The sequence below is a fragment of the Ahaetulla prasina genome, chromosome 2 (genome assembly GCF_028640845.1).
Source record: "Ahaetulla prasina isolate Xishuangbanna chromosome 2, ASM2864084v1, whole genome shotgun sequence".
Classification (NCBI taxonomy): Eukaryota; Metazoa; Chordata; class Lepidosauria; order Squamata; family Colubridae; genus Ahaetulla; species Ahaetulla prasina.
In genome coordinates this window covers 76,310,111-77,427,508 of record NC_080540.1, presented here as the reverse complement: position 1 = coordinate 77,427,508, position 1,117,398 = coordinate 76,310,111, and the positions used below count along the sequence as shown (strand labels likewise).

The 1,117,398-nt window shown below is 39.6% G+C and overlaps 8 protein-coding genes and 2 long non-coding RNA genes across 27 annotated transcripts; 3 read left to right on the top strand and 7 right to left on the bottom strand.

The window, feature by feature from the left end:
* Positions 1-14,071: 14,071 nt before the first annotated feature.
* On the bottom strand, positions 14,072-29,600 carry HYAL2 (hyaluronidase 2). 2 transcript variants are annotated; one of them, XM_058171184.1, is made up of 5 exons: positions 29,480-29,600; positions 29,029-29,256; positions 26,284-27,253; positions 16,262-16,351; positions 14,072-15,325 (listed from the first exon to the last, which is right to left on the bottom strand). In XM_058171184.1, the coding sequence occupies exons 3-5, from the start codon at positions 27,208-27,210 to the stop codon at positions 14,921-14,923; spliced, it is 1,422 nt and encodes a 473-aa protein (XP_058027167.1). In that variant the 5' UTR covers positions 27,211-27,253; positions 29,029-29,256; positions 29,480-29,600; the 3' UTR covers positions 14,072-14,920. The 2 variants fall into 2 exon arrangements, with proteins under 2 accessions (XP_058027167.1, XP_058027166.1); XM_058171183.1 differs by lacking the exon at positions 29,480-29,600 and having other exon boundaries at positions 29,017-29,461.
* Positions 29,601-87,865: 58,265 nt separating this feature from the next.
* Positions 87,866-105,409, bottom strand: TUSC2 (tumor suppressor 2, mitochondrial calcium regulator). Of its 7 annotated transcripts, none has more exons than XR_009153177.1 (4): positions 104,007-105,409; positions 98,784-98,904; positions 93,554-94,094; positions 87,866-88,575 (listed from the first exon to the last, which is right to left on the bottom strand). XR_009153177.1 is itself a non-coding variant. In XM_058166655.1 (4 exons), the coding sequence occupies exons 1-3, from the start codon at positions 104,150-104,152 to the stop codon at positions 94,029-94,031; spliced, it is 333 nt and encodes a 110-aa protein (XP_058022638.1). In that variant the 5' UTR covers positions 104,153-105,409; the 3' UTR covers positions 87,866-88,575; positions 94,005-94,028. The 7 variants fall into 7 exon arrangements, 5 of the variants coding, with proteins under 5 accessions (XP_058022638.1, XP_058022636.1, XP_058022639.1 ...); XM_058166655.1 differs by having other exon boundaries at positions 94,005-94,094; XM_058166653.1 differs by having other exon boundaries at positions 94,035-94,094.
* Positions 105,410-106,084: 675 nt separating this feature from the next.
* RASSF1 (Ras association domain family member 1) lies at positions 106,085-148,099 on the bottom strand. 2 transcript variants are annotated; one of them, XM_058166649.1, is made up of 6 exons: positions 147,077-148,099; positions 127,590-127,711; positions 111,946-112,050; positions 111,386-111,683; positions 110,044-110,159; positions 106,085-107,436 (listed from the first exon to the last, which is right to left on the bottom strand). In XM_058166649.1, the coding sequence occupies exons 1-6, from the start codon at positions 147,405-147,407 to the stop codon at positions 107,290-107,292; spliced, it is 1,119 nt and encodes a 372-aa protein (XP_058022632.1). In that variant the 5' UTR covers positions 147,408-148,099; the 3' UTR covers positions 106,085-107,289. The 2 variants fall into 2 exon arrangements, with proteins under 2 accessions (XP_058022632.1, XP_058022634.1); XM_058166651.1 differs by lacking the exons at positions 127,590-127,711; positions 147,077-148,099 and adding an exon at positions 123,712-124,210.
* On the top strand, positions 147,028-177,630 carry LOC131189961 (uncharacterized). The gene is made up of 3 exons (XR_009153179.1): positions 147,028-147,138; positions 174,855-174,892; positions 175,713-177,630. It is a non-coding gene; the product is annotated as an uncharacterized LOC131189961 (long non-coding RNA).
* Positions 151,140-179,920, bottom strand: ZMYND10 (zinc finger MYND-type containing 10). Its single transcript, XM_058166648.1, has 12 exons — positions 179,577-179,920; positions 177,715-177,823; positions 176,591-176,707; positions 175,745-175,798; positions 173,925-174,077; positions 171,902-171,990; positions 169,842-169,942; positions 164,275-164,447; positions 162,919-163,044; positions 160,110-160,231; positions 159,652-159,777; positions 151,140-154,398 (listed from the first exon to the last, which is right to left on the bottom strand). Exons 1-12 carry the CDS (start codon positions 179,837-179,839, stop codon positions 154,287-154,289), a joined length of 1,545 nt encoding a protein of 514 aa, XP_058022631.1. The 5' UTR covers positions 179,840-179,920; the 3' UTR covers positions 151,140-154,286.
* Positions 179,921-181,433: 1,513 nt separating this feature from the next.
* Positions 181,434-196,811, bottom strand: NPRL2 (NPR2 like, GATOR1 complex subunit). Of its 3 annotated transcripts, XM_058170885.1 has the most exons (13): positions 196,710-196,811; positions 196,514-196,611; positions 193,853-193,938; positions 193,554-193,645; positions 193,257-193,425; positions 192,147-192,255; positions 191,189-191,325; positions 188,200-188,297; positions 186,796-186,832; positions 185,401-185,494; positions 184,736-184,853; positions 183,394-183,536; positions 181,434-183,161 (listed from the first exon to the last, which is right to left on the bottom strand). In XM_058170885.1, the coding sequence occupies exons 3-13, from the start codon at positions 193,928-193,930 to the stop codon at positions 183,094-183,096; spliced, it is 1,143 nt and encodes a 380-aa protein (XP_058026868.1). In that variant the 5' UTR covers positions 193,931-193,938; positions 196,514-196,611; positions 196,710-196,811; the 3' UTR covers positions 181,434-183,093. The 3 variants fall into 3 exon arrangements, with proteins under 3 accessions (XP_058026868.1, XP_058026867.1, XP_058026869.1); XM_058170884.1 differs by having other exon boundaries at positions 196,514-196,722; XM_058170886.1 differs by lacking the exons at positions 196,514-196,611; positions 196,710-196,811 and adding an exon at positions 194,270-196,500.
* A 759-nt stretch (positions 196,812-197,570) lies between these two features.
* Positions 197,571-212,511, top strand: LOC131190194 (transmembrane reductase CYB561D2). 6 transcript variants are annotated; one of them, XM_058167296.1, is made up of 5 exons: positions 198,015-198,029; positions 200,573-200,637; positions 201,055-201,360; positions 203,383-203,420; positions 204,986-212,510. In XM_058167296.1, the coding sequence occupies exons 3-5, from the start codon at positions 201,234-201,236 to the stop codon at positions 205,487-205,489; spliced, it is 669 nt and encodes a 222-aa protein (XP_058023279.1). In that variant the 5' UTR covers positions 198,015-198,029; positions 200,573-200,637; positions 201,055-201,233; the 3' UTR covers positions 205,490-212,510. The 6 variants fall into 6 exon arrangements, with proteins under 6 accessions (XP_058023278.1, XP_058023281.1, XP_058023282.1 ...); XM_058167295.1 differs by lacking the exon at positions 200,573-200,637 and having other exon boundaries at positions 197,571-198,029; XM_058167300.1 differs by lacking the exons at positions 198,015-198,029; positions 200,573-200,637 and adding an exon at positions 202,295-202,365 and having other exon boundaries at positions 201,342-201,360; positions 204,986-212,511.
* Positions 212,512-216,286: 3,775 nt separating this feature from the next.
* TMEM115 (transmembrane protein 115) lies at positions 216,287-223,483 on the bottom strand. Its single transcript, XM_058167294.1, has 2 exons — positions 221,969-223,483; positions 216,287-218,123 (listed from the first exon to the last, which is right to left on the bottom strand). The coding sequence occupies exons 1-2, from the start codon at positions 222,820-222,822 to the stop codon at positions 217,916-217,918; spliced, it is 1,062 nt and encodes a 353-aa protein (XP_058023277.1). The 5' UTR covers positions 222,823-223,483; the 3' UTR covers positions 216,287-217,915.
* LOC131190195 (uncharacterized) lies at positions 223,336-245,502 on the top strand. The gene is made up of 3 exons (XR_009153255.1): positions 223,336-223,455; positions 238,305-239,854; positions 244,826-245,502. It is a non-coding gene; the product is annotated as an uncharacterized LOC131190195 (long non-coding RNA).
* Positions 242,668-905,750, bottom strand: CACNA2D2 (calcium voltage-gated channel auxiliary subunit alpha2delta 2). Of its 3 annotated transcripts, XM_058167293.1 has the most exons (38): positions 905,670-905,750; positions 778,098-778,214; positions 558,459-558,518; positions 468,120-468,164; positions 422,933-423,071; positions 391,326-391,457; positions 388,792-388,849; positions 365,187-365,237; positions 363,147-363,246; positions 356,437-356,595; positions 352,809-352,916; positions 335,261-335,339; positions 326,982-327,031; positions 300,592-300,681; positions 300,221-300,304; positions 293,938-294,012; positions 293,509-293,583; positions 289,363-289,434; positions 285,485-285,556; positions 284,816-284,877; positions 282,727-282,803; positions 277,372-277,389; positions 269,373-269,433; positions 260,307-260,404; positions 259,030-259,120; positions 258,589-258,651; positions 257,274-257,377; positions 256,579-256,677; positions 255,946-256,034; positions 254,017-254,064; positions 252,713-252,784; positions 252,315-252,467; positions 250,643-250,695; positions 250,274-250,329; positions 249,175-249,298; positions 248,573-248,688; positions 244,548-244,624; positions 242,668-243,629 (listed from the first exon to the last, which is right to left on the bottom strand). In XM_058167293.1, exons 1-38 carry the CDS (start codon positions 905,748-905,750, stop codon positions 243,501-243,503), a joined length of 3,237 nt encoding a protein of 1,078 aa, XP_058023276.1. In that variant the 3' UTR covers positions 242,668-243,500. The 3 variants fall into 3 exon arrangements, with proteins under 3 accessions (XP_058023276.1, XP_058023275.1, XP_058023274.1); XM_058167292.1 differs by lacking the exon at positions 277,372-277,389; XM_058167291.1 differs by lacking the exon at positions 277,372-277,389 and having other exon boundaries at positions 244,548-244,636; positions 248,579-248,688.
* Positions 905,751-1,117,398: the final 211,648 nt, after the last annotated feature.

The window sequence follows — 1,117,398 nt, the reverse complement described above, 5'->3', positions numbered from 1 at the left end:
AACTGTTTGTAGTAGAATGCCTGAGACTGTATATGTGGGGATTTTTTTTCCAGAAATGGCAACTTTAAAATGATTTCAACTGCGAGAATTCTCCAAGCAGCATACTGTCTACACATCTTAAAGCTGAACAAGTTTTAAAAAAACATTGCTATTCTGGTGGTGGCACAGTGATTAGAATTAAAGATTTCAGGCAAGCTCTGTCCATAGCCATGTGTTTGATCCTGATTGGCTCAAAGTTGACTGGCCCTCCATCCTTCTGAGGTCGCTAAAATGAGGACCCTGATTGTTGGGGGCAATATGCTGACTCTGTAACCACTCAGAGTGGGCTGTAAAGCACTATGAAATGTTATATAGACCTAAGTGCTATTGCTATTCTAAGACTGAAGTCCCAGGAGCCTTTGGGTCTTCATACCCTGGTCCCGCCTCCTGCTCTGGGGTAACTTCCTGGAGGTGCGCCACTTGGCATCTACCCTGACTTCTGTGCGGGTTCTCCCCTGCATTGCCTTTTCTGAGGATTAAAGGGTAAAAATACAAAAAGAGAAATATTCTCAGTGGCAAATATTCTTGGTCACATGGCATGGAGATAAATGACTAGGTTATTCAGCTCCTCCCCCTTTGGCAGATAGACCACACTTTACCAGAAATAAACAAAATCAAACTTTATTTAAACAGATAAAATATAAATGTCATTAATTTTAAAAGTCAGATTGGAAAAAATAACTGTTCATAAAGTTGGCAACTTAAAAGGAAATTAAAAAGGGAAATACAATATTCATGGAAGATTACTGGTCTGCTTACTTATGTCATATTTTCCTATAGTTGGAAGATGTTGCAATTTAATATTAGAGACCATAAAAAGATTATTAAAAAAATGTGTATAATCATGCTCAGGCTGAAGGATGTATAAGAACTGAATTGAACACAACTCACTATTTTATTCAGAGAAATAAAAGACAATTTAGACAGCAGCACATAAAAAAAAATCTGGTACTAGTTCCTGGCTTGACTGGTAAACTATTTCTATCAAAGTAGCTATATATAGAAGGCTATTGATGATTAGAGATAGATAATGTATATGGAAATTATACGGAAGGTAGATCTGGAATATACAATAATGTCACGGTTCTGTTGAATATGTACAATTGTTATAAAAAAAATGTAATAAAATTTTAAAAAGTAGCTATTTTTTAAAGCAAAAATTCTCCTGGTTAATTTATGCAGACTTTCTCTAGATTTGGGAGAAGATTTCACTTTAACCAGATGTTTCTGTGGAGATGATAAACCCTATTGTTGTCCAGCCCCAATTCACACCCTGCTCCCTTAAAGCTGCCCTATTTTAAAAAAACAACAATGGACGTTTTTCTGCACTTCCAGCAGAGGGCTCTGAATATGATCCAGATGGCATGGGATTGTGGGAATATGTATTGAGTGACCAAGCGTATCTGACAACCATTCAGAATGTTGTTGTGATAGTAGGAACAGAAAGAGGATTGAATGTTGAGCTAGTACTGGAGAGATTCCCTGGGTAACTTTGGGCCCCTTGTTTCTCTCCCCCAACCTAATTTGCAGGGTTGTAGTGGGGATAAATAGGAAAGAGGAAAAGCCATATACAGTGCATCAAGTAAAGCGACATATACATCCCATATATTATTTTTTTAAATGGGTGTGTGGTTTTTTTTCACACTAAAGGCAACAGAGCGATACCTGGCGTGTTCCAAGAAATAGGCAACAAGGGGATGATGAATTGGCCGTGGCTAGGATAAGGTATTTGCATAAGTAAAGTAGTATTTCGGTTAAACAGATTACATTAGATAATTCATTATGATTGCTTCCAATGCAGTTTTCCCTTTTTTTTGCATATTAAAAATTGTAATTTGATGGCAGTTTTGGAAGGAATCAAGATTGTTTTGGGAGAGGACAAAAGAAATCCAAGGCAGCATTATGCACCTTTAATGCCATAATTAAAGCACTCCAACTTGAGCCCATAGATCTGCACTCCTTCTGGCCATTTTATAATAACCTTTCCATATATGTGGATGGGAGGAAAAGGCTTGAAAATGCTCTCCCAAAAGAATGGCATCTTGCCATTTTTATAAGTTTTCCGAATTCTCCCTATAAATGTAGGCAGGTAGGTGTAACCCACTCCTGGAACTTGGATGGGTTTGGGCAAATGCTTTAGCTGAATATCTTATTGTATGCCCTTGCCTCTCCCATTGTTTCTTTTTGCTTGCTATTTAAGAACTCTCTACAGGAGATTTCTTATTGCTCTTAAATGACCTCTCCCTTCCCAGTCCACCAAAACAGGCTCCCAGGAGAGTTGTGCTGAGAGTTGAAATTCACACATCTTAAAGTTTCCATGTTTGAAACACTGATATAAATTATACTGTATCTGTGGTTCATTGGATAAACCACAATTGCTTAATCACCCTAAACTATGGCTTTCCAACTCACAGAGGCTCCCCTAACCATGAAATTTGAACCCAACCTTTGGGTGTGTATTTTACACTTGGGATAATTATTTTCTTCCAAAGCAGCTCACACCATTTTGTTTAAGGGAATACTGATCCATTTGCAGCCAATTTATCCAAATTATAGAAGAAGCCTCTAATACACTCCCATGTAGGATTGCAAACAATGCTTCTATACAGTTCTATGTTAAGCAGTTGCTACCATCAAGCGAAATAGCTCTTGTCTGGAATCTCTATTTAACCACTGATGGAACTCCATGGTTTGATTAATTCTCATTACAAACCATCATGTGTCCTGGCATTCCACAATGCTACTGTAGCTGAGCTGTAAAGGTATAGATGATCACAAGGTGGCAGCAAACATTAAAAAAATATTAACTCTGCTGCCCTCTAGTTGTTTAATTGTTCAGTTGCTTCTGACTCCTTGTGATCCAATGGACATAAGCTTCCATAGGACTGATGCCAGGAATGACGTCTTTGAGTTCTGGAAATTTTGCAGTCCAGATTTGGTAGTTCTAGAATTCAATAATGTGTACATTATTGATTTTTTTGTTGCATCTACTACCCATCACATAGTGACTCTCAATGGTAATAGCAGGAGAAAAGAAGAAAACACTGATTCTGTTAATATTTTTCAGTAGTGCATATATCATACAGTTAGTCCTTAACTTACAACAATTCGTTCAGTGGCTTCGGAGTTACATCGGCACTGAAAAAAGTGACTTATTACCATTTTTCACAATTATTGTTGCAGCGTCCCTGTGCCATGTGATCAGAGTTCAGCCACTTGGCAACCGACTCATACTTATGACAGTTGCAGTGTCCTGGGGTTACATGATCATTTTTGGTGACCTTTTGACAAGCAAAGCCAAATGGGCAAGCCCGCTTCGCTTAACAAGGTGTTACTAACTTAACAGGTGCAGTGATTCACTTAACAACTGTGGCAAAAAAAAGTCATAAAATGAGGCAAAACTCACTTAACGAATGTTTCACTTAGCCTCAAAAATGTTGGGCTCCATTGTGGCTCTAGGTCGAGAACTACCCGTATTATATATATATATATATATATATATATATTTATTATTATTATTATTATTATTATTATTATTATTATTATTATTATTATTATTATTATTATTATTATTATTATTTATTATTTATTATTATTTATTAGATTTCTATACCGCCCTTCTCCTGAAGGACTCAGGGCGGTGTACAGCCAAAATAAAAACAAACAATACAATATACAATTAAAAACAAGAGTTAAAAAACTTATTACACAATTGGCCTAAGACTTTAAAACATTTAAAATTCTAAAAACCCATTAAAAGTCATAATATAAAGTTAAAAACCAACAAAATTTAAGCCAGCCCCACGCGAATAAATAAATGTGTTTTCAATTCGCGGCGGAAGGTCCGAAGGTCAGGTATTTGGCGTAAACCAGGGGGAAGTTCGTTCCAGAGGGTAGGAGCCCCCACAGAGAAGGCCCTCCCCCTGGGGGCCGCCAGCCGACATTGTTTGGCGGACGGCACCCTGAGAAGTCCCTCTCTGTGTGAGCGTACGGGTCGGTGGGAGGCATGAGGTAACAGTAGGCGGTCCCGTAAGTACCCAGGTCCCAAGCCATGGAGCGCTTTAAAGGTAGTAACCAGAACCTTGAAGTGCACCCGAAAGACCACAGGCAGCCAGTGCAGCCTGCGCAGGAGTGGTGTTACATGGGAGCTATGTGGAGCTCCCTCTATCACCCGCGCAGCTGCATTCTGGACTAACTGAAGCCTCCGGGTGCACCTCAAGTGGAGCCCCATTTTATCGAAGCATGAGCAGGAATAAAATAAAACATAGAACCATGATGAAATGTAAAACTGAAAATAGCATGAAAGAAGGGATCATGTTATTTCTTAACATCTTGTGCCATATTTTTTTTTCCTAGATGGTTTTATAGGGTTGGGGCAGAAGGCCAGTTTCTGGTCCTGGAAAATTGAATTGGCCTTGGATGTAAGCGTTGGGGAATTACTTGCAGCTTGGACGATGCTGTGTAGCTGGATGATTCCTAGGAATGATTTAAATAGTGGGTATTTCAGAAGAGTCAGGGTCACACAGATTTCAGTCAGTCTCCTGAGATGACATGGTTTATAGTGGTGATGTAAAAGAAAGGAAACTTTAGAAGAGAGTAGATGTGGATTTCTGCCAAGTCAGAGATACACACAAATGTTATTCCAGGCACTAGACAAATTGATAGCATTGTTCTCTGTCTGTTGCAAAAGCTCCTGATGTTGAAATAAGAGACACGGTATCCATTAGGCCATGAATGCAGGCACTAATTTCTAGGGTTATTTGGATTAGCCACCCGTGGCCCCTTTTTCCATGCTAGAATCACAGCCCTGAGAGACTTAGACAATGGTAGGCTGGCAGATATGTGACCGTATTAACATGATAAAAGGAAATGGAAGAAGAGGAGGAATTTCAATTCTCTCCCTCCCCCTCCCTCCCCGTGAAAAAAAATCTGTTAAAGCCCCATTCTTCTTTGTGGGGCCTCTGGAAGCATGGGCTTAAAAGCAGACAATGCCATTTCTCACCATCTTGAGGTGGGAAACTTGCAAAATGAAATGTGAAGTCCTGAAAGGGGACTATGACACACACACACATACACACACAAAGCAGTAAAGGCTCTTTCAGATCCATCCCAACTACCACATACTTCTCGCTTTTCCATCCCCTTTCCCACTCTCATCTCTTTAAAAAAGAAGTGAAGTGAGGCTCTTGGCTACAAAAGCTTGCCCACTTCTAAACCTCCCCCCTGATTATGAAAAAAAAAATCTATGGCTGAAGAGATGAGAGAGAGAGAGAGAAAGAGATGCAAGCATATCCATTTATTTGTCTGATTGTGCTCACTACGTATTATTTTGTTTCCCTCGGTTAGGACAAGGAGAATGAATAAGGCAAAGACGTTATATATCATGCTTTGGACTCCCAGTTATCAGCCTAACTTTATTATCAAATCTAACCCAATCTGTCTTCAGGTGAATTAACAATTGGGTGCCTTTGCAGAATGCAGGAAAAGAGAGCAAATACATATCTCAAGTACCATGAAATGGAAAGGTAGCAGCGTGAGGCCATCAAGGAAGGACAGGAACAAGGACAAAGCAAGCGTTGGGAAAAGAAGCTCAGAGAGGGAACAAAGATCTGCTATGGTGCCTACCTTCCAATTGCCTGCTTGCCCTTCAGACATGCCTTTTAGAAGGCAAGGGGAATAATAGCCTTGGAGGACAGGAGGAAGAGCTGCTACCAAGGTAAAGATCAAATAAGAGGGGTTTGATCCTAGACCAAGAAAAGATCTCGGGCAAGACCATTCTTAGTTCACATGAAGAAGCACATTCAGACTTGCAAGCCTCTGTTACTGCTGTTACAATAACGGTAGTCCTGGCTATATGGTATTTGTTTCTTTTGTCTGGTGTGCCACGTTGGGCTGACATGCCTCAACTGACATGCCTCAACTCTGCTACCTTCGACATGACTCATAGAATCATCTATTACAATGTCCTTCCTGTCAAAGACTACTTCAGCTTCAATTGCAACAATACACGAGCACACAATAGATTTAAGCTTAATGTTAACTGCTCCAATCTTGATTGCAGAAAATATGACTTCAATAACAGAGTTGTTAATACTTGGAATACACTACCTGACTCTGTGGTCTCTTCCCAAAATCCCCAAAGCTTTAACCAAAAACTCTCTACTATTGACCTCACCCCATTCCTAAGAGGTCTGTAAGGGGCGTGCACAAGCGTGCTTACCGTTCCTGTCTTATTGTTTTCTTTCGTTATATCCAATTAATATAGTTATTACATACTTATGCTTATATATTGTATAGTTATTTCATGCTTATGCTTATATATACTGTTGTGATTAAATAAATAAATAAATAAATAAATAAACTGGTTGCCCATTTTTAAAGACCCCTCTACTCAGAGGTACTTCATTTCTGTGGTATACATCTTTACAGTGGTGAAATTCAATTTTTTTCATTACCGGTTCTGTGGGTGTGGCTTGCTGGGTGTAGTGTGTGGCTTGGTGGGTGTGGCAGGGGAAGGATAGTGCAAAATCCCCATTCCTACCCCACTCTGGGGCCAGCCAGAGGTGGTATTTGCCGGTTCTCTGAACTACTCAAAATTTCTGCTACCAGTTCTCCAGAACCTGTCAAAACCTGCTGGATTTCACCTGTTTTTACAGCAGAAAGGCAAAGACAGTGGTAGACTCAGCTCAGAGCCATTGCACATCTCATGCTCTGTTTAAGGGATCTCAGGATCTTGATCTCGTTCTCCCCCTCTCCCCTCTCCCTCTCCCCCCTAAAGGGGATTCTCCTAGAAGCCACTAATTTCATCCCCTTCCTCCTTCAGTTTCTAACACTCTCTTTCCTTACTGTGTCCTGCACCTTCTGCATACCTCATTCTTCTAGTAGCAGGGAAATAGTCAAGGCTCCCAGAAGCTGACCTGCCCAATTTCTACCCCCGGGCCTGATTTCAGGGTAATGATTACTTGTGAGAGAAGGTTTTGCAACTCACCTTCTTCCTCATGGATTAAGCCAGCAAGTGTACTTTCTTGGACTCACAATTATTTCTTTGGGGCTCTTTCTTGTAACTACAGAAAATTTGATCTCCCTAACATAAACATCTTGTAGCTCACCCAGCCATCTTTGGCATCTTAGTTGGGAAAGCCCAAAAGTGCTTTACACTTTGTTCCCTTCTTTCTGCATACAGGCTGGAGTACTTAGCTTGAATATCAGCAAGGAATAGAGTTGGGCAGAAAATAAGGTTTCTGTCCTCTTTCAAATGGAGGGACTCGGAATTATTTATATGACTCAGGGTTTGCTTTCTGCCAGATCCAGCAGGCACTAAGATTAGTGAATTCCTGATTGTTTGCTGAACGATATCAAGGCAACGTACAGTCTTCTGCCCCTTTACTGGAAGCCCACAGAGCCCTATCTCATTTTCTTCTACAGACTGGCTCAGCAAAAGGCAACCCGTTTTTTCCCTATTCCCTGCAGCTGGAAAGTTGGGATCAGGAGCAGAATTCCTGAACAAAGCAAAAGAGATGACCCCCCCCCACTTCTTGGCCTTGTGTTCCAGGAACCCATGCACTCTGTCTCCAAATGTGTGCAGCACAAGTTGCCTGTCCTTGTAAGTAGTGGAAGTCTTTGTCTCTCTCTGTATATTTAAATGTCACAAGAAATGACATTTCTTTAATATTTGAAAGCTGGAAGCATCATTTAAGATTTTTAAACTATTTTTTACAGAACTGTCTTTTTCACGTTATGTTGGCCCATCCCACATGGTCAAGCAGAATAGGTATGCTGCAGACCCTGTCCCTTAAAGAACTCCAACTGATTCTGATGGGATTCAGGAAGAGAGCCTTCTCTGCCAAATATTCCTTCCCCCACACCCCAAGTTGAGACAGGCCCTCCTCTCCTGGAATTTCCAATACAGTAGGAGTTAAAACATGGCTCTGCGGCCTTGTGAGAGGAGCCAGAGGAGCACACGGCTGTGGGCTGACTGGTGCCCTGAGACCTCTCTCTTCAACTTTTAAACTAATTTTTAACAGTTTAATCATCCTTGCCTCCTCCTAAATTTTAAATTTGTATATGCTGTTTCTATATTTTAATATTTTATTGCACACTCTGAGGGAGATGGGTGGTTCATAAATAAATAAATAATAAATATCTTTCAGTGCTAGTGCTATAACTGTTTTATCCACCAACAGTGCAAAAATTGACACCTGTGATACGCCTTACTGATAGGGGTTGTCATTGTAACAGTGTAGTGAGGACTCACTAGAGAAGAGCCTAATGCTGGGAAAGATTGAGGGCAAAAGAAGAAGGGGGACAACAGAGAACGAGGTGGCTGGATGGAGTCACTGAAGCAGTAGACCTGAGCTTAAATGGAGTCCGGGGGATGATGGAGGACAGGAAGGCCTAGAGGAAAGTTGTCCATGGGGTCGCGATGGGTTGGACACAACTTCACAGTTAACAACAACAAGGACATCAATTTTTCCCTTTCCATTGATAGATATTATAAATGAATGGGATGTTCCTTTCTTCCTTCTCTGTCAAATTAGAACTGGTGTAGGTATGTAGCTTAAACATACTGCTGCACCAAAAAGAATAAAATAATACAAAGCTAATGTTTAAAAATCTACCAAATATAGTTCCTCTTGACATCGTTGTTATGATTAAGGCTTTATTCTTATCTACCTGTATGAACTGCCATATTTCACGTAGTGCATAGCTTTCTTCCCAGCAGCTCAAGGTGGGAAATTTACAAGTTGACATCTCCCAACTCTATCATATTACACAAAGTCACTTATCAAACTTTATGACTGAGTAAGTATTGAAACCTGGTTCCCTCAAAATCTTAGTTAGACCAGGGGTCTCCAACCTGGGCAACTTTAAGACTTGTGGACATCAACTCCCAGAGTTCCAAGTCTTAAAGTTGCCCCTGAGTTAGACCATGCTAACTGTTACACCTCATCACCTTATATTTTGGCTTTGGTCAATAGTCCGATCTGATTTTGTGCCCTCTATTCTAATGGATGGCTATACTCTTGGTTTCTCTCTCTCTGAATTTCTGAGCCATATTGGAGGCCTCTATTACAGGCAGTAACAGGGATTTTTTTATAAAAAACAACTTTTTTTCTACGTTCTCCTAGTGAGCAATGATTTCTCAATATTCTCTGTACAAAATTGGTCTGAGGTTGCAGTACATCTGCCTCAGGCAATCTACTATAATGTACTCCAGACATGTTGAATTTCAGTACCCTAAGCCCATGCTGGAGAGATCTCTCCAGGAGAAAGCAGCAGTAGATGGAACTGGTTTACACTGAGCCAAGTGGTTTGCTTGGTTTTGGTTTTGTGTGTTGTATGGATCCCACCAACTGTGAGATGTTCAGAAATCATGATTTGTCTAAAATGATCTGTCAACAATACAGCTGCAGAAAACATAATTGTGACATCAGTAATAGCACTCTCGAAAACCATGTTTTAAGTTTAAATTATCATGGGTTTGCATGAGATACGTTTGTATTCTGTTAAACTGAGCATCTATTCTATGTTCTAGCTCTGGAATGTTGAATTGCCAAATTTGTGAAATAGATTTTAAGCTACTGTTAATATTCTTTACTCACTTCACGTCCTTATTCTAACTCATGTTTAATGATTAAATGCTAAAAGAGAATTTATGCTTCATTTCATGAATCCAAAGACTAGTGGTCTTAAACCAAGGCAAATGGTTGAACTACAGTGACAAAACAGATATAGAATCTGAGGATATTTGGCATATTCCAGATCTCAAGGGAACCATGCAATCTATGTGATGAGATGGAATGAAATAATAAAAGATGGAAAACGTTTTTCTGATTTAGGGTCTTTACTACATATGAGTCTTTTCTCAGGGAAATCATCCAGGCCTACTTCGGGGGATAATATGCACTCAGGAGAAAACTGAGGTTGATGGGCCTTACTGTAGCCTGCCTGCCATCTGATAGGCAGTGTTGCAGAGCACATCCTAGAGAATTCACTGCCTGAGGCTCCCAGATGTTTTCGTTTTAAAGGAAATGAGACATAACTACCCACGTAAACATAACTACAATCTCTGTTGGTCTAGGCAGGAGATAATGGATTTGCTAGCTCTTTTGTGGCACCAGGGGGTGCCCTTCTACTAGACTGAGAAATACAAGGTCAACAATTACCAACTGCAATATGTCAATAGCCAATGAGTATCCATATGGAGCATTAGGAATAGAATAGAATAGAACAGAACAGAACAGAACAGAACAGAACAGAACAGAACAGAATAACAAGAGTTGGAAGGGACCTTGGAGGTCTTTTAGTCCAACCCTCTTCTCAGGCAGGAAACCCAATACAATTTCAGATATGTGGTTGTCTAATTTCTTCTTAAAAGCTTCAAGTGTTGGAGCACTCACAACTTCTGGAGGCAAGTTGTTCCACTGATTGTTCTATCAGGGAATTTCTTCTTAGTTCTAGGTTTCATCTCTCCTTGATTAGTTTTCATCCATTGATTCTTGGTCCTGCCTTTAGGTATTTTATCCTCCAGTCCCCTAATTATCTTTGTTGCTCTTCTCTGCACTCTTTCTAGTCTCAACATCTTTTTTACATCATGAGGACCAAAACTGGATACAGTATTCAAAGTGTGGTCTTACCAAGACATTATAAAGTGGTATTAACACTTCACGTGATCCTGACTCTAGTCCTGTTAATGCAGCCTAGAACTCTGTTGGTTTTTTTGGCAGCTACAGCACACTGCTGGCTCATATTTAAGTGATTGTCCACTAGGACTCTTAAGATCCCTCTCACAGTTACTACTATTGAGCGAGATACCACCTATACTGTACCTGTGCATTTGTTTTTTCTTGCCTAAATGTAGAACCTTACTTTTTTCACTACTGAATTTCATTTTGTTAGATACTGCCCAAATCTGTCAAAATCCTTCTGTATCTTAAGCCTATCTTCTGAAGTGTTGGCTAGCTTGGTGTTGTCTGCAAATTTGATGAGTTCCCCATCTATCCCCTCATCCAAATCATTGATGAAGATGTTGAAGAGTACTGGGCCTAAAACAGAGCTTGGGGTATCCCACTGCATACTTCCCTCCGTGTAGATGCAGTTCCATTGCGGACTACACTTCGATGCAGTTGGTCATCCAGTTAAGAATCCATCTGGTGGTGATGCTGTCTTAAGGAGAATTAAGAATTAAGGAGACTGGAAAAAGAAGTACCTACAATAGAAGAATGGATATTGAAAGTTGCCAGTTTGGCTGAGATGGCGAAGATATCAGCCTTTTTGAAAGACAATACGCAAGAAAGATACTTAAAGGAATGGAAAAAATGGATTGACTATATTCAAAGTAGATATCAGACTAAGAGTTATCAGACTGCTTTTGAATGATTATGATGTATTATTTTTGATTGTTTTCGGGGGAAGTTAGGAATTGATGATTGTAGGGGTATAATTAAGTTGGGACGAAAAAATTTTAGCATATGTTTGTTTTATTTTTAACTATACCTTGTGCTCGTTCCGGGAAGTTGGGGGGGGAGGGGGGTTGTGAAGGGAGGGGGGAGGGGAGGGGGGGGAAAGGGAAAAAATTTTTTTGTAAAACTTTTTGAATTAAAAAAAAAAAGAATTAAGGAGACTGGATTTGCTACCAGAACTAGAAAGCAGGGACAAGAAGACAGGTGCAAGTCATTACAATAGCTATATTTCATCCATTGGTTTAATTGAAGAGATTCCTTGCCCGTAGCTACTTCTAGCAGTCTTTTGTTTCCTTCCTAATCAAACAGCTTCTTGCTGATTAGTCCATGTATTCAAACTTCATTTGAGCTTTTAATAAAAGCTGGAATTGTGAGGACAAATAGTAAAATCAGGGCATATTTAAGTAGACTCCAAATGTCAATAGGATTTGAATCGCAAAGGGCAAAAGTAGAGAAGCAAAAAGAAAAAGAAAAAAAGCATTTTTCATCTCCCACTAGTGTAGATCCCTTGATTCAGCATCAACCACCAGTCATTTTCGAACGTCTGCAGCAGAGGAATTCCAACAGAACAGCTACAAAAACAATCCACTTGTTCTTCTGGCTTAGTCGTCTTATGTTCTTCCCACTGCTTTCTTAATTATCCAGCCAACTACATTGTGCAGTAGCAACTATAGTATTTCCAATGGCAGCTGCATTTCTTTAAACTAGGGGTGGAAAACGTTTTGTGCAGCAGAACGTAAGTAGTGGGAGGCTGGAGAAACCCACCTTTTAGAATTGGAACAAAGGGATACAAACAGAACAAGTCACTGAATTCTAGCTATGTTCTCTGCTAAGGTGGTTGAAAGATTTTGCATTTGTGAACAGCTGACATCATTTACGATTCAGCGGCCTTGATATTTTCGCTTGCTAGCACCTTTCCTAGTGCTTTTAGGAGAACAATTCAGAAATGTGCAATTGGTTAGTCTCAGTCCCTGAGCAACAATTTAAAATAAGAACTTGGCAGTTTAACCACCTTGATAGCTGTCACACCAGAGTCATCCCTAGAAGAGATACTTCCAAGATTATATACTAGACAGATTCATTCTGGGGAGTAGCAAGGATTGGTATAAGCCACATCCCATTTCAAGGTAAAAAGCGTAAAAGAATGGCACCTCCCCATCCTAAAAAACAATTGTATTTGTCCTTTGTACACAATTACATGCAATCTAACTTCATGAAACAAACGGCCACATGGGTACAAGACTTAAAATTCCCAGTTCAATCATTTCCAGTTGGAAGGTTAAAAATGGTTCTGATAAAGAAAACAAAACAGGTTACCAGTGCCAAGAATTTGACAAAGGAGTTCAGTGCTTATTTATTTTGTCCTGCAAAATTAGTGGAAGGTGGGGGAGGGGGTGTTAATTTTTTATATCTCTGCCTTTTTGTTATCTAAAATGGTCTACCACTTCTTTCTACTCTGGTAAAATTTCCATTAAGACTGAAGTCCGTGAAGTATCAGAATTTCCTCCAGCATGATCCAAGAAGCCCTTTTATAATACTGAGATGTGTTTTACCAGTAAAGTATGCACAAAATTAAAAAAAAGTTTTTTCCAAACCCAACTCATGTTTCATTGGAAATACTTTTCAATGGTTTTGTTCCCCCAGACAAAAAAGAATTCAAAATATTTCAAATGCTCACCATAAAGAATTTGAAATATATCCTCACTCCCTAGTAGTTATTATCTTCAAATTACCAAATAGATGTGGAAATAATCCATGTTGTTATTTGATATCTAACCTGCAGAAAGGTTGGGCAAGGGGATTATTTTAATCTGTAAAAGTCTATTTGCAAAGTGTTATCTATAGTGAAAAATAGAAATAGAATGGAATAAAAGGGCCACTTATTGCTTTAAATGTTTCAAGCTTGGAATATTTACTATACTGAAAAAAATATCTCTGCAGGTCTTGATTCATTCCTCCTTATGGGCTGGTTGTGGGAGCCTCTGCATTTTGTCAAATGGGAGGGCTGGCTCTGCTAAACAAAATGCCAGCTATTCTTCACCAGGAAGAAATTAGTTAATCTACTCTCCTGTTTTTCCTGCATAAGCTCCACAGACCTCTCCTGTTTTTCTGCATGAGCTCCACAGACCCACGAAAGCAGCCTAACTTTTGCTGCTAGGGTGCACTGATTTCATGGCAAGGAACAGGAAGAACTGGGAAAGGGATTGCTAGCTACGTGCTGCTCGAAGAGGGCAAGTGAACCCCCCCACTTCTCACTCTCTGAATGAAAAAGACAACTGTTGCAATTGATCTTTATCCCTTTGGTCACAGCAGAGGCCAGGACCCTCTCTGTCAAGTACAGGCTATATGGTATTCCCCCTAGCTTGAACTCAGCACCATCAAGGGACCACCTTCTGTGACAAAGCCAAATTTTGCCCTGGGGAAGTCATGCAAAGAGCAGGCCAAATCCATTATTGCATACTACAGCTTGCTTTCAGCTGGAATTTCCCTCTTGGCAAAGAGCAAAGGGAAGAAAGAGTGCCAGGGCAAGCAGCAAGATTTCTTCACACACACACACAAAATAGACATGATTTTCTCTGCGTCTCTTTAATTCTGAGGTAAAACTTTTTGGTTTTCCTGTAAGAGGTGCAGGCTTCCAAGTTGACAGTGGCCACAGACAAACTAGGCATGTTTTTCCCTGTCATTGGCCTTATCTGGGCCATTAAAAACTGTGCTGCCCACTCCACAGTCAGCAGAGTGATCTCCAAGTTACTCTCCAAGGTAATCCCCCTGGGACTCACCTCTTTCTTTACCACCTATCTAAAGAGATGGGGAACAGCAGCAATTTTCTTCATTACAGCAGCTCCATGAAACCTCCACACCTGTGCTTCAAGGGCCCCCGTTGCTTGTGGCACCCTTCCCTAAAACAGAAGAGCCAAGCAGCCCCTTCCTAGTCCTTATCCAAAGCAAAGATGAAAGACTGGATGTAGGCATTGAGACCCTGGACTCTGGCCCCAGGCCCCTTGTGTGGACCTCTTTTTTGTGTAGCTGACATACAGCATTGTTACGGGTTCCCAGGATAAAGAAGCTACCAGAGAAGCCAAGGCAAAGGCCACAGAGGAGGTCATGCCCCATGAAGCATCCTTCCTTCGCCAATCTCTAAAGCACCCTTTCTTCCACTCGTCCAGCTCTCTGAAGAGGCAATCTCAGTGGTTAGAAGGATCCTTTCTCTTTTGCCTCATGAAGGGCTGGGAGTGCTGAGGGGAGAGGTAGAGCCGTCTCTTTAAGAGGTCTGCTACTTTACTGCTAAATAAAGGTATAAGGGCTCTGCCCCTACTTCTCCTTGGCCGCCTACCTTCCTTGCCTATTGCACTGCCTCTCCTATTGTTCCAAGCACCATGGATTCCCTTGCACCCCACAGATTCCACTGGAGAGGTGGCCTAGTGCGAACAGACCAGAAGGAAGACAGTCATCAGCAACTGGAGTCCAAGTGCGTAAGAAATAGAGGGGCCACCTCCGGGTGGATTCAGCTGCTTCTCGCACCCTTTCCCATGCCACCCCTGGTAACAATGGCATTGGAAGTTGGTTTGTAGGAAGGAAATGTCTGCCTGAGAAAGCTTCCCTTTGGCTCCCATGAGTGGCTTTGGATGCTTGGATTCATTCCGGTAGATCTGGAAGCTGTTTGGATTGAGATGCAGAAAGATGCTGGCCTCACTTTCTTGGCGCCGGCATCGGCCATGGCCCCTGCAAAGAGTCTGGCTACAGAGCTCCGCTGCGGTTGTCACATTGATGATGTAACGGCCAAGGGGTTCTTCTATGTATGTTTTAATCAGCTGGCAATTTTTCTGCAGAAGAAGAAAATCCGAATGAGTAAAATATGAGAAGGCAGGAAACAGGTCCAAGCCGATAAAGGATTTGTTTTGCAAACGCCATCAAAGTGTTCGTCGGTATAATGAAAATGAGAAGGATCAAGGGAAATCCACAACACGGGCAAAGTAAAACCCTGCCAACAATAGGAGTATTGAGACCAATACTGGAGACTACACAGTGATGACAAAACTATAGAAATTCTGAACAGAAGTTGAACTCAATTCAAGCAGGAATAGCTCACTTTCCATATGATACATCATATAGCGAGACAGGCATAGGCATTTGAAATATGGTTTTCAAGGAGAGATCAATCAAAATATTAGATGAAATTATTCAAATAAACATAAGCAACAACCTTCAATATTCCAAAAAAAGTATCGATACATAAGCAGAGATTAGTGGTTAGGGATATGAAAGGGTAAGAAAAAAAAAGTAATTGAAAGTTCATCCTTATGATGTTTTTTTTTTTTGAACATTGCTTCAGTATCTTTTTTTTTTGGTATCTTTATTCTTTATTAACAACTTAAAGAATGTAAAGTAGCTCTATCCTCATAAAAAAGTTACATATTTTAAAGATGTAAAGTATTTTTTACTGTAACTCAAAATACCTATCATAATTCCTTTCTTACGTTTACATCCTTCCAGAAATGTGCAAAGCCCACCTCTTAATAAGCTCACTTACAACTTGTCCAAACAGCTCCACATAACACCAATGAGACTGAGAACAGTCAGGGAGGCATTGTTGGGATAGCAGCCGTTTGATAAAAGTGTACAGGACCTGACATGCTCTTAACAGAAAAGAGATCAAAAGGTTTGTTCAAGAGATCCATGGGAAAACTACTGTGCGTTAGGCTTAGCATGAGATCATATAAAGTAGGAATGAGGGAGAGGGAGGGAGAAATAATACATACTTTACTTCCAGTGTTTCCAGCGTCTCCCCAGAAGATAGCACCAGCTGCCCCCAAAGCAGCACTCTCACCTATGGTGGAGATCAGATCTGTCTGGAATGAAATAGCCAAAAAGAGTTAAAGGTAGTCCTCCTCAGCTTATGACCACAACTGAGCCCAAAATTTCCACTGCTAAGCAAGAGAGTTGCTATGTGAGTTTTGCCCCGTTTTATGGCTGTTCTTGCCGCAGTTGTCGCTGCAGTTAAATGAATCTGGCTTTCCCAATGACTTTGCTTAAGATTTTTTAAAAAGGTGATCACTTGACCCCAGAACACTGCAACTGTCATAAATACATGCCAGTTTCCAAGTGTTCTGAATTTTGATCATGTGACCATAGGGACGCTGCAACAGTGACAGAGTGAAAAATAGTCATGTCACTTTTTTCTGTGCCCTTGTAACTTAGAACAGTCACCAAATGAATGGTTATAAGTTGATGACAAGCTGTACAAGCATATGTACTGAAATTGGACATTAGCTGACTAGTAAAACGTTTCCCTACTTAGAATGGATAACAAATAAGTTACTATAAATTATATAAAAACAAATAATACTTTAAATGTGGGTCTAAATCTTCAGCAAAAAGATCTTTTAAAGGTCCTTTTATTATTCAAAACCTTTGGGTATTGAGGTAAAGTATTTCTGGCAAAATCATAGCAGATGAATCATCTCCTGAATAGGAAATAGAAAAAATGTGCCTTTTTTCCCTTCATAAATTCCCTGACCAAATTGCTTTACTAGACCGTAGTCCTACTCCATATCTTTGTCTGTCATCCTGTATTTTCAAATAATACAACTTTGGTGTAGTGCTGAAGGTGCTGGCCTAGAAACCAAGTGACTATGAGTTACAGTCCTGCCTTAGGTATAAAAGTCAGCTTGTAACTTTGGGCCAATCACTTTCTCTCGGCCCAACCCATCACACAGGGCTGTTGTTGTGAGGAAATAGGGGGAAGGAGTATTGCGAATGTCTGTCACCTTGAGCTACTGATAAGTAAAGGTGTGGAATAGGAATAGGAATAGAATAGTTCGCCATCATGGCCCTATACCATTTCAAACAAATAGTTATCCAATCTCATCTTAAAAAGTTCCAGTGTTGGGAACATTTACAACTTCTGGAGGCAAGTTGTTCCATTTATTATTATTCTAATTATTATTCCACAATAATCTAGCAAGTAGCTTTCTACATTAGCTGTGCAAGCAAAATTGTTTTCTTTTGTATTCTGACACAATTGCCAGGGCCCCTTAATCATTAACATCAACAAAACATTACCAATATAACTATTAAACTCTTAAGAACAGGAATACTTTATAGCCCTCAATAGTATCAAACCCAGCATCCTTCAGCACACTGGAAGTGTTCAGTTTGTTTCGGTGTCCAGAAAAGATGAGCCTTGATCGGCTTCCTTAAAACGGAGCATGACTGAGAAATACTGTTTACTATCCCATGTCTCCCAAATGGGGCACTATTCATCCTTTTTTGCATTACTGGGTGAGCTGATTTGTTGATAGTTGGCCCTGAAGATACTTAGGAATTGCCAAATTTTCAGGCACTTTACTGACAGCCAACATAGAACTAACAGCCCAGGAGTTGCATGGCTCTAGAGAGCCTCATTCACCAAGAAGTGAGCAACTAAATTTGGAACTAACTAATTTCTGCTGGTCTTCAAAGGCAGCCTCGTGTAGAGCACTTTACAGTAATCAAATTATATCAAGATAAGGGGATGAGTCACAGTTAGCAAAGCCTCAATTGCAACCGGTACATCCAAAAAGGAAAGACTGGAGACAAACTAACAGTTGTCCAAAATGACTGCACCAGGGAAAAATTTTTAAAAGAAGGAATAAGGTACTACCATCTTTTTCATGTTAGCTGGCATCAGTCCTTCCCCAAAGACATGCTGACTACCTCTTGGGCCCATCTTGTTACATTCTTCCTTCATCCCAAAAGGAACCATGAGGAGCAGAGGTTGAACACAGGGGGAAGAACTCAAGTCAAAGAGCATCTATCCACTTCATCATACCAGAGACTAAAAGGAATTCCAGGAAATGAGATGTAAGAGATTGAGATTGTCACCTCAGTCACCCGATTCTGCCCATGAAGAGTCAAGTCTGTGAGAGACTTTGTGAGCAAAATATTGTGCAACCACGTCACAACAGCAAGATGATTCCTTCCCTGGTAGAGATCAGCTAACCTTAAACAAGGACACAGGAGAGCAACTGATATTTCACAGACTCGCACATGAGTTTGTATTCATGCTTGGTGAAACTCATGTTTTATCATCCTTCACTAGTATTCCAAGCATCATTTTGTCTGTCTCCTAGAAATAAAGTGATCCCCAGGATTATGATGAGAGAGGGAAGTCATACCAAGTTCCTGGGTTCCTCTGTCTTCCAGATTCTAGGATACAGACACCCCCCACCACTTTGCAAAGTTTCAAAACTTATATAGGTTTGACCACTGCAAAGAACCAAGCATATGTCCTCCATGTTTGGGTTACAAACCAACTGCTTGGAGGCAAAGATAAGATTAAATATATTTCTATAAGTGGGCCAGAGATTATCATAGATAAACCCATGGTTGCTGTAGAGAACACAAAGTTTTTCCAGTGGTAAAATCCAAATTTTTTTTACTACCGGTTTGGTGAGCATGGCAGGGAGAGGATACTGCAAAATCTCCATTCCCACCCCACTCCAGGGGAAGGATACTGCAAAATCCCCATTCCCTCCCCACTCCAGGGGAAGATACTGCAAAATCCCCACTCTCTCCCGACTCCTGGGGGAAGGATATTGCAAAAACCCCATTCCCACTCCACTCTGGGGACAGCCAGAGGTGGTATTTGCCAGTTCTCTGAATAGAATAGAATAGAATAGAATTTTATTGGCCAAGTGTGATTGGACACACAAGGAATTTGTCTTGGTGCATATGCTCTCAGTGTACATAAAAGAAAAGATACGTTCATCAAGGTACAACATTTACAACACAATTGATGATCAATATATCAATATAAATCATAAGGATTGCCAGCAACAAGTTATAGTCATACAGTCATAAGTGGAAAGAGATTGGTGATGGGAACTATGAAACGATTAATAGTAGTGCAGATTCAGTAAATAGTCTGACAGTGTTGAGGGAATTATTTGTTTAGCAGAGTGATGGCCTTCGGGAAAAAACTGTTCTTGTGTCTAGTTGTTCTGGTGTGCAGTGCTCTATAGCGTCGTTTTGAGGGTAGGAGTTGAAACAGTTTATGTCCAGGATGCGAGGGATCTGCAAATATTTTCACGGCCCTCTTCTTGATTCGTGCAGTATACAGGTCCTCAATGGAAGGCAAGTTGGTAGCAATTATTTTTCTGCAGTTCTAAATATCCTCTGATGTCTGTGTTTTTCTTGTTGGGTTGCAGAACCGAACCAGACAGTTATAGAGGTGCAAATGACAGACTCAATAATTCCTCTGTAGAACAGGATCAGCAGCTCCTTGGGCAATTTGAGCTTACTGAGTTGGCGCAGAAAGAACATTCTTTGTTGTCCTTTTTAATGATGTTTTTGATGTTAGCTGTCCATTTGAGATCTTGCGATATGATAGAACCCAGAAATTTGAAGGTTTCTACTGTTGATACTGTGTTGTCAAGTATTGTGAGAGGTGGAAGTATGGAAGGGTTTTTCCTAAAGTCTACCACCATTTCTACGGTTTTGAGTGTGTTCAGTTCCAGATTGTTTTGGTTGCACCACAAGGCTAGTCGTTCGACCTCTCGTCTATATGCGGATTCGTCATTGTCTCGAATGAGACCAATCACTGTTGTGTCATCTGCGAACTTCAGTAGCTTAACAAATGGATCATTGGAGATGCAGTCATTGGTATACAGAGAGAGAAGTGGGAGAGCACACAGCCTTGGGGGGCCCCTGTGCTAATTGTACAGGTATTTGATGTGATCTTGCTTAGCTTCACCTGCTGCTTCCTGTTTGTTAGGAAGCTTGTGATCCACTTACAAGTCTGTTCCGGTACCTGTAGCTGGTTTAGCTTAGTTAGAAGAATGTCTGGAATGATGGTATTGAATGCTGAACTAAAGTCTACAAAAAGGACCCTTGCATAGGTCTTTGGAGACTCAAGATGTTGTAGGATGTAGTGCAGAGCCATATTAACAGCATCATCTGTTGATCTATTTGCTCGGTATGCAAATTGCAAGGGTCTAAAAGCGGATTCGTGATGGTTTTCAGGTAGGAAAGCACTAGCCTTTCAAAGGTTTTCATGACTACAGATGTTAGAGCAACTGGTCTGTAGTCATTCAGTTCCTTGATGGTGGGCTTCTTGGCACTGGGATGATGGTAGGCGTTTGAAGCAAGAAGGAACATAGCACATCTCTAGTGATTTATTGAAAATATGGGTGAAGATGGGGGCCAATTGGTCAGCACAGACTTTTAAGCAAGAAGGAGTTATCTTGTCTGGGCCTGGAGCTTTTCCTGGCTTTTGTCTGTGAAATAGGTCCTGCACTTCCTTTTCTGTGATCACTAGGGGTTGTGAACCCAATGAAATGGGGTCAGTTGTAGGAGGCTTGGCTGTTGTTGCTGTGTCTGAGATGGGGGTTGTGGAGATAGGTGGCTGTAGTTTCCTTTCAAACCTGCAGTAAAACTCATTCAGGTCATCTGCCAGTTGTTGATTACCTTCAGCCTGGGAAGGAGGTTTGCCATAGCCGGTGATATTTTTAAGAGTTTTCCACATGTTTGCTGGTTCATTTGCTGAAAATTGATTCTTTAGCTTTTCAGAGTAGCTTCTTTTTGCTGCTCTTATCTCCCTTGTTAGTGCATTTCTGGCCTGATTGTACAGCATTTTATCACCTTTTCTGTAGGCTTCCTCTTTGGAATGTCGTAGCTGTGTCTGACTTACTATTCTTATTCGACCCATACTTTCCTCCACAGTATATTCCTTTCTTCGCTTTGTGGAGCACAACTCTCTCTCCAATGGACTGGAACATCATGGTACCTCCACCCAACCAGGATATCACTGTCAGGGCATTTCATCTAATAGCACCACTCTGGGCCCATCCTTGTGATTTATATTAATATTGATTGTTCCTGATTGCTTATTTGCGCCCTGTGATTATCATTAAGTGTTGTATCATTAAGTGTTAAATTGTACCCTATGACCATCATTTGTGTTGTAAGTGTTGTACCTTGATGAAAGTATCTTTTCTTTTATGTACACTGAGAGCATATGCACCAAAACAAATTCCTTGTGTGTCCAATCACACTTGGCCAATAAATTCTATTCTATTCTATTGGGTTTGCCAGGATAGGATGACAAGATCTATAGTGGCTGCAAAACAGGCTTGAGTTTGATCCTGATGCCTGAACTCTATAAATACTTAAGAGTAGATCAAAGAAGCCGAGCAGCAGCTTAATGGCAGAGGGGATCAGAAGCAAAGCCAAACAAAGAGAACTTCACCCAGATGAAAGTAACATTTTCCAGTCTTATGCCAATGAATACATTAACCAGACACCCTTTTAACCTTTTGCTTTCATCCAGTTCATAACTTATCCTTCTATTAAGTCAGATAATCAAGGGGCTGAGCTACCCTGGTCCTTTCACTTGTAACAGGAAGGCAGTTTTACTCCCAAGAAGGAAGTGATCATACTAGATTTGTCAAATTCATTTTTTTAATATTAGGTGTGCTCATAATTGGTTCAGAAGCCAAAGGATAATTCTAAGGTATGATTTAATCTTCAGGCTCAATATTCCACTCACTAATAACCAAACTCAACAGCTTTTTGATAGAAGGGCCAGCTACCATTGGAAATTAGAGGACAATGACCAATATATAGATCTTTCCACCTTCATATTTGCAGAGATGTTGATCTGAATGTGAACAGCTAGTAATATCCAGTAACCCCAAACTGGAAAGTAATGTGTGCTACTTTGCCATGATAGTTTATTGCCTATGCAGATCAATCTGCAGAAAATGAGTTGGAACAGGGAGTATGGATGGATCTAACAATTTATAGCAAAAATGTTCCTTTTGCTGTTACAATGGTTGCCCAATGTTCTTGAATGAATGAATGAAACATAACTTGGGAACTGAGAAGAAGCCACTGCTCAAAAGTAGAAGCAAAATCAATAATTCAACCATGCATTTGAGTTTCAGCACTGGTTATCTGCTGATGCAGGTTTCAAACCGTAGGTATGCAACTTGAATGTCCAGTATTTTGTAAGTTGTATAAAAGAAAAGATTCTAGGTTATAGATAGGGGTAGTGGATGATAAATCCTTTCGATACTACTGGTAACCCTTTAGCCACAAAATGCTTAAACCTCCAGTTTTATCACCAACAACCCATCTAATTAGACCTTGGATCAGACTAATTCAGCCTGACTGCACTCAACATATGAAACTGCACTTGTCAGAATTCAATGGGTTCATATTCCTAATGTTGGTTGTTGTTATACTAATTGAAAAGGCAGCAAATTTGGAAAAAATGGCTGAGCTGCTAGTTATGTTTGTCTATATTCATTTTCTATATTCATATTCACGTCTATATTCATTTTGATGCTTCACTGTACAGCTTATCTTCAAAGCACTCCTTAGTACATCTCAATGATTTTCTAGTTGCAGGGATTAAAAGCATCCTCTTACAAGCTTTTACTTCATAGAAGTAGCAGCCCCATAGAATGGTAAGTTTTGAGGACTTAGACACACTTCAGTGCAAAATTGTACCATTGCTAAGCATGAGAGAAATATGAATTATAGTAATAAAGTAGTGCATTGAGATTACTATTACATATATCTCTTATTTTAAAATAACCATCAGCACTTTGCAAACGCAAGGCACTTACAGAGGAAATCACAGCTCTTCTAAATCTACTAAGCTGCAGCTCCAGTTTGCTTCAGCACCTTCTACCACAAACTTCAAACATGCTGAGAAAAAGCAAAAATGATCCAGATTCCAACAGTTGTCAAAATCATTTTTAAGCAACTTCCGAAAGGCTGGAAGGAAAGTGTCCCCAGCTCTCAAGTACCCCAGTTGCCATTATTCATAATCGCAAGGAAGAGGGGTCAATTACTGCACTTCTAGATTTCCCCCAACCCCTGGCTCATGCCTGGAAATAACCACTTCTTCCTTTAGATTTGGAATTCCTAAAACAAGCTTAATGAAACAAAGAAATTCCCAAACTGTCCCAAACACCCTAAGAGGGAGAGAGAGAAAAGAAAATCCTCTCTACCCCCTCAATATTTCCTGGCCATTAAAAGGCTGTGTTTACTTCAATTGCACCTGTTCAATGTAGAATCCCAATTAAGACACACCTAGACCATGATGGTTGTGTTTTGCAGTGCTGTTTGAATTAGTTGGGATAGAGATCCAACTCAACGGCTGCCTTCTCTTTAGGGAATTTTAATAGAGTTTACAGTGCTTCAGTTTTGAAGGCAAAAATGTGCTTGAGAGCATGGGCAGCACTCCTAAAGCATCTCTTTGTAACTCCTGATGCATAAATGTTGTATGGTTTTTCCAGGAATTACATGGCAACATAGAGGGCAGTTTGGAGATTTCAGAAAAAGATTCAGTAACTTAAAGAAGTTGAAGATAGCAGATATTGCATCATATATATTGTACCCACTTCAAATCACCTCTTTATCTTTCAGTCTGGAGCGCTGCATAGATTTTGCTTAACACATGATAGGCAAAATATACAAAGTATGAGTGTGTGTGTGTGTGTATATATATATACATTATATACACACATTATATACATTTTATATATATATACATTATATATATACACAGTATAATATATATATATATTACACACACGGAACTATATATAAGTATATAAAAATGAAACCTCATTCCTCTAAGCACTAGTAGAAGACAACATGGGAAAATTCTGTTCAGCTGCTTGCGAACTGGCCAGTTGTTGGGGAAGGGGCAGTGGTAGGATTCAGCCAGTTCGCACCACTTCGGGAGAACCGGTTGTTAACTTTCTGAGCAGTTTGGCAAACTGGTTGTTGGAAGAAATCATTAGGGCAGAAAACCGGTTGTTAAATTAATTGAATCCCACCACTGGGAAGGGGGCTCTAAGAACCATCATATTTTGATGAACCCGATAGTTCACCATATTTTGGGTCACTCTGAGAGATGGGTGGTAGTTAAATTTGATAAATAAGTAAATACACAAACCTTCTGGGAAGGATAATGTGATAACAGCCAGCTACATTTCTTTTCTGCAAACTCACAACTGAAAAGCTCCATGTCTCCAAGCCACAAAGGATTGGGTACAGAACAGATAGAATTTGGACAAGACAGGGTTGTTCCAATTTTAGGTTTGCATTTGACATATGCATACTCTCCACAGAGGTATAGTACCTTGAAGGACCAGATTTGTAGTTTGGTCTTGGATCCATTTGTAGTTTGGTCTTGGATCCAGATTATTTGCAAGACTTCTTAGGTCCGTACCCACTACTGCACAATCTTAGAACTTCTATGGGGGATCTTTTGCAGGTGTGCAACACTCTACTATTAATATCAGCAGCCAATTCTGCCTTCTCCTGAACTGATATAGACTATGGAACAAATTGCCATTGGAGTTGGCTCCCCTCAATTTAGGAGGAAATTTAACCCATCCTTTTAGATGTTCAATTAAACCTCAATTATATCTACTGTTTATGAATATTTGTTAGCCCTTTTGGAGCCACAAATTGGACAATTATTCTAAGTCAGTGCAGTGCAGGTCCAACTGATAAGACCAAAGCAGTTGTTCTCATCCCATTGCTCCACAAACTTCTTAGAATTCTATTAGGCCAATTTATTTCCAAAACAGTGCTTTTAAGAGCTGATGTGTTCTATTTTCCATAAAGGAGTAAAACATCAGGAGGTATATTACACATATATCTGGTGGGGAAAGACCTGGATCTTGCTGAACTGTGGTATTATACCTACCATTAAAGTAACTTCCAAAATTTTAACTTTTCAAGAATTGCAAGGTTTTAAAAAAACTTCTTAGGGTTCCCCAAGGTACTAAAAATGGGTGTTGTAAAAAGCACATGGGTCTGAACATATTATTAACATACTTTGCAAATTACTATTTCTAATGTTTTATATGAAACTAGTTTTAAATTAATAGACTAGGTTCTGTACAAAAAAATCAGATCACATTAGGGTTTAGTGTAATGTATAAACCCAGGGTTTATACATTACACTAAACCCTAATCTAATGTGATCTGATTTTTTTTTAACTTAGCAAATTGTGGTTTAATATAGCAATAGTAATAGCATTTAGACTTATATATCACTCTATAGTGCTTTACAACACTTGCTGAGTGGTTTACAATGTCAGGATATTGCCACCAACAATCTGGGTCTTCATGTCAGACCTCAGAAAAATGGGAGGCTGAGTCAATCTTGAGCATGTCAGGATCGAACTCCAGGTTGTGGGCAGAGTTAGCCTGCAATACTGCATTCTAACCCCTGCATCACCAGGGCTCCTATAATTTAGCATGATGTAGAAATGTACTTAATTATAATTTATTCAACACGCAATAGTTTGTTTTGTTTGTTTGTTTGTTTTTTGTTTTGTTTACATTTATACCCCGCCCTTCTCCGAAGACTCAGGGCGGCTTACAATGTATAGGGCAATAGTCTCATTCTATTTGTATATATTTACAAAGTCAACTTATTGCCCCCCCAACAATCTGGGTCCTCATTAGTTAAGCAAATAATGGATTAATCAACCGAGATTGCTGCAGCAACCTAGTCACAGTGTAATTTATGAAATCAAAAGCAGACCATTAGTTAGACTTTGTGCCAGGCCAAGTGCTGGACCCAGTCCCCATTTTTGTCTGTGCAGAATGGCAGTAAAAGAGGCAGTACAGGGCACGGGAGTGCATTCTATACCAAGTAGGTAACCTTCCAATTGTATCAAGAGTTGTTTAGCCCTGAATTAAAGACTGCTGCTCAAGATCCCAATTTCTTGAATAATGTTTCTCAGTTCCAAGAAGAAAGTATGCTTACCTCACTTAAGAAAAGATCCTGCTGATTGCTATAAGTGGGTCTGGTGTAGACAAAGACAGGTAGAGCATAGTTATCATGATGTTGAGAAATACGAAGGCCTTCTTTTACTCGAGACCTCACAAACTTGCGGCCATTCATGGTATTGGCCAATTCACGTTCTAAGTAAATGGAAGGAAAAAGAGCAGTACTCTCCTTCCAGAGCCAGGCCAGGTGATCATTCCGTGTCTTCTCTACATCAGGACAGTGACCAGTGTAGCTATCCTGGTTGTTGCGATAGTCATGGTTATAGCAGTCTGGGAAGAGGTAGTAACCCCAGAGTTGTCGTGGACGAAAGCTCTTGGCATATCGCAGAGTCTCCCTCATAAAAACACAAGCCGACGATTCAAATTCATACTGGGCCTCCTTCTTCACCTGATCTTCTTGCAATTTAGGACGCCGAACCAGCACGAGCTTACGAGAGGCATTCCGGTAAATGTCTTTGGGCTGCCAGTTTCGGATCCAGATGGGTCTCCACTCTTCCCAGTCAATGACTGCCAATCCCTCCTTTGAATCGGACCGGATGTATTTTTTAATGCTCTCCGTTAACCGGATTAGATGTTTCTCCAAACTGCTGTTTTGTGGGACACCCCCATTAATTGGCACTTTGTTCGCATCATAGTAGGGATAAAGGCCCAAGCGTTCTCTATAAAAAATGGTCAGGTTCTGGTCCACAAAGCCCTCATTAGGCGAGGCCTGAACATCAAAAACAGAGAAGTCCAATTGAACCTTGAAGCGAGGCTCACAATCCTGGGTTGGTGCATTCCAAGCCACAATAAAGGGCCTGCGGGTGAAGATGGGGGTGAAAGCAGGCTTGTCATACTGACCAAGAGCGCCAGCCACAGCTAGGAACATGAGCCATGGCACTGCCAGTGCATTGCCCCCCTGCATTCTCTCCAAGTCACTTAAAAACAGAACGATGGCAGATTAAAGCCTGCAGAGAAAAAGAAGCAGCGTTATTACAAGCCTTCCACAACCTGCAGTAAGGGAATAGCATCCTTAAAACATCTGGAGAGCTTGAAGTTGGGCAGGATACTGTAGTTCTGGAACAAAGGAGAAACTCCATCCCTCTCGAGCAATGGAATGTCTAGTCTGTGCTATTAACCAGGCAATGTTTATTTTTATTTTTTTAAGAATTCCTCAAATTTAACTTGAATCTGTTCTGCCAACAATAACCTTTTATTGTATTCAAAAATTGGGAAAACCAGACCTTCTTAATGTAAAATGATGTAAAATGAAGACCTGAAATACCCTTATCAGGATGTACCTAACATTCTGGTTTACTCTGATTAACGAAGTTTGTAGCAGAGCTGGAAAATGATTATTTATTCTTAGAATTCCTACTACAACGCCTAGTGTTGCAAGACTAGCCAATATCCTTTTACGTCTTTAGCCGTGCCAACAATTCAAACAGTAGGTACGGTATTACCCTTGTATGACCTGTCAAAAATCTATTTGCTCTTCGCCTGAGACTGGAGCAATTCCCACCCGCCACAGCCTATAGAAATGAACAAAAGCAAACTATCAACAGTAAATACTACATATTAATTCATATTAATTTGTCTTCCTGGAAGCCTTAAGACTCAAGAGTATATGACATGCGTGTAATTATATCTCCTGAACAGTTTCAGGCTCACCAGTAATACAACTACACTTCACAGGGAATATTCTTATTTTGCCTCCCAAAGGGACATTCCCTAACTCAGTATGAACATCTAAATTGTATCAGAAGCACCATGGACTCTTGTCCATCAGAAGCACTCTGACACTCAGAGTGCAAAGAAACAAGTTAATCAGTTTGACTCTGGAATAGGAAATGCTCCCTTCAGTGTGCTAGGGCTGTGAGAAGTCTCCCAAAAGAATTCTATTTCAACAGAATCTGGGCAGAGGGATTTAAAGAATTCTATGGAATCTCTCCCCAAATAGGCTTAGTTCTTCCGAAACAATAGTTTTCAAACTTTTTCAGGATCTGGAGCCTTTTAGGTTTCAAAAAACAAATAAACCCTAGAATCTCAATCAAGAGGCAAAATCCTGGTGAAAGAAAATTGGCTGAATTTCAGCAAACTCCCCCCACCCCCAATCTCTCAAGCAACTTTAGGGTTCTGTGAAACACAATTTGAAAAACCATCCTTTGCATTGACTGCACGTCCCCCCTCAAATTTCTGTAATGTCTAAAGATGCTTTAACTTCAATTGAGGGGGGAAAAAAAGAGCCCTCCCAAGCTCTTTCCACAAATTGTACTAGTAGAAGCCTTTCCTGTTGCAAGAAGTTCAGCTCCCATCCTCCTACTTAATGGGACTACTAAAGCTTTAAAGTTTTCAAGCAAAAGAGCTCTCTGAAAGTTGCTTTCTTTGGCGGAAAAAAAGAAAAAGAAACCCCTATCAAATAACAGGCGAGAGAGGAAGGCGCTGGGGGAAAATGTGAATGTCAGCAACTGTTGAACTAACAAAGCCACACAAGAATGCTGGCCTTCAGGAGCCCCTCCTGAAGCAACCAGACAAGAGGCAGAAGCCTCAGCAGAGAGTGAAAAATCGCGGCTGAAAGGAAATAGATCGCGGCGTGTGCAGGACCAGAGAAGCGCACCCCCACGTGCTACTACAACCACTAAAAAGGGGCTACGCTCCGAGCGAGCGAAAGCGATCTAACTCGCCTTTAAATTCAGGAGTTTGAAATTGTTAGTTCAGCCAAGATACAAACCAGATTCCTCACCCCAAGAGATTCAATCCGGACTCATAGGAGGTGTGGGGGAGGTGTGTGTGTGCTGGAGAAAAGTTTACGGAGAAGTTATTTTTCCATTCAGTGGCTCCGATCGAGCAGGCATTTCAATCAACTGGGCTAGGAGCTTTGCCAAACCAAGCACAGAAAGGGATCCGCAGCCTTGCAGGAAACTGAGCCTTCCGCAGACGAGCTGAGAGATTCCCGAATCAGGATCGGCTCCTGGAGAAACAAAACACACCTTAAAAGTGATCTCGGACAACCCGCATTAAACACACACACACCCCACACGCGCGCGCGCCTCTTTCTTCCCAGCTTCAGCCATTCTTTGCCGAGGCAAATTGTCAGCCAGCTATGGATTCTGCTTCCAAGTAGCTCCTCCATAAGTTCCCTCCAACTCATTTCAACCCTCTTCCCCTCAGGGTTTCTCCTTGTAAGAACTCACCTGGATACTTAACTCATCAAGCCCCTTGCCAGCTTTAAGTACAATATCCTCGCGGGCACAGAGCGCTCGCCTCTTAAAGGGACCGTGAGCCCGGTACCACCCACTCTCTTCCCGGCACCTCGACTTTTCCTTTAAAAGATCGGGGTGGGGAGACGGAACGATGCTAAGTTAAAGACAGGGGGTAGTTTTCCTCCTTCATTAACGAAAAAGTTCGTTCCAGCAAACTGCTCTGGGAGAATTATTGGAAGCGAGAGAAAAAAGTGAGGCAACATCTTCCAGAATCTTGATTTTTCACCGTCAGTTATACAGTATGTGCATATGTGACTGCTGGATCTGAATGCTTCCCCCACCTATGGCGGTTACTTGGTATAATCCAGCTACTTCTTGTGCGCCAAGCGTGGCTCGCCTCTTAAAGAAACAAGAATTAGTTTCTTCTTAGACGGAAGAGTTTGTGTGTGAGGCGAGCCGCGCTTGGGACACAAGAAGTAGCTGGATTCTTTTGTAGTCACACAGGTACCCTTAAGCAACCCATGAGAAGAGCAACTGTAGGACTTAATGTCTTACTATTGGGTTTTTCCCCCTACAGAAAAAAAAATCGATTTCCCACCCCACTACAGAATTTACAAAAAGAGTTCTCCACTCCTCTGAAAACAATAAAATACCTTATCCCACCAGACTTGAAATCCTAGGCTTAGAAAACTTAGAACTCCGTCGCCTTCGACAAGACCTAAGTTTAACTCATAGAATCATCTATTGTAATGTCCTTCCTGTTAAAGACTACTTCAGCCTCAATTGCAATAATACAAGAGCAACCAATAGATTTAAACTTAATGTTAACCGCTTTAATTTAGATTGCAGAAAATATGACTTCATCATCAGTGCTTGGAACACTTTACTTGACTCTGTGGTCTCTTCCCATAATCCCAAAAGCTTTAACCAAAAACTTTCTAATATTGACCTCACCCCATTCCTAAGAGGACCATAAGGGGCGTGCATAAGTGCACAAACGTGCCTACCGTTCCTGTCCTATTGTTTTTCTTTTTCTTCTTCTTATATATATATATGCTTATACCTCCTAATATTTACTCATATATATGTTTATATACTATATAATCTTTTTGTATGATATTTATATATATTGTTGTGACAAAATAAATAATAAATAGAATGTATTTGCCCTTCTCCGATTCTGTAGGAGGCGGAAAATCGATAGTAAGACATCAAGTGCTATAGTTGCTCTTCTCATGGCTTGCTTAGGAATATGGTGACTGCAAAATTGCCCAAGGCAACTGACAAGCGCCTCTTCCATGTGCAAAATACACTTCCAAATGGAATGAACAGAGTGGTCTTTATTCATATTTGTAACTAAGAAAAGTGGCTTCTAGATCAGGATTAGGGGTGAAATCCAGCAGGTTCTGACAGGTTCTGGAGAACCAGTAGCAGAAATTTTGAGTAGTTTGGAGAACCGGCAAATACCACCTCTGGCTGGCACCAGAATGGGGTGGGAATGGAGATTTTGCAATATCCTTCTCCTGCCATGCCCACCAAGCCACACCCACAGAACCGGTAGTAAAAAAAATGGATTTCACCACAGATCGGGATGTCATATAATTTAGGGCTTAATGAATCCCTGTTCATTAAGTTTGAGAAGTATGTCTGTTTAGCAATCCTATAAAATTACTTTTCCCAAAAGTTGTTGGGCTGAAGCTGCTGTCTTTTTCATTCACAGGTAAGAAAGTAGCTAGAACTGGAAGATAACATCTTGGTCCCCAATACATTCACTCATCTGACCCAGCTTCTAAAACTACCTTTTGGTACAGTGCAAGCACAACTAGTGAGGTGGTGCTGGTCAGGTTGTGGATTTATGTAAAGGAGAAATTTGGCTCTTAGACTTGCTGATTCATAATTATAGGTAGTCCTCACCTTATGATCACAATTGAGCCCATTATTTGTTACGAAATGAGACAGTTGGTACGTGAATTTTGCCCATTTTAATGACCTTTGTTGCCATGATTGTTAAGTGAATCATTGCAACTAAGTTAGTAATATGGTTGTTAAGTGAATCTGGCTTCCCCATTGACTTTGCTTGTCAGAAGGTCACAAAAGGGGATCACATGATCCTGGGACACTGATTGCAACCTTCATAAATATGAGTCGGTTACCAAGCATCCAAATTCTGATCACATGATTGTGGGGATGTATGTAACTCTTATTAAGTGTATTTGCCCTTCTCCGATTCTGTAGGAGGTGGAAAATCGATAGTAAGACATCAAGTGCTATAGTTGCTCTTCTCATGGCTTGCTTAGGAATATGGTGACTGCAAAATTGCCCAGGGCAACTGACAAGCGCCTCTTCCATGTGCAAAATACACTTCCAAATGGAATGAACAGAGTGGTCTTTATTCATATTTGCAACTAAGTTAGTAATATGATTGTTAAGTGAATCATTGCAACTAAGTTAGTAATATGGTTGTTAAGTGAATCTGGCTTCCCCATTGACTTTGCTTGTCAGAAGGTCACAAAAGGGGATCACATGATCCTGGGACACTGATTGCAACCTTCATAAATATGAGTCGGTTACCAAGCATCCAAATTCTGATCACATGATTGTGGGGATGTATGTAACTCTTATTAAGTGTGCCATTGTAACTTTGAACAGTCCATAAATGAAGGCTATCAGTTGAGGACTACCTGTATTATTTTTTCCTAACCTGGCATCTGCTAGGTATATTGCACTATCCCAAAGGTGCTTTTTCAAAAGGTAACTGGATTTTGTTTTTCCTTGAAAACATTTCGCTTCTCTTTGAAGAAGCTTCTTTAGTTCTCTTCTTGGATGAGAAGTGAAACACCTTCAAAGAAAAACAACGAAGTCCAGTTGCCTTCTGTAAAAGCCTCTTTGGGACAACCATGACCTGGATGACTGAGAATCTCCATAGACATACTGCACTATCATATCCATCATTCCCCCCCCCCCACTTCTATTTGCTGGAGCTAAAAGTTGTAGGCCAACTCATTGAGAAAGTGCTTGCACCTGGAAGAGAAAACTGACAAGAATATGTTTTTGGAAAGCCTACTGAAGTAGAAGAGTGAGTAGGTCTGGGCTTTGGGGAAGAAGAGAGGCTAACTAAAGCGTTTAGCTGTTTCTGCTTGTACCAGTTTTTCTGAGCCACCTCTAGCAAGAAGAGCTATGACAGCCTTGAAGAAGGCCCACTGGCTGGCCTCCCTCCTTTCTAACCGCATCCCTCGGTAGCAATTGGTATAAGGATGACCTTGGGAGCACTGGCTCTATTATTGAGGCACAAAGCGGTTGCTATGTCCAGAGGCTGGAGTCCCTCAGAGTATTCATTGATTATAGACTGCAGATAAATGGCTGCCACAGGAGCAGTGCAGTTTTGACTGAATGGCCATTGTCTGCCAAAGGAGAGTCTTTTTCCCAGCAATGCGCCAGCCGCCTGACTGGGTGGGTTTTGGTTGAGCTCTCCCATGTCCTGGCAACGGGGAGGATTCTACTCTTGAAACAATTGACACATTCTGCCCAACCAGCATGCTGGAGATTTTCCAAAGTGCCACTAGAAATCAGGAAGAAAAATAGCTTCTGACAGCCAGAATGCCCCGGCTTGAATAGGGTTCAGTACTGTTATTCGGTTCTCTTTTGCACATGGATCCCGCTGTATAAACATACATCACTAAAAAGCTTGTCTGGGAGTTGATGGGAACTTGAGAAACCAACATCTCCCTGGCTTTGATAAATGTCAGCTGCATTATAGAGCATCCTAGACATCCAAAATGTTACTTGCAATTTCTGTCTTTTCATCTGACGGAGAAAAACAGGTGAAAGCTGTACTTCAATCTCAGGTGTGCCATTATCTTCTTGGCATGAAGGACTAAACGACCAGTAGTTTTGACACCATTTCCAGAACAACTCAGTTCCTTATCCCAACTTTTCCCAACTTGGTATCTTCCAGCTGGGAACTATGGGAACATGATTACGAGCAGACACAGAGATTATGGGAGTTGATCCAACACAACTGGAGGGCACCAGGTTGAGAACTCCCAAAGGTGCTTTTTTCAAGAGGCAATTGGACTTTATGTGTCCTTGAAGACATTCCACTTCTCATCAAGAAGCTTCTTCAGTTCTGAATTAAAGAAGCTTTTTGGATGAGAAGCAAAACATCTTCAAGAAGAAACAAAGGAAGTCCTGTTGCCTCTTGAAAAAAGCACCTTTGGGACAGCCATGACCTGGATGACTGAGAATCTCCATAGACAGGTTGGGAAATATTGTCCACACTATTTTGAAAGATTTTCTTTGCGCTAATTATCTTTTGAGATTCTCTTTGGCATTTGATTGGCTGAGGCACTGGCCATATTCCATGAGAGGAACAAGACTGGCATCCAGTCAAGTTTATTTCAGTGTTTGTGTGTGCATGAAAGAGAATGTGGGTGGGGGAAGAAGTGTAGCATTTCAGAAAAGGTTTTTCTCTCTCCCGCTTTTGGATTCTTCTAGGCGTCCCACAATTGCAAAGAGTTGAAACATCTTACTTTTTTGAGCAATTAACAGTGCAGAGGACTTCCCTTTCCTTCCTGTGTAGCAAATTATTCTGCCTAGGACTCATATTTTAAGGGATCCTCCCAAGATTTCCTTTTGAATGAATCAATTTCATACGTCAAAAGTTCTACCTTCAGTGGAAATCTGCCTTGTTGGCAACATTCAGGACAGGAGAATGACATAAAAATCACCAGATGCTGCCCCAAAAGGAAAATGTACCTGCCTAAGAGCACAGCATGTTCAGTAGAATCTGCTACAGCAGCTGCCAGGAGAGTTTCTGGCATTCTTGTTGCATCATGATCCAGATTACTATTCTTGTCCCCTGCCTACTTTTGATTGCTTCTTGGGGAGCCACAGTTAGCCAGCTTCAAGTTTCTTACAAGAATCCAACTTGTTTCCTAGTTTCCTCTTTCCTAGTGCAGAGAGTGAGTGGTCCAAGGTCACCCAGCTGATTTCATGCCTAAAGAGGGACTAGAACTCACAGTCTCCTGGTTTTCTAGTCTGATTACATCAATTACATCAAATTGGCTCTCTTCAGTGTATCAAACCCAGACAGGAAAAGGGTTACCTGAATAAACCATAGTTAACTTAAACTGTCTACTGTTGACCTCACCCCATTCCTAAGAGGTTTGTAAGGGGCATGCATAAGTGCACCCGCGTGCCTATCGTCCCTGGCCTAATATTCCTTTTTTTTTTAACTTACTCTTTCCATGTATCCAAATTATGTTTATACTTTTGCCTTATATGTGATTGACAAATAAAATAAATAAAATAAAAACTTAAGGAAGGATAGATATTTTATATAGAGATAGCATAAAGCAGTGATGTTAAACTTACATCATCACAGTGGCATCACATGACATATCGGGATTTTTTTCCCCTTCCCGAAACCAGGCATGGGTGTGGCCAGCGTATGATGCATCCAGTCCATGGACCAGGAGTTTGACAGCCCTTAAGATTTCCATTTCTCTTTTAGGGGAAATACAATATTCTGCCTTTTTAAATATTTCTCAAAATATTTCATTCTTCTAGGAGGGGTGACTTCCCCCACGACTGAGTGGGGACTGCATAGCCACCAAGATGAGAAGAGTTAAATAGATAGGTGGAGCCATAATTAAGGCATCCATCTTGAAAACTTAATCTCAGTTACACTCAGAGCAAGAACTTTACTCCTTTTTCAAATAGCAAAGCTATACTTTGAGAAGAAATAGGCTAGAACCTGTTATAGTTTGGCTGGAAAAGTTTCCAGTTGTGTTGAAAGCCTCTAAACCAAGAACTGCTGCTTCCCATTAGCAAAACTGCAGAAGGTGTTAGAACAGATGGGTCCTATAGATGCCCCCAAAATGGTTGCAAGGGGCCTGATCAGCAAGATAGCAGAAAAGGGAGAACAAAGGACTCTGCTCTCCCCTCCTCCTTTCCCTGAGAGCGAGCTTTAGCAGAGGCCCCCTCAAAAGCCCGACTCTTTCCACTTAATCAAAGGATCAGCTCCCAGTGGGAGGGGTGGCAGAGAATGAATGCACTTGAGTAAGGCTGCAAATCTCTTGAGATAAAGGCCTTGCCACAGCTGCTCACAATGGGACTCTCAAAGGGGCTGACTAGACTGGGAAGGAGCACAGAGCTTGATCCCACACAAAGGACTGGGAAGCTTCCAAATCCCAGCAGATAAATCCAAGAAAGGAGCTGGCAGAGATCTCTATAGACCTTAGGTTTAGAAAGGGCATAAAAAGTGATTTCCCGTGTCATTGTTTGAATTGTCTTCTGTTTTCGTTAAGGATATTCTTCCCTGGTCCATTCTTGCCTCTGATAACGCCAGTATATAAGCATCATTCAAGGCTTTTGAAAGAGAGTCTAAAAACATCCCGTCCAAAGCAAGCTCAGAGTTTCAAATGATCAGGGAATTAGATATTTTTTATTCAATACAAAGCAACTATTGTTAAAATATGATCAGAAGTTTTTAAACAGGGACTGAAGAGCCACCCGTCAGCAATAGTTTAGTAAATTCCTGTTCAGGGCAGGGAGCTGGGCTAAGCATTCTTCCGGCTTATTTTCAACTCTTAGATTATTTGATTCTAAGTTATAGCATTCAAACCAGATATCTCAGATGGCTACCAAAATAAGAGTGGCATGAACTATATTTTTTGCAGCTAACATACAGATTTTTGAAAATGTGCACATCACCAGTATAGGGGTGATCATATTCAGAATTCTGCAGCTGGAACAAAGAGTTTAATCCTTTCCTTACTCACCGTGCTCCTGTTGAAAATCCTTTCGCTCCATCTAACACATAGCTGATACATAGTGCCATTGAACTCAGCTGGGGGTTGCAGAGGAGATTAGTCAGGGATTTTCTCCCAATACAAATAATTCCCTAAAGGAAAGCTTTTCCCTGGAGCCAACTGAGGAGAAAATCTCCAATCCACAATTCACATCTCAATCATTATCAATTCCACCCCTTCCCATATTTGAATCTGTAAATACGTATTTGGTTTTAAAGTTAGAGTGCTGTTAGTCTAAACCAGGGGTCTCCAAACTTGGCAACTTTAAGACTTGTGGGCTTCAACTTCCGGAATTCCTCAGCCAGCAAAGCTGGCTTTGCTGGCTGAGGAATTCAATTCTGGGAGTTGAAGTCCACAAGTCTTAAAGTTGCCAAGGTTGGAGACCCCTAGTCTAAGCACTGGCTCAATCTAGAGAAGTAAGTTGCAATAGTCCCATGGCGAAAGTATATCCCAGATTTTGCTTGGTTTTTATAAAATACAATATTGTGATGACTTCGCTAATGTCAGGTGTAGAAGTAGCATGTTTGCACTGTCAGTGGAAGATATGCCTATTACTCATTTCATTTAAAACAGTCTGGACAGATGGCCATTCTTCAAGAGGTGAGGAAAGACTGGATAGTCCCTACAGAATGAAAGTAAAAGTCTTCCACAAAAGGGTCATGGAGTAGATAATTAGCATGTGTGTACATGTGTGTGGTTGGAGGGGGTTTGTATAGATTAGCTTTGCTGATCATGCTCTACTCTCAGGCAACAGATGTTCAATGCACCCAGCCTCCAAAATCTTCAAGCTACAACATAAATGCCCCAATGGTGTATGCAGACACAGCTCACACAACCAGTTGCTAGAATCTGTAATTACACAATCTGAGGAAAAAAGACTGCGTTTCTGTAATACAAACATTGTGATATAGGTACTGGTTCAATGATACTATAATATCCTTTCAATAGAAACTTTACTTTGGGAAAATGCTTTGTGTCAGTTTTGTATACAAAGATTCCTTGACATTAAGCTCCATCTCTGGAGACTATATGGACTCTGGGCATCAGTATGAAAGCAACTGGTTTATTTATTTATTTATTTTATTTGATTTTTATACCGCCCTTCTCCCGAAGGACTCAGGGCGGTGTACAGGCATAATAGGTTACTACTATTTTACATACTTATTAGAAAACAAAGACAATACTAGCTCTTAAGTGTTGCTACATTTTATTATACTATCTGTAAGGTTCACACTACTATGAATTGCAATTGGTAATGATTACCAATTGAGGGGTCCTTGGTGCTCTCTGAACTTGGTTGTTTTCTTGCAGATGTTTCATTCCCAAACTACGTAACATCATTAGTGCTAGTCCAAGGACCCCTCCAAGGACTCCTCATTTCAACCCTGAGCTACAAATATTCTCCTTTATTGATTATCAATTGTTATTTATAATAAGGTGAAGGTTTCAGAGAGCATAACAAAATTTAGCAACACTTAAGCACTAGAATTATCTTTTTCCATTCTTTGTTTTTGTTTTTTTCTCTTTTCATTTTGATGATTTGATCTATGACCATAATAAGATGTACGTATCCAGAGAACTCTAATGCAATCATTTAACTGAATTGTGTTGATCTTAATTAAATTAGGCAAAATTCTTCCATCTGCTCATCCATCCATGGCTAAACCTGAAACTAGAGTCTGTAGGGTTTTCGAAGAACCCTATTCAACAAAGATTGACTCTATATACTTACAGTAGCTCTGTCTTTTGAATGATCAGAAGCAATTCTATTCTTTTAGGATTAAATTTCAAATATTTTACCTGCGGAATCGTAGAGAATTTGAAGTTAGAGGGAATCATCTAAGGCACCTCCTGGTTGCCATCTGATTAGCCTCTGCTTGATTACATACAGCGATGGAGACTCCATTGTTTCTTTGGAGTAACTGGTTCCACAATCAAACTGTTCTTAAGTTTCAGTCATGATCTGCCTTCCTGTAACTTAAATCCATTATTTTTCATCCCTAATCCTGCCCTGGAACAATGAAGAAGAACATCTTTTACACTAGTGGTCTTCAACCCCTGGACTTTGGTCCACTACTGGGCTGTGGCCTATTTGGAACTGGGCCACGCGAGCGGCAGGCTGGCAAGCATCCATGCACGCAGCTCAATTCACACAAGTAGAGCTGCATGTGTGCACATTGGCCCACTGCTCACGCAAGTCAAGCTTAAAATGGGCCAGGCCAGTGTTTGCACGGCCCTGTTCCCCTCTCACCCCCAACTGGGCCTACAAGTCGCAAATGTTGAGGACTTCTGTTTTACACAACTACATCGATAACACATTACTATATACAAACCGGGTATGCAATACAACCTTCATGTGGATTTGGAACTTGGCATCTGCCTCTGTAAAACATCAATTTACAATCCTATTTCTCACCGCTAGGAAGAAAAAAAGAGAAACAAGAACCAATGGCAAATCAGGTTAACTACACCTAAGTACAATCCAGCAGGATCTCCAGTACCCTAGCCCAAGGATGGAGATCACAATGGTACCTTTAAGTTTTCCCAGAGTGCCAGTAGGGTGGGAGGCACATAGACATCATTTTGAATTTTCTTTTTTACCTCTAAGACAGTGGTCCCAACTTTTGTGGCTTGGTGGCGCAGCTGGTGGGGGGACAGGGAACAGGGCGGTGCATGCAGCTCAACTTGCACGTGGTGGGCCAGTTCGATTTGTGCAAGTTGAGCTGCACTTGCTTATGTGTGTGCCAGCCTGCTGCTCACAAGGCCAAATAAGCCACAGTCTGGTTCCAAATAAGCCACAGTCTGGTAATGGGCCATGGCCCAGGGATTGAAGACCCCTCTTCTAGGATATTAGCTCTCATATCTAAGCTTGATTGCCTGCAAATGTATTAAGTAGTCTCCCACCTCAGAGGAATATAATAAATAATGATGTAATAAATAAATACATGGAAAAGTCCAGGCTCCAGTATGAACTTTGGCAGTTCATTCTAGTTGAGAAACCATAGATGAGTCCTCTTGAACGTGATTTTGAGTCAGCTATATACCTAGTCCACACTTTGTTCATAACAAAAAGAGATTTTTTTTGGTCAAGTGTCTCACAGTAATCAAGATATATTCCACAGGATTCCACAAAATATTAAGGAAGCTATTCATTCAAAGATGAGAGAATGTCAATCTGCATGATTAGTTTTGGACATATCCATGCTGAGTTGTGATTATTCTGAGATTGTTTTAGATCAATTTCATTATGACCCATTGTGGAATCTTTCCAAGTACTGATGTCAGACCGATTGATCTGAGGTTTCCTAGATCCCCCTTTTCTTTCCCTTGGAAGGCAGGAACAATGCTCACTCTTCCTCTGTCTGGAATATTACCCATTTTCCAGGATGTATCACAAAATAACACAAACGTTCAGTTAGGTCACCTGCAAGTTCCTTTCGAATACAATAACTGTAGTATCTACAGTTGTCTGAAGAAACACATTCTATTTTTGGAGAAGACAGAGCCAGAATAAGAATTGAATAGCTCATTTCCCCCCCCTTCGTTACTTCATAGAATTTTGCCATCTTCCCTGAGCAGCTGCTGAAATGATTCTGTTCTCTTCCTTTTATTTAGAAGCCCTTGGTATTGTTCACCAACCACAATTTATTCTGAGCTTCAACTTTCCTGACATTCTCACTATAATTCTGTCCAACTCTTTTGTTTCAGGCCTTTACGAAGCTTTTCGTATAGCTATATTAGCTTTTTTCTGATGTCTGCCATTTTCCCCTGGAATTGGATTGTTTACTCAGGTGCTCCTTTCTGAGGAACTTCTACCCATCTTGAGCTGTTACTTCCATTTGCTTTTCCTGCCATGAAATCCTGCTTGGCATCATTGTAACATTTTCTATACAGCGAAGAAATGTTTTTTGCTGGTCTCAGTTATAATTTCCTTTTAATAAAAATTAACTCAGCACTACCCGATCACTTCCAGTTCAGGGGCATTAGTGAGTTAAATTACTGTCAGTCCATCCTTAAGATCACAAGAAATGCTGCCATTTGTTCCCATTGCCCATCTTATCCTCTTCTGAATTGCTGCAAGATGGTATTGTCCTCACCTCAGTATAGGCAAGGTAATAATTCTTCTCCCTTCTCAGTTCCTGCTTCAGAAAGTCACTTAACAGCAGGGAAAACATCCACCAATCACAGCATTGTATCAGTCTGACTTTCAAGACTTTGCCGTTCTTCTCTGGGTTGATTTATCTGCCTCTTCCAATTTGAGCATTTCTCAAGTTTAAAATAACGTGAAATATTATTTCAAATTATTTTAATGAGTCTCAGACTGAGAGTAGTTCTAGAATAATGGGGGATATGGATTTATTTATTATTTGTTTTATTTTTTAATTTTATATCTTGCTTTTATTATTTTTATAAAAACTCCAAATGACAAACATACCTAATACTCCTTTCTCCTCCCATTTTTTTCCATAACAACAACCCTGTGAGGTATGTTGGGCTGAGAGAGACACTGGCCCAAGGTCACCTAGTAGGCTTTCATGTCTAAAGTCTAGAACTCATGGTCTCTCAGTTTCTAGTCTGGTGCCTTAACTATCAAACCAAACTGGTTCAAAATATGTAAAGATAAAATATGCTTCTAGAGGTATATCTCTGCACTCTATTAGGAAGATAACAGGAAATCAAGTTATACAACAATACTTCAACACCAAGTTAATTTACCCAAAGAAAACCTCTACATGAAGATTGCCTAGGACCATGATGGTGAACCTATGGCATGCGTGCCAGAGGTGGCCCGCAGTGCCCTGTCTGTGGGCACATGAGCCATCACCCCAGTTCAGCTCCACCACGCATACGCGCACACCTCCCACCAGCCAGCTGGTCTTTGAGTCTCTGCCGCGCATGCACAGGGGAGGGGGGGCATGCAGAAGGTGCATATGCATGTGCGGGAGGGTGAGGTGCATGTGGGGGCAGTGTGCTCATGCCCAGGGGATGGGGCACATGCGGGGGACCACACACGCATGTGGGGGGCATGTGTATGCGGGCAGCCACACGCTCATGCACAGGGGGCAGGGCAAATGCACGGGGCCACGTGTGCATTGCATTTTGGGGGTTCGGGTATGCACGCTTTGGGCACTCGGTCCAGAAAAGCCACCTGCCCTCCTAATAGAAATTCCAGGGAAATTCTGGAAAGTGATAAATGCAGGGAAAGTGGCAAAGAGCACACAAATGTTTGGCCTTTCTTCCCCAAAGAAGAAGTTGAGGTCTGATTGCCTCCTTGTTGGAAGCCTGGAGAGAAGATCATGTCAAAAACAAAGTGGGGTGAATTGTAGTGAATTATAAGGAGACCCAATTGGGCATAATAGTTAAGGAATCAGGCTAGAAACCAGGAGACTGTAAGTTCTAGTTCTGCCTTAGGCACAAAGCCAGCTAGGTGACCTTGTGCCAGTCATTTTCAGCCCTGGGAGGGAGACAATAGCGGACTATTTCCAAAAAGAACCTTGCCAAGAAAACTGCAGGGGCTAGTCCAAGCAGTTGCCAAGAATACAAAATTAAATCGAATGCACAATATATAATAAACACACAATACACAATATAGTAATAAACTCAACATAGCACATTGCCAGGCACTCCCAAAACATTCCTCTGATCACACCCACGCCTCCTTATCTGGCAGTTTCCAAGGAAGTAGGTGGTGAAGAACAATATATTTTACACGGTGTTATAGTAAGAGAGAAAATACTGCTTGCATAATGGTCCAGTTAATGACTATGATTCAGTCCCAACGAGGACAGGTGTATCTATAAATCTTCCTTGCATATTAATATAAAGTTAAGGATACATAATCATGTTGTACTTCCTTTACCCCCTGAAGGAGAAAGTTGTCAGGAATTTCCTAGTAAGACTGCTTGGTAAAGATATCAGGATAATATCTGATTCATACTTTTTTGAAAGATTTATTTTTGAAGATGTATTTCACCTCTTATCCTTGGTGAGATATTTGATGTTAGCCTCTAAACACAGTGTTACTTTTATTATTCCTGTATTTGTTTTAATCCAGATGTTGCTTACATATTGCCAAGCTCATATATATATACTGAAGCTCTTTCTCTCTTTTTTCTCCCATCTAATCTATTATTATACCAGGCACTACTTTTCAGTGAAAAGAAGACGTAGCACCAAACTCCCAAATTCCAGAAGTCTTTCTCAACAGCTTCACATACGTGTTAAAGGACACAAGTGACAAAATGCAACTCTTCCAGAAGCACATGCCACAAACTCTTATTCTGAATTTTGGCCCTTAGCTTCGCTTTCTGAAGTAAAAAAAAAAATTAAAGTCTCTGTAGAACACTACCTCAAATCCCATTTCTAAATAAATTGATGGCATTGAAATCCATTGAGATGGGTAGAACAACCTGTGATCACATATTCCTCCTGTTCATTTTTCATCTTAGATCTCTGATAACAGACAAAAAAGCATTCTTGGCCCCATAATGAGGCCCGAGAACAGATTGAAATGAAACCTGATAATCGAATGGATCAGAGTAGTTTATTAAATAAATGTTCTCAAAATATATTAATCCTTTGATTGCCTGAAAGAAAACTCTGTTTGATGTGCCTCTCAAAAGCCTTAATGGTAGAGAAGAATGATTTCTTGACCTCTATTATTGCCATAGTGAAAGAGGTAGACAAAACCTTGAGGCAAGTGCAGTTTCTGGTGATAAATTGACACTTTCATGTAGTTTTCTTACAAACAAAATAAAAATGGTTGGTCATTTTCTTTTTCCAGGACATTGTAGCAGGAGAGTCATATTAGACTGTAGTAGTGAATCGGTAAAAGCCAAAAATCAGAAGACGTCAAATTTTCGACTATCACAGCTCGACAACATTGTAGACTAACAAACTGGATTAAAAGAATCTAATAAAGTGAGCTGTAGCTTACAAAAGCAAATTTGTTAGCCTGAATAGGTTCTATTAGATTCATTCTTTAGGATTTTTTCTTTTGGCTTCCCAGCCTAACCTGCTAAGATTTTATAGTGACTTCTCATCCAAGCACTAGTCAGATCTCACCCTTCTTATTTTTTTTAAATCAGCTTTCAAATTGGCTTCTTTTAGAATCACTCTGATATTTCCACCAATGTCACTTTGGGTATCATTCTGGTTATTTAATTGCTATAAATTCCCTCAAAAAAAACCCCCAGGAAGCTAATTTGGCTCAATCCAGGAGATGAAGTAAGAAGGAGGATGAGCCGAGAGAGTAAGAAGGGAGAGGACATCCTGAGGGAAGGATATGAAGTCAGAAGAAATACCAAGGATGAGGAAAGAAATGAGGGAGAAACAATGCTGGGGGTAGAGGAAGAAAGCCTGTGAAGGAGGGATCCTAAAAAAGGCATCTTAGCACCACTGCATTTGAAGGTACCTTTAAGCAAACCCCTTTTACTGCAGGCAGGGGTGGGATTCAGCCTATTTGGTTCAGTCCGGGTGAATCAGTTGCTCCAATGGGGAACAGAGCGAACTGGTTCCTTCTGACTGTCAGCTGGGCCCCTGCCTTCTACTTACCTATATTCATTCGTTTTTAGGCCAGGTGATAGGCACGGCAGAGCAGATTGCCACGCCTCAGCTGTTTTTAAACGAAATGTGCATAGCACATGCGCAAAGTGAACCGGTTGTTACATCGGTTGAAACTCACCACTGGCTGCAGCCACCAGTGCAGTATATAGGCAACACTGCTTCCCAATCTTTTCAGAGACCCCAATTTCTCATGTGTGAATACCATCCATGTTACTTGAGTGCAACAGGATTAATTTTCAATTTGAGTTTTCCAATTACAAACCTTTGAGCCTTCATCCAGTATAAAATAAAGTGACTGTAAAATATTGCGGCGAAGGACTAGGATCAACTAGCTAAAATATTTCTCCTGGACATCTAGTTTCTATGGCTCCAGACACATGTCTAGCCCAGGACCTTTCAAAGTGGTCATCAAGAATTGCAAACAGCCCTGAAAGACTTCCACACTTGCTTTCCAGTACAACCTCTTACATCAGACCACAGCAGTTTTTGTAATCAGTTTCCCACTGTGCTGTTGTCTATCTGCAGAGAGGCTTTGTCCCTTTTACACCCAAGAGGTGCTCTTCTTATAGGATGTGACCCATGTGTCAGCCCAGTGTGACTATTATAAAAGCCATCATTCCCTTTTCCTGTTAAAAGTGAAAAAAGGCACATCCTGTCAAAGAGATAACACACAGTTCCATCTGACTTCTTGATAGGGCAGGAAACTCATATGCCGCCTGAGCTAAAGGAAACCACTGATGAAATATAGGAAGCTGGTCTCATAACAGGAAATCTGAAAACGCTTGCTGACATTCCAGAACAAGGAGTGCTAGGCTGCCTGCCTGATTGCTAGAGTTGCTCTTCTCTCTCTCTCTCTCTCTCTCTCTCTCTCTCTCTCTCTCTCCCTCCCTCCCTCTCTCTCTCTCTCTCTCTCTCCCCCCCTTTCCACTGATAGCTTCCTAGTCATCCACCCAAAATTCCCTGATTGCCTCCCATTGGAAGCACTTTCATTTTGGGCAACAGAAAGACCTTACAGATCACTTTTAACATTTCAGTGCATTTTGTAAAAAATAAATAAATCTTGATTACAATATTGGATTGTGGAGAGATCCAAAAGGAATGAAATAGCTTAAATTGCAAATCCAGCCCAGCCTTCTACAACATTGTACCCAGCAGTTGTGTTGGGGCTAAAATTGGGCACATTGACTGAGGCTTTTGGGAAATCTGCTTCCAAGACACTTGGAGAGCTATATGGGGTTAATGTGACTCAGTATAAGGTAACACCCTGCCAACCAAAGCACATTTGCTATGCTTCTATTAACCACCTCCTTTTAGCACAACATACATAAAAAGCATTTGCTTGTTTGTTTGTTTACTATTGCTGCCCACTCCAATAGCATTGACTGAGAAATTAATCATTCTGAATTTGATTGTCCATACTCTTTAGACTAATGGCTACATATGGAGTTTGTATCCCAAAAACATTACAGATTTTTACAGAGCAGCTCTTGGCCAAAAAAAAATAAAATAAATCCAGTGTGTATGTTTTATGGTAAGGTATATTTCTATTTGCATATTGTATAAGAAAATGTTTAAATTAAGATTTTGGATCTGCTTTTTAAATGTAGATTAAAGCAAAAACAGTAGAAAATTGATGCATACACCTGGACTAATGATGAAAAGCAGAATGATACACGTATGTCTAGTTATACTGTAAAATTTGAATTGGAGGCAGGTACTTTTTAGTTCTACCCAGCTCATAAACCTGATTTTAGGCTATATTACATCCGATAATAGATAAGGACTGATAATTTCCTTGAAAAAGTTATTTCCCTCCAAAATGCACAAAGAATTTGATTGAACTCACACATTGCATTAAGCTATGATTTGTTTAAATATTCCAAATAGTTTGTTGAATAAACCACAGTAGCAAAAATAATGTATTGTACCAAGACTTTTACATTCCAATGACTGACTTCAGTGATATCCTAAACCAAAATGAAACAAGCTATCTTAAAGCTTGGTGTGATATGAGACTATGCCAGAGTGGTTTAAATCTACCTTTCTCCCTAACATTATAAAAGAGTTCAGATGCTTAGCTGCTGCTTGTTAGGCCTAGTTCTTCTACTTAGACATCATCAAAGCATTTTGGATCCAGTAGCTTCACAACTTAAAGGTATCTGAAGATATATTACTAAATCTAAATCACAAGCTGGAAAAGTGGAAGTCCATATCTGGTAGCTATAAAATGTAACATTCAGCAAAATCCTTCCAAGTTTAGAATTATTTTTGTTCTCACAGTACCCCACCCAGCTGAAGCTCAGAACAAGAAGTCGCCCGAAGCAGCGAGGATCATAGAAAGTCTGATTACAGAAAAGGCATGCCTACAAAGAAGCAGCAACTGAGATTTGACTAGTCACAAAGGCACTTTTTAATAGGAGCCATGCTGTCACAGTGCAGGTTGAGTTCAATTCTTGCAAGAGAATTGTTAATTAATTGCTGAAAAACAGCCATGCTGTTGGGATTGAGGTTGATGCTTTCAAGCAGTGACTCTTGAAAGACTTCTTGAAACATCATGAGTACTGGCCTAAATGCCCTTGGCTACTCTAGCTTGCATAATTATTTTCCAGTAGCTAATCTTCTTGAAACCGGATATATGTTCCTTCATTTGTATGGAAAGGAGCTCAAGTTGACTGGACTTTGAAACAATGAGCAATTTTGTCTATAAAGTGTATAACTACAGCAAGTCAGTTTAGTTGTTGAGGCAACTAAAGGCAAATTCAGAACATAGAGAGAATCGTCCAGTCTCCAACCTTCGCTTTTTAGCGAAGGTTGTAGAGAGTGTGGTTGCGTGGCAGCTTCCCCGGCACCTGGAGGAAGCTGTCTATCTAGACCCGTTCCAGTCTGGCTTCCGACCCGGTTACAGCACGGAGACGGCTTTGGTCGAGTTGGTGGATGACCTCTGGAGGGCCAGGGACAGGGGCTGTTCCTCTGCCTTGGTCCTATTAGATCTCTCAGCGGCTTTTGATACCATCGACCATGGTATCCTGCTGCGCCGGTTGGAGGGATTGGGAGTGGGAGGCACTGTTTATCGGTGGTTCTCCTCCTATCTCTCCGACCGGTCACAGACGGTGTTGACAGGGGGGCAGAGGTCGTCCTCGAGGGGCCTCACTTGTGGGGTACCTCAGGGGTCGATTTTCTCGCCTACCCTGTTCAACATCTATATGAAGCCGCTGGGTGAGGTCATCAGTGGTTTCGGGGTGAGTTATCATCTGTACTCAGCTGTACTTTTCCACCCCGGACCACCCCAACGAAGCGGTCGAAGTGCTGTCCCGGTGCCTGGAAGCCGTACGGGTCTGGATGGGGAGAAACAGACTCAAGCTCAATCCCTCCAAGACGGAGTGGCTGTGGATGCCGGCACCCCGGTACAGTCAGCTGCTCCCGCAGCTGACTGTTGGGGGCGAGTTAGTGGCCCCAAAGGAGGTGGTTCGCAACTTGGGCGCCCTCCTGGATGGTCGGCTGTCCTTTGATGAACATCTGGCGGCCGTCACCAGGAGGGCCTTTTACCAAGTTCGCTTGGTTCGCCAGTTGCGTCCCTTCCTTGACCGGGATGCCTTATGCACAGTCACCACGCCTGGTTACGCCTCGCTGGATTATTGCAATGCTCTCTACATGGGCTGCCCTTGAGGTGCACCCGGAGGCTGCAGTTAGTCCAGAATGCAGCTGCGCGAGTGGTAATGGGAGCCGCCGTGGCTCCCATGTAACACCACTGCTCCGTAGTCTGCACTGGCTTCCTGTAGTCTTCGGTGCGCTTCAAGATCCTGGTTACCACCTTTAAAGCGCCCATGGCTTAGGACCCGGTACTTACGAGACCGCCTGCTGTTACCTTATGCCTCCCATCGACCAGACGCTCACAGAGAGGGCCTTCTCAGGGTGCCGTCCGCCAAACAATGTCGGCTGGCGGCCCCCAGGAGTAGGGCCTTCTGTGGGAGCACCGACGCTCTGGAACGAACTCCCCCCTGGCTTACGTCAAGTGCCTGATCTTCGGACCTTTCGTCATGAGCTAAAAAAATATTTATTCACTCAAGCAGGACTGGCATAAATAGTGGATTTTAAATTGGGGTTTTAGTAATATTTTAAATTTTTAAATCTTTTAAATTACCGGCCGTTTAGTAATAGTTTATTTTAATTTCTTTTAATTGTATATATTCTGTATTTTATTCCGGCTGTACACCGCCCTGAGTCCTTCGGGAGAAGGACGGTATAAAAATTTAATAAAATAAAAATAAAATAAATAAATAAAAAGACAATCAGACAGAAAGAATGGGCAGGCTCTGGATCCCGATAATCTAACAATGACACCTGACAGGAAGCAGGCTTTCCCAGTCACAGCACCTGTCCTTTGGAATAGTAGAATAGTATCCTATGGTGGTGCAGTGGTTAGAATGCAGTATTGCAGGCTAATTCTGCTGATTACCAGCAGTTCGGCAGTTCGATTTTCACCGGCTCAAGGCTAACTCAGCCTCCCAAGATTGGTAAAATGAGGACCCAGATTGTCGGGGGCAATATGCTGATTCTGTAAACTGCTTAGAGAGGGCTGTAAAGCACTATGAAGTGGTATGTGAGTCTAAGTGATATTGCTAGTGCTATCCCCCAAAGATTCTTATGCCTCCACCCTGACTATTTCTGATTTCATAAGTTTCTGAAAATGTGTCTTTCCCCCCAGCCCTTGAGTTAGAGGAGATGGCAAGTCTCTTATAAGAATTGGGGTGCGAGGTGAGATATAGTTTGAATGTTTCCTCTTCTGAGATACACAATTCTTCTATATGTGATCGTTTATGATTGTTCCAAAAGTGGTACACTATATTTCCTAAAATGCTTATCAAGTTAGGCAGCCTTTTAAATTTCACATATAAAATAAATATTGTTGTAGTTTTTTCTACGGCTATCAGTTCTGGGCTGCGACACTCCAAATGGCCACCAGATATCAGGAAAGGTGTACAATAGTCTATTCCTTTGTTACCATCTATTGGCCATCTAGATTTTCATAATTCCTATCAGATATACCTACTAAAGCCCTTCCTGAAGAATTGAAAACTGTCCCCCCCATCTGAAATAACAGTCATCATCATCATCCCAGATAATCCCAATTCCCTGCCTAAAAATGATATGTAGATTTTAAGGCACTATCAATCTTCCCTCAAAAGAAGTGCCTCTTTCTGTCTAATCTCCTTTTCCCTCCAGCTAGCTTATTTCTGCTCATGCTTCAATGTCATTTCCAATGCTTTAAAGAAAGCATTTTAATTGTATATATAATCGGATTGCCGGATTGCCAGATTGTCATTCTGCCGCAAGTACCATCGGCGGCTGGAATTTTTCCGCTAGATTTAAGTCCTAATACCATCGACCTGGTCATGAGCCTGGACATCGGCTCTGTCTTGAACCTGGACACCGGCCTTAGACATTGGCCCTGACATCGGCAGGGCTTGGCGGCTTGGACGGTTTTTAGCTCTCGGCGTTCACCTCACCGCGAAGGACATCAGCGGGACTATCATCTGACTGTGAACGACTTTGGACGGCCTTTTACCATCCTAGGCTTTAAAGGCCTAGTTTTATGGCTGATTTTAAGCTAACGATAATGGCCGCTATTTCTGTCATCAGCGGCATTGCAGACATGACTGTCAACTGTCTGACGAGTTAACTTTAAACATGGTCGCTCCTCATGGTGTTCGCCTGACAGTGGTGTACCGTCCGCTAATTCCATCAGCGGACTTCGGACAGTTTGATCCTGCTTTACATCTTATATGGACAGGGGTCGGTTTTACTACACTTGTAGGGAACTGCTGGCTCGGGATACCCTTTTTTTCCGTTGTTACTTGATCCTATTATGAGTTACTCGGCGCTTGAGCTCTTACGGCTGCGAGGTTCCCCGCCTCGCAGGAGTGGCCTCTGTTCTATCGAGGGCCTACCTTAATGAAGGGTCTTGGGACCCAGAGAGGTGGCATGCCTCAAGAAGAATCTCTGGGGTTTTTAATAGGTTTTTAATAAGGGGCTTTTAAAGGGGAGGGATTGACGGGTAGGGGAGTGACCCGTCGGGAGGGTATGTCCAGTCCCAACGCTGGCTCACGACACTATTTCACTTGGTCCAAGACAGGGGAGGGATTGTACAGAGCGGAGAACATTATTCCATCTGTACGGTGAGTGGGAGGGGCAGATATGGCGGAGGCAGGGGTCAGACGCTTTTGGGAGCACGTGTTCGATGTTTAAAAGCGATCACGTGCTCCGCCCCCAGTCCTCACTGCTCCTCGGATGGTCAAGACCCTCAGAGCTTGGGTCTTAGGCTGATGCTTTGCAATGCCCGGTCCGTGGTTAACAAGGCTCCCTGATTTGTGATCTTATTCAGAGGGAGTCCGCGGACCTTATGGGCATTACGGAGACCTGGTTGGGCACAGAAGGGGTGTACCCTGGTCGAACTGTGCCTCCGGGTTTCCGTGCATTCCATCAGCCGAGGACCCAAGGTAGGGGTGGGGGTGGCGGTTGTGATTAAAGAAAGTCTGGAGCCGAGGGAGTCCACTGTTCCTCAGATAGCTGGCTGTGAATCCTCCTTGTGAAGTGGGGCCACCGGAATCAGATGGGGCTGTTGATCACGCACCTGGCTCCTTGCTGCGTGACTACAGCCCTACCTGAACTGCTAGAGGTGCTCGCTGGCGTGGCGGTGGAGATCCCCAGACTACTGGTCTTGGGGATTTCAACCTGCCATCTGCCGGCTTGTCGCCGACGGTGGTTCAGGAGTTCCAGGCCTCCATGACGGCCTTGGACCTGATTCAAGTAACTGATGGCCCTACACACATTGGGGAGGCGCTAGACTTGATTTTTATCTCTGGTCAGTGGGTAAATGATCTGGATTTAGGAGATTTAGTGAAAGAACCGGTGTCATGGTCAGATCATTTTCTTCTTCGCCTAGACTTTCAGACCGCCGCTCACCACCGCAGGGAGACGGAGCCAATGCGTTGGTTCCGTCCCAGGCGCCTGATGGACCCGGAGAGGTTCCTGACGGAGCTTGGGCCGCTTCCTGAGGATCTTACCCACGGCACGACTGAAGAACTGGTTGCGGCCTGGGAACGGGCTGCGGCTGGGGCTTTGGACCGTGTCGCGCCTTTGCGGCCTCTGACCCGGGGAAGACCTCAATTGGCTCCCTGGTTTCCGGAGGAGCGGAGAGAGATGAAACGCCGGAGAAGACGCCTAGAGAGTGTTTGGAGGTCTAGCTGTTCCGAGGCTGATCGGACACTAGTGAGGTCCTTTACTAGGACCTACCTAGTGGCAATGAGGGAGGCGGTTGCCTCACGCTTCCACCCTCATTGCATCGGCAGATAACCGCCCGGCCGCCCTGTTTGGGTGACCCGCCCTCCTCCATCAAGAGGGACGGGATGACCTCACAGGGACGAGCTGAGGAGTTTAACGGTTATCTATACGATAAAATCGCTCAGCTCGGGATAGTTTGGACCAAGATTGCGATGATCCAGCCGGGACGACAGAGACGCCTTGTTGAGGTTATTTGGGATGAGTTTGATTCTGTGGCTCCGAGGACATGGACAGGTTGCTGGGAGGTTACATGCAACTACATGTTTACTGGACCCGTGCCCTTCCTGGTTAGTGCTGGCTGCTCAGGAAGTGACACGAGGCTGGCTCCAGGGATTATAAATGCTTCTTTGATGGAAGGGTTTTCCCGCCGCCTTGAAGGAGGCGGTGGTGAGACCTCTCCTCAAGAAGCCTTCCTGGACCCAGCTATTTTGAGTAATTATCGCCCAGTTCCAACCTTCGCCAGGCGAAGGTTGTTGAGAGTGTGGTTGCATGGCAGCTCCCCGCACCTGGAGGAAACTGTCTATCTGGACCTGCTCCAGTCCGGCTTCCGACCCGTTATAGCACGGAGACGGCTTTGGTCGCTGGTGGATGACCTCTGAGGGCCAGGGACAGGGGTTGCTCCTCTGCCTTGGTCCTATTAGATCTCTCAGCGGCTTTCGATACCATCGACCATGGTATCCTGCTGCGCCGGTTGGAGGGATTGGGAGTGGGGGCACCGCTTATCGGTGGTTCTCCTCCTATCTCTCTGACCGTCGCAGACGGTGTTGACAGGGGGCAGAGGTCGCCCTCGAGGCGCCTCACTTGTGGGTGCCTCAGGGTCGATTCTCTCGCCCACCCTGTTCAACATCTATATGAAGCCGCTGGGTGAGGTCATCAGTGGTTTCGGGTGAGTTATCATCTGTACGCTGATGATACTCAGCTGTATTTTTCCACCCCGGACCACCCCAACGGCGGTCAAGTGCTGTCCCGGTGCCTGGAAGCTGTACGGGTCTGGATGGGGAGAAACAGACTCAAGCTCAATCCTCCAAGACGGAGTGGCTGTGGATGCCGGCATCCGGTACAGTCAGCTGCATCCGCAGCTGACTGTTGGGGCGCAGTTAGTGGCCCCAAAGGAGGCGGTTCGCAACTTGGGTGTCCTCCTGGACGGACGGCTGTCTTTGATGAACACCTGGCGGCCGCCGCCAGGAGGGCCTTTACCAGGTTCGCCTGGTTCGCCAGTTGCGCCCTTCCTTGATCGGGATGCCTTATGCACGGTCACCACGCCTGGTTACGCCTAGGCTGGATTATTGCAATGCTCTCTACATGGGGCTGCCTTGAGGTGCACCCGGAGGCTGCAGTTAGTCCAGAATGCGGCTGCGCGAGTAGTAACGGAGCCGCTCGTGGCTCCCACGTGACATCGCTGTCTGTAGCTTGCACTGGCTTCCTGTGGTCTTCGGTGCGCTCAAGATTTTGGTAACTATCTTTAAAGCGCCCATGGCTTAGGACCCGGTACTTACGAGACCGCCTGCTGTTACCTTTTGCCTCCCACCGACCAGACGCCGACAGAGAGGGTCTCCTCAGGGTGCCGCCCGCCAAACAGTGTCGGCTGGCGGCCCCAGGAGTAGGGCCTTCTGTGGGGGCAGTGACGCCTGGAATGAACTTCCCCGGTCTGCGCCAAGTGCCCGATCTTCGGACCTTCCGTCGTGAGCTCAAAACATATTTATTCATTAAAGCGGACTGGCATAATTAGTGATGTATTTTAATTGGGTTTTAATATTTTTTAACTTTTTAATTTAAATTTTAATAATCGGCCTTTAAAATTTGCTCTTTTTAATTGTTGTTTTAAACTGTATATATCTTTGTTTTTACTTTGGCTGTACACCGCCCTGAGTCCTTCGGGAGAAGGGCGGTATAAAAATTTAATAAAATAAATAAAATAAATAAATAAATAAATCCCATTTTCCTCACCTAAAAAGATTTAAGTTTGGAAATGCCTGAAGTACTTTTTCTCCTCCTACCGTGTTTCCCCAAAAATAAGACCCTGTCTTATTTTGCCACGAAAAAAGGCACCAGGTCTTATTTTGCCATGAAAAAAGGCACCAGGTCTTATTTTGGGGGGATGTCATCTACTGACTTGCGCGCATCACCCCAGCCTCCTTTTCGCTGTCAGAGTCCTTCAGGAACTTCTTTTTCTGTGGCCGGCAAGGCTTTCCTGAAGGTCTCTGCAGCCGATAACAGAGCTCCGGATCGATCCAGAGTTTTGTTATCGGCTACAGAGGCCTTCAGGAAAACCTTGTCAGTCTTGCTGGCTGCAGAAGAAATGGGCCGGCAAGGCAGGTGTCGGGGTGTGCAACAGTGGTGGGTTTCAATTTTTTTTACTACCGGTTCTGTGGGTGTGACTTGGTGGGCATGGCGTGGCTTGGTGGGCATGGCATGGCTTGGTAGATGTGGCATAGATTGGGGGTGTGGCATGGTTTGGTGGGCATGGTAGGGGAAGGTTACTGCAAAATCCCCATTTCTTCCTGATCAGCTGGGACTTGGGACATAGAGAATAGATGGGGGCAGGGCCAGTCAGAATTTTTATTACCGGTTCTCTGAACTACTCAAAATTTCCGCTACCGGTTCTCCAGAACTGGTCAGAACCTGCTGAAACCCACCTCTGGTGTGCAAGGCCTGGCTACAACTGTCCAAAGGTAAGTAGTAGAGTAGCTCCATCCCCCCCCCATGCCCGCCCTAGCTTAATTTATTATCTGTGCACTCTCTGATGAGAGAGAGAAAAGAAGTTAACAGTGATCACATCTGGGGACCATCCATCTATAGACCTTCTTCATGAGAGCAAGGGCTTTGAGAAAATTCCAGATTCCACTCAAGCTCCCTGTTCAAGTCATTTGTACATCACTGTGCATCCCAAATGACAAACTCTGTAAGTTGGTTATAGAACTATTTCCTGGGTATAAAAGAGGTCCGAGCTGACAGATGCAACCTTTCTTTTGCTAGGTGGCAGGGAATCTCTTTCCATTCCCTTCTGCTGCTAACTCATCCTTGGAAATTAAACGAGCCAGCAGATAAAGTGAATCCAGGGACAATTGAGTCTGCCCAAAATATTTGCAGCACAAAATTTTATTCATGTAAACCCATCTTCACATGCACCTCTTCTCACCTTTCCCTGGTTACATAAGTAAGAAGAGTCCGTGTAAAGATGGATGTTTTACTGTAATTATATTTTGGCACACTGTTCTGGAATGGAAAGCACTGTTGTAAATGAAGAAACTATAAATTAAGTACATCTTCAAAATGATGCTGATATTTAACTGAGATTAGAATCTATAATCTTTATCGGTACTGTTTGTGCATGTGGAAGTTTGGAACATGTGACATTCCCATGTTGAGACATCATGGTTTTTGCAAAGCCTTCCACTTCCAATTGTTTTGCCTTCTTTAAAATACAAATCACATTTCTTCTGGGATTACAATACAGATGTTTAAGCCACTTCTACAATTCAACATTAATATTGCTTTGGACACAGCAGAGATGAGAGGTACGATTTAAATACTATAGTAAAAAGTTCATTATAGTATAGCCTTTATTGTCATTGTACATCATATATACCACAAAATTGGTTTAGCCTCTCTGGTGCAATCCATAACAGAAAATACAAAACAACATAAATAGTATAGAGAATTATCCAGTGGTGAAATGTAAAATTTGTTATTACTGGCTCTGTGGGCATGGCTTGGTGGTGGTGGGAGTAATCTGACTGGTTGGGCATGGCCAACTTTTTTTTTTTAACTTTTAAAAGCATTTTTTCTAAAAGGCTCCTCTGATGATCCCAGCTGAGTTGCCTGATCGTCAGCGGAGCCTTTAAAGAATTTTTCTACAACCTCTTTGGCCTAAGAAGTTGTAGAAAAATACTTTTAAAAGAAAAGAAAAGCCTCTGACGATCAGGCAACTCAGCTGGAATCGTCAGAGGAGCCTTTTAAAAGAATTTTTTCTACAATCTCTTTGGCCTAAGAAGTTGTAGAAAAAATGCTTTTAAAAGCCACTGATGATCCCAGCTGAGCCATGCAATCATCAGAGCCTTTTTTTTTTACTTTTAAAAGCATTTTTTTGGCCGAAGAAAAAATGCTTTTAAAAGTTAAAAAAAAACACTTGATGATCGTGTGGCTCAGCTGGGCATGTGGGGGGGGGGCAGGGATTTTTGCTACTGGTTCTCCTAACCACCTGCCACCATCGCTACTGGATCGGGTGATCTGGTCCGAAACAGGAGCATTTCAACCCTGGAATAATCCCTATACAAGTAATTGGTGCGGGGGGGGGAAAGACTAGTCATTAAGTTTCCATATGTGCGTGGAGTGATTGTGATTGTGTTTAAGAGTCTGACAGCCCATGGGTAGAAGCTGTTTTTAAACCTGTTTGTCTGGCTGGCTATGCTTCCATGTCTTCTGCCTGATGGTAGAAGCAAAAAGAGACACTGCCCAGGGTGTGAATCAACCCTAAGAAAGTCATTAATTCATGAACATTGTATTCCTAAAGGATAAACTTGAGAAGATAATTTAATTAATTTAATTCCTGCCAAAATTAACCTTCTCCCACCTGTTATCCTCCAGATGTGGAGATATACAACTGCACAGGCCCCATCAGGCCACCGAATCTATGTTTAGCCAATACAATTCCTGGTTTTCACAAGGGAAAGAACCTTGTGCTTGGAAACAGCCATTGTATTATGGATGACATCATGGTTCCTCAAGGAAAAGGATAAGGCCTTACAGCTTAAGCCGTCTTTATGTGGCCCAAAAGGAAGTAGCAGGAAGAGCTGAGAAAGAAAGGAAATGAGCTCATATGAGATGAGAAGGGGTGTGTGTGTGTATGTGTGTGCGTGTGTGCGTGTGTGCGTTGAGGAGCAGACAATGCAAAGCAAATGAGGAGAGGGAACCCTGCAAGAGGAATGACTCATATGACTTCCACTATTTCTTTTTTTTTTTAATAGAAAATTTTTATTGGTTTTAAAAACAAACAAAAACATTGGACATTGCTCTACGTCTCTGGTTTCTAACATTTACGTCAAGTTCAAGTTACTATATCATATATTCCTCAGTCTATATAGACATTTACATATCTCTTAATTCCTTATATAGAGAATAGAATAGAATAGAATAGAATAGAATAGAATAGAATAGAATAGAATAGAATAGAATAGAATTTTTTATTGGCCAAGTGTGATTGGACACACAAGGAATTTGTCTTGGTGCATCTCTCTCAGTGTACATAAAAGAAAGAAAAGCCTCTGACGATCAGGCAACTCAGCTGGGATCATCAGAGGAGCCTTTTAAAAGAATTTTTTCTACAACCTCTTTGGCCTAAGAAGTTGTAGAAAAAATGCTTTTAAAAGCCACTGATGATCCCAGCTGAGCTGTGCGATCATCAGAGCTTTTTTTTTTTACTTTTAAAAGCATTTTTTCGGCTGAAGAAAAAAATGCTTTTAAAAGTTAAAAAAAAAAAACTTTTGATGATTGTGTGGCTCAGCTGGGCATGGGGGGAGGCAGGGATTTTTGCTACCGGTTCTCCTAACTACCCGCTACCATCGCTACTGGATCGGGTGATCTGGTCCGAATCGGGAGCATTTCACCCCTGGAATAATCCCTATACAAGTAATTGGGGGGAAAGACTAGTCATTAAGTTTCAGTATGTGCGTGGAGTGATTGTGATTGTGTTTAAGAGTCTGACAGCCCATGGGTAGAAGCTGTTTTTAAACCTGTTTGGCTGGCTGGCTATGCTTCAATGTCTTCTGCCTGATGGTAGAAGCAAAAAGAGACACTGCCCAGGGTGTGAATCAACCCTAAGAAAGTCATTAATTCATGAACACATTGTATTCCTAAAGGATAAACTTGAGAAGATAATTTAATTAATTTAATTCCTGCCAAAATTAACCTTCTCCCACCTGTTATCTTCCAGATGTGGAGATATACAACTGCACAGGCCCCATCAGGCCACGGAATCTATGTTTAGCCAATACAATTCCTGGTTTTCACAAGGGAAAGAACCTTGTGCTTGGAAACAGCCATTGTATTATGGATGACATCATGGCTCCTCAAGGAAAAGGATAAGGCCTTACAGCTAAAGCCGTCTTTCTGTGGCCCAAAAGGAAGTAGCAGGAAGAGCTGAGAAAGAAAGGAAATGAGCTCATATGAGATGAGAAGGTGTGTGTGTGTGTGCGTGTGTGCATTGAGGAGCAGACAATGCAAAGCAAATGAGGAGAGGGAACCCTGCAAGAGGAATGACTCATATGATTTCCACTATTTCTTTTTTTTTAATAGAAAAATTTTATTGGTTTTAAAAACAAACAAAAACATTGGACATTGCTCTATGTCTGTGGTTTCTAACATTTATGTCAAGTTCAAGTTACTATATCATGTATTCCTCAGTCTATATATACATTTATATATCTCCTAATTCCTTATATATAGAATAGAATAGAATAGAATAGAATAGAATAGAATAGAATAGAATAGAATAGAATTTTTTATTGGCCAAGTGTGATTGGACACAATAGGAATTGTCTTGGTGCATATGCTCCCAGTGTACATAAAAGAAAAGATACATTCATCAAGGTACAACATTTACAACACTTAATGATGGTCATAGGGTACAAATAAGCAATCAGGAAACAATCAATATCAATAAAAATCATAAGGATTACCAGCAACAAAGTTACAGTCATACAGTCATAAGTGGAAGGAGATGGGTGATGGGAACAATGAGAAGATTAATAGTGCAGATTTAGTAAATGGTTTGACAGTGTTGAGGGAATTATTTGTTTAGCAGAATGATGGTGTTTGGGAAGTCTAGTTGTTCTGGTGTGCAATCTCTATAGCGTCATTTTGAGGGTAGGAGTTGAAACAGTTTATGTTCAGGATGTGAGGGATCTGTAAATATTTTCACGGCCCTCTTCTTGATTCGTGCAGTATACAGGTCCTCAATGGAAGACAGGTTGGTAGCAATTATATCAAGTATATACTATATTACTACTAACCCTATACTATACATATATAATATAACCCCTATACTATACATATACTACCCCTATACTATACATATATAATAAATCTATTAAACCCTCACAAGTACAATATATGTTGATATATACATTTCCAGACATTGATTATCTCTTGTTTTTGGCATTCTTCCTCCTATCAGTGACTTCCACTCTTTCAAGTTCAGTGCAAATGGAATAGAATAACCAGAAAGGGGGAAGTAATATATTGCAAACACTTTGGAGATCAATTAAAAGCAGAATCATTAGCTAATGAGTGACAGCTGCCACAGCTTAGGAGGAAGGCACCCATTCTGTGTAACATCATTCTAGCTGAGATTAAATTAGCCCTGATCTGGTCTTGCCTTTTGCAAGGCCTAAAAACTTGGTTTTGTGTTCAGATTTGGGGCCCCAATTGTGCAATAAAGCCCAGTTTTACTGATAGTTTATTTTATAATGCTAAGCTGCTAGGTGTTTTTCTTTTACATTATGCGTTTTCTTTGTTTTACCCACTTTATTGTGAGCTACCCAGAATTCGTATGTGAAATGATTGGCTATATAAAGAGAGTGGCTGCCTGAATCAATCAAACAAACAGTCAATCCATTATTAAATTTGTATTCTGCCAAGCTCTCAGAAATTCTGGGCAGCTCGCAGCAATCAAAGAAATCACAATAAAGTTAATTAAACATAAAAGATAAAAGATGGCAAGCATGACAAACCAGATGGAATGAAGCAAGGAGTCTCATTCTCTCCCACCAAAGTCGTGAATGAAGTGTCATGTCTTCATGGCTTTTTTAAACAATAGAATAGAGGCCATCCAGATCTTGGATGTACTTGATTTACTGACAATAGAAAAGGAGGGGAATTTTAAGAAGTAGAATGATAATGGATAGTTTGCAGCAAGGGGGAAATCCAGCAGGTTCTGACAGGTTCTGGAGAACCGGTAGTGGAAATTTTGAGCAGTTCGGAGAACCGGTAGTGGAAAATTTGAGTAGTTCAGAGAACCGGCAAATACTACCTCTGGCTGGCTCCAGAGTAGGATGGGAATGGAAATTTTGCAGTATCCTTTTCCTGCCACGCCCACCAAGCCACGCCCACCAAGCCACACCCATCAAGTTACACCATGCCACACCCACAGAGCAAGTAGTAAAAAAATTTGGATTTCACCACTGGTTCGCAGTCTTTTACACAGAATAAATGTTATTGAAAGAAGCAAAATAATGACAGTGTGTTAAGAGTGCACTTCTGCCCATATTGTTATAAAGAAGTGAGAATTAGGAATGTCAAAAAACAAAACAAAACAAATCCCATAAAGTAAGGAAGAAGCTTTAAATAAAGCTTTAATAAAGCTTTCACGACTAGTTCCCTTCCCAAACTCTGGTCTCTAGCCACAGTCATCCCTATTTTCAAAAAAGGAGATCCCAGCCTAGTTGAAAATTACTATCTCTCTATGTTGTGTCTCATGCAAAGTAATGGAATCTATCATAAACCAATCCATTACAGTCCACCTTGAAACAAACAACCTACTCTCTAATAAACAATTTGGTTTCAGAAAAAAAATATCATGTAACTTACAACTTCTCCACTGCAAAAACATATGGACTACTAACCTTGATCAAGGAAAAGCAATAGATGCAATCTACATAGACTTCTGCAAAGCTTTTGACTCAGTAGTACATGATAAACTTCTCCTAAAACTAAACTCCTACGGCATTTTGGGACCTCTTCACAATTGGATAAATGCCTTCCTGTCAAACAGACAAGTGGTCAAAATTGGCAACGCTCTACCAAATCCTGTTCCTGTCAAAAGTGGCGTTCCCAAAGGTAGTGTTCTTGGACCAACGCTCTTCATACTATACATAAATTATCTCTGTGATCTTATCTCAAGTTATTGTGTTCTCTTCGCTGACAATGTCAAACTATTTAATACCACTAACAATACTACCCTTCAAGAAGACCTTGACTTTGTATCCGATTGGTCTAAAACTTGCCAATTCCAAATCTCAACTAGCAAATGCTCAGTCTTACATATTGGAAAAAAGTACTAACAACAAGTACAAGCTTGATGGACATTACCTTACTGACGACCCCCACCCTGTCAAAGACCTTGGAGTTTTCATATCAAATGACCTAAATGTCAAAGCCCACTGCAACTACATAGCAAAAAAGGCTCTAAGAGTTGTAAACCTAATTTTACACAGCTTCTTTTCCAAAAACTCTACACTACTTACCAGAGCATATAAAACATTTGCCAGACCTATTCTTGAATACAGCTCATCTGTCTGGAACCCATACCAAATCTCTGACATTAATACAATTGAACACGTCCAGAAATATTTTACTAAAAGAGTTCTTCGCTCCTCCGAAAACAACAAAATACCTTATGCCACCAGACTTGAAATCCTGGGATTAGAAAACTTAGAACTCCGCCGACTCTGACAAGACCTGTGTTTAACACACAGAATCATCTATTGCAATATCCTTCCTGTAAAAGACTACTACAGCTTCAGTCGCAATAATACAAGAGCAAACAATAGATTCGAACTTAATGTCAACCGCTTCAAACTTGATTGCAGAAAATATGACTTCTGTAACAGTTGTTAATGCTTGGAACTCATTACCTGACTTTATAGTTTCTACTCAAAATCCCAAAATCTTCAACCAAAAACTGTCTACTATTGACCTCACCCCATTCCTAAGAGGACTATAAGGGGCGTGCATAAGAGCACAAAAGTGCCTACCGTTCCTGTCCTATTGTTCCCTTCATTATATCAAATTAACATAGTTGTTGCATACTTTTGCTTATATATATTTTTTTCTTTTATGATGTGTTGTTGTTTTATGTCAATGTTTGTGTATACTGTTGTGACAAAATGAAATAATAAAAAATAAATAAAAATAAAGCTACTTAAGAAAATTGCAGTTGCAATTTTTAAAATTATCTTGCAATTAAATTAATAATGTTCATTAAGTTAATGACTGTCCCCACCCTGTCAAACCCATCATACCATTCAAACCTTAGATCTCCTAATGGGCATCCTTTTAGTTTCTGGCCAAACTGGATGAAACTTCCTTCCTTTGATTTCCCAACCCCTGCTGGCAGTTCTGCAAAGTTCCTCTCCCCAACCACAATTTTTATGTTGCAAGGTAAACCCCACTGCAATGAAGCTACAGAGTTAGGATGAATGCTATTTGGTTCTTCCTTGCTAGATTTCTATGGACCTGCAGTGAAATGAGAGATTGGATGGAGAATCTGTCTCTTTCCTTTAATCATTACAGCACCAAAGGAACAAAGGTACAATAAAGTGGGGGGTGGGGAGGAAGGAAGCTTGCATTAGTGTCAAGAGAGCCTGGGAAGGCAGAATAAAGGCACGAAGGACCAGCCAACACAGAACCAGAGAGTGAGGTTTGCCTTCCCTGAGGGGGAGAGAATGACCAGTCAAGGCCTGTGGTGGTCATAGTCCTGTTGTAGCACCAACCTGGCTCCATTGACAACTTACTCCTATCCAGACTGGAATTTCTTAAGCTGGCTACAAGAACTTACCTTTACTACCAGTTCGCAAGCTTCTGCATGTGCAGATCATCCATGATGACGTTGGGGCGGGTGGGCAGAGCCTCCTGCCAGTTTTACTACCGGTTCGCATGAACCGGACTGAACCGGCAGCAACTCACCACTGACCCAGAAGAACAAAACTCTGTCCATGACATGATGTATGGCTGTTGAGAAAACAAGGGTGAAGGGTGCTTCAAACAACCAAGAATAGAAACAGATAGAAAGCTAGAGTGAATGCTGTGGGCTTACATTAGTTTGCCCTGTTTCTTTTTTTCATATTCCAAACTTTTAATTGGTTTGCTACTTACTTCTTTTCTGAGTTCTGAATAATGCTGCTTGCACCCAAAGGAAATAAGTACGAGAAGTGACATGTGTATAGGTGTAGGTGAAGCCTAGCTGAAGAATGAATCCATTTGTTGTAAAAGGCATCATAAACAAAGGAATCTTCAATAAGCAACAGAACACAAGGATTTCTTTTTCCCCCTCATGTTTTATTGATTTTATTTATATAACATAAATATTCAATTTCCATCAACAGTGTGCGATCTGAGTACAATTGTATTTAAGCAGTCATAAACCAAACGTTTGCAATAGCATTCATCATCATCATCATCATGGTAAACATTATACTTTAATAACTCTCCATTTCCACATTTTCTCTTTTTATGTCTCCCCACATCTAACTTCTGTTTCTTTTGTCTAACCATTGATAAAATAAGTCCCATATCAAAAAATATTCAGTTTCTTCTTTATCCTTAATAGTGTTAGTCTATCCATTTCTGCACATTCTAATATTTTCTTAATTACACTCTCACCTGTCAGGATCTCATCATTCTTCCATTGTTGTGCAAATACAATTCTGGCTGCACTTAATACATGTAAAACCAAATTTTTTTAAAAAATTTATTTATTTATTTATTTATTTATTTATTTATTTATTTATTTATTTATTTATTTATTTATTTATTTATTTATTTATTTATTTATTTATTTATTTATTTAATTTATATACCGCCTTTCTCCCGAAGGACTCAGGGCGGTTCACAGCTAAGTAAAAGCAAAGTTACAAAAAATTAAAAAACATTTTAAAAATCTAATTCAAATTAGGCCAAAACAAATAAAAACAGTGATAAAACCATAATAAAACCCACATATAAAATGCGTTAGGCCAGCCCTGCGCGATAAAACATGAAGGTCTTTAGCTCGCGTCGAAAGGTCCGGAGGTCGGGGAGTTGTCGTATCGCCAGAGGCAGCTCATTCCAGAGGGCAGGAACCCCCACGGAGAAGGCCCTCCCCCTGGGCATCGCCAGTCGACATTGTTTTACTGACGGTACCCCAAGGAGGCCCTCCCTATGGGAGCGCACAGGTCGCTGGGAGGCTATTAGTGGCAGCAGGCGGTCCTGTAAATAACCCGTTCCTATGCCATGGAGCACTTTAAAGATGGTAACCAACACCTTGAATTGTACCCGGAAGACCACCGGAAGCCAGTGCAGCTTGCGCAGGAGAGGTGTTATATGGGAGCTTCGAGTCACTCCCTCTATTACACTCCCTCTAATGTATACCTTAGTCATTTTATCATATTTTTCTGGTAAAATATGCCAGTCTTGCCTGTGAGAAATGCCATCTATAAAACATTTTATACAAATTTTCAGAACACATGGATTTCTGAATCACATCTCCACAGACAATCCCTGAGAGAATGAATGAATCCTCATATCACACCAAGCCAGAACTTGCCTAACTGTGGCTTTTCAGTAAGGCACAATTCTCTGTGTTGGTATACCGCACTAAGCCATAAAAACCAGATTTTACAAAACACAATAGCTAAGTTCAAACAATAAACTAAACCAAGCCAAAGAAATTACCGTACTTAACGGCTTAGTGCAATGTTTGAATTCAGGCAGGGTGTATGTGGATTACATAAAGAATCCACACAGAGAAAATACTAGAATTAAGGAGCCTATTCCATTTTCAGTCACTTCACATGTTTCTATAAACAAAAGTGGCTGCAGTCTTCCACAGTTGTGGCACTAAAGGGCTGCCTTTCCCCATCCAAAGCAGTGGTTCTCCGAAAAACTGGGAGCCAGGAGGACACCCGCATCTGAAGGGCAAGGCAGGCAAGAGATATCACGCTTGTTATGCTATCATCCTGAAAATGACACGCATTGTATAACTTGAGTCAGTTATGAGTGGTGCAACTTACTTTCTTTATGCCCTTTGCATGATAATATCATGAAATGTATTTTTAAACTTTGACTGACAGCCAGTGGTGGGTTTCTATCGGTTTGCCCCGGTTCAGACAAACTGATAATGGCGGCGGGAGGCTCCGCCCACCCACCTGGATGTCATCACGGACACTCTACACATGCACAGTAGTGCCGTGCATATTCACAGTTCCGAACTGGTAGCGAAGGTAAGTGGAATCCACTACTACTGACAGCTTAGCATGCAATGAGAAGCAAGACATTATGGCTTGTTCACTAGCACTGATGATGTTACCCAGTTTGGGTAATTCACAGAGCACCAAGGACCCCTCAAAACAAACCTAGTTAACAGAAAGGGCTCAGGATTGTGTGTGCTGACCGTAATATGCCTTCATGCGGAGAGCATTTAGAGACATGATTTATTTCCCCAGAATTCTCCACAGCCTACTGACTTTCCTTCTGGTCAACACTCATGATGGATTTTACTGATACAGACAGCATGTTGGGTCTTGCTAATCAGAAGTTGGTTAAATATTCTTGGCAGTGGCTTTGTTCATGCATTTGACCTTTCTACATTATTAATAGGCTCTGTTTCATTCAGAAGTACATTTCTACTGTCATATACACCATTAAATCTTTCGTTCTGGTTATGCTACTCAAGAGAATACTTGTGGATGGGAATAGGCACCACCCTTGACTTTAGTTCCTCAGTTCTGACCTAGGCTTCCTTAGAAATTAAATAGGACAAACTTAGTCCCGGCAAACATCGTTAATTCATACGGCTGTACCGCAAGGCTTGATTAACAGTCCTTCAGAGGAAGGTTATCAACACTTACCTATCTCACGTGGAACTCTACCAAGGAACTAATTTCCAGATGCAGGGCAAGGCCGAACTTGGCACAGAATCACAAACAGAATTTTCAAATCTTGAATCGGCCAGATATACTAATTGCTTCCTGCAAAAGTTCATGTCCCGTTCGCTTCTCTTTTATGTCTTATGGGAGGGGCCAATCATCTCCAAGCCTTACTCCCAAGTCGAACCTGTTTCTTTAATTGTTCCTGTCTCTTGGCAGCTCTGCATATGCGCACACTGGGAACAGGCTCACGCTGTTCTTCTGCCTTACTGATGTCAGACTCCGGAGACTCTGGAGGCAACAAAAAACTACCAGATGGCCTTGGTCCCCTCTCTGCCTCCGACTCAGAGCCATTGTCCGAGCCTTCCCCAGATTCCAGGACTGGCCCACATTCCTCCCCAACCACCTCACTGTCTGAATCTGCGGTCAGCTCTGCTGGCCACTGGCAGGCCACAACAGCCAGTCTTTAATTCTCTGTGAACTAATAAGTAAGCAGCCAATCTCTGAACCAACCCTTACAAAAACTGTAAAGGAGGTCAGTGTAAACCAGCCCTCCCCAGATGTGTTGGGACTACAATTCCCAACCAGTATCTTGAGGGAAGCAAGAGAATCAGGGTGTTTGCAAAGAAACAATTGTATGAAGTTCTGAAAGAGGCCTGGAAAGGAATTGAAGAGAAATCAACAGTAACAAGTTTGATCGTGTAGGAACTATCCACACTCTGGCAACTTATCTGAGCCACAACTGAGGCTGAGCAGAGGTGAGAAAATGAGATCCTGTGCCCAAGTATCATAAGCAGACATTTTGGACAAGCTCCAAGCAGAAGGATTAGTGTGCAGAAAGAGTGACTTAAAAGGCAAAAGGAAAAGGGGAAAATTGCAGAAAATGCCTGAATATTGAGTGCAAGGAGAAATATGAGTGTGAATCTGTCTGTGTGTGTGTGTTTAGGAAAGAGGAGGAGGAAGCCTGCCACTTTCCAGGCCCTTCTGGGTAGGGTGTGTTGGGGGGAACAAATGGGTGCAACTTGGCATAGTGCAGAGAGAGAAAAACAGAAGCTCAGTCTCAGGAAGACCTGCTGGACAATAAAGTGCTGGAGACAAAGGAACCAAAATCACCCACAGGAAAAAGTAGGGGGGTGAGGGAGAGAAGGAGATTTCCTGATCTAAGGATGTTCACAGCCTTTGTAATGCAACCACTTCAAGATCATAAGACAGTTTTGCAAGGCAAAGAAATCTCCAGCCAAAGAATAAGAGGAAAATCTGTGAAGAGTAACTGAGACTTGGGCCCTCACAAGTCACCATCCCTTTTCTTCATTCAGTCTCTGGGACATCCGAAGAGAAGAGAAACAGCCTCTGTTGTAGTGGGCTGGGGTAGGAAGAGGTGATTCAGCTTCAACTTACTCTGGCAAACATCATGCTGAGTCCTTCTCCTGGGTGTGGACATCCTTTCTTCTGAGGTTCACCATGTTTTACCCCCACCATTGAGGCTAGAAGCAATAAGGGCCTTATCTCTGAAGAACACGCCTGCCCTTGGCCTTGGTTAATCTGGCAGCTGCTTTGGGAAAGGATGCCCTGTAAGAGTTTGGCCAAAGTGGGTTTTGGCTTTATTTATTTTAGGCTTCGAATGCAAAGAGTTTTTTTTATTTCCTCAGTGCTGCTTGCTTATCACTTCTTGGGGCGTTTTTTTTAAAATTTCACTGAGGGGAATATCATATTTTCCAAGTATCACATTTTCTACCTGGAAAAATGAAATCTTTTTCCATTGAGAAAATGTATTTTCCTCTTGATGACTATGCAGCCCAGATTGCTTGAGAATCATGGTAATAATACATTGAGCATCATCTGCTGCTCCTAACTGTATAAAAATAAAACCTTTGTTCTGTCCTCCCTCGCCTCTGTCTGAATGATGGCTTAATTAGCCGTCACTATCAGCTCTGGCAGCAGAATAGCCAGTGTCTGCCAAGAGCCTCCGATATCTTCCACGACGCTGGTGAGTCACCCAGAAACAACTTCAGCTCTTAATCAGTGGATTTGCCTGTTACAAAAAGATACAGCAGCTCTTGCTACCTTTTATATTCTGTGGGGTGTGGCTCCATGACTCAGCACTTCCTAGGCCTTCCCCACCCTTGCTTCTGTTGTTCCCTCCTATCCTGCCTACGAAATCAAGCCTGACTGCCGTCAGCTGGGTCTGCAGGCATGGCCTGGGGGGGGGGGAGAGTCAGGGGATGGAGGCTTCGTTATCTCTTCCACCTGGCCTGTTTCTGGCTCCTGGAGCTGAGCCAGGCAAGCCAGTGCTCCCAAGGTAAGTCCTGATGGCCCTTCCCCCTCACTGTCCAAGTCACTTTCTGGCAACAGGCCCGGCTCAGCGGGCGCAGACACAATAACCTTGTAGAAATAACATCAAGATAAAGAAGCAAGTTCCTAAAGAACTAAAGAAGCAACACAGTATTAACAGTAGAGACCTTCAGGTTTCTATGTTCTATCATATCTCAATACCTAAAATGGACACCTAACATCAAAAATGTCATCAGAAAAGCACAACAGAGAATGTTCTTTCTGCGCCAACTCAAAAAGCTCAGACTGCCCAAGGAGCTGCTGATACAGTTCTACAGAAGTATTATAGAGTCTGTCATCTGTACCTCTATAACTGTCTGGTTTGGTTTTGCAACCCAACAAGACACACATAGATTTCAGAGTATAATTAGAACTGCAGAAAAAACAATTGCTACCAACCTGCCTTTCATGAGGACCTGTATACTGCACGAGTCAGAAAGAGGGCTGTGAAAATATTTACAGACCCCTCACATCCTGAATATAAACAAAATAACTCCTACCCTCAAATTGACGGTATAGAGCATTGCACACCAGAACAACTAGACTGTTGTGACCCAGGCCAAGTAGGTAAAAACAAGAACAGTTTTTTCCTGAACACCATCACTCTGCTAAAGAAATAATTCCTTCAACACTGTCACATATACAAATTAGGCTGTATTACTATTGCTATTGGTCTTCTCATTCTTACTGTCGCCTATCTTGTCCCACTTGTGACTGCATGACTGTAACTTTGTTGCTTGTATCCTTGACATTTATATTGATATTGACTGTTTCCTAGTATGATTCGATTGCTTATTGTACCATATCATGGGGTGAGTTCTACTTACCTTTACTACTGGTTCGCAATGGGACTGCGCGTGCAGAAACTTCCTGACGACGTTCGGGTTGGTGGGCGGAGCCTCCCACCAGTTTTACTACCAGTTTTTACAAACCAGTCTGAACCGGGGGCAACCCACCACTGTATACCGTATGACTGTCACTGGGTGCTGTGCCCTGTGATTCTTGATGAGCGTATCTTGTCTTTTTATGTACACTAAGAGCGTATGCACCAGTGGTGGGTTGCTCCTGGTTCGGACCAGTTCTTGCGAACCGGTAGTAAAACCGGGGGGAGGCTCCGCCCACCGACCCCGACATCATCAGGAAGCTTCTGCGCATGCACAGAAGCAAGCATGCGCGAGTGAGTGAAGCAAGTGCACATGTGCTATCCTGCTGCAAACCAGTAGTAAAGATAAGTAGAACCCACCCCTGATGTGCACCAAAGACAAATTCCTTGTATGTACAGTCATACTTGGCCAAGAAAGAATTCTATTCTATTCTGTTCTACTGACAACAGAGTCCTTGGAGGTCTCCTAGTTCAGCCTCTTGCTCAAGCAAGATACCAATCCAAATGGTTGTCTATTCTCTTCTTGAAAACTACCAGTAATGGAGCGCCCACGACTTCATAGTTTATAAGGCAACCTTTCTGTTTCTGATATACTGTCCCTCATTCTCAATCTTGTTTGCAAATCAGCTTGTGATCAAGGCTGTTTTTTAGAACTGATGCTGATACAACTCCAGGGCAGTGTGAGATCACGTCCTCCCTCCAGACTGAAAATGGTTTCGTTCTAGGCACAGGCAGCATTCACCAAATCCTATCAGCCGCTTTTTGTGATCTCACACACAGCATGTGGTATGAGCTGTGTGGAAGTGAATCACCTTTTGTCACTCGGACTACAACTGCATGATCAACCAAAGCCAGGGAGGCCTCTTTAATGTTTCAGGCAGGAATTGCCAAATTAGTTCAGTTCTGGAGGCTACAGCTTGGAGGCCAGACGGATTTTGGAAATATATTCAGTAACTCTTGGAAAGTTTTGCCTTTTCACCTCTGCAAGTGTTTTCAGCTTTTGCTGTCTTCAGAGGAAAAGATTTCAGAAATTTAAAGGCAAAAGGCCTTTGCTGAATTATTAGAGGAGAAGGCACATTTGGGAATGGATGCTGAACCTAGCCTCTAGATTTTCTTTCATATGCGAGGCAACCCAGTTTGGTTGATAGTAATAGTGGCACAATTGCATCCTTTCCCTCCATTTATGGGGAGATGCTCTTAGATTTTTTTTTAAAGCAGGAACTGAATTCTAGTGACACCTGGCATGGCTGCCCTGTATTTACTCTATGGCGTCATCCACATCTAGTATATATCACACTACCAAAATACAGTAAAACCTGTGTCATGGCATTATGATACTAATCCTGACCTTTGTGCTTGCATTCTGAATTCAGATACATGTATGTGAGTCACATAATGTGTATTGTGATACCATACTACTTGTTTTATTATTTCCTCCCACTATTTCATAGAAACTTATAATTGAGGGGAGTGAGCGGAACAGATGAAATCTTGTCCAGCCAGAATTACTGTTTAGGCAGATGCCTTCAGGGACTAAGGGGGTCCCATCTGTAGCTCTTGATGGGGTTGTACATCCTTTGAAGGTGCAGCTGCACAATCTAGGGGTTCACCTCGATTCACAGCTTCTATCAAAACAGCAGGTACAGATCTTGCCTAGGAAAACCTTCCACCAGCTTTGGATTCCCCAATGGTCGTGGTCTTTCCTAAACCAGGAAGTTCTGACAAAGGCATAAGTCATCTTCTGGTTTGACTACTGTAATTTGCTTGACATGGGGCTGCCCATAAGATGGCCTAGACACTACAGCTGGCAGAAGACAGCCTCCTGCCTGAAGGGTGGTTTAGTAGATGAAGAGCTATATTATAGAAAATGCACTGGCCAGTGTACACTGTAGGATTCTGGGCTTTTTGTGTGAGGTTTTTTTTTTTTTTTTTGGTGGCTTAGATCCAACTATCTGCTCTATGTAGACTCTACCCTAACCAGGAGGTTACAGAGCAGAGCCTCAAAGAAAGGCCTTATCATTTGCAGGCACTTCATTCTGAAAGAACTTGGCCCTGAGGTTAGGGTAGTCCCCTGTCCTATTAGATTTAGGAAACAGTGCTTTTGAACAAGAGGTAGGCAATATTAGGAAGTGCCTGTCGCTTTCAAGCAGCATTTGTTTTATTTTTGTGTTTTTTTGTCACATTTGCACATTCATAAGCTACATTCAAATTCCACGGAAGAGCCTGCATACAAGTATTTGTTTAAACAGCAAACCAATTGATGGATTATGAAGCTTGATGGTAACCAATATGTCAAATACACTGATGAGTTGGTTCTCTTTTTTTTTTTTTATATAAAAAGTTTTTATTGGTCAATAAAGATTTATGCAAATACATATCAGGTATGGTAAATTTTCATTTTTCTTATACATAATAAGAATTTTACTCAGAATTTTAAACACATACAACAGCCATATGGCAAGCAGGTGAAACGAAGTAGCTAAGTTTCAATCTTACATACACAATGAGGAAGGGTCAAGAATAATCAGAATATCATACGAAAGAGAATAAGAAAAACCAACACAATACCAAATATCTTTGTCACTTCCTAGTTTTGGATCTCAGAACTCTGGGTTCAGCCTGACCCAACTCCAGGGCCGCAACAGCGGCAGCCGCCTCCGCCCCATGGTCTATAACCTCCCCTTCTTCAATTCCTGGATCATCTAAATCCAAGAGGGCTTTGTGTTCCTCCACGAGGCCGCAGCCTCCGCAATTGTACTAATTTTTTCGTAATGCCCTCCCGGAAAATCATCAATCCTCTGGCATCAGCCATCTGAAGCCCACTCCTTCTGGTACAATTTGCTTGATAAAAAGTAATATTTCTTTCTCATTTCACGTACCTGTCTGGGAATCTGCCTCAGAATGGCTATCTCCTGCCCCTATAAGTCAGTGCCCCACTCCTATGTTTTCTAAGAATTTCATCTCGCCTCTTTTCACAAATTTGACATGAACCTCTCTAGGAACTGCATGCGTGCGTGCATATTGTGAATTAACTCTATAAACTCGATCCACATCCCAATTCATAAAATCAACACCTCTCCCAAGAAATTCTCCCAACAGTTTAGTCACAACATCTCTCAAGTCTTCTTGGTCCACTTCTTCCAAATTTTGAAACCTAAGGAAATAAGACATTTTATCCATCTGTAGTCCAAGCACAGCATTGCTTGTCGTCTCCCTCTTTTCTGCACTGCCCGCATCACACCCTCCAGACCTTCCACTTTCTGCTTATTTTCTGCTGAGACTTGTTGAGTATCCTTTAAATCCTTTTGGATAGTCACAATTTCTGCTCTTATTTCATCCAGTTTCTTGTCCATATTAGATAACTTTTCCAGAATTCTCCATTTCTCCAGCAGTTGGTCTCTGACCTTTGCCATTTAAAATTTCAAAATCCTCAGGCAAGCACAGTATCCTTATAATTTCCTCCGGATCCACCAGGGGCACTCACAGGAGCAACGAGTCCAGAGTACAGTTAATCAACCAGGAAGTCAAGGGAAGTGATGTCATCAAAATTCTCATAGTGAAGGCGGAAGCTGGACGCCACCATTGTTCCTCAGAGGAGGGGGCCTCAAACCTCCCTCCTAAATTTCTCCATCACCTCTTCTCCAGAGCTCCACAAAACCGTAATCTTGTTATTTTAAGTTCTCCTCTCTCCAAAGTGATTCGTACTCTTCCAGTCGCAGGGGAGAAAACCCCCGCACCGGAGTACTCCACCACGCTTTGCCGATATTCCTTCCTTCTTCATTCCTCAATTCTTCTCCGCTCCTGTTCACCACCAGGCTGCTGCAATTATAAATCCAAAGCCCCGTGTCACTGGCACAGCGCCCAGGCGACGACCAAAGTAATGGCCGCGCCTGTGGCCTCCGAACCCGCCGAGCCTAGGACGCGCCAGCATCGGTCCCCCAGTCCTGTATATCGGCTGGGAGACCCTGGCGAGCCGTCTGCGGCAGGTGTCCTTTTCGGAACACCTGGCCCCTAAGGGCCTCGGCGGCGGCCGGATTCGGACACTGGAGGCAAGAGAAGCCTTCCAGACGTCCGTTGCCACCGGATACCGGAAGTCGTCTCCGATGAGTTGGTTCTCTTGAAGGCCTCTGGAATACGATGGAGAAACCAATTGTAGAGCATTGTTTGTCTGGAGCTCCTCTTTACACTACTCTATATGTCTGACAAGGTGCAATTCTGATCAGGTGTTTTCTGCTGGTATGTACGCGCACAGAGAGAAAACTTGTACTCACCTAGTTATGTAGAAGTATTGAAAAGATTGCCATCTTTCCTTACTGGTAGGATTTCTTTACAGAAAAGTGAATCTTATTTTACAGTACTCTTATTTTATAAGAGCATCCTTAATACTTAATGTAGTTACAATGTCAGTGAAGTTTCCTATTGTATATGGGACAGAATGCCTATGGAGAATGGGATATTTAAAGTTTAGTTGGAACTTGATTCCCCTGGCACAGCAGTGGCCATATTCATCCCTCGTGGAAGAGCAAAAGTAGGGGAATAGTTTTGAATTGTGTAACTATGTATGGGATTTGTTAAGCAGTGAAGTCAGCTTTTAGTGGAATGTGGCTTTATTTACCTGGGTTTGTTTTTTTTACTGCTTAATACATCACATATTCTATTTATTTTTTTTAAAAAAAACCCATCAGGTCTTCTTGGATAACTCATTTATGGCTTGTTTCTTAACGACATTTCAACTTTATTGCATTTTACACACACTGCAGAAAAAGTTCTGTGATAAACAATTATCACTTCCACAAAGTTGTGAAATTGTGACATCAAGACACTTGTGATGCCAAATAATAGGTGAGCTATAGGCCATTTTCCCCATCCCTCAAGCCTTGCTATATTGCCTCATTGTGGTGTGAAGGGGGGTATTCCTGGAAGTGATAAGCAAACAGCAAGACTGTATATTCCCAACAGAGTCACCCATGACATGAAGGTCATCTCAACTGTCCAGCCTAAAAGAACCAGATACCTCTATTGGACAATAGAGACATATGAAGAATCTGTTGGCTGGATACTCTCTCCTTATTTATTCAGTCTATATGCTGAATCTGTATTAAGGGAGGCTACATTGGAAGAACATGAATGAGTGTTTGAGTGATTGAGACTACCGTATATACTCGAGTATAAGCCGATCCGAATATAAGCCGAGGTACCTAATTTTACCACAAAAACTGGGAAAAACTATTGACTCGAGTATAAGCCGAGGGTGGGAAATGAGGCAGCTACTGGTCAATGTAAAAAATAAAGATAGAGCCAAGTAAAATAACATGAATATTTATTTGAACGAAAAACAATAAAAGTGCAAAAGGGGGTCCCCAAAAAGAATATGGTATCAAAAATACAGTATCTTTAAAAGTAACAGCAACCAAGCTAACGAGAGCTAAAATCCCTCAAAACTGGAGTTCTCCTCCTCATCATCTGTTTGTCCAAACAGAGCTTCAGCTACTTCAGCTTCTGTGATGTTATCCGCATATACGTTGTCGCCATCACTGAGTTCACAGTCGTCATCATCACTGCTGTCACTCTCATACAATGCGCTGTCTTCACTGCCATCCATAGCATTACTAATGCCACATTTCTTGAAGGCACGTTGCACCATGTCCTCTGGAATATCTTCCCATGCATCACGAACCCACTGTGCTATTAGTTCTATGTCTGGCTTTCTCAGATTTCCAACTTTTGTCAGACGAGCTTGACCAGATGTCATCCATTCATGCCACATCCTTACACGGTCCTTGAAAGATTTATTTAAACTGACATCTAGGGGCTGCAATACAGATGTAAGCCCACCTGGAATAACGGCCAAAGTGACTTGAGATGACTTTGCCAATTTTTTTATGTCATCAGATGTGTGGGCTCTGAACATATCCCAAACTAACAGTGATCTTCTAGTCCAGTCCCCACTCCTCAAGCAAGAGATCCTATACTGTTTCAGACAAAGGATTGTCCAGTCTGTTCTTTAAAACCCTCCAGGAATGAAGTGTCCAATAAGGTTCAAATTGCAAGTACCGTAGTCCTCAATTTAAGACTGCAATTGAGCCCAAAACGTTGTTTTGTTATTTTTCCCTAACCGTATGTATCCCCTGCCCCCATTTTACGTCAGGCTGCCATCAAAGCGAAGCACGGCTGAATATTATTATTATTATTATTATCATTATCATTATTATCATTATCATCATCATCATCATTATTATTATTATTATTATTATTATCATTATCATCATCATCATTATTATTATTATTATCATTATCATTATTATCATCATCATCATCATTATTATTATTATTATTATCATTATCATTATTATCATCATCATCATCATCATTATTATTATTATCATTATCATTATTATCATCATCATCATCATCATTATTATTATTATTATTATCATTATCATCATCATCATCATCATCATTATTATTATTATTATTATCATTATTATCATTATCATCATCATCATCATTATTATTATTATTATTATCATTATCATTATTATCATTATCATCATCATCATTATTATTATTATTATTATCATTATCATTATTATCATTATCATCATCACCATTAAATCTTTCGTTCTGGTTATGCTACTCAAGAGAATACTTGTGGATGGGAATAGGCACCACCCTTGATTTTAGCTCCTCAGTTCTGACCTAGGCTTCCTTAGAAATTAAACAGGACAAACTTAGTCCTGGTAAACCTCGTTAATTCATACGGCTGTACCGCAAGGCTTGATTAACAGTCCTTCAGAGGAAGGTTATCAACACCTACCTATCTCACGTGGAACTCTACCAAGGAGCTAATTTCCAGATGCAGGGCAAGGCCGAACTTGGCACAGAATCACAAACAGAATTTTCAAATCTTGAATCGGCCAGATATACTAATTGCTTCCTGCAAAAGTTCATGTCCCGTTCGCTTCTCTTTTATGTCTTATGGGAGGGGCCAATCATCTCCAAGCCTTACTCCCAAGTCGAACCTGTTTCTTTAATTGTTCCTGTCTCTTGGCAGCTCTGCATATGCGCACACTGGGAACAGGCTCACGCTGTTCTTCTGCCTTACTGATGTCAGACTCCGGAGACTCTGGAGGCAACAAAGAACTACCAGATGGCCTTGGTCTCCTCTCTGCCTCCAACTCAGAGCCATTGTCCGAGCCTTCCCCAGATTCCAGGACTGGCCCACATTCCTCCCCAACCACCTCACTGTCTGAATCTGCGGTCAGCTCTGCTGGCCACTGGCAGGCCACAACAGCCAGTCTTTAATTCTCTGTGAACTAATAAGTAAGCAGCCAATCTCTGAACCAACCCTTACAAAAACTGTAAAGGAGGTCAGTATAAACCAGCCCTCCCCAGATGTGTTGGGACTACAATTCCCAACCAGTATCTTGAGGGAAGCAAGAGAATCAGGGTGTCTGCAAAGAAACAATTGTATGAAGTTCTGAAAGAGGCCTGGAAAGGAATTGAAGAGCAATCAACAGTAACAAGTTTGATCGTGTAGGAACTATCCACACTCTGGCAACTTATCTGAGCCACAACTGAGGCTGAGCAGAGGTGAGAAAATGAGATCCTGTGCCCAAGTATCATAAGCAGACATTTTGGACAAGCTCCAAGCAGAAGGATTAGTGTGCAGAAAGAGTGACTTAAAAGGCAAAAGGAAAAGGGGAAAATTGCAGAAAATGCCTGAATATTGAGTGCAAGGAGAAATATGAGTGTGAATCTGTCTGTGTGTGTGTGTTTAGGAAAGAGGAGGAGGAAGCCTGCCACTTTCCAGGCCCTTCTGGGTAGGGTGTGTTGGGGGGAACAAATGGGTGCAACTTGGCATAGTGCAGAGAGAGAAAAACAGAAGCTCAGTCTCAGGAAGACCTGCTGGACAATAAAGTGCTGGAGACAAAGGAACCAAAATCACCCACAGGAAAAAGTAGGGGGGTGAGGGAGAGAAGGAGATTTCCTGATCTAAGGATGTTCACAGCCTTTGTAATGCAACCACTTCAAGATCATAAGACAGTTTTGCAAGGCAAAGAAATCTCCAGCCAAAGAATAAGAGGAAAAACTGTGAAGAGTAACTGAGACTTGGGCCCTCACAAGTCACCATCCCTTTTCTTCATTCAGTCTCTGGGACATCCGAAGAGAAGAGAAACAGCCTCTGTTGTAGTGGGCTGGGGTAGGAAGAGGTGATTCAGCCTCAACTTACTCTGGCAAACATCATGCTGAGTCCTTCTCCTGGGTGTGGACATCCTTTCTTCTGAGGTTCACCATGTTTTACCCCCACCATTGAGGCTAGAAGCAATAAGGGCCTTATCTCTGAAGAACACGCCTGCCCTTGGCCTTGGTTAATCTGGCAGCTGCTTTGGGAAAGGATGCCCTGTAAGAGTTTGGCCAAAGTGGGTTTTGGCTTTATTTATTTTAGGCTTCGAATGCAAAGAGTTTTTTTTATTTCCTCAGTGCTGCTTGCTTATCACTTCTTGGGGCGTTTTTTTTTAAATTTCACTGAGGGGAATATCATATTTTCCAAGTATCACATTTTCTACCTGGAAAAATGAAATCTTTTTCCATTGAGAAAATGTATTTTCCTCTTGATGACTATGCAGCCCAGATTGCTTGAGAATCATGGTAATAATACATTGAGCATCATCTGCTGCTCCTAACTGTATAAAAATAAAACCTTTGTTCTGTCCTCCTCGCTCTGTCTGAATGATGGCTTAATTAGCCGTCACTATCAGCTCTGGCAGCAGAATAGCCAGTGTCTGCCAAGAGCCTCCGATATCTTCCACGACGCTGGTGAGTCACCCAGAAACAACTTCCAGCCGCCCACCCATGCCAAGGTCTCCTGGCTCTTTCGCCTCTGTAAGCAGCGGCTCTCGCAGCGTCGCCCCCCTCCCCTCCATGGATCGGCTCCTTCCCCAGCACTGAAGGCATCCTTAGGAATACACCTCCACCTCCAGGAAAATAAAAGAGGCAGAGAAGGTAAATCGCCCGCCCGCTCGGAAAGGAAGGGGAGAGGACTCCAATGGAAGAAGGGAGAGGAGAATTACCAATAACAAACACAAAGCGCTGGGTTAGAGGTGCCTTGTCATGTACAAGGAGATCAGAGAGGGCAACCACCGCGAAACAATAATCAGACTCAAAACGGGCTGCTTATTTGCCATTTGCTCTGGGTAGAACGGGTTTTTTTTTTTTAAAAAATTGGTTTGGAGAAGGAAAGCTAATTTGCTGATCTGCGCGAGGGTCGGTTTCTTTTGCCTCCCTTCTTCTTCCTCCTCCTTCTTCCCACCCTAGCTTGCAATGCCCCCATCTCTCCTCCTCCTCCTCCTCCTGCCCCCCTCTCGGATTCGGCGTTCATTTCTTGCCTTTGCGGAGCGGAGGTGTTGGGGGGGGGAGGGTTTGGGAATAGATTTGGCAGAGGAGATTACCGTAATTTTGCTCACTGTTTACGAGCAAGTCTCGGGTTACAATGTTCACTCGGGGAGTGAAACGCAGTATAGTTAGCCTGAAAAACTGAACCGTGTGACTGGCGGGAGAGAAGGACGGCGCCGGGAGGCGGGGGAGAAATCGTTTGTTCTTGCCAGATCTCCGCTTTCCAAGAGGCTTTTCTTTTTCACCTCTTTCTCCCCACCTCCCCAATTTTCATAGGGGAAAAAAAAAAACCTGGGGAAAACTTGGCAAAAAATAAAATAAAATAAAAAGTACTGAGTGCAAATGTTTTTTTTTTATACTGTAGTTGGAGTTTTCCACGTTTCTTTCACATTCAAGGCAGCATTCTCCCCCCATCCCTCGCTGCTTTTCCAAAACATGCTTTGAAACCTTTGCATTTTATTGGGATGTATTCGTGACAAACGCCCCCTCCGCCCCCACCGCGGGCAAGAGGAGGACGAGTGAGAGGGGGGCGAAAATGTCGAACGCCCCCTCCGCCCCCCGCCCCCCCCGCCGACCACCGCCGCCGCCGCCATCAAAAAGCGGCGGAAGAAAACGCCGGAGGCCAGCCACCGCCCCAAAACGAGCCGGCCGAGCTGGCAAAGCATGCCGGCAGCATTTGGGTATTGGATATTGAAAGTTTCCAATTTGGCTGAGATGGCTAAAATCTCAGCCTTCTTGAAAGACAGTACTCAAGAAAAATATTTAAATGAATGGAAGAACTGGATTGATTATATTCAAAATAGATATCAGATTAAGAAATTTCGGATTGCTTTTGAATGAAGGATGTTATTTTTGATTTTAATGGAAGAAGTCAGGTTATGTGAGAGAGAAAGATTATAATTGTGTTAGATTTTAAAAATTTAATGTATGACTGTTTTGTTTAAGGAACTATACCTTGTGTTTGCTCCGGGAAGTCCGGGGGGGGAGGGGGGTTTAGGAGGGAGGGGGAAAAATTTAATTGTTGTAAAACTTTTTCAATAAAAAAAAAAAAAAGAAGAAGAACATGAATGTAGTCTTAAATTGGAGAAAGAAACCTAAATAATTTGTGTTGTGCTGATGACACTACTCTGGTAGCTGAAAAGGCAAATGATCTGTAAGCTCTAGTTATGCAACTGAATGAGCATATTGTGAAAGTAGAATTAAGATTTAATGTAAAGACGTGAAAATGAATGACAAAGCGGCCAGCTTTAAAACTGAAAATGAAGATATTGAGGATAGCGTCTACCTTTCAACAATAATAGCATCAACTGTCCAGAAATATATCACAGATTAGCACTTGATACAGTAGCTACGAAGATCTTGGAAAATACAATATCTCTAGCTACAGATATCAATAATTCTGCAGGAAATGGTTTTCCTTGTCATGCTTTATGGAAGTGAACTCTGAACTCTGAACAAAAAAAGGTTAGAAAGAGTATGGACACTTCTGAACTTTGATATTGCAAAAGATTCTTGAGAATATCATAAAATTCCAAGAAAACAAACAAATGAATCATAAAACCAATCAATTCAAAGTTCTCGTTTGAGGCACAAATTTCCAGGCTCAAATTATACTTTGGACTCAAACAGCCAACTCCCTTGAGAAATCCATAAAGCTGGCAAAGACTGAAGAAAAGAGGAGAGAACAACTAGCAGCAAGCTAGATGGTTACAACGTTGGGAGACCAGGGTGGGACCAGATCATCCAAACTATGGATGCTAAAAACTGACACTCTTATCATTCACTTGCCTATTTTAGTCATCAGTACAATTCTTGTAGGGTTTGTAAAATACATATGCTTTGAAGACTTCCAGCCCAGAATTCTACTGTCATGAATGAAAACATAAAACATTTTTTAAAAGAGCTGAGTCTCTAAAATTCTGCAAAATACAAAATAACATTTCTGACAGATATAAAATGACACATTTTAAATGTTTTTAAACCTTGATGATGTTGTTTATTTATTTATTTATTTATTTATTGTTTGAATTTATATACCGCCCTATCTCCCAAAGGACTCAGGGCGGTTCACAGGCATATAAAAACATCAATATACAAATTAAAACAATCATTAAAAAACTTATTCTACTGCCCAATTAATTAAAAGTAAAAATATAGATATTAAAATCAATTTAAAAACCCCTCTAAATTTAAAATCTAAAAAACTAAGCCAGTCCTGCACAGATGAATAAATGTGTCTTGAGCTCGCGACGGAAGGTTCGAAGGTCCGGAAGTTGACGGAGTCCTGGGGAGTTCGCTCCAGAGGGCGGAGCCCCACAGAGAAGGCCCTTCCCTGGCGCCGCCAGACGACACTGCCTAGCTGACGGCACCCTGAGGAGTCCCTCTCTGTGAGAGCGCACGGGTCGGTGAGAGGTATCTGGTCGCAGTAGGCGGTCCCGTAGATAACCCGGCCCTATGCCATGGAGCGCTTTAAAGGTGGTCACCAAAACCTTGAAGCGCACCCGGAAAGCCACAGGTAGCCAGTGCAGACCGCGCAGGATAGGTGTTATACGGGAGCCACGAGGGGCTCCATCTATCACCCGCGCAGCCGCATTCTGGACTAACTGTAGCCTCCGGATGCCCTTCAAGGGGAGCCCCATGTAGAGAGCGTTACAGTAATCCAGGCGAGACGTCACGAGGGCGTGAGTGACCGTGCATAGGGCCTCCCGGTCCAGAAAGGGGCGCAACTGGCGCACCAGGCGAACCTGGTAGAACGCTCTCCTGGAGACGGCTGTCAAATGATCTTCTAGAGACAGCCGTTCATCCAGGAGGACGCTGTTGCGCACCCTCTCCATCGGGGCCAAAGACTCGCCACGGAGGGTCAGCTGCGGATTTAGCTGACTGTACCGGGACGCCGGCATCCACAGCCACTCTGTCTTGGAGGGATTGAGCTTGAGCCTGTTTCTCCCATCCAGACCCGACGGCCTCCAGACACCGGGACAGCACTGATGGCTTCGTTGGGGTGGTCCGTGTGAAAAGTACAGCTGGGTGTCATCCGCACAGCTGGTACCTCACACCGAACCCACTGATGATCTCACCCAGCGGCTTCATATAGATGTTGAACAGAAGGCGAGAGGATCGATCCCCGCGGCACCCCACAAGTGAGGCGCCCGGGCCGACCTCTGCCCCCTGTCATCGACTCGCATCGTCAGAGATAGGAGGAGAACCACCGATAAACGGTGCCTCCCACTCCCAATCCTCTAACCGCGCAGCAGGATACCATGGTCGATGGTATCGAAAGCCGCTGAGAGGTCTAATAGGACCAGGGCAGAGGAACAACCCTCATCCCTGGCCCTCCAGAGATCATCCACCAACGCGACCAAAGCCGCCTCCGTGCTGTAACCGGGTCGGAAACCGGACTGGAACGGGTCTAGATAGACAGTTTCATCCAGGTGCAAGGGAAACTGATATGCCACCATATTTCTACAACCTTCGCCGTGAAGCGAAGGTTGAGACCGGACGATAATTACCTAAAACAGCCGGGTCCAGGGAAGGCTTTTGAGGAGGGCCTCACCACCGCCTCTTTCAAGGCGGCCGGAAAGACACCTCCACCAAAGAAGCGCCAGAATCGCCTGAGCCAGCCTCGTGTCACCTCCTGCGTGGCCAGCACCAACCAGGAGGCACGGGTCCAGTAAACACGTGGTGGCATTCAGCCTCCCAACAACCTGTCCATGTCCTCGGAGCGACAGGGTCAAACTCATCCCATAAATGTCACCAAGACCACCCTCAGCCGCCTCACCAGATCACCGCAATCTTGGTCCAAACCATCCCGGTTGAACGATTTTATCGATAGATAACCGTTAAACTCTCAGCACGTCCCTGCACGGGTCATCCCGCCCCTGGTGTAGGAGGGAGCGGGTCACCCAAACAGGGCGGCTGGGCGGTTATCTGCCGATGCAATGAGGGAGGAGGCGAGCTACGCCTCGCCTCCTCATTGCCACTAGGTAAGCCCTAGTATAGGACTTCACTAGTGTCCGATCAGCTTCTGAACGGCTAGACCTCCAGGAACTCTCTAGGCGCCTTCTCCGCGCTTCATCCTCTCAGCTCCTCAGAGAACCAAGGAGCCGGTTGGGACCTGCGCCGGGTCAGAGGTCGCAAAGGCACGACACGGTCTAAGGCCCCGCCGCGCCCGCTCCCAGGCCGCAACAAGTTCCTCAGCCGAGCCGTGAGCCAGACCTCAGGAAATGGCCCAAGCTCCGTCCGAACCCTCCGGTCCATCAGGCGCCTGGGACGGAACCAACGTGTCGGCCCGCCTCCCGCGGCGGTGAATGGCGGTCAGAAAGTCCAGACGAAGAAGAGAGTGATCTGACCATGACAAAGGTTCAATGACTATTTCCTTTAAGTCCAGATCTCTCAACCACTGACCAGAGACAAAATCAGGTCCAGGGTGCCACCCCAATGTGAGTAGGGCCATCAATTACTTGGGTCAGGTCCAAGGCCGTCATGGAAGATGAACTCCCGAGCTGCCGATGACGAGCCGGACGATGGCAGTTAAAGTCCCCATGACTAAAAGTCTGGGGGTCTCAACTGCCACCCCGGCCAGCACCTCCAGGAGCTCGGGCAGGGCAGCTGTCACGCAGCAAGGAGCCAGGTACGTGATCAGCAAACCCATCTGGCACCTATGGCCCCATCTCACAAAGAGGGATTCGCACCCGGCAATCTGAGGTACAGTGGTCTCCCTCGGCTCTAGCCTTTCTCTAACCCCACCCGCCACCCCCCCACCCCTACCCTGGGCCCTCGGCTGATGGAATGCACGGAAACCCGGCGGGCACATCTCAACAAGGGGCACACCCCCTTCAGTGCCCAGCCAGGTTTCCGTAACGCCTATAAGGTCCGCAGCGCCCCCCTGAATAAGGTCGTATACTAGGGGGGCCTTATTAACACGGACCGCGCTGTTGCATAACATCAGCCAAGGCCCAGGCTCTGGGGGTCATGACCATCCGGGAACGGGAAAAGGAGGGATCGGGCGCGATCACAAAACATCGGGTGCGCGCCCCCCCAAAACGATATGATCCTCCCCTTCCGCCATATCTGCCCCTCTCACTTACCGTGGGAATCAGGCCGCCCTCACTTTTGATTTTTTTTTAACCTAGTTCCCTTGTTGGAATGACCAATTGATCGATGTGATTTCTAAATGGGAATTGGATAGAGAAATCAGAAGGATTTGTGAATCCTCCTTGCCCTGGTTTTTTTCAGTGTGCAATCATTTTGCACATGCCAAAATCAGAACAGAAATATAAGAGTGAATTCTTTGCCTCGGTGTTATAGTCACAAAACAGAACAATGTGCTTTCCTCTGATTCAGCTTGCCTTCAGATGCTCTTAAAATGTGGAAGCTTACGATACATTTTAAGTTGCTTTTGGTGGTCTCCATGCAGTTGTACAGAGGTCTCTCTCTCTTCCAGCCTTGTGCTTGATGCATGTGAGCATCTTTCCAGACATTTTCAATTCTCTCTCTTGCTGTAGCCTCATATTCTTCCTCCATGATTCTATCCCCTCTACAGTGTGAGTTGTCAGATGGTCAGAGCTTTGCATAGCAGTCCTCCAGCCCTTATTGTTCCTCTTTTGAAAGGCAAATGCAGTGTGTTAATTGTATACTCAAATAATGTTCTGCAACTGTTCTCTTGCTTAACACTTTATAGCACTGTTTCTCAACCTTACCAAATTTAAGATGTTTCTTCAATTGCACACTGGCTGGGGAATTCTGGGCGTTTAAGTTCATACATCTTAAAATTGCCAAGGTTGCTCTAGAGACTTTTGCATCATACTGGTAACTTGCAGCTGAAAGGCTTTGCCAGAAAAGTATTGTCTTTTATTATTATTAAAGTTTTTATTTTTATTTCTCATAAACATATTTGAATGTACAGTCTCTTACCCATTGTTTTCCATTCATCCGTATCTTTTTACTTTCATTTTTCGTTGTTCGGGGCTGCTCTTTTACCATTTACTCTCCTTTATTTTCCCACCTTTCTTCTTCTTCTCCCTTTTTCTTCCTTCTTCCTTCTCTTCCTACTTTTTTCGTTCCTTCTCTCCTTCCCTTTCCTCCTTCCCGTTTCCTTCTCCCACTCCTCTCTTCTTCCTCCCTTTCTAATCCTCTCTCCTACTCCTCTTTCCCCTCCCTTTTCTTCCTCTCCTTTCCCCCCTTCTATCTCACCTTCTCCTTTCCTCTCTTCTCCCCTCCTCTCCCTTTCCCTCGCTCTTGTTTCCCTTTTCAATTCAATCTAGAATGGTATTCGAGCAGCCCTGATTTTCTATTTACCATTTTTTTTTCAGAGTATAAGACGCATCTTTTCCCCCCAAAAGAGGGTGAAAATCTGGGTGTGTCTTATATTCCGAATATAGCCCTGCCCAGCTTCTCAGACGGAGGTTTCAGAGGCTGAAAAAAGCATCAGAAATGGAGCTTCAGAAAAAAAGCCCCAAACGGAGCTTCACGGAGCTTAGAAAAAAAGCCCCAAATGGAGCTTCAGAAAAAAAGCCCCAAACAGAACTTAGAAAAAAAAGCCCCAGAGCTTCAGAAAAGAAGCTCCCAAACAAGAGCTTCAGAGGCTTTTTTTCTGAAGTTCTGTTTTGGAGGCTTTCAGAGGTTTTTTCTGAAAGAGTTTCAGAGGCAGGAAAAAAAAGCTAGAAAAAGCAAGGCACAGAGCTCACAACCAAGGAACCTGTTGCTAAAATTCACCTCTGGGAACAGCTGATTGGGGTATTCCAGGAGGCCAATCCACCCACCAATCAGCTTTTATTTATTTATTTATTTATTTATTTATTTATTTATTTATTTATTCGTATTTGTATACCGCCCTATCTCCCGAAGGACTCAGGGCGGTTCACAGGCAAATAAAAAACATTTATGTACAAATTAAGATAACCATTAAAAAACTTATTCTTAAAGCCAAATTATTAAAAATAATATAAATATTAAAACCAGTTTAAAACCCCTATAAATTTAAAATCTAGTCCAGTCCTGCACAGATGAATAAATGTGTTTTAAGCTTAAGTTTTTTCTTATTTTCCTCCCCAAAAACTAAGGTGCGTCTTATACTCCGGTGCGTCTTATACTCCGAAAAATATGGTACATCCCTCTTGATTTCAGTTTCTTACTTGGTTAGTAATTACATCTATTCCATCATTTGTGTTCACTTTTATAATAGTCACACTTTTTCCCTTCCCCCTTTTCCTTTTACCTCAGCATCGTCTGGGTTTCTATTCTTCTAAAATTCTTCTAAGTATTCTGTCATGACCCCACCACTGGTTGCCTTGCAAGCCCTGTTTTGAGCAAAGGTTTGTTAAGGCATAATTTGTTTAGCCGTGGTTAATTGAATGAACTTCAAGTGGTTACACTTATAAAACATCTAAGTCCAAATCAAATAAGCCATAATAATGCAATGTGTGAAACTGGCCACAGAATTAAAGCAGTCTCTCAAGATCATCTGGACGTTGCCACCACAGAAAACCCATGACAGCATCTATGATGGTGGCCATGTAGCCACTGCTTCAACAACCAAGAATGTAGAAGAGTTTTCATGACTGTCAAATTCTTCATTACAACTAGTTTATAAATACCTTAAATAGTTAATATTTAAACAATGACCATTTAGATGATTTTTAATAAATCTGTTATATAAACACTGCAGATCAAATAAAGAGACCCTATTTAATTTAGTTGCATTTTTTATATATTTTTTATTTTTGGATGTACATCAATATCATTATATGAACAGTGAGGGATCTGGGTATCATTCATTTAAATACAAACAATAAGAGTAACGTTAATAATATTTGTTACATTAATCATACTTACATAATTGTGGCATTATTATACATATTTGTATTAGAGTGTGTTCATTGTTTAGTTGTTCAGTGTTTTTGTGCAGCATTCTAATAACAATCACAATATTATTTAAACGTACATAGTGATACCATCTTTTAACAGCTAATCTTTACATCTATTACTTTAGTATATTATATAAAAATATATATAATAATATTCCCCTTGATCTTGTTTCTACCTCTAGTCTAGCTCTCAATAAAGCCAATCTTATATTAAATAGCATTCCCTTTCTAACCATTATCTCTTGCCCGCTTTACTATTTCAATTCTTATTTGTTTTTTGACTTGCCTCCCAAACTCCTCCCTTGGATCTTTGTCTCTGTCTACATCTTTCCTATTTAGCCCAAATATTTTTATCATCTCTACTATCCCTTGCTGCTGTACCTCCGGAGGTTCTGCCCAACCTCCTTTTGAATCTTCTCTTCAAAACTATCTTTCTTTTTATCCAATCCCATTTTTTGATCTCTTAATATATATTGTCCTTATTTGATTCCTAAGTCTTTACCGTCTTCTCCTTCTTCTCATTTTATTCATTGATTTATCTGTTGTGTCTTTCCTCTGGTCTTTCTATTATCCTCTCTATTTCCTGTGTTTTATGATCTTTATTCATTGTCTTTTGTTTTCTGATTTCCACACAATGTCATGCATTAAGTCTTTTATCTCCCTATGGTGATTTATCAACATATCATCAGTACTTTGAAGCATCATCACCATTTCTTTTTGAAATCCACTCATCTCCCCTTGATGCAACATCATGACTTGGTTCGATAGGTCCAAATATTGTTCAATAGCCTATCAGTAGTCTGTCACTGCCCCAAAATCTCAATTGTCTATGACCTCAGAAAGCCATCTTAGAAACCATTTGCTCAATCCTAGTGTTGCTCCTCAGGATAATGCAATAGTTATAGTTTTTTGTGTCCCAGTTAATTAGTTCCATTTAGGTAATTCAGGAAGATTTCCAAATATCTCAAGTCCACTCTATAAGTTCAGTCATGGATCCTGATATTTAAAAGTCGCTTTTGTTAGATGTCTTCCATAATCTCACAGTTAAACCTCCAATAACCATGAAGTAGACAGATATAGAACAGTAGATAGCACAGCAGTCCTCCAGTGGTTATTTATTTCCACTTTTTTCCTTTTGTTTTATCAGTACTTTCCAAGGTTGTAGGAATTTAGTATGTATTCCATTAAGAACCAGTAGATGGCACCTTCTGCTTAAATTTCAATGTTGCACAAAATCTAGCAAATATTATTTCACTTTTTGCAAATAGCCAATATTCAGGCAAATAATTCCAACATTTTTAAATGCCTTACCAAAATATTGCCAATAAACTTTGAAACTCCAATCTTCCTATATTTTAAAGATTTTGTGCTCTCCCTTTAATTCTTTTTCTTTTGGGTCTGTAATTTTTCTCTGTGTAACCATTCGCCGCTTAAACAAGCATTTCAGAGAGTCTCTTTTCCAGGGTTAGGTTCTAGGTAAAAAGAGAATCACCTCATCCAGTTCCAATCATTGTTCATCTACAATGCTCCAGCACATTCTTTGTTTCGTCGGCTGCCTCAGCTTCATGGCAGCCATAATGGTTGCCTCTCCTTTTCATTGTTGGATGGGAGGGAATCCCTGGGTTTGGCTGGAGAGCCGTCACTCTTTGCAACCTGCAGGGTGCCCCTCCTTTCTTCATTACCCTTCAGGGTGACTTTAGCCCTTTGGGAGGGGGCCCTCCAACGAGGAGGATTCAGTGCGAGTTTGCAGAGCCCTGCTCCTCGCATTAAATCTCTCCATAACGTCAAACCAGAAGTCCAATTTGTTTGTAATGTATTGAAGGTAGTACAGAAGGTCAGTGTGAAGTGGTGGTGAAGTGTGAGACTAGGAGTGTGGAACTCCAGTTCTAGTCTTTTTCTATGCACTTAAGGCAGCTGGGTGACCTTGAGCCAGTCTTTCCTCTCAGCCCTGATCAGCCTCAGGCTGTCTGTAAAAGAAAATCCCTGGTTACATCCTGTTTTAATAATTTTGCTATGTGAATAGGTAAGTTTGGTGCAAAACAAGCAGAAACTGCAACTCAGTGGGACAAACACCAAGAACAACAACAAAATGTTGAAGGATGTCCATGTAAACTGGAATTGGCATAAACACTGATATATTTCTATATTTCCAAAAAAACAAATGCCTTCTACTTGATAGTCAACTTATCAGCTTGGACTCAACAGTTCATACTGTTATGTTCTGTTGGATATAAGGAGCCTGTATTGTTCCTGTATCGTTGCTGTAACATTTTGGATTCAGTATGGCAACAGCAGCTTTTATTAAGCCAAGGAGCCTTTTTCTATGTAACTGGAAGCTAACTGAATATGGGGCCTCCATCCCCGTAAAGGGAATCCATCTGATATTTGACATCACAGTGAGAGATTGCAACTTCCATAAGGAAACACCTCAAAAGGCCTGTTTATTTGATAAAAGCGCTGTCCTGTTCACTTTTTGATCACAACTATACTCACTTCCAAGAAGTATGTCCACAGTGAGATTCTATAGGCAACAGCCAAAAGCAGATGGCTTTGACTCACTTTTTGCAAATAGCCAATATTCAGGCAAATAATTCCAACATTTTTAAATGCCTTACCAAAATATTGCCAATAAACTTTGAAACTCCAATCTTTCTATATTTTAAAGATTTTGTTCTCTCCCTTTAATTCTTTTTCTTTTGGGTCTGTAATTTTTCTCTGTGTAACCATTCGCCGCTTAAACAAGCATTTCAGAGAGTCTCTTTTCCAGGGTTAGGTTCTAGGTAAAAAGAGAATCACCTCATCCAGTTCCAATCATTGTTCATCTACAATGCTCCAGCACATTCTTTGTTTCGTCGGCTGCCTCAGCTTCATGGCAGCCATAATGGTTGCCTCTCCTTTTCATTGTTGGATGGGAGGGAATCCCTGGGTTTGGCTGGAGAGCCGTCACTCTTTGCAACCTGCAGGGTGCCCCTCCTTTCTTCATTACCCTTCAGGGTGACTTTAGCCCTTTGGGAGGGGGCCCTCCAACGAGGAGGATTCAGTGCGAGTTTGCAGAGCCCTGCTCCTCGCATTCAATCTCTCCATAACGTCAAACCAGAAGTCCAATTTGTTTGTAATGTATTGAAGGTAGTACAGAAGGTCAGTGTGAAGTGGTGGTGAAGTGTGAGACTAGGAGTGTGGAACTCCAGTTCTAGTCTTTTTCTATGCACTTAAGGCAGCTGGGTGACCTTGAGCCAGTCTTTCCTCTCAGCCCTGATCAGCCTCAGGCTGTCTGTAAAAGAAAATCCCTGGTTACATCCTGTTTTAATAATTTTGCTATGTGAATAGGTAAAGTTTGGTGCAAAACAAGCAGACCCTGCAACTCAGTGGGACAAACACCAAGAACAACAACAAAATGTTGAAGGATGTCCATGTAAACTGGAATTGGCATAAACACTGATATATTTCTATATTTCCAAAAAAACAAATGCCTTCTACTTGATAGTCAACTTATCAGCTTGGACTCAACAGTTCATACTGTTATGTTCTGTTGGACATAAGGAGCCTGTATTGTTCCTGTATCGTTGCTGTAACATTTTGGATTCAGTATGGCAACAGCAGCTTTTATTAAGCCAAGGAGCCTTTTTCTATGTAACTGGAAGCTAACTGAATATGGGGCCTCCATCCCCGTAAAGGGAATCCATCTGATATTTGACATCACAGTGAGAGATTGCAACTTCCATAAGGAAACACCTCAAAAGGCCTGTTTACTTGATAAAAGCGCTGTCCTGTTCACTTTTTGATCACAACTATACTCACTTCCAAGAAGTATGTCCACAGTGAGATTCTATAGGCAACAGCCAAAAGCAGATGGCTTTGACTCACTTTTTTTGCAACTCCAAATAAACCTTTCAGCAGAGGGTGAAATATCACAGGACAGAACGAAGTTGGAACAAATCACTCATTGTCTAAGCTAGATGAGCCAAACCGCACTCCTTCTCATAACCCTGAAATGAATCTGAAAAACTAAATGATCCTCTGAAATATGAAGGAAGGACCTGTTCAAAAGAAGCTAAACTCTGCCATCTGGTGGACACAGAAAGAACCCCATTTTTTAGCACCATGGAGACTGCCCCCCTCCCCAAATCTGGATGATTTACGTAAGTTTTTTAATGGTTCTACAAACGTAAATATATTGTGAAACAGAATGATGCCACCTTGTAAGAGAAACTTGTGCATAAGTTACTGCCTTTTAAAGGAAGTTCCTGGCCAATAAAGACATACACAATTATTTATTTCTATTTTTGCAACAAGAAAAGTGCCTTTACCACATGATGAAACAATTCATAGTTCCTGTGTCTGCAGAATATTCTCATACTCTATAGGGCAGGGCTGTCAAACTCCGGGGCTGGATGTGTCACATGCTGGCCACATCCTTGACTGGTTTAGGAAAGGGGGAAAAAAGTCCCAATACGTCACGTGACACTGCTGTGACGTGAGTTTGACACTCCCGTTATAGGGGATTATCAATTGATAGTGGTTTGTACCACATTTTCCCTCAATTTGTAGCCACCTCATGGGTTGAAGCATTTAACCCATGTCATGTGTGGCCCTATCTCTATTCAACTGTTGAATAGAGTGGAGTATTGAAAGACTTCAATTTGGTTGGTGGCCTGCTGATGACTCATGTAGTATTTGTGGGTAACTGGTCTCCTATACATTTATATTTTATCACTTTTTATTGCAATTGGACATTTGGCTTCCTCTGATTTACATAGGAAGCCAGAGCACAGAGGTTTATAACTTATCAAGGAATTTTTAAAATCAGTTTCAAAACACAATAGAGAGCCATTTAGGTGTAGCGGTTATGACACTGGGCTAGAAACCAGACAACCATAAATTCTAGTCCTACCTTAGGTACAAAGCCAGCTAGGTAACCTTGGGCCACTTACTCTCATGCCTAAGAAGGCAATGGCAAACCAGTTTTGAAATCTCGTCAAGAAAACTGCAGGGACGCATTCAGGCAGTCCCTGGGAATCAACACTTACTCAAAGGCACACACACACACACACACACACACACACACACACACACAGAGACCATCTCACAACACAACCTTGAACTTGAATTTTTCCTTTCTGATCCTTTACTGTCACCATTACAATATTAAGTTCAATGTCTCTAGAACTTTTGTTTTAACCTAACCCAACAATTCAAAGAGAAGAAACGGTCAGTGTGTGCCAAGATTAGCAAGATCATTTAAAGTGGCAGCGGTGGCATTACAGTGGTGGCATCTTTCAATGCTCCACTCTATTCAACAGTTGAATAGAGATGTCCAAGGAAACCAGAGTTAACTTTTACTTAGATCTCAAATGGCCAACCAGTAATGAAAAAGGCCATTACCATGGCTAATGGAAGGCAGGGGACTAATATACTATTGCTGATAATACAAGCTGGAGTTTAGCAGACTCAAAAAAGCAGTTACTGACAGTCTTAATTAAATGATGCCCCTCTGGTCATAAAGAGTCAGAAGTAACTGAATTTCAGAACAACAAACAGAACCACAACTATAGGTATATTCTGGGATATACAAACAATTTTATTGAAATTTAACAAAATTCAACAAATGCACTTCAAGGCAGAGGAAATAGATATTATACATGTTTGCCTCCAGTATTCCTTTCTGTGTGCTACAAGAACAGAAAGGGGTAGTGCCAGTGGATTCAGTTCTACACAACCACACGCACAGAAGGACCATTAAAATGAAATAGAGCTTTTTGCTTATTCCAAAGATAGTGATATATATCAATATTTTTGTCTATATACCATCATCCACTTTCACAGTATCAGCATCCTATATAAAGTAGTCTCCACAAGCCCTCTCCCTCATCACAGCTGCCATTTGCACGGAGCCGAGCTGCTACAGAAAGCATGATGAGAGGGATGGCAGAATCCCAGCAGAGCAACTCCAAAGCTGGAGACACAGTGGACAGGCAAGAAGACGGCCTTGGAGAGTTGAAGAGATGTCAGCTGCCAATATTCTCCGGGGAAGCTACTGCAGCTTAGGAGATGACAAGCTCGGGAGAAATGAGACCTCCTTTGCACAGAGGTGCCATTTAGATGCCAGTCAAAAACAACAGTGGGAGAAACTTGCTGTGCAAGTCACAAGGAAAATGAAACCCAACATAGCACAGTACTTTTCTGATCACAGGGCATTTGCTTGCTCAAAAAATAACCACTGGAAGAACATGAACCAGGTATTTTGGAAATGTAGATATGAGAAAGACTGTTACCAACAAGCCTCCCACTGTCTCCCATGAATAAAATCTCTAGATTGGGGAGTCGAATATTCCATTTTGAAGATAAAATGTGACCCAACACTGAGCAAACTGCTTCTTCCGACCTACTTTTGAGGTAAGCTTCTTAATAAGCAGCCTTCCGTTCAATTACTCAAGAAGTAGCATAGTTCAGCTCCTTGATGACAACCTATGATTCATTATGGACCATCCTGCTGATATGGGAGTATTTGTTGGTCCAGCAAGTTTGCAAACTCATCTCGTTCCGCAGGATGCTCTTGTTTCACTGCAATGACATTTCCTTCCCTAATAAAGATCAGAAATGTCAGATTCTGATTATCACATTATTCACTTTAAAAGTGAATCAAAATTCAGATTTCACTACATAAGGGGATGTTGGCTGATTGTACACTTTCTATTCACAGGTAATCATACAACTGGTAAACTTATAACCTGATTATGCAAAGCAGTGGCAACTGAGGAAACAAATGGGAACTATGCTCCAAGTATCAATCCTAAATATGTAACACAGACTTTTAGCTAAGAGGAGCGAAGATAAGAGAGTGAATAGGTAGACCTCTGTCAGCATTGCCGTATTCAGTCGGTGACCCTTCTGCTTAGGCTTTTAATGCTTAAAAATGATTTCTTTGCATGGGCGGAGATGAAAGGATGCACATTAACTTATTAATATTGCGATGCAACTGTTTACAAGCTAATTATACTGAACATTGAGGTAGCAATGCCTGAAGTGCTCAGAAAGGCAATGACACACTCTGGGAAAGAAATATGATGTGCAATGAACCCACCCACACTCCAGTTTTAAAGCTTAATACCAAGTCCAATGGGTGGGTAAAAAGGCAGGCAGGCAGGCAAGGATCGTTTGGCTGTACATTGCATATGAAAGCCTCTTCATGAGAGTGCCTTTAATGGGATTTGCCTGATCACCTCTCAGCAGCAGGTAGCTCTACATCATGAAAGCAAGAAGCCTGGGATGAAGAGGTAGGCATACTGCTCCAGTACTTGCTCAGCTATCAGTACCATAGCAAAACATTCCACATTCATACATCAGGGAGAAGGGTAAGGCCCTTCAAAATAGAAAAGATGTAACTCTCCTTTCAAGTGTGCTGCATTCTCCCCCTATCAGACACTACTTGGTCCAGTCCAAGGAGTCTGCCAAAGGAAGATCACAGGATTTTGTTATTATCTGACGGCAGAGGGAGATGAAGGGGAAAAGCCAAATTAGATGGCAAAGCCAAATTAGATGGCAAACATCTTGACCAGTGGTCTTAGTAGAGACAGTATAACCTAAGAAAGAGAGGGAAACCTTTGGCTCTCCAGCAATCCCAGAGAACATGGCCGATGGCGGAGGATGCTTGAATCTGCAATTCAGCAACACGTGGAGGACCGTAGGTGGAGGCTCACCATGTGCAACATGGGAAACCAATATGGGAACAAGTTATTCTACCACAAGAATGAAGAGAGAAGTCTGTTCTCCTGACATGGGGCTCTCCAGAGAAGGTCCTGGACCATGAATTTCATCCGCTCCACTTAGCAAAATCACTGGCCCTAACAGTCACTGTGCTCTAGCATTTATTGGAGGGCTCTAGGTGAGGGAAGGATGCCCTCTTGAAAGACAAATGCTTCCTAAGGATGTAATCTATTTGGTGTGCTTTAACAGAAAAGCTTCATATCCAGATGTTACTTCACACCTTCTATCTTGCAAAGTTCAAAAAGATGAAACCTGCAAAGGAAATAGTGCAACTCCCAAGGGAAATATAACAAAGAGAGGACAACCTACTCATTGGTCTGTTTCCTACGACCACTTCAAAAATGATTCTGTTCTGAACAGTTTATTAAGTGCAACATTACTCTCCCTGCCTCCACAAAGATATAGTCGAGTATTAAGTCTTTCGGCCTATGCTTATAAGGTAAGCGGGAGAGTGGACAAAGAAGCGTAAGAAGTTTTCTGCTCACCTTTACTCATCTTGGAAGAAATAGGCTGAAATGTCAGTTATCAACTTTTGTAAAAGCTGACTGGGGTAATCACGCGGAATATCTGTTCCCAAAAAAAGTGCAAGTTGGCCCTCTAGTGGCAAGACATTTGACATCTGCCGCCCCCTAAGCATCAATGAGCAGCTGTTAGAAAGGTTCTAGTTGACTCAGTGAAGGAAATTTTGAGTAGGCTCCTAATCAAGGCCTGACTTCCCATCTGACACAGGTCCCACTAATATACATCCTTAGACAATATTATGCCCGATAGTCAGAAGGGTGCCCAGTGCCGCAGTTGCTGTCACTGCCTCCAAGCAGAGAAGCATCAAAGCCCGCTGTCTGTTCGTGCCCCCAATTCATCCTCTGCAGGGACATGTGGCTGCCTAGCATGGTTTACATGAGGTGCAGTAAAACTGGGCAAATAAGATGTACTGACAGCACACAGTAACTTTCTCTTGGCTCAGACCTCACAGATGATAACAGGGAAGTCCACATGAATCCGGGGGTGCTCCAGTTTCACCATGCCCTGAAACAAAACAAAAAATAATACTGTGTGAGTGAAATCTCACCAAAATTAACTTTCAAGAAGCGGGTTGCAATGATCTCCCCACCTAAGACAGATTGGTGCTAAAAAAAGTGTCTTGCTCATAACCAAAAATCTGAAAACATTAGAAAAACAAGTAGGCTAAGGCATGCCATTCTGTTGGACTAAAGATGACATAAAAGTAGTCATTTATCTGCAGAAAGAGACTGAGGAATAGGACCAGAAAGTAGTAAGACCCTTGAAATTTGCATCGAACAGCTTACGTCTATCACTAGAGGGACCAAACTGTTGTGATCAGATGAGCATACAGGGAAATAATTCTTTCTAATGTGACTTGCACTAATGAAGTTCACCCCTGAGCTATTTGACTAATGAATCAGGTTGCAGAGCAAACAACAAATATTGAAGATTAGGGAAGACAGTGATTATGCACCATCAAGTCATTTTTTACTCCTGGCAACCACATAAAAGGAAAAGAGTAGGGCTAAAAAAAAATATTAACAGAGGATTAATATTTCTTATCAAGCTAGTTTGCTTAGCCCCGGTTCTCTACAGCTGCATTTATCATTTTCAACTACTTCTAATCACTATTATCCCCATCATTCTGTAATTCAGCTATTTTCTACCCAAGAAAGATGTCCAGTTTTTAAAAGAAAACAAAAAACCCATTTGAAAAAAGGAAGGACAGTCAATATTTGAATGAATGTGAATGAACACAGCTAAATAAAAGTGCATTAGAACCCATCTGCAAGATTCTCCCATAGGAAACGTATCTTCCAGCGCTGCTTCAGAAAATAGTTTTGAGGAAGCTTGATATAGTACAGGAAACAAAACTATATTCTTATGCAAGTTTTATTCTATAGATATAACAAACCACAGTACAAAACAAAAGAACCAGTTTGCTGTGCAGATAGTCCTTGAATTATAATCATTTGTTTGGCAATTGTTCAAAGTTACAGCAGCACTGAAAAAAGTAACTTACAACTGATCCTTGCACTTAAAACTATTGCAGCTCCCCTAAGACTATGTGATCAAAATGTGGGCACTTGACAACTGGCATGCATTTACGTGGTTCAAGCATCATGTGATTATTCTTTGTGACCTTCCCAGCCAGCTTCTTGCAAGCAAAGACAAGGGGGGGGGGGGGAAAGCTGGATTCCCTCAGCAATCACATGATTCACTTCCTACTGTAGTGATTCCCTTAACAACCATGGCAAAAACAGTTGTAAAACTGTGCATGACTCACCAACCAGGCCCCAACTGTGTAAATTGAAGAATATCTGAGGTGCTTAAAGTGCTGGCCTAAAAACTAGGACAGGGGTCTCCAATCTTGGCAACTTTTAAGTCTGGAGGATTTCAACTGGAGGAATTCTGGGAGTTGAAGTCCTCCAGGCTTAAAGTTACCAAGGATGGAGACCCCTGAACAAGGAGACTGTGAGTTCTAGATTTGCCTTAGGCATTAAAGCTAACTGGGTGAGTTTAGGCTAGTCACTCTCTCTCAGCTGAACCTACTTTTTTTTTAATTTTTATTTTTTTTAATTTACATTTATATCTTGCCCTTCTCCGAAGACTCAGGGCGGCTTACAGTGTGTAAGGCAATAGTCTCATTCTATTTGTATATTTACAAAGTCAACTTATTGCCCCCCCCAACAATCTGGGTCCTCATTTTACCTACCTTAAAGGGTGGTGGTGGTTATTATGGGGAAATAGGAGCAGGAAGAAGTATTATGTATGTTCACCACCTTGAGTTATTTATGGGGGGGAAAAGAACTAAAAAAAATCTTTAAAAAAAGTTGTGCCATCATTATTTTAATATTATTTTTAAACTTTAAATATTATTTTAAATATTATTACTTTATAAATGGTAAGTCCAAAATATGAAAATGCTATTCAAAGAACAAAACAGTTTTTCAAGATCTTTAGTTTGTATAGAGTATCAAAAGGAAAGCATTCATAGTTTGTGGTTATCTATACGATAAAATCGCTCAGCTGAGGGACGGTCTGGACCGAATTTGGGATGATCCAAGCGAGGGAGAGGAGGCACGTCTTGTTAAGCACATTTGGGATGAGTTTGACCCTGTGGCTCCCGAGGACGTGGACAGGTTGTTGGGGAGGCTTCACGGCACGACATGTTTACTGGACCCGTGCCCTTCCTGGCTGGTACTGGCCACTCAGGCGGTGACACGAGGCTGGCTCCAGAGGATTATCAACGCTTCTTTGTTGGACGGGGTTTTCCCTGCCGCCTTGAAAGAGGCGGTGGTGAGACCCCTCCTTAAGAAGCCCTCCCTGGACCCAGCTATTTTGGGTAATTATCGTCCAGTCTCCAACCTTCGCTTTGTTGCGAAGGTTGTAGAGAGTGCCGTGGCGCGACAGCTGCCCCAACACCTGGATGAAGATGTCTATCTAGACCCGTTCCAGTCCGGCTTCCGACCCGGATACAGCACGGAGACAGCTTTGGTCGCATTGGTGGATGATCTCTGGAGGGCCAGGGACAGGGGATATTCCTCTGCCCTGGTCCTATTAGACCTCTCAGCGGCATTCGATACCATCGATCATGGTATCCTGCTGGGCCGGGTCGGGGGGTTGGGAGTGGAGGCACCGATATCGGTGGTTCTCCTCCTATCTCTCCGACCGGTCGCAGACGGTGTTGACAGGGGGCAGAGGTCGACCGCGAGGGGCCTCACTTGTGGGGTCCCACAGGGTCGATTCTCTCGCCTGCTGTTCAACATCTACATGAAGCCGTTGGGTGAGATCATCAGTGGTTTCGGGGTGAGATACCAGCAGTACGCTGACGACACCCAGCTGTACTTTTCCACCCCGGACCACCCCAATGAAGTTGTTGAAGTGCTGTCCCGGTGTTTGGAAGCTGTACGGGTCTGGATGGGGAGAAACAGGCTCAAGCTTAATCCCTCCAAGACGGAGTGGCTGTGGATGCCGGCACCCCGATTCAGTCAGCTGCAACCGCGGCTGGCTGTTGGAGGAGAGTTACTGGCCCCAAAGGATAGGGTGCGCAACTTGGGTGTCCTCCTGGATGATCGGCTGTCGTTTGAAGACCATTTAACGGCCGTCTCCAGGAGGGCCTTCCACCAGGTTCGCCTGGTTCGGCAGTTGCGCCCCTTCCTTGATCAGGATGCCTTATGCACAGTCACTCATGCGCTCGTTACCTCTCGCTTGGATTACTGTAATGCTCTCTACATGGGGCTCCCCTGAAGTGCACTCGGAGGCTTCAGTTAGTCCAGAATGCAGCTGCGCGGGTTATAGAGGGAGCTACACGTAGCTCCCATGTAACACCGCTCCTGCGCAGACTGCACTGGCTGCCTGTGGCCTCCCGGGTGCACTTTAAGGTGCTGGTTATGACCTTTAAATCGCTCCATGGCTTAGGACCTGGGTACTTACGGGACCGCCTGCTGTTACCACACGCCTCCCACCGACCCGTACGCTCCCATAGAGAGGGACTTCTCAGGGTGCCGTCCGCCAAACAATGTCGGCTGGCGGCCCCCAGGGGGAGGGCCTTCTCTGTGGGGGCTCCCACACTCTGGAACGAGCTTCCCCCGGGTTTACGCCAAATACCTGACCTTCGGACATTTCGTCGCGAACTCAAGACTCATCTTTTTATCCGCGCGGGGCTGGCTTAAATTGGGATTTTAATGTTAAATTTTATTAATTTTAAACGGGTTTTTTTTAGTATGGTAAATTTTAATTACTGGGCTAATTTAAATAAGTTTTTTAAATCGTATTTTAAACTTGTATATTGTATTGTCGGTTTTATTATGCCTGTACACCGCCCTGAGTCCTTCGGGAGAAGGGCGGTATAAAAATCAAATAAATAAAATAAAATAAATAGTTTCGGTGGTAGAATTACTACACTGACAGGCCTTCAAAGGCTAGGTCTGATACTGGATGCAGAGACAGCATTTCCAATTAACTACACATTCCTCTGGGCATGCTAGCTAGAGACCAGGGAGAAAAATAAATATCTTACATATGCCATAGATCACTACAAAAAGAAGAGCAATATTTGGTCAAAGTAAAACCAAATCAAGTTACCAAAAAAAATAAAAAATAAAAGGACTTTCAAGGATGACATAAAGTCACTTCACTGGAATCATTGCTTATTCAGTATAGAACACCATTTATCTTCTGTTTTTAGAACATAAAAACAGTTCTATACAGTTCTAAGGTTTCATTTGGATTGTTTAAAAATCAAATACGGAATATTCTAAAGATCTGTTTATGCTTAAGATTATGTGGTTTACCTTCATAAATGAGGTTTTTATTCCTTGAAAGGAATAAATCAACAATATCAAAGTTACAATGTTTCATTTTGAATAAATATTGTGTCAGGTATAGCAAAAATCCCTGATCAGGAAGTAAGCTTCAGCAGTGACAAAATCTCTGCAGCAGAATCAAACATCTTTTCTCATACGGCAGAAAGCAATCTAAAAGGCTCTTATTTTCTTACAATGAATCCAATGGTATCAGCAATACAAAAAACAAGCCTTGCAACTTATAGAAATTAATCAAGTTCTCCCTAATTTGCTTTATACTGGATCAGCATATGGGAGCTTCTATCAAGTGTGAAGATGACCAGATTGAAAAGGCTGGATCAAACCATCTTGCTTAGTGTTATCGAGTCTTAGTTTGAGTCCAAAAGACAACAATAAACATTACCTGAGGTATCAGGTTCTTATGAATTCTTTTGAGCTTGGCACGCTTCCTCCCATTCTTGGTGATTATTGTCTCTTCATAAAACTCATGTGCAAGGTCACCATCCTCATCATAATACATAGAGCTGAAAGGAAATGAGAAAATTTGACAAGGAAGTATCAACCAAAGACAAAATGATGAAGCAGTGTGTATACAGATCATGTTAACTGTCATTAGGAGGTAGAGAGCTGGCATTCGCTGCTGCCAACAGCCTTCGGCTGAACCATGGCAAGACTGAATTGTTGTGGTCCATCAGCAGCCTATGGACCTGGCAACAGAGTTGGACAGCAATGAGGCTGAGGTGAGGCCAGGGCCATCGGGAAGTGCGGTGCGGACTCCAGAGCCTGATAGTAGTGAGGCAGAGGAACAGGAGGAGCCTGTTTCTAATGCATGCATAAGAAGAGCTGTCAGAAGGCAAGAGCAGCTCAAGCAAAAAGGACAACTTGGGAGTAGGGCCAAGAGATGATTGTCCCCTCCCATAAGGCTTAAAACAGACCAGCACCAGAGTTTGAGCTTTGCCGGAAAACAATGTTGGTAGCTTCATCTTCTGCTTCATCTACGTCTTGCCTTTATTTTTGTGACTTGTGAACGTTTGCCAAGAAAGGCTTTTGGCAGTTTGCCTGATTGGACCAAGGTTTGTGAGCGAACTGAGGAATTTGTGTTGGGAGGCATTTGTTTTGAGTTGAATGATGCTGGGAATGAAGTAATTCTCAGCTGTTTGAATAGTATGTTTGTTTTTTCACGGACTGAGTTTCTTACTACCTACTTGGGCCTGGGTCACAACATGAATGGCTTTGAGTGCATGGAACTTCAAGATTTGGGACTTTTGACAATTTTTGAGTTCTGGATGGAGTGGCACTATCCCAGACAGACCCGATTCGCACCTTGGGGGATTCTCCTGGACTCACGGCTCCTGCTTGAAAAAGAAGTGGCAGTCATGGCAAGGACAGCCTTTGTATAACTTCAGGTTGTGTACAAGTTGCAGCCTTTCCTGGATCAGGAGTCCCTGTGCTCAACCATTCAAGCCCTGGTCATCTCATGTCTAGACTACTGCAATGTGATCTACATGGGGCTACCCTTGAAGAGCAACTGTATGTGGCAGTTTGGGGGGGGGTCCTCTACTAGAGTGGCCCACATTATACCATCACTCTGCAAGTTGCTAACAGTTTGCTTCTGGGTGCAATTCCAGGTGTTGGTTATTACCTTTAAAGCCCTTCATGGCATGGATCCAAGTTACTTGAGGAACTCTCTTATCCCAATGAGATTGATCTCTGCCCACCCATACCAGCAGAGGCATGCTGCGGACACCTGTCAGTCAGGGAGTTCCAGCTAGTGGAGTCCAGAACAGCCTTCTCTGATGTGGGTCTTGCCCCCTGGGATGAGGTCTGCTCCTGCCCTCCTGACTTTTCCTCTAAGGGCCTGAAGACATGGCTCTGCCAGTTGAGGGGGGTTCAATTAGGGAGTTTCACACTGGAAGTGACTGGACCAATAGCAGATCCCACCTACCTCCCATCCTGCTCCGTTCATCTTCATCTTTTAGTCATAAAACTATTTTAATGATATTATATGTATATATATTATGTGTGTATGTGTTTGTATGGTTTTATACCGCCCCGAATCACTTTGCAGTGAGATGAGGAGCAAACAGATTTAATAATATTTGTATGATGGTTATTTTTTTCTTTTTTAAAAAAAATCTTGATAGGACTGAAACATACTTTTAAAACAAACTTTATATAGTGACATTGATTTCAAATCAAAAAGATGAAGTCTCAAATGGATTCTGCTGCAGGTTGGAACAAAACAATAGTTGTGCATCACTTCTCATCATGTTCTATTCTTATCATGTTCTAGTTCAATAAAACGTATGCAGTTAATTACCATTTTATATGACACTCATTAACAACAACTAAGATGAAAGAGGAGACACCTCTTGAGGCTCAATCTATCATTAAAAGCTTTAAATACATTTACAGAAATGTGAAATACCTCAAGGATATCTAAACCGCATTTTTTTATTTGCTTAAAAAAAGAAAAAGTAGAAAAACGGCTTAAGTGATAAGATACCACAAGTATGCAGTAATATATATCCAATATAATGGGGATTAATTCCAAATGGTCTCCTTATACAGTTAGTCCTCGACTTACAAAAGTTCATTTAGTGACCGTTCAAAGTTACAACAGCACTGGAAAAAAGTGACTTACAACCATTTTTCAGAGTTATGACCTTTGCAGCATCCCCATAATCATGTGATAAAAATTCAGAGCCCTGGCAATTGGTTCGTATTTATGACCACTGCTAGGTCCCAAGGTCATGTGATCAACTTTTGTAACCTTCTGACAAGCAAAATCAATGGGGAAATCAGATTCACTTAACAAACAGGTTACTAGCATATCAACTGCAGTGATTCACTTAAGGAGTATGGCAAGAAAGGTCATAAAATGGGACAAACTTCACTTCACAAATGTCTCACTTAACAACAGAAATTTTGGGCTCGATTGTGATCATAAGTCAAGGACTACCTGTATTTCAGAGAAAGATTTAGATCATCATTTGCTACATACATGTAAATTACTTTTTCTGGTAACTGACTGCTTCAAACTGTACACTTAAAACAGTTTAAAATATTGCCAAATCTAATTGCAGACACTCTTCACTAACAAGCTTGGGTTCTGCAGTAAAACAATGTTCAGATAACTGAAGTTGTTTACATTAGATGTTTGCATTTGTTTTTTCCATGCTTGCAACTTCAAATGAGACTGACTTGTATTTTGCCTTAATAATTAATGGAAGCAAAATGAATGAGAATTAGAGAAGGAAACTGGAACAGTCAAGCATATACAAATAAGAAGTAAAACGCTGCAGTCAAACTGTAATGACATTTCATTTAGGAACTCTCAGTCACAATATACATATCTCAAAGTTGTGTACTTGGACAAATTTAACTTAATTTAATTAACAGGGAGACAGAGATGCCATTTTTGCCTATACATACATAACATGAATTGTCAGATTACAGAGTTGGAAGGACTAACAAATCCAACAGCTGACTCAATGTACAAATCTAAAGCATCCCTGGTAGACAGCTGTCCTGGACAGTGGTCACCAACTGGTGGTCCATGAGAAAATTTTGGTGATCCACAGAAAAATTATTTGCATTTTTTATATTGCACTAAATCAGGGATCCTCAAACTATGGCCCCTGGGCTGGATACGTGCAATGAATGTTTGTGTTGCTGCAGAGACTCTCCCCCTTCGGGTTCTTTTTGTGTGGGTCAGAGGGGGGCAGAAATTCCGATTTGGGATCTTTCAGTCCCCTTTCAGCCTCCTGGTGCGGGGCTTTGGGCGAAGGCTGAAGGAAAGTGCCACTGGTGGCGAAGAGCCGGAGGACCTTGTTCCAGTGGGACTGCATCATGGCCTGGAACTGGCTAATCATCTCAGCCCATTGAGCCTCCAGGCGCCTGTACCTAGCATTGCACTCCTATAGGTCTTCCCTCTGCTTGGAAAGCCTATGCTCATAGTCCTCAGTGAGGTGCTTCTACTGAGCCTCCTTCTCGGTCAGATCCAATTTGAACGGAGCTGTTTTGCCAACTCTTTGTCTTAGCTCCAACTCCTGCTTCCTGTTGGGGCCCTAAGGAGCCCGGGTGGGGAGGGGCGAATAGAGGCTAACAAGGCACCCCTCGATGTGACATTGAGTTGGCCACGCCCACCCACCCAGTCATCAGGCAGATCATATTAAGTCCTCGGGATTTAAAATTATGAATTTAGTGGTCCCTGAGGTCCGAAAGGTTGGTGACCCCTGGTCCAGGAAACACAACCAAGGAAAGGAAATTACTGAATCTGTGTTAAATTTCACTGTTAAGCCCATTTAACATTAGTCAAATTCAGCTCAGGAACTTGCTTTTCTGTACTATAACTTAAATACCTTATTCTGATCTTCAGGATGATGAAGCACTGGACTTTTTTGTAGTACACATTCAGATAAGAGTTCTACTATATTTCTCCTCCCTACTTTCAGCTTTTTCTTTTCAGTGCTAAATATTTCTCGATCTTCTCTATTCATTAGATTTGATATATTGTCCTCTGATCATCTTCATTCTTTAAGAAGTGTTGCTATCCAGATAATTTCCCTGTCTGCTAACAGTTATAACTGATTTTGCTCTGACAATTGAGCTAAACCTGGACTACAAAAACTACTGAATTATGAATGATATGTTCTTCAAAGATTTTGCAGAATGGTCTGCAAAACACTTCAGATGGAAAATCGATGTCAGAGTAAAAAGCCATTATCACAAGCAATCTGGAACAAGAGAGCTATAAACAGAGATTTCCCAGTCTCAATAAATATAATTGATAATAGACCATCACAATTCTCAGGGAGCTATAATTATCCTGCAACAATATTCAAAATTTTTATTTTTCCTCCACTGACCTTTCATCAGGGCTTTATTTTTTTTACTATGCATAAGAAGTGTATTATATATTTTACAGAAAATAAATATGGAGAAAGCAAGGTGAATTCTTCAGTCATTTGTTTCCTAGCTCCAGAACAATCCTGCCTTCTATCGCAGCAAAATGATTGATTTATTATTTCTCTTGAGGCATTTCTAACAACCCAGAGAGACACCATATCTTCTGCCAGCACCTCTATGCTATTCTTTCACTTTCGTTGAGCAAGCAAAAATTTGGAAAAGGCTCCAAGGCTGGGAAAGAGGAAAGGAAGAGAAGAAGCGGAAGATCAGCAGCAGCCAGGTGGATGGATCCAGTCACAGTGGCAATGAATGCACCATTGAAAGGCCACATTAAGGACAGATAGTCACGGACAAAATCGAGGTGGTCACTAAGAGTCGGAAACGACTTGGCACATTCATCATCATCATCATCATCATCATTCACGGAGTTGCCCGACAACTGGTGGGCTCAAGGCCCTGGCCGGGTTTCCCATAGTAGCATCTCAGGAGCGGCCCTGTCCAAAACGAAAGCTCCGATGGTGGCAGCTTCAATCTCCCTCCTCCTCCCCTCCCCACCCGCGAGCGACCGAAGCAAGGAGGGCATCTGGAGGGAAGAGCCCGCCGCCCTCCTTACTTGGTCCGTTGCTCGGGGCAGGCAGAGAAAAAGCCGAGCTTGCATGACCGCCTTAGCCCGCCTGGTCCCGTCCCGTCCCGCCCCCACCAGCTTCCCTCTTACCCGCGGCGGGTGAAGACGAAGGGGGTAGCCGAGCAGAGTCCCCGAGCTCTTGCCAGCGTCTGATCGCCGGTTGACCTCTCGGAGCCGCCTGCCCCACCCGAGCCAAAGAGCCAGAGGCCTCGAGACTTGGAGCCGCTGGCGCCCATGGCTCAGAGCAGCAGGAGGAGCAGCATGACCGCGGAAGGAGGGACGAGACGCCCGACGATCCCTCGGAGGCCAGCAACGGATCCTTCCTCGCGCCGGAAACTCGCCCCTCCCACGGCATAACTTCCGGCACCGCCCATTCCGAAAGTCCACTCGAGGGGGAGGCGCCGCTTTACGAAGGGCTCGAGCCGCTTAGCCTTCAATCGCAACTTCCGGTTGGCTCTGGAACTGATAACGCGGGCGGCAAACCGGCTGCGAGCGGGCCGGATCGGAGGAATCGTGCTGAGGCATTTGAAGATGTCCCGTTAACCGCTCAAGTGAATTGTCTCTTTTGAAAGGCCCGCTGGGACGATTTGATACGGAGTGATCAGAATGCCGTGTTTGTTTCTTAGCGGATACCGTATACAATTGCTATGGACAGTCTTGGCAGAACATTGTATTTTCTAATGCTGTCCCATGCTATTAAAACACAAGCAATTTATAATTCAAAGTCATCTATTGTATCAGGGTGCTATGGTGCTTTTAATTTGTGTTAGTTTGAATGCGATTTAATTTCATATATTTTGGATGAAGGAATGATCATCCCACGAAGGTCATGGCAGCCATTTGAATCAAGCTGTAATAGGAAATATGGTTTATCAGCACTCCATAAGTACCCAAATAATTTTCATGTAAACTTCCTCTCATCTAAGGAACTCCGGAGGGGAGAGGCATCCCTTACTTTGTTCTCCTTAAATCCTGGTGAGGTGAGGCGAGGTGAGATGAGAGACCCATAATTGAATCTGTGTTAGACTTAAACTAAACGTGGGTTGTCCCAGTCTATTGTTACACATCTACAGTAAGCTGTGCTGCTCAGAAGGTAATTTTAGTAATACCTGCAGTTGATAATTTGTTACTTGGTAATATGCTACATGTGATTTCACCAATATCTGCACAGAATATACTGCATATTGTTTATAATTGGCTTAAATTCCAGTTTATTTAGTAGCCACGCCACCATTTGCCCAAACCTTCAAGAAGGTACATGAAATAATTTTGTATATTAGAACAATTAAAAAGTCAAATTTTATGCAATAAATTATGGACTTTAGGTCATGTTTATTTGATATAGGCAAAATAAGATAATAGTAGGTAGATAAATAAGTCTTAAGTAACTTTACTCTTTCATAATGGGGAAGTGTGGAAAATGATGAATATTGATAACCTTAAGATTGAGGATTCTTTCATACTGGAAGATGTTGTTCTCAGATCACAACTGCGATTTCTATACCCATGATGCCATGGGGGTTCCAGCTGAGCTGATTAATTCCACAACATAAGCATTTCAGATCTTTTTCCATGGTAAATATGGCAAAAAGGGTTTTCATTTGAAAGAGTTAATGTTAACTATGTTAGAAGTAGCCTACTATATGTTTTGTACATGTATTTGCTATAGCAAGTATTAATCTATTTAAAACCACTTGAAAGTTACAGGGCTTGGATAAAAGACCAAGATTTATATCCACCATATAAAAGAAACATGGTACATCAATGCAGCAAAGTAGAACAACATAGCACAGTAGTTTTGCTGCAAAATTTTATCTTAGTTGGAAAAGATAAGATGTAATATTCATTTTATTTATTGTCTCTCAATAGTCCACAAAAGGCAGTAATACTTTAGCCAGAATTTAAACCGAGCTTTTTAAATAGCTTTTCCAAAAGAAATAAACCTTGGTTAATTTTGTGTACCTAATAAAATCTTTAGCTGAACATATTACTTCAATCCAGCTAATTTTTAGGCACATCAATCAATTTTGGGTTTCAAGGATGGCAGAGGATCAGGATTAAAACATACAGTATGAATATGGTTTGTAGGATCTAATAGATGTGACACTACATGAAGATGCCATTTCTAGGCATAAACTTTGAGCAAGAAACTAATATTACACCAAGTATTTCTCATCCCTGAATCATTTATTGATTGGTATATAAGCAGTATCATTCATAACCTAATCAATCCCCCAAAATGTTTTATCCATTCAATTTTCAAAACAATTAACAATCCTAGTTAACCCATTCAATGTTCAAGATAGTTAATAATTTTAAACAGGATTCCCCAGATGTGACAGAGGCCTAGGTTTTGTTTTTTTTAACTATTTTTCAATAACTCTGACAAATATACTCAACTACTAAATCCCAAAGAGACTTACTGTAGCAGTACAAATGCTTCCCATACCACAGATATTTTGAGCAGCAACCCAGGAAATTTCCTGCCCAAAACTAAGATGTTCCACAGCCATACATCAAGATCTCAGTCATGCATGTGCCCATATAAAAATAAGTACTCAAAGCTATGATTATAGCAGAAGAGAAGCCTGAGTTCTGAGATTTGTTAAGCAACTAGCTCCAATCTTTCCATTAAGACAGCAAAATAAAGGAGAGCTATTGGCAGAATATTTTTCCCCACTATCAATGTTTCTGTCAACTGCTTTTCTATAGTTCTGAAAGAAGGCAAACTTTAGTCTCCATTTCTCTGCATGATCAATCTTAGTAATGACTTCAGCTGAGAGGCAGTGGATTTCACTTAATCAGACTGACCATGAAGTTCCTACTAAAGATGAGCTTAGACAGGGTTGAATGAATTAGACTAGTCCCTTAAAAGGAATCTTAATTAACTTATATAAAAATAAAAATATTTATATTTTAAAGAAAAGTGCCATGGATGCCTCCCTTCCTGGAATACGTCTAGATTCAAAACTACTCTAGTTGTTTTTAAATTAACCACAAATCTTGCCCAATTCCAATCCCAAAGAAACATAACTCAGCAAGTCTTTTACTTTTTGGCACTTTTTTCAGTAACAGTGCTATAATATTGCCCTAAAATCCCCATCTTCAGACACGTTCTGCAAACACCTTTTTATTTTCTCACCTGATCCAAATGTGCCATGCATGCAACATTTACTATCCACTCACTCCAAGGGAGCACACATATGCACTGATCAAAGGCTCACAAAGAGATCCATACATCCCTGCTGTCCCTTCCCCACCACCTCCAGATACATTCATCCCACAGACAGTCGAAGGAGCACTTCATACTTGACTTCACCGCTTTTGGCATCTGTTCTTTACTGGAGTGCTGGGTGTGGGATATAGTATTTTATCAACCTGGGGTGCGAGCAGCTAGAGCCTCTTGCATTTTTTGGCGACAATGGGCATATTTCTGCAGAATCTGCCGAGTATGCTCCTCTTCTTCACGCTGCAGGATACGCAGAAAATTCTGCAATTCAGGCATGCTAAAGGCATCCCACTGCAAAAAGCAAGGAAATTGAAGTAATTATCACAACGTGTTTGTATCATAGTGTTGAGCTTATGAGTACAACCACTAATAGAGATATATTTCATCACCTTTTACATTATTTTTCTAGAATCTAAAATAAGGGACTAATCCAAACAAAAGATACCAACACAGAAAAAGCAGGGGACTACTATATTTCTTATGCATAACACAAAATATACCCTTTGTTAGTGGCTCATGTTTAAAAGAAACACATAAAAATAGTACAAGAGTATGATATGAATCAAAGTAGAAGGCAAATTGGTAATTTCCTGTTCTACAGCTTAAAAAACAGCTTTCTGTATGGCTTTAAATAATGTCCAGTTTGGTGTTCTTTCTTAATATAGAAAGAAGAAATATTTAATAAATTTAATTACTTATGAATATCTCAGAAGGTGGCAGCACTTGAACAACTTTGTCTGGATTTGGAAACTACCATATTTTTCAGACTATAAGATGCTCCGGACTATAAGACGCACCTAGCTTTTGGGGAGGAAAACAAGAAAAATCTGCCTCTGCCTCTGCCTCCTAGCTATTTGCCTCCTTGCAGCAAACAACCTGGTCAGCTTCAGCACAGCCTGATTTAACACGAGCAGCAGACTGGTGGTTGGATCTGCCTCCTGGAATACTGCCTATCAGTTGTTCCAGACTGTGGGGATCGCCACCACCTATCGCCGCCTATTGCTGGTGCTGCGCGCCCCATTTTCAGCCTCCGCATATCCCGTTTTTGGCCTCCATGCATCCCATTTTAGGCCCATTCCAGATGGCAGGGATAGGCAGCAGTGGCGATCCCTGCCACTTGGAACAGGCTAAAAATGGGGCGTGCTGAGGCCAAAAACGGGACACATGGAAGTGGCGATAAGCAGCAATGGTAGCGATGGGCAGTGGCGATCCCAGCAGCCTGGAACAGCTGATAGGCAGTATTCCGGGAGGCAGAGCCAACCGCCACTCAGCTGCTCATGTTAAATCAGGTTGTGCTGAAACTGACCAGGCTGTTTGCTGCAAGGAGGCAAATTGCTGGGAGCAGTGACCAAAGGGTGGGAGCCGGCGGGTGGGCGGGATTTCAGCAACATTTGCTATATAAGACGCACAAACATTTCCACCCACTTGGGGGAGGGGTCTGTGTCTTATACACCAAAAAATACGGTAAATAAGATTGGGTCTTGTTAGCATGTGGATGAGATTATTTTGGGGAAGATGAAGGTCATAAAAATGGGAAAATAACTTGAAATAGACTTCCTAGATAAAACTATATGTCTACACCCCTAAATTCACCAGGAAATCAGCCTGACTCAAAGGAAGTGTTACAATACCCATCAGATAATAAATGTTATCATATGATTCTAATATGGACCCTGGCTAAAGCCACTAGGCTATGTCAAAGAGTCATCAAACACAATGTAGATATTTATAGTCTTTAAAATTACTTTATTGGGCATTCAGAATTTAACCTTCTTAAATAGATGTAATAAATGAATATTAACAGTCAGAAACAGCAACAAAACAACTTCTAGTAGAGTAAATTGTTATCCAGCCAGTTTAGTTCCTCATTATAAAGAACAACAGTAATGTGGGTTTTTGTGGAATATTCTGAAACAGACCTTTTTCTAGTTCCTAAAATTAGGAATATGCAAACATTTTCAAATTGAAATCCCTAACCAAGCTCAAAATAACTATTCTGACGTAACTGGAAGCATCCCAACCCATTTCAAGCTGTTAAAGATTTTTAGGAAGAGCAGAGCAGCTTTTTCAAGTTCAGAACATGGCATTTCAAATTCAAAATGTGGCCTTTTCCCTTATTACTAAAATGTAACTGAATTCCAACTTCAAATCTTTGAGTTCAATATTTTGAAAAACAAGAAGCATTACATAAATGTTAAATTCAAGCAAATGTAAAGGTTTTCTTGAAAATTTTCATTATAATACTTGTAAAACACTAATATTCAGATCTGTGGCACAAAATTTATTTCATTTTAATAAAATAAGCCACAGCAGTACTATCATGTTCATATATACATGATTCTTAGCAACAGTCACCTAAAGGTTATTACAACTGTTAAATAGTCCAGTTTGTTTCTTCTGTACTATTATTTTTGTATGCTGTAATTTTCCAAAAAAGGGCAGCTTTCTTGCAAAAAACATTGTGCCACACCCAGTGGTGGGATTCAAAATTTTAATACTGGTTCTGTGGGAAGGATACTGCAAAATCCCATTTCCTCCTGATCAGCTGGGACTTGGGAGACAGAGAATAGATGTGGGTGGGACCAGCCAGAGGTGGTATTTACCGGTTTTCCAAACTACTTAAAATTTCCACTACCGGTTCTCCAAAACTGGTCAGAACCTGCAGAATACCACCTCTGACCGTAACATTTTGTACATTGCAGTTGTATACACTATTATTAAAAACCATGCAACTAGAACTAGGAGATCAAGGCCAGTGCCATTCTCTATCTCTTGAGGTCAAGACAAAAGCTGCTAGATAGCAAATAGCTATGGAGGTTGTCCTATTGCCAAGGTAATTAATTGTACTTAGTCACACGTTCAACAATAAGCTTTAGACACATCAGTATCTATACTCACATTGACTTCACCAGTCTCATTTTCCTTCAGAACAAAACTGAGTGTTTTTTCATTAGGACCAGCAAGTAGTCGGAGACACAGCGGTTGCTCCTCATCAGAAAGCTTACGGATATATACTGACACATGAAAGAAGAAGAAAATGAATGACTGAGTCTTCCAGGTAGCACAGATTTAAGTAAAATAGACAAATCAATCTATTCTCTTCTGGGAAGAGGCTGTTAATACATCAGTTATAAACTTTCTCACAAGGGAATTCTGCAGCAGGAAAAAATTAAAGATTTGACTTCTTTTCCTCCCAGCTGACTTTCAGCCCTGATATATAATTAACAAGAATAAGAACACTCTTAAACAAACACTAAGTTTCATTAAAATTCTTTGTTCATTTATCTTGAAGATAAACTTGCCCTGGGTGGTTTATGGTCTGTTTTCTCTCAACCTCTTATTTTTCAACTTGTTCAATATGAACTTGGTTCATAAGGTAATTCTCAAATTATATCAGTTCATTTCCTGCCTGGTCAAAGTAACAACAGCACTGTTGTGACTTATAACCATTTTTCACACTTATGACCCTGTTGTCAACATTCAGATGCTTGGCAATTGACTCGTATTTATGATGGTTACAATGTCCTGGAGTCATGTGATCGTCTTTTGCTACTTTCCGACAAGCAAAATCAATGGGGAAATCTGATTCACTTATGTTATTTAACAACTGCAGTGATTCACTTAACAGCTGTGACAAAAAAGGTCATAAAATGGGGCAAAACTCACTTAACAATTATCTTACTTAAATAACAAAAAAATTTTGTTGCTTACCAGCAAAAATGTTAGCTCAATTGTAGTTGTTAGTGGAGGATACCTGTATAATATTTTGATCATCACCCTGATATTTATACTATCATTCTTACTAGCTTAAATAAAGTAAAACACTGTCCCTCATAAACGTATTCCTTTGCTGCCCAGTTCAAGTGATTCACAATTACAGCACAATTAAAGCAAAACCATAATGAGAGGAGAGGAGAGGAAAGGAAAAAACACTATCCTGTCCTCAAAACTTCCCAACTTTCCCAGTCTACTGGCCTATTCAAGAAGAATAAAATTAATAGTCTTTGGGAAGTCCCATAAGGAGGCTGCTATGTCTGCTATGTTCACATGGAGAAGCATTCTAGAAGGTGAGGGCTGTAACACAAGAGGATTTGTTTTGGTTCTGTGGGCCCTTTCATTTTGGTTCCGTGGGCCCTGACCAAGCAAATTCCCTGTTCAATATGGTCCTTAAGATATATCCAACTTATAATGAGTTACATGTTGGTTTTTTTCAACAAGTTCAAAAGGAAAGATCGAATACCTTGGTCATCTTTTTCTGTTCTCTCAAAGAGGGCAAATTTGCGGGGATTGTCAACAACCATGAATTTCTTGAGCAGGGCTTCAATGACTTCACTGGCACGTGTACGAGAAATTATATGCAGATGCTTGATTGTATCCTTTGGTAAGTAGAATGAAGTTCGGCGCTTTACAGACTGGCTGCGCACAGAACTCTTCCTAGTGTCCTGGATTGAGGGTGCTTTCTTATTGGCAGGTACTGACACAGGCCGGATCAGCTTTAGTTGTACCTTAATGAAGCCAGTATAGGATCCATCTTTATTCTACAGGAATAGAAGAACAGTTGAGTTGGGCAAAGAAGCCAGCAAAAAATTATCTTGAAAAGAGTCATGGGTGCAACATTTGAAAAGAGGGTTTGAATGGAACTTTTGTTTGCTAAAAGCATCTAGGAATTATTACTATGAAATGATTTCAATGTTAATATTTTAAATGACTGAGTTAGTGATTAAGGGAAGACACAGGGCTCTGTTGCTGAGATGTAGGAATATGATTGGGGCCTTGAGTTACAGTTGTTCTGAAACTTACCAAACTCATAAAGAGGTTACTGTTTATCTGGCTATTATATTCTTTTATCTTTTGTTCAATGTCAGCTTGGGACAGAATGGGTTTCTCCCAGTCAATCTGTTCATCCTGCAGAAGAATCAATAAATTTAGATTTGTCTAGTTAGTCTATCTCAGAAAAAATAAAATGCAAAGGAGAAAAATAGCAATAGCACTTAGACTTATATACCACTTCACAGCCCTCTCTAAGCAGTTTACAGAGTCAGCATATTGCCCCCAACAATCTGGGTCATTTTATCGACCTCGGAAGGATAGAAGGTTGAGTCTACCTTGAGCCTGGTGAGATTCGAAATGCCAAATTGCAGATAGCTGACAGTCTGCAGAATTACCCTGCAGTACTACATTCTAACCACTGTGCCACCACAGCTCTTGAAAAGAAAGATTTCTTAGTAAGACTTTCTCATCCTGCTTTATTTTAGTGATGTAATGAGAATATTTTACTTGAAATTCACAAAGAACTCCAAAAACTTGTTTACCTATCGATGGGGAACATCCTATTTCCCACAGGTAAAGTATACACATAGACACACATTCAACTTTTCTTCCTGTTTCTTATATAGCAGAGGCCTTTCCTCCAAGCAGAAGTTCCAATATCATTTTACAGTTGTTTTTGCTATTACCAATGCTCAAGGAAGCCTCCTTTAACAGAGAAGAAAGCAGATATACTTTCCCTCACACTGAGTTTATGTATCTGGATGTAAGCAACTGCTTCCAATTACTACAGCAATCTGCATAAAGTCAAAAATCTTGTTATTACCTTTGGAAGGAGGGGGTATGTCTACCAAAGCAAAGCTGAAATACATAAGAGCCTCTCAATATATGCATGTATATGTACTTTCTAGCGAGCATGCTATAATTTCCTTTATCGGTACCTTCATTTAAAAAAGTTATAAAGCTGCTTTTAATACTTAGTTTTATACAACCTTATTTCAGGCTTCCTACAGACAGCTTCCCCTGCCTCATTTAACCAGGATAACCATTACAGATGAAATCTAAATGGGAATTTAAATGATAAACATATGTCTGAAGCTCTAAGAAGCTGTTAAGACTGAAACTGCTCTTTGAAACTCTCTGGATTCAAAATGTAGTTTAGATACATGCTAATAAAGCAATTTACAATGGAAATAGCATATGAACCAAGGTTCTGCCCTATTAAAAACGCTTCTGGCAAAATCTAAGCTTCTTTTGGAAATCTAGACATGTAAACAATAGTTTTGTATTACCAGATGCATTCTCCTTTGGACAATATAGCTGTTAACTACAATAATATAAGTAGCGAGAAGTAGTATAATAAAATATGATATTGAGATCCAAACCCCAACCCCAGCTCCCCCTTCAGGTGAAGTCATTATTCTACATTTTCTACATTATTCTACTTCAGGTGAAGTCATTATTCTACATTTTACTCCACCAATTATTTTATTCACTCAAGGCGTAAGTTCACTGTGCCGAGCTATAGTTCTTGAAGCAATCTCACATTTCCCAGCATCAGCTGTAAAAAGCAGAGAACAAAATCCTTTGGTATCATCATTGGGCGTAACAAGAGAAACTGAAATAATCACATACCACACCTTTGTTTGATATTACATCAAACCGAATTATATGAGAGTTAATTACTGTAGTCTCATGATTAATATGCAGCAGGCTGCCAGCCAGAGTTCTATTGCCACAAGAAAGCCAGAAGAAATAGTTAAAATTACTCCTGAAAATTACAGCATCTTGCTACCACCTGAAATTCCCAACAGCTACAAAACTGGCATTTAGTAAAGATAACCATGAACTAAAGAGGCTTATTTCTGCAAAATTTGTTGAGACTATTCTAATGTAAAATAAATTTGTTTTAATTACTACCTTGCCATTATTTTTTTCTTATTTCTCTAATACCATGCCATAAAAGGAATGGCAAAAGGCATGCTATAGGAACATTGCCTATAAGCATGAAGTCTTGTTTTGTGTTATTGCTGTACATAGCAAGACATTGGAAAACAATGTCTCTGAATATATTTGTATATTACTGTTACAAACACATGCTCCTTTGTTTTGTTTTTAAAGCAAGATAATTAATCTTTAAGATTTTTTCACAATATTGTAACAATGGGGCAGGGAGTCATCAAAGGAGAGCAAAATTCCAGATATGGAAGCATACAATATTCATAAAAGCTAATCACTCAATTTGTGAAACAATTATAGGAGTTCTATTAGGAGAAAAGGGGGAGGAGAATTTCCCTCTTTGCCCAAATACAGCTGGCCCTTGTTTAACTAGTCATTCAGCAACTTTCGAATGCTGAATGAGTGGCAGTTCCGATGGTCTTCATACTCACATCAGTCCCAGTGACTCTTGTCACATAGTTACTGGGCACTCTACTCACAATTATGACGCTGCAGGGTCCCATGATCATCGTTAGTGATCTTTCTGGTATCCTGCAAGCAAAGTCAATGAGACTTCTGGCAGGAGGTTGCAAATAGTGACCATATGAAGTCTTTGCTTAATGACCCATGGTGATTCTCTTAATGACAATAACCAGGAGTGTCAGATTTTCTGTAGCTAAGCAGCAGTCATGTGACACTGTGTATTATGACTATGTCATTTAATGAAAGAAATTTCCCAGTCCCAGCTTTATGTGAGGACTACTTGTAGGCAGAAATGAGATATATTCCTGGGCAGAGGAACAATCTGTAGAAGGAACAATCTGAGTCAGCCCATCCTGCAAGGACATTTATATAAAATACTTAAGGTCTGCAATGGCAGAAAATGACCAAGAGCACAGACCAGAAAGTAAGATTTCTTTTATGGCGGTCCCTACTTATGGAACAGCTGCACTTAAACCTTCCTTTTTTAGACAAGCCTTGGTCCCTAAATTAGCGGGGGAATTGATTATGTATTTAACTGTTGGGGATTGAACTGTATTTATTGAGATAATGGGATGTCTCATATATAGCTACTGACTACAGTCTTGTGATAGCAGGATGGATAAATAAATCCATGTGTTGCAAGGTGCAATTATCTTGAGAAGCTCTTGGTCAATCACCACTGAATAACTCTACCTTCTTTTGCTAATAATTGAACAATACATAATTCTATTATTATAAAAAGATATTACTCAGAAAAACAAGATTCAGTAGACCAGCTTTTAAAAGGCTTTTTAAATTAAGAATTTAAGAATACAGGAATTTCTACTCTATAAATTTAACACTTTAGGTTAACAAGAACATTTCTAGTTCCATGTTCATCTTTCACGCTAGAGAACGGTACAAATAAAACAACTTTTGCCTACATGTGTAACAAAACCCTACAGTTTCTCTTTCCCAGCTTTTCAGTTATTTGCTTCTGATTGCATCAGCCTTCTTTCCTGCTGGCATTCTCTAGTGGAGGAGGGGAGATTGTGGGGAATTCCAGATGAGATCATTAAATACCAATCGGAAATCTCTAAGGATTACTGAAAATTATTTCCTATGTCACCACAATAGTAAGCACATGAGTCAATGATTTATGTGATTGGCTCCCATTTCCCCAGAGAGAATCCTTCAGAGGCAAGACATGCATAGTTTTATGCTTAAATTATATGGTATACATATGAGAGACAACAGAAAAACTTTTAATGACTTCTGTATAATTAAATCAGTTTGATAAAGAGATTCAAATGCAATATTTGCGTGTGGTAATCCTAAACTAAAATCCTTGTAGGTCGCTTTAGGCAAATCAGTTTAGTTTACTGCACAGCTGTTGAGATACAAAATTACGCAAAGTTCCTTGGAGGAAAGGTGGGATACAAAATTTTGCAAATAATGAAAAAACAAGCTGAAGTGTAGACAGAAGAGCTGAAGAAGAATTTGTTAGCAAGACATATCTCTCAAGGATTTACTAGCAAAACATGACAATCTTAAAATTATATGCCATTTTTCCAACTGAAACAAGTTTTACAATGTATGAGAGCAGCATAAAATCCAGACTCCTAAGAAGTCCATCTCTTTAGAATTTCCAGTATTTTTAAAGGATTATCACCAATCTGTTTATTGCCAATTCCCTTAAATTTGTAAACATAGGTGCCCAAACTATAAACTAACAAGGTTTCTTTGAGAGAGGTTCTTTTTCTAAGCCTGATCATTATTAAGGAAATCACAAAAAATTCAGCCATATTAAATGGAATGAAGAACCGTATTAAAAAAAGCATCTAGATTGGTTATGCCTAAAAAGAATTTTTGGTGCCACGAATTTCAGGATAATATTCTGCCATGCAAAGAGAGAAAACAGAAGCACCATTTTTGCAGAGAAATTTCTCTGGCATTCTCTCACATGGCATCTAAGAACATCCATTTTATCAACATATCTGAACAGTTTCCATCCTGAGGATATGTTTTTGTTTTATGTGAATCATTAAATTAAAATTATGAAAATATTTTAGAGGGTGAACATGAAGGTCTTCATATACTGCTCTGGGATTTTTTTTAGATAAGCAAATTAATTTAAAAAAAACCCTCTTCCAACTCAGGAGTTCCAAAATATGTGTACATGTGAGAAGGATGGAGTTATTCCACCTAGTGGAACCTAATTATCAGTTAGGTGGGAAATAAATAGCTTAAATGTCTATCTCCTGCTGCACTTCCCCCCTAATCAAACCATCTTTGATTTTAGAAAACAAGACTTAATGTCTTTAAGCAGGGAATGTACTACTGTGAAGCAATTGCTTGCAGTGTAATGGAGTATCAGATTTTGCAAGCTACTGCCATCCTTACCTTTCCTGAAGGGGAAAAGTGTAGGAAAAGCCAACTTGAGCATCAGCTCTTGCAAGTGAGAGAGTATGGGATCTGAAATGTGCTTCGGACTGTACACAGATGGTAGACTGGAGTGTCCCCATTAATATATAAAAGATTCATTATATATTTAATCAACTTTGTTTTGGCTCATGTCCTTAATGTGGTGTTCTTATGCTAATAAAGCCAACCACGTGTTTTCTTGCAATTGTTTTATTAGCTCTTTTTTTAGTCTATTAATTAAAGCAGTCTCAAAAATAGGGAACGATTAGCTTTTTAATAAATTTAATAAACTCACTCCCCTGCAGTGATTTTCATGAAGTATGAGAAATCCACTAAAGCCTAAACCACAACTGACTTATAGGAAGCTGAGTGTATAAGGGCAAAGAGGATTTCTCAGGCACAGTAATCTGATCTAATGAGCAAAATGTTGCATCCTGTGGAAAAGAGCAAGAGGAAATCCATAAGGGTGGGACAATGATGTAAATTATGACCTGGATAGGATAGAGAATCCCACCCATTCACAAGAACAGCATGTCAGGGACATGGATATCCTGTTTACATGATACAAAACTGCCTCTAGGACCCAAGATGGATAACTCTCATGTTTTATGAAAATATTCATTGACCATGTTAATAATTCCCTCAACACTGTCAAACTATTTACTAAATCTGCACTACTATTAATCTTCTCATAGTTCCCATCACCAATCTCTTTCCACTTATGACTGTATGACTGTAACTTTGTTGCTGGCAATCCTTATGATTTATATTGATATATTGACCATCAATTGTGTTGTAAATGTTGTACCTTGATGAACATAGCTTTTCTTTTATGTACACTGAGAGCATATGCACCAAGACTAATTCCTTGTATGCCCAATCACACTTGGCCAATAAAAAATTCTATTCTATTCTAAAAAAAAATGGCTGAATTAACTGCTCCTACTTACAGTACTTAAGTAAATTTTGTGTAGCATATACAACCCTTATATCTAGCTTGTTCAAATATAGTAATCAATGGCAAATCATGCTCCTAAGATTACACTAGCATTAACATTTAAATCTTCAAATATAACTCTGATTTTTTTTTATTTATCAGCAACCTTTACTAATCACTATCCAAGAATCTGAATGTTTTGTGAGATAGTAGAAACAAAATGCTACTATTTTAAAGGCAAAACATTTACATTTTTACAGGTATTATTTTAAAAGCATTATTATTTACTGTGTTACATCTAAACAATTTTTGTATCTCAGTGTGATATTCATACCATTGATTGAGAACTACCAACTATAGTACCACTTCTAGTTCATGAGAACTTGCCAGTTGTATTGTTCCAATTTTAGTATATGTGCTGCCAAAGCGAATACAACTATTATTCTTGAAATAAATATTGAAATATATTTATCACTATTCAACTAGGGAGATCTCTCTCTCTCTCTCTCTCTGTATTCCACAAACATTATTCAGAACATTCTTCATCCTTTTCTATGCATATAATCTGATCTAATGAGCAAAATGTTGCATCCTGTGGAAAAGAGCAAGAGGAAATCCATAAGGGTGGGACAATGATGTAAATTATGACCTGGATAGGATAGAGAATCCCACCCATTCACAAGAACAGCATGTCAGGGACATGGATATCCTGTTTACATGATACAAAACTGCCTCTAGGACCCAAGATGGATAACTCTCATGTTTTATGAAAATATTCATTGACCATGTTAATAATTCCCTCAACACTGTCAAACTATTTACTAAATCTGCACTACTATTAATCTTCTCATAGTTCCCATCACCAATCTCTTTCCACTTATGACTGTATGACTGTAACTTTGTTGCTGGCAATCCTTATGATTTATATTGATATATTGACCATCAATTGTGTTGTAAATGTTGTACCTTGATGAACATATCTTTTCTTTTATGTACACTGAGAGCATATGCACCAAGACTAATTCCTTGTATGCCCAATCACACTTGGCCAATAAAAAATTCTATTCTATTCTAAAAAAAAATGGCTGAATTAACTGCTCCTACTTATAGTACTTAAGTAAATTTTGTGTAGCATATACAACCCTTATATCTAGCTTGTTCAAATATAGTAATCAATGGCAAATCATGCTCCTAAGATTACACTAGCATTAACATTTAAATCTTCAAATATAACTCTGATTTTTTTTTATTTATCAGCAACCTTTACTAATCACTATCCAAGAATCTGAATGTTTTGTGAGATAGTAGAAACAAAATGCTACTATTTTAAAGGCAAAACATTTACATTTTTACAGGTATTATTTTAAAAGCATTATTATTTACTGTGTTACATCTAAACAATTTTTGTATCTCAGTGTGATATTCATACCATTGATTGAGAACTACCAACTATAGTACCACTTCTAGTTCATGAGAACTTGCCAGTTGTATTGTTCCAATTTTAGTATATGTGCTGCCAAAGCGAATACAACTATTATTCTTGAAATAAATATTGAAATATATTTATCACTATTCAACTAGGGAGATCTCTCTCTCTCTCTCTCTCTGTATTCCACAAACATTATTCAGAACATTCTTCATCCTTTTCTATGCATATAATCTGATATAATATGAGCTCGAGGCTCATGATTTAATTAGGGCATCCGTCAGAACCCTGACACTCGGCTTCCATCACATCAATACCCCACTTCAAACACTGTCTCTTGTTCTATAAACTTCACTTTCTTTTTGAGGATAGAAATAATTCCACCAAAGTACAATATTATTGGCCTTCTCTCTCCTCCTAACCTATTCACTCTTCCTGTATTTTATACAGGTAGTTCTCATGTTATAATGGCAATTGGGACAGGATTGCCATCACTAAGTGATGAAATTGTAAAGTATAATATCAAGTGGCTGCATCACTTAGCATTGACAGTCCCAGCATTTCTGATCACTTATATCTGTATTAAAACTATATTGATTCAACACCATATATTATTCTTACCCTTTTGTGTGTGTGTGTGTGTAGGCTAGACACCACATTCATATCTCAGTTCATTTATTCTGTTTTTTCAGACATATACAGTTCTCACCACCATGCAACAAACCACTTACTACCGTATATGCAACTATGGCTTTTAGTCAAATACACTTCCACCAGCATCTATAATAAAAAACCCATCCATTCTCCAATATAATTGCTTCTCTTTCCAACTGGGAACTTATTTACACTCTGCATTAAATATCTGGGTCATTTCTGATAATTTTCAGAGTTAAACAAAATGGTTCCTTTTTTATAATCCAGGGTGAATTTTTACTATTTTTTCTCCCCATTCATTTCTATTACCAGAAATCAACATTGGAACTATTTGTAAAATATCCATTGGAGTATATTTAGGATATGTCAAATGAAATAATATTCATTTATAATATTAGGAAACTCCTTTCTCATGTGAGATAGAAGTGACAATCAGATATAATCAGGATAGGGTGAGCAACTTAGGTGTCCTCCTGGATGAACGGCTGTCGTTTGAAGATCATTTGACGGCCGTCTCCAGGGGGGCCTTCCACCAGGTTCGCCTGGTTCGGCAGTTGCGCCCCTTCCTTGATCGGGATGCCTTGTGCACGGTCACTCATGCGCTCGTTACCTCTTGCTTGGATTATTGTAATGCTCTCTACATGGGGCTCCCCTTGAAGTGCACTCGGAGGCTTCAGTTAGTCCAGAATGCAGCTGCGCGGGTGATAGAAGGAGCTCCGCGTAGCTCCCATATAACACCGCTCCTGCGCAGACTGCACTGGCTACCTGTGGCCTTTCGAGTGCACTTTAAGGTGTTGGTTACTACCTTTAAAGCGCTCCATGGCTTAGGGCCTGGGTACTTACGGGACCGCCTGCTGTTACCACATGCCTCCCACCGACCAGACGCTCTCACAGAGAGGACTTCTCAGGGTGCCGTCCGCCAAGCAATGTCGGCTGGCGGCCCCAGGAAGGTCCTTCTCTGTGGGGGCTCCCACCCTCTGGAACGAACTTCCCCCGGGTTTACGCCAAATACCTGACCTTTGGACATTCCGTCGCGAACTGAAGACACATCTTTTTATTCGCGCGGGGCTGGCTTAAATTGATTTTAACAAATTTTTAAATTCTTAGAAATTAATTTTAAATGGGGTTTTTTAGCTTATTATATATTTTACTTCTCAGGCCAATTTTAAAATAAGTTTTTTAACTGCATTTTAAATCTGTATATTGTACCGTCTGTTTTATTCTTGCCTGTACACCGCCCTGAGTCCTTCGGGAGAAGGGCGGTATAGAAATCAAATAAATAAATAAATAAAAATAACATTAAGCAGACATTCACAAAGCAAGTTAGGGTCAACTTCAGCCAGTTTTGCAGCAACTTCCATATTACAAATGAAGAGAGACATATTTTGAAATCTTCCTAAAATATACTAAGGCAGACTTAGCATAAATCATCAATAGTTAGCAAAGGGAACAATTAGGACTAAGAACAATTTTGACTATTGGTTTTATTGCTTATGGGTTTTAATGTGTATATGAGATTCTCTGTATCCCAACTCCATTCAGCTCTTTCAGGAGGGATACACATAATTCATTATTTGCTCTTAACAACCATACCCTAAAAAACAGGGATAGGGGCATAAATAAAAACCCCATTCTTTCTTGTTTTTTGTCAGCCTACAGTTTTCAGACTCATTAGGGAAACTCTTTGTCAGCCTACAGTTTTTAGGCTTATTACACAGCTTTCTCATTTATTACCTCTATCCAGCACAGGTCAAACAAGATAGACATGTTCTTTCCGGAAAGGAACAAGTCATGCTAGTGGAGATTTTCAAAATTAAACTTCATATGGCACATTAGATCATGTGAGATCACACTGATTACAGATGCTTTACTGGTGGATTCAGAGTTGGTAATTCTATTTCTCAAGCCTGACTTGCTACTAGATCTGAGCACTAATAGGTATTATATACTGTGTTATCAACTTTCTCTTTAATTCAGGCAGGCTGTATTACAACTCTGCTCTATCATATTTCCTTAATAATGATTGTGTTTTATGTTTCAATTAAATGTCTTTTGAAGGTGCCCATTACCCATGATTTATGGTCTTGTAACAGATAATTTTGCTGCCTATTATTGATTGCCAATGCAATAAGCTGAAAGCTAAGCCAGAATTAAATGACTTTTTGCCTCCAGAAATAAGCAGCATTATCTTCCCTTATATGGAAGGCTCCAGTTACTATAATGGAAACAGCTCAGACTTGGTTCACATATTTTAAACCACAAGCCTGATTGAGCTAATGTACCACACATTAAGACATTAAGATGACCTTATCATGGGTTACTGCAAATTAAAGATAAGCCATCTTCTTTGAACACTCCTTCAATTCAGATAATTGTAACATAACTCTTTTGCTAGATACTATATTTTGTTTTGTGACACAACAGCATAGCAAAGGAAAATTACTTGAAAGCTATTATTCTACAAAAGAACCATTCTCTATTGTGTTGTCTCCCTTAACCCCAGTTAATGCCCCTAAAGAAAGTGCAGCAAGAATATGTATTGCTTTATATTATGTGAACATACCATATCCTATAAAGATATTCCCTAAAACTTCTAAATTCAATAAACCACTACATTAAATTCTCAAAGTATTTCCTACAAGCTTAAGCACAAAACAATACAGGACAGAACTATGCAAACAGCAACTATAGACTATAAATGGTAGTGTCAATAGCTTCCATACCATTTTAATATCTGAATACAGAGATTAATCTCTGAAAGCCTACAGAACCTGTGAACTGCTTTCCAATAAGCTAGAAATACTCTAAAGGAATAATTTTTTGAATCTTCATTTGGTGGCATCACTTCATCAAAAGTTCCATCATTCCAGTCCTCCATCAACAAACAACCCATTAACAGAAAACAAATGATCATTACACCACTACATTATAACACCATGCTATAATTAGAATTACATTTAGCCCTTACATCAGTGGTTCCCAACCTTTTCTTGTTTGAGGCACAACCTTTTCTTGTTTGAGGCACCCTTGGAAAGCCTTTCAAAAGTTCCCGGCACCCTTATAAGGAAATAGATATTTAAAATCTCCGTAGCTCAAAAGTTCCCGGCACCCTCAAAAGATCTCACGGCACCCCTTAGTGCCGCGGCACACTGGTTGGGAACCACTGCCTTACATAAATACTGTATTTATTATTGAATGACGCATAATACCTTATCTTCATGACTTTTAGTTTCCTTTTTCCTACTTCTATTGATATCATATGAAATATCAGAATAATTGTATTAGCACACGATAGAAAAGCAAAAACATGCAGACCAAGCTAAGATACAAAATAAGATTTCCTAAAGTTTACTTGTTAACTTACAGGATAGGAAACATGTTTCCATTCAAAGAATAGAAAAAGATATGTTCATCCAACTAACAGATACTAGGCAGCAGCAAATAAACACAAACAGGCACTCCATGGCTATTACATATGGATATTATAACCATTGTTAAACAAATAACTGATTGGGTGCAAGCAGACATTCAAGTCATAGAATAAAATACCCTTAAAAGAACCATGGTTGGATTCAGCTGGTTTTAGAGAGCAACTGTTTTCCTAATATGCTGTACAGCACAAAAGTCATTTTGTGAGTTAACTAGATTAGGTGGAGGTGGGGGGGGGGATTTTGGCAAAGTCCTTTTAACTGAACATGCCATATTACAGGCAAATAATATAAATAAGCCAGTAAGAAATGTAATACTCTAGGAATTATCCACCCTACAAGCTAAAACAAGATCCAGGTGTTGCTCGATTCTCTTCACCCCAAACTACAGACCGTAAAAGACAGCTAGCGCAACCAACACTGTAAACCACCAGCTGAGATTCCCGGGTGGGAGAAAAGCCACGTTTGGGAATAAAGAGAGGGAAGGAAGGAAGGAAGGAGGGAGGGAGGGGGCCGTGGGAGCCTTTCACCTTTTCCTTGTGGGGTTTGCGGATAAACGAGGTACGGGCCGTGAAGTATTGCTCCAGCTCGGAGTCCGACTCTTCCTGGCTGCAGTAGCCGCTGCTCGTCGTGCTGCTCCAAGTCATCTCGAAGGACGGAGTGGCCGCCGCGTCACTTTCCCTCATGCCCTATAATATACTGGACAGGGAGCTTCTTCTCTACTCCTCAGAGGCTCCTTATTCGACCCCAATGACTCGCCGCCTCCCTTTGTCCCCTGCCGCAGCTTCGACCAACTCACAAAATTCCGCCACGCCACGAACAATTAAACTCCCGAGAACTCGAGCCACGGGAAAATTAGTTCTCCTCGCACCGCCGCCTCCTCCTCCTCTTCCTCTCGGCACTGGGGGGCATTAAAAGGAGTCCCTTTGAACCGACCCCGCCAAGGAGGCTTGAGCGCGGCTTCCCCTTAGACCCCGGCTAGCCCAAACCGACGCTCCCGCTCGCCCTCTACCACAGGCTTGGGACTGAGGAGGAGGAGCCGGCGGCGAAGGAAGCGCCGCCTCTTTTTTGCACGCCCGCCTGCAGCCGTTGGGATTGAAAAATAGACACCGGCCGCGCCCGCCTGCTGATTGGACGAGTAAGAACCCGTCTGTTGCTGCTTGCTCAGGCCTGGAGTCCCGCCCGTTTCCTGCTTGTTAAGAGCGGCTGGGCGGTGATTTCATCGTCCAAGTAGCCAGCGTGCGAGTTGGCGTCACGGCTTTTGCTGGCTTTTGTCTTCAGCGCGTTTTTTTCCAGCTCTCTCGGAATAGGAGTCATTTTCCTCCGCCCACCCCCTTCTCTTTTCGATGGTCGGCGGCACGCTTGAGGAAATACAATGTTATTCTTGCTTGTTTTCTTTAACCGAATTGATTTTCCTTTCTGCTCGCTAGGAACAAGAGTCGGAGCCGTAGGGCACTTTTTTTTAGTCTACCAACTGTAGAATAGAATAGAATAGAATAGAATAGAATAGAATAGAATAGAATAGAATAGAATAGAATTTTTATTGGCCAAGTGTGATTGGACACACAAGGAATTTGTCTTGGTGCATATGCTCTCAGTGTACATAAAAGAAAAGATACCTTCATCAAGGTACAACATTTACAGGATTTTATACATTTATCCTATACAACATTTATAGGATTCAGGAGGAAACTAGACAGGAAAATTAGAAATTTTTGGAGTACCTAGAGCGCTGTAATAATACACAATATTTGGCTGTTTTTCTGTCATAAGTGAAAGATGAACTAGCACTGTTGCTGCAATATATACATATTTAATACTTATTAGAATACCCATGACCTCTTGGGTTTTCTTTTCAAGAGATATTTCCTTACCAGATTCTTCAGAGCTGTGTCTACCTTGAAACTATCCATGCTGAACTGGAATAGCAGTCAAACATCGGCATAAGAAATGTTTTAGGATATTTTGTACCATGTCATAAGCTTTTATAATCTTATAAAACATTTCATACAAGTTACCAAATTTCAATTCCACGGGAGTCATGGGTCCCAGATTTTGGACTTATTCTGTAAACTAAGCCATTGGAGGTGCCTTGGTTGAAAAATTATTGTCCTATCATGTACTATTTTACCCAGTTAAAAAGTTACAGGGACAAGAGTTTTAATAGCATATAAATAGATGGATGGTATTCTAATCTTACATCTATTTCATTTTTTCCACTGCATAGTGAAAACATAGTGAAAACTATTTTATTACTAGATTTTTATCCCACTCTTTATTTATAACTGAAGGTGGCAAACATAATATTCCTTATATTCCCATCTCCTATTTTTCCCCATAACAATCCTGTGAGGTAGATTGGGCCAAGTGTGACTAGTCCAGAGTTACCCAGCTTGCTTTCATGCCTAAGGGAGGCCTGGTACTCATAATCTTTGGGTTTCTAAGCCAGCACATCAACCATTATGATAATAAGAGTCAAAACTGGAAGAGTTGGTTGGATTACAACTAACAAACCACAAAACTGAATACAGGTAGTCTTCAACGTAAGACTAATTGACTTCAGAATTAGGGTTATAAGTTGTGCCAGTTAAGTGGATACCATGTGACCATGCCTGATTTTTTTAAACCTCTTTTTGTGGTAGTTGTTAACAAATGTGGTCATTAAGCAAATCCATTATCCACAATGGGCATTTTAAAAAATCATACTGGAAATAAATGCTGGTTTCTGGCAATAAGTTTTGTAAATTGCAATCATATGACTATGGGACACTGCAAATGGCTGTAAATGCAGCCAGTTGCCAACTACCCCAACTGCAATCCTGATTGTTAGTAGCCTTGGGGAAGTCTATTGTAACTTTGAATGGTCACTAAGAGATTGATCATAAATCAAGGACTACCTGTAGTCTCAATTTTAAGGCAAGAGAGAAAAGGGATCATTATTTCAAATTGCAGACATTGATAGCATGTATGAATGCTCCTTATGCTATAATTATATAATACTAATGCAAGAGCAAAAATCTAACAACCTCTTGCCGGCTATGACAATGTTCTTTAAACGGAGGAGAATTTTAAGAAAGCAATTCCAAACCTGCATTCTGAAATGGCAGTGTTCCCCAAACAATTAAATCTGAGTAAAGCAGTACTGAAAGGGAAAAAAACCAAGCCAGCTAGACTTCTAAGTAGTACAGTAACCTAAATTATACAGCAGTGCATAACAGAAGTAGTCGAGCATTGGATATATATTTCTGTAAGGGATGCTAGATAATCTGTTCTCCTCTGGGAACAGTGTATGAGTGATGTTGCTAAGTGGTATGGTTCTATAGCTCCATTAGATGACAAAGTGTTAATTGCAGTGAACCTTTCCAGCTGGTCTGATGGGGTATTGCCTATCTAGGTGCTCGGTTTTTTTGCAAATCCTGACCTCAGGGTCATTTTGGCAGCATTAAGCTCCAGCTGTAGAGAGCAGAAGCAACAATACAAGATGAAATTCGATCTTCCAAAACCATCTTGACACATTTATGATCTTGTTTGCCTTCTGCCAAGTCTCAGATTGTATTGAAAACAGAATATTATTGCTTGTGATGCAATATAGCTTTTGCCAGTTTTATAGGAAAATTTGACCAGACAGGAACATTGGATTAAAGGTAAAGGTAAAGGTTCCCCTCGCACATACGTGCTAGTCATTGCTGACTCTAGGGGGCGGTGCTCATCTCCGTTTCAAAGCCGAAGAGCCAGCGCTGTCCGAAGACGTCTCCGTGGTCATGTGGCCAGCATGACTCAACGCCAAAGGCGCACGGAAGGCTGTTACCTTCCCACCAAAGGTGGTCCCTATTTTTTCTATTTGCATTTTTACGTACCTTCGAAACTGCTAGGTTGGCAGAAGCTGGGACAAGTAACGGGAGCTCTCCCCATTACACGGCAGCACTAGGGATTCAAACCGCTGAGCTGCCAACCTTTCAATCGACAAGCTCGACGTCCTAACCCCTGAGCCACTGCGTCCCTAACATTGGATTATTGACATCTAAATGATAGTTTCCCCCCAGCCCACTTTTCTGGAATGATATTACTAAGCTTATTATTGGGAATGTTCATAAATGCTTATAAATCAGATATAATTTGTGATGTAAAACTAGTGATCCCACCAGCCCCAGACACTATGACCAACAGTACTAGAAACCACCTAGTGCAATATATATTCACTTTATGTTAACTACGGACCCATTTGGTCTAGTGGTGGCTCTTAGTGAACTTAGAAGAAATTCACTTGCTATGTGAAATCCTTTGTCTAGAAAAATATTAAGGATGGATTCTTGGATCTTTTGCTTCATTGTGGAATTTTCCTTGCAATTCCAATATTACCATGCAAGCTCCTCCTTCCATTGCATTATTATTTAAAACTGTTTCTTACCACATTAGTGTCTTTTTCTATTGTCTGCTCATTGCCTTCATCCTGCTCATTTTTATATCTGGGACCCCTGCAATCAAGTCGGATTAGAGCACGGCATCGGTAGTGACAGATGAACTTGCAGTCTAAGGAAAATTTAAAAAAACAAGTTAAAGGGGCAAAATAATGTGGAGAAGAAACAAGCAATCAGCAGTTCATGTAACTTCAAAGATATCCTTTGACCATTCACTCATATTTTCACCCCAGAATTTTAATGAACATTTTCTTTTAATAATCTTTAGAATTTTCATTTCAGCTTTGATATTTTTGTGTCATGCAGGCCTAATCTTCGGGGCACAGCCATTGACAATTATTGGCAGAAAAACAGCAGGCCAAATAAAGATTGAGATCTCCCATGCTTTAAATGAAAGGCCTGAAAGAGCCTCTGTATCCCAGTGTATCACCTTTCTTTGGCAGCTGCTCTGCTGCCTGCAAAGATAAAAGCCTTATTTTTAAAGAAAGAGACTGCTTATTGAACTGTAACTGCTGCATGGGAGATATGCGCATTTGAAAGGAATGTCTAATGCCAATCACATGGTGCTAGGGCACAGTGCCATCCTCACCAGAGAAAATGACTTCCTTGATAGTTTTTTCCCCCTCAATATGTACATTCCAAGTAGTTTGTGCTTGTATTTTAGACCGGCCAGAATGGACTGCAGTCAAACACCAAAATGTGCTTAATCAATTTTCTTCAATTTTCCTATGATCTTATAATATATGATGGTTTGCAATGTCCTTTATAAACTAACTGGTTCAGACTTGTTCACAGTTAACTTTGGGGTGGAGAGACAGGTTATATAATGATAGAAAAATATATGATCAGACATTGGTACTCAAGAATATAAGGGCAGAATTTACCTCATGATGTCATTTTTACATAGTTTTCTGCCTATGAACTTATGAGATATCTTCTATTATGTGGAAATATTAACACTTTCAGAAAAAAAATTGACAAGACTTGTGAAAACAAGCTGAAAGAAACTCATGCATAGAAGGTGTTTTAAGAAGTCAGTCAGATGAAAAATGTTCACAAATGTGAAAATCTAAGTGTTTAAAAAGGATGTTTCAGAATATCTCATTTTATTTCTAGTCTTTGAGCTCTGATTCTTTGTCATGGGGTCCTTTATTATGCTCTTTATAGACTCTAATTCTGGCTCTCTGGTTTTATATTCTAAATTCAACCACTACCAAATATACGTTGACACTTTCCAGATGTTCTTACTCTGTATGACATAATGTAGGCATAGCTTTCTGTTCATACACAGGATTTCAGATTACATGTGTTCCCACTATCTTAGATTGAACATAGATAAAATAGGGGCTATTCTGTTTCAGCCTGGTCATCTTGTCTCATCTCTTCCTATTTGTACTTCAGACCTGTGTGTTACAAATCAGCCCAGCTGTGAGGAGCTTAGGAGTCCAAATCAACAATAAGCTATCTTTAAGATCTTTAATTTTATTTATTTAAATAATTTATAGGGCCAATCACCTCACAAAAATGCCTATGGATGGCATATGGAAATTAAAAATCACAAATGAAAGCCCTGATCCCCAAGATAAAATAATAAAACTCATAAACAGAGAAAAACCACAAAAAGAAAACACCAACAGTAGAGTTCACCAAACCTTGTGACCCAAGGCCATGGAAAAACAGGTACTACATAAGGCTGGTGCTGCCACCGAGAAGGAACAACTCTGGTATCCAACAAAAGGTCACTGTTTGATGGAAAGGGCATGGAACATCCTCTCTATTAGATCTCGTGGGGTGAGCAGAAATAATGAAAGAAGCGGTCTCACAAATAATCTGCCCTATGCTGTTTACAGGCTTAGAGATGATAATCAGCAACTTGTGTACAGCATAAAGAGCAGTGGTGTTATATGAGCATAACAAGAAATGGCAAAAATTGCTATGCTGCTCCACTGCATCTAAATGCTCTTCTTCAAGGATAGCCCCACATGCGGTACAGCACATTATATTAATTGAAATGAAAAATGACTGAGATATGACTTTCCATTAGCAAAGCCTCCCAGTCCAAGAATGGGTGCAGTCTGTGCCCAAGATGAGCTTATGCAATGACCTTCCTAGTCATAACTGCTATTTGTTCTTTGAGCAGGAACAGTGAATCTAGGTGGACTTCCGAATTACATACCAGTTCTGATTGGGAAATACACCCACAGTCAGAATCAAAGATGAAAAATGTCCGGAACAAGGGGACTTAAAAACCATAGTGATCCATCTTTCTGTGCTTGAGTCAAGGGCTGTTGTCTCCCCTCCAGATTCTCAGCCATTCATTGGTCAGCCCAAGATGGATAAGTACAATTGGATACTAGCAGCACAGTGATGATAGTGCACCTTATGCTCTTAAGAATGTCACTCAATGGCTTCATATAGATATTAAACAGGAACCAGGAGACTCTAAAGTGCTGACAGCCCATTCAAAAGGGACTTGTGCTTGACCTCTCCCCAACCCAACACGAATTGGCATAGACCATGGAGAGAGGAAGAGAATCACTATGATACTATTCCTTGTCCTTCCGTTCTCCAAAGCTGCCCCAGAAATATATCATTATAATGATATATTTATTATACAAGACATAAACTGCCTGTGCTTTTGTCCCAGGATTATGCCAGGGTCATTTGAATCTTACATGCTAGAATGGTCACTTTTACACTTAGAGGTTCCATTTAACTGCAACAGATTCCTGCCAGGATTACACTTAAAATTTGATTACAGTGCTTAAAGTTTTTTTTTTTAAAGTCTTAAATTGCTTCTTTTACATTGGCTCCTGTGAAGTTGCTGTAAAATAAACAAACACTTATTTTTCACTTTGAATGTATAGCGATTAATAATATTATATGTCATGAACATTTTAATTTAGAGGTTCCTTATTTTATTTCTGTTATAATTAATTAACCAAGAACTTAGGGCATAACCTCAAACTGACAGGAGGGAAGTTCAAAAGTAATGTTAGAAAGTATTACTTCACAGAAAGAATAGTGGAAAGTTGGAATCAACTTCCTCTGGAGATTGTGGGTCAATCATCAGTAACTGAGTTGAAACATGCTTGGGGTAAACTTGTTCATCATCCAAAAAAAATAAACAAAAGAAAACAAAATTCAAAGGGCAGACTTGGTGGGCCACCAGGTCTTTTTTTGCCGTCAGTTTCCTATGTATCTAATTAATGTATCAATTGTGGTTTTATTCTATGCCTTTACTGCACTTATAACTGCATTATGAATAAAATTAGTACCATTAAAATGTAGAATTGTATCCAATTACATTCATTTGCTTGTATGTTAATGTCTTGTGTACAAAGGTTCCTTTAAAAAAAACAAGCTGGCCTATTAGGACCGACAGTGTTATAACAGGGTCAGTTAGGTGCTGCCACCTGCTGTGGTATTTCATATATCTAGATAATACTACATTCTAATCTAAATCTATGCTAAACTCTTGGCTTGGTTGTCCTAAACCAAAATCTTCTACTTTGCCTTTAATTGCAGTATCCAATATTACAAAATCAATGGGCTTAGATTTTAAAATGTATATGGTTCTGATGATTTCAAGTTAATCCGACAAAAAAAATCATATTTTTTTTTAGACCTAGTGGACTCTTCTGTAGGATGTTCAGATGGCTTGGTTGTTAGATTTATATCCCATCTATTCTTCAGCAGCCCAAGGGAATGTATAAAGCAGTCTTTTCTCCAATTTTTCACCACAACAAAGCCCTATAAATTGATCAGTTATGAGCATGCTGAATCCATTTGCAATTTCCTGCTCGTACAAATTATGGTTTTTCTATAGTTACTGTTATATAGAGTAAGAGAAAAATTAAGGAATTTCAGGAATTATGCAAGCTAATCATTTAATTAGCTTCCATAGTTTTGCATAATTTAATTAAGGGCCGCAGTGTGGCTCAGGCTGTAAGAAGCCTGTTATTAAACACAGCTGCTTGCAATTACTGCAGGCTCGAGTCCCACCAGGCCCAAGGTTGACTCAGCCTTCCATCCTTTATAAGGTAGGTAAAATGAGGACCCAGATTGTTGGGGGGGACAGCAATAAGTTGACTTTGTATATAAATATACAAATAGGATGAGACTATTGCCTTACACAATGTAAGCCGCCCTGAGTCTTCGGAGAAGGGCGGGATATAAATGTAAATTAAAAAAAAAAATTCTACAAAAACTTTCTAAATTCAGTTGTTTTTATTTCTAATGAAACAATTTTGATAAAATTGTAACATTATATCATTGTTTCACTTGTTTAATATGCAGAATATATTTTAGTTATAAAAAGAAGTGGCATATATATTCCTTGCTGAGTCTCACAAAAGTTTATACTTTAAAAAAGAAATATGCTATCACATATTTTAAAGGAACAATCAGTGGTGGGATTCGAGTCTGCAGTTTTGCACCACTTCAGGAGAACTGGTGGTTAACTTTCTGAGCAGTTTGGCAAACTGGTTGTTGGAAGAATCATTAGGGCAGAGAACCGGTTATTAAATTACTTGAATCCCACCACTGCACACAATACATACTTTATAAAAATGGCTAATGGGTACAATGCTATCTAGCTATATAAGACAATTACCGGTAGACAAATTAATAAAGGATAAAGCTATCAAAGAATATCATGTCATGATATTTATATAATTATATTAGTATCAAAGATAGCTTGATTATGAATGTTAGTTGTTGAGGAATATGAATGATATGAGAGGGTGATATTGTGATTGTAGGCTAGTTATACATTCTCCAGAAACATCTGGTTGGATCCTGAAGGAATAAAAAGTTGAATTCAATTAACATGGGCCTGATTTTTCTTTTAAAAGACTGATTTCCCCCAGTGACTTATTTACATCTGCTGGCTTTAGAACACAAGAAGATAAGTCTTGAATTAATATCTACTTTAGTCAATTGGATATATGGAAAAATTACATCACTTCCAAATGAGTAACTGTATTTCTCTCTTGCAGCAAACCTAACAAAGAGTCTGGTGGGTACTGTATGTTCTCTGCCAGTGATATTACATGACTTAATCCCATCATCTACCACATCAAAGGAACTTACATACACTCTTTTTTCAATGTGGTAAATGTCATAATTGGTATGCTCAGTACATTTTATATTGGACTACGGCCTACTAACTACACAAATGAGCAATGGGATAAAAATCTTATATTAGAGATGACTATACCAATATAGAGATTGAAAAAGATATCATCTCATCAAGGCACCTTACTCACCGTAAACACTGTCTTTGATTCTGCAGAACAATATTAGTCAGTATATATGTGTGGGATATAAATGCCTAGGATCTACTGCATAGTAGTACACCAGAGATAGAAAATGATTTCCCATATGACTAGGGAAGGAAGTCGGGGGGGGGGGGAATAAAAAAATCAGGGTAAAGTTCAGAGTACACAAAGCAAACATCCTGAAAAAAGACAGGCTCAGAATAAAATCCCTGCTAGTGAATACAGATATATTTTAAAGAAGATGTGATTACCTTTTACTTGGCTGCTAGAAAGTTGAGGCCATAAAGGTAAATCAGCATCAACCAATACTTATACATGCTGCAAATACAGTTTAGAAATGTGCATAAGCCAGATCATACATTTAGAGTTGATCCCTTCCTCCCTCCTTCCCCCACTTATTGATATGTTTGGAGGATATGTTATAGACAGTGGTGGGATTCAAGTAATTTAACAACTGGTTCTCTGCCCTAATGATTTCTTCCAACAAGCAGTTTGGCAAACTGGTTGTTGGAAGAATCATTAGGGCAGAGAACCGGTTATTAAATTACTTGAATCCCACCACTGCACACAATACATACTTTATAAAAATGGCTAATGGGTACAATGCTATCTAGCTATATAAGACAATTACCGGTAGACAAATTAATAAAGGATAAAGCTATCAAAGAATATCATGTCATGATATTTATATAATTATATTAGTATCAAAGATAGCTTGATTATGAATGTTAGTTGTTGAGGAATATGAATGATATGAGAGTGATATTGTGATTGTAGGCTAGTTATACATTCTCCAGAAACATCTGGTTGGATCCTGAAGGAATAAAAAGTTGAATTCAATTAACATGGGCCTGATTTTTCTTTTAAAACACTGATTTCCCCCAGTGACTTATTTACATCTGCTGGCTTTAGAACACAAGAAGATAAGTCTTGAATTAATATCTACTTTAGTCAATTGGATATATGGAAAAATTACATCACTTCCAAATGAGTAACTGTATTTCTCTCTTGCAGCAAACCTAACAAAGAGTCTGGTGGGTACTGTATGTTCTCTGCCAGTGATATTACATGACTTAATCCCATCATCTACCACATCAAAGGAACTTACATACACTCTTTTTTCAATGTGGTAAATGTCATAATTGGTATGCTCAGTACATTTTATATTGGACTACGGCCTACTAACTACACAAATGAGCAATGGGATAAAAATCTTATATTAGAGATGACTATACCAATATAGAGATTGAAAAAGATATCATCTCATCAAGGCACCTTACTCACCGTAAACACTGTCTTTGATTCTGCAGAACAATATTAGTCAGTATATATGTGTGGGATATAAATGCCTAGGATCTACTGCATAGTAGTACACCAGAGATAGAAAATGATTTCCCATATGACTAGGGAAGGAAGTCGGGGGGGGGGGGAATAAAAAAATCAGGGTAAAGTTCAGAGTACACAAAGCAAACATCCTGAAAAAAGACAGGCTCAGAATAAAATCCCTGCTAGTGAATACAGATATATTTTAAAGAAGATGTGATTACCTTTTACTTGGCTGCTAGAAAGTTGAGGCCATAAAGGTAAATCAGCATCAACCAATACTTATACATGCTGCAAATACAGTTTAGAAATGTGCATAAGCCAGATCATACATTTAGAGTTGATCCCTTCCTCCCTCCTTCCCCCACTTATTGATATGTTTGGAGGATATGTTATAGACAGTGGTGGGATTCAAGTAATTTAACAACTGGTTCTCTGCCCTAATGATTTCTTCCAACAACCAGGTTGCCAAACTGCTCAGAAAGTTAACAACCGGTTCTCCCGAAAAGGTGAGAACTGGCTGAATCCCACCATTGGTTATAGGCGCTGGGACTATCAAGGACCAGATTTGTCTATTTTTCCAAAATGGAAGGTATAAGGGCATGGCTAATTACTAAACAAAAAAGAACAAAAGCTAGAGAAAGAAAGAGGTAATAGGTAAATTAGGGATCCAGACAATATGTCCATATCCATACTTTTTTTGTTGTTGCAATAAATAGAACCAGACAATATGCTATGTTATTCTTAGGAGAGGTTTTATGTATTAATAGTTCTCTGTTAATGAAACTCTTCATTCACATATTGAAAAACTGCAACAATTGTTATTTAATTCATCATATTGTAACAAGACAATAGATCATAACTTCCTTCCATCCTGGCCGGTCCAAAAAAACAACAACACCTGTATGCTGCCTTGCCACCCAGTCCCAATCTGTGTGATTCAGTGATAATTTAAAGACATTTTTCCTTATACATGCCTGATTCTGATATGGAATTGAGCACCAAAGTATAACACAATTATATTCCATTTCAGATTGGATAGCAACTAATTCAATTAAACTTAGCTATATCCTGCTTCAGTTAATAGAGTAGGCTAGGCATGATTCAATGAATGGCTAGTTTCAAGAAGAAATTGTAATCTGACAGAAAATGTGATTTATTTATTTATTTATTTATATTTATTTATTTAATCACATTTTTATACCGCCCTATCTCCCGAGGGACTCAGGGCGGTTTACAGCCTATTAAAAACACAAATACACAAATATAAATACAAGATAAAACACTAATTAAAAAACTTATTAAATAAGGCCGAATTTAAAATTATAATTAAAATAATAAAACCCCATTAAAAACTAAATTAAAACTGAAATCCTAGCCCAGTCCTGCGCAAATAAATAGATGTGTCTTAAGCTCGCGCCGAAAGGTTCGAAGGTCGGGAAGTTGACGGAGTCCCGGGGGAAGTTCATTCCAGACGGTGGGAGCCCCCACAGAGAAGGCCCTTCCCCTGGGTGTCGCCAGTCGGCACTGCCTGGCGGACGGCACCCCAAGGAGTCCCTCCCTGTGAGAGCGCACGGGTTGGTGGGAGGCATCGGTGGCAGCAGACGGTCCCGTAAGTAACCCGGCCTTAAGCCATGGAGCGCTTTGAAGATGGTTACCAAAACCTTGAAGCGCACCCGGAAGGCCACAGGTAGCCAGTGCAGTCTGCGCAGGAGTGGTGTCACATGGGAGCCATGAGGGGCTCCCTCTATCACCCGCACAGCCGCATTCTGGACTAACTGGAGTCTCCGGGTGCTCCTCAAGGGAAGCCCCATGTAGAGAGCATTGCAGTAATACAGGCGAGATGTCACGAGAGCATGAGTAACTGTGTATAGGGCATCCCAGTCTAGGAAGGGGCGCAACTGGCGAACCTGGTAAAAAGCTCTCCTGGAGACGGCCGTCAAATGGTCTTCAAAAGACAGCCGACCATCCAGGAGAACGCCCAAGTTGCGCACCCTTTCCATTGGGGCCAATGACTCGCCCCCAACAGTCAGCCGCAGCTGCAGCTGACTGTACCGGAGTGCCGGCATCCACAGCCACTCTGTCTTGGAGGGATTGAGCTTGAGCCTGTTTCTCCCCATCCAGACCCATACGGCCTCCAGACACTGGGACAGCACTTTGACAGCTTCGTTGGGGTGGCCCGGTGTGGAAAAGTACAGCTGAATATCATCAGCGTACAGTTGATACCTCACACCGAAACCACTGATGATCTCACCCAGCGGATTCATATAGATGTTGAACAGGAGGGGCGAGAGAATCGATCCCTGCGGCACCCCACAAGTGAGGTGTCTCGGGGTCGACCTCTGCCCTCCCGTCAACACCGTCTGCGACCGGTCAGGGAGATAGGAGGAGAACCACCGATAAACGGTGCCTCCCGCTCCTAATCCCTCCAACAGGTGCAGCAGGATACCATGGTCACTGTTATCAAAAGCTGCTGAGAGGTCTAATAGGACCAAGGCAGAGGAATAACCCCTATCCCTGGCCCTCCAGAGATCATCAACCAACGCGACCAAAGCTGTCTCCGTGCTGTATCCAGGCCGAAAGCCAGACTGGAACGGGTCTAGATAGACAGTTTCATCCAGGTACTGGGGTAATTGACGTGCCACCACAATCTCTACAACCTTCACCACAAAGCGAAGGTTGGAGACCGGACGATAGTTACCTAAAACAGCTGGGTCCAGGGAAGGCTTCTTGAGGAGAGGTCTCACCACTGCCTCTTTCAAGGCGGCAGAGAAGACCCCCTCCAACAAAGAAGCATTAGTAATCCCCTGGAGCCAGCCTCGTGTCACCTCCTGCGTGGCCAGTACCAGCCAGGAGGGGCACGGGTCCAGTAAACATGTGGTGGCATTCAACCTCCCCAATAACCTGTCCATGTCCTCGGGAGCCACAGGGTCAAACTCATCCCAAACAGTCTCAACAAGACAGCTCTCCGACCTCTCACCTGGATCCACCCAATTTTGATCCAAACCATCCCGAAGCTGAACGATTTTATCGTATAGATAACCACTAAACTCCTCGGCACGTCCCTGCAACGGGTCATCCCGCTCCCCCTGTTGAAGGAGAGAGCGGGTCACCCGAAACAGGGCGGCCGGGCGGTTATGCCACTAGGTAGGTCCTAGTATATGACCTAACTAGTGTCCGATCAGCCTCCGAACGACTGGATCTCCAGGAACTCTCTAGGCATCTTCTCCAGCGTTTCATCTCCCTCAGCCCCTCAGAAAACCAAGGAGCTGACTGAGACCTTCGCCGGGTCAGAGGCTGCAAAGGCACGACACGGTCTAGAGCCCCAGCCGCGGCCAGTTCCCAAGCCGCGACTAGTTCTTCAGCTGTGCCGTGGGCCAGACCCTCAGGGAACGGCCCAAGCTCCGTCCGGAACTGCTCCGGGTCCAGCAGGCGCCTGGGACGGAACCAATGTATTGGTCCCGTCTCCCTGCGGTGTTGAGTGGCGGTCAGAAAGTCTAGACGAAGGAGAGAGTGATCTGACCATGACAAAGGTTCAATGACTAAATCTCTCAAGTCCAGATCCTTCAACCACTGTCCAAAGATAAAAATCAGATCCAGCGTGCCACCCCCAATGTGAGTGGGGCCATCAACTACTTGAGTCAGGTCCAAGGCCGTCATGGAAGCCATGAACTCCCGAGCTGCTGTCGATGACATGCTGGTCGATGGCAGGTTAAAGTCCCCCATAACCATGAGTCTGGGGGTCTCAACCGCCACTCCAGCAAGCACCTCCAGGAGCTCGGGCAGGGCTGCTGTCACGCAGCAAGGAGCCAGGTACGTGACCAGCAAGCCCATCTGACGCCTATGACCCCACCTCACAAAGAGGGATTCACAGCCGGCAATCTGAGGTACAGTGGTTTCCCTCGGCTCTAGGCTCTCTTTAATAACAACTGCCACTCCCCCACCCCTACCTTGGGCCCTCAGTTGATGAAATGCTCGGAAACCCGGTGGGCACATTTCAACAAGGGGCACGCCCCCTTCTGTGCCCAACCAGGTTTCCGTAACGCCCATGAGGTCTGCGGAACCCCCCTGAATAAGATCACAAACTAGGGGGGCCTTGTTAACCACGGACTGTGCGTTGCACAACATCAACCTAGGCTCTGAGGGTCTTGACCATCTGGGGAACAGGATCGGGGCACGTGATCGCCTTCAAACATTGAGCACATGCCCCCAAAAGTCGATACGATCCCTCACTTCCGCCATATCTGCCCCTCCCACTTACCGTGCAAATAAGACCACCCTCACCAGAAGGAACGCAATCCTCCCCCATAACCTTCGAACCTATGGAATGAACGCTGCGAGCACACGCAGGAACTGCCCTCCCCGGACGGGTTTCCCCCAGCACCCGCCCTAACCCTCCCTCCCCTTAAAAATTCCCTATCTAAAAATCCCCAGAGGCTCTTTCTTGACGCATGCCACCTCTTTGGGTCCCAAGACCCGTCATTGAGGACGGCCCTAGGTAATGAAGCGGGCCACTCCTGCGAGGCGGGGGCACCTCGCAGGCGCAAGAGTTCATGTACAGAGTATCGCATAAAGGAATAAGAATCGGCGAAAGATGGTCATGTCCTCAGATAGGCAGAGCGTATTAAGTGATGGTTCCTCCAATGGAAACCCATTTGTCAGATGGTAAGTCAAATGGGGGCTGGGATATGATGACAAAGATGGTATAACAAGAATAGACAGATAGCATTTATGGCAATTAGTCCATAAATAAAATCCTCGTAAAAGATCTTAATAAGTCAAAAAAAATACTGCCAATCCGTCCATAATCCAGTCCAAAAATCCATTGGATAAAAGGTGAGTGGCGTTATCGCTCCCGCCATCAATGCCCGCCGTTGATTCCCGGATGACTCCCCCGGCAGATCTCAAACCAGTCTGAAGCGTCTTCCTCAGTAGTCCCCAAGAACCACTCATGGCCTAAGAGTCTCAAAAGGCCATGTGAAGTGCCGATGACATTGCACTAATTAGGAAGAAGCAAGACCTGACCACTCCACAAGACCAGGCCAGGCCCAGGGGCCAGGCCAGGCCAAACATCCCCCCAGGGGGCCAGCAAGCTGTAAAACGCTGTGAAAAGCCGCAGATCCCAACACGGCAGGGGGTGGCATCAGGGCATCGATGGAAAATAAGGAAGGCAGAGAAGGCGACTGCAGAGCTGGGTAACAGCCCTTCACCCCTTCCTCACCCAAAAGGCAGGGGGGAGGGCCGAAATACCGAAGGAAACAACGATGGAAACAACAGTGGAAAAACAACGGTGGAAAAGGAAGTACAGGCCGGTGGAAAAAGAAGTACAGGCCACGGCCTCGCCTCCCGGCCTCACACTGGGCCTTCCTCTCGCCGCGGCCTCGCCTCACACCAAATGAGTAATGATAATAAGCGGGACGATGATGGAAGAAACGCTGATGAAACAACTCACCACGCCGTGGCCTCGCCACACGCCACATGCTGTTGTGTCTTGCCCGCCCTCAGAGCAGCCGGGGCCTTCTTACCTGCTCCCGAACACTGAGGAATGTATGCCTCCCGGTCCCAGTCCTGGCTCCATGCCCACACAAACTGCAGAAGAAGGAGAATCTCCCTGCCCCAGCCCTGACTCCATGCCCAGGCAAACGGAGCAGCTAGACCCCTCCCCCTCCTCCACAGCATGTGAGCCTGAGGAGGGTTTATTACCAACAGCTGATTGGTGTGACCCTCGCATCAGAAGATTGGATAGGCGGAGGCAACAGAGGGAAGGGAGGGGCAGGCCTTAATGAGTGCTGAGTCATGGAGCCACACCCCATGGCCTATATAAAGGATCTACTTTCTGGCAGTCTCTGAGTCAGGCAAAAGTCAAACTTATCTTGCTGAAGTCACTTACTGGTCTCCTGCCTGCTCTGAGGACTTTGCTAGGACTTTGGGCAGAGCTGCAGAGGCAAGCCTGATTCGGATTTCCCTGACCCAGCTGTCAGCGGAGGAGTGGGACACGACACATGCCGCGGCCTCGCCTTACACCCAAACGCCGATAGTAAAGTGCGGGCCAAACGCCGATGGTGAAATACGGGCCGGGGCCGGGGCTGTCCGCGCGGCCTCACCATGAGCCTGAAAAAAATGGCCGCCGTTCGCCGTTCGCCACTTTCCCTCCAGCCCGTTCTCTACAGCCGCAAACCCGAGAAGGTCCAGGGACCTCTCCTGCGGCTGCTGAGAAGATGGTCCAACAGGCCGAGGGGTATGAGCAGCTCGGCAGATCATCAGGGTGCCGCCATCCTCAGAAGACTATCCGTCGCTGGCTCCCATTGCTCTAGCGAGCCTCCATTCTCGCGCATGCGCAGAACCTCTATAATGATTTCATTATCTATAAGTGATAATGAAATCATGAAGGAGTTCTTAAAAACTAGGGATGCCAACTATTTTCAAAGACTATCTTATTATAGTGACCACAAGTTTGTTTGTTTGTTTGCTTAAAAAATATGAATCCTACTTTTTCAGAACAAAGAATTTCTAGCCATCAATGTGTTTTTGCATTGGCTGACCAGATACTTATAAGGCCATCAGCAATACATCAGTTCAAAAATACCTTCCAATGCATGTTCCCTAGTAGTCAGCAGACTTCTTTAAAGTACCAGTTGTTCACTAGCACAAGGAAACTTAACTTTTAAACTTTATACATCAACATTTATATTTATGATTTATAAATATAAATTGTACTGTACAGTATATATGATTATATATCAACATTTATGTTTTATATTTAAATTATGCTTGCCACAACTTTAGTGATTATACATGAGAATCCCTAAGTGTCGGAATATACTGCAGATATTCTGTTACTATTTATTTATTTATTTATTTATTTATTTATTAAATTTGTATACCGCCCTTCTCCCGTAGGACTCAGGGCGGTTCACAGCCAAGTAAAAAATACACAATAAATACAATTAAAATACAATTTAAAAACCTTATTAAATTGGCCAGAATTAAAATTTAGAACTAAAACCCATAAAAAACCCATAAACTAAAAAACTAACCCAGTCCAGCGCAGATGAATAAATGAGTTTTAAGCTCGCGGCGAAAGGTTCGGAGGTCCGGAAGTTGACGAAGTCCTGGGGGGAGTTCGTTCCAGAGGGCGGGAGCCCCCACAGAGAAGGCCCTTCCCCTGGGTGTCGCCAGACGACACTGTCGCGCCGACGGCACCCTGAGGAGTCCCTCTCTGTGAGAGCGCACGGGTCGGTGAGAGGTATTCGGTAGCAGCAGGCGGTCCCGTAAGTAACCCGGCCCTATGCCATGGAGCGCTTTAAAGACGTTCACCAGCACCTTGAAGCGCACCCGGAAGGCCACAGGTAGCCAGTGCAGCCTGCGCAGGATAGGTGTCACTGGGAGCCACGAGGCTCCTCAATCACCCGCGCAGCTGCATTCTGACTAACTGTAGCCTCCGGATGCCCCTCAAGGGAGCCCCATGTAGAGAGCATTGCAGTAATCCAGACGAGACGCCAAGGGCGTGAGTGACTGTGCACAGGGCATCCCGGTCTAGAAAGGGGCCCAACTGGCGCCCCAGGCGAACCTGGTGGAAAGCTCTCCTGGAGACGGCCGTCAGGTGGTCTTCAAAAGACAGCCGCTCATCCAGTAGAACGCCCAAATTGCGCACCCTCTCCATCGGGGCCAGTGACTCGCTCCCGACAGTCAGCCGCGGACTCAGCTGACTGTACCGGGATGCCGGCATCCACAGCCACTCCGTCTTGGAGGATTGAGCTTGAGCCTGTTTCTCCCCATCCAGACCCGTCGGCTTCCAAACACCGGGACAGCACTTGATAGCTTCATTGGGGTGGCCGGTGTGGAAAAGTACAGCTGGGTGTCATCAGCGTACAGCTGGTACCTCACACCGAAGCCACTGATGATCTCACCCAGCGGCTTCATATAGATGTTGAACAGAAGGCGAGAATCGACCCCTGCGGTACCCCACAAGTGAGGCGCCGCGGGGTCGACCTCTGCCCCCCCGTCAACACCGTCTGCGACCGGTCGGAGAGATAGGAGGAGAACCACCGATAAACGGTGCCTCCCACTCCCAATCCCCCCAGCCGGCGCAGCTACTACTAAACGGTGTAGTAATGTAACATCACACTTTATGACATCATTTAGGATGGAAACTCTGGTTCCAATTAACAGTGTTAATTGATAAAAAGAACTAAGGAAAGAGTTTCCAGCTGAATGAATAGAATCAAGAAAACCAATCAAATAGTTTGGGATGAGCTGGAGTGAGAATATAATAAACATTTATATGAGAATGAGAGCTATAGAATTAAGTTCAAACCAGTCCTATCATTACTACTAGGCAAGAATGGATCAATGTTAAAATGCTGAAAAATAGGGAAGTGGCATGTATAGAAGATGCAACAATAAGTATGTTAAATATGAGTATGCTTTACATATGTGTAAATTTGTGTAAAGATTGCATAAATGCCTGATCACTTAACCCGGGCAGGGGTTGTGCAGACCAGTTTTTTTGCTTTTCAATAAGTCACTGAGAAATTTATGAATGTTAGAAAGTGTGAAAAAAGAAGGGGCAGAGGAAGGAGGAGGAGAAGTTGGAGGAGGAAGAGGAGAACTTCTTTGTGTATGTACAGAACAAAAGGGAAATCATAAAAATGGTCAATCTGTTGGTTGGAGAAGATAGTGAGGTAGTAATGAGCAACAAGCAAAAAGCCAAACTCCTTAATTCCAAGTTTGCACTTTTCTTTTCACATAAAGTGGTCCAATCTGTCACACTGTGTGTGTGCGGGCGGGGGTGGGGGGGATAAATGAGGTCAAAATAGATAAGGAACTAATGAGAGAATTCATACAACTTTGAATGAATTCAAATCCCCAGGTCTGGATCGATAATATTTTAGGATGTTAAAGTAATTAATGAATGTGGACATAGAACCAATGATGAGAATTCCTGAAGTTTAGGGGAAATGTGAAAAGATTGGAGAAGTCCCAGTGTTGCTCTAAATCTTTAGAAAGAAGTGGAGGAGGGAGGAAGTGGACTTGGGAAAATATCAGCTTGACATCTGTATCTGGGAAAATCCTAGAAATGATAATCAAGCATACTGCTTATTTGCATACCACTCATGCCAAATAAATCTTATTGTATATGTGTTTTTTTAAACAAAATGACTAGATCCAATCTGGGTCAATCACTTGGAGCCCATCTTCAGGGAATTTCTCTCCAGCTAGTACCCTGGAGTTCTGTCCTGGGTCCTGTGCTCTTCAAAATTTTCATAAATGATTTAGATGCAGCTTCCAAAAAGAGCAATGGGTTGCATCAATAAAGGCAGTATCAAAATGATGGAAATGATAGTTCAGTTTTATGAACAGACTGCACCTGAAATACTCTGTTCAGTTCTGGTTCCCACAATTTAGGAAAGATGCTGAGAAATTTAAAAGAATGCAGAGAATGCTGATAAAGATGGTGGGAGCTTATATGCTAAATCTTATGAAGAACAGTTTAAAAAACTGACTATATTTAGTTTCAAAAAAAGAAAAGATGAAGGGGAGACCTAATAGAAGTTGTCTAATTCTTGAAGGGCTGCCATAGAGAAAAGGATATGGATTTATTCTCCATAATGCCCAAAAGTAGGGCAAGAACCTTTGGATGGAAGCTTTATAGAGATTCAAATTGAAAACAAGGAGGTATTTCCTGGCCAAGTTAAACAACCTGCCTCTTGGACAGTCCCAGGTATTCCATCCCTGCAGGAGAGCCATTAATCTGAGGTGGCCTGAGGATTTCTGCTCTGAGCAAGGGTTGGATGAAATATTTCCAAGATCCCTTCCAAGCTATGATTCTATGAGTTCCTCCTTTGCAACTTCTCAGATAGAAACATCTGAGCCTGCAGTTGAGCTCAGATATGCATCTTTAGTGATTCTGGGTGACTTACAAACAATAAAAAACCCAATATACAAAGAATAAAAACAATAACCCCCACCCCAACTAGTGACAACAACAAGCACTCAAATGAGGCACTTGATGGACTCTATTCCATTCTGGGTTCCCCTGGCCCATTGGCAGAATGAGATCTTCAGGGCCTTGAGAAAAAGAGTCAAAGTGGGGGAGAGTCTAATTTCTGCAGGGATGATATTCCGAAGGGAGGGTGCCACCATGGAAAAGGGTCCTTCTTCTGGGTCCCACCAGATGTACCCCCTTAGGAGACAGAACCCACAACATTCTCTGTTCTAGTGAAATGGGTGGATATAACCAAGAAGAGACAGTCCATCAGATAATGCTCCCAAGCCAGGAGGGCTTGAAAGATGACAACCAGCACCTTGAATTTCACCTGGAAGCAAATTGGCAGCCAATGTAGCTCCTGAAGGAAGGGTGATACATGGGCAGACCTGGGTCTGCACAAAACCATACAGGATACTGCATTTTGAACCAATTGGAGCTTCTGGATGCCTTTCAAGGGAAACCCCATGTAGAATGCATTGCAATAGTCAAGACAAGAGGTGACTAGAGCAACGGGCATGAGTGAATGTGAGCAGAGATTGTTGATCCAGGAAAGGATATAACTGGCACATAACCCACAGTTTTGCAAAGGCTTCCTGGCCACAACTACCACCTGCTCCTCCAGCAGGATTTGCAAGTCCAGTCCAGTCCAGGAGAACCCCCATATTATGCACTGGGTCTGTTTGGCCAGTGCCACCCCATTCAAGACCAATGGTGGCAATTCTCCATGGACCAAGGAACCCTGAATCCAGAGCCACTCAGTCTTGCTGGGGTTCAAATTCAGCCCATTGCTCCCCATTCAGTCCTTAACAGCCTCCAAGCATTGAGAGAGGGAGCTCACAGCATTGCTTAACTCACCATGGGCTGAGACATACAGCTGGGTGTCATCAGCATATATCAGTCCATAGTGATGGATGATCTCATCCAGCAGCTTCATGCAGATGTTAAACAGAAACAGAAAGAGTGCCAACATCTGCAGGGCCCAACCAAGCAGGGGATGAGGGCTGCACTTCTCCCTTCCTTTCAATACCAACTGAGAGGAAGGAAGTGAACCCGGACAACACAGAGCCCCCACCACCACTCCCAACCTCTGAAACCACTCCTCAAGAATATTATGGTTGATGGTACTGAAGATCGCTAAGAGGTCAAGTAGAAGAAGGATGGTTGCACATCTTGTTCCCGCCAGAGATAAAAAAGCATGAACAATGCAGTTTCTGTTTATCTATGGATCTGATCAAATTATAGTTATAAAATTATTTTGGAAGCAAGTGATTGCAGAATTCTCGAAACTGTTTTTATTTATAGAAAAATACAGAGCTCATTGGACTTCAAAAACTTTTGTTTTGCTGAGCTGTACTTGATAGCACATAACAGTTCCAATTCAGTTCAAGTTTGCACTAATCAGTTTTCAAATTGCAACTTGACCCAGCTTAAAAATATAGTAAATATAAATATTGCCATGTACTCTTAGACTTAGATAGGTTCCTGTTTTACTAATTCACAGCAATTTCTAAACCCTAATTTGTAGTTATATTATAATAATGTCATATTTTCATTCATATGCTTTTACAGAGCAAGAGATATTTGTATTCTTTCTGATAAAAGAAAATGCTAGAAAGAAATTATGTAAACAACCTCAAGACTACTTGTCTGGCAACAGGATTATTCTCCCAAATCCAAACCAAACTGGACCAAATTTTGTACAAAAAGAAGACTGAGTTCAAATATGGGCCAGATGTGGCCAGGAGTTGTGGCAAAACATTTTCCAGAAAGGAAACCTCTATAGGAGAAACAACTGGGCAGCGGCTCTGGAATGTTGCTGACTTCTCCATTCTAAGCTCTGGCTCTCTCCTAGTGAGTCCTATAGCACATAGCTATAGTCCATAGCACAGGGTATCCTGCCCATCCTGGGCTTCCCAATGCACAAATGCACAAAAACACAATGGAAGAGAAGAAACACCTCACAGGCAACATGCACCACAATCTTCCCATTAGACTAGGGGTGAAATCCAGCAGGTTCTGGAAAACCAGTAGCAGAAATTTTGAGTAGTTCGGAGAACCAGTAGATGAAATTTTGAGTAGTTTGGACAACTGGCCCCAGAATGGGGTGGGAATGGAGATTTTGCAATATCCTTCCCCTGGAGTGGGGTGGGAATAGAGATTTTGCAGTATCCTTCCCCTGCCACGCCCACCAAGCCAGGTCCAGCACTCCCACCAAGCTATACCCACAGAACCGGTAGTAAAAAAAATTGAATTTCACCACTGCATTAGACCCTCACAGACACACTGTGACACATCTACACACACCCTAATTAGCCCCCTCCGGTAGTATTCTCTTACACACAGCACACAGGCAGCTTGTATTGCCAGTGTTGGTAAAGAGATTGAAAAGGGAAAAAAGACCTAATTGTATTGCATGCCCATGGTCAATAGTTGCTCTGGAGACAGACTCTTTAGGAAATGCAATTTTCCCCAACACACAACTTTCAAGGAAATCTTGAACCAATCCAAATTACCACTTTCAGGGGATCTCTCATCTTGTTTTTCTTGCACAGTTCTTAAACTGCATTTTCAATACAAGAGACTACTTTTTTAAAAAAAAGAGTTAATCAGTTTTTCCCCTGCTGAATCTGTGCCTGCCTTACTCGGTTGTTATAAAAGTTCAGCCGGAAACAAGGTAACAACCTGAGGCGGTTTTTGCATGTAATAGGAGCAACGGTGCTAAGATACCCCCCAACTGTAAAGCTGCTAACCGTACGGTACCCCAATTGGTCACTTTATGCATCCTCCACGGGGCATTAACGCACACACACACACCGCCCTTCTGTTTCTCCTCGAAATTTCTGCGAGCAGGACTTGGAGAAAGTTAAGATCCAGTACTTACAGATGCAGCGGAGGCGCTTTTTGTAGACGCCCCAGATGAACTCCCCGCATAGATCGCACCAGGTGGGTTGACTCTGAGTGCAGGATCTGAAGAGGTGTCCTTCGCCTAGCTCCTCGGTTAATTTAGGATCGGTCTGGCCGCCCAGAAGACGGATCTGCCGAACGCGGGTCAAAAGCTCGGGCACTTTTCCGGGCGAGATCCTCAAGGCGTTGGCGCGCTCTAAGCGGACGGGGCGGTCGGCCGTGCCTCGCGGGCCGCGCGTCAGGTCCAGCTGCTCCTCCAGCCCCAGGTTCTGCAGTTCGATCATTTCTTGATGCGTGGGACGGTTCATGGCCCCTTCCTGCGCTGAGGGCGGAAGGAAAGCAAGAGCTTGGGAACCCGCATGGAGTCCTCATCGGGGGCCGGGTGGCGTTCCCATCCTTACCCTCCGAGCTGGTCGGAATCCTTGCCCTGTCGTGCGGTGTCTTCGCTCCAGCGCTCCGCTGGTCTCCCTCCGTTTTGAAGCCGTCCAAACAAAATCACCGGGGATCTTTCTTTGCCAGAGCTCAGTCAGCGGAGCCTCGTCCTCCTCTTCTCTCACCCCATTCTTCCCTGCGACAAATGGGGTGGCTTTCTGGGCTTTACGGCCACGGCCTTCTTCTCCCGCGCGTAAAAGTCTGGGGAGGAAGGCGGCGACGGTTGTATTAACTCGGGCTGCGTCTTTAAAAGTCAGAAACTTTTTTGTTTTTGTTTTTTGCGCGCAAGCGATCGGAGGAAAAGCCTCAGTTCGCCTCCTCTTTCATTCAGGTCCCCCTTCCCAGCAACGGGATGGAGGAGGGGGGGAGAGAGAGAGACGCGGGCGGTGCCTCGTTTCGGAAGCTTTGGAGCCGACGCTCCCCCTCCTCACTTCCCGCCTTAAGGCACCTCCGGAACAAGAAGTGACTGCACCCGCATAGGAACCGGCCCCACGCAGGTTCGAGGAGAGCGGTTGTCTCGCAGCGAGGCAACTCCCCCTTGACGAGGCGGGAGGGTGGAGTAGATGCTCGAAGGGGAGAAGAATCATGTAGAACAGCGCCGCGGTTTTTAGCGGAGGGACGGCTGGCTTTGAAATAGAGAGAAAAGTTTTAGTAGAGAAAGTTGAATAGAGAAAGTTGAATGCTGCAATTCCCTCTCCCACCCACCCCACCCACCCGCCTGCTCTTTCTCTGCTGGTCACTAAGCCGGACTTTGGCTCGCCCTCTGCGTTCTGCTGCTGGGTGGAAGTTGGGAAGCACAGCGTGGCTTGCAACGGGTGGGGCCTGATGTCAGCTCTGGATAGAAAGAGCCAGCAGTATGGCCCTGGGAGAAATAGGAATGGCAAAGTGTCCACCTACTGTCTCCAAGCAGATACTGTTAAAAACAAACTCTACTATTGTTTTGGACATAAGCTGACAGCCACCTTTCTCCTAGGACAGCCACTTTAGACTGCAAGTTATAGCCACCATCCTTGCTTTATGTGGAACATCTAAACAGATTAGATGAAATATTGCTCTTTGTGTGCTCACAACTTCTTCCAGGTGCAAAGGTTCTCCGAACTAGTCTTTCCTAAACTGGGGTCTTCCTGATGCTTGGAAGGACAGCTTTCAGAATTGTCAGTTGGTACAGTAATTGGCTATATATGTAGCTGGAAACCCTATAAATCATACTTCCAACTTTTGTATGTAAAGTAATGGATCTCCGTGGATTACTTGCAATCTGCTTTTTAAAACAGATTATCATTCAGAATTACAGTGGTTTAGTTAGCTGCTTGCTTATTGAGGTAAGAAACCACAAGAGCATCTACTTCTAGCGATTAGCACTTAAAGCCTGCAAACAAGCTTTGTCTTTGCTTAAAATAATTGCTCAAAAGTATTTTCCTTTTGTGCAAGTATTATTTTCCGGCCTCTCTTCAGTCTTCTAGGATCTCTGCTGTATACTGTATATAGATAAAGTTTCCTATTAACTTCCTTCCCATTTTCCATTAAAGGTAAACTCGTCTTTGAATCCAGCTCAAATCTTAATGACTTCATAAAAACATCCATATAGTTATCTTGGTAACAATGGCTTGCCTTCTTCAGAAATGTTTGTTTAAAATTTAAAATGTTTGTTTAAAATTTCTGTTTAGGCTGCAGTACTGAGATTTCCTCACCAGATCTGGTTCCACTGACTTTTTCGGGACCAGCCCAAGCTATAACAATGCAAAACAAGGTAACAAAGATTAACAAGGCACTTCTGCCCGAGAGGTTTTCTGTTTTAGAATTAGATAAATGCCATAAAATAGATTCTGTACTATACCATCTATTTTTAGGAGGCTATTTTGCATTATTATAATAAAAGAATGTTTCTCAACCCTTATTTTTAATCCCAATCTTGGGGAAAAGAATAGATTTATTATTAGTGTAAGTATATAGTATAGCCTTGCTTACTGGTGTAAATTATAGTATGATTTGGTGTGTGTGGCTTCATGATAGAGGAAATCACTCATGCTGATCTTACTAAATACAGCTTTTGTCAGCATTCATGCCAAAAGTCTTACTGGAAATCCTGGCTAAGTCTTTAAGATTGTTGATGGTGGTTGCCATAGATTCAAATTACTGAGCTTACTCTTTTTCTAAAATTATCTCCAAGTCAAAAGGAGGAAAAAGAATGAAGCTAGAATGAGGGTTGCAGGCCCTTCCATTTGCTCTAGGTACTGCATTTTGAACTCTTATGAGAAATAGAATCCATTTGAACAAATCCAAAAATATCAATGGAAAAAACCAGAAATTGTCCTATTTTTGCTGTTTCCTGGGAATATTAAATTTAGAGAGGTCTCAGAAGCAATAAATACTATTGTTATTTATCTTTGTCCCGCCTGGAAACTTAAATCTGCAGCTGTTTGTAATCTCAAGATTTATTTATTTATTTATTTTATTAAATTTCTATACCGCCCTTCTCCCAAAGGACTCAGGGCGGTGTACAGCCAAAATAAAATACAGAATATATACAATTAAAAGAATTTAAAATGAACTATTACTAAACGGCCGATAATTTAAAAAATTTAAAATATTTAAAATATTACTAAAACCCCAATTTAAAATCAACTATTTATGCCAGTCCTGCTTGAATGAATAAATACGTTTTAAGATGCAGAGAGGATTTCCATGTCCTCCCTCCAATCTTGCATTGTTCTTTATATTTAATATTAAAGTTTTTTAAACAGTTCAATGGATACGCTGATTATATTATGTGATGTCAAAAAAGTGGCTTATTTGTAATGATGGGTTAACATTAGACTTTATAAACATAAAGCCATCTTCTTTTTTGAACACTCAACAGAGGAAAAGATTATGATTTCTCCCCTGCTGTTAAGTTCCAGCCTCCTTAATCTTTTCAATACCTTTATGAGTATAAATACATTTTCAAAACTTAATTTGTTAAATTGTACTAGGGAAATTATTTCAGGAACTCCTGTAAATTTGATTATACCAAAAGATGTAAAAAGAATCTAACACTGACTTGAAATAACTTTCTATTTACAGACTGAGCGATTACTTCTCTTTTCATTATTTTAAACAGTTGGAAGTAGCAATTGTGCTAGCTTTGGCTGGGCTGGTATTTTCAGATTAGTACGAGATTAAATTTATACCACAGATTTATACAGTTGAAGACTGTTCAGTAAGTTCAGTGAAGTAATTTCCATACTTCTTTGATTGACCGTTTCTCTGTCTGATAGGTTTCAGAACTAATTCCTTTGAAGTTATATTTAAAGCATTTTTTCAACTTTGTTGGTGAACTGCATATTGAAGTATAAGCTTTGGAGAGGGATAAATTAGATTTAACAGCCAAGAATTGAATTAAAAGCTTCATTCTGGTCTCAGTAACACTGGGAAGAGAATTCAGTGTTATTCTTCATTCTAGATGGCAAACATTAAAATCCATTCCTCTTATCCATCAATCCAAGTTGTTCTGTTTAATTTAGAACAACTAGTACCAGAGTATTACTCATTCTTTGAGGAAAAACACCTCTAAAGCTGTAGAGAATTCATTTTATTCACCACTTGAACTGTGATCTCAAATGCTCAGAATTCTGCACCAGATAGAATCAGATAACAATATTTCATGGTGGTATTTTGAAAAGCATATTTCATAAGAAACAACAATTTCAAATTTCAGTAGTATCAATTTTCTTCATGGGAAGCTGTGTTTAGTATTCCTTGTTTCTACCTTTAGAGCAATCATAAGACATATTTAACCAGTCATGTATTTATTAACTTTACAGTAGTCTTAGTTTTAATTAATTTTAAACTCCTCCCCCATTTGAATTTTAACTAGTTGCCTTGACGACTCAATTTAGTAGAAAGGCAGGATATAACATAACATAACATAACATAACAACAGAGTTGGAAGGGACCTTGGAGGCCTTCTAGTCCAACCCCCTGCCCAGGCAGGAAACCCTACACCATCTCAGTCAGATGGTTATCCAACATTTTCTTAAAAATTTCCAGTGTTGGAGCATTCACAACTTCTGCAGGCAAGTCGTTCCACTTATTAATTGTTCTAACCGTCAGGAAATTTCTCCTTAGTTCTAAGTTGCTTCTTTCTTTGATCAGTTTCCACCCATTGCTTCTTGTTCTACCCTCAGGTGCTTTGGAGAACAGCCCGACTCCCTCTTCTTTGTGGCAACCCCTGAGATATTGGAACACTGCTATCATGTCTCCCCTAGTCCTTCTTTTTATTAAACTAGACATACCCAGTTCCTGCAACCGTTCTTCATATGTTTTAGCCTCCAGTCCCCTAATCATCTTTGTTGCTCTTCTCTGCACTCTTTCTAGAGTCTCAACATCTTTTTTACATTGTGGCGACCAAAACTGGATGCAATATTCCAAGTGTGGCCTTACCAAGGCATTATAAAGTGGTACTAACACTTCACGTGATCTTGATTCTATCCCTCTGTTTATGCAGCCCAGAACTGTGTTGGCTTTTTTAGCAGCTGCTGCACACTGCTGGCTCATATCTAAATGGTTATCCACTAGGACTCCAAGATCCCTCTCACAAGTACTACTATTGAGCAAGGTACCACATATACGGTACCGATAAATAATGTTAACACCAACTCTGAATGTCTAGGAATGAAACAATAGTTCGAACCTATGCACAATTGCAATAAGAAACTTTTATTTACAATGAAAAAAACAAACATAACTCTCTAATTTCTGTCAGATAAATATAGCACTGCATTATGTGCCTTGCACTTACTATGAAAAGCAAATGAACTTTGAAAAACTTCTACCACTGCGGTATTTTCTACATGGGAGGAGCTTTTTAGGTATAGGTAACAAGGAGAGTTCTGTTGTGAAAGTTGCAACATTTTAAAGTTCACTCTAGAGTCAGCCAAGTTAACAATTTTTCAACATAAATTTAACTGCTGGAATATTTTCCCCTCTTGTGACCAACAGCTCATCTACCACTTCCAATTAGTTAAAAACTTATTAACAAGACAATACATCCATTTTTTTTGTTTCCAGCTTTCCTGGAACGAGGCATGTAATCAGGATATGTTATGAAAAACTAAAATGGAAATTAATGAAGGAAATATTTGTAACATGAATTATTATGCAGAATGACTTACGGATACAGTATTTCCTGACAGAAAACTTGTTACAGAGATTATATCATTTGAAGACCTTGAGTTGATTCATTATTGAACAATTGGTATCTTAGCTTCCTAATATAAAAAACTAAGCATATGGAAACCGCCTGGAATATGTCAAGTTGCTTATTTAAAGAATGTACTCACTGTCTTTAATCAGGGTAGAAGGGGCTAAGGATGAAATAGTATGGCTGTTTTGAGGGAATTTCTGATATCTTTCTTCAAAATCACTGAGATTTCAGAATTTTTTTCTAAAGGCACTTAAACCTTGGACTATATTATAGAGGCAGGGAAGAGAGAAAGCATATTGAAAATACATGGAACATAGAGTAAAAATATAATTCCAAAATTCAAATTTAAGAGGATTCTACATATTAAGAATGCCTTTCTCAAAATCACAACTTTGGCTAGAAGAAAAAAGCTAGAGGGTTATGATTTTCAGAAATAGACTAAAATTTGTCATCTATTAAATATCTTAGAAATATTAAGATAGATATTAAGCATATTTAGAATTGTATTCCATTTCCTGTGATTTTTTTGCATAAGATTATTAGTTATTCAGCAGCACTGAAACTCATATATAGCAGATCATTAGTGTTCTTTTATTAACAAAGTACTAAATAACAGAGTCAGCTTTCTCACTAGAATGGAAAATGTCATGTGATATACCATCAACTGTGAAACCATACAGCTCAGTAAACTGAAATTCTTAATTTACCACATCCTTTTCCCTTCTCTTCCCTCAAAGCCAGTTCTTCTGACATGGGAAGAAATATAATCAAACACATATAATTCAGAAACTGTGGTGCAGTCAACAATGCAACTTCTTGACCCTTCTCATTTCTCATTATATCTAAATTATTCAGAACAGACTTATGTATCAGATTGATATGTATGTATCAGAAGATTGAACTAGTATTTTAAAATTCTTGTCCTAATGAAAAAAAGCATACAACAAACAGCTTAGGAGATCTGTGTCTTTTAAGTTAGCAATATCATTAAATCAAAAAGGCCTTTTTAAAATTAAGACACAGGCTTTTGTTCTCAAATGGTTGCAAGCTATTTCTGTTTTTAAGAAGGAAGAAGTCTTGCAAGTCAGTTTCATTACGTATGATGTTATTCACTGCTGCAGAAATACTAGTTAAGCATATACCATATGAAAGGTATGTAGCGTTAGGCAAACTACAAAATAGCCCTCAGAAGCTAAAGAATCTTGAGTGACAAACAAAAAACAACCTCCATTTATAATCAAACATAACTCTTCCAAATTCCTAGGAAACTCAGAACTTGACACTAATGCTTGAACATTCCAGCATATGTTCATCTAAAATCTAGGATACATAAATGACAATGATATTCATAAGGGAGATAAATGACCCTAGAAATAGTTCTCTACTAAAACTTATCTCCTAGAATATAAGGATTGTGTTTTTTTCTAAGATATTTGGCTGACATTTGTTAAATGCTTTTAAAAAAGATTTCTGTGTATTTTATTAATTATTAACCTGGTGGCCTTTTTTATTCTGTCATTCTGAATGCTGTATATTGTTAAATGAGATCTTTTTTTTTTGACCATCAGAATTACTTAATGGATGTTGCTTGCATCTGTACATCTTCTTCTATTTTCTTCATTGTATCAGCAATCAAGTTGCAAGCTTTCTTGTGCTTTTGCCAGTGCTGCACTTGACACTCCCTAAAGATGAGTAAAAGATGAAAAAAAAATAATGATGATGATGATAACTATAATATTCTGAATTTTTTCAGACTACTGTTAATATCTGCATGAGGGTCAAAGCATGTATTTCTTTTATTCATAAAAATGATTTCATAAATGGTACAGTTGGAATTTAGAATAGAATGGAAGGGAATAGAATAGAATAGAATAGAATAGAATAGAATAGAATAGCAGAATTGGAAAAGACTTTGGATGTCTTCTAGTCCAACCCCCTGCTTAGGCAGGAATACCTATATAATTTCAGAGAAATGGTTATCCAATCTCTTCTTAAAAACTTCCAGTGTTGGAGCATTCACAACTTCTGCAGGCAAGTTGTTCCACTTATTGATTGTTCTAACTGTCAGGAAATTTCTCCTTAGTTCTAAGTTGCTTCTCTCCTTGATTAGTTTCCACCCATTGCTTCTTGTCCTGCCCTCAGGTGCTTTGGAAAATAGTTTGACTCCTTCTTTGTGGCAGCCTCTGAGATATTGGAACACTGCTAACATGTCACCCCTAGTCCTTCTTTTCATAAGACTAGACATATCCAGTTCCAGCAACCATTCTTTATATGCTTAAGCCTCCAGTTCCCTAATCATATTTTTTGCTCTTATTTGGATGACAAGCCTATATATGAAATATATCTATAACTAAATAGGATATAACACAAACACACACAAACACACTCATATGATAAAATATGAATTATGCCTTTATTAGAAGAAGTAAATGGTTCAAACACAAAATATCACAGCTATTATTGTCAAGGATTTAAGTCTCCTGTCCCTCAAATTCTTGAAAGGAAGCATTTGAATGATAAAATATTCTGAAAAATAGGGCTATACATGCATTCGAAAGAACGCTTTGTAAACATATTAGAGGAAGGTTATTTTGCTGGCACCAAGTATCAAAACAGTACTGAAGCTCATTCTCCTGAGAGGCTTTTGTGGCTGCTTCAAAAGCAGCTCTTCCCACCCTCCGTTGTTTGCACATGTGTGCATGGACAATTGGAATTGCATTGGAATTGCCATTTAAGTAAAGTAGTTGTGTGTGCCAACACAGACATTTTGAAGCAGCTGTGTAAGCCTTTCCAAAAATTTTTAGGAGGGGTGCTCATTCAGATGCTTTGCACAATCTTATTCTGAACTGAACACAACTGCAAGGAAAAACAGATTCTAACTGAAATGAATAAGAAATAATTTGCTGAAGCAGAACTATATTTGACATCTAGGATTTGACATTTAACCAAACACTGTCAAACAAATCTTACTATTGCAAGATAATACCCACAAGACTATCTACTCATCTATAGAAGTGATGAAGGAGCAGATCGCAATATTGCTAGGTGCTCCAATTCCGTTAAAGCAGATATGAATGGAAGTAAAATCTATATATATATAAAAGCAAAAACCACTCACGCCATAATCACAAAATCTCCAGAACCGTAAAGCCTACAAACTTGAAATTTGCCATGTATGCTCCTCTTGGCTTCTAGGTGCTCACTAGTGTACTTTCATAGCATACTGGACTTAATTCTCACTAACAGAGATGAAATGATAGAAGGTGTTGAAGCTACAAGAACCTTGGGGGCAAGTGACCACACAATATTGGAATTCAACATTAAGCAAATACAAGTAGTAGAACAAAGTCAAACTAGAGTCTTGGACTTTAAGAGAGCTAATTACAATAAACTTAGAGCTTGAGAAGGATTCAATGGATGGGAATCCTCAGGGGGAAAACAACTCAAGAAGCTTGGGAAATTTTGAAAAGTGAGATTATAAAAGCACAGTCTAACACAATACCAATGAAGAAGAAAAATAATAGATCTCAAAAGAAACCATGCATAAAGAAACCATGGATGCATAAAGAACTATCTGACAAATTGAAAGACAAAAAGGACAAATATAAAAAGTGGAAAGAGGGGCAAAAAGCTAAGGCAGAATATCAGCAAATAGCCCGAGCCTGTAAAGATGAAGTGAGGAAAGCTAAGGCTCACAATGAACAAAGGCTAGCGACAAAAGTAAAAAATAATAAAAAAAGCTTCTTCCAACATGTTAAAAACAAGAAAAAAGTCAAGGAAACAATTGGCCCATTGCTGGGAGAAAGTGGCAAGAAGATGACAAGCAACAGGGAGAAAGCAGATCTACTTAACTCATTTTTTGCATCTGTCTTTACACAAAAGGAAAAAAAAAATCCAACCTATCAAAAACAGCACTACAAAAAACAGATTAGAAGCACAAGTTAAAATAGGGAAGAAAATGGTAAGTGAACACCTGTCTACCCTAGAGGAGTTCAAATCACCAGGACCGGATGGATTACACCCCAAGGTTCTGAAGGAACTGGCAGACGTGATCTCAGAACCACTGAACTATATCTTTCAAAAATCCTGGAGCACAGGGGAGCTGCCAGAGGACTGGAAAAGAGCTGATGTAGTTCCCATCTTCAAAAAAGGAAAAAAAAACAGATCCAGGAAACTACAGACCTATCAGCCTGACCTCACTACTGGGGAAGATTCTGGAAAAGATAATCAAGCAACGAATCACCGAACCCCTAGAAGCAAACAAAGTAATAACCAAAAGCCAACATGGGTTTGTTTGTCAAAAACAGATCATGCCAGACTAATCTTATTGCATTCTTTGACCAACCGCACTCAACGTGTAGTCCTCAACGGAACTACATCCACATGGAGGGAAGTATGCAGTGGAGTACCCTAAGGCTCTGTTTTAGGCCCAGTACTCTTCAAACATCTTCATCAATGACTTGGACGAGGGGATAGGGGGAACTCATCAAATTTGCAGATGACACCAAGCTGGCAGGAATAGCCAACACTCCAGAAGATAGGCTCAAGTTACAGAAAGATCTTGATATCTAACAAAATGAAATTCAACAGTGAAAAAAGTAAGGTTCTACATTTAGGCCAAAAAAACAAAATGCACAGGTACCGTATATGTGGTACCTTGCTCAATAGTAGTACCTGTGAGAGGGATCTTGGAGTCCTAGTGGATAACCATTTAGATATGAGCCAGCAGCGTGCAGCAGCTGCTAAAAAAGCCAACACAGTTCTGGGCTGCATAAACAGGGATAGAATCAAGATCACGTGAAGTGTTAGTGCCACTTTATAATGACTTAGTAAGGCCACACTTGGAATATTGCATCCAGTTTTGGTCGCCACGATGTAAAAAAGATGTTGAGACTCTAGAAAGAGTGCAGAGAAGAGCAACAAAGATGATTAGGGGACTGGAGGCTAAAACATATGAAGAACGGTTGCAGGAACTGGGTATGTCTAGTTTAATAAAAAGAAGGACTAGGGGAGACATGATAGCAGTGTTCCAATATCTCAGGGGTTGCCACAAAGAAAAAGGAGTCGGGCTGTTCTCCAAAGCACCTGAGGGTAGAACAAGAAGCAATGGGTGGAAACTGATCAAGCAAAGAAGCAACTTAGAACTAAGGAGAAATTTCCTGACAGTTAGAACAATTAATAAGTGGAACGACTTGCCTGCAGAAGTTGTGAATGCTCCAACACTGGAAATTTTTAAGAAAATGTTGGATAACCATCTGACTGAGATGGTGTAGGGTTTCCTGCCTGGGCAGGGGGTTGGACTAGAAGGCCTCCAAGGTCCCTTCCAACTCTGTTGTTATATATTATATACTAAGAAAGGGATTTTTTGAAATGACCATCAGAGGATTAGTATTTCCTATATTATGATTAACATGCTCTGATGCTAAGGAGCTCTACTCCCCCTCTCCACCTGAAAAGGAATCTGTTCCATATGCAAAACACAAGCAGAGGAGAGGAGTTTCACTTTCAGTTTTACTTTCATAGCAGGAAGAAGCAACACTTGAGCTAAGCCACGGTCAGGCTCCTTCCTGTCTCCTTCTTGCACACACAGCAAATACTGTTTCACTTTCCAAACAGCCCTCTGATGCTAAGCAGTTCTACTCCCCCTCCCCACTTGAAAAGAATTCTGTTCCAAATACAAAACACAAGCAGAGGAGAGGAGTTTCACTTTCAGTTTCACTTTCACAACAGCAACCAGGGGATAGGATAGGGGAGGCTTCTATGGGGCAAGCATGAGGGAAAGAAGAGGATAGGATACGGGAGGCTTCTGTGGGGCAAGGCTGAGGGGAGAAAATGGGATAGGGGGTAGGATGGGGAGGCTTCTGTGGGGCAAGGCTGAGGGAGACGGGATAGGATAGGGGAGGTTAGGATAGGATAGAATAGGCTAGATTTCTGTGGGGCAAGGCTGAGGGAGAGAAGGGGAGAGGAGAGGCCGATCTTAACTACTCATTAATTTTCAAGCTGTAAGTGTCGATTTATCCAGTGTGTGTGTGTGTTTGTGTGTGTGTATTTGAATATATGTGATCACTTCTGAGGGATATTCAAGCCCCTTAGATGTCATTATTCCGTTAATGTTCTACTGTTACAGAGCTGTCAGATGATAACCAAAGAGAGAAAATAAATTTGGTAATATAGTAAAATAAATCTGAATCATATTATCTATAGAGGCAGCGTTGAAACTGGTATAGATTTCTCTATTGGAAGCTCAATAGTAACTTGAGTAAATACTTAAACTCTGTCTTATAGCAACCAAAAAGAATAACCCAATTCTGGATAATCTCTATTCTTAGGAGAGTCTATGTCTACTGAAGAGAAAATGTTCCATGTATCCTAATTATTAGTGATAATACTAATTATGAAACATACTATGGAGAAAGTGTAAGTCTGAGTTCTACTTTTTTCAGAAACAATGCCAATGTAATAAGATATGGTTTTATTTTAGAATAGAATAGAATAGAATTTTATTGGCCAAGTGTGATTGGACACACAAGGAATTTGTCTTGGTGCATATGCTCTCAGTGTACATAAAAGAAAAGATACCTTCATCAAGGTACAACATTTACAACACAATGATGGTCAATATATCAATATAAATCATAAGGATTTTAACTGGGAACATTAGAATTAGATGTAATTTATTAAAATTTTAATACATTAAAATATTTCTATGCGTATATATATACATACATGTTTGTTTACAGAGCTCAAGCTAATGAGATGTTTATAGTAAACGAATCATGAAAGTAAGAGTCTGTTAAATGAAAATTAACATTTCAACCTTATAGTGTTTATATTTTTAATTTTTGTATTATTTCTGTTTCTAGGTATCTAGAAATGTTACCATAAGATTAGTGAAGGATTTAGGGTAACATGAAAACTAGTTGTACTAAACTTACCGTTTGCAATACCATTCGTTCCTACAACGGGAACAGCGTTTTGTGGCCTCAGAGCCACACATTGCACACTTGGGTTTATCTGGAATTAGGGCTTCCATTACATCCAGGTTATATGTCTTTGCCCATCTGATTTAAGAAAGAAAGCAGCCTTCATAAAACACAACTGCAACAATTATCCAATGGTATCTACAATAGAAATGTAACTCTCACATTAATTTCATATTTAGTAAAACATTATTAAAAGTGAATTGATACCAATGAAATTGACTTTAGTGCCCTTTGAAGACAATGATTTTGGAATACAACATTAAGCAAATGATTTTTAAACTTGATTGAATTAGGAAAACGATTTTTTTATTTTTCAAATTGTGGACTATCGGTTTAGTTCTATGTATCTTGATAATTGTGATGATTACAATCTTTGACAGAAGAAGAAGTTGAATATGAATAAGTCTTACCCATAAGCCTGGCTTTTCAGCTCCTCTTCTGAAGGATTAAACATATTGTTTACTTGGTGCTTGGCAATTGCTTGCCATTTTTCAGAGTTTTTTCTGACTACATGATCCCAGATTTCAGGAACCTGTTAGGACAATAAAAGAACAGAATGCTTATTTCTTTCAAATACTGTATGAAAAATGTTTTGAAATTCTTATGTTCATCACAGCACTAAGATAAGAGATGATAAACACTAACTTGAAGAAAAAATATAATATTATACTAGAGATTTTATCTTGCGGAAAATTTATCCTGAAGAAAAAAAAAAGCAGGGACAAAACTAGATTAAATAGAAATCCCATTTTTATAGATGGGTGTTAATATATGGGGGACCTCTTTTGTAAATCCCATTTGTAAAAAGAAGAAACTGTAATGTGGTTTGAATTAAAGTCCTATCATTCATGTTTAATAAGGTCTATAATTAGAATTCTAGCCTGTTTGAGGAATAACTAATATTGTTGTTAGTTGCGAAGACGTGTCCGACCCATTGCGTCCCCATGGACAGCATTCCTCCAGGCCTTCCTGTCCTCTACCATCCTCTGGAGTCCATTTAAACTCATGCCTACTGCTTCAGTGACTCCATCCAGCCACCTTGTTCTCTGTCATCCCCTTCTTCTTTTGCCCTCAATCTTTCCCAGCATTAGGCTCTTCTCCAGTGAGTCCTTCTTTCTCATTAGGTGGCCAAAGTATTTCAGTTTCATCTTCAGGATCTGGCCTTCTAAAGAGCAGTCAGGGTTGATTTCCTCTAGAACTGGCTTGTTTATTCGCCTTGCAGTCCAAGTTCTCCAGCACCAGAATTCAAAGGCCTCAATTCTTTGGCGCTCAGCCTTTCTTATGGTCCAACCTTCACAGCCATACATTGCAACTGGGAAAACCATAGCTTTGACTATACGCACTTTTGTTGGCAGGGTGATGTCTCTGCTTTTTAATACGCTGTCTAGATTTGCCATAGCTTTCCTCCCCAGGAGCAAGCGTCTTTTAATTTCTTGGCTGCAGTCCCCATCTGCAATGATCTTGGAGCCCAGGAAAATAAAATCTGTCACTACCTCCATTTCTTCACCATCTATCTGCCAGGAATTGAAAGGGATGGATGCCATGATTTTAGTTTTCTTAATGTTGAGTTTCAAGCCAACTTTTGCACTCTCCTCCTTCACCTGCATCAAGAGACTCTTTAGTTTCTCTTCGCTTTCTGCCATTAGAGTGGTATCATCTGCATATCTGAGGTTGTTGATATTTCTTCTGGCAATCTTAATTCCAATTTTTGATTCATCTAGCCCTGCCTTTCTCATGATGTGTTCTGCATATAAGTTAAATAGGCAGGGTGATAGTATACAGCCTTGCCAGACTCCTTTCCCAATTTTGAACCAATCAGTGGTTCCGTGTCCAGTTCTCACTGTGGCTTCTTGACCCGCATACAGGTTTCTCAAGAGACAAATAAGATGGTCTGGTACTCCCATCTCTTTAAGAACTTGCCACAATTTGTTGTGATCCACACAATCAAAGGCTTTAGCATAGTCAATGAAGCAGAAGTAGATGTTTTTCTGGAACTCCCTAGCTTTCTCCATGATCCAGCGTATGTTGGCAATTTGATCTCTAGTTCCTCTGCCTCTACGAAATCCTGCCTGTACTTCTGGTAGTTCTCGATCCACATATTGCTGGAGCCTAGCTTGTAGGATTTTAAGCATAACCTTACTAGCATGTGAAATGAGTGCAATGGTGCGATAGTTTGAACATTCTTTGGCATTGCCTTTCTTTGGAATTGGAATGTAAACTGACCTTTTCCAATCCTGTGGCCATTGTTGAGTTTTCCAAATTTGCTGGCAAATTGGGTGTAGCACTTTTACTGCGTCGTCTTTTAAGATTTTGAATAGCTCAGCTGGAATACTGTCTCCTCCACTAGCTTTGTTGTTGCTCAGATTTCCTAAGGCCCATTTGACTTCACATTCTAGGATGTCTGGCTCAAGGTTAGTGACCACCCCATCGTGGTTATCAGGGATGTTAAACTCATTCTTGTATAGTTCTTTTGTGTAATTTTGCCACCTCTTCTTAATCTCTTCTGCCTCTGTTAGGTCCCTGCCATTTTGGTCTTTTATCATGCCCATCTTTGCATGAAAAGTTCCCTTCATATCTCCAATTTTCTTGAACAGATCTCTGGTCCTCCCTAGTCTATTGTTTTCTTCTATTTCTTTGCACTGTTCATTTAAGAATGCATTCTTATCTCTTCTAGCTATTCTCTGGAATTCTGCATTCAACTGGGTGTATCTTTCTCTTTCTCCCTTGTTTTTCGCTTCCCTTCTTTCTTCAGCTATTTGCAGAGCTTCCTCAGACAGCCATTTTGCTTTCTAATATTAACTAATATTAACTAATATTAGCTTCATTAAAACTAACCAACAGGAACTTAATAAGAGAAAGTTTCACCATATACTTTCAATAAAGAGAAGATAAAAACTATACATTTTATATCATGAAATGAGGAAAATCATGAGAACTAGACATTTTCTTCTGGTTTCATAGATTTTATTGTAGTGGCTGCAATGTTAGTGAAAATAACATTGGTTATACATCTTCTGTTGATGAGAGAATAAAATATATATTTGCAAGTAAAATGGCTACTATATCTAGACTCTACACCGTTTTCCATTGCAATCCCAAATAGGTAATGCAGTATTTTAGTGTATCACATAGGTATTCAGAATATAGAGATACATAGATGATATTTTCTGGGATTGTAGAACATAAGAATAGGACAAAAGTAGCAATGATGCACATTACTTGCTCCAGTATGAGGTCCTTCTTGGGTGGAGCAGGATCTGTTACAGCCAGATGGCTCAGGAATTTCTGCATCTCCAAAAGATTGGGAAATTGGTCAACAAGAACATCGGTCAGGAAGGCACGAAGCTAAACAGAGACAAGACGAAACTAAAATATATTGTGAAGCATTTTAAATGAGACATGCATATTTTATATTACAGAATTGGATTGTAAAAATATTATGGGAACTTTAAGCAATCTCTCCTGTGCCAGATTCATTTCCCTGCCTCAAATCTCCATTTCATTTTTTTCTGTTTTTAGCAAAAAACCCTATAAAGGTTTTTCAATCACTAATAAATATATCTGTTGTCGTCTCCCTAATAAAAAAGACCATTTTGCCATTTTTGCAAATTATGTCACTTCAATAAATTATATGTGTATATTAATCATATAAGAATTAAACTGACAGTATTGATGTCAACATTGGGGCCTCTAAGAAGTCATGCCCCCCCCCAATGCATTTTCCCACCATTCTGATAATGTCCACCCCATTGATTTGGGCATTGATTTGGGCATTTTAACTTGAAGTCCCTAGGTACCATAATTTTGTTTTAGTATGCTACTGAAACAGAAAGTAAGTATGAAATGGAATATAAGATTTTTTTAAGTATAATATAGTTTTTATTTCATTTCTGCTCTTAAAGTACAAAATGACTATTCTATATTAGTTGCTTTAAAAATAAGTATTGAAGTTTTAACAAATATCTGTTTTTGAAATGTCTATCTCATTCTGTCAGCCACCTATTTTATCTATGTTCTTATTAATATTGTTTTCTTGCTTTTAAAGCTCTTTTATTTATTACATTTTAAATCTCATTTACTTTTTTGTACAATTTAAAGACAACTTGATTCTACAAAACTTTGGGCAGCTAAGAGCAGAAATGAAATAAAAACTATATTATACTTAAAAAAATCTTATATTCCATTTCATACTTATTTTCTGTTTCAGTAGCATACTAAAACAAAATTATGGTATCTAGGGACTTCAAGTTAAAAAACTTTTAACATTCTATTTCACAGTTAAAATTTGTTTTGTTATTAATTATCTAAGAATGAATTACAATTTGATCTATTTATTGCTTTCATCTCTCTATTTATTCTAATTTATTTATGTTGTTCATTATACGTATGTATATCTGAGTGAGTGTATCTTCCCACATCCAATAGTGAGAAGGGTTATCATCTGATGCAATATTAAACAATCCCTTTCCTGTTCCCTGCTACATTGTTTAAAAATAGAATACAATATTAGGTCTAAACATGCTAAGGAAAACATGAAGTACACATAAAAGGTCTGCCAGTTTTGCAATCCTATACCTTGAGGAGCTGGCCTTTGTTAAAGTTATTGAATTCGTACTTGCGCTGGCATTCTGGGCTAAGGAGTAGGTTATAAAGAGCGAGCCACACTTGCCCATCCAATTTAGTCATCTTCATACGGTCTTCAGGGGCAACTTCATACCATGAACCGTTCTCAAATTTCTTCAATTTTCCTAAGGAAAAATATAAGAAAAAATACTTTTGGTATTGAATATTGTTTTATACATACAGAACATTGGTTTGCAATTGCACTGTTTAGCAACTATTCAAGCTTATGAGAATAATGAAGTACTTTTATGACTGAACTTCAAATTTACAACAGTTGCAGTATGTACATGATCAAGTGAACTGATTCGTATGCAGCATAATTTACGAAGGTCATAAATGTCCCACATTCACATTCACATTATGACAATTCGGACACTTTGTAACCAATGTGCATTTATGACAAACACATCATCTATGGCCCTGTGACTATCATTTGCAACTTTCATAAGCAGCTTCCTACAAACAAAATCAATGAAAAAACCAGCAGTAAGCTGCAAATTTCAATCCCACAATGTCATTCTTAATGACCATATGTGATTTTTTTAATGACTGCAGCAGAATTGAAGTCATAAGTCAGCTAGTCACATGATGTGTCACTTAATGAGAGTGTCAATTAGCTACAGAGTTGTTAGCCACAATTGCAGTCATTAAATGAGGACTACCTATAACTATGTCATTTCTTGAAAGGTGAAGAATGTATTATAGTTTTATGCAAGTCCATATGTGTTCATCTTTAAAGGTAAAGGTTCCCCTTGCACATATGTTCTAGTCGTTCCCGACTCTAGGGGGCGGTGCTCATCTCCGTTTCAAAGCCAAAGAGCCAGTGCTGTCCAACAACGTCTCCGTGGTCATGTGGTCAGCATGACTAAATGCCAAACGTGCATGGAACGCTGTTCCCAACAAAGTGGTCCCTATTTTTCTACTTGCATTTTTTATGAGCTTTTGAACTGCTAGGTTGGCAGAAGCTGGGACAAGTAACAGGAGCTCACCCGTTATGTGGCACTAGGGATTCGAACTGCTGAACTGCCAACCTTTCGATCGACAAGCTCAGCATCTGAGCCACTGAGCCACTGCATCCCTTCATTCATCTTTACACATGTGCAAAGATTCTTTTGCCAGAGCTGCACTGGTTGCCGACTGCACCTGTTTCTTGATGCAATTTAAGGTGCTGGTTATTGCCTTTAAAGCTCTACATGGCTGGGGGCAAGATTATTTGATGGACCACCTCTCCTCATAACATCTACCAGAGCAGGAAGGCAGGGCATGTTACAAGCCCCAACAATCAAAGAAACATGGGAAAAGGGTCTTCTCTTTGATAGCTCCCTTCCTTTGGAACATCATTGCCAGAGATAAGATTTTCCGCAAAGCCTTGGAGACATGGGTTTGTCAGTGGGCTTGGGATCCCATTTGGAACTGGTAATATATTTCAATTGCATAAAATAGTAAAAACTGCATTGGTTTGAATATGATGAAAATGTATTTTCAGCACAAGGCACATGATTGAGAGTTAGAGTCTGCATAATAATGGGATTTTCCCAGTAATCTTTTTTTAGCCTAGTGTCCTCCAGATGTGCTTGGCCTACAATTCTTAGAATTCTCAATCGGTGAGTCAAAACATATCTAGAGGATATAAATTGGAAAAAGGCTTCTCCACTGAAATGAAATAAAGTTTTCAGATATAGCGATACATTGATTTCTTGATGAAACTTTAGAAAACAAACTTTCATTAAGCTATTATTGGCAATTGTACCTACAATTGATGTTGGGTTTTTTGGGTGGATGTTTTTCTCCAAGTCTAGCTAACAACCCTGAAATTCAAGTAGTCCTCTATCTGCATACAATACTAGGCACGGCTGACCCTGCTTAACTTCTAAGGCCAGCCACATTTGGGTAGATGCTATTTTCATTTGCTGAGGTGAACCTTAGAGTTCAATTAAAATCAATGCCTTTCACAAATTTTATTTTATTTTGAGATGCCCTTATATATATCTTTCTCAAACAAAAGGAGTCCTCTGCTTGTAACATCAGACTAATGTATCAACTTATAGTAAATCCTTAACTTACAACTGTTTCTTTAAGAACAATTCAAAGTAGCGATGGCCTTGGAAAAAGTGACTTATGACCTGTCCTCGAAGATATAACCATTGTACCACCCCTGCAGTCACATGACTGTAATTCAGGTGCTTGGCTACCAGCTCTAATTTATTATACGATAAAATCGCTCAGCTCCGGGATGGTCTGGACCGAAATTGGGATGATCCAGGCGAGGGAGAGGATACACGTCTTGTTGAGTCCATTTGGGATGAGTTTGACCCTGTGGCTCCCGAGGACATGGACAGGCTGTTGGGGAGGCTTCACGCCACTACATGTTTACTGGACCCGTGTCCTTCCTGGCTGGTACTGGCCACTCAGGAGGTGACACGAGGCTGGCTCCAGGAAATTATCAACGCTTCTTTGTTGGAAGGGGTTTTCCCTGCCACCTTGAAAGAGGCGGTGGTGAGACCCCTCCTCAAGAAGCCCTCCCTGGACCCAGCTATTTTGGGTAACTATCGTCCAGTCTCCAACCTTCGCTTTGTTGCGAAGGTTGTAGAGAGTGCTGTGGCGCGACAGCTACCCCAATACCTGGATGAAGCCATCTATCTAGACCCGTTCCAGTCCGGCTTCCGACCCGGGTACAGCACGGAGACAGCTTTGGTCGCATTGGTGGATGATCTCTGGAGGGCCAGGGACAGGGGTTATTCCTCTGCCCTGGTCCTATTAGACCTCTCAGCGGCTTTTGATACCATCGACCATGGTATCCTGCTGCGCCGGTTGGGGGGATTGGGAGTGGGAGGCACCGTATATCGGTGGGTCTCCTCCTATCTCTCTGGCCGGTCGCAGACGGTGGTGACAGGGGGCAGAGGTCGACCGCGAGGGACCTCACTTGTGGGGTGCCGCGGGGTCGATTCTCTCGCCACTTCTGTTCAACATCTATATGAAGCCGTTGGGTGAGATCATCAGTGGCTTTGGGGTGAGATACCAGCTGTACGCTGATGACACCCAGCTGTACTTCTCCACCCCAGGCCACCCCAATGAAGCTGTTGAAGTGCTGTCCCAGTGCGTGGAAGCCGTACGGGTCTGGATGGGGAGAAACAGGCTCAAGCTTAATCCCTCCAAGACGGAGTGGCTGTGGATGCCGGCACCCCGATTCAGTCAGCTGCAGCCGCGGCTGACTGTTGGAGGCGAGTTATTGGCCCCAAAGGATAGGGTGCGCAACTTAGGTGTCCTCCTGGATGAATGGCTGTCGTTTGAAGATCATTTGACGGCCGTCTCCAGGGGGGCCTTCCACCAGGTTCGCCTGGTTCGGCAGTTGCGCCCCTTCCTTGATCGGGATGCCTTGTGCACAGTCACTCATGCGCTCGTTACCTCTCGCCTGGATTATTGTAATGCTCTCTACATGGGGCTCCCTTGAAGTGCACTCGAGGCTTCAGTTAGTCAGAATGCAGCTGCGCGGGTGATAGAGGGAGCTCCGCGTAGCTCCCATATAACACCGCTCCTGCGCAGACTGCACTGGCTACCTGTGGCCTTTCGAGTGCACTTTAAGGTTTTGGTTACGACCTTTAAAGCGCTCCATGGCTTAGGGCCTGGGTACTTACGGGACTGCCTGCTGTTACCATACGCCTCCCACCGACCCGTACGCTCTCACAGAGAGGGACTTCTCAGGGTGCCGTCCGCCAAGCAATGTCGGCTGGCGGCCCCAGGAAGGTCCTTCTGTGGGGCTCCACCTCTGGAACGAGCTTCCCCCAGGTTTACGCCAAATACCTGACCTTCGGACTTTCCGCCGCGAACTGAAGACACATCTTTTTATTTGCGCGGGGCTGGCTTAAATTGAATTTTATCTTTTATTAATTTTTAAACGGGGTTTTTAGTATGGAAATTTTTTTAATTTTAGGCTAATTTAAATAAGTTTTTTAAATGGTATTTTAATCTGTATATTGTATTGTTTTATCTTGCCTGTACACCGCCCTGAGTCCTTCGGGAGAAGGGCGGTATAAAAATCAAATAAATAAATAAATAAATAAATAAATTATAGTTGCAGTGTCTTGTAGTCATGTAATTTATTATAGTTGCAGTGTCTTGTAGTCATGTGATCATGATCATTTCCCAGATGGTTTCCAACAAGCAGATAATTGGGGAATCTGGATTTGCATAAAGACTGCAGTGATTTGCTTAACAGCAATGTAATAATGATTCTAAAACTGGGTCTAGTCACATGATGACAACTGCACTGCTTAGATTTTCTGAAATGAACATGAAATGAAATGATGTGCAAATTGCATCAACTAATGATGCAATGATCAACTAAATGATGTGCAAATTGCTACCAACTTGCCTTCCATTGAGGACCTGTATACTGCACGAATCAAGAAGAGGGCTGTGAAAATATTTGCAGATCCCTCACATCCTGGACATAAACTGTTTCAACTCCTACCCTCAAAATGACGCTATAGAGCACTGCACACCAGAACAACTAGACACAAGAACAGTTTTTTCCCGAAGGCCATCACTCTGCTAAACAAATAATTCCCTCAACACTGTCAGACTATTTACTGAATCTGCACTACTATTAATCGTTTCATAGTTCCCATCACCAATCTCTTTCCACTTATGACTGTATGACTATAACTTGTTGCTGGCAATCCTTATGATTTATATTGATATATTGATCATCAATTGTGTTGTAAATGTTGTACCTTGATGAAGGTATCTTTTCTTTTATGTACACTGAGAGCATATGCACCAAGACAAATTCCTTGTGTGTCCAATCACACTTGGCCAATAAAATTCTATTCTATTCTATTCTAAAGTTCAGAAAGTAATGAAAATAGTAGATGTTGGGCAAAGCCTTCCAAAAATGATGGAAAATGACAGGGCAACATATTTTTTGAAAGAAACCTTTCGGGACCCATGATTTATATCAGAACTCATGTGGCCATGTTAAAGTAGCCATGTCTTTTTTCAGACTCATACAACTCCTATCAGTTTACATTTGTGTGTTACACAAACACCTGCGTACAGTGATAGCTGGGAACAGTTTCCAAAGAAGACATCTAACCCATAAAAAGACATGGCTGCTTTAAAGACTTGGAAAGATGCTTTGTATGTGTTCCCGCATGTTCCAAAACTTCTGTTTCAAATGAGAGGCACAGTTTTAAAAAATAACCCACAAAGGCATTTGTTATACATGTTGAAATATAATATGTGCTGATAGAAACATGGAGGACAAATGGCACTAAAAAATCTTGGGGTTTGGAAGAATTTCCTAATTTATCTCAAAATCGTAAACTATATTCAGCAACAACCAAAAATTTAATCAATAGGTGCCATGATAATCTTTTAGCCAATGGAAAAAGAAATATCAACCAAAAAAAGTCCGATTTTTAAAAAATCTATTCTTTCCTAATTAAAAAAAATAGAAATAAATGTTCACTATATTACTTTGGCACACATAGAGAGAATTTCTAAGACATGATACAGACCTCCTTCACGATTGGTCCATGGACAATGCTCTAACAGCTGCACCAGAAGGCATGGGAAATTGTGGGTATTCAACATTCTTGTCACAGCACTTACTGGCAAACTGATAAAATATGAGAGACAAAGTGAACATGTGCGCTTTATGCAATGAAGCTGTTTACATTCTTCCTCAGGTTTGACAATGTCTTTATTAATATGCAATAATATGACAAAATTATAATCCCAATTGCACTCATGTTAGGATACCTCCATGTTTCAATGATTAAAAGAATTCACATGACAAAATATAAAGCTACGTTTTTATACCACAGAAATAGTACTTTCAACATTGCAGATTATATACAAGGCTTACTACTACTACTACCGGTAGGTAATTGACCCCTGAAATGTTATCTTTACTTTGATAAGAATACCATTAAAACTTTCAAATTTGCTTTTATACCAATGTAAAGGTATGCATATTCAGATCTTTGTCACATTAAACAATAACAAACAAGGCAGAAATTATGTCCCAATTTTGGAAATGTTAAATTATCAAATATTTATTTTTAGGAGCTATTTCAAAACTGTAGGATAATTTGGTTGATCATAGCATATACTTTGTTCTACAAACTGAAGTATAGTTACATCCTAATTCTGTAACATTTTGGTCAATATGAGAACCACTGCCAAACCAGATTATTATCAAATCATGACACCAGACCAGACATTGAGAGCAGTTCCCTTTAATGCAAGTTTTAATAAAAAAATAAGAAGTTAAACATAGTAACACAATGCTATGGACATCAAATTATTTTGATTTAATAAGAACCCCATCAGCCACAAGAGGAACTGTGTGAGAACATGATTCAGATGATCACAAATGCACTGCAGAAAACTGGAACACCAGAGAAAGGAAGGAGACTGCCTACATAACATCTTCCAACAAAATAAAACTTTAGTAAAAAAAGTATCTGACCTCTCAAACCACTACAGCACAACCAACACAAGGTATGAAACCACCAATAGATTATTACAAACCCATAGCACTTCTGTAGCATGTAAAGCCCTGATGAAGTTACCTAGGTTGGGTAATGAAACAACTTCAAGAAAACAAGCAAGTTCAGAGAGCACCAAAGACTCCTTGTTTCAACCCTGAGCTACAAATATTCTCCTTTATTGGCAACTAAAGCCCCCCAAAACAAACCAAAACACCCAAGAGTCCAAGCAAAAAACTGGAATCATCTACAGCAGTGGTCCCCTACCTTTTTGGCTCCATAGTCTGGCAATGCTGATGGCAGCAGTGGCGGGAGAAAGGAATGGTTTTGTGCGTGCAACCTAATCCTGTGCATGCATAAATAAAGCTTCATGTACCACTTACAGCCTGGGTCCCAATGGGCCGCAGAGCGGTAGTGGTCTGTGGCTGGGAGTTGCGTATTCCTGATCTACAGCACATAGTTTAAGGATTGTAACAGCCAATATGTACAACAGCCAGGCAGAAGACTAGCAGAGCGTGTCCATGAATGTCAGCTAGCAGTCAGAAGACGTTATGAAAAATTCTTAATCTCATATGGAGAGACTCAACAACAATTTCAGCTGAAAAGCTGTAAGCATCCTGGATCAAGCCAAATCCCAAAACACTAAGGAATTCCTAGAAGCTTGGCATTCAGACAAATCAGCTGTCAATAGGTAAAACAAATAAACCATATTTATATACCATTCAAAAGACATAACAAAAAGTTAAAATGGAAAAAAAAGACTAGAACACATCCCCTCCAGCAGTCAACATTCAAATAAGCATGGATTAACCGCAGACAAACAATCAACCTACCAAAGAGAAAACCACACCTCTACCAACATTGGCAGGACCAACTACTGGATGTAAGTAGGAAATAAACCCCACACTCACTAACAGAGATGATGTTAGCTTGTAATTTTAAAAAACCTCCACAAGCAAACGATCAAGCTCAGAGAGTTCCAAGGACTCAATAGTTCAGCCCTGAGCTACAGTATATATAATCTATTCTATTGAAAAAATTATTTTTCCCAAGTACCTTATTTCTTTTATGGAAAGTTAACATACCTCTCTATCACATCAGTAATGAAACGGAACACTGAAAGAGCTCTCAGTGAGATCTCAAACTCCATCATTTCAGCTTGTTTCTTTAGTTCCTGAAAAGAGTAAAAGATCCTTAATACAATCCTACTAGATAGGAAAATTTGAGGTTCCTAAAATTTTAAGAAATGGCTAGACATTTGGAGGGCAGCCATGGCAGTGGCCTCTGAATTCTGAAAAGGTTTTCCAAGAAAAACTCTTTTAATGCCAATACTGTTATTCCATATCAATTTGCTCCCAAAATCTAAATACTCAGGAGGTTGCATGGTAATAGGGTGACTGTTCTTTTCATGAGAATCAAAGAAATATATGGCTCCAAGCATGTTCTTAGTTGTGAAAAAATATGTGTTGCAAAGAGTTTAAGAACCATGCAGTCTGGAGTGTGATGACACTCAACTGTGTTACTAAAAGCCCCAAGTCCAAGATAATTTCATAAGAAAAATGTAAAGTGCTGAATAAATTGTACGAAGGAACAAATATTATTGCTGTTGATTGGCTATGGTAAACAAATATATCTAACAATCCAGCCGTTAAACTACTGAAATTCGTAGATGACACAACAGTAGTCGGTCTCATTTGAGACAATGATGAATCCGCGTATAGATGGGAGGTTGAACAAGTAGCCTCGTGGTGTGACTGGAACAATCTGGAACTGAACACACTCAAAACCGTAGAAATGGTGGTAGATTTTAGGAGAAACCCTTCCATGTTTCCACCTCTTACAATACTAGACAACACAGTATCAACAGTGGAGACCTTTAAATTTCAAGGTACTACCATATCGCAAGATCTAAAATGGACAGCTAACATCAAAAATGTCAACAAAAAAGCACAACAAAGAATGTTCTTTCTGCGCCAACTCAGAAAGCTCAAACTGCCCAAGGAGCTGCTGATACAATTCTACAGAGGAATTATTGAGTCTGTCATTTGCACCTGTGTTTGGTTCTGCAGGGACGCGGTGGCTCAGGGGCTAGGACGTTGAGTTTGTTGATCAAAAGGTCGGCAGCTCAGCGGTTCGAATCCCTAGTGCTGTCGTGTAACGGGGTGAGCTCCCGTTACCTGTCCCAACTTCTGCCAACCTAGCAGTTTCGAAAGCACATAAAAATGCAAGTAGAAAAAATAGGGACCACCTTTGGTGGGAAGGTAACAGCGTTCCGTGCGCCTTTGGCGTTGAGTCATGCCGGCCACATGACCACGGAGACGTCTTCGGACAGCGTTGGCTCTTTGGCTTTGAAACGGAGATGAGCACCACCCCCTAGAGTCGGCAACGACTTAGCACGTATGTGCGAGGGGAACCTTTACCTTTACCTTGGTTCTGCAACCCAACAAGACAGACACAGACTTCAGAGGATAATTAGAACTGCAGAAAAAGCAATTGCTACCAATCTTCCATTGAGGACCTGTATACTGCACAAGTCAAAAAGAGGGCTGTGAAAATATTTACAGACCCCTCAAATCCTGGACAAAAACTGTTTCAACTCCTACCCTCAAAATGATGTTATAGAGAACTGCACACCAGAACAACTAGACACAAGAACATTTTTTTCCCAAACACCATCACTCTGCTAAACAAAGAATTCCCTAAGTCTGTACTACTATTAATCTTCTCATCATTTCTATCACCCATCGCCTTCCACTTATTACTGTAGGACTATAACTTTGTTGCTTGTATCCTTATGATTTATATTGATATTGTTCGTTTCCTGATTGCTTATTTGTACCCAGCGAATTTCAATTGGTGGAATAAGACACAAACAGATAATTATACTATTAAATTGATGGAAGAGAGAGTGCTGTGTTACTCTCTCTTAAGAACGCTAATTGATTGTGACATTTCTCCGTAGTAACAAGTCACCACAGAATGAAGAAACTTGATTTAAACTTTCTTTCATGGCTACCCAACATTTTGCAATTGTGTTCAGTTATGATTTATATTTTCCCTTTACCTAGAGTGGCTGCCTAGGAGTAAGAGATAATATCCTTTACTCACTTGCATTGATGAAAGACTGGCAAGTTTCTCAGGTTGAAACTTTTGTTCAAATGGTATCTTCCCATTGGCACTTTGAGCTGCTAACAGGGTCAGTTTTCTATAGGTATAATCTATTAAATCCAGAATGGTATCCTCTGCTGATTCACAGATTTCCTATACAAAAAAGACAAGCTATATTTTATGGAAACATCTTCCAAAATGAAGGCAAATGTCAAGATCACTTAAATTGTCTTAATTCCACCTCAGGTGGTAGATTAGTGTACTGGAAAAATGTTTCTCAGTTAAACAATCTTTGTCAATTATAATTTTGTATCTTATGACTTGGTACAATAAATTCCATCTAACATAGTTTCCTACCTTGACAGGCATGCAAAATTTTGTATTCCCAACGGCCAGCAAAATACTTTATCTGGTTTTGTATTGCTAAGGAATGAATTGTGGATTCGGCCAAAGTAAAGAAAAATGGAATTGTATTGATACTGAAAGTTTAAGAGCAATTATTTGAGAGAGATTTGCAGGGGTGATCACAACAGTACAGAAAACAGCAAGAAACCTGACCAAGGATGCATCAAGTTTGAAGATGAATCTTATCCCTTCCTTCTAGTTTATCACAGGATTTAGATAATTCAACAAAAAGGAGAGAAGTCAATTACTTGGAAGTATTAACATTATCTAAAAAATTCTCACAGATGAGCTGAACTTTCTCCATCCATTCTTGAGTCAATGTGAAATAAATATTGCTGTCCCCATTACCAATCCTTGCCTCTTCTCTAAGGCTCTGTTTCTGGAGGCATCTAATTTCCCTTGAAGTAACAGATATATTTTATACATCTTAGGGCTGCCTTTGCTATATCAGAACAATGGAAGAAGTATTATTTAATAGCAATATAGTTAAAAGTACCTTATGCCTGTCTCATTCTTGTGTTGCAGATGGGATGAAGGCAATGGCAGGAAAAATAATGTCAAAGGTATGTTTATGCCATGGTTAGGTGCAAATGAACAAAGCTGTTGAGTTTGAAATATGGTTTCCAAACAAATAAATCCCAGGCAATTAAGCACCCGAGAGTAATTACCTTGCACATTATATCAGTTCAGATCAGGTGATTCCAAAGGAGGGAAGTATATACTCATTGTTTTCCTTATTGTTTGGGGAGCACCAGATTAAAAATATAAAAGGTATAATTGTATCTCCTATTTATTAGGATCATTATAGTCAATTGGGTTTCCAGAATGAAATGATATGAAATATTGTATGAATTTGTCCAGCCCAAAATCTTAAGATACAAATAGATATTTCAAAGTCATTCCATTTTGTTTGTTTGTTTGTTTACATTTATACCCTGCCCTTCTCCGAAGACTCAGGGCGGCTTACAATGTATAGGGCAATAGTCTCATTCTATTTGTATATATTTACAAAGTCAACTTATTGCCCCCCCAACAATCTGGGTCCTCATTTTACCTACCTTATAAAGGATGGAAGGCTGAGTCAACCTTGGGCCGGGCTCGAACCTGCAGTAATTGCAGGCTTTGTGTTCTTAATAACAGGCCTTACCAGGCAGAGCTAAACCGGCCCATTTGAAAAGAAAATACTAGTAGATGAACCTATTACTATTTAAAATAAGATAGAATGCAAGGTACATACATAACTAAGGCAATAGAAGAAAATATGTTTATATCAGCAGCTCTCTTCTAGATTGAAGTTCTAATTCTTACTGCACTAACAATTTAGTTAGATAATTGTGTTTCTTCTGGAATGGTCTAAATTACGAACTGAATTTTTTATTTCAGATTTTTATTTACATCGTGAAACTATTACCTACCTTGTGAAAAAATAATGTTTCCAAGAAATTAATAATTGAAGCTTCCTGTCGCAGCTGAATAAGAGAGACAACAGAGAGAAATCAGAAATTAATACAAATATTACCATTCTCAGAAAACAAAGTAATATGGAATCAGAAATTAAAAATATTGCATTTGTGTGGCCTCTTGAGATAAATGCTACCAGGAAACATAGAACTAAAAACAGCAAAAGAATTAGACAACCTAATAAATTGTAGCTGAACACAATATGAATAATTATTTCTCCTTCCTCTTCTTTGTCAAAGTGTGAGGAAGAATTAAGAACTGTTCCCTTGTTGTGAGTTTGTGGAATCCAAAATAGACTACACTGAATGTTTCCTACTTTGTATAAAACAAGCCAACCTGTATTATATACTGAAATCCAAAATGTAAACTGATTTTCTATTATCTGAAGAGGTGCTCTCCTCTTTCTCACAGCTTTTGTTTTGACAACATTATCTTTTATATAAATTTACTGAAAATAATCTGTAACATAATGCAGAACTGTTTGTTTGTAAGGTTCACATTCTTCCTTTGAGAAACTCAGCAGGAGTTATATTGCACTCCTTCCTCTATTTTTTCACAGTAAAAATTCTATGATAGGTTGAGAAAAAACAAGAGAGGCTGAAAGTCAATGAACTTCCACAACTAAGACTGCCCTATGCCTTGACCCTCACTAGCTTTTACAAAAAAATAAGATATACATTATTACTCTAACAAATAAATATTAGAAGCATCATTTGGCAAGTAGATCTTACAGGAAGCTTTGAAATGTTCTAATAGCAAGTATTATATAAAGGCTGATTCAAAGCATTTTTCATACATACCACTAAATACAAAGGAAATGTGCTTTTTGGTTTGAAATCCTCCAATTTGCATAGTATAGGGAAGATTTTTTGCTTCCAAATGGCCACAGTAATTAATTCTTCAATGAGAGTTGGGATCTATACAGAATGGATAAATTAAATATATTGTTTGCAAGGTTGAGATCATAAATAACAGGAAACATATTATGTAGACTTGGGAAAGTTCTGTCTGATGCCTGAATTCATGTAGACAAATTAAATCCAAGCAGAAGGCTTTCTTATTTTACTTCTATTTCTGTATTCAGAAAGACAAGAAATATTATTTGTAACAATAATGTGAACATATTTTGCTGTGTAAGGATTACGTATCAGTATCTTGCTCATGCTCTCATTCTATGCATGTCCTTAGTAGGTTTGCTTAGTCATGACGTTTCTTCCAGTAGGGTTATAGTTTATGTATACAGTCAAAACCATTCATTCCAGATGAATTATTTCCTCATAATTTAACCAAAGGGCTGTAGTTAAAAATTAGGAAATTTACTAAGTGCTAATGAAGCATATTGCCCCAAAGGTGCTTTTTCAAAAGGCAACTGGACTTTGTTTTTCCTTGAAGATGTTTCGCTTCTCATCAGTTCAGAACTGAGGAAGCTTCTTGGATGAGAAGCAGAGCATCTTCAAAGGAAAACAAAGTCCAATTGCCTATTGAAAAAAACACCTTTGGGACAACATGACCTGGATGACTGAGAATCTCCATAGACAAATGAAGCATATTGTTTCTATCCTACCAATTAATTTGTATAACTAGAACAAAGGTATCCTTCCGAGGTCGGTAAAATGAGGACCCAGCTTGTTGGGGACAATATGCTGACATTGTAAACCCCTTAGAGAGGGCTGTAAAACATTGTGAAGCGGTATATAAGTCTAAGTGCTATTGCTGTATATGTTTATATGATTACATACAGTAAGATTAATTTGATTCAGAAAGTAATTGTATAAAGCTATGCATTTCTAAATATAAATACTGCCAAACACATAAATAATAAAAGAGATTTTGATCCAGATCAAGTTCATATTTATTCAGATTAATGTAGCCTTTGTCATAATATAATGATTTGCTTGTGAATAAGTGCCTAAATTCATTATACCTTGCCATTATTCACCAGAAGCTCAACAAGGATCTGCTCATGGCCAGCAGAAGCACTCAGTATGGCTTGCATGTTCAACTTTTCAATCATTTGCTGTTGCCGTAGCCACCTAGGAATTACAGTAAAAGCAGTTCACATTCAGTTCATTTCTATGGCTGGTATCCCAATATTTCTCTACAACCACTACTGCAATCACAGTCTTACATAATTCACCCTACAGTAAATGGAGGGATTTTTTCCTGCCAATGTTTTTTTTGAATCACCTATATTTTCCAGTGTAATCTAATTTTGAGAAAAATCTCAGAGATAACCTTGGCTTGCTAAAGTCAGAGATTGTATTTTCCTTGTGCAAAACTAACAGAATTTGCTCTTCATTCACTTTGGAGGGTATTTTTCCACTAATAAATACACAAACCTTGTTTCAGAGTTATTCAATGCTATCTCTCTTCCAATGGAAAGGGCACTGGTTAGTCTAATGCCCTCTCTACTCTGTAAAATCCTTTTTCTCTAAACTTCTTTTTAAAGCTGATTTGGGAAATAATTATTGCAGAAGAAGACTGAGAAAGAAAGATCTCAGATCAAATAAAAGTATGCTTTTGTGATATGGAATTGAAACACACTTTAGATAAGTGCAAACAAAATTGTGAATAAGCAACAGTGATTGCAATAATTGGCAAGTAGAAGTTTTAGAGATGTTTCAATGAATAATTTTGCTGATTGTGATACGTCAAATAAGCAGGGGGTTGGACTAGAAGACCTCCAAGATCTCTTCCAACTCTTGTTATTTTATACTATTCTATGGTTTATAATCTTCTTGTGTAATCTATATGTTGGGGTTGTTTTATGCTTGTTTGCATGATCTGCTCTTTGAATGATTTCCCCCCCAATTCTGACCTTGACTACATTAATTCAAATAGCTTGCTTTTGCTTAGCCAAAAATCAAATCTTCAGTTTCTTTTTTTAAAATGTTCCGGTTGTAAGCCATTGCTAGGTTTTATCTTTATCCACTTTCTTCTGTATCTTTTGTAGACATTGACCATGTAATGCTTCTTTTTGCCAGCATACTGTTCCTGTTTTTATTACATTATTTTGATATTCACTTTTTGTTTCCTGTACTTTTAATAAGTTCCAATTTTTTTAACCTGCATCAATTCTCCGCTGTCTTTTTCATAATCAGCCACTGCATGCTTTTCTTCTTCGGCAGTTGTTTCACTTGAAATAAACCTCTGCCTCCATTTCTATGAGGCAGGTATAATTATCAATATCGCTAAGGGAATTAATGCATAGTGAATAGTCATCAGTTTTCTTGTTTTTCTTGTCCAGGCTATCCAGTTTAGCTTGTGTTCACTAAATAATTCAAAAAATATATCAAACCACAGGGATGGCCCAGGTATTGATGGCTTTGATGGTATTTCGTACCATTTTCTCTTCCATTATGATATAAAAGTGGGTTTGTCCCAAAGTTTTGATCTTCCTTTTAGATGGAAGGGCAATTCCTAGCATAACATCTTGCCAGCCTCCCTCCCATCTTCCACTTTCAAAGCTCCTAATGCTTGTTTTTTCCTTTATCCCATACGTTCAAATACATGGGAAAACAGGACTTGAAGTCTTTTGAAAATAATAACTGCCGGCCATAAAAAGTGATTTATTTATTTTTTTGGCAAGGATAGCTCTTCCTGTAAAAAAGCTCTTTCTGTAAAAGAATAAGCAGGGAATAAGCTCGAGGAAAGAAAAGCCCGTAGCCCCGCCTGACATTCAACCCCCGAGGCAAAGCCGAAACCTGCCGTTGCGAGTTTTCCCTTGCGGCCCTTCTGTCTCCCCTTCGCACCACCTTCCCCTCCCCTCCTCTTCCTCTCCCGTACTCATGGCTTCCGATATCCCGCAGCTGGAAACTCCTGAGCGACTCCACCAAGTTCTCGGCTTCGCCCGGCAGCAAAACCTCCGGCAACAGATCCTCCATGGCGCCAGTTGACAAGCGCAAGGCCGACGCCGTTGCCGTGGTGACGAGCGCGCGCTCCCCAGGTGCCCCTCCCTCTAGCGGCGTCCCCCATCGCGCCCCAGCGTTGCAGCTTCTTCCTGCCGGCTGGCTGTGGGGAGTTACGAGCGCGATCACCAGAGATTTCATTGGCTGATTCGTTCAACGTGCTAGCCCATAAATTAATAACAGAGACATTTGGGAGGAGGGGGTTACTTGGAAATCAATCAATGGACCAGTTATTACAATACTTAGGGTTGCAGAACACGAAGTATGTGTTCGGTATGACCTAAGCATAGCTCATAAAATCATCTGCTACAATGTCCTACCCTGTCAATGACTACCTGTCAGCTTCAACCACAACAATACACGAGCATACAATAGATACAACCTTAAAGTGAACTGCTACAAACTTGATTGCAGAAAATATGACTTCAGTAACAGAGTGGTCAATGCCTGGAATGCACTACCAGACTCTGTGATCTCATCCCCAAACCTCCAAAACTTTAACCTAAGACTGTCTACCCCGTTCCTAAAAGGTCTGTAGGGAGCATGCATAAGAGCACCAGCGTGCCTACCATCCTTGTCCTAATGTTCCCTTTAGTTGTATTAATTTTATGTATTCAATTCATGCTTATACTTATATATATTATCTAATATGTACTCAACAAAATAAATAAAATAAAACAGAGCCCCATGCAAGTTAGGCTGGTCTCAATTTTATGGAACACATCTGTTTCTGTCTTTGGACTTCCCTGCTTAGTCTAGGCTGGTGGTTCTCAAACTTGCCAATGACAAGATGTGTGGACTCCAACTCTCAGAATTCCCTAGGCTCTATGAAGGAGCCCAGGAAAGTCTAGTTGTCCCCATCCATGCCCAGATTTATTTAGAGTTGGCTTTGTTTTAGCTAATGAACATGGGTTACCTATACCTAACAAATCTTGTACAACAGCAGTAAACCGCAGACTACTCGATCGCATTCTAGCCTGGCACATGATACCAATATGATCAGTGCTGACACAGCTCACTGGTCATAAACAAGGAAAAGCACTAATCTTGATTTGGAATCTCAGCAAATAGAATTATTGGTTGGATTTAAGGAGAGCATATACAAATCCCTTCAGGAAATAACTTTGATCTTTTGGAACTGTTTACTTGAGTACCTAACTTGCCTTACAGAATTGTGAACAACAATAACAACAAAATGCATCAAGAGACAGACCCTTAAAGAAGAGATGAAAGTATAAATATGAATATAGCTGCAATCAGGACAAAATAAAAATGTATTAGGTTTTATCTAAACTACTGGTAGAAGTTATATCTCTTTAATCCCTAAAGTACACAGTAGCTTGTAATTACAAGAATGCTAAAATATCCTTTTTATTCTCAAATGCAGTTTTTAAAAATCAGAATACTCCCTTGGTAATCTGAGGCTTTTCTCTTCTTGAAATGATAATATATTCAAAAATAATCTTTTATGTGCTCAACAGCTATTTTACCCCCAAAACATAAATAATCAAACTGAGTTGTATCAAGCTGGCAGAGAAAAAACCCACAAAAGGTCAATTTGAAATACTATTTAGATTCAAATCTCTTTGCCCTCTCAAGGATTATGGAGCACTCTCTAATAAAAATGACAGATTCAGAAAATATACTTTTAAAACAATAATTTCCATTAGCTTAGATACACTCAAGCACCAAATCTATGTGGCCGCGAAAAGTTGAAATTGATGACACATAATCAATCAATCAACATCAATTTAATAGAATGCAGCAGTAATAGAATGTAAAAAGTTATTCACAAATAGCATAGCACATGTGGATGTTAACATACTTTACTTTTAAAATAATGAGAAATTAGCATATTGTAAAGAACATTTGCTCAAGTAACACTTTTATTTCCAGCAATGCCTCTGAATCTTCTATGTATGTTTATGTATGTGTATGTGTATGTATGTATGTATGCAGAGCATTCTTAGAAAATGAAAATTATAGGGAAGATACAGTCCAGTGCTATATTTGAAAATGACACACCGAAAAAAGACAGCTAAGTAATGTGATTTTTTTCTGGGAGGTCTTATGAGAGAAATGTCCTCAGTATGGTTTCAAAGGAATATAGGTAGTCCTGGCTTATCATTCATTCAGTATCCATTTGAAGTTACAATGGCACAGAAAAAGGAGATTGCAACTGGTCCCCAAAGTTGTAGCCACTGCATTACCCACCCCAGTCAATGTGATTTAAGATTCCGGTGCTTGGCAACCAGTGCACATTTATAACCATTGAAGAGTCCTGCGGTCATGTGACTGCTATTTATGATTTTCACAGCCAGTTCCTGACATGCAAAATCAATGGGAAAGCCAGCAGGAAGTCACACTTCACATTGCTTCGTGACAGAGTTGTTGGTCCTAATTGTGGTCGATAAGTGAGAACCACCTGTATTTGGCACTAAAGTAGTCAGTTTGTGGTAGCACTCACATTTTATCAAAATTCCACACATATACATCAAGTTCTCTTCAGATAGAAAAGCTTTAATCGATTTAGAAGAGAAAGATATCAAATAATGAATTAGAGACTCTAAACAAATATTTTTTTTTATTTTTGCTATGTTTAGTTTCCCTTTCAATTGCTGCATTTGCATTAAATTTCCACATAAAAATATTCTGGTTTAAATGAGCTTTAGAAAATAGAAGAGACCCATCATTTTTTCTCACAGCCAGTAGTTTTGAAAAGTATACAAGGTAAATAGGTTGAGTCCAATTATATTAAATATAATTATGCTGCAGCTGTATTTCCACAGTTTTACTTCAGTATTTTACTTCCCAAAAAGAGTGTGCTTGCTTTTTATTAGCATGATTATCCATTAATCTGCAGATTTTTTTCCAAAACTCTTGAAGGATTTCAAGTGGGTATGAGACATCCAGATGCCTTTCGTTAAAAAAGAAGGCATATTGTGATAGAGAAGCATATAGTTATTAGTTAGGGGGGAAATCCAGAATGAGATAGTAATAAGCAGAATAGATTTTTCTGCTGCTGCTGAGGAACAGCAGATTAAGCGGGAGAATTTATGGTACAGCATTCCCTGCTAGGCATTTTTCCACTTCGGTTCCTTCCAAACTATTTTCAAACTATTTTATCCCTTGCTCAATACCGTAGCTTTCTGAAGTTTCTTTATACTCCTGTGTTTTTTAACACACCCTCCACAAAAAAAAGCAGCACGGTTCTGCATCTCTGCTGAGATGCAAAGAGAGTCAAATCCATTTACCACATTTTTTTTTCAGGGAGTATACAGTTTAAGCCAGGCTGCTTTTCATGAGCCAGAAGAGTCCTGGGGCCACCACAATGTCTCATGCAGCCCAATTAAAAGTTAACAGGGCATAATAATCATCCCATGTCTCGAAGAGTCTCATTTCCAACAAACAATTATATTGGGATCATTCTCTAATCTTTCATCCAATTCCCGATAGCTCATTCCTAGAGAGAAATAAAAAATAATAATGATGAAAGAGGATTAGTATTGCTTAGGCAAAATAAGGAAATTGATTTATATTTCCCAAGTAATCTAAAGATTGTCCTGGCTTTAGAATTGTTTGGTATAATGCTATTCCTATTTACTTTTAAAAATATTTTGTTTCTGCTTTCTTATCTATTAATAAGTTACTGTATGTGTTCTGAGTAAATAAATACAGGGAATATGATTCCTTACCTGTTTTACAACAAATCTCATCATAGCTATGGCAGCCAGTGTATAGTCGAGCTGGATGACTTCTTTCATCCCGAACTATTTTTACAGGATATTTCTGGAGCCGCCGAATAAGACCCTTCATCAAACCAAACTGGATGAGTTTTCTAAACATGAGAAAAATGTATTCAGAGAAAAATGCAGAAATATTTAATAACAATAGCAATAGCACTTAGACTTATATACCACTTCACAGTGCTTTTACAGCCCTCTCTAAGCGGTTTACAGAGTCAGCATATTGCCCCCAACAATCTGGGTCCTCATATCTCAGAAGGATGGAAGGCTGAGTCAACCCTTGACCTGTTCAGAATTGAACCTCTGAAGTGAACAGTGAGTTAGCCTGCAGTACTGCATTCTAACCACTGAGCCACCACAGCTCTTAAGACACTGTGCAATGCTTCTTTTTTTGCTATCCATCTAGGTAGCTGCTAAAAACAATTTTGAGATCAGCGGTATTATATGTATTGCTGGTACAGAAACGTGTACTTTTGGATTTTTTTTTCTGTACTGTACCACAGTCTGTTATTGTCCACACATGCATGGAAAATTTTGATATAAATATTGAAAGAGGTGAGAATACAAGAACCTTTTTCATACATTTCATACTCATATATGGTATTTAATAAGTTGAAACAATTATTTGGAGAGGGAATTACTCAAAGGAGAATTTAAGATCAACCAACAGGCACACAATTATCAAATTTCTGCCTGCCACAACTGGCAGACAGTATAAGAGGTACATGTTACATGTTTGATGGACACAAACAGATCATGACAATTATTTCTCTTTCCAGACATCCCTAAGTTTCTACGTTTTCTAGAACAAATGAATGCTTTGCCCAGTTGATACTAAAAGACGAGCCTGAACACTTATGCCACAAGAATGTCATTTTACGCGACTAAGTAATGCTGCTGCTACTAATCAAATAACCAGACTCTTCTTACGCACAGGTTTACTGAAAAAAATAGGATAGCAAACAAATTAAAATAAGAAACTTCATATTTTGATTTAGCCCATTATTATGTGATCTGGCAGCTGCAAAAAACAAAAGGATGTATTTATTCTGAAAATATATATATCCATTTTAAGTAAGCTGAACTGTGCTGTTTCTACTTGTCTAGATAGAGCCCTAGGAATTGTAGTTTGATGAATATACTCTCATAATGCTCTCAAGCAAAGTTCTCAGCCTTGTAGATAAGACAACAGTGATTAGATTGAAACCAGACAGATTTAGCCTTTAATTGCTCTATATGGCATATACTGTTGCTGAAATTGGTTTTCTGAAGGGAGGGGAAGCTTTCCTACCTTTCATCCACTCTCTGGAGTTGGAGGGTATAGCGGCAAATAAGATCTCGAACAGTTGTCCCAGGGCTCAATCCACAGTAGAGCTGGAAAACATCTCTCAAACTGGCTCGCTTGTGTCCTATAGAAAATAGTCACAGAACAAAATTGGGAAAGCTGCTGAAAGCTGCTTTTGTCTACCATCAAAATAGCTAAAAATTAAATAAGAACAGCATTCAATATTACAATGTGGATTGCATTTAGCCTAAATAAGGACTAAAAATAACATTCCAAGGGTGGATGCAAATTAATCTGTACTGCCAAATATAGTTAATGGAACTGCTGCGGTCAGTGCCAGTGCCAGCAATTAAATTGTTATGAGGTTTTTATTTTGGACTGAAAGTCAGCCAAGAGCAAACTAATTAATTTTATCTGCTATATATTACTCATATGACTACTACTGTCATGAAATGATTGTTTTATGAAAATATATGTTACAATAGCTTAGTAAATAGCTTAGAACATACTTGATAAGTATGAGGACAAGGACCAATTTTATACTAGTTTCTCTGGATTAGGCGGAAAATACACACTTTCCTGAAATTCAATTCAATTCAATTCAATTCCCAAGGATGTAGTCTGTACAGATACAAACAGGACTGCACTTTCAGCCATCCATGCTTCTTTACCTGGTTTTGTGACATATGAGAGACATTCATCTTGCAAGCACTTATCATCCACTAGGTCCTGAACTTTAGGAGTTGTGCAGTAAACATTTGAGTACTGTGGGCGGGAAAATAGAGATTTCAGTCAATAGTGGAAGTGTTGCAGCATTTTAGCTACAGCTGGGATTCCTATTAATTACTCATCAAAAGCATTGCAACAGAGATCATAGAGGCATATAATAATATTAGCATTACATGAAATAATCAAATAGTATCAAGTGGCATTATAGTATAGCATGTTAATTTGTAGTAATAATTAACAAATGTTTGCCTTTTGGATTATAGAACTTTCTCACTTTGATCACAGAACTTCTGCCATACCTGCAGACTAAAATCTGGAACTCTAAAATACACAGGGGTTTGTTTTTTTTTTTGTGATGAAGGGACAGATCAATCTGAGCTTTTATCAATCTGAGTAGTTCTCTGCTATCATAATCTCCAACAGACCTTTAGCCTTGCTGGGCTCTTGTCAGCAGAACAAAACCCAGGGAGCTGTGTTCTTCCCTATCCCTTACTCCTGTTAAAAAGCAATAGGCTCCCCTTCATCTGAAAATAATTAACTGATAAAGAATGAGAGCAGGGAAGGTCTGGCACACGGAAAAAATAAAGGGTCCCTTTGCCCTTATCTGATGCTCAAAAGGCCTTGATATAGATGTAGGATGAGCGTCAAAGTCAAAGTTAGAAGTTTTCTCTTCTAACATCAGCAGGTGAGGTAGGTTAGAATAGTGAATTCTTACAGCTTCTAAGACACCTCCCTTGACGCCTCAAGATAGTAGCTGAACTCTTAACATTTTTGGCAATTAGCATACATATTCTTTCCATGGTAACCATTCTTTTTCCCTCCTAAGATATGTACTTTAGATGTATTGTTTTCAAATATCAGGGACTGCTCATTTCATTAATAACTATCAGTTTTTTAAGCCTCAAAATATACTGTATGACAACTAGGGTTCCCTTTTTTATTTAAAATGGGACTAGATAATCTCCAATTTTCTGTTTTGAGGTTTCACTAAAGCAGGGGTCTCCAACCTTGGCAACTTGAAGCTGGCTGAGGAATTCTGGGAGTTGGAGTCCACAAGTCTTCAAGTTGCCAAGGTTGGAGACCCCTGCACTAAAGCCTAATTGGAAAAGATACAGGAGCTGTAGAAGACAAGAGATCAACACTCTTTCCTGTGATAATGTAACAGATTATAAATGCATGTGTCTATGCATATCCTCTAATTTCTCATCAGATTATTAGGAGCTGAAGCAGGAAGGGATTATTGGAGAAACAATTGCTCTATATGCATAATCATGCCAATATATCAACTTGATATTTTATCATCTCAGTTCATCATACTGTATGTACATTCTACTCACCTGAAGTATTGAAACAAGAGTGACCACACTGTAATATCTAACAATAAAAAGAAAGACATTAGAAAGAAACAAACATAGAAAACTATATGTATATTATAAGAAAAATCCAGAAAAGTAATAAATTATAGAGGAACCAGTATCACAAGTGATTGAATATGTGATATTAATTCAAGGTAACCTTTGAATTAATATAATCCTCCCCCCTGCCAAATGGATTGACAGAAAATAAAATATATATAAATACTGTTGACCTAGAATTGTCAAAACCACTGAAATGTATTGTGGTGGGACAGAAATTGGATCACTAAATTAAATAAACAATTCTATCAGAAGCCAGATTCTTCCATAATCCTATAAATAAATGTGTTATGTTTATGAGCATATAGGCATATGTATTTATATACTTTCTAGAAGTTAATCTTAAAAAAAAAGAGCTTGTTTGGGAGAGGCTAGGAAATCCTTAATCAAACTGTGTGCTTTTGAATCCATGTTGACTCCTGCTGACTGCCTGGACAAATTCCTGCACTGTTCCTGGCAAGTTTTCAAAAGTGGGTTGCCATTATTTTCTTTGAGGGCCAAAAGAGAATGACTGGCCCAAGGTTACCTAGCTGTCTTTGTTCCTTAGCCAAGACTAGAACTCACAGTCTTCTGGTTTCTTATCTGGTACCTTAACTACCACCAAACTGGTTCAATATTAATCAAAGCAATAACCTCTAGCTGAAAATTGCTTTTAAAGTATGTTACTAAAATAATTACATGATTTTCATTTATACAAACCATTCTCATTTATACACAAACGTTTTCCATGCAGAAATATAAAATATACTCTAATTCCTGCATACTTCCTACTTCATTCCATTCCAGAAAAAAAAGACAAAAAAATGAGTTAAGATGTTGAAAAGGTGACAAAAAGTGAGGCGAAACAAGGGAAAAAAGTGGACTGCACAAGAAAAAAAAAAACCCAAAAGAAAAATATTGTTTCTACTTTACAAGAGTTAAATTCAGACCTACAGCTGCACAGATCCATGATTTCTGGCCATTTCTGCTTCTTGCTTAATTAATGAATGTCAGATGACAATTCCACTTCTCCAATTTACAGTATGTAAATATGTGGAGAAAAGCTGTTAGTTAAATCCTATGAAAATATTAGGAAGATGATTAAAGTTGCAGAATTAGGGTAAAGAAAGAGCCTTCATGTATGATTTTTTAAAACTATGATCAAAATGGTATCAGAATAAAAATTCTGCAGCCATCAAAAAAGAATCCAATGTAAAGAGGATGTCAAAGAGTGGTTGCTGGAATGTTATATGTTACATTACGTCACAATAATGTCATGTAAAACACCCTCTTTCCTTTCCTGTAATCAATCCCAGTAGCTTTTTCTTTTGTGCACCTAGCACTTACAAAAGGTTTTGGATGGCAATTCGAACCAAATTGAGTTCCACATCTGCTTCAGCTGATATTTTCTGAACATGCCGAAATCCATCAATATATGGCAGGATCTAATGTGAGAGAGGATGCATGCAATGAATGTAAGGTTAAAAATGCATAAATATAAACAATTCTTTCCTCATAAGTTAAATTAGAAAGACAAAATAAGATGAGAAAATGTCCATATAAAAGACCATTTGATTTCAATGGAAGCGTGTCTTAAGCCCTTTCACTTTGTTTGCTTATCAAATGTATGTAGCTGCCTATCTCATGAAATAAGACTGTTGCATGTGAACTACAGTTAAGTGGATGGCTGAGGCAAGTTAAGGTCTGCTGCCAACACTTTACTAATTGCTTAATTGATCAGAATTGACAGGCGTGAACGTTAGCTTTTGGAATTTTTAAATTTTATTTATTTATTTAGATTCTATAGCCACTCATCTCAATCAATGATTCTGGGAGGCTTACAATTAAAAAAATATACTACAATCCAAACAAGAAAAGCATTTTAAAACTCTAACTAAAATCCTCTAAAAACATCCAAAATAAATGCAGCTGCTGAGATACATGGGCAGTTGACAATAACAGCCCTTAGCACATTCAGCACTGCAGGTTCAGGAACACAGCCTGATGTTTAGAGTTTTTCTAATCTCTGGAAGGATATTCCACAGAGCAGGAGCTACTGCAGAAAAGGTCTATCTTTCCCCACCAGTCAACACTGGCTGATCAGCAGCATGTCCAATCCCCAAGACTGGATGGGTACAGGCTCACAGACACATGCCATGTAGAGCTTTAAAGGTGATAATTAGTACCTTGAATTCCACCCAGAAATATACTGGTAGCCAATGTAGCTCATGCAGTAGTGGTGTTGCATGTGGCAACATCTGGCACCATTTGCTACCTGTATAGTCATTTCCTTTTGTGCAGCAGGATTTGCAGACTCTTAACAGCTGTTATCAGAATGACAAAAGCAGCATTTTAGCATTGTGCCACAAGCCTTAGCCCCCCTTGAATGTGTAATATTACGATGCACAGAGAAAATGGGAACTGTATGGGAAATTGTGAAAATGGGAAATTGTGCTGCTTGCCTCACTTTAAGAGTTCTCCCCTTTGACCGTATGTAAGCACTGCTGCTTTTGTGCTGAACAAAGATCTTAGCAAATAACTAGCTTTAGGGAAGGAATGTGTGCATATTCATATCTACATCCATATGCTTTACTCGAGTTTAACTCTCTTCATGTGCACCCAAATAACTGCATAGGTAAATTTCATTTTCAATTAACCTACCACTGATAACTAAAATACAGGTAGTCTTTGCTTAACATATGGTCGCTTAATGACCAATTATGATGGATCTCAAAAAATATACTTTCAACCAGTGGTGGGATTCAGCCAGTTCGCATCCCTTCGGGACAACGGGTTGTTAGCTTTCTGAGCAGTCTGGCAAACTGGTTGTTGGAAGAAATCATTAGGGCAGAGAACTGGTGGTTAAATGACTTGATTCCCACTGCTGCTTACAACCTATCCTTGAAGTTACCTTCCTGCATCCCAAGGCTGTCATATGATCCCATTTCAGCTGCTTGGAAATTGATTTGCTTTTAAGACCAGCTGCAGCATCCTGTGGACTTGTAACCAGGGGTGGGATTCAGCTGGTTCGTACTGGTTCAGTTGAACCAGATGCTGATTCTACTGGTTCACCGAACCGATAGCTGGCCCTTCCCGCCCCGCCTCGCCCCTCCCAGGAGTCTCCACATGGCCCATTTTGGATGCCAGGTAAGTGCAGCACCCGTGTGGAGGAATTCTGGAAACAGGGCTGTTTCCGGTATCTGGAGGGCCTCTGGAGCCTGGGGAAGGCCGTTTTCGCTCTCTGGAGGCTTGAAGAAAGCCTATGGAGCCGGGGGAGGGTGAAAAATGGGCCTACAGAAAGTACCAGAAGTCTGAAAACAGCCCTGTCTACTACTAAATGTGAGTGTGTGTGTGCGCACAGTGTACACCAAAAAGAAGCATGGGGTAAGTAGAACAGCGCATGGGGGGAGGATCAGCTGTGGCGTGCAATCTTTTTTTTTTTACTTTTAAAAGCATTTTTTGCAACCTATTCGGCCAAATAGGTTGTAAAAAATGCTTTTAAAAGTAAAAAAAAGGCTCTGAAGATCGCACAGCTCAGCTGTGATTGTCAGAGCCTTTTTTATCTTTTAAAAGCATTTTTTAAAAGCAGCAGCAAGCGGGTGACCGGGTGGACATGGGTGGGGGGGCAGGGATTTTTGGTACCGGTTCTCTGAACCACCTGCCATCACTACCGGATCGCTTGATCCGGTCTGAACTGGGAGCATTTCACCCCGGTCTGAAGTGGTGTAGGGTTTCCTGCCTAAGCAAGGGATTGGACTTGAAGATCTCCAAGGTCCCTTCCAACTCTGTTATTCTACGTCAGCGGTTCTCAACCTGTGGGTCGCGACCCTGTTGGGGGTCGAATGACGATTTGCCAGGGGTCACCTAAGACCATCGGAAATATGGAAGTATACTTGCGAGTCGAAGAATCGCAAATTCGGCTTCAGGCGCAATGGATTAAAAAAGAGAGAAATCTTTGCTCTGATGTCTCCCTCTCAAGCCAGCTGTAATCACTCCCAATCGCTAGCCTAATCTGGCTTCAGGCGCGATAAACTTAATAGGGGAGGAGTCTCCACTTTAATGGCTCCGTCCTCAAGGCAATCGCAAACAGTTCAGATCGCTAGCCAATACGGCTTCAGGTGCGATAAATTCAAAAAAACAGTTTGCCGCTTTTTTCCCCCTTCTGCGGCTGCTGAGGTGTGCTGAGATCGCTGCCTAAAAAAAAAGTTATTTTACGGTTGGGGTCACCACATCATGGGGAATTGTATTAAAGGGGTCGCAGCACTATAAAGGTTGAGAACCACTGTTCTATGTTCATTCTATTCTGTTCCATTCTAAGCTATTTTTTTGCACTAACCTGTTGAGTAGTGAGGTCCCATTGGGAATTTAAAAAGTCATCTTTATCCTGGGTGAAGACAGGGACGTCATATTCTTGAACAATGGGGGGATCAGGACGTTGCTCAATCACTTTCAGGTGAATGGTGTTTGATTCATCTACGAAAAGGGGCAATGCTTATCTCAATGCAAGATTATACTATCACAACATGCCTGCTGGAATAGAAATACATCGGACAACAATAACAGACCCTACTTTATAGGGCATAATTGAACTGGGTGTGCAATGGGAGTGCTCGCATTACAACCACAATCAAGTTTTAATGTTGAATGTACAGCAATTTTCAAACCAGTGAGTAATCGGATAACCCAAGTGAATGATACTCTCCAAACCAACAGGATAGTGTTACAGTATAGCCTATTCACCTTATTGTCTTACAGCATGTTGCACCTAGTAGTAGAGAGAATATTCAAATTATGCAAAACCCCAAGGACAATTAGTGTCTTTTTCTTAATCATGTCAATTTGTAAGAGCCAGAGTATATTTGTAAAGAACAGTAAGAACTTCCTTTAAAGAACCAACATGCAACACTGGTGGTACTTTGTGGACCCTTGGTACTTTGTGGACCCTTGATCTAAACAATGGTTGTAGCTGAGAACTGTGGAGGTACTATGCTAGAGAATACTGCTTTGGAAGATGACACCTCCCTTACCACCCAACAAATAAATAGAAACTACAGTATACTGTATGCTCAAGAACATTGGTACATAATTCTTCCTGCTCTTGAGCAAAATCATATTTTTATCTACTTTACCTGTTCATATTGAGACATATAGATGTGGAGAAGGCAGCACTAAATAATAAGTGTCCTTCTTTCTAAATGTGTTCCATGGTCTTATCTGCCCAAGAATCACAACCCTGAATTTTAATATGCTCTGTTCCAAAATATATTTTGTAACAATATGTTTGGTGAAAATACCAATAGGCAGAGTGCATTTGCCAGTAGCATTCAGTTCTTCAAGTAGAATGGTCATGATGGGTATCAATTTTTGCTTGCTCTCATCATTAGAAATGAAGCCACTTTCAAGCTAGGAAAGAGCAGAGTTGATGATCAATTACAATCAAACTATTACTAGCAGCTGTAGCATGGACCGACTGTGTGCCCCACTAAAAGAAAATACAACTTCATTCAAATAAACCTGAGCATATTTTTCACAGCAATAGTAAAATGGAAATTCAAAAATAGAATTAAGCTCTTAGGGTATCATGCATATCATTATTACAGTCACAGAGAGTGATGAAAGGGTAGGCATAAGAGATAGTGATTTGTAGATAAATGGTCTTGAGATAAACTAAAAACTGTTTGACTTTTGCAGCACACAAAATACCCCCAGGAAAGCAGCATAAATGTTTGAAGAATACTTCTGGAATAGTACAACTTTGCTGCAGGAAATGGAGTAGCAGGTATAGAAAAACAAATGTGGTTATACTTTACAAGTTTTAATCAGATAAGACTATATAATCTCCTCCAAAAGTTTCCAGAGTGCAAAGGACTAGAAGTGAAATGCCTGTTGTGATCAACTAAGAAGTAGCTATGACAGTCCATATTCATCACACAACTTCATCAAGTGTCACTCAAGGATTTAGAGGTCCAAAAAAATATATCAAGTTTGCCACTGGCTAAGCATTAGAGAAAACAAAACGAAGAGTGAAAACAAGGGTGCATCTATGTTGCCTTTTCTGTCACACTGCTTCCTGTCTGCTTGGAAGATCATCTCCCAAAGGTTAGACTGTCCTAACCCTGCTTGCATTTTATAAAGCACTGAAGACCTGGAATATGCTCCAGACTAGAGTCTGGAGGTTGGGGGAATTGAAGCTGCACTTAGAGGACTTTGATGATACTTCTGTCTGGGTTTATCACTGCCATTCACGGTTGGTTTTTACCACATTAACATTGTTTCTTGATGGTTTTAATGTGCTGTTAGCTGCCCAGAGTTGTATTTATGGGATGAGTGGAAATGAAGTATAAAAGATTTATACACACACACACACGAGCAGGAATGGATATCATATTTAGGCTATTTCTAACCTCCAGAGTAGTAAGATAACCTGCCAATTTCTTCACAATCGGTTCCAGTGCACAGGTCTTAGCTCTAGCATCACAAACGAAGCCAAGGTTGAAGTGCAGGGCGTTCCGGGTGTATTTCTTATGTTCAATGCAAACTGGGCATCCAATTAGCTTTTTTTCCATAGCTGTACTGGATTTTTGTGGAGCAGGGGAGAGAAGAGAGAGAAAACAATTAACTTTCCAGCACTCAAAATTCTGACCAATTGTATATCTTCATCAAGTAAGGCTTTTCTTACAGTGCTCCTACATAATACTCACACTGTGATAAGCTTATTTTGGAGTTCAGGTTTGGTGATGATATATACTTGCACTGTATCAAACAACTCTCGAGAAATAAAATCCTCTGGTACCTGCAGGAACAAGACAGAGCTGCAAATAATTAATAGACAAACAAATCAATAAATAATGACCTCCATGAATGACAAGCATTATGTTTTCCTTGGTCTTGGCTTCAACTCCAGTCAAGAATAGTAAAGAGCAAATCTAAAATTTTGGACAATTGATGCCAACCAGAACAGAAAATAACAAATGAGACAGGTAGCTTTTGCACAACTGACCTGATATGTTATTTTAGGCCCCAGTGTTGGGTGGAATTCACTGAAAAATATACACTCAATTCTGCTGCTGATTTCCATGGTTGAAACTGAAAAAAGATGACATACACAGAAATGAATGAACAGCTACATTTGGAAAAAAATAACTCGTATTTTCTTTTAATCCAATTTCAAGGCCTGACTCCCTTGATGACTCTGCGTGGCTTACAAATAAAAAAGTTAAAAAAAAATCATAGCCAACTAGAAGGACAAAACACTCAAAACGTAACTAAAGAGGACTCCAAAACTATTCTACCCAAGGCCTGAAAGAACAACCTGGTTTTAAATAATTTGCTAAACATCATAAGCGTGGCAGTTGCATGAGTCTCTGGGGAGATATTGTTCCAAAAGGCGCAGGCACTGCAACAGAAGTTTGCCTACCTTCTGAATCCTGTAAGACAACATAGTATAATCACACAGGTCCAATAGTCATTTGTTGTTGTTAGTTGCAAAGTCGTGTCCGATCCATCGCGACCCCATGGGCAACGTTCCTCAAGACCTTCCTGTCCTCTACCATCCTCTGGAGTCCATTTAAACTCATGCCTACTGCTTCAGTGACTTCATCTAGCCACCTCGTTCTCTGTCGTCCCCTTCTTCTTTTGCCCTCAATCTTTCCCAGCATTAGGTTCTTCTCCAGTGAGTCCTTCCTTCTCATTAGGTGGCCAAAGTATTTCAGTTTCATCTTCAGGATCTGGCCTTCTAAAGAGCAGTCAGGGTTGATCTCCTCTAGGACTGACCGGTTTGATCGCCTTGCAGTCCAAGGGACTCGCAGGAGTCTTCTCCAGCACCAGAGTTCAAAGGCCTCAATTCTTTGGCGCTCAGCCTTTCTTATGGTCCAACCTTCACAGCCATACATTGCAACTGGGAAAACCATAGCCTTGACTATATGCACTTTCATTTAGTCATTTAGGGCAGGCTGATTTAACAGGCTTTACGGGTAGTTTGGCACCAGTGAGTCAAAAAAGCATTCAGAAAGTGATCTGACCACAGCAATGGACTAATAATAATGTCCTCCAGAATCAGATGATATCTCATCTGCCCCAAGAGAAAATCCAGATCTAAAGTGTTAGCTGTTATGCATGATGTTCATGATGACTTGGGACAGATTTGTGGTTATCATGGTGGCCATAAACTCTCGAGTTGCCACAAACTCAATATCACCAACTTGACATCCTCTGAATAGACATATGCCCCAAGCCTACTGACTCACATCTAGGAAAAGCTTTACGGCAAGAACAAACATTCTTGAGGGTATGCAAAAACAAAACCATATGGAAAAATGAAGAAAGGAGACAACTGAAGAAGGCATAATGTTAAAGGAGGATATGGCTGAAGAATCATATCTCCCTTATACTATTTGGAGGACCCTGCATAGGCTGAGGACTGGAGTGTCTAGATGTAAGATCAATATGCTTAAGTGGAGGATTTTAGTGGATAACAACATACTGTGTGAATGCGGAGAAACACAGAGCCTACCCCATCTGCTGGTATGTTATCTACTACCAGAAGCATATACTGATCATGACTTATTTTTGCCCAAAGACAAAACCAAGGTGATTTCATTTTGGCAGTCTAAAGTTTGATCTAGACCAGACCTGGGCAAATTAAGGCCCGCGGGCCACATCCGGCCCTTTGTACGTCCCTGTCCGGCCCGCGTGAGGCCAATCATAAACACCATAAATTAAACTTTTTTTTTAACTTTTATTTTTAACTTTTATTTTGAAAAGCGTTACGTTCAATAATTGTTTTTCTTATTTAACCAATAGACCACAGTTTCACATAACCTAATATACATATTTACAGAGTGCTTTATTCTTCTGATTATCAGTAACAGCTATTCAAAATATTTAATTTAAGTATTTTACAATGAAAGAAAGTTGGTGGCCCTCTGACACAATTCAGGCTTCTCATGCGGCCCCTGATAAAAATTAATTGCCCACCCCTGATCTAGACAAAGAAAAAGAAGAAAATCACCAGCTGGTAAATTGATGTCCCAATAGGAGCCGAGATGCTGTGAATCCCTGGGTTTTATACCCCCTCTGGCTTTGAACTTCCTGGGGCACAGGAAGAGTACCCTGATTGGTTGCTGTGAGAGGTCATAGCTAGCGGTGCTGGCTGATGTAATCTCCCCAGGTGCCATATGGGGGGTTTCTGTTGCTAGATGGGTCCTATTGTATTGCAGATGATGGTCCATTGACAAAAGGGGGTGGTAATTGGGTTTCTTCCTCTGGCCCATTGATAAAGGGGTGGGGGGGGAGGACAAGAAGGTGGGAGCTGCTTCGTCTTTGAAACATGCTTCTCCATTCCTCATCCAGGGAAATATATTTTGCCTTTTTAATATTTCCCAAAATATCTCATTCTTCTAGGAGAGGGGTGGGTGCTAACTTCCTACAAATCAATAATCAAGCTGCCTATGAAGTTACAGGGCATTATTGATCAAGAAAGGCCTATTTAATGCACGAAACTAACAGAAACTAACAGAAAGCTCCCTAAACTTGGGGTTCACGTAAACTCCTAAAATCCCCGCCAGATAGCGTGCCTAGGGAGGGAGGAATCGGGAGCCTTCACAGGCCCTCTTCCTCTCTCTCAGGTAGCCAAAGACCATCCCGCAGGTTCTGCACCTACCGGAAGAGCACGGCCAAAGCACGCATGTGCAAGGCCAACTCCGACTGGGCGAGCAAAAGAGCTGAGGGAGGAGGGAGCGATCTCACAGCGCCTGCGTCCTGGAGAAAAAAAAAGACAACTTTCCTGCAGATCTCAGTTCGCAAACGTGCTCCCCGACCTTGGCCGCCGGCAACCATACAGCACTAAAAGCTGATACCAGAAGGGTAGTTACGAACGTGCAATGCTTGTCACGTGTCGCGCAGTGAGCTGTCTTCGGAAAGGGTTCTCCAGTTGATAGGCAGCGCGGCTCAGCCTCTCCGACGCAGAGCCCGGCCGCCAGGGTAGGAGGAACGTATGACAAGCTGGGTGGACTTGCCCAATCAAAAGGCACCCGAGACTTCCTTGGCTTCCACCGGAGTTGATGCTCCTGTGCGATGCTGCTGTTCTCGGCGGAGGTGAGTTCTTTAGAATCTCCCCAAGCCAAGACGGTTGGATTGGAGCTGGGAGAGGGATGCTTTTCTCAAAGGCGGTGGGCGGATTAGGGCAGATCTGCCGAAGGGGATGGGCTCTGCCTGGGGTTTCCAAAAAGCTTGGAGTGCCTTTTGTGGGAAAAGCACCCCGGGAACTCAAATGCTTATCATTCTGGCAAAAAGAAACTCTAGGTGTAGTCCTTGGTTGGTGGAGGCATCTCCCCACGCCTCTGGTACCACAGACCTTCTCACCTATGCCAGTTGCAATGCAAGATGTAGGGTGGGCAAAGCTGAAGGCTGCTTTGTCCGAGGAGCATGTGGGTCCTGGTGCTGTCAGATCAGGTGAGGCGGAAGATCGGCACATTCTCTGCCTCTCCCCCGAAATGATTCTCGAAACTCTGGCTTGTCGTTTTGGACGAAGCTTCACAGACAGCTTAGCTTCTCACCTCTCCTTCCTTCCTTCCTTTCTTCTAGCAGCCGCTTCCACTTTCGATTGTGCCCCTAAGATACGCTGTGCAGAATCGAAGTGCAGGCTGCCCTCGTCTTCTTTTTCAAAATGCTCGAGAGGGAGCCTTCACAGGCCCTCTTCCTCTCTCAGGTAGCCAAAGACCATCCCGCAGGTTCTGCACCTACCGGAAGAGCACGGCCAAAGCACGCATGTGCAAGGCCAACTCCGACTGGGCGAGCAAAAGAGCTGAGGGAGGAGGGAGCGATCTCACAGCGCCTGCGTCCTGGAGAAAAAAAAAGACAACTTTCCTGCAGATCTCAGTTCGCAAACGTGCTCCCCGACCTTGGCCGCCGGCAACCATACAGCACTAAAAGCTGATACCAGAAGGGTAGTTACGAACGTGCAATGCTTGTCACGTGTCGCGCAGTGAGCTGTCTTCGGAAAGGGTTCCCCAGTTGATGGGCAGCGCGGCTCAGCCTCTCCGACGCAGAGCCCGGCCGCCAGGGTAGGAGGAACGTATGACAAGCTGGGTGGACCTGCCCAATCAAAAGGCACCCGAGACTTCCTTGGCTTCCACCGGAGTTGATGCTCCTGTGCGATGCTGCTGTTCTCGGCGGAGGTGAGTTCTTTAGAATCTCCCCAAGCCAAGACGGTTGGATTGGAGCTGGGAGAGGGATGCTTTTCTCAAAGGCGGTGGGCGGATTAGGGCAGATCTGCCGAAGGGGATGGGCTCTGCCTGGGGTTTCCAAAAAGCTTGGAGTGTCTTTTGTGGAAAAAGCACCCCGGGAACTCAAATGCTTATCATTCCGGCAAAAAGAAACTCTAGGTGTAGTCCTTGGTTGGTGGAGGCATCTCCCCACGCCTCTGGTACCACAGACCTTCTCGCCTATGCCAGTTGCAATGCAAGATGTAGGGTGGGCAAAGCTGAAGGCTGCTTTGTCCGAGGAGAATGTGGGTCCTGGTGCTGTCAGATCAGGTGAGGCGGAAGATCGGCACATTCTCTGCCTCTCCCCCGAAATGATTCTCGAAACTCTGGCTCGTCGTTTTGGACGAAGCTTCACAGACAGCTTAGCTTCTCATCTCTCCTTCCTTCCTTCCTTTCTTCTAGCAGCCGCTTCCACTTTCGATTGTGCCCCTAAGATACGCGGTGCAGAATCGAAGTGCAGGCTGCCCTCGTCTTCTTTTTCAAAATGCTCGAGAGGGAGCCTTCCCTTCCCATTGAAATAAAGGAAAGGAAGGCTATGACGTCTGTCTCTTTGCCTTAATACTGTATTACAGAGAACAGCCTAGGGCTAAAAGAGGGTTGTGTTATTTGTGGTTCAGCATCTTGTAGGAATCTAGACAATAAGCTAGCCCATTATATTTTATTTGTTTAAGCATACCTGAGCAAGGTATGATACGAAAGCCTATTGGTAGGGTCAACCTGCCTTAAGGTCAGTCAAATTTCTTGGTTCCAATCTCATTTCTTTTTAATCCCATGGCTTTATTTAATTAAGGTTGTATCTCTATAGATTCACCTTCTTACAAAGCTTGGAGTTTAATTCTCCACTCAGGTTGTTTTATTACTGCATCCCCATAGGTAAAGCAAATTTGTGGCAAATTGAATTTGCATATTATAAATTTATGATTCCAAAATAGCTGTTATAGGATATATAGAACTGTAATTCTCAGCTAGCAATGAGTTTCCACTATGAAAATTTGTAAGAAACTCATGTATGTATGATTATATATTTAAGTTGCTTGCCTACTCCTTCAGATGCAAATAATTTAATGGATGGATTTTGAAATGTCATTAGAGGTCTCAGGATGATGATCACTTGGTAACCTTGGGCAAGTTACCATCACTTAACAATAGCAAATATGAACAGAGGAAAAATTATTTTCATGTTTATATTTCCATAATCCTGACCAATAAAAATTGGGTGAACAGATTGGTAATACAGCTTGCAAGTTATATAATGCATAAAAATGAAAAATAATCCACTGGTGTTTTCTATTAGTGCTTGTGACTGAACAATTTTTCAAGAGTTTTATCTTGAAATGTTATTTTTCAGAGTTTCAAATGTATGCCATCTACTTCTATGTTGCTCAGAGGACTGAAGATGGACAGCATGATAGATGTGAACATGAGCCCTGCTATGTTCTTTAACTTGACACATATGCAAACATACTCATAGCTTATGATTGAAATGCATTTCCACACACACTTGTAGTAAAGGTTGCATGTAATTCTGCAGGCTATTCTTCAAGAAATCATAATTTCCTAGTGAAACAAAAGTGATGTTTTAATTTTTTAAGGCTTCTATAGGGAAAGCTCTGATGGTGTACTAGCAGTGAAATGTAGTATACTGTAGGATGAATTTTTCTGGCTAATGATTCATAGAAAAGAGTGCTGCACAATATTTGTTTTGAAAAGGCCCCAGAAAGGAAGATCTGTAGGCCTGCTCAGTTCAGTTTGAAGAGGTGGATATTTTGTTTCCCACACATGCAACAAAAGTGATTCATGGCTATGTTCATATGACTCTTGCTGAACCATAATACAGCCATCCATATTTTACCTGTGATTTGTTGACATTGGGTTTCTTAAATTAACTATGGTTAAATTAATCACAAGGAAGCCTACTGGGTTTATGTATCAACCATGGCTGTGTGGTTCCCTTCTTTTACTTGCCTGCATTGGTTTGTGGTTTATTACCAATCCCTGTCAGGGGAGCTTCCCATACGTCACTCGAATGTCAATTGAAGTTGACAGTGGGAGAAAATGATTACAACAGCTTCCTATACTTGCATATTGCAAAATTGACACCATCTCCCCCTGAATCTAAACAATGGAACTAAATCAGCATTAGTGGTGTAGATAGGCTTTCTTCAGGCATATAGGTTTAGTTTGAGTGCTGTGTGTTTAGTCAGTTTGATTCCTGGAGGGAACAAAAGCCTCTTTTAATCTGAAGCCCACCTTAAATTAAAGGTTTAAAAAACCTTTTCCTCAACAACAAAATCCATCCGACCCTCAAAAGTGAGCATATGCTTAATGCACACAAAATGAGAACAGGAGAAAGAAGAGGAAGAAATGAGATTAAATAATTAGAATTATAACATTTTATGATACGACATTACATTAAGAGCCTAAAAATATCTAAAACTTAGTTTCCTTGCTGGCAGAATCCCAGGTTTTGATGGCAAATCATTGTTGGAAATGAAGACTCTGCTTTGACAGTCTAGCAGTGGTGGGTTTCAAATTTTTTTACTACCGGTTCTGTGGGTGTGGCTTGGTGGGTGTGGCGTGGCTTGGTGGGCATGGCTAGGTGGGTGTGGCAGGGAAGGATACTGTAAAATCTCCATTCCTTCCACAATCCAGGGGAAGGATATTGCAAAATCCCCATTTCCTCTCGATCAGATGGGACTCGGGAGGCAGAGAATAGATGGGGGCGGGGCCAGTTAGATTTTTTTACTACCGGTTCTCCAAACTACTCAGAATTTCCGCTACCGGTTCTCCAGAACTGGTCAGAACCTGCTGAAACCCACCTCTGCAGTCTAGGATTTTCTTTGATTATACTTGAGGACTAAAGACTATTCTTGGGTTTTCCAGATGCTTTTATTTTGCTCCTTCTTTTCTTAATATCTCTTTACATTTATCCACACAGGATAATTGACAGAAGCATGAGAAACCTGAAGCAGATTTTTTTTGTTTAAAGACAGTAGTGCTCGAGTTTTCCCTCACTTTGATGTTCTGGAACACTTGATAGGTTTTGCATGTTAAACACAGAAGATTGATAATTAGTGGACAGTGGAAGGCCAACGTCTTATTCATATTCCAGAAGACATGGCTCTGACAGTTGAAACGGAATCTCAGATTTACCACTCTCTCAGGACTGTCTTTGGTGCAGCCGCACACATGGTTTCTCTTGGATTCACCATTGTCATGGTGGTACTCACCAGACCTGGATCAAGTAAGTAAAGAGCAAAGGGAGGACCATTCGCTGTTATTTCCCCAATAGTACTTGAAACATGGACAGGAATGCTTAAGATATATTGTACAGTATAAATCGTCCTGCTGGATGATGACTTTAGCTAGTAGGTCCAGGCTGGGCATGGGGGTGGGGGTGAGGAAGGCAGGCTGAAAGTCAGTCCGTAACCTCCCTGGTTGAATTAGACTTAGATCTTGGAATTCTAGTCACCCATTTTGACCAACACTCCACTCTGGATTTTCCAACCTCAACTGTACTGCTATATATAATTAAAAGAATTGGTGGAGTGGAGAGGTAAGGTGTTGTGCTTGAGCTAGTTTGATTCAAATCCCATTCAATTATGAAGTTCTCTTGATAAATTTTGGTCAGTCATGCCTTCAGCCCCACTTATCTTATAGGATCATAGCTGTGATACACTGTTGGGAAAGACTCTATTCATAAATGCTTCCTTGAGTTCTCAGAGGAAAAAAGTTACGATATTTGTGTTGTATGTCTTTGAGTAATTGTTTAATGACTCAAAGGCATGCAACACACTGGCGACTGTCTGGACAAATCTGCTGTTTGCTTGGCAAGGTATGCAGAAGTGGCTTGCAATTGTCTTCCTAGAGAAAAGAGAGAGAGAGAGACTGGTCCAAAGTCACCCAGCTGGCTTCATACCTAAAGTGGGACTAGTAGTCATGGTGTCCCAATTTCTAGCCATAAGGATGCTTAAGGTATAATAATCTGTGGTTATGACTGGATTGCATCCATACTGCATTGCCTGTGCTGAATTTGGTCGGTGTGTGTAGCTTTGCTTTTGTTTTATTGACTACAGGCTGAGCTTCTCCCACTAAGTTCATCCATTCATTGCAGTGTCTTCTCCAATCTAGTTATAATTCTGTATCTTCTGCGAAAAAAGGTAATCAATTTCTTTTAGTGAAAGGAAGATGACAGAAATAAGAGCCTTCAATGCAAAGTCTTAACATGGATTAAGCTCCATTTTCCAAGGTGAATAAAGAAGTTTGAGAATGTACATCATTTTTCAGGAAACAAAATTATGAATCAATATAATAATGTTTATTTTATTTTTACCCTGTTTTTATTATTTTTTATAAGTAACTAAGGAAACTGATAAGTTTCCTTCTCCTATTTTTCCTGCAACAGCCACTCTGAAGTGAATTGGGCTGAGAGAATGATTGGTCCAAGGTCACCCAGCTGTCTCTCATGGATAAGGCAGGACTATGGAATTCATGACCTACTGGTTTCTAGCCTTGTATCTTAACCACTAGACCAAATTGACTAACATTTAATTCTGAGAATGTATGTTGTGTTACCTTATTATAAATATTATGTAGTATAAAGTTTCATGAATTAGCACTTAAAAATTTACTTCATAATGATCTGTTTTCTTTTTTTGTTTAATTCTCCATTGGACATGTTTTATTTCTTCCTCGACCTCAGGAGATTATTAGATTCATATTTGAAAGAACCTCAGTATTACTTATTTCACAAATAATGGGCTTCCAATATTAGCATATTTAGTATTGTTCTACTTGTAGTTTTTCAGTCAACATATTAATACTGTAATTCATAATCTGTGGACATGTCAGTTCTTCTGTCCTGGGCTATGCTTTAACTTCTTAGCTGCACAAATCTTATTAGTGGTACAATGATACAAGGGCAATAATTACTTGTTGATCCTGTTTTGCTTAATTTGGGAGAATTTAGGAATGTGAATGAAAGCCTTCTGCTTCCATTTCTGCCCTTAAAAGTACCCAGTCTGAAAACAGGATGAAAATTGTCCCTAATTAGCTTCCAGATTTTGATGGCTCTACCTTTGGTGGCTCCAGGGCCTCCCAAATGCAATATCAGTATAGGAACAGCTATGATAGAAACCTTGGGTTGGATTATCTCACACAAGGATGTTTTAAGACTTCCAACGAATGAATTGAATGTAAGGAGCATACTTTATCTTTTCAGCCATGATTACCAGCAGAGATTGATTTTGCTCTCATTCCTTTCCAGGTTTGTTCTCCTGGCATCCTTTCTTAATGTCTCTTGCGGTAAGCCAGACAAATGAGATTATGTTTTCTAGATTTTTTATCTTGCATTTATTGTTTTTATAAGTAACTCAAAGCAGTAGATACGTATATAATATTCCTTACTTCTACTATTGGTTATTGTTTCTCAAATAACTAACTAGGCAGATAATCCTTGACCTATGACTACAATATAGCCTGCCCATTGCAGTCAAGAGAGCGCCTCGCTTAATGACCTTGAACCCCCTGCAGTTGTTAAAATGACTGTGTGAGTTGTTAAGCGGAATGCAGAGTGCCCATGGGGGGAAAGGTCCTGAGTTATGCCCACCTGCCCTGGGCTTCCCAAGGCCTCCTTCACCTCACAAAACACTCCATGCTCCGCTTTCCATCTTGGAGTCCCCACAGCCCTTGGGCTTGTTTCTCCCTCCCTGCACTAGTTTCCCACAGGGCTTGAGCCTCCTGCCCATTCCCCATCACCCACTTGGCTTTTGAAGCTCTCCAGAACTCTGTACCTCACATTGGGGAAGGAGGGCATGCCACACCATCCCTCAGCGTTCCTGGACGGTGTGGCTGCATCCCAGATGCAGCAGCCATTTTAGTGCAGCCACAGTGTGGATTGCCTAGCAACACAGTTTCTTGTGGCCACACTGAAATTGGCAGCTGTGGCCCAGTTACAGAATGATCCATTATGGTTCCCTAACATGAACTGCGCAATGCTGTAGAAAGCTCTGGCATTTTCCATAGCACTGCCCAGACCATGTTGGGAAACAGAACAAACTGCTTCATTGCTGGGCTGTATGGCACAATCCCAAAAACAGCTGCCATTTAGTGAACAACCCCATGTGAGACAATCCTGGAAGTGTCTGCCATTTTATGAATGGCAATTCAATATGGCCGCTTGGAAGATATACCGAACAACAAAACCGTGCTTCCCTAATTCAAGCTCTGGAGTTCTTGGAAAGTTAAGTAAGGAGGATGGGAAGCAGATCCAAGGCCTGTGGGGACCCAGTGTGTGTGAGGAAATAGGGAAACAGGCAGGAGGGCACTGAAGTATCACTGTGTTGTTCATAAGGATGAATGACTGCAGGGTCACTGCAGCAGCTGTAACTTCAGGACTGAGTCATAAGTAGCTTTTGGGGGGCGGGATCAGCCATAACTTTGAACAGCTGCTAGGCGACTGATTGTAAGACGAGGATTACCTGTACAACCTTCTCTTTTATAACAAGTTGTTCAATTTCCTGGCTCTTCATGCAAAAAGGCAGAATACTTTGTTGCACATAATAGGGGGCAGGTGCATATACTTCACTATGGAAGTTGAGAAAAATAGCATAGCACTTCTGCCGTTTCAAGAATCAGTCTCTCTCTATATACCGTCTCTCTCTAAATCTGTATTTTTCTCTTTTGCAGAATTTCATTTAAAAGTTATGTACTGTATCTTCTTGAATAGGCCTCCCCCATTGACAAATTAGTGTCTCACTAAACATCTGACGGTTTCCAAAATTTTCGCATGAAGTATTGCTAAATATTTTTTGCAGCTGACCTTTATGTGGGAAAAGCCTTATGTCTTTTTCTCTCTTCCCTTCTCCCAGTTTTCCTTCCTGATGACAGAGGCCCTGTTGACTTTCTCTCCAGAGAGCTCCCTCCTCCGGTCCTTCTCCCGCAAGGCCAAGGTCCGCTTCCACTGGGCTTTACAGCTACTTGCTCTCATCTGTGCATTGCTGGGAATGGCCATTATCAGCTATAACAAGTACCTCAATGGGAAAGAGCACTTTGTCACCTGGCACGGCCAGACTGGCTTGCTGACAGTGGTATATGCTAGCCTGCAATGCATGGGTGGGCTCGCCCTGCTCTATCCCAAGCTGATGAAGAACTGGACCCTGAGCAAACTGAAACTGTACCATGCCACATCAGGGCTGATTGGATATCTACTTGGTTGTGCCAGCTTGATGTTGGGCATGTGTTCCCTGTGGTTTTCCACAACTGTGACTGGAATATCTTGGTATCTAACTATGCTGTGCCCTATTCTCACCAGTTTGGTTATCATGAACCAAGTGAGCAACGCCTATCTCTACCGTAAAAGAATCCAGCCTTGAAAACAATCTTAAAACAAAACATCTGTGTGGCATCCCAGAAACATTTCTGCATTATCCGGAAGGAATCCATAGCTATATAAAGGAGTACTGGAACTCAAGAATCTCTTTCTACCTGCCTCTAACTTTTTATGGATTATTTTTATTGCTTCAATTTTTCCATAGCAGAGATGCCTATGCTATTGAACCAAGTTTCTTGCAATCCCATTGCTGGAACTATAATAATTATTAATATTGAATAAGAGCCCAACTTTGCTCTACTGGTACTCCTTCACCCCTGAATGAAATCAGTGGATATATTCTGGTTTAAATTATTCTTGATTGGCCATGTACATCTACAATTGTAAATCTAACTTGCTGTAACTTCTTTTTCATATTCATGCTCAGTCTAAGGCATGGGCATTTTTAAACTTCCTCTTTGAAAGGATGTCTTTTATTCAATGTATTCAGTTTTTGTTTGCATTGATGGTAAATCCTTCCTCTTTTTTTAAAGTCACATGCTATGTGAAGGTACAGCATATCCAGCTATATTAGCTAAATCATATGTGCTGATCATATAGCTAAATATAGTTTACATTTTTTTTAAAAAGGAATTGCTTTTTTTTAAACAAGTTTTATTAAAACTTTTCTTTCATTATACATATTTTATGAACGGAGTGCTGACCGGGTCACATCTTATACATCGCTTTTTCCATATTCATCCCTTTTATAAAATTCTTTATCACAAATACATCATTTTTCACTGTCTCTTCCTCTCTCTTTTTTCTTCTTTTTCCCCCCCAAATATATTTTACTTATATCTCATAAACATTTATATGTACAGTCTGTTATGCATCATTGATCATTAATTATTCATCTTATCCTTATCCTTCAATTGTTCGGGGCTGCTCTTTTACCATTCCGTCTCCTTTATTTTACCGCAACCTTTCTTTTTTATTTTTTTTTATTTGCATTTATATCCCTCCCTTCTCAGAAGACTCAGGGCGGCTTACACTATGTTGGCAATAGTCTTCATTCTATTTGTATATTTATATACAAAGTCAACTTATTGCCCCCAACAATCTGGGTCCTCATTTTACCTACCTTATAAAGGATGGAAGGCTGAGTCAACCTTGGGCCTGGTGGAACTAGAACCTGCAGTAATTGCAGGCAGCTGCTGTTAATAACAGACTTTCCTCTTCTTTTCCCCTTCTCTTCCTTCTTATCTCGCTTCCTACTTCCTTCATTCCTCCTCTCCTTCCCTTTTCTACTTCCCCTCCCTTCTTCCACTCCTCTTTTCTTCCTCCCTTTCTAACCCTTTCTTCTACTCTTCTTTCCCCTCCTTTTTCTTCCTCTCCTTTTCCCTCTCTTCTATCCCTCTCTCTCCTTTCCTCCCTTCTCCCCTCCTTATCTTTCTTTACTCCTCTCTCCTTTCCCACTCTCTTGTTTCCATTTTCAGTTCTAGAATGATATTCAAGCAGTCCCCATTCTCTGTTTACATAATTCTTCATTTCAAATTCTTTTTTATTTAATAATTACATCTATTTTATCCTTCCTGTACATCTTATAAACAAATTGTTAACTGAGTCACATCTTATGCATAGCTTTTCCCCTATTCATCCCTTTTATATAATTCCTTATCACAAATACATCATTTTTCACCATATCTTCCTCTCTTTCTCTCCCCCCTCCCCAATACCTTTTTACTTATTTCCATTTTTGGCCATAATATTCTTTTTCCATATTTTTTTCCTTATCTTAACCTCTTCTTAATACTTAATACATATTGGCTGTATCACTAGTCACCCTTTAACTTCTAATTTCTTACAATAACATCAATTAATTATCTTATTTCTTCGTTTACAACATATATTTTGCAAATCCCCATCTCACTTTTTAACATTTCAATTTTATCTCTTAATTTAACGTATCTTCATACTTGCACCCAATTATGATTTCATATTTCATCTGCTATTGTGTTTTACTATAAGCATCATATATCCTCATATTTAATTCTTATGAATATCCGTTAAACTTAATTGACCTTCTACAATTAATAATATTAATACAGTTCCCTTAAATCTACTAATGTATACTTTATTTCCCTTCCTCCTTTCCACCATTCTTCCCTCTTTAACCATTTTCTCTTGGTCTCTCAAAAATTCCACTTCTTAGTAATTTCCTCATTTTATCTTATTCTTTTTGCTCCCTCCTCCTCCTCCCCCTCCCCTCCTCCTCCCCCTCCTCCTCCTCCTCCTCTTCTTCTTCTATTTGTTGTATCTTTTTTCCTGAGTCCTTTTTACTTTTAAATATATTACTCAAATTGTTCTTTCCAAGTTTTCTCCTAATCTCTTTCTACTATTTCCTTCTATTCCTTTTGTTTGATTCTTTTTGGGGGGAATATTCCCTCCTGTCCACTCTTTTTTTACCACTGTTAATCCCAGTGAAATCATTAACTGTTTTCTACTTTCAATTTCTTTGCTTTTCAGCATAAAAGGTATCACTTAAAACCAATATCCCTCCATTCTCTAGATAAATTGGGATTATTGTAACTCAATTCCCAACCAATAATCTGACTTTCTGCTCTGCAGTTAAAAGATGCGGAGCTATAAAAAGGCATTTTAATTTAAAGCAGAAAACAGGAACATACATTCCTGGATCCCTGCCAGAATTTAAATTATAGTCAACCATTTCTACAGGTTGTATGTTACTAGCCCTGGTTTAATAGCATAATAGGAAGGTTAGCAGAGCATATCAGTGAGTTGCTTACTTTACTAACCCTTTAATAAGTTTTCAAAAGATGTGTCCCCTGAAAGAATATGGCATCCTTATCGAGGAGCAAGAAACCCATGAGAATCTAGATTATTCTTGATTTGGCCATGTACATCTATAATTGTACATTGTAGTGCCACTACAATTTTATAGACAAAAGATGGAATAGGGAAGGAAAGATCTAAGGCAGTGTTTCCCAATTTTAATATTTTAAGATGTGTGGACTTCAGCTCTCAGAATACATCAGCTGGTTAGAGCATTCTGGGACTCAAATCCCCACATCTTAAAATGACTAGGATTGGAAACACCAGTCTAAGGGTAAGGAAGTAAGCGCAAACTATTTTTAGAAAGATGAGAAAATGCAGGATGAAGAATACTATTTTATCCCTATTATTATAAAAAAAATATGGAGGCCACCCAGAGTTTTGAATGACTTTCACAATGCACGTTTGATTATCTCTCTTTCCCTACCAATACTTAATAGGGAGTACCCAGTTTCTCTTCCATTTGGCAGCACCAGTATTGTAATCTCTCGTATTTCTTCTCTAACCTTCTCTCAATTTATCTTGTTCTTCCTTGCTATGTACAGGCTGCTATGTAAAGGCTGAATGCTGATTCTTAAAAAATATACATTTTTACTCAGAAGAAAATTCACTTGGTTTATATATGCAGGTGAAGATCTAATAAGGCTTATCCCATATGCAAAGAAGAGATGTGGCAAAAATTCAAGGGGCCATGAATCCAAAGAGATGTGCAAAAGATTGGGAAATAGAACTGTTTCAATCTCTCTCAGCACTTTATAGTACAGCTTCTAGGATGATCTTGTGTAAAATGAGTTGAATCTGTCCCTTGGCAGTATGCACTGAATTTAGAGGTGATTAGCTGACAGCTTTGGCAGCCATGAAGTTTCAAAGCATGCTGGCTAAGTTAAAGCTAAATTACAATGTGATTGGTTTTTGTTTTGACTTAAGTTTGCTAATTAAACCGTTATGGTATTTTTATGTACTAGGCCATCATAATTTATTTTACAAGTCATGGTTAAAACTTAAAAGAAACCAAGGTTTAGCAGGATGAATAAACTCATCCCATAGCACTAACATAATGGCTAACAAAATGTGCTGCTTCAGGTTTCTTTTTAATTTCTTTTTAAATCACAAAAGGCAAGAATTCTTCTCTTGAGTTTCCACAATACTTAACTCCTGAACTTCTTTCTCATATTGTATTATATAGTTTTCTGTTCTCTAAAGCAGGATCTTATGGCAAATTGATGATAGCTTGCAGTGATGGGAACTGTAGTCCCAAAACTCAACAGGAAACTAGTTGGAGAATCTGTCACAAATGACTGCAAACCTCATCTTTTAGACTTGTAAAGAAAAAAAAGGCTTATCTTCTGCTCAATAAATCAGGCAAAATATACCGTATATACTCGAATATAAGCCGATCCGAGTATAAGCCGAGGTCCCCAATTTTACCCCAAAAAACTGGGGTAAACTGGGGACTCGAGTATAAGCCGAGGGTGGGAAATGAGGCAGCTACCGGTCGGGGAAACCCTCCCTCCCTTAGCCGAGAAGGCTGGCGGCTCCCCCGCCCCGCCCTCTCACTGCACCGGCAGGGCTTCCCCGCGCTAATGCAAAAGCCCGCCAAGTTTATAATGTGAAAAAAAGAAGAAAAAAAAAACTCGAGTATAAGCCGTATATACTCGAGTATAAGCCGAGGGGACGTTTTTCAGCACAAAAAACGTGCTGAAAAACTCGGCTTATACTCGAGTATATACGGTACTTGGTTTTGACTCAAACTTTTCAATATCTGAGTAGTAAGGAATAATAGTACTAAATAGTTTGATCCTGCAATTACAGAGAGAAATGCATTGGCTTGATTGACAAGGAAATCTCATTTATCAAGACTTGGAATTGTTTCATATGCAGTTCTTTCATAAAAATAAGATATATCATGCAAACAGAGCTTGAAAAAACTTCATATGTGAATAAATATATGTGCATAAAAAGCATTTTCATGCATTTTTAATTCTTACACCAAAGCACTTCTCAAGCATGCTGAGGTTCTTAAAGAACTTAGAAAGAGATTATGCTTTTTTGTTTGCTTTTCAAAATGGGGAACAACTCTAATTGCTTTTTTTTAATCTTTTCTATCAGCAACAGTTGACCTCCCATAATATGTTTTGTTTGTTAACAAACGTTTTGTTAATCTTTGTTAAAACAAGTTCGGTAACCATAGTTCCTGGTTATGTTACTTCCAGGAGCTCCTTAAATAAATATATATTTGTATTCTACTATTGAGAAAGGATAACACTTGCTTTCCATAGAGGGAGAAAAATAATCACAGAAAAGCTTCTTTAATGGGAAATAATATTGTGTCACAGAGGAACTATTAATACTGATGTATTTAAAGACACTCATGTTGCAGTCAATGAAACAGACTAACATAAGCCCTATAGTTTTCAAAGACATGGCCACAGGTAACTTTAATTACAATGTAGGCTTTGATTGCATTCCCCTCCCGTCCGATTTTTAAAATTTAATTCAGTTCTCTATTGCAAAGGCAAGAACAAAGATTGATGATCTTGTTAAGATATTATCACATAGCATTATGTGATGAGTATGAGATATGCTCTTTTCAAGCAGCACCTAAATGCTTGTATTTCCAGTGGTACATAGTTTAGATATCTGTAGCTGCTACTTGTGTTCCAACATATATTTTACCAGACAGTGTTAGAGTTAAAAAAAACATAAACTAGGCTTAAAAAGTTTGTATTTGCACTGAAAGCATAGGGAAGATTAATCGTCTCATAGATAACATCAATGAACAGTTTATAACTGGTTCTAATGATACTTTTTTGCCCAGCATTTACTCATTAAACGGACAAGTAATGATTGCTGCCTTGATAAGAGGGAACAGAGGTAATATTTGTTATCTGAAAACATCAAAAACAAAATATATGCCATCGAACTGTGTAGCAAATGAACTTACCACTGAAACTTGGGAGTGGAGAAAAGAAGCTTGTATTTATGAGTGCTGAAATAAAGATTTTTTTAATAATGCAGCAAATGTGACATACTGCCATCATGCTTGTTTTTGCTTCCTTTAGATAGATTTTGCATTGTTCAGTCATACAGAAATTGGAATCATAGCTCAGATTTTGTGAAAGCATAACAACCTCAGATATTTCTATTAACTTTATTCCCTTTCATTAAGATTTCTGCCTGTATTTCAGAGGAACATTATTCATGGCCGCAATATTTTAATAATAACTTCAGTTATTTTCAGTCATTGAGCAATAATTTAATACAGCAGACAGATTAGCTATGGTTAGAATTAAAATCTGTTCATTAGAGCCTGTGTATGAATTCACATATGTTCTGACCCAGCTTTCACAAGCAATGAGAAACATGCTTACTCACAACTAACACAAACCCTTTTTTATTTAAGTCAGGGCAGGAACAGTTTTGTTCACATTGGCTGAGGCAAATCACTATTATCACTAAATCGATCAAGGCAAAACAATAGATGCAATCTACATAGACTTCTGCAAAGCTTTCGACTCAGTAGTACACGATAAACTAATCCTAAAACTAAAATCCTACAGCATTTCAGGACCCCTTCACAAATGGATATCAGCTTTTCTGTCTAACAGACAACAAGTGGTCAAAATTGGCAATGCTCTATCAAATCCTGTTCCTGTCAAGAGTGGTGTTCCTCAAGGCAGCGTCCTTGGACCAACACTCTTCATACTATACATTAATGATCTTTGTGACCATATCTCAAGTAATTGTGTTCTCTTTGCTGACGATGTCAAACTATTTAACACCACTGATAATACATCTATCATTCAAAAAGACCTTGATCATCTAATTGCTTGGTCTAAAACTTGGCAACTCCAAATCTCAACCAGCAAATGCTCAGTCTTACATATAGGAAAAAAGAACCCAAACACTAAGTACTCGATTGATGGACATTATCTCACAGATGATCCCCATCCCGTTAAAGACCTTGGAGTTTTCATGTCAAATGATCTAAGTGCCAAAGCCCACTGCAAATACATAGCAAAAAAGGCTCTAAGAGTTCTAAACCTAATCTTGCGTAGCTTCTTTTCCAAAAACACTACACTACTAACCAGAGCATATAAAACATTTGCTAGACCAATTCTAGAATACAGCTCACCTGTTTGGAACCCTCACCATATCTCTGACATCAATACAATTGAACGTGTCCAGAAATATTTTACAAGAAGAGTTCTCCATTCCTCTGTAAACAACAAAATACCTTATCCCACCAGACTTGAAATCCTGGGCTTGGAAAACTTAGAACTCCGTCGCGTTTGACAAGACCTAAGTTTAACTCATAGAATCATCTATTGTAATGTCCTTCCTGTCAAAGACTACTTCAGCTTTAATTGCAATAATACAAGAGCAACCAATAGATTTAAACTTAATGTCAACCGCTTTAATCTAGATTGCAGAAAATATGACTTCTGTAACAGAATCATCAGTGCTTGGAATACTTTACCTGACTCTGTGGTCTCTTCATAATCCTAAAAGCTTTAACCAAAACTTTCTACTATTGACCTCACCCCATTCCTAAGAGGACCATAAGGCGTGCATAAGCGCACAAACGTGCCTACCGTTCTATATATATATATATATATATATATATATATATATATATATATATATATATATATATATATATATATATATATATATATATATATATATATATATATATATATATATAGGTCTTTGGTTGTTCGGGTTTTCTCCGTGTAAAATTGGAAGTGTCTTGGCGATGTTTGACGAAGTCTCATTCGTCATCTTTAGGCTTCAGCTTTGTGCTTCTGGGAGCAATGTGTGATCGCAGCTGTTTCTTCCTTTTAACTGCTAGTGGGGGTTTGAACTGATTGGGTGGGAGCTTGGCTGTGCTCTGATTGGATGGGGGGGTTTTTGTGCTCTGATTTTTGTGCTCACACGGGGTGTGTCCTGTGTTGGTGGGGGCTTGGTTGTGCTCAGTTTAGTCTGTGTTGCAGGGGGATTTGAGCTGGTGAGCTGCCTAGCTGTTGTTTGGCTTTGTGGTCGTGCTACATCTTCATAGTGGGTGTCAGTCTGCTGCATGTATGGATTGGAGGGGTTTGAAATGGCTAATGTTGCAGCTGCGGTCTGGCTTCTGGTCCTTGGTCGTGCTTCATGATCAGTGTGGGTTTGGGTCTGCTTTCTGGGTGGATGTGTGGTGGTGACATCCTGTGTGGACCTCGTGAGTGTGGGTCTGGTGTCATTCCTCGTGTTAAGGACTCGTTTGTCAATAAGGCGGGTTTCAAATGGCTGGTAGGCGGAGGTATCATCTCATTTGTTCATGCTGTGTGGGCGTTTTTCTATCTCAATGGCTTCTCTGATTATTCTGTTGTTAAAGTGTTCAGTTTTGGCGATAGTTCTGATCTTTTTAAAGTCAATATCATGTCCTGTGACTTTAAAGTGTTGGACCAGGAAGAAGTTAGTTCCTCTTTTTGAATGAGTTCTTGTGTTCTTCAATCGTGCACTTATTCTTCTGTTGGTTTGTCCAATGTATGTGGTGGGGCAGGCGGTGCATGGGATTTCATATACTCCTTGATTTTCTAACTCAATTTTGTCTTTGGGGTTTCTTAGGATGGTGGATATTTTTGGTTTGTGCAGAATGCTGTCTTGATGTTGTGTTTGTGGAGGATCTTGCTGATTCTGTCTGTGGTGCCTTTTATATATGGGAGGAGGGCTGTGCCGTTTTCTTGTTCTCTGTCTTGGATTTTAGTGGGGGTTCTTTTGGATTAGTTTGGTAATCTTATTTCTTTGGAATCCATTGGATGTTAGTACGTTAGTGAGAGTGTCTAGTTCGGTTTTAGGTGTTGTTCATCAGCTAAGCATTTTGTTCTGGAGATGAGTGTCTTGGCTACGGAGTTGATCTGTGCTGGGTGGTGGTGTGAGAGTGCGTGCAGATAGCGGTTTGTGTGTGTTTTCTTCTGGTAGATGGTGTGTCCTAGGGAGCCATTGGGTTTCTGTAGACTAAGACATCCAGGAAGGAAGTTGGTTGTTAACTTCTGTTTCCATGGTGAACTGTATTTTGGGGTGTAGGCTATTGAGGTGTGTGAGGAAGTTGTCAAGTTTTTCTTTCCCGTGTGGCCAGATTATGAAGGTGTCGTCTACATATCTGAGCCAGAGTTTGGGTTTGTGATCAGATTTTTCTAGAGCTTGGGTTTCAAAGTGTTCCATGTAGAGATTGGCAATGACAGGTGAGAGGGGTGATCCCATGGGTGCTCCTTCTACTTGTTTGTATTTTTGTCCATTATAGATGAAGTATGTGTTGGATAGGCAGTGGTTGGTCAGATCTAGGATGTGCTTGGGGGGGTTATATTTGTTTTGGATAGCTGTCAAGGCTTCTTTGATTGGCACTTGGGTGAAGAGGGATATGACATCAAAGCTCACGAGTAGGTCGCTGGGCTGTAAGTTTTGTTTCTTTATGATCTCTATGAACTGGAATGAGTTTTTTACGTGTGAGGTGATGGATTCTGCATAGGGCTGTAGTTGTTTGGCGAGAAATTTGGCCACTATTGAATAGGTATTTTAAATTGATATTTTAACTTTGTATACTTGCTGTTTTTATTTTTGGCTGTACACCGACCTGAGTCCTTCGGGAGAAGGGCGGTATAAAAATTTAAATAAATAAATAAATAAATAAATAAATAATTGTTGAAATCTATTTATCAGTATTCAACTGGGGAAACAATTGTGTATGTTTTTATACACTTTTTTGTCTCATATTTGATTTGTTTGGGGAGAGGTGATGTTGGAAATAAAATAATTAAAAACAGCTCAGAGAGAAACTGGCCGAAGGTCATCCAGATGTTTTGTGTGCTTAAGGTAGGACTAGAACTCAGTCTCCTGGTTTCTACTGGGTTACCTTAACAACTTCATTAAACTGGCTCTCTATTTGTAATTCACAGTACTCAATTTGTAACCAAGTCTTTCATTAAGAACTTTTTTTTAATTAATGGTCTAAATCAGGGGTGTCAAACTTGCGGCGTCATGTTGTTGTTATGTGACGTATTACAACTTTTTCCTCCTTTGTTAAAATGAGTGTAGGTATGGCCAGCGCATGACACATCTGGCCCACGGGCCACGAGTTTGAAGCCTCTGGTCTAAGATTTCATCCAGAACTACAGTGTTGTAAATACCAGGTTGTCTAAACCATCCAAAAAGTGATTCAGATTTTTAAAGTGATTTAGAAAATTAATCCATTTGGGACTTATAAATGGATTTAAAAATCTAAGTTGAAAAAGTCCTTTTGTACATACACAAGTCACTAGTTCTGAATCTTTTCAAGTTAAATCCAATATTAATTATTCTAAACAGAGATTGATCCAGCAACTCAAACTGACTTCTTAGACTGCCTGTGAACTCAAATTTCTGAATTTAATTTTCATATGGTCAGCCCTAGCTTTTCACATTTTTTTTGGCTTTTCTAATATATGGGAAATATATTAAAAACAACTTTCTCACATAACAATATAAATTTTAGCCTTAATTGTGGTCATATATTGAGGATTACCTGTATACTTTTGAGAACTGCTTTTCCACCTAGAAGTTGGCAAATTTCTCCCTCATTACTAACCTTAAAGCATGATCAAGTCAACATAGTACTATGTTTACCCTCTTAATTAGCATTTCTAATACAGCTGTTACAGGGAATGCATTATACAAGGTGAATTTCTTCCACAGAAATAATTCCATGTAGATTATTTTTTACATTCAGTGGAAGGAAAACACGGCAGTATTTCAAAATCTGTAAGGACAATATAATTCTTTCTTCTCTCTTTTTATTTTTAGAACAAGTACACAATGATGGCAACTCATTAGTGGGGTTTTCTTATTGGTGCACATAATTCATATTGGGTAAAGAAACATTAAGTTTAAGACCTAAGAAATAGACAAGTATCCTGGAAATGTTAAAGATCAGATAAACAAAACAATTAGGAGACGGCTACAATTGGAAACACTGAACTTTAAGATATCATGGTTCAGTTTTTTACTCAAGCTTTCAGGTTCAAAATGGACAGTGTTTATTATGCAGGATTTCTGTACTGAAATGGGATGAGGAAGTGAACAAGGATGTACATCATCTTGATTAGACTGGGCTTAATTCTACAAAAGAAACAAGAATCTTAACATTCAGGAGATTGCATGTTAAAGACTTCACAGACAACATTTGTTACTGCATTTTAACATCCCCTCATGTTAACAATACTGATTGCAGTGAAAATGATTTTGTGAGCTCTTCTGCAAGTAGGAGCTAACATGGTCAAATGATGAATGATGGGAGCTTTAGAAAGCCAATCAAGAGGCACACTTTGAAAGAACTGTTTATTGATACTGAAATCTGTGTTTTACTTCTTGGTTGACAAAAAAAATCATGGTCCTTTAAAAAATGATCTTAACAGTTTCATACATTCTCTTTCCATTCTTTTAAGTGCTACCTAACCCAGTTCTTCACCTTAGTTGGCTATTAAAGCAAGAAATTTCAGAACTTGTTGCCCCACATTAAAAAATATCTGAGCCCAAAGGAAAGGAAGTTAATGATCTCACCAAACAGAAAAATTAGGCATCAGAGGAGTTGTCAGTCTCCTGCCAAAAAAAAAAAAAAAAAGTAGTAGTATGCAACCTACTGTGGTAAATATTTACCCAGTGGTGTCTTGAATACACTGGTTGCCCACTAAAGACAAAAGCTACTTTATACTTTCAATAATTGTAAATGGAAGTGAAGAAAAACAAATCAAACTGATTTCCTCTTGGAATCCTATGGAAAGTCTCAGACAATGCTTTCCTATCCAGTATTAACTGGCAATCTAGAAGCAAGCTGCAGCCTGCATCCTTTCACTTTTAAAAAAATCAGCAATGGAATTACTATTATTAAAAGGCTTTAACTGCTGCCTCTACAAGAGGGAACTTAACAGTTTTACTTGGCAGGGTTTAAAATTATGAAACCCATGGATATTGGAAATAAAAGTGAATAACAAAGATCTTTTTTGCTTATTTAATCAATAACTAATTCTGAAAAAAAAGAAGCCAAATAATCATTGACAACAATCACTGCCACAAAGTAAAACTGCAATCGAGGAGAATGCTGTACATTCGAAGGGGTTGTTCTGTGATATTTTCGTTGGGTTTATGTGATAATTTAGCATTTAGAACTCAAAGAAGAGCAGATTCGTCAGATTGGAGAATACAAGACTCCATTCAGATTAACCAGAATTGCCATTAAAGGAACTAAACACAAGCATTGTGTTAATAGCCACAATGGCAACTGTAGGCTGGGGCAAATTTTATAGGTCTTTTTAAGGAGATGATCCTTATTGAGCTATATCCTCCTTCCTCCCCTGCCAGTTCTGAGAAGTTCTTAATTTCAAAACCTTTTTGAAGAGATGAAACAACTTCTCAGGTCAGTTCGACAATTCAGTTTTCACCAAAAGAGTCCCAAGACCTGGCAAAACCACAGGTGGCTCACAAATGCTGGAGGAAGTAGCCAGGAGGCATAGTGTTTTGTTCCTGCAAAACAGGGAACGCTATGAGGGAGGGCAGGTGAAGAAGGATCATTAGCAGCTCTGATATGCAGGAGCAGGCAGGAGATGCAAATGCTTCATGGTCACAACTGAGAGGGGGCATCTTCAAAGGTAATGAGGCTGGATTCTTGGCTGGAAGCTTTTCCAACACTGGCAGAGTCCCGGCTCTTTTCAGGTAGCAAGGGAGTATCGGCCTTGGTATTTTCTTCATCTTCATCCTCCATACTGGGCCAGGCTGACTGATCTTCCACACGCTTCAATCGTTCATTCAGTGCCTTTAGAGCCAGTTGTCTACAGAATGAAAAAATGGTACAAAGTTTGAACAGTCTATCATGTGTTCCACGGAACAGGAATTTTCTAGTATTAGTTACTGAAGAGACTAAAACCACTTTAAACCTCTGGGGATATAAACAGCTCAAGACTGAAAATAATTCTTCTTCCCCCACGTCACATCCATCTAATGCAGAGTGTTTTGTCACGTGTGCTATATAGATTCCTCCACATTAGTATCTACAGCAATATCCATTTAACATATATTATCTATTAATATCTTTAACTTTTCATTTGTCCATTCACTGATGACAACTATTAGTCAGGTGTCTAGTAATGTAGTCGTCTTCATTCTTAACAGTATGAAAATAGATTCTTTGTCTTTCAATATAAAGCGCTAACATTTAATATCCCCTTATTCAAGTTGACACTGTCCAGATGTGTGACACTTGACCTTTCTTAAGAGCATAACCCCTGGTGGAAAGCATGTTACAATAATGCAGTTACTAGTTCAGTTTGCAGTTTATATACAGTGTTGCTTCAAAGTATTTATAGTTTAAAGAAAACGCACTTATTAAATTATTAAAAAATAAACAGTTCAATACTATAACTCAAGAACAAGAGTAACAGTGTTAGCAGTATAACTCTTATTTTATTGATCTATTAAAGCAATCCGATTCATTTTTTTTTTAGAATTTTAGAATTTTTTTTATTGGCCAAGTGTGATTGGACACACAAGGAATTTGTCTTGGTGCATATGCTCTCAGTGTACATAAAAGAAAAGATACGTTCATCAAGGTACATTCATGGGCTACATGCTTCATTATATACTACATAAATTTTCAATCTATTCAATCTTGTATAATTATAACGAAAGGACTGATTTCTTTTATACAGAAGGGTTCTACAGCTTTTGCTAGACAATCAAGCATTCCATACTGATGTTTTCCAAGGAAAAGATGAAGTGAGAGAAAGTTTGCCCTGGTGGCCCTGACATGCAATCTTGATCTCTCTCTCTTAAGGAAAGGACCAGAGAACATGACAAGCTTACAGTTATTTGGCAGCTTTTGCCCCCTTTTTTTGTTCTAAGGCAGAAAAGGTAAGGGTCATCAGTTTGGCCCTGCATTTCTGGGGTGTCTTTTTCTGTGCAGTTGTCAAACTCTGCTTTCTTTCACTGTGGAATTCAGATGGCAGCAGGGACAATAATGAAGTAGTCCACGGTGTTGTTACTGACTGAATCTACATGTGCTTTGTTAAGACTCTCACAAACAATCCAAAATAAAAGTTTTTATAGAAAATACAGCGTTAAATACCTACAAATGTTAATTTGATTGGGCTGGAGATCTACTTGTTTCTACCCCACAGTGCTTGAGGTTTCAGTTGAAGAACATTCTTGGCCAGATTTGAGCTTAGTGGTCTTGTTATCATATTACAAGTACATAAAATAATTCAACTGGTAAAAAACTGGTCACCGTAGTAATTCCCTTAATCATAAAAAGGATGACTAATTTGCTCGTATTTGCAAATATTAGTTTGTGATTCACAAGTGCAAAGTATTCAGAATATATTGTTTTATAAAATCACAATGGAATAGAGAAGGAGAAAACAATTTTCTTTTAAAAAAATTAAAACCTAAGAAAATAGTTCACTCTGCACTAAATAAATTTGCTTTTAACTGAAATTTCTCTTTGGGTAATGAAAACTAGTTTCCCCTTTTTCCCTTATGACGCAGGAACAAGTACTCCAACCCTGTAATTATTTATTCTGTATTTGTATTCAGAGTGTTCAGAAACCACAGTAACAGCAGAAAGCATTTATACTACAGGCATAAGAGAATGTGAGCTGAAATATCTAAATTACAACAGATCAAATAGTTATGCAAGACAGCTCAGAAGTGCCTGCAAAGGCAATTCACTGAAGGCACATCTACAAAAGACACATTTTTAAACTTTTAAAAATATATGATAATAATAGTTTAGCCTTATAAATAAAAACTCTAATATTGAGCTTTGCTTTACATAATTACATTTCCTACTCAGGGTATGTAATGTTTAATACTGTTAATACAATAAAACTATTAACTACTCCTCAAACTGATTCTGTCCCGGTTTACTCCATTAAATTTATATTAACTTCACAACATAATAATTTAAAGTAATGTTTTCTTTAATACAATTAACCTGCTGAGGTGAAAAACAGTATAATGTATAACAGTTACTTAAACTTGAACAAAATCAAATTTTTCCAGATTTTAGACTAAAAATAATCAGAATTAGACTAAAAATAAACCAAAAAAGGCAGATTTTTAAAATGCTTTAGATCAGGGGTGTTTAACTTGTGTCATCAGATGACTTATCACAACTTTCCCCCCTTCACTAAACAGTGCGTGATGCATCCAGCCAGTGGGCCGCAAGTTTAACACCCTTGCTTTAGATGTATAGATAGTCCTCAACTCACAACCACAACTGAGCACAATTTCTGTTGCTAATAGTTAAATGAGTTTTGCTCAATTTTATGACCTTTCTTGTCACAGTTCTTAAGTGAATCTGGCTCCCCCATTGACTTTTTCAGGTTGCAAAAGGGGGATTACATGACCCAGGACACTGCAACCGTTATGCGAGTTGCCAAGTACCTTGATCACATGACCAAGGAGATGCTTCAACAGACATGTGAAAAAGAGTCAAAAGTTTTTTTCAGTGCCATAACTTTGAATGGTTACTAAATGGATGTTTGTAAGTTAAAAACTACCTGTGTACCAGAAGTCTAACATATGAGTTGTGAATTTCCAAGTCTACAATTCCCTTTACCGACTATAAATTGCAAAGTAATGTCCTTTTGGCTCTTTTTAGATATTTTTTGGTGAATGTCATACTTAGACAAAAAAGGCAAAGTTTAAACTCTAAACAATGCATATAAATATAGTTAGGGTGCATTCACTTACCTGTGTGAAGTTCCCAGTTAATTGAATGGATCATTTTTAAAGTGTTTAGATATAACTTTTATGGAAAAAGCAAACAACGTAGAGACAACCTTTCGATTTCATACACACAATCATGTGCAATTTTCTTAGTAATATTATAGAAGTAGCTTACCAATGCTTTCTCCTGAAATAGTTTTATATTTTCAAACTTAGTCCTTTTCAAGTTTAAATAATGCAATTAGTAGTTAATAAAATGCAGAATCTATTGGCAAATTTTAACTACAGTGCTGTAAATAGTAATAGCAAACTCACTGCATAGTATACGATTCTGCTGACTACTGTGAGATTACCTTTATATAAATATGTAAACCCATAAATATATGGGTCAAATACATATGCAAAGTCTGAAAAAGAATTATTTAAATCTATGTTTAAAAATAAACTTTCTTACAACTCACTTTTCCTAGTGTTGGCAATACTGACAATAGAAAATCTAAAGTAAGCTGGAGGCCTCATTAAAAGAATTCAGCTGGATTCACAGTTTTCTTGAATCTCAACTATAACTTCTTGTTCTGGTTTAAATATTCTCCCTCTCCTTTGCTGCAAAGAAAAGGAATTGTTTTTAAATGCATAGGAACAGGGGAGATGTATCTTTTCACTCTTACTTTTGCTTTGCATGCCTCAACTTGGAAGGGGATTGGTATCTTTGATAGAATATTCTGAGGCCAGAGCTCTCGGTAGTAGTCAAACAAACAAGAAAGCAAATCAAAGGTAAATTTTTTCTCAAATACATAAGGCACATAAATATAAAACTTCAATTTAAAAAGGGACTATTTTCAATAGTTCTATCTTGGAAAAGTAGCCATAGTTCACTTAGTTCCTCCCTTTTCCTTTCCAACACAGATCACATAAAAGTTTAACTTAGATATATTTTAAGAAAAATTACCTCCTTCGTTCAGCATCCTGAGGATCTGTTCCCGGCAAGCTGATAGTAATAGAAGAAGGGGCTCCAACATCATAACGTTTCACTGTTTTCCGGCAGACTTTCACTTTCACTAAGATGGTGTGCACAAGATTGGCCAGCAAACCAACCACAGGTTGTAGGATCTCAGGGAAGAATGTGGCAAATGCAAAATGGTCTGACATATCGCCACGCCCTCGGCTATGCCTCTGGTAAAAACGCAGGTATATCCAACTGGAAAGGACCCCAAAACCGTAAGAAGCCAAAATGTTGCTTTCAATAAGAGTGGTCAGTCTCAAAACTGAAAGAATGAGAAGCAAGAGCATGGGAACGACTTTCATTCGCACCTGAGGTATCTTTAAGACAGTACTGTCACCCATGGTTTGCTTGAGGGCCACTAAGACACCGCCAAGGAAACCCAGCATTCCATAAATGCGAACAGAAAACAAGTAAGGCAGACTGAAGGTCGCCATGTAAGTAAGAAGATAAGCAAAGGCCCCCAGAAGCCCAACTGAAATATTCACCACTGCAAAGAAGATCAAAAGTTCCAGGGCGCCCCAGAGTGGCTCCAGCAACCTTCCGGCCACCACTATAGTGGCCAGGCTTAGGGCCACATCCCAAATATGTTTTTCCACCAGGCTGTGGGTTGCCAGCGTCCATATCCAAAAGTTGGGCGGGAAGAGATATCCGGGGGTAACACCAAGTCCAAAGACCGTGTCTACAGCAAAGGAGAGAAGATAGAGCAAAATGACAATGGCACATATAGATTTCACTACTACGCTGGTGCTGGCTAACACAGCCAGGAAATGCTGTCGTGCTACCGGCAGGTATCTGTTCATGTTTCCCCTTCGCAACCGCCGTCCCACGAGTCCAGAGAATTCGATCCAAGGATCTGGCTTAGGGAAGACGATCCGGTGGCCCGGAAGCCTCGCTCTTTCCTTAGCGCCAACGCACTCTCCGCTCCGTCATCTTTTTCCACATCGCACCCAAACCGAGTTGGGAGTCCGGTTCGAAATGGGCGGCATCCGCTCCCCAGCACCCAGCTTGCTTTCCCTCGCCTCTGGAGCCACGGAGTCGCTTTCTCCGCAGCACCTTTGCCACCGAAAGAGACCGGCACAGCCAAAGCGGCTTCTCGGGGACGGGGGGGGGGGAAAGAGGCTGGCCTTTGAGCGCCTAAGAGACGGCCGAGGCTCCACTGGGCCGTTTTGCAGGAGGAGGAAGAGGCGCTCGCAGCCCCATTCAACCCGACAGCAGCGGCGGAAGGTTGCCAAGGAAGGCCTCGCTCCGGCCTCCCTTCGCCGGAAGCAGAGATCTCCTTCCCCCCACCTGCCAAGTCGCTCTCTCGAGGCCGACGCCCGGCGGCCCCGCCCCACGGCGGCACGCCCGCTGCGTTCTTCCTCCTGCCGCCGCCCCTCCCTCCAGGCCGGCCTCGCTCTCGCTTTCGCCGCCCGCACTCCCAACGCAAACAAACGGTAGGGCTGCGCACGCGTGACTGGTCGGGGAGCTGTCCGGGTGCATGACGGGAAATGGAAGCTCACCTATTGCGCAAGGGTGATTCCGGCATGCACTGGGACCCAGATTCTCGCGCGAGAGATTGGGAAGGTGGGGGGGGGGATGTCCGGCGCGCGCAAGAAGGGGGTCGATGGGGTGGAAGGAGGGGAAGGTCCCCCCATAACGAAGCGGCCAGTTGTGCAGTCTTGTACCAGTTTCCCGTGAACTCCTCTTTAAATCCCAAGTGGAATTGGACGAGCGGTTTTATGGAAGGGTGGTTTATGAAGGAATTAGGCAGCGCTGCTCTGCAGGGGGCAGATTTGGGCAAATTCAAGCGCTTTCCCCCCCCCCTTTTCTTTTTGGAAGTGTTTCCAAACTTTGGCCATTTTCAGAAGTGTGTGGGCTTCAACTCCCATTGTATTGTACAACCAATATGGCCAGAATCGATGAGAATTCTATGAGTTGAATTCACACGCCTAGAAGTCGCTAAGCTGAGAAACCCTGCTTACATGCAAAGGAACTTAAAGAGCAATTTCAAGCAAGAAGTTTCTCCGTGCATAAGATAAGAGGTGTGCATGAGAGCACCAGCGTGCTTACCGTCCCTGTCCTAATGTTCCCTTTAATAGAATAGAATAGAATAGAATTTATTTATTGGCCAAGTGTGATTGGACACGTAAGGAATTTGTTTTGGTGCATATGCTCTCAGTGTACATAAAAGAAAAAAAAATACCTTCATCAAAGGTACAACATTTACAACACAAATGATGGCCACAGGTTGCAGTTTAATCCTTAGTGATAGCAACAAAAAGTTACAGTCATACAGTCATACAGTCATACAGTCATAGGTGGAAAGAGATTGGTGATGAAAACGAGGAGAAGATTAATAGTAGTGTAGATTTAATAAATAGTTTGACATTGTTGAGGGAATTATTTGTTTAGCAGAGTGATGGCCTTCGGGAAAAAACTGTTCTTGTGTCTAGTTGTTCTGGTGTGCAATGCTCTATAGCGTCATTTTGATGGTAGGAGTTGAAACACTTTATGTCCAGGATGCGAGGGATCTGTAAATATTTTCACAGCCCTCTTTTTGATTCGTGCAGTATACAGGTCTTCAATGGAAGGCAGGTTGGTAGCAATTATTTTTTCTGCAGTTCTAATTATCCTCTGAAGTCTGTGTCTTTCTTGTTGGGTTGCAGAACCAAACCAGAGAGTTACAGAGGTGCAAATGACAGACTCAATAATTCCTCTGTAGAACTGGATCAGTAGCTCCTTGGGCAGTTTGAGCTTTCTGAGTTGGCGCAGAAAGAACATTCTTTGTTGTCCTTTTTTGATGATGTTAATTGTATTCGCTTTATGTATATATATTTTATCTAATATGTACTCGACAAAATAAATAAAATAAATAAAAATAAAATGATTGTAACCCATCAGTATAGACATATACTGTGTGGCATATCCACTTAGGATACTTGTAGCTCTTAAGCGTTGGAACTGCTGGAAGTGCCTAATTCAAAGAGTGTGCCACAGACGTGCTAGATGGATCTGGCTGAGAGAGAATGTCACAAAGTCACCCAGCGGTGAAACAGCTTTCATGCCTTATGAAGAACTAAAATTCACAGCCTCCCAGTTTCTACACGGAGGCATGATGATAAGTGTTTCAGGGAGTGACTATGTTGATCATGCCCAAATAGGTTATTTTAGAATCAGTCATCTGATTTATTTGTTTGTCAATCATATATAACAGGTATAAGTATAAACAATTTGGATGCATGAAAAGAGTAAGTAGAAAAGGAATATTAGGACAGGAATATTAGGCATGCTGGTGTGCTTATGCACGCCCCTTCCAGATCTCTTAGGAATAGGGTGAGGTCAACAGTAGACAGTTTAAGCTTAAAGGTTTGGGGATTTGGGGAAATAACTACAGTCAAGTAGTGCATTCCAGGCATTGACCATTCTGTTGCTGAAGATTCTCATCTGCACCTAGTATTTTACTGTAAAAAATTTGGAAGGGAACTGGATTTCAAGGACATTTCTCTTTCATATTTTGTAATGAAATTATGTCATAAGAAACGTTGCAAATATTCCAGAAGTACCTACAGTTACTGTGATGAAATAATCCCCTCTGCTGGTTTGCATAAGGGCTATTGAAAAGTTGGCTGAGTACTGCAGAATGGAATACAGAACTCTTAAATTTCTTAAATTTGCTCACATTCTGTATCTTTGGGATGGCGATAGCATAATTATGGCCTTAAATTATCAAGTTGCTTGTTAGAAAGATTGGCTTTGTACCCATCAGATTTAAAAATTTCAATTTCTGAATTGTTGCCAGAACATCCAAAACATGAAGCTTGGTATTTATTTTTTCACAAACACGACATTGCCTTACTGGCCCTCTAACTATTGCATTGATATGGCCCAATAACTTTTTTCACCTGAGATAAGTTTACAGTTGTCCCTAAGTGTTTTAGTGCTCAGGTAATATTTTCTCTTTCCTGCTACTTTTTTCCCTTAAGTTAGCTGTCCCCAAACTCTGGGCTATGGCCCACTACTGGGCCATGGCCTATTTGGAATTGGGCTGCGCAAGTGGCTAGCTGAAGTGTGTGTGCACAGCTCAAATTGCATGATTGGTGGATCAGCAGACAAATTAGAATCTGCCAAGCTCCTACTGGCCTTTTAAAGTTGTTGTGGGCAAACTCCTTGCTCCAGGGACTGGGTGTTGTAATGCTTGAAAGGAGCTTTCATAACAGAAGCCTAATAAAATGGGTTTAATGCTCTCTGGAAAGAGTGATAGTCGTGTGCCACACAGAAAGTTTATTTAAACTGGGAAAGAGCCAAGCTCTACCAGTTGCATATTGTGTTACCATTGAGTATAGATTTTTTTTTTATTCTGCTGTTAAGGGTTTTTTCATGGCCATGTATTTTATTTCTTATTTTTATTATGAAAAGCATTAGCTTGTGTGTGGATATTACAATGATGAATCTCTGCAGTTGCCATAGTTATTTGTGCAATGCTGTATGGTTACTTATGTCCCCTTAGTGGGAAGGCTGAATAGATGCCATTTTGCTTCTGATGTTAGTAATGATGATGACGGTTATTGCAAGTAGTTGAGCATGATTATTATCCCTAAATTCAGATCTGAGCCTGGTGCCAAAGCCGATGAAGACGACCAGATATAGAGTTTATTTCCTTTTATTGAAGTGCTTCAGCAAAAGTGGTCCCAGCTAGCAGAATGGCAGGACTTCAAACATCCATCAAGTTTTTATGCATTTTTCAGCACGAGATAAAGAAGTATTGTCTATAGCAACAAGTTGCTAGCCAATTCAAGAGCAATTTAGTCCCCTGTATACATTTTTCTCTTGTATTGGCTCCCAAAAGTAAATCATCCACATATTGTAAAGCTGAATATTCCTTGGCCCATGAGGGCTTGTAAAGGTCCTTAGTCAGGCATTGGCCAAAGATGGTAGGACTGTTCTTAAATCATTGTGGTAGTCTGGTCTATTTATATTGTATGGGGGGGGGCACCTGATACTGGGTCTTACCATTCAAAAGCAAAAATTGGTTGGCTGTCTTCTGCCAATGGGATGCAGAAGACATCCTTCAAATTCAATACTGTGAACCACTTATCTTTTGGGTCAGTTTGTGCCCAGAAGGTATACGGGTTGGGTACTACCCTCATGGAAGGTAAGGGTATTCTTATTCACCCCTCTCAAATCCTGGACAAAATGGATGACCCATCTGGTTTCTTAATTGGTAGCACTGAGGTATTCCAAGGTGAAGATGATTGGGTCATAAGCCCCCATTCTAAGAGGTTTTCCATTATAGGCTGAAGACTTGATTTGCCTCCCATTTGATATTATATTGCTTTATATTGGTTACTTGTCCTCCTGGAGCTAAAGCGGTTGTGACTGGTTCAGCAAAAACTACCTTTCCTGGTTATCCTGCTGTCGAAATCCAAGATTTCACAATGTGTTCTATTTCAGGTAGGATAAGGGAAAAATTTTTGATTACTAAAGTGGTTGCCTTCCATACTTCTTAAAGTATTTTCATGTTTATCTTCCCCCCTTCACATGTTATGGTTGCCTGTAATTTACTTAGGATATTCCTACCTAATAGTGGGATTGGGTATTCTTGTAAATACAAAAACTAATATAATATATTATATTATATATAATAATAATATAATAATATATATTCTAAAGGTTGCAAAAATGGGGCTGACAGGGCTTTTGATGATGCCCCTACATTGGGTATCCCATCTGTAGTTTGGTTTATTAATCTAAGCAGTAGTAGGCTATAGCTCCCTGACCCTGACCCCATCAAGCTTCCTCTTCTGCCCGCAGGGCTGTTGCCACTGGGTATTCATTCTTTCAGTGTCCTTTCCCCTTGGAAATAGCACACTAGTTTGAATCTCAAGGGGACTCTCCGTCTTCCATGCCCTCTACCATGGGTGGGGCTATATATTCTACTTTCTGTAATTTCCTCCTAATATCTTCTGCCAACTGTCATATAAAGATCATATTCAATCAGAATGGAGCTGGAAGGGATCTTTGAGGTCATCTAGTACAACCTCCTGCTCAAGTAGGAGACCCTATACCATTTCAGATAAGTGAATGTCCAGTCCCTTCTTAAAAACCTCCAGTGATGAAGCACCTACAAGCTGTTCGACTGTCAATGTTCTCATTGTTAGGAAGTTTCTCCTTAATTCCAGGTTACTTCTCTCCTTGATTGCAGGTAATCCCCGGGTTATGAGCTTTTCGTTAGCAAACGTTTGAAGTTACATAATCAATGCCCCCTAGCATTTCCAAATGAGGCCGAAACTATGAATCCTGCAGCACTACGGCAGTTGTTCACCCATATGAACAACTGCAGAGGCTCTGCAATGTTCATCCTGCATGTTGCCGGCCAAAATGGAGCTTCTGAGGGGTGGATCTGCTCCTCAGAAGCCCCATTCAGCAATCCAGAGGCCTCCCTTGGCCCGTTGCAAGCCAAAATGGAGCCTCCGGGAGCCAGATCTGGCCCTCCAAAGCTCAGTTCAGCCCTCCACAAGCCTCCCATGGGCGAAAGAAGAGAGTGATCTTGTTCAAGGTATGAGATTCACTCCCACGAATTCTCAAGTTATGAATGGAATGAGCAGGTTCCATTATATTCATAACTCAAGGACTACCTGTAGTTTTCATCCATTGTTTCTTGTCCTGCCCTCTGGTGCTTTGAAAAATAAGTTGACCACCCTCCTCTTTGTGGCAACCTCTCAAATTATTTATTTTTTTATTTTTTTATTTATTTATTTATTTATTTATTTATTTATTTATTTATTTATTTATTTATTTATTTATTTATTTATTTATTTATTTATTTATATATATATATATATATATTTTTATACCGCCCTTCTCCCGAAGGACTCAGGGCGGTGTACAGCCAAGTAAAAATACTATATAAACATTAAAAGAAATTAAAAAAACATATTATAATGTGGCCGAAGTAATTAAAACAATTTAAAATCTTAAAATATAAATAGCCCCAATAAAATTTCAATCCAGTCCCGCTTGAATAAATAGGTGCATTTTCAGCTCACGGCGAAAAGTCCGAAGATCAGGCACTTGACGTAAACCAGGGGGAAGTTCATTCCAAAGCGTAGGCGCTCCAACAGAGAAGGCCCTTCCCCTGGGGGCCGCCAGCCGACATTGCTTGGCGGACGGCACCCTGAGAAGGCCCTCTCTGTGTGAGCGTACGGGTCGGTGGGAGGCAAAAGGTAACAGCAGGCGGTCCCGTAAGTACCCGGGTCCTAAGCCATGGAGCGCTTTAAAGGTGGTAACCAGAATCTTGAAGCGCACCCGAAAGACCACAGGAAGCCAGTGCAAACTACGCAGGATTGGTGTTACATGGGAGCAACGAGTTGCTCCCACTATTACCCGCGCAGCTGCATTCTGGACTAACTGCAGCCTCCGGGTGCACTTCAAGGGCAGCCCCATGTAGAGAGCATTGCAATAGTCCAAGCGGGAAGTGACAAGGGCATGAGTGACCGTGCATAAGGCATCCCGGTCAAGAAAGGGGCGCAACTGGCGCACCAAGCGTACTTGGTGGAAGGCCCTCTTGGAGACGGCCGCCAAATGATCGTCAAACGACAGTCGCCCATCCAAGAGGACACCCAAGTTGCGCACCCTCTCCGTTGGGGCCAATAACTCGCCCCCCACAGCCAGCTGCGGCTGCAGCTGACTGTGCCGGGGTGCCGGCATCCACAGCCACTCCGTCTTGGAGGGATTGAGCTTGAGTCTGTTTCTCCCCATCCAGACCCGTACGGCTTCCAGACACCGGGACAGCACTTCGACAGCTTCGTTGGGGTGGTCCGGGGTGGAAAAGTACAGCTGAGTATCATCAACCTATATCAAATTATAGGAATATTGCTATCATGTATTCCTAGTCCTTTTCTTTAGACTAGAGATTCACCATTCTTTGGTTTTTGGGCATCTTGGGGTTTAGATCAATATATTGCTTGAAAACCTGATATACTCTCTTTAGAAAGTTCCCAGGACTCTAATTTTTCTTTTGCCTAATTTCATAATTAGATACATCTTGGGAACTCCATTCTGGATTCCATGCAGGACCAAGACCGATAATTCCGAAGCCTTTCAGTGTCTTTAGTATCATCTGGATTCTACTACGGCTTCATGAGGCGCCTTCCCAACAGGGATCACCATCATGTTCTTTTTTTAATTTCTGCTCCATTGCACCACTCAATCGATGATTCTTCCAGTTTTAGAACATCAATCAATGTCTGAATATCTGCCCAGGTGGAGTTATGTGTTCTAAAGATAGACACAAACAGAAAATACATTTTCTCTGGGTTTTCCCTATAACGGTGCGACTGACATATGCAGAATTACAGTCCTAGTTACTGATCGGGAATTTGTTTTAGACTATTCATATACCTTTCAGTCACTCCTCCTCTGTTGACCATTTGTGCCCTCCAGTTGAATCGAGGAATGGTAGATCCCAGATGAACCCCCAGATTGTTGTCCCTAAATTTGGGATTGAGCCTGGCACCAACCCAATGAAGATGACCAGACACAAGGTGCAGAGATAACTTTCTTTTATTGAAGAGCTTCAGCAAAAGGGGTCCCAGCTAGCAAAATGCCAGGACCTCGAACAAAGGATTCATCAAGGTTTTAAACATTTTTCAGCATGAGATAAAGAAAATATTGTCTAATAGGCACTCTAAGGTGAAGGTAAAGGTTCCCCTCGCACATACGTGCTAGTCGTTCCCGACTCTAGGGGGCGGTGCTCATCTCCGTTTCAAAGCTGAAGAGCCAGCACTGTCTGAAGATGTCTCCGTGCTCATGTGGCTGGCATGACTCAATGCCAAAGGCGCACGGAACGCTGTTACCTTCCCACCAAAGGTTTTCTCCGTGCATTTTTTACATGCTTTCGAACTGCTAGGTTGGCAGAAGCTGGGACAAGTAACGGGAGCTCACCCCGTTACACGGCAGCACTAGGGATTCGAACCGCTGAACTGCCGATCTTTCAATCGACAAGCTCAGCGTCTTAGCCACTGAGCCACTGCGTCCCTACCAATAGGCACTCTAGGAGTTATCTAAAAGGCACTCTATTGGCTCAGTTTCAACTCTGTACCTTAACTGTATGCCTATTATGATATGCAAGACACTCGGTTCTCATTATCAGCCTTTAATCAATCAGTGCTTAGGCAGGCTTTACGTTACCCTATTTTCCTTTGAGTGCATGCCATAACTTAGCATTGGCACAACAGCTGACTCACCACAAGTACATGAATCATCTGCTCTAATGTGCCTGCTCTTCATAGCCATCTATCAGTTTCACCATCCTCTTGCAGCCCCCATCAGAGACAAAACTCATCTCTTATTTATCACTATCTTGTACTATACTTTCTCTCTGCTTTTTACCTCTCAGCCGTCCTATTTTTGAACACTGATTTTTGCAGATGAATAGTTCTGTAGTTCTCTTTTAGAAGAGAACTATAGTCATATTTAGAAATCACCTGAAAGACAATTTGAAGGTGAAGAAGAGGGGTTATGCCAAACATTTGGAGATCTCCTTGCTTCAGCTTTCAGCCTTCTGGGTCTATTATGACAATTGGCAGCTCCAAATCTCAACCAGTTCTATCCTCACATTGGCAAAAATAAAAAATAAAAATCAGAACACAAAATACAAGCTGGACGGATACGACCTAACAGACGACTCTGTCAAAGACCTTGGAGTACTCCTCTCAAATGATCTAAGTGTCAGAGCTCACTGTAACAGCATTGCTAAAAAAGCATTAAAAGTTGTTAACCTAATCTTGCGTAGCCTCTTCTCTGGTAATATTGAACTGTAAACTAGGGCATACAGTACAAAACTTTTGCCAGACCAATTCTTGAATACAGCTCTTCTGTCTGGAACCCGCACTACATATCGGACATTAATACAATAAAATGAGTCCAGAGATATTTCGCAAGAAGAGTCCTCCACTCCTACTCGCAATAAAATACCTTATGCCACCAGACTTGAAATTTTGGGTTTAGACAACTTACAACTTTGCCGTCTTCGGTCTGACCTAAGCATAGTAAATAAAATCGCCTGCTACAATGTCCTACCAGCCAATGAATACTTCAGCTTCAACCAAAACAATACAAGAGCACACAATAGATACAAACTCATGGTAAACTAATCCAAACTAGACTGCAGAAAATACGACTTCAGTAACAGAGTTGTCAATGCCTGGAATGCACTACCTGATTCTGTGGTTTCTTCCCCAAATCCCCAAAATTTTAACCTTAGACCGTCTACTGTAAACCTCATCCTATTCCTAAGAGGTCTGTAAGAGGCGTGCATAAGTGCACCAGTGGGCCTACCATCCCTGTAGCTGCTATTATAGCTGTAGCTGCTATAATGAAAATGATTAATGATATGCTTGTTCAGATTTTGGAAATATAATATTCTAAGCAAAAATCAGCAGTCCTGTAGTTCTGTAAAAATAGTGTAGCATAAATTTTGGGTTCTAGCCCAAGACTCATTTCACTTAGTGAAAAGCACTTTGAGGCCGGGAGTTTGACAGCCCTGCTCTAGAGGGATTCTATTCCAGACTGCAGGCAACAGAAAAGATGTGCTTAGCTAATGTTGTCAAATGGCATTTTTAATAGATAAAATACAATGTGTGCTCACCCTGTCAAATCTTAACTGATTCAGAATCAGAACAGAACTGGAACTTGGAGCTCTTCTAGTCCAGACTCCTGCTCAAGCAGGAAATCCTAATACCATTTCAGACAATCCTATACCATTTCAGATAAGTGACTGTCCAGTCTCTTCTTAAAAACTTCCAATGATGAAGCACCCACAATGTCTGAAGGCAAGCAGGATGGACAGAAATAATGGCAGCCAGGTAATGCTTCATGTAACCAAGCCATATGCCATGAAAGGTGGTAACCATTTATAGATGGTAACTCAGCATCTGGGCCTCCACCAACCAGGAGTGACATGGATCTAAAACACAGGATCAGGCTAACAGCTGTGCACTTTCTCATGTTACAAGATGGGATCATGCTTTGGTCAACTCAGCAGGACATGCCCAATTCAAGCCTAATTCAGAGGAATTTGAGCAACTTTGTCCACCAGAATAATTTTTATTTATTTATTTATTATTATTTTAAATTAGTAATTGTTTGCCAGAATAATCCTCAGAAGAGCTCAGCAGATACATTTGTGACCTGTCAGTTTAACCATGCTGTTGGCTAGCTAATTATCTTTATTCTATCTTGTTCTGACTGGCAGTGGTTTTGACAAATGCTTAAATACTGAATTTATATATTAGGACATAACTCATACAGTGTTTGAATGCCAATTTTACAAGAAAGAGAAAGATTAATCTTTTGGCTCATACATTAGAGAAACAGCCTATTGGGATCAATTCATTAAAATGCCATATTTTGTTTGCTGCCAGAACCCAAATATTACAAATAACATAGTCCCTTATATGAACAAAACAGTGCAATTGAGAACTACATACATAGATCTGATTGAGGTAAATTGTAGAGGGGACACAGAAATATGATTTAAAATTCTTTTTAGTTCTGCCTTTTGCTCTGTTTTATTACACATGGTCTTATCATGGTTCTGCATTTTATATTCTGGTATGCCATTTTGCTAATCAATAAAGTATTATTACAATATTAAAGGATAGGCTGTAGGGAGAATAGCAGAGGAAAAAAGTCACGTACTTTACCCCTGGACCACTCCCTGGTCCTTTCTATTGGTCAGCTGCTGCTACTGCTCAGGCTGACCAGATTTCAAAGCCTTTGATATTTTTTAATTCAAGAGTGTTTTTTTAAAGGTATCCCTGTGGTCCTTAACTAAGGAAGTCTTTAGATCCTAGTTAATTCCACAGCTATTTGGCACAGAACGATTGGTTCTTCCAACTGTCTGAGCATCAGAACACAGTCATGATTTAAAGTGGTATGCCACAGAATAGGCAATGGAGAGCATAGAGTGGAAATGACGTTCTCTTAGCAAGTGGTATCAAATGTTGCACTTTGACACTAGCCATATCAGGTACTTTTTGTTTTTATCTTGGGCTCGACATTTTCTAAGTAATGGTTTGCTTGCAGGAGGATTAGTCATCCCTCCCCCCCACACAAATAGCGTTGCATATGTTACTTAAGGAAGTTGGATTTTTGTATGAGTGGAGTAAATAGTTGCATTTTTGAAGTTTAGCATCAATACCTGGTTGGGCTATCGGTTACATTTGGCATTTTGATCAGGCCCAATCCATGGCAAAGCACTGAAGTAACAAATGACTGTATGCAGCCCACCTTAACCTCTATTCAGCCTTCCAAATAGTATAGCCAAGCATCCTGTTCATTTTGTAAGAATGCTAATGGCATTCTCAATTGTGGGCCATAGACATTCTGGGAAGCAGACATGAGGCTGAGCCTTGATTCTCCTATTTGAAAAACATTTAGCTTTTTTAAAGTCCAGGGATCAAGCACAGTGGGGGTACAATGACAGAGACAATAAAACTGAGTACTGTGTTTTGGTTGTTAAGTGGATCTCATAACGTACTTGGGAGAAAAATGGCAGCCATATATAATATAGGTTTCCTCGACTTACAACAATTAGTTTAGTGATTGTTCAAAGTTACAATGGCACTGAAAAAAGTTATGACCATTTTTTTACACTTCTGACCATTGTGGCAGCCCCATGGTCAAGTGCTGAAAATACAGATGCTTAGCAACCAATTTGTATTTATGATGTTTGCAGTGGTGTGGGATCATGTGATCACCTTTTGTGACCTTCTGACAAGCAAAGTCAATGGGGAAACTAGATTCACTTAACTGTGTTACTAATACTAATACTGCAGTGATTCACTTAACAAATGTGGCAAGAAAAGTCGTAAAATGGTACAAAACTAATTTTAAAAATGTCTCACGTAGCAACAAAAATTTTGGGCTCAGTTGTGATCCTAAATGGAGGACTACCTGCATCAGATTACCTGATCTTGCAGGAGTAGCGTGCAATCACCAGAATGTTATTTACTCTATAATAAAACAGTTCTAAGGTAGAGGGTAGAACTGAAAAAATATATAGTATGTAAGGTATGTGTATATAGTACAATATTCTTATGTTTATGCATTACTGGACCAGCTTTCTTTCTTATTTTTCTATTGGAGATATGTTTATCTCTCCCAGATCACTTATGTATATACATGATATATTCTTTTGTTGGGTAAATGGAACAGGGAATAGTTAATGATTTAACAGAAGAGACTGCACAGCGTATCATGAATCTTACTTGCCTAGTAACCTGAAGATTTTATACTCAAAGAAATATTCCAACAAGTCTAGATAAGGTGTTACCTATTTTAAGTCCCAAAGTTTTTAATATCTTCTTTATGGGAATTACTCTATCCTTATTCAAGGCCCAATGACCATCGAGCTTGCCCAATACCAAAGTCAGGGTATCTTATTTTGGGGCTTATATGTAACAAGGGTTTTAGGATGTTTGAAATCTACAAAAATAGAAGCTTCTAGGAACGCAAGAAAGCTGGTAACACAACCAAATCAAAAGAGCACAGGCAAGCAGGGAGAAAGAGAAGTCATAGGTATCTATGAAGGGGTGGATCAAATGCACTCTGTGATTCAGATTCTCTGTATTTCCCATCCATTATTTGTTTAGTTCATTATAATCTGTCAGCAGGAGAATTAATATAGATTTCAGAATTCTCACTGCTTCTTTTCTTATACTTAATTTTAAGTATTTTACTTAGGTATTTGTATTCTCCATTTCTGTCTCTATGTGACAACCAGACCAGGAAATTGTAAAATGGATAATAATTGCCATCTCCATCATGCCATCAGGACACTGGAATGTTAAAAATAACAAACAAGTTTGTTTATGCATATATATATATTAGTCAAGCATTTCCACATGCGTATCTGCAAAGCTGATGATAGTTTAACTCAAACTTTATAAAATGGCCTTTCTTTTGGGATATGTAAAAAAAAAAAAAATTAACCCCAGAGGTTCTGTTTTCTGAAAGTGTTTAATCATATGACGTATTTACATTTTGAAACCATATCCTTCTATATTCACCAGTGATATAATCAGCCATGTTTGGCAAATATGTATAAATGGAAATGTACATTAAAAAAAGTTTGCTTATAAACAAAAGGCACAGACTTGCAAATATTAACCTTCAGCATATGGCATAATCTCTGGAAAAGACAATTAGTAGGATGCTCTTTTTTTCGAGAGAACTATCAAAGGAAAACAATTGGAAGTTGCTTAAAGGCAACTCTTTCAGTGTTTTGTATTATAGACTGATGGAGAATTAATATAGATTTCAGAATTCTCACTGCTTCTTTTCTTATACTTAATTTTAAGTATTTTACTTAGGTATTTGTATTCTCCATTTCTGTCTCTATGTGACAACCAGACCAGGAAATTGTAAAATGGATAATAATTGCCATCTCCATCATGCCATCAGGACACTGGAATGTTAAAAATAACAAACAAGTTTGTTTATGCATATATATATATTAGTCAAGCATTTCCACATGCGTATCTGCAAAGCTGATGATAGTTTAACTCAAACTTTATAAAATGGCCTTTCTTTTGGGATATGTAAAAAAAAATAAAAATTAACCCCAGAGGTTCTGTTTTCTGAAAGTGTTTAATCATATGACGTATTTACATTTTGAAACCATATCCTTCTATATTCACCAGTGATATAATCAGCCATGTTTGGCAAATATGTATAAATGGAAATGTACATTAAAAAAAGTTTGCTTATAAACAAAAGGCACAGACTTGCAAATATTAACCTTCAGCATATGGCATAATCTCTGGAAAAGACAATTAGTAGGATGCTCTTTTTTTCGAGAGAACTATCAAAGGAAAACAATTGGAAGTTGCTTAAAGGCAACTCTTTCAGTGTTTTGTATTATAGACTGATGGAGAATTGTTAGACGATCATGTTATAATTCTATTGCCTATTTCTGTTTCTGTCTATGTTATTAGTAAGGGAAAAAAGCTATGGCTGCAGAGCTTTTTTGATGGTAAGAAAAACAGAGCTTTACAACTCTTGTTCAGATACGGAACTAGCAGAGGACCATAAATTAAGCCCCATTTCAGAAATATGGCAATAAACTTAAACTGACTGCAAAACTATTGACCCTTATTTTTTTGTTTCATTCAGGAAAATTATATCTTGAGAAACAGGAACAGCAATTGTCAAATTATAAGAGAATCTTATCTGTCCATCTGTTTTTACCATTTAATAATCAAGAAAAAACCCATTGCATTTGAAGTGAAAATATGAACATTATTTAATAACTGATCCTCTGTAATAAACAATTTGAAAATATTTTACAAGGAATCACACACACAATATTTTACAAAGATTTTAGTCTTTTTTAAAATTGTTCAACTCTTCTGTACAAAACAAAATTAATGTAACAAAAAATGAATTATTGGAAGAAAGCTTTTTAAGTGAAGAATGATAGGAATAGGATTCAAGCAGCTATAAGAAGAGCAACTTGACGTTTTATTTTTTCTTAACTTAAAATATAATATATATTTATAGATATGTATATTTTTCATTTTTTTTCTCAGATGAGCAGCACCCAACTAGACTACAGATTTACATACACTCCTGGTAACACAGCCAGCCATCTGGTCAAAGCACAGTTCCCATATACATAACCAAACACACACTAAAAAGCTACAAGCAAAATGACCTTGTCATTATCAGTAATCACCTCCTTGTCCCTTGACTTTGAAATCAAATTTTCAAGATCTTGTCAAGATCATGGATCTCCCACTTCCTTTCCTACCTCTCTACCCTACCGCAAATTTTGTCCAAACTGATTTTAAAAGAAATTAGGCATGTTAGGTGGTTTGAAAAATGACTACATTTCACCTCTGCTAATATGTCTTTATATGAAGAAATCAGCACATAGGGCCAATGGAATTTATTTTTACACAGTCCTTTACTTTTTCTAGAAAAAAAGTTTCTAAATGGGATTGAGAAGGTCAAATTAAGAGTCCCTTGCTCTCTAGAGCCTCTTCTTTGAAGATCCATTTTCTCCAAAGCATTTTTCCTACTTCTCTGAATTCAGGAAATTGGCTTAATCCAAGTTCATAATTCTTTGCATGGTTAATAATTACATGAGATTTTCTTTGCTGACGCTATCATGTCAATTGAATATTCATTTTAATTCTTCCAGTCTCATCATATTTTACTTTTTTTAGAACTATATTTTCTGCTTTAACAGATTTGGATAATATTATCATTCTGTTTCTTGCTTGTTTTTTTCATACAGCCTATGAAACATCTGATTTCCTCAGGCAATTGAAGCAAAATGGTCATGCTCTTGGCTTCATATTTCCCAACATATCTTCCCCTATCAATCAATCAGCATCATCCATCATCAGTGGGAAAAAAAAGACTGGAGGAAGACTTAATGACAATATACAAGTGATTCCGACTGGGACATAGCACCAACCATTCAGACTCTTAAGATAAGCTGCAGATAACACAAATTATGTGAAATGGACATTCCAGTTCCTGTTTACACAACCATTTCAAAAGAGCTGGTTGTTGCCTAACTCAGTTTATATTTACATATACATCTGAAGAGCTCATTTTCAGAAGGCAAATTTTTGCTACAATGGCAGGGAAAGAGCAAAGTATTTCTGTCCAGACCTGCACATATTGCAATATGATTAGCTCATGCACAAACATCGATCTCACCCACTCCAATCCCCTCTCCAAAAATTGGAATCATCAACTTGGGTTGAAAAATGGACCATCGTTTCATCTTCCAAATGCTAATTCTCTAACTTTGGAAAAGTTTGCTCAGAACTTTGCTTCGTTTTGTACTAGTTGTGAAAAATGTGAGAAAGGATTACCATTGAACATATAAGTATATAACAGGAAATTCTTTTCTAACCAGTGGTTTTTGCATATATCACAACTGAAGTAATTGGAGGCAGGGCAACATTTCTCCGACATGGTACTCAGTGATTCCCTGACTGATAAATGAAGAGGCTGAATCATGTTTGATATGTAGTAATCAAGGCAATATCTACACTTTGCTAAGTTCAATATGTCTGCTGTGGGTCCGTTTTTATGTTTCATTTCCAGTATTCTCTGTTCTGCCATCTCCCTTCCCTTCTGAACTTGAGTCTAGAATCAACTAATGGTGAGGGAGTTATTCAGCTAGAATTGTACCGACATTAAAAAAATGACGAGACTTTTACCAAGACTGAAGGTGAATGCATTCCAGCTTAAGCTGAACAAATGCCATAATTATTAGAAAGGATAATACTGTTCCGTAAGAGGTCATCTGCAGTTAGTTCTGTTATCAGCATTGCTCATATTTTCCTCTCCAAGAGCTTTGCTTTCCCAGAGAAACACTCATTCTGAAAGTTGAGAGTCATTATCTCTCATGGCAGCAGAGGTATATCAGTTCAGTGATTTATCCAATCTGGACCAAGCTCAGGAGAAACCAGTTCTATATGTTTTTAACAAAAGTGCCTGGGCATAGGAGCCATTGGCTAGAACCTGTAATGCAACTAAACCATCTTTCCCCTGCTGCCTCCAGATTTCTTGGCATTTCAGACTTAGAACAATAATAATTATTATTTTAAAGATACGTATTATTGGAGTTTTAAAAATGTGTTTTAAAGCAAGCAATTCTAAATCTAGGATGCAAAAGAAAGAAGCCAAAGGACCCAAGCAGTGCTTTCATTTGTGACACAAATGTCCTCTTAAAATAAGGATATCTAGAAACAGACTCATCTCAAAGAAGGAAAAAACAACCACCCATAGCATTACAAGATATACTTGCACCATTGTGAATCACTTAAGGTATGTTTTTAATCTGTCTTTGGTTATTACATACATAAACACATCCGTATGTGTATGTATATGTATGTAAACAACAAAATGTGCTTCATTGCGACTATAAAATTTCATTGGGCATGTTAAAACAAAACAAAACAACCTCAACATCTTGGAAGGCACCGGCCAAAAGTCAAGGATGAAAAGAATACCAATTCAACCCCAGCAAATTTTAGTTTTGAGCAAGAACAAAAAGTCTTGTAGCTGACCAAGAGGTGTGTCATGGCCATTAAGAATGGTGATAAGGTAAGGTATTCAAAAGCAGGGAAAGGCCATGTTATCCAATCAGCTTCTTGTATGAATGAGAAGCACTTCAGCTCCAGTATCATTTCTGTGTACACTTTTTGTGCTCTACATTTTTCCTTCTCTGAATATCTGTTGCTGATGAATATATACTGGCTCCAGAGCACTAGCCAAACAGTCACAGACAAAGTGGGGTAAGGAAGACAAGGGGTTTTACTCAGACTAACGTGGAATGAATTTGGGAGGCGGGGTTTCACTACAAACAGTTGCCCACATCACAAAACAATCACACAATTTGGCACAATTTTGTAGTTTCTGCTCAGAAGAGACCAGGGAGATTCTGAGATTCTAGTCACAACCAGTACAATTGATTATCACTGGTAGTATACCCAAGGAATAATGATGCTATCTTTACCATACATCAGAGTTAGGTTTATAACAGTTATGTAGTTAGTTACGTATTTATAATCTCCCAGTTTACTTCTGTAGAAATCTATACAAAGCCAATGAAGCAGAACTACTATCCTTAGCACCAGTGCAATTGTTGTGCATATAAGCAATCTGGGGGAAAATGTAGACTTGGAAGGAGAAGTCTTTTTAGTTGCTTACTTAAAAACGAAGATTCACTTGGGGAGGAGTTATATGTACACAAAGGAATTTGACTGAAGTTAGCTTTTGAGAGATTATGAATTTCCTAGTCTCAAGAGCAAAGTTTACTGAAAAGCAAGCAAGTGCACCCTTGGTTCTACTTCCAGATTTGTCAAGTATTTTTTTTCTACAATAGGTCCAAGCACCACATGTTTTCACTTTGCACCCATAATTATTACAGCAATATTATGCTTTTGACTCTTTAGATTATATTATGAGGACCACAGAAATCTTACTTCTAAGAACATCAGTAAATAATTTTGTCTGATATGCCTCCGATATTGGCTGAAGAATGAGTTGCATTTAACAATTGTATACCTTCCAAGCTGCACTATTGTTTGCAATTAAACAGCTGGTGGGGCCACTATAAATGGCAGATGCTGAATTAACATGTAAATTGTGAGATCAGGAGGCTTTTCTCCAAAATTCTGGTTTAGTACTAAATCACGACGCTAAGACCACAGAAAGTTTGATTCAAACATAATCTGAAGGTGTTAATCAAACTGGGTTGTCTTCCTCTATAGAAATCTTCAGGTTGAAGTAATGACCTACAGTTTGCTTTCCAGATTTTCTTGTAACAAAGCAAAGGAAATTCATAGCATTTGAATAATTCATAACAGGTGGCATGTTTGGATTAAAAGAAGTTTGGATTAAAGAACTGAGCATATGAAGTTGAAATGAGTGCATCACTGTGTATAATATTTTAGCAGGCTTTTGTAACAGCAATCACCCTTGTGCCAGAGGGGGGAAAAAAACCCACCATGCAGTTCTTGGTGTGGCAACCAACAGTTTCTCCCTGATGAAGTTGCATCATACTGTTCTGCAGTTCCCCATATTGTCCAGAAGGTTCTGGCTCTCCTATAACATCAAGCAGGAACAAAACAAAACAAAACAAAAAAAACCTAATCAAAACAAAACAGGAATCTTCTCACTTTGTTGGCTATTTCAAGTGTAGAGGCAGTGTATATTTGGCTGATGAGAAGGATCTTCTGGAATTGTCAGGGGACTGCAGGCATTTCAGTTCATAATGTGTAGCAAGATGTATTTGTTACCATATGTGCACTAGTTAATAGGCACAAAGACCGGTAACCTGCTCAAGACAAATCCTAAAAACAGCCATCTTTTTTTAGGACCCCAGTTGCATTATACTTTCTTTTAATTATTCAATCGTTGCAACCACTTAAAATAATTCCAGGCATGAAATGTACGCTTGCAGAGTCACCAGAGGTGCTTTGTAGAGTCTGAGCTTAGTGGCAGATATTTTAACAGCCATCATTGTGAAGCAGAGCATTTTCACTTCCCCCAGCTCAAGTACATAGACATTAAAGAGTGCAGGTAGGTTTCTGCACAAAGTCTATGAAGAAAAGCTTTGGCTATCATGGGTTCATGGGTTGGTTTGGCACACAGTGCTGTCTCCACCATGGTGGACAATATTCTTTAAGGTTTAGAAGAAGAGAAACTGAAGAAAAAAGACTTCATCTTTGTCTAAGCCATCTCAATAATTGGCTTATCTTAAAGATTGGATACTGCAGAGCCACCAACTGAAGACTTCATCGTGATTTGGGGAGTAGAACAGCTCTTAAAATAGCTCATATTGTTTTTTTCAATTGGTTCAAATGAGAAATGGGGAAGCAGGAAAATAATCAATGGGGGCTGCTGAATTTACACCATAATTGCATTCTAACTTGCTATTCATTTTTAAAAGATTGCTCAGTTGCTGCATCCTCCAACCATACATGGATTACTGGAATGGTATACAAAAGGATCTTCACACCCTCTTCTTTCTGCCCTGCTTGGTTTTTAAGTTCTCTTTACAGAATAAGCAGTTTAAACGAATAATACTGACCTTAACATTCAAGTTATAGCCTCTGCATTTGTGTATGTTTCTTTCTTGCTGACAATAAATACTATAATCTCTCAGGGTAAATGCTTCGAAATCAGGTGTTGAAAGATCTAGATTAAGGATGAAAATAATTCACCATTGATTGGAGATGGGATCCACCTATTGAAAGGCAGAGATAACGGTGGCCTTGGAAAACTGATAGTAAATTGGGTGGAATGATATTGGGGTGATCTTGTAAGATTACTTTGAGTCTGAAAAGCTACTGGAATTGGCTGAAAGGTTTGCTAGGTTACAGAATCAATTTGGCAAGACTACTCCATTTTTTCGGTTATAGTGATCAGTGTTGTTTCTGCAGTTTTCATTATTGGAATGGGAAGGTACATTATTTTCAGACAAAATAGTATCATCAGTATTGTTGATTAAATACTTTTAAAACCATAATAAAAGTCCTCCACAAGAAAACTAACAAAGGTCTCCCAGAATTCCACAGATTCAATGGAAAAATAAAATTATGGGGCCATGTTCTTTGTATTTGGCCAACAGCTCAATAAATGGAAAGGGGAACAATGAATCAAAGCTCAAGAATGTTCCCTGTGTGAAGAAGATCACGGTGGTTCATGCTTCCCCTTGTCATCTCAAAACTCTCTTTAGCACAACCTGATGTGCAGAGACACTGGAAAGGCAAGGATTGATGGAGGAAAAAAAAAAAAAAACAAGAACAACTTCTGGATTTCTGAGTAAAGAAAGCAACAATCCTCATGAGTGAATGCCAAGGTGCAGCCAGAATTGATGGGACTAGGCAGAAGTCATCCTCTAGCAAGTCTGGAGGGGATGATGATGTGCATAAAATAAAAAGATGGGTTAAGCTAAATGGGCGTTTCAAAGGCAAAATGCCAAGGGCAGCGAATGGTGACTTGCAGTCAAATAGAGAAGGAGTAACTGCAAGCATAACAAGATATTCAAGGAAGGTCTAAAGGAGGCCCCTCTGCCACAATCCGAGGTGTCTTCCTAGAGAAACAAGAGAGAGAGAAAGGTTTCTTTAAGGATACTTGCTTTTGCTGGAACTTATATACAGTGTATATACATGCATACATGTATTTGTATGTGTATATGTATATACAGTATATATGTGTGTGTGTGTGTATGAATGTATGTATATAAGTATATACTGAATGTATGTGTATGTCTCTCTCTCTCTCTCTCTCTCTCTCTCTCTCTATCTGTTTTCTTGCTGAAACTTGCTATATGTATTTTTAAATTTTGTTCATTTTACGCAAAATGTCCATGCAAACAAATCTGTTCATTATCCAAGGCCTTGTCTCCTCTATCCCTTGTTCTATTAGAACAGCTTTGAATATCTAGGATTCTGGAATAAACTTAGTTTCATAGATTCATTAGCAGGAAAAGAATAAATTGTACTGTTTTTAGGATATAGAACAAAGCAAAATGATGTTAAAAGGATATCCAGACCAATGTATACGTGCAATAACTGATCAAAATTGGATTGGTGCAGTCATTACAATGCCTCTTGTCATGCACACTTGTTTTCTCTTCTAGTCTATTATTTTCTTTAGAAAAAGAAACAATTCACAACCAGGAAAAAGATAATAGCTGTGTTAATGGTTCTAGAGTCCAATAACCTTTGTTCTGTCAGTTAAAAGTGAATATTTTCTAAAGGCAGAGGCACAATCAAATGTACTTAGAACGACTGTCAAGACTGGAACCAGCTTCTTTACGGCTTTTCTGTTTCATTCCCCCCACTTTTCCCCTCCTCTTCCCCTTCCCTTCCTCTCACCTTTCTTTTTCTTTTTTCACTATTTACCATTTCTCTTTATTATTTTTATTTTCTATAGTTTTTGCTTTCTTAAAAAATTCTTAATATTGTGTGTGTATGTATTCGCATTAGTTATCACTCCTTTTACTTACAGTTATATTATAGTCAAAACAGATGTGGGGACCCTTTCGGTAACGTGGCTTCTCTACTAGCTCACATTGATTGCGATCTCCTGGTGGAGCTTTGCGTTGCCAACCAAATGAAGCAGAAGATAAAGAACATTAGACAGATTAAAACGATGTGAATCAGAAGATTAAAAAATATGATAAAACAATAAATTTTAAAAAAAGATTAAAAAATAGAATACGAATACTAACAGTGTCAAGCTTTGAAGTGTATTCAAACTGCTTTGATTTTCACTGCTTTGCAGCTTGCCAACAGACCAGGGGGAAGAAAGGGAGAGACCGGTAGGTGCATTCCGGATGATAACAAGAAATGGCCTCTTGAGAACCAAGGACATTTCAGCTGGTATTCACCAGATCTTCCCACAACAGCACCTGGACACCTAATTGGACAATGTGACCTACACAAAAGGGGTGGGGGGAGGCAGGATTCTATAGTTTAATTATATTGAGTTGCCTGGGAATTCCCTGGAGCGGGTTTTGCTTCAGTCCGTGCCAAAATGATGTTCTCAATAAAGCTTTGCATTAAGAGATTGTATCATTTGAACAGTGCCTGCTTGTTTGGGTTTGTCAGTCGCAACCTTGACAAACACATTAAATTATCTCCAAATATTGAATTGTTATTCCAATCTAATTTTTGTTTTACATTTTCAAATACCAGACAGTCCTATGTCTATCCTTCCTCACTTTCTTGTTTTTGTTTTCCTCTCTCTAAAGTCTGTAGCAGGGGTAGTCAACATTTTTATACCTACCGCCCACTTTTGTATCTCTGTTAGTAGTAAAATTTTCTAACCGCCCACCGGTTCCACAGTAATGCATCACGTATCGTCATCTGTGCATGCCTCTCTCGCATCGTGGATTGGGTTGGGGGAGGTACCGGCTACCAGCTCTGCTTGTCTGTTACAGCTGGGTGGTGTGGGGGGAGATGCGCGAGCTATTCTGGGACGAGGCTCTTGTTTATGGTTGCACTATAGCGCCATTTAGTTTCACTTATGTAATGTGAACTAAACTTACAGTATGCGCGGGCAATAAAAATAGTATATTTTCAGAAATTTAAATTGTCACAGGGAATTTTTTAAAATAATGCTATGAAAATTTTTTAAAAAGTCAATTTTATTTATTTATTTATTTATTCGTATTTTTATACCGCCCTTCTCCGAAGACTCAGGGCAGTGTACAGCCAATAAAATGACAAAAATCCCAACAAATTTAAAATACACTATCAAATTTAAAAAACTGATTCAATCGCTGTAACTTAAAATATTAGCTAAAATTTATCAAAACTAAAACCTTGGTAAAAACCCTATTAAAACCCACTAAAACCCCCATACTAAAATCAATCAGGCCAGCCCCACTTGGTGAAAAAAGAAAGTCTTGAGCTCGCGCTTAAAGGTCCGGAGATCAGGGAGGAGACGGAGTCCCACCGGCAGCTCATTCCATAAAGCCGGGGCCCCCACAGAGAACGCCCTTCCCCTGGGGGCCGCCAGCCGACATTGACTAGCCGACGGCACCCTAAGAAGACCCTCCCTGTGGGCGCGCACTGGACGTATCGGACAATGGGAGGTAACTGTCGGCAGCAGGCGGTCCCGTAAATATCCCGGTCCAATGCCATGGAGCGCTTTAAAGGTGATAACCAACACCTTGAAGCGCACCCGGAAGACCACCGGCAACCAATGCAGCCTGCGCAGGAGAGGTGTTACATGGGAGCTACGAGGAGCTCCCTCAATCCCCCGCGTGGCCGCATTCTGCACCAGTTGGAGCCTCCGGGTGCTCCTCAAGGGGAGCCCCATGTAGAGAGCATTGCAGTAATCCAGACGGGAAGTGACGAGGGCATGAGTGACCGTGCATAACGCGTCCCGGTCCAGGAAAGGGCGCAATTGGCGAATCAGGTGAACCTGATGAAAAGCTCCCCTGGCGACGGCTGTCAAGTGGTCTTCTAAAGACAGCCGTGCATCCAGGAGAACGCCTAAATTGCGCACCGATTCCCTGGAGGCTAACGATTCGCCCCCCACAGTCAGCGATGGAGTTAGCTGACTGTGCCGGGACGCCGGCATCCACAGCCACTCTGTCTTGGATGGGTTGAGTCGGAGCCTGTTCATCCCCATCCAGACCCGAACGGCCTCAAGACACTGAGTCATCACATCGACGGCTTCATTGGGGTGGTTCGGGGTGGAGATGTACAATTGAGTGTCGTCAGCATACAGCTGACAGCTCACCCCGAAACCACGGATGATCTCTCCCAGCGGCTTCATATAGATGTTGAACAAGAGGGGCGAGAGAATCGACCCCTGCGGCACCCCACAAGGGAGTTGCCTAGGGGTCGATCTCTACCCCCCTGTCAACACCGTCTGCGAGCGGTCGGAGAGGTAGGAGGAGAACCACCATAAAACGGTGCCTCCCACCCCCAAGCCCTCCAACCGCCGCAGCAGGATACCATGGTCGATGGTATTGAACGCCGCTGATAGATCTAACAAGACAAGAACAGAGGAACAACCTCTGTCCCATGCCCTTCAGAGATCATCAACCAACGCGACCAAAGCCGTCTCTGTGCTGTACCCAGGCCTGAAGCCGGACTGGCACGGGTCTAGATAAACAGTTTCCTCCAGGTACTGGGGGAGTTGCCAAGCCACTACACTCTCTACAACCTTCGCCAGAAAGCGAAGATTAAATTTAAAAAAAAGGAAAGTGCTTCAGTATTGGACAAAACCCCTACCACCCACCATGAAAGCTAGAATGCCCACTGGTGGACGGTAGGGACGAGGTTGACTACCGCTGGTCTGTAGTCAATGTAAATGGTAGCTGGTGGGAGAAAAAAAATGTGAAAGTACTATTTTTGTGAAAATTCTCAATGGCCAGTATATTTAAATGGGCTCCTATAGAAATAAAAAAAATATATTTCTAAACAAGGAGTAAATAGATTGAGTGCTAGATGGCCTCTTGTTTGATTCCCTGGCAGCTTGTCATACACAAAATATGTAATGCATAAAAGTATATTGCTCAGCTGATTGTTGAGTTGCCTTATAGCACAGGAACAGGAGAGAACTGGAAAGTAGCTCTCTCCAGCAACTCACTGCGCTTTGGGAGAGAAAGAAAAGAGGAATGGAACAAGAAGTGTCCTCTCCTCCTTTTGAATAATACTGCTTGCTGCCTTTCTCTTTGTACTAGATTATTTTCTCTCCTAAAAGATGCTTGACAGGGAAGGAGGGAAACTGCTTTCTTTGCAGTTGGGGGAGATGGATGAGGGGAACACATGTGTATACGTGTATACATGACAGCATAGCTCCTGTCTTTCAGTGCAGCTCTATGGTTCTAGGCAGTTTGTCTTCAGCCTGATCTAAACTATATTTATAAATTGTATACAATGTGATGTTAAAATTCTGCATGAGAACCCTACATGGCACTGAGGTTCTGCAGGGTCCTTCTTTCTCTTCTTGAGTCTCCAGAGAAGTTCATCATTGACTAGTTGTCATGACAACTCTGGATTACTTCTACTATCTGATGTAATGTATCTCTGACTAGCACTGGCTATAGAAGATGAGTTGGAGAACATGAATGTGTTTATGGCCTGTTGTGGATTTTCCACAGACCTATTTGGCTATTGCAGATATAATAGAAGAGAAGATATGTATCTTTAGCATCGTAGCTGGGTAATAAAATGTCTGCAAGCAAACAACTAAGCTCGGAGAACACCAAGGACTCCACTACTGCAGGTATAGATTGTTGGACCAGATGCCCTTTGGTCTGATATAAGGTAGCTTGTCTTAAATTGTTACAAAATTTGCTTTTACATTTATCTACATAGTCTACAAAATTGTAATGGATTTGAGCTCAGATTATTGTATGTTTAAACTATTTGTGATAATCTGAACATCAAACTACTTATAGGAAATGTATCTCAAGTAATGTGTATAAAAAAAGTACAACAGAAAAAACATCAGTCAATAATAGTCATACCATCTATTATATTGTGACTGATTTGGAACACCATTGATTACCAATACCTTTTATCTCTGCTTGGAGAAGTTTTGTGGATTCACACTGATTGCATATTGGCTTTTCTGCTACAACAAACAGAAGATTAGACCCAGCAAGCCTTTGAGCATGGAACAGCCTGGTGAAAAAGAGAGAGAAGATGATGAAGTACTGCTATCCTGTTATCCTATCCTTCATAATTTATAGAGTTGTGCTCTGCAAAGAAGAGCTTTGATAGTAGGATGTTTTTCTTAGTAAAGAGCTACAGCTTCTGAAGCAGCCATAATAGCTACTGCATTCAAATCTGTCTGTCTGTCTGTCTGTCTGTCTGTCTGTCTGTCTGTCTGTCTGTCTGTCTGTCTGTCTGTCTGTCTATCTATCTATCTATCTATCTATCTATCTATCTATCTATCTATCTATCTATCATCTCTCTCTCTTCCATATCCATCCATCCATCCATCCATCCATCCATCCATCCATCCATCCATCCATCCATCTCTACATATATTTGCTGCCTATCTCATTGAGGATGGAGAAGGTCATTCCTCTCCTGTAGTTGTAAGGACTGAGCTGAAGAACCAGAGTCTTACAATGTTTACTAACAAGAGGGGCTCTTTGTACTAACCTAGAGCAATTTCCACAGTCAATGATGGTGTTATAGGTATAGTTAACCGAACTAAAATAGTATTGGGTTTGCTTCATGATGCAGCTGGTCTCCTTGGATTCCATGTTTTCTGCTGAAACATCTTCTGTTTGGACACATAGTACATATAATGAGTCACAAATAAAAGTATGAAATTTTTAAAAAAATCTTTCCTACTTCAGCTAAAAAGCAGTTCATCTGGCTGGATTGACTTTTACTAAAGCTATGCTTGTGCCAAATGCTACTGATAATAGGGCAAGAATGTATGGGGGAAAAATTCAACAATTTATCTTGTATTTTTGTTTTGCCGTACTGTTTGTTTTTTCTCATCTACAGTATGTAGACATGTATTTTTTATTTTGTTGCTGAAGTATAACATTTTTATTTTTATTTATACAGATTCTTATATTTTATTTTTATTGTAGCAATATAACATTTCTCTGCTCAGTCTAGAGCACTATTTCCCAACCTTGGTAACTTGAATATGTGTGGACTTCAACTCCCAGAATTCCTTAGATAGCATGGGATATCTAGAGAGTTTTTTCTATCAACCTTGTTATTCCTTTTTGTTCTGCCATCGTCTACTAATCTACATTAAAGCTTGATGTGTTTCCCTGCCCAACTAATCCACCTTGTGAAATTGACTTACATCTGCTATTTTTTCCACTGCAGAAGGTCAATTTGGCAACTTATTGATGGCGCCACTCATTTTTTTTTGTCACGATAGCTCAGATTTATTGGAGTATGCGTTGGTAAAGATTTATATGTGCAGATTTTATGTTTGTGCCCCTAAAGTCCCCTGAAGCTGCACTCAGAATAACTAGGTCACAATCTGCTTCTCAAGATTAAAGACACAAAGATGGGGGATGCTTTTTAGAGACCCGAATCATTCAGTTGTAGCAAGCAAGCAATTTCAGTAACATATTCAGTCACATGGTAATGAAGGAGCAACTGACAGTCAGATAACATTTAATTTTATTTTCACTTCCTATATTAATCCAGCTACAGTTAATTTATAATGCTTCCTCCTGCCATTTCATTTTTTGGGGGCTGAGAAAAATATACAAATAGGGATTGTTACCTGTTTGAAACCAGCTGTTATAGGTTATTCCATATAAGAACTGCTGAAATAGAGACCTTGTGGAAAGAAATAACAATTAGGTGACTGTAAAAGAAAACAACTGCATGTCACAACACAAAATAGGTTCCTTGAATTAATTTTCTTTTGACATCTCCAAGTCGAAAACAATATATTTGTCGATATTTAGGGAAATTTAAAAAACAATAAAATGGTTATTTTAAATAATTCCATTAATATTTCGGTAACAGGTTGTGAGATCTGTCCTAGAATGGTTCATGTTTTGTTACATCATATTCTGTAGCTTATCTCATCAACTACAAGAGAAGAGAAGAGAGAAGAGAAGAGGAGTAGAGAAAAGAGAAGACTCACCATGCAGCTGCTGAACTCCACCAAGCCAGGTTCAAGAAATCTGCCATGGTTGGCTAAATATAAAGAAATAAAGAAGTATGTTTTTAAATAGAACACAGTTGTTACTAGGAAGTGAATGTAGTACTTGGGAAATCCAAGCCGAGTGAACTGCTGTTTTGCATGTGTTAATGGTGTAAATATCAATCCCTAATTTTCTTTTTCCATGAGTGGTGGGCTACTCCAAGTTTGAATTCCCTTGGGTGAGCAGAATGGTCAGTCTTGGTAAATATAGTAGGTGCCTATTTGAAGGGGACAATTATACAATCCAGATGGTATCCATGTGGCTTGTTACATCAGAGTTGCCCTTTTCTAACCATTATCAGTGCTTCATCTTTTACACATTCACCTGTGTGGACCCTCAAATAGTACTAGACGTTTTGCTATATCTCTTCTGCAATGCTTCTCTTTGTCACTCTTCCCTTATAGATTCCTGCAAGGTTATCAAACGCTTAATTAGTAAACCTGTAAATGATTTTGCTGTTTTACAGCTATCAGCCATGTCACGACATATTTGTGTCCAGAAGCAACATACTCTTAAGAACAATTGAACAGAAGAATGGAGAAGGAGTAGCAATAGGATCACTTGTGTAAGTGTTGTGACCCAGACCCAAGTAGGTAGGAATAAACTTAGTCCGTGGAAAAACAAACTTTATTTGAACAGCTGGGAATTACTTCATTCCCAGTGTCATTCAACTCAAAGTAAAACAAATGCCCCCCAACACAAATTCCTGTTATCTCACAAACCTTAGTCCAATTAGACAAACTGCCAAAGGCCCTTCCTGGCAAACGTCCAGAAGCCACAAAAACAAAGACGTACATGAAGCAGAAGACGGAGCAGAAGACGCAGCTACAATGTTGTTTTCCGGCAAAGCTGAAACACCGGTGCTGGTCTGTTTTAAGCCTTATGGGAGGGGCCAATCATCTCTTGGCCCTATTCCCAAGTTGTCCTCTCTGCTTGAGCTGCTCTTGCCTTCTGGTAGCTCTTCTTATGCATGCATTAGGAACAGGCTCCTCCTGTTCATCTGCCTCACTACTATCAGTCCCTGGAGACTCTGGAATCCGCACCTCACTTCCCGATGGCCCTGGCCTCACCTCAGCCTCATCGCTTTCCGACTCCGTTGCCAGCTCTGTAGGCTGCTGACGGACCACAACACTAAGGTCTCATACAATCAGAGAAGAACAATAGGAAATTTTACCAGTGCCAAAAAAAGGGGACAGATGGAAGTTGGTCCACTTGCCTAAAAAAATTACAGACTTGACAGTTTGGTTGGTCTACTAAGGTAATAAATCCATCAAAAGGCTGATAAAGTTAGTCTGGCACAATTTGTTTGTGACAAATATCCTTCTTTTAACTCAAGAGGGGAAGTAGCTTGCATTCCTCCCTGCTGAATTTTTTTTTGGTCATTCATAGAGATTTTAAAGTTCCATTTCTCTCAACTGATAGTATCCTCCTCAGTCAAATGGAGTGGCTTCTGATTTATATTTTTAGAGGGGGAGGTTACCTTTTTCTTTCCCCTTCCCTGGCTACTTCGTAAATTTAAATACTTGCCATTCAGTGATCTGAAACATATTTACACCTGTATATGCAATGCTTCAATCAGGTAAGATCTGATAGCATGGAATCCTGGCTCACCACATAGACCCCACGTGGTGCACTTCCTGTGTTGCTTGGAGCTTCTGGAGCACAGACAGATTGAAAGTCATAGGATTCTTTCTGTGTGAAGAATGAATTGTTGTAGAGAGCAGACATCAAATGGGCATCCACTTCACTGAAGAACTTTCCGACCTGAATATGGAATAGGAAAAAAGAACAATCATCAGTAATTTCTACATCATGTAAAAATGTTATCAGTCATACCTTTTATACATAAATATGCGAAAACAATAATCAGTGAATGAACTGTACTAGATAAACAGGCAGTTATATTAGAGTATTGAAAACTAATCTGGTAATTACATAAATATCACTGCAAAATGAAGCAAGTACACCTTTTTAAAAAAAAAAAAAAAAGAAGAGAAAAAATAGGTCACCTGATATTTGTAGTCTTCTTGGTTGGAGATCACCAGAAATCCACCATCATCAATAAGCACACAAAGCAGATCCTGCAACATGGGAAGAGGGAGTGGGCGGCTGCAATGACATGGAGTGTTGCTGCTATATTGTTTTTGCATAAAGAGGCCACTGGCCTTCTTTTTTCTCCCTTATTTTATTGCACCTTTTTGCTCCACATGGATGCAGCCATCAGCTTCCATAGGCAATTCAAAGTGCTAATTTTAAAGTGCCATGTCTTGGCATTAAGGTATCCTCAGGGCTGTTTCTTCAACCCAACTTGTCTACTTACCTGGTAGAATTTCCTAATTATTCCCCAGAGGGCAAAGAGGTTGAAAAGCATTGTTTCTCTACTCTGGTGCAGGTGCTTTTAAATACCCTTTTCCTTGGAATTTGAACAGCTCTCAGCTTACTTAGCTCTAGGATATTATTAAAAATTGAATTAAGAGAAATTTTGAATCTTGAATGCACTAGCTATCCATTTCTGTCTATTGATTTTTGATTTCTTGATGTATTTTGTTATTATAGTTTTTTATATAATTGTTTAGTCTTGAGTATTGTACCATGCATGTTTTATTGTTAATTCTTACTGATATCCATTGAGACTAAATTGACGAGGAAGGCTTAAACAGACAAACAAACAAACAAACAAACAAACAAACACACAAAACATCTTCTTGTGATCCAGACAGGGCAGTGATCTGGCACTGCTGTCTCTTACTTCTTTCGAGTTGTGAAAGTTGATCCCTAGACTTGCGTGGGAGGACAGTAACTGCTATAGGGTCCAAATGCACATCCCTACCAGTCATACGCACACATCTGCCCAAACATGTTTCACATACCTTTAAACCTCCATTTAAAATAAAGTGCTCTCAAACCACATTTAAAATCCATTTGACTTCCTTTCCCAATTCAAAAAACAAACAAAAAACCCAGTTCCCCAATCTACTTTTACAATTGAACGATTCCCCCCCCCTTTCCTATAATCCACTTTTAAAATAAATAGTTCTCCCTCCTTTCATTCATTTATTTTTATTGGTTAGCTGGCTGGTTGAATGATTTGCCGGGTTCTTCTACTGTGAAACCAAGAGTATTCGTTGTTGAAGGCATAAGATCAGGAGGAAATATGTTTGAGAGCAGGAAGAAAGAAGATCATAAGTCACCATCAAAGAAATAAGTTATAAGGAGGAACATTTTTAAAAGGCAGGTAAATGGTGGGAGCATGAAGTCTTTGCATAGTCTCCTGGGCCAGAAGGAGTCGTGCAATGATGTTGCAGCGATTTACCTTGTCATTAGTATCACAGTCCATCTCACAGCTTGTGGAGAGGTCACACTGCAAACCAAAAAAAGAAGGCAAGAAAATCAAGGGAATTCTAGACAAATCTTAGCACTGATTTATTTAAAGCCACATTATGTCAATAAATCATTCATAATCACTTTCTAACATTTCTATGGATTGATAAGAACGGTAAGAAAGGAAACTTTCCAAGATAATTTCAGTGGTTACCCTCATTCTATAACAGTAATGCTGTACTAAGTTATATATGAGGCATATTTCAATACTATTTGGAAAGGTGGATTTTTTTCTGGTTGTGTTTCCCACCTTTTAAGCTGTGATTTGCTAAGTAAAATACACCATACTAGTGTTTACTGGTTCCAGTTAATGTGTAGCAAAATTCAGTTTCTGACCAATTAAATGACTTTAAATGAAGATATTTGAAAAACTCCATATAAAACCTGGGAAGAGAGCATGTATTTATGATGGTTGCAGGATCACAGGATCATATGATCACCATCTGCAATCTTCCCAGCTGGCTTCTGACAAGCAAAGATTGTCTTAACGACCACATGATTCATTTATGTATAAATGACAAGAAAAAATATAGAGGAAGTAAATGAATTTGGCTGAAAATTAAGATAGAAAACAGCTAAATTTATTACTATTGGTATACAATTTTCTACACCAGCATTCCTCAACTTTTCTAGGTTGATGGCCCGGGACGGGGGGGCGGGGCAGGGAAAGAGGGGATGGTTTTGTGTGAGGGGCAGGAACGTGAGTGGGGCTGCCAGCTACGGGCACCCATTGTTCGCCCAAGTGGGGCTGCTCGCTCTGGGGCTACACACAGCACGCATATGCTGGCTTGCCACTCATACCACCCAGTTGTGAATAGGCCATGGGCCAGTAGTGGGCCATAGCCCACAGATTGGAGACCCTATTCTACACTATAGATTACATGGCTTAGAAAATGTATATCTATATAGGGAATATTAACTATGTTTCTTATGTTCATGTAAAAGGTAAAGGTAAAGGTTCCCCTCGCATATACGTGCTACTTGTTCCCGACTCTAGGGGGTGGTGCTCATCTCTGTTTCAAAGCCGAAGAGCCTTTGATCATGAGACTAATACAACATATACCATTTTCATGTTTATTAAAACCACAAGGTGTTTTATTTTAAAAAGAGTTAATTGTCTTGCTGTTGTGCTGTTTAGTTTGATATTCATCCATTTGTTTACACAGTTTTACAAATTCAGTAAGTTTTAAATATGTGAATATACTTTTGATTTATATACCGGAAACATATCACATTATGAAGAATTATGAATTTATCAACATGGGAGCTGGAAAAAATAAACTAAGCTATTGGACTGGCACATTAATCCCACATTTACTATCTTGAATAATCAATACATATTTGCTGTCTTTTTATGAATTGATTCTGTAGCAATATAATGAAAAGATTTATATGGTACATGATACATGCTTAATGAGGTGTTTAAAATTAAACTGAATGATTTTTGTATGTATTATTATTTATTTTTAATAAGATTTATAAGGCCACCCAACACAAACAGCATGGTTCTGGGTAAGCTAGAGCATAAAAAACAAGCAATACTCACCCAACCTACAACTTTAATACATATACAATATAAAAAATATAAAAGGCAAAATATAAAAGGCAACCAAGCCACATAGAATATTAGATTGGAACATATAATATAGTACATTTTTGTTGTTTCCTTTTGTCCTTTTATTGCCTTTATATATTTTAATTTTTTCCTTCTTCTTTTATTGTATATTAATGCAATATTTATTTATTTATTTATTTATTTTGAAAACAGAAATTCTATAGCTCCAACCATGCTGTTTTCAAAAGTCAGGATTCTAGAATTGTTCCTAGGAACACAACACACACACACACTCTGATTACTTACTCTTCGTGTTTTCTGCTGATCTGTTTGATTGCTAGCAAGGACTTTAAATTTTTGTGTCCAGGCCTCCAAGTCAAGTTTTACTCCAACAACTGAGGAGGAGAAAGAATTTTATTTTTTTATTTGCAGATAGAAAGTTTAATCTGAGGAATATGAATGCAAACACATTTGTTTATTGATCTACATAGTTTTCATATTTTTCTCAGATCTAGCACACATGTCTATAGAATTTATGCCAGCTCAGAAGCAATAAATGAGCAACCTAGTGACTTTCAAAACGTTGATAATATTGAGTTTTAAAATCTATTTGTACATTTAAATAATCTTATGAATTAGATTAGACTTTGTCTCTAGGCTATCTTGAAAAACTCCTCTGTTATTCTTATATGGCATAATTCTGTAAGAACACGAAGAGTTACACAAACCAGAACAAATTCAATATACATGTCAGCTATGTCCAAGAAGATAGCTGTCCAACATAATTGCACTCAAACTCAAATTTCAGAGGAGGTGGAAGGTGTATCTGGAAATATGGAATGGTTGTAGAGCTCCAGAAAGCCTATGCTGGACTAAGGCAGGTTAGATAGAATAGAATAGGATAGAAAATCTTTGGAACAAATCTCTAGATTACTTTACCTGCTGGCTTCAGATGCCTCTCTGCTATGTTGAGTTCTACAGCTGTACTAACTAGGATCCCAACAGCACTGCTGTCTGGCTCTGATCCTCTGTAGTTGGCTATTTAAAGAAAAGAGGGAAAGAAATTAGCATTTTCTGAGGGATACTACTGCATGACTGCTACAAGAAACTCTCTGGGCTAGAAGAAACAATCTGATAATGGACTATTTCTATGGTTTCAGGAATAGTTGTCTTCCTGCCAATGCTTACTTCCAATTCACTTTAACAAAATAAAAGGCTGCTTCTTCGATTCTGCTATTTAGTAATTAAGATCTTAAGCTACATCCATGGCTTCTACGTTGTCACAAGTCTATCAAATTCTGACAACCAACAACAAAAATTAAATAAGCACCATAAAATATAAATAAGGCCAAAGCAATTTATTTCCCGTGATTTGATGACTGAATGCTTCCTTCCCCCACTCCTGACACATACCTCTGCATATCAATTATGTTAAGAGTTTTCTTACAGAACAGTGTTTCTCAACCTGAGCAACTTTAAGATATGTGGACTTCAGCTCCTGGGATTAAGTCAGCATGGAAGCTAGCTTGAACAAGAATTTTGTTGCAATCTCCCGAAGCTTCATATTTATAAAGACCATCCAAATTGAAAATACACCAAAACTATCTAGTGATGTGCTGCAAGATTTTACTTACGATCTCGGTAAGGAGGCTTAAAGATGTAGCCTTTATTATCTAGGCTCCTTCGATAAAAGCTGGCATTGAAGGGCTCTCTGTCTTCTTCCCAATCTTCAGCAGCTCTTTCATAGAAATCAACCACACCCATAGAACATTATCAATTTCATTTTTCACAAACGTAGGCTCAAAATCAAGTATATGCATAAAAATTCTAAAGAGTTTTTAAAGAGGCAATCTGCTCTTCAGACGTCAAAACCTCAGATATTCATCAAACGCCATCCGTCCCATCTCGAGACAGTACTCTGACCAGTCCTTCTCCAGATGCAGGATTGGCCTGACCTTGACTGACAGGAAGAATGCTATTATGTCTAAAGACAACCCCTCTACTAAATCCCCCCCCTCCTACTTTCCCACACATGAGGAAGTGGCAGCACGGAAGCTTCTGGACTAGTATGGCTTCCAAAGCTGACAACGTATTTCCTATAAATTTTTCAATATGTAAATAAAACAACTATGTAACCCATGAGATTATAAAATGGCAATAGGGACAAGTCTTGGTGTCACTTGCTGCTTACAGAATTGCCTTTTAAAAATGAATTGAGTTACCAATGAGTTGAGTTATATCACTTCTTTTAGAAGATTGCAGAAAAATCCCAAAGTAAATCCTATCAATTTTTTTTTTACTGGGACAATAAAATGATTTTCATTTTGCATAAAGCTGAGTGCTTGACAAATCTACTATTTTTGTTTTTCCAAGCATATAAAATATCAGGATATTTATGAAGTCCCTAAAATGTTGCATTTGGTTTGGGAAGTGTTAAGTAGTTTTATTGCCTAGCACTTAGGCATTTAAGGCAAATCACTAGGAATACTTTCTGAAGATGGTAGTTAATGCCACAAATTTTTGTCTCCTACAGGATACAAGTCACAGTAATCTCATGATTTAGGACAGTTTTTCAATTTCATATCACATTCAGATGTCCAAAAGTAGTGTGGGTTTTTTCTTGCAGAAACAAAAGGTTTGTTCACATTTTTTAAAAAAACATATAGAGGAAATAAAAATGCTTGGCCTCATTAGAGGAAACTTCTTTCAACGCTGTGTTTCTTCAGAGGTGGTCAGCTGGGGCCCCACCAATTTTCTCTTTCCTTTGACCTAGTCTGAAGAATCTGGAAAGTGGCATTGATACCAGGCAGTCACAAAATAGACCATACATGTAATTCTGTGATGATTTCCAGAGGACCAACATGGATTGCAGAGACCAAAGGAAAGAAATTTGAATTTATCTGTACACATCTGTTTATCAATCACAATACCACCACAACAAAAACTTACTTGTTAGGGAAAACACGGGTGATGCCACCATCTGTGGCAACAAACACAGCTAGAAGACTATATCTGCAGTAAGATAGAAATCAAAGTGAAAATTTAGGAATAGGGTGGCACACTCAAAATGTCCCTCCTTCCTGACAATCATTGAAATAAGATAACATGATAATGAATTCGTTTTTTGCTGCAAGAGATCAGCGAGAAGCAATTTATATAGCATCTGTATAGCTGCTTTAAAAATTAAAAGAGAGATGTTTCATGTGCACTTCTGAATCACCCCTTTCAAAAGATTTGTATGGACCCATCTACCATTAATTTTCAACATGGTCTTCAGGCCATGTAATTTAGCTTATATTAACACAGCTGAAAGCTTCACATTGTCATGGAAAACTGCTTTAAAAAAGATGCAATTAATTTGCACTCAAATGTTTCAGAGGTTTTATTTACGTGCTTAAATCTTGATTCTTCCATACTGTTTCCACCAGCTGTTGTGTAATTCCAGTGTCCAGGATAAGGTTGTGAAGAAGGAAGTTGTCACCTTAACAGAAAGAACAAATATTCTAAAACCAGAAGTTTGCTTACCTGAATAGCCACTAGAATTTCTTCACTCGCCATTTTACTCAAAAAAGGGCAATTGAAGGCAATACCAAATACAGTAATTTGGATTCAGGATGCCCTGATCTAAATTCTTTAGCAGTATTAAACTGCCTTTAAAAAAATGAAGGTATAGATTTCTCAATGTTTTTGGAAACTCTTCTCAGTACTGGAAGTCAGCCAGCTCAGGTCTCTGGCTTTTCTTGCTGTTCTGAGTTGGAGATGGTAAATAACGTATTTCTGTATCTTACGCACACAGAGGCAGATTCCTAGAGTATTGTCATATTTTTTGGGCCATACCAAGTGTAATAAAGAAACATGGTAGAATTACATTTCCATATTTGACAGATATGAAAGGGGATTGACTGAACCACTTCCCTTGGGAAATGTATTTTTAACACCTAAAAGATACTTGATCAACACCTATTCATAAAGGAAGGGAATACCATGACTCTTGCTTCTTAATTGCTCAGTTGCACTAATTTACACTGAGAAACCAGGCTGGCTATGTAATGTAGGGTTTGTTTTAATGAAGTACATCCTGTAGTCATAAAACTAGAGAGCTCTAACCTCTGATGAAATGTGACCTGGTTCCAGCCAGATCAAGCCTGAAGACGTCTATATGCCAATCAAATGTAGGATTGGCAAGCAACATTATCCAATGACTGCATACTTTTTTAAAGATAAGTCCCATCGATTCCATTGGGGCAAGCTGATTATACATGTACAGGGCTAACTCTTAACTGTGGTGGCTGATCATTTATAACAGATTTTCACAAATATTCTCCAGAACAGTGGTTGGGAATTCTGGAGGTTGTAATCCAATGAATATGGAGGCTGCTAAAATGTTGAATTACATCCTTGTTTTATGAAATCCACCTTACCATAAGGTAACAATTCCCAGATACAAAAGAGACATATCTTAACACTTTATTTAAACAAACACGAAACTTTATTTATATAACCTATTTTAGGCAACTTTGCCCCACCCCATCTTTAAAAGTAGATTTATTTATTTATTAATCCATTGCTGCTTAGTAATGGATTTGCCTGAATTCTCTCACTCACAAAACGTGAAGGCTTCCTTGGGATGAGACTTTCTGTCCAGCACAGGCCTTTGGGATACTTACATTGTTTGGAGTCAGGCGTCACCTTTTCCATGAGGGCAATAAAGTTTTCCAGGAATTCAGTGTTGTTATCCGACAGGTTGAGGTCTTTGCAATATTCTCTGGGTTACGAGGAAGATTTGTCGATTGGAAGGATGAAAAAGTTGCGGTTAGTTTTCTTTCTCTCAGAATTGGCCTAATCATGTGCTCAGCACAGGTGAAGCGGCTACTCAAACTAGCTGGGTATGGTTAAGACAATGAAGGTGGGAAACATGTGGAGTTATTTAATGAGTCATATCCTCACCACCACCATCTCTGCTCAGAAGTATGATTTTGCGTTCAATGTGCATCTCATTATCAATATTTAGAGCTACTCGACCTTTATTTTTATAGATGTCTTAAATCTATATATGGGCAGAGAAAGAAATATGTGTAACAATCTAGTGTGTTTCAAATCCAATATGTGTATAATATGTACTAGTGAGTCTTTGAGAGTTGGGGCGATTGTATGAATGGGTTTTATGCTATGGCTCACAGTCTGCCAAGAAAGGCTGTTATTTGGCCTTTTCACAATGGTGTTACAGCACCTCTCAAGAGTAACCAGAAGGCTATAAAATAATACAAAGTCAATTTATGAAAGTGCAGTAGGAAGCCTTTGGGAATTTATTGGCTATATAAAAACCTGTGGCACAACTCTTTGCTGTTATTTACAGATGTCATAAAACACCACCTGAATGGTTTCTTAATGCCACCTAAAGTACAGCACACAGCATTGGGTAGTACTACTCATCACTGCATTTTCAGATTTCTGCAATAATTGTGCCACTCTATTTCTTTAAGAACTTACTGGCTTAGTTTAATTCCTCCAGGGTTTGCAACTTAATTAAACTCTTGATCTGCTTTTGTGAATTTCTATAGACATCAGTCTTTACTATGATTTTCAACAAGGCACTTATACAGAAGCATGACTGTGCTAGTTATAAAAAAACCTCTATTTTTATCAAGTATTGGAAAATAGCCTCATTTCCTTCCTCTGCCACACTTTCTTCTAGCGTTCACTGTAGCTTTCACAATGAAGTTGGGGGTAGGGGGAGGAAAGCAACACTTTAAAAAGGAGGATCCATATATAAGCCATGAGGTTCCTCAGTGAGATGCTAAGGGTGCAGATGTGATATTATGGTATCTGGTCTTTTTAGAAAGCAAAGGGGAGCTTGTGGATTTCCAGGTGTTGCTGAAACAAAATTCTGAGCTAGGATGGTCAGTTGTAAACGATGTCAGTAATGGAGGTTGATCAATATGTGGACCTAAAAAGCCCACCATTTCTCTAGAGGGAGCAGCAGAACTCAAGCTGTGAATATTATTATTTTTTCATTCTAGTAGTGATATTTGATGGCAGGGAATAAGTGAGACTGGTAATCTGGGACAAAGGTGAATTTCTTTACTGTCTCCTAAATGGGACTATCTCTTACCCACTTTATTTAGATTATTTCTGAAGATTGTATGCATCCCCAAATAAACCCTATTAAAAGCATGAAGATAAGTAAAAGCTATTTCTAAGCTAAAAGGTATATGCAGTGCCAGTTACTTGATATACAGCCTTAAATCTATTTTACTAAAAACCATTCCAGCTATCTTTCTAGACTCACTTTCAGCATCTTTTTAAAGGTTCCTTTCTGACACAATTCTGGTACAGGACTGCTTAATTTGCAATTCAGAAAGAAATCACTGCCCATTGCTTCAACAATGGCACTGCTTTTTTCATAGCTACTTATAATTGTTCTCTAACAGTAAAAGTTAGTCAAAGATGATGCGACAGATATCAACCTTACAGGGATTTTGCTGAGGATTTTGTACAGTATCTGTCTGATAAAATCGCTCAGATTCGGGACAGCCTGGACACTGATTGGATAGATCCAGGTGGGATGGCGGAGACGAGTCTTGAGAATGTTATCTGGGCTGAAGTCGATCCTGTGACTCCTGATGACATGGACAGGTTGTTGGGTAGGTTGAATTCCACCACATGTTTATTGGGGACCCGTGTCCCTTCTGGATGGTACTGGCCACACGGGAGGTTACACGAGGCTGGCTCCAGGGAGTTACCAATGCTTCTGTGTTGGAGGGTGTTTTCCCCGCCGCTTTGAAAGAGGCAGTGGTGAGGCCCCTCCTCAAGAAGCCCTCCCTGGACCTGGCTGTTTTAGCGAACTACCGTCCAGTCTCCAACCTTCGCTTCTTGGCGAAGGTTGTTGAGAGTGTGGTGGCATATCAGCTTCCTCAACACCTGGAGGAAACTGTCTATCTGGACCTGTTCCAGTCCGGTTTCAGACCCGGATACAGCACTGAGACGGCTTTAGTCGCGTTGGTGGATGACCTCTGGAGAGCCCGGGACAGGGGTTGTTCCTCTGTCCTGGTTCTATTAGATCTCTCAGCGGCTTTTGATACCATCGACCATGGTATCCTGCTGCGACGGTTGGAGGGATTGGAGGTGGGAGGCACCGTTTATCGGTGGTTCTCCTCCTATCTCTCTGACCGTTCGCAGATGGTGTTGGCAGGGGGGCAGAGGTCGACCCCAAGGCGCCTCACTTGTGGGGTGCCTCAGGGGTCTGTTCTCTCGCCTCTCCTGTTCAACATCTATATGAAGCCGCTGGGTGAGGTTATCCGTGGTTTCGGGGTGGATTATCATCTGTACGCTGATGATACTCAGCTGTACATTTCCACCCCGAACCACCCCAACGAAGCCGTTGAGGTGATGGGCCGGTGTCTTGAGGCCGTGCAGGTCTGGATGGAGAGGAACAGGCTCTGACTCAACCCTTCCAAGACAGAGTGGCTGTGGGTTCCGGCGTCCCGGTACAGTCAGCTTACATCATCGCTGACTGTGGGGAAGGAAGTACTGACCCCCAGGGAGAGAGTGCGCAACTTAGGCGTTCTCCTGGACGATCGGCTGTCCTTAGAGGATCATTTGACAGCCGTCGCCAGGGGAGCATTTTATCAGGTTCACCTGATTTGCCAGTTGCGCCCCTTCCTTGACCGGGACGCCTTACGCATGGTCACTCATGCCCTCGTCACTTCCCGCCTGGACTATTGCAATGCTCTCTACATGGGGCTCCCCTTGAAGAGCACCCGGAGGCTCCAGTTAGTCCAGAATGCGGCTGCGCGGGTGATAGAGGGAGCACTGTGTTGCTCCCATATAACACCCATCCTGCACGGCCTACACTGGCTACCGGTAGCCTTCCGGGTGCAATTCAAGGTTTTGGTTAACATCTTTAAAGCGCTCCATGGCTTAGGACCGGGATACCTTCGAGACCGCCTTCTGCCGCCGATTGCCTCCCAACGACCTGTGCGCTCCCACAGAGCGGGCCTCCTCAGGGTGCCGTCGACCAAACAATGTAGGTTGGCGACCTCCAGGGGGAGTGCCTTCTCTGTGGTGGCACCAGCCCTGTGGAACAAGCTTCTTCCGGGATTACAACAACTCCCCAACCTCCAGACCTTCAGACGTGAACTGAAGACTTTATTATTTCAGCACGCTGGACTAGCCTAAGAATAAAATGTTTTAGCTAAATTTTAATGGGTTTTTAACCGTTTTTTACCGTTTTTAGTGATTTGGCTATGATAATATTTAGTTTTAATTGGGTTTTTAATGCTTATTTATTATATTGTCTTTTAATATGCCTGTGAACCGCCCTGAGTCCTACGGGAGATGGTGCGGTATAAAAGTATGATTAATAAATAATAAATAAATAAATAATAAATAAACCAGTTTTCTAAAAAAAAAAAAAGCGATATCAGTTCTTTTCTTTTAAACTCCTGAGTTTTTGAAACTCAGATTTTTGATTGTAAATGGATAAAAGGTGAAACTGTAAGTTGACATGGCGGCTCCTATTTCTCCAAATATGGATTGGCTGTATCATGGTAACATCAAACAATATTGCTAATGAAGCTATCCCAGTCTAGCACCTTCCTGACGTGTTGGGAAGTTCCATAATTTCCAGCCAGCAGAAGATACCAAATTTGGGAAGCCAAGGAGAACTGACAGGAAGGGGACAAAAATGTTAATTCTTCCTTTGCCCACTAATTCTGTCCACAAACATTCTCTTCTTTCTACTTTTGTAGTTTTAGTTTATTTATATTTGTAATTTTAGTTTATTTTTTTATAGAAAAAATAATGGAAATTGGAGGAAGAGTTGTTGAATCAGTATTGTGAAGATGGATTAATTTATCATCTTTCTTTCACTTATCTGATTCTGCAGCATTATGAAATGTATCCAGGATGGGAAATATCTTTCTTACGTATCATTTTCTTAATAGACATCTGCTTGAGTTAAGCAGATCTAACTTAAATGGAACACACTAATTCTAATTAGATAGTTGACTTCTTGAATGGCAACAACTGCAGTCCAAATCATATACCAGTGTATTTGTGCCTGTTTATATGCATATATGCATGTAGCACTATCTCTCTATTTGTTAAGAGATACTACCCAATTCAAATGTCTATGAAGATTCTCAGTCATCCAAGTCATGGTTGCCCCAAAGGTATGCTTTTTCAAAAGAACTGAAGAAGTTTCTTTGATGAGAAGCGAAACATCTTCAAGAAAAACAAAATCCAGTTGCCTTTTAAAAAAGCACCTTTGGGACTACCCAATTCAAGTGTAGTCAGGAGCATTGGAGAATTAAGCAGGACAAGATCCCAGAGAAAACAACAAGTTAACAAGCTTGGTGATTGGAGCCTGAATTACTATCTTGAGAGGTGTTGAATCTGGAGGCACAACTGCATTGTTTCTTGCTTTTTCTCTTTGGTCTTGGTATGGGATTTTAAATGAGGGATAAAAATACTTACCTCTCTCTTAATGGAAAGAGGAGAGATGAAGGTTCAATGATTTGTGAAAAGAGTAGAAGATTCTCTTATCTACAATGTTTTGATACAGAATTTGGTTTCCCTCAAAAGATGCTAAGGCCAAAGTTGCAAATTCTAGCAAATTCATATCTATTTCATCACCTATTGCGCAACTTACCATATGCTCTCATTAGATATGATCTCTTCATTTATTGTGGTCACAGTCCAACCCAATAATTAAAATCGGTGTCACTATTCTTATCTTTTTTATTTTTTTTGGGTGGGGTGCGGTGGAGGAGAATAAAAGTCATCCATCTTTAGTTGAGTTTATATTAAGTATGAAAAATGTTTCTTCTCTGAAACTCCACTTTTTGAGAAAGTGGGGGACAGGATAGGAAAGAGTGGAAGAGGGACATATGAGAGAAAGATCTGGCTTACTTGTGGAACAAAACAAGATTCCACAATGCACAGAAATTTTCAGGACAGTCACAAGTGAACCGCTCTTCACCATAGCAATAGAAAACATGATGGCCAGCCATGCTTTACTCCAAGATTATGCATCGAAATACTGATACAGACACATATAGAAACTGTAGACATATCTGTACCTTACATTTAGACAGATAGGTGCTGGCATTTGCTTGCAAGAGCTGAGCTTTATATATTAAACTATTTATCAGCTCGGTCTTTTTAATGGGTTAACATGTATGTAAGATTGTACCTTGCTGTGAGTCTATGTGTCTGCAAATATGGGCCCTTGTGAATTGTAAAGATATATATCAAAACTAGGCTTGTTCCCATCACCATTTGCCATTATCTTTGGGAGTTTTTATTCAACTGAAGCAACAAAGTTTGCATGATCTAGTTTTGCATTGCCAGTTACCAAGGTCTGGGGTTGGAAATAGAGTGTGTGTGTGTATTCCTTGCTTTTTTATATTGTAGATTTCAGAATTAAATATTAAGAAATAATTTAGAACAGGATAGAGACTGCAATTTAGAGAGTGATTTTTCCGGGTTCATGACAAATGTCACACGGGATATCTCATCAGGTGACCAGATGCAGAAGATGATAGTATCCTGTATCTTTTAAAAGCCATGTAGCTGAGGGGATAGCGATGGGTGTAATTTGTTTAAGACATCTGTCACAAAAAGTCGGTTCAATGCAAAAGCCTGTCCATGTATAAATGGAATACATTCTGTAGATAAAACTGCTTAGCTATGTTGCACAGGCATCTTTGGCACAAAATCAGTAAGTCCCTTAAAAGGTTGGTTCAAATAGAGAGTTAATGAATTTGAACCAAATAGCAGGTCCAGTTTGCATCTCATTTGTTAGATCCAACATAAGTAATGTGTATGAAAGCAGAAGCAATTAAAATATATTCTGGAGAGTAGCTGGATAAGATTTGATGGTCACCAGTTTGTAACAACTTTTTCATAGAAATAAAATACAAGTTTATTTAGCTTTAATAACCTTTCGATTTTCCATCACTGTATGTTAATGCAACATAAAACCTGGGCCGCCCAGTTTATTTTGCTGCTTGAAGAGCTATATATATATATATATATATATAGAAAGAGATACATATACACAATATTTTATCCACCTATGTATCTACACAGATATGTACAGATATATGTGCTTGCACACCCACAAATAGATTATCAGTGATATATGGTTTCTGAAAATTACCATGGACTGTTGGCCATATTAGTAATGATGAGACTTCACAGCATATTGCTGAAAGACTAATGGGGCTGAAAGGCTAATAAATAGTGTAGCTGGAATTAAAGAAATGTCATAAGTAATCAGTAGGAATGAATGCTTGCTGAAACAGAAGCCTGTTTGTTCTGATATAATCATAAATCTGCATTTCTTGACCTCTGATAGCTTCCAGTGGACTACATGACACCTCGTAGAATTGACAATATGGCTATTGGTCGTCTTAGTTGCCACTGGGGGGAGATGTGGTCCAACAAATATAAAAGGAATCAGGTTGGGAAATTCCCCTTTATTTTATGACTATCTACACATCTATACAAAAAAGGACATATTCTCAAAAAAAATCTTAAACCTAAACATTTTAACATAAACTGTTATCCATGATTTATATGTCCCACAGAAATCATGTATTTCTATGCTGGACAGTGTTCAGTGCAGAAAAAGATACCCATTAGTAATGATAATAGGGTGATCACATCAGGAGTTCAAAAATTCAGATAACCAGTAAATGATGACAGCAAAGAAACATATAAGACGAAGGCCTATGGTAGCTATCTGGATTTTTGTACTCTGGATTTGATAGCCCTAAATGATAAAAAACTAGGAATTTTATAGCTCTCCTCATGTATTATCAACTCCAAAAGCAAAGCACCGAATGCAACAAATGTCAGAGATTTCCATTCACTGAAGTTGCTAAACTAGAATCAACAGAATTTAAGAAAATAAGATATACTTCCTCATTCATCCAGATAGAGTTACCTGGAACTTGAATCATGGCAACTGGACTTTTCTTTTTTGGCTTGAAAAGCAGTGGCAATTTTCAAACCAAAAAGAAAAGAAGTCCAGCCGAATGCTAGTTTCTAACCAACCCTGCTCAATAAGACCAGTACAGAATGTTTGGATTGGTTCAGCATTATATGGAGGGATACAGTTTCCTTATCCCAATTAAAAAAAACATTGTATGAGTCTCATGCATTTTTAAGACTGCAATCCTATAAATACTTACCTGGGAATAAAGTCCATGGAATACCTCTAAGTATTTATGTATAGGATTGCTCTTAGGATTAATACATGTCGTAGTGGCTTTAAAAAATATTAAAATGTCACCTATCCATTGTATTATAATGCCTTAGATAAAGCAGAATTTGTGAAGAGGCTATTAAAATGGCATTTCTTCCATTTTCTTACTCTATATGCAGTGATTGGAGCCTGAATTACCAGAAGAGGCCCAGTTTACTGCATCTTTAAAAGTCTGGGTAGAAGGGGTTATTTTTTCCTGACAGCATGGCATGCTTGCCTGAGACTGATTTTCCATCTTCTAAAGAAGTATTAAAGATGAGCAGTAAGAGTTCCATTGTTATTTGTATTTGGCCTTCTGTGTTTGGGGAGCCAAATAGATTTCACCATTGCAAATGATTATCACATACAGTGGTCATTATAATTTTATCTGGATGTCAAATATATCATCAGTTTATGAGATGTGGGCTGATGTTGTGTTGCCTGTAAATCTAACAAGAATTATTTATTTATGGAATACAGAGTTCTGTTGCCCCCCCCCCCAAATCTTAGATAGTATACATACACTATACTACTCTCCCTCTCCAGTTTTATCCTCAAACTGTTTTGTGAATTTGAACCTCTTCTAGCTAGTGACTAGGCCACTGACTTGGCAACAAATGTTCTGTTTTTTAGATTTGAAATAAATTTGAAAGAGTTGAAATAATATAATTTGATAGAGTAAGGCTTACAAAATGCAGAATTTGTGATTTTTATGTATATATATAATAAGTCAATAGTAACATTGTGTAGAGGGCAAAGGGCATAGCCTTGAAGGATAGGAAGAAATGCTGCTACCAAGTCAACAGATAAGAGGGGCTCGAACCTAGACAAAGAAAATAACATAAGGAAACATCTCAGACAAGCCCCTCCCTAGTTCACACAAAGATAAAGTGAGGAAGAGGGAGCACCTTCAGACTTGCAAGATTTCTATTATTACAGCTGTCGGAATAAAAGTAGTCCTGATCAATATGATTTCTTAGGCTGGGCTAATTTGGAGCTGTTTTGGTGGAATTTTTCCTTATATGATATCATGATCTCAATAGGATCAAAACATGGCTGTCTACTGGTTGGTTTTTTTTTTTTTTGAGGATTTTCAGAAACTATACCTATATATGTGTGCTACATATGTATCTCATATGCAGCCATACACACATATATATTCTTCTTATGTAGGTGAGTGAACAGAAGGTGGGACAGCTATGCTGCCGGCCGCCAATGGTAGCACAATGTAGTGTAGGTGGCGGCAATCATAGTCCCCGAGACTGGCACACAGGCAGACGACAGACACACAAAAAAAGGAAGAAATGATCAAGACATTGGCACAATGAGGAGGTATATCAGTTCCAAAGGGGTCAGGAGTGATGGAGTAGAATATCTGAAGGTGTGGCAGGGACGGAAAAAGGGTTGGGGAAGGGGAGTTGAACCACTCCCAGGATCGGTGGTTATATGGACACCTCAGCAAGCTCACACACAAAGCTACCTTGGAGCAATGAATACATGTCCCTCGGACTCAAAGCTGTTTGGCAGCAGGTATTCAAAATCTGCAACAGAAAGGTAACATTATGCGGCGGGGAGTTGAAATGAGGGAAGAAGGCAGCTTCGGTTTCAGAAGATGACAGAGCCAGAGCAAGAGGAAATGGGGCTGGGGGAGAGAGAAAGAGAAAAGAGATAGGAATAAACAGAAGAGGCAAAAACCACTGGCTCGTTTTAACAAGAGAGAAAGGAGAGAATACACTTTGGGTGCTCAAGTCATAACAGAAGAAAGTGATAGCCAATAAATTGCCAACATTGAGTGGATTTGGAGAGTTAATCATATATAATTAAAATTCCATAATCTGTAATTAAATATATTTGGCAGATTGTATATATATGTATATATAAATATTGATTTGGGACTATATATAATTATACCTACAAACATATATATCTTCATACTTATATATATATATAAACCAATATATATATGTATGTTCAGTAGGTCATGTGGATATCTCTCTCTTATTATGAAATTACAAAGAAAAGAAATCACATGCTCTGCTCATACAAAAAGAGAATTACTAAAACAATATTTTCTAAGAAAAATTATTTTTCAGGCATCAACATGGCCAAACCAGGGTCCTTTATGAAGACAGTCCAACCAAAGACTTACCCATAGCTAGAGGTAAAACACAATGCATTGTAGAGAGTGCAGCCGCTGTCTTTTCTAATAGACAAGAGTTCTCAGAGCATTGCAACAGCCATCCCTCCTTGGTTAGAATGTGCAACAGCCTTCTGAATTCCATAGAAGTAACTTATGTAATCAAGTCAACTGTGGAGAATTAAACATGGTCAATATTCCAAAAGAATATTGAGCTCTGATAGTTTAGGCACCAGGCTAGAAACCAGGAGACTGTAAGTTCTAGTCTTGCTTTAGGCATGAAAGCTGGTTGGGTGACTTTGGACCAGATACTCTCTCTCAGCCCAACTCACCTCACAGGGATGCTATTGTGGGGAAAATAAGAGGAGGAAGGAGTATTAGTATGTTTACTGCCTTATAAAAATAATAAAAGTGGGATATAAAAAGATATATTGTACATTTTTATCAGAAAATTGTTATTTATTAAAATGAGGAACAGATATGTTATTGGGATAAAGTGTTATATTAGGAGCAGACTGAAGTCCACCTTCAGGCATGAAAACTGGATGACTTGGGGCACTTCACAGGGTTTTTTCTTAGGAAAAATGGACATTGAGAGGCCTATATAAGCTACCGTGAGCTTCTCAAGAAAAACTGAAATATGAATTGAATGAATGACTAAATGACTGAATCAATTAAATAACTTGAGGGTTCTATTAAAGCAATGATGGCGAACCTTTTTGGCACCTAGTGCCGAAAAACGAGCACACGCATCCCATAGGTTCGCCATCATGGTATTAAAATATAACTCTGGAACAGCAAAAATAGGACCAAAGATATATTTAACACAATTAACACAAGCATATGCAAATGGTACTCACTAGTAGTAATGCAGGTGTTGAACATGATCCACAGTTTTCCAGAAAAGTAATGATGCCTATACTGCAATCTGTACATTACAAGTGTTTCTCATTTTGTTATTTGGTTTTCTATGAGCTGATTAATTTCCAGTAAACTTTTGGTATGCTCCTTAAATACTTGCCAGATGTTATCATGTTCTGAAAGTTTGCAAGTTTTCTCACATTTAATTCTCACTATCCGAAAAAGAGAAGTTAAGAATTCTTGCAGCATAAAACAGAGATAGAAGAATCCCAATGTCCTATATTGTTATAAGGAAAACAGAAAAAAAGGGCAGGAAGTATTGTTATACTTTATTGGAATTCTGTGTTTAATAATATTATCCTATATATCAGAGGTGTCAAACTCCAGACCTGTGGGCCAGATTCAGCCCATGGGGTGCTTAGATCTAGCCCGTAGGGCCGTCCTGGAAACAGCAAAGGATTGGTCCACGGTGCATCTGCCAGCAAAAACAGAGTCTGGGAGGGTCGTGTGCAGCCCTCTTGTGCTCTGCTTTTGTTGACAGTGGGTTGTAGGAGACTGTCCCAGCCAAAAACAGAGCTCGGGAGCCCATTTTCGCTGGCAAAGCACTCGGGCCACAGATGCCCCCAACACAAGTGATGTCAAACTGGCCACACCCACCCTGGCCAGGCCTACCCCAGCTTCCTGAGGTCAAACACAGCCCTCAATGAAATCGAGTTTGACACCTCTGCTATATACATTCTACCCAGACATATCTCAGGTAAGTAGGATTATAAATTCAATTTAAAATATGCTTTAGTGGCCTCTAAAACATAACTAAGCTAAACTAAGCTAAGCTAAACTAAAATAAGCTCAGCTAAGCTAAGCTAAACTGAACATCTTTATCATTGCTTCTGCCAAACGACCTTGCTAAAATTGGTGAGTTCCCCTAAAAAATTATTTTTATGAGAAACAAAGTTTTTTAAACTAGACTTGACATGCCTTCTACACATTACGGGACATCTGTCCAATAGTATTGCCATTTTCCATCGAATTATGTATAATCTTCATCCATTTCATTCCTGACCTCTAGGAATAATTGATGGAAGCCTGTGCCATAAATGATGCCATGAGAAAAAAAAGAACTGAGTGCAATCATCACAATGCTGTTACTGTGCTTCAAATCCTTGAATTACCTCGTGCAGCACTTTCGTGTACGGTACTGTAATTCTTAACAAGTATGGTAAGCAAAATGAATCTCCTTGGCCAATTTTCACAGAAAATGATTGCCAGGACCATTTCTGAAACCAATTTGAGAGACAGGGGAAAAAAAGCAATGCATAGCAATTTATTTAGCTTTTACTCTAGAAAAGTGGTTCAGAATTATACCACTGTTACTGCTGTCAATGGTTATTGATGGAGAATCAACATCCATAGCTCACTGATTCTCTCATGCTTCCGTCCAAGATAAATAAATAAATAACTGAAATAAATCCAAAAAATCTGATCCAACCAAAACAGTGCACCCAATTTTCTACTTGATCAGATTTACTGATAGCTTCAATCTAGACAGTTTTCTACGCTTTTATGGTTCTTTCAGAGAATAATCTTAAAGCAATAGTTCCCCTGGAATCTTGATACAATAAAAAAATAATAACTTTAACCTGGGCATAATTTAGTTGAACTTTTTTCTGGATAGCTCATAATCAGCATTTAAGAAGGCATCAAATAGGCATGTATTGGGATTCAATAATATTTCAAATAATAGCAACTGAAGGTTTGCAAATGGATTTTATCTGGCTATTGTGTTTTTTGTTTTCTTTCCCTTTTGATTTGTGAGGACTTTTGTTGCTGCCAGACCCAAGAAGTTAGGACAAGGCAGGGATTTTCACTCATTGTTTTCAATGTTTCGGAAGAAAAGACATAATTTCCAATCTGCTTCTAACAGACTAAAAAGCGAAAACAATTGTGGTATGGTTTACTCTCCTGGTTTATTTTTTTTAAAAAAATATTCATGCCTTAAAAGTAACAAAAAGTTAATTTTAGGAAGTATTTTTTAGCAAAGAAACAATCATTTTGGATCATGTGTCTCTTTTCAGTAACCCTACATTGTTCCAGAATAAAGTATTCCACTACAAACTATTTAAATGAAATAGGCTCATTATCTCCTTTACTGAAAATTACAGAATGCATATCAGTTCCATCTATTCACCCCTTATCATATGATGGGTGATACTTTAATCTGGATTATTTTGGTATTAAAAATTAATACTATTAAAAAAAATTAAGGCTCACTGTGAGGCTGATTCATTAAGATCAGGACTAAGAAATTTGTCCATATCTTCAAGTCCTAATAAATCCTTCATTATCTTCTCCTCTAGCCAATCCAATCTGCAAACATCAACCTCTGCCAGGCTCATTGGCACTCTAATCACAATCCCTATGGCGCCACAACATTTAGCAATAATTAACACTCTAGACTTGGCAGCAAAACTGTACCAAAGAATTTATTCTAAATTAATGGCTTAACTAAAAAAAATGAAAACAACCCCCCCTTCCCCCAAATTTTCTAGGAATATAAAATCATTCTAAGTAATGATTTATTTTTTTAAAAAGGAGGGACTTGCTGGTCTTAATAGGCATAACCACAAAGGAAGAGCAATAGCTTGTTTTGACCAGAATAAAAATAATTTTGGTATTTCCAACGTCCACTATCAGTCCACTAAAAAAAGAAAACATATTTGCAATCATTTGTAAATTGCAACCTTTTTGCTTATGTTGATCATTGTTATGTCTGCATCTCACTAAGAACAAGGCTCGAATGAATGAGAAGATGAATGCCATCGTACTTTGTGTTGCATATAGCTCCTAATTCATGTAAATATGAGAGGAAATACAGCATAATCAGACTTGCAAGGCTCTGTTGGCACAGCTATTATCAATAAAAGTAGTATTAGCTTCCTGTGGAATTGATTCCTCCTCTGGTCTATCTGGGGGTGGAGGGTGGGGGGCTGACAACAATAACAGTAACGTAGTTGGAAGGGACCTTGGAGGTCATCTAGTCCAACCCCCTGCTCATACAGGAGTCCTGTACTAGGGGTTCAAACTGCTGAACTGCTGACTTTTCTGATTGACAAGCTCAGTGTCTTATCCACTGAGCCACCTAGTCAGACAATCTTGCAAATTTCATTGTGCTATACCCCTTCTTCTCTTTACACTCATGTGAAGGAAGGTGGCGTCCGGCTGAGCCTTTCTCATATTTTCTGCTTGATGTAGCTTAAGATGTTTTTTCTCTGGTTAACCATAATGGATCTTGCCTATCTCCATTAAGATTATCTTCATTACTTTCAACAGGTCTCTCTATACCAGACTAAACAATAGCCAATAGTCAACAATAGTCTGTAATGCATGAAAACAACTGAATAGTTTTGTACCATTTACATTCAAGGGCAAGAAAAGAACACAGGCTGAGGCTTATAATGGAGCTGAAGCTTGGAGTTGAGTATGGCTCTTCTTCAGAGCCACACATGGTATTGCAGCCAATTCCCTGGAGACCCTGCCACAATTCAGGATGGTTCTTTGCAGGTGTAAGCACGGTTACTTACACCCTTCATACTTATATACTACTGTATATAGCCAGAATGTGTGAACTCAGCAACATTGTCTCCTGTGATGCATATAAAGGCAGCTTACCTTTAATATATTAATAGGTTCTGGGCAAGGAATTCTACCCAAATATAATTGCATATTTTATATCTACCTTCTAGAGAACACTATAGTATTTTTAAGTCTCCGTCAGCTTCTAAATCTCTTTTGGTCTGGAGAAAAAGAAAGAAAGAAAGAAAGAAAGAAAGAAAGAAAGAAAGAAAGAAAGAGAGAGAGAGAGAGAGAGAGAGAGAGAGTAGGGAGGGATAGCTGTTGCAGGCTTTCCCCTGAAAGATACCTATTCACTTTTCATATTGGATCAATCAAATTCACCAGACTTGTATTTTTCAATTAGTTATGCGCTTCAGAATGCATCAATATAAACAGATGGACTGTGAAACCCTCAAAACCACTCTCCCCACCCCATGTCTCCCACAATGCATTGCAAGATGTATGTGGCCCTTTGGGAGGGCAGCACAGCCATAGGTTGGACTGCTGTTTTCGAACAGGACTGTAAGGCAGGGTCTGGAAACAAGCCAATGAAAGGAGGAAGAGGAAAGGAATACAAAACACTAAGTAATTATTTTCATCAGCATTGCCAATACAGGGTCAGGAGCAGGCAGCTCATTGCTGATAGAACAGGGCTGAGGACTCTTGTGCTTGAGATCCAGTCACTGATAAAGTCTTAGTGTGACAGTCTACAGCTGTGTATTTCGACTGGGGTCTCTTCTCAGTGTCTTTTTACATGACGTATCTTTGCCTATCTACCTGCACAATTTCCTCTGCCAAGTGCTTAAGCTGGGCTTCCCAGACTGAGTGCTAGCCAGCTTTGTGAGGACTTACAACTCTTAGAATTCCCAGGCAGTGTGGCTGAACTTTCATAGAGCTGAGACTTGTTTAACCTCACGAAATTCTGCAAAACTGTAAGCATAGAACCTAGGAAATTTCACTCACAATTGCAGGTATGCTTGTATCTAGGGGAAATTTGAGTCAAATGAAATCCATATATTTATTGTAAGGTATTTCGGCTTCGTGTCTTTTTGTATGGAACAGATCACAGTCTAATAAGAAGCATCCCTCTGGGGCTTTCCTGCATTTTGTGTTAATTAAATGCCATTTCAAGCTATATATCTCACTTTTATACGGGTACTGACTCTGGAGATTTTGAATTATGGAAGTAAGCAAAAATATGCAGTATTTTATTTCTTTTGCTTCTTTACTTTGAGGAAATAAATCCAACGTTGTTTTCATATAAAAGAAATTGTTAAATGCTGCTATATTCCCCACCTCATAGTTTTGCTTTTACTACTGAACGGGCTTTAAATTTCACTCCCCCTTCTTCTCCTGTTACAGCTGGTTCTATAGGTAAAACTTCTACAATACACTCTTTTCATAACAGAGGCCCTTAATGTGTAAAGTGTATTATTTAAATTAGTTATTTTATAAAATATAAAATATAACCACATGTCTCGGGTACATGTGTATAGGAGCCGTGGTGGTACAGTGGTTAGAATGCAGTATTATGGGCAAACTCAGCCCACAGCCTGGAGTTTGATCTTGACCGGCTCAAGGTTGAGTCAGCCTTCCATCTTTCCCAGGTCAGTAAAATGAGGACCCAAATTGTTGGGGGAAATATGCTGATATTTGTAAACCTCTTAGAAAATGCTGCAAAGCACTATGAAGTGGTTTATGTGCTATTGCTATATATGCAACCTCCAGTCTGTTTTTAAACTAAAGTGCTATTGTAGTGTTTGAGGTACAAGAAAAGGAGGAGGCAAGCGAAATCTGTAACAATCAACCCTATCCTACTAATTTAGATTTGTGTAGAGCAGAGGTCTCCAACCTTGGCAACTTTCAGCCTGGCGGACTTCTGGTGTAGAGAATAGAAAGTTTCAGACTTGCCCTTCCTATTCATTGAGTTTTGAAACCATTGCCTCAAGAATTTTATAAATGAGTAGAAGAACTGAATAGACTGAATGTTCACAACACTATCTTTCGACCATGTCCCATCTCTGATTGTGATAATAGTTTGAGATAACAAAGTGAAAAAATAAAGAGAATAAGTTTGAGATAATAAATAGGCAGAAATCTCTTTTGAAGATTTCTGCTAATGATGATGATGCCCATTGTGAGGATTATGGTACTTTAGCTTCAAAAATTTTGGCCTGCGAGCAAGCTGGACTCGTCTTGAGGTATTCAGCTTCTCCCCCTCTCCCTTTGGAGGAGCTTAAAGATTTTTCTTGAGAGAGTGATATTGGTCTCTGTTTCCAAACCTTTCTGAACCCAGAGGTTTCTGCACAGCCCTGTTCCGTTCAGGTTGAGTTGTCTTGAAGAGAAAGGTAAGCATAGGAACAAGGACAGGGTAAGAAAATTTGTAGGAAAGGTGTGAGGCAAGGGAGAGGAAAAAGCAGAAAGGGTGGAAGACATATTTTTGCAGGGAGGAAGAAGAGCAGGAATTTTAAACTAGCTACAAAAACCTTAATTGAATTCAAACATAACAGTTCCATATGAAATTGGCTCATCTTTAACGATACCGGATTGAATCTCTGAGCAATGCACAGGGTAGGAGTGGGGAGATCAGTAGTGGTGAAGCTATTATGAACATAACAAGACATGTTGCTTCCAAATAAAGAGTGAAAGAGGGTAAGGGATGGGGAGGGGAAAGGAGAGGGGAAGAGTTTGGTGGTGATTCGCAAGGTTAGGCGTGGCAAACGGGCAAGGAAATGGGCAAGCAGGCCAGGTGGTGGTGGTGGTGGTAAAGGAGAGTGGTGAAGGTCTGGAGTGAGGGTGGGGGTTACTGGACACAGGTGAGGAAAAGGAGGTGGTGGAAGGGGAGTGGTCTAAGACTGAAAATACTTGCCCTTCAATTTGCTTGGTACTGTGTGAATCCATCAGAGAGAGAAAGCAAGAAAAAACAAACAAAAAACAGAAAACAAAAAAGGGGGTTGGGTGGAAAGGGGGAAGGGGGTACAAACAATATTTTATTCAATTGCTGTTTGAATAAAAATATTGTGTATCATAATCATACCAAAAGGAAACCTCTTGCAAAAAACGACATGAAAAAGAAATAAGCCAAAATAATAGTAATAATAATAATAGTAATAAAAGTACCAATCAAAAGGCCACAGTAAGAAAATAATAAAAATGTATAGATATAACTCGATCTATAGATATATATTATATAACCAACATAAAAATGGAATTCAGTAGCAACAGTTTGCAACAGTCTTGATTTAGAAATGTTCTTACTGAGTTAGCAGACCATGCAAAATTCAAGATTAACAAAAGACACACACAGAGATTGAGACAGAAGGAGAGGAAACGAAGGGAGAGAAATTCAGGGCAGTGGGCCACGCCTGAGCTCATCTGGCAAATGGAGAAGATGTGGCCATTCTCAGCGAAAGGCAAACATAAGAAAGGAGCTTGGAATTGACCCTATGTGGCAGAAAAGCTTTCTTTTTACTTTTTTTAAAAAGCAATCTAACATTTCCTTGTGCAAAGAAAGCTGGAAGTCTTTTACCATGCCTGACATTATAGCGCATAGGGGAAATCACATAGTTTATGAAACATGACCAATTTTAAAAAACAAAAAAACCCTGCCAAGACGACACATGTAATTTCCTGATGAGAGAACATAGTCCCAATGGTGACAGAAATTGTTGACGAAAAATATCTGTGCATTAAAGTGACATTTCGGAGAAAGCTCGCAGCTTTACAGCAGAAGGCACATACTTATGCATGTGCAAAAGACACTAGGTACAATTTTCAGGCAGGACTGGAAATGGCGTCTGCCTGAAATTTGGCAGAGCTGTTGCCAGGCACTACAGTGACAATATTAAGTTAGACAGACACTAAATAAGGTAGCTACTGTTAGAATCAAGGAGACTGAGGACCAAATCCAGGTTGTATTATTTCAGGTTGGTTTTTAATGAAGAGCCAAGGTGACGCAGTGGTTAAAATGCAGTACTACAAGCAACTTCTGTGATTTCTGGCTACTAGCAGTTCGGCAGTTCGAGTCTCACCGGCTCAAGGTTGACTCAGCTTTCCATCCTTCCAAGATCGGTAAAATGAGGACCCAGATTTTTGGGACCAATATGCTGACTCTGTAAACTGCTTAGAGGGGGCTGTAAAGCATTATAAAGCGGTATGTACGTTGAAGTGCTATTGCTATTGCTAATTGGAAAAGGAACCTGGGGACCAACCTAGTCTGGTGAAGGTAATTAGAAAGCTCTTCCTCTAATTTCATGATTGAATTTTAACCACTCATTTGTTGGTTTCAGAAACTTTAAGGCCAGAGCCTGATATGGTGCCACTTAGCATGTTAGTTCAAAACCAAGTACCCAAGTGGTAATCTCAACTACAGGTAGTCCTTGATTTACAACCATTTGTTTAGTGACTGTTCAAAGTCGCTGAAATAACTGACTTATGACCATTTTTCATACTTATGACCATTGCGACATCTCCATGGTCACATGATCAAAATTCAGACACAACTGGTTCATGTTTATGACGGTTGCAGTGTCCTGAGATCATGTGAGCCTATGTGAGCCTCTGACAAGCAAAGTCAGTGGGGAAGCCAGATTCATTTAACAGCCATGTTACTAACTTAAGAACTGCAGTGATTCACTTAACACTTAACAACTACGGCAAGAAAGATCATAAAATGGGGCCAAACTCATTTAACAACTGTCTTGCTTAGCAATGGAAATGATGGGCTCAATTGTGATCGTAAGTTGAGGACTAGCAATATATAATGAATAGCAACCTAAAGGCTCATTTGAGAGAGAGAGAAAACACATAAAGTCAGAGATGGCCAGCAGATGTAATGGTACTTGGGAATGAAGTTGGGAGATAGGGTGAAGATGGGAACGGTCAGATAAGAGAGAGCATAATCAACAGCTGCATAATGGAAGAAGAAAGAGGCTCAGAAGAAATCCAAGGTTTCAGGCTGTGAAGGAGATGATGGGAGATTTCTATTTTTAGACTTGCAAGATCCTGTTGATGTATAATAATGTACAATAAAGTACAATTACAACTTCAGCAACAGAGTGGTCAACGACCGGAATGCTCTACTTGACTCTGTTGTTACATCCTCAAACCCTCACAGCTTTCACCTTAAACTGTCTACCGTGGCCCTCACCCCATTCCTAGGAGGTCCGTAAATGGAGCGTGCATAAGCGCACCAGCTTGCCTACCGTCCCTGTCCTACTGTCCCCATTTATTTGTATTCATTTCCTTTGTTCATGTCTATGTTCATACTTAGACTTGCTGTCTTGTACATGTTTGACAAACTAATACATAAATAAAATAAATAAATAAATTAGCTCATCTGGCCATGTTTCTTGACTGTTCTACTTGAACAGTCATCAATCTTCTACTGAACACAGACATCAATCTTGCAAGCCTCCTTTATAGCCTGAGAACTTAGAGGGGGTCCTTTCTGAGCCTCGTTCTCCACCTCATTCTCCACCCAATAAGCAGCTATGGGCTATGACTTCTCTTATCTGAGAATCATCTCTTCTCTCTGTCTCCCAAGGTCATTCCTATATAACATTACACCAGAGCAGGATCCTTTAGGAGCACAGACCGACTGTGTCCTAAGTGTTAAGGAGAGATGCTCTTTGGAAAGTATCATCACTTGGCCTCAGACATACATGAAAGCTCATCTGATTCTTATTTATATTTGCTGCTATAATCCTACCAAAAATTCCTATCAGTTTGTACGAGACAGTTGTCTATTTGAAAGCACTTCCCATATGAAAAACATATTTGTACAAAGTTTCCATGCTAGGGAAGAGGCTTTGCTATAATTTTTTTTTATAACGTAACTTTTCATCTGGAAGGAATGGGATGGCAAGTTTTTTCAAAGCAACCATTTGTGAATACTGCACCAAATGCTCCCACAAAACATTGGAAGCATAGAACATAAAATAATAGAGTTGGAAGGGACCTTGGAGGTCTTCTAGTCCAACCCTCTACTCGAGCAGGTGACCCTATACCATTTCAGACAAATGGTTATCTAGTCTCTTTTTGAAAGCCTCCAGTGATGGAGCACACACAACTTCTGAAGGCCAGTTATTCCACTGGTTGATTGCTCTCTCCGTTAGGAAATTTCTCCTTAGTTCTAGGTTGCTTCTCTCCTTGGTTAGTTTCCAAGGAGTTTCTTTTTTGTCTTGCCTTTTGGTGCTTTGGAAAATAGTTTGACCCCCTCATCTTTGTAGGAGCCCTTTAAGCAGCTTAGACCCTCATCCCCCAACTTTAAAGTAGGTGATCTTTATTTATTTTTTCTTTCCAAAGAGGAGTGGTTGCTTAAATAGCAGGAGAAAGATGGTTCACATTATTTCTTCTTGGTGTCAAAGTTTTTTCTAAAGAGATTCTTATTGAAAGGGTTTTCTATATTCCCAAGTAAATTGGAATAGGACTGCCACTGGGGTTAAAACTAATTTAACTAAATGTCTATGGAGATTCTCAATCATCCAGGTCATGGCTGTCCCAAAGGTGTTTTTTCGAGAGGCAACTGGACTTTCTGGCTTTTCTTTGAAGACGTTTCGCTTCTCATCCATGAAGCTGAAGAAGCTTCTTGGGTAAGAAGCAAAATGTCTTCAAAAAAAAAAAAAACCCTAGAAAGTCCAGCTGCCTCTTGAAAAAGCACCTCTGGGATAATTTAACTAAAAGTCAGCAAGTTGGGGCATCGTCCAGCCTGGAGATATGCAAAATCAGCCATTTTTTTTAACTATTTGAAGAAACAGATGGTGTAGGCCTGATTAATATTATACTATATCCAGAGCATTTGGAATGATGTGTTTCGGGACTGGATCAGTCCATCTAGGGGTAAGACCACTCTGTGATTGATGGTTCTATTCAGTCTTGGTCACAAGAGCCTATATATAGGTAGTGCTTAACTTACAACCATTTGTTTAGTGACTGATGTTACAATGGCATTGCAAAAGTAACTTCTGACGGATCCTCACACTTATAACCATCTCAGCATCCCTATAATCATGCGATCAACATTTGGATGCTTGGCAATCAGCATGTACTTATGATGGTTTCAACATCCTGAGGTCATGTAAATCACCATTTGCTATCTTCACACTGGCTTCCATCAAGTAAAGTCAAGAGGGGAAGCCAAATTCACTTAATCACATGTGATTCACTTCACAACTGCAATGTTTCGCTTAACAATCATGGCAAAAAATATTGTAAAATTGGACGTGACTCACTTACCAAATGCCCCGATTAGCAAATGGAAACTCTGCTCCAACTGTGGTTGTAAGTCAAGGACTACCTGTATTTTGGAACCTATTTGCATAAGCGAATCTTCAATATGTCCTATTCAGCACACATTCTAAGGCAGAGGTCTCCAACCTTGGTCCCTTTAAGACTTGTGGACTTCAACTCCCAGAGTCCCTCAGTTAGCAAAACTGGGAGTTGAAGTCCACAAGTCTTAAAGGGACCAAGGTTGGAGACCTTTAAACTTCCCTGAAGGTGAAAATTTGTAGCCGCCGTAAGTAACATAGCATGAATATGGAGTACAAAAGGTAGGAGAAGTGGGGAGAGAGAGAGAGAGAGAGAGAGAGAGAGAGAGAGAGAGATGAGAAAGAAGAGGAATTACAGAGACAGAGGGACAGACACAGATAGAAAAAGGCAGAATCACTCAGAACAGGATGTTAAAAACTCCCTTGGAAGCTCCTCACACCCTTTGATGAGAGAGAGCAGAGCCCAGGATCACACACAAGGGGAAGCAAACACACAAGTACAGAGATTAATTGTAAATTAGTGAGGAAACAAGCAAAGAAATTCAAACTTTAAATAAAAATAAGGATGGCTTAAAACAAATTTAAACAAAACAGAAAGAAACATGCAAAATTTCCCAGTTTTCAAATTAACCAGCTGCTATTATAATCTACCACATAAAAAGCATATAAAGCAACAACTCAACCTCATCTCCCCTGGATGTTTTTAAAAGTTCATTGCAAGGGATCTGGTAAATCGTTTCATCTCTGGGAAGCCTGCATTATTCTTTCATAAATAAAATGAAACTTTCTTTTCTTCTCTGGGTAGGAATTTGTTTTTAATTTGATACATTTTTTAAAAAAAGGGTTTAACATTTAGGCATTTTGTTTTCTCTTGAAAATCATCCTTAGGCTAGCTGGTGGGTTTAGGGTCACAGGGCATGTGCAAGGACAGGAGGAAAAGAAAAACATATACTTACACTTCACCTGGAGAATCTGGTCACTTAGATTAGCTTGGATGTAAGATCTGCTGTAATTCGGTAAGACCAGACCTAAGCTGGAAAAGGAAAAAAGGGAAATCACAATGTTGCCAAAGCAGCTGCCCTGGTGATGAAAACAGTCTGAATAGAAGACAGTAATGGAAGATTTAAAGCAGGGGTGTCCAAACTTGGCCCCTTGAAGAGTGGTGGACTTCAACTCCCAGAATTCCCCAGCCAGCATGAGCTATAAATATGAGCAAGTTGCTGGCTGGGGAATTTTGGGAGCTGAAGTCCACCACTCTTCAAGGGGCCAAGTTTGGACATCCCTGATTTAAAGCAACAAATTGGCTTGGGAGGTCGTCAGAGTTGAAGACTATTATATCTGGAAGGAACAGGATTGGAGACACCTGCCTTAAGACTTGAATGAAAGTGTTGGATGTTGCAAATTGTCCAAGGAACGTTTAATGAACTGATGTTATACAAGAGTGAATTTCAGAATGGCCTGTCTTTTTCAGGAATGAAATACAGGTAAGAATAAAACCAGTATCTTTTAAGGGCATTTATTGGAAGCAGAATTAGAAGTGAAGATTTGAGGAAGTTAAGTTTATAATACATTTCCCAGGATAGTCGGTTTGCCAATCCTTGCCAAGAATTCATCCAAATAAACACAAATTCATGGCAGAGATAAATTTTTTCTTATTCTATGCATGGTTCTCAGATAACTGGATTAAAAATAACTGGGTATTTGTTGAGCTATCTAGTGATAAATTGGTTTTCCTAGAAAATCTCAGAGGCATTATGTATATTTGCAATAAACAATGATACACTAGATGGCAGTCACTCTTAATAGCTTCTGATTGGAGACTTCAAACTTGATATAATATTGATATTATAATAGGTTGATTCCTCTTATTACATTACAGTGGGAAGATATATACATTGGAAAAGTGTTGTGCTTTAAAAAAAACCAATGGATGCTTCTTCCTAGATTTTATTTCTACCCTTCAAGACTTAAGGGCACAGATAATAATATACTGTAAATGAACAGAACCACAAAGAACATCTGGCATTGTATATTTGTGGCACCAGCCATTTGTAGCATCAACCAGCGATGGCTGTGCTGACACAGCATTAAGGAAGAGAGGCTTTTTATTTCCACAGTGATAGCTGGATGATACCATAATCTCTAGAGCAGAAGTGTCAACAAATGTCAAGGGTCAGCTCTCCTCTCCTCCTAAAGCACTTACTTAATAACTACCAATGACCACATTTGTTACACTGTTTGATGCTGACTAGTTGTACCAGAATTGCTCCTAGTGTGCTGTGTTCGACCCACTTTTCAAAGGAACAGTGTCAAAAAATACTTCGACAGACTTTACTACTGAATTCTAAACCTATAGTTTGGTGAAAAATATAGAATTTCAAAATAACTTAAAAGATCAAGCCATTATGTTATATTCACTTTGACTAATATTGGCTATCAATCTTAGTAAAGTTACTTTCAAGTTTGACTGCTGATGGCTTATACCAGAGGTGTCAAACGCACGTCGTCATGTGACGTATCGGGACTTTTCCCCCCTTCACTACATCGAGCGTGGGTGTGGCCAGCATGTGAATTATCTGGTCCACGGGCCGGGAGTTTGACAGCTCTGGCTTATATGGACACTTCTGTGCAGTTTTCTTTAGAAAAATATAGTTTGCACCATTGTTTTCTTCTGGGATTTTCAGCTTAAATACTGGTTTCCTAAGGGGATCTCCTCCCAAGTATTCACCAGAACCAGCCCTGCTTAGTTTCCCAAACTAAGGAAAACTGGCTGAATGCTGCTACCTGCTAAAAGGTTATCTGTTTAAATCAAGACATTATGGCCAATCAGTAAACCTTTGACACATTAGATAAAATTCTGAAGAACACAGGAGAGAGAGAGATAGGGAGAGAGCGAGAGAGAGAGAAATAGAATGGATTTCTGGTGTCATTTCTCAATCAGCAGAGAATTGCATTATCTTCTAAAGAAGTCTCTTAGGAGTATTTTTCCTAAATATTCTTTTAATCATCACTTATGGAGGACTGTTTTCCTGGCTACTTCCTTACCTGTAGTTTGTGCTTTTGATAGGCGCCCAAGTGTAGGTTCTATGAACTTTATCAACATACCTCTGTAGAGTCAAAAGGAATGAGTGACTAAATATTGCTCATTACATTTATGAAAAACATTAGCTAATTTCAAAGATTTTAGGCCATATTTCATTCTTTATCAAATAAATGGTAAATAAACCAATGTATATCACAATTAACATTAAAGAACTAGTGAAGCATATATTCCAGTTAATCTAACCAATCCCAACTACTAACCTAGTTCTTGTATTCTAATATATTGGAAATTTCCACAAAGTCTTTTGAGTTGGTCCTACTTATAATGCATTTTAATGTTAAGACTGCCCAAATCCAAAAAGACTCTGGGAAGTTTACAATATGTCTAATATATGTTAAAAAACTGATGACTAAAGTCCAGACTAAAACAGCACTCCCAACATTCATAAAAGACTCAAGAGGGTCTCCACAGATATCTTAACACCAGGTGTGGGAACAAAGCAAGTCTTAAGAGACTTGGCCAAGTGGAATAATGATTTAATTCCATGCATGGAAAGCATTTTCATGTAATTTCATGACATATTTTTCATACCCTAGTTCCCTGCTCCTGGTATGTTACAATAAAGGACCACTCTTTTTGAAATCTGGCAGCTCAAAGTCCAACATATTTACCTCATCAAGGGATTTTATCAGAGTCTTAATATATTGTTGATCTTTATTTCCATCTATCATGCTTCGGCGAATCTAAAGACGGGAGAACAGAAAATGCTGTGAAGTTGGGTAGGGATACATATCAATGGTAGCACTTACAGTTACCTTTTTAAATTCTTTTGTTCAAATCCCAAGAAAATCTCTTAACAGGATAGGATCTGCATTCGTGCATGATTCATACTATGGTATAAATGTATCACAATTTACTATACAGAAATATAAGAAATAATTATGCAAGTACAGGTAGTCTTTGACTTATGACCACAATTGAGCCCAACATTTCTGTTGCTAAGGGAAACATTTCTTGTGAATTTTGCTCCATTTTACAACCTTTCTTGCCAATCACTGTAGTTGTTAAGCTAGTAACACGATTGTTAAGTGAATCTGGCTTTCACTTGTCAGAAGGTTGAATAAGCTGATTGCATGACCCTGGGACACTGAAACCATCATAAATATGAGGCAGTGGCCAGGTGGCTCAATTTTGATCACGTGACCACGCGGATGCTGCAACAGTTGTAAGGGGGAAAAATGGTCACAAGTCACTTTTTTCAGTGCCATTGTAACTTTGAATGTCACTAAATGAACTGTTGTAAGTAGAGGATTACCTGTATATATGAAGAAATAATTCCAAGCTGCCATCACCAGCACTACAAAAATTCTGTTAAGACAGTGTAGCACTAAGTTTGCCAAAGGAAAAAAACCGATGCCCATATTTGTAAAAGTAAACATTGTACAATCTTACTATTCTGCATTGAGAAAAGATTGCTACAACGCCATTAGAATCTTTTTTTGTTCTTTTAAAAATAATTTTATTATAGTTTTTGGAGCACTTGTATTTTTGTTTTTTGGGTTGTTGTAGGCTATTTTGTTAGAAAGACTATATAAATGTTAATAATATATGTATGTATGTATGTATGTATGTATGTATCTAGGTCAGTCTTTGGTTATTCAGGTTTTCTCCTGCGTAAAATTGGAAGTGTCTTGGCGACGTTTTGACGAAGTCTCATTTGTCATCTTCAGGCTTCAGCTTCGTGCTTCTGGGAGCAATGTGTGATCGCAGCTGTTTCTTCCTTTTAACTGCTAGAACACAGCATGAACAAACAAGATGATACCTCCCGCCTACCAGCCATTTGGAAAATGCCCCCCTTATTGACAAACGAGTCCCTAACACAAGGAATGACACCAGACCCACACTCACAAGGTCCACACAGGATGTCACCACCACACATCCACCCAGAAAGCAGACCCAAACCCACACTGATGATGAAGCACGACCAAGGACCAGAAGCCAGACCGCAGCTGCATCATTAGCCATTTCAAACCCCTCCAATCCATACATGCAGCAGACTGACACCCACTATGAAGATGTAGCACGACCACGACCACGACCACGACCACGAAGCCAAACAACAGCAATGCAGCTCACCAGCTCAAATCCCCCTGCAACTCAAACTAATCTGAGCACAACCAAGCCCCCACCCAAACAGGACACGCCCAGCCAATCAGAGCACAAAAAAACCCCATCCAATCAGAGCACAGCCAAGCTCCCACCCAATCAGTTCAAACCCCCACTAGCAGTTAAAAGGAAGAAACAGCTGCGATCACACATTGCTCCCAGAAGCACGAAGCTGAAGCCTGAAGATGACGAATGAGACTTTGTCGAAACGTCGCCAAGACACTTCTAATTTTACGCGGGAGAAAACCCGAATAACCAAAGACCTATACACACACACACACACACACACACACACACACACACACATATATGTAGGTCTTTGGTTAGAAAACAAATATATATATATATATGTGTGTGTGTGTGTGTGTGTGTGTGTGTGTTTTCTGAGATTTTCACGGGTGTTTGTATGTAAGTCTTTGGTTATATCTATCTATTGGGTGAAATCTACTTACCTTCCTTACCGGCTCAAAAGTGCATGTGCGCGTCACATGCGCGCACAGATCTTCTGTGCATGCGCAAAATCTTCTAAAAACATCAGGGCGGGTTGGCTGAGCTTTGCTTTGCCATCGCTACGGGCCACAATCGCTATCGGATTGCGCAATATATATATAGCAATATATATATATCAGTATGCTCCCTCCCATATTGGGATAGACCAGGTGCTTCGACAAAAAAACACTTAACCTTTCCCCTGGCTCAAGCTGATAAAGGAAGGAGAACTTGTGGCTCAGAGGTTAATACAACTGCCTAATATGCAGGCAGCCCAAATTCGAATCCGAGTAAGGGTATGGCTAGCTGATGAGAGCTAAATAGCTTGAAATAGATCGATACTAGTCTCCCTTTATTTCTTTATCAGAAAATATAAATGTGATATGTGTGTGTGTGTATACACACACACACACACACACTATATATATATATATATAATATACATATATAAATAAAAACAGGTTACTTCCTAATTAAAACCAGGAAGTAACAATGTCTGGGCGGAGGCTTGCACTGCCACTGCTACCGATTTTCTGAACCACGCACCACCGCCACTACCAGTTCACCCGAATCTATGCAAACCAGTGGCATTTGCCCCCTGGGTGTTTCCCCGAAAGTAAGACCCTGTCTTATATTTTTTTGAACTCTGAAATAAGCACTTGGCCTTATTGTCATGGACTCAAAAGCCAAATTGGGCTTATTATCAGGGGATGTCTTATTTTGGGGAAAACAGGGTATACACCAGGGGTGAAATCTAAAAATTTTCCCTACTGGTTCTGTGGGCTTGGCTTAATTGGTGGGCGTGGCTTGGTGGTCAGATGGCTGGGTGGGGATGGCCAATAACAATAAATAATAAAAATAATAAACAAAGTATAAAAAACAATAAGAGGTACCAGAAACCAACTTTCACACTTTACACACACACAACACAACACAACACAACTGACTCACACACAGTGTAAAAGCAGCTGCACTTTACACTTCACACAGCCACAAAAAGCTCAAAAATCAACTTTCACACTTTACACACACACAACACAACTGACACACAAACACACACACACACACAAAATACCACATACAGCTTTCTGAGATTTTGTGTGTTTGTGTAGTTAGAGTGAAACACTACAGAAACACACCAAATCTCAGAAAGCTGCACAAATATTTTTTTATTTTTTTTATTTTTTATTTTTTTTATTTTATTTATTTTTAATTTATTTTATTTTATTTTATTATTTTATTTTATTTTTTTATTTTATTGTGGACTTCAATTGCCAGAGTTCCTCAGCCAGAAAAGCTAGACAGCATTAATAAACTCAGTGATGAAATAGATTAGCTAAGTTTAGATTAGTTCTGTCTAGTGCTGAAAGCGAAACTGGGGCTTTCCGGCTGGGAAAAAAGCCATGTGGTCATCAGTAATCAGGTAAGTGCCTTAGAATCTCTTAAAAGGAGGTTTTCTACATGTTTTCTATAGAAAACATGTTTTTAAGGTTCTGCTGATGAGGAACTCAGGTGAGATCCAGAATAGCCTTTAATTTTTTTTTTTTTAAGTTTAAAGGCTTTGCCAATCTCAGCAGAGGAGCGGGATCCTCAAAGGCTTTTTTTTTTACTTTTCAAGGCATGTTTCGACTGAAGAAAAACTGCTTTAAAAAGTAAAAAAAAAACCCTCTGCTGATGGAGGGGCTCAGCAGAGGCAGGGGGGCGGGCCCAGGGATTTTTGCTACCAGTCCTCCGAACAAGCAGCTGCCATTGCTACCGGATCGCGTGAGCCGGTCCGAACCGGGAGCACTTCACCCCTGGTGTACACACACACACACACACACACACACACTGTGTGTGTGTGTGTATGTATTTGCCTCAGATAAAGCAGAGCTGATCTATCAGGATCACTTACCCTTTCTTTGTTCTCATCTTCTAGTTCAGCATCAAGGAAATCCAGGGTTACAGCTTCTTGAAAATTGATGATCTGAAAAAATAAGCCCAAAGTAGTGATGGGTGTTGTGAATGAGATGAGAATTTAAGACTATCATCCTGTTCACCTTAAGCATGTTATAACAATCCTTGTTTTATGCCTTGACAGAGTATTTATTTTTGCCTTCGAGTCAGTGTATGTTTATTTATTAAATTTATATGCCTTTTGGCAAGGTTTTTCACAAGTGGATTGCTATTGCCTCCTTCCTAGGGCTGAAAGAATGACTGGTCCAAGATCACCCAGCTAATTTCATGCCTAAGGCAGGGCTAGAGTATACGTAGTATAAATGCTGTTATAAATTATGATGTTCAGTAATGAGAGATGTTGACAGTTGATAACTGAAACATTTTCTACAAAATGCAAATGTATTCTGTTGGAAGTAAATAAAACTTTTCCATATACACACAAGAATCTCAGTGTTAGATGTAGGGGGAGCTGTAACTGAAAATAATGCTTTAATTGTAAAATTAATTATTTTTCTGTAAGACACTTAGAATTGATTCAGAGACAAGGCAAGCTATCCTTACTTTAAAGCAATGTATCAACAATATAGGTTAAGATAAAGGAACCAATCTGACTCTTCAGCAGGTCACTAAGAAATGCATGAGTTTAAGTGAGACATTATATTGTACTTTTATCGATTTATAAAAAGTATGCGATAAAGTGAATAGATTGATTTATAGAATCTTATATACAAATTGGAATTGAAAGTTGTGGAGCGTGCTAGAAGTGGTATGTAGTGGAAGTAAAAATGCCCTAGAATAAATGAAAATGATTCATCAGTGAGCAGAGGTAACAAAAAAATTGTCAAAGAGAATTAAAGATATTAACACAGCACTTAATACCAAGATGTCAAAGAAAAGACTGCTTTTATTGTTTTGAAAGTTCCAAACCAAGTTTTGGTGTACCAAACATTATGATTCTAATCTGATTTCTAAGTAGGAAAAATGCAAAAATGAAACAGGACATCAACAGTGGAAATTAAGATAGAGTTCTACCACATTACCAGGACAAATTTTACTAGTCACTTTTCAATCTTTACTCCATCAAATGAATGCCATTGGATCAATTAATTAATTAATGAAGAAAATAACAACTTATCATTGTTATTTGGGAGCAATCAAAACTAGTTAAATTCTCAAGTGTCTGGAAAGATATAGTCTACTCATATGCCAAAAAAATGTCTTCTATTTAGAGTTGAAAGAACAAGGTACTATTTAAAACAAGGCATTTCTATTAAAAGTTGTTTGGATTTAAACCAGACACAGACACTCAAAACATAAGGAATTGGGCTATTCCTTGGATGATTTTACCGTGCTGAGTAATTTGAACTGTTATTGATCAGAGTCACAGTGAAGTGACTAAATAAATTGTTATGGTTTCTTCTCCATCTCTGCCACATCAGCCTGTTAATAAAGCTGATGAACTGAACTGGAAATTTCTGCCAATGAAATGCATCTCATTCTGATCAATGCCATTTTTCAATTCCTTAATTTCTGGCTGCCCTTTCATCGACAGATTTATCTGGCTAGTATTTGAGTTAGAAGCCTGTTCTTTTTACTCCATTCTGATGAATGCAGAACTTCTCCTGAGATAAATTAGCCCAAGGCTTTCATCTACTTTTCTTTTGTTTAATACTCCCGAACAAGTAATGTCTCATAAAGGGGGTCGAGCTAATTCTTTTCCTATACTTGCTAAGAAAGAAAGAGAATTACATACATTATATTGTCAAGATGAGCCAATAGGTGCTTTGTGACCAGAGGTGGGTTTCAGCAGGTTCTGACCAGTTCTGGAGAACTGATAGCGAAAATTTTGAGTAGCTCAGAGAACCAGTAATAAAAATTCTGACTGGCCCTCCTCCCATCTATTCCCTGTCTCCCAAGTCCCAGCTGATTGGAGGAACAGGGGATTTTGCAGTATCCTTCCCTTGCCATGCCCAACAAGCCATGTCCAACAAGCCATGCCACGCCCACCAAGCCACACCCACAGAACCGGTAATAAAAATTTTTGAAACCCACCACTGTTTGTGACTCTCAGAAACATATTTTCTCTTCTACTTTAAGCACATGAGCATTTTTGCCCACAGTAAATGAATCCCACCCTACAGCCAAAACAATTATTTAAACCCAAATATCTGAATTTCACACTGCCCAACATCCTTGGTCATCATCAATGCCACTAAGTTAGAACAACCATGTCTATAAAGACAAAGGGAATGATTAACTGAATGTCCAGTTCAGTAGTTTTTGTCATTTACACATGATGTTCATATTATGGAACTTGAACTGAAGATTCCATAATCAGATATGGCTTCTATGTTTCCTAATCCAGTTAAACACCATAATTCTGCTATGGCTAACTGATGAGCAGATATTGTGCTGTTTTTGTCTAATGTATATTCTCAAATCTGCTATCTTTTCTCACTTCATTGCTGAGGAAATTAAGCATGTCCTCCCTATGTGTTTACTTGTAACGTGTGAGGTAGCTTACTCCTTCAAGAATTGCCAGGTTTAGCATACGCTGTGGTGGCTAACTTGTTTTTGATACCCATGAGCAAATGTGTCCATGAGGCAACCAGCTGAGGGAATCATTGTGTAATCTTATGTATATTTTCACATTTAATCCAGCAAAGCCAAATTGAACTCAGACCCTGGGAAATATCCAGAAGATTATAGCCTCAAAATCCCACTTTTTAAAAAAAGGACTAATTATATATTTTGATGTTAATGTAATTAGCTAAACCTTTGGCTGCAAACTTAATTTAAACATTGAAAATCTCTCACCAGCTATAATGCTCATTGACATTATAATGCATTTAATAGTTAAATCTGTTTTTGAGTCAATGACACCATACTTTGTCTTTATGCAGGGGGCTCCATGCCAAAAGCTGATTGGGCGAGGCTCCCAAGAAGAACACAGCTAAATCAAAAGAGTAAGGTGGGCCAAGACAAACATTTTAAATACAACTACCTCCCTATAGCCATCCCCCACCTTGAAAGTAGCTAAGCAATAAACCAAGAAAGCTGACAAACTTTAAAGTGCTGAAAACGTTAAGCCTTGTAAAAGGATTTAAAGTGTGAAAAGAAAAAGTTCACCACCGTTTCTTTTTTAAATTTTTGCAGCAAACCATGCTGTCAGATTTGGTGACAATGATGAGTGGATTTCAAAGTTGCATGAAAACCATCCCAAGAGTTGCAAATACAACCTAATAAGAGTGTTTCTTGCCTCTGGTTAGAGACAGGCTTTGCGAGTCTGTTCTACTATTGTGGACATAGGAAAAGATGAATTTTCTGGAAGAAAAGCTTCACACCTGACTAGATTAGAGAGAAAAAAGTCCTGCCGGAAAAAAAAAGTCCTGCAGGAAGACCTGGAAATGAACATCAAAGGGGCAAAGAATGAAAGAGAGAGATTGGAAGGGGTGAAGGGAGAGTTCACAAAGTCACAGCGAAGGGAAAGAATACGATGCTTAATTCATTAAAAAGTTTCAGGCTATAGAATTTACGGGTGCTACATTTTACATATCCATTATAAACATCTGCGCCAAGCTTTGATTATTAGTCAATAATAAGTATATGCAACTATACATCCTACAGAACAGAGGTACCGATATTTTCAATTGCCAAGCTCCCTTTCTGGCCAGATGGTGGCATATGGTGATCAATCTGTGACTCAGAGGTGGCTAAAATGTGAGTGGTGCCCTTGTTTGTGACAGCTGTTTGCATACGCTTTCAGTCCAATGGCAAATTGCCACCATTAACATTTCCACCCAACTCATCAATTCCTATCCAGGCAGTATGAGATACTCACCTTTGGACAGGCATATTCAGTAACCACCTAATAACAAGAATATCTTTCCAGGAAAAATGAAAGAGGACAAGCTTATTGCAGTCAGTTTGGGGGGTTGGAGAAATGGAAGAGCTCATCATGATAAAAAATGGAGAAAGATCAAAAATTGTCTTTCTAACACTGTCTATTTTGTGGTTGCTGCTAACACGATGGAGTAAATGACTACAATTTTTTTTGGCAATGATTTTGAATATACATTCATATGCACAAACTTGTCCTTACCAGAGGTCGCAGGTTTGGATGTAGCAATACATATCCATTCAAGTCAATAGCAAATACATAGCCATTAGCCCCCAACTGGATGGAAAGACAAAAAAGAAAGGAAAATCCTCCTGAAGAGAAACAGATTACATCTCAAAAAGGACAGAACGGAGTTGCATCAAAGCTCCTTTACCATGATACTCTGTGTCACCCACCTCCTGCTTGTCTAACACCCAATCCAAGCAGAGAACAAAGGTACATCACATTTTCTAAATTAAAGGAGAGGATTTCAGTTTGCCTCAGGGATCATCATCAAAAGGATAAAAGATGGTTTGGGGATGAAGTAGAGAATTTAGGGAGGATATTCCTAGGAAAACTAAAACCCCTCTTCCTATCCCGCTTGGTTTTTAAATGACAGAGTCTGAGGAACACAACATCTTCCCTACTCACATTGTATCGTGGTGTCAGCTTCTTGATATCATTTAGAGCCACATCAATCCCCACAACACCCAGGATGAGCTGGTTCTGAAAATATACGAACGACAATGACAGTTTCATTCATTACATCCTTCGTTATTCTTTTATTTGAAATTGTGTAAGCCGGGATGCAGACTCTATCGATTTCTACTGTTTGTGTCTAAGGCAACCCTTTCCACTCTTTGAGCAGTCCTGACAGGGAATTCCAGTAGTTTTAATTCACCTGGAGGTCACTGATTTGGAGAAAGAGTGTGCCACGCCTACTTCCTCCATAGAATTTATTGGTCTAGTCAGTATATAACTATCAGCTCATATACTTTTACATTTTACAATTGAACGGTTCAAAAACTAGAGGTAGACAGTATGTAATTATACATGAGAAGTTAATGGAAAGATCAACATGTTTTCACAAGATGAATTTTGCTCTAGTATTTGGGAGAAGATGTGTGAATTTCCTGAAGGGGGCTGGATGCAAGGTGAGCTATGAGCTGTGAAAGAATAAGTTTCCAAAATTTCTTCTTATAGCAAGAGAAAGTGTAAAATATCACAATAGGAGTGTCTGTTAGTTTTAATGCTGAGCAGGGAGTTGGAGAACACAGAGTACCAAAATGAAACCTAGGATATATCAACCATATCTGCACCACCATGAATGAGCTTTGTCACATTTGTTCTAAGGAATCATGGTGGTGCAGTGGTTAGAATGTAGTATTGCAGGAGTTCAATCCTGACCAGCTGAAGGTTGACTCGGTCTTCCATCCTTCCAAAGTTGGTAAAATGAGGGCCCAGATTTTGGAGGGCAATATGCTGACTCGGTAAACTACTTAGAGAGGGCTGTAAAGCACTATGTCTATATAAGTCTAACTACTATTGCTGTTGATGCCTGAACTTGTCTGGTTTGGCAGTCCAGTTTAGAATAATGGGATATGTTTCTTTAGAGAAGTACAAGTGCTATGGGTCGTGGTATACCTCTTCCAAGTTTATACCTAAGCTCCAGTACAAATCTGAACTGTATGCTCTTCTCAATTGTAGGAACATTATGTCATGGTATTTTACCGACTGCATAAGCATCTCTAGGTATATTAATTTAAATATGTCACCTGAATCTAGATTATAACTTCTCTGTATATCAGTTATTAATGGCATCCCAGAATTCTCTGGAGTGGTATTTTTCTTCTAATATTCCAGCAATTCTGAAAACTGCACATAAACAACATCCAGTGAAAGGAAATCGGAAGAGAAGAATATTAGGGCTAGTCGCAACACTCCTGCCCCCACACCTCTCCAAAGGGCAAATGTACTATATTTTTGGAAGCTTCTACTACATACAGAAACAAATAAATTCATTGCCTTTTGTGCTCTGGTCAAACTGAAGGTGTACTTTGGCTCTTGACAGCAGCTCTATTGTATACATCTTTTCCATTCCATTTAGGATAACATACGGTGGTTGTTATGGCTAAGTTTCCACAACTACTGTTGCTCTGGATTAAATATCTCTTGGACTATGTGTAAATTATTATTATTATTATTATTATTATTTATTAGATTTTTATACCGCCCTTCTCCCGAAGGACTCAGGGCGGTTCACAGCCATAATAAAAATAGAACAATATACAATTAAAACAACAATTAAAAAACTTATTATATATAGGCTGAGATATAAAACAATATCCTATTAAAATTAAACTCTCTAAAAATATAAAATTATAAAATTTAAAAATCACGAAGCCAGTCCCACACAGATGAATAAATAGGTCTTGAGCTCACGGTGGAAGGTCTGAAGGTCAGGCAGTTGGCGTAATCCAGGGGGAAGTTCGTTCCAGAGGGTAGGAGCCCCCACAGAGAAGGACCTTCCCCTGGGGGCCGCCAGCCGACATTGCTTGGTGGACGGCACCCTGAGAAGCCCCTCTCTGTGTGAGTGTACGGGAAAGTAAATTGGTTTGCTTTTTCCAACAATACTAGTGAAGATCCTGTTCTCAAAGTAATTGATTATGGAATTATCAGCTGTTGATTGGGACTTTTCCTTTGTTATTATGTATGTTGGTTATTTCAAACTCTTGATACAATACTAAACTAAAATATTAAAATTAAAAATTCCATTATGTGTATGATGTGGAGAAGGTGATAGATCCTTTCAAAAATTAATTTTAGTGAATATTTTTTGTGGAATAGAAACAATATAAATTTAAAGAAAAGAAAGCAAAATAAACGTGATAAGTAAATAAGGCAGAAATAAAAGAAAAGAGACAGAAAAGAAAGATAAAGAAATGGATTCCAATTTTTACAGCAGTTATAAATGCATTTATATTTTATTCCCTCTCTTTAAGGTTACAAAACCATTGGAAAAGCAAGAGAGATCCGGAAGCAGAGGTGGGTTTCAGCAGGCTCTGACCAGTTCTGCACAACCAGTAGCATAAATTTTGAGTAATTTGGAGCAGGGGTCTCCAACCTTGGTCCCTTTTAAGATTTGTGGACTTCAACTCCCAGAGTCCCTCAGCCAGCAAAGCAAAGCTGGCTGAGGAACTCTGGGAGTTGAAGTCCACAAGTCTTAAAGGGACCAAGGTTGGAGACCCTGGTTTGGAGAACCGGTAAATACCACCTCTGAGTGGCCCTGCCCCATCTATTCTCTGCCTCCTGAGTCCAAGCTAATCGGTAGGAAATGGGGATTTTGCAGTAACCTACCCCTGGATTGGGGAGGGAATGAAGATTTTACAGTATCCTTCCCCTGGAGTGGGGTGGGAATGAAGATTTTACAGTATCCTTCTCCTGCCATGCCCACCAAGCCACGCCATGCCCACCAAGCCACGCCATGCCCACCAAGCCACACCCACAGAACTGGTAATAAATTTTTTTGAAAACCACCACTTCCTCGAATACTAGATGCCTAAAAAAGCTGGGGAAGATTGTTGCACCCCCTTCCTATATGAACGTTGATAGAAATATCTAATTGCACCTACCAATTTCAATGTCCTTCAGTAATATTCTATCAGAGGTTTGCAAGGCAGAGGCAGAGAAAAATGCAGTCTGGAAATGAATTTCTTACTTGTACTGTTCTCCCTTTCAGTGGTACAAGTTAGCCAGGCTTGGCCTGGTTTGTAGCTCAAATTCAAAAGGAATATCTGATTCTCAGCATTGTGCTTCAAGGGGACTGGACATCTTGCACTTAGGTTTTCTGAGTTATGGCATAAAACATGTTAATCCTGGGAGCCATACCACAGTACTGGAGAAACCAGGCCCTTTCCAATGACTGATGTAAATGCATAGCCGGCCTTTATTGGGTTCTTCTAAAGAAAAGTACCTTTTTTTCCCTTAAAACAGACACCTGCAAGAAGCCACCGTATCAACGACTAAATGGCGCAGCATGGGATGCTCATTTCAATGGAGCTGCCATGCTGCTTTATGAGGCCATAACCAGGCTCCCTGGAGAATAAATGGCTTGGTCTTTGGCCCTGTCACTTACCTAGTTGGGAAACAGATCATTGCCCGCTTAAAAGCAAGCTGACATAGAATGCCATGGCAGATCTATTGCTGCTAATAAATCTAAACAACTAGGGATGTAGGAGCATAAGGCAGATGAGACAGATTGCTATAGACATGCTGTGAATCTACCCACTGGGGAGAAAAAGAAATGTGTGATCTACTTAGTGGCACTTATTCGCCTGGCAATATAAGGTGATAGAATATATAGCCACTGCATTTGTTGATGCTGCATTAATAAAATTAATGATAATATTATCTGTCATTATTACATGCTCTTTTGGGCTCCCCATGAGAGGCCACAGAGCCAGGTTTTGACTCGTTTTGGGAAGACTAGGAGAGTGGGGGCCGTCTCATCTCTGTGTGTATGTGTGGGGGAATATTTCACAGGGTGGAGCCAACAGCAGAGAAAGTTCTCTTCCTGCCATTTGGAGTTCTTTAACTGATGGTGTCTACAACATACCTTCCTTGCTTGACAGGGTGGGATGGGACAATGTAATGGGACAAAAATGGCTATGTGGGTAACCTGGCTCCATGCCGTGTAGGGTTTTATAGGTCATAACCAACACCTTGAACTGAAGCCAGAAGCAGACTGGGACCAAATGTGTCCTCCTTTGGGCGACTAAAATTGTCCATGTGGCTGTATTTTGTAGTAGGTGAAGCGTCTGGATACTTTTCAAGAGTAGCTCCATGTACAACATGTTGCAATAGTCCAAAGGAGAGATGATCAGGGCATGAGGGACCAAGTAGACAGCCTCCATATTCAGGAAAGGGCCTGTTGTGACCCAGGTTCTTGGACTCGGACTCCTGGACTCGGATGATTCAGAAAGTGAGGGAGAAGACCTGGCAAGGCCTGCTTCTCCTGGGCCCTCTCCCTCCCTGGCACCCACCCAAAGGGAGGAGGAGGGGCCGGCAAGGCCTGATTCTCCCGGGCCTTCTTCTGATTTGGCAACGCCCCAAGAACAATTTTGGCTTGATGCAAGACTGCGCAGACGTGACTGGCGCGTGCAGCAGAGGAGGCGTTGGGACAAAGTCAAAGAATGATGAGTCACGCAGTGACATCTACAGAGGCTATAAAAGCAGGAGGCGGAACTTCCTGGTTTTTTGTCTTGGACAAAGCAGTGAATTTGCGCGGGCAAACTGTTTCAATGGAGGGAAAAATATCTTAGTAAGTAACTCCGGCCTTATCTATAATTTCCTCATTATCTCCAGAGACTTGGCAGGCCCGTGGGTAGACGTGGCCAGAACATTTATCTATGTAAATAAACTAGAAAAGAAGGCCTTTGACTGACTCTTTGTTGGGAGTATTGGGGGAGGGAAACAGAACAGGGCCTTATTTGTTTTACACATTGATAAACAATGACAGGAATTGCAAACTGATGACACAGATGGCTACGTTGACCATCCCTGATGAGGCTTTAGTTTTACATATCCAATAATTAATTTGGGTCCAAGTGTATTTTTAACACATCATTACTTGCTCCCTATAATGTCATGGTTTTAGAAGATTCTCTTCCATGGGATGCCAGAGGAGAGCCAGTAAAATAGGCATAAATTATTACTCATGAAAAATATCCTAAAAAATATATAAATTCATTCCATTCATCATTTCAACAATTAACTCTAAGTTTGATAGCAATAGCAATAGCATTTAGGCCTATATAGGATCTCTCCTGTTTCAATAATACATGATTTTGGCTTTTCCCTCAATAAACAAAATGCATCACATACCAAACATATTCTAAGAAGCATCTCAAAGAGGTCAATTTCAGTTCAGTATAAATTTAATAAATATGATTAAACTCTTCCCATTTAAATAAAAAATAAGCTTATATTAATGATGAAATAAGCATAATTGTGTTCAGTAATCAAATGTATGGAATCATCAAGATATTTGTCAAAACAGGTTTGGTGTGAAAGGATAATTTAGTTTACCAGCAATGTAAATGAATGAAATGGGAGAGTTTTTTCTTACTTGGTTGTAACAATATTCCTTCACATGTTTTGAAGACAGATTTAACATCATTTATATGCTTTAACATCCCCTCCTCATACCTGCCCCTAAACTGTGATTATAAATGTTTAGGACAATTTCTTGGTGTATTATTTTTGCCTGTTTGGTGTATTATTTTTTTCTTTATTTCCTGTACTGCGGTACCAATTCATGTACCATATGTAAGAGAATGTTCTCCATTATTTGCTGTTATATGATATAGCTTCAAAATGATATTATGGGATATTACTGAGTATGTTTTAAAAAAGAAACACTTCTGTTTACAGTTCTATTATACAAAAATGTTTGGGAATCTAACTGTATTCTTTTTAGTGTATGAATATTGGAAAAGAACATAGTTGGTTGCTGGCTGGCTTACTATAAGTACTCTAAGTGGAATCTTAGGAAAATTGGCAGCGTCTCTATCCCAGTCTTCTCCAATCTGGTGCCCTCCATGTGTGCTGAACTATGACCCCCAGAATTCTCAAGTTATATCTAGTAAGCACCCCATTGGGAAAGGCTGTTGTATCTGTTTAGAATCTCATTCTTTGTCTGTCCATCTATCCATCTCACTAAATATATCAAGATGATCTGATAACAATTTAAAACCAATTTCAGGAAAAAAATGATTTTCAGTTGAGGATGCTACTTGGCTGAAAATCAAAGAATAAATCAAAGGAATATTGTGGATTCTCTGCGGAGCAGTTGTACAAAGCAAAGGGGATGAGGGCATAACAGCCAGAACCCAATATGATTTTGGTGGCAGCTTCTTGCAAAATAAGAACATACCTTCCATTCACCGCTCCCACGAGACTGACCATCATCAGTGAGGTTAAATACAGGCAGAGTGCCTGTTACCACTAAACCCAGACCCTAAAAAAGTAACAACAACAATAGTAAAATATGGCATTATCTGTAAGGCCAATTCAGAATTATAATACATTTCTAACTCATAATATTGAAGAGTGGAGCCGTTTGATCAGGAAGAAAATGGGGAGAAGAAACCATCTCAAGAATAACAGGTCTGGGAATCTGAAGGGATATGGAACACTAAATGTATTTATCTAATCTGAACCATATTACAATGTATGAATCACACAAGCAAATGAAAGTGGGGAAAAAAATCTGGTTGCAATATTTCATAAAGCTGTTTTCCTTACTAAAGCGTCCTGATAGACATTGGTCCACTGAACCTGCTTTGCTTTGTTTCCGGCCAAGACCATGGGCCTTCCTAGGACATTGAGATATTCCTGCAGGAAACAGAAGGAGACTAAAACTAACAACACATAACATGCATTCATCCAGAAACATGAAATATAGCAATATGTGTATATCATAGCATCAGTTGTACAGCAAGCTCACACCAGCGTATCTTTGAGGATTTATTCATTCGACAATTTTTAGCAGCTTTCAGATTGAGAAACAGCAGATTCCTCAAATGCCCAAAGCTATTTTTCTTCCAGCTGAAACAATCCAGATGTGCTGAACTACAACTTGAATACACTTTTATCAGCTGGAAAATATAATTATTGCAGTCCAGCAGACATTAGAGACACATGTTGAAGAAGACTGCCTAAGCAATCTATTTTGTCAAAATATTTATTCAGTCAATCTAACAGTTGTACCTTTAGCTAATGGCTCAATTTAATCTAGTTATCACTAAGCATGGAAGCCAGGCTTGTTTCAGCTCATCTCCAGCACATGGCAGCTTCATATGTTTCTACTGCATTAGGTCCAAGCCAAGTTGTACCTGCACTGAAACTGCTTGGACTTCATCATAAAACTAGTGCCAATTATATAAGATCTGTCTCTAAGTTTTATCATTGTGATTTATATGGATTACGCTTTTGTCTTGGGTTTTAAAAAATGTAGCTACAGGTTCCATTAAAAGTATTTCAAAACTAATGACTTATAGTATTTACTCATTATGATAACCTTTAAACATAATTTGAAAAATTAATTTTAGAGTATTTTTAATTGTGATATGATATTGTCATTTATTACTGTTTTATTATTGTCCAACTGCTGCAGGCTGGCATTGCTGGGGAGGATTCAGATAAAAAGTTGAAAAACAAACAAAAAGATAGATAAAATATCTCAATCCACATAGTAGAATAAGCATTCATATTAAAAAAAAAACCTGTTTGAAAGATATGCTATCAAAAACTTTTTTTCCCCATAAAGGGGAAAAATCAGACCATTGGTCTCTGTGGAGAAAAAATATGAGTTTTTCTATTGAATGTAAAAGCTGGGGAGAGATATGCAATATAGAATTATTAATATCAGCAAAATTTTAAAAATGCCATATAAATAGTGCCAGTGGTGGGATTCAAATAATTTAACAACTGGTTCTCTGCCTTAATGATTTCTTCCAACAACCAATTCACCAAACTGTTCAGAAAGTTAACAACCGGTTCTCCTGAAGTGGTGCGAACTGGCTAAATCCCACCACTGAATAGTGCTATATATAGATGAAGTTGAACCTTATTAATTCATCTATTTTACAATTAAGAGGCTTTGATGAAATATTTCTTTGAAAAATATGCTAAGATTAGCCCCAAATCTTGGATCAAGACACTCAGAATGATCTCAGATATAATAATCTCACAGATGTATTGAATTCTATGTTTCTACTAACTACCCCCCCCTTTTTTTTTTACAAAATAATGACCAACCCTTTGCGAAAAACATTTTTTTCCAGTTGTAAGCCATTCTTTGGGAAGTAGTTTAATGTTTGGAGGCACATGATAAGTCATGATAACATGAATTTGGATGAGTCACTCTATGGGGGAAAAATCATGATTTTATTGCATTAGTTATTGGGCAAGAAATATTATGTTCATTTCAATGGTAAAGATGGACTTGCTCACTTTTGCATAATTCCTGACGTACAGAAGGAGGTGGAGGGGAGAGAAAAAGCATCCCCTTGCCTTGCATCAGATACTCTTCTTCAAATACTGCAGCTTGCAAAATCCCCAGCAGGTTCTTAAATGGCTTTTGACGCTGTTGTCTCCCAGCGGTCACACTGAGGTAAAGGTCACAGCCCAACTGCTCTTTCCCTTCAACTCTATAGTTTGTAAATCCCTCGTCCACTCCTGCAACTTCCTTCTCTCTGCTCCCTCCCCCCCTTTCCCTCCATTGTACATTCCTCCTACAGAGGGCAAATCAGAGCTTTGTGCAGTATCTTCATGCTCTCCTGACATCATTACTCCTCTTTTGAATGGCAAACACTGCAGTATGAACTCAGTAGGAACACAGAACCTTGTGTAACAGCTATGATGATACAGGGCTCCAGAACTGTCACCCTGCTTTGCATTCAGCATGCTTCTGCATCAAATTGGCAAGCCGGTTTGGAAACATTTCTTGGGAAGGAACTCTTGAACAACTGTTAATTAATTGTCTCACAACCAATATTTTGAGAAATGATGACCTATGTATACAGAGGCATGCTGCCATTGAAAGTACCATCGACAGCCTTTTTGGAAAAAAACTTAAGAGGGAGAGCTAGAACATGGAGAAAAGATTGTTTTATTACATTTTAAAACTGTTTTTTAAATTCCCAGCAGAGGTCCAGCTGCTTTACATCCATGCTACCATTTCTGCTGTTTTAAGAAATTGACCAGATGAACTGTATTTTAGTGGAGTGGTGCCTCGACGATTTTGCAGCCAGCCCTGATTGTGAAAGCTCTGATAATTTAAGCACCAAACAAAATGATAGACAAGAAGAGGGAACACTGCTTGGATGCATTTTTATACCTGACTGACCAATGTACTCTCTAGCTTACCAATGATTTTGAAATCTAGGACTATGAGTTGGTGTGAATCTATTTTGTATATATTAAAAAAATGGGTGTCTTCAAGTCAGTATTTGATTCCTGTCAAATACCTGAACTAGTCCTTGCTTTTTTCTTTGCAAGTTTTTCAGAAATGCTTTACCATTTTCTCCAGTAAGTCACTGACTCAGATAATCCAGCTGGCTTCCTGCTTAAAGCAAGACTAGAATCCACAGTCTCCTACTTTCTAGCCTAGTGCCTTAACCACAACATCAGATTGGCTCTCTTTTAGAGATAGGCAGCAATAATAATGCTGAAAAACTCCTCAAGAATTTCACTGTTTTTGATGACATTTTTTTCAGCAGATCTTCCTGCAAGCCACTGGGCAAATAGACACCCACTAAGATGAGTTCTGAAAAGTAGGGATAAGAAAGGGACATTAGCAATTTATTTTATTTCCTTTTTCTATGGAGAATATGTGAGCCGGTGGTATTTGTTACTTCACAGTGGGTGATCGCAGAACCATGATAGAATGACATGCTTTGATCTCTCCTATTTGGTTAGCTGGGGGGTGAGCATAAATTGGCATATGATGTTCTGACTCTTCTCTGCATTTGTTGAAAAGGTGAAGTTAATTACAGATCAGAGTCCAATTCTTTTATGATGAACTTGGATGGAAACATTGGTTTTGCAAATATGTCTTGAGTTGGCAGTGTAGAAGCAGAATTACTGAAAGACAGTTTAGAGTGTAGTGATGAAAAAAATGGCAGCCTACCATAGTTCTTAATATTCAATAAATACAGCAGGGGTGCAATGCTCCCGGTTCAGACCGGATCGACTGATCCAGAAGCGATGGCAGCGGTGGTTCAGAGAACTGGTAGCAAAAATCCCTGCCCTCCCCACCCATGCCCACCCACCCAACCGTCCGGTTGCCTGCTTGCTGCTTCTTTTGGCCGAATAGGTTGTAAAAAATGCTTTTAAAAATATTTTAAAAAGATCGCGCACCACAGCTGATCACCCCCTCCTACGCACTGTTCTACTTACCCCATGCCTCCTTTTGGCAAGCCCTGCGTGCATGTGTGTGCGCACCTCGCATTTAGCGCATGGGATGCACTGCGCATGTGCAGCACACGTTTGGCATACAGCGTGCATGCTCAGCCAGCGAACCACTAGTAAATTGGTTCAGATTTCAGCACTGAAATACAGTCTTTAATGAGGACATCTCTGAATTTCAATGTTAAATTTAATTTCATGATTTCATACAGGATTTAAGGATTTCTGCACGAATGATTTCTATCATTGGGGAAGCTGAATTTGGTTTAATCCACAATACTAGTAATGAAAAGCATCTACTTCTACAAGCGAAAGTAGGAATGGAAATAAGTAATATATGCTTCTGGAAAATGATATAACTTTCAAATGAATCCATCTTATGATACCAATGAAAACAAAACCCTACAAATAATAATCAAAGACCAGCTGTCTATGATTCATGTGCCTTACAGAACACATGAAACAGTGAATATTTCTATCATAACTGAGGCCCTCTTGGCTATGTTAGACTGAGCTTAAATAAGACAGGATACAGAGTTTCAGATGGGCAATTAAAACAACTTCCTTTATCTCCATCTATTTGAACTGCTTAAAAAAACCTATACTTGCTGCAAAAAATGCCCTCATGAAAAGAACATCTGAGCATGCATGAATTTCATTGTATATTTGCATGCTGGGAAGTACTTACGACTTCTCACTGTATGTGCACATAAAGAAACAGATTTCTGCGCATGCCTTATCTAATGGTAATCTAAATGCAGGCTGCGGCTTCATTCTAGTAGTGGAAATCAGAATCCCCCCCAATACTCTGCATTTCAGTGTGACACCAATGTAAACAAGGGAGGAGGAGTAATGGCACGATTCCTTCAGCTTCCTTTCCTGAGTTCTTCAGCTTGTAGAGAAAGACGGATTCTATTAAATACATTGGAACTGAAAAATCAGAAAGCTACCAGAAGAGGAGCAAACAGAGGCAGAGAGTTGAACCCTTTATGAACACGCATTGGATTCTGTCCTTTTTGTGAATTCTGCAGGAGTGATGGTGAGCAACGGGGGGAGGAAATGGTGGGAAGAAATAGGGTAGACGACAATGGAGGGGTGTGGAGAAATGGCACCAGCAATTCCATATGCTGAAAGCCGCATTGATTGCCAGTTAGTCTTGCTAAGCACAATACTGTAAGGGATAGCATGTTCCAGTCAGTCCTTACTGTCAGTATGAAGGAAACACACACTTTCTCCAAATCAATTAACCTTCCCTGCAGGTTGCCATGGAGAAGCGTGGCAGGCAAGAATTTCAGCCTGAAGCATCAAAAGAATGTATGTATTATTTCCGGATGATGTAGTACAAGGGAGGGAGAAAGGGGTGAAAAGACAAAATGGAGTGGGGGTGATGAAGAAAAGATATAGGCAGAAAGTGAGAGAGGAGGAGGAAGAAGAAAACCAGTGGTAGAAATAGAATTACTGAAAAACACTTTGGAGAAGAGTAGCAATCAATAGAGATCTGAGCTACAAATTCACTGAAGGTCATATTCATGTAGCCTAAATTCATTATTATGGCAGGAAAGTTATCCTCCCACCTCCATGCATTAAATCATGGAAAGATTTATTTACTGCAGTTCTTCAAGGACTGATCATCATATTTTGCTCTCCATATGATTGTCAACTATAGTTGGCCTTTTGGCAAAGTCCTTCTAAAGCCACTGAGAAGTCTTTCTGCCCGAGTACTGGTAGAATATGCAAACTTCTCAATTCTGATTCCATTTTCTGGGACCAAGCCAACAAGCAGACACAGGTCCACATTTCAATTATTTTTTAAATTTATTGCTAATCTTATTCCAAGGGATGTGGAATTCAGGTTATTATTATGATAGATACATTTATGTTCCCATTTTAAATGCTTATAACATAAATTAAACTCAAATAGGACTTCAGATTACCCATTAAGTTTGATAACTTCAAATTATCATGATTTCCTTTGAGTGATGCTGTACTTGTAACACTTCTAAGTGAGTTCTGAATTTCCATCTGAAAGCGGAAAGGATTGTATATATTTCATGGTTCTGGAGACCACAAAAAAGTGTGTCACTGTGTGTTTGTGTGGGATATCAAGACTTTGGAGCTAGAATTGCTTAGTCCTGCTTCCTCCTAGTTATTTGGAGGCTACCTTCAGGTTCACAAATATGCAACTGGAATGGTAGAGAACCTGGTACGGAGGTTAGTTCAGATTATGATTAGTCAAATCCAGAGTGGTAGCCATTTTGTGAATATACCCACCAAATGCTCTCATAATTCCAAGTATCTCTCCTGCTCCCAAACAAATTGCCTGCTGCTGAATTATTTCACAATATTAATGTGCAGCTACTATGACAGAGGTAAGCAAGAATAAAGTCCTGTCTCCCTTTCATATCCTACAAATGCCATTTTAAAAGATTACGGGTATAGACGCATGAATTAATTCAATTTTTTTTTGATGAATGAAAAATTGGAAAAAAACCACCTTTCTTTTCTGTATCATTTATACCAGTTCATTATTTGAGGAGACAAGTGTGCTTCCTTCCTCTCTTGACTGCTGTAAAACAGCAAGAAGGGAAATGGAGTTGAACGATTGATTCAGCCCTATTGATTGACTGTTTGATTTACAGCCTGTCTTTCTTCCAGCAGGAGCGAAAGGTGGGATGCTTAGCGTTCGTTAGAAGTGATTCCCCTCTCCTCCCCATTTGGTTTTCCTGAACTTTCATGAGACAGATCCTCTCCATGGTTGAAAAGCTTGGAAAAAATAAATGGTTTTCAAGGTGAGCGGTGGGGATCTTGCCATCACATCACTGGCCTGAACAATGCAAGTGGGCTCAGGCTGAGTGCCTGGAAATTCACCAATTCTCTCACGCTTTTGCTTTTATTCAGCAAGTAATTAGGTTCTGGGGTTATATTGAGCATTTGAAAGCGGCACTTTGCAAAGTGCATTGCTGTGAGTGAAGTGCCCCTCCTAGAAGCCTTGATGCAGCTACATCACAGCTACTTTGAGGCTTTCTCTGGTTGTCAGTGCCTGAACAGCCCACTTTTTTTTTGTTGAAGAAATGGCCCATACAAATGCTTTGTGCAGCCCATCAAGGGATATCAAAAACCAAATCCTGTGGACAAAACGATTTAAAATTTATAGAAACCAATATTTAAGGATTCTTGAATAAAACTACCTTATTCTTGTCCTGATAAACACATAATTGCGTAAAATACCTGTGCTTGTGGGAGTCTATGGCTGCGGTTTCGTTATTGTGCTGTTGATTATTCTAGACAGACAAATATGTGGCTTTTAAAACATATTTAATAGCAAGCACAATTGAGGCCAATAACTTAACATCTGGCACTGCTACATAGCCGCCTCACTTTAGTATCCTAATTTCTGCACAGTAGCAAATGCTCAAGCACTTTAAATCTGGGATATAAATGGCTCTATTACTCTGCTGATCTGCTTCTCTCTGAGACTTCAGGCAGATGAAATCTGACGTTTGTGATGACAGGCAGTTTAATCATAGACTCCCATAATTGGACTCAAAACTTAAGGCAGCTGAGAGTCCAGTTAAGTGTGATTATTTGATAGGCATGCTTGTTGTCTCTTCAGTGCTTCAGTGAAATGAACACAAAGCCTGTTTGCTAATGCAAAGCTCTTTGGGGAGATAGATTAGATGCTGTCAGTGTTTATCCCTGCCATAGGGGTGTATTTGAGCAAGCTCTTTCTGATATGTGTTATGGTGGCAGAAATTAAACAACTAATATTTGTGCAGTGAAATGGTTACAAGGGGAATTTTCCTGAGGTGGTGAAAAACTACTCCTTCTGTACTTTTTAAAATGAAATGCATCTTCGTAGATACATTTGGAATTAAATTTATAACATGATCATATCTTAGTATATTACTTTTTTTAAATCTATCATCATTTGCCTTAAAAAACAGATTAATTTTTGTAGATATGCTGAGAAGTGGTTTTGTTTTTTGTTTTTTTTACATTTCCTAGGTGGAAGGGAATCAAGGGCAGTCTTGTGTTCAGTTGCCTGTTTAATAATTAAGGAAGTTATGATAAGCACATTACAGAAGAATTATATCAGGATGAAACTGTCTTGAACAATAAGGAACTTCTGACCATAATGATACTTGTCCTTCATTATGACATATCCTAGGGTGTCTATCCTTTAATTTCATAAAATCCCTTGCTTCCACTTGGAGATCGCTTCTGAACTTCATGCTTGAAGTGGAAAAGAATGAAACTCCGATTTTGGGTTTTACCGAGTAGATCTTTATAGAAATAGCTGGTTCATATTATTATGAAAAAGTAAAAAATTGTTATTTTACTGTAACAGAGAGAATCTGAAGTCAATGTTTCTTTTTCTTTTTTTCCTTACCCTTCCTCGCTTCTCTTCCCCCTTTTTCTTGCCATTGCTTTTCTATTTACTTTTGTATTTTGCAATATTTTATAACTCAATAAAAAATGTTAAAGGTCTAAACGTCAAAACCCTCTGCAAGCAATTCGCTTAGAATACTAATAAGAGAGAAATGTTGAGACAACAGGGTCAGAAGGATAGAAGTCTCATCGAATGTCAACCATCGGTGATTTCAGTTCTCACAGGTCTCTGGTAGAGAAGTAAGCAAGTGGAGTGGTCATTTTAAACAGTTAATACCAGCACGGAGCAGCAGAGTTTGAGAGCTATCCATTGTACTTAGCTTCCACTATAGATCAGGGGTCACCAACGTTTCAGACCTCAGGGACCACTAAATTCCTAATTTTAAATCCTGTGGACCACTAATATGATCTGCCTAATGATGGACTGCCTGGACATGGCTAGGTGGTCATGTGACTGGGTGGGCATGGCCAACTCAATGTCACTTGTGTCAAGGGGCGCCTCGCCGGCTTCTACTCACCCCTCCCCTCCCAGCCACTCCTCACCTGCCCGCCCGAGCTCCTTAGGGCCCCAACGGGAAGCAATTGTTGGAGTTAAGCAGCCACCACGAGAAAGAGTTGGCAAAACAGCTGGCTCAGTTCAAATTAGTTGGGTCTGGCCAAGAAGGAGGCTCAGCAGAAGCACCTCACTGAGGACAACAAGCATAGGCTTTCCAAGCAGAGGGAAGACCTGTGGGAGTGCAAGGCCAGGTACTGGTGCCCAGAGGCTCAACAGGCTGAGATGGTCAGCCAGTTCCAGGCCCTGATGCAGTCCCACTGGAACAAGGCCCCCCAGCTCTTCGCCATCAGCAGCACTTCCCTCCAGCCTTTGCCCAAAGCCCTACACCAGGAAGCCGAAGTCGGAATTTCTGTCCCCCTCCGACCCACACAAAAAGACCCCGAAGGGAGAGACTCTCTGCAGCAACACAAATGTTCATTGCACATATTCAGCCCAGGGACCATAGTTTGAGGACCCCTGATTTAGTGCAATATAAAAAATGCAAAAAAAATTTCTGTGGACCACCAAATTTTTCTCACAGACCACCAGTGGTCCATGGACCACCAGTTGGTGACCACTGCACTATAGCACCTAAACTGGTCTGCTACTCTTAAGCTGGCCACCAGCCGTTCTGAAACAAGATTCAACACACCCATCCTGGAAGTGACATCATATTGCATTTTTTAATGGAATGTCTCGGGACAGGTGTGCTGTGTTCACAGGATGCGATTGGATGTTCACGTTTAGGAAAGGGCATAGAAATGCTAATGTTTCAACCAGCAGTAACCACTGACTCTTTTTTCCCTCCAACCGTTTAAGTATTGAAGACACGGATGCTACACTCCATCTCAAGTAGTGCTGCGTATGTGTTTATTTTACAAAAAAAGGAGAACAGCTGGATGGAGGAAGGGGAATATTTAAAAGTGAAAAGAGAACTTGAGGTTGCACGTTTGACTCCAATCCCTTTTGAAGAATCACAGATTCCTCTCTACATTTTACCAGCAAAAGGCTTCATACTATCTGTTTGGCACTCAACTAATGCTGTTAAATGGAAAAAGGGCAACATGCCAGAAAGCACAATAGGGAATCAGCTGATCAATTTGTTGCTAGTTCCATTGGAGCCTCAGAAGGAAGCCAAGGGAGGAGGGACCTGCTGGTCCAATGTCCTGTCTATCACTGGTCCCTAGCTGATGCTCCCAGTGAAGGGTAGCAAATGTTCTGTGCAGAAGGAAGTATTAATTAGAATAAACTTCATTCTGCAGCTCTGTTTACTTTTTCTTTCCTAAAGGTGTTCAGCTCTTTAAATGGAGCAATGCACAGATAGCCAGGAAAGACTTGAAGGTGGTGACAGTGTAAGGTGTGTGGTGCTGTTAGCAATTTGCAGGCTAACTGAAAAAAAAAATTATTTGTTGATTTAAAAGAGACTGGAAAGTCTGCACATATTTGTGGCTGAAATCAATGCAAACTACAAATAGTTGTATCAGTGTATCTATTTATATCAATCTAGTATGGGAATTGGCTTCATAGAGGAAAGCATATGTTTCTGTTTGTTAAAGTATTTTAATATGGAAAACAAATAACTTATACAATGATAGATTTAAATCCATTTAAATATTATATGTAATACGTTCTGTTGAGGTCTTCACTAATGATTAGAGGCATGTACTTGCATAAGCAATTTATGGCGTTGCTTACAACAGATACCATGCAGCCACCTATAGCAGACTCCATATCAGCATAGACAGGCATCACCCAAGCATACAGATTATTGCACTATATCTGTCAAGATAAAAACAGAACAATTATTTCCTTAATTCATATGGCATATTCTCATGTGCTGCCTACAGGGAATCAAGAACCTGAGATACTAATCTATTGCAAAAGTGAGATAGTTCACTTGTCCTGCTTATCGTTTGAAAACTGCAGTATTAAATAATGACTGGCATAGATGAAGCAGCCATAAAAGCCAAATGGCAAACAGAACACAGTGTTATCTCTTGCATCATTTTTCATATTTATGTTTAGCCAAGCCATCAACATATTCAACAGCGGAGTCAGACAATAGGAGAAAGATATATAATCTGGAATATATTTGAAAGTCAAAAGCTGATTTCACCCCCCTTTTTTTAGCCCTCTTGGGATTGGAAGTAGAGGAAATGATTTACCCATTGAGAAAACTCACTCTCTCCCAGGAGGATAAGATGCAAGCACCATTCTCTGAATATCACATGTAATTGATGCCCAATTCCCCAACCTGCCAGATACTGTATTCTAGATTACATATCCCATCGTTCTCTGATATTAAAGTTGGGTTTAAAGCAGTTGTAAAATCTCCCCCCGTTTGCTGCCCGCGCATGTGCAGTGTGCGCCAAACACATGCTATGCACCAAATGCAATGCCTGCTGCGCACACATTCACAGTACGCACCAAACGTGCGCTTCGCACAGAAAAAGGAGGCTTGGGAAGGTAAGTAGAACAGTGAGGGGAGGAGAACAGCTGTGCCACGCAATTTAGATTCACTAGAAAGCAGGATTTCCTGCTAGCGATTTTAAATTATGCGGCACAGCTGGTCATCCGAAATACCAGTTCGGACAAACCGGTAGCTTTTTTTAAACTACCAGTTCGTCCAAACCAGTAGTTTTGATCACTACCAGTTTGTCCGAATCGGTGCAAACTGGTAGCATTTCACCACTGGTTTAAAGATGTAATTCAAAATAAAAGCACTAACTTTTTGGAATGTATTGTAAGGCACACACTACTAATCCAATAAGGCAGCAGCTGGCTGGGTCTAACAGGTATTTGTGATATATCTTTAATAATAATAATTAAAAACTTTTTTCTTTCTAATATTTGGATATCGGACAATATTCATTCAAACTGCCATAGCATCTGATGAAATACACATAAATTATAGGAAAGAAACAGTTACCAGCTGAAAATCAAAATATAGATTCTGCAGAAGCAACATAGACAAAATATTTTAGGATTGCTTCAAGCATCCATTTTATTTAATGTTGTTTTAAACATGCAAATAAAGAAGACAGAAAGAAATAGCACCAGTGTGAGAAGCCATTTAATCAGAATGTTATTAAGATTCTGGTTTCTTGTATGGAGGCAGGAGTGTATTCAGATTAGAGTTGCAGAAAAAGAACAATCATTTTTTTTTAAAGTGAGGACTAAGCTACATGTTATAGGCATGCACCATTCTTATATCTTTTTTCCCTATGCTAAGGCTGCATTAGTTCTGAAATAAAATAGAAGTGGATCAGAATCCACAGTTTAACCTATATGTAACTGAAGGTAGAGCAACAACATGAGCAGGGTTGGCAGGATGACAAAATTGTATAACAACCCCCTTTTTTTCCAGTGCAGATTGCATGTAGTTAGAATCAGGGCTACATGTCCACCACTACAACTCTAGAGTTCATTTTGCTTGGGTTAGGAGAAGTGGGAGACGTTTTCTTACTGCTCCACCCAATCTTGAGTCAGGAGTTAGCAGAGTCAGTACAACATTTGCTGCATCTTCCCAAACTTTATCCTGCTCTATTTTTTTGGTTTCAAGTCACTGCAATAAATTGACTTACTTACTTGCTAGCACAGTCTAGCACAATACCAGTGAAGAAGAAAAATAATAGATCTCAAAAGAAACCAGCATGGATGCATAAAGAACTATCTGACAAATTGAAAGACAAAAAGGACAAATATAAAAAGTGGAAAGAGGGGCAAATAACTAAGGCAGAATATCAGCAAATAGCCCGAGCCTGTAAAGATGAAGTGAGGAAAGCTAAGGCTCACAATGAACAAAGGCTAGCGACAAAAGTAAAAAATAAAAAAAAAAAGCTTCTTCCAACATGTTAAAAATAAGAAAAAAGTCAAGGAAACAATTGGCCCATTGCTGGGAGAAAGTGGCAAGAAGATGACAAGCAACAGGGAGAAAGCAGATCTACTTAACTCATTTTTTGCATCTGTCTTTACACAAAAGGAAAAAACAATCCAACCTATCAAAAACAGCACCACAAAAAACAGATTAGAAACACAAGTTAAAATAGGGAAGAAAATGGTAAGTGAACACCTGTCTACCCTAGACGAGTTCAAATCACCAGGACCGGATGGATTACACCCCAAGGTTCTGAAGGAACTGGCAGACGTGATCTCAGAACCACTGAACTATATCTTTCAAAGATCCTGGAGCACAGGGGAGCTGCCAGAGGACTGGAAAAGAGCTGATGTAGTTCCCATCTTCAAAAAAGGAAAAAAAACAGATCCAGGAAACTACAGACCTATCAGCCTGACCTCAATACCGGGGAAGATTCTGGAAAAGATAATCAAGCAACGAATCACTGAACACCTAGAAGCAAACAAAGTAATAACCAAAAGCCAACATGGGTTTGTCAAAAACAGATCATGCCAGACTAATCTTATTGCATTCTTTGACAAAATGACAAAATTAGTAGACCAGAGGAATGCTGTCGATATAATTTACTTGGACTTCAGTAAAGCATTTGATAAAGTAGACCATAACCTACTACTAGATAAAGTAGAAAAATGTGGGTTAGACAGCACCACCACCAGATGGATTCATAACTGGCTGACCAACCGCACTCAACGTGTAGTCCTCAACGGAACTACATCCACATGGAGGGAAGTATGCAGTGGAGTACCCCAAGGCTCTGTTTTAGGCCCAGTACTCTTCAACATCTTCATCAATGACTTGGACGAGGGGATAGATGGGGAACTCATCAAATTTGCAGATGACACCAAGCTGGCAGGAATAGCTAACACTCCAGAAGATAGGCTCAAGTTACAGAAAGATCTTGACAGACTTGAACATTGGGCACTATCTAACAAAATGAAATTCAACAGTGAAAAAAGTAAGGTTCTACATTTAGGCAAAAAACCCAAAATGCACAGGTACCGTATATGTGGTACGTTGCTCAACAGTAGTACCTGTGAGAGGGATCTTGGAGTCCTAGTGGATAACCATTTAGATATGAGCCAGCAGTGTGCAGCAGCTGCTAAAAAAGCCAACACAGTTCTGGGCTGCATAAACAGAGGGATAGAATCAAGATCACGTGAAGTGTTTGTGCCACTTTATAATGCCTTGGTAAGGCCACACTTGGAATATTGCATCCAGTTTTGGTCGCCACGATGTAATTAATAATAATAATAATAATAATAATAATAATAATAATAATAATAATAATAATAATAATAATAATAATAATAATAATAATAATTTAATTTGTATACCGCCCTTCTCCCGAAGGAGTCAGGGCAGTGAACAGGCAAGTAAAATACAAACAGAAACATACACAATATTAAAACAACCCTTAAGAAACTGACATTACACCCTATAAAATTACAGAAATTTAAAACCCATTAAAATTCAATTAAAATTTAAAATCAGGCCAGTCCAGCCATACAAAATAAATAGGTTCGCGGCAAAAGGTCCTAAGGTCAGGCAATTGTTGAAGCCCAAGGGGAAGCTCGTTCCACAGGGTAGGAGCCCCCACAGAGAAGGCCCTCCCCCTGGGGGCCGCCAGTCGACACTGTTTGGCTGACGGCATCCTGAGGAGTCCCTCTCTGTGGGAACGCACCGGGCGCTGGGAGATAGAAGCCGGCAGTAGACGGCCCCGTAAGTAACCCGGTCCTAAGCCATGGAGCGCTTTAAAGGTGGTAAACAATACCTTGAAGCTCACCCGGAAAACAACAGGTAGCCAGTGCAGTCTGCGCAGGATAGGTGTTACGTGGGAGCTCCGAACCGCTCCCTCAATAACCCGCGCAGCCGCATTCTGGACTAGCTGAAGTCTCCAAGTGCTCTTCAAGGTACCTCTCCAAGCGAGAGGTAACGAGAGCGTGAGTGACTGTGCATAGGGCATCCCGGTCCAGGAAGGGACACAATTGGCGGATCAGGCGAACTTGATAAAAAGCTCTCCTGGAGACGGTCGTCAAATGATCTTCAAAGGACAACCGCCCATCCAGGAGCACGCCCAAGTTGCGTACCCTCTCCATCGGGGCCAACGACTCGCCCCCGACAGACAGCCGCATCTGCAGCTGACTGTACCGGGGTGCCGGCATCCACAGCCACTCCGTCTTGGAGGGATTAAGTTTGAGCCTGTTCCTCCCCATCCAGACCCGTACGGCTTCCAAACACCGGGACAGCACTTCGACAGCTTCATTGGGGTGGTCAGGGGTGGAAAAGTACAGCTGAGTGTCATCAGCATACAGTTGGTATCTCACCCCAAAACCACTGATGATCTCGCCCAGCGGCTTCATGTAGATGTTGAACAGGAGGGGTGAGAGAATCGATCCCTGTGGCACCCCACACATGAGGCACCTTGGAGTCGATCTCTGCCCCCCTGTCAACACCGTCTGCGTCCGGTCAGAGAGGTAGGAGGAGAACCACCGATAAACGGTGCCTCCCACTCCCAACCCCTCCAACCGGCACAGCAGGATACCATGGTCGATGGTATCAAAAGCCGCTGAGAGGTCTAATAGGACCAGGGCAGAGGAATAACCCTTGTCCCTGGCCCTCCAGAGATCATCCACCAGCGCGACCAAAGCTGTCTCCGTACTGTATCCGGGCCGAAAGCCGGACTGGAACGGGTCTAGATAGACAGCTTCATCCAGGTACTGGGGTAGCTGACATGCCACCGCACTCTCTACAATCTTCGCCGTGAAGCGAAGATTGGAGACTGGGCAGTAATTTCCTAAAACAGCTGGGTCCAGGGAAGGCTTATTGAGGAGAGGTCTCACCACCGCCTCTTTCAAGGCAGCGGGAAAGACCCCCTCCCGCAAAGAAGCATTTGTAATCCCCCGGAGCCAGCCTCGTGTCACCTCCTGTGTGGCCAGTACCAACCAGGAGGGGCACGGATCCAGTAAACATGTGGTGGCATTCAACCTACCCAGCAACCTGTCCATGTCCTCGGGAGTCACAGGGTCAAAATTATCCCAAACCACCTCAACAAGACGAGTCTCGGAACTCTCGCTTGGATCTACCCAATTTTGATCCAATCCGTCCCGAAGCTGAACAATTTTATCATATAGATAACCGTTAAACTCCTCGGCACGTCCTTGTAGGGGGTCCTCCCGCCCCTCCTTTTGAAGGAGAGAGCGAGTCACCCGAAACAGGGCGGCCGGGCGGTTATCTGCCGACGCAATGAGGGAGGAAACGTAGGAACGTTTCGCATCCCTCAATGCCACTAGGTAAGTCCTGCTATAGGACCTAACTAGTGTCCGGTCAGAACGGCTGGATCTCCAGACACTCTCTAGGCGTCTTCTCCGGCATTTCATCTCCCTCAGCTCCTCGGAGAACCAAGGAGCTGGTTGAGACCGACGCCGGGTCAGAGGCCGCAAAGGCACAACACGGTCCAAAGCTCCAGCCGCGGCCTGTTCCCAGGCCGCGACTAGTTCTTCAGTCGTGTCGTGGGCCAGATTCTCGGGAAACGGCCCAAGCTCCGTCAGGAACCTCTCTGGGTCCATCAGGCCCCTGGGACAGAACCAACGCATTGGTTCCATCTTCCTGCGGTGGTGGGTAGCGGTCAGAAAGTCTAGACGAAGGAGAAAATGATCTGACCATGACAAAGGTTCGACAACTACATCATTTAAAACCAGATCATTCAACCACTGGCCAGAGATAAAGATCAAGTCTAGGGTGCCTCCCCCGACATGGGTAGGGCTGTCAATTAATTGAATCAGGTTCATGGAAGCCATGAACTCCCGAGCCGCCGAGGACGCCACGCCGGTTGATGGCAAATTGAAATCCCCCATGACCAACAGTCTAGGGGTTTCAACTGCCAACCCGGCCAGCAACTCCAACAGCTCGGGCAGGGCTGTTGTCACGCAGCAAGGAGCCAGGTATGTGATCAGCAAGCCCACCTGAGTCCTACGACCCCACTTCACGTAGAGGGATTCACATCCAGCTATCTGAGGCACAGTGGTCTCCCTTGGCTCCAGACTCTCCTTAATAATAACCACCACCCTGCCACCCCTACCCTGTGCCCTCGGCTGATGGAATGCTCGGAAACCTGGTGGGCACATCTCCACTAGGGGAACCCCCCCTTCGGTGCCCAACCAGGTTTCCGTAATGCCCATAACGTCCGCGGTCCCCTCCTGAATTAGATCTGAAATCAGGGGGGCTTTATTAACTACGAACCTGGCATTACATAACATCAGCCGAAGACTCTAGAAAGAGTGCAGAGAAGAGCAACAAAGATGATTAGGGACTGGAGGCTAAAACATATGAAGAACGGTTGCAGGAACTGGGTATGTCTAGTTTAATAAAAAGAAGGACTAGGGGAGACATTATAGCAGTGTTCCAATATCTCAGGGGTTGCCACAAAGAAGAGGGAGTCGGGCTGTTCTCCAAAGCACCTGAAGGCAGGACAAGAAGCAATGGGTGGAAACTGATCAAGGAAAGAAGCAACTTAGAACTAAGGAGAAATTTCCTGACAGTTAGAACAATTAATAAGTGGAACAACTTGCCTGCAGAAGTTGTGAATGCTCCAACATTGGAAATTTTTAAGAAAATGTTGGATAGCCATCTGACTGAGATGGTGTAGGGTTTCCTGCCTGGGCAGGGGGTTGGACTAGAAGGCCTCCAAGGTCCCTTCCAACTCTGTTGTTATATATTATATTAAACTAATAGGTGATAAATAGATTTGACACATTTGGAGGCCACTGTTGGATCATAAGGGGAAAAACATTATTGCAATGCCAGTGTATCTCATTCATGGCATGTCATATGCAAATGATCCCCCTAAAGCAATATTTCTCAGCCTTGGCAATTTTAAGATGCATAGACTTCTACTTGCTGGCTGGGGAATTCTGGGAGTTGAAGTCCACACATCTAAATTTGCCAAGGTTGAGAAATACTGTGCTGCAGATTACCAGTCAGTCGGAAGAGATAGATGATGTTTATTAAAACTGGTAACTAAACTCTTTAAACCATGAAATAATTATAACAGGAAATTTCAATTACCCAAACATCCTCAAAAGTCTAACTGCCAAACAGAGAGGTCAGATAAATTCTAGAACAATGCTGACGATCATTTTCTCTTTCAGATTGAGATTAGGAGATTTGCTACAATAGATTTGGTCTGCGGAAAAAGAAGGAGTTGATTTTAAGATATTAATGCATGGAAACTTTGAATACAAGTGTTAGAATTCTTGATTTTAACAACAAAAAAGATAAAAAAACAAACAGTTAAGCAGAAATCATGAACTTTAGAAAGGCAGATTACAACCAATAAAGAGAACTAATACAGAAAGTGTCATGACAAGAAAACCTTAAAGGAAAAGGTGTCAGAGGCAGCTGGAACTTCTTGAAAAGAAAATTAAGGATGACACAGCCTCAGGCAATACACTGAGGAAGAAAGCTAAGCGCTGTCTAAACCTAATCCAATGTAGTTTAATAGGCAGCTGCTGAAGGGTCTGAGGCTGAAGAAGGATGTGTATTAAAAATGGAAGGAAAAGAGGACAATTAAGGAAATTTACAAAGCCTCCACTCATGAATACAGGCATGAAATCAGAAGGCAAAGGTAGAAAACAAGCTAAGTTTAGCAAGAAAGGCAAAAATATCCAGAAAAAAAATTTCTTCAAATATGCCACTGAGCAAAAGGAAAACAAAAGATGCTAGGGGAGTTATTGCTTAGTCTAAAATAGGGTGGCCAACTATGCCCCCTTTACGACATGTGGACTTCGACTCCTAGAATTCCTGAGCCAGCCATAAGGGACCATAGTTGCCCATCCCTGGTCTAAAGGGAGAAATCTACACTAACGTCCAAGAGAAAAAAAATAATTTAATTCCTGTCTTGTCTTTCTACTGAAAGGAAATAGTAATTTGAGTGGCACAGTCAAGGAACAAACACAACAGGTCAGTATGAATATAGTAGAGGATCTTCTCTCTTGGCCCCAGGTCCCTGATGAAATATGCCCCAGAATACTGAAGAAGCGGGTTGAATATCTGCCAGGAACTGTGTCAATTTTCTAAAGGAATCCTAGGGATGTGCCAGAGGATAGAGAAGCAAATGTGATCTTTCTCTTTCAGAAAATCAGGTAGAGGAGCCCAGTATATATTGACCAGTGAACCTAATATTGATAATGGGAAAGATTAGAGCAAATAATAAAGAAAGGCATTTATAAGAACCTCATAGTTGCTAATTGTCAGCATGACTTTGTCAACAAGAGACCATGTCAGAGCTTCTCTCCTGGTCTATATAAATAAACAAATAGCATAGGCAGGTTCATCATCTTTGGAGGTTAAGAGACAAGATAGCCATCTCTGAAGGATGATTGAATTCAGGGATAGAGAATCTTTTTCAGTAAAGGGCCATGGAGGCCCAACAGAGAAAAGATATTGGCAGGCATGCAAGGTAATAAAAAATCCCTAAGATAATCAGAGCACATTTGGAAAGATTGCTCTGGAACAATGAATTTAAACTAAGGGGTGGGGGTGGGGAGACGAGTTTTAGAATCTGTTTCCACTATCTTTTCTGTCTGTGAGGGAACAAAGCATGAGGAGGCCAGAGCATCAAGAGAAGGAGAAAGAATTAAGCAATCCCTCTTCTCACTTCATTATCCCTTTGCTTAATTGGCACCTCTCTTCTCAGTCCCTGGGCAAATGACAAGATTCTCAAGGTGACATTAGGGATTTTTCTGAGATAATGGGCTATAATATTGGGCAACGTCCACCAGATGGCATGCGTATACCATTGAATATTGTCTTCTCTGCATGCAGAGAAGTATGAATTGGCAACCCAGAGGGGAAGCTCCTGTCAAAATCTGGACTCGCCCGTCACCAGAAATAAATATTCAGTAATGAGCTATTAACCTTTATAGTTCCCTAAGGGGGAGTGGACATGCTAAATACTTTGCTGTAAAACTGTACAGGATCCTGCTGAGCTACACAGAAATGCATTTTGCTAGGATACTTCTAATCAGAAGATATTCCAACAAGGAATGCCAAACTCGGCCTAGAAAAGCAGTGGTTAGAATCAGACAATATTGATTTTTGTGGGCTTGGTCAGTAAAAATATGGTAAGCCTTGCTCAGTATGGGCGACCGACTGTTTCTGACGATTTCCATTTAATCTATGGCTTAGCATTCTGGAAGATGTCAAATCCAATCCAGAAACAGGGGAAGAATGAAGTCCTTTGAGAAGACATTGATTGTCTAGGGGGTTTAGAGAGCCATGGAGAAGGCCTTGAGCAAATTAGAAGCCGCTATGAAAACAAAAGGCAGAAGCATACCTTCAGTCCTGGGAAAAGAGGCAGGATGGTTCCTCCCTGACTCCCTAGGGCAGGGCTGGGCAACTATGGCCCCTTTATGACCTATGGACTTCAACTCCCAGAATACCTGAGCATGCTGGCTCAGGAATTCTGGGAGTTGAAGTCCATAGGTCATAAAGGGGCCATAGTTGCCCAGCCCTGCCCTAGGGTATAAGAGGGAGAGGAGGGGAAAAAACAGACTTGCAAGATTCTGTTAATATAGCTTATCTCAATAAAACATAGCTTTAGTCTTCTTGTGGAGTCAGAATCCTGATCTCAAAATTTTTGGAAAGGATGCCAGAGTTCAGCTTGGGTCCCCCCCTCCACCCCCCCCCCGTTCCTTTGCAGTAATGTGCACCCTCCAATGTTAGCTTTTTGACAACCTCCTGTTTATACCCTAGCCACTTCAGGAGATCTGGATTTTGGAAAGCACCCCAGTGACAGCCAATTTAATCTCCCCCCACACCTAACAGCAGCACCATCTGCACAGCAGCTGCTTGCCTATCATCCCCGAATCGCACACTTCTTTTCACTCTGTGCTAAGAGGAACAATCTAGTGTCACACTTTATTCCACACAACTAATGTCCGGGCTTGAAATGTTTGCTTTGAGGGGAAATTATCAAGCATGATCCTGCTTGTCCACAACTGTGTCAGGGAACAAGAGAGATGTGCTTTTTGTGGAATTAAATGGTTTCTGATAAACTGCCCACAATACTATGAATTTTCTTTGCATTTGATAATAACAAGACTTCAATATCAGAGAGGCACGGATCTTGGATGTTTCTGCAGAAACCAGAATGTCGATCTAAAGTTATATTTCTTCCTTCAAAGGCAGACTTATGGAGGAAGAAGATCTCAGCTATTCTCTAGTTTCTGGTCATCCATTGCAGAGATCATAGGATTGCAGTTTTTGGTTCTTTATGATACTGCTGTATTTCTTCAGTCTGTATTCATATTTCTTAACAGGAGCTTAGCTTTTATTATTCATTAGAATTAGCACAGGTAAGACAGTGTGGTTAAAACTATCCTGTGAGATTCTAAACTAACCAGGGAGATATATAGGGGTGGGCTTCAAAAATTTTAGCAAGGGGTTCTCTGCCCGGTTGCTGGGTGGGTGTGGCCATGGTGGGCTCTGGAGGCTTTCCTCGAGCCTCTGGGAGGATGAAAATGGCTTCCCCAGGCTCTGGAGGCCGGAAATGAGCCTTCCTGAATTTCCAGTAGGCCCATTTTTCGCTCACTCTGAGCCTCTGTGCGTGCCCTGCACTTACCTGTATCCAAAACGGGCGGCATGGGGACTCCTGGGAGGGGCAAGGCAGGGCCAGCCAGGAATGGGATTTGGGGGTTCTCCAAACTGCACGGAATCTTACCTAGAGGTTCTCCCAAATTCCTGCAAACCCTCAGGAGCCCACCCCTGGATATGTACTGAATATGTACCTTTCAATATAACTATGAGAAACCAACCATCAACTTTTCTTTGGTGCTGACCACAGATCCACATCTCTGTGTGAGGTAGGGGTTGGAAGGATGGCGATTACTCCACAAATTCTTTTTTAAGCTTTGGACTTTGCTGATAAGGAGCTAGGAATAAGATGGTTTAGCTTCTTATAGGACAAACTGTTCACAAGAGAAGGAGGGAGTCCATATGGACTTGACACCGGTCTTTTCCAGAAGAATACATCAAGATTTCTGAGAGAATTCTGGGGAGAAGAAGCTGAGCAGTGAAGGAAGTGGCTGGTAGCTAAAATGGACTAAACAACTTTAATAGCTGTTGAAGTTAGACTATGTACTATTGTTTTCTATCCAGAGTAAGGTTGGCTAGTAAATCTAAAATAGGGCTGAGCAGCTTACATTAATTAGGATTCTAGGCATTGAATGAGACTTGAGGAATAGTCACTGAAGTGTTCTCAGTAACTTCGGGAAGAAGAGTGGTGAAAGGAAAAACACTGTGAGAAGACACAGCCAGATGACCCCAAAGTTTGACTGGCATTGAAAGCCACCAAAAATAAGACCATCATAGATACCTGTCAGAGAAATAACCGCCTGCCATCTCTCCCACTTGAGAGCAGATAGTAAAATGTCAGTTAATTAACTAAGGCTTAGAATTACGAACAGGAGTAATACAAGGAATTAGGACCTGGGAATTGGGGAATGTATTGTTAGGAACCAAAATATTTTAGGCTCACATTATATAGTGTTAAGACTTATTTAGTTAGAATGCTTTTGAGAGTAAATGCAAATATATGGAACCAAAAAAACCCACCTTATTGTATCAGGCTATAAGTTGGGAGATAGGAAATAAATGGCTAAAGAATGCAAAAAATAGCAACTTTGAAACTGGTAAAAAGTAAAATTATGTCAGTATTCTGAGGCATCTTGGCTTATATACCACTTGCTTATTTCTGTCTTTGCCTTGAATGAAGTAAGAGAAAAAAATGAAAATAAGAGAAAAAAATGGGGAAAAAATGGAAATAAGAGAGAAAAAAATGGAAATGATCTTGGCCTCTTTCTTTCAGATCTTGAACCCCTATCTGTGCAACCCCAGGTCACCGACCCTCTAATCCAGGGCTGGGGAATTATGGCCCTTTTATGACTTGTTGCCTTCAACTCCCAGATCTGCTCCTTTGAAGTAGGCATTTACAGATTCAGTTAGGGCTATTGCAATAGGCAATGTATCTTGACTTCCTAGGCCAGTGATGGCTAACCTTTTCCAGAGTGAGTGCCCAAAGTGAGTGCGCATGCACGTGAATGAGCAAGTGCTTGCCCTCCAAATACAATGCGCGTGTGGCCCCTGTGCATGCGCCTCACCCCCACGCATGCGCCCCGCCCCCCTGCATGCACAGCAGAGACCCAAAGACCAGCTGGGCGGTAAGAGGCACACGCGCATGCACGGCAGAGCTGAGCTGGGGCGACAGCTCGCATGTCCACAGAGAGGGCGCTGTGTGCCACCTCTGGCACGCGTGCCATAGGATCGCCATCACTGTCCTAGGTTGACAGGGCTTGGAGCATGTGAAGTTCCTGGAACACATAATGTACAGGCTTAAATTAAGCAATATTATCTCTACAGTTGTTAATTCTAAAGTTACATTTTTCATGACATTTGTTTTTAAATATTATGTATGCAGTGCAGAATTCAAAATACTGCACTAATCAATGGAAATATTTTTAAATGTCATACTGAAGTTAGAATTAGGGTATAATAACCCTAACTAACCCTAACATAATAGTGCATTTTTGAAAAAGAGCTAGAATCAATAACTCCAAAATCAAAATAAGATCAAATCATAATAATAAGGAAAGAAACTATAAAAATAATTTACACACGCGCTCACAAACAGTTCCATAATGAAATACAGTGGTTCTCAGTGGATGTTTGTAAGTTCCAAAATGTAGACCTTTTTCTACTATATATGTTGCAAATCTGATCTAATATGAGCCCAAGTGACTGAATTGTTGGGAGCTTTGGTGTCTATAGCTGCTCCTCCTACCGTTCCTGTCCTATTGTTTCCTTTCATTATATCCAATTAATATAGTTATTACATACTTATGCTTATATATATATGCTTATATATTGTATAGTTATTTCATGCTTATGCTTATATATATTGTGTGACAAAATAAATAAATATAAAGATAGAAAAATAGCACTGCCTGAAATCATTCTGGTTGAGTTTATGGCCCTGTAATTACTGCTTTGGGAGTTGAAGTCCACAAATCATAAAGGGACAACAGTTCCCCCACCTCTGCTCTAACCATTGAACTGGACTGATTCTTTAAGTATCACATTACGGTATTACAACATTGCAGAATTGTTTGTTGTAAATCAGCCAGCCAGGAATGGAGTTTGTGTGTGTGTTCCTTTGTATCCCATTTCTGCCTCATATTCTCCACCAACAATCCAGCCAGCATTCTTGCCTTGAACTCTAATGGGAAGATTTTATTTTATTTTATTTTATTTTGTTTTATTTTATCATATCATATCATTTTATTTTAATTTAATTTTTGGTTTATTGCTTTGCAAAACTCAGGAGGTTTTCTATTTATTTTTTATTTTGCCAATAACCTCCCTTCTGTTTATGGATGGCACCATATGGATCCACACTGGGAGACTGAATTTGCTATTACCTCATAGCATGGTTATATCCTGTTCTTATAATTGAAACCTCCTGGAAGTATTCTAAGCCTTGGTTTGTACAAAGCAATTTTGACTCAGGATCATGTCTTCAGTTCACTAACATATCAAGTTCATTTCCCCACCCACCCCAAGTGGGATAGGAAGGAAGGATGGTTTTTCACTTTTTTCGGCATATATGAACTTGGCTTAACATTAATTCTTCTACCTATCCTTTCCACTGACTTTTATTGAAATGCTGCATGCATCAGTTGGCATATGTAACAGCTAGAAAAAAGCAGACAGGGGCTATCACAAGGGCAGAAATGCTCATTAGTTTTAAACGTTAAAAGAAAACGTTTTTTCAAAGTGCTACTGAAGCTAAACAGTTGGGTTATCCATCTAAATAACATCAAGTTTGTGTATTTTTCTTCCTAGGTTTTGAAAATCAGAAGGCCTGGGGGAACAATTATTCCAAAAATGAGCTCCTAGAAGAAATTCAGACAAAAACTACAGATTGTTTCTGTGTTGCAAGGATGACCCAGGTAAGTTTTCCCACAGAATTTATACACGCGTACAGATGCACAAAGCCCCCTGCCTTACTTTCCTCTACTTCCCCCATTTTCTCTGTGGCTTTAGGCCTGAAGATTCAGGCATCATTTGAATGGAAAGCTATTAGCTCTGCCTTGTCACCCCATTTCCAGGGCACTAATAACTCATGCCATGCTCTTTCTCTCACATGCTGCCTGTCGGCTTTAATAGCTTGACAGATCTGGCAATTTGGCTTGTTCCTCGGCATGCTGATTCAGGCACAAAGTTTTAATAATTAGTCACATAAATATAAGTCCCTCCACACTTCCTTCGTGAGCAAGACTCTCTGCTGGTTTGGATATTAGTGGAGCTTTGCATGAAGATGATCAAATTAAGTAGAACTTGAGGCTGTTGCAAGAGGGGAACTAACACATTCTTGTGAGCCAAGAAAATGGCAGAGCAGGAGTACTGGAGAAGTAATTAAGACAACTTGCAAAGTTACAAGCACATTACATGAATCTACTGCAGTAGAGCAGACCGTGTAGTATTAATATGGAAATATAGGATGTATGGAAAATATTCCTCTTAAAGAAATAGCTATGGCTTTATTAAACAATGGTGCTTTGCACACAGAACAAGGTAATTCATGCTATTGCCAGATAAAACAGCTCTGATTGGAGGACTGGAGACAAGAATGTTTCAAAAAGGCTGAAACTGACTGAGTTTATTAGTATCACCTTATTCGTTCAAAGTCAATTCATGTTGCGATGGGGGGCTGATCCTTTCCTGTGTTATAGCCTGTCAGGGATATGCTCAGCATTCATATTTCAGTACAGCATGGTTGCCAGATTCAGGACTGAACTTAAATAGAACCCTGAATTCTTTTGAAATGAGAACATTAGAAACTTTTTCTCAAAAACTAAATTCTGAACAATGCCTTCTATCACTTTCTCTATGCAGTTCTTCAGTTAGGGTTTGCAATCAACAGTATTTCCCTCAAGGACTAAGAAAAATAATGGGCTTATTTAACAACTACAGTATGCAGGTTTATATAAATTACAGTAAGTTCTTCCCACTGGGCTAGAGGTAGTCTTCACTTAAAGATCATTTGCAGTTATGATGGACCCCCCCAAAATGGTACTTATAACCCAGTTCCAGAGTTGACAGAGGTACCCTAGGCCCCCAAAGTGGCACCCCCATTTTATCTTTTACAGTATCATTGTGATACACATCGCAAAGGTGCTTTTTCAAAAGGCAACTGGACTATGTGTTTTCCTTGAGGAAGAAAACGTTTCACTTCTCACCCAAAAAGCTTCTTCAGTTGTCAGAACTGAAGAAGCTTCTTGGACGAGAAGCAAAACACCTTCTTCCTCAAGGAAAAGACACAGTCCAGTTGCCTTTTGAAAAAGCACATTCATGACCTGGATGACTGAGAATCTCCATAGACATTATGATACATGATTTTCTGTTTAGTTATGAGCCACCAAGAGTCACCTTTAGTGATACGATATGAATTTATATAGTTACATAAATTTGATAGATAGATGGATAGATAGATAGAAAGATACCTTCATTTCATAGTGAATTGTTTTAGACTGCTAACAAATGAACAAATGCACCTGGAGTTACTCTAGTGAGGTGACTTACAAATGGATCTCTCTTTTATATTCTCAGTTATATAGGACTGAATTTAAAATTTGTATTCAACAGACTTCTACCGAAGAAAAAAAAGTAGGTGGCAATTTCTCCTGATTTTCAGTGCAAGCCTCAGTGCTGCCTTCCATGCAGTTGTGAGAAAAACAGAAACCCAAATCCTAGCTCTACAGTTTTGCCTCCTAATCCTCATCACAAATGAAATTTTTTGGATTGAGTTCACATTTTGTCTTTTCTTACCTGAGTGTTGATTCGGATGGCGCCAATGGAAGGGATTTCAAAATAATAACCTTAAAAAAAACAACAACACACGCACAAAATTAATGTTAGAAATTTTTTTAGCATCATCTTTTGAACTGGTTTGCAGGACAAAATCCTCTTTTTAATCCAATATTAGGCACACTTGATGGAGGCTACATGCAACAATGAGTTAACATTAAGTTAAGCTTAAGCTCACTAAATTTTGATTGTACCATTCCCAAACAGCTTCCTATCCAAGATTCAGAAGTTCTATTGAGATAAACCAATACAATCTTCATGTTTAAGGAGAGCCTTGAGCCATTAGATTGGTTGGATTCAATTCAGCCGACCTGGTTTGGCACCATCACCTACTTCTTTAACTTGACAGGTGATGTGTAAGAGCATCTTCTCCTCTTTTGCCTCACCACCAATTGCCAGCAGTCACTGGCTTCTTTCAGACACCTGATTGGGTGGCAACATTCATTGGATGTGATGTGATGGACCATCCAGGCAGATGCCTAATCCAGGCCACCCAGAGCAAGCAGACAGAGTGGACCCATCAAAATAGATGCAACTTCATTCCAGCAATCGACTAATTGATACCTCCAGTAAACCTCCAATGTCCAACTTCCCCAAGTTCAAATCCTACACAGGCTACAAATACTGCATAGCATCCATCTTTCCTGCTGATGAAGATTTGCTAGTATGTGGGATGAGTCATCTGCAACTCACCCCCAATCACTTTTTAATATTGATCTCCCAAAGTCTGTAAAACCTGAACATGAATTTACATAGCCACTTAGGGGGTACAAAGAGAAACACACAGGGAAAGAGATATCGAAACTGAATTCCCATATCTTCTGGGATAAGGTTCACTTCCAAATCTAAGCTAAGGCAGGTGGAAGCCCACTTTTAAACATTTCTATTTCAGTTTTAGTTGCTTGAATAAACATATTTTCAGTGATCAAGTACATTCTTCTCATATGCAGAACAAGTCTGGTACTTTAAATTCTTCTTTTTTCATCCATCCATAAGCACAAGAAAAATTAATCCCTGTTCTCAGAGTTCAGCAGAAAAGAAACTACAAAGGCGTCTAGACATTGTAGGAGGAGAGCTTGTGTTAGACCATGGTGGGAAAAATCAGGAATCCTGTAGCCCATTTCCAACTAACAAATGTTACTGGAAGACATAAGCTTTTTTGCATTTCAGCTTCCTTCATCAGATTGTATAAACGAATTTGGATTTAAATTGGGATAAAGTGGGAAGAGGGAGGGGAAGACGGTTTGTTTATATGGATGCAAGTAGAGCAAATTACAAATACCTTATTAACTAACAATTGTATTATAACAAATAAATACAACAGTTACAATAAATAGCAGCTAAGACAAGGGTGTCAAACGAAAGGCCCGCGGGCCAGATTTGGCCTGTGGGGTGCTTAAATCCAGCACACAGAGCAAGCCTGGAAACAGCAAACTGGCCCGCGGTGCCTCTGCCAGCAAAAATGGAGCCCAAGGGGGGAGCACATGCATCCCGTTTTCAGCCGCAACGGCCTCCTGCAGCCCTCTGCAGCAAAAACGGGCTCAAAACAAAACAAAAGGAGAAATGTTTCCCCTTTTCCAATTGACCATGCAAGAAGGGACAAGAAAGGTGAAAGGGAGAGAGGAAAGATAAAGAAAAAGATGGGAAGATGGGAAGAGAGCAAGGAAGGTGTTGTGACCCAGGTTCCTGGACCCGGACTCCTGGACTCAGATGATTCAGAAAGTGAGGGAGAAGACCTGGCAAGCCCTGCTTCTCTTGAGCTCTTTCCCTCCCTGGCACCCACTCAAAGGGAGGAGGAGGGGCCGGCAAGACCTGATTCTCTGGAGCCTTCTTCTGATTTGGCAATGCCCCAAGAACAGTTTTGGAGTGATGCAAGACTGCGCAGGCGTGACCGGCGCGTGCAGCAGAAGCAGTGTTGGGATAAAGCCAAGTCATAATTGTCATGCAGTGACATCTGCAGAGACTATAAATAGGAGGTGGGACTTCCTGGTTTTTTGTCTTGGACAAAGCAATGAATTTGCGCGGGCAAACTGTATCAATGGAGGGAAGAATATATTCGTGAGTAATTCTGGCCTTATCTATAATTTCCTCGTTATCTCCAGAAACTTGGCAGGCCCGTGGGTAGACGTGGCCAGGACATATATCTATGTAAATAAAAGGAGAAAAGGAGGCCCCTGACTGACTCTTTGCTGGGAGTATTGGGGGGAGGGAAACAGAACAGAAGGAAAAATAAGGAAAGAGGGGAAGGCAGAAGAAAGGAGAAGGAAGAAGGAAGGAAAAAGAAGAAAAGGAAGGAAGGAAGGAAGGAAGGAAGGGAGATTATAATGAGAGTGAGGGAGGGTCTCAGAGAAGTCTTGCATTAGCTCTTGGCCACCATAGGTGCCCCCGGCATGAGTCCCATGTCATGCCCACCACTGGAATCCCTGCAGGTCTGTACCTTGGTCTGGCCTACTTCAAAGACCTGATGGGTCCAGATTGAATGAATACATGAATACAACAAAATATCTTATGCCACCAGACTTGAAATCCTGGGTTTAGAAAATTTAGAACTACGCCGCCTTCGACTTGACCTGAGTTTAACTCATAGAATCATCTATTACAATGTCCTTCCTGTCGAAGACTACTTCAGCTTCAATTGCAACAATACATGAGCACACAATAGATTTAAGCTTAATGTTAACCGCTCCAATCTTGATTGCAGAAAATATGACTTCAGTAAGAGAGTTGTTAATGCTTGGAATACACTACCTGACTCTGTGGTCTCTTCCCAAAATCCCAAAAGCTTCAACCAAAAACTATCTACCATTGACCTCACCCCATTCCTAAGAGGTCTGTAAGGGGCGTGCATAAGAGCACAAACATGCCTACTATTCCTGTCCTATTGTTTTCCTTCGTTATATCCAATTAATATAGTTATTACATACTCATACTCATATATATGCTTATGTATTGTATAGTTGTTTCATGCTTATACTTATATATACTGTGCGACAAAAATAAATAAATAAATAAATAAATAAATAAATAAATGTTTGTATAAGTGGGCTCCAATTCATCAGTTGGAGAGAGAGTATTGATTGGCTCAATGCCTTTTGATTTTAAGAGCAGCAGAAGTGAAGATTATCAGCAGTTCTGCTCTGAACAGTTTTGGAGGGTCTTGGGAATGGAAATGCCATCTAACTCAGGGGTCTCCAACCTTGGTCCCTTTAAGACTTGTGGACTTCAACTCCCAGAGGGATTCTGGGGGTTGAAGTCCACAAGTCTTAAAGGGACCAAGGTTGGAGACCCCTGATCTAACTAATATAGTAACGGAACATATATTTTACAGAAAACTTTTCTTTCTCAAGATTTCTGTTCCTCACTCTTTCTTGCCCACTCAATCATCTTGCACTTCATGCAGCTTCTGCTGTGCAAACAATGGCGCCATGAGCTTTCCCTTTGTGGCATTTCGAAAGGAGTCGGCTCTTTTTGTTCTTAAGAAAGTTCTGGTGGTAGCTTGCTATCAGTAACAATAGGATACTCCTCTTGTTCTAACTACCTACATCTTTCTCTCTCTCCTTCAGAAGTTCCTGCTGTTTACAATGGAGCTTTTCCTAAGTATGATGTCACCGTTGCTGTCCAAATATCTTTGATGTCAAAAACCCAGACCTGGGGGATCAGCAGCAGGAGATTACAAACTCTCGAGAAACAAAGGGTCTCCTCCTGCTTCACATGCCCTTCAGAACAAAGGCTGCCAGAACAAAGCAGCACGTAGAACCTTCAATCAGAAACAGGCGGGTTTTTAAAGAGAAAATGGAAAAGGAGGCTGAAGGGGTTCATATAGCTACATGTCTTTAAAATAAGGAAGTCAACAAACAAACAAAAAATCCACGGGGCTTAAATAATTGTCAAAATCTCTCTCTTTTCTAAAATTAAGCTCTTGGGTTGGGGGCGGGGGTGGGAAGCTTGATGTTACAGTATGTGAGGTTCTTATTAATATTCTTATTGAGAGACAGTGAATGAGCATCAGATATTTATGTGAATAAACAGTAAATATCCCTTGAACCGCAAGGCGATCAAACTGGTCAGTCCTAGAGGAGATCAACCCTGACTGCTCTTTAGAAGGTCAGGGCCTGAAGATGCAACTCAAATACTTTGGCCACCTAATGAGAAGGAAGGACTCACTGGAGAAGTGCCTCATGCTGGGAAAGATTGAGGGCAAAAAAAGAAAGGGACGACAATGAGGTGGCTGGATGGAGTCACAGAAGCAGCAACTCAGAAAGCTCAAACTGCCCAAGGAACTGCTGATACAGTTCTACAGAGGAATTATTGAGTCTGTCATAACTGTCTGGTTTGGTTCTGCAACCCAACAAGACAGACACAGACTTCAACGGATAATTAGAACTGTGGAAAAAAACAATTGCTACCAATCTGCCTTCCACTGAGGACCTGTATACTGCACAAGTCAAAAAGAGGACTGTGAAAATATTTACAGACCCCTCACATCCTGGACATAAACTGTTTCAACTCCTACCCTCAAACTGACACTACAGAGCACTGAACACCAGAACAACTAGACACAAGAACAGTTTTTTCCAGAACACCATTACTCTGCTAAACAAATAATTCCCTCAAAACTGTCAAACTATTTACTAAATCTACACTACTATTAAACTCCTCATCGTTCCCATCACCCATCTTCTTCCACTTATGACTGTATGACTGTAACTTTGTTGCTTATATGCTTACAATTTATACTGATATTGATTGTTTCCTGATTGCTTATTTGTACCCTATGACTAGAATAGAATAGAATAGAATAGAATAGAATTTTTTATTGGCCTTGTGTGATTGGACACATAAGGAATTTTTTTTTAATTTACATTTATATCCTGCCCTTCTCCGAAGACTCAGGGTGGCTTACAGTGTGTAAGGCAATAGTCTCATTCTATTTGTATATTGTTGTGTCTTGCCCGCTCTCACAGCAGCCGGGGCCTTCTTATCTGCTCCCGAACACGGAGGAATGTATGCCTCCCGGCCCCAGTCCTGGCTCCATGCCCAGACAAGCTGAAAAGGAGGGGGCACCTCCTGGTCCCAGCCCTGGCTCCATGCCCAAGGAGGCTGCAGAGGAGGGAGCACCCCCCGGCCCCAGCCCTGGCTCCATGCCCAGGCAAACGGAGCAGCTAGACCCCTCCCCCTCCTCCACAGCATGTGAGCCTGAGAAAAGTTTATTTCCAACAGCTGCTGATTGGAGTGACCCTCGCATCAGAAGACTGTCCTTTTTTGATGATGTTTTTGATGTTAGCTGTCCATTTTAGATCTTGCGATATGATAGAACCTAGAAATTTGAAGGTTTCTACTGTTGATACTGTGTTGTCTAGTATTGTGAGAGGTGGAAGTATGGAAGGGTTTCTCCTAAAGTCTACCACCATTTTTATGGTTTTGAGTGTGTTCAGTTCCAGATTGTTTTGTTCCCACCACGAGGCTAGTCGTTCGACCTCTCGTCTATATGCGGATTCGTCATTGTCTCAAATGAGACCAATCACTGTTGTGTCATCTGTGAACTTCAGTAGTTTAACAGATGGATTGTTGGAGATGCAGTCATTGGTATATAGATAGAAGAGAAGTGGGGAGAGCACACAGCCTTGGGGGGGGGGGGCTGTGCTAATTGTACAGGTATCTGATGTGACTATCATTAAGTGTTGTATCTTAGAATTCTTGATGAATGTATCTTTTCTTTTATGTACACTGAGAGTGTATGCACCAAGACAAATTCCTTGTGTGTCCAATCACACTTAGCCAATAAAAAATTCTATTCTATCTATCTATTTTAGACGTGAGCTTAAATGGTCTCCAGAGGATGGTAGAGGACAGGAAGTCCTGGAGAAATGTTGTTCATTGGGTTGCGGTAGGTTGGACATGACTTTGTAGCTAACAACAATATTGAGGGTGGGGGACATTAAAAGACGAATGGCAAAGAAATTTAATAAATAAAATAAAATAAAACGTGTTGATAGAATAAAGATTAAGGAACTTTATTCTCAAATTCTCTGCTCAAAACGCATGATTTGTAGGTTCCTGTTCAGTAAAAATCTTCGCATCAGTTGCATTAATCTGATGTTCTTGAGTCTAATTTAAATCACAGTGATTTAATTTCTGAAATGATTTATAAAATGCAGTAGTCTCCATTTATGTCTTCCAAGATACCTTATAACCTGATTCAAAGGTCCACTCAACTAACGTTTGTTGGGAACAAATGAGTGTGTTTAGTATAGGACAATGGCTGGGAGCCACTGTCCCAAAACATCTGAAGATTCCTGGGATGAAGAAGCCTGGCTTAATATGGTATTAGTAATCAGTGAAAAGATGCTTCAAAGAACTTATTTCAGTTGGGTAACCTTATTAGTTTTTAAGATTTCAGTGACATCCTGGAGCATAGCAACAAAAAGACTATTGAATACATTTTTACTCTCACTTTTAAATAACCTGGACTTGTATTTACATCAGTTTCTAGGTTAATTCTGGTAAGCCCTGTTCTATACAAATTAATTAATTCAGTGAAGCAGTTGAGACAAAAAAAAATAGCTGTGTTTCTTCAAACTTGATTTTTAAAAAGTTGAAAGCAAACCTTGGCAATTGATTCTGATCCTGCATTACTTGATGATATGAAAAAAAAAGTGGATTGGCCACAAAATGGCAGCAGCTAATATAAGTTGAGCAAAACTCTTAGAAGTTTCTTTTCAGCAAGCTTCTCTACTTGGATGCAGTGGCAATCAAAACACTTGCAGACATACAATGATGCATGATGACGGCTGGAAGGAGGAAGAAATACTTAAAGCCTAAAAGGGAGAGTAACATTAGAATTACAATGAGAATTAGTTGCTACGTGCACTGCTGCTCTGAGATGGAAAAGGACAAGGGAGCGGAGTGGATAAAAGAGAGAAGTGGGCACTTGGCTATTGTGTCTAGAGGTATTTCCACAGGGCAGAACAATGGGAAGATGGATTACTGCCAGCCCAAAGGTTCACAGACTTCCACCACCTGCTGAAAGATACAGTCGGTGTGAACAGAAAGCCAGCCCTGGGGAACAAAAGGGCACACAAGGCAATTTCAGATAAATGAGAGACAGCAAGAAGGTTTCTGATACAGAGGAAGGTGAGGAGATTAAAAGACTCTCTGAATGTGACAAGCCTTCAGAGGAGTGGGTGGGGTGGGGACCAGCTTCAGGGATCTTATAAAGGGGTCTGTGGTCACATTAATTATCAGGAGCAAGAGAGTAAATGAGCCAAGGAGGGATAATATCCACGGACCCTCTAACAGTATACAGGTTTTTGTATTACTCAGACTTTTATTTGTGTAATTCATGTCCCTGTCATTTTTTCCACACAAAGTGAGAGTTGTATTAATTCTGGTAATGGCATCTTCCACATATGGCTCTCCTGGATTCTCCTAGAATTCCTTCTTTCCTCAAAAGAAACACACCAAAGCCGACCCCCACTCCCTCCAATTCAGTATAAGGAGCAAAAGGTGAAACTGATGAACATTGTCTTTGGTGCAGAACTTACTTTTCATCTCTCTCTTTTCTTATCTCCCCCTTCCTCCCCAAGAAAAATATATGCACTTGTCAATTACTGGTATATAGTTGGTGAAGAATGGTGAAGAAGTTGGTGAAGAAACTTAATGTTAACTGCTTCAGTCTTGATTGCAGAAAATATGACTTTTGTAACAGAGTTGTTAACGCTTGGAACACATTACCTGACTGTGGATTCTTCTCAAAATCCCAAAATCTTTAACCAAAAACTGTCTACTATTGACCTCACCCCATTCCTAAGAGTACTATAAGGGCGTGCATAAGAGCACAAAAGTGCCTACCGTTCCTGTCCTATTGTTTCCTTTCATTATATCAAATTAATATAGTTATTGCATACTTTTGCTCATATATATGCTTACGTGATGTGTTGCTGTTTTATATTGATGCTTGTGTATACTGTTGTGACATAATAATAAAAAAAAGAACTATTTTCCATGGACATAGAAAGTAGGACCAGAAATAATGGCTTTAAGTTGCAGCTACCTAGACTTCATATACTATAAATAAAAGAAATATCAGAAAAAAACTAATTTGTACAACTGTGGAAGAGTCTACCTGTGGAAGTTGTGGGTTCGATGGAGGGTTTGAAGGAGAGGCACGGGAACCACCTCTCATGGGTAATTTTGCAAAACTAGATATTTTGAAGAAGAGGCAGGAGAAGGCAACCTACCTTTGTTAGCACAAGCCATCCACTGCAGGGGAGTGACATCATAGTTATGCTGTCCAACAGAAAAGGTGAATACTCGTACCTGGAACAGAACAACCAATCAATAAGGAGTATGTCTACCAAAGGGAGTAAAAGAATGTATCATTCCCTTTCTCAATCCCATACTTAAATGCCTTCATTGTAAACTCTTGTAAATGAAATCTACCAATATGCCCATTCAAATACTAGCAAAAACTCCTACAATGTGAATAGGACAATTATGTCACATCTATCTGTATGACTGTTAGTCAACTTCTTTCCTAACATACATATAAATTTGTACCCTAAGTTTGTTAAATTTGTACCCTATGACTATCATTAAGTGTTGTAAGTGTTGTACCTTGATGAAGGTATCTTTTCTTTTAGAAAAGAATACTGAGAGCATATTCACACAAATTCCTTGTGTGTCCAATCACACAAGGCCAATAAAAAATTCTATTCTATTCTATTCTATTCTATTCTATTCTATTCTATTCTATTCAGATCTGTCATTCATCCTAAAAATGTGAAAAAGCCTTATTGTATATCTTAAAGAGATACTGAGAGGGGTCTATGACAACTTGCCACGGCCAACTTGCCAAGTGACAATTCGCCATAGCCAACCCGCCATGGGGCAACTCATTGCAGGACAATTTAATGTTGTATAAATAATTTCATTCAATTATTTTAATTATTGGTGTCAACATTTTGGTTGAAATTATTGTAACTCTCGTATTTCTGGATTGACTTTATTTTATTATTATTGGCCATGGTTCCATTGAAATTAATTTAACTTTTGTATTTGCTGAATTGTCCTGTGGTGTGTTATCCCACAATGGTTGGCTGTGGTGAGCTGGCTGCAGTGAGTTGTTCCATTCCATGCTGAGAGAGCTGCTGGAGGTCAGCAAGGAATAAATCTAACTGAGCATGTATTGGAGTCCCCGATAAGGCCTAATTCATGGCAATAAGAATGGTAAAACTTTTAGCCTTTTCCAATATCCTGACTGTAGCATTCATCAAAGCTCGTTGTTGTGATGGTACATGAGTTCTCAGAGCCATGAAGTCAGCCTCTCTGGGTTAGATTCATGCAGGTTAGAAAGGTTTCCCAGGAAAAGATATATGGGTGGCCTCTGGTAGTGAAGAATGCATCTTTAAGGGAGTGGCTGATCCTGCTAGTATATAAGAAGGCAGAAGTCTGACTTTTCCTCAACCTCAATTGGCCATCTGATCCCTAATCAGGTTGTTGAGAAGATTATTGTCTTGCAGCTTCAGAAAACACTAGAGGAAATGGACCCATTGCCTAAAAATTTAATAAATAATAATAAAATAAATAACATGGACCAAAACAGTACTGATTGAGCTTGTGAGCAATACATTTATCTTTGCTTTTCTTGAAAGCTCTTTCAGCAGCTTTCAATTTCATCATCACAATTTCCCCTTCTACCAGCTCTGGGTGGTCTAGGGAAAACCATCTTGTATTGTTATTATTAATTTATTGCTGATGTGTTATTCTCATTCAGTTTTTTTGTTTTCTTGCATTGTTTTTCCTCTCTCCTCTCCTCTCCTCTCCTCTCCTCTCCTCTCCTCTCCTCTCCTCTCCTCTCCTCTCCTCTCCTCTCCTCTCCTCTCCCCTCCCCTCCCCTCTCCTCTCCTCTCTCCTTCGTATATTGATGTTTTTAATTGTATTTGCCTCCCCTAGTTCTTTTTGTGAGATGGGCAGATATATAATTGAAATAAATAAAAATTAATCTTAGGCACAAGTGTCTCTAACCAGGTATGCTGAGAAAGCCAACACAGAGGGTCTAGTGGTTAAAATACCAAGCTAGAAAGGGGGAGAGGAGACTGTGAGTTCTAGTCCCACCTTTGCCATGAAAGCCAGCTGGGTGACTTTGAGCCACTCACTCTCTCTCATCCCAACTCTCCTCATGGGGTCATTGTGGGGAAAATAGGAGGAGGAGGTCCCACTTGTCATCTTCAGGCTGGTGCTTTTGGCTTTGTGCTTGTGTGAGCAAAGCGTGGTTGGAGCTGCCGTCTCTCTATAAATACTGGTGGGGAGGTGTGGAGTGCTGGCTTTGTTGCTGTAAGCGGGTTGGTTGGCTGTGTTGTTACATCTTGATTGGTTGATGGAGTTGATATTTGCAGATTGGTCAGCTGTTTCATAGCATCCTTTGTGGGTGTGGTCCTAGCTGTGTGCACACCACACCCACACAAGATGCTATGAAACAGCTGACCAATCTTCAAACATCAACTCCATCAACCAATCAAGATGTAACAACACAGCCAACCAACCGGCTTACAGCAACAAAGTCAGCACTCCCCACCTCCCCACCAGTATTTATAGAGAGACGGCAGCTCCAACCACGCTTTGCTCGCCGAAAGCACCAACCTGAAGATGATGAGTGGGACCTCGGTGAAACGTCACCTAGATACTTTCAACCTTATACGGGAAAATACCCGAATACGCCAAGACCTACATACCTATACCCGTGAAAACCTACAAAACATACATATACATATATACACACACATATATATATATATGGTTATTCAGAATATATATATATATATATATATATATATATATATATATATATATCAATCACACGCATGCAGGAAATTTTAAAGAGACTATTGTGCATTTCATATTGCTTTGCTAAACTTCTTATGAGAAAATAGTACCTAATAATGGTATGATTTAAAGAATACTCATTGCAGCTTATAAACCTCTATTTTGGAACTTATTTTGTTGTTAATCTGAATATATATGACAACCTCTAGGATAGATGTAGGGAAAAAGGACCGAAAATGCAAGAGCATATTGATTTGATTCCCCTGCTCACTAATTGATTTTTTTGGCAGTTTTGCGGCAAAACCTAAATCATATGCAAGATGGCAATTGGCCATGCATTTTCAAGCAGCTGTTACATACCCATATGGATTCATCCAATGAACCAAATATTATTTTATTGACTTTTGATAATATTTATCAAGAAAACAAATGGTTCTAGGCCGTGTTGCTTTGTTTGTTGGTTTAGAAGATGTATATAGTTGCCCATCTAAAACAATTCTGGGTTGCTTACAACAGCAACCGTTCTTGCTGCTGAATGGCTTCTGTAATAGCACTGTTGCTCAGTTTCATATCAAGGAAAGAATTAATTTTGGTTGTCTTAATCAGGGCTCACATGCTTCCACATTTCTTCTTTTGAAGGTTTTTTTAATTTTTAATTTTTAAAAAATATCAAATCAATGCATGAACAGTGTGGCATCTGGGCTCCATACATTCCAACACAAACAAAACTGATCAAATTAAGGATTATTATTACATTCAATCAATTTATAAAATTCCCATTACAATACCCATCTATCTTAGATTATAATCTATCATTATTAAATTATTCCACCTATTCTCTTTATTACTTCCATTTTGTCAACGAAAACTGTAACACATTAATATTCCCTTTATTCTATCTCTTACTCTAGCTTTTAATCATATCAGCCTCTATTCAAAAGCTTTTTCTTTCTTTCCTGTCTAACTTCTAATCATATCATCTGCCTACAAGAAAAGAAAGAGGGAGAGGTATGCTTTCACATCTCCTAAGAGCAAAAACCTAAGAAAAATAAATTTGATATATTATGGAAGGAACCCCCCCCCCTTTTATTGAAGGGGGAAAACCCCATAATTCCCATAATAATACACAAATTACTCTTGAAATACTGTGGATAAAAAGGACCCTACAGGAATTAGAAGAATTACAAGAAAGGAGGAGAAAAAGAAAGGACATTCTGCTCTCCAACTTCTCTTATTTCCAAGTTCATCCTCCTTTTCTTGAAGACGGGGAGACAGAGAAAATAGTTCCACAGCTATTGGATGTGCCAGTTTCTTGCTTTGATAATATCATTCAGGACTTCATCATCCCCAGAACATCTCTCCCGCAGACGGCACTCTCTGGCCCAGCGGAACATCTATCTGGTGGCCGTTGGACAAGGTTAGGCCTTTTGATAACCACGGCCGCCATGCACGGTGCTGGAGGAGGGGTGAGTGACGAAGGACAGCAGACAGGATGAGCCGTTGGAGGGAGATGGTGGTCCGGCTGGATCGACGTTTCTGTTTGGTTCCTCTAGCCGCAAGACCAACTACGGCATTTACGACAACTACGACAAGGACGGACAGTGAAGGAGGTGACGGTAGCACCATCTACTTCCCTGAGGGGATTCGGACTATGGAACAGAGCAGTCATGCTTTGGTCCTGGCTGGGTTAAGACGGTTTACGATCTTTTGTCTGTTAATCCACCAGGATATCAATGGATTTTACATCTATCCAGGACGGACTGCCTGTTTTCTTTTTCCATCTGATACCGGACCCCGGAAAAACATCTCAGTATAACATCTCAGCTGCTAAAGGGGACATAGTCAGCTGTCGACTGATTCCATGCGTTATTTGCCACATGAACTCTTGCGCCTGCGAGGTGCCCCCGCCTCGCAGGAATGGCCTGCCACATTACCTAGGGCCGGCCTCAATGACGGGTCTTGGGACCCACAGAGGTGGCATGCGTCAAGGAAGAGTCTTTGGGGATTTTTAAATAGGGAATTTTTAAAGGGGAGGTAAGGTCGGGTGTTGGGGAAACCCGTCGGGAGGGTATGTCCAGTCCCAGTGCATGCTCACGACATTATTACAGCGGTCCGAAGACAGGGGAGGGAATGTGCAGAGCAGAGTATTATTCCATCTGTACGGTAAGTGGGAGAGGCAGATATGGCGGAGGCGGGGCGCATCGTTCTTGGGAGCACGTGTTCGATGTTTAAGCGATCACGTGCTCCGGCCCTCAGTCCTCACTCGTTCCCGGATGGTCAAGACCCTCAGAGCTTGGGTCTTGGCTGATGCTTTGCAATGCCGGTCCGTGGTCAATAAGGCTCCCTGATTTGTGACCTGATTCAGAGGGAGTCCGGACTTCATGGGCATTACGGAGACCTGGTTGGGCACAGAAGGGGTGTACCCTGGTTGAACTGTGCCCTCCGGGTTTCCGTGCATTCCATCAGCCGAGGCCCAAGGTAGGGGTGGGGGTGGCGGTTGTGATTAAAGAAAGTCTAGGGCCGAGGGAGTCCACTGTTCCTCAGATAGCTGGCTGTGAATCCCTCCTTGTGAAGTGGGGCCACCGGAATCAGATGGGGCTGTTGATCACGTACCTGGCTCCTTGCTGCGTGACTACAGCCCTACCTGAGCTACTAGAGGTGCTTGCTGGTGTGGCGGTTGAGATTCCCAGACTTTTGGTCTTGGGGGATTTCAACCTGCCATCGGCCGGCTTGTCATCAACGGTGGTTCAGGAGTTCCAGGCCTCCATGACGGCCTTGGACCTGATTCAAGTAACTGATGGCCCTACACACATTGGGGGAGGCGCACTAGACCTGATTTTTATCTCTGGTCAGTGGGTTAATGATCTGGATTTAGGAGATATAGTTAAAGAACCAGTGTCATGGTCAGATCATTTTCTTCTTCGCCTAGACTTTCGGACCGCCGCTCACCACTGCAGGGAGACAGAGCCAATGCGTTGGTTCCGTCCCAGGCGCCTGATGGACCCGGAGAGGTTCCGGACGGAGCTTGGGCCGTTCCCTGAGGATCTTACCCACGGCACGACTGAAGAACTGGCTGCGGCCTGGGAACAGGCCGCGGCTGGGGCTTTGGACCGTGTTGTGCCTTTGCGGCCTCTGACCCGGCGTAGATCTCAATTGGCTCCCTGGTTTTCCGAGGGGCTGAGAGAGATGAAACGCCGGAGAAGACGCCTAGAGAGTACTTGGAGGTCTAGCTGTTCCGAGGCTGATCGGACACTAGTGAGGTCCTTTACTAGGACCTACCTAGTGGCAATGAGGGAGGCGAAGCGTTCTTACGTTTCCACCCTCATTGCATCGGCAGATAACCGCCCGGCCGCCCTGTTTCGGGTGACCCGTTCCCTCCTCCATCAAGAGGGATGGGATGACCCCTTACAGGGACGAGCTGAGGAGTTTAACGGTTATCTATATGATAAAATCGTTCAGCTCCGGGATAGTTTGGACCAAGATTGCAAGGATCCAGCTGAGATGACAGAGACACGTCTTGTTGAGGTTATTTGGGATGAGTTTGATTCTGTGGCTCCCGAGGACATGGACAGGTTGCTGGGGAGGTTACATGCGACTACATGTTTACTGGACCCGTGCCCTTCCTGGTTAGTGCTGGCTGCTTAGGAAGTGACACGAGGCTGGCTCCAGGGAATTATAAATGCTTCTTTGATGGAAGGGGTTTTCCCCGCCGCCTTGAAGGAGGCGGTGGTGAGACCTCTCCTCAAGAAACCTTCCCTGGACCCAGCTATTTTGGGTAATTACCGTCCAGTCTCCAACCTTCGCTTTGTGGCGAAGGTTGTAGAGAGTGTGGTTGCATGGCAGCTCCCCCGGCACCTGGAGGAAACTGTCTATCTAGACCCGTTCCAGTCCGGCTTCCGACCCGGTTATAGCACGGAGACGGCTTTGGTCGCGTTGGTGGATGACCTCTGGAGGGCCAGGGACAGGGGTTGTTCCTCTGCCTTGGTCCTATTAGATCTCTCAGCGGCCTTCGATACCATAGACCATGGTATCCTGCTGCGCCGGTTGGAGGGATTGGGAGTGGGGGCCACCGTTTATCGGTGGTTCTCCTCCTATCTCTCTGACCGGTCGCAGACAGTGTTGACAGGGGGGCAGAGGTCGTCCTCGAGGCGCCTCACTTGTGGGGTGCCTCAGGGGTCGGTTCTCTCGCCTACCCTGTTCTACATCTATATGAAGCCGCTGGGTGAGGTCATCAGTGGTTTCGGGGTGGGGTATCATCTGTACGCTGATGATACTCAGCTGTACTTTTCCACCCGGACCACCCCAACGAAGCGGTCAAGTGCTGTCCCGGTGCCTGGAAGCTGTACGGGTCTGGATGGGGAGAAACAGACCCAAGCTCAATCCCTCCAAGACGGAGTGCCTGTGGATGCCGGCACCCCGGTACAGTCAGCTGCATCCGCGGCTGACTGTTGGGGGCGAGTTAGTGACCCCAAAGGAGGTGGTTCGCAACTTGGGCGCCCTCCTGGATGGACGGCTGTCTTTTGATGAACACCTGGCGGCCGTCGCCAGGAGGGCCTTTTACCAAGTTCGCTTAGTTCGCCAGTTGCGTCCCTTCCTTGACCGGGATGCCTTATGCACGGTCACTCACGCTCTGGTTACGTCTAGGCTGGATTATTGCAATGCTCTCTACATGGGGCTGCCCTTGAGGTGCACCCGGAGGCTGCAGTTAGTCCAGAATGCGGCTGTGCGAGTAGTAACGGGAGCCGCTCGTGGCTCCCACGTGACATCGCTGCTTCGTAGCTTGCACTGGCTTCCTGTGGTCTTTCGGGTGCGCTTCAAGATTTTGGTAACTATCTTTAAAGCGCTCCATGGCTTAGGACCCGGGTACTTACGAGACCGCCTGCTGTTACCCTTTGCCTCCCACCGACCCGTACGCTCTCACAGAGAGGGTCTCCTCAGGGTGCCGTCCGCCAAACAGTGTCGGCTGGCGGCCCCCAGGAGTAGGGCCTTCTCTGTGGGGGCAGTGACGCTCTGGAACGAACTTCCCCCTGGCCTGCGTCAAGTGCCTGATCTTTGGACCTTCCGTCGTGAGCTCAAAACATATTTATTTATTAAAGCGGGACTGGCATAATTAGTGTTGAATTTTAATTGGGTATTCTTAATATTTTTAAAATTTTAAATCTAAATTTTAATAATCAGCCTTTAAAATTTGCTCTTTTTAAATGTTGTTTTAAATTGTATATATTTTGTTTTTATTCTGGCTGTACACCGCCCTGAGTCCTTCGGGAGAAGGGCGGTATAAAAATTTAATAAAATAAAAAATAAATAAATAAATTACTCATTTCAAATAGCCAGCTCATTTCAAGTGGGGGTGATTAGTGTGCCCACATCAGTGAGGTGGAAAGGGCAAACTTTGTTTTTCTCTGGTGACCTCAATCTTGTGGAACAGTTTTCCTCTGAGAGATTCAGAAGGCACCTCCCCTGGCCTTGTTTTAATAGGGCTAGGGTTTTCTATAGCAGTAGCGATAGCACTTAAGACTTATATACCACTTCACAGTGCTTTACAGCCCTTTCTAAATAGTTTACAGAGTCAGCATATTGCTCGCAACAATTTGGGTCCTCATTTTACCCACCTCGGAAGGATGGAAGACTGAGTCAACCTTGAACCTGGTGGGATTTGAACTGCCAAATTGCAGCAGCCAGCAGTCAGCAGAAGTAGCCTGCAGTACTGCTTTCTAACCACTGCAACACTGTGGCTCTATACAAGCTTACAGTATTAATGCTGCAATAATTAGACTGAGTAGCATCCACAATTGCTCTTATTCTTTTTTACTTTTGTTTTTATTCTCTATTGTTATGTTTATTATGATTTTATAGTTGTTTACCTGGGAAATATTTTATGCTGATGTTATGTTTGTTTATATTTACCAACCACAGTATTTAAGCCTACCGTAGCAATACATCTATTTTTTTTTCTCTTCACCCAATCATTACACTCGGAGGCTCCAACTGGTCCAGAATGCGGCTGCGCGGGTAATAGAGAGAGTAACTCGAGGCTCCCATGTAACTCCTCCGCAAGTTGCACTGGCTTCCAGTGGTCTTCCGGGTGCAATTCAAGGTTTTGGTTACTACCTTTAAAGCGCTCCATGGCATAGGACCGGGTTATTTACGGGACTGCCTGCTGCTACCAATAGCCTCCCACCGACCCGTGCGCTCCCATAGGGAGGGTCTCCTCAGGGTGCCGTCAGTCAAACAATGTGGGGGCTCCTGCCCTCTGGAATGAGCTGCCTCCGGGGATATGTCAACTCCATGACCTCCGGACCTTTCGACGCGAGCTAAAGACCTTTTTGTTTCATTGCGCGGGGCTGGCTTAATGTAGTTTTAATGTGGGTTTTATTATAGTTTTAGTCTGTTTCGGCCTAATCGAATTAGTTTTTTAAAATGTTTTTAAATTTTAAATCTAAATTTTAATAATCAGCCTTTAAAATTTGCTCTTTTAAAATGTTGTTTTAAATTGTATATATTTTGTTTTTATTCTGGCTGTACACGCCCTGAGTCCTTCGGGAGAAGGCGGTATAAAATTTAATAAAATAAAAAATAAATAAATAAATTACTCATTTCAAATAGCCAGCTCATTTCAAGTGGGGGTGATTAGTGTGCCCACATCAGTGAGGTGGAAAGGGCAAACTTTGTTTTTCTCTGGTGACCTCAATCTTGTGGAACAGTTTTCCTCTGAGAGATTCAGAAGGCACCTCCCCTGGCCTTGTTTTAATAGGGCTAGGGTTTTCTATAGCAGTAGCGATAGCACTTAAGACTTATATACCACTTCACAGTGCTTTACAGCCCTTTCTAAATAGTTTACAGAGTCAGCATATTGCTCGCAACAATTTGGGTCCTCATTTTACCCACCTCGGAAGGATGGAAGACTGAGTCAACCTTGAACCTGGTGGGATTTGAACTGCCAAATTGCAGCAGCCAGCAGTCAGCAGAAGTAGCCTGCAGTACTGCTTTCTAACCACTGCAACACTGTGGCTCTATACAAGCTTACAGTATTAATGCTGCAATAATTAGACTGAGTAGCATCCACAATTGCTCTTATTCTTTTTTACTTTTGTTTTTATTCTCTATTGTTATGTTTATTATGATTTTATAGTTGTTTACCTGGGAAATATTTTATGCTGATGTTATGTTTGTTTATATTTACCAACCACAGTATTTAAGCCTACCGTAGCAATACATCTATTTTTTTTTCTCTTCACCCAATCATTACACTCGGAGGCTCCAACTGGTCCAGAATGCGGCTGCGCGGGTAATAGAGAGAGTAACTCGAGGCTCCCATGTAACTCCTGCGCAAGTTGCACTGGCTTCCAGTGGTCTTCCGGGTGCAATTCAAGGTTTTGGTTACTACCTTTAAAGCGCTCCATGGCATAGGACCGGGTTATTTACGGGACTGCCTGCTGCTACCAATAGCCTCCCACCGACCCGTGCGCTCCCATAGGGAGGGTCTCCTCAGGGTGCCGTCAGTCAAACAATGTGGGGGCTCCTGCCCTCTGGAATGAGCTGCCTCCGGGGATATGTCAACTCCATGACCTCCGGACCTTTCGACGCGAGCTAAAGACCTTTTTGTTTCATTGCGCGGGGCTGGCTTAATGTAGTTTTAATGTGGGTTTTATTATAGTTTTAGTCTGTTTCGGCCTAATCGAATTAGTTTTTTAAAATGTTTTTAAATTTTTGTGAAATCTGTTTTTTATTTGGCTGTAAACCGCCCTGAGTCCTTCGGGAGAAGGGCAGTATATATATATATAAATAAATAAATAAATAAATAAATAAATAAATAAATAAATAAATAAATAAATAAATACATACACATCTCCTACAGAAATTGCAGAGGTAAAGAAAAGTCTCCTGTGTTTCCACTTCTTCACTTACTGGGAATGATGGATACAGTATTGGGGAAGGAGGGAATTCCTACAATTCAGATTTTCAAACGAGAGGCCTTTCTAATCACATTGGATTACAACTTCTATCATCTTCACCTTGCAGAGTTTGAGTTCTATAAATTGAACCCTTTCCCTGGAGCATGCTCCCAATCAATTAAGTAAGCTGAACTGGGTTCTACTTTGGACCTATTAAAATACTGGAGTCCTTCTTTTCGTGCCCACTCTAAAACATTTCAGGGGATGTTAAATTAATCCTCACTTTCACCTTTTCAATCAACAGGTTTTTCACTGTCAATTTCCATACTCGGCTGTATACACGTAATAAAATTAAATTTAGATATTGAAAAACAGGATGAATTTTGAAGGAATCATGACAACTGTCCTGCTTCTAATGCCCACTAGGTGTTAGTTACATTAATAAGACTTATATAAAATAAGCTGGAAAAGTGAGGTTTTTTTTCTCTCTCTCTTTCTTCCTTCCTTCCTTCCGTCCTCCCTCCCTCCCTCCCTTTCTTCCTCAGAAGTGACTGGGGACTGTTGCTATTTGTAATCAGTAACATTTGGATACTTACAAGTTTTCTATTACTCATGCTAAGTATGTATCCTCTCCAAAAAAATGCAAAAGAGACATAACCCTCTCCTTTATTTCTTTGTATGAAGAGGGAGAAAGAATGTGAATGTGAAGAGTAAAAAATAGTTATGTGACTTTGAGTCTAGGCCAGGGGTGTCCAAACTTGGTCCCTTTAAGACTTGTGGACTTCAACTCCCAGAGTCCCTCAGCCAGCAAAGCTGGCTGAGGAACTCTGGGAGTTGAAGTCCACAAGTCTTAAAGGGACCAAGTTTGGACACCCCTGGTCTAGGCCATTTAATTTGAACTTCCATTAACAGGTTAACATTTCACATACAGACTTTGATGGGGTATCTCAAATATCCAACGTATTAACAGAATGCATTCTTTTTCTTGTAGAAACAGGCTCTATAAAGTTTCAAAGGAAGTTCTGTCCACTTTTCCTTCTGGCACTTCAAGGTCAGTGCAAGCAATAAAACCAGTACCGGTATGTTAGACGCCCCATTAAAGGGGCAGTGGCTCAGCACAGGAGCAGACAGGCAGGAAGATCAACTGTCTAAATAGCTGGCATCAAATGAGGCGGATAAAACCTGAGTTAGCTGCTCCTGTCTGTCCCCATGACTGAATCGAAGCAAGTCAGACAGCTGGGTCTTCAATTATTTGGTATTTCTATAGGAATATATCCTATATTCAAGGATCTGATTATATTGGTGTTGTTATTGACTCCCAAAGAAATCTTCACGGAGAAAGATTATCATTGTATAGGCAGTAGAACAAGATTGGCAATTTATGACTTTATCCATATTTTCTTCAGGAAAAAAAAATCAAATGTCCACATGGGGCATTCAGAAGAGTATTTAGCTTAGCCACTGCAGAGTCATTTTCTTTGTTGTAAAATAGACCCATCAGAGCAGGGGTCTCCAACCTTGGTCCCTTTGAGAGTCCCTTAGCTTTGCTGGCTGAGGGACTCTGGGACTTGAAGTGCACAAATCTTAAAGGGACCAAGGTTGGAGACCTCTGCACCAGAGGCAAAGGATGAACTTTCAGAACAAGACAAATAATGGCAGGGAATGAGGAGAGGAAGGTGTTCACAAGTTGTTGTTGGATTATGGCTGATCACACACTCAGCCAGAGGTTTTTGTTTTTTTTTATTTGCATTTATATCCCGCCCTTCTCCAAAGACTTAGGGTGGCTTACACTATGTCAACCAATAGTCTTCATCCTTTTGTATATTATATACAAAGTCAACTTATTGCCCCCAACAATCTGGGTCCTCATTTTACCTACCTTATAAAGGATGGAAGGCTGAGTAAACCTTGGGCCTGGTGGGACTAGAACCTGCAGTAATTGCAGGCAGTTGTGTTAATAACAGACTGTCTTACCAGTCTGAGCCACAGAGGCCCTTTATTTAGATTGGATTTGGCATTTTTATCTGCCTATCAAACCCCTCCCAAGGATAGGGAGCTGTTGATGTTAGATGGTGTCAAAGGTATCATCACAGGATGTAAGCTATCCCAAGTAAATCTGCATTTTGCAATAATTGACGGTGATTTTGTCAATATTGATGCTGTTCAAGCCATGCTCCAGATGTTTTGGAATTGCACCCAAGATGCCTATTACTACTGACACTATGTTTGCTTTCTTTTGTCACATTCTATTTCTGTTTGCAGGTCTTTGTATTTTGTGATTTTTCTCCTGTTCTTTCTCTTCTCTGCTGATGCCATATCCGCTTTCCTGACTTTTTTGCCTGTCTTATTGACATTTGCCAAGTCTGGGATTTGCCAGGTGCTGTCTGTTTGAATTCTAAAGGCCCAGAGCACTTTAGCTTCTTCATTTTGTATTACTTTTTCTATTTTATGGTCCCACCAGTTCCATTCTGGCTTCCAGGCAAATAGTATTTCTTGCAGATGTTCCAATGGACCGTTGTTGCTACTTTGTCATACCCTCATTTGTAGGCAGTCTGTGTGATCTTCTTGCAGCAGCTAACCAGGTAGTTCCCTGTTTCTTCAGCTTCTTCAGACTTAACATAACATAATAACAGAGTTGGAAGGGACCTTGGAGTTCTTCCTGTCCAACCCCCTGCCCAGGCAGGAAACCCTACACCATTTCAGACAAATGGCTATCCAACATTTTCTTAAAAATTTCCAGTGTTGGAGCATTCACAACTTCTGCAGGCAAGTTGTTCCACTGATTAATTGTTCTAACTGTCAGGAAATTTCTCCTTAGTTCTAAGTTGCTTCTTTCCTTGATTAGTTTCCACCCATTGCTTCTTGTTCTACCCTCAGGTGCTTTGGAGAACAGCCTGACTCCCTCTTCTTTGTGGCAGCCTCTGAGATATTGGAACACTGCTATCATGTCTCCCCTAGTCCTTCTTTTCATTAAACTAGGCATACCCAGTTCCTGCAACTGTTCTTCATATGTTTTAGTCTCCAGTCCCTAATCATCTTTGTTGCTCTTCTCAGCACTCTTTCTAGAGTCTCAACATTTTTTTTAAATCGTGGCGACCAAAACTGAGTGCAGTATTCCAAGTGTGGCCTTACCAAGGCATTATAAAGTGGTACTAGCACTTCACGTGATCTTGATTCTATCCCTCTGTTCATGCAGCCCAGAACTGTGTTGGCTTTTTTGGCAGCTGCTGCACACTGCTGGCTCATATCTAAATGGTTGTCCACTAGGACTCCAAGATCCCTCTCATAGTTACTACTATTGAGCAAGGTACCACATATACAGTACCTGTGCATTTTGGTTTTTTTGCCTAAATGTAGAACCTTACTTTTTTCACTGTTGAATTTCATTTTGTTAGATAGCGCCCAATGTTCAAGTCTGTCAAGATCCTTCTGTATCTTGAGCCTATCTTCTGGAATGTTAGCTATTCCTGCCAGTTTGGTGTCATCTGCAAATTTGATGAGTTCCTCATCTATCCCCTCGTCCAAGTCATTGATGAAGGTGTTGAAGAGTACTGGGCCTAAGACAGAGCCTTAGGGTACTCCACTGCATACTTCCCTCCATGTGGATGTAGTTCCGTTGAGGACTACACATTGAGTGCAGTTGGTCAGCCAGTTATGAATCCATCTGGTGGTGATGCTATCTAACCCACATTTTTCTACTTTATCTAGTAGTAGGTTATGGTCTACTTTATGCTTTACTGAAATCCAAGTAAATTATACTGACAGCATTCTTCTGGTCCACTAATTTTGTCATTTTGTCAAAGAATGCAATGAGATTAGTCTGGCATGATCTGTTTTTGAGAAACCCATGTTGGCTTTTGGTTATTACTTTGTTTGCTTCTAGGTGTTCAATGATTCGTTGCTTGATTATCTTTTCCAGAATCTTCCCTGGTATTGAGGTCAGGCTGATAGTCTGTAGTTTCCTGGATCTGTTTTTTTTTACTTTTTTGAAGATGGGAACTACATCAGCTCTTTTCCAGTCCTCTGGCAGCTCCCCTGTGCTCCAGGATCTTTGAAAGATATAGTTCAGTGGTTCTGAGATCTCTTCTGCCAGTTCCCTCAGAACCCTGGGGTGTAATCCATCCGGTCCTGATGATTTGAACTCGTCTAGGGTAGACAGATGTTCACTTATCATTTTCCCCCTATTTTAACTTGTGTTCCTAATCTGTTTTTTGTGGTACTGTTTTTGATAGGTTGGATTGTTTTTTCCTTTTGTGTAAAGACAGATGCAAAAATAGTTAAGTAGATCTGCTTTCTCCCTGTTGCTTGTCACCTTCTTGCCACTTTCCCTCAGCAATGGGGCAATTGTTTCCTTGACTTTTTTCTTGTTTTTAACATATTGGAAGAAGCTTTTTTTGTTATTTTTTACTTTTGTCGCTAGCTTTTTTCGTTGTGAGCCTTAGCTTTCCTCACTTCATCTTTACGGGCTCAGGCTATTTGCTGATATTCTGCCTTAGTTATTTGCCCCTCTTTCCACTTTTTATACTTGTCCTTTTTGTCTTTCAATTGTCAGATAGTTCTTTATGCAGAGACAGGATTTGCTGCCTATTGCTGTCTTCTCAATTCTGGCGTTGTATGCATTTGTTCTTAAGACCTGATTTTGTGCAGCCAGAATTAGCTCCTCTGTCTCTTTCTTTAACTTTCCTGGTCTTCACCATTGCCAGGTCTCATTATATGCTTTGCCTGAATTTTTATATATATATTGCAGGGGTAAAATCTAAAAATTTTCCCTACCGGTTCTGTGGGCCTGGCTTAATTGGTGGGCGTGGCTTAGTGGTCAGATGACTGGGTGGGCATGGCCAATAACAATAAATAATAAAAATAATAAACAAAGTATAAAAAACAATAAGAGGTACCAAAAACCAACTTTCACACTTTACACACACACAACACAACACAACTGACTCACACACAATGTAAAAGCAGCTGCACTTCACACTTCACACAGCCACAAAAAGCTCAAAAACCAACTTCCACACTTTACACACACACAGTTCACACACACACACGCACACACAATGCCACATACAGCTTTCTGAGATTTTGTGTGTTTGTGTAGTTAGAGTGAAACACTACAGAAACACACCAAATCTCAGAAAGCTGCACAAATATTTTATTTTATTATTATTTTTTATTTTTTTTAATTTAATTTAATTTAATTTAATTTTATTATGGACTTCAAATCCGAGAGTTCCTCAGCCAGCAAAGCCAGCCAGTTGATCACTGAAGAAATAGATTAGCTAAGCAATTGATTCTGTCTGGCTGAAACTGAAACTGCTTTCGGGCTGTGGCCATGCGTTCATCAGTAATCAGGTAAGTGCCTTAGAATCTCTACTCTTACTTGTAGAAAACATGTTTTCTACAAGTAAGAGTACAAATAAGGTTCTGCTGATGAGGAACTCAGGTGATATCGCCAGAGGAGACTTTAATTTTTTTTTTTAAGTTTAAAGTCTCTGCCGATCTCAGCTAAGGGGCGGGATCCTCAAAGGCTTTTTTTTTACTTTTAAAGGCATGTTTTGGCTGAAGCAAAACCGGCTTTTAAAAGTAAAAAAAAAACCTCTGCTGATGGTGTGGCTCAGCAGAGGCAGGGGGGCGGGGCCAGGGATTTTTGCTATCGGTCCTCCGAACCACCAGCCGCCATCGCTACCGGATCGCGCGAGCCGGTCCGATCTGGGAGCATTTCACCCCTGATATATTGGCCATATAATATTTTGCTTTTTTTTTTTCCTTTGGCACATCTCTTTCTATCCTTCATTTGATCTTTATTATTATTATTTTAACTTTGTATACCCTTTCATTTGGATAAAATTTTCTAGGAGAAAACAAAAAAATCTATAGATTTTACTGATTTCCTTTCTCTAGCCCCCAGGCAGAACTGAATTTATGAGCTTAATCATGTTTGTTGAATCTGAAATGTAACTAAATGTGATTGTTATAGTAGAGGAGTAAAACCAGGGGTGAATTGCTATCGGTTTGCTCTGGTTCGGGCCAACTGGTAGTGATAAAAACTACCAGTTCGGATGAACCGGTAGTAAAAAAAAGCTACCGGTTCCTCCGAACTGGTATTTCTGACGATCAGCTGTGTTGTGGGGTTTAGCTTTGCTAAGAAAGCAGGAAATCCTGCTTTCTCGCAAAGCTAAATCGCACGGCACAGCTGATCCTCCCCTCGATGTTCTACTTACCTTCCGAAACTTCCTTTTGGCCCATATTGCACATGTGCACGTGCTTGGTATTCAGCATGCATGTGCGGCCAGCAAACCGGTAGCAAACCGGTTCAAATTTCACCACTGAGTAAAACCAATCCTGATTCATTATGTCCCTTGTGGAGACTTCCCCAATCAGCTCTGTTAAACCACAGGTGAAATCCAGAACTTTTCTAAAAAAAAATTCAGGAGATCAGATAATTAAGAACTTTAACTGTCTATTTTGACTTAGAGGCTATGTGGAAGAGATTCCTTTTTACTGACAGAAAGTTAATAAATGCAGCAATGTGAGGTCTTTTTCTGTCTAATAAGCTGATTTAGCATTTTCTAGTAAATATATAAATAGTATTTTTACATATTTAGTGAAGAAAGAATGCATTTGTGTGTCTATATAAAGTGCTTGACTTTCTGTTGCATTCTATCTATTATTCATTATTTAGATTCTTGATTTCAAAAGCTCATATATCTGAAACACAGTACTTGAGCTGGCAACAATTTGAAGATCCATTATACAATTTCTAGCCTCTGAGAATGGAATTAGTAGCACGGCAATGGCATTACCAGAGAGGATACAGCTGCAACTACACTGTGATTTGGATGTGGATTGTGGAAGGAGAAAGGATTAGATGCTGATATTTTGGTATTCTGGAGGAATCCTAGTAGGTCTTCGTTTTAGGACCCCTTTAAGAAATAGACCACCTAGATATACTACTCTGCAATCTGATTGTGAACCTGAAGAGACATATAAGTGGCTCTAGTAATATCAGATGCCCACCTAGGGACATAATACAGTCAAGGGCAAGTTCAGATGAAGGCTAAATACTCACCGTCTTGTTGGGTCCATTATACCTCTCAAAAACATCTTGCACTCGGTCTTCTCCTCCATCAGTAAACATCATGATCATCTTATTGCAGTTGGCTCTTGTAATGTTGGACTATAAATAAGAAGCAGACATTTTAGCCAGTATAGGAGACAGAGCCAAGAACATTGTTTTTTTTTTTCTGGGAGAGATACAATGTAATATAAAGTACATAACTGTATTTGTAAGAGTACTTGATTAAAATAAATTGTTAGTGGGAAATTGGCATTTAACACATACAGTATGGCTTCTTCAAGCAATTTTTTCTGTAACTGAATATGGTTTAGTGTATGCTTCTTCCTAATAAAGTTTTTTGCATATTTTTCTTAAATATGCATATTCCCATATACACTTTTGAGTTATAAACATCATTACATTTTTTTTTAAAATGCAGGTTTCAGTGTAGAATTTGCACATTTGTATAAATTTCAGACCCCATAACTTTTTACTTGAGACTTTGGACTAATACATTTCCTACCTAAGGAGAAGAACAAACATGCGCAAACAGGTTGCTGACTTCAGAAATACAGACATACATGCATTAGCACATATATTTTTCCTATCCACTATTCAAGTCAATTGAGGTGTATTTTTCAGACTTCTGGATAAGCCAGTGAAAGGAAATGTATGGTTGTAATCTTAGGGGAAGCAGTAAAAGGACATGTATATTTATTTATATGTGTACTTATGTGTCCCTAGGAGGGCACTTCCTTATAGAGGTCAACAATAGGATATTTGTAAAGGGAAAGAGCAGAAGACAATAAATGTCAAGGCTATCAGTTCTACTTCTTTCCCATCCTAGTTGCTGTCCTCTAAGACACTGGCGGAGAGACATCTGTTTTCTTTAGCTATTCTCCAGGGGTGAAGGTGGTACAGATGAGCAAGGGAGAGGGACTTGCTGTCAGGACAGAAATTATGTTGTGGCTATTACCGCTCAGCATTTAATAGAGCTATTCATCTTTATTTTGTCCAACGTCACTATAACCCTTCTGATCCAAGTCTTCTCAGATGAGTCCTGCTAACTTTATAATGAAATGGAAGAGGCAGCTGTTTCCAATGAAATTTAAGTACCAGCTGCTGGAGTTTTCATTTATCTAAGGAAAAGCACCCAGCACTGAAACTTTATCCTTGGTTTCAGCCCCTCACATGATCGGGAAAAAGAATAATGAAGGCTCCAGCTCTGTTTATCATGTAGCCTCTTAATAATCAAATGTTTCAGGTAGCAATTGCAGTGAAGGCAGTTCCAAAGATGCCAGGCTGTTGGATGGGCAAATATCCTTCAGTTCTAGCATATCAGAAGACAGAGCTAATTTAAGGCAATGGGATACAGAGCTCCATTTTAAAAATTTATTGGAAGGAATAAATGTGCCTTGGTTGCACGCAGGAGATACAATTCAGACGTCTTTTTGGCTAATGAACTACTCTTGCTGGTGGCATGATCGAAACAGCAGTGTTTAAGCAATGGCTGCTTGCATTGTTGCTTGTAGTACAGGTAGTTCTCAATTTACAATTATAATTGATCTTAGAATTACAGTCATAAGTCATGGTAGTCATTAAGCACATTATCATGTGACCACACCAGATTTTATGACCTTTTTTTAACCGCAATTGTTAAGGGAATGTGTTGGTTGTGAAATGAATCTGTTATGCTATTTTTTTTTTGTTTGTTTACATTTATATCCCGCCCTTCTCCGAAGACTCAGGGCGGCTTACAGTGTGTAAGGCAATAGTCTCATTCTATTTGTATATTTACAAAGTCAACTTATTGCCCCCCCAACAATCTGGGTCCTCATTTTACCTACCTTATAAAGGATGGAAGGCTGAGTCAACCTTGGACCTGGTGGGGCTTGAACCTGCAGTAATTGCAGGCAGCTGGTTTTAATAACAGGCTTCTTATAGCCTTGAGCCACCACGGCCTATATGACCATTTTTGTCAGAAACTAGAAGTAAATGTGGAAGCTGGCAAAAAATACTGAAAATTGTGTCACGTGACTGTGGAATGCTGCAAATAGCTGTAAATGTGAGCCAGTTGCCAGCACCCAAAAATGACCATGGGCCATCAGAATTCCAGAATTGGGTCACCGGTACCTTTTTTTGAGGGGAGGGGAGGAAGGTTCTTAACTTCAATGGTTGTTAATTGAGGCCTACTTGCATTATGGTCAGAATAACCCTTCTCAATCAATAAACAGGTTTAGTGACTCATTATCTGGGTCAGTCATTATCTTGGTCCAACTTGCCTCACAGGGTTGCTAGGTGTAAAAAAAAAAAAAAAACCCACCTCCCTCATATGGTAGGTAGGTGTGAAAAAGAATCTTGTATTTGATCCTGAGAGATGATCTACATATGGGACAACCAGAGGAATACAAATATATTTTGCTTACAATGTACTATGCTTACAAATGGCATTTTTTTAATTGCATGCAGAATATTTCAAATACAATAAGCTGTCTTTTTCTCTGAAAAGATGCCTATGATGCAGACATCCTGGAACTTGGCAGTTAAAAGGGGAAATCATTGTGGCTTTAAGTGACAGGTTCCACAAGCCTTCACAGTCTTTTAATATTTTTTTTAATCAAAGACTGTTGTGCTGGGCTAATGTTTATCTGTATGCTAAGTTAACAGCAGAACAGCAGAATATAGCAAAGGGAGACAATGTTTGTGGAATGTTGTGCTAGGCTGGGTTCTCGTGGTAATGAAAGCTGTAGTAAATCTCAAGAGCAAAGCTGCAGTTGGCAGACTAGAAGGTTGCATCTACCTAGGGAGACAAAACAAAGGAAGTGAATTGTGGCTGCCATCAAATATTTGACTGTGTGGAGAGAATGGGCCACAGTGTTATAACTTGCTGCAGTTCCCAAGGCTGAAGGAAGAAATCATGGCAAATTTAAGATTTAAAAAAAAATGACAAGAAGCAAATGTCATAAGAGGCATGTGTAAGTAAAAATTTAGTGCCCTGTCCAGAGTTCTGAAAAGTTTCTAGATGAAATGGACAACCTTATAATTACAAGTAAACACAATGGATTTCTTTCTTTCCTTGTGGCCTCGGAGTATTATTCCATTTCTATTCTCTCGTTCCAAAGCTGCATGCATGATTTCTTTCCTTATTTCGTTACAGCAACAAACCAATTCCACCAGTGAGGTTTTTTTGGCTGAGTAAGACTTGGGAGTTCAATTTTCTCAGATTGTTGTCCAATATATATTTATTTAGTGCCTCATCAAGGAAAACTGAACCAACAGAGAAGCTTCTTAGGATAATCCCTTCTACTTTCTAACACAGTAATGATATTATGAGAATCTGAGACACAAACATGAAATTCCAGAAATCCTTCTGCTGCTTAGACTTGTCAAGGTCAAGCTAAAATTACAAATATAGAGATTTTTCATTGCTTCCCCCGCCCCCTGATAGCAGTTGCTGGAGATAAATTGGAAGGATCCTGCACTTTGGTGCTTTCAGCAAATAGAGTGTTAAAAATTCTTCATATGACTTTTTATCAGATTTGGCCCTTACTTCTCCAGCTCCGTATTTCTTTGCCTCCATCTTATTTGAAATGCTTAGCCTTCCATGGTCCGCCCTCCCAAATTTAAATCCTGGACTTACATTTTGCAACTGCTCAAAGGCATATTCAAAGCCAGCCTTATAATCAGTGGTTCCTTGGGCCTCCATTCCTTCTACGTCCTCTTTGAAAACCTTCTTGTTGCGGATATTAGCTTGGACTAAATGTTTGAAGCAGGACACAGGCTGCGCCTTTTGGTTAAACTGAAAGACAGAAAATTATAAGCCATGAAATTAGTTAAGGACACCGTGCAAAAGCTGGGAATCTGATCAGCTTCCACCAACTGGGTTTAGTGAATAACAGAGCCGTAAATGTTTTGAGTAATATGAGCTATGATAAGATACTCAAGTCAGCTGAGACAATCAATTGGGGAGTCAAGGAAGGTCAGAAGAAAATTACTACTACTTTCAGAGACCCACTTTCCTTTAAAATATGATTATATCCTAGTTCAAAATATTGGAACCCTTCTAGCTGAAATAATTTCTGCAGCTGCGCTGATCAAGATTCAGCTATAGAGGATGTGTGTATGTAAGAGCAAGAGAAGAAACAGCAAAGGGGTAGCATGTTTCCCCACTACACTTGGAAATGATGATCAATTGCAATATACCAGTCTCAATTGGTAGTGAGTGTATCTTTGAGAGAGATCAAACAGCAGTCAAGATCTATTTTTTTTCCACGAGTGGTCATATAAATACTAAGATTTTAGCCGGCTGTAACCTAGGGATGATGGGAATTGTAGTTCTTTTGTAAGGGGAAGGAACACCAATGACCTCAAACTGATATTTCCAATTACCACTGCAGCCTGCAATTCACAGGGCTCTCTAGGAGAAAGTATGCCAATTAAAATGCATAACAAGCGCACAGCAGATATGCCCACTGGGGAAGATATTTTATGGTCCTCCCACCCTCTTGTGAAAGGAAGATTGCAGATTATAATTCCAATCACACAAGGAAAGACAGTTTGGATAAGGTTGTGTTAAAGAAGTACAGAAAGGTCTGACTGAAATAAACATGGTTTCCCATCCTCTGCTGGGGGTTACAGCCCTCTTACTGATGGGACCACATTATATTCAGGTTTCTGTAGGAATAGACTGACATTAAGGAATAACACAAACTGTCCTTTCTGTTAAGAGTGATTGATATTTGAATGAATTTGTGGACAGCGTAACTGGGATTGGCCAAACATGTTTTTTTGCAGGACATTTTAATGCCTTATCACAAGGTCACAGGCTCAGTGAAGTGGGTGCTCTATGATAAATGGTTGCTGGGATAGATGAGGCTTCTCCTGCATAGAGTTTGGCCAGCAGGTGAACTGAAAAAAAACACTCATTTTCGCTTATGGCTTAGTTTGCTGGAAATACAGAACATTAATTTAGAAGTCAGTGATCCAGCAAAAGTAACGAGGCTAGACTTGTTAATTAGGCCAGCCATGTTTCTGCCAGTCAACAGGCACATGGTAGGGTTACAGAGAATGATGAAGTTTTTACTTTCTTTCATGGTGTGCCTTAATTTATTAAAAGAACAAATTTACAGGACTTTATTGAGGGGGAGAAGAACAAGATTAATCTGAGTCAAATTAAACATTAATTTGGGAAGTTACCCTAAAATACGTAGTATAAAACTGAAAAGTACTTAGAAGGTGATTCCTCAAGCTTTCTCCCTGTCTTTTACTCTCAGGATCAGGTTTTGGAGTAAAAACAGTACATTTGCTATTTTTTCCTGATGTGGCTAGGATTATGACCGTTGGGGATTCAGTAATAAACCAGTGACTCATGGCAGATGGAAAAATTGGCATGCCAACTAATTACAGTTCAGGCTTGCCTCTTGGATGCTTTTATAGAATAGAATAGCATTCTTTATTGGCCAAGTGTGATTGGACACACAAGGAATTTGTCTCCAGTGCATAAGCTCTCTGTGTACATACAAACAATAAGTGATAAATCATGATCATAGTCATTGTAAAAATACATTCATATAAGATACAACTTAGTGATAGTCATAGGATACTAAATAAGCATTAGTTATATTAGTTCAACGGAATACTAGTTCAACAGAAATCTGGATCTGAACTGATTTTAAAATCATAGCACCACTGACAATTTTCAACCTAGTGCTTTCCAGTTAGGTGGGGATGTCATAAATTTGCTCTTCTCAAGCCAAGGTCTATCCATTTCTTGCTGAAATGTCAGGGTTTAAGATTATCTGTCTAATTTTATTCCATATTTACTGTTTTTATAAATAACTTAAGTGGCAAATACACTTAGTGCTACTCTTTTGCTCTCCTATTTTTCCTACAACAGCAACCCTGCAAAATGAATTTTGCTGAGAGACAGCAACTAGGCCAAAGTCACCCAGCCAGCTTTCATGCCTGAAGCAGAACTATAACTCACAGTCTCCAGGCCTCTAGACTGGTGCTCTAACCAGGCACCATTTAATAATTTAAATTTAAAATTAAGTTAAAATCTTAGCCTGTCCTCTGAACTTAATAAATGTATAAATTTTTGCAATTAGAACGGAAACTGAAGTGTAGAAACATACAGTTCCTTTTGTCCTAAAAGTCGACCTATCAGAAAATACTATATAGGGAATTTTAAGAACTCTGATTCATCTACCAGTATATATATAGGATTTCTAGTGAACATAGTTAATGGCAAAGACTTCTTGAAATTATAGTCCAAAATATCTGTTCAATTCTCAGTTACCTATTTGATTTATAGGCAATGCATAATGCTGTCAATAAATATGTCACCTGCTGTCAGGAAGGTACATATTATACTCCTAAATTGTTTAGAGGTTTTACTTTGTAACAAGGAGTGTTGTTATGGAAACTATTTAAAGAGGAGTAAACTTGATTCAAAGCAATCCACTAGGCCCAGTAGATATAAATAGTAAAATTTCACTGATATTTTAGATATTTTTTTTTGTTTGGGCACATGAAAGATTGTTCCTACAGTGCCAGGAACACACCGCCAGCTTCACTTCACTTCACATGTATGCATACCACTCATAGGATCTGTCCCTTTAAGGCTTCAGAGGCAGAAAAATGTTAAAGGGCGGAACAATAAATAAGTGCATATATAGGACGAGTATTATACAAACCATGCTCCTATTTGTTTTCTGATATTCATCAGGCATGAGGCTACAGAACCCTTCTTAGAAAGTGGGATTTTCATCACTGAAGATACCCCTCCTCAGCTGTTCTGGCCACTGGGACCAGTTTAGCTCAAGGACAGGTCAAGCACTTGTCAGTTAGCAAGGGCAAAGGGCACCAAGTCATTCATTTTCTTGTGCTGTTCTACAAGATATGCTTTCTCCATCTCTCAGTCATTTCCCACCCTTTCTACTGAGAGCATTTCTTGAAGCTGTGATGGTACCATTCCTTCCTATCTTCAGAAGAAAGCTAGTATAAGAGTGACCAGTAGTTCTCAGGCTAGTGACATTATGTCAACACATTCCAGCTGTGACATTGAAAAGAATAGCCAAAGGTCCATTAACTTGGAAAGAAAGGGGATGGAGTCTAGAATTTAAACTCTGGAACAAATATCCATGCATACATATATACCAGTGATGAAATCCAAATTTTTTTACTACCGGTTCTGTGGGTGTGGCTTGGTGGAAGTGGTGTAGCTTGCTGGGCGTGGCAGGGGAAGGATACTGCAAAATCTCCATTCCCTCCCCACTCCTGGGGAAAGGATATTGCAAAATCTCCATTCCCACCCTACTCTGGGGCCAGCCAAAGGTGCTATTTGCCGGTTCTCCGAACTATTCAAAATTTCCGCTACCAGTTCTCCAGAACCTGTCAGAACCTGTTGGATTTCACCACGATATATACTCTTTGATTGTGAGATAACATAACAGGCAGATTGTCCTACTGTAGTGGCTTAATTTTTGTCTGCAATGAAATATCAGAACTTGGTTAATCATGCCTGAAGTTTACTGACAATTAAGCCCATTCTAGAATAAGATACGGAGAGTTGGAGAGCCTACAGTTCTGCCAGTCCTTATCGAATAGATAAGGAGGGATGGGAAGCAATATACTTTTCCCCCTTCAAAAAAAAAACCTGTCTCAAACAACTATAGGGCATTTGGAAGAGAAGCAAAGTTTATTTTTCCCTGAGCTGATTTTTTTTTTAAAAAGAAAAGCTTTTCAGTTTGAATGTCTGAGTCCTCTTCCTCTCCCATAAAGCTCTATGTGTTTGCTAGAGAACTGAATGTCATTCAAAGAGATATTTAAGTAGATTTGGGTTGTTCCTTACTTCCTTCAAGCCATAGCAGAGATAAAAGAACACCTCTCCTGTTCCAGAAGCTTTACGCTTGCCAGAGGATTAGGAGAGCAGGGAATAACAGGTAAAAAGGACCCTCTATTTTTAGATTAGGGACAAGGATGTAACAGGTAGAAAGAGGCTGTTGAACAAGTGGCTGTGATCCTTAGACGTTCCTTTTCATGTATCCATTCGGTTGGAGGCAGCAGCTTGGGAAGACACTACTAAAAGGAGCTCAGTTTTGCTGAGGCCTCCAATTCCATTCTTGATCCATAACCCAAAACGTGTTCCTGCCTGTAAACTAACCTTGATCCAACCCAGGTTCAGGAAAGGGCTCGGCTTCTTTCATGAGCATCTTCCTCTCCGTCAAAGCTTTCCTTTTTCTCATCCTTGTCATACCTGCTGGCTTTGCCCCGTTCCCCCCGCCCCCCCCACAACTTCCACCACAAAGAGCCACCTTGTGCAAACAGAACGGCTTGTCAAAGCTGGCACAGAGGAAATGGCAAAAGGAGGATGCAATTTATTTCTTGCAGGTGTGTTTTGTCATTTGCAATCGATCAAAGGCAAAGAACAGTCAGGAATGTGGGAAAAGGAAAGGTGACAGAAATGGTAAATTGGGCTGCAGGAGCTGCGTGAGGCAGAAGCCAAAGCCTCTGACGGGCATCTCCCTCTCCCCCCACCCCATGTTATAGAAGGAAACAAATCAGGCAAATAAAGAGCATGGTTGTTTTTGTAAGGCTGATGTGGCATTTTGGTTTGAGATGCTTTCAAGCAACTCCTAGAGAAGCTATCGTTTAATTCCTAGAGGTTGCTAAGTGCAAGAGCAGGCAATAAACACCACATCAAATCCAGGATAACAGCTTTGATCATTAACTTCTTTTGCTGCTAGAGAAATACTTATTTTGTTCCTGAGCGGTTAGTTGTTTCATCGTCACTTTCCTGTCCTCTGGACTATCTATCACGCCTGCTACTGATATAGTCAAATTTATATGAGCTAAATAGATTGACTCCAGTATGAATTGTGAACCATCATCTTCAAAATTGTACCGTAGGTAGTCCTTGACTTACAACAGTTCACTCAGTGCCCTTTTGAAGTTACAACAGCACTGAAAAAGTGTATGATCATTTTTCACACTTGTGACCGTTGCAGCATCCCCATGGTCACGTGATTTACATTTGGATGCTTGGCAACTGATTTACAGTGCTGTGTTCCGGAGTTATGTGATCACCTTTTGCGACCGTTTGCAACCTTCTGAGAAGCAAAGTCAATGGGAAACCAGATTCATTTAACAAGCCTGTTACTAATTTAACAACCACAGTGATTCACTTAACAAATATGGCAAGGAAAGCCACAATCTTACTTAACAAAGGTTTCACTTAGCAACATAAATTTTGGGCTCAATTGTGGTCGAAACTCATGGACTACCTGTATTGTACTATTAACTAATAGGACTGAAAATTAATTGAGAAAAGCAATAATCTATACTGGTAATGGATTCTCAAGTATTTAATGCATGTGTTGGGGTGCAGTTGTTATTCCAATGGAAATGATTATATATCATTGTATATTATTACTATTGCAGTATTTCACACTCTTTCAATCAAATGTTCTCAATCAGGATGGACTGGATTGTAGGAAAAATGTGCTGCAAAGGCCAGAGAAGTGCAAAATCTAATAAAAAAAATTATCTAACAGTCTGGATTGTGAAAATTGTCACTCTATTTAAATTCAGATAAGTGAAGCTTTCCAACATCCTTAGAGAGCAAATATTTCTTGCAAATTTTCTTTTTCACTATCTTTAGGCATGTATGGATTGCCACAATACACCTGATAGTTCCTTATGGTTAGCTTATAAACCTATAGACTGTGGGCATACCTATTTGTCCTGTGTCAGAATAGAGGAATGCTGCTGTGAATTCTAAATATCTACACAGTTATAACACCTTGGTTACCAATAGGTTGTAGTACAATTTAGTGTCATTCAATCTGCTCTTTCCTAAATTGAGCGTGTATTTTTATGTAAGAAAGAATATGTGTGTTTTTTAAAGGTATAGGTATATGTGTGTACCTATATCTATAATGTAATTAAGAGAATCTATACATAATAAAGAAATGCATCAATTATTGCCATGGATGACACTACAGTGAAGAACATATCAGATTCTGCATCTTACTTCCTTTGTGTGCACAGCACAAATTGTCATATACTCCCTTGATCTGCATTCCATTTTTTAAAAAATCTGGACTGAGGCATTACTCAGCATTGCATCACCGAAGATATAAAAGCAAATATAGCCAACTTATTGGTTCATAACAAATCTAGTGTTAAAGATGCTATGAGCTACTACAGATTCCACAATGCATATTAGCATTTATTATCTCTTTAATTAGACTTCCCAATCAAGTCAATGCCAATCTAGTGGATGCCATGTTGGTGGAAAGCTGCCTCTGTCATTGTCCCTTTATTTCCCACCACAGGCTGGCTACTCACAGAAGCAACATTAACATAGTCATCATCTGAGAGGGTGTCCAACATATCATAGACGGAGGTCTTCATCAGCTTCAGCGTCAGGCCACTGACGCTGCCACTCCTGTAACAGAAGATAAGGTAGAGCTCATTATGCATCTCTTTCATTAAGAGCCTTTCCTCACTTCCAGAAGCATGACATAGCAACATATTTCCCTCATTGTGACCTCATGAGGCAGCCTTCATCTTGTTGTTAACCCATATCTGAGACAGCTCAAGATTGCTCTTAGCTGTTCTAACTTCAAATGCTTTCCCTCATCAGCAGGCAACAAACTGTAGGAGCTTAACCATGAGTACCTTCTGATGTACTTCAATGCCCATTCTGTCAATCACACTGTCAAGCCACTATGCGTTGGGATGAGCCCCCCCAGCACTATGGTCCAGTTCAGATTGGTGTGGGTATATTCCTCCCCTCAGGTTTCAGACTGTTTCACCAGTGTCCTTGCTTGACAGAAACATTCTTCTGTCTATACCCAGTAGTTTTTAGCAACAGCATTTGATAATTCTTCATTATTCTCGAACCCATCCCATATTTGAAGCTTTCTTTTTTAAAAAAAAAAATCACCCGTAGGCCGTAGTTTAAAAATTAGTTGATTTGGCAGCCCATTCCACTAAATGTACTAGGGATCTGAGTAAATAAGTGTAGGATCAAATGTAAAGATCCTTCCACCTTTGTCCTAGGCAGGGCACTTCTGTCATAACTGTGACAATTAATCCTTTGTTGGAAGAGGTGGAAGGTAAAAGGGGAGATTCCTGGGATCAGCAAATCAATATGGATAGACTTGTGGCTTTAAAAGCTTTCCAGCCTTATTGCTGTTTACTTAGGAATAAGTTATGCCAAATTAAATAGGATTGATTTTCCAGCAAAATGGGTTTTAGCATATGTGCTGATTGCATCTAATCTTCCTTTCATACATATCCGTGCCTTCAAAATCTTGAAGCAATATATCCCAGCTCGGCTGCATAGGACTGCAGCCCACTGCTCACTAAATTCCCAAAAGGAATTTAGAGCTGACCTTGAAAGAGCCATTAAGGAGGGACTTAGACAAGGGATTATGCAGACATTTAAAGTAACCCTGACTTATTTTTGTTTAGTATAAGATGGGAGACACAAATACTTGGTCAGGCCCAAATTCCTCCCAATGCTCTTTGAACACACCTGGGCACTACAAATAGGGTGCAAATTGGTAAGGGAAATAGCAAATTTTAGGCTGTTCCAGCCTTGATGAAAAAATGGCCCACTCTTGTTTGCTCACTGTGTAGAGCTTTGGGAGAGGTATATATTGACTGTGAGGGAGGAAAGAGTCACCCTCTTGGTCAGCCAGATTAGCCAAATCCACCCTGGTAACTAATGTGAGAAGAGCTGTTGCAATCAAATTGCCCTCATATCTGAAGCACCAGGTATGTTGCAATTCCTTTCCATGATAATCTTTTATGCTGTAGAGACAGTCCCTCCACCCACTGGGCCTCCAAGTTCATTTCAAGAATTTTAGCATTTGTTGTTGTTGTTGTTGTTGTTGTTGTTGTTAGTTGTGAAGTTGTGTCTCACCCATCGTGACCCCATGGACAACTTTTCTCCAGGCCTTCCTGTCCTCTATTATCCCCCAGAGACCATTTAAGCTCACACCGACTGCTTCAGTGATTCCATCCATTCACCTCTGTCGTCCCGTTCTTCTTTTGTCCTCAGTCTTTCCCAGCATTAGGCTCTTCTCCAGTGAGTCCTTCCTTCTCATTAGGTGGCCAAAGTATTTGAGTTTCATCTTCAGGATCTGGCCTTCTAAAGAGCAGTTAGGGTTCATCTCCTCTAGGACTGACTGGTTTAATTGCCTTGCAGTCCAAGGGACTCGCAGGAGTCTTCTCCAGCACAAGAGTTCAAAGGTCTCAATTCTTTGACGCTCAGCTTTCCTTATAGTCCAGCATAAACTTAGCATTTTACTGGGGCCCAAACAATAAGATATAGTCTGAAAACATGACACATGGATAATTGTAGGGAAAAATACTCACACATCCACAATGATCACCATGTCTTTCGGAGATGAGGCCCCTTGAATGTACCTGCATTAAGCAAAGAGAGAACTAAAATGAGAACTTGCATTCAATAGACTGTGAGATCTTAGAGAAAGGCTGAAGGTATCACTACAAGGCCTGTTTTACTGTTTAGCTGGCAGCACTTTTAAGGGGGAAGTTTTAGGGTGAGAGAACTCAACCATTTCATTATTAAGAGAATAAGGATATTTTAATGTTCTTTTCAAGATTCCACAGCATCTTGGGCTGAGCTGGTTCTGTTAAAAAGATGGACAAAGAATAGCATGGATCTTGGCATAATAATTAGGTGTTGATTCATACAAGCCACATCTATATTTATGGCCAGTACTGGAAGGCTGAAATGTGACTAGGCAGTCTTTTAGTTGGAAAATCAGAATAGCTTAAAAGAACAAATGAAAAAACAAGCTTGTATCCATTTGCTACTTTGATCTACTACCATTTGTACGTCTTCTGGGCACACTTCTAGCTATTTTTGTCTGATCAAAAACTTATAAAACAGTTTTTTAAAAAAAGGAATACAGGCTAATTTTATATCACTTTTGATTCATTTTTTACTTTCTAGTTTTTGGAGTAAAAAGGAAAACCTTTCCTGAGTTGAGCTCCTTCTACATCATTATCCAACCAGATGCTCACCATTCGCCTTTTTTATTCATTTTGAGATCTTTAGAATCAGTCACTTCCTCTGCTATCTTGTCTTGTGCCCTCCCACCCAATCATGTCATCTAAAACAATCTTTTTCCCTCTGGATCATATTATTTCAGAATCTTGCATTATTTCCCCACCTCCACAAATTACTTCTGGTTCTTCCATTATTACAATTCAATGATGCATAGAATCATAATAGTAACACACGGAATCCTACTTTCAACCAAAATATGCAATATTTTGTCAGAACAATAAAAACTGTATTGCAGTGGTACCCCATAAGCACTCCTTCCCCTTCCATACCCCTGGAAAAGGGCAGGGTTTGTATTGCAATACCATTTGTATCCTCTTCCCCTTTTCTACCCTGCAGAAGCTGCTACCCACAACATCCTATAACACTAAATGAAACTTTCTGATGCATATTTTAGCCTTTTCATTCATAACCAAGGACTTAAGAGTAAAATAAATCTATTCTTTTTTTACATTCATTTATTTCCAATATACTCTTTTCTTTCCATTGCTCCATAGCAATTTATCGCATCCTCCTCCTTTCTCTCTTAGCGTCACAGCCTTACAATGTAACAGTTTTTCTTTCACTTAATTCATTCGTTAATTCATGCTCTTTACCATGAATTATGTCTAAATGTCTAGGCAAGCTGAGCTAATACAGAGGCTAACTTGAGTTTAGAGACCTCGGTAGGTTAAAGGTTCTGGTTCAGGCGCTGGCATTGGCTTTATTCCTTCACCCTCCATTAGCATACATCATATATGAGCAAATTATTCAAACAAGGAACAATGCCATGCCAGTATTTTCATGATTATGATAAAGGGACACATGATCCTCTTCTTTTTTTATGATGTAAGAGCAATGGAGAGAATCGACTTTCAAAGAGAACAAAAGATGATTAAAAGAGAGAGAGAAAGAACTTTTCTTCATCATCATAATAGAGACCTTGAAGAAAACAATGCTAACTTGCATTGGTTCCAGAGATACAAATTTACCAAGTTGCATAAACCATGGATTGTTGCACTTCATGTTTAAGAACTTTCATACACGAAGATACAATTTTTAATGAATCTTGATATATTCAAACACACACACACACATGTACACATACAAACATTCAGGCGTGCAAAAATGCAACAATTGGATTCATTTTCTAGATCAGAGGTCTGGAATGATGGCCCCTTGATGACTTGTGGACTTCAACTCCCAGAATTCAGCATTCTGAGCCAGCATTTTGGGAGTTGAAGTCCACATGTCATAAAAGGGCCATTGTTCCCAACCCCTGATCTAGATCAAACAAGCTCTGGAGAGTAAGCCAGTCAGCAATGCTAGATTGCCTCAAGGATGGGGAATGCACAACAGAGTCATGGTGTTCTGCTGCTTTACCTCCTATCAGAGCTTAAATATTGAATTCTATCATGATTTGTAGTAGTAAAGATTCCACTGACACGCGTGTATTAAGTTACAATTCTACCTTAACATTCCTCCTTCCCATATCATTGATTTCAAGAGCCAAACAACTTAAAAATGGTAAGAAGACAATTACTTGACTCTTTGTAAACAAGAATGATTATTTTTTAATAATTCCCCTTGTTTTAAAATAATGCATCTTAAATCTAGTTAAATATTATGTTTTTCCTCTGTAAATTTCAATAAATAATCTTGTTTGGTCTCTCTCTCTCTCTCTCTCTCTCTCTCTCTCTCTCTCTCTCTCTCTCTCTCTCTCTGTCCATAAACTGATTTACAGAGTTAAATTGTGATAAAATGTAGGGAGGGCAGTAGTGATGGATAGACCCGTTTTTTCCCCCAGACACATGATATAGTGGACCAAACTATTATACAGGTTGTCCTCGACTTACGATCACAATTGAGCCCAAAATTTATGTTGCTAAGTGAGAAATTTGTTAGTTTTGCTTCATTTTATGACTTTTCTTACCACATTTGTTAAGTGAATCACTACAGTTCTTAAATTAGTAACATAGCTGTTAAGTGAATCTGGTTTCCCGAAACCCTTTGCTTGTCAGAAGGTCGCAAAAGAGGATCACATGACCCTGGGGCACTGCAACCGTCATCAATGTGAATCAGTTGCCAAGCATCCGCATGTAAATCATGTGACGTTGGGGATGCTGCGATGGTCATAAATGTGAAAAATGGTCATAAGTCACTTTTTTTCAGTGCCATTATAACTTCAAATGGTCACTAAATGAATTGTTCTACTACCTGTACACGCAGTCCAATTTTTTTAAACACAGAGCACTGGCTCTTCACATTATCAGGAGAAGTGTTGGTTTGGGTGATGGCAGGAAGTACATCTGCAAGAAGTATGTTTTCTCTACAAAGGTTGATTGAAAAGTGTGAGCTCCAGCATCCTGTATCTCATAAGTCAACTTCACTCATGATACTAAGTCATAATGTGGTGGGTTCTTTTGGGCTTAGCATGACACTTGATACCATCCATTACAGCTGAATGTAAAGTCTTAACCATACTGGCATGGTTTGTTCAGCAAGACATGTAGCAGTGCTAGGTGTAAATACTGTTATAATAGTCTCTAAGAAAGTCACAAACAGGGAATCAAGATGAAATATTTTCCTGTTGTGGTTCCCCATCAATTGTTAATCAAAGTGACACTATTAATAATCAGAAAACCGCTTACAGCCATCATGATAAGAGGCCTTTTGACATTGGACTCACATAGAAGTCATGATGGTGTCAACATTTTTGCATCATGAAATGATTCACATTATATCACTTGCCCCCAAACTCTGCGAGGATTCTAATTCTCCCAGGAAAAGGCTTAAAACTGTCTAAGCAAGAATTATTACCTTAGTATGCCGACTAGATTTCATATTTGTATGAACATGATTAACAATCACAGTTTACTTTATAAACTCACTTTGTTTGGTGCGTATGATATACTGAACAATAAACTCATTATGGATTTGTGCAATGCTCTAGGCTAAAAAGTAATTGGCTAATTTGTGGTCACAGGTTGTTCAAACATAGTCATGATATGAATAGGCACAATGCTTCCCTTGGGAGTTAGACTTTTTCTTTTCTTCACAGAATATTTACAAATAATAATATTGCCCTGTTTCTCTTTCTCTATTTTTGGGAAACTGTTCCCGATCCTTTTGATGGTTCAGGATAATGTAACTTCTACAAACTGGGACCTTTTGCTCCTCTGCTGTGGTACCAGATCACTTATGAACAAGTTAGAAAGCTGCACACAGTTAGGACAGACCTATGAGGAAATTAACTATTTACATCCTTCAGGGCAAAACCTGTCCATTGGTTCCCGCAGAGCACCTTTTTCTCACCGATTCCTAGGAATACCAGTCCTCTTATCGTAAGACTGCTCGAAATAAGAAAGTAAAAAGGGTGGTTGGGATTGGGAAAATGAATAGGTCCCCTGCTAAACAAAATCCATAAACATAATGATCAATTAGGGCGAGAATCCACAGACTATTAATGATGTAGCCTGACTTCCCTCCAAAGAACATTACTCTACTGAGCCTCATTGAAAGGGCTGCCCCAATTTGCATGTGTGTGCACACACACAGACACACATTGCGCTCCGCCTGCCTTCCAGTAGTTTTCTTTCTGTTCAGTTCTGTATCGTCTTCCCCAGTTAAACCCTTCCTCTGGCAATAAGCAGAATGTGCGTGTGAATGCAGTAGAGTGGGGTGACAATCAGGAACATTGGCTCTAGGGGACACATTTTTCCTTTTGATGTTTGCAAGAAACTGACAACCTAAGAATGGATTTTGTAGCTGTTTCACACACACTGGTTCATTCAGCTCATTCCTCTTTTTACAGCTTCCTCATTTTTATGTGACAGGAGACACCCTCTGGAAAGTTGCTCATGAACCGATAAGCAGAGTGCTTGCCTGCCGAGCTGAGTTATTCCCCACTAGAGTGCACAAATGCGGAAAAAGTATTTAAAAAATCAGTTGCTTCTGCAGAAACCAGACACTTAGAAACCATTGTCTGTCTGTCTGTCTGTCTCCACCTATCCATCTATCCATCCAACTATCCATCCATCCATCCACCCACCCACCCATCCACCATCTCAAAAACCCCATAAGCTACTTTCTTTTCCCAGATCTTCTCCCCAATTCCTGATATAATGTATTACAGTTTCTATCTTCATACAGTTAATGCTTATTTGTGGAGAAAAAAATATATCACCCCCATCACAGAAGTTGGATTTTCTTGATTGCAAAGTTTGAAATGTCAGTGAAATATTTTCAGAAATCCCATAGGCCATGGGATTACCCAACTAGTAATCCCTCAGCATGTAAGAACAATACTTTTTGCTCCTAAGACATTACTTTGCACTATTCTGTATGAAATATATATCAGAAATATATACTTAATATAGAAAGCTATAATTCTTCAAACAGATACATAAAAGCTGACCCAAATCTGCCTGATATCTTCATATCACTGTTTTGTCAATCATTACTAGTTGAACCAGAGAGTGTCAAAGGATGATCATCTTTTAACAATTGAGAAAATTAAATCTACTTTGACAGTACAGAAACCTATGAAGGGAACAGTATAGGTCATGAGAGCATCAATAACTTCAGGGGGGCATTTATGTCTACCTGTTTTTATGTCTTGGACATAAATAGGGAAGGGAAATAATTTAGGGGAAAAGAAGGGCTCCACCCTCACAAAGCTACCTGCATATTATCTACTGTTTGGGAGCTACGCTTAGTTTACGGTTTGATAGATGACTAAGAGCGTGCAAAAAGAAAATTGTGGCGCAGAAAGTGCCACTTAGCTCTGCTAAAAATTCATTGTAATGTTAAACTGTAAATAAAGCTAATGTTTCCTCTTATGTCTACATAAAGTCTGATACTTTCCTCAAAGAAGCTAGAGGGAGATTTGATGGCACGAGCTGGCTCAAACAGGATCAGTCCCAGCATGAATTAATTAGTGCTTAATTACTATCAATTATTCAGCATTACTGGGAATTGCTTGTAAATGGACAGCCTTTGATTGCTAATCCCAATTACTAATGTTATCTAATTGGAAGTGATTATATTTTCTTTGGGGGTGATGCTGAGCTTTCTGCCTCATGTGCAGCAAAGAAACGCTCTGCCTTCTTCTCATGCATTGGGTTATGTTGTGCAAACGGAAGATGACTCCACTGCAATTTCTCTGTCTTGTCTTCCAGGACCAGAAAGTAATCTTGCAGCCTTCTTGAAAGTTCAAGTCCACTGAAAGGGCACTTCATTGCAAACCATCTGGAGTCTTTAGAATTTGAGTATATAAACACCTCTATAAAATAACAAATAGCAGCTAAAGTTCAGAACTGAACTCTCTGAAGAATTTTGAGCATTTCCTAAATTGAAGCATAGCTCCAGTGCATGTTACTTGGAAGGTCTGCCAGGTGGAGAACCAGTAACTACCCTTATCTCAGTTATCACACAAAGTACAACCTGAACCATCCATGCAATGCCCATTGACTGTCTTTGCATATTACATGTGTGTTTTACGTTTGTTTTAGCTACACTTTGCTGAGCCTGTTAGAAAAAAGCTGAAGTTAGCACTGCAGAACAGTAGGACATCCTCTTCTAGAGCAAATTTCAGGTTTGTTTTCCTTCAGTTCTAGCTTTGCTCATCACACAGTTCTATAGATTGGTTAGGGTTTGAGTGAGCCACAAATGGACCAGGAATAGGTTAGAAATGAACATCAATGGCTTACCACTAAGGCTAGTTCAGAACTTCCATGTCCTAGCCCAACATTTCAACTATTGCCCTGCACTGGTACATCATGTAGCAGTAGTAGCAAGGAGAGTTGTTTTTATCTCTTTGTTCCCATCTAGTGATGAGACTAGATTGTCACTTATCCGAAATGGAATAGGTTCTCCTGCTTGAGCAGAGAGTTAAACTAGAAGACCCATAAGGTCCCTTCCAGCTCCATTCCATTCCATTCCAGTGGTCATCCAGATGCTTATACCTCAGATATGGTGCCTTGATATTATCGCTTACTACAAACTCAGCCATAGAATTACTGTTTGTGTGACTTCTTTCTACTTTTAATGGATAGAAGCAGCCTATATCGGCCTCTCCCATACACTATCTCATGGGTGGGCACCACAAGGGTTTCAATGTAATTTAATGCAGGCTTCACACTAGTTTTATAAACCTTCTGTAGTTTAAATACTGGGAAACACAATCTGTCGCCGGAAGGAAAGGGTGAGAGCAAACACTGTCCAAAGGGAGGTAGTTGATTTCTCCATTGCCTCAAATGCTTCCGTAGGTGGTTGGAGATCTGATAAGAAATCATAATGACTCGCCAGATGACGCTATAGTGAAGCCTTGCTAATCTGAAATTTTAATCTTTCCCTATGGCTTTTTTTTTTTTTTTAAATCTGGAAATAAGCATTACATTCTAACAGGCTCTGTTTCCTTTTTGTGCCTAACGATCTGGGCTCTTATGAGAGGAAAGTTACTGTTTGTCCACCTGTTTGCCTGCTATAACACGGAGCTAGCTGGGTTAGGCAAGGCAGTCCAAATTTAGTAATCCTTGTAGGCCAGCATCAGTGGTTTTGAAGAAGACAACAGCATGCCACTATTGCAGGCAGAGGCATAAGTAAAAGGGACACATTTAATTCATTTTACTCCCTGAATAAAATAAACCTGGGATGGAACGGAAGAATGCAGCAATCACTTATTGGCTGGCATCTGGAAACTCAATTGTCTCCCAGTTCTTTGTGCTTAGCTGTTGCTCATAAAGATCTTGTGTTGGTTTGCTGGCAATTTTCTGAAGGGGAAAAAACAAACACCTCTATCCTGTTAGCATTCCAATTTCCCAAAAGATCTAAAATGGCTAGAACAGCCTGGAGCAATACTGAGTAGGCTGTAAATTGAAGTCAAAAGGGTTTAGTGGTAGAAAAGCTGGTTGTCTGAAAGCCCCCTTTACTCGCTCCATATATTTTAACTGGAAGCCATTGCAATGGTCATCTGAACTCTCAGTGTGAAGAATCAACTTTTCTCTGGTGCCTGGGGAAGATAAAAACAGATTTAAAAAAACCAATTTCCTCAGAAAGCAGCAAGCTTTATTATGTTTTCTTGTGTGGGTACTATGCTTCAGGGAAAAGAAAGCTATTTCTAAATTATTTATTGCAGAGAAAGCTGTGTTAAAACCAAACCGACCTCACAAAACTGATCTGACTGAATTAAGCTTGTTCACATTAGCTCAGCCCTTAAATCAGTTTAATCTACCTGAGTTGTCTCCAGTTCAGTTCAAGCATATCATCATGCATGACGGCTCTCTTCTCATGACTTCTGTTGCACAGCTTCTCCTTCTGGTTATCTCAACCATGATAGTGCGAGAACCTTTATGAAATCCTATGAACCACTAGTTGCTTCAAACACCCAACTAGTAAACCTCCTGTAGAATACATTTGGACTGCTATTGCCAATCTGAATCTGTCTTAACTGCCTTATAGAGGTAAGCTCCTTCCTTGAAAATATTAAAGTAATTGTAAGAAAAGACAAAGGGACATGGTAGCTTAGTGGGTAAGACACTGAGCTTGTCGATTGATAGGTCGGCAGTTCAGTGGTTCGAATCCCTAGTGCTGCCATGTAATGGGGTGAGCTCCCGTTACTTGTCCCAGCTTCTGCCAACCTAGCAGTTCGAAAACACATAAAAAATGCAAGTAGAAAAATAGGGACCACCTCTGGTGGGAAGGTAACAGCGTTCCGTGTGCCTTTGGTGTTGAGTCATGCCGGCTACATGACCACAGAGATGTCTTCTGACAGCGCTGGCTCTTTGGCTTTGAAACAAAGATGAGCACTGCCCCCTAGAGTCGGGAACGACTAGCACGTATGTGCAAGGGGAACCTATATCTTTAAGAAAAGACAGATCCTGATGAAAGTTCAACAAACCAGATCTGATCCTATGCCAAGAGGGAAGAATGAGATTCAGGCATATGATGGAAGAGAGAGATCAGTGTACTGTGCAACATACTACAGAGAAATGCTCATTTGCAAGAAAGGGAAAGCAGTGGAAACTATTGGAAGGTGATTTTTCCTTCCATTAAAGTCCTTCTTCCTCATCTAAGCCCCCTCTTTGAACAAAATGTCCCATTTGGGAGACAGCTAGTCCTATAATAGCACAAGTAGTCTTCAGTGATATATTATTTCTCTTCTTGAATGAAAAAAATACAAAAATACTATCAATTTTTTTCTTTTCTTGAAAAAAAAGTTATTGAAGTGAAGGAGAGAAAGAGGGAGGGACGATGGCAAGGAGGGGAATTTTTCAATAGAGAAAATAAAGAGAATACAGGCAATTGGCTTATTCCACAGTGGGAATGGAGTGGACAGGGGAATTTCAAGTGCTGTCCAAGAGGAATTCAGATATATATATATAGCTGAAGCCTGAAGATGACGAATGAGACTTCGTTGAAACGTCGCCAAGACACTTCCAATTTTATGCGGGAGAAAACCCGAATAACCAAAGACCTACACACAAACACCCAAGAAAACCTCAGAAAACAAATATATATTTAAATTATATATATATATATATATATATATATATATATATATATATATATATATATATATTCATATATATATATATATATATATATATATATATATATATATATATATATATATATATTCATATATATATATATATATATATAGGTCTTTGGTTGTTCGGGTTTTCTCCGTGTAAAATTGAAGTGTCTTGACGCTTCGACTAAGTCTCATTCGTCATCTTCAGGCTTCAGCTTCGTGCTTCTGGGAGCAATGTGTGATCGCAGCTGTTTCTTCCTTTTAACTGCTAGTGGGGTTTGAACTGATTGGGTGGGAGCTTGGCTGTGCTCTGATTGGATGGGGTTTTTTCTGTGCTCTGATTGGCTGGGGGTGTGTCCTGTGTTGGTGGGGGCTTGGTTGTGCTCAGTCTAATCTGTGCTGCAGGGGGATTTGAGCTGGTGAGCTGCACTGCTGCTGTTTGGCTTCGTGTTCGTGGTCGTGCTACATCTTCGTAGTGGGTGTCAGTCTGCTGCATGTATGGATTGGAGGGGTTTGAAATGGCTAATGTTGCAGCTGCGGTCTGGCTTCTGGTCCTTGGTCGTGCTTCCTGATCAGTGTGGGTTTGGGTGTGCTTTCTGGGTGGATGTGTGGTGGTGACATCCTGTGTGGACCTCGTGAGTGTGGGTCTGGTGTCATTCCTCGTGTTAGGGACACGTTTGTCAATAAGGGCAGGTTTCCAAATGGCTGGTAGGCGGGAGGTATCATCTCGTTTGTTCATGCTGTGTGGGCGTTTTTCTATCTCGATGGCTTCTCTGATTATTCTGTTAGCCATCCAATTTTACACGGGAGAAAACCCGAACAACCAAAGACCTATATACAAACACCCGTGAAAACCTCAGAAAACAAATATATATATATATATATATATATATATTTATATATATATATATATATATATATATATATATATATATATATATATATATATATATATTCATATATATTCGTAGGTTTTCACGGGTATATGTATGCAGGTTTTGGTATGTTTGGGTCTTTTCCCGTGTAAGATTGGAAGTATTTAGGCAACGTTTCGATGAGATCTCACTCTTCATCTTCAGGCTTTGACTTTGTTTTTATGTGAGTAAAGATGTTCTTATATATATATATATTTATTTTACAACTTTTGCTTCTTTCAGAACAGAGAAGGTTCTCTTTTGCTGGCAACCAGTTCCCTCACTTAGCAAGTTCTCTGCAAAAAGACCTTATATTCCTTTTCTCTCTAATCCAGCCCTTTAATCCACAAGTGAGGAAAGCTAATAATGAATATGCAGCAATTGTCAACAATTAACTGGAATGTTGCGGTCATTAATTTTTTGCCAAAGAAAATCCAATCATTCAGAATGCACACTGCCACTCAGCCCTATTTGTCAAGAGGTGACACAGCATGGCTGAAAGTATAATTGCCCATCTGGCCAGCTAATATTTGAGGAGGAAAAAAGCCCCCACAAGTGAATGTACAGTAGAAAGAAAACCCATCAACACCTGCCGATTAGTTTTCTGCATCTTGTTAGCATCACTTATCATTGAATACATATTACCTATGCTCTGAATGGGCCAATATCTAGGTAAAAGTAATTAATTAATTAATTCAATCTCTATAGCCAACAATATGAAATAAGTGATTCTGGGTTGCAAACAATCATAAAAATTAAAAGCAGTTACAACATAGTACAAAATGAAATAAAGACCCAGATAGAAAGCCAGGTCTTAAATGCCTTAAGAGCGGCTAACAGGCTCAGGGTCATCCTCAACTCTGAAGGGAGAATGTTCCAGAGGGCTATACCAGAGAAGATGTCCTAGAACTAAGGGTGAAATCCAGCAAGTTCTGACAGATTCTGGAGAACCAGTAGCAGAAATTTTGAGTAGTTTGGAGAATCGGCAACTACCACCTATGGTTGGTCTCAGAGTGTGGTGGGAATGGATATTTTGCAGTATCCTTCCCCTGCCATGCCCTCCAAGCCACACCATGCCCACCAAGCTATGCCCATAGAACCGGTAGTAAAAAAAATTGGATTTCACTGCTGCCTAGACCCCAAGAATCTGACCAGCTGACATTCCTTAGCTGATGGAACCCATAGCCTGTCCAACTTGCCATGTAGAATTGGACATGTAGAAAACACTTGATGAAGACAATCCTCAGGTAATCTGATTCCAAAGCCATGAAAGGATTTAAAGGTGACAACTAGCATCTTGAATTGCACCCGGAAACACACAAGTAACCAATGCAATTCATGCAGTAGTGGTGTTACATATGTCAAATATCTAATACCATCCACTACCTGTGCAGTCACATTTTGCACCAGTTGAAACTTCTGAATGTTTTTCTAGGGCAGCCCTATGTCGAGCACATTGTGATAATCCAAACAAGAGGTCATGGCTGACTGTGAGCAGAGACTCTTGGTGCAGGAATGAGCGCAACTGGTGCACTCCTAGCTCTCTTAGCTATGGCTATCACCTAATCTTCCAGAAGGAGCCATGAATCCAGAAAGACACCAAGATTATGCAGGAGGCCCAAATATCTAGAGCGACTTACTCTTGCCTGGGTTAAATTGAAGTCCATTGCACTTTATCCAGGCCCCTATTGCCTCCAGGCACTGGGAGAGGATATCCATGGTAACACTCAGGAGGCTCAGGATGAAAACATAAAATTGGATATCAACAACACATTGATGATATCTCACACCAACTATCAGATGTTTCAAGTAGATGTTGAACAGGAGAGGAGAGAGAATCAAACTCTAAGGCACCCCACAAAGTAAGGGCTGTAGGCTGGATCTTTGCCTCCTATCAACACCAAATGGAACTGATCCCAGAGGAAGGATACAGTACTAGCCAAATTGCCAAAGCCACTCCAGACAGATACCATGATTGATAGCATTGAAGAATGCAGTGAGGTGAAGAAGAGCAAGGACCATTCCACTCTCTCCAGGGGTCAGTGTGGTTTCAGTCCCATAACCCAGCCTGAACCTTGACTGAAAGTTCCTCCAAGATTTTTTGAAGCTGCCATGCAACCACAATCCTTCTTACAAAGGAAAGGTTGCAGTCTGGACAAAAATTGTCCAGCAATGACCCCTTGAGGACCAACTATTAACAGTAAAGGAACCAACTGTCAGAGATACATCACAGACTAGCTTCAGGTAGAGTAGCAATGAAGGGTTTGGAAAAGATGTTCAGATGCAGGGATATATCCATGCCCACAAAGAACAGAATCATGCAGGTGATGTTTTCCCCTCCACTGTAATATTGTGTGGATGTAAAAGCTGGACTATGAAGAAGCAGAATAGAAAGAGTATTGGTGCTTTTGAACTTTGGTATAGGAGAAGACTCCTAAGAATACTGCGGACAACTGAGAAAATAAATAAATGAATCCTATAAAACGTGGCCCAGAATTCTTCCACAAGGCACAAATGACCAGATTCAATTTTCATATTTTGACATATTATGCAAAGGCCTAGGTATTTGGAAAAGGATGTAATGCTGGCAAAGGTGAAAGGAACCGAAGCATCCAATTTTCCAAGCGCATAGTCCACGAATGGTTTCCAAATCCATCCGTTTGGTCATGAAGAATCAACACCAAATTTATGGCACATCATCATTAAATAAATATGCTTTAAAATAATTGATCATCAACCTGGCCAGAGAACAGGTGACCCTGGATTTACTTTTAAGCAGAACTTAGCATGCATCTTATTATCAGCTGCTAGAGAACATGAAATCATGGGGGGTCTAGGACAATTCACCAAAGCCAATTAACCATGGCCAACTCGCCACAGCCAACTCGCTGTGGGACAACTTGCCACAGGAAAAACATTACATAATATTGAAGAAATGATGGAATAGAACAAAGGATGCAAAAAGAGGGACAAAATGAAATATGAATGAAAAAAATAAAATAATTTAAAAATTATTTTAAATAATTAAATAAAATTGTTGACCTGTCCCATGGCAAGTTGGCCATGGTGAGTTGGCCATGGCAAGTTGGCTGTGGTGAGTTATCCCATTCTGATCATGGGAACCTACTCTTAACTCAGATTATATGTCTGGACCTTCCAGAGGAATTTATTGACTCCTAGGAAAAAGCATGCTCCATGTAATGCACCCCTTATAACTCTTTTTATGTTCTAGAACAGGGGTCTCCAACCTTGGCAACTTTAAGACTTGTGGACTTCAACTCCCAGAGTTCCTCAGCCAGCTTTGCTTAAAGTTGCCAAGGTTGGAGACCCCTGTTCTAGAATCTATATCTTAAAAGATCTTTATTATATCATATCAGGAAGGCCTTGAAAATGAAATCTGCATTATGCCATCTTTGCCAAGACTCTTCTACAAAACCTTTAGGGAATTGTTGCTCCATACATTATTATTTGATTTTTTTCCCATTTAAAAATGGATGTATAATATGAATTATAGACCATAGTGAAAGTATAGGTTTGAAGATATTTATTTATAGCTCTTTAGTGTCAGCCTTTTCAAAGCACTGTTTGAAGCATTTTCTTAAAAGTAAGAAGCTTAGGAAAAAGAAATAAACCTAGAGTGAAAATTGAATGGAAGGATGTCAGCCTGTACTCTTTAGCCTACCCTACAGATTCATTTCTTGTGATTTCCTTATGTCTCCTCTCTAATGGAGACTTTTTTCTATCATGTATAAAAGGTAAAAGCAAAGGTTCCCCTCATACATATGTGATAGTCGTTCCCGACTCTAGGAGGCGGTGCTCATCTTTGGAAAGCCAGCACTGTCTGAAGACGTCTCTGTGGTCATGTAGCCAGCGTGACTCAATGCCAAAGATGCATGGAACGCTGTTACCTAAAGGTGGTCCCTATTTTTCTACTTGCATTTTTTATGTGCTTTTGAACTGCTAGGTTGGCAGAATCTGGGACAAAACCCCCATTACGCGGCGCTAGGGATTCGAACCGCTGAACCTATCATGGATAGTTATGGTCAATCTAGTTTTGCAGTGCTAAGATAAAATGCATGACTTATCTGTAACTCTCTCTTGTAAGGGTCAGTTTATATTTTGAGTAAAATAGAAATAATTTGCTTCTTTCATAATACTTCGGACATTTGGTTCTGGATAGCTAAAGGTGTTATGAGCTTAGATGATCAAAGACATAGTTTACTATCTTAATTCAAAATGATGATAAACAGAAGTCTCTTTGTTCATATTTAAGTAATTTTAGGTTGACATCTTTAGAAGTTGAATTGGATATGAATCCATTAAGGACTATTATGAGGTCAAAATGGAAAGAGGATAGGTTTTTGTGAAAGTCTCTTTCAGTCCACTACTCAAAGCATGTCTCACTGTTGGTATGGAGGAGATTCTTCTTAAAGTCTGTGTCTGATGCTTTGACTATCAGCTTCCTTACCTTGTAACTAAAATAATTCACCTTCAGAATGAAGCAGCTCAGACCAGCAATACCAGCCAAAAAAGGCTTGAGTTATTTTGCATGCCTGTAGCAGCTCTGCAGGGTTTGGAGAAAGCCTGAAGTTTAAGGGATAGAACAGTGTGTAGCAGCTGCCAAAAAAGCCAACACAGTTCTGGGCTGCATAAACAGAGGGATAGAGTCAAGATCACGTGAAATGTTAATACCACTTCATAATGCCTTGTAAGGCCACTTGTAAGTTTTGGTCGCCACAATGTAAAAAAGAGGTTGAGACTCTAGAAAGAGTGCAGAGAAGAGCAACAAAGATGATTAGGGGACTGGAGGCTAAAACATATGAAGAACGGTTGCAGGAACTCGGTATGTCTAGTTTAATAAAAAAAAAGACTAGGGAGACATGATAGCAGTGTTCCAATATCTCAGGGACTGCCACAAAGAAGAGGGAGTCATTCTATTCTCCAAAGCACCTGAGAAGCAATGGGTGGAAACTAATCAAGGAGAGAAGCAACTTAGAAATAAGGAGAAATTTCCTGACAGAACAATTAATCAGTGGAACAACTTGCCTGCAGAAATTGTGAATGCTCCAACACTGGAAATTTTTAAGAAGATGTTGGCTAACCATTTGTCTGAAGTGGTTTAGGGTTTCCAGCCTAAGCAGGGGGTTGGACTAGAAGACCTCCAAGGACCCTTCCAACTCTGTAATTATTATTATATAATTATTAACTGAAACAAACTTTGGCTGTTGATGCAAAGAAAGGTTACTGGTTCCCCCCCCCCCCAACAACAACAACAACAATGGAGGATGTGGTTTGAGAGGAAGCCCTTCCCAGTCCAGTGAGAATGGCTGGGTGGGCTGGTTAAGTTATTGTTCTGGCTTGGCCCAGAAAGTGGGATGTTTGTCTCAGAAATATTAAGATGGATTTTGGGTGTGGCATCAACTGAGATATCAGGACAGTGATATGGCAATTGTCTTCTGAGAATCTCTTAAGGTTTTTTACGGGTGCTGCTCCACAGGTTGGATGTAAGATCCTATTCATTAAGTTGAGGTCTTGGGATCAGTTGAGACTGTATTAGCCTCTCTGCTGCATAGCAACGTCTTTGCCTGAGTTGCTTGATTCTATCTGGATTGGTGGATGTTGGCCTTTCTGGGAAAGCAGACCGAAAACATGCCTAGATAAATTAAATTTACTTCATTGTAAGGGTACGATAATAGACTCTTGAAAGTACAGACTTTCTGCCCTCCACTTTTAACCAGTTGCTCCAGAGTCATTGGTTAGAGTCTTTCTTCATTTCTTTCTGTGACCATTAAGTGACTGCAGGCTCCTGTACCTCTTATCAGATTGTTTCCTAGGCAGTATTTCTTCTTCCAGGTCTTCAATAGGAGCCATGGTGGCATAGTGTTTAGGATGCTGCATTGCAAGCAAACTCTGCTCACATCCTGGAATTCAATCCTGACTGGCCCAAGGTTGACTCAACCTTCCATCCTTTCGAGGTCATAAAGTGGGGACCCAGATTATGTGTAATATGCTGACACTATAAACTGCTTAGAGAGTGCTGTAAAGCACTATGAAGCAGTATTGTCGTGTCCCACTCCTCCGCTGATGGCCGGGTCAGGGAAATCCAAATCAGGCTTGCCTCTGCAGCTCTGCCCAAAGTCCTAGCAAAGTCCTCAGAGCAAGCAGGAGACCAGAAAGTGACTTCAGCAAGATAAGTTTGACTTTGCCTGACTCAGAGACTGCCAGAAAGCAGATCCTTTATATAGGCCATGGGGTGTGGCTCCATGACTCAGCACTCATTAAGGCCTGCCCCTCCCTTCCTTCTGTTGCCTCTGCCTATCCAGTCTTCTGATGCGAGGGTCACTCCAATAAGCAGCTGTTGGAAATAAACTTTCCTCAGGCTCACATGCTGTGGAGGAGGGGGAGGGGTCTAGCTGCTCCGTTTGGCTGGGCATGGAGCCAGGGCTGGGGCCGGGGGGTGCTCCCTCCTCTGCAGCCTGCTTGGGCATGGAGCCAGGGCTGGGGCCAGGAGATGCCCCCTCCTCAGCCTGTCTGGGCATGGAGCCAGGGCTGGGGCCGGGAGGACATTCTTCAGCGTTCGGAAGCAGATAAGCAGACCCCGGCTGCGGTGAGAGCGGGCAAGACACAACAAGTATATAAGTTTAAGTGCTGTTGCTATTGCCATGCAGTCCATTACAGTGGTTACCCAGACTTATGGTCTTAGGGGATTTCATTCTACTTTTCCTGGGAATGGATTTGGTGTTAGCTCAGGAGTTCTTGGCTGCTATGGCAGTCATTGCAGAGTCTTGTCCTGTTATCTGGGAATAGTTTGAACCTATTGACCTGAGGAAGTGGACAGGCTTCTTATGACTATGAGCCTGGCTGTTGGCTCTCTAGATCTATGCACCTTTTGGCTAACAAAAACTGCCAGGAAGATATCATGTGGGTGGGCTCCAGCAGTGATAAATTCTTCCATGACTGAGAGAGCTTTTCTCCACCCCTTAAAGAGGTGTTGATCTGTCTCTTCTTCAAGAAACCATTGCTGGATTCTACCATAATGGAGATTTTTGTCCAGTATGTAACCTCCCTTTTTTGGGGAAGAAGCTGGTCACACAACAGCTTGAGATGATTCAGGATGAAGCAGATTATATGGCTCACTTTCAGTCAGACCTGGATATGCAACAGAAATAGCATTTGTTGCACTTTTGAATGACCTCTAGTGAGAATGGGATAGAGGTGGTGCAAGTCAGAGGAGGGTTTCATCAGGTTCTGACCATTTCTGGAGAACCGGTAGAAGAAATTTTGAGTAGTTCAGAGAACTGGTAGTAAAAATTCTGACTGGCCCCACCCTCATCTATTCTCTGCCTCCCAAGTCCCAGCTGATTGGGAGGGAATGGGGATTTTGCAGTATCCTTCCCGTGCCACGCCCACCAAGCTATGCCCACCAAGCCATGCCATGCCATGCCCACCAACCCACACCCACAGAACCGGTAGTAAAAAAAATTGAAGCCCACCACTGTTGGGCATCCATCCTCACCCTGCTTGAGCTCTCAATAGCCTTCAATACCATGGACTATGGTATCCTTCTGGATCAGCTCCGGATATTGCGGGGTGGGTGGCACTGTATTATGCTGGCTCTCTTGCTTTCTCTGGGTCCATTTCCAGATGGTGATAATTGGAGAGGAGAGATTTCCACCTTCAGTCCCTACACTGCAGGATTTTGAGGGGGTTCGGTGGTCCCCCTTTTGCTATTTAATACCTCCATGAAACGACTGATTTAAACCAACTGTATATTCTGTCCCTGGCAATTTAAGCAGTGTTGTTGATGTCCTGTCCTAGTACCTGGACGCTCTGGGGACTTTTATGTGGACAACAGACTTCAGCTGAACCCTGTCAAGAGTGAGTGACCTTGGGTTTTGGGTCCTCCAAATCAGGGGTTATGCCATTTTTGGACTGAATGGGGTCAAACTGCCCCAAACAGAGCCAGTGTGCAACTTGGAAGGGGGTTCTCCTACATTCACAACTCCTGCTTGAGCAGCAGATGGATGTGGGTGGCCAGAAGAACTTTTGCATAGCTTTATGTTATGTGCCAGTCTGCCCATTCCTGGATTAAAAGGTTCTGCTCACAGTCGTACATGCCATAGTTACCTCCTGAATGGACTGCTGTAACGCAGTCTGCATAGGGCTACACTTGAAGAGTTTCTGTGAGCTTCAGCCGGTGCAAAATGCAGTGATGCAGGCAGTTATGTGTGCCACTAGAATGGTATAGCAATAGCAATAGCAATAGCAATAGCATTTAGACTTATATACCGCTTTACAGCCCCCTCTAAGCAGTTTAAAGAGTCAGCATGCTGCCCTCAACAATCTGGCTCCTCATTTTACTGACCTCAGAAGGATGGAAGGCTGAGTCAACCTTGAGCCAGTCAGGATCGAACTCCTAGAATGAGCAGTGACTTAGCCTGCAGTACATACATGTTATGCCTCTGTTCCGCGAGCTGTACCCTTGCCAGTTTTGTTTTGGGTGCAATTCAATATTGCCTGACATAGTGTAAGCCGCCCTGAGTCTTCGGAGAAGGGCGGGATATAAATGCAAATTAAAAAAAAAAAATTCAAGGTGCTGGTTTTAACCTTCAAAGCCCTTCATGGCCTAGGGCAAGATTATTTGAGGGACTACCTCCACCCAATTACATTTGCTCATCCCATCAGGGCAGGAATGCTGTCAGTTCCATCTGTGAAAAAACTTCAACTGGCAGGACCCAAAAAGTGGCCATTTTCTGCCATAGAACCAACCTGTGGAACATCATCTTGCCCCCCCCCAACCCCTCAAGGTGAAATTGGTCCCATCATTGACATCCTTTCAAAGGCCCCTTAAAACAAAGCGGTGTCCAGCAGGTCTGGAGATCTCAAGGCCACAATAAGTTGACGAAATGATTGCATTTTTTTTAACATCCATTCACTGTGGTTAATAAAAAATATCGCTGATGTTTTTTAAACGTAGATATCATTGTTTTTATTGCAAACTAGCTAGAGTCACTCTATTGTGAGAGGGGTGGCTATATAAATGTCAAAAATGGAGAAACAAGTAAATGGAATACTTTACTGTTCTTTCTTCTTGCTACCCAGCCAGGACTTCCTGCTCAACATGTCGGTCCCCTTCCTATTTTTGCAGGCTACTAATGCTTGTTTGAACAAGAAATGTAGCCTCTCAGGTGAGAGAAAAAGCAGATAATACAAGGAGCACCAATCATCTCTTGGTGCTCCTTGTACAAACAGGCCTTTTTAGACACAGGCAAAATGAAGTGTCGGAAAGGAGGCTGTTTACCTTCCATTTGCAAGGCAAAGGCACTATAATTTCCTTTCTGCGCCTGTGTGCGTGTAATATGTCTGTAGGAGGCCGGTCCTCTTCCCCCAATTTATACAAGCTTCAAAATAGATAGAGGAGAATTAAATCCGAAACACTCTGCACTTGCCCAGGCAATAATTAGCATTGCCAAACCAGCACCTTTACCTGGGCTAATCCTAACGGATTCAATCACACTTAAACTTGCTGCGTGGCTAAATTGATGATTGCAGCTTTCACTGAAATGCAATCTGTCACCTTGCGAGGTATTTCTCTCTCTGTCCTTCTAGCTCCGTCTTAGAGAAGCGTTTGTTTTTCTGTTTTTCTCTCCCTGCCACCGCCTAAGGTGGAAAGGCCCAATCAGAGCTGCCTGCAAAATAAGACAAAATTCACAATTGCAACTTTCTTGGGAAAGGGCGGAGGATTCCTGCCTCTTTTATCTGTATCTGAGGTTATCATCTCTTCATATCTCCTGCCTTGGCTCCTTCTTTTCTCCCGAGACACAACGGGAGGGAGGGGAAGGAGTCGAAGCAGATGAGAGCTGCAGCTCGGATGCCCCTGTCTGTGTTATTGTATCCATTTTCCAATGGCAACGATGTGTGAAATGAAAATTGGACAGAGCTGGCTGCTCACAGACCTGGAATTTCATACAGACTAGTGGAGGGAAGGAGGGAGCAGAGAGACAGAGAGATGTCAAGAACAGGGGGGAGGGGAGGGGGAGGGGGGAGGGAGTCTTCTGGATGGCTGCACGCACCCATGGCCTGAGTAAGCCCTACTTCAGTTTAATAGACCCTTGGAGTGGAAGTACCGGGCTCATTTACATTTCATTACTCCAAATGCTCTGCTAGCTCAAGATATTTGAGAGCATTTACAGAAGCAGAAAAGTTGAAGAGAAACCCAGAAGGGTTGTGGATTCCCTCCCTCCTTTAATTCCTTTTGCTACATTCTAGCAGCCATTTTATAAGCATCTCCTTATAGGAAATGCTGCCCTGCGTGACACAGATTTTCTCTCATGTGCGATCTATTCCCTGCCATTTTTACTGTCACAAAGGCTTTTCTTTCTATAAAGACTGTGGTAGAACATGGTGTGTGTGTGTGTGTGTGTGTGTGTGTGTGTGTGTGTGTGTGTGTGTATATGTGTTTGTGCATCTGTGTCAGTGTGTGTCATTGCAATAATGTTATGCAGAAATAGGTTATAATAGAATAACAGAATAAATAACAGAATAACAGAGTTAGAAGTGCTTTGGAGGTCTTCTAGTCCACCCCCCCACCCCCCCGCACAAGCAGGAGACATATACCATTCTTAATTCTTAATTTTTAAATTTTGAATTTTTTGAATTTTAATAATTTTAAATTGGGTATTCTGTTTTATTGGGTCAAATTTGACGGTTTTTAAATTTTTTGGCCATTATAGAATATGTTATTTTAATTTGTTGTTTTAAAATTGTATATTGTATTGTTTTAATTTGGCTGTACACCGCCCTGAGTCCTTCGGGAGAAGGGCGGTATAAAAATCTAAATAATAAATAAATAATAAATAAAACCATTCCAGACAAATGGCTGTCCATTCTGTTCTTAAAAGCCTCCAGTGATGGAGCACCCAAACTTCTGAAGGCAAGCCGTTCCACTGGTTAATTGTTCTCACTGTTAGGAACTTTCTCTTTAGTGCTATGTTGCTTGTCTCCTTGATTAGTTTCAATCCATTGTTTCTTGTCTTGTCTTCTGCTGCTTTGGAAAATAGGTTGACCCCCTCAACACAGGCTGATTCAAATACAATCCAGTATTTGAAAGGCTGCCTTCAGCCTTTCAAATACTGGAACACTGCTATCTTGTCACCCCTAGGCCTTCTTTTCACTAGACTAGACAACTCCAATTCCTGCAAATCTATGGAGATTCTCAGTCATCCAGGTCATGGTTGTCCCAAAGGTGAAGAAGCTTCTTGGATGAGAAGCAAAACATCTTTAAAGAAAAAACAGAAAGTCCAGTTGCCTCTTGAAGAAGCATCTTTGGGCAATTCCTGCAACCGTTTTTTGTATGTTTTAACCTCCAGCCCCGTAATTATATTTGTTGCTCTTTTCTGCACTCTTTCCAGAATCTCTACATCTTTTTTATAATATGGTGACCAAAACTGGATGCAGTATTCTAAGTGTTGTTCCGACTTTTTCTTCTTCTCTCTTACCAAACCCATGAAAGAAATGAAATGGGGAAAAAATATTCTGACCAGAATCTCTTGGTTGCTCCTGATAATGATCTGCAAAAGTATGGCTAAATATTCTTTTAGTAGTCTGTAAAATCAGAAATGGTAATTTAAGAAATTGCAATATCCTCATTTCAGTTTTTTCCTTTACATGAGAGAACTAGGTAATTAAACCAGGAAAGTTCATGTGATATCCAATATTGGTAAATTAAGTAAAGTGAGATAACCTAGGATACACAGTATAGCAACTTTAAAGCTGTCTTGCCATCATGTAGTTTTAGACATACTTAAAACCTGATTTTGGAGGCAATATGGAGGTATGCCTACTTGCTTTGCTCACCTGGTTTTAAAGGAGAGATGGAGCTGGATTTACTAATGTAGTACTTGATGACATTGTGGCGTATTAGGTTAGGATTTCTGATAAAATGTAACATCCAAAGATGGCCAAGGTTCCTGATGATATCACAGGGTTTATTTACAACTATGCTTAGGTACTGTATAAAAAAAACGAGTGAAACTCACAGGAGATAAACTTGAACCAAAATTCTAGTGCATGTCTGGTATTCAGAAACACAAATAATAAAATGATGGAGACACTATCTCCACAGTTCAAAGACAAAGTAACAGGAGAAATTGTCCCTGAGATCTTGTTCAATTATTTTCTTTGGAATTTTGGTATTCATAGAAAGGTGTCAAAAGAGGGTAGATGGGATGCAAAGTCAAAGAACCTACAAAAGAATTGGGACTTGTAATTGCAAAACTGCATCTTCCATTTTGCCTTTTTAAAAGCTCCCTCCCATGGATATTATTTGTCATATTGTTTTAAAGATCCATTCAGACAACTGTTTGCTTGCCCGGCAAATAAATGCATGTGTATAATTCATTTCAGGTAGAGGATCCAGTATATCCACAAGCAGTATTTTATTATGAAGTGAATATTCCATCTTTCTAGTAATCAAACTTCAGTACTTCATGCTTATGCTTATGTATGCTGTTATGACAAATAAAATAAATAAAAAATATTGTTGCTGGGAAAATGCAACCTAACTTCCTCAATCTATTACTTTTAATTCCAACGCTGTGGTTAAAGGAAATTGCCACAAAGAGAAACACTACATTACTTCAAAAGTATAGAAGAGCTACAGCATTTTTTTTAAAAAAAATCTGAATTAAGCATGGCGACCTAATTCAAGATCTCAATTTGTGTGGGTAGTTTTATTTTCTTCATGCCTATAATTTAAACTGGCCAAAAAGTGCTTCATTAAAAACAAACAAACATTTGAATAATTGCTGGAAATAAAATCCTCAAGCAGTCCTCCTCCCAATCTAGGTCACGGCTATAAGGAGAAATAATATATTGCTCCTGGGACCTCTTGTGGTTTGGGTCATCTACAGCTTTTGCTAATATCTATTTGATGTAATCTACTTCTTCTGCAATATATGAGCACCATTTAGAGACCTTTCCTCTTTCTGTTCTCTCCTTTTTAAACCTATCTCCAGTACCTCAGCGCACCTCATGATTTGCTGATTGAAGGAGGAAAATAGCATAGCAAATCACACAGACAGTCCATGTGCCCTGAGTATGGATAGGCTTTCAAACTATGTTATATTACTACCATTAGAGGGGCAGCTGTTGCTCATCTCGATAAAGCCTGAAACTGTATATTGCCTGACTTAAGTTTCTGGGGAAAAAAATGTTAGTGTTAAATCTAGGTATATCTCAGCTCCACCTGTACAATGCCAGAGAAAGGTATTTCCTGGAAGACTGAGGTAAGAACCTCTGATTTTTTTCTCCAAGGAAAATTAAAGTATAACAATAATAAATAAACTCATTTAAATTTTGAGCTGGTGCACTGCTCTGATTTTTTTTGCTAAGTTGTTTTATTCTTTCTCAAATATGCAGCACAGTTAACTACCCACTCCACTATGCTCCCCTACTTACCAAGGCCTTCTTCGGACATCATACAGGTCAATCTTATTGGGAGCTCTCCATGGGGAGGCTGCAATGAGAAGAAGCAGTGAAAATTATAATGATTTTTAAGCTACCAAATGTGTGGATATGAGGGAAATTGAGGAGAGAAAGGGAGAGAGCGAAAACAAAACTGACATGGAAAGATTTCTCTGCCAGGAGTGGTATTAAGCAACAAGAATGCTGGGATATGTGAAACTGGGAGGAAAAGCTGCTGTAACATTGTGTTATTCAAATACCTATTACTTTCACAATGCACTGGCTGGCCCTGAAAGAAATGTGTCTAAGGCCCATATTAATCTGAAGTGTTTGAAGGTTGGGTTTGGGGTTTTTTTGCACACTTCAAACACTGTTCTTTGTTTTGGAACATGCGAACTAGAAAACAGTTAACATTTCCGCCAAAAACATCTCTTTTGCTATTTTGATAAATAAGTACAAGGTATATACCAGAGGTGGGTTTTAGCAGGTTCTGACCAGTTTTGGAGAATTGGTAGCGGAAATTTTGAGTAGTTTGGAGAACCGGTAGTAAAAATTCTGATTAGCCCCGCCCCATCTATTCTCTGCTTCTCAAGTCCCAGCTAATCAGGAGGAAATGGGGATTTTGCAGTATCCTTCCTCTTGAGTGGGGTGGGAATGGAGATTTTACAGTAACCTTCCCCTGCCATGCCCACCAAGCCACGCCCACCAAGCCACAGCCACAGAACCGGTAGTAAACAATTTTTTGAAACCCACCACTGGTGTATACAGTAATGGAGGGCATACATTTACATCAAACTTGACTTCCCAGTTTAACCAGCAGTTTGGACCGCAGGACTTTTGACAGAACCTTTCTATTCCTGCCTCAGTATTCTTTGAAGATTCATACGAATGATATGTTTATTGTCATTTATACATATTTTCTATACCTCTCAAGAATTCAGAAGTGCATTTTCAGGCAGAGAAAGTATGACTTTATCAAGGCCAGTAGGTCTGGGAAAACAGTCAACAGCCTCAGAACTTCACATAGGTTTGCAATCCAAGTTTTTAGGGCCAGCAGAATACCTGAGGCTCTGATACTGAAAACCGGTGGCATGAATATTGAAAATGAATGGTGTAATTTCTCACCATTCTAAGGTTGACACTAAGGTAGTGCAATTCTTACAGAAGGATTAGGGTGGTGTTTCAAAAGGCTTCACATTCTCCTTCATAGATTAGAATTGCCGGGAATCGAGCACCATTCAAATTAATTGATTGATTAATTAATTAAACAAATAAAAATGAACCTTAATGTCCTAGTTCTCTCCAAATCAAGGCAGGCAAAGCTAGGAAACAAAAACCACTGGGTCTTTTGCAAAGAACTTTATTGCTAGTACAGTAAAACCCAGGCTCTTGCAAGCCCACTACAGGACTTCTCCAGACCATCCTGTACCTACTGAAATTAAGGTAGAGTTGCTTTGGGCCTTTTTCTCTGGGGTGAAGTGATTCTTGAGTGGTGGGCTGATTTCCACTCCCTTTTTCCTGGGTGCTGCCAGAACTTCAATTTCTCAAATCCATGATATGCCCCATAGACATCACCCCTTTGTCCAGCCTGGACCTTGGTCCTGGCCAATAATGCTAAATGCTTTCACTTAGCTGAGGCTGAACCATGGGCAACGTCCTGACTGTTGGATTTAAAGTAGGTTCAGCTACTTTATTTGCATAACATCCCTAATGTTATGTAAATAATTTGCATAACATCCCTAATGTGGTCCAGGTCATTGTGGAAATTAAAATAGTAGTTGGCCAATGTATAAAAATCCCAGATATTTTGTGAAAAGGCAGGCAAATAAAAGGACACAAGCCATGCTGATTCCCTAAAAGTTACCCATGGACGTTATAAGTTACCTCAAATGTTTGGTGGTTGACAGAGCAGAAGATCAATCAACCTCCTTCTCTGACATCACAACCATGTGAAGAAAATAAGGAAGATGACCTTGATGGAAATATGCAGGAACTGTTAGCTAGGCAAAAGGGGCTGAAGCATTTTTTTAATGAGATTACATTAGGAAATGGCTCAGGCAGATGCCTCTCTAATTCACTGGAGTATAAGAAAAAGGAGGAAATGAGTACAATCATACTTGAAAGATTCTGATACTGTAGCCAGTCTCAATAAAAGTACATTTAACCTTCCTGTGGGTTGATTTCAAGGACTGATCTACTTAGTGGGGCTGACATCTGGCCATACCTTGATACCCGGAATCAAAAGGAAGAGCAGAGAAATAAAGAAGGCAGAGACTTCATTATTCTCCAGCAAAGAAGCTCTTATCCCTCCTATTAGGAGGAACAGTAACAATGATTACTCCCTAACAACGAATGGCCTAGGCCCTAAGATGACTAGGAAAGTAGTGCACTTTATTTCTTCTAACGTGAAAGCCACGACTGTGTTGCTACTCCCACTGTAACATCTCCGAGTTCAAAACTCAACTATTTAAATGCAACCCCACTGTTCAAATTATATTTTCACTCTGTTGGTTGAGAATGTTACAAACCTGGATAGAAGCGGGTTACCCCTGTAGCACTGCCAAAGACTTGCCACAGCAGAGACGGGTCTTCTTTTCGGTTTTCCACAAACACATCCTCTAAGGCTTCCGTCCAGTTCAGTTCATTGAGGATTACAGTGGCTGCAAAAGAGGTGACAAGTTTAGTGTGCTTAAGGTCTAGAGATTTCTTTGACAAATGTGATTGTTCTCAGGCAAGGGAAGAATGCGAGTTGCTTTTGTGAAAGAATGTATGCCCTCCATTAGCAGGATATATTCACTCCATTAGGAGAGCTGTGAAGAGTGACATCAGCTGAAGGATTGTTCCTGGCAATGCCCAGCATCTCCTGTGGAGCTGATTATCATCAATTTGTCACAACAACATAGCTGCTTGCAGGCTATCTCTCTTCAGTGGGACCATTCCTTGGCCTCTTGTTTATATTGCTTATTTACAGACCACCTTTCTATCCGAGATGGAATAAGAAGTGGAAATGACTAGCACATATGTGCGAGGGGAACCTTTATCTTTACTTTAATAATAGTAAAAAAAGACCTGAAACCAACTAAAAGCCAAATAAGAGCATACCCCAAAAGAGGCCCCTTAAAACTTCATTAAATTAAAACAGAGTTTAAAATTCAGAACAGTCGAAAAAACACAAATCAACTCTGTAAGCTAAACCCCCGTATAAAGGTAAACGCTTTGCCTGCCAAAAGGCCAACCATGAAGGACATTATCAGTGCTACTATCAAGGCAACGATTTCATGAAAATACCATGCATAAGTGGGTTTATATAATCAAACATCAACCGGTATGTATTAAGAGCAGTGATAATCAATTGACTATGTCTGAGACGAAGTCCAAAGAGACATGCGTGGTATAAATGATTTAACGCATTAGATTTAATAACTACACAGCCAAACATTATACACAGAACTATGTGAGATGCTCTTAGACTAGAATAAGTTGAAATGGAGACCTTCTGTTTGTTGGTTCTAAAAAGAAATAACCATAAAATATAAATCCATTTGATATGTGTACACTAAGGAATTACTCCTCTAGCATAGTATAATTTGTGATGTGTCTCATATAATGTAATATAATATGAAAATAACATAATAATACAATATACAGAGAGAGATTAATAAAAGAGATTAACTAAAAAGTACCTATGAATTATCAAAAGTTGACTTGAGCCCTACCACCAGAAGTAACAATTTTTAGAGTTGCGCAATGTTCATCTGAGACCTGGAAGAGGATGAGGAAGTGCTAGCTGGTAACCATCATCTGCTAGCTATCAATATACATCTCCATGTATATTGATAGTATCTAATCTATTGATAGTCTATTGATAGCATCTAACATAATCTATAATCTATTGATAGCATCTAACAAAATGAAATTCAACAGTGAAAAAAGTAAGGTTCTACATTTAGGCAAAAAAACACACCAAAATGCACAGGTACCGTATATGTGGTATGTTGCTTAATAATAGTAACTGTGAGAGGGATCTTGGAGTTCTAGTGGACAACCATTTAGATATGAGCCAGCAGTGTGCAGCAGCTGCCAAAAAAGCCAACACAGTTCTGGGCTGCATAAACAGAGGGATAGAATCAAGATCACGTGAAGTGTTAATACCACTTTATAATGCCTTGGTAAGGCCACACTTGGAATATTGCATTCAGTTTTGGTCATCACTATGTAAAAAAGATGTTGAGACTCTAGAAGGAGTGCAGAGAGGAGCAACAAAGATGATTAGGGGACTGGAGGCTACAATACATATGAAGAACGGTTGCAGGAACTGGGTATGTCTAGTTTAACGAAAAGAAGGACTAGGGGAGACATGATAGCAGTGTTCCAATATCTCAGGGTTGCCACAAAGAAGAGGGAGTCAAACTATTCTCCAAAGCACCGAGGGTAGAACAAGAAGCAATGGGTGGAAACTAATCAAGGAGAGAAGCAACTTAGAACTAAGGAGAAATTTCTTGACAGTCAGAACAATCAATAAGTGGAACAACTTGTCTGCAGAAGTTGTGAATGCTCCAACACTGGAAATTTTTAAGAAAACGTTGGATAGCCATTTGTCTGAAATGGTGTAGGGTTTCCTGCCTCGGCAGGGGCAGAAGACCTCCAAGGTCCCTTCCAACTCTGTTATTATGTTATGTTATGTTAATCTGAAAAGGTGATGGCACTGCAGTATGGAAGTCTATGTGCGCCTCCTCCTTCTTGGTGCTCTCATTTGGTAGTTCAACTTTAAGGCTTAGTAAGATAGTTTGCAACACTTTTAAAACACCAACAGGGTAGCTAAGGGAAAGGATATTTTTGCCTGCATTTTGAGGACTTGGAGCATTGTTTAAAAATGTGGTCTTATCCCTTTTTTAATCCTGGTGATCCTGACTACTGCATCCCTCAGCTCAACTCATGGTTCAGAGATACGTAAGCGAATATTATTCATCATGCTGACGGAGGCTAGAATCCAAAACAAGTGAAGAACTCTAGAAATTCTCCTTTCTCCACTTTGACTAGGGATAAAACTAGAATGTCTTACCCCGTTCAAGTCAAACTGTTTCTAGTTCCCCAGTCCTTGCCCAACACTCCCCATTATATCTGCAGACATCTTTGACTGCATGACAATGTTATGGCCATCTTAAAGCCTTCCCAAGAATAAAAATCCATGTACCACGACAGACATTTGACTCCTTGGTTCTCCATACAGATGGGAAATATTCTGTGGGCAGCCAGGTTTCCCCCCCATAAGCCAGTTCAAAAGAGATGCCAAATGAAAGAAATAAAGGGGCTCTATTGGGGTTATTCCCATTCTGGTTATTCCTGGTGGCTTTTGTGTCTAATGCAAAAGCAATTAAGACGCTGACAAACAGAGGCTTTAAATTATTCAGCTATTAAGGAAAGTGATAAGCTCAAAGCAGCTTGACTGTATGATTAATCAGCTGGGGCTGGGATTTAAGCAATGTGTAGAAGAGAGACATTTGGTACTTGTCGCTGCCAGCCTGTTTTTTTTCTCTTTTAAAGGAATCTTCCACTCCCCAAAAAATGCCAGGAACAGTACTCGAGGGGAGAGAAAATCCTGGAAAGTAGCAGCTGAGAGGGGCTGGCAGCTGGACGATTGGGGAGAGAGATGAATTTTGAGCACAGGCTGGCAAGATGAACAAGAAATACCAACCCCACTGACAATCAATGTTCTACTCAACAATTCTCATGTGCATTTTTAAGAGATCACATGTCAGTCTTCCCTAACAAAGGACATCGGTACTAAACAGCAGTCAAGATATACACTTGAAATATTTTACAAGTGAGCAGTAACGAAATTTCCGTCATTTTATCACCAAGGAAATGGAAGACAGCTTCATCACATTTAGTCACAAGTCCAAGCTATTACAAAATATGTTAGCAGGCCCTGGAGTCATGCCCAAAAAGATGGATACAGGAGAGAGTAGCTCTCCACACCTTTGTTAGCTCACACAAACATCTCTTCACCTCTCATCAGTCTCTTGATGCAATTCCTCTGGGAAATGCTCAAATGTATTATGTATGAATTCTGGGCCAATTTCCTACGTATTCTCTTGAATGTATCTGTTGTCCCCTTCGGCTTCCCCAGCAGCTATACTGATCATTATACAAATATATTTCAAAGAGTATAAAGGCACCACTCTTCCATGTGTACCTGCAGTAGATAGAAGCGATCAGATCTTTGGCCTTCACTATTGGAATGTGGACCGGAAGAAATTCCTCATTTACAACCATGCCAGAATATTAAAATAAAATGGGAGACTCTACTTTCATTAAGTATTATCATAGAATTATATCCAGTTCTCAAGTTATTCCAGGTTCTTCAAGACAGAATGGCTGTGAATGGGAACGTTTGCACATACAGTATTGAGCTTTGTATCACGTTATGGAGACATTTCCTTTAACTGTCTGGGGATGATGAATGCTCAAGTGGTATTCTGAAAACATATGAGCTGAGCTCTCTCTTGTAAACTGGCTGTTGAAGGAAGGTTGTGAACCCGCTCTGGATTAGGCAAATGCTGGTTGTTGCATAAACAAATGTCATGACATACATTGAGAAACAACATCTAATCTCCTGTGTGCATTTGGTTCTATGTTATCTTTACTATTGTCTGATCTAACCCTAAAGGATCATTACAGATCATTTGTTTGATCACAAGACAGGAAAACCAGTGCTGCTTGTTAATTCTGCTTAAAGAAATCAACTAGCTTTCTTCTAATTGTGACAACAGTTCTGGCAAATACAGTTTCAAGGATCTTTGAAGATTAGGCATTTCTGCTGGCTAGATTCCTAGTGGTACTGCTCACAGATAATTATTTAGGGAGTTGGCTTCTTGTTCATTCCGATTCTTTTAGGAGCGAAATAAAAAGAAAGCTGGTAAAAGTGCTTTCAGTTAAAAGGTTTGGAACACGTATCTCTGAACGTGGCAGTTTAATGGATTGTGGAAGCTCTTCTCTAATGCAGCACAATGCCTACCCTAAACCTGTTATATATTGCTGGACGCAAACCAGAGGGCACATTCTGGTTGAATCAATATGATGTTTTTTCTCTTCCAGCGGTAAGCAATTATTAAAACTAAATGATCTGCTGGAATCCAAGGTGGAACCGAATCAAATATAAAATAGAACATAGGGAACCCCATGGGACAAACAAGCAGCTCTGATCAACGGGTAATAATATAGTATATAGAACAATCAGGAAATTGATACAGATACCACAGTCTACCAGAGTATGGAGTGCCCTTCTTCAGCTTGGTGCCAACTAGAAGTGTTGTAGTCCAGAATTACCATTCAGAATGCCAAATCAGCTGACAGTTTGGAGAATCCCTGATTGGGAAAAGCTGGTTTGAGAAATGTCATATTCTAGTAATGGTAGAATGAGGAAAAGCCAACTGTTCTTTTGACCTTACATCTGGAGTAAAAGTTGCAAATACCTCTGACAACTTGTTCTGTTGAAATAGGGGTGGGTATGCAACTGAATTGCTGGACTACTGAAGGAAAACATTGGCTATTTGACAGCTGTTTTTTCCAGCTATTTGACAGCTGTTTCTTCTATATGAGAAACAGTCTCATGGGAATTTGGTCCATGAAAGTTTCTTTTTAATGATCTAAAGTTGCTACAGAACTTGCCAAATGTTTAGTTCATTTTTTGCCTAAAGGATACAGGATACCCCAAACAGCAAGTGACGTCTAAAAGCTTTGCAAGGGATCAGAATCTTGGCAATGAGCCTTAGTGCTTTCCATTGCTGCATTTTCAAATATTAGACTCTATTTGTGCCTCATTTCCCTTAATAACTGTAATGTTCTGCCTGGTAGGCTGGATTTGATGATAAACCTGTTAATATTAGGCTATCAGTCACTGTACTGTCATGGCTCTTTTATAACTCTTACAGATAAATAAAGGGAACCCTTAACATTTAAACAACATCAGCACAGTTTCTTCCATCTTGGGAGAAGAATTACTGTATTATTTCCATGAGGTTTATTCAGGCAGACAAAACACAAATACATTCCCTTCCCTCCCTTTTTCTTTTCCATACATCAAGAACCTATGAAGTGAGGAGAAAATACTTTTACCTCTTCAAGCACCTGTTATAATTCGCAACCTCATTTTTTTCAAAGATTCATGACTTGCACAATCTCCAAAGGGTTTAATATATGGAAATAGGAACAAATGGGTTTATTTGTGGTTTCTTAATGTGACTTGCTTAAGCTGTTAACCAGTCCAGAGGCTACAGCAGTTAAAAAGGAGAAGGAGTAGTAGTAGAAGGAGCAACAACAGCTAAGAGGAACATTATGTATAGTTTGCAAATCTGTGCAACTGACATTTATTGTTTGCTTGCTGAACAGATTACGATTAGAACAAACAAGCCTTAGCGCAGGAGCGCAAAGAAAAAGAAAACACCCCACAGGTCCAGGCAGCTCTGCGGGTAGTTTGCTTCTCATCTTCTTGTGTTTCTCAATTCCTTCCTGTCCCTCTAGTCTTTTCTTCTTAATATTTTCAGTATCTCATTTTAACACTTAATCCCGATCATCATCTTCTGTTTCAGTTTCTCTGAATCCTTCTTAAAATGCATTGCAAATATGATATGCATTACATCCATCAAGTCATCAAAATCATTAATAAAGATGTTGGACCGGCACTGGCTTTATCATTTGTAGGGGATGCAGCATATGGCATGGTTATAATTAAGGGTGGATAATAGAGTCTATATTTTATCTTGCTAAAAAGCATTCAGTGAACAACCTGATTGACCAAAGCTCTGATGAGTGATAAAAGTCAGTATCTATGATCCCATCTGGTGACAACCATGGCATTCTGACAATGACTTGTACTGGGACAGGAGTAATTAACAAAGTTGATTACTTAATAAAAGTCCTAAAATAAATAAAAATAGATATGCTGATCATTTGGGAAACTGAAGGGAAGGGGAAGGATTTAATAGATCTGAATGAAAGTGGCCTGATTTATGGTATAGAGTTGAGTTGTAAAGAGGCAAAGGGAAGATTTAATTATGAATGAACAGCCTAAAATCTACATTCTGCAGTATTGTGTCATATATACTTTGGGGATACATATTTTTACTGCAACATGACTAGTATTTCAAATTTTGACTCTAGGCAGCTTGCAGTAAATGCAACAATAAAATTTAATAGTAGAAAAAATACACCTATGGGAAAAGATTACTATTATTATTAAAACATATCCATAAAATGTCCAAATGCAACAATACCATCATATAACTTGCAAGAAAGAAGTCATAAAAATCAGCTGCTAAAATATTCCCTCCATAAAGTTTCTTTAGAAAAAACTGCCTTTTGACAACCTAAACCAACTTAACCTCAGGGGACAAGCTTTTCTAATGTTGGGGAGCTCCAGATCATCAATTCCCTCTTGTCCTATCTCCCCAACATTTAGGACTCAAAAGAGACCTACTCCATTAGAACTTATCCGATCTCCATCCAGGGTGTGCATAGGAAAATAGGAATTCATTGATAAGAGTATATTTGCCTTTGATTGCTCCAATGAATGGTGACAATGAAAGAATAACAGATTGTGAAAAATGTGGGACATTCTGAATGAATGTGATTCAGCACTGAGCAATGTCAACCCTTTAGTTGCTTAAAGTATTTATGTATGCAAGTATATATATATAGCTTGTAATATTACTGGAGATAATAGTGTTGGGGATGTGAATATACATGTAGATAATGCCACATTGTTGGCAGAGAACCTAATGATTTACAACCAATGTTAGACTGTAAGATGCCACAAATAGTATTGTTTTCAAAATTAATCTATCAAAGACTATGGTGGGTGTGTTACATGCAGAAAATGGGAGTGAATAATTAAAAGTGATACAAATGGCAAAAATCAAGATTTTTGAATTTGTATTTGTGTAACTTGGTAGAATACTTACTAAGTATGGAAAATAGGATGAAGAAATTTTAAGATGTATAGACATGCATAGAAAGGTAGTGTAGTCTGTAATGAAGAATGAAAGTTCATTGAAAGAAGTGAAAATTGCTCTGTAGAAGGGAGTGCATGGAAGTAAGAATGATAAAATTAAGGGAATGGCAAACTTAAGAACTGTTATGGTAATGCAAGAAGAGAATGGGGACTGAAACAAATTGTCTTGAATAGGAGAGAGGTGGCCAAGTAAAGCACACAGAAATAATTATCCTGTCAAGTAGTAAAGATCAAACTGCAGGGAACTTAAACTAGGAAAACTAACAGCACACTTATAGAATAAAAGTTTAACTAATTTAAGCAAGAATTATTCCTATATATACAACACATCATGCAGCATGGCAAATATAACCACTTACTGCCTGGCTTCTAAGAGGGCCTGAATGCTTACTAGTGTTGTGAGAGAGCAAACATGTAAAAAAGGGGAGTCAGAAATCATTTTTTTCTTTTATTATTATTTGTTGCACAGTCAGTCCTTCCGAAGGATCTGGGATAGGCAGATCTGGAAGTTTGATGATGTTACAGATATCGTCGCAGGATGGAAGCTGTTCTGAGTAAAGCAGCCTTTTGCAAGTGACTGAGGGTGAATTTGTCAAAGCCAATGGTGTTCAAGTGCTCCATTTATTTTAGGATTGCACTCAAGGCATCCATTACTATTGGTGCTACCTCTGCTTGCTTTTTCCATAGTCATTCTATTTCTATTTGTAGGTTTTCATATTTTGTTATCTTCTTCAGTTCTTTCTCTTCTTTTCTGCTGTCTCCAGGTACTGCTATGTCCACTCTCCAGACTTTTTTCTCTTTCTTATCAACAGTTGTTAAGTCTGGGCTATTATGTGGCAGTCTGTTTGAATTCTAAAGTCCCAGAGCAATTTAGCTTCTTCATTTTCCATTACTTTTTCTATTTTATGGTCCCATCAGTTGTTGTTGTTATTTTTCTTTTGAGCTACAGTATTTTCTTTGGAGGTATTTTAACTTGTTTCATCTATCTCATTTCATCAATTTTAATTTGCTTTGTCTATCTTCTATTTCACACAGAAACCCACACCTACACACCTACATACATACACACACACACACACACGTACACACACATATACACAAAGTATTAATATAATGGAAATTTTGATTTTTAAGTAATTAAAATTAGGATTCAAAATAGTAACATTGCAGTTACATTAACAATATCTACATTTATTGTTGACTAGAAACTCCGTATACTGTAGAATTAGTGCGTGGATTGGAAAAAAATGAACTTATTGCTTTTGATGATTAAGAAAAAAAACCCAGAGAATAGAAGAGAGAGCTTGTCTATAGAGTGACAATATAATTTTGTATTTGTGCTTACAATGGCTATAAAGGAAATAGGAAGCTACTTCTTTCTATTTCTTTCTTTTTCCACATTTGGCTTTTCCTTTGCTGCCTTTCTGTTATCTCTTGTCATTTCACTTTATATTAGTTCTTGTTAGTTTTTATCTTCTGTTTAAAATTCTGAATAAAACTTTTTTCACACTTTTACTTTCCCCTTCTCTATTTCCCCTTCTTTTTGCTTTTGTATTTCTTTTGTATGTTGTATCATAAATTAACAAAATTGTTATAAGCATGAAAAAATATTTTTAATAAAACTATGTTTTAAAAAGGAAGCCTGTATGTATTATTAAAGAGGTGTTCCCTAGTGTGAGAATCTACACATTCCTGCCTTTTCTGTGATATCAAAATAATATTAATAATTATACAGAGATGTGTCAGTAAGCCGGAATTAAATTCAATTCCCTGCATGTTCCATTTTTATATACATCAAAATGGTTATGACATACTGTAAAACCACATTGTTTTGTTATCTGCTATGTAGCAAAATGTTATGAAAGGAGCCATCTTGCCTTACACAGCATAAAACAGAGTAAGACAAGAAATCATACTAAATATATGCGATAACTCTGGCAAGTGTATGTATTTCACACAGAAACAGATTGTGAGATAGCAGCACAATAAAGTACATATGTCAGCCAAAAGACAGTATACATTTCCCAATTTTAGCATGAGCACTGAAAAAGACAACTCTAGGCTAGACTTGGGAAAAAAAAGAAAACAGAATATACAAAGTCACATCAATATCACTCTAAGATTCATCTTATATCACAGAATAAAAATATGACGGCTGCTATATAAAAATAGCATACAGCAAAAAACACCAGAGCAGCCAACACTACCCTCAATCACAATTCTAAAGCTTGTAGGAAAAGCTATATTGTGATATGAAATGCCCTTGACTTAGGGCTGCCTATCAGCTGTCCTGTTCATTGCATGTGTCTTCCCAATGATAATTCTGATGTTCCATCATAGAGAGACCTCTTCTTTTATGCAGCTAGAACTATCTCCTCAGCTGGAATGACTGGGGAAACTATACGGAAGAGGTGAGTTTCTATATCAGAGTTTCTTCTGAATCAGCAAACTAGGAATGTTCAGGTGTTCTGCAGCTGAAAACCTGACCTACTTATAGAATACTTTGTGCACCAGTTGTGCCTATTCTAGATTCATGGACTCTCTGGTTACACTTTGACTCCTGCAATGATACTACATGAGGCTATGTTTGCATATTATTCAGAAATTAGGTTTGGTCAAAAAAGCAAGCAGTTATGAGTGTAGTTCAATGTGCACTTGTAAAATGTTACTATGTGAGCTGCACTGGTTGCCAATGGGCTTACAGGTGCAATTCAAGAAGCTGATGGTCACTTGTACATGGCACAAGACCTGATCTGTCTCCAATGATCTCTGCTTCTTCAATGAGATCTGGAAGAATTGGCACGCTACAGATCCCATCACTTCAAGCAGTGTCATCTTTTGTGATCCAGGAATCGTGTCTTTTTTGTTGGAGCACCTGCCCTATGGAATAACATTTCCCCCAAATTTGGATGGCCTTGGTATTGGCAGTCTTTGGAGAAAGACATGGCTCTTCCTGAAGGTACTGGGCCAGAAAGTAATGTGATGCTGTTTTAAATGTGAATTGCTTCTGTTGCTATGTATTTTACTTATTTCTTCTGAATTTTTTTAAAAATACATTTGAATCCTCTTATAAGCCAACCAGAGTTGCACAATTCATGGGCAGCTACTGTATATAGATTGAAATAATAAAATAGAATAAACAAATCTTCCCATAGTTTTTTGTTTTTTTACTTTTTAAAAATAAAGAATCAAGTTTCTATTCTTTGTGTATATAATAAAAGAGCCTTTGAAACTGCACAGACAGTGCTGTTGGAAGCTTAGAAATCACAGTGAGGAATAATTTGCTAAAAACTGCTGATGGATGAGTCTCCCTGATCATTAAATGCTGTTTGAGAATATGTGTGTTCAGTCTGCAGGAAAAGTAGGAAAGCAGATTTTGTAATCGGATTATGCTGGTGTTTGAGTTATAAGAAGAATACAAAGTTTAAGAGCAACCAGCAATATTAGATAAATGAGACTAAATGGAAGCTATCTGGACACAACAATCTCTCAGGGCAACATCACCCAAAATCCATGAATCTATGATCAAAATGACCTTCAGGCATTCTACTAAAATGACACATGAATAATATGTAAATATCCCATCATCTCTGATAGGAGATCATTGGTGTAGTTTTTTGTAGGCCATGGTTATACATTGAGATGAATGAGACATTATGTATGGTTGTAACCCGAAGAACTAAAAAAATTGTGAGATTAGGAATAAATGAACATAGATAAATGAATATAGAAAGGGATAAATCCCCATGTCTATCTGTTTGAAAGGACAATAACAAGAGATTGTGGTATTGTAGTTCATCACATAATGGAGGGTACCATTTTAACTTGATGTAGATAGTGATAATTTTCTTCATTACAGGCCATTCCCCAAAGGGTTGCTATGTAACAGACGTTCCTGCATTGTTTTTTAAAGGTATGCATTAAGAACTCTTAATTTAACCTACAGGAAACAGATCTGAACTTGCTGATGAATGATAGGTCAACTGAAATAAACTACAGAATTTTATCCAAATTTTAGAACAGAATTTTCCTTTGTAGAAATGGAAAGTAAATGTAAGAGGATTTTTTTTTGGCATCTCTGTATGCTTCTTCTGGATAAGAAACAGGCATATACCACTGACCAACTTCCATAATTTTACAAGGGCCGTTTCTTAATCACAGATATAAAAACTGCTCTAAATTGTGTTACAGAATAAGCTTTTTCACATGGAAAGCTGCTTGTGGAAGCCTCTAACTATAACCATCTTCTCCATGCAATCACAAAACTTCACAGCACAAGGCCTGCAGTAGAACAAATTGCATTGTCTACCTGCCGAGGTGCTTTTTGCATGAAGAGAGTTACCATGGTAAGCAGTGAAAGCAGCCTCCCCTTGGCAGCAGGTACATAATCTCTACTCTTGAAGATTACTGCTTACTTCATTTGGCCAATTTGAAAATGGAATTTAGTACAGAATTCCTGATAGGTGGCCATATTCCATTTGGCTCACTTGTGACCAAGCTGAAGCAGGTCTATAATGGAATTGATCAGACACGGGGGATGATGTCATGGGGAGTTTGCTGTCCAAATACAGCAGGCCTAAGGAGGGTGGGTGGGGAGGAGACAACTAGGATGGCTACAAGGTTCTTCCTGCAAGTCCATTAAAATCTACACAAACTCAACGTGAAACTATCAAGTTTGTTGTCCATTCAAAGCAGATGTAAGAAGAGAAAGTACTGGAGAAATCGATATTTTGTTTTCTTTGTTCAGCTATTACAGAGATTGAACATTATCAGTACATGTAACGTTCTTCTCAGCCTGAATAATGCAAACATAAAGCTATGTTAGATTGATTTAATATTTGATTGCCAGTAAGAAAATCAAAAAAATAAATAAGAGAAGGCATCCATAATGATATGTCAGAATGACCTTGGAAGATAGGAGGAAGAGCTGTAGTCTAGACAGAGATCTGATAAAGGGAATCTGACTCTGAAAGAGGAGTGGGTGGTGGTATAGAAATTGCCTCAGAAGGGACCCTCCTTTTATATTTTTTAAAAAATCCACTGCCTCTTTCATCCTTCCACCAAGTTATGAGGATAACACCACACACTTCAGTGGAAATCTTTAACATACTTTTCACTCTATTTCAAACTGCTTCTATGCAGGGATGGGCTTCAAAAATTTTAGCAAGGGATTCTCTGACCGGTTGCTGGGTGGCCTTGGCCATGGTGGGTATGGTCTAATCAGCCTCCTGCACCACAGTGGGGGGAGAGCGTTTTTGCTCTCCCCAGGCTCCGGAGGCTTTTCTTGAGCCTCCAGGAGGGCGAAAATGGCCTCCCTGGGCTCTGGAGGCCCTACTGAACTTCCGGTAGGCCCATTTTTCACCCTCCCCGAGCCTCTGCGTGCACCCTGCACTTATCTACATCCAAAACGGCTGCTTGGGGACTTCTGGGAGGGACGGGGTGAGTAGAGCCAGCCAGGAGTAGGTTTTCTCCAAACTGCACAGAATCTTAACTAGAGGTTCTTCTGAACCCCTGCAAACCCCCAGCAGCCCACCCCTGCTTCCATGTGGTCTTACTTCAACTTTACATGTGTTTTTTGGGGAGTTTAATGCATTTATAATACCCTTTTTTTTTAAAAAAAGGGACGCGGTGGCTCAGGGGCTAGGACGTTGAGCTTGTTGATCGAAAGGTTGGCAGCTCGGTGGTTCGAATCCCTAGTGCTGCCGTGTAACAGGGTGAGCTCCCGTTACTTGTCCCAGCTTCTGCCAACCTAGCAGTTTTGAAAGCATGTAAAAATGCAAGTAGAAAAATAGGGACCACTTTTGGTGGAAAGGTAACAGCGTTCTGTGCACCTTTGGCGTTGAGTCATGCCGGCCACATGACCATGGAGACGTCTTTGGACAGCGCTGGCTCTTCGGCTTTGAAACGGAGATGAGCACCGCCCCCTAGAGTTGGCAATGACTAGCACGTATGTGCGAGGGGAACCTTTACCTTCACCTACTACCTTTTTATGCAAGGATTCCTACTTTCTCTTCTTGCAGTCATTCTACTTTCACTTTGGTTGCTTTCACTTCTTTCCTTTACTTTCATTCCATTTCTCATTCTTGAAACTAACAGGAAAGATCGGACCTGGATTCAGAACTTCTCATTGCTCTTTCAACCTTCACTAATTTTCTCAGTCACACTTCTATTTTCATTCGTTTGTCATGTGTATATATGAATAGATCTATACTTAAACAATGTGTTTGAAACAGAGAGAATATTCTAAGCAGACACTATAATAATAACAACAGAGTTGGAAGGGACCTTGGAGGCCTTCTAGTTCAACCTCCTGCCCAGGCAGGAAACCCTACACCATCACTCAACCCTACACTCATAAAATAGCGACCATTCTTGTTTCTTTTTTGGGCCTCTGAAATACCCAGTCATTTTTTTCTACATTCTCCTATGTTATTTGCACCCATTCATTTATGTTGCCTAGCAGGATAATTTTCTCCCCTGGATTGCATTTATTCATAACGTTGCACAATTTTTCACAGAACTCATCTCTGGTTCTTCCATTATCCCCTCTCACTGGAGCATAATGTGCAACTATCTATTGTATGAATCTGTAGTTTTGTACACATTCATTGCAATTGTGTGACTGTAATGTATGTAATCCATTTCAATGTTAATTCTGAATTGGCTTTTGTTAAGGACAAACCACAATGTTAGTCTTTGAACGGAATTGCATTTTCAAAACTCTCACAGCAGTGTTACTGAAACCCAATTCAAAATCTCCCTAATGTTATCCCTCGATTCCCCATTATGGATGGTAAACAGCAACCACGGATTTTGCAAGAAATACAAGCACAAGTTGTAATGGGATTGAAACGAACAAACTGTGTCACTTGATTTACTGAGCTGAAATTTCTGTGCCACCTTCCTAGTACTCCACCCTCATCTAAGAATTTCAGCACTGAAGCAATGGAGGGGCACTATCGCTAGCTGGCATGCTAATTAAAACATTTATATAACACTCTCCATAGTCACCCGTCACTACACACACTAATTGCATTTTAATATATTTTTTAATTTACCATGCTAGTTTTAATTAAATCTGTAATCACTTGCCAAAGAGGGGCGGGAAGAAGGTGTGGCCTAGATCCTTGCTCTTCCTAGCTGGGCAAAAAGATTGCTTTGAACCTTTACATTTAGGCTGATAGTGGATTCCTCCATAAAGGAAGGCACCCCAAAAGGATGGAAGAGGGAACCTAATTGCACAAGAAGAAGAACCTGTCCAGGAGGGAGGAAGTCTGAACAGGGAAAAACCTGTGAGAAATCAAGGTTTAATCAAAGGTTTAGAGCAGGAGTCTCCAACTCTGGCAACTTTAAGACTTGTGGACTTCAACTCCCAGAGTTCCTCAGCGAGCTTTGTTGGCTGATGAACTCTGGGAGTTGAAGTCCACAAGTCTTACATTTGCCAAGGTTGGAGACTCCCTGCTTTAGAGAGTCCCCTTATCAAGCAGAATGATTTATTATCTTAGCGTTTTAATATGTTTCCATTCAAATCAGGCATGAGGCAAAAGATGATACACAGAGACCAGTAACCTCTTTGAACATGAAAATCTATAACGTGTTAAACTCTTTTTTTTAAAGTATGGCTTTCCCTCACAGGGAAGTTTAAAAGAATGCTTGGCTACCTCTCTGCACCACACTCCTCCATACATTAGGATTTTACCAATGGTGGGGTGCTCTCAGTTCTGTCCGGTTCTATAGAACCGGTAGTAAAACTGGTGGGAGGCTCTGCCCACCCGCCACGATGTCACCAGAAGCGCACTCCCATTGTGAACTGATAGTAAACGTAAGTGGAACCCGCCCCTGGATTCTACTTATAACGAATGAAATCCTTTTCACAGCCTTAGTAGTTTTCATGACCGTGTTGCCATGGGGAAATGTAGTGCATGATAGTCTGTGTAACATTTTCATAATATTTTGTAATATCGTAATAAATACTTTCTTTCTTTAAATCTTTCTTTCTGAATTTATATCCCATTTTTTAAACTTTCTTTCCAAACCAGGCAGCTCAAGGTACCTAACAGTAAAAAGGAAAATAAGAGATTGAATATATATCACAGTGGTGAAATCCAAATTTTTTTACTACCGGTTCTGTGGGCGTGGCTTGGTGGTCGTGGCAGGAGGATACTGCAAAATCTCCATTCCCACCCCACTCCAGGGGAAGGATACTGCAAAATCTCCATTTCCACCCCACTCCGGGGCCAGCCAGAGGTGGCATTTTCCAGTTCTCCGAACTACCCAAAATTTCTGCTACCGGTTCTCTGAACTGCTCAAAATTTCCGCTACTAGTTCTCTAGAACCTGTCAGAACCTGCTGGATTTCACCCCTAATCTGCATGTATATTATACTGCATGTACCTCCTAGTGAATGGGATGGAAGCAACAATATGCTAGCTTGCAAGTTAACCTGCAGAGACCTTAGCTTGTACAGAAAAGTGTAAGTATGCTTGAAGGGAAATTGGTTTTTACTGTGCTTGTGATATACAGTTCAAAATGTGCAGAAACTAACTGGGATTGGCCTTACTATTAAATGGGGAATAGTGCAAATGGCAGCTGCATGTAACTAAGTATAAATCTCTGTGTTACTAAAAGTCAAGTCTGGTTACAGATCCAGGCAATACAAAAACGTAATATTATATACTCAATTTAAAAAAGTCTGTGATTATGCTTCATCCATTTTAATATTAATGAATCATTAATTATCTACTGGTTACCATACAAACTCACAACAGCAAAATGTTATGTGAAAGTCTCAGTTGACCAAAGCCAAGAGACAGGGGTCAGTATTTGTGATAGTATCTGAGAAGAACAATTGTATACAGGAGATTTTGACTTGAAAGCAAGAGGAGTAAATCACATGAAATGAAGAAAAACAGATATATTTGTTCGTAAAAATAACCAGAGGGGTAAATAAATGCAACAAATCTGAATTAAGTTTGTCTGATTTTGTGAAATGGAACTGATGAATCCTGCAGGGAAGTGAAGGTTTAGGCTTAATTATGAAAGAAAGGCTACAATGTATGTCAGCAAAAAATTAATTACTGTCATTTAGTTTGTTGTGGGTGTATTTGAAAGTGTGAATTCATATCTGTTTATTGTTGTATTCTTTTACACTCCAGTGAATGGTGATGATGGAAAAAAACAGGGATGAAGTTTTGGAGAAAAATAGTAAGTGAATAAATGTGATCTGAGGAGGAAAATACGTTGAATATGTGAAAACAAGAAGAAAGGAAGCACATTAAAACTGGCTGGGTGATTTGTGGACCTATAAATGAATAAAATTGTGACCATTTGCTGAGTATCTGCTTTAAAAAGTCCATTTCAGGTATGTGCTTATCTCTCATCTTCTTTTTTGCATTGCAAAATAATGATTGCTGCAAAAAAATGATGAGAGAAAGTTATTGTATAATCTGCAGAGAGATTAAAAAGATGATTGGAAAGAATGTAGTCAAACAGAAAAAGGAATGGTTAAGACTGAAAGAGGCAAAGAAAAGTCAGACTGGTTTTGTTATTATTATTCGTAACTGGATTCGTAACTGGATTCGTAACTGGATTCGTAACTGGATTCGTAACTGGATTCGTAACTGGATTCGTAACTGGATTCGTAACTGGATTCGTAACTGGATTCGTAACTGGCTGACCAACCGCACTCAACGTGTAGTCCTCAACGGAACTACATCCACATGGAGGGAAGTATGCAGTGGAGTACCCCAAGGCTCTGTTTTAGGCCCAGTACTCTTCAACATCTTCATCAATGACTTGGACGAGGGGATAGATGGGGAACTCATCAAATTTGCAGATGACACCAAGCTGGCAGGAATAGCCAACACTCCAGAAGATAGGCTCAAGTTACAGAAAGATCTTGACAGACTTGAACATTGGGCGCTATCTAACAAAATGAAATTCAACAGTGAAAAAAGTAAGGTTCTACATTTAGGCCAAAAAACCAAAATGCACCAGTACCGTATATGTGGTACCTTGCTCAATAGTAGTACCTGTGAGAGGGATCTTGGAGTCCTAGTGGATAACCATTTAGATATGAGCCAGCAGTGTGCAGCAGCTGTTAAAAAAGCCAACACAGTTCTGGGCTGCATAAACAGAGGATAGAATCAAGATCACGTGAAGTGCTAGTACCACTTTATAATGCCTTGGTAAGGCCACACTTGGAATATTGCATCCAGTTTTGGTCGCCACGATGTAAAAAAGATGTTGAGACTCTAGAAAGAGTGCAGAGAAGAGCAACAAAGATGATTAGGGACTGGAGGATAAAACATATGAAGAACGGTTGCAGGAACTGGGTATGTCTAGTTTAACAAAAAGAAGGACTAGGGGAGACATGATAGCAGTGTTCCAATATCTCAGGGGCTGCCACAGAGAAGTGGGAGTTGGGCTGTTCTCCAGAGCACCTGAGGGTAGAACAAGAAGCAATGGGTGGAAACTGATCAAGGAAAGAAGCAACTTAGAACTAAGGAGAAATTTCCTGACAGTTAGAACAATTAATAAGTGGAACGACTTGCCTTCAGAAGTTGTGAATGCTCCAACACTGGAAATTTTTAAGAAAATGTTGGATAACCATCTGACTGAGATGGTGTAGGGTTTCCTGCCTGGGCAGGGGGTTGGACTAGAAGGCCTCCAAGGTCCCTTCCAACTCTGATGTTATGTTATGTTATGTTATGTTATGTTATGTTATTATTATTATTATTATTATTATTATTATTATTATTAATAATAATAATAATAATAATAATAATAATAATAATAATAATAACAACAACAACAATAGTAATAATAAATGTTTTAGAAGTGAGTGAAAAGGGCTAAACAAAAAGACCCCAGTATAGAGGAGTTTGGAATGAAATATAAAAATGATTAAATATTTTGGGATGGGATTTCATCAAGGATAGCAGGTTACACATAGTTGACCTAAAATTAGAATAATTAAATGAATTAATATATGCGGCATACTTTTGTATATAGTTTACAAACAATGGGGAAATGGAGTAAGAAATGTTAAGCTGTAGAAATGCTGGAAGAATGATACTGTGATCTTCAAATAAAGATTGTGTATAAGAACATGCCTATTTTGTGTTATGGAAAAGAGGGTTGGGTAAGTCAAGAGAGACATACATAGTGGATTGTGGCAGGAGTGGGGTGCAATAAAGCAGGACGAGATTGGGTCAATGAATGAATGGATGCCAAGGATTATGTAAAAAAGAGAGTGACTATTAGGGAAGAAGTATGTTGAAATGATTTGATCATACAGAGAAAATTAATGTGGATCGAAACAAACCTATAAAGAGGCGATGTCGAGAAGAAGGGCAAAACTGAGAAAAATTGTGGCTGGTTGCAGTTAATAAAATCCTGAAAGAAAGAGAAGTGAGAAATATAAAGAACACAAAACTTGAGAAATGATGCATAGACCTGGTTGAAGCAAGGATGGCTTGCAAGAACAAAAATGGTTTGGAAAATATAGTGAATGATTTTGCTACAAACAGGTTTAGCCAATACTTTCTTTTCCTTTTGTCATCTCAAAAATAACATGATAAAATACTTTAACATTTAAATGATCTATTCAATTAATTAGTTCAATTCTTAGGTGCAGTCTTATACACCCAATTTTCAATGAAGTGTATGAATTAAAGAAATTATATGAAAAGTATTCTGTTTTTCTTACTTACTTGAGATACAAACTGCTACTGCACAAAGAAATAATTTCTCTAGTGCTATTCTATAACACTCCAAGAGGACATTTAATGGATACCGAATAGTAAGACACATGGGCAAGATGTAGGTGAAAGAAAGATCATTCCCAACTTTATTGTACCTATGTGAAAATCAATTCTCCTTCCAGTCAGTAAACCCAGTTGAGTCAAAATGAGCAGCAGTAAATACAAGGTTTTGTTCCAAGTCCTCTAGTTCTAATATTACATATTGCAAAGGCATGATGCCTTATAACATAAAGAAGATGTGAATGAGAAATCCCAAAGTTGTGGTACTGCACTTTTTTTAGGATTATAGGATATTTCCAAAGTCTATCTTCAGTGATATGGCTATCACTGAAAAACAGAAAAATAGAAGAAGTAAAACATCTGCTGAATTCTCTAGATCAAATGACTCCCCCTCTCGCTAATTGTTGAGAAATAACTCAATTTTGCAAAGACATGAGAAAAACTGAGCCAAAAGAGGGAACTATCCTTGGTGCTGAAAAAAAGGCCAGCGCAGTCCAACCCAGCCCAGCCCTTAAGGCAATCCCTTCATTCCGGAAAAAGATGAATTTTAATGAGGAGGAGCTCCTCATTATACAGAGTTTCTTTGCAAACACATGTGACGGTCCATAGAAACTTAATGTTGTCAGGTTAGCAACCCAGTTCTCAAGCAGCTTTCAGGGTATCTGTGGAAGGTAATAGATTATCTCAGCATGATTGAGAGAAGAGCGTAACATGTGTATAGGAGCCTGAACTGGAAGGAGCATTTGATGTGCTTTTTACCGGGGACTGTTTTAGCTATTTTTTGTGTGAGGAGAAGTTCCTAGACACTGTGTGGAAGATGCTAATCTTCCAAAGAGAGCATTAATGATAATAATAACCCTTAATGATAGCAACTTTTTGTTGCTATCATTAAGGGTTAAATTGCAACCTATGACCATCATTTGTGTTGTAAATGTTGTACCTTTGATGAAGGGTTTTTTTTCTCTTTTATGTACACTGAGAGCATATGCACCAAAACAAATTCCTTGTGTGTCCAATCACACTTGGCCAATAAATTCTATTCTATTCTATTCTATTCTATTCTATTCTATTCTATTCTATTCTATTCTATTCTATTCTATTCTATTCTATTCTATTCTATTCTATTCTATTCTATTCTAATGCACCAAAGTCAAGGCTCCTTGCTTTGCTGTGATATTTTGTAAATCTGGGCAATAGATGTCATACATAACAGCGCAGCATGAAGTGTGGATCCAGTTATCTTAACTATGGATAAAATTTCCCTTCACCACCTCCATGAAAAAGGCAGGTTAAAAAAAGTGTGGCTTCATTTTCCCTCAGTGACAACGTCAGGGGCACTAAACTCACCATGCTGTAAGGTCACTGCATTTAGTACAAGCCACTTGGGAAACAAGAATCCCAGGGAGAGGCAAATGGAGAACAAAAGGCAGTAATGGAAAGAATTCTAAATTGCTGCAAGCAGAAGCTAATAGGCTGCAATTCAGCTGGTTGGAAAAGAAAATTTGCTTCCCCCAAGGAAATTCAATACTGCCCTAAATACATGCCAATGACCATTCTGAAATATAATAATTTACATATGCACTTCTCCATAATGGGTGTTAATCAAATTCTGTACTTTTCAATTTTAGCCCACCAGCTCCCCCCACAAAAAAAAGGAAAAGAAAAAAAGGCTGTTTCTATAAGCTCTATCGTTCAAAATGTCTTGCCTTCAAAATGTATAAATTTCACATTATTATTCAGGCATGATAGCACCAGAATAATTAAGGTTGCATCAAGAATATAATAGGGGCTAAAACATTTAATATCTCCAAAAGTACACGATCAATCTTAATGAAACTTTCTAGGGGGTTAGTTCCAAGGACTTTTCAATTTTCTAAACAGTTATGGTTTACAATGCTTGAATGTTAAGGGACAAAAACTGGATTTTGAAAGACAAGCAGTGTGTTCCCACTCCTTTTGAAATGCATTTTTGGCAAAATACCGAAAATTCATACCAGGCAGTTTGTAGCTTCAGTAGTTTAACATAGAGAATGCTTTTAGGAATATAAGCATTTGTTTTCCTGAATGGAAAAAACCCCTCAGAATTCAAAAAGCTTTGAATTCTGCACTAAGCCAAAATCTTATTCAACCGGGTTTGCCTTAGCCTGCTAAATATATTTAGCCATTATGATTTGTGAATCATGGCTTATGGTAATCAATTGTGACTTATTCAGTTTTCAAAACATTATCTTAGTGCAATGTGCCACTAGAATGTGCATTTTTACTTGTAAGCAAGCATCTAGCTTGGTAGAGTTGTCTTTTGAATTGATTTCTAATTTTTCATGTATAATATTGTTACCACATCCTGATTCATTTCTCACTTGAATGGCAGACTTCCCAAAGTAGTACCCTCCATGTGTATGATATTACAACTTTTTATGCCTGAGCTAACTAATGCTAAATAGATAGAGAAGATCCATCTACTCCCTCCTATTAATCAATAAAACTAGCTATTATAGAATTTAGAGGGCATAGTCTTATATTTCCATCCTCTTCTTTCTTGGCTTAACCCAGGGGTCAGCAACCTTAAACACTCGAAGAGCCACAAAGGCCCTAACTGGAAGCCCTCCTGTTCAATTCTGAAGCCAACCAGAAGTCCAGTTCCCCCACCACAGTCTCCTCCTTTTTCTCTACCTATCCTAACCGAAAGCCGATCCTATCAATTGTGGAGCTGACTGGCAACAGGGAGCTGCAGCAGAGGGATGAAAGAGCCACATGTGGCTCCAGAGCCGCAGGTTGCCAACTCCTGGTTTAGCCTGATAAATAAAGCAAGCTTGGTGGCTATGACAAATATCTTTCACAAGACCCTCCCTCTGTTCTAACCTGGGTTTACTAGATCTCACTTTGCATTTTATTGAAGACAAGTCCATTGAGCTTCCAAGCTAGCCAGGCCTTCAGAGGGGGATGCCGCATTATGTGATGGGCAAGTGAAGGGTCTTTTTCATTACTATTTCATGGCTAAGAATGGAGTGGTGCAATTGCCTAGAATAGAAGTGTAGCATCATTTTGTGTATTGAGGGTTGTGGTGGTGGCAATGAGAAATGCTTCGCTTTGGCTACTGGGAGCACATTTCCATGAACAGGAGAGCTACTGTTCATTTTTTTGCTTGTGTGTTTGCAATCAGTGGCTGAATCACAGTGCTTTTTTCAGTTCCATCTAGAATTCGGTGTTTTCTTCAAAATGCCAAGCATTTTAAAATCTAATTTTTTCAGAGCTAGATTGAAAGCCCTCTTCTTTAAATGGTTTAGTGATTTTATTGCTCATAGTATTCCTTTTATTGGAGACATTTTGCTCCTAATGTATTAGTTCTATGCCATTATGCTACTATTTTCAACTGCAGATTTTGTATTTCACATATCTGGTACTGTTGGGTGATTTGAAAGTATTAAGGTTGATTTTCTCAATCTAGAAAGCACACTGGTACTTGTCATAATGTGAATAGGCTTCACACTTATATAAGAGATTGTATACTGACAACTAGTTTGTGTAGTGATTAAGGTGTCAGGCTAGAAACTGGGAGATGGTGAGTTCCAGTTCCACTTTAAGCACAAAGCCAGCTCAGCAACCTTGAGCTAGTCACTATCTCACAGCTATAGAAAGGAGGCAATGGTAAACCACATCTGAAAAACCTTGACAAGAAAATTTCAGGGCCTAGTCTAGGCAGTCTCAGAGAATTGGACATGATTGAAGAGAACAAAAACAAAGCCCTTACAGTAATACTTAATATTTGTTTAGCTTTCATATTAGGGTAAATGATGTAGAATTATGTGTAGAATGCGATCAGCTGATTGAAAACTGACAATATTGTATAATAAATAAATGGCTATTTATTATCCCTATCTCATACTACATGCAGTAGGGACCTTTTCCCCCTCTTTTATTAAGGCTAGTAGTTCTCAAGTACAACAATCCAGATTGACACTAGATGGAAGTGAAGGTAGACCTTTCAATGTCTCTCATGGGATTTGATGAACCTCTGGATTTTTGTCTTCACAACTAGTATTCCTAATCTTAGTAAGAACTAAATATTAGGATTCATTTGGAATTACTCCCAAGTAAGATGCTGATATGGAACTGTAGGCTTATTTGCTATGAGCTAATTTAGTTGCAGAAATTTTATTTCCTCCAGAGCTGATTTGCCCTCGCATGCATATTCCTTGATTAATTGCAACTAAGCATATAAACTACCTTGATTTATCTACTGGCTCTTGATAAAATACTCCACAATGCCTGTTTTGTGGTATCTTCTTCACTTGTTAAAGTAGCCATTTGATTATGAAATAAAAAACATCTATGTGTATATTTACTGTGCTTATCTCTCTTATGTGCATACATAAAAATGTAGATGCATGCAGAGTTATTTATTTATTCATCTTTATTTATTAATCATCTTTATTTATTTACTGTATTTTTAGAACACCATATTACCCAAGGTCACAAAATATGTGCAAGGTAGCTGTATGTGGATGATTATTTTCCTATCACTTCTTATCATCACTGTAGCATGTTGTAAATGCTCTTTTAAAAATACAAAAATACTTTGCCAAGTTTGTTAACTTTTATTTTTACTTTAGCTCATTCTCTTTTGAAAAATACTCGATCATATAATTTAGTTGCCATGGAATATAGATCATAATAATTGCTTATGCTTTTTACAAGCACTGTAGCTTTTCATTTTTGAAAAAAATAATAGCAAATTACTCATTTTTCTTTTTCCTGTTAAATGCACTTGTCAGATGTATGAAAAGTGAGAGATGAACTCCAACAAAATATTTGTCATTTTTCACTGCTCACTGGCAAATCCTTACCTTCTGCTTAAAACTGTTGTGACTGAGGCCCAAGTAGTGATTACCAAACACAATTCAGTCCTGAACAAACTTATTTTATTAAAACAGTTGAGAATTAATTCATTCTCAGCTTAGTCCAAAACAAATTCTTTATAAACAGTCCTTTAGTCTTTTATCACCAACCTTTCTTGTCTTTGGCAACCTGCCAAAGGCTTTAACTGGCAACCCCCCCATAAAGTTCAAGAGATGCTGACAAGAAGCAATGGAAGTCAACGTTGCTTTTCCACAAAGAATCCAACGGCTCGTTGCTGCTCTTTTAAGCCTTTATGGGAGTGGCCAATTATCTTTTGGCTTTACTCCCGAGTCGTCCTTTTTGCTTCAGCTGCTCTTGCCTTCTGGCAGCTCTTGTCATATGTGCACTAGGAACAGGCTCCTCCTGTTCCTCTGCCTCTCTGCTGTCTGCTCTGGAGGTTCCGGAGTCCATGCATCGCTCCCAGATGGCTCTGGCCCTATCTCTGCCTCCGACACAGAGCCCTCGTCCAGGCCTTCCCCTGACTCCAGGACTGGTCCATCATCCTCCCCAGACTCCTCACTGTCCGACTCCGCTGCCAGGTCCGCAGGCTGCTGGCGGACCACAACAAAAACGCTTTCCAGAACAAAGCCAAATCATGAGCCCTGGCTAAATTTATTTATGCATATTTATTCATTAAATTTATATACCACCCATCTTGCTGTTTGGGGCGACCCTAAGAAACAATACTTAACTTAGCAATACAATAACAAAACGATACTTAACAAAATACTACAGTTGATAATTCCACAGAATTAGCAGAATCACTTTTCTGGGCAGAAATGGAGCGTCACAAAAACTTGCCAGATAGAGATTCTCATCTCGTTCCAAACCATAATCAAATGATATGGGATCTGGCAATAAGCAACTCTGATGCTTATTCAATGAAGATAAAATATATTCCTAGATGTTCTGAGCAGGTTCACTTACACCTATATGGGTAAACAAGCAGAGGGAATGGTTTGTGGGATTTCATACATATTAGAAATATGTCCATCACATCCTGATTTAAAGGTCTGGTTGGCATACATTTACATCCATGTCTTTCAAAGCTTTTCTGTGTGAATGAAAGCTAACTTCCCATCTAGTACAGCCATTGTCAGCTATCCTCTATCCAAGTCCCGAGAGCTTCTCTAATAACCTGATAGCTATGCTAAATGACTTCTTGTTTTCAGTGCTTCAGAGGTTCTTCAAGCTCTTCCTGTGTTTCTGTCTTTCTTGAAACTCTATCATGGTTTTATCTACCTATTTTATTATGCAAACAGCAATTGTCCCCTCTGCTGGGGATGGGTGACAGAACAGAGTAAAGGCCGTATTAAAAAGCATGCAAGAGAAATGCTAAAGTATAGCTTTAAAGAGGGGCCTGCCTCATAGAACATCCCAGTCCCCCATCCTAATAGTTCTTGGTTTTGCTGATGATACAAAGCATGGAAATCTCACTTCTGCAACCCCTGCCTCCCACACAGGAACAAAAATGCCGCAGGCATAGCTTGTTGTTGCTCTTAGGCAAGAAAATCCACAAAGCACGCACATAGCTAGTGACCTCCTCAGAGGCTTAGCTGTTCAGATAATTATTTTAAAAAAGGTGAACTTCCCTACTTCAAAACACATTATCTTGTTTGATTTCTTTTTTAAATGAAGCCCATGTACCCTCTTATTACAAGATTATTTTTTCGTCTCCCAGAAGGTGTTCTTTGACATTACCCACATATGCCCTAAAAAACAGTTGTTAAGCTGTGATATCCTCCATTTGTCTTGTCGCAGGCCACGTTTCCTGTTTGTACCCAAAGCACGCCTTGAAATTATGACAGTGAGTAAATAAAAGTTAGTTCCGGGTTAATATTCAGGGGAATGCACAAGACAGACTCCCAATTTTTCTTTGATTTCCTCAATTATATTTCCTAACTTAATTTTCTTGTTCATTTCCTAAGTTTATATTCCAGGATTCCCCAGTGCATTGGCTGTGCGCTTCTCAGAACCCACATTATTGCTATAAGTGTCTTATGAAGCACAATATACTTTTATGCATGAAGAATTGCTATTATTACAACTTTAGTGGTGGGACCTGGAGATTCAGAGCAGAAGAACAGAGCATCAACAACGAATCCTTGAAGATGATGTATTCCTCTGACAATTCTTTATTCTGGCACGGACTGAGAAATGTACAACCCTAATAATAGTAGCACCTCTCCTTTAGAGTAATGGATCTCAGTGTTTTCTATTCTGCATCCCACCTATCAGTCCATGAAAGGGTTTGGATCTCACTAGAAACTCAAAAAACATGAAAACCAAGAAATAACTAAAGGTTCCCATGCTTATAGGCAGCTTCATGATTTGCTTCATTAGTAGCTTGGTCTAAGCAAGGATGGTAATAAAATTAATCACCATATTTAATCCACTGGTGCCAATGCAATGAAATCATTCCACTGATACAGTTCTTCATTTACATCTGTAACAAGCCTCTGTAGGTGTATCTCAGAAAATGGCATTAAAAAGGATAACATTAAGTTGTATTGTGTCAACCAGTCTGACAATTCAGCAGATGGATTCCAAGGATCATGCGTCTGTAGGTATCTATTTGGATGTGTGTGAATACTGCCTACCTGAATTACTTGTTTCAGAGAATCAACAAATGCCCAATGAATTAGTCTACACGGGATAGTATCATTTTTAAGTGATGCCAAACACCAAAAACAGTCTTTCCTCAGTTTGGTGCTGGCCAAATGATTGAATACATCCTCCATAATTTCAAGTTAGCAGGTTCTTGGATTTGCTACCCCCAAACACTTAACATGTTAGAAGGGAATTGTGGGAGTTCTAATCTAGGATCTGGAGGGCATTGGGTTGAGAGTATCTCTGTATTAGGGGACAATTTGAGGTCTCATGCTTTTAATGAGGCTAGGCAACTAGCTGAATTAGCTAGGCTAGGTTAGTGCCATGTCCATACCAATTGCCCTTAAGTTGGGCAGAATTAGCTTCTCTACACAATGCTATTAACTTGCGTTTAAAAGAAAATCCGCCTTTCTGTGCTTACAGTCTGGCTCTGAAAGGCAGTAAAAGTTAAGCTTCTGTGTCAGTTTTGATTAAACTCCTAAGTGATTTAATAGAGAATTTTAAAAACCATATTAAAGTCTTAAAGCTTGCAGGTGTCAGAGATTTAACAATCTTGATCCTCCAAGCAGCCACTAAAGGGAGGCCAAGAGTTATATTTCCAGCACGTGGTATATTCTCCCCTGAAGAGAATGAAAGGAAGGCACAGTGGGCATTGTATATAGAAAATCTTGTGTGTCCCACATGGGGAGAAGCCTACACTAGCCTGCTAATACTTTGTGCGTAATGATCCCCTGTTCTCAGTTGCTCCATTTACTTGTACTATGGCTGAATTCAAAGACTGGCAATGCAGATTCATAACCAACAAACTGTCCCCTGATTGATGGGGAAGCTAAGGGCCATGAGAAAGGGCCACAGCCTCTTGATTGTAGGATGCTCAACATAGGTAAAACAGCAGCAAAGAATGGCCCCTTACTAAACAGTAGGAGAAGGACATGACTTTTCTAGAAGCTGCAGGACTGCTTTCTTTCCTTACTAATACCGTTGGATCTTTGGGCGACACCTGGAATTAAGCAATATCTTTGCTTAATCCTTTGTTAATGTCAATAAATTTAATGTCAATAAATCTAGTTGTTCTGCACATCAGAACTAGACACAAGAACAGTTTTTCCCCAAACGCCATCACTCTGCTAAATAAATAATTCCCTCAACACTGTCAAACTATTTACTAAGTCTGCAATACTATTAATCTTCTCATCGTTCCCACCACCCATCTCCTTCATGACAGTGTGACTGTAACTTTGTTGCTTATATCCTTACGATTTATATTGACATTGTTTCCTGATTGCTTATTTGTACCCTATGGTTATTATTAAGTGTTGTACCTTATGATTCTTGATAAATGCATCTTTTCTTTTATGTACGCTGAGAGCATATGCACCAAGACAAATTCCTAGTGTGTCCAATCACACTTGGCCAATAAAAAAATCTATTCTATTCATTCTAAATTAATGGTAATGTTGTAGGAGAGATTAAAAAAAGGATTACACCCTGATTTTGGGGTTATGTCCTTTTCCAACCATGCCGCACAGAATAAACATTAAGAAATGTAAGCAATGCATTGGAAAAATACTGCATATTTTGAGACACATTCAAGAAGCATCATTTTCTTGGTAAAAAAAGATAAAATAAGCCTTCATGAGCTCCAAGTTACTATCTATCTAGTCAAGGAAAGCTAAGTTTCAAGAATAGTTGTTCCACCCTACCTTCCTACAGCAAAAGAGAAATAATATTTTGGGGGAGGGGGTAACAGCAAATTAATTTTCTCAGTAAAAAATCCTCAGTTAGGCTAGGGCTGTTCTGGAGCTGACAAGAAAGAATAAGTTCTCCATCCACTGACAAGCCAGTGGCATGCAGGGGCAGGACTTTAATCGGGCTATAAGCAGGCAGCAATGGCAAGAGCTTTTGAAACATGCAGAGTTTAATCCCACAAAATTGCAAATCTATTGGAAGTGTTTACACCAAGTTTCCTGGGGCAAAGAGCCCTTCAGGATTAGCAAGGTTGGATGAAAGTTCTACTGCTGGTGCAGAGATTTGAGATCATATCTCTTTTTCATATTTATCCATGACAGATGAGCCTGGGATATCCACAATTTCCCCGAGATGCTAGAAAGGGTAGGAGGGAGAAATGTATCACTTCAAAGATGCAGATGCAGATATACCTTGTCCCTATGTATTAATACTGCATACATTAAAAATTCCCCTGGATTGAAACTGTGTGCAGGCGAACTTGCAATCATGGTTGGCTGAAGTTGTCATGATTTCCCTCTTTCCTTTGTAGAATTCATCTGCTTCAGGAACTGTGGTTTATTAGTTTTGCTGTGGTAAGCCAATTACTTCACAATTACCCTACACAAATACACTCATGCATAATAGCAATGGACAGAAATACAATATAAGCAATGCACAAACCAATAGTGCGCCAAATAGAAATTAGATAGCCTGTAGTGCAAATTATGCATATAGTCAACTCTTCTGTGACTGAGCATGTACAAACTTCCCATCTTTCATTTCATGAAAAGAAGCATAATTCAGAGGGAGTGAGATGCAAGGGCAAAGTTCTGAGATGCAGAGTAACAAAGTGATGGAAACACGCATTGCAACAGCCTATCAGACTCAGTTCTCTGACTCGCAGGAGAAGCATTTTCAATACGGTACTCAAGAACATGGTTGTGTCCCTTTTAATTAGCATGGCGGTTCCACTTTGAAACAGTCAGAAGTCATTATCGGGAAAGCTGCTCAGGTGAAAGCTGCTCTTTGTTACATGCAATGAGAAGATTCAGAAAAGGAATAGAACTTTCCAAGGCAAAGGAAGAGCAATACTAAAATTGCAGGGCATCACAAAAGAGATACCACTGACAGTACCGTTAAAAAACAACAACAACCAATAGGTGGCTTTGGTGCAGGAGAGCTAACCCCGCTCTGGGTTATTGAATTTTGAGATGTGGGTCTCAAAAACAGGGAAATGGACAGTTAATAGGCAAGTTCACTGCTCACTTCATAAGCAAAGTTTATTTTCTAATCAACTTAGCTGCTCATGATAAGAGGTCCCTGTGTTTTGTCTGGGGCTGTTTCCAGAACCCTATGACAGCAGTCCTAGTTCAAAAGGACAATGGATAAATTGGAGCAAATTCAGAGGAAGGCAGTCAGGATGGTGAAGGGTCTGGAAATCAAGCCCTCAGGAGAATGGTTAACAGATTTAAGGATGTTTGGCTTACAGCGAGGATGAATGAGAGGAGGTATGACAACTGTCTTCAAATAACTGAAACATTTTGATATAAAAGAGGGAATGAACTAATATTCTATTGCCTCAGAAGACAGAACCAGAACGATGGGTTAAAACTACAAATGAGCAGATTTAAGCTAGATATTAGGAGTTCTTCACAGACAACGATGTAGTGAATTCAATTATTTTATTATTTATTTATTTAGATTTTTTTTAAAAATCCTGCCTTTATTATTTTATAAGTAATTCAAGACAGTGAACACACTAAATACTTCTTCCTTCTCCTATTATCTCCACAACAACAATCCTGTGAGGTGAGTTGGGCTGTGAGAGAGTGACTGCCCAAAGTCACCATGCCAGCTTTTATGCCTGAGGCGGGACCAGAACTCAGTCTCCTGGTTCTAGGCCAGCACTTTAAACCCTATACCAAACTGCCTCTTACCTTTGTTAGAGGTCTAATTCTGCACTAAATAGAGGATCTATCCAATCCTAAGACTCCATGACATATACTGGAATCAATGCAGAAATCAATGTATTCCTTGTAACAGCAAAGAATCAATGTATCATCCTCATCAATCAATATTCTTTTTTGTTAGAAGATACATACCTAGGTTAGATGTAATTTGGTTTTAATGAGACTACTGATATATACATTCTGAGTGAAATCCACAATCAATCTCCAGGCTGCACTGGGCAGGGGAGGGAACTAGATATTTTCCAAAATTCCTTCCAACCCTCATTCTATGAATCCACAATTTCAGTGGCTCTCAGTATTCCTGAAATTAATGCCAAATTGTGGCTTCAGGATGGACTTTTAAATACTTCCCTTTATATCCTATTATTTTTCAGATATGCTGTAACATTTCTGAATTGTAATAGAAAGTTGTGACTTTGTGACCCTGTACATCCATAAAGTGCTGAAGCTCATGAAGGCTTGACACACAAAGCTCACAGCAATCAAACTGAAGCTTAATCAGCACATGTGAACAAAGATGTTCATCTCCTTCCCTACATATTTAACCACTGGTGCTTATAGAAACCTCATTCCATTTTTCCATCTAGATTTTTAACCTGAGGGCAACTTCACTTTCTAGGTCTTTAGTTCATAAACATTAGGCATAACTCCAAATAGTTTTCATAATTCACAGTGTTCTTGAGATATTATTCATCTACAGTTTTTTCTCTATTATTTGAGACCACAGTCCAGTTCAGCTTTTCCCCAACGTTTAGTTACACCTGACTCTGTTTCTCATCATCCCAGAATTATCCTTTCATACATCAGAAAAACATCAGCTTAGGAAAGGCTAATGTAACATCTACTTGTAATAAAGCAACAGTCATTTTCTTGTAGAGCAATTATACATTCAGATAATAAAGTACCTACACACAGCCAATTGACATTACAGTGTAGGAAAGAACTGGCTAAGAATCAGTCCCAGAAAACTCAAGCATTGAATAAGTAATTTTTTTGGTTTGTTTTTTTAGTAACTTTTCTATAAGGATCTGTACATGCAAGGGGGAATTAATCCAATTTTTTTGTCCATGTCATAGCATTTTTTTAAAAAAAAAACCTGAACATATATGATCTCTGGTCTCAATATGAAGAGTTCTGCAAGGAAGAACTTACAGCCTTTGTAGATGTCTGTAGGAATCTGTACAGCTGCATATGAGTAATTAACTTTGGTTTTGAAGTTATCATCGTCTGTGAATTCCAGTTTCAAAGAATTGAATTTCTCTCTTTCAATCTCTTCCCCTTCTGGGTCATCCTAGGAAAAGAAAAGGACACATATCATAAAAAAAAAAATCAAGTCAGGAAAATAGTGATAATGCCCCCGAAATAGTATGGCAATGGGCTTTTCCCTTTGAAAAGGCCCCAAGAAAAAAAAATGTCTATGGAAATTCTATTCATCCAGGTAATTTTTGTTCCAAAGTTGTTTTTACCAAAAAGCAACTGAATCTTCTTGGTTTTTTTCCCTTTGAAAATGTTTTGCTTTTCATCCAAGAAATGTCTTCAATTCAGAACTGAAGAAGCTTCTTGGATGAGAAGCAAAATGTTTTCAAAGGAAAAAAAACCCAAGAAAGTTCAGTTGCCTTTTGGAAAAAGCACCTTTGGAGCATCCAAGAAAAAGGAACCACCAAGTTCTTACCTTCAAAAGTGATCAACGGGCTTTGGAGGTGCTAAACAGGAAGCAAGCTGGGGACACCTCCTCATTTGCTGATATGCTACCAGTAGCCAATCTGAGCATTCACTACAAGTAATTGTGCTGTGCTAATCTAACAACTGTACTGTATGCATAGTGTGTACATGTGTACATGTCCATATATACAGACACACAAGCACTCTGATACAGAAATTATCTCTTGAATTAACATTTTTGAGATAGTCTTATAAATAGCTTTGTGCATATCTAAATTTGGAGATTTTCCTAACACAATATTATAACATTTAACCTTTTTATAACTGTTAAACTCATTACATTTTTTAGATTAAGCAGAAATTATTATATTTTTTATCCCAGTCTGTAGCTTCTAATTGAAATCATCAATACATTTTGTATTGTTCGTTTTATTCTGCCTGTACACCGCCCTGAGTCCTTCGGGAGAAGGGTGGTATAAAAATCAAATAAATAAATAAATAAAATAAATACTGGTTACAATTCTGTTACTATATATTCATTCACTTATAATATTGCTTGACTGATACTGAAGAAGAGAATAGTTGTAGCTCAGGTTGAACTGTGGGATTCTTGGTGCTCTCTAGCTTACTTGTTTTCTTGCAGGTGTTTTATTACTAAACTAGGTAACACCATCAGGGCTAGCATGGAGTGGGGTTTGCTCTTATTTTATATATTAGTGCATTACCCTGACAGTATTGGTGGTTCCTTGATTGGGCTGTTGTTTATTGTTAGCTTGTTTATCTGACTTGATAGTTTTTATGTTGCTACAGTCACTATGTAGGACAAACAGGCAGAAGACTAGCAGACCACATCCATAAACACCAGCTAGCAGTCAGAAGACATGATAAAAACTCCTTAATTTCACAATACATGGGAAACTGTGAGCATCCTAGACTAAGCCTTGTCTATACCTGCTAGAGAATTCTTGGAGGCCTGGCACTCAGACAAATCAGTCATCAACAGGCACACAGAGATAAACAACAATCTACATACCATTCAAAAGAGACAATCAAAAAGCCAAAAAGAAAACAAAAAAGACCTCCTCACCAGCAATCAACATCCAGCTAAGCAGAGATTAACACCAAGATTAACATTAGATCTCCAATCAAGAAGCAAACAATACTCCAATCAAGGAACTGCTACCTCAGATAAACAAGATAACAATAAAAACAGCCCAATAAAGGAATCACCAAGACCACTCCAATCGATGCTGACAGGGCAAGTCACCAGTACAGTATATAGCAGTGACGGCAAACCTTTTTGTCGTCGCATGCCAAAAGCAGGGGGAGCGCTGGGGGTGTGTGTCACATGCATGCATGTCCACACTCAAAATGCAATTCCCCCCCGTGCGCCCCACTCCCCATTCATGTGCATGCAACCCCCGCTGCACTGCCCCGCCCCCTGCATATACACCCACATGCCCCATTTTGGGCTTAGCAGGCCTCCCTGAAGCCTCCAGAGGCTGGAAATGGCCCGTTTCTGGACTTCTGTTCCGGACTTCCATTAGGCCAGTTTTTCGTCCTCCCCAAGCTCCGGAAGCTTTCCTGGAGAACGTGAAAACAGCGTCCCCTGGCCAACCGGAGGCCCTCCAGACGCTGGAAATGGCCCGTATCTGGACTTCTGGTAGGCCCATTTTTTGCCTTCCGGAGGCTTTTCTGGCATGGGCATGTGCGCGCATCTCCCGCATGTGCGTCAGAGACCTGAAAATCAGCTAGCCGGGGTGGGTGGGTGCGTGTACATGCATGGTGAAGCTAATCAATGGCAATGGCTCGCGTGCCTGCAGAAATGGCTCCACGTGCCACGCAGGTTCGCCATTACGGGTATAGAGAATGAAAGCAAATCTCACTCCCTACTAGCACTGATGTTATTTAGTTTAGTAGTGAAGTATCTGCAAGAAAATAACCAAACTCAGAGAGCACCAAGGACCTCATAATATTGATTGATGTCAGGTTAAAATCTGAAGGTGATTTAAACCTTCACACTGCTATAAGATAATTTACTATGCAGATTTATATAACCACAACTTTAAAATTTTCTAGCAAATTGTATGCCCTTGTAGGATTTCTTTAAAATGCATCTTTCTGTTCAGAATGAAAGTCTCTGTCTCTCATTTTATTGTTTTCTTGAAACAATCCAACAAAATTTAGTTCCAAATTTTAGTTCAGATTGTGATTCAGGGTGGCAAGTAATGTACCCTTGCAGACTTTTCTTTTGAAATGGAGGCACCTACCTCACAGCTCCCATTCTTAACAATTACAGTGCACCACTAATGACAGCATCTCCTATCCAATGATCTCTCCATTCCATCAGGTGTGTGTATGTGTGTGTTGCTAGGAAACTCAGATGTGTATATCCCTCAGCACTCCTGAATCAACTCCATGGCAACAGCTGCCTGAGAATGGTGTAGCTGCTAAGATGCTCTATCAGGCTGAGGTAGTTTACTGAAGCAGAGATTTTCTGGGTTCCTAGCTCCTGCCCAAGCTCTGTTTTCCTTGCCTTTCGGTTTTCAATTGCCTGGCAGGAGTTAAATGAGGAAAGCCCCACCCCTTGAAAATCAATTTAGCAGCAAAAGGCAACTATCAAAGAACAAATTAAAACACAGTAAAGCTTACTTGTCTGTCAATAAGTACTGCAAACAATATTTAATTACCACACAGAAAGGGAGAGGAGAGGGAGAGAGAGGGAGAGAGAGAGGGAGGGAGGGAGAGAGAGAGAGAGAGAGAGAGAGAGAGAGATCTCAACCTTCTCTGCTGTTGAGGCTCGAAGGGGCCATTGTGCTTTCTGTCTCCCTTCCTGAGAGATATCTGAAAGAAGTCTTGGTTTACTCTTTAAAAGGAGATTTAGCTTTCTTTTTTTGAGGGAGAGACCCAGAAAATATTTATTTGGAATTTCAGACCTGAGAAACCTTCATCCTGTTGGTTGAAGAACATTGCCACTATCTTTGAAGCAGATTTAATCCATCTGCTTGGACAAAATCTTGCAGGTCAAAAAAAAAAAAAGTGGTGTGTGGGAAAGAGAATTTAAAAACCCCAGGTATAGTAGGACCAAACCTTCTTTCTTTGCTAGCATTTTATTAACAGGAAATACACAGAAATAGCACTATGAAATGAATTATCCCAACCCCTACTTAATTTTCTTTAAGAAAATAGTTTAAAATTATTAAAAGGATTAGAACATTAATAGCCACTACATACGTCAGGCCCTAGACCAGAGATAAGCCTGTGAATTCCAATTGAGTCCAAATATTTTTGCTTATGCCCAATAGATAGAGTCTTGCCAGACTAAAGCTATAATCTTTCAACCTAGCAGATACACCCTGAGAGATTTTAGGCTACAGGTATCCTGCTCCTCTTCTTCCTCCCCCATCCAGTTAGGACTGTGCAGTTTCTTATTTTGGGCTTCTCTCTGGAATATACTGCTTCCTCCCTGGAAATCCAAATTGTGATCCAAATGCTCTTCACAGAAATGTTCTTGATCTTCTTTGAGAAAGAAGATTGTGAAGACCATAAGAGAAGACAAGAAACAGAGACAGCAGCTCTGCAGATTTGCTTGGTTTCTGTCAAGTTTCTGCTTTCTATTAGTCTTTCTTACCATAAGGAATTTTAAAATATATGTTCCCAACAGGAGCAACTTTGCTTCTCTATGGTTACATTTCTTTTAGGATCCTTTTAGATTGTAGACTTTTTTATAATCTGAAATGGATGCTTATTTTGACCTAGGGTTATGTTGTCTGTTCTGAGAATACATAGCAGAAGGCTTTTATCCATGATATTGAAGTTGGAGCACATTTCAAAATTGTTAATAGTTACAATCTCATTAGTGAAAAAAACCTTTTTGATAAAAAAAAAATAAGAAAAAGTAAATAGACACTTATTGACAGGTGATATCATAGGTAATAGTGGTATAATTTTAATTACTTTTTATGTATAACAACAAGGCTTTTGACAAAGTAACTAAAATTATAAGTCCTAGGGCAAATAAAACAATAAGCAGCAGTTGATATGAATTTCTTTTGGGGAAATTCTTAATTCTGTGTAGACATTTCTTAACAAAACAGCTGCAAGATTAAATCTCACCCAGGGGCTCTCATTTCATCTCACAGTATAACAACTAAGAAATGAAACACCAGTGAACCTTTTTAATCTTGCTGTAAAAGTTTACCTGGTGAAATTGAAATCATTATGACTAGAAATATTAAAACAGGATTATTGGAATTCTAGCTAATGCTCACAACTCCTGATGATATGAAGCAACTTCTTAACAATGTAGGGCAGTGCTTATGTGCCAATGTGCAGTTCTTCAGTGTTTCAGAGAGGGAGCTATCCAGTTTGCCTTGGAAATGCTAGAGAGCCTCTTGCATATAAAATATGTGCTCACATAGCATGCGATTTCTCTTTATCATTGTTGTAAAATAATACAACGCACAAACAATATTTTGGCACCACTATATGGTCCACACACACACACAATGCCCAGTTTAGTGAATAATATAATCTTCAGATTTAGATGAAATGCTGAATGGTGGCAGTGTTGTAGAATGATGAGACATAAGCCAGCTCTTCTGGGAAGGAAAGGTTTATTAATATAGCTGACAAGGCATTTCCTTATGCAGGGGGAGTTCGCTTGACCAAAGTTTTTCCCAGGCTTGAGGCCTGTTATGTGTACCTTTGTTCTGAACGGGGTTTTCAAGCCACCTTAGCAGAAATGACTTGTTTGTTTATTTGTAAGCTGTGCTAATTATTGAAAGTACAGCACTAAAAGTATGTGTTACTCAGTTTTGCAAGTATTGGATAAAATTTTTTTTCTCATGAGGATGCTCAAGACTCTTTTTTTTTTTTACTGACAGGGAACAACATTTGGTGTAGTCATCAGAGCAGATTTTTCCAAAATTGATGCCCTCCAGATGTCTCCTCAACCTTCAGAATACTCAGCAAAGGTTTACCAGTTGGGGAATTTGGGGAGTTGTCAGCCACACATCAGAAGGGCACCCAGATTAGGGGTAGCTGAATTACAGGGTTCCATTCTGATGGGAAATTCAGGATCAAATCCACGTTCAACCATAACACTCAATGGGTGACTTGGAGCAATCACAATCTCTCACCCAAACCTATTGGGTATACATGACCTGGAGCACCAAGAAGAAGAAAGGGCACTGTGAAAATTGAACAAACAGATGTGTCCCAAATTTTCTATTGTCACCACTGAAGCATTTATTTATATATAAGTGCATGCCTGCAGGCATATACACCCATTCTACTTTTCTACTCCAACAAGTAGTCAAGGCAGCTAGGCGTGGAATTTTTATGTCAGAGGTACTGAAGCAAGATATAGCCCAATGAACTCCAGCTCAGACAAAACCCTTTTCTTGACAGACTATATGTCAGAGTTTCTTTTCTGTTCTGAGTCAGAATGGAGAGATGTCTGAGAGACTGAGATAGGACTGGGGTTAGGGTTGAAAGGAAATGCTCTTAGCACCTGCCAGACTCTTTACTCTCCTGATTTTAATTGGTTATAAAACAAAGTCTCAGCTTCTATTTCAATCTTCATTTTAAAAATTCAGGTGTGCCCCTAATAGGCCCAATGGGAATTCTTAGACAATAAGCACAGCCTTGGGTATTATTTAGAAGCGTTACTATTTGCACAGAAAATAGATAAAATCTGTGTGGAAATTAAAATTCCAGGGAACCAGAAAGGATGGCAGAGAGAAAATTTATCAGTTTTCCTTCTGGAAAATGGCTGTTTTGTGACTCAAATGTACCCAGCATCCCTTCCACAATTTCCTGTGGGATATCTTAGTTTTGTAATAATGTTATAATATTATGGGGTAGAATACTCATAGGCTCTTAATATATCTCTCCCACGCCCCTGAAAAAGGAAGAAATCCTTTCCTAACTATTTTCCTAGACATGTTTCTGCTTTATGGCAGTTTGGCATACAGTATGAGGCTGAGATTATTTCAAGAGCAATTTGGCTAGTATCTGAATCCTTCCCTATGAAAAACTGGAGTACATTATTTGCAAACTTGAAGTGTTTGAGGATTACTTTTAAAAAACAACAACAACCCCATGCTTGGCTAGTGCCAGAGTTCTAACTGTGCATAAAGAATCATTATTATGATTCACAGAGACAAAAATGCTCATCTGATTTTATAAAAAAGTTTCCTTTTCTTCCAACTGATGAATCTTTCTAAAAGTAGATACACCAGAAGAATATTAAAACAGAAGTCCAGATAACAGCCTCTGCTTCCAATCTTCTCCAACTACATTTTATATCTGATGACTCTTTTCTAATTGCAGCTGCAACAACTAGATTCATCCAGGACAACCGAAGAAGTTTATGGTGGTGTTTTTTCTGAGAAGGTGTTATTTTGTAATAAATGCCTTGTTTGATGTCTTTCTGGAAAGATATCCACTGAGATATATATGAGAGAAAGCGATATAACCAAAAACTGAAGGATTGCAAAATACAAAAAGACAAGCAACTAATATATTTGCTTCATTTTTTGTTAATGGTACCGTGTTTTATAAGACAGGGTCATATTTTCTTTTGACCCCAGAAATATGGCCTTGGCCTTATTATCAGTGGGTCTTATTCCTAAACCTCGGCCCCGGAGCACTGACTAGCTGCTTTGCCAGTGCTGCTAGGCTGCTGCCTCCAGCAATCGTGGCAGCTTTTTCGTTGCTTCCCGTACAAACAACACGAGGTGAGGAGGCGAGGCGAGGGGGGAACATGCACCACACGCACCTGCCATCCATGCCGACATTTTTGTCCTCTCAGGCGGCAGCAGTGTTTTCAGCTCCCCGTATCTGGCTTGCCAATCTCGGCCAGCGAGGGGGAGTGGCAGGTGGGGAGGGGTGGGGAAGGAAGGAAATGGAATGGTGTGTTTTGGCACTCCTCTTTCTGCCTAGTCCGACAAAGTATGTGAGCAGGTTAGTGCATCTTCAGTAGGATTCTACTTTTTTTCTTTTCTTTTTTTTTTCATATAAAGTATACTGTGAACAGAACATGGTCAGACTGCTCTCTCTTGTCTTAACTTTGGCTGCCTCTGCCACGCACAGAGGAACATGTTGAATTTGTCTTCTCGCAGAAAGACCCAGACTTTTCTTTCTACAAGAGAAACTCTGTTCTTGCAAAGGTGCCATGACTTTAACTCTCGAAACCCCTCGCTGGAAGTGTTTTCCTGGATGGTGTGAGCCCCTGCCTCTGCGGTGGGCTTTCACCTTGGACCTGGAAGTCTGATTGGGAGTGCCTGGCCCATCTCTCTCTCGCATCGCATTTCCAAGAAACGGGCCTCCATCCCAGACCGCCATGCCTGCCAAGCGGGCCCTTTGTCCCCATGCAGACTGCGAGCCGCTCTTTCCTTGAATCTGACCATCTCATTTGAACTATATGCTGGACCTTGCTTATTCCTTTGGCCTTTTTGATTTCATCAGATGATTAGGACTCAATAAATGAGTTTATGAACAATGACAAATGCGACTGTCTCTGTATTTATGCCAAGCAAGTTTATGTCTTGCAGTTGAAGAAAGCTGATAAAGCATAGCAGGAAGGGGGAACCCAGGAAGTTGGGATGGGTGAGGAAGGATGAGATAAGAATTCTCACCAGTGGGAATAGCCATTTGCACCACAGCTGCACTGTTAAAGTGGAGCTGCAGTATGTCCTTTGGTTTTGAAATGGAGTCAAAAAGCTAACCAACTCATCTTCAAAACAGTTGCAGAAGTGCTTGCATGATATGGGAATATAATGATGTGGTGCCAATTCCAGATCAGTGAAGTTGCTAGACACTGAGGGACCCTGAAGTTCAATATTTTTGTATTTGTAGTCTACCTTTGTCTAAGGAACTCAAGTATATGCTTACAGCAACAACTTCAAGCTTTTCATCATAACAGTCATGTTAATATATTATCCTCCAATTTTTATCTGGTAGAAAAGTATGTCAGCAAAAATAGTGCTGCCCTGACTGATAAGCCCTATTTTGCCTCTATAATAAATGGTGCTGCCTTTGTAACTTTTAATGTTGAACAAGTTAAGAAAAGTGGTTTATGATTTCTCGAGCTTTGTTTTCCAACCTATGGATTGTCAACAAACAGAAGGAAAAACAATCACTCTCCTTAATGCGTGATGGGTGGAACTGGAATTGAGATGGAGGATTTGGCCACTTTTCAAGTTATCCTGCCAAAGGTGCAGAAATTATACTCACCGGTGATCTGTCACATAGGCTATTTTTGAACATGGGTCGAGCACTCTTTCAGAGGAGTGCTAGACTTGTTTTCAGAAAGAATCCACTTGTCACATAATAGGCACAGAGGACAGCTCACAAGGAATATCTGTGGGGCTGTCAGTGGGGCTATTTCTGACTGGAATCCCTAGTTATTTGCACTGACAGGAATGAATGTCTCATTGAATGTCTCTACTTTTCCTGTGGTTTGCTGAAAGTGAATAGTGGTGTTTGGAGCAACTGACCAAACATCTAGGTCAAAACTCAATGCTGGAAGCATGTGAGATAGCCCATGGTATACACAAAGAGGCACAGGAGTAAATAGAATGCATAATCCCCTAAAATAGTAAAACCAGTCAAAGGTATGGCCAGATTAAACTCCTTGTCAGCTGAAAAACCTGTATTACGTTCACAGGAACAGGACTAGCAAGCAGAACCTGGCTTTCTTTTCCAATTTAAATTGTCAACACAGAAACAAGCACTATTCCTTACAAACAAAACCATGTTTAGCATCATTCAAAACACCAGAAAGAAAGAACACAAAAGAAAGCAAAGATAGTTCTGCATGCAATCTCAAAACACCTGGAACACTACTTGAACACCATCAGCATTGACAAAATCACCATCAGTCAATTGCAAAAGGCAGCTTTTTGTGGAATAGCTTACATCCTGTGACAATACTTTCAACAGCATAAAGCAACATCTGCCTATTCCAGGTCCTTGGGAGAGACTTGACAGGTGGATAAAAATACCAAATCTAATCTAAACATCTGGCTGACTGTGCAACCAACCATAATTTACTTCAGCATGTAACAAACAACAAGAAATGCCACCTTTGTGATGAAGATAATGAAACAATTGATCATTTGATTTCACAAAATGGCCATAAGCAGTGTCCTGAGAGTTGCCAAAATTATTACTTGGAAACTTTGCCAGAGATTTGAACTTAAACGTGTCAAAAACTCATCAAGTTGAGAAAGTTTTGGAAATGTGAGGTAAAAGAAAATCATACAGGACTTTAAGATCCAAATAGACAGACATCTTAATGACTGATCTACTATCAGTTTTCTTGGCTGGGAATGGAAAGTGTGAGTCAGATGGACTGAGGAAGGACTGGGCTGTGATGGAGCCTTTGTGGAAAGAACTACAGTGAACAAGTATAGCTGAAAGATAGAACTGGTGGAAAGAGTGGCAGAAAGTAGTGGAGTGTGGAAAGAAGGTGGTGGTAGAAGAGAAACAGAAAAGACAGGAATAAAGAAGGGAAATGAAATGAAAGCGAACATTAGAAGCAAGGAGGAGGGCAGAATAGTGATATGTAGCAGAGAAATTGTTAGAGTATCTGAGGAGAGATACTCCTCAGCTGAAGAAAATTCAAATGGACATTTTTTTCGTCACTAGACTGAAGAAGGTTGAAGGTAATTGTTGCAAAAACTTAAATTGGACAAGTAAATAAGCAAATCTGTGGAAAGTAATGATTTCCTGATTCCCTGCCATTGCTCAACAAAAAAAGGCTTGAAGCCGAGGAAGGAAAAAAGGCGGCTGTTCTTAGTAACAGACAAGGTGGACTCCAGCAGGAGTTACATCGATTTACTATGCAACAGCTGCTGTGGAAGGTGGAGTGGGTTGCAAGTGAACCCAGGTAGACTGAACGGTGAAGCCCACTCCTAAATGCTGACTCTATTCCCTGAGGAATGAATGAAAATGTTTCCTGCAGACTATCCAGGTATTTTTGTGGACAAATACATACATACATACTGTGCTTTGGAGACCAAAACCAAGTGAGTAATTTGGGCAATGTCTTGTTTTATAATCAAGGATTTATTTTTTTTTGAGTCTGTGGAATCCAAGAAAGTAGATAGGGTTCTCTATAACAGGGGTGTCGTGTCCCACTCCTCCGCTGACGGCTGGGTCCGGGAAATCCGAATCAGGCTTGCCTCTGTAGCTCTGCCCAAAGTCCTAGCAAAGTCCTCAGAGCAGGCAGGAGACCAGTAAGTGACTTCAGCAAGATAAGTTCGACTTTTGCCTGACTCAGAGACTGCCAGAAAGTAGCTCCTTTATATAGGCCATGGGGTGTGGCTCCATGACTCAGCACTCATTAAGGCCTGCCCCTCCCTTCCCTCTGTTGCCTCCGCCTCTCCAATCTTCTGATGCGAGGGTCACTCTAATCAGCTGTTCTTGGGAGTAAACCCTCCTCAGGCTCACCTGCTGTGGAGGAGGGGGAGGGGTCTAGCTGCTCCGTTTGCCTGGGCATGGAGTCAGGGCTGGGGCAGGGAGATGCTCCTTCTTCTGCAGTTTGTGGGGGCATGGAGCCAGGACTTGGGCCGGAAGGCATACATTCCTCAGTGTTGGGGAGCAGGTAAGAAGGCCCCGGCTGCTCTGAGGGCGGGCAAGACACAACAAGGGGTCTCCAACCGTGGCAACTTTAAGACTTGTGAACTTCAACTCCCAGAATTCCTCAGCCAGCTTTGCTGGCTGAGGAACTCTGGGAACTGAAGTCCACAAGTCTTAAAGTTGTCAAGGTTGGAGACCCCTGCTCTATAATATGAGTTGTTTTAGTCTAGGCCTGATCTATCTCACTTATGAATTCTTGTTGGCTAATGTTTCTTCAAGGTAGGGTGTTATGCTTTGAAAACAGTGGTACTGCAGTTTATCTTCTCCTAGAGAAGCACAGTTGGCTCACATCGTTTAGGAAGTCTCCAAAAATTCTACTTCCGAATGATTTCAGCCCATTGTATAATTGCTTATTGTATTCATGAATTTATATTAAACTCTGTTCCTTCTTTTCTGATTTTGCTTATGGTGCGCCCACAGAGTCTTACTAATTGTGACAATACAGATAGTCCTTGACTTACAGCCACAATTGAGCCCAAAATTTCTGTCGCTAAGTGAGACATTTGTGAAGTTGAGTTTCACCCCATTTTATGACCTTTCTTGCCACAGTTGTTAAGTGAATCACTGCAGTTGTTAAGTTAGTAATACTGTTGTTACGTGAACCTGGCTTCCCCGTTGACTTAGCTAGTCAGAAGGTCGCAATCACATGACCCCAGGACACTGCAACCATCATAAATGTGAACCAGTTGTCAAGCACCTGAATGTAAATCACATGACCATGGGGATGCTACAACGATCATCAATGTGAAAAATGGTGATGTGCCTTTTTTCACTGCCATTGTAACTTTGAACAGTTACTAAGCGAACTGTTGTAAGTCGAGGACTACCTGCGACATACAGCCATTTATTTAATGACAACAGCACTGAAAAAAAGCATAAGTGGACCTTCCACTTATGACCACTTCAGCATCCCAACAGTCCCGTGATTCAGGTGCTTGGTCCCCAATCTGTATTTAAGAGAGTTGGGGTGTCCTGGGGACATTTGTGACCTTTCCAGCCATCTTCTGACAAGCAGGGTCAGTTGGGAAGCTGGATTTGCTTAATGACTGCATGATTTGCTTAACAACTGTGGTAAAAGAGAGTTAGGGTGTGACTCACTTAACCTCATTCCTGAACAATGAAAGATATGGTTCCTATTGTGGTTGTAAACCGAGGACTACCTGCGCAAAACCCATCAAACAAACAACAAGCAAAGTAACACATCCACAAGCCAAGATTCTTTTTGAGGATTACAATTTAAGAATATTCTGGGAGAAGAAATATGTTGTGAACTCTGTACTCATTTATAAGCTCAAAAATCGGGACTGATCAACTAGGGCAATTACTGCACACACTCTTGGACTTCTGGTTTTGGGTTTCAGAGTGATGGAAAATAAAATGCTACTTATGCCGTATGTGCAAAAAAGCTGGAAAACAGTTCTGTTGGAAACACAAACAGAGAATAATGAATGGATTAAAACTGAATTCAAGACGGCATGGATTGGAGATGACAGATGATGACATAGACATGCAGGCATAGTTCACTTTTACCACCACGTTTATTTCTCCCAGTTGCTACTGTGCACATAAAAGGTCTTACTAAATGCAGACTCCAAGATCAAGATATGATCTTGGAGTCTGAGTCTGAAGGCTTGGACATGAGTGCAAGCCTTCTCAGATGCAGAGCTAATGTATCTCCTTTTTGGGAGCTACCTATTTATTTATTTTATTTATTTATTTTTATTTATTTTTATTTGTCACAACAGTATATATAAGCATAAGCATGAAAATAACAATATAATATATAAGCATATATATGAGCATAAGTATGTAATAACTATATTAACTGGATATAATGAAAGGAAACAATAGGACAGGAACGGTAGGCACGTTTGTGCTTTTATGCACGCCCCTTGTAGACCTCTTAGGAACGGGGTGAGGTCAATAGTAGACAGTTTTTGTTTAAAGCTTTGGGGATTTTGAGAAGAGACCACAGAGTCAGGTAGTGTGTTCCAAGCACTAATAACTCTGTTACAGAAGTCATATTTCCTGCAATCAAGATTGGAACGGTTAACATTGAGTTTAAATCTATTGTTTGCTCTTGTATTGTTATGATTGAAGCTGAAGTAGTCTTCAACAGGAAGGACATTGCAATAGATGATTCTATGAGTTAAACACAGGTCTTGTCGAAGGCGGCTGAGTTCTAAGTTTTCTAAATTCAAGATTTCAAGTCTGGTGGCATAAGGTATTTTGTTGTATTCAGAGGAGTGGAGAATTTATAACAGATGATATTTGCTTTAATAAAAAGATTATCACTTACCCCAGAGGGAGTGAAAGCATTATGCTTCTAAAGTCAGCCCCACCCTCCTTGCAATTCTATGTCTGCCCTTGACAGGTGCCAATTATGGCATTGCAGCACTCTAGACATGCAAAGGAGCACTGCTCCCACTCTGCAGTTTATCTCAGAAGACAAAGTCAAACAATGCGATTGGAGCAATGTTGAGGAGGAAAATAAGAGGTAGCAGTTTAATCATGCAGGTGTGTGGCCTTGTACACTTTGCTCATCTCAGACCACAGAGAAATGGGAGGCCTTGATAACCCATAACAGTTCTCAAAGAAGCCTGGCCAGTCAGAACTGCAAAAAGGTAATTTAAGCCTCTGTTCTAAATTAAGTGAAGTTGAACTTCCCTGATATAGTTTCATTCTTCCCAAAGACTGCTCAATTTTTTAGAAATCAGACTATTAAGTGCAATCCAAAATGGTTTAGGAGAGAGTGAAGCTGCAGATCTTTTGGTTCACCCCAAATCTAGCTGGAAAACACAGAGCCAGAAGACAAAGAGTGATTGCCTGCTGGCACCTGGAGCAATGTGATAGTTGGCTGCCTGTTGTATGAAACTCTTGTTTTACTCTTTCCCTTTGCTTGAGGGACATTTTCCTTCTCTTTACCTGCTCTCCATAGCTGCCCAAAGCTATTGTTTTTTTCTTTTAATTCGCTCTTAAAGCCAAAAACAAGCATGGCATGGGGGAAAAAATGGAGTGGAGAAATGAAAAGCTGTCATATGTCATACACTGAGAGCATATGCACCAAGACAAATTCCTTGTGTGTCCAATCACACTTGGCCAATAAAACATTCTATTCTATTCTATTCTATTCTATTCTATTCTATTCTATTCTATTCTATTCTATTCCATTCTATTCCATTCCATTCCATTCCATTCCATTCCATTCCATTCCATTCATTCCATCCTTTCTCTTCTCTTCTCTTCTCTTCTCTTCTCTTCTCTTCTCTTCTCTTCTCTTCTCTTCTCTTCTCTTCTCTTCTCTTCTCTTCTCTTCTCTATTCTATTCTATGTGGCATCTTCTCATTTAGCCAATTGAAGGGACACTTGCTTATCTTGACATAAGAATTTCCAGAAATCCTTCTCAACAAATCAAATCAAACTCACCAAATTTTAATGCAAATGAAGTATACAGATAGATGGACTACAATCCTTTGTATATTTGGGGTAAGATACAAGTTATTATGATGAATTAATTCCAAGGTTGATTTTCATTTTGAGAAGACTTCCCAACATTTATTTTTTTAATGGACATTGAACAGAGTCACCTCACAGGGGACATGGAGGGCATAGAAATTTAATGAGTAAGAATAAGAATAAGAATACAAGACCTTGCAAAAGTTGGAGAAACAGACAGAGGGGCTAATTCTGGCCAACAAAGACATGCCTTAAGAACAAATGCATATGAAACCAGAAGTGAGAACACAGAAATAGACAGCAAGTGCCACCTCTGCTGAGAAGCTGAAGAAACAAGTGGATCACCTGCTAACTGCTGCAAGAAGATTACCCAGACTGACTACAAGCAACAGCATGACAAAGAAGCAACAACAGTGCATTGGAAGATCTGCAAGAAATAAGATTTGCCTGCAAGCAAGAACGGATGGGACTATAAAGAAAATGAAGAAGCTAAAGTACTCTGGGACTTTAGAATTCAAACTGAGAGGCACCTGCTACATAACACCCCAGACTTAATTGTCGATAAGAAAGAGAAATAAGTCTGGGTAGTGGAGATGGCAATACCTGGTGACAGTAGAATAGAAGAGAAAGAACTGGAAAGGATAATAAAAAACAAAAATGCAAATCTGCAAATAGAAATAAAACAACTGTGGCAAAAGAAAGCAAAGATTATAGTAACATGCACCTGGGTGCACTCCCAAAATGACTGGAGCACTATTTGAGCACCTCTGGCATTGACAAATATCACAATCAGTCAATTGGAAAAGGGCAGCTTTGCTCAGAACAGCTTACATCCTGCAGCAATACTTTAAGACCGTAAACATTCACATCTGCCTATCCCAGGTCTTTGGGAATGCCAAATGCATTCTGAACATCTGGCTGACTGTGCAATGAACCACAATAATGATAATGGATCATTTTGGCAAGGACATTTGCCAAATTTTCATTGTGCAAATTACAATTACCTATCGAGAAATGTATAGTAAGGAAGTTCAGAATTCACCTCTATTTTAAGTATTACCTGAGAGTTATTACTGGACCTTACCGAAATCTGACAAGTACTGACATCCCTAATTGGGCAGAAAATTAAAATATTAATTTTAATATTTGCACTTAAATCTGCAAGATATACTTGGGTCGTAGATATAATTTTGGCACATTCACCATAAAAAGCTAATGTGACTTTTAATTTACAATTTAAAAAAGAACATTATTATTTTGGTTCAATTGTGTTCCCAGCAGCTTTTGCAAAATCAAGCCATTAGCTTTATGGCTGGTCTATAACGGTAATAAAGATTTGATCTGTTAGTATTAGTGTAATTTATTTCGGGATGCTTTTTGACTGTTTGGCATTGCTAATTCAGTAGTTCTTGCTACTTCGGTATATTTACTCTGAGTATTATTGCTACTTTTGACTTTCTGCAGTGGTTAGAGATTTTGCAGGAATTAAACTAAACCAGTAGCCATCCTTACTGGAAACTGATGAAACTGATGTCATTTACTTATTCAGTCTCTGGAATGCCAAGCTTGAATGCCCTGTCTTGATAACCCAATTAAGGGTCACTTTAAACAATGTGATCCAGCCATGGTTCTCAACCTTTTCTTCATCATGGACACCCTTTAAATACCTTTTGTGGCTATGGACCCCCAAGACTTAACTCAAGATTTAAATAATAGAATAGAATAGAATAGAATTTTTTATTGGCCAAGTGTGATTGGACACACAAGGAATTTGTCTTGGTGCATATGCTCTCAGTGTACATAAAAGAAAAAATACGTTCATCAAGAATTCTAAGGTGCAACACTTAATGATAGTCATAGGGTACAAATAAGCAATCAGGAAACAATCAATATCAATATAGATCATAAGGATACAAGCAACACAGTTACAGTCATACAGTCATAAGTGGAAGGAGATGGGTGATGAGAACAATGAGAAGATTAACAGTAGTGCAGATCTAGTAAACAGTTTGAGAGTGTTGAGGGAACTATTTGTCCAGCAGAGTGATGGCGCTTGGGAAGAAACTGTTCTTGTGTCCAGTCGTTCTGATGTCCAGTGCTCTGTAGCATCGCGCTTTGAGGGTAGGAGTTGGAACAATTTATGTCCAGGATGTGAGGGGTCTGTAAGTATTTTCACAGCCCTCTTTTTGATTCGTGCAGTATACAGGTCCTCAATGGAAGGCAGGTTAGTAGCAATTGTTTTTTCTGCAGTTCTAATTATCTGTTGAAGTCTGTTGTTGAGTTGTAGAACCAAACTAGACAGTTTATAGAGGTGGAGATGACAGACTCAATAATTCCTCTGTAGAACTTGAATCATTCTTCAAGCCTTCACGGACTCCCCTGTGATGTCATTGCAGCCCCTCAGGGGTCCGTGGATTACAGGTTGAGAAGCACTGTGATACAGCACGTAGGTCCTTGGGGCTTAACCTGAACTTACTATATCAAAAACTATTTGTTTTGGACATAATTGGCACTTGAAACTTGGTTGTAAATTGCTTTGCTGTTGGAAAGTAGAAAATTAAATCATATTGTTTGGTCTTGTTCTACTATCATAATCTTAGTTGACAGTGATTGGGTGATTGATATGAATGTGGCTCAAGTACTGCATTTAAAAAATAAATATATCCTCAGAACTTCAAATTGTCAAGATACAAACAACTGGAATTTTTTTGGGAATGGATGTTGAATAAAAAACTATATATTCTATTTGAAGGAAAATATTTGATAGGCTGTTGATCTGGTTGCTTATCAACTTTTTTTTCCCTTTAAAAGGACATGGAAGAAGATTTTTAAGCATTATGGTCAAAATTTGGGGGGATTATTCATAGTTTGCCAGGCTCCTGTATTTTATTTTTTAAATAGTATAATCACTATCAAAATTCATTACCCGTTAATTTTGCTTTATGCACAATATTTTTCTTTTGTTAATTAGTTTAGTTCAATAACATTTATTTTTAAAATGGAACAACAGAGAGATAGCAGTGAAGACACATGTGTATTGACATGAAACTACAGAAAAGATTTTATCAGGCAAGGGTAAGTGGCAGTGTGGAAGTGCCCTTAAGTGCCGGCTATTTTCAGAGTTATACTGTAATTAGGAATTTACAAACCTTTGACTCACCAATCATAAAATCAGTCTTGCCAGTTGGAAAGACTAATTGAAAGGAACTGAAAAAAGGAGATATTTTTAGCCTGACATATGTTCTCCAGTATCAGAACATTACCTGCAGTCTTTGGTAATACACCTTTCTTGGGAAAATGCCACTCTCATGGAATTCAAGCACACTATTTAAATAGATAAAGTCTCTTACTGCAGATACAGGAAACCTTACTAGAATGATTAGCAGTGTCTAATGGGCTAAGAATTTTGATATTGAAATTATCTATCTGTCTGTCTGTCTGTCTGTCTGTCATCTATCTATTCTACTAGCTACAGTTTAAATAAGGAACTTTCTTCTTCCATTTTTTGTAATAAATTACTTGTACAGTAGTCTGTTTCTGATACCTGGCTTATGTTTCACAAATGGTTCCAGACTCTTTATTTCCACCTTGCCAGTTCCATCCCCCACATACAAATATGGAAGTAAATCTAAATTCTGAAATTGCTGTTCTTGGATACTTCCACACTTGGCTTTCTACCACTTTAAAATCTACTTAGCATTCAGGTGATTAATGTCATCTGGATTTAGAAGCAAAATGGGGACTTTTCAAATAAAAACGGTGTGATCCTGCAGAGCTTGAAAGCAGGCAGTTTTTCCATCGGAAGGAACTCTAGGCTCATCCATGCTCCTGGCTCCAAGCAAATATTTATATTTATAGTGGCAAATCCTGATAGAGGATTTGCCACTATATTTTGAAAAACGTTTTAAATGCACCTGTGAGATCATCTATTGATGGCTTTGTAGCTCCCCCTTGCTGTTGCTGCTCAGATTGTTTGGAAACCAACAGAGAAATCAACAGGAGATAAACTGACAACATGGATGGGGGTAAAATGTTGATTGAATGCTGTTCTTTACACTCTCCTCATGATGAACTGATATGAGCAATGTTGATGTTCTCAATGTTTTGAAGTTGGTTTCAGTCAAGATAAGCTTGAAGCAGCATTTGAAGGATTAGGAAGTAGAAATGGTGATAGTATGAAGTGCACGTGCCCTTCCTTAATGCTTTTCTATTTATTCAGCTATTCTTTTGAATTCATTACAAAAAACACGGGGCAGAATATACTTGGCACAATACTAAGAGTGTTTCAGAAAAACAAAATGGTTTCTTGTGATCAGACTGCTATTTCCCCCATCAATACTGGTTCTTATTAAAACAGTTAAGTTTTTCTCTTTTTGTTTTCATTGAATGATTTAATTAGGGGTGTCAAACTCATATTGTCATGGCTGCGTCACATGATGTACCGCAACTTTTTCCCCTTCACTAAACCGGGCGTGAGTGTGGCCAGTATGTAACGTGTCTGGCCCATGAGCCAGAAGTTTGACAGTTCTGATCTAAATGGAAGGACCTATTTAGACCATCAAAAGCAACCTCTGCTCAGTACAAAGTGACCATTGCTCTTCTATGGTTGATGAATATTTCCTATTTCTCACATTCCTACACTGTGCATCGATGAAAGTCAGAGAACAGAAATCCATACATGCAACATTTGAGATATGCTTGGGATTGATCTCAGTTGCTGGAATAATCACATTTGTTTTATGAATATGAAGAATACTTGAAGGGAAAAAAACCCATTGCTCTTATTTATAGGAAGTTTTTTCAGGATTTTTTTTAAAATACAGGCTATCACATTAGGACTAAGAAGTAAATTTCCTGAGAAGGCAAAAAACAACAAACAATCCAAAACACCTTGATACACTGTTAGCTTAATTTGAATGAGAGAAGCCAACCAACCAACCTTTACTTAAACTGCACATATTAAATATTAAAATGTAGTGAATATGAACAAATGTTCTACTGTATTCAGATTGTTCATTTGAATGAATGCCTCTTTTGGGCTTCTTTCTTACAACAGGAGGCAAAAAATTTCCTTTATTATGTTGTTCTTCAGTTGGGTGGCATGTTACTGCTGACTATAGTAATGATTAATCTGTTTGATTGTTTTGAAAAACAAAGGGCCTCTTTGGTTTAGTGGGTTGAATAGCACAAGATCTTAAAGCAGAATGTGCAGTAGCCAGTTTGTGAGGTGCTATCAGATCACTGATTCACAAAAGTAGCAAAGCTAAGAGGTCAACAATTCAATATTCTCTAGGTCAGTGACTCTCAGCTACTGCTTTGTGACCAGTGGTCCATTTACAGCAAAAAAAAATTGGCTTGGCACAGTCCTATTTGCTTCAACAACATGGCCTCTTCAAGCTTCTCCATAGGCATTCTTTCACCTAGTATGAAGCCCAGAGATTGCCATAAAAATTATCATAAATGGAAGAAGGTATCCTGCATTTCATCTGTCTGAAATGTATGTGAATCTTTCGTTTTCTCTTTGTATCACCATCTCCTTGTACTATGAAATTGTTTTAAAGCTATATAACAGAATAATAGCATTGGAAAGGACCTTGGAAGTCTTCTAGTCCAACTGCCTGAACAGGCATTTTAGACAAATGGTTGTCCAATCTCTTCTTAAAAACTGCCAGTGTAGGAGCATTCACAACTTCTGGAGGCAAGCTGTTCCACTGATTAATTGTTCTAGCTGTCTCCTTAGTTCTAGATTGCTTCTCTCCTTGATTAGTTTCCACCCATTGCTTCTTGTTCTGCTCCCAGGTGCTTTGGAGAACAGCTTGACTCCTTCTTCTTTGTGGCAACCCCTGAGATATTAGAACACTATCATGTCACCCCTAATCCTTCTTTTCATTGAATTAGACATACCCAATTCCAGCAACTAGTATATAGTACAGTAGACAATATTTATGTACATATGCAATTTATCTTCCACCTCAATCCAAAATGGACTCTAAAGAGTTCACATGTATTAATAATAAATACATTAATAACATGACTATGGAAACGTCTTCCGACAGCTCTGGCTCTTCAGCTTTGAAACGGAGATGAGCACTGCCCCCTAAAGTCGGGAACGACTAGCACATATGTGCGAGGGGAACCTTTACCTTTATATGTAGTTATTGTGCATGCATACACAAAAATACACAATTTCTTGAAGCTGGATAATAAATTAACCAAGGTACCAAAGGCTGCACAGAGTTATTCTTTTAAGGCTTCCAGAAAAGCCAGTTTTAACTACTCTAAGGAAGGCTGTGAGAATGAGAATCATCCCCACTTTCAGGGGCATATTGTTCCATTAATTAATCTATTAAATTTCTCTGCCACCTATAGAGAATTCCCATCATCAAGACCCTCCCTCTTCACCTCCTGATGGTACAAGGAGATTCTCTGGGGTTCTCTAATCCAGGGGTCTCCAACCTTGGCAACTTTAAGCTTGGCAGACTTCAACTGCCAAATTGCATGCTGTGGAATTCTGGGAGTTGAAGTCTGCCAGGCTTAAAGTTGCCAAGGTTAGAGGCCCTTGTTCTAATCAACAAAACCGGGCAGGCAGAATTTATCTGGGAAGAACGATCTCTTATTTTGATTCCCAGACCTTGAATAGTCTCAGAATCAATGCAGCTCCCAATGCAACGTGGTAGCATCATGACTGGCCAATAAATATATGGGACACTGAAACCTGGAGTTTTTCAAAGGCAGCCCCATGTAGAGCAAATTATGATAAAGTAACTGAAAAAAAGGACAAAAGCATGAGTGAAGTTCCTAAGGGTACTTTGACCCAGATAAGGGAGAATAATTTGGAGTTCTAACTGGAGCTGGAATTACACAAGAATAAATAAAAATGAGAACCAGACAGCTGTGAGGAAAGAAGAAATATTTGTTTCTAAAAGCAAAACAGTTTGCTTTTAGGGACAGGCTGCAGAGAAATGGCAATATAGGGAAAACATATAGGGGGAGTTTGTCCAAGGTGTGGAAGTGTCTACGTGCTGAGGGCCATGTGTGTGTGTACTCTTGTGAACATGCAGTTCTGCTGGGAGACTTAATGAACTCTGTTAGTGTTTGCAAACCTTATCTTTGGATATGTGGATTAGGTCTGGGTAACTTATTTGAGGAAGTTTGTTAATTTGATTAACTTGGAGACACTGATTGTCAGACCATTATGGATTCTGTCAATATTTTAAGGGAAGATGGAAACAATAGAAAAAATAAAATATATTTGGATATAAAATTTCTCACAGGGTGCAACTGTGACATCCAGTTGGAGCTGGGCATAGACACTTCTAACTATAACTGCCAGGTATTCTTTGATCAGGATCTATCAGTTTAGGAGAACCCCAAGACCAGTGATAGCGAACCTGTTAGCACAGAGTGGCCAAACCAGAAGGTGTGCACGCCAGAGCAGCGGAAATCTGACAACCATCTGACCAGTGTGCATGCACGCCTCAGAAAGCCGACAACCAGCTGGCTGAGCTGGGGTGACAGCGTGCGTGCCCACAGAGAGGGCTCTGCGTGCTACCTTTGGCACATGTGCCATAGGTTTGCCATCATGGCTCTATACTGTGAGCTTGCCAGCTCTAGGTAAGGACAAGCTCATTGAGAGTCAAGATTAATGCAGTCAGCTGCTAAATTAGGAGCTTCTCTGTCAGTTCAGAGCATACTAGATAGCTTATCCCTTCTGATTGCATAAGAATGCTGCATAGGAAGAGAGAACAATCGAAAGCACTAGCAATTTCAATAAATGTTTTGTTTGAAAGAAGTGCTGAAAAACTATTGCAAAATAGCACATTAAGCCCATTCCTTCTCCATATTTCAAAAATAAAATGTGATTGATTTTGGTCTAGTCTTGGAGAAAAAAGAAGTTTTGTTTTTTTCAATTGATCCAAGTTACAGTAACACCCACAAACCTTCATATTTTATTTTTTTTCTAAAGACCTTTGGCTGCCTTGTGCATGTTGAGTGACAAAGACTTCAATCAATAGACATGATCAAGTGCTGCATGCTCCATTTCAGGCCAATGGGGCCACAAAAAATAAATCTTGGGGAAGGCCTTGCTTTCAATAATCATATATACAGTGTATGTATGTATATGTATATGTGTGTGTGTGTGTGTAGATAGATAGATAGATAGATAGATAGATAGATAGATAGATAGATAGATAGATAGATAGATAGATAGTTTGGGTCTCCTGGCTCCTTTGAAGGCTGCTTGCCTATTTTATTTCAGATGATACAGACACAGATTAACAGAGTTGGAAGGGACCTTGTAAATCATCTAGTCCAACCCCCCACCCAAGCAGGAGACCCTACACTATTTCTGACAGATGACAGTTCAGTCTCTTCGTGAAAGCTTCCAGTGATGAAGCTCCCACAACTTCTGAAGGCAAGCTGTTCCATTGGTTGATTGTTCTCACTGTCAGAAAAATTCTCCTTATTTCCAGGTTATTTCCAATTTGGATTGCCATTTGTCAGAAATTTTGTAGGATCTCCTGCTTGAGCGGGGTGGGCGTAGGGTGGGGTGGGGTTGGATTAGATGACCTTCCAACTCTGTTAGTATGTTAAATCTGTTAAGGTTGAATCTTTCCTTGTTCAGTTTCCATTCATTATTCCTTGCCTGGCCTTCAGGTGCTTTGGAAAATAGCTTTACACTATTGTGGCAGCCCCTCAAATATTGAAACACTGCTATCATGTTTCCTTAGTCCTTCTTTTCATTAGATTAGACTTACCCAATTCCTGCAACCATTCTTTATGTTTTAGTCTCCAGTCCCCTAATCATCTTTGTTGCTCTTCCCTGCACTCTTTCTAGAGTCTCAAAACTTTTTTATAGTGTGGTGACCAAAACTGGATGCAGTATTCTAGGTGTTGTCTTACTAAGCTTTATAGAGTGGTATTAGATGAGCTTTTCATGCCCCTCAGAATAACCTCCCCATCATTTCTGTTGCCAAGGGAGAAAAGGAGAGCAAGTAGAATCTATGCCTTACATTACAGCCTGCACAAGGAAAGGGCAGATGATCGTTCTCCCAATATTACAAGCAGAAAACTGTTTCATCCACGGCAAGGGAGAGTAGCAGATTAGATATGCATGTTTGTTTTTTAATTCCAGCAGATGTATTCAGTGTAAATGCATCATATACAAGAGTTTTAATGGAGCAACTCTTGCAAAGATTCAGAGCCCAATTATGTTTTTAGGAGCTTCTACCAGCATACAACACAGGGAAATGGCTGCAGTTCCCCTTAAGGGGCAACTCAGCAAGTCAAATCTAACAATGTAATAACACAGAACTGAATCCACATCTTTGCTCTATTACTCTACTTTATGTTTAGAGAACAAATTGAGATTTTTATGAGCAAAGGACTCCCCCAGGTTAACTAATTTGCCTTGTCAATACCAGAGGTTACACTCTTGTACTATGTCATTTCCAACCTGAATTGCTTCATTTTAATAAGATGCCCTATAAATCAAAAAGAGGATAGAAAATCAGAGAGAACCAACAAATATCTGAGGGAAGCATAAACACCATGCCCACAAAACCAAAGAAATGCTTACAAGCTTTGAACTTTTCAGTGATATTATAAGAGAATCCTTAAAAGAGAACATTATGTACTTCACAATAGATGTGGAAGGATGTTGTGGACCATTTATATGTTTTTCTTTCCTGGAAAGAACATGCTGTCTTATGATAGACATGATGTTTTGAATTTCAATGACACTGCCATGTAATTATTTATTCAGTGATTTGATTAAAAAGGACTGCTTTTCTGTGATTTAATTTATTTCTGTCCTTTCTGTACTGTAGATTGTACCTCTGTTGAGAGCAGTTTCAGGCAGTATAAAATAAGACTAACCTTTGTTTTAAAGGCTTCAAAAATTGAGAATGCAAATGACTATACAAGTAATTCTTATTCATATTCTAGAACCAAAATATTCCTCTTTTCCATATTTCTTTGCTAGATTTTCACTTATCACCTGTAATTCATTAAATAACATAGGGACAAGTTGTGTGCAAATTTAAAATAATAATAGAGTTCACAGATTAGTTGAGGCAAACATTATACCGCACTGCAGGACTACATATATCTTTTATCTGCCTATTAATTTATGTAATCCTGCTTCTCTTTTGTAAGAAGCTGTTCAAGCTTTGTTTCTTTATTATAACAAGATATAAAATTCAGGAGCTTCATTTGATAGCACTAATATGAGACAAATCTTTCTGACAAAGGAGCAATAAACAGAGAGCATGAGAGAAAAATCTCTCTAAAATGATGCCGTGTGTATGTGTGTGTGTCTTTGTGTGCAGTTAGTGCAGAGAAGAGAAATTCTCCTGTATTTTTTTTATCAGCTGAATGAAAGAGAAAAGGTTTTTATGCAGAAGAGAATTTCAAAGAAACTCCGAGGCAGGACTGTGGTACTGTTACATTCATCTAATTATAACTTGGAGAAAGGATGGGTAGTTTGTTGATGGGTAATCACCTCTCCAATGAGCTACATTGGTTAACCTCCCTGGTTACCACAGCTTCAATTAAATGCCAAAGGAAGATTTCCTAAGCAAAATTCTCCCATTGGGTCCTGGAAGTGACTGTCACAGCAAAGGAGGAGTCTCGCCCACACATTTGATGGCAAATGTTGAAAGGCCATTTGTGGCTATCAATTTAGGTAGCACCCAAGGCTTGAATTTCACTTTGTGCAAGTGAACTGAGGTAAATTTGTGGCACACTGCAGAAGACATGGGCTTTGAGTCTGTGCTACAGCCAGATAAGCAGGCCATCCCTAGTCTGGTGTTTTCAATGATATTGGAAATTATGAGCAAATTTATAGAACTCATCTCTAAAAAACCTCCAGAGCAGTAGGGTTGGAGTAAGGAAAAGCATGCCTGTCTAAGAGTCATTGCTGCCATACTGCTTATATCACTATTCCATTTTCCTCCTCGTCAACAACACACTTATGTAAATATTCACCATTCGTGCCTGTTTTACACTTTAATATATTCTCTATCACTCCATTAGTATCATTTTTATTTGGTACAGCATTTTCAGAGCTATTGTCCATATGTTTTTTTCCCACTACCCTGTTCAAAAGGTTAATTTGAAGTATTCAGCTAATTTCACTCCTATGTGGAGTTGATAGACGATAGATAGATAGATAGATAGATAGATAGATAGATAGATAGATAGATAGATAGATAGATAAATGATATTGGATTTTGGAGTTGACATGAAGTTCTGAAAGGCTTGATATTCAGCTGGAATAACTGTGATTTGTGAAAAGGAAGCATCCATTTGGATTCCCTTCTCAACTAGATTGCTCCTCCTTTCTGAGACTCACATACCTGCAAGCTGAAATGACACAGTTCAAGGAAACTAGCCCATGTCATTTCTCATTCTGCCAAAAGCAATTCTTATTAGTTTTAATGAGGCATTTAGTGAAGCTGGTGTATAAAGCAAGCTGACACACTGCAGTCTCAGATGGGCTCTACCACAGAGATCACACATCTCAGTCCCAGCACATCTCTCTAAATCTTCCATACTACTTTGAAAAATGCCCTAATTATTCATGGTGATAATAATACAAAAATATGATATGGAATTAGTATTATAGCATACACTTTGAATGGCAAACAGATAAAGAAATGCTAGTAAGCTGCTCTGGTTGTTAGAATTTGTCTCCCTAGAATTTGTGGGGGCATTTTGGTCATTGAATCCAACCTTAGTACTAGTATCCGAATCAAAGGATCTGTTTCAGATGCCTGTCCAGCATCTCTTGAATACATCCAGGGTAGGGTGCTTGATACTCCCCTCTGCTACCAAACTGTTTCTAATCTTATTACTTTATTATTAGGCAAGTTTTTGGAAGTGGTTTGCCATTGCCTTCTTCTGAGGACTGAGAATATTACCAGCTCAAGATCATCCAGTTGGCTTTGAGGGGTCTAGGACAGGGGTCTCCAACCTTGGCAACTTTAAGACTTGTGGACTTCAACTCCCAGAATTCCTCAGCCAGCTTTGCCACAAGTCTTAAAGTTGCCAAGATTGGAGACCCCTGGTCTAGAACAATTCACCATGGCCAACTCACCGCAGGTCAAGAGTTATACTAATATTGAAGAAATGTGGGAATAGAATCATTAAAGAAAGGGTGCCAAAGAAGGGACAAAATGAAATATAAAATGACAAAAATTAAAATATTTTAAAAATTATTTTAAATAATTAAATTGAATTGTTGAATTGTCCTGCGGTGAGTTGTCTCGCAATGAGTTGATCATGGCGAAATCTCCTGTGGTGAGATTTCTCATTCCAGGCTTTGAGCTTGGGGCAGGGGAGTGGTGTCTTGAAGTTATGATCTCCTTTTTTCTAGCTGGATGCCTTAACCATTACTCTCTTCCTTTGACTACTTTTGTTACCTTGTCTCCTATACTGTGAAGAAATAGAGAACAGATCTTTGCCTTCCCACCAGTATCTAGGACTTATACAATGATACTTCTTGGTGATGTTTATCTTCTCTTACTAAAAAGTACATAATATTTCATGCAATTGAATGAGTTCATCCCCTTTTCTAGCTCTTCTGTTCTTGTATCTTCAATTATCAAAATATAAACACTTAAGCTTTGTGTGGTATAAAGGGGCCTTTGTGTGTGAGTTTATGCTGTAGTGTAATATAAACAATGCTCACAGATGCTAGCTTACACTTACTTTGTGGGTCCTGTACTGCCTTCCTATAGGCCCGTGGGTGTAGTTTCAAGTGCTGGTTTTAATCTTATAGTATTTATGCATGGATGCCAAGTTAACTTCAGGACTACATCTCTTTACTGGAATTGGCCTGACCTCTTTGATATGCTGGAGAAGCTGCTGGTTGTTCCCAATTTTGGGGAACATGGCATAAAGATTCAGAAAGGTGGTCTTTCTGTCATCAAGCTGGCCCTCTAAAATTGCCTCTTGTAAGAAGTGCTTTTGGCCTAATCTAGTCACCTTCTGGAAGTTCTGAAAATCTAGCTTTTCCCAAGGGTCTTTAAGAGCAGATGCCAGATGCTATCTGGGATGCGTGGGTCTGCATTTTTGACTACAAGTTTTTGTATTTCTGATTTTATTGTCCACCCCCCCCCATATTGCAAGCCACCAAGAATCAGAACACAATTGTGGTAGAATACAAATGTGATAAATAAATAAAATGAATACGTAAATATTCTAAATGCCAGAATCTAAGGCTACAAAATAATAATTTTTGCTCCCTAAATGTTTTAATTGCCAGAGTAATTCAGTATTTATTAATTTTATAAAGCTCCCCAGAAACATTTGGAACGGGGTGGCCCATAAACAACGACTATGCTCAGAATGGGACTTAAAAGAATGTCAGGATCACATTTAATCTTTCTGAACCTAAGAATCTATTATTCTTAAGAAAAACATTTAAGAAAACTGCTGCGAGAACATTGTTTCTTAAAACCAGGAGGTTTAAAGTGAAATATCAATACTCATTAGAACTACTAACCAGATTCTACCTAGCCTAATTAGGCTGCTGGCATTAAGTTAGCTGACAGCAGTGCCATTTAAAGAGTTGTATTTCTCTGATGCTATTGCCAACTAACTGGCCTTTGTCCTATATAGATTTTTTTCCCAAACGATGAGAATGCTTTCCCTAATGAATTAAACCAGATCTTAAAAGGATGCTTAGCTTCCATGAAGATGCCTTTGATTTTGACATCGTAGCAGGTTTTATAGAAAGGAGTACTGGAGTTGGCAGTTATCTATCACAACTGTTTGTTGCCCGATACTTATTTGGGAATATGTTACTGCTCCCCCTCAACCCTGCTCACAGTACCCCCACCCCCAATTTACACAGAGAGATATTTGGCCAAGTATCTTTTGTGACCTAGAATTGTAAGTCCAGAAACATCAAACAATGGACAATCTATTAATTGTAGGAAGGTTGTGAGATTTTAAAAAAGGAGAGGACTATCTCCGTTCTACTTTTTATCTTTTGTTTCTGTATGAGTAAGACTAGCTAAGTGCTAAATTAAGAAAAAAACACCAATCAGTCAAATCTGGGTCAGAGTAGGGAATTACAGTACATAGCAATCTAGGGAATAATGAATGCAAGCTGTGGATTAGAAGTTTTATTTTATGAAATATGAGTTGAGCTGCAGTGATTTGTTTTTTGCTTAGGTGTGCACAACGTGAGTTAACTAATAGTTAACTGAATCCAGTCTCTTCAGTATTTTGTCCTCCTTTTAGCTTTTGCATAATAATAAAGACTTCAGTTCTTGTTGTGTCTTGCCTACCCTCAGAGCAGCCGGGGCCTTCTTATCTGCTCCCGAACACGGAGGAATGTATGCCTCCCGGCCCCAGTCCTGGCTCCATGCCCAGACAAACTGCAGAAGAAGGAGCATCTCCCGGCCCCAGCCCTGACTCCATGCCCAGGCAAAGGAAGCAGCTAGACCCCTCCCCCTCCTCCACAGCATGTGAGCCTGAGGAGGGTTTATTCCCAACAGCTGCTGATTGGTGTGACCCTCGCATCAGAAGGCTGGATAGGCGGAGGCAACAGAAGGAAGGGAGGGGCAGGCCTTAATGAGTGCTGAGTCATGGAGCCACACCCCATGGCCTATATAAAGGATCTGCTTTCTGGCAGTCTCTTACTGGTCTCCTGCCTGCTCTGAGGACTTTGCTAGGACTTTGGGCAGAGCTGCAGAGGCAAGCCTGATTCGGATTTCCCTGACCCGGCCGTCAGCGGAGGAGTGGGACACGACAGTTCTTAATAAATCAGTGATTTCATTCTGGTCAGTATCTAAATTTCAAACAAGTCCCATCCACTTAAGGTACTGATGAAAAGACAGGAGGAGGATGACTTCTTTCTTCCTGAATAAATCAGTGCATGAGGGACTTCACTGAAGTAAAATAGCAGCATTACCAGATAGGCTGAGAAAAGTAAGGTTTTACATTTAGGCAAAAAGAAAAAACAAAATGCACAGGTATAGTCAAACTGTGTCAAACTCGCCACGTCACGTTGCCAACATTTTCCACATTCACAGAGCTGGGGTGGTCATGGCCCGCCCATCACACATCTGGCCCATGGGCCACCAATTTGACACCCGTGCTTTAGGAGGTGCCTGGCTCAATAGCAGTAACTGTGAGAGGGGTCTAGGAGTCTTACTTGACAATCATGTAAATATGAGCCAGAAATGTGCAGCTGCCAACAAAAATCTGACACAGTCCTACCCTGCACTAACAGAGGAACAGAATGTAGATCACATGAAGTGTTAGTACTGCTTTATAATGAATGCCTTGGTAACACCACACTTGGAATATAGGTAGTTCATTTAGTGACTGTTCAAAGTTACAATGGCACTGAAGAAAGTGACTTATGACTGTTTTTCACACTTATGACCACTGTAGCATTCCTGTGGTCACGTGATCAAAATTCAGATGCTTGGGAATTGGTTCATATTTATGGCAGTTGTAGCATCCCAGGGTCAGGTGATCCCCTTTTGCAACCTTCTGACCAGCAAACTCAATGGGGAAGCCAGATTCACTTAACAACAGTGTTACTAAAGTGATTTATTTAACTGTGGCAAGAAAAGTTGTGCTTAACAAAGGTCTCAGCAACAGAAATTTTGGGCTCAATTGTGATTGTAAGTTGAGGACTACCTGTACTAAAACTAGTTTTAGTCATCATAATATATAAAAAAGATGTTGAGACTCTAGAAAGAGTGCCGAGAAGAGCAACAAAGATGATTAGGGGACTGGAGGCTAAAACATATGAAGAATGGTTGCTGGAATTGGGTAAGTCTATTGAAAACATAGACTAGGGATGATATAATAGCAGTGTTCCAATATTTGAACTCTGCCACAAAGAAGAGGGAGTCAACCTATTCTCTGAAGCACCTGAAGGCAAGACAAAAAGCAATGGATGGAAATTAATCAAGGAAAGAACGAACCTAGAAATAAGGAAAAAATTCCTGACAGTTAGAACAATTAACCAGTGGAATGGCTTGCCTCCAGAAGTTGTGGATGCTCCATCGCTAGAGGTTTTTAAGAAAATATTGGACAACCATTTGTCTGACATGCTATAGTGCAGTGATTGTTAACCTTTTCTGCACCAAGTGTCAAAACTGGAATGCGTGCTTGCATTGGAGCTCCGGAACCCGGAAGAGAGCAGCTGGCCAGTGCACACCAGACCAACTGTCCGGTGCGCATGCATGCGATAAAACCTGGAAGTGGCAACAGCACACGTGCCCACAGAGAGGGCTCTGCATGCCACCTCTGGCACGTGTGCCATAGGTTCGCCATCATGGCTATAGAGTCTCTTGCTTGAGAAAGGGGTTAGACTAGAAGACCTTCAAAATCCCTTCCAATTCTGTTATTCTGTTATGGTTGATTGTAGGTGGAAGATTAAAGACCATTCTTCATGGGAGCCAGAAAGCCCAATCCGCTCCCTCCCTTGTCTTGTTCTATCTGCTACACAATGAGATTTGATTCCTTTTTGTTCACTGCTTGCTTCTCCTTCTATGTCCTTCTCTGTCCAGAGATTTTCCCTGATGCCATAGCTGCCCTTGAGTCATGCATCTTCCCATTATCAGCATTCAGATCAGAAAATCATGTATTCTTTGACTAGCCACAAGGAATTCAAAGGAATTTAGCATTAAATATTCTTTCATACAAAACAGGATGCTGTCATGCTCTTAGCAAAGCACCTTGGGAACTGGCTAACAGCATGGCTATCTTTTCTTGATGGATTTGAGGAATTAGCTGGAATTGGGGAAATAATTCATGGATGGGGTCTTAGGCTTTCTTGAACAACAGACAACAAATAACCAAGGAAACAAAGAGTAGCTTAAATTGCAAGATGGACGCAGTTTATTTCTCTTGAAGTATGCAGCCATGAATGGTTTTTTTTAACAGAAACAGCTGTGTTTTAAAAAAATTTTAAAAACCCTAAGACCTCCTTCTAAGATTAAGAAATATGCCCCCAATTAAAACCACAACCCATATTGCCCTTAATGCATTTTGCTTCAGAATAGCACACTGCAGAGAATCATAGCACACTGTGGAAGAGTCTCATCCTTTATTGCCATTCAGGTTATAAATAACAATCAGTCTCTCTTGCTTGTTTGCTTCTCTAAAAAATAAAAAAGTAAGTTGCCAGAGGTAGTATTGAGAGATCTTTCTAGACCATTTATTTTTAAATTACCAGTCAGAGGAGAGAAGAAAGGGGATGGGCTGGGGGATTGCAGACCAATTGCTTATCAGATGAAATCCAAATGTCACATTAGTTGAGTTTAGGAGATTAAATTTTCCAATGCCCTTCATCTGCTGCTGACATTTTGGGAGCGTTCTTCCCCCTCCCTCTTGCTCCAGCTTTCTGCTCTTTAAAACTTAAAACACAAACATGGACACATGCAATCCAGACAAACACCGTGAAAAAGGAGAAGACTCCATAATCTAAACTGCCACATCATTTTATATAGGAAAGGAATTTTGGATAGTGGGGAGCAGGCTTACCTTTGCATGCAGAATCAGTCAGACTTCATTTTAACTAGAGTGTTTACTTTTTTAAAGCCATTATTCTAAGCAGGTCGCCTGCTATTATAATCTAATGAGTTCTTACTAGCTTATGGCCTGCAGGTATTTCCTTTCAACATATTTTTATCCATCTGTTGAAGACCCACATAGCACAGCTGAACATAATTTCTAAAAAGCGCACCTTTGGCACGTATTTTGTTGGATTTTTTAAAAAAAAATCAGGTTGATTTCAAATCATAATCTAGAAAATAAAAGGCAATGTTTGACTCTCCTCTTGCTTTTGTTTCTGATGAAATCTTTGCATTCAGTCAAAAAGGATGAGAGATAATTTGCAAAGGAAAGCTGAGATCCTTTTGCGCTGCCTTGATCAACACTAAACAAAAAACTTCATCCATAACCCATCTTGCTCCCAAACTGGAGTAGTCAATAGAACAAGTAGATAAAGGGTAAGATCACTCTGTCCTATTTTCTGCCAATTCAGTAGAATAATGCTCAAAATGATCGTTAACACCCTTCATGACAAAATCTGATACCCTTGATTTTGTGATGTCCGGGTTTTATTGTAATTTCCTTACTTTGTTTGGTTCCAGTGAATTGTGCTTGGAATCCAATTCTAGTCTTTTACAGTGAGCAGGAACATGCAGACAAAACTAAAATAATAATAAAAAAAAACCTCAACCCTTTCTAGACAAATTGAACCCCAATGTCCAATGATACTTTAAGTGCACTGAAAAAGGTAAGCCATTCTCTTGCATTTCTAAAGCCAGGGCTAGAAAGGCACATGGGTCAGTCTTATTTTTTTCACACACACCCCAACTCCAACCTTGCTTTGGTTTGAACGGAGAAAGGGAAGAAGAGAAAATAAATTTCATTAGTCCCAGATTGGCAAAGGCTCCAATGACTGAAAAGTCTGGATAGAAGGGTGCCTCAGTTTCACCATATTCCGATTTAAGGTTATGCCCATACAATTTTATAAATGAGAGTTGGTGCTTTTAGTAGAAAGACACCTTTTCCTACCCAGCCCTCTCCTCTTCAGATACTGATTTTAAGAAACTGGATTGGAGTTGGACTCTTGAGCGCTTAAAAATGAAAGGTCACTGAAAATAGAAAAGTAAAATTATAAATTGGCTTGTTTCTATTTTCTGCTAGTTGGTTGCCTTCCTTTCATTACCTTTTGCTTAAAGATTTAGTAAGATGTGGTGGTTTCCTGCTCCCATGTTCAAAGTGATGCTGAACTTGCATCTTTTTATAATACAGCAAAAATGCATTCCTATTAAGAACAGAATTTAAAATAATGTGTTTGCATATTATATACCACCACTTCTGAACCTTTGTACTGGAGCACATCCCTGGGATAAATCACAGAAAACTATTTTATCTGGATGACTATCCTGTAATTAAGTAATGGTATACAGCTTTCTAGAGATGACAAGGCAGCCCTTAGCAAATGATGACTGCCTTAATTCAGAATTTGGTGAAATTCAACATTGATCAAGGAGCATTTCCCTGCCCCCACCCCCAATACACCTGGAATTCCAGTGAGAGGCAGATGAACAGTTCTGCTTGCTCTCCCCACGTGATGAATTATTAATAATGCTGGGAGCGGGACGTTTCCTTCTAAAGAAAATATATTTAAAATTTCCTACCAATCATTCTGCTCTACCTTTCCTCCATATTAGAGAACTGAATTCCATTCAACGCCAGTTGGAGAATGTAACAAGAAAAAGGGAAAGCATTATGGGCATGCTGTTGATGGAAGTCACCCTGTAGGGAATATTTATTTATTTATTTATTTATTTATTTATTTATTTATTTATTTATTTATTTATTTATTTATTTATTTATTTATTTATTTATTTATTTATTTATTTATTTATTTATTTATTTATTTATTTATTTATTTATTTATTTATTTATTACATTTTCTGTATGGTTTTCACTGTCTTTTTCCTCACAGCTAAGTGAGACTGTCTGGCCAAAATCCCCCAACTGGCTTTGTGCCTAAGGCAAGACTAGAACTTAGGCTTCCTTGCTCCTAGTCTAGTGTCTTAACTATTAGGTCAGTGTTTCTTAACCGTGGCAACTTTAAGATGTCTGTACTTCAATTCCCAGAATTCCCCAATCAGAATCTTTTCCACATTCAGAATTTCCTATTACCCCTATATCTATATTAATTCTCTCAATATTTCATCACAATTGTATGAATCATATTTTTAGCTTATTCCTTTGCTATGGGTATGGGGACACTTAAACCATTTATTTGAAATAAGCGGACCTTTTCCAAGAAAATAATCAACTGTCAGTCAATATCTGATTAATTCTTGAATCTACAAGTGGCTTGATCCTCTTTTTACCTTCTGTTTGAGTTTCATCTATCCATTTAGGTCCCTGATTAGAATAATTTTTCTCTTGGATCACATTCATTCAAATTATGGCACAATTTTCCTGAAAAGTCATTTCTATTTCATTTATTATCACTATTCTCTGAAGTGTAACTTGCAGCATCACCATCTTATGAACTCCTATTTTCATATATACCTGTAACAACCTTAATGATACAAATTCATACTTTCTGAAATGCATTTTTGCCCTTTCATTCATAATTAAATCTACCTTATCATTTCTGTGCATGTATTAATCAACTCACTATGCACAACAAGACCTTCTTCATTCAGATTTATTGTATGCTTCCCCTTTCTTTTAATGTCACATAGAAAAATGTGCCTATTTTTTCTTTTATTTGATTGGTTAATTCATGCTATTTACCATTTATTCGTCTTGTAGATCAAGCCTCATTCCTCCGCATGCCATAAGAGTCACCACGGGGCCCACAAACATTGATCTTTGATATTCATCATGGGTTTAGTTAATGAAAGATTGCATTCTTTTTAATTAAGATGCAGAAGGTATATGGGCTAAATAAGCAGCCTTAGTCATATTCATAAAAAACGCAACATTCCCTATTAATAGTAATGGGAAGTTCTGACATATCTTGGTCTAAATGACGCAAGGACAACCAAAGCTTCATGCATGTTCACTCTGTTCTAGGATTTGTAAGCTAGAGTCTATCTTGCAATAGTCAATAGTCAATAACTATTACCCACGTCATACCAATACAGTGCACTGGCACACAGGATAGAGAGGAATATGCAAATGCACAAACCAGTCTGAACCAATCAAACATTTAAAAGAAATGGATATTCTGGTGCCATTTCTCTGATGCTTAGAACTTTTCTCTCCTCTTCTGACACTCCATCTATTATGACCCATGCAAGCTATGATTACAGAAATGCACTTAACTGTAGCCAACATGGTATCATAATGATCATGCTTTTAAATGTAACATGATGATAGTGTCAAGCTTGCTGGATATTTGGTAATTTCCTCCCCCGTCATCAGCAAACCATCTCCTGCCTCTAAGCAACCTATGGCTTTCCATTATATTAACACTTAGGGAACAGCATTTTTTTTAAAAAAAATCCTTTTTTAAAAGGGAGGGAAAGGAAGGATTTTTGTTTCTCCATGACCCCTAGCAGCTCATAAGATAGAATACAAATTAAATGGCATTTCCTGAGCTTTCCTCTTGGTTAGTTGGAGGAAGCACTGTTTGACACATGTCAGTCTTGTGCTTCCTGCACGGTGGCAGTGAAGCAGTGTCAAAGTACTTAGGAAGGTTCGGAATGCCTGTTTCTTTTTTTCTAGTTGGAGGGCTCTGGCATACTGTCAGCATTCCAGAAAAAAAAACTCCAAATCCAAGTAAAAACTCTGAAGCAAGCATTTTTCAAAGTTCTATTTACTAGAATAGGTAAACTGGCACAGTTTATCTAATGTCTTTCAGCTTTGGAAGCCAAATTAGGCCAGAAGCTTCCATGCTGCCACATAACTACAAATCAGTAGGTAGCATTTTTTTCTCCTTAGCATATTTCCTCTAATGAGGGCAACAGTTTGAACATAAAATCAAGCCATGCGATACCTTCTTACTTCTCAAAAGAAACAAAGGCAAAACAGGGGCCATATTTGGGTGATTAAAGAAGCCATTCCCAAGAGTCAAGCAGCGCATGACCAGGGAAATAAGATTCATATTTCATTAAACAGGTTTAACGCAGGAAATACAGGATTAAGGCAGAGGATCTTGGAAAATGAATAAGCGCACCTCTCCTCCTCATTTAGGAACAAATTCATTAAGGTGAGGTCTCCGTGAGTTGCTTAATCGGCTTTTTCCTGGGATGTGAAACCAAAGAACTAACTGACCTTTTCCTAGTTAAGCCTAGGATTGCAAAAACCATCTGCTTTTCACTGGCAATGCCTTTGAATACTTCACGTATCCTTTCTTCCTTCCTTCCTTTGCTCCTCCCTTTGTTCTTTGCTTGATGCAGTCTTGATGCCTCCACACTTGGGAATTTGCTGACTGAGACAGGCTGCTTCAAGTCACTCTCTAGCAAAGAGGGCCCTTCACGGATCTTCCTTCTTCCTTCTAAAACATGCTTTGATCTTCATTAATAGGCCTGGGGCTGTTTATGTCTCTTCTGTAGCTTACTAGACTGGTTGTAACTCACACAGTCTTCAACACATGAACTATTTATATTCTGCCTAGTGTGTCTGCACATGATATGTCATTAGCAACACAGTCAAATGCTATGATTTGTTGGGAAAGTTTTTATGTGTATACCTTTGTCGGAATGTAGGGTGTAGAGTCTCCTGCTTGGGCAGGGAGGGGGTTGGATTAGATGACCTACAAGGTCCCTTCCAACTCTGTTAATCGATCAAAACATGAATGCAGACACACATAAGCATACCATGTCTGCACCTACGTGTGTCTGTGTGTGTGTGTGTGTGTGTGTGTCTGTGTGTGTGCGCGCGCGCACACACACACACACACACACACACACACACACACACACACACACAGAGTGTCCAGGCACATCAGGCATGTATGTATGTGTGTGTGTATTTCTCATTGGCTTAGTATAAATATCAAATTGTGTTGTTTGTAAACCATCCAAGGTCACTTTGGTGAGATGGGTAGTGTAGACATTTGATAAAAAGATGATTACATTTTTATGACAATATTAATTTGTCATTTTAAGGAGCCTATCTGGGTGTCATAGAGTTGATCCCATTTATGAACACCATCTGCAAAAACAGGCATTGGTGGCTCCACTGGCTCCTACCTTCAGCAGTGTAGTTTATAAGCTCCTGAAGCTTGCATGGAAACCCATCCATTTGCATTGCTTCACATATCCCTGGTCTCTAATGCATCAATCACAGTCCATGTGCTTTGCATTTTAAACTCCATTATAAGAAATGAAATGGAGGGGAAAAGCCATATAGTAACACCCATTTGCTCAATTTCTTAGCAATTTCTCTTCCTCTTTTTCCTGCACCGCTGCTCTTCATCCACACCCACTGTACTGGAAATATGGAGGAAAAGTTACTTCATTTACATCATATCTTCACTGCCCAGTTATAACAAATTACAGTTTACTGAGATTTTCCAGTAAACATGCATAAGCCTGCAGCAGCTTTCTGGATATAACAAAATGGGCAATTATATGATTGTATAAGGGTGCAGTATGGAGGCTGATACTGGATAAAGAGGCTTTTAAATGCTTTTCCCTAGTGCTTTCTGGCTGGATATAAGCCCCCGAAACAATGTCTTTTATTCCTTAAGAGAACATAGCCCTATTTTATTCTTATCCTCCTATCTTTCTTGCAAGAGCAGGGTAAGGTCAACAGAAAAGAAATGAAAAAGATTAAGTCCCTTTCTTCTTCTACCAGTTTTCCATTTCAAAGTTCAGTTTCAGTAGTTGCAACATATATAAGACAAAAAACAACATACAAATTATAAAATGACATGCAACGTAAAAATGCAGACAGTAAAAACTGACATCTTCAGGAAGGAAGAAACTCAAGATTTACAAGGTTTTTATTTGAATGAAAATATCAGTTTGACTTTCCTTCACCTTTCCTTCCCAAGGTATATATAGTTCTCCGAGAAAGATAGAAACAACTAGGGTTGTTGTTTTTTGATTGCAGGAAAAAATTGAAAAGTCCCTAAGTTGTTACTTTCAATTTTTGGAACTAATAGGTAAGGATCAAAGCTTCCAGGTTTTGTTTTTTTGTCTTCTGTCTAACAGCTGAGCATTTGTACCAACAAGAGAGATCATAAAATGCCATAAAATGAACCAATCACAAACTATTTTGTGTTTTTATTTATTTATTTATTTTGTCACAGCAGTATACACAAGCATCAACATAAAACAACAACACATATAAGCATATATATGAGCAAAAGTATGCAATAACTATATTAATTTGATATAATGAAAGAAAACAATAGGACAGGAACGGTAGGCACTTTTGTGCTCTTATGCATGCCCCTCTTAGGAATGGGGTGAGGTCAATAGTAGACAGTTTTTGGTTAAAGCTTTTGGGATTTTGAGAAGAAACCACAGAGTCAGGTAATGTGTTCCAAGCTTTAACAACTCTGTTACAAAAGTCATATTTTCTGCAATCAAGATTGAAGCGATTAACATTAAGTTTAAATCTATTGTTTGCTCTTGTATTATTGCGATTGAAGCTGAAGTAGTCGTTAACAGGAAGGACATTGCAATAGATGATTCTATGTGTTAAACACAGGTCTTGTCGGAGTCGGTGGAGTTCTAAGTTTTCTAATCCCAGGATTTCAAGTCTGGTGATATAAGGTATTTTGTTGTTTTCAGAGGAGCGGAGAACTCTTCTTGTAAAATATTTCTGGACGCGTTCAATTGTATTAATATCAGAGATGTGGTATGAGTTCCAGACAGGTGAGCTGTATTCAAGAATAGATCTAGCAAATGTTTTGTATGCTCTGGTTAGTAGTGTAGAGTTTTTGGAAAAGAAGCTACGCAAAATTAGGTTTACAACTCTTAGAGCCTTTTTTGCTATGTAGTTGCAGTGGGCTTTGGCACTTAGATCATTTGATATGTAAACTCCAAGGTCTTTAACAGGGTGGGGGTCATCTGTAAGGTAATGTCCATCAAGCATGTACTTAGTGTTTGGGTTCTTTTTTTCAATATGTAAGACTGAGCATTTGCTGGTTGAGATTTGGACTTGCCAAGTTTTAGACCAATCTGATACAAAGTCAAGGTCTTTTTGAAGGGTAGTAGTATTGTTGGTGGTGTTAAATAGTTTGACATCATCAGCAAAGAGAACACAATAACCTGAGATAAGGTCATAGAGATCATTTATGTAAAGTATGAAGAGCATTGGTCCAAGGACGCTGTCTTGAGGAACGCCACTTTTGACAGGAACAGGATTTGATAGAGCATTGCCAATTTTGACCACTTGTTGTCTGTTTGACAGGAAAGCAGTTATCCAATTATGAAGAGGTCCTGAAATGCTGTAGGATTTTAGTTTTAGGAGAAGTTTATCGGGTACTACTGAGTAAAGAGCTTTGCAGAAGTCTATGTAGATTGCATCTATTGCTTTGCCTTGATCAAGATTAGTAGTCCATATGTTTTATTAGAAAACAGAATTGGAATGCTATGTGGTTTAAAAGGAGAAGTCTTAAAAATAATAAATAATAAATACAAAGGTCTATTCATACCATGCAGTAAAATTGCATTTGTTCAACCACAAAAGGTTCTGCTGAGAAATAATGCTTACTACTTTTTAACATTCTAGGAAATTACTTACTTATTATTGGTCATATACAGAAAACAAAGGGTATTGTTTATGATGTCCAGAAAAATCAATGCAGCTTCAGTATATTAATGGAAGGGGGCAGCTTAATTTTGTCCTATGGGATTTTTGCCTTTTATTACGATTTATACACCATCTTACAACTCTACAATTATAATAAGAGTTTTGGGGAAAATAATCTTAATTTTCCTGTCTTCTTTCAGGGGAATCCAGAAGAGAATGTCAGTTAATTTGAACACTATTCTGTGAATAAACATTGAACTCCACTTTGTTGGATGAATGAGTAAAGTGGATTTTTAAAACAAATATAAAATATGTGTGTTCTCTTGTACAAATAATCAGACTCCTTATCACTTTTTAAAAATTAATCTTTTTTAAGAAGTTCATAATCAGAATGGCAGTGGAATGAAAAACCAACCCAGTGAATAGGAATCTCATTTCTATTTCTCTCCACATTTATATCTCCCATAAGCTTCTAGAATAAAATCACTTTTACTGAATAAACATTGTCTCTCTGAATTAACTTCATTTGAGGGCGATCATGCTCTATTTAAATTGCAAAATGGATGCAAACAAAAATGAAAGGGCTAGGTCATTTATATTTAGTTCCATTCAGTATCTTTTTAATTGCATCATCAATGCCATCCTCCTCATCATTTTTTCTACATTTGTTGGATTTTGTTGGAATAAGCTTCATTGCCATCATAAATAAATAAAAAAAACCTGAATCTCTCCTAGCTGAAAGTAATTTGCTCTTCTTTCCCCCTATTTAGAATTTTATTATTCATGGACTGTCAGAAGTCTGATTAATTTTAAAGGTTTAGGGAGTTTATCCTTAAGTATTCTTAAGAAATATTGTTCTTTGTAGCAAGCAAAGCTGAAGGCCTGCTAATGCAGGCTCCTTGAGGAACGTCTGTGGTGATTTCTGGATTATGCCTTATTCTGTGCTGTGATTCTGGGGTTTCTCCCATTGCAATACATATCTGCTTTTCAGAGTTTATTATAATTTATTTGCAGAAGTTTTAAATATGACCCTGACAAAAGATTAAAAAAAATCTCACTTTCAAAAGTTAAATTCTTGATCAAGAGCTAAAACTCTAGTGACTGACAATTGGCTGTGTTTGAATGAACTTTTTTTTAAAGGCCTTTGACTCGCATAGAACCCCATTAAGATCTTGAGGAACCTAAAGAATTCCTCAAGAGTAGAGCATGTTAGGAAACATGACTATTTACTATTTGGTCTCCATCAATGTTATCTTTCCATCTATAGTTTAAAGGAGGGGTGGATAAGCTTCCAAGATGAATGTTGTTTTAAGGGAAAATAGTAGGAGATGAACTCTATCAGCCAAGGACCTAGAAGGCTACCAGGGAAATGTGCTTTTTTCCTGCCTGTGCCAATGTTCAGTAGGAAATAATAATAAGCCCTTACTTAGCACTGACAGAGGAGCTGAGGGGACAGAATTAATTTGCAAACAGAAATACTAACAGAAGTTCAAATGCAGATTGATGCTAGATATAGATAGTATAGTAGCTGCTGTTTTACAGGAAATAAGGCCTAAATTATATCAATAATGTTGGCTGACCTTAGAAATCCATTTATTATTAAACCAATCAACTGCAAGCAGTGTTTCTCTAGGAACTCTTATATTTTTGCCCTTTATAGCTCCATAAATTTTCAACAGCAAGGGAACAGGCACGCCAAGAATAGAGATTTATTGCCATGTGTTCTACACCGCTAATGATTATGCACATCTTTGGGCGAAAACATAGAAGGAGAAAGGGATGGGGGAAGCAAATTAGACTAACAGCAGTAGTAGCAGGAGTAACAGCTCTGGTCTGGCATGCTACAGGTTTTGCATTCAAAGGCAAAGTCATCGGCTGAGGAATTCAAGCAAGGCTGAACACAAATGAGAAAAAAAAATATCATAATGAAGAAAGTGGATGAGAACTAACAGAGAAGATGAAATTGTTTTCAGAGGAAGGAGGTTTCTTACTTAGAAGGTAGTGTTAGATTCCCTTGCACAGGTGAGTTTTTAATAAAAGGAATGGTAAAAATTGTGGTGGTGGCGGGGAAGAGTCTTGGTCAAATTTTAGGAACCGAATAAGGAGTTTAGATAAAAGATTGCCTTGTCTCTTCCCTATCCTCCTTTCATCCTCCTTATATTTATGTTTGTGAAATAAACCTAATATTTAACTTCTGTAGGCATTCCTGTAAAACATTCTTGAGACAACATCCAACTCCAGTATAAAACTGGAGATTTACGATCCTGTAATCCCTTAATTTGGGGTAGACCTAGGGCTATTTAGCCCATAACAGTAGCTTTAGCATTAACCTTCTATACTGCTGCAGTTATCAGCTATGACTCTTTCTGGTAGAAATCTGAGAACATATGATTCCATTTTATAGACCTCTAGCTTCATTGTTCTCCTAAGAAAATGGACTGATTGTTCTAATTTCAGTCTGTGTTTGCGTTGGTATACAAACTTGTTCCTTGTCTATAATTATAAATTGGATATGTAGAATATTGGTCTCTTCTCTCTTGCTATAATGTTCCTCTGGTTGTAGAATGACCTTAATTTTTTGCAACTATGTTTTCTATGAACTTTTCTTTACTGTCTAGGATTCCACATTTTTCATTTATAAAAACATAAATGAAACAAATCTTTGAAGGAATCCATTGTAAACGAAGAACTGATACCAACTCAATCATGACATACTGTATAACTGGATGAATAATGTTAGTTTTATAATCCAATCTGAAAACTATAGGAATCCCCTTTTAGTTTTCCACTAACATTATGAAGCTTAAGGACAGCAGCTTTCTCAATGGAGAGATCAGAGCTTTGCATCTTCTCACCAAGCTTGTAATGGGCAACCTCTGTTCCTGCTTTTGCATACGAGTTCTTTTTTTCTCTGCCCTGAAGGATTTGAACTATTCCAAAAGCACTCCACAGCCAATCAAATGCAGTCAGTTTTGGAGTGAGTCAAGCCAGGAGTGGATACTTGGGAGTAATTTTGAGCAGCATTCTCTCCAAGTGTTCATATTGCACGTAGTAACTAGCAAAGGCCTATTTCCTTGGGGAACTGAAGCTCTCTAGTTTATACTTAACATTCTGATTGCCAGAATTACAGGATGGCTGTGCCGAGAGGAGGGTAGAGAATTAGATTCTGTCTCTAATTAGATGTTTGCTCTTCATTTGAATTTCAGATGCTAGCTTTAATTTTAGAAATTTACCCAGGAAGCAGAATGACTTTCTCTAGCAAAGTGCACCTGGCTTCTTCAGTCTTTGTTTGATAGCTTGTCGGTATTTATGAACTGAGCATGGAGTGGGGCCAACCATTATTTCAGCACTTAGAACCAAAACTTTTAGAGCCACCTCTCAATTTTTAGGGACATCTCCCATGAGTACCCTCTGGATACACGGACTTCTGTTCTAGGGACAGATTCTAGGATTCCTCAGTTAGGTTAGCCATTATTGAAAATTCTGATATCTAAAATCTGCATATCTAAAATTTGCCCAGACTGGGAATGCTGTTTTAGAATCTCCATGTAAATAAAGAAAGTATATCTAAATTGCCAAGAACCACATAAAAGTGGACAGCTCATTATTATATATTATTATGGAATTATGTAATGGTTAAGGCATCAGGCTGGAATTGGAGACTATGAGCTCTAGTCCTCCCTTGGGCACAAAGCCAGTTGGGTGACCTTAAGCCAGTCATTTGCTCTCACCTCTAGAAAGCAGGTAATGGCAAATAACTTCCTAAAAACTTGCCAAGAAAATTGCAGGGACTAATCCAGGTGATGGACAGGAATCAACACTAACTATAAAGCGTGCGTGCGCGCGCGCGCACACACACACACACACACACACACACACACACACACACACACACACAGACTGGATAAATAAGATTTCTTTTAAGAAGAGATTGGACAACCATTTGTCTGAAATGGTATAGGATTTATTGTTTGAGCAGGAGGTTGGACTAGAAGACCTCCAAGGTTCCTTCATCTTTGTCATTCTGTAACTGTTTGTAATATATCATTGTAGCTTCATTGTATCCCAAGAAATATAACCTGATGCAAGTTTTGTGAAAATATCTAATTAATCAACCACGTGTATAAAGATCCATCTAATAAAGGAGAATATTTGTAGGTCACGGTTGAAATGAGAAGTCCTCGCTGCTCTCTGAACTTGGTTGTTTTCTTGTAGACGTTTCATTACCCAAACTAGCTAATATCATCAGGATTGATGATGTTGGCCAGTTTGGGTAATGAAACATCTGAAAGAAAACAACCAAGCTCAGAGAGCAGTAAAGACTCCTTGAAGATCCATCTTCTTTTTGATAGATATCACTTTTGGATAGCTTATGAGAGAAGAGAGGGTAGATGGGACAATCACATGACAAACATTTGCAGGAGACCAAAACATATTGCCACAGTATCTCTTTAGCACTTAAGGAGTTAGAAAGCAGATATATCTAGCTTATGGTGATGAATGGACAAGTAGTCACTAGCTTCTAAATTTATATTTTAATTACAAAGAAAGAAGTGGGATATTTTTTCGTATCTGCAAGTTAGCAGTTTCATATACATGAACTCATATAAATATAAAACTTTTGGAGCTTCATAGTGTAAACTTATTATTGTTAACTTTTATTGTTAAAAGCAAGTCTCTTTAGGGATCGCTGGATTTATTCCCAGATATATTCAGTGTGAATTCAGTATTTGATGTAAGCAACAATGACAGTATATATTTTCAATCAACTAACAATGATAGATGGTTTTGTTTTAGCATCTAAAACTTATCTTCTCACTCTGCACCGTTTCTTTTCTTAAGGTTTCACTATGATATTCTATGCTTAAATTTGTCTTATTTCACCATTCCTTATCCTGGGAGGGAGAGCGACAAAAAATAAAAATAAATCAAAACCAAAACCAAAACCAACAAAATAAAAAACCTCAACTAACCAAGCAAGGAAGCAATGAGAATTTAAACCATGAAATAAAACTGTGAATCCATTTCAAAATGTAACAAAACTTACACACATATATATGCTTGTTCTCTTCTCCAACATACCTCCCTAAAATCACCAAGACTGATGAGCAATTTTTTGTCCTACTTCTGTTCTTTGAAATTTCTCCTTGTTGAAATGTAGTTAAATGTTTACAACTTCCTTTCCATTACCAATTGATGAAGAAGAGCTGCAGGTTTGCTGCTCCACAACTTACTTTTCACCATCTTAAGCCATGAATGTAACTGTAGCAAAAAAAAACCCTACAGAAATTAATATAGAATCCATTTACTGTGTAAAACAAAAGCAATGCAACTAGCAGATACTTACGTATTCTGTATCAGCCTTGGAGTCATAGTATTCAATATCTTCCTCCTGTAGATTAAAAGAAATAGGTGTGATAAATACAGTGCAGACTCCAGAAAGATTTTTCATCATGATAGGATTCCTAAATATTAGTTGGGTCCAAATATCATATAGGACCATGGGTCCCTGGGGAATTTTCACAAAACTTTGGGAGATCCTTTTGAGGCAGGATGATAGTGGGCTGAGTTTTTGATTGGATTTTATTGATAGGGTGAAGGAACAATGCTGGGACATATGTCTGGCAGGGGCAGCTGCAGCTTCACCACTTTTCCTTCTGGCTTTTCATAGTCTGTTGAATAGCTCATCATACTAAGCCAGGAACACCCCATCTTTCTTTTGATCTGTATCATGTATATATGTCATTTGGATATGTATCAGTAGAAACACCAGAGCTTTTGAGAGTATGCTTGCCATGAAAGATGCCTATTGACTCAGTAGCTGTACGAACAGTATGATCAGTTCCAAAAGAAAAATGCTTGGTGGCAGTGCATTTAGAGAGATGGCTGAACTAAGGTTCCTGGAGACCAGAAAGGCTAGTCTATGTTTAGAAGCTATTTTGTTGTAATCTCTTACTTTTAAGTGAAAATCTTTTAAGTGTAAGCAAGATCTTTACGATTTATGTTGACTGCTTTTATTTAGTATCCTATGACTATCACTGAGTGTTGTACCTTATGATTATTATATTTTATGATCATGATTTATCACTTGTTGCTTCCATGTACACAGAGAGCTTATGCACTGGAGACAAATTCATTGAGTGTCCAATCACACTTGGCCAATAAGAATTATCCTATTCTATCTTGTCCTGCCCTGTCCTATCCCATCCTATTCTTGAAAGCCACATAGAAAATGTTTAAATATATAAATGATTTACAAACCATAATAGCTAGCTACACAAAACATGGCATGATACAAAGAAGCCACATTATGGCGACACATCTATACAGGTGATCTTGGATGGTTTAAGAAATCCCATAGAACAGAGGCAAATTACTAAATAAAAGCATACAAAATAATTGGCATGCTGCAGCTAAGTTCAAAGACATACCATTGTTAATCCATGTGTACGATCTACATAATTAAAGTAAAAAAAATGAACGGGCTGTTTAAAATAAAATGAACAAATTTTGTTTTTACTCCCAGAAGTCCAGCTTTCACTCATTGGTTGCCTTTTTTTAAACTGCAGCAAGAATGAGAGCAGGTTGCGATGGGACTAGCTTAAAACCAAAACCAATAACTTCTTTTCTGAGCCTGAACAATGGTGATAAAAATGCTATTAATAATTCTTTCCTCTCTTTGGAGAGCTGTCCTATGAACAGATGATTCTACTTCCACTTCATGCCGTCTCTTTTTTTTTCTTCATAATTCTGCTCTACGATGTTTCCGCATCATTCATATATCTTTTTGAAAGATATCTACTTCCGAATTCATATTGAAATATGTATTTTAAGTGATGGTATTTAAAAATATTTGTATTTGAATACATACTCTTGTAACATTTAAATTGAGAGAGGACTGTGTTAATGTTCAAAGATTTGCAAATGCCTTTGACTTGTTTATTTTATTTATTATGTTTGTATATTGATGAATCAGGCTGACTCACAGTGATTTATAAGCAGATGCAACCAAATCCTCTAAATTACAAAGAGAAAACAGTAACATAAACCAATAACTACTGTAAGAAGCTTTGAAAAAGTTATACTCTGATGTCCCACTAGTGAATTCCAACTCTGTCTCTGAGAAGCATTTCCTCAAGGTGCGAGCAGCAAGAAGAAACACTATTGTAAATTTCCACCTTCACAGTTATGAGAAAAAATACCTCACTGGGCATGAAAACAATGAATGGGTTGGCCCCAAAAGGAGGAAGCCGTCCTGGAGAAACCTGGAAGCTATGCCACATATGTTAAATCAATAGTTTGAATTGTACCTCGAAGCCTGTTGGAACTTTGATGCAGTGCCTATCACATTGATTGCAGTTGTTTTCACCCACTAATGGAAATTCCAAATAGTGTCACAGGGGATGTAGTTTATTTGTGATTGGGTCACTTCACAATCATCAGAGCGTTCTCGAGCCTTCTCACCCAGCTCGGATCACAACTGGCAAAGCAGCCCGAAGCTGGACAAAATAACCCTTGTGAATGTCCTTTACTAGTTTAATTCAGGAAGACTCCTAAATCCTTCCCTAACTCATTACAAATATGCTGAATTCAAGGACTACATTTCCAAAGGTCATATGAGTAGTTTATAATATTCCTCTTCCTAATTATGATTCTTTGAATGTATGAGAAGCATGGAACATATTCTTAGTCCTTAAGGAAGAATGTGTACTAACAGTGGAGATCTTAGACATTGCCCTTCCTTTTACCCAGATCATCTAAACAAGCAATGAAATATTAGGGGCTGAATTCATAATTCCAAAGAAGAACTGCATGCCATTAAATATGCAGTATTTAGAAACTATTTGCATAGAAAGCTGTGTTCTGATTTCTCTTCTACGCTAGGATACCCAGCAGCTGATAAAGAGACCAGCAATTCAGAGAGCAGCAATGCTGTCAAAATATAATGCTCTATTCTATCAAATGGGGTAAATAAAGGGCACTCAGAGTTTGTATTCTACTGACAAGAATGGAGTGAGACTGAAGCTGCAGTGGTAGCGTGCTGTCCTTTGCAGCTCACTTGGCATCATTGTGGCTCCAAGGGCATCCATCAGTGGCCCTGAAATTCTCACTGTCCTATTAGAAAAAAGATGTTCTTCTGCAAGGAGTGTAACCCACTTTGGAGATTTCATGGTATGCAGGAAATTGTATTTAAAACATGTCAAGAACTGCATTCTTCAGCCTATTTAAATCCTTGGGATTAATGGGTCATACGTATAAAGTGTGAGAGAAATGAGTTAGATTGAATAGATATGCCTTTCTTCTCCTGGTAACCAAGGAAAGGCAGTGGGCTGCTAAAAACATGTTTTCCAAGCCATTTCTTCCCAGCACTGTCTTTTATCCTGCAAAGAGGTAGGGAGGGTCCTTGGGAACTTTAAGGTTACATGGACAGATAATTAACTTCTTAAAAGACTAATGAATGGGGAATACATTCAGATGCATCTTATTTCATAAAAAGCAATAAAATCTATGTGTTCCCTCACAGATCATGGCCATGTTCAAGGAGCCAGTTCTATTACTAGATAACCAGTGCTCTGTTGGGTCATCATTTCAGAGATATTTCCTTAGCTAAAGAATGACCGAGGTGGGCAAAAAAATAAAAAATAAAGCAATGGGATGGGGAGCAAATTATGACTTCCTGTTGGCTTCCTATTGAGTTTTCTTATGAGAAGCTTGTTAGAGTTTGCAGCAATCCAACCAGCACACAAGTAAACAAATTCAGCAGGATTCATTTATATAAGAAACTTCTTTATATATAATACCATACAGCAGAAGCCAGAACCAGAACTCAGAATCCAGAAGTACAGAATTAATAATCACAGAAGGTATAGAATCACAGAAGCACACACACACACACACACACACGTATGTATGTATGTATGTATGTGTGTATATATATATGTTTTCTGAGGTTTTCGCGGGTGTTTGTATGTATGTCTTTGGTTATTTGGGTTTTCTCCTGTGTAAAATTGGAAGTGTCTTGGCGACGTTTCGACGAAATCCCATTCATCATCTTCAGGCTAGGTGTTTACAGCTTCGTGCTTCTAGGAGAAATGTATGATCGCAGCTGTTTCTTCCTTTTAACTGCTAGTGGGGGTTTGAACTGATAGGTTGGGAGCTTGGCTGTGTTCTGATTGGGTGGAGGTGTGTTCTGATTGGGTGGGGGTTTGGCTGTGCTCTGATTGGATGGTGGGGTTGGCTGTGCTCTAATTGGATGGGGGTGTATTCTGTTTGGGGGGGGGGCTTGGTTGTGCTCAGGTTGGTTTGAGATGCAGGGGGATTTGAGTTGGTGAGCTGCATTGCTGTTGTTTGGCTTCGTGTTCGTGGTCGTGCTACATCTTCATGGTGGGTGTCAGTCTGCTGCATGTATGGATTGGAGGGGTTTGAAATAGCTAATGATGCAGATGCGGTCTGGCTTCTGGTCCGTGGTCGTGCTTCATCATCGGTGTGGGTTTGAGTTTGCTTTCCGCGTGGATGTGTGGTGGTGATATGCTGTGTGGCACTCATGAGTGTGGGTCTTGCGTCATTCTTCATGTTAGGGACTCGTTTGTTGATAAGGGCGGGTTTCCAAGTGGCTGGTAGGCGGGAGGTATCATCTCGTTTATTCATGCTGTGTGGGTGTTTTTCTATCTCGATGGCTTCTCTGATTATTCTGTTGTTAAAGTGTTCAGTTTTGGCGATAGTTCTGGTATTTTTAAAATCAATTTTATGTCCTGTGGCTTTAAGGTGTTGGACCAGGGAAGAAGTTGGTTCTTCTTTTTTGACTGAGTTCTTATGTTCTTCAGTGCGTGCACTAATTCTTCTGTTGGTTTGTCCGATGTATGTGGTGCTGCAGGCGGTGCATGGGATTTCATATACTCTTTGATTTTCTAAATCAATTTTGTCTTTGGGGTTTCTTAGGATGGTGGATATTTTTCGGTTTGTGCAGAATGCTGTCTTGATGTTGTGTTTGTGGAGGATCTTGCTGATTCTGCCTGTGGTATCTTTTATATATGGGAGGAGGGCTTTGCCGTTTTCTTGTTCTCAGTCTTGGATTTTACTGGGGGTTTCTTTATGGATTAGTTTGGTAATCTTATTTCTTTGGAATCCATTGGATGTTAGTACGTTAGTGAGAGTGTGTAGTTCGGTTTTTAGGTGTTGTTCGTCAGCTAAGAGTTTTGTTCTGGAGATGAGTGTCTTGGCTACAGAGTTGGTCTGTGCTGGGTGGTGATATGAGAGTGTGTGCAGATAGCGGTTTGTGTGTGTTTTCTTCTGGTAGATGGTGTGTCCTAGAGAGCCATTGGATTTCCTGTAGACTAAAACATCCAGGAAGGGAAGTTGGTTGTTAGCTTCTGTTTCCATGGTGAATTGTATTTTGGGGTGTAGGCTGTTGAGGTGTATGAGGAAGTAGCCAAACAACTGCAATGCAGCTCACCAACTCAAATCCCCCTGCATCTCAGACCAACCTGAGCACAACCAAGCCCCCCCCCAAACAGAACACACCCCCATCCAATCAGAGCACAGCCAACCCCACCATCCAATCAGAGCACAGCCAAACCCCCACCCAATCAGAACACACCTCCACCCAATCAGAACACAGCCAAGCTCCCAACCTATCAGTTCAAACCCCCACTAGCAGTTAAAAGGAAGAAACAGCTGCGATCACACATTTCTCCTAGAAGTATGAAGCTATAAACACCTAGCCTGAAGATGACGAATGGGATTTCGTTGAAACATCGCCAAGACACTTCCAATTTTACGTGGGAGAAAACCCGAATAACCAAAGACCTACATACAAACACCCGTGAAAACCTCAGAAAACATACACACACACACACACACACACACACACACACACACACACACACACACACACACACACACATCAGTGAACTTAAGCCATGGCCAGGCTTCGAGCCATCTGGGTCACCATCTGGATGACTGTCTTGTTACCATGTCTATCCCAATTCATGAACCCTTATATACTGACAAAACTGGCAGAGAATGTCTGAAATTTTCCTTCCTTCCTTCCTTCCTTCCTTCCTTCCTTCCTTCCTTCCTTCCTTCCTTCCTTCCTTCCTTCCTCCCTCCCTCCCTCCCTCCCTCCTTCCCCTGGGATTGGCTGGGAAACTGTCACGTAACAATAAAAATGAGATTCTTGTAGATGCAGCAGCAGCCCAGCAATGCAGTAGCAGCCAGTAGCACTGAAGAAGCCACCACTTCCCCAAATTTCATTCCCTCAGGAGTCATGGATCCCAGATTTTGGAGACATTCTGTAAGATTGTAAGGTTGCATTTGAGGCAACCTGATTATTAGCAATAGCACTTAGACTTACATACCGCTTCACAGTGCATTTACAGCCCTCTCTAAGCAGTTTACAGAATCAGCATTTTGCCCCCAACAATCTGGGTCCTCATTTTACCCACCTCAGAAGGATGGAAGGCTGAGTCAACTTTGAGCTTGGTGAGATTCGATCTGCCAAACTGCTGGCAGCCGGCAGTCAGCAGAAGTAGCCTGCAGCATTGCACTCTAACCACTGCACCCCATCACGGCTCAAAAAAAAAAATAATTGCCCAATGATGTACCATTTTTCCCAGTTAAAGATCACGACAATGAGAATTTTAGCAGTAGATACAGATACAGAGATATATAGATAGCTATATAGATATAGATGACAGGAAACAATGCCTTGCAACATGTAGAACATAGAGAATACGCTTCCTATTTCAACATTAGTTTCTACTCTTTTTCTAGTTTATACCCATGACATCACTGTTGTTATTCATAATAATTTGTCTTACATGGTTGCAGAGCCTGCTTGTTTTGCACTGCACTTACTTGGCTCTTACAGTGAAGCTATCAGTGCATGATGCACAAAGGATTTTGTTCATCATCTGGCTTGTTGCAGAGCCTAAAGATGATTAGAATTGTGAGCAAGTGACCGGCTCAAGGTCACCAAGATGACTTCCCTACCCAAGGGAGGGCTCAAATGATCTCCCTGCTCTTTGTCCAACACTTTAACCACTGTGCTATATATTGGCTCTCTTACCTAGACATCACTGTGAGACCTAGAATTTGGCTGACAGTGAGAAAACTCACTTCACAGCTGTAAAGACAGCTTGAGCCAACCAGAAGGAATTGAGGACGTATTTCTGGATGCTGTCTTCCAAGTGGATTGATTTAGCAGCAGATGGGGCATGCCCACTCCCTATGTCAACTTTAATCACAGAGAGCAGCAGACAGTTCCTAATAAGCATGTATTAGTAGTAAATAGATAAAAAGATTTTATTCTCAATGATATTAGTGACCTTTGCAAGTGTACTTTAGCAAATCCCATGCAGAACAGCAACACCTGGTGAAAATAATTGTAATGATAACAACAATAATAATATAGTAATAGCAACAGTAACAATAATACTAATAGAGTCATGGATGATGCAGTGGTTAGAATGCAGCTTTGAAGGTTGATTCTGCTGAGTGCCGACTGCCAGCAGTTTAATCCTGACCAGCTCGAAGTTGACTCAGCCTTCCATCTTTCTGAGGTCAGTAAAATGAGGACCCAAATTGTTGGGGGTAATATGCTGACTCTGTAAAACAGAGGTCTCCAACCTTGGCAAATTCAAGCCTGGAAGACTTCAACTCCCAGAATTCCCCAGCCAGCAAAGCTAGCTGGGGAATTCTGAAAGTTGAAGTCCTTCAGGCTTAAAGTTGCTAAGGTTGGAGACCCCTGCTGTAAACCACTTAGAACAGGGGTGCCCAACCTGTGGCCACCAAGTTGCATGAGTGGCTGGCCAGTGTACCCTCCACTTGTGCTAGCATTGCTGTGAGCGCTGTGCAGGTTTTACCATCACGTGCCACGCAGGCACTACCATCACGAGTGCCGCAGAGGTGCTACCATTGCCTTAAGCACCATGCGTGCTTCCGGCCAAATCTCTGTGTGCACATATGCAGATAAAGGCACCTACCCCTCCTGGGGGCTGCCAACCCAGAAAGGTTGGGGAACCCTGGCTTAGAGAGGACTGTAAAGCACCGTGCAGCAGTATATAAGTCTAAGTGCTACTTGTATTGCTAATACCAATTATTTGTATAGAAATACAAATAATTTGTATACAAATAATTTCTACACAATTCTTATTCATATCCTACTTTCAATGATACAGATAATAGACTTCATATGCACTGCTGCAGAAATCAACATAATAGTCCTATAGCATAGGTCAGGGGTCTCCAACCTTGACAACTTTAAGACTTGTGGACTTCAACTCCCAGAATTCCTCAGTCAGCAAAGCTGGGAGTTGAAGTCCACAAGTCTTAAAGTTGCCAAGGTTGGAGACCTCTGGCATAGGTCAATATTAGTACCTACATAGAGGACTTATAACAGATGGGAGTCAGTATCCTCAAGGAATAGTCTATGTCATTTGTTTCTTGAAACAAGATTTTAGATGATAAATCTGAATTCTACATTATATCAGAATTCATCAAAATATTAACAGTTTCTTCGATCATTGTTTTCTCCTTTTTGGTTTTATTTGCAAAGTTTTTAAATCGGAAGTTTCCCTTGCATATGCTTACTCATAATCAGAAATTTCGATTATGCATATTTCCTGGTATGGAAGTCAAGTCAGTAGATTTTCCCTCTGCAAGCTTCTATTCTTAATACCTAAATATCAAAGGATAAGAGCTGCACAATGTCATCAGCAGTGCAGCAAACAACTTTGCTACTATTTCTGTAGAAAGAATCCCCAACATGCAAATGAGAGAATTAAATGATTAAAAAAGCAGCCAAATATAAAATTCATTATTTGGATACAGTGTTTTGCTGTGCAGTTTCAGTCAGCACTTGGAAGAGATATAATCATACGTTGAAAGGGATGTCTTTTCCTGCATATAGCCTCAATTTATTACATTTTACTAATGAGGCCAGTTGGAATATAAGGTAGCTTGACCTCTACAGGTAGCAGAATCCTTCTCGTGGTAGCCCCAGATCTAGAGAACCCATACAATAGCTTGGCTTACTTAACTGAAATAAAAATAGGAGAAGACTCTTGCATTAACTGCCCAAAGCATATCAGAAGTAATGGTATGTTTTATGACAGAGGTTCCCAACCCCAGTCTGTGGACTGGCATTGGGCCGCAGCATGCCAGCAACAAGGTCGCACAAAAAGTGAAGCCCCATCTGCGGGATGCAGGCAGCATACAAAACCACGCCCCCTCTGGTCCACGGAAAAACCTCTCTTCACGGAGCTGGTCCCTGGTGCCCAAAAGGTTGGAGGCCAGTGTTTTATGGAACTTGCCTGTTGACATTCATTTTTCTGACAGATTCATACTCTACGTTTCTTCTTGACTGTGTTTTTAAGTTGTTTTCACTGCTTTTTAATATTTTTAAATGTTTAATAATGATCTATTCTAGATCTATTTATTATTCTAGTACGTTCGATTAATTTAAATATTGACCAAAATCTAGACTGGAAGCTTAATTGCTATGCATTCATACATCCATACCCCACTGCATATGCGCCACCAGAACACCATGAATTACAAAATTACTAACTTTATGATTGTGAAGATTTTCTATAAACAGCTGAGAGGGACTAATTATTCATAAAAGAGTTCATAATATTTTCAGATTGTTATATTTTGTGGCTCTGTCTCTTTCATGTCAGTTCCTAAATGTACTGTGTACACAGTGCTTCATTATATCTTGGAAAGCAGATTATTTAGCTCCTAGATCTTACTGCCTCTTCTAAACTAAACTATACAACCAAACTCCAGAGTATTATTATTAGTGCCAATTCCTCACAACTGCCTGGACACGTCAGTTCTGCAGTTTTCTTACTGAGATTTCAAAAGTGATGGTCCCTTGCTTGCTTCCTAGAGCTGAGATGGAGTGACTGGCCCAATGTCACCCAAATGGCTTTTTCCTAAGGCGGCACTAGAATTCACAGTCTCCTGGTTTCTAATCTGGTGCGTTAAATACAAGACCACACCAGCTCTCTAAAATAATGTTTTATGTATATAAGAAACTGACAGACAGCACTTTCAAATGGGACCTGGCATGTGATATTTATCACCATTTGGTACCACACTTTGGAATTAGTATCTGTAAAACGAAAAGCAGATAATATAAACAGATAAATGAATATGTAGCATAAGGATAGTATGAAATGGTGGTGGGTTTTTTCATAAAATGTATGTTACTTAATGAAATTCATGTACCTTTCCAGTAGGAAAATGTTCTAGATTGCATGTCTTTGCTCTTGGAGATAATGTAATATAAGATTTAAACATGCTGTTTTCACATTTCCTCTTCCAAAGCAGAAGAAAATCCGTGGTATATGATTGCAGCATGCCAAGGACCTCTCATAATTCAAGCTCTTCTAATCCTCGGGTGGACTTTAATATTTCTTGGTTGTATGGCACCTGATAAATCTGTTTTGGCTGCTTCTGTGTCATTGTGTTGTACTAATCTCTCTGTGACAGAAAATTGTGCAATGTAGTCTTGCTGTGAGATCAGAGGTAAAGGAACCAGGGAAAAAGAAATGAAAATCTAACACCTGCATTGGGTAGAAATGTAAGACTTCAATTCCAAACTGAAGTTCTTCTCCCAGCTTTTGTATCAATGTAAGATGTATAGCCTGGCTCACATATAATCCTACATGCATCCTATGGGGAAAAAAAATATCTAGCAGAACTAAACCATTTGCAGCACGAAAAAGAAAGAAATGTTTTCCTAAACAGCATCGACTGGCTTTTTCTAGATTAGCTAACATACAAAACCTTCAGAAATCTTACTGAATCTCTTTTACTATTTATCACAAGTTTTATGGCCTTGTCTATTTTAGTACAGTGTGGTATTTCACTTGGGATATGACTTTTAGGCCATCCAGAGTAAAACACTGACCACATATGTATATATTTCTTTTCTTTTTCTTTAGTATATTTTTTATTTTTCTTACTTTTACTTTTTCTCTTTCTCCTTTCTTTTCTGAACCTTCTACTTTTTTTCTTTTTTTCCCCATTTGCATTAATTTTTACTGTAGTAATTATAATCTTTAATACAATGATTATATTACCAGTAAAAGGATGCTAGAAAGAAGTTACAAGGTCAGTTCTACCATTTGCACATGTGATTATGTTTACTCTAAAATACCAAAATGTCAGAATAACAATGTAAGATTTTGTTGCAATCAATACACAAACAAACAATAGCAAAACCCCAATAAACTGGTGTTTCCTGCTTGGTGAGGATTTATCCTTTGGCAGATAAAATCTCTACCAGCTTTCCTGACTGCCCTCTGAACCTTATGTTCTGTTTAGCATTTTGTTAAATAAGGTACAGTAGATTGAGTTCAACACAGAAATCAGATTGACTATGTGCTCTGCAGCCAAAGATGGAGAAGCTCTATATAGTCAGTAAAAACAAGACCAGGAACTGACTATGGCTCAGATCATGAGCTTTTCCTTGCAAAATTTAGGCTTAAATTGAAGAAAGTAGGGAAAACCACTAGGCCATTCATGTATGAACTAAATTATAACCCATAAATCATAACCCATAACCCATAAATATACAGTAGAGATGACAAATAGATTTAAGGAATTAGATATGATAGACAGAGTGCCTGAAGAACTATGGATGGAGGTTTGCAACATTGTACAAGAGGTAGCAACTAAAACCATCCCAAAGAAAAAGAAATGGAAGAAAGCAAAATGGCTGTCTGAGGAAGCTTTGCAAATAGCTGAGGAAAGAAAGGAAGCGAAAGGCAAGGGAGAAAGAGAAGGATACATCCAGTTGAATGCAGAATTCCAGAAAATAGCTAGAAGAGATAAGAATGCATTCTTAAATGAACAGTGCAAAGAAATAGAAGAAAACAATAGAATAGGAAGGACCAGAGATCTCTTCAAGAAAATTGGAGATATGAAGGAAATGTTTCATGCAAGATGGGCATGATAAAGGACCAAAATGGCAGGGATCTAACAGAGGCAGACGAGATTAAGAAGAGGTGGCAAAATTATACAGAAGAACTGTACAAGAAGGAGCTTAACATCCCTGATAACAACAATGGGGTGGTCACTGACCTTGAGCCAGACATCCTAGAATGTGAAGTGAAATGGGCCTTAGGAGCAATATCTGAGCAATATCTGAGCAATAACAAAGCGAGTGGAGGTGACAGCATCCCAGCTGAGCTATTCAAAATATTAAAAGATGATGCAGTAAAAGTGCTACACTCAATTTGCCAGCAAATTTGGAAAACTCAACAGTGGCCACAGGATTGGAAAAGGTCAGTTTACATTCCAATTCCAAAGAAAAGCAACACCAAAGAATGTTCAAACTATCACACTATTGTACTCATTTCACATGCTAGTAAGGTTATGCTTAAAATCCTACAAGCTAGGCTTCACCAGTATGTGGATCGAGAACTACTAGAAATACAGGCAGGATTTCAAAGAGGCAGAGGAACTAGAAATCAAATTGTGAACATACAAAGGATCATGGAGAAAGCTAGGGAGTTCCAGAAAAACATCTACTTCTGCTTCATTGACTGTCTAAAGCCTTTGATTGTGTGGATCACAACAAACTGTGGCAAGTTCTTAAAGAGATGGGAGTACCAGTCTGTCTTATTTGTCTCTTGAGAAACCTATATGTGGGTCAAGAAGCAACAGTGAGAACTGGACACGAAACCACTGATTGGTTCAAAATTGGGAAAGGATACTGTATACTGTCACCCTGCCTATTTAACTTATATGCAGAGCACATCATGAGAAAGGCAGGGCTAGATGAATCAAAAATTGGAATTAAGATTGTTGGAAGAAATATCAACAACTTCAGATATGCAAATGATACCACTCTAATGGCAGAAAATGAAGAGGAACTAAAGAGCCTCTTGATGCAGGTGAAGGAGGAGAGTGCAAAAATTGGCTTGAAACGCAACATTAAGAAAATTAAGATCATGGCATCCGGCCTTCTCAATTCCTGGCAAATAGATGGGGAAGCAATAGAGGTAGTGACAGATTTTATTTTCTTGGGCCCCAAGATCACTGCAGATGGGAACTGCAGCCAAGAAATTAAAAGACGCTTGCTCCTGGGGAGGAAAGCTATGGCAAATCTAGACAGCATACTAAAAAGCAGAGACATCACCCTGCCAACAAAAGTGCGTATAGTCAAGACTATGGTTTTCCCAGTTGCAATGTATGGCTGTGAAAGTTGGACCATAAGAAAAGCTGAGCACCAAAGAATTGAGGCCTTTGAACTATGGTGCTGGAGAAGACTCTTGCAAGTCCCTTGGACTGCAAGGAGATCAAACAAGTCAGTCCTAGAAGAGATCAACCCTGACTGCTCTTTAGAAGGCCAGATCCTGAAGATGAAACTGAAATACTTTGGCCACCTAATGAGAAGAAAGGATTCACAGGAGACCTACTTAATGCTGGGAAAGATTGAGGGCAAAAGAAGAATGGGACGACGGAGAATGAGATGGCTGGATGGAGTCACTGAAGCAGTAGGCGTGAGCTTAAATGGATTCCAGAGGATGGTAGAGGACAGGAAGGCCTGGAGGAACGTTGTCCATGGGGTTGCAATGGGTTGGACATGACTTCGCAATTAACAACAACAATAAGATTGAGTTTAATGTCTTGAAACCATATTCAGCATTACAATATGGAGAATGGATTTAATCTATCCCGTGTTTAGGGCACACACAATATCTATCAAGCTTATGTCAAGCTTCTTGCTAGATCAAATACTCTTTGCAAATCCCTGCTCAGCATGGGTAACAATGAAAGAAAATAATCTAAGCAGCTCAAAATTTGGCAGCTAGCACATGGAAGGGAACAACACCAGAAAGGGTTAATCGGTGGATTGCCACAATATTTCTGATATATGAAGAAAACTATTCTTAATAATTTATAAAACTATTTATAATAATAAAAATATTGGGCCTCTGTGGCTCAGGCTGCTAATGCAGTCTGTTATTAACAGCAGCTGCCTGCAATTATTGCAGGTTCTAGTCCCACCAGGCCCAAGGTTGACTCAGCCTTCCATCCTTTATAAGGTAGGTAAAATGAGGACCCAGATTGTTGGGGGCAATAAGTTGACTTTGTATATAAATATACAAATAGAATGAAGACTATTGCTAACATAGCGTTAGCTGCCCTGAGTCTCCGGAGAAGGGAGGGATATAAATGCAAATAAAAAAACAAACAAAAAAACAACAACACCTCTGGCATTGCACTCACTTCTAATATAACTCTCCTCTTCCAAATGATGACCTAGTAAGATAGAGGGTTTTATCCAAATAAGGACTAGTAAGCAAAGTTATGAAGGCTTTGCTGCCAGCAGCAACTGCTTTTATGGAATGAAATACTATCACAGCAGTAAATATCTAGAACTTTTGCTCCGGCCAAAATGATTTCACTATTAGCTCCTATATAAAAAAAGTGTGGAGTCTCCCACTTCTGCTGTGTTTGGATGTAACAGATGAGATTTTCCCAAGGAAAAGTAGAAAATTAAGGAAGGGAAGGCCTTATTGGGGGAAGACAAGTTTTACTAAGAAAAAATATTCAGATTTCTCACCTCTCCCTGGGTAAGAAATTCAGGAAGCTAATGTGGAAGGAAAAATATGTTTTGGAATAATTACATGAGATACAAAGGAAAATGAACAGAAGCAAAGGTTGTGAATGTCATTTGTATAGTGACCATAACTTGCTTCAAATCATGGAATACTTTATCTTCCTGCAGCAATTTCAGACAGACATTCAAAAGCAGGAGGGGAAATGATGAAACTCTGCAGCTAAAATGCCACTGAACTGAGGAGTCAACATAGTGTGCTGTCCACTGGAGATCATCTTGCAGAAAGTAATAACTACCACCCAGTGGTGGGATTCAAGTAATTTAACAACCGGTTCTCTGCCCCAATGATTTCTTCCAACAACCAGTTTGCCAAACTGCTCAGAAAGTTAACAACCGGTTTTCCCGAAGTGGTGCGAACTGGCTGAATCCCACCACTGCTACCACCTCATGGTAATTTCCAGCTCCCACCTGGCAGACAGTATCTGTGATTGTATATGTGGGAATTACTTTAATAGATAGAAGGAAGAGCCACAGCCATGCAAAAGGTATCTTAGCCCACAGAAGGAAAAGGCGTGTGGGAAACATCTTAGAAAGGACCTTCCCTAATTTTCTGGAAAGTTAAACTAAAGGAGAGGAGAAGGATTTTCAGACTTCCGAGATTCTCATCCTGTAATTTCATAATACAGGTAGTGTTAGTATTCATATTTGTGGCTCTCGCCTGGACTACCTTGAAGCATTAACCATGGCTAGAAGGATACATCATGGCATCTGAGATCTAGGAGAATCAAAGGAATCCTGGGATATCTGATGTTTTAAATATATTTCTATCTCCCTGTTTCAATAAAATAGTGCCTATTTCTGCAAGGTTCCTTGTTGCCACCTTTCATTATATCGTATATTTTTTTTGCCATTGAGATCATGTCATTTCTGAAGCTCGGAGATTAACAATTTCCCACCAATTTCAAATGGAGCAGATGGGAATTTCAGGAGTTTGCAGTATAATTATCAATTTCCCTGTGTGGTTCTTGCTTGTCATGTTGTGATGGAACAAAATGACAACTGAAAACATTACTGCTAAGTGGGACACTTGCTTCTAATAACATATGGCACAGGTCCAGGGTATCTGAGGAGCCGTCTTGCCCCAAAGGGACTAGCCCACCCCATTTGCTTCATTGGAAGGTATCTGTTGTGGACCCTGTTAGGCAGCAGTTCTGGCTGAGGAAGTAAAGGAACAGAGCCATTTCTGCTGCAGCTCCGGCTCTGTGGAACTTTCTACCATCAGAGGTGATAATTGCTCCCACCCTTCTGCCCTTCCAGAAGGACATTAAAGTCTGGTTTTGCCAGTTGGCTTGGGACACCAAGGGGGGCAACTCACCACTGGAAGTGGGGTATGAACCCCACTCATCCCCATGCCACCTACCTCCTTAGTTCTAGTTTTTTTATATAGCACTTGTAATTTTAATTGTTTCTATATAGATCTTTTTACTGTCTGTAAGCTACCCAGAGTCAGTGGCCCACCACTTTTGAAATCTTGATAAGAAAACTGAAGAACTGACTTGTCCAGGCAATCATGAGGAGTCAGTGCAAACAAACAAACAAACAAACAAACAAACAAACAAACAAACCTATCAATCTATCAAATAAATAAATGCGGTGAGACCACATCTTGAGGCCCAGAAGGAACTATTTTATCATTTTAGAACTGCTGTGAATCAGTCTGGGGTGAACTCTTTCATTACATTAGTCATTTCTTTGAAGCTATGCTTTTGAATTGCCTTTGCAGTTGCCTTGCAGTTGCCTATAAAAAAAATAATCATTCCAGTTTTGAAACAAGCTTTTAAACCATTGCACTCATCAAAGAGAAGAAAACATTTTAAGAAGGGAAATTGCAGGTAATACAACCACTTGGAACCCAAGTGAAAGCAAAAGTCATGGCAGCCTAATTAAACCTGATTAAAAGAAGAGGGGCCAATTGAAACCCTCTTGCACAGAGTATTCCTCGATCAAAATGGCAGTGCAGAGGAGGCTCCCCACCATGTTTCACCCACCGTCTCCCTCTTGTTGGCTGGATACGCAGAGAATTTGCTGAAGCAGATCTTAACCTCAGCAGAGAATAAATGACCTGCTGACAGTGCCCATGTGCTTTTCCCTTTGCTCAAATCTAGCAAGTGACTAACTGTGCCTGCAGTGCTGATTCCTAATTCCTCTCTTCTCCATTTCTCAGCTTTCATTAATATTGGCAGTGGAGGGCCTGGAATTAGCTGGCACTTGCAGGCATGCCTGCCTGATTTCTAATTCCCCGTGCTTCCTCAGCTAAGAGATTTGACTTTTATTCTCAGGAATTGTAAGTTGGATGGAGGGCATCCTGGAGAAGGACGAGGATGCCAGGTTTCCAGTTTTGGCAAGAATTAATTTCCCTAAACTTACAGATATTATTTCAGAAAATGATAGCCCTTAGAAACGCCCATAGCCAGAGAGAATCTGGAGGGAAAGTGATTCTATCATTTATTTTCCCAATGCTGGGTATCTCTACATAAAATGCAATCCTCAATCATCCATAATGTTGCCTTTTAGGTTATTGATTCACAAGTCTCATCAATTCAGCTAACCGGGCCAATAGTCCATGATAGTCCAGGGATAATTTTAAAAAAGATAGGAAATTTAGAGGGGCTTCTGGAACAATGTGGGATTATGTTTTGCCATTATATTCACTTCCCCAGTATATTCTTCATTCCTCCTAATTTGATTTACATCCCACTTTTCCTTAAGGTGGTATACACAGCTATTCCGTTTTCCCTACAATATCACTTTGAAGTAGGGTTAGGTTGAGAGAGTCAAAAGTCACCCTGTGAGCTTCCATGGCTAAGAGTAGATCAGAAGCTCCTGCTTTTTAGTCCCACCCCTCCTCTATTACACAATGTTGGCTCTTGTTAGAGTGATTGCATTACTTGCTGTTGTAGCCCATTTTAGGCCAAGATGAAAGCTCGCGAGCCTGCCTACCCAGCTGAACGCAACAAACACAATATTTTGTCATGTGAAGAAAGTTCTGTCCGTGCACCCAACCAAGAACATTCATACATTGGCAACCTTCAGTCTCAAAAGACTATGGTATTGTGCTCTGGAGACAGGTCCTAAAACAGCATCTGTTGTGGCTAAAAAGGCCAATTTGAGAGTGGCAGTCCCTTCCACACTGAGGGCAGATATATTCTATCCCCTGCCCAGCCCCCAGATTTCGCTGGTTCTGAGACTGCCTCTTGGCCTCAGCCTGCCGAACAAGTGTCTCTTCGAATTGGAGAAGGCCATGCTGCGTCTTTAGCCTCCAAGCTGAATGATCAGTGGTCAAGGTTTCCCAGTCATTAATGTCCATTCCCAAGGCCTTTAGAGCCCTCTTGCAAATATCCTTATATTGCAGCTGTGGTCTCCCTCTAAGGCGCTTTCCTGCACTAATTCTCCATACAGGAGATCTTTTGGAATCTGGCCATTAGCCATTCTCACAACATGCCCAAGCCAGCATAGACGTCGCTGTTTCAATAGTGTATACATGCTAGAAATTCCAGCATGTTCCAAGACTGCACTATTTGGAACTTTGTCATGCCAGGTAATGCCAAGGATATGTCGGAGACAACACATATGAAAGGTGTTCAACTTTCTCTCCTGCTGTGCGTAAAGGGTCAAGACTCACTGCAGTACAAGAGTGTGCTCAGGACACAGGCTCTATAGACCTGGATCTTTCTATGTTCTGTCAGTTTCTTATTAAGCCACACTCTCTTTGTAAGTCTGGAGAATGTGGTGGCCACTTTACCAATATGTTTATTCAACTCAGTATCTAAAGAGAGAATATTGGATATAGTTGAACTGAGGTACACGAAGTCATGGACAACCTCCAGTTCTTGTGTAGAGGTTGTAATACAGGGAGATAAATCCACGTCCTGACCCATGACTTGTGTCTTTTTCAGGCTGATTGTTAGCCCAAAGTCTTGGCAGGCCTTGCTAAAACAGTCCACAAGTTGTTGAAGGTGTGAGCAGTAACAACAGCAGTAATGGCAGCATCTATAGCGAAGAGGAAATCTCGTAAGCATTTCAGATGGACTTTAGACTTTGCTGTCAATCTAGAGAGATTAAAGAGTTTCCACCTGATCTGGTCCGGAGATAAACACCCTCTGATAGCTGTGTGTGATTGTAATATTAGGGAGGTTGGGACTCCTAGTAAGAATCAAGTTTAGCTGGTGCCAATGCTTTGATCTTGGATGTCTCCAAGAGACTCTATGTTGAGACTTTGTTTTAAAGTATGTATTGCTAATGCAAAAACCATAGTAGCAGCAAAATTCCAGCAGGCATTGGCCATTTTCGTTCATTTTTCCGATGCTGAACTGACCTAAACAAGTGGGCCAAGAACTATGATCAGCTCCAACTCTGGCATTAAAATCACCAAGAATAAACAGTGGTTCTTTCTCAGGGATTTTCTTGATAGTAACAGCCAGATCATCGTAAAATTTATCTTTGGATTCTGCTGAAGATGATAGTGTCAATGCATATGCACTGATAAGAATAGCCAGCCCTGCTGATGAGTGGAGCTGCATGGACAGAATTCTTTCACTCCCTGCAGCAAGTGGAATAATAAGTCCTAGTAAGGTGTTTCTGACCGCAAAGCCAACCCCATATTCCCTGGACTCGTTTGATGGTTTTCCCTACCAGAAGAATGAGAAGTTTCTCTCCTTAACAGATCTCGAGTCTGACAGCCTTGTCTCTTGAAGGGCAATGATATCCATCTGCAGTCTGCTCAGCTCCATGTGTATGACAGCTGTTTTATGTATATCATCTATTTCTTGTAAATCGTCTGAAAGACCGGGGGTCATTGTCCGAACATTCCAAGTGGCCAACTTTAGGGCTAAAGTTTTCTTATGTTTGTTGCATGGTGCAAAGTTATCAATCTGCTTGTCAGCTTTGATCCTAAACCCCATGCACTCTGTGAGGTTGGCAGACCATGGCGGGGCAGTACCTTACTGGCTGGGGGATGCCCAGCTTAAGACGAGCGGTAGCTGCCCAATGAGTTACAATGACCTCTCCCACTGTCAAAAGTGGCCCCTGGCATCATGCTCTATGCCAATCGAGCAAAGACTTATAACTGGTAACTGCCACTTTCCATGTTGTTTCAATGTTGTATGCAAAGCTGGAGTGTCCTCTCCAGTGCACAAAGCCTGGGTATATTGATATGGAAGATAGAATGTTACCTAAGCAGCAGATCTCCCCTCTGCATGTTGCTGGAGTAGTCCAATGGAATGGCAGAGCCGATACGATTAGTTCCAGCTACGTTACAGGACTATCAGAACACAATCACGAACTGCTTCTGGGACTTTGGCTCTGGATTTTGCCTCAAGGTTAACTCCTGAAGCCTCTTCCAGTAATAGATACTGGCAGTGGAGGTTTGTAATCAGAGTTTCCCTTCTCCAGGAAGGTGGTTCTGCCATTTTATCTGCTGTTGGGGCATAAAGCCCTCTTCCACCATCAAAAATCGTTGACCACCTTCTCCTGTTTATTTATTTATTTATTAAATTTTTATACCGCCCTTCTCCCGAAGGACTCAGGGCGGTGTACAGCCGAGATAAAACACGAAATATATACAAATTAAAACATTTAAAACCTAGCAAATTACAAAAAGGCTGAATATTAAAATTTAGTTTTAAACTTTTAAAAATATTAATAAAACCCCAAATTAAAATTTGACACTATTATGCCAGTCCCGCTTGAATAAATAGGTGTGTTTTGAGCTCACGACCGAAGGTCCGAAGATCAGGCACTTGACGTAAGCCAGGGGGAAGTTCATTCCAGAGCGTCGGTGCCCCCACAGAGAAGGCCCTGCTCCTGGGGGCCGCCAGCCAACACTGTTTGGCGGACGGCACCCTGAGGAGACCCTCTCTGTGAGAGCGTACGGGTTGGTGGGAGGCATAAGGTAACAGCAGGCGGTCTCGTAAGTACCCGGGTCCTAAGCCATGGAGCGCTTTAAAGGTGGTAACCAAAATCTTGAAGCGCACCCGGAAAACCACAGGAAGCCAGTGCAGGCTACGGAGTAGTGGTGTTACGTGGGAGCCACGAGCGGCTCCCGTTACCACTCGCGCAGCCGCATTCTGGACTAACTGTAGCCTCCGGGTGCACCTCAAGGGCAGCCCCATGTAGAGAGCATTGCAGTAATCCAACCTAGATGTAACCAGAGCGTGAGTGACCGTGCATAAGGCATCCCGGTCAAGGAAGGGACGCAACTGGCGGACCAAGCGAACTTGGTAAAAGGCCCTCCTGGAGACGGCCGCCAGATGTTCATCAAAGGACAGCCGTCCATCCAGGAGGACGCCCAAGTTGCGAACCACCTCCTTTGGGGCCACTAACTCGCCCCCAACAGTCAGCTGCGGATGCAGCTGACTGTACCGGGGTGCCGGCATCCACAGCCACTCCGTCTTGGAGGGATTGAGCTTGAGTCTGTTTCTCCCCATCCAGACCCGTACAGCTTCCAGGCACCGGGACAGCACTTCGACCGCTTCGTTGGGGTGGTCCGGGGTGGAAAAGTACAGCTGAGTATCATCAGCGTACAGATGATAACTCACCCCGAAACCACTGATGACCTCACCCAGCGGCTTCATATAGATGTTGAACAGGATAGGCGAGAGAATCGACCCCTGGGGCACCCCACAAGTGAGGCACCTCGAGGATGACCTCTGCCCCCCCGTCAACACCGTCTGCGACTGGTCAGAGAGATAGAAGGAGAACCACCGATAAACGGTGCCCCCCACTCCCAATCCCTCCAACCGGCGCAGCAGTAACCCTGGAAAGGGGCCCTTATGAGGTGCTACTAACCGGGCTAGCTGGACCAAGGTGGTTTTTTTTTTTGGGAAGTATTACTCCTCCAGAAATCCTCATCTCACTAGGTAAGGGATTTTAAATATGTTTTCTCAAGCAGGAGCCGAAAGTTCCTGGTGTTGTTTTCTGTGGTGGTGGTGTTGCCGCCACTGCCATCGAGCGTTGCTTCCTGTTTTGAGATCAGCCAACCTTGGCTAAAATGCTGCTACCTGCTGTAACCCAACCAAGAACATAACAGCAGTAGGGTGGGGCAACTTTCCTTTTTGTTGTGGGTTTAGTAGGCATCCTAGTAGACCTGGAAGATGGGAAAGGAAAGTGCTGGCTTCCAGCATCTTGCCATAACATGGGTTCTGGCTACTCCAGCAGCCAGAGACAGGCTCAAATCTGCCTGATAATGAAACACTAAAAGGGGAGGGCAGAGAATGAATTGATGCTGCATCTTCCAATTTCTGCAATTTAACAAGCCTAGTTATTAAAAGAAGCACACTTATTAATTATCTGTAATTTGTTGTGAAATACTTCAGGGTTTAGAAAAACACTGAAAATAAAGATACACTTGTTTGTATTTCTTCCCCTTTCTTGGTCCACTGTTGGCCATCTCACGCTTCCACCTCCAGCTCTGTCCCCTTCTCCAGAGGTGCAATTTCCCTGGGATCTTGGCAGTCCACATTAATAATTTAAGGCACCTCAGGGGACCTGGCAACATAAACGACTTAATTTCGTGTTTAATGATCTTTAATCAGAAGCAAGCGTGACTAACAACAGTCATCCAGAAGGTGGCTGGTTTCTCATTTTATCTTCCATCATTCCTCCCAAACCCCTAAGTTTGACTTTCACGTAGAATGGCTCATTTCTTAGCAAGGCACAAACAAAGCCGCTACCAATCCAAGCTACAGAAGGGAGAGATGGAAGGGACGAGCAGTGCCAAGCATGCTGAAAATATCCAGCAGGCTGGGTAGAAATCCAGCTCTTGCTTCTTCTAATGTGTTTTCAGGTCACAGAATTTCTTTGCAAGGAAAGTCTATACCATCTGAATTTCTATGAAGTTGTCTCATATCGCCAAACTGTTGATTTACCCTGCCCGAGACCTGGAGGGTGGCTGTCAGATGTTTTTTCTCTCCCTGTCACCCTTTGAACAGAGATGCTATGTGCTCTTTGAAAACACCCTCTTATATTTCCTCTTATATTATCATTCAAAATAGGAAACTTAATATGCCGGTATGGTTAAAAGTCTGCTTCTGGTGCAATTCAAGAATCCAAAGAGGTTTATCACCTATAAAGCTTTATATGGCTTGGATGCGAGTTACGTGAGGGATGGTTGTCACCTGTGGTGTCTGTCACCTGTGGTGTCAGTCAGTAAGAGCTGACTGAGTGGGTGTGCTCTAAGTCCTTTTAATCAAATAATGTCATTTTTCAGAGCCAGGGGTCATTCTTCTATATTGTAGCAGATGGAATAAATGCACTGCCCTTGGAATTCTGTACTGTGGCACCTGGAATGAGGTTCCATCTGAGATCTGGAAAACTCCCACACTGTCATTCATTATATGAATCAGGCACGCACAAGTATGAATTACTTGTGCTATGATTAGCACATGGACTACTCAGTGTCAAAAGGTGCCATGCAGATTGAATCAGAAAACATGGACAATAGGTCTTAAACTCTCTGCAATACTGGCTAACCTCACTTGCAGAAGATTGATGGGATTTGCTGTTCAGAAGCCAGAAAGTCAAGAGAAATTGGGGGAAACAGACTTCCTGTTAGTCTTATTTCCTAAGACATGTTTGAAAGTAGTTTGACAGTGGATGAAGGTGAACAAGCTGAAGCTTAATTTCAACAAGATGGAAGCATTTCTGGTTAAAGCTATTCAACTGTTGTTAGATGGAGCTGCACTCCTCCATGCAACCAAGTTAATAACTGGTCTATGGAAGCTGATGACACTGTATCAGGGGTGTCGAACTCAAGGCCCGGGGGCCAGATCCGGCCCACGGAATGTTTAGTTCTGATCTGTGGGGTCATCCTAGAAACAGCAAAGGACCAGCCCACAGTGCCTCTACCAGCGAAAATGGAGCTCCGTTTTTGGCTGCGATGGCCTTCTGCTGCCCTCTGCCAGTGAAAACAGAGCTCGGGGGGGGGGGCAACATGCACCTCCCCAGCTCCGTTTTCGCTGGCAAAGAGTGGCAGGAGGCTGTCACAGCTGAATATGGAGCTCTGGAGCCCATTTTCATTGGCGCCCCCCCCACACACAAGTGATGTCAAGCTGGCCACACCCATCCCAACTATGCCCACCCTGGCCCCCAAGGTCAAACACAATACTGATGCAGCCCTCAATGAAATTGAGTTTGACACCCCTGCACTAGGGGCCGCCGTGTGGCTCAGGCTGTAAGAAGCCTGTTATTAAACACAGCTGCTTGCAATTATTGCAAGTTCAAGTCCCACCAGGCTCAAGGTTGACTCATCCTTCCATCCTTTATAAGGTAGGTAAAATGAGGACCCAGATTGTTGGGGGGGCAATAAGTTGACTTTGTATATAAAAATACAAATAGAATGAGACTATTGCCTTACACAATGTAAGCCGCCCTGAGTCTTCGGAGAAGGGCGGGATATAAATGTAAATTTTAAAAAAAAATCCATTTTCCTAAACTGTTTGCTAATATTATTTACTCAGGGGGGGGGAGAGAGAGAGAGAGAGAGAGAGAGAGGGAGGGAGGGAGGGAGGGAGGGAGAGAGAGAGTGTCAGACAGACAGACAGAAAGATGGAGAAGAATGTTTCATTCACATATACACACAAATATACAGCAAAAGGGTGACTAGAACATTGATTTATGGACTTAAGATAAGATTTTAAGAGTAATTACAAGAATACTTTCTGGGTTTTTTAAAAAATGTATACAGAGGTTTTAAAACTAACTTCCCATGTGAAAGTGCTATTGAAAATGGATTTTAAAATGTCAGGCTACAAAGAGTGATATAGAAAACAATGTTACACTGGATTTACAAATGAAACTAGCTGATGTTTAATAACTAAAGGGGACATATAAATAATAAATCAGAAATGTGACTTGAACTGCTTTCTTATTTTGCATTTATGTTGAACTTGTGAAAGGGTTTCTGAGAAGAGACAAGGATTAAATATCAAGATTATTAACATAAATGAAAGGAATATCAAGTGGATTTATTTGATGAAGGTTAAAATATGTATGATGTTGTTTCTGGTTGCTTGTAATGGATTTTTGCATGAAACCAAAGAAACATTCAGTTCCACAAGACTGGTACATAGAGCAATATATTCCACAGGGTGAATACCAACCCCAAACAAGTTCTTTGGGTTCTACTTTAAAATATATTGATCACAATTTTTTTTAATAGTATACTGAAGGCAGAAGCGCATCCTCTGACAATTTGCAGCCGTGATCAGTTTCCGCATGCGGCTTTCTATAGAAAGCACAAGATTGCATTTTCTCTACCACTGTTTCAACAAAAACAGCTATTTTAATGCATTGAGCTGAAGATACAAACACAAAGAATACAAAGGACGAGAAGGCTACTATTGATTCTACTGTAGATTCTTCCCATGCAGAAAGACAAAGAGATTGTTGTGTTCCTCCATCACAGACTGCTGATCTGTAATGGCATCTGCTTGAATGGTGCTTCTTGCCTGGGGGAACAGAAATGAATCCCAGGATGCCAAGAACCCAGAGCTATCATCTTAGACGACGCTATCATCCTGAACCTGTTTCCAACTACAACCATGGATGACAAAAACAAGGAGGGTCACATTTCTGTCTTGTTTCAGCTGGTTGCTAAGTCCACAGTCAAAAAGAACTACAATCGTGGTACCACAAAAGAACGTAGCGTGATAGCAGATCAACACAATTGCTTTATGCTAGTTCATGGAGTAAAGCAAAGAGAAGCTGGACAGAATGAAATGGGATCAATAAACTCGAAGTCCTAAAATATCCAGGTTTATGGAAGCAATAAATACATGTTAACTTTCAGGACTTCGTGTGGGATTGAGAGTGACTCCATAGACCTTATACAGCAGTGATGGTGAACCTTTTCGGCACTGAGTGCCAAAAAGGGAGCACTTCATGGACGTGCTCATCAGGGCCACGACCAGGAAGAGGAGCTGCAGGGGGCACGAGCACACTGGATAAGGTACTTCTGGTTTCCTCTGCGCGCATGTGCACCAGCAAGAGAGTCTTCCGGTTACTGCTGCACATGCATACATGCCGATCAGCTGGCCGGCGAGCATGCTCATGCTGGAAAACGGAAGACCAACTTCCAGTTTCCACCAGTGCCGCATGCACAAAGGCCAGCTGATCATCACAAGTGCATGCGCACCAGAAACCCGGAAGAGGAATGGGCGATGCTGCATATGCCACGTGACATGGTTCCGCGTGCCACTTTGGGCAAGTGTGCCATAGGTTCGCCATCACAGTTATAGACTATCAGTGATAGTTAGTGATCCACTTCATCCTTGCTATGAATGGAACAACATGAAAGAGAGAGATATGGTAGAGCTTCTTTACTCTTTTTTTCAGGGCTCAGTTTATTGAGAATAAAAGACAAGAAAGAAATAAAGAATTAGAAAATAGGTGTCTTGAGTTACTGAAGACAGCACAATAAAAAGATCAACTTAATATTAAACTTCTGTGCCAAATTTCATGTTGGAGAGCATTAGGAAAGAGACTGAAAATAAAATTACTAATGCTAACATCTTGATACAAATCTATATATGAATATAGACTGCATTTCTACGATCACTTTTGGAATACTGACTACCATATCGCAAAAGCTGAAAAGAATATATATAAGGCAAACAAACTGAATAAGGAGCTAGAGAAAAGAGAAAAGGTTGCAGTTTTTGATGCTTTTTAGCTTAGAGCAGGATTTCTTAGCAATTCTCAGATGTGTGGACTTCTACTCCCAGAATCCCACCGCAAGGCAAGGCAGGGGGATTCTGGGAATAGAAGTCCACACACCTCACAGATGCCAAGACTGACAAACACTGGCTTAGAGGAAAGTGGGAAAGATTTGTAATGACGTATAATCATGTGCAAAATGAGCAAATGAAAACACCTGTTTTCTTCCCCCCTCCCGCCGCCCCTTTTTGCCTTAATATACAGTGGAGACACAGTCAAAGGAAGTCCATCTTCACTCAACACATATTTAAATTGTGGACTTTAACCTGGCCAAGTCCTGGCTGTCAAGTGACATGTTTGGGCTTGAAACAAAATACTGAGGAGTGAGAAAAACAAGCAGCAATGGTTAGAGCAGTGATGGTGAACCTTTTCGGCACCGAGTGTGCACATGCACTTTTTCGGCACATGCACGTGCCAGAAACCCAAAAAGCAGCCACGAAAAGTGTGCACCGGGAAGATGATATTCCGGTTTTGGGTGCACATATGTGCACCGGCCAGCTGGTCTTCACATGCGCATCAGAAACCAGAAGACCAGATGGCCAATGTGCATGGGCACGCCAGAAACCGGCACGCATTGGGAGTCTACTTTTCTGGTTTCTAGCACTCCCTTGTGTGTGAAGACCAGCTGGCAGGGGCACCAGAACCAGGAAGAGCAACGGGCGATGGTTCGTGTGCCCGGAGAGATGGCTCTGCGTGCCCCATCACGGGGTTAGAGAGTTTGCCTCTGCTAAATATCACCATTATCCATTTGCAGTTGGTTATCAGAAAAAGACCTAGCAGACAGTGACATTCCCTGCCAGTTATCTCCCTAGTAGCAGTGGCCTGTTCTCTGACACATTCTCTGTCTCTCTTTTTTCTGCCTCTCGATGCATCCAAACAAGACAGACCGGGAAGGGGACCTGAGATGAATAGAAGGGAGTAAAGAAAGGCAGAAAGGCATTCCCTGCACTTCCTTTTAAGGTTTGACCGAGCAACCGCTGCATATCATCTACTTTTTGGCTAAATCCTCAGTTGAAAAAAAGAAATTGTTCATGCTTTCCTTGAAAAGAGCAAGGAAGGAAACAAAAGAAGGACCCTCTCCTGCTGCACATGTCCTGAAATAATCACTGTGTACTGACACAGCAGGAGATGGAGGATCCAGGAATGACTGCAATTCTCTCTGTGTGAAGCTCTCCAGAGCCCAACCTACCCTTATGCCAGACAGGTGTCCCAGCTTCCTTTTCCCATTTTATCTCATAATCGTCCGACTGCCAAATTAATATATTGTACTTATGAGAAAAAAATCACGGCATTAACCCTCCTAGGTGGGGAGAAAATCATTAAAACTTCAAATATTACATCTAAAAACCTTACCGGCACAATATTTTAACATTGCGAACTGTATTTTGCTTCTGCTTTTGGAGTCAGGGTATTTCAACTGGATTAACAGTTTGAAAATATATATTTTTTAAAAAATGACAGTTGCAAATGGCTTCTTCTCATCTTGTTTTAAAAATATTTCTTTAAGAAGATACATTTTTGAAACCTCAGTATACATGTAAGAGCCTTAAAAACAATTCGATAACAAACTTTTCTTTCTTTCTTTTTTTAACAATCAGCCCTACATTGTATGCTGGTCTGCTGTCTATCTTTATACATTGCGTTTGTAAGGCTGCCCAATTAAAAAATAACTCTAGGTGACATAAATATTAAAAATAGATAAAACAATTAAGAAAAATAACTCCACATAGGAAAGAGAACTCTAAAAGACCTTGCCATGCAAGTTAACCCTGGGCATAGAGAAAAAATAGGTTTTAAGAGCTTTTTTTAAACAAAAATAAGACGAAGTGGAGGATGGTAAAATGATCACTGAGGAAATATTGTTTCAGAGACCAAAAGCAGCGACAAAAAAAGGCCCACTTCCTGGTTGCATCAGGTGATACTGTTTTAACAATGGGATCTGGATATTGCAGAGGATGAGTAGACATTACTCATGGAAAGCCATGGTGGTACAGTGGTTAGAATGCAGTATTGCAGGCTAATTCTGCTGACTGCTGACTTCCAGCAGTTCAAATCTCACCAGCTCAAGATTGGCTCAGCCTTCTATCCTTCCAAGGTCAGTAAAATGAGGACCCAGATTGTTGGGGGCAATATGCCAACTGTAAACTGCTTACAGAGGGCTGTAAAGCACTGTGAAGTGGTATATAAGTCTAAATGCTATTGCTATTATGGGAGATCATTGGTCCTTCTGCTAGCTAAGCCTGATGCAATGAAAGGCTTTAAAGGTGATAACCAGCATTTTCAGTTCTATCCAAAACCCTACTGGAAGTATCATTATTCTTCCTATCCTACTTCTTCACATCCAACTTTTGCTTCTATAAAGTATCACAGGGTATAACATAGCTTGCATGATTCTGATCTTTGGCCACTTCATTAATGCATGTCACAACCTAGGAGAACAAACCCATCAGGACAAGATTCAGCAGTCCATCTGCATTTAAAAGACAAAGGCCCTCTTTTGAAGACAACAAAGTCCACATTTTGGACATAGAAGAGTGCTGGTTTGAAAGAGGAGTCAAAGAGGCCATCTATGTCAAAATTGAACAGCCCTCTCTCAGCGGAGTGAGAGGAATACGGCATCATCTATCTCCAGTCTACAAACAGCCCTTTCAACAGTCCCAAGAAGGCTCCATACCCATTAGCACTATTCAGGTGAACCTGACCACACCGATAAACCTCCCGGTGGCCTCAATGACTCTCTAAAAGAATGCAGATGACCAGCTGTCTGCAAGGAATATAAATCCATTCCATTCCCCACCATCCAGTCAGAGCTGAAGAAGCTTCTTGGATGAGAAGAGAAACAGAAAAAACAGAAGGTCCAGTTGTACCTTGAAAAGCATGTTTGAGATTCTGACCTTTGTAGGTACAGACACATCACAACATTTGAATATCTTTTCCAAGACCCTCATAGCTTTATTACCATATTTCTTGGAAGCTTGTTCATTAACTGTTGGTAGTTGAAAGGCAGAAGCTGTCTATCACTTCAATGTCTTCATTGTCACTTGTACCTGTTGTCATTATATTCATCAAGATATATTCGTCAAGAATTGTATGATACACTACTTAGTGATAGTTAGTATCCTATGACTATCACTAAGTGTTCTATCTTATGATTCTTGACAAATGTATTTTATTTTTTCTTTATGTACACTCAGAGCATATGCACCAAAGACAAATTACTTGTGTGTCCAATCACATTTGGCCAATAAAGAATTCTATTCTATTCTATTCTATTCTATTCTATTCTATTCTATTCTATTCTATTCTATACGTTTGGTCTTTATATTTAATTTTAGTTCCATTTTTTCCCCACTCTACTCAGTTACATGTTCTGTCCATAACGTGGCTTCTTGACCTGGGTTTGATGAAGACAATGAGTTGCCTGCAGTTCTCTCCAGGTGTATAATTCATATACAATGAGGGTGTATAATGAAAAAAATATGGATTTATTTATTTATATCCTGCCTTTATTATTTTTACAAATAACTCAAGGCACCAAACATATCCAATATACCTTCCTTTTCTTATTTTTCCCACAACAACAACCTATGAGGTGGATTGAGTTGAGATAAAATGATTGGCCCAAGTCATCCAGCTGGCTAAAGTGGGACTTGAACTCATGGTCTTCTGCTTTCTAGCCTGGTGCCTCAACCACTAAGCCAAACTAGACCAAATTAAATGCAAAGACCAAAGTAATGACAACAGGCAACCATGTTTAGAACTGACAATGAAGATTCTTAAGTGGTGAATAGCTTCTGCCTTTTAGGGTTAACCATCAACAGAAAAAGAAATCAAGAAATGCTACAGACTAGCACTTGGTAGAACACAGGGTTTTTTGGGTTTTTTTGAACCAACGATTACGGTAGGAAAACTGTTTGAGAATTGTGTAGTTTATTTTAAAACTTTATAGAACCTTATGCTAATAAACAAGAGTACTACAGTGCACTCTAAATAATACAGCTTCACAGGTGTTTAAAGACAAATGCTTCAAATCCATCTCCTGTAGTTGGTGGATGCTGAAAACACAGTGTGTTATTGCTCTGTTTTATTTCATAACATTAAGTGACCAAACATTCTTCATCAGCAGGTATATTCTAAAGTGACTTTCTTAAGAGAAAAAAAAAGACAAACAACAAATTGTGAATTGCTTCTCAGGAAATATGAACAGGATTGTATAAAAGAGTAGTTTGGTTCCTGTGCAATACAGAATGCCAACCAAAAATATGGCACCGAGGGCAGACTAACAATATAAGGAGAAAATCACATTAAATGCTGCAAAAATTACTTTCTTTTAAAAAGTCTGAAAAAGATTAATTCTTAACAACATTTAAAAGTTTCATCAGTGCTGGTACAATTGATTTCTGAAGTTAATACTGGATTTAATAATAATACTGGCTTATAACTTGTTAACTAGATGCAGTACATTTTCATCTTCATTTTTCTGTATATTACCTAAAGTATACCTGAAATGCTTATATGTGGGTTTTTATTCTGATTTGTCATTTACTGCAAGAGTACAGTACTCTCTCATATAGCCTAAAAACATAAACACATTTACACCACAAATTCTCAACCTGGAAGATAGCATCTACCACAGCCGTCTAAAACAAAACATTTGGCTATAAATATTTATGAATTATTACATTTATATAGCTGTACAGCTCATATACGTGTGATGACACACCTTGGGTGCTACACACAATCAAAATTACCAAAACCAGGGCAATCCAAACAACCCCTATGCCCAATGACCAAATCAGGGGCTTCTGGAAGGTATGTTATCTGAAAATCCATATCTGCCACCAGAAGGGGTAAGATCTTTTTTAAAGCAATTGAAGGAAGCAAAAATTTTTTGATGTTTAAATCTTCAAAATTACATTTTATGTTTGATTAACTATAATATCGGGTTACATGAGCCATGATAAAACTATTTGATGCTTTGAAAGCCACATCTGCACATACTGCATGTGCATCTGTATACCTCTAAAGAGAGTAAGGAAGAGATAGTTGTTTGACCAACTAACAATGACATGAGCACAAACTCTCCATTATTATTTATTCACAATCTTTATTTTCCCATCCTGATCTTTCTTTAATCCAACTTTCTCTTAGTCTCAGTTGCATGCTCAACTCCTCATAAGCAAAGCAATCCAATTAATGTCCATCTGTTGACGTGTGTGTGTGCTGTTCCCCCCTCTGAGGAGGAAGGCGAGAGGGCTGTCGTTAAATACACAATGAAGCAACCGTCTGGTAATCAGAGTCACTCTCTGATGCATGGCCTGAGATGCTTGAATGGTAAAAGCTACAGCCACCTCTGCAGGGACCACTGACTACAGCCAACCAGTCCGACTGCTTAGCCAAGATATCCAGAAAGCAGCACCTGCCATCAATAGCAGAATTAATAGAAGCAGTTAGACACTGCAACCCAGGGTGAAATCTAAAATTTTTCCCTATTGGTTCTGTGGGTGTGGCTTGGTGGTCAGATGACTGGGTGGGCATGGCCAATAACAATAAATAATAAAAATAATTAACAAAGTATAAAAAACAATAAGAGGTACCAAAAACCAATTTTCACACTTTACACACACACACACAACACAACACAACACAACTGACTCACACACAATGTAAAAGCAGCTGCACTTCACACAGCCACAAAAAGCTCAAAAACCAACTTTCACACTTTACACACACACAACTGACACACACACACACACACACACAAAATGCCACATACAGCTTTCTGAGTTTTTGTGTGTTTGTGTAGTTAGAGTGAAACACTACAGAAACATACCAAATCTCAAAAAGCTGCACAAATATTTTATTTTATTATTTTATTTTATTTTATTTTATTGTGGACTTCAAATCCCAGAGTTCCTCAGCCAGCAAAGCCAGCCAGTTGATCACTGAGAAAATAGATTAGCTAAGCAATTGATTCTGTCTGGCTGAAAGTGAAACTGCTTTCGGGCTGGAAAAAGAGCCATGCGTTCATCAGTAATCAGGTAAGTGCCTTAGAATCTCTACTCTTACTTGTAAAAAACATGTTTTCTACAAGTAAGAGTACAAGTAAGGTTCTGCTGATGAGGAACTCAGGTGAGATCGCCAGAGGAGACTAATTTTTTTTTTAAGTTTAAAGTCTCTACCGATCTCAGCTAAGGGGCGGGATCCTCAAAGGCTTTTTTTTACTTTTAAAGGCATGTTTTGGCTGAAGCAAAACCGGCTTTTAAAAGTAAAAAAAACCCCTCTGCAGATGGTGCGGCTCAGCAGAGGCAGGGGGGGCGGGGCCAGGGATTTTTGCTACCGGTCCTCCGAACCAGCAGCCGCCATCGCTACCGGATCGTGCAAGCCTGTCCGATCCGGGAGCATTTCACCCCTGCTGCAACCCTTCCTGGTTGCAGGCATGTGTAGATGGTGAGAAATAACAGGCCAGAAATTTCATTTCTTTACAGAAGAAGGAATGGGGAGTAGTAGTGAGTTTTTAAGAACAAGAAGACATCCTAAAGGGACTTGGGGACAGATATAAAAGAAAGGACATTTTGCCTTGTGCCATCTAATAAATTTACTGGCTCCCTGAAATAGGCCTGAGCAAATCTCTCCCTCCCTTTCTCATTAGATATATGATCAGAGTAGGGAAAAAAAGTCACAATAGAAGGCAGGATTCAGTTTAATGACAGCAAATGAAAGGCTTTATAGTTTTAGAGGCATTATTCATAATGTGGGTCTTATATAGCTCGTGTGTGTTCACTAATAGAAGATATCAACTATATAACATAATTTGTTATCTAGTAACACACCAATATACTTTCTTTATAATCATAGAGGTTTTAGTGAACAGTTAGGCTTACTGGCAAAAGGAAGAGGACAGGGTGCTTCCATATTAATCTGGAATACTACTCAATACTATCTTCATGTCTACATCAAAAGCAGCCTTACTCCTCTGAATTGCAATGGTGGGATCCCATAAGATCAGGTTGTTCATGGATAGAACGTGATTATCTGCAACTGAAATTCTTTCCATATTCCTGGGGATGAAGGATTCTGACTCACAGAAACCTTCTTGTTTACACAAAGGGTCTCCACTACAATTAAACTTTACACATGGATGATCAGCTATTTACTGACAGTCAATCATAATATAACCTAGCGGGAAATATGGTATTTGATCTAAACTTGGAAGTAACATCTGAACTAAACTGAAATTAAATTTAAATGTGATGCAGCGTATGAGTTTTTGTTTAATAATCAGTAATCAATATGCTGTGATTTACAAAGCATAGAACTATAGACTTGTTTACATTTGTAAGTCAAGAATGTCTGCAGGGGTAGGGCATGTCATGATGACATGTCCATCAAGTTGTCATGATACAAAACTCACAACCTACGGTATGTGCTTAAATTAGAAATAACAATAAGATTTGTGTCATGACATCACTGTCTGCAGATCATTATACTGATGTAACCTTGGCTGCAAATATCCGTACACTACATATTTCCTTCTCCATTGTTGGAACCTAAATTAAAGCATCCCTCCTCAAAGGAGCCCACCATCTCTCTGGGGAATGTGTTCTACTCTCAAGTTGATCTTATTGTTAGGATTTCCCACCCAAAAAACATTTGATTAGAATCTGATTAATTATTACTTGAGAACCAGTTTGGTGTAGTGGTTAAAGGGATGAGAATGGAAGCAGGGAGAACTGTGAGCTTTAGTCCTGCTTTAGGCATGAAACTAGCTGGGTAATCTTGGCCGGAACGGGCCAACTCACCACAGCCAATTCACAGCACGACAATTTAACAATTCAATTTAATGATTTAAAATAAATAAAAAATATTTTAGTTTTTATCCCTCCTTTTGCATCCTTTCTTTAATGGTTCTGTTCCACAATTTATCTGATATTGGGTGTAATTCTTGTCCTGCAGTCAGTTGTCCTGCTGTAAGTTGTCCTGCGGCAAGTTGGCCATGATGAGTTGATATCTTGGGTCAATCATTCCCTCTCAGCCCTAGGAAGAAGGCAATTTCAAAGCATTTCTGAAAATTTTGTCAAGAAAACTGCAGGGAATACTCCAGGCAGTTTCCAGGATATAAGACTGAGTAAAGACAAAGAGAGTTATTATTTAAACCCTTTACTCTGAATTCTGCACTCTAGGATAATAGAAAACAGGTGTTTCTATCTTTTCCTGCATGTTATCTTCTAAGCCTTTGAAGCATGACAGTAGATTCTTCTTTCCTCCTCCTCCTCCTTCTGACTTTCATCACAGCCCTTCATTTCTAGTGCCTTGATCATATTCCCTGCCTCCTTTCTCTGAATCAGTTCTAACCTGGCCTTTTGAAAGCCAAGAATGGGGCACATCACTTCAGATGGGAAAGTATTATTTCTTTGATTTGGAGATTAAATTTCTATTAATTCAGCCTAAAATTAAAGTTGTTTTTATAGTCACATCCCACTTCTGATGCATATTCAGTTCATAATCAACTCATGCCAATATTTTTTTCCCATAAATCTTATATGAACCAAAATATCTTCCATCCAGTACTTGCATATTGGATTTCTGTTTCCTAAATGAAAAATATGTTCGTTGAATTTCACTCTGTTACTTTCAGTCCATTTCTCTAAATTAACAAGATTATTTATTTATTTATAAATATAATTTAGTTCTGTCCTAAGAGTTAGGTGGGTTAGGGACGCGGTGGCTCAAGGGATGGGGTGACTCAGTGGCTAAGATGCTGAGTTTGTTGATCAAAAGGTCGGCAGTTCAGTGGTTTGAATCCTTAATGCCATGTAATTGGGTAAGCTCCCGTTACTTGTTCCAGCTTCTGAGCAACCTAGCAGCTTGAAAGCACTTAAAAAATGCAAGTAGAAAAATAGGGACCATCTTTTTAGGGAAGGTAACAACGTTCCGTGCGCCTTTGGCATTTAGTCATGCCAGCACATGACCATGGAGACATCTTCGGATAGCTCTGGCTCTTAGGCTTTGAAACGGAGATGTGCACCGCCCCCTAGAGTTGGTAATGACTAGCACATATGTGCGAGGGGAACTTTTACCTTAACTTTTAAGAGTTAGGTATCCCATTCAATTTTGTCCTCCACTTCTTTATCCAAGTCATTGATAAAAATATTGTTTCAGGTTTCAGTGAGATGGACAGCTGTATGCTAAGAAAGTACTGGACTATTTTTAAAATTAAAGTTACTGAAGTGGTCCATGAGCCAATGGGTGCATGCACATTTGTTGAGGAATTTGAAAGTGAGCGAAAACAACACTAATAATAACATTAACCAGAAGCCAGAACCATGTTGGCTGCAGTTGGAGCAAAAAGGTGAGAAAGCGTCTTTCCTATTTACGTACAGTGTCTTTAATATCTGTACTCATAAAGAGGCTCTTAAACCACCATAATTCTTTTTCTTCCATTTTTCAATTTCTGCCCTGTGCTGACCTTCACAACAGATGCTAAAGTGCTAATAGGCAATTAGTTAAAAAAAGAAATGAGAATGCTTTCTGCAAACTGCCATCCCACCTATCTTTTTCTGTTGCTCAGATGAGGATCATATTCCAGTCATTTCAATTTTGTAGAAGTGACATTTTGACTGAGCTTGGCAGAAGCTATTAAGACTCTTAATACAAACTGGAAACACTTCCTTGGCTTGGCCACTTGTTCTTGTGAATGCCTTCACTATACATTTTTCACCAATGTCTTGCTTTGAAGGGCAAATAGAAACCCACTGTCATACATTTATTTATTTATTTAGTGTATGGCGATGGTGTATTAGTCAGGAGACTATAGCGTTAATATAGTCGCTACTAGTCCATTCGGTTCACACTCATGTGCTATCCAGAAGGGCACCATGGGGGGCAAACTAGCTCTAGGCTCAGATCGTCCTACAGAATTATGCAAACAGTGGGTCAACCACACCTCTGAGGTTTCAGTGTTGTGAATGTTCCCCAAAGTCTCCATGCTTATTTTTGTAGGTGATATACAGTTAAACTTTGGTAAAATGTGATAAGATATATTTTCTGTTGCAAAGGTTTTGTGTGGATTAAAAATTGCAAAATATTGCACCAAGGTACCATTTAAAGAAATCACAGAATTAAAAGGCACTTCAGGGATCACCTAGTCCGACCCGTAATGAGTTCAGGCTCTAACAAAACATTTCAGACAGATGAATATTGAGCTCTTGTCGTTGTTTTTTTTTAAAAAAAACCAAATACTAGTGAAGGGAAATGTAGCACTGTATGGGGTAACTTATTCCACTTAGTGTCAGGAATTTTTCCCAATATCTAACTGAATCTATTCCCTGTAGTTTCAGCCCACTGATTCTTCCCCTGAGCTTTCCAGCGATAACTGGGCTTCATTGGCTAGAATGGGGCACAGTATTTCAAATGGGACCTGAGCAAGGGAAACTATTTTCTTCCCACGGATTCTGTGCTCCTCAAATTTGTTGTTTTAGCAATTGGCTCATGTTCAGCTTGTGGTCTACTACAACATCCGGACCTTTTCATATTATTATTATTATTATTATTATTATTATTATTATTATTATTATTATTATTATTATTATTATTATTATTATTATTATTATTATTATTATTATTATTATTATCAAGCCATTTAATTCATTTTATTTATGTCAAGGTGACAAATAAATCTTCCTTCCTGTCAGGTGAGCTGGGCTGAGAGAGAGTGACTGTCCTAAAGACACCCAGCCAGCTATCATGCCAAATGCAGGACTAGCACTCACAGTCTCCTCGTTTCTAGCCTGGTGCTAAACCAGACTGGGCTTTCATATTTCCCCTTCTATACCTGCGCTTTTCATTTTTTTTCTCACTACTACTACTACTACATTCATGTCAGAAAGACCTGCAAAGGTGCTTCCAGGCTGAAAGGATTAGTGTGACATCAACGTTACTTGGGGGTGCCCATTTTTTTCTCCCATGATGCAGGAATTTACATTCCCTTTGTTCATTTTGGCCCATTATTCAATTCCATTTGAATATCTTTTTTGAAATGTTAGCCAATTCTTGTAGCTTTGTGTCATCTGCAAATTTGATAACCACATCCTCAACCTTTTCATCCAGATCATTAATAAAAATATTGAACAGCACATGGCCCAGGGCAGAGCTCTGTGGCATCTACTTGATGGTATTCTCCAAGCTGATAAGGAGCCATATATGAGTATTATCTGCACGTCATCTTTCAGCCAGTTATAAATCTATCCAAGAACTGTATCTTCTAGCTCATATTTTACTACTATATTTATGACTATATCACGAGATACTGTTTTGCTGAAATCAAGGTACCCTCTGTGGCACTTCCTCAATCTATTAAGCTAGTAATTCTGTCAAAAAGGAAGATAAGCCTAATAAATTATTAGTTATTGGTTTGTGACCAGCTCAGGCTGGCTTGACTTGTTGAATACTTATCTGAGCACTCAGTATATCCTGTTAAAATATCTGTTTGAGGACCTTGCTCTGTATCAATAAAAAATTGTCAGGTCTGTAATTTTCTCTCTCTCTCTCTCTTCCTTCCTTCCTTCCTTCCTTCCTTCCTTCCACACCATTTGCTCTCCTCTAGTCTTCTCAGACCCTGCCAATTCTTCAAGAATTCTCAATGATTACAATTTATAATTTCTTGAAGAGGAAGCATAAAATCACTGTACTGCATATTTATTTGTCCCAGACTACCATAGCAAAGCTTTATTGGGGTGACAGTTTATATATATTTGAAAACTACTATCTCTTTTCTGCCTGAGATTCAGAGTCATGGTCTCTTTTATCTGCTCTTCCAAGAGACAAGTCCAACTCAATAAATTTCTTGGTTGAGTCAATATCACTTCTGCAGAGCCCTTCTTAAACCCCACAATGGTCATCCAGCCAAGGAAGCGAGTGGTATTGATGATTCTACTAATTCTTTCAGTGTTGTATTGATTTGGGCCTGCCTCAGAATTTCCAGTGGATTCCACTCACTGAAGTGACACAGCTGTTAGCCTTTTTGAAAATTTAATTAGCTTACAAAGATAGCTTTAATTTTCTTTTTAAAAAACCTGTTTAGAAGGAAAATATAACACTGGTGGCTAAAGCAAAGCTCAAACTCAAAGAGCTAATTCTCCTCATGTTCTCTGCACTTTTATTACCATTTGGAAGAAGTTGTGCAGCTTAATTTTGGTTGAACCAGGAGGTGGAAAGCTGTGGCAATGCCAATAGGTGGATGGGGGGGTGAGCCAGATATATAGCTCATTCTATTCTTGCCTTGCTGGACCACCTGACTGAAGCGAAATGCCTCAGATTCAGGCGCTTTTGACTGGCTCTTCTTTGTGAATCTAACCTAAATCTCTTAATATAACCTCTCTGAGATTATGACTTGCCTGTGTACGGTTTTTGACTCTGATGCTGATTGCCTTGTCTTGCAGTTAAGAAGATGGAGAGGAACATGGCTTCTCCTCTGGTGAGACCTTGACTGAAACCTTATGCCTTAAACTGCCTAGCTCTCAGCTCTATTATATAATCTTAGGCAAGGATGAGGTTACATGAAGGGTCAGCATTCAACCCCATTTCTGCTCTATCATGCTATCTAAGCAAAAATTGAGCTTTATACTAGCATTTCATATACATTCAACTAAAAAAGTACCTCAGATACATTCTTGTCATGAAGGTATAGGGAAGGTCTTCAGAAAGAGTAAGCTTTTTGGGGAGAGAGTATAAATTATACTGTTCTAATAAATGCATTATGAGAATGCAAGGAATGAGGAAAATAATATAGGAGTTCCATATGCTTTATTCTAGGTATGTGTTCCTATTTATATAACTAAACTCCCTGGGCCAAGTAATCCTACAGTTCAAAGTGATAAAGCCCTTTGCGTGCAGTGTTAAAATATTTCCCATCAATACTTCTTCCATGTGGAGATTGGCCACAATGGGAGACACAGGTGAACCCATGGTACAGCCGTGTTTTTGTCTGTAAAAATCTCCATTGTATTTGAAATAGGTGGTGGCCAGGCAGTTACTTAATTATAAATAATTATTATAATTATAGTTAATTATATATGGTGTATATTATTTAATTCAAAGTGAATTTTTAAGTATCATGAGCTGATGCCAATTTTCAATTTTCTAAAAATGTGTGTGTGCATTTGTGCATATGCAATAATTATTAATGAAACAAAAGGCCATATATAAGCAGGAATAATTTCTGTGATCTACTGTTTCAGAGGCAATATCTTTTCATACATTTCATTCAGTGGATGCTACATCACTAATGAGTTAAATAAACAACAGCTTGTCCTGCTGTGGCAAAGATATAAAAATCTGCATAGCAAAAACCTATGATGGTACCAGATATGAATGAAGCACTAAATAGTTTGCAAACACCATTTTTGAAAGAGGTACCAAAAGCTACCTATGTTCATTGTTATGACAACTGTTGATGTCTGCCAAAACAGAGATCTTGCAAATCTCCTTACTCTTCTTCTACAACCATATAGGTTTGTAGCATGTTCCCTTGTGTTTTCATTTTTCATTGAATTGTAAAAAGAAAATGGGAGTGGAATTACTGAAATGAAGAAACAGTCAGAGACTCAATAGGTTATGTCAGATTATATCATGGCTCAACTCTCTCAGTAATTTTATTGCTTTTGAACACAATCAGCAGTGGATTGAATTCTGCAATAAGTATGGAGGCACAGTGGTTTTGTAAACCAGATAGACATTTACTTTGTGTTTTGCCTGACACTTTTTAGTGAAGTGTTTCTAGAACTTAAAGCAGTATCAGATTACTTGCAGAAGTCAGATTGTGATGTGACTCCAGCTTGTTTCCATATTAACTCTTTAGTAAACGGCAAGATCTGATACCCCGATAGGTCTTCAAACAGGAACTGCATGATAATCTCTCAGAGATATTCTAATATGGCATGGAGTAGTGTATTGGGCTAGATGACTTCTGAGATCTCATCTATGAGCTGGCTAGGTGGCTCAGTGGCTAAGATGCTGAGCTTGTTGATCAGAAAGGTCGGCAGTTTGGTGGTTCGAATCCCTAGTATAGGTCTCCTGCGTGAGCAGGGGGTTGGACTAGATGATCTCTAAGGTCCCTTTCAACTCTGTTACTGATCTTATTATTCTATGAGGACAGTTTCAACAACATTACAAAATGTAATGATTAATGTAGAAGAAAATTCCACTAAAATGTACAGAGAAAAATTTGCTTTATATCCCCTCCCCCAATTTCAAACTTTTCGATTCTACCGAGCAGAAATATACTGCCAAACTTGAAAATAAAGTTTTCCTCCTCATATGTGTTTGTAGTATCAGTAAACTAGGGGATGATTTATAGACATGTTCCAAGTTCTAGATATGGTCAGCAAATTTAGTCTACAGTGGCATGACTTTTTTTGTTTCAGAGAAATTCAGAGCATCTGCAAGATACTATAATAGTAGTATGGATGAAACTGATGCAGAACTGAGGCTATTTCCAGAAGTCTAGAGAGAGATGAATGTCTTGTCACAATTAACTAAGCACTTAATTTACCTGAAGAATGGCAAACGTCTTTCAATGAACTATATTAGGTGTTCTTGCCATCACCATACTTTTATCAAAAACAGGCTCTCATTGAGCATTTTTAACGTATGTCCATGCTATTCATGTTGTATGGACTGCGAGATGCCACTTTGGTTCAGGCCATGTTAGGCAGCTTCTGTCTTTGCAGTTTGTCAGAATATTCTGTGTGGCTGTTTTTTTAATATAGATTGTTTATTGCAAGAGATGCAAGAACAATTTTCATCTACCATATAAAAGAAGCTGATGGACCAGAAGGCAAGTGGACCAGCCTAATCAGGCAGCTGGACCTGTCAAGCTAATCACCAATAAATAGCAGCTAGGAAAAAACAGATACTTCAGAGTATCATCATTAGTGATATGGATGGATTTGAAGCAGAACTGAAGCTATTTCTAAAGCCTGAGAGATAGGTAGAAAAATATTTTCACAGTGAACCAAGTGCTTGATCTACTGGAAGAGTAGAAAATATTCAGTGAACTATCGATTGTGTACCACTGTCATCACCTCCACCAAATGCATGATATGGACATTTTCATGTCTAGGTCGAATTAAGACCCATTTGAGGAACGGTATGAATGAGGAACACCCATGTACTACTGTCATACTGGCAATACAAAAGAGGTTCTCCAAAGCCCCCAATTTTGAAGCAGTGGTTAGCTGTTTTGCAAAAGTGTGTGATTTAAAATTTACAAATATCTACATGTACATTTGCCTCCATTTTCTCCATTGCCTCTCACTGATTCCCTATGTGATCATATTCATCAATCAATCAACCACACTTTGGATCAACAAGAGCATCTTCTGGCTTTCATATATGGCCAAAGATTGTCTTGTCTCAGTTTGCTGTGCTTTTGTTCACTGACATGTATTCCTTGCCTGTACTAATACTAGCTGTGAAATAAGCAAGTATATGCTTGAAATAACTCTGGAACCTCAATGGTTTTGTTCTCCCTTATTTGTTCCTAGCATTTTGTTTAAAACAAATGTATCTGAGAATTGTTTTCCCTGCTGTAAATTGGAATGTGGTTGGTAAAAGTTGACTTGCAAGTGTAATAAGCAAATTATCCAGTTGCCTAACTTCACCCTAATAAACTTCATATTAAATTCAGTCAGCTTTACTTCAGAGAATATCAATTGAGAATAAGTGCTTGTCCACCTTGAAATTCACAATTCCATCTTTTAGACCTCTTCCTTGCAAAAATGTTGGAAAGCATTGGGAAGAATTTTTCCACAACTGGATAGTCAACTTGCAAAGTAAAAATCTCTTTCCTTTTGTACAATGTGTAAGTTTCTTTTGGAATAAACTATTATAAATAAAAGCTTTTTTTGTTTTATAACATAGTTTATTGTTAGTATGGATTAAACATGATTTTATTAACTTGGTTTCTGTCTTTAGTAGTTTATTAGGAAATTATACTTTTGTAATTGTAATAAGGTACTCCATTTGAACAGATGGTTTGATGCACACATTGCAAAATTGAGATTCTCTTTGTTTATCAGATTTATAACTCAGCTTTATTTTGAATTACTCTAGGTGCCATTCACAATTTTTTTTCTATTTTCCCAACAACAACTGTGGGGTGGATTGGGCTGAAAAACAGAGGAACAGAGTTAATCAAAGTAATCAGCCAGTTTCTATACCAAATGGAGGTCTAGAGTTCATAGTCTCCTGGATTCTAGTGCCGGAACCTTACATTGCCTATTAATAGGTAGACTTAGAATACTGATGTTCTTATTTATTATATATATTATGAGTTTATGGGTAGTGAACAGGATTTGGCCCAATGGCTGGATTCATCCTCTACTCATTTCATTTAGGGAAGAAGGTCAACATTCAAGTTCCTTAGTAATGTCATCTGACTCTAAAGAAGGTGCCATTTCAAAGAACCAGGAGCACTTTGAAATGACTCTTCCCTGCCACACCTATATTTTGCAGATACTCCAGTTGTGATGCCTACAAGAACAGCTCTTGTTAGGGCCGTGGTGGCTCAGGCTGTAAGATAGCCTGTTATTAAAACACAGCAGCCTGCAATTACTGCAGGCTCGAATCCCACCAGGCCCAAGGTTGACTCAGCCTTCCATCCTTTATAAGGTAGGTAAAATGAGGACCCAGATTGTTGGGGGGGCAATAAGTTGACTTTGTAAATATACAAATAGAATGAGACTATTGCCTTACACACTGTAAGCCACCCTGAGTCTTCGGAGAAGGGCGGGATATAAATGTAAATTTAAAAAAAAATTGCCATTCCACAATTTTAGAAAATGAAAGCCAGCTGAAAAGGAGTTCTACTTGCTGGCATTCAATACGAAGGACTTCTTAGAATTACATGGGCTTCACTTGTGACCACGGAGCATTAAGCAACTTGGTGGACTTAATCAGATGTCTGGATCAGAGATTTTTTAACGCGTCCTTGACCATATTATTGGGAACTTGCAACTTTCTCTTCAAATTTCATATTAAGTGAAGCTTGGGAATTATTTAGAAATGCAACCTTACCAGGTTTCCTCACAATTCTTCCAATGTTTATATAAAAGAAGTCAAGCAATCTGATAATGAATTGAATTATAGAAGTCATTCAAGCTTTGCTTACAAATCTATGCTTTCAGTATGCATGGGTATATTTGAACATATGTGTAAAAATATTTAAAAAGCAACATACTGCAGAAATGACAATCCATTTAAAGGTAAACTGCATGAAGCTTCACAATCAGCTATTTTATTTACTTACTTCTGCTTTCTTGAGAACTTTCTATCCCTCTCCCAAACATGCTCACCTTCTTACAGTATATCTCTTATCCCTATTGAAAGTCAATGAGCCAGCTGAGATATGTTGCTCTATTGAGGGGACTCTATTAATTTTTTTGTAATTACAGATTAGAAGAAAAATGCACTGCAAAGCAAAAGACAGTAGTACAATATCAATTAGCAAATAAATGTAAGAATTTATTATAAGGCCAACATAGGTCTTAGCGGGCATAAAGCTAGTTTAATCTCCAGTTCCCTGCAAAGGGAAACCATTATTTAACACTCATTCCCCATAAAGGGTAGTGAAAGGATAAATTAAGACTTGCTAAAACATTTCTTTAACATTGATTTTTCCAAATGCTTTGGATTATAACTTTCCTTTGCTTCAACTAATATGATTCAATCAGAATGATGGCTGTTATTCTAGTACAAATATGTCTGTAGGGCCCAGATTAGAGAAAGTAATTTTAAAAAAACCCATTGCGGGTTCTAAGGAGCGATTAAAAAAACTTAATATATAATGTAAAAATTATTAAATTGTCTAAATTTCAGCATCTCCGAGATAGTACATTTCCTGTTTAAGCAAACCCAGGAGCCATTTATATCTGAAATCTATCATATCTCTACCAGAACACTTCCAATGCTTCTAAGTCTTTATGTGTTTTTGTTTCATGTGTTCTGAGCTTTAGCAAATATTGATTTTTATGTATTTACAACAACCAACTGAGCTAAAGTTACACAAGACTGTCCAAATATGCCTAACAGCCAATATATATCTATTCAGCGGTAAACCGTATAGAGTTCACAGTGAGTCCTAATTTCAGGTTCCTATAAGTAAGGCCTGGATAGCAGTCTTGCTCCACTGAAATCAATGGAGGAGGGGGAAAAAGGTAAACAATTTTGCCTTTTTCACTGGTTATTCAGTGAAGGACGCCGTGAGAGAAACTGAACCCCATCCAGAAGAATTAACAAGTCTTGTCCCACCAGAAACTGAATGGCTTACCGCATTTGATAGCAAAGGCCGTTAAATTCAGAAATGCACCTTTTTTTAATTGCATCACAATTTCTAATGGTTTTCTTGGATAAAGGTATAAATATCAGATATTTTGGCTTAGGATTGAAATGAGGGGTCCCTGGTATTCTCTGAGCTTGATTGTTTTCTTGCAGTCACTTCATTAGTTTCAGCCCTGATGATGTTAGCTAGTTTTTGGGTAATGAAATGCCTGCAGGAAAGCTCAGAGAGCACCAAGGACCCCTTATTTCTTGACATAGCATGGCACTAAGGTACGTACTAGATTGCCACCTCTACCTGAACACCTACCCAACTAGAACACTCTCTCTAACATACTTTAATGGTTTCCCAGTCAGGTAAAGGGGGTCAGGGCTCAAAGCCTTTGGTTGTGTCCCCCATATTATAGAAGAAGCTTTCTCTCAGAAGATTAGGCTAGCACCCTCACAGCTGGCCTTTGAGAAGCTATTAAAGACAGGGTTGTTCTGGAAGCCCTCGATCACTATTACTTGAACTGATCATGAAAAAAGGTAAATATGGATGTGTTCACCTAATTGTTATGCTTCCCTGAGGACTAAATAAAGTGCAGGGTACAATTTAGCTTATAGTAGCACATTTTCCTTTGCACAATGCTTTGTAAAATTATATATTGGATAGTGAAATACTGCGTGGGCAAACAGTGCAGCTATTATTTGCACAGCTGTAACTCTCCCATTGCCTCGGGCATTAAAAGCTTTACAATAAAAAAAAGCAGAACGGGTGGGAGAAAGAGAGAAAGAGAGAGAGAGAGAGAGAGAGAGAGAGAGAGAGAGAGAGAGAGAGAGGGAAAGGCAACCGGTCCCAAAGCATTGGTTAAAGTGACATGTAGCATTTCCATGAAAAAGTAACTGATTCATCTCCGTAAAGCATAGAAACCAGTAACCAAAAGGCCTTTTGGCGATGAGGGCTGCTCCATAGTCTCTGCTCAAATGCCAAAAGATGCTTCTGCCTTCTCTCCTACTTCTTCTTCTTCTTGTGCCATATCTGTCATCAGATGTCAGCAATCATATTGGCGATCCTATTTTTGCCAGCAGCCTCATGAAAAAGTGCTGCTGAGTTTTGTCCAAACCAGTCTCTTAGATTTTGAAGCCATGATGTTCTTCTTCTGCCTGGACCTCATTTCCTTTCAATCTTTCCTTGGAGGATTAAGTGAAGGATGCCGTATTTTTCTGGGTGTCACATCTCATGTCCAAAATATTCTCACTTTCGCTTTTTAATGGTTTTGATGATTTCCCTTGGCTTTCCCAGGCGGCTTATCACCTCCTCATTTCTGATTTTGTCAACCCAGCTTATACGTAACAGACATCTATAAATCCACATTTCAAATGCTTCTAGTCTCTTCAAGTGGCTTTCTGTTAGAGACCAACTCTTTACTCCGTAGTGCAGGATAGAAAAGATGTAACATCTGACAAACCTCATTTTCAGTCTTAGGCTTATGTCGTAAGAAGCTTAGGCTTCTCTCCTACACGATATCTTAATTACCTTCTTTCTGATATTCAGATCTGAGTGTATAATCAGTTTAATATAATCAGTTTAATTTAAAACCATCCTGTGGAAAAAAAGGGGGTACCTGCTATCCACAGTTTCCAAAAGAGGAAAATGGGAGCCCAGGCATGTGGAAGTCTCAGCTGTATAACAGCACCAATATATATTTTAGTCAGCAACTGTTCAGGAATTCCAGGAGTTTTAGTTCAAGGCATTTAGAGGACATTGGGGATTGGGGAAAGCTAACTTAGACCCAGTATAGGTGGTCCTCTACTTACAACCACAATGGAGCCCAAAATTTCTGTTGTTAAGTGACACAGTTTAATGTTTGTAAGCTGCCCAAAGTTGTTTCTGACAGGAGGGGCAGCACATAAATTTAATAACTAACTAACATAACATAACATAACATAACGTAACGTAACGTAACGTAACGTAACGTAACGTAACGTAACGTAACGTAACGTAACGTAACGTAACGTAACGTAACGTAACATAACATAACATAACATAACATAACATAACATAACATAACATAACATAACATAACATAACATAACATAACATAACATAACATGAGACATGCAAATTCAGCCAAAGCAGAATAAAATATTGCTGGCTTTCAATTTGCACCTTTTTTTTTTCTTTTTATGTTCTTAGCTCTGAATAGTCAACTTCGTTAACTTTTGAAGCCAAACTAGATTTTACAATGTTTTGGATCCCTCACCTCTTTTCTTTGTGATTTTGAGAGAGATCTCAGAACAGAACAGAACAGAACAGAATTTTTATTGGCCAAGTGTAATTGGACATACAAGGAATTTGTCTTGGTGCATATGCTCTCAGTGTACATAAAAGAAAAGATACGTTCATCAAGGTACAACATTTACAACACAATTGATGGTCAATATATCAATATAAATCATAAGGATTGCCAGCAACAAGTTATAGTCATACAGTCATAAATGGAAAGAGATTGGTGATGGGAACTATGAGAAGATTAATAGTAGTGCAGATTCAATAAATAGTTTGACAGTGTTGATGGAATTATTTGTTTAGCAGAGTGATGGCCTTTGGGAAAAAACTGTTCTTGTGTCTAGTTGTTCTGGTGTGCAGTGCTCTATAGCGTCGTTTTGAGGGTAGGAGTTGAAACAGTTTATTTCCAGGATGCGAGGGGTCTGTAAATATTTTCACGGCCCTCTTCTTGATTCGTGCAGTATACAGGTCCTCAATGGAAGGCAGGTTGGTAGCAATTATTTTTTCTGCAGTTCTAATTATCCTCTGAAGTCTGTGTTTTTCTTGTTGGGTTGCAGAACCGAACCAGACAGTTATAGAGGTGCAAATGACAGACTCAATAATTCCTCTGTAGAACTGAATCAGCAGCTCCTTGGGCAGTTTGAGCTTACTGAGTTGGCGCAGAAAGAACATTCTTTGCTGTCCTTTTTTAATGATGTTTTTGATGTTAGCTGTCCATTTTAGATCTTGCGATATGATAGAACCTAGAAATTTGAAGGTTTCTACTGTTGATACTGTGTTGTCTAGTATTGTGAGAGGTGGAAGTATGGAAGGGTTTCTCCTAAAGTCTACCACCATTTCTACGGTTTTGAGTGTGTTCAGTTCCAGATTGTTTTGGTTGCACCACAAGGCTAGTCGTTCGACCTCTCGCCTATATGCGGATTCGTCATTGTCTCGAATGAGACCAATCACTGTTGTGTCATCTGCGAACTTCAGTAGCTTAACAGATGGATCATTGGAGATGCAGTCATTGGTATACAGAGAGAAGAGAAGTGGGGAGAGCACACAGCCTTGGGGGGCCCCTGTGCTAATTGTACAGGTATTTGATGTGATCTTGCTTAGCTTCACCTGCTGCTTCCTGTTTGTTAGGAAGCTTGTGATCCACTTACAAGTCTGTTCCGGTACCTGTAGCTGGTTTAGCTTAGTTAGAAGAATGTCTGGAATGATGGTATTGAATGCTGAACTAAAGTCTACAAAAAGGACCCTTGCATAGGTCTTTGGAGACTCAAGATGCTGTAGGATGTAGTGCAGAGCCATATTAACAGCATCATCTGTTGATCTGTTTGCTCGGTATGCAAATTGGAAGGGGTCTAACAGCGGATCCGTGATGGTTTTCAAGTAGGAAAGCACTAGCCTTTCAAAGGTTTTCATGATTATAGATGTTAGAGCAACTGGTCTGTAGTCATTAAGTTCCTTGATGGTGGGCTTCTTTGGCACTGGGATGATGGTAGAGCGTTTGAAGCAAGAAGGAACATAACACATCTCTAGTGATTTATTGAAAATATGGGTGAAGATGGGGGCCAATTGGTCAGCACAGACTTTTAAGCAAGAAGGAGTTATCTTGTCTGGGCCTGGAGCTTTTCCTGGCTTTTGTCTGTGAAATAGAATGTCTTTAAAGGCCTTCCATGCATCATTTTCAAAAGCGGCTTATTTTATACTGTTGTCATGAAGTTTCACCTAGCTCTGGGTTACCTATGTTCATTTTTAAATGTCCACATTTCACGTGGATGGAATGTTTCAAGTAACAGTGTCCATTTCTACAAAGATCTCACAAGCAGTGCTGCTTCCGTAATTATTTGTACTGTGAGAGCAAAGCACAGGAGAATATTCAGAAATTGTTGGAAGGAGCTTCTTGTCATTTTAGCAGTTTTACATTATAGAGGCCCATTGTTCAAATACATTGAAACATTACCAGTTGAATACCATTTGGTGCACAGTGTCCCTGGTCAGCTAAAGATTCTCCTTTTAGTTCACAAAGTCCTTCATTTCAAAATTAGATGCTTAATGGATTCACCCTCACTCCCCCCTGCTGGGTTCAATTTTATATAACCTTATTTTCTAACAATTAAATGACTTTGGTTCATTATCTTTTTAGGAATTTTATGATATGCTGTACATTTGTTGCTGAGCTCTGAAAACTATAATGCTTTTTCTTCAAATATGTATCGTGAGTTAATTTATTGTTATCTGTCTTTTCTTGCTATAAATGTATCAGTTCCATCTAATACTCTGTTTCATGTGTAGTTCACAAGATCCATTTGACAGATTTGTTCTGCAAAATTATAAATGGTTGTGCGGACCTTTGATTTAACTTAAAATGGCTTTCTCATGCTAGTCTGTGCTTTCAGTCACCAATGGTTATTTTCCTTAGACATTATGTTAATCACTGGAAGCAAACTCTATTTTGCCTTTGACTGCTGTGCAAAAGAGATGTGACATCCAGAGTTTATTTTAGATTCTTTCTTTTGGAAGATCAGCTGATGATTGGCTCAAAAAGCAAGAAGTATTCTGCTGTTGGAAAGCTGTAAGGAACAGAATATAAATTTTGATTATCTTGATCCTCCTCACCCCCAGCTCATTATGGCAGATCTCTGGTTGAATGCTAAGATTTAAATTATAGTATATAAGGTATGCACATACATCAAGTATCCAATAGCATGTAATATGTATTTGTCCCTAGTGGAAGAGAATACACACACACACACACACACACACAAACACACTTCTGTTTCCTGACTGTCACAAGGTTTTGCACTAATGGAGAACTGAGGCTTGAATCGGCCTTTCTATTTCCCTTCTACTCTGTTTAACATGAAATGCAAAATCTATTGCTTTGCATAGATGGGAAAAAAACCTGGCACAATCCCCTGTGTCATCTTTTTTTTAAAGAAAGCAATTTTCTCTTTCTGCCTCTCTGATGGAGCTGGATAAATATTTAAGTGACCTTTCAGTAGCCTTTTTTCTTCCATTGCGTTTTAATTGATCTGACAATTTTTTATTTTGAGTTTCTCTTTTTCTCCTGTCAGCTTAAGATTTCCCAAAATGAAACCTGTACAATTATCTACATTATGGAAAGCATCAAGCCGATGCTGTCTACTGAGTTTCCTTTACAATCACTCCTAATTTGCATTACAGAATGAAGCTGGCAATCTCCACTCTACAATGCAAAGGGCCAACTAGGACTGGTTATACCAAGTTTTCTCAAACTTTGGGTTGCCACCAGCTGGTGGTCACAAACAACTCAAAAGAGGGCAGCTGTTTTTCTTTAATAAGTGATAGGTAAGCAAAAAAAAAAATGCTGACAAAACTTACTTCTGCTTGGTAGGGGCAAGCCTACAGCAAAGTGAGCAGCAAATACCTGATATTGAGGTAGGTATTGAGAGTTGGGTAAATCTGTAGATCTATACTTTTCTTAAAACCATCCCTACATCCTTGGTTGCCTGTTGTCTCCTAACTGGACAACAGGCTCTGACTGAACCATGGTAAGACCAAATAGCTTTGGGCACACGAGATTCCGGGATCCAGGACTTTGTCATCTTTGACTCTGGATGGGGTGGCACTGCCACAGAAGGATCCGGTCTCCAACTTTGGGGTTCTCTTGGACTCACAACTCCTGCTCAAGGAGCAGGTAGCAGTTGCGGCTAGGAGAGCTTTGCACAACTTTGTGCTGTATGCCAGTTGCGTATCAGGATTCCTTTTCTGGATCAGGATTCCTTCCCTGTGCTCAGTCATTCAGTCCCTGGTCATCTCATAGTTGGATTATTGTAATGCTTCAATGTTACCCCTGAAGAACATTTGGAAGCTATAACTGATGAAGAATGTGGCAGTGTGGGTGTTGTGTCTTGCCCGCCCTCAGAGCAGCCGGGGCCTTCTTATCTGTTCCCGAACACGGAGGAATGTATGCCTCCCGGCCCCAGTCCTGGCTCCATGCCCAGACAAACTGCAGAAGAAGGAGCACCTCCCTGCCCCAGCCCTGACTCCATGCCCAGGCAAACGGAGCAGCTAGACCCCTCCCCCTCCTCCACAGCATGTGAGCCTGAGGAGGGTTTATTACCAACAGCTGATTGGAGTAATCCTCGCATCAGAAGATTGGATAGGCGGAGGCAACAGAAGGAAGGGAGGGGCAGGCCTTAATGAGTGCTGAGTCATGGAGCCACACCCCATGGCCTATATAAAGGATCTGCTTTCTGGCAGTCTCTGAGTCAGGCAAAAGTCGAACTTATCTTGCTGAAGTCACTTACTGGTCTCCTGCCTGCTCTGAGGACTTTGCTAGGACTTTGGGCAGAGCTGCAGAGGCAAGCCTGATTCGGATTTCCCTGACCCGGCCATCAGCGGAGGAGTGGGACACGACAGTGGGCAGCTTTAGGGGCCCCTGGAATGGCCCCAAGAACCACCATTCCATGAGCTGCATTGGTTACTGGTCTCCTTCTGGATGCAATTCAAGGTGTTAGTGACCACCTTTAAAACCTTTCATGGCATAGGTCCATGTTACTTGAGAGACTATCTCACCCCACTGGGATTAGCCTGTCCCACCCCTGCCAGCAAAGGAATCATGCTGTGAGTCCTGACAACCCGATTAGTCCAGCTGGTGGTATCCAGGAGAAGGGCCTTCTCTGCGGTTGGTCCTGCTCTCTGGAACATCTTGCCTCTCAATGTGAGGTTGACCTCAACCCTCTATTTCATAAGAGCCTAAAGACATGGCTCTGCCTGGGGCCCTAATTGGGGAACAGCTCAGTGGAGGTGGTTGGTCGAGTAACAACAGATCCCACCTCCGCTTTCACCCTCCCCATGTGCCCTTAGGGTTAGGGTTGATTTTAGTTATCTATGTTTTAAATATTTTATGATTATAAGCTGCCCAGAGTTACCACATGGTAAGATGGGTGGCCAATAAATTCTATAAATAATAATAAAATAAAATAAAATAAAATAAAATCCCTAGGCCCTATCCATTTTGAAAAATTATCATGTAAACCAATACTTTTGCAAGAAGTGAAATATCAGTTTTAAGAAGACAAGGAATGTAGTTTATTTGGTAATGTATAGGAATTGCAAATCAGGGTAGTGCAATGCAAAGTAAATAAAATAAAGTGACAAGAAGAATGTGTACAGCATGGGCCATTTGAAACAAAGTTTTGTTCTATAAAGCATTTGGCATAAAACTAACCCCAAGGAGCTTCTTGCAGATCATGCAAAACCTTAGGTAGCTCACACGTGAGTCAGCTGTACTCACTTCCCTTTTCAGAGCAGTTTTACAAGTTAGGCAAAATGCCAAACAACAAGAATCTGAAGTGATCCTTGAAAGGGGAGTGATAGAGGAAATCTCAAGAAATTCTACTCCGATATACTTCCTGAGGAGATAGCAGAGTTTAGCAGAGGAGCCATTTGAAGAAAAAGGTTTGAGCTTCGCTTGAAGACAGGAGGGTTGGGCAGAGGTTTGATGGTTTGGATTAAGCCAGCAGGTCAGATTTTTCCCATTCCTGGCATATGTTAATGTTGGATCCCCCAAATATATAGAATAATCAAAGCATGAGATACAGAAGAAAAACCACATTTTTTTCAGAAATTTGTAGCATGTTTTGAAAGGGTTCACCTCTCTTGCTGCTGCCCCAAAAGGCAGACATAAGACTGGATAAATGAGTGCTGAATCCAAATGCTTCTAACCTTCAAAAGGTTCCTCATTTACCATTGGATTGATTGTGTTGAAGATTAGTTAGGATGACTTTCAGGTTTCCTGCTTCTCCTCATTTTTTGGCTTACCTTGTGGCATGTATATTTGCTCTGCTGGCAGATATCTTTACTAGTGAATTGCAAAGTAGCACGTAAGAAATTTAGCTGAATGTGAGCTGGCAGAAAAGACTTAGGCTTGATCCGAATCCCCTTGGCTTGACACATTTGTAGTTCAGATTTTATGCTCAGAAAATATATACAAAATGCATATGAGGGGGAAAAAAACACCTTTCAAAAGTATACATGAATATGCATGTGAACATTCATGCATGCTTGTTGCTCTGAGTTTTCAAATAACTGAACTGAATGGTATCTGCATACACTCAAATTAGAGAACTGACATGTTTTTTTAAAAAAAGAATTGTCTATCCTCATGACTTTTCAATCTTATTACCATGCCAGGAACATAAAAAAAAATCTTTATCTCAAATAGAGGGGAAGCCCCCCTTTTCCTAGATGATTTTCATTATATATATATATATATATATATATGTTTTCTGAGGTTTTCGTGGGTGTTTGTATGTAGGTCTTTGGTTATTTGGGTTTTCTCCCGTGTAAAATTGGAATTTTATGTGGGAGAAAACCCGAATAACCAAAGACCTATGTGTGTGTATATATATATATGTGTGTGTGTGCATATATATATATATATATATATATATATATATATATATATGTATGTATATATACATATATATACACCTATATATATATATGCATATATATACATATATACATATATGTAGATCTTTGGTTATTTGGGTTTTCTCCCGCGTAAAATTGGAAGTGTCTTGGCTTTACGCGGAGAAAACCCAATAACCAAAGATCTACATACAAACCCGCAAAAACCACAGAAAACATATATATTTATATAAATATATATATGTTTTCTGAGGTTTTCGCGGGTGTTTGTATGTAGGTCTTTGGTTATTCGGGTTTTCTCCCACGTAAAATTGGAATTTTATGTGAGAAAACCCGAATAACCAAAGACCTATGTGTGTATATATATATGTGTGTGTGTGCATATATATATATATATATATATATATATATATATATATATATATATATATATATATATATATATATATATATATATATATATATATATATATATATATATGTAGATCTTTGGTTATTCGGGTTTTCTCCCGCGTAAAATTGGAAGTGTCTTGGCTTTTACGCGGGAGAAAACCCGAATAACCAAAGATCTACATACAAACACCCGCGAAAACCTCAGAAAACATATATATTTATATATATATATCTGTCAAGGTTTTGTGCATTTCCTCCTGAACATATTTCTTGTTTTACTTTTACTCAAAATGACTCTACAGCAAGGTTGGTGCTTTAACACAGGCATTTGCTGCATGCCCTTACGCCGTAATGAAAGCTGACATTATATCAAACACAATAAAGGGTCTCAGTTGATGAAGATCATTGCTGAACACACAAACCTATTAAATGGAAGGGGGGAAAAATATCAATTCTACACACACTTGCCAGCCAAAAGAAAATGTGATTTGTTATCTGAAAGGGAGTTATAAACACAGCTTTAGCGCACTTTCTGTGCTGTAATGAAAACTGGGTTTGAAATGAAAAGATGATTGCAAATTAGAGCATTTGGTTTTATTTTCTAGCATTTTTTTTTAGGCAAACCTTCCACAAGGGCAAGTAGAAGGTTAAAGAGACAATCTCTCTGTTCTCTGCTGATAAGTGGGCTCTGTAATTAAGGGAGAATAAAAAAATGAAATGGGGTGCTAAGCTGCCTTTGCCCTTCTTGACATGCTTGGAACACAAAGCAGACTTCAATAATACAGTGCTGGAAATAAAATGATAGATATCATCTGTACCGGTGTAATTTGTACATATAAATTAGTGTATATGTTCTCTGTGCTATGTATAATTTACATGTTTTCTTATATAGTTTACACATTATTCTTATAACAATACTATTAAAATTATAAACCATTATATTTTTAAATTCTTACGGAAACTAAACATTTAACAGATGAGTTGGTACAAACAAACAAAAAATTATCTGAAAATATCAGTTGAATCTGAACTGCACAGTGGCCCTGGTAGCTGAACAAAGATAGCATCATAAAGGTATACACTATAGAGCCAGAGGGAATAAATTCCATACATTAAGTGACAGAGGTTTCTATCTTTAATATCTAGAAAGATGGGCACAGTAGGGTAAGGATCAAAGATTATTAAATTCAATCTGCAATCTGATATAAAGCAGACTGAGAAAAGAAATACCGTACTCCTTATCATTCTTATGGACATGGCCACTGATAATATCTTAAAGCAGGAGAATTTTGGTTGAAGGTTTTCCATTTAAAACCAATGGTGCATCCATATGTGAAATATTAAGAGTACTGCTACTGACTGCATTCCTTCTCTACATATTCACATGAAATAAGCAGATTCCGCCTGGAGTAAATGTCCCCAAGATACATCAAGACTTAGTTATATACAGTTTTTGTAAGTCTAAACCCATTTTTTGAATTGGGTTCAGAAGCCTATTAATGCAGCTCTTGCAGAATCAGTGATATTCTGCTAAATTGGCTACCTCCACTTGGCTGATGAGATTATTCTGCACATATTCTAGGCAAATGTAACTTCTGAGTCAGCCTCATGAGAATGAATTGTAGTAGTCTAAGTAAAAAATGACAAAGGTGTTTGGCATCTCCTTATTTAGGTATGGGTGCAATTCACTGAAGCTGGAAAAATGCCAAAGCTCTCCTGGCCACAAGTTTTTCTTACTACTCCATGAGACAGCAGTGTAAGAGAATCCCTGATTATACACTGGCCCTTTTTGGTGAACTGTAATCCCATATAGAGCAATACAGTGGGACTCAACTGCTTTGAAACTCATCAGATTTGGTAGTCAACGTATTTTGACAGAAATATTTTGTCTGGTACTCATCGTTTGTTTCGTGCTGAATGTACAAGATAGAACTTGTTGGTGTTGGCTGCTTTGTGACTCACTACATTATTCCTCATGGGGAAAAATTATTTGATACTCATCATTTTTGATATTCATTGTGCCTTCCGGAACCATTTAACAATGAATACTGAGGTACCATTGTACATGGAAATACCATGGAACCAGGGGGTTTCTGTGCAACAATAATTTCACCCTGCTGGTATTCACCTGAAATCTGTTTACCCTATCTAGTTCCTTACAACCTCCAACTACCTCCAGAGTTCTACCACATTTCCTGTTCAGCCTGGGATCAACATATAAAACTAGGCATTATCAGCATATTTATGATAGAGGACATTAAACTGACAGAAGAATCTTCCCACCAGTTTCACATCAATGTTAAATATGATGGGAGAGAAGGCCAAATCTTGGAGCATCCCATACTGTAATGTCCAAGTTTCTGTTCCTGATATCATTGACTGGGATAACTCCGTGAAGAACTGGAATAGATCTAAAAGTCCTAGCAAACTCTGTCCAATTTTGAAATGAAACTAGACTAACTCTTATATTCAGTACCAATCTCTGAATACATTAATCTCTCCTATGTACTATCAACAATCATGAGGAATTCTTGCAACATTATTTAGCATCGCTATTATATTCTATTACAGTCCTTGGAACAAACTGGCTTCAGGGTCACTTTCTATCCACAGCATAGAAAGCCTCAAGCCTCTTTACCCTACTTACCACCCCACATCAGGAACTCCCTTCCACTTTGCCTGCCACATATGCATAGATTCTGTTCCCTCCATCTATTTTGTTTCTATAATGTCTGCCTTGTTCCTGGAGATCAGATTTCTACAAAACACTACTATCTAATGCAGTAAATAGAGCTTCCCTTCTTAAAAAGATTTTCAATGGGAATTTACAAGTGGAATGCATCCTTCTACACTACCATTGGTCTAATTTTTGTTGTTGTCGTTAAAGAAAGTTGGGTCCTTAGTATAGCCTGTCCTATCTTGTAAGACTCTTACTTACTAAAGATAGACTCCTTCTATAAAACTCATCAACAGCAGGACCCTTAATGTCAGGCTCAACGAACCAAGAATGACACGACACATGGGAGTTACTCCTGAGTAGTTTCTTTATTGCTGTTCGTCTATAGACAGAAATCGTGCCAGACTGAAACAACTCTCTGCATGATATACTCTGTGAATTACTGGGGTTGGGGGTAGAGGTAGGCAGGAATGCACTTTCCCCCTCTTCCTGCATTCCAAGGATAACAATCTCCACTATCTCTTTGCTCTCTGGGAAAGAGCTCCTGCCTCATGCGACTCTGGGTTGCATTCTACCACACATATATAAGTAGGCTCAGAGAGATGACTTTGCCTTTCACTTGCCTATCAGGGAGAACAGCATCACAATAACTTGCAATGTTTCCTCCTTACTTGCTCCATTCTTACTGGGAAGACCTTTTGCAGCTCTGCGACAAGAGCTGGCCAGTTAGACATTTTGATTACAGCATTCAAAAATTCATATTCAGCACCGAGCTCAGGCTAATGCTTTACTTTAATCATACACAATCATATAATAATCTTTGGCAACTTCTTTTCCTGTCCTGGTAAAATTCCTGTTTAGCTAATTATTTAATTTGGTTAATTGCTGTTTTTCACCAGTTTCTGGAACATATATCCTGGTGCATCTCTGCATTGAAACCCACTCCAATCTCTGCTGGAGGATAAGAAGAATCAAAACTGTAGTTTGGACTCCTAGCACATAAGGGGCAACCTGGAATCTCTTAGCCACTGGGATGGTTAATCTAGGCTTCCAGTGATCCTTGGAGGTGGCAGAAGCTGTGTTTCCTTTGCCTCCTTAAATAGTTCCGTCTGCAATTCCCTCTCAGCGATATACCTCGGGTGCTGCGAAGTGCAAAACTTGTTTATATGCAAGTTTATTCTCTACAATCAATTTACTTATCTCACCTTTTGCATCTCCTTCAGGAATGGAGAGCTGAAATTATTTTTTGCTGTTTAGCTGGGTTTAAGTACCAAATGTACAGAATAAAAATATAAAGGTATTTTAAATATCAAATTAATTTTTCCTTCTGCATAGAGGCATCTCGATTCTAAGATCCACACAAACAAGCTCTTTCATTCAGATGGTCATTCTAGATTTACAATAATGCAAGTCACAGAAATTTGACTAATATAAAACCTGCAATTACATAACTCTGCTATGGTGACATTTTTAAAAATGTAGATTATGGGTTTTCTACAAATCTATGGAGAAAATTATACATGTTATATCAAAGGCATTAGAACTATGCATGCTTTAAAAATGATTTGGGAGAAAAGTTCCAGGTCTCATGTGAATGCAGTGCCTCTCTGCCATTTAATGAAGAGGACTGACATTTTTGAGGGGAAAAAAAGAGAGGGTGACATTGAAACCTAAAAAAATATTTGGTCTACTTAAATGAATAGTAGAATATGTGCTAGTCTCGTTTGATGTCTGGAGTACTCCTTCTGAATCACTTTTATAAAATGCACAGTTATAAAAGACACACATACTATAGAATTATACAGGGTACGGAAAACATAGAATGTACATAGAACCAATAGTACCAGTTCTGTATTTTTCATGAGTATTATACAATCCACAATGACTGCCTTCCATTAGGGCAGGGGTGTCAAACTCGATTTCATTGAGGTGTTTGACCTCGGGGGCCAGGTAGGTGTGGCTGGGGTGATGTGGCCAGCTCAACATCACTCATGTCAGCACCCTCCTCCAAGGCTCCGTTTTCGGCTGCAAGTGTAACGGCCTCCTGCAGACTATGCTAGTGCAAATGGAGCTCGGGAAGATTGCACACAGCCTTCCTGAGCTCAATTTTTGCTGGCAGAGGCATCATGCGCCGGTCCTTCACTGTTTCCAGGCAGCCCCATAGGCCAGATCTAAGCATCCAGCAGGCCGGATCTGGCCCATGGACCTTGAGTTTGACACCCCTGCATTAGGGCAATGTGTATGTTGTTCTGTCTTGTGTGGTTCCATTACATTCCCACCATAAATTTCCTCTAAAGCAGGGATGTCAAACTCGCAGCCCGTGGGCTGGATACGTCATGCCCTGGCCACCCCCACCCCCATTTTACTGAGGAGAAAAAAGTTGTGATACATCACGTGATGACAACGTGATGACACGAATTTGACACCCCTGCTCTAAAGGAACAGTCATGTTAGTAAAAACTTCTTGTTGGGATATCAAGGAAGTAAGCTATGTTTCAAAAGCATGTAATTTTGCTCCACATAAAGCATTCACTCAATAATTTTTCATGGATATGATATAAGAAAAGAAGATTATAAGCAGAAGACAATTGCAATGATGGGAGCTAGAAAATATAGAACAAAAGAAGAGAGAAAACCAGTAATAAACATTTTATGAAGCAGAAAATTGCTTATAAAGAAGCCAACTTTTTAAGGCAGTTGATATAATCCTGCCAAGCGCACATAAACAAGGAAATAACTCTCTCGGCAACTACTAAGCACTTCTTTAAATGGTACAGATAGCTGCATCAAAAAAAAAAAAAAAGGGTCTCAGATGCCAAAGCTGATTAACAAAAAACAAAACTAAACTAAAAAGGAACAAACAAAAAGAAAGGCTGATAATGATAGAGGAGGAGGAGGAGGCATATATGAAATCTATTTATTTCATCTTCCTGTATTTCCCGTTGGGCAACGTAAGTTAGAAAGTACTGGCCAGTACATGCAAAGTGGCTGCTCATATGGCTAATGACATTTTATTAAGATGATAACTACACTGCAATTCTAATATTATACCTCAGGGCAGCTTAAAGCGATACTTCTGTCTTAGGGCCTTTTTCCACAAATGAGTTTAAGTGTTAAATCACCCTTCCCGCATCAGCCAAAAACAATATTGGCATGCAATTTGCTATCCCCACCACCGAACCTACCATGCCTCAGTTACCTTTGTTTCTGGCCATTGCCTGTCCTAGACTTCCTTTCTGGGTATGAATGACAAAGCCAAACAGACTATACCTTCCTCGGCTGGTGTCAGGATAGGCAGTAAAATATTACCTTAGCACTAGTGTTGTTAAGGATAATTTATATCTGTCTCCCTTATGAACTGGGGACTGGATAAAATGTAAAGAGGCAGAAAATGAAGCCGGAGCATGGCTGCGCCATGGCTAAATCCAAATAAAGATATGCCTTGGGTTCAAGGAGCTGAAAGATTCTTGATTATGATTTGCAAAATAGAGCAACACCACACCCTCCACAGCTTTTAGAAATAAATCTGAATAATCTTTTTTTTTAATGATTTGAGACTTTAAGACCCAAGATTTAGCATTCAACTTGGTGTTTTAAGCAATTTGTTTAGCACTTCAGAATGTAAAGATACAAAATATTTCATAGTATTTTATTTAATGTTATGTATGTATGTCTCTGACTGTGTATATGCATTTGAATGAAGAAGCCCAAAAGCTTTTTTTTTTTTTTTTGAATATCTATCAGGGCCTCCAGTCACAGGTTTTAAGGGTTTTTATTAAGCCATCCAAATAGGGTTTTATTTTTTTCCCCAAAGAAAGAATTGGAGTTCTTCAATTAAAAAGTCAGCATATAGCCTTCAGCAGGGAAGACATATGTTTATCTCAGAGTATAATGAAGTTCCTTACTTTAGCAGAGGGTGAACTAGCTCACTTTGAAGTAAATGAAGTAAACCTTTGATTTTTACATTTGAATTTGGTTTCAAAGTTGCCCTCTCTCGATAAAGAATGCACACTGATTTTTATTAAAAAGACTCAACAACAATAACATCTAGTAAAGAAAGGCTGCAGAAACATCTGCTTTTGAGTTTTCTTAGATATAGCTGTAGAAAAAAGTTTAACCATAGGATTGTGAGGAGAGGAAAAAGCCCCACATTTGATACTTGCCATTCCCATTAAATTATGGGAAGAAACCATTTGAAATATTGGAGAACTATCTGGGTAGATCAAGGTTAGGCACTTTTTTCAGCATTCTCACACAACAGATACTAGGGAAGTGACTTATTTATTTCTCAAATGGTTTTAGTGAAGGGTGTGGCCTGCTATGCCTCATGTTCATGCACTGTAGCTTTTATTTAGGAGTATTGTGAACGGATAGAATTACAGCCTCAGTGACCTCTTTAAAATATTAAGGGATTTTTGAATGGAAGCTAAATGGACAAATAGGCTGCACTGGTATATAAAGTAACATCTTGTGTTCTATGCCCAGAGAATACTGTTTCTCAACCGTGGCAACTTTAAACTGTATGGATTTCATTTCCCAGAATTCCCCAAACAGCACACTGCCATAAAGCTTTAATTACTGAAAATTTAACTAGGGTTATCATGCATACACAAATAATAACACCCACAGCATCAAAGAAGGGTTCAGTTAAGAAATTCTAGACCCAAAGGCTCTGACTCCACCAGTCAGTTCAGAGAATAAACGATGCATCATGAATCTTTCAACTTTCATAAGGTCCATTTCAACCTATCTTATTCCCCATATCTCCCTGGTCTCCCTGGTCCCACTCCCACCATCACCACTATAGATCAAATTCTCTCTACAAACATACCAGTTTCAGCCTGCTCCGTTACAGTCTAACTAGCCTGTATATGAGCAATTTACTTCCGACACCTTTTCAAGAAAAAGTGCAACAGGTAGTCCTTGTTTAATGACTTTCCTGTCTGGTTTACCTGGCATGCCTGAAACACAACTAGATGAGCTGTATCTACTTATTGTAAGTATCTACTTATTAACTGTATCTTGCAAGTCTGAAAGTACAAACTTCTTGCCTGTCACTTTTAACTGTTAGGCCTGTTAAGGGCAGGTTCATTCGAAGTTTCTTTCTTTGACTCTTAGACATTTGCAAGCTCCTCCTGCCTCTCTTATCTGATGGTTTCCTAGGCAGCATCTCCTCTCCTCTTTTTTCAAGATTATTCATGCATTCCATTATGGCAGGGGATCAAACTCAATTTCATTGAGGGCCGCATCAGGGTTATGTTTGACTTTGGAGGAGGGGGCATGGCCAGGGGTGTGTGGCCAGCACGACGTCACTTGGGTCAGAGGCACCTTTGGTGGCCCAAGTGCTGTGCCAGTGAAAACGGGCTCCCGATTTCCATGTCAGCCACACTTCACCAGGGCTGCCATTCTGGCGGCAACGGAGGCAAACAGGTCGAACCGCTCCACATTCAAACTGCCCGGGAAGACTTGCCTTGTCTCCGCCTGCTTCCTCCTGCCAGTGTCTCTCTCTTCTGATCACTGATCTCGGTGCCATCCTCTCCATTGCCGCCGGGCACGCTACCGCTCCTCAGCTGAAAGGTGGACAGGCCCCCCATGCGCAAAGACCAAGCCGGCCAAGCTAGCCGTAGTTAATCGGGGTTTACTGAGAGTATCCACAGATCGACGGGCCCTGCAGCCAGGACTGATTGAGGTTTGCTAGCCCAGAAGGGATGCAGCTGGAGTCCTCTGTCAGAGGCAAGGGTTGCGGGTGGAGTCAAGTGGGTAGAGTAGCAGGGTGGGCCGTGATAGGTTTGAAACGGTGGGGGGGGGGAGCACGAAGAGGCTACAGCTGACAATATTTCACTGAAGCTGCACTAGGTGATTGTTGGATCATGCCAGAATGCGGAAGGTAAAACTTTACAACAACCTCCACCCTGTTGTCTGGTGTTTCCTTTCCTGTCCTGATCCAGAACCTGATACTCCATGTTCGCTGTGATGGCTTCCTGCAACCCTCTGCTAGTGAAAATGGAGCTTGGGAGGGCTGCCCGTGGCCCTCCTGAGCTCCATTTTCGCTGGTGGCCCTGCAGGCCAGATCTAAGCACCCCACGGGCTGGATCCGGCCCCCAGGCCTTGAGTTTCACACCCCTGCATTACAGTGCCTGACTTGTTTAGCAACTGTTACAGTCATGATAGTGATGAAAAAGCAACTTTGTGACCAATCGTTGCAGGTCTGTAAAGCAAAGGAAATCTGAAATCTGATTTTAAATACAGTTGCAATTTCGCTTAGTGACTACTTCACTTAGTGACCAAATTATTACTTCCAACTGATAAATTAAAGGATGACCTATACAGTATCTGAATGTGTCTCAGGCACCTGGAAAACAAGGAAGTCCAGAAAAACATATAAGAGGGAACAAATATGCTTCCACACATGCTGGTACATACATGTGGAGAAAAACTATATTCAAGGAGATGGCTTCAGGGGGCAGAATATGTCAGAAGGGACAATGATGGGTAATATACAGGTGGGTAATTCCCTTACATGGCTATTATAAGTCCAGTTGTAAAAAAGGAACAAATAAACTTGTAACCAGGTACCTTTAAGCTGCAGCTGCTGGTTTGAAATCACCCAAAAGAAATGTAATAACACCTTAGCTCCACTGTTTTTTTTCTTTGGCATGGAGCACATAAAGAAAATTATAGAGAAGGAAAGAGAGAAACCAGCCGCCGTTGATAGTTTTTATAGGTACATTTTGCACCTGTTTCTCCTCTGAAAGATGAAATATGATGAAATCTGCCGAGCAACATGGTTTATACTTGTTCCAAACCAAAGCGTCCAACCTACCAGCTGCCTAAGCATAACCCAAAGCAGCAGGGAATGTTTCGGTGGCCTCCTATTCTTCCTTGGTGTTACCAGATGAGCCTGCAGAACTAGAGTCATCACTGGCTGGGTTTTAAAAAGGGTACCAGCTGCAATGTCCTATTGCAACTCTTCCGAGGGAGGAATTTTCTGCTTCTGAAAAATGTAGTGAACCTATATAAAAAAGCAAAACAACCTCACAACAGGCAATGGATATACAGCTTTGTAAAATGCCTGAACCTGACTCTTCTTTGGTCCATGCCTGCTCCACTCCCAGGTGTCACGGAGCTGGAGTCTTACATGTTAGCTGGCAAGAAGAGTGACTGATGGATGGCCATAGAAGGCTTCTCCCAAGGACAGAAGCACACTGGTGATTTCCCCATTCAATTCACCTTCTCCTCCTGCCAAGGTTGGAAGCCCAGCTTCACATAAATAACACAGTCCACTATCCAGCTGGCCAGAGGAAAAATATTAGAATGATTTCTAGCCAATCGGATGATTCCTAGATTGGAGCAACTTGATATGACATACATAAAATACATAAAAGGTAATCATAAAGAGAGGCTGCTGGTTTTGGTCACCCCATTTTTCTTTTTCTTTCTTTCTAGAAACGGATCTCTGGATACAGTGCAACATAAATACTTCTACCACCAACTACTCAATGTGTAAACACTGCCTTGAGACACAAGAGCTTTCTGCTACTTCAGAATCTGTCTACTGATTCATGGACTTCTGCTCTCCTAATATGTCTTTCAAAAACAATATCAGATTTGCTACCTGCTCTTTAAAACGTACTCCAGTTGTGGGACCCCATTCAAGTCATGAGGCCCTCATTCCTGGGATGAAACTAATATCCATACATGCTAGAAGAAGTCAAGCTAGTATGTCTGAATGACAAAGAAGCCTACAGTGCCCATCATATTTCATCTTGAAAGAATTGGCAGGATGGGACCCCCAATTTATTACAAAGGGAAAGGGGTTTTTATAGCTTGGCAATTCCTCATAGGAAATTCCCTGATTTTTTTAAAAAAATGATTATATTTGCATGTGATCAGACAAATGTACACAGTGTATGTCTGCACTGAACATGAGTCGATACAGTAATGCAAGCATTATTCCTCATTTCATGTTGAGTAAAGGTGAGCTGACCATTTGGATGACAAACCTGTCATCTTCAAAAACATCACAGGAACTGGGTGATGAAAAATATGATGGCAAGAAAGTGTCTTCAATCTAGGTTCAAGATGTCATGGCAGTAGCAATTAGCTATTTTAAAGATTTTCTTATTTCTTTCCCCTCTCCTTGCTCGTTCTAGCATCTTGATTGATGAAGAGATTTGGAAAATTCAGAAAGAACATACTTTGTATTATTTTAGCTGATCCCAATAAAGGCATTGCCCAGCTTGAAGGATACTTTGACTGCAAGGCTAAAAATAGTAGTGCCAGGATATACTGCATCCTCTCCTCACACTGAGAAGATTTAGTAATACAAAATGCAGCATTATAGATTTGCTTATTCCTGAAAACTACTGGAAAAAAACAAACAAATAAAAACAGAGCTGGGACAAGTCTGAAGCAGAATATCAGTGTTTGATATGGTTGGATGCTACCTGTCATGGCCCCCTCGGAGCCCAGTTTGGAGAGGAGGAGGAACCAGGACTGTCCAACATGGATGGCACATCTCCCTTGGCATGTTTGGAGAGGTCAGGGTCTGAGGCAGTGGTGGGTTTCAAATTTTTTTACCACAGTTCTTTGGGCGTGGCTTGGTGGGCGTGGAAGGGGAAGGATACTGCAAAATCCCCATTTCCTCCCGATCAGCTGGGACTCGGGAGGCAGAGAATAGATGGGGGCGGGGTTAGTCAGAAGTAGTATTTACCGGTTCTCCAAACTACTCAAAATTTCCACTACCAGTTCTCCAGAACTGGTCAGAACCTGCTGAAACCCACCTCTGGTCTGAGGACAATGCTGTCCCAGGCCCCTAAGGCATTGGGGGAGGTGGTTGACCAGACAGAGAGCTGCCTCTCTTCACAGACACAGGGGGATCGGGTGCTGACAGGCAGTGGTGTTGATAGGCAGCCAATCTCCTCTGATGAGGAACAGCTGCTCTTCCATTTGATCCAAGGGCATGGAGAGTGGAGCTTAGGCAAGCCCAGAGAAGGGCTGCAAGGCTGCTCGGAAAAGATTGCCCAACCCTCATCACAAGGAACACCTGGAGTGGAGTATCTTAAGGAGACACCATGGGGAATTAATCTTTGCCAGGAACAATTGTTTTGCTTTGGATTACATCCCCCTGGCTTTGACTCGGGCCTTTTTGCCTTTGCCATTTGTCTTGCCCTAGCCTTGTGGACTGCTTTTGCCCTTTGCTTTGCTTTACCTTCAGAACTGCCTCTTTGGCCTGAGAACCGGCATTTGTCTTATGTCTGGACTTTGCCTTGTGGACTTTCCTGATAATATATGGGCTGTTGTTTGGGGGACTGAAGTGGCTGCTTTCAGAGTGGGCTAGTGCCTTACTGGTCATTGGAGGGATGTTTGTCGAACATTTCTTGAGGTCAATACAGGATCTCTAAAGGACTGCTTTGCCTTTACCATCTGGGTCATAACATTACCTGGAGTGTTCATAGGGAAGGTAAAAGGAAAGTCCATTTCTACTTTTCCACAAAATAGGTACTCCAGATAGCTTTTGCTATATAAAAATATTTCCCAACATGGTATCCATCAGATATACTGCATTTCAACTCTCATAATCTCCCAGCCAGTACAGCCAGAGGAACTATCAAAGTTGAAGGATAACATATCTAGAAGACACCAAGCTGGGAAAGGCTGCTATAGATACAGCATTTCTTCAGTACTTGATTTTTGGATTGTAATTTTTGGTCCTTTAAGTATAGAAATGGTTTTTTTGGGAGGGGAGGGGAATAGAAACATGTAACTTAATGTTGAGGCTCTGTATCAATAAAGACCTGAAAGTCACATCTAAAAATGTTACTCTTCATGTATATCTGGGGGGAAGGAGAAGGAGAAGGAGAAGGAGAAGGAGAAGGAGAAGGAGAAGGAGAAGGAGAAGGGGAGAATCCATGTAGAAATTACACTTCTGAATGTTTGCCCAGCTGATGATTGCTAGAAACAGCCCACAGTCACTTTCATTCTCACTCTTGTTTCATTTCCCCCTGAACTTCCATAGCAACCCATCTGCAGTGAGTGACTCTAATGTTTAATGGTCCTGCCATTAGCACTAATGCATTCCAAACACTCAGCATCTGCTGTTGCGCATTCATATGGAAACACAAAAATAACCACATTCAGTGCAATCTGTCATAAATTCCAGCTTGAGGTTATAAAATGACATACTAAGAGAGTGAAAGAGAGAAATGGCCAAAATTAATGATACACTTGGTTAAAAAAACAAAAGGAACAATAAAAAATACAGGCAAGTAAATACCCAATAAATAAATAAGGAAGATGTACAAGGTATTAAAAAAGATACCAGGAAAAGAATGGTATTGCTAATGCCACAGAACCACTCAGTCCAATCAGCTTACTCAGAACCATTCACAGAAGAAACAAGGAAATGAGAAATTATTTTCACAATAAAGCAGGAGACACAAGGAACTTCAATCAATCAATCAATCAATCAATCAATCAATCAATCAGCCTCCCCCCTGTTAAATATGAACAAATAATGTAATACAAACAATAGGCAAAATAATTGGAGAACTAAACAATTGGCATAGGGATAGGTTATAATGAGAACACCAGTAAATGCAAATAAATAAATATTCTGACATTGTCGCTACTAAAATACCTGACCAAGAAGATAGTGTCCTAACATCAGAACAAGGCTTGAATGTAGAATTAAGCAATTATCTTTACCAAGTTCATAAATGATTTTCAGTACAAGAATATATGATTTTATATTTTAGTAGAAGAAAAACACTGTATTATCCAACATGATTTATGGATTGTAATTTTAGTATAGTTAGACCATGTATAATTGACAGACTGGATTTTATCATAGATTTTAGCTGTTATTTATTCTTTTATACTAGAATTTTTAATTGTACATTTAATGAGTGTTTTTATTTGTTCTGGTCTCTGGTCTAATGGCTGTAACAAACTAAACTGACCGATTGATAAAGAGGGCACATATGGAAAAAAAAGGGATTCATTCTTAGGTGAGGAATTTTGATAGCCAGCTGTTGTGATCTATGAGCTGCAATATCCTACATTTAATCTCCCAGGTAAAACCATTCTGCCTTTCCTTCTTAATTTTTTTTCCAACAGAGGTTATAACCATACAATGGAGGGAAAAACAGGACTATTTATAATATTTTATTATGCGATGGGGTTCTTCCAGATCATGTCTATAGTACACCGAGGAGGTTTGGAGGTATGCATATGTATTAGATTTACATACTAATGATAAAATGATTAGTACATGCTGGTAAGTCTTAATCAAAACAGAATGAGGGAGAATTATGAGACTGGAGAACTACTTTTTTTTTTTTGGCTTTTAATCAAATATTCCTGGTTAATTGATGGTTGATCCACATGACTCATTTTAAAGATGCTTCCCTATAATGATACTGCAGTTGTATAATGCTTGTCCCCCTACAAACATAGCTAGCCAAAACAAAAAGCCTCAAATCTGTAATAGCTTACTTTTTAAGAAAAAAAATCAGGAAAATAATTACAAGATTGCTACATCTCTTCATTAGGTAAGCTGTTCCATAAAATAATGAGAAGAGAGAAAGAAAAAAAGGACTGACTTGACAGTGAAGTCACAAGGTGAGTAACGTTATCAGGATACATAATTTTTGATAAACCAAGATTTAAAATAGGCCGTACCAGGTACAGGTATGTTATTTTGTTGTCCCTGTTTGCTCCCTGAAACATTTAAATTAATATACTGTACAGGTAGTTCTCAGCATACAACAGTTCATTTACTGACTGTTCAAAGTTATAACGGCATTGGAAAAAGTGATTTATGACAGGGGTCTCCAACCTTGGTCCCTTTAAGACTTGTGGACTTCAACTTCAACACCCAGAGTCCCTCAGCCAGCAAAGCTGGCTGAGGAACTCTGGGAGTTGAAGTCCACAAGTCTTAAAGGGACCAAGGTTGGAGACTCCTGATTTATGACCATTTTTCGCACTTACGACCACTGCAATATCCCCTTGGTCACGTGATCAAAATTCACACGCTTGGCAACTGACTCATATTTTATGGCAGCTGCAGCATCCCAGCGTATGTGATCCCCCTCTGCAACCTTCTAACAAGTAAAGTCAATGGGGAAGTTAACAACCTTGGTACTAATTTAAGAACTGCAGTGAATCATTTAACAACCGTGGCCAGAAAAGTCGTAACATGGGGCAAAACTCACTTAACGAATCTCTCGCTTAACAATAGAAATTTTGGGCTGAATTGTGGTTGTAAGTCAAGGACTACCTGTATATGTCCTTTCATTACTTTAAGGCAGGGGTCTCCAACCTTGGTCCCTTTAAGACTTGTGGACTTCAACTCCAGAGTTCCTCAGCCAGCTTTGCTGAAGTTGAAGTCCACAAGTCTTAAAGGGACCAAAGTTGGAGACCCCTGCTTTAAGGGACAGAATGAAAGTTGTTTATATTATAAGAAGAGAAGAATTTCCTTCCCTTAATTTGCAAGAAATGGATTATGATCAGAATGCATTTGTTTGGATCACTTCTAAACAAGAGTTCACTTTTAGGAATTTCACTAATATTCCAGCAGTTTCTCACTTCTCTTTATGGCACCCCCACCAACACTGACAGGGAAGGCCACTAGAATATAAACTGACAGCAAACCTCACTCCCTACTTGCATGGTGATGTTACCTAGTTTGGGTAATGAAATGTCTGCAAGAAAAAAACCAAGTTTAGGGGGCGCCAAAGACACGGCAGTTCAACCCTGAGCTACGAATATTTTCCTTTATCAAAACCAATCTGCTCAGGAGTTTGTATGTCTGTATGTGTGTGTCTCTATATTTATATGGTACTAATTTCAGATAAAATTAGACAGGTGGATCTAATATTGTCAAGGTAGACATGAACAAGTGAAAGAATTTGCAATTTCAGCACTGAATGGTTTAGCTCCAATATATTTTTGAAATCTACCTTGCTCCCAACGTTTGGCAATAAAGTGCACCACCAATGGTTTTGAATGGCAAATGAGCAGGTAGGTTCATGGCCCACATCAAAATTTCCCAGAAGGAGCGATGTATATATATATTTATATGTTCAAGCAAATATATAAATGGGTATATCGATATAGAATTCCATCTCCCCTTGGATGAGCACAATAAAGAAACCAGCAGCTCTTGCTTTGCTGAGCTGCCAATCACTGCGGAGGAACAGCGGGAGAGGAGCTGGCTTCTGCATGCTGTGAAGAGTATCCCAGGTAGGCAGGAGAACAGCTCTGGGCTATCCTGATAAAGCAGCCCTGCATTCTGCGGAGAAGTATCAGAGCATATCGGATTTGGGTGGCTTGTTCCTAATTACCTGCATCGTGATTAACTGGTACGATTGGTACCATTAAAACATTTTCCTGAGAATTTCTGAACAGTTTGCAGCGTAAAATAAGCTAGCAGCCCACAGGCATGACAAATCATTTTAAAGAAGATAATTAACCTCTTTATGCCCCTCATAGGCACTGAATCAGATGCGGTGGATGCTGGCAATGACCATATACCCCTTTTCATTGGCATAATGCTTAGTGGCCTGTGTGGAATGAGAGTGTGGTTATTGCTGGAGCAAGGAAGAGTTCCTAGCATATTACAGACCCCTCTTTCTTGCAGGCTGATCCATGGAAAAAGTGCACTGGGTTAAAAATAGGGTGCAACATTGGTCTCTCTTTGGTGTAAGTCATCGCGATTTCTGCTCTCCCAAGAATTTCACAGACTTGGCAGTTAATCCACAAAACCAAAAGCCATACAAATTGTTTCAGAAGGAAGTTCAGGTGTGAACTGTTATTGTCGCAAACACCAGGAACTGACTGGACTGATATCTAAGGATTCTTAGCAAAACGTAGAGTAACAGGGATTTTCTCCCCGCCATTTAAACTGCCCACCCAGGAAAGAATCCTCCAGAGCCATCTTATTCTTCTTTTATGCTTTCCAACCCAATAATTCTGAAACCTGAATGGAATGGGACCAAATATGGTCAGGGGAGGAAAATTTTCAAAAAGCATTCTCTGCGTACTTTCTCTGTTGCATAGTCACAAACTGCTAGTAATAATCTCCACTGCTGACAGAAGAGTCAACTGAGTTGCAGAGGGCAGCTGTGAACCTTGGCAAGACACTCAGAAGGCTTTCTCTTCTAGTTATATCCTGGGAAATAGGGGGTGGGTCAGTGGTGGATTTCAAAACTTTTTACTATCAGTTCTGTGGGCATGGCTTAGTGGGCGTGGCTTGTTGGGTGTGGCAGGGGAGGGATACTGTAAAATCTCCATTCCCTCCCCACTCCAGAGGAAGGTTACTGCAAAATCCCCATTTCCTCCCGATCAGCTGGGACCTGGGAGGCAGTGAATAGATGGGGTGGGGCCAGTCAGAGGTGGGGTTTACCGGTTCTCCGAACTACTCAAAATTTCCGCTATAGCTTCTTCAGAACTGGTCAAAACCTGCTGAAACCCACCTTTGGGGTGGGTAGTGAGAGGAGGGAATCTCCTAGATCAGGAGTAAGACACCCCAGCACAGAGGGAAGCCAGTTGGATAAATAAAGTTATATAGTTTCGAAGTCAGAAGATATATTGAAAATAAAAGTCTGCTGTGGTTGGTCACACTCTTCCATTGGAATGATCAGTTCACAATCCTTCCATTGCAAGTCAAATGCCACAAACAAACAAAAAATGTACCTACTTCCAGATATATGACATGTTTTTCCCCCCTAGAATCCTGTCACTGTTCACAAATCTGGCAGTGCTTATGAGGTCCATGTACTAATGTGCAGCACAATAAATTCATCTGCCAATTCCTCGCATTCAGCAAAGAATATGACAATTGTGCCTGGATTTTGGTTTGGAGAGTACACAGTCTTGGAAAGCTCATTGGAGTCAGCGTTCCAGAAAAAAACCCAACTCCAAGTAGAAACTCCGAAGCAGGCATCTTTCAAAGTTCTATTTACTAGGATAGGTAAACAGGCACATCTGGGAAAACCCTAATCTGAGAGATCAGTAAATCAAAACCCCCAAAACCATCCGCTGACTCTGCAGTCGATCACATGCTCCAATCACCGACCGTCCCATCTCAAGACAGCACTCCGACCACTCCTTCTCCAGATGCAGGATCTGCCTGAACTTGACTGACAGGAAGAATGCTATTTTGTCTAAAGACAACCCCTCTACTAAATCCCCCTTCCTACTTTCCAACACATGAGAAAGTGGCAGCACGGAAGCTTCCGGCCTAATATGGCTTCCAAAGATGACAATTGGATTCAAACATGGCCATGTTTCTTTCCCACCATCACTCTCTGCAGCTTGTCTTCACTGTTAGCGGACCAATTTAAAAGATTACCAGAGAGTCATAAGTAATCAAAACCTATGTAGCGTTCCAGAAAAAAACCCAACTCCAAGTAGGAACTCCGAAGCAGGCATCTTTCAAAGTTCTATTTACTTCTACATAGGTAGAAGTACTAAAGTAAAAAATGTTAGCATGAAAATGCTAACATCAGTGGAGCATAGGGGCAGAAGAGGAGAGAAGTAATAACAAGTGAAAAAGCAAGAAATGTGTGTTTTCCAGGCCAGGGTTATATAAATTGATTTTGAGCTCAGACCATAACATTCTTCTTCATTGGGAAACTGCTTTAAGAATGTAGAAATAAAAGCAAATCTTTTCTTCCACCAGGAATATAACAGTTGTCATCAGCCCAGGGAAGAACCCTGGGGTCCAGCTAAGCGAAGGCAGTGACGGTGGATGCATTTTCAAAAGCAAACACAATAGCTCTATGTTAACAGAACATGTCCTAGTATCATCAATTTAGCTGCATACAGTATGTATTAACGTTGAGGGAAATGCAGTTAACTCCAGCTTGTGGAAATACTTTTTTCCCCCTGCTTTGTGGTGAACCCTATACACACATAAGGGAAGACCCAGTTAGATGGTGTCTGAAATATATATTTCTCATATACTATTCTAAATAAAATGTTATGCTTTGGCAGTTTCCTCAAACCAAAAGCAAGACTCTTACAGAAGGTTTCCCCTCATAAAATGTATTGAGCTGAAAAGGATAGGTAATGGGAATTTTGAGCAACAGAATTATTACTCACGCGGCCTAACTCCACTTATTTCTAAGTGGCTTTTCTGTGAAATGGAGAGGAGGTGGACTTCTTGGCAGATAATGAGAAACCTTGTAGTTGCCTGTTTACTAAACCATCTCTTGAACCTTTATTAGTCTATGAATTAGCCATTACATGAAGTTAAGTCTCAACTCTTCATGTTGAGCTTGATAGCTGGTGATTTAATGGGTTTTCTAGACAGTTTTGCCAGATAGTTTTCTAGGCAGTAATCCAGTGGTAATATAGCTTACAGCCCAGGGAGTGCCTGAATGTCTCCTGTCCTAATACAAACCAGCCCCAGACAAGATCATCCAATGCTGACACTTTCTGAGACTTACTCTGGGCATGATTGATGCCTTAGCCTTTTTTTCATTTAACCTTTTGTCTTTATATTTATATTCCCAAAATCTGTGAGGTGTTCAGCTACTGCAGCAATGAAGCTGCATTTATTTCTTTCACTGTATATATAATGTCTCCCCACAGACAATTACAGTTAACTTTAGCTGTTTATATAGTCTCATGCATCCGCTCCTTTCTATAACATTACTGTCACTCAGACACATATGGTACACACACATCAGGATTTTGACTGAATATAGCTAAACATCCTGCAACTGAGAGAGACTATTTTCTTTTCTTTTATCCAATGCATAAAGCAACTTTCTATCCAAAAATTTCACCCATAATACCTACAAGAAAAGAAAATACACAGATAAATAGTAATTAAAAAAATCTATTAAAATAATACAAAAAATATGCACCACCATTAAAGTAGCACTAACAGCTAAACTGAAGAGATGCAACTTCAGATGCATTTAGAAAGATGTTGTCTTTCTAAAAAGTGGAAGGGGAAGGACATAGCACAATTCCAAAAGAAAACTAATACAGCAGGAATTATTTCTTTCTTATTTGACAAATGAGAGTCACAAGAAGAATATGGAACTTATTGTTTGTGGTTGTTCAAGTATAAGAGCACAATCCAGCTACAGCAGCCTTCCCCAACCTAGTGCACTACACTCGTGTTGGTCACACAGCTTAGAGAACTTCCAGCCATTGTTGCCAAAAGATTCTAGGAGCTACAGTCCAGTGGTGGTTTTCAAATTTTTTTACTACCAGTGGTGGGTGTGGCTTGGTGGGCATGGCATGGCTTGGTTGGCATGGCAGGAGAAGGATACTGTAAAATCTCCATTCCCACCCCACTCCAGGGGAAGGTTATTGCATAATCCCTATTTTCTCCCGATCAGCTGGGAATTGGGAGGCAGAGAATAGATGGGAGAGGGGGCAGTCAGAATTTTTACTACCAGTTCTCCGAACTACTCAGAATTTCCGCTACAGGTTCTCCAGAACTGGTCAGAACCTGCTGAAACCCACCTCTGCTACAGTCCCAACAGCGGAAAGGCCTGTTTTATGTGTATTTTCAAAAAAAGGGCTCTCAGCGTAAGCACTGGACAGACCAGGATTTAAATTCATTCCAGAGGTTAAGATCTGCCAGTTGGGGCCTATTTCTTTTATGAAATGTGGAGACAATTGAAGCCAATGATTGAACCCACAAGCAAAAGCAAGCAGCTTGTTTCATGTTGTCAGAGTGTTCCTTGGAGCCACTCGTGTTCCTTCTTTCCCAAGTATTCAATCAGTGGCCACGCCACTTGCCTGAAACAAAAGTATATTTTAAAAAAAGGGTCAGCAAGCCACCTCACATATTAGAACTCGTTTCTCTGGCAAATATATTCTGCTCTCAAATTCTTAAACACAATATCTTTGGGGCAAAGGGAGGGAGGCCTTATATGAGGCAAACCATTAGGCGCCCATACAGAGTAATAAAAGGTAGACACAGACTTCACAGAGGAAAGCTTACCCCGTTTCCAATTACTCTTTTTGCTTGCTTTAACTGTAATTTTTTCTGCAGTTGTCAGGTCTGCACTGGCTTCTGAAATGGCTGTGATAATTAAAGGGTGCTTCCATTTCCTGCTGTCTTTCATCCCCAATGCCTCAGAAAGTAGCCAGAAATTAAATTACTATTGCCTTCATGTCTGCAAGACCCCCTATGTATTTATTTAACCATCTAGCTATGTTTAGATGTTTCTCCAATTGTTACTGACTCTGAGTGCCTTATATAGCCCTTGGCCATAAACAGGGTTAAAACAATAAGAATAATAAACAATTACAAAACAGCACTCTAAACTAACACCCTTTTCATGCCCCAAAGGCATGAAATGACAAGGCAATTAAAACAGAACTCCCATAAGAGAATGGCTCCATCTCAAAAAACAAAACAAACACCCCCCACCCCCCAGCCCCGTGGTTATAGTCCTGTTCTCTGGGGAAATCAGGAATAAATCTATAGGTGCCAGAACGCTTTAGATACTCAATCTATTTTTTCTGGAGCTCTCCATAACTGCTGACTGCAATTCCATCACCTTCCCTCAGAAATGCAATTTTAGAAATTGACTGGTAATTGTCCAAAATTGTCCTGTTGAGCAATAGGTTTTTGAGGATGGGTCTACCACCCCCTCCTTCAAGATAGTTGACACTAATCCTTTGTCAAGGATGCATTCACTACTATTCTGACCCAGCTACCTCCCAGAAGCCTTTGAACAACCAAAAAGGGTAAGGATCCAGGCAACAGGTGATAGAATTGAGAACCCTGTTCAGTTTCTCACATAACTTGCCAAGGTGGTATCCAACACAACAGGGTGCTGCTTTGAGGAATTTACTAATTTACTAACAAGTAGGATAAAACTGGGCAGATCTGTTCAGAGTTGGATACCACTTGGAACAGATCTGCCCAGTTTGAGCCTATTTATTAGTACATTCCTCAAAGCACCACTCTGTTCTGTTCTAACGGTCTGTGGTTAACAAGGCCCCCCTAGTTCGTGATCTTATTCAGGGGGGTTCCGCGGACCTTATGGGCGTTACGGAAACCTGGTTGGGCACAGAAGGGGGCGTGCCCCTTGTTGAAATGTGCCCACCGGGTTTCCGAGCATTCCATCAACCGAGGGCCCAAGGTAGGGGTGGGGGGGGTGTGGCGGTTGTTATTAAAGAGAGTCTAGAGCCGAGGGAGACCACTGTACCTCAGATTGCCGGCTGTGAATCCCTCTTTGTGAGGTGGGGTCATAGGTGTCAGATGGGCTTGCTGGTCACGTACCTGGCTCCTTGCTGCGTGACAGCAGCCCTGCCCGAGCTCCTGGAGGTGCTTCCTGGAGTGGCGGTTGAGACCCCCAGACTCATGGTTATGGGGGACTTTAACCTGCCATCAACCGGCATGTCATCGACGGCAGCTCGGAAGTTCATGGCTTCCATGGCGGCCTTGGACCTGACTCAAGTAGTCGATGGCCCCACTCACATTGGGGGTGGCATGCTGGACTTGATTTTCATCTCTGGACAGTGGTTGAAGGATCTGGACTTGAGAGATTTAGTCATTGAATCTTTGTCATGGTCAGATCACTCTCTCCTTCGCCTAGACTTTCTGACCGCCACTCATCACCGCAAGGAGACGGGACCAATATGTTGGTTCCGTCCCAGGCACCTGATGGACCCGGAGAGGTTCCGGACGGAGCTTGGGCCGTTTCCTGAGGGTCTGGCCCACGGCACGGCTGAAGAACTAGTCACGGCTTGGGAACTGGCCGCGGCTGGGGCTCTAGACCGTGTCGTGCCTTTGCGGCCTCTGACCCGGCGAAGGCCTCAATCAGCTCCTTGGTTTTCCGAGGGGCTGAGGGAGATGAAATGCCAGAGAAGACGCCTAGAGAGTTCCTGGAGATCCAGTTGTTCCGAGGCTGATCGGACACTAGTTAGGTCATATACCAGGACCTACCTAGTGGCATTGAGGGAAGCGAGACATGGCTACGTCTCCTCCCTCATTGCGTCAGCAGATAACCGCCCGGCCGCCCTGTTTCGGGTGACTCGCTCTCTCCTTCAACAGGGGGAGCGGGATGACTTGTTGCAGGGATGTGCCAAGGAGTTTAGTGGTTATCTATACGATAAAATCGTTCAGCTTCGGGATGGTTTGGATCAAAATTGGGTGGATCCAGATGAGAGGTCAGAGAGCTGTCTTGTTGAGACTGTTTGGGATGAGTTTAACCCTGTGGCTCCCGAGGACATGGACAGGTTATTGGGGAGGCTGAATGCCACCACATATTTGCTGGACCCGTGCCCCTCCTGGTTGGTACTGGCCACACAGGAGGTGACACGAGGTTGGCTCCAGGGGATTACTAATGCTTTTTTGTTGGAGGGGGTCTTCCCTGCCGCCTTGAAAGAGGCGGTGGTGAGACCCCTCCTCAAGAAGCCTTCCCTGGACCCAGCTGTTTTAGGTAATTATCGTCCGGTCTCCAACCTTCACTTTGTGGCGAAGGTTGTAGAGAGTGTGGTGGCATGTCAATTACCCTGATACCTGGATGAAACTGTCTATCTAGACCCGTTCCAGTCCGGCTTCCGGCCCGGATACAGCACGGAGACGGCTTTGGTCGCGTTGGTAGATGATCTCTGGAGGGCCAGGGATAGGGGTTATTCCTCTGCCTTGGTCCTATTAGACCTCTCAGCGGCTTTTGATACCATCGACCATGGTATCCTGCTGCACCGGTTGGAGGGATTGGGAGTGGGGGGCACCGTTTATCGGTGGTTCTCCTCCTATCTCTCTGACCGGTCGCAGACGGTGTTGACGGGAGGGCAGAGGTCGACCTCGAGACACCTCACTTGTGGGGTGCCGCAGGGGTCGATTCTCTCGCCCCTCCTGTTCAACATCTATATGAAGCCGCTGGGTGAGATCATCAGTGGCTTCGGTGTGAGATATCAACTGTACGCTGATGATACTCAGCTGTACTTTTCCACACCGGGCCACCCCAACGAAGCTGTCGAAGTGCTGTCCCGGTGTCTGGAGGCCGTACGGGTCTGGATGGGGAGAAACAGGCTCAAGCTCAATCCCTCCAAGACAGAGTGGCTGTGGATGCCGGCACCCCAGTACAGTCAGCTGCAGCCACGGCTGGCTGTTGGGGGCGAGTCACTGGCCCCAATGGAAAGGGTGCGTAACTTGGGTGTTCTCCTGGATGGACGGCTGTCTTTTGAAGATCACTTGACGGCCGTCTCCAGGAGAGCCTTTTACCAGGTTCGCCTGGTTCGCCAGTTGTGCCCCTTCCTAGACCGGGATGCCCTATGCACAGTCACTCATGCTCTCGTGACATCTCGCCTGGATTACTGCAATGCTCTCTACATGGGGCTTCCCTTGAGGAGCACCCAGAGCCTGCAGTTAGTCCAGAATGCAGCTGCGCGGGTGATAGAGGGAGCCCCTCGTGGCTCCCATGTGACACCACTTCTGCGCAGACTGCACTGGCTACCTGTGGCTTTCCGGGTGCGCTTCAAGTTTTTCGTAACCATCTTCAAAGCGCTCCATGGCTTAGGACCGGGCTACTTATGGGACTGTCTGCTGCCACCGACTGCCTCCCACCGACCCGTGCGCTCTCACAGGGAGGGACTCCTTCGGGTGCCGTCCGCCAGGCAGTGCCGGCTGGCGACACCCAGGGGAAGGGCCTTCTCTGTGGGGGCCCCCACCCTCTGGAATGAACTTCCCCTGGGTCTCCGTCAACTTCCCGACCTTCGAACCTTTCGCCACGAGCTTAAGACACATCTATTTATTTGTGCAGGACTGGGCTAGGATTTTAATTAAATGTAGTTTTAATGGGGTTTTATTATTTTAATTATAAATTTTAATTCGGCCTTATTCAATAAGTTTTTAAATTAGTGTTTTATCTCTGTATTTATATTTGTGTATTTGTGTTTTTAATAGGCTGTAAACCGCCCTGAGTCCCTTGGGAGATAGGGCGTTATAAAAATGTGATTAAATAAATAAATAAAATAAATAAATAACTCTTCATAATAGGGTTTAGCAAAGACATGGGTGAGAAGGGAATACATGAAACAGAGTTGTAGAGTTTTTGCTCTCTTCTCTACCAATCTCCTTCTCTGCTTAAGAAAATCAGGAGACCCTCTCCAAGGTTCTTCACAGGGAATCTACAAGCATGCTTAGCAGCGCCTTCCCTCAACATCCTGTGATTTTCTCTTGTCACTCCCAATCTAAGCCCTGCAACATATTTCTCCTAACAATCTCCAGTGATATTTAGTGACCGTTGTTCTTTGCATTTTTAACAGATGGTTTTATTTTTTCAGTGCTGACCCAAATTCCTTTTTTTGCTGAATTTTTGTGTTTTCTTGTTTATGACTTTTCTTGTAAACCACTTTGACATTTAAAGAACTGAGCTGGATTTTTTAAAAAAAATATCTATAAGCGACAAAACTCAGTCTTGCTTGGTGTGATTGCTGATGATTTCGATGAAATACCTGCTTATTGATCTCCATGATTTAAAAATGCCAGGAACACTTTGCCATAGGCAGGTATGATAGGAATCTGCCCTACAATGACAGAAATCTGATCCCTGGGCTAGAGGAAATGTTCTTCACCGACTCAGTGCTGTCTCCTGCTAATCGGGACAGACAGCTGCTACAACACACTAACACTTAGCAAGTGAACTACAGGATATGTTAATAGAGAGCAAAGTAGCAGCACCAGCAACTGCAGTAGGAGGATTTTAAAATCACTGAGGCTTTTTCTTTGGAGGTGTGTGTGGAATGTGTTCAAGGAGAAAGGAGACTTGAAAATTAAAACGACTGGACTTGGGGAAGATAAAGAGAGGCTAGAAAATCTCTCTAGCCAGGGCCTCCATCGTTTTCTGTCCCTTTTCCCTTCTGCTTTTATTTGTTGGAGGGTTGGAATAAATAGCATGCATTTCAGTTTGTCCTGTGATTATTTTGCTGGTGATAGATTTGGGTACAATTGCCATACAGATGCCTGAAAAGGCTCAATTGTCCCTAGAGAGACTCAGCTGGGCTACTGCAATAAAAGGAGGAAAGGGACCCAAAGCATCCTTAGGCTAAGAAGGGGAAAAGGCCGTATGACAGAAATGGGGGGGGGGAATCCCCCTTCCATGCCCCCCTTTAGATCTTCAACAGGGTGAGTCAGGTCAGAGAAACTGCTCTTCTCTCAACTAATTTCCAGAATCAAACCAAAGATGTTGGTAATCGGTAGGGTGGGAAGGAAAGGATTGGGGGGGAAATGTTTTTACCCTTGATTCCAGTCAACAAAGGAAAATGGACTTTTTTCATTCCTTTTGCTTTGCCTCGTAAGGATCAAAGTTATCTTCCTGGCACCACAGCACTCCCCATAATAATCTAAACTCCAAATAATAAGGAAAAGTTGAAAATGTTTTCAGAAGAGAAACAAAAAACGCAAGAAGAATGAACTAATTGTGCATATCAGAGATGAAGGAGACCAGGAAAGGAATCATTAAGCTCTTCTTTATTCTGGGGTTGCTGAATGTCTGAGATAACGGAGATGAAAGATGATTTGCTTATATTTACATGATGGCAGAGTGGTCCATGGGTCACAAATAATAGACAAAGACGCATTTCTGGCTGGAGTGGAAAAGGAAGCCACAGAAAGGGTCCTTTGCACTATTGATGGAGGTCACTGCCACCATCCTAGGAGAAGGGTTACAGACCTGCCAGAGGCAGATAACAACATACAACATGGCACCACTCTGTGGGAGTACTGCTTAAAAAAAACCTTAACTGTTCCCTTCTTTGAGCCCAAGTCATTTCTATTAGACTCTGCTGGGTACCAGCAAAGAGAGGAAATGGAGTGAGACCTAAAGACATTAATCTGCCAGGTGCATAAACTAGCTTCCAAGCCATCAAACATGTTATGATGGGTTGGAGATTTAAAGATTTGTGGAGAAAACCCAGAATCATCTAGCCTAACTTGTTTAATGCCAAGAAATTCATGAAGTGTCTCTTGGTAAGTCATACATTTTAATAGAAATGTTAAATCCTGAATCATTTATTGATTTGCTTTTCTGGGCAGGCTACTGAAACTCTTAATCACTATCACTGTTTACAATTCTAAATCATATTTCTATCACAAATCTGTTAAGAGTCAAATTCCGTACCTTAAATTTAGCTTTCCTTGTTTAAACAGCCATGCTAAGCTCTTAATTGCTTCTTTGGGAAATGGTGGGTTAAATCTGCTAAATATATGTGCAACTCAAGCAGAACCAGGATGACAATATGACATTTTTAAAGAAGCTGTTTTTTAAAAAATATATTAAAAAATTCTTGTGCCATTTTTGATTGTTTCCGTGTACCTTTGGATGAAACGATGAAAGCAAATGTTAAGTGACTTGGGAAAGGTGATTTTAAATCCATAATTGACCATAATTCTATACACTTGAACTCAGTGCACAGTCAAAACTGGGCAGTAAATAGTTGTGTGACAATTCTACTGTAAGATATATTAAGTAGTTTCAGATTAGTTTATTCCATGATAATTATACCACTGACATTGTAAAGGTCTTAGCAAAGGATTGTCCTATACTCCGTACTATTTGTCTGTCCTTCTTTTGAAAGCAGAAAATTACTTCACAAGACGATCCCTTATTTCTGCCAATTGATGCCCAACACATATTTCTCACTTTTGACCTGTAATGGCAGGCTCTTCTTCCCTTTACTTCATGTGAGTATGACAGACTACTATGAAAACTGATTAAATAATTAAAATGGCCAGAAGCTAGAAATCTGCTGTACAAACCTGTACATTCTATTCCACATTTTCACAACAAGGCACACTTGAAATAACTTGGGATTGCAACTCCCAGAATCAATCTGTAGGCTGTCTAGAAATTCTGGAAGCTGCAATTTAAATCAGTTTGAAAGAAATCCAATTGAGAAACATTCTTCTATATAAATCTATATAGAAGATTTGAAGACCCTCTGCTTATCATGTTATGATCTTGATTCTAATTGACCAGTTCCTCCATCTGGATCAATGCCATCCTTCAATTACTGACTTAGACTACTGGTTCTGAGAACCCAAACCTGTATAGCCCGACCCACCTCACAGGGTGGTTGTTGTGGGGAAAATAGGAGGAAGAAGGTATGTTAAATATGTTTGTTGCCTTGAGCTATTTATAAAAACAATAAAGGTGAGAAATAAGAAAGAAAGGAAGGAAGGAAGAAAGGAAGGAAGGAAGGAAGGAAGGAAGGAAGGAAGGAAGGAAGGAAGAAAGAAAGAAAGAAAGAAAGAAAGAAAGAAAGAAAGAAAAAGAAAAAGAAAAAGAAAGAATTGGATTACTATTTTTACAAATTATCAGATAGATATAGGCCAACAGATAATACCAAGAGTAAAAACAGATGGAGTAAATATAAAACTTAATTGCTCCTCTATATTGTTACTCAGTTTAAATATTTTCATCTGAATTGCCTGGTGCCCAGCTCAAAAAGCCAGAGAGTCTTCTCAGATGTACTGATGCTATTCAGCTGAGTATCCACAGAGGCAGTCACATCAAGGGACAGGTCAAGATGGGATACAGAAAACCCTGTGCTGTGGGATTTATGGAGCAACAATATTTGCTGCCCATTTCATGTCTGCTTATTTGAGTGGATAGGCAAAAGAATATAGTGGTTGCCCTCTGCCACCTGCACTTATGCATTCACTATGTTATTAATATCTGGATGGGAGTGGAGCTTCTCCTGTGGGAATCAGGGCTCTGAACTAGAAATTTGGAGTTGTCAGCAGGGCAGCTTTGAGATGTCACTAATCTTCAAGGAGAAAACAGTTGTCTCCAGGCATTTATTACGTAATATTGAGATAACAAAACTCTACTTGATTCTTGCTTTGGGTTATGGAAATGTAAGCTAGACATATGAAAGTTAAACCTAAGTGGAAGGGATTGTTCTCTATTCTCTCGCCACAGGCAGGAGAAGCTCAATGCCATCATTGTTCCTACACATTGCTATTGATATGCACACCTTAGGAAGAGACAGTATGCAGGCTCTCAGATGTCTGGATTTGTTGGAAGACTAGAGCATACAAGGATATAAATAGATCTGCGTATTAAACATCTCTTTTCAAAAGCTGAGCCCCAGTATAGTTTGGAGAATATGACAGTCCAGTGAAAAACACAGTCTTGCTAAGCTTTAATAATGGAGTGAGAAAGCTATTTCTTCCCAGAGGCCAAACTAGCTCTAAGAAAATGCACCAAAAAGAAATGTCATAAATAAGTTGCCTTGACGGCCAAAGTACTGAAGATTGCAGTCGCGCAGGCTCTTCAAATCTCCAAGGACCCTCCCATTTCATTTCATGTGCTATGTCTCCACTTAGGTCCCACAAGAGCAGTAAATGGAAACCCTGTAACATTGCCTGGAAACTATAGTTTATTCTGACTCATAAGGGAACAACAGCAATAGCAATAGCAGTTCGAATTATATACAGCTCCATATATGATTTATAGGCCTCTCTAAACTGTTTATAGCATCAACATATTGCCCCCAACAATCTTGGTCTTCATTTTACTGACCTCAGAAGAATGGAAGGATGAGTCAACCTTGAGCCAATGGGGATCGAACCTCTGGCTGTCAGCAGAATTAGCCTGCAATACTAATTATTGCGCCCCCATGGCTCAATACAGCTATACTGACTTAATTAAAACTATCCCATTCACAATTGAAGTTGGGAGATATTATTCCAACTCCCTGTCTCTCTCCACAACCTCCAATATAATGAAGACTATGGAATGCCAAGGAGGTATGATGGTAGTAAAGAATTCAGCAAGGCTTATGTTTTTGACACAGGAACAACAAGGTTATACGGAGTTAAATGAATTAAACTGACTCCATTCTGAACAGTGTTACCTCAGAGCTGTAACAAATCTTTAATCAGCAGAAATAGAACGATACCTCAATGATACCTCAATGGAAAAGTTAATTTCACACCTGCTTTTCAGAGGAATCCACATATCTGCATTATCAACTCTGGCTTTGCTCTAGAATGTGAAAGTCAACATTGCTTAGCTTCAGATCTCTTTGGTACAACATATTTATGAATCTAAATGGCAGTCTTCCCCAACCTGGTGCTTTCCAAATGGACAGTAAGAGTCATGGTGGCACAGTGGTTAGAATGAATGGTTAGAATGCAGAATTGCAGGCTACTTCTGCTGACTGCCGGGTGTGTGCAATTTGCCACTTGGAATCTCATCAAGCTCAAGGTTGACTCAGTCTTCCATCTTTCCAAGGTGGGTAAAATGAGGACTTAGATTGTTGGGGGCAATATGCTGACTCTGTAAACCGCTTAGAGGGGGCTGTAAAGCACCGTGAAACGGTATATAAGTCTAAGTGCTATTGCTATTATATATCTGGAGGTCAGCAGCCTGGAAAAAGCTGTTCTAAAGTTCCAATTCTTGTCTTTATTTCTTTTTCTATTCTCTGCTTTTTTTCCCACTCCTCCACTGATTCTCCTTTCTTGCTCTACCTCTTTCTGTTGTAGAAATTTCCACTGCAGCATCCGAATCCTCCATGGGGTGGCCATTGCCATTCAGCATGTGTTTCACTCCTTTGTCTTTTCACAAATGATACTCTAGTGGAGTCTTAGGTCTCAGACTCACTCAGGTGTAAAGTTATAACAACAGCCTTTAGCAGCACTCAGTGCTTGCCCTTAGATCCTTGAAAGAAGTAAACGGAATGTCACATTAACTCATTTTAAAGAAAGAAATGTGTCTTAGTGAAGAAAGTGGACAGGCAGGCAGTGCAGATTGCCTAGTGCAATGGGAGAAGAGTGATGGGGAAATATTTTTCTTCCCATAAGACTTTTTCCACTGACCTTCAGTAGTTGCTCCCTCCAATCATTTATTCCTATCTATATACCTCTCTGTCTCCATCTCTATATGAAATAACCCCATCACCCAAGCAACCAAATAAAAAGGCAATAAGTTCATTTAATCTTTGCCAGAAGAGACTTTGATTCTACTTATAAGTGCATTCCTCAGCATTAGAAGGATGCTGTCTAGGTTAGAAATGTTTTCACAGATAAAATCCATCCTCTGTCCATAAGAGTGTCTTACGGTCTATCCAATTTAGGGCTAACCTGAAATATTTCACAGCCTGATGTGGATTTTCAATTAGCACCCCACCTAAATCTACACTCCAGAGTACATTATTTTGTTTTCAAACCCTATTCACCTTTGGAAAATGCTTGTATCTAAGATGTTAATTTTTCTGCTTTTTCTGGAATGCCAAACCATTTTCTTTTGGAATTGTTACCTCACCTCCCAAAGGTCTCACATGATCATTGTGGGAACAGTTCTCCAGAATGACTGAATAAACCTATGTAAACAAAGAAAAAAACCCAAAGAAACCTTCTAAAGCATATTTGTAAATGAAACTGCTATAAACTCTAAGAGGCATATGGTACATCCACATGCTTCTTGCATCAGATATCTAGGAGAAATTACCACTTGAATTCAATGGATATTAAAGTCAGCTTATGCTTTATCCATGCAGCAGAATTTAGTGCCAGAAGCTAGTTGCTGTTGTGTTCAATCTGTTGCACTCAAAACAGTCTTTGAGTACCCTTAAAGACCAGCTAATTCATTATAGCACAAGATGTTGTGGACTATGATAATTTTATAATTAGTTGCATAAAATAATAGCCTTGAGTTTCAAGTATGTAGAGATCCATGACTGAAGATTATAAACAGAGCAATTCCGAACAGCTCCATATACCTCTCACGTCCTTTAGTTCCAGAGTGTTTATTCAGGAGCAGAGAACAACCAACTAGGTTTCTAATTCCCACAAGTAAGTGATGAGCCCACCTTCCATTTCCCTGTCTGCAACATAATCCAAGTGGTTCAGACTACAGTAAAATCATAATTAATAATTATTAATAATTTTGAAGTTATAATTAGGAATCCAGTCCTGTGCCAAGGTCTAATTTAGTAAAGTTGTTAAAGTAAAAGGCAGTGAAGAAAAACAGTGAAGTAAAAAAAATAACAGCATAGAAACAAAATTTATACCAGGGGAGTTGTGTCTCTCCAAGAGCGAAGGCAAACAAAAAGACATTAGAATCCCTCAAGCCAACTATTAAGATGAATGTCTCGCCGAAATTGCTCTACCTTTTTGAAACTATACCTATAAATTTCGATAGGAAATTCTTTACAGATTTGAATAGAATTACAACAAAGTTCATATGGGCAGGTAAGAAAGCAAGAATAAAATTAACAGATCTCCAGGATAGTAGAATCAGAGGTGGCTTTGGGCTTCCAGATTGGCAACTTTACTATAAAGCGGCAACATTAGTATGGGTTAGGGACTGGATTAATCTGAGAAACAGAAGACTACTTACACTGGAAGGACATGACCTACAAAAAGAATGGCATGCCTTCCTATGGAACAAGGAGAATAAATCTCATTTATATTATTTTAGACATAAAGCAAGGGAAGCTCTGATGCAAATATGGCAAGAGACCAAGAGAAAGTATTATATAAAAATCTCCAGTTGGTTGTCAAAGGTGGAAACGACGATTTACCCCAACACTCTGCATATAGGCAAAATGGTTAAGTATAACGAAATTTTAGACAGTCAAGAGAACCTAAAAAAAATGTTTGATTGCGCAGAAATGGACAAATTGACAATTGAATTGAAAGGACAAATAGATTCGGAATACTACGCAATATGGGAGAAGTGGCACAACTGGATTGAGAACAGAAAAATGAAAAAGAAATAGACAAAATGGAAGTAGAATTAAAATGTATAATAAAAATGTATAGAGTGTATTTGAACTGGATTATGTAAATTGCAGTTATGCTTAAGATGTAAGTAATATTTGTTTAATTGTAAAAATACAATAAAAAAAATAGAATCCCTCAAGCATTCTATGATATGTTTGAGACTTGGATAAGGTAGGAAGCACTAGTGGTTAGACATTTTGCCATATTCATGAAGAATCAATAATCAATAATCAGGGCTTTACATATTAAGGGGTAGCCAAGGAAAAGGCTGGTAACAGCAGGGTTCATCTAGGGAAGATAAAAACTAAAAATTGCTAAACCTTTCCTTTTGAAATTTTATCTTAAGTATCTGAAAGGAATATCTTTGTTTGTAAATAAATTGCATTCAGTTTTTTTTTAATTCTGTACTGGGCTATGGATTTAAAAGTTTATTACTTACATGGACAGATTCTACAATAAAGCTAAGTAAATAGAAACAAAATAAGGACTTAATAATTACCCATCCCTCAACTCAACACAGGTTTGGATTTCCCAGCTGATAGATTTCATTGCAAAAATTATCAATTTAAATGCACAACTATTATCTCCCATCAGAATGGCCATTTTGTGTAATGCACATTCATGCATCATGATTATTAGAAGAGAATTGCAAATGACATTTAATTATGTATCCCACAATAAACTTTGAGCCACTTCAAATCAGGCACCCACATGACCAGGAAAGCATGGAAGAGAATTGAAACAAATGGTAAAGAATATGAAACTTAAGATCTGCATTGCACAATTTTACTTGTACAGAAGACCATCCTTTATGATAGAGGTTCCGAAACATTTTGCCTTGAGTGTAGTCTTAATGTATACCCCCCCTAAAAATTCATACACAGAAACAAATAAACAATGAAAACAAAACCGTAGGAAAGGTAGATTAATTGTAACAATATAATGAAAAAGTTCCTCACAGGTCCCCTGAACTCTTGTCTGCACCTTTCCCAGGAAGATTTATTTATTTATTTATTTTGTCACAACAATATATGTAGGAATCATACAAAAGATTATATAGTATATAAACATATATGGGTAAATATAAGGAGGTATAAGCATATATATAGAAAGAAGAAAAGAAAAACAATAGGACAGGAATGGTAGGCACGTTTGTGCGCTTATGCACGCCCCTTATGGTCCTCTTAGGAATGGGGTGAGGTCAATAGTAGAAAGTTTTTGGTTAAAGCTTTTAGGATTATGGGAAGAGACCACAGAGTCAGGTAAAGTGTTCCAAGCACTGATGATTCTGTTACAGAAGTCATATTTTCTGCAATCTAGATTAAAGCGGTTGACATTAAGTTTAAATCTATTAGTTGCTCTAGTATTATTGCAATTAAAGCTGAAGTAGTCTTTAACCGGAAGGACATTACAATAGATGATTCTGTGAGTTAAGCTTAGGTCTTGTCGAAGGCGATGGAGTTCCAAGTTTTCTAAGCCTAGGATTTCAAGTCTGGTGGGATAAGGTATTCTATTGTTTTCAGAGGAATGGAGAACTCTTCTTGTAAAATATTTCTGGACACGTTCAATTGTATATATAATTGAAGATATATATATATATAATAATAATTAAATTAAAAATATATAAATAATATATATAATTGAAGATATACCTCATGATTTGGGAAACCCTGTTTTATGAGGTGGCACTGAATCATGTATGTCCTAAATCTTTTCTTTGGAGCAGCCGTGATGCAATGTCAGTAACACAGAAACCCTTGATAAGAAGACTTGCAGTTTGGATGTATCCTTCCTTTCTGTTTCAAAATATTATTTTATTTTTTTTAAAAAAACCCAAAGACAAGAGACAGGAGAAAAATACTTTCAAAATCCTTTGCAGCAAATACCAGTATAAGTACAATTGCAAAATTATCTCTTACATCACATTTACTCTTTTTCTTGTCTACTTTTTTCCTAATCATTAAAACCAGCAATCATAAATCCATTTTTTTTCTATTTCATACAGAAGGTCTATAAGGGGTTTCCAGTGAACTATAAATGTAGATATTGTTTTATTTCTAACCAATGAAATTAATTTGGCTATCTCTGCAAGTACCATCATCTTCACCAACCATTCCGCCGCTGTAGATTGATATGCTACTTTTGAGCATATAATAGTCTCACTGTTGTTTTCATACATAAAAACAAGCTTCCATGAGTTTTTTTCTGATGCTTATCCATGAGTCCCAATAGGCCTTTTCAAAAGTGTTAAATTCAAAGCAACTTCAGGTACCTAGAAGAGTATCACTCCTTTATAGAGCAACATGGGCACCAAGGGCATTTTCTGAGGTTGCTCTCCAAGTCTGCCAAATGGTGCTACCTGGATTAAGGTATGTCCTTCTCTTCTTGGAAAAGTTCAGATGATGCTTACACTGTGGTCTACAGTGGGTCAAGTGGAGACATTTTTATTCTCCCAGGCTGCTTAGCCTTTTAATATTTCGCTTTAAAAGTTATTAGCATCATTTAGATTCTTCCATTCCTATTAGCCTCCCCCTAGCTGTTTACTTTGGATTCATTCCGAGACTGCTTTATTTGTTTAACGTTTTACATTAAGTTTTATTATATCTGTATATTTTATGGTCTCCACCATTAATTTCTGAAGTGCCCAGAGAGCTTTGGCTATTGGATGGTGAAGAAATTCAGTAAATAAATAAATACATTTGGAGAATACCATGGGGCTACGTTTTATAGTATGAACAAAAACAGCTTGTATCAAGAAAAATTCCTTCCCCTTATGCCCCTATAACAGATGATTAGCAAGAGTAGATTGACTGGCTAGAAATTATTTTCCCCAATCCTCTTCCTGAAAGGAAAAGAAGATCTCTTTTCTTGGGTTTCATTTGGCTGAATGTCCAAGTAGAATACCCATTCCCTGGCATAGGTGCCATAATACCAAACTCAAATGCAATCATTAAAGCAGCAACATTTGTTTGTCATCTATTTCAATTGTTCTTTCCTCCTCGAGAACCTACCTCAACTGGAATGAAATTGCATCAAATCCTATGGAAAAGGTGAACGCAAAGAAAAATGCCAAGCTCCTGCTGCCCTCTTTCATTTAAGAACCATCTTTTTGGACACTCCCTGCAGGGCAACCTACACAATTCCTCTCGGACTGCTGAGATGGCAAAATGGCAAGCTTTCCAAGGAGTTCTCCATGGCAACCTGAAAACAACTCTTTAACCATTATCTCGACCTTCGCCTTCAGTCTTTTGAATTGTCTTATTTCATGCACGTGTGAGCAGAGGTAATACTGAAAATGAGTTCAAAATGACATTACTCACTTTCATTACAGCTGGGAGGCCCTGAGAACTAAGAGAACTAGGAACCTCTGTCTTAGTTGAGGTTTTATAGTTTTAAATGCTTTTTAAAGCATTATTATATAATGGTTTCGGATAATGACTTCTGTATATTTCTACTTTTTTATTGGATTATTGTAAGCTACCCAAAATCGGTTTCTGTGAGATGGGTGGCCATATACATTTGATTAAATGACTGAATAAATAAATGATCAGAACAGGGCAGTTGCACATGAACTTGATAAGACGGAGGTTGCTTTCAGAAATGAGAGTACCAGAACGTTACAGAAATAGGAGACAGGAAAGGAAAAGAAAGAAAGAAAGGTGATGGGAAATAATGTGCAAAGAAACATGAGATGTGAGAAATCTCTTGGTGCACAACTATGGTAGTACAATGTTAAAAGTCTGGATCCTGTAAAATATTCTAATTTTTGGTGTATCTTTAGGTGCAATGATAGATCACACCTATATTTGGAGACAGGTACAAGTATAGTTTAGAATCTGCAGAAAGGATAATCTTATATGACTTCAGTAGCACCTCTTGTGATGTAATAGTTAATGGCCTAAGATGCCTGACTTTTTTTTTTAAACGATACATTTATGAGGAAGATGTTTGATAAATGCTTATTAGACCAGTTTTTCCAAACCAAATACCTTCCTACGACAGTCCCAGTCGTATTGGGACTGCAATTGCCAGCATTCTCAGCCAGAATAGAAATTTTAGCTCAATACAGGAAGTCCTTGAGTTACGACCACAACTGAGCCCAAAATTTATGTTCCTACATTTGTTAAGTGAATTTGCCCCATTTTACGACTTTTCTTGCCACAGTTGTTAAGTGAATCACTGCATTTGTTAAGTTAGTAAAACCTGGTTGTTAAATGAATGTGGCTTCCCCATTGACTTTACTTGTCAGAAGGTCACAAAAAGGGGATCATATGACCTCAGGATATAACAACGGTCACAAATATGAACTACTTGCCAAGCATCTGAAATTCGATCATGTGACCATGGGAGTCATAAGTATGAAAAATGGCCATATGTCCCTTTTTTCAGTGCCGTCGTAACTTTGAATGATCACTAAATGAACTGTTGTAAGTCGAGGACTACTTGTATACGTTAGTTTAGTGAAGATCGTGTAAAACCAAAGGAATAGGAAAAAGGAGCCAAAGACAGGAAGATTTACAAACTTACCTTAATGTTGTCTTGCCATCGATGGGCCTTCTGAAACTTCTCTGCCGCATCAGCCAGTCTCTGAAATGAAAGAGAAGAAATAGTATGAGTCCATAAAGAGAGGGTATGAATTGCAGTAATGACCAAGGACTCATTTTAACTCTGCTCTTTCACACGGCAAACCAGCTATATCGTTCTCCCAGCTTATTAAGTAGCAAAACATTTTCAGCACCCTTACTTGGCAGCTCGGCTGTGAAAAGACATTAATTAAAAATTTATGATTTCCATAAACATCTTCTATATGCATCTCTGATCTTTCTTAATTAAATGCTCAAGCTATTGGAAAACCTTGCCTTTCGTTACTTTTATGGGATCATTTTACTTCTGTGTCAATGCAGTGCAGTGCTTCTCCGTACAAATGAAAGTAAATAAATTACAGTCAGTGGCGTACTGAGTGCGATGGAGAAGCTGCTCTTCAGAAATCTCATGTTCAAAGTCCAAACCTTGAGGCCAAATTGATTAATTGATGAGGTTTCAAGCGGGCTAACGTGCTATTTTAACTTTTGAGTTAATACTATTGCCTTGATAGGTTTAATGCCTTGCAGTGTCCTAACAATATAAATATGATTGGAGAAGAAAGAAACATATCAAACAGTCCTTTTATCCTCCACAGTAAGCCTGGAGCTGGGCAGCACCAAACAAACAACTGAGCCCTGCACATTTCCCCCGAAATTGGCTTGCTAAAAATAACTATTTGGTAATAGTTACAAGGCCATAAACTAGCATGATTCTAGCCTAAGTAGGAAACAATAAGGCTTTTGCACAGCCTAAGAATTGATTGTGGATGTGGATGGTAGTCAGTTGTGGCTCACTTAAATCATGGCTAAAGGAAAGACCTGTGATTCCTTAGGCTGTTGTGGAACACTCTATGATAGTGGCGGCTAACCTTTTTGGCATTATGTGGGTAGCATGGGGGGAGGGGTCAAATGCATGTGCCCACACTCATAATTATATGTGCCCTGCCCCCAGCACATGCGCGCGTGACCACCCCCTGCATTCCCCCCACTTTTGGCACGTGATGGCCCAGTAGGCCTGGTAGGCCCGTTTTTTGCTCTTCCCAGGCTCCAGAGCCTCTCTAGGAGCCTGGGGACAGCAAAAATGGGCTTCTCCATTCCCCGCCTGAGGCCAACTGGAGGCCGGAAATGGCCCGTTTTCCGACTTCCAGTCCCTGGGGAGAGCAAAAAATGGGCCTTCCCCACCCCTCCAGGCCTTCCAGAGGCAGGAAACAGCCTATTTCCCTACTTCTGGTGGGCCCAGAAGGCCCGAAAATCAGCTGGCCAGCACGCACATGCACACCAGAGCTGAGCTCGTGTGCCCACCAGTATGGCTCCACATGCATGTGGCACACATGCAATAGGTTTGCCATGAAACGTTTTTCTATTGTCTTATACTATAGAATTATCCACTCAACCTGCTGAAAGACTCAAAATTAATGTATATTATAAGAGATTTAAGTTAATTTGCTAGTAAGAAGTTATAGACCATAGAATTAGAATCAAGTCATTATACTGACTTACCATTAAAAACAAAACTCCTAATCTACACAAGCGTACTACTTTAATTTAGTGAAATAGAATGAATTTAACTTTTCCTTCACTTTGACAGTTCATTTTCACCAAATTCAGTCTCCAAGAAGAACAAGCACATATGTTCAACTTCCATCCATAAGAGCTATGGTGGTGCAATGGTTAGAATGCAGTACTGCAGGCTATTTCTGCTGACTGCCGGCTGCCTGCAATTTGGCAGTTTGAATCTCATCAGGCTCAAGGTTGACTCAGCCTTCCATCCTTCCGAGTTTGGAAAAATGAGGACCTAGATTGTTGGGGGCAATATGCTGACTCTGTAAACTGTTTAGAGAGAGCTGTAAAGTGGTATATAAGTCTCAGGGCTAAGTGCTATCCAACTGCAATGTACCAGCCATTCTAGATGCTGTTCAGTGGTGGGAATCAAGAACTCAGGTAGCATTCTAAACAAGTTTTTCTTCTAATCACAAGCGTCAAGCAAGAGCATTTAAAAACAGCCCGGCCAATTCTCTTCAAGCAGGATGTTAATGCAGATGTATGAAATATAAAAGATATAAATTGTTTCCCCCATTCACACAACATATATAAACATGCATTTGAGAGTTGTATTGTATAATAGTTAATGTCAGGAGTGAAATGCTACTGGATTGGACCGGATCCGGTAGCAATTATGGCTGGAAGTTTGGCGATCCGGTAGCAATGGTGGAGCAAAGCTCCGTCCACCCGCCTGGGTGTCATTACTTCCTGGTTTTAACCAGGAAGTAATGTGTTTTCTACCTTCTGCGCATGCACAGAAGGTCTGCGGACGCATGTGATATGCATGCGCACACAAGTGAAGCATGCAGGCACGGCGCATGGACTTCTGAGCCGGTAAGAAGGTAAGTAGATTTCACCCCTGGTTAATGTGCTAGACTAGGAGCACAGAGATCACTATTCCACATTGCTCAAGCAAAGGCTCTGCATAACAAAAGCAGTTTTCTTCTCTTAGGCATGAAACACTCACTTATAATCAATGTATGCGTCTCGGGTTCTTTAGAAATATCAACACCTTTCAGAATGTCAATTATCCCAAAGGAACATGCAACAGTCATAAACCCAATTTAGAACAATATACCACAAGATTCCATAAAACAAAACACAGTAGCTCTAAAGTGTACAAGCATTAACCTGAGGCCAGCCAAAACCATGCTTCCTAATATTCAGATTAAAAACAAAGCAAAATATTTTTCCTTGATGTTGCAGACATCTCTCTCAAGGCAATGCAATATTGCAGCTTGGACTTCCGCAATAAACAACCCAAAGACTCCATCTGGGCTGGGAGCATCCAAGCAGGAGCTCAGAGCAATCTCTCTTCCAAGCAAAGCTAATAAAAATGTTCTCCAAGCTGCTTTTTAAAACCTGCTTGTTGAAAGGTTTCCAAAGTGCAGAGGAGAGAAGCCTTCAGAAGAGGACTACCAATTTTTTTCCACGAAAGGAGAAGACTATCCCTTTCAATTTTTCATCTTTTCCCCCAACCCTTTATAAACTAGTCACATTCTTATTAGAAAAAAATATTTTTTTTCTGTCTTGCTTCTTCCATTCCATGCCAGTATGTTTTCTTTAGCACTATTGGCTACATGAAAAATTATGGATAGAGTACATTAGGGTTTTCTGCATAAAATGTAACAGGTGTAGCAGTAAAACATATGTTCCATTATTAGAGTGACTGGGAGTTGGATAGTGTACAAATTTAATAAATAAATAGGCAGAGAGCCTTTAAACACTGGGAAAATAACGGGGTAGGTATCAAACTGAGAGGGGCCCTAATTTAATGCTGAAATAGAAATCAATCGTATCCCTCAACAAGTGAGCATGCTCTTGTGTTTTCCCATTACTCTTTAGAACTAAATGACTAAACAGGACTGAAATGAGGATAAAATCAATATTACTTCTTTTCCCTCTATAATGTTTAAAACCATCCATTCTGCCATTTAGATGGGAAGAAAACCAATTCCAACCACTTGGCAAATGGCACAGAGTGTAATCAACCACAAAGCTATTTTTGAATTTTGATGTAGTTAATGCTTCATTCTAAGTGTGTAACACCAACAGCAAGAGTCTTACCCATTATTTAACATCACCCACATTTTATGAACCTCAGAAAGATGGAAGGCTGAGTCAACTTTGAGCAGGTCAGGCTTGAACTTCTAGATGTGGACAAAGTTAGCCTTCAATACTGCATTTTGACCATTGTACCACCACAGGTCTTAATATACTGGAAGCAGACTGGCAGCTAGTGCAACTCCCATTGTTCGAATGTTAGATGGCTGTCATGGCTGTTATAAGCTGTCCTAAATCCTGCCCCTGTCTGAAATTTCTCAGAACCAGAGATCTAGGCAAATCAATCTCCAACCCACCTGGGAGATCCAGCATCTCATTCTTCCCCACCTAGAAAGTGCTGATTAATAATTCTGGGAGCCCAAGTTACCACACATCTGGAGCGTATCAGGAACGTTAATCTTCATATTGGATCACCAGGAAAAGATGTTGTTAAAGATATCATAGCAGGTTAACTACTTTATTAAATGAAGATAAATGAGTATATAGTATCATAGAGAAGTCTGGGTCTTTGATGGTTTGCAAGTAGGAAGTTTATTTTCCTTCTCTACTATTCAACAAAACTTCCTTCTTTCCTCCCCCTCCCTCTTCCCTTCCATTCCTCCCTCCCTTTCCTCCTTCCTTCTTTCCTTTTCTTTTGCGTAAGTTAAAGCAGTCATATGAATTTTGGTCCAGATACATTCACTTTAGCACTCATCTTCAAACAACTTGTTCCAGTTCTTTCCAAATATTGCCATTTCACTGTCTCTTTAAGCTTCATAGAAATGTATATGGAAGCATTTCAGAAACATCTCATGGTAGGCAGAAAAGTTTCCCATAATCCCACGGACTAAAGAAAAGTAGGAGAGCTGGGAAAGAAAGAAATTAAAAGTGCCGAGAATTGATTTGTGTAACACATTTACTCAGAAACAGCAGTGCTTGTTCTTTATTTTTAATTAAGCTAAAAGGTATGAATATACTGAGGCCATGGACTTCCAAAGGGATCAATTTTGCCTCAGGAAGTAAATTAAAAACAGAAAGCGCAATAAATGACATCCAGCTTGTGGAACCAGTCAGTCTCTATCTTGGTTCTGAGGAATATATTTTCAGATAAGAAGAATAATTTCAGCCAGGCTAGCTGGGCCACTGGCTCTTGGGATCCAACCTTGCCCTCAGTCAGCGAGAGCTGAATGCACTTGTGCCATAAAAATGTAACCACTTGAGACTAAAGTTTAGGCACTTCTGTAAGCAAACACAAACTCACGGTTGTTCATTTCCCCACAGAACAAGCCCATCCTTGGCTTCTTTCCACAAGGGAAATTGTATTCAGACATAATAATAGAGCCCTACATGGCAAAGTAAAAGAGTAATTAAAACTGCCATGAATTAACAATTACCAATAGAAACTGAGGGTAGAGATAAAATTACAATTGCACTAGTAATGGATAGATTTAATAAGCAAATAATATTCTGCATTCAGCTGAAAGCAGTCATTGTTTTGATTTGTGTTCTTATGTGTGTGGTGGTAGAGTAACAATTTTCTTATTTTGTTTTGCTTTAGCACTTCAGTCTCAGTCTTCAAAATACATTTGAAGATTTTTTCAGGGAAATTGTTAAGTGAGTTTTGTCTCATTTTACAATCTATTTTGTCACTGTTGTTAAGTGAATCACTGCAGTTGCTAAGTGATTCATGTGGTCGTTATGTGAATCTGGCTTCCCCCATCGATTTTGCTTGTCAGAAGCTGGTTGGGAAGGTTACAAATGGTGATCACATGATCCCAGGATAATGCAACTGTCATAAATACATGCCAGTTGCAAAGTACCCATAAGTCACTTTTTAAAGTGCCTTATAACTTTGAACAGTCCCTAAAAGAATAGTTGTAAGTCGAGGACTGCTTTTAGTAACTATATGAATCTTAGGACCCAAGACGGTAAACCTCACAATTCCAACAGTTGTGAAACAAGAACAAGATCCTGTTTTGCTTGTGGCTTCCTAAAGGCCTGTGAGTGGCAACAGCCAAAAGAAACTTGGTGGGATTTTGTTAATAGCAATATCACTTAAACTTATATACCGCTTTGCAGTGCTTTACAGCCCTCTCTAAGCAGTTTACAGAGTCAGCATATTGCCCCCAACAATCTGGGTCCTCATTTTACCCACCTCGCAAGGATGGAAGGCTGAGTCAACCTTGAGCCTGGTGAGAATTGAACTACCAAACTGCAGGCAGTCGGCCGGCAGCAGAAGTAGCTGCAGTACTGCATTCTAACCATAGTGCCACGGTGGCTCATAAGAACATAAGGAGAGCCTTCCATCCTGGATCCATTGCCTATATACTTGATCCAGATCTTGCAAGTTACCTGGGTAAATATGATCAGTGCAGGATCTACAGAGCTTAGAAGGCAGTTATAAAACCTGAGAAACGAAGTTCCACTTCATATCAGAAAAAAATGCTATGTTTCCTTTGGCATTTCTGCAGTCAAAAGAGGTTTCTTCAGAAGCAAAACATTTTTTGAACTAGCTGTAATCCACTAATAGTGATACCATCTATAATCGATAATTGTTCTATAGTTGATGAATACATCTATAGCAAAAGATATCCATCGCTTCCAGAGTCCAGAGGTACTCTGCTCCAGGTTTGGTGAGCTTATACGGTAGAAGTTTTTATTTTTGAGGTTTTTCACATTTTTAGAAATGCTGGGGTCACCCTCTTCCCGTTTATTGATCCCTCTCTTTGTGGCCCACTTTTGATTCCACTTAATGCCATCATTTTAATTCATATTAAAAGGAACCGTGTGCATGCTCAAATTGTGGCGTGTACTATAAACAAATAATACACAGAGAAACATAGAGTATAAAAATGAACAATGGATGAATAAAAACATTATTGGATGTATTTGCATAAATCTTGCAAGGTCTCATAAGTGAAGACAGAGAACCTGCAAGCTGTGGCTAGTTTGTAGGAATTAATTTATTTTTTTAAAAAATGATAGTTAAAAAATTGGAGGTCAGTGGGTGATATCAAGAAGTGTTATGGGTCCTATAACACCCATCAGCACTTGTGCTGTGGACTATTTCACTAATGTAAACTGATGGCAATAACAAGAGGCCTTTGCTACTATATAAACATAGAAGTTGAATTTGTTCCTACTAAATTTTGAACATGAATTTAAAGACCTCTTTCGATTCTGCCATTTATAATAATTAAACAGGGCAGCTTCCAAATTGTTTTTTCTCAAGAAAGCTCCAGAGCTCTTCAGAAAGCAATTTTTCTTCCGTGTGTGTGTGTGTGTGTGTATCACTTCAGAATGTGTTTTTTAACGTTAAAAAGTAAAACAAATTAAATCACAGACATCAGTCCTGTATTAATGGGATAAACTTAGGCAGAGCTGAATATTTGTAAGAAACATGGCAGTAAATATTTGTTATATTTAGCTTAGCTATAAAAGAGAGGTAACAAGTTTTGAATGCTTGTATACAGCATAAGTTATAACTTCTGTCTGGGAACAAGTTGGGTCTACTAGTAGTACATTATTCATTTTTTAAATTTAAATTTAATTTTTTTTAAATTTAATTTTTATTTTTTATTGTATTTATTTAGAAAATTTATATTGTCACTTACTCACAAATGGCGACTAAAGGTGGCTTATAAGGATATAAAAACACCATATAAAAGAAATAAAAATAATAAAAAAATAATAAAAAAATAACCCCCACCCCCCATAACATGGCAAGAGCACACATTTCATACGAGCCATTTAATGGAGTCCATCCCCCTCTGGGTTCCCCAGGCCCGCTGGCAGAACCATGTCTTCAAGGCCTTCTGAAAGAGTATTAGAGTAGGGGCCAGTCTAATCTCTGGGGGGAATGATGTTCCAGAGACAGGGAGCCACCATGGAGAAGGCTCTTCTTCTGAGTCCTGCCAGATGTATCTCCTTAGGGGACAGGACCGGCAACATTTCTTGCCTCCCTACTCTAGTGTGTCAAGTAGAGGTAACAGGCAAGAGATGGTCCCTCAGATAATCTCGTCCCAAGCCATTAAGAGCTTTGAAAGTGACAACCAACACCTTGAATTGCACCTGGAAGCAAACTGGCAACCAATGCAGTTCTCACAGGAGAAGTGATACATGTGCACATCGAGGTCTGCAAAAAACCATGTGGGCAGCTGCATTTTGCACCAACTGGAGCATCCAGATGCTTTTCAGGGGCAGCCCCGTGTAGAGCATGTTGCAATCATCAAGATGGAAGGTGACTACGGCACGAGTGACCGTGAGTAAGGATTGTTGATCCAGGAAAGGGTATAACTGGAGCACAACCCACAGTTGTGCAAAGGCCCTTCTGGCCATGACTGCCACCTACTTATTGCCAAGGAGAAGCTCTTTTCAAGCTTTTGGATCTCACAGTTGGGCTGGTGATGGAATGCACCAGTTTATTATCCTGGGGAAATTAGTTTCCATGCTCTGGGGATGGAATGGCCCCCATCTGGAATAGTCTTAGGTCAACACATGCAATTTGTCACATGTGAGACCTGATACTTTCCCCAAAGCAGTCAACATGATTTGTAGAGAATTGACACTATCACCAGTTCTTTACTTTGGATGGAATGTTTTCTGGATCACATGCATATTGTTGCTATCCTTGACCTCTGCAGAGGTAGAGAACTATATAATTCACTGAAGAGGCCCAAGACATGAACCACTGAAGAAACACCTAGAGGGACAATGAGCATGGATGTACATGATTGTAAAAAGAAAAACACGTGAGCATGGGGATACATGATTTGCACACCGATGGTTGGATGAATATTTTTTAAAAACTTGATTACAAGATTTAAAATGATTACACAGTTTTTAAATGTGTCAAAACAATTTCAAGAACCTGCAAGATATATTGAAGTCAATGAGAGAGAGAGAGAGAGAGAGGGGGAGAGAGAGGGAGAGAGAGGGCGGTGGGGGGGACACAGAAAACACAGCTATTTGGCTTCTTGAACAGCTGATAGCAAAGAATAACAGAATAACAGAGTTGAAAGCGGCTTTCCAACTCTGTTATTCCAAAGAAAAAGGAAACAGAAGACTTTTGCTGCACCTGAAGGCAGGACAAGAAGCAATGGGTGGAAACTAATTAAGGAGAGAAGCAACCTAGAACTAAGAAGAAATTTCCTGACAGTTAGAACAATTAATCAATGGAACAACTTGCCTCCAGAAGTTGTGAATACTCCAGCACTGAAAGTTTTTAAGAAGAGATTGGATAACCATTCGTCTGAAATGGTATAAGATTTTCTACCTGAGCAGGGAGTTGGACTAGAAGACCTCCAAAGTCCCCCATGAGGTGGGGTGGTGATGGAGCTACCTCATGCACCCCGCACCGACTTACCTCAGGGCCTCTGCAGCCAGGCCATCCTTGCCCCCACACCTGCCTCATCTCACAGCCACTGCACTAGCACACCATTTGGCCTCCTGCTCCATTGCAGCCGTGAGCAAACAGAAGAAGTGGGCTGGTGGCCACATGGGCTCCTGCTCATTTGGGGGCCCTGAGGTAAGCCAGTGCGGGGTGTGTGGGGCAGCTCCACCCCACACCTTGCGCCTCACCTTTCGGCCGTGGCATGGTGAGCAACCAGATGAAATGGGCCGGTGGGCAGCTGTGCAGGCTCTTAAGTAGGGCTTATTTGGGGGGGGGGGTAGGGCTTATATTAGGTGCGCACATAAAACCTGCTAGGTCCTTTTTTTGATAGGTCTTATTTTGGGGGAAACAGGGCTATTCTATTCTATTCTATTCTATTCTATTCTATTCTATTCTATTCTATTCTATTCTAACTCCTACTCCTATTTTATTCTATTTCTCCTTCAGCACAGCTAATCTAAAGAAAGGAGTGGCAATACAAGATCAAAAGATGATGAACTCAATAAAAGTGCCCCTAGTACTTTCCCTCTGGAAAGCATATAAGAAGGCTGCCTGAGCAGAACACACAGGAATCTAGTGAATTAAAATTATAAAACCCACAGCAGCTGAACACATGGACCTAGTTCACAGAATAGTCCCTCCTTATTTGGTATCAGCAATTCACCAGATGTTTCCTTCATAGAACAGAGGGGAGGCAGATGACTCCTTCAGCACAGGTACCCATTTTCAGGAGCAGAACTTATCTCAAATGCATGCCTTTTCCATCTCTGTTGCAAGAATAATGTAATCTAAAGGCATGGGTAACCAGATTTTTTTTCATCTTGAGGAAGTAAACGTTTACTTACTTTTGGGCACATCGTGAAAAAATCATCCCTAATAACCATATGGCTCTGAATATAAACAGAGCCAGCATGTGCCAGGAGAAAGCAAACACTTTGACAAAATATTTGTACGCAGACGCCAACACATTTACATGCACACGATAAACACTATTCCGAACTTTGGTATGAATCAACGCAGCACGTGGCAACTACTAAGCAATTAGGAGACTACAGGCCAACGAAAGAAATATTATTTTCATCTCTTTGCTTCCTCCATATGAAAAGAGGATTGCCTGGAGAATTAGAAGTATATTCTCTTTAGGAGCTGATACTCCCACTGTAGAGTAAGGCAAATATTAGCATCATATACTCAAAGTATATGATGCTAATATTTTTAGTGAGGGAGTGAAGTTGGGCTTGCTATCTGCTCTTTTCAAAGCAGCTACAGTGAGGCAGACAAGCTTCCCTAACTTCCCTCAAACATTCCTTGATTCCCTCAGAACTACATTCTTGATGCATTTTGTGGACCCAGGGCCATATCTGGTCTTTGTCTATCCCTGTCTGGCCAGTGTGAAGTCAATTAGAAATTAGAATCAAATGTAAATAAGTGTGCTGCAGGAGATGGGAGAAGAAGCCAAGTTGAGTCTGTCTCTGTGCAGTCGACATGTGCTCCTTCAGTTGGCAAGACTGTGGAGTGAGGTGAGGTGAGGTGAGGTGAGGAAAGACTGTGGTGTTTTTGTGTCTGCACAACGTTCACCTCTAATCTGGAGCAGCCTGAGGAGGTAGTGCACTTGTTGTGTGAGGGGAACTAGGCTCAGCCACCATCTCAGTCAAAATGCAGGTATTGGGTTGGTCCTCCACATAGTCCTAGTTTTTCATGTGGGCCTTTGGGAAAATTAATTGCCCACTTCTGCTCTTGGGGATCCAAGCTGGTATCTCTGATGCTTGGCTACACCCTGGGTTTTTCAAAGGTGGACTGATGTCCAAAGGCAGCCTCACCCACCCAATCTTTGAAGCTTATAAAAGTAAATGCTCCAACAGAGTGGGAAGAAGGGAATGTAGCAAAAGTGAAAGCAAACAGCCTGCAGAAGAGGAAGCGGAGATGACATCTACAGATTTGCCACTATTACAAGCATTAAACGTTCATCGAACTGCCAGAATCACACAAGCTATGGTGAGCATCATATCCTGGTGGGAATCTTGCTTATAGCTTTGCTGGGAGCAGAGTAACGAAAAGGAACAACCACACTGAAGCAAAGTAAAAAAGGAACAACTACACTGAAGTAACTAATGCAAGAACATTTGGAAACAGGCAAAGATCATACGTTGCTTTGAGGCTTTAGTGTGAACTGAGTATTGAATGCATACAAAGCACTTAGTAGCACAGAGTCAGTTATATAATAACATTACCTTGCAAAGACTAGAAAGGTGAGGTTGACCCAGAGCAATAAGCCTGTTGTCGGGGAAGGGGTATGTTGTAATAAATTATTTTGCACATATTTGTTATACTGTGGTGTATCCAGTCCTTGTAGAACAAAGAACCCTCACAGTGGACTAGTGGTGGAGTTGAAGAAAGAAAGAAAAAGTTTATATGGATCTGGTTTAGTCGATTTTTAGACCCTTTGCAATTTTGGGAAAGGAATGTGTATGCATAAACATTACAAATAGACATGCACAGACTCAAATTTTCGCAACATTTGGGAGTTTTAATGAAGTTCATGAATTATTCTTGATATTTAAAAAAAATAAAAACCTGGTATTCATGGACACTGTAGTACCAACCAGTGATGCAGCAAAAGGATAAGGAATCATTTTTCTAGGAAGTAGTAGATATGCCAGTGTAACCAGAACTAAATATGTCCCACTCTCAGTGGGAAAAAATGAGGAAAGAATTAGAGATGTGCTTCATATAGAATGCAAAACCATGCAGAAACATGAAGTGGAGTCATAAAGTTGCTTTATAGCACAACTACTCTGAAAAGTCCGCCATTTTGTCAGCAGAACTCTGCTTCATGCAATAGTCAGACAACCTGACATGTTCATATTTCAGAGAGCAAATCTCATTTCAATGATGAAACGAAAACAAAGGAGCCGCTATTAGACACTTTAAGGAAGGGAAAATAACACAGCAAAGTAGATGGCCAATTCAGGCAAATGAAACACACAATCTGTAGCATGCTAAACATCCAGTTCCATGACCTCCCTACAAATTTATTGCATCAAGTATATCAGTGAGGGATAAGAAGAGATTTAGAGAATAAAAATAATGAATTATATGATCCAGCAGATCAGAGAAGGCCATTAAAGGTTTATTGAGTGGGGGCACATCCAATGCTCCCAAGCCAGCCGTCAGTTTGTCAGAACTTAATTTTATACTAGGTAGGTAGGTGAAAGTTATTATTATTCGGCATCCATGTGGTTTAATATTTTTCTCACACATTCTCATCTTCATTTTTCATTCTCCACCTAAGAAAATCCACTCTGAGCCTCCTGTTCTAGAGCCCCAAATCTAGGATTAAGGAGGATCAGAGCTAACACCACCCAGAATCAGCAGGAGTCAGACCGCATCAAAATTGAATTAATTAAAAAATGATTCAGAATTCACAGGCAGTAACTTAAAAAAATACTCACAAAAACAGTCAAATATATAGAATCTAATCTATATGATTGTCTTTCAACTTTTAGGTCATAAAGGAAGAAAAAGGTACCAGTAAGCTAGGATGCCATAACAACTTCATAAAAATAAAGGCACGTTATATTTATCCAAGTAAAATTGCAACATCTGCATTGGAAATAAATCCCTCTAAATTGCCATGGCAACCTAAATCTGCCGCCATCCTTTCTTCTGCTTTCTCTTTCTCGTTCATTAAACAAAGTGCAATATACTTTCCTTTTGTTCGCAGTTATGCCACAGACATTATGATTTGTCGAATTCTAATTATCTTATATGAAATTGGAGCAATATAGAAGCTGAAGCAATAAATAAATAAATCTTTTCCTATGTGGGTCAAAAAAAGAGGTGTTTTTTTTTTAAAAAAGACAGCAATTAATGTACAAATTTGTTTTTTCCCCAAAAGGAGACCATGTTCTAATCCAGTTAGAATATCACCCATGGGATCAGTTCCTAGAACTGGAGAAAAAGTATAATTGCCGCATTGTTATTGTTTTACTGCTTTTTTAAAAGATATGCTACTCTAATGTACCCTATTTAAAATAAAATTATGCACATTTGTAAAAAAGGAGGGCTTTCTATTTGTTCTTCTGCTGGGGCCAGAGGGGATTCTTCCCTATTAGGCCATTCTTCTTTCTCAGTTCAGACCACCATCGATGCCAACAAGTCCACTTTGTGTCTGATACAAACTAATCAAATCAATGCAATTCTTTGGTTTCAGTTTTCAGCAGCTGATATCAAACACACCAAATATTCTTCCCAAGCCCAGCTGGCCAGTGATTCCGCAGTTAAACATGTTGAACAGAATAATTTGGGATTGCCTCTCAGGGAAATACAAGAAATGTTTCACAGATCCTCAAAAAAAGGCTGGTTTTTCAAGTTAATCCTTTGGTTGCTGTGGACACGCTTTAATTTCCAAAATGAATAAAAGCTCTTTGGCATGTTTTCCTTTCCTATGATACAGAGACCGAAGCAAACTCATGCTAGAAGGAAGATCCGTATGGGGCAATTTCCACCATGGTTTTTCTGCCTAAATCACTGGAGCAAAGAATAATTATGTACTTTTAGAATTCATTCCCTCTCTTGGGCATCTAGGTGCATTTTTCTTTGTCCACTGGACCTTTTCCTTGTTGCATGCTTTTGATAAACATTGCATAAGAGAAAACTGATGCAGAAGGCCAATAGTTAATGATATATAAATTAGAAGAGAGTTTTTTTCTTATATATCAACCAGCAATGACAGAAAACAGTCTTTGTTATATTTTTCTGGAATACTGTATGTCTTCAGTGGATACTGTAAAGAAACCACTGATCTTCTGTAATAATCTCTGTGGTAAGTGATCCCATGGCTCTTGTTAGTCATGCATCCCTAATCTGAAATCTGCTAGGCAGCTGGTTATGCCACAGCTGAGTATTGATCAAGGAAGTAACTTCACAAAGGGCTGTTTTTCAGAGTACTAACATCTTTGTCAATAACTGTCTTGTCTGTAAAATAAAGGTTTAGTTAGTAAGGAGGATTCTGAGTTTTGGACAGGGATGGGGAATAGACTTATGTTCAATCCTGTCAAAACTGAGTGGCTGTTGGGGACGCCATTCTGAGTTGGGACCCCCATTCCTTGGGATATTTCATCTTTAGTCGTGGATTGCCCACACAAGACTGGTAAGCAATGTGGGAGTCATCTTGGATTTGCAGCCCCTGCTTGAAGAGCAGGAAGCAGCTATGTTCAAGACAGCCTTCGCACAAATTAATCAAATGTATCAGTTGCACCTGATCCTAGACTGGAGTCATTCATGGCTTAATTACATCAAGAATGGGCTACTGCTGTGTTCTCTACACGGGGCTATCCTTGAAGGCCATTTGGAAGGTATCACTGGTCAGAATGGGTAGTGTTTATAGTCATATCCAATTAATATATGCCAGTGGCTCCATGTCAAGCTGAAAGGTATAGTGCAGCCCAGGGCTCTGTTGCAGGCTGTGCATTGTACAACACACAAATCAACAGAAACCATTGTTCCTCTCTGTTTTGCATTGGTCAGATCATTATTAGAATATTGTGTCCAGTTTAGTGCACTGGAAGGACACAGACAAAATAGGACAGTAATCTAGAAAAGGGGTTTGTTTCAAGCTTCCTACTTTCTTCAATAAATATTACATAGCTATAGTTCCCCAGTTACTTTTGAGCTTGGTTGGGTAGTTCATTCCTGACTATATCTGAGAGTTTGGCTATGAGAAATAATTATTATCCTACTGATATTGAGACAGATGGAAATGGGAATGTATAGGAGCTTTCACTGTCCTGCGATGACAGGGAAGAATCTATATTATGGGGATTGCTACCCTTTTGGTTGACTGGGGAGAACACAGTTAGAAATTAGTGCTGTTTTAAGTGAGAAAATAGTACAAAGTGGATAAAGCTATGTCAGATACATAGATGGGGCTGGAACCTGAGGTTTTGGAGAATTTAGGAGAATTGTTTGTTTCTTTCTAATTGCATTAAGCTTAATTTTATGGCTTATATCATATATTTTCACATCCTTCTTCAAAGTGGCAGCACATTGTGACATCAGTTTTCGGCTGTTATCATCAAAGCGGGCTCCTGAGGCCATGTTATCCCTTGTATATGGTATACATGCCGGTGTTGTGTCTCGCCCTCCCCCTGCCGCAGCCGGGCCCCTCTTATCTCCTGCCGGACGCTGATAGTTTGGAAGAATGTCCTGGCATGCCTCCAGCCCCCATGGTCCTGGCACCATGCCCGGACAGGCCGAGCAAGACGAAGGGCCTGACGTGCCTTCAGCCCCCAGTCCTGGCACCATGCCCAGGCAAACGGAGCAACTAAACCCCTTCCCCACAGCATGTGAGTCTGAAGAATGTGAAGCCAGATTACCAACAGCTGGAGGCTCGAGAGATCCTCGCTTCTGGAGAATTGAGAGGCGACGTCAGGAAAAGGAAGGGAGGGGCAGGCCTGGATAAGTGCTGAGTCATGGAGCCACACCCCATGGCCTATATAAAGGATCTGCTTTCTGGCATTCTCTGAGTCAGGCAAAGTCTAACTTGGATTGCTGAAGTCACTTCCTAGTCTCCTGCCTGCCTTGAGAACTCTGATAGGACTTTGGCAGAGCTGCAGAGGCACACTTGATATGGACTTCCCCGACCCGGCCATCAGCGGAGGAGTGGGACATGACAGCCGGTGTATACCAAAATAATGGTGTTTTTTTTTTGAGTACAGTAGAATCTCTGGTCATGACCATAATTCGTTCCATAACTTTGGTCGCAAACCCATTTGGTTGTGACCCAGACCTAATTTTGGAAATTTGGCGCTTAAAAAAAAAAAGGCACAGAAGAGGAAATCGTCTGCAAAATTTTTTTGTGGGATTAACTTTTTGGTCAGAACCCAATTTGGTCATGGTCAGAAGCTTTCGTGACCAAAGCTTCTACTGTACAACCTTCTCTGGGAATATAGACCTGATAGTTTTGTTCCTAAAGTTGTTAAATTTTTGCTTTAATGCCAGAAAGGGGATAGAGTTCTTAAATGTATTGCCAGTATACATAAGAGTATGGTCCTGCATGTGCATGAGAGCAAGAAAAGGCCTCAAACCTGAAATCTGCTAAAAATAAGCATGATACTGTGGATTTCAGTTTTAAAGTACTAGATCATTTCGAACAGAAACATGTGGAATCCTTAGTGCTCTGAGCTTGCTTGTTTGCTTGCTGATATTTCATTGCCCAACTAGATAACATAATCAGTATCAGTGAGAGTGGCATATTCTTCCTGTTTATTAATAAATAAAGATAAATAACAAATAATGCTTACAATCTTTCTTCACTTTTCCTTTCCTTTACCGAGCTGTGAAGGTCATAAATGTGGGGATTGGTTGCAAAGTTGCTTTTTCATCACTGTTGTAACTGTGAATAGTCACTAAACAAGATAACCACTACACTAGGACAATCTGAACACAACTGTATATATGAAAATACAGAGAACTAGACTCTAAACATGCATAACAAATGACATCTTCCAAAAAAATTCTCTGAATTCTACAAATGTCTCTTCGGGGTCATAAGCTAAAACAATGTTCCAACACTGGAAATTTTGAAGAAAATATTGGATAACCATTTGTCTGAAGTGGTGTAGGATTTCCTGCCTGGGCAGGGGGTTGGACTAAAAGACCTCCAAGGTCCCTTCCAACTCTGTTATTATTATTATTATTATAGGATACCTTGATCCAATGAATACATACCAAGTGTTGTGGCTCCCGCCCCCGAACCTGGCCCCATGCCCGAAAGTGCCTTGGAGCCAGGCCTGCTGCCAGAAAGTGACTCGGAGCCGGGCCTGCTGCCAGAAAGTGACTTGGACAGTGAGGGGGAAGAGCCGTCAGGATTTACCTCAGAAGCACTGGCCTCCTTGGCTCAGCTCCCGGAACCAGAAGCAGGCCAGGTGAAAGAGATAACAAGGCCTCCTTCCCCTGACTCTTCCCCGCCCCCAGGCCACGCCTGCAGACACAGCTGATAGCAATCAGGCTTGGCTGAATCCTAGGTTTCGTAGGCAGGAGAGAAGGGAACAACAGAAGCAGGGGAGGGGCAGGCCTAGGAAGTGCTGAGTCATGGAGCCACACCCCACAGGATATAAAAGGCAGCAAGAGCTGGTGTGTCTCTTTGTATCAGGCAAATCCACGGTTGTAGAGCTAAAGGTTGTGACTCACCAGCGTCTTGGCAGCTAACGGGGGCTCTTGGCATACGCTGGCTCTTTTGCTGCCAGAGCTGATAAGAGCCGGCTAATTAAGCCATCGTTCGGATGGAGGCAAGGGAGACATAACATCAAGTTTCTGAGTCTATTTCTTGCCTTACTGTTTTTCTTAAGCAATTAGGGAATCATTTGTGTTTGCAGGAGTTGTTTCAATTAGCTGTTGTTCCATTCAGAAGAACAGAATGCAATTGTGAGAATTTGTAAATAAAATGTAGGGCATGGGAGATGAGAGAGGGCCTATTCTGTGGGTCCGAGGACATCTTTTGATCTTCACTGACCCATTCGTGAGAGTTCCCAGGTATTTGAGAGAGATTTCAGAGAGTTTTGCTCAGTTATCAATTGTAGAATTATGAAAACGTTCAGGGTAAAAGCTGATTACCAATGGTCACCATCTGCTTTATGGGTCAAAAATCTCATCAAGCTAATGTGCCCTAGTTCATTTTCCAGTTAAGCAATTAAGAGAGAGCTCCTTCTCATAATTGCTTGTGCTCTATATAACCCGTGTACAATGAAGGTTGAAGGTGATGGAAGGGGACTAAGATGTCAAGCCTCATTCTACACACATTCGGTAGATGCTCTCTATAGAAGTACAGAACTACAGAGAAGTTCTGAATGCAAAGGGGGAAAAACAAGGCTCCCTCACTGCTCTGGCAGTGTATACATGTGCATATAATTCTCTATATAATTTATTGAGGGACTGGTTAATCAGATCCACTTTATATCTACAGCCAGTCACTTATACAAATATTTTCCCTATAAATCCATTCTGCCTTGGTTTCTCATTATTCTGCAAATACATGTGTGGGTTTTCATAATCCACACATATATTTGCATTTCAATATCTATTTGCATGAATATTTTTAAAAAGTATTTTCTTGCAGAACACACATTTCTAAATGTATGCTGATACCTTTTATGAGTGAGGAATTGCAACAGAACATATGCAAACATCAGTAAATGTTTATTTCATTTTTCAACACTTGGCATGCTTTTTGAAGCAAATAGATTCTCTTTCTCTCTCTCAACTGGTATCTCCAAACTTAACTCCATTCTATGAGCCATTTTCATTCTTCCTCACCCCATGTTCTCTCTCCCTCTCTTCATTGTACTTCTGTAACTTCATGGTGTGTGAGCACTTTCACTGTGAAAGGCAAACTTTGGAAGCTGTGCAAGGCATCTTAAAGCAGTGACTGAAAATGGAGCTACTTTTGTCCACCCGTCTCCATTCCACTGAGAAAGGTAACAGAGCAATAGCATGAGAAGACCTCCTAAAAGAGCAGTACAAAAGAAGATCTTCTCTTGGAAACCTCAGATAGCTTGAAACAAGTAGCTCACAATGGAACTATCTGAAGCTCCTACCAGATTGAGCAGGGTAGAGTTTTAAAGGAAGGCTCCAGCCAGAATGGACTATGTTGTAGCTTGACATCTCCCCTGTTTCCTACCAAACTTGGCCTACTAGTTGAATTTGTGGTATAGGAATTATGGTAGAGGTTGGAGACTCCAAATGCTAGAGGCCTTGGTGGAAGATATTTCTTGGAATCTTAGATTATCTAATTAAGATACTAGAGTGAATATGTACACTAGTATATGAAAGTGGGGCACACAATTCCAATTATATACATTGTCAAGGAAAATATGTCATCACAAATGGAAACATATCACAACAGAAACATTGGAGGACTTAAAATTCTGTGCTTTCACCCTCTTTCAATATGAAACAGTACATGCTTTGCTATATTTAGCGCTGGTATCAGAGGAGTAAATCCAAATTCAGACATTGTAACTAAGAACAACATCTGACTACATACTGAATAAGTTACGATGGAGCTTCCCACAGCTCCGTAAGACCCTTTTTTTTCAAAGTTCTGACTGCCACACCAACACCTTCAGTGATCACATGATCATATTTGGGTACTTGGCAATTAGTTTTCATTTATGGTCATTTTCAGCAAGTCACAATCATGTATCTGCAACTTTTAGCATTTTTGGGGGGGTCAGTTTCTGATGTTTAAATACATTTTCTGACACAAAAAATGCCTATTGGTAAAAATTGGTTTACTTAAGGGACCTATTGTTTGCTTAATCATCATGGCATTCACTTAACAACCGCCACAAAAGTTGTAAAATTGGGTGCGGGCCCACTTAATGACTGCAACAACCTGCAACTATAATTTTGGGCTCAATTACAATCGTTAGTCTAGGCCTACCTGTACAGATTGTGTAATCAATAATAATTTCTCTTTTACTTTCATTCCTAGATGTGCTATATTTTCTTTATATTAGTATTTTATGGACATCCAGCATGAATAGAAAGAAACCATTTTATTTTTTAAAAAATCAATCATGTTAGCTGGGCTGTTGTTTGCCTTGCCCTGTACTATCTCTTCCAAGTGGCTGAAGCTATTCAAGCTATTCCAGCTTTGCTATCCACAAATCTTGTAATTAAGCCGTGCAATATATATGTTTTATAGGTGACCATGACCCATCCTTGCCCTTTTTTGAAATTTGTGGTATAGGACAGAATAGTAAGCCCTTTGGTATATCTGGCTTTTCTGAAGATGAATTCCTAATATTAAATAAAGGTATTGATTCATTTTAAGCATTTCTAAAACACTCTTCATCTCAACAGATTCCCAAGAAGTACACAATAAAAAAATCAATGTAATAAAACAATATAATCATCAAAACCTTAGAAGCAATGAAATGTAACACTGAAAATAGAGGCAATAAAAACAATTTAAAATGTCTGGAACTATGAGACATCTTGATTTGGTATCAAAAAACTCCACAGTGTTGGTGCTCCTTGATCTTCCTTATGGAAAGTGTTGCACTACCTGGATGTAGTGCAACACCTTTTTTGTTTTTGCAGTTTATTCCCAATTCATTATGTCACTCTGTAAATGTAGTTAAAGGTAAAGGAGTCCCTGCGGACTTTATATTCTGCAAGTCCAGGGGTGTCAAACTCAATTTCATTAAGGGCCTCATCAGAGTTGTGTTTGACCTCGGGAGACCAAGTGGGCATGGCAGGGGTGGGCGTGACCAGCTCGATGTCCCGCAGCCCTCTGCCAGTGAAAATGGAGCTCTGCGCGCAGCCCTCCCGAGCTCCATTCTCTCTGGCAGAGGGCTGCAGGAGGCAATCGCAGTCAAAACAGAGCTCGGGAGGGCCGTGCATGACCCTCCCAAGCTCCATTTTTACTGGCAGGAGTACCACGGGTCAGTCCTTTGCTGTTTCCAGGGCGGCCCTGCAGGCCAGATCTAAGCACCCCATGAGTCGGATCCGGCCTACGGGTCTTGAGTTTGACACCTCAGTGCAAGTCGTTGCTGACGATTTGCACCCCATAGGGGGTGGTGCTGATCTCCATTTCAAGGCCATTGAGCCAGCACTGTCCGAAGAGATTTCCATTGTCATGTCACCAGCAAGACAACACAGGATGTTGTCACCTTCTCACCAAAGTGGTACCTATTTATCTACTTGCATTGTATGCTAGATTGGCAGGAGCTGGGGTGAGAACAGGAGCTCACCCCATCATGTGATACTCTGGGCTGCCGGCTTCCCAGCTGACAAGCCTAGCATCTTAACTGCTGAGCCATCATATCAACCCCCTTAAATGTAGGTAATTTTCATACAATGGCTAGTGTGCAACTGAGTGTTTTGGTTATTCTGTCTTTGATTCCATTATGTTCAGTTCAGTAGCTTCTGCAACTAAGACAGGCTTATAAAAAAAAATCCTTCCAAAATATCCAAAAAAATATTGGTTGATGACGAGGTTGCAGTGATAAATAATTAGAAAGTCAGTTACTGTTACAGTGAAAACTATTGTGGAGTGAACTTGGTGCAAAAACTTTTTTGTTAATAAAACTGTGTATAATTATTGCTGGAATAGAGACAATAACAATATGGAGATCTGTGTTAGTAGCTAACTGAGAGATTCAATTTGATTTTGTATAAATCTGAATTTTAAATGCACTATGTTTTAATCCATCACGTTTGTGGAAACCAAAATTTAAAAAGCAGTTTTGAAACTGCTACTAATTTTTTAAAATTAGACAAGAGAGCAAAATGCCTCTTCTGACAATGAAATCTAACATCAATAATGATACAATCAAGAGGGAAGATGGCCAATCTGGTGTGATGGTTAAGACACCAAGCTAGAAACAGGGAGACCATGAGTTCTAGTGCCACCTTGGGCCAGACATTCTCTATCAGCCATAAGAAGCAGGCAGTGGCAAACCACTCTGAAATCTGAGAGAAAACTGCAATTCTGAAGGCACAAAAGGACTGCTTTTCAAAGGAGAAGAAGCCTGGGGCAAAACAGTATCAAAATATTAGGCATCTTTTTGGAGGTAAACAGCATGATCTGCAAATAATACAGTAAATGTTGTATCATCAGAACTCTTTTGTAATTCAGTCAAGCAGAAAGAACCAGCAGTTCCAAATTTAAGCTATTTCACAGTGCTTGTTAGCCTTTCCTCCAGCTGACTTTCCAGCAAGATTTGTGAGATAGATAAAAAGAGACAGAATTAAACACCAACATTACTTCACTATTACCATACATTACAAGGAAAATAATAGAGACAGATAAGGCTAACATTCTCATATTCTAGAATGAATCTGATAAAGGGATAAAATCAAAGGTTGACTCAGCCTTCCATCCTTTATAAGGTAGGTAAAATGAGGACCCAGATTGTTGTGGGGCAATAAGTTGACTTTGTATATAATATACAAATGGATGAAGACTATTGCTTGACATAGTGTAAGCCGCCCTGAGTCTTCAGAGAAGTGCGGGATATAAATGCAAAAAAAAAAAAAAAAGATCTAGACCAAGATGCTGTATCTACATCTATTCATGGGGTTCCCATTCCTTCCCTGTTCCACCGTGGAGGAAGTCAGGACATAGGAGAGCTTTAATACCACAATTGGCATCCATAATTTTGACAGCTCGCCCGGTGCACAATGAAGCCAAATAATACAATCTCAAATCTGTTATCTCACTTTGTTCCACCTTATAGTTTGTTTCAATATATTCTTTACAGCTGTCTGATTCCTACAAATAAAATGCACAACTTCATCTGTTAATTACATAGTATTTATAGTGGGTCTCGTACTAGCCACTCAGCTCTACACAAATGTATATATAGAACAATAAGGAGCAAACTGATATGTATATAGACACACACACACACACACACACACACACACGCAGACAGAGAGAGAGAGAGTATGGTAGCATTTCAGAAGCAGTATCTAAATATATATCCATTTAAAAACCGTATTCCAGGTGTGGGTTTAGAAAAGAAAACAACTAAGTTTTTAATTTGGATACTTCCAAGGTTATGTTTGAGCACACATCCAGAACGGCACGCGTACGTGCGCACGCACACACACGGTTTGACTCATTTTTTTAATCAATAGAATAATTCAATGGGAATCAACGGGCGTCTCTTGCTTTGTGTAAATCATACACTTTCTTAAAGGAAAAAAAATTGGTACCCATTTCTACCTGTGCTATGGGAAGAAGCAAGCTACAATCTATGTTTTGAAGGGATTCATGCCTGCTGGATTTTCTCAGCATGCTGTCACAGATAACCCTTCACTGTTTCTTCAGGATCTAAATGGAAGCAATAGAATCAAGTGCATTTCTGTGATAATCAAAATGAGTTGTAAACAAATGAATTGTGAATCTTGGTCACTGGGGGTATTATACTATTGACCTGGCAATATTATTATTACAACATTTAATACATTGCTCTGTGCTAAATGCCTTGATTCAACAAGGCTAGAATATGAGACCCCAGAGAAGATTAACAATAACCCATTCCTTTTAGACATTTCCAAAATAGATTTTGTATCATTCATAATGTTGCCACGTTTAGATACCAAATCTGTCAGGGGTCGAAATAAATATACCAGCCCATCAGGAGAGAGCGATTTGCAATTCAGATGATGCTCAGAATCAATATAAAAATGTTTTTTAAAAATGGACCGGGGCTAAGGATGCTTTCAGATGCAAGGTATCTAGTGTTCTAGTAATCAAAAGGTATTCTGTAACTATGCCATCGTTTTCCCTTTAATTATCTATTTGTGGTATGGAACAGCAGTGTTATACAGTGGAGAGAGAGTATGGGTGAGAAAATCTAAAGGGAGAGATATAAATTAAAAAAAATGTCTGGGACTGGTACTTGCATCAAAGAAAATCAAGGTTTTAGTTATGAAATCATCTGATGATAAGAAATCGAAGTTATTCAGCCTTTCTGCAGCTAAGAATCTGAAGCTTCTCTCCTCTGAATGAAGGGAAATATACATGTCCCGGGATAATGTTGCAGGATGCGTGGAGAACATTTTAGAGAGAAAGAAGTTAAGTTCACTGAGGATGGGCTCCAGCAAGCAAGTGTCCGAACATTTGGAAGAATAAACCTCTGGTTCAGATGACTGACTAAGATTGGATCCTTGCTTTTCTCTACTATGGATGAAGAGCCAGACAAATTGGAATCTGAACCACACTGGTCAGAATCAAAAGAGAACTGAATCGAGACAGGAAAAAAGTGATGAAAGCTCTGAGAATATTATACTCAGTAGAATGCTTGTTACGCAGAGACATGCAAACAAAGGCCCCCATACAAGGGAAAGAAGTACAAGACCCTTCTGACAACTATACCTACATTTATTCTCCTGTGGTCAATAGATACAAGCAACACTGAATTCTAACAGCTGGTAAATTTAAAAAAAAAAAGAGGAGGGGAGAGGAATAAGAACTGGTAAAAAACCAAACAGAAAGAACAACAGGGCTTGAGACAGACTATTTTTAAAACTCTGTGAAATAATTATGCCAGGCTGATTGCCTAGAAAATTTTTTACTTGAAAGCAACTCATCCCTGTATCTCATTTGTCATAGCAGACAATATTGCTGCACTTCCTTTGGAATGGGATGCCAAATCAGAGAATATGGATTCTCTATTAGTTTTCCTTCTTCCTGAGGTATCGTAATTGGAGAACAGATGGTGGGAAACACACCTTTTTATCCAAGTCAATAGAAGTATACTTGTGCTCATTCATCTGTCTCTTTCTCAACTGGTGTGGTAAAGAAACACTTTTTAAAAAAAAATGCTGTAGGGTTTTCCCTTCTGGCATCTGCACATATGGGGAAAGATTTAGCACATGTCTGTCTGAATAAGAATTACTGCACAAGTTCATGTGTGCTGCTAGAGTTCTCAGGAAGCTGTTATCAATCACAAACAGATAAACTGGACAAACAAACAGGAGAGCCAGTTTGACCTAGTGGTTAAGGCACCGGCTTAGAAAGTAGGAGAAAATGAGTTTAAGTCCCACCTTGACCATGAAAGCCAGTTGGGTGAACTTGAGCAATTTACTCTCTCTCTCAGTCCAGCCCAACACACAGGGTTGTTGTGGGGAAAATAGGAGGAGCAGTGGTGGGTTGCTCCCAGTTCTGTCCGGTTCTATAGAACTGGTTGTAAAACCGGTGGGAGGCTCCGCCCACCTGCCACAATGTAATCATGGGTCATCTGTGCATGCGCAGAAGCTTCTGCTCATGTGCAGAAGTGTGTGCACACAAGCAAAGTGAGCATGCATGCGCACTCCCGCTGCAAACCGGTAGTAAAGGTAAGTAGAACCCACCCCTGAGGAGGAGGATATATTTGCAGCTATGAGTTATTTGTAAAAATAATAAAGGTGGAATATAAATAAATAAATAACATAATGGGATCAAAAGCAAACCTTATTAAATATTGTATGTATGTGAATTGGGAATAATATTAACTATATATTTTTAAATTAAATGTAATTGCAAGTGCACCAAATTTTGCCTTGCCACCAATTCTTTGAGCACATCCTTCAACAGGCCACTCAAAAGCCAAATATAGTCCTCAGCTTGGACAAAGATACGTAAGCCTGACATATAAAGCTTGTCTGAATTTTGAACTAAACCCAGTGGTGGGATTCACCCAGTTCGCACCACTTTGGGAGAACCGGTTATTAACTTTCTGAACAGTTTGGCAAACTAGTTGTTGGATGAAATCATTAGGGCAGAAAACCAGTTATTAAATTACTTGAATCCCACCACTGACTAAACCCCTTAGTGCTGTTGGAAATGAGAAAATATTCATAAATGCTCATTGCTCAAATGTATCTTATCAGAAAGTAACAACTGGAAAATCAGTAGCCTATATTGTTCTTTGAAGGAAGAGCACATCTTCTCTTGCAGCACCTAAATTCTGGCAGACCTTGTTATATACTGCTCACAAAAATAAAGGGAACACCTAACCAACACAATGTACTGTATTTAATAAGAATATTTCATTCCTTCAGATCTAGGATGTCTTACAGGTTTTTTTGTGTGTGTTTCCTTTATTTTTTTGAGCAGTGTATTTTCAGAAGCAAGTCAAGGCTGTGGTTTCTTGGTGGTGTCTTTCAAAACAGTGTTTATTTTATTTATTATTATTTAGATTTTTATACCGCCCTTCTCCCGAAGGACTCAGGGCGGTGTACAGCCGGATTTAAAACAATACAATATACAGAATTAAAACAACAATTAAAATAACATATTATATTAGTGGCCAAGAAATTTAAAACCGTCAAATTTGACCCATAATTAAAATACCCCAATTAAAATTATTAAAATTCAAAGAATTTAAAAATTTAAAAATTAAGCCAGTCCCACCTGGATAAACAAATGCGTTTTCAATTCATGGCGAAAGGTCCGAAGGTCAGGTAATTGATGCAAACCAGGGGGAAGTTCGTTCCAGAGGGTAGGTGCTCCAACAGAGAAGGCCCTTCCCCTGGGGGCCGCCAGCTGACATTGCTTGGTGGACGGCACCCTGAGAAGACCCTCTCTGTGTGAGCATACGGGTTGGTGGGAGGCATAAGGTAACAGCAGGTGGTCCCGTAAGTACCCGGGCCCTAAGCCATGGAGCGCTTTAAAGGTGGTAACCAACAACTTGAAGCGCACCCGAAAGACCACAGGTAGCCAGTGAAGACTGTGCAGGAACGGTGTTACATGGGAGCCAAGTGTGGCTCCCTCAATCACCCGCGCATTCTGGACTAACTGAAGCCTCCGAGTGCACTTCAGGGGTAGCCCCATGTAGAGAGCATTGCAATAATCCAGATGGGAAGTGACAAGAGCGTGAGTGACCGTGCATAAGGCATCCCGGTCAAGAAAGGGGCGCAACTGGTGAACCAGGTGGACCGGGTAAAAAGTTCTCCTGGAGACGGCCGCTAAATGGTCTTCAAACAACAGCCGTCCATCCAGGAGAACGCCCAAGTTGCGCACCCTTTCTGTTGGGGCCAATGACTCGCCCCCAACAGTCAGCTGCAGTTGCAGCTGACTGTACCGGGGTGCCGGCATCCACAGCCACTCCGTCTTGGATGGATTGAGCTTGAGTCTGTTTCTCCCCATCCAGACCCGTACGGCTTCCAGGCACCAGGACAGCACTTCGACAGCTTCGTTGGGGTGGCCCGGGGTGGAAAAGTACAGCTGAGTATCATCAGCGTACAGCTGGTAACTCACCCCAAAGCCACTGATGACCTCACCCAAGGTTTCATATAGATGTTGAACAGGAGAGGCGAGAGAATCGACCCCTGAGGCACCCCGCAAGTAAGGCGCCTCGCGGTCGATCTCTGCCCCCGTCAACACCGTCTGAGAGATAGGAGGAGAACCACCGATAAACGGTGCCTCCCACTCCCAAACTCCCCAACCGGTGCAGCAGGATACCATGGTCAATGGTATCAAAAGCCGCTGAGAGATCTAACAGGACCAGGGCAGAGGAACAACCTCTATCCCTGGCCCTCCAGAGGTCATCCACCAACGCGACCAAAGCTGTCTCCATGCTATATCCGGACCGGAAGCCGGACTGGAACGGGTCTAGATAGACGGCTTCATCCAGGTACCGGGGAAGCTACCATGCCACCACACTCTCTACAACCTTTGCCACAAAGCGAAGGTTGGAGACTGGACGATAATTACCCAAAATAGCTGGGTCCAGGGAAGGCTTCTTGAGGAGGGGTCTCACCACCGCCTCTTTCAAGGCGGCGGGGAAAACCCCTTCCAACAATGAAGCATTTATAATTTCCCGGAGCCAGCCTCGTGTCACCTCCTGAGTGGCCAGCACCAGCCAGGGAGGGGCACGGGTCCAGTAAACATGTAGTGGCATGTAACCTCCCCAGTAACCTGTCCACGTCCTCGAGAGCCACAGAATCAAACTCATCCCAAATAACCTCAACAAGACGAGTCTCCGTCATCTCACCTGGATCATTGCAATTTTGGTCCAAACTATCCCGGAGCTGAGCGATTTTATCGTATAGATAACCACTAAACTCCTCGGCACGTCCCTGCAAGGGGTCGTCCCATCCCTCCTGATGTAGGAGAGAGCGGGTCACCCAAAACAGGGCGGCCGGGTGGTTATCTGCCGACGCAATGAGGGTGGAAACGTAGGAACATTTCGCCTCCCTCAGTGCCACTAGGTAGGTCTTCGAGAAAGACCTAACTAGTGTCCGATCAGCCTCGGAACGGCTGGACCTCCAAGTACTCTCTAGGCGTCTTCTCTGGCGTTTCATCTCTCTCAGCTCCTCAGAGAACCAAGGAGCCAATTGAGATCTGCACTGGGTCAGAGGCCGCAAAGGCACGACACGGTCCAAAGCCCCAGCCGTGGCCTGTTCCCAGGCCGCAACTAGTTCTTCAGTCGTGGCGTGGGCCAGGTGCTCGGGAAACGGCCCAAGCTCCATCAGGAACCTCTCCGGGTCCATCAGGCGCCTGGGACGGAACCAACGCATTGGTTCTGTCTCCCTGCAGTGGTGAGCGGCGGTCCGAAAGTCTAGGCGAAGAAGAAAATGATCTGACCATGACACCGGTTCTTTCACTACATCTCCTAAATCCAGATCATTAACCCACTGACCAGAGATAAAAATCAGGTCTAGCGTGCCTCCCCCAATGTGTGTAGGGCCATCAGTTACTTGAATCAGGTCCAAGTCCGTCATGGAAGCCTGGAACTCCTGGACCACCGTCAATGACAAGCCGGCCGATGGCAAGTTGAAATCCCCCATGACCAAAAGTCTGGGAATCTCAACTGCCACTCCGGCAAGCACCTCCAGTAGCTCAGGCAGGGCTGTAGTCACGCAGCAAGGAGCCAGGTACGCGATCAACAAACCCATCTGATTCCTATGGCCCCATTTCACAAGGAGGGATTCACAACCGGCTATCTGAGGCACAGTGGACTCCCTCGGCTCCAGACCTTCCCTAATCACAACCGCCACCCCTCCACCCCTACCCTGGGCCCTCGGTTGATGGAATGCACGGAATCCCGGAGGGCACAGTTCGACCAGGGGTACACCCCCTTCTGTGCCCAACCAGGTCTCCGTAATGCCCATAAGGTCTGTTTCCTGAGAAGCTGTGATAATTGTTTCCTGATTTGGTTATCCTCACCAAAAATATTTCTTTATTCCTCTGGGAATAAATTAAAACAGCTTAGTCAATATATGGTAATTGGTTCAGAGGAACAATAAGAGGATCTCAAGAAACTGCCTAAACTTTCTAGGCGGTGTGCTTACTCTTGCAGAACCCCTGGCATAAAAGTTTTGAGTTGGCTTGGCAAAGAAGATGCAAGAGAATAATGCTAATAACATTCTGAGCTTCTATCCTGCCATTCTACTCACCATGGCTGGAAGCCCGCCTGCTAATGACAGCCCAAGTAGTGCATGGGATCTGGCTGTGAGCTAAAAGCTTAAGGATGGCCGTTATGCGTAAGCTCTCATTACAAAACCCCTCAGAGATGAAAAATGCTCTTTTGTAGTTTAGAACACTGCATCTAACTCTTGGGTCCTGACATCCTACAGTGAAGGAGAATGGGATGTCCAGAGGAGCCCTTTATTCAGGCTAATTTGCTGACTGGCAGCTTCTCTTGTTGGCAAGTGCTAATCTTACTCTCCAGTGCTCCCAGCCACAATTGCTCCTTTGTTTATTACAGTTATTATCCTTGTTTAAAGAAGGGAGGGGAGTTAGTATATGCCTGGTGCCATTTATACACCAGCTGCCACACCTTGCTATTTCCTGCTCTCCCTCTCCCTCATATCAGCAATCGTTCTTCATATGTTTCATGTGTTAATGGGTGGGCTGGCAACTGCACTAGGATGTGATTATTTCTGGGTTATTTTACGCAAATTATTCTACTTTTTGGAAAGGGTTTGCCAGAGAGTTTGGAGAACTTTTGAAATTTAATAAAACAGCCTCCATCCACTCATTTGTTTCCCCAGAAGTCATCACTTCTGGAACAAAGGAACTTCTGTCAAGCAATTCTACTTCCCCTACCTGTTTATTGTCAATGATTAAATACTAGAAGCCAACAACTGGTGTTTATTTTTCTGAATTGGACAACTTTGGAATATACTTACATGAGCACTTTAGGTCAGGTGGACAATATTAGGATCTGAATGCTGAATACTAAAACTCTATTGACTCTGGAAACAATTACATCAATTAAAACAATTCTAGTCTAATTCTAATTTGAAAATTATAGCATGTAATGAGAAATAAAAATATTTCAGTTTTTTCCCCCTATGCTATATTTATTTTATGGGGAAACACAATTTTAAAAATTGGGGAAAAGATGAAAAATATGGAAAAATTAGATGAAAGTAGGGATATTTACTTTGCATCAGTTGACAGATTTAAAAGATATTAGAACACCTTCTTAAATCATTTGAAACTAAAAAATGTACTAATAGTTTTTATAGATATTTGTTATCCATAAATAAATTTAATATTGAGGTGCCAAAATAATTAATGGAATAAAGAATTAGAGGTTCCTATATTGCCTAGAAAATGGGAGAGTTATTTAATTTCTATAATAACAGTCAATGGATCTCAAATTATGATTTATACAACGAAAAATAATTAGAATTTTTTGGACTCTTATGTTTATATAGAAAATAACTGTCAAAAACAGTATTTTGTTGGAATAATATTTCCAAGTTTTTGGAAGAAAATATTGGGTTATATAAAAATGGGAGAAAAGCTAAAATTTTCAGATGATGATATACTTTTGAACTACTTACTTAATACTTGGAATCTGACAACCAGACAAGATAAATGCATTCTCTCTGCCCTTGTTATACCCAAAAGACTGGTACTGCAGCAAGGAAAGAACATTTGGCCCCTTTCATTCAATGGATTGAATCCCATATTACACTTGCCACCTATGAGCAGATTGCCTACAGATACAGATTTTGAATGGATAAAGATAATGAAATATGGGGCTTATTTATATAAAATACAGTAGGTTAAAATTCTAGATACATAATTGTAGAATTAGAAGTATTTTGAGAACTTTTCTCAACATGTTTGTTGTCCTTCTTTTAGAATACCTTGTAAAGAAGTTACAGACCCTGCTAACTCATTAAAATAATTGGTTTAAAATTATAATTCCAAAATTCAGATTACCCAGCTGATTGCCTAGCTCTTCATTCCTAGTTTTTCCTTATCACTGTCCAACTATCAGCTTCTGAAATGCCACAAATCAAGAAGTGCGAAAGAAAAGCTTATTTTACCTGCCAGGAAGGTTAATAGAGTTCGTTTAGAGCAATAAAGGTTTGTGGTATTAGGCTAGCAAAGCACCCATTATCTGTTGGAGGTAAAAGGGAGAAATAGTATGGATGTAGCAGGCAGGTATTTTGTCCATTTCTTCAGAGTTAGGGAGAAAAAACACCCCAAAATAAATGTGAATCATTCATTCTACGAACATTTCCTAGGTCACATTAAAATGCTATATATTGTTCCCATTGCGACCATCAGGTAGGACTTGCTCAAAATGCACAATGTAATTTTAGTGCAAATAAAAGAAATATTGACACTTAAAAATAATGTGCATTACTGATCATGGAATATCACAGGGTGTAAATTAAGTAGATTTTGCATTGGGTCATAGCAGTTAGATATCTATTTCCTTCTTAGAGCTTACTCATACATTTCACTGAATACTATAGAAGAATTTAAGACTTTAAGGATTAGTTCAGTTAAGAATTAAATGAACTAATAGAAAATATTTTCTAAAACTTGGTGAACTCTATATCACAAAATTGGTATTTTAATTAAAAATAATGTTTTATTTTTGCTATCAGTATTTAAGTAGGAGGGCTTCATATCTAACATTTAAAACAGCTGAATAGCGTATCTGGTCTTTGATCATTCCAGGTAAATTTTATCATGGAAAACAATAAACACCTCAAGAGAAATACTAACTTCCTAAAATTACACTCTGACTTTCACTAGGAGGCAAAAGAGATTTTTATAGCATAAGAAATAAGACTGCAACTTTAATCAATTACAATTAATTGCTTAACAACGAAGCCAACTAATTAGACAGATCAGAGGATGTTATTAATTTATGTTCATGTAAAAAAGTAGAAATTATGAGCATTTAAAAAGAGGCATTCATTTTTTTTCTGTACAGAAGAATGGCTCATATTGTGCTTTTTATCACACACACAAACTTAAAATAGCAGTGTTCCAATATCTCAGGGGTTGCCACAAAGAAGTGGGAGTCAAACTATTCTCCAAAGCACCTGAGGGTAGAACAAGAAGCAATGGGTGGAAACTAATCAAGGAGAGAAGCAACCTAGAACTAAGGAGAAATTTCGTGACAGTTAGAACAATTAATCAGTGGAACAACTTGCCTCCAGAAGTTGTAAATGCTCCAACACTGGACATTTTTAAGAAAATGTTGGATAGCCATTTGTCTGAAATGGTGTAGGGTTTCCTGCCTGGGCAGGGGGTTGGACTAGAAGATCTCCAAGGTCCCTTCCAACTCTGATATTATTATTATTATCACACTTGGCCAATAAAAATTCTATTCTATTCTATTCTATTATTATTATTATTATTATTATTATTATTAAAACATATGATTTTGCTAAGTTTCGTTTATGAGAAATTTAATCTGTCAATCATTTATCCAGAAATTACTTGAATAATACTTACTTTAATGAGAAATATTACAAAATCCAGGATTATAGACTAGGCAAGAAAGTAGTATCTCTGGGAAGAAAGTAGAAAACCATTTTTTATTGTTTGCAAGATTGCTAGACGAATGTATCCATGAAGACACCAGCAATTAAGCTCAACTCAAATAAAACATTTTTTCATATCTTTAAAAACCAGCCAAATTTAATCTGCTATGTTTTAATAGTATATGCTTCTAAATAATGTATACATTTATAACATAATAAATTGTTTATTACAGAATTTTCTGTCAACAGGTCACCTAGCTAAATAAATCTTACAATTATTTATAGGTTTTCAAATATGTACTCTTAGACGATTAGCAGACTCAGAAATCCGGAGATCATGAAAATTGATACAAGGCAATCTCACCCCATGTGATCCAATTTTCAGTGGACACAGTGACATCTGCAACATTATTGTCAGGCTAATGTCAGGCAGCAGGGCCAGAATTAAATTGCAATTAAGATGATTTATTGCTCACACCTATACCCAAGAATCCAGTCAACTAATGGTCAGCACGAAATTGGTTCTAGATAAGAGTCAACAGAATTTAAGAAGGGGCTGGTGGGAAGGTAATTGCTTGTGGAAACGTAATGACTTGATTGATTAATCTCTTAACTCCATCCCCAGGCTCTGCCTCTTCTTCTCCTACAAACAAGCAACAGCTTGAAGAAATGGTCAAAGAGGTTTCTTTATTGATGAACAACAGTGTACAGGAATGTCGGCAGATATCTACCTTCCCTTGGGAAAGGACAGATATATTCCTAATGCCTTGACTTCAAATGCCACTTTTTCCACTTACAGAGTCTAAGCTAGAATGTCTTTTTACTCCTCCTTATCAGGGCTTCCTCCCCTTCAGTCAGTGGTCCACCACAATTATGGTGTCACACTGCAAGCTCTGCTCCTTTGATGTATGTATGCAATGTTGACATGTACATGGAAAAGAGGCAGGGCTTGTGTTGCCATGGCACTGCTGTCATCAGTCTGACTGCTCTCTCACGCTCTCTCTCTCTCTCACACACACACACACCATGATCATTACTGTGCACAAAATGAAACTGCATTTCTCCCAAGACATATACTCTATGCCTGCTAGATGCCTCAAGGAAGAGGAAGGGACTGATGGCCGCTTGCTTTATTAACCACATGTTAAGGTTTATTAGCATGTGGTTAATAAACCAAGCCAAACTCTGTAAAATCTGGTAGAGTAAGGATCTTTTTATTTTACTTGCCCTTGCTATAGTATTTTTTTTTACATCACATAGATCAATTGAATAATGCACGTATGTATTGTCTTGTGAATGCTGTTTACTCGATAGTTATTCTGCATGCACTACTCAAAGTGAATAGCAACTCTCAATGCTGATTCCAGGTTTTAGAATGCTCTTGGATAATGTGTTGTCAACGGTTCTACTTCTTGCCACCATCCCTGCCCATATTTACGTTCCTTCTTGGGAATCATTTGTATGACTTACTCATAGTCTTCTTGTTGTTCCCTCTCCTGGTTCCTGGTGCCATTTGTCTCATGGAATATACACGCAAGAAGATGGATGGAAGTAGCAAAGACAAGAGGGCAGGAAACTTAGTAGGTGACCAATGGTATCTCTGATACCAAACCTGGAACTTGCAATTCCCCTTTACTTCATTAGTTTATGCCAGAGAATAACTGGGTAAAGTGCATGCTGCGTGAATAGGAAATTACATATGACAGTCTCTAAAAAGAGTTTTTTTTATTGAAATGCTGCTTTCTGAATATATTTTTTTTCAAGGTAACTTTGGAGAACAGAAAAGGAGGAAGGGAAATAAAACAATTGTCTCCCAGAGTGATTTTGTACTAAATCCAGCAGCAAAATTGGCCTCTACTGTATGGAACAATGAGGTTCAGTTCCACAAATCACTCAAAGCAGCCTTCCATAGAGAATTGCTAGTCATGTACTACACAGCTTATATATAGCCACACAGGTCCCATCTAACTGTTTTTATAGACTCAGTTTGAGAGATGCAGCTAGGGTTCTTTGTACATTCCTCACCAGCCATCTCTTGAAGCAGACAACCTGAAGAAGCTCCAGGAGGTGAGGGAAATGGGTGGCAAAATCATTTTTTAAAAACCAAAACCAGAATGAAGCAGTAAAGTCTCTGGAAAAAGCACAAAAAGCACAATAATTACAGTCAAATGTTACATCAATTGTACAGACTAGCATATTTCAGATGGGAGAGTCTTGAATACTTTGGAGACTGAAGAAATGGAAGAAGCATAACCTATTCACCAAATGGGGAGAAAAAACAAGGAACATGGCCATATTGGAAGGAATGTGGGATCAACTATGCCATCCACATCATGTTATGTATGGATATGGGTAGATATATACTTTCTTTAGAGTGCAGGCAACAGATTTCCCTTTTTAATGTGTCCCAGTGCACTCACAGTAAAAAATGACAATAAAGGTTATCTTAATTAATCTTAATAATATATTCCACCCTGCCAGAATGCTATGGCAAGTCATTATGACTGAGATACTGTATGTATGTATGTATGTATGTATGTATGTATGTATGTATGTATGTATGCCATGCAGAAACCTGTACCAGTCAGTTCTGCCCCACATGATTTCTATCAACAGGTGAACATGACCAAGTCAAGTCTAAAAACAATAGAGACTTTCTGGAAGCCTGGCACTCTGACAACTTAGCCATTGATAGACATAAACAATATCTACAAACTGTGCAAAAGAGACAATCAGCAAGCCAAAAAGAGAACAAAAATACCCAAACACCTCTCCTCTAGCGATCAATTCCCAGATGAGCATAGATTAATTCCAAGATTAATATCAGACCAACAATCAAGAAGTAAACAGTACCCCAATCAAGGAACTGCCAAACAATCTAACAATAAACAGCCCAACCAAAGACCCTCCAAGATCACTTTCACCAACACTGACAGGGCAAGCCACTAGAATTTAAATTGAGAGCAAACCCCACTTCTTACTAGCATTGATGATGTTAGGGGTGAAAACTAAAAATTTTCCCTATCGGTTCTGTGGGCGTGGCTTAATTGGTGGGTGTGGCTTGGTGGTCAGATGACAGGGTAGGCGTGGCTAATAATAAATAAAAATAATAAACAAAGTATAAAAAACAATAAGAGGAACTAAAAACCAACTTTCACACTTTACACACACACAACACAACTGACTCACACACAATGTAAAAGCAGCTGCACTTCACACTTCACACAGCCACCAAAAGTTCAAAAACCAACTTTCACACTTTACATACACACAACACAACACAACTGACACACACATGCACACACACACAAAATACCACATACAGCTTTCTGAGATTTTGTGTGTTTGTGTAGTTAGAGTGAAACACTACAGAAACACACCAAATCTCAGAAAGCTGCACAAATATTTTATTTTATTATTTTATTTTATTTTATTTATATTTTTTAGATCCGGGGTCTCCAACCTTAGTAACTTTAAGGTTTTGTGGACTTCAATTCCCAGAGTTCCTCAGCCAGCAAAGCCAGCCAGCATTAGTTGCTCAATGATGAAATAGATTAGCTAAGCAACTGATTCTGTCTGGTGCTGAAAGTGAAACTGGGGCTTTTGGGCTGGGAAAAAAGCCATGCGTTTGATCAGTAATCAGGTAAGTGCCTTAGAATCTCTTAAAAGGAGGTTTTCTAAGTTGTTCTGCTGATGAGGAACTCAGGTCAGATCGCCAGAGGAGCCTTTAAATTTTTTTTTTTAAAGTTTAAAGGCTCTGCCGATCTCAGCTGAGGGGCGGGATCCTCAAAAGCTTTTTTTTACTTTTAAAGGCATGTTTCCGCTGAAGAAAACCCTGCTTTTAAAAGTAAAAAAAAAAACCTCTGCTGATAGTGCGGCTCAGCAGAGGTGGGGGGGGGGGCAGGGATTTTTGCTACCGGTCCTCGGAACCAGCCGCCGTCATTGCTACTGGATCACGCAAGCCGGTCCAAACCGGGAGCATTTCACCCCTGTACCTAGTTTGGGTAATGAAATGTCTTCAAGAAAAGCACCAAGCTCCGAGAGCATCAAGGACTCCTCATTTCAACCCTGAGCCACAAATATCCTCCTTTACTGGAACCACAAAAAGATGCAAGCTGTTTCGGAGGGGGAGTCTGGGTATGTAGTTTCCAAGGCTATTGCTTTCAGGTTTCCCTAGTGGTGGCAATGTCAACATACCTTTTATGTATGAATTGTATAACTGTTGGATAGACAGCTTCTATTTGGTTTATTTGAGTATTCAAAGGTACCCAAGCCCCAATTCCATATGACTTTGTAGGAATTGACTAGCTCTTTGAACTGTACCTAGAAACAGTGTACAATCCCTCAAGATTTTATTAAAGTCATTGACTAGAAACACCAGAAGAATTTTTGTTGTGCAGGTGTTACATGACAGCAGCAACTTTGAGTTATTAATAGTCACACCTAGAGTTGAGTTTTTCAGGTGGTCTAGCAAATAGAGGAAGGCTAACGTTTATAGTATTGATTGAACTTGGAACACTTCGAATGCAAAATATGTAGAGTTATTACTGAGTTATGAACCCTCTGTTATGGAATGGGACAATTTGCCACAGCCAACTCACTGCGGGACAACTCACCACAGCCAACTCGCCACAGGACAATTTAATAATTCAATTTAATTACAGCATTTAAAATAATTATTTTAATTTTTGTCATTTCATTATGTCCTTCCTTTGAGATCCTTTCTTTTATTCCATTTCCTTGATATTGGTATAACTCTTGTCCTGCAACAAGTTGCCCACAGCAAGTTGGCCAGGGCGAGTTGTCCTGCAGTGAGTTGGCCATGACAAGTTGTCCACAGCAAATTGTCATAGACCCTTCTTTTACATGGTTGAAAGTTAAACCTTTATTCCAAATTAATTTGGCAGATTATTTATATGCAGATAGTCCTTGACGGACATCCACAATTGAGCCCAACATTTCTGATGCTTAGTAAGACATTTGTAAAGTGAGTTTTGCCCCGTTTTATGACCGTTCTTGCCATGGTTGTTAAGTGGACCAGTTGCAGTTGTTAAGTAAATAACATGGTTAAGTGAATCTGGCACTTTGCTTGTCAGAAGCATGCAAAAACTGATCACATGACCCCAGGACAATGCAACTGTCCTAAATATGAACCAGTTGCCAAGCATCCGAATTTTGATAATGTTGACTATGGGGATGCTGCAATGGTTGTAAGTGTGAAAACGGTCATAAGTCACTTTTTTCAGTGCTGTTGTAACTTTGAATGGTCACTAAATGAACTGTTGTAAGTTGAGGACTACCTATACTTAACTGCACAAGTTAAGCTTTGTGTGTGTATGTGTGTGTGTGTGTATAGGGCGTATGGGGTGTTCAGGGACGGGTAGCACCTCTGGTGTAAAGGCATGTCGTGTCACTCAGCCCTCACCTGTGGCTCCTAGTAGCTATACCATACGAAGCGGCCATACCCTGGGCAACAGCTTCAACAGACTGGCCAAACCAGGTTGAGAGTAGCCGTTGGGTCATTGACCTTCGGTGAGATAGGGACTTGTCTATCCCGAGCATGCAAAGACAGATTCCGGCAGATTGAATGGATGAAACCTACTAGAATAGGACAACTATCATGAAGCCATGTATTTTTCTTGTATAAAATACTCATTATAGACATATTTCCCAAGTCCTTAAAAGAAGACAGCAAATTCCATTTTCTTTTGAAATGGAAATCTGATCTTTCTGACTTCCTTAATTTGGACAGTGACCTGGACAGAGAAAAGCTGCCTCTAGTTAACCAAGATAATTATTGGAATCTAGTACAAAACATTTTAGGAGTTGAATTGTTCCAGTGTGTAGCTCAACTGTGGAATTACGGCTGTTGGGCTGGTTTTATTTCTCTCCTTCTGGAAAAGCACAAGTCGAAGAAATCTTTTTCTCTTACTGTCTTATAGGTCTTTGCCTTTAAAGGGCTTAAAAACAGTTTCTTGCCAGATCTGGGGATCTTTGATAACATTTGAACTTTAAAAGGCCATTTGGGGGCTGGCTAGATTAACCAAGAGGACCTTTGTTTTCTAGTTATATTAATGTATACTGCAGTGTATTTAAGTATCCTGGCTCTACCTGAATTTTACCTATAAAATTCAGCAAATGCTGCTTCCTTATGCTTTTTTTATTTGCCCTTACAAAAAGAAAGGTAATGGAGCCAGCTGCCTCAAAAATCAAGTTTCCCAAACCTTATTTTTGCTCACAGTATTGATATTAAAATATGAAAAATCAAGCAATGATTGACGTGTGCATTTTATTTTAAAAGAAGGGATAAATGAGAGAGTGAAAGTGAATTCCCTCAGGGAAATGCCGCCAAGTGAAACAAGATTTCTACAGTTACACATTCCCTGACCTTTTCCACAGTCATATCTTTAATGTTTCACTGGCAAACTTGATAAAAAGAAAAAAATCAAATTCATTTCATTTTTTTAAAAGGTCAGGACACGTGTTTCAGAGAGAAACTCATTTCAGTTTCTACCTTCCACGTGTCAAAAAGAGAAATTTTGTTCCCCTCCTCAATGGGGGACCTTTTCCTGCCTGTGAACTGAATCAATAGTTTTGGTTTTACTTGTTTCTAGCATACTCAGCACCTAAGCAAACTCCACCCCCCATCACCACCACACCATCCAAACATTATTTAAATAATCAGTCTTAATTACTCAGAGAAGGAGTGAACAAATCACGGGGTTCATTTTGTCATTTGAGAAATGTAGCTGATATACTTGGGACACTTAACCACTTTCCATCCCTTGCTTTCTTCAAACATTGTGGCAACTGTAGAGAAAAATATTAAAAAAGGAGGCACATACTGGAACCCTGAACATTCTCCCTGATTGCAGCAGGAAAGCCATTGGAATAATTGCAATGTATGGCTGTGAAAGTTGGACCAAAGAACTGAGGGGTGGCATGGTGTAGGGAGTACGATGGCTAAGATGCCATGAAATTTAACTCCCACTGATCTATGAGATATACTCAGTTTTCGGATCTAACCTAGCCAAAGAAATATCATAAATTTCCCACATTTTTTGTTCTAGTTACTATAAGATGATTTTGCCTAGGAAGTAGTGTGTTTAATAGAATGACAGAATAACAGAGTTGGAAAGGACCTTGGAGGTCTTCTAGTCCAACTTCCTGCTCAAGCAGTAAACCGTATAGCTTTTCAGAAAAATGGCTGTCCAGTCTCTTTTCAAAAGACTCTAATGATAGAGTATCGACAACTTGTGAAGGCAAGTCGTTCCAATGATTTATGTTCTCAGATATAGAAATTTCTCTATATCTGCCTTCTACAGAGGAATTATTGAGTCTGTCATTTGCACCTCTATAACTGTCTGGTTCGGTTCTGCAACCCAACAAGAAAAACACAGACTTCAGAGGATAATTAGAACTGCAGAAAAAATAATTGCTACCAACTTGCCTTCCATTGAGGACCTGTATACTGCACGAATCAAGAAGAGGGCCATGAAAATATTTACAGACTCCTCGCATCCTGGACATAAACTGTTTCAACTCCTACCCTCAAAACGACGCTATAGAGCACTGCACACCCGAACAACTAGACACAAGAACAGTTTTTTCCCGAAGGCCATCACTCTGCTAAACAAATAATTCCATCAACACTGTCAAACTATTTACTGAATCTGCACTACTATTAATCTTCTCATAGTTCCTATCACCAATCTCTTTCCATTTATGACTGTATGACTATAACTTGTTGCTGGCAATTCTTATGATTTATATTGATATATTGACCATCAATTGTGTTGTAAATGTTGTACCTTGATGAACGTATCTTTTCTTTTATGTACACTGAGAGCGTATGCACTAAGATAAATTCCTTGTGTGTCCAATCACACTTGGCCAATAAATAAAAATTCTATTCTAAATTCTAACTAATACCCCACATTTTTGAGAAAATAATGTAACTATTAATTGTAGAGAACACACTGTTTGCATGTACTCTGGTACAGATTACTTATCCCTAGCCATTTTATTTCAAATTTTCAGTTTGAATAAGTGGAATTTCCTCAGCTGAGAGTAATTTCTTGGAGATTTTCAGAGGCTCCCAAAAAGATCAATCACCAATCCAATAGACAGAAAGAACCTCTTGTACTGAAAAATAGTTCTTAAACATTTATTCTGTCAATCTTCAAAGGGATAAGAAGCAGTGAAACTAATTTTATTATTATGTTAAATTTATTTTTCCTCAACAGGCACACCAGCAAAACATATGCACTGAAACTGATTTCATAAAAATTGTAAATATATCAGACAGGTTCATTATAATTTTAGACAAGGACTAGCTTCTCAGATTATTTTTTGAATGCTTCATAAATAATAAAAGATTTAGAATATGTTGTCAAACACACAGATGGGCTAGACTTAACTGATTCTTTTAAAAATCTATATTCTGATTTTTTATTGAATTACAACAAAATGTAATTTATCGATGTTAGTCAAAAATTACCCAGATAACTTCTTGCCATGTTATTAAATAGCAGCGAGAGGGAAAGAGAAATTACAGTACATCATCTATTATACTGTACAGCCATCAAGATGAATCAAAGTGAAAGCACACAATGAATGGAAAGCACATTAATCTGAACATTAGTATAACAGAATACAATACCTGCCATTCAACCAGTGTAATTATTGCTATACTTCACAGAATTGACTAGAGAGATATAAAGCAAGAATTAGAAAAAAAAGGGGGAAGGGAGCATGATTGTGCAGTGCCATTAAAAAAGACGAACCTACTGTTATCGTTGCTTCCTATAGTTATTTGCAAACCCCAAGAATGCAGGATTAGCCACCTCCTGAGATTACATTTCAAATTTAATTATATGAGAGCCAGTTTCTTTGTGGATAAAGTATCAGGCTAGAAACTAGAGATTTTGAGTTCCAATGTTGGCTTCTGCTATGAAGGAAACTGGATGACTTTGGTGCAGTCACTCTCTCTCAGCCCTAGGAAGAAGGCAAAGGCAAACTACTTCTGAAACCCTGTCAAAAAAACCTGCAGGGGCTTGTCCATGCAACTGCCAGAGTCAACACTGACATTAAGGGACATTTTTTTTATTTTTTTTATTTTTTTTTTACATTTATATCCCGCCCTTCTCCTAAGACTCAGGGCGGCTTACAGTGTGGCAATAGTCTCATTCTATTTGTATATTTTTTACAAAGTCAACTTATTGCCCCCCCAACAATCTGGGTCCTCATTTTACCTACCTTATAAAGGGTGGAAGGCTGAGTCAACCTCGGGCCGGGCTTGAACCTGCAGTAATTGCAGGCTGCTGTGTTCTAATAACAGGCTCCTAACAGCCTGAGCTATCACGGCCCAATATGAGCTATCATATTAATGATATAGAAGTTATTTAAACCCTTGATGTGTGTTCAAGATATTTTTACTGAGTTCTTGTTCATCAGCGCTAGTATCCAATAATATTTTCATTTAATAATTATATTATAACAATTATCTGTGTTATAAGACTATTAATAAAATAGGAGAATCTGCCCATTGTAATTTCTCACCATAGCAGACTTATTCATGCATCAGCCTCGCACCTAAACAAGCATGTGGACCAGTAGTGGGTTCCACTTACCATCGCTACCAATTCAGAACTGGAATGTGCATGCTGCTTCTGTGCGTGCGCAGAACCTTCTGCGCATGTGCAGAATGTCCGTGATGACATCTGGGTGGGTGGGCGGAGCCTCCCGCTGCCACCACTACCGGTTCGCCCAAACCAGGGCGAACCGGTAGAAACCCACCACTGATGTGCACCATTTTTGTCTCAGAAAGTGGTAACACTTCTGGAGAATAACTGGACTATAGGCTAAAACCAGGGAGTCAAAAATGGAGCTTTTCTGCACTGCTGCCAAGAAAAGTATGTGGATATGTCCATGAAGTCACCAAGAGTGGAGCTGTACTTGAAGAAAACTATACAGTTAGGTGCAGCTTTATACTTCATTAATTCAATGACTTTCACAAGGGAATGCAGATCATATATCAAAACAATACATAAAAGAAAAACCCTAAATTTAAAATTGTCCCTATGAAAAGGAAAACTCTGTGTGTATGTGTGTGTGGGAGGGGGAGAGAGGGAGAGGTGTGGGGGGAGGTAGGGAGAGAAGCTGAAATCAATCCTAAAATTGGGGCCTCTGGTGGCTCAGACTGCTAAGACAGTCTGTTATTAACAGCAGCTGCTTGCAATTACTGCAGGTTCAAGTCCCACCAGGCCCAAGGTTGACTCAGCCTTCCATCCTTTATAAGGTAGGTAAAATGAGGACCCAGATTGTTGGGGGCAATAAGTTGACTTTGTATATAATATACAAATGGAGGAAGACTATTGCTTGACATAGTGTAAGCTGTCCTGAGTCTTTGGAGAAGGGCGGGATATAAATGCAAATAAAAAAAATAAAAATAAAATAAAAGCCAACCCTCCCCATGAATGCCTACATGTGACACATTTGGAGGTATACCTCCAAGGAAAACACATTAAAAAATGAACAAGGTTAGGATACTTGTAGCGTCCTTCTCTATAAAGAATGAATTACTGGAATTAAGTGCCTGTAAAATAAGATATTTCATTTACAAAATTAGTGGAGTCTGTCCTTGGCTATGCCAGCCAATCCCTTACTCCAGCTCAAAAAACTCAAGTAGAAACATACGGCCAGTCCCTCTGTACCTCTAGCAGAAACAGGGAAAAAAAGAAGAACATTCTTCCTCAGGATACAATAGAAACAAGCTACATAAAGAAAAGAAAAAGAAAAGAGGAACAAACTGTTTGAAGATGAAGAGGTTTATTTATTTATCAAATTATATAGACACCCATCTCATACAAACTGACTCTGAGAGCATACAACAATAAAATAAATAATAAATATATAACTACAAGACAGAAAAGGAAGCAAAAGAGAGAGGCTTCTATTCTTTTCAGCAAATATTAGAACACATTTTCCCTCATCACAAATCCACAAATCCATAGGTAATTATTTGAGGGAAGGAAAAAAACCACAGCTCACCTTGACAATATGATAAGATGTTCACATTAACTGCATTGTGATTGTCTCTATATTCAGCATTCCATCTGGTTCCTAGGATGGGGCCAATTATGTATCTAATATAACCTAATGACTATTGACTCATTTATACAGAACTGTTGACCTGTTTCGTTCTAGAAAGGGGCAACTGAACACAAGATCCCTGATCTAAACAGCTAAAATAAAGCTACCAGAAAACTAGCCAATTGAAAAACAACATGCTGGAGAAACTCTTGCAACTAAGGAAGAAGCAGCTAAAGACAGACAAAGGCTTCATGCAAAAAGGCAATAAAGACTGACCATATTCAGAATGTGACTTATCTATTTCTGAAAGGATGAAAAGAAAACCTCATTGGCAAATGAAACAATGAAGGAAACCACCAAAATATTGTGTTGAAGACATCATTCCCTCTCTTCCTCCCAAATCCTGCTATGTCACCTCATTATGGTGTGTGGGTGTGTATGTGTGCACATGTGTGTGTTCCTAGGAGACATGAGTCAAGAATACCAGAAGTGTATGCATACGGTGTATAATCCCAGCAGCATCTCCCAAGGTCTGAAGGTCATTCTGGCTACCTAGTTACAGCAAGTAGGCAATTTCATAGCGGCATCAGTCACCTAAGAAAATGCTGAAGATAGAAGGTCACTTTATGAGAATGGGAAAAAGAATGTCTTCATACCATGCAGAAGAAGGCAATGTAAACCAGTCCAATATTTTACCAAGAAAATGACAGGGATAGAAAATACAAAATGATTGATATAGTGCCAGATAATGGTCACCTTAGGTCAGATAGCACTCAGTGTATGACTGACAAACAAATATGGATCTTCCAGAATACTAATAGGGCTCACAACATTGTTATCTTAAACCTTTGGGATGTCTAACTGCTATTGTTGCCATGCTGAGGCTGCAAAGACAGAATTACAGTGGAAGCATGGAACATAATAAGCTTGAATATGGGAAATCTCAACACTGAAAAATGAATTAACAAAACATCGACATCTTATGCATCATTGAATTGAGATGGGCTGAAATTGGACATTTTCTATCAAAAGATCACTATTTGCTATTCAGGACATGAGAAACAAAGAAAGAACAATAGTGGCTTCATAGTTAGGAAAGGTATTGCAAGATCAGTACCTGGCTGCAATGCAATCAATGACTGAATAAGATAAATTAGACTTCATGGACAATTCTTTAATGTGACTATTACCTAAGTTTATGCTCTTACCACTGATGCAGAAGAGAAGATGATGAGTTTTATTATCAAGTTTAATTTGAAATTGACAGAATATGTAGCAAGAGGTGCAGCTTGGAATGGAGACCATAATGCCAAAGAAAGAATTATTAGGGAGGAAAATGTTGCTGGGATGCATAGCCTAGGAAATCAAAATGAAGCAGAACAATTTATCAGTTTCTGCCAATCTTCATTGCTAACATGGACTTCAAACAATTGAAATGACATTTTTATACATGGACATCACCAGATGGAGTACACAGAAATAAAACTGACTATATTATTGGTAGGAGATGGAACAGCTACTCAGCTGCAACAGCAAAAACTTGGCCAGGGGTGACTGAATTACAAATTGCTCATATGCTAGTTCCAAGTTAAGGTAAAGTGGAAGAAATATACAATCAGTTTCCAGCATACAATCTTGAGCATATACGAACCATTTTCAAGGACAGCTTCAACTTTAAAGTTCTGAATCTCATTTACTGAAAACCAGAGAAAATGTGGAATGAACTTCAAACAAATTGTTAAGAATGAATGTAAAAGGTGACTGCCAAAGATCAAGAAACAGAAGAAAGTTAGTTAGATATTAGAAATTGCCAAGATGAAAAGCCAATGACAAGAAAGACAAAGATTTCAGGAACGAACTCAGTAAAGAATTTCAGAAGCAATATTACAATATTATCAACTTATGTAAAGATGGAAACAGGGGGAAAGAGGAAGGTCTTTCAGAAGATTTCTGAACTAAGAAGGTATGGTATGATCAATGCACTTAAAATAACTGATTCCAACAAGGTCAAACAAAGATGGAAGGCATATATTGAAAATTACTGTACTACAAAATGTCAGCATCTAGGAAACCTTAGACAATAGTCCCTCTTTACAAGAATTTTGTGTACAAGAAGATGTAATTAAATCAGCATTCTGATCATTACTAAGTTGAAATGCTATAGAAATGGATGAAAATATTCGCATAAATACAGCAAGCAACAGAAGAAATAAAGATTTGAACCAAGCCATGTGAGCAAATCTGGAGAATGACATACTGGCCAATAGATCTGAAGAGATCAATGTAGTTTCCAATTCCAATGAAAGTAGACTTAATGGAGTATGCAAACTACAGTACAATATTCTTAGTTTTACATGCCAGCAAATTAATGCTTAGGATCATCCAACACAGATTAAAGCCTTACACAGAAAGGAGGATGTCAGATATACATAAGGATTTTATAAACGGATGAGGAACACGAGACATTATTGCTGATTCATCCTTGAAAAAGCCTAAGCTAAGCCCAAATAAGTCAGTACGTGTTTCACTGCAATAAATCAGGTGAACTATTGGTTGTCAGAAATGCTGTGACATCATGAGTTTGCTCCATGCCCACAGATGTCTTAGAAAAGCTTTGGAGCTTCAAAGCAAGCACAGTAAATAAGAGACAGGAATGCTGTAATAAAACAGGAAGCTAAATAACTGTCTGGTTTGGTTCTGCAACTGAACAAGACAGACACAGACTTCAGAGGATAATTAGAACTGCAGAAAAAACAATTGCTACCAACTTGCCTTCCATTGAGGACCTGTATACTGCACAAATCAAAAAGAGGGCTGTGAAAATATTTACAGACCCCTCACATCCTGGACATAAACTGTTTCAACTCCTACCCTCAAAACGACGCAACAGAGCACTGCACACCCGAACAACTAGACACAAGAACAGTTTTTTCCCCAAATGTCATCATTCTGCTAAACAAATAATTCCCTCAACACTGTCAAACTATTCACTGAGTCTGCATTACTATTACTATTAGTCTTCTCATCGTTCCTATTACCCATCTCCTTCCACTTATGACTGTATGACTGTAACTTTGTTGCTTGTATCCTTACGATCTATATTGATATTGTTTCCTGATTGCTTATTTGTACCCTATGACTATCATTAAGTGTTGTACTTATGATTCTTTTTTTAAAAAATAATTTTTATTTCCATTTTCCAACATCATATTTATGTACAAACTATTATCCATCATTAATCATTAATTTTTATTTATTACTGATTCAGGCCTGCCCGACTGCCACTTCCTTTCTTTACAACCTCCCTCTCTACCCTCTACTACTTTCACATCCTTCATCTCCTTCACTTTACTACTTCCTCTCCTCCTTCTTCACTCCTCCCTTCTTCCACCCTATCTAACCTTCTTATTCCCCTCCTCCTTCTCAACTCTTTCCTACGTACTTTCTTCCCTCCTTCTACTCCTCTCTCCTTTTCTTTCTGAAATGGCAGTCAGGCAGCCCCAGTATCATTTTAAATTTTAATTTCATATCTTCAAACATTACTGTACATTAATAATCAATCCATGTATCATTTTCCCCCCTTTCCCCCCCTCCCCCCCTCCCCCCCCGGACTTCCCAGAGCAAATACCGGGTATTATGACCAACAATCACAAGCTAAAGTATACAAAATATACATAACTTCCCTCCTTCAAAAATTTAAAACTTTAAATCCCCTCACAACAAAAATAAAGAGATAGGAAAGAATAATAAAAAGGAAAAAAGAAAAGAAGCAGTACCAACTTCACATATTACTTCTTCTTACAATCCATTTTTAAAATTAGTCCATCTTCTAAAATTCAAATTTTTTCACCCACTTGTATATTCCTTCAAATTTCATAAGTCCATTTCTTAAATTACAATCCAACTTCTCAAATTCAAAATCTCATCACTTATATATTTCTTCAATTGTCATAACATTTAATGTCCAATCTTCCAATACTTCCAATACTACTCCAAATATATCCTCAGGGGCTTGCAGTCTTCTTACAAACAAATGCTAGAACTCCAGTTTCTGCTCCGTCCATGTTACAATCCATTATAAATCAATTTGTGCTGTGGAGACTGGACGCAACGTTTTTTTCCTGCCAAGACAGGGGGGGCCCCAGTCCGGAGCTTTTCAGGCTATGGAAGGAGCTCTCCCCTCATGCCTGTGGCTTTTTTTGGGTGTCTCAACTTCAGCCTGAATGCTCATCTCTCCCTCTTTGCCCGAGGGAAGAGATTTTACAAGCTGTCGGACGTGATTTACGATGTCCTGACAGTTCTACTGACTACGAGGTTAGCAGTCTAAACAAGACTGCTTTTTCAACGAAGCGGAGCCAAGCCGGAAGTTCAGTACCTTATGATTCTTGATGAAGGTATCTTTTCTTTTATGTACACTGAGAGCATATGCACCAAGACAAATTCCTTGTGTGTCCAATCACACTTGGCCAATAAAAAATTCTATTCTATTCTATTAATTGGAGAGGGATGAAGTTATTTTCAGTGTAACTTGTGTATAATCCCATGATTATGTCATGTTCTATATCTCATGAGCATAATGCCAAGACATGAACTGATCCACCTGAAATAACATAATTTGGCCAGATTGTTGCATTCAATGGGATGCCAGACTGTATTCCTATTTCAACAAAGCAGCATTAATTGTGGATCCACAAAGCATACTGATTTTTGTGATCAGGGTGTCAGCCTTGATCTGTTAACAAGACTCCAGGGGAATTATTAAACAGTGCAATAAACTTGGTACATATATAAACATTCTCTGCAAATATCAGTCCTGAAAATTATCACTTTTATATTTAAATTTTAAGTTTGACCCTACCAATGTAGAAGATTGAAAACGTATCACAATCAGCTGGTAATCTCAGACAAATTTCAATGACCAGGAATTTTAACATCAAAGCGTAGTAAAGCTCAACTTCACCATTCCGTGCATGTGCACATACCACAAATGGTTAGCAGGATATATAAAAATATTTTTTATGTAACCAAGAAATATAAAAAAGCAAGAGTTCTTAGCTTCTGAAGCCAGCACTTCAGTTTCCCAACCTGGAAGACTCACTGCTAGACTGTCAAGATCCAAAAGAAACTAACCTTAAGTCTCCCTAGGTTGTGTCCGCTACTAATGAGAAGGCTATGATGGATGCTAGTCTAATACTATCTCCTTCTGATAAATGCCGGGGAAGCAAATCTGTAGGGGCAGAACCATGGATAAGAAGTGGAAGCATTTAAACCTTCCACCATTAATGAATTTTCCTAGCAGACTATGTTTGATCCAGGGGTGAAATCTAAAAATTTTCACTACCGGTTCTGTGGGCGTGGCTTAATTGGTGGGCATGGCTTGGTGGTCAGGTGACTGGGTGGGCGTGGCCAAGAACAATAAATAATAAAAATAATAAACAAAGAATAAAAAACAATAAGAGGTATCAAAAACCAACTTTCACACTTTACACACAGACAACACAACACAACTGACTCACACACAATGTAAAAGCAGCTGCACTTCACACTTCACACAGCCACAAAAAGCTCAAAAACCAACTTTCACACTTTACACACACACAACTCACACACACACACATGCACAAAATGCCACATACAGCTTTCTGAGATTTTGTGTAGTTAGAGTGAAACACTACAGAAACACACCAAATCTCAGAAAGCTGCACAAATATTTTATTTTATTATTTTATTTTATTGTGGACTTCAAATCCCAGAGTTCCTCAGCCAGCAAAGCAGGAAGTCAAAGCAAACTTTATTTTTTTCTTCAGTAGCTGAAGAAAGCATAGCGTTGCCAGCCCGAAAGAGCAGTAATTATAGGTAAGTGAGGAGGGGGCATTGGGTGGGCATGGGTGGGGGCTCTGGTAAGTGGGGACTCTTAAAAAGTGAGTTTAAAAGCCTGTGAGGATCAGGAAACTCCTCTGGGATCGCCAGAGGAGGCTTTTAAATCCTGGGGTTTTTTCTTTCCCCCCCCCTTCAGCTGAAGAGGGTTTTTTAAAAAAAACTTTTAAAGGGTTTTGATCTCTGCTAAGTCCTGCGATCATCAGAGGATTTTTTTTTTTACTTTTAAAGGCATGTTTCGGCTAAAGAAAAACTTTTAAAAGTAACCTCTGCTAATGGTGCGGCTCAGCAGAGGCAGGGGGCGGGGCCAGGGATTTTTGCTACCTGGTCCTCTGAACCAGCAGCTGCCATCGCTACCTAATCGGGGGAGCCGGTGCGAACCGGGAGCATTTCACCCCTGGTCTGGTCCCCATAGATCCCTGTAGGGATGCTGCCATTCTGGCAGGAGAGGGGAGTCTTGAAGCCTTTTATGACCTGATACTTGCTTTGGTCCTTTTTCCACTTCGATGTAATTTCCGGGAAATGGGAGGGGGGAGGGACTGTTTTGTCTCAGCTTCGAAGAGACGAGAACCGGCGCCTGAGAACAACTTTTTATCACCTTCTCAGCTTGAAGTTCTCACAACAACTTCACACTTGGGGATTGGCTCACATAGGACTGAGCAGCGGTCAGTTGTTCTACGAACAACTTTTGACCTAACGTTTTTCGTGCAGGAACTTCAGATCCTGCCTATTCTCCTTGCTATCCTTGCTATCACTCTCTCCCAATAAAAGTTCCTTTTGAAATGCTGCCTGTTTCAAGAATTTTGCTTTCTTGAGGGGATAGTTGAGGCAAGACCTTCTACCCTTCCACATTTAGTGGACTTGTAAGAATCAGTCCCCAAAGAGAAATACCCTGATTATATATCTTTTGGAGTTCTACAGGTTTCCCCCCTCCCACCTTTTTGTTATGTCTTTTTAACAAGTCTGGTCAGATACAAGACATGTGCATGCCTCTCTTTTTCTCTCTAGATTAATCTATCATCCAGAAATGCTAACTCTTAGTTGGAATTTACATTCTTAGGCAAAATGTGTCTTATCCTGAGGTAGGTTGGATATACATCCTGAGCAATTTTTCCATAAATAGAGTAATGAATATCTGACTACCATAAAAGCCTGATCTTGCTGCATGTAACTAAAGTGAAGGCCTTTAAAAATATCTCTATATAGCCTGTTTATTTCTTTGGCTTTGAAGTTTTAGGGGACTTTGATGTTTTACTCTCATTAAGGACCACTTTTCTCCATTCTCCTTTTGCCCCCAATATAGAGTGTAATTTTAGATGTTCCAGACAATATGAGGAGTCAACTGAGAAATTAGAGAAATGGACTACAAATGGAATGTACTTAAGGTCTCCGATGTTATCGCTGCTATTTTCCTAATCATTTTTGGATCTTAACTATTCACTTTGTAAAAGAAAAAGGTAGGATTGCTAATTAACTACATACTAGATTTAACAACCTCTGTGTCAATCATTTTTCCACACAGTTCTTGACATCTAGGAAAATAAATAGTAACAAGTACAGCATAAACTATTTATACGTCAGCCAACCATCAGCATCAACTTTAAAAGGGCAAATATAAAATCAGGGAATCACGGGGCTGAAAGGAACCTCAGAATCCACCCCTCCCTGCTCAAGGCATTCAAATAATTTAACATTCAGTTCTCTGCCCTAATGACCAGCTGGTTGTGGCCAACTTGATTGGTCTCACTCTTAGGAAATTTCTCCTTAGTCCAACTCACAATAAGCACAATAAAATAGCACAGTTCCAATATTTAGAATAGAATAGAATAGGTCCTTGAGTGGCGCAGACTGCTAAGACAGTCTGTTATTAACAGCAGCTGCTTGCAATTACTGCAGGTTCAAGCCCCATCAGGCCCAAGGTTGACTCAGCCTTCCATCCTTTATAAGGTAGGTAAAATGAGGACCCAGATTGTTGGGGGCAATAAAAGCTGACTTTGTATATAAATATACAAATAGGATGAAGACTATTGCTTGACATAGTGTAAGCCGCCCTGAGTCTTCGGAGAAGGGCGGGATATAAATGCAAATAAAAAAAATAGAATAGAATAGAATAGAATAGAATAGAATAGAAAATTGAGTTAGAAGGGACCTTGGAGGTCTTCTAGTCCAACCCCCTGCTTAGGCAGGAAACCCTACACCACTTCAGACAAATGGTTATCCAATCTCTTCTTTAAAACTTCCAGTGTTGGAAGTTTTGGAGACAAGTTGTTCCACTGATTAATTGTTCTGTCAGGAAATTTGAGGGACTCCTACAAAAAGGAGGGGGTCAAACTATTTCCCAAAGCACCAAAAGACATGACAAGAAACAATGGATGGAAACTAACCAAAGAGAGAAGCAAGCTAGGACTAAAAAGAAATTTCCTAAGGGCGAGACCAATCAACCAATGGAAAAGCTCAGAAGTTGTGAGTGCTCCACAATGTATATAAGTAGTAAGGTATGATATTATCTTTTATTTTAGTATGTATGGCAAAGATAATGCCAGGATGGTTACACCATGTCCAATATTTTAATATGTGTTTAATAAAATTTTTCAAAAAAGGAAAAAATAAGTTGTGGGTGCTCCATCACACACAAGCAACACAGTTATATGATAATTTGAAATCTTTACAGTCCAATACTGTAGACCAGGGGTCTCCAACCTCGGCAACTTTAAGCCTGGAGGACTTCAACTCCCAGAACCCCCCAGCTAGCAAAGCTAGCTGGGGGAATTCTGGGAGTTGAAGTCCGCCAGGCTTAAAGTTGCCGAGGTTGGAGACCCCCGCTGTAGACTGTTAAGTTAACCCTTAAATGCTGAAAATGCAGGATCAAAATACATAAACATAGAAACAGCATTGCAACCCTATTCCAAATTAATAAAATCAATTCTGCTAATTAAAACATGAATTTAAAAAGACAAAAGAACTCTTGACAAGAAACTCCTGCTCTGTATTAACATTTTAAAAACTCCTTCCCTGGCCTAATCCTGTCAAGGACAAGGAGAGATTCAACATAGAAATAAGGAGGAATTTTCTGACAGTGAGAACAATCAACCAATGGAACAGCTTGCCTTGGGAAGTTGTGGGAGCTTCATCACTGGAGGCTTTCATGAAGACATTGGACTGCCATTTGTCAGAAATGGTGTAGGGTCTCCTGCTGGGTGGAGAGTTGGACTAGATGACCTACAAGGTCCCTTCCAACTCTGTTAATCTGTATGATCTGTAAATTTCTCTTGTTTCTGTGCTGATTGTATTACTGCAGTTTTGTTATCATAACTAAGTATTCGCCTGTTAAATGGTTCTTGGCTGTCTGCCCGGGCCAGAGCTATTAACTGAAGGGAGAGAGAAGGAAAAAAAAAACTCTCTTGCACTTTAAGCCTGAGTTTTAAAGGGGCCTAGAATATTTCTGCTGAGGAAATGGCTATGTGGTTATTTCTTCTTTTTCTTTTCCCTTCCTTTGGTTAATTAAAAACAACCAGGAACGTCTGAGGTGTGTGAGAGCTCCTGGCAAGCAGCCTGTTGTGCCTCGCCCGCCCCCCTCTCCGCAGCTGGGCCCCTCTCATCTCCTGTTATCTCAGCCAGGGACTGATAGTGCAGACGAACGGCCTGGCATGCCTTCAGACCCTAGTCCTGGCACCATGCCCGGACAGACCGAGCAAGACGAATGGCCTGGCATGCCTCCAGCCCCCAGTCCTGGCACCATGCCTGGACAGACCGAGCAAATAAACCCCTCCCCCACAGCATGTGAACATGAAGAGCCTGAAGCCAGTCACGAGCTGGAATTGCCGGCAGCTGGAGGGTGGAGGGATCCACGCTTACGGAGAATGGAGAGGCGACGTCAGCAAAAGGAAGGGAGGGGCAGGCCTGGATAAGTGCTGAGTCATGGAGCCACACCCCATTGCCTATATAAAGGATCTGCTTTCTGGCATTCTTTGAGTCAGGCAAAGTCTAATTTGGATTGCTGAAGTCACACCTTGGACTCCTGCCTGCCCTGAGAACTCTGACAGAACTTTGGCAAAGCTGCAGAGGCTTTGTGGCCACGCTTGATCAGACTTCCCCGACCCGGCCGTCAGAGGAGGAGTGGGACACGACACAGCCTTGATTATTCAGCCTGTTCACAGAACACCACAAAGAGTTAACAAATGGTTCTCCCGAATACCACCACTGTTTATACCATTCCAGTCAAATGCTTTCCAGTGTATTTTAGAAAACGTCCAGTGATGGAGCACCCAGAAGTCCTGGAAGCAAGCTATTCTAACGATCAATTATTCTCACTTCCAGAAAATTTCTCCTTACTTTTAGGATGGATCTCCTCTAACAACCCATTATTTCTTATCCTTCCCTCAAGTACTTTAGAGAATAAGTCAATCCCCTCTTCTCTGTGATAGTCCTTCAAGTACTGGAAGACAGTTATCAACCTTCCAAGCAACCATCCAACCAGCCTTCCAACCAACCATCCAACCAACCAAGCATCTCAACAAATAGTCAAGTACCCAACATCCAAACACTCATCACCCAAAACATCCATCCACCCATCCAACCACCTATTCATCCACCAATTGTACATAACCCTCAACCAACTAACATCCAAAACTAGGTATGCACGCCCTTACCTCTTCAACACCATTCTCTACAGATTTTAAATGTAAATTGATAAATGCAAGAAGTATTGTAAACAAATTACCTGAATTTATCCTCTTGTTAAACAGTGGTACATTTGATATTATATTTGTTTGTGAAACATGGCTGAACTCATCCCTCCCTGACTCCATCATTTCAAACAAAGAATATCAAGTTCATTGATCAGATCGTGAAAACCAAAGAGGTGGTGGAGTGGCTATTTTTTACAAAAAGTCACTAAATCTAAAAAACATTCAAGTTGCACACAAACTTTCTGTTCCTGAAACTATTGTATGCGACCTATCATCTAACACCACACTTCGATTCATACTATGCTACAGAGCCCCTGACTACAACATTACCCATGCAAATATTTTAACCTCACTGCTAACATGGGCTACCTCTTGCCCATATCCTCTCATCTTCCTGGGTGACCTAAATCTACCTCTCATTAACTGGATAACAAATGAATGTACAACTGATCCAATCCATACTACACTATACAACGCTGTTACAAACCTAGGTCTTGAACAACTTGTAACTAACAGTACAAGACTCAACAACTGCCTTGACCTCATCTTCTGCAACAACACAAATTCAATTTATGGATTACAAATAAAAGAACCCTTTTCCAACAGCGACCACTGCACGATTGACTTTTGTCTCAATATACGCCCTTACATAAACTACAACTTCAAAAAAGCCAACTATGACCTTATAAACAACGATCTTTCATCTCTGGACTGGCAAAATCTGTTCTCAACCTGTATAACTGATGAAGACCACTATAGAGTTTTCCTACTTGAAATCAATAGAGTCATTAAACTATACGTACCACAAACTACCACCAAGATCAGGAAAAGCAAACTACCCATATCAATAAAAAAGCTTCAATCTAAAAAAAAATTCCTCTGGAGAAGAAACAAAAAGGGCTATGTAGCAAATTTCAAAAATCGCTACAGAATTATATGCAACCAAATAAAAACTGAATGCACAAATTACCACACCAAGCAAGAAGAGGACCTTCTGCGCACAAATTCCAATCATGCCTTTTATAATTTTGTGAACAATAAGCTTAAAGACTCTAGATCCATCCCACCACTAAAAGATTCTAACGGCAAAGAATGCAATGACGAAACAACTAAAGCAAACCTCTTTAAAACATTCTTTGGCTCAGTTTTTGTCAACAGTGATGACACATATCCGACATTTCCAAATTGTACAAGCAATGAGTATGACGACTTAACAGATATAGATTTCACAGAAGATAATGTTGGAAAAGCTCTTCACAACTTGAAACCATCTCTATCTATTGGACTTGATGGACTATGTGCATACTACTTAAAAAAACTTTCCACTAATTTAGCAGAACCCCTAAGTATAATCTTTGATAAAGCTTTCACGACCAGTTCCCTTCCCAATCTTTGGTCACTAGCCACAGTCATTCCAATCTTCAAAAAAGGAGACCCCAGCTTAGTTGAAAATTACAGACCAATCTCCCTATGCTGCATCGCCTGCAAAGTAATGGAATCTATCATCAACCAATCCATTACCTTCCACTTAGAAATACACAACCTACTCTCTAATAAACAATTTGGTTTCAGAAAAAAATTATCATGCAACTTACAACTTCTCCACTCTAAAAACATATGGACTACAAATCTTGATCAAGGCGAATCAATAGATGCAATCTACATAGACTTCTGCAAAGCTTTTGACTCAGTAGTACATGATAAACTTCTCCTAAAACTAAAATCCTATGGCATTTCAGGACCCCTTCATAATTGGATATCTGCTTTTCTGTCTAAGAGACAACAAGTGGTTAAAATTGGTAATGCTCTATCAAATCCTGTTCCTGTCAAGAGTGGCGTTCCTCAAGGTAGCGTTCTTGGACCAACTCTCTTTATACTATACATAAATGATCTTTGTGACCATATCTCAAGTAACTGTGTTCTCTTTGCTGACAATGTCGAACTGTTAACCACCACCGACAATACATCTACCATTCAAAAACACCTTGATCATCTAACTGCTTGGTCTAAAACTTGGCAACTCCAAATCTCAACCAGCAAATGCTCAGTCTTACATATTGGAAAAAAGAACCCAAACACTAAGTACATGCTTGATGGACATTACCTTACAGATGACCCCCACCCTGTCAAAGACCTTGGAGTTTTCATATCTGATGATCTAAGTGCCAAAGCCCACTGCAACTACATAGCAAAAAAGGCTCTAAGAGTTGTTAACCTAATCTTACGTAGCTTCTTTTCCAAAAACACCACACTACTGACCAGAGCATATAAAACATTTGCTAGGCCAATTCTTGATTACAGCTCGCTTGTCTGGAACCCATACCACATTTCTGACATCAATACAATTGAACATGTCCAGAAATATTTTACAAGAAGAGTTCTCCATTCCTCCATAACCAATAAAATAGCTTATCCCACCAGACTTGAAATCCTTGGTTTAGAAAACTTGGAACTCCGTCGCCTTCGACAGGACCTGTGTTTAACTCATAGAATCATCTATTGTAATGTCCTTCCTGTTAAAGACTACTTCAGCTTCAATTGCAATAATACAAGAGCTACCAATAGATTTAAACTTAATGTCAACCGCTCCAATTTGGATTGCAGAAAATATGACTTCTGTAACAGAGTTATCTCTGCTTGGAATGCATTACCTGACTCTGTGGTCTCTTCTCATAACCCCAAAAGCTTTAGCCAAAAACTATCTACTGTTGACCTCACCCCATTCCTAAGAGGACTTTAAGGGGCGTGCATAAGAGCACAAACGTGCCTACTGTTCCTGTCCTATTGTTTCTTTTCCTATATATATATATATATGCTTATAATTCCTTGTTTCTCCTCATATATATGTTTATATATTATATAATCTTTTTGTGTGATGCTTGTGTATATTGTTATGACAAAATTAAATAAATAAAATAAAAATAAAATCATGTCTTCTCTAACCTTTCGATCAATAGGCTAGACACACCTAGATCCCTCAATCATTCATCATACGATTTAGCCTCCAAACCCTTTATGATTTTTTCTTGCAGTCTTTTATATTGTGATAACCAGCAATGGATACAGTATTCCAAGTGTGGTCTCACCAATGGGATCCTATCACTTCTCATTGTGAAGCATATAACAGTCTTATCTTAACTCATTCAATATGCCTGTAACTACCAATGGTCCACTCAACATTTACTACTATTACTATGAAGAATATCTGATGACAGTTAAATATGTCTGCAATTTCCACTAGTAGTTGAAAAATCAAGTAAATAGCTATTTAAAATAGTCATTTTAAATTCCTTGCCATTAAAGCGCTCAGGCTTACATACCATGGTAACTTTACAAGTCCAACACTATATATCTGCAAGTTTCCTTAGTCTTTCGAGCCAACTTGAAACTGGAGAGGATTTGTTAAGATAGACCATTAAACAGATGATAAATGTATGCCTGATACCTTTCTACAGTCATTTCTGAAATGAGAGGGTTATGAGGCCCTCAATTGCATTGTGCCTGAGCCCTACATGTGGAACCCAAATGGCCCCTGGTTCTCCTGGGACATCATGGTATAACGAGTGAATCTGACTAGTCATAGATAATGCCCTTTATTAAGTTATTACACCATGGTGATAGGAAGCTGCCAAAGTTATTTTCCCATCCTGTATAAGGTGAACTGATCATACCCTCTTAGGGAGGAATGAGTCAGAAGACATTCATGCATATGAAGTCACACTGCTATTAAGACAGCTTCTGCTACACCAGTAGCCCTTTTGCTGGGGGTTATTCTGAGACATCCCTCCTCCCCCCACAATGCAAGTATTCACTTTGCAATCAACGGTGTGGCGAATGAAGTGAAATGGCACATTCTCACTTTCAGGTTTTACCCATCTCCATCTCCCGATCTGCTGTGCCTGTGGCTGAAGGCTCCACCTGCTGGCTCAGCTTGCCCAAATGTCTCATTATAACTGAAGCTGCATTCTGGGAATGATGAATGATGGAAGCTTTCTGGAAAATAGTCCAAACTTTCTCTTGCAGAGGTTGCAGAAATTTTCTCTGGCACATATATTTTGCATGCATTTCAGCTGAGCACGGCCACTATTCTAATTTTGGAAAGGAGGTCACAGGAGGATCAACTCCCCCATTATAGGCAAAGGTTTGTAATCATTCAGGAAGACACTGGAAGGAGATTTTCTTTGGCTTTCTGACTACCTTCTCAGCTTGGCCTAGTTTTATATGTACTAGATTATAATTTTCATTATGTAAATCAAGAGAGGTAACAGATCATGGGTAATGGACACCACAGTCCAACCTGTATAGAAAATAGCTTTAGATTAAACACAACGACACTATCAATGTCAAGGCAGAGGCAAAAGGGACACAAAAATCAACGGGGAAGCAGAAGTGTCAGAGTGAAAAGAGTTCAATCGGTTAGTTTTACTATTATTCATCTTATTTTAAATAGAGGTAGTCCTCGACTTACAACAGTTCACTTAGTGATGTTCAAAGTTACAATGGCACTGAAAAAAGTGATTTATGACCATTTTTCACACTTGCAACCATTGCAGCCTCCCCATGGTCACATGAACAAAATTCAGACCCTTGGCAATCGAGACATATTTAGGATGGTTGCAGTGTCCCGGGGTCATGTGATTACCTTCTGCAACCTTCTGACAAGCAAAGTCAGTGGGGGAGCCAGATTCACTTAACAGCCGTGTCACTAACTTAAAAAACTGCAGTGATTCGCTTAACAACTGTGGCAAGAAAAATAGTAAAATGGGGCAAAATTTACTTAACAAATGACTCGCTTAGAAACAGAAATTTGGGGCTCAGTTATGGTTGAAAGTCAAGGCTTACCTGAAGTAGTACTGGTAGTTATTGACTTATTGCTGTTCATTTAATGACAGTTGGAAATTAAGACAGACTTGAAAAAAGTTACTTATGATCCATCCTCAAAATTATGACTGCCGCACCAACCCCACAGACACATGACCTGCCAACTGGCTCACATTTATGACTGGTTGCAGTGTACCGTAATGACGTGATTGTATTTTGTGACTTTTCTGCTATTTTCTGCCAAAAAGTCCCCATTGGATAAGCTGTATTTAGATTTATAAGATTGTAATTTGCTTAAATACTGTAAGGATTCACTTAACAGCCATTGTAAAAATGTTAATAAAATCAAGTCAGTTCATATGGGGATTTATGACCACACTGTCTTACAATCAAAGTTATAATTTCAATTGTGGTCATAAATTGAAGACTACCTGTAAGTAGGTAGCACCCCGCTTATGTGGTCAGTACAGTATTAAGGGCCTTAAGAGTGGTATGTTAATATTATCTCCTATTAATAAATAATGATCCTGTACATCTATAACTTTAGCAGTTCCTTGATCATTTATCTGGGATCAGTGAGATTCTAATGTTGCTTTTTTTTAATCCAATAGAAAATATATCCTTTATATTAACAAGTAATACAAGTTGATTTTATATATGAATACTACTGAAGCAATGGAGTTTGAAAAGCAGATTAGGAACATTGCAGAGGGTACAGGGAATGACTTTGAAGGACAGGAAGAAGAACCGCTACCAAAGCAAAGATCAGAGAAATAGAACTTGAGTCTGCACCAAGAAAATAACTTGAGAAATGACTCAGACAAGCCCCACTGGTTACAACAAAACTCTATATGGCATTGGTTTCTAAGTGTGAACTATTTTGTTGGTCTGTCAACAACCAAGAACGGTTTTCAGTAGTAAAACTAGGCATGTGGGCTACTTGTAGATATCTCATTGGTACATGATTGATTACATGGATCTGTCTAGGAGAAGTATTCTTAGGTTTCGATCTACTATATCTGGTCAGGAAAAAGCCAGATGACCTCTAAATAGCAGCAAATACAGAAAGTTCAAATTCTTTACTCACATCTTGCAGTTGTCCCAATTTTCACCAAACCCAGATATGGTAGCTCTATTTATATTCCCACATTAATTAGAATTCATACTGTAAAAATATCAGGAAGATAAATAGGCATGCCTTACAACAAATCCCCAATCTTTTGGACTGGATGGGCTTATTTGGAATATATAGATGAAGGTATTGAGGCGTGGTGGCGCAGTGGTTAGAATGCAGTATTCTAGGCTAATTCTGCCGACTGCCAGCAGTTTGATCCTATCTGGCTCAAGATTGCCTCAGTCTTCCATCCTTCCGAGGCACTGCTTATTCCATTACTGCACATATGTTTACTATGCGACATTCATGTCTTAGTAATATTTTTAAAAGAAGAAACTATTCATCACATGTTTCTCATGTCACTCTGCTTTTGCACCACAATTTCAATGTCATCGCTGTACAGTTATAACAGTAAAAAATATGCCCCTTATTAAGTAGCAAAGTGCTTTTCTCAGAATTACACGCAAAGATCACCCCTAGATTAGAGAGTTTTGCTACTTTCCTCTGACTCTGTTCTTACAAGGCCACAGGTGTCCTCTTAAGTAGTAGAGTTTTCTTCTTTCACCTTCTGGAAACATTATTTTTACATTCTTGTTAAAATACAACACTAAGAGAGGCTTCTTGACTATATTAACATTAGGAATCTAATCAGCAATCAGGCAGCTCATAATTTTCTGATTAGCTCTGATTATGTTCAATCTCTGAAAAGGAAAAAAAAAGAAGAAAGAGAAAAGAAAGACTTACTCCCTACATTTTTCAATATTTTAATCTTATCTCAGGGGGGCTGAAGAGAGCAGAAACATAAGCATGGATACCTGATATACAGGCAAATGCTATGAGTCTTCATAATGTGCTTGCTCTGTAATGATTGATGTAAAAATACTTCGCCCATGTGAAAACCTTAATCTGAAGTACTGCATTTTTTCTGCTCCTCAGTTTGCATTTCTGCTGCAACTTCCTTTGGGAAAAAATATTATGTTCTTTTATCATAATATTATGTTCTTTTATCATGGGGATTCAGGAATCAGCCAGCAGATTCTTCTACTGCCTACCTAGGCAGATACTATATTTTGTTTCCAGTCAATTTGTATCATAGCATTGCCTTAGATCAGTCTATACACTGTCTCTAGGTTCAATGACTAATATGGCAGTACTACTACTACTACTACTACTACTACTACTACTACTACTACTCATAATCATAATCATAATCATAACAACAACAACAACAATAATAATAATAATAATAATAATAATAATAATAATAATAATAATAATAATAATAATTTAATTTTTATACTGCCCTTCTCCCGAAGGACTCAGGGCGGTGCACAGCCAGATAAAATCAACAATCCATGGATACAGTTGATGTTTCAGAGAAAGGATATGATAATAATCAAGCCATTTTAAGGACAATGTACTTATTAATCAATAAAGCCATACAAAGCAGATTCATTTCCAGCAGAAGTAAGGAATGCTTCCGTATTGAAGCATGACATTTGATTATTCATATCTATGAATAATCATATCATATCTATAAGCCTGCAGAAATACAGGCATTGTTAATAGTTCCACAAGTTACTGTATATAGCTGACTTTTAAGAACCAGTTTGGATAACGCTGACTTTTGTACTGTCCTCTGGCAGTAAAGCTACAATCTAATAATTGATCAGGTTACATGTGTTCTTAGAAAATATTCCTTAAAAAGCAAGCACTGGACATCTCTTGCTGTGAGTTCCTAAAAGTTTAGGGTCTGTTTTCATTGAAAATTATTTGTCAAAGTTAAGCTTAATGAAAATCATTATCTTGCTATACTTAAGATAAATAGCTCCTACCTTTCAGCTCATAATAAATGGTTCTTTTTCCAATAAAGATGGGGCTCCTAGTTCTAGGAAAATTTGGTTGCTATGCATGACAACTAATATTTCCCTCAAGTCTAGCTCAACTCCTGGTGAATTCACAGATATAAGATTTTATACTTATGTTTTTCAGATCTTAGAATCCTGATTTTCAAAGAAAAGAAAAAATAATTCATATTTTTATACTAACTAAAGGTCTGAATGCCTTTCTATAATTATGGACATTTTCTGGAATTAACATTCATTTCAAAACATTAGTTTATATATTACCACTGACTATACCACTTTGAATATTATCACTGTAGCTTTCCAGTATCAACTGGAATCCAATTTAACATCCTGATGTAGACATTCTAAATTCAACAAGGCAAACTTTCTAAATAGTTTCTTCAAAGATGTTAGTGAAAAGGTCTTGCTAAAGTCCACAATCCCGGAATTTTTTAAAAGAAGTATTACATTGGATCGCCATTAAATTAGATTGCCAAATCTATCTGAAGGCAAATAGTACGACTCTTGCTAGTTTCCTACTTGTAAATTGCATGTCTCAATATTTTACATTTCATTTTTCAGTGACATTTTTGACAGCCATCACATACTGCAGAAAGGCTTGGGGCAAATGGAAATAATGGTTTCAAATGCCAGAAGAAAACATTGGAGTGATTAGCTGTTGGATGATCCTTTACACATTGGAGTAAAAGAGATTCATTTCAACTTGGCTACATTAAATTCCAGCATAAAATTGCTCCCAGCTGGAAACTAGAATTTGGCACCAGGCAACTATATGATTAGTGGATGGACTCTTTTGTTTATTTTCAGCAGGGCCTGAACTCTGTGCACTATTGTGCTTGTTGCACTCGACATAAGCTCCATGTTTGGAAGCCTGTGTAAACAGAACCACATGCAAGACTCCTATAATTAAACTACCCAAATGTATGCATTAAAAGCTAGCCAAGTTCACATGGCTAGTGGCCTTTCCCCCTCCCTCTTCAGTACTATAAAATCTCCTGGTTGCACTTCAAACCATGTAATCACATCCATGCAGCCTCTTTTGTAAAGCAGCACTAGGGATGTAATTAGTTGGAGGTGACCTCTGAAAGAAAAAAAGTTCAAGTTTAAAAAGAAAATATCTCTGGTTAATACTATGCAAATCACCAGAGAGGCAATCAGGCTGACTTTTTAAAAGCTAGTCCCTGCCACAAGCACTTGCAACGGAGTTTATTGTCTCTTTCCCAATTTGCATCTCATTACCCACAATCCTCTGCACTTTGGATGTCACCTTTTGGGCATGCACACTACAGCAAAATAGCAGCTTGATATAATATGGTTATGAGAGTTGACAAGTATTTAACATTGAGACAGCCCCAAAGGACTTGCTACCAGAATCCCCAGGTAAAGTGGTTGTCCTTTTCAACTTGTTCTACAGATGCCAAAAGCAAATGCTGTCCTTTTCCAACCTAATTTTGCTACATATGTTAGACCTGTGACACCCTGGTTTTTCAGCCAGCAGTATCTTTTTGCAGCTCCAGTCTCAACATTTCTCTGATGTACAGTACTGTGTTGGAGAAGACTTGTATACAGACAGACATCACCGGTGCCAAAGTCTTGAGCTTATTCCCCAAACCACCCACCATTTCAACCATGATTTAGTCCTTTAATTTTGGCTATTGTGGATCTCCTCAATGTGCGTCACTCACCTCTTGAAATTGACATACCCTTAAACCCTTGCTATAAATTGCAACCAAGGTAAGAAGTATTTATAAACCAGTTGGTTTGAATGAGATATTTGAACTGCAAATAGTGAAACAGTAAGAATTGCAAGAATAAAATAAGATGCTCAAAGTAGGACAATTCTCTATTAATTAGATGAAGGTTTATTGTCACGTATCTGCGTGCAGCTCACCCAGCAAACATTCTTCAAATGAGATCCAGATGTGACCATTACTCAGGCCTAGGTGTTACTGGGACAGGCCCATGGTCACTGTGGAGCCCCCCCCCACACACACACACCATGAGCCCTGCCAGACCTCACTCAGAAGGTGTGGAAATTCAAGTTCACCCAGCAGCCGTAGTAATTCTGGAGAGTCCAATACTAGCACAACAACACTGGGATTCAGGAAGGGATTTGGTAGGAGACAAGGGCATCCATGCCCTTGAAATAGATTTATGAGGAAAGATGACCTGAAATGTATCAGTCTAAAGGTTGGTTGGAGTAAAAACAGTGGCTATGTCCTAAGATCCTCTCCAAACAATAAGATTTGCAGAAGTATCCAAGTGCAACTTCAACACTGTCTCCTAATGAAGATCACACAAAGACGCCCTATATGAGTAGTAAATTTACATTTTTAAAAAATACTGGAAATTTATTCTGTTAGGAAAACATATTATATCATATTTAAAGAAGACTATAATTAATCAGTCACAGCTGAGTACACTGGATATTCCTGAAATGACAGATGCCAAGAAACAGAACAGCCCACATCTGTTTTCAGAAGCAGTGGAGATACATGCCAAATTGAGTTTAGATTATGAGTCTCTGTATTCAAAGATTTATTATACATATTTACCTAGAATTAAGACACTATGAACTCAGTGGGACACAGTACAGAATTTTATTTAATGGTGCATGGGATTTACCTTTCATAATTCTCTCCACATTCTTTTGCGTTTTGATATCAAAATACTTTCTGGTTTTCCAAAGTTACAAAAAACAAAGGTGAGTCCTTTTTTTATATATATAGATACATTTTTCTATTTCCCCCCATTTAATTCCTAAACTAGGAGCTTTAGGAATTCTAAAGATGTGGTTTTCCCCATGTTTCATTTCTTAGAAGACGCCTATAAGGCACCTTTCTTTAGTTTCTTGCTCAAGCAGCGTAAAACTTCAGCGTTGCTAAGCACTTTCAGTGGCCTGGAGCCAACCCAAAGATGCCACATCAGTCATCCAGGCTAGAAGTGTCAAGACTATGAAGCGATTTTTATTAGGCAAGAAAGTACCATTGTGATGAAGAAAATGGGATCATTTAAAAACCCTTCTGAGTAATGAGGCCACCTCCCTGCTGCTCAAATCAGCTACTGCATTTGGTTATTATGATAACTAAATATGGTTGATTTTAACAGCTGGAAACACAGCAACAATATTTAAAAGAGGTTTTTTTTTAAATATCAAGATTGCATTCAACAAAAGTAATGGGCTATTTAAAGTACATTGTTTTGGTTCTGCTACTCTTTCCACATTGTGATAGTAGGAGCTGTGAAGCCACCACTTGCCTGGAGGTGGCAGGCATTTAACGCCTGCTAAAAAGCAAATGTACATTTTGGCAATGACAAACATGCATTTGCTCCTTCTTCGCTCCTTTATTTCCTTGCTTCATTTTGGCTACAGGCTACAGGAAATTAGAAATGACTGCAAAGTATGCCAGATTACACAACCACTGTAATCTTATCAGGAAGTAAGACTTGACCTAAATCCTTTGGAACTTCAGTGTCAAGCAAATAGACTGTTTCACATCTTACTTGAAATAGAAACGGTTTTTAATAGAACAGCTATGTTTGTTGATTTTACTGCAAAGTAAGATCCTTGTGAGACCCTAAGGACTAAAAAATGTATTGTGAAATAAGATTTTAGATTCTACTCCATGTTCTCATTCATGATAAATATCCATTTTCTAAGAACCTATAAGTTGGTTGTTAAAATGGTATTGCTCTGCTGTACAAGTATCATCGTTAGGATGGATAATACTATTTATGCTGGAACACAGAATACCAATTCCAGAACAAAAGGATAATTTGCATCATAGTTGCTTCCTACAACTGAAAAAAGACTATACTGTCTTAGATGTCAGGACTGAGTAACACATATTATTCTTAGGGGGAAAAAAGATACTTACAAGCAATTCTTAACTGTTGCTTTTGAGGCTGATGCCAAAAAAAACAATTTAAAACGTACAACCGTTGCAGATACTGTCTGTGGTTTAAAACTAAAATGAGTTTTAAACCTGTATTTTAAAAAGACTTGGTTTTTTATTAAACTTGTAGAATCTGAAAAATGTAGCACATTCAAAATAATCTTGGAAGGTTTGCATTTCCTGTATTTTCTGAATCAAGGGTGCTAAATCAGTGCTTCCCAAATTTTTTCCTTTATTGCTCCAATCTGCTTATGAGACAGTCCTTTTTATCCAATGTACGTAAAACACTTTAAGACAATTTAAATGTCCCTGTTGTGATTGGGTAATAGGTTCATGTGTCATTACCCAACGAAAAACCATTTTCATCCAATTTTGGGTAATTTACCCAGGTTTGGGAAGCACTGTGTTAAATGACACAACTATTGGGAACTTGACAAGCTTTATGCCCAGATAAGATATTTAAGCTGTGTTCAGTTTAAGAAGTGGCAAATGCAAACATGTGTAAGTAGAACTCTACCACAAATATGCAGATGTAATATATACTTGCATTTTATTGTTAGTAATATGAATTAATTAGTTGAGCAGCCCCATGCATGACCTCACTGATGGGAAAATGGACACCAAACTGCAGTCTAAACACTACTTGTGTATTCTTCCTTCATGACTCTCAGAAGACTGTACTTAAGTTTCCAATTGGTTTTTCAGCTAAGAAGCAATCAGATTCGACTAGTTAAGCTTCAGCAACAATACTGTATCATCAGTATCTTCATATAATAGCACTTCAGAAGGTTTCTTCCCCACCCCTAGAATTCCAAAAAAGGGATGAATTCAGATGTTAACCCATGCCTGTTTTCTCAAGCGGCATTTAGAGAAGAAAAGGAAGGTAAGCTATGACATCTCAGGATCCTGTTTCATTTGGGCTCTCCTCATCACAGGGCCTTTATCATCACTGCTCTCTGAAAAACCGCCCAGTCATTTTCAGGGTTGTTGTTTGTTTAAACATTATTTATTGCATTTGTGTTACTCTTGCATGTAATCTACTTTGGTTGGATTTGTGTTCTGGAAAGTAAAAAATAAATATCTGTAATAAATAAGTAAACGAATTTGTACCAACATTTTGTTGTTAGTTGCGAAGTCATGTCTGACCCATCACGACTCCTTGGACAACGTTCCTCCAGGCCTTCCTGTCCTCTACCATCCTCTGGAGTCCATTTAAACTCATGCCTACTGCTTCAGTGACTCCATCCAGCCACCTCATTCTCTGTCATCCCTTTCTTCTTTTGCCCTCAATCTTTCCCAGCATTAGGCTCTTCTCCAATGAGTCCTTCCTTCTCATTAGGTGGCCAAAGTATTTCAGTTTCATCTTTAGGATTTGGCCTTCTAATGAGCAGTCAGGGTTGATCTCCTCTAGGACTGATTTGTTTGCTCCAAGGGACTCGCAGGAGTCTTCTCCAGCACCAGAGTTCAAAGGCCTCAATTCTTTGGTGCTCAGCCTTTCTTATGGTCCAACCTTCACAGCCATACATTGCAACTGGGAAAACCATAGCTTTGACTATATGCACTTTTGTTGGCAGGGTGATGTCTCTGCTTTTTAGTACGCTGTCTAGATTTGCCATAGCTTTCCTCCCCAGGAGCAAGCGTCTTTTAATTTCTTGGCTGCAGTCCCCATCTGTGGTAATCTTGGGGCCCAAGGAAATAAAATCTGTCACTACCACCATTTCTTCTCCATCTATCTGCCAGGAATTGAGAGGGCTGGATGCCATGATTTTAGTTTTCTTAATGTTGTACCAACATTATGTACCAACATAGTACATTATGTACCAACATAGGCCTCATTATAAAACATAGGCCTCATTACCTCCATTACGATTTCTTGGAATGGGCTGTTTTGGAAAGGTTTATCTCATCATAAACTGCTCATAGAAAGCAATACGTATGGAAAGTGTGTAAAATATTATATCATCTAGTGTTTACATTTGTGAATTTTAAACAGGGATACTGTTTTATTTTGTTCATTGATAAACGTTTCCAGAGGTCGTTACTCCAACCAATTTTAGTTTTTTTGTCTGTTCCTAGAATTGTGATTCTATCATTTTGACCTCTCAAAGCTTCTATCTCGCCATCTTTTCATGCTCTGTGAAAGTTTACTATCTGTCAAGAGTTTCATTCAACTTTTGAAAACATACTTAACATATTCATATACTAAGGATTAATAGCATGACACCAGCTAAACTTTGTTAGATCTTTAAAAAAAACAAAGATATTGAGAAAAACACAACAGTGACAAGATGTTTATTTATAGGTACATTTAGTGGAAAAATAGCAGGCAACTAAGTAGCTCTAGAACAGCTATAATTATCTTTCCTGGTCTGGAAAAAATAAATGTAAAAAAATACCATGTGCTATTCATCTGTATAGTTTATCTTTGTTGTTGTTAGTTGCGAAGTCATGTCCGACCCATCGACCCATGGACAACATTCCTCGTTCTCTGTCGTCCCGTTCTTCTTTTGCCCTCAATCTTTCCCAGTGGCTCTTCTCCAGTGAGTTCTTCTTTCTCATTAGGTGGCCAAAGTATTTCAGTTTCATCTTCAGGATCTGGCCTTCTAAAGAGCAGTCAGGGTTGATCTCCTCTAGAACTGACTTGTTCGTTCGCCTTGCAGTCCAAGGGACTCGCAGGAGTCTTCTCCAGCACCAGAGTTCAAAGGCCTCAATTCTTTGGCGCTCAGCCTTTCTTATGGTCCAACCTTCACAGCCATACACTGCAACTGGGAAAACCATAGCTTTGACTATACGCACTTTTGTTGGCAGGGTGATGTCTTTGCTTTTTAGTATGCTGTCTAGATTTGCCATAACTTTCCTCCCCAGGAGCAAGCGTCTTTTAATTTCTTGGCTGCAGTCCCCATCTGCGGTGATCTTGAAGCCCAGGAAAATAAAATCTGTCACTACCTCCATTTCTTCACCATCTATCTGCCAGGAATTGAGAGGGCCGGATGCCATGATTTTAGTTTTCTTAATGTTGAGTTTCAAGCCAACTTTTGCACTCTCCTCCTTCACCCACATCAAGAGACTTTTTAGTTCCTCTTCGCTTTCTGCCATTAGAGTGGTATTATCTGCATATCTGAGGTTGTTGATATTTCTTCCGGCAATCTTAATTCCAATTTTTGATTCATCTAGCCCCGCCTTTCTCATGATGTGTTCTGCATATAAGTTAAATAGGCAGGGTGATAGTATACAGCCTTGCTGGACTCCTTTCCCAATTTTGAACCAATCAGTGGTTCCGTGTCCAGTTCTCATTGTGGCTTCTTAACCCGCATACAGGTTTCTCATGAGACAAATAAGATGGTCTGGTACTCCCATCTCTTTAAGAACTTGCCACAATTTGTTGTGATCCACACAATCAAAGGCTTTAGCATAGTCAATGAAGCAGAAGTAGATGTTTTTCTGGAACTTTGTTTATCTTTATTTCTTTCAAATAGACAAGTTTATCTATATTATCTAATTATAAAGTTTATCTTTATTTCTTTCAAATAGACAAGTATTCAGAGTTTTGCAAATACCTGTCAGGCATGAAGAATCAGGACCACAAGTTAAGTTCCATTTAAGATTTATTGCTCATGCCTAGATACAAAAAATTAATCAAGTAACGATCAGCACTAAATTAGGGCTAGATATCAACAGAATTCAAGGGGAACTGGAGAGTTTTTGGACCTGTAACAAATTTAGGCTGACTCCACCGCTTTGCCTCTTTTTGCTCCTCCATCACTATATAATACAGACAGAGATAATGTGTCCTATTGTGCAGCTTCTATACTGAGATGACATTATTGACAATTTTGATGTCTCTAGAAAAACAGCTTTGAAATAAAGCATTAGCATATAGTTCACTAACTATATTTAAAATACTAATCGAATAGCCATTAGCCAACTTAGCTTTTTTGAAAACAAAAAACAATTGTTATTGACCAGAATCATCCCTCAGGGATCTAGCCAGTGTGCTCAAAATGAATAAATAAAAACATCAAAACATGGGCCCAGTAATCAAGATTTTTCTTTAGTTTCATCTGAATCAAGTTCCCCACTGTTACTTTACGTGATAGTTAGTTCAAAGTTATGTAAGGTTAATCTGGAAAGTCATTTAAAGACAATTGAAGAAAGAATAAGATTAATTCATCACTGCATAACACATGGAAATGTTCAGCCCTAACCTCACGTGGAGCTGATTTTGCAAGCCCAGATAAGCCTATCAAGTGCTCCCAAAATTAGGAATCCTTATCTTTGACCACTTGGGCTATGCCAGTCATCTAATTGGGTGTCTTTGTCTTTAGCAGGGATTTATAAGATTTTTTTCAAGCCTGGTGCTGACTTCTACAGAGGTTAATCATTACTTCATTCACTCCATGAGCCCTAGACTCTGACTAATTCAGTTTTAGTTATGGCACATACATGATCATACCAGGGTTGGACATTGGACTAAAATCTCGAATTTTCCACTGGTATATTTACTATGAACATCCCCCAATGTCTAGCAAATAGTTGTTGAAACATGTGCAATACTTTTGGAGAGTACTTCCCAGAACAGATGGCCTGATACAACTGTGCAACTATAGAAAGTTGAAAAATTGTGAAACTATTGTTTCCAGCTGTCTAGACTATTCGAATCCTTAATAGTCCTTAAACGTTAGTGTTTTGGACAACAAAACCCAAGCATTGTCAGCTAATTTCACAAATAACCATGAATAGCCACTATTGAAATTGATATGAATTATAAAAAGAGCAATTGGGCTAATTAAGAAAACTACATAGATGGGATGGGATTCTCATCTACCCCAGGTTGCATAGTCTGCATTACAGTCTCTATGCACTCACCTCATCAAAATAAATAAGTCAAGCTTGAAGACTATTTATATTGCCTCTTATAATTCCTTTGCCTTATAAAAGTGGGTCAAACCATTAAATGGAATGCATTCACTCTCTAATATACAGTACTAATTTCATTAGTAATATCTACCCTGGTGATCTCCACTTTCCTGAAAAAAGCTTTAGAAATATTTACACGTGGATTGATAATATTTGCTTTGCTAAAATTCATTCAACTATGCCTTAAGGATGCTTAAGGTGATTCTTCCATGGAACAGAGGTTGATAGTATAGCAATAGCACTTAGACTTATATACCACTTCATGGTGCTTTACAGCCCTCTCTAAATGGTTTACAGAGTCAGCATATTGCCCCCAACAATCTGGGTCCTCATTTTACCCACTTCGGAAGGATGGAAGGCCGAATCAACCTTGAGCCTGGTGATATTTGAACTGCCAAATTGCAGGCAGTCAGCAGTCAGCCGAAGTAGACTGCAGTACTACACTCTAACCGCTGCACTGCCATGGCTCATAAATATTTGAAAGGATAAAATATAAATAAATATTTCCTTTTAATTCTATCATTCTAAATTCTGTGCTTCATATTAATTCCTAATAACCACAAATGGGATTCCTAACACAGAAGAAACAGCTTGGTAAAGCATGAGACCAGAAACAAGAGTTCTAGTCCCACCTTATGCACAAAATCAACTGAGCAGTGGTGGAATTCATTTTTTTTTTACCACCGGTTCTGTGGATGTGGCTTGGTGGGCATGGCAGGGGAAGGATATTGCAAAATCTCCAATCCAACCCCACTCTGGGGCCAGACAAACTACTCAAAATTTCCAGTTTTCCAAACCACTCAAAATTTTCACTACCGGTTCTCCAGAACCTGTCAGAACCTGCTGAATTTCATCCCTGCAACTGGATGACCTTGGGACTGGGTCTCTGAGCCCTAGGAAGCAGACAATGGCAAACCACTTCTGAAATCTTGCTAAGAAAATTGTAGGGTTTAGTCCAGGCAGTTGCCAAGAGTCAATGCTGACTTGAAAGCACACACATACAAACACACAAACAAAACAAAGAATTAAAAAAAAGAAATCGAAAGTCAAATTACAAAGAAATATGTAATCATGGAAGAAAAACATAAGGAAATTGGACCAAATTGTTTAAAAATATTTTTCACTCTAACAAAATTCAAACACTGATAAGTAATATCAGATAAATAATACCTATAATTATTCAGTTTACAAATCTGCCATTTTTTGGATACCCACAAAGAGTACAAAGAGTCCTTCTGTCAATATTTTTGTAAACCCTGCTCATTTTACCTTATTCACATTCCAGTTGGATTATCACAATGTGTCTACATGAGGCTGCCCTAGAAGAATATTTGGAAGCTTCTGCTGGTGCAAAATGTGGCTATTGGGCAGTTATGGCTGCTGGTTATTTGGCACAAACTGTGAGAGAATATCATCTGGTGGGACCCAGGAGGAGGGCCTTTTTCTTCCATGGTGCCTGTTCCTTAGAAGATCATTCCTCACACACACACACACACACACACACACACACACACACACACACACACACACACACACACGGAGAAATCAGCCTGCATCAACCCTACTGGTCTTTTGCAAGGCATTAAAAACTTGGTTCTGCCATTAAATCTGGGATCCCGATAGTGTGAAAGAGCCTATTTCTTTGGATATATTGATTGTGGGATGCTGCTGAATTTTTCAGTTGCTAATTTTATGTTATTTCTGTTTATAATTATTGACTGTGCTTTTATGTTCTTTTAACTACCCAGAAGTATGTATATGAGATAGGCAGTCATATAAAATAATTAAACAAGCAACAAGTGCTGTCAAATATTGCTCTGAAAGGCAAAAGCAAACAGAAATTTCAATAGAAATTGCTTTGAAAAGGGGCCCTATAAAAGCCCTGTGTTTACCATGAAAAACATTTATTTTTTTCTACAATAGAATGATTGTAGAATAATTTTGAAAAGGAAAGCATAGTCTGACTGAGATTATAAAACAATGCATATCTTATTTCAGAAAGAGCAGTATATCCATCTCTTTTCAGACACGTTAAATTTAAGCCTGACTAAACTCTTCCTGCCCCCCATAGATTTAAATAATCTGAATATGGAAGAACCCTGCAGATTATGGGGGAGGGTCAAGAGATTAACAGATTTAAGGATATTCCTGTGCATATTTGAAAGAAAGAGAGCAGGAAAGAGAATATCCCCCTTTCTGGAGAAGAAGTGGCAAGGGCAGAGAAGAAAAGGAGGGGGACCTTTGTTCAGGCAATGACCCAGGAGAAAAGCGTTATTTCATTGTGCTTATTCATAGGCATTGGTGGCCTTCACCTTGATGTCCATTTAATGTTGTTCTATTCAGCAAAGGTTCCTATGATCAGGTAATTATCTTTCATTTATAGAAACACATCTCTGTGTTTCAAATACTTTCCTCACCAGTTCTGCTATAGATCAATATCTCCTTAAGACCTTGCACTATTGTTTGGGAGAATGATATTGATTTCTCCAAGGAACAAGGGATGATGTTTGCATGAAGTGGGAGCAGGGAAGTAATGCCACAGATGCCTCTGTACCAAATTCTGGCTGAAAGATGTGTTACAGCCAAGTAATAAATTGTACTCCTTGGCATTTTGAACGATAGTGTCACGTATTGTATTTTTATGCTCACAGTTCATTTCTGCAGTATTAAAGGGAGCATCCAGTCCCTATCATTTAAAAAGCCAACTTATTTGCAAAGCATTATAGAATAGAATAGAATAGAATAGAATAGAATAGAATAGAATAGAATAGAATAGAATAGAATAGAATAGAATAGATTTTTTTATTGGCCAAGTGTAATTGGACACACAAGGAATTTGTCTTGGTGCATATGCTCTCAGTGTACATAAAAGAAAAGATATCTTCATCAAGGTACAACATTTACAACACAAATGATGGTCAATATATCTATTTCCTACAGTTTCTGCAGATTAAAGCTAATTAAACATAGATTTAAAATCTATTTATGAAAAAACACTAATTTTTCATCTAGTTGTGAAAAATGGTTGATTTGGAAAGGATGGATGCCATTTGCTATTTGCATGATCTTTCAGAAATAAGTAGTAATAAAGTCACTATGAATTTTGCCCTTTTCACATTTCACAATGTGAAAAAAGCCCATCCAAATTTCCCCCTTTTTACACAAACAAGAGTTTTACAGAGGAAATTCAAAAGTGTCTTTATAAACTTAATTCCTGATGAACAACATTGTTCCCAGCATTTTTTTTTTGTCAGTATACAGGCGGATAACAATCTGCTATTATTTCTAATGATATTGTTTGGCAAGAGTGATAAGAACAATCAATCAACAAATCAATCAATTCTTTATTTTGGTCAAAGACCAGCATGAAATATTAAGATAACTCTTTGATCAGTTTAAAACGTTGCTGTTGCAAGCGGCCTAAAAATTAAGCAGTAAATAGCTACTGGAAATGCTAGATTACAATCATTAATGTGTACATAATCACATTAGTTTTCTTCTTTATGAAAAATGCCTCAAGACTGACCCTGATATATGAGACAACAAAGAGCAAATCAGGACTTCCCAAATGCATGCATAAATGAAGATTTTTCAGAAACAAAATTGAATGGACAAATCTGCGCTCTGTTCCTGTACCTTTGGAGGTGGGGGGAATGCCCTTCTAGTCTTAGCTTAGATAACAAAACATTGTGTTTTCTTGGGTTGCTGAACTTTTACCATCATCAGAACTTTCAGGAAAGACACATGCCTTGGGCAATCAATACTGTGAAAACGAATACACTCCTGGGTGAAACCTTTTAAGTGTATCCCAGTGTGTGTGTATTTTTAAAGGCACTTGAGGGCAGAATGTGAGGTTGATCTGTGCTTTATTTATTACTCGCCATTCAAAGGTTTTCAACCATCAAGTTTCTCCCGCAGCAACTAGAGATAATTAAAGAGAAGGCAAGAGTGCAGAGAGCTGTGCTAAACAATATGATTTCTCCTTTCATAGATAGCTCTCTGGCTTTATGTCATGGGTTCTTAGCTGAAAACATATTCTCAAATCCAAGGAAGAAGAATGGAACTGTAGCTCTGGGTTTATATTTATTTATTTTGGAAATGCTTTTAGATGTTCCATAAACTTAATGCATCAGGGATGGCACTTGAAGAAAAGAAAGGTCAGGGTAGGCAGAAGAAATATCTTGATAACTACTTTTTTTGCCATTATTTTCAGTAACGTTCACTCTTACAGAATATTTAATCAATATTGACTCACTTGTCAGTTGAAACTGAATAAAGAATCTAAGAAGATTCTACACTTTTCTAACAAGTGAATAATCTTTGTCTCTTGTGACATCTTTAAGATAAGCCTCTGCTTTACAAATATAGTGCTTCTACTTGATTCTTTGGAACATATTTATTAATAGGAACAAGGGAAAAATGAAGTTATAAAGAATAAACAAAGATGCCTCATCATGTCAAATCAATTCTGTTGTCTTCTATTGTCCCATTATATCAAGAAGTGCTTTCTCCTGTAACATCCTGCCTCTTTTAAACCCTCAGTTGAGCCCCTACCTCTCAATTGCAAGAAAGCAGTTGAAAACAAACAGTCTTTTTGCCTGTGGCTCCTGAGTGTTAGAAAGCTTTCTCCAGGAAGGCTTATTTGTAGGCAGTATTGGGGGATTTGGATGGGAGAAGACACTGGACAAATCCTGGTTTTAAGCTTTGAAAATATAGGCACTTGTCTGACTCTGCTTAACAGAAGCTTCTATTGTTCCTTTTACTGGTGTGATGTGCAAATAGTTCTAATAAAACTGGTTGGGAGCAACCTCTTTGGAAGTTAAACTAGGAGTCTTTCCCAGACTTGCTTGGGTATTTACGTGCAAAGTTTGCCACAAGGAAGGGAAACTGAAGGATGAAAAGTTAAGCCACCCATGTAGATGTAAAAATTCCCATTTTATTGAGAATCTTTAAAATAAAATATTTGAATATTTTATATCTGTACTGTTATAAATGAAAGTGTTGCAAAACTAACAAGCAAGTGCATTAAAGATGAATTAATATCAGTTACTGCATAATTGGGGTTTTTTTGTTTTACGTTCATTCCATCATGTTCCCACATTTGTCCAGAATGTTTGAAAATGCATAAAAGTAATATTTAATATTATTTATTTATTTATTTATTTATTTATTTATTTATTTATTTATTTATTTATTCATTCATTCATTCATTCATTCATTCATTCATTCATTCATTCATTCATTCATTCATTCAATCATTCGATTTCTATACCGCCGTTCTCCCGAAGGACTCAGGGCGGTTTACAGCCAAGATAAAAACAATATGGACATAAACAAAAATTAAAACATATTAAAAAACTAATTCTAAGATTGGCCAAATAAGTTAAAACTATCCTAAAAACCTTCATAAAACCCCCATTAAAATTTCATTAGGCCAGCCCCGCACGGTGGAATAAAAAGGTCTTGAGCTCGCGTTTAAAGGTCCAGAGGTTGGGGAGTTGACGCAACCCTGGAGGCAGCTCATTCCAAAGGGCAGGAGCCCCCACAGAGAAAGCCCTCCCCCTGGGGACCTCCAGTTGGCATTGTTTGACTGACAGCACCCTGAGGAGGCCCTCCCTGTGGGAGCGCACAAGTCGATGGGAGGCTATTGGTGGCAGTAGGCGGTCCCGTAAATAACGTAATAATTCCCATTTCCCCTAAAATATATGCTTTGAATGCAAATTTTATCTGGTATACTTCTTTGTAAACAATCCCCCCCATATATATATTAGTTGATTCAGAAAAGAAAGAGAATACTTGGCCTTCCAGTTACTGCATCAGCAAATAGTGTGGGAAGTCCATTAGAGCCCTCTTCATGTATGAGACATTGTAGTTGATTCACAGCCAGCCATTTTACTCTGGCAAGCTCTCAAGGTGGTAAATCATCTTTAAAAACAACACCCGAAGTGAAAAGCACAGATTAAATCTAAGAAATAATAATAATAAAAAACCAAAATCATTTAACCAGCAAAAGACTCACTTCTTTAAAGCATTTCTAAAAACGGATTTTATGGAGGCCAAATCCTGCTAGTAAGGGAGTGAGACCCACAGAATTTCCAGAGGGCAAGAGGTAAATGAAAGTCAGGGCAGTAGCATGTCCACAATATTTACAATGTGAGTATGATAAACACAACTTTAACTGCAAAGGTGAATACGTTCATGAAGCTGTCCTTTGACTGGCTCACACTTTTTAAATTAAGACTAGGAAGAATAAAATAGAATACAGAATAATATAGTTGGAAGAGACTTGGATCATGGAAGTCATCAACCAATAAATCAGCAATCAGAAAAAAATATTTTGCAGAAAAATAAATAGTGATGGAGCACATGTTCAGCATTCCCTGATAAGGAGCTATCACACTGATGGACTATAAAGTCTGTGAAGAAATGTGTAAGTGATTGTCTTCCTTATCTATTTGTGCATCTTTCAAGAAAGACATTCTACCATTAACTACTACTCAAGCTACATATTATGTAAAATAATTAAATAAATACCAGGGAGTTGGTCATTTATAAATCTAAAATAAACATCTAGATCCCAAAGGTGATCAGTTCTATTATGCAGTGAGGAGAAGGATTCAAAATTTCTTCTATGAAATCCTCTTCCCATTTCAAATAGCACAGAAATTATTAAAAAGGCAACACAAAAAACCCTCACAGAAACCAAGAGAGGAAATGATAATATTTTAGCCCTGTGTACAATCCAATATTGAGGGAGGGAGGGAGGAAGGGAATTACGGAAATAACATTTCAAGGTTCACAATGTCTTCTTGCAATATCTCTTGTTTTCCTGTCATTTATGTGGCCATAAAGTCGTAGAATTTGTTAACTAAAGTGGATATTACATTAATTGAACCAATTAATGATTCTGATTCTACCAATCCATCTTGGTATTTATGTGTGTCTGTGGACGGGGAAAAAAGTTAGCCATAACTGGTACTTATCCGAATGGAGAAATGAATTACAAATACTCAGCAAACTTTCATATCTTTTTTGCTTTCATTTAGTCATACATGTTGGCAACTTTGTCTCCTGTTACTGTATTTCTGGACATCAGTCTTCTTATGAAAGAGATCTCACTCCATCAACGAACATTCCTTCATTAAATATACATTTGAATTGCAACAGGAAAAAGCATTCAGTTACTGTTAAATACGCATGTGCATTTTAACACTATTAGTCAAGAATGAGACAGAATTAGAAACACAAACCATCCATGTAGCAAATATAAATATGAGATTTTGGATCATGTTTTTTTTTTTTTTTTTGTTATAAAAAGTTTTTATTGGTCAAAAAAAATTTATGCAAATACATATCAGGTATGGTAAATTTTCATTTTTCTTATACATGATAAGAATTTTACTCAAAATTTTAAACACATACAACAGCCATATGGCAAGCAGGTGATACGAAGTAGCTAAGTTTCAATCTTACACAATAAGGAAGGGTCAAGAATAATCAGAATATCATACGAAAGAGAATAAGGAAAACCAACACAATACCAAATATCTTTGTCACTTCCTAGTTTTGGATCTCAGAACTCTGGGTTCAGCCTGACCCAACTCCAGGGCCGCAACAGCGGCAGCCGCCTCCGCCCCATGGTCTATAACCTCCCCTTCTTCAATTCCTGGGTCATCTAAATCCAGGAGGGCTTTGTGTTCCTCCACGTAGGCCGCAGCCTCCGCAATTGTACTAATTTTTTTCGTAATGCCCTCCCGGAAAATCATCAATCCCTCTGGCATCAGCCATCTGAAGCCCACTCCTTCTGGTACAATTTGCTTGATAAAAATAATATTTCTTTCTCATTTCACGTACCTGTCTGGGAATCTGCCTCAGAATGGCTATCTCCTGCCCCTATAAGTCAGTGCCCCACTCCTATGTTTTCTAAGAATTTCATCTCGCCTCTTTTCACAAATTTAACATGAACCTCTCTAGGAACTGCATGCGTGCGTGCATATTGTGAATTAACTCTATAAACTCGATCCACATCCCAATTCATAAAATCAACACCTCTCCCAAGAAATTCTCCCAACAGTTTAGTCACAACATCTCTCAAGTCTTCTTGGTCCACTTCTTCCAAATTTTGAAACCTAAGAAAATAAGACATTTTATCCATCTGTAGTCCAAGCACAGCATTGCTTGTCGCCTCCTCTTTTCTGCACTGCCCGCATCTCACCCTCCAGACCTTCCACTTTCTGCTTATTTTCTGCTGAGACTTGTTGAGTATCCTTTAAATCCTTTTGGATAGTCACAATTTCTGCTCTTATTTCATCCAGTTTCTTGTCCATATTAGATAACTTTTCCAGAATTCTCTCCATTTCTCCAGCAGTTGGTCTCTGACCTTTTGCCATTTAAAAAAAAAAAATTTTTAAAATCCTCAGGCAAGCACAGTATCCTTATAATTTCCTCCGGATCCACCAGGGGGCACTCACAGGAGCAACGAGTCCAGAGTACAGTTAGTCAACCAGGAAGCCGAAGGGAAGTGATGTCATCAAGATTCTCATAGTGAAGGCGGAAGCTGGACGCCACCATTGTTCCCCAGAGGGAGGGGGGGCCTCAAACCCTCCCTCCTAAATTTCTCCATCACCTCTTTCTCCAGAGCTCCACAAAACCGGTGAGATTTTGGATCATGTTTTGAAAAGGCACAATGTAGCGCTGTTTGATGCATAATCATTTTAAACATATTCTCTTCTTGCAGAATATATCATCCATAGCATTTTCTATGCTTATTCCACATTTTTAAAGATTCTTTCTGTACCTCTGCTGCTAATAACATCACCATAGCTGTGTATTCACTGTGGCTAGGAAATTAATATTGTTCTTATTGTGGAACCATGTTGAAAGAAGAAACTGCATCATCACAAAAGATTAGCGTTGGGGTTTTTTTTTACTCTGCAGAACACCTAATTCACACAGTACTGTCTTATGTCTATTTACCCTTGTAGTATGGCTGTATTACTATTAACAGTAACAGAGTTGGAAGGGACCTTGGAGGTCATCTAGTCCAAACGCCTGCTCATGCAGGAGACCTGTACTAGGGATTCAAACCGCTGAACTGCCGACCTTCTGATTGACAAGTTCAGTGTCTTGGCCACTGAGCCACCTAGTCACCAACTTCTCTTATTGAAATCATTATGATTACTGTTGTTTTTTTTAAAATAATATTTATTGAATTTTCCAACATTTAAAAACACAAAACACAAATTTATACTTATAACAGCATTTCCATATCGGTATCTATATCTTTCATAACAATCATATTCACAAAAATTCATAGATTTTCCTTATTATAATTTGGTCTGCCGGTGTATCTGTTTGTTTCCAATTCTGTGCTAGAATAATTCTACTTGCGGTTAATATATGTAATGTTATGTATTGTAATTTCCCCCCCACTTCCCCATCAAAAATACCCAGGAGAAACAATTCCGGCTTCAACTCTATCCTCTGTTCGGTTATCTCTTCCAGCCACTTTCTTATCTTACACCAATATTTAACAAGGGCAGGTCCACCACATGTGGTAGAACGTTCCCTGCTTTTAGCCACATCTCCAGCACTCCGGCAATCGGTTTAAGAACATCTTGGTCAATCTGGCTGGTGGTAAATGCCACTGGTAAAACATTTTATAGAGATTCTCCTTATAAGCAGCTGACATCGTTAGTTTGTAGTTTTCTCCCCTGTTCCAAATAGTATTTTGTCAAGTTCCAACTGTTCTCCATAAATGCCGTATTGTTCCTGATCTTTTTTATATTTCATTCTTATTTGTAGGTAAGGCCACCAGTCAATTTTTATTCCTTGATTTTTTAGATCTTGCTCTGATTTTAAATTTCCTTTGGTCATCTACTAATTCTGAATACCTTACCTCTTTGTTTATGTCTAATACATTTGGATAAATTATTGCCTCCATTTTTGATATCCAAATTGGAACTTTCATATAATGGTTTCTCTTACTTTTATCCTAAATATTTATCAAATCATTTCGCACTAGATGTCTCTGAAAGTATGTATGAATTTTATTTTTTCTTTCCCACAGAAACGCATGCCGTCCCAATTGAAGATCGTGACCCTCTAGAATTTTTGTTGTTTAATTGCACCTAATCTTTAAGCCACGTTGCTGCCGCCGCTTGATTATATAATTCCTTATCTGGGAGGCCAAAGCCTCCTTTGGTTCTAGAGTCTTGTAAAAGTTTAAGCTTTATTCAGTGGTAGGATTCAAGTAATTTAACAACCGGTTCTCCGCCCTAATGATTTCTTCCAACAACCAGTTTGCCAAACTGCTCAGAAAGTTAACAACCGGTTCTCCCAAAGGGGTGCGAACTGGCTGAATCCCACCACTGGCTTTATTCAGGCTTTTTCCCCCAACCATATGAATTTACCTATTATTTTATTTAATTGTTCAAAAAATATTTCCCCCAATCTTATTGGAAGAGATATAACAATTTGGGTAATAAGTTCATTTTTATTGCGGCAATTCTACCAATTAAAGATATTTGTAATTTTGCCCAATTGTCTAAATCTTTTTGTATCTGTTATACCAATTTATCATAATTGTTCTCTTTTATTGTCGGGCATTTAGCTGTTAACCAAATTCCCAGATACTTCACTTTTTTAACAATTTAAATCCCCAATTTCCCTTCCAATTCCTCATTTTGCATTTTTGTAAGGTTCTTAGTCAGAATTTTAGCTTTTCCTTTGTTTATTTTGAGTCCGGCCACTTTGCCAAATTCTTCAATTTCATACACCAGGATGGTTCCCGTCTCCAAAGGGTTTTCTGTAATGAAAGCCAGATCATCTGCGAAAGCTTGAACTTTATATTCTTCCTGTTTGATTTTCAATCTTTTTATTGTTCGGTTTTGTCTAATTTGTATCAATAGTATTTCCAATGATAATATAAATACAAGTGGGGAGGGACAAGGGACACCCCTGTCTTATCCCTTTAGTTATACTAATCTCCTCCATTGTTTCCCCATTTATAATTATTTTTGCCAATTGATTTGAATAAATCACTCTAATCATACTGGTAAATTTTTCCCCAAAGTTCATAATTTTTAATTGATTAATGAGAAAGTTCCAATTTAAATTATTAAACGCCTTTTGGGCATCTAATGCCAGCTGCTTTTTTGGATGTGCCTTGTAGTATTCTAATGAATTTATAATAATCTAATATTCTAATGAATTCATAATAATCCATGTATTGTTTTTTATGTGTCTATTGGGCAAAAATCCATTTTGATCTGAATAAATAATTTCATTTAGTAGTTTTTGGCTCTTTCGACCATTATCGTCACAAATATTTTGTAATCAACATTAAGTAGTGAGATTAGCCTGTAGTTCTTAATTTGTTGAGTATTTGTATCATCTTTTGGGATAAGTGTTATCAATGCCTCCATCTATGTCTTTGGTAGTTTGGTCTGCTCTTGAGCTTCATTATATATGTTCAGTATTAACATTTCCAATGGTGTTTGTATTTTTTGTAGAACTCAGAGGGGATGCCATCTGGTCCTGGGATTTTATTATTTTTCTGCTTCTGAATAGCCACCTTTATCTCCGTCATCATAATTCTGTCATTTACTATTTCTTTCATTTCATCCGGTATTATAGGAAGAGTTCTATCCTTTAAGTATTGCTTAATATTTTCTTCCTCTATTCTCTCTTGTCTATAAAGATTTCCAAAGAAATTTTCAGCTATTCTCTTTTCTTTCCATTCGATGGTGAATATTTTCCTCTTCATCCTGTAATTGTATTATTAACTTTTTTTCTTTGTCTTTTTTCAATTTATAGGCCAGCCATCTCTCTGGCTTACTGGCATGTTCAAAATGCACCTGTTTCATCGCTCTAAGCTTTTGGGCCATTCCTTCCTAGGAAATCTAATTTATTTTATGTTTAATCAAGTCTTTTTCCTCTCTAATTTTCTCATTTGGGGATTCCTGCATCTTAAGTTCCAATTCTTCAAATTTCTCCTGTAGTTCTAATCGTTGTTTCCTTTTTTCTTTGTTTCTCCTCACCCCATATGTTATTGTTAGGCCTCTAATGTAGGCTTTGGTCGTGTCCCAAAGGTTCCGTAGGGTCATATCGTCCTTTAAGTTTTCCTTTAAAAAAAAATCCAGTTCTTTTTCCATCCATTGTATATATTTTTTCTCTTTTAACACCCTCTTATTCATGGTCCACCTCCCTCTCCTTTTTACTCTTCCTTTCCATTTCAGTATCAGTGGGTTATGATCTGCCCATGTATTTGGTGTTATCTCTACCTCCTTTATATTTCTGCTTAATTCCAAATCCATTCATACCATGTCTATCCTGGACCATGAATCATGTGGGTTAGAGAAAAAGGTGTACTGTCTTTTTTGTGGATTTAATTCTCTCCAAACATCCTTTAGATACAACACTTGCATCATATCAAAAAAGGTAGCCGGTAGTGCTTTCCTCTTCTTATTCCTCCCCCCCGCCCGATGTATAGTATTTTTTTGGATCTACAACCACATTGAAATCTCCCAATAAGCAAATATTTTCCAGTTCTAATTCTACTATTTTCCTATGTAGTTTATAATAAATTTCCCTCTGGTTAGTATTCAGTGTGTAGATAACTGCCACTAAAATCCATTTTTGTCTTATTATTATTTCAATTAATAAAATTCTCCCTTCATCGTCTTTGTAAATTTGTCTTGGTTGTAGCCAATCTTTTATATATACTGCTACCCGTCTCTCTCTCTTTTTTTTTTTGATGCAAGAGCTGAGTAAAGATTCCCTAGTTTGGGGGCTTCTAAAATGTGTCCTTGCTGTCTTTTAATATGGATTTCTTGCAGACAAGTAATATCCATATTTTGCTTTTGAAGTTTGGATAGAACTTGCCTCCTTTTAGCCGGAGAATTTAAACCATTTATATTAATCAAGATTAATTTGACTTCTTGTTCCATATTATCGTTTGCTAGCAGTCCTCGTTCCTTTCCTTGGTCTTGTTTCTCACTGAGTCCTCAACCTCGCCCCCTCTCTTTCCTATTGTTCTCTTTCAATCGTCTCTCCTACTTCTGTTTCCCACTCCTTTTCTTCTTCCTGGCTTTTATCTTCTATCTCTTCTCCACTCTCCCGTTCCTCATCTGTCATTATACATTGATCACAAAATTCTTGGGCTTTATCAAACATATCGAGTCTAATTTTCTTGTCTTGCCAGGTTACTAGCAGTCCCACTGGAGTAAGCCACCAGAACATAATCTTGTATTTGACAAGTTGTGAGAAAAGGAAATGATAATTTCGCCTCTGCTCTCTCACTCTTCTAGGTACTTGCTTAAGAGTCAGCACTTCTTTCCCTTTATAGGTCAACGATGCATCCTGTGTCCTCCTATAAATTTCATCTCTGATCGGTTTTTTTGGGTTTTTTTGTAAAACGTATATGCACTTCTCGTGGTAACTTGTGTAACCGTGCATAGTTAGTGTGCACTCTGTACAACTCATTGATGCCATTCTGCATTTCAGATTTGTTCATCCACAAATTATCAGCCAACAATTCTGTCATAAGATTCGTAAGGTTTTCTTTTTATTTTCTGTTATGTTTTGGAATCTTAGATCGAATGCAGATTTATCCAATTCAAGGTGTGTTCTGCCTCTTTGAGCTCTCGATTTGCTGCCATCAATCTTTTTTCTGTATCTTCCAATTTCTTCTCTGTTTGCTCTATTCTTACCTATGCCAACTTTATTCTCTGCTCGGTTTTAGCAATTGTCTTTTGTATTTCTCCCATTCTATCATCTAATTTCCTTATATCTTCTTTTACTTCTCCCATGTCATTCTTCAATTCCTCATGGTTCTTCCCGATTGACTCTTGTGTTTTCAAAATCACCTCCTGAATCATGTTCAATGTCAACTTCATACTTTGTAAATTCATTGAGGATCATGCTTTCTCACCTCCAAACACGTCTCCTATTAATTTCTGTCCTGCTGGGGAAGATGTCATCTGTGTGGTTTTCTTTGCAGTTTTAATAATTGTCACCATACTCATCATATCTAGGCTCTTAAAGAACTTCCTCCACAATATCATAAAGTGCCTATTCTTTATGTCCTCAAAGAACTGTCTTCTAATAAAAAATCCTTCTACTCTGTTCACTTATCATATAACTGCTATTATCAAATAAATCTTACCCTTATAGTGATATTCCCCCTATAGCTTAGACATTAAGGCTCCAAGAGGTTATTTACTAAGCTAGTTAACAATTAAGTTGTACAATTAATTCTATCATTCCAATAAGCAATATCGTTATCAATTCCAATCTAAGTTCATTTAACAATACACAAGCAAAATAGAATATAATAATTAGGAAATGTATAATCTAAATATAAATTATTTAATTATTTAAAACTAAGCCAAATATCAAATTCAGTCCAATATTTCCTCTCAATCAATATATAAGTTTATCTATCTAGAAAATATATAAAATATATAAATATTACCATAAGTAAGTGAAATGATAAACAATAGCTATAAATGTACACAGTAATAACTAATAATGAGTGGTCAATACACACAACTGCCACAGATATTTCCAATCCAAGATCTTTCGCCGATTTTAAAGAGGTCCTTCTCTCTTTGGTCTCGCTATACTGTCCACACCACCTCTGCTCTCCACTTCCAAAGTCCAAAATCCAAGATGTCAGCTCCTGCTAATATGCACAGTCACTGCTACTTCTCTTCATTCTCCAAGCCTTAGTGTCCCAATCTGATGTCCACAGTCACTAATCACTCAATCCCAATCACCACCAGTTCAGTCTCGATAGTTAATACAATTTCTAACACTCTTCTCATTCAGATCGTCTGATCTCTCTCTCACCTCTTTCTGCCATCTTCTCAATACTTTGCTCCCACCACCATAGCACTGCTTTTTCCCCTTAGGAGACTCATTTATCACTCGGCTAAATTCCACCAATTTAGAGAAGAAACCCAATATCTCACTTTGTCCTGCCACTGTCCACTGATACTTCTCGCTGCTTCTCACTCTTTTCTTTCTTCACTAATCAGTCAGGCCGTCACACCTCCGGACTTGACCATTACAGCCGGTCTCTTTCGTGCCAAATTCAAGGTGTTCCTCCTTCCGCAACGGGAGATTGCTCTTCTCCTCTTCACCCCTAGAGTATCCCCTCTACAATGCCGACCCCTCCAGGGTCAGATCTTGCCTCTTTTGGCTTCCAGACGTGAAAAATCGGTCCAAAAGAACGGAGCCTGGCACCACCGTGATGTCACCCCAGAAGTCTCCATTATGATTATTGTTATTGCTCTGTTGTTTTACATACACTGAGACTTTCTGCAGCAGAGATAAAGTCCTTGTATTCAACCACACTTGGCCAAATAAAGTATTCTATTTCTATTTCCATTTCCATTCCCATTCCAATTTCCATCCCAATTCTATCCCATCCCATCCCATCCCCTCCTATCCCATCCCATTCTATTTTGAATCGCAAAATGTTTTTTTTTAAATTTCCATAACAATTCTTCAACCCATTGAATATTTCTACCTGACTCTGTGGTCTCTTCCCCAAATCCCCAAAGTTTTAACCAAAGATTATCTACTATTGACCTCACCCCATTCCTAAGAGGTCTGTAAGGGGCGTGCATAAGAGCACCAGCGTGCCTACCGTTCCTGTCCTAATGTTCCCCTTGATTGTATCCAATTTGTATGGTTATTTCATGCTTATACTTATATATACTGTTGTGTTTGACAAAATAAATAAATGAAGTAACTCTAATTCTTTGTGTTATGTAAAATATGTGGTGGCATAAATTTAAGGGCAATATATCGCCAACCAGAAACTGTCATTTGGGAATGTCAAAATATTGCTTTTTCTGCTACATAACATTTATGTAGCATGACATTGTGGTTAGTTACAGACATTTATATCTGGCTTTAGAAAGGAGACTCTTGTAATTTTTCTAAGGATTTCCTGGATTTCTATAATTAGGGGGGACCCCTGATTTAAGTAATTAAGAATTTATTTATTTATTTATTTATTATTCGTACTTTTATACCGCCCTATCTCCCTAGGGACTCAGGGCGGTTTACAGCCACTTAAAAAACATATATATGTACAAGGTAAAAACATTAAATTAAAAAACTTATTACATAGGCCGAATATTTAAAATAGAGCTATAAATAATAAAACCCCATTTAAAACCAAATTTAAAATTTAAACATTTAAAATTTAAAATTCTAGTCCAGTCCTGCGCAGATAAATAGATGTGTCTAAAGCTCGCGGCAGAAGGTTCAAAGGTCAGGAAGTTGCCGAAGTCCTGGGGGAAGCTCGTTCCAGAGGGTGGGGGCCCCCACAGAAAAGGCCCTTCCCCTGGGAGTCGCCAGTCGGCACTTTAAATATGAGTTTAGGGATTTAGAAAAAACAGTTTTGGAAATAAAGAGCAAAATGGTTTTAGAGTGTTGATTTTGGAAAGTTAAAAATGGGCTAAGTGTACAGATGGATTTGAAATAAGACTTTGAATTAATTATAACAATTATTGGAAATGGCTGCTGCTTGGATTCCTTAGGGGGAAAAATGATAGGATGCAACTTTGAAGGTTGGACGCTAGAGGAAATTAGAAGAAATTAAAGATTACAATTAAAGGAGAATATTTTAATTTGACTTGCTAACACAGAATGAAATAAAATATTTTTAACATTGGATGCATTGAAGGATATTGGTGAATAATGGACTCAGAAGCTAATTTTTAAAATGTTTGCCATTATAGATAAACTGTATTTAAATATTGTTGTGACAGAGGAGCAAGTTCTACCAGACAATTCAAATTGATTTGAATGTGGATTTTGAAATGACAAGTTACAAGAATGTTATGGAAACAGAAGTTAAACTGGATATACAATGAAACCAGCTGATGTGTTAAAAATTAAAAGGAACATACAAACCAAAAGAATGACTTGAATAACTCTTCTATATTAGATTTACACAGGAGACCTATTAAAGTTTTGAAGGATTTTCTGAGAAGAGATAATAGAAAAAAATGAGGTTAATGTGTTTGTGGGCCATCGTTCTGTATTTATTACTATGTTTGTCCTATGGGCTGTTACTACTGTATGGTTGCCTGGACTGTCCCATTTTGCTTAATGTTTTTTTCAACAATGTATTTGGATTTTGTAAGCTGCCTAGAATCTATTGGAGTGAACAGCCATGATAAATAATAACTATGTGATAATGCTTGTTTTGAATTTAATCTGTGGATACCAATGTACAGTTCTAATTGTTCAGAGTTGCTATCTGGATGAAGTATGATGAAAAATAGGTGAATTCCCTTTACCAATGAAGAGAGTATCAAAGGTGTTTTTTCCAAAAGCAACTGGATTTTCTTGTTTTCCCCATGAAAACATTTTTCTTCTCATTCAAGAAACGTCTTCAGTTCTCTGTTCTTTGATTAAGAATCTCAACAGACAATGAATGGAGTAATTTTCACAATTCATAAAGGAGCATAAACCAGAATGCTGATTCAAAGGACATTTTGAGAGTTAATCTATTCTTTTCACTTAGTAACTGACAATTTAGTCCTCCATATTACAAACAAATAAGCAAACAAATGAAGCAACCTCTAAATATGATACAGAATAATCTTTGATTCTGTTAATGTATAGTTTTACTTCTACTATTTTGCATGAGTTTTGTTGAATCAGCACAAAACTATTTTCCTGAGTTGTATTTTAAAATGTCAATAAAGTCATTTCCTGATGCTGATATTTTTAATAGTAAGATATATAGTAGTAGTAATAAGATATGAAAGTGTAAACTTTATACTGTTGTAGCATCCCTATAGTCATGTCATTGAGAGATGGACACTTTACAATTGATGGACATTTACCACTATAGCACTGCAATCACATAATTGCTATTTGCATGCTTCACAACTGGCTTCCAACAAGAAGAGTTATTGGCAAAGTCAGCAGTAAAATCACAAGTTCAATCAGAATAGAGCTGGAAGGGACCTTGGAGGTCTTCTAGTCCAACCCCTCTGTTCAAGTGACTGTCCGTTCTCTTCTTAAAAACCTCCAGTGATGAAGCACCTACAACTTCTGATGGCAAGCTGTTCCACTAGTTAATTGTTCTTACTGTTGGGAAGGAACAAAAAGGTTACTTAGTTGCAGGTTGCTTCTCTCCTTGATTAATTTCCATCCATTCTTTCTTGTCCTACATTCTGGTCCTGTGGACAGACAATAAGTTGACCCCCTCCTCTTTGTGGCAACTTCTCAAATATTGGAATATTGCTATCGTGTTCCTGTTAGGCCTTTTCTCTAGACTAGCCAGACCCAAATCCTGCAACCGTTCTTCGTATGTTTTAGTCTCCAGGCCTTTAATCACCTTAGTTGCTTGGTTGAGGTCAGATGATATAGAATAGAATTATTATTATTTTTTTATTGGCCAAGTGTGATTGGACACACAAGGAATTTGTCTTGGTGCATATGCTCTCAGTGTACATAAAAGAAAAGGTACGTTCATCAAGGTACAACATTTACAACACAATTGATGGTCAATATATCAATATAAATCATAAGGATTGCCTTATAAGATATCATGCTTAACAACTGCAGATGATTCATTTAATGACTGCTACAGAAGTGAAGTTGTTAGCTGGTTGCAGTGAGATGAAGTCTTGCTTAATGACTGAATTGTTTAGCAACAGAGTTGTCAGTCCCAATTGTGATCATTAAACTGGGACTACCTATAGAGTATCATTGCCTGCAGACCCAATAAAATAAGCTTCCAGGTATTTGTGCTATGTGCGAAAGGGAAATAAAAACTGTTCTTAGTAGTTCAGTAGTTGCCGTCTTTTCCTCCACCACCCAAAAGCAATCCATCTTGCAAGAAACAAACTGTTTATTAAATGATCCTTTTACATGTTTTGTGGGGTTTTTTTTTTAAGTTCCATGAAGCTGTCACTGTAAAATGAGAGGGTTTTTAGTACTCTTTGAAATAAGGATGTGATGTGGGATCAATTTTCTATGGCAGTAAAGTAAAAGGAGAAAATGGAAGCAATTTTCTCTTTTGAACATGCCCTATTTAATGAAATTGATGTCACAGTAAAGCTTTATTTAAGGAAGATGCAGGAAGAGCCACAAAATGATACTGTGGTCAAAGAATTCCACTCTGAATATTTCCTTGTTCCTCCTTCATTTTTTTTATAGCTACTTTCATGGATAATAGATAGTAGTAGCCACAATTCTAGCTCCACAATTTCCCACTACCACCCGTCCTTCTCTCTGCTTCACCTAAACAAATAAATAAAACAGACATCCCTGGGGGGGCGTTTGGGGCGGGGCGGGGGGTTGTGCTAGACAAAACTTTTTTAAATAAAAAACTTTGCCTACATATTTTGTGTTTTATTCAGTTCTATATGCATGACCCAAAACTAATACAAAAAAGTTTGGTCCAGATTTGATGCCGATCTGAAGGAAAATTTGCCAGCATCCCTCCAATTATTTTGACTACAATAACAACTAATGTTTCCCCATGTTTCAAATGCTGTTAGGCTACAATAAGCCTCATCTGTAAATCATTTTATCCAAACTTTTCCTTAAATTATAGCTTGAATTAAATTTTATTGATTATACTGATTAATTTACTGAATATATATAACCACCCATTCATTGACATGTGGTTCTGTTTTTTCACAGCTTTTTCCATTGGTCCATTGTGATTGCCTCTTTGAAAGTTTGCAACTTTTTATTTATTCTGTTTTTATATTGTATTTCAGCAAAAAGTTGTAAATATATTGACCTTGAGATTCTCAGTCATCCAGGTCGTGGTTGTCCTAAAGGTGCTTTTTCAAGAGGCAACTGGACTTTATTGTTGTTGTTCTTTTGTTGTTACACTTGATCTTAGCCAAAAGATTTTGTTATTTTGTTGTTGTTGTTTTTCAGTTCTGATTGGATGGAGGGGAATGAAGGATTTATTTTCCTTGCAGACAGCTGGTCATTTGCATCCTTTTAGAGGGTCGTTGAGACCACTTGGAGGCTTGTCTGTGTCCTCAGGGTCACGAGGTGTAGCGCAAATGGGTTGGAGCCTTCTTGAAACTGCTGCAAGGACTGTGTTGTGGAACTGTGTTTTCTGCCCTGTGTCCCTTTGGGGACAGGCACAGGCTGTTGGGGATGAGTCTGTGTTGTCTCCATCTCAAACTGAAGCACAAATGGTTCCTGTAATCCGCAATTTTACTGGAAATCCATTCATACACCTGCACCATTCGAGGGTGTTCATCCCTCAAATGGTGTAAATATATCTTAATAAGTGATTGTGGTTTTATATCACTTTCACACATATTAACATGTTGGGACATTAGACAGAAGCTTGTTCTACACATGTGGTAGATACTATGTTCATGTGGGTAAGAAATCAGGTAATGATATGAGCATGAGGAATAAAGAAAATGTGGGATGTAAATTATCATTTTTTTTTAAAAAAAGAGCAAAGTAAATAAGGATGAGATGCAATGGGCATTGTGATTGTCTGCATTCAACCATGGCTTCCTGTTGCCTATTCATGCATCCACATAGCCAATATAAGAAACTCTTTGTTCTAACGACTATACCATATATAGTCACAAAGAAATTGAGAATTTTAGGAGTCAAAATATACCCTCCCCCCAAATTGAATTCAGCTTATTCATGGATGGGCTGCATTGCAAAGCACTCATGTCAGAAGCATGGAGGCGCTTCTAGGTTGAAAGGATTAACCAGTGAGATCACCATTGCCTGGGGGACACCCAGTTGGTGGCTCCTTTCATGTCCCTAGCAAGACAGATGACCTTATCATATATATATATGATTTGCGGGTGTTTGTATGTAGGTCTTTGGTTATTCGGGTTTTCTCCTGCGTAAAATTGGAAGTGTCTTGGAGATGTTTCGACGAAGTCTCATTCGTCATCTTCAGGCTAGGTGTTTACAGCTTCGTGCTTCTGGGAGCAATGTGTGATTGCAGCTGTTTCTTCCTTTTTAACTGCTAGTGGGGGTTTGAACTGATTGGGTGGGAGCTTGGCTGTGCTCTGATTGGATGGGGGTTTTGTGTGTGTGTGTGTGTGCTCTGATTGGCTGGGGGTGTGTCCTGTTTGGGTGGGGGCTTGGTTGTGCTCAGATTAGTCTGAGTTGCAGGGGGATTTGAGCTGGTGAGCTGCATATATATATATGTTTTCTGAGGTTTTCGCGGGTGTTTCTATGTAGGTCTTTGGTTATTCGGGTTTCCTCCCGCGTAAAATTGGAAGTGTCTTGGCGACGTTTCGACGAAGTCTCATTCGTCTTCTTCAGGCTTCAGCTTCGTGCTTCTGGGAGCAATGTGTGATTGCAGCTGTTTTTTCCTTTTTAACTGCTAGTGGGGGTTTGAACTGATTGGGTGGGAGCTTGGCTGTGCTCTGATTGGATGGGGGTTTTTTTGTGCTCTGATTGGCTGGGGGTGTGTCCTGTTTGGGTGGGGGCTTGGTTGTGCTCAGATTAGTCTGAGTTGCAGGGGAATTTGAGCTGGTGAGCTGCACTGCTGCTGTTTGGCTTCGTGTTTGTGGTCGTGCTACATCTTCGTAGTGGGTGTCGGTCTGCTACATGTATGGATTGGAGGGGTTTGAAATGGCTAATGTTGCAGTGCGGTCTGGCTTCTGGTCCTTGGTCGTGCTTCCTGATCAGTGTGGGTTTGGGTCTGCTTTCTGGGTGGATGTGTGGTGGTGACATCCTGTGTGGACCTCATGAGTGTGGGTCGGGTGTCATTCCTCGTGTTAAGGACTCGTTTGTCAATAAGGGCGGGTTTCCAAATGGCTGGTAGGCGGGAGGTATCATCTCGTTTGTTCATGCTGTGTGGGCGTTTTTCTATCTCGATGGCTTCTCTGATTATTCTGTTGTTAAAGTGTTCAGTTTTGGCGATAGTTCTGGTCTTTTTAAAGTCAATATCGTGTCCTGTGGCTTTAAGGTGTTGGACCAGGGAAGAAGTTGGTTCCACTTTTTTGACTGAGTTCTTGTGTTCTTCAATGCACTTATTCTTCTGTTGGTTTGTCCAATGTATGTGGTGGGGCAGGCGGTGCATGGGATTTCATATACTCCTTGATTTTCTAACTCAATTTTGTCTTTGGGGTTTCTTAGGATGGTGGATATTTTTTGGTTTGTGCAGAATGCTGTCTTGATGTTATGTTTGTGGAGGATCTTGCTGATTCTGTCTGTGGTGCCTTTTATATATGGGAGGAGGGCTGTGCCGTTTTCTTGTTCTCTGTCTTGGGTTTTAGTGGGGGGTTCTTTTTGGATTAGTTTGGTAATCTTATTTCTCTGGAATCCATTGGATGTTAGTACGTTTGTGAGAGTGTGTAGTTCGGTTTTTAGGTGTTGTTTGTCAGCTAAGCATTTTGTTCTAGAGATGAGTGTCTTGGCTACGGAGTTGATCTGTGCTGGGTGGTGGTGTGAGAGTGCGTGCAGATAGCGGTTTGTGTGTGTTTTCTTCTGGTAGATGGTGTGTCCTAGGGAGCCATTGGGTTTCTTGTAGACTAAGACATCTAGGAAGGGAAGTTGGTTGTTAACTTCTGTTTCCATGGTGAACTGTATTTTGGGGTGTAGGCTATTGAGGTGTGTGAGGAAGTTGTCAAGTTTTTCTTTCCCGTGTGGCCAGATTATGAAGGTGTCGTCTACGTATCTGAGCCAGAGTTTGGGTTTGTGATCAGATTTTTCTAGTGCTTGGGTTTCAAAGTGTTCCATGTAGAGGTTGGCAATGACAGGTGAGAGGGGTGATCCCATGGGTGCGCCTTCTATTTGTTTGTATTTTTGTCCATTATAGATGAAGTATGTGTTGGATAGGCAGTGGTTGGTCAGATCTAGGATGTGCTAGCAGTTAAAAAGGAAGAAACAGCTGCAATCACACATTGCTCCCAGAAGCACGAAGCTGAAGCCTGAAGATGACGAATGAGACTTCATCGAAACGTCGCCAAGACACTTCCAATTTTACGGGGGAGAAAACCCGAATAACCAAAGACCTACATATATATATATCAGTTAAAAGGAAGAAACAGATACAATCACACATTGCTCCTAGAAGCACGAAGCTGTAAACACCAGCCTGAAGATGATGAATGAGACTTTGTCGAAACGTCGGCAAGACACTTCCAATTTTACGCGGGAGAATACCCGAATAACCAAAGACCTACACACACACACACACACACACACACACACACACACACACACACGATAATACTTCCTTTTTAAGTGCCTGTGTATCCTATCTATACTCATGTATAAGCACATCCATGGATAAGCCAATCCTCAAATTTTTAAAATGCTATAAAAAAATGTACTACCCAGTTTTAAGAGTTCACTTATCCATGGGTGGTGCATTTTTATGGTATTTTGTTAAAATTTGAGGGTGAGCTTACTCACAGATGGGCTTATCCAGAAGTATATATGGCCAGTAGAAGTAGAGTAGAACATATAGCTTCTGTTGTGGTCCGCCAGCAGCCTGCGAAGCTGGCAATGGAGTCGGACAGTGATGAGGCTGAGGTGGGGCCAGGGCCATCAGGAAGTGAGGTGTGGACTCCAGACCTCCAGAGACTGATAGTAGTGAGGCAGAGGAACAGGAGGAGCCTGTTCCTAATGTACGCGTGAGAAGAGCTGCCAGAAGGCAAGAGCAGCTCAAGCAAAGAGGACGACTCAGGAGTAGGGCCAAGAGATGATTGGCCCCTCCCATAAGGCTTAAAACAGACCAGCAATGGCATTTGGGCTTTGCCAGAAAACAATGTTGGTACTTTGTCTTCTTGCATTTATTTTTGTATCGGTGACTTCTGAACGTTTGCCAAGAAAGGCCTGTGGCAGTTTGCCTAATTGGACCAAGGTTTGTGATAGGGCTGAGGAATTTGTGTCGGGAAGAATTTGCTTTAATTTAGTTGAACCACGCTGAGAATGAAGTAATTCTCAGCTGTTCAAATAAAGTTTGTTTGTTTTGTCACTGACTGAGTTTCCTACTACCTACTTGGGCCTGGGTCACAACAGCTTCATTGCCCATAGGAAAATGCTTCTATAAGAAAAGGAAGGTTGAAGTAGAGCTGGAGTCTTAAGAAATCAGAGATGACTCTACAAAGAAGAACTGGAAGGAGAACTCTGATAAAGAAAATATAATGGCTGATACAATCTAAGTAAGATGTAGAAAGCAGTAGCTGTTGAAAATGTGTGACTAGTTTCAGTAAAGAGCTATGTTGACTGAGAACCCAAAATTGTACTGGCAATGTTATGCTGCTGAAGATTTGTTATTGTTCCTGAGATTCTGAAAGACATCAGAAACAGGGAAGGCATGATTAGGAAAAATGTGCCAAAGTCGAACAGAAGGATGCACCTTGGGATCTTGTCTGCTCTTTACTGAAGAACTCTCAAAGATTTGAGATAGCTAGAAAATAAGAGGTTTTATCTGCCAAAAGGAAGCCTCTTGTCAGTCTGAAAGAAAGAATAACAACTGTATATGCAGTCCCTCTTTGTCCTTGTAGGAACCTAGCAGAATAATTAGAAACATTCATGTGTTCATTAGTTCAACATTATAGCATGAAATATATGCAGTTAGACCAATGTTAGATTGCAACCTTGAGTACGGAAAAGAAAATGTTATTTGCAATGCATTTTTAATCTATAGGCTGAAGGGGTAAAGAGAACAGAGATGACCTTGCCTTCTCTGTAGTAAATAATCCTCACTGACCTTTGTTAAAGAATGTAGTAAATTATAAGTAGCTTGCTCATTTTGATTTGTTTTCTTAATAAGATTTTTAAAAAGACCTGAAAAAGCTTATTTTGCACTGTGCCTTTCATTGATTCCTACAAATGCACAAGAAGCTCCTGTGACAGAGCCAAAAATGTAACTTACCGTATATACTCGAGTATAAGCCGAGTTTTTCAGCACGTTTTTTGTGCTGAAAAACGTCCCCTCGGCTTATACTCGAGTCTACGTCTTCGGGAACCCCGCACAGGAGGGGGTACCGAACGGACTCCCATGGGAGGGACGGGGAGCGGGCCCGCCAAGGTCTCGCGGGATTTGTCGCCCCCAGGCCGGCCCCCATTCCCGTGTCTGGTGGGCGGACGGCGCAAACTTGGCGGACTGTGCATTGGCGCGGGGAAGCCCTGGTGGTGCAGTGAGAGGGCTGGGCAGGGGAGCCGCCAGCCTTCTCGGCTGAGGGAGGGAGGGTTTCCCCGACCGCGCGAGCTCGCCGCCGCGAGAGCCACCCCAAAGGCCAGAAGAAAAGGTCATTCCATCGGAGTAATGGAGCGAAGGCTCCTTCCTCTCCCGCCTTACCCATGCTGTGCAAGCCCGGCTGGGCTGCAACCCCGCCGCCGCCGCTCCTTCCTCAGCCTCCCGGGGCTCGCGCTCTAGCAGCCGCCAAGCTCAGGCCGGACTCGGCAGCTCCCCATCAGCACTCGCAGCGCGATTCGGCAGGAGGAGTCGGGCTCGCTCTGTGGCGGTGGCGCCTCCGCCGCCGCCTCCGCCGCCTCCGCCGCCTCCGCCGCCGCCGCCGCCACGGCCACGGAGCGAGACCGACTCCTCCTGCCCGAATCGCGCCGTGCGAGTGCTGATGGGGAGCTGCCGGGTCCGGCCTGGGCTTGGCGACTGCTAGAGCGTGAGCCCCGGAGGCTGAGGAAGGAGCGGCGGCGGGTTGCAGCCCAGCCGGCTCGCACAGCATGGGTAAGGCAGCTCCCCATCAGCACTCGCAGCGCGATTCGGGCAGGAGGAGTCGGGCTCGCTCTGTGGCGGTGGCGCCTCCGCCGCCGCCGCCGCCGCCACGGCCACGGAGCGAGACCGACTCCTCCTGCCCGAATCGCGCCGTGCGAGTGCTGATGGGGAGCTGCCGAGTCCGGCCTGAGCTTGGCGGCTGCTAGAGCGCGAGCCCCGGGAGGCTGAGGAAGGAGCGGCGGCGGCGGGGGTGCAGCCCAGCCGGGCTCGCACAGCATGGGTAAGGCAGCTCCCCATCAGCACTCGCACGGCGCGATTCGGGCAGGAGGGGTCGGGCTCGCTCTGTGGCGGTGGCGCATCCGCCGCCGCCGCCGCCGCCGCCGCCACGGAGCGAGACCGACTCCTCCTGCCCGAATCGCGCCGTGCGAGTGCTGATGGGGAGCTGCCTGAGCTTGGCGGCTGCTAGAGCGCGAGCCCCGGGAGGCTGAGGAAGGAGCGGCGGCGGCAGGGTTGCAGCCCAGCCGGGCTCGCACAGCATGGGTAAGGCGGGAGAGGAAGGAGCCTTCGCTCCATTACTCCGATGGAATGACCTTTTCTTCTGGCCTTTGGGGTGGCTCTCGCGGCGGCGAGTTCGCGCGGTCGGGGAAACCCTCCCTCCCTCAGCCGAGAAGGACTGCACCGCCAGGGCTTCCCCGCGCCAATGCATAGCCTGGCGGGAGTTACTGCAGCTCACCCGGCTCCCGCCCCAACTGGTGGTGTTGGGGCAGCCGCCCGCTTAGCAAAAAGGTCGCCGCCCAAAACTCCTCGCCTTCTCCTGGGAAGGGCTGGATGGCTAGCCGGGAAGGGTTGAATAAGCAAGCCAACCTCCTCCCTCCTCCTCCTCTCCCCGCAAGCGAAAGAGCGTTTTCCGTTGGAAGAGAGAGAGAGAGAAAGGAGGGCCGTTCCTCCTTCTTTCATTCTTTCTTCTCCCTCCGTGCTTCACCGTGCTGGGCGACCTGGAGCAGCTGCTCTTCAGCCAGATGCTCGGTGAGTCAGCCCGTCCCCTTCCTTCCCGTGGGGGTCTGCCTTGCTGGTGAAGGTTATTGGGGCTTTTGAGCAAGGGAGGAGGAACGCGAGCACTGCCTTTCGCGCTGGCATTCCGGGATTTCCCTTTGTTTAGAGCTGGGAATCCTCCTTCCCCCTTTTGCACTCCCTCCCTCCCTCCCTCTCTCTCTCTCTCTCACACACACACACACACACAGACTTCTAAAGTCGATTGGCACAATGCTAAGCAAACACAGCAGTGGGTCAAGGGTGAAGGGCTAGGAACCTGGCAGGTGAAAGGTTGAGCGACATGAAAGGCAAAGACCACAATTGTTTTAAGAAAGAAGCTTTAGCAGGGAGGGGGGGATGGGAGGGTGTTTTAAGTTTTGGCAAACAGCCAGGCCAACTGTATTGGAGAAGGTCACACAACTGGCCTTAACATTTTAGCTGCTGTCTTTTTCCTCACACTTGGGTTTAATGATATTAGATATTGCCCTGCCAAAAAAAAAGAGCCACCCCAACGTCTATGAAAATTAACCTTCTCTGCCAAGAGACACTGTGCAGGGTATTTTCACTATTGGTGTGCATACAGGCTTAGATTTGTGCTGGGTTCTTAGTGCTTAGAGCACTGACCTTCAGAGGCACCCTGGTCCCTTGGAAGCTAAAGGAGGACTCATTTTCATGCTTGCAGTTGTATTGTCAATTTCTGTGAGACAATGTTGTTGAAGTAACTCACTCACTCATTCATTCATTCATTCATTCCTTGTGTGTCCAATCACACTTAGCCAATAAAAATTCTATTCTATTCTATTCTATTCATTCATTCATTCATTTTATTTTGTCAAATACATATTAAATAATTATATAAATATAAGCATGAATTGAATACATAAAAGGAATACAACTAAAGGGAACATTAGGACAGGGACGGTAGGCACGCTGGTGCTCTTATGCACGCCTTACAGACCTCTTAGGAATGGGGTGAGGTCAATACTAGATAGTCTTTGGTTAAGGCTTTGGGGATTTTGGGAAGAGACCAGAGTCAGGTAGCACATTCCAGGCATTAACAACTCTGTTACTGAAGTCACATTTTCTGCAATCTAGATTGGAGAGGTTCACTTTTAAGTTTGAATCTATTGTGTTCTCGTGTATTGTTGTGGTTGAAGCTGAAGTAGTCATTGATAGGAAGTACATTGTAGCAGATAATTTTATGAGCTATGCTCAGGTCATACCAAAGGCGGCGTAGTTCTAAATTTTCTAAAGCTGGGAATCCTCCTTCCCCCTTTTGCACTTTTATTGTTTTTCGTTCAAATAAATATTCATGTTATTTTACTTGGCTCTATCTTTATTTTTTACATTGACCAGTAGCTGCCTCATTTCCCACCCTCGGCTTATACTCGAGTCAATAGTTTTTCCCAGTTTTTGTGGTAAAATTAGGTGCCTCGGCTTATATTCGGATCGGCTTATACTCGAGTATATACGGTAATTTGAAAAAAGGAAGCATACTATCACGTGTTCTCTATACTCAAGAAAGGAAGGGGGGGGTGCTCATTAAAAACAACGAAATAATTCTTAATAATGGCACACCACTTGTGTAACAACATTTCAACAGAGGAGTGGTTAGTGCAGCTTTCATTAATATTAGTGTTGCACATGTTCTCGCTTTATGCTGTCCTAATTTCTCCGCAAATCAGAGAAACCTATAGTTGCTACTCTATAAAAGTTGGAAGAATCTATCTTAATGTATGTTTTTCTATACAACTTAAGTAAATTGCATAGTATACATTTTTCAACTTAGTATCTGGATCAACTTTCATAGATAAACATTAACTTTTATAAAACTTCCCAAATACACGGCTTTGAAAGATCAACTTTCCTAAATATCAGCTGATTGTATAAATGTTTCTAATTGAAAGTGATATTTGACATTTTAGGGAATGAAAGATGGCTCTTTGTCACATACACAAACTCATAGTCAGGCATATTATCCCAGACCATTCATCTATTGGATTTATAAAACAACAACAACAGAGGGTGAAATCAGTGGGGAAACGCTGGTAAAGGACTGAACTTGCATGATCCATACTAACGTCTGATTAATATTTGTAATCTCCAAGCTGGAGAAATTAGAAAATTAAAGCAGAGGACCATTTCTTCTGTTTCTATACAAATTAAGTAAAATATGTACCCAGGAATTTCTGCTACATTTTTCTTTTTCTTTTGCTAAGCCTCATTTTCTGTATTCGTTTGTAACAGTTATGGAATTTGGTGTTAAATTTCCACTTTCATTTGTATTTCAGGCTGTGTTCATGAACTATAGATTTTTTTATAAAAACCTTTTTTAATAATCTAAACTCCATCCCCAGAGTCATCAAATCTTCTCAGACATTTTGAGCAGCAAGCTCTTCATTTGCAGACTATACAGAATACTTTTTCCTTTAGATTTTTCTTCTTTAACTAATTTTCAGGCTACTGTATTCTGGGCAGCACTGTATTTATCTTCTTTCATAATGGAATGGCTGCATTTTAACACTTACAGTTAAAAGGTTTTTTTTTTCTTAAAAAATACTTTTCTCTTTTAAAAAGATAAAGATTGATTTTGTTTATCTCCCATGAGCTTAGTCTATCTCCCAAGGGGGAAGGAAGGGCTGAATCTTCTAATAATCAGTCAGAGACAGAAATATCAAAATTACTTCAACTTTTACATTTTAACCTTTTAATTACCCAAAGGGGAGTATGGGATGATGGAGCCCCATCTCTTTTGAATGCCAGGGTTGGGGGCAGGGCATGCCCTTAAAAGATAGCTGACAACATCAGGAACTATGTACCAAGAAGAATATAAAGATTGGAAGGATTCTGGGAAAGGAAGCTTGGAACATCAAGCATCCCATCCTGCTGGTCTCAGCATCACTACAAAAACTTGTGAAAAAATAAATCTCAGACAAGAAGTTTACTTCACAGTCTGCTTATGTTCTCTTTGGTTCCAAATGGAGATCTTTTAACTCATCCATAGTGTGAAGAATGGATTTCACATTTATCTTGAACACCCAAATAACCTCTGTTATGAAATTGTAAAGAAGTGTTATGTGTGAATCAGTCTATAGTGTTTTATTATGTACAAGGTAGCCTGAATCAAATTAGCCCTGGGGAGATTGACAGGCAAATAGATTATGCAACAGAATAGAATAGAATAGAATTAGAATAGAATAGATAGAATAGAATAGAATAGAATAGAATTCTTTATTGGCCAAGTGTGATTGGACACACAAGGAATTTGTCTTGGTCCATATGCTCTCAGTGTACAGAAAAGAAAAGATACATTCGTCAAGAATCATAAGGTATAACACTTAATGATAGTCGTAGGGAACAAATAAGCAATCAAATCATATTAGGATACAGTCAATATAAATTGTAAGAATACCAGCAACAAGGTTTCAGTCATACAGTCATAAATGGGAGGAGATGGGTGATAGGAACGATGAGACAATTAATAGTAGTGCAGACGTAGTAAATAGTTTGACAGTGTTGATGGAATTATTTGTTTAGCAGAGTGATGGCGTTTGGGAAAAACTGTTCTTGTGTCTAGTTGTTCTGGTATGCAGTGCTCTATAGTGTCATTTTGAGGGTAGGAGTTGAAACAGTTTATGTCCAGGATGCTTTAATGGATAATGGATAATGAATTTATCCATTACGATTTATTCGTTATGAGGGTAAAGACTTAGTTCAAAATACAGTTCAAAATAAAGATTGCCCATATATGGAATATTATTTGCATAGGAAAAAAGAGTCAAGTGGCTTAGCTAAGAGTTTACCTGCCAACAGGTCTACCTCCCCTATTGCAGGAGTCAAGTATTATTGTGTAAAACTCTCCTACATAAAGCATATAAGCAACACTACTATTTTGTAAGAGAATTTCATCTTGCATACAGGTATCCTTGATTTAGGACTGCACTGGAGCCTGCCCATTATGGTCACAAGTGGAGATGGTCATTAAATGAGACTACCTCACTTACTCCTATCCACGCATAATATGGTCATTAAATGACTTTGTTGTTAAGTAGACCATGAGGTGCATAGGGATGAGGGAGACCCTGGGAGGCCTAGCGCAGGTCCAGACTTGCTTGCCCTGGGCCTCCAAAGATCTCCTGCAACATCCGAGACATCCCATGTGCTGCTTCCCTTCCCATCGGGCCTCTTCCACACCCTCCTCCACACATTTCTGGAGCTCAGAGTAGGAAAAGAGAACAGGCCACTTCTTTGCTGGACCATATGACAAGATACCAGAAGCAGTTGCCATTTTCTGAGTGACTTGTGAATTGTGGTTGCTTGGAAAATGATGGCCACTTCCAGGATCACAATGAAGAGCCTAGCAACAGAGTAGTTTGGATTGCTTCACTAATGTGAACGCTCACTTTAACAAAGCAAAGCAAGCCTCTCCAATGCTGGGCTGAATGGCACAATTTCACAAGCAGCCGTCATTTTGGTTTGCTTCACTAACAATTTTTTCCAAGCTTATTACAAAAATGTTTGATTATAATATTTTTGGATGATGCTGTGTGAAAGTATGATGCATAGTCTCATATTCTTTCTTCTAATCATTCAGATAATGGAGTAGGGCTACATCTTCTGGGTATTATCTAAACAGAAGATTGTTTTTCTATGAAAGTCCAAAAGCAATTTTATGTCATACAATAAACTTTTCCCACTGTGTTTATTGGCTCTTGATGTTCATTAACAGTGTATAGGATTTCAGATTCAGATTCACAAATACTCTGGGAAATACTGGCAATTTATTTCCATTATCAAGTTTGTTTTCCATCAATTTTTCCTCTTGATCACCTGTTTGGGGAAATAGAATAATAATGGCTTGCCCCAAATAATTAAATGTGTAAAATCATTTATTTATTTATTTATTTTATTGGCTGCCCATCTTATCACAGGGTATGTAGTGGTTTCACTACACCTAGAAAAAAGGCAGAAAACCTATATGCTTTTTACTCTGCTGTAAAGGTTTAGAGCATACATTTCACCTGTGTTCACTGCTTTATTCTACAAAAGTATTTTGAAATTTAATCATTGGTACAGATTCAGTCAAAAGTTTGATTTCAGCCATCAAGTAGAAATAGGCATATACAACTCACCACTTACCATAATTTGAGTCCCATCATTGCACCTTGTCTAAGAGATCACAGAAAGGAACATACTAAATTGTACAGGCAGTGAAACTGGGATAGATTTTATTATGAAAAAAAAGAAAAGAATGTTTTTCTATGCTGAGAGGATTTTCTATATTCTAAGGAAGAAATGTGACCATTCCCAAATGAAAACTCCTATAAGCTACTGTAGCAGTAGGAAGATTAACATACATCAATAACACTTTGCCTAAACCCAATGCTGCTACACATATTCAACCTGTACATCACACGTGAACATTCAATCAGTATGCCATGCACTCAAGCCATGCATGTATGTGTATCTCTTTCAGGCATAAATGTGTTTCCCCTAACTCATATCTGAATTATCCTAAAGGTTGAAGCAGATGAATTTAGAACTGCAGAAAAATAATTGCTACCAACCTGCCTTCCATTGAGGACCTGTATACTGCATGAATCAAAAAGAGGGCTGTGAAAATATTTACAGATCCCTCACATCCTGAACATAAACTTTTTTAACTCCTACCCTCAAAACGATGCTATAGAGCACTGCACACCAGAAGAACTAGACACAAGAACAGTTTTTTCCCGAATGCCATCACTCTGCTAAACAAATAATTTCCTCAACACTGTCAAACTATTTACTAAATCTGCACTACTATTAATTTTCTCATCGTACTCATCTCCTTCCACTTATGACTGTAACTTTGTTGCTTATATCCTTACGATTTATACTGTAATTGATTGTTTCGTGATTGCTTAATTGTAGCCTATGACTATCATTAAGTGTTATAAGTGTTGTACCTTGATGAAGGCATCTTTTCTTTTATGTACATTAAGAGCATATGCACCAAGACAAATTCCTTGTGTGTTCAATCACACTTGGCCAATAAAAAAATATATTCTATTCTGTTCTATTCTATTATCAAGAATTTACCAGAGTATCTAATTTAATCATACCCTAGTATCATTCTCTAGACCAGACCTGGGCATTTTACAGCCCCTGAGCCACATCCAGTCCTTTGGCTGTCCCTGTCCGACCCACATGGATTGCTTTTATTTTGAAGGTGATTGCTACTTTTTTCTTCAATTTGCGTATGAGCACGTGTGCATGCCCTTATACCTTCACAGCTCTATTGGTTCAGCCCTCCACAACATTCCCAGTTTCTCATGTGGCCCCTTCATTTTCCACACCTGCTCTAGAGGGAAAAAAAAGAAGAAAGAGGATTGGAAAGTGGTACTGATGTAGGAAAATTTTGCGGGACCAAATCAAAATCCCTAATCCAAATACATCTTCCCAGAGCCTGAGGTCAGCTAGATAGTGTCAAACTGGACAACTATCCCATTATTAGAATACTTTCGCTCTAAAAATGACACCCTGTCAACTTAGCCATAAAACATTCAGAAGGTCAAAGAAAGCTGAAAAAGCTAGGAAAAGATACCGGGAAGACAAAAGAAAGTAACTCCCTAGAAAGAAACGATGTTTGTGGAATAACTGCCTCTTTGTTCTTTCAAAACCCAATTATCATTGTAGTCCTGCCCCATTGCCTCATAGTTATAGTCTAATAGCTTCACTGACTTTACTAGGCATATGATGTATTATGTGCCATGAAACATCTAGTTGCTCTATCTAATCACATGTATATTGTAATTGTACAATTACAGTATACAGGGATTGTAACCCCTCTCCTCTTTAGGCCTGTTTTTGCGTTCAGCACTAGCAATAAACCAATTTGTGCTTCAAGATAATGTGTCCTAATCTTAGATTCAAGCATAACACTGAAGTATTCTGCCATACTGATATTAAACCAAATCAGATTGGATTCCTGGTACCTAGGGAAAGAAAGAGGCATACTGACCTATTTTATCTGAAGAAATGTGGACAGTTCTCAGGTGCTTGAGTACACAGTACAATGAAAGAGACAAAACCCTGCACCAGGAATTTTTAGTAGGCCTTGTAAAGGCCTTGTTTGTTCAAGCTGAGGAAAGGTCTAGGAGGCTTGAGCTGGTGAATTATGCAACAATCTATTTCAGAAAAGGGTTCCCTAATTTTTCTGCCTTGGGTTGTCTTCAATGACTTTGTCCCCAATTATTGGCAACGTAGGAGAAGGTTGAGGAGAGTCAGAGTCCCCAAAACGTTTTTGAAAAAACTGCTTGAGGATAGTTTATAAATAAGAAAAAAATGACCTACATCATTTTGGAAAAGCCCTGCCAAGACAATAGCTATTAACAGCTCTAGAATCTCCCATCAAACAGAAGGAAAGAGTGTTCTGAGCACTCAAGTATGAATTAGCCAAAATATTCTTGTGTATACAAGCAAGCAGAGGCCACATGTGCAGCAAACACTGGAGAAAAACAAACAAACAGATAAGAAACACTATCTGGCAGCAGACCCATCCCACTCTTCATTCATAGCTCAGCTTTTGATATAATTAGCAATTTTGAACTACAAAACACTGCCCCAGTGGAATAATAAACTCTAACATCTGTCAGAAAAGCAAGTGCCTATCAGATTGCCATTTTTCTTCTCATTCAATTCACATCTAAATTGAAAAACAACCCCAGAAAGTATCCAGTGGCACCAAATCACTATGTTTCTGAGAGGATGCAAGCTGTTCACTATCACAGACAAAGCTCCCCAGCCAGGCAGCAATCGCTCACCCAAATTAACAAATCATTTAATTTAGATAGAAAAAGAATTTGTAATTGACCAATGACGTGGCCCCATATGGCACTGTAAATTGAAGAAATTTTTAAAAACTAAGCACAACCGTCCCTGTGACAGCAAAAGATATGAAGGGTATCAGTAAGTAAACTCTGCATATATTATAGGAGAACTTGGATGAGCTTAAGCTCTTTTCCTTTGTATCAGCATTTACCCCACTAAAAAACAATTTGATAATTTTGGAAAGAACAATTTGTCTCTAAAAATGTCTTTTAGCATAGGTCAGAAGTTCAAGAGATACTGAATCTTTGGATATTCATATTTGCCTCTTATTCTTATTCTCTCCTTATCCCTCCCCCCCTCTCTCTCACCCTCCCTCTCCCTCTCCCTCTCAACATAAGGAGAGGAGAGGGAAGAGGAGGGGAAGGAGGAAAGGAGAAGAGTAGGAGAGAAGTCACAATATAGTGGTATATATAATTGTATCTGGAGTTTCTTAAGAAAAAAATAATCAGTTCTTAAATGTTAGTAAGATGAAAAAATTGTTTCGAAAACTTTTTTCTCAGATCATAATAACAATATCGGAAATATTTTTTTTATCTTGGAATATTACAAAGTTATTTACATTGTTGCAGAAGACTCCAAGGGGCAAAGTCTGCAAACAAATTAACTGGGAGGCATAATCTAGACTTGATATATTTCCATGTTATATATCTTCTTATATGTAATTTTTACATATTTCAGGAAATCTCAACTTTTTTTTGCAAGAAAAATATTATCTTTTCCCCCCTGAAGATCTCCCTAATAGACACATTTTGGAATACAATTTTGTGGGGGATCAGAACTCCATTCAACAGCTTAGCAGTACGGAAAAGGAGAATGCAAATTAGGTCAATTCACTTAAAAACTTTTTTCTCCCAAACATCTCTAGATAATGCCAATCTATTAATAAACTCTCTCATATTTTCAATTTTTTGCTTTCAGTTGACAATTATCAGGACAAGTTATAAACATGTCTATAAAGTTCCTTGCTAATGACACAATTTAAACCATGTTAATATAACTTGTGCCCATGAACAGTTCAAAAATCATTTCAACAGGTAAGTAATATTTATTTGGTCAATGACCAGCAACATAACATAGACAAAAAGAAATAAAAAATAGCAAGTAGAATCAGAATAAGGCACACATTTCTATGGAGTGAAAAGGACTGACTGGAAATGAAAATAATTGATTTTAGAGAAGAAAAAAGAGAACTAATAAGGGGATGGGAGAAGAAACTATCAATCAAAATAGAGCTGGAAAGGACCTTGGAGGTCTTCTAGTCCAGCCCCCTGCTCAAGCAGGAAACCTTATACCTTTTCAGACAAGTGGCTATCCAGTCTCTTCTTAAAAACCTCCAGTGATGAGGAAGCACCCACAACTTCTGAAGGCAAGCTGTTCCACTGATTAATTGTCCTCACACAGGCAGAAGAGATTAACTAGTTTTAAGAAAGAGGGACGCATGAGAAAGGAATTCAAAATAATCCCACCATGATTTTGTGATGACCGAGAGAAACTTGGGACAGTCTTTCATAGTTCTGCTACTCTTCAGTTTACAAAGCTTTTAAAATTTCTTTCTTTTTCATGGTTGAATGGTCTCTTCTGCCAATCCCCCCATAATGATTTACTCCTGATAGTGGTAGAAGAGATCAGGCAGGATAATGTTGATGAAAGATTACTGATGCTATACATATTATATTGTTTTTAAAATGGAAAGGTTCTGTTATACTCACAATGAAGGAACAGTTGATAAAAAGGACAGAACTAGCAGAAGTGATAAAATTAATTTGTTGGCTCAGAGAAAGATCAACTGTTACATTTATTAGTGAATGAAAATGTCTTTAGCAAAATGACATTTGCTAAAAGAAGAAAGAAAATGAACTTGTGATATATGAGTTTGACCATTAGAAAGGGTAGCTAAAAATAGAAGGAAAATATGATGTAACCTTAGAAAGAGAAGGTAAAATAGAAATGCATTTATAACTACTGTCAAAAAGATCAGAAGCCACTTTTTTGTAACCTTTTCTTTCTTTTTTTATTTCATTTTCTATTTTCTTTCTTTCATATTCACAATTCTTCCTTATTTTTATTTATTTCCTCGGTTTCTTTTTTAATATTTGTATTGCTTTTATCTTGTTAAAATTACTTCAATAAAATTATATATGTATGTATGTATGTATGTATGTATGTATGTATGTATGTATGTATGTATGTATGTTTTTGTAGGTTTTCATGGGTATAGGTATGTAAGTCTTGGCATATTCAGGTCTTTTCCCGTGTAAGGTTGAGAGTATCTTGGTGATGTTTCGACGAGGTCTCACTCATCATCTTCAGGCTGGTGCTTTCAGCTTCATGCTTGTGCTTGTGCAAGCAAGGCATGGTTGGAGCTGCCATCTCTCTATAAATACTGCTGGGGAGGTGGGGAGTGTTGCTGTGAGCGGGTTGGTTGGCTGTGTGTTTGCATCTTGATTGGTAATGTCCTGAGCTTTGGTGTTGTGGCCTCTGGAGTTCTATGATGTGATGTCTTGAGCAGATGGCTGTGACATTCCCAGAACTCAGGACATTTCCAGGAAGCCCATTACCACTGTGTGTTTCCACACAGCCCATTAACCATGTCATTACAACACCAAAGACTAGGACCACACCAACACAGGATGCTACGAAACAGCCGACCAATCTGCAAACACCCACTCCATCTACCAATCAAGATGCAACCAAACAGCCAACCAACCCACTCACAGCAACACTCCCCACCTCCCCACCAGTATTTATAGAGAGATGGCAGCTCTGTCCACGCTTTGCTTGCACAAGCACGAAGCCGAAAACACCAGCCTGAAGATGATTATATATATATATATATATATATATATATATATATATATATATATATATATATATATATATATATATATATATATATATATATATATATATATATATATATATATATATATATTTTCTGAGGTTTTCACGGTGTTTGTATATAGGTCTTTGGTTGTTCGGGTTTTCTCCCGTGTAAAATTGGAAGTGTCTTGGCGACGTTTCGAAGTCTCATTCGTCATCTTCAGGCTTCAGCTTCGTGCTTCTGGGAGCAATGTGTGATCGCAGCTGTTTCTTCCTTTTAACTGCTAGTGGGGTTTGAACTGATTGGGTGGGAGCTTGGCTGTGCTCTGATTGGATGGGGTTTTCTGTGCTCTGATTGGCTGGGGTGTGTCCTGTGTTGGTGGGGGCTTGGTTGTGCTCAGTCTAATCTGTGCTGCAGGGGGATTTGAGCTGGTGAGCTGCACTGCTGCTGTTTGGCTTCGTGGTCGTGCTACATCTTCGTAGTGGGTGTCAGTCTGCTGCATGTATGGATTGGAGTGGTTTGAAATGGCTAATGTTGCAGCTGCGGTCTGGCTTCTGGTCCTTGGTCGTGCTTCCTGATCAGTGTGGGTTTGGGTCTGCTTTCTGGGTGGATGTGGTGGTGACATCCTGTGTGGACCTCGTGAGTGTGGGTCTGGTGTCATTCCTCGTGTTAGGGACACGTTTGTCAATAAGGGCAGGTTTCAAATGGCTGGTAGGCGGAGGTATCATCTCGTTTGTTCATGCTGTGTGGGCGTTTATCTCGATGGCTTCTCTGATTATTCTGTTGTTAAAGTGTTCAGTTTTGGCGATAGTTCTGGTCTTTTTAAAGTCAATATCGTGTCCTGTGACTTTAAAGTGTTGGACCAGGGAAGAAGTTGGTTCCTCTTTTTTGAATGAGTTCTTGTGTTCTTCAATGCGTGCACTTATTCTTCTGTTGGTTTGTCCAATGTATGTGGTGGGGCAGGCGGTGCATGGGATTTCATATACTCCTTGATTTTCTAACTCAATTTTGTCTTTGGGGTTTCTTAGGATGGTGGATATTTTTTGGTTTGTGCAGAATGCTGTCTTGATGTTATGTTTGTGGAGGATCTTGCTGATTCTGTCTGTGGTGCCTTTTATATATGGGAGGAGGGCTGTGCCATTTTCTTGCTCTCTGTCTTGGGTTTTAGTGGACCTATATATATATATATATAGATAGACCTATATATATATATATATATATATATATATATATATATATATATATATATATAGATAGACCTATATATATATATATATATATATATATATATGTAGATCTTTGGTTATTCGGGTTTTCTCCCGCGTAAAATTGGAAGTGTCTTGGCGACGTTTCGACGAAGTCTCATTCGTCATCTTCAGGCTTCATCTTCGTGCTTCTGGGAGCAATGTGTGATTGCAGCTGTTTCTTCCTTTTAACTGCTAGAGGGGGTTGTTAAAAAAAGCAGTTAAAAGGAAGAAACAGCTGCAATCACACATTGCTTCCAGAAGCATGAAGCTGAAGCCCGAAGATGACAAATGAGACTTCATCAAAACGTTGCCAAGACACTTCCAATTTTATGCGGGAGAAAACCCGAATAACCAAAGACCTACATACAAATACCCGCGAAAATCTCAAAAAACATATCTATCTATCTATCTATCTATCTATCTATCTATCTATCTATCTATCTATCTATCTATCTATCTTTGGTTATTCGGGTTTTCTCCCGCGTAAAATTGGAAGTGTCTTGGTGACGTTTCAACGAAGTCTCATTCGTCATCTTCAGGCTTCAGCCTCGTGCTTCTGGGAGCAATGTGTGATTGCAGCTGTTTCTTCCTTTTTAACTGCTAGTGGGGGTTTGAACTGATTCGGTGGGAGCTTGGCTGTGCTCTGATTGGATGGGGGGTTTTTTGTGCTCTGATTGGCTGTGGGTGTTTCCTGTTTGGGTGGGGGCTTGGTTGTGCTCAGATTAGTCTGAGTTGCAGGGGGATTTGAGCTAGACTAATCTGAGCATAACCAAGCCCCCACCCAAACAGGACACACCCCCAGCCAATCAGAGCACAAAAAAACCCCATCCAATCAGAGCACAGCCAAGCTCCCACCCAATCAGTTCAAACCCCCACTAGCAGTTAAAAAGGAAAAAACAGCTGCAATCACACATTGCTCCCAGAAGCACGAGGCTGAACCTGAAGATGACAAATGAGACTTCGTCGAAACGTTGCCAAGACACTTCCAATTTTACGTGGGAGAAAACCCGAATAACCAAGGACCTACATACAAACACCCGCAGAAAACACACACACACACACACACACACACACACACACACACACACACACACACATATATATATGAAAAGATGAATATATATGAAAAGATGAAATTTGATAAATATGGTAATGTAAATGTAAATCTTTCCAATTTAATGCTTAAGATAATCTTCAGAATATGACATGTTCCCTTTTGTAAAATCTATTTTTCAGTTAATCTCAGCAATGATTATCAGTTTTGAAGTAGATAAAAAGAAATGTCTCAATCTAGGCTTTATTTTGACTCATTTAAAATAGAAAATCTCCTTCCTTCCTTTTGATCATTTTAAACAGATTGATGACATCACAAGAATATAAAGAGTTTTGATTATTGCTACTGCATTAAATAACTTTTTACAGGTTGGTTAATTTAAAAAATCCACTGCAGTGTTTAATCTCTGATTAATGAACAACTTCTGTACTTCAGCTGTAAATGAAAGGGATGGTTAAGACAAAGAAAGTATGGGCCCCATGTGATTTTTGAACAGAAGAACTGAAGTTGCCTAATAGCCTTATACATTCTAATTTTATAATTTTAAGCTTCCAAATCAGCTGTGGCACAGGAATGGGGCAAAAGACCAAGAATACTGTTGGGAATTTCTACTGCCAAAATTTTAAATTTCTAAATATAGTGAATATTCAAAACAAAAACAAAAACAACTTTGTGGATAGAAATGTTTCCAACAGTTACTACTGTTGATTTTCTGAGGCTTTAAACCAGTGGTGGGATTCAAATAATTTAACAAACGGTTCTCTGCCCTAGTGACTGGCTGGGTAGGCGTGGCCATGGTGGCCATGGTGGGCATGGCCAGGGTATATGGCAGGCAGCACTCTGCCTCCTGCACCCCCTGGGAGCAAAAACGGGCCACGGCGGGGGGGCACACGCACCCCCACACCCCGTTTTGGGCCTAGGAGGCCTCCCTGCATTTAGCTGGGAGCCAAAATGGGGTGCGTGGGGACTCCTGGGACAGGTGGGGTGGGGAGGGGCCCGGCAGCAATTTAACTACTGGTTCACTTGAACTGGTCCAAACCAGCTGAATCCCACCACTGCCTTAAACTACCAGTATTTATCAACTGTTGCAAGGTATTTAGTATATCTCCAGGAATAGAGACTCAGTGGAATATTTTATTTCACATTCATAGTATGAGGATTATTGCTGTGAAATGAAAGAAAGTACCTAATTTAAAAACAAGCAAACAAAACGAGCCAAGAAATTAAAGAGTATTTTTTACACGCTGACTGCATGCCACTATTAGAAATAAGTAATGAAGCAATCACTCACCTTCATGTTGTCTGTCAGCTAGTTCTGCCAACCATGGACAATGCTGGACAGCATTTTCTCCTTGACCAAAATGTCAAAACTGTTATGACTGTATGACTGGAAGCCTTTCATTAGCAAAGAAAAACTCTTTTCTACTATCTGTCAGTGGATGAGTCCCAGGGCTCCTGTGAAGAGCACCTCTTGGCCTGACAATATGTCTATCACTTAGTAAAGACAATGCAGAATGGAAGGAATATTTGGATCTCCCCCCCCTCCGCGGTGCTCTTCCTTCTGCTGTATCAAAAAATTATTTAAAATTTAGTTTATCAAAATAAGAAATTAAAAATAAAACAACAACAGGGAAAGCCTGTGGCTGAGATCTAGCTAGGGGCATGGAGAACAAAGCTGGAGGAAATTGACTTGTAAAATTTCTGCAATTGTTTATCCATATTTTGGACTGACACTCTCCATTCCAAGCAATCAGCCTCTGCCAAATATTATTGCCTATGAGGGATATTGCTCCAAGATGATTTTCTGATGTGATCTAGGAGCTGTCTGAGGTCTTCTCAGTGGGCAGGAAGGTGGGGATGAAAAAGAGATGGGGGAAGAGGGAGATTACTTATCTGCTTTAGACCTAGGGGACTGGATCAGCCAACCCGGTAGCGATGGCAGCGGGTGGTTCAGAGAACTGCTACCAAAAATCCCTGCCCCCATGCCCACCCAATAGCCCAGTTGTCCGCTTGCCGCTTCTTTTAAAAAATGATTTTAAAAGATTAAAAAAAAGGCTCTGTCAATCATAGCTGAACTGCCTGATCATCAGAGCCTTTTTTTTACTTTTAAAAGCATTTTTAACAACCTATTCAGCCGAATAAGTTGTTAAAAAAATGCTTTTAAAAGTAAAAAAAAAGATTGCGCACCACAGCTGATCACCACCCCCCCCGCGTGCGCTGTTCTATTTACCCCATGCCTCCTTTTGGCATGCACTGCACACGCGTGCACCTCACATTTGGTGCATGGTGTGCACTACGTATGAGCATGCACAGCGCACATGCGCAGCCAGCGAACCAGTAGTAAACCAGTTCAGATTTTGCCACTGTTTACAATTCCAAGTTTTTAGTTTGCTCTTTGCTCAGTTAATCAGTCAGTAACAGAACAAGGGTTTGGCACATATAAAGAGAAATCAGAGAAAGACGAGAGAAGTGGTTTCCTCATTCTGTTCCAGCAATGGATTTCAAGAAAATAAGGCAGATATTGACTAGATGTGTTGAAAGGGACATTCTCAAAATAAAGAGATGAAATCACACTTTTATTTACTACTACTAATAATAATATCAGAGTTGGAAGGGACCTTGGAGGTCTTCTAGTCCAACCCCCTGCCCAGGCAGGAAACCCTACACCATTTCAGACAAATGGCTATCCAACATTTTCTTAAAAATTTCCAGTGTTGGAGCATTCACAACTTCTGCAGGCAAGTTGTTCCACTGATTAATTGTTCTAACTGTCAGGAAATTTCTCCTTAGTTCTAAGTTGCTTCTCTCCTTGATTACTTTCCATCCATTGCTTCTTGTTCTACCTTCAGGTGCTTTGGAGAATAGTTTGACTCCCTCTTCTTTGTGGCAACCCCTGAGATATTGGAACACTGCTATCATGTCTCCCCTAGTCGTTCTTTTCATTAAACTAGGCATACCGAGTTCCTGCAACCGTTCTTCATATATTTTAGCCTCCAGTCCCCTAATCATCTTTGTTGCTCTTCTCTGCACTTTTTCTAGAGTCTCAACATCCTTTTTACATTTATTTATAAAGAAAATTTATACGGCTGACTCTCAGTGACTCCAGGAGGCCTACAAATATAAACACTCAATGTAAAAGCCAATAATAGATATGTTACAATATCTGAATTTCTAAGCAGTATAACCTGGAGATAATGAACAAATTAGTACATTAAATAAGAGAATGACTATGAAAAAAGATGGCTGCAGTAATGTTATTGTTAACTATTAAGGTACTCATTATAAATCTGTCAGGCTCTAAAAACCAGGAACATTCACTGAATTCAAAGCACTGAAGAGTTTATTATTGCTACCTATATACAAGAATTTGGTCAATCAGCAGTCAAAGACAAATTGGTGCTGGATGAAGGTCAACAGAATTCTTGTGGCTGCTCAATGATTCCAAACAGATTACATGCAACCACCATTTTCCAGCTCAGCCTGCTCATCTCCTACAAGACTTTACAAAACATTTAAATTAAAAGTAGAATATCTACTTGGCACTGAACCAGTGGTGGGATTCAGCCACTTTGCACCACTTCGGGAGAACCGGTTGTTAACTTTCTGAGCAGTTTGGTGAACTGGTTGTTGGAAGAAATCATTAGGGCAGAGAACCGGTGGTTAAATTATTTGAATCCCACCACCGCAATGAATGCTAATCTAACCTCTTCAGAATATGGACACTATAAAGGAGTTTTAGAAGAAACACTAATATTGGTAATGTTATGCTCTCCAAACCAAGAAAAGCATGTGATGATTTGTTTATTGTTCAATGCCTCTAGAGAGAATCGTGCCAAACCAAAGCACTCTACTATCCATACAAGCCTATATTCAGACAACTGTTACAGAGGGGGGGGGGAGGTTGTCTTCACCTTTCTCTCACACAAACTATCTTAACTGAGTTCTGTCTTACAACTCTGGAATGGACCCCCTCCCTCTTGGGAATTGATACCAATACAGTCCACCACAGATACACCAAATTATTGCAACAAAGTAGTTTAAGATCAAAAAATAAATACTTCCTTTACTAAAAATTAGTGTTTGGTTTTTCCAAAATTCCAGGAGTTGAAGCCAGCTAGAATTGTGAATGCAGTATCTTATAAAACAAACAAACATGTACATTTCTGTCTCCTACTGTGGGCAGTGAAATTGTACTATATGTGAAAAATCACCCATTGTGACATAAACTTGTTCTGAATGTCATCACTAAGAAAAATTGTTGTTTGTTTTTTAGCGGCTGTAGAATATTTATTTGTAGACAAGGTGGATAGTATTTGATTACACTGAAAAATCCATTCATGTGAAATATATTGGGTGATGTCTTAAAAAAGCATAGGTTTTGCACGCAGAAAGTTCAAGATCAGTCCTCATTATCTCTAGCTGAAAAACCTGTGTCTGAATTCTTCAAGAACCTACTCACTGTTAGTATAGACAGTACTGAGCTAGACAGACAAATGATTACATTCTACTTCAGACAATGTCCTTTGTTCTTAGTTTTCCCCACCCTCTAAAGCTATACAATGATGATATGTTGCTGAAGAGAGAAGGTCTACATTCACCTGAATCCTGAAAGATCTTCATGGCTGGGACAACAGGGCAGGGTAGGGATCTCAGAACATACATAAAAATTTGGAATATGAGCTGAATAAGCTTGCAGCAATTGATGCAGCAAATTTGCTTTGCCCTTCCCAAGCCAGCCCTCATAATGCACACTTCAGATTGGTACTCAAGTGTGAAGGCTGCATCTTCAGAATAGCTGCTGTCTTCAATCTTAGAGATTAATGACCAAAAGAATGTGTCTGTCTGAGAGATGAAAGAGTTTTGTTAAAAGCATGACAGTAATTATGTTCACATTAGTCTCAAAACACTGAACACTCCAAGAGATTTCAGATGGGTGCTGAGCTAACTCTATTTTTTTTTCCTTTTTGCCACACTAATTTGTTCAAACTGCTAATGAAGTTGAGATGAGCACAGCTTTTCTTGTGCTCATGGCTCTGGATTCATTCAAATTCAGCATTCCTAGTGAAAAACACTAACCATGGGACAAAGCTGAAGATATCATTTATTTCCTATGCATACAGGAAGTTGACACCAAAAATAAAATAAAGAGAAAATAACATTGATAAAAAACTAATGCATGCATTTCCAAATGTGAAACAGTAGGCTAACACAACACAATTGGATTTTCATAGAAGATAAGATTTTTGTCATGTTTGGTATTTAAGCAACATTGGAGGTATCTGATAGTACACATTATCTTGTAAATCATATGTGCTTTTTGAAAATATCCATGGTCTCAAATTTTCAAATTTATTTCTTTATTTAAAACATATATATCCATCAATCTCTGGATGGATCTCAACACATTATTTATAGAAACATTCCAGTTTTTATTATAACAGCAATCTGTTTTTGGCAGTAACACAGCAATGTGTCTAATAAATAAGAACACAAACAATGCAAGTTTAAAAGGCAATGATTAAAACACTTAAAGTCTATCAGTTAACATACAATGCAATGAAATAATAAAAAATAAATAACAGAAATTATGATTAAATCTCAATTCAGTACTCAATTCAAATCTCAAGTTAATGTAAATATGAAAAGCCTGTCTGAATAAAAATACTGGCCAAAGAAAAACAGCAGAAATGGAGACTGTTTGGTCTTAAATGGTTAGGAATTCAGACTCTTGGAGTCATTGAGAATCTCTGGCTCTCAAATATTTATGTTAATATTTTTTGTTCTAAACATCTACTGACTATTTTATTTTCCCAAAGTATCTAATTAACAGCTGTATAAAAATAAGGTAGTTTGTACTATGGACAAGTGGTAGCAACCGCCAAGAGTCTCCTGTTGATATAATCCAGTAAGAAAATCTGCACAGCCCAGCCTTGTATCTGGATTAGAGGGTTTCAACAGAGGCACTTGAGGAACAATTATAACAATGATATTGATATCATTGATATGACCATCAAAAATGAGGCTTCCTGAAACCATTAACTATAAGTTTTAACATCACATAATTATACCACTGATGGAGACATACTTTCTTGTTGAGGGAAATCATTGTATAGGAGAAACAGGAAAGAGGTGGTACAAATAAAACTGCTTTTGGCCAAACAAGACTCAGTTCATATGCTTATTTAAAAGAATCAGCATTACAGAGGAGCCTCTGTATACCAGACGGGAAAAGCACAGCAATAAAAAAGAAAACTGGAATCACCAAAATATATGTGCTGTGTAGCAAATGGAACCATTCTGACTCTTAATAGCCTTTGGACCAGCTCAGGGAATTAGGAATAGGGGGGCTCTTCAATGGTTGTGCCTCTTCCTCCAAGGCCAGTTCCAGTTGCTGTTTGGTTTATGGTATGCTGCAGGGATCAACTCTTTCCCTGTTATCAATGTTCCTGAAGTGCCTCTGTTGAAACCTTTCTATTTAACATCTACATGAAGTAACTGGGAGAGGTCATTCATTGGCATAGGATTAAGTATAATTAATGTGATGAAATTAGTTATACATCTCTGTCCCAGGCCATCCAAATGATGCTATCAAATCTCTTTCCCAGTGCCTAGAGTTTATCAGAGTCTGAGTGGCCTCAAATCAACCCTAGCAAGATTAAGGTCTTGCCTAGTCTTTATGGGTTTTAGGGCTCTCCAGATCTGCATACCTTCCATTATTAACTATGGATGGGATAACATTGTTCTAGACAGAGTTGATGTGCAGTCTGGGAGACTTCTTGCATATACTGCTGCTGCTTGAGGATCAAGTGGCAACCATAGCCAGGAGGATCAAATTTATCTTGTGAGCGAGTTGATCTTATTCTGAGATTGGGAAATACTATTCATGGTCTCTTGCTCCTTAGTTACTTCTTCACTGGACTGCTGAAATGTATATAAATGGAATTGTCCTTGAGAAGCATCTGAAAGCTTCAGCTGGTCCAAGATGTGGTGCATATACAGTTCTGGGCACATTAGAATACACTGACACAACACTATTGATATGTGGGTTGCACTGGTTCCCAGGAGGCTGATTGTCACTCTTAAAGCTGTAGAATGGGGTGAGATTACTTGCTGGAACACCTGCCACTAGTTTTCTCGAGATTCCATCACTTTCATTATCATGGTAGCCAGAAACTTTCCTTCTCCTAATAGCTATCTGCTAATTCCTGAGTTCTAGCTTCCCTGTTGTGATTTTCCTTAGTAATTTTCCTCATTTAGAAAGTATGTCATGGTCTAGCTATGAGGTGTCAGAAATTGGACTTAATGGTTTTATGAAGCCACCTCTTTTCGTACAACACTTCCCAAAATCCCCAAAGCTTTAACCAAAGACTATCTACTATTGACCTCACCCCATTCCTAAGAGGTCTGTAAGGGGCACGCATAAGAGCACCAGCGTGCCTACCGTTCCTGTCCTAATGTTCCCTTTGACTGTATCCAATTTGTATGGTTATTTCATGCTTATACTTATATATACTGTTGTGTTTGACTAATAAATAAATTGCATTCTCCAATTGTCGTCATGGAGATCAGTGCAGTATCCTTACTGTAAAAGTGAAACGCCTCGTTCCTCTTGAGTTCTTTGCTTTTTATTTGTTTTCTCAGTTTCTTTCTCTCCCCCCCCAGCACTCCCCCCATTCTTTTAGTATTGTAATCTTTTGACTTTGTATTCTGAATATCTGTTTTTAATTGACTGTCTTCCCTACCTGTTTAATCAATAGGACAGCTGGAAATGTGTCCTCCTCTTTATCTGTTTGGGCTTCTCATTGTGCTTGTCTCCTCCTCTTATCTGGGTGACCTCATGAAAGCCTGAGGTTTCTACTACCCTCTTACATTTAGCCAACAGTTAGCTTCTCTTTCTAATCTTGAATTGTGTCTCTCATTCTACTTTTTAACTGCTTTCTGCTTTTCTAATAATCTCTGGTTACATTTTTTTCATCCACTCACATCCATACCTTGTTTCCCACCCCCTCAAATCCCAATCTCTTCCCCGCTTCCCACCCCATCGTTCTTATCTCTCAACACTATTTCTAACCTATTCTGTTAAAAAGGACATACTTTTGGGCTTATCTTTATTCTCTCTTACATGTACCATGTATTCAGTTTATAAACCAATAATAATAACTAATATTCTCTCTTACTTGTACCATGTATTATAAACCATTATATCATAGCCTCCCTTTCAAACCTACCTGACTCCTGGTAAATAAAATAAAATATAGTTGCTGGTTCATGTCTAAAACCCTGGAGCAACCCATGGCAAGTCTTTGTACATTGCACATATAATTTAATCACAATCTATTTGAAGCTACAAGAAATCTAGGGTGTACACACACACATACACACACACACACACACGTATAGCTTTCCTTCATAGCTATATACAAAACAGAAAGAAGTAGTTGAAAAGGATAAAAGTTCTTTATTTTTCTTTCACGGAAAGGGGTTGAAATGGTTTTTGTTTCCTCAAGACTGATATCCATGGCAGCTTAGACCAGAGTGATTAAATGAAGTTTTTACATTTTGCCATTAAGTTGACATAGTGAAGATGATTAACAGTTTAATTAAACTGCTTCTGAAGGACTGAGCAGTGAAAACTGGCATAGAAATAGCATAACTTTCACCTACTGAAAACTTTTCTCTGGCTTTGTTTTCTCATCTTAGTTTCTTAGCATTTATTGAGCATAGTGTTGTGCCAAATTATGTCCTTCTATAATACTCTGATGATAGAATACACTTATCTAATTCCATACAGTACTTTCTTGTCCATTGCTGATCCAACTATGAGTTTCTAATCCTTATCCAGATTGCTCCATTACATTTCTCACCCCATTTTTTGTTTGTTTTATCTATTGCTGTCTTAGATCTTCATTCCATTATTTTTCTGTCTGAAGTCCAGTGATACTTTACCTCATCACCCTATAAAATGTTATATTCAGTTATTGTCCTTGGTTTGGTCACTAAAAAAGTGAATATATTAAAACATGGAATACAATCAATTTAAATTTAAGTGTGATCATGGAGAAAGCTAGGGAATTCCAGAAAAAACATCTACTTCTGCTTCATTGACTATGCTAAAGCTTTTGATTGTGTGGATCACAACAAATTGTGACAAGTTCTTAAAGAGATGGGAGTACCAGACCATCTTATTTGTCTCTTGAGAAATCTGTATGTGGGTCAAGAAGCAAGTGTGAGAACTGGACATGGAACCACTGATTGGTTCAAAATTGGGAAAGTAGTCTGGCAAGGCTGTATACTATCACCTTGCCTACTTAATTTATATGCAGAGCACATCATGAGAAAGGCAGGGCTAGATGAATCAAAAGCTGGAATTAAGATTGCTGGGAGAAATATTAACAATCTCAGATATGCAGATAATACCACTCTAATGGCAGAAAGTGAAGAGGAACTAAAGAGTCTCTTGATGTGGGTGAAGAAGGAGTGTAAAAGTTGGCTTGAAACTCAACATTAAGAAAACTAAGATCATGGCATCCGGCCCTCTCAATTTTTTTATTTATTTATTTATTTATTTTTATTAAATTTTTATACCGCCCTTCTCCCGAAGGACTCAGGGCGGTGTACAGTCAGAAATAAAATACAAGATATATACAATTAAAAGAAATTAAAATATAGCAATTACTAAACGGCTGATAGTTAAAAATGAATTTAAAATTTAAAATATTAATAAAACCCCAATATAAAATCAAACTATTATGCCAGTCCCGCTTGAGTAAATAAATATGTTTTTAGCTCACGATGGAAGGTCCGAAGATCAGGCACTTGACGTAGGCCAGGGGGGAGTTCATTCCAGAGCGTCGATGCTCCCACAGAGAAGGCCCTAATCCTGGGGGCCGCCAGCCGACATTGTCTGGCGGACGGCACCCTGAGGAGACCCTCTCTGTGAGAGCGTACGGGTCGGTGGGAGGCATACAGTAACAGCAGGCGGTCTCGTAAGTACCCGGGTCCTAAGCCATGGAGCGCTTTAAAGGTGGTAACCAGAGTAAATACTTTGGCCACCTAATAAGAAGAAAGGACTCACTGGAGAAGAGCCTAATGCTGGGAAAGATTGAAGGAAAAAGAAGAAAGGGATGACAGAGAATGAGGTGGCTGGATGGGGTCACTGAAGCAGTAGGCGTGAGCTTAAATGGACTCCAGAGGATGGTAGAGGACAGGAAGGCCTGGAGGAACGTTGTCCATGGGGTTGTGATGGGTCGGACACGACTTCACAACTAACAACAATAACATAAACAGAAATCTTGTCAAAAGAGTATACCATTGGGGTGGTGGTTGTGGGGAAAACAGGAGGAGGAAGGATGTTTGGTATGTTCACTGCCTGAATTTATTGATCAAAATAATTAAGAGGGATAATTTTTTAAAAATATAAAACATTCCTGCAATGGACTGCGCCATTAACAAAACATAACAAAATTTATTACTTTATCTTACTGGCATGTTATAGGAACATAATAATTCCCACCTATGATCCCCAGGTCCATAAAATGTCACACACATATCAGCAAAATACGTTATATAGGTTCTCTGGAATTAATTTTGGTTCCACTGATTATAATGAGACCTAGAGTGATTTTTTACTGGATCATGATTATTACTATAATTATATATATATATACATACAATGGAGTTGCCAACCCCAGCTGTGGTTGCTCAATAGCGTACAGAACATGAGGCATTATTTTAATGGTTCCATTTTTCTTGTAGCATTGCCTTAAGTAAAGTAGCCCTTCTTGAAACACGGAGGCAGCCATGTGTTCTAAAAGTCATGCCTTTCTGGAGACAAAAGGCACATGGTCCTCTTTTGTCTTCTGTATCTTTGACCATGGATGAAAGTTTGTAGGGAAAAATAAATCACTCTTTGGGCCAAACACTGAAGAAAAGGAAAGCTGAGGCTTTGGAGTTTTATAAAATTGGGGTTCTATAAAATTTTGGAGCATCTCCATCCTGTGGAGATGTAATGTTAATATAATGTTGAGGGTATTCAAGTGAGTCATTTCAGTTGGTTTATTTATAAATAAGTATAGATTGCAAAACACTAGTCATCCTCCAGATATTTCCTTTTTAAAAAACCCACTAAACTAAATTTTTGGAAGTGCTGTGCCTTTATCTGAAGAATTGGGATGAATGTATTTATATGTATCCAAACCTCAAAATATAACGAAAAGATTGTGGTGCTTTATAATGTTCCAATGAGTAAACGTCAGCTCATTCTCTATTTAGCAAATGCCAAAGGCAAATAATGATCTTTGTAAGTGATTAAAATAGCATCATTTTGTAAACAATATTTGGTAAATGCAATTCGGAGAGGACCATGCCGAAATATGAATCATCATATTCATTAGTGAAAAGGCAGTTTCTTCTCCCCCAGATCTCCATTTTTCTTATTTCCCTTTTAAACAACTATTGGGGGCAAAAAAAGCAGGCCAAATTGATGTTCCTTAGGAGACCTTTTTCACACCACGAGCTTGGAGCAACATAAAGAAATTGGCAATTTACCTGACCCAATTGGCAGCGCTGAAGCATAACTTGATATTGCACAAATTGTTCCTTAAGTGCAATTATTGCTCCATCTCCCCTTTTCTTTATCTCATCCTGCTTTGATTTCTCAGAGAAGGGCAAGGGAGGGAAGGGAGATGACAGATGCAATATTTTGCAGAATGAGATAATTATATAGGAGCCACATGGTGAGATTAGATCAGTAAGAAATTTCAACACAAGGACATTTAATAAGAATGAGACACAGGTTCGTGAAAACCCAGACAATGGAAAGGTCATCATTATCATCACATAATCTTGAGTTTATGAAGCAAAATGCTTATGACCTACATAGCCTTCAGTACTGGCTGCAATAATTCTATTGTTATTGCAAACACAAATAATAGTGTTACTTTTATACAGATGTATAGTTTTCCTTTCTCTCACACGACTTTCCAGCCCCATCTCCCTGAAGCACAACTATGGTAATTCAGCTGTGTTAAAGCATTCAAAAAACATTCGCTGTTCCATAGTCAATTTTGCTAAAGGACATGAAAGATTCAACAAGGATCTGGTTCACAAAGAGGGGTTTTATTTTGTTTTGTTTCTTTTTAATACTGACGGAAACATCAAATAAGAAAAACTTTTATTGCTAAGATTGCTTTAAGACAACTTCTTCAGTTACTTTTTCATATCTCATTCATAAACCACTGTTATCTATACAAGGCAAAGAGCTTAAAGAAAGGACTGAATATCATATTCTTAATATAACAAATGGTTGGATTTTTGGGAAAAAAAGGGGAGGGACATATTATCCCAGACAAGTTGCTTGGAATGTATTTGTACAGAGAAATTAAGAGACAGAGAAAGAAAAGCACAGACAAATTCTGCATTCGTGGGTACAACTCAAACACATGCAGATGCTAAAAGTCTGTAGAGATTCTCAGTCATTCAGGTCATGGGTTGTTCCAAAGGTGCTTGTTTTTTCAGGAGGCAATTGGACTTTCTTTCTTTTTCTTTGAAGATGTCTTCAAAGAAAAAACAAGGAAGTCCAGCTGCCTCCTGGAAAAAAAGCACCTTTGGAAAAACCATGACCTGGATGACTGAGAATCTCTACAGACTTTTAGCTATACAATTTGGGATGAATGCCCTTTGAATGGTGTGGAAATAGGGATGGATTCCAGAGGGGGGAAATTGCAGGCTACAGGAACCAGGGGCACTACTAAGGGAGCCTGGAGGACACAGATAAACTTCCAAGTGCGTCAAAGACCCTCTAAAAAGATGCAAATGACCAGCTGTCTTCAAGGAGTATAAATCCTTCCATTCCCCGCTATCCTTTCAGAGTTGAAGAAAGCTTCTTGGATGAGAAACGAAACATCTTCAAAGAAAAAACAAAAAAGTCCAATTGCCTGCTTAAAAAAGCACCTTTGGAACATGCAGGTGCTATTTCTCCAATATCTAAATTTTTGGTAGTCCCATTTTCATATTTTTGATAACATTATTCACCCCATGACTTCTTAAAAGAAGATAATAAACTGGATCTTTGGTTTGAGAAATCTGAACAAAGCAATTTGTTCAATGATAATTAAAAAACACTAAAAAAAATCCTTTGAATCCTAGATATAAGCTTTTAAAAAAAGTCTCATAACCTTTAGAAAATTTAGAGATTAAGATGTTAAAAGTTTCAAGTCTTAAAAACTTTCTGAGACATTTATTCAGAAAAAAACTTAAATATATGCAAGAACTGTATAATTCACCTTAGAAGCAGCAGGGGGTGGGAATGTCAAATAGTTCCGTAAGATGAAAGGCGTATTGCACTATTGTGATGCAAGTCTTGCCCCTTTTATACATGTTCCGTGACATTATATGCATGCCCAATGGGGAAAGCTTACAGCATGATGCTGGTTTTTTGTTTTTTTTTCATTTTCACAACCCAGCAGGAGCCTATGGATTCTTAGGCTTAGAAATGATCAAAATTCTTCAGGGAAAAAAAAAAGAATGGCAAAAGAGCTGATCCTTCTGAGCAAATCTAAACAAAATAACTTCTAAAGCCTGGAGAGATAACAAACAAAGTTTAGTGAAAACCTCACTATCATGAAGGACTTTGGTTCTATGGACATATTAAAGTTTTCTAAGGATCTTCTGAGAAAGCCCAGTAGGTGAGCTTTCCACACATCTTCAGCTAATGCGTGTATAGTCTCTGATACCCTCTGTATCCATCTAATGAATGGATACAGGCTGTGGAGGTAAAACTGGATAAATATCATTGTTTGCAGAACATACCTTGTAACGTAGAGGACAAGCCAGTCCTCTCCCTTTTCTTGATTTTTGCCCCTGTCAAAGCAGCCATTCTAGTCTTGGAAACCTCTGAAAGGAGGCAATTGTTTATTTGGCATCCAGATATTATATACCCTACTGTCAGTCACTCAGTTGTTTCCTTTCAGTCGATAAAGGATTTGACAAAGGTTCTGGAAAGCATTAGTCAGCCAGGAAAGCTACACGTTTTTTATTTCTCAACCTCACATTATGATCCAACATGGAAAAGAAGTTTAGGGCTTTGAAAATGTGTTCCTGATTTGTGGGAGGACTTTTTTTTTTTTTTTAACAAACCAGTGAATTTCATTGTCCACTTCACCTTGGGAGAGCTTAAGACATGCCATAGGTTGCTTGCTATCTATAATGTTCATTAAACAAATCTTTTACATTGTCACACAGCTCACAATATATGAATCCAGGAATTAGCTAGCTGGATCCAGAAAGTGATATTATCTCCTTCTAAACAATAGCTTACCTTGAGTTAAATCCATGTAAGATACTCTTTTGATAGCCCAATAAAATAAAGAGAAGAACTATGTCAAACAGGGGGCATGCAGGGAGTTATTTGTATACTGCCTTCAACTCTGCCTTTGCCTGTGTAGACTCTCCTAAGATAAATCTATTTCCCCCATCAAAGAAATTTTAGAATTCCACAGACTAAAGGATGTATTTTATAAAAAGAATGAGATGTTCCTTATCTATCCATACATCTGCCCACTTCTTTAGAAGACCAGTGAGTGTTATTAGTATTGTTCCAGTAGACAAATAGTCACAGAACAAGGTGATAGCAGGTCATTTGACTAAGAGAGAGTCCTGTTTTAATCAAGCGATGGAAGATAGCAATAGCAATAGCACTTAAGACTTATATACCATTTTACAATGCTTTACAGCCCTCTCTAAGCAGTTTACAGAGTCAGCATATTACCCCCAGCAACCTGGGTCCTCCTTTTACTGACCTCAGAAGGATGGAAGGCTGACTCAACCTTGAGCTGCTCAGAATCAAACTCCTGGCAGTAAGCAATGAGTTCACCTGCAGTACTGCATTCTAACCAGTTCACCACCATGGTTCTTGCATGATCTTGTATGAAGTGACATAAAAATTAAAATGGAAAGTGGCATAAATTTAAACAAGTTACGACTGATCCATACTGTGATGCAAGCCATAGAGATGTGCAAACATCTATCTATATAACTGTAGGAGTGCAAATCAGGGGTGAAATGCTACCGGTTCGCACTGGTTCAGGTGAACCGGTAGTAAAAAAATGCTACCGATTCGTCCGAACCGGGATTTTGGGCAATCAGCTGTGCTGTGCGTTTATATTCGCTAGAAAGCAGGAAATCCTGCTTTCTAGCGAATCTAAATCGTACAGCACAGCTATTCCCCCTCCCCTTGCTGTTCTTAGGCCTCCTTTTTCCATGCTGCGCGATAGCTCCTGTGGTTGTTGTGTCCCACTCCTCCGCTGACGGCCGGGTCGGGGAAGTCCGTATCAAGCGTGCCTCTACAGCTCTGCCAAAGTCCTATCAGAGTTCTCAAGGCAGGCAGGAGACCAGGAAGTGACTTCAGCAATCCAAGTTAGACTTTGCCTGACTCAGAGAATGTCAGAAAACAGATCCCTTATATAGGCCATGGGGTGTGGCTCCATGACTCAGCACTTATCCAGGCCTGCTCCCCCTTCCTTTTGGTGACGTCGCCTCTCCATTCTCCGGAAGCGTGGGTCTATCCATTGCATCGTTTCGTCTCCAGCTGTTGGTAATCTCAGCTCGTGGCTGGCTTCAGGTGCACATGCTATCGGAGGGAGGTTTGTTTGTTCGGCCTGTCCGGGCATGGTGCCAGGGTTGGCGGCTGGAGGCATGCCAGGACATTCTTCAGCACTATCAGCGTCTGGCAGGAGATAAGAGGGGCCCGGCTGCGGCAGGGGGAGCGGGCGAGACACAACAGTGGTGCACCTGCACATGAAGCACGTACTGCATATTCGCACATGTGCAGCATGTATTTGGCACACACTTTGTGCACATGCACACTGTGCATGTGCACAAAGTGTGCATTTGGCATGCAATGCGCATACATGCACAAAGCACAAGTTTGGCATGCACTGTGCATGCACCCACAGCGAACCAGTGGGAAACCTTGGAGGATTTCACCACTGGTGAAAATGTCCAAGCTATGCATGTTCCAAACAAGTCTAGAAAAACCTGGCAATTCTAATGCAAGGTGTAAAATTAATGGGTGCCTATTCTGTATTAAAATTTTACTACTGGAAAGCCACACAACTATTTGAGATATAATCTTCCTTTAGCATTTTTATTTTGTTTCCTATGATCACGGCCTTACTTCCTAACTAGCAGTAGTTTAAATATCACATAGGGTTTTTTAAAAAATTGTTATTCTTTACAGCTGCAAGGTTGGTGATGAAATGAGATTTATCAAAGGAATAGTGCATATTTCACTGGCTACCATAGAGTGCATCCTCAGGGGTATAAATTTGTTCAGACATATTTGGCACAAGCCCTTGTTTCTGGTCTGCAGTATACATTTCATATGCACACAGCAGGTTTTTCAAATATGGTTCTCCCTCCAAGGATCTCACAGTGCTTTACAGACATTAATAAACGAAGCCTCAACAAACTGAAAAATATGAAAAAGGTAAGGGATAAGAAATCTGTTTCAGCAGAGACCATACAATTTGTTATCTGCTCACAAAAATTTATAGCGGATTCAAAATAAAAACTCAGGCACCCAACAAAGAGGCCCTTCATCACAGCGTCAGTATGCATTTTACTTGTAAACCATCCAGAATTGCTGGGATTTGGCCAGCTATAAATATAATAAATAATACTTCCGATCTACAGATACTATAAATTATTGTATTATGATTTTTAATCAATGCCACTGTCAGTATTTCACTTACACAGGAACTTCTTTGGAGTGGGACACTCCAAAAAGCAATGTAGGATAAACTATGGAAAGCTGCAGTAAGGCATCGTTAGCAACTACTCTAATCGTCTGTGGTGCTATATCCTTTTATAGTGAATTAACATACCCCCAAGTACTTCTTTTGGCTCTATCACAATTAAATAATAAATAAAGCTTTAACATACTGAAACTGGAGAGTATAACGGAAGTAGCGAATCGTGCCTGAAGTAGGAAAACAGTACAATATGTATTAGCAGAATTTTTGTAATTATTAATATAAATCTACTCGCTACAATTCTGCCATTGGGTTTTGCTCTACCTATTTTTCAGTAGGAATCCTGATTCTGGAATATTAGTAACAAATTATGAATATGTTCACAAAGAAAACAAGCTCTTTCCATAATTGCAGTTCAGGAAATTTAAATAAATATATTTATTATGCGCTTTCCATTTGAAAATATACTGGCAACAAACAAAATACTCCTTCTAAAGTACTATTAAGCTAAAAAGGGAAAAACTTTATGAATTGACCTGCAATATTAATGTGTTGACTTGTTACTCTGTAAAAGTAAAAATAAAAAGGTGTAATGATATGTGGGAAAGACCTAGGGAGACAGAGTGAAGAGATGCTGGCTAAGGAACAGTCAGATAGGACAGTATAATCTGCAGATGCATAGTGGATGGAGCAAGAGGCTCATGAGGGACACCACCCTACATCCCACATTCTTGAGTGGTACATTTGATGGGAAGGCAATTTTACTTTCAGACTCTATCTATCTATCGAATTTATATAGCTGTCCATCTCACAAGAGATGACTATGGGTGGAACAGAAAAATCAAATAAAAACAACAATTAAAATATATTATTATCACAGAATCATAGAATTAGAAAAGACCTTGGAGGTCTTCTAGTCCAACCGTCTGCCCAAGGCAGGTGTCCTCATACCGTCTCAGACAAATGGTTTGCCCAATCTTTTCATGAAAACCTCCAACGTTGAAGCACCCCAAATATATGAGGCAATTTGTTCACTGCTTAATAATTCTCACTGTAAGGAAATTCCTCCTTATTTCCAGGTAAGATCTCCCTCTGAAAGGTTCCACCCATTGTTCCTTGTCCTACCTTCAGGGAAATAAATTGACAGCCTCCTCCTTGGGGTATCCTTTCAAGTGTTGGAAGACTGCTATTATTTCTCAACTCAATCCTCTCTTTGTTAAGCTCAACATGTCTAGTTCCTTTAGCTGTTCATCATAGGATTTAGTTTCAAGATCCCTTATGGTGACCAGAATAGATGTAATATTTTAAATGTGGCTCACCAGTGCAGTATAAAGCAATTTCCCTTAATCTGCGCTAACTAATCAAGTAGTAAAAAGAGATTGTATTGTACTGAGCCATGGTGGCGCAGTGGTTAGAGTGCAGTACTGCAGGCTACTTCTGCTGACTGCTGGCTGCCTGCAATTTGACAGTTCGAATCTCACCAGGCTCAAGGTTGACTCAGCATTCCAATCTTCCAAGGTGGGTAAAATGAGGACCCAAATTGTTGGGGCAATATGCTGACTCTGTAAACCACTTAGAGAGGGCTGTAAAGCACTGTGAATTGGTCTAAATAGAATAGAATAGAATTTTTATTGACCAAGTGTGATTGGACACACAAGGAATTTGTCTTGGTGCATACACTCATTTTTTCTTTTATGTACGCTGGTACATAAAAGAAAAAATGCATTCATCAAGAATCATAAGGTGCAACACTTAATGATAGTCATAGGGTACAAACAAGCAATCAGGAAACAATATCAATATAAATTGTAAGGATTTATATAATATATAATATAAATATAATATAAATATAATATAAATATATTTATTAATAATATATAATATAAATATAAGTCTAAATGCTATTGCTAATGCTACTGATATCAGAAGCACCAAGGCCTTTCCAGGTTGAAAAGATTAGCCAGTGACATCATCATTGCCTAGGGGACACTCAATTGGGGGCTTCTCAGGTCTCAAACCTGAGATCTCAAACGCAGGCTTGCTGTTTGTCAACTCAACTTCCTAACTACATGAGCTACTGTGTTCTGTAAAAGATGGTGGGAGATTTGTACTTTCAGACTTACAAGATTCTGTAAATGTAGCCTTATAATAAAGTAGAATTACTTGTGAACTGACAGGGTCAGTCTTGGATAGTGTCAGGGGAAATTTCAAATCATAAGCATAGCTGGTCCAAAATGGAGGTTTGGGCATACGAAGAGAAGGAGCAGCTGATTGCCTATAGTCCGACAGCGGAGATGGTCAGAGGCTCCGTCCGGATGCCAGGCCTCTTTCAATATGTTCTTCCCAGCCAACACACCAAAACTGTCAGGGGAAATTCCAAATCATGAGCATAGCTGCATTTAATAAAACTGAACAGATAGCACACCACAAAAATCTCACTTTAGGATTCAGAGGATTATTAGAATTTAAAGCATAGCAAACATAAAGCGCTTACATTAATCACATTGCAATGAGGGTCAATCAGACAAGTCCTCACAAGAGATAGCTTGGGACCAATTGGATCCTCTGAATGCAACCACCTTCTCAAGCACCTTCCTCAAAAAGGTGGTGGGTGGGTGGATGAAAATTATTCTTTGTGGTGCAGTCTAGCAATGCTTGAGGAAGGGACAAACTAAGGTCTCTTTAAATGGTAAAGGAACAAGCCCCCCACTCAAAGAATTAACCACTACTCAAGCCCACTCAGATGATAACCCCAAAGCCTCCTTAACAAGCCAGAAGAGGCATGGGCCTAAATAGCAGCTGCCAGAGATCAGAGTTTTAAGGATTTTTTCACTTCCTCAGATCCAATAGATTCAAACTGGTCCCAGATAACTGGGCAAGACATTTTCCAGTTATGTACCCCAGATACAACCCCAGACATTTTTTCTGGACTGCAACAAAACTGGCATCCAACTATGAGCAAATCCAGGTGACTTTGTCCAAGAGATGTTGAGAAAATTCCTCTATAGCCCTTCAAGAGATTCCTCAAGTCCTCTTTTCCCAAGAGGGCTCATGTCAATAACGGTGGAACACTATTAAGATTATAGTGACTTAATTCATGTTGAGTTTGTCCTTTGCAGAGTGCCAGCAATGCCCCAGATGCCTCTTCTCTTATTTCATTTCCTCTTCTCTGTGAAACATGGGGAGTAGTGGGATCTCAGAGGGGACAGGTTGCATGGATATAATCTGATCCAACATCTCTGTCACCCCTTAAAAGGGGTGTGGGGGGACAGAAGTACTTTTACACTTGGAAGAAATGTAACCTTAACTTATCTGTTCATGCTTCCTGTTTGGTCTTACCTCATAAAGCTGACACCAATCTTGCAAGTTTGAAAGTACTTCTCTCTCCCATCCCCTTTAGCCTTGCATTGTAGTATCTCCCAAGGTCATTCCTGCATACCATTACAAAATGTGAAGCTGAATCCCTCTAGTCTTAGTCTAACATGTTCTGAACTACACTGCATTTTTATACCTTGCCTGACGTTAACATTTTAGGGATTGAACAAAATCAAGTCTGATCTCTTCTGCAAGGAAAACAATTGGATAGAACTTCAGAGGTTGGAGTTCAAGAAGAAATCCTGTCTTCCCTTTTTAGCAAAATCATTGTCGAATTAGTTTTTGAGACTAAATTCTAAGGTCTACTTTCAGCAAATCTCTTCAAGATAGCTAGTTTTCCCTTTGGGCACCATTATTCTCTTGACATCTTTTCTTCAAGGTATCTGCAACATTCAGTTTTGGTTTCAATTTGGTTTTAATTTTAAATTTAATTTAATTTTAATTGGAAAAAACGGAAAGAAACAAGTCTAGATCCACAGAGTCAATGAAAAACTCCATTAATTAGTTTATTCCTTTGTAACTCTGTAACAAACAAGTGAAAGTGAACATACCCTAATAGTTTGAATCTTCAAGTCATTATTCATGTAACAAGGCAAAATAATTATAATATTTCAAATACTTTTCTCATTTTAAAAATATTTTGATACTATTACCAGATGAATATTAACCAATGAAATGATTAAAAATGCTAAGGCTGGCAAAATAGCTAAAGCTTTGAAGAGAATGGATTTTACTATAGTGAAGATAGCCTTAGGCTCTGCAAATCAATTTCTTCCTACAATTGTGTTGAAGTGCTAGTTTATCTCCCTTGTTAAGTAAGTTGTATCGTAACCATCTGCAGAATATTTTTGAAGTTTCTGCTGACCCAATTCAAAATAATAATGCAAAATTATTTTGCTGGGATATGGATTTGGGGAAAAGTAGATATCCTATCTAGACAAAATTGTGTGTACGCATTTAAATAGACTCTAGTTAAGATGAAGAGCTTGAAATCAGTGAAAACAACTGTGTTATTGCAGTGTATCATCTTTTTTCCATCCCTATTTCATGTAAGAACACAATTTTGCATAGTTCACATGGAGTCAGTTTGATCAACCCCTAAATAATAAATGTAGCTAAGAGAGTACAAGCAGTCTTGATTAGCCAAAGGAATTAAGAAAACTAAAATCATATTGTAAACAAGTAAGTAAACTACTTAGTCTGGCCACAGAGTAAGTAAACTCAAGAGTAAGTAAATTCTGTGGCCAGGAAAAAAATAATAATATTCCTTGTGTAAAATTATTGATGATCTATACACATAAATTAAGAACAAAAAAGGTAGGAAATGAGGTACTTACAATAAAGAAGCAAAATGTTAGTAAACAAGTAACCTTAGTAAACAAGAAACTAATGATAAAACTGTCTAATTCTATCTAATTCCACCAAGGATGGAAATTTTCCCAGAAATGGGAAGCTTCATTAGTGAAATTCAACAGACCTGGGGCACACCTTGGAACTGTTCTTTATAGTAATGGTGGTGATCAGTGTTTGACAAAGCCAAAATTGACCCCATTGTGCACTATTAGTTGCAGTATTTACTCTATTCCTTCCCTACAAGAGCATCAGGCCAGTATTGAGGGACTGGAGAAAATCCAGAATCTGCTGATGGTAATTTATGAACCTTTTGGTCATCCCTTTGATGACTAATTTTAATTTCCAGTTTTCCCAGTGCTCTTGATTGTTTGGCTGCTAGGCAATTTCTGCAAGTCTGCAAATTCCACCAGTGTCCTTGGTTATTAGGAAACAAAAGAAGCTGGTAGATACATAGAGAGATGGTAGCATAAATCTACAAGCATGATTGAGAATTTTATTTGTTCCTGATCAAATTCACAGTTATTTTCACTCCATTTCTCTTATTAAGATTATCTGAATTTTATTTCTGTCTGCTAGGTTAGCTGTCCCATGGCATTTTATGTCATCTATAAATCTTTATATAAATCATTAATGAAAAATAGTGAAGAGTACAAGGCTGAGGACTGTTCACATAGGGAAACATTGTGATTGATTTCTCCAAACAGAACAATGGTAATCTAAACACTCCAGATTATGTGCTCTGCCATCTCTTGCAGCCCAGGATAAAATCTTTAAAATACTGCCCTCTTTGAAGGCCCAAACTGTGCCAGCTAATAATTTTTGAACCTTGAAACCATTTTTGGAGGACTGATGTTCTAGTAGACTATGAAGCAGTCTCCAGTTCATTGAAGGTGCAAGTTGGTTTAGCCACCATTAGTACGCATGAATGTTGAGCAATTTATGCATTAATAATAATAAATAAATCCAGCCTAAGCCAGAAATTTATATAACTGAATATGTGAGGGAGATGACTCTACAGTTTTCAAAACTGGAGCAGCGAAACAGTTGGTAACCAAGTCAGTCTAAAATAAGAGCAATCTTATCATCTTGTCTTCTGAAGACTGTCTTCAGCGTGATTGTGGATAGCAAGCATCGCATATTATTATTCTCCGAGTAATAGAGTGCTTTGATCTGGAATGATATACATCCTGAGTTTCGAGAGATCACATTTTGGATAATGTTTCTTTTAAAAAGCTGTAATAATGATCTGAACTACCTCCCTCCGCCCCTCAATCTCATAGAGGTTGCTGCCAGAAACGAACAGTAGTAACAAGTAATGAAAAACGTATAACTGCAATAGCCACAGGCAGAAAAGACAAACCTGTCTTTGTCCTATATTCTGTGAAAGATGAGAGAAAACTAAGCAGCTGTTAAAAATTCAGTGGTGTTAATCATATTCGGCTCTTAGAAGTTTTTCTTCATCTGGCCTTTTCAAAGTGCCTCTATTAAAAAGAAGCAAAGTCCACATCCCTGAACAAAATGGAGGGGAAAAGTGTAGTACTGCAGATCAAAAGACCAAGATAAGTCTCAACTTACACTCAGGAAAAAGCTTGGCATTCCTTACTCTCAGTAGAGAGACCAGAATCTATCCCTTCTCTATACTTCATTGTATCTTCTTTTTGTTTTTATTGCAAAAGGCACCTTTTAATTCAATGATGAACATGCAGCTAGAGGAAGCTCTCTTCCATCCTGCTTTAGGGACAGAAAATGTCTCTAAAAATTTGAAGTTCAGTAGTCAAGTTTTCTTCACAATATTCTTTGCCCAACGCAGGGGAAAAAATAGTTCTTTTTTTACCAAATATTGGGTTTTTGAAAAGCTGTTATATCTTATTTGTTTATTTCAAACTGAGCCATTTCTAAATATGTTTTATTACAACTACAATATATTGTTGCTGGTAAATTGCAAATGCATAAACAGTGTCCTAGAGCCATAAGCACAAAGAATAGGGGAGCCTAAGGGACCAAAAATACGTTTAACTGTTCCCCACCACCATAGAATTGTGTCTGAAATTAACTAATAAGGTGATTCATTAATATTTTGTAACAGACACATCTCAGCACAGGAACTGTTGCTCTTGCTCAGTACATGTGGTGTTTTTTTTAATTTGAATTTATATCCCGCCCTTCTCCGAAGACTCAGGGCGGCTTACATTGTGTAAGGCAATAGTCTCATTCTATTTGTATATTTATATACAAAGTCAACTTATTGCCCACCCAACAATCTGGGTCCTCATTTTACCTACCTTATAAAGGATGGAAGGCTGAGTCAACCTTGGGCCTGGTGGGACTCAAGCCTGCAGTAATTGTAATTGCAGGCAGCTGTGTGTTAATAACAGGCTGCAATAGCCTGTTGAGCCACTTCCCAGCCCAGCCCACTTCCCAGACTTCCCAGTTTTCATTTTAATGTACTTTTCCCTTTTCCTTTTTAAAAGAAACTATCATAAATACTCCTCATTAAAAAAAATAACATACTGTTTTATATTTTCTGGCCTTGAAAAGTTTAAGAAACACTGGTCGATGTGCAATGTCAATTATTGTATTGGGTAATGGAGGAAAAACATTTTCTGTAGTCCTCTGATGCGGGGTCTCCAACTTTGGCAACTTTAAGACTTGTGGACTTCAACTCCCAGAATTCCTCAGCCAGCAAAGCAAAGCTGGCTGAGGAATTCTGGAAGTTGAAGTCCACAAGTCTTAAAGTTGCCAAGGTTGGAGACCCCTGCTCTGATGGGAGAAAAAAAAGCTAGAAATGACAAATGCAGAAGATATGGCTCTTCAAATGTTCAAAATAAACAACACTTATTCCTAAGTAGATAAATATCAAAGTCAGATCTTGTTCTCTATACACTGACAATCTGCATTATATGCATAGTTATACTACAGAATCAAAGTGATATAAAGCAGGGGTCTCCAACCTTGGTCCCTTTAAAACTTGTGGACTTCAACTCCCAGAGTTGACTCTGGGAGTTGAAGTCCACAAGTCTTAAAGGGACCAAGGTTGGAGACCCCTGATATAAACTATTAGCTAACTATGTGGCAATTCTGTACATGGTTTAAAGCAGGGGTCTTCAACCTGGGCAACTTTCAGCCTCGCGGACTTCAACTCCCAGAATCCCCCAGCCAGCTTCTGGGAGTTGAAGTCCTGAAAGTTGTCCAGGTTGGAGACCTCTGGTTTAAAGTAAAAATACCAAAGCCTTCCATTCTGGAATGTATTTTTACTGGACTAAATCTATTCTTACTGCTAAGGAAATTGGGGATATATATCTTCTGCTTTTCCCACAGCTAGCACTGATTGGAGAAAATGAGAGGGACACTGTCAAACTGAGGGAGGCCAAATAAAATTCTGACCGTGAGAATGAGGAACCTGCAGCCCTTCTGATCACAATGCCTCCCACCATTTTTTATCATTGCCTGTCTTAGCTGACCCTGATAGGAGCAGGAATCCCAACTGCAGAAAGCGACAGATAGGTTCACAGCCTTAAGAGTCCCCCATATAAAGGAACTCTTTCTAAATATATATTGGGTTAAAGAAATGGCTGTTGGCAACAAAATGCAGGAAAATTCAGGAAAACTGTAGCTTTTCTGGAAAGTAACCCATGAAGCACTAATCAACAATATCGTGCAGTCCAGGGGATGTCAAACTTGCGGATGGGATGTATCATATGCTGGCCCTGCCCCCACCCGGTTTAGTGAAGGGGGGAAACGGTCCTGATACGTCACGTGATGACGCCATGACACCGTGAGTTTGACAGCCCGGGTGTAGTCTGTATGAGGAAAGGAAAAGAAGAGGGGAAAGGGAAAAAGAAAATATCTGGCTTTGAGTAATGTACACTTCTACAATGACTTCACAGAAGGAAAAAAATGATGACAATTGAGATTCAACAGCTTTCAACCTAAAGGAGCTTAAAAAAAAAGTCAGAAATGATATCCCAATCATTACATTTCCAGGATATGTAGCTGAGCCTCGGGGAGTAAGGGTGCACATAAGAGCAATCCTTCACTCCACAGGGAAAAAACTCATTGCTTCCAAGTCATCACATTACCATAGATTTACTCAGCTTGATTTAACAGCAAGTCCTATCCCACATAAATTTGAGAGGCATGGTGTCATGAGCAGAATTGGCTTTGTGTTTACAGTTACAGATCCAATTTGTTTTGTAAGCTACCCAGAGTTGTAATAGACTGGATTAATTCTTAATACAACATAATCTAGCAATAATATTCACAGCATTTAATTGGTTAATGCTACTGGAATGGGCCTAAAAGTCATAAAATGCAAATACTATTCTAAAAAGAAAAGTTCTTGTGCACAGGGAAGTCCTTGCCTTACAACCATTTGTTTAACAAAGGTTCAAAGTTACAATGGAATTGGAAATTGGAATTGGAAAAGGTGACTTTAATGTACTTGTACTTACAATAGGCAGGACATTTTTTCCTACATGTGTCAGAAAACATGTTAGGCCCAATATTATCATCTCAAACTGACAGCAGCTCTTTCAGATCTGGGTCAGTGATATTCAAAAATACTGGATTACATACAGTCAATCAATCGGTCATTTCGGATTGAAGTAATACTCCTGAAACCATCTGGATGATTTGGGGCCAGCCACTGTCTTTTAGTTCTAGGAAGAAGGCAATGGTAAACTTCTTCTGGAAAAGTTGCCAAGAAAACTACTTGGATTCATTCAGGCCAGGAGTCAACACTGACTTGAAGGTGAAGATGTGTGCCTATGCATACAACACAAACACACACACACACACACACACACGTAAGCATTTGATTTATTACTGAGCTATGATCCCATCTGAAGGGTCTAAGAACACTGGCTAGCAATTTTAATTACAATCATAAAATAAATTGAAATTCTGCATATAAAAGGGCTGATCACAATCTGGTTTGTAAAAAGGCACATATGCACATCTTTCTCTTCTTTTTTTTAGAAACTACAACTATCATTGAATCATCTATTGTGTCTTTTCTTAATCAATAATTTTGATACAGATAAGCAGGCTTTCTGAAACTTATTGGGCTAAAATGCAAACAGCAATATGATGGAGAAATAGTAATCTGAGAACATTTAGGATTATTTAGAAAACTGCCTGTCCTAGAGACCCAGTTTTACCTAGAAGAGAACAAGTATAACAGGTAGTCCGTGACTTACAACCATTCACTTAGTGACCGTTAAAAGTTACAATGGTACTGAAAAAAGTAACTCATGACCATTTTTCACACTTATGATTTTGCAGTATCCCCATGATCACGTGATCAAAATTTGGCCACTTGGCAACTGGCATATATTTATGACAATGCCAATGTCCTCGGGTCATGTGATCTCCTTTTAAAAACTTCTGACAAGCAAAGTCAATGGGAAAGCCAGATTTACTTAACAACCATGTTATTACTTACGGGACCGCCTGCTGTTACCACACGCCTCCCACCGACCCGTACGCTCCCATAGAGAGGGACTTCTCAGGGTGCCGTCCGCCAAACAATGTCGGCTGGCGGCCCCCAGGGGAAGGGCCTTCTCTGTGGGGGCTCCCACACTCTGGAACGAGCTTCCCCCGGGTTTACGTCAAATACCTGACCTTCGGACATTCCGTCGCGAACTGAAGACCCATCTTTTTATTTGCGCGGGGCTGGCTTAAATTTGGATTTTAATAAGGGGAACTTTATTAATTTTAAAGGGGGTTTTAACTGATGGCAATTTTTTAACTTTGGGCTATTTTAAATAAGTTTTTTAAAAGGGTATTTTAACTTGTATATTTGTATTGTTGGTTTTTATCTTGCCTGTACACCGCCCTGAGTCCTTCGGGAGAAGGGCGGTATAAAAATTAAATTAAATAAATTAAATAAATAAATTAAGTTAACAACTACTGGGTTAACTGTGGTATGAAAGGTTTTAAAATGGGGCAAAGCTCACTTAACAACTGTTTTGCTTAGCAATGGAAATTTTGGGCTCAATTGTGGTCGAAAGTTGAGGACTACCTGTACTTATGCATAGAACTTCAATACTAAATAGACCTAGGCAAACTAAGAAGCTGAACCCCAAAAGAGTTGATAAAAAATTCTAAGTGGTCAAGTACTGCAGTATAGAAAACAATTAGCAACTAGTTATTCAAGGGGGAATGGTGAAGTTAAATGCACACAATCTTCTTCTTCCACCCCAAATAACTCATCACTCCCTTTTACAGTTTGTGAAACTATAACAGGGATGTAAATATTACTAACCAAAACCATCTCATCTAATATCAAATTATCCTCCTCTTTGAATGAACATAAGCACTTTTAATTGGAAGCATAAGAGCTATTTTTCTCCATTGAAAGCCTTGAATGCTAGCATGCCTTCGGTAGATAAGGGACATTCCCATCTAGAGGTTACTAAACTAAACACAGCCTGGATTTTGGCCCTTGACATTTAGTACAAGGCCCTGGAATATCAACAGGCATATTGAGTTGAACTGAGGGGCAGGTTGAATGATTATTTATACTGTAATTAAGCTCAGAAGTTTCCTTTCAAGGAGAAGAGAGCCAGTTTGGCCTAGTGGTTAAGGCACCAGGCTAGAAACCAGGGGACTGTAAGTTTTGGTCCGCCTTAGGCATGAAAGCCTGCTGGGTGTCTTCGGACAAGTCTCTTTCTCTGTTTAATCCACCTCACAGGTTGTTGTGAGGAAAATAGGAGGTATTTTCATCAGTCACCTTGAATTATTTCCAACAGGGGTTCCCAACCCCTCGTCCGTGGTCTGGCACTGGTCCGTGGCAAGCCAGAAACCAGGCCGTGCAAACAAGTGAAGCCCCATCCATGGGGATGCAGGCAGCACGCGAAACCTCTGGTCTGCAGAACAAGCTCTCTCCACGGAACCTGTCCTGGTGCCCAAAAGATTAAGGGCCACTCATTTATAATAAAGGTTATTTAAGGGATTTATTTATTTAAATATAAACTCATTTACTGTATAATAAAGGTTATTTAAGGGGTTAAAAAAAATCAAATAAGAATGAAGAAGAGGAGTTTGGGGAGACTAATTGTTGCTGTAAAATGATATATTAGCATGTAAAATAAATAAATAAATAAATAAATAAATAAATAAATAAATAAATAAATAAATAAATAAATAAATAAATAAATAAATAAATAAATAAATAATCTTGGAAAGAAGGCTGCCCAGCCTTCCATTTTTTTAAAGAAGTGAATCAATCCAGGGAAAAGACAATTTGAGTATATTAACAAACAGAAATACTCGCAAGTGTTCTTCTGCATCAAGAGCTTGAATGTTTTAATTCCCATAACAGCACAAGAATGGGCCTTGAATTACCTGTTAAGGAAGGTTTTAAAAATTTAGCAGTGGAAAATTAAATTGTTTAAAAGGCCAATTAAAATCCTCAGATTCATTAGAAGAACAATACATACAGTCATTCTGAGAATACTTAGGATTCTTCAGAAAACCTGAAGCCTGATTTAAAAAGCAAGCAAGCAAGCAAGCAAGCAAGCAAGCAAACAGACAGACAAATAAGAAATAGGGTAGTCAGTAGTGATCCTAAAGTTGGGGTCATGTGGGAATCCTGTTGCTCTGTAGCATTTTCATGATTTTTGACAAATCTTTGAACACATCATCTGTTTTTGACAGATCTCCTGTTATCTGCATTGTGGCTGCATTGTGTTTGAAATCAACTTTTTCACAACAAGAAAATAAAAAATAGTAACAAGGCAGAGATCTATAATACCTGAGGAGGTCCTTTCATAATAACCAGATGTTTGAAAAACAAAAAAGAAAAGAAAAACTACCTTCCTCAACCCTTTTACAATTGTCTTATAAGCATTAAAAAGTATCTTTTTGCCATTGCTACTGAAAATACAAAACAGGCTTATTAACATTACATACAGAAGGCCTGTCCATTTTGGAGTTTATATTCCCCAGAACGAATCTTTATAATGACCCAAATCTAGCAATTCAAATTTAAGGAATTAAGGGTTAGCACATTTGCTGACAGAACCAAATAATTTATAGTGGTTGAAGCAAAAGAAGGTAAAAGTAAAGTAGACACTGCAAAAAAAAAAAAAGAGCAGTAAAATGCCAAATATTTCAGAGTAATCAAATGTAAGGCAATACACATGGTGGCAAAACTTTGAATTTATGTATACACAGATAGGACCTGACATGCCTGTGACTGATCAAGAAACAAATCTTAGCCTTAGATTATTTTTTAAGATGTTTTTATCCTGCCTTTATAATTTTTATAAATACCTCAAGGCAGTGGACTTACCTAATACTCATTCCTTTGCCTATTTTCCCTAGAACAGGGGTCTCCAACCTTGGCAACTTTAAGACTTGTGGACTACAACTCCCAGAGTTCCTCAGCCAGCAAAGCTGGCTGAGGAACTCTAGGAGTTGTAGTCCACAAGTCTTAAAGTTGCCAAGGTTGGAGACCCCTGCCCTAGAACAACCTCATGAAGTGAGTAGGGCTGACTGAGAGAGACTGGCCCACAGTTACCCAGCTGGCTCTTAAAACTGGCTAAGTACCTTAACCCCTAGACCCCTAGGCTAAGTGCCTTAAGCCCTAGACCAAACTGGCTCTTAAAACTGTGATGAACGAATTGATAAACCTTTTGGTGAAGCTGCTGTGAAAACCATACTGCAGATCATTAAGAACGGAATAAAAAACAACACTGCCAACATTTTTCTAGACTATAAATCTAAGTGAGCACATTTAGAATATTTGTGAATAGATCTGAGCACCATACCTTAAAAATGGAGCTAGAGAAGTTGCACAGAGCTACGCAAAATCAAATAAACAAGTAGCTGATGTAACTGACTTATAAATTTGTGGCTTTTAGCTTAAAAAAGTGATGGCTAACCTTTTTGCCGTCGTGTGCCAAAAGCAGGGGGAGCGTGGGGGGGTCGTGTGCACGCGTGCCCACACCCATAATTCAATGCTCCCTGCCCCCCTGTGCATTCGCATGTGACACACAAACACACACCGCTCCCCCCACTTTTGGCATGGGATGGCACGGTGGGACCAGAAGGCCTGTTTTTCACTCTCCCCAGGTTCCAGAGGCTTTCTAGGAGCCTGGGGAGGGAGAAAACGGCCTTCCCCACACCCCCAGAGGCCCTCCGGAGGCCAGAAACAGCCTGTTTCCTGACTTCCTGTGGGACCAGAAGGCCTGAAAATCAGATGGCCAGTGCGCGCAGGCGCAGTGGAGCTGAGCTAGCGCAATGCTCGCATGCCCACCGATATGGCTCCACGTGCCACCTGTGGCATTCGTGCCATAGGGTTCGCCATCACGGCCTTAAAATCATAACAATAGTTTACTCCAATCCAGAGTATCTGTCAATGGGATTTTCACCTTTTGCAATTCTCCAAAACCATTTTCTCAGTCAGAAGTAGCTATTGTAAGTTCAAATTATAACCTACTGAACACATTGTGTGGAGATATTTATTTAGTTTTCTCTTTTTCAAAAAATTTAGAACTCTAGTCTAAATGTTGAAATGTCCATTTTAAACTCTGAATGACACTGCTATTCTTCTGCTCACAATATTGCCATTTTAAATTTCACAATAAAAAATATTTCCCTTCGATGTATCTGTGATCTAAAATTATACAACCTGTTTGGGAATATTAAGGGTGAAGAATCTGGTAATTTCTCATCTGATAAATCCTTACAATATGTTGAGAAATATAAATTCTAAATGTTGTCATATTTCTGCCCGAACAGAAATTAACCACACTCAGATCTATATTTTAAACACCACATTTATCATTCCTAATAACAATATCTTGGCAAATCAAAACCAGAAACATTCCTTGAGGATAGATAGTTCTTGAAAGTCCTAACAAAGATAGGAATGGCAATTGCTGGGCAATCAATAGTTAATGGAAAATAATTTATCCAACTCAATTGTTTTGCAGCTAAAAGAAAAGCACCTGCTGGTTTAATGATATACATAGTGGCTTATTTTCAGATTAGATATAAATTCTAAACAAGGTTATGAATATCAAGGGCAATTATCTGAAATTACTTCAAGAAGCCTGCAAAGCATGGGACTGATGGACCAATCCACTGGGCAGCAAAAGGAGCAGGCAATGTAATTGGTTTCCTTTTCTGCATTAGAAGATACTCAGCTTTACTGTTGTGTTCATGTTATGCTCATAGAGACACTTACAAGACAGTACACTTAGAGAATCCACAAGCAGCCAGTGACCATCAGTGGAATGACTCTACCTAACAGTTATGTTAGTAGAGTATCTTGTGGAGTCCAAAGAGCTTTAAGGGCTATGTGAGGGGGAGACTCACATGACTTCCATAGTGATTTTGATAAGTAAAAGAAATGTAAAATAAGTTCAGATCCCAGTTCAGATATGGATCAGTGCTTTCCTTCTCTATTTCTCACCTCATGGAAGGCAGGGTTCCTGCAAATAGAAACAATGTGCTCCCAATGATTGGCGGAAGGGAGTTATTGTTAAACTTCCCAAGAAAGGGAATCTGAGCAACTGTAATAACTGGCAAGGTATAACTTTTCTTTCTGAACCTGGCATAGTATTCTCAATCATTCTTCTGCAAGGAGCAATGATAACATGCTGTGGGAGGAACAGGCTGGGTTTCGTCATGGCTGCTCATGTCCCGAACAAATTCTCATACTACACAACATTATCAAGCAGTATATCAAGTTCCAGCGACTACTTGTCATAAATCTTATAGATTTCAGGAAGGTTTTTGATAGTATACATCGGAATTCCCTGTGGAACATCTGTAGAAGACAGAAAATCCCTGATCAATTTATTAACATCTTCAAAAACCACTATCATTAACAGCAGCTGCTATGATAGTGGAGCCACCAACTTTTTCAACTTCAATATTCGGGTTAGACAGGGCTGTATTTTATCACCCTTTCTGTTTCTTCTCACCATAGACTTTGCTATGCGGAAAGCAATGAATAGGCCAAAGGCTGAAATTCCTTGGAAAAATCGTACAAGGCTCACAGATCCTGATTTTGCGGATGTTGCATTGTAGTCAGAAACTAGTGCCTCCTTGCAGGTCGTGATTACCAACTTAGATACTGAAGCTCGAAAAGTAGGACTACACATTAGTGAAGATAGAACCAAAATCATGTTGATTGGGAGTCACCCTCCAGACATATTAATTAAAACTGGTCAACAGCCAATAGAACATGTCCAATAGTTTATATACCTACATAGCATCTTGTCACAAGATGGCAGCATAGATGCAGATATCAAATACAGAATTGGTAAAGCCTTAGCAATAGATCATATTCAGCTTATGACCCATTTGGTCAGCTTCAGCAATGGAAAAGAGGACCAACTTATAATATTATAAGACAATAAAACAATAAGTAACAGAAAAAATGTGTAGAGAACAAGATCAAGTGTTTATGGCTTCAAGGAATGGCTAGTGGCCTGCACTCAAGCCGATCAGGCACAGAAAAATTGAGAATCATCCAGTGATGCTAAATCCATCATATTTAAGGATTTTCAGATACTGGCAGATCAGATACAAAAGAGAGTTGGAGAGGGAGAGGGAGAGGGAAGAAATGGAAGAAAATTCTTCTTAATTATTAGCAGCAAGCTGCTTGTCACATCTTCCTGAAATGAGCTACTCAGAAGAGAGGACAGTGATTAAATGGCTCATAATAATGATAAAATAAAAGATTTTAAATAAATCTTAACAATTGATGTGAAACAAGACCTCTTATGCAAGGTAAGCAGCAGCCGTCTAGAGTAGCCTTTGGGGTGGGGGGAGGTGAGGGGGGGGCTCTTTCTGGTCCTCAGGATTCTGGCCCAAGATACTAGGCAGGCAGGGCAGACCTAGAGAAGACACAGGCGTCTTTCCTCCCCTCTGTGCAGTGACTCTCCTGTCAGTGCTAATTATCTGTGCAGTTGTAGACACAAAGAAGGAATCAGATCAGATGAACTTTTCACCATGTAAACAGCAGGAGAGAAGAGGCAGGAGGAAGAAAGCAGGGAAGAATCTTTATGGATTGGAGCTCCTGCAAATATTGAAAATTAAGCCACACAGAAAGGTAGAGGTGGGGAATCCATTTTAAGAAAAATTACACCCACTCCCTATCTGGCAGAGAAAGGCAATCGAAAGCAATTATAAGGGCCCCTCGAAGTTTCCACAGGAGGTGTTGGATGAATGGTACACCAATCAGAACAGACCGGATTCATCAGGAAAACAAGAAGCTTCAAACAATGGTTCCTGCCAAAGAGAAAGGGAGAGTGACATGAAAGAATCCAAATGGATACAAACAAGAAAACCTGCAGAGTCCAGTCAAACAAACAAGTGACATTGTTTGTGCAGTGAGCTGGAATAACAACATTTGATACCAGAGACATACTTGTTGCACTTTAACTATTGTGCCACTGAGAAGCTGCGGTCATAAAAGAAAGAACACAGCTATTACACTTTGGGAAGTAGGGCCATTCAAACCCCATAAAATCCAACAAATTGGGGTGATTTTGTAGTTTTTATTAAGTATTTGCAAACAATTCCATTTGGTATTGCGAAATACATATTGAAACCACATGTGAAGGAAGTCATTCATTCAAGAGCTTATTTATTATTAGAGACTCATCTACAAGCAGGGAATCACAAATGTAATCTTCTGAATAGTTCCCTTGAGCTAACACAAGAGATCACTTAAATAACTCAATTCATGGATACAATAATTATTAAATTTTATCTAGTATGAGCCGAAAGATAACTGCAATCTGGTATCAAAATTAACTAAAGTGCTGAGCCACCAATATAAGAATCCATAGGTAATGTTAGAACATTCGATGGCAGCATAAATATGACATAAAATTATTTCTGATAATAAGATTCACAAGAGAGAGACAATTTTGCAAAATAAACTGAATACATGAAAATGAACTGCATATAGAGAGAAACTTATATATCAACAGAAACTCATTATGTGTGGTGTCTGTAAGAAAGCAAACAAGAGAAATACTGTATATCACTACCCATTCTGTCCATCTGACTGTTTTCTGCTTTGTGACTGAGTACAATAGGATGACAGAGAGTTTGCTTGACACAGAAAAAACAAATTATTCACACACGCCTTGCAAATTATTTAGCCACACAGAAATGAAGATAAAAGGAGAGAGTAAAGAATAAAATCGCTTGGCAAAGCGATCAGAGGAACAGTACTAACTAAAAAAGATGAAAAATGAGAGAATGTCAGTAGGAAAACACTACCAGGAACACTCATCCATAATGCATCAAGAAGCTACCTAACATATCAATTCCATCCCTATAAAAGTGCCACAGAAAACATATCATTTTAGAAAGCTCTGATTTTTTTTAACCCAGATTCCTTTTTTAGTCGCAACACAGTTCTCCCACTTATGCAGATGAATGAGTACTTTATCCAGCATGGAGCCATATACAGTACTTTTCCCTTCTCTACTGTCCCATGGATCTCTGAAAGATTAGAATAATGGCAATTATTGCGGTTGTATTATGAAAAATTCATTTCGTTTGCATCTGAAGTAAAAAGATACCTATCTGTGTCCACCTGAGACAAAGAACCCAGTCAGAAATATCAGTGTTCAGGAGAGAATTATTTACCACAGCACATTTCCCCATATTGATTATCTACTATTTATATAGGTCAATTCTCTGCATTTTGCCCCATTCTCTTGTGTCCAAATATGTTAAAGACAAAGCGCACGGGACAGAGTTACGGCTTCCAAGGCTTGTGTCCTGACACTGAAACCATCTTATGTCAGAAGACACTACTTGTCCATCTTGCTAAATGAAGCATAGCTCCAGAGTGCCCAATATTGTGCAGCCCAAGGCCACAAATATGTCTTGTGGCATCTATCACATTCCACACTCAACTGATCGTTTTAGAGAACAAACTATTTTAATTTTAAAAATAGAAAATCGACATATTTCAAAAAGGCCTCCAAAAAAAAGGCCAAGATACATAAAGGGGATAGACAGCAGGGGAGTAATATTCCAGTAAGTGAATTCCTGAAACTACTGTATGTGACCTGTCCATTAACACCACACTTCGATTCTTACTATGCTACAGAGCCCCTGACTACGACATCGCTCATGCAAATATGTTAACCACACTGCTAACATGGGCTACCTCTTGCCCATATCCTCTCATCTTCCTGGGTGACATAAATCTACCTTTTATTAACTGGATAACAAATGAATGTACACCTGAACCAATCCATACTACACTATACAACACCGTTACAAACCTAGGTCTTGAACAATTAGTAACTAACAATACAAGACTCAACAACTGCCTTGACCTCATCTTTTGCAATAACACAAACTCAATTTATGGACTACAAATAAAAGAACCCTTTTCCAACAGTGACCATTGCATGATAGACTTTTGTCTCAATTACGCCCTCACATAAATTGTCATAATAATAGTACTCCTAACTACAATTTCAAAAAAGCCAACTATGACCTTATAAACAACGACCTCTCATCTCTTGACTGGCAAAATCTGTTCTCAACCTGAATCACTGCCGAAGACCACTATAGAGCTTTCCTACTTGAAATCAATAGAATCATCAAACTATACGTACCACAAATCACCACCAAAATAATAAAAAAATCCAAATTACCCATATCAATAAAAAAGCATCAATCAAAAAAAAAAATCCCTCTGGAGAAGAAACAAAAAGGGCTATGTAGCAAACTTCAAAACCGCTACAGAAATATTTGCAACAAAATAAAAACTGAATGCACCAATTACCACACCAAGCAAGAAGAAGACCTTCTGCGCACATATTCCAATCGTGCTTTTTATAATTTTGTGAACAATAAACTTAAAGAATCACAATCCATCCCACCACTAAAAGAATCTAACAGCAAAGAATGTAATGATGAAACAGTTAAAGCAAACCTCTTTAACAAATTCTTTGGCTCAGTCTTTGTTAACAGTGATGGCTCATATCCGACATTCCCCAATCGTACCAACAATGAGTACAACGACTTAACATGTATAGACTTCACAGAAGATAATGTTGAAAAAGCTCTCTGCAAACTGAAACCATCTTTATCTATTGGGCCTGATGGACTATGTGCATACTTCTTAAAAAAACTTTCCACTAATATAGCAGAACCCCTAAGCATAATCTTTGAAAAAGCTTTCACAACTAGTTCCCTTCCCAAACTTTGTTCTCTAGCCACAGTCATCCCTATCTTCAAAAAAGGAGATCCCAGCCTAGTTGAAAATTACAGACCAATCTCTCTATGCTGCGTCACCTGCAAAGTAATGGAATCTATCATAAACCAATCCATTACCCTCCACTTAGAAACAAACAACCTATTCTCTAATAAACAATCTGGTTTCAGAAAAAAATTATCATGTAACTTACAACTTCTCCACTGCAAAAACATATGGACTACTAATCTTGATCAAGCCAAAGCAATAGATCAATCTACATAGACTTCTGCAAAGCTTTTGACTCAGTAGTACCCGATAAAATTCTCCTAAAACTAAAATCCTATGGCATTTCAGGACCTCTTCACAATTGGATAACTGCTTTCCTGTCAAACAGACAACAAGTGGTCAAAACTGGCAATGCTCTATCAAATCCTGTTCCTGTCAAAAGTGGCATTTCTCAAGGCAGAGTTTTTGGACCAACGCTCTTCATACTTTACATAAATGATCTCTGTGACCTTATCTCAAGTTATTGGGCTCTCTTTGCTGACAATGTTAAACTGTTTAACACCACCAACAATACTACTACCCTTCAAAAAGACCTTGACTTTGTATCCGATTGGTCTAAAACTTGGCAACTCCAAATCTCAACCAGAAAATGCTCAGTCTTACATATTGGAAAAAAGAACCCACACACTAAGTACAAGCTTGATGGACATTACCTTACAGATGTCCCCCACCCTGTTAAAGACCTTGGAGTTTTCATATCAAACGATCTAAGTGCCAAAGCCCACTGCATCTACATAGCAAAAAAGGCTCTAACAGTTGTAAACCTAATTTTGCGTAGCTTCTTTTCCAAAAACTCTACACTACTAACCAGAGCATACAAAACATTTGCTAGACCTATTCTTGAATACAGCTCACAGGTCTGGAACCCATACCACATCTCTGACATTAATACAATTGGATGCCTCCAGAAATATTTTACAAGAAGAGTTCTCCGCTCCTCTGAAAACAACAAAATACCTTATACCACCAGACTTGAACTCCTGGGATTAGAAAACTTAGAACTCCGCCGACTCCAACAAGACCTGTGTTTAACATAGAGAATCATCTACTACAATGTCCTTCCTGTTAAAGACTACTTTTTATTTATTTATTTATTTATTTATTTGATTTTTATACCGCCCTTCTCCCGAAGGACTCAGGGCGGTGTACAGGCAAAAATAAAACAGATAATACAATATACAATTTAAAATGCAGATTAAAAAACTTATTTTAAAATTAGCCTGATAGGTTAAAATATACTATACTAGACTAAAACCCCATTCAAAATTAATTAATAAAAATTTAAAATTAATAAAATTCAGTTCAAGCCAGCCCCGCGCGAATGAAAAGATGTGTCTTCAGTTCGCGACGGAATGTCTGAAGGTCAGGTATTTGACGTAAACCCGGGGGAAGCTCGTTCCAGAGTGTGGGAGCCCCCACAGAAAAGGCCCTTCCCCTGGGGGCCGCCAGCCGACATTGTTTGGCGGACGGCACCCTGAGAAGTCCCTCTCTGTGAGAGCGTACGGGTCGGTGGGAGGCATGTGGTAACAGCAGGCGGTCCCGTAAGTACCCAGGCCCTAAGCCATGGAGCGCTTTAAAGGTCATAACCAACACCTTAAAGTGCACTCGAAAGGCCACAGGTAGCCAGTGCAGTCTGCGCAGGAGCGGTGTTACGTGGGAGCTACGCGTAGCTCCCTCTATCACCCGCGCAGCTGCATTCTGGACTAGCTGAAGCCTCCGAGTGCACTTCAAGGAGCCCATGTAGAGCATTACAATAATCCAAGCGAGAGGTAACGAGCGCATGAGTGACTGTGCACAAGGCATCCCGATCAAGAAAGGGGTGCAACTGCCGAACCAGGCGAACCTGGTGAAAGGCCCTCCTGGAGACGGCCATCAAATGATCTTCAAACGACAGCCGATCATCCAGGAGGACACCTAAGTTGCGCACCCTATCCTTTGGGGCCAGTAACTCGCCTCCAACAGTCAGCCGCGGCTGCAGCTGACTGAATCGGGATGCCGGCATCCACAGCCACTCCCTCTTCAAGGGATTAAGGTTGAGCCTGTTTCTCCCCCTCCCGACCCGTCGGCTTCCAAACACCGGGACAGCACTTCAACAACTTCATTGGGGTGGCCCGGGGTGGAAAAGTACAGCTGAGTGTCATCAGCGTACTGCTGGTATCTCACCCCGAAGCCACTGATGATCTCACCCAACGGCTTCATGTAGATGTTGAACAGGAGGGGCGAGAGAATCGACCCCTGCGGTACCCCACAAGTGAGGCACCTTGCGGTCGACCTCTGCCCCCCTGTCAACACCGTCTGCGACCGGTCGGAGAGATAGGAGGAGAACCACCGGTACACGGTGCCTCCCACTCCCAATTCCCCCAACCGGCGCAGCAAGATACCATGGTCGATGGTATCAAAAGCCGCTGAGAGGTCTAATAGGACCAGGGCAGAGGAGTAACCCCTGTCCCTGTCCCTCCAGAGATCATCCACCAATGTGACCAAAGCTGTCTCCGTGCTGTATCCGGGTCGGTAACCGGACTGGAACGGGTCTTCAGCTTCAATAGCAATAATACAAGAGCAAACAATAGATTTAAACTTAATGTTAACCGCTTCAATCTTGATTGCAGAAAATATGACTTTTGTAACAGAGTTGTTAATGCTTGGAACACACTACCTGACTTTGTGGTCTCTTCTCAAAATCCCAAAAACTTCAACCAAAAACTGTCTACTATTGACCTAACCCCATTCCTAAAAGGACTATAAGGGGCGTGCATAAGAGCACAAAAGTGCCTACCGTTCCTGTCCTATTGTTTTCTTTCATTATATCAAATTAAAATAGTTATTGCATACTTTTGCTTATATATATATGCTTATTTGATGTGTTGTTGTTTTATGTTGATGCTTGTGTATACTGTTGTGACAAAATAAAATTTTTTAAAAAGTGAGGATTTTATAACTAGTCATGCATCTCATGGCAGTTAAGTTTGGAACAGGCAAAACTCTTCAGTGTGTACCAGTACTGGGGTGTGTGTGTGTGTGTGTGTATGCACACGCATGTGCATATGTATGTATATATATATACTGTATGTATTTATTTATTTTTATTTATTAACTTATTTATTTATTAAACTTATACACTGCCCATCCCACCTAGAGGTGATTCTAAGTGGCTTGCAATCAATAAAGGCAAAAAAATATTATCATGTTGGTAAATACCATGTTGGTACAGCATCTAAATCTGGAAAAAAATGGTACACACTGTTTTCTATAAGTAGTGACCAAAATGGTTACCGTGTAGATGAAGGAAGAATGGCCAAATTGATTTTTGTGAAAATTCTACCATCTTTCTCCATGCTAAAAGTCTCCTTAATTACTTTCATTATTATTTTAGCTGCTCTTTTTTATCCTATTCTCTCCCTTTATTTTATCTTTTTCTTGGCTTTACAGTATTTTGTTTCTAAGGACTGAAACTATAATTTAAAACCATTTTCAAAGTTTAAGCATGGATATACCTTGGTTACCTAGTTTCATTTCTGTTCTACCATACCCTAAATGTGTGACCTTTCAATTCAATCAGAAGTAGATATTTTAAAACTACAAAGGGCCCTGGGCATCCATTTTTCATGAAAATTTGCTGGAACTATGGGACTATATATGCCTTTTAACCTTCAAAATATTTCCCTCAATCTTGTGCCCTTTATTTTCCTAGCTAAAACAAAAAACAGAAAGCATATGGTAGAGGGGGGTAGTTTCCTTTAGCTTTCCCACCAAAAGAAGCAGGTATTCAAAACACATGAAGTTACTGGGATCAGAGAATTTAAAGGAAAATAGAATGGTAGAAGAGGAAGACTTTACAAAGGCTACCTAGTTCAGTTTCTGCATTGGTCTAGAAAGATTAATGGTATTTTCCACAAGAAGCTTATTCCATGGCAGGAAAAAGACGTATACTTTGTCAATATCCTCATCCTCATATTTATTTATTTATTTGATTTATTACTAATATTTTTATGTCATTCAGTCATCTAATTCTTAGACTTACAACAATATATAATAATATAATGCATTATTCATATCAGTTCTGTTCAATAGATAATACATTCAAAATATAATAATAAGTCATAAAACCCATGACTCCTTAAAATATCAAACAACTAGGTTCATCCAAAGCTCAGGTACATCTCCCAATGTAGTCCCAGTCCCTAAATACAGACTGGAAGACCCATTGTTAACAGATTGTCTATGTCAATACAAGGACACTTGTCTGAGCCTCCTAAGGATTTGCCCGCTTTCATTTTTTTAATGGCATCTGAAATTTCAAAAGTAGTTACAGGATTGTTTATAAGTTGTTTTGGCACCTGTGAAAGCTTTGGTAGCTTTAAAATTCATCTATTTTCTTTTGTAAATCCACATTCTTTTTGAGTAAGTTTGAGTAAAGATTATACAATGAATTTAATAGAGTCATCATTTTTCAATATTGCCTTGCTCTCCTGGATTGTACCAATTATTGTCTTTTCTTTCTTTTCTCAATTTATGTACCAACCATCTTCCTGGTTTATTTGAGAACTTAAAATATTTTTGTTTTGTATAATTCAAATTTATTTCCACTTTTCAAATGGTCAGCATAGATTTGGAATAATAGTTTAATTTGATGTAAAATTTTGTCTGCTGGTGTCTTCTATAAGTCAGATTCTTTCTTTTTAAGTTCGTGTAATATTTTTTGCATCTTTTCTTGAGTTTTCTTCTTTTCTCAATGATTATATTGGATGAAATAACCCTTCAAAATTCTCATAAATTGCTCGCTTTCCAAACAGTTGTTAAATCTGTGCCTTTACTCAAATTGTTGTTAAAATATTCATTCAATTTCTCTTTGCTGTCTTTTAAAATCTTCTTCTGTAAAATAGTCTCATTTAGTCTCTTTCTGAACTGTGAGGTCCTTTTTCTAAGCAACAGAAAAACTTATGATCCGAAAAACTTTTAGGCAAAATGTCCACTTTTGAAATCTTATGAGGCAAAGTTCTTGGAAATCCAAGACATCCCTTCTGAAGCTAAAATTGCTGTCATTCGAGAATCACTCACCTATTCATCCCTCCAAATCCCTTTCTTTATTCCCTACCCTATTATATGTCTATAATGATGCATCACAAAATATGCACATCTAGTAAGTCTATGATTGAAACCCTTTTTGCTTAAAACTATTCTTCACTTCTTTCCTTCCTCCAATAGCACTAGAGCATAAGGCAGAATCCTATAAATTAAACCTCAATGGTCTAATTTAGTCCATAAATCTGTGTTGCCCTTATATTTAAAAATGTTCTCTGCTTTCCACCACTACAGAGAATATGTTGGATCAAGGGATCAAAGCAACAGTCTTATGTAAATGTGCTTATGATGGCAGCTTAAGGATACAAGTCTATATCCCAGGAATTGATAATTGTTTGGCAGCCAAATATTGCACTCTTCTAATGGGGTGGTAGCCAAGGGCACGGAAACAGAACTGTGATACAATCACATAAGTAAAATGATGGCATATTTCCTCTTCCCATTGGATTTGTATTCCATTTAGTAGCTATTTTTAACCATAAAACAGCAAAAACGGTATGTCTTTTTCTTAGCATTTTGCTGCTGAACTCAAACAATTTGAGTGTTCAAGGACCAAACACAGTCCATAGATCACAGATTGTTTAACTCCGCACTATATAGCTTTCTTTAAAAAGTACTTTTTTAAAAAAGGAATAATTAACCATAAAAAATATCCTAAGTCTGGAGGCTAAGTGCAGAGTATATTTCTCAGTGCTTACAATTATTATATCATGTGTTGACTATTTGTCATATAATTTACAACTAAAGATGACAATCTAAATGTACTAAATGAGCAAAAAAGGAAAGCTAATAACTTTGCCGGTGGATTTCATAAGGAAGACAAAGCACAAAAGAGAATGACCAGAGTGGGTTTTGAAGAAATCTATGGGGTGAAATTGAATGGGCTGGAAAGGTATTCTTCTGAATTGCAAAATGTATGTCCTGAAAATAAGCATCTGCTATAGAATAATGTATAGAGGGAATATAACATAGCTGGGAGCAAGCTCATTAAGTGAGCAAACACTAGCTGCTAATTGGCAAAGGGGGTTCCTTCCAATTTTTGACCAACCATAGCTGGACGACACAAGAGGGGAACAATAAGAAACAGAACTTTTGTTGTTGTTGTTGATGCCAAACTAAGAAATAAATAAGTGCTTATTTCTCTCAAAATCTGGTAGGCAATTCAGCTGGGTACCTCTAGAATAAAGAAAAAGCATTTGAAAATCATACACAAATACACACACATACACACATACACACACACACACACAAGATTAGATTTCCTCAATCCTACTGTCCTTTGCAAGACATTAAAACTTGGCTTTGCCATCAAGCCTGGGACCTTGACAGTCCAATGGATGAATCCATTTTTTTTTTGTTATTTTGACTGTGAGGTATTTCATTATTCTTGGATACTATTTTATGCTGAGTAATGTTCTTTATGTTTTTAAACACTGGTTGTCTTTTTATTCGAGGTTTCTTTTGCTTTAATGGTTAGATTCTCAGAGTCATGAATGTGAGACAGGCAACTATATAAATTTATTAAATAAACAAACTGCATTTTCAATTGAGACTTTGGAGCACTTTAAAGGTAGTAACCAAAACCTTGAAGTGCACCCGAGAGACCACAGGCAGCCAGTGCAGTCTGCGCAGGAGTGGTGTTACATGGGAGCCATGTGTGGCTCCCTCTATCACCCGCGCAGCCGCTTTCTGAACTAACTGGAGCCTCTGGGTGCTCTTCAAAGGGAGCCCCATGTAGAGAGCATTGCAATAATCCAGGCGGGAGGTGACAAGAGTGTGAGTGACCGTGCATAGGGCATGCCGGTCAAGGAAGGGGCGCAACTGGCGGATCAAGCGAACCTGATGAAAAGCTCTCCTGGAGATGGCCGTCAAGTGATCTTCAAACGACAGCCGTTCATCCAGGAGAACGCCCAAGTTGCGCACCCTTTCCATTGGGGCCAATGATTCGCCCCCAACAGTCAGCTGCAACTGCAGCTGCCTGTACCGGGGTGCCGGCATCCACAGCCACTCCATCTTGGAGGGATTGAGCTTGAGCCTGTTTCTCCCCATCCAGACCCGTATGGCTTCCAGGCACCAGGACAGTACTTCGATAGCTTCGTTGGGGTGGCCTGGGGTGGAAAAGTACAGCTGCGTATCGTCAGCGTACAGTTGGTACCTCACCCCAAAACCACTGATGATCTCACCCAGCGGCTTCTTATAGATGTTGAACAGGAGAGGCGAGAGAATCAACCCCTGCGGCACCCCACAAGTGAGGCGCCTCGCGGTCGATCTCAGCCCCCCTGTCAACACCGTCTGCGACCGGTCAGAGAGATAGGAGGAGAACCACCGATAAATGGTGCCTCCCACTCCCAAACTCCCCAACCGGTGCAGCAAGATACCATGGTCGATGGTATCAAAAGCCGCTGAGAGGTCTAATAGGACCAGGGCAGAGGAACAACCCCTGTCCCTGGCCCTCCAGAGATCATCCACCAACGCGACCAAAGCCGTCTCCGTACTATATCCGGGCCGGAAGCCAGACTGGAACGGGTCTAGATAGACCGCTTCATCCAGGTATTGGGGTAGCTGACTCGCCACCACACTCTCAACAACCTTCGCAACAAAACGAAGGTTGGAGACCGGACGGTAATTTCCCAAAACAGCTGAGTCCAGGGAAGGCTTCTTGAGGAGGGGCCTCATCACCGCCTCTTTCAAGGCGGCAGGGAAAACCCCTTCCAACAGAGAAGCATTGATAATCCCCCAGAGCCAGCCTCGTGTCACTTCCTGCGTGGCCAGCACCAACCAGGAGGGGCACGGGTCCAGTAAACATGTGGTGGCGAACATTTGCTTCACATTATATCAGCTCACAGTTGTAAGCTACCATTACAAACAAAACAAGGGTTTTCTTTTACACAGCCTTTTACATATTTCTCTTCAACATGGATGAGGGATGGAGGGAAGGAAGGCATCACAGCAAATGGCAGCTCCAAGTAACTTTGTTGGTATCAAAAAACTAAGCTGGACTCAATTGGTTATTCTGGGCTAGGTTAACATTTCGATTTTATTGCCAAGAAAACAACATGGACACAAATGTGAAATCCTTGGCAGTTAAGCTACATGCATGGGAGACTCCAAACAACAGATTGAATCCAAAAGCAGAAACAACAGTCCCAATAAAAGTGAAAGTCTTTGAGGTGGGACTGGGGTCATATTCCTTATTTCTTCTTTTTGTACACTTAGGTGTACAAAAAAAATGTACATTCTTCTACATCAAAAGTTAAACCTGCTTTCCTCTCTGTCCTTTCTTGTGTGTGTCATGTCACATACTAAAGTCTGGACCAGACTAAAGTCACCTGAAAGCAAATGGAAGTTGTAAAAAGTTGTAAACCAGAGAAAGGGGCAGGTAAAGAGGCCATAGTTTGATGGCTATTTGACCTTCTTGCTCAGGTTGTAGAGAAGCTAGCTAAAAACCTGCCTGAAGCTGAGAAAACTAGATATCCCAGTGACACAAGTTCCCACATTGCCTTCTGTCCACCTGTAGGCTGGGGACATGAAAGCAGACTAGCCTTCTCTAGCAATTGCTGTGATAATGCGAAGAGTCAAGCAGTGGGTCAGGATATCAGAGCCCCAACTGTAAAGCCTGCTACCTCCCCTTGTACCTTAAATAATACAACAATACTATCTAACCTACAAAAACAGCTCCTGGCTGCTGTCAATTCATTTATATAGAGAGGGATTCAAATGCACAGACAGACAGCAGCATAAATTCTTACATGTGGAGAAAACTTTTTTTAATCTGCTTTTAACTTTCCCTTCCTTTCTTCCAATTTATTTACCTTACAATGCCTTTCCATTCTGCAAATTGAACTATTAAGAGAAACTAGTCTACAATCTGCTTTAAGAGCCTAATGGAAATGGAAGTGGGGGGTGGGGAGTAAAATTAAGTTGTTCCCAGTCTGCTGTTAGAAAAGCACACATGAAAGATGTTTCTGGAAAACTGAAGAAGAAAATATACGTAGGGGCTTAGAAAAATAATGCATCAAAAAACAACAACCCATAACACTTGAAAGAATTTTAAGCATTTATGACATTCATTTTTGGGAATTGCTTAATATCTTCTGTGCCAGATAAACATAGAAATTCACTTAAATTGAAAATGGTCCTTCATGTTATTGTTTGTTTGTTTTTATTCTGGGAATGTAGCAACATAACAGTGTTGGTTAGGAATGTCAAGAACATGCAGGAACTTTACAAAATAAATAGAAAATAAGGAAGGAAAGTTAATTTGTTAGGTTTCATGCTGTTACCTGGATGACTATGACAACTGTACTCATTCTGATCAATGGCCATCAGAACATAGAAACAAAGTGAGGTCCTATAAAACAGGTGAATATGATTGGCAACTTTTCTGTCAGACAGTTTGATAAATTTGCAAATCAGTTGGTTAAGTTGGCCCTCAATACACATTTATTAAAGTCTGTAAAATGAAGAGCAACTCTGATATGCTCTTTTCTCAACTGATCAAACCTTTCAATGCAACCAAATGCATGAGATGATTTTATTTGTTTGTCCAACAATACATTCCTAGATTCAGGCAGAGTCACCCTGTTGACCTTTTTTTAAAAAGTTTCATCCATTTGAGATATCTGCGAAATATATAGAGTGCACTTCAGCAGTGAAATGGGTAGCATATAAATTTAACACACACACTCACACGTACACACACACACACCAGAAGTGACAATAATGTGAAATACAAGGGCACCTGAAATGTATTTCCAAAGCATATGCATTTTCAGACTGATGTATTTTTTTCTGCAGTTGATGATACCGACTTTAATTGTAAAAACAAACTTAGTTGCCCATAGCATGCATACTTATATAACAGCAAAAATTTTAAAAAAACCTGGATCCTATGTATAATTAATTAGGAAATAAAGAGATTATATCCATGCTATAGATAAAGTTAATTATAATTTGCAAAGCATGCCTTGGTTTTAGTCACACGAAGAATTCACAAAGTCAAGTCAGAAGGCTGTATTCCACAGTGTCAGTTGAATACTAAAATGGCATCTTCAGAAGAACAGATAACTCCTCCTCAAAAATACACTCCAGAGTACCAGGAACTTTCAGCAGCAACTTAAGAAGCTGCATGGTAGAAGGAAAAAATGTCATTCTACTGATGTAACAATGAACGTCATCTGGAGGTTTTACATTTTTGGCTTGAGCTGTTTATATGAAAATAGATTCCTATAAAAGAAGTTCTACCTATGCTATCTTTACAGTTAAAGCACAATCTCTGCAGTGAGGAAATACTACATTGTGGGAATCCAAACATCATTTTATAGAGTTGCAATACTCACCTATCACACATAGCTTCAAAGTGTTCCTCAAGTTCTGACACTTTAACATTTCTCAAGTCAACACTTTGTTAACACTTAGAGGAAGCTGTGACAATAAGCTGGTTTCTTTTATTTTTCTTTATTTGTCTTTTCTGTCAAGGGCAGAAAGAAAGGTCTGAAGGATGGCAATGAACACTGCTACCAGTATACTTACCAAACTGGCATAGATAGACATTTAATGGGCTGAACTGGTAAACTGATATTTCATGGACAATTCACAATTTCCTCATCATATAATTTCCCTCTGGCACAGCCAATCAGAAAGGACTATCCATTTCTTGCTCTCCTTTACCCCCGTTCACAAAATGTATTGCCCTAGGAGGTAGATATAGAGCTCCTTTATGTACCATAGATTTTTCCAGTTACAGCAGTGAAGAGAAAAGCTCTATTTACAAACTGAGTTTTACTTTCTATTGAATTTAAGGAATAAACTTCTGCAGTTGGAATCTTCTATTGTATACTGCACTCCCTTTGCCAATAAGACACACTTATAAAAATAAGTCAAGACTGTTGGATAAGCCTTGTCTAAGGTTCAACAACAATCATCAAGAACTGCTATCTCAGAATCTTGAGTAAAAATCTGAAGAATTACTCGGTGAATGAGATGGACAGAGATAGATGATAGATAGATAGATAGATAGATAGATAGATAGATAGATAGATAAATAGATAGATAGATAGATAGATAGATAGATAGATAGATAGATAGATAGATAGAATAGAATAGAATAGAATAGAATAGAATAGAATAGAATAGAATAGAATAGAATTTTTTATTGGCCAAGTGTGATTGGACACACAAGGAATTTGTCTTGGTGCATATGCTCTCCATGTACATAAAAGAAAAGATACGTTCATCAAGGTACAACATTTACAACACAAATGATGGTCAATATATCAATATAAATCATAAGGATTGCCAGCAACAAAGTTACAGTCATACAGTCATAAGTGATGGATGGAAGGATGGTTATGATGGATGGATAGATAGATAGATAGATAGATAGATAGATAGATAGATAGATAGATAGATAGATAGATAGATAGATAATTTTCTTCACTAACAAACATTATAGAGAAAGAATTCAAATCAGAATTGGAATATTTAATCAATTTTATTTTAGGTTTTTTTTTTAAAGTTTCCAAGCTGTAATTACAGAATCTGTGCCAAATGTTTAACTGAATCACATAAACTTGCATTAAATGAAAAATGTTAAAGGCAACAAAAATTTTATGTTATCACAAAATAAAACATGTTTTATCCCCAAAAATCTTTTGAATAAGGGAAAATGATGTTTCCTATATTAGTAGCTGATGCTAAAATTACACATGAATTTCATTTAATCCAAAACAAATGGAATGCATATGCAATCCAAACAAAGCACTTAACCTTAAACTATCTGCTTTATAAAACCTATTGCTCAGGTTTAACATATTGCTATCATCATACTGCAGATTGCAGAGAAAGAACGTGGGTTGTCATAATGAATGGAATCAAAACAAACCCACTCATAGGACTGATTTTATGCAGGTTTACATTGCACTTTTATTTCAGAATTTCTGTTATCCCAGTTCTGACATGAGTATTTTTTCACTTTTTATGAAAATGTGAGCTTTTTTAAAGAAAGTATAAATCATGAGGGAAATAAAGCTTGTATTAAAATCAGTTTGAAGATAAAAATCACTCACTTCAAAGCAAACGGATTGATGTGAAAAGACATGGAGTATCACTGAAAGTTACTTTTTTAAAATGTAATTTTGTTAAGGGAAAAAAAAAACAGCAAAAGAGGAAGACAGAGAGTGGCTAGAATTACAATTCCATTGTATACCTAACTGGGTATTAACCAGAGATAAGTTCTAATTTTTTTTACTACCGGTTCTGTGGGCGTGGCTTATTTGGTGGGCATGGCTTGGTGGTCATGTGACTGGGTGGGTGTGGCCAACTTGATGTCACTCATGTCAAAGGTTAGGGTTAGGGTGCCTGGCCTCTCCTCGCCTCAAAGGTCTCAATGAGATACAATTTCCCTGTCTATTTATTTACTACTACTGAACATCCAAAATATACTATTTAATCCTTTGTATATATGCCATATGCGTACATACATATTACATAGTATAGTGTGTATAGGCACACAAAAAGATACATTATCTACTATATATACTGTACACACACACACACACACACACACACACACACACCTCTTCTAAAACTATACACATTCAACCTCACTTACTATATTTGGAAAAACGCACCCAGAGTCCACTTTCTGCCACACATTTAACTATAAGTTCTGTACATTTAGAACATTACACACACCTTCAGATGTTCTTCCCTAACTTGCATATGACTGTTAGAACCAGGAGAGATCATGGATTGAGTAAAATGTGGTGAAACTCATTTAACAACGCTCTTGTTTAGCAACCAAAATTTTGGACTCAGTTCTGGTCATAAGTCAAGGACTATCTCTGCCTTTCTCTGCATGGCAGCCTTTTCATAGTAAACGCCTTCTCCTTTCTGGCAATTTTCCTCTCTGTTAGAGGCACCAAAATAATCCAGACGATGTAAGGTTTCCTGCTGGAGCAGGGGGTTGAACTAGATAGTCTCTAAGGTCCCTTCCAGCCCTAGATTGGTATCCTGTTTCAAAGGGTCTTCTAAAGCCACGTCTTGTGGTCCTTCTTTCCTCTTCTCTCTCTCTCCCTCCCTCTCCCTCTCTCTCCCCTTCCTTCCTCTTTCTTCTTTCTTTCTTTCTCTCTTTCTCTCTCCCTCTCTTTTCTCTCTCTCCCTTCCTCTTTCTTTCTTTCTTTCTTTCTTTCTTTCTTTCTTTCTTTCTCTCTCTCTCTCTCTCTCTCTCTCTCCCTTCCTCTTTCTTTGTCTTTCTTTGTCTTTTTCTTTCTCTCTCTCTTTTCTCTCTCTGTCCTTCTTTCCTTCTTTCTCTTTCTTTCTTAACATAACATAACATCAGAGTTGGAAGGGACCTTGGAGGCCTTCTAGTCCAACCCCCTGCCCAGGCAGGAAACCCTACACCATCTCAGTCAGATGGTTATCCAACATTTTCTTAAAAATTTCCAGTGTTGGAGCATTCACAACTTCTGAAGGCAAGTCGTTCCACTTATTAATTGTTCTAACTGTCAGGAAATTTCTCCTTAGTTCTAAGTTGCTTCTTTCTTTGACCAGTTTCCACCCATTGCTTCTTGTTCTACCCTCAGGTGCTTTGGTGAACAGCCTGACTCCCTCTTCTTTGTGGCAGCCCCTAAGATATTGGAACACAGCTATCATGTCTCCCCTAGTCCTTCTTTTTGTTAAACTAGACATACCCAGTTCCTGCAACCGTTCTTCATATGTTTTATCCTCCAGTCCCCTAATCATCTTTGTTGCCCTTCTCAGCACTCTTTCTAGAGTCTCAACATCTTTTTTACATCGTGGCGACCAAAACTGGATGCAATATTCCAAGTGTGGCCTTACCAAGGCATTATAAAGTGGCACTAACACTTCACGTGATCTTGATTCTATCCTCTGTTTATGCAGCCCAGAACTGTGTTGGCTTTTTAACAGCTGCTGCACACTGCTGGCTCATATCTAAATGGTTATCCACTAGGACTCCAAGATCCCTCTCACAGGTACTACTATTGAGCAAGGTACCACATATACGGTACTGGTGCATTTTGTTTTTGGCCTAAATGTAGAACCTTACTTTTTCACTGTTGAATTTCATTTTGTTAGATAGCGCCCAATGTTCAAGTCTGTCAAGATCTTTCTGTAACTTGAGCCTATCTTCTGGAGTGTTGGCTATTCCTGCCAGCTTGGTGTCATCTGCAAATTTGATGAGTTCCCCATCTATCCCTCGTCCAAGTCATTGATGAAGATGTTGAAGAGTACTGGGCCTAAAACAGAGCCTTGGGGTACTCCACTGCATACTTCCTCCATGTGGATGTAGTTCCGTTGAGGACTACACGTTGAGTGCGGTTGGTCAGCCAATTACGAATCCATCTGGTGGTGGTGCTGTCTAACCCACATTTTCTACTTTATCTAGTAGTAGGTTATGGTCTACTTTATCAAATGCTTTACTGAAGTCCAAGTAAATTATATCGACAGCATTCCTCTGGTCTACTAATTTTGTCATTTTGTCAAAGAATGCGATAAGATTAGTCTGGCATGATCTGTTTTGACAAACCCATGTTGGCTTTTGGTTATTACTTTGTTTGCTTCTAGGTGTTCGGTGATTCGTTGCTTGATTATCTTTTCCAGAATCTTCCCGGTATTGAGGTCAGACTGATAGGTCTGTAGTTTCCTGGATCTGTTTTTTCCTTTTTGAAGATGGGAACTACATCAGCTCTTTTCCAGTCCTCTGGCAGCTCCCTGTGCTCCAGGATCTTTGAAAGATATAGTTCAGTGGTTCTGAGATCACGTCTGCCAGTTCCTTCAGAACCTTGGGGTGTAATCCATCCGGTCCTGGTGATTTGAACTCGTCTAGGGTAGACAGGTGTTCACTTACCATTTTCTTCCCTATTTTAACTTGTGTTTCTAATCTGTTTTTGTAGTGCTGTTTTGATAGGTTGGATTGTTTTTCCTTTTGTGTAAAGACAGATGCAAAAATGAGTTAAGTAGATCTGCTTTCTCCCTGTTGCTTGTCATCTTCTTGCCACTTTCTCCCAGCAATGGGCCAATTGTTTCCTTGACTTTTTCTTGTTTTTAACATGTTGGAAGAAGCTTTTTGTTATTTTTACTTTTGTCGCTAGCCTTTGTTCATTGTGAGCCTTAGCTTTCCTCACTTCATCTTTACAGGCTCGGGCTGTTGCTGATATTCTGCCTTAGTTATTTGCCCCTCTTTCCACTTTTTATATTTGTCCTTTTGTCTTTCAATTTGTCAGATAGTTCTTTATGCATCCATGCTGGTTTCTTTTGAGATCTACTATTTTCTTCTTCATTGGTATTGTGTTAGACTGTGCTTTTATAATCTCACTTTTCAAAATTTCCCAAGCTTCTTGAGTTGTTTTCCCCCTGAGGATTCTCATCCATTGAATCCTTCTCAAGCTCTCTCTAAGTTTATTGAAATTAGCTCTCTTAAAGTCCAAGACTCTAGTTTGACTTTGTTCTACTACTTGTATTTGCTTAATGTCGAATTCCAATATTGCGTGGTCACTTGCCCCCAAGGTTCCTGTAGCTTCAACACCTTCTATCATTTCATCTCTGTTAGTGAGAATTAAGTCCAATATAGCTGGTCCCCTTGTCGCCTTCTCTATTTTTTGGGAAACAAAGTTGTCTGCTAGGTTTGTTAGGAACCTGTTGGATCTTCCACTTGGTGCAGAGTTTGTTTCCCAGTTGATGTCAGGGTAGTTAAAATCCCCCATTACTACTGTGATGTGCTTCCTACATACCTTAGTTAGCTGACTAGCAAAAAGTTCATCTACTTCCTCTGTTTGGTTGGGTGGCCTATAGTATAGACCTATGGCAATATCGTTTTTCACCCCTTTTATATTGACCCAAATACATTCAAGATGATTTTCATCATTGTTGTGCTCTATTTCTGTAGAGATGTAGTTATTTCTTATATATAGTGCAACTCCACCTCCTCTTTTATTTGGTCTATTTCTTTTAAATAATTTATATCCCTCTAGCTGTATGTTCCATTTGTCAGTTTCATTCCACCAAGTTTCCGTAATGGCAACAATATCATATCTACCCTCATTTACTTGGATTTCTAATTCACCCTGTTTATTCCTCATACTCTGTGCATTGGTGTATAGACATTTGAGTCCATTTGGATTGATCTTGTGTTTACTATCTACATAACCTGTGTTGGCTGCCCCTACTTTCTTGCCACCTGTTGGTTTAGTGCACATGGTACGGCACTCACTGTTAAATGCTTGGTTTTGCTTGATAGCATGGTTGATAGTCTTACCCATACAGACATCTATGTTACATGCACTGATAACCCTTTTAGTTTTCGATTGCTGGGGACAGAAATTTTCTATATCAGTTAATTCTCTGTCCCCACTGTTCAGTTTAAATGTTTATCCAGAAAATCTGTGAATGTATTGCTAAGTAACTCAGTCCCTTTCTTTGATGGATGCAATCCATCTCTTTTACAATTTTCATTGGACCAGTTGCAGACATCATGACTAATAAAACCAAAGCCTTCCCTTTTACACCACTCCTTTAGCCACACATTAAACTCCACTACACGCTGGCCTTTGCCTTTTTGTTCCTTATGTACTGGTAAAACCTCTGAAAAGTTAAGCCTACAACCTATGCTATTAAGTTCATACCCTAAGCTCTGGAAATCATTCTGCACAGAAAGCACATCCTTTTGGGACAGATCATTTGTGCCAAGATGTATAATAGCATCAACATCAGAATCCTTACTGGCATTCTTGACTATCTTAAGCATCGCCTCTTGTCTCTGCTGGCAGTAGCACCAGGTAGACACCTGACGTCTTTCAAAACCTCCATATCCTTTCCTAAATTTACATCCCTTACAATTGAATCTCCAATCAGAAGGTGGCTTCTCTTTTTGGATACCGTGCTCTTCTTGTGTGACCGATCTGTAATACTTGATACACACTTTTCCAAAGTAGGTTCACACTTTTCCAAAGTAAGTTCTTCATCTTGAACCATAATCCCTTGATTGTTTGAGTTATCAGTATCACAACTACCTTGATCTGTCACTTTAGTGTTCCTATTTAGGTCAGCAAGGGCACTATATCTGTTATACTGGGACACTGTAAAAGCTTTGTGTTTATGGTTCACAGCTCTCACCCTGCCAGATCCCACGGTTGTCCATACAGCCCTTTTCCTGCAGGATCTTTGTGGTAGAGGGAGCTGATGGCTCAGCAGCTGGAATGGCTGAATTGGGTACCTAATTTCTGCTTGGAGAGCATAGATTAGAGATTCTAGATATGTAATCTGTCCACGTAGACTGCTAATTTGTTTACAAAGAGGACAGTACCCAAATTTGAAAAGGGTACTGCGAAAGACAGCTGCAAAACAAGTATTGCACTGAACTAAGCCAGTCATTTTGAATAGAATAAAATCACAATCTCAAGTGGACCAACCCTGAATATATTGTTGCTATTTTTGGTTTATAGTGATTAGATTAGATTGTCTCTTTCTTTCTTTCTTTTTCTATTGCTCTTTATCTGCCCTCTCCCTCGCTCCCTCCTGAAAACCCACCACTTTGCTCCTAAAGTGGTCTAGGTCAGGGGTCTCCAACAGGGGTGAAATGTAAAATTTGTTATTACCAGTTCTGTGGGCATGGCTTGGTTGGGGGGGGGGGCGGTAATGTGACTAGGTGGGCATGGCCAACTTTTTTTTTACTTTTAAAAGCATTTTTTCTACAACCTCTTCGGCCGAAGAGGTTGTAGAAAATGCTTTTAAAAGCCTCTGATGATCAGGCAACTCAGCTGGTATCACCAGAGGAGCCTTTTAAAAACATTTTTACAGACTCTTCAGTCAAAGAGGCTATAGAAAAAATGCTTTTAAAGTATTCTGGCAATCCCAGCTAAGTTGCCTGATCGCCAGAACCCTTTAAAAGCACTTTTTTTAACAACCTCTTCAGCCGAAAAGGTTGTAGAAAAAATGCTTTTAAAGGATTCAGACGATCCCAGCTGAGCCACACGATCATCAGAGGCTTTTTTTTTTACTTTTAAAAGCATTTTTTCAGCCAAAAAAATTCTTTTAAAAGTAAAAAAAAACAAAAAAACTCTGATGATCGCATGGCTCAGCTGGTCAAGCGGAGGACCCACACAGTGTAAGTGAGAAGTGACTGGATGGAGAGGCGAGCGAGCATCAGGCATCTGGGATGAGCGAGCGGAACCGGTCCGGGGGGCATGGCCAGCCAGCAATTACTAATGGTTCTCCAAACTAGCCAAAATTACAGGTACTGGTCCTCCCGAACTGGTGCGAACCGGTAGCAACCCACCACTGGTATTAACCTCAGTAAACATATAAGGTCTACGGTGAACACTGTAAATATATTACATAGCAAGTCCTCTCAGTGCAATAGCACTAACACACTAAATGTGGTTAGAATCATAACTTTACTGAAAAATCTTAATCGTTAAAAGTCCCAGTCAGAACCATTTAGATTCCCAGCCATCAAGGTATTGTTGTTGTTGCGGTTTTTATTTAATTAAATGCAATGTAGCTGGTCCACTCCAATGGACTTTGGATGGCTTACAAAATATAAAACCAGGTCAAAATGATTAAAAATATTAAAAAAGAGAGTGAACGACAGCCCTGACTAGAATTAACAATTAAAACAGCCCCTCCTAGCATATTATACATGTATATATGTGTATATATAATGCATACTGAAGTCTATGTGGATCTCCTTATCCACAAAAAACCAAAATTCTTTTTGATGTATACACCAGGTTGTTGAGTGCATCCAATTCATCTCATGCTTCTTGGTGGTAAACTAAATATTATAATAACAAAACACTATAATATATTATCATTTAGTGTTAATGATGAAGTAAATCATGGTCCTCAAAATGTCATGCGCTAATGAATGTGCAGGTATAATGATGCTACAAGACTCTTTGCCTATACTTGCTGCAAACCCTCTGGGTACTTAAATGTCTTGTTTTTGGTTTTCTGCATTTGTCATCATAACCTCCTTCAGCAGAATTCACCGGTGAAACATGCTTACAATTAATAAAATAAATTATAATGTTCAGAATGTTAATTATTATAATATGGAGATTTGATGAGATGGGAAAGATATCCTGAAAAAGTAATTTCAAGAGGAGGACAAAGCAACTGGGAGGAAGTAGGTCATTTCTTTTGAACTTTGTTTTATTTTTCTTCCATGTTATATGCTTGCATTTAAATATAAAGGCTATCCATTAATAGTAATGGAGTACTGTCATTAATAAAAAAAATATCCTAAAGGATTAAATAAGTCTTCCATTACTCCTGTTCTAGCATGCCAGTCAAATCTTAAAAGGCTATTGGTATAAGTGATTAGGAGCCCCCTGAGCATCACTCTGTTTGCTAATTAAGTCTGATGCCCCTTTAGCTATGGGAAAAGGTTGACTATTAGTTATTTTGTTACTCCCTTCATTGATGGTACAGATGGTGCTTTGTGATTCACTGATCATTTGGATCACTAGAGCAGATTATATTTTGGGCATAAGTCTGCAATAGAAACACTGTTTTGTTTTCAAACATTCAGAAGAATGGGGAGGGGAGAAGTTTGTGAAAGATGGAAAAAATGTATAAACAGAACCAGCCTGTTGTAAGTCTAGGCAACAATTTGCTATTTAAACAACTATAAGATAACCTTGCTTAGTTTAAATATGGTGGCTTCATTCCGTTCATGCAGTCCAATGGCCCTATAAGTTAAATTTTAACAAGAGGCACCAAAGTGTGATGAAAACTGTAATTCTGCCAATTCACTACTGTATTCCATTGTGTGGTGTTTCTCCCTGCTCTTTACAGGTTGTGAGAGGCATTTATTTTTATTTATTAAATTTATATGCCATCCATCTCACAAATATATATATGAACGGATGAAAACATCAGGTTAACAGTTTAAATTATGTTTAAGGGAAAAAAATACATAGTGAGAATATAGTGCCTACCTTGAAAAAAGAATATGCTGTGAAAATCTATGTACACTCTGAGAATAGAGGATGGCAGCCCAAACATTTCCTCAAACTGTCTCTCATTTGTCCTTTATTCCTCCAAAGAAAATCATTTCAAGGATAAGGTGGATTTTCTTCCATTTTAAAACATTTCATATCACATGAAGGCTAAAAAAGAAACGGTTCCACAATACTATTTTAGTTCTGCCATAATATTTGAACAATTCAAATATCTGAATACTTTTCATAACACCAAATGAAGAATTTTAACCTTAACTGCTGTAAGTATTGAGGACTCTAAGATTTAATTTCCCTTGAAAATTGGAAGGAGGATTTGGCTTTGACTGTAATAATAGATATTGTATAAATGATGTTAAAAGGGAATGCCTTGCCTTCAAATATTTATAATCCTAAAATCTCTTAACTGACATCAACAGTTAGGCTGTGAGGAGTCTCTCTCCCTCCCTCCGTTTGTGTGTGTGTGTGTGTGTGTGTGTGTGTGTGTGTGTGTGTGCATGCGTATACACACACACACACTTTCTGGTGGTGGTGGGGTGGACGGATAGGGTTCCCGGTGACTGCCTGGACTAGTCTGTGCACTTTTGTAGGCAAGGTTATTTAGAAGTGGTTTGCCATTGCTTGCTTCCTAGGCCTGAGAGAGACTGACTGGCACAAAGTCATCCAAAAGGCTTTATACCTAGGACAGAACTACAACTCAGTGTCTCCCAGTTTCTGGCCTGGTGTCTTAATCATTACACCAAACTGGCTCCATTGCTAGCCTGAATTACACTGGTACTTTTGGTATTGCTATAACTATAACTATTGGCATCCTTCAGTCTCAAAAGACTATGATATTGTGCTCTGGAAACAGCATCTAGTGTGGCTAAAAAGGCCAATTTGAGAGTGGCAATCCCTTCCACACTGAGGGCAGATACATTCTGTCCCCTGCCCAGCCCCCAGATTTCACTGGTTCCGGGACTGCCTCTTTGCCTCAGCCTGCCGAACAAATGTCTCTAGCCTGGCGTCTTAATCATTACACCAAACTGGCTCTATTGCTAGCCTGAATTACACCGGTATTTTTGCTATTGCTATTACTATAGTTACACTGACACCACTGGTTACTTACTAAAGGAGTAAGCTTCAATTTTACATTTCTTTGCTTCTGCCAGCATAGAAGGAAAACTCACAAATTCCACACTTTAAGAACCTTCTATAGGTCTGCTCTAATAAGCCCCCCCCACCCCCCAAAATGGATGTCTGTATTCAATATAAGCCATTTTCAAACTGTTTTCAGAGCATTTATTCTGTATGTCCAGAAAATTGCTATATGTCTTGAAATAAATTTATTCTTCAGTTTCCTCCTCTCCAAAAAATTAGTAGTGGACAAAGTAGTGACTGCAGAAAAAGGTCAGTAAGACATGGGAAGAACAGTCAGTTCAATTCAAAAGTAGACATCCATCAAGCCTATGTTATGTTCTGAGGCAGCGGCCGTAAGATATAGTGTTTCTAGTCTTTATGGAGGCAGCAATGAATAAAAATTGCCTCCAGTTTTTAAGAGATTTAGAAGGTACCTTTTCTGCATGCCAATGCCTGTCTCAGATAAAAAATTACTATACTATGCAGCATACTGTGTGATGTTTGGCTGATTTAAGCATAACCAGACTTAAATGCAAGCAATCAGAAAGAAAATGTCTTCACAGGCACCTAATTTCCTGTACTAATTGGCACAATGTATTACTTTTTCTTCCAGAAGAAGAAAACAGTTAGGTTAAGATCTTTAAATGCACATTAAAGGACAAAATGCACATTCAGAAAATTTGCTTTAATTTCAAAGATAAAAGATAAAATTTAAAAGTTAGGAAAAGAGGAAATGTCTAAATATCAAGTAGAGCAACTGTTTAAAAATGCATTTCTTGGAATGCATTATGGTTTTAGCATTTTCTGCTGCCCAGAAAAATGAAACAGATCTAGATCCTGTAAATCAGGAGTAAAATTCACTGCATGATATGATGCCACATCCTCGTAAAAGATAAGCCAGTTGTAATGGGAAGGCGTTATACATTCTTTTCTGAGTTTCATGATGCAAGCACCAGACTTAGAGACTTTATTTATTTATTTAAAAATACTTATAGCCCATTCACTCAAAAATGTTTTTCCATCTGTCAAGGCCACGCACACATTGGCTTCTTAATCGAAGCTGGTGTCAGTTTGTCATTTGATTTGAAAACACACACCCACACACTTATTCTATTTTAACTTTTGCAAATCACCTTGAAAATTGCAGATAAAATGATAATTTAAATTGTTGATGAATAAATACAAATTGCTCCCTTGCAGTGCTATATCCTGGAAAATATATCCTCTTAAAGTAGAGCAATATTGTCCAATGCAGATGATCTGTGGACCCTTGAATAACCCTTCCAAAAGTACCTGTTATATTTTAATATTTTTAATATGAAATTGTATCTGTGGAGAACAATCTCTCACAATACTAGACAACACAGTATCAACAGTAGAAACCTTTAAATTTCTAGGTTCTATCATATCGCAAGATCTAAAATGGACAGCTAACATCAAAAACATCATTAAAAAAGGACAACAAAGAATGTTCTTTCTGCGCCAACTCAATAAGCTCAAACTGCCCAAGGAGCTGCTGATTCAGTTCTACAGAGGAATTATTGAGTCTGTCATTTGCACCTCTATAACTGTCTGGTTCGGTTCTGCAACCCAACAAGAAAAACACAGACTTCAGAGGACAATTAGAACTGCAGAAAAAATAATTGCTACCAACCTGCCTTCCATTGAGGACCTGTATACTGCACAAATCAAAAAGAGGGCCATGAAAATATTTTAGATCCCTCACATCCAGGACATAAACTGTTTCAACTCCTACCCTCAAAACGACGCTATAGAGCACTGCACATCAGAACAACTAGACACAAGAACAGTTTTTTCCTGAAGGCCATCACTCTGCTAAACAAATAATTCCCTCAACACTGTCAAACTATTTACTAAATCTGCACTACTATTAATCTTCTCATCGTTCCCATCACCAATCTCTTTCCACTTATGACTGTATGACTGTAACTTTGTTGCTGGCAATCCTTATGATTTATATTGATATATTGACCATCATTTGTGTTGTAAATGTTGTACCTTGATGAACGTATCTTTTCTTTTAGGTACACTGAGAGCATATGCACCAAGACAAATTCCTTGTGTGTCCAATCATACTTGGCCAATAAAAAATTCTATTCTATTCTATTCTATTCTATTCTATTCTATTCTATTCTATTCTATTCTATCTAACTATATCTAAGCCACCTCTGCCATACCTACAAATGTGAGGCCTATGAATTGATATAATAAATATTTCAAATGACCTCACACTAAATTTCACCTTCTCTGGATTAACCGTACTCAATTTCTGAAGTACGGTTTTCTTCATGAGATGTTTCAGTAACAGGTCCAATAAAAATATGATAATGTAGATTATGATAAGGATATGGTTAAGCACACATATGGCATGGTTCTAGTTTATTAATTGATTTTCTCTTACTACACTGAATATTGTGGCATTAGAATAGCAAGAGTAAGAGCACTTAGACTTACTGGTATATACTGCTTTATAGCCCTCTCTAAGTAGGTTAGAGTCAGCATATTGCCCCAAACAATTTGGGTCCTCATTTTACCTACCTCGGAAGGATGGAAGGCTGAGTCAACCTTAAGCCTGGTAAGATTTGAACTGCCAAACTGCAGGCAGCTGGCAGTCAGCAGAAGTAGCCTGCAGTACTGCACTCTAACCACTGCACCACCAAACCAAAGCTGTTTTGCCACCAAAACACCTTTGGGACAATCTAATAATTGTCCCAAAGGTGTTTTCAAGAGGCAACTTTCTTTTTTCTTGAAAAAGCTCCTTTGGGACAGCTATGACCTGGATGACAGAATTGGAATAATTACATTAAACCAGCCAAGAAGCTAAAGCACTCTGTACATGAAATGAGGAAAAGATGGTATCTACCATTAACACAGCTGTTATCAAGACTGATCTTACCCAAGATATACAGGCTACTTTTTTATTAGAATAATCATATTATTTTCAAATTGCAAACATCAGCTTTCATTTGTTTGTTTTTTTGTTTTTTTTTAAATTTGCATTTATATCCCGCCCTTCTCCGAAGACTCAGGGCGGCTTACACTATGTCAAGCAATAGTCTTCATCCATTTGTATATTATATACAAAGTCAACTTATTGCCCCCCAACAATCTGGGTCCTCATTTTACCTACCTTATAAAGGATGGAAGGCTGAGTCAACCTTGGGCCTGGTGGGACTTGAACCTGCAATATTGCAGGCAGTTGCTGTTAATAACAGGCTGCATTAGCCTGTTGAGCCACCAGGACTGGACAACACTGTTCAAGTATATCTTCAGCCACAGAGGTTCAGTGGTTTATTTTCCACTTGTGGTATGAATAAAATGAAGGGAGCCCTCTAGCTACTTGGGAAAAAGGTAGGATATAAATCCAATACTGTATATGAATAAATATGAATTTCATGCTGATTTAAGACTGTTTCCTTTCATCAGCTTAAAAAAATACTACCTTTTATAGGATGAAAGCAAAGAGACATAAAGAATTAGCACCATTGCAAATGAAGTTCATAAACTTTTCAATCTGCTTTCTAATGGCGGGGGGGGGGGAAGAGTGGTTGGAGAGAATCAGATAAAGTGAAGGCATTAAAAGGATGGAAATTTTAAAAAGCTAATACTTTTTTAAGTAAGATACAAATGACCAAAATATATGATTGAAAAGGAAATTGCTGCATCTTTTTAAAGAGGCAGTTATAATGGCACTGATAATAAAAGAAAAGTGGTTGAAAATCGTAATAAATCTCTGGCAAATTTTTCTCCGAGTTGTTCAGGGATACCAAAGACTCTAAACTGAATAATTAGAAAAACTTCATACAGCACTGGGCCTCAAAACCTGAATACTCAAAACACAAATGATCCAGCCACATTGAGAATGGTGAATCTGGAACAAGCAGATCATGAAGAAAGGAGCTAACTCATCTTTTTCTAATTGGAGGCCCTGTGGATGTATTGTCATGGCCCCTTTGGAGCCTGAATCCGAGGAGGAAGACAAGACAGAGTGAGGCCGCCAGAGGAAGATGGAGCGACTTGTCTAGCCCTGGACGAACGACACGAGGAGCAAGATGAGGCAGTCCTAGGTCCCTCAGGCCTTGGAAGGGTTGCCAGTGATGGAGGGCACAGGACAACCGGATGAGGGGGGAAGGAGAGGGAAGGGAAAGGAGGAGGGAAATAGTAGGCAGTGGAGCAGGGGAGTGACAGAGCTCAGGAGAAGAACAATTGCCTCCCTGCCCAACCTTTGAGCATGGAGATTGGAGAGGAGACGGGATCAGTGCAGGGTGAATTGACAACTCGGGAAGAGGGTGTCCCACATGTCACAAGGCTCACCTGGGGAAAAAGATTTAAAGAAACGCCGTAGGGAGGGGTGCTTGTAGGGAACAAGTGTTGCCTTTTTCCAGCCATACTTGTGGTTGTTGATGTCTTGCCACTTTACCTAGCCTTGTTTTGCCTTGCTTTGCCTAGCCTGGTCATGGGCAAGTACTCAGTGACACAGCTCTGCTTCGGATTGTGCTGCAGCTTTAGCGACCCCTTCATGCGATGAAGACTCCCTGGAACCAAGTTTCCTGAACACTATTTGCTCTCAGAACTGGCTGCTCCTGTGGACTCACAGCAGCCAGCAACTAGTGGAGGTGCGTGTGTATTTGGAACACTGCTCTTGGACTTACAGGGCACTGTGGAAACTTTGGGGGGGGGAGTTGGAGCAATAAAAGGGAGTTAAGCCTTCAGTCCAGATGTGTTGCTTTCATGCCCAGCCCTGGGTCATCACATGTATTGGATAACAGTCCCTACCAGCCCCAGCCAGCAAGTATAAAAATATTCCGATCATAACTCCTTCTTGTTTGAAAGCTTGTGCTGACCAACTGGGGCTCATCTTCACCCACATCTTTAATAAATCACTAGAGATGTGTTATGTTCCTTCTTGCTTCAAATGGTCTATCATCCCAGTGCTGAAGAAACCCTCCATCAAGGGACTGAATGACTACAGATCAGATCTCTGACATCTGCAGTTATGAAAACCTTTGAAAGGTTAGTGCTGGCCCACCTGAAAACCATCACGGATCTGCTATTAGACCAGTTGCAATTTGCCTATTGAGCAAATAGATCGGTAGATGATGTTGTTAATATGGCTCTGACCTACATCCTACAACATCTTGAATCTCCAAAGACCTATACAAGGGTCCTTTTTTAGACTTGTAGCTTGTATTCAATACCATCATTCCAGATATTTTTCTAATTAAACTAAATCAGCTAACCATGCCTAGCCACACTTGTAAGTGGATCATAAACTTTCTAACAGACAGGAAGCAGCAAGTGAAGCTAGGCAAAATCATATCAGATACCTGTACAATTAACGAAGTGTCCGCCCTGCTATGTGCTCTCTCCCCTTCTCTTCTCTATATACCAACAACTGCATCTCAAAGGATTCCTCTGTTAAAGTACTGAAGTTTGCAGATGATACAACAGTGATTGGTCTCATTCGGGGCCAAAATGAATCTGCATACAGGGGTGAAATCCAGCAAGTTCTGACAGGTTTCTAGCGGAAATTTTGAGAAATTTGGATAACCGGTAGAGAAAATTTTGAGTCGTTCGGAGAACCAGCAAATACCACCTCTGGCTGGCCCCAGAGTGGGGTGGGAATGGAGATTTTGCAATATCCTTCCCTCAGGACTGGGGAGAGAATGGAGATTTTGCAGTATGCTTCCCCCGGAGTGGGTTGGGAATGGAGATTTTGCAGTATCTTTCCTCTGCCACACCCACCAAGCCACACCCACCAAGCCACATCACATCCACCAAGCCATGCCCACAGAACCGGTAGTAAAAAAAAATGGATTTCTCCATTGATACAGATGGGAGGTTGAACAACTAGCCTTGTGTTGCAGCCAGAGCAATGTTTAACTGAACATACTCAAAACTGTAGAAATGATAGTGGATTTTAGGAGAAACCCTCCTATACTACCATCTCTTACAATACCAGACAACACAACACAGTATCAACAGTAGAGACCTTCAAGTTTCTAGGTTCTATAATATCTCAAGATTTAAAATAGACATGTACCATAAATAACATCATCAAAAAAGCACAACAAAGACTGTTCTTCCTGTGCCAGCTTAGAAAGCTTAGACTGCCCAAGGAGCTGCTGATACAGTTCTACAAAGGAATTACTGAATATCTCATCTGCACCTCTATAACTGTCTGGTTTGGCACCGAAGCCAAACAAGACAGACACAGACTTCAATGGATAGCTAGAACTGCAGAAAAAACAATTGCTACTAGCCTGCCTTCCATTGAGGACCTGTATACTGCACGAGCCAAAAAGAGAGCTGTGAAAGTATCTACAGACACCTCACATCGTGGACATAAATTGTTTCAACTTCTACTATCAAGATGACACTACAGAGCATTGCACACCAGAACAACTAGACACAAGGACAGTTTTTTCCCCCATCACTCAGACTGCCATCACTCTACTAAACAACTAATTCCCACAACATGTTAAACTATCTAGTAACACAGTATTACTATTCTTCTCATCTTTCCTATTTCCTTATCTTCTTTTTTTTTTATTCCAAAAAGTTTTTATTGGTCAAAAAAGGTTTATACAAATACATATCAGGTATGGTAAATTTTCATTTTTCTTATACAAGATAAGAATTTTACTCAAAATTTTAAACACATACAACAGCCATATGGCAAGCAGGTGATACGAAGTAGCTAAGTTTATCAATCTTACATACGCAATAAAGAAGGGTCAAGAATAATCAGAATATCATACAAAGGAGAATAAGGAAAACCAACACAATACCAAATATCATTGTCACTTCCTAGTTTTGGATCTCAGAACTCTGGGTTCAGCCTGACCCAACTCCAGGGCCGCAACAGCGGCAGCCGCCTCCGCCCCATGGTCTATAACCTCCCCTTCTTCAACTCCTGGGTCATCTAATTCCAGGAGGGCTTTGTGTTCCTCCACGTAGGCCGCAGCCTCCATAATTGTACTAATTTTTTCGTAATGCCCTCCCGGAAAATCATCAATCCCTCTGGCATCAGCCATCTGAAGCCTACTCCTTCTGGTACAATTTGCTTGACAAAAGTAATATTTCTTTCTCATTTCACGACCTGTCTGGGAATCTGCCTCAGAATGGCTATCTCCCTGCCCCTATAAGTCAGTGCCCCACTCCTATGTTTTCTAAGAATTTCATCTCTCGTCTCTCTTCTCACAAATTTGACATGAACCTCTCTAGGAACTGCATGCGTGCATATTTTGAATTAACTCTATAAACTCGATCCACATCCCAATTCATAAAGTCAACACCTCTCCCAAGAAATTCTCCCAACAGCTTAGTCACAACATCTCTCAAGTCTTCTTGGTCCACTTCTTCCAGATTTTGAAACCTAAGGAAATAAGACATTTTATCCATCTGTAGTCCAAGCACAGCATTGCCTGTCGTCTCCTCTCTTTTCTGCACTGCCCGCATCTCACCCTCAGACCTTCCACTTTCTGCTTGTTTTCTGCTGAGACTTGTTGAGTGTCCTTTAAAATCCTTTTGGATAGTCACAATTTCTGCTCTTATTTCATCCAGTTTCTTGTCCATATTAGATAACTTTTCCAAAATTCTCTCCATTTCTCCAGCAGTTGGTCTCTGACCTTTGCCATTTAAAAAATTTTAAAATCCTCAGGCAAGCACAGTATCCTTGTAATTTCCTCCGGATCCACCAGGGGGCACTCACAGGAGCAACGAGTCCAGAGTACAGTTAGTCAACCAGGAAGCCGAAGGGAAGTGATGTCATCAAGATTCTCATAGTGAAGGCGGAAGCTGGACGCCACCATTGTTCCCCAGAGGAGGGGCCTCAAACCCTCCCTCCTAAATTTCTCCATCACCTCTTCTCCAGAGCTCCACAAAACCGTAATCTTGTTATTTTAAGTTCTCCTCTCTCCAAAGTGATTCGTGCTCCTTCCAGTCGCAGGGGAGAGAAACCCCCCCGCACTCCGGAGCACTCCACTCACATTTGCCGATATCTCCTTCCCTTCTCCCTTCCTCAATTCTTCTCCGTTCCCTGTTCGCCACCAGGCTGCTGCAATTATAAATCCAAAGCCCCGGTGTCACCGGGCACAGCGGCCCAGGCGACGACCAAAGTAATGGCCGCGGCCTGAGGCCTCCGAACCCCTCCGAGCCTAGGACGCGCCAGCATCGGTCCCCCCAGTCCTGTATATCGGCTGGGAGACCCCTGGCGAGCCGTCCGTGCGGCAGGTGTCCTTTTCGGAACACCTGGCCCCTAAGGGCCTCGGAGGCGGCCGGATTCGGACACTGGAGGCAGGAGAGGCACCTCCAGATGTCCGTTGCCGCCGGATACCGGAAGTCGTCTCCCCTATTTCCTTATCTTCTTATGACTATAACTTTGTTGCTTGTATCTTACAATTTATATCGTTTATTTAGGATCCTAGTATGATTTATGCTGATTTCTTATTTAGTCTTATGTTATGATGAATGTATTTTAACGATGACTATGATCATGATTTATCACTTGTTGCTGAGATCTTAAGCACCGGAGACAAATTCCTTATGTGTCCAACCACACTTGGCCAATAAAGAATATTCCATACCAATAAAGAATATTCCATCCCATCCCATCCCATCCCATCCCATCCCATCCCATCCCATCCCATCCCATTCCATCCCTACCCTGGTGTCAGAAACAAATACAATGACAAAGCAAGGGCTTTAAAGACAAAAGAACATGGAAGTGAAGCTCCCTGGTTACAAAGGAAATGGCAGCTAAAGGAGGAGGGGGAAGGCAGAAGAGTCCCTCTTAGGAGAGCCCATTTTGACTAGAAAAGAAAACTCGGAGTTGAACCACACAGACATTCTAGCTGGACCTTCTTTATGGGTCAGGAGGCTGCACACAGATCTATTGAAATGTAAATGGTCAAGGAAGACTGCATTTTAATCTGATTTGTTTTCCAAACAGGAATGATCATATATAACTTTAGCAAAACTGACTTAATACTATAATGAATATGAATCTGTAGTAGGTTTTTTTTAAGAATCATTTTTTAAAAAACATTCATTCATTAACAGAATACAAAGGTAGAAGATTCAGATTTCAGTGGGAAACTGTATTTGAATACGGACACATTTAGAATTTTGATAAGAGTCCTGCAGACATGACCACACAACATAGTTGCCACAGAAAAAGTTTACCCATTTGCAAATTTAGTAAGTGAGAGGGCCGGCCATTTCTCTAGGCTTTTAGGAAGTTCCCAGCCATCTTGCTTTTCAAAAAGAGATCAGGAGTTTCTTACATTCAGCGCTGAAACATTCCTGGGGGGGGGGGGAGGGAATTTAAGATTAGGTTTGGTACTTTCTGCTCTTCAAGTCCCAGAATTTGCCAAGCAGCCCACTGAGAATATTGGCATATCTGGAGGCCACCAGGGTTGGAAAGCTTTTTTTTTTTTTTTTTAATTATCTACAAGTTAATAAAATCAGCTAAGATAAAGGGGCTGGCAAAGAGGAAGGGAGAAGTCTATGATAACTCTGTGGTCTATAGTCATCAATAGGCAAACCTGGAATGAAAGTCTCTTCTAGGCTTGCCCAAAGTTAATGAGAGCCGTTGGTACTGCAGATTTCAAGAGCAGCCTCCCCTTTAGATAAATTGAAGGGATTGCTTCAAGCAACAGCTCCAGCAACATCCCATCAAAATACTTTCTGAAATTCTGGGTTGTTATATTATTACTCTTATTTATTAAGGTTGTGCACTGAATAACTCCAAGTGACTGTGATTCTTTTATGAAGGAATTGCTGGGTGTTACATATCCCTTAAGCTAGCCTCATCTGTTAGGTGTAGTACTAAATATCCTGTCAGCAATATTAAGTAGGTCTCCAGCAGCTGGTCCTCTTGGCTTCTGCGTGTGCTATAAACAGATTCTTTCATCTTCTTTCATCTCAGGCAATTCATATCTTTGGGCAGCTTGGGACGACTGTAATAGCTTTTATATACAAATAGTCCCTGAGTTATGGCCATAACTGATCCTGCATTTTTGGTCATAGACGACAATCATAAAGCAAGTGCCTGGACCTATGATTGTAGCAGTTGTTAAGCAAACCTATTTTATGCTGTTGGGATGCTTTTTCCAGACACAGAAAGTAAACGAGACCGCCTGCTGTTACCTTTTGCCTCCCACCGACCCGTACGCTCGCACAGAGAGGGTCTCCTCAGGGTGCCGTCCGCCAAACAGTGTCGGCTGGCGGCCCCCAGGAGTAGGGCCTTCTCTGTGGGGGCAGTGACGCTCTGGAACGAACTTCCCCCCGGTCTGCGTCAAGTGCCCGATCTTCGGACCTTCCGTCGTGAGCTCAAAACATATTTATTCATTAAAGCGGGACTGGCATAATTAGTGATGTATTTTAATTGGGTTTTTAATATTTTTTAACTTTTTAATTTAAATTTTAATAATCGGCCTTTAAAATTTGCTCTTTTTAATTGTTGTTTTAAACTGTATATATCTTTGTTTTTACTTTGGCTGTACACCGCCCTGAGTCCTTCGGGAGAAGGGCGGTATAAAAATTTAATAAAATAAATAAAAAATAAATAAATAAATAAATAAACACCAGTTTCCAGCAAAAACACTGTAAATCATAGTCAGGTGACTGTGTCACACACTGCAAATGTCCATAAAGGTTAGCCAGTTGCCAAGTGTTCAAAATATGGTTACATGACCATGGGGGGGGATACAGACTGGAACTTTGAAACTGGGTCATTAGTGTCATATGTAGGTTCGTTGTCACTTTGAATGGTTGCTAAGCGATTGGTCATAAGATGAGGATTACCTGTAGCTACAACAAATAGCTACATGCAAGGGCAAGATAATGGAACATAATTAGGGACTATGGGACAGGAATAGATAACTTTGGGCATATTTAAAATAATGTTATTTAATTGATTAGCTTTCATATTAATGCTCATTATTTATAACTAAACTAGGTAAAAATAGTGACTCTTTTCAACCCAGTTCTATATAGATCAAACTGAAGAAAGAGTTGTAATTTAGCCTTACTTTAGATCTCCTATACCTGGTAGATTAAACATCTTCAATGAACTAAAAACACATTAAAATAGAAATCATTATTAACTTTTAAAGCACCTATCTCTATGCTAATTATCTTCAAAATTATGGCATTACAGAACCTCAAGCATTGTGCCTGAGAATTCTGGGAGTTGCAATCGCAACACATCAGCTTCAAAAGACTGGTTGAAAGGGAGACATATCCAGAATTTATCCAAAGCCCCTGCATTTAAATTAACTTACCTTCACAATACTTCAAATTAATTTTTAAATAGTATTCTATTCTATTTGGTGATAAGCTCAAAACCGTAGAAATGGTGGTAGACTTTAGGAGAAACCCTTCCATATTTCCACCTCTCACAATACTAGACAACACAGTATCAACAGTAGAAACCTTCAAATTTCTAGGTTCTATCATATCGCAAGATCTAAAATGGACAGCTAACATCAAAAACATCATTAAAAAAGGACAACAAAGAATGTTCTTTCTGCGCCAACTCAGGAAGCTCAAACTGCCCAAGGAGCTGCTGATTCAGTTCTACAGAGGAATTATTGAGTCTGTCATTTGCACCTCTATAACTGTCTGGTTCGGTTCTGCAACCCAACAAGAAAAACACAGACTTCAGAGGATAATTAGAACTGCAGAAAAAATAATTGCTACCAACCTGCCTTCCATTGAGGACCTGTATACTGCACAAATCAAGAAGAGGGCCGTGAAAATATTTACAGATCCCTCGCATCCTGGACATAAACTGTTTCAACTCCTACCCTCAAAACGACACTATAGAGCACTGCACACCAGAACAACTAGACACAAGAACAGTTTTTTCCCGAAGGCCATCACTCTGCTAAACAAATAATTCCATCAACACTGTCAAACTATTTACTGAATCTGCACTACTATTAATCGTCTCATAGTTCCCATCACCAATCTCTTTCCACTTATGACTGTATGACTATAACTTGTTGCTGGCAATCCTTATGATTTATATTGATATATTGACCATCAATTGTGTTGCAAATGTTGTACCTTGATGAACGTATCTTTTCTTTTATGTACACTGAGAGCATATGCACCAAGACAAATTCCTTGTGTGTCCAATCACACTTGGCCAATAAAAAATTCTATTCTATTCTATTCTATAATCGAATAACATTTCTAAACCTCCTTTTTATTCCACATAGTACCACACTGCAAAAATTCACTCTTCCTACATAAAATGTTCCCCAGGTTTCTTCAATCCTATCAGAGCATTCCTTGCAATTCTACTAGTTAATGTTTCTTTTAGTGATTCTGGCTTTGTAAAAGTGCACCAGATGCTCAGCTAACAGTCAAATGTGATTTTTATGCCTTTTCTGCAAACCCAGTTTTTCTACAGAAAGTTCAGTGTAGTAAAGTACAATTTCACCAGGTTTTCACTAGCTTTCCCAATAATATTTAAACACATACTGAATAATTTAATGAACCTATCTGAAAAATGTAACTTGGTAATTGGTTATTCTGTCTAAAAAGGGCAAAAATTTTTTTTAAAGAGTTAGTGCTAGATAAACTCTGTAATGTACTGAGAAGAACATGGGCATCTGCTGAAGAATCACATGATGAAATATGTGCTGTGATGCAAACTCTCTCCTTTAGGTACTTGGATCTAATACTGTTATGCGAATAAAAAAAAAACACTTCTACTATCCATGTTTATTAATTTTGGCACTGAATCATTGTATTTTGGTTCACAAACCCAAGTGGAGGTAGTGTTAAAAATGTAAGTTATCCTTAATGTAAGTGCTATTTATTCACTTCATTACTCAAGTATCTAATGATCTCCTTTAGATACTTTAGAATTATAACATCTATCCCATTGCAATTCTATTGTTCCATATTAAGGTGATATTATTGTGGTTTTACCTTAATTTATTATCTCCATTATTATATTGTGTGTGTGTGTGTGTGTGTGTGTGTATACATTCATACATATATACACATAGATACATACATACCGGTAGATATATAAATAAACATATACTGTTTTTTCCCAAAAATAAGACCCCGTCTTATATTTTATTTGAACCCTGAAATAAGCGCTTGGCCTTATTTTCAGGGAGGTCTTATTATTTTGGGGTGCATGGAGCAAGATGGGGCTCCTCTTGCCGTCTTACCTGATTTCCAACTCTGTGTTTAAATATTTTCAGGGAGGGCTTATTTTTCGGGGGGGTAGGCTTATTTTAGTGCATGCACTCAAAAGCCGGATTGGCCTTATTATCAGGGGATGTCTTATTTTCAAGGAAATAGGATATATTTGCTGATGCTTTATTTAAATTAAATTTGTATATTTGTGATTGACATGCTAAATAAAATAAATAAATCTGAAAAGTTCAGAGCATAAACCTCAGACAGGTTGATTCCAAACCTGGGACTGTGGAATCTGAATGTAGACGATTTGCATAAAATCCCTCACAGACATATTAATTCTGCTACCATAATCTCAAAATGGGAGACTTTCAGGACAATCTGGGATTAGAATGCAACTTTCTCCTATGACCCTTCATAAATTTCTAGTCACAGGAAACTTTTTAAAAAGAGTCCTTGCATCTACACTTCTGTTACACAAGCAACCCAACTCCTTTTCAGACAGAAAAGGACAGAATTAGAAGCAAGGGAAAATGTTTTAGAAGGTGCTCGGTCACTGGGGCCAGGATGTTAAATGGAACTGGCATAGTTGTATTTGACCTATGGATGTGCAATTTTCATGGGGCCCTGACTTTATCTTTTTTCCCCCTGTGGTAATGGATTTTGATAATTGTATTTGCATTTTTATTCTGCTTCGCTGCCTAAAGTTAACTGTGGTGGATGGGTAGCCTTTTCCATTTGCTAAATTAATAAGGTGGGAAGTTGGGGAGGGCTACAGGATGAATAGAAATCAAGCTATGGGAAAATCAAATCTGCTTCTCATGTGCGCTCACCCACTTGTGCAAGCAATACAAACTGCAGCTGCAGAAAAGCACGCCAGAGTTTCCCCTGTGCTGGGGATTAAGGAAATTAGTGAGCTCCCTTCTGTAATAATGCATTCAGTCAATGTTTTTGCTTTAGCCTCATCAGCAGCAGACATCAAGATGTCATATGGTACATGTTGGATCAAGCTAAAAGAAGTTAGATACCTCTTAAACCTGTCTAGAAAAAAAGCATCCTCAAAGAATCACCAGTTGATTAATGTGGGGACTAAGAAGAATTTCCTTCTATGCACCGTATGTAGTATTTTCTCAATCAGAATCTGTGGCATACAGGCGGATTCCCCATCCTTCTGTTTTGGAGATTACTTCTAACCAGAAATAATTTCAAAACAGAAAGATGGGAATCTGCCTATATACCAGAGATTCTAGTTGAGTAATGCTACAAGTAATATATACAAAGGAATTCTTCTTAGTCTCCACCTCACTGCAGTAAAACCATTAACTGCAACGAATTGCTCGGCATTTCAATACATATTTTTTGTGCATGCATTCTAGTTTGAAAATTTCATATCCTTTCAGATGCTGCCAGATACAATAAATAGCTACAGGACTACACAATGTGAAATCAATAGAATCAGAGGAGTTTCTGTTATTTGCCGCCTTGAAAAATGTCAGCAGCCATGAATATGTTTACAAACCTTTGTCAGAGTGCCAGGGGAGTATTATCTTTGCAGAGGGATCCAGACCAAAATTTTGTTGGGCAGTAGAACACTACAATCACTGAAAACTTATGCAAATAACATACAGTAATAGAGAAGGCTCCCGCCCTCTCCTAACCAATCACACCTCTTGCTCTTGCCTTACCTCATTTATTTTAGATTATTTTAATTTTTAGAAATAAAGACGCTATGGTGGTGCAAAGCAGAACATAATTTACATTTCTAATAATGCCTCTATCGTAGTTCCCATATAAATAAATAATTGTTACTAAATACATGGTTCGTTGTTTGCTTTACAGGTGTGCACATCTACCCAGAAAGGAAAGACAAATATAAAGAAGAAATAATTTTTAAAAATCATGGAAGTGAGAAGGTGGGAAAGCAACCTCACTGATTCACATTCTGGTAAATTGGTCACTTGTATTCAAGAAAACCAAGACAACTGTTTTGTAAGAAGATTCACACTATGCTCTCCAAATTCCAAAGGTGACCATCCTTCAAAGGATTACAAGGAGTACTCTGCAATGGCAGCATTATCTATTTCATTAATCATGTAGAAGAAACTAGGCAACCCTAATATATGCAACAAAGGAATTGGCAATAAGGGAAGGTTTCTTTCAGGAGGTCAATGCCATGCTTCGTATTTTTTCAATCCCTTTTTCAAAGGGATTAGTGTTATTCTAAACCAGGGTGATAGATCAGGGTGGGTGGGTGGATTGGACAATGGTTGGATAACGTTCGTCAGCTGCAAGGAAAAGACAAGAACAGACTACCTCGTGGTGTTCTCTGGGTTTTAAGGTTGGGAGAAATGAAGACAAGTATAGAACTGGTTTATTAAGAAGGCAGTTTGCCAGCATTTTTTTTTACAAACCCCTCTCCCCCATTGCTTGGCAAGAGCTGGCATAGTTTAATCAAGAACCTTCTTTTTTGACACTGATCGGTTTAGCTGATTGCAAAAATGCAGGGGACATAGCATACTTAGACTATAGCTAAGAATTCAGCAAAATATCTCATGATATTCTAATAAATAAAATTATAAAATGGTTTGTTACCATTAGATCAAGGTGAAATGCTCTCAGTTCAGACCGGATCGGCAATCCGGAAGTGATGGCAGCGGATGGTTCAGAGAACTGATAGCAAAAATCCCTTCCCCCCCACCAACCCATTGCCCGGTCGCCCACTTCCCTGCTTGCTGCTTCTTTTAAAAAATGCTTTTAAAAGGTTAAAAAAAAAAAAAGCTCTGACGATCCCAGTTGAGCTGCGCGATCATCAGAGCCCTTTTTTTTACTTTTAAAAGAATATTTTTTACAATCTTTGTAAAAAATGCTTTTAAAAGTAAAAGCTGATCTCCCCCGCACGTGCTGTTCTACTTACCCCATGCCTCCATTTGGTGTGCACTGTGAGTGTGCACCTTGCATTTGGTGCGGGGTGTGCACTGCACATGTGTGTGCGCAGCCGCAGCCAACGAACCGGTAGTAAACCGGTTCATATTTCACCACTGCATTAGATGGATAGAGAAATGGCTGAACAATCATGCCCAATAAGTGTATATCACGGCTTTGTATCAAGCCATATAAGAGTGGTTAATGGCATATTCTTGGACTCCTTTTTATGCCCTGTTCTATTCATGATCTTTATTAATTACTTGAATTAACTAAGGCTATCAAAAAGACAGCAAGTTTGGCAAACTCTTTAGAGCAACAGTATCAATTTTGACAGCATCAATTTTCAAAAAGAATTTGAATAAGCTAGAACAATAAAATACGGGATGGGGGAAATACTGGGCAATGGTACACATGACAAAGATCTAAGTGACTTGGTATCCTACAAGCTGAATATCAAAAGAAGGATGCAGCAGCCCCCCAAAAAATCAAAGCAAATGCAATCTAGGCTGCTAAAAATGTAGTGCCAAGATCAAAATAAATAATTGCTCTATATTCTGCACTGTTCATTCTGCATCTAGAATACTGGGTGCAGTTCTGCATTTGAAGCACATTGACAAACTGTAGTGTTGCACGATCCAATCTGGACCAGAGGTTTAGTCTTCCAAGCTTTCAGATTCATGCTGGAACCCATCCTAAAGGAATTTCTCTCTAGCAGACTTTGGGCTGTTGTGTGTGGTATTTATATGGTGCCTGGTTGTGTGTGCCTTTTTACTTGTTGATTGGGGTGTTGATGGCTGGTTAATAAGTCATTGGCTCTTGTTTCCTTGTCCTGCCAAGCGGAGATGAGAAGATAGTAAGTGTGATAGTTTCTGAAGGGCTGCTGTGGAGAAGACTGCTCAGATTTGTTCCAGAATAAGAAAAAAATGGATTTAAATTACAAGGATGTAAGTTTTTGGAGGTGTGTGAGGAAAATCTCCTATTCTGTTGAAGTGTTCAGCATTGGAATAGAGTGCAACAAAAGAAGGTGGATTATCCTTTGCTAGAGGTGTTTAAGTGATGTTAGATGATCATCTGTTAGAGATGCTGTAGTAATGGATTGGACTAGCTACAGAGGTGAAATCCAGCAGGTTCTGACAGATTCTGGAGAACCGGTAGCGGAAATTTTGAGCAGTTCGGAGAACCGGCAAATACCACCTCTGGCTGGCCCCAGAATGGGTTGGGAATGAAGATTTTGAAACATCCTTCCCCCAGGAGTGGGGAGGGAATGGGTATTTTGCAGTATCCTTCCCTTGGCATGGGGTGGGAATGGAGATTTTGCAGTATCCTTCCTCTGGAGACAGGTGGGAATGGAGATTTTGCAGTATCCTTCCCCTGCCATGCCCACCAAGTCACGCCCACAGAACCGGTAGTAAAAAAAAAATGGATTTCACCACTGATTAGCTACCTTCTAACCCTTACGTTTTATGGTTTCCAAGTGCTTTGAGAGAAATTGTGAGAATGGAAATGGCAGTATAAAAGTATCCTTTGGCCTTGAATGCAAGGTTGGGAAGGAGTAACAGCTTCTGAATAGAGCATTATTACTACAGAACTTTTTTTTTGTCACTTTTGTGCCTTTCCATCTGTTGGTATTGAGTTCTGTTCCTTCCTGCAAGCTCAGAGGCTGCTCTAAAAACTCTGGGTTGAAATCTAAGGAAAAATGACACAGAGAGGTTGTGAGGGCTGGCTTTTCCCAGTGTTGGTTCTGGCTCTTTGGAGTCAGTAACTTCTAACACTATTCATGCTTCATTCTCTTCCTGCGAGGAGAAGTTTCTGGGGCAGCCATGACTACAATACTTCTATGGGTTGCTCTGCACTTGAAAAATGCTTCTCATCTCAGCAAGGCTTTTGTCTATGCTGTGGCAGCTACTTCCTCCTCTTATCTCATTTACAACCCAAAGAGAGAAAGCAGTGGCTGAGATAATTCTTCCTACTCAACAAATGATGAGTGTACCATATGAAGAAAGAAGCAGGGCTGCCTCTTTCTGCAAGTCTCGTGCTCCCTACCCAAGGAGATGACATTTTGAGCTGCCCAAAGAAATCAAGCTCTATCATTTTCATCGTCAAGAAGAAAGTGAATAGCCTAATCTTAACTTAAAACTTCTTTGTATAAGGCAATAGTAAATCAGCACTCTTGAACTGATCAAAGGATCCTTGTTGTTGAAGCTTCTTGGGCTGACAATGTAATAAAATTAATTGGTGTTCTAAATATTACTAAAGCAGTGGCTGGCATGTTTAATAAACCTTTTCATTTGAGAAAATTAGCACTCATCTGGACAAGCGCTGAAATGCTGTTACTTGGGAGGGGGGGAATTCAAGGATCCGAGTACAATTTAAATAATTATCAGCATATTTCTGCTCTTAAAATGTTTCTGAAATTACAGGGAGATTTCAGTGCAATCTAACCATAAGTGCCTTTTGCCTGCATATAATTTATTGATCTCATTTCAATCAGTCAAGCCCATTCACTTCACTGCCTGCACTTTCCACATAGTATCCAAAGATGTGCTTTATAACCATGGATAGCAAAATCAATAACATGGATGTTTTTATGGATTTTGATTAGAACTGATGACTGATAAGCTAACAGTTAACAATATTTGCATTGGTTAAATCTTATGGCAGATACAATCCTTTTTGCTTTATGTTTAGCTAATTGTTTTCCTAGGTTTTAGACTCCATTGAATATTATTACTGAACACATCATTATGTTGAATCAAATCTACAATCACTCAGTCAAAGGGCAAACTGACATACCTACAATAAAAAAATGGAACTATATGGCATCATGGACTCACAAAGTAAAACTTATTATAATATAAGCCAGGAACCAATTAACTTACCACTATCATCAACCTCTTAAATTTGTCTGCTGAAAATGAATGAACCCGGTGAGAAACACAAACACTTCCAGTCAACACCCTCCCATATGTCTAGCTGTGAATGCTTGATAATTAATAGAAACAATTGAGCATAATACTCTTATCTATTGCAGATCTTGACCATCTGGAGTAATTATACAAATGAAGGTTGAATATCATAATCAAGTTGAAAACCAAATTGGCTTGCATTTGACAGATGTGCCATCAAAATGTGATGAAAATTAAGTGATCAAGTAGAGGTGATTAAGAAAATAATATTAAGAGATTGGTAAAACTAAACTGTGGATGCATGTCCACACTGTTGTAAGTAATGGAAGATAAACCATAACCACCAGCCATTATATGACTTTTTGCTTGGATGACAGTGATTGAGATAGGAATGGATCCAACCAACAATTTATCATCCTTTTCAGGCAACCAATGTTACTATCTAAGCAACTCCCTTTGCTTCAGTCCAGTTAACTGATTCAGACACTGAATGTTGTGAGTTCAGCTACAGTTGTCCAACATGTATGGAAATAGTTGGGGCATAAATTTTGTTACAAAATAAAATGTCAAGCTCCAATGTTTTCAAAACGCATTCAAAATGCGTGACAAACTTGCCACAGATGAAAGAACATGCTTTTTAGTTGTACTTTAAGGTGCAGTTGCTCCATTTATCAGAGACTCGCGTCCTCTGCTTCCAGCAAGGCTTTCCCTTACTTTGAAGTTTCTACCTTCTGCATCAGAATGATGTCAAGAAAGTTTCAGAACTGCAAGTTAACTACTGAACTCTCCCATTCTCAAGCATAGTGAACCATGCACCCAAGGAAACAAAAGATTATTGTTGATTGATCAAACAGGAGGAAGAATCTTCTCTTCACATGTAAACCCAGATGATTTCTGTTAAACAAGAAAGAGTACTTGGAAGGACAATTCCATTTATCACTCTTGTGATAAATAGAATAGGACTGTACCCTCAGCTCATCAGGTTCAATGGAAATGGCAAAGAAGCTGCTTCATTCTAAGTTTCCGAGGATTTTGGTAATGCCTGAGGCTAGTCATAATACTAGAGAATAAATCTGAAGTGGTACAATTAACGTGGATAGTATTATGACCCAGGTTTGACAGCTGCTAAATGTATAGATAGAATTAAGACTAGTCAGAGAGAGTTTAAGTTAGTTATTAGGCATCGAGGAAAAAAGAAATGGATTTGTGTATGTGTGTGTGTGTGTGTGTGTGTGTGTGTGTGTATACACACACATATATATGTAGGTCTTTGGTTATTCTGGTTTTCTCCAGCGTAAAATTGGAAGTATCTTGGCGACGTTTCGACGAAGTCAAATTCATCATCTTCAGGCTTCAGCTTCGTGCTTCTGGGAGCAATGCGGGAGAAAACCCGAATAACCAAAGACCTACATACAAACACCCACCAAAACCTCAGAAAACAAATACATACATACATACATACATATATATGTAGGTCTTTGGTTATTCGGGTTTTCTCCCGCATAAAATTGGAAGTGTCTTGGTGACGTTTCGACGAAGTCTCATTCGTCATCTTCAGGCTTCAACTTCATACTTCTGGGAGCAATGTGTGATTGCAGCTGTTTCTTCCTTTTTAACTGCTAGTGGGGGTTTGAACTGATTGGGTGGGAGCTTGGCTGTGCTCTGATTGGATGGGGGTTTTTTTGTGCTCTGATTGGCTAGGGGTGTGTCCTGTTTGGGTGGGGGCTTGGTTGTGCTCAAATTAGTCTGAGTTGCAGGGGGATTTGAGCTGGTGAGCTGCATTGCTGTTGTTTGGCTTCGTGGTCGTGGTCGTGCTACATCTTCATAGTGGGTGTCAGTCTGCTGCATGTATGGATTGGAGGGGTTTGAAATGGCTAATGTTGCAGCTGCAGTCTGGCTTCTGGTTCTTGGTCGTGCTTCATGATCAGTGTGGGTTTGGGTCTGCTTTCTGGGTGGATGTGTGGTGGTGACATCCTGTGTGGACCTCGTGAGTGTGGGTCTGGTGTCATTCCTCGTGTTAGGGACTCGTTTGTCAATAAGGGCGGGTTTCCAAATGGCTGGTAGGCGGGAGGTATCATCTCGTTTGTTCATGCTGTGTGGGCGTTTTTCTATCTCGATCTGACCAACCACTACCTATCCAACACATACTTCATCTATAACGGACAAAAATACAAACAAATAGAAGGAGCACCCATGGGATCACCCCTCTCACCTGTCATTGCCAACCTCTACATGGAACACTTTGAAACCCAAGCACTAGAAAAATCTGATCACAAACCCAAACTCTGGCTCAGATACGTAGACGACACCTTCATAATCTGGCCACACGGGAAAGAAAAACTTGACAACTTCCTCACACACCTCAATAGCCTACACCCCAAAATACAGTTCATAATGGAAACAGAAGTTAACAACCAACTTCCCTTCCTAGATGTCTTAGTCTACAGGAAACCCAATGGCTCCCTAGGACACACCATCTACCAGAAGAAAACACACACAAACCGCTATCTGCACGCACTCTCACACCACCACCCAGCACAGATCAACTCCGTAGCCAAGACACTCATCTCTAGAACAAAACGCTTAGCTGACGAACAACACCTAAAAACCGAACTACACACTCTCACAAATGTACTAACATCCAATGGATTCCAGAGAAATAAGATTACCAAACTAATCCAGAAAGAACCCCCCACTAAAATCCAAGACAGAGAACAAGAAAACGGCACAGCCCTCCTCCCATATATAAAAGGCACCACAGACAGAATCAGCAAGATCCTCCACAAACATAACATCAAGACAGCATTCTGCACAAACCGAAAAATATCCACCATCCTAGGAAACCCCAAAGACAAAACTGAGTTAGAAAATCAAGGAGTATATGAAATCCCATGCACCGCCTGCCCCACCAGATACATTGGACAAACCAACAGAAGAATAAGTGCACGCATTGAAGAACACAAGAACTCAGTCAAAAAAGAGGAACCAACTTCTTCCCTGGTCCAACACCTTAAAGCCACAGGACACGATATTGACTTTAAAAAGACCAGAACTATTGCCAAAACTGAACACTTTAACAACAGAATAATCAGAGAAGCCATCGAGATAGAAAAACGCCCACACAGCATGAACAAACGAGATGATACCTCCCGCCTACCAGCCATTTGGAAACCCGCCCTTATTGACAAACGAGTCCTTAACACAAGGAATGACACCAGACCCACACTTACGAGGTCCACACAGGATGTCACCACCACACATCCATCCAGAAAGCAGACCCAAACCCACACTGATCAGGAAGCATGACCAAGGACCAGAAGCCAGACCACAGCTGCAACATTGGCCATTTCAAACCCCTCCAATCCGTGCATGCAGCGGACTGACACCCACTGCGAGGATGTAGCACGACCACGAACACGAAGCCAAACAGCAGCAGTGCAGCTCACCCTGCAACTCAGACTAATCTGAGCACAACCAAGCCCCCACCCAAACAGGACACACCCCCATCCAATCAGAGCACAAAAAAACCCCATCCAATCAGAGCACAGCCAAGCTCCCACCCAATCAGTTCAAACCCCACTAGCAGTTAAAAAGGAAGAAACAGCTGCAATCACATATTGCTCCCAGAAGCACGAAGCTGAAGCCTGAAGATGACGAATGAGACTTCATCGAAACGTCGCCAAGACACTTCCAATTTTACGCGGGAGAAAACCCGAATAACCAAAGACCTAATACAAACACCCGCGAAAACCTCAGAAAACATATATATATATATATATATATATATATATATATATATATACACACACACACATACATACATATATACATACACACAAACACACACACACACACATGCATAAATACATTTTGAAAGGATGGTTCAACTATATCCAAGAGTGGCATTTCTTTGAAATTTTCCAAATCTCAATGTCCATTGTTCTTGGACTGAACTGATACCTCTAACTAGACCAATATAAGGTAATCTTTACAATTAGATTTAAGACTACTTAATACATTCAACTGCTCTTGATGTATTGGATTTAGCCACTACTGCTCAGTTGAGCTGATAAAATTTTTTCTTTTCAAAATGGCGACTTTGAGATCTTTAAGTAAAGGAGCATCCAACTCATATGCATCAAAAGGTTTCAAGCTATTTCAATCAGAAAATTGATTTTAACACATTGTTAATTGATAAGGATAATGCAAAATGTCTTGCATTTAACCTGCACCTTCAAACTATTGAGTTTTTTCTCCTTTTCTTGTGCCTCATTTCAATTTAAATCCAGCAACAATTTGATAAAGTGAGCTTTTGTTTGATGTTGAGCTGAAAAGGTGCTACCTAAATCTGATTTTTAGCAGAAAGAGTGGGACTTTTAAAGTTTTAAAACAAGGATAACAGGATTGGGGACATTGGAACATTGAAAAATATCATGAGGGTGGAAACTGGTGAAGAAGGAACCAACTATTTTCAAGACAGGCAGACTCTTTAAGAAAAGATTGTCTCCACCAATCACTGCTAGGAAAAGAACACCCCAAACTCCATTGCTTCTAAAGGATGGGAGGCCTTGTACTTAAAATCAAAGGCTTGTAGACTTCCAGTCTGGCTCCGCTTCCTTGAAAAGCAGTCTTGTTTAGACTGCTAACTCCGTAGTCTGTAGAGCTGTCAGGACATCGTAAATCAATTGTCCGACAGCTTGTAAATCTCTTCCCTCGGGCAAAGAGGGAGAGATGAGCATTCAGGCTGAAGTTGAGACACCCAAAAAAGCCACAGAAAAAGTTTCTGGAGGCTTGAGGGGAGTGCTCCTTCCATAGCCTGAAAAGCTCCAGACTGGGGGGACATCTGCCTTCTGGCAGAAAAAAATGTAGCATCCAGTCTCCGCAGCAGAAATTGATTTATGATGGATTGTAACGCGGACGGAGCAGAAACTGGAGTTCTAGCATTTGTTTGTAAGAAGACTGCAAGCCCCTGAGGATATATTTGTTGAAAAGATAGGAGAGAAGAAAGCAAATGGCGTTTTGTGGAATGTGTGTATTGGAAACGAAAGTTAAGGAAATGCTTATTAACAGCTAGTGTGGAACTAGAAGATATACAGGAAGACACTGACTAAATGGAAGAAATGAGAATTTTATGATTTATATTTTTTCTTCTTCTTTGGGATTATAGTGATTTAGAAGAAAAGTTTTTTGAATTTTTCTTTTTTAACCTCTTTTTGTCCGTTATTAGGTTATATTTTAAAAAATAGCTTTTAAGCAAATAGTACCAAAAGTCACTAAAAACTTTGAAATTTCTTCAATTCAGATTCGAAAATTAAAAGAAGAAATTAAAAAGGAATTAAGAAATTCTTTACAGGAGTTTTTGGAGATTCGTTTTTCAGAAATAGATCAAAAATTTGATGAAATAGAGAAAGAGATGTTGGATTTTAAGGAAGTGGTGGAAGAGCAGAAGAGGAGAATGAAAATGGTAAAGGATGCAATTTCGCAAATATTAAGCTCTTGTATTCAGATGGAAGATAATCTTGAAGAAATTAATAAAGCTAATTTAGAGTTGCAAAGGAAAATAGAGGAAATTCAAAAGAATCAAAATAATTGGAACTTAGATAATAAGATGGAAGATATACAGGCAAAGGTAGATAGGGCAGATGAAGAAAGAGTAATATTACAATATAGATTAATGGAATATGCTATAAGGGTGAGGGGGTTGAGGCAAAGTAGGAATGAAAATTTAAAAGAGATTTTTATGCAAGCCTTTGCTCAGATAAAGGGTGTGGAGCCAGAAGACTTTGAGATTAATATTGAAAGAATTTATCGTGTTAATTCTTGGTGGGCAAGACAAAATAGAGTTCCGAGGGATGTGGTTATTTATTTTACAACTAAAAAGATTAGGTATGAAATCTTGCAAGCCTTTTATAAAAATAAATTTCAAATATTGGGACAAGATATAAAAATGATGAAGGAAATTCCTCCTAAAATGTTAAGAAAGAGAAGAGAATTTGCTTTTTTAGTGGATGAGTTTAAGAAACATCAGATATATTTTAGATGGGAAGTTCCAATGGGTTTGTCAGTGAATTTTAGAGGCAGAAAGTATTTTCTTAATGCAGTTAGGAAAGCAAGACATTTCTATATTAATGTTTTAAAGAGTGGGAATGCTTTGTTATTAGATGCTAAGTTAACTGGTTTGGAAATGATGGAAAATAGAATAGGAGAGGGGAGGAATGTTTACGATGTGAATATGATGATTATGGTTAATTTTTGGAATTGATTTGTTTAGGATATAAATTATAGGATTTTTGTTATTTGCTATTTGTATGGTATAAACCTATGGGATGATATTGTTTAATTGTGAAGGATGGAAAGTAAAATTTACGAATTTAGATAATGTTGTGGATGTAATGATTTTAACTGTTTACTGTTATATTGTGGATGTAGCTTAAATGGTTATTTGTTTTAATTGACACGTTTATAGACAGTAAAAGTTATGAAGTTAAGTTGGAAATATTGTATTTGAGAGATCTTATTTGAACTGATATTTGATTGATGGAGTAGTATTGGAAGATCGGACATTAAATGTTATGACAATTGAAGAAATATATAAGTGATGAGAATTTGAGTTCGAGAAGATGGACTGTAATTTAAGAAATGGACTTATGAAATTGGAAGGAATATACAAGGGGGAAAAATTTGAATTTGAGAAGATGGATTAATTTTAAAAATGGATTGTAAGAAGTAATATGTGAAGTTGGTACTGTTTCTTTTCTTTTTTCTTTTTTATTATTCTTTCTTATCTCTTTATTTTTATTGTGAGGGGATTTAAAGTTTTAAATTTTTGAGGGTGGGAGTTTATGTATATTTTGTATACTTTAGCTTGTGATTATTGGTCATAATACCCGGTATTTGCTCTGGGAAGTCCCGGGGGGGGATGAGGGGGGGGAAATGATACATGGATTGGTTATTAATGTACAGTAATGTTTGAAGATATGAAATTAAAATTTAAAATGATATTGGGGCTGCCCGACTGCCATTTCAGAAAGAAAAGGAGAGAGGAGTAGAAGGAGGGAAGAAAGTAGGTAGGAAAGAGTTGAAAAGGAGGAGGGGAATAAGAAGGTTAGATAGGGTGGAAGAAGGGAGGAGTGGAGAAGGAGGAGAGGAAGTAGTAAAGTGAAGGAGATGAAGGATGGGAAAGTAGTAGAGGGTAGAGGGAGGTTGTGAAGAAAGGAAGTGGCAGTCGGGCAGGCCTGAATCAGTAATAAATAAAAATTAATGATTAATGATGGATAATAGTTTGTACATAAATATGATGTTGGAAAATGGAAATAAAAATTTTTAAAAAATCAAAGGCTTGTACACACAAGCACATCCACCTTTATATTCTGCAATGTCAAATCTGTTGTTTGTGCTGTTGCTGAGGTTTTCTGATATGTCAATATATATTGCTCTGCCCGGCATGAATCATCTAATGAGAAGAGAGGACTCATTGGAAAAGACCCTGATGTTGGGGGTGGATGGGAATGAAGGCAAAAGGAGAAGGAGGCAGCAGAGGATGAGATGGTTTGATGGTTTTATCGATGCAATGGATCTGAATTTGGGCAAACTCCAGAAGACAGGGGAGGATAGGTGTGCTATGGTTGAACAGGACTTAGTGACTGAACAACAACTGGTGTGAATTCTGATAGATGGAATGTAGCTCTCTTAAACCATTCCATTCACTAGAACTGCCCACCCTGCCTTGTCTTTCACTGGGAAGGAAAGAGAAAGGCTACTGTTTTCTCTAACCAACTAGGCTTCAGGAAGCATTTCATTTCCAAACGTATAAAACAGCATATCTAACCACCACCCCACAAATAAGTTATGCTGCCAGCCCTTCAAATAGAGCAGATTAGAAAACCTAAGTCATGTAAATCAATACTACTTTTATTGTAAAATTTTAATAATAAAGTCCTGCAAGTTTTAATATAAGTCCCCCGCTTCCTATTCTTTACTTTTGTGTGAACTAGGGGGCACTTGTTGAGATGCTTATTGTACAGACCAGTTCTGCCCTAGACTCAGTTTTCTATTATCAAACCGTTGAGTTGGCAGTGGCTTTCCCCCTGCCCCTAAAGGCCATTCCTTCTACTTTCTACATAGGCCAATGAAACATACACCAACATAGGTAACTATTCTTAACCACCTGGCAAGATGACAAAGCCTGCATTATGACTCAAGTGTTCTCATTTCATGTTTGCATCTACACATCACATATAAAAACATAAGGGACAGATCTTATGTTGTAACTTCACAGTGTGCATTTTATCACTGTTGTACCCAGGTGCCTAGGCACACAGAGTTATTTTAAATACCCCTCCCCCCAAGAAATAGGACAACTGATCACAACTCTCCAGCATCACTTGTATTTCAGTCTTACTGATTATGGATTCGTGGCAAGGAAAGTAATTTACAGAGCTGGGTTTATGAAACTATTGTGGTCAAAAGTGGCTTCCTAAAAGACTGAGCATTCCAAAGACTGAGTTCCTAAGATACTAATCTGTGTTGCATATCTGTTTAAAATTGTCTTTTTAATTATATTTTGTTAAGCACACAAAAGACTAGAAGCTCAATCAACCAGGAAATAAAGGGGGAAAATACAGTACTGTGATTATGGTAGGCAAACTGACTTTTCACTAATCCCTCACAAGCAAGGAGTATTTTCAACTAGGAGCTAAGGATTTACGTAGGGTTTGTACAGCAACTTCAAGCAGTTTAAATAAGTTTGTTGGCTAACAAGGATTGCTGTTATAGATCATAGACTTTGCTGCTAAACTTGCATTAAGCTGATACAATCTCTTTAATGTTATCTGCAGCTTTTGATCACACATGCATGTGCAATTAACATATTGTCAGCTCTGGATTTATTTAAGAGATACTCAATTCAGATTTCACACATTGTTCCAATGTCACTTAAAACTGAGTAAACATCAAGTGCTCAGGGAGGACAGAAAAGCTCTTCTGGGGGACATGGATAAACAAAGCCCTCTATTCAGGTTCATGTACTGCTCTTCTAGGAAGAAAAAATGTGTTCATGAGTCACAAAGTCCTTGTCTCTGTTAAATGATAAATGGATGCTGAAATATTGCATGAGAAAAAGTGAGCAAGTGGCTGTCTTAGTTTCCTTAGCAGAAACTCTGATGGAATGGAAGATGCTATAGAGCAGCAGTCTAGAGCAACCTTTTGGGTCTGTTGACCAGAAGAGGTGGTAGCAGGGGAGGGTATGCGCACATGAGCAACCTTATCCCGCACATACACAAATTAAGATCTACATGTTTGCCTGCCATTTGCGCGACCCAGTTCCCAACAACCCAGGGATGGGAACTCGTGTTAATAGAGACTTTATTTATTTGATATAATTTTATTTCTATCCTATCTCATTCAAATCTCAAAACAGCTTACATAAGACTCCCTCCTGCTGTTTTTCCTATGAAAAAAAATCCTGTGAGGTTGTTTGGGCAGAGAGCAATAACTGACCCGAAAACCATTCAGTGAATTTCTGTGGTTCAACTAAAACCCAGTTTTTCCTCATCCTAGTCTGACTCCAAACCATAAGCCACTATATCAAATAACATAAAGCAAAAGTAAAATAACTTAAGGAAAACATCCTTTCTTTTCCTTAAGGATAAAATTATGTTCTCTTCTTTAGTGGTTCAGGTGTCAAAGGAAAAGAAGGCATCGTCTTCATGTTTCCTTATGCTATATTTCAATATGGCCACACACACAAAAATAAACCCACCATAAGAGAGGCCAATTCCTGGCTAACCAAAAATATAATTATCAAGTGAACAGATTGCCTTATTTCACATAGAACATTATGTCATAATATGGTTCAATTTCTCATTTACATTTATATATAATGCTGGCTAGGGAATTCTGGGAAGTCCACACATCTTAATGTTGATTGACAACATTGACAAACAATGAGCTATAGGAATATGAACTTCCTTACTATTTGTTATTGTTTTTGTTTAAAACAAAACATGTTTAGCTTTACTGGTTCAATTGTAATGTTATTCTGCTTACATTTTGATTGTTTTTATATAAATCAGCTATATATAGTGAGGTCATTTCTAAATTAAATAAGTAAAAAAAATACATTTGCTATTGTTTGAGGATCGCATGTTGAAAGCCTAGCACCACTTTTTTCCATTGTAGCACAGATCTGATAACATCCTGGGACACTAGGAAAAGTGATTGCCAGTTGTAACAGGCTCTACAAGTGCTCAGAAGCTTAAGCTGGTGCAAAATGCAATGGCACAGACAGTTATGTGTCCGCACCCCCAGAATGGTACAAATCACATCTCTACTCCACAAACTGCAATGGTTGCCAGCTTGCTTCCAGGTCCAATTCAAGGTGTTGGCTTTGACCATTAAAGCCCTTCATAGCATGGGGTTGGGTTATCTGATGGTTCATCTCTCCCCAATCACATTTGTCTGCCCTATCATAACCAGCAGAGAAGGCATGCTGCAGGTGCTGTCTACTAGGAAATTCCATTTGCAGAGCCCAAAAGGTTGGCCTTCTCTGCAACAGCACCTATCTCATGGAGTTTATTCCTCCAGAACTGAGATTAGCTCCATCTTTCTCAATATCTTGCAAATCCCTAAAGACTTGGCTATATTATCAAAGCCTGAGAGTCCCAAGGGACCAGGGAGATTTTGTGATGGCTCCCTTACTGTAGTTAATATCATCCTAATATCATCTAGAAAGAATGCAGAGAAGAGCAACAAAGATGATTAGGGGACCGGAGGCTAAAACATATGAAGAACGGTTGCAGGAACTTGGTATGTCTAGTTTAATTATTTATTTATTTATTTATTTATTAAACTTTTATACCGCCCTTCTCCCGAAGGACTCAGGGCGGTGTACAGCCAAGATAAAAAGCAATAAATATACAAAGTTAAAAATCAATTTAAAATACTTATTCAATGGTGGCCAAATTAAAACCGTCAAATTGACGAACCTAAAATACCCCATATAAAATTACAGAAGATTTAAAAATTTAATGAAAAGAAGGACTAGGGGAGACATGATAGCAGTGATCCAGTATCTCAGGGGTTGCCACAAAGAAGAGGGAGTCATTCTATTCTCCAAAGCACCTGAAGGTAGAACAAGAAGCAATGGGTAGAAACTAATCAAGGAGAGAAGCAACTTAGAACTAAGGAGAAATTTCCTGATAGTTAGAACAATTAATCAGTGGAACAACTTGCCTCCAGAAGTTGTGATGCTTCAACAGTAGAAATTTTTAAGAAGATGTTGGATAACCACTTGTCTGAAGTGGTGTAGGGTTTCCTACCTAAGCAGGGGGTTGGACTAGAAGACCTCCAAGGTCCCTTCCAACTCTGTTATTCTATTACATGTTTTCTATCCTCTCTTGTTTTGTGTGTCGTTCTATAGTTAATTTTTAAATTGTGATCTTTTATGTATTTATTGTTTTTAATTAAGCATTGTATGCTGCCATACTGCCAGTCACTTCCATATGAGATGGGCAGCTATATAAATATGCTAGAGAATATTCAGAGAAGCATTTCCAAAATTATTCCCCCCTCTTGAAAAATAAAACAAACAAAATAAATCCAGGAAAAATCTCAACTGTTTGTTAGATACGATGCTCTCTGGAAAAAAAACCCCAACTCTATTTAGTTTAGGGCATCAAGGCTACTGCTTAGTTATGAGAAGCCTGAAATTCCAAATTTGATGATCCAACTAATTTGGTATGGTGGTGCTGGCAGCTTGTGATAATTGGATAGGAATATACATGCCGAGGAAAGCAAAACAAGTTGTTTATCACTGTTTTTAACAGCTACAAATGGTTCTACTTGCCACTGCATAAGGAGATGACAGCTATTTATGTGAAATCTATATGAGTAATGAAAAAAGATGGACCACACATGAAATGAAGTTCCTGCTTTAAACCAAAACTGATTGAGGCTCTTATGCATCTTTAAGCTAATAAAAACATATAGTTTACAACATGTCTAGTAACAAACTGTAGCAGATTACTGATATGCATTGGTTAAAAAATACATTTGCAATATGTATCAAGATCGTTCATAAGAAGAGAAAGAAATGAACCAAAAAGATGATTTTGGATAAAAGAAACCGGCAAAGTATGGTTAGTTAGAATGGAATAACTAAGCTGGAATTACTGAAAGAACACAAACATACATAGAAATAACAAGTTAGCATGACTGTCTATTCAATTTTGCATCCTTGCTAAGAGCAATTAACACAATAGGCCAGAGAAAGCATAAACAAGATCTATAATAGCAAGATATAAAAATGCCAGCTACAGGGTTAGTGAAAATGTTTCCTTTAAGTAGTTGTGGTATGATGAGCAGCTGGCTGGATTGTTTAGGATGGGATATGCGATTTCTACTAGTTTGAGGGACAGCCTGCATAGGAAGGAGCAAGTTCAAAATGGGCTCAATTTTAGAGAGGGAGGTTAAGGGATGATAATAATGCTTTAAGCTCCTGTAAAACCTAAATTCTCTCTACCTCCTCCACTTCTGGGGAGGGCTATACAGGCATCAAACAAGTGCTATGCTTTTTATAAAAAAGCTCAAGATATAAATAAATAAATAACAACAGAGTTGGAAGGGTCCTTGGAGGCCTTCTAGTCCAACCCCCTGCCCAGGCAGGAAACCCTACTACAACTGAAGAATATCCTTCAGTTATTCTAATGTTAGTACCTTGAACTGCTATAAAATCAGAAAATGATGCGGGATCCAATCTGAGTCAGTTACCGGGACCAAAGGTTTATTCTTTTTTTGGGCTCGCATTGGAATTCATCATCAGGGAACTCCCCCCCCCCCTCTGGAATATGTGCACTGTGCTGTTCTATATGTTGTAAATACTTGGATTGGATCCTGGATCATTATCCTGGGACACATATATTTACCTTCATTTGAAAATGAGTTTAGAAGCCCTAAATTTGTGTAACATGACCCAAAAAGTGGACACCGAGAAAGAATCACTCAATCCTCTATGTTTTCAAGAGCAGCTTCATAGGAATCATGAGACATGTTCTAACAAAAACTGCAACAGCTAAATAAAAGAATATGAACAGTGTGCAGTAATGCTGTCCTCTTCTCTCAGAAGAGACATTTAAAAACACCATTCAGTTGTAAACTTGGCCAACAGATGGATGCTGCCTTTCCTCTCCAGTTCATTTTGTCTACTGATTACTAATACATTAAGGCTCAATTTTTTTTATCGTCTCCATTCATCTTATCATTGCTTTCAGTTAAAAGTTCATGGTATCCATAGTCTCTTTGATTCCACCCACAAAGAAATGATAAAATTTGATACCATGAGCATATTGATGACATCCAACTCCCAAACTTTTGATGAGGCTAGACTAGACTTATTATTAGTCATTCGTCTCATTTTCCTAATAGCTTCTTTTAATCTATTCAGCTCATTGGGAATTTGAGTTGACAGTGTTTTAGAGAAGAGTTCTGAAATTAGGCCAAGGTTTCATGAAATTAGCTAGTAACCATTATGAAAGATAAATTAGGAAAAAAAATCCAGAGTGAGTCCCATAAACGCAGGACTTTTCACCACTTATTTAACTATTATAAGAATATATTTAAGCAAACTCCACTAATAGATCCCTTTCTAGCAAATTTAATCAGCCACAATAGAGAAGGATCAAAATAGAAAATAGTTACCTCTCAATCCTGCAAGTAGGTTGTCTCAGTACTCCAATGGAACAATCTGATGACTCTACAACACTCAAATGAAAGCTGCCTATAGTTGTCAGGTAAACCATGAAATTGTGAGCAATGAGACATGAAATCTAGATGCAAGAAACACAATGCCTGCCTCTAGGCACAGTTACTCTACTCTGGACAAAAGTCATACCACTTTTATTCAGGCCAAAAAAAATCATAATACAACAAAATGAATGATATACATAGAAAGAATTCAATAATTTCTTGCCAATGATAAATTTCCACCAGATATATACTCTCAAAACTAAGGGGTAATGATGAAATCGACACAAGGCAAGGCACAGAAAATATGTCTCTTCATTTGTTGATTCTTATTTACTGTTTCTCTTAAAAATCTGGATAGTATTATTTGGTCAAGCTGATTTCACTTTCCTCTTCTAGTTAGGATTCTTTCACACTTGTAGCCAGCTCATAACTTTCCCTAGTCCACAAAGTTTTATTCTAACTTCTAAATACCATCCTGAGCCTAAACAAATAGCATTTTAAGATACGCTGATAATGGGCAGCAATTTTAAGACTGCCTGGAGCTCACACTTTAGCATACACTCTAGCTACTCTTCATTTGCTTATTCATTCTCCAACAACATCTCCCTTTATTTGGGAATGCCTTAAGGGCTCGCAGTCAAATGTACAAACATAGAGACAATATGCATCTCCTTAGGTGGTTAATGCCTTGAGGTCTGCTCTTCAAGGCCAAAGCCGAACAGCATCCTAGGTGACCTATAAAATACTCATCCACAAATGTGTTGACTGCAGGGGGTCTCCGCTCAGCAAGTGCTTCAACCCCCTTAAATAGATGCCTATCTACATGTTTTAGTCCATTTAGTCTAAGGACTATGCATAAAACAAACAAATCTTTTGGACTATAGAAACTTAAAAGTTATATTCTGAAGACTGCCTCAGTATCAAGAGCCACCCAATAATAACAGGAACAACAAGCTACAGGTTTATGTTAAGCCCATTGTTTAAGAGAAAACCTGCAGCTAAAGCTCAGGTAATTGATCTTCAGCTGCATCTTCTCCAGAAACAATAGTTTTTCAAAGAAGGTGGAAAATAAAGAGGCTACACCTGCACCTAATATTAGGCCAAAATTTGTTTCATCCATGCTTTATTAAACAAACCATAAACAATCTACAATTAGTGCTGTAAATGTGCAAAATATGCTGATGATACTGGATTATACATCTTTATAAGAGATGCTGTTCAGGTTAATGCTCAGAGTGTGGCGCCTCTAAGAATCTGGATGGGAAGTACCGTATATACTCGAATATAAGCCAATCCGAGTATAAGCCGAGGTCCCCAATTTTACCCCAAAAAAACTGGGGTAAACTGGGGACTCGAGTATAAGCCGAGGGTGGGAAATGAGGCAGCTACCAGTCGGGGAAACCCTCCCTCCCTCAGCCGAGAAGGCTGGCGGCTCCCCCGCCCCGCCCTCTCACTGCACCGGCAGGGCTTCCCCGCACTAATGCAAAAGCCCGCCAAGTTTGCGCCAATGTGAAAAAAAGAAGAAAAAAACTGAGATAAGTCAGATATACCGAGTATAAGTCAGATATACTCGAGTATAAGCCGAGGGGACGTTTTTCAGCACAAAAAACGTGCTGAAAAACTCGGCTTATACTCGAGTATATACGGTAACTACTCAATCTGGGGTGGAGTGGTTGTAGATGTTTGGTCGCTCAGGATCAGGAGTGTTAACATCTTTAACTCTGAATGGGTTAATACTTCCCTGACAGGTTTGGTGTATAACTTGAGAATCCTGGTAGAGTCACGGCTCTTATTAAAAGAGTGGGTGGCCGCCATTGGCCAGAGACATTTGCGCAAATTCATCTGTGTGCCCATTGCACTCATTCCTGAATCAGGGAGCCTTATGCATGGGCACTTGTGCCTTAATCATCTCCCATTTCAATTATGACAATGTATTCTATGTGTAATTTCCATTTCAGACTATCCATAATTTGCAATTGGTCCAGACACACAATTCTGGGAGACGCATGGTTCATCCAAGTTACACAAGTGCTATACTGAATCCTAATTGCTCTCCAGGTGCAATTCAGTTCAATAACCTGGTTATTACAGGTAGTCCTCGATTTACAACCATTTGTTTAGTGACCATTCAAAGTTATAACGGCACTGAAAAAAATGAGTCATGACTGGGTTTCACACCTACAACCGTTGCAAAATCCCCATGGTCATGTGATCAAAATTTGGATATTTGGTAACTGGCATTTATGACATTTGCAGTGTCCCGTAGAGTCATGTGATCACTTTTTTTACGACTTTCTGATAAGCAAAGTGAATGGGGAAGCCAAATTCACTTAACAAGCATACTAACTTAACCGAAGTGATTCACTTAACAACCATGCAAGAAAGGGCATAAAATGGGGCAAAAATCATTTAACTGTCTTGCTTAGCAACAGAAATTTGGGGCTTAATTGTGGTCGTAAGTTGAGGACTACCTGTGCCTTTAAAGCCCTACGTGGCTCAGGGCCATGTTATTTGTGGGTCTACTTCTTCCCAAGGTTCTCTGCTTGTCCCAATGTGTCAGAGGTTGAGTGGGCACACTCCAGATCCCTTAAATGCTGTCATCAGATGGAATCTTGGCAGTGTCCCTTTCTCAATATTTGCCCCAAACGTTTTCAACAGCTTCCAACTTGAGATTTGAGAGGTCTCCCAATGGTTTAGTTTTCTGATGAGGCTGGTTGGAGGCTCATTGGTCTTGTGTTTGGTGGGGATGTTTCACAGCTTAATCCTTAGACATTTGAGAATGCTGTAGATAGGGAAGCCAGAAATTATCCATAATACAACTATATGAAAAGTCAATGCATCATAGCAGTACAGCGGGTAAAAAAAAATGACATTAACAATATAATTAGAATACTTCAGATCCAAGATGTGGTAGTATTTCCTTTTCAGCAGTTATCTTTTTTAGATAATTACTGGGGAGGACCAGTTTCACAGCAACTGCATATTCTTCCACCACTCCCAACAAGACTATCTAGTGCAGAGGTCTCCAACCTTGGCAACTTTTAAGACTCGTGGGCTTCAACTCCCAGAATTCCTCAGCCAGCTTTGCTGGCTGAGGGATTCTGGGAGTTGAAGTCCACAAGTCTTAAAGTTGCCAAGGTTGGAGACACCTGATCTAGCACATCCATGCAGGGAAATTATGTTTTTCCTTCACCCAGCCCTGTAATCATGATTACTGCAATCTCCACCTGCCATTTCCAAGTGATCAAATATCCAGTTTTTAAGGTTTCAGCATTTCCAAGGAGGTGGATACGCAATTTCCAAAGCTAATTTCAAGTTAGGTATTTGACTCAGTGCTATGAAACCGATGAAAGCACAGTGTCAGAAACCATAGCACGGTGGGTGGGATAGGGATACAGAACCCATGCCATTTGAGGACTCAGCAGAAATCTAATCCTCTAACATATGGATAATCCTTTGCAGAATATGAAGCTGCTTATGGAGTTTCAAAAAGCAAAATGGGCTATGCTTCTGCCAAGCATGTCCTGCAAGAGAAAGGAAAACATGCAAGCTAATCTGTATGAAAAGACATGAAACCCTAAATCGCTTTAGCGTTATTAGAAGGCTGGATACACTGTTTAGCGAAAGGGTCCCACGCAGCTTTGATAGACTTGTTACAGACGTCTGATTCCTCCTGATTAGATTAGACAATAAATTCCTATCTTGGTATTCGCATTGTTCAACTCCCACTGCAATCTGTAAATTAGAATTTCAGACCTCAGAGACTAGATTCAAATTGGATTAGTGGATCTAGTCCAGGAAGAGGTGGGAGGGAAAGAATTGAGGGAAACCCAGAGGGAAGTGTACAGCAGTCCACACACGCTCATGTGCACATATGCTAACAAAATAATAAAATAAACACAGAGAGACAACAAGCCACAATTTGATTAGGAGTAAATTAAAAATATAATTAAAACAAAAACAACAAAACAGCAATTAAAGAAGTGGGGAAAGGAATGAATTGTCACTATTAATTAACAAAGCAGGGAGATTATACCTTTAAATGTTGTTTTTCTCCAGCTTAGACTGTGTGGGATTTTAATGCAAGGGCTCAGCCGCAGAGACCAATTTTCATTTCTATTGTTGGATGGGCTAATGTGTTGCACGCCAGGAACTGCATAAATACACACTGAGTAATAGAAGAGCTGTCTCCAAGATTCAAAATACCAAGAAGAAAAATATTGTTTTCTCTCCTATCTGAAAGAAGAAAACCTAATTCATACATAATCTACATTCATTGCTGAAACTTAGGCAGGTTACGGTTCTTACCTAAGATGGCTTACCCCTGTAGCTCCCTGTAATAAAAGAAAGGTCACGCTATATTGGAGTGTCTCTCCTTCCAACAATCCACATCTATTTAACCCACGTAGATGTACTCTACTATCTATGACACTGTAATGTGTAACACTAGTTGGCTTTCAAGAGTAGCTGCAAAAATGAGTCAGTTCACTTAGTACTAAATGTGAACTGATTAAATTACTCAAGCACCTGTAATTCAGAATGGTACTTATAAGGCACAATCTGCATATGTCACTGTTCTGAAATAAAACCAAATTTCAACAAATTAGACATGGTAAAAGCAGGACGTCAAAAAAGAAGACGGCTTCTTGTTGGTTATGTGATTGTCATTTAGGCACTTGGCAATTATTTACAACAGTTGCAGAACTTCTGGTTGTATGATCACCAATTGCAAACATCCCAGCCAGCTCCCAACAAGAAAAGTCAATGGCTCCCAATAAGCAAAGTCAAAGTAAATTAAGCCAGATTTGCTTAATGACCAAGGCCAAAAAACAGAGGTAAAACAGAGTGTAGTCCAGGGCTGTCAAAGTCCCAGCCTGTGGGCCGGATGTATTACACGCTGGCCATGCCCACCCCCATTTTAGCGAAGGGGGGGCAATATGTCATGTGATGCCGTTGTGATGATGTGAATTTGACACTTCTGGTGTAGTCATATGTTGACTCAGCTAATGACTGCATCACTTAGCAATGGAAGTTCTGATGCCAATTGCAGATGTAAGTCAAGTATTCTCTATAAAGCCACCCAATCAATGTGCATGGCGCATGTGTGCGCATGCAGAGTTAAAAGCAACAAATAGCAATAAAAGCAGTTGCCCCCAAGGCAAGATGGGAGCAAACACTTTTTAATATTAATAAAAACATTAAATCATAAAAACTATTGTGCTAGAGACAAATTTAAACAATGAGAAACAATCCCAAAGGCCAATCAAGATGTGTCTAATACCACCAGCATCTCTAGCTACTGTCTAGAGTTAGTGGTGGTAGTTAGAGGCCTTTGGGATATTAAGGCAAACAGAATTGTGGCTCCCTGTAGCATAGGAAAGGCAGAATATCAAAGAAGACATGCCACCCCAGGTCCTACTATATGACACTGCTTAAATGACAGGACCTGGACCATGCCCATCCTGTCTGATCTTATCAAATGACCAGAATTAATTGTAGAAAGACAGTCCCATAAATAACAAAATCTTATACCATGAAAGGCTTTAGAGATAACAACCAGCATCTGATTTGCACCTGGAAGTCTACTGGTAATTAGCATAGCTAGTGAAGCAATAGTGTTACACGAGTGTGCCATGGTGTTCCCATATCTACTAACACTACTGCATTTGGATCAGTTTCAGCTTCCAAGTGCTCTTCAAGGACAGCCTCATGCAAAGCACATAATACAGGGGTGTCAAACTCACGATGACACGTTGTTGTCACATGACATCACAACTTTCCTCCCTTTCCTAAAATGGGGGTAGGTATGGCCAGCGCATGACACCCTCGGCCTGCGGGCCACGAGTTTGGCACTCCTGACATAATAGATGTTCTGAGAATTATTCTTGCTCGAGTCTTCCTTCTACATAATTTTAAATGATGCACAAACTTCTCTTATTTTGCATCTTGATCATTTAAATATCATCACTTGATTCTATCTAACAGGCACAAAATCTGGCTTGATTCTTAATGGCTGCAAACGTGGCCCAATTTCAACCACTTCGGTTTGGGGAACTAGTAATAGAGTGAGAACCACTTAACATTCAAGAAAATTTCAGTCTGCCTAAGAGATACTTCCACCCAATCAAAAGCAGAAGTATTTGTGGTTTATATTACTGCTGCTCTCTCCATTCTTTTCAGTCTGATAAGCTAAATTACTATTTCCAACACAATTGTATTATGTTAAGGCATAGCACAATTAAATAAGCAAGCCAACATCAAAGTCAGTGCAAATATATAATGGGAATAAAACAGTTTCTTTCCCACATAATTCCCCAAATATAGGCTCACACATTTCTGCATTTTAAAACAGAGCAAGTGTACTTTTAGACAACACATTTACCTCTTGGTGAAGTGTGAAATTGCCTCTCAAAGTGCTCCAGTTACAGCATCCATTTTGATGGGATAACAATCCCTGTTCTTTAATATGGGTATTTTGCCATAAAATCAGTTATGAGTTGGTAATGTACAGAAATTCTGGACTAAACAGTAATTCCTAAATATTCCACACCTGTGCTCCAGCAGACAGAATAGCTGCACACTATACATTTTAGAAGCTTTAAAAATTCATGAAGATCTGGCAGAATAATCACAGGTGTTACTAATTAATGATACGAAATCCAGAAACTATTTTCCAAGAAAGCTCTTCTGTTTTGAAATATTTTTTCCAGCATTCAACAATAATGTTTTGTTACTGAAAATGGGGGGGGGGAATAATATATTCTTCCCTTCAATAAGCACAGAAGTTGAAAGAAAAAAAGGAGCCAAATTTAAAAAAAAAACATTTTCATGGTGATGGCGTGGCACTAACCTTTTAAAATCAGTTAACCATTACAGCAGTGAAAGTGGAAAGATGTAGAACAACTGGAGTGAACAGGGACTTCAACCACCTTTATCTAATAAATCAGATGGGTGTCCTCCTGCAAGGACAGTCCTGGCCTTGGTGAGTCATGTCTTGGTAAACTGACAATCAGACTACTGTAGTACATATTTGGTTAGGCAGTCGATTAAAGCAGTCCAAAATCAGCAGCTGGCTCAGGATGCAGCAGCAGGAATGGTAAGCGATGTCTCTTTAAGGTTCTGGATTATCCCTGAAAAAATGTCCGTGCTTGTGGTTGCCTTCTTCCTCCACCCTCAGCATTTAGGTCATTAATGCAGTATTTTGCGAGTCCTATCATGAGTCCCATCATATACTTGACATCAACAATTAAATTTGTTTTCTCTGTGTCAGGGTTCATTTTATGGTACAAACTGCCAACTGGAGTTGAAATTAGCCTCCTTTTTACAGATCAGAAAGGTGTTCTACATTTATTTTCTCTGGCCTTTTAACCACTTTTCATCTTTTCAATATTTTACATTTTGTTGTTTTGACTGTGTTTTTATTATCATGATCATGTCTGTGCTATTTATTTAAGAAGACTCATTCTGTTGACAGAGCAGGTGCATATAAATGTACTAAACACACATAGCTCCTCTATTTTAAGACCAGAAGAGACAGACCACGCTGAGTCTGTCAAAAGAAGTCAGAAGAGTTAAAAGAACTCAACTGCCCAGGTAAATTTGGGACAGCGGGAGTCTTTAGATCAGGGTAATAAACAATTCTTTTTATTCTCTTTTTTCACAATCCCCCTCCAAGTCCTACTTTGTAGGGGTGTTTTTTTCTGAGACAGATGAGCAAAGAATGTCAGGAGAATGCTAGCAGTCACCAAAGGCATGAAGGTCATCCCAGCTGCCCAGCTAAAGCAAACAGGCACCTACAGTGGGGCAACAGTCACATAAGAAAATACTGGAGATGAAATGTCACTTTAGTGAGAATGAGAAAGGCAGTTTTTCATACCAAACAAGAAAAGTCAAATGGTAATCCACTTCAATAGTTTACTAAGAAAATCCCATGAATAAACCATATAAAATTATTCACAATATAGTTCTGGATGGCGGGCTTCTCAAGTCAGACACAGCATGCTATTGAGGAAGACCTGAGGATCTTTTGTAGTATTGATGGCTTGATTAAAGCCTTTGGAATGTTGATGTTGCCATACAGGAAAAGACAACCCAATGCTGTAAAGTTAGAATGATAGTAGGAACGTAAGAAGCATGAACATGGGAAACCTCAAGCAGTAAAGATGAAATGAAGCAACTACATATTGACATTTTAGGCACCAGCAACTTCAGATGGACTGGGATTAGATACTTTGAGTCAGAAGATCAGCTGTTTATTACCAAGCACATGAAAAAGAAGATATTGTATTTAAGGGGACAAATTATTCAGTGACTGAATGATATCAATTAGTTTCTATGGATAATCAATTCTTTTTTATGGATGATCCTTTAGTTTTGATTAGATGAGATTAGAAATTATCTAAATCTGTTCCTAACCACTGATGCTGAAGAAGAGGAACTTGATGATTTTGCATAGATAAGTCAAGTCTGAAACTGATGAAGAGTATAAGCAAGATATGATGCTTGTGACTGGAGACTGGAATGTCAACACTGGAAATCGTGTGGAAGAAATTGTAGTTTGGACTGTATGGCCCGGGAAACAGAAATGAAGCAGGAGAATAATTTGTGATTTGCTGCCAATTCATTGATTATTTTTTTTGTCATTAATAACACAATCACCAAATAACCAAAGCACTATCTATATGCATGGACATCAACAGATAAGAGTACACAAAAATCAAATTGACTATATCATTGTCACAAATGGGTAGAAGAGATTAGCTGTAACAACAAAATTGTGGCTGGGGGCTGACTGTGAAAGAGACTAAGAATTGCTTATGTACAGGTTCCAAGTCAAGCTAAAGTAGAAGAGCCAATGGCTAATCCATGTCCAAAACAGGTGGAACATGTTTCCAGCATTTAAGAGGAGAATAACAGGAATCACTCTGAAGTTCTGAACTTGACTGATAGAAAACCAGAGGAACTATAGTGTGAAGTTTAAAAAGTTGTTACAAATGAATGGATTCCCATTGAAGATGGAAACGGACTTGGATACCGAGTATTATACAAAAGAAATGTCAATAAGCAACATATCTTAAAAATATTTTCTGCCTATAAGAACCTCTAATACTAGCCTGTTTCCCACCAAATAAGACATCCCCTGATAATAAGCCCTATTGGGTTTTTGAGCGCATGGCAATAAGGCCAAGCACTTATTTTAGGGTTTTAAAAAATATAAGACAGGCTCTTATTTTCAGGGAAACACTATGGATAGAAGATGAAATTAGATCAGCACTCCAATCATTAAAATGTTAGAAGGCTACAGGAAATACCCACAGAACTATGTCAAACAACAGAAAAAGAATCAGTACAGGTACCATCCAAACTATGCAGCAATATGGTGGCCAACTGAATGGAAGAGGTCAATCATATTCCAATACCAAAAAACAGAGATTTATCAGTGTATGCAAACTATTGTATACAGTAACTTAAATTTCATATGCTAGCCAAATAATGTTTAAGAATATGGAGTAGAGCTCTCCATGGAAAAAGAGATGTCATATTTAGAAAAGGCCAAGGAACATGAGTCATTACTGCTGATACATGCTGGATAATTGAGAAAGGCAAAGAACATTTTTTTTAAAAAAAATCCCTCAATATTTTAATTGATTAAAGAGAGGCTTTAAATTGTATTGATCATGTGAAGCTGTCGAATGGGCTTAGAAAAATGGGAATTCCAGAACATCTTATTTCTCACGCAAAAACTTCATCCAGGTCAAGATGCCACAATACAGAGGTGGCAAAACAGGATAGCACTAGATAGGCAAGGGAGTGCAAAAAGCCTATATACACTCCAGGGGTGATATGCTACTGGTTCACACTGGTTCAGATGAACAGGTAGTAAAAAAAAAGCTACCGGTTCGTCTGAACTGGTATTTCCGACAATCAGCTGTGTCGCGCAATTAATATTTGAAATCCTGCTTTCTAGCGAATCTAAATTGCACAGCACAGCTTTGCTGTTCTTCTCACCTTGTTAAGCCTCCTTTTTCTGCGTGAAGCGCATGTTCGGCAAGCACTGTGCATGTGCGTACATGCATGCTTTTGGTGTGCACAGCGCATGCACGGGCAGCCAACCACTTGCAATCAGCAGAGGATTTTACCACTGATACACTTCCCTTATTTATTCAATCTATATGCTGAATATAAAGGGAAGCTGGTTGGAAGAGGAGTGTGTGGTTTTAATATTAGAGGAAGAAATATCAATGAATTATGCTGCCCTGAGGACACTACACTTATAGCTGAAAATGCAAAGGATCTGCAGTCTAATACTAAAAGCTCAAGAATGTTAAAATAAATTTAAATATATAAGAGATCAAACTAATAACAAGAGGCACAACAACCTGATTGAGAAGTGATAATGAAGATACTGAAATAGTGAGCAGTTTCTACCCTTTACGATCAACCATTGGTAATGAAATAGCAAACATCAAGAAATAGACCACATACTAGCACTTGGTACAGCAACCATGAAGGCCTTTAAAAAGACGCCTAGATACATCTATACCTAGAAAGATCACTAGAGTTCAAGTACTGTGTCCCAAGATGTTCTATGGAAGTGAAAGTTCCTTTGAAGAAGCAGGATAGAAAGTGTGGTGAAATGTAGTCAGGATTCCTAGGAGGGAGAGGCTGCATCCCAGAGAAGGAAGAGACAGACATTTTTAGATAGTTTGTGTGTGTGAAGCTAAAATGGCTCCTCCCTAGGAGTTTTCAAGGTATATGTTTAATGGTGCAAGTAGTCTGCTTTCGTGTAGCAAGATTTCTGTCTATAAGCCGGGGTGGTATTCACTTACTTTCCTACCAGTTCGCAAATGTGAGTGCATGCGCCCAGCCTTCTGTGCATGTGCTTTGCTGGCGCATGTACCTTCCACACATGCGCCCAGCCTCAAAAACGTGCCTAAATAGGATGGCATAAAGCCGGAGTGGTGGGGCGGTGGGGCGAGCCCACTCGCGATTTCTGCTACCAGTTTGGGTGTACCACTCCAAACTGGCTGAATACCACTTCTGTCTTTAAGTGAGGAAAAAGAAGCGGCTCACCATGTCTTTCCCGGTTTTGGAACCTGCAGAAGGAATATTCACACTTTTGAACATCGGTGATGGAGAATACTTATAAAAATACCACAAAGAGACAGCCCCCACATACCCCCCCCCACAGAAAAAATAACTTAAACCCAAACAAAAGACTCACTGAACAAATCAACCCAGAATCAAGGGGCAAATGATGAGATTCAAATTATATTGCTTTGGATATATTATGCAAAGACCTAGCTCTCAACAGAAGGCTCTAATGCAGAGAAATAGAATAGAATAGAATAGAATAGAATAGAATAGAATAGAATAGAACAGAACAGAACAGAACAGAACAGAACAGAATAGAATAGAATAGAATAGAATAGAACAGAACAGAACAGAATAGAATTTTATTGGCCAAGTGTGATTGGACACACAAGGAATTTTGTCTTGGTGCAGATGCTCTCAGTTTACTTAAAGGAAAAGATACCTTCATTAAGGTACAACATTTACAACACTTAATGATAGTCATAGGGTACAAATTGAACACTTAATGATACGACACTTAATGGTAGTCACAGGGTACAAATAAGCAATCAGGAAAGGGAAGGAAACAGAAGAGAAAGACCACCAGCAACATGGATGGAGTCACCTACAGTGCCAAAGGGTGTGACATTGGAAGACCTGAAGGACCAGATTAGGATCAGATTCCTCCTAGGGAAAATCTATTGTTACTAACATCAACACTGACTTGATAGCACACAATCAATTAATTTCATACTGCCCAACTGCTATATTATTGTACAAAAGGAATTGCAAAACACAAATATCAACTTAAGATAATTATCTTGATTCAGGTTTCCATAGTCAAATTACATACTTCAACTGTAACTTCAATAGAATGTAGAACATGCAGCATTTATATGACACAGAAAATACTCTGTGACCCAGAATAACAGGCATAAATGTTAAAACATTGGAGACAGGTTATATTGACATCAATACATACTTTATCTCAGAATATCAACTTCCCATCCAATTTCTTCTTGTGCAATTTATTTCCAATCCATGGAATACAATCCTACGCTTTAGTCAGAAGCCATTGTACTCTGAACAAACTAGGTTTTCATTCTGGGTGAATATGTAAGGATTACCCAATCACTGTAGATTCTTACAAGTTCAGTTAAAACCATTTATGTCCTATCAACGTTGCTCAGTCAGTATTTGTTTTGGTTTTTTCAGGAGTGCCAAGAGATAATAAGCATTAACATTCTCATCATGCAGCTCACAGATATTTAATTTATTTATTTTTTGATAATTTGCTCTGAAAAGCAAGGTATGAATAAATAAAAGCTTCTGGTTCTAGGGTTTCTTTAGTTTTGGATGGGGCTGTACTAGTCCAGACAGACCCATGCGTAATCTGGTGTTCTCCTGGACTTGTGTCTCCTGCTTGATGAGGTTGCAGAAATGCTCCCAGTTCGGACCGGATCACCTGATCCGGTAGTGATGGCAGCGGGTGGTTCGGAAAACCAGTAGCAAAAATCCCTGCTCCCCCCATATGGCCAGATGAGCTGCATGATCATCAGATGGGTTTTTTTTACTTTTAATAGCATTTTTTCTTCAGCTGAAAAAATGCTTTTAAAAGTAAAAAAAAAGTCTCTGATGATCGCGTGGCTCAGCTGGGATCGTTAGAGCCTTTTAAAAACATTTTAAAGCCGAAGAGGTTGTAAAAAAAATGCTTTTAAAAGTAAAAAAAAAAGTTGGCCACACCCACCCAGTCACATTACCTCACCAAGCCACGCCCACAGAACCAGTAGTAAAAATTTTACATTTCACCACTGTTGCAGTCAATGCTAGGAGAGCCTTTGCGCAACTTCATGTCATGTGCTAGTTGCACCCTTTCTAGATTGGGAGTCCCTGCACTCACTCAAGTCCCGGTCATCTCATGCTTGGACATAGGGTTACCCTCGAAGGGTATCCAGAAGCTTGAGTTGGTGTAGAATGCAGCTGTGCAGGCAGTTCTTGGGGCCCTTAGGGTAGGTCATGTTTTACTGCTGTTCCACGAGCTGCACTGGCTGCCGGTTTGCTCCCAGGTCTAATTCAAGGTGCTGGTTATCAGCTTTAAAGCCCTTCATGGCATGGGTTCAGTCATTCTGAGAAACTGGCTCAACCTGATGGATTAGCCCACTCCACCCATGCCAGCTGAAAGGACATGCTGCGGGCCCATCAGTCAAGGAATTTATGACTTTTATTTATTGTTTTAATGTTTTAATCTGCCTTTTATTCAATATCTGTAAGCTGCCTAGAATCATCTTTGGCAAGATGGGAGGCATACAAGTTTGATAAATAAATAAAATCTTAAATCAGCATGAATGTATCTCCTATTTTAGTCACTGCTGACTCAGTATAAAACTTTCTTCAGTAAATTAATCCTCCAATTTTTACAGGAATATCAGAGAGGAAAGGTAAGGCTGTCTACAATAAACGCAGTGAAATGCACTGGGGTCATGAGTATTATACTCATCTCATTCATTTCCATTAACTCATCCTCATTATCCCAATTCATATGTACATGAAAAAGAAATCACAGCTCACAACTTTTCTTTTATTGTGAATAAAAAGGAAAAGTCCCTGGATGACTCAATTACAGGATAAAGAAGAAAAAATAAATGTGAGATCTGCATATATATCCTATTGTAAATACAAAAGAAACCAAAACAAAAGCCAATGTCAATCCACTGTGTAGTCAAACAGAAGGACTTCTAATATAGCAGAATCAAGTGTTAACAGAAAGAACCATAGATTTACACTGTGACAATACTGCATTCTAAAAGCAGTCGTGTTCCATGCTGATCCCAGCTGACTTCAAAACTGCTTTAAGAAAATTCTGTCTGGTTTGAGGGCTTTGGCAGCAATTTGCCAGATGTTCAACTAGATTGCCAGCTAGCATGCCCTCAGCTGGGCAACTCCCCAGTTACTATACCTTTCCAACTTTTCTTATAGGGAAACCAACTGCTAATCTCTTGTGGGCAAGTCTTACTGGATATATATATATATATATATATATATATATATATATATATATATATATGTATGTATGTATGTATGTATGTATGTATGTATGTATGTATGTACGTACGTACGTATACTTTTACATCTATACTCACGCAACAAAATATATGCATACAAAGTTAAATTAGACTCCCACAGACAAAAGAACCTCTCAGCAGGAGAGTGGTTATAGCATTTGTTTAATGTGCAGATCATTACATCTTTGAAATCCAGCATAACTGTTTTAATTTATTTTTTTGTCTCTAAGATACTTACAAGGAGGAGGGGAGAGGGGAGGAGGAGGAGGCATCTTTTCATTTTGTTTTCCATGTACTTATGGTAGTAAATTGTAACTGCAGTACTTATTCATCTGGCTTATTTAAGAACTGGAATGTAATCTTTCTTTCAAAGGTAACTGGGAAAACAGCTTAAATGGTGGATCAGTGGACTTATTAAAAAAATTAAAACCAACAAATAAATAGGTAGCTATGCTGGGTTTTGAGCCCTCTATATATCAAGCAGGTGCCATGACCACTATGCTACTAAAATACCGCGGTGAGAGTAGCTGCAGCCAAGATTAGGCTGCTACAGAGTGATAACCACCGACCCAGATAAGAAGGTGGTCCTGTCTCTGCACACTGCCAGGTCAGAGCACAGTGCTTGAAGAAAGCTCAGCAGACAAACCAGAAAGCAACCTTGAACACTGAAAAATACTATTTTCAACACGGAGCTGAAAACGGGGTAGGGGAGTGGGGGATCGGAAGCGCCATATTCGTGGTAGGATAGAGATATGCAGAGTTCAAGTCATGTTGCCAAGCCTTGTGAGGCATGCCAAGGGCCACACTCCAAAAGTGGTGGGACTAGGATCCATTTGGAGAGGGACTAAGAGGTAAAACCCTTGTTTAAAAATATCCAAGGAATAAGGGGGAGGGCACTAAACTTTTATTTACCAATAGGAGAGATGCTGCAGAATGAACACTGGAGGATCATACTCTATATATTTCTGCTGGATGGGATGGAATTGGTTCTGGTATTGTACAATGTCGTATCTATTATGCCGATTGCATACATATGAGTAAAAGTTTGGCAAGGATTAATAGTAATATTAATAGTAATTATTAATATTAAAGACACTGCCTTTCTTTGAAATGTGCTGAAAAAGTTAACGTGGCTACAAAGAAAAATGTGAGTACAATTTATGAGACAAATCTACTGATATGGAGAACATCAACACATCCTTCTTTTCTTGGCCTGAGGATGGCCTACTAATGTTCCCCCAGTCTGCATGCCTCTATGGGAGTGGTGAAATCCAGCTGGCTCTATCTGGCCCGTGTGAACCAGTAGCACCAGTGGCGGGAGGCTCTGCCCATCCGCCGGGACATCATTATGTCCCAGTTTTGACCCTCTGCTCATGCTCACACTCCCGAACCAGTAGTGAAGGTAAGTGCATTTCACCACTGCTCTATGGGTAGCTGAGTTGGTCCAGGGACACTTTAAGGTACTGCAACATGCTCTGAGGTAATGTTTTCCTTAATATCCTGCCAGAAGGGACTATGTGCAGCCAATGTAGAATATATTAATATGCAGTCAGGGAAACAATATACGTCATATCAGCAATCTTCTCACTCCAAGTGGTTTCCTATGAATCCAGTCTCTTCACTCTGGCCCCTGATTTCTTTACCTACCCATACTCTTCTTTTGGCCTCAAGGGAATCTGGAACTTTGCAGCTCCTTTTCCTTTTTAAATGTATGGATCAGCTTTTGGATCTAGAGGGCATAAAACCTTTGAGCATGCCCATCCTATGCATGACTTAATACATGTAGTTGAAATGTAAATGAAAAAGTTTGGCACTTGCTGTGCTGTTGCCTGTGTAATTAGGAATTCTCTTCCCAGCAGTTGCTGCTCCTAAGGAAGCACAAGTTCCTTGCCTTCTCTCTTCATATTAGGTTCTTGGTTTACAATTTACAGTTCTCACAGTGGACCCTCTTTCTCAAATGCCAGTTTTTCAGTACCTGCAGCTCAGCAAAAATCTGGATGACCACTAGGTGGCAGCCAGAAGACACAATGCTCTAACCTTTCTGTTCCCACCTAGTGGTCATTAAGTAAAAGAATCAATCCACAGATTCAACGATATTTTAAAAAAATTTAATTGGTCACTGGTACAGTGGGAAATAAAGAAAAGAAAAAAATTACCTCTCACAATACTAGACAACACAGTATCAACAGTAGAAACCTTCAAATTTCTAGGTTCTACCATATCGCAAGATCTCAAATGGACAGCTAACATCAAAAACATCAACAGGACAAAAAGGACAACAAAGAATGTTCTTTCTGTGCCAACTCAGAAAGCTCAAACTGCCCAAGGAGCCGCTGATCCAGTTCTACAGAGGAATTATTGAGTCTGTCATTTGCACCTCTATAACTGTCTGGTTTGGTTCTGCAACCAAACAAGACAGACACAGACTTCAGAGGATAATTAGAACTGCAGAAAAAAGAATTGCTACCAACCTGCCTTCCATTGAGGACCTGTATACTGCATGAATCAAGAAGAGGGCCGTGAAAATATTTACAGATCCCTCACATCCTGGACATAAACTGTTTCAACTCCTACCCTCAAATGACGCTATTGAGCACTGGACACCAGAACGACTAGACACAAGAACAGTTTTTTCCTGAACGCCATCACTCTGCTAAACAAATAATTCCTTCAACACTGTCAAACTATTTACTAAATTTGCACTATTAATCTTCTCATCGTTCCCATCACCCATCTCCTTCCACTTATGACTGTATGACTGTAACTTTGTTGCTGGTATACTTATAATTTATATTGATATTGATTGTTTCCAAATTGCTTATTTGCATCCTATGACTATCATTAAGTGTTAAATTTGTACCCTATGACCATCATTAAGTGTTGTAAGTGTTGTACCTTGATGAAGGTATCTTTTCCTTTATATACATTGAGAGCAGATGCACCAAGACAAATTCCTTGTGTGTCCAATCACACTTGGCCAATAAAATTCTATTCTATTCTATTCTATTAAACTAAGCAGACTGTTTTGTATGCTGGAGCTTTTCATGTGGACTGACTTTGAGCAGAGCTGAAACTTCAGCTAAGACAACCACCAATTAATTGAGGCCCTCAATTGATTTAGTTGTGCACTAAAGATGTACAGGAGTAGAGTGCACATTCATTCTGGGTGCCTGGTGCAAATCTTGTAGCCTTGGGGTTTTCAAGATTTCAAGCATCACACTTTACTCCTAATTCTGGGATGGAGCAGGATCAGATCATAGCACATAATCTCTCCCTCTCTCATAATTTAGCATCTGGCCTTGAACACAGATGATGTGTGAAGATACCAGTAGTAGCCAGTTGCCCCCATGCATGTATTCCGAGAAACTGAGTCCCGCTGAGTTTTAGAGAGCTTATTCTTCAAGGAGATTTGTATATGATTGTCTCTTTAAATTACTTGGGAAAGAAGGTAGCATATAGAAAGACTGACCTAGTTAAAAGAGAGGAGGAAATGATGCGACCTGAACTACTGCTGAGCTTTGAAAATGCCAATTGCCAAGATGACTGAAGCTGATTGCAGTTTTGCATAATTGTACTTTAATCTTTATGCACTTTATTGTATTGTTTTTGCCTATCTTTCTAAAGGATCTGATTGATTTTAATCTACATTCTGAAACTGTCACTACCATACACTGTTTTGCTATTCCTTTAGAGTTTTGGTTTTACAGATTGAAAAGTTGATGTGCCTATGAAATAAATATGGCTTTACCAAAATTGATACATATTATTATTGCTTTAATATATATATATATATATTATTACTATTGCTATTCTATTTTTTAGCATCATGAACTACTATGGCCACAAGGTTTCTTGGAAGTCACAAACAGGTCATAATAACAAACAATTTAATATCTGATAATGTTGAGGCAATTAAACTATGCAAATATATGCACATATAAAAGCGATTTACTAACTGAGAATCCTCAGTGTGATATCTAAGCGGAGAAGATAAAACAGAAAATGTACATATTGAACGTTGTCACAGGAAAAGTCAGGTCCATCTAATATTAGAGCTTTAAACATGCTGATCCACTCTGGCACTGTATAACAAGAAAGGAAATTATATAAAATGAAAAGTTGAAAACCTACTTGAAAGCCCAGATTTAACTGCAGACAATTGCTATTATTCTCTGCTTCATTCCCCCATTATACACTCACATTTTGCAAAATATCCTTCCAAAGGAGCAGAAAAGGCCACTCATTTGAAGAGCCCAAAGTAGGCTGGAGCCTGAGAGAGTTTAGACTGCTTACAGAAGAAAGGGCTACCAGAAACATTTCACAGGATCTTTAATTGTCTATGTTGTCTATGTGAGAGATGCAAAGGAGAAAATATTTGGAAGGGCTGTGCAAGCACTTTGTTTAACATTACCCATTTCTAAGAAACATTCTGTTAAAACTTGTAATAAAGAATCAATCAATTTCCTGGGTATATCAGAACATCATCATCATAGGTACCAATTTGATTGCTTGCTTCCTGCCTGTTTCATCAGATACACTGAAACTCAGGAACCATGTTACCTTTAAAGCTTGGACTTTCTTGGCCAGGAGATTCTCAATGTCCCCTGCCACTTTCTCCACGATTTTTTCAGGGATGTTGTCTCTTACTTCAAATAAATTCTTCTTCTCATCATAGATCTGTTGAAAAGATGAACAAAGAAAGAAATTGGAGCACCCACAAATTCAAACCTTCTACAAAATACTTCTGGAAAAGGAAAAGAAACCACTAAGAATAGAATATAGTAAACGTTCAGAGTTGGAAATACCATGAGCAATCTATAATACAATTCTTAAACCAAACAATTGCCTATGGACAGTTTTTTTCACTCATATTTTTTCTCATATGTTTAATATCTTAGCATTCCTTGCAGGGACCTTTTTCTCACTGCAGTGTCTTGTGAAAAAAGCAACTTACATCTCACAGATTTTATATCTAATTTTAAACATTAGGTAAACTTAACTCATTGCAGGATGAAGGACTCTCCTCTGAAATAACCTTCAGTAGCTGATTAATCTAGCAATGCAGGTATGAAAGATAGAAGCTTCCCAACCTCTCAGCCCAGGTCTCCCACTCTCTGGGACAGAGTGATTGGCCCACCAAGCCAGCTTCTGTGTCTAATGGAAGAAATCACAAGTATAACCTAATTTTCTCCTCCCCTCCCTTCCTCGTCCAATACCTTAACCACTATACTACACTGACTCTACACACTATTTATATCTACCTATAGCTCAATATCTATACATATACAGTATATATGTATAGATATTGATACACGTGCATTTATAGTAGTAAGATATTCATATGTTCAAATATCTTGCTCTTGACTATGTTGAATTGGATGTTTTTAATGTTTTTTACTATTTTTATTGTTTTCATTTTTTTAAAAAATCATATCTTTTCAGAATTATAAGCTACCCAGTCATTGACTGAGACGGGTGGCCATAGATTTGAAGAAATAAACAAATAAATAAATGTATAACTGCAGTATTATAAAAGAGAAGGCAATAAAGATGGATTTACAATATCCAGACAGACAGTTAAGGTCAAAGGTGCAGAGGATGTAAAAAGAAATACCGTAGATATAGAAACACAAGGTTTTTTGAGTATTTGAGTGCCTGGCCAGTTATTTAATTTCTGTGATTTTTGCTTTTCAGAACATCCTTCCACTTTTACAAGCTGAGCGTGCCATGTGGTCGGAAACCTTTGAAATTGAGATTCTCATTTTCTCAGGATATTTATGGCGTGCCCCCAAGCCTTAATCAGAAAAGTATTCTGCGAAATCCCACATATTCCCAATCCAGTGGTTGAAACCTAGCACATTGCCCTCATCTCTCCCACTGTGCATATAATTCAGTGGATATTGAGACTAGCAGCAGATGGTACATAGCTGAAGGTGGTGGCACAGCCAGCGAAGCTCAAAACAGACACTGAAACAGACTAATATGATTAAAAGTCTGTAAGAAAAAAAGAGGGAAAATATTTAGAGTAAATAAATGGAAATCATGCAACAGCAAGCTGTCTCAATTTTTATACTATCTACAGACCATTGCTATCATAGCACTTGAAGTACTAGTGGCAATAGGACTGTAATTTGCATCAGAAAAACCAATTAGTTCAGCAAGGTAACGGTCTCCACCCACATCCTTATCATGAAGTCTTAGAATTAGTTTCTCTTCACTTATGTCTTTGCATATACAAAAATACACACACAAATTTACAAAAACTACCCTCTCCAACACGGTGCATTCTACATGTTGAACTGTATTCCCTGTAATTTCCAATTAGTATTATCCAGCTATTATCTATCCAATTACCCTAAGAAACTCTTTAATTCCAAATCAGTGTAGCCATGAATCAAATTATGGAATTCGTGGTCCAACAGACATAGAGAGCAGCAAGTTGGCAAACACTGATATAGAAGATGGCAACCAAGAGGACTCCAAGATTGTAAAACAGCCTGAACTCACACATTGCATTAATCCAAGAAAATTTGTGACTTACATAGCATACCATAGGGAAAACAAACTATGGCACCAAATGGCCTGCAAATCTGGCTGCAGAAAGCAGCAAGACTGAATCCATGCTGAGAAAAACCTCAACTCTGTTAAATGGCAATAATATGTAACCTTCTATCTATGCCAGACAAAAAATGGATGTGTATGAGAAAAAAAATCTGGAGGGCATCAGTCTGAGAAGCTATAAATTATCAACACACATCAAAGACACAATGTGCAATTCAATGTGCAAATAGTAGTCTGGCTATATGGTAGGTAAGTACAGATAAAACAGACAGGCCTTACTATTTCTGCATTGCATCTATCTTTCCACAGACTTTGTACAATGCACGAATAATATTATTGTTTCAAAATAAAGGCAAGCTTTGCGTAGCCGTTTCAGAAATAGATTTTTGAACACTGTAGCCTAAGTAGCTTATGGAAAGATGCAAATACCCAACACTGAATATTTATCCAATGTTGTTTCTGGCAGTGGGCCTCTTCCATGCTTTTCTAAAAACTGCCTTTGACCTGCTGTGTGAAAAGGCTGTTCCTTCCACGTCGTTCTAAAAAATGCCTTTGACCTGCTGTGTGGAAAGGCTGTTCCTTCGTGATAATATAAGGGCAGCTGGAGGTGAATTGATGTTCCTGAATACCAATCTTAGACTTTCCCCTTGTCAAACAGCAAGCTGTACATGCCAGAGGATGGAAAAAATACAATACAAAACCATTTAATATCAGAGAACATGGTATAATGGATTCTTATGGTCTCTCTTCCCTTCTCTTATTTTTCTTTGCGTAACAGCATAACAAAGTAATGTGTTTTGAAGGCACAGCAGCTCCAACTGAGCAGCAGCAATTTGGGAAGCAAAAGAAAAAGGAACAACCTTCAAGAACAAAATCATGGATGCAGAGGGCATCCTGACACCAGCATTTTCCTATTATGAAATGCCAAATCTCTTCCCACTGGCTATTGCTGATTTTATCCAGAAAAAAAATAAACTATTGTAGACTATGCTGTCTATTTGCCCCATTAGGCCCTGATGCTTTCAATCTTTGGGAGCAATTCTGTATATGCTTCTTTAAACGTAAGAAAGGAAGATGCTGCCTTTTATAGATGAAACATTTACCTATTATAGTTTTTTGTACATGTATCTTTCTGGCCAGGGATTACGGGAGCTATCTGGGAATGATGACAACCACTATATGAAAATAAGTATGGTTACCATTGCAAAACAGATATATCTTATGAATCAGCCAGCAGTATGAATATAAATCCAGAGAAAATGCTTCTGTTGTCAGTAACTATTTCAATGAGTATGTCACTACTGCTAGTTATTGTGTTGTCTACAAATAAAACTTGAATACAGATCTAGGCAACATTATATACTGGGCTTTATTTCTTAATAAATATCTATAGATAAATAAATGACATGAAATTAATGAGCAGGAAGTAGAGACAAGAATTTGTCTGAAGTTAGTGTGTTTTTAACAAGTGAAGCAGGTAGGGAGCCTCTTCCCCTCCAGGTGTTGTTCAGCTATAACTTTCACAATATTTAATGGCAAAACACATGGAAAACTGTAATTCAGCAACATGGTTAGAAACACGGCTTGGCCACCCTTAATCTAAAGTTATTTGTGAGTAGTGAAATGGCCATGTTTGCTGATCAGACCAAATTATGCAAAGTAATAAAAATAAACAGATTGCAAAGTGCTCCAGAAGGGCTTTCTCCAAGCTGGATAAATAGCAACAGCATGAAAATGTTTTAATATAAACACAAAATGGTGCTCATGGAAAAAATAACTATATCTATCCAATGGCAGTGTATGAGTTACAGATCTTGGGGCCATGATAGGTAAATTTAATGAAAATGTCAACCTGAGGTAGTCAACTGTGAAAAACACAAAAAAAGATGATAAAGATAAAAAAATAAACATCAGTATTATACTTTTTCAGTTATCAATTTCTATAAGAAGATTGCGGACATACTAGAAATACTCTGTGGAACAATTGCTGCATCTCAAAAAGTATATAGTAGAATTGGAAAAAGTAAAGAACTGATAGGGAGTTGGGTCAACTCTCCTCCAAGATAAGGTTACAATAACTGAGCCTTTTTAAGTTTAGGGGAAAAAAGATTAGTCAGCGGAAGTATATGCTCATAAAATTATGAACTGCATGGAGAAAACAGATAAGGGGTTTTTTTCTTATTCTTTCATATATTAGAGCCTGAAGCTCTACAATAAAGCTGAATATTGGGAAATTCAAGACAGGCAAAAGGACATACATCTTGCACAATTAAACTACGGAATTTGCTACTACATGTGGTGGTAAGAGGCCCTAACTTAAAAGCAGATCAAACAAACTAATGTATGATTAAGTCTTCAGTGATACCTCGCCTTAAACATCTCTAAGGCCTCTTAGAGACGACCTTGTATTTCATTGTCAATTGTTGGGTGAACAGAGCAGGCTGTTGAACTGGATATGTCACTGGCAAAATCAGTATGGATGATGAGAAACAATAGAGTTTTATGATCTAAGAAACAGGAAAGGAGAAATGGGGGCAACTTAAAATATCAAAATTTGAAAAGCCAAAATATATATGTGGCAAGAAGTAATAAAGAAGAAGACTCCACCAAATCATTTCAAGCAGCTAAAATGAGAATACCAGGCAGGGAGTGAAATGCCTACTACTTCCAAATATTTTTACAACTTCTACAAAATTTGAATGTTCTCAGTAGGCTTCTTCTTTTATGCAAAGCTTGTAAAAGCTCAAAGTGCTGTGCATTTCCCAATCATTTCTGAGAAAAGAAATCGTTTCACTAACTGTTCTGTGAGAACATCTTCAATTTTTATAACTTTAAAAATGGTACAAGAAAAACAGCCACATTTGCAGTACTATTGGCAAGGTTATTTCTGAAGGACTTTAAAAAAACATACAGCTGATCTTGTTTTCTTACTATGGGAATGAAAAAGATAGTCAGCTCAAATCTATACATACCTATTCAAAAGTGCATTTCACTGGCCTCAATACAATTTACCATTGGACTTTTGACTCTAAGTGATTTTATTTATTTATTTATTTATTTATTATATTTGTATACAAATATAATATTTGTATACAAATATTTGTATTTATTATATTTATTATATTTATTTATTATATTTTATTATATTTGTATATTTTCAGGGCAACCATCATGGGCAATTTATTGTTAATTCTGATTGCTTTAATGTTATTGCAGATTGAATTGAAGCTTACTATTCAGAATCTATATAATAAAGGTAAACTGTCAATCAATCAATGAAAAAGCAAAAAAGCCATCTCTAGGTTACATTGAGGTTTAATAATCCTGAATGATTAATCATATATATGTGACCAATCAGAAATAACATCTCAAAGGCAGAAAAAAAAATTCTTGTTTTCCTCTATTTTTCCAATTTACTCATAGAATAACATAGATAAATGGTACGCGCAAATAAGAATTAATTTGCTTTCAAATAAGTTTTATTGAAAAAATATTATTGATCAACCGTGTGCCATCAGGTCGGTGTTGACTCTTAGGAACCATATGGATTTCCTCCACAATGATCTGCCCTTAAGCTGGTCTTTCAGTTCTTTTAACAATAACCACATTGCAATATCAAAATGCTGCACTTTTTTCAAGGTCTGCCTGTCTTTCTTATTCAATGTCATAGAATGATTGATTATGTGCCATCAAGTCAGTATCAATTCATTGTAACATGAACTTCTCCATGATGAACTATCTCCAACCCAGACATTCATGTCTCACAGTCATGTACTCATTGCTATTATAATTGAGTCCATCCATTTTGTTGCTGGTTATTATCATCTTCCCCTTCCTTCCATCTTTCCCAAGACTCCTCAGAGGCTCTGTCTTTGGCTAATATGACAATTTGAGCCATTTGTGCCTCAACTGCAGGGTGTAGTGGCTCTGTGGTTAGAATGGAGGCTTGACAATTGGGTAGTCCGAGTTTGAGACTCAGCTACTGTACGGTGGGATGAGCTCCTGCCACTCACTTCAGCTCCTACCCACCTAGCAGTTCAAAAGCATGTTAAATGCGAGTAGATAAATAGGTACTACTTCGTCCATGATGTTTTCAGATGTCTTCTCCAAAAGTTCAAAAGCATCAATACTATTTCTATCCTGCTTCTTCAGACTCCAGCTTTTATATCCATTGCCTGCACAATTCTGATTTTTCTAACTATAGGCCCATCAACGCATCAAAAAATTGCTACTCCAGAGGTACACCAGTCTGAGGCATATTTCTTGATTTGTGGATTTTCTGCTGTTGACAGTCAATCCAAAAAGGCATAAACTATCCAACATTTCAATAACTAAGCACCAATTCTAAAGGTAGTTATCTCGAATTTCATCACTAGAGCTTGGAGTTCATTTTCACTTACTAAAGTTGCATCCAGTACAGCATATATTATGGATATTCCTTCCTCCAATTTAAAGATCCTGCTCATTTTATTTCCGTCCAGCATTCCTCTATATGTTTTCAGCATATAGTTACAGGATGAAATGGATGGATTTTCTTGAGTCTTTAAAACTTGTAGCCTCTCTTATAGTTGTTGTAATTAATGTTGTAATTATTATTGTAAGTTTACTATTCCCAATACATTTTGCGAAATCTTTCTGAATAATTGAGTTGGCATCTGTAGAGGTAAGAAAGCAGGTTGAGATCTCCTTGTACGTTTCACTTTCTCCTACTTTTTTAAAACCTTGAATAGAGAAATTCTGAAATGTTTACCAATTTCTAATTCTTTCTATCTATCTATCTATCTATCTATCTATCTATCTATCTATCTATCTATCTATCTATCTATCTATCTATCTTCTATCTATCATCACAGAAAATGCCTATTTCCCTCACAGAGATTATCATCATTTCATACTTCTTTCTATCTAGGAGGAATGAAATGAAAGTCAGCTCCTCTCTACTTCTAGGTTCTTACTTGTTAGTATAGTTGAAAATTAGATTTCTGCTTCCAGTTGAGAATCTTGTAGGACCGTGATGGTGAACCTATGGCATGCATACCACAGGTGGCACACATAGCCATATCAGTGGGCACGCGAGCTCAGCACCAGCTGATTTTTGGGCCTTCTGGGCCCACCAGAAGTAGGGAAACAGGCTGTTTCCTGCCTCCAGAGGCCTCGGGGGGGGGAGGCCTGTTTTTCTCTTACCTGGCTCCAGAGCCTCTCTAGGAATCTGGGGGAGCGAAAACGACCTTCCCCACCCCCCTGGAGGTCCTCCAGAGGCCGAAAATGGCCTGATTGCCATTTGTGGGTCGGGAAGTGAGCCATTTTCGGCCTCTGGAGGACTTCCAGGGGGGTAGAGAAGGCTGTTTTCGCCCCCTGATTCCTAGAAGGGTTCTGGAGCCAGGTGAGAGAGAAAAACGGGCCTATCGGACCATCGCATGCCAGGAGTGGGGAAAGCAGGGGGCGGGTGCACGCACATGCACGGGAACAGGGCACATAGAATTATGGGTGTGGGCATGGACCCTGCCCCAAAGTCTGAGTGGGATTGAATTGAATTGAATTTTTATTGGCCAAGGGTGATTGGACACACAAGGAATTTGTCTTCGGTGCATAAGCTCTCAATGTACATAAAAGCTATAAATAATAAATCATTTATAAATCACTTATGGGGAAGACCTTTACCGGGACTTTATGATCAAGGAACTGAGACAGTTTAAATTGTAGAGTAGGTTGAGAATGCCTCAGTTAAGTTCAAAATACTTCTGATAACATATTTCCCAATCTTTGTACTTAGTAGATTGTGCAAATCTTGTCAAATTTGCATTGGCCAATTTGTAGCAGGGTATAGTACTGAGCGCAATAACCAATATTCTGGATTGCTGCTCTACGACTGTATTACATGCAGTGTACGACTGTATTCTCTATATTATAGAGAAAGTGCTTGTAGAAATAAATTAGGATTAATAAATTGAGAGAGTGAGCACCTGCATGTATGCTTTGCTCTCTCAAGAATAATCAAACTAAAAGGTCAGAATTCAAAATTATTGTGATACTACTAGCTTCAATGTGTTTAGATATTTTAGTCAGTTTAATTTAAAAGGAAGACATCATTCATTTGAACTTGCTAATTCTTGGAGTAGTCAGTGCATCTGAATAATCCAGACCATAGGCTCTTCTTCCCCATTAAACTGTACTTCATGAATCACTTTTAATACCAGGAATCAATAAAAATGGACAGTTTAAGTGTCCATATTATTTCCAAAATACCACAGGAAAGCCAAATTGAGTGCTTCTCAAAATCTAGAAGAAACACCGTGCAACATCTATTTCCCAGGCTCACCTGCTTATCTTAAATGTCATTGTCTGGTGCCTGTATTTCATAGTGCTTTTGCAATCATAGTGCTGTCTCTATTACATTAATAAGATGTCAACTTCTTTGCAAGGATATTCAAACAGGCAGGGACAGGAGGGACATTTGATTTCACTATTAGAAGCCCTGAACAATCACCACAGTGGCACTGATTTTGAAAATGGAGTGAAATTTAGTACAAAAAAGGAACAGACACAGATCGTGGTGACAGAACTGTTGCATGGCAGAAAGGCAAGAGAAAAGGGGAATAAATAAGCACATGTTTTTGAAGGAATGCTGAGCAAGGACAAAACAGTTAAGATTTTGAGAGCGCTCCAATCCAGCCAGTTTAATTCGAGGCAGAGATCAGCACAATTCCAGTGTCACCTATGACATCAACCAAACTGCAGCAACATTGCAAAGTCTTCCAGTAGTCACAGTCATGCTGATCCAAGATGCTTGTTGTTCTCAGAGGGAGGTAAATAAGCCAATTTTAAACAGGATGCACATGTTGCTGACTCAGAGCTAAGTACTGGCAGGGAAAGAAAAAAAAAATCTACAGCTGCTCTCCCCATTTCCAATCTCCATCATCCCCCCAATAAGACCCACTTTCTATGAGAACAGAAAGTACATAAATTTGTGCGTGACATAAAAAAACCTTGTCTTCTGTGTACTTTGCACTCTTAAGCAGTTTTATTCCCATATCTAAATAATAAACAATCAACTATTCTAGCAATTATTCATGAGCAGGAGTAACAAACTGATGTATGCGTTTATGTAGACAGGTCCTTATAATGAAGCAAACAAACACAAACATGCACAAAAAGTTCTGGTTAATTAAGTAGTCGTTCCAGGTGCATAAATGGAGCATTGTAAGTACAAGGTGGCGGAATTAACCTAACACTGAAATGATAAATAAATAATTCATATATAATCCATGTTCAGCATTTTCCTTTTCTCCAAATCCTTGGCCAAAGGACTGTAAATATCAAGTTCACAACTGTCATTTCTATTACCCTTCTTTATTTTTCACAGCACCTGAAGGCAGGACAGGAAGCAAAGGGTGGAAGCTCATCAGCGAGAGATCTAATCTGCAACTAAAGAATCTGCCTTGGGCAAGAGGTTGGACTAGAAGATCTCCAAGGTCCCTTCCAGTCATATGAAACAAAGTTTATTTGCACATATATACAAATATGGACAAAACGGCCTTTTCTTGATGCCTATCAGCAGGTTGATCTAAAAGCCCTAGATGACTCCCTCTTTATTTTATGACCTGTAGTCCTTATTCAGGATAGAGTTGGGACAACTGGATGGAGCTGAGCATTTAACTGGCTGGATGCCCTTCCTGATGCCTATGCAAAGTTCACAGCAGATATTTTTTCTTTGTGTCCTAGGAGAGAGAAACATCTGCCGCTATGTAGGATTGAACTCTCAACCTTTTGAGTAGAGGCAAGCATCTTCACCACTAGACCACCACCTAAAAGCCCCAGCTAATTGGCTAATTTCAAATGTCATCAAGTATCCAGAACATTACCTCTGCATATGAAAGGGACCATCACTATTACTTGAACTACTTTGGAAGAATAGCAATTACAGTAAATATCTGTACTGTACCAACAGTGGTTCTAATATCCAAATGGACATAACAGTGCTGTTGTTCTATGTGAACTTTCAATATAAAAACAAGGAATAAAAAATACAAGGAGTTATTAGGATGAAAGAGACTTATAAAGAGGAAGAAAATGGAAAAGCGGTAGGAAAAATCTGCCCCAATAGCCAAGGAGAGCTGTGTATTCTCAGGAATCAATGAATGCCACCTGGATGTAAAGACAGGAAGGAGGGCACGAGGAACACAAATGAATTATGAAAAAGAGCTCTTCACACTGTATTTTTGTTTTAGGGATAAATGAGCAGCTGCCTAATGTGTTCACCTTTTTAAAAAATGAAGTGTTTTTTTAAAAAACCACTTTCTTAGACATATTTATTTTTCAATGCTAAAAAATTACAATGTATATAAGCTGGTGTAAGCCTGCAGTACTGTAGATGTCTTGAAAATAAATTTGTCTCATGGGAGACTTCACCATTTTTTGCCCTCCAAACAGTTTAAAGATATTCATAGAGCACATACACTGTTTCTCCTTGTTACTCAAAATAAGGCATACATTAGCCATGAATGTCCACCTGCTCTCAGGGCCCATCATGGGCAATCCCTAAATTCATCTCTAGCCAGCTGCTCAACCCAGAGCCACCATCTTCTAAACATCAGAGATATCCATTAGCTTGTCTACTTGCAAAATTCTAAATGCCGAAGTCTGGACCGGCTGCCGCCTTGAACGGGAGTAATTGTTCTGTCTCTGTTTATGTCTGAGCCTACTGTCTAGCTGACAAGCTATTATCTGTTACAGATTTATTAGGCAGCTACAAGGATGTGAAAAAAGAAAGACAATGATCTGAAATGTACTGGTGGCTGTATCAGACTATCCTGTTATCTTAATGCTGTTTTGTATCAACTAAAGATAGTCCCCAATTTACAGTCATTCATTTAGCGACTGTTCGAAGTTACAACAGCACTGAAATAAATTATTTATGACACGTTCACACATTTAGGACCGCTACAGTATCCCCACGATAATGTGATCAAAATCTGAGCGCTCAGCAACAGGAATGCATTCAGAATAGTTACAACATCCTGAGGTCACCTGATTGCCATTTGCAACCTTTCTAGTCTGTTCCCAACAAGCAAAGTCAATGGGGGAAACCCACTGCGTGAGTCACTTAACAACTGCAGTGCTTTGCACATCAAGGGGACAAAAAAGTTCATAAAATGAGACATGACTCATTTAACAACTACCTTGCTTAGAATGGAGATTCAACTGGGCTCGTAAGTCGAGGACTATCTGTATAAACCTTTGTCTCTTCAGTTTCTGTTTTGCCACTGTCCTAAACTATGTCAGAATTTGCACTTTCCTTGTATTACGTAGTAGTAGATTTCTGTTTAGCTTTGACAATACTTTTACCCTTCATATTTTCTATTAGTCTTACTATTGACCAGGAACCTGGCTGAGGCTCTAGGGAACAATTTTTGCCAATTCTGAAACTTTCACTGAGAGCAATTCTACTTCTAAGTACAATCGATCATGCCTACTAAATCCCCAATGTCCTTATGCATTTTCTTATTATTAAAACGATCTTTCTCCCCTGACCTCCTGTTGCTATTGAGAAGCACGGTCATGATTCTAGCTTGTCTAGCACATATTTCTAAGAAAGAGTGTAAAGAGCAGGAGCTAAGAGGGTGCTCGGACTTGATTTTTGTAGAATGTAGAACCCACAAGCTGGTGCAATTTTTAAAAGAAGGGAGGGTAAACATTGATGCCTCTGCAGTGACCGAATCATCACCACAGCCATTCTATAAGGACATTTTTTTCCATTGTTCATTGTTTGCCTTATCTAGAGCCTTAGTGAGAAACATGATCCAATCCAGATCCATCCTGTCTTAAGGTCTCCAACTAAAAGGCACTCTTTCCAATGTCTCCTTTGTCCTACCTCCCTCTTTTAAAAATATGGTTATCCCAGGCTTGGTACAATTTGACCCAAATTCTGCTTCTCCCCCTCCTCCCCCAACCAGACTGCATGTTTCATAAAATACTGCTGCTGCTTGGTATCTCTATCATGGCCTTGAGACCAAGAAAATAGAGGACTATTTTGGAATCTGAAGTTATTGAAAAAGCAAGAGCAAATTTTGAAGGAACAATCAGAAAAACAGAAGCTTGCTCTCCTCTTGAGAATTTTTAAACATCTGCGGCCAACCAGGAAGATGTCATGTTCTACTTCCTCCAAAAGGAGACAAATATACTTGTTTTGATTAGTGGTTTGGAATCTAGTCTTTTTATCAGTTTTACCATCTGTGATTTGGAGACTCTCCTGCTGCATAGAAAAATTTTCAAATTCTGTGTAATTATTTCTTTAGTCCCTCTACTATACCTATTTATTAAACCTTGATCCCCTGTTAATATTATTCTCTCTCTACTAAAGAATAGGCTGCTGGTCTAATGCTGTGGGTTTAGTGGCTAATTTACCCTTTTTTTCCTGTAAATGTTTATGGCAATATGAATTTGCACATGTAAAGACAAACATTAAAATTGTTTTTCAAAGAAAAGACAGTTAAATTTTCCCCAGTGAGGATTTTCTAGAAGGTTATAGAATTTTAGCATGTTGGAACTTTAAAAGATTTGATCTGCCCTTAAATGCTCAATATTTATTTATTCATGATGCATTTTTTTTGTATTTTGACTGATAACTTTCGTACTTAAGGAGGATAACGTGTAAAAATTAAACTAATACAATCCTTGGTTGTATAAACAGCAGCATAGACTCAAAATTATTTGAAGTAAAACTAGCTTGAACATAGTTTTAATCTAGGGTTTTTAAATTAGGGGTTTTAAACGGGGTTTTAAACTGTATTTAAAATTTTTAGGCCATTATCGAATCAGTTTTTTAAATAGTTTTTAATTTGTATTGTATGTATTTTGTCTTTTTTACTGGCTGTGAACCGCCCTGAGTCCTTCAGGAGACGGGCGGTATACAAATATAATAAATAATAATAATAATTAAAAAAATATTAGTACCTCTTTATAAAGCCTTAGTAAAACTTTAGTTCTTTTATTATATTAAATTATTATTAAACTATTACCTTTCAAATATGAACTGCCAAGGCAATCTATAATGGAATAATATGTGAAAATGTGATATTAAAGAACATAGCAGAGGTAACCAAATTTTCAGTAAAGAGTTTTCTTTTGTCAAAAAAATAGCAGTAAAATAAATTAGAGGCAAACAACTTTCTCTCGGTTAAAAAAAAACCTTCATAAACCATGGATCAGCAACATGGCAACTGAAAATCAAGGGAAACATGTTGCTTCCCATGTGCCAAGATCACAGACATGATTAAGAGGCTTACTCAACTCCAATGGTTATTATTTGTTTCTCCTCTTTCACATTGGCATCAGTGGCACAACAAAAAAGGAGCCAAATATATATATATATATATATATATATATATATATATATATATATATATATATATATATATATATGTGTGTGTGTGTGTGTGTGTGTGTGTGTGTGTTGGAAGTGTCTTGGTGACGTTTGAAGTCTCATTCGTCATCTTCAGGCTTCAGCTTCATGCTTCTGGGAGCAATGTTGCTCCCAGAAGCACCAAGCTGAAGCCTGAAGATGACGAATGAGACTTCATCAAACGCTGCCAAGACACTTCCAATTTTACATGGGAGAAAACCCGAATAACCAAAGACCTACATACAAACACCATGAAAACCTCAGAATATATATATATATATATATATATATATATATATATATATATATATATATATATATATATATATAGAGAGAGAGAGAGAGAGAGAGAGAGAGAGAGAGAGAGAGAGAGAGAGAGAGAGAGAGAGAGAGAGAGAGACTATAAGCAGTTAGCAGAAGGCAAAAGATTTAGGAATATAGGTGGTGTTTCCTCCATACTTCCAAAAGATGTTCAACATCCAATGAGGGAACAAGGATTTCAAAGGTAAACACTGGCTCAAGGGAAGGTGTTGTCAAGAAAAGTTTAGATTTCTGGACCATGATCTATACTACCTATCTATTGGACTTCTGGCAAGAGAGGGGCTCCATTCTTAGACAATGACTGGGAAGAATGTGTTTGGTAGAAATCTTGTTCAAGTTGTTCAAAAGACCTTAAACTAAAACTGGAGGGTAAGGAGGCCAATTTCAAGCCCAAACCCAAAGCATAAGCCAGAAAACGATGAATTTGACAACAAGAAAGGAAGGGGGGGAAAGGAAGGGGCACTTGACTATAAAACAGCAGTTGTAGCAAGAAACACAAAGCCAGTCATAAAGAAGTCTTGTATGCTAATGCTCAAAGTATAGGGAACAAACAGGGAGAACTTGAAGTACATGAGAGCAGGTATGATATTGTCAAAATTACTGAAGGATCCAACCCATGATTGGATTATACCAGGGATCTGCAAACTTGCCTATTTAAAGATGTGTGGACTTCAACTCCCAGGGTTCCTCAGGCAGCTCTGGGAGTTGAAGTCCACACATCTTAAAAGAGCCAAGTTTGCAGACCCCTGGATTATACTATTAGAACAATATAATATGTTCAAAAGAAACAGATCCAACAAAAGTGGAAGAGGGATTACATTGTATATAGCTATACAGAAATACATTATACCAAGGATGACGGCCTTCTTGAAGTTGGCAGGTACTAAGACAGCTGATCTTCAAGATGAATAGGGTCACCCAGTAAAAAAAGAGAAGTCTGCCTGCTTCATTGCATTGCTCTGCCACACTGCATACATCAAAAATTGTAGGTGATCTGTGGGATGTTAGACAATGATTTCTTGCTTCACAGAGTGTCAGGGCAAAGTCAACCCAAGCTATGCACATAAATATCCCCAAAAACAGAAGGCAGATAACATAGGGATAGTAAAGTGGGTCAGAAGAGATATTCGGCCACCACATCCCACCTATTCACTCCTGTGCTGGCTCCCTCTTTTTCAAACTGCTAAATGGGTTCTAGACATAAGTTCTAGTTTTTTAAAAAAAAAAGTTTATTACATTTTTAAAAAAAAAATGCTAAATCCATGTTTAAAACATGCCTGGCTGACAAAGAGGAAACGGTTGCTTGGTACAACTGAGATACTTCTCATTTCATTTCTCAATTGCCACACACATAAACCCTCCACACTTGTCAGGTATTTTTCAAGCTCGTTTTGAACTCTGGTTTACTGCTTTTTTTTTTTTTTTTTTTGGAAGCTCTGTAGACCTGTGCCTGATCTGAAAGGTGAGACAGGATGCTCGGTCAGCAGGAAATTCTTCCTAGGCAGCCACTTAAATCTACTGATCAAATCATTTCTGCCACCACCAAAACCAGAATGGACTTAGAAAATAGCCCCCAGGTTTTAGATGAGAAGGTGCATGGCCTGAAGCACCCTGAATATATCTGGCCTTAAAATTGTCTGCAATTACATCACTGAAGAAGTTTCCTTAGGTTATATCTACCACAAAATCTGTCAGGAGAAGAGGGAAAACTCTGTTTAGAATTGGTATAGATTTTAGATTGCATCAGCTGTAACTAAAGACAAGACAGATATAACATCATGAGGGCCTGTCATATAAAAATAGGCACTGGAATAGTACCTATCGTTAGTTTCTGTGCTGTTATTAGAGAGAAGTGAGGTTGAGTTCAGATACAAAGGAGGAGAAAACACACACACACACAAATCTTACTAAAGCACCAAACAACATGACATCAGCATTCTTGCACCAGAGTGCTTGAGGAGATTATACAACTCCAGGAATAGTTACTAACTGTGACATAAATAGAACGTTATTCCTCCTCCTCCTCACCAAAAGAAGCCCTCACCTACTACATCACGGGAAGTGAATAGACAGAGAGTCTTTAAAGTTTTCCTTGACACCTAGGCAGGTTATGTGGGAGAAGATCGGATTGGCATTATCTGCTCATTTCTGAATCCCAAATAAAATGATGCAGTGTTTTCAAAAAGTGACATTTCAGTTTGAAGAGAATATTCTGTGCCAAGGAGGTTACTAAGATCTAATTCCCAAACTCCAAATGATCCAACCTGCTGGTTTCATGTTTACTATGGGCACATAATACGTACATATTATGATTCAGATTTGGCTGAATCACAGCTTCCACTGATCTACCAGCCAGGATAGACATATGTGGGAAATGGTTGGAGAAGCCTATGCGTAGTTGCTAAAAACCATGGGGTTGCAATAAATGGCATAGATTTGAACATAGTTCTCCAGCAGTCCTTTTGGGAATAAACCTTCCAAATAGCATCAAGAATCCATTCAGCCCATCCTGAGCATATTATCTATTATATTAAAAGTGATAAGAGATAACAAATGATGGAAGACCAATTAATTTTCTTGATGATGATTTCTTCTTATGTTTTCTTTCCTCTTCAATAATTAAAACAAAAAATGAAGGCTATTGCATCAAAGAGGTTTATCACATGCACTGTTAAATGCAAGTCCCAGTCCTCATTTCGCCACCTTGTGTTTTCTGTTGGTCAAAGACAAATTGAATCCACATTGTATGCATCTGTTCCTGCACTGTTTGGACAGATGTTTGGATTTTAACAGTGCAGACATAGGTTTAATGTGCTGGAAACTGTCTGAGAGGGTGCTAATTTCCCAAGGCAATTTACCATGCTTCATAAATTATGGATGGAAAACTCATAAATGGCACATTTATTAATATTATTATTACATCTAAAATTATGTCAGGCACAACAACACTGTCACCAGTGAGCAGTGCTGGTCATTTCCTCATTATTTCCAGTAGCTCTTTTTTTCTCTACTCCTTGTGGTTCAAAATGATGAGGCATCTATTTCATTTTTCTTTACACTCATCTGAGTGCTAGATGAGCCTAATAGTGTATCCAACTGAAATGCCATTGGAAACACAAAACCTGTTACTTAACAGGAAGCATCATATTGGAAGTTTGGATGAGTAGTTTTGGAGTGCTACATAAAAGGGATTTAGGAATGTTTAGATCATCTTTTTAAAACAAAGGTAGTGCAAATATTTCGAAGCATGTGCAAGATGCAAAAAGTATTTTTTTCCCAGCATACAGAGATACAACTGTTGCAAGTGATGAAAACCCATTGGTTCAACAAAAATAAAAAAATCAACTCTTCCCCTTAAAGATGTGTTTATGGTTTCCACTTCTCATTAAGGCCACCAGTAATAATCTAAGTGTTGGTTCCATTTCAAACCTTGCTGAGAAATGCTCCCAAATTATTCAATGAGTCCAAAGTCAGCATCCAACATCAGTGCTGAATTCCATGACTCTGACAGATTTGCAAAGTAATGTCTGTCAAAATGTGGCAATAAATGAGTTTTTGGAGATTACTTTGCATTAAGTACTATTTACGTAATTACTTTGCTTGGTCTGGGATATTTATGATTAGTAATTTTGTATAAAATTTGATAAAATAACCAAGGCACATTACTGTAATTCATGCTGCCAAGTAAAGTATTAGAGCACAGCTAAAATTATGAAGAAAATGAATTTTACATATTGGCCATACAGTGGAAAAGCAATATGTGAATTTAAAAATGCAACTTCATTTCATTTCAGCTACAGATCATACCAATAGTACAGGTCTCCAGAGTTTAATAAAGTTGCAACTAATCTCAGTAACACCTGCTAACCAATATGAAACTTTCAGGCTGGGCTAGTAGAAAAGAGAAGCTACTGATCTTATGAAAAAAAAATCTCTTAAATTTCCAGAGCTGGAATAACATGGAATTAAAATATTTAAATAGACTGCAAATGAAGTGACTGAGGCATCATGTTGTTTCAAGAATAGTAGACTCAAAAGTTTCTAGTGTTGCAATTGTCACAGAAACTCACAAAGCTGCTCTATATGTTTAGAATATTAGTCTAAATTAATGTTAATTCAAATGTTGATTGAAAATGTGTATTCTCAGAGTCCTTCTCATCCTAGTATCTGCCGGAAATTTTGAAACAAATTTATAAGATACTAAAAACGTTGTTATGGGGTGGTGAATCTCCAGTTTTCACTAAATTATGATTTAAAAATAGGGAATTTAAGTTTCCCAAATTTCAGCTCTGTCAGTGAGCTTATATTCTAACCTCTTTTTCCTTATGAACTTTAGATGATTCCTCGCAAAGATCTTTCCAGGTACAACTAGAAAGTTTTTATTTTGCCCTGTTGATACTTTGGCAGAAGTGTTTCTCATATTTAGCTTATTTTAATGCACATACTATGAAAGCAGTTATTCAATGCAGTGTCAGTATAGATGTCACAGCTTCATCCTCTGAATGAGCACTGCCTTATTAAAAAAAAAAAAGCAGAGTAGAAACCTCCTAATAGAATATGAAAATCCTTTATACTCCTTCATCAAGTACATATCCCAATAAGATTTTCATTACTGCCTAAAATATACTTTATATGAAAGTGGGTGGGGGGAGGAGAGGGAGAGGGGAGAGAGAGAGAGAGAGCGAAGGAAGGAGAGAGAGCTATAAGACCCAATACATTTTGGTACATGTTAATGTGAACCTAGGTAATATCAATCCTGAAAGAGTTATTATCTGGGTGCTATATAGTCATTATCACCCGTACACATTTCCAGTATTCAATGCGCCTAAATCTCCACAAATGCAGAATGTAGGGCACTACCCTAACCTAGCCTCTTCTCAAATTGCAAAGCTCAGCACTGCCACATGCAGAATTTAAGGGAAGGTGAATTGTGTATTGTATACTTTTTTGATACTGTAGATTTTATACATCCCTGCCTCAAACCACTGAGCACCAGTACCTGGATAGGTCCTAAAGTTAACCGTACTATATATATTCTTCTAAAGTGCAAAGGTCCATGAGTTCAATTATCAAGTAGGAAGTTTGAACGCCATAAAAGGTATACATTTGGCTACCTATTTCTGATTGTTCCTGATAAGGATGAACCTCCCATGTAAGACTTACCTCCTATTATTTTAAGGAGAAATTTATTTTATTTTTATTTTTATTTTATTAAATTTTTATACCGCCCTTCTCCCGAAGGACTCAGGGCGGTGTACAGCCAGAAATAAAATACAAGATATATACAATTAAAAGGAATTAAAATATAGCAATTACTAAACGGCTGATAGTTAAAAATGAATTTAAAATTTAAAATATTAATAAAACCCCAATATAAAATCAAACTATTATGCCAGTCCCGCTTGAGTAAATAAATATGTTTTTAGCTCACGACAGAAGGTCCGAAGATCAGGCACTTGACGTAGGCCAGGGGGGAGTTCATTCCAGAGCGTCGATGCTCCCACAGAGAAGGCCCTACTCCTGGGGGCCGCCAGCCGACATTGTTTGGTGGACGGCGCCCTGAGGAGACCCTCTCTGTGAGAGCGTATGGGTGGGTGGGAGGCATACGGTAACAGCAGGCGGTCTCGTAAGGGTCCTAAGCCATGGAGCGCTTTAAAGGTGGTAACCAGAATCTTGAAGCGCACCCGAAAGACCACAGGAAGCCAGTGCAGACTACGGAGCAATGGTGTTACATGGGAGCCTCGAGCGGCTCCCATTACTACTCGCGCAGCTGCATTCTGGACTAACTGCAGCCTCCGGGTGCACCTCAAGGGCAGCCCCATGTAGAGAGCATTGCAGTAATCCAGCCGAGACGTAACCAGAGCATGAGTGACTGTGCATAGGGCATCCTGGTCAAGGAAGGGACGCAACTGGCGGACCAAGCGAACTTGGTAAAAGGCCCTCCTGGAGACGGCCGCCAGATGTTCATCAAAGGACAGCTGTCCATCCAGGAGGACGCCCAAGTTGCGAACCATCTCCTTTGGGGCCACTAACTCGCCCCCAACAGTCAGCTGCGGGTGCAGCTGACTGTACCGGGGTGCCGGCATCCACAGCCACTCCGTCTTGAAGGGATTGAGCTTGAGTCTGTTTCTCCCCATCCAGACCCGTACAGCTTCCAGGCACCGGGACAGCACTTCGACCGCTTCGTTGGGGTGGTCTGGGGTGGAAAAGTACAGCTGAGTATCATCAGCGTACAGATGATAACTCACCCCGAAACCACTGATGACCTCACCCAGCGGCTTCATATAGATGTTGAACAGGGTAGGCGAGAGAATCGACCCCTGAGGTACTCCTCAAGTGAGGCACCTCGAGGACGACCTCTGCCCCCCTGTCAACACCGTCTGCGACCAGTCAGAGAGATAGGAGGAGAACCACCGATAAACGGTGCCTCCCACTCCCAATCCCTCCAACCGGCGCAGCAGGATACCATGGTCGATGGTATCAAAAGCCGCTGAGAGATCTAATAGGACCAAGGCAGAGGAGCAACCCCTGTCCCTGGCCCTCCAGAGGTCATCCACCGATGCGACCAAAGCAGTCTCCGTGCTGTAGCCTGGTCGGAAGCCGGACTGGAACGGGTCTAGATAGACAGCTTCCTCCAGGTGCCGGGGGAGCTGCCATGCAACCACACTCTCTACAACCTTCGCCAGAAAGCGAAGGTTGGAGACTGGACGGTAATTTCCCAAAATAGCTGGGTCCAGGGAAGGCTTCTTCAGGAGAGGTCTCACCACCGCCTCTTTCAAGGCGGCGGGGAAGACCCCTTCAACCAAAGAAGCATTTATAATCCCCTGGAGCCAGCCTCGTGTCACTTCCTGAGCAGCCAGTACTAACCAGGAAGGACACGGGTCCAATAAACATGTAGTTGCATGCAACCCCCCAGCAACCTGTCCACGTCCTCGAGAGCCACAGAATCAAACTCATCCCAAATAACCTCAACAAGACGTGTCTCCGCCATCTCGGCTGGATCATCGCAATCATGGTCCAAGCCATCACGAAGCTGAACGATTTTATCGTATAGATAACCGTTAAACTCCTCAGCTCGTCCCCGTAGGGGGTCATCCCGTCCCTCCTGTTGAAGTAGGGAACGGGTCACCCGAAACAGGGCGGCCGGGCGGTTATCTGCCGATGCAATGAGGGTGGAAACGTAGGAACGTTTCGCCTCCCTCATTGCCACTAGGTAGGTCTTAGTAAAAGACTAAGAGTTCATGTGGCGAATAACGCATGGAATCGACCGACAGCTGACTATGTCTATGTCCCCTTTAGCAGCTGAGATGTTATACTGAGATGTTTTTCCGGGGTCCGGTATCAGATGGAAAAGTACAGCTGAGTATCATCAGCGTACAGATGATAACTCACCCCGAAACCACTGATGACCTCACCCAGCGGCTTCATATAGATGTTGAACAGGGTAGGCGAGAGAATCGACCCCTGAGGTACTCCTCAAGTGAGGCACCTCGAGGACGACCTCTGCCCCCCTGTCAACACCGTCTGCGACCAGTCAGAGAGATAGGAGGAGAACCACCGATAAACGGTGCCTCCCACTCCCAATCCCTCCAACCGGCGCAGCAGGATACCATGGTCGATGGTATCAAAAGCCGCTGAGAGATCTAATAGGACCAAGGCAGAGGAGCAACCCCTGTCCCTGGCCCTCCAGAGGTCATCCACCGATGCGACCAAAGCAGTCTCCGTGCTGTAGCCTGGTCGGAAGCCGGACTGGAACGGGTCTAGATAGACAGCTTCCTCCAGGTGCCGGGGGAGCTGCCATGCAACCACACTCTCTACAACCTTCGCCAGAAAGCGAAGGTTGGAGACTGGACGGTAATTTCCCAAAATAGCTGGGTCCAGGGAAGGCTTCTTCAGAAGAGGTCTCACCACCGCCTCTTTCAAGGAGGCGGGGAAGACCCCTTCAACCAAAGAAGCATTTATAATCCCCTGGAGCCAGCCTCGTGTCACTTCCTGAGCAGCCAGTACTAACCAGGAAGGACACGGGTCCAATAAACATGTAGTTGCATGCAACCCCCCAGCAACCTGTCCACGTCCTCGAGAGCCACAGAATCAAACTCATCCCAAATAACCTCAACAAGACGTGTCTCCGCCATCTCGGCTGGATCATCGCAATCATGGTCCAAGCCATCACGAAGCTGAACGATTTTATCGTATAGATAACCGTTAAACTCCTCAGCTCGTCCCCATAGGGGGTCATCCTGTCCCTCCTGTTGAAGTAGGGAACAGGTCACCTGAAACAGGGCGGCTGGGCGGTTATCTGCCGATGCAATGAGGGTGGAAACGTAGGAACGTTTCGCCTCCCTCATTGCCACTAGGTAGGTCTTAGTAAAAGACTAAGAGTTCATGTGGCGAATAACGCATGGAATCGACCGACAGCTGACTATGTCTATGTCCCCTTTAGCAGCTGAGATGTTATACTGAGATGTTTTTCCGGGGTCCGGTATCAGATGGAAAAAGTAGGAAATAAATAGCAGGTGGAAATTGCTAGTCTTACAACCCTATCCAATTAGCAGATTACCCATATTAATCAAATTCTCCTTATTCCTTCCTTACCTTCTGATTGTTTGGATATTTGCATAGCCAGCACAAGCTAATAAACCTAACCACATTAGTTTGAAGAAATGTAGTTCAACACCGGGCAGTATAAAAGACTTCATAAAAAATATCTTTTAACGTACACAGTTTGTATTGATTTCTTGATAATTTTCATAGATCTGTTTCTCCACACAAATCTTTGACCATAAAATCGTGGCCAACATCCACAACAAAGAAGGATCTTTTTCAGAGATGCCTAAATAACCTTACAGGTGGCATCCAATGAAGAAAGATCACACGATGAATACAAAGTTCATCTGTCTCCCAAATACACTCATTGTGAATTCCTCAGCATTTACTTACTATTAATCTGTTCTTTAAAAATACAGAAATCAATTACTTGAAAACAAAACACAGCAATAAATATAATAATAACATGCAGCCCATCCAAAGTCAGCAAACCCCATATTTTTAATGGTTCAAATAAAATAAATTAATGTTCATTTTCATTTGGCAGCATGGATTTTTAGTTTCACGAATCTGGCAAACAGAAGCATAGAGTTAGATCTATAATGCTGCCTGCTATCATGTTAACAACTCAGAAGACGGCAGTATTTCAGTGCCCCTTTCTGGGCTTGAAAGCTAAGGAGGCTGAGGCCAAGTTAAATCTTGGATGGGAAACCATATCAGAACACAAGGTCTATGGGATACACTGTGAATTTGAAAAACATCCAAGAAATCAGTAGCAAACCACTTGTGTCTTATTGCCAAGAAACCTATATGGATGAGTCTTGGAATCAAGCTTGACAGGAAGACATTATTATCTTCATCACATTAAGAGGCTCTTGTATGTTAGAACTCTGCCAATTATTTATACATTGGTGTGTGGTAAATTCTACTTAAGATCTGCACCTGAATAAATAAATATAACTATTAGATACTATTTTTTGCCCCAGAAATGGTTCGCCATTGCCTCTTTCCTAGGGCTGAAAAAAAGTGACTAGCCCAAGGTCACCCAATTGGCTTTATGACTAAAGTGGGACTAGAATTCACTGTCTTCTGGTTTCTAGCCTAATGCCTTAACCAGTACACTGAACTGACTCTCAAATACACACACACATATACACAAACACACACACACAAAGTTCCAAATGTCAGTGGCATTGCAATATGTACCAGAGAGCATGGTGTTGTAAATTATTATTTCTGGGCATCCTGCTGTTCTTTGCCAAAACAGGATCTTTATGTAGGTCAACTTTCTCATTTTAGAAATAAGCATAAAATGCTTCCCAAAGTATAATTTTGTCCACTTCATTTTTTAAAAAGAAAAAACAGACTATGATTCTGTAAATCTTTGGTCCTTTAGTTTTTTAGTTCTTTGCATAATTCCTTAGAATAAGTTCAACTAGAATACAATTTGACATACTTCTAAATATGGTACATAGGAAACAATGCTTTACCTTTGTGAAGGCAGAAAAATTAGCAAACCTGTGCAAGCAATTGTCTGGCATAGTTGAAGATTCTAAAAGGCCCTAATATCTGTTACATCAACAATTTAGTGAATGAAAATCTTGGTTTTCACCTTCTCTTTTCCAGGGAGTTCTTCATAAACAAGGCAGTATTTCATAAAATATATTAGCATATTCATTTAAAAATACCTCCTCTATTATCCTCTGCTATCAAATCCAGAAAATCATATGAATAAGTTGGCATCCTGTCCATACCAAAGAAATAAACCAATAAATTGTGCCTCAGTTAGAATGGTAGTAGAAGATTTAGTAGGCTACTTTTCCTAAGCTCTTCAGTTGAACAAATCTCATAAACTATCACATCTTGGCTACTGAAATTTGAAAATAAAGTGACTATTTCTGTTCTATGTTTAAAGTTTTACAAAGAAAACTTAAAAAGAAAATGGAAAAAAGAAGAAAAATCAACTTTGCCATCTGGTAACATGAATAAAGGGAATTCTATATGTTCATAATTTGCAAGTATCCCATATTTAACCCTGGATTTAGATTAGAAGCTAGTTGATATATTATTCTATAACAATTAGTTTCAGTATGATGCTTTCTGGATGTGTTGACCAGAGTGTGAGTATATTCAAATAAAAAGATAATCCTACCCAACATAAAAAACATCCTAGAATCTATTAACTGGCTACTCAACCATCTGAAGTAACCAGGGCCTTACAAAACATACTAAGCAAACCCAGAAACCCTGTACCAAAGGAAGACAAAACAGGAATCATTTTCAAAACAAATGTAAGGACTGTGAATGCCAATAGGCAGTAGACTAGTATAATGTACCCATGCACACCAACTAACTATCAAAATAATCAACACAAGTTAGTCTTTCATCACACAGACTTTCTCTGGCAAAACTGAAAAACAGTGAAAATTTTACAGTAAATCAGATTTTTTAAAAAGTACAAGGAAATTAAAAGCATAATATTCTGACCAGGCATCAATCAACAGACAAAGTCTTAAATCCTAACTACAGATCTATCAAAACACATGACCAAATATCCAGCCTTAATACAATGGCTCTATACATAATATTCCCCCCTGCAGGCTACTTCTGCTGACTGTTGGCTGCCTACAATTTGGCAGTTTGAATCTCACCAGGCTCAAGGTTATGAGGACCCAGATTGTTGGGGGCAATATGCTAACTCTGTAAATCACTTAGAGAGGGCTGTAAAGCACTGTAAAGCGGTATATAAGTCTAAGTGCTATTGCTATTGCTATCAGACAACTGTACTTTGAAGCAGCTGACTAGAAAGAATATTGATACTTTGCACTTGGTGCTTGAACCCAGAGTTCTCACTAGATGTGCACATAACCAGACTGAAATCTACATACTTTGTGAAATCTATATACTTTGTGAAGATATAATTTTCTGGAGAAGGCTATAATGCTGGGAAAGATAGAAGAAAAATTAGAAGAAAAAGGCCAGCAGCAATGTGGATGGATTCAGTTACATTTATGTGGAGTACGCAATTGGGAGACCAGGTTAGTGACAGAAATTTAATAAACAAACAAATATGTTTTGGAGAAAATCTACATAGTTGCCTACTTTATGGCACTTAATCAATTGTCATATTGTAAGCAACCAACAGCCAGATAAACTAGAAGCATCTCTTTATCAACCTAATAATCAAAGGTAAAACAATCCCAGGAAAGAAATGATAGCAATAGCAATAATATTTAGACTTATATACTGCTTTACAGTGCTTTAGAGCCATCTCTAAGGGGTTTACAGAGTCACATATTGTCCCCAATAGTCTGGAACATCATTTTACCGACCTCGGAAGGATAGAAGGCTGAGTCAACCTTGAGTCTGGTGAGATTTGAGCTGCCAAATTGCAGGCAGCTGGCAGGCAGCAGAAGTAGCCTGCAGTACTGCACTCTAACCACTGCGCCACCATGGCTCCAAGCCATCCAATACTGTAACTATCAACACTACAGGAAGAAACCAACACTTAGGTAAGATCTACCCATCAAATTTATCAACAATAAAAAATAAATCACTTCCAAAATCACCTATCCCTACAGAACCACCCCGCCCAATCACATCCAACCAAGCAAGTTAGAAGGACATATAACCATGCCAATCACTGAGTTTCATTTCTTTTAAAAAAAATCCTGTATAAATTACCTAGTAATAAAATGATTTCAACTCCAAAACCATACCTGAAGAACTTAAAATGCAATATTGTCTCACTGCATCTAGAGCACCTCCCATTAAATGGAATACTTCAAATAAAATGAACCACAGAGTATATAATTTCTGATAGTCAAACATGAAAGGAGAGGCAAAGTAATTGTGTATGCATGTATATATTTATGCTTATGTTTTACCTCAATCCTGTTGGACTTTGTTCAGTAAAAATCTAATTGGCAAGTAAATATCCCAATAACACAAAATTAGGATGACAATGACAAGGATACAAGAAAATAATCAATACATCCTAGGATGGATGACTAAACCAGTCAATTCAAGCTGAAGGCACAATAAATTATATATTCCCAGTTTGCAAAATGCAGGGAGGGTAAGAGCTTCATGTATCTTTAGGTGACATTGGAGATTAATATGGAGAATTGAGATACAGGTAAACGTAAACCAGAGAAAAGATAATTAAACAAATACTTCCTCTAAATTGCAATTTGCTCAGAATGATATAGAAACCACAGTTCTTTTTATGCTATAAAGCAGAATGGATAACATGGACACAATTTGAAGAAATGGACAGGAGCTGTGCTGAAAAATGGAAGCCATAATTTATGTAGTTGGACTGAAAATGCATTTTGCTACTTAATACTGTCTAGCAGTTTACCAACGCTAAGGTAATGCAGCCAAATTCCAACATTGTAATTTGTCTCCTCTAAAGCCTGATACGCACAGATTAGCTGCATTCCAAGAAAGAATTCCATGAGCTTTTTGACTGCTCTCTTTGATTCTGAAAAGAAATTGCAGCAAAGGGAGAATTATTTAAATGAAATAATATAGAAGGATAGTCAGAAATTAAAATATTTAAGAACCACTGGAGAAAATGAAATTTTTCTTTTTCTAGTTTATAATGGCAAATAAATGTACTAATTAATATTCATATTCACGTTGCGATGGAGAAATAGAGACATAGACAGACATCCTAGATCAGGGGTTTTAATATTTTCCCCATCACACTTTTCTTTTAGTATAATCTTAACGTACCCATCTCTCTCAAAAATTGAAACATTAGAATGAACACAACTGAACAATGAAAACAATGCAATGAAACTTTGGAAAAGGTAGATTTATTGTAACGATGTAACTGTCAGGTTCTTCACACTACCGCTGGACTCTATTGTCCTCTTTTCCAGTACTGTACATTTCACGGTTTGGAAAACATTGTCCTAGATAAACCCACTACAGCAGGGGTCACCAACCTTTCGGACCTCAGGGACCACTAAATTCACAATTTTAAATCCCGTGGACCACTAATATGATCTGCCTAATGACTGGCTGGGTGGGTGTGGCCAACTCAATGTTACTCACATCGAGGGGTGCCTTGTTAGCCTCTATTCACCCCTCCTCTCCCCACCCATGCTCCTTAGGGCCCCAACAGAAAGCAAGGGTTGGAGCTAAGAGAAAGAGTTGGCAAAACAGCTCAGTTCGAATTGGATCTGACTGAGAAGGAGGCTCAGTAGAAGCACCTCACTGAGGACTATGTGCATAGGCTTTCCAAGCAGAGGGAAGACCTGCAGGAGTGCAAAGCCAGGTACAGGCACCTGGAGGCTCAGTGGGCTGAGATGATGCCAGTTCCAGGCCTTGATGCAGTTCCACTGGAACAAGGCCCTCTGGCTCTTCACCATCAGTGGCATTTCCCTTCAGCCTTCATCCAAAGCCCCACACCAGGAGGCTGAAGCAGACTCCAAGTCAGAATTTCTGCCCCCCTTTGCCCCACACAAAAAGACTCCAAACATTGCACGTATCTGTCCCAGGGGCCATACTTTGAGGATCCCGATTTAGTGCAATATAAAAAATCCAAATAATTTTTCTGTGGACCACAAAATTTTCTTGTGGACCACCAGTGGTCCATGGACCACCAGTTGGTGACTACTGTACTGCAGGATGAAGTCTTTGTTGCAGGTTAGGGACCATAATTCTAAATATTGCTCTAGTGCAGGATGGCAATAGATATTTTTTAGCCTGCCAATCTTGAGTTGAAAGAGAGCAATACAACCAGCTTTCAGACTCTGTACTTGAGGACTAGAACCTGGGTCTCCGTATTCCTAATTTAGGACCCTAATGACTATATCATATCATGTCATATATCGTATCACCATCCTAGGCAGCAGGACAGTATATGTAGTTATATCAACTCAAATTTGGAGCTGTTCAGGATCATTGAACGATTATATTTCCCACATTTCCTTCCATTTGATTTCTTTTGGTGTAAATGGAATTATTGGCCTCTTGGTTATTGCTTGTTTTACTTAGGCCAACTTTACCTTCCAAAAAGAGATAGTAAGATTGCTTTAATGTAGAAATGAGTTTACAACCAAATCAGCCTTTTTCTTCTCTCAACGACTGTGATTATAACACTGACTCTAGTTTCCACAAATTAAAAATGCTCTCAGCAGAGCTGTCCATTTTTTTCTCTTGTAGTCTTTATAGCTATACTAATGAACCAATACAATATAATGCCAGATAATTCCCAACAGAGACTGATCATAAAACTGATGAGAACTTTACAGTTTAGAATTAGGAAAGAATAATTCTCTTCCAATTGTGATCCAACATACATACTTTTTCAATATGAAAATCTTACTGAAAACACACACAACTACATATTACACAATTCCACCCTTCCCAATTTAAAACAAATAAACAAAACAAAACAAAACAAAACCAGAATAAGCTCTCCAGGCAGGAAATGCCTTTACTAGACGTGTTCATTAATGCCTCTGCATGGTTTCTAGTTATGTGAGCACTGCCAGGAGAAGGAAACTAAAAAAATGTCCCAATTCAAATCAGCTTATATGTAACTCTGTGATGCCTCTGAACATTTGGAATTAAATGAGCCAGAAACCATTTGAGTTATTAAGTGTTCATTAACTCATAGACGAACTCACATTAAAAAACATAAATTAAACTAAAAATGTGACTAGGTCACTTAGAAAAAAATGAATTAGAAATTTCTCTAGCTACTCAAGAATTTGATGTAAAGGAATCTATTTCTTGCCTTTTTTCTCTCTCACATTTTTCAAGTACTCTATTTATATTTGTATATACCCTTCATGCCTACTCTAAATAATTATCTGATATACTCTTTCAACTATATGCTATTCGTATTTTACATCTTGCAGCCCTTTTAACAATCTCTACTAAATAAGGGTCTGATATAAACAGAACAATCCAATACATCCATGGGGGACTAAACTGCTTTAGTTTACTGTTCCCATTTCTACCTATAGTTCCTTCTTCCAGGACAAAAATGTTGGCTGTGCCCTATTGGTGATTTTGCTATGGTCTCCAGGAAGCTGACTGGCTGAACTGTATCCCCAATCCATCTGAAATTGCTCACTCATGTTCTACAGAATAACTTTCATAGGGTTGGTAATTCTGAATTAAAACAGCTCAGTTCTTCAAACCACAACAGTTCAACATAACAGATGCTTTTCAAATAAAAAAAAAAGTTTGGTTTAGCAATGATACTACTTTGTAATTGTAGAGGAGTTATCCTGTGATTTTATTCAGCCTTTCAAATCTATGAGGTTTATATTCCATCTAAAAGCCAGGAGTCTTATGAGGCCGGAACGTCAACACAATTCCTAAGCATCTGAACAGTGTATTGTGCTTCTCTCATATTTGTTCATTCCATAATGAAAATGGGTGAGAGAGGCAATAATTCCTGTTGGTTTAATTCAATGCATTTTTTCTTCTCAAAGAACACTAAAAAAACAACAACAACCCTCTAAACTAAAAGCCAATAAAGGTACAGTATTACTAGCACAGCAACCTTCAAAAATGTAAAAAGGCAGATGGGAATTACAATGACAAAAAGATAGAAATCTAAAATGCATTTCTAGATATGTTGAAATGCCACCATTTACTATCTATTCCCTTCAGAGTTTCCACAACAAAATGGATAAGTTGTTTTTTTTTAATAACTGTGACACTAAATGATGTAATGCACATAGTATAATTATGCTTAAGTGCTTTCCATGTTAAATGTCACTTCAGTTATCACTTTTTAAATGCATTTTATTAAGTGCACAATAATAGTTATGCTGGTATATGAGCAACTTACAAGAAAAGGGAGCAAAGCTGGATTGGGGAGATCTGAGACACTAGCATGAAATGTATTGGATACACAACGATGCCACCCCTGAAAGCTTTAAATAATAAAAAAGAGAGCCCAAAATTACTAGGCTGCCAATTGTAATAAATTACAGCCTCTACCAAAGCAGATAATGGAAACTGAAAGGATAAAGGAGGGGAAATGGGATAGAAATCTGCATAATTTGCAACTGCCGGCCCATGATGGATGTGCAGCATGGCAAATACTATGATATTTCAATAGCAAAATCATCACAATGCCCACAAGCCAAGAAAGCCAGGAAGTTCATGTTAATTCTGTTTTCTCGTTCAACTGGAAGTTCTGCTTGGCTTTTGCTCTGGGTTAGATGAAGACATCTTCAGGCTGAATGAATGAACCAGATTCAAAGAACAAGATGTTGCTTAAGAGGATCATAGACCTCACTTTCCACATGTGGCATTTACATTTTTCTTTTCCAAAGTATTCAGAACAGAAAACATAAAGCAAATTCAAGATATTCCCATAGCACCCACCAAAATTAAGCTGATAAATAATGGCTGTTTACTCTCTGTCTAGACAAGTCTCAGACTATGTTATTGTTGTGTCCAATCAGAAATCTACTCTTTGTGGATCCATAATAGGCTTACTCAGACCTCCCAATGCTTAGAACATCCTTCATAAGCCTTCTCACTTGTTTCCCACTTAGTTTGTCCATATATGTGATTATTTTCTTGTCCTTTTTCCAGCACTTCAACCTATGTAAGGGTCTCTTAGCAACTGGTTGTGTTCAGGTATTGTCTGTCTATTTCAGTCTCCTGTATCCATTTCTTGCATCTACTATCTGTGACTTACTATTGGCTTCCAGTTTCAGCATCTGGTATGAACTTCAATATCAAAAACAAGGTATGGGTCACATTAACAGGTTAAGGATCCCTAAGTACTTCTGCAGAATTAAAGCAAAGCAAAGCAAGAATCAGTATTCCTCACATGGATTATTTTATTATATGTATTAGTGTCCCTATCCTAAATCCAGTCCCTGCCTCACCACAGCATGCTGGCTCTGTGAATTACTTTAATACGTAAACATTACTTAAAAAAATTATATGGAAATGGTAGGGATTCATGAAAACTGAGCTCACCACTGCAACAGAATGTTCCATCTTAATATAGGAGTATCATTATAGATAAGAGTGCTATGAAACAAGCACTCTGAGGTGTCCTCACCAAGAAGAAATGAGGACATCCAGAACAAGAGCCAAGCAATGAATGAGCCCTAATGAAAAGGGAAACAGCTTTTTTAGCACTTGGGTAGTGCAGTGTAGCTTATTTAATACGGGGAAAGTTGAGAGGAAATATCTGTTGTACAGTTCCACCAAATGTCAGCAGCTCTAGCAAACAATCCAAAGTTTCATTCTAAAGAGTAAAAATTAGTGGAAATATCAGGAAAATTGAGACAATCTTGTAGAACTGCCTTTACTAAGATTATCCAGATTACATGTTGTTGTTAGTCGTGAAGTCGTGTTCAACCCATCACGACCCCATGGACAACATTTGTCCAGGCCTTCCTGTCCTCTACCATCCCCAGGAGTCCATTTAAGATCATGCCGGCTGCTTCAGTGACTCCATCCAGCCACTTCGTTCTCTGTCGTTCCCTTCTTCTTTTGCCCTCAATCTTTCCCAGCATTAGGCTCTTCTCCAGTGAGTCCTTCCTTCTCATTAGGTGGCCAAAGTATTTGAGTTTCATCTTGAGGATCTGGCCTTCTAAAGAGCAGTCAAGGTTGTTCTCCTCTAGGACTGACCGGTTTGATTGCCTTGCAGTCCAAGGATTACATACAAATTATGTAAAACCTGCTTGAGAAAATGTGTTCTTTAGTTGTTGCTTCTACTTGCTAAACATGCAGTCATAATTTGTAAGTCAAGAAAACTATGATGTGGGAAGTGTATGAAGTTGATTATATTAAAGCTGCCTTGCAATTTGGTTTGGCAGATTCGTGAAAACTACTATGCTAGATTTTACTGTCTAACAAAACTAACTGGGTCCTATTAAGGTTCCTGACCTTTTGTAAATGGCTTCTAAAAATATAGACTTCCAATGGCTTGAAAATTTATGCCTGAAATGCTTAGGATCTCTGATAGACAGAGAAAGCACACCTGCCCAATTTGTCATGAGGGTATAACAAGTTCCAAGCAAGAGATGACATTAAGAGGTATTGAAGACCAAATGTTAGTTTTTATTTTTAAAAGGCAGGTAGCCTCTTCATGATGAGGTTTGGGTAACAGCAGTTCCCACTCTCTTTACTCCCTGAGGGTGCTCAGCTCATGTGCCACTGCACAGGTTACAAATCAGGACACAGAAAGATCAGGGCAGGCAGGAGCCAGTCTCCAGCATTTTGTTCCCAGCAGGAGCTAAATGCCTGGATTAGAAAGAAATAGCTTCACTGCTCTACTTGCATTCAGAAGACAGGCTTCAAAGGTTTCCAAGGAAGGAAGATAAATGAATTTGTTTCCAAGTAGAAAGAACTATTTCAGGTGTCATAATAGACCAGTTCTTGCATTCCATATTCCCTAGGCAATACTCATCTCTTGGGCTCAGAACTGAATTGTACCAGTTCCCAATATTTCCATCTTTGTAGCACAACCAGAATAATCTTAGATAATTCTCCATTTTGTCCTTCAGCACAAAGGAGAATTGCCTTTCTACCTACTGCATCCCGACTTTGATACGAGTACTGTAAATTCATGACTTCCCCTGACTTACAGTACAATTTTGGCATACTTAATTCTATCGGATCTTAATCCTTCTTTCTGCTCTCTTCATAAAATGAATGTTATGTTGTGTCTTGTCCCACCTCCTCACATTTCATGATCCTAGCTGATATCTGCTAATAAGAGCAGAGTATGCCCCTTGAGCATCTTAATTTCATTAGCTATGGAATCACTGAACTTTTCTGCATACATCCAAGAAATGCTGGCGGCATGGCCAGATCACTTCCACAGAAAGACTCTTCCAAATGTGCCACCAGCCATGAGGCCAACTGGCTTAGCCTCCTTAGCTGCAGTGGTACCAATTTGTATTTGGGTAACAGGGAACTGACTGACAGACACCCCCCCCAAAGGCAAATAAGGCATTAAAGCATAGAGAAAATGGTTACTTATAAGCCTGTATATGCTGTCCTCCGCTGCTGTCCCCTTCCTCAAACTTTCTTACTCTGTTCCTAACCAAGGCATGTTCAGATCCTCCAACCTCTGCCCATTATTTTTTATAGTATTAATTCTCTCTGTGCATACCTGAAAAGAAACACGTATTTTCTATACTTAGTCAAGTGAAATAAAAAAATCATTCACTATAACTGTATTCCAGAAAGCATTGTGTTATTTTTTTATTAAACAAATAGCAAATAGTTATTTGTTGTAATTTCTAGATTACATAGAATGTAATCACAGCAATTGCCAAAAATAATATCTCTCCTTCTAGATTCCCATTTTCCAAATTAGTACACTTGTAAATATATTGTAGCCTTAACTCACCATCGGAAACTAGGTATTCCTCATTTAGACCAACAAGCTATAGTTTTAAGGCATGTGTTGCAGAGCGTCTCCTGTAATTTGAATGATTATATCATTGTGTGAACCATGCATGTTATTTTACCTCTACAGTCCAATTGCTGTGAGAAATTTGCAATTCATGGAAAGCAGTATAATGAATAAGAGCCCAAGCACTGAAAGAATAGTGGCTTTCTGCAGTCTTATTTACTTTTCTCCAGATGTACTTGAACTGAAACTTCTGGAGGTCCCATCCAATCAGCTGGAATTTCCATGTTAGTTGGGAATTCTGGAAGTTGCAGTTACCAGAAGTCTGAAGAAAAACAAACTGTAAAATTCTGAATTCCTCCTAGGAATTCAAGGCAATGTAATAGTGCCCATTATCATTTTATTTTCCTCAAAATTCTGTGAGACAATGACTGCTTCAAGTTTTATTCAGTGAGCTTCTTGGCAAAGTGCAGATTTGAGTCTGGGTCTCCTCTGTCCTAGCTCAACAGTACAATATTTAATCCAGTCTTAATCCTTTACCAAAATCAATATTGGATCTTGTATGATCTCCTCTGCATCCTTTGTTTGTTTCTATTATCAGAATCTTTATTTTTCTTTCTTGTGAATGTTATTTTTTTAATCTACCTCTCAGTCAGATTCTCTTTTAGTAATCACAATGGCCAAAAAACACAATAACCATTATTAGAGGAAATATTTTCAATTACTGAGAGAAATGCATCACAAAACGAGTGAGATGAAAAATGGAACATGCGAAATTACCTATGAACCAATATTTGTTCCTTTATTAGTTCTCTGCCTCCTACCATTAGCACAGTGATGATATTCATCAGAACTAGCACCCTTTCTCGAGAGAATAAAGTGTAATCAATGAGGTACCATTGGACACCTGAGATAATACAACCCGATCAAACCAGCCTAGGAGAAATCGTCTTTTGGTCCATAAAATAATCCATCTTAATCCCATTCATAAAACTACTAAACTGTGATTTCTATGGCACCCTAAAGCTCCCTTTTTACACTTCGTTTCTCCCTCTTCTTGTAGTGCTTCTACCTGAATGCTTCAGCACTGATAGCAACTAATCATTCAGAGCCAAAATTGACTTCTTACTCTCTCATCAGTGTTGTCCTAAACAAAGTTATTCTTTCCAACTCAATCTTGGGTCACTTTCTCAAATAGGAAGTGGATGATATTATGGGCAAGCAAACAAGAATATTTGTCTCATATTGAAAAGGAAAGTCTGTCAAGGAAATGGAAAACATTTTTATAATTGCATAGATTAAGAAAAGAGGAAAATAGAAACAAGAGTGGAATAAGTATAGAAAACTACTTGATTTCAGAATTACCGATTTTTTACTAATAATGTAAGTAGTCCCTGACTTACAACAGTTCATTTAGTGACCGTTCAAAGTTACAACAGCACTGAAAAATGTGACATGGCCATTTTTCACACTTACGACCATTACAGCATACCCATGGTCACATCCCCCTTTCTGACAAGCAAAGTCAATGGGGAAGCCAGATTCACTTAACAACCATGTTACTAAGTTAACAGATGCAATGATTCATTTAACAACTGTGGCAAGAAAAGTTGTAAAATAGGGAAAATCTCACTTAACAAATGTTTCACTTAGCAACGTAAATGTTGGGGTCAATTTGGTCGTAACTCAAGGACTACCTGTATACCATCACCAATTCGTCAAAGTAAGAAACATAGGACTTCTCCACTCTTTATATTCACCTTGCCTTCCTTGTCTGTTTCATGGATTCTGAAAACATCCTAAGAAGATTTTAGAGAAGACCAACAGACCATGGATGAAAGGTAGAATCTGCAGTAGCAGTGTCTGTTCTCTTGCCAATCTATTATCATTTATACCAGCACCAACTGAAGAACAATTAAAATTATGAAATGCTGGTATTTTAAAAAGCTAAAGACATCCAAAAAATCTCATTACTCTGCAATATTATTTACTAGGTTTGATTATTTAAACAGTTGAGTGGAATGCAGAGAATGCACACAGAGAATGCTTTAGACCAGGGATGTCAAACTGGATTTCTTCGAGGGCCGGATCAGCATTGTAGTTCTCCTCTGCGGGCCAGCCAGGGGTACAGGACAGATGACACTCTGCCAGCCAAAATGGGGTGAAGAGGTGTGTGCGTGGCCCCCCTGTGCCCCGTTTTCAGCCTGGATGGCTTCTGTGCGCAGTCCCCCACACCCCATTTTGGCAACCAGAGGCACCGTAGGCCGGTCCTTCCCTATTTCCAGGCCAGCCCCGCAGGCCATATTTAAGCACCCCATGGGCCGAATCCAGCCCACGGGCCTTGAATTTGACACCCCTGCTTTACACAATGAATGAATGAATGAATGAATGAATGAATGAATGAATAGAAAATACTTTGATCATTCCTAGAAACATAAAATCACAAAATGTCATGTGTGCATATACCCTTCCCAAACAGAAGAATTTTTTTTTTATTTGAATTTATATCCCGCCCTTCTCCGAAGACTCAGGGCGGCTTACACTATGTTAAGCAATAGTCTTCATCCATTTGTATATTATATACAAAGTCAACTGTATTGCCCCCAACAATCTGGGTCCTCATTTTACCTACCTTATAAAGGATGGAAGGCTGAGTCAACCTTGGGCCTGGTGGGACTTGAACTTGCAGTAATTGCAAGCAGCTGTGTTAATAACAGACAGACTTAGTCTGCTGAGCCACCAGAGGCCCACTGGACCTATTTAGGATTTCTCTTTTTCAGGTAACAGATAACAGGCTTCTTAACTTTAGCAATATGGCAGAAGGCAAAGTTCTAGCATATGGAAAGAAGGTGTGGACCCTACCCTGAAACTGAAATACAATTGTTTCCTGGGTATTTTTGAAATTTATAATTTCTTCATAAATACAGTTTTATACAGATTAAATATTTAAAAAAAACAAAGTGGGGGGGAAAGTCTTCAGAAGACCTTAGATATACTTACAAACCAAAGGGACCAATTAAAAGTACAAAACAATATATCAGAGGATGTGGCTTGTTAGTCCTTTCCATCCTTTAGAAAAAGGAAATTCCTAGTAACTTTGTGATAAGATTAATCTTTGACCACATGATGTGCAAAAGTATTCAATCATTTGGCATCTAATGGTGGAGCATAGTGTCAAGCCTTATGGGATAATATATTTATTATTCTCTAAGGACCAAGGGGACATGGTGGCTCAGTGGATAAGACGGTGAGCTTGTTGATCGAAAGGTTTGCAGTTCAGCGGTTCGAATCCTGAGTGCCGTGTAACAGGGTAAGCTCCCGTTACTTGTCCCAGCTTCTGCCAACCTAGCAGTTCGAAAGCACGTAAAAAATGCAAGTAGGAAAATAGGGACTACCTTTGGTGTGAAGGTAACAGCGTTCCGTGCGCTTTTGGCATTTAGTCATGCCGGCCACATGACCACGGAGACGTCTTCGGACAGCGCTGGCTCTTCGGCTTTGAAACGGAGATGAGCACCGCCCTCTAGAGTCGGGAATGACTAGCACATACGTGTGAGGGGAACCTTTACCTTTACCTTTTTAAGGACCAACAGGCTTTTTCACTTCATTTTTGCAGTGAGCTAATGCAGCTACTTTTTGCAAATTATTTGTAAATCCATGTATGATCTCCACTTGTATCAGCCATGTTTAAATTTAAAATAATCTTGCGACCTTATTATATGATGTACAACAATTACAAAGCAAATCATCCTATTTTCAAAAGTCAAAGTTTTGTAAGCTAAAGTGCGTACTATATTTCAGTTGGTCCTTTTTGCAGCCTATTTGAAACCATCAACAGAGCTCATATAACCTGGTCAATGAAAGGGCTAGTGACCCCACTGAAGTAGATAGTACTTGGGCAGAAGTGTATTGTTTTAGTTAAATTACTATATAAGTGAAATTACCATTCCCCATCTGCTGTGTTGTGCAAATCCAAAAAGCCAGTGAATGTTAGGGAATATCTAAATCTAGTTAGTCCTTTTAAGATAAGTAATGGAGCAGTATAAACAAGGGGCTCCAATATAAAGTGCTTTGTTGACACCTGACAATTACAGGCCAATACCATCTGCATATCCACAGCATATCCATTACTGACTGTCTAACCAATGCTATTCCTATAATAAATCATAATTGATCAAAATTGAGTTAAGCAACTTCCTAAATACAGCTACTCTTGTGTGGATTCCCCTCAAAGGAGCTGAAGACAGTTTAGTCTTCAAATATTTGGGACTACAAAATCTCATAAATTCTAGCCTACATGGACATCTAAGTTTTTGCAAATCAACTATGTCTTATGTGAAGAAACACTTCTTTTAATTCATGCTGAATCTCTGCAGGTTTAGTTTGCTTGGTGACTTTCGTTATATAGAAAGGGCCAAACAGAAATCTATTATTTCATCATATGTCCTTACTGTTCTGTACTATTATGTATTGAGTCAAGCATGCAAGCAGTGATGCCCCAATTACTATATCCTCACTGGCACTATATATGGCATTTGACTTCTAGTGAATGCACAGACGCATCTATTATGGAGATGATGGAGATGATTTCCTGGACATTGGGATGGGCCAATTTGCCATACATAATGGCAAGAACTATTAACAAGATCTTCCCTTGTTGAATTTCCATGACAGAAAGACTATTTATCTATATAGTTGCAAGAGAGGATGTTTCTATTTTAAAGCCTTTAATTGTTTTGAACCCTCCTTCAGAAAATGTATCAATTATTCATTAGGTTTACAAATCACACGAACCAATGGCATATTTAACTGTGCTCTGTTGAATAAACCACCATTGATAGGGCTCATATGCCATAAAATATAAACAGCAAACCCATTCAAGCAAACCTAATAAAATAAAAAAGTCAATCAATATTAATTAAGGTCTTCAATTGGTCGTATTCAAAAGAGAAAAAAAGTCTGGAAAAACCCACCAGATTTGAAATAACTACATTGAGCAAATCAAATTATGATTGTAATTAATCTGTGAACTAAGACATACAATGATAGAGGAATCTATTTATGTATGGATATTATTTTAATCCATTCTTTTTCTTTATGATTTATCCTGTTGCCAGAGTACTACAATTTAAATTTAATTTTACAATTAAAAAACTGATTGATATTTTATTGGGGGCAGGAGAAAATCAGAGCATTGTTTCTTCTCTAATCCTTTTTTTAAACTGATAACATTTTAATGAATTCAGAGCTTAGTTCTATCAGGAATAGCAGAACTTTTATATACCTGATATATAAAATTGGAATGTATATTGTTTGGGCTATAATTATAGATTTATATTCTTAAGTACAGCACGCCTTCATTTTTATCTCTTTGAGAAGTAAGCAAACAAAAGTTGAAAACAGCAGAATTTCTAAAATAGTCTAATTCTGTGTTCATACATGAGATTTCATAAGTTGTGGGGTGATTACCATTATTGCCTTATTTTTCATTTTATTTTTGAATCTTGGCATCTATGAGGTAAATGAATTTGATGAAAAGTGTCTATCAGTTTAAAGATTGCCTCAATCCTATGGTACATACATATATTAGAATCCTCTTGAATTCTTAATGAATTACTGTAATTATAATTGATTTAAGCCCCCTTCCCAACTTTGAACAGTTCTGTAAAGTGCACAAAGCCAATAGAGTAGAGTAGAGTAGAGTAGAATAGAACAGAACAGAACAGAACAGAACAGAATAGAATAGGACTTTATTGTCACTTTGAATGTACACTAATCGATGTACATTAAAATAAAATTTCATTGCATATAGCTCTCAAAAGGTCACCACTTCCAATATACACTACATAAATATGACAAAATAAATAAATAAATACAAAATTATGCATTATACCGACATATATTATATGACACAGAGAAACAACCCAGTCTAGTCTGGATGTATACATACATGTATACATCCTACAGTCTCATGCACGAATACTAGAAGAAATGGATAACAAAGCTAGGGTATTCTGCTTGGTTATCATATATCATCCAACAGGACTGGACTAGATTTTAAATTCGAATTGGTTTTAATGGGGATTTTATTATTTTTATTATCATCATTTTAATTATTCGGCCAATTATAATAAGTTTTTTAATGGATGTTTTTATTTGTATTTATATGTATATTTTTATCTGGTTGTTAACCGCCCTGAGTCCCTAGGGAGATAGGGCGGTATAAAAATATGAAAAATAAATAAATAAATAAATAAAAATAAATAAAATAAATAAACAATAATTAAGCTCATTGGGCTTAAACAACTTCAGTCCTAAAAGACTGAGTGGTATACCTACAGGATACAGTAATCAGATTAAAAACAGACACATAAAAATATAAATCAATGTATCCCAGGCACCATTAATAGCAAATGACATATAACAATTCTCATGCAAGGAATATACTAAATCCTGAAGTCATGCAATGGAGACAGAAACTGGGAATGACTTATTCCATGATCTCTGAGATATGTTGTTGTTAGTTGTGAAGTCGTGTCCGACCCATCGCGACCCCACGGACAATGTTCCTCCAGGCCTTCCTGTCCTCTACCATCCTCTGGAGTCCATTTAAGCTCACACCTACTGCTTCAGTGACTCCATCCAGCTACCTCATTCTCTGTCGTCCCGTTCTTTTGCCCTCAACTTTCACAGCATTAAGTAGTTCTCCAGTGAGTCCTTCCTTCTCATTATGTGGCCAAAGTATTTCAGTTTCATCTTGAGGATCTGGCCTTCTAAAGAGCAGTCAGGATTGATCTCCTCTAGGACTGACTGGTTTGATCACCTTGCAGTCCAAGGGATTTGCAAGAATCTTCTCCAGCACCATAGTTCAAAGGCCTCAATTCTTTGGTGCTCAGCCTTTCTTATGGTCCAACTTTCACAGCCATACATTGCAACTGGGAAAACCATAGCCTTGACTATATATACTTTTGTTGGCAGGGTGATGTCCTGAGATATGGTAGAGTCCCAAAGAGAATGTTTTGATCTTAACCAAAGGCACTTGTAGCAGTTTAATCAGTCTTGAACCATAAGGGATTTTAAATTATCACCTTTATTTGCACCAAGAAGCAGATTACTAATCAGCACAGCTATCAATTTCTTCCCATCAGAGTTTTAAAAAATTAAAACTAAGAATTTCTTTCTCTTGACAGTATACATGTCACTAATTACTGGCACTGCTTGTTCATTGCTAAAATAAAAATAATTTTTACCTTCCAAAATGTCTACATGATAGCTCTTTTTAAAAAAGAAATGTGGGAATCCAGATGTCCAAGGCAACAATCAACCTTGTCCCTCTTTGCAGTTGTCCATGCCTGCATTCCCATGGTAGGGATCTTAGCCACATTTTGGAGAAAGATAGGCAGAAGATTGAAGAACCTAGAAGATAACCTCTATTATCAGGAATGAACAAGCAAAATTTATTAATTTTCCTAAATAAGAAGGCATATCCAGAAAGAACCATCATGTAGTTAAATCTGGTCTTTGCAGGCTTGTAATAAAATCACAATAAAATAATTGAGCTTTCTCCAATCTGCTGAACTGCTGATATGTTCTGCTTCAGTTTCATAAATCTTAGGCAACAGTACCAATAGCTGAACTAATCAATCAATTAGTCTTCCTGTTAATTGACTATGGTCAAATTCAGCCATTTATACCTTGAATTCCACATGTTAATGATTACTTTGTGAACTGGCCTGTTGCCTATTCAGCAGAGTTTTTAAAGAAAAAAAATATGGCAGCTGCTCTTTTCTATTAACTGCATTAAAAAACAGATTGAACCCAGTATTCCAAGGTAAATATCAAATAGAGTAACTGTTTAATGAATGGCTCATTTAACCTTATTTTAAATTGATAAAGTTATAATAGTTCATTGCATATTTAAAAAGATTACCGTATATACTCGAGTATAAGCCGAGTTTTTCAGCACGTTTTTTGTGCTGAAAAACGTCCCCTCGGCTTATACTCGAGTCTACGTCTTCGGGAACCCCGCACAGGAGGGGGTACCGAACGGACTCCATGGAGGGACGGGAGCGGCCCGCCGAGGTCTCGCGGGATTTGTCGCCCCAGGCCGGCCCCATTCCCGTGTCTGGTGGGCGGACGGCGCAAACTTGGCGGGCTGTGCATTGGCGCGGGGAAGCCCTGGTGGTGCAGTGTTCCCGTTCGCCCTGGCCTCCGTCCCCCGATCTCCTGCGCTGGGAGCGAGCGAGCGAGCCAGCGAACGGCTTCGGGCACCGCGGACTTTGGCAAGGAGGAAGGTGGGAGGGAAGCGGAGCTGCCGGCTGTGTGGGGGTTGAGGCGTGCAAGAGGAGTGAGCGTGGAAAGGCCTTTTGTGTGTGTGTGTGCGTGTGTGTGCGCGCCTGTGTGCCCTAGGGAGGAAGCGAGCTGCCGGCTGTGGGGGTTGAGGCGTGCAAGAGGCGCGCCTCCTCCTCTTCCTCCACGCCGCTCCTCTTGCCGCCTCAACCCCACCATCCCCCACCCTCTCCGCGCGTGAAGGTCACCTCCTCCCTCTTCCAGGCGGCGGCTCCGAGCGGAGCGCCACAGCCGGCAGGTCCGCTTCCCTCCCACTGGTCCCAGTCCAGCGAGCGGTGGCGACATGCCGGCGCCGCTCCGCTTTCACCGTTCGCTGATTGGGACCGGCTTGGCATGGGTCCACGCGGCGGGGCGGGGGAGCCGCCAGCCTTCTCGGCCGACGCTTTCACCGTTGAAACCTCCTCCTCAGCCGAGAAGGCTGGCGGCTCCCCGCCCGCCGCGCGACCTGTTGCCGGTCCCAATCCAGCGAGCGGTGGCGGGCGGCGCCGGCATGTCGCTTTCACCGCTCGCTGGACTGGGACCAGTGGGAGAAGCGGAGCTGCCGGCTGTGGCGCTCCGCTGAGCCGGAGCTGCCGGCTGTGGCGCCCGCTGAGCCGCCGCCGCCGCCGCCTCCTGGAAGAGGGAGGAGGTGACCTTCACGCTGGAGAGGGTGGGGATGGTGGGGTTGAGGCGTGCAAGAGGAGCGGCGTGGAGGAAGAGGAGGCGCTCCTCTTGCACGCCTCAACCCCCACACAGCCGGCAGCTCCGCTTCCTCCCTAGGGCACACAGGCGCGCACACACGCACACACACACAAAAGGCCTTTCCACGCCACTCCTCTTGCACGCCTCAACCCCCACAGCCGGCAGCTCCGCTTCCTCCCACCTTCCTCCTTGCCAAAGTCCGCGGTGCCCGGTTGCTCGCTGGCTCGCTCGCTCGCTCCCAGCGCAGGAGATCGGAGGACGGAGGCCAGGGCGAACGGGAACAGCCCACGCTCGAAGAGGGAAAGGGAGCGAGTGGGTGGGTGGCTGGGACGAGACCCCACCACAAACACACACACACACGCCCGTGAGGCGTCTTGCTTGCATGTCACACACACGCACCGCTCGCTGGGAAAAAAAGGATGGATGGATGGATGGAAGTAAGGAAGGAAGGATGGATTGATGGATGGAGGCGACCGCTTTGAAGCGCAACCTTCTCCCGCAACTAAGGGGGTCAATGTTTTCCCCAATCCTAGGGTGTGGGAAACAGTCATTCTTTCTTCCTCCTAGTCTCTCCCGAGATCGCACTGCAGCGCCCATCATCCCCAGCCGGCAATCTGAGCTCGTGCCATGGCCGGGCGTGGAGGGTGTGGTGGTGGTAAAGCGGCCAGGAGAAAGCTTTCGCTCTTTTGAGAGGTCCTCTTGGAAGGCTGCCTTGGAAAGGGAAAGTGGGAGGGGCAGAGATTTCTCCTCAAGGTCCCCTTGGAAGGCTGGGTTGGAAAGGGAAAGTGGGAGGGGCAGAGATTTCTTCCTCGGGTCCTTCTAGAGTCCTTGAGAAACTGATATCATACAAGGTTAATAAATTATACTCCTCCTCCTCATTGATGAGTTTTCATCCTGAAATTGATTGAAACATTGTACCATCATATGCTGCCATAGTATAGTGTTAACAACATCTGTAAAGATGATATATGAGCATGACACTAAGTTTTTTCTATATTTCCCCCTTTATTGAAAAACTTCCATCATGCTTCTTTCTGAAAACAAAGGTCATTATAATATACCTCATTATATATTTGATTTGATGATATTTCAGTTAATAAATACCATTTAAGGTGTTAAGCTTCTTTTCTTTTTCAGCAGCAAAGTGAATTACAACTTTAAAGAACTTTATTACTTTATATTCATTTATTTTAAGTATAGATTTTAGATTTTTAAACAAATATGTTTAGAGCTTTTATATCTTTCAAGTTATTCAAATTATCCCCTCAGCAGGTATATAATGGCATCCAATTCCAATATCATGTTGGGGCTTTTGAGCAAGGGAGGAGGAACGTGAGCACCGCCTTTTGCGCTGGCATTCCGGGATTTCCCTTTGTTTAGAGCTGGGAATCCTCCTTCCCCCTTTTGCACTCCCTCCCTCCCTCCCTCCCTCTCTCTCTCTCTCTCTCTCACACACACACACACACACACACACACACACAGACTTCTAAAGTCGATTGGGACAATGAAAGGCAAAGACCACAATTGTTTTAAGAAAGAAGCTTTAGCAGGAGGGGGATGGGAGGGTGTTTTAAGTTTTGGCAAACAGCCAGGCCAGCTGTATTGGAGAAGGTCACACAACTGCCCTTAACATTTTAGCTGCTGTCTTTTTCCTCACACTTGGGTTTAATGATATTAGAGACCCTTTTTGCCCTGCCAAAAAAAAAAAGCCACCCCAACGTCTATGAAAATTAACCTTCTCTGCCAAGAGACACTGTGCAGGGTATTTTCACTATTGGTGTGCATACAGGCTTAGATTTGTGCTGGGTTCTTAGTGCTTAGAGCACTGACCTTCAGAGGCACCCTGGTCCCTTGGAAGCTAAAGGAGGACTCATTTTCATGCTTGCAGTTGTATTGTCAATTTCTGTGAGACAATGTTGTTGAAGTAACTCACTCACTCATTCATTCATTCATTCATTCCTTGTGTGTCCAATCACACTTAGCCAATAAAAATTCTATTCTATTCTATTCTATTCATTCATTCATTCATTCATTTTATTTTGTCAAATACATATTAAATAATTATATAAATATAAGCATGAATTGAATACATAAAAGGAATACAACTAAAGGGAACATTAGGACAGGGACGGTAGGCACGCTGGTGCTCTTATGCACGCCTTACAGACCTCTTAGGAATGGGGTGAGGTCAATACTAGATAGTCTTTGGTTAAGGCTTTGGGGATTTTGGGAAGAGACCACAGAGTCAGGTAGCACATTCCAGGCATTAACAACTCTGTTACTGAAGTCACATTTTCTGCAATCTAGATTGGAGGTTCACTTTAAGTTTGAATCTATTGTGTTCTCGTGTATTGTTGTGGTTGAAGCTGAAGTAGTCATTGATAGGAAGTACATTGTAGCAGATAATTTTATGAGCTATGCTCAGGTCATACCAAAGGCGGCGTAGTTCTAAATTTTCTAAAGCTGGGAATCCTCCTTCCCCCTTTTGCACTTTTATTGTTTTTCGTTCAAATAAATATTCATGTTATTTTACTTGGCTCTATCTTTATTTTTTACATTGACCAGTAGCTGCCTCATTTCCCACCCTCGGCTTATACTCGAGTCAATAGTTTTTCCCAGTTTTTGTGGTAAAATTAGGTGCCTCGGCTTATATTCGGATCGGCTTATACTCGAGTATATACGGTACTTTATAAATTTCTTTCAACTATGGCAATATGTCTAATAATTAATTTAGGCAATAATTACATTTATTTATTTAGAGAGTTTATACAGCTGCCCATTTTATCTTGCTTCAATAGGAGGAGAAAGGATTATTAAATTGTCTTAAATTGCTTATAAAATAATAAATGTAGGACAAAAATCAAATAAATAAAGAATTTTGTCATAATTATCTCATCTTTCAAGGGGAACTTCTGAACGTTTACCAACATTTTCTTGGCCAACCTAAAGCCAGGCAAATTTAAGGTCAGGTTTTTCATAGTTTTTATCTTATACTGAAGAAACCTTTATTAGTTTTGCCTTCAGAGATACAGACTGTGGTGAAGTTCTACCAGGATTTCAATATTTTGGCTAAAAGTTTAGCAGCTATACTTTCTAGTCAATGAAACCACTATAGGACTATCTGTACAATTAATAATGTAACTGGTCATTAGTTGGACCCAGACAAACTCACAATTAAAGATTAAATCAAATATTTCTGAGAATAGTAATAGCACTTAGACTTATATACTGCTTCACAGTGCTTTACAGCTCTCCCTAAGTGGTTTACAGAGTCAGCATATTACCGCCAACAATTTAGGTCCTCATTTTATCAACCTCAGAAGGATGGAAGGCTTGAGCCGATGAGAATTGAACTGATGACAATTGGCAATCAGCAGAATTAGCCTGAAATGCTGCATTCTAACCACTGCACCACCACAGCTCTTTATTAATATAACCAAGAAAGTAAAGAAGAAAAAATAGCCTTCTGCTTTACTGATAATTAGAATTTATCATGGCCAAGACAAATCTTTAAAAAAAAAGTACAGCTCTTATCATCACTCACAGGATATTATTTGCAGTATTGCAGGCAAACTCTGACCACAGCCTGACAGGGCCCAAAGTTGACTCAGCCTTTCATCTTTTCAAGGTTGATAAAATGAGGACCCAGATTGCTGGGGGCAATACGCTGATATTGTAAACCACCCAGAGTGTTGTAAAGTGGAAGAGTATATAAGTCCAAGTGCTACTACCCCTGTTTCAAGCAAGCTACTGGTGATCCTGATGGTTTCTGGAAAAACAACTGCAGCCAGTCCATCCCTGTTCAATTGCTCTTTCCTATTCAAATAAGATTTTTTATAAAATTAAGAATCCAAATTTCATTAGAAATTTGTCAAGGCAGCCTGGAACTGGACTCATATCTACCTCATTACATTACACAAGGACACTCATGATAACATAAATGTAATAGAGGAAGCTTCATGTAAGCTGAGGAGCATTATAAATTAAACAACAGTTTGGTTAAGGCTGTTCTTCTTGTGTGTCATGGCTTGGCAACCTTTACTATAATGCAGTTAGTAAATACAATAGAAAACAAACCTTGGAATTCTATTCTTCTCACAAATGACAAAGTGTAAAGGATAAACCTTTATAGGGGAAATAATCTTTAAGAAATTTGCCAAGAAATAATCATATTATCAATGAAGAATCCAGATAAGCTAAGTTGTCATAGGTGCAGAAATGAAGTAAGTTTTTGTTCCATCAGTCTGTAGTACCCTATTTCTATACAGAAGACATCTGTCAGTTTTGGAACACAGTTTTCCTTTTTTGCTTCCTAACTGCCACATTTTTGAGCCTGGGAAATTGGGAGGGTTTTTTTGTTGGAGCAGTAGAAAGTCAGTCATAACAACATTCTGTATTCAAGGACACTTTTGCCTGCTCCTTCTGGAGACTGCCTGGAGATTGTATCCAGTTGAATGTGAAGAGCTGATTGGACTATGTGATGTTCTTGTAGGTGTGGGGCAGGCGGTGAACTTTCAGATGGGTGTGGAAAACCTGGAAGCTTTCAGATTCAGGTTTTCCCAGATGTGCCAACATGACATCTCTAATAAATTTGAACTTTGAGGAACCTCAGGCCTTGGAGTTTTATTTCATTGGGGGTGTTCCTTGGAACCCTGGCAAAGAAATCTTTGTCAAAGAAAAACTACAGTACATCATCAGAAGGCAAATAATTACATTAAAAATGCTGAGATATTTCAAAGAAGTTAATCAGTAACCTACACCCTTACACTCAGGATACATTCAAGTCTTCATATATGTAAGATCACTGATGAAGTATTTTTCAAATATTAGACCACTGACAAACTACTAACAATTTTTAATCAATGCATACAAAGCTCAAGTTCTCAGCACTAAACATTATCTGCACATTAATATATTTTAAAGGTTCAAACAACTGCATTCTTCTTTAATCTCTTATCATTAGATCTCTCCAGTTTCCCCCTCATGATATCTTATTTGTGCAGCAAAAGCATTTTAATATTCCTATTTTGCTAATACTTTCCTGTCACGTCAGAGCCCCAGTAGTACCAATATAGCTGCTATGCTAGAAGTGTCCACATTTGGAAAAGGAAATGTGGTTCCAACAACCCCATTCATCATTCCACAGAGGTGCCATTGTGTATCCCAGCTCACTCATTACAAGTTAATTAGCAATTTGTCCCATAATTTGCTTCTCTATTTCACATACATACATACGTATATGTATATCAGAGGTGGGCTTCAGCAGGTTCTGACCAGTTCTGGAGAACCGGTAGCAGAAATTTTGAGTAATTTGGAGAACCTGCAATAAAAATTCTGACTGGCCCCACCCCCATCTATTCTTTGCCTCCCAAGTCCCAGCTAATCAGGAGGAAATGGGGATTTTGCAGTATCCTTCCCCTGGATTGGGGAGGGAATGGATATTTTAGAGTACCCTTCCCTTGGACTGAGGAGGAATGGAGATTTTACAGTATCCTTCCCCTGTCACGCCCACCAAGCCATGCCCACCAAGCCATGCCATGCCTACCAAGCCATGCCACGCCCACCAAGCCACACCCACATACCCAGTAGTAAAAAATTTTGAAACCCACCACTGATGTATATGTATATGTATATGTATATGTATATGTATATGTATATGTATATGTATATGTATATGTATATGTATATGTATGCTCCAGGAATGTGACCTTGTGTATATTTGAGAACACAGCAATTCTCTGTATTTCCCCCATCTCTGAAAGAATTTTAATAATCAGTAATAATCCAAAGAGATTCTTTCCTTCACTGTCCCAAATAAACAACCAAGACTAGAAACCTCGTTGCAATCAAATAGGTACATTTTAACAAAGATCTGGGAAAGACTGCTGAAAGCATATCTCTGCTAAGCAATCAACTAATAAATAGTAAAACTAATTACCTGGGCAAGAGTAATTAACTACACAAAGAACCAGTTCACCCACACTTCCCCAAACCCACATAATAGGCTGCCCAGACACCACCTAGAGAACAAAGGCAAGGGGAAGACAATTAAGGGGTCGCCTTTTGACAGAGTGACACAGTAGAACCAGCATATGTACATACATACCCACTGCTTCTCACGCACATATTAAGGATCAGTCCCCCTATAAAACGCCCTCTCTGTACTTCATTTTCTCTGTAGGTACCCCCACAACTGAAACTCTTTGCGTTCCAAAAGATAAATCTCCTTTTCCCACATCATGTCTGGATTTCATTTTGATTTGTTCTTGCACAACCCTGGTTCAAACTGGGTCCCCAAATCAGTTACAAAGATTAAGAGAGGAGAGGCTAGGGTAGTTTGATAATTCAACATATAACTTACAAGTCTCTTTTCAGTATTTAACACTGAATTATTCCCCTGTTAAGCAATCTATAATTTGCTCTAAAAATACAGCATCAGATTTTGCTCATGTGCAAAAGGAGAATTATGTGCAAGCATTTGTAAATAATCTATAAATATTATAACTCCTTTTGAAAGCTCAAGTTATCTTCAGTTTCATAAAGCTGAAACCAGACTTCCCTAGAATAGTCTCAGCGATGCATACTGCATACTGTATCCTTCTGCAAACTGATAACCTTCAGAAACAGTACAATTGAAACTTCAGTATATGGCTGGTTCTTACAATGTACTAAGTCTCATACCACAAGCAAAATGGTTCCATTTAATTGCTAAGAAAATCTGGGATGTGTTTAAAACGGAGGCAGGCCTTTTTTACACATATTTATCAGCTCATTTTTTGTGCAATATTTCTTTTTACAAAAGAACATATAAAATAATGTGCAGGTAGTCCTTGACTTACAACCACAATTGAGCCCTTAATTTCTGTTGTTAAGTGAGACATTTGCTAAGTGAGTTTTGCCCCATTTTATGAACTTTCTTGCCACAGTTGTTAAGTGAATCACTGCAATAGGTAAATTAGTAACTTGGTTTTTAAGTGAACTTGGCCTCCCCATTGACTGTGTGTGTCAGAAAATCACAAAAGTTAACCACATGACCTTGGGACACAGCAGCGGTGATAAGTATGAGCTAGTTGCCAAGTATCTGAATTTTGATCACATGATCATGGGGATGCTTTGAACGGCCATTAAATGAACTGTTTTAAGTTGAGGACTACCTGTATTATTGTAAACTCCCAATGAGCTTCACAAACATTTTACTTAACCCTCTTTAAGTGTGAATTCCAGCCTCACTTCCCTGGTGATGTCATTCTATCAGGATGACTCCTTCAAACCTCCTCTGGATAAAGCAGAGTCCCCAACCCCCAGGCCACAGCCCACTACCGGGCATGTGTGTGCACGCATTCCCACTTGTGAGAGAGTGGGCAAGTACATGCTCTCCATTTGTGCAAGCAGCAGGCATGCATCCTGCTGCTCACGCAAATGGAGTTGCTTGTATACATGTGCTTAATCCCCGCTCACCCGGAAACATTCCCTCTCCCCCACCCCACCCCCGCCAGACCACAAAGGTTGGGGAGCTCTGAGACAGAGCAACAGAATTCTATTTTAGCTCTAATTAACTTTAGCATTAGATACATAAAATATTCCCTGATTATAAAAAGGCTGATTGCTTCTGGCCTAGATGGACATTTTGGCCCTTTCATATGATCTCAGGACGCCAATTGGTGTGCCCTTCACAGAGATTAGAATGTGAAGAAGAAAACCTGCCTTACAGAATCGACCAGAATTTCAAGATTTCAACCATCCCGAAGAGCAAACTCAGACATTGCTATAAACAGGGCTATGGCCAAAACACGGCTAATGAAGAAGAGGTGCGTGTGACAGAAAAAAATGTGCCATAGTGTGTAGAAAGTCAAAGCTGGCAAAATCCAAACTCTAATCAAGAATTATCAGATGAGTACTGAAGAAGCTTAATGGCTATAACATGCTCAGGATCCATTGGTTAAATAATCAGTGCTAAGAAAGGGAGAGGGTTGGAATATTCTTTAGGAGTGTAAAGCTTGCTAACCAGGCATAAAAAACAGAGATACTAAATACTAAAATACTTTGCAGCAGATCCTATTTCCTATGATATTATCATGAAGGTGAGAGCAAGACCTGAGCAGACAACAGGAAACTTGTTCATAGATAATTTTAATTTCTTTCTATTATCTTGTGCATTGGAAGTACCGTATGTAGGTTTGCCAAACCACATGTATAATCTATGCCATTTTCCCCCTTTTCCCTTTCCCAGAATATTACAGTAGGTTTTTTTTAATTTGTTGGCATAAAAATATCCTTTGTTGTAACAATCTTCAGCTATTCATTGTTTGCAGCTGACAAAAGTGGAAACCATGCCATCTGCTCTAGAAGCCTTTAATGCTTCCAGAGAGTGTGCATTGGGAGGAGGAGCTGATTATGCTTAGAAAAGACCATATTTGTAAACTTATCAATATTATTCTACATTATTACTCCATCTATTCCAAGATTCAGCCTCAAACACTAAAAGCAGATAATTTAGCCCAGGTAGGAGAGGAAACAAATATTAATAATAAACTCTGCCTGTATTTTCTTTCCTTGGAAGTAATCAAATAGATGTGGGAAGGCAGGGTTAGTGGTCATAGTTGTTTATTTTTATACATTAAAGTAACTCTATGAAAAAAAATGGTGGGCAGAACCTAGTAACCTTTGAAACGTAAAACCATAGCACATACAAAATATCTTTAATTATATTTTTTGCATTCATTCAGAACAATATAGGTTACTTTCCAGTGACTTTGGCTGATTCGTTTTAGCATATTTGGTTTTGCTCATTCATAACGTGTTTCAGTCAGACCCACCTTCTCTCCATTGTTCTACTATACATCCACATTAATGTAAAAGGGGATTGGCGCATATTAACCCTCCACTAAAATATACTCAAGGAAGCACTAAAAATGAAGCAATCAAGAAATTCAAAGCAAAAGCTTCTGGTTCCCAGGAGATAATTGGGAAAAGAATTGTATGCCTGCACTTCTTTAATCCCTGGACCTTTTCAATCATTCAGTAAAAAGGATTGTTTTGAGGGATGGCGAATGGATTTGTTTATTTGTTTTATTTATCTGATGTTTTCAGCCCAGCATGCCGATTTAATTTTCATTCTGTGTCCATGTACAATTTTTTTTTGGTGTGTGTGTGTATGTGTGTATTTATGCTAAAGCCTCTTCCCATTTCATGTTGTTTCACTCACAGCCATATTAGATTTTAGGAAAAGGACAGGCTTATCTCTACATTTCCGTCCTTCCTTCTTGCTCCTCTACCCTCAAATTTCCCTCCCTGCTTTTCCTTTATTATTCTGATCTATCTGCATCCTCAACTGTAAGGGATATTTTCCCCCATCAGTAAAGAAACTAAGTTTTTCAGATGGAACTCAACTAAAATTGGCCTTTACCCATCCACAAATATATATTATTTAAAAATCTTCCAATTTGCATTCCTCAAGACTTTTGTTCAATGCTTGTGAAACTTTTCTTCTGATGCTTTTTGAAATAATTGCTAATAATTTAGTCCCCTGATCCCCAAAGTTCATCAAGAACTTCCCTCTGCTACTGTTTCTATAAATTCTTTTTCTTTATTTACATTGTCCAGATGACATTATCTATGTACAAAAAATGTATAAAAACATGCATCAAAATGCTATAAAGTAGGAGGATAAAAGCAAAGTTAAGAGAGAGAACGCCTTCTAATACGCTTCTCCCAATCCTGGAATTTATAATTTATATCCCTCCTTTTTTATATTCCTCCTTTATATCTTTATTTATAAACCCTCCTTTATTATTTTTACAAATAATTCAAGGTGGTGAATATATCCAACCCTCCTTCCTTTTCTTATTTTCCCCACAACAACAATTCTGTGAGTTGGGTTGAGAGAGAGTGACTGTCCCAAGGTCACTCAGCTAAATACAATACCACTGCCTCCCCATTTGAAAGTGCTGCAAATTTCCTTAAAATTACTCTCCTTTGTTCCACAGCAGTTCTTTGGGGCAGATTGGGCTGGGGAGAAGCCCAATATCCAATGGAGCATTCACATTTCCATGGCATGAAGATAGCTTTCGGTCCCTGTTGTTGCTGCCCATCATTCAGTGCCATACAGTGCAACAGGGCAGATGGTTGTCTTGTAAATCTTAGGTTTAAGATGGGTTGGTATTCGTCTGTCACATAACACACCAGTGAGTTCTCGCCAACGCATGAAGGCTGCATTCACCCTTGCTCACACTTCACCACTGATGTCACCATTGCCTTGGAGATGGGATCCCAGATACCAAAAAAATGTCCATCTTCTTTAGGTTTCCTCCATTGATTTGAAGCATTCCAGGGTTGGCAATAGTCTCTTAAGAACTCGGTTTTCTTGATGTTGAGGTTTTTGAAATATACAAACGTACAGTAAATGTGCGGGTAAATATATAAATAAATATAAGGACATTCAGTATGTGTTGCTGCGGCTTTCTTATCAACCACTCACTAAGACAAGACAGCGGGGACTTGCTAAAAGGTGCTAAGAAAGAAAAATCAAACAAACCAGATATTCACAGATGCTCATCTGCAGGCACAATCTCTGCTGAATTAAAATCCACCCATGTGGGTTATTAGAAACATACCAATAGTCCCAATATTAGTCCAAACAAGCTTATGCATTACAAGAATCATAGATGTGCTAAAGAGAGAATGTGTATAATCTAATACAGTTTAAATGTGGCAGGTGAAAGGTAAAGAGAAGCAGCTGCTTGCTAAGCCAGTATCTCCTGATGCATGCTTGGAAAAGAGATAAATCTCCCCACTGGAAGGTCAGTTGTTGGCTCTCTCAGAGGGAAGTGTCCCAACATGATGATTCATTGTCACCTTCAGCAGAAGAATCACATTAAGTAGGAAGATAAGATAAGCACTCTGAGTATTAGGGACTGAGCATGGATTCTGATTCAACATATAATGGAAACAAATTTAAGAACTCAGTAGCTCAAGGGAGAGGAACTGCTTTTTTGGGGGGGAGGTATGACTAAACTATTTTTAAGCTATGAAAAGGAATTCCTTAATTAAAAAAATAATGACGAATAGAATAGAATAGAATAGAATAGAATAGAATAGAATAGAATAGAATAGAATAGAATAGAATAGAATAGAATAGAATAGAATTTTTTATTGGCCAAGTGTGATTGGACACACAAGGAATTTGTCTTGGTGCATATGCTCTCAGAGTACATAAAAGAAAAGATACATTCATCAATGTACAACACTTACAACACTTAATGATAGTCATAGGGTACAAATTTAACACTAATGATACTACACTTAATGATAGTCAGAGGCTACAATTAAGCAATCAGGAAACAATCAATATCAGTATAAATCGTAAGGATACAAGTAACAAGTTACAAAGAATAGAACAGAACAGAACAGAAGATAACATAATAACAGAGTTGGAAGGGACCTTGGAGGCCTGCTAGTCCAACCCCCTGCCAAGGCAAGAAACCCTACACCACTTCAGACAAATGGTTATCCAACATCTTCTCAAAAATTTCCAGTGTTTGGAGCATTCACAACTTCTGCAGGCAAGTTGTTCCACTGATTAATTGTTCTAACTGTCAGGAAATTTCTCCTTAGTTCTAAGTTGCTTCTTTCCTTGATTAGTTTCCACCCATTGCTTCTTGTTCTACACTGAGGTAATTTGGAGAACAGCTTGACTCCCTCTTCTTTGTGGCAACCCCTGAGATATTGGAACACTGCTATAATGTCTCCCCTAGTCCTTCTTTTCATTAAACTAGACATATTCAGTTTCTGCAACCGTTTTTTATATGTTTTAGCCTCCAGTCCCTAATCATCTTTGTTGGTCTTCTCTGCACTCTTTCTAGAGTCTCAACATCTTTTTTACATCGTGGCGACCAAAACTGGATGCAATATTTCAAGTGTGGCCTTACCAAGGCATTATAAAGTGGTATTAACATTTCATGTGCTCTTGATTCTATCCCTCTGTTTATGCAGCCCAGAACTGTGTTGGCTTTTTTGGCAGCTGCTGCACACTGCTGGCTCATATCTAAATGATTGTCCACTAGGACTCCAAGATTGTTATTGTTAGTACATGTTATTGTTAATATCAAGTAGATGTTAGTACATTTTATCCTTTATCCTATACAGGCCCCCAGTGAATTTTTATTCTGCTTAATTGCATGGTGTTCTGAATGGCAGGCAGGCAGAGTGTGTGTTAAGAAGTTTGATTATTTCTATTCATAACTTTTATTGAAGGAAAGTTACAAATATTTAAAATGTTTTCAATGAAATTTCCAGTTACTTTTCTATAAGTTCAGTGTTCTGAAATTCTTCCTAAAAAGAGGTTTACCATTACTGATATATAGGCAATTGGTTAAAATATTATTAGCAACTTTTAATTCTGGTGCAGTTAATAATATTTATTATCAGAGTTTCACCCAAAACATAGCAGTAAATCTCTCTTTAAAACCAGCGTTCAGTAACTAACAGTTAATAGTCAAGAACAAAAGCTTTTACTTCAGTTACAGTTTACTTTCTAATAATGCGGATGATCAGCTACTGCAGAATAAAGCAATCAAGCCCTCTATTTATAGTAGCCCTAATCTAACATCTCTTCCTCGTTCCCTTTCATGGTAACAAACTTCTTGCTGTTCATTTCTTGGCTAGGATGTGGACGGCATTGCTACAGTGTTTTGAGAGTTATCCTGTCTGGTCTCTGATTATTTGCTTCTAGCCTTCTTAGCTTCATGCCTTATACCTGTAGTTAACTGATTCTATACAATGCTCCATTGATATACAATATATGTTTGTGTGAATGTTATGATTCCTAGTCAAATACCAGCAAATATATCTGGCTCCGCATAAACTGCAAGATGCTTCAGGAGATCATCTTCCCAACTGAGCATTGAGATTTCACAGCTGGAGGATACAGTTAGATTGAATTATCACATTTATGTAAGCTGATGGACTGGAAAGAATATTGTTTTATTGCCCTTGGTGCTAAATTGAAAAGCAACATAGGCATGTTAATATATGTATATATGTGTGTAATGTAAGTAACATGAAATCAGCATTGGCATCCACCTCAAGCCAGCTTTGAGGTGGTGCAGCCATATAAATCCAAACTACAAATATAAACATAAATAAGTAAATAAATGAGTTTGTCTATGGAGATTTTCAGTCATCCAGGTCATGGCTGTCCCAAATATGCTTTTTCAAGAGGCATCTGGACTTTCTGGTTTTTCTTTGAAGACATTTTGCTTCTTATCCAAGAAGCTTCTTCAGTTCTGCCTGGATACTGGGAAATGAAAGGATTTATAATCCTTGCAGACAGCTCCTTGCAGACAGTTTTTTTGATATTCAAAAAAACACTGACTTTTTAAAAATTATAAAGAAAATACAAAGGATAAACCAAAAGAATGATCTGGAAAATGTTGTCTTATTGGATCTTTTAGAAACCTTGGCATGGGATTAAGAAAAAAATTAAATCAAATTCTATAACAATATTTGATTGGATTAAAGATTAAGACTATTAGAAGTAGAAGGAAGGAATACCAAATTTATTTGATCAAGACTGAATTTTTTTTTCCAAAGTTCTGGCACATCTTTGTGCAAATTTTTTTGATGTCAGGATTGAAAAGTTGATGTTTTATCAATTTGCTTATCAATAAAGAATGGAATATGGGACAAAGAGGTATCTGTAAATTTAGAGAGTGTGAAGAATCACCAAATTTGTTCCTAAAAGGTAAAGGTTCCCCTCGCACATACGTGCTAGTTGTTGCCGACTCTAGGGGGCGGTGCTCATCTCCATTTCAATTTGTTCCTACTTATGTGATGAAGGTTAGAAATAACTTCATTAGGTATTTCTTTTCTTTTTCTTAATTATATTCTTTCTTTTTTGTTTCTTCTTTTTCTTTTTTCCTATACTTGTTATACTTTTTAATTATTTTATCTTTCTGTTAATTTTTACTATTATAATAAAAATTCCTAATAAAAATTAAGTTAAAAAAACAAAACAAAAATATAGAAATTATGGTTGAATATAGTTTGAATTCCCAGGAGGGAGAAGCTGCATTCCAGAGGGCCAAGAGACAGCAAATCTTAGATAGTTCGGTCAAGAGAAATAGCGTTAAGAAGGCTCCTCATTAGCAATTCTCGGAGTACATTTTTAGTGATACTTTAGTTTGGCAAGTTGTCTGTCCATAGGTGAAGAACAATTTAAAAAACCCTGCTCAGAAGTAATCCCACCAGTCTTTCTTGGCTCTTGAGGCCTGAAAAAAATGTCACAAAATGTGTTTTTATAACAAGGACAGCACAATAGCCACTGAAGAGGTACCTTTCATTACATTTTGCTAATGTGTAACAGATTATGGGCTTTCTTCTATAAGCACATATAATGCCCAACAATAGGAAGAGAAAATCTGATGATCGTTAAAGATATAACAGGAACTAATGTAGCCTATAAAAGGGACATGGTGGTTCAGTGGCTAAGACACTGAGCTTGTCAATCAGAAGGTCGGCAGTTCAGCGGTTCAAATCCCTAGCGCCGCATAATGGAATGAACTTCCGTTACTTGTCCCAGCTTCTGCCAACCTAGCAGTTTGAAAGCACATAAAAAATGCAAGTAGAAAAATAGGGACCGCCTTTGGTGGGAAGGTAACAGTGTTCCATGTGCCTTCGGCGTTTAGTCATGCCGGCCACACAATCATGGAGAAGTCTTCGGACAGCGCTGGCTCTTCAGCTTAGAAATGGAGATGAGCACTGCCCCTAGAGCCGGAAACAACTAGCATGCATGTGCAGGGAACCTTTACCTTAATGTAGCCTATATAGCTAAATAATCTTATTGATTTCTACCTTCATACCACTTGAAAGAGGTGGAGACTCTGCATTTCACCCAGTACCATCATAAAACTTCCTAGCAACTGTCCTGCTTTCATTATAAATTGTTATCCGATCAGAAAATTCACTTGTCATGGAAATGTTTTCTACTTAACAGCTTCAAATACATTTTGAATGTTTCACTTAGCAGGTTAACTTTATTCTCTGAAATTCTGCCATACAATGCACAAATGAGAAGAGGTCAACCTATTCTGTTTTCAGCCGTAATGCAAAACCCACTTTATTTGCCAGCTAGTTAATTTTATTGGGTTCACCAAAAATACACAGAATCAGCTTATTAGCATGCAGCCTCAACCTGTGAGTAAGTCCAGTGGCAATTCACTCAGATGCTTCACTGAATCAAGTTTCTAGCCTAGATGAGAGAATGGTTTTTTAAAAAATTACTAGGGGTAATTAGAGAAACTAGAAAAAGAAAGATTTGAATTCATCCAGAACAAAATGAGCTAATGCATTAATTCTCTGAGAGGAAGAAGATAATATTCTTCATATTACTGTGAGTTGGTGCTCCAGTGAACTCAATTAGTCGTACTTCTGAACAGATATTTATAAAACTGTATTGTATATATTATTAACATCTTGTCCACTGAACATTAAAAAAGTCCCTTTGACTTTAATGGTTCTTTTTTGGATCAAAGAATAATTATATGCTTCATAGAAGGAAAAACTGTAATCTGTGTTTTAAAGCAGGGGTCTCCAACCTTGGCAACTGGCTGAGGAACTCTGGGAGTTGAAGTCCACAAGTCTTAAAGTTGCCAAGGTTGGAGACCCCTGTTTTAAAGAACCATACCTTGGCACCCAGTATGAACCAAGTTCATATATATTCATAGGAGAAGGAATCTGGTGCCCTCCAAATGTTTTGGATACCAGTTCTATAATCATAAACTATTAGTCATATTAGTTGGAACTCAGAGCACAAAATATAGTTAACACGACAGGGTAAGTTTGTTCAACACTTTTAGAAACTACTTGGCCATTCTGTACTGACATCCTGAGACCTGAAGAATTCTCTCCTCCAAAACCACATTTATCCAAGAAGAAATTGAAAAGTATCACTGGTGAAGGCTAATTGTATATATCTCTCTTTCTGACTTCAGTGCCTGATATGGATTTCGAGTTTCAACATATTTAGGCTCAAGGTGCCCATTTGTCTCATGCCAGCAAAATTATGTTTTACTGCCTAACAATACCAAGGCAAGATAACTATAATCTGTTTCCTGTGTGTATGTGTGTGCATGTGTGTGCGTGTTTCCAGATCGTAGCCCTAAAAGCTTTAGCCTATCGATTAGGACTTCTTGCCAATGAAGTTTGTAATGTTCTGGTCGTTCCAATGCATTATTTGAATATTTACCATACAGATTCCAGCAGCCACTGGTTGCTACAAGGACAATGGAACTTTCCCTTTTTAGCAAACTCACAAAATTAGTTAGAGAACAAGCCAGTTCCTCTCTAAGTGGTTTATAAAACAGCAGGTCCTCTTATTTCTAACTGGCTGATTAATTACCAACCTGTACTTTAAATACCTTGCCTCTTGCTAGCTACTTAACCCAGTGGGCTAAGAGCCTTGAGGGTAACTGAGAAGGTCAGAAAAAATTATTTAACCAGAGACTCTCAACTCTCCTATACCAACCTGTGTTTTTTTTTCATATATCTTCCTATGAGGGAGAGCCAATTAGTTTGTTAATGGCATTTAAAGAAAACAAATACTTCATATAATATCTGACAAAGTAACAGAAAATATATGATTTAAACAATGTGGCTTTATCATAGAAAAGCCCTGGCTGTTAAAACCAAAACTTCCTTCAGTATTTTCAACATCCCAATCAATACGGGTAGGAGGACAGGAGGACACACACACACACACACACACACACACACACACACACACACACACACACACACACACACACACACGATTTTTATGTGACTTAATGATAAACACATGGGGCATATTTGGTGTGGTTATTCATGCCACCTTTTAAACATTTATTTTTAGTCCTTTTTAGGCTGCTGAATCTTAAACTGTTCTTGAACTCCTGTGATGGTAGACAATCAATCATTATCTTGATCTATCCATAATAATAGCCTTGTAGTTTTTCCAGGAAGATTTCTGTTAATTTGTTTTATATCTTGTCCAGCCATTGTCTCCCCCTTCTTTTACTTCCCTTAACCTTGTTCCTTTCTCTAGCCCATCATTCATTTATATCACATGCCCAAAATGTCTCTGTTTCTGACATTATCTCAAAAGGAGTAATAAGCATTTGTTTAGTTTTACAGCCATAGTGTGTTATCTTCTTTTGCTTCTTCAGGATATAGTGTTTGTTACTGCCTTCCTTCCTAAGACATTTTTTTTTTCATTTTCCAAAATAATGGCCATCCTTATTTATTATTCAGCCCAAGAAAATAAACTCTTCACATCTTTAGCACCATTTGTATATTCGACATTAGTTTTTCTTCAGTTTTTCCATAATTTGTCACATTTACTCTCACATATGCTTTGTGGATTAACTATGCTCCTCATATTTAACATATTTTTCAAACTATAAGATGCATTTTTCCCCCTACAAAAAGTGGGTGGAAATGTCTGTGCATCTTACAGAGCAAATATTGTGGCAGGGAGTTAGGGGATTGATGTCATCACCACTGCCACCTGTCACTGCTGCAGCCATCAGTAGGGAATGCTGGAGGCTTTGCTGCCGAGCAGCTGATCGGGGGTTGGATTAGCCTCCTGAAATACCGCTGATCAGCTGTTCTAGGCAGTGGGGATTGCCGCCACTATTCATCGCCGCTGCCAATCACTGCCACCAAATGGCAGTGTCAGTGATTGGCGGCTGTGGCAAACGGCCACAGCCAAATGGCAGTGGCAAATGTTGGCTGTGGTGATGAATGGCGGCGGCAACGATCTGCGGCAAAGGCAAATGGCAGCGATAGGCAGCAGTGATCCCTGCTGTCTAAAACAGCTGATCAGCGATATTCCGGGAGGTTGATCCAGCCACCAATCAACTGCTCGGCAGTGAAGGCTCCAGTGTTCCCCGGTGACAGCAGCAGCTCAGCTCAGTTGACCGATGGTGGGCACAATGGAGCGGAGCCCTGAGGAGCCATGTGCTGGGGCTGCGATAACATGCTGAAGCTGACCAGGCTGTTTGCTGTTTGCTGCAAGGATCCTAGACAGATGGACGGATGCTGGGAGGCAGGGGCAGATTTTTTTCCTAAAGCTAGTGTGTATCTTATGTCCGGTGCATCTTATAGTGCAAAAAATACAGTATCTTATACTCTTGATTGCATATGTTCCAGGTTAGATGTTGCTGGCATGGCTATTCTCTTTCCATGTTTATCTGTAGATGTAACATGACTATCTCTAGATTTGCTCCTTATAGATGGAACATCTCCATATTCTACATATGGTGACATGCATATGTAGACACTGCATTTATGATACTTGAAGCAGGCATTAATAACAAAATATGTTTACAAAAGCATTCATTTTTAACCATGCTAAATGTGCCTGTGCCTTTCTAACTTTTGTAAACCAATCACTTAAGCCCTTTTTTTTTTTTGATAATGTATGTAGCTCCTCTTGAATTTGCCAGAGAAATCTTTTGTCTTTCTCCATTTGTAAAGAGTGACTGCGTATACTGATATTTACTGGATAATTTTGATAGATATAATTCTGTAGTTTATTCAATTACAGCCAGGCATATACCTAGCAATACCTAGCATTAGGCACATACCTAGCAATGTCCTTTTAAAGTATCATTGGTTGTCCATTCTTTTGTAGACTGCTCTTGTAAGAACATTTGTAAGGTGCTCTTACAATCATGTATTTTAAAGAGGTCTATTCTGCCCCACTTAAATTCATTTATTTGTAAAACATTCAGTTTAGTCCCCCATTTCCATTTTAATAATTTTAAGTTTCTATTTGGTTCTCATGTACCATATATGGTTCCTTGTAAAATGAGGAATTCCTTTTTCAATATAGTATCATCAGTGATTAAATTTCCTTGTGATTTTGATGCAGAAATGTCTTCATACAGTTTTATTGGCAATAATATGAAATGATTTGCCACTGCCATTTCCTGGTTTTGTTTTGTTTTACTAAGTAGCCTGGTTTCCATCATATCACCTATAGTGGATTGTTCTTTCTTCACTATGCAAATTCATTTCTAGATGGAATGGCTTTGATAGCACCTGTGTTTTGGAAAATAAATTCACCTAAATGGGATGGGATGGAGCAGGAGCTCCTGATAAGGTTACCTTCTATGATAAGATTGGATTAAATTGTATCACATTGCCATTAAATTTTATTTATAAAAATAAGGACTACTTCCATTGTGCAAACATTCCCCCTATTTTTATGTTGCAGATGCCCAGCATGGGGGATTGGTTAATTTATTCAATTAAAGTAGCAGTGGCTGTTCAACTGAGAAAAGCTAAGAAGCAAGAAATTCCAAAAAAAATCTAAACTGTGAAAGAAGGATGCAGCCTTTCTCATTCAGAAAACACAAGACAACTGAACTGCAGTACAGGTAATCCTCATCTTACAATCATTTGTTCAACAACTGTTTAAAGTTACAACAGTGCTAGAAAAATTACAACCTGTGCCTGAAGTTATAACAGCTGCTGTACCCCGGTGGTCATGAGATAAAATTGGGTGCTTGGCAATCCTCCACCTGAACTTACAACCACAGAGGCACTTCAGTTTCCTACACTTTCATCTATCTCCCTTCCCCCATCTCTTCCTTTTTGGCTAGCCTGCACCCTGCCGTGGAGAGTGGCAAGCAATTTAGAACTGGGTAGTTCCGGGGATGCAAAAAGCTGCAGCACAGTGTGAAGCTGCAGTCACCCCTGGAAACCACAGCCGCACCAGCTGCCTCCACGGTGTGGCACCAAGCTGCAAAATCCAGGAAGCACCAGGAAGCATTTGTTCTCCCAGTTACCTTCTCTCCTATTTCTCCACCCTGTCTTTTCACCTTTTGCCTGAAGCTGAAGGAGTAGCATCTTGCTTCTTTGATGGCTTATTTTTGGACCCAGAAAAAAACACTGGGGGTGCCTTAGGGTTGGCTCATGCTTCCTACATGTGCCTCCTAAGCCAACCCCTAGTGCTGTCCTGTTGGGAGAAAGCCTTTCCCATCTGCTGGCATTTTTATTTCCGCCACACTGTGAGGCTGAGCTAGGGAGCCACATTAGGAAGCTTTCACCAGAGAAGCTGAAGTCCCTGTAGTAGCTTGGCAGTCTCAGGAGCAAACGGGAGACAGCAAAGGCAATGAGGCGCTTCTCTTTGGCCATGATGGCTAGGTGCAAATGGTGAAAGATCAGTTTAGGGAACTGGCAGAGAAGGAGCTGGGCAAATGAATGCTTGCCCGGACTTCTTGGGTGTACAGCTTGGAACCACACTGCTGGAGTGGGCTGGAATGGCTGTAGCTTGCAGGGTCAGCTGCAGCTTCATAATGCACTGCACCTCAAGGAGTTCTTGCATATATTTATGCTACTGTGTAGTGGATGAAATGTATATTTATATGGTGTGCGTGTAATGGATGAAAAATAGACTCTATCAAAATCTCAGAGGAAATACTAGAGAGAGAATTCCAAATATTATTAAGAATCACAGTTTCAAATGAAAAAAAATCACTTTTTATTAATAAACTTGAGACTTTAATATAAGATTCTTACATCCAATTTAAATAGCTTACAGAGAAAGTGAGAGAAAATTAAGAATTAACAGCACAGAGAAAACAGAAATCAATTCTCTATTGAAAATCCCTGACTAGATGTCTTACCTATTGATACAGTAATGGCTGGTTCCTAAAGGAAATATCCCTCTTGCTATGGTTCCTAGACTTATCTGGATTCCTTATTCCAAATTTTAATATCCTCAGCCTCTTCCTGCAATAATGTCCCTTGTTGTTGTTTTCAAATCATAGAATCATAGAGTTGGAAGGTACCCAGAAGGTTGGGAGGTCTTCTAGTCCAATCCCTTGACCAGGGCAGGAATTCTTACACCATTGTGGACAAATGGATGTTTTCTTGAAGAACTCCAGTGACGGAGCGCCCTAAACTCCAAGAGCAGACTTGCCAGGAAATTCCACTTTATTTCAAGTTCAATTCCCTCCCCCTTAGAGTATCTACTCTTTGCTTCTTGACTTGCCCTTGAGTGCTGTGGAGAATAAATCCACATTCTCTTCCTTGTGACAGGCCTTCAAATATTGAAAGACTGCTATTATGTATCCCTTTGGCCTTCTCTTCTTTAGATTAAACATATTCAGGGTTTTTTTAACTCTTCCTCATAGGATTTAGCCTCCAAGCTCCTCACTAGCTTTATTGATCTTCTTTCTCTGAAGAAGCAGGTGCTGAGGTACTTGATTGCATATGACAGAGAACATATTCGAAACTGTGTAGTGACAGCCTGACCTGAGAGACTGCTTTCCCTTGTGGGATTTGACAATCAGACATGAAGGACTAGCAGGCAGTCTACATTCATAATATATTCATATGCTTGCAACTGCAGAAGAACCAGTGTCATTACAAAAACCATATATACAGTGAATAGTATACAGTGAAATATACACACTCCTCAGTAATGTCACTGAAAGTCCCCATAGTAACCTATACAATGGTCAGTTTACTCTTCTTCTAATAGGTTGTGAAGACATGGGTTACTGTACTCTAAATTTTAGAATCTTAGGGAATCACAGCGAGTTTTCTATGTATAAACTGATTAGGCAGTAAGAGTGGCTCCATAGCTGGATTTCTACAATACTCATAAGTCTGCCACATTCTCAAAATCTGGATGTATTCCTGTTAACTGGGACTAAAAGCAATGTCAAGCAATGTATTTACTGCCTTGGGGCAGGGGTGAAATCCAGAAGATTCTGACAGGTTCTGGAGAACCAGTAGTGGAAATTTTGAGCAGTTTGGAGAACCGGCAGCGGAAATTTTGAGCAGTTCAGAGAACCAGCAAATATCACCTCTGGCTAGCCCCTGAGTGGGGTGGGAATGGATATTTTGCATTGTCCTTTCCCCAGGAGTGGGGTGGGAATGGAGATTTTGCAGTCCTTCCCCTGCCATGCCCACCAAGCTATGCCCACAGAACTGATAGTAAAAATAATTGGATTTCACCACTGCCTTGGGGGGGAGGGGTAAGAGAAAATACAATTCTATCCTGAACTATCCAAAGTGAGTTAGACAAGATATTCATTCTGAAACATTTGCATTAAAGCACTGATTCTCAGCTTTAAGATGTGTGGATTCTAGAAATAGAAAGTTTCAACACTACCCTTTAAGAAGGTTTGGTTGGTGAAGTTGACAAACTTTGCTGAAATAGACAAATTAATTTTTTTGATTACTGAAAAGGCATTATTTACATTTAAGTACTGATTGGAAAATGAGTACGAAAAAAGTGAACTGGATGATTAGACAGCATAGATTTTACAAAAAAGAGTAATATGATGTAACTTTAGAGAAACAGGTCAAGATATATCTGACCTGCTGTGAAGAATATCAGAAGCCATTTCTTTATACTGTGTTCTTTCTTTTCTATTTCTCTATAATTGTTTCCATTTTCTTGCACCTTTTGTTTTATTTTTAAGATTATGATTATTATTCTTTTCTTTTTTTCTTTTCTATTAGTTTGGATTAGTTTTTATCTTCTGATTTAAATGTTTTAATAAAAATTACATATGAAAAAAAATATGTGGACACTGATTCCCAGAATTCCCCTTGCCAGAATGCTGGGAGTTGAAGCCCACACCTCTTAAAACTGCCAATGTTCAGAGACACTGCCTTAAAGTTATCATGTTTTGTAAGATGATTTGAGACCCTCTGGGTTGAATTCAAAGCATAAAAATGGTACATTTAGAGCATACACATGGACACGCACGCGCACACACATCTGCATTGTTAAACAAAATGTTAGAAAAAGAAGATCTCATGGTGGCAACAGTATTTGTAGTGCATAGCCCATAGTCTAACTAACCTGGAGACGTATTTTAGTATTCTCTGCCAGAAGAAGCTTTTGCCCTGCTCTCCTCCCCTCTCTCCTCCCTTCTATCAGGCTCCCCTCTATCCACTGTTACACAACAGCACCAACATTAAATGTCTCTGAGTCACCCTTTTGCTCATGGTTTAGAGGCCTAGAAAACAGGAAAAATGATAGAATTAGAACTGACAGCTCCACAGCATAAAATCCAGCAAGGCATTTGCCTCTCTATTTTCGCTTTCTTCTCTTAATTTGTACCCTATGACTAGCATTAAATGTTGTACCTTATGATTCCTGATGAACTTATCTTTTCTTTTATGTACACTGAGAGCGTATGCACCAAGACAAATTCCTTATGTGTCCAATCACACTTGGCCAATAAAAAATTCTATTCTATTCTATTCTATTCTATTCTATTCTATTCTATTCTATTCTATTCTATTCTATTCTATTCTATTCTATTAACATACACTTCCAAGCCAGAATATGGGGAAATACGGGATACAAAGGAATCCATGCCAAGTCTGGACTATACAGTGGGTGGGGTAAAATAGATCCTACTTCCAAATTGAACCTTAGGATAGTTCACATATTGGAAGGCTAATGTTTGTCATATTATAGCAAAATATCCTTCTTGTGCTTCCAAACTGTGTAATCATTGTTTCAAAATTTGAAATACTGGAATTTTGCATTCTTAAAGTTTGGGATTTTCATAGGAGGCAGGGATCCATTAGTGAAGCTTTGTGATGATATTCCATGAACTGATCTATTTCTAATGATGAGCCTATGTTTTGTTTGCTGTGAAGAAATCCCCTTGCTTCATTCCCATAAAAGTAATTGCTGTCAAATTTCAATTCATCTTTCTCAACAGCAGGCAAGCACCCCATTTTTCACAAACCTTTTAATGTGATATATATATATAAAACTCTTTACAACTAATTAATGGTATATTAGAAAGCTATATTCTCCATGACATTTTTAAATCCCTAATTTATTCATTTCCATGATATTCTTCTTTCATGTACTTGTTTATGGGTTTTTCTTAAAGTATTTAATTAAAAGAAAAACAAAGTGAAAGAACACGTGAGAGTTACTAATGCATCAGTACTGCCATCTTTTGGAATAGGAGGCACACTACTTTTTGTTTAATCCTCCTTCAATATATTGCAGAAATCCAAAAAAGACAGATGCTGGTATTTTTAAAAACCAAACTCCTGAATATGAGACATGCTCTTAATCTTATTAATTTCTCCAATAAGCTGAGCTAGTAAATTGATTGCTGTGTTTGTAGTTCCACTGCCAGTAAATTATCTAGATTGTCTTGCACAGTCAACTTCAGTCACTCCAGTTGCCAATAATGCTGGATGAATGAATATAGAGAACATAGGATTTTTAAAAAATCACAATGGTGCTGTCTGTCCCCCTATGGAAATTAACTTCATAGAATTATGTATTTCAGTCATAGTTTATTCAGGTACCACAATTATATCCAGCATGCAGAGCTGCATGCCAGACAAGAGAAATTCATTACACTATTAATGAAATTTAGAATCCAAATGTTAAAGTCCCAATCTAATTTCTTACTGTTGGGAGTTGCAGATACTTGAATTCATCTAAAGAAAAGTTGGTAAGCATAAAAAGTAACTGAAGTGCTTATGCTTTACATTCAAGTCATTGCATTGATTTGGTGATATTTCAACTCTGTTTTCAAATTGCCTGCCATTGCTTTTTAAAGTGGGGGTGGGGGAGGTAACATTCACAGGGCTGAATTCCATTGGGTTTCAGAACAAACAGGACATATGTTGTTCTGATTCCAAACTAACAATCATGTTCTAGAATCATTTTACAGCATGGTTAGCAACCTACTCAAGCCTAGGGCACCAGTAAAGAATCTTTTGCAATGGTTTTTCCAATTTCATAGCGATGCCAAAATATCAGAAGATTTTTAAAAGATATAAAAATACTAAGCGCTTTGGTGAAGTGGTAGGAAGCATGGCACTCCATGCCAATTCTTACTTTACATGGCCTCCTTTCACAAGCATAGATATTCCACTAGGTACTATGAATTTTGTATACCACCTCAGTGCTGCACCATCCCACTATTCTTCCTACTACCTTTTCCCCCATATCTTCTTCTCCCATCACTTCACTGCAGAGATCCTGAGCATTACACATTTGTGAGTTTTTAATGTTTCCTAAAGCATCCCACATACTATTGATTCTCAGTCCTGATGGGACCCATGTTAGGAACGCTCAATATTGATGGTTTGCATAAAGATCAAATATGGAGGTAGAAAATGAATAGCAAATGAATAGCAATGCAGCACAAATTTCTTTTGAAAGATGTTTTAGGCTGCCACAACTTTGCTCTCTACCATAAACTTTCTATCAAGGCTGCCTGGAAATGAATCTAAATTCTGGGCAATCTATGCTTTGTTGCTAAATGTTCAAAAAAAGGATCAAACGTACGAAACTATTGAGTCACACAAGTCTATAATTGGAATGCTATGCTACCTGACCCTTGAAATTAATGGTTTCTTTTCTATAGCTGATTTGAGAGATAGGGAAGACTACTAAAAATAAGAACCAAACTTATATTTTTCCTCTACTGTTATATATGAATAACCATAAGGAGGACTCTGCTTATTTTAAGCAATGACATAACCTGAACCTTCCTCCCTCTGAACATGTTGCTAGGGAAAGATAGCAATTGTAGTTCAAGATATCCAAAGGACGCCAGTTTGGAAAATGTTTGCATAACTTCACTGAAACAGCTGCACCATTACCTATTATAGCTTACAGCCCCTACCTCCTTCTCTCCTAGTCTTCTCTTACTGTGTAGGAACAGCTCTTAAAATGACAAATAAACCTTGGGGTGGGGGGTGAGGGTGGGGAACCCTCTTCCCATTGGGCACAATGCCTTATGGCAAGCCAAGAGGTCACACTGAGAATTCTATTCTGAACCTCTATATTTATATGTGTACCCTTTACATTTTCAGATTAAGCATCCTGTAAGAGGTCTGATATCCTGTACTTCTAGTATCCCTCTCCCACTTTAGAGTTTGTGGCTTTAAACAAAAATAGAGCAAATGACTATTTTGTGGCCGATTGTGGCATATTGTTCTCTGGTCTTGATAAAAGTGGGCAAATAAGCATGCCGTTCCATGGAAATTTAATTAGAACGTAAGAGACAAATACAATAAGTAGTATTTTTCATCTACTTAATCCTTTCCTATTGTTTTGTGCACATGCAGAAGCTGGCAATGAGTGATCCTCTCCCCGCCTTCCATTTTCTACCTGGAATGAGGAGCCTTCAGTTCAAGAGAGCTAATGGGGTTTATAAGTTCAGATATGAAGAAAAGAATGAAAACTATCCATTAAGATGCCCACCTTAATTTCTACACTAAGCAAGTAATAGATATTTTATCTCTACGTGTTGATGTATTATTCTCATTTTTAACTTAAGGCACTTGCATCAGTTTTGGGCTGGTTCTGCACCTCACTGATTACACAATGTCAACTGAATTCAATTTATTTCTCCTGCTAGGCACTTGCAACAAAGCTAGTGTTTATTTTCCTGATGATCCTCTGCCAGTTTCTGGGTGGCCTGTGTCCCCACTGGTGAGCAATCTAGTCTCACTCTGCCTGCTTGGACCAAGCCAGCCATTTATTCTCCACAAATAAAGTTCAATGTCCAATTGCAGAACTTTTTAGAATTTGGCTTCTCTCCAGCTGGGAAAAAGCACATGATTGCAAAATATTAATAAAATTTCATAGGAGTTTTAAATGCAGCAAAGGAATAATGGTTTAGTAGTCAGATAACCCTTATGTGATCTCCAACCTTTTCTTAATAGTTTTACTATTTTACTATAAGAGGTGCAGTGGTTAGAATGCAGTACTGCAGGCTATTTCTGCTGACTGCTAGCTGCCTGTAATTTGGCAATTCGAATCACACCAGACTCAAGGTTGACTCAGCCTTCCATCCTCCAAGGTCAGTAAAATGAAAACCCACATTGCTGGGGGTAATTCACTGACTCTTAAACCGCTTAGAGAGGGCTCTAAAAGCACTGTGAAGCGGTATATAACTCTAAGTTATATACCACTGTATTGCTATTACAGTCATTCAATCTTCTTCATGCAAGGCAAATATACTAAACTGTGATGGGCTATCCAACAGATTCTGAGAACATGGAGGATGAAGAAAAACTGCTACAGGAAGAAACAGGAGAGGGAAGGGTATGGAGGGAGGCATGATCCATGTGACCCAATCACCAGTGGGATTATAGACTCAGAAATATCTGCAGATCTGGTTAAAACAGTCAGGATGGCAGTCACTCCACCTGTGTTTTTTTTTTAATGTGTGACTCAAGAAAAATGGGTGGAGCTTGATCATACTTTTGTGGCCATCTTGACGTTTTTGTGACCATACCCCTAATAGAATTCAAATATCATGAAGTAGTACCACAGAAAAATACTTTCCATATAGCCTCATCCTTGAGAATGAAATGACTCCTTTCTTTTCTTTTTTTTCTTTTTTTTCTTTTTTTGCATTTATATCCCTCCCTTCTCCGAAGACTCAGGGCGGCTTACACTATGTTAGCAATAGTCTTCATCCTATTTGTATATTTATATACAAAGTCAATTGTCCGACCCGTACGCTCCCACAGAGAGGGACTTCTCAGGGTGCCGTCCGCCAAACAATGTCGGCTGGCGGCCCCCAGGGGAAGGGCCTTCTCTGTGGGGGCTCCCACATTCTGGAACGAGCTTCCCCCGAGTTTACGCCAAATACCTGACCTTCGGACATTTCGTCGCAAACTCAAGACTCATCTTTTTATCCGCGCGGGGCTGGCTTAAATTGGGATTTTAATGTTAAATTTATTAATTTTAAACGGGGTTTTAGTATGGTAAATTTTAATCACTGGGCTAATTTAAATAAGTTTTTTAAATCGTATTTTAAACTTGTATATTGTATTGTCGGTTTTATTATGCCTGTACACCGCCCTGAGTCCTTCGGGAGAAGGGCGGTATAAAAATCAAATCAAATAAATAAATAATAAATTTATTGCCCCCCAACAATCTGGGTCCTCATTTTACCTATCTTATAAAGGATGGAAGGCTGAGTCAACCTTGGGCCTGGTGGGACTAGAACCTGCAGTAATTGCAGGCAGCTGTGTTAATAACAGACTGTCTTACCAGTCTTGATCAAATACTTTGCATCTAGTCCATGACATCTAAGAAAAACTAACAAGTTTAGGTTCTTATGGTTTATTTCCAGACCTCACATTACCATCCTAGAGAGTTTGCAAAATATCAGTTAAACAACAAAAAAGCCACAATAGTTCTCAGTATAGCTGAGTTACAGTTCCATGTTAATTGCATTTTCTTTCTTTCTTTCTCTCTCTCTCTCTCTTTCCTCTACTCGGTTTATTTATTTTGTATGTGTTATTATTTCCCCCTTTCACTAATTGTTCTTAGGAACAATGGAAAGCTCATTCTCTGCGAAGCTAAATGATGTAAATTATTTTTAAGGAAGGAGATGGGAAAGAATCATGTCTCATAAAAATGCCTGTGTGAGGTTTTCTGTGCCTTGTTACATTTCTCACAGCACTCACAACAACAAACAACAGCAGCAATGTGAAAGAGCACATCGGGTATATTGGCGGCATCAGGGCAGCATGGCTTGATATTATGACTACCTGCCACTATAATCAAATGAATGAAATGAAAAGGAAAATCAATTTCCTTTTCTTTCTTTAAGACTGGCACATTAAATAGCAAGTTTTATTGCCAAGGTATTTTATAAATACTTAAAGAAGGGGGAGGGGATGGAAACTATCATCAATTTGGATTTAATGATGGATTGGGCATGAGACTGGAACAAGGAGAGCTCAGGGCCATACTGCTGATATTCTTTCGGCTTACATCTGAGATTAAAACTTTCCCTTGCCAACTCCAAAATACAATACTAGCAAAGTGGTAGAACCAATGGCTACCTACTGTCAGCATTTTTAATCACCATTTTCAGACACAGCAGAGCTGCCAATTCCCCAATTCTTCAAGGAGAAAAAAAATTAATACAAAATCTTCTCTTGCATGTAAGCTTCTGTGTGAGTGAGAAACTTTGATTGCACAGGGATCCAACCCAAATACATTTGAGCCAGCAAACGTCCATAACTTATCCCACGATTCTTTAATTGCAAATAATTACAGGCATAACAATGAGTGGGATCAAGAATTCTGCAAAACAGCACTCCTTGTCTAAATTTGAGATTGCAGATGTAAAAATTAGCAAAAATATGAAGGATTATACATCTACTAAATTGTAGTTGGAAATGAACGCCTAGCAAAAATATAATACAGGTAGTCCTCAACTTACAACTTAGTGAGCATTCAAAGTTACAACAACACTGAAAGAAGTGACTTATGACCGTTTTTCATACTTGCAACCATTGCAGCATTCTCTTGGTCATGTGATCAAAATTCGGACACTTGGCAACTGACTCATATTTATGACAGTTGCAGTGTCAGGATCATGTGATCTTCTCTTGCAACCTTCTGACAAGCAAAGTCAATGGGGAAACCAGTTTCACTTAACAATCATGTTACTAACCTAACCACTGCAATGATTCACTTAACAACTACAGGAAGAATGTTAATAAAATGCAGCAAAACTCACTTAACAAATGTCTCACTTAGCAAAGAGAATTCTGGGCTCAATTGTAGTTTTAAGTCGAGTGCTACCTGTATATAAGGAATAGGCAGCTCCCTTAAACAGGCAAAGACAAAAAACATGTTTTTAAACAACTTCTCATATATCATCAGAAAGTCTAAAAAAAATGGAATTTGGAGTTCAAGACATCATATTTGATTGAATATTTCACTCTACACCAGGGGTCTCCAACCTTGACAACTTTAAGCCTGGAGGACTTCAACTCCCAGAATTCCTCAGCCAGCAAAGATAGGAGTTTCTGGGAGTTGAAGTCCACCAGCTTAAAGTTGCCAAGGTTGGAGACCTCTGCTCTACACAAATCAGCTGCAGAATCAGCTGAAACCATCTCTATCTATTGGGCCTGATGGTCTATGTGCATACTTCTTAAAAAAACTTTCCACTAATATAGTAGAACCCCTAACCATAATCTTTGAAAAAGCTTTCACGACCAGCTCCCTTCCCAAACTTTGGTCACTAGCCATGGTCATCCCTGTCTTCAAAAAAGGAGACCCCAGCCTAGTTGAAAATTACAGAACAATTTCTTTATGCTGCATCACCTACAAAGTAATGGAATCAATCATCAACCAATTCATTACCCTCCACTTAGAAACAAACAACCTACTCTCTAATAAACAATTTGGTTTCAGAAAAAAATTATCCTGTAATTTACAATTTCTTCACTGTAAAAACATATGGACTACAAACCTTGACCAGGGCAAAGCAATAGACACAATTTACATAGACTTCTGTAAAGCTTTTGACTCAGTGGTACATGACAAACTTCTCCTCAAACTAAAATCCTACGGCATATCCGGACCCCTCCACAATTGGATAACAGCGTTCCTATCAAACAGACAAGTGGTCAATATATTTATTTTATTTTATTTTATTTTATTTATTTTGTCACAACATCATACAAAAAGGTTATATAGCATATAAACATATATATGAGTAAATATTAGGAGGTATGAGCATATAAATATATATAGGAAGAAGAAAAGAAAAACAATAGGACAGGAACGGTAGGCACGTTTGTGCGCTTATGCACGCCCCTTATGGTCCTCTTAGGAATGGGGTGAGGTCAATAGTAGAAAGTTTTTGGTTAAAGCTTTTAGGATTATGGGAAGAGACCACAGAGTCAGGTAAAGTGTTCCAAGCACTGATGATTCTGTTACAGAAGTCATATTTTCTGCAATATAGGCAGTGCCCTATCAAATCCTGTTCCTGTCAATAGCGTTCTTGGACCAACTTTCTTCATATTATACATTAATGATCTCTGTGACCGTATTATAAGTAATTGTGTTCTCTTTGCTGATGATGTCAAACTATTTTAACATGACCAACAATACAGCTACCCTTCAAAAAGACCTTGACTTCGTATCTGAAAGGTCTAAAACTTGGCAACTCCAAATCTCAACCAGCAAATGCTCTGTCTTACACATTGGAAAAAAGAATCAGAACACTAAATACAAGCTCGATGGACATTACCTTGTAGATGACTCCCACCCCATTAAAGACCTTGGAGTTTTCATATCAAATGATCTAAGTGCCAAAGCCCACTGCAACTACATTGCAAAAAAGGCTTTAAGAGTTGTAAACTTAATCTTGCATAGCTTCTTCTCCAGAAACACTACACTACTAACCAGAGCATATAAAACATTTTCTAGACCAATTCTTGAATACAGCTCGCCTGTCTGGAACCCATACCGTATTTCGGACATTAATACAATTGAGCGTGTCCAGAAATATTTTACAAGAAGAGTTCTCCACTCCTTTGATTACAACAAAATACCTTATGCCACCAGACTTGAAATCCTGGGTTTAGAAAATTTAGAACTCTGCCGCCTTCGGCATGACCTGAATATAACTCATAGAATCATCTGTTACAGTGTCCTTCCTGTTCAGTCCAGCTTCAATCACAATACACGAGCACACAACAGTTTTAAGCTTAATGTGAACCGCTCCAATCTTGATTGCAGAAAATATGACTTCAGTAACAGAGTTGTTAATGCCTTGAATGCACTACCATATTCTGTGGTCTCTTCCCAAAATCCCCAAAGCTTTAACCAAAGACTATCTACTATTGACCTCACCCCATTCCTAAGAAGTCTTTAAGGGGTGTGCATAAGAGCACCAACATGCCTACCATTCCTGTGCTAATGTTCCCTTGATTGTATCCAATTTCGTATAGTTATTACATACTTATGCTTATATATATGCTTATATATCATATAGTTATTTCGTGCTTATGCTTATATATACTGTTGTGACAAATAAAATAAATAAAAATAAAATAAATATTGGGACCCCACAGAGAAAAGCAAATCTGGCTGATTATGTATATTGTTACCGTCAGAATTTTTGAAGTAAGGAACATTTTCACTAGAGTTGTTATGGCTATAATGCTCAAACAGCAGAACAAATTAATAAAGTAGCTCTGCTCTATTAAGAAGTCTGTCTCTTTGTCTCTTGGTTGAAAAAATATATAAATTGAAGAGTTTCCTCAGCTGCAACTAACAGCTGAAGCTCTAATCTAACTCAACTGCAATCCCTGAAATGTTATGGAAGCATATCACCCCATGGCTTTCGTAATTTTATTTCCACTGTCAATCTGAATTGTGTTTCATTTTCTTTTGAACATACTGAGGCTTAAACATAAACTGTCTGTCAAACCCTGAAGCTGGCCTGCCTGACCGAAGCCATTTTGAAGCTTCGCTGTTGCCACACTGGAGCTGAGGGTTAGGGAGGGGGGAATAGAAATAGCTGGGGTTTTGTAGCCAAAACAAAATACTTTCTCTTGGGAACCAAGAACATTCCCACAGGTGGCCGGAGAGAGGAGGAATGAAGTTACCAGGATGGCACCTTGATTGGACCCTGCGACTGGTTGTTTGGGAAAGGGAGAAAACTTTTACTTTTAATTAGGTGAAAGCAGCGGGAACATTCAGAGTCGCTTTTCACCAGCCTGTGCCAATATGATAATAAAACTATTATTTGAGGAATCTACCTGCCTTGAAATTCTGTTTACTATGGGTATATTACTTGGAACACTGTTGGATTTACTTCTGATATCTGCATCTACTATGGACTATTGAAGCCCACAATTCCTTGAATTAACAAAAGATCTATTCTATAAAAGCACTGAAACGAAGAAGAGAATGGACCTGCTGTTCCCAGACATGAAATTTCCCCAGAACTAATAAGAATCTTTTATTCATTTCCATCCATCTCAGAATATCACAAGTAATTATAACAGACATATGTACCACAAAAACAAGCATTGAAATATATCCCAGAAAAATGGGAGTCTATTCATAGCCTGATTCGAGCATATGAAATAACAATTATTTAACATAAATCTGATGTACACATGTATAGTAATAAGACTGGGCCTATGGGAGAAATCTGAAGGTATTCTCTGTAAGCCCACTGGGTCTTGTCCCACTTCCTGTCCTTGTGATTCTACTTGGTAGTTTCTGCAATTGCTATCTACCGTCCATGGACATCTCAGATAACATCCTCCTTATAACTCCTATCTATGAGAGGAATAGGGATCCCACCATCTGTACTACCTTTTAGTAAGTTACGATAAATATATATATAAAGAAATGAAAAATTCTAGTAGCTTAATCCTTTCCATCTTTCAAGAGATTAACAAAATCAAGTTTTATTTTAAAAAATAAGTTTAAAGTGACCTTAGATGAAGCCTGATATACAAAAATGCATGCAATGCATGCAGCATATCACAAGATGAGGCTTGTATGCTATAATTAATGATTTTGGGAAAGAGAATATTTTCAGATTATACAGTTATATATACAAAAAAAAGTAATATAAAAAAATAAAAAAATCTATTCTATTCCATTCTATTCTATTCTATAGAGAAAAATAAATCTTGAACTCAATCCGAAATTATATAGATTAAACTGAGCAAAGAAATAAAAGTAAGAGAGAATATAGCTTCTGACATAAAAACAGGCACAACAAATTAAAATGTAACATGTCAACTAGAACATTTATCTATTGTTCAGAGATAACCTGAACCCAAAATCAAAATCCTCTGCTTTATTGTCTCTGGATTTCCTCCAGCTTTCTGAGGTAATTCCAGGCATTTATTAAAGCTGCTGAAAAGATTTTCAAGCTCAGGCAAAGAAACATTTTACTCTGCATATCCAGAGTTCTTTCTTTGTAACATACCTTTCCCTCTATCTAGAAGGGGAGTGGATGAGGCAGTCTCTTGAGCATATGTATTAAAGGACAGTGGCACTTAGTGGAATCAGGTGCTGTCTGGCATTTAGACTGGCCAGGAAGCTGAAGAATTGTGTCTCAGGTTTTATCAACAGTGGAATTATTAAGTACATAAACCATCATGTTCTAGGTTACAAACACTATTCTTAGTAACAAATTATACTTATAAATTGTAATAGCAAGACCCAAGCAATTCCCTAACCCAAAAATAAATAGCAACATTAAGGCTTTAGCACAGATTTCCCCAGGCTAGTCTTCTCTCAAGATGCTAAGATGTCAACTTCCAAAATTCTCCAAGTAGTTTGATCATTGAATAAAACCCAGGCTGGGAAAGGCTACCTTAGTGTAATGTGCAAGCTTGGTCATTCTTCACTATGTAATTTCCTTTCTTTACAAACTTTTGCCCTGTAGGCTCCCAAGTGCAACAGATCAACTACTGTATTCAAGCCCAAGATGATTGAATTCTCAAAGCATATCACATACCTAAGTTTGATCTTTTACTGCAATTGTCACTTGCCTTCCCACAATGGAAAAAGAACTGCTAAACAAAAAGTGCCCACCATCTTGTATGGGTCACAAAACATCCATTACTCAGTGCTTAGCATCTCAGAATTGACGAGAACCAATTTGCAATGAATAAAACAGAGATGTGAAGAACGTATTCACATTCTTTCGTTTCTTTTAAACTAGGAGATTGTCACCTGATCAAAAAACTTTGGGTGATTAACAGTTGTTGCATATTTTATTTTCAAATCACCAACACTCTCATCACATTTAGTACCCAGAAAAAGAATCACTATTTATATGAATTATTTTTGCTACACTGCCGGATTCTTCTCTTCTGAGAATTTGTTCAGATATTTTTATTCAGTTAACATAATCAACATAATCAACAATTGGTTCTATCTCACTACTCTAGGACACATCTTCTGTTGTTAAGTGCTTCAAATGCCGCATAATTCTGACTTAGCCAGAAAACTAAATATTAATACTAAACTTTTGGTTGCTACTGTTTTCTTTTTCCTTCAATAGACATAATCACTCAAATCCACACAGAAAATAGCCACCGAGAAAATGGCACCTGACCATCAGTATCACAGCTGTCCAGTCTGTATAGCACTTTTGCTTCAAAGACAAAGAGAGAGAGAGAGAGAGAGAGAGAGAGAGAGAGAGAGAGCCCACAAGCGAACTGGTAGTGGCCGAAATTGAAACCCACTACTGGCCTACGTATAATGCATGTCCAGAACTCTGGAAATTAAACAGTGTTTTCTGGGATGGCATGACAGCAACCTCATAATCCTAGGTTTAAAAAAAACACAGGCACTTTTAAACCAAACTCTTGTTTTAAATATGATACTGTCACAAATGCAATCTGAATATTATTAGTTCTCTCCACATTTTAATTGAATCAAGTTTATCAGGCCTCATGAAAGCCATGCTGCTTTTCACAAGCAGCAGCTGTAGTAGGCAGCTAAGGCACAGAGAGGCATAAAGGTTATGCAGGTCAAAATCAAAATGAAATCACATGCCTCTTTTGGGCAAAAAAATAATACTGAAAAATTGAACACCTGACAGCAGAAAGACCTGGTCCAGGTGTTGGCACAATTCTGCCCCAGTTCCTTTCATGTCACTAATATTACAATGCCAACTTCAATTGATTCATTTTTAGATTTCATTCCATATGCATCCGATGTAATAAAATATAAAACATTCATTTTTCTAAGCTGAAGTTCATGTAAGCTTTTCATGCAAGAGTCTCAAATCAAGAAGCACCAGCATCTGGAGATTTTAGTCTCTTCCAAATAAATATGTAATTTTTATCAGTCATCTCTCTCAGATAAATGAAATTTGGGGGGGGGGGAATTGAATGAACAGTATTAGCATTGGAAATCTCTCTTTTCTATTTATTTACTTTCTTACAGAAAGCTAAGCTTGATGGAAGAGAAATGTATATGGATGCATAAGACAGGATGCCACTAATATACTGAAAATATTGGACCATTTAATAGTACTTCAAATACATCTTCTTCTTCATTATAGTTGTCTGCACAATCAGTCAGATCTTTAGACTGGATTTGACATTTTTATTCATCTATCCTCTTTCCCATGGACTTGGGGTAGGCAAATGTTGTTGACTGATGATGTTAAAGGTACAGCCACAGGATTTAAACCAGTGGTAGTCAACTGGTCCCTACTGCCCACTAGTGGGCGTTCCAGCTTTCATGGTGGGTGGTAGGGGTTTTGTCCGATACTGAAGCACTTTCCTTTTTTTTAATTTAATTGACTTTTTAAAAAATTTTCATAGCATTATTTAAAAACATTTTCATTAGATTTTCGTAAAATTCCCCATGACAATTTAAATTTCTGAAAATATACTATTTGTATCGCCTGCGCATAAGCTTAGTACACGTTAAGTAAGTGAAACTAAATGGCGCTATAGTGCGACCGCAAACAAAACAGCCTCATCCCAGAATAGCTCGCACATCTCCCCCCACACCATCCAGCTGTAACAGACAAGCAGAGCTGGTAGCCAGCTCTCCCCCCCACAACCCAATCCATGATGCGCGAGAGGCATGTGCAGCTGACGATACTCAGTGCATTACTGTGGAACCGGTGGGCAGTTAGAAAATTTTACTACTAACAGAGTTACAAAAGTGGGCGGTAGATATATAGAGTTTGACTATCCCTGAAATTTCACAATATTTTAACCTGCTCATTTTTACTACTTTTTCAGTTATATATTCCCACCAACTGTGTTGTGTTGTTGTTTTTAATTAGTTTGTGAAATCTTGCACGTGCAAAGTATTTGCTCTACTGTTTTTTCTGCTGTTTTGCATAATCTGCACTGAATCATTTTATGATTTTTCAATTCTAGCCTTGATTTGAACAGCATGCTCTTACACAGCCAAACTCAAGACTTCAGTTTCTTTTTTTTAATATTTCAGTTGCAAATCATTGCTAGGTTTACACTGTCCCCTTGATCTTTTGTAGAAACTGATCATGAATAATTTTCCTTGCCAGCATTCTGTTCATATTTTGATTACCGTATATACTCGAATATAAGCCGATCCGAGTATAAGCCGAGGTCCCCAATTTTACCCCAAAAACTGGGGTAAACTGGGGACTCGAGTATAAGCCGAGGGTGGGAAATGAGGCACCTACCGGTTGGGGAAACCCTCCCTCCCTCAGCTGAGAAGGCTGGCGGCTCCCCCGCCCCGCCCTCTCACTGCACCGGCAAGGCTTCCGTCCGGTAAAATGTGAAAAAAAGAAAAAAAAAACCTCGAGTATAAGCCGTATATACTCGAGTATAAGCCGAGGGGCTTTAAAAAAAAAAAAACTCGAGTATAAGCCGTATAGACCCGAGTATAAGCCGAGGGGACGTTTTTCAGCACAAAAAACGTGCTGAAAAACTCGGCTTATACTCGAGTATATACGGTACATTATTTCAATATTTACTTTTTGTTTCCTGTACATTTAGCAAATTTCAATTTTTAGCTTGCATTTATTCTTGGCTGTCTTTTACATTATGAGTCAATGCATGCTTTTCTTCCTCAACAGTTTCTTTGCTTGAAGTAAACCTCTGTTTCCATTTATGTAGGGCAGGCATAATCTATCAATATCACTACAAGGATGTAATGCATAGTGAGTAGTTATCAGTTTCCTTATTTTTTAGTCCAAACTGTTCTGTTCAGCTTCTGTCCAGTTAATAATTGCAGCTATCACAGATATGGTCCAGCTATTGATGGCCTTTATGGTGTTTATACCATTCAATTTTTTCTTTAGCAATTTTTTCGCTCTTTGGAACTATTCTTTATTAATTGCATTTTAACTTTTCCATGCTTGATGTTATCCAATTATAAAATGTCTAAATACTATTAGGCTTCATAATTGTTATTATTATTTACCAAAATCTGATATTTTATATAAAAAACATAGTCCCTACTCTCAGGATTACAAATTACAAAAACCAAGAAAGGCAAAAAAAGGAGTAAATTTAAGTTTATCAAGCATTTAAATATATTAGTAGAGATAAATAATAAGTAACAAGAGAGAATGGAGAAGGTAATCCTGAGATGGTCACCATGCTTTTTGACTTATCTAATGTCAATTTTTTAAAATAAAGGGAGAAAAATAATATGTTATAAGGCAAATAACTACCTTCCAGCACCATCTTTATGTCTTCATTCCCTTAAATGTCCCATAAACATTCTTTTAAAAAAAATAAATAAATGAAAAAAATCAGTAAATGCATCCAGCCTGGTTGCAGTTGAAGGATAAAATCCTTCTCATCATTCCCATCACCCATCTCCTTCCACTTATGACTGTAACTTTGTTGTTTGTATTCTTATGATTTATATTGATATTGATTGTTTCCTGATTGCTTATTTGTACCCTATGACTATCATTAAGTGTTGTACCTTAGAATTGTTGATGAAGGTATCTTTTATTTTATGTACACTGAGAGCATATGCATCAAGACAAATTCCTTGTGTGTCCAATCACACTTGGCCAATAAAGAATTCTATGCTATGTTATGCTATTCTAAATTAAGGAGTGCAGTGGGGGAGGGGGCAATTAGAAAGGAGCAGAGTAAATCCTTGATTTTCTTTCTTTTTTTTCTTTACTCAAACTTCTATGCAATTTCAATCACAACAATAACTCTTTGTGGTTTTACACAGGGTAAAATATTGAAATAGCAGCAGCAACAACTGACTGTAATAACTAAGAATTACCAGGCACCTGCATCAGGGTAAACAACAAAACCAATTATAAAATTATGGAAAACATATCAGCAGGATCACAACCCCTCCTACCCTAAAGCTTGATGATTTTCAAGTCTTTGAATAAATACAACAGGGACAGCATTGTATGGACATCAGGGAAATGGTGTCTTATAGGATAAGCAAAACTCCAGAAGATTTCCAAAATTGGATCCAACTCTTGTTCTGAGACAAATTTATTATTGTCTGAATGCAGCTACTAGACACCTTTCATTATCCAACTACGCAATATAATCAGTGCTAGAAGGGAGTGAGATTTGCTCTCTTTTTATATAGTGATTACATTATACTACATATATACATATACCGAATAAAAGGAATATATACATATATACTTTTTATATACTAATGGTTGCCCTGTCAATGTTGGTGGGAGTGTTCTTGATGTTCAATCATCCCATCCTTCTCTATTCTTGATGTTCATCATCCTGTCTTTCTCTGAAAGGACCTGGGCTACCTTAGAAAGAGTTACTAGTAGGCATTTTATACATATGATAAAAGTGCAAAAATAATTTAAGTTTGGCTATCCTATCACCACAGTGTAGAGTCCAACATGGGCTTCTACAGACTCCCTTTTTGGCGTCAACCCTTTCTTCTGTTGGTTCATCTCTCAGATTCATTAATTGTGTTGCCTTTATAGCAACCACAAAGATAGTTTTTTTCCAGGATGATTTGTTCCTAGTCTTTCCAAGAGAGTTGGATCTTTGTGTCTCCGGGGAGAACTCTGGATTGACTTGCTGATCCATTTGTTGGTTTTCTTGGCTATCAGTGATAGTGAACACCAAACAGTAATTTTTGTACTGTTTTTTTTAAACTTCCAACTTTTGCTCCCACAGGGAGTCTATATGAGTTTGATCTTTGTAGGTTTAAAAGCAAGTTACGACATCTCTAAGGGCTTTATTGGTATCTTATCAAGTTCTAGTGTATATTGCTTGCGTGCTGGTTCCTTATTGTTGAGAGTTAATCCTAAAAGGCACAAACTACCAATCACTTCACTGTAGGTTCTAAGGTTGATTGCAGTACCTGTTGTCATGGGTTTGAACTTCTTTATATTTAATATCAATTTTGCTCTTTAACTTTCATTATTGGAGCTTGCAGATCATTTGGATATACAGCTATAAGAGTAACATCAGCATAGTGCAAGTTGACATTTCTTCCTCCAGTGCTAAAACCATATGAATCTTTTTTCCAGTCCAGTTTTCCCAATATATATTCAGCATATAGTCTGAGTAAAAAAGAGATATTTATGTAGTCTTGGTCTCATTCCTTTGCTACCTGTAGTCCTATATACAAAATGTGGCTTCAGATCTTGTACATAAGTTTCACATGTGAACAAAATAACATTCTGGGATTCCTTTTTTCCTAAGCACACTCCAAAAGTTGATATGCTTGTCTCAGTCAAAGATCTTCCAGTCATCAACAAAACGGGGTATACTTTGGCTTTCTCAAATATCTTGTGAATTTTTTTCCCCTTTTCTGTATTTGTTTATTCTCTAATATCTTCACTGGGATGATTTAATATTGCTTCTTGTCTCTTTAAACAGTTCTCTGAAATTCTTTGTTAAGTTCCTTCCGGAAATCCTTGTACATTTTGGCTGTGGGTTTTCCTCTTTTTGTGGCAATTTCCATTGTTTGTTCTGACATCCAATTTGCTTTCTTCTGTTTCTTTGGTCTTTGGCAGTTTCTTTTCACATTTACACTATCCTTAACAGCTTCTTTGACTTCATTTCACAGTTCCTCTGGTTCCTTGTCAAAATGATTCCCAATGTTCTCTTTGAAAATGTGAAGATATGTTTAGATTTTAAATTGACTCTAAAACTCATCAATGCTACATTGCTCTTTGCACCACCCATGATGTATGCCATCATAAAATTACGGTCTTCCTTCTGCAACATCTAACATGGGCAAGCATTGGAAAGCATGCCAAGTTCCTTGCAATAGCTAAAGCTTGCAGAAGCCAGGCTTGTAGAAGTTAGTTAAGGCCCTCTTTTCATTGTTCCCAGTTTGGAAATTCCCCCCCCCCTTTATTTTAAATTTTATATTGGTGTTTCTGTGTTTAAAATGTGTTTTTAAAACTAATCAACATCCTCTTGGAATACTGTATCTAGTTTTGGTAATCATGATACGAAAAAGATGTTGAGACCCTAGAAAGAGTCCAGAGAAGAGCAACAAAGATGATAAAGCATCTGGAGGCTAAATCATGTGATGAATGGCTAAGGGAACTAGATATGTTTAGCCTAATGAAGAGAAAGCCTAGGGATGACATGATAGCCATCTTCCAATGCTAGAAGGGCTGTCACAGGGACGAGGGGGCTGGTTTATTCTCCATAGCACCTGAGGGCAGGACAAGATGCAATGGGTGGAAGGTTGTCAGAGGGAAGTAAAGAGGAATTGCCTCCTTGAGTTGTGTGCTGCATTGCTGAAGGTTATCAAGAAAATATTAGACATTCATTTGTCTGGGATGGTATGAGGACTACTGCTTGGTCAGGGGATTGGACTAGAAGACCACCAAGGTCCCTTCCATCCCTATGATTCTACAACAGTGGTTAGGGCATAAACTTGAAAAATCATCATATTAAATGACTGTCTGCATGTTAGTGGCATCAAAACCAGAAGAAAAAAACATTTTAATAAGGATGTTTTAATAAAGGATAATAAAGATTAAAGTAACAAAATTTTAGCCTTCACTTTATTGTAAAGGAAATATAACAATAATTTTAGATTTTAATATTAGTGGGAACAATGGAATCATAGAGAAAAGAGGAAAATAAGGAAGGGGAGAAGCAGAATAAAATGGAAATCACTTCCAGAGACCAATAATTCAATGAAGCAATATACACATACACACACAAATTTGAAAAAAACAAACGCTGGCACTAGGACAGAACAGATAAGGGAAGTATATGATGGACAGTGTTAAAAATGGGAAGGGAAAGTGAGGGAAAGAAAGAAAAATCCATGAGATTTGGAATGAAAATAGCTAGAGAGCTTCATTAAAGAGCATTCACATTAATGAATAAATCTAAATTCAAGCTGATAGGAATGAAGAAAGGAATTAGCAGAGGAAATATTTAAGAGCTTGATAATGACCTTTAGAAAGTAAAGAAGCTGGATGCTGATAAAAAAAAACTGAGAGAGGTATGGAATATGGGCATATCTTAAGAAAATGAGAAACAAAAACAATAATAATAGGGACAAAAAGGATCAAAGGATATTTTCACTAAACAGCTTGAATGAAAGATACCAAGAGTTATTCGCCAGATAATATCCCAATAGCATTCCTCGATTCCTTTAAGAATAGCAACTCATAACATCAACCAAAAATTCTTTCCCCTTGTACTCTGTGCTTATAATTACACTACAAGAACAAAGCTTTCAATAAATCTGAAAAATGAAACAGTTGTAACATATTGTTCAACTTAAATGGATTACAAAATTATCAAAATAAATAATTGCTGGTAGGGTAAGAATAGGAAGGAACCAGATCAACAGAAACAATGGTAGAATGAGAAAACAGAAAGGGGAATAACAGGAAAAGAATTAAAAGGCTCGGGAATTTATATATATATATATATAAATTATATATATATATATGTTTTCTGAGGTTTTCACGGGTGTTTGTATATAGGTCTTTGGTTGTTCGGGTTTTCTCCCGTGTAAAATTGGAAGTGTCTTGGCGACGTTTCGACGAAGTCTCATTCGTCATCTTCAGGCTTCAGCTTCGTGCTTCTGGGAGCAATGTGTGATCGCAGCTGTTTCTTCCTTTTAACTGCTAGTGGGGGTTTGAACTGATTGGGTGGGAGCTTGGCTGTGCTCTGATTGGATGGGGTTTTTTCTGTGCTCTGATTGGCTGGGGGTGTGTCCTGTGTTGGTGGGGGCTTGGTTGTGCTCAGTCTAGTCTGTGCTGCAGGGCACAGCAGCTGATGAGCTGGTGAGCTGCATAGCTGTTGTTTGGCTTTGTGGTCGTGCTACATCTTCATAGTGGGTGTCAGTCTGCTGCATGAATGGATTGGAGGGGTTTGAAATGGCTAATGTTGCAGCTGCGGTCTGGCTTCTGGTCCTTGGTCGTGCTTCATGATCAGTGTGGGTTTGGGTCTGCTTTCTGGGTGGATGTGCGGTGGTGACATCCTGTGTGGACCTTGTGAGTGTGGGTCTGGTGTCATTCCTCGTGTTAGGGACTCGTTTGTCAATAAGGGCGGGTTTCCAAATGGCTGGTAGGCGGGAGGTGTCATCTCGTTTGTTCATGCTGTGTGGGCGTTTTTCTATCTCAATGGCTTCTCAGATTATTCAGATAAACAGAATTTATGAACAGAAGTTATGAAGAAAATGAGGGAATGAGGAGAATATAATTCTGTAGTGGAGCTAGGAGAAAAATCAGGCTCAAGTACAAGTCTCTCATTAATGCAGGCACTGTACTTATATTTGGATTTAATTTCTCAGTGTAGAAGTCCAAAAGAGATCTGAGAAAAAAAAAACATTTAATTAAAAAGATAATTATTAAAGAGAATTGGTGATTAGAGAAGGCCAGCATTAAATGATAATGTTTTTAGGCATAACACTGAGATGTAGTCTACTGCACAGAGGATACTTTTCCTCCATATTAATTCCAATACTGTAGCAGAAAAGGCTGGATTCTGCAAGCAGCAATCTGCAAACTACAGAATGCAGCAGGATCCTGCCTGAAAATCATAAACATGGAAGGTAAATTTGTATCACTGTACCTTTCCCTGCAACATAGCAATTCGTTGCTGAGATCAAACCTCTAAAAATGGGTCAGAATTCTTGAACGGCAGATAAAATCAGCAGAACTTAAAACAGAAAAGATATGCAAGCAAGTACTATCAGTCTAACACAGTGGTTAAAGAGACTAGGCTTCAAACTGGGAGGCCCTGAGTTTTGTTTTAGGTACAGAACCAGCTGGCTAACTTTGGATCAGTCACTCTCTTTTGGCCTTAGGAAGAAAGCAATGGCCAACCACTTTTGAAAATGCTGCCAAGAAAACTTCAGCAAAGTATCATAGTCTTTTCCCTGTGTCAAGAGTGACATGAAGGCATAAATAGAATGCAAGTCTGTACACAAAATGTACAGTACTGTAACGAACATATGCATAAATTTATTAAAACACAAATATAAACTACAGTCTTAGAAGCAAGACTTTCAAATGTAATTATGATAAAATTAAAAGCAGAATGAGTAATAAATGTCCAAGTAAGGAATTTTTGCATTAAGCATGTCCTTTAAAATCCAGTTTCCTCATACTTCATCTTAAACAGTACACATATTTTTTCAGACAATAGATAAATCTGCACTAAAACAGGTTCACTTAAAAGAAATCAAATGCAATGGTACTGATTTCATGTAACTTTTAACCAATCATTATAAGATCACAACAATCAATAATCTCATTTCCTACACAGGCAACACAATTAATTCATGCAGCATTCTCTATGAATGTTCTATCTATTATAATCAAGGTAGTTTTAGCCTCAGGATATATGACAGTGGACATAAAGGACCAAAATTTCTATTTCTCTTCAACAAGATTTGGTTACTAAGATTTGCTGCATGAAAAGGACAAATTTAACTACAATAATTCTAACAAACAGGTTCATAACAAAGAAATGCTTTCAATAGCCTCTTTTGCTGAATGCAGTCTGTTAATTTGTTTGGAGTGTATTTCAAGCCAGGGATGATGAATTGATTGAATAAGGCTTGTGTTTGGAGTCAACAAAGAAGAACTGAGAGCTGATATAGCATATGCCTAAGAGAATCTGCAGTATAAATGTCATTGTTGCTATTATTATTTCTCAACCTTACCTCTATTCTGCCATGTAGGGGTAATAATTCCGATATACCTAGGCTTTCCTTTATAGTTTGGCTATGTTCTAACAGAGTGATATATACAAAATGCTTCAAATTCTCCCAAATAGGATCACTAAGCTGATACAAATATATTCTTAACCTTGGAATAGCATACAAAATCAAAAACCCAAGGCAAAATAATGGGAAAAGATTCCATTTCCATTTAATTAAATGTTAAAATTACAGTATGGAAACCAACTTTGACAGTCCTATTTAGAGCTTCCAGGAGTGGTGTGTAGTCCTTGAATCTCAGATTGTACACTTCTGCCCTAAAAACACTGAATTAATGGTAAGCATGACCAGAGACACATGTTTCAAAAGAATCTAGCCTAGTTAGAAAGATACGGAATGAGTGTAATCACCGTTACCGCTCATCATTTATGGTCTGGGACATCTTATGTTCTATGATTAACTCTGTCTGTCTTCTGTTTCACCACCAAATTCTTCTTACCTATCTAAGCCTAGTATGCTATCCTATTGTGAATCACTGTTTCCATCCAGATTTCAAACACTGAAATCCCCCTATCTGCAAGTTCAAAAAAGTACAAAATCTGAACTAAATCTCAAGAGTGTACAATTCATTCTCCAGTGATTTGTTTCATGATTTCAGAATTACATTATCCTTTAGAAACAGCTAATTATCTGCAGCAAGGTTGCTAGTAAACATCTTTTAACTAAAGAAAATAACTGTAACCAACACATTTGCATAAATACATTGAGAAAAGAACATTGTTCCTTAATATCAAAAGGGACAGCATATGGTTCATCTTTTCTCAGCCATATGTACAACAGTGAATATAATGAAAGAGTATCACAAATGGTATGCAAGTATGAACTTTAAGTGAATGCAAAACAGGACTCTAGAGTAAAAATTAATTCAGATTAGAAATTTTCTGAAATCTGCCCAAGTTCTCAGATAATGCAAATTTCTTCAAAGATCCAATCTGATTGTGACACACGCATATGGCAAATCCACAAGTCCTAATCCCAATGCAGCTCCTTTATTGTTGCTTTGCAAAAGGAACTCCATGTAGAGATTACTTCATGTAATCTAACAAATCAGGGGAGCTAACAAAGCTCCCCTGATCTGCGATCTTATTCAGGGGGAGTCCGCGGACCTTATGGGCATTACGGAGACCTGGTTGGGCTCAGAGGGGGGGGTTCCCCTTGTTGAGCTTTGCCCTCCAGGTTTCCGAGCATTTCATCAGCCGAGGTTCCAGGGTAGGGGTGGGGGGGTGGCGGTTGTCATTAAGGAAGATCTAGAGCCGAGGGAGGTCACTGTTCCTCAGATTGCCGGCTGTGAATCCCTCTATGTGAGGTGGGGCCATAGGAATCAGTTGGGCTTGTTGATCGCGTACCTGGCTCCTTGCTGCGTGACCACAGCCCTGCCTGAGCTGTTGGAGGTACTTGCCGCAGTGGCGGTTGAGACCCCCAGACTTATAGTCATGGGGGATTTCAACCTACCATCAGCCGGCTTGTTATCGGCTGCAGCTCGGGAGTTCCAGGCTTCCATGACGGCCTTGGACCTGATTCGAGTAAATGATGGCCCTACACACATGGGGGGAGGCACGCTGGATCTGATTTATATCTCTGGACAGTGGCTAAATGATCTGGAGTTAGGTGATTTAGTGACAGAACCTATGTCATGGTCTGATCATTTTCTCCTTCGCCTAGACTTCCGGACCGCCACTCACCACTGCAGGGAGACGGAGCCTATATGTTGGTTCCGTCCCAGGCGCCTGATGGACCCTGAGAGGTTCCTGACGGAGCTTGGGCCATTCCCTGAGGATCTGGCCCGCGGCACGACCGAGGAACTAGTCGCGGCCTGGGAACAGGCGCGGCTGGGGCCCTGGACCGTGTCGCGCCTTTGCGACCTCTGACCCGGCGCAGATCTCGTCCGGCCCTTGGTTCTCTGAGGGGCTGAGGGAGATGAAACGCCGGAGAAGACGCCTAGAGAGCACTTGGAGGTCCAGTCGTTCGAGCTGATCGGACACTAGTTAGGTCCTATTCTAGGACCTACCTGGTGGCAATGAGGAGGCGGCGTTCCTCGCCTCCACCCTCATTGCGTCGGCAGATAACCGCCCGGCCGCCCTGTTTGGTGACCCGCTCCTCCTTCATCAGGAGGTGCGGGATGACCTTGCAGGACGTGCCGAGGAGTTTAGTGGTTATCTATACGATAAAATCGCTCAGCTCCGGACGGTCTGGACCGAAATTGGGATGATCCAAGCGAGAGAGGAGACACGCCTTGTTGAACCGGTTTGGGATGAGTTTGACCCTGTGGCTCCGAGGACGTGGACAGGTTGTTGGGAGGCTTCACGCCACGACATGTTTACTGGACCCGTGTCCTTCCTGGCTGGTACTGGCCACTCAGGAGGTGACACGAGGCTGGCTCCAGAGGATTATCAACGCTTCTTTGTTGGAAGGGGTTTTCCCTGCCGCCTTGAAAGAGGCGGTGGTGAGACCCCTCCTCAAGAAGCCCTCCCTGGACCCAGCTATTTTGGGTAACTATCGTCCAGTCTCCAACCTTCGCTTTGTTGCGAAGGTTGTAGAGAGTGCTGTGGCGCGACAGCTACCCCAATACCTGGATGAAACTGTCTATCTAGACCCGTTCCAGTCCGGCTTTCGACCCGGATACAGCACGGAAACAGCTTTGGTCGCATTGGTAGATGATCTCTGGCGGGCCAGGGACAGGGGTACCTCTGCCCTGGTCCTATTAGATCTCTCAGCGGCTTTTGATACCATCGACCATGGTATCCTGCTGCGCCGGTTGGGGGGATTGGGAGTGGGAGGCACCGTGTATCGGTGGTTCTCCTCCTATCTCTCCGACCGGTCGCAGACGGTGTTGACAGGGGGGCAGAGGTCGGCCGCGAGGTGCCTCACTTGTGGGGTCCCGCAGGGGTCGATTCTCTCGCCCCTGCTGTTCAACATCTATATGAAGCCGCTGGGTGAGATCATCAGTGGCTTCGGGGTGAGATACCAACAGTACGCTGATGACACCCAGCTGTACTTTTCCGCCCCGGGCCACCCCAATGAAGTTGTTGAAGTGCTGTCCCGGTGTTTGGAAGCCGTACGGGTCTGGATGGGGAGAAACAGGCTCAAGCTCAATCCTCCAAGACGGAGTGGCTGTGGATGCCGGCATCCCGATTCAGTCAACTGCAACCGCGTTGACTGTTGGAGGCGAGTTATTGGCCCCAAAGGATAGGGTGCGCAACTTAGGTGTCCTCCTGGATGACCGGCTGTCGCTTGAAGATCATTTGACGGCCGTCTCCAGGAGGGCCTTCCACCAGGTTCGCCTGGTTCGCAGTTGCGCCTTCCTTGATCGGGATGCCTTGTGCACAGTCACTCACGCTGCTACCTCTCGCTGGATTATTGTAATGCTCTACATGGGGCTCCCTTGAAGTGCACTCGGAGGCTGCAGTTAGTCCAGAATGCAGCTGCGCGGGTGATAGGGGGAGCTACGCTTAGCTCCCACATAACACCCCTCCTGCGCAGACTGCACTGGCTACCTGTGGCCTTCCGAGTGCACTTTAAGGTGCTGGTTACGACCTTTAAAGCGCCCATGGCTTAGGGCCTGGGTACTTACGGGACCGCCTGCTGTTACCACATGCCTCCCACCGACCAGACGCCTCACAGAGAGGACTTCTCAGGTGCCGTCCGCCAAGCAATGTCGGCTGGCGGCCCCAGAGGAAGGGCCTTCTCTGTGGGGGCTCCACACTTGGAACGAGCTTCCCCAAGCTTACGTCAAATACCTGACCTTCGGACTTTCCGCCGCGAACTGAAGACATATCTTTTCATTCGCGCGGGGCTGGCCTAAATTTTAAATTTTATATTTTAAATTTTAAATTTTAAATTACATAAATTTTATCGATTTTAAATTCTCTTATTAATTTTAAATGGGGTTTGGTTTTATAAATTTTAAGGTTTTAGGCTAATTATAATAAGTTTTTTAATTCGTATTTTAAATGGTATATTGTGGTGTTCTGTATTTTATTGTTGCCTGTACACCGCCCTGAGTCCTTCGGGAGAAGGGCGGTATAGAAATCAAATAAATAAATAAATAAAAAATGTACTTACAAATTATCTCCACAAGCATTATCAAGAGGAAAGGCATTCAATATCTGGTCTCCAAATAAAATGAGTAGAATATTTTTATAAGCAGTTCTGACAAAGAGCAAAGTCGTCGTCATGGAATCACTCTGCAAATAATGGTAAACCTTTCTCTCCAGCAGAAGTACCAAGCAAATACATCTCCAATCAGCCTAATGAAAAGTATTTGTCAATCTATAACTGAGAAAACTTCATCGAGCAAAAGCTAATTTAACAGAGTTCCACTCTGAAGAGTCTTCTTTGTCCCAGCATTCCTCATCCAGGGAGATTAGAGAAATTATTTTAACATTCAGCATTAAACTCTCAAATTCAGTGAGCTAAAAAAAGGGGGGGTATTGGTAGAACATCAATTTATGAGAGGCAAAAAAAAGAGGTTCAAATAATTTGCATTAAAGGAAGTACAATCTCCTGGATATTATTTGATTTTACTCCCTTTTCAAGATCCTTTGGAGTATTATCTGACAAATATCTGTGAGATGTGCAAGTTCTGCTTTGCACTTAATCAATTTTGTACTGTATGATGATTAGTGCATCATACTACTTAAGAGAATATTTAAAGATGAAAAGACATTTAAGGCTAACAAATGTAGAACAACTTGCCAACATTACGTCTACTGTCTTCATATTGCTGAACACTTCTTGAACCAGAAAGGGAAAGCCCAAGACAATTCCCTCCTCTTTTACATTTATTTTTATAATTATGTTCCTTGGAGGCTAGAATCAAGGAAGAAGCATCTACTACCTCTGGAAATTGTTGCCTTAAATAACTATTTCTCCGTGGTTCATTACAAAACTGGCCCTGAAGGAACTAGAAAGATAGGGGAGCATTGGGGACATGACAAGGGGATATAAAAAAAAAACTAGTTTCCAAATCAAAGACATCATACACTCTGAGGATATCTCTACTTCTCTAATCAGGATTAGTAAGTGCCATGATGCTAACTTCGTTAAAGGGTATATAATATATAAAGGGTATAAGGTCTTATGTCAGAAAAGCTTGAGCTCCAATAAATGATGTATATGATGATGCAAATAAAACTTATTTAATTGACAGAAATTATAGCAAATGCAACTGCATTGTCGGTAAACAAGAGAATCAGAGAAATGGCTTCTATGGGAGTTTATTGTTGTTTATCTTAATGCTATGTATAGCCTATAAATAGCATAATGGCTTTGGTTTTCTTGGATGTCACCAGTTCCTGAAATTCCTAATGAAAAAGAAAGGTATTTACAAGGAGACATCAAACAGTCTGTGACAAGTCAAAATAACATGTTTGTACCTAGAATGTATGATTTTTATTTCATTTTTTTTACTCTGGCCTTAAAGCTTAAATCACAGTGCACACAGACACATATTTTAAATAATGGTACTTCAGAAATGTATGTGTATCCTAGACAAGGAATAATTAGAAAATAAATTACTTTTTTAAAAAGCACAAATTACTATCAAATGCTGAATGAATCATCTTACTAACCAATTCCTGTCCCTAAGCAGGGATTCTGTCTATACACGGGGGTTCTTATGCAAATTGGATCTCTGATATAAAATATATATTGGGATAAAGGCTGGAAAACACAAATAATGCAGCTCCAGGAAAGTGTTCAAAATCTGCCCAGCAACTTTCATAAATCTAAAAGATGTAACATTTTTTGCTGGCTCCACACCAATAGTTTGGTCTAAAAATAGCTTAATCTCCTTGAGAGCAAAAAGAGCAATCAACAAAACAGTCACAGGCTCTTAGCAGCACTCACAAATGTTGGCAGTAACCAGACAATCACTCTCTTTCTCTCAAATTCACACGATTCCATCATTACCATCCTAATGTTAATGCCTTGCCCAAGATCTGCAGTTTCAGTGTCCAAGATATGATGGTCCAAGTTACCTGCATTATAACAAGTAACAAACAAAACCCTTATGACCCTTTGAATGGGAATACATGGCACACTATTGTCATATTAATCCACTGCAAATGCTATGCTTATGCAAGCATAGCAATAAAGAAGCCATATTGTTTTAATTATTAAGGAAATTAATATATGGTGGTTTTATGTGTGACAGAGAATGCAGAGAAAAGGCTCAGATTTTTGCAACACACTGAACCATTCATTTCATTACAGGTGAGTGTGTTGTGCAAACCCAAACCAAGTGACTATAGAGGTAATCCTTTCCCATTTATCTTCCCAGCCTGGAAGGCTAAAGGTGTTGGAAACTTGTCCCTATTCATACTGTATCTCCAGGAGACCCAGAAAACTGTGATCTTACATTGCTTCTCTTCAAAGATTCAACCTGATAATATTCATGAACTTCTGCAAAACCATTTCCCCAAAGCCACTCAACTTTGTTGATATATGAAAGTATGACATTGGCCTTCTATTGCTGGAACTCTAATTCCCAGACCTCCCAACTAGCACAGAAGCTACCACGTGATCCCATCTCTTTTTCAAATGATTGCATGCTCCATATCCTAACTAAATATCCCAGTGCGGGAAACATTGTCTGCATAATGCAGGTCAGGCTATCTTTGCTCCTCTTGATTTAAAAATGAAAATCTACAAAATAGATCTATCCAATCAGGGTCCTGCAATAAATGGGCTGACATTAAAGAACAACAGAGCTATCAGTTTTGGCTAGGCGGTTATCTCACCGTGAGCAAGAAAAGGTAATTGAGAATGAGGGTGATGAGAATGAATAAGAAAACAGTTTCACATGGTTGGAAAAATCACCAGAAAAGGAAGTGTTTCAACACTGTGTGTGATAAACTATGGCTTTTCTCTAAACTGAAGTAAAATGCAAAAATAGAAGGAAATTGGAAAAATCCATCTCAGTGGAGCTACTCTTAGAATGCAACTCAAATATTTTTAAATTGTTGCCTGCAGAAAATGAAGAAATTATGTTCATACAGAAAAGCTTTATTAGATCCAAATGCAAAGATTCAGAATGGCTATGAAATTCAGCTACCTCCTAGTTATTTCTAATGGGTCAGAATGAGAGATTGTATCCAATTAGCTTCAGTTGAAGGAGAGACAGGATATGAGACAGGATATGAGGCCCTTAAAGGGCAGTGGAAAGTCACCAAGGTTAGAATTCTTATATTGTAATGGTGGAACGAATGGAATCAACATGGAGGAATTAGAGAGCAATCCCCACTCCCTTTTACTCTGTGGATGTTACCTAATTGGTAATGAAATGTCTGCAAGAACACAATCAAGTTCAGATAGGATCAAGGACCCCACATAGAGGGGTTTACTGTGAAAAGATACCTTTGCTAATAGAGCAGAACTCCCTTCAGATCCATCCTTATTTATTTATGATATTTTTATCCCACTTTTATTACTTTATAAGTAACTTATGGTCTGATTACAGCCACACCTTTTGGGTACAAATAACTATAACAAGGTAAAGGTTTCATCTAGCCATCTTCAGACAATACATATACTCAGAAGACTTTAACTGGACTTTAAAATATCCATGCTAGACCTGGATGACTAAGAATCTCCATAGATATCCATGTCATGCTTTCAAGCATCTGCCTTACATAGAAAATCCAGATAAGCTTGTGAAATTATTTGCATAATCTAGTACTCAAAACTGTATTACTCTTCATCACTAGCAAATCACAATTACATAGATGTTGCCAGTGCACAAAATCTAAAGGAATTATATCACAAATTATTCTGAGGAAAGCAGAAAAAAAATAGTTGATAGCAAAGGATGTATTCAGAAGAGATAAGATAACCTTTATTGTCATTTTTTACTGTGAGCACACTGGCCCACATTAAAAATGAAATTCTGTTGCCTCAAAATAAAGTATATATCTACTCATACCCATACATAACACATACTGTATATACCCATGCTACACACACACACACAGACATATTAATCACTGTCCATTTTGAATACATAGCAGAAAGAGGAAACTTGAGAGTTCACAAGGTCAACGCTATATGGAACAAAACTGTGACTGTATCTAGATGTTCTGCTAGAACATCTAGATTCTTCTACCATGAAGCTTCTTCCCAGAAGGTAACAATGAAAACAGGTCATGAAGAGGATGTGTAGCATTCCAGACAATCCTGAGGACCTGCTCAAACATTGCTTATATGCTATGTCCTGGATAGAAGGAAGAGTGCAATAGAAGCAATAGTTTTGCCAGTTTTGATGGGGAGGGGTTTCTTCTTGATAGTTCATTGATTAAAGTATTACTTTCCTCGTTTGTTTGCCTAGCGTTAATCCCTAGGATGTTATTGGAGTGTTGGATGCTAGAAAGGATATGTTCTTATATTTTTGTTTCCTTTTTAGTTTTTATATTGTCTCTCTTAAATGGTATGTAAATATTGCTTATTTTTATCTGTCTACTGATGGCTGATTTGTCTGCTTGCCAAGATTCCAGGAATTCTCAGTGATTTTTGGATTTTAACTTGGATTAGAAAACTCATAGTTTCTCAATTGAAACTATGGTTCAGTCTGTCCATGTGTTGTGAGATTAAGGAATTTTCACTGTATCTTCTGACTGCTAGTTGTGTTCGTGGATCTGCTCTGCTAACCCTCTGCCTGACTGTCCTAATGTTCTCTTTGTCTTTTAAAGCTAACATTCTTCCAAAACATTCTTTTATTCTGGCAAAATATTACATGCTTCATGTTTATCTAAAGTAGAGGTAACACATACTTATTAGAGCGCCAATCTATGCCTACTATGTATCTGTTGTTATCTGTAGAAGTGATTGAGTAAATAGTACAGAAATAACTAAATTAGAGAAAGATTTGAGATTAACTGTCAAAAGTAATAGTTCATCTTAATAACAAGATATCCTATTTATATAGCCCTTGGATAGATAGATAGATAGATAGATAGATAGATAGATAGATAGATAGATAGATAGATAGATAGATAGATAGATAGATAGATAGATAGACAGACAGACAGACAGATAGATATTTTAAGAATACTGTCATTTACATACTATTCAAGTATTTGTCAATATTGTTTATTCTTGCAAGAAAACTTGATCCTATAGTCAAAGGGAATATATAGTAATAAAAAAGGAAGAATTAGTAGACGTCATTGAGTGAATACAGATCCCATGAATGGGTCTAGGTCTGAACAGGTTTCATTTATGTTTTTCAGACTGTGATCCTGCAATTCATTGCCCCTGCCTAACAATGTCCTTTAGCGCTCTAAACTGTCCCTTTTGAATCACCATGTAGTATTGAAATAACATGGAGATACCACAGGAACCTAACTATGGTGATATGCAGTCTGGTTTATTGAGAGGGAGGGACTGCATACCACAGGACAAAGAGACTGTAGTGCTTGGAAATTTTGGTCAGCAGGAAGAGTGTTAAAACAGCTCCTCCTTAGTTATAGAAACAGTTGTTTTAGTCTGGCAAGATTTATTTATAATGAAGAACAAATAAAGGAAGCTGCTCAAGAGCAACTTCACGTGTCATTCTTGGTTCTTAGGGCCTGACATTAATAGAGAAAAAGGCATATTGCAAATCAGTTGTGCACACATTATGAGATTATCCTTAATTTACTTGAAAGTATTTAGTAATCCATGACTCAGTTGTTGAGGTGAACCATCTTTCACTTCAAAATCAAAACTTACAAATAGTATCATGGCCACTAAAAGAAAAAGCTTGTACTGTATTGAAGTACAAATACAGAGAATCTACAGTGCCAGCTTTGAGAATACATTAAAAAAAATATGCTGGCAAAATAATTGCTTTTTGTATAAACGTTCCTTTTTTTTATTAAATAGTTTTGCCCAGCATGAAAGTCTCTCTTTTAAAAGGAATAAATTTACTGCATACCAATTTATTCACAGCTTGTAGATTTAGCATAATAAAATCCTCCTAAGGTAAATAACTGATAAAAAAAGCAAATAGGTAGCATTTGAACCCAGGAGTTGCATTTTCTTGACATGGTGCTCTAATGCAAAACAGCAGGAACTTCAGAGCTTTGGGCACATGGAGTCAAGAAATAAATCATTCTGTGTGGGGGAGAACTCTTTTTTAAGAGGCTTAGAGGTAAGAGTTGCAGCAGATGGTATCAGACCAAGGGATCAAAGGAAAGCATAACTGATTTCTTTCTTGGGCTTATAATGGTCCTTACAGCTAAAGTGGTGGACTTCTCGCAGTGGTTAGAATGCAGTAATGCCCACTGCCAGGAGTTCAATCCTGACCAACTCAAGGCTGACTCAAGCCTTCCATCCTTTTCAGGTCCATAAAAATGAGAACCCAGATTGTTGAGGGCAATATGCTGATTCTGTAAACCTCTTAAGAGAGTTCTGTGAAGCAGGGGTCTCCAACCTTAGCAACTTTAAGACTTGTAGACTTCAACTCCCAGAATTCCTCAGCCAGCTTTGCTTCAACTTCTGGGGGTTGAAGTCCACAAGTCTTAAAGTTGCCAAGGTTGGAGACCCCTGCTGTAAAGCACTATGAAGTGGTGGTGTACACATCTAAGTGCTACTGCTATTGCTATCCTCATTCTACAAAGTAGCACATATTAATCTATTCTCATTCTTTAAGTGAATTAGGAACACATTGGTTCAAAATATAGTTGGATTACCAATAGGGAATAAAATATTTGGTTTGTGCTGGCAGAAAAATGTAATTTATCAGCGACCATTAATGAGGTGTGTTCCCTGTGAAAACAAAAGAAAGCAGAATGTTCACTAGGTATAATCATTTACTTTTACATACATTTCTATGCAAGACATTGATTGATGACTCTTAATGGAGCCAATCCATGAATCCTTAAAACTACACATTTTGTTCAGAAAGGACAGAATTTAGCATCCTCAGTGCTTTAATCACAACTGAGGAAACAATGTGATTAAAAAGGGAAGGCTTTGAAAATTGGGAATCCTCTTCTTTCAGCAAAGGGCAGAATGCATAATCTCCTCAGAACAACCTTGTATGGTAAAGACACAGAGGTTGGCCTAAGTTCATCCACTGAATTTCATGGCTCAGGTGTTTTCAGTCTTAATTCTAGCTCTGAAAAATCTCTACCAAATTTTTAGAAGCAAAAAAAAAAAGTTTCAAGGCTCCCAACCTTAGAAAGAAAGTGAGCAAAAATGAACTATAAGCAAGTATTTGTATAAAGGCAAAAGAACTAAATCTTTCTTCATGCAGAGCTTATTTTTCTTGGAGAATTTAAATTAAGTATACAAGAATAAAAAAAGATATGCATATGGAATTAATGGCATCCTTCTTTAATCACTTATTTATTTCTTTAATCTCTTATTTATTAACTATATTTGCATGCTATCCATTCCCGGGGATTCTAGCTGACTAAGAATATTTTTTTTTAAAAATAACCACTACATACAAAAGTAAAATCCTTACAAATAAGCTATATGAGTCACAGATTCCACCAACTATGTATTAGGCATCTTTCCCCTGAGCCAGCTGAAAGAGAAAAGAGCTCAGGATATAAAGCACAGGATATACAGCATGAAGTTCTACGGGGAAGAAGATTCAGGGAATGGCAACAGCAACATAAAAAGCTTGCCACCAAGGACCCCATCAGATGACAGCCCTGCAGGGATGGGACCTTAAGACAGTTGACCGTAGGAGCTCCAGTAAAACAAAGTATTTATTTTACTTCTACTAAGTATTTATTTAAATACTTTGTTTTATCCAGTAAAACAAAGTATTTATTTTACCAGGTATGAAGCAATAGAAGCAATAGAATAACAGGCATCCCAAACATGTTACTATTCTATTTGACTGACTGACTGTCTGACTGACTGATTGATTGATTGATTGTCCACCTTAAAAAGTTCACCTTAAAAAGAAAGAATAATAATTCTTCTAAGCAGATTTCTTTATTGCTCTTCACCTGGACACAATCTTGTCAAAGATGCTACTACCCCACATGGTATTTACTCTGGAAACTATTAGGAAGAAGCTGTCTTCATTCTATTTTTCTCACACAAACTGTCTGAACTGTTATCTCTTCCTCCTCTGGAATTCGGACCCTCCCTCCTGGGAATCCAGCCTACATTTCATCACAACTATCAAATGACAGAATTTTAAAATATACCACATCATTAACATGCGTTGGGGGTACCATTAATACCACAGAAGGGACCAAACATTTTGGACTTAACTATGTTTAGATCTACCAGGGTTTTTTTCTAAGCCTAAAGAAATAAGGCTGGTATTGACAGTGCATATGGTCTCAGATTTTTTTAAAATTATTTTTTCAGGGTAGATTCAATGAGATGCATTAATATGTTCCCCACATGAATTGTTTCTGTCAGAATCTTAGACAAAGTAAACTATGGGCCTCAAATAGGGTACAACCTAGTTCTAATCTTGTGATGGCATTGGAAGTTGAGTATGGGATGAGTGCTACCAAGTTTAAGCATTTTGTTTATGACTATTCTGCAGAGTCTAAGTTTATGCCTTACAAACTTTGGTCAAATGTCATCAAGTCAGTGTCAACTCTTAGTCAGCACACAGACAGGTTCTCTTCAGGATGATATGTCCTCAACTTGGCCTTTTAGTCTCTCTGTGGGTGTTCCTTTGCTATTACAATCGAGTTGCTGTTGGCCTCTTCTTCTCTTTCCTTCAACTTTTCCCAATATTTTGGATTTCAAAGAAAGTGATTATAATGCATCCTTTGGAGAATTCATATCCGTATATAGGACATCTCCTTAAAAAGCAATGCATCTCAAAGTTTTCTTACATCATACTAATCTGCCTGCATTCCACAAATATAGATTAATATCCTGCAGCTATAAAAAATTTTAAAATCCTATTTTTTCATTTAGAAAACTAGTATAGCTTACAGAAGGTGACAGTCCCATATATATATGGCTCATTCTATTTTTGCCAATTATACTTTGGAGTGACAGAGCAAATTATCTTTTTCACTTCTCAAGACTGACATTGTATTCCAGCCTTGCTACTCTCTATGCACATTTAATTTTGTTTTCATAGATACATAGAGTTCTATGATTGTGGAAGTCAAAGCAATACAAAGGAATATTCATTTTGGTAAATTAGTAAACAAATAGTATTTTTATGTTTATATATTTCTGAATACAAGAAGTATACTCATATAAACTCATACATGCTACTACATAAACATTGGCACAATCCATAGCATCACAACTCCTGCTTCACCGCTATAAATAATTTGTAAAATTATGATTAAAAAAGAAGGGAATGTCTTACAGGAATCCAATATTAATTTTTCATAGGTTTCAGTGGTGAATGTGGTTGTCAACATTGTTGTCCCTCCTTTAGCAAAACAAACAAGCAAGCAAGCAAAATGCTATGTTCTTTATTGCTTATAATTTACAGTGACACATTTGTATCAACTTTCATGTACCCAAAAAGATAGCAATCACTAAGAAAAAAGATGGAAAAGATATTATTTCAGTACTATTTGTTGCTACCTGAGACTACGCTCAGGTATTCTACTAGGTAATATTTCAGATAGTAATATTTATTCCGTATTATGCGGGTTGGGATGACTTTATAATGATTGTTGCCACAAAGATTGAGACTTTGTGATACTTTTAATTCATTACAAGTAGTTTTCTTCGATCTCTGTGATATAGAGATGTCAACATATATTGTTCTTCTCAAATTGGTGCTTGTAATACAACTTACTATACCAAAATATCAAGTCTATGTTAGCCCTTTTCTAATAACTCTTTTCATATTTCCAGACCTCTTTTAAGATCTGCCAGCCTAATACTATTTAGATCAGGAGGAAATACATTATTTACCTCTGCCATTTTTTCCTTTATCAAGGTTAGCAGAAATATTAATCTGCTTCCAAATGAAAATATGCAGTGACTGAAGGGGAAATAAAATCTCCTCCCTCAAAAACCATTCTTTGTCTCCACACTGACATTCAAGGTCTACTGGGAATAAACTACTCTGCTTTCCTAATTAGCTTGCAAGCCACCTTCCCTAAAATGCAATAAAATAACCTGCCTAATCTTTTTATCAACGATTGTCTATATCAACTTTCATTAACCTAGTTCCTTCCAGCTATAGTAGGAGTAAAACACTGGAATCTTGAAGGGTACCAATTTGGGTAAGGATGTCTAGATATAGACTTGCTTTGTTGATTTTTAAATTGTAAACTATAAATAAAATTAATTATTCTACATTAGACCTCTTAAAGGTATCTTTTGCAAAATAAAGCTAATTATAATTGCAATCCTCTGAAGAAATACTGGAAAATAACTTCCCATGATATCTGGAAATTCAATTAAAAACAACAAGATCAATCAATTTTAATTTTTTTTCACTGTATTCATCATAAAGGTAAATTAAGTTGGATAGCACAGGAGGGAGTTACAGTTTATGACCTACATCCACCACAAACATATTAATATCACAAGGAAACTTCCTATCATATTTTAGTTACCATACATGGTCAGGAAAAAAGCCTAATATTATAAGCTATAGCCACTCAGCCCATTAATCAAACCCATTCCCTAAACAGGGAATCAGATAAGATGAGAGGTCATTCATTACTTCTTTTAGAAATTGATCCCCTGCCAATCTAGTTTTAGTTTTAGGATTTGTTTGTCTAACATTCTGCACTTCCGTAATTTCAATCCTTAATTTTCTGTTTTAAAACAATAGGGAACAGGTATTGGCTTTCTTTTGTGGAGCAACATTTTAAGTATTTGAAAAGTGCGATCACAGAATTAAAAAACAAACTATGGCACAAATCTAAAGTAACACCATAAAATTATATCTTCTCTACTCATCCATTACTCCTCAAACGCCTCTAGAAGGTCTCAGTTTACATCAATTTCTGAAAGGCTAATGAGGGTGGGCACTAATCTGGACTTGAGGGGAAGATCATTCCATAGTGTAGGGGTTACCTATAAGACCCAAGCATCTTGACCACTCAGTAATAGAGGCTGTAGGAAGCATGCATTGGAGGGCTCAATTTCATATGGAGAAAGCAGTACTCCAGGAACCAACTCATATAGGACTCCATAAATTAAATCAGCACTTGAAATTACAGCCAATGTAGTCTACTGGCAACCAACGTAGGCCTTACAATACCAATAAATAAGACTGTGGCAAATTTCAGGTGTCAACACATGAGCCGCTACATTTTGGATCAACTGTAGATTTGTAGTGATCTTCAAAGAGCCCCACATATACACAATGCAACAAACCAATTGCCTTTTCAATAGTATGAATCACCACTACCCTTCCTATAAATCTGTTCCAGTTTCTCTTCATTCCATTACTTTGTAAAGGGTGATTACACCCCACATTCCCAGTACTGGACACAACAGCTCAAAGTGGGGTGAGGGTAGGTGACCAAAGCAAATTGAAGTAGGGCAATTATTTCCCGGGGTCTAGAAATTATATTTCTGTTGATGCTGCTTAAAATTGCATTTGACTACCTTGCAGTCTCATCACTGCTAATTTATTCTGTTTATAAACCATTATTACAATATCTTCTTTATAAGTACTATTACCAGGTCAAATATCCCTACCCTATACCTATGCACATGGTGTTTCTTAAATGAAGAACTTTGCACTTGTCTCTGTTAAATTTCATTCTATTGTTTTTAGCCTATTCTAAGTATTGAGCTAATATTGAATATTATTTTTATTTTCTGGGATATTGACTTTTCCACCTAATGTAATGTCATCTGATAATAATTTCTTCCATATCTCTATCCAATATTCTACTGTTCAGTAATAAAATTACTGAAGAGTAGAGAAGATAGAACACAGTAGTCTTACATCATCCCCTTATAGACCACAACATAACTCTTATGTAGAGCGCAGAGGTCAAACACTACAAGCTATGGCTAGATCTATGTTAGCAGATTCTAGTCTACCAGAATCACTTTGGGGTGAAGCCATAATGTGTGCTAACCATGTGTTAAAGAATGTAGTGAATTCATCTACTGATGAATTACTGTTTACACTTTGGCATGGTAGAAAACCAAATCTAAGCTACCTACATACATTTGGTCCTTCTGCTTGGATTCATATACCATCGCAATTAAGGCGAAAAGGACAACCAAGAGCTAGGAAAATGTTTTTTGTTGGGTATGAATCTAATCACAGATCATTTAGATTTTGGGCCCCAGGTACCACTAGTATTTGTCATAGTGCTAGTGCAAAATTCCTGGAGCATGAAGGTTGGGATAAGCTTGAGCAAGCTAATTACAGAAAGAAGGATAATGTTATTATTGATAATCAAATATTCAATAATACCCCTGAAGTTAAAATAGATGATGTAGAATCTATTATAAAAGAAGAAGAAAGTTTAGAGGAGGAATTAGATGAAAGACCAGTTATGAGTCCTGTATTACCTAGAAGATCTACAAGGGTAAGGCGTCCACCTGATAGGTATCAAGCGAATGTTGTTTGTCGAAGACTATGATGAAGTTTTTGCTCCCAGTTTGAGAGCAACCACATTGAGAACAATGTTGGTGTGGGCAGCGAAAAATGAATATCAGATAACTCATATAGATGTTGAGACAGCATATTTACATGCACCTTTGCATCATGATATCGATATGAAGAAACCATTAGGTATTAGAACAGATGGGTGAACTGATTGCTGGAAATTAAAAAAGAGTCTTTATGGTTTGAAGCAATCAGGATTTGAATGGAATAAATGTATTGTCAAAGAATTAAATGCCATAGGTTTTAAAGCAAGTATAACGGACAAATGTCTCTTTAAATGAGAGAAAGATGGTTTGGTTTCATTTTTACTCTTGTTTACAGACGATATTGCCATTATAACTAAAACTGAAAAGGAAGCAAGAGAACTTGTTGTTTTGTTGCAGAAGAAATTCAAAATACGAAATCTTGGCAATATTAAACACTATTTGGGTCTCGACTTTGAGAAAACAACTAGAGGATACAAACTGTCCCAAGCTAGTAAAATTAGCCAATTACTGAAACGTTACAATATGGAACTGTGTAAACCAGCAAAAACACCTATGAGTGAGGATTTTAACCACAGTAATATACAAAGTCCTGTATTCAGCAGGGAGATTTATCAATCCTTGATAGGTAGTTTATCTTACATTAGTAATTGATCTAAACCTGATATTTCCTATTGTGTTAATCAATTAGCAAGATATAATGCAGAACCAACTGAGAGGCATTGGCAAGCTGCAAAACGGATACTGAGATATCTGAAGCTAACAATGCATTACTCATTATATCTAGAACCTAATTGTGATCTTTTACTGACTGCATATGCTGATGCTAGTTTTGCTACTGATTTAGCTTCAAGAAAATCTACATCAGGTACCGCAATAATGTTAGGATATACATTAATTGGGTGGAAATCTATCAGGCAAAAGCACATAAATTTGTCGACAATGGAAGCTGAATTTTCCTGTTTGTCTTTATTGTGCACAGAATTAATTTACAATAGACAATTGATGTTAGATATAGGTTTAGGTGTAAATAATCCAATTGTTGTTTTTGAAGATAATCAAGCTGCTATTAAAATGGCAACGGATATAGCTGTTAAAACGAGATCTAAATATACTGACATTAGATACCTAAATGTAAGGCAATGAATACAGGATAATATGATACAACTGAAGTATTGTATGTCAGAAAATAATATTGTCGATAATTTTACAAAACCGCAGGGTGCGATCAGACATAAAACATGTTGTGAGAGTTATGGGCTGATATTGTAAGTCATTATATATCGACCTGTCCAAAAGGGAGTATGTCAGGAAATTGTTATTTGCCTAACTAGTTGGCCAGGCAATATATAAACTAACTATGTATGTTTAGAGAAAGGCATGATATTGCTTTAAGGCTGTGCTGCATAATGCAAGCATCCTGATTGGTTGAGCTCTGTAGCCAATGTATAAAAAGAAAACTAAATTATGGCTTGTTGGGGAATTTACAGAAACGCTACAGCATTGTAAGCTGAAGACATGCTGCAACTGTATATTTTAGCTTTATGATCGTTGCTTGATCATAGCTAGTTACTGATTCCTCAAGATACTGACTGTTGTGAATTGGACTGTGTTTTACTGAACTGAAAGAAGACCTTGTTTGTTTTGCAAGTCTATGTTTTGGTAAGAAGACTGACTTTATATGTGTATGACCTGGAATTGTTTTTGGACTATGTCTTTGCCTTTTCCCTAAAAGTAAAGGAATATCAAACCCCAGTTTGTCTGCAAGTGATTGTTATTGTATACAACCAGTCTCAGTCGTTTTCATGCGTAGGGTACTCTGCTCAGCAGTCCACAATCTTGGTTGTGAACCCAGATTACCCTTAACATGCTCTTTATTTACTTCAAAAAATAAGCCAGAGTTAATATGTTCTGTAAATAAATTCTGACATAAATTCTTACTCTGGAGCACATCTCTCAGATCACCAACCATTTCAGAGAGTACAGTGTTACACCATCTCAGATTCATCTTCATCCATCTAGGCTTCTTGGAAATTCAGCAAAAGATAATGGATAAAAATGTTTAATGTTAATAATATAGAATACCAGATGTATCTTGAAATGTATTTTTTCTTTTCTTTCTTATTACAGAAACTTTCACATATAGCACCCCAGGTGTCCCAAACTTCTAGACTTGACACATGGTAAATCCTCAATATACTCTCATTAAGGAATAGATAAAGTACAAACCAATTGATTTGACTAAAAAACCTTCCCATGCCAGAAACAATATAACAGTCTTTTACACTTGAAAAAATGAACTTTCCCAAGAAAAATAAAGGCTGATTTCTTCCAAATAGCATTCAGATCTACGGGAGAAAAAGATAAGTCATAATCATGCCAGAGTTTTTAAATTTTATTTATTCTTGTTCCTAGCCACTAATAAACCTACATTTTCACAGAGGTCTTCATCTCAAGCTACATCTATTTCCACACCAAATTCAAAGGAAAAGAAAGTATAACATTATTTAATATGCATTAAATAATAATATATCTGATTTGTTAAGTAAGTTTTACTCATGGCACAGTATGTTGACTTTAAAAAAAACTGGATTAAGTGTAGAATTTTATTGTTTTGAAGAGATGTTTGAGGTCCTGTATTGTGGAGTCAATGTAGCTCCCAATGTGAATTGTATTAAAGGAGAAAAAAATTGAAGCACTATGAGGTAATATGGAGCAGCCATTTCAGGTGTGCCAATTTCTTCAGGTTCCTTAAATACATTTCTCTGTATTTAAAAATAATGATAGGCATGTTCCATAGTGAACCATACTTGTCTCAAATGGGAACAGTATATGATAGGGTAGAAGTTACATCAATTGTTCTTACATACTCAAGTGGCTATAGTAGGCAATTGATGTTGTATGAACTTGGAAACAAATCCAGAAAGATAATTGTTTATTAATACAGTGTTTCTATACTACTTCCGAGAGTGGTGTTGGTCTAAAATTTTAAATAAAATTTTAAACCAGAGCCTGGTGATGCAGTAGTTAAAGTGCAGTATTGCAGGTAAACTCTATCCACAACCTGGAGTTCTATCTTGGCAGGGCTCAAAATTGACTCAGCCTTCCATCGTTCCAAGGTTGATAAAATGATGAGCCAGATTTTGGGGGCAATATGCAAATAATTCTGACACTGTAAATCACCCACAGAGTGCTGTAAACCCATTATTCCTATTGTATTAAATAATAAATTATCTATTTGTTATTCATAAATGGAGCTCAAACAATTTAGAAATTATGTCTTCATTCATGAGGATCGTTTTCATTTATTTTAATTCCTTTTTAATTAATAACAAAAAAGAGAAAGAAAAAGATCAAAACACAAAGATGATAATGATAGAGATACATATATTGTGACAGAGAAGAGGGGAAAAAAGAACACATAAAAGTACTTTAACAAAAAAGTAAAAAATGCAAAAAACATATGATACATGTATAGAATATACAATTCTGTATATACTTATCTAATGCAAATATTATTAAATGCATACATTGCTAATACAATTATATGACTATCATACTGTATTCTGTATAAATGAGTTCCATATTTCATTATACTTGTCTATACAAAATCTACCTCTATAGCTGTTAACTGGCAAGGTTTTCAGTCCATTGAATAAATGGAGGTATACATTTATCTTTTCAGAGCTCCATTATCAGACTTTTAGTCATAGTAAAGACACCAAGCATCCATTGATGATATTTGATTATCAGGTATGTTACTAGCACTACTACAACATTTACTAGGTATATAGTTCCAAAGACTATTATCCTCTGAAAACTTAGTTTTTGTCATACAATCATATTTATACCCTGTTTTCCCCCAAAATAAGACATCCCCTGATAATAAGCCCAATCGGGCTATTGAGCGCATGGCAATAAGGCCAAGCACTTATTTCAGGGTTCAAAAAAATATAAGTCAGGGTCTTATTTTCAGGGAAACATGGTATAATCCACCTCTTTCCTCAAAATATGGTAAGCTTACGACACTGTAGAAAAGATGCTGTAAAAAGTATTATCCTTATTACACTTACAGCAAATTTTGTTTTTTGAAAGTCCTTTTAGAATAGAATAGAATAGAATAGAATAGAATAGAATAGAATAGAATAGAATAGAATAGAATAGAATAGAATAGAATTTTATTGGCCAAGTGTGATTGGACACACAAGGAATTTGTCTTGGTGCATATGCTCTCAGTGTACATAAAAGAAAAGATACGTTCATCAAGGTACAACATTTACAACACAATTGATGGTTTTCCATACAAACATAATGGAGTCCAGTAAGTTCTAAATATTATTTGTTGTATAAGGAGTAATTTGACATTAACATACTTCCTGGGGAATTTAAAACGTTCTCCTGTCATCTAGACAATATAGGAAACTCTTTTTTTTTTTATTTCACTCATTTCTTAGAGTTTGCATATAAAACTGATTTACTGATAAGAAATATCAGTAAAAACTAATAATAAGGTGGGTGTTGTTTTTTTTAGTTTTAAAGAGTTTAATAAGTTGTTCTAGTACCTCAGGGGTCTGAGAAGTTGAAAATGCTATTGGTCCAAACAATGGTGTTAACAAATGGTGTAACTGTAAATATTGCCTTTGGGTGACATCTGTCAGGTGCAAAGAATCAGAACTACACATTAACTTCCAGGTAAGCTAATTTATAGCTCATTTCTATACACATCCAGTTCACTAGTCAACCCTACATTGGCATTAGAAAGAGTTTATAAAATTCAAGAGGGGCTGGACTTGGACCGCTTGTGAGAACGTAATGACTCCAGGCCGATTCCTCTCTTAGAGGGAGCACCTTTTGGCTCCCATGTAACACCCCTCCTGCGTAATCTGCACTGGCTCCCAGTGGTCTTCCGGGTTCACTTTAAGGTATTTGTCATCACCTTTAAAACGCTCCATGGCCTAGGGCCGGGATATTTACGGGACCGCCTACTGCCACCATTAGCCTCTCACCGACCAGTGCGCTCTCACAGAGAGGGCCTCCTCCGGATACCGTCAGCTAAACAATGTCGGCTGGCGACCTCTAGGGGGAGGGCCTTCTCTGTGGGGGCCCCTACCCTCTGGAACGAGCTCCCTCTGGGGCTTGTCAACTCCCGATCTCAAGTCCTTCCGCGAGCTGAAGACGCTGCTGTTTCGAAGAGCAGGACTAGCCTGAATGTAGTTTTAAATTGGGATTTTTAAAAAAGGGTTTAAATGAGGTTTTAAATTTGTATTTAAAAGTTAGAGCATCAATTGAATTTAACTATCTATTCTTTAGCTGTTTTTTATCTATTATATGTTTTCTGTTGTTTTTTGTCTGTGAACCGCCCTGAGTCCTTCGGGAGATGGGCGGTATACAAATATAATAAATAAATAAATAAATAAATAAATAACTCCGCTCCCAGACATACACACATACACACACATGCATACACAAAATAAACAAGATTCCAAAATCAGAAAATTAACACTGTCTTCTGATATTTAATATTTGATCATAGATAAGCTCCAGATTTATAAAATTCAATTCTCCCTTATTAATTAGTGATTGCATTTTTTCAGAATCAAAGAACCCCATACACATTGTCTAAACAAAAAAAATATTTTCTGAAAATATTTTCCAAATATATAAACTGGAATTCCAGTTATACATTAATCTGGGAAGAGGAAGATTCTCTTTATGAGGAAACCTATAAATGTAGATTTTATTTATATTACATGTTATTGTACATATGAGTTATATTCTTTGGTATACAAATAACTGGGGACGTGGTGGCTTAGTGGATAAGATCGGCAATTCATTGGTTCGAATCCTGAGTGCCGTATAACGGGGTGAGCTCCTGTAACTTGTCCCAGCTTCTGCCAACCTAGCAGTTTGAAAGCACGTAAAAAAAATGCAAGTAGGAAAATAGGGACCACCTTTGGTGAGAAGGTAACAGTGTTCCGTGTGCCTTTGGCATTTAGTCATGCCAGCCACATGACCACAGAGACGTCTTCGGACGCGCTGGCACTTTGGCTTTGAAATGGAAATGAGCACCGCCCCCTAGAGTCAGGAACAACTAGCACATACATGCAAGGGGAACCTTTACTTTTACCTTTATACAAATAACTATATATTTAATAAATTCAGTACAAATATGGCATTGATATTCCTTAAATCAATGGGTAACCCAATCTTTCATCTATTTGCATTAATTTTTATGCATTTTGCTAGTGCCTTTATCTGGAAATTGGTTGCTGGAGAACAAGTGTTCTGATCTTTTTGTTTTCTTCTTACCTCAGTCATAAATAGACACACAGAAATAAACCACATTTATATATCATTCAGAAGAGACAATTTTTTTAAAAAGCTAAGAAGGAAATAAAAATACCAGAACCAGGATTGTTTATTTATTTCTAATCAAATGTTTTATTTTCATAAAATGGCAAGATTCGATATTTTATTTTATTTGATATATAGATTGAAATGAAATTATGAAAAGTGATGTGTTTATTTCTTGCCCATCTCTAACCCAATTAAATAATTAGCTGTTGTTCTGTATGGGGAGTGGACCAAATTCATTTTAGGGCTCACAGTTTTTCAGGTCATTTGCTCTAAGAGAACACAATTCAAAGAGAGAAGGACATGTTTCTACATCACTTGTTGTAAGTCACAATATTACACTTAATAGTTTTGATCTATAAAAACAATAATGTGGTGTTAAATGCAAGATATTTGCTGGATTTCCGAATCACAAAAGTTATCATGTGAATGTCATTTAGTATGAAGTTTGAAAATTATGATTTATATTTTAGCATTATGTACAAATCCAATATGAACTTTTTCAATAAACTAAGGTAAAAATAAACAGCGCAGTGTCTGAACCCAGCTATTTACTCTATCTTTTACTCTTTGTGATAATGGCACAAAATCACTAAAACTGTTATCTCTTGATTCCAGAATAACTCAGCATTTATTGCCCAGAATAAATCTATTAAATGCTACATAAGCTGGCATCTATAAGTCTTCTTTTCTTTGGCAACTGTTACAAAGTACAAGATATGCGTTTCTAACTTGTGACAACTGAAGAAGGAGCACACAGCAAATCTTTCTATGGACATATTTTAATGTATTATGTATATACACTACTTCATTATGCAAACATAATAAACACTGGAACATATGCTTTCCTGACATTTCTTAAGGTGGATGACAGTAGAAATCGAAGTGAAAGGGAGAAAAAAAATCCAAAGATGAAAAAGTGAAAATTTTCCAACAGCTTTTCACAATCTAGTACAATAATAACAACAACAATTAACACATAAAGCATCAACATGGTCCTTGAGAAGGATTCTATAGGTGGATAAAAATGCCAAATCCAGTCTGAACATTTGCCTGGCTCTGTGATGAACCACAATATAAAATAAAAAAACAGAAAGAACTGCAAATAGAAATAGAATGATTGTGGCAAAAGAAAGCAAAGATAGTACCAATAATAATAGGTGTATATTCCCAAAACAATCGGTGCACCACTTGAATACCATTGGCACTGAAAAATTTTTCCATCAGTATATTGCAAAAGGAAGCTTTACTTGGACAAGCTTATATTCTGCAACAATGCATTTAACACCATAAAATAACAATATATTTTTGTGTCTTTAATAAAGTAATTTATTAAATTTATATGCCACCTAACTCCCAGTGACTCTGGGTGGTTCACAATTGTTAAAATGTTTAAAAACCTAGAAAATAAATACAGAGAGGAATAAAGGGACATCAGTTATCCTTGCCAAAGGCCTGGGCAAAGAGCCAGGACTTTATGGTCCTTTGAAATACCAATAGAGTAGGAATCGTTCAAACTTTGGAGAGAAACTCATTCCAGATAGCAGGTTTTGCTATAGAGAAGGTAAACTTCCAGCATCCCAATAAGTGGCATTGTTTGATTAATGAAACCCAGAATGCACCAAACCTGCCAGATCTAATCATTCAGGCAGATACTATGGGAAACAGGTGGTCTCTCAAGTAACCAGGCCCTATGCCGTATATGATGGATGTTTTTCTTCTTTTAATTAAGAAGGAAATGGCAAATCAACTAGTAATAACTAGGAGCTCTTAATTATTCAGCATGGACACTGAAGCATAAACAGAAAAAGGAAATGGAAAAATCATATATCTGCACCATAGAATAGAATAGAATAGAATTTTTTATTGGCCAAGTGTGATTGGACACACAAGGAATTTGTCTTGGTGCATATGCTCTCAGTGTACATAAAAGAAAAGATACGTTCATCAAGGTACAACATTTACAACACAATTGATGGTCAATATATCAATATAAATCATAAGGATTGCCAGCAACAAGTTTATTTATTTATTTTGTCACAACATCATACAAAAAGATTATATAGCATATAAACATATATATGAGTAAATATTAGGAGGTATATACATATATATATATATATATATATATATATATATATATATATATATATATATATATATATATATAGGTCTTTGGTTGTTCGGGTTTTCTCCCGTGTAAAATTGGAAGTGTCTTGGCGACGTTTGACGAAGTCTCATTCGTCATCTTCAGGCTTCAACCGTGCTTCTAGGAGCAATGTGTGATCGCAGCTGTTTCTTCCTTTTAACTGCTAGTGGGGTTTGAACTGATTGGGTGGGAGCTTGGCTGTGCTCTGATTGGATGGGGTTTTCTGTGCTCTGATTGGCTGGGGTGTGTCCTGTGTTGGTGGGGGCTTGGTTGTGCTCAGTCTAATCTGTGCTGCAGGGGGATTTGAGCTGGTGAGCTGCACTGCTGCTGTTTGGCTTCGTGTTCGTGGTCGTGCTACATCTTCGTAGTGGGTGTCAGTCTGCTGCATGTATGGATTGGAGGGGTTTGAAGTGGCTAATGTTGCAGCTGCGGTCTGGCTTCTGGTCCTTGGTCGTGCTTCCTGATCAGTGTGGGTTTGGGTGTGCTTTCTGGGTGGATGTGTGGTGGTGACATCCTGTGTGGACCTCGTGAGTGTGGGTCTGGTGTCATTCCTCGTGTTAGGGACACGTTTGTCAATAAGGGCAGGTTTCCAAATGGCTGGTAGGCGGAGGTATCATCTCGTTTGTTCATGCTGTGTGGGCGTTTTCTATCTCGATGGCTTCTCTGATTATTCTGTTGTTAAAGTGTTCAGTTTTGGCGATAGTTCTGGTCTTTTAAAGTCAATATCGTGTCCTGTGACTTTAAAGTGTTGGACCAGGAAGAAGTTGGTTCCTCTTTTTGAATGAGTTCTTGTGTTCTTCAATGCGTGCACTTATTCTTCTGTTGGTTTGTCCAATGTATGTGGTGGGGCAGGCGGTGCATGGGATTTCATATACTCCTTGATTTTCTAACTCAATTTTGTCTTTGGGGTTTCTTAGGATGGTGGATATTTTTGGTTTGTGCAGAATGCTGTCTTGATGTTATGTTTGTGGAGGATCTTGCTGATTCTGTCTGTGGTGCCTTTTATATATGGGAGGAGGGCTGTGCCATTTTCTTGCTCTCTGTCTTGGGTTTTAGTGGGGGGTTCTTTTTGGATTAGTTTGGTAATCTTATTTCTCTGGAATCCATTGGATGTTAGTACGTTTGTGAGAGTGTGTAGTTCGGTTTTTAGGTGTTGTTTAGGTGTCAGCTAAGCATTTTGTTCTAGAGATGAGTGTCTTGGCTACGGAGTTGATCTGTGCTGGGTGGTGGTGTGAGAGTGCATGCAGATAGCGGTTTGTGTGTGTTTTCTTCTGGTAGATGGTGTGTCCTAGGGAGCCATTGGGTTTCTTGTAGACTAAGACATCTAGGAAGGGAAGTTGGTTGTTAACTTCTGTTTCCATGGTGAACTGTATTTTGGGGTGTAGGCTATTGAGGTGTGTGAGGAAGTTTTCAAGTTTTTCTTTCCCGTGTGGCCAGATTATGAAGGTGTCGTCTACGTATCTGAGCCAGAGTTTGGGTTTGTGATCAGATTTTTCTAGTGCTTGGGTTTCAAAGTGTTCCATGTAGAGGTTGGCAATGACAGGTGAGAGGGGTGATCCCATGGGTGCGCCTTCTATTTGTTTGTATTTTTGTCCGTTATAGATGAAGTATGTGTTGGATAGGCAGTGGTTGGTCAGATCTAGTATGTGCTTGGGGGGGTTATATTTGTTTTGGATAGCTGTCAAGGCTTCTTTGATTGGCACTTGGGTGAAGAGGGATATGACATCAAAGCTCACGAGTAGGTCGCTGGGCTGTAAGTTTTGTTTCTTTATGATCTCTATGAACTGGAATGAGTTTTTTACATGTGAGGCGATGGATTCTGCATAGGGCTGTAGTAATAATCCTACCAGCAGACAAGGGCAACGCCACGGTGGTTATGAACACATCTGACTACCAAACCAAATTAACCAACCTACTCCAAGACCCTGCATACAAGCCCCTAAAAACAGACCCCACCACCTACCTAGAAAAAACCACTAGATCCAAAATAAAAGCCTCCCCCATCAGCGAAGAAATCCAACAAAGAATCATTCCCAGAGAGAAATCATCCAGATGCCCTAAGCTCTACGGCCTCCCCAAGATACATAAAGAAGGAACCCCACTCAGACCCATAGTCAGCTCCATAGGCTCACCTCTACAAAACCTAGCCAAATTTCTCGCCAAACAACTACAGCCCTATGCAGAATCCATCGCCTCACATGTAAAAAACTCATTCCAGTTCATAGAGATCATAAAGAAACAAAACTTACAGCCCAGCGACCTACTCGTGAGCTTTGATGTCATATCCCTCTTCACCCAAGTGCCAATCAAAGAAGCCTTGACAGCTATCCAAAACAAATATAACCCCCAAGCACATACTAGATCTGACCAACCACTGCCTATCCAACACATACTTCATCTATAACGGACAAAAATACAAACAAATAGAAGGCGCACCCATGGGATCACCCCTCTCACCTGTCATTGCCAACCTCTACATGGAACACTTTGAAACCCAAGCACTAGAAAAATCCGATCACAAACCCAAACTCTGGCTCAGATACGCAGACGACACCTTCATAATCTGGCCACACGGGAAAGAAAAACTTGAAAACTTCCTCACACACCTCAATAGCCTACACCCCAAAATACAGTTCACCATGGAAACAGAAGTTAACAACCAACTTCCCTTCCTAGATGTCTTAGTCTACAAGAAACCCAATGGCTCCCTAGGACACACCATCTACCAGAAGAAAACACACACAAACCGCTATCTGCATGCACTCTCACACCACCACCCAGCACAGATCAACTCCGTAGCCAAGACACTCATCTCTAGAACAAAATGCTTAGCTGACACCTAAACAACACCTAAAAACCGAACTACACACTCTCACAAACGTACTAACATCCAATGGATTCCAGAGAAATAAGATTACCAAACTAATCCAAAAAGAACCCCCCACTAAAACCCAAGACAGAGAGCAAGAAAATGGCACAGCCCTCCTCCCATATATAAAAGGCACCACAGACAGAATCAGCAAGATCCTCCACAAACATAACATCAAGACAGCATTCTGCACAAACCAAAAAATATCCACCATCCTAAGAAACCCCAAAGACAAAATTGAGTTAGAAAATCAAGGAGTATATGAAATCCCATGCACCGCCTGCCCCACCACATACATTGGACAAACCAACAGAAGAATAAGTGCACGCATTGAAGAACACAAGAACTCATTCAAAAAAGAGGAACCAACTTCTTCCCTGGTCCAACACTTTAAAGTCACAGGACACGATATTGACTTAAAAAAGACCAGAACTATCGCCAAAACTGAACACTTTAACAACAGAATAATCAGAGAAGCCATCGAGATAGAAACACGCCCACACAGCATGAACAAACGAGATGATACCTCCCGCCTACCAGCCATTTGGAAACCTGCCCTTATTGACAAACGTGTCCCTAACACGAGGAATGACACCAGACCCACACTCACGAGGTCCACACAGGATGTCACCACCACATCCACCCAGAAAGCACACCCAAACCCACACTGATCAGGAAGCACGACCAAGGACCAGAAGCCAGACCGCAGCTGCAACATTAGCCACTTCAAACCCCTCCAATCCATACATGCAGCAGACTGACACCCACTACGAAGATGTAGCACGACCACGAACACGAAGCCAAACAGCAGCAGTGCAGCTCACCAGCTCAAAACCCCCTGCAGCACAGATTAGACTGAGCACAACCAAGCCCCCACCAACACAGGACACACTCCCAGCCAATCAGAGCACAGAAAAACCCCCATCCAATCAGAGCACAGCCAAGCTCCCACCCAATCAGTTCAAACCCCCACTAGCAGTTAAAAGGAAGAAACAGCTGCGATCACACATTGCTCCCAGAAGCACGAAGCTGAAGCCTGAAGATGACGAATGAGACTTCGTCGAAACGTCGCCAAGACACTTCCAATTTTACACGGGAGAAAACCCGAACAACCAAAGACCTATATACAAACACCCATGAAAACCTCAGAAAACAAATATATATATATATATATATATATATAGGAAGAAGAAAAGAAAAACAATAGGACAGGAACGGTAGGCACGTTTGTGCGCTTATGCACGCCCCTTATGGTCCTCTTAGGAATGGGGTGAGGTCAATAGTAGAAAGTTTTTGGTTAAAGCTTTTAGGATTATGGGAAGACACCACAGAGTCAGGTAAAGTATTCCAAGCACTGATGATTCTGTTACAGAAGTCATATTTTCTGCAATCTAGATTAAAGCGGTTTACATTAAGTTTAAATCTATTGGTTGCCCTTATATTATTGCAATTAAAGCTGAAGTAGTCTTTGACAGGAAGGACATTACAATAGATGATTCTGTGAGTTAAACTTAGGTCTTGTCGAAGGCGACGGAGTTCCAAGTTTTCTAAGCCTAGGATTTCAAGTCTGGTGGGATAAGGTATTTTGTTGTTTTCAGAGGAATGGAGAACTCTTCTTGTAAAATATTTCTGGACACGTTCAATTGTATTGATGTCAGAGATGTGGTGAGGGTTCCAAACAGGTGAGCTGTATTCTAGAATTGGTCTAGCAAATGTTTTATATGCTCTGGTTAGTAGTGTGGTGTTTTTGGAAAAGAAGCTATGCAAAATTAGGTTTACAACTCTTAGAGCTTTTTTTGCTATGTAGTTGCAGTGGGCTTTGGCACTTAGATCATTTGACATGAAAACTCCAAGGTCTTTAACGGGATGGGGGTCGTCTGTAAGGTAATGTCCATCTAGTATGTACTTAGTTTTTGGGTTCTTTTTTCCTATATGTAAGACTGAGCATTTGCTGGTTGAAATTTGGAGCTGCCAATTTTTAGACCAAGCGGTTAGATGATCAAGGTCGTTTTGAATGATAGAAGTATTGTCTGTGGTGTTAAATAGTTTGACATCATCAGCAAAGAGAACACAATTACTTGAGATGTGGTCACAAAGATCATTAATGTATAGTATAAAGAGTGTTGGTCCAAGGACGCTGCCTTGAGGAACGCCACTCTTGACAGGAACAGGATTTGATAAAGCATTGCCAATTTTGACCACTTGTTGTCTGTTAGACAGAAAAGCAGATATCCATTTGTGGAGGGGTCCTGAGATGCCATAGGATGTTAGTTTTAGGAGAAGTTTATCGTGTACTACTGAGTCAAAAGCTTTGCAGAAGTCTATGTAGATTGCATCTATTGATTTGCCTTGATCGAGATTTGAAGTCCATATGTTTTTGCAGTGGAGAAGTTGTAAGTTACATGATAATTTTTTCCTGAAACCAAATTGTTTGTTGGAGAGTAGGTTGTTAGTTTCTAAGTGTGAGGTAATGGATTGGTTGATGATAGATTCCATGACTTTGCAGGTGACGCAGCAAAGGGAGATCGGTCTGTAGTTTTCAACTAAGCTGGGGTCTCCTTTTTTGAAGATAGGGATGACTGTGGCTAGTGACCAAAGTTTGGGAAGAGAACTGGTAGTGAAAGCTTTATCAAAGATAATACTTAGGGGTTCAGCTATATTAATGGAAAGTTTTTTTAAGAAATATGCACATAGTCCATTGGGTCCAATAGAAAGTGATGGTTTTAAGTTGTGAAGAGCTTTACCAACGTTGTCTTCTGTGAAATCTATATGAGTTAAATCATCATAGTCATTGCTGGTTCGTTTGTGGAATGTCGTATATGTGTTATCGGAGTTTACAAAAACTGAGCTAAAGAAAATGTTGAAGAGGTTTGCTTTGACTGTTTCGTCATTGCATTCTTTGTTGTTAGAATCTTTTAGTGGTGGGATGGATCTTGAGTCTTTAAGTTTATTGTTGACAAAATTATAAAAGGCACGATTGGAATTTCTGCGTAGAAGGTTCTCTTCTTGCTTGGTGTGGTAATTTGTGCATTCAGTTTTTATTTGGTTGCATATGTTTCTGTAGCGGTTTCTGAAATTTGCAACATAGCCTTTTTTGTTTCTTTTCCAGAGGGATTTTTTTTTTTGATTGAAGCTTTTTTATTGATATGGGTAGTTTGTTTTTCTTGGACATGGTAGTCATTCGTGGTACATATAATTTAATGACTCTATTGATTTCAAGTAGGAAGACTCTATAGTGGTCATCAGTGGTTATTCAGGTTGCAAACAGATTTTGCCAGTCCAGAAATGAAAGATCGTTGTTTATGAGGTCGTAATTGGCTTTTTTGAAGTTGTAGTTGGGAGTTCTGTTGTTATGACGATTTAAGTATGGACATATATTGAGACGAAAATCAATCATGCAGTGGTCACTGTTGGAAAAAGGTTCTTTAATTTGTAGTCCGTAAATTGAGTTTGGATTGTTGCAGAAGATGAGGTCAAGGCAGTTGTTGCATCTTGTATTGTTAGTTACAAGTTGTTCAAGACCTAGGTTTGTAACAGCGTTGTATAGTGTAGTATGGATTGGGTCAGTTGAACATTCATTAGTTGTCCAGTTAATGAGAGGTAGATTTAGGTCACCCAGGAAGATGAGAGGGTATGGGCAAGAGGTAGCCCATGTTAGCATTGAGGTTAGCATATTTGCATGGGTAATGTCATAGTTAGGGGCTCTGTAGCATAGTAAGAATCGAAGAGTAGTGTCAAGGGATAGGTCGCATACTATAGTTTCAGGAAGAGAGAGTTTATGTGCTACTTGGATATTTTTTAGGTTCAGTGACTTTTTGTAAAAGATAGCCACTCCACCACCTCTTCGGTTTTCCCGATCTGATCGATAGACTTGATATTCTTTGTTTGAGATAATGGAGTCAGGAAGGGATGAAGTCAGCCATGTTTCACAAACAAAAATGATATCAAATGTGCCATTGTTTAATAAGAGGATAAATTCAGGTAATTTGTTGACTATGCTTCTTGCATTTATCAATTTGCATTTGAGATCTGAAGTGATTGGTGTTGAAGAGGTAAGGGATACTTAGTTTTGGATGTTAGTAGGTTGGGGGTTGTGTACAATAGATGGTTGTATAGATGGTTGGATGGTAGTTTGGTTGTTTGGATGGCTGGTTGTTTGGATGGCTGGTTGGGTGGATTGTTGGGTGGCTGTTTGGATGGCTGGTTGGATGGCTGATTGGATGGCTGCTTGGATGGCTGTTTGGATGGCTGGTGGGATGGCTGGTGGGATGGCTGTTTGGATGGCTCGTTGGATTGTTGGTTGGATGGCTGTTGGTTGAATGGCTGGTAAGATGGTTGGTTGATTGGGTGGTAGGGGGATGGGTACTTGATTGAATACTGGGATGGCTGGTTGATTGTTATGGGTGATGGGGGGTTTGGAGGTGATTTTTTGATTGCAGGTTTTATTTTTTATGCAATCAGCACGGTAGTCGATGTATAGGTTGGATTCACCATTGTCTTGTCTTCTTTTAAGTTCTGTTATAGTCATACAGTCATAAGTGGAAAGAGATTGGTGATGGGAACTATGAAACGATTAATAGTAGTGCAGATTCAGTAAATAGTCTGACAGTGTTGAGGGAATTATTTGTTTAGCAGAGTGATGGCCTTCGGGGAAAAACTGTTCTTGTGTCTAGTTGTTCTGGTGTGCAGTGCTCTATAGCGTCGTTTTGAGGGTAGGAGTTGAAACAGTTTATGTCCAGGATGCGAGGGATCTGCAAATATTTTCACGGCCCTCTTCTTGATTCGTGCAGTATACAGGTCCTCAATGGAAGGCAGGTTGGTAGCAATTATTTTTTCTTATCAAAGCAGAGAATATTAGGCCAAATGAAGGTTGTCATTCAACATAAGTTGGAAGCACCAGATTGCAGGAGACTAATGTAAGTGAAGAAAGTAAATCCCACTTCAGCACTAAAATGTGAAAGGGAGAGTTTTAGTAGAGAAAGATAAAGGAATTCCTGGGGTTTTTTACTCTGCTAGTCATCGCTGACTTTAGGGGCAGCTCATCTCGATTTCTAAGCCATTGAGCCAGCACGGTCTGAAAATGGTTCTGCAGTCATATAGCCAGCATGGCATCATGCTGCAGTGTAGAGCATCTGGTGAAACATGAAACACTGTTACCTTCCCACCAAAGTGGTACCTATTTATCTACTCACATTTGTATGCTTTCAAACTGCTAGTTGACAGAAGCTGGGGCAAGTAACAGGAGCTCACTCTGTTGCAGTGTTGTGTGGCACTTGGGTCTTGAACCTGGGCTGTTGGCTTAACTGCTGAGCCATCAGTGTTTATTTGCTACTATCTGCAACCTCCTATGGTGAAATATTTGCTGTCATTTAAGGAGCTCAGTTTCTGCTACTTTCTCACGGAATCATACAACATAGGAAAATTTATTGTGAGCAGATTAGTGGCCAATAAGATAATCAAACAATTCTGACAATGAATAATACTCTTTATATAAATGAAATCTTCTATCCCATTTGTTGTGTTTTTAGACAATCTAAATCTGCCTGCCTGCCTCCACATACATATACAAGTTATAATGTCACTGCATTCTTTTGCATTTATTCTCACAGTCGTAAATGAAATGTCCCTTCTCAATTCCTAACATGTGTTATCTTATTCATAATTGCTATTAAATGTTCTCTTTTTCCCGTTTTACTTGACAGATGACATGTTATGATTTTACTCATCATTTCTGTGCCTCAAAAAAGTAGAAGAGAAAACCACTGAGTGGATGACCTTTCCCTGATATAGTAGCTTTCTGCATGCAAACATAGTTACTCCAAGTTTCAATGAATCCTCTTGTCCTTCGTTTGTGCTATTATCAAGGTAGACTGTTACTTGCTGACTGTATAAATTGATCACAGCAATAAGAAACAAACCTGGAATTTTTTGGTTTGGTCTAAATCTATCATTGATGGGACTGATTGGAGAAGACATGAAGGCTATTTCTGGAAGTCATTCCAGGCAAATCAATACAATAAGTCAGGAGTGTGATACATCACTAGCTCCATGTCCATCTACCTGAAAGCATAATTTTTTTAAAAAAATGTAAATACTTCCTTAAGAATTTTGCCCAATAATTCCCAGTCACAAGAAAAACAATATCTAACTTTAAATAAAGTTTGCTACAGTAGAAATTTCACAGATTATCCTGAATCACCACTGAAAAACTGAGTGCTAGTTTTCAAAAACTGAGTGCTCAAAAGCAGCGTTATTATATAAAAAAGATAATCCTGTTTTTTTAAACAATATTTTTACAGAGGTTCTAGTGGCATTGGGCTAATGCACTTGATTCTCAGCTGTCTAGAACAAAATTTTAATATTCAATGACCAAATTTAAACTTTCCAAAATCCATCATCCATTTTATTATTTTCCTATTTAAAGCATCATCTTAAAAATATTCTGAAAGTATGAAGAAGAAATTAGCAAAATTATGATGAATCTACATTGGCACATAATTATGTTTGTAAGAATTTCCCTTAGTATCAGGTACAGGTAGTCCTCGATTTAAGACCACAATTGAGCCCAAAATTCTCATTGCTAAGTGAGACATTTGTTAAGTGAATTTTGCCCCACTTTACAACTTTTCTTGCCACAGTTGTTAAATGAATCACTGCAGTTATTAAGTTAGTAACAGGACTGTTAAGGGAATCTGCCTTCCCCATGGAATTTGCTAGTCAGAAGGTCGCAAAAGGGATCCCATGGGACACTGCAACTGTCATAAATATGAGTCAGTTGCCAAGTGTCTGAATTTTAATCACATGACCATGGAGATGCTGCAACAGTCATAAGTGTGAAGAACAGTCATAAGTCACTTCTTTCAATGCTGCTGTGACTTTAAACAGTCACTATACAAACTATTCTAAGTCGAAGGCTACCTATAATGTCTATCTCATTCTGCATTTCTGGTTTGAATGGCTTAATTAAAATCAGGGTAGACATTGCTTTGTGAGCTGAATCAATATTATCTGCTAAGTGAGACCAGTTAGGGTGGTTAAAGACCTAGTAAATGAGTTTACACGACATATTAAACTCAGGTTAACAGACATAATGGCTGTGTTCACCTGATAGAATAGAATAGAATTCTTTATTGGCCAAGTATGATAGGACACACAAGGAATTTGTCTTGGTGCATATGCTCTCAGTGTACATAAAAGAAAGGAAACATTCCTCAAGAATCATAAGGTACAACACTTAATGATAGTCATAGGGAAACAGTCAATATAAATTTTAAGGATACCAGAAACAAGGTTACAGTCATACAGTCATAAGTGGAAGGAGATGGGTGATAGGAACGATGAGAAGATTAATAGTAATGCAGACTTAGTAACTAGTTTGACAGTGTTGAGGGAATTATTTGTTTAGCAGAGTGATGGTGTTCGGGGAAAAACTGTTCTTGTGTCTAGTTGTTCCAGTGTGCAGTGCTCTGTAGTGTTGTTTTGTGGGTAGGAGTTGAAACAGTTTATGTCCAGGATTTGAGGGGTCTGTAAATATTTTCACAGCCCTCTTTTTGACTCATGCAGTATACAGTTCCACAATGGAAGACTGGTTGGTAGCCATTGTTTTTTCTGCAGTTCTAATTATCCTCTGAAATCTGTGTCTGTCTTGTGGGGTTGCAGAACCAAACCAGACAGTTGTAGAGGTGCAGATGACAGACTCAATATGTGTCATGTTCAAGCTCAATAGATATGCCATGTTCAAGCAGCCAAACTATGTAATGTTTTAGCATCATGACTTGGGTCGTACCACAGAATACAACAATGGCTAGTTTTCTACACCTAACTGCAAACACCCCACTTCATTTTACCTTAGTTACCTTAGATACAAACAATGTATCATTCCTATCTCAATAATCCACTCATTCCCTGGTGGTGACCATGGTGATCCTACACAAGCTCATACTCCTATGATACACAAGATTAATTAATGGTAATTACTTTACCTCAGTGTGATTGTTGTGTATCATCCAAATTATGTTATTTACCTAGGAATAGTAGCAGATGAATCTAATCTAATCTAATCTAATCTAAACTAATCTAATCTTATAATATCATATCAATATAATATAATCTAGAAGCATCAGAGAACTGTAGGGCCACTAGAAAATGATTTGACAGGGAAGAACCAGACACCCCAATTCCAGAACATGCTTCCACTGGTCTAACACAAAATCCAGATCAGGCAAAATACCACTTAGGGCCCTGGATGACCTGGGACAGCCCATGGCTGTCATAGTGGCCTCAGATCTCACACCCAGGGAAGGCAAGTTAAAGTTCCCAAAGAGCATAAGCCTGGGGGATTCCACTACCAACCCAGCCACAGAGTCAAGGAGCTCAGGCAAGAGATCACCAAAATGGCTACTTATTATTTGTGAGCAATTCATTTATTTCTATAATCAGATTGTGTGCAAATAAATAATTGAATTTGAAGAAGAAGAAGGAAAATACATTGTATTAGACTATAACTTAGGTGAAACTTGATATGTTTAAAGATGTACCTGACCAATAATTTGTTCACAATGATTTTTTTTTATTATGCTTGTAAAAAAACTAAAAAAATTGGCAAAAAAACAAAACAAAAACAGGAGCTCAGGCAAGAGATATTGCTACACAACAGGGCAGCTGGCACAATAGCAACAATCTGAGATGAGCACTAGAACCCAACTTAACAAATGGAGTCTTGAACCCAGTAATCTGTGGAGGAGCACCTCTGAAGATCACCCAACCTCTTGGATGACACTCACCGTACCTCCATGTCTATCCTAGTGTCTTGGCTAATTCTTGGAAATAGGCCTTTCTGCCCAGGAAAAAAAAAGTCAAAAATATCAATGAGCATGGCAGGAGGCTGATGGAAGTGGCAGTGAAAATATTACTTATTTGCCCTTCAGTAAATGATAACTTTGCGATGAGCCATCTCCATTTGATGGGAATTCTTATAGCATATGCTAAATATTCCAAATCTGCCCACCAATGTTGGTCAAACCTCTGGTTTACGTCCAATTCTGTTGGATCCAGAATAGAAGACAAACAGCAGTCAGAAAATCCTTCATTTATTAAGGATTCTGTCTCACTAAACTGTCACTAAGACCTTGACTTGGAATCATGATATGGCATTGAGTTGACTGTGAAAAGTAAGTTGTGACGATAAGGAATAAAAGAAAAAATTCTGTTCCATTTTAATATCTCTAGTTTCAATTATCATTTCAATGAATACTGAAAATCATTTCAGTTACTTTGAAAAAAACAGGCAAAGAATAATCTCAGGAATTTAGTATGAGACTGACACTTGGGAGCTTGGCTTATCTTGATTACATCACTGATCAACTCTTTTTTGGCTTTGGGATCACTTATGACTCAATTCCCTCTTTGTACATGACTTTGTACTTGATTGTAAATCACAATGAGATAATAAAGAACTCTCAGGATGGTAAAGTCTACATGTCCAGTTTTCCAACAAAACGTGTTAATATCACAGAATTTAATTATTTATTCCAAATCCCATGATAGCAAGTGTTGATTGCAACAACTAATTTATGTTACATAATAAGTAACATAGTAATATGCTCTTAAGTATAGTAACTTACAAAATTACAGAATAAGTAACATAATAATATGTTCTTTGCTGTCCTGGCTTCATGTATTTCATTAGTCCATAATGTATTTGCTTAATTTGGGCAGAGAATGTTGGCAAGGACTTAGCTGCTGCAACCTGCAAACCGTAAATTATATCTTAGTGTGACATAATACTCTGACAATATGTATTTCTGGTATTTTTTTAAAAAAATCCAGAAGAATTATAATTTGGAATACCTTCTTCTTCAAACCAATTTATAAAACTGAATCAGCATTTTGCTTTTCAAATATGTGTCTCTGCAACTGGATATATATTTCAACTACTTTTATCCATAAACTGTGCATTATGAACATTATGTTCTTATTTCTAAGAACCACATATATAATTTTCTAAAATCAGCCAGCTTAAGTAAAGTTTACTGTCATGTGTCAATGAAATACCCTTTCACCCTACAAACTCCACAGGTCTTTAACAGATGCTCTTTCTATGGAATTGGATTTAACTAGGCTGGAAATGAGTACATCTGCTCTATTTTTCTTACTCCCATCAAAATTGGAGGCTTGCAAAAATAAGTCAACAAACCATGTTTGGAAGAAAATGTTGGCAAGCATTGTTTATTTTTTCTTGGAAAACCAAACAATTCCCCAATAATCAGCAACATTTCCTGTTTCTGGAAATGATTCAAGATTAGAAATAAATCCTTTGCACCAGCAGTCATAGAAAGCATTTCACAACAATACATTTTCTGTAGCCATATTTCTGACAATAAATTTTAGGTCTTCTGTAGCAAAACAGTTGTAAAATTTTAATGAATAACCAAAGCATAGCTTCAGATCCACAGCAGGCACACAATGAGAAAAAATAAGAAACAATCCTTTCCCCAGAAAAAGGGCAGGAAGTATTATTGTTGTCTGGTTCTTCCTCAATGTCTAATTAGACCTGAATTAAACAGAGGCAGCTCACTTTCTCAGAAAAGCTTGTTTGTTTATCTCTCACACAGGTACATGCATACAGACCAATAAAGCATAAGAAACACAAACTGAACTCAAAAATTGCAAATGATGCTCTGGAACAGATCTGTGAGTTTCAGACCTTTACCTCCTCTGACATTATGTAGTGCTATTTTTAATCCCAGGATGTAGAAGACTGAATCACAACAAAGAGAAAAAACTGAGTCCTAGAGCAGTAGAACAGGTATCATGTCTCTGATTAGGTTAAATATATTTTTTATTGAGGATTTGCTGGGGACTATTATTAGTCTAAGGTTTCTAATAATGATATTTGTTTGAATTTGTCCTTAATGTTATATACATATACACACACACACACACATACACACAATATAAAGAGTGTGCTGCAGCTGCCAAAAAAGCCAATGCAGCCCTAGGCTGCATGAACAGAGGGATAGAATCAGGATCACTTTAAGTATTAGTACCACTTTATAATGCCTTGGTAAGATCGCACTTGGAATATTGCATCCACGTTGGTCGCCACGATATAAAAAAGATGCTGAGACTCTAGAAAGAGTGCAGACAAGAGCAACAAAGATGATTAGGAGACTGGAGCCTAAAGCATATGAAGAACAGTTGCTAGAATTGGGTATGTCTGGTTTAATGAAAAGAAGGACTAGGGGTTATATGATAGCAATATTCCAATATCTAAGGGACTGCCAAAGAAGACAGACTCAACCTATTCTTCAAAGCATAGGCAGAACAAAAAGCAATGAATGGAAACTAATCAAGGAGAGAAGCAACCTAGAACTAAGGAGAAATTTCCTGACAGTTAGAACAATTAATCAGTGGAATAGCTTGCCTTCAGAAGTTGGGGGTGCTCCAATACTGAAGGTTTTAAAAAAGAAATTGGACAATCATTTGCCTGAAATGGTATAGGGATTCCTACCTGAGCAGGGAGACTAGAAGACCTCTAAGGTCCCTTCCAATTTTGTTATTCTGTTAAGACTTCAAAAGAGTGTTTGCCTTAATTTATTCTCACTATTGAAGCAACCCTATGGGTTTGTCCTTACAAACCACAATAGAAACAAAAGTCAACTACTTGGGTAGATGTCATGAAAAACTCTGGTAAGGTTTTGCTGTAGAAGCTCATCTAGTGATATGGATTTGGAGGAGGACAAGGTGATTTTGTGCATGTGAAAGCATTACATCTATTGGCACCTCCCTCAATCAAATATGCCTTTCTCTGGAATTGTAAGATAACTGCAAAGCCACCTAATTCAAGGCTATATCTGGGCTCCAAAAATGTAGTCAGCAACAAACTTTACCTTTTTGCTGCTACCTAATGGACATCTGGAGTTTTGCAGCCCTGATACCATAGCCCTAGCTTTATTGTATGTGAAAGTTTCCACTGTCTTTCTTATTAGTTCAAAATAAAAGGTGAGAACAGGAAAAGGGAAGCATATGGATAAAAGTAAATAAATAATGAGCTGGGAATAATCAGTGGCCCACTATTTCTGAAATATACCATTGTCAAATAGTATACTTAAAATGAGGAGAGCTAAAAGATTTCTCTGACACTGCTATGAAAGGCATAATGAAGCGTGTTTGTTTTTTGGCTTAGCATAATATGCAAACCTAAACTTTAAGGCTTAATATTATCTGCAAGCTACAACACTATGGCTTGTTTGGCAAATCATGAACAACAAACAGCTTAATATAGTTTTAACTGAATAAGAAAACATGATGCTGCCAAAACATATGTTATTCAGACTACTTAAAAGGATATAGTTAAAAATAAGCACCATTTTTTTAAAAAAAAATCAGGTAGAAATAGGCTATCAAATCAACATTAACTACAAAAAATATTATTCTGATTATCAAAAGTGTCAAACATTGGTACCAATGAATACCCAATATTCTTCTGAAGGCATAGTTTTATCAAAATGCTGGCATAAAGAAAGCAAACATAATGCAAGAAAAAAAAAGGAAATCTTACCTGTCTGAGCTGCTTAACATCACCAAATATCTTCATCACTCCATCAAGCTCACGCTCTAGTCTTTGAGCCCAATTCTGCATTCTGCAAAAGAAAGTTTGGAAGGTAGAGTCATGAAAGAATGTGGTTAAAATTCAGCACTTACAGCATACCTAATATTGTTTGTTTTTATGTTCAGAAGATCTAGCATGTCTGCCTCCCATGCAATACAAGTTTATCAGCTGACTTAAGTCCAGTACTAGATACTCCATAAATATATATAGAGGGGGGGGGGAGAGTGAGAGAGAGAAAGAGAGAGAGAGAGAACAACTAAAAATAATAAACAATAAAATACTTGAGATTGGATTACTATTTCTGCTAATTTATTATTTTATTTTTGTCACCCACCTCACTGTGAGGTATCTCTTCCAATACGATATGGGAATATTGGGGGACTTTTTCAACCTTCTAAAATGTTATAGGTAAGACACTTAAAGGATAGATGCATGATATACAGTTAAAATAATATATTTGTGTTCCATAGAATTGTAGTATTAAAGTTTAGCTCTAGAAACTGATCAATCCTCTATTATGAAAGTCCTGAAAGTGACACTGACCCTAAACTCTGCTGAAGATATTAGGTAAAGGTAAAGGTTCCCCTCGCACATACGTGCTAGTCGTTGCCGACTCTAGGGGGCGGTGCTCATCTCCGTTTCAAAGCCGAAGAGCCAGCGCTGTCCAAAGACTTCTCCGTGGTCATGTGGCCAGCATGACTCAACGCCAAAGGCGCACGGAACGCTGTTACTTTCCCACCAAAGGTGGTCCCTATTTTTTGCTACTTGCATTTTTACGTGCTTTTGAAACTGCTAGGTTGGCATAAGCTAGGACAAGTAACGGGAGCTCACCCCGTTACACGGCAGCACTAGGGATTCAAACCGCCGAGCTGCCGACCTTTCGATCGACAAGCTCAACATCCTAGCCCCTGAGCCACCGCGTCCTTATGCTGAAGATATTACCTAGCCTAACAATGAAACAATCAGAAATCAACCCACAAGCTCGGAGAACAAAACTTCATCCTCATGGAGTTTATTGTTAAATGGAACAATATTCACTGAGACCGGGAGGGAGTCTGGAGTTCATTAGAATAAAGGAAGCCAAAGAACTGGCTTGGTAAAAATAAGTTTGAAACTTCTGAACAAACTGTAATATGCTCTAAGGAAATTATCATGTTCATCATTCCAATTTCAGTGTCTTAAACGGAATGCAATCTCTCTATATTTTAACCTTTCCCCCTATTTTTCAAGCATGGCTTGATGCCAGGAGATTTCTTAACTCTACTTTAAACATGAGGGAGATCCATTGGAAGCTAAAGTTTCCAGAGCAAAAATGCTGAAAAGTCAATAACAGCTGTCACTAACACTAAGCATGGGAAGGACAAAACAGATTTGTCATTAAGCTATGAAAAGAACAGAAGGAACATGCAGTTCATAAGAGAAAGGGAAGCAATTGCACTTTGTCAAAGGGCAATCTAATTGTCTGAAATATAGGTAGTCCTCAACATGATGACAATGGAGCCCAAAGTTTATGTGGCTAAGTGAAAAGTTTGTTAAGTGAGTTTTGCCCCATATGACTTTTCTTGCTTAAGTGAATCACTGCAGTGGTTCAATTAGTAATTTGGTTGTTAAGTGAAACTGATTTCTCCATTGACTTTACATGTCAGAAGGTCGCAAAAGGTGATCATGTGAACAATGCAGTCGTCATAAATGTGAGTCACCTGTCAAGCACCCAAATGTAAATCATGTGATCATGGGATGCTGCAACAGTCATAAGTGTGAAAATTGGTCATAAGTCACTTTTTCAGTGCTTTGTAACTTTAAATGGTCACTAAGTGAACTGTTGTAAGTTGAGGACTACCTGTAGCTTCAGTCTTAATGTATAATATAATATAATATACATTAAGACTGAATATACATTCAGTCTTAATGTATAATAAACATTTTATAGAAAGTGCTTCATCAAACAGCCAGAACCCCTCAGCCTGGCTAAAGGACGCATCTGACAGTCATTTACCTATCTCTAAACAGGTTTATGCTAGAGAGGTCTTATCTAATTCCTTTGTTGGATTTGGGGGGATATTTGAGACCCTTGCTAATGCAGACAAAGTCTCTGGGTGTCCTGCAGTGACAATGTTCTATACAACCCATCTCAGCAACAACTATTAGCAGCATGAGGAACGTATTCCCTCTCAGTCCCTCCGCCTTGCCTTCCCTTTCCATACCCAAATTGTCAGGGTATGAATAGTTAATAGCTGTAAACTGATGAGAAGTTGTAAGCTGAGGCAACCGGAAGCTGATGCAATGGAATGAGGCAGCAGGGTTACTGCCACTTTAAGAAGCTGGGTAAGTGGCTGCCTATATAAGGGAAGACATTAGAGGGTGTTTCCTTCTCCTCATGCATTCTCCTCATGTTCTCTCTCGTCATGTATCTCAATTGCTCTCCGTGTATCAGTTGCTGTATGATAAAGGTATTTAACCACATATAAGTCTGTAAATATTTAACTGTAGATAATACCACTGTTATTTATCTAAAAGGCTCTGTGTGCTACGTTTTGCTCCTGGGTTTATCTCATAACACTAGTTACGCTGCCTAAACTCTGACACAAGTTCATCAGGAAAGAGTCAAGCAGCTTGAGGATTGGGCTACAGCAAGGAAGCTTAAAAACACTCATTTTTCATGCCATGCATATGAGGGTTTGTGTCTAGAGAGGAGTTGATAGCAAAAGTGCTGCTGCCCTGCTTCAGGGCTTTTGTGGTTGTTTTTTATTGGTTGGGGAAAAGTTAAGCAGAAACTCGAACTGTAGGATATTGAAATTAAGAGCCCTCACAAGTCCCTGAAAATATCTTTGTAGAGAACAGCCAAATCCACTCATATTTCCGCTCAAATCCAACCAAGATTTCTCAGGAAGAGACTTAGTTGGACAAACCCAGCATCTATTTCATCACAAATCACATAATTCCTCCTGGTGAAAAAGCAAAGCCTCAACTCCCCATGTACAGAGTAAAAAACTGCATTTTATTTGTGCTCATTGCAGGTTGCTTTCATTCTCACTTATTTAAATACAACTTATCAGCTCCTTTCCTGGTACCATCATCTCAAGCTTAAACTAGCCATTTCTCTAAAGTAACAATACTAAGAAGTAGGAAGATTTGGAAGAGAAATGTGAAGCTGACATTCTTCAACAGTGCCCACTTTGCCCCACAAAAGCCACATGGGCCATTTTCAGCCAATGAAAAAGATGAAAGGTTGGAGACTAATAGCTCATTTGTCCAACTAAACAGATGACACCTATCTATAGAAACAGAAAAAGACAAATGTAAATTATAATGTGATAAAGAAATCCTGAAGGAATGGCAGATAGCAATTGCATCAACTTGCCTTCTGTTAAATAGATTTAAATGAAGTGAAGCACCCATTGTGGCAAGCATCTTATAAATAAGAAAGCCTTTTGCCATAATAGCCATTTTGTGAGTGCATCCATTGTATGCTGAAAATTTTCAAACATGCCCTTAGCTCTAAAACGTTTGTTATGCTTGACGTTTGTTGAGCTTTTTTTCAGGCTACCTTTTCAAAAAGGCATCATTCATATGTGTCAGTTTCATATGTTTACATTTAGCCATAAAAATGTACACTATCATTTCTGATCTGTCTGAGAGCCCCATATGTTGAATGACAAGCAGGGATAGCCTAATTTTGTTTTTTTAAAAGTAACTCCTTAAACAGAATGAGTATATCCATAGTTCAGAAACAGACATTAATAAAACCTATGAACTATTTTCAAAAGGAAGAAAAGAGATTACACACACACACACACACACACACACACACACACGTAACATCTGATACACTTTCTGCCATTATCTAAAAATGTAACCAACTCAACTACAGCTCAATAGTGAGATAGCAAATAACAGTTGCTCAAACATTCATGCAAAGGAACGATTGCCTATTAACATTTTTGAACTTTCCTATAACATTTTGTAATACATAATATCTGCTTTGGCTGCCCTTTGTAAAATCATATAGAAATATATAAAATGTGCCACAGCTAGTCCTTATGCTAGTCCTTTATATACAAGCACATTTCAAGTGTGCATTAAAATGTACATTTTTGGCTGTTAGGTAAAGATTAAGGTAGAAATGAGTATGAGTTAAAAAAAAAAATCCATAGTTTCCCTAAGATGTAGAGAAAAAGACTTCACACTTCCAGGGAAGAAATGGTGGACTGAAGACAGCTCCATGAAAAGTAGAGCCACTGATTGTACAGAATAAAGAAGTAGAATCACATCAGCTCTTTCATAATTTCCCTTAGGAAAGAACCTGAGATCACCCACAAGTGTTCCAGACAACTGCTCCTCATAAGAAGACCACAAGATAGCAGTCCCGGGTGGGTTTAAAGCTCCAGGAAATGACAGAATAACATCTTGCACAAACTGCAGTTAGTGCATTTGAAAGGACATTGTGTTTGCAGACTTTGTTTCTAATCACTTTCAGAAATTGCTTCTTAGCTGCTTTTCAGTTATCAGGGAACTTTGGGTCAGCTTTGGAAAAAACTGACATTTTCTTTCAATCCACAATGAATGAAGTTTTTAATGTAAGTTTTAGGACTTTAAAAGTTATTTTTGAATAAACCACAAAAGATGATTAAAACTTTGATTTTACAAGCAGACTAGGCACCCACAAAATTTGAAATAAGAGTTAGGAATTAATAATAAAGAATCCTTCCCATGGAAACATGCTTTTATTTTGAATTCTAAAAAAAGACTTTAAAAGTTGGACACTAGAGGGAACTTGTCAGCCTCCCAAGTAGTCCAGATAGGAAACACAATAAGATGAACTAATTTTACTTTATTGTAGGGCTCCAATAACAGAATCCTGCAAGTCTGAAAGTACAAATCCTGCCATCTCTTTTTACCATATGATAAATTGGGGCAGATTCTTTCTAAATTTTTCTTTGTCTACTCTTCAGTTGCAGTCTCTTTTCCACTGTTATCTGGTTGTTTCTTAAGAAGCATTTCTTCCCCTGATTTGCCAAAGTCACTCCCATATACTATTTCAAAACTAGAAGGAACTAAAGATTATAACTGAATGAGAAGAACACTCAACTCACAATTACAGAATGAAGCAGAGTATTTTAATACTGGACATAACGAAGAATATTTGGGAACAATGGACTCAAAAGTTAGTTTTAAAAGAGTGTCTGGTTCTGTGTTTCAAAGGTATTATGGAAGAGGAACAAGTTTCACCTGACCACAATGAAACCGATTTGAAAGTGGATGTTAAAATGACATGGAAAAAATGTTACACAGGACATGCAAAAGAAATTGGCTAATGTCTTAATAATAAAAAATTATATACAAAAACAAATCAAGAGATATAATATAATATAACAACAGAGTTGGAAGGGACCTTGGAGGCCTTCTAGTCCAACCCCCTGCCCAGGCAGGAAACCCTACACCATCTCAGTCAGATGGTTATCCAACATTTTCTTAAAAATTTCCAGTGTTGGAGCATTCACAACTTCTGCAGGCAAGTCGTTCCACTTATTAATTGTTCTAACTGTCAGGAAATTTCTCCTTAGTTCTAAGTTGCTTCTTTCCTTGATCAGTTTCCACCCATTGCTTCTTGTTCTACCCTCAGGTGCTTTGGAGAACAGCCTGACTCCCTCTTCTTTGTGGCAACCCCTGAGATATTGGAACACTGCTATCATGTCTCCCCTAGTCCTTCTTTTTATTAAACTAGACATACCCAGTTCCTGCAACCGTTCTTCATATGTTTTAGCCTCCAGTCCCCTAATCATCTTTGTTGCTCTTCTCTGCACTCTTTCTAGAGTCTCAACATCTTTTTTACATCGTGGTGACCAAAACTGGATGCAATATTCCAAGTGTGGCCTTACCAAGGCATTATAAAGTGGCACTAACACTTCACATGATCTTGATTCTATCCCTCTGTTTATGCAGCCCAGAACTGTGTTGGCTTTTTTAGCAGCTGCTGCACACTGCTGGCTCATATCTAAATGGTTATCCACTAGGACTCCAAGATCCCTCTCACAGGTACTACTATTGAGCAAGGTACCACATATACGGTACCTGTGCATTTTGGGTTTTTTGCCTAAATGTAGAACCTTACTTATCCAGATGATCTGGATAACTTTCTTATACTGGATTTATAAAAGAGGATTTTTAAAGCTTTGAATAATTTTATAAGAAGAGACAAAGAAAAAATGAAAACAAAATTCTAGGATATTATTTGAAGGCATTAAAGCTCAAGATCAAGTAAAAAGATTAAATGTAAATTTGGTTTATTTGATCAAGGCTAAAATAGATACGTTATATCTGGTAATGTTTAATGGACTTTGGCTGACATTAGGACAGAAATGATAAGTCTTTATGGATGTATTCTAGAAAAAACCTGGGGCATGGGAAAAAGAGATCATTATTGAATTCTAAAGTGATGTTACTAAAATTGTTTATATTTGTTGTGAAGGTAGAAATAACTTCTTTATATATTCTTTCCTTTTTCTTTACTATATTCTCATGTCTATCGTTCTTTTCTACTTTTTCTTTTCTGTACCTTTTATTTTTTTATTTCTATTCTTTTTAAATTTGCAATATTACTATTACTATAAAAATTACTATTAAAAAGGGAGAAAGTCTCACAAACTGCGTAACAACAGATTTTAGAATGCATGTATCAGGATGAAACAGCTGGTAGTTTCCACTGAAATCCATCTGCCAAGAAAACTTATGTGCAGACCAACACCTGTCTACCATCTTTTCTTTAAGATAAAGTGGTTCATCTATTCTAGTATTCACTTCTCCTTAAAAATCACTTCTAGTATAGAGAATTTCATTGTCTTTTTATTGTATGGAAGAGGAGAAAGAGAGAGAGAGAGACAAAAAAGCCTTATTTAAAGATTAAAATTATTACTTTTAATAATAAAGGCCATTAAAATTCTTCAAGATGATTTAAGCATATTATTTTGGAAAACAGGCAATAATTTAGAGAAGAGGTACATATTAATTTCCATATTAAAATATGACAAGCAGCAGGTGGGTCTTTAAAATCCACCCAAATGACAGCTTCAAGGAACAAGAAAACTAGAAAGTGTGCTATAAATGCTAATAAAAATACCAATTGATTAAGAAAAGGGAGAAAATAAACATTTTTTATTGTTAACTGGGTTTTTAAAAAAAAACCTGTTTGAGCTTCATTAATTACTGCCCCAGGGGGTATTTTATGCCACCACTGAATTAAATAAACATTATTTTTATACTGCTTTTCTCATACTGACTATTGTTTAAACATTAAAAAGCAGCAAGATTATATTGTAACAAAACAGTATTCACCATACATTAAAATATTAAGTTAAAAATATGGTTCATGCATAGATATCCGCAATGGCATCCTGCTTACATTAAATCATTGACAGCAATGCCATATTCTTATGCTGCAAGTTTCATCTCTTTTGGATGTGCATGCAACTGCCAACTCTGAAGCGAACCTGGCTGGGGCCATCTTTGAGACTTCAGGGTTGCCACTAGATGGGAGGGGGAGGGAAATAGTTAACTGGGATTTTGCAGTCAAAGCAAAAGTTTTCCTGTGGGAACCAAGGTCATTCCAACCGGTGGCTGGGAGAGGAGGAGCAAAGCAACCAAGCAACTGGTTAGCACTTCTATTGGACCATGTCACTGATGACTTGGGGAAAGGGGAAAACTTTCTCTTTTAACTGGATGAAAATTGTGGGAACCTTCAGAGTCAGTTTTCACAAGTTGTGCCAATATGATATATATCTAATAAATTTGTTCTTAGAGGAATCTACCTGCCTCAGACTTCTGCTTTCTATGAGTGTATTACTTGGAAAGCTGACAGCATCATCACAGTTTGCATTTGCAACAGTGCAGGATCTGGGTGATGATGGCATGAAACTGCTTTTCTTATTCTCGTTCCCTTTGCCCTTCCCTTTCTGAAATCAGAAAGAGTGGAGCCGATTGGAACACTAAAAATGTTCAGTTTATGACAGCTCGATGCATTTCGGCTCAGCATTTACAAATCCAACCACTTCCTAGCTGAATGTTGTCTTCCCAGAAACTGAACTAGCACTTTATTTATTTATGCATTTTTCACATTTCTGAATTGCCCATCTCCCTCAAAGAGGAAATATTAAACACATACTAGTGAGGCAGACTTTCAAGCTAGAACAGAGGTGTCAAACCCAATTTCACTGAGGGCTGCATCAAGGTTGTGTTTGACCTCAGAGGGCTGGGGGTGGGCATGGTCATGGTGGCGTGGTCATGGCAGGCATAACACGGGACCGTACCTCCACACACATGGCTTTATACATTTATAAAAAGAGAGGCATACATTTCTGTGATCGTTTTTAATGCTTACTTGATCTACTTGATCACCTTATGAAAAACAGACCAGATCAAGAAACTGACCAGATCAAGAAACTGAAATTATTGACATAGGCTATAGTAGCAGAATCCTGCAAGCCTGAAAGGTAAAATATTTTACCTTTCTTCCCTTTTATAACCTTCTGAGTCAAGAACAGTGTCCTGCAGTACTCTGGATGCTGCATTTTGGGCCTGGACATCCTCCTGAAGGTGGCCAAAATGGGTCACGAGGGGGTGCTAGCAGAGACACCACGGACAGGTCCTTTGCTATTTCCAGACTGGCCCTGCAGGCCAGATCTAAGCACCCCTTGGGCCAGATCCGGGTCCCCCGCCTTCAGTTTGACATACCTGGGCTAGAAGGTCCATCTGTATCCTTCTTTAGAATAGCAAAAGAGAATGAAGATGACATTAGCCAGCCTTCTATTCAACACCAGAGTCATATCATACCTTTCTTTGCAACTACTGTAATTTCCTAACCTGCTGCTCTAACCTGCTTTTATTTTCTCCAGGCCATATAAGTTAGAAGATTGCCAATGCCATGACCAAGCATTTGATATGACCACTTTCTTTATCAATGTCAGCTATGCTAGGATTTATTACTGTGTCTTTTTTCTGTTCATTCCTATCTGATTTGTCAACTCAGTATAGATTTATTGTACTTTACATTTTAGTGAATAAAACAAAAATAAGAATGCAATTGCAGAAGAAACAGATACAAAATTATGTACATGAAATTTAATTTTGAAATAACCCTGTATGTAAGTAATAAATTATAAGGTATGATTTGGATTGCCTGTGGGGGTACCAAGCCACAGTACTACAGGTCGGAAGGCACAATCATTTCTTGAAATTTCTTTACAAAACCTCATACATAAATAATACATAAAGAAATAGCCAGGCAAGATCAGGATAAGCCATCCACAGAGACAAAGTTTCAGTTTTCATCTTATTATATTCCATGTTCATAGCTTTGGGCTGCTGAGGATATAAAAGACAAATGGAATAAAACAAAGAATTACAATAGGAATTGAGAATGCGTTTAAAAGGTTTATTTCTTTCTCCTTTATTAAACAACTACAAATTTAAACAGAGCTGTCCTCTGGAATTTAATCAAGATAGTGGCACCTAAGCTCAAATTAAGATATGTCACCTACTTTTAATTTATGTTAACTGGAAAGGAAGGAAGAAGTATAGCCTGGGAGTCATTATTTTTGGTAATTTATGCATGTGTTTTTCAGTGCTTCGTGGATTTAAAAAAACAAAGTAAATTCTAAGTTATAATGAATGTACTCTTTATGCGTTTAATACCCATGATGATTCCTGCTGAATGTGAATCTCTGCAGCTCCAGAAATGATCTGTAGTTTGGAAGACCAGTTCTCTCTTACATTAGTTGTGACTGGAGTGAAAATTGTGAGCTTGGGCCAAATTGTGATCAAATTGTACCTGTTAGACAGTCACAGGATTTGCAATTGGACTGTAAATATGCATTTTTTGATTATTGTGAACTGGCCAAAGCCACTGAAAGTTGGAAAGCCTATAGGTAATAAATAATAATAATAATAATAATAATAATAATAATAATAATAATAATAATAACAACAACAACAACAACAACAACAACAATAACAATAACAATAACAATAACAATAACAATAATAATAATAATAATAATAATAATAATAATAATAATACTCTGGCATAAACCAGTGCAGGTGGTTCCAGTGGTACTCGGCATACTGGGAGCTGTGCCTAAAGACCTAGGCAAACACTTAAAAACGACTGGCGCTGACAAGATCACCATTGGTCAGCTGCAGAAGGCCACCTTATTGGGATCTGCTCGCATAATTCGCCGATACATCACACAGTCCTAAACGCTTGAGAAGTGTTCGACTAGTGATCTGTGATACAAAATCCAGCATAGTTATCTCGTTTGCTGTGTATACTGTCATTTTGTGTAAATAATAATAATAATAATAATAATAATAATAATAATAATAATAATAATAATAATAATAATAATAATAATAATGTGTTCGACCAGTGATTTGTGATACGAAATCCAGCATAGTTATCTTGTTTGCTATGTATACTGTCATTTTGTGTAAATAATAATAATGTTATCTCTTTTATTTATTAAACATGAAACTCAGTCAATTGAACATTAAAAAATGTATTACAAATATCATTGACTGGCACTAATGGTTAATAAAAGTTGCTGCCAGCATCGTGGTATCAACCAAGTATTTTTTTATTATTATTATCATCATCATACTCATACTCATGACTTGAAATCAAATAGTCATCAAGCAAAACAGTATCTGAATTTGACAATGAGCTTAACGATAACTAAGCCTAGATGTGACAAGAAGGCAGCAGATGTTCTCTATTCCAGAAATCAGGTTGCAGAAATTTATGTTATAACTTTGATTCTTTCTTGATCCAGTTTCACTACTGTACATTTAATACTGTACATTAAACATCCTTTACTAGAATGGTTTCTAAATAGGTATCATTTGACCACAGTAGTTCAACAGCCAAGAGCTTCACTGTAGTAACATCTCAAATATTTGACATGCACCAAAACGCTGACAGTGACTTAAAATTTTGTTTAGGCAAGCATATCTGCTCTGTTTTACTTGCTTTCTTTGTTGGCTTATATTTCATAATGTTTTATTGATTTTTGTATAATTTTAATTATACTGTACATACTAAGCTGGTCTTTAGAACAAAACACAGTGGCTTGAAAATATTCCAGTAAAGAATGAAAACATAAAACTTGTACCAAAATATCCTTCAACCTCAATTACTTAACCCTTCATTATCAGGGCCTGCATATGACAAGATTGGAGTTGGGTGAAGAATAAATCAAATATTATAGCAAAATGCAACTGAAAAATTGTCACTCCGTGAAGTTATCTGCTTCCAAGATGAGAATTGGGCCTTGATTTAGCACTGACTTTGTTAGGTGACTCCATGATCTTAAACAACGTTTTTACTTTCTATTCATGCTGTAAATATTCTGTATGATACATTGGTATACATGTATAAAACATAAATCTTTGGAAGACACAGCACTTACTGAGTAGTTTGCAATAAATATCTTACAAAGCAGTAGCGATACTGGCTATGAACCTCTTCTGGCATTGTTGTTGTTGGGGAAACAGTTTCATGGCTCACCAAATCTGGGCAAATACTCCTTCATATTCTGCAATAAAGCCACTTCAGCCATGTTCAACCTCATTTACATTTGTTTATCACAAATATGCTAAACATTTTGACAGATACAATTTTAGGAAAGCAAAGGAGGAAATTCACGGAAAGCATATTTAAATTTTTAAAACTAGTGATTTTGCTCAGATTCGTATGCAGCTAATCAAGGACCAGTAATATTATGCTAAATGGAAGTTTTATATGACTTTTTTGCATGATTCAAAAAAATAAGTACTATATACATAATTTACAACACAGACAAAAATCTTGTCAATATAAGAAAGATCATTGGCTGCCAAATTGGCTGCCAAAAAAGCCAACACAGTTCTGGGCTGCATAAACAGAGGGATAGAATCAAGATCACGTGAAGTGTTAATACTACTTTATAATGCCTTGGTAAGGCCACACTTGGAATATTGCATTCAGTTTTGGTCGCCATGATGCAAAAAAGATGTTGAGACTCTAGAAAGAGTGCAGAGAAGAGCAACAAAGATGATTAGGGAACTGGAGGCTAAAACATATGAAGAATGGTTGCAGGAACTGGGTATATCTAGTTCAGTGGTGGGTTGCTACCGGTTCTGACTGGTTCTTAAGAACTGTTGGCAAAAATCTGGCCAAGTTCGCAGAACCGGTAACGATGCCCAGCTGGCCACACACTCAAACCGGTTCCCTTGGCCGAAGAGGTTGCAAAAAAAAATGGTTTTAAAAGGCTCCCCTGGCAATCCCAGCTGAATTGCCTGATTACCAGAACCTGTAAAAAACATGTTTTCTACAAGCTCTTCAGCCAAAGAGCTTGTAGAAAAAAATCCTTTTAAGACGTTCTGGGCTACATCAGTCAACTTCAGCTGGGATCATCAGAGGAGCCTTTTAAAATCTTTTTTTCCTCTGGCAGTCCCAGATGACTTTCCTGATCATCCCAGGCTTTTAAAATCACTTTCTTACAACCTCTTACAACAGTCCCCACCCATGCCTATGCAATCACCCCCTCCCCCACTTACCTAATTACTGCTCCTTTCGGGCTCGCAAAACCATGGCTTCTGCAATCTGTTGCATCAGCTAGCAACTGATTCTGCCTGCCTGCAATCCATCTCCTCGGTGAGCACCTCAATCTGCCTGCTTCAATTGGGTAAGTAAACTATTAAAAAATAGTTAATTGGGTTTTTTTTAAGGAATTGGGTTTTTAGACAGCAATTAAAAGTTAAGGAAGTTTTAAATTTAGCTGCTTTTATCTAAAACAGGTGTCTCCAACTTTAGTAACTTTAAGGCTTGTGTACTTAATCTCCCAGAGTTCCTCAGCCAGCTTTCCTGGCTGAGGAACTCTGGGAGTTGAAGTCCACAAATCTTAAAGTTACTAAGGTTGGAGACCCCTGATCTAAAAAATATAGATAAAATAAAATAATAAAATAAAATATTTGTGCAGCTTTTTCAGATTTGGTGTGTTTCTGTATTGTTTCACTCTAACTATACAAACACACAAAATCTCACAAAGCTATATGTGGCATTTTGTGTGTGTGTGTGAGTCAGTTGTATTGTGTTGTGTTGTGTGTGTGTGTGTAAAGTGTGAAAGTTGGTTTTTGAGCTTTTTGTGGCTGTGTGAAGTTCCTGCTTGTTGCAGGGGCCATTTTGGGTGAAGTGCAGCTGTTTTTACATTGTGTGTGAGACAGTTGTGTTGTGTTGTGTTATGTGGGTGTAAAGTGTGAAAGTTGGTTTTTGGTACCTCTTATTGTTTTGTATACTTTATTATTTTTATTATTTATTGTTATTGGCCATGCCCACCCAGTCACATGACTGTCAAGCCACTCTCACCCAGTCACATGATCACCAAGGCACATCCAGTGTTACATGACCATCAAGCCATGCCCACAAAATAAGCCACGCCACAGAACCGGTAGTAAAAAAAATTAGAACCCACCCCTGGTCTAGTTTAATGAAAAGAAGGACTAGAGAAGACATGACAGCAGTGATCCAATATCTCAGGGGTTGCCACAAAGAAGAGGGAGTCAAACTATTCTCCAAAGCACCTGAGGGTAGAACAAGAAGCAATGGGTGGAAACTGATCAAGGAAAGAAGCAACTTAGAACTAAGGAGAAATTTCCTGACAGTCAGAACAATTAATCAGTAGAACAACTTGCCTGCAGAAGTTGTGAATGCTCCAACACAGGAAATTTTTAAGAAGATATTGGATAACCATTTGTCTGAAGTGGTGTAAGGTTTCCTGCCTGGGCAGTGGGTTGGACTAGAAGACCTCCAAGGTCCCTTCCAATTCTGTTATTCTATTCTATCACATCTGGACCCCATTGAAGTCCAATTCTAATTCAGCTTTCTGTATCCCACAACACCCATAAAGAAGTATTTGGGGATCCAGAACAGTCCAGAAACACTTGCAGATTCCAGTGTTTTTGTCAGAAGGATGAAATGAGCATTACAATGTCACAACCCAAGTTCCACCCCCATGTATATGCATGATATAGTATGATACACATACAAAGGAGATGGCATTGGTAACTTGATGTCATTTTATTATTTCCCTTCCCATCCCAACTAAAAGTTTTCCAGTTAACTCTAATTCTATTAGTTTCACATAACCATCCTTTAGACTGTATATGTAATCTATTTTAAAGCTGCTTATATTGATAGAAATTGCTATATTTTTTGATAAAGAATTCTATAATCTAACTGTGCGTTGCATAGATAAATACCTTCTTTTTATATCTTGAATGTGCTATTAAAAGTTTTTGGCATTAAATGCTAGCAATTCAGTTCCATTTCACTGCAACTAACACCTGGCCTTTTACAGAGCTACATCTTATTCCAAAATGTTCCCCAAGGCCTAACAAATCTAAACTCCTCTCAATCCTGCCGTGAAATTCATACACTGAGACTCCTGCATCAGAAACTGCACATGCTCACAAATATGGCTCCCTTATTTAACTTGAGCAATTCAATAGACTCAAAGGGTCTACTGAATGTGCAGATTATTAGAATATAATTCATATGTCACCCAGGAACTGAGAAAGATCTCCAGAATGGATTAACCTATGAGATGCATATTAAATCTACCCATAGAGAAAAAGGACAAATGATATGCCTGTTGGAATATCTCAGCTAACTGCAAACATATTCCGGAAATAGGCATCCCTTCAGCACTAGAATAACTAGTCAAAACTTTGCTGATTTTCTGGCTGTGACAAATGAAGCAAAAAATTATATCTGTAATCTGAACATATGTTTATAATATTTTATATTTTGATCTGTTTTTATCAAAATGTGATGTGAATGTGCCATATGATAAATAAATAGTACTAGTCAAAATCAATCTCTTCCTAAAACTAACTAAAATCCATCACACAAAAACTATTTTTCTAAATAGTTTTTAAGTTTGTCTGCCCAATATTTTCACACAACAGAATCATCTCTCCAAATCCGCTATGTTATTATGATCCTATCTTTTTTTTAATGGAAAGGCATAACTGCCTTTGATGCCAACCTATTTTTGTCAAAATCTTCTCCAATCATCATTTAACTCACATTCATAGTGCCTTCCAAAATGAGAGACAGCCTCCCTTAAAATCTTTAATTTTTTCTCCAAATTATCCAAAAGAAAGATGAATCCAGAAAGTGCTGCTACAGATAACTATATTTCATAGAAAACTTACTATTCTATCACAGAGAGCCTTACTATGGTAGCTGTCTTTGAGCTCCACATTCTCCACTCTCTCGTTAATTTGGAGAGTACTTCCTTGGCTTTTAATATAGGATCTAAAAGCATAAGAACACTTTGTCACAAGTTAATAAAGTCTCCAAACACTCTACGTTAGACTGCAAGAAAAGTATTCCTTCCTGAACACGGGTCTTGTATAATCTACAATTTTACCATAATTTTCAGATTTATCACTGCATCATACAATATTTACTGCAAATTATCCAGATTTCAGGCAACAATATGGCATAATTTTCATACTGAAGTAAATGTGTATTTGTGTTCTCAGCAAACACACCTCTAATGTCACCTCTAGCATTCCTTATACATTGGTCTATAAACAAACAACCAAGGGAGAATCAGATATCCTTGTTTTATGTACTCTATATTGAAACATTTGCTAATTGCTGAGTTTATTCCTAAGGATGATTTATATCTCATACTGCTTTTACTAAATTTAGCAACCAACTTTTAACTTCAAATTTTTGGCAAAAACAATCCATAATTGAAGCCTTTTTATTTTATTTATTTATTTATTGATTTGATTTGATTTGATTTATATACCGCCCTTCTCCTGAAGGACTCAGGGCGGTTCACAGCCAATAAAATGCATATAATACAGATTAAGAACAGTATAAAAAACTTATTCAATATATGGCATAAAAAACTAAAATAAGAATAAAAAACCCATTTAAAACTACATTTAAGCTAGCCCTGTGGGATGAAACAGAAGCGTCTTCAGCTCGCGGTGAAAGGTCCGGAGGTCGGGGAGTTGATGAAGCCCCGGAGGCAGCTAATTCCAGAAGGCCGGAGCCCCCACAGAGAAGGCCCTCCCCCTGGGGGTCGCCAGCCGACATTGTTTGGCTGATGGCACCTGAGGATGCCCTCCCTGTGGGAGTGCACAGGTCAATGGGAGGCTACTGGCGGCAGTAGGCGGTCCCGTAAGTAACCCGGTCCTATGCCATGGAGCGCTTTAAAGGTAGTAACCAACACCTTGAATTGCACCCGAAAAATCACTGGGAGCCAGTGCAGACCGCGCAGGAGAGGTGTCACATGGGAGCCTTGAGGTGCTCCCTCTATCACCCACGCAGCCGCATTCTGGACCAGTTGGAGTTTCCGGGTGCCCTTCAAGGGGAGCCCCATATAGAGAGCATTGCAGTAGTCCAGGTGGGATGTGACGAGGGCATGAGTGACTGTGCAGAGGGAAACCCGCTCTAGAAAGGGATGCAACTAGCATATCAGGTGAACCTGATAAAAAGCTCCCCTGGCGATGGCCGTCATATGCTTTTCTAATGACAGCCGTGCATCCAGGAGGGCGCCTAGACTGTGGACCCTCTCCGTGGGGGCCAACGACTCGCCCCCAACAGTCAGCAATGGAATCAGCTGGTTGTACCAGGATGCCGGCATCCACAGCCACTTGGTCTTGGAAGGGTTGAGTTGGAGCCTGTTTCTCCCCATCCAGACCCATCCAGCCTCCAGACACCGGGACATCACTTCAACAGCCTCGTTGGGGTGATTGGGGTGGAAATATACAGCTGAGTGTCGTCAGTGTATAGATGACATCTCACCCCAAAACCACGGATGATCTCATCCAGTGGCTTCATATAGATGTTGAACAGAAGGGGCGAGAGAATTGACCCCTGAGGTACCCCACACAAGAGGCGCCTCGGGACCGATCTCTGCCCTCCTGCCAACACCGTCTGCGACCGGTCAGAGAAGTAGGAGGAGAACCACCGATAAATGGTGCCCCCACTCCAAGCCCCCCGAGCCGCCGCAGCAAGTTACCATGGTCGATGGTATCAAAAGCTGCTGAGAGATCTAGTAGGACTAGGACAGAGGAGCAACCTCTGTCCCGAGCCCTCCAGAGATCATCTACCAATGTGACCAAGGCCATTTCCATGCTGTAACCAGGCCGGAAGCCGGACTGGAACGGGTCCAGATAGACAATTTCATCCAGGTACTGGGGGAACTGTCTTGCCACCACACTCTCAACAACCTTCGCCACAAAACGAAGGTTGGAGACAGGACGATAATTTGCCAAAACAGCTAGATCCAGGGAGGGCTTCTTGAGGAGGGACCTCACCATCGCCTCTTTCAAGGCAGTAGGGAAAACACCCTCCACCAGAGAAGCGTTGACAATTCCCTGGAGCCAGCCTCGTGTAACCTCCCGGGTGGCCAGTTCCAGCCAGGAGGGACACGGGTCCAATAAACATGTGGTCGCATTCAGCCTCCCCAGTATCCTGTCCATTTCTTCAGGAGCCACAGTATCGAACTCCTCCCAGATGGAAACCCCAAGACCTGCCTCCTCCACCCCACCCGACCCTACCCAAACTGAGTCCAGACCTTCCCGAATCTGAGCAATTTTATCATGCAGATATTGCCCAAACTCCTCAGCACGCCCATGTAAGGGGTCCTCCACTGCTCTCTGACAAAGAAGAGATCGAGTCACCCCGAACAGGGTGGCTGGGCGGTTATCTGCCAATGCAATGAGAGTGGAAAAATATTCTCATTTTGCCACTCTCATTGCCACTAGATAGGTCTGAATGTGAGACCTTACTAGTGTCCGGTCAGATTCGGAACGGCCCTCCAATTACTCTCTAGGCGTCTTTTCCAGCGCTTCATCTCTCTCAGCTCCTCAGAATACCAAGGAGCTAGTCGAGATCGGCACCGGGTCAGAGGCTGCAAAGGCATGATGCAATCTAGAGCCCCAGCAGCCACCCTATCCCAGGCGGCGACTAGATCTCCAGCCGAGCCGTGGGCTGACTCCTCAGGTAATGGCCCAAGCTCCATTTGGAACCTCTCTGGATCCATCAGGCGCCTGGGACGGAGCCAGTGAACCAGCTCCGTTTCCCTGTGGTGAGGGTTGGCGGTTCAAAAGTTGAGTTGAAGGAGTGAATGGTCTGACCATGACAGGGGTTTAATAACTAAGTCCCCTAACTCCAGATCATTCAACCACTGTCCAGAGATAAAAATCAAGTCCAGAGTGTTTCCCCTGATGTGGGTTGGACCATTCACTAACTGGGTCAGGTCCAAGGCTGTCATTTTATTTATTTATTTATTATTCGAATTTATATACCGCCCTATCTCCCAAAGGACTCAGGGCGGTTCACAGGCATATAAAACATCAATATACAAATTAAAATAATCCTTAAAAAACTTATTCTAGCGCCCGAATTATTAAAAATAGAAATATAAATATAAAATATAAATATTAAAATCAATTAAAAACCCCTCTAAATTTAAAATCTAAGCCAGTCCTGCACAGATGAATAAATGTGTCTTGAGCTCGCGACGGAAGGTTCGAAGGTCATGGAAGCCATGAACTCCCGAGCCAAAATGGATGCTTCGCCAACTGACGGCAGGTTGAAATCCCCCATAGCCATAAGTCTGGGGGTTTCAACCGCCATCCCGGCGATCACATCCAACAACTCAGGCAGGGTTTCTGTCACGCAGCAAGGAGCCAGGTACGTGACCAGCAAACCCACCTGCATCCCCAGGTCCCACTTCACAAAGAGGGACTCACATCCGGCTATCTGTGGTACAGTGACCTCCCTCGGCTCTAAACTCTCGTTAATAATAACCACCACCACCCCACCCCTACCCTGGGCCCTCGGCCGATGGAATGCACGGAAACCCGGTGGGCACGTTTCTACCAGGGGAGCCCCCCCTTCCGTGCCCAACCAGGTCTCCGAAATGCCCATCAGGTCCGCACCCCCCTCTTGTATAAGATCACAAATGAGGGGGGCTGGCATTGCACAATATCAGCCGAAGGCCCAGGCTCTGGGGATTCAAGCCACTCAGGGAACGGGAAAAGTCAGGGGGACCAGAGTGCATGATCGCTCGCAGACAGCGAGCACGCACTCCCCGAACATGATACCGGCCCCTGCTTCCGCCATATCTGCCCCTCCCAATTACCATATGTTTTCACTAAATCAGTATTTCTTTATTTTTTTTTTCCATCTCAGGATGCCTTCCCACTTCTAAAAATAATGGATAACCTCAAAATAGCTTTTGTTTGTATGGTTTTTATTTACCATAGTTTAGTTATCATATTCAAATTAAAATTGATTCATTTATTACTGCTACCGCTTGATAGAAATGTTTGATGGAATTTTAATATTGTATTATTTTCAAAATGGGCTGCCAAATAGTGCCTGTTGTAAGTGGCTTTTAGATGTTGATTGGGGTGTGCTGATGGCTGGCTTTTAAGCCATTAACTGTTGCTTGCTTGCCTTCTAAGTACTTGGGTGGTGGTAAATCAGCACTCCAGTTGACTGACCAGGGACCTTTTTCCCAGGCTTCAATCAGTTCCCTGGCTGTTTTTGTACTTGCTTGTCCAACAATCTTAGTAGCTGCAAAACTGAATGTGTGTTTTTGTTCATTGTGCAAAACTGAAAAGTCACTACTTTCATATAGAAACCATGTATCCTCTACATGGTTATTATATCTTTGCATTTCAAATGACTGAAAACTCAAAAGTCTAATACCCATGACTTTCTATATTGACAAATCATAGAACAATAGTATTTGCTACCATATTTAAGTCTTTGTTTATTAATCTTTCTTATTTTCATCTCGAACAGACTTACTAAATTATTATCATATATTTAGAGGCAATATATATAAACATGTCAAGCTAATTATTTACCTAGATTTTCAATTTCTAGGATTAGATTCTTTGGGCTCTCATTTAATAGTTTTTTTAAAATTATTACTAAGTCAACGTAATAGGATTATCTTTGTTAAGACAGTGAATCCTTTATAATCACATGATTACAAAAATTGTAATTTAAAGAGAAACAGCAATTGATATAACTGCCACACAATAATAACAACTACAAATTCTATTAAGCACTTAGTAAGGCATTTTATGGTTCTCATGTCACACAAGCTTATAAATAATGAGGGCTTTTCAGCTTTCCTGCCTAGAAGATCTAAGTGTTAATTATGATTAAGTTCTTTTTAATTGACAGGAATAGAAAAAACATATTCTTTCAATTGGGAATAGAAAGTCTTCATATCCTATCACTCAAAGGATAGGTTAGTTCTTTAAACTCCATTAAGATTCTGGCGATAGAGTATATTAAACAGCATTTTTTTTTAAAAAACTCACTTTGTTTATTTATTTCACTTAACCACCCATATCCCTCCCTCCTTCATTTTCCTTCCCTTTTTCTTCTGCAATAACTTCACATGCCTATTTTTCCACAGTGAGGAAGATAGGTAGAGACTAGAAATTTTAATCTAGTCTTCAACCTTACCTTTTTAGGGAAAAGTTATAGGAATGCAGCTGCAAAGGGACTTGGAAGAAACATATTATCCAGATCCTTCCCAGTTGGACTTCAGTTATAGTATATTATAAGTAATTGTGTTCTCTTCACTGATGATGTTAAACTATTTAACACTACCAACAATGTGGCTACCTTTAAAAAAGACCTTGACTTTGTGTCAGAATGGTCAAAAATTTGGCAACTCCAAATCTCAACCAGCAAATGCTCTGTCTTACACATTGGAAAAAAGAATCAGAACACTAAATACAAGCTTGATGGACATTACCTTGTAGATGACCCTCATCCGGTCAAAGACCTTGGAGTTTTCATATCAAACGATCTAAGTGCCAAAGCCCACTGCAACCACATCGCCAAAAAGGCTTTAAGAGTTATAAACTTAATCTTGCGTAGCTTCTTCTCCAGAAAGATTACACTCCTAACCACAGCATACAAAACATTTGCTAGACCAATTCTCGAATACAGCTCGCCTGTCTGGAACCCACACCTCATTTTGGACATTAATACAATTCAGCGTGTCCAGAAATATTTTACAAGAAGAGTTCTCCACTCCTCTGATCACTACAAAATACCTTATGCCACCAGACTTGAAATCCTGGGTTTAGAAAATTTAGAACTCCGCCTTCGGCATGACCTGAGTATAACTCATAAAATCATCTGCTACAATGTCCTTCCTGTCGAAGACTACTTCAGCTTCAATCGCAACAATACACGAGCACACAATAGATTTAAACTTAATGTGAACCGCTCCAATCTTGATTGTAGAAAATATGACTTCAGTAACAGAGTTATTAATGCCTGGAATGCACTACCTGACTCTGTGGTCTCTTCCCAAAATCCCCAAAGCTTTAACCAAAGACTATCTACTATTGACCTCACCCATTCCTAAGAGGTCTGTAAGGGGCGTGCATAAGAGCACCAGCATGCCTACCATTCCTGTCCTAATGTTCCCTTTGATTGTATCCAATTTGTATGGTTATTTCATGCTTATAATTATACTTATACTGTTGTGACAAATATAAAAAAAACACAGCATGATTAATGGTATTTCAGTTCAGATCATGGAAAGTAACTATCCCATTTTACTCCGTCCTAGCCCTCCCTGAGATTACCATAGATATATTCTATACCATTTCGGATCAGTTTGAGGGTTGAGAGTGGGGAGAACAATGTTGTGAAGGCACTGCTCCCTCCTCCAAGGCCAGTTACAATCAGTTTTGGGGGCCTCTGTTTGGGGAGGTCTTAAGGCTCTAATTTCTCTTCACAGCTGCTATGTAAGATTATTCATGAGTTATGTACTTCTATCCCAGGATCTCCAAGCAATGCCACTGAGGTTGCCTCCCACCCCCCTGGAAAGTGTAAATAATAATAATAATAATTAATAATAATAATTAATAATAATAATAATAATAATGCACGTGCATAAGAGCACAAGGGTGCCTACAGTTCCTGTCCTATTGTTTCCTTTTGTTATATCCAATTAATATAGTTATTACATACTTATATATATGCTTATATATTGTATAGTTATTACACGCTTATGCTCATATCACTCTGCTAAACAAATAATTCCCTCAACACTGTCAAACTATTTACTAAATCTGCACTACTATTAATCTTCTCATAGTTCCCATCACCAATCTCTTTCCACTTATGACTGTATGATTGTAACTTTGTTGCTGACAATCCTTATGATTTATATTGATATATTGACCATCAATTGTGTTGTAAATGTTGTACCTTGATGAACGTATTCTTTCTTTTATGTACACTGAGAGCATATGCACCAAGACAAATTCCTTGTGTGTCCAATCACACTTGGCCAATAAAAATTCTATTCTATTCTATTCTATTCTATATATACTGTGTGACAAAATAAATAAATAAATAAAAATAAACTATTTGGATGTGAAATAAATAATAAAAAATAAACACACTGCAGGAGTGAAAGGTTGTAGGGGTTAGGAAGGCCCTGAATGGACACTTTGGACCATTAATTCTGAATAAGGTGGACTTTTTCCACACTGAATTGGTATCCTCTTGTTTTCATGGCTCCTGCTTCAGGAGCAATTGATATTTGTGACCAGGAGTAGCTTTCCACAAACCTACTTTGTAAATCAGATATAACCAGACAATGTTTTAAATACAAGGCAAATATTTTTGATTAACCCATCCAAGGTGTCTGCCAAAAAAAGAAAAGAAATAATGCATTTCATTTTGTCTTTATTATTCATATTTCTTCCTCACTGTGGAGGAATGCAAATTCCAATTTTCTCCTGTCTGCCTCTTCTACACATTTGTATGTCCCCTACCACACTGTTCTGTGTGTATCAGAGCCAAAGTTGGATTATTTTTTCCCAGCAGGTCACCAAGGGGGAATCATCTTATTTCTTTATAGGTGCAGTAAAATGGATTTAAGAGAGGGTTTTGTAGTGTAGGCTTAAGGTTAAGGTCAATCATGATGCAAAGTGTACTGTACTTGTAAGCTTATTTAACAGCTGAAGAGAATTCATGCATTCTAGATTACTATCATTTCTTGAATCTAGGCAAATGAAGGATATATCAAGTTGGTAGTTCTGGGGGGGGGTGAGTTTTGTCCACAATCAAATCAAACAATAGGAATGTATTATACATAATAGCATTCCACTATCACTAGACACATATATGGAATTAGAGTATATTGTTCACAAGGAATAAACATGATACAACTTTATAATGTATAACTTCGTTCCAATGTTGCCAAAAATATTCAGATAAGGAAGTAAAACAGCATCCATGTGACAATATTACTTAAAAATAGTTTTTTCTAGCTTGTTGGCCTTCAGAGAGTTGGACTTCAATCCCCAGAATTCCCAACTAAGGCAGAGTAATTCACTATGCTGATATCATAGCTCAGATCTAGATGAAAATAATCCTTTACATTTTAGAAGGCATGCATAAGCAGATTTTTTATTTAATTATACCTACATATATTCACACAATACAATACAATTGCATTCTATTTCAGCAAAGCAAATAAAAATTGTCTTTTCTCAGCATATTTATGTAGCAAGTTCAAAGATGGCATTTGGTTCTGATTTAGTAACAAAATTGCCATTGTTCCATTTTTCTTTTGTTAATATCTCAAAACATATACATATGCACCATAATCAAAATTTATTCTATGGCATAAATAGTATATAGGAACACTCAGAGTAGCTTGTGATGTTATGACATGTTACATATTAATACAATTAATATTTAGTTTATCTCTAAAGCTCCAAGGAATAATGAGATAATATGTATTTACAAAGGATTATCAGCATGTCTATGGAAACTTGAATAGTAAGTCAGAATAGAAATCTGTCTTTCCCAATGGTTTAGGAAATTAGTGCAGTGTATATAGATGTCAAACAAGGCAGTCCATCCATTAATTTGCTCTAATCTTGATTGCAGGAAATATGACTTCTCCAATAGAGTAGTAAATGTCTGGAACACTCTACCTGATCCTGTCGTTAGTCTCTCTAATCCCCATACCTTTTACCTTAAACTGTCCACCGTGGACCTTTCATGCTTCTTAAGAGGTCCCTAAGGGGGCCTGCATAAGTGCACCAACATGCCTACTATCCCTGTCCTACTGTCCCCATTTATATGTACTCATTATTTTTTTATTTGCATTTATATCCCGCCCTTCTCCGAAGACTCAGGGCGGCTTACACTATGTCAAGCAATAGTCTTCATCCATTTGTATATTATATACAAAGTCAACTTATTGCCCCCAACAATCTGGGTCCTCATTTTACCTACCTTATAAAGGATGAAAGGCTGAGTCAACCTTGGGCCTGGTGGGACTTGAACCTGAAGTAATTGCAAGCAGCTGCTGTTAATAACAGACTGTCTTAACAGTCTGAGCCACTCAAGGATTTTATGTGTTTATGGCTATGTTTTGCCTATTTATATCCTTTTATTTGTGCCAATTTTTTTATGTGTCCATGTCTATACTATTACTTGTTTCCTTGTACTTATTGACAAATAAATAAATAATAAACAGAAAGAACAAATTATTGCTGGGCTAGTGTTCTTTTCTATTCAGCTGCAGTCTGACTGACACTCTGACGCCTCCATTGGGTGCCAATGACAAATGTTCATTTGAAATATTTCTTCTGCTTTTTACTGCCCTTCATACAGCTGTCAAGGGGATAGCTGAATTGAAAAAAAATGACATCTTCTCCAAACTCTAAAACAAAACTGAGTTGTCTCAGAAAGCCTATCTAATGGCAGCTTATCCAGAAGCTTGAATTATTAAGGTATATTCTAGTGTAATAGTAGGCACATCGGGCTGTTTTTTTTGGAGATTAGATGTTTCTCTCTTGAGAGGTACAGGAGGAACAAAGGAGTTATATACCGAGCGTGAGAAAACTGAACAGTGCAGCAGAACAATCCTATTTGCATGAAGCATTGAAAGCCCTTGTTTCAGGCAAGATGGGACCGTACTAATAGACAAGGGCTAGGAATCATGACAATGCTTGGCAGAATATTCCACTTTCATGATAGTTCTGCTGATTATCAATTCTGAACATTTATAATGATATTGGTAATGATAGAAGCAGAAAATTAAATTGTGAAGGAACAACTAGTCATTAAAGAATGCCAGAGTTAGGTCCCTTTCCATTAGGACTTCTATAATGTTTAATACACTATATTATTTATAGCATATCAGTGGATTTAATTCTAGCAGTACAATTACAGCAAATAGGTACATTTATAATTTAGTTTCTCTAGTCAAACACACACACACAAACAAATAGCCTTTAGATAAGAAGAATAGCAAGGACTCAGCAAATTCTTTTCAATGGTCTGATTTACCCCCTAATGCTAATCTGTGGTTTGTTTGCAATTTGTGTGCTTTACCATTCAAGTTTAATGCTATCTATGATTCAGGTCTCTATGACTTGTTTGAAGAGCCATGTTAAAATAATCTTGGTTTAATGTATCAAATGTATTGAACTCAGCCATGGATTTAAGTACCATTAACAAGATGATGTTAATATTTTGTCTTTCACAGAAGACAACGTTGGTAAAGCTCTTCACAACTTAAAACCATCACTTTCTATTGGACCTGATGGTCTATGTGCATATTTCTTAAAAAAACTTTCCATTAATATAGCTGAACCCCTAAGTATTATCTTTGATAAAGCTTTCACTACCAGTTCTCTTCCCAAACTTTGGTCACTAGCCACAGTCATCCCCATCTTCAAAAAAGGAGACCCCAGCTTAGTCGAAAACTACAGACCGATCTCCCTTTGCTGCGTCACCTGCAAAGTCATGGAATCTATCATCAATCAATCCATTACCTCACACTTAGAAACTAACAACCTACTCTCCAACAAACAATTTGGTTTCAGGAAAAAGTTATCATGTAACTTACAACTTCTCCACTGCAAAAACATATGGACTTCAAATCTAGATCAAGGCAAATCAATAGATGCAATCTACATAGACTTCTGCAAAGCTTTTGACTCAGTAGTACACGATAAACTTCTCCTTAAACTGACATCCTATGGCATCTCAGGACCCCTCCACAAATGGATATCTGCTTTTCTGTCTAACAGACAACAAGTGGTCAAAATTGGCAATGCTTTATCAAATCCTGTTCCTGTCAAGAGTGGCGTTCCTCAAGGCAGCGTCCTTGGACCAACACTCTTTATTCTATACATTAATGATCTTTGTGACCATATCTCAAGTAATTGTGTTCTCTTTGCTGACGATGTCAAACTATTTAACACCACAGACAACACTTCTATCATTCAAAACGACCTTGACCATCTAACCGCTTGGTCTAAAAATTGGCAGCTCCAAATTTCAACCAGCAAATGCTCAGTCTTACATATAGGAAAAAAGAACTCTAAAACTAAGTACATACTAGATGGACATTACCTTACAGACGACCCCCATCCCATTAAAGACCTTGGAGTTTTCATGTCAAATGATCTAAGTGCCAAAGCCCACTGCAACTACATAGCAAAAAAAGCTCTAAGAGTTGTAAACCTAATTTTGCATAGCTTCTTTTCCAAAAACACCACACTACTAACCAGAGCATATAAAACATTTGCTAGACCAATTCTAGAATACAGCTCACCTGTTTGGAACCCTCACCACATCTCTGACATCAATACAATTGAGCGTGTCCAGAAATATTTTACAAGAAGAGTTCTCCATTCCTCTGAAAACAACAAAATACCTTATCCCACCAGACTTGAAATCCTAGGCTTAGAAAACTTGGAACTCCGTCGCCTTCGACAAGACCTAAGTTTAACTCACAGAATCATCTATTGTAATGTCCTTCCTGTCAAAGACTACTTCAGCTTTAATTGCAATAATACAAGGGCAACCAATAGATTTAAACTTAATGTAAACCGCTTTAATCTAGATTGCAGAAAATATGACTTCTGCAACAGAATCATCAGTGCTTGGAATACTTTACCTGACTCTGTGGTCTCTTCCCATAATCCTAATAGCTTTAACCAAAAACTTTCTACTATTGACCTCACCCCATTCCTAAGAGGACCATAAGGGGCGTGCATAAGCGCACAAACGTGCCTACCGTTCCTGTCCTATTGTTTTTCTTTTCTTCTTCCTATATATGTTTATATGTGTATATACTACATAATCTTTTTGTATGATGTTGTGACAAATAAATAAATAAAATAAATAAATAAATATAATGTAACTAAAGGTCACAAACAATTCAGTTACTGAACTGCTATTGTTATTAGTTAGTTTGTACATACCATAAGTGATATATGTTGATTTTCATATACATGAAAATAATCAAGTCGAATATATGTCCCTATAATTAAACTCCATTATTCTTTGCCTGGCCATCTGAGATAACAATTTTTTTTTATTTACATTTACATTTATTTACATTTATTTACAATGGTTTTCTTATCCTTTAATAACTTCTCAGGTACTTGAGGAGGGCTATCATATTCCCCTCAGTTTTTCCTTCTAAAGGCTTGTGGGACTAGGGTTATTCCCACTAGGCGTGTGGATGCACAAAAGTATCTTCCAACACTTGGGACTTGAGGCTCAGAACAATGGTGGGTTTCAAATTTTTTTACTACCAGTTCTATGGATGTGGCTTGTTGGGCATGGCCTGGTGGGCATGGCAGGGGAAGGATACTGAAAAATCTTCATTCCCTCCCCACTCCAGGGGAAGGATACTGAAAAATTCCCATTTCCCCCTGATCAGCTGGAACTCGGGACGCAGAGAATAGATGGGGACGGGGCCAGTCAGAGATGGTACTTTACCGGTTCTCCGAACTACTCAAAATTTCCACTACTGGTTCTCCAGAACTGGTCAGAACCTGCTGAAATCCACCTCTGGCTCAGAAGAGATTTTCTGAAGGGATACAGTTGCTTCACTTTTAAATATCAGGGGACCATGATGTTTTGTGAAACAGTTTCTAGTGACTCCTTGACCTAACCATTCATGAAAGTAAAAGCTTTTTCAATCTCTTTTTAATAGGACTTGAAACCAGGAGGAATCTGATAGCACCTTTTCTGTCTTAATAAATTTTATTAAACAGCATAAGCATCTAATGAAGTGAGCTACAGTTCACAGAAACATATGCCTTTTAATAACATTCGTTAGTCAGAAAAGGCACTACTAGCTTCCTCCTGATTTTTTTGCCACCCCAGTTTAATAAGACTTTTGTCCTAGAATTTTGTAGGACTTAATATCCAATACCCCTAATCACTCTTGTTGTGCTTTTCTGAATCTGTTATAAATTTGTCCATGTCCTCCTTAAGTGATGCCCGGATTCAATATTTAACACAACAGTTTGAACAATACAGGTTAAAGAGGTTCTATTATTTACTACAATTTAATAAAATGATTGGGTTTTTTCTTATTTATTTATTTATTTATTATTCGAATTTATATACCGCCCTATCTCCCAAAGGACTCAGGGCGGTTCACAGGCATATAAAACATCAATATACAAATTAAAATAATCCTTAAAAAACTTATTCTAGCGCCCGAATTATTAAAAATAGAAATATAAATATAAAATATAAATATTAAAATCAATTTAAAACCCCTCTAAATTTAAAATCTAAGCCAGTCCTGCACAGATGAATAAATGTGTCTTGAGCTCGCGACGGAAGGTTCGAAGGTCAGGAAGTTGACGGAGTCCTGGGGGGAGTTCGTTCCAGAGGGTGGGAGCCCCCACAGAAGGCCCTTCCTGGGCGCCAACGACACTGCCTAGCTGACGGCACCCTGAGGAGTCCCTCTCTGTGAGAGCGCACGGGTCGGTGAGAGGTATCTGGTCGCAGTAGGCGGTCCCGTAGATAACCCGGCCCTATATTATAAGAATATTGTTTCCGATTATCAATTATTTGGCCTTCTATGGAATATTCCACAAATTTCCCAACAGACTCTATGCTGTCCAGAGTGTGGTAGAGACGCAGTGGCTAAAATACAGTTTTGTGGGCTAATTCTGCCGACTGCCAGCAGTTTGATTCTCACCGGCTCAAGTTTGACTCAGTCTTCCATTCTTCCGAGGTCGCTAAATGAGGACCCAGATTGTTGGGAGCAATATTATAACTCTGTAAAAAAAATTCTCAGAGAGGTCTACAAAGCACTATGAAGCAGTATATAAGTCTAAGTGCTATTGCTGTTGCTAAATGCTATTGCTAATTGTGTCATCTATTACGAGGTACTTGTATGATATTTCCAAATTTAAACTATATATAATTCATTTAATCTAAACTGGCAAATACTGAATTTGCCAGATTTCAAACTTTTCTCAAATCAGATCAGAGCTTCTGTCAGGCCCTTATCAGAGACAGATTCTCAAGAAAGAAGACTGTCTGAGATGATCCCCTGACTCCTCCATACTTTATTATTTATTTATTTATTTATTTATTTATTTATTTATTTATTTATTTATTTATTTATTTATTTATTTATTTATCAACAAGTACAAGAAAATAAGTAACAGAATAGACATGGACACATTAAAAATGGCACAAAAAAGGATATAAATTGGAAAAATATAGTCATAAACACATAGAATGAGTACATATAAATGGGAACAGTAGGACAGGGATGGTAGGCACACTGGTGCACTTATGCACGCCCCCTTAGGGACCTCTTAAGAAACATGAAAGATCCATGGTAGACAGTTTACGGTAAAAGGTATGGGGATTAGAGAGACTAACAACAGAATCAGGTAGTGCTCCAGACATTTACTACTCTATTGCCGAAGTCATATTTCCTAAGATTAGAGCAAATTACATTGAGTTTAAACCTATTGCTAGCCCTTGTGTTATTATGGTTGAAATTAAAGTACTCATTTACAGGTAGAACATTTTAGTAAATAATCTTATGAACTAAGCATAGGTCGGAATGTAGACGACGTAGTTCGAGGCTATCCACACCTAAAATTTCAAGCCTGGTGGTATAGGGAATTTTATTTCGAACAGAAGATTTTCGAAAGTACTCTTCTAGTAAAATATTTCTGGACCCTCTCTAATGCATTGATGTCTGAAATTCAACTAAGACAGCCAAAGTCAGTCTCCTGTTTGAATCACTAATGCAACTCTCTAGCTCAAATTAACGAATGGTAACATTGAATAATCAGAACTAAAATTCTCACTTGCAAGAGAGAGAACCTTGGGAAATAATGACTAACCTAGAATGCCTGGGCAACTTTGCAGTGAACGTAGGCTTAATGGGCATTAGCTGAGTAAGAATAGAATAATGACAATCTCCAAGTTAAAGCCCTCTGTATATCTCACTGTTGAGAGCAACATCTACTATGTATGAAGCTTCTTACCAGTAACCACTTGTAGCTTGAACTCAGATTATTACATAAATTCTTCTTTGTCCAGACTATCACAATTTTCTCGTGTTTTGCCCTTTTAAACCTTAGCTAGAGCTTAAGACTGTTTTGGGTTTAGATTTTTGGACAAATCATTCTTATCTGCCTGTACAGTATGTATGTCTCACTGACATGGAATTACCCTGCTGGGAATTAGACCTTTCACTGTGTAAATACTTCTTTGTTGCAAACCTTGGAACAGGGCATCTATGGGGAATACAGTGAATCAGTAGTTATTATCTAGACTGGATGGTTTCAGCTATGAATGGGTAAAATGGCTTAAGTTTGTTGTATATAGGAAAAGGTGGTCCTTTTATGCCACATAAAGGAATACCTAGTTTTCTTTATAATGTTTCTGTACACTATATCTGGACAAATGCTTCACAGAAGAAAGCACTAGTACACCAATTCCTTGCCAAAACTATTGGCAAAGTCTGTGAGATGTTTACATCTTGTCTATATTTTATAAGGTGTGTAGAAGATTGTGATTTCAATATGACTTGCTATATTTATCTACTTAATTCTATTTATATTTATCTTAACAAGATAAATTTGGGGCTTGGATCAAATTCATCAATAGTATACTTCAGATTTTTTCTAAAACAATAATTTGTATGTATGCAGAATATATAATAAATACAGCTTAGAAACTTCTTTCTTGAAGCAGATCTGGTTAACACCTACCATGTGTTCACTTCAAGGTTCTTATCACTGAAAAGAAATCAGTTATAAGGAATCATGAAAATTTATATAGAGAAATATAGAAGCATGGTGGCTCATGTGGTTAGGACTTTGGATCAGCAGGCTCGAGTTCAAGACTTGGTTGCTGTCGCAGGATGGGGTGAATTCCCATCAATGCTTCAGCTCCTGCCAACCCAGCAGTTCAAAAGCAGTTCAGGGTCCTTGAGTGGCTCAGGCTGTAAGATAGCCTGTTATTAAAACACAGCTGCCTGCAATTACTGCAGGTTCTAGTTCCACCAGGCCCAAAGTTGACTCAGCCTTCCATCCTTTATAAGGTAGTTAAATGAGGACCCAGATTGTTGGGGGGGCAATAAGTTGACTTTGTAAATATATACAAATAGAATGAGACTATTGCCTTACACACTGTAAGCCGCCCTGAGTCTTTGGAGAAGGGCAGGATATAAATGTAAATAAAAAAAAACTGGGTGACTACAAGTAGATAGATGGGTACCACTTTGGTGGGCAACTTAACAGGGACATGAAAGGAGCCCCATTCCCACTGGGCAATGGTAATGTCACTATTCAATCCAGAAGCACTTTGGTGCTCCTGACACAAATGTAGTAGTAGTAATATAGAATATAGAAAAATATATTAATAGCCAACTTTCAGGTTTATGGTTAAGTATGTGAATATGTACACTGAAATACACAGTTCTAAGTACAACTAGGTATTATTGAAACGTTAACGTCCCTTCCTCCTTTAAAATGTAAAAGATGTTAATGAATCCACATTTTCAAGCCAATGTGACTTGCTCAGGCTCATAATCTGAACAATTTGCTAGAAAGTGGAATAGATTTTAGAATCTCCCAACATTAACTCCAATAGTTGCTGGGGTGTTTGCTTTTTCACCCTTCTCTAGTCCACATATTACACTTTCCTTGAACTCTGAAGACTAAACTGCTCAATATGTCTTTTGTTAATCTATCAATCTTGTTTCCCAGCACTGCTGCCCTGGAAAAAGTCCCTGGCTCCAAAGAGCAGCATCATTAAGAGAGGGTGGCATAATCATAGTTATTATAAAGCACTTAGCAATGTTCAGTAGGTTCTTTCAATAGCCAAGCATGCAAGAGCCTGTCATTTTACATGCAGATACTTTGTTCATAGGAGACAACTTAAGCTTAGGCTTATTGTTTAGAAAGAGGTCTGAAGAGAGAAAAATTGAAGGGAAAAAATACAAAATATTTCCTCTTTTATTAGCATTAGTATTTTTCATGTATATCAATGGTGGGTTGCCCCCGGTTCGGACTGGTTTGCAAAAACCAGTAGTAAAACTGGTGGAAGGCTCCGCCCATTGATCCGGACGTCATCATAGGTGAACTGCGCATGCATGGGCACGATGCGAACTGGTAGTAAAGGTAAACAGAACCCACTCCTGATGTATATGGTATATTTGTGTCACATAAGATAGCAATTAACAACAGTTTAGAGAAACAAGGTCCTACCCAACATCCTCTAATTTGGTAAATACCTTAAATTCTAGCATTCATCACAAACTCATATTTGTCAAAATTCTTTTCTTTATGAAGTGAAAGAATGGATGAACATGATTTGTTCCCATTAGGAATCTGAGCAAATAGGACACCGAGATTAATTTGGCTAGACAATCACTAACTATATCTGAAGTTACAGATTGCAAAAGATGTAATAGCTGTACATCTTCAGGATGCCAGTAATTGGTTGCTCTCATGCTTTCCTATAAGCATTTTTTAAATGAGTTCTCCTAGGATAATTTTCAAAATTTGAAAAGAAATATTCAGACTAAGGGAATTGAATCAAAGCCAAGGGGTATTTCCAACCCTCCCTCTAAGTCTTTCAATAACATACAATAATCAAGGCTATATAAAGCTACCCAAAGACCCCGGACTAACAGGTCCAGACTTCCCCATCTCTCCTGGATCATCCATCAGAGTGATCAATAACATCTCAGTGCCAAATTTGGATTTAAAAAGCCCAGACTAGAAAGGATTGAGATAAACTATTTCATCTAAGAGCTCCTATAAAAGTGTCATGGCTGTCTCCAACAACTAATTGAGAGTTATTAAAACCATTCAAGTCTAAAAATAGTTTTTTGATTTATAGCCTCAGCAGCATCTTCTTTAAGAAATAGGGAACTGAGATGTTATTCGCCAAACAGACTCTTTGAAGGTCCTTCAAAGCCAAGGAAAAACTAAGAGGCAAGTAATGGTTCAGAACAGATCCAATAACATTATCCACTTCTTCAGGAGCGAAACAACAATATTAATGTTATTATATGGTGCATTGTTAATGTATTGAAATCAAATGTGACAGGAATTTGTATAGTTTTATCCATGGTTAAACTGCTCAAAATTCATAAATTAAATTTGTTTGAGGGACCATACCAACTGTTCAAAGGATCATTGGAGAATGGGTTGCCCTTTGCAGCTGTAATATTTCTTCTATTCCCTCACTGCTGCAGTTACAAGCATATGCTGCTTCCATCTGTGTTTGCCCTAACTTGCATTTAAACTGTATGTCCTCAAGATTTCATCATCCAGAGATTCTCTTCATATTATGAAGGACAAATAGCAGAAAATCATAAAAACCACCTTATCAAGAACCAGCATACATAATTATTCCAAGTCAGCAAAGATCAAGAAAACATCCCTCATTTACGTCTGGAATCCCACCGGATACAGCATTCTCTATAGTAGATTGGCTTATTGTAATGTGATCTCATTCCTGCAGACAGCAACATTTTGCAACTCCTCAGCCTTCCTCACTGACAAATGCATAATTTCTAAGTTTAGTTTAGTTTTAGTTTTATTTAGATTTTTATCTAAAAATCTAAGGCCTACTTCTATGGAGCCCAAGAAGACCCTGTGCCCTGATGAATCTTATAGATGTGCAAGATCAAAGACTTGAATTCTTCAGTTCACTTCCAAGATCACCTTGGTAGTTCAGTCTGGATCATCTGCTAAACAGATGGCTAGACCAGGGGTAGTCAACCTTTTTATACCTACCGCCCACTTTTGTATCTCTATTAGTAGTAAAATTTTCTAACCGCCCACCGGTTTCACAGTACTGCGCCGTGTATCGTCGACTGCGCATGCCTCTCCCGCATCATGGATTGGGTTTGGGGGGGGGGGGAGATACGCGAGCTATTCTGGGATGAAGCTCTTTTGTTTGTGGTCGCACTATAGCACCATTTAGTTACACTTACGTAACATGAACTAAACGTATGCACGGGCAATACAAATAGTATATTTTCAGAAATTTAAATTGTCACGGAGAATTTTATGAAAACCTAATGAAAATGTTTTTAAATAAATAAATAAATAAATAAATTTTAAAAAGTCAATTAAATTTAAAAAAAAGGAAAGTGCTTCAGTATCAGACAAAACCCCTGCCGCCGACCATGAAAGCTGGAATGTCCACTAGTGGGCAGTAGGGACCAGGTTGACTACCACTGGGCTAGACGGTATATCACTAAAAGAATCCCTCTTTATCCAGAACAAAATGTATTTACTTCAATCTTGTAAAATAAAATACATGTATTCAAAACTTTGCAAATAAACTATTCTGCAAATAAATAAATGGGAGTTCACCAGAGACTTCTAGCTATTTTCTCCCCGATGTGTTAGACCAGAAAACTTTCTTTTCCACACAACATTCTTATAATTAACCTGTCTCATCCATAATTGCTAGCAACTTCCCAAACTGCCATTACTTATTTATTGGTTTTTGTTTTTGTTTTGCTACAATAAATCTTACACCACATTCATGTTTTTCAAAAGTTCTCTGATGCTCTTGATCATGTTTCCGGCTTACATACTCCTTGGCCTTGTTGTAACTGTTGTAGATGTTTCTGCTTTTTGTTCCCATATACATTATTTAATTTGGCAGGAATTGGTAATCAGATGGAAAATAGCTGCAGACACCCCTCCCAAAAAAAGACTCAATCAATTAAAGTATCTGTCTGTATAAAGTCTGTATAAAGTACACAAGTTGACAGTATCATTTAAAAAAACCATGAGCAATGTGCTATTATCTCCAGAACTGCATTGTTTTCTTAACATCATATCATTGTCAAAGTGATAAGTTAATAATAATAATAATTTAATTTTTATACCGCCCTTCTCCCGAAGGACTCAGGGCGGTGAATAGGCAAATAAAATAATACAATATATTACAATAAAACACATTTTAAAAAACTTATTCAAAGTAGCCTAAATTTAAAATACCATACAAAATATAAAAAATAAACACCAATAAAATCCATATTTAAAAACTCTATTTAAGCCAGTCCTGCTCGAAAGAATAGATATGTCTTCAGCTCGTGGTGAAAGGTCCGGAGGTCAGGAAGTTGTCGAAGTCCTGGGGGAAGCTCGTTCCAGAGGGTAGGTGCGCCCACAGAGAAGGCTCTCCCCCTGTTCTATAATACCTCAGAATTTACAGTCATCTTACATTATTTAAATACTTCATTCCCTGCACATGCAGTTCCATTTCTCTTCTCTACATAAACTTTTCTCAGATTCTCAATAATACTGTGATTGCCTACAACTGGAAGCTCATCTGGTACCATATTTATGAATGTCAGCTCAATCTGGAATCATTTTATTGACATTAGTTGTTCTGGAATTGACTATAGTACAAACAGGACGACCAATGATTTATTTTATATGAATAGAGAATAGGGCATTGTGGGAGGGAGAAAGCTTCCATCCCTTCCCTCTTCTTCATTGAAGCAAACAATGACTCAGACTCCTCCCCCTCTAAGCTGGTGATTCAGACTCCTCCCTCCTCCAACTTTTTCTATTCTAGCCAACTGCAATTAGCTGCAATCAAGAGCTAGGAAAGCGAGACTGAGAAAGGAATAATAAGCTATCTTGAATCTCTTGAGTTCACATTATTTCAAGGCAATCAGTAGTAAGATTATCAGAAACAGAGCACTTGTGACTTGGGGCAAAATGTGAAAACACAAAGCTAAATTGTGCAGTGTTAAAAAAATCAAATAAAATATAACTTGACAACAAGCAAACCTACAGTTCATGACAGAAGGATGTCACGGAAAATGAAAGTGATATCCAAATTAAAATCTATATTTTGTCAATATGGATTCTAAGTTAGGGCTACCAGATCTATGTTTTAATGTGACCTGCTACCCAAATTTGATAGGTCTAATTAATTTTGCTGCATATTAATTCAGGGCTTTAACAGGTGAAAGACATCTATCTGACCTCATTGGCCTTGAAAATGCTAAACAGGTCAGTTCAGATTAGTATTTGGATGTGAGACCTCCAGGATATTAAACTTTGAAGTAAAAATAAAATTTAAAAAGGAGATAAAGATAAGCTGATCTTTCTTCACTAAATAGTATTTTGGATATTAGACTACCAATTCACTTTCATTCTCTTTAAACACAGAAGGCAGATCAGAGATGGGTTTCAGCAGGTTTTGACCAGTTCTGGAGAACCAGTAGCAAAACTTTTGAGTAGTTCGGAGAACCCGTAGTAAAAATTCTGACTGGCCCCGCCCCCTTCTATTTTCTGCCTCCCAGGTCCCAGTTGATCGGGAGGAATTGGGAATTTTGCAGTAACCTTCCCCTGGAGGGGGGTGGGAATGGATTTTATAGTATCCTTCCCCTGCCATGCCCACCAAGCCATGCCCACCAAGCCACACCCAAAGAACCGGTAGCAAAAAGTTTTTAAACCCACCACTGAGGCAGATGACCCAGGAGCACAAACCTGTAATCTAAATATTACCTGAAGATAAATATATAGCTTTAAATATATATACACTATATACTTATACATATTGATTGAGATTGCTTAAGAGCCTTCAAGTCAATGTAGACTCTTATCCAGAACACAGGTCATTTTTCTCCAGGAAAACTTTTAGGTTTTACAAAGAACAGTGCACCAATCTCTACTATACTTGAGTCCATTTTGTTGCTGGTTGTCATCTTTCCTTCCATCTCTTCCAACATCAGAGCCTTCTCTAGACATCTAAGTCTTCATAAAATGTGTTCAAAGTAGGATAATTTCAGCATGAGCATTTGTCCATCAAGTGAGAACTCTGGGTTGATTTGTATGATGCAGAGGTAGGATTTGAGAGAACATATGCTGCCCATGGAATGGTCAGACAAGAGGGAGCACAGCCCACAGTGGCATAATGGTTACAGCAAGAGGCTCAGGTGGGAATCCTCCCTAAGTTATTGGGCAATAAAGATGACAGCAGGAGAACTGTACTTTCAGATTTGAAAGTTTATGTTAATGTAGCTTCATAATAAATTATATGGCCATGTTTCCTGTCTGGTCTGCCTAGTGAGGTTGACATCAGATGATCCAATTGTTTTCTTGACTATTCTCAGGAGTCTTCAACAACGTCAAACTTCAAAAATGTATCTATCCTACTACTTTAAAGTCTGACTTTCACTTGTACTGTATAGAGTGACATAGGAAAATTTACACACAAACACACACATTTATAGTCTGCCTGAAGAATATTTAATCTTATATTGAACCAAGTTTAGATAGGATTTTTTTCCAGAGAAATTTGCTGCGGAACTGACCATATAATGGAATTCCTATTATGGTTTTAATCCATACATCCCATATAATATAAACCAACTTAGTATAGTAGTTAAAGTGTTGGACTAGAACTAGGGAGGCTATGTTCAGATTTGCGTTCTGAAGAGCCATGGTGGCACAGTGGTTAGAATGCATTACTGCAGGCTACTTCTGCTGACTGCCGGCTACCAGCACTTTGGCAGTTTGATTCTCATTGGCTCAAGATTGATCCAATCGTCCATCCTTCCGAGGTCTGTAAAATGAGGACCCAGATTGTTGGGGGCAATATGCTGACTTCTGTAAACCTCTTAGAGAGGGCTGTAAAGCATTATGAAGCCATATATAAGTCTAAGTGTTATTGCTATCTTCAGCAACAGAATTTCACTGCAAGATTTCAACAGCCAATCTTGCTTAGCACAATTTATCACATAGGATTGTTAGAGAATATGGATATGATTTCTGGATAAATTTGTCGTAATGTACATAATGTTTTGAAGTGGCATTTATTTTTTTATAACATGGTCTGGTTAGAATCAACAAAAATTGCCTTAAAAATGGAACTTCCTGGTCAGGGGAGTTCTGTATGACTTTTTATCATTTGTGGGAAATTGTGCAATGTACAGTGCCTTGATTTTCTGGAGGAAAGATGCAATGTGAAGCTAACAAATTATAATCTACAGTATTTTGAAAGAAGTCACTGACTAATCTCAAGATTCATTTTTGCCAGTTAAGAATGAAAAGCCCATTTTTGCAACCCCACTATATCATCAATCATTATACCACAGCTGTTACTGGCTATAATGTGCATGATGCTACACACAATCTGCAGCAAATGTGGGGGGGGGGAAAGGAGTTGGGAAAACAAGCATTAAACAAAGGAGCATTTATTCCTAAAGTGATCTTGACAATTCCACTGCTATCCTATACTATCTTGCAAATAATTTGTAAATCTGCAGCACACACAAACACCATAATGGATTTCATTCACAGCTCCAGAATACTAGATCTGGAGTGCAATGCTTTAACCACATAAGCTGTCAAACTCCCAGCTCAAACTGAGCACAAGCTATTGAGACACTCAGTATATACAGTAGTGGCTAAATAAGAATTTTACTTTAAGCACAGATTGTCCTCTGTATTAACAACACAATGCAATCCCCTCTTACATCTATTGCCATTTAAAGCTGGTGTTTCTTTTTCCCATGACTGAACAAATACCTTGTTTTGTATTTTTCAGATTTGGAACTAAATTTGGAACCATTGGGCTATTTGTTCCTAAAGTAATTGACTGTTGACATAACCAGCATTCCAGGTGCTAGAAAACTTTTCAGTGTAACTCTTACAGAAGTCAAACCTGTGACCTAGATACAGTTCCAGACAAACCTCTTTTCTCCTCTGCCTATCCACTGAGCCACTCCAGGATCCCAGACATATGGCTGAATATTGAAGGGATCCTATAGAAATTACTGTACTTTTCGGAGTATAAGATGCACTGTTTCCTCCTAAAAGAGGGTGAAAACTTGAGTGCATCTTATACACTGAATGTAGCCACACCCACCCACCGGCCCCTACCCTTCAGCCCTTTACAGCCTCCACGTGTCATGTTTTCGGCCTCCACACAGTTTTAGACCTGTTCCAGGTTGCAGGGATCGCCACAGCACATCGCCGTCTCCGTGCATTGTGTTTACAGCCTCTGCGCACCACATTTTTGGCCTCCACATGCCCCACTTTTGGCCTCCATGCCACACTGTTTTGGGTAGTTCCAGGCGGCGGAGATTGGCGGTGATGTCGGCGGCGATCTCTACCACCTGGAACTGCCCGAAAACCCAACGCATAGAGGCCAAAAATGGGGCATGTGATGGCCAAAAACATGACATATGGAGGCTGTGATTGGCAGCGATGTACTGTGGTGATCTCTGCAGCCTGGAACGGGTCTAAAACGGAGCATTCAGAGACTAAAAACGCAAGGCACAGAGGCCAAAAACACGAGGCACAGAGGTGGCGATTGTCGGTGGCAATTCCTGCAGTCTGGAACAGCTGATTAGGGGTATTCTGGGAGGCTGATCCACCCGCCAATCAGCTGCTTGTGCTGAATCAGGCTGTGATAATGTGCTGAAGCTGACCAGGCTGTTTGCTATTTGCTGCAAGGACGCTAGCCAGATGAATATCGATGGATGCTGGTAGGCAGAATTTTTCTTGTTTTCCTCCCCAAAAACTAACTTGTGTCTTATACTCCGGAACATACTCTGAAAAATACAGTATACTATAGAAATTATACTAGGTGAGAAAGACTTATATGTAAGAAATCCTGAGTATCCCCTGGCTACTGATTGTCAGCAAAAAGAGCTGTAAAGAATGCATGAACCCACCCACCAAGCATGACTCAGAAACATTAGCCTCTCTCAAGTAAATGTGTCATATTTACTGTGTGATGTTTTGCATTCCAGCCTGGATCTCTTCAGTGTATTCAAATGACATTACAAATTTCTTTTTCAGCATTAAGATTACATTGGGAGGAGAAGAGGGGCTAGCTCTTTAACAAGCCACTCGGTGTCATCTCAAATAGCAAGATGTGTGGCAAATAAATTTAATAATCATAATTTTAAAAAGCACCAAGTATGAACAAAACTGAACCATAACAATTTTTTCAATTTGCAATGACAATAGTCTATAGTCGTAAAGAGTTTCTGCAGCAGCAGGTACTAATGAGATATTATTGTTATGGTAATGTTTTGGACCACTGTTCCCGCAAAGGAAATCAACCTTGCTATGGGGAAAGATTGGAGCTGGGTGTATATATATATCTTAAAATAAATGCAAGAGTTATGTGGAAAAGAAAACAACTAATCAGTTTGGCTATCTGAGAACAGTCCCTAAATGTCTATTTATTCTGCAAATTTATTCAGACCTCTGGGTTTAATATATTATATGGTGGTATAGACTGATACTCTCTGAAGATAAATGATTAAAGCTTTTTTTTTTTGGCAATCTTCAATTATCTTAGCAAATTACCCATGCATATTGAGAAGCACCAGGGAATATTTATACTTCTGGTTTTAGCACCAACACTTTCTTTGAACTGAAAAAAGTCCGTACATTTTAAGCAGCAAAAAATACTTGTTAAGATAATATTCTGGGGTTTTCCCTTCTTTCAACAGCTTTTTAATGTAGTTATTCAGGGTGTTTTTTATGACATCATCTACCCTTCCTATTTAGAATAATGACTTCTACTGCCCGCCAAGAGGTTTGAAATTACCTGTGAAATACATTTCCCTAGGCAGAGGCTGAAGAAGCATGTAAATTACCCAATGTAATGGACTCTGCATTCTCTATTTTTTCAGTCACACATACTCCCACAAGTCACATACCTTCCAAAAGCTCATAGGAACTATGCTCTGAGAATCCTGAGCATTTGATGAGTGATAACAATGTTGCTGAATTTTCCCAGGATGACCCTAATTCTCATACATAATCACAACCTCTTAAAAAGTTAAAGGTAAAACAATATATTAACTTGCAAAAAGAGATTACATATTTTAAAAACTATGCTCCTTGGAGAGATAAGAAATCCAGGCACAATTTTCAAAAGAAGCATGAAGTCAAATATTCAATGATTGATGCTTTGGCTTACCTAGTTAGTTTACAAAAGCTCCATCCCAACTCTAGCTGATGTGCAGTATTGAAATAGCACAGAAGAACAACAAAAATCAAGCAAATTGCAGTTTTTAATTTAATAAATCACCCAGAATCACTTGTGTATAAGCTGGGCAGCCATATAACTTTTTTTTACTAAATAAATAACAAATATCTGGAGAGAAATACAACCTCTCAGCACCTAAGGGGACCTGCTCCAGTTCAAGACGTAGGGAAAAGCCAGGTTTTAAGAGATTGTTTAAACAAGATTAAGGAAAAAGTTGCATAATTCTCTAAGATGATATTCTAAAGGATAGATGCAAAATAGGGAAGGTCTGGGTGGTATATGCTTGGAATTTTTAATTTTGATTATCATATCTATAAAATGTGTGTTTCTTGAAAGTTGTTCAGTAGGTCTGTGGTAAGAGGTTGGGCGGTGATCCCTAAATGCCACAATATTGAGTCCATAATCATGAACCGCTCTCAATAATTATTTTTCTCGGGTATAGTAAATATAAGTGTAGATGCCAGAGGTTTAGGGGGGCAAACAAAACCTTTATTCTGATTCTGTAAGAGCCAAAAGTTTTATTTCTAATCCAAGTCTGAACAAAAACAGAACAAAATGCATTTACCTATTGTCGGTGGCCTTAGTTGGTCTTAATTGTCTGAGGCATCCTCGGCCGAGCTCTCAAGAGAAAAGCCTCAAGAGAAAAGAGGTTCCCGAAGGTAAAGCTTTGGAATGATTCAGACATCTGCTTGACATTTAGCCTGCTTGCTAAGCGCCATACACAGATTACAGCTAACTTTTTGAAGCTAACTTTGTGAGGTGCGCTTTAGTAGTGTCAGTCTTGGCTAAGGTTTAATATAAAATAAGGTTTATATTTCTAGTGAATTTCTTTGCTGGGCATGGTGATCTTTTTACTATTTCTACTTGCATGATTCTCCAGCGCATAGGGAGATGGGGTAAATGTGAAGAGAGTCTTTGAAATCTCTCCTTAATATACCTTTATGACTCAATTCTTCCAAACATCCATTGATTAACACACAATGTTGGAGCAGCTTTTTCAACTTTTGGGGAGGGTGGGTGCCTTTTCTCACTAACTCATCTCTTAGTTTATCAGCAAGTCTTTCTTAAAGCTGGTTAGGCAGAGCCAAATAATCCAGAATCTGATTTGGAGTCACAAATTCTGCATTGCTTTGTTTCACATTATAAATCTAAAGTTGCTTTTTTAGCCAGATCTTCAAATGTAACTCTAAATCTTTGCATGAAGTTCTAGTACAGATACTCCATTGCTAAATGATGCAATCATAAAATGTGACTTCAAGTGACTGAGCTGACTTATGATGGCAGTTCCATTTGCAAATCCCTTGCAGTTGTTAAGCACAATGTCACATGATTGCCGTTTGCAAGTTTTTACTGGTTTCCCCATTGACTTTGCTTATTGGGAGCGGGCAAAGAATGTCACAAATGGGACATGGGACACTGCAATTGTCGTAATTGTGAGTCAGTTTCAAAGTGCCCAAATTGTGATTATGTGGGCACAGGAATGCTGCGATGGCTGCAACTTTGAGGATTAGACATAAGTTTCCCCATTCAGTGCCATCATAACTGTGAATGATTTTTGGAATGAATGGATGTTAACTGAGGACTATCTGTAATGGTCCAGTGACAGATCATTGCACTCAATGAGAGACACAGCTCATTTGGTCCTTTTTTCAGTGGACTCAGAACAAAAGTCACTTTGTTGTATCTTCTAGGAATTCTACCTAACATGCCATAAACAATTCAGGCTGAATCTTGCATTGTGTCAAAGTCAGAAATTGAGCCAGAGGTCCACCAAATGTCTCTGGCGATGTCCCATGAGAACACAGAAAAAATGGTTGGGTTGCAACTTCCTGTCCTGCTCCTGGCTGAGACAAGCCTTCTCCCAAAGACTGTGTTAGTTGTCCCGTGGCATTGTACAGGTTTTGTATTCGTATATCCACTTGCTGTTGATTCTGTAACTATGTTCAGCATTGAAGTGACTTGTGGATCTGATACCATTTCCATGATCAATGACAAGGTTTGAGGCCTCTCCAAATTGACAGTGGTGAGGCTTTCAGGACTGTTGTCAGACCTGCAAGGTAAGCCATGCTCTGCCTGAGATTGGAGACACATACATAGACACAATTGCTAAGGAGTTGAACTATTTACTACAATGTAGCTGTTAACAGTAGACAAGATTGTAAATCAAAATCTTTTAAACAATGCTTGCCTGAATAAATCTGTTTGAAGTTCAAGCAGCCATAGAATGGCCAAATTCATCCCAGGAGTCAAAGAACATAGTCGGGTAGTTAGCATATCCAACAACCAAAGATTCAAGCGCAAGAAAACCTAGGAATGAGATGGAATTCCAACAAAGGCTGAAGGCAAAACAGTTACATAAATCTCCCTCTCCAGGCAGCTGGCTTCAAGTACTCAGGTCTCACTCTTTGCTTATTGAGGAGTCTCATTGAATAATGTTGCTCTGCTTGCTACTGCATACATTGAGATCTGGGGCTTGGGGATTGTTCTTATCATCTAACTACTTCAGCTGATCAGGAGATGCCTGTGGTTGATTAGCCTCCTAAGATGAATCATGGCTTGAGGCTAACAATCCATAGATTCAGGTGGAGGAAATTGGACTCAGATTGTGAATCTAAAATGTGCCCCATGAGAAGCCAGGAAACAGACACTTCAAGAATCTATTGTTACAATATATAACAACAGAACTTTGGAAGCCTGGCAGAATTTCTTTCTCCCTACTTATTGTATCAAAGGCACAACAATCTTGAATTTATTCACTGCCATTCTGTCTTTATGGGCTAGTCTGATGTTTTCCTAATGGCTGTTATATACTTTCCTCAAGGTTATTATCTCCACAACCACATTTATGAACAAGAAGATAGGTCTGGTGGCTATAATAATGTCTATTCCAAGCATTTTCATGGAATCGGGCTTGAAAGGTACACACAACTTGATCAGAATTAAATAGGAGCATGAATATTTTACTGCTTTTGGTAACTGTATATTTAATAACTACAAATTTCAATGTTCTATAGATTATCTAACTTTCTGCAATCTTCATCATGAATGTAATGATACTTTTTTTTTCATATTTTTGACAGACCTTTTTTCATTTGGGGAAATGTGCATTTGACCTTTCCTGGTTGGATTATTTGGGTTACAATATAGAAGGAGTAAAAATCCAAACTCATGACAAATGAGGATGAAGGATGTCCAGCATTTTCTGGCTATTGCAAATTTCTGCAGAAAGTGCACACAAAATTGCTTTTAAAAAATAGTAAATGATCTACTTAAGAGTAAGCAGAATTTCAAAAATTGAAAATCCTTTCCTCTTTCCAATTGCTAATCAAGTATCAGCCCCCGTATTCTTTTGTAGAGGTAGCCCTCAGTTAATGACCAACTATTCAGCAACTATTCAAAATTACAACAGTAGTGAACAAGTGGTGGTTACGACCAGTCCTCGAAATTCCAGTCAGCCCAGCAAACCCATAGCGACGTGATTATGATCTTGGTACTTGACAACCAACTTGCACTTATAGCAGTTGCAGTATCCTTTGATCATGTCATCCCGATTGGCAAGCTTTCCTGCTAGCTACCCACAAGCAAAGCCAATAGGGAAAAAGGAAGGGAAAGTTATAAATTGCTTTAATTAGTTTACCCATCCTGTGCACCTTTACTTACCTTACTATGCTCCCTGACCACCCATACACTATTGCGTACCCTCCCCCACCCAGGACTAGTCATCCCATCCCCTTCCACTCATACCTCACTCCAGTGGTGGGATTCAGCCAGTTCGCACCTATTCAGGAGAACCGGTTGTTAACTTTCTAAGCAGTTCAGAGAACCAGCTGTTGGAAGAAATCTTATTTTGTTTTTTCCTACTTTACAGGGCTAATCCTGTAAGGAAGGAAACATTCTGGTGGTGTTTCTAGCCTAATCTTTATTGTCCTGCTTACAGAAACTGCCTCTCTGCTTAACCCTTAGTACATTGTAACAGCTAAGGCGAAGCGCCCATCGACGTGAGTGACATTGAGTTGGCCACGCCCACACAGCCACATGACCACCGAGCCATGCCTACCCAGCTGGTCATTAGGGCAGAGAACCAGTTGTTAAATTATTTGAATCCCACCACTGCCTCACTCCACCATTCACACACCCCCAACGTACCTTCTCCCACTTGTCAACCCCACCCCCAAAGTCCTACTGCACTCAAACTGTGCCTATCCAACCACCCGTGCACCCTCTTGCTCCTCTTCCCATCAGGCAGCAGCTACTCACCTGTTTGCCATCCTGCTTGTCAGATGTCTTGCAACTTCTTGGCTTCTCCACTGACCTGGGTTATTCGAAGCTGGCAGGAAGTTGCAAGGTCACTTAACAATGCCAAGAGGGACTGCCAAGATTGTCATCACTAAGCAGTGTAGTTATATTACATCAGACTTTACGATCACATCACTTAGTGATGAATATTCATATGTCATGGATATGTATTCCTGGACAGAAATAGCCTGGCCATGGTCTCTCCTGCATTGCTAGGATTAAAACTGGATTAATATAATGTGTGCTAAATGGTTCTGACTTTAGGAATGATCAAAAAGCGATTAATAGTATAACATACAGCAACTTAATTAATGTCTGGTCTGCTTTACATTCATGATACACTTGTACTACAAAGTGTGTGCCTGCTGTTATGAAGCTAGATTCAAGGAGTTAGTATGAAATAATTGTGGACCCATCATTTCTCCAATTTTAGAAACTTCTAAGTCACTAGCAAGCTTCAGGGGAAAACTTGTTCTCCATTCCAAAGCTTGCAGATAGCTACATAGTATTACTGACATAGACTGGGACTTCCCTATAGACTTAAACTCTGATACATTGCAAGGATATTTTAAAAATCCATCTTATGTTAGCCTTCTTCAAACATTAACTCATCCTGAGATTTATCTTCTTAGCAAATTGTTTTAGCCTATTTCATGATTACTGCAAACAGCTTTAGGATTCCTGTTAATAAGCATTTATAAATCCTATTACTAATGGCAATAATATACAAATAAAATTCTTTAAAACCCTGAGTGTTTGATTTTTGTGGAACGCAAATTAACGTAATATAAAATCACAATGAAAAAGCTCTTCACCAGAACATGAACATCTAAGAGCAATCTATTATTCCTCTGAAGCTAAATCCTGAAACAAATGCCAAAGATATAATGCCATAGTAAATCATTTTGCTTCCTGAGGCAAAAATCCAGACAGTGTCTATAAAAAACCTTCACAAACATCATCTCCAGCTTTACTTCAAGATTCATATTTTGTACTACCAGTTTCTAAAATTACCGGTCATCTCAAAATAGGGTAGTACTGACAATGGAAGTAAATAAATGAATTTCTTCACATGATTATTTGATTGCAGGCATATACAAATAGAATGAGACTATTGCCTTATACACTGTAAGCCGCCCTGAGTCTTCGGAGAAGGGCGGGATATAAATGTAAACAAACAAACAAAAAATCTTCTGTTCATCTGCAATTCTCAGGACACAGTATTCCCACTTCCCTACAAAATGTCTACTTTTCTCAAAAACTGCTAAAAAGAATACTGAAGAATTAGCTCTGTTGAAAAATCAAATTAATCTACAGCCTAAACTAGCAGAGTATTAAGTTAAGGACTCTAAAGCTCACTGCAACTACATCGCAAAAAAGGCTTTAAGAGTTGTAAACTTAATCTTGCATAGCTTCTTCTCCAGAAAGATTACACTACTAACCAGAGCATATAAAACATTTGCTAGACCAATTCTTGAATACAGCTCGCCTGTCTGGAACCCACACCTCATTTCTGACATAAATACAATTGAGCGTGTCCAGAAATATTTTACAAGAAGAGTTCTCCACTCCTCTGAATACAACAAAATACCTTATGCCACCAGACTTGAAATCCTGGGTTTAGAAAATTTAGAACTCCGCCACCTTCGACATGACCTGAGTTTAACTCATAGAATCATCTGTTACAATGTCCTTCGTGTTCAGTCCAGCTTCAATCACAATACACGAGCACACAATAGTTTTAAGCTTAATATGAACCGCTCCAATCTTGATTGCAGAAAATATGACTTCAGTAACAGAGTTGTTAATGCCTGGAATGCACTACCTGACTCTGTGGTCTCTTCCCAAAATCCCCAAAGCTTTAACCAAAGACTATCTACTATTGACCTCACCCCATTCCCAAGAGGTCTGTAAGAGGCGTGCATAAGAGCACCAGAGTGCCTACCGTTCCTGTCCTAATGTTCCCTTTGATTGTATCCAATTCGTATAGTTATTTCATGCTTATGTTTATATATATGCTTATATATCGTATAGTTATTTCATGCTTATATTTATATATACTGTTGTGACAAATAAATAAATAAATAAATAATTCCAAGAAAGGAAAGGAGAAAAAATATCTTCCTGCTCAGTCTGCCTTTACTTCCTAACCCAAGGTAATAACTTTTTTGCATCCTATCCCAGGCTAGATAAAGTCACATCTTTCAAATGAAACACAAATAAGGATGCTATGATGGCATAGTACAAAATTTTGCACAGGCCAGGCAAGTTTCAAATTCTGCACTAATATAATGAAAATTTGGTGACTTCACAATATACAAATCATATATTTAAATATCTCTCATATGTCATCCCAGCAAGAGAAAAAATAGCCAATATCTGTGCTTTCCCATACTGTACTCCACATATAAAATGGATTATACTTTCATTTATGAAACTAAATAAAAAATCCTCCTGTCTGTCCCTTGATGGAAAGATTCTTCTTAGATGAAAACAGCTGATGGTAATACTTGAAGGAGAGTTAGTAAGATTTTAAGCCTCTCAAAACAGACAAGAATGTTCATTGTAGAAAAATGCATGATATCCAAAATTTTCTTACATATGTTCCAAACAGACAATGCAATATTCAGCAAAGAAACAAATTCATCAAGACATTAGGAATCATAGTTGTAAATCACTTTGGTATTATTTACTAAATTACAGGTAGTCTTCAACTTACAACCACAATTGACTCCAAAATTTATGTTGCTAAATGAGAAATTTGTTAAGTGAGTTTTTTTTCCCGTTTTACGGCTTTTCTTGCCACATTTGTTAAGTAAATCACAGAAGTTGTTAAATTAGTAACATGGTTGTTAAGTGACTCTAGTTTCCCCATTGACTTTCCTTGTTAGAAGGTTGCAAAAGGAGATCACATGACCCTGGGACACTGCAACCGTCATAAATGTGAGTCAGTTTTCAAGCATCCAAATGTAAATCATGTGACCATGGGGATGCTGCAACAGTCATGTGTGAAAAACAGGGTGAATAAAAATTGATTTTTTAAAAAAAAAATCAGATTTTTTTTATTTAAATTGGATTTTTTTATTTTTATCAAATTTATTTTAATAAAATGCTTTTGGAGTAAAAATCTATCTAACGGTAATTTTCTATTTAAGATACATTAATAATTTAGTTTTTCAGCATGAAATGGAGCTTAGTTATGTAGCATGAGGCTGTTTATTCTGAAATATTGGGACTGTCAATGAGTCAACAGCAGGTCAAAGGAGGAGCCGCTGCAGGACAGAGATGACAGTTGCTCTTTAAAAATTATGATTTAAATTGAGTTGATTTAAAGCAAGCCTTTTTACTAGTGATTTAAATCATGATTTAAATCGACTTAGGTCCACCCTGGTGAAAAATGGCCATAGTCACTTTTTGCCATGCCCTTATAACTCTGAATGGTCACTAAGTAGTGAATTGTTGTAAGTTGAGGACTACCTGTATAAGGTACTAAGCCATTCAAAGGTTGGGCATGATTGGAATGGCTTTGGAAAGATTGGAAAAGAGGAAAGAGGAAAAATAGAGAAATACATGTTGATTCATCCAACTTTCAAGATTTATGATTAATGATTACTGTTGTTCATTGGATAGAAAGGCATTACTATACATTTGTTCACCATTATATGTAAAATTACGAAAACAAAGGCAGCACTGTCCTGCAAAGCTCTAGAATCTTCTAAAATGTGCATATCTAATTGCAGCAATGGAAAACTGGGTGCACTTAGTGAAACTGCAAAACATGCCTACTGTAACTGCCTTTGAGTTCACTACCCTATGACTCTCACAGCATTATAGGGCTTCAATAATTAAGTGTTGTCTGTTCTGTCCTACTATGCATGATAAGTAGCTGTGTAAGGTTTCCCTCAGTAGGTAAAATAAGTTTCAAAACAGCAATCCTCATCTTCCCAATGAATTTTATCTTGTCTTGCATGAGGATAAATACAATACTTATACCAAGCAACCATTATTGTTTTGTGATTGTGCTGCACTGTATTTTGTAACAACACAGTTAATTCCAAAAAACATAAGCTGTATAGATTGTTGTGCCTTTATGTACACAGATCCATAGATCAGCTTTTTACACACATAATGGAAATAAGTCATTCGGCATGGCCATGCATTGATTCACTGACGTTTCCAAAACACCTTGACTTTCAAGCATTCATACAGAAAAATTATACCCAGCAAAATGAAAGATGTCTATTGTTAGAGTGATGCATGCCTACTTCTTCAATGGATGCAAAATCAGATATTCACCTGACTTTTCACCCAGTTTACAAAAGGGATTCACTTATGTTTGACAAGCAATAAAACTCCATGATTATAGCAAAAAATCGGAGATTTGGTTATGAGTTGTTCAAGTGTTATTTAAGGGAGAGGGAGGGAGGGAGAAGGAAGGAAAGAAGTTAAAGATTGAGGGAGGGAGGGAGGAAAGAAAAAGAAAGAAGGAAAGAAGAGAAAGAAAGAGGGAGGGAGGGAGGGAAGGAAGGAAGGAATTATTACAGGTAAAAGGGAAGAATTCTATCTCAAACAATCTGTTTGAAAGAGTTAATCATACACAAACTTCTCTCTCTCTCTCTCTCTCTCTCTGTGTGTGTGTGTGTGTGTGTGTGTGTCTCTCTCTGTGTGTGTGTGTGTATGTCTTTCTCTCTTCCAAGTGGGTTTGGAAGAAAACTCAATACTGAGAGGAAAGGACATCTTCTCAGACTGATTCCTAGCAAGTTAAACATAACATGAAATGAGACTTCATTGCTTAAGTGTCAACATTCTCATAAGTGGGAAGTGGTGGGAGTCCCAGGTAAGGAGTGCAGGGGTGCTGCAGGGATTTGAGGGAGCTCTGGAAGGCCTGGTACAAGCCACACACAAGAGGTGGGAATGTCTTACTGTAGGTGGGAATGACTTACTGGAGCGACTTTCCACCTTCCATTGATTTTGCTTATGGAAAGGCAGCAAGGAAGGTCGTAAATACGTGATTACATGACCACAGCTTTCAGCAATGTCATAACCCAAGCACCCAAGTGCCTGGATCATGACCATCTAATTGCAGGGGTGCTGCAATCACCAGGACTTCAAGGTCTGGGATACATCGATTTTTTTTCGACACCGCTGCAATTTTGAATAGTCTCTGAACAAATGAACATAAGTCAAGGACTACCTGCAACCGTAAACACTGGATACATACAATTATATCAAAAAGTGATGTTTTTGTAAAGAAAAGTTTCCCTCCCCTTAAAGTTTCCCTCCCCCCTTCCCCTCAGGGTTCATATGTATGATTCTAATCTAATATACTAGAATTGGAGTAAGTGGAGTAAGTAATATTTCAATGAAAATTCTTGCTGAGTAGTGATGTTTAGGAAATACTGATGCTATATCAAAACCATAAAATGCTCTTCTTCTGGTTCATATTTACTCTAGATTCTTGAATTATTTGTACTTCAATAAAACTATTATGAATATCCAAGAGCACATCATCTAATAAAAACAAATTAAAGAATTTCATATAAAGCTTTTTATTATTTATTTTATTTTATTTATTAAATTTTTATACCACCCTTCTCCCGAAGGACTCAGGGCGGTTTACAGCCATAATAAAAAACAACAGCAATATACACATAAAACCATAATTAAAAAACTTATTATACAAATGGCCGAATTAAAAGATTTAAAATAAAACCCCAAATTTATAAAATATTAAAACGTTAAAACTAATTAAAATCCTATTAAAATCCTATGCCAGTCCTGCGCGAACAAACAAATAGGTCTTCAGCTCTCGGTGGAAAATCCGAAGGTCCGGCAATTGCCGAAGTCCAGGGGGAAGTTCATTCCAAAGGATGGGAGCCCCCACAGAGAAGGCCCTCCCCCTGGGGGCCGCCAGCCGACATTGCTTGGCAGACGGCACCCTAAGGAGTCCCTCTCTGTGCGAGCGTACAGGTCAGTGGGAGGTATTCGGTAACAGCAGGCGGTCTCGTAAGTACCGGGACCTTTGAAGAACCTTTGAAGAGCCAGTTTGCTGTCACACTTAAGGTACGCAGGCTAGAAACCACCAGACTGAGTTCTAATCTCTGCTTAGACATGAAAGTCAACTGGATGACCTTGGGCCAGTTGACTTTCACTCTCAGCCCTAGGAAGGAGGCAATGACAATCCACCACCAAAATCTTGCCAAGAAACTGCAGGAATGATTTCAGGCAATTGTCAGGAGTCATCGCTGACTTGAAGGCACACACACACACACACACACACACACAAAGTCAGCTATAGTTGCCCCTTAGTTCCAAAGTATTTATATTTCCAGGGTTGTATTTAACCCAACACACCCACAGATACAGAATTGTATATTCAAGTAAGAATTTGGCCTTTAGAAAAATCTATAAACTAAAAACAAAATGTGCAGTGTTTTGTTTTGCTATTTATATAAATGCAAGAACACACTCTCGATTATTAAAAAATGCTGGGATAACAAAACTATTATTTTCACACAAAAATGAGTTTGTGTTTTCTAATGATACATTATAACAGAATATGATAATTTATATAGATGATGCTGTTAATATGGCTCTGCACTACATCCTACAACATCTTGAGTCTCCAAAGACCTATGCAAGGGTCCTCTTTGTAGACTTTAGTTCAGCATCAATACCATCATTCCAGACACTCTTCTAACTAAACTAAACCAGCTACAGGTACCGGAACAGACTTGTAAGTGGATCACAAGCTTCCTAACAAACAGGAAGCAGCAGGTAAAGCTAAGCAAGATCACATCAAATACCTGTACAATTAGCACAGGGGGCCCCCAAGGCTGTGTGCTCTCCCCACTTCTCTTCTCTCTGTATACCAATGACTGCATCTCCAACGATCCATCTGTTAAACTACTGAATTCGCAGATGACACAACAGTGATCAGTCTCATTCGAGACAATGATAAATCCGCATACAGATGGGAGGTTGAATGATTAGCCTCATGGTGCAACCAGAACAATCTGGAACTCAAAACCGTAGAAATGGTGGTAGACTGTAGGAGAACCCTTCCATACTTCCACCTCTCACAATACTAGACAACACAGTATCAACAGTAGAAACCTTCAAATTTCTAGGTTCTACCATATCGCAAGATCTAAAATGGACAGCTAACATCAAAAACGTCATAAAAAAGGACAACAAAGAATGTTCTTTCTGCGCCAACTCAGAAAGCTCAAACTGCCCAAGGAGCTGCTGATCCAGTTCTACAGAGGAATTATTGATCCTGTCATCTCCACTTCTATAACTGTTTGGTTTGGTTCTGCAACCCCACAAGACAGACACAAGACTTCAGAGGATAATTAGAACTACAGAAAAAACAATTGCTACCAATCTGCCTTCCATTGAGGACCTGTATACTGCACAAATCAAAAAGAGGGCTGTGAAAATATTTACAGATCCTTCACATCCTGGACATAAAATGTTTCAACTTCTACCCTCAAAACGACGCTATAGAGCACTGCACACCAGAACAACTAAACACAACTAGACACAAGAACAGTTTTTCCCCGAACATCATCACTCTGCTAAACAAATAATTCCCTCAACACTATTGACTAAATCTGCACTACTATTAATCTTCTCATCATTCCCATCACCCATCTCCTTCCACTTATGACTGTAACTTTGTTGCTTGTATCCTTACGATTTATACCGTAATTGATTGTTTCCTGGTTGCTTAATTGTAGCCTATGACTATCATTAAGTGTTGTATCATTAAGTGTTATTGTATCATTGTATCATTAAGTGTTAAATTTGTACCCTATGACTACCCTATGGGTATCATTAAGTGTTGTAAGTGTTGTACCCTGATGAAGGTATCTTTTATGTACACTGAAACCATATGCACCAAGACAAATTCCTTGTGTGTCCAATCACACTTGGCCAATAAAAAAATCTATCTATCTATCTACATAATTTGTGATGAAGTCTAAAGGCAGAAATTTGAAATTCAGAAGCCCTGTGCCTAAAAATAAAAAAAATGTTACTTTCATGAGTTAAAAATGAGTAAAAATGCATATAAAATATAAATTAATCTCCTAGGTAGTCATACACTGTATTTTTTTTATTTTATTAAGCATAGCTTATATGATATTATATATGAAAGATCTAGTGATTTAATGACATTTGTTGGCTTTTTTTTAATTGCAATTTTTTGCAATGGAAAATATCTGTAAAATAATTTAATCCACTAAAGTATCTTTTTTTCATATAACTACATTTTTAAAATAGATATAGTATTCCTTACTTAAGGGGACACTGCTTCTTCACAAGAAGAAATATGGGGCTTTTGGTGGGGATACTCAAATGTTCTAATAACATTTGACTCAACAAACTGCAATATTCAGTTGATATGGAATGCTACTTAGATGTTTTTAAACTCTCAAGATCACTGAAGTACTATATTGAATTTAGTTTATCATTAAAATGTTCAAAAAATGAGTGGATCATTAAGCAAATAATCAGCTGGAGCAAATGGATGATAACTTGTATTCAACCTAGATCACAAAATTATGCAAGTCAACCTTTAAGCCTTCAGAACTTTTTTCCTTCCATAACAAAGTTTCTTGAGTTGCACATAAAGTGGTTGCATATCTCATCAGCTAACAACAAACTTTTCTCACCTGTTCAATTATTCCATCACTATCTAATGAACAGAGACAGAGAAAAATTGCCAACATCATGTTACTGTAGTTCTATTAACTTAAGTGCAATCATGTTTTCTAATACAAAGAACAGCAAGAACAACTAAAAGCGAGCATAACAGATTAGGTAACCAAAACTGTTGAGTATAGATGACCACTTCATAATCTGAAGACTCTCTGGGCAGGGAGGATCATATTACAATGGATAATTACAGCAGATTGGCACAGCTTTTAATTAGCATCTTAAAGACTATAATTCTGGGAAGGTTCTTTGTGCTGTTCATGTTAGTGCTTTCAGTGTTATGTCTCTCTTTAATATGTCACTTTCTTCTGCATGTTTTTTCCCATCTCTACTGCAGCTAAAATAAATGGTTGAGTGAGTAGCAAAGAAAAGACATTTGTTCCTTTCAGCAGCTTTGTATGATGGTATTCTAATCATAAATATGTGACTATGAGTTTCTAAGTGAAGTAAGATGCCTCAAAAAATCTCTTGCATTCTGGTGTGCATATTCAAATAATTACCAAACCTATAGGCAACAGTCCTATAGATCAGTGTTTCTCAACTTGACAATTCTAAAACGAGCAGACTACAAGTTCTGTGCTGGCTGGGGAATTCTGGGAGTTGATGTTATAGATCAATGAGCTGTACAAATAAAAATTTGAATTGTTTTCCTTCTGGTTTTTCTAAACTTGAGATCAAAAACACAGCAAGTTTTTTTTCTGTACAGACTGAAGAATGTTACTATGGCTGGAGTAAGGGTCCCAGGGGTCCCAGGGGGCTGAGGCCCACTACCAGGTCATGAGCTATTTGTAACAGGGCCGCAAAAGAGATGGGTGGGTGTATGCATGTGCATGCATTTCTCATTGTGTGAACAGTGGGCAAGCGTACTCCATTTGCATGAGTGATGGGCACAGGTGCCTGCAGCTCAGGCTAATGGCACTAGACACATGCACGAGTTGCCCGCCGCTCGCGCAGAACCATCCCCTCTCCCCTCTCCCACTGTTCTGCACAGTCAGAAAGGTTGGGGAACTCTGGGCTAGAGTATACGGTATAAGTCATTGTATGAAATATTTCCTCAGTTCTCAAACCAAAAGAAAATTCATTGTGGCCTTAAGATGAAAATACACACATACTGTATACAATCCACTAATAAGAATCCCGTATATGTCTTATATATCTATATAGGTATAAGTCTGGATTCCAGATCAAACGCATATGCAAGACCAACTAAAAACTAAAAGAAAACTATTTCCATGACAAATTTGCCAATCATTTTGCAAATGATGCTGAAACTAAGGATTTGTCATGAACTAAGCTGAGGATTTACGAATAGTGAACATGTATAAAATTGGTGTCATTAAAATTATTTCCATGTTATCAATACCTTTATAAATCAAAAACAGTGTATATACTGAAATTATAAGAAGTGTTATTTTATCGTAATTTCTAAAAAAAGGGCATATCTAAACAAACTCAAAGTGAAAGGAAACATTTGATTTTTTTAAAGTGAAATACTGCAGCCCAATTTTACTCTCTATCTTTTTTCAATTTAGATCCCATCACTGCCAAGCTTTTCAACAAACAGATATGATGACAAAGATTACATCTTTTCTGTTTTTCACAAAATTGTCCCTCAGGCAGAGCCAAGGTTCTCACAGATAAAGCTTGCAAAAGTCTCAGAATGTTGCAAGAAGGTCATGCCTTTATTAAATCCAAGGTCCTCCCAAATGTTCTTCAATTATAGGGTAGAAACATATACATAAGACACTGGACATTCCGCTATGAAACAGATCATACCAGTTATGAAATACAGGTAGTCCTCAACTTACAACAGTTCATTTAGTGACCATTCAAAGTTACCACACTGAAAAAAACAACTTATGACCATTTTTCACGCTTACAATCATTACAGCATCCCCATAGTTACGTGATCAAAATTTGGACACTTGGCAACTTATCTCTATTTAAGATAGCTGCAGTGTCCTGGGGTCATGTGATCCCCCTTTGCAACCTTCTGACAAGCAAAATTAATAGGGAAGCCAGATTCACTTAACAACTGTGTTGCTAACTTAACAATGGCAGTGATTCACTTAACAAACGTGGTAAGAAAGGTCATAAAATGGGCAAAACTCACCTAAAATATGTCTCGCTTAGCAACAGAAAATTTGGGCTCAAATGTGGTTGTAGGTTGAGGACTACCTGCACAGTCCTGAAAGTTCAAGCCATCTAAGAAGGTGGTGCTGACCGTGGTGCTGCAGCTTCCCAATAGAAATCTCCTTTGAATCCTGGCAACTTCATGAATACATGTCATTTTCATGAAAACTGTATCACTATTTTGTTGACAATTCAAATGAAATATGGAATGTGATGTAGATAGGACCTAACAGGTAGTCCTCAACTTACAACCATTTGTTTAGTGACCGCTCAAAGTTATAATGGCACTGAAAAAAGTGACATGGACCATTTTTCATACTTAAAACCGTTGCAGCATCCCCATGGTCACATGATCAAAATTTTATTTATTGATTTATTTATTTAATCATATTTTTATACCGCCCTATCTCCCAAGGGACTCAGGGCGGTTTACAGCCAAGTAAAATATACACATAAATACAAGTTAAAACCCCAATTTAAAAAACTTATTAAATACGGCCGAATAATAAAACCACAATAAAATAGTAAAACCCCATTTAAAAGCAAATTTAAAATTTAAAATTCTAATCCAGTCCTGCGCAGATAAAAAGATGTGTCTTAAGCTCGCGGCAAAAGGTTCGAAGGTCAGGAAGTTGGCGAAGTCCTGGGGGAAGTTCAGAGGGCTTGGCAGCTGACTCATATTTATGATGATTGCAGTGTCCTGGGATCATGTGATCTCCTTTTGTGATCTTCTGACAAGCCAAGTCAATGAGAAAGCCAAATGCACTTAACAACCGTGTTACTAACTTAAAAACTGTAGTGATTTACTTAACAACTGAGGCAAGAAAAACCATAAAATGGGGCAAAACTCACTTAACTGTCTTGCTAAGCAATGGAAATTTTGAGGTCATTTGTGGTGGTAAGTCAAGGACTGCCTATACCATAAAATGTTATTTCTTCCTCCAACTCTGGTATGTACTCTGTCATGCTTCTTGGTTGTGGGAATCAGCAAAGCCAGACACTCCACTACATATTTCAAAGAATCATCCCATGTTCACTTGGTTCTAAATATACATTCCACAGGATCTAACATTCTTCTTGTCTGATACTATTAACTTTTCCAGAGCAAAATCCATTCCTTACTTTCTGAACTAGTTAAGAGACTTGAATGTTGGACCTGTTGTCATGAGGAACTTCCACCTCTTGTAAAACATTTTAACCAGTTTCTGTTCTGTGGAACAGCCCAATGACAATGAATTCAATCTAGTTCTTCTGACAACACCAGATGCCCATTCTAAATACCCAACAATAATCTTGGGCTAGCTGACCTTAAGGCTAGTGGGCCATAAAGGGAAAGAACCAGCAATGGAAGTGCATCATTTGCTGATTGTACAGGTAATGGTTATTTATTTTATCTATTATAGTTACAACCACATGGCCCTAACAAAATCAACTCACAGCAATTTACAATACTGATCAGGAAATGGCAACAATACAATGATAACAATAATAAAATATATTAAAATACCAGAGTTTTTAATCTGCAGTATATGTTAAATTAAAACAGCAGTGATTAATTTAACATATACTGTATATCATGGATGTCAAACTCACAGCATCACATTGCTGTCATGTGACATATTGTGATGTTTTTTCCCTTCACGGTACTGGGGTGGGTGTGGCCTGTGCATGATCACCCAGCCCATGGGCCTCCAGTTTGACACCCCTGCTGTACACCTTCACATAAAAGAAACCAATGTAAGGGTAATAAAAAGAGATTCCTCTAAAAACAAATGTTTAACATCTTCTTAGAACACACCAGGGAGAAAGTAGCTCAAACATGATTGTTGTATGCTGCCCAGAGTCACTTTTAGTGAGATAGGAGGCTATATAAATTTGATAAATAAAAAACAAAGTGTAGGAGATGACCCGACATTAAGTTCAAGAAAGGGAGAATTTCATAAAGTTGGTCCTATCACAGAGAAGAACCTAAATCAGAGGTCCCCAACTCTTGATACTTGGACTGGCATCGGACCATGGCATGCCAGAAACTGGGCCACACAAACAAACAAAGCCCAATCGGCGGGATGCAAGCAACATGCGAAATCATGCTCTCTAACCCACAGAAAAACCTCTGTCCACAGATGTGGTCCCTGGTACCCAAAAGGTTGGGGGCCACTGACCTAAACCATCTCAGTTCCCGTCTGGCTTCACTGTGGGTTGGCACTTGCAATAGACTTTTCAAAGATGACTGGAGCACCTAGTTTGCAAGATATGGAGGAAACCATTCCTTCAGGTATCTATTGAGGAACTGAGGTAAACAGCCAGTTTATACCAGTAAGCAGCCCATAGGCAACATATAGTCCTATTTCTTTCATTGTTGCTTAGGAAAGCTGATATATTATTTTCCTCCAATTTTCACTGAGAAAAAAAGACAGTAGAGTAACAATATAATGCAACCCAACTCCAGCCCCTCAATTCAAAAACAAAGATGAAGTTTACTCTTCTCTACTCCAACCTACCTCGACCCCAATATCATCTGACTTTAGCTTATGGCACAATGGTACACTTTTACAAAATCTTAAAACATATTTTATGACATGTTTTACCTGCCCTCTCAGCTCACTTCCCTGTCTTATTTCATATTTTCTTCAGAGAAGTCAGAATTTAAGAATCATTTTTACTTCTCCATTCCATATTCTAGTTTCACAAGACTGCATTTGGCTCTGGAGCTCTTCATGACAGCTTAGCTAACTAATCTCTCATCCTGTCAACTTCTTTGACCTAAAGACCTAACCAATGTTGAAATATAGCCAATGCTGAAACATATAATGTAGTGTTATATACATATAACATATATACACTCACAAATTATTTCTGGTTTTTCTGTATAATTTATCTAGAGAGCTAGATTAATCATTCAAATGAAATCATGAAAAACCTGCATACCAAAAGACAGCTTGACTACTCTTTTAGTAACCATGACCAACCATGATCACAAAAAGTAAATATATCTGTTCTATTTTTTTCTCCTAAACTTGGTCTAGCAAAGCAAACCAATGTTCCTATTTGATGATGCTCCAACCAGAAGTTCCAGAGAATCCAGTGTCCTGACAGGAAGGAAATGAGAGTAAGGAGACATGTACATGTTTGATCATTTCCTTGGATGTGCTCCTCTTGTCTATCTCTGTCCTCTACTAGTGATAATCAATATGAGTTTGGGGGTACTACAAAGGCCCAGGGAATTGCCACCATGCCTTTTTTTCAGCCTCCTCAATGCTAGAGTTTCCTGTGATATGAAAAACTAGCCTTGGATTCCAGCTGTAATTTCAAAACAAGGATTCTGACAATTCAGATTAAAGCCTCTCACTCATCTCAGCGGAAGAATTTTCATGCATCCTATAAATTGCAATAATCTATTTAGCCTAAGAGAAATCCTGAAGAACCACATCTGTAAAATAGTTTCTCAATTTCTCACAATTTTCCTTGTTTCATATTTGGCTGACTTTTAATTCTTCACTCCTATTCTTCTCCATCTCTGTTGTTTTTTTAAAAAAACAGACAGTTGATGGATTGCTAGCAGACCAGTGCATTAATCTAATAACTTTTCTCTAAATGTTTATGATAAAAACAGTTCTGTATAATCTTTGTCAGTTCATTTCTTTGTTCCAATGGAACAGACTGCATGATCTGTTATGCAGGCAATCTCTGCAAAAAAAAAAAAAAAAAAACAGCAACCATCTCCTTACATCAAGTATGTCCATGCAAGTTAGTACTAATATATTCAGAAACTGAAGGATCATTTTGGGGACTGCTTGCTCCCATACAGTTTTACTTAGGGATTATAATCAGTTAAAGATACCTAATTCTTGTTACAATCTCAGGTGGTTCAGTGAGCATAAAAAGGCTTTTCTTAGGTCAGAGCCCGTGACACCAAATGATAATTGCCAGGTTCCCTCTTGATGCCAGATATTGTAATGAGATCTTAACAACTAATACTATTGATGCCAATTTTGATGATTGGCATGTTTCACCTGTGCTACTATTATTTATTTAGTTATGTATTGGTAAGCCTTTGAATTTTTTTTCTTGACCTTGAAATTTTTATTGATTAGAATATATGGTTTTATGACTATATACTATACATTGCTCTGGGTACCTTTAGTGAAAGACTGGGATATAAATAATTGATATCAAAATACATAATGTGAATTTAGTAAAATGTATAGAATGTCATTCTTATTGATTTATTCACTTATGAGATTTGTCTATCACCCCAAAATAGAAGGGCTGAGAAAGAGAGTCAATACTCCAAATTTAGACCAACTCTAGATTTTATTTGCATGGGGGGGGGATGACTAATGCCATATAACACATGAGGTTTCATCAAACATCCCAAGAAAGACATCAAATCCAAGAGCCTGATTTTACTATCCATTTCAAATGCAAATATAATATCCAACTAACTCACAGGGTTGTTGTTGTAGGAAGAATAGGAAGAGGAAGGGGTGTTAGATATGTTTGCCGCCTTGACCTATTTGTAAAAATATTAAAGATGGGATATAAATAAATAACTGAGGAACTGAAGCAAGTAATAACTCACTTAAATTGCCAGCAATAGGATTAGTTTACCAGAATATTCATTTATGAATAATAATGCCAAATATATTCTACTCCATAAATGATTAAAAATGCTTTATTTTAGACATAGTGCTTGATATTTAAAAACTAATCAATTTTTCTTGTGAGTTGGATACAGATTTTATCATTTTTTATTTACGAGACGTGATGAAGTCAGCTATAGACAAATTTTACTTCTGATTTATTACACTTTAATAGACTAACTGCTTTGAACTAAAAAGAAATAACAGCAACAATTATGGATATATTTGGAGTTTATTTTATAATAGACATATTTTAATGCTTATAAAGTTCTCATAACTATCATACGTAGGTACAGGTTGCAGAACAGTTTCACACAGGATCTCTTTTCACTCTACCAGTGTACATGGAAAGAGATTACGGTTGCTTGCCATACCTCCCAAAAACTCTGCTTCTATTTAGCGTCAGTTGGGCAATGCTGGTAGAAAGTATTTAAAAGAACAGTCTACCTCAAAAAGTAAAGCCTTTAATCCCTATTGCATACACAGGCATACCATTTATAAAAAGCAACATGCCTATCAGGTGGATGACTCAATGTCCTTAGCAAAATAGGCCCGTTCCAATCTTGGATTTTCCTTTTTAAACCTCAGTGAGAAATCCTACACTGAACAGCAGACTGAGCCAAGCCTTCCTTAGTTCAGCATAAGACGAATAAAAACATAAACACAGCAGCAATGTTCTAGGAAACAGAACTGGGAACTTATATGTACTGCAATTGTTTAAACAGTGTCTGAATTTCACTGCTCAAAGACTAAATACACCAATCATGCTGCATTTGAGACAAAACTACTCTAATAAAAGACAGTTTCAGGATTACATATGAAGATAAAGTACTTTCTCTGGAAGGTTAGTGTTGCACATAATGGGAATAAGTAATTTAGCGAGAACAAACTCTTAAGTTGCCGATTTCTGATATCATTCCATTGCTCAGAATCATTCAGTTGGTCCAAAAGCCTTCCAATATTCTTTCAAATCTTTTTTAAGGCTTTCAGTTTAATCCTCTTAAGTTTAAATAAACATAACTGCATTTTCCTATATCAACCACTTGCCTCTTTTCTCCCTCCCCCCACAACTCCCAGTGTATTGTTTGCTATTTTAGTTTATGAGCTTTGGGGGACATTTCTCTATAAATTCCTACAAGGGGGAATTATTATATAATTATATGGATATTACATAAATAGAGTAGTAAGCTCTGAAGTAATGAGATGAATATACTTGGAAAAGAAAAACACAATTTTATTAAAGAAATAAAGAAGAATTACATAGTAATTCTGCAAAATATGGCTTGCTTTCAGCAGTTGTTATTTTTAATCACCAGTCACTTAACTAAGACAGTTGAAGGAAAAGAATTCCAAGGGGAGTATGACAGCTTTTTTTTTGCCTTCCCTTCCGGTAGCATCTGAGCCTTTAAGCATTTGAATGACAGTGATGGGAGCTCTGAAGAGCCGTAGCTAGTATTATAGCCCACATGTTAAAGGGCATTAGCAAGCAGTGATACATCATCATCAACTAACCATTCACGCCCCTCATTTATTTCCCCAATTGGTTTGGGGAAATCAAGGCAAAAAGAGACAAAAAGTTGTTTTCACAGAACTCAATAAATGCACATATTATAGATTAATCTATACATTTTGTATAATTGGACCATTGCTGTCTTCCACAGGTGTTCTAAGAGCTTTGGAAATATAAAATTTGGACTTTTGGTATTAATTAGGGACAGTACTATAATGTAGCTCATAAAAATGTATTTTGTACAATTCACTTATAAGAATGCACCTTTACAAGTACTTTCTAAAGGGATTTATTTCCCAGTAAGTCTATTGAATTAATCTACCAATATTATTTCAAAAATTTAATCTAGCATGATTTACATTTAAACCTGGTCCAATCCATCTTATATCAGACTTAAAAGTAATTTATATAATTATATAATGCTCACATATTCTGTAAGCTGTAGTTCTTGTTTGTGAAACCCACAGCCAATTTTTTTAAAATTAAATTCTCTTTCTACAGCACGGTACAGTTTAATGGTTGGGACTGCTAAATCATCTTTTGTTAGAAAGCAATAAAGTGATGGTTTCTAGAGGGACTGCTTGCATGAGTAACAGCCACTCATGCACACAGGGAGACTGCAAGATGAAACCATGAACATTTAGTACCGAACAAGTGTTAGTATTTGGTTTCTTACCCAGGGTAAAAAGAAAATCACTTTCAACTTTAAATCCTAGTTGAATTTATAGGTCTGTCTGACAGGCAGATGGAAGTCTAGCAGCCTAGACACAGATGCCAGTAGTATATGATGCACTGAAGGACTAAAGCAGTATTACCAGATACTCTTGGGGAGAAAAAAATGTACATTCTGTAGCTAAATAAATACAGGAAACTTTTATTGGGGTGGAGAAAGGCCAGTAGTGGGAACTGTGCCCAACAGAATTTATCACAATATTTCTAAAGACCTAAAAACTGTTGCATTGGAAAAAGAATTCCCATTTCCTCCGTATAAGTTAAAACTAGGCATTCAGTGGCTGGCACGTCCTTCAGCAGGTCATAGCATTTAAAATCACTGAACCAGTTACACTATTAAAATATTTTATCATTTTATGAAGACTTCAATGGGTCTTAAACTAAAACAAACTACTAATGCCAGGAGCTATATAAGAGCAACCTTGCTGTTATTGATTTGGGTTATCAAACCTATCCTCACTTAAAGAAGTAGATGACAAGTGAGCATACTGCCTGCCTTCATAACAAATCCTAGGAATAGGACAAATTTGATTCCTGAAGGTACTGGGTGCAATTTTAAAAGTATCAGAATAATTAATGCTGATGAGAATGTTCATAACAGCAAACTATCCACTATGGAAGCAAAAAGCATTTAACAGGCTTATTCTTAACTGCCGTAAGATAGTATTCACCCTTCTATATAAGAGGAATAGGAGTGAAGCTTTAAATAGCTGCATTGCTCCCCCGCTCCCCCTTATCAATTTATTACTTGCTTTGCACTGTCAAAAATTCCTGGATTGTGGAGACTGTATGGGTACATTTGTAAGCCATAAAAAGCAATTCTACTTATACAGATGATGCACATACACATTAATTTCAACAATCTTTTCTACTTCTAAAAGCACTATGGGGTTTTTTTTTTAGATAAAGGAGAGAGGGGGAGAAGAATGCAGAAAGTGGCACAGGAAAGGGGAACTTAAAAACAGAAACTTGCTGCTGCTAACATTTGCAATGAAATCTTGGTTATGAGTCTGGTTGAACAAGGATGGAAGATAAATGGGTTCATGACTACTCCACTGCCATTTTTTCAAACTTTTGCTTCTCTGAAGAGTTGTGAATCAATGAATTCACAATGCAATGATGATCTTTCTTTTGTTTACTGAAGTAGTTTGCTGCAACTGTTCAGCCTCAACAGTTACTGAATGGGATGCATCCTTGCTTTTTAAAAATTTAGGTGAGCACATCTTGCTCTGCCATCCACACTTTCCACCAGCCAGCTAAGGAATTAAGGGATTCGATTGTACCCAAGTGGGAAATGGTAAATTGGAACGGAGGACCATCACCATCCCCCCACCCCCTTTCACCCTCCCCAAAGCCTCGTCTGAAAACCCCTGCAAACCAGGTAGGGGTACTTTTTATACGCTCCTCTATTTTAAGGCCACAAGAAAGTGACACCGCCGGCGGTCCTTCGAAGCAGGATAAGCGCAAAGGCGCGCGCCGATCCCGGCAATCCGGACCAACCTGCGCCGCAAAAGCATCCGACCCGCCAGCCCGAGGCAGCGCTTCCCCGTGGCGGCTGCCTGCCCTGGCACCCTAGGTTGGTTGGGAGAGCAGCTCGTACTTACGTGTACTGCTGGGGAAAGCTGTAGCCATTCGCGGAGGGAGCCGAGACGAGGAAGCCTAACAGGATTTGGCCGTAGAGAGCCCGGACGAGGCAAGATGTGCCGCAGGTCTGAGCCGAGATCGCCATTTTTCCATTAAAAATTCAGCGGCGGCACCAATTTTCTCCCCCCACCCTCCCCTCTCCCGCCCGGTAGCGGTGGCGGTGGCGGCGGCGGTGGCGCTTGGCGGCTGAGACGCGCTGGCTCCTGCTCGGGCTGGCTGGCAAAATCTGCTCGGGTCTTGGAGGCAAGCAAGCAGGCGCCCTGAGGACTCCCCCCCCTTCCCACACCTCCTTCCCGCTTATTCCAGAAAAGCGAACCGGCAGCTCAGCAAACACCCCCACCCCCTTTCTCTCTCTCTCTCTCTTCCGCAACGAAATGCCACCGGCGAAGCAGTTCGCAGGGGACGGGGAACAGGCAGCTTCGCGCGGCGAGCTCTCAGCTCCGTTGAGGCAGGAACTGAGCGAATGCAAACTGCTTACTTTCCCTCACATAGGCGACCTGCCCAGCCTCCTCCCCTCACTTCCCTCCTCCCCATCTCTCGGATCGGAACGCTCTCCATCCTCGGCGGCCGCCGCCGCCGCCACCACCACCACCACCACGGCGCATGCTCTCTAGGTAATTGGCTGATAAACGAGCGCTCTTGCTCTCTGGACCTCTCGTCAGGCCCAGGCGGTCCGTGTTACGCGCGCTCTCCAACGCATGGCGCAGTCAACCTTACTTTCTTCCAGGAGCTGGCCGGCGCGCGCGCCTATCTCAATCCCCCCCACGTCCCCCCCCCCTCAGCACGTGGCGCCGTCGGGCCTATTTCTAAGGCTGCTGATATGGGGGGCACGTGATCGGTCCTTCTAAGTTAGGTTTCTTTCGACCCTTGGTGGACGACCGTTGACAGATGCATACATCGCTTCGGACCTCTTATGGTTCTCTCCGGGTTTATCCAGTTCGCTTGAAACTGTATCAGCACTAGTCTCTCTTTAAATCCAATGCAAGACTACCCCCTGAACATCTTTTCTGGGGCTCATTGAGCTACCACCTGCAGAATCAAATTGATCCCTCAGCTGCAAGCTTTTTCGAGGAAGCTTTATATATAGCATTTCGGAGAGAAATTTCTACTCCAGCGCTCTGTAGAGCCTTCACCTGTCAGAAACCCCTTGGAATGCTATTATTACCTTGAGTGTTTGCACTCCTGCAGCTTCTCATGTTCAGACCCTCGATTGATGACATGGGGAGATTAGTGACATCTGGAGCTTTAAGCTTCCAAAGTTATTTGAAATTGAATGTTGCACCCAACATAGGAAGTTCACTGTTGCCCAGTAATGAGAATTATTCCAGCAATGCCACTGCTAATCTCAACAATGGTGCTAAATGCAGCAAATGGATTAATTAATGCACTTTTAATTTGCTGGGTTTTCAAAAAGATTCTTAGAATAACCATATGTGAAGCCCGCCTGCAGATTTACAGCTTTAAAAAGACATGACATTGGATACAAAAAAAAGTGGGGGAGGTGAAAGAGAAAACATAAGTATGAATTTGTATAAAGCGCTCCATGGCTTAGGGCCAGGGTATTTATGGGACCGCCTGCTGTTACCGAATGCCTCCCACCGACCTGTATGCTCGCACAGAGAGGGACTCCTTAGGGTGCCGTCCGCCAAGCAATGTCGGCTGGCAGCCCCCAGGGGGAGGGCCTTCTCTGTGGGGGCTCCCACCCTTTGGAACGAACTTCCCCCTGGACTTTGGCAACTGCCAGACCTTCGGACTTTCCGCCGAGAGCTGAAGACCTATTTGTTTGTTCACGCAGGACTGGCATAGGATTTTAATAGGATTTTAATTAGTTTTTAATGTTTAAACATTTTAAAATTTGTGGTTTTATTCTAAATGTTTTAATTCGGCCATTTGTATAATAAGTTTTTAAATTATGGTTTTATGTATATATTGTTGTTGTTTCTTATTATGGCTGTAAACCGCCCTGAGTCCTTCGGGAGAAGGGTGGTATAAAAATTTAATAAATAAATTTAAAAAAAAAAATTAGTGTGAATTATTGGATCTTATATGACCCATAGTAGTAATAATATTTAGAGAAAGTTTGATGAAGCTGTTCTGACAGTAAAGCTGATGAAATGACCCACCCATTTCCCTCTGCTACAGCTGAATGAAAATGTTGTTTTGGGTGACTTTTGAGGTGTGTGTGTGTGTGTGTGTGTGTGTGTGTGTGTGTGTGTGTGTGTAGCTAGCTTTTTAAGACTGACTAAACAGATTTGGTTGATCTTGAAAAGTTTTGCAGGGCAGGATCAGATCTGATTAATGAGGGACCATCAGAAAATGCCAAGGCTGTTTTTTAAATCCCAAAAGATTTCAATGGCAAACTACAGGTAGTCCTCGACTTATGACCACACTTGAGCCCAGAATTGGTGTTGCCAAATGAAACATTTGTTAAGTGAGTTTTGCCCAATGTTATGACCTTTCTTGCCACAATTGTTAAGTGAATCACTGTAGTCGTTAAATTAGTAACACGGCTAAGTGAATCTGGCTTCCCCATTGACTTTGCTTGTCAGAAGGTTGCAAAAGATGATCGTCTGACCGCAGGAAACTGTGACGGCCATAAATAAGAACCAGTTGCCAAGTGTCTGGATTTTGATCACGTGACCATGGGATGCTGCAATGGTCATAAGTGTGAAAAGTGGTTATAAATCTATTTTTTCAGTGCCGGTGTAACTGAACAGTCACTGAACAAACTGCTATAAATCAAGGACTACCTGTACTTCCACACTGTTTTCAAAATAGTTGAATTTAACAAAGGAGAGAGATTTCATTCTTTTAACCCAAAAGAGCTTAAATCTGAATTTTAAAAGATTGTCTTCCACCAAATTTTAGTAGATATATACAGTTATATGCACATTCTACTTATTAATTTTTTCTTGTGGATTTTAGTGCTATTGTCTCATTTTTTTTCTAATCTCTTTTCATCAGTTCTCTTATTGTTCTTGTCTTAGTTGTTTTCCTGACTTTCTCTTCACAAAGTTCAACTTATTATTTCAATGCAAATAAATAATCTTTGGTTCTTTTTGTGAGTGGAATTAGAAAGTCAGCATTTCTTAAATACCAATTCACAAATTACTTTTATGTGCACTCATGCCTCCCTTCCATTCTCAGGGTGAAATTAAAGTGATGCTCCCATTTAAGAAATAAATTTATACTGCCAGGTAAATAAGGTTGTTTATCTGCTTCTATTATCTTGGCTGGCATAAAACTCCAAATGTTTAGGCATTTTAATCACGAGGAATATTAGGCATTTTAATCACCTAGCGTCTATTTTTTAAAAATACAAACTATTATTATGAGAATTAATAGGAAGATTTTTTTTCTAACTTATAGACTAAGATTTAAAAATGTTCCTTCAAGTTGAGCTTTATTCCTGGTGAGATCACCATGCAGAAGGGTGTGAGACAGATATGGATGAGATTAGCTATTGCCTTCTTTCAGGGTATTTTTTCCACTTCCTGTCTAATCTACAAGCTATAACTTCGGAAATGGTTTCTGTGATCCATGTATCACCCAAACTCAACTCTACTTAGTTTCCAGTTTCTAACATTACTAGAAAATTTTCAAACTTTGTTGCTGGAAAGCCTACACTAGGGAGCAAGTGCAGTTTACTTAGTATTCTAGTGATAGGACTGGCATAGAATTTTTAGAAGTTTTATTATTCGGTTTTAAATTTTAAAGTGGGTTTTATTGTTTTAAATGCATTTTAAATTGGGGCCATATTTAATAAGTTTTTTAATTATTGATTTTATTCTGTATTTATTTATCATTGTTTTATTTGGCTGTGAACCGCCCTGAGTCCTTCGGGAGAAGGGCGGTATAAAAATTTAATTAATTAATTAAATAAATAAATTTCAGGTAGACTTGTCTTTTTTTCCCCCCCAAACTATTGCTATTCTATACATTTATGTAGCTAATAGGGGTTGTGAAGAATGTTTTTTTTCCCCTTCTAAGTCATAGGTAGTAAAGCTATCAGATAAGGGCTATAGAAATCCAGGAAACCATTAAATGGCCACGAAAAGAGATAGAAAACTCTAATTCTTTACTGCCCTCTGTTTGTTCTTTTCAATCAAAATCTGGTAACACTAATAAATAGTGACTACATTTAGCACTCACTTAACAATGAACAAATGTAACATCTTCAGGACTAGTAACATTTAAAACACTAAAAACAGAAAAGTTCAGCATCAATGACTCACAGTAAGGAAGAAAAGGTACATACCTATCTCCTGAGTAAAGATGTAAAAATGACCTCACCTTAGCCTACTAAACAAACCTATTGCTTCAAGGGATTTTCTTTTAATGGTGCCACCTCAAGAGCTGTCCTATTTATTGCAAGAATCAAGTGTTGCCTCTGGAAATAGAAGCATACCTTTCACCTGTCTTGCTGGAGCCCAGCTCTAAGAGCAGAAGGATGGCATGGTTTTAGCATTCCCTCCACAAATTAATCCTGCCTATGTCAGTTAACAAAGTGAGTGACAAACGAATTAAGTTGAACAGCTATTTAAAAATATCCTCCTCCAAGCTTGCAAGCATCTCTTTGATCTGTTTAGGTTTACTTTTCTCTTGGTGTCACAAAGAAAGAAATGGCAACATGCTCTGAATATTAAGACACTGTAATTAGAAATCTTCCACTAAAAGCGCCCATCTACTTGAATAGGAATATATTAAGAATCTTTTACACTTAGACCAATTTGACTTACAAAAGAGGAGAGTTATGTATTTCCATCGTTAATTAGTTACGGAATATATACAGCCACCAACTATACAGTGCCTTACTGTTTCACTTTACAACGGACAGTAAATAATTTTTTTTTAAATCCCCAAGTGCCAGAAGAAAAAAATATTAGATGTGAATCAAACATGCAAGGCCATTACCCACTGGAGAAAGAGACAGGTTTTTAGAGCTCTTTTGAGTGTGGCCAGGGTGGGATTAGATTGGGGGGAAGGGGAATTAGTGTTCCAGAGGTCAAGTGCTGCATCAGAGAAAGCATGGCTCCTAGGTCCCTTCAGATGAAGCTGCCTAGTGAATAGATCTTGCGGCATGCTGATTTATCCCAATTGTACAGGCCAGGCAGTAGTCACAGAGCAATGCGATTTTTAAAAAATCTAGCTATGAAAAGTTCTACAAGTAATAATCCATGCCTTGAATTGCACCTAAAAACCTAATGCTAACCAGTGCAGCTCATGAAGCAAATGTTACATGGATATCACAAGATACATTCATAACTGCCCATGGCAGTCTTTTCTGGACTAGATGCAGCTTCTAAGTAGTTTTTAAGGGAACCCAACCCAGTAGCCATGTGCAGTGTCTGGCTGCACATGACTGAAGGACTTCCTGGCCCAGGAAAGGGTTCCATTGACACATGAGGTAGATTGGTGTGAAGGCTTCTTTAGCCACAGCTGATACTCTGTTTCTTAAGCAGAAGCTGTGGGTCCAATAAGGCTCCCTAGATTGCATATAAGGGGTGTTAGGAATTGATTTTTTTTTCCTCCTGTCATCACCGAGTGGGCCCAACCTCAGAGGAAGATTGTGCCTCCTATTCCCAATCTGTGTTTCCAGGTCACAAGGGTCACAAAACTGTCACTCTTAATTCATTTGGACTTCATATGACCAACATTTCCAATGTGATTACTTGTTGCAGAAGAGCTGTTGGGGCCAAGTGTGTGAATGAACATCTCATCCTTGATAAAAGAAAAAGAAATAGCACGTTGTTATCTTTAAAAAAGATGCTTATCTTTTACAATATTTAGATGTACACACACTGGAATGAACATACATTTCCTAATTAATTCAACAACTTTGAAATAATTTTTAGATATTTGATAATATAAAATTAATGTATACCTTAAACATTACAATCATGCCTAAGATAAGGTGGCATATGGAAAGAAAAACATTGAAAACTGCTTACCAATTGTATTATGCAATTATGTACAGATAATTTCCTGATATATTTATGAATAGGGTAGTTTCAACTTTTCTAGCATTCAGCTGTATACATTGCTCTGTTTGTATGTAATATTTGAGTAATTCTACTGTGCTTGTCCTAGAATCATAACTTTTCCCATTCCTTAGACTTAATTTCGTGTTTATCTAGTGTTTTTATCAGTCCTGTTTCCATAGACTCAGAATGAATGATACAGATCAGAAACAAATCACCAACTATGTGGCAAATATAAAAATGTATACTTAAAGAGAAAATCACTCACTCAGAAATGCACTTTTCATGCATAACTGTTGCAATCTTTCCAATATTTGCAGATATACTAGTTGCAATCTCTTGTGCATATTCAGCTATTTAAATGAGTGTACGCAAAATGTTGCTTGGCATTAGGGGTGGGTTCTACTTACCTTCGCTATCGGTTCGCAATGGGAGCACACATGTGTGCTTGCTTCGCGCATGCGGGTGCGGGGTGCTTCTGTGCATGCTCAGAGCATCTGTGATGATGTCCGGGTGGGTGATGGAGTCTCCTGCCGCTGTTATTACCAGCTTGCAAGATCCAGACCGAACTGGTAGCAACCCACCACTGCCTGCCATGCCACTAAAAATGAGACAAATGAAACTTGAAAATAATCAAAAATAAAAAGATGGTAAGGTAAAGGTAAAGGTCCCCTCGCACATACATGCTAGTCATTGCTGACTCTAGGGGGCGGTGCTCATCTCCGTTTCAAAGCCAAAGAGCCAGCGCTGTCCGAAGACGTCTCTGTGGTCATGTGGCCGGCATGACTCAACGCCAAAGGCGCATGGAACGTTGTTACCTTCCCACCAAAGGTGGTCCCTATTTTTTCTACTTGCATTTTTACGTGCTTTCGAAATTGCTAGGTTGGCAGAAGTTGGGACAAGTAACGGGAGCTCACCCTGTTACACGGCAGCACTAGGGATTCGAACTGCCGAGCTGCCGACCTTTCAATTGACAAGCTCAACTTATCAATTTATTCATGATTACCAAAGATGGTAATCATGAATAAATCCATTCCTGTTGAAGTTTACTTTTTATCTACAGTGTACTTCAGTTTAAGTATTTTGGCTTCTGACCGGTGTGAATGTGCAGTGCCATCTGATGAGACATCGGAAGTGCACCTTCTTGGTAGTCACTCCAGACCTTTGGAACAGTCTCCCACCTGAGGTCTGAGGGATCCCTACCCTTTTAACCTTCCATGGGGCTATGTAGATCTCTCAAGTACTGGACTAATGTAAAGGTTATGCTGCAGGGATGATTAGTCTGTTGCCGGGGTGGGTGGGAAGGGAGGACTTTTGCTTATAGCTATGCTTTTTATGGATTGTCGTGATAAATCTAAACAAGCAAGCATAGCAACTCTATCGAAACTACTACTACAAGATATAACGATTGTCACTAAGTTAGACAATTATATTGTCTAGCTACATATATTATTCATGCCTTTCGCCAAGAAAGAGTTATCTGAAAGATATCTTGCCTCCAAGATTAGAGTCAGTAAAAATTGGTAGATAGCAATAATGAGAGAGGCAGTTTTTTCATAGCCAACATTCCACAAAAGATTTAGTTTACTGTAACAGAAAGTATATTAGATTAGACTCTTCTTGTGTATTTATGAATTGCCACATGCCAGGGATTAATGTTTCACAAGAAAGAATGTGGAGAAAGGAAGCACTTTTTAAAATTAGAAATATGAAAATTTGTTACTATACCCAGGGACATTTATGCTATATTGAAGATAAAATAGTAGACTTTTGTTCAGAACTCGCCTTCACTCTGGGGTCAGAATTACAAAGAAAAGAAAGAGAAGAGTGCTGAGAAAGTAAAAAGTGAAAAAAATGGCAGACTGAAGAGAGCTCCACAAAAAGTAGAGCTGATAACTGTGGCAGAATAAAGAGCTGGCAAGTACACTGGGTCTTTGTAATTCTTCTGTGGACAATGAGAAAACCTAAGATCACCCACAACTGCTCCATGCAGCTGATCTTGTAAGAAGAGTGCAAAACAGTGGTCTCTGGCAGGCTTAGAACTCTGGGAGAATGAGGTAATAGCTTTCTTGATCAAACCACAGTTAACTCCTTCTCCAAAAAAATATTGGGTTTGCATACTTCTTTTCCATGTGTGTGTATGTGTGTACAATTATTAAACTAGAAGTTAAAAGCTAACAAAAACTAATTGAAAATATGGAAGAAAAAAAGAAATGAATCAAGGAAAAAGCAAAAGGTGCAAGAAAAGAAAAATAGAAAGAAAAAAGTGTTTACAATACTTTTCACAGCAATTAAAAGTAAAAATTTATTTTAAACTCATTCATTAAAGTTACATCATATTATTATTCTTTCTATCCTGTTAATCATTAAAAACATAAGTCACAAGTTAATATTTTTCATTTTTATTTTTACATAAACAGTCCGTAAGAAGTTGGCAATAAATGTCAAAATCTTTTCCCTAATCAAAGAAAGTAATTTATCCATTTCAGCAAAATCTATAAATTTCACCAATCATTTCTCAATAGTAGGTGGTCACATTTTTTCATCTCTGCATACCGTAATCTCACTGCTGTGATCATATATTGAAATAATCTTCCATGGCTCTTTTTCTAACTGTTTATTCAGCAATCATAAAAGGAAACAACTTAACATTTATCTTTTAACATCCTCTAATTCAAAGTAAATATTTGGATCCATATTTTAGCTTTTTTACATATTTCCCAAGCAAGATAAAATATCTCTTCATGTTGTTAACATTTCAGCGACATCTACGCTGGCTTGGCCATGTTGTGCAAATAGCTGATGATGAGATCCCAAAAGATCTCCTGTATGGAAAATTAGTGCAGGGAAAGCGCCTTAGAGGAGACCACAGCTGCGATATAAGGATATTTGCAAGGGGGATCTAAAGGCCTTGGAAATGGACATTAATAACTGGGAAACCTTGACCTCCAATCGTTCAGCATGGAGACTAAAGACGCAGCATGGCCTTCTCCAATTTGAAGAGATATTTATTTGGCAGGCTGAGGCAGAGGCAGTCCCGGAACCTGGGGGCTGGGCAGGGAAATCTGGGGGCTGGGCAGGGGACAGAATGTATCTGCCTTCAGTGTGGAAGGGATTGCCACTCTCAAATTGGCCTTTTTAGTCACACCAGATGCTGTTTTAGGACCTCTCTCCAGAGCACGATACCATAGTCTTTTGAAACTGAAGATTGCCAATACTAATAGTGTGGCCACCTATTAGTGGTAGAGCCAGCAAATTAGACCACCTTGTTATATAGACTCAAGGTGGCTTACAGATAAAAACAATATATAAAACCAAGAAGCATTTAATAACTAATACCTATTTACGGGCAGACCTCCACACCATTAGCATCCAAACACTAATGTCTAAGGTGATTTCCTAAAGACAAGCAATGGTGCATGACAGAGAAAGAGTGCTTTTAACTTCCAAGTCTACCTCATCTTCACAGGAGGATCCACCACGAGTTCTCTCTACAAACAATATACAGAGCAGGCCAAATTTTGTTGGAAAATATATTTTCACAAGTACTGAGAAACCAGGCCAAGAACATAGTATTTACATGTATTAAATACATGTAACATTAGTAACCAGTATCTTAATTAGAATAACAGAAGCAAAATGATACCTTTAGCATTAGCATTATACCACTGAATCTGCTACTATCAATTAGCAGACAGGCTGCTGCACTTTGTGCCCAATGAAGCTTCCTTGTTGCATTCAGTTTATATATATTATGTTGTAGCCATCTAAGCATGAGCTTATTTATTTATTACATTTTAATTCAATTGCAATCCAATTAAGGACTCTCACCATGCCTCCCCTCTCACCGTGGCAATGAATTTTCTGGAATACTTGGAAGCCTCATTGCATGCTTCGGCTGCAATTACACTCTTGCCTTCACCCAACTACTCTCTGTGTTACAAACCCTATCTACAAGTGGAACCCAGTAACATCATATTGAGGATTGAGGCCCTATTACACATGGATCTGGAGGCAGGTCAGCAACCACCTAAGGCCCTGGCAACAATCCTATTACCCAACCTAAGAAGTAAGGGTGACAGACTAGAAGTGGGCATCTGCCAGGTTCATTGTTCTTTTGAAGCTCATTCCGCTTAATTTAGTAATAGTGTAACATTTGTACCTGCCGCAAACAATTCAACTCTTAGTGCCTTACACTGCCGAAAACAAAACAGTAAAACATCTATAACCAACTTAAGAATGTAAAAAAACAACAAAACTTCATAATAGGTAGTAGAGTTATTTCCTTTAATAGATCAGGCTGATACAAATTTCAGGAGGCAGTCCTAGATGTAGCCAGTAAGCAAGGGCTTTATAAGTCAAAAGAAACCCTTTAAATTGCACCTGCAAGCTAATCAATATCAAGGCTGCAGTACAGTGTAATATGTTCTCAACAACAGGGAATCAACAGCCCAAAGAGCACTGTATTGAATTAACTGTAGCTTCCAAGTGTTCTTTAAAGGCAGTTCCATATAAAGTGTATTGCAGTAGTCCATTCATTGGCATCCTTCAGTCTCAAAAGACTATGGTATCATGCTCTGGAAAGAGATCCTAAAACAGCATCTGGTGTGACTAAAAAAGCCAATTTGAGAGTGGCAATCCCTTCCACTCTGAGGGCAGATACATTTTGTCCCCTGCCCAGCCCCCAGATTTCGCTGGTTCCAGGATTGCCTCTTTGCCTCAGCCTGCCGAACAAATGTCTCTTCAAATAGGAGAAGACCATGCTGCCTCTTTAGCCTCCATGCTGAACGATTGGAGGTCCAATAAGGGCGTATTTACTATAGCACAGTCCTCTCCTAAGCTTTCTTCTCCTCTTTACCCAATTGTGACTCATTCATTTCAACCAGATGAGTATAACCATTCCCTCTTGATCCAATAATACTTTTCTATTCTAAGGTGACCACCTTAGGCATAGGCTTCAAACTTAGACTATCTCCATTCATATCTTGCTATGCTACAAATATTCTTTCACAATATATTTTTTTCTCTCTTCTGTGTAGTGGCCTTCATTTCAACCCCAGCCCACAAGTGAGTCAGAAATCATTCAGGTTTAACAGTACCAATATTAAAGTGGTATCTTTTCTCTTCCATTACCCTCCAAGAGATTGTTTAATTTAATTGAACAATCTGGTAAGTAGCTGGGTAGGTAAGTAGATTTTATTATAGTTTTTGACCAGCTTCAAAATCTATTAGACCTTGTCACTGTTATCTTCTGGAGAAGGTGATTTACAGAGAGAGAAACAATAGGGCTAGAATGGGGAATCACCAATTAGAATGGAAAATGTCATGCTGTCTCAAGTTTGTTTGGATATCAGTAGCAGAAAAAGATTCTTAAATTTTGCTAGGTATCAGAAAGCGCTTGTTGGAGCTCTTTTAAACTGGCTGTGGGAATACATTGGCAGAGAAAACTGGGCTTGGGCCAGTCATCCAATATTGCTAATGGGCTTGCACTCCAGGGACCCAGAATGACAGATAACTTTCATCCTATTCAGTCATACTTCTTCCAATAATTTGTTGAATCAATGTTATCAAGGATAACATTTTTTCCTACATATTATGTAGAAAAAAGACAGTTAAAAAGCAAAAAGAAAAGTGGAGAGAAACAAATAATAAACACCTTTATATTAGCCATATAAGTATTTCCAATAGGACTGTTACTATGAAAATAATAGATGAAGTTTGCGCAAATTTAGTAGAATTGTGATTCCTACCTCTGAGATTTCATTGTTCTAACTTTACCTACAACCTTTTCTCTCATGGCCATGGAAGAGATTTTGTTAATCCATATCTCAATTGTTGGATTATCTAAAGTTTTCCATTGCTGAGTGATTGTTAGTTTATTATTTTAGCTGCTAAGATTAAGCAAACATTTTTTTTAAAAAAAGTTCCTTATTTTTAAGTTTAAAATTTGGTCACATAAATAAATATAATAACCCTAACTTTGGAGAACAATCCATTCTTTGTTTGATAATGATGCTTATCTAGCAGAAAATTTTATACCAAAATTCAACATCCCTGATACATCCCCTTTTAAAGCCATCCAGTTTAGTGATCATTACCACATCTTGTGATAATGAACTACTCAGTTTAATTATATGATTTGTGAAAAACCCATTCCTTTTGTTGTTCCAAATTTTCTCTTAGCTTCATTGCAGGCTCCCTGAATCTAGTGTTTTGAGACGGGGGGAAACTTGCCCGTATTACCAAGAAAAATATTTTGAAGTCATGAAATATTAAAAGATGTCAGCTCAGTGTGTAGCATCTGTGAAAAATGAGCAAATTTTTATGATTATCCTAATAATCATAAGGAAAGGTACTGAAAATAAAATTGCTACTATTGCAATTCTTTTGTGCAACTTTATTATACATTTATATCTGGAATTCTGGTTCCTCCATATGAAAAAGGATAGACCTGGAAAAAAAAGACAGAAAAAAGGTAACCAAGCAGGTTAGGGGAGCTCAAACTCCTTCCCTACCAAAAGGGAAAGCTATTTTTTTTTTAATTCTAGTTATATTTCAAAAAGGCAGGGACTTAATAGAGGTGTATCAAATCATTTATAACATGAAGAAAGCAGAGAAGGAGAAATAGAAGCAGCTATAATAAACTGTGAGGAAGGCAAAATGACTGTATGTGCGTGACAATATTACCAAGCAAATGTTACAATTATCTACTTCTGCTGGGACACTTATTTGAAAACTCTATATGACCACCTACATTATATAAAACAACAGGATAGAAAATACAGGGATAATAAAAACATATAATTAAAACTCTAACATACGAGTGCCATAGACTGTTTTTTTCTATCATCATGCCCCAGTATCTGAGGAAGAGCAAGAACTTAATAGCTCTTTGCATCTCAAGAAGAAGCTGTCCCTCAAATAATATGACTACATGCTTAAAGGGCTTTAAAGTCCCTTGAATTGGAAGGAAATTGGGGGAAAGTGCAGCAGCAATTATAACACTGGGAAACTGCAGGCGGCCTAAAACTTTGTGTGCCACAGTATTCTCATTAAAGTTTCCAGGGTTTTTAAGGGCAGCTCCATGTATAGTGCATTGTAGTAGTTGCATGACGAGGTCATTCTGCATATGATAGTTGCTTCTCCTTTCCCTGATGTCCTATAGCAGGGTTATCAAACTGGTGGCCCGTGGGCCGGGTGCATCATGTGCAGGCCACCCCCACCCCAGCTCCGCAAAGGCAAAAAATGTCATGATATATCATGTGATACGATCAAGTTTGACTCCCATATTCTTTAGCTATCCATGGCCATGAGAGCCCAGAGTGGGCGCAAAGGAAGCAAAAGACAAATGTGCATCTTGACACAAATTCTGGTCCCTATGGATTAGCATGTGGAATACAATAGAATAGAATAGAATAGAATTCTTTATTGGCCAAGTGTGATTGGACACACAAGGAATTTGTCTTGGTGCATATGCTCTTAGTGTACATAAAAGAAAAGATACGTTCATCAAGGTACAACATTTACAACACAATTGATGGTCAATATATCAATATAAATCATAAGGATTGCCAGCAACAAAGTTACAGAATATGTAAATACAAAAGAATATGGCTTATGCTGTGATGTTTCAATGCATGTTTCATTGTTGATTAGATGTAGATATCTATTGCAAAGCTCAGAATCCATCAGTATATATGGAAAGTTAGGGTTTGTTGCCTCAATGTGCAACCTATTGTTGTTGCTGTTATCATCATCATCATTATTATTTCATTAAATTTATTATAGCTAGTCAATCCGGTGGACTCTGAGCAGTTCACAAAATATAATACTAAATTAAAATGATTTAAAACATAAAACAAAATGAAACAAGACAATCCAGACTAAAAACAACTAAACACACACACACACCCAAAACCCACATTAATCCTAGGGCCTAGGACAAAAGCCAGGTTTTAAATGCTTTACACTTAAATTGAATTGCATTTACCATTTGACTGACTCAATATGAGCAGACTTCCTGGAGTTCTTCATAATCACTTTTGGTTTTTACCATCATGAATAGCCATCTCATTGTTTACCCTTAAGTCAAAATTATTTACAAACAAATTAAAAGAAACTGATTATAGAACAGATCCTCAAGGAATGCCAATTTTTATTTCCCTGCATTAAGAAAATTGTCCATTTACTTATTCCTCCTTATGGTTTTCAGTTTTTAACCCGGCCATCATCAATCCATAAAAATACAGGTTCTCTGCTACATGAACTGATAAGTTGTTTGGTTTTTTAATTTCATCAAGCATGTGTTTTATGACAGATACAAGTGTAAACATAATTATAAATACATGAAAAGGATACGAATAAAAGAAAACATTAGGACAGGGATGGTAGGCACGCTGGTGCACTTATGCACTCCTCTTACAGACCTCTTAGGAATGGGGTGAGGTCTACAGTAGACAGTCTAAGGTAAAAGTTTTGGGGATTTGGGGAAGAAACCACAGAATCAGGTAATGCATTCCAGGCGTTGACAACTCTGTTATTGAAATTGTATTTTTGCAGTCTAGTTTACACAAGAATCTTTGATGAGAAACTTTGCAGAAGCTTTTTGAGAATTCAAGAACACAATATTGATAGGACTTGATGCCAACACGGGGATTGCATTAGCAAATGCTTACAGCATCCCTAGAGCAGAAATCAAATGCACTCCTGCTGGTCTAATCAGCTCTGAATTATTTACCAGGAAATATATTGGCTAAATAATTATTATAAAGGAATTGATTTCAAATAGCCCATCAACCATATTTAGACAGAAGGAGGAGAGCCATGTAAATCTAATTTAAAAAGTGATTTGACATTATGATACCATCTACATAGAAGAATGTTACTGCAATGTAAGAAAAGGAATCTATTTGGCACCGTCAGTGGTTTCTTTTTATTTTCATTTGAGGACTTTCTGATATTCTCTAGCTTTTTACTCCACCACAGAAAAGAAATAGCTAAAGAGAAAAATGATTCAAAGGGTCTAGGATTTTGCCAGAGAAAAAAAAAGGGCATATTTCTGACTCAGTTCTTCATGAAATCATTGAAGCTAGTTCTGTCCTGAGGGATAACAGAATGGTTCATTAGAGGTCTTGGAATGTTGATACTAGATTTTGAAGCTACCCTTCAAGCTGAAATATTAGGATTTTAAATAAATGTGTTTTTTAAAAAAAATCTAGAAGAACTTCAAGAAAGTGAAGATAGAAAAAATTCCATAACAAAGAAATGTCATTCTCTCCTTAGAAATACACAATGAAAAAAAATCCAGGAAATTACTGCTCTCTACCTCTGGTGATTTAATCACATATGATAACTGTATAAATCAAATCTTCATTTCTCTGAAGTATGAAATAGCTCATAATTAGGCCATGGGACAAGTTTCCACCTAAAGTGAAATGTGTCTTATTAATAGGCTGGCGTATCTATTGTGAATATTAAGGTTAAATCATCTATCTTATGCAAATACATCAGAGACTCCACTTTAATCTCATTCTCATTGGGTTGACCCAAGTTACTTCCATATGATTCTTCTGCTTCCAATGAATACAGGTCAGCGGAGGCCCAGGCCACCAACCTTCATTTTCTCAGTAGGTCAAAGAATGCTTCTGCAATTCCATCAAATTTCAGTTCTGAGGCTCAGGAGTGTAGCTTAGTATTATAAAATGTTTCTTATGGTAAATAGTGCAGTGACTACTAGATCTTCATCTGCTCATATGGTCACCTTGAGACGCTGGAAATAGCCTAGTATTTTCTTTCAGTTACCTAAACAGGCACCAATGGAACCCCTGTTCTTCTATTATTATTTTTTATAGAAGTCACTTGTAGAAGCACTCTGAAGAAAATTGTTTTATTATTTATTAGTTAATAAATCAGCTTAGGCAAAATTCTGGTGGTATGTGTTTATCCGGGAGCTTGGGTTTGTTTTTTTACATTATTTATATAGCTGCCCATATCAACTCCATGATTCTGGGTATTGTGCCATAACGTAACAGAAAAGTAAAAACATAACTTAAATATCTATAAATATCTATAACAATATAATGCTAATCAGTGGTGAAATCCAATTTTTTTTACTACCAGTTCTGTGGGTGTGGTGTGGCTTGGTGGGCATGGCAGGAGAAGGATATTGCAAAATCCCCATTCCATCCCTCTCCAGGGGAAGGATACTGCAAAATCTCCATTCCTACCCCACTCTGGGGCCAGCCAGAGGTGGTATTCGCTGGTTCTCCGAACTGCTCAAAATTTCCGCTACCGGTTCTCCAGAACCTGTCAGAACCTGCTGGATTTCACCCCTGCTCCTAATAAAATATTTATAACCAACCATATACACTTGTTCAACTAATATCTTGGACCAATTCTTAAGGCAAAATTCACATCTTCAAGATTCTATGGGAAGCTGGTAGGGTTGGGGCCAACTGAATTATGAAAAGATGCTGTTTTGTAGGATAAGTGTCACAGTGGAGAAAACACATCTCCTAAACCCTACCAGAAGTAATTTGGAGCATGACTACCCTGACAGATCTGTTGGGACAGGTGGGAACTATTGGAAATAGGCAGAAATAGATTGGACTGGTGCCATATAGGATTTTATGTAGTACGTGATCACCAAATCTTGAATTACACCCAAAAGCCTTCTGGAACCCAGTCAGTTCATGAATATCAGATTGGCCATCACATTCATATTTAAAACATGGATGAGACAGCCCTATCTAGACCAATCTTGCCTTCTATATCAGCATCTGGAAATAAGGAACCAGCCCCTTCTGCCATTTTCCACCAAAAAAATTCTCAAGCCAAGGATGAAAAAAATCCACATCCTTTGGCAAAAATAGATATCAAACCTTGGAACCATCACAGGCTGAAGAAAATAAAGCAAACTTGGGTCATAGCTCTTAAGTTTCATAGCTGGATCATAAGGGATGTCAGCATTTCAAGGTGGCCAGGTCAGGAAACGGTCTCTACATACAGTTCTACTTTTGAACTCTTTTATAGTTGCAGGATATAATAACAGAAGCTTGAAAGCTTGACAGAGTTTCTCTTCCTTCCACTGTTATACTGAGCTCAGACTTTTTAATCTGAAAATAATTCTGGGTTCAGTTAAAAATCATTAATAGATCCAGTTGTCACTCTTTTATCTAGACAGCTATAGATATAAATTTATCCAAAATAAAATAAATAACACAACAGTGATGAGGCAATAACAAGAATAATAATTTGCTTCCCACCCCTGTGGTAGTATATGTCCTCCTCAATCTCGGGTCCTATACTAGAACCCAGGGAATTTGACGGTTCCGTACAGTATCTTCCTAACACTGCTTTTCCAGACAGAGAGCTCTGATTTTGTTCCTGGGATCTGTTGGACCCATTTCCTGCCCTCTCCACTTATCACCACAGTGACGAGTTTGGCCTTTACTTCCTCTCTAGTTCTCTAGTTGGTTCTTCAAGACCTAGTGCTTCTCGACTTCTAATGCTCCTTCTTCCTGATGTTGCTATCACTTGGGCCTCTGTGGCTCAGGCTGGTAAGACAGTCTATTATTAACAGCAGCTGCTTGCAATTACTGCAGGTTCAAGCCCCACCAGGCCCAAGGTTGACTCAGCCTTCCATCCTTTATAAGGTAGGTAAAATGAGGACCCAGATTGTTGGGGGCAATAAGTTGACTTTGTATATAATATACAAATGGATGAAGACTATTGCTTGACATAGTGTAAGCCGCCCTGAGTCTTCGGAGAAGGGCGGGATATAAATGCAAAAAAAACCCCCAACAACTTGGTAACACTACATCTATCACCACTGCTATCTTCTAGTCCTTGTCTACAACCACAATGTTTTGTTAATTAGCCAGTATCTGCTTGTCTGTCTGGATCTGAAAGTCCCACAGGATCTTAGCCCTCTTATTCCCTATAGCCTTCTGTGGAATCTCTTATTTGGACACTTGGAAGTATCTAGCCCAAACACTATACAGGTGTTCCTGCACACAAGGCCAGCTACTTGGCTGTTCAGTGTATGCTATTCCTTTCTACTGCCACTGTGTGTTGAACGCTCTCTGAGGCCTCTCTGCACAGTCTGCACCTTGAATCCTATCTAGTGTGGCAAATTCTTACTTCTGCGGATCTAGTGCTGAGTGGCTGTTCTTTGGTGCTATGATCAGTGCTACTGTGCTGTCTTTTAGACCCAGCCTTTTCCAGCCATTGGCTGGATTTTCCAATGTCAGCCACCTCAGCTATCTGTCAATGGCACAAACCATTCAGGCTCTTGTCTTGACATGAAAAATAAACTCAGAGCTTCATAGTATAAATATACAGCTTTTTACTATTATTATAGAATATAGACCATATAGAAACATACTGCTCCATCTTTCATTCATGTAACGTAAATATATTTCAAAAATTCACTAGGAATGCATTTCTTAAACAATTATTTGACATTTTCAGTTTGTAAATTTTTTGATTTTGTGCTATAATTTTATTTAATTAATTATTTAAAACAGAAGATAAAAGGAATAAAACAATTACAAAAAGGAAATAATAAGAAGAAAGGGGTGCATCCTCCATTGATTTAAGGTATGAATGGATAGTCCAATAGGCAGACAGTTAAGTAGAAGATTTAAATAACAACAAAGGATTGTTATAGTTCACTGTAATTGTCCATACCGTACATAATCTATATTGGTAGACATCTTGTTCCAAAGTCACAAATAACATTAGTTTTTCAGTGCCCCATCTAAAAGTAATTGGAGTCAAACATTTGTCTTTCCAGTGTCTAAGGCTAGTCTCTTAGTAATAAGGACCTAGAGCCATGACGATAAACCTATTGCACGCGTGTCAGAGGTGGCACGCAGCGCCCTCTCTGATGGCATGCGAGCCATCACCCCAGTTCAACTTCGCCCCACATGTGCGTGCACCTCTCACCAGCCAGCTGGACTTTGGGTTTCTGTGACGCATGCATAGTGGGCATGTGTGTGGTGGGTGGGTGTGCATGTGTGGGGATGGAGATGCATACATGCGTTGGGCAGGGCAAATGCAGAGGGGATGCATGTGCATGCAAAGGGTGGGGTGCTTGCAGGGGCACTCCTGTGTGGGTTGGGGCGCACGCATGAGCAGGGGTCACGTACATGTGCAGGGGTGGGGTGCATGCGCAGAGGCACACACGCATTGCATTTTGGGAGTTTGGGCACTTTAGGCATTCCATCCAGAAAAGGTTAGCCACTTTTCACTGGCCTACAGAATACATTTCTGTTGTGCAACTTTCAATATTTGTAGGTACTCCTTGACTTACAACCTTCCATTTAATAATGGTTTGAAGTTAGCCTGGCCTCAGAAAAAGTGATTTATGACCCATTCTCGAAATTATAGCTGTTGCACTACTCCTGTGATCTCAATCTGCAATCTTCCCAGCTGACTTCCAACAGACAAAATCAATTGGGGAAGCTCAATTCACTTAACCTTGGTGATTTGCTTAATAACCCTGGTTAAAATAATTGTAATATTGGGTCTGGTCATGTGATGATTTGCTTAATGACTGCATCACTTAGCAATCAAAATTCCGATCCCAATTGTGATCATAGATCAAAGACTACCTAATACCCTAATACAGTTTATATATAGTGCAAAAGAATGTGAGCATCCAAAAATACTGAATTTTGTCCCAGAGTTAAATTCATATCAATAATTATAGCCTAATTAAGACACTGCTAAAATACTTTTTAATGAAGTATTGCATTTCCAACAGCATGATTATTTACGCATCTGGAGTGTTTTCTTTTAATTTTTATAGGATGATTCCCCTAGCTGAACCTCAGGCTTGGTAGAGCCAGAGTTCTTTATAACTTGTCAAATTTCCTTTGTTTGGAGTGTAATTCAGCATCACATTTACATCCTTAACAATTATTTCCCCCCAAGCTGTATTAACACATGTAATCACTTAAAAACCTAAAAGAGCCATAAAGGAACAAAACCAGGAGTCAAGGGGCTCTCAAATTTGTTATAGCACCAATATACAAAAATTCTGATCGGTTTTTAAAAAAGCTTTCTTCATCCCTAAGTCTTAAGAAGAAGGAAATAGGAACAGATAGCATCAATACAGTGAGTGGGTACAAGCAGTTAGTTAATGCTTCTTTCTGGGAGGGGTGGTTCCAAGTTCTCTGAAGAAGGTAGTGCTGGGTTCCCTTGCCAAGGGGCCATCCTTGGATTCTTCTACCCAACTTCTACCCAACTCATTTTTACAAAGGTTGTTGAGAGGATGGTTGGTTCTCAGATTCAATAGATCGAGTGGATTATCAGGACCTCTGGGTTACAATATGGAGATGGCATTGGTTGCACTTGAGGTTGACCTCAGGATGCCTCAGGATTTAGATAATATGACTATCCTGGCCCTCCTGGATCTCTCAGAGGTTTTCAATACTATTGAGTATAGAATCCTTCTGGACCAGTTTCATAGACGGAGTCGGAAGCACTGATTTGCACTCTTCAGTGCAGGACAGTGGTATTCAGCCAGTTCTCTCCAATCGGGCGTATCAGTAGGGCTGACTGCGGGATATCCCGCCCACCCACGTGGATGTCATGATGTCCCATTTTTTTCACATTTTTGAGGCTCTGCACATGAGTCGGAGGCCTTGTGCATGCGTGAAGATGGCACGTGCGAGAGTGGCGCGCATGCACACACACACACACATTTGTGAACCGGTAGGGAAGGTAAGTGAATGGTGCAGGAGAACATCGCTTCTCTCCCATCCCCCATCTAAAAGTAAGGATAACTCCACAGCATCAATTTCATACATGAATCCAGGTCAAAGATTCAAGTGTCACTCAGTAAATTTTCTGGCTAAGTGTGCTTCAGTTCTTTTTGCCGCAATCCCAAATTTTCAGAAGAGATGGAAAAAAGTGCTTTCATCCTACTTGAGTTTTAGACTACGGGTAATGTTCCCCCTGATAGAGCTGCATAAACATTTTTGAAAGTTGCTTCTTTTCACTTTCTCGAGTTCTGTAAAACAGTACAAATTAATGCTTTTAAAAAGTAGCTGCTCAATAAATATGAAGTTTACATTAAGAAGGAATTCTGGGAAATAACAAAAAAACATTTCAGATTGTACATCACTCCTCCCTCCCTTTTAAGTGCAGGGAGGCAAAAATATCCTTTAGAAAAAGAATAAACACACCATTATTGTTCTCACAAAATTGACTCAAGAATCTCCACCTTATTATTAAACAAACTTACTGATGTAGAAGTTCTTACTTATGCAAATTATCATCCAATAATTGTAGGACTACTTAGAAGGAACCCCTAGACTGAAAAGATAGAGACTGAATGTTCTATTATTATCACAAGAATGTATTAAATCGAAGTGTCAACATGAATTAAAGAGCTTTTTCCAAACTAATTTAACTTCTAACATTTTTTTAACTACAGAATGGGATTCTAGTTAAGCATTCAGGAGAGGACTGTTTATTTCTTTAGCACTGAATGGACAGTAAACCATACAAAAACAAAAACAAACCATATTAATGAATGACTGGAAGCAATTAAAATCGTGACATTAAGCAGAAACCCTGCTTTGGATTTAGAACAAAAGGTTAAGGTGATTTGTAATCAATTGGACCTAAAGAAAGTGAACAAAACTTTTAAAACTATGAATGTTATTTATTTATTTATTTATTTTATTTATTTATTGATCACATTTGTATACCGCCCTATCTCCCGAGGGACTCAGGGCGGTTAACAGGCATATAAAAAGGACATATAAATACAGATTAAAACACAAATAAAAAACTTATTCTAACCAGCCTGATTACCAAAACCAATTAAAATCAATATAAAATTTAAAATTTCAAAAATTTAAAAATCTAAAAAACCTAGTCCAGTCCTGCGCACCTAAATAAGTGTGTTTTAAGCTCACGACGGAAGGTTCTAAGGTCCGAGAGTTGGCGAAGTCCTGGGGGGAGCTCGTTCCAGAGGGCGGGAGCCCCCACAGAGAAGGCCCTTCCCCTGGGCGTCGCCAGACGGCACTGCCTAGCTGACGGCACCCTGAGGAGTCCCTCTCTGTGAGAGCGCACGGGTCGGTGAGAGGTATTCGGTAGCAGAAGGCGGTCCCGTAAATAGCCCGGCCCTATGCCATGGAGCGCTTTAAAGGTGGTCACCAACACCTTGAAGCGCACCCGGAAGGCCACAGGTAGCCAGTGCAGTCTGCGCAGGATAGGTGTCACCCGGGAGCCACGAGGGGCTCCTTCTATCACCCGCGCAGCCGCATTCTGGACTAACTGCAGTCTCCGGATGCCCTTCAAGGGGAGCCCCATGTAGAGAGCATTGCAGTAATCCAGGCGAGACGTCACGAGGGCGTGAGTGACCGTGCATAGGGCATCCCGGTCCAGAAAGGGGCGCAACTGGCGTACCAGGCGAACCTGGTAAAAAGCTCTCCTGGAGACGGCCGCCAAATGATCTTCAAAGGACAGCCGTTCATCCAGGAGGACGCCCAAGTTACCCCCCCTCTCCGTCGGGGCCAATGACTCCCCCCCAACAGTCAGCCGCGGTTGCAGCTGACTGTACCGGGATGCCGGCATCCACAGCCACTCTGTCTTGGAGGGATTGAGCTTGAGCCTGTTTCTCCCCATCCAGACCCGTACGGCTTCCAGACACCGGGACAGCACTTCAATAGCTTCATTGGGGTGGCCCGGTGTGGAAAAGTACAGCTGGGTGTCATCAGCGTACAGCTGGTACCTCACACCGAAGCCACTGATGATCTCACCCAGCGGCTTCATATAGATGTTGAACAAAAGGGGCGAGAGAATCGACCCCTGCGGCACCCCACAAGTGAGGCGCCTCGGAGCCGACCTCTGCCCCCCCGTCAACACCGTCTGCGACCGATCGGAGAGATAGGAGGAGAACCACCGATAAACGGTGCCTCCCACTCCCAATCCCTCCAACCGGCGCAGCAGGATACCATGGTCGATGGTATCAAAAGCCGCTGAGAGGTCTAATAGGACCAGGGCAGAGGAACACCCCCTATCCCTGGCCCTCCAGAGATCATCCACCAACGCGACCAAAGCCGCCTCCGTGCTGTAACCGAGCCGGAAACCGGACTGCAACGGGTCAAGATAGAGAGTTTCATCCAGGTGTAAGAGAAACTGATATGCCACCATACTCTCTACAACCTTCGCCGGCGGGTTGGAGACCGGACGATAATTACCTAAAACAGCTGGGTCCAAGGCAGGCTTCTTGAGGAGGGTCTCACCACCGCCTCTTTCAAGGCGGCCGGAAGACTCCTCCACCAAGGAAGCGCTCGTAATTGCCTGAGCCAGCCTCGTGTCACCTCCTGGGTGGCCAGCACCAGCCAGGAGGGGCACGGGTCCAGTAAACATGTGGTGGCATTCAACCTACCCAACAACCTGTCCATGTCCTCGGAGCCACAGGGTCAAACTCATCCCATAAAATATCACCAAGACCACCCTCGGACGCCTCCCCTGGGCCACTGCAATTTTGGTCCAAACCGTCCCGAAGCTGAACGATTTTATCGTATAGATAACCGTTAAACTCCTCAGCACGCCCTGCAACGGGTCATCCCGCCCCTGATGAAGGAGGGAACGAGTCACCCAAACAGGGCGGCTGGGCGGTTATCTGCCGACGCAATGAGGGAGGAGGCGAGCAACGCCGCTTCCTCAGTGCCACTAGGTAAGTCCTAGTATAGGACTTCACTAGTGTCCGATCAGCCTCGGAGCGGCTGGACCTCCAAGAACTCTCCAGGCGCCTTCTCCGGCGCTTCATCCCCTCAGCTCCTCGGAGAACCAAGGAGCCGCTTGGGACCTGCGCCGGGTCAGAGGCCGCAAAGGCACGACACGATCTAAGGCCCCGCCGCGCCCGCTCCCAGGCCGCAACCAGTTCCTCAGCCGTGTCGTGAGCCAGACCCTCAGGAAATGGCCCAAGCTCCGTCCGGAACCTCTCAGGGTCCATCAGGCGCCTGGGACGGAACCAACGTACTGGCTCCGTCTCCCTGCGGTGTTGAGTGGCGGTCAGAAAGTCCAGGCGAAGAAGAGAGTGATCTGACCATGACAGAGGTTCAATAACTATTTCCTTCAAATCCAGATCTCTCAGCCACTGACCAGAGATAAAAATCAGATCCAGAGTGCCACCCCCAATGTGAGTAGGGCCATCAACTACTTGAGTCAGGTCCAAGGCCGTCATGGAAGCCGTGAACTCCCGAGCAGCTGTCGATGACGAGCCGGAAGATGGCAAGTTAAAGTCCCCCATGACTAAAAGTCTGGGGGTCTCAACTGCCACCCCAGCAAGCACCTCCAGGAGCTCAGGCAGGGCAGCTGTCACGCAGCAAGGAGCCAGGTACACGACCAGCAAGCCCATCTGACATCTATGACCCCATCTCACAAAAAGGGATTCACACCCGGCAATCTGAGGCACAGTGGTCTCCCTCGGCTCTAGACTCTCTCTAATCACAACCGCCACCCCACCACCCCTACCCTGGCCCCTCGGCTGATGGAATGCTCGGAAACCCGGCGGGCACATTTGAACAAGGGGCACGCCCCCTTCTGGGCCCAGCCAGGTCTCCGTAACGCCCATAAGGTCCGCGGCACCCCCCTGAATAAGATCGTGAATTAGGGGGGCCTTATTGGCCACGGACCGTGCGTTGCACAACATCAGCCGAAGGCCAGGGCCCTGAGGGTCCTGACCATCCGGGAAACGGGAGAAGTTTGAGGGCTCGGGGCGCGCGATCGCCTGCAGACATCGAGCGCGCGCCCCCCTAACACGATGTGAGCCCCCACTTCCGCCATATCTGCCCCTCCCCCTAACCGTGGAAATGTCACCACCTCAACCAATGGAGCACCAACCCCCCATGACCTCGGACCCACCAACCCCCCGCCACGAGCATGCGCAGGAACTGGACTCCCACCCGGCGGGTTTCCCCCAACACCCGCCCTTAAATCCCTCCCACCCACCCCCAACCCAAACCTAAACATATTTAAACAGAAATACTTAGAAAAAGGCAATGAACCAGGCAAGAGTCAGTTTTGTGTAGTGGTTAAAAGCAATGGAGTAGAAATCAGGAGACCGTGAGGACACTATTGAAATCCCATATAATTCCCTCTACTGAAGAATGGCAAACTAAACTATTGGATTATGCATCAAAATAAAAAATGACCATATGTGGAAAGCAAGTCTCATACAGAATTTAATTCAACTTGGAATCCATGTATGGATTACAGTTCTACATACAGACTTCTACTGCATCTGAAGTTTGGGTTTCTCTTAACATAAGGTTTTAAGGTATTCTCTATTGTTTGATGTGTCAAGGATAAAATTCTTAGATTAGAAAGATTTGTAGGTTCTTTAATTCTGATTTCTGATTTACAGTATGTTGTACAGCTTATCCTCTTTAATTATTGAATATTGAATATTAAACATTACCTTTAATGATGTTTTGAAGTCTTAAACTGGTACAAGTTGCAGCATTCATCTATTAGTTTGATATTTTATTTAATCTTTTACTGCTTTTCTCTTTTTTCTCTTTTCTTGTGTCTTGTTTTTCTTCTTGATTTTGTTTTTCTAATTTTTTATTAAAATAAATATAATAACCATTATAGTATTAAGTATTATTATAATCATTCATTTAGTGATTGTTCGAAGTTATAATGACCACTGAAGAAAGTGACTTTTGACCAATCCTTGCACTTATGACTGTCAAAGCATCCCCGTGGCCATGTGATCCAAATTCAAGTGCTTGGCAACCAAGATGTTTTTATGACCATTGCAACATCCTAAGATCATATGATTGACATTTACAACCTTCTTGGCCAGCTATTGACAAGCACAGTCACGGAGCAAGTCAGATATGCATTTGTTGTTGTTAGCTGCGAAGTCATGTCTGATCCATCGCAACCCCATGGATAACGTTCCTCCAGGCCTTCCTGTCTTCTACCATCTTCTGGAGTCCATTTAAGATCACGCCTACTGCTTCAGTGACTCCATCCAACCACCTCATTCTCTGTCGTCCCTTTCTTCTTTTGCCCTCAATCTTTCCCAGCATGAGACTCTTCTCCAGTGAGTCCTTCCTTCTTATTAGGTGGCCAAAGTATTTCAGTTTCATCTTCAGGATCTGGCTGTTGTGGCTCCAGCCCCCACCCCACCCCGGGCCTGGCCCCCTGCCAGAGAGTGACTCAGAGAGTGAGGGGGAAGGGCCGTCAGGGCTCCCTTCTGCAGGGCTGGCCTCTCTGTCTCAGCTCCAGGAGCCAGAGGCAGGCCAGGTGGAAGAAATAACGAGGCCTCTGTCTCCTGTATCTCCCCCCCGCCCAGTCCAATCAGTCCTGGTTGGACCCTAGGTTTCGTAGACAGGAGAGACGGGAACAACAGAAGCAGGGGTGAGGCAGGCCTAGGAAGTGCTGAGTCATGGAGCCACACCCCACAGGGTAAAAAAGCAGCAGGGGCTGCTATACTACTCCGTGGCGAACAAATCAACTGCTTAGAGAGAACTTGAGCTGAAGAACTGTTTGTTCCTGGTTTCCTGGTTGACTTGCCGGCATCAAGAAAAGATAACAGAGAAACTTGGCAGATGCTCGCTAGTTTGCTGCCAGAGCTGATAGCTGCCGTGGATTGAATTGCCGGCTAATTAAGTCATCGCTCGTGCCTCCCAGACTGAGGTGGGGGGGACAGAACACTGGCCTTCTAAAGAGCAGTCAGGGTTGATCTCCTCTAGGACTGATTTGTTTGTTTGCCTTGCAATCCAAGGGACTCGCAGGAGTCTTCTCCAGCACCATAGTTCAAAGGCCTCAGTTCTTTGGTGCTCAGCCTTTCTTATGGTCCAACTTTCACAGCCATACATTGCAACTGGGAAAATAATAGCCTTGACTATACATACTTTTGTTGACAGGGTGATGTCTCTGCTTTTTAGTACGCTGTCTAGATTTGCCATAGCTTTCCCCCCCAGGAGCAAGCGTCTTTTAATTTCTTGGCTGCAGTCCCCATCTGTGGTGATCTTGGAGCCCAGGAAAATAAAATCTGTCATTATCTCCATTGCTTATCCATCTGTCTGCCAGGAATTGAGAGGGCCGGACGCCATGATCTTAGTTTTCTTAATGTTGAGTTTCAAGCCAACTTTTGCACTCTCCTCCTTTACCCGCATCAAGAGGCTTTTTAGTTCCTCTTCGCTTTCTTCCATTAAAGTGGTATCATCTGCATATCTGAGATTGTTGATATGCATAACAACCATATAATTCAGTTAACAACTGTAGTGATTCATTTAATAACCATGGTAAGAAAGATCACAAAATCAGGCATGACTCACTTAACAATTGCCTTTCTTAGCAAGGGAAATTCTGGTCCCAATTGTGGGCATAAGTGTCAGAGTTCCAGAAAACCCCCCTTCTTCAAGTAAAGACTCCGAAGCAAGAATCTTTCAAAGTTCTTTTACTAGAATAGGTAAACTGGCACAACTGGGAAAATCCGAATCTGGGAGATCCGGGTCTTCCCCCCAGTGAAACACACTCCAAAACCACCACCCGCTTGACCCCTCTTGCGATCACATGCTCCAATCGCCACCCGTCCCATCTTGAGACATCACTCCAGCCATCCCTTCTCCAGATGCAGTCCTGGTCTGACCTTGACCAGCAGGAAGAATTTTATTATGTCTAATGATCCCTTCTACTAACCCCCACTCCCACTTTCCCACACAGGAGAAAGTGGCAGCGTGGAAGTATTTGGCCTAGTATGGCTTCCAGGTTGAAGACAACCTGTAATCCTTTATTTATGTCTTTATTTATTAGGTCAATTTATTTATTAGGTCAATTTATGTAGTCACCCAACCCAAATATATGATTCTGGGTGTTAAGCACAGAAATCAGGAAACCCAGGCAGTTCAAATGAATGTAAGGATTTATTGCAAGTTTAAGATCCCTCCAATAACCTGAACTACTAACGGTCAAAGCAAATTGGCAGGAGATAAGGGTCAATGGAATTCAAGGTGCCTGGACTTAGATCTCTTACGGGCACAAAGGAACTCAAGACTGATGACAGATTTGAATCCTCTCTCGACTTTATCCTGATCATCTCCTACACTAGATGGCTTACAGCAATTTAAAACTACAAGCAAGAACAATATTAAAACATATAAAATCAATACAAAGTAAATAACAAAACTCACAGACAAGATCTAAAAAAACAATCTGTACTCAACATACAGTAACTATTGTATAGGCTCTACTACACATCCAGGTCCTCATGCCCAGTGACACAATAACATCTTTACAGGCAGTATAGCTGGGGACAATCTGATCTCCAGGGTGATGATACAAGGAAGGTGCTACAGAAAAGGCTCTTCTCCTGGGCTCTGCGAGATGACTGTAGTGGATGAGACCTTCTGGAGCTAATGAATAGAATAGAATAGAATTTTATTGGCCAAGTGTGATTGGACACACAAGGAATTGTCTTGGTGCATATGCTCTCAGTGTACATAAAAGAAAAGATACGTTCATCAAGGTACAACATTTACAACACAATGTTGTAAGAGAATGAGCAGTCTCTTAAAAAATAACCTGACCCCATGCCATGAAGGGTTTTATGGGTCATTACCAGCACCGGGAATTGAATCTGGCAACCAATGCATCCCACAGAATAGAGATGTAATATGTACCCCAAAGGGGCAACCATAAAATGCCCGTACAGCTGCATTTGGACCAAAATTGAGAGTTTGTTTATTTTTTATTACATGTGTATTTGTACTTATTTACCCCAATTTATGTGCCATTTTGATTCAAATGAGACCACATTTGCAGTATACTACAAATATCTCCTTCCACTTATGACTGTAATTTGTTGCTGTATCCTTACGATTTATACTGATATTGTTTCCTGATTGCTTATTTGTAGCCTATGATTATCATTAAGTGTTAAATTTGTACCCTAAGACTATCATTAAGTGTTGTAAGTGTTGTACCTTGATGAACGTATCCTTTATTTTATGTACACTGAGAGCATATGCACCAAGACAAATTCCTTGTGTGTCCAATCACACTTGGCCACATTTGGCCAATAAAAATTTTATTCTATTCTATTCTATTCTATTCTATTCTATTCTATTCTATTCTATTCTATTCTATTCTATTCCATTCCATTCTATTCTATTCTATATTAGAACAGCATCAATGATAAAATAAACAGCAAAGCAAAACAACAGCACCCCAAGAAGCAAATGAGATCATCAAAGTCCATAACAAAAAGATCCCCCTCATCACAGAGCTACAGGTTTTAATGGCTTTCTGGAAAATCAATAGAGTTTTATGCGCTCCATTTACTGTATCTGTATTGTTCAAAAAGACATTATAGCTGTAATCCATGCACTGATAGCTCCCGATCAGTGCAAACAAAATCCTAACCTAAAATAAACCACAAACAATCAAGCCTGGTTCATATAATAGTATCATAATGATCATGCTTGCATATTTTAATTCTTATCCATCTGTTCTGCTCCTTTGGGAAACATAGCGTTCCACTCCTTTGTCCTGCACACCCAGAAAGAGGGAGGAGCCTCACATGGCTACTTCTGCTTTGAGCACAGTGCATCCCTTCATTTTGTTGCTGCCATCTTTTGTCAGTTGTTGCTTGGTATAGTTGCCCATCTAGTTAGAGCCATCTCTTGCCAGTGTGTATGTATATGTACATGTGTGCTTTTTTCCCCTCGGTATTTTCATCCTTTGAATTGAGAAAATGAAATATCTTGTCTGTCTTGCAATAATATGGAAGGACATGTAAATGCCATTTAAAGTCTTGATTTGCAATGGATCCCTGTAAGGATATTATTCAGGTGGAAGAATAGACATGTGTGCTTTAATCAAACCCCACAAGAATTTGTAAGAAGTGTCATTCATGTAAGCATTTTCTAGGTGTGAAAAAGCCCTGACTGAAATTATTAATAACATGATGACTCTCAAATCAAGTTTATGAATTCTGCTATGAATATATCTTCAGCTCCAACTAGTTGGAACAACCTGTTCTAAAATGACTCTTTTGTTTTTCTGGGACAATACCTGAAGATGATTCAATATGTCCTTTTAGTTTACCCAGATCCTCAGAGTTACATAAATCTTCAGTCTTAATATACTGTTGTCACAATTGTGTTAAGTGATTAGACACCAATTGGAGGACTTTTATTTTTCACACATTCAGCCTGAAAACACTGCAGACTAAACAAGGCTTGAAATCTTTGAAGAAGCATAATATCAAAAGAAAAAACAGGGATACAAGCCATGTCTAATGTCATTATTTTTTTTAACCGTCCTCATAGAGTATTTTTGCACAATAATAGGAATTTGCCTTTTGAAATATCCTACATCTAACAGTCACAGCGCTTCTAAGAGGAATAACTTCAGAACTGTCAAATGTAATTCAGAAAAACCATTCTATTTAATAAAAAAGGAGACAGGCTCAATTAGTAAGAAATATTCCATATAAATGAGATTATTTTAAAAGTACTTGCAATGTTATAAAACATTTGCAGTAAATGAGCAGCTGTCAAATAGCAGCACTTGTATTTTACTTCCTGTCTGTTTTAAAAATTCTGTTTTATTTCTAGTTGCCTATTTTGCATGTGCCATAACCAATTGCAAACATTACTGGTAATTCATAATTGTTCATTTAAATAGGAAAGTACTTTACTGGCTGTGTTCATGTTTGGGTCTGCCCTCATGCCATAATAAATTTTACTTCCAGGACACTGTTGTGTCTCGTCCAATCTCACCTCAGCCGGGGTCTTCTTATCTGCTTCCGAACACGGAGGAATGTTCTAGCATGCCTCCCGGCCCCAGCCCTGGCTCCATGCCCAGACAGGCTGAAGAAGAAGAAATACCTCCAGCCCCCAGCTCTGGCTCCATGCCCAGGCAAACGGAGCAACTAGGCAACTTACATCTTACCAACAGAACTTTCCATTGTTATCTCTTATAACATCTGGAGCTGAGAATTTAGAACAGGCCACTTCAACACTGTTCAAACTTAATGTTTAAATAGCATTGCAATATATTCCAGATCAAATATTTATGTATCTGTTGAAGAAAAAATAAATCTGTAATGTTCTTTATTCAATACATTTATTGACAATTCTTTTTCTTTTTATATGATCTGTAGTTTTATATGATCTGTAGTTTTCATATATAATACTTATTTAGAGATGCACTGAACATAAGGTAATGTAAAATAAAGCATACTAGTAAATTTAAAGTCTATGACCATGTGATTTATTTTTCAGGATATCTGCATATATCTATGTTTATATTAGAATTATCAATGCCATTAAGATACCAAAAAGGTCAAATAAGAGTTGAGAAGAGGGGGAATTCTAAACAGCTATCATATCTAGTAACCACCTCACATGAATTTTGATAGAAATTAAACTCACTATCTACTATAATGATTCATATATTTCTTTCATTTATGCCTTACCTTTATAAAGTGTTAATACCACTTTATAATGCCTTGGTAAGGCCACACTTGGAATGTGTGTTTTGGTCAGTATTGATTTAAAAAGATGTGGAAACTCTAGAAAGAGTGCAGAGAAGAACAACAAAGATGATTAGGGGACAGGAGGCTAAAACATATGAAGAGCGGTTGCAGGAACTGGGTATGTCTAGTTTAATAAAAAGAAGGACTAGGGGAGACATGATAGCAGTGTTTTAATATCTCAGGGGTTGCCACAAAGAAGAGGGAGTCGGACTGTTCTCCAAAGCACCTGAGGGTAAGACAAGAAGCAATGGGTGGAAACTAATCAAGGAGAGAAGCAATTAAGAACTAAGGAGAAATTTCCTCACAGTTAGAACAATTAATCAGTGGAACTACTTGCTTCCAGAAGTTGTGAATGCTCCAACAGTAGAAATTTTTAAGAAGATGTTGGATAACCACTTGTCTGAAGTGCTGTAGGGTTTCCTGCCTAAGCAGGAGGTTGGACTAAGACCTTCAACTCTGATATTCTTTCTATTCTGAAGAGTCAGTACCAGATGTACAGATTAAATTTGCCAAACTTTCTCCCTCCACCCAAAAGACCCAAAATTGTCTTTGAGTGATGTTGCAAATACTTTTAAGTTTAGGTTTGTCCAAGCTGTCCATGAGAGAGATCTCTCTTGTGCTGGCTAGGAAAACTTAACCCTTATTATTGCCAAAGCAAATAACCAAAGGTGATTGATCACCTGCTTTCACGTTCATTAGAACTAAATCCTGTATATATTGGTCACATTTTGGCATCCTTGCCATTTTATAAAGTGTTTTGTGGAGCTAGACTATCAGGAGGCCTGCTTCACATACATATTCTGTAAATATTGCATTTCAGAAGTAATGAAGATGATTCCAGGGATAATATTTTACAACCAGAGACTTGGTATGTAGCAAAGGATAACCTCAGATTCAGCATTTCTGTCCAACATTGATGGGCGGTCTAAGAATGAAATTTGTGCTGATATGTTCCTTGTTTTCTTGCTTGGTCTTGCTCCTCTCATTTGGCCCTCCTTGATATATCTGGTTTTAAGCTTATCTTAGCTTGTCAAACCACAATTTGATGGAAAATCCAGGAAACTCATTTATAATCTTTCTCCACACCCAAAGTAATACCAGATATTGTAAACTGCATAGTATGCTAACATCAAGTCTACAAGCAGAGTTTACTCCATGGATTCCCATTTGACATATACAGGAAACAGTAACAAGCTAGGATATCAACTCAGCAGCCAAGGATAGATGGGGAGGAGATATGCAAGGCATAGAGCTGGTTATTATTATTTTGGGACTGCATTTTTGCCAGAAGAGATTTGTGAGCAATTAATAGCTGAATCCTGTTCTTCATTTAATGTTACCAATTACTCCACAGAATAATTCCACATGTATGGATATTTTGAAAAATAAATCTATGAGTGGAGACAATGAAAGAGCCTTACCAAAATCACAGTGGGCTGCAAAATAACTCCATTTGCCCTTTAGAACTGTCTTTTCCCCGTTTTCTTCCCCTGCCTCAATTTATTTGCTTTGTTTCAAGAAAGAAAAGGAAGATGCCATCAGCATTGTATCCACAAACCAACTGATCTTCTTTCCCATTAAATGCACACGGCACACCTATCATTAAAACTAGCTTTCCTATTATACTATTATTATTATTATTATTATTTCCTTTATATAACTCAGAAGGCCTATGGGGAGAAAGCTTTTGTTATCAGTGAATACAAGACACAAAGCAACCTGCACTTATCTTATTAATTAATTCAACAACTTCCCAAATCTGATCACTTGGTGTGTTATTAATCAGTTAGTACAGCTGAGGCTGCATGCTGACTGATTCTGTCCACAAAACTACAGCTCTTAACAATTGATGAATTTGCACGGCACAAGGCAGCCTCCCACTAGCTTTGAGTCTGGGGCACATCAAGGAGGCAGGCCTAAGAGGAAATCAGCGTACAGGAACATGCTCTGAGGAACATTTGTGGGGAGCACATTCTGAAATATACTACGTGCTGAAAGCATCACAATTGGCCATCTATCAAATTAAAACCTTCCTTTTGGACATGCTATATTTCCTTCTTATTTTCAGAGAGTTTCTCACAAGGGGTCATTCAAATCAGGGATCTCCCACTCCTGATCTTCATGATGCAATTACCCTTTCTGGGTTCAACCCCTTCTTTCTCTGGGTGTGTCAAAACAGATTCAGACAGAGCTAAACCCAGAGCATGCTTGAAAACTACTGAAATACCACAATAGATTGTTCAATTTCACACTGACTTTGGAACATGTTTCTCAGTGGCAGCCTGATTACAAGTGGAATGAACTTAACAGCCAAATCTTAATATCAAAATGAAAGAAGAAGAAATGTAATGATTTAGGGAAGGGAGGGAGAAAGCCCACGGACAAAATGTCGACTTTATCCCTTCTCCCTAATTTTGTATCATTTTCATTCCTTTAAAAAATCATTTTAGATATCAACTAGGAAGAAGAAATAACAGTATGTTGCTTTCTATCAGTCAGCATTCTACAAAGCAGAGAAAAAGAGACACAATGGAACAGATTGTTTGTAGCTCAGGTTTGAACTATGGAGTGGTTGATGGTTTTCTTGCAGATATTTCATTACCAAACTAGGTAACCTTATCAGTATGAGCAAGCTCCTAGTTTAATGATATTATCTAGTTTGGTGAATGTCTTCAAGAAAATCACCAAGCTCAGAAAGCACCAAGTACCCCACAAAAAAAGATCCCTTCTCTTTTATTTGAATTAAGGAGAAAATGGGTGTTTTGATTCTCTAAAACCATTCAAGATCAAGTATTAGTATGACTTTATAATGCCTTGGTAAGACCACACTTGGAATATTATATCCAGTTTTGGTCACAACATAAAAAAATGTTGAGACTCTAGAAAGAGTGCAGAGAAGAGCAACAAAAATGATTAGAAGACTAATCAAACGCTAAAACATATGACAAACGGTTGCAGGAATTATGTATGTCTAGTTTAGGGGTGACATGATAGCAGTGTTCCGATATCTAAGGGGCTGACACAAAGAAGTGGGAGTCAACCTATTCTCCAAAGCACCTGAAGGCAGGACAAGAAGCAATGGATGGAAACTAATCAAGGAGAGAAGCAACTTAGAACTAAGGAGAAATTTCCTGAGAGTTAGAACAATTAATCAGTGATCCCTTTTCAATAACCTGAAAGTTTATATATTTCATTTTATTCAGACAGAGACATCACAAATACAAGTGATGATAGTTGTATTCATTTAAAATTATAAAATTATTTTCCAGCATACAGTAAAATTTACAAGATAGGTTTTTTCTCCCCTGCTGGAAGAACTGAAACAAGTTTCTTTTCCTAGCGTAAAAGTAGAAATTCTTACACATATGAACTGAGAACCTTGTGAATACAACCAGCTATCTTTTAAAGTAATCCTTTTATATTAAGCTTTCCTTGATATCACTGGAAAAATATCTTTAACAGAAGCGCTTTTAAGAGTGATTCTAAGTCCTGGAGTTATTGTCTACTAATAGTGTATTAGAAATTAATAGCAGTACTTAAAATTGACAAACTAATTTATAATGTGCTCTTCAAGAATTGTTATTTTCAGATAGCCTAGATTAGATTAGCTATACAGTACTCAAGTACATTTGATACAATTAGAATTTAATGAATTTATGAAATTATTTCAGAAACCTTTTGTCTATCCAATGATATTGAATTTCTTCTCCATAAAATATTCTTCACTGCTTGATACACCAAAGTGATATTCCCAACTCATCTGCCTCCCCCCAAAATCACCCCACTAGATAGTAGTAAATATCATTTGCACTGACTTCTTATTTCAGTTTATTTGGCATGGCTGTGCGCTGACTGAAACTCACAGGGAATTGGAGTGGTGTTAAATAGCTTTGAATCTGGCATAGATTGAGCTGGTGAAGAACAGATGCATATTGGACATGTCACTCTGAAAGAATGTCATGAACTGATGGAGAGAAATAAGTAATACTAATGGAGGTAGGAGGCTATAGTGTGAAAGTGATCTCACAGTCATATTTGTTTTCCAAAAAAATTGTCCAAATTTTTCTCCTAAAATGTAGATTCCAATTCCACCAAAATAAGTCCTTTCACAGTCTGCTTGGGTTGGAGGGGGGGAGAAGCAAGGGGAGGGGTATTATTGACAAGTGACAGAAGGGTTAAATCAATATCATCATAGTTGGACTGGGAACAGTCAGACAAATCAGATTTGTCTGCTTTTTTGTAGCCCAGATGGGATAGTTCTAGTTAAATAGTTTCTTCTGAATGCTACTTTACTAACCCAATGAGACAAACAAATGATAAACAAGGACTTTGAAATGATTTACTGCACTATCATTCCATTGAACTCATTTTCAATTATCTTTTAAAAATTGTACCGAGAACTCACAAGAAGCAGAAACAAGAGTTGGTATTAAAATAGAGAAGTGATTCTGAGCAGTTTATAAATATTCAAAACAGCAATGTAACCATTTTTTTGAGAAGAGGGGCCTGACTCCAGAGATACTTCTGTTGAATATCTCAACAGTGGCTGGAATTGGCAATATCTGCAATCTGTAGAGACCTTCTGTAGCACTTGTTAAGCTTCCTATCCCACTGGAATATTTCTTTAAATTAAATGAGCAGGAAGCAGGTATGATGAAAAGCGGAAGGGTAGCTTTCCATATCTTCTTAGTTTTGAAGCATGCTACTGGGCCTTATATAGGATCCCTAGGCATTCCCAGAAAATAATCTCAGTAGGTGGCTACATCTCAGTGTTTTGTTTGGAAATCTTCCCACCCAACTTGAGGAAAATGAATAATATGCTAGGAGTATAATGATATTGGGAAGCCTTGAAGTGATGAGTTAGTTTGAGTTCCTCTGGTAAATGGGTGCTCTTTGACTTTCCCCAACTAGTCTACCAGTCAAACAGTTTGCCTACCCATTTAAAACAATGCTGTGATAGTGTGATTGTCTTGGTGAGTTGCTGTTTTTCTGCATTTGGGGAATGGATCTAAGCTCATGCATTATGTTACTATAAAAATACATTGATTGAACAACAATCAATTATAATCAGAAATTAACATGTAGCATACCTAAATCTTCGAATATGTTACCAACAATTAAGTATATAGTAGTATTTCTGAAAGGAAGGAATGCAGTAGATTCTTGCTGCAATGCCACATAGTTAAATTAATTTTTAACATATAACTACCACTTACCTTTACAAAAGCATTGTGAGGATTTTGTCAAGTGACATGTTCTATTTGGTAGCTGCTGTAGTATGGAAGCAAATTGGAGATGCATGACTTTTTGGTTACTTACTTAACATTTAATATTATTTAACATTATTCAAGGAGGCCACAGTGGCTGCAATAAGGCTACAAAGAAGGAGCCATGGTGTTCTATTTTTGATAGGAGGAATTGGGATGGTCTTTCTTAAAATTATATTAGAGCTTATGCTATAATTTTGAGTTTACCACACAAGTGGTGATACCGTGTAACTAACAGTTAGCAATTGGAACTGGAATTGCACTGAGAAGTGCCAGAAAAGATTGGGGGCAGCATAAAGCTTTAACATCATAGAATAGCCATCGCTGCAGTTAATTCTGAGTTATCATGCCATAAGAAGTTTCTTCCACATAATTGTAGTGTCCACTGAAATAAGGTACTGTCTCTCTGTTCCAAATACTCTCAGTTTGTTTGTTTATTTATTTATTTATTTATTTATTTATTTTGTCAAACACAACAATATATATAAGTATAAGCATGAAATAACCATACAAAATGAATACAACCAAAGGGAACATTAGGACAGGAACGGTAGGCACACTGGTGCTCTTATGCACGCCCCTTACAGACCTCTTAGGAATGGGGTGAGGTGAACAGTAGACAGTCTTAGGTTAAAGTTTTGGGGATTTTGGGATGAGACCACGGAGTCAGGTAGTGCATTCCTGGCATTAACAACTCTGTTACTGAAGTCATATTTTCTACAGTCAAGATTGGAGTGGCTCACTTTAAGTTTGAATCTATTGTGTGCTCTTGTATGGTTGTGGTTGAAGCTGAAGTAGTATTTACATGCATGCAAGTGTATTTTACAGATTGGATGCGGCTATCCAGAATCTTACGACACTGAATCAGGCATGCTTAAGAAAAATTTGACATTTCAGAAGATCATGGACAAAATTCTGAAAAGCAGTGGTTTCTGTTCATAAAAAAACTAAACCAAGTTCAAAATAAATAACATATAATGAGAAACACACTTAGATTGAGAATGTTACTAAACTAGGGGACTTAGAATCAGATAAAATGTTATAAACAGGGAAAAGCAGTAGTGCAGTGAACTAGTATTGATAAAAAGCTGAGTACAAAAAAATGGAAGAGGAAAGACTAGGAGTGCTTTAAACATAGAATTGAAAACACTCCTAAAGAAACCAGCTGACAAGAAACAGATACAGACAGACCAAGAGTGATGTACTAGGCTAGATTCACAATGAAGATTTTTTAAAAATGTAGAAACTCACTACATAGATGCCAATATTTTTTGCCTGAGTTTTCTTCTCTTGTACCGTTTCCAAGCCAGAATGGAGCCTTTCCTTTCAAATATAGACTATGTTTAACAAAATATGAATGGGAATTTTCCAGTATTAGTAAACTTTCCTCCAAAATTTAGGAAGTGTTTGAAGGGTGTGTATAATCTTGTGTGACAGCCTTCAGGATTATTAAAACCTATCTCCCATCTTCTCTGCTGACAGCCATTATTATTTATTATACATTTATTTACTAAAGTGTTGTACAAGGCAGTCCATCACAAATTCCCAGGACATTTGACATGTAAATGAAACCATTCCGATATTCATAACAACTAAAGAAATGGAAGTCAGAAAGCTCTTTAAAACCTAGTACCATCAATCATCAAAATTATGAGCACTGTCTCCAGCGTTCTGGTATTAAAACTGCACAATGATTTAGTATTATTTATGTCCCTGTATGTATGATGATAGTTTAAAATCAAAAACATTTTTTGAAATGTTTATTAATTTTTGTATTTTCATGTAAGGGAATGTGATTTACAAATGTCTTTTAAATTTGGATGCATCCTAACAAAGAGGACATTCTTTACAATAAAATATTTCAGGGTATTTGTTGTTGTTGTTTCCCAGTACTCGTTTTCACAATTGCATTTATACAGGTTGTGGCACACCTGCTGTATTATTTGAGACCAATTTAGTTGAAATAACCATTCAAATGCAATCTCAATGCATTGGGGAAGGGATCACACAACTATATTTATCTCTGAACATGTCCACAAGCTCTCCTCAGAGTCAAACTCTTGCCAAGGTCACCAGGTCACCTGGGAGACGGTACAGATGGATGAGAAACTACTCAAGAACAAACAAGGAGTCAGTGCAGAACAGACACATGAAGGTAAAAATAATGTGCAGCTTCATCAGCTCTCAACTTATCTTTGATTCCAATTTTTCCTTTTTATATTTTGAAATATACAGTGCATCTTCTGAAAACATGGCTTCTAATCAAAATTCAAACTTAGCTCCTGCATACCAAACAAATCATGTATAAGGAGCAAATCATATTCAGATGAGAGAAAGATGAGAGAAGACGACACTAAAGCTATGCATCAACTCTTTTGTCTAAATGTGTGTCTCTAAGGATTGGAGAAAAGTGTACGATTTTCAGAAAGATCCATTAAACACACACATACACGCCCACATTTTTCTTTTCTTCTGTTTTTAATTTTTAAGAAAGCCAACACATCACTCCAAATCATAATTTGACTGAACCTAGCAGCCCAAGTATTTAAAGCTTAGAATAAATACTCATTTGTTGTACAATCTTCTATATTGGTGGATCTTGAAAAACTAAGCACAATCAGATCTTCTTCATACTTAAGAGACTACACAAGAAATCCCACAGAAGGAATCCCAGGAAATTCCTAAGATTCCCTGGCCAGATTTTTTTTAAGAATTTATTTTAAAAAAAAATAGACTGTCCAGCCATTTTTTCCCTAAAAGTCTACGCTATAAAAACCCTTTGCCCAGCTGAATAGTGGCATTTCTTCCTATTCCTCAGAAGAAATTTGATCACCTCCACCTTCAGATATATCAATGTTCCTGACAGCTTGGGATATGGGTTCTAAAAGGAAAAGCGATATCCAATGGAGGAGAAAAGGGGCAGTTAAAGTAGGCAGGAAAGTACTAGTAGAAACTGTTGAACTAGAGGCTGTTGAATTTTATAATTTTACTCACATCATATGAATTACTCCTTTTTGAATATTAAAAGTACCCACTTTTTCCAAGCTCACATGGCTGCTTTGAAAACTGCGTCCTGCTACCTCTGACCACAAATCAAGCTGACTGTTTTCCCACACTGAAGTGGACGCAACTCAGACCAACCCTCAAAGTGAGTTCGTGAGCTTAGTGGAAAAATATGTAGCCGATTTAACCATTCAAAAAGGGATATTTCAGATTCACTCGCCTGCGTTCTGAAGCACGTATTTCCAAGGATTTGCACAGCGTATTGCATCAATAGGTATTTTGCTATAATTTTCCATTCAACCCACATTTCCAATTATTTTCATCATGAAAATGAATCTAGTCCTACCCTATTTTCTAATCAAAATCTAACCAGATAGGGTTAGAACATGAATAACTTGATGAGAATATTTTGCATAGATGCAATTTCCTGAGATTTAAAAGAAATCATGTCAAATGTTATCAATAGCTTCATAGACAATTTCTGAGATAAGAACGTTCTGCAGATTAGAGTAATATGTAAGAATCTGCTCTACGCATTGGGCTTTTAAAAATAATATGTCCTTAAGTAAATATCTGCTTATTCATTGTCCTTATACATTATTTCAATCAGTGAAATCTGTGCATTGTACTATCTTAGATGTAATCTTTTATAGTTCCTAACACATGGACAGTACAGTAACGTAATCTACCTGAGGTGTCTAACATCTGAAATATTTCTTCTTGTATCATTTTCCATAAATATCGTGCTAAATTTTTTTTCAGTTACATAATCTGAAATGTTTGTGGTTGAGCTAAGTCCAAGAGTGTGACAGCATGCATTCACCCATGGCTCTCCTGCTATCTTGCGATATACAGACCCAGGCAGACATGTGGTTCTTTCTCAGTGGTGGTAGACCCTGCGAGTAGAAAGATAAAACATGGGTTTTTAGAACTTTCTCATAGAAAAGGTGGAGGAAGAATGCTGCTGAACTGACAAAAGGAAGAAGTGAAAGCTGGCAAGAGATAAAATGAATGTAGCAAAATATACGTGTCCCGGGATAACGTTGCAGGATCCTATCTGGGTCATTCATTGGGTCCAGAGCTTTCGGACTCATGCTGAGCCCATCCTTGGGGAGCTTCTTTCTACTAGAGGCAAAATGGCTAATGAATTATTACCATAATATTAATTAAATTAATTAGAATATAGATTCTAGGTAGTGTTTGCTGTTTTCAGAAGAGCCTGGGGTAAAACTGTTAAGTAAGAACAAGTTTTGATTTCAGGTAGTATTTTAGTATGGCAGCTTTGCTAAAGAAACCATTCTTCTTTCTCCCTGTTCCTTGTTGATAACTAGCTGAGAAGTTACAGTAAGTCCATGAAGTACATCACCGACTTCCTTAGATATCCATTCCATATACCGTATTTTTTGGAGTATAAGATGCTCTGGACACACCTACCTTTTTTCGTGAGGAAAAAAAGAAAAATAAATCTGCCTCTGCAGCAGAGCAATTTTGCCTCGTTGCAGCAAACAGCAAATAACCTGCTTGATTAGCACAAGAAAAAAAAATCGGCTCCCAGCAATTTACCTCCTTGCAGCAAGCAGCAGAGTCCCAGCAATGGCAAACCCTGCAGCCTGAAACAGCTGAGAATTGAGAAGCTGATCCAACAATCAACTTGTGCTAATTAGGCTGTGCTGAAGCTGAAATGGGCTGTTTCTTTTTGCTGCTTGCTACAAGTAGGTAAATTGCTGAGAGGCAGAGACCAAAGGGTGGGGGCCAGTGGGTGGGGCTATATTTAGTGTATAAGACGCACCCAAATTTTCACCCCGTTTTAGGGTGGGGGAAAGGTGCGTCTTATACTCCCAAAAATACGGTATGTCTATTAGGATATCTATGAATATCTGGTAAGGTATTCGTTCCATCTGTTAAAATTTTCTAATGATTCAGCCTTTTTGAGGTGCAGTTCTCAACATCCTGTGCAACATCCACTCCATCTGCCCAACACTAGTTGTGAACTTGCCAAATTTTATGGGTGCATAACTGCCAGTGAATTATAATTATAATAGAATTATAATTATGACATAAGTGATATATTTGTGTCCCTTTTTTGGAATATGGTACCTTAAGAGCCACTTAAAAGCCAAATGTACCTTTTTCCCTAAAACTTTTGCACAGTAATGCCCTAGAGACTGAATTGAAAAAATGAGCCTGGAAAAAAAATTGTCTTGAATATACACTAAATTTGGGGCAGGATTTACAAAAGACTTTGGTTTAAGGACTTTGTCAACTAGAGAAATCAAACTTCACCTCCACTAGCAGCTGCTTGTCTGATAAAACAATATTCATAAGTCATGTGTTTGTCAATCATTCCCATCACGGAGGATCTGTCTGCACTTTAGAAACAGGGGTAAATTAAAGCTCACACCCTTGCTGATAAGCAAACAAGTAACAATGTCCCTGCTTTCAGATAAGAAAAGTAAGGCGCAGAAAGGTGAATTGATTTGGTCATACTCATAGATTGAATGCCAGGGAAAACAGAGACAATTTTCTGGTGTTAATTCAATCAGAATTAAATACCCACCATGTAAACATATTTGAAATACCATATTATACAGCTTCTTTTTGGTAGGTTGCTGCTCACTAGTCCAAACTCCTAGCAACAGTCTATATGGTAATAGCACTTGGATTTATATACCACTTCATAATGCTTTACAGGCCTCTCTAAGCAGTTTACAGAGTCAGCATATTACCCCCAACAATCTGGGTCCTCATTTTACTGGCTTCAGAAGAATGGAAGGCTAAGTCAACCTTGATTCGGTCAAGCTCAAACTCCTGGCAGTGAGCTGAGTTAGCCCGCAATACTGCATTCTACTGCCACCATGGCTCCTGGTTATATTTTATATATCTGGTTGTTCTTCTTTTAATGATAGGTGGGGGGTTTGTTTGTTTGTGTAGTACGTTGCACAGAATCACAGATGGGCAGCCCTATGGGTCCATGAAATAAAATAAATTATTCTTAAGACTGGCTTGATGAGCCCACATCTTCTACCGTTCTTCTGTTTCTGGAATTCTAATTACTAATTATATTTATTAGTTTATTTATTTATTTTATTTATTTATTTAAATTTTTATACCGCCCTTCTCCCGAAGGATTCAGGGCGGTTCACAGCCTGATAAAAAATACAAAATAATACAATATAAATACGATTAAAATATAATTAAAAAACTTATTAAATTGGCCATAATTAAAATTTAGAATAAAACCCATTAAAAACCCATAAGTTTAAAAACTAACCCAGTCCAGCGCAAATGAATAGGTGAGTTTTAAGCTCGCGACGAAAGGTTCGGAGGTCCGGAAGTTGACGGAGTCCTGGTTATTAGTTATTAAATAATATTAAACTTATTAATAAGTTTACCTCAGTCTAAGAGGCTTTTTTTGTCTAGGTCTGTAAAAATCCTCCTATGACTATTGGAAGGCAAAGCAGAAGGCTCTGTGCAAAGTAGTATCAACATCAGCAATAGCAATAGGAATAACCTTGATGATAGATATCCCTCAGGCCAGCCTCCCTCACAGAGTTGCTGTCACTAGGATAAAATAGATGCCTTGAGTTTCCTGGAGATAGGTGAGATATAAATGTAAAAAAGCAATTAGTTAATTTGTTTCTGAATCAAAAATATAGGAGAAAACCACAAGAATCTCATTCTTCTGGTCCTTTAAAAAGTGTTCCACTTTAATGATGTGAGCTAATTCATGTTAATTGTGACTGATTCCCCAGAAGAATCAGAAGATGCGGAAGAAAAAAAGATTCTGAAGCCACCTTTCTTTATTGTTTTGAGGAGGTTTAAACATTTCTGGTTGTTAGTGTGCAACTCAATCTATCCTTTTCTCAGTCATGCCACTTAGTGCCCGGGAAAGGTATTTTTCCCAGAGGCAGAGTTCAGGAAGACTGTATCTCTCATTAATATGTAATATAGACAGGAAGCAAAACACATGCTCTTAAAATATACCGAGTTCTTCCACTTGAATAATGGATATGTTCATGAGCAGGCTTTTGAACTTTGCAGTGCATTTTGTTTTATTTATGTTCTCTTTCTCTCCTCCTCCCCTCCATTGAAATCGTTTTGGCTTTTCTCCCCTGACCACTGAAACCTGAAGCTCTGCCTCTGGTATTTCTGCTCCAGTACTGAGTAGTGACCATTTTCTCTGCAAGTACAAGAGATATACAGTATAATTCCTACAGGGATTTTCTGCTTTTCTGATTCAATAAAATAACTTTGGAAAATCATGTGACAGCAGCTGAACACATTCCGGAAGGGATCAGCTGAAAGAGTAGCTACCATCTAGTAGAGCACTTGTCAGAAATAAAGTTTTCCTGGAAACTGTAGAAAAAAGGAAAGCAAAATCTGAATATCTACTTGGGGGAAAACAATGAAGAGAAATGTAACAGCCATCACAATTTTCTTGACAGTCCTATAGACATCAAGCTACGAGCACCAGCTTTGCATCTTGCTCTAGATAGGAGTTGAGACATAGCAAGCACAAGCTGAGTTTTGGATAGCCTATTACTGTCCATTCCATGGTCTTACTGCCCATGTCATTCACCCTGCTTGGCGAGTTTCCTGACAGTCTGATAGGTGAATTTTTGAAGGACTAGTTTGCTGTTGGCATCATGAGGGACCTTGATAAAAGCTTTCAACTGTCTCTGTGTTGGTGAATCCTGGATGGCGCCTTGGTTTACAATGAACCTGCCAGAAACAACATTTAAAGCTGAGACTTGCTCAGAGTCTGCAGTTGCTTCAGAATACAGCAGCCTGGATATTCACCAACATTCACTAGTGGAAATATTTTACATCATGGCTGCAGGTCCTGCCCAGGTTGTCAACAAGCTTCTGGGGGCAAATTAAAATGCTGGTACCAACCTATAAGGTCTTACATGATTTTACACTTAGTTATTTGTAGGGCTGCATTCTCTTCCTGAAATTGGCCTGGCAGGTTCAATCTAGCTGCAAAAAAAGGTGGTGCTGCATTATAGGATAGGGGTCTCCAACCTTGATCACTTTAAGACTTGTGGACTTCAACTCCCAGAGTTCCTCAGCCAGCAAAGCTTGTGGAGTTCATCACTCACTCACTCACTCACTCACTCACTTGTGGAGTTGAAGTCCACAAGTCTTAAAGTGACCAAGGTTGAGACCCCTTTTCTAGGGAGATAGTGAAGTTTCACGGCACTGTTTTTCAGTGGCTGGATTGGTTCTTTGGAATGGTCTCCCAAGGAATATCAAGTTGACTCCACCCAACTGTCTTACAGAGGCTGCTCAACAGAGAGCATTTCCAGGGGCATTTTCATCTTGATCCCTCTTGGTTTGGCTATAATTTAGTTTGGTTTAATTTAACATTGGTTTATGTTTCTCATTTGTATTTATAAATTGTATCCTGAATTGCTTTCTTGTGTGTTCTCCACTGCCTTCCCTGAAGTTCACTAATCAATACTATTTATACCAATACTATTAATTGATTAGATCTTGTGATTATAATATCAGGAGGCCTTGGGCAGGGGTGAAATGCTCCCGGTTTGGAGCGGTCCGGCCGATCCGGTAGCGATCGTGGTGGGTGGTTTGGAGAACTAGTAGCAATGTTTGGAGAACTTGTAGCAATGACAGTGCAAGGCTCTGCCCACCCACCCGGTTGTAGTTACTTCCAGGTTTTAACCAGGAAGTAACTTGTTTTTCACCCTCTGCACATGGGCAGAAGGTTTTGCGCATGCACAGAGGGTACACGTGGCACGTGCACTTCTGGACCGGTAAGGAAGGTAAGTAGATGTCACCCCTGGCCTTGGGGGAAGAAGAGGAAAGCCATATTATTTTGGTGGGCATAGGGAGGCAATGGAACAGAATTCTGAAACTAGGCTATGAGACAAAAGGCACCTTTCGTGACTCATTCTGGGATCAAGGATTACTGCCTCCATTCTCAAAACCAAGTCCAGTTCATATTCATCTTTTTACTAAAGGGAGGACGTGTTGGTTTCCTCCTTTTAAAAAGGGTGTGCAAAATTAAATTCAAAGATTGAGACAGTGACGTAATTGCAACCCAATTGAATATAGTGATAAACATTTTCCCTTTCCTGAGCGGAATAATTCAGCTTTCTTGAGGGTAAAAAGAAACAAGGAATTACCTATCAATACTAAGTAGCAAGGCTTTTTGTCAAGGGGAAGCTCTATCATCTTTCCAGTTTTTATCAAAATTTCCAACTATCAGTGAAGTGAGGTGAGACTTCCATTGTATTAGAAGCTCTCAGCCCAGTCTGGATTTGGTTGGGTCATACAGCAGGAGAGGCAATTTCCCAAACAACATGGTTGTGAGAACTTTTCTGTAACTCACCCTACCCAGATTGTCATGGAGTATGTTTGGAAGGAAGGGAAGTGGTGGCTCTGTGGCTAAGATGCTGAGCTTGTCAATTGAAAGGTCAACAGTTCAGTGGTTCAAATCTCTAGTGCCACATAATGGGGTGAGCTCTCGTTACTTGTCCCAGCTTCTGCCAACCTAGCAGTTTGAAAGCACGTAAAAAATGCAAGTAGAAAAATAGGGACCACCTTTGGCATTTAGTCATGCCGGCTACATGACCATGGAGACATCTTCAGACAGCACTGGCACTTTGGCTTTGAAACGGAGATGAGCACTGCCCCCTAGAGTTGGGAACAACTAGCATGCATGTGCGAGGGGAACCTTTACCTTTACCTTTATGTTTGGAAGGGTTCAACTTCCCAAAATAACAGAAGATCACCCTGCAGTATGGGAGAAACCTAAACTGAAACTAAGTGATGACTTCAAAACCTTTGTCTTTTTCTGTGGAACTAGGGAGAGAGGTCTTCATTTCCTGTCTACTGTTCTGAGAAAATTTCTTTTCCTATTATTGAAACATTAAAAAGTCACTCCCTTTTGTGCTTTTCCCATGCTAATCAGGGGAAAGTACAAATTGTGGTACAGATTGGACTTGCATCAAAAGGGGAAGCCTTTGATTCAGTCATTTTCTGAAGTGCCAAATCAGACCTGAACTGAATCACATAGTTTGAGCCTGCCTCTCTTTTGTACTTTCATATTCAGAGGCAGCGTGCTCCTGAATACCAGTGCCTGGGGAACAAGCAAGGGAGACATGCTGTGGTTTTCATACTCTATTTGGAAGCCTCCTGTTTGGTGAGAATTGGAAAAGAAGATGCTGAATTAAGTAAATGCTTGATCTGATCTCCCAGAGCTCCTCTTATGCTCATTTATTTTCTTGCTGCATATCCCAGAAAGAGGCTGGCTTGGTCAAACACAGCCTTGCCCCCAACAGAATGTTTATTTAACGTGAGGTCTGTAGCTAGATATGATGTCATTAGGCTTCGAATGAAGTTGCCAGTTCAGGATGTAAAGTCTATTTTTATTACCAAACTTTCCAGATAAAGAAGTAGGATAATAGCAATAACATGTTTAGGTGCATGCCAAATGTATCTTTCACAGTGATATATTATTTGCAGTTCCTAACTAAAATGACTTCAGACATAATTTTAAAGGACGATGTAGTGGTCTGGTATTGTAACACTGAAGCATAGAAAATGATATAATAACAAGCTTCATGAGTTTCTCTGGCATTATCCATTGCTCCATTCCAGGCCTTGTTCTGCTCAATGTATTTATAAATCTTGAATGATAGACTAGAAAATCTAATTATCAAAGATAGAGGAGATAGCAGACACCTTCAGGAAGAACAATGAGATGCAAAATAATCTGTACAAGCTGGAATAATACTTAGCCTGCATAAGAGAAGATTGTGTCTTCAAGGTAACTTAATGGCTAGCATGTAAAAGACAGCATAGAATTGTTCAGCACTGTTGCAGAAGGCAAGAAACAATGGGATTGAATAACAAGAAAGAGGATTGCATGAAGATTTTCATAAAGGCCATAGCTTTTCAATAAAGGAACAGGCTGCTTTGAACTGTTCTTCACTAGAGGTAGTTAGGTAGAGGCTGCATGGCCATCTGTCCGGATAATGTAGTGGGTTCCTGTGTTGGGTAGAGGATTGGATTAAGTGATCTCCAAGGATCCTTCCAAACCAATTCTACTCTAAGGACTGGAGCTTCTTAAAAAGTCCATCTAATTAGACTGCAATGACATTAGACAGTGCATAAAGAGAAGCATTTCAAAAACAGTAGAATTTACTGGATATAAACAGCACACATGTAAAGTATAAGCCAAAGCGTTTTGACATTTCTGATGAAAAGATAAAATGCTTGATCTCTTAAATTTCAAAATCCATAAAAGATATCACATCAAGTATGAGATGTATCAGCTATTACTACAGACACATTACAGTGTCCTTAAGCTACAATGGTTAGGGCAGAGTTTAAGAATATATGGTGCTGGAATGATATTAATGCTGTAATGCACCATCAGTGGTTTTGGTTGTCTTTTTGCTCATATTGATGCAGATGAGCTCAGACTCAAGTACACTGTTTAATAAGGTTTCCACTTCAATTTGTTTCCTTCTCCACAAGGATTTTACAAATGGCTTCCTTTGGGGCTTGTGCTATTTCCAAATATAACATCTACTGTGGAACTTTGCAAATACCTTGTGCCAGGAGAATCTGGGTGCCAAATAGTAGTTTTCATTCAAGTACTTACAAGGTGGTTACCAGCTAATTGTAATGGTTGTGTGGGTAGAACATCAAATCCAAATGCCATAATGGAGAAGACTGTTGAGCAACCTGCCTCAGATCAGGCAGATATCTGGATATAGAATACATTCATGTCATTTGTGGATTATACACAACTGTCTATGAGATCTTAATACCAGAGATTTGCTGTCTGAAGGAGAGGTGTGTTGAGATGGAAATGATGCATGAATGACAACAATCCTGGGAGCAATATGATAAAAAATTGGATTAAATTAACATTTGGAGATGGAGAGAATGGCGCAAGTGGAGCAGACACAGGAAATGAAGGAATTTGTAAGTTTTTGTGGAGTGTGACAGAGAGTGTTTTTCTTTGAAAGAGGGTATTTGTAGGCATTTAACATCTCACACTGACTACTAGATTCATTATACAAAAAAACCCAGGACTTTGCATCTGCTCAACAATATCTTCTTTATTACTAATTCAGATGCTTTACAATTGCTCCATCTAGTCTAATGAATTTAAAAAAACTATACCTGGCTGCTATTCAGTGTTATAATATAACAACAATAACAATAATATAGTACAGATCTTTCAAAAACAATGGGTTTATATGACCACTGCATTTCCATCTTATTTTGAGCATGTTTCAAGTTTATTTGACCTCATCAATCCTAATATTACCCAGCATGTCAATGGTCTCAAGAATGTGACACAATAACCAAGCAAAGGCATCCACCACCAGAAGGTGATAGAAATAGTCTTCTTCTTCTATTGCTTCTTGATAGCTAAGGCAGATCATCTTTGATACTGGAAATAACATACTGGCATGGAGATATTTCAGAACAGAATGAGGGGTCTTTGGGAAAGGAAGGTCCTTGCCTCTGATCTTCATATGATCATTGGTTCTACTCTCCCTAACCTCTCTTCATTCAGACAGACACATGAATGGGCTTTGAGTGTAGCCCGGGATTCATCAACACTATGGAATTATAATATGGTCAGATTGTGGATCTTAGGGCTGCACCATGATACACTTGGGGTTAGCGGCATATAATTTTAAAGCCTACTAAATCTTCCAATTCTTCAGGTATCTCCTGAAAATACTGATAAGAGACATCAAAGTTGTGCTCTCACATAAGAACCAATCAGGAGACCTATTTCAAAATCCAGAAAAGAGTAAAATTTGCCTATTTGCCCTGCCCAGCTTGGTACTTCATAAAAGCCAGTAATGAGGGGTCTTCCCCAAGAGGGATCATGGTTGTCAACTAAAAATGCTACCCCTTCCTGGCATCTTGCAAAGGCCAGTGATTAGAGGCAGCACAATCCATCAATCCATAAGTGCAATCAGTGACTGGCAGCCCAGGACTGGCAGCCCAGGAAAGGAAGTGGAACAATTCATAGCTTGCTTTAGAAATACTTCTTTGTGTTTTTAAAGTTGGTTTTAGGAAAGTTTTTGCATTGTTTAGCATAGCTTGAGGTTGTTTCTGCTATCATTTTCTTATTCTTGCTATCTCTGTTTTAAAAGTTATGGAGGAAGTTTATTTCAAAACATTATCATGGTGATCATGTTATCCAGCTGAACTCCGGCACAGTTGATGTCCTCTACAGGTCTAATTTAGATTATTGTCTAAAATGTGTATGTATGAATTATACCATCTTTCCTATCTAATGAATTCCTGATTCATAAGTCCTAAAGGAGTGTGTATAGCTAAATATTTAAGCCAGGTAACCCAATCAATCTAATTTGTTCAACCAACATTGGGCATGAAAGCTATAAGTGAAAGCTATATTTTGAGTACAACCATGCAAAAAGAGATGGGATTTTGAATCATAATGGCATCAAAACCTTCATGGATCTGCTCTGAAGAAGTTAATGAAGATGAAATATGTCACCAACTACATGACATTCCTAGTTCCTTTAGTTCCATAGGAAAAGCAAAAGTGTCTATATACCCTGCATGCCTTCTAACTCTCAGGATTAATTTTGTTTCCATAATGAGACTCTTTTGTCCCATCTATGGGCATGCAACTGTTTCCAATGTGGTGACATTTGTTTAACATTGCGTAATGGCTCTGGGTATCACAGAGGAATAAACTTAATCATTCAGAAAGCCAAATGGGAAGATTTCAATAGGTAGGTAAAATACCCAGGACAAAACTTCATTGCTGGGCCAAATGCCTTTAAAACCTTTCACTTTACTTTCATTCTTTTATTCATTTCTTCTTCTTCTGGGTACTGCAGCAGTCCTTGTGATAAACTTGGTCAAATGCAATAGAGAGTGGGCAGAATCTGCTGGGAAATGTTCCTACAGAGCACTGCCCTTGTGAAGCTCCAATTCCTTTATAATCAATGGGGCTTATAGAAGGGAACTGCATGATACACTGGGTTTGACAGAAAAAGCCAGCAGCCTAGCGCAAATCCTAAAAGGCAGTTTTAAAGCAATTGCTGCCTTGTGAGTATGTTGTGTTGGCTTAAAAACATAAAAATAATAATGCTTAATTAGGTCAAAGGCATACAAAGGCATCAGCTTCATATAAATGGAATGAATGTGTTATGAACATTGTTGATTGGGAACCGACCAGAGTTTGGCATAAGATGGGAGGGTATATAAATATTTTAAATAAATACATACGTAGAATAAATACACGCCTTGCACAATTGCCAACCTATGGAGACTCTATGATTAGGATATGAGAACAATAGCCTTATTCCACAGATATTCTCCAGCACCTGGTCCTTAGATTCTGTTTGGCTTTATAGACATAATTATTGTTGGTCTCTTCCTTTGTCTATTTTCTATGGATATTAGCCATAAAATCTGAAGTAGCAAAAATGCCACCTTGCTACCTCCCAAACAAATGCTGATGAAAATAAGCTTTGGTTGCTGGAGAAGGAGCAAGATTTTGAACTGTAGTCTGCTTTTTCTTTGTTAGATGCAACTGGAACGGAAAAAGGTGCACTTTTAGAAATAGATCCATGCATGTCTTATATTTGCAAAGAATCACTCAGAAGCTTAATTCTCCGTATACATGTACACTCACAAGTAGACCTTAGCTTAGAACCATTTGTTTAACAACAGTTCTAAGTTATACAGGTACTGAAAAAACTGACTTACAACCAGTGGTGAAATTCAATTTTTTTTACTACCAGTTCTGTGGGTGTGGCTTGGTGGGCGTGGCAGGGGAAGGATACTGCAAAATCCCCAATTCCTTCCCACTCCTGGGGGAAGGATATTGCAAAATCTCCATTCCCACCTCACTCTGGGGCCAGCCTGAGGTGGTATTTGCTGGTTCTCCAAACTACTCAAAATTTCCGCTACCAGTTCTCCAGAACCTGTCAGAACCTGCTGGGCCTCTGGTGGCTCAGACTGCTAAGACAGTCTGTTATTAACACAGCTGCTTGCAATTACTGCAGGTTCAAGTCCCACCAGGCCCAAGGTTGACTCAGCCTTCCATCCTTTATAAGGTAGGTAAAATGAGGACCCAGATTGTTGGGGGCAATAAGTTGACTTTGTATATAAATATACAAATAGGATGAAGACTATTGCTTAACATAGTGTAAGCCGCCCTGAGTCTTCGGAGAAGGGCGGGATATAAATGCAAATTAAAAAAAATTCGCCCCTGCTTACAACCCATCCTCAGAGTTATGACTGACACACCACCCCCTGGGCATGTGATCACAATTCTAGTGCTTGGCAACTGATTTGCATTTTTAACAGTTACAGTATCTTGTAACTAACTTGATTGAGATCTGCAACCTTCCTAGCCAGCTTCTGATAAACAGAGAAATGTGTGGAACCTGGATTTGCTTAACCACTGCAGTAAAAAAAAATGGTTGTAAAATTGGATCTGGTCATGTGATGACTCACATTTTATTTATTTATTTATTTATTTATTAAACTTATATACCGCACCATCTCCCATAGGACTCAGGGCGGTTCACAGGCATATTAAAACAATATAAAACAATATAATAAATAGACTTTTAAAACCCAGATTAAAACTAAATATTATCAAGGCCTGATCACTAAAACAATAAGAACCAATAAAACCCCCATTAAAATTTGTTTAAAACATTTTTGTTCTTAGGCTAGTCCACGCTGAAATAATAGAGTCTTCAGTTCACGCCTGAAGGTCCGGAGGTCAGGAGTTGTCGTAATCCAGGAGGGAGTTCATTCCACAGGGTGGGTGCTGCCACAGAGAAGGCCCTCCCCTGGGGTCGCCAACCTGCATTGTTTGGTCGACGGCACCCTGAGGAGGCCACTCTGTGGGAGCGCACAGGTCGTTGGGAGGCAATCGGTGGCAGAAGGCGGTCTCAAGGTATCCCGGTCCTAAGCCATGGAGCGCTTTAAAGATGGTAACCAAAACCTTGAATTGCACCGGAAGACTACGGTAGCCAGTGCAGGCCGCGCAGGATAGGTGTTATATGGGAGCAACGCGGTGCTCCTCTATCACCCGCGGCCGCATTCTGGACTAACTGAGCCTCCGGTGCTCTTCAAGGGAGCCCCATGTAGAGAGCATTGCAATAGTCCAGGCGGAAGTGACGAGGCGTGAGTGACCGTGCGTAAGGCGTCCCGGTCAAGGAAAGGCGCAACTGGCGAATCAGATGGACCTGATAAAGCTCCCTGGCGACGGCTGTCAAATGATCCTCTAAGGACAGCCGGTCGTCCAGGAGAACGCCTGTTGCGCACTCCTCCTGGGGGTCAGTACTTCCTCCCCCACAGTCAGCGATGGTGTAAGCTGACTGTACCGGGAAGCCGGCACCCACAGCCACTCTGTCTTGGATGGGTTGAGTCTGTTCCTCCCCATCCAGACCCGTACGGCCTCAAGACACCGGCCCATCACCTCAACGGCTTCATTGGGGTGGTTCGGGGTGGAAATGTACAGCTGGGTGTCATCAGCGTACAGGTGGTAATCCACCCCGAAACCACGGATAACCTCACCCAGCGGCTTCATATAGATGTTGGACAGGAGGGGCGAGAGGACAGGCCCCTGGGGCACCCCACAAGTGAGGGGCCTTGGGGTCGACCTCTGCCCCCCTGCCAACACCGTCTGCGAACGGTCAGAGAGATAGGAGGAGAACCACCGATACACGGTGCCTCCCACTCCCAATCCCCCCAACCGTCGCAGCAGGATACCATGGTCGATGGTATCAAAAGCCGCCGAGAGATCTAATAGAACCAGGACAGAGGAACAACCCCTGTCCCGGGCTCTCCAGAGGTCATCCACCAACGCGACCAAAGCCGTCTCGGTGCTGTAACCGGGTCTGAAGCCGGACTGGAACGGGTCCAGATAGACAGTTTCCTCCAGGTGTTGAGGAAGCTGATTTGCCACCACACTCTCAACAACCTTCGCTAAAAAGCGAAGGTTGGAGACTGGACGATAGTTAGCTAAAACAGCCGGGTCCAGGGAGGGCTTCTTAAGGAGGGGCCTCACCACCGCCTCTTTCAAAGCAGCGGGGAAGACACCCTCCAACAAAGAAGCGTTGGTAACTTCCTGGAGCCAGCCTCGTGTAACCTCCCGGGTGGCCAGCACCATCCAGGAGGGACACGGGTCCAATAAACATGTGGTGGAGTTCAACCTGCCCAACAACCTGTCCATGTCCTCAGGAGTCACAGGATCGAACTCCGCCCAGATAACATTCTCAAGACCTGTCCCCGTCATCCCGCCTGAATCTATCCAATCAATGTCCAAGCCGTCCCGAATCTGAGTGATTTTATCAGACAGATATTGAACAAAATCCTCAGCGCGCCCCTGTAAGGGGTCCTCCCGAGCCCCCTGTGTGAGCAGGGAGCGGGTCACCCTAAACAGGGTGGCTGGGCGATTATCTGCTGATGCGATGAGTGTGGAGAAATAGTTATGTTTCGCCACCCTGATCGCCACTAAGTAGGTCTGAATATATGACCTTACTAGTGTTCGGTCAGGTTCGGAGCGGCTGGACCTCCAGGCACTCTCTAGGCTTCTTTTCCGGCGCTTCATCTCTCTCAGCTCCTCGTTGTACCAAGGAGCTGGTCGAGTTCGTCGCCGGGTCAGAAGCCGGAAAGGCACGACACGGTCTAAGGCGCGAGCGGCCGCCTCATCCCAGGCAGCCGCCAGTTCCTCAGCCGAGCCGTGGGCTAACTCCCTCGGAAATGGCCCAAGCTCCGTCAGAAACCTCTCAGGGTCCATCAGGCGCCTGGGACGGAACCATCGAACCGGTTCCGTCTCCCTGTGGTGAGGTGTAGCGGTCCGAAAGTCAGGCTGAAGGAGTAAATGATCTGACCATGACAAGGGTTGAGATATTAATTCCCCTAACTCCAGATCATTTAGCCACTGTCCCGAGACGAAAATCAAGTCCAGTGTGTTACCCCCGACGTGGGTGGGGACCGCAACTACCTGGGTCAGGTCCAAGGCCGTCATGGAAGCCATGAACTCCCGAGCCACCATTGACGAATCGCCCGCTGACGGCAGGTTGAAATCCCCCATGACCATAAGTCTGGGGGTCTCAACCGCCGTCCCGGCTATCATCTCCAGCAGCTCGGGCAGGGCTGCCGTCACGTAGCAAGGAATGACCTCATTGCAAAATTCTGATCTCAATTGCAGTTATAGGTTGAGGACTATCTGTACACACATTTTACTAATTTTGCTCTTTTCTAGTAAGCATTTGTTATTTTCCCTGTTTTTTAAATGAAACTGGAATTAGCTTAGTTATTTTTGTAACGATAAACCCCATGTATAGACTGCTTTTATCCAAGGGTGGGGGGGAAAAACAGATTTGTTTTCTCTCTGGCATAACTAATGATGTCAGAAAAGCTCCCAAAAGAGTGGCTGTTGTCATCTAATTGCTGACTGCTTTATAACCAACAAGATTAGTAAAAATAAAAAAAAATGACGCCTGATACAATTTGGAAGCATTTTTAACAGTCTTAAAATAGATTCCATACCTTAAAAATCTTGCCTTATTACAGGATATTATGGTTAGGCCATGAGAGTTTTACTGGGGCTCCATTCATTTCGATGACTGCTTGGTAGCTAAGGAAATTTTTATTTTCTATTTTCAGTTTTTGTTTGAAGGGTGGAGAAAAGTATCTCTTATGAAGTTTGCATTTTGCAGGATTCCTCCACAGAAAATAATATTATTGACTAACCTCAAGAATTTAAAGCATGATTTAGAAATATGGCAGAAACTGTGGACACAAAATTATAAGATGACAATGTCTACTGCATTTAAAAAGAATTTGTATAAGATGTTTTACAGGTGGCATTTACCCCCGACAAGAATAGCCAGAATGTTCAAGAACAAATCTGGAAAATGTTGGAAATGTCAACAGATACCTGGATCCTATTACCATATGTGGTTGACTTGCGTAGAAGCTAAAAGATACTGCACTAAAATATATACATGGTTGGAGAAAATGATAAAAAAACATATAGACTTTAAACCAGAAGTTTTTTTACTGGGAATTATACCTGAAACCTACACTAGAGAACTGAGATACCTGATTGTGAATGTAATAAGAGCAGCTAGAATTGTATTTGAGATACCTGATTGTGAATGTAATAAGAGCAGCTAGAATTGTATTTGCAAGTAATTGGAAAAATGAGAAATTGCCATTGCAAGATGAAATTATTAAGAAAATAATGGACTGTGCAGAAATGAGTAAATTGACATTTGAAATTAGAGAACAGGAAGATAAGCAATTTTATAAAGTATGGGACTTATTTTACCAATGGTTGGATGGGAAATTATGATAAAGAAGATTCCAGTTTTTAATAAGCTAAAAATTATTGAATGATATAATTGTTTTAAAATGATAGGTAAAATAGGGTAATAAGACAAAATATTGTTCCAAAATGATTATTAGAGATTAATTGATTAAAATATTTGACTACAACTAGATGATAAAATGGATGATTAAACAAATTAATGATAGGTAATTGTTGTTTGCACAAAAAGTGTAATCCACACACCGCCACATTGTATTGAAATTTGAACGGAAGATGCTTTTCTGTTTGTATGTTTCTAAAAAAATTTTTTAAAAAAATTTAAAAAAAAAAGAATTTAAAATATGGTAACCTGTTGTTGAAGATCTCAGCTTCACTTCAGAATAAAACAAATAATTTAGTAACCCGGGCCAGTTGACTGGCTCCAACTTTTCATAGCAAAGTTAAGAAGTATTTTAAACTAATCGACATGGATGGCATGTAACAAAGCCAGTTTATGCTCAAAGAGACCACGAGCTTTTTATCAATGAAATAGATTGTCTAGCAAGAGAGAAATACATAAGATTGGAAACACAGATGAAATAGTTCCATAGACCCACCAATAACACATGTAGTTTGTCTGTTAACAGTTCAGTCAACCTTCTCAAACCAAAGATATCCATATCATTAGTCATCCAATTATATGCCCCCTGACTCCCAGTGACTCTGGGAAGTTTACAACGATTTCAAACATGGAAAGGAGACAATAAAAACAACAAGAAACAATAAAGTTGATGAGTTGAGATGGCAGAATAAGTGGACAGAAGCAAAAGAAGATAACCTAGGTTAAAAGGCAGTTTCAATCATCCTCACCTAAGATCTGGATGAAGAGCCAGGTCTTGAGGCTTCTTTGAAACACCAGTAGGGTAAGGGTTATTATTCCAATCTCATAGAGAACCTAATTACATGGAGCAGGGGATATGATCACTCTGCTAAACAACTAATTCCCTCAACACTGTCAAACTATTTACTAAATCTGCACTACTATTAATCTTCTCATCGTTCCCATCACCCATCTCCTTCCACTTATGACTGTATGACTGTAACTTTGTTGCTGGCAATCCTTATGATTTATATTGATATATTGACCATCATTTGTGTTGTAAATGTTGTACCTTGATGAACATATCTTTTCTTTTATGTACACTGAGAGCATATGCACCAAGACAAATTCCTTGTGTGTCCAATCACACTTGGCCAATAAAAAATTCTATTCTATTCTATTCTATGATAGAGAATGTTTCTGCTTCCCAATAGATGAGAAGTATTAATTGATGGAATCCAGAGCACACCAGCTCTGCCAGACCGAATCAACTGGGTAGATAATATTGGGTATAGGCAGTTCATCCAATAACCACTTCCTGTGCCATGGAGGGCTTAATAGGTAACAATCAGCACTTTGAATTGCACCTGGAAGCAAACTAGCCCTCAATGCAGCTCATGAAGCAGAGGTATTACATGGGCATACCAAAGCATGTTCACAGCTGCTTGCACTACTGCATTCTGGATCGTTGAAGCTTTTTGATGGTCTTCAAAACCAACCCCATGTTACAGTGCAGTGCCATGAATTGACGAAGGCATTAATGACTTCCTGAGGAGCTTCCTGATCTAAGAAAGGCTACAAGTGGTGCACCAAATGGAGCTATACAAAGATCTTCCAGGGCATATTTGCCATCCATTCATTGAGCAGGATCTGTGAGTCCAGGAAGATCGACACTATTCTTGAATGAGAAAGTAGCATCCCATCCAAGGTCAGAGAGGAAATATCCCCAGATATTTTATGTAGATGTGAAAAGGAAGGGAGAAAGAAGAGAAGCCTGTGGCATCCTGCAAAGGAAGCGCTTAGGAAGTGATCTCTCTTCTCCAACCAATACCAAAGAAACTGGCCCTGGAGAAAAAAGACAACCATCATAAAACCCAGATCCCAATGCACTGAATCAACTCAGAATGATATTGTGATCAACAATGTCAAAATCTGCTAAGAGAGTAAGGAGCACATGGACAGATGTATCACCACCATCCTAGTTCCACCACAGGTCATCTACAAGCACGACCAAAGCTGTCTTAGTACCAAATTCCAGTCTAATACCCAACTGAAATGGATCTGGAATGCTTCTCAAGACTTCAAACCACATGGGTTACCTGGAACATCATAACCAAAAGTGGCTAGCTTAGAATATCATTAGATTAGGTGACAAAAAAAGTTCAACTTCTAAGAAAGAAAACAACATAAGAAAGAAAACTTCTGCATGCATTGATTCAGAGAACTACCTGGTGCCTCTAAAGTGTGATTTAGGCTTCTGCACTACTGCACATCTGGGAGGATATGCATCTGTCATTTGGAGATGGTTGCATAGCTGTTGCATTTATACTTTGTTGGCAAAGTATATTGTTGTCTCTCCTCTAGCTGCTCCATTTTGTCCCTTAAATGTGCCTTGCCTTCTACCCCACACCCAACAGGAAGTCAGATCAACTAATCAGCATGAGCCATGGTGGCGCAGCAGTTAGAGTGCAGAACTGTAGGCTACTTCTGCTGACTGCCAGCTGCCTGCAATTTGGCAGTTCAAATCTTACCAGGCTCAAGGTTGACTCAACCTTCCATCCTTCTGAGTTGGGTAAAATGAGGACCCAGATTTTTGGGGGCAATATGCTGACCCTGTAAACTGCTCAGAGAGAGCGTAAAGCACTGTGAAGCAATTTACAAGTCTAAGTGCTATTGCTATGCAGGACATGCATCTCCACACAAAGCGTAGTTGAGATTTGGAAGGTGTAGATATTTATTTATTTATTTATTTATTTATTTATTTATTTATTTATTTTTCATATTTTTATACCGCCCTATCTCCCTAGGGACTCTGGGCGGTTCACAGCCAGATAAAAATATACATATAAATACAAATAAAACATCCATTAAAAAACTTATTACAAATGGCCGAATAATTAAAAATGACAATAAAAACAATAAAATCCCCATTAAAACCAATTCGAATTTAAAATCTAGTCCAGTCCTGCACAAATAAATAGATGTGTCTTAAGCTCACGGCGAAAGGTTCGAAGGTCGGGAAGTTAGCGAAGTCCTGGGGGAAGCTCGTTCCAGAGGGTGGGGGCCCCCATAGAGAAGGCCCTTCCCCTGGGTGTCGCCAGCCGGCACTGTCTGGCCGACGGCACCCTAAGGAGTCCCTCTCTGTGAGAGTGCACGGGTCGGTGAGAGGTATTCGGTAGCAGCAGACGGTCCCGTAAGTATCCCGGCCCTATGCCATGGAGCGCTTTGAAGATAGTCACCAGAACCTTGAAGCGCACCCGGAAGGCCACAGGTAGCCAGTGCAGTCTGCGCAGGAGAGGTGTCACATGGGAGCCACGAGGGGCTCCCTCTATCACCCGCGCAGCCACATTCTGGACTAACTGGAGCCTCCGGGTACTCCTCAGGGGGAGCCCCATGTAGAGAGCATTGCAGTAATCCAGGCGAGACGTCACGAGAGCGTGAGTGACTGTGCATAGGGCATCCCGGTCTAGAAAGGGGCGCAACTGGTGAACCAGGCGGACCTGGTAAAAAGCTCTCCTGGAGATGGCCGCCAAATGATCTTCAAAGGACAGCCGTTCATCCAGGAGGACGCCCAGGTTGTGCACCCTCTCCATCGGGGCCAATGACTCGCCCCCAACAGTCAGCCGCGGCTGCAGCTGACTGTACCGGGATGCCGGCATCCACAGCCACTCTGTCTTGGAGGGATTGAGCTTGAGCCTGTTTCTCCCCATCCAGACCCGTACGGCTTCCAGACACCGGGACAACACTTCGATAGCTTCGTTGGGGTGGTCCGGTGTGGAAAAGTACAGCTGGGTGTCATCAGCGTACAGCTGGTACCTCACACCGAAACCACTGATGATCTCACCCAGCAGCTTCATATAGATGTTGAACAGAAGGGGCGAGAGAATCGACCCCTGCGGCACCCCACAAGTGAGGCGCCTCGGGGCCGACCTCTGCCCCCCTGTCAACACCGTCTGCGACCGATCGGAGAGATAGGAGGAGAACCACCGAAAAACGGTGCCTCCCACCCCCAATCCCTCCATCTGTATCATATCAGCCCATCTGCAACTATCAGCCCATCTGTAACTATCTGCAACCTACACTTACCCATACTTACCATCTGAGTAAGTATGCATCAGCACTTACTCAAGTTTCAGTCTATGATCTTCTAATTTGCCCCAAGGATTGTGATTTGAAGTTTTGCTTCTTAGAGCTATTCAACTACTCCCTGGGAGAAGAAACTTGCCAGTTAAAAGATCAGTAACAAATTTTCAAGTGGAATCTATTACATGAAATTAGACTTAAGTATTTGATTGCCTACCCAAAGTTGACACTATTTAAAGAATATAACAGGGCATACAACATAACCTGAATTCTCATATAACAAGAGTTCCTTACTCAATAACATCTGAATGGGATTTATGATAAGGACAGTTTGATTTTTAATTATGTTCTAATGCTCCCCAAAATGGACTTTGTCCTTTTATCATTTTATACTGGATTATTGCTTTCATCTAGCTACTTATACTACATCTTCTTCAGGTCAGTTATTACGGATGTGCAAAGCTTTGAAGACATCCTTCAGTTTGATGCTTCAAAATTGCTTCATTAGTCATTGTGGCCTACTGTCAGTATCTGCATCAGGGGTCAAAAATGCTGGCTGCAGCAGTATGATTGAAGCCTTCCCTGTCTACATTTGTGTTTATGCCACGTACATCTACAAGTGACCAGGGCTTTGATTACACTGTTGCAGCCTGCAGTCAACCACTTTGTAAAGTGTGACTGTCCCCTTATTTCAGTTTCTGTTGCTTCAGACGTTACTTCTGGCATTTTGAGGAGTTGGAAAGAGTTCTGTGTGTATAAGAAGAAGATGTGTCCAAAGCAATCTGAAGCACCCTGATGAGACCAAGGGCATATTCACAGAGACTCAACAAAATAAATAATGTTGCTTCCATTTGGCAAAATGCTGTGCCAAGATGAAGTGTGGTTGCCCTAGACTTACCAACAGCTCAGATCACATCAAAATATTCATGAAGTTAACTTTTTTTTGGCCCAGTGTGCATCATTTTGAATGTCAGCCTTATTTGTGATTTCAATGCCTAGTTTTCCGGTTTGGAGAGATATTTTCATAAGTCTCCATATAAATCTGCTTATTTTTTTAAAAAAAAATTCATCTAGTTGTTTCTACACCCTATCCCCTTATATTATATTATTTTTGAAGTTGAAAGTTAGAATGAGTCAGGGGCAAATATTGTGAATGGGATAATATCACGGTACCATATAACACACAATAAATATTAATGAAGGGAAATGAAGGTAATCGACAGGAAGGACCACAGGCTCTGCGCATGCGCAAGTATGGCGTTTCGCTAGGAGAACTGGAGTCGGCGGTGGACGTTTAAACCCAGGATGGCAGCTTCTAGGGGACTCACCGAGCTGTCTCTGTTCCCCGGCCCGTTGGATCATCTTCCCGGCGGCCGCTGGAGAGGTCTTTTGACCATCTCGGGATTGCGGCCGAGGGCGAGGCCGAGGAAGGAGCGGGGAATGGAGATGCCGGCCATTTTGGAGCGCAGGGGAGGCCCGCTGTCTGTCCTCGGCCTTTGCGTCGGTCTTCGGCTTCGGCTCCTGCTTCGGCCTTGGCCCGCCTTGCCCATCGGCGCGTTGTCGGTGTGGCGAGGCTCGGTGGGCTGCGGGGCGTTTCGTTTGCGGGCGCCCTTTGTTCCATCGGCTGGAGGCGAGGCCTGAGATGCGGCTGGAGGTAAGGCCGGAGACGAGGCCTAGGGGCGTGGCTGTAGATTGCCCCCTTTAATGGCGCTTTCCATCAGGCGCTTTTCATCGGGTGTTTTCCATTGTGACATTTGCCATCTACTTTGTATACATCTCGGTGGCCATCTGTCCCCCCTCCCCCTCGTTTGACTTTGAACATCGAAGGGGGGAAGGATAATCCTCGGCCTGCAGTTGTCGGTCCTCCCCCCTGACTTTCGAACGCTGAAGGGGTGAAGGATCGTTTCCGGCCTGCAGTCGCCTCTCTGCCTGATTTTTATCCTGATGTTCCGATTTGGCCCCCTCGCCACACTGGGATCAGTGGACTTTGGAGGTAGTAGCTGGCTGTGGACAGGCCTTTGGGCCTGGAACAGCTTGCTTTCGGAGCAGCTGGCGGAGAGGGTGATATGGCAGGCCTCTAAGGAGTAATTATGGACAGGCATCGATGGTGGGAACGGTTTCTATCCAATGGTTTCCTGGACTGGACTTTGGACAGATTGGTGGCTGTCCTTGACTTATTAAGATCTTACAAGGACGTTATTTATGGACTATTTACCATGGATCCCATCTGTCTATCTTCTTCCGTTATACCATCTTCGGCATCCTGTTCCAGCACCTATTGGTCTTATTGGTCAACTGGATACCCACTGGAAGTTCCATCATTTATTAATGTTCTGCCAACCTGGTTTTTTTACCACCTTATCATCTTTCGCCGACTCACTTTTTCTATGCGTTACTCAGCACATGAACTCTTGCGCCTGCGAGGTGCCCCCGCCTCGCAGGAATGGCCCGTTTTGTTACCAAGGGCCGGCCTCCATGACGGGTTTTGGGACCCACAGAGGTGGCATGCGAAGAGAAAGAGCCTGTGGGGATTTTTAGAGAGGGAATTTTTAAAGGGGGGGAGGGCAAGGGCGGGTGTTGGGGGAAACCCGTCGGGAGGTATGTCCAGTCCTAGCGCGTGCTCACGTCACTCTTTTAGTTGGTCCGAAGACAGGGGGGAGGGGTCTGAACAGAGCAAAGAACATTATTCCATCTGTACGGTAAGTGGGAGGGGCAGACATGGCGGAGGCAGGGGGCCGTATCGTTCGTTGGGAGCACGTGGTCGATGTTTAAAGGCGATCACGTGCTCCGGCCCCCCAGTCCTTACTCGTTCCCTGGATGGTCAGGATCCTCAGAGCCTGGGTCTACGGCTGATGCTCTGCAATGCCCGGTCCGTGGTTAATAAGGCTCCCCTGATTTGTGACCTGATTCAGAGGGAGTCCGCGGACTTTATGGGCATTACGGAGACCTGGCTGGGCACAGAAGGGGGTGTACCCCTGGTTGAACTGTGCCCACCGGGTTTCCGTGCATTCCATCAGCCGAGGACCCAGGGTAGGGGTGGGGGGGTGGCGGTTGTGATTAGGGAAAGTCTGGAGCCGAGGGAGTCCACTGTTCCTCAGATAGCTGGCTGTGAATCCCTCCTTGTGAAGTGGGGCCATCGAAATCAGATGGGGTTGTTGATCACGTACCTGGCTCCTTGCTGCGTGGCCACAGCCCTACCTGAACTACTGGAGGTGCTTGCTGGCGTGGCGGTTGAGATTCCCAGACTTTTGGTCTTGGGAGATTTCAACTTGCCATCGGCCGGCTTGTCATCAACAGTGGTTCAGGAGTTCCAGGCCTCCATGACGGCCTTGGACCTGATTCAAGTAACTGATGGCCCTACACACATCGGGGGAGGCGCTAGATTTGATTTTTATCTCTGGTCAGTGGGTAAATGATCTGGATTTAGGAGATATAGTGAAAGAACCGTTGTCATGGTCAGATCATTTTCTCCTTCGCCTAGACTTTCGAACCGCTGCTCACCACCGCAGGGAGACGGAGCCGATGCGTTGGTTCCGTCCCAGGCGCCTGATGGACCCGGAGAGGTTCCTGACGGAGCTTGGGCCGTTTCCTGAGGATCTTACCCACGGCACGACTGAAGAACTAGTTGCGGCTTGGGAACGGGCTGCGGCTGGGGCTTTGGACCGTGTCGCGCCTTTGCGGCCTCTGACCCGGCGCAGATCTCAATTGGCTCCCTGGTTCTCCGGGGAGCTGAGAGAGATGAAACGCCGGAGAAGACGCCTAGAGAGTGTTTGGAGGTCCAGCTGCCCGAGGCTGATCGGACACTAGTGAGGTCCTTTACTAGGACCTACCTAGTGGCAATGAGGGAGGCGAACGTTCTCGTTTCCACCCTCATTGCATCGGCAGATAACCGCCCGGCCGCCCTGTTTCGTGACCCGTTCCCTCCTTCAACAGGAGGGACGGGATGACCCCCTGCAGGGACGAGCTGAGGAGTTTAACGGTTATCTATACGATAAAATCGTTCAGCCGTGATGGTTTGGATCATGATTGCGATGATTCAGCCGAGGCGGCAGAGACTCGTCTTGTTGAGGTTATTTGGGATGAGTTTGAGTCTGTGGCTCTCGAGGACGTGGACAGGTTGCTGGGGAGGTTGAATGCAACTACGTGTTTACTGGACCCGTGCCCTTCCTGGTTAGTACTGGCTGCTCAGGAAGTGACACGAGGCTGGCTCCAGGGGATTATAAATGCTTCTTTGGTTGAAGGGGTTTTCCCCACCGCCTTGAAGGAGGCGGTGGTGAGACCTCTCCTGAAGAAGCCTTCCCTGGACCCAGCTATTTTGGGTAATTATCGTCCAGTCTCCAACCTTCGCTTTTTAGCGAAGGTTGTAGAGAGTGTGGTTGCATGGCAGCTTCCCCGGCACCTGGAGGAAGCTGTCTATCTAGACCCGTTCCAGTCCGGCTTCCGACCCGGTTACAGCACGGAGACGGCTTTGGTCGCGTTGGTAGATGACCTCTGGAGGGCCAGGGACAGGGGTTGTTCCTCTGCCTTGGTCCTATTAGACCTCTCAGCGGCTTTTGATACCATCGACCATGGTATCTTGCTGCGCCGGTTGGAGGGGTTGGGAGTGGGAGGCACCGTTTATCGGTGGTTCTCCTCCTATCTCTCCGACCGGTCGCAGACGGTGTTGACAGGGGGGCAGAGGTCGTCCTCGAGGTGCCTCACTTGTGGGGTACCGCAGGGGTCGATTCTCTCGCCTACCCTGTTCAACATCTATATGAAGCCGCTGGGTGAGGTCATCAGTGGTTTCGGGGTGAGTTATCATCTGTACGCTGATGATACTCAGCTGTACTTTTCCACCCGGACCACCCCAATGAAGCGGTCGAAGTGCTGTCCCGGTGCCTGGAAGCCGTACGGGTCTGGATGGGGAGAAACAGACTCAAGCTCAATCCCTCCAAGACGGAGTGGCTGTGGATGCCGGCACCCCGGTACAGTCAGCTGCACCCGCAGCTGACTGTTGGGGGCGAGTTAGTGGCCCCAAAGGAGGTGGTTCGCAACTTGGGTGTCCTCCTGGATGGTCGGCTGTCCTTTGATGAACATCTGGCGGCCGTCACCAGGAGGGCCTTTTACCAAGTTTGCTTGGTTGCCAGTTCGTCCTTCCTTGACCGGGATGCCTTATGCACGGTCACTCACGCTCTGGTTACGTCTCGGCTGGATTATTGCAATGCTCTCTACATGGGGCTGCCCTTGAGGTGCACCCGGAGGCTACAGTTAGTCCAGAATGCAGCTGCGCGAGTGGTAACGGGAGCCGTTCGTGGCTCCCATGTAACACCACTGCTCCGTAGTCTGCACTGGCTTCCTGTGGTCTTTCGGGTGCGCTTCAAGATTCTGGTTACCACCTTTAAAGCGCTCCATGGCTTAGGACCCGGGTACTTACGAGACCGCCTGCTGCTACCTTATGCCTCCCACCGACCCGTACGCTCTCACAGAGAGGGCCTTCTCAGGGTGCCGTCCGCCAAACAATGTCGGCTGGCGGCCCCCAGGAGTAGGGCCTTCTCTGTGGGAGCACCAACACTCTGGAACGAACTCCCCCCTGGCTTACGTCAAGTGCCTGATCTTCGGACCTTTCGTCGTGAGCTTAAAACATATTTATTCATTCAAGCAGGACTGGCATAAATAGCTGTTTTAAATTGGGGTTTTAATAATATTTTAAATTTTTAAATGTTTTAATAATCGGCCACATAGTAATAGTTCTTTTTAAATTCTTTTAATTGTATATATTCCGTGTTTTATTTTGGCTGTACACCGCCCTGAGTCCTTCGGGAGAAGGGCGGTATAGAAATTTAATAAAATAAAATAAAATAAATAAATAATAGACTGATGGGTTTCAGATCATGAGGGCAAACCCAATGATTGATCATAGGTCACTAGAAACAAATAAAATAAAGTGAGAATGATTAATAAATAAAGGAATAGGTAATGATTTTTCAAGATGCATTTTACATTAGAGGAGAAGGTAATGGTTTTTAATATTGCTGAAAATGTTTTTAAGAAACTCTCAATTGCTTTGTCTCAACTTTGTAAAGAACTGCTAATTCTGTTCTTTTCTAACTTGTTCTATTGATACAGAGAGAGTTAAACCTTCCTTCAAATGAATAAATAATGTCTCTGTTCCTGGGTTAGTGAGATACACAGAATAGAAAGGGAGCATATTCTAAAGGCAGGGAAACTAAAATCTCGCTAAATCAGAAAGCCTTCCAGGATATTTTTGTTTCTCCAAGTTTGATTGCACTGGCTTCATCATGCATGATGAGAACTGACTACAAATCATAGCTCTGGGGAAACATTGCAGATAGCAGAAGATTAGGAAGAAGTGTGTTTCATAATAATGTGCTGGCAGGACCATCACACAGGTCATACGGTGAGCTCTCAGCTGCTCAGGCCTTATTTGAAGCATTTGTCTCTGTAGACAAACAGGAGTATAGACGCTACTAAGCCCTTGCTGGTATCACCAGGCAGGTGCTGCAAGGGGTTAAGCCCCTTGTGTCTTTGATGGTATCTGCATGCAGGTTTCCAGCAGAGAGAAAGAAGGCAGGTTGTTGTTTTTTTTCCTTCCCTTTCAGGCTTTCATTATGTTGCAGTTTTTGTGATTTTTTGAAAGCTGCCGGTTCATGAAAATTAATGCAGTTCTGCCAGACTATTTTCTTTGCATCTGATGTGCCCTGATGCATTATGAACACTCTTCAAAGGACTGAAATTTCCCGTCTGCTGAGTGCAGGCCATCAGAGCTTAATTCACATGGTTCCAAGATCTTTATCTCTGACCTGAGCATGATGCTAAGTGGCCCAGCTGAATAAAATGGAAAAGTCTTCTCTAAGCCCCAGCATTTGTGCAAATGCTCGTTCAAGTTGACGGCATCAGCTCATTTGCTCCATAGCACTTTGCCGAGTCAACAGACAGATTTCAGAAAATATGTCAGTGCTGTAAAAAGCCCAAAGTATTTGCTGTCTTTCCTGGTGTTTGTGGCTAGTGAGAAGCAAAGGGATTCTAGATAGGAAACATTTGCCACATAGAAGATGGGTGAGAGGTCATCACCAAAAGTGGTGGTGCAGTATAAGCCAACCCAAGAGACATTTTGCTTCTTTTTTTCTTTTTTTAAATAACACAAAGTGTTGGAGAAGGTACAGCTGGTTAAAGCAGTGTGTGGCTTCTGCATACATTGCAACAAAATAGCTTGATTTATCCCGTGTAAGAGCTGATTGTCCTAAAAAGCCTTAATCAAATGATAGCCTAATTTATGATAAAAAATAAATTAAATGAGATGTAGTTGAATGTGTTTATTTAACTTTGATAAATTTGGACTGCTGTGGCTAATCAGATTCTTCTATGATTCCAATTTTAATCCAGAGGAATATATTAGTGATACTTCATTACAGGCTCTGTAACTCATGCTGGTCACACAAAAAAACCTTTGACCAGCAAACATGCAAAGCAGATGTTTCAAAGTTAAACTGCACTTGGCAGATATAGTAAACATGCAGTGGGCCAAGAGGAGAAATAGGCATACGCTTATTCCATATAAGAGGATTCCAATTTTATTCTATATGGACTTCTAACATTTGGGCAAATAGCTTGCCTTGGTAAGTTGGCAGTAAATGATTTAACAAATTAAATTAAATGGAAAAAGAAAATGCACCCTGTCTGAATAGGTTTTGAGAAGCTGCTCCTGCAAGATACAAAGCTAGGAGAGTATTCCATACTCTTCTTTTTTTCCATTAAATGTAATTTGTTAAATCATTTACTGCCAACTTACCAAGGTAAGCTATTTACTCAAATGTTAGAAGTCCATCTAAAATAAAATTCTGAAAAAGTATCTGAGGATTTAAGGTTTGCATCTATAAAATGGCAATTTGCAGGAAGAAAATCCGGAACTAAAAATCAAAAAGCAAATTTGTTATTCTGGAAATGTTGTTTCAGAAAAGTTCTACAGGGGGTCTATTTTGAGCCAGGTTTGGAAAATCCATTTCTCTTGTAATAATCACTTGGTACCGATGAACTATCTGCTTTACTCAATGCATTCCCATATATAAGATTTTTAACTCCAGTGATCAAGATTGAAACACCTGTAGCAGAATTCCTCTGAGCGATTCTCCAAAATGCATGTAGGTATATAAAAGCTTTGTCAGAGAAGCCCCATCAGGAGATCATTTACTCTTTCTGCTGAGAGTTATGTGTCCAGTGTTTGTCCATTATCTCATTGACTGACAATCATGATTCACTCATAGATGGATATGTGAGTGGCACATGCGGGATGGTATATGTGTCCAAATAATGGGAATTTCAGAAAACTCTTCTCAGAGTTATTTCCAACAAAAGAGAGGTATATATTTTATGTGCGCTCGAGAAGACAATGGAAACAAAAGACTGTTAATCCTAATATAAAATCAGTATTGATCCTCACATGTATCAGAGTAAGAAGGTAAACATCACATTTTTTTGTCCTTTGCTGTTGCCCCGCAAAAATACACATATCATTTTTGTCCTAGAACTTTCCCACTTTGTAGGACAGAAGTGTAAAATCTAATTTTTATCACTTCTGAATTTCATTGTTTTGGATAGGCACCAGCGTTCACATCTGTCTTGACCCTTCTGGACCTTAAGCCTATCTTCTGGAGAGTTCTGCCAACTAGATGTCATCTGCAAATTTGATAAGTTCCCCTTCTAGTTCCCTTTAAATTATTTATGAAGATGTTCAAGCGTATGTTCAAGAGGCCTAAGATGGAACTTTGGGGTATCCCACTGCATACTTCCTTCCATGTAGATGCAGTTCCACTGAGGATTACATGTTGAGTGCAGTTTGTCAGCCAGTTAGCCATTTAGTGGTGATGCTGCTTTATCCCCCATTTTTCTGTTTTATCAACAAGTACGTTGTGATCTACTTTGTCAAATGTCTTACTGAAGTCCAAATATACTATGTCCACAGCATTTCTCTGGTCCACTAATTTAATCACTCTGTCAAAATTTGCAGTAAGTGTTTTTTTTTTGCATGATCTATTTGATGAATGAATTCTTCTCTAAATATCCCAAGTTTAGTCTAACAGTTACATTTGCATACTTCTCTTTCTAATTTACATCTTTTATCAATATCTGAATCTACATTTATCCTGAATCAATCCTTAAGTTTAGTAAAGATTAATGAATGAACTGCATACATTCCCAATTAATTTCAGGCAATTGATTGTTTTCTGGCTTTTCTTTCAGTTACTACTTGTGTATTCTTATCATAGCTGCATTGCAGAGTTGTCCACTGTAACTTATTTCGTTATAATTTAAATATCTTAGAAAGCAGAAAACTCAGGAGGCTGTTACATAGAACTGCCTAAATCTGAAAAGGAACTGCAAATTTTTAAAAAGGTAATAGATACGTTTTATGTAAGTAGGAAAAGATATTTTTATTTTATTTATTTATTTTGTCAAACACAACAGTATATTTAAGTATAAGCATGAAATAACCATACAAAATGAATACAACCAAAGGGAACATTAGGACAGGAACGGTAGGCACACTGGTGCTCTTATGCACGCCCCTTACAGACCTCTTAGGAATGGGGTGAGGTGAATAGTAGACAGTCTTAGGTTAAAGCTTTGGGGATTTTGGGAAGAGACCACAGAGTCAGGTAGTGCATTCCAGGCATTAACAACTCTGTTACTGAAGTCATATTTTCTACAATCAAGATTGGAGCAGTTCACATTAAGTTTAAATATATTAAGTTTAGATCTAGTGTGTTATTGTGTTATAGATTAGATAAGTGAGAGGAAAGGTAAAATAATGCTTGAATCCTGTTTATTTTACAGGTCATCTGCTCTCTGGTAGAATGTGCCCATTCTATACACCTGAATAGCCAGGTGTGCTGAAGGGTTCCATGTCGTGTGAGGCCAGGGAGCAGGAATGTGCCTTATCCTATAGAATAGTTTGAGATAAGGATGGCCCCTCTTTGAAATTTGGAGACGTTTTAAAAGAACTGTCTTTTACCAAGCACTGGGTGGGATGTCAGGGCTACTCAGTTTATTCATTGTCGGTTGTATTATGATGTTATTTTATTTTTTATTCTTGTAAACTCTCCAGAGTTATATAATTGGGGCAGCACAGAAATAGCATCAAATAAATAAATACAAAATAGAAGCAGAACAAAATAGGTTGATGATTCAGAGTACATGAATGTTGAACTTCTTATATTTATTTATTTTTCAACTTTGTTTTAAACGGCCATAATTAGCCTTCCTCAATTGGAAATTATTTTCCAACAATATTCAACAATATCTTTCCTTATCATTAGAATCATTAGAATTCGTTTCTTGGAAGTCTCTCCCACAATCTCCAAATGTTGACTAGAAATTATGGGAAGAGAAGTGTTATATCTCTGGTAAGTAGCAGGCTGGGAAAGGCTGAACTATAGAAAAATTCATTACCAGAGAAAAAGAAATTAAGAAAAATTGAGATCATATCCAAGGTTTATTTTAAATCCCAAAGCACAGATAATCAGAACTGCTAATGAAACCCTTCTATTTCAGTGATTATGGTCTTATTGCAGTTCAGAGTACTGATGCATATTAGTTGATACTAAGTTAAATTTATTACCAAAAATGAATTTTAGGGCTAGTTATAACTCAGGTTGTGGGAATACTGTCTTTATTTTAGAAATACCTAATCCCATATCCTAATAAATGAGGTATCCCCATTGTCTTAAAATAATAACATGCTATTGCAACACTAAGACACTGGAACTGTGATATGAATCAGAATTATAAAAATATTTCATTCAACTGGATAAGGATCTCAAGAGATAATAAATCATAACTTCCCCAGCTGGAAATTGTTAAAAATGTAGTGACTAAAGCATTTCTGCTGCATGCAGTTATTCTTACACTGCAATCCCATAAATTCCAGTTGGAAGTAAGCCAAATTTAGTCCACTGACATAAGATTTCAGCAATATGTTTCACCGGCTATCATCTTATTTCTTATAGGCACCTTTTCAATGGCTGCTTGCTAATACCTTTTTGTGTTAAGTTTTCTTTTGTATATTGAATATAGGATAGTTCTAAACTTTTGTATTGTATATCTTACTGAATATATGGAATTATACACTATTTGGTAACAGAGCTATAACTCATAGAAACAGCTTGTGAAACTTACTGACTGATTATGACCCAGAAACCCTAATCTCGGGAGCAACTTCTGCATTCATGTCAAAAGCACCTACCAAGGTTGAGACTCTAGAAAGAGTGCAGAGAAGAGCAACAAAGATGATTAGGGGACTGGAGGCTAAAACATATGAAGAACGGTTGCAGGAACTGGGTATGTCTAGTTTAATAAAAAGAAGGACTGGGGAGACATGATAGCAGTGTTCCAATATCTCAGGGGTTGCCACAAAGAAGAGGGAGTCGGGCTGTTCTCCAAAGCACCTGAGGGTAGAACAAGAAGCAATGGGTGGAAACTGATCAAGGAAAGAAGCAACTTAGAACTAAGGAGAAATTTCCTGACAGAAAAATTAATAAGTGGAACGACTTGCCTGCAGAAGTTGTGAATGCTCCAACACTGGAAATTTTTAAGAAAATGTTGGATAACCATCTGACTGAGATGGTGTAGGGTTTCCTGCCTGGGCAGGGGGTTGGACTAGAAGGCCTCCAAGGTCCCTTCCAACTCTGTTGTTATATTGTTATATTGTTAAGGCACTTCCAGGTTGAAAGGGTTAGCCAGTAAAATCACCATTGCCCAGAGGACACTCTGGAGAGCTCCTCCATGTGCCTGGTATTTTCTCACCAAAGTGATACCTATTTATCTATTTGCATTTGTATGCTTTTGAGCTGCTAGGTTGGCAGGAGCTGGAACAAACGGACAGGAGTCATTTTGTCACATGGCTTGAATTCTCAGGTTTTGAACTGCTGAGCTGTCGACCCCCAATGGTCTTCTGACTGACCAGTGTCCTAACCACGTGAGCCTAGTGAGATTAATCTCTCAGGATTAAATAAGAAAATGGTATTCATTTAAGACTCAACACACAACCCTTCCCCCCCCCCAACAATTTATAGGAAAACTGTGACAGATGAATCAAATCTCTCCCTCAGCCTATTTTGAATTTATCCAAGAATGATCCAAATTCTTTTCAAAAAGATCAGATCATTCCCCAAAGCAAATCCTCCTAATGTCCCAATGTCCTCTTGTTTTATTTACCAATATTTTAATAAAATCAAGGATAATGGGCACAAGGTACACCTACAGTACATCTACCTACACAAGGCACACCTACACCTATAAAATGGGTGTCAAACTCTCAGCGTCACGTTGCTATCATGTGACATATCGCGACAGTTTTTCCCTACGCGGACCTGGGGTGGGTGTGGCCTGTGTGTGACGCATCTGGCCTGTGGGCCACCAGTTTGACAACCCTGACCTTATGGAGGCTCTCTTTTCAGAATGCAAAACAGAAAAGCTAGCCTTACTGCTTTGGGGAAATTACTGAATGTGGCCCCAAAATCCAGCTCTGAAGACACTATTAAATGGAAGAATGGAGGGCAGAGATCTAAGCCTTTTGCTCTCCTGATATGACCCACTGCATAGCAACTCCAGGAAAAAAAGGTATAGCAATTCCTGGGAAGATTTTAATTCTTTTTTCTGAAAGAACCTTGTCAGCAAATTGAACAATTCTGATTTAACTTTGCTAGCATCTCTAACAATAATCATCTAAATTGCCAGATTGCTACGCCGATTATGCCTTGTTTCATTGTTGCAGGTATGGTCAGGATTACTGCCGTGTTTTAAGTCCAGGCACAATCTTAAAATAATCACTAATCTCTTCCCATTTCTATCTGTTTACTTGTTCTCACTGGGTCTTGCTCAGCAGAATCAATGAGAAACCATTAGGAAACAGCACAAGGACTTCTTGATGAAAGTTTTCCCCCATGTGCCATTAATTGGCTTGTTTGTAGCCAGTAAGGATTAGCTCTGCTCTGCTGCCCCCATCCCTAAGAAAGCAGGAGGAAGAGTAAAAAGGCTGTGGAAATGATAAATCATGCAGAGATGCAGACAGAGTTGTAATGATCAATAAAACAAACAATTATCCTGTCATTATCTGGTGCAGCATAGCAATGGCTTGAAGCTCTAGCTTAGGAATATAAATAATAACTATCATAAAGAGAAGGGACTTAAAATTTATGAAATTCTGATCTCCGTGAAGGAGCTTTTATAATGAAGGAATCTATGTAGTACCAGCAATAAAACATATCATTCATTTAATATGGAAGCAGAGTTCTTGGGAACTGCAATATACTGGGAAGATACAACGCATGGCTTTTTTTGCTCAACTTACAAGCTGATATCCCCCCCCCCTTGAGAGAATACTCTGACAAATGATTCCCTGAGAAAACCCTGAAGCGTATACTTTCATGTAATTCTATAACAAGTAGTGATAATATTCCACCAATGCAATTACTGTTGTCACAATAGTAAATCAAATGAGTGTGTGCCTATAATCCTGGAGCAAGTTTCTCCCCTCTAGTTGGTATCTCTGAGTCCTGAAACAGATATTACTTATGATTAATAACAACAGTAGCAGCAACAACATTTACAGCCCATCACACCACATATAGCTCTTGGGGGTTTACAAGAAATATAGAAAAATAACTAAACTATCCAGGGTTAAACCTAATTAAAATGCCTAAATTCAACAGGAAAGCATGCTCCAGGTCCCATCCATAAGACAAAACCATCTGTTGGCACCAGGGACAGGTTTCAAAACCCGTCACTACTGGTTCACTTGTGCGCAACACTTCTGTACATACACAGAAGTGTCCGGGCAGGTGGGTGGAACTTCCTGCCGCTGTCTTTACCAGTTCGCTGGGCAAACCCATAGCACCCCAACACTGATCCTGGGCAAACCCATAGCACCCCAACACTGGTTGGCACCTGGAAAAAAAATTTTTTGCCACAGTGCCTGCGTTCTGGGATGTCATTCCCCCCACCCCCTTAAATTAGACATGCCCTGTTCCTGCTCACCTTTTGCAAGGCATTAAAAATTCGGCATTGCCATCTAGCCTGGGCCCTGATTGTATGAGTGAGCCCATTTCATGGTTAATTTGGATGTGAATGTTATGAATGCTCTTGGCAACTATTTTTTAGCAACAGCAATAACAATTTAACTTATATACCACTCCATAGTGCTTTACAGCATTATCAGGGTGGTTTACAGAGTCAGTAAATTGCACAACAATCTGGCTCCTCATTTTACTGACCTAGGAAAGATGGAAGGCTGAGTTAATCTTGAGCCCTGTCAGAATCAAACTCCAGGCTGTGGGCAGAGTTAGCCTGCAATACTGCATTCTAACCTCTCTCTCTCTCTTTTTTTTTTTGCTATTTTTTATATTTTAGCTGTTTTATTCTGTTTTTATTTTATTTTACATTAAGTTAGCTGCCCAGGGGTCATGTATATGAGATGTGTGGCCATATAAATTAAATCAATCAATCAATGAAGACAATAAAACCTCCAAATAAGTAAACAAAATAGTGAGCCATACTTAGTGATGGGTTTTCTTTTAATCTGCTTTAATATTGAGAAATTAAACAAACAAACAAAAAGAACGTAGAGGAAGAAAAATATTAAAAGAGAAAGTATAGAGTCATGCATATATAAATCAATTATGTTTTTAAACATTTATTTAAACACATGGAACAATACTTATCTACTGACGTATCTGTAATTAATGAAAAAGATTCATTTCACTTTTATTTTCATAGATGTATGTATGTATGTATGTGTGTATATATATATATATATATATTTGTTTTCTGAGGTTTTCACGGGTGTTTGTATATAGGTCTTTGGTTGTTCGGGTTTTCTCCCGTGTAAAATTGGAAGTGTCTTGGCGACGTTTCGACGAAGTCTCATTCGTCATCTTCAGGCTTCAGCTTCGTGCTTCTGGGAGCAATATATATATATATATATATATATATATATATATATATACATATATATATATATATATATATATATATATATATATATATATATATATATATATATATATATATATTTTCTGAGGTTTTCACGGTGTTTGTATATAGGTCTTTGGTTGTTTGGGTTTTCTCCGTGTAAAATTGAAGTGTCTTGGCGACGTTTGACGAAGTCTCATTCGTCATCTTCAGGCTTCAGCTTCGTGCTTCTGGGAGCAATGTGTGATTGCAGCTGTTTCTTCCTTTTTTAACTGCTAGTGAGGGTTTGAACTGATTGGGTGGGAGCTTGGCTGTGCTCTGATTGGATGGGGGTTTTTTGTGCTCTGATTGGCTGGGGGTGTGTCCTGTGTTGGTGGGGGCTTGGTTGTGCTCAGTCTAGTCTGTGCTGCAGGGGGATTTGAGCTGGTGAGCTGCATAGCTGTTGTTTGGCTTTGTGGTCGTGCTACATCTTCATAGTGGGTGTCAGTCTGCTGCATGAATGGATTGGAGGGGTTTGAAATGGCTAATGTTGCAGCTGCGGTCTGGCTTCTGGTCCTTGGTCGTGCTTCCTGATCAGTGTGGGTTTGGGTCTGCTTTCTGGGTAGATGTGTGGTGGTGACATCCTGTGTGGACCTCGTGAGTGTGGGTCTGGTGTCATTCCTCGTGTTAGGGACTCGTTTGTCAATAAGGGCGGGTTTCCAAATGGCTGGTAGGTGGGAGTATCATCTTGTTTGTTCATGCTGTGTGGGCGTTTTTCTATCTCGATGGCTTCTCTGATTATTCTGTTGTTAAAGTGTTCAGTTTTGGCGATAGTTCTGGTCTTTTTAAAGTCAATATCGTGTCCTGTGGCTTTAAGGTGTTGGACCAGGGAAGAAGTTGGTTCCTCTTTTTTGACTGAGTTCTTGTGTTCTTCAATGCGTGCACTTATTCTTCTGTTGGTTTGTCCGATGTATGTGGTGGGGCAGGCGGTGCATTTCATATACTCCTTGATTTTCTAACTCAATTTTGTCTTTGGAGTTTCTTAGGATATTTTTTGGTTTGTGCAGAATGCTGTCTTGATGTTATGTTTGTGGAGGATCTTGCTGATTCTGTCTGTGGTGCCTTTTATATATGGGAGGAGGGCTGTGCCGTTTTCTTGTTCTCTGTCTTGGATTTTAATGGGGGGTTCTTTTTGGATTAGTTTGGTAATCTTATTTCTCTGGAATCCATTGGATGTTAGTACGTTTGTGAGAGTGTGTAATTCAGTTTTTAGGTGTTGTTCGTCAGCTAAGCGTTTTGTTCTAGAGATGAGTGTCTTGGCTACGGAGTTGAACTCTGCTGGGTGGTGGTGTGAGAGTGCGTGCAGATAGCGGTTTGTGTGTGTTTTCTTCTGGTAGATGGTGTGTCCTAGGGAGCCATTGGGTTTCCTGTAGACTAAGACATCCAGGAAGGGAAGTTGGTTGTTAACTTCTGTTTCCATGGTGAACTGTATTTTGGGGTGTAGGCTATTGAGGTGTGTGAGGAAGTTGTCAAGTTTTTCTTTCCCGTGTGGCCAGATTATGAAGGTGTCGTCTACGTATCTGAGCCAGAGTTTGGGTTTGTGATCAGATTTTTCTAGTGCTTGGGTTTCAAAGTGTTCCATGTAGAGGTTGGCAATGACAAGTGAGAGGGGTGATCCCATGGGTGCTCCTTCTATTTGTTTGTATTTTTGTCCGTTATAGATGAAGTATGTGTTGGATAGGCAGTGGTTGGTCAGATCTAGGATGTGCTTGGGGGGTTATATTTGTTTTGGATAGCTGTCAAGGCTTCTTTGATTGGCACTTGGGTGAAGAGGGATATGACATCAAAGCTCACGAGTAGGTCGCTGGGCTGTAAGTTTTGTTTCTTTATGATCTCTATGAACTGGAATGAGTTTTTTACGTGTGAGGCTCATATATATATAAGCATTTGACCTGCATCCACTACTGAGGAATGAAGTTATGAGATTTGTAAGGGAGAATGAAAAAGAGCTTAACTGAAAGTGAAAACTAACCAATTAGCAATGAGCTAAGAATAAATCAAGGCACAGTGCTATACTTTAGAAAAGAACAATTCCTTCCTGACTTGCGTGGAGGCTGCCTGGCCTTGGTTTTCCTCACTTGCCTCAGTCTTTTTCCAAGTTCAGATTCTTCTCTACCATCATCAATCTGAAGGCTGACTTGTCAATTAAAGAAGGCATGCCACTCCAGGATCTAATTTACAAACCTGCAATATGTGCAGATCAAAGAAGAGAAAATAGGGCAACTAGGATTAAGAATTCTGCAGTTTGCTTATCATTCTTCTATGAGATGCTTAATTATATCCCTAATCAAAATTAATTATGATTAATTATATACTGAATCAGGAAACATAGATTTAGGGATTACATGTTTAAATTAGGATGCACTCCAATCACAAGACTGAGTTAAGACACAATCCAGTGATTTACAAAGCTTTGTTGTTGTTGTTGGTTTTTATTGGCTTTTAATATAATGCATTGGTAAATTCATCTGAGGAAATTTGGCAATCTTTTGAAAAAATGAGTTTTCTGGAGCAAAGCTCCTTTATTTTTATTTTTTTTACTATTGTTGTTGTTGTTGTTATAGATTTAATCTTCAATTCAATCACAGTCTGGGACTGGTAAAAACTGAATAGTTCAAGTCCTAACCAAGGCCCTAAGAGCTGTTAAAGTAGCGTCTGAGCATATAGGCCAGGGGTGTCAAACTCACGTCATCATGGCGATGTCATTTGACGTATTGGGACTTTTTCCCCCTTCGCTGAACTGGGTGTGGCTGTGGCCAGCGTGTGATGCATCTGGCCTGCCGGCTGGGAGTTTGACAGCCCTGATATAGGCGGTTCTGAATAGTCTGGGGTTTTTTGCAAAGTCAATATTTTTTCTTTTTTTTTTCTTTTAAATTTTTAATTTGCATTAGTGTTTACCTTTTTAACTATCCTGTTGAGATCGTCCTCCGCTTACGGATGGAATTAAGCCTAGAATTATTGTCATAGGTCACTGCAGTCATTAATTAATTCACCACATGACTGGACCTGACTTTACGACATTTTTGTGGTAGTTGTTAAGTTAAGTCATTATACTCGATGGCCACTTTTTTGCTGGAAACCAGAGCTAAAACTCTGAAAACCAGCAAAAAATATCAAAAAACAGCATCATATGACTGCAGGATACTGCAAACAGCTGTAAAGACCAGCCAGTTACTAGGCACCCCAAAATGCAATCACATGGTTACAGGGGAGGGGGTGCAGCTGTCATAAATTCTAAATCAGGTTGTAAGTATCTTTTAGGGAACGTGTTGTAACTTTGAACGGTTTCTAAGTGTTAAGATTGTTCATAAGTTGAGGACTGACCTGTAGAAAGCCAGCTGCACAGATAAGAGAGAGAAATGATTCGTTTCCATGGAACTCTAGCAATTCCAGCTCTTTAGATTGAGCTGCAAATTTGAATGGGATCTTGGCTGGTTCGTTCATTCCTAATAGATGGCTGGGGGAGCAGAAGACAGTGAATAGGCTAGATTGCATTGTTTGCTGGAATCTCAACTGCATAGATTAATATGGAAAAATCAAATACCTATATAATATAGTGAACAGAAACAGGTTGGGGTGGAATCAAATGATATTATAGCCCCAAGCAACTTAAACTGAATTGAAATACTAAGAAAATGGCTTTCTTTTGCTTGCTGACTTGATTCCTTCTTTTCCCCTCATTTCAACTTTTACTCCAACATTCCTTTCATAGTTAGTGTTTTCTGGTTTTTCTTTTGTTAGTCTATAAGTCTGTAACTACAATATAGCAATTCCTATTTAAGTATCTCAGTAGAGCTGGCAATTGCCGCAGTAATTTATATTCTTACTTAGTTGCTATTCAGCTGTCAAAGGTTTGTTCTATATATAAAGATCGTATGAATTGATGTGATTTTCAATAGATTGATATTTAATTTAATAATGCCTTTAGCATTATTTAAATCCGTTTGGGGTTTGCGCCATAAGATTACTTTCCAATATACTGATTTTGAGAAACTGAGGGCATGCATAAAGCGATAGCAATATCAGCCATAAGTTCAATGTTGGGATAAACCTGGTCAGGCAGTAGAATGTATAATTAAATTTATGTTGTGTGTCAAATGATTATGTCAGCCTGGAGGCTCTTTCATACTTACTATATTTTTATTACTTCAGGGACAGAAGCTGAACAAGCTAGAAATTGAGAAGTAGCAGATGGTATAGTCCTCTTAAGAAGGTACCATTCAAATAGGAGTCGATTCAAATAGGGGAGGGAAACTCTTGCATCAATGACCTAAGGCTAAGCTATAACTGGATGCATAAGCCAATACTCCTGCCTTGCAATATTTAAAAAGTAGAAGAAGAAAAAAGATTTGGCAAGAAACAATGGTTGAATTAAATTGTACAATTCACTGAGATTTGAATGCAGTGGCGGAGTGAAGTGGACATAAGGTAAAGGTAAAGGTTCTCTTTGCATATATGTGCTAGTCGTTCCCGACTCTAGGGGGCGGTGCTCATCTCTGTTTCAAAGCTGAAGAGCCAGAGCTGTCCGAAGACATCTCCGTGGTCATGTGGCCAGCATGACTAAACACCAAAGGCTCATGGAACGCTGTTACCTTCCCACCAAAGGTGGTCCTTATTTTTCTACTTGCACTTTTTACGTGCTTTTGAATGCTAGGTTGGCAGAAGCTGAGACAAGTAACGAGAGCTCGCCCCGTTACGCGGCACTAGGGATTCGAACCACTGAACTGCTGACCTTTCGATCGACAAGCTCAGCATCTTAGCCATTGAGCCACCATGTCCCTTGAAGTGGACATATTTTAGGCTAAAATTTAGTTTAGAAAATTTTCTAAAGTTTAGAAAATTTAGAACTCTGCCTCCTTCAACATGACCTGAGTTTAGCTCATAGAATCATCTGTTACAACGTCCTTCCTGTTGAAGACTACTTCAGCTTCAATCACAACAATACACGAGCACACAATAGATTTAAGCTTAATGTGAACCGCTCCAATCTTGATTGCAGAAAATATGACTTCAGTAACAGAGTTGTTAATGCCTGGAATGCACTACCAGACTCTGTGGTCTCTTCCTAAATCCCCAAAGCTTTAACCAAAAACTCTCTACTATTGACCTCACCCCATTCCTAAGAGGCGTGCATAAGAGCACCAATGGGCCTACCTTTCCTGTCCTAATGTTCCCTTTGATTGTATACAATTTCATATAGTTATTATATACTTACGATTATATATATGCTTATATATTGTACAGTTATTTCATGCTTATGCTTATATATACTATTGTGACAAATAAATAAATAAAATAAATAAAAAATAAAATAAAATACAGAAATCCCTACTCAAACATGACATTATCCTGAAAGTTTTAGGAAAGTTATAAATTCGGTTGTTAAAATATATAATATAACTTGACTTGCTGAAGCATAGAATATAATTACCTAATATCCAGCTTGGTGTTTCCTCTTGTTTTCATATATCCAATAGATCAACATAACTCAGTAAGATGTTAATAGTGTTGATTAATAACTAGGATGTGTATTTTGAGAAAATGCAGAAATATACACACATTAGCATATACCATTTTTCTCCCAGCAAAGTGTATCTTTTGGAGAACGTTTATGGTAATCTGAAACTGGCCCATACCTGATAAAATCTAATCTGCATGTCTGAAGTCTCTCCATCATTCCATCTAATCATGCAAAGTAGTGGAGACGTGGCTTGCAAATCAGCCACAATTTTTCCCTCCTCAACTTGTCTGATGAAGAGTTCTTGACATTTGAAAGCCTGTAGGTATTCTGAACAACTTCAGCTGGCCATTCTGGTATAGATCAGGGATATAATGTCCTTATATAAACTGTCATGTGGCTTTCTTATTTAAATATTTTTTAAAAAATAAAATTATCTACCCAAGACACTTGACAAATGCTTGGGTTCTATAGATGACCTTGTTCCAGAACAAGCAAGACAGAGAACAAAAGGTGCAAAAATAAGGTGACCAGCGAGAATTCAATTAGGTGAACTTAAGACTTTCAGTATGAATTGAAAGCGTGTGCGTGAGGGGAGAGCAGATTCCGCATCTGAGTCTACTTCAGCCATACCCTTGTAGCATTAGTTTAAGTCATCAGTTCTGTGCAATGTGTCTCTGACAGGACTAAAAGAAAGATATTTCATCTACCCCGCCAGCATCCTAAGCTCTGGTCTGCTGATCCAACTCTATCTTTATCTTCCTGTCAAAGACCAAAATGTGAACAGATGCTAACTCCTCTCTAAGGAACTTGCTGTTACCTGATAACACCGAGCATACATCTCCCCACAGATCGTCCTGCTGTTCCATCAGAAATACATAAAAAAGCTGTATATGCTGAAGGTTGCTGGCTTTTGCGGTTTTAACCACAGATTTCAGGTAGTCCGATGGTTTTGGAAAGCAAAAAAATGATGAGATGTTGGCCATTTCTAACTATTTCCACTCTTAAAAATATCATACTTCTGATATTCCTATTGTGAAGAAAGATTTGAAAATACATCTGCAGCCCAAAGAAGCTGGAAGAAAAGTCAAAAATAAATGAATCTGGGGATTGTTCTTTCAAATTATTTAGTGATTGGAAAATTCAACTTAGGAATTGTGCTTTAAAAACAGTGGTACTGTTTGGACTTCAGGAATCTAGGCCCCATTCAGGAGAATGAATAAAGGACTCCAGAATGTAGCAGGTGGCTTGCCATATTCCAAAGCATCTGTCGACAAAATAATTCCAGATTGTTTAGATCAGTAGCCTAGTTATTATCTAAAGAAATACCTCCGGTTACTAGATCTCTGAATGCTAACTTCTGGAAAATAACCAGAAATACAGAGTTAGTCCAGTGACCCATCTAATTTAATTTAATTTAATTGACATGGTGTTTACTCCAGATTTTAGGCAGGAGTTTTTTAAATGTATCTCTCAATACAGTAAGTGCTACTGATTTATTGATCCAGCAGGCTTTTCTGTTGTAATGTTTAAATCGTGCATTTGCTGTATTTTCCATTGGGAATATTTAAGGGCCAGAAGTGTGTCTGTACAAGCACCTTCAATCAGTGTTAACAATCCTTTTTTATATGCACAGTTGGGCACAGCCTTCACCAGTTTAATATATTTCTAGCCACTTCTCACAGCACTAAGTTTCATGCCCTGTGTGAAATTTCTGTCCGTCAGATGAACCAACACAAAATGGAACATGGTTTATTATTCTGCACCATTATGCCTGTTTCTAGAGAAACTAATTATTCTGTATTGTTGTATTAGATACTTTAAGAAAGATTACATTTTCTTACTTTAGGCTGATAAAAAAAAATTAAATCCATCAGTTCTCCTAAACACATTAAAGATGGAGTTTCTGCTCCTAATTATTAATAAGTTGGATTTCAGGATGCAGAATATTTGACTTAAGCTCAATATAGTCATGAACAATGTCACAATATTACATTTTGTACTGAAAAACTTTTTTCATTTTATTAAAGTTCATTGTAGATGGACCAAACTTGAGCAGTTCTTGCTCAAGGTCATGAAAGCTTAATGGGCCTTTTCTGAAAAGCACTACCTAAATCTTATCTCCAGTTTTACAGACAGCAGCATTCTTGTCTCATCTGCCAAAGTGTTGGTGTGCCTATCCACACCCATTCCCGGATATGTGTTACCAAGACACCCAGCCAAAGAGTGAAACCAAACAATGCCAATGAAAGTAGATAATATATAAAGGTAAAGGTTTCCCTGTCAGTCATATCTGATCTAGGGCGGGGGTCTCCAACCTTGGCCACTTTAAGCCTGGCAGACTTCAACTCTCATTCTGGGAGTTGAAGTCCGCCAGGCTTAAAATGGCCAAGGTTGGAGACCCCTGATCTAGGGCATGATGCTCATATCCTTGGCTGAGGGAAGCAGCATTGTCTGAAGACAATTTCTGTAGTCATGCGGCCTGCATGGCTGTATGCCAAAGGCGCACGGAATGCTGTTACCTTCCCACCGAAGGTGCAGTTGCATGCTTTCGAACTGCTAGGTGAGCAGAAGCTGAGGCAAGTGACAGGAATCCACCCCGTTGTGCAGGTTTTTTGTTTCCAGGAATTTTCTTCTTTTATTCTGTAATAAAAAGCTGCTATGATAAAAAAATGGGGGGAGGGTTACAGAACCATTTTGGTATGGACTATTTTTTTTCCTGATTGAGATAACATATACAACTTTGGGGGAAAAAATTGTATTTTTTCTTGAGAATAGGGAATAAAATATCAAAGGAGCATATGCACTGGCTACCTGTGGCCTTCCGGGTGCGCTTCAAGGTGTTGGTGAACGTCTTTAAAGCGCTCCATGGCATAGGGCCGGGTTACTTACGGGACCGCCTGCTGCTACCGAATACCTCTCACCGACCCGCGCCTCACAGAGAGGGACTCTCAGGGTGCCGCCGGCGCAACAGTGTTGCCTGGCCACGCCCAGGGAAGGGCCTTCTGTGGGGGCTCCCACCTCTGGAACGAACTCCCCAGGACTTCGCCAACTTCCGGACCTCCAACCTTTCGCCGCGAGCTCAAAACTTACTTATTTATCTGCGCTGGACTGGGTTAGTTTTTTAAGTTATGGGTTTTTAATGGGTTTTATCTCCAAATTTTAATTGTGGCCAATTTAAATAAGTTTTTTACTAGTATTTTAATTGTATTTATAATGTATTGTGCATTTTTTACTTGGCTGTGAACCGCCCTGAGTCCTTCGGGAGAAGGGCGGTATACAAATTTAAATAATAAATAAATAAATAAATAAATAAATAAAATAAATATCAGAATGGTTTTCATTGATTTAATAGTCAAGGGTAAAGCTTTACTCCCATGACCACATCTCAAGTAAACTAAATGGGTGGGGGAGAAAAATGATCCTAATAATCCCAAAGGTGCTTTTTCTGGACTTTCTGGTTTTTCTTTGAAGACATTTTGCTTCTCATCCAAGAAGCTTCTTCAGATCTGACTGGATGGTCAGGATTTAGGAAGAATGGAATGGATTTATACTCCTTGCAGAGAGCTGGTCATCTGCATTCTTTTAGAGAGTTGTTGAGGCCACTTGCAGGTTTATCTGTGTTGTCAGGGCTACCTGAGTAATGCAAATGGGTGTGGAGCTGATTAAGTTGTAGACATCATTGGCAATAGATGATGTCATATCCATCCCCTCTGTTAAGAGAGGGGATTTTGATAGTTCAGAGTTGATATGGATGGCTTCTTTGACCCCTCTTTCAAACCACTATGTCCAAAATGTGGCCCTTGCTGTCTTCAGAAGAGTGGGCTTTGTCTTTTTAAATGCAGATGGACTGCTGAATCTTGTCCTGATGGGTTTGTTCTTCTATGTTGTGCCCTGCGTTTATGATCCTAATAATCCTACATAACACTGGGTTTAATCCAGTACTCTGACTGCCCCAGATATAGTATACCAAACCTTGGGATCAGAATACCTATGAGAATACAATTTTTCCTCTGATTGTTTCAGTCCATCCAATAAGCTGACATGCTCCAGATCCTATGGGTAAAGCAATGGGATCTCTAGCAATTCTAGAGATGTGTCTTCTTTCTAGGTGTTCCTGCCCTATGGTATAACATTTCCCCTGAAATCTGCACTGACCCAGCCTTCTCCTCCTTATGAGAAACTTTGACTTGACTATTTCAATAGATTGTTGTATATGCTGATGTGATCCCACTTGATGTACATTGTTTTGGGGTTATATCATCCAACATAGGTAGTTATATTTTTCCTATTGTTGATTGTATTTGTGCCTAATCTATTGTTTCTGGTCTTTGTAGACTGCCTAGAGTTGCTTTGGCAATCAAGGTGGCTAATTAGTTGAATGTTTATAGCTTCATTTCCTAGAAGAAGGCTGCAGCATGTGTAATATTAATGTCAGTATGTGGAAAGAAAAAAATGAAAAAGTGAAAAGGTGTTAACATTCTGGTAGGCATCCCCCTAGATCAGGAACGTCAAACTTACGTCGTCACGGCAGCATCACATGACATATAGGGACTTTTTTTCTTCGCTAAACCGGGCATGGGTTTGGCCATTGCGTGACGCATCTGTCCCATGGGCCAGGAGTTTGATAGCCCTGCCCTAGAGCTAAACAACTCTGTGTCAGAGTTTTAGTGCAGAGACCAATAAGCTTATCCACTATTTTGTGAATATATTCAGTGTTTTTGAGCTAATCGGTGTTCGAATTTTATGGAAACCGTGAACTTACAAATTGTTCCCAAAAGAGCCACTTTCCCCTTGATCATCTGATCATCTGCAGGATTCTGCAAATTGTGTAGAGATTTGATGGTCAAATAAGGATGGACAAGCAAGCCAAAGCTGCTAGAAACAAATAAAAGGAAGATTGCAACATTTGAAAAAAGAAACTTTGCTCCGGGACAGTATTTAAATTAGTGAAGTTATACAAGCTATTTAATCCAGAGATTTTGGATTTTACTAGCAGCACTAATTACAAGCCTATAACTACTTGCTTGGCGTAACCTTGTTAATTATTGCTGTTAGCTGGTTATCACTTCTAATGCCTTCTAAAGCTTTTTGTCATCTCTCATTTAGTGCTTTAAAAAAATAGTTTCCCCCCTGTAGAATTCTTTAATCATAGGGACAATGGAAATCCTCCTTTACAATTTATGATTTCTATCAGAGGATATATTTTATCTGAACTTCCTGTTGACTTTCAGAGAGTTTCTTAGCTCTCTGCTTCCACACAATACACATCCCTTTATTCAAGTCACTCTGCGACAAATGCCATTTGAACCTGATATTTGTAACCGTATATGAATTATTGCCAAGTCCTGAAGCCAAATTAACTGCACTTACTTGAAAGTAAGACTTTTATTGGGATGTCTGAGCAGATATGCATAACAATGAATAACAATAATATCCAAGACACAAATGAAACAATAGAATGAATGACCTTCATTTCATTTCATTATTTCATATTAATTTGGAGCAAAGAAAAACCTGTTAATTAGAAGGGAGGACAAAAACACACTTGATAGTGTTGGTGATGTTCCATGCAAGCGGTACCACAAGCAAAGCAGATGGCTAGTATTCAGGAAATCATCCTCTCTAAAAAAACTCACAAACTTAGATTAGCTATGGGGATTGGGAAGACAGACATATTTGTGGATGTTTAATTTCCATTTATTTGGTATTTGAACAACAGACCATCTGTGTTCAAACCTTCTAATTATCGACTGGCAAGAAGGATTCTGACTGCAGTTGTTCAACCATTAACTTACTTTGACCTCTTGCCAACATAAAAGCAAGTCGTTAAACCATAGCATTATCCTGTGATTTTTGCCTTGTGTATCTTCTTGCTTGTTTTTGAAGAGTAGAGGAAGAGGGTTATTATTATTATTATTAAAAGCCTCCGTAAAACCAAAGTAAGACATTTAATGCTTCTTTGGCACGGCCTTCCAAAATTGCTCCATCTATATATTTGTGATTTAAATGTGGTTCTTTTTTTAAAATTATAATAGATGAATATTGGGACTCTTTCTTAATCTGCAAGAGCCTATTGGCAAGGCTGCTTACTGTATACATGCAAATGTGTAAGGCTACAACTCTGTTGTAAACATGTCTGGATAACAGTGAAGAATTTGAATTTTCTGCCATTTCTTTTCTGCCATTTAGTAGTCATCCAGCTTTTTGCAGCTCGCTTCTCACAGCCCTAACAAAGCAACATATTCTGCAGATCAGTGTATTAGCTACCACACTACTAGTTCATGCAATATTATAGGCAAAGAATTGTAGAGGCAGGAAAAAAGAAAAGGATTGAAACTAGAAGCGCCAGTATCAAACTGGCTTCCTGGGACAAAACATATAGGCAAAACGTATACCGCAGCTATGAAAGGTTAGCCAAATTATATGATTTGCTATTCTATATATATAATAGAAGCACAGGTATTCCTTGCTTACCAATCATTAGAAGTACAGCCATTGATTGATTGATTGAATTTATATTGTCGCCTATTCGCCCATGGCGACTCAAGGTGGCTTACAGAATATAAAACCACATTTTAAACAATAAAACTAATAAAAAGAATCAAATAATAAATTAATATAGTATATTATAATAAAAGCATAATAAAATCATCCCACCCCCACCCCGGTGACAGCAGATCACACAAGCCATTTAATGGGCTCCATCCCGCTCTGAGTTCCCCAGGCCCGCTGGCAGAACCAGATCTTCAGCGCCTTCCGGAAAAGTATTAGAGTGGGGGCCGTTCTAATCTCTGGGGAAATGATGTTCCAGAGAGAGGGAGTTACCATGGAGAAAGCCCTTTGTTGTGGAGGAGGTGACGAGGTCTCTGTCTCCTGTATCTCCCCCCGCCCAGGCAACGCTTCCAGACCCAGCTGTGGACAATCAGTCCTGGTTAGATCCCAGGTTTTGTAGACAAGAGAGGCGGGAACAACAAAAGAAGGGGTAGGGCAGACCTAGAGAGTGCTGAGTCACGGAGCCACATCCCACAGGGTATAAAAGCAGGAGGGGCTGCTCTACTACTTCGTGACGGACAAAGCAAACTGACTGGAGAAAACTTGAGCTGAACTATTTGACTGAGCATTTGGCCTGGATTGCTGTTTGTTCCTGACTTCCTGGTTGCTCCGGTAACATCAGGGAAGATAAAGAAAACTTTGGCAGATGTTCGCTGGTCTGCTGCCAGAGCTGATAGCCGCGGACTAAATTGCTGGCTAATTGAGTCAGTTCACATGTCTCTCGGAGTGAGGGGGGGAGACAGAACACCCTTCTTCTAGGTCTTAGCAGGTGTATCTCCCTCGGCGATGGGACCCACAGCATTCCCTTCCTCCCCGTTCTGATGGGTTGAGTAGATGTCACCGGCAAGAGATGGTCCCTCAGATAACCTGGTCCCAAGCCATGAAGGTGACAACCAGCACCTTGAATTGTACCCAGAAGCAAATTGGCAGCCAATGCAGCTCCCACAGGAGAGGTGATACGTGTGCACACCGGGGTCTGCACGAAACCATGCAGGGTGCTGCATTTTGCACCAACTGGAGCTTCCGGTTGCCCTCTTCAAGGGCAGCTCCATGTAGAGTGCATTGCAATAGTCAAGACGGGAAGTGACTAGGGCATGAATGACTGCGAGTAGGGATTGTTGGTCCACGAAATGGCATAACTGAGCACAAAACATAAAATGTGAGGACAGTCATAAGTGTGAGGACCGATCAAAAGTGTGAGGACAAGTCAAAATAACTTTTTCAGCCCTCTGAGTAGTCCCTGTGCACATAGGGACCATGCAGAGAGCTGAAAAAAGTGACTTCTGACAGGTCCTTGCACTTTTGACCAGTCATCATTTATGCCCGTTGCAGCATTCTTAACAACCATGTCACTCATTTCACAACTGCGGTGCTTTATGTGACTGGGCGGGCGTGGTCATGTAATCATGTGACATCATTTCTTTGCCCTAATGACAGTTTGCTGCAATGGTCATAAGTGTGAAAAACGGTCATAAGTCCCTTTTTTCAGTGCCATTGTAACTGTTGTAAATCAAGGATTACCTGTACAAAAATACAAAATGCTTCTTTGCTTGCAAAAAGCTGCCCTAAATGCCAATTATTAGATTAGAAATACTTGCAAACTGGAATTACAAATCAGATAGGGTGCCAGAGCACCTTGAGGATTAAAATAGTTAAAAAGCTGTGATAACTATCAGCAGCCAACTCTTGCTCATAACATGAAACCCTTTAGCAGAGAGTCATTTAAGGTTTCCAGAATGAAGCAAAGGAGCAAACAGAGTTTCTGTTGCTTGTTAAACCAATTACCAGAACAAATAGACACAAGAACTAGTCAGATTTCCTAAGCTGCTTCTTTTCAGGAACAGAGATTAACATTTTTCCTTCCAAACAAAGCTGAATAGGGAAAATTATCTCATCACTAAACACAGGATTAAACATCACCAAGCACAGAACTAAACTTCACCAAAAACCAGTTTTAGACCAAAAGTCAGAAAGGGTATGTAAACTCATGTTTGCATGTCAATTTTTCTAGCTAGCCAATAAGCCTCGCTGAATGTCACTCATCTTAGTTCCTTGTCATTAAAAGCTTCTGCTTCATTATTCAATTATTTCTTCAAAGTGCTGATCATTGCATCCTGGCTGGAAGAACTCCAACAGGGGAGTATTTCCTCCCAACAGCGGTGAAAAAAGCTTAAAACAACCTTTCCCTTTAAGAAAGTCAAGCAAAAAAAAAACAAAACTTCAGGACCAGAAGGGACAGTAAGTCTAGGCATACTGCCAAGAATGTAATAAGAGTTAATGGAGAGGAAGTTTCTGTAAGCAGGGCAATAAAGATTAGGCTAGGAAACAACACCAGAATGTTGTAATTCCTTACAGGATTAATGCTGTAAAGTGGGGAAAAACAAAAGGAGAATTCTCCTAACAACCGGTTCTCCAAACTGTTTAACTACCTAACAACTGGTTCTACCAAATCAGTGCGAACTGGTAGTATCCCACTACTGGGTGTATGTTATCTTTAACAGTCACTTTGTATTTTAGTTGGGAGGGAGGAACAGATTGATAATAGATAATAAATACTGATTTTTAAAATATTTAAAATTTTAAAAGAAACATACATGTACCTATCCAAAGAGAAACATATCAGAATCTCAAGAGAGCAACCATTCAGTGTTCAGATATAACTCCTAAAGTTTCCCTATCACTGATTCACACATTTATTTCACACGATTTGAACCATACTCCTTGCTGCCTAAGGATGCTAAATGGCTTTGCATCTCTGTATGTTTGTGTATGGTTCATTATAATTTAGAATTATTTTCAGCTTCCAAAAACTGGCAGCATATAAAGCTAGATTTGGTCAAATTTGCCTGGCACAAAATATATTTGTGTACTCTAACTCTTTTAAAGTAAGTTGTTTTTATTTTTTAAAGAAGAGGGTCAAGAGACAGCTCATTTGCTGGCTGTTTCCTAAAGATCCCTGTAAATATGAGATTCGATACATCAAGATTAATGGCAGAATAATGCAGGCCTGTGTCAGTTCCATTTTAATTCTCATCTGTGTTATCCATGGAAGGTGTCACTTTGATGTAAAATATGGGAACTGATGTTTTGTCACTGTTATCAGGTGCAAAGTACTGTGGGAGATGTGACTAGATATTAGTTTAGAAAATATCTTCCCACAGTGAATTAACTTTTATTAGCCTGTCACACACCCTTCTGCATCTGTGCTATGTAATGCTCTGTCCTAAGAGATGTTTCGCCTGCCATGGGCTCAACTTACATTTCAGAAGCACGTTGTGATGGGAGAGGTAGGCAGCAGTGGTCAATAATTCATCCAGAAGCAGACATATGCAAAACATTCCACATGGTTTTATGGCACTTGGCCCAATGTAGCTGAAAATTGGAACATTATAAGCATTTCAAAATTGCCTTCCCATCTTCTTCACCCCATACTGGTCATCGTGGATTTATCACTCAGTCTATTTCCTCGTTCTATGGGGGGGTTTTTTCTTTTTGATTTTTTTAATGACTGTATGAACATTTCATTGTGGGCCATTTGGATTTGCAGACGGCCCTCCCGAGCTCCGTTTTCACTGGCAGAGGGTTGCAGAATGCAGCTGCAGCCAAAAACGGAACTCGGGATGGAGCCACAGGTTCCCCCGACACATGTGACATCAAGCTGGCCATGCCCCCAACCATGCCCCCTGTCGCCCCCCTCCAGGTCAAACACAACCCTGATGTGGCCCTCAATGAAATTGAGTTAGACACCCCTGTTCTAGTCCATGTACCTGTGAGAAGAAATCAGAAGAACTTTCACTTGAGAGTAATATATTGACAGTAACTACGGTAGTACTCGAATTCCAAACACCAATCATCCTGTGTCCAAAAGAACCTAATTCACTCTTTCTCTGTTTTTTTCTTTTGCCTAAATTACTATATAAATCACACAAAAAAAACCACCGAGCTATTCATTAGAAGCCATCAGTCTTCTCTCAGGGCTGTTTTACTTTGCATTCCTGTATGGAGCAAAGGCCAGATTTCATGGCTTAAAAGTTGCCTTCTACTCTATTATTCACGAGGTCTATCGGGTGGCTTCTGTGGCATACAAGGGCTAAATGATTCCCTCAAGGTAATTCTAATTCTAAAAAAAGAAAGCTGGCATCATGGCCCCTATTGGCCATCTTATTACGATGCGGTGATACTTTTGAGAGGGCATTGAAGGAGAAAATTTCCTGTGGCTGAATAACATTGTTGCTGTTTTTTGAGGGGGGGTGGAAAGGGGATGATATGAGAAGTCTGAGCAGTCATCCTGTATTTCCATCAACATAACTAGTCACCTTCAAACTACATCTTAATGTACTCTCTTCTGTTTATTTACCTTTCACTAAAGTTAATTGTGCTTCCAACCTCTCTGCCCCAATTTCTGCAATTTTTTAGGAGCATATTCTTCACAGGAAAGGATTAAATGACTTCTTTTGAAGTCTTAAAAAAAAAACCCACCATAACTAAAATGTTTGCAGGAGCAGAGGGCTTTTTTCTGCCAAAGCATTCAGACAGCCTCTCATTTCGCTTGACAAAGCCAAAAGGGCATCGCTAAAGGCTTCTGAAAACCATTTCCATGCGTCTGCAAGTATCTGTCGATCTGCTCTCCCTCCTCTGTGTCCATCTCAGCCCTTCCTTGCTTTCTAAATATAGATTCAGTACTCTCGTGATTTATGTTGTCACTAGGTGTCCTCTATTTAAATAATAATAATAATAATAATAATAATAATAATAATAATAATAATAATAATAATAATAATAATAATAATAATAATAATAATAATAAAAAACAACCTCTGCACATATTTTGGCTTGCTTTTTAAAAAAAAATGCCAGGATGGAGGAAAAGAGTGGCACCTGATTCACCTGATGGCTTATTACTTTTCTTCTGGTGAGGAGAGGTCATTCATAATCAGAACTCATTGGAAGGATGCAGCCTTGGAATTTGTCACTTTGCAGCACTGGTGAAATCCAATTTTTTTTACTACCGGTTCTGTGGGCGTGGCTTGGTGGGAATGGTAGGGGAAGGATACTGCAAAACCCCCATTCCCTCCCTACTCCTGGGGGAAGGATATTGCAAAATTTCCATTCCCACCCCACTCTGGGGCCAGCCAGAGGTGATATTTGCCAGTTCTCTGAACTACTCAAAATTTCCACTACCAGTTCTCCGAATTGCTCAAAATTTCTGTTACCAGTTCTTCAGAACCTTTCAGAACCTGCTGGATTTCACCCCTGCTTTTCAGCCCCTCTGCAGAGCAGCCCATAGAGCAGGGGTCTCCAACCCCTGATCTATGGACCATTACAGATCCAGGGCATGCCAGAAACCGGGCTGTGCAAACGCCCCATCTGCAGGATGCAGGCAGCACATGAAACCACACTGCCTCTGGTCCATGGAAAAACCTCTCTCCACAGAACTGGTCCCTGGTGCCCAAAAGATTGGGGGCCACTGCTATATAGTGCCTTCCAATAGAGCATTTTTTTGAGTTTAATATTTCTGGGAAAAAAACACAAGCATTTTTTTGGGGGGGGGGGTTAAGGTCACCTGATAGAGATATATTGTAAATCGACCGTTTGTTCAACTACTATCAGAGATTTGAAATAAGGAGGAAAAGCAAGAGCATATAATCTTTAGTCCAATGTTAGTAAACCCAAAGCTTCCTTAAAACATTTGCAACAGTGGTGGGTTTCAATTTTTTTTTACTACCGGTTCTGTGGGCGTGGCTTGGTGGGCGTGGCATGGCATGGCATGGCTTGGTGGGTGTGGCTTGGTGGGCATAGCAGGGGAAGGATACTGTAAAATCCCCATTTCCTCCTGATCAGCTGGGACTTGGGAGGCAGAGAATAGATAGGGGTGGGGCCAGTCAGAGGTGGTATTTACCGGTTCTCTGAACTACTCAAAATTTTTGCTACCGGTTCTCCAGAACTGGTCAGAACCTGCTGACTATCACCTCTGATTTGCATCCTGATCTCATTGGACTTTTCAGGTTGAGTCTTAAATTTGGATTTAACCTTTAAATCAAACATGAGGTAAACACGGAGGTGTTTGTTGACTATCCAGAACTTCGCATTCATGATCTGGTAATATTCAGGCATGAAATCTTCCTCTGCTCTAAAAATGTGCATAGAAATGCCAGTCTTATAATAAATTGCCACCGAATGTCTGTTCAAGGGTTGTAACCCAGTGACACCATTTATAAAGCAAGTCTTAGATTCAATATTTATCAGGTTGCACAAAATACAGCCACTAATGTTTACATTTCTCCCAAATTGGGCAAGCTGCACCAGGGATTTTATTCACTTTCAAGGCGGTTGCAGAAGTGTATTCAGTCTTACAGCCGTAGCATTTTCTTACAGTGGATCTCTGGACATTTTGTGTAGAATATAGAGTGGTAATCCTGATACATCAGATCTGGAGCTCAGCATTCTGAGAAAATGCAGCGTTTCAAGGGATGATTTAAGGATCTTCATTCTGGATCAGTAAAGGAAACAGGCTATGGAAAAGTTACTCCCTGATCTCTTTTTCTTTGCAAGTTCATTACGTGTTTCTCTACTGTCATGTTTTCATGGTCAATATCTATGTCTACCCTGATATGGAATTCCACTCTCTTCCTTTCTCAGGAGAAAAACTCACAATAAGACAATAGAATACAGGAATGTAAAATATTGAGTTAAGAAATTAAAAACTGAAAAGATATTATAAGTAATGGGAAGGGAAGAAGAATGGGAAGAAGAAGAAGAAGAAGAAGAAGAAGAAGAAGAAGAAGAAGAAGAAGAAGAAGAAGAAGAAGAAGAAGAAGAAGAAGAAGAAGAAGAAGAAGAAGAAGAAGGGGAAGGGGAAGGGGAAGGGGAAGGGAAGGGAAAGTCCATTAAAGACTGCTTTTCTGTATTTGCATTTGTGCTCTCGCCATTATTTTGAAGAAGACAGTGCAGGAGAAAAGATGGAATATTATTACAACTCAAGCAAAGCATATAATTTTATTCCCAAACTCCCCTTTTCAGATATTGCATTTATTGGGTTAGTTGGTTGATAGTGACAACAACTGCATTCTAATTCATGTTAACTGAAAATTGTGGCTGTTGTAGTTTGAATGATACACATAGCCATAGAAATTAATAAAAGATAGTTAAAGACTCATATGATTAGTTTTCTTCTCTTTTTTTAATGGTAATTGACATGCTTGTGTTAACCATCTGGAATGGCTTTCTGTATCATGCAAACATGCCAATTCTATGCTTTCATTAGCTACAATTTGTTGAATATTTATTTATTAAATTTATGTGACTGTTCATTTTATATACATGTTCAGGGATGCTGAGCTTTAAAACAGGATAAACACCCACTAAAGCAAAACCAATAAAATATATCACCATTATCTGGATTTATACATTCTGCTAAGTCAAAAATTATATTTTACATATCACAATCTTCAAGACACAAATATACTATACTGTGGCAGAGTTTGAATGTGAACCCGGTTCCAAATTAATGGTTTGAAGCATGAAGTGTCAACCCAGAATCTTCACCTGGGCTTATTTGAACTTGCTGCACTTCTGTGCTGGCTTTGGTTTGCAGAAGTTTGGAACAGAGTCTGATTCAGCTTCTCCCATCTCATCCCCCCACCTGTCTTTCAGCACATCTCCTGGCATATTTTGAACATAGCAGTGGTCAGCCACCAGACAGTCTTTCCTCCAGGTAATTGCCTGACTGTTCTTGTCTCTTCCAGCCAGTGCATCTTTGACCTAGTCTTGCATGCTAGTTCATTATTTAGAGACGGATTCAGTTCCACTTAATCAGTATCCAGAATGGCTCATAGCATACAAATACCCACACAGTGGTTCACTGCAAAGAACATTGAAGGCATTAACATATTTTGAGAAACAATGAAGTAAAGAAGCAGAGGGAAATCTGCTACAATTTCTCCCAAAGCCCCTTGTGTGCTTTTGGTCCAATTCCCAAGCAAGAGGGAGGGCAACTTAGTCTCCTAATTAGTGATGTGAATTCATTTTCAGATGAAGGAAAATGGCATAAAATGGGCCCATTCAGTTCAATTTACTTCCCCCCCCCCAAAACAAACAAAATAAGTAACAAGCAAATATGAATAGTTAAGTCTTTTGATCCCCATTCATCATTCTCTGTTCAGGTGCAGGACGCCAATCTTTCTCTAAGGTCAGTCATGGCAGAAAGGTGCTCCTTGTGGCAATCCTTCTATTGTCTTCATTGTCTTTTATTGCCCTGGATCTTGCATCATGTCAAGACACTCCAGAGAAGAAAACAAGGTATTTCAGCCAATGCCACTATTTCATAGGCAAATGCCCAAAACTTCCAAAGCAATCCAAATAAAGCTGCCGAGGCAACTGCTGCTCTCAGCACAGCCCATGACAAAGTATGTACAATGGGAGAGGGATTGAGTGAACAAAACTGAAAGTCCGTGAGACTGCAACCTGTCTGTAATTTTTACTCCATGATGAATTTTACCCCATTTACTCCAATTTTATTCCATGACGTTAAATACTACTTCAGCTTCAACTGCAATAATACATGAGCAAACAATAGATTTAAACTTAATGTTAACCGCTTCAATCTTGATTACAGAAAATATGACTTTTGTAACAGAGTTGTTAACGCTTGGAACACACTACCTGACTCTGTGGTTTCTTCTCAAAATCCCAAAAGCTTTAACCAAAAACTGTCTACTATTGACCTCACCCCATTCCTAAGAGGACTATAAGGGGCATGCATAAGAGCACAAAAGTGCCTACCGTTCCTGTCCTATTGTTTCCTTTCATTGTATCAGATTGAAATAGTTGTTGCATACTTTTGCTCATGTATATGCTTGTGTGATGTGTTGTTGTTTTATGTTGATGCTTGTGTATACTGTTGTGACAAAATAAAAAATAAAAATAAATAAAATAAAAAATAGATGAAAATAGAAAGCATGGATTCTACAAGCTCCATTATGTGGATTGGAAAGCAGTAGTCTGTACAGTATCTCTTCATAGAAGACTGTATTGCTGCTATGATTTTAGGCTGGGTCAGGGGTCTGCAAACTTGGCTCTTTTAAGACTTGTGGACTTCAACTCCCAGAGTTCCTCAGCCAGCTTTGCTCTGGGAGTTGAAGTCCACAAGTCTTAAAAGAACCAAGTTTGCAGACCCCCTGGGCTAGGTAGTTTTAGCAGAACAGAAACTATGTTACAAACCAAGACTTTGCAATTCCTTGAAGTTTTACAATATTCTTGCATAGGCTTTTAGGGAATATAGTTCAGTTCATCCAATGCCCAGAGTACATAGTCCTAAGAGGCAAGTTTTCTATATACATGCAACTTGTTGCTTGAGGATGAGGTGGGGATGACAATGGAGATAGTTAAAAGGATGCCTGAAAAAGAAGTGCCTCTAAAGTTGTGGCCATTTGAAGAGAACAGCTATTGATGTCACGTAGGCATTCTTGCACCACTGAGTCAGCTGGCTATACGTCCATTGTTATCTGCTTCCTTAACATGATCAAATTCTTTCAAAGGAATTCATGGAGTGCCAACCGGAGTTTCTAACATTTACCTCTTCAATTTTTAAAAGAAATAGGTTATTTTTTTCCCTACCGGTGCAAAGTACTTATGACTTCCGTGTCTTAAATAATCAAATCTTCTCAAATATAATCATTCCGGTGCCTGTAGCAGGAGCACAAAGGGAATTGTTTGATTACTAGAATAAGTCTCCAGCCAGACTTCCAATAGATTTATGTGTGTCTGTGCGTGTGCTTTCACTGGTAAAAATGAGTGCAAATTAGATAGGCCTGTCGCTGCTACATTTTTGCTTCTAAAAATAAAATAAAGGAGAGAGTAATAGTTTGAGGGCATTTGTGAAGTCTTCTGGACAGGGTTGAATGCATTTGCATGGTACTTATGTGTGCGCTGACAGCAAGGGCCTTTAGCCAGCTGCTCGTCCTGCATTAAGTACCCTGCTTACTCTTCTGTGTGTCAGAATTTCCAGGTCTGTATTATTTTCCCTTATTCAGAGAGTTGGCAGCTGGTATGGAGATCATGCGCACAGCAGAATATACAAAAGCCAGCACCCAGTTTATATCTCACTTCTTCCTGTCCCCTAATAAAACACATTGTGATCTAAAACATAAGTGGCCAGATGTATCACTCATTTTCCTTTCTCCGTAGAGGGTTTTGGCAGACTCCACCTCACATCCTTCTTTCCTGGGACAGCCACTGGTTGTACAGCATCTTCCAATTGCCAAGCCAGTGACTTGGAACACAGGAGAGCTTCCTAGAAGTCAAGGTCCATTATGAAAGCAGTGACACTCAGCTGGCCTGATGTATGGGAGGGGAGGGGAGCAGAGAGGGCAGCATCATACTATCATACTGCTTTTATAATATTGACTAAACATATTTGGGAGAAGGAGAATGGGGCATTTCCAAAACATGGCTTTGTGGCAGGGGTGGGTTCTACTGACCTTTACTACCAGTTTGCATCGTGCCTGCGCATGCGCAGATCACTTTTGATGACGTTCGGGTCAGTGGGCGGAGCCTCCCGCTAATTTTACTACCGGTTCTATAGAACCGGTTCGAACCAGGGGCAACCCACCACTGCTTTGTGGCCTTGATTGGGGCTGGAGGAAGATGGGGTCGACTAATGTTCTGAAAGCCTCCCCCTGCCTTTTAACTAATTTTAGTATTAAATTTTAATCCGTCCTTCACTTTTAAATTGTAAACTTTATAAACGGCATTTACCTTTTAATGTTTTTGCTTGTATGCTGTCCAGAGTCCCTATTGAGGCAGATGTACAGTTTTTAAAAAAAATGATAAATAAAGAAAAAGTAAATAAGGCAGGCTCAGGGGGACACTGACTACTGGGAAAGCAACAATTTCCTTCCACCCTGGCCAGTTCTAAGTACTGGGGCTTCTTAGAGAAACAAGAAACAACACACTTGGCCAATAAAGAATTCTATTCTATTCTATTCTATTCTATTCTATCCTATCCTATCCTATAGAGGAGAATGGCTGCCCTGCCAGCTGGCTTCCTGACAGGTGCCATCCTGTTGACTTGGCCTGCCTTCATGATCTGTGGAGCAGATGCACACTGGAAGTGATCTTCCATTGAACATCATGAATGGAGAGGCAGTCAGAGCAGAAGGTGCAAGTGAAGGGAGGGAGAAGAGGTTTGCAGTTGAGCCATGCAGACTCATGCGGAAGAGAAAAATGGTGGTGGAGACAACTGGATGCAAAGGCAACGTGTACAGAAGCAGCTTAACTCCGTCTGTGCTGAAGAATGGAGGAAGAGATTCCTTTAGCCTACAATCCTACCTATTCTCCTGGGGCTTGGCATTTCTTAGGGGTTTACTTCTGAAGAAACTGGTAGAAGTCAGAATGATCGTGATTGGTTCTTGCCTAATTAAAATAATGGAAGATGCACAAATTCTTAGCCAGACAAATTTTCAACAGTAAAATTCTAAATCATCTGCTCAGAATTTAAATTCAGTTTCTAACTTTATTTTAACCATTTTCTTTAAGGAGATCAAAGGATAGATCAAACCAAAAAGAAAAGAATACAAAACCCCATCTAGATTACACAGAGGTGCTCCTGGTTCAGGAAAAAATTAGGCTTTGGGGAAAAGGATCAACTTCTTTGAATGGAGTATTTATTCCCCATGAAGGACTCAAACTGCCATCCAATTGAGTCTTGTTAATCAACAGGCAGTTATCAGCAGGCGTGTCTTTGGCCAATTTGAGACCAGTGCTAAAATCAAATACTCAAAAATTGGTAAGGCCACCCTTGGAATATTGCATCCAGTTATGGTCGCCACGATGTAAAAAAGATGTGGAGACTCTAGATAGAGTGCAGAGAAGAGCAACAAAGATAATTAGGGGGCTGGAGGCTTTAAACAAATAAAGAATGGTTGCAGGAACTGGATATGTCTAGTATGATGAAACAAAGGATGAGGGGAGACATGATAGCAGTGTTCCAATATCTCAGGGGCTGCCACAAAGAAGAGGGAGTCAAGCTATTCTCCGAAGCACCTGAGGGCAGGACAAGAAGCAATGGGTGGAAACTAATCAAGGAGAAAAGCAAACTAGAACTAAGGAGAAATTTCCTGACAGTTAGAACAATTAATCAGGGAACAACTTGCCTCCAGAAGTTGTGAATACTCCAACACTGGAAGTTTTTAAGAAGAAATTGGATAACCATTTGTCTGAAGTGGTGTAGGGTTTACTGCCTAAGCAGTGGGTTGGACTAGAAGACCTCCAAGGTCCCTTCCAACTCTGTTATTCTATTCTATTCTATTCTATTCTATTCTATTCTATTCTATTCTATTCTATTCTATTCTATTCTATTCTATTCTATTCAAAATAGGAAGCTTGTTTTTGTTGCATGCAGGCTATTTTGCTGCAGTCTGCAAAACATGGGCATGTTAAGGAGTCTTAAGAATCTTCAAGTGGATTTTTTTTAGAACATAGCTGCCCTCATTGATGGGGCCATCTAAGAGCAAGAGTCACACCGGATATTAGACACGATTCAACATGTGGATAATTTCCCTTGAGAAGGTCTGCCAGAAATGGGAAAGGAGCAGGAATTTATCAAGACACACATACGCTTTATTTTTTACAAACTAAAGTGTTGCTTTGTCTTACAGTGCCACTCAGGTAAATAATTTGTGCTTACTCCTAATAAGCAGTGGCTCAGTTAACAAATTACTGAATATAATATATATATATATATATATATATAGGTCTTTGGTTGTTCGGGTTTTCTCCCGTGTAAAATTGGAAGTGTCTTGGCGACGTTTCGACGAAGTCTCATTCGTCATCTTCAGGCTTCAGCTTCGTGCTTCTGGGAGCAATGTGTGATCGCAGCTGTTTCTTCCTTTTAACTGCTAGTTAAAGAAACAGCTGCGATCACACATTGCTCCCAGAAGCACGAAGCTGAAGCCTGAAGATGACGCAGTTTCGTCCGACAGAATTACAATTTCCCAAACCAACAAGACTAAACACCATGAAAACCTCAGAAAACAAATATATATATATATATATATATATATATATATATATATATATATATATATATATATATATATATATATATATATATATATATATATATATATATATATATATATATATATATATATATATATGTTTTCTGAGGTTGTTGCGGGTGTTTGTATGTAGGTCTTTGGTTATTCGGGTTTTCTCCCGCGTAAAATTGGAAGTGTCTTGGCGACATTTCGACAAAGTCTCATTCGTCATCTTCAGGCTTCAGCTTCGTGCTTCTGGGAACAATGTGTGATTGGAGCTGTTTCTTCCTTTTTAACTGCTAGTGGTGGTTTGAACTGATTGGGTCGGAACGTCGCCATGACACTTCCAATTTTACACGGGAGAAAACCCGAATAACCAAAGACCTACATATATATATGTGTGTGTGTGTGTGTGTGTGTGTGTGTGTGTGTTTTCTGAGGTTTTCGCGGGTGTTTGTATGTAGGTCTTTGGTTATTCGGGTTTTGTCCCGCGTAAAACTGGAAGTGTCTTGGCGACGTTTCGACGAAGTCTCATTCGTCATCTTCAGGCTTCAGCTCCGTGCTTCTGGGAGCAATATGTGATTGCAGCTGTTTCTTTCTTTTTAACTGCTAGTGGGGGTTTGAACCAACAGAAGAATAAGTGCACGCATTGAAGAACACAAGAACTCAGTCAAAAAAGAGGAACCAACTTCTTCCCTGGTCCAACACCTTAAAGGCACAGGACACGATATTGACTTTAAAAGGACCAGAACTATAACCAAAACTGAACACTTTAACAACAGAATAATCAGAGAAGCCATTGAGATAGAAAAACGCCCACACAGCATGAACAAATGAGATGATACCTCCCGCCTACCAGCCATTTGGAAACCCGCCCTTATTGACAAACGAGTCCCTAACACGAGGAATGACACCAGACCCACACTCACGAGGTCCACACAGGATATCACCACCACACATCCACCCAGAAAGCAGACCCAAACCCACACTGATCAGGAAGCACGACCAAGGACCAGAAGCCAGACCGCAGCTGCAACATTAGCCATTTCAAACCCCTCCAATCCATACATACATCAGACAGACACCCACTATGAAGATGTAGCACGACCACAAATACGAAGCCAAACAACAGCAATGCGACTCACCAGCTCAAATCCCCCTGCAACTCAGATTAATCTGAGCACAACCAAGACCCCACCCAAACAGGACACACCCCCATCCAATCAGAGCACAGCCAAGCTCCCACCCCCATCCAATCAGAGCACAGCCAAGCTCCCACCCAATCAGTTCAAACCCCCACTAGCAGTTAAAAAGAAAAAAAAAGCTGCAATCACACATTGCTCCCAGAAGCACGGAGCTGAAGCCTGAAGATGACGAATGAGACTTCGTCGAAACGTCGCCAAGACACTTCCAATTTTACACGGGAGAAAACCCGAACAACCAAAGACCTATATATATATATATGAATATATAAGGAGGGCCGTCCTTAGCCGTTTCCAGGCTGCGGGTCTAAAGCTAAAGAGAAAGAAGTGCCGTATTGGGGTTCCGCAGGTAGAATTCTTGGGATTTTTGGTGGATTCTCTAGGAATTCACCCTGCACCCTCTAAGGTAGATGCAATCAGGAATGCCCCAACACCTTCTAACAAGGCGGAGCTTCAAGCTTTCTTGGGGCTCCTTAATTTTTATGCCATCTTTGTGCCACAAAAGGCCACGTTAGCCGAACCCCTTCATAGGCTGTTAGATTCCAAAGCCCTGTGGCGATGGGACCATGCTGCGGCCGCCTTGTTTTGGGCTGTCAAAGACGCCCTTACTTCGGCGGCTGTTCTCGTGCAGTATGATCCCTGCCTGCCACTGTCATTGATGTGTGATACCTCCCCCTATGGCATGGGCGCCGTTCTGAGCCATCTTCTTCCTGATGGCTCTGAAGCCCCAATCGCGTTCTATTCGCGCACCTTATCCACTCCCGAACGAAACTATAGCCAACTCGATCGGAAGGCCCTAGCTGCAGTAGCTGGAATCAGAAGATTCCACGACTACCTTTATGGTCGTTTTTTTTATCTTGTAACCGACCATAAACCATTGTTGGGGTTGCTGGCGGGCAACCGCCAAACCCCCCAAATCCTATCCCCACGCATGTCCCGCTAGGTGGAATTCCTTGCCGCCTATTCCTACCAGCTGTTGTATAAGCCCGGGAAATCTATTGGGCATGCGGATGCGCTTAGCCGCTGCCCCCTGCCAATGACAGATGGCAACCCAGCCCTGACGTCTGCTGTCCTCCTTGTTGAGGACTTGGACGTTCCTATCTCTGCTGCCGATATAGGAGGTCTTTCTGCTAGGAACCTAATCCTGTCTAAGGTCATCGATTGGGTGAAAAGGGGATGGCCGCGAGGGCCAGTAACTCCCGAATTCCTTCCATACTCCCGCCAACAGCAAGAACTATCTGTCCTTAAGGGGTGCCTGTTGTGGGGGAATTGGGTGGTAGTGCCCCCCGACTTGCGTAAGCGCATTTTGACTTGTTTGCATGACGCCCACCCGGGAATTGTGAGAATGAAGGCCCTAGGGCGCAGTTACATTTGGTGGCCAGGGATGGATCAGGAGATCGAGGCCTGGGTGGCAAAATGCCCCCAGTGCCAAGCCTCTAGACCGGCGCCAGCCGCCGCCCCTGTCAGGAACTGGGAGAGCCCCAGAACCCCTTGGGCGCGAGTCCATATGGACTTCGTGGGACCTTTTTTAGGCCAAACCTTTCTAATTCTAGTCGATGCCTACTCGAAGTGGGTAGACATTGCCCTGACACCCTCTCCCACGGCAGGGGCCGTCATCAGGGTTCTGGAAACCCTGTTTGCCACCCATGGAGTACCTGATGTCATCGTCACTGACAATGGGGCCCAATTTACCTCGGCGCCCTTCCAGCAGTTCGTGGCATGGCTGGGCATCCGCCATGCCCCCACGGCTCCTTTCCACCTGGCGGGAAATGGCCGGGCGGAAAGGGCCATTAGGTCCGCTAAAGAAGCGTTAAGCCTCCTGGGCCCCTCAAACTGGCACCACAAGATATGCCAATACTTATTGGCGCAACATACAACCCCATGCCCAGACACCAACTGTAGCCTTGCCGAGATGTTGATGGGTCGGCACTTACGAACCACTCTAGACCATTTGCATCCAAGTTTCACCTCCGATATACCCCGACACTCAGATTCCAACTACAGGGATTTCAGGGTGGGGGACCTGGTCTATGCAGAAAACTTTGGGGCTGACACCCGGTGGCTCCCAGGCACTATTATTCAACTAACCGGACCCTATTCTTATAGGGTCCAACTGGGAGATGGACGCCAGTGGCGCCGCCATATAAATCAGCTGCGCCGGAGAGTCGCAGGGCCAGCCAACCCATGCCCTGAGCAAAACACCGCTATTCCGACGCCCGACAATCTCTCCGGGGGCTCGGCGGCCCAGCCAGACTCAACACGTATTGCAAATCCCGAAGCGATCTCGCCGGCTGCCTTACCTGTGGTTCCCGTTGCTCCAGCATCCCCCAGGCCTTTTCCCGGTCCATGTGCGCAGCCTCCACCCGCCGAGCTGGATAACAGCCTGGCTCTTTCTACTCCTGCGCCACCGGCTCAGGAACTAAGACGATCGGGGCGGAGCCGACAGCGCCCAGCATATCTCGCAGATTACGCATGCGCCATCCGGAGGGTGAAGGGTGTTATGTCCTCAGGAATACAACCCGAGGAGAGCATGCCTGTTGCTAACCGCCACTGATTGGTTAAAGCGCAGCTAGTTTAAAGAGCGGGAAAGGGGGTTTTCTTTGTTTGGTCCTTCCCAAATGCAGCGTCAGTCTTTTCACCAGCCAATCCAGTCCCCCTTCTGACCTGCTGACTCTTCAGTTGCACATTCCTCCTTTCTCCTTGCACCTTCATTCATGCAGCACCTCCAGCCTACACAGTAGAAACACAACACCAAAAGCCTCCTCTTTTTGCCTAGCAGGATGTGTCTCTTATATATTTTCCTTAAAAGACAGATTTGCTGCTCATGGAGACCTGTGTGATTGATTAAGATACCTTAATTAATTAATTAATTGATTGATTGATTGATTAAGATACCTTAATCAATCTACCCCATATCTGTCCATATTACCTTTTCCATGCTTACTAGTGTTTCTCTATTAAAAACTTCATGTCTATATAAATAATAAATTGGCTTTTGCACCAGAACAATGAGCTATAAGCACAATAAAAACTTGTGACTTTTGGAGAATTAAATAGTCAAATTCCTCATGCAATCACAGAATAGCTGTTGAAGAGTATGCATTTGCTGAATTCAGCCAATTCTGTGTGGCTTTTCAATTCGAACTCCTTTCACCCAATGCCTTCTAAGCCCCTGCAGATAGACTAAAATCATTGGAGCCTCTAGCCCTCCATTGCCTAACAAAGCTTCCCAAAATGGGATTTCCTCAAGTATAAATTCTCCAACAGCTATTGTTTGTCAATAAAGTTTTCTGGTGCCAATAGGCTTTCTGAACAATAGCAACCTATACTTTTTACTTATTTATTTATTTTTATTTATTTATTTTGTCAAACACAACAATATATATATATACGTATAAGCATGAAATAACCATACAAATTGAGTACAACCAAAGGAAACATTAGGACAGGAATGGTAGGCACGCTGGTGCTCTTATGCACACCCCTTACGGACCTCTTAGGAATGGGGTGAAGTCAACAGTAGATAGTTTTGGTTAAAGCTTTGGGGATTTTGGGAAGAGGCCACAGAGTCAGGTAGTGCATTCCAGGCATTAACAACTCTGTTACTGAAGTCGTATTTTCTACAAATATGTACGTAAAGACTGTTTCAGTTCCTGCCTTATTTAAAAAAAATTATTCACACTGCACGACTGAAGGACACCAAGATTGAGGGTAGAAGTTCAAATAACATTGCACAAGCAGGCCCATAGATTTCATGCCTGTGAAGGTGCACCACCCATTTCATCTTCCTTGTCTCCTGGCTGGTGACTGCACTGTGTTCAAGTCATTAACACTTTAATCTTTTCATCACTTTGAAGTTGGAATGCCTACCTCAATCAACACCATTCCCATTTTTAAAGAGAAGAAGAAAGAAAGGTGGGGGGAAGAGAACCACTGTTATGTGAATCCTAATGTAAAGTCTCTCAGGTATTACTCTAGATGAAAGAAATACCATTTTATTGGGTATGATATTTCTATTGGAGAAGTGCATCTCCAAGCTAGCAATGCTACCAGATACTGAAAATGTCATATCCATCCTTAATTCTGATGCCTCTTTTATTTTAGCTTCTACAATATCAACAATGAATCAGTAGCAGGGTGTTTTATTTTTGTGCATCTAACTCTCTAACCATTTCATTATATTATAAATAGGCATCATGACATCTTTAAGAAGAACCTGAATGTGCTGATCATAAATCAGGAGCTCATTTCAGCACTTTCCATTTTTGGAATTTAAATGGAATATTCCAATGTGGGATTAAAAGTGGGGGGGACACTCTATTGCTCTATGAGGTCTGCATTTTTCTGATTTTGCTTTGTTTTCATTTTACTTCTGTGGGATCTGATAGTCGCTTCTGCTTAGTCTGTGTTCTGCCATGGTAATTTTTTCATCACCTATAAACTGGATTGAAAACCTGTGTGTGGCAGTTCAAATATTGGAATAGGTGCCCATAGAAGGGGGGGGGGAAGTGAAAAAATGTGGGTCATAATGGACCAGTGCAAATTTCAACCCTTATGTAGCAATATTAATAACATTTAGATTTACTTACCATTTCATAGTGCTTTACACCTCTCTCTAATTTGGTTTACAATGTCAGCATATTGCCCCCAACAATCTGGGTCTTCATTTTACTGATGGAAGGCTGAGTCAACCTTGAGCCGGTCAAAATCAAACTGTTAGCTGTTGGCAGAATTAACCTGCAATACTGCATTCTAACCACTGCACTACACAGCTCCACTTTGCATGCTACATCTCAATGTAAAATCAAAGAGGCAGAGCTGACATCATAATGTACATTTTGGCCTTTTGGTGTCATCGTAATAAGTTGCAAATGTTTATGGATCCAGATCCATCCTTGCCATAGAAACTCACTGGACAATGTTGGCCAGTCACTTTTTCAGTTCAACTTACCTCATAGAGTTCTTATTGGGTGGAGGGAGGGGGGCAGGGGTGAAATGTAAAATTTCTTACTACTGGTTCTGTGAGCGTGGCTTGGTGGTGGTGGTGGGTAATGTGACTGGGTGGGGATGGCCAACTTTTTTTTTACTTTTAAAAGCATTTTTTCTACAATCTCTTAGGCTGAAGAGGTTGTAGAAAAAATGCTTTTAAAAGCCTCTGATGATCAGGCAACTCAGCTGGGATCTCCAGAGGAGCCTTTTAAAAGCATTTTTTTACAACCTCTTTGGCTAAAGAGGTTGTAGAAAAAATGCTTTTAAAGGGTTCTGATGATCCCAGCTGAGTTGCCTGATCGCCAGAACCCTTTAAAAGCATTTTTTTTCTACGACCTCTTTGGCTGAAGAGGTTAAGAAAAAAATGCTTTTAAAAGGTTCAGACAATCCCATCTGAGCAGCGTGATCATCAGAGGCTTTTTTTTTTACTATTAAAACATTTTTTTGGCCGAAGAAAAAATGCTTTTAAAAGAAAAAAAACCCTCTGATGATCGCGTGGCTCAGCTGGGCATGCGGGGGCAGCAGGGATTTTTGCTACTAGTTCTCTGAACCACCTGCCGCCATCGCTACCAGATTGGGCAATCCGGTCCAAACCGGGAGCATTTCACCCCTGGAGGGGGTGTTAATTGGATGAGGCAGTTTTGTAAATGCCACCTGAACTCTTCAAGGAAAGGTGGTATATAATCCTAACAAACAAATGAATTGCTCTGCAGTGTGTAACCTGCTATTTTAGAGAAGTGACTACCCAGGTTTTCTTACTTCCATTGGCCCACCTCATTCCATGCTTGGTACCAGCCATTTGCATTGTATGGCTGGTTAATCTGCAATATAGAAGAAGAAAAAAATCCGGCAAGCATCCCAAAATATATTTTGCCCAGATGGGAAGCCTCACTTGCTGGTGAACAGGAGAATGAGAGATCAAGTGACATCAGGTAAAAAGATGAAAAGCAGCTTTCAGTTCTCTCACTTTCTTCCTCGGATTTAAAAAGCAGGTGCAATTGGGCAAATAGCCATGCAATCAACCTCCTTGGGATTTCAGATTAGGCTCCTTGTTTCCCCAAGGCATTGAAAATGCTCTGCAGACAACTCCCTATCAGCATGGGCAATTCTGATTTTTGCTTTTTTGCCTATGCTGAAAGCTGACCATGGGCCCAGCAGCAGAGAAACACTGCTGCTGTTGGAATTCATGTTACTGGCCCACCCCTTCCTTCAAATAACAAGGCTTGCTTGCCCCTCTGTGACTTTCCATTGTTTCTGAATATAACTTGTCAGCCTTCCATCCATTACAGCGGCCAACTGCAGGCTGAAAGAAGGGGAAGGCTTGGCTGCAGCCATTTAAGCTGTCACTGGCATGATCAGCATTTTTAAACCACTGACATCAAATAACAACACTACATATTAATGCTCAGAAAAACAGCTTATCACTAAAAATCATCCACAGGACAGAATAAATGAACAGTCTGGTCCCCCTGATTGTTTCCTGTTTGAGGGCAATGCAACCCCGTATAACTAGACAGACAACGAATAGGCTTCCATACATCATAAGCCTATTTAGTACTGATTATGAATACATTATAGTTTATACTTTCATAATGTATCATGCTGCATCACTCCCAGAGTGAGGATTTCTATATATCTTCTGACCTCACTTACATTTATGATTGACTGATTATTTGATAGAAAGTATTATCCACATTTCATTATTAAAAGGGATCCCAATGCAAGAGTATTAAATGCAACAAAAACAATAGAACCATATAACATTCCAAAAATAAAGCAGGATAACCACAACAGAGGAGGGAATAGCACAGCTTCTTGAAATGGAACTAAGGGAACAAGCGAATCCTCAGCTAGTGTATGCAAGAGTCAATGTTAGGCATAATTAAACAAGGAAAATAATGAAGAATTAGATGCTACCACCAAGGAAGCCATATCCAAAGCAATGTACTAGGGGCCAATACCCACCAGGGAGAAGATAAGTCTTCTCATTATCTTTTTGTTCCTTTTGAACTTCTTACTCCTCACATTTTTCTTATCTTTTGTGTAGGAAAAAATATAAGTTATAGTATTGCTCGAAATGTGGCACATTAAATGTGTTATTTGCTGTATGTATCTCTGCCTTCCTTTCAACAACTTTTCACTAGCAAAATGTTTCTCTAGTTTTGCTTTATGAGAAAGATCTCTTCAAAATAATTATGACCTAGGCCACACAAATGGTCTGCCTGCTTTTTAACTATATACTGTAAATAATTAATTTGATTTATGCGCACACTTCCTTTGATTTCCATTGAAAGTAAATAACAATGTCTGTATCTAAAAGTAGCAGTTATCCCTATGTTGCATTGTGAATTTTTGTGACTTGTTAGATATATTTAGGATTGTGTGAGAGTCCTGCCAATTATGGCTTACTCAAGAAAACAGTGAAGCAAACATCAGTTCAGTGACATTTTTGGACAAGATTAGTAAATGAAAGAGGGAGTCTGGAGTTATCTGCCTAATTTCAAAAGTTCTCCGCCACTAACCAATTAATATATCTTAATAGAATAATGTGTTTTACATTTAACAGCCTTTTAGATGGACAGGAAGGAAGGAAGCTGAAAAATTACTGATGTTCTTTTTCTTGTCAGCACTGTATTTTCTCTCCTTAAAATTATTTAAGTTCCTCTGAAAGATACAATTGCAATGTCAAATCTCATTTGCTGGGATGACAATGATGATGACGATGATGATGTAACTAGATTTCTACTTTGCCTCTTCACCAATGGCTGAAGGGCAATACATGTGGCATTCCTTCCTCTCATTCCCCCCCCCCCTGAAAATCTTATGAGATAGATTGAGTTGAGAGATTGTAAATGGCCCAAAGTCACCCAGTAAGCTTCCATGCCTGAGGCTGCGTTTGAACTTTTCCTTAACCAGTGCCCCAGAAGCAGCAGCAGAAATGAACAGCAGCTTCTGTGAATTATAGAAAAAATAATAGGAAGCAAATTGGCAGGAACATTTTCTGTTCCCTAAGAAGAAGCTTACCTCTGAAAGTCTGACCCAGTTGAATTATGTCTTCCTTATAACACTTCAATGTCCAATGTCTGTAATCTTATATCTCCTAATCTGGGAACAAACCCCTTTTAATTCATCTGGAATTATTTCTGAGAATGAAAACTGGCACTGTAAAGAGATGCCAGCATTGCATCATTGCTGAACTCATACTTGAAGGTCTTTTCCTTATCCCTGTACTCACCTGGTGGTATTTTTGTGCTATATGCCAAGCAAGTAAGGCTTCTGTAATATGAAAGAGATGCAGTGATGCACATAGAATAATTTTATCTTATTTTATACTCACACAGAAGATCCCATTTGCAGGGTGGTGGTGGTGGTGGTCTTTCTTTCTTTCTTTCTTTCTTTCTTTTCTTTTTTCTTTTTTGGACAACTGGTATGTTAATTACCACTCTTTTTAGAAGAAAAATAAAACGATAGCTTTTTGCCTTGTGGACTTTACCAGTTCTTTCGCTGAATTGAAAGGGCCATGATAAAGAGACAGGGCTGATTAACTCACAGGAATTCAGCCTTTGTCTTTGATTGCTTAGTATTAACTGTATAAAATTATACCCTTTTGGAGGCCGCATGTAAAAATATTTTTTTTAAAAAAAATGTCAAAAGAAAGAGAAAATATCAATGATGGTGATAATAGAAACGATGGCTTGGTTAAATTGGAACCTTTTAAAAACAGCAAAACAAGCCCTCGTGTGAACAAAAGGGAGGGCAGAGAAAGAATTTCCATCTTCTTTCCAATTTAACAAAATAATGGAAATACAGGGAAGAGATGGACTGCAGGAAATAACAGGCGCTGGCCATGGTGCTGAAACATAGTTTGTTGTGCTGATCCTTACAGCCCAAGGCAGAAAAAAGAAACTTAAAGTGGACACCATCCCATCTCACATGAAGCAGTGGAGCGCCAGTTTATTTTATTTTAAGCTGTAATCACAGCCAACTAAAATAGCTGAATTGTATCAGTCAGTCAGGGAAAGGATATTATAGGCCCTGTGTTTACTGAAAGGATAAGTAATTCATGTTACCTTTGCCTCACCGAATCTGATAATACAATGTAATATATATATTGTGCATAAAGTCACTACAGCACACCTGGAATTGGTCTACAATACTATCAGCCTTGATTATTATGCTTAGCAGTGAGTTGATTCAGGATGGCATGAAATGCTGAAAATTGTGGCATTTTGTCAGCACAGCAGTTCTGGTGCCCAATGCAACATACATATTTGCCTATACAGCAGCTCATAGGATTTAACCATAAAGTATCAATGTATTTACAAAAAGAAAGAAGCCGCAACTCAAATGCATAACAATAAGATCTGGTTTATCAAAATGAAGCAAATTATGTGGAGTCAATTTGACCTCAAGAATTGAGTCGTCAACATACATTGTCCAAGATAGATTAAATCTATCTCCATAAGCACATACTAGTGAAATGGAGTGGAAAACTGCTCTAGATCTTATAAATTACTGTTAAACTATAGTCCCTCCCTCCTACCTCAAATATCTTAATGCAGAAGGCACATAAATGTAATGTTTTACTTTTTGAAAGTAAAAGAAATGATAGAGATGTTGGCATGAAGATAACATGTTAGACAATAAGAGAACAAAGGTTTATCTTAGACTTGCCTAACATAACTCTGGGATTCTAGCACTGCTAATAGAAAGAAAACTCTGCTTTATTCAATATTCCATATATAAGAAGACACTGCTTTCTTTATTCTAAATAACGGATCCATTCTTTAACTCTCTGATTGATAATAGCACCAAGGATCTTTCGAATGTCTCCTTTTTTGCAGTTAAAGAAATTGGCTCTAAAGAATATTATGGTGGATTGAATATAGCATATATATTAAGTAATTTAGAAGGCATTTACTAGGTATCATGACCTAGTAGCATGTGATTTCTACAGTATCCATGACCATTGTAGATAGATTGAATAAATACATAAATAAATAATGTGTATTTTAGTATATTTGTATGGCACTGATTCAAAATATTTGTGTGTCACACTGAGGATTGATGTGTGGCATAAACCTCTGTTGGATGGATGACACCAGAAGCATGGACTCAGTTGTTGACTTTCTTTTGTGCTGAACAACTGTGGGAATGACATCCTGTAAAATTAGAACTACCCACAAGGAGTTGCATTATATTTATCACTACAAGATTAAACAATATAGTGAGAATAACATATCTTTTTGCTTATTTATTTTATTAAAGTAATAGTAAAAGTGTATGTCCTCTGCAATATACCCTAAAGAATGTCTTAGAATAGTTCAGTAATCCTTCCTTCTTTCTTGCTAGAAGCTATTCATTATTTATGGAATTAAGAGGACTTTATAGCAGTCAAAGCAAGTTTTTTAATTTCTTTGAATTGAAATGAGCAGTCTGCAACCTATCTACCATCGTTCTCTATTATTTTTGTAATGACTACCTACACTAAGATGAATTTGGGGAGTGAGGAAGCATAAATATATACACGGCTATACATACATATCTTCCCCCATAACCCAGAACCAGGTAAAAATGTTGCCTCCCTTTAAATTGAAGCTTAGAGTGACAAATGTCTACAGCTGCCCTCTTAGACTGATGTCAGCTGCTGATCTTCAAGGCCGTTCATGTGAAATCAACCTGTGCTACTATCCTAAAGAAAAGCATAAGATAAGTAAAATGCTTTCCTTATTTTATTTTATTTTTATGCTTAAAGGAAACAGCAGAATAAGCAGCAATTGCAAGGAGCTCTTGCAGAAAGATCAAAAGATTTCATAGGTGGATTATGGCTCCCTTGCAGCGTCTGGGCATCAGTAAAGTTATTATTTGCTCCAAATACAGCATTAGGCCATCCTTTCAGCTTTTTACATTGTATAAATGTTTTGAAGCCTCTCTGCCATAGTCAATAACTTCAAGCGTGTGTCCGTCTGCCTGTTGACGTAGATAGATCATACTGTATCTATCTCCCAGCTGTTTTATTTCCTATATTAAAGAGAAATGATTTTTCACTTTATGGGTTCTGGTCATTGTTGTACTACTGAGCTATAAACATGACACACAATGCAACAGTGGTAAGAAAGAGTTAATCAGTTCCTAGTTGAACGTGTCACAATTTTCTTGAGTAATAACTTTTTTTAAAGAACAATAGCAGGAAATGTAATTTTTAAAAGGAAGACTACTAAATCAATAGCTGCTACATGACTAATCATTTTCTGATTATTCAGTGCAGAAAGGTAGAGCTGAGATGCTGCTGCAACACTCAGAATAACAGTAACCAGAGAGAGGTGATGTTTTAGCAAAAAGATGGTAACAATGTGTATTTTTAATGAAATTTAAAAAGCCTCTGAATAGTTAAGGCAGGCAGTCTTTTTGTCACTAAGCACAGAGAAATATATATGCCATTAATAATAATGACTTATTAAATTTCTATGCCGCTTGACTCCAGCAACTCAAGAAAATCTGATTTGTCTAAGGTTCTCAATAGCTTCAGATGATATGTATATAAAGTGCATGTGCACATAATATAAGTTCTTTTGTATCCAGAATGGGAAGGAATCTCTGTGCGTGTATTCTTCCTGGTTGTGTTTAAAAGTTTAAATCGATTCAGAAGACCAATACAATTTAATGAACATGTTTGTATCCACTCTGTAGAAAAAGCAAAAGTCCACATTTGTGGAAAATATATCAGAATTGGTCCAAAACGATTAGAATTCAAAAATCATGGCAAGAATTAAACTGGTTAAAATAAAAACAAGGCAAAATAACCATGAGGTTGTAAAAACCTATACACAGAAAAGTGAAAAAAAATTGTATTGCTTGCCAACTTTGAAGGCTGGATCCAAAATTACCTACCCTCCTCCTGTCTTTCTGGGGAAAAAAACATCATTTAATGCTGGCTAGGTAGGCACTAATTTCCTCCAGAGTAATTGGTTCCTTGAAAGAATTACTTTGCTGCTAACATAAAGATGAGGAATGTCTATGGAGATTCTCAGTCATCCAGGTCATGGTTGTCCCAAAGCTGCTTTTTTCAAGAGGCAACTAGACTTTTTGGTTTTTCTTTGAAGACGTTTTGGTTCAAAGCTTCTTGGATGAGAAGTGAAATGTCTTCAAAGAAAAACCAGAAAGTCCAGTTGCCTCTTGAGAAAAGCACCTTTGGAATAAAGGTGAGAAACTTACTTGTCTTGAGGAGATCCTTATGTTTCTGTGTGAGAACTTGGATGGTGTGTTCCTTCATGAGAACTAAAAATAGTGGGAAGATTGCTTAGGAAAGGCCCAGCTGGTCTCATTAGTGAAGTTCCAGTAGCCACTTTAAGGAATATAGTCTTTGTATTACCCTTTTATAATTTTTCACTAAGCATTGTAATACAATGATCTTCATATGCTATCAGTGCTATTTAATTGCATCCAGAACATTCTGTGTATGAAAATAATATCCAAATTTTACAAAACAAAAGATGGGAAGTAATGGATTTCAATTCAGTCCTAATAAGAGAAAAAATGTGGAATTAAATGAGGCAAGTTACTACCCTAAATCTCATTGACGTTATGATTAAATATGAATCCAACTCAGTCTCTGTTTGTGCAGTATCTTGGATTAATCATAATTTTGATGCTAGCTTCTAAAAATGAAGTCAGATCTAAAACAGTCTGAATCATAGACAAGTTGGTAGTTTGGATTTCTGGAGTAATAAATTCTTAAATCTCTTACATTCTATCCATAATAGCAAAACGCTGGTGTGATGGGAAGATAGAGGGTATATAGTTGTGTGGCTGATTGCTGTGTTTACTATTGAGGCAATAGTTTTACTAGAGAGACGTTTAGACCACTGGCTCCAACCCCCTGCTTAGTGCAAGTATCCAAATTAAAACATCCCAAAATGTCTGTCTAGTCTTTACTTGAATAAATCCAATGAAGGGAAGACAAGTAGATCATTAGTTCCACAATCCTTGATGGTAGGAATGCTGTTTTCCCCTTAATATGCCATCAAAATCCTTCAATCAAAAGTAATGCCTTTCAGAAAGATAACTAGAGAATTCCTCAGCATCACTGGAGTGCTTTGTATAAACTGTGTAAATTTTTATAACATCTTGGCCACATCAAAATTACAGGTAGCCCTCGACATACGGCCACAATTGACCCCAAAATTTCTGTTGTTAAGTGAGACATTTGTTAAGTGAGATTTTTTCCCATTTTATGATTTTTTCCCCTTTCTTTCCTCAGGTGTCAAGTGAATCACTGCAGTTGATAAGTTAGTAGCCTGGTTGTTAAGTGAATCTGGCTTCCCCATTGAGTTTGCAGTCTGCAGTTTTGCAGTTGCATAAGGTGATTAGATGACCTTGAGACACAGCAACGATCATAAGTCTGAAACATTTGCCAAGCACCTGAATTTTGATCACATGATCATGGGGATGCTGCAAAGGTCGTAACTGTGAAAAACGGTCATAAATCACTTTTTTCAGTGCTGTTGTAACTTTGAACAGTCACTAGATGAACTGTTGAAAGTCGAGGACTCCCTGTATTTGTGAAATAAAATTTGTTTGAGTTTTTTGTTTGTTGTTGTTTGCTAATAAAAGCTTGTTATTCCAGGCTAGATATTTCCTAACTGATTCTGAAGTCTACCTCTTCTGTCCCAATATGCTTAGGTAACACCAGTGTCTGTAATGTGAATCTCACCTGCATTATTAATGGTTAAAGAGCTCGGTTTGCACAACATGCTTAATGTGATTACTTAATTAACTCTTTTTATGGCCTTGATAACACCAATGCTTAATGGGGTATATGGAGAACAGATAGTTAGCATATTGTGTGAGCACCAAAAAGTCCTTCAAGACAAGAAACAGAAGAGGAAGATTGACTGAAAATGTCTATGGAGATTCTCAGCCATCCAGGCCAGGGTTCTCCCAAAGGTGCTTTTTCAAGAGGCAACTGGACTTTCTGGTTTTTCTTCAGCTGAAGAAGTTTCTTGGATGAACTTCAAAGAAAAACCAGAAAGTCCAGTTGCCCCTTGAAAAAGCACCTTTGGGATTGACTAAAAACACAAATATCTCCATTACAGAACTCACTGCCAAGAATTAATAGCCCAGAATGCAAATGTTTCAGTTATAGTCTCCTCTAGTCAGGCCTAATTGATCAATGGGAGCATAAGCAGAGATAAAATGATTGGGTAGAAAGCAAGTTTATGTAAGGGCATGTATGGAAAAGCTTGCAGGACTAGAAAGGAGTAGAGAAAAGCAGGGAGGAACAATGACTGCATCTCTATACCTGTGCATTCACCGTTACACCTTCTATGCATAGGATTTGCTGGATGATACATTGGGAGGATCAGAAGACAAATATTTTAGATTTGGTTTGAATGAGGGAAATTTAATTTCAAGTTTCTTCTCACCTATTGAGTCCATGGTATAGCCTTTTTTTCTTTGGCTGATGTGACAGTTGGTCAGTCTGTCTGTCTGTCCATCCACCCATCCACCCACCCACCCCCACACACCTACCTACCTACCTATCTATCTATCTATCTATCTATCTATCTATCTATCTATCTATCTATCTATCTATCTATCTATCTATCTGCCTATCTATACCTTTCATCATTGACTCCTAGTGATTACCTGGACAAGTCCATGCAATTTTTGTGACAAGATTTCAGAAGTGGTTTCTTTTGCTTCCTTTATAGGGCTGAGAAAGAGTGACCAGTTCAAGATCACCCAGCTGGCTTTGTGCCTAAAGTAGGACTAGAACTCACAATTTCCAGCCTGATGCCTTAATCACTGCACCTAATTGGCTGGACTTTACCCATATGATAAATAATGGTAAAGCACTTAGGAAACAGTAGACATTTATAAATGTGGTTCGTAATGATGATGAAATCAACATTTCAGAAAACTTGTTTAGTTGTTTGGCATATAAAAGCAATAGGGGGTTAATAGCGTTCCCTGTTCACGCATCAGTCTCCACAGTTTAAGAATTTCACAGCAACAGATTGTTGGTTTGTTTTAATGATCACTCACACTCTTGGAGTGCTTTCAGGTAAGGAACATAATCTTTTTAAGAATATTAATTAAGCTTTATGCACTTCTGTGATCTTGCACAGTTCACCAGAGTAACAACCAGGAAAGTATAGGATTCAGTTCAACAGCGGAAGCAGGAATGTGTAATGTTGTTTACTAAGGTTACGTAATATTTCAAAATCTCCTTTTTACCAAAGATAGATTAGGCAGCTAAAAATATATCAACAGGAAGTTAGCTGTAGAGTCCTCCTTGGGGGGGTTCAGCTTATGCAGTAACGGTGTGAAACAGCGACATCACAAGTTACAAATATCGGTTGCAATGATATTCCATCTAGAGCATCTGCTTTAACATTTGACCAGCAGAACATATGGCATCCCATCCTGAGGTCAAAAATTGTTCAACCAGCATCTGCTGCTGTCACTGATCCACAAACTGCATTAGCAGGATCTTTCTACACCAATGGCTATGAGGCAGATTATTTAAAACAAGAGAATATTGGGTCTGACCTCTTTGATAAGCACCTTAATTTCAAAAGATAACCATGCTGATATGTATGCTGTTGAGAAATCCAACCAATTGTGTCTTCCAAATGAATGTTTCCTATAGTTTAGAAAAATAACTTTTAAAAAAGGGAAGAAAAGCAGCTTGAGGTGGGAATAATTCGAGAGTAATGGACAATATGAGGAATAAGGTGCTTATTGCTTTTCCCCACTTGTCAATGTTGATTCCAAATTGTTACCTTTATGCTGCTTTCTACCCTCATTCTGATGGGGTATGAACTAGCTCCACTTTATCCAGCAAGTTGTTCTAGAAAAGAACAATTATTCTTGTATTTGTAGTGGAGGTAATGCATTTAGATATACCATAAACTAACCTTTCTGTTTGCACAGACCATTAAACTAAGCTAAATTGGGGTTGCATTATTTATGGATCAGCCTGTTTTAGGAAACCAGTCATTGTCCTAGAATGCTATGTGTATCAGGACATCACCTCAACCTGTAATATGAATTATTTGGATATGATAACATGTTATCTAAAGAGAGGTATTTTTTTTCTTAATAGAGTATATCATGCTATCAAAACACAGCCAAGGAATCATGTGAACATAATTCATAGATAAATTTTTCAGATGCCTTTCCTCTCCAGAAAATCAGAGTAAGGTTTTGGGAGTTCATATACAGCAGTGGTAGTCAACCTACCGCCCACTAGTGGGCATTCCAGCTTTCATGGTGGGCGGTAGGGGTTTTGTCCGATACTGAAGCACTTTCCTTTTTTTTTTTAATTTAATTGACTTTTTTAAAAAAATTCATAGCATTATTTAAAAACATTTTCATTAGGTTTTCATAAAATTCCCTGTGACAATTTAAATTCCTGAAAATATACTATTTCTATTGCCCATGCATAAGTTTGGTTCACGTTACATAAGTGAAACTAAATGGCACTATAGTGCGACTCCAAACAAAAGAGCCTCGTCCCAGAATATCTCGCGCATCTCCCCCCACACCACCCAGCTGTAACAGACAACCAGAGCTGATAGCCGGCACCCCCCGCCGAACCCAATACACGATGCGCGAGAGGCATGTGCATTATTGTGGAATTTTACTACTAACAGAGTTATAAAAGTGGGTGGTAGGTATAAAAAGGTTGACTACCCCGATATACAGTATTATCCTTTTATTTGAATATATCTATCCCAAATTGGATTCTGATATGAAAACAAGATAGATAAGAGAGAGAGAGGGAGGGAGGGAGAGAGAGAGAGAGAGAGAGAGGCAAGCAGGCAAGCAGACAGGCAGGCAGATCTAGGTTTAATGAAACATGAATGTTAAATGTTTTAGAAATAAAAGTATAGCTAAGTATAGTCTATGCCATTTTACTCTCTGTGTCATTTTAATGTGTCACTTACTGGTGATATTCATTCTCAGAATATAAAGATTTATCTGTGTGATACATTTTACAAATTATGTCTAGAAATCTGAAGAACCTGCAAAGGAAGAAAGTACAAAAAGAAGTTTGTAATAAGACACAGCAGTGTTCACGAAAAGCAATCATGCAGAAAGTGCAAGCTGACTGCATGATTTGAGTAGGCCTTTGAATCGAGGCTGATGCCAGTATGTTTGTATTTATTTTAAAATACCTGCAGTTTATGCCAACAGTAACTTCAGCTGTGAAATACTTGTGTCTAGGGCTATGGACTGGTATTATCTGAAAGGATAATACACAATACATGAAAAGTACTTCATAGCAGATTTTTCTGAAATTGTAGGTATTCCAGAAATGTATCAGGCACAAAAAACAAGTTGACACATTAACTGATATATTGCTAAAAGCCTATGCACAAGAATCATCTCAACTAACACCTGGTTAGAATTAGATAAGGCTCAATGACAATCAAGGGGAATTTGACTTTGTTTGGGGCTCTGCAATAACTCTAAGCTGATCCCTCTTGTTATTCTTTCCCTTGCTCTGCCAATCTCTCCTACAAATAACAACTATATTGCAGTTGTCTACAGTGAAGAATTCTACTTCAGCACCTTAGATAGCTCCTTTAACGTGACTGTTTAGGTAATCCTCGATTTACAAACACAACTGGGGGAAGAATTTCCATTACTAAGCAAGACAGCTGTTAAATGAGTCACATCCCCATTTCTTTGCTATTTTTTGCCAAAGTTGTTAAATGAATCATGCAGTCTTTAAGCAAATCCGGCTTCCCCGCATTGACTGTGCTTGTTGGAAGCCAGCTAGGGTGGTCGCAAATGGTGATCACATGAACCTGAGTTGCTGCAACCATTGTAAATATATGCTGGGTGCCAAGCACCCGAATTTTATTCACATGACTTTGGGAATGTTGCAATTGCTGTAAGTGTGAGGACCTGTTGTAAGATATTTTTTTCAGTGCCTTTGTAACTTTGTTGCTAAATGAACAGTTATAAGTTGAGGCCCACCTGTGTACAGTTTTGTTTTTAAAAAGTCACTGCTTAAATGATCTTCTCAACCTCCTCCAGTACAGTGTCATAAAAAAGTATAGTTTCATAAAAGTATAGTGCCATAAAATCTCAGCTCAAAGACTGTGGCTATTTTGATTTGCTGGTGCAAAGTCGACCTACCAAATTATTTAACAAGCCATGTTTAAATCACAGCTCAACCTGATGTGGGAACCCATTTCATTGATTTTAGGGCACATTAATAAATGTTATTCATGGCAAGGAGAAAATAATTAATATTTTAAGGGAATATTATTGAGTCTGTCATCTGCACCTCTGTAACTGTCTGGTTTGGTTCTGCAGCCCAACAAGACAGACACAGACTTCAGAGGATAATTAGAACCGCAGAAAAAACAATTGCTACCAACTGTTTCAACTCCTACCCTCAAAATGACGCTATAGAGCACTGCACACCAGAACAACTAGGCACATGAACAGTTTTTTCCCAAACGCCATCACTCTGCTAAACAAATAATTCACTCAACCCTTACTAAATCTGCACTACTATTAATCTTCTCATCGTTCCCATCACCCATCTCCTTCCACTTATGACTGTATGACTGTAACTTTGTTGTTTGTATCCTTACGATTTATTTTGATATTGTTTCCTGATTGCTTATTTGCACCCTATGATTATCATTAAATGTTGTACATTATGATTCTTGATGAACGTATCTTTTCTTTTATGTACACTGAGAGCATATGCATCAAGACAAATTCCTTGTGTGTCCGATCATACTTGGCCAATAAAAAATTCTATTCTATTCTATTCTATTCTATTCTATTTCTGCCACATTTTACTTACTTGGTGTCTTTTTGTGTGCTTGTTTTATTTAGTGTTAGATTCTGAAACTTACATTTATTAAGATTTGCTTTATTTAAAGAAACTTAATTCACTTCTTAAAATATTATCAACCTCTCCAATTTTATATTCGGCTGCAATTTAAAATGATGTCCACTGTTTCATATAAGATAAAATATTTCCAAAGCAATCTTGCTAACTATTAGCAGATGAACTGATATCTATGCTAATCGTTAAGCTATCACCTATGAAGGGGGAAATCAATAACAAATAAAAATTATTTTGAAATGCTGCTCTTCAAATTAACATGGTTAAATAATGCATATTTATTTATTATGATTATTATATACATCAAAGCGAGTAGGAATGTTCTAAATCAGGGCATAACACATTGACAAAAGACTACATATTAGAAAGATGGTATTGTATTTGACAAATTTTATTAAAGTATATAGTTTACATATAAAATTGCCTAAACTTTAATATCTTTTGACACTGTCAAAGCCATTTGCAGTAATATCACTGCATTTGTGTATTCCATGTTGACTTCATATAAAATATTTAATGATCAGCCACCTTATCTGATTCAAATATGTATTTAGGCAGCTTAGAGAGACAAGATCATAAGAAATATTTCCATTATAGGTATGAGAAGTTTAAAGAAAGATCAAGAACTATATTACATAATGAATCAACACAATATTGGTTCTGCTAAAACAAACAATATTAACATTTCAAATGAACATAATTCTCTAGAGAGAGATATTTAGCAAAGGAAGCATATCTATATGCATAGAAAGAAGGAAAAATACAGTATATGGAGTTTCACAAAGACTAGCTAACCTCAGGCAATGTACCTATTCTGGTTTCAAGAAGGATTTTTGCCATTTAATTTTGCTCTTCTAACAAGCCCAAAGTTTCTGAATGAGTAAAGCAGTAGAGTCCCTTTCTCCACTCTTGGGCTTCAGGAGTAGCAAACCTAAAGCATCTCCATTTGTCATCTCCATGTTTCCAGATGCTGAACAATGATGGTATCTCTAGATTATTTTCCTGCACTGGCTTACTTATTTTGACCAGATTCCACTCCTAACTACTGCCAATCGTTTGATTGCTTCTTCACTGTTTTGTTTGTTTACAGTAAATTTCTAGGCTGCCTCAATCCGTTGTGATTCTGGGCAGCTTACAAAACACAACAATAAAACAGAGAACTACATCAAGTAGAAAAAGTTTGGAATAAACCCAAATACCATTCAAAAAACAAAACATGGAACAAAGGCTCCATTGCCTTTTCTATTCCTGGGCTTTACCAGGTTTTAGGAGCTCATTCAAAGAGGGATAGGGTGCAAAGAATCTTGCATTTTTAAAAAAAGTATTCCATAGCAGGGGTCTCCAACCTTGGCAACTTTAAGCCTGATGGACTTCAACTCCCAGAATTCCCCAGCCAGCAAAGCTGTCTGGGGAATTCTGGGAGTTGAAGTCTGCCAGGCTTAAGATTGCCAAAGTTGGAGACCCCTATTGTTAAGTTTGGGAAGTAACGAGGCTGGAGACCAGGGTAGTGACAACAGCTCTTTAATATAGGGTGAACCCAGCAACAGGCTGGGCGAAAACCCTCTCCTTTTATATAGTTCTGTTGGAGGTTTTGACCAATCAGCAACGTGCTGATTTCCCGCTCAAATATTTAAAGGTACAGCATTAATACATAACACTCCTCCCCTCCCAGAAAACACTTTGCCTGTATTTACATAATTATTTACATGTTATTTTTCGACGTAGTCACGCAAATAACCTGGGCGTCTCCTAGTCCTTTCTGACCTGCGCGGTTCAGTTCTGGGTGGTGTTTTGAGCTGGTCGGAGGGGCTGTTTTCTCCTCCCAGCACTTTCTCTGGGCCAACGGGCTCCGGATTATTGGCCGACTCTTTTTCTTGGTCATCGGGCCTTGGATTACTTTTTTCAATTTCCCTGCCGCTTCCCTCGGGAACCTGATGGCGTCGCTGGAACTCAGGGACCTCAGCTAAGTCTTGCGCCTCCCCCGGGTCATTGTTGGCTGTGGAATCAAATTGGTATTGATCATGATATGTTTCATTTGGTTCAGTTTGGTCGGTTATTCGTTTCCTTAACTGATCTATGTGGCGCCTCCACACTCTGTTGTCGGGTAGCTCTACCACGTATGATTTTGGGCCAGTTACTTTAATTATTTGTCCTGTGAGCCAACTAGGGCCGTCACCATAGTTTCGAGCCCACACTGGGTCGCCTATGCTCATTTCCCTGGTCTTTTCTAGTTTTCCTTTGTAACCCTCTGGTGTGTAATGGGGATTCAAACGGTCCAGTGGGCACCGGAGTTTCCGTCCCATTAGCAATTCGGCTGGGCTTTTCCCGGTGGCCGTGCTTGGGGTTCTGTGCTGGATTGCTAGGAAAAAGTCTATTTTTGTTTGCCAGTCACCTGGCTTTAGCCTGGACAATGCCTCCTTAGCGCTCCGGACGGAACGCTCTGCAAGGCCATTCGACGCAGGGTGGAAAGGCGCAGAGAGGGCATGTCGGATGCCTTCCTCTGCCAGGTATTCTTCAAACTGGGCTGCCGTGAATTGAGGCCCATTGTCGGACACCAGAGTGTCCGCAACCCGTGAGTTGCGAATAGGTGGCGCAGGGTTGCGATTACTGCTTCGGCCGTGGTGGATTTCATGAGTATGATCTCCAACCATTTAGAAAATGCATCCACAACCACTAGGAATGTTTGGCCGTGAGAAGGGCCAGCAAAATCAATGTGGATTCTTGACCATGGCCCTTGGGGCTTTTCCCATTCTCTGACTGGGGCCGTTGGGGGTAGAGGTCTGGACTCTTGGCAAGCTTGGCATTTCCCTACCCTCTCAGCAATCTCTGCGTCCATGAGTGGCCACCATACATAGCTTCTAGCTAACCCTTCATCCTTACGATCCCTGGGTGACCTCGTGGAGGAGGTCCAATACCTTTCCCTTAACTTATCAGGAATTATTACACGATCACCCCACAACAGGCACCCCCCTTGAGCCGAGAGCTCATCTCGTTTTTTAACAAATTCTTTGAACCTTTCGCCCGGCGCAGCGGGCCACCCTCTCTGTACCCAACCGAGTACAGTCCTTAACACAATGTCCCGGTATGATGCCCGAGCCACTTCCTTAGATGTGACTGGGCCAGAGTCCAAAGAGTCAATAAGTAGGATGGGCGTCCCCGGCGTGGGGTCTTCGGTCGCCCCTGGTAGTGGGCATCGGCTTAACGCGTCTGCATGCCCCACTTCTTTTCCTGGTCGATGCTGCAGCTTGTACGAATAAGCGGCTAAGAATATAGTCCATCGGGTCAAGCGTGGCGAAAGTGCCACAGGCGTTGGGCGGTCGCCAGCCAGTAATCCTAGTAGCGGCCTGTGGTCAGTCACGATTTCAAAATTCCGCCCAAAGACATACTCGTGGAATTTTTTGACCCCTGATACAATGGCTAGTGCTTCTTTGTCTAATTGGCTGTAGTTCCTCTCTGGGGAGGACATCGTTCTAGAGTAGAACGCTATAGGGGCTTCTGTGCCGTTTGGAAGTCTATGGCTGAGTACAGCCCCACCCCATAAGGGAGGCATCGCAAACCAGCACTAGGGGTAATGAGTCGTGATATTGGATGAGCAGGCTATCACTTGAGAGCAGGTTCTTTACTGCTTCAAAAGCCCTATTTTCTGACTTTCCCCAAGACCAAACAGTATTTTTCCTAAGAGCCTATGCAGCGGTTCCAAGAACGGTTGCTTTGTTCTTTAAAAGACCGCGTAAAATTAACCAATCCAGGAATGCCTGCAGCTCTGCTTTGTTTTTGGGCGCTGGAGCCTTCCTAATTGCCTTAACCTTGCTCTCAGTAGGGTGAATTCCTTTCTTGTCTATCCGTAGCCCAAGAAATCGACGGATTCGACCCCTATCTGGCATTTGTTTGTCTTGACTTTTAATCCGGCTGTCCGGAAAATGCTCAAGACCTTTCTTAACCGCTCCCCAGTTCCTCCATGTTTTCCCTGAAATTAGGACATCATCAAGTAGGAACTACCCTGGGAGCCCCTGCAGTAGTCGCTCCATCAGGTTTTGGAACAGCCCTGGTGCCACACTGACCCCAAATTGCAATCGGTGCACTTGAAGGCCCCCTGTGCGTCACAATCGTTTGGGCTTCGCTGTGCGGGCGTCTACTGGCAGTTGTTGGTAGGCTTGGGCCAAGTCTAACTTTGCAAAGACTTGCCCTTGCCCCAAAGAGTGCAATAAGTGTTGCACCACGGAACCGGTAAGCGCTTTTCTGTAAGGCTTTGTTAAGCGTCGCCTTGTAGTCAGCGCAAATTCTAATTGACCCGTCCGGTTTTATGGGGTGACGATTGGCGCCTCCCACTTGCGTGATCGACTGGCACCAAGATCCCTTGATTAATGAGCTTATCCAGCTCCTTATCAATTTTGGTTTTAGGGCAAAGGACTCTCCTCGCCTTAAGCCTAATGGGGGCTACCTGGGGTCTAAGTTGAAGGAAATAGGGGTCCCTTGTACTTGCCCAGGCAGTCCTTGAAGACATCTTGAACTCGTTAAAGAGAATGTCTTTCAGGTTACAGTCACTTCGGTAGATGCCAGTCACTCCCATGCCCAGGGCACGAAACCAGTCTAGTCCCAACAGACTGGGCAGAGTTCCTTCGACGATCGTGATGGGCAGGGTCTTTTTATGTGGACCATACTCGACTCGGACGGAGGTGGTCCCTCGAACAGGGATGCGATTCCCCTGGTAGTCGTGCACTCGTAGCCGCTGTGCTTGCAGATGGCGCTTCGCGACGGACGGCAGCGACTTCGCCAGAGTGTCCCAGGACATGATGGTGATCGCTGATCCCGTGTCTACTTCAAGCTTGCACCGTACTCCCTCGATCTTGGGCTTTGTGAAAATCTTCTTTTCCACTTTGGTTGAGGCGCGGCCTATAATGACAGTCGTTTGGTTAGACTTCGCGCCTTTCTTGTTTGAACCAATCGCGGGCCGCCTTTCCGGTTCCGCGTTTTGATTGGCCGATTTGAATTTTCGGCGGGAAGGTTGGGCCGCTCTGCAGACCTGAGCTAAGTGCCCTTTCTTCCCACACCGCCGGCATGTTGCGTCTTTAAACCTGCAGCGTTGGCGCTGATGCTGCCCTCCGCAGCTTCCGCACTCGTCACGGTCCTCAAAGTCGCGTTTCTCAGTCCGGCAGACCCCTTCCTCCTCCTCGCCCCCACCGTCGGATTCGGACTGAATCTCCTCCTGGTGTACTGGCGTTGGCTTTGAGCTCGCCTTGGATTGAAGAGGCTTTTGCAGGGTCTCTGCTGCTTTAGTAGACATTTCGTGTGCTCTGGCTTCGTCCAGAGCGTTGGCTAGTGTCAGGTTGCTCTTGGCTAGCAGCCGTCGCCGTAGACGGATGTCCTTGACCCCTCGGACGAGTTGTTCGAGTAGCACCTCGTCTAGGTCTCGGTATCCGCAGTCCTTGGACGCTCTTCTTAAAGCGGCCATGTAGTCACCGAAGGATTCGCCCTCCATCTGTCTACGTTCTCCGAATTCAAACCGCTGCACGTATTTGGACGGCGTCGGCGCGAAATGGTTCTTCAGCAAAGTCTGCAGAGTCGGCCACGATACCGATTGTATCGGCGTTGGCTCTGCCAGGGCTTCCGCAATCTCGATGACCTCCGGCCCACAATGGCTTAAGAAGTAAGCCCGTTTGCGGTTATCCGGAATCCCCTGTAGTTCGTTGGCTTCTAAAAAGCTTTCGAAACGGGTCATATACGTTCCCCATTTCTCCTTGACCGGGTTGTACGGTGCGGGTGGCGTGTTTGCCATTCCGCGTTTCTGCCCTGAGTTTGCTGGGTTCGGAACTATCGTGCTTCAGCTCGGTTCTGGTTCTCCTTAGCCTCGAGATCCCACCTTCGTCGCCAATGTTAAGTTTGGGAAGTAACGAGGCTGGAGACCAGGGTAGTGACAACAGCTCTTTAATATAGGGTGAACCCAGCAACAGGCTGGGCGAAAACCCTCTCCTTTTATATAGTTCTGTTGGAGGTTTTGACCAATCAGCAACGTGCTGATTTCCCGCTCAAATATTTAAAGGTACAGCATTAATACATAACACCTATACTAAAGGTATCTTCAAAAAAGATTAAAGATCAGGCTTAAAGTTGCCAAGGTTGGAAACCTCTGTTCCAGAGGACAGGTACTATGACAGAGAGAAGGCCCAGTTCCTGAGTCTCACAAGAAGACATTGTTTAGTTGATGGAACTTGGAGGAAGGCAACTGTATCATAACATATAGGATGGGATGAGAAATAGTTGGAGAAGCATAATCCATCAGAGAAGTCCTATTCTAGGAAGGAATTTATGAGTGATAATTTCCCCCAAAGCAACCAGTGTAGCTCACAAAGCAGAAATGTTGCATGGGCACACTCAGTGCCTTGCGGTTGTAAGGGCCTGGATGGAGAGAAACCAGTTACAGCTCAACCCTACCAAGATGGAGTGGTTGGGGGGTTTGGACTCTTAACAAATCAAGACAATTGAAACCTGGGTGAGGTAAACACTGCCCCACAAATATCTGGTGCACTTCCTCCATTCCCAGTGGAATCCATAATAACGATGGTCAGATCAGACCATCTTGACTTTTTAACTTACCCAATCATCAGCTAAGGGACGCGGTGGCTTAGTGGGTAAGAGATGGTGAGCTTATCGATCGAAAGGTTGGCAGTTCAGTAGTTCGAATCCCTAGTGCCGCGTAATGGGGTGAGCTCCCGTTACTTGTCCCAGCTTCTGCCAACCTAGCAGTTCAAAAGGATGTAAAAAATGCAAGTAGAAAAATAGGGATCACCTTTGGTGGGAAGGTAATAGCGTTCTGTGCACCTTTGGCGTTGAGTCATGCTGGCCACATGACTACAGAGACGTCTTCAGACAGTGCTGGCTCTTCAGCTTTGAAACAGAGATGAGCACTGCCCCCTAGAGTCCGGAACGACTAGCACATATGTGCGAGGGGAACCTTTACCTTACCTTTAATCATCAGCCAAGTAATTACCCAGCACCCCTTAAAAGTTATGAATATAAATGCAATCTAGATAAGCAGGTAAAAAGAAAAAAAAGTTTTAGTCCGCAAGTTCATCTCAGGATGGAGGCCCGAATACAAAACTTGAATAATAATTCTGGTTATGGATCCTCACGGAACAGCTTTCTTGTTCTTTTGAGTACTGTCCAACACCAAAGAGTCTGGGGAGAATAAATGATGGGATTGTGTACTCTATTATTGCTCTATCCTCCTATCATCTGATATGTTTATGCTTATGAGATATATGGATGTACACTAACATTTTATATCCTGTCCTTTAAGTCTGGCTGGATGGACTGCTAACATTCCAAATGAGAGGAGGGGCATGGAACATTGCTAGCTTCTTTCCAGTTACTGTTTTGCAGTGTCATCATCAATCCTACCATCTCAAATGAGAAATTTATGGATAAATTGTTTTGTTGATTGAGCAAAATAAGGAAATTGTTTCTTACAGTAACCAAGAAGTGGGGTGAGACAGTGGTGAAATCCAATTTTTTTACTACCAGTTCTGTGAGTGTGGCTTGGTGGGCGTGGTGTGGCTTGGTGGGCGTGGCTTGGTGGGCATGGCAGGGGAAGGAAACTGCATGGAAAATCTCCATTCCCACCCTACTCCAGGGGAAGGATACTGCAAAATCCCCGTTCCCTCCCCACTCCTGGGGGAAGAATATTGCAAAATCTCCATTCCACCCAACTCTGGGGCCAGCCAGAGGTTCTCCAAACTGCTCAAAATTTCCACTACCGGTTCTCCAGAACCTGTCAGAACCTGCTGGATTTCACCCCTGGGGTGAGGACTTCTGCAGGAAACATACTTCTACAGCAATATAACAACCAGCATTTTTATTTGTTTATTGCCTTGGTATCTTAAGAGAGTTGTCAATCCCCCTGCCTCTTCTGAAGCGTATGAAAAAGTTCCTTTAATCTTCTGCAATTACAGTCAAACTATTGTCATCAGGCCCCTTTCAAATATATCTTCCTCAGAGTCATACACCCCTTTGAGATTATCTCAGTTTGACTATGCATCCTTTAGATATATTTGATATATTTATTTGGAAGGACTACTACAGGCTCCGGAAAGGAGCTGTCCAATCTTTTGACAGGTGCAAGATCATAATAAATGATTCATTCTGCATTCCTGGCTCTCTTTCTTTCTCATGCATTTCTGGGGTTAATGCAAAGTAGTTATCTGGCAATCTCTTGCTATTTCACATGAAGAAAAAAGTGGGGGGCAGGAATAAGTCAAAATGGAAGCAAACTATGTAAGTTTCTACTTCCTAGACTGTACGTATATACCACTCTGTGGATATCTATTTGTGTTCCCAAACATTATATTGAAAACAATTTTTGAATCAGGGTACCTAAAAATCAGCTAATTTAAAGAATGTATAAAAATCCAGCACCTATTATTCCTGTGGAATTGAAATTTCCATCATGTTCAGATCAGTTTTATTCACAAAGTTGTGGCCATTGCAGTATTCCTGTGGGCACGTCACTATGATTTCCATCACACCCTGTCAGCTTCCCATAAGCATAATTAGTGGGGAAGCTGGCAGGAAGTCAGATGTTAATACCCCTTCTACTGCTTTTTTGCTTGTCCATCATCGATTTTGGGGGGGTATGTATGTATGTATGTATGTGTGTATGTATGTTATACACCACACATGTATATACATATACATACATAGAATAGAATAGAATAGAATAGAATAGAATAGAATAGAATAGAATAGAATAGAATAGAATAGAATAGAATTATTTTATTGGCCAAGTGTGATTGGACACACAAGGAATTTGTCTTGGTGCATATGCTCTCCATGTACATAAAAGAAAAGATACATTCATCAAGAATTCTAAGGTACAACACTTAATGATAGTCATAGGGTACAAATACCAGGGATAAAATCTAAAAATTTTCCTTACCAGTTCTGTGGGCGTGGCTTAATTGGTGGGTGTGGCTTGGTGGTTAGATGACTGGGTGGGCATGGCCAATAACAATAAATAATAAAAATAATAAACAAAGTATACAAAACAATAATAGAATAGAATAGAATTTTTATTGGCCAAGTGTGATTGGACACACAAGGAATTTATCTTGGTGTCTTGGTGTCTCCGTGTACATTTGTCTCCGTGTACATAAAAGAAAAGATACATTCATCAAGGTACAACATTTACAACACAAATGATGGTCAATATATCAATATAAATCATAAGGATTGCCAGCAACAAAGTTACAGTCATACAGTCATAAGTGGAAAGAGATTGGTGATGGGAACGATGAGAAGATTAATAGTAGTGCAGATTTAGTAAATAGTTTGACAGTGTTGAAGGAATTATTTGTTTAGCAGAGTGATGGCCTTCGGGAAAAAACTTATTTATTTATTTATTTATTTTGTCATAACAATATATGTAGGTATCATAAAAAAAGATTATATAATATATAAACACATATATGGGTAAATATAAGGAGGTATAAGCATATATGTATATAGGAAGAAGAAAAGAAAAACAATAGGACAGGAACGGTAGGCACTTTTGTCTGCTTATGCACGCCCCTTATGGTCCTCTTAGGAATGGGGTGAGGTCAATAGTAGAGAGTTTTTGGTTAAAGCTTTTAGGATTATGGGAAGAGACCACAGAGTCAGGTAAAGTATTCCAAGCACTGATGATTCTGTTACAGAAGTCATATTTTCTGCAATCTAGATTAAAGCAGTTGACATTAAAACTGTTTTTGTGTCTAGTTGTTCTGGTGTGCAATGCTCTATAGCTTTGTTTTGAGGGTAGGAGTTGAAACAGTTTATGTCTAGGATGTGAGGGATCTGTAAATATTTTCACGGCCCTCTTCTTGATTCATGCAGTATACAGGTCCTCAATGGAAGGCAGGTTGGTAGCAATTATTTTTTCCGCAGTTCTAATTATCCTCTGAAGTCTGTGTCTTTCTTGTTGGGTTGCAGAACCGAACCAGACAGTTATAGAGTTGCAAATGACAGACTCAATAATTCCTCTGTAGAACTGAATCAGCAGCTCCTTGGGCAGTTTGAGCTTACTGAGTTGGCGCAGAAAGAACATTCTTTGTTGTCCTTTTTTGATGATGTTTTTGATGTTAGCTGTCCATTTTAGATCTTGCGATATGATAGAACCCAGAAATTTGAAGGTTTCTACTGTTGATACTGTGTTGTCTAGTATTGTGAGAGGTAGAAGTATGGAAGGGTTTCTCCTAAAGTCTACCACCATTTGAGTGTGTTCAGTTCCAGATTGTTTTGGTTGCACCACAAGGCTAGTCATTCGACCTCTCGTCTATATGCGGATTCATCATTGTCTCAAATGAGACCAATCACTGTTGTGTCATCTGCGAACTTCAGTAGCTTAACAGATGGATCGTTGGAGATGCAGTCATTGGTATACAGAGAGAAGAGAAGTGGGGAGAGCACACAGCCTTGGGGGGCCCCTGTGGTCAAAAAAAGAAAAAAAGAGGTACCAAAAACCATCTTTCACACTTTGCACACACACAACACAACACAACTAACTCACACAATGTAAAAGCAGCTGCACTTCACCCAAAATGGCCCCTGCAACAAGCAGGAACCTCACACAGCCACAAAAAGCTCAAAAACCAACTTTCACACTTTACACACACATACCCACCACAACTGACTCACACACACACACAAAATGCCACATAGAGCTTTGTAAGATTTTGTGTGTTTGTGTAGTTAGAGTGAAACACTACAGAAACACACCAAATCTCAGAAAGCTTCACAAATATTTTATTATTTTATTTTATTTTATTTTATTTATATTTTTAGATAAAAGCAGTTAAATTTAAAACATCCTTTTAAATTTAGACGTAGCAATTTAAAGTTAATTGCTATGTCTAAAAATAAAACTCTTAAAAAAAACCCTAATTACTATTTTTAAAGCTCCCCCCCCCCAGTTACTTATCCAATTCAAAGGACAAGGCAGGCAGATTGCGTTGCTCACCAATGAGATGAATTGCAGGCAGGCAGATTCAATTGCTAGCTGATGCAATTGATTGCAGTATCTGAAGCAAAGCAAGGCAGGAGCGAGCCCAAAAGAAGCAGCAAATAGGCAAGGGGGGACCGGGCGATTGGGTGGGCATGGGTGGGGGGGGCAGGGATTTTTGCTACCGGTTCTCCAAACTATCTGCCCCATCGCCCGGTCCGAACTGGAAGCATTTTACCCCTGATACATACATCCACTACAACTCTCCTTAATCACAGGACTGGCTAGCATTTGGGTAAAAAAAAAATAGGCCAAAATTTAATGCTCCTTCTGGTCACGTCAGACTGCACTACTTTTCTGGCAAAGGTTGATCCAAACTCTCTCAAAGGCTTGTCTACTATACCCTAAAATCTTGTGTCAAAACAACGTTGTTCAGGCCATCTCTTTAGCATTCTCTTTCTTCATGTGTTATTAAAATCCTTCTTCTGGATTATGAGCTAAATTCAAGAGTTCAATGACATAAAGGTAACATAGCCAGGTAGTGAAAGGAAATATCGCAGTGATTAATCACTGTTAGGACTGTGCTGCTGTGAAATTTGTAGTGACACATTTACAAGGGACTAGGCTGCCAAGGAATCTAGCATTAGACCTCAGGGAGCTACTAGAACAAAATGGGAGCTTTGCCACAGTACAATCATTTACTGAGCCTTCATCCTAAATCAGGTCATTGTTCCACTCTAGTTCAATAACTTAAATAGGGTTTGGCAGTGGTTTTCTAGGGTTTTAGGCAGGAATTCCCCATCCCAGTCCTGCATCTCTACCTGGCTTTATTGAATCCCAAATTCTTATATGCATACGCTGCTCTCAAAGCTCGGCAACCTGATCAGATTATTCTTTGCTCCCTCAAGTTGCTTTCAACGTCTTTTTTTTTTTTAAATGAGGGAGCCAAATGCAAATTGTTTGTCATTTTATCCAGATGCAAAGAATTGGAACAAAATAACACAGGATCACAGAATAGAGAGGGGTCAGTTAAATAATCAAGTCTAGCCTCCTGTTCCATGTAGAAATCCAAAACTGAAGTATCCAGATAAATGGCTGTCTAGCTTTTGAACACATTCAGTGAAGGGAGAAAAAAAACCTCACCACTCTGGGTAATTGGTTCAATGATCAGATAACTCTTACTGTCTTCCTGTGATCCAAATCCATTATTCCATGTGTTGAACTGAGTCTTGATCTTCCAGATCCGTGTCTGGATCCCAATCATTTTTCTGAGTACACTCCTTCAGTGTTCTTGGAAAATGCTATCCTATCACCTCTGTGTCTTTTTGTCTCAAGGATAAACATATCCATTTCCTAGGATCTCCTTTTGTTAAAACTTACAGCACCTTTTTTCCAATTTTTTAATGACTCTGAAACTTGTTTCAAATGGGACACCCAGAACTACACATTTTCATAAATGGGGTGAGGTGGGGTTTGTATCAGTGGTGGGTTTCAAAAAATTTTTACTACTGGTTCTGTGGGCATGGCTTGGTGGGCGTGGTGTGGCTTGGTGGGCGTGGCTTGGTGGGCACGGCAGGGGAAAGATACTGTGAAATCTCCATCAGCTAGGACTGAGGAGGCAGAAAATAAATGAGGGCACAGCCAGTCAGAATTTTTACTACCGGTTCTCCAAACTACTCAAAATTTCCGCTACTGGTTCTCCAGAACTGGTCAGAATCTGCTGAAACCCACCTCTGGTTTGTACTGAATATAATTATAATGAAACAATTATTTCCTATGATGTAAAAATTATTTTGCCGGGATGACCAGCATTTGAAGTTAGTCTCTTCCTGCACTTTCTTCCAAGAAAGTCCTGCTGCCACTTGGGCTGCCAGGCCCATGAGATAAGCCATCTGTGGGCTCTCCTTTTCAATGCTTATAGCTTTTCCAGTCTTGCTATCAATGTAATTAACCCTTTGCTTTCATATAAGTAGCTTTTTCTTCCTCTTCACATCAATGTATCAACTGCATGGAAGTACCCCTCGTTGCTACACAGATGCTTTTTTTTTTTATAAACGTCAGTCTCATGATCAATCATCATGGCACCATTTTCAGGTGCCATGTCAAAGGGGGTTGACACTATAAATCTGGGTGCTGAGGAATAGTTGCCAACTATGCTATGGCAAAATGCTTCTCCCACCACTATCTGACAGAGCTGATTGGGATGAGATCTCCCCTGTGATTCTTCTGCTAATTAAACGTATTTGAATGTTGCCATAATCCTGGCATCTGTTGTTCATTTTAGCTCTGAGTTCTCCCCAGATGGGTGACTATTTTACACACAGACATACAGACACACACACACAGACGCGCCGTAATTTGGATATTATACTTTGACTAATGTAGCCTAAATTGCATTCAAACAAGCTAGTCCCACATGTTTTACCTGTATATTTTATTTCTTTTTCGTACATGAAGAATGTTGCATTTGTCTCTATTAAATTTGGATTAGCTTTATTTCTCTAACATATCAAGAACATCTGAAATTTTGTTTCTATCTTAAGAGCTGTCGTGGCACAGTGGTTAGAATGCAGTACTGCAGGCTACGTCTGCTGACTGCCAGCTGACTGCAGTTTGGCAGTTCAAATCTCATCTGGCTCAAGGTTGACTCAGTCTTCCACCTTTCCGAGGTGGGTAAAAGGAGGACCCAGATTGCTGGGGGCAATATGCTGATTCTGTAAACCACTTAGAGAGGGCTGTAAAGCACTGTACAGCAGAATATAAGTCTAAGTGCTATTGCTAAAGCAGGGCTTCTCAAAATTTAGGATTTGACTCCCAGGATGGGCAGAGGGACAGAGGGATACCAGGGAGTGACTTCCTTTGCTGAACACCTTGAGGGATGTTGAATAAAAAGCAACAGTATGATATCAAAGGCCCGAGTGAGTTTTTTAAATTGCTATTTTGTCAATAACACCCTGCCTTTTGAAAGAAAAAAAAGCATGCCTGCAGATATTACGGAATGTGGGAATAATCTTTGGAGACAGGAGGAAGAGCTGCAAATTAGACAACAGATAAAGAGGTGCCTGAATCTAGAGAAGGACCAAGGGCATGGCAAACCTCTCAGAAGAGACCCTACCTAGTTCCTTGGACTGTTGACATAAGTAGGGAGAGATGCACTTTCAGACATGTAAGATTCTGCTACTGTAACCCTATAATAAGATTAGAGTACTTCTGGATGTGCTGCTCATCTGGAAAACCTGGCAAGACTGAAAGAGGACACAAAACTTCTGTGCAAAAAAAATATAAAAAAATATATAACCTATAGAACAGAGGTGTCAAACTCAAGGTCCTCTGTTGTGGCCCTCCTGAGCTCCATTTTCACTGGCAGAGGGTTGCAGGAAATCCTCAGGAACCCATTTTCACTGGCAGAGCACTCGGGTTGCCAGAGGCACCCCTGACATGAGTGACATTGAGCGGGCCGACTCTCACCACCCCTACCCCACCCCCACCCCGAGGTCAAACAGAACCCTGATGAGGCCTTCAATGAAATTGAATTTGACACCCCTGCTGTAGAAGGAATCAAGGACCAGGGCTGTCTCAATATGGTTATTCTGGGAAAGATAAAATTAAACCTGTAGCAATTTAAGAGCAGTTTAAAAGAACTTGTTTTAAGGTAAGGAGATACTCTTTATTATTTATTTCTGACACTAATGAATAAAAGTGACTATTGTCAAAATGAAACTGAAACCCAGATCTCAGGAATAATGTAAGCAAGCTCATCCTTCCCATGAAATGTATGATTAATTTTTATTGAGAAGGTATTTTATTATGATTTATCACACTGTCAGCAAACTGTTTAGGTTGGATTTGGTATTTTTGTTCACCTACCGTGTCCTTCCCAAGGACCTGGGATAGCCAGATATTGTTATTTGATGGTGTTAAACCAGTGTGAAATCGAGCCGGTTCTATCTGGCTCGGGTGGACCAGTAGTGCCGGCAGTGGGAGGCTCTGCCAACCCGCCCAGACGTCATCACAACTGTTTTTGACACTCTGCGCATGTGCAGAAGGCTCTGTGCATGTGTGGAGGAAGTGCGCGTGAGTGTATCATGCATGTGCTCACATTTGTGAACCGGTAGCGAAGGTAAGTGGATTTCACCCCTGGGTTAAACAGATATTGTCACAGGATGTAAGCTGTTCCAAGTAAAGCTGCCTTTTGCAATTGACTGGTGATGATTTTTGTCAATGATGATGATGGTGTTCAAGCAGTGCTCCAGTTGTTTTGAGATTGCACCCAAAGCACCTATGATTATTGGTGTTATTATGATTATGGATGTTGTTTGGTAATGAAACTTTAATTTTATGAACTTATTTGCTCTAATGGTCAGCATTTACTTATTCAAAATAAATAGTAAACAATAAATAAATTTCTTGCAGAATCTTAGGTTTTATTTATTTGCTATAAAGGTCAATATTTGACTTATGCAAAATAAATGAAAATGAAAAATAAATAAATTTCTTGCTCAATCCAAATTCGATGAAATCATTAGTGAGGTGGGGGGGGATTGCACAGATTCCTTGTAACATTTTAGAGCTTCGTATTATCTTTTCATTCTTATCATAAAATTTTACAAGCTTTCCACCAGATGTTCATCTAAGTCATTAATTGAGGTATTTAAAAAGTATTAGTGCAATAATACTTATCTTCATATTTCCCGCCATTATGATGGAGGCTTGTTGTAAAGTATTTTTTGTGGAGAGTTTTTAAACCAGTCCTGTACTTTTTCAATAAACATGTCATCCAGTTAATTACCTTGCTGATGGAATGTCATGTGATAACATGGCAAATGGTTTGTTGAAGTTGAGATATATTATTTCTATAGCATTCATAGAATCTACAAAAGATGTTATTTTTTTTAAATGAATCAAATGAATAAAGCTACCCTTGTAATTTAATTTAATAAATTTAATAAAAATAAATAAATAATTGTAAGAGTTTATTTTGATCTCTTGCAAAACTTATTTATTTTATTGCTTAGAGATCAACTGTCTTATGATTTGGCCTAGAATGATCTCAGATATCAATCTTGGTCTGACTGGTTTGTAGTTCTGCACTAAACTCAGTCAGAAAAGGCCTACCTTTCAGTTGCCCACAATGCACAATCAATAAATCACCCTTGCAATTAACATCTGTTCAGGAAATTATCTTGTCACTCCACATTGAACTCTTAGTTTTTCCCAAAGTAGAAGTCTCTTTCCTCCATGCCTTTTTGTCTTGATTAATTCGATTGCTAAAATCCGTTAGCATTCCCTGTTTGCTAACACTGATGAGAAAATAAGGGCGATAAACAAAAATCACTTAGAATGAAATCTGTTTGACCATACAACGAATAGTGACTGTCATGTTTAGTGAATGGCTTTGATAGTTCTACAGAAAAACATGCTGACTTGTTGAGCTGAAATAATCACAGGAACAAAACATTAATGAATATGAACATGCAAGTATAGGTTTCACGCCACATGTGACATTGTGTAGGAATTGAAGAAAAGTTGTGACATATCCCCATTGCATGCCTGGGATTGTCAATTTCCATTTATGTGAATCAGCGCTCAGAAAACAAAATGGTGTTTGACTTCCCCAATTCAATATCCCCTTTCCACGTATCCTTAATAAAACAATTAATTGTAACATGTCAGCATCTTTCCTATTATTAAATGAACTGTAATGAACTGTAAGGGGCGTGCATAAGAGCACAAGCGTGCCTACCGTTCCTGTCCTATTGTTTCCTTCCATTATATCCAATTAATATAGTTATTACATACTTATGCTTATATATATGCTTATATATTGTATAGTTATTTCATGCTTATGCTTATATATACTGTTGTGACAAAATCAATCAATCAATCAATCAATCAATCTTTGGTCAGCCTGACCCAACTCAGACTGTACTAACCAAGTTTATGGCTTTGTTTTCTCAGAAAAGGCATCATACATATTTCCTTATCTTAATGCCTTACACAGCTAATAGCTTAGGTTTAGCTTAGGTCATGAGAGGTGTAGATATAGAGTCACCAAGGCTCTTATTCTTTACAGGCATAGTTCTATTTCTCTCAATATTTTAAAGTTTTGTTTTTAATGATAAAGAATTAGATGAGAAAGAGGTTATTTGTTGCATTGTAAAATGATTAAAATAGTTACGTTATTATTTCTGGTAATATTTATTGGGGGGGTTATTGATGGTATTTCATTGATTAGGTTTGTGAGGTTTATTTAAGAATAGAAAAGGAGATATGAATGTAAGAAAAAAAATAAGTGGGTTTATTAGATTCGGTTTCTAATTCTGTAGATAAGTGATTATTTCTGGTGCTCCTTAATGGAATTTTGCTGATTAGCATGGATGATGAGAATATTTAGGTATGTTTATAGAGAGTGAAGTGAGATATGGGGTGAAGAGATTGTTGTATTTTAAGAGATGGTGATAAGCTGTTAACATTGTATATATTTGCTGGGACGAAGGGGGAAGTTCCTTCTTTTTCTTTTCTTTTTTTCTTTTAAATTTTTTCCCTATTTTTCCCTTTCCCCTTTCTCTTTTTATTTCTTTAATCTTTTGTAGTTTGTATTAATTTTATTTGTTTATTGTAACCTTTAATAAAACATTTTACGAAAAAAAACCCAAATGACATTTAGCTCGTTTACCTAATGTAGCTCAGTCATATTTGCAGAGCTGTCATAGTTATCCATGATGTGGCTATATATAACAAATTTAAATAGAAAGTACATGGTGTCAGGACTGAAAACAAGAATTGGTGGGGGGGAAGCAACACCAAACATGGAAGTGGGCTGGATTAATTCAGCTCAATATTCTGAATATAGCGAAAGCACCTATCATGCACACATCGATCCAATAGACTAAGGATCACTGAGTATTGGCATACAGTAGGTGTTAGGTAAGAATTTGTGACACCTAATGCCTTTACCTTGCAATATAAATTCATCTGATAGATGCTTCTTTGTATAGACTAGTCATGGCTTATTTATACTAGATAAACTGAAAGAGACCCCAACTCTCTGCAAAGACTTAAAGATATTCTTGGAAACAGTTGGCTTATTATATATACAGCCTTAACAAACTGATATTTTGACTGCTATCAAGGATATCATTGGATGGATATACAGTGTCAGTCAATAACTGTTCTTGTGCAGCAGAAAGAGATGGGTCATATAATGGGGTTACTGCAACACGATTGTTTCCCACTACCTCAAAAGGGAGACTTGGGTGGTACCCAGATTCTATATAAAGAGCCGCTAATTTCTGTTTAATTTTCTCCCCTTTATTACTAATCATCTCACTACAAACATAGTTTACAGCAACATAAATAGGCGCTGTGGCTGAAGGGAATTGTGCAGCCTTTGTCAGGTTTTTAGCACCCAAATGTGAAACAGAAGCAATTAAACTCCAAGGGGAAAATGTAACAGCGTGGAACATATAAAAAACTGGGTCATGAATTCACACAGATGGGGAAGCCAGGAAACAGTGTGAAAACAGAATTTGATTGACTCGCCATCAACAATAAATGAGCCACAAGAGTGTTACTATCTAATTCTTTCATTCAATCCACAAGTTCCATAGGTCAAATTCAATATGGGGGTGGCAGAAAAGTTGGAAGTAATGAGATGTAGGAGACACAAGTAGAACAAAGTCAGGCCAAACTCTTAAGCAACTTGCTTCTTAGATGAATTTCTTAGATGGGTCTTAATTCAATAGGATATACCCAGCACTAGTCATTGGTACCCATTCACAGGTGTAGCATTGTCTCCTTCCTTATGCAGCCAGCCAAAGTCTCTGCCCTAAAGTGTATGGAGATATACTGAAAATAGTTCACTTGCTAAACTTGTCATAGCCCTTATGTCAATCAGTCCAATGACTTCTGCTAAAGAAAATACTGCAAGAATAGAATTTTTGGGGGGTCGGGTGGGGACTCCTTTTGCCTAAGGAACTTGCCAAAGACATGAAGAGGACATAGTTCTTGAAGCCACCTTATCCTGGGACATTTAGCCCTCCCAATCTAATAAAGGGTAAGGTTTCCCCCCAGAGGTTCATTTTGAATAGTGCATGTATGAGGTGATGCTTGCTGCCATATGGGTTCAGAGGTGGTATTCAGCTGGTTCGGATCAGTTGGGGCGAACCGGTAGCTCCAATGAGCCCCACCCACCCACTCCTGCTTTATCCCATCCTTTATTTCCTGCTTTGCAGCTCATTTCAATCACACAGCACAGCTGATTTCCCCTCCCCTTGCTGTTCTACTTACCGTTGCTGACTTGGAAGGTAAGCAGCTGAGCTTCTAAATGCTCCATTTTCAGCACTGCGCGCAAGCGCTGTATATGGGTTATAGTTGAATCTAGTTGAAGTTTATAGACAGTCTAGGTAGTTATCCTTACAAACAGTTCTATGTACCAGTAGAGTGGCTGGGTCATTTTTCATCGTACACCTTTAATTTCTAACCAAGAAATGAGAATTCCATTTGATTCTTACGCATCAAATGACTCTTACTTTAGTCATCAAGCCTTCCTAACTAGGGTCTCTCGTTGAATTAGACTTCTATAATCCACATTCATGGTCAGTGAAAATTGTCCAACAAATTAAAAGGTATCAATTTGGGAGAGAGAATTATATATTCTCTTCTAGGTATATAAAGGTACCTGATGACTCTCTGTGAGTATTAAATCAAGGCCACTTTCTGTAGAAAGTAGCTCTGCTATATGGCTGTTGACCCTTCGTACCAGTTATGTTCAGACAAGGTGAATAGAAAGATATTTACTGTACTAGAGCAGGCAGGCAGGAAATTTAAGTTGCTTACTCCATTTGTAAAAATGTTGCATGTAAGGGATTTCTTATATAAATGTTTACTGTAGTTATTTTCTTTGTGGAAATGTTCATCTAGCCTCAGTAATAGGAAGGAAAAGGTTGTATGCAAGTGAATCCTTATGAATCTGGCTTAATAATTATACTGCTTTAATATTAATATGATTCCATGCAGCAAGTATTTCATTCAGTTTGAATTCTAAGATAATCATACCATCTCTGTAATGTTGCAGAATGTTAATTGTGCCAAGTTCATTGGTGATGAGAATTTTCTTTCTTTCTGGGGGAAAAAAACCCTAATGACTTCTGGGAGAAGTACAATTCAGTGAATATAATATTTAATCAACATGAATGAGTGTGGCTAAAGCCAGGTATTATTTCACTTTTCATATAATGACTTCAATGGACTCCATCTGGCCTATGCAGAATATTAGCTGTGAAACATGCCTCTAAAGTTTATAGGACAAAATTGCATAGCGCTGTTGTGAAATAATATACAGTTGTATAATTAAAGGTACTTATCTGGTGCATACTTTGGTGAATTGAGGTTGTGAGTATGTGGCTTCTAATATGTCTTTTTCCTCTAAATAGGGACATGTAGGGCTGCAGTAAGGAAAGTCATAAATGTATTTTGAAAAAGCAAAAAATAGAAGAACAGGGTACGTTTTATAGAGGAGATCCTTTCATCTTATATTTTTAAAGTTTCCTATTGGAGCCAGGTGCTTGTAACAAAGTTCTTTCGTTCAAACTAAGAATACAAAGTTGTGCTCAAATGCCTATGTAAATGGAGCAGAAGATCAACAGGCTTAAAAATTATAGCCTTCACTTTTAAGGAATTTACATCAAGAGGCATGGCTATAAACATATGCAGATATAGAATATAGAACATGGAATAATAATGTTGGAAGGGATCTTTGAGGTCTTCTCATCCAGCCCCTGCCGAAGAAGGAGAAGCTATACCATTTCAGACAAATGATTGTCCAGTCTCTTTTTGAAAGCCTCCAGTGATGAAGCCCCCACAACTTCTGAAGGCAAGCTATTCCATTGGTTGATTTCTACATTTCAAGCAGAAATGTAATCAAATGACATGTCTTTCATTTCAAAGGAGTCTAGTTTTCTTTCAAGAGTTTCAGCCTTTAGCTGAATTTTTAGCAAAAGTGTATAGCAGATTATCTTCCTCACTCTACTTCCCAGAAAGGGGTGGTGGTGGTGACTATTTATTTATTTATTTATTTATTTATTTATTTATTTATTTATTATTTTATTTATTCATTTGTCACGCAATATATATAAGCATAAGCATGAAATAACTATACAATATATAAGCATATATATGAGTATGTAATAACTATATTAATTGGATATAATGAAAGGAAACAATAGGACAGGAACGGCAGGCACGTTTGTGCTCTTATGCACGCCCCTTACAGACCTCTTAGGAATGGGGTGAGGTCAATAGTTAAACATGTTCCTTCCACCATTTCTGATTTGCTGCAAAGTACTTTTCCTGACATTGTTTCTCCCAAACGCTGGGTGGGGGGAGATTGTCTCAAATCTGATAGATGAATAACATCTTTCTGGAAATGAAATCTTATTTGATGACTCTATCACAAGAGTACAGAGGATCATCTAGTTAGGTGCCTCTCTTTTAAATAACCCTATTAACAATAATTAGTTATATTATTTTGAGTGTTGGATAAAAACCCAGAAGACCCAACCATAGAAGATACTGGAATTTCAGTGAAATCCACTGTGAAATGGATGGTCCTTGTTAAATGATTAGATGGTTTTAAAAGATTAGTTAGCCCGACTAGGTAGGCCAGACCACAGAATGAATGAATGAATGAATGAATGAATGAATGAATGAATGAATGAATGAATATTCAGGAAGATCAGAAATTGAAATTAACAGAATTTTGCAAGTCTTCTTATACCCCAGTGAATCAGGGAGGCATCTGGTGGCCCCTTTTTGAATATTATCTTGTCTGTTGGGGTATAAAACATTTTTAAAGCCCTTTCCTTAGGTAATAATTCCTGCATGGTTCCATCAAGGACATCTTCCTTACTCTCTATACCCCAATTGCAAGCAACTCTAGACAGTTTAAACTTTTTAAAAACAGCAATAATTTTTTTTAAAAAAAGCAAATCATAGAGAAAAACTTAACATAAAAGCAAAAAATAGTCCCATCCTACAGGGAATCAGTACCCATCTTACCAGACACCTAAGAGAACAATCAGTTTTTCAAAGATTTTTGCAATACCATAAGGATCTCTTAGGAAATATAAGGGCAGGGGGAAGAGAATCCTTTGTATTTACTTAGTGACAAGGTGCCTATACAATATACAACCATCCTGATGACCTCTTGCACTTGCGTTAAATCATTCGATGGGACTTCTGTCCATGCAGTCCAGATTGGGAAACATGGACAAGCAGAGAAGCTGAAAAACAATAGGAACACAAGTAACCAAACAACAGCATCATCCGTAATGCCCACCACCACCTCCAAACATAGGGAGGTAAAGGCAGGTTAACTAATTCTGATTTCACAGCCTATCTGTATCAGCTTTTTAGTTACAGACTTAAAATTGCTTATCATCATTGACTGAGCATATGTACATCCAAGAGATTTTCTGACTTATTGTCTGCAGTGGAGAAAAACACAGCCATTGGTCCTACCAGATTTAGTCAATCAACATCAAATTTTAGTATTCTGGTTTTTTTTTAATGTGCTAACAGATTAATTATGCTGTGGGATCTCATGGAAGAAATTTTCCATTTTTTAGAGATCTATGTGCAGAAAACATCACTAATTGGGGAATATATAGGGCCTCTGGTGGCTCAACAGACTAATGCAGTCTGTTATTAACAGCAGCTGCTTGCAATTACTGCAGGTTCAAGTCCCACCAGGCCCAAGGTTGACTCAGCCTTCTATCCTTTATAAGGTAGGTAAAATGAGGACCCAGATTGTTGGGGGCAATAAGTTGACTTTGTATATAATATACAAATGGATGAAGACTATTGCTTGACATAATGTAAGCCGCCCTGAGTCTTCGGAGAAGGGCGGGATATAAATGCAAAAAAAAAAAATATTACCCTGAAAAATATGGCCCTGAATGAGACTACAACAGTCCAGGTGGACTAAGGTATTCTATAATTCCATACATATCATGTGACTTAATGAGTTTATTCTAATCTAAGTTTTCATGGGTGAAAATTAATCAATTAAATGAATGGAGCATTATTGTGGCATGAATATTTGTGTGGATTGATATAAATGCACTCACACATTTTTAGAAAAAAGGGGGAAGAGGAAAAGGCTTAATCAGAAATGAAATGTAGGGACACAAACAAGGAAAACTGCTTAGGGATAATGGTCATTAACAAAACAGTGGCTGCCTGTAAAATCTTTGCATTGATGAGCTAATTAACATGTATTGTAATAGCAAATCTTGGTCTTCTTTAATCTATGAATAATAGCATTCCAACTTATTACAGTTTAGCCATCTTTCAACAAAACCAGTCTTACTCATTTTTATTAAATTTACTAAATTTTACTAATTTAGTAAACCTCAAACATTGGACATCATTGGGTGCCTTTGGATCAGTCGCTCTTATTTAGAGTGTAGTTGTACGTACAGTGTTGCTGTGTGGGTAAAATGAAAACGGATCCCCATGTGAGCTTTCATGAACTTTGTTCTTGAGGTTCCATGTTGAAGGATGAATTCAGGGCAGCACAGTAAACAGAGGAGCTAAAAGATACCACCTTGTTGAGGCAGTGAGAAGTCATTGTTGGCCCTGGACTAGTAGATCAGTAATTCTTGCGAATGAAAAATGGGAGAACTGTGTATATTTTTATATTCTTTCCCATGAGAACTGCTTTATATGTGGAATGACCTCACTGGGGAAAATGAAAATACCTTTACATATAGTGACATTTATATATTTAAGGTTTTCTCTTAATCAGAAGTCACATGCTTTGGGTAAGAATTACCACATGAACTTTAAAATTAAATCTAGCTAGAATATATATGAATACAAAAAAATGAAGTTTACATAGCTTGCAAACTTTATGCATCTTTGAAGGAGAAATGTATTCAGCACTATATCTGAATGTAATCCAGTTCTTTGGCTTTATTGTGATTTCCAAAAAAAAGAAAAGAATGGGCAGTAAATATTTAAACAAGTCTATTTGTCTTACATGTCTTTATTACCATATAAAGTGAAAATATTGTTTTATCCCACAGAATTAATATCAATTCTCCTCTGTAAAAAAAAGCACAGCAGGATGTGTCCCAAAGATGGCCAAACATGGGAAAAATAAATCAAACTTATTTAAATTGTACCAGGACATTTTCTACTGTAAGGTACTGTTACATAGCAACATGCAGACTGCAACTGGCAAAAATCAGTTGCAAAGCAGTTTTGAACAAATCTTTCACACTACACTGCTTTTCTTCCTTTGATAATGTACAACAGCTCAATTGGAAATCTTAGCTGTCCTTCCCCCCAACCCCAAATGTTCTCTTTGCCTTTTGTTTTGCAGTGCCAATCACTTTAATCTTATAACCTTAATAACTTTAATCTTTAGTAACTACATTTTGATAAAACACCTGGGCTCTTTATCAGGATAAGAATGGAAGGATGCATTAAAGATACAGGTCAAAACTGGCCACAGGCTTTGGAAGCAACATCCATAGAAACATGTCAGAAGGACAGCAAGCTTCATGCAGATGTTGTGATTATTTGTGTCTGAAATGCAGAAATCACAGCATCTGTGTGAGGGATATCACCATGTGCATGTCACCATTTCCTCCCTGCCTACCCACAGTAGACAACCAGGCTAGCTTGCTGTTTTCTTCCCCATTTTAAAAATCAGAGGTAGAAAATATGATGGTTGAAAGAAGGGCTCTGGAAGTGGAAATAGCTTCCTCCCATTCCTTTATATCAGCAAACATTAGCAATTCTGACACAATGGGCCAATTTTTCAGATTTCAGGATTAGGTTACATCCCAAATTGACATTAGAGATAAGTCAAGAGCCAGAAATATTTCAAGACAAATATGTCATTTATGTCACCAGCCAACGCCCAGCGTCCTCGTAGTACTAGGAGGGAATTAACAATTTAATGTGGTTTTGATTGGGATAATCATGCTTCCCTATAATAGTTGTGTATTTCACATATCTGAAAGATTTCAGCCAAGAGGGAGTTGAGCAGCCGACTTAAGCCATGAACAGTCAAAGGTTAAAGATTCATGGTTGAATCCAAGTCTGGGAAGCATGAAAACTTACACAGAGAAAGCATAAAAGCTACTACCCAGTATTTAAATGTCTAGATGGAAAGTCCTCTTAAAGCTGGTTGTCACCTATAAAGTCCTGCATAGCAAAGGTGCTAGCTATTTGTGGGACCACGTTTAGCCCATTGTTTTTGCTAAACCCATCAGATCTATCAGAGTGGGCATGTTCCTTCCTTTAGACAATCTCTTTTTATGGACTTATAAGTCATACCTTCTCAGCATGACTTGTAGGTCCCTACCTTGTAGAAGAGCAAACCCCTGCAGCTTCAGATGAGCCTGATCTATTGGCTTTTCTTAAGACTCTGAAGACCTGGCTGTTTTCTCAGGCTAGGATCATGATGGCAAAGGTATGGCATGTGTGCTAGAGAGGGCACACAGTGCCCTCTGATGGCATGCGAGCCATCACCCCAGTTCAGCTTCGCCACGCATGCGCATGCACCTCCCACCAGCCAGCTGGTCTTCGGGTCTCTGCCACTCATGCATGGGGGGGCAGGGTGCATGTGGGAGTGTGGTGCACGTGGGGGGTGGGGGTGCATGCAAGGGAGTGCATGCACATGTACGGGGTGGCGTGTGTGCAGGGGGCTGCATGAGCATGCACAGGCGTGGCGTGTGCGGGGGGCTGTACATGCATGTGGGGGGCGGGTGCCTGTGTGGGGGGCCGTGCCTGCGTGGGGGGCATGTACATGCACAGGGGCACATGTACATTGCATTTCAGGGGTTTGAGCGCTTTGCGCACTCTGTCCAGAAAAGGTTAGCCATCACTGGGCTAGGAGATTAGGCTAGTCTTACTGATGATGTGCTTTTTAATGATACTATCATTTTCCCACAGTGCCTTGGGATATTTCTACTGGTTGAGTTTTAATCTTTGTACATCACTCAGAGACACCACTATGAGATAGGTGGCCATATAAATTATTTAAAGAAAAAAAGAAAATAAAGAAAAAGTGTTTGTTCACATGCTTGTCAGTCCCATGGGCCTGACTCTTCCATTGTATATATGTCAGTTCTACCAACCAAGATTGGCATAATAACAGGATTTTGCAAATCTGATTTTATTGTACCTCCTACATCCC

Excerpts from the sequence above, each read along its gene's own strand:
- CACNA2D2 (XM_058167293.1), bottom strand. The coding sequence starts at position 905,750 with ATGCAGAATTGGGCTCAAAGACTAGAGCGTGAGCTTGATGGAGTGATG. Across the intron at positions 335,340-352,808 it reads ATAATGGACCCAACAAGACG|GTACGAGTATTCACCTTTTC; the intron begins GTGAGTATTTAG and ends GTTCTGTTCCAG. Across the intron at positions 300,305-300,591 it reads ATGTCTATCAGGACGCTTTA|GGTCTGGGTTTAGTGGTAAC; the intron begins GTAAGGAAAACA and ends TTACTTTTTTAG.
- TUSC2 (XM_058166652.1), bottom strand. The coding sequence starts at position 104,152 with ATGGGCGCCAGCGGCTCCAAGTCTCGAGGCCTCTGGCTCTTTGGCTCG. Across the intron at positions 98,905-104,006 it reads TTCGTCTTCACCCGCCGCGG|CTCTATGTATTATGATGAGG; the intron begins GTAAGAGGGAAG and ends ATTTCCTTTCAG. Across the intron at positions 91,886-94,034 it reads TCCCTGTTATCATCTGTGAG|GGAAGGAAATGTCATTGCAG; the intron begins GTCTGAGCCAAG and ends GATCTTTATTAG.
- HYAL2 (XM_058171184.1), bottom strand. The coding sequence starts at position 27,210 with ATGCAGGGGGGCAATGCACTGGCAGTGCCATGGCTCATGTTCCTAGCT. Across the intron at positions 16,352-26,283 it reads AGGATCTTTTCTTAAGTGAG|ACAGATCTGATCTCCACCAT; the intron begins GTAAGCATACTT and ends ATTTCATTCCAG. Across the intron at positions 15,326-16,261 it reads CTGGAAACACTGGAAGTAAA|AAAAATTGCCAGCTGATTAA; the intron begins GTATGTATTATT and ends CTTCTTCTGCAG.
- NPRL2 (XM_058170885.1), bottom strand. The coding sequence starts at position 193,930 with ATGGAAATCAGCAGCAGAATTGAGTGTATATTTTTCAGTGAATTCCAC. Across the intron at positions 186,833-188,199 it reads ATTGCCATCCAAAACCTTTT|ATATTACAGTGTGGTCACTC; the intron begins GTAAGTGCTAGG and ends TTTTATTGTTAG. Across the intron at positions 185,495-186,795 it reads CTCTTGTTTCAATACTTCAG|TACTCAAATGTTTACTGCAC; the intron begins GTGAGTAGAATG and ends TCCCGCCCACAG.
- RASSF1 (XM_058166649.1), bottom strand. The coding sequence starts at position 147,407 with ATGAACCGTCCCACGCATCAAGAAATGATCGAACTGCAGAACCTGGGG. Across the intron at positions 127,712-147,076 it reads AAAGCGCCTCCGCTGCATCT|ACTGCAAGTTCATCTGTCAC; the intron begins GTAAGTACTGGA and ends AATTTTCCTTAG. Across the intron at positions 107,437-110,043 it reads ATGAGACTGGTGAAGTCAAT|TGGGATGCCTTTAGCATGCC; the intron begins GTGAGTATAGAT and ends TGCTTTTTGCAG.
- TMEM115 (XM_058167294.1), bottom strand. The coding sequence starts at position 222,822 with ATGAACAGATACCTGCCGGTAGCACGACAGCATTTCCTGGCTGTGTTA. Across the intron at positions 218,124-221,968 it reads CAGGATGCTGAACGAAGGAG|ACAACTGGCTCTAAAGGCAC; the intron begins GTAATTTTTCTT and ends TTCATTCTGTAG.
- LOC131190194 (XM_058167295.1), top strand. The coding sequence starts at position 201,234 with ATGGCTCTGACAGTTGAAACGGAATCTCAGATTTACCACTCTCTCAGG. Across the intron at positions 201,361-203,382 it reads ACTCACCAGACCTGGATCAA|GTTTGTTCTCCTGGCATCCT; the intron begins GTAAGTAAAGAG and ends ATTCCTTTCCAG. Across the intron at positions 203,421-204,985 it reads CTTTCTTAATGTCTCTTGCG|TTTTCCTTCCTGATGACAGA; the intron begins GTAAGCCAGACA and ends CCCTTCTCCCAG.
- ZMYND10 (XM_058166648.1), bottom strand. The coding sequence starts at position 179,839 with ATGAAATCTCTGGTGATCGCGCTCGTAACTCCCCACAGCCAGCCGGCA. Across the intron at positions 175,799-176,590 it reads CATTTCCTTTGTATTTAGTG|CTGCGACAGGAAGCTTCAAT; the intron begins GTATGTATGAAA and ends TCTCTTATTCAG. Across the intron at positions 159,778-160,109 it reads CTGAAAAGCCAGGCTTATGG|ATGGGCAAAGACATATAACC; the intron begins GTAAGACTTATT and ends TTCTTAAATCAG.